The sequence below is a fragment of the Heteronotia binoei genome, chromosome 2 (genome assembly GCF_032191835.1).
Source record: "Heteronotia binoei isolate CCM8104 ecotype False Entrance Well chromosome 2, APGP_CSIRO_Hbin_v1, whole genome shotgun sequence".
Lineage (NCBI taxonomy): Eukaryota > Metazoa > Chordata > Lepidosauria > Squamata > Gekkonidae > Heteronotia > Heteronotia binoei.
Window position 1 is genome coordinate 179,274,690 of NC_083224.1, and position 1,153,433 is coordinate 180,428,122.

The window sequence follows — 1,153,433 nt, forward strand, 5'->3', positions numbered from 1 at the left end:
TGGCCTGTGTTAATTAGACCAGCAATTTGGCTACAGTGAGTGTTAAATGGGCATAGCATAGATCTGGCTGTCACTCAAAAAGCCTTACCATTGTACTGTGTGATGTTCTTATCTTTGTCCATTCAGTCGCAGCAATTTTTCCTCTGTTTCCCTTTGGAAACTACCTCAACTTCATGAATGAAATTAGTAGGCGGTGGTTCCTTGGCTGGTTTCGAAGACAGGAGATTTAATGCAGGCAAAAATAGCCTCCCCTACTCCCCCACACACAATGGCAAATTGCTTTAGAAAGATGCACATTTGGAAGTTTCATAGAATTCTTTCAGTGCAAGACTTTAGGACTTCCAGCCTCCAGGTGGTCTCTGAAATTCTCTTGGAATTACACTTTCTGTCTTGGCCACAGTGATCATTTTCCCTGGAAGAAATGGCAGCTTTGGAGGGCAGACTCTTACGGCATCACATCCCTAGTGAACTTCCTCCCCTCTCCTAACACCCCCCCGCCCCGATCCCTCCATTCTATCCTATGGGCCCAAGGGTAGAAGTAAGTAAGTAACTTTATTTTTCTATCCCGCCCTCCCCCGCCAAAGGCGGGCTCAGGGCGGCTCACAGACACGGAATACCATGATTTGGATAAAATACAATGTAAACAGGAGTTTTAAAAATACAATTCAACTACATAAGTTAATTAAAATAGATAAAACAGGTGCTATAGATCACAATCATGCATAAGATGACTAGATGGTTACAGGTCGGTTTAGCCAGGTTCCAACTTAAAAGCAAGCTGAAAGAGAAAGGTTTTGCAAGCCCTGCGGAATTGATTCAGGTCCCGCAGGGCTCGCACCATCTCTGGAAGTTGGTTCCACCATTGAGGGGCCATTGCTGAAAAGGCTTGCTCCCTGGTCGTCTTCAATCTAGCCTCTCTTGGCCCAGGGATTTTTAAAAGATTTTGAGAGCTAGATCTCAGTGCTCTCAGGGGAACATATGGGGAGAGGCGGTCCCTAAGGTAGGCAGGTCCTCGGCCATATAGGGCTTTAAAGGTAATAACCAGCACCTTGTAGCGAACACGGTACACAACTGGCAGCCAGTGCAGGTCCCGCAGCCCAGGCTGTATATGTTCCCACCGAGGTAGTCCCACCAACAGCCTGGCCGCCACGTTCTGCACTATGGACTGCAGGGGTGCAAAAGCAGGGAGAATGTCCCACCACCTGTGCCTCTCTGAGAGGCCCACCGAGTCAAGTGGGGGGGGCACTCAATTCAGCACCCCCAGAAGGCTGGTGCCCTAGGCAATTGCCTAGTTTGCTTAGTGTCAGGGCTGGCCCTGAGGCCAAGCCACAGACAGGGTGTGTTCTCTCAGGAGAGGCTGCAGTCTGGAGAGAAGGCAGCAGGGGAGGATCCCTCATCCAAAGACGGCGAGTGAGTCTATTGGGATTAGAGGGAGAGAAAGTATAGACTGTTCCCTGGAAGGTCAGATGCTGAAGCTGAAGCTCAAATACTTTGACCACCAAATGAGAAGGGAGCACTCCCTGGAGAAGATCCTGATGCTGGGAAAGACAGAAGGCAAAAGAAGAAGGGGACGGCAAAAGAGGAGATGGCTGGACAGCGTTACTGATGTAACAAACATGAATTTGAGCAGACTTTGGAGGATGGTGAAAGACAGGAGGGCCTGGCGTGACTTTGTCCATGGGGTCGCAAAGAGTCAGACTCGACTGTGTTAACAACAACAAAAAGTATAGTTAGTCATGTCAGGGCTTTTCTCTCTTTGTACCAACCTTTACTGTTTTCACATTCACTGTTACTACATTCACTACAAGTTTGTACAAATCACGTATTGTTTTTGAGCACTTATAATAAACCAGTGCTATTGTTAGACTGCCTGAGTCCTCATCTCTCTTTGGTCACAGATAAAAGGTATTTGCTAAGAAGGAAGATACAGGGGTAGATGGGTGCTCTGGGTCTTCCCATATAGATTCTTACCAGATCTTCTACTGGTGGTAGCCAGTAGAAGGCCCGTCCTGGTCCCCTGCTGTGTGACAGGTAAGATACTTACTTTCTGTAAACCCAGAGGTGTAAAATTATTGTATTTAGCCCAGCTAAATTTCTGTGACTTTTAATGGTGTGTTTTAATGTTAACCAAAGTGCCCCGTGGTGCAGTACTGCATTCCTAAACTCTGCTCACAACCTGAGTTCGATCCCCGGCGGAAGCTGGGTTTTCAGGTAGCCGACTCGAGGTTGACTCAGCCTTCCATCCTTCCGAGGTCTGTAAAATGAGTACCCAGCTTGCTGGGGGGAAAGTGTAGATGACTGGGGAAGGCAATGGCAAACCACCCCGTAAAAAGTCTGCCGTGAAAACATTGTGAAAGCAACATCACCCCGGAGTCGGAAATGACTGGTGCTTGCACAGGGGACCTTTCCTTTCCTTAAGGTTAACCATCATGCAAATTGGTACACCAGCAAATGAACTTCAACTCTTTGACCCCAGAAATCTGGAAAAGTGATCTCTCCAACTCTACCAGTTCATTAGAACAGCCTGAACTTAGTAACTAAGCCTGAGTTGTTGGTGCCAACTTGGAGTTTACACACTTGTGGATATGTTGAGGATCACCTCCTGCCAGATTTCAACTTCGCTTTGCTTTGCTGCTCTTCTTCATTTGGTCTGCTCTGCAAAAAAAATGAAATAAATAAAAGCAGCCTTCTCAGGTGAAAGAGACTCTTCAGAGAGGGGAGTTTCGCTTATTGTCATTAGCCATTTGATCAGCAACATTGACTCACTGCAGGCATTTTGCATCCCGCTAAATTGTTCCTCGGAGGACTGATGGGAAACCAGACCAACGTGTAGTCACACTGCAAGGAAATGTCCAAGCCATCCAGCCCATATAATTTTCATCAAGAGAACCAATTGGATACTATCAGATTAGCATGAAGTGCAGACAAAGTGCAGTGTTGGTAAATGTAAAGTGATGCACATTGAAACAAACAAGCAAACAAAACTTCAGGTATAGGATAATACAGTCTCAACTTGCGAGAATGAGAGAGGAAGAGATCTTTCAGTCACAGTGGATAGCTCGATGAAAGTATCAACACAGTGTGCTGCAGCAGTGAAAAAGGGAAACTAGGATTTGTTAGAAAAGGAATTGAAAATAAAACAGCCAATATTATAATGCCTCCGTGTAGATCTATGGTGCAGCTTCATTCAGAATATAATCTGCAGTTCTGGTCATTATATCTCAAAAAGGACATTGCGGAGTTGGGAAAAAAAGTTGAGAAGAGGGCAACTCAGATGATTAAGGGATTCCAGGGCCAATTCCAGATTTTAGGGGACAGACTGGGCAGAATGTGCCCTTTCCTGTTCTTTGACTACCAACAGGCTGCCCTCTCATGCTTCCCTTCCCATCAGCTGACCCACATGGTGGGACAAACTAAGAAGTAGTCTTGGGCACTGGGAGGGGGGGGGGAGCTCAATTCATCACCCCCTCCCTCCCGGCGCCCTAGACAACTGCCTAGTTTGCCTACTGGGCAAGCCGGCCCTGGCCCTGGGCCACAGCAGCTGCATCTTGCCCTATGAGGAAAGGCTCAAGAGCCTGTGGTTTTTCAGTTTGGAAAAGAGATGACTAAGGGCGGACATGAACAAGGTCTATAAAATCGTGCATGGAGTAGAGTGAGTGGATAGAAAGAAGTTTTTTTTCCTCTCCCAAAATACTACAACTTGGAGGGCATCCAATGATGTCGGTGGGCGGTAGATTCAAGGCAAACAAAAGAAGAGATATACAAGTGATTAAAATGTGGAATTGGCTGCCAGAGGATATAGCAATTGACAGGCCTGATGCTAGGGGTGCCTGTGCCCTTAGGCCGGACTGTGATCATTTGCCCCCCCCCCCCCCCAAGTCATTTTAGCGCACACAAAGTGCTCTTCGCTCCCGGGCTGCCTTTCTTGCAGGAGAGCCAGTCCGAGAGCAAAGCCGAGTTGCCTCTTTCCTCCGCCCAAATCTCGGGTGGGGGAAAGAGCTGGGGGGGCATCTTCTTCTCTCTCGGGCTGCCTTTCCTGCAGGAGAGCCAGCCCGAGAGCGAAGCCGGCAAGGGGAGGTGGTGGCTGGCGGTGGGGAGCACGGGGAGGAGCTGAGTGGTTGCAGCGCGGGGAGGCAGGTGTGGAGAGGCGGGCAGGGAGGCAGGCGGCAGCAGGCGACAGTGAGGCAGCGGCAGGTGGAAGCAGGCACAGGGAGGCGGGCAGGGAGGCGGCAGGTGCTGGGAGAGGGGGTGCCTCATGGTGCCCTAGGCCTAGTGGCGCCCCAGGCGGCCTCCTGCTTGGCCAACTCCCATGCGCTGGGCCTGACAATTTAAATAAAGGGAGTTCAGCCAGCTCTGAATCAATCAAGAATGCTTTATTGCTAGAAGAAACAGGCACAAACAGCACAGGCAGTTCACTCATTTTTTTTTTTTAAAGTAAAGGTAGTCCCCTGTGCAAGCACCAATTGTTTCCAACTCTGGGGTGACGTCGCATCATGATGTTTTCACGGCAGAATTTTTACGGGGTGGTTTGCCATTGCCTTCCCCAGTCATCTACACTTCCCCCGCCCCCCCAGCAAGCTGGGGACTCATTTTACTGACCTCGGAAGGATGGAAGGCTGAGTCAACCTTGAGCCGGCTACCTGAACCAAGCTTCCACTGGGATCGAATTCAGGTCGTGAGCAGAGAGTTCAGACTGCAGTACTGCAGCTTTACCAATCTGCGCCACGCTCATTGCATACTGTTAAACATCCCCCCTTTCGTCAGTGGCATTTCTTCCTATTGGTCTCTCCAGAATCCTTCATTTGCATTTCCTGGAAGAAATGCCGCATGTCCTGATTGGCCAGTTCTAAGAGAACGGCCAATCAGAATGCAGGCATCAGCATCCTGGAGAGTAATGGAAGTATGCTTCAAGCTCAGGCCTACTAACACAGCAAATACATGACAGTGAACACAGCAAATATATAACACAGCAAATACTTAACAGCGATGGCTACAAGCACAGACAGCTTTAAAAGGAGATTAGACTGATCTATGGAGTTCAGGACTATCAGGGGCTGCTAGCCGTTGTGACTGAGGGGGAAGCTCCACATTCAGAGGCACTAACACCTCTGAATCCTATTGCCAGGAGGCAACATCAGGGGAAGGCCTTGGCCTCCACGTCCTGTTGTTGACCCTTCAGAGGAACTGTTTGACCACTTTGTGAGACAGGATGCTGGACTCGATGGACCACTGGTTTGATCAAAGAGGACTCTTCTTATGTTCTTGAACTGCTTGCTGGCCAAGGGCTCTCAGCTTGTAAAAAGACCTGATGATGGATACTCCGGATCCATCAATGCATGCAAATATGCCTGTGTCCATTCAGCACTCATTCATTTTCACATTGAATGGCTTCATCATTTGCTGTAGCCCTCAGCGCTCTGTGTAGTTCTAGTCCCCTTTGTCCATTGAAAGACCCATGGTAGTTACCAGGTAACAACAAATCAGCTAATATAAAAAAACTAATTCTACTTATATCAATTTAAACACAAAAAAGCAATAGCCGATATCAATATCCAAGGACTCTAGTAGCCCAAACACATCAAAAACAGTTCTGCTTTGTACAGTTTTCTCAATAGTGAAAGAGTGGACACTCTCCTGACACATTCAGGATCACCATTCTACAATGAGGTCACCACTGTTAAGAAAGCTCAAGAATGCTGTCTAGAGCAGGGGTGTCGAACTCTTTTGTTATGAAGGCCAGCTCTGACATAAATGAGACCTTGTCAGGCCAGGCTGGGCTGCGTTGGGCAGGGCCATGTGTTTACCTATTTAAGTTTAGGTAGCAGAGATATAAACTTTTTAAAGGACACAAACATGACTAAAGATTTTTTTAAAAAAACTTAAAATAAAACATGCTGAAAACATCAGCACTTGTTGGTCTTAAAGGTGCTTTCTTTGTATTTCTCCCATGGGATCCAGGAAACTGGGCAAAGGAAGCTCTGGCTCTTCCCCCCCTTTCCAGGGGACCTGGAGGGTCAGGAGTCTCAGCCAATGGAGAAAATTGAGGATTTGCTCTGTAGCTCAAGCCTGGCAAAGCAAGTTGAGATGCAGAAGGCAGCAAGAGAGAGGGAGAAGGAAGCAGACAAGAGCCAGTTGCTTGGGGGCCTGATAGGAGCCCTCCGGGGGCCTGATTCAGCCCTTGGGCCACATGTTTGACACCCCTGGTCTAGAGAACTAAACTCGGTCTCATTTTGGGGTTTACTCTGGAGCTTCTAATGATGTGTTCTTGTAGATGGGTTCTGTTTGTTGTTGTCAAGGCCAGCCCTGCCGCTATGCAAACTAGGCAATTGCCTATGGCGCTGACCTTCTGGGGTCACCAAATTGGGCACTCCCATGTGACTTGGTGATGTTATCAGTGCGGGGGGGGGGCGGGACCAGAAGTTAGCCTTGCCTAGGATGCCAGACAGTCTAGGACTGGCCTTGGTTGTTGTTGTAATCAATGCTTCCTTTAAGCTGTGGAGTCTTGTGAGCAAATAGTCTACTTTGTGAGCTACTGCCATTAAAGTGGTGACTGAGTGCTTTGGCTGCTGCATAATTTAGTTTGCTCTGGGGCCATCCTTCCTGAGCTAGAACAAAAACGTGTGAGCTGGAGGCTACAAAACTGTCAGTTTAGAGGGAATACTTGTAATAGTTATTGTTTGTAAGCCACTTTGGTTCCCTTTTGGGGAGAAAAGCAGGGGGGTTTTGTAGAAAAAGCCCAGCAGGAACTCATTTGTATATTAGGCCACACCCTGATGTCACCATTGTTTTACACAGGACTTTTTTGTAGAAAAAGTCCAGCAAGAACTCATTTGATTATTAGGCCACACTGCTGATGCCAAGCCAGCCGGAACTGCCAGTTTGGTGTAGTGGTTAAGTGCGCGGACTCTTATCTGGGAGAACCGGGTTTGATTCCCCACTCCTCCACTTGCAGCTGCTGGAATGGCCTCGGGTCAGCCATAGCTCTGGCAGAGGTTGTCCTTGAAAGGGCAGCTGCTGTGAGAACCCTCTCAGGCCCACCCACCTCACAAGGTGTCTGTTGTGGGGGGGAGAACATACAGGAGATTGTAAGCCGCTCTGAGTCTCTGATTCAAAGAGAAGAGCGGGGTGTAAATCTGCAATTCTTCTTCTTCCTGTGAGTTCCTGCTCAAAAAAAGTCCTGGGTACAAACATATGAACACACGAATGAATGAGCAAACAAACAAATGAATAAGCGAATGAATGCATGGACAATACAGCAAGACAGAAAGCAAAAAAAAAAAAAAATCATTCAGTGAACTGGAATATAATAAGGTCAAGCAAGGGAGAGCAGCATGGGCAAGAATAAACTCTTCCCTTCTGCATCCATTTTTGTTTTGTTTCGACTACATTCTCCTCCCAGCTGCTTGATGATCCTGGAAATAGAAAGTAAAGCTCCCTCACACATCAGTTCCCATCTTCCTGAACCTACTATGCACATGAGGATTTTAATTGCCTATAGAATGGGAATGCTTTCTCCTCTCTGCCTGCAATTTGGGAAAGAAGATCCTTCGGTGAAGGGCTCAGTCCTTGAGAGTTTCTTCCCAAAGTATATGTGTGAGGAAGGAACAGAGATCATACCTGCTGGCAAATGTGTTTCCTATTACATGCAACTGAACAAGCTGGGATTGATTTGCTAATATGACAAGCTTAACTTCAAACACATTTCTGTGATCCCATTATGATTCCAACCTTCCTAAAATTCATCTCTAGCTAATGGCTACTGATAGACCTTCCATACAGCAGTGCATCTAAAAGGTAAAATGTGCGCAGTCAAGTTGCAACCAACTCACGGTGAACTCATGAAGTTCCACCTGAAGAAGTTTTCAAGGCAAGAAGTGAGCAGAAGTACACCAATTTCGCACTCACCCTTACGCCGCTCTCACGTCCATCTTCTCAGTGCAGTGTCCTCCCAATTTCCCACTATTTGTGCCGGGGCTGCAGCAATATTGCAGTTTTCGTGCAGCAAACAGAAACCGCTAAAAATCAGTTTCGGTTTGCTGCATGAAAACTGCAATATTTGCTGCAGCCCCGACGTAAATAGTGGGAAATCGGGAGAACGCCACACTGAGAAGACGGATGTTAGAGTGGTGTAAGGTGAGTGCAAAATCAGTTGTGGTTTGCCATTGTCTTCCTATGCAGAGCTGCCCCAGTCTTCTGTGGTGGCCTATGGATCTAAGTACTTACACTGCTTAGCTTCCAAGATGTGATGTGATCAAACTAGTCTTAGGGCTACGCAGGGCTTTTTATGTAGAAAAGGCCCAGCAGGAACTCATTTGCATATTAGGCCACTCCCCATGACATCACCATTGTTTAGCATGGGGGTGTAGAATGTAGAAAAAGCCCAGCAGGAACTTATTTGCATATTAGGCCACACCCCTGACACCAAGCCAGCCGGAACTACGTTCCTGTGTGTTCCTACTCAAAAAAAGCCCTGGGGTTACGAATGCCTCTGTTCCCTGGTTCACATGACTTTTAAAGAGGAACACATCTAATCCCCTTTAAAAGTCATCTAAGCCAGTAGGCACTGTCACAAAGGAATCATGCAAAGAAGACCTAGATGTTTGGAAGTTGGCAGTAAATCACAGCCCCACAAAAGGTTTGTTACAGAACTTGAAAAACATGTTGCTGAGCACAGAGTTAGGGTCTCGCTCATTGCCTTATACAGTCTATATCTCCATTGAAAGACCGTCTCTAGCTATGCTGGAAGATCAACATGAAGAAGAAGGAGATGTTGGCTTTATGTCCCGCCCTATACTCTGAATCTCAGAGTCTCACAGAGGTCACAATCTCCTTTACCTTCCCCCCCACACACAACAGACACCCTGTGAGGTAGGTAGGGCTGAGAGAGCTCTTACAGCAGCTGCCCTTTCAAGGACAACTCATGCAAGTGCTATGGCTGACCCAAGGCCATTCCAGCAGGTGCATGCGAAGAAGTGGGGAATCAAACCCAGTTCTCCTAGATAAGAGTCTGCGCACTTAACCACTATACCAAACTATCTACGGGGTCATGCTTACGTCCCCCATCCAATGCAAACCTGGTCTTGATTAAAGTGGGTCTGTCTGCAGCTCTAAATGAAGAGTGAGAAAAATCAAAACCAGAAACACAAAAACCCAGACAACAGAAGGATGAAAAAAGAAACATTGTGCCAATGCATTGCAAAGAGGCAGTGTGATTCAGAGCACAATCTGTAGGAGGTCTTGTGTTCACTCCTTTCGTTGCCACGGGGCATCTGTGCAGAAAGTGGGTTCTTGCGCCTCAAGGGCACTTTTTTGGACCCGGGATGCTACGTCGGCCCATGTCTCCAAGCAGATTTAGCTGGACAACCCTTCCCAGAGTTTGCAATATTCAAGTCTTTCGAATCAATTGTGTCTTTGGTGCTCACTCTCCCCCCCACCCCACTCTGCCCTTTCCTCCTTCTCCTTTTGCCAGTTTCCCGTAACCAAAGCCAGATAACTCGGTCTGTAATAAAATGTGACTGCTCGGGCTATTTTTATAGAGCTGGCATTCATTTGCATGCTTGTGAAAGCGGCGCATGGGGGCCCAAGGCGATCCCTTGCCTCTGCCCTCCCCACCCACCTCCTCCCCCGCTGGCATCGCTCTGATCAGAAGTGACAACGGAAACACGGGCCTGTTTCCTAGTGCTTTTACCCTGTTAGAGGATGAAAGCTCTGGGGAGCGGGAACAATAGGAACGGGGGCTTTTAAAAAATAATAATAATGAAGGTTCCTAACTGATCGTTTTCAAATGTCAGTTGGTGGTGGTGAGGTGTTTTTTTTTTTTTTTTTTGCAGAATTTCAGAGTGGGCTTATTCTAGGTTGATAACTGTGTGAATCAGAAAGGCCCGGGAGGGGAAAGATCCCCTAGAATTTGGCCAGATCTAAGGGCTTAAGCAGACCTGATCTCTTTGGGATTTTGTCCAGCCTCATTAAGTTCAGCCAGAAGACACGGATGCTACTGTTTGCCTCAGGTGATAAATCTCCAGTTGACATTTTGTCATGCTTGGAAGTTTTCCTTTGATAATCATTTTCTTTGCTTTAATGCTTCTCCACTGGTAGGCCCGTCCTTAATCCTTTCAACAACCCTCAGACCAAAATTTAGGAGACCTGTTTTATCCATGCTTTATGCAAGGAAGCATGTAAAAAGTTCAATTCACCATGTGCCCCCCGCCCCCCCCAGTAAAAAAAATTGCACAAGATTTTGCATCGACATATATATCTTTCTTCATCCACCAGGGGTCCTTTCAATATACTATCCTGTCCTTCACACCAAGTTTGCCAGTGTCTCATCAGGGGCGTGGAACTATATGACACTAGCTGCAGTTTCCTCCTGCTGCTCCCGTGGTTGGTTGAAGAAAAATAATATTTAAGAAATCACCATCAGGTGACAACATAACATCAGCTTTGGCGAAAACCTGGGCATGAAGTTAATCCATTCTATGAACTGTCAGGAAATCTAACGATTCCTAGAGAGATCTGGGGGAAACCCAAAAGTGACATCACGCCATTAAGGGAGGGACAGTGGCTCAGTGGTAGAGCATCTTCTTGGTAAGCAGAAGGTCCCAGGTTCAATCCCCAGCATCTCCAACTAAAAAGGGTCCAGGCAAGTAGGCATGAAAAACCTCAGCTTGAAACTCTGGAGAGCCGCTGCCAGTCTGAGTAGACAAGACTGACTTTGATGGACCCAGGGTCTGGTTCAGTATAAGGCAGCTTCATATGTTCATATATGTCCATCACCTTCAGGCACCCCCATGTCCCCAGACTACCTCCTCAACCGCTGGCAACCTTACTTCTGCACCCATGAATCCAGAGAACATGTGAACTTACACACTCTTTTATGCAACCTAGAGTGGGGTTTTTTTACCGGTCAGTTCAGTATGTGCTGGGAATTTTTGTGTATGAAAGAGCAATTAATCATATCACACACACTCTGCTGCAGCCCAGATACTGCTTTCAGTTGGAAATAAACCTTACAGCAAGTTCAGACAAGTAAGAAAAGTTCTGTCATAAACTTGTGTTACTTCAGAATGCTCTTACAGGACTGTTGGCTTGCTTGAAAATCTTTTCTTCAAACCTGTGTACAGCTAGTGTGAGAGGGTTTTCATCGACTAGAAATGGTCTCCCTGGCACATTTACTTTCCTTGAGTGCCACATCCTTGCCTTAATATGGAGAAATGGGGAAGGCGGATACTTGCTGCAGAGGGGCTGCAATCTTCACCAGAGTATGTTAACAGAACTTCCAGGGTGACCCAGAAGCACCAAGATCACACCAAGGCAATGCTCTAGCACTTCCCCGGAAACTCTATGGTTTCCATAGAATTTTGGATGAATGCTAGAACATCAATCCGGTGAGATGTCAGCACTTCCGGGTCATGCTGGAAGTGACATCATTGCATGCCAACAAAGATCGAAGCCCCTTGGTTTTGCTGGCCTGCTTTTTCCACTGACCAGATGAGCATTGGCAGGCATCAGAAAGAAATATTAAGCACATAAGAACATAAGAGAAGCCATGTTGGATCAGGCCAATGGAACATCCAGTCCAACACTCTGTGTCACACAGTGGCCAAAAAAACCAAGTGCCATCAGGAGGTCCACCAGTGGAGCTAGAAGCCCTCCCACTGTTGCCCCTCCAAGCACCAAGAATACAGAGCATCACTTGCCCCAGACAGAGAGTTCCAACAATATGCTGTGGCTAATAGCCACTGATGGACCTCTACTCTATATGCTTATCCAATCCCCTCTTGGAGCTGTCTATGCTTGTAGCCACCGCCACGTCCTGTGGCAGTGAATTCCACGTGTTAATCACCCTTTGGGTGAAATATTGGGAGTCTGCCTGCCATTAGTGGGCACCTGGTTAGCCTGTGCATTAAACAAAAACAGATGATAGATTTGGCTTAAAAGCATGATCTAACTGCCTTGTTTCCTGCTCATAGTTTATTCTAATCACCCAAGAACTAGGAGGGGGCCTTTCCATAGGGCTCCATGCCATCTGATTGCTCCCATGTTGCTTCAGTTCTCCCCTGCTCAAGGCCAAGGCAAGGGAAATCAAAGGCCTCTATAATTCATGGTCTTTAGTCATATCTCCCCTCACCCTCCTGTCCTCTCTCTCTCTCTTGCTTGTTCTTTCTTTCTTGCTCAGCCCTGGTCTCAAGCTGCTTGATCACCTGCCAGCCGGTATTGATTTTTTTGCTTCCCAATCCCCAAGCTGGATGGAAGGAAAAGATTAAAAACAGTTTGTCAGTTCGAAGTTGAATAAGAATTCAGCACAAGGGACGTCTAAGGAGTGGGAGATTGGAAGGGAAGGAGGGGGAAGCAAAGGGGCCAAGGCCAGAGTTGGTATTCTGTGACATTAACCATTTCCCTCCTCAGGTACTTGGCTTGGAGTCCCTTTATACTCCCCCTCCACTGAAATCTATTGCTATTCTTGATCATAGCTGACCTGGCCTTATTCTAGGATTGGAATGAGTCCTGGTCACTCATGCTTAGGTGAATGAGGCAATGGGTTGGATCCTTCCAACTCTTCTGCTGGTAGAAAGAGGAGGAGGGGCCCTTTTTCACTATCAAAAATGTCAATAGGGTTGCTGGCTCTGAGTTGGCAAATATGTGGAGATTTTGATGAGGGAGTCTGGAAAGGGGATGGACCTTTGCAGGATATAATGCTGTACAATCCACCTTCCAAAGCAGCCATTTTCTCCAGAGGAATTGGTCTTTGTTACTTGGAGAGCCATTGTAATTCCAGTGTTAGGCGAACTCAGGGCTCTGAGCCACCCCATTTCTGTGCTCAGATACGAGTCCTCACACTTAACTACTACACCAATCTGGCTCTCTGTGGTGGCTAAGGGGCTGAGCTGCACATCTGGAAGTCTCCCATGCAAATTTCACTTCTACCAAGAGCTCACCCCAGAGACCTATGCCTTCTTAGCTCCTCGGTTGCAATATGGAGAGAATCATGCCAGCTTATTTCAGAAGGCCAGCGAAATGAGTGAATAGTAGCAGTGTATTTGCTTTGCTTGACTTGAAAACACTATATATTTTATTTTAAAAGGACAAACAAAGATGCAGCAGGTGAAAGTGGACAGGTGCAGTTTTTGTGAACACTGGAAGTTGTGTGTGATTCAATGTACGCCTGTCTGAAAATGTAGGGAAATAAACATCTCGAACAGCTTCCTATCCATCTTCAAATGCTCTTCCTCATTTTACGAAATGCCAAACTGAGGATCTGCAACTTGCCTAAGGCAAGTAATGGTTTGCAGCATTTTTGTACTGCTGTTAAGCATGTCCTACTTCCGTGAATCCTGAAAAGGGGCAGTGCTACAAGGTTAATTTTTCCTGTGGTTGAGAACACCCCGGAGACGTAGACTGTCTTTGTGATATCTGTTTTATTTTCACATGTACAAGAACACAGAGGATGCCATTAGACTTCTACAATAGGCAGCACAGAGATAATCCTGCATCATGGCAAACTGCTCTGCCATTCTCACATGAACACATGAAGCTGCCTTGTACTAAGACAGACTCTTGGTCTATCAAGGTTCTAACTGTCCACTCTTGATAGCAGTGCCTCTTTAGGGTCTCAGGTAAAGGCCTTTCACATCACCTAGTGCTTGAGCCCTGCAATTGGAGCCACCAGGGACTGAAACTGGGACCATGTGCATATAAAGATGGCTGAAGTTGAATCCCTCAAAGCTGAGTCCCTTGAGCCAGTTTGGTGTAGTGGTTGAGTGTGTGGGTTCTTATCTGGGAGAACCGGGTTTGATTCCCCACTCCTTCACTTGCAGCTGCTGGAGTGGCCTTGGTCAGCCATAGCTCTCACAGAAGTTGTCCTTGAAAGGGCAGCTTCTGGGAGAGCTCTCTCAGCCCCACCTACCCCCCAGGGTGTCTGTTGTGGAGGAAGAAGATAAAGGAGATTGTAAGCCACTCTGAGACTCCGATTCAAAGAGAAGGGCGGGATATAAATCTACAGTCGTCATATTGAAAACAGATGTGATGTGGCTGGTTGGGTGAGTGTACCAGCACTTGGTGGGTTCCACTTTATGGCACCGGGCTCAAATAGGGATGAGCATGAACCAGAAAAATGTGTTTTGCATTGGTTTGTGCTTCATGGCCCCACAGACATCAGTCCTGTTAAATGGGGTTTGTAGAAAGTTCTAAAAACAGCTGAACAGCTGGGAGCAGCTTTCTCCTGCTCAGCTGTTTTGGGCTGTCTTGTGCAGTCCCTTTAATATTTAAAGGAAGTACACAAGAAAGCCCTAAAAACAGCTGAGCAGTGGAGAGAGCCTGTGAGCCATGACTGAACTGCAAAAATGTAGCTCATGCCCATTCTTAATAAGGCCCTAAACACTCTAGGACCCTCATACCTTCAGGACCACCTCTCCTGATATGCTCCCAGAATTTATAGGGTCATCAAACCTCTCCCAAATCATTGTCCATTCCCAGTAAGTCCATCAAGGTATGGTTTTGAGATCATGTCACCCCAGAGTCCATTTTCCCCTGTAGTTGTGGCCTGTAGCTTCACAGCAGTGTGTATGTTCTTGGCCACACCTTCACTCTGTGATTTCCCTTCTCTTTGTGAAACACTGGCTGTTTTGCTGCTGTTTCCCAGACCTCTGCAAAATTGGCAAATATTAACCTTTCCCCAAAAAACTTTTGATCTTTCCTCCCTTGTTTCCTCTTAGTTAGCTCTTGTGTGCTTGTTTATTGCATGCATTTTTTTTGTTTTATTCTTTCCTTTTAATTAAATGGGAGGGGTGGAATCCTGGTATACATAGGTGGAGAATCCCAGTTACCCCCTCTTGTTCTATTTCCTTTAAGCTGATTCCCCCAACATTAGGAGATTACCTATTCGGGCAACATAGAGTCCATTTACTAGACTGCTGAAAGATCTTCTTCCTCTGCTTTTGGTCTTCTGGGAATATTTAGGTGTTGGGAATAGGATCTGGGATTAGATTAAGCTTCAATTGGATGGAACAAAGTTCCTTATTGTATTCTTATGTTGTTAAAAGCCTACGTTGTCCAATGGAGTGGGAAAGTATAATGAGCAAGGTGCAACAGTGATGAGATTTGCATAGGTGGAATGAATCTTCAGTCCTGGAGATGAGGAAGAAGGGACTACATTTATTTCAGCTGCCCACCACTAGGTGTCAGCAGATGTGTCTGGTGTTAGAGAAAGGTAAGGTTGTTCGTTGCAATCTGGATTAATTTGGACCATTGAGAATGTCTTTTTGTAGGAATGACTGGCTGTTTGGCGTGTCCGAGGCTCTTTGGTAGCCAAGGTTGATTGAGATATAAATTTTTTTAAATCTATTTAGATTTTAAGCACACATGAGCATGCATTAGGAGATGACTGCTGGAATACACCAAGTCCTTGTGCTGCCATATTGTTTGACCTTGTGTTCAAGAATGGCATTTGTTCCATATTACTTACAATTATTATATGAAAATTCATGAAGAAGTCAACTGCCAAAACAGGAATAAGGCTGGCATCCATCAAACCTGCCATTTTATGAATAATACATCTAAGAGAACTGGCTCCCATGCTGCTGGGATTTGCATAGAGCAGGGCAGCTCAAGGAAGTTTGCTGTCCCAAGAAAGTATGTCCTGACCTGGATAGCCTGATCTCATCAGATCTTGGAAATTAAGCAGGGTCAGCCCTAGTTAGGGCTGCCAAGTTCCTGGGCTGGGCGGGGGTTCTCCCACCCTGGAGGTTCCCAACTTGCCAGCCCATATTGGGCCAGTGGGGGAATCCTCCCCCGATGGTGCTGGTGCGATGACATCACTTGCAACATCGCACACCAGCTGCTCTAGGAGCATCTGGGAAACTCTATGGTTTTCCCGGACGCTCTAGCAATTTGGGAGGGAATTGACCGAGTGATGTCATCGCATCGCACATGCTTTGCCAGAGAGGCAGGAGGTTGCGGGGGACTTGGCAACCCTAGCCCTGATTAGCACTTGGATGGGAGACCACAAAGGATGTCCATAGCTGTTATTCAGAGGCAGACACTGGAAAAACCATATCTGTTCGTCTCTTGCCTTGAAGTCCTACAGAGTTGTCATAAATTGGTGGTAACTTGATAACACTTTTCACCGAGAAACTGCCGTAGGATGCTGCATCATCAGTCCATCCTGAGTCCCAATGATGCAGGGGTTTGTCATAAGCTTTTCTCTCTTTTTTTGTAGGAGGAACTCCTTTGCATATTTGGCCACACACCCCTGATGTAGCCAATTCTCCGAGAGCTTACAGGGCTCTTAGTAAAGGGCCTTTTGTAAGCTCTTGGAGGATTGGCTATATCAGGGGTGGGTGGCCTAATATGCAAATAAGTTCCTGCTACAAAAAAAGCTCTGGTCATAGGTCTGGTTGAGTAGCATAGATCCAGGAGACAACAGTGGATGTGGAGTATACGTGTTTCTTCCTCCCACACCTCCAGTGAGTGAGAAGAATGACAAGCCCAGGGATACTGCCAGCACATCTGGAGCTCACTTTAGACATGGGCAGTGGAGAGGCAACAACAAGTGAAATCTATGGCCATCACCACCTCAAAGACTTTCATTGGGGGGATCTACCAGCAGCATGGTGGCAAACACACCAGATTGTGGTGCCAACCACTTTGGTTATTTGGGCAGTGAACAGGTCATAGTGACTGATACTGAATACATTTTTCCTTCCTTCCTTCCTTCCTTCCTTCCTTCCTTCCTTCCTTCCTTCCTTCCTTCCTTCCTTCCTTCCTTCCTTCCTTCCTTCCTTCCTTCCTTCCTTCCTTCCTTCCATCCATCTACAGATCTTGTGTAGTATCGATCAATCCCAACTAGAAATAAGAGGGGGAAAGGAAGAGCTAGAGCCAGAGAGGGCAGGCTATACCAAATTAGAAAAGATGTCTTTGTCATAGGCTGCCCATACTCTCTTGGCCTGAACAAGGAATTTAGCTAACAAAAGAATATTTGCTGGCCTAGAATCCATTAAAAATTTAGTAACTAAAATATCTAGGGGAAGCTCATCACCCAGAGCACTGTGTACACTGTGTACAGTGAAGCTGTGAATGGTTGGCTACTGTGGTACTGAAACATCTGCTTGCTCTCATATGAACCTGCAAATTGCTAAGGCCTATTGCAAAAACCCTTTTTATATACCTTTACTTTCTGAGAGTGGTTGCAATGAACAGGGGCTTTTCTGTGGTGGCACTTAGATTATCCAATTCATTCCCCATTGCCATGTGACTGGTTCTAGTTTGTCAAACCTCTTGAGCTTCTTGCTTATTTATATATTTTGCATTATAGATTTGTGTACTAAGAGGGTGGGTTTTTTAAAAAATCCTTTTCTCTTTCTCTGTTCCAGAAACAATATTTTATCCTGCTGGATCTTACCTAATGTTCTTGGGCTGCTGTTAGATATTTGATTGTTACTACTGCTGCTTTCGCAGGAGTAGGGGAAAGTTAATCGTTTTAACAAAGGGTTTAGAAATAATATAACTATTAATCCTTATAAAATAGAAAATATTGCTAGTTGTGTCAATTATTTGTTTTTTTGGAACTGTCTTAAATCTATATTGCTTGTGTTGTTAGCTACCTTGGAAGCTATAGGATATGCATTGTTTCCCAAAATAGATAGATAAATAGATTATCTATCTGCTCTGTCACTGAGATGGTCAATAGAGATGTTAGATTTTCTGCTGTGATGTTAGACTTGTTTTCTCTCTTTCCCTGTTCTTTTTCAGTCAGCAACCACTTCAGACTGGGGGGCTGACAGGCATCTACATGCACTCTTCTTTTTTAATGTAACTTTTTATTTCAAATCTTTCAAAATAAAACGATTATAATCCAGAATTACATAACAGTAATTATAACACTAACAGAGAAAGAAGGTAGAGCAGGGCTTTTTTAAAAAAAATAGAAAAAGGCCGGCAGAAACTCATTTGCATATTAGGCCACATCCCCCTGACATCACCGTTGTTTCGCACAGGGCTTTTTTGTAGAAAAAGCCCAGTGGGAACTCAGTTACATATTTGGCCACACCCCCTGACACCAAGTCAGCCGGAACTGCGTTCCTGTGCATTCCTGCTCAAAAAAAGTCCTGAGGTAGAGTATGGAAAACTTTTTTCAGGGGATAGTGAGTTATTAACACCTGCATGCTTTTCCACATAGTAACAAAAAAAGGGCACAATTTTCCTAAAAACTACAATATATATGAAGGGCTTTCTGCTGTTGAGATTTGATTGGAAATCTTATGACTACACTTCCCCACATTATCAAAACCACACAAATTGTTCATTGCTGACATGGAAACCATAGCCCAGTTTTTGCTTCTGCCTTCAGAGACTTCTCTCTCCATTCAGGAGTGGCTCTCCAAACGTTATTTTTAACGCCATCAAACAAAGACGGCTCTGTATAAATATATTTTAATTAATTAATTAATGGGACATAATGAATTCTGGCAGGGTGACATTTGAGTACCGAGAGAGGCTTAAACCAATTTTGACAAGTGTTAGCTGGGAAAACAGAACATAGATACACACACACCTCTCTCATTTCCTCAGCGATGTTACATAACACAAAACAGGGCATGCCATGCAGCTGTAAGCAGTAGGGGGCTTTTGGTGCGCCTTTTGCAGAGCCACCAATCTCCAGTTTTTGAAATCCACTTGATGATATGATGGTATGGACCACGGATACTCATTTGCGGATGGAGCCAGTTGACACCTTTCCTGGTACCCACCAAGGGATTTTAGAAAGTGGGCAGGGCCAGGTGGGGCTTTTGCCCAGCAGGGCTTCTGATTGGCTGTTGAAAATCTGAGTGGCTGTGCATATTTTTGAAAAATGTTTTTTACAGCAACAGCCACTCCAGCCCAAGGATTTTTTATGGTGTGACTGAAGGCATGCTGTGAGTATGCACAACAGTATTTAAAAATAGTACGGTCATTTTAAAAGGCACCCTGTCAAACAGAAGTGTTACTATTGAACATATGAAGCTGCCTTATACCAAATCAGACCCTCGGTCCATCAAAGTCAGTATTGTCTACTCAGACTGGCAGCAGCTCTCCAGGGTCTCAAGCTGAGGTTTTTCATGCCTACTTGCTTGGACGCTTTTTAATTGGAGATGCCAAGGATTGAACCTGGGACCTTCCGCTTACTAAGCAGATGCTCTACCACTGAGCCACCGTCCCTTCCCTTAGTTACGTGTAACTTCACTCCCTGATGTTTTGTGGTTGGCTACACCTCTGCAGCCAGAACCTCTCCTTCTCCATGAATTTGTCTAATCCCCCTATTGTTCATTAGAACAACTGATCTATTCATTAGATTGATTGGCCTCCCCTACTGCACTATTGTACTACCTTACTGTGCTGAATTGCTGTCCTGTCCTGCAACACTACCTGATTATATTGTCCTACTAGACAATTTTGTGTTCTGAATATTGTACTTGGGTTTTTATTATTATGTTGTTGTGATTTTATTGTGATTGTTATTTATGTTGTACTCCACTCTGAGCCCCTACGGGGGCAATGGGCGGAATATAACTAAACAAATGATAATAATAATAAAGCCATGTCTGCTGGTGGTCATCACGCCATCTACTTCCAGTGAATCCCACAATTTAATTACTCCCTGAGAAAAGATAATACTTTTTGTTCATTCTGAATCTACTGTTGACCTGGGTGTCCCTGTGTCCTAGTATTGTGGGAGAAGACGTTCTACTTGTCCACTGTTATCTCTGATCATCTAAAGCAGGGGTGTCGAACTCATTTGTTATGAGGGCCAAATCTGATATAAATGAGGCCTTGTTGGGCCGGGCCATGTCAGATTGGGCTGAGCCATGTTGGGCCACGCCATGTGCATACCTATTTAAGATAAGGGAGCAGAGATATAAACTTTATAAATGACGCAGACAAACACAATTAAAATTTAAAAAAAAATCTTAAAACATGCCTAAAACATTATCATTTATTGGTCTTAAAAGTGCTCTCTTTGTATTTCTCCCATAGGATCCAGGGAACTGGGCAAAGGAAGCGCTGGCTCTTTCCTTCCTTCCATAGGAGGGCAAGGAGTCTCAGGCAATAGAAGGAAGAGAGACTTGGCTCAGTAGCTCTGCTGTGCAAATGAGAGAGCCTGGAAAAACAAGCTCTGCCCTCCCCCCTTCCTCCCCAAGGGAGGAGGCTCAGCCAATGGAGTAAATAGAGGTTTTGCTCTGTAGCTCCTGTGCAATTGAGCACACCTTGCAAAGCAAGCTGTTATGCAGAAGGAAATAAGAGAGAGAGAGAGAAGGAAGCAGGTGACGCAAGTTGCTCGAGGGCCTGATAGAAGCCCTCCGAGGGCCTGGTTTGGCCCCTGGGCTGCATGTTTGACACCCCTAATCTAAAGTTTGGCATGTCTTTAGCTAAGGCTGTGATACAGTTCCAAGGCTACAAACTCTATTCAGATCTTTGGCTTCAGAAAATTATGCATTCTTGTAATCCAAATAGGAAACTATAAAATAGTTTCCCTCTGCATTGTCAGATTTTACATTCCTTTGAATTTAGGGTAGATAGCCTCCAGGTGGAGCATGGAGATCTCCCAGAATTCAAACTGATCTCCAAGTGACAGATCAGTTCCCCTGGAGAAAATGGCTGGTTTGGAAGTTGGTCTCTATGACATTATACCCTGCTGAAGTCTTCCCTCCCCAAACCCCACCCTTCCACAGACTATAGGATCTCCTTCCTTTATCTACCTACCTACCTACCTACCTACCTACCTATCTATCTATCTATCTATCTATCTATCTATCTATCTATCTATCTATCTATCTATCTATCTATCTATCTATCTATCTATCTATCTATCATCTACCTCCCTCAACTCTGCCAGATCTTTAGCATTTTAAGATGTGTTTAAAAGTTGGAGGAAAATTGCTTTGATTTCCTCCTTTCCTTTCATTTTAATTTCCCTTCCTCTTTTTATTTTGCTTCCGTTTGCAAATTCCGACACTGAGGAAGGGCAAAGTTAGGGGACTCAGCTTCAACATCTGTCACAATCCCAGGTGGTTTGAGCATGCTCAGGAAGCACTGGTTGCAAAATTCATACAGAATGTATTTTCTGGTTCTGAACTGCTGTGCTGAATGTAGGTTTCTTCATTAGGAAATGTGCCATTGCAATTTAACTAATCAAGAGCCGAGTGAAATGACATCCGTTCATAAATGTAGGAAAGGTTCTGAATAGAAACCAAATCAGTTCTGGCATTTGGGGGCAATCAGAAGAAGCCTTCACGTCTCACAGCTACTCTAGACAAGCGAGTTTCATTTTCCCTGGCAGTGGCAAAGGAGCTGTGGAGGGGAGGAGGGGCCATGGCTCAGTGGTGAAGCATCTGCTTTGCCTGTGAAAGGTCCCAAGTTCAATTCCCAACATCTCCAGTTGAAAGGATCAGATTAGTAGGTGATCTGAAAGACCTCTACCCAGGGGTCATTTCTTAGAAAAAGAGGTGCTGGAACTCATTAGCACAACTCACTTGCATATGCCACACTCACCTGAGATCACCAGAAGGTGTACTCAATTATATCAGCTCAGCATTTACCTTAAAATGCTTCTTGAATGTCATAACAAAACCTTGCTCCCATCATACTTTTTAAATTGCTTTCTCCTATGTGGCCTCAGTTGCATGATGAAGATTTCCATCTGACTGCTTTATATGTTTGGGTTATTTTCCCATCTTTTGTGAGGGAAAATATTAGAAAAAATATAACTCAAACCTTAGAGTCCAGCAAAATTCTCACTGGGGGTTTGAACAATGGAGCCCAGAAGCAAGAGGGTTTTTTTTGGGGGGGGGGCGGTTAGGAAAGAAAGAGCAAAATAAACTTTAGTGGTTCTGGAGCTCTGCTCCTGTGAGCTCCTGCCCAAAATGAGGCCTGCCTCTACCTAACTATCTGGAAAACTGCTGCCAGTCTGAGTAGACAATACTGATGGACCAATGGTCCGAGTCAATAGAAGGCAGATTCATGTGTGTTCTCAAGAGAGAGATTCTGCAGATTTTGCACCTAAAGGGTTATTGCCCTAGAAGAACAGGCAGCCAATCTTTCCATCAGAAAGTATAAACTATGCAGCATTCCTGTGCACAGCAATCCAGGCAAACTCCATTCAAGCCAAACTGAGCAAAGAAAGAAATGGAAACCTGGAGAGCTTTGTGTCAAAACTATGGTGGTTTGCTGACTTTCATTCTGGGACAAAGAAGACAAGATGAAGAAGAAGAAACTGGGTTTATATCTCACCCTCCACTCCAAATCTCAGAGCGGCTCACAATCTCCTTTATCTTCCTCCCTTACAACAGACATCTTGTGAGGTGGGTGGGGCTGAGAGGACTCTCACAGCAGCTGCCCTTTCAAGGACAACCTCTGCCAGAGCTATGACTGACCCAAAACACAAGTCCCCACTAGGTTTGTGCCAACAGCATGCTGGGCTGTCTCACAGTGTACGGAGACAACTCTTGCCACAGCAAAGCCTGAGGTCTTCTTCCAGTCTAAGTGGTCCAACCCCATCATAAGGGACTCTTCTGGTTGTGGGAGGTTCCTTGGATGGGAGAATCAGCTTAAGAAGCTGGAGGGAAGTTCCTCAGCAGGCAGACTGGATAAATGCCAGAGTCAGCAGTCTTATAATTTAGGATTTATATGCTGCTTTTCTTAAAATCAAGGGCTTTTATCCAAGATCCATTCACAGAACAGGAGGAGGAGGAGGAGGAGAGGAGGAGGAGATTGGATTTATACACCACCCTTCTGGAGGTTAGCAACCCTGGGCAGAGGTTCCTCGCCCCCACCAGAGTAATGATTGGGGGGATATTTCTTTGCCCACAGTAGGCTTGCCAGCCTCCAGGTCCCAGCAGGATATCCCCCAGTTTTTCAGGCTCCTCCCTGCCGCCAGACAGCTGGCTGGTGTGTGGGGGGGGGAGCTCCACCCCAACAGCCACCATGTGCCTTTAAATCTGTGCAGGCTTTTAAAAAGCCTGCACTGTCTGAGTTTTGGACTCTGTGTGTTTGCCTTTAAAACTGAGCAAGAGGAAAGCTGAATGGGCAGGGTGAGTAGGCAGAATCACATGGGTCTTCCTGGTGAGTGTGTGAAGCATGTGAAAAAGGAAGCGAAGTGAGCAGAGTCTGTCTGCTTGTTTGGAGGAAAATTCCAACCCCTAGGATGGTCTGCTTTCATTTTCCTGTTAGTCTTAAGAAGTTGGTTGAAATACAGCAGATGGTTACATTCAGCAACTCCCATGAGTAAATTGCCCCATTGAGATCACAAAAGTGTGTGCATGCTAACTGTGTTTATTTTGGCTGCTTTGTGAGATTGTGTGTGTGCGTGTTCACTATCATTTAGTGGAAATGCAGCTGCTGAGGGATGAGGAAATGACTGTATTCAGGGGAACTGCACTGCTGTATTTTTATTTATTTATTTTAGGAGATGGGAAAGTGTCCTGGCTCCACCCTCAGTCTCCCCAGCTCCACCCCCAAAATCCCCAGATATTTTCTGAGTTGGACCTGGAAACCCTAGTCCACAGAGAAACTCACCATGTGGAATGGTTTAAAACGGCTTGAATATGAACATTAACTAAAACCCTCTCAGCCTTGTCCTAGAAGAAACTAAAGTCATGATTTTGGGGCCAGTCCACAAATAACCAATCCGTTTAAAATATAAGAGAGAACATCTCCAAATTGTAAGTTCTCTCACAACACAAGGGACCGGCCTACTTTGTTCTTGTGCCTTTCTCAGCAGCTTGGTATTCAGGAACTGGCTTCCTCCTGTGTCTTCATGCCAGCCAAGGTCTGCACATCAAACTTCTGTCAAAGGAGCAGGGGTAGGGTCAAACGTTTGCAGTCCTAACTGTGCTCCTTATGGTTGTGGTCCAGGAAAGGCAAACTGTCAGTTTTCTTCCCTCCCCTTGCCTAGTTGACGCAGGCAGGCGGCACGCCGTGGATTTCCGAGTCTCCAAGGACCCCCTGAAATCTCCATCTCAGTCAGAAAGCTGCCGGCAGCTGATCTTTTTCACTGGAGAGAGCCCGATAATGTGTCCTCCCCCCTCGCCCGCCCCCCTATGTTGCTGACAAGGGCATTTTGCTCTCCTTTTATGGAGTTTAAGTATAATACACTTAATAGCAGTTAGTGATGTCAGTGCTCTTTGGTATAACAAATCTCTGGTGTGAGATAATCTCGGTTAATGATCAGCATAAAACAGTGAGGTCGGGGTTTTAAGGTTGCTATAAATCCTGCCTTTGCCGTGATCGAATGGGAAGGAGGTGATGCCATTAACTTCCCCATTGTAGGCATGGCCTGCATCATATCCCCTGGTCAGCAGGGCAAAGATACCAACCAGTTATCAGAGACTATTTCATGCCACTCTCCGATGTGCTGCCCATCATAGACAGAGAGGCAGTGGGGCCTTCCCTTCCTATGGAGACAGAGGCTTAGTTCTCAGTCAGGTGGTCATCTAGGGATGCCAGGTTCCCCCAGCAATTAGACGGGGACTAGGACTGGCAGCTGCAGACTGGGAAATTGCTGGAGTTTGGGGGGTGGAGCCTGGGGAAGACAGATACTTCAGTGGGGTACAATACCATAGAGTCCACCCTCCAAAGCATCCATGTTCCCCAGTGGGACTGATCTCTGTAGTCTGTAGACAAAGTCTGATTCCAGGAGATCCCCAAGTCCCAGGGGTGGAATTCTAGCAGGAGCTCCTTTGCATATTAGGCCACACCCTCCTGATGTATCCAATCCTCCAAGAGCTTACAAAAAAGAGCCTTGTAAGCTCTTGGAGGATTGGTTACATCAGGGGTGCGTGGCCTAATATGCAAAGGAGCTCCTGCTAGAATTCCACCCCTGCCAAGTCCTATCTTGAGGCTGGCATCCCTATTTCTGATGTCTCATTTACTCCATCAGGTTAGAAGGAAGGGGCAGCCCACATGATTATCTGCTTTGCACATTCAAAAATCCTTCTACATAGAAAACTGGATATCAGGAGTCCTCCAGACATTTTGGTGGTGTTCCATTCATGCCTTCGTGGGAGCCCACCCACCCAATTGATATTTCTGGATCTTGTACATATGATCTTGTAATGTGTGAGATGGTCGATCAAGACAACGGGGGTTTGAGTTCACATGAATAGAAGCTGTACCCATGTGGAAGATCCATGTACATGCCCAGTCCACATGTTATAGTATCATGCCTACTGGGTGCGTTAGAGGGGCACCCACACACTCCTGGTACATGCTGCTAATAGGCTTTCACGGTGTATGACTGGAAGGCATTATAATGTCTGTGGAGATCTATGGAGAAGGGATCTTCTCCAGTTCTGGTTTGACCACTGATGAAGACTTTGTCACCTCCAGTGCATCTGCTGTTTGTGTATTTAGGGATTGTTTACAGGGCTTTTTTTGTAGCAGGAACTCCTTTGCATATTAGGCCACACCCCCTGATATAGCCAATCCTCCAAGAGCTCACAGAGTTCTTATTACAGGGCCCACTGTAAACTCCAGGAGGATTGGCAACATCAGGGGGTGTGGCCTAATATGGAAAGGAGCTCCTGCTACAAAGAAAGCTCTCATTTTAGACATGTTCACAGTATTTTAGATAATTTAAAATTAGTTTTTGGACTTAACATTATATTAATTTTGTTTCTGCTTCAAACCTGTTGGCCTTTTTGGCCTCTTCAGTTCCTATGTATAAGGTCATTTTTATGATTCCTCCCAACCTTTATTTTTGCCTTTTCTGCACCCAACATAACGAACCTTCCCTCTTGTTCTGTTTGTGTTGACTCTATTGGGTCTGTATCCTCTACTTTTCAAGGGTGTGGATCACATGCACAGAGCCATCACGGATTAAGGTATGCACATAGTCTCCTATGCAGGAATGTGTGGGTGTTGGTTGAGGGGAAGAAGTCCACTAAGCATGAGCCTTTGCTCTCATACACAGAGAGAAGTGCGCAGTTTTATATACTTTGTGACTATCTGCTCCAGGGCTCATTCCTCCAAGCACTTCAGGTCTCATTTAATAAAGTTAGATTCCAGCCAGGTCCAGGAACAGGGGGGCTCCCTAAGAGAAGCAGGGAGGCCCAGGTGATGGCACCAGTAATGTGGCTATCATAGTGTAGTGTCTTGTGCTTAAACAAAGCATCACGCGGTCCCGCAAGTAAGGGCGACCAGGGGAAGTCCCTTGGTCACCCAGCGCAGCGCGGGAAAGACTCCGCCTATCAAGATCAGTGGCGGGAACTTTGACTGGCCAGGATTGGGCTGGCCAGCTGGGGGGCTGTTCCAGGATGAATGTATATAAAGCGGGGCCCGGCCCGCATGTTCGAGTTCCGTAATGTACCTTCCAATAAAGCTTGTTGCCTTCAACACATCTCGTCTCTGAGTACATTACACATAAGGATGCCAGTCTCCAGGTGGGACCTGGGGATTCCCCGGAACTATAGGTCATCTCCAGACTACAAAGATCAGTTTCCTTGGAGAAAATGGCTGCTTTGAAGAGTGGATTTTGTGGCTAGGCTTGCCAATCGCTCCTTCCCGCCCCCAGTCAGCTGGTCGGGGGAGCCCCGCCCCCACAGCCATCATGTGCCTTTCCCCCTCCGGAGGCTTCAGTCTCTACTTGAGAAAGCCGTCCTCTTTGGATGGTGTGCCTGCATCTTTAAGGCTGAAAGGGAGGGGGGGAGGAGGCAGAACAACATGGCTGTGAAAGGAGCCCAGACCCTTTGTTTGTTGCACAATCCTTGCAGAGGTCCTTTGCATAGTGTGAAGGTAAAATTGAACCTTTGGTTGCCCTGTGTTACTGTGAAAAACTTGAAAGTTCAGCAGCTCGTGAGGTGCCAATCCCCAGGTAGGGGCAGGGGATCTCCAGTTTGGAGGCCCTCCGAAGCTTCAGGGTCATCAGAAACGGGGAGGGAGGGAAATGTCTGCTGGACCATAGGGTATAATGGAGAATTAATCCCAGGGTATCTGGGGCTCTGGAGGGGCAGTATTTTGAGGTAGAGGTACCAAATTTTCAGCATAGCATCTGATGAGTCTCCTCAAAATGCTCGCCAGGTTTCAAAATGATTGGACCAGGGGGTTCAATTCTATGAGCCCCAAAAGAAGGTGCCCCTATCCTTCATTATTTCTAATGTAGGGAAGGCATTAAAAAGGTATGTGGTCCCCTTAAATGTGATGGCCAGAACTTCCGTTGGAGTTCAATTGTGCTTGTCACAACTTTGCTTATGGCTCCACCCCCAAAGTCTCCTGGCTCCACCCCCAAAGTCCCCAGATATTTCTTGAATTGGACTTGGCAACCCTATTTGTGGCACCGTACTCCACTGAAGTTTCTGTCCTCCCCAGACTCCATCCCTAGGTCTCCAGGAGTTTCCAGGCATGCCAATCCTCCACCAGTGGCCAAAGGGGACCTGGCAACCCGTATGGCTATGTCATTTCTGGTGTGCACTCAAAGTGGTGTCATCACACTGCTAAGTTGCATCAGTTCTCTGGTATCTGGGCAAAAATTCTATGGTAAAAATGGCTTCTACCCTAGAACTTTTGCCCAAATACCATGCCTGGATGTTGCCAGCATGATGACATCACTTCCTGTGTGTGCTGGAAGTGATGTTGTGACATTGTGTGGGCCTTCCTCTTTCTTCTGGTAAATCCCCCTGCCAGCCAGTTGATCAGCAGCAGGGGGTGGGGTGGGCCTGGTGGCAGGGGACCCCCACTTCTGCTAGGGGTCTGGCAAATCTATTAGATACTCCATGAATTACCACAGGAGGACTATCAAAGTTGGTGTCACCTACTCTGATTGGTAGCATTTCCTCTGAATTTCAGACAAAGGTCATTCATGTAAGTTGCTATCTTATTCTTTCAACTAGAGATGCTGCGGATTGAACCTTCTGTATGCTCTACCACTAGGATTTCAAGATGGGGTGGGGTAGGGTGGCCAGATCCAGGTTGCGAAAGTCATGGAGATTTGAGGATTGAACCTTGGGAGGACAGGGACCCTACCCAGTGGGAAAATATGCCATAGAGTCCACTCTCCAAAGCATACATTTTCTCCAAGGGAACCTCTGTAGTCTAGAGATGAGTTGTAATTCCAGGGGATCCTCAGGTCCCACCTGGAGGCTGGCATCCTTATGTACCACAAAAGCACAACACTGTTCATTTAGAACCTGTGTTTCTCACTAAGTTTAATCAAGGCACAGAATAATTTTTAAAAAATGTAATAGAACACTATAATACATACAATAAACAATACAATTCTCCATCTTTTTCCTCCAGGCAAGTTCATTCCACTCTTGTCTAGTTTCCCTTCCTGCTATCCAAAAACATCTACAGAGAAGTCAGCAGGCAACTCCATTTTAAAAAATATTTTCATCATTTGAGCAGCCTAGAATTTATATCACTCAGGTCTCTTTAAATTAGTCCAAGAAGATTTCATTTTACGGGCCTGCTTGACTGGGATCCTTTTGGCACGACGGGCTCAGCTTTGTATACAACTGAGATTCATATTTTATGTGGATATAAAAACCAGAGCCATGAATCTAGTGGCTTAGGGCTTCACCTTCCTTCTTTACAACTCAATTCCGACTGAGCGCTGCATTTTGAAAGGCAAATGGCAGGAAATGGGGGAGGGGGAGGGTATGGGATGAGGGGAGGACCAGCAAGCCTTCCTTGGTTCCTCGACAGGCTTGGTGAAGGAGTTAGAGGCTCCAGATGGGCAGAGAAGTTGTGGCTTCAGTCTGGAGGGCTTTGACTTCTAGGGGGCCTCAAAGAAAGGGCGATCAGTCCCAGATCAAGCAATTCAGTGTTGCTGCTATCCAGGCTGGGTTTTTTATGGCCATTCGGCAATTACCAGAATGATAAATTTTAAGCTCTGCTGTAGCGGTGCTAGTCGTTTGGCATTTTTTACGTCTGCATTCATTTCAGTAAATTAATATATGGAAATGAACAAGGCCAGGGGAGACATAACAGCCCTAAAGGAGAGGGCGGGAGAAGGTTAGATCCAGATGCAGTGAGTCACGTCCCTTTGAAATCTGTTAGTGAAGAGGGGGTACAACAGTTCCCACAGGTGTCAATGAGGCTAAAAGGACCAACTTAGAGGCATATCAGCAAAACAGCACTTCTTCCTCCCAAAAGCACTCTGAGGAGGGGGTGATTTGTGCTGAAAAGGAGACAGGAAGGGAAGGAATGCTTAACCCTGCCACTCCCCTATAGCTTTTCCCAGAAATGGCAATAGCCTTTTTCGGACTTATGGATCCATGTTTACCTCAGAAACCTGGCTCTGGAACCATGAGGAAGTAGAAGCAGTTGCTGGGGAAAGGGAGAGAAACAATCATTTCCTTTGTGTCTCCTCTCTTCTGGAAATTGCTTGCTCCCTCTCACAGGTGTTTCACAATGGAGACTGGGGCTGACAGGATTTCATTAACTGTGATCACAGTGTAACCTGTAGTCTGCCCCCAGCTCTCTCTAAGTTGAGGCAACTTAATGTGCTGAGCTCTTGATTAGTCAGACTCTCCCTTTTCCCTCTCATATTTATTTAGTACATGATTATCCCTTCATTTCTTCAAGGTATAGTAAGCATAATTCTCCCCTTCTCCATCTTATCCTCATGCTTCTCCTATGAGGTAGGTTATGCTGAGGAAATATGACTGGAGCAAGGTCACTTGAAAACTTTCATGAAAGAGTAGGGATTTGAACCTGCATCTTCCAGATCTTAGTCTAACATCCTAACTACTACACCTTCCCCCCCCCCAAAAAAAATTGAAGAACAAGAGTTGGTTTTATAGACCGATTTTGCCGCTCTCACATCCGTCTTCTCAGCACGATGTCGTCCCGATTTCCCACTATTTGCACCAGGGCTGCAGCAAACATCGCTGTTTCTGTGCAGCAAATGGAAACCGCTAAAAGCCAGTTTCCATTTGCTGCGCAAAACCCATGATGTTTGCTGCAGCCCCGACGCAAATAGTGGGAAATTGGGAGGACACCGCGTTGCGAAGATGGATTTGAGAGCGATGTAAAGTGAGTGCGAAATCAGCCTCTTCCCTTCACTATCTGAAGGAGTCTCAGAGTGGTTTACAGTCCCCTTCCTTCCTCTCCCCACAACAGACATCCTGTGAGGTAGATGGGGCTGAGATAGTTCTTTCCAGAAGAAGAAGAAGAAGAAGAAAAAGAATTGCAGATTTATATCCCGCCCTTCTCCCTGAATCAGAGACTCAGAGCGGCTTACAATCTCCTATGTCTTCTCCCCTCACAACAGACACCCTGTGAGGTGGGTGGGGCTGGAGAGGGCTCTCACAGCAGCTGCCCTTTCAAGGACAACCTCTGCCAGAGCTATGGCTGACCCAAGGCCATTCCAGCAGGTGCAAGTGGAGAAGTGGGGAATCAAACCTGGTTCTCCCAGATAAGAGTCCGCACACTTAACCACTACACCAAACTGGCTCTACAGAACTGCTCGAGAGAAAAGCTCTGGGAGAAGTATAACTGGCCCAAGGGCACCCAGCTAGCTGCATGTGGAGGAGTGGGGAATCAAACCCAGTTCTCCCAGATTAGAGTCCACTGGTCCTAACCACTACACCAATTTGGGCACTTAGTATGTACAGAAATGTCACTCATATATCATAACACAGCCTTTGTTCAAGTAGCTCTTTGGAAGTTTCAAAACAAATTTCAGGGTGCTAACTTATAGACAACTACATAGAAGCACTATCCTTCTATCCTTTGGAATCTGCTTGGGTAGTGTTCCTTGCGATGTGACAAAAATTCTGCTCTTGGCTGCTCAAAATAAAAACCTAACCAAATTTAATTTTGCACTGAAACTACCGGCGTTTATGTCATGTCACTGACTTAATTCATTTTAAATTATCATCTCAGCTGTTACAAGATTCTTTTTTAACCTGTAGCAACTCAGGAGCAAAGCAAGACAGAGAGATTATTCTGTGAGAAAAGACAGTAGTAGGGTCTGAAGCTGTGTTTAGATTCTTTCACAAAATATGCTTAAATGACGCTTATCCGACACATGCTATAATTTTAAAGTAATAACCCCAAATATTCAAAGAAATGTGTTGGTTTGGGTTCAGAGGATGTTTTGTTTGGGTTGTGGCCTTTAGAGAGCCAGTTTGGTGTAGTGGTGAAGCGTGCGGACTCTTATCTGGGAGAACCGGGTTTGATTCCCCACTCCTCCACTTGCACCTGCTGGAATGGCCTTGGGTCAGCCATAGCTCTGGCGGAGGTTGTCCTTGAAAGGGCAGCTGCTGTGAGAGCCCTCTCAGCCCCACCCACCTCACAGGGTGTCTGTTGTGGGGGAGGAAGGTAAAGGAGATTGTGAGCTGCTCTGAGACTCTTCGGAGTTGAGGGCGGGATATAAATCCAATATCTTCTTCTTATCTTCTAAAAAATTAAATATTCTTATCCAGTCATGGATAACTTTTATGTTTTGTGTAAAAATTTAGAATGGGGTGTTGAGATATCATTATAGGATTACTAAATTGCCAGGGTTTCCAATGTTAACAAAGTCTTACTCTCCCCTTTCCCCTTCTGTCTTCCCACTCCCAAGAATTTAGAAGAAGTGATTGGATTTATACCCTGCCCTTCACTACCTGAAGGAGTCTCAGAGCACCTTACAATCTCCTTTCCCTTCCTCTCCTCACAACAGACACCCTGTGAGGCTGGTGGAGCTGAGAGAGCTCTGACAGAAACTGCTCTTGAGAGAAACAACTCTGCAAGAACTTGCAACTGACTCAAGGTCACATCAGTAGGTGCATATGGAGGAGTGGGGAATCAAACCCAATTCTCCCAGATAAGAGTCCACACACTTAACCACTACACCAAGCTGGCTGTCTTTAGGATCTAAGGAGATAATACATCCGGAGATCTGTGACATTTGAGGCTTTCAGCCAAATAATGCATGTTCGCTTCACTCTAGTGATCATTTGCAAGTGTGTTTTGCCATTTCACACAGTAAAAACCAACTGCAAAGTGCATTGAACGTGGAGTGAGATTAGGATTGCCAGCTCTGGGTCTGGATATTTGCGGGTCAGGCCTATGGAGGGTGGGGTTTGGACAGGAGAGGGGCCTCAGCAGGATATAATGCCATAGAATCCACCCTCCAAAGCAGCCATTTTCTCCAGATGAACTGACCTCTGTGGTGTGGAGATGAGCTGTGATTAATGGAAATCTCAAGGCTCCACCTGGAAGCTGGCAACCCTAAGTGAGAAACACGCAGGCATTATTCTCAAGGGGTTAACCCTTCTTGAAAGCTGCTATCCTGAGTCAGTCTGGTGCCTTGCACAGCTGCCATTTACACACTCATAATGGTAGAGAGTTTTGACCACAGAACTCCCAGTGTCATATCTAGCAGAGCTGTGGCTCAGTGGCAGAGCATCTGCTTGGCATGCAGAAGGTCCCACGTTCAATCCCTGGCACATCCAGTTAGAAGGCTTGGGTATTTGCCCTGACCTGGATAGCCCAGGCAAGCCCGATCTCATCAGATCTCAGAAACTATGCAAGGTTGATTCTAGCAAGTACTTGGATGTGAGACTTCCTTGGAATACCAGCAGGCAGGGGCAGGCTTTATTCAGCCACCTCTCTGAATATCCTCCTTTCCCTCAGTAGGGGTCAGTCACCAAAAGTCACCATGACATCCAGGGAAACACACACAAACACAATTACAGGCAAACACACACGGATCAGGTACAAGGTGCTATGAAAGACTTCTGCCTGTGACCCTGGAGAGATGCTGCCAATCAGAGTAGACCATTCTGAACTTGATGGATCAGTGATCTGATTCAGTATAAGGCAGCTTCATGCATTCATGTAAAGCTGTTAATGCAATTCAGGGGTCATTTTGTAGAAAAATAGGCTGCGGAGCTCATTAGCAGAACTCATTAGCATATGCTGCCCCCCCCCCACCAGCCAAAAGCAACCTGATGTAAGAAAGGAGAGCCCTGGGCAAGTGAGGCCTGCTTGGGCCAGCTAGAGATTCCAGCCCCCAGTCAAAAGGCCAGCAAGCCACCCGCCACCCAAAATCACATAAGAAGTAGAGAAAGGGTGGCATGGGTTTCTCCAGGGGTTAATGAGGGCTGCTGGGGGCATGGCAAAGCCCCTGATGGCTGGCTGCCCGTTCTCCTAATCCAGAGGTTGTTATGCAGCTGCACCTACTATTCAATGGACAGGGTATGTAGGTACGGAGGAGGGGGGGGGTGCGTCAGAAAGGTTCTGGAGCTGCGCTCCTTGTAGGCTCCTGCTGAATTCAAGGCCTGATGTAATTCGACAGCAAGCTCTTGCTCCACTCGTAGAAGAGCCCATGCTACAGGGGTGTCTAGTGATTTCAGTGAATTCCTTCTGAAGTAGCTTTCAATCCTGCATTTCAGTGTGTTTCCAAGGGTCCTCCAGATCTCATGTTCAGAGGGAGACTCTAGTGGGCTGTTTACATGCCTAGAATGTTATTTATGACATCATTCCAGGCAAGATTGGAACTGCTTCTTGGAGCAAATTGGTTTTCTGAACTCCAGGTAAACCACTTCACAACACGTAAAAACACAAAAAGCACTGCGCTGGTTCATTTGTTTATTTTTATTTTATCAAATAACCACCATCTCTGCAAGTGAGGCTCAGGGTGGCTGGACCGAGGGTCCAGAATCCTTGTCTGTGTGGGGTCAACTGCTTGCAGTCCAACCTTGACCAGTAACTGGTAACCAGAGCCTAGGATAAGCCCCTCTCTTTCAAGAACCTGCCTGCCCTGTTCTCTTTAGCAACCATTTCTGCCAGCAGCTGCCATCTTATAGCAACAAATCCCACTATGTAAGGAAGAGATTTAATTTGTCTATCCTAATCTGCTGTCCATTGCTTTTCTTGAGTGACCCAAAGTTCTTGTGACAACAGTCTTGGTTTATTACTCTGAACAATTAAGAAGAATGCCTTCAAGCTCCAAGAGGAGACTGGATAAACATATGGAGCAGAGGTCCATCAGTGGATATTAGCCACAGCATATTGTTGGAAGTCTCTGTCTGGTTCTCTGTATTATTGGTGTTTGGGGGGCACAGTGGGAGGGTTTCTAGTGCCCTGGCCCCACTGATGGACCTCCTGATGGCACCTGGTTTTTTGGGGGGCACTGTGTGACACAGAGTGTTGGACTGGATGGGCCATTGGCCTGATCCAACATGGCTTTTCTTACGTTCTTTACACATCTGTCTCCTATTTTGACATATTTATTGCTACACTTTCCCCCCCTTATTAAATTCAAACAAATGGTGACCGTGTAAACTTAACTTGTTATTGCTGTTTGGTCTTTGCATATGTCAAAACATCTTCATTAAGTTGTGTGCTAATTTTGCTGTTCACCTATGTAGAGGCATCTGTCTGCATATATATGAAGTGTTAACTTCCATTTCAATGTATTTGAGGAAATATGCATGCACAGGGGTCATTTTGTAAAAAAAGAGATGCCAGAGCTCTTTGGCACAACTCATTAGCATAACTCATTTGCATATGCCACACACCCCTGACATCACCAGAAGGTGTACTAAATTATATCAGTTCAGCATCTACTTTAAAATGCTTCTTGAATTATAATGGTCATAATAAAGCCTTACTCCCATCATACTTTTTAAATTACTTTCTCCTATGCGGCCACAGTTGCATGATGAAGATTTCCATCTGTCTGCTTTATATGTTAGTTTCCCATTTTTTTGGTGGGGGAAAATATTAGAAAGTTTGTCAAATCTTAGAGTTCAGCAAAATTCTCACAGGGGGTTTGAACAAAGGGGCCCGGAAGCAAGTACTGGAGGGAAGGCTAGGAAAGAAAGAGCACAATAAAATTTAGAGGTTCTGGAGCTCCAATCCTATGAGCTTCTGCCCAAAATGAGGCCTGTGCATGCAAATGAAAGCTCAGACCCTTACTAAAACTTTGTTGGTCTTAAAGGTGCACCTGGACTCTAACTTTGTTCCAAAGTCCAAACATTATCCGAGTTCTCTCTGTCCATCATCACCACACCATGTATAATTTTATAAACCTCTCTCAGGCCAACCCTAATCAGCCTTGAGGGGTTGTGACCAGTGTTCCCTCTAAGCTGAGTTAGCATGAGCTAGATCACAGATGTTTAGCCTCCAGCTCATACGTTTTTGTCTTAGCTCGGGAAGGATGACCCCAGAGCACAATAATTTATGCAGTAGCTCATAACTTTAATACCAGTAGCTCACAAAGCAGAGATTGTGCTCACAAGACTCTGCAGCTTAGAGGGAACATTCGTCATGATGTAGTAGTTCAGCCCTTGCTTTGTATGCAGATGTCCCAGGGTTCAATCCCTGGTATGTCCAATTAAAAGGAGTAGGTGCTGTGACCTCTGTCTGAGACCCTGGAGAGCCACTACCCACCAGGACAGACAATCATTGAGCTTGTTTGAAGGTTCTAACAGGGGAGCGCAGCTATTGTATATCCTTGACCGAAGAACAGTACACTCCTTCTATCTGGGATGGTCGTTCTCTTCCAAGTGCACAGCTTTGGGAGGGATGCACATGGAGCAGCGAGGGAGGTAGGGGGCACCCACCAACCCAGCCAGATCAGCCAAATCAACCCTGGCAATCAATGGGCTGACAGATGTTGCAGCCAGATCCCCCCCACATCCCAGAACGAACAATCCCTGGATGAGCTCCACCAGCTATTTTTCTACAAAACGACCCCTGGACAGGTTTATTTGCCTGTAAGAACCTCAACCTGGATAGCCCAAACCAGCCTGATCTTATCACATCTTGGAAACTAAGCAGGGGGTCTTGTCTCAGCGCAAGGCATCTTCATGTGTATCTGCAGGGAAAGTGCTTCGACTTTTTGATCATTTTGCTGCCTTTTCCCGCATTTCCCCACTATAAGGCACCCTAGGTCTGGCTTAGAGGTTTTGCCATTCAGGAATGTGGCGAGGTTTATCCCTCTCGTTTTGTCCTCGAACCCAAGCTCCCTGTCTCCCAGTGGGTGAGTTTTAAAGGATTAAAGCTTTGTTGGATTTATCCACTGGGTTGTTAAAGCTTCGAGAGGCTTAAATTTACTCCCTGGCTTTCTCATTTCCTCGTCTGTCTCTTCCACATTCTTTACAGCAAAATCCACATGCCCCTCTATATCATTAACACTGCAGCTGAGCTCATCACATTTAGTGCATGGAATAAAATGGAGCTTGCTGGGTGTTCTTCTTTGCTTCAGAGCGGGGGTAAAGAACAAGGACAGATTTTCCCCTGGGCCCTCCTTCCTTGGAATAAATGGGGGATAGAATATTTGTTGGGGAAACCTAAATCAGAACACTGCTTTTGCTTCCTAAACCATAACCATACCGCCCTGTCTTGTTTTTGTTTATGGGTGGCAAGGTTTCATGACGTGACCTGGATGGCCCAAGCCAGGGCTTTTTTGGTAGAAAAAACCCAGCAGGAACTCATGTGCGTATTAGGCCACACCCCCTGACTTCACCTCATCTGCCTATTAGGCCACACCCCAAATACCAAACCAGCCGGAACTACATTCCTGTGTGTTCCTGCTAAAAAAAAAACAAAAAACCCTGGCCCAAGCTATCCTAAGATTGTCAGATCTCAGAAGCTAAACAAGGTTGGCCTTAGTACTTGAATGTAAGATCACCAAAGAAGTCCAGGGCTGCTATGCAAAGGCAGGCAATGGCAAACCAACCTCTGTTTATCTCTTGCCTTGGAAACCCTACAGGATCATAGGGTTGCCAGGTCTTACCTGGCTCCCAGCGGGGGATCTTCTGTGATTATCATAGAGTTTCCCCCCAAAATTCTAGAGCATCCCTCCATGACATACCTATCATGATAACATCACTTCTGGGTGACATTATCACACTGGGCACATTGCAGCATGTTGGTGCTCTTCAGGGGTTGGCTTCTCTCCACCTGCCAGTTCCATGGCAGAGGGTTGGAGGCCCCAAAATCAGGGGGGAACCCACCCCTGGTGGGAGGCTGGGAACCCTACAGGGTTACCATTAAGTTGGCTGCAACTTGACTGCACTTTCCATCACTAAAGTTTCATGAAAAATAGATGCTGCCCAGTCATGTGAAAGCTTTGTTTGTTCACGGTACTTGCCAGGCCCACAAAGGGACAGTTGTTTTGGTGCTGCACCTTTACAGATGAAATAAGGGACAGGTTCAGGCCTCAGATTCAGTGGAAGCTCACAGGAGCACAGCTCCTGAACCTTTCTGAGAGTTCCACCTCCTCCTTCCCACCTTGTCCATTGAATAGTAGGTGCAGCTGCATAAGAATCCCCGGATGAGCTCCACTACCTATTTTTCTACAAAACGACCCCTGGACAGGTTTATTTGCTTGTAAGAACCTCAACCTGGATAGCCAAAACCAGCCTGATCTTATCACATCTTGGAAACTAAGCAGGGTCAGCCCTGATTAGTAGATGGATGGGAGACTATCATGGAATTCCAGGGTCACTATTCAGAAGAAGATAATGGCAAACCACCTCTGTTTAAAATCCTATAGCAGGGATTTCAGCGTGGTTCCCATAGGTGCCATGGTACCTGCCAACTTCTTTCTGTTTAATTTTTAGTGTTTTTAGAAAGCAAATTGGGCTAGGTGGTACTCCCCCCCCCCCCCCCCCGCAAGGCCATTGGATATTTGATTGGCTGTTGTTTTGGCAAGAACTGCCACCACAGCACAAGAATCTTCACTGTGTGACTGATGATGACATGGAAACCATTTTGTGGCAGCCATTTTGTAGCTCGGCCTACCACCCTGTGTCAGAATTCCAAAGGCATCTGCTGGCTACAAAGGGCTGAGGACCCCTTAACTTTTTACACACACCTTGATCATTATCCTCAGCATGGACAGGCAAGCCAAACATTTACATAGAAATTTCCCAGTGGGCCTCGCGGTGCTGGAGGGCCACTGACAGCCAGGAGTAAGTAGAACTAGGCCATGGTAGGCCTGCTAGTGCTGCAGGAGCCACTCAGCTTGTACCTCGCCATTGGTGCCAGTGATGGGTTTCAGCTCACCCAATGCCTCCCATTGTTGCTAGGGATGCTTGAACACCTACTGGTTTGTCTCATGTCCCGTTCTCCAGTGGCCAACACGGAGCCCATGTTAGGATGGACTGAATGTCAGTTTATCAGCCATCCATAGCTGTTCGGCAGGCTGCTTCACAATAATCCTACCTGACAATGAAACTGACTTTTCATGCAGCTGTGGCTGCCATTTTCTCCACTGCACCACTGGAGGGCTTTTTGAGTTTTCTGTTTTTTAAAACCTGTCGTTGCTATTGTGCTGCTTTATACTAACATTCTAGCGAACTGTTGACACATTCTTTAATGGCCCTAAGTTTTCTTTTGTCTAGACTTTTTTGTATTGCAGAGTCGCCTGCACCAGACAGACAGAGAGAGAGAAAGAAAGAAAGAGAGAGAGAGAGAGAGAGAGAGAGAGAGAGAAAGAAAGAAAGAAAGAAAGAAAGAAAGAAAGAAAGAAAGAAAGAAAGAAAGAAAAGAAAGAAAGAAAGAAAGAAAGAAAGAAAGAAAGAAAGAAAGAAAGAAAGAAAGAAAGAAAGAAAGAAAGAAAGAAAGAATTGGTGTATGGCAGGGGAAAAGTGCAGGGGAAATGTTGGCTCGCTGCATAGATATAGCCATAGATAGCTGAATCAGTCCCAAATGATTTCTTAAAATCACTCACAAATAAATGCTGTGTATTTTTTTTTTAAATTTTCTTAGTCTACGTAACAGTTATGGCTGGAGATCTCTTTGGATCAATAGTACTTTACATGTGCATACTTTTTTGGGGGGGAAACAATGCAAAGCCTGTTTGGCAGGCATCCAACCGAACAGACTGGAAAACCAGCTCATATCTGATCGCCACATTCAAAGCTTCAGCCCAGCTCAAATGTTCGAAGTATGACTGTTGAACATGTTTTATGGAAATGTCATGGCATCCCTAACCGTTGCCACTATTTGCAAAGCCCAAGTTGAAGGTCTCCTGCAGTACTTGTTTGTAACAATGCAAAGAAGCACATGAACACCCAAAGATGCCTTATACTGAGACAGATACAGGGGAGAGCAAGTCTAATGTATTCTTGTGTGCCAGTCTTGTCCACTCTGACTGCCAACAGCTCTCCAGGATCTTCGGCAAAGATCCTGGAGATCCTATCAACTGGAGATGCTGAGGATTGAATTTGGGACCTTCTGCATGCAAAGCAGATGCTGTACCACTGAGCCACCGTTCCTGAGGTCAGTCATTGGAGCTGGAGCCTAAAGACCAGGATGCAAAAGGTCATATTCTTGTGATCAGCTAAGGCATAAAGCCAGGTTCTTTGTACTGATAGCAAGGCTTGCCAATCATCAAGAGTGGGGTTGTGCATCCCTCTTTCCTTCTGTGCTAGATTGAGATTTGTCCCAGGCATTTGCAGCCGACGAGCAGATTTGCCTGCATTTTTGAAGATAAATAACTTTATGCATAAAATAGAGGGCAAATGTGTGTGTGGGGGGGGGGAGGGGGAGATTTGTGTCATGCATACGATATTTGCATGGGACAGCCAGAAAGGGAGATTCCTGGGTGTATTTGCAAAGGTGCATGTTTGAGAAATAAATATTGTCCTGGATTTTGATTCAAAGCAACTGACAAGAGGGGGGGGGGGGACCACGGAGCAGCCGGTGAAGATGGGCAAGGGTGGGGGCTGATGGAGGAGGTGAGTGACAGAGAAAGAGAGCAGGATGGGGAGCGATTGTGGGAGGGGGGGTTGGAGGGAAAGAGACAAACAGGGGATGCAATTGCAGGTAAAAATAAAGCAATCGAAACCCAGGTGGAATTGATACAAACTCTTCTCATCAACACCGCTACTCCCTCCTGTCATGGGAACTGTCAGCCAGGCCCGGCTCGTAATGAAAGGAAAAATATTTTATTCAGATTTATTAATTTGAAAATGAAGCCCGCCTGTCGAGAGGGGGACAGTTCTTCTCAATCTGTCATCGTTGAACCACACGCTCCTGACACTGGGATTCATTTGTCTTGTCGATGCTGACAGTCGGATTCTCCCAAAGCACTTCCTGGTGGAGCGCCCTGGGATTTTAAACCGGATGAAACGCATTCCGACAAGGAACAGCCTCTTTATTAATGCAAATTACACAAGGAAGGAAGAGAGAGCAGGAGCATGTGACGCCAGCGAGCCGCTTGGGTTGCTCTCCCCCGTATCAGTCATTTGTTATTTACATTTATACACATTTTTCAGTTTTAATAAAAGGAGACCTGGATTTTCGGTGACATTTATGGACAGTTTGTTTTAAAAAATGATGCCATCGCTGCAAATGTGATCTATGTGTAGGTGCGTGTGTTACATGCACGTATACGCACATCAGAGCTGACTTCCAACAATAAAAAAGCACTTATATTTTCCCTGTTAGCCTTATTGACCAGCCATGGAGCTGTCCATAGTTCCAGCTTTATCACAGAGCTGTGACCTTTTAGACCCTAGAAGAAAGAGCCCATGGCGCAGCGTGGTAAGCTGCAGTACTGCAGTCCAAGCTCTGCTCATGACCTGAGTTCGATCCCGGTGGAAGCTGGGAAGTTGACTCAGCCTTCCATCCTTCTGAGGTTGGTAAAATGAGTACCCAGTTTGCTGGGGGTAAAGTGTTGATGACTGGGGAAGGCAATGGCAAACCATACTGTAACAAAAAGTCTGCCAAGAAAATGTCATGATGTGACATCTCCCCATGGGTCTGGAATTACTCGGTGCTTGCACAGGGGACTACCTTTACCTTAACCATAGAATATCCCAGGACATACCCGGGAGCCCCCTGCTATCAATGGGTAAACAATAGTCCAGTCCTTCAAGTTATTGTAAGACCAAGCATCCCAAAGAATATGGTTGCTTTACTGGGTGGACTGTATAGCATTATACTCTTGTGAATTCCCTCCACAAACTTCATCATGAAATCTCCAGGGATCTCCCAACTGCTAGCAACCCTATAACATCTTGATGGCGAAAGTATAGGTCCACTAGTCAAGGTAGCCTAACGGGCTTGATGACCAGCACTCTCTCTAGATGTCTGCCTGAGACTGCAAAAATGGTGGTCATCCAGTGTGTGGCACACTCCCAGAATATAATTAGAGTGTCACACTAGGATTTGGGAGACCCAGGTTTGAATCACTGCTTTGCTGTAATGTCTTCTAGGCCACTCTCTTTCTCTCACTAAGGCCAACCTACCTCACAGGTAGGCTTACCAGGTGCCCAGTAATGGTAATATTTGCCAGTGCCCATCAATGCTCATTTGGTCAGTGGGAGGAAGCAAGCTGACAAAACAGGGGCCCGTGATCTTCGTCACTGTGTGATGACATCACTTCCAGTGTGACTCAAAGCACCAGGGTGATGCTCTAGCACATGGGTAGCCAAACTTGCTTAATGTAAGAGTCACATAGAATAAACATCAGATGTCTGAGAGTCACAAGACATGAACATCAGTTATTTGAGAATGGCAAGACAGGAAGGAAGGAAGGAAGGAAGGAAGGAAGGAAGGAAGGAAGGAAGGAAGGAAGGAAGGAAGGAAGGAAGGAAGGAAGGAAGGAAGGAAGGAAGGAAGGAAGGAAGGAAGGAAGGAAGGAAGGAAGGAAAACTAATAGATGAGGAGGGAGAGGGAGATTGAGATGGAAAGAAAGTGATGTTAATTTTAAATGCCTTCTCCAAGCCAGCTGATGGAGTGGGGGGTGGAGCTTTGAGAGCCACATAATATTGTGAAAGAGCCACATGTGGCTCCCGAGCCACAGTTTGGCCACCCCTGCTCTAGCACTTGCCCAGAAAATCCATACAATAACTTGAAGGACTGGACTATTGTTTACCCATTGATAGACACAAGCCCAGGCAATATGCAGGAGGCGATATGTAGGGAATATTCGCCGGTTCAGCTCACAGCCTGTTCGCTGGTACTGAACAGGGAGCCAGTTTTTCATTAAACTGTTCACGAGCAGTTTGAACCTGTTCAAGGGATTGTTTTCCACACAAGCATTACAGTACAGTACAGTGCAATACACAGCCCTACTCTCCACCATTCCACAAGACCCTTTGTCCCTCACACCACTTGACAGCCGATTGTATAAACAAGCATCAAACAAATAAATCCGTCAGCTAGCTGCTGTAAATAATAAAATTTTAAAGTCCGTGTTGTCAACATTATTTTGCACATGTGCACTTTAGCACAACGTTATGGGAGGCCTTGCTCCGCCTCACGCCATTTAATTACCTGACCTTACTCTCCATGACCCTGGATAGGATCGTCTCGTCTACTGTGCAGATATAAAAGCCCCTGCAAGGCAAATAAATGAAACTCCAGCACCACAAGGGAAAAAACCCTCCCTCATTGCAGCTGCAAAGCTGTTTGACAGCCATTTGAGGTTGACAGGTGAATATCACAAACGTTCAGCATACAGGTGATCACAGCCATTGAACACGGCTGGCCGGCCTTTGGGTCATGTTCAACGCAAAGTTTTCAGCGTTGCTGGTGACCTGTCAACTTCATACCTGTCCATAGGGAGTGCTCAAGGCTCTATGGCATCTTCCTCAATATGCGACAGAGCCCTGATAGTACAGGATGGCTGTGAATATACCCACAAGGCATAAAGCTCTCTGTTTTCTTAGAAACAAACAAACAGCCCTGGCTGAGAGACTCCTTTCAAAGCCCGGGGGGGAAAGGATCCTGCTAACAAGAGGATGGTGGAAGGTCCCCGAAGACCCCTTTGCCTTGTCCCCGCTGTGTAAAACAAATGCTAAATCCTGTTGCGTAGGAAAAGAGAGGGGCTGAATGTGTGCATCTAATGATGTCTCCACAGTCTATAGAATGAATATTTAATAGTGCTTGTCAGCAAGATCTTATAAAGGCCTTTCTTTTGTAAAATGCGTGTTCCTTCTCGCCGCTTCCACCGCTACCCTAGTTTAATGTTTGAATCACCTGCTGAGCTGCTCCCTAATAAAGCATATTTGCATTATTTTAGCCTTAAGGGTGCCAGAGGGCATAGCAGGGATGTGAGTGTGTGTTTGTGTTGGCATGTCACACAAATCAAAGGTATCCTTAGAGGGCCAGCTTGCTTTCTTCTCTCCTCCGATGCCACAGAAAAAGGCCTGAAATAAAGCTCTCTGCACAAGTATTATGCCAGCCAGAAAGCAAGAAAATGAGATCTGGAGACAAGGGCCTCCCCAAAACCCAAGGATGTGAAAATGCCAGCACTGCCACCCATAAGTGATGTTGTTAAAATCAGGGCTATGATAGAACTTAAGTCCAGTGGGGTCTGACCCAGATCTTCTGCTTCCCAGAGAGAGCAGCAGTTTTCAAGTGAGCCTATGACTGACTGCTTTAGAATTTCCTAGAAACACAGGAAGGCCTTGAGTACAAGGAGAGGAAGCATTTTTCTCCCTCTCCTCCAAACTTTGGACCCCTTGGCTATGCTAGATAGAAATTTAGCAAACTTAGGGTTGCTGGGTCTTACCTGGCTCCTTGCAGGGGGAGACGTCTCATGAGTGCTTTGTGCACGGTATGATGACATCACCTGGAAGTGACATCATCATGCCAGGCATGTCATGTGAGGGTGTTCTAACAATTTAGGTAAAAACTCTATGGTGCCATAGAGTTTTACCCAAATTGCTAGAACATCCCCCACACAATGTGCCCAGCATGATGACATCACTTCCAAGTGATGTCATCATGCTGGGCACATCAGGTGTGATAGAGTTCTTTGGGGTGGGGATTTCCCTACCAGCCAGTTCCTTGTCAGCAGGTTGGGGACCCCCAAACCAGGGGAAGCCCCACCCCCAGTGGGAGGCTGGGAAGCCTAAGCACACTCTCTTGTTCTATACTACTTCCTTTCCCCCCACACTCTAAAACAGTGGTATCAAACTCATTTGTTATGAGGGCCAGATCTGACATAAATGAGATCTTATTGGGCCGGGCCATGTGTGTCATAAAATGTAATGCCAGGTAGTGGAGATACAAACTTTACAGGGCACAGACAAACATAGCTAAAGATTTTTTTTTTACTTAAAATAAAAGATGTTTAAACTGTTACCATGTTTGCAATATTTTGTTTAACAGTTTCTGATAACTGACACCTCTTGCTCTGAATTATTACATCAAAATTTGGAGACAATGTCTGCTGTAGCAATCTTGAGTGTGCTATGGTGTTTATCTGTAAATTGCAAGCCTACTTTTGATTTATTGATGTTCACAATAGAAATCCCATGGTCAATGCTCTATGCTCTAGGACCCAGGGGAAAACATGAAATGGCTGGGCATTGTGAGCTTTTGTACATAAGTGCTTTGTGTACTGAAGAACATGTGAAGGCACCATGGACTGAGGGCTAGGGGTTTATCTATAAAACTATAATCTTCCCCAGAAAAATAACTGCAGCTCCTATGAAGCAATGCAAGAAGACAGAGACAGCCTACTATCTTGGGGAAGCCTGGGTTCAGAATCTATAGTTTACACAGGAAATGTGCTGGACACCACATTTTCAGCCTAATCTACCTCACTGTGGATTTTGGTTATTCCTCATCTAAATTGTTTCCATTGCCTTCCTATTGAGAAAGACTGGATCAGGGCATATGTACAGTGAAAAGCAGGAGGGAACCCAGTTGCACCCAGGAGAGACCTGACAAAACAAGCTTAACAACACAGAGGGAGGAAGTGAGAGAGAGAATAGCAAGGCAAAAAGCTCATACCTTTAATAAAATTGTGTTGAAGTTCTTAGAGATGTTTTGTGCATTTCTCCAGTTGGATCAAGGCAGCCAAGCAAAGTAGCCTCTCCTCTTTCCCTCTTCCCCCTCCCTCTTCCCCAAGGGAGGAGGAGGGAGGAGAAGCTTCAGCCAATGGAGAGGCTCAGCTCTGTAGCTCTGCTGTTTGATTAAGAGATCCTGGCTGTATCCATCACAAAGCAGTGCTACAGAGCCAAACCCAGATCTCCAAGCTCTTCCCAACCCAACCCAATCCAACTCAATAATCTTCACGGGATGACAAATGCACTAGGTTAAAAATTCCTCACCATAAGGTAGATGAAGAAGAGATAGCCTCAGCCTAAGATCAGAGAGTTGTTGTTGTTGTTCAGTTTCACAGTTGAGTCTGACGCCTTGCCACCCCATGGACCAAGTCACACCAGGACCTCCTGTCTTCCACCATCCTCCGAAGTCTGCTCAAATTCATGTTAGTTATCTGTCCAGCCATCTCATCTTTTGCCCTCCACTTCTTCTTTTGCCTTCTGTCTTTCCCAGCATCAGGATCTTCTCCAGTGAGTGTTCCCTTCTCATTTGGTGGCCAAAGTATTTGAGATTCAGCATCTGACCTTCCAGGGAACAGTCAGGGTTGATTTCCCTTAGGACTGACTGATTTGATCTTTTTCCAGTCCAAGGGACTCTCAAGAGTCTTCTCCAGCACCACAGCTTGAAAGCATCTATTCTTCTGTGCTCAGCCTTCCTTATGGCCCAACTCTCACAGCCATACATTACTATTGGGAATACCATTGCTTTGACTATACGGACTTTTGTTGGCAGGGTGATGTCTCTACTTTTTATTATACTGCCTAGGTTCGACATAGCTGTCCTCCCAAGGAGCAAACATCTTTTAATTTCATGGCTACAGTCACCAGATCAGTCAAAGATCAGAGAGAGCTCAGTCCAATTCCAAAGAGAGGAGGCCCATGCGCACCACCTTGAACTCCTTTGTGGAAGAGTAAGATGAAAAAAAATGTAATAGGTAATAGGTGCCCAGTTTGTCATTCTAGACTCAAAGCTTTTTTGTCTATCTGACTAACATTGTGCTCTGTCTGCATGAGAAACTACTGATCCAGTTCCACATGATGAAATATATCAATATGCCAGTGGCATTTCCAATTCCATGTGAAGATGTGTTAACAGTTGTTCTAAAGCCACAAGCTTATTTGCCTCCAGGAAAGCGTATACACATTACTTAGTCCTTTGCTGGCGTTTTTCTTTCTGAAGCAATTGGTCAAAAGTCATCAGACTGCGTCAATATTCAATAAATGAATGAACCTATAGTAATGTTCTCTAGATTGGGTGCCCACCCCCAGACTGCTTTCATTTTCCAGTGACTCATACATTCCTACTCCATTTATAGTGTTTTCACAATATGTAACTGGTTCTTTGAAGAATTCACATTTCTTGTGGTTTACTTGTATAATATAATCCAGCATCTTGAGGATTTGAGTCAGTTTCTTCCAGTTCCTGAGTTGGCAGTTGCCCATATTTAGAGGTGGACTTCATTCTTAGAAGTTAGGGGAGAGTCTATGAGGGTTTTCAAAAAGAGGAAAGAAGAAATAGTGGGAAAAGAAGAAGTAAGATCTATCTGTCTTGACCTTTCTGATCATTACTTCCTTCCTACTACTATCATTTCTATGCAGAAGAAGACTGCAGATTTATACCTCGCCCTTCTCTCTGAATCATAGTCTCAGAGCGGCATACAATCTCTTTTATCTTCTCCCCCCACAACAGACACCTTGTGAGGTGGTGGGGCTGAAAGGACCCTCACAGCAGCTGCCCTTTCAAGGACGACTTCTGTGATAGCTATGGCTAACCCAAGGCCATTTCAGCAGGTGCAAGTGGAGGAGTGGGGAATCAAACCCGGTTCTCCTAGATAAGAGTCCACACACTTAACCACTATACCAAATTGGCTCTCACCAAACCACTACACCAGTCCTGCCACTAGGCAAACTAGGTGCCAGCCTTCTGGGGGCACAAAATTGGGTGCCCCCCATGTGACTCAGTGATGTTATCACTGGGGGTGGACACCAGAAGATAACCTTGCCTAGGGTGCAGGACAGCCTAGGGCTGGCCCTGTTTCTATGCCTCCATGTTTAGTTCACCTTGGAAACTAAAACCTCCTTTCTTAGTTTTCAAAGTTACCCATTAGGGATGGGCATGAACTTGTTCTCAACTGGCACAGTTTGGAGCCTCCAAACTGATGTTCAGGGAAGGCGCCTTCCCCAAACATTTACTGAACTTTTGTCTGGTTCAGTTTGCCTATTCGGGCCATTTAAACCTAGTGGCTGAGCAGCAGCATGGGTCCACAGTTCACCTGTTAGGTTTAAATGCAAGTCATTTCAGCAGTGGGTTTTGCTTCTCCCCATCCATCCATCAACTGTTAGGTTTAAATGTCTGCCAGCCATTAAACCCATCAATTTCGCTCCTCAACCACTGTTTTGAAGCCTGTTTTGGCTGTGCTGAGTTGCTTAGATATGCTGTAGCAGACAGTGGTCCTCCATTAGTATCAAAAGAGTTCTTCAAGGAACAAAATGCCACCAAAGATACAACATCTGCATGCATTGCAGCACCCTGCTGTATATAGTTTTACTGACAATCTTATTCAAAGTAAGAAATATGTTTTGAGAGCCACAAAAGAACATCCTGGGTCCTTATCTCTTAAACTGAATAAAAAGCAAGGAACACATCTGCCTAATATGGAAATAGTTAACTCCTGCACAATGTCTCCTTCAGTATTGATTAGCTGGACACTCAGACTTAACATTGTCCAATATGCTTCACGACTCAATGGAGATTTGCAACTAGGTCTCCTATATCATAGTCTAATGGTCTAATCATTACTCCATACTGACTCCTCAACATGTGCCAACGTTTTGTGGAGATTTGTGCTAATCTCACAGAAATTGTTTTTCCTTTCCTACAGATTCTTTGGGAGGGAAGGCAGCATCATACAGCTCAGGGGTGACCAAACTTGCTTAATGTAAGAGGCACATAGAATAAGCATCAGATGTATGACAGCTGCAAGAGATGTACATCAGATGTTGGAAGGAAGGAAGGAAGGAAGGAAGGAAGGAAGGAAGGAAGGAAGGAAGGAAGGAAGGAAGGAAGGAAGGAAGGAAGGAAGGAAGGAAGGAAGGAAGGAAGGAAGGAAGGAAGGAAGGAAGGAAGGGGAGGTGAAAAGAAAGCCACTTTAGCTTTAATTGTATTCTCCAACTGCTGGCTGGCTTGGCTTGGAGAAATAATTTAAAGAGATGAATGCCTTCTCCAAACTAGTTGCTGGGGTGCTGGGGGCTTCGAGAGTTGCATGCTGGGGGCTTTGAGAGCTGCACAATATGTGTGAAAGAGCCATGTGGCACAGTTTGGTCACCCCTTGTATAGCTCAATCTTGTCAGATCTCAGAAATGAAGTAGGGTCGATATCTGGATGGGAGATCCCAGAAGGCTCTGCAGAGGAAGGCAATGGCCAACCAGCTCTGCTTCTCACTTGCCTTGAAAACCCTTTGCTGGGGTCCCCATACATTGGCTGCAACTTGTCAGCTGTTTACACTCTCACACAGAAATTCTTCAACAGTGAGGTCACTGGTAGGTCTATTAAATTCACTTTGAATTTAATTTTATACAAAATTCATTGGCATTTTAGGTACAGGTGTTTCTATCTACAAGGAAAGATCAGAACAGAATACTACTTACATCCATTGACTCCCTTGATTTTGGAAGTTCTTCTCTATGAGACAACAGCAGTGGTCAGAACACGCTTGGGATTGATCTAAAGGCAAATACATTTTTATTTCAAAGATCCCAAGGGAATGGGCTTTGCCTGATATTCATGGTCTACCAAGTACAAGTTGTATTTCCACTTAAATGGAAACTTCCCTTTTCCGCACACACACACACATATACATACATACAAATACACACAGATACACACACACACACACACACACACATATATATATATATATACATACTGTGGCTAATAGCCACTGATGGACCTCTGCATATTTTTATCCAATCTGAAATTCCCACAATGTCTATGTTTTCCCCCAATACTAAATATTCCAACTCACCAATTTAACTTCGAAGACTTCTAGCATTTGCATACAAACATCTATAATTTCCCAGGCAAGTTAGGCCCACAACCTTCCTCCTGCTGCCTCAAGACTTTGGCAGACACTCCATACTATTTGTTACCATCTCAGATTGTTTGGTACTCTTGGAATAAGATAGATAGATAGATGATAGATGATAGATAGATAGATAGATAGATAGATAGATAGATAGATAGATAGATAGATAGATAGATAGATAGATAGATAGATAGATAGAGGTGGAATTCTAGCAGGAGCGCCTTTGCATATTAGGCCACACACCTATAACGTAGCCAATCCTCCAAGAGCTTACACGGCTCTTTTTTGTAAGCTCTTGAAGGATTGGCTACATCAGGGGTGTGTGGCCTAATATGCAAAGGAGCTCCTGCTAGATATAGATATATATATAGATATATACATATGTATATGCACACACATATAGTTTAACTATGTTATATTTTATAAAATATAATTTAAAATGCATATATATAATATATATATACACATGTACATATTTAATTTAGACACACAGATATGCACACAAATACACACATTCACATTCACCTGTGCTATACAGCTTTGCATTATCCTGCAAGGTTAGGAAATTATAATCATAAATATTATTTAGTATTATGGATGAGAATGACACATGGAGGATCCTGCCAGCAGTGGGCTGAACTAGGTAATTTGGGGGTTCATAATCTTTAAGAGGTGCAATAACATTACTCACTTGGGCTTATAGAAATGTCTTCTCTTAGAATTCTCCCTCTATCCTCCAGAGAGAAGACAAATTAAATATTAAAAGTACATATCCCTGTCGTATCCAACTTGTTGTCATTCTTCTGTCATGTCTCTGACAAATACAACAGGCTTCCCAACAAGAAACTGATTGAAAGGCTGGAGAAAGGAACAGTGGATGAGACACAGTCCTTCCACCCCTGCCCACCAACTTGTCTTCTTTCATCTTTGTGAAGGGCTTCAGTCCTTGGGAGCCATTCTATTAGTGCAGCATCAGTTCCTCCAGCAGAATAGTTTTCTTGTTTGTAGAGGAGAGGAGGACAATTCTCACTTATTCCCCCCTGCTACTGTAGTCTCCCAATTTGCCTGCCACACACTGCCCCTTTGGGTCCTCTGACCCAAAGGAGGATTATTTTGTAGGGTAAAGAAAGCTGCAGGGAGCTGGGGAGGCGGGAAAATTACTCTTGTGCAGCTGATGAGCTAGGTCAGGATATCTAAAATAGCTGAAGGCTTGATTTGTGACTTCAACCCTCTAATTCGTATTTGGTTTCTGGCTTGGCATAGTGGTTAAGTGCATGGACTCTTTTGTGGGAGAACTGGGTTTGATTCCCCATTCCTCCACTTGCAGCTGCTGGAATGGCCTAGGGTCAGCCATAGTTCCTGCAGAGTTGTTCTTGAAAGGGTAGCTTCTGGGAGAGCTCTCTCAGCCCCACCTACCTCATAGGTGTCTGTTGTGGGGGGGGAAGGTAAAGGAGATTATAAGCCACTCCAAGACTCTAAGATTCAGAGTGTAGGGTGGAGTATAAATCCAATACCTTCTTCTTTTTATTTTATCATCTTACCCAGATACTGGAGGATTCAGACTTCAGGCTAGCTTGGAATATATCATGTTGAAGGACTGAGAGATTTGGGTTACTAAAATAAAATTAAATCAAGATTTTAAAAAGTGTATTCTATGTTACAGCCTCTGTCAAGATAATAGTCGCACAAATGGTTTCTAGAATCATCGCCAAGTAAAAGATTTGAACAATTAATCACATTCATTTAAATGATTAATCAATTAATGAATTAAATGTCAATGTATTTGCATATGAATAAAACCATTGCTCTGAAAGGGGGAAAACATGCATTTGTTGATTGTCAGGGATTAGAATGAGATATTCCCAAGCCATTTTTTTTTTTCATTCAAGGAATGAAACTGAAACATTTAGCTGTCAATTGGCCAGGATTTCTCAAACAAAACAGGTTGTTTGTGGGTGCAAAATGTTTGGTCTGAGATAAGTACACATTTTTGAAAAAAAAGATTAAAACAGCTTCAAATAACTGTTGAATCAATTAAAAAGTTTTTTTTAAAAAAAAATAATTATGTTTGTGTATGTGTATGTTCTTGCACACCTGGAAGTCATAGTGAGAGCCAGTTTGGTGTAGTGCTTAAGGATGTGGACCCTTATTTGGGAGAACCGGATTTGATTCCCTCCTCCTCCATTTGTAGCTGCTGGAATGGCCTTGGGTTAGCTATAGCTCTCACACAGTTGTCTTTGAAAGGGCAGCTTCTGGGAGAGCTCTCTCAGCCCCACCTGCCTCACCGGGTGTTTGTTGTGGGGGAGGAAGGTAAAGGAGATTGTGAGCTGCTCTGAGATTCGTAGTGAAGGGTGGGATACAAATCCAACGTCTTCTTCTTCTGGTAACCCCTCATGGACGTTTTTCAGAGGGATGGCTTGTATTGCCATCTTTTGAATTTTGGCCCTGGTATTCCTTGGAGATCTCCCTTCCAAGTACTTTTAGGGTTGGCCCCACTCAGCTTCCAAGATCTGACAAGATTGGGTTTGCCTGGGCTATCCGGGTAAGGTTATCAAAAAGGTTCTTTCCCTCCTCCATTGATTTAACAAGTGGATTAATCAGGAACAGTTCCAGATTTTGGAGGGCCCTGGACAGACAGTGCCTTATCTGCCCACTACCAAGTACCCTCAAGGGTTTCTTTCCACTCCCACACCTGCATGAGAGTGGCAACACGGCTATAAGCAGGTGGCAGGGGTGGTGCATAAGTGTGGGGGGAGGTCAGTGGCCTGACCAGAAGTTCTGGGTCTTGGCAGCTGCCCCCCCTCAGGGTATGCTGGGATTAATTGATTAAACATTGCAGTCTCCCCTTCTTGAAAAATCTACAGGAATGACTGTCAAGGTGAACTCAATTCAGCCATTAGTACTGCCAGTAGAGCTTGTACTTTGGCTCCAGCGGGACTGCAGAGCTTCCTAAGAGAGAACTAACAGAGCAAGCCAAAATTTTTGCTTTTTTCCCCCATCTCCAAACTCCTCCCTTTCTCTGACCCCTCCCACCTACTTACAAAATAACGTCCGTTGCTTGGATTTTATCAGCAACATTGTACGGAAATCCATTAAAAGAAATAAAGGCAGGTGCAGCAAACTCTCGTTTTCACTCTCTGTCTCCCGCTCCTTCACTCCTGGTGCTTGCTAGTTTGTATGATTAATTTTATCAATTTTCCTGACCTGCTTTGCCACCGAAATAAATATGACAGCTGCGGAGCTGCCTCAATTCTTTCTCTTTGCCAGGCAAGCTTGCTGAGATGTGTTTTCCTGTTGATTGCAGACTTGGGTAAATATCAAGTAAATAGACTGAAGAGGATTCATTTCAGCTGCTCGGCTAGTCAGGACCATGAGGGCAGGAGCAAGTCCTTCGGAATAAAAGCAAAACCTCGTTGAGCCGCCTTTTCCTCGAAGCCACATGTGGCGCATCTCCAAACAGGTTCCTGCACCGCACGGCTGAAGGAGAAGAGGTCACCGAAGATGGGATGACACGAGAAGATGGTCTGTTCATCACCAGATGAGACCCACAATCAAAGGATGATTTGCATGCACGAGCCGGCCGTTCGCTAATCAGCAGGACAGACTGAACTTTTGCAGACAAGGGTATTCAGTGGAGCAAATTGCTGCATTCTGCTGTCAGTTGTCATGACCCATTGATATAGATACAAGGCCTTTTCAGAATGTATTAATTTCTTTACTTCCTTGTTTCCTTCCTTACAGCTATGCAAATTGGGAGCCTGCTGACCAACCATATCAGGAGCGTGTGGTTCGTGCAACACATCCAATAGGCACGGTCACCAGTCACATGAATTGAGCAACGTGTGAATTTTCTGTGCATGTACAGTATTCATACTCACAAATTGCATGCATGGAAACTATACACAGGGGGGTTTTGTAGGAAAAAGCTCAGCAGGAACTCATTTGCATATTAGGCCACGCCTCCTGATGCCAAGCCAGCCAGAACTGTGTTCCTGCTCAAAAAAAGCCCTGGCTTCTTGCATGTGAAAGCAAGTAGCCCGTTAAATGATACCCAGCAAAGCCATGGTGTATACCAGGGGTGGCCAACGGTAGCTCTCCAGATATTTTTTGCCTACAACTCCCATCAGCCACAGCCAGCATGGCCAATGGCTGGGGCTGATGGGAGTTGTAGGCAAAAACATCTGGAGAGCTACCGTTGGCCACCCCTGGTGTATACCTCCATCTTGAGTAAGTTGCCGGCTACCCAATTGTTTATTTGTGCTCTAGGCCCCCTGTACCACACTCTCAGACCCAGTTTCTGTCAAAACTGATACCTTCCTATATCCCTATGTGGCCTTTTTGGTGTTTTTTGGTGCCACATAATCTCTGAGCATATCTCCTTTCCTTGTATTTTCTGCAGTATACAGTTTTGTATTTTCTTGTATTTTCTACAGTATACTGCAGTATACAGTCCACACTTAGATGAGCAGAGAAACAAAATTATGTTTTCACTTTTTTTTAAAAAAGCCTTGGCTATATGTATGTAGAAAATACCTTTTCTTCCCATGTTCCCTCACTGCTGTGTCTCTTTCTTGTGTTATGCTCCCTCCTGAATTTGGCAACCCTATTGCATTGGTTTCTAATTCTGTATCTGCCTTGAGTTGCATTGAGAAAGATGGACTACAGAATGAAGGAAGGAAGGAAGGAAGGAAGGAAGGAAGGAAGGAAGGAAGGAAGGAAGGAAGGAAGGAAGGAAGGAAGGAAGGAAGGAAGGAAGGAAGGAAGGAAGGAATGAGCTATGTTATAAACTGGCCCTAACTGTCTTATCCTTGGATGTATTGGATGTTTTTGGTGTCACATAAAGACTTTATTAATTTAATCTGGTTTTAAATTGAGTTTTGTTTTGCTTTTTGCTCCTCCCCCCACCAGTTGCTTTATAGGTTACATATTCTTTAGTGAGTTGCTGCAATTTTTTTTTAAAAAAAATCTTATTGCTGTTCCTGTGAATTCTGTTTGAAAATGTGTTTTTTTCCCCACTCAAACCTTAATAATTATTTTGGCGGATTATATTTTTTTTATTGATTATACTTTTGCTGATCCTTTTTTATCATCTTGAGTGCTTCAGTGTAGAAGCTGAATTCAAATATTTCAAATACAGAAATAATAGCTATCTGCTATGGCCGCTGAATTGAATCTCCGTGATCAGCTGGGCCCTCAGGAATTAGAAACATCTGGTAAAGCTAACTATAAAAACTGAGTTGAAACTACACAATTCTTTTTGCAAACTTCCCCCCTCCCCAACAGTGTCCCCAAAGTGTCTTCTTAGGTGACAATTTGTTTTAAATTTTGCAATAATGCTGGCCAATTTGGTGTGTCATGACTCACTTTTATGCTCAACACAATCAACTTTGTTTGCCCTCCATAACATAACGTCATCCCAAAGGCAAATCTGATTGGCTATGACAGCATATGTTACATGATCTCTGATTGGGTGGAGTCATCCATACAACTAATCCAAGAAGAAGGAATAAGCTGCCATCTGCCTTCTAGTAGCTAGAAGGAAGAATGGTGCTGAACAGGAAAAAAATGCTAATATATATGTACACATTTATTAAAATATTTATACTCCGCTTTTCAACAACTGCTGCAGGTCAGCTTGTGCCTGTCAATAGGCCACAAGCCATATTCTGAATTAATTGAAGTTTCTGGACAGCCTTCAAGGGCAACTGCACGAAGAATACATTACAGTATCTTTCTAGAAGAAGAGGAGGAGGAGGAGGAGGAGGAGGAAGAAGAAGATGACGATGATGATGATGACATTGGATTTGTATCCCGCCCTATACTCTGAATCTCAGTGTGGTCACAATCTCCTTTACCTTTCCCCCCACTACACATCAGACACTCTGTCAGGTAGGTGGGGCTAAGAGAGCTCTTACAGCAGCTGCCCTTTCAAGGACAACTCCTACGAAAGCTATGGCTGAACCAAGGCCATTCTAGCAGGTGCAAGTGGAGGAGTGGGGAATTAAACCTGGTTCTCTCAGATAAGAGTCTGCTCACATAACCACTACATCAAACTGGCTCTCTATAAGTCTACTCTACAATAGTCTATTCTACAAGTCACCATTATTCTGTCTCTGTCCTTTTGCTGAGTGGGGCCTTGGCTCCCTACTGGCTACTGCACCCCCATAGTTTCCCCTCCCCCGCAACAGTGATAATTATGAAGTCTCTGTGAAGCATTAGCTTCCCAGTACCACCTCTCAGAATCTTCTTTCCAGAAAGGACTGGAAACACAGCAATGTCGTACCCCCAACCCTAACTCAGAGACAGGCAGGCAGAGAAACCAGAAGGATACATGGCTGATGGTATGAAAAGCTGCTGGGAGTGCCCATGGGAATCTACGGGGTCAAAATTGAACTGCCCACCTCCCAACGTAGGTTATTAATCACCTATATTCCCAGTATCCAGTTATTGCCAGGATGACAAAGAATCCATCATAAGGCTTCACCGTGCAACCAAACAGTTTTGGTCTCCCAAACCTAAAGCGTTTCCAGAGGACTAGAATCCCTGCCTTTCACAAGTGGGCTTTGGGACTGTGTGCGTTTCATTGACACAAATCACCTCGGTGTACATGGAGCAAATGCAACCGCCATCTCTCATCAATTCAAATATCTCCCCCCCCACCCTCCCCGGCCATTTTTCTCAAGGACTACAGGGAGCAAAAGTCTTGCAGTTGGCAAGATTTATACATTCCCCCCTCTGCAAGGGTTAACCTCATCTCATGGCCACTATTGTCTCAGGACAACTTGTCAGTCTGTGCGAACGGACGGTAATGGATTTGAAGTGGATTGCTCAGCCCATGGAGAGGAAGATGCTGTATTTATTGAATAGACATTAAAAAGAACATTTCTCAATTTCTCAGCACTGAACTCAGGGTCAATGGATCTTCTTGGCAGTGACATGCTGAGTCAACTCTTAGTGCAAAGCTTTTAGAAGGACCAGGGTTAGATTAAAGGATTAGACTCCATCTTTAACGTTTCCCTGGCAAAACGGTTTGGGGTCTTAAATCATTTATGTTGCTCTGCGGTGTTTTGCTTGGCTATTCCCTCCTACCTTTGGAAGGCAAAAAAAGAAAACAAAATGAAACCTCCCCCCACCCCCACCCCCACCCCATTTCAGATCTAGCTTTCAGAAGCTGAATATTTCCATCATTCTGTGCCAAAATACCATGGATGAAAAAGCCTCCAAATGTGCAAAATGATGAAGAAAATGGATCCCACAGAAATTGCTGGTCAGTCTTCTCATTCCATTGCACTCTACAACTAGTAAGAGTTAGGAAGCAGTTTTAAGAATAGCACTTAGCATTGGTACATTGCTTTACAGTATTCTTCACACAGTCTGTGACATTCAAAAATGCTCTAACTGGAGTATTTTTTGAACATTATCTATGCCAGGGGTGGCCAAATTTGCTTAATGTAGGAGCCACATAGAATAGACGTTTGAGAGCCACAAAAAGAAGAAGACATTGGATTTATATTCTGCCCTCCACCCTGAATCTCAGAGTCTCAGAGCGGCTCATAATCTCCTGTATCTTCCTCCCCCACAACAGACACCCTGTGAGGTGAGTGGGGCTGAGAGGGCTCTCACAGCAGCTGTCCTTTCAAGGACAACCTCTGCCAGAGTTATGGCTGACCCAAGGCTATTCCAGTAGGTGCAAGTGGAGGAGTGGGGAATCAAACCCAGTTCTCCCAGATAAGAGTCCGCACACTTAACCACTACACCAAGCTAGCACGAACGTCAGATGTTTGAGAGCCGCAGGACAGGAAGGAAGGAAGGCAAATAGATGGGGGAGGGAGAGGTGGAAAGAAAGCAACTTTAACTTTAAATGCATTTTTCAAGATGCCAGCTGGCTTGCAGAAGTGATTTAAAGAGAGAAATGCCTCCTCAAAGCCAACCCATGGGGCGGTGGGGACTTAAAAAGACACACAATATATGTGAAAGAGCCAAATGTGCTCCTGAGATGCAGTTTGGCCACCCCTGATCTTTGCCCAGATCTTCCCCCACTGCTTTCCTCTGATCTTTCTGAAAATTGGTTTGATATGACCTTAAGGGAAACATCATAGTCAAAACATATTTGCATGCATATGGCTGGGAATGGGCTTTTTTGTAGCAGGAACTCCTTTGCATATTAGGTCACTCCCCCCTGATATCACCAATTCTCCAAGAGCTTACAGGGCTCTTAGTACAAGGTCTACTGTAAGCTCCAGGAGGACTGGCTACATCAGGGTTGTGTGGCCTAATATGCAAAGGAGTTCCTGCTACAAAAGAAGCCTTGGATGGGATGGTGTACATTCTTCCAGGTCCTGCCCGCACCATTTTCCTTGCCACAATCTGCCACAGCTGCCCTTCCCACCATGGTTTCACAGAAGCCTTTTTCAGACAAAGTGGTCATTGACATATTGTAACATTAGACTACATTGATGTGTGGATTACTGATCTTAAGCTGGAGCAATATGTCAATTACCAAATATAGCACATACCATAACTAGGGTTTCATTGAACAGGAGCTGATTCAATGAAGTGCTGCAAGAAACTGTCCCCTCACCACCAATTTCCTTTTGCAATATGTTTATCACCAGTCCTGTTCACAAATCACAGTGAACATACATACAATCCATATACAGTGGATGCTAGATTGTACTTTGTATGTGTATTGAGTAATTATTATGTTGCATAAGTTTGGTGTAGCGGTTAAGTGTGCACACTCTTTGGAGAATCTAATCAGGTTTGATTCCCCAATCCTCCACATGCACCTGCTGAGTGACCTTGGGCCAGTCACAGTTCTCACAGGGCTGTTCTCTGAAATATCTCTCAGCCCCAGCTACTCACAGGGGCCGTTTTCGCACTAGCGTTTGCTCCGTCGTAGCGCCCCATTTACCTCCGGATCTTCTCTTGGATTTCGCACATCTTGCTCCGGCGCTGCGGTTTGCTCCGGCGCTACAGGGATTTTACGCCGGAGTATGTTTTTCAGCATGTTGCCGGAGTTTCCGAAAACCTCCGGATCCACTCCGGATCCACTCAGCGGAGTTTGCTGTGGGAAATCCATCCACGCCGGATCGACTGCTTTGTGGGCGGCACCCTCTCCCTTTCCGTCCTCCCACCCCATCCACCCCCTTGGCCAATCATCAGCCTTTCGCGGCGCTTCCCCGAAGTGCCGGCGCGGCCATTTTTTTTTTTTAAACTTCACAGTTTTGCGTAATAGCGATATTTCGAAATTAACAAAGGGGAAAAAAAAAACCCTCCTGGATTAGTTGCGTTATTTCGCTGTTGCGTTATCCCCCGCCTCTTCTCCCTTTAGGGGCCCCGGTGGGGGGACCGCGGCAGCCCCCCCAGCAGGCCTTTTCCAGCCAGTTCGTTTCGGGTCTAGTTTGGGGAGGGCGAGCGGGAAGGAGGCGGTTTCAGCGGGCCGGCGGAGGGGCCCCGGCAGCTTCGACTCTCCCCAGCTCAAACCCCCCCACTTCACTTCCATTTGCGCCCCGCTTGACCCCGCCGGCTTCCCGCTGCCGCCGCCGCCTTGGCAAAGGGAGCCCAGCCGCCCAGAGACATTTGGCGGCGGCGGCGCTTCTCCATTGTTGGGGGGGGGGAATCTAGTGCCGGTGCGGGCCAAAGCGTTCATGTGTGTGTCTTAAAAACGGAATGCCTCCCTCAGCTGTGCCACCAGGATTTCTGGACCTGCACAAAATCGCCATGTATAAAATGGGAAGTTGGAGTCCTGCATTCTTCTCCCTGGCTACATTCCGCTCGGTTAGAAAATAGACGGAGCTCGCTCTTCACACCCGCCACAGAAGGGGAAGGAGAGAATGGGGCGGGGGGGGGGAGCTCTGGCAGCAGGAATCAGTCAGGTCCCCCGTTGCAAGCGCCAGCCGGGGAGGGGAAAGAAAGAGAGCGGAGGAAATCCCAGCTTCGCCACCCGGGAGGGAGCGAAGGGAAGAAGCTGCCACACACACACACACACAAACCCCTCGATTTCTCTCTCTTCGTTATTGCGATATTTCGCAAATTCAGAATTTGGGGGGGGGATATAGTGCTAGGAATGCTTCTGTTAATACATAAAGGACTGTGGAGGACTCTACAGCTGCAGCCAATCCATGAGCAACAGCAGCACACGTGATGCGGTTTGTCCACGAAATGAAGGGGAGGGAACAGCTCGATGTTACGTTAGTACGTTAGTACGTCATTACGCAACCAGACTTGCGCTTAAAAAAAAAAATGATTGACAGGGCATCGAACTCAAGCCGATGCCAGTGGGAAAACGATTTGAGCCGGGGCTTCAGGGAAGGCGACTCCGCAAAGAGTCACTAGTGGGAAAACGAAAAAAATGATCCGGAGATAATTGCGCCGGGGAATAAGGGGAGCAAACGCTAAGTGGGAAAACGGCCAGGGTGTCTCTTGTGGAGAGATGAAGGGAAGGAGATTTTAAGCCACTCTGCAACTCTGAGTGAAGGGCGGGGTATAAATCCAATCTCCTCCTTCTCCATCTTTCCACTGGCAAATAGCTGAACGTGTAATTGAAATCCCACATAGGAAATGTTCAGTGGTAGAGCATCTGTTTTGTATGTAGAAGGTCCCAGGTTCACTCTCTGGCATCTCCAGTTGAAAAGACCAGGCAGGAGGTGATGTGAAAGTCTTCTGCCTAAAACCCTAGAGAGTTGCTGCCAATCTGAGTAGACAACATTGATTTTGATGGACTGATTCAGTGTAAGGCAGCTTCTTGTGTTCATATAGTCAGTACTGGTCCCTCGTGTCATTTATACAGCAAGCATGCTTTGGTTCTTTCCAGGGCTTTTTTTGTAGCAGGAACTCCTTTGCATATTAGGCCATACACCCCTGATGTAGTCAATCCTCCATAAGTTTTCAGGGCTCTTTGTACAGGGCCTACTGTAAGCTCCAGGAGGATTGGCTACATCAGAGGTGTGTGGCTTAATATGCAAAGGTGTTCTTGCTACAAAAAAGCCCTGGTTCTTTCTTACAAACAGGTGTAAGCATGTACAGACAGGCTGTATATGTGTTCACTGTAACATGTATATAGGGCTACCATATTTGTCTTAGAAGAGCAGACCACACTTTAGACAACATTCTGCAGAAATCTCTCTATTCTGCCCAGCTAATCTGTATTGCACACTGACTGTGCAATCCTATGCAGACTCAGCCCAGTCTATGCCCATTGATTTTCATGGGCTTAAACTTGGAGTAAGTCTGCACAGGCTTGCACTGTGAGTGACTAATTATAAGTGGGCATTTGTGCTGAGTATGCACGTCACTTTGCTTTAAAGGGGATGACTATTGATAATCAGAATCACATCATTAAAAATGCTCTAATATATCAATTGACTCTGAAATGTATCCAACAATGGGCCTTTAAACATCAATGAGAATCTTCTGCCGCCCACACCTTGTTCCTGAAATCTCTTTGCCTGCTGAACTCTGAAATGGTATACCAGTTTGGTGTAGTGGTTAAGTGTGCAGACTCTTCTCTGGGAGAACCGGGTTTGATTTCCCATTCCTCCACTTGCAGCTTCTGGAATGGTCTTGGGTCAGCCATTGCTCTTGTAGGAGCTGTCCTTGAAAGGGCAGCTGCTGTAAGAGCTCTCTCAGTTCCACCTACCTCACAGGGTGTCTGTTGTGATTGGGGGGGGGGGAGGTAAAGGAGATTGTGACTGCTCTAAGACTCTGAGATTCAGAGTATAGGGCGGGATATAAATCCAATATCTTCTTCTTCTACACCAGGGGTGGCCATACTGCAGCTTGGGAGCTACACATGGCTCTTTCACACATATTGAGTGGCTCTTGATAGATAGATAGATAGATAGATAGATGAATTTATTGTCATTGTTCTCAACAAAAAGAGAGCAACGAAATGAGGTGCTCTTCCACAAACATACCAACACATCAAACACACATATTCATAAACCATTTAAATACATCTGAAACCATTAAACCATTTAAACCATTAAAACCATTTAAATACATCTAAAACGGATAAACATTCATAAAACCATTAAAACCATTTAAACCATTAAATAAACATTCATAAAACCATTAAACATTCATAAAACCATTAAAACCATTTAAACCATTAAATACATCTAAAACAGATAATCCTTCATAACCCTGCATTTAACCTAACCACAGCACTTGGATAGAAACTGTCCTTAAATCTGTTTGTCCTAGCCTTCAACACTCTATATCGTCTACCTGACGGTAAGATCTCAAAAAGCAAATGGCCCAGATGTGTATGGTCCCTTAGGATCATTTGTATCTTCCTTTTACATGCCATATTATACAGATCCACCAATGAGGGGAGAGAACATCCACAAATCTTTTGTGCTCTTCTCGTCACTCTTTGGAGCACCCTTCTCTCTGCTTCCGTGCAGCTCCCAAACCACGCGCAGAGGCAATAAGATAAAATGCTCTCAATGGAACTACGATAAAAGGCAACCAGCAGACTCCCTGACAGTTGTAGTGATCTTAAGAGTCTTAAGTAGTATAGTCGTTGCTGGGCCTTTTTCTCTAGAGCTAAAGTATTTGCCCCCCATGTTAGATCCTGTTTCATGGTAATTCCCAGAAACTTCCATTCTGTCACCTGTTCTACCATAACACCATCAATAAACAACGGCTGGGTGTCCAAACTACTCTTCCTGTAATCCACTATAATTTCCTTCGTCTTATTTATATTTAAAATAAGATTATTTACTTTACACCAAAGGGACAGCTGTTGAACTTCCCTCCTGTACGCAGACTCATCATCCTCAGAGATGAGCCCTACCAACGTTGTATCATCTGCATACTTAATGATTTTGTTACTCAGACTGCTGGAAACACAATCAGATGTGTAAATAGTGAAAAGAAGTGGACTCAAGACACATCCCTGAGGGGTGCCAGTATTTAAGATCTTCACGGAGGAAATATATCCATCCATTTTAACCCTTTGTGAACGACCTGACAAAAAATTCAAAATCCACTCACATATAGAGTCCGACAGCTTCAAATCTTTAAGCTTAGACAACAATCTATGGGGTGATATTGTATTAAAAGCAGAACTAAAATCTGCAAACAACATTCTAACATACGTCCCCTTTTTATCCAAATGCGATAAAGCAGTATAAAGAACAGTATTAACAGCATCCTCAGTAGATCTATTTTTCCTGTAAGCAAACTGATATTCATCAAAAATAACAGGAAGGCAGGAAATAATATATTTTCGAACTAATTGTTCAAAACACTTCATTATCACAGAAGTCAAGGCCACTGGCCTATAGTCATTTAAAACCTTTGCTGGCGTCCTCTTTGGTATTGGGACAATAAGGGAAGCCTTCAAACAAGTGGGAACAATGGATTGTGACAAAGAACGATTGAAAATCTCAGTCCACACCCCGGCTAACTGCCCTGCACATTCCTTTACCACACAACCAGGGATATTATCGGGACCTGCAGCCTTTCTAGAATTTACTGCCTTCATTATACACCTAACATCGTGCTCCCTCACAACGAAAGGAGCACCTTGCTCGGTCCCCAATGATGATGTTACTAGTAATTCCGCTTCCTTTTGATCCACTTCAAACCGGGCATAAAAAGTATTTAACTCCTCTGCCAGCTCCTGCTTTCCATTCGTACTAGCCTTTAGCGCCTTGAAATTAGTTAACTGCTGAATCCCCTGCCAGGCTTGTCTCAAATTATTCTGAGAAAGCCATTCTTCTATCCTGCCCTTATATGCAGCTTTGGCCTGTTTAATACCCCGCTTCAAATTTGCTCTGGCCACACTGTAAAGTGAGGCATCCCCAGACTTAAAAGCCTTATATCTCCTATGCAAGAGAAACCTAACAGTGCCAGTCATCCATGGCTTTTGATTTGGATAGGTTCGAATACACTTGTTTGTTGTAACAGTATCAATACAGTGGGCCATATACCCCAAAACTGTATCTGTATAACACTCTAGGTCTGGATGTTCAAAGATGTCCCAATTTGTTCGTTCAAAGCAGTCTTGAAGCTGCATAGTCGCCCCCACAGGCCAGCATCTCACTGTCCCCACTACCTTGTCAGCCAGCTTGGAGAGGGCATTTCTCTCTTTAAATCACTTCTGCAAGCCAAGCCAGCCAGCTGCTTGGAGAATGTATTTAAAGTTGCCTTCTTTCCACCTCTCCCTCCCCCATCTGTTTGCCTTCCTTCATCTCTTGCATCTCTCAAACATCTGATGTTCATGTCTTGGAGCTCTCAAACATCTGATATGTATTCTGTCTGGCTCTTACATTAAACGAGTTTGGCCACCCCTGCTCTATACTTTGGTTTTGAAGTTAGAATCTATAGTAGAGCTTACCACAGTCAGAGCAAATTGGAATATAATTTGGATTATATTGTGAACATGCCCAGAGAATACCAAATCTGGACCCAGCTGTAACAGGGTTTGGCTCTGATCTGCTACCTCTGCTTGCACCAGTCTTCTTAAGGGCAGTAAGTGGCAAGGAACACCCATTGATGAAAGGAGAGGTTTCCTGGCAGGCATCCCTTAACTGGAAATTATACTTCAGAACAAGTTTAGGAACATCATTTCCTGCTGGAGGATATGGGATCTGTAGTTCTGTTTCCCTCCCAAGTCAGTTAATTAAAGCGAGAGGCTGGGGATCACAAATCCCATCCTCTTCAGCAGGAAATGACTTTCCTCAGCATTCTCAGGATTGCATTTTCTAGTTATGGTTACAAATGAGGCCTGCAAGCGGGGATTCTCCTGTCTCCAGTGGGTACGGGTGTTTGCATCTCTTTGTTGGTATCTTTCATGCTACAAATCTGATAGGAAAAAAATAACAGTAATTTCTGGAAATCTTTGAGAATGAAGAGATTGGCAAAATAATATCCAGGTTCCCAGTTTTCCATTTCCATCTTCTGCCCTGGATTTCTTTAGGTCACCTCCTGTAGCCATCCTTTTCTTCAGTCAGTCCACAAGGTTGTTTTTTCCCCCTTTCTCTTTCAGCCAGAGAAGACCCATGAAGCTTTTTTATACTGAACCAGACCATTGGTCCATCAAGGCCAGTATTGTCCACTTAGATTGGCAACAGCTCTGCAGGGTCTCAGGCAGAGGTCTTTTACATCAGCTACTGGAGATCCTTACTGGAAATGCTGGGAACTGAACCTGGGAATTTCTGCATGCCATGCAGATGATCTACCACAGCCATAACCCCCTGCCCCCAAAATTATCTGTTGTCTGCATAACAGATCCCAGCCTTTTTAACTCGTGAAACATTTAAGGCAGAACTGGTGTCTTCAGTGTACCTCTCAAAAAGAGCACAGATGGACTCTTGCAGTTCTTCCAGACAAACTGGCTAAAAGGCTATCCAAAGAAACTTGTTCTATATCAGGGGTGGGTAAACTTGCTTAACATAAGAGCCACACAGAATAAATGTCAGATGTTTGAGAGTTGCAAGACATGAACATCAGATGCTTGAGGAAGGAAGGAAGGAAGGAAGGAAGGAAGGAAGGAAGGAAGGAAGGAAGGAAGGAAGGAAGGAAGGAAGGAAGGAAGGAAGGAAGGAAGGAAGGAAGGAAGGAAAATAGATGGGAGTGAGATGGAAAGAAAGCCACTTTAAATTCATTCTCCAAGCTGCCAGCTGGCTTGGCTTGGAGAAGTGACTTAACGAGACAAATGCCTTCTCCAAGTTGTCTCACAGGGCGGTTAGGGGCTTCAAGAGCTACATAATATGTGTGAAAGAGCCACATATGGCTCCCAAGCTGCAGTTTGGCAACCCCTGTACTATACCTTCAGGTAAGGTTGTTTTAAGGTAGCCTCTGAATTTGGGCAGGACTCAAATGAAACATATCTCTCAGGTTGCCACCTGCTGGCTGTTTCCCCCTCTTAAGGTAGCCAGCCTGTTATCAGTCCGTGCTTTTTCTATTGTAGTTTGTACCTTATGAAACAGACTGTCTGAAATGAGGAGGGTCCCATTCATAGGAGGGACTGTAAGGCCATTTGATTTTCTAGGGCAGGGGTCCCCAACCCCCGGGCTGTGGACCAGTACTGGTCCATGGCCTGTTAGCATAGGGTGGCCATAATGTCTGAAGGCCAGCCAGGGACACCTTGGGGGGGGGGAAGGCAGGAGTGCGCGCGCGCGAAGTGCGTGCGCCGCCGGAAACAGGAAGTGACGTCACTTCCGGCGACGTCACTTCCGGCGACGTCATACCACCGCCGGAAACAGGAAGTGACATCACTTCCTGTGACATCATTTCCCCCGCGCCACCTGCCGGAAACGGGAAGTGACATCACTTCCTGTGACATCATTTCCCCCGCGCCACCTGCCGGAAGCAGGAAGTGACATCACTTCCTGTGACATCATTTCCCCCAAATGGCATCATTTCCCCCAAATGCCACTGCCGGAAACAGGAAGTGACTTCACAGCACTTCCTGTGACGTCCCCAAAAATCCCCCAAATATCACCGCCGGAAACAATTTTGTTCTCAAATCCTGTATATACTTCATCAGTATATGGGATAAGGCACTTTCTCAACTGTGCTGCATAATGCAGCCTATTTATTTTGTCCTGTTGGCTCTGTTGGCTCTATCTGCGCCACCTTCATCACTTTCGGGGTGTGGATCCCCCAGTGGGGTGGGCTCCCGACTCCCTCCGCCGGCTGTTTCTGATAGCCCTGCGCCCCCTCTTTCATTTGATATGTGTCCCGTGCGGGTGCCACCCTCCTGCCGGGAGATGCCGCAAAATGAGCCCCCTTGAGGCTTATGGCGGCAGGGCTCGGGGGAAGCAAGCTAGACTGCTGTTCTTTTGAGGGGTTATAGAGTGTTTCGAGCCCCTCCCTGTGGCATTGGTCCCATCGTCGTGGGACCCAGGGGGCCGGCGCAGCAGCCTGCCGAAGCAGCCTGCCGAAGCAGCCTGTCACTAATAACACAGGTCAAGATGCGGAAGTGACTGACAGGCTGCTTCAGCGGGCCGCTGCGCCGGCCCCCTGGGTCCCACAACGATGGGACCGATGCCACAGGGAGGGGCTCGAAACACTCTATAACCCCTCAAAAGAACAGCAGTCTAGCTTGCTTCCCCCGAGCCCTGCCGCCATAAGCCTCAAGGGGGCTCATTTTGCGGCATCTCCCGGCAGGAGGGTGGCACCCGCACGGGACACATATCAAATGAAAGAGGGGGCGCAGGGCTATCAGAAACAGCCGGCAGAGGGAGTCGGGAGCCCACCCCACTGGGGGATCCACACCCCGAAAGTGATGAAGGTGGCGCAGATAGAGCCAACAGAGCCAACAGGACAAAATAAATAGGCTGCATTATGCAGCACAGTTGAGAAAGTGCCTTATCCCATATACTGATGAAGTAAATACAGGATCTGAGAACAAAATTGCACCAGAAGACACAAACACAAAGCTCCCTTACACTGAATCAGTGCTTGGGTCCACCAAAGTCAGTATTGTCCACTCCAGTCACAAACACAAAGCTCCCTTACACTGAATCAGTGCTTGGGTCCACCAAAGTCAGTATTGTCACATAAGAACATAAGAGAAGCCCTGTTGGATCAGGCCAGTGGCCCATCCAGTCCAACACTCTGCGTCACATAAGAACATAAGAGAAGCCCTGTTGGATCAGGCCAGTGGCCCATCCAGTCCAACACTCTGCGTCACATAAGAACATAAGAGAAGCCCTGTTGGATCAGGCCAGTGGCCCATCCAGTCCAACACTCTGCGTCACATAAGAACATAACAGAAGCCCTGTTGGATCAGGCCAGTGGCCCATCCAGTCCAACACTCTGCGTCACATAAGAACATAACAGAAGCCCTGTTGGATCAGGCCAGTGGCCCATCCAGTCCAACACTCTGTGTCACATAAGAGAAGCCCTGTTGCATCAGGCCAGTGGCCCCTCCAGTCCAACACTCTGCGCCACATAAGAACATAAGGAGGGAAGGAAGGGAGGAGGGAAGGGAGGAGGGAATGGAAGGGAAGGGAAGGGAAGGGAAGGGAAGGGAAGGGAAGGGAAGGGAGGAAGGAAGGAAGGAAGGAAGGAAGGAAGGAAGGAAGGAAGGAAGGAAGGAAGGAAGGAAGGAAGGAAGGAAGGAAGGAAGGAAGGAAGGAAGGAAGGAAGGAAGGAAGGAAGGAAGAAAGAAAGGAAGGGAGGGAGGAGGGAGGGGAGGAGGGAGGGAAGGAAGGGAGGAGGGAAGGGAGGAGGGAAGGGAAGGGAAGGGAGGAGGGAAGGGAGGAGGGAAGGGAAGGGAAGGGAGGAAGGAAGGAAGGAAGGAAGGAAGGAAGGAAGGAAGGAAGGAAGGAAGGAAGGAAGGAAGGAAGGGAGGGAGGGAAGGAAGAAAGAAAGGAAGGAAGGGGGGAGGGAGGGAGGGAAGGAAGGAAGGGGGGAGGGAGGGAGGGAAGGAAGGAAGGGAAGGGAGGGAGGGAAGGAAGGGAGGGAAGGAAGGGAGGAAGAAAGGAAAGAAGGGAAGAGGGAGGGAAGAAAGGAAGGCCGCCCCCCCCCGCTTTCGGCCCCCTTACCTGCGGTGGCGGTCGGCGGCGAGTCGGGCGGCGGCGGCGGGTCGGGCGGCGGCGGCGAGTCCAGCGGCGGGGGCGGCGGCGAGGCCAGGGAGGCGTCGGAGAGGCCTTCCTTGGCCGGCGCTGGCCCGGGAAGGCCTTCCAGAGGCTCTGGAAGGCCTTCCCGGACCAGCGCCGGGTGCTCCGCGGCCTCCCCGCGGCCTCCGCTGGTCGCTGGGGGCCTTCCAGACACTCTGGAAGGCCCCCAGCGACCAGCGGAGGCCGCGGGGAGGCCTTCGCTGGCCGGCGCTGGTCCGGGAAGGCCTTCCAGAGGCTCTGGAAGGCCTTCCCGGACCAGCGCCGGGTGCTCCGCGGCCTCCCCGCGGCCTCCGCTGGTCGCTGGGGGCCTTCCAGACACTCTGGAAGGCCCCCAGCGACCAGCGGAGGCCGCGGGGAGGCCTTCGCTGGCCGGCGCTGGCCCGGGAAGGCCTTCCAGAGGCTCTGGAAGGCCTTCCCGGACCAGCGCCGGGTGCTCCGCGGCCTCCCCGCGGCCTCCGCTGGTCGCTGGGGGCCTTCCAGACACTCTGGAAGGCCCCCAGCGACCAGCGGAGGCCGCGGGGAGGCCTTCGCTGGCCGGCGCTGGCCCGGGAAGGCCTTCCAGAGGCTCTGGAAGGCCTTCCCGGACCAGCGCCGGGTGCTCCGCGGCCTCCCCGCGGCCTCCGCTGGTCGCTGGGGGCCTTCCAGACACTCTGGAAGGCCCCCAGCGACCAGCGGAGGCCGCGGGGAGGCCTTCGCTGGCCGGCGCTGGCCCGGGAAGGCCTTCCAGAGGCTCTGGAAGGCCTTCCCGGACCAGCGCCGGGTGCTCCGCGGCCTCCCCGCGGCCTCCGCTGGTCGCTGGGGGCCTTCCAGACACTCTGGAAGGCCCCCAGCGACCAGCGGAGGCCGCGGAGAGGCCTCCCCCACCGCTGCCGGCCCCGCGCGCGGGCGGGGAAGGCGGGGAGTGAGGGAGGGAGCGTCCCTGCGCGTGCGCAGGGGCCCTGCGCAGGCGCAGGGACGCTCCCTCCCTCACTCCCCGCCTTCCCCGCCCGCGCCCGCGGCCCACCGGCTCCTGGGCTGCCTAAACCGGGACCTTTAATGGTCCCGGTATAGGCAGCCCGGGATCCGGGATTGGGTGGCCAGATCCGGGAATGTCCCGGGAGACCGGGACGGTCTGGCCACCCTATGTTAGCAACCGGGCCATGAGTTGTATAATTATTTAATTTTATATTAAAATATAGTAGTAATAATAATAATAAGACATTGGATTTATATCCTGCCCTCCACTCCAAATTTTAGAGTCTCAGAGTGGCTCACAATTTCCTTTACCTTCCTCTCCCACAATAGACACCCTGTGAGGTAGGTGCGGCTGAAAGAGCTCTCCCCAGAAGCTGCCCTTTCAAAGACAACTCTGCAAGAGCTATGGCTGACCCAAGGCCATTCCAGCAGCTGCAAGTGGAGGAGTGTGAAATCAAACCCAGTTCTCCCAGATAAGAGTCTGCACACTTCACCACCATGCCAAACTAATAGAAATAAAGTGCACAATTGTATCATCCCAAAAACATCCCCCCACCCCACCCCGGTCCCTGGAAAAATTGTCCTCCACAAAACTGGTCCCTGGTGTCAAAAAGATTGGGGACCACTGTTCTAGGGCATTTCATTAGGTATGGATTGCAGCCATTTTTGGTCAACTGAAAGCTTATTTGGGGTTCTATTGTATTTTGCTATGTTGTTAAACTAGGAGGAAGAAGGAGCAGGGAGAGGGGGAGTTGGTTTTTATACCCTGCATTTCTCTACCTTAAGGAGTCTCAAAGTGCCTTACAATCTCTTTCCCCTCCTCTCCCCACAACAGACACCTTGTGAGGTAGGTGGGGCGCAGAGAGTTCTGAGGGAACTGCCCTTGAGAGAACAGCTCTGAGAGAACTATGATTGGCCCAAGTCACCCATCATGATTCATGTGGAGAAATAGAAAATCAAACCTGGTTCTCCAGTTTAGAGTTTAACACTGTTAACCACTACATTACACTGGCCACAAAGAAAGGGCAGGGTATAAATATTTACATAAATCTATCAATTAATAGTACACAAGTTTTCTGTGAGGTGAGGTGTCTTTTTCACCCTGAACACTTCCAATTTCATGTAAAAGTAGCTTGCCAGCTCCCCCACGGAATTTGCCCCTCCTCCATTGGCTGTTACCTACTTGAGGGAAAAGATATGCAACCCTCTGTTCAGTTTATATGTAAAGAAAGCAATGAAATAGAAGAGGTCTACTTTAAAAAAAACTGAGTGAGGAGAGCTAAAACTTGCCCCGCCCCAGGTATTGCTGTGGTGATCGTTGATATTTTATGTTGTTTTAAATCATTGTAAGCCATCTTGAAGAGACAAATGGTAGAAAGGGAAGTTATAAATCTTCTAAATACATGCAGACAGTCTAGCCTTATGGGTCTATTTGTTCAGTTGCTGGAGTAAATATGTGGATTGCCTTTATTTTCAATAGCAGTGTAGACCTGACTTCCAGGCCAAAATACTATACGTAATTAAAAGGATGGGCATTTCTAAACTTCTCCTTATACAAATTTTTCCTCCCAGTATGGAGTTGCAGATTACTTGTTCTCCTTTCCATAGTGGAATTGATATGTTAGGAATTGACCATTATTCTTTTGGACAGAACCTTAATGCAAAGTTTGCCTCAGTTATCAGTAAGGTTGCCAGCTCCAGGTTGAGAAATACCTGGAGATTTTGTGGATGGAGTCTGAGGAGGGTGGGGTTTTGGAAAGGGAGAGACTAGCAGTAGGCTATAATCTCATAGAGTCCACCTTCCAAAAAGGCCATTATTTCCAGGTGAACTGATGTATGCCACCTGGAGATAAGTTGACATTTCTGGAGCTCTCCAGCCACTGTCTGGAGGTTGTGCAACACACCAAGAGAATCACGGCAAAATTAGGCAACAAATTCAAAGCACAAAGCTTACTGAGAAAACCAGCTTCTGTATCAAAACCAAACTAAATAAACAGTATAAGAAAGCATGAGCATATATTAATTCATGAAAGACCATACAAGCAGTCCTCAGTACAAAAGGGAACGTATTCACCAAGAGTCCATCCAATTTTTGTGGCAAATTGCTCAATTCATTCCTGGAAATCCTGGTGGAATAGTAGTATAGATGATCAATGTCTCTTGATAGATGCAGCCAATAATCCAAAATTTAAGAAGACAAGGTCGTACTGGAACCCTTGTTTCGCGTAAGCTTCTTCAAGCTGCAAGTAATTCCTTTAGCAATTTCTTCATACCATGGGCTAAAAAACTAGAAAAGTGCCTCTCAATACAGTAATGAAATGGCTTTTTAATACCATGGTATGAAGAAATTGCTAAAGAAACTACTTGCAGCTTGAAGAAGCTTATGCGAAACAAGGGTTCCAGTACGACCTTGTCTTCTTAAATTTTGGATTATTGGCTGCATCTATCAAGAGACATTGATCATCTATATGCATTTGTATACATAATAACAACAACAACAACAACAACTTTTTATTTATATCCCGCCCTCCCCGCCAAGGCAGGCTCAGGGCGGCTCACAACATATAAATACAATATACAGTAAAACCATAATACGCAATAATTACAACTAGATAAAACCATGATTAAATCATTAAATCAACTTATATTAAAATTAACATTATGGTGCTATAACTCAGATCTTCTATAAAATTCAGTGGCTAAAACATTTCCAGCGAATCTATCTTGACTCAGCATTAAGTGAAGGCCATTTTAAAGAGGAAGGTCTTGCAGGCCCTGCGGAATTGGTCCAAACACTGCAGGGCCCGCACTTCCTCCGGGAGTTGGTTCCACAGTAGTGGAGCTGCAATAGAGAAGGCCCGGTCCCAAGTAGTCTTCAATCTGGCCTCCCTTGGCCCAGGGATATTCAGCTGGTTCTTTCCAGCTGACCTCAGTGCTCTCTGGGGTTCATATGGGGAGAGGCGGTCCCTCAAGTAGGCAGGTCCTCGGCCATTGATAAAGCACAGCAAACAAAACATTGTTGATGTGACCAAAAATAGGATGGCATCCAGCTTCTTTTTGTGTAATGTTTTACATGCACGTGCATTTGTGTGCATCAGTAAAACCTTGCAAAGAAATACTCTGGATGTCATCATTTGTGCAATTATAGAAAAAGAAGAAGAAGAAGTTGATGATGATATTGGATTTATATCCTGTCCTATACTCTGAATTTCAGAAGTTTTAAGTGGTTACAATCTCCTTTACCTTCCCACCGCCCCACCCCCAACAGATACCCTGTGAGGTAGGTGGGGCTAAGAGAGCTCTTACAGCAGCTGCCCTTTCAAGGACAACTCCTACAAAAGCTATGGCTGACCCAAGGCCATTCCAGCAGGTGCAAGTGGAGGAGTGGGGAATCAAACCTGGTTCTCCCAGATAAGAGTCCGCACACTTAACCACTACATCAAATTGGCAGTGTGAGCCTGCCCTGCTCTGCCCTGAATAGCCCAGGCAAGCCCGATCTTATTAGAACTCAGAAGCCAAGCAGAGTCGACTCTGGTACTTGGATGGGAGACCTCCTTGGAATAACAGAGCCTGGAGCCAGGGGTAGGCTTTATTCAGCCACCTCTTTGAATATCCTCCATGACCCCAGCAGGGGTTAGTCACCAGAAGTTGCCATGACTTCCAGGTGTGCACGCACACACACACACACACACACAACACAAAAAAACCCCCAACAACGTGATCCTAAGTAGGTGTGCTCAGAATCCTACTTAAGCCTGTTCATTGAGGTTTAATCCCAGGAAAGTGTTCAGAAGACTGTACAGCTGAACTCCTTTCTATCAGAGCGCCTTGGTAATTCAGTAGTGGAAGAACTGGAGTAGAGAGGAGGGAATGCTGAAGCAAACAGCATATGTGCCAATCCCAAAGTTAATTTTAGAAATCCTCCAGAATTAAGGAGGACCAGAAACCGTGGCACAATTAAAACAAACTGGGGAAAGTAATTATGCCACTCTTCCACACTCCAATTGAGTACATGCTGTCCTGTGAAAACAGTTGTGTGGAAATCGATGGGTTGGCTCCACAAATGAAAACGCAGTTGCTAAGGTACAGCATAGCCTGGCTGCCTCGTGGTAAAAAAACCAAAACCCAAAAAACAACCGGCTTCTGCCCACGCTAGCCCTCGAGTCCATCTTTCTCTTAGTAGCCAAGGGAGCCCAACTGCAGGCTAAGGCTTTTGAAAGCAATTCAACAAATCAAGTGCAATCCGTTTTTATCATAAAACCCCATAAAAATAAAAGGGAACATCCACTTTTAAGGCAGCATGGTAGATTTACGAGATCATATCTACCAGAGGACAGCCTAGTTAAGGGTAAAGGGGGGGGGGGGGTGCGCGGGAAACTGCAGTAAGGAACAGAGTGATGGAGGGTATGAAGGGTAGTAAATACGCAGCTATAATGAAGAGGGTCCATTACACAACAGGTGATAAAAAGGACGCCAAGGAAAAGATGCTGTAAAGTTTAATCCCGTATAGGCAAATGTAACTACATTTTTGTCATCTTGTGACACCGGAGCAAATTTCTGGGTCTGTGTGAGCCTAATGCCAAGCAGCTTCTGTGTCTAGGGATCCTTTGGAACAAAGGAAGGGCAACTTGGAAGAAGAATCGCATTCAATGGGCATGAATGCGTGCAATGCATGCATAATGCCCAGCCTGGCAGCCATGGTAGAGGGGTGCAGTGGCTGGCGTATACAACTAGGGAGATCTAGGTTCAAACTCCTGCTCAGCTATGAACTTTATTGGGTAACATTGGGCCTGTTCCTCCCCTGCTCTCTGCCTGAGCTGTAGTGGTTAGAGCTGGGGTGTCAAACGAGGGCCAGATCTGGCATAAATCAAACCTTTCCAGGCCAAGCCATGTGCGTCATAAAATGTAATGCCAGGTAGAGGAGATATAAACTTTATAAAGGACACAGATGAACACAATTACAATTTTTAAAAAAACTTTAAAATAAAATATGCTTTAAAATAGCACTCTTGCAATATTTTGCTTAACAGTTTCTGGTAGCTGACACCTCTTGCTCTGAATTATTGCATCAAAATCTGGAGACAATGTCTGTGATGTAGCAATCTTGAGTATGCTGTTCAAGTGTTATTCAGGTATTTAAGTTGCAAGCCTACTTTTGATTTACTGGCATTCATTACAGAAATCTCATGGTCAATGTTTTGAGCCTAAGACCCAGGGGGAAACATGAAATGGCTGGGCATTGTGAGCTTTTGTTCATAAGTTGCTTCATGTGCTGGTCAGCCAATGAAGAAAATAGAGGCTTTGCTCTGTAGCGCCTGTGCGATTGAGCACGCCTGGCAAAGAAAGCTGTGATGCAGAAGGAAGCAAGAGAGGGAGAAAAAAACAGATGACAGTGAGTTGTTTGTGGGCCTGATAAGAGCCCTCTAGAGGCCTGATTTGGCCCCCAGGCTGCATGTTTGACACCACTGGTATACTGGTTAAAATGTCAGACTAGAATCTGGGAAATTCAGGTTTCGAATCTCCACTCGTGCCATGGAAGCTTGCTGGGTAACCTTGGGCCAGTCATGTTGCTCTCAGTCTAGCCCTGACCTGGATAGTTCCAGTATAGCCTGATCTCTTCAGATCTCAGAAGCTAAGCAGGGCCAAGGTGGAGGCAGGCAATTGGCAAGCCATCTCCAAACATTTCTTACCTTGAAGGCCCTATAGACCCTTCCTCAAGCTGCACCCGGAGTGGACTGCACTCCCTGCCTTGCTCTTGGTATGCTACTGTGCCTACCTGAGAGCTACTACCGGTCACACTCATATATATACACACACACACTACTTTACACAGAGAGTGATTTAAGATTAAATAGATTCATTTTTTTTTTTTGCTACTTCCGGGGTTGGAAAATGCCGAGCTGAACTGCTTCTCAGAAGGGGAGCAGGCTGGAACTTCTGTTCGGGGTAGTGGAAGGCAATTTAATGCCTACTGCCTACTTTTCTCAGACAGAGATCAGTCCAAGATATGCACAGGAAACTTTGAGGAGATTTACCTTGGCTAAAAGGGAGTCCAGGGGGGGGGGGGCTCCTTTGAGGGGTCTCTGGAGACGAGTTGCATTTTCATCATTTGCAGAAGTTTCCAGAGTCATTTATTTGATATAAGCTCGACAGGATCCTAATCTCCTTTGATACTACTAAGCATCTAAAGCTACACAAGACCAGTGTTGATCTGGATAACTACAGAAAAGGTACAGATCGCTATCGTTCATTCCAGGACTAATTAAAGTTAAACAAAATAAAATCAGAAGGTGGGAAATTGAAATCTAGAAAGCTTGGAAGAAGAAGGAGAGAAGGGGCGAAATTTGGACTTTGTAAATTTAAAGGACAGTGCTAAAAAGCGGAAAGGAATTTATTGTTTGGTCTACTTGCGGTTTTTGAGAAAAAGCCCCATCGTCATAGAATTGCAGCTCCCACAGTCAACACAGGAAATACGTCAAGTATCACGAGATCTCTCTACCAGCGAAAATGGGATTTGGTGGCAAGTAAAGCAGGAAGCATTGGAATGGAAAAGGGAAGGCATCGAAGCAGCCAGCCTACTCTAGGACTGTAATATCAAAGAAAAACATTGGTGGCCATTGCAAGAAGGCTAAAGTTTAAATAAAATTTTTAAAGTGTTCGGGACATTAAAAATTGGGGAGCCGACAGAGGTGACGTTTATAAGGTAAATGCTATTGGACATTATTGTTAATAACTATTTTAGAAGCCTCTAGAGAAAAAAAAAATTAAGTGAGGCAGAAAGTCGTGACCGCCATTTTGGAGAAAATAAAAAAATTAAAAATTAATATCTGAGCCTAGGAGGCTCTGAGGATGGCAAAATTAGGCTTATTGAAGAAAGCAAGCTTCACTCTTTTAAACCTGATAGCTGAAATTTAATTTGGTGAGGTCAAAATTTTCGGTGCTTTTACATGTCAGACCCCAAGCAAACCTGAGCAAGGACTGCTTCACTGGAGAAAATGAATTGAAAACTGCTGAAGAGCTGAATAATAAATATGATTGGTTTCAAATGCAACAAATAAAGAGCTTGGTGGAAAATGATATTAAAACTGAAGGAATAAGAAAAGAGCAAACAGAAATGGGAAAAGTTCTGCTCGGAGACAATGAAAAATTAATTTCAAAATTATATAAATTACTCTTAAAATGGTCTACGGAAGATGAAGTAGTGAAATCTCAAATTATTAAGTGGGGAATTAATGTAAATAAAGAAATACAAATGGAAACTTGGCAATATTTGTGGAAGAATTCTATAAAGCTTTCAATGTGTCATAGTATTAAAGAGAACTGTTTTAAAATGATGTATAGATGGTATATGACTCCTAAAAAGTTGGCAAAGATGAACAATCAGATGCCAGATAGATGTTGGAAATGTAAAAAACATGAAGGTTCTTTCTACCATATGTGGTGGACTTGTGAAAGAGCAAAAAAGTATTGGCAGATGATTCAACAAGAAATTTCTAGGATCTTGGGATATAAATTTAAGAAAGTTGCAGACTTTTCTGTTGGGATTACAAATGGAAAAATTTCCAAAAGAAGATAGAACTATAATTTGGTACTTGCTTTCAGCTGCTAGGACATTGTATGCGCAGTTGTGGAAGCAAGAAAAAATACCAGAAAAATGGGATTGGATTTTAAAAGTTATGACATGGAGTGAAATGGACAAATTAACAAGAATTTTAAGAGACTATGATTTAGAAGTTTTTAAGATGGAGTGGAAAAAGTTTAGAAGATATGTAGAAAAAGAGTGAAGGAAGAAGAATATTAATCTTTGTTTTTATTAGTTAAGGGTACCTTTAAATATTAGTATTTTAAGTAAATAACACCGGCAGGGGTCAAGTAACAGGGGGAGGGGTGGTTAGAAAAGTAATATATGGGATAGATAAAAAGAAGTTATTAATGATGCAAGAAATAGATATTGTTACCATATGGTACTAAATAAAATTGTTTTAAACTAAAGATTAGATAGATTCATGGAGGACAAATCTGTCGATGGCTACTAGCCATGGTGACTGAGAAAAAGGAAAGGTCTTCTGCGCAAGCACCAGTCGTCTCCGACTCTGGGGTGACGTTGCTTTCACAACGGTTTCACAGCAGACTTTTTACGGGGTGGTTTGCCATTGCCTTCCCCGGTCATCTACACTTCCCCCCCAGCAAGCTGGGTACTCATTTTACCGACCTCGGAAAGATGGAAGGCCAAGTCAACCTCGAGCCGGCTACCTGAAAACCCAGCTTCCACCAGGGATCGAACTCAGGTCGTGAACAAAGCTTAGGACTGCAGTACTGCAGCTTTAACACTCTGCGCCATGGTGACTGAGAGGAGGGACGGCGGCTCAGTGGTAGAGCATCTGCTTGGGAAGCAGAAGGTCCCAGGTTCAATCCCTGGCATCTCCAAAAAAGGGTCCAGGCAAATAGGTGTGAAAAACCTCAGCTTGAGACCCTGGAGAGCCGCTGCCAGTCTGAGAAGACAATACTGACTTTGATAGACCAAGGGTCTGATTCAGTATAAGGCAGCTTCATATGTTCATGTTCATGAACCTCCAAATTCAGAGGCACTATTCTCACAGCTGATTTATGAGGATCCCTGGCGGGGTTTCCAAGGCAAGAGGTGTTTAGAGGTGAATTGCCATTGCCTGCCTCTGTGTCATGACCCTGGTATTCCATGGAGCTCTCCCTGCTTAGCTTCTGAGACCTGACAACACTGGGCTAGCCTGGGCTATCCAGATCAGAACCAGAGGAGATAACACTGACTTTGATGGACCCGTGGTCTGACTTGGTTTAAGGCCGCTTCATATGGCTTCATGACAGCCTTAGATACATGAAAAATATCTCACTAACTTTTGACAAGGGAAAGAATTAGGGAATTTCATTCAATGTAAAAAAAGAAAAATCTGGCTGGAAAAAAAAAAAGATCAGTTTTGCAACATCCTCAACCTTCCTCTCCTTTGGTTGCCTGCCAAACCTCTTGCTGAGACAAGCATCTTTAACTGCTTTACTTTTGAAATCTTTCCTTGTCATCTCTCCAGTTTTTCTATCACTTTCTTTGGCCAAGAGCGCTCCAGTGAAAGCCAGGCAAGCTCCAGGTCACGCTTCTTCTTCTGCTTTCCTAGGATGCTGGGCTGTTGCGTTTCAAAGCCACATGTTCTATTGGTTCAGTTTTCTGTGTCCCACTTGGATCCCAAAAACCATGTGGAAAAGAAGCAAGCTTCCCTTATCCACTCAACCAGCCAGCTCGTCTCACCAAACAGCAGGTCTGCCTACTGACTAAAAGGCTGAGTTGATTAACTGTGTTTCTTTAAAATGATTAATTGGTCAATTTATCAATTAGGTGCTAAAAGGCTGAAAAGACTTAATACAACTTTATACTGCACAAGTCATTGATATTTTCATGGCTGTAATTCCACTTTCTCTGGCTGCACGTATTTCAGTGTTTCATTTATCTTTATTATTTTGGTGGGGTAATATTAATATTGATATTCTTTTTATACCATTTGCAATTCATGCAAATCATTGTTTAGTCAACGGGCCTATGAAACTGCCCCTATGAGATTCAAGGAATGTTACAGACACACCTGATTTGAGCAATTGGGGTGCTGTGCGACCTCCACTGATTCCACTAGTTTTCAATGCAAGATGTCTGCGCACAGTGCCGATTGGCTGGTGCATGTGCATCATAAAACCAGCTTCCCAGCTTACAAAGAGGAATCCAGCATTCTAACCCTCATACACCACACTGGCTTTAGTTGGGTGCTGGAAAGTGCCATCAAGTCACAGATGACTTGTGGTGACTCCATAGGGTTTTCAAGGCAAGAAGAGACATAGCTGGTTTGCCCATTGCCTGCTTCTGCATAGCAAATCTGGACTTCTTCGATGGTCTCCATCCAAGTACTAATGATGGCTAACGCTGCTTAGCTTCTGAGAGCTGATGAGATTGGTCTAGCCTGGACCATCTAAATCAGGGCTGGATTTAATGTGTGTGTGTGTATGTGTGAAGTGCTGTGACCCTATGAATTAATGTCCTCCACAATGTCCTTTCGTTAACAGCCTTGTTCAGCTCTAGCAATATGAGAGCCATGATTTCCTTGATTGAGTCAATCCACCTCATATTGGGTCTTCTTCTTTTCCTGTTGCCTTCAACTTTTCCTAGTGCTATTGTCTTTTCCAGTGACTCTTCTCTTCTCACAATGTGACTGAAGTATGATACTCCACCCATTTTAGCTTCCAGGGACTGTTCAGGCTTGATTTGACCTATAATGCACTGAATTGTCCTTTTGGGGGTCTATGATATCCCTAAAAGTGTCCTCCAACACCTCATTTCAAATGAATCAGCTTTATTCCTCTCAGCTTTCTTCATTGTCCATGTTTTACATTGATTCACAGTAATGGCGAATACAGCAGTATCTTGATTTTGGTTGCCAGCAATGCATCCTTTCTTCTTCTTCTTCATCATCATCATCATCATTATTAGTGAATTGCCTTATCCCAGACAATGCCGGGCTCCAGGTGATGTACATCAACATAAAATACATATAAAATCAGTAAATCCAAATAGGAAAAACAGTTTACTTAAGGATCTTTTCTAGTTTCTTGTGTCATTGCGCACCAATGGAAAAATCAACACATCCCCCAAATGCACCAGTGGTATAAAAAATGTGGTCAATGTGTATTATGGCTAAAATAACTAGCAATCTATCAAGTAATGGTATTTAAGCATCAACAAGCAGGGTCTTTTTTTGAGCAGGAACGCACAGGAATGCTGTTCCGGCTGGCTTGGTGTCAGGCGGTGTGGCCTAATATGCAAATGAGGTCCTGCTGGACTTTTTCTACATAAAGCCTCGTATGAAAAATGGTGATGTCAGGGGGTGTGGCCCAATATGTAAATGAGTTCTGACTGGGCTTTTTCTAGAAAAAAAGTCCTGTCAACAAGAATCTTTACAGCTACTTGGTATTTGATTTTGGAGTTCTTAGCAGCACAAGAAGAAATACCAAAAGAAATAGGATACTTTGTTTATGGTAACTGAACATAAGAACATAAGAGAAGCCATGTTAGATCAGGCCAATGGCCCATCCAGTCCAACACTCTGTGTCACACAGTGGCAAAAAAAAAATTATATATATATATATATATATATATATATATATATATATATATATATACATACATACACACACACACACGCACACGCACTGTGGCTAATAGCCACTGATGGACCTCTGCTCCATATTTTTATCTAAACCCCTCTTGAAGGTGGCTATGCTTGTGGCCGCCACCACCTCCTGTGGCAGTGAATTCCACATGTTAATCACCTTTTGGGTGAAGAAGTACTTCCTTTTATCCGTTTTAACCTGTCTGCTCAGCAATTTCATCGAATGCCCATGAGTTCTTGTATTGTGAGAAAGGGAGAAAAGTACTTCTTTCTCTACCTTCTCTATCCCATGCATTATCTGGTAAACCTCTATCCTGTCACCCTGCAGTCGACGTTTCTCCAAGCTAAAGAGTCCTAAGCGTTTCAACCTTTCTTCATAGGGAAAGTGCTCCAGCCCTTTAATCATTCTAGCTGCCCTTTTCTGGCCTTTCTCCAATGCTATAATATCCTTTTTGAGGTGCGGCAACCAGAACTGTACACAGTACTCCAAATGAGACCGCACCATCGATTTATACAGGGGCATTATGATACTGGCTGATTTGTTTTCAATTCCCTTCCTAATAATTCCCAGCATGGCGTTGGCCTTTTTTTATTGCAAACGCACACTGTCTTGACATTTTCAGTGAGTTATCTACCATGACCCCAAGATCTCTCTCTTGGTCAGTCTCTGCCAGTTCACATCCCATCAACTTGTATTTGTAGCTGGGATTCTTGGCCCCAATGTGCATTACTTTGCACTTGGCCACATTGAACCGCATCTGCCACGTTGACGCCCACTCACCCAGCCTCAATAGATCCCTTTGGAGTTCCTCACAATCCTCTCTGGTTCTCATCACCCTGAACAATTTAGTGTCATCCACAAACTTGGCCACTTCACTGCTCACTCCCAACTCTAAATCATTTATGAACAAGTTAAAGAGTATGGGACCCAGTACCGAGCCCTGCGGTACCCCACTGTTTACCGTCCTCCACTGCGAAGACTGCCCATTTATACTCACTCTCTGCTTCCTATTACTCAGCCAGTTTTTGATCCACAAGAGGACTTGTCCTTTTACTCCATGACTCTCAAGCTTTCTAAGGAGCCTTTGATGAGGAACTTTATCAAAAGCTTTCTGGAAGTCAAGGTAAACAACATCTATCAGGTCTCCTTTGTCCACATGTTTGTTTACCCCCTCAAAAAAATGTAACAGGTTAGTGAGGCAAGATCTTCCCTTACAGAACCCATGCTGAGTCTTCCTCAATAACCCGTGTTCATCAATGTGCCTACTCATTCTGTCCTTGATAATGCTTTCTACCAACTTTCCTGGTATTGAAGTCAGACTGACTGGCCTGTAATTTCCCAGATCTCCTCTGGAACCCTTTTTAAAGATGGGGGTGACATTTGCTACCTTCCAGTCCTCAGGAACGGAGGCAGATTTCAATGAAAGATTACAGATTTTTGTTAGAAGATCCACAAGTTCAACTTTGAGTTCTTTCAGAACTCTTCGATGTATGCCATCCGGACCTGGTGACTTATTAGTTTTTAATTTGTCTATCAGTTGTAGGACCTCCTCTTTTGTCACCTCAATCTGACTCAGGTCTTTCAACACCCCTTCCAAAATTAGTGTTTCTGGGGCGGGCAAAAAGTTCTCATCTTCCACAGTGAAAATTCTATATATTTATATATGTTCATCTTTCTATGTGATTATCTTTCTATTGAAATCTTTATATGCTTACTGCACATTGTATATCTTCTTTTATGCTAATCAATGTGTTTTTGTTATTTTTAATTATATATGTTAAGAATTTACTGTGTTGTACACCACCCTGCCTTGGCAGTGGGAGGGCAGTCTAAAATTTAATGGAATAAATAGGCACATTAAAAATTATTACTTTACGTTTTTCTATCCCGCCCTCTCCGCAAGCGGACTCAGGGTGGCTAACAACATACATTTTTACAATTTAACCAATAAAAACTACAATTTAAAATTATTTAAAACACTTAAACATTTAAAACATTTAAAACATTCCATTGCATTTTTGAAGTCTGTTTAAAATTAGTGTCAATGTTGGCATTGCCATCTATTTCTTCCTTTATTTTATGAGAAGGATAAGCAGATGAGGAGACCCTAACCAAATGTACACCCTTCTAAGACTACTGAAGTGCTTAAGATGGCACTTGTCATTGTGTGGAAGACAGAGAATCTTAGCAGCTGTAACTTTTCCTGTTCCCCCATGACAAGCTGCATCTGCCAGATACCTCTCTTCTGCAGACCTTTTGAAAGTCCAGCACCTATGGCAACACTCAAAAGAGAAGATAAATACTATAAACTAGTGATTCCACAATGTGGTGCCCATAGGCACCTGGCACCCACCAATGGGTTGCCTGGTGCTCATGTGCTTCTTTGACAAACTATCTCTTCCCCAAAGCAAAGAGTCCCTCCTGGCTTTCCCTTACCTCCTTGGAGTGAGAGATGCTTCAGGAGAGTCCAGGAAACCTTCCCGTCTTCAGAGGAGATCTTTTGTGTCTTCAAGGAAACTGCTGCCTCTGTCATGAGAGGATGCTGGCTTTCAACCTCCTGACATTATGTGATCAGCCTCAGCCCCTCCACGGCAGCCATTTTGTGATTGCCCTCTGGGAAAGCCAGTGTGGTGTAGTGTTTAAGAGCAGCAGACTCTTATCTGAAGAATGGGATTTGATTCCCCATTCCTCCACAGGAAGCCTGCTAAGTGACCTTGGGCCAGACACAGTTCTCTCTCCCTCAGAACTCTCTCAGCCCCACCTACCTCACAAGGTGTCTGTTGTGAGGAGAGAAAGGGCAGGTGACTGTAAGCTGCTTCAAGACTCCTTAGAGTAGAGACAAGTGGAGTAGGAAAAAACAACTCTTCTTGGGGTAGCCATTTTGTGGTGGCGCCTACTCATCTTCCACAAAATTCCGGAAGACGACCAGGGACCTCTGCTGTAAGGAAATTAAAGTAGGTTGTGAGTTTCAGGTTGGGGTTAACCATGGATCTTAGGTCCAAAAACATGGATGAATGCTGATTTTAATTAAGCAATTCTGCATGATTTTACCTTTCCTGCATTGCAAAGGTGATAGACATACTGAAGTGGAGTGAGTGTGTGCATCCAGAAAGGTAGAGAGCCATCAGCTGGTATTTTGGGACCTCAGAAAGTGAGGAACGAGAGAGGCTGATCGTGAGGGAATGCCAGCTTGGCTGACTCCCCACCTCCAACATACATACCACCTGCAATCTCCCCCCTCTCAGATTCCCCTGTGAAACCTTCTCAACCTTCTGTGGCACCCTTCTGTCAAACACTTCACACCTTTGTCTCCAAAATGTTTTGGCAGTGCCATCATCTCTAAGTTTTGACAACCTTGTGAAGACAGACTCAATTATTACTAATGGAACATTATGTTTCTCTTTGGGAACTTCTGCATGAATAAAAAGGGTCATTAATGGCGTCTACTCCTAGCCCGGATATTATTAGTTCGACGCTGAGACATTGTTTTAACTGCCGGCAATTTAATTTCTTCCTCCCTCCCCCCCTCTCCCCACCAATGTCTCAAGCAAGTTCTTCACTTGCACGTAATCTTGAAAAGCTCCCTGAAAGTCTCTGAGGTACGCACCTCTCCTCAAAAGCTCCCTCTCTGTTATAATTTTTCCCCTGTGACACTAGGAAAACAAGAATCAACATTGTCATTTGCAGGGGTTTTTTGTAGCAGGAACTCCTTTACATATTAGGGCACACACCCCTGATGTAGCCAATCCTCCGAGAGCTTACAGAGCTCTTAGTACAGGGCCTACTGTAAGCTCTAGGAGAATTGGCTACATCAAGAGTGTGTGGCCTAATATGCAAAGGAGTTCCTGCTACAAAAAAGCAAGCCCTGGTCATTTGTTTACCACACAGTCAAAGCAGTCTGTTTTGAACCTTGTGGTTAAGATCACTTCCCTTGGCTAGATAGGGAAGATAGGTTAAGATAAGATAGGTTCCCTTGGCCTTAATGAGAACATGAGATGGACAGAAGTTTTGTTGAGCCAGTGTATCCCACTGTGGAAGAGAACCATATTCCATAGGGAGAGACCATGGTCCAATGGCAGATAATCTGCTTTGCTCACAGAAGGTTTCAGGTTCAAACTCTGGCATCTCCAAGGGAAAATATCAGGCAGAAGATGATGCAAGAGACCTCTTGCTGAGTCACCGGAGACCCACTGCCTGTCAGATAGGGTTGCAGGTTGGGAAATACCTGGAGATATTGGAGGCCGAACCTGAGGAGGGAAGGGCTTGGGGAGGGGAGGGACCTATACAGTATATACTGCCAAAGAGTCCGCCTTCCACATGGGCCATTTTCTCCAGGTGAACTGATCTCTTTCACCTAGAGATCAATCCCAGGAGAACTCCAGTCACTACCTGGAGGCTGGCAACCCTACTGACAATAGGTATAGAGCTTTGGAAATATAGCCTGTTGGGTGGAACAAGGCAACTCCTTAATTTACATGATAAGAGAAGTATACATGGCTAGTTTGCTCACTGTAACCACAGTAGGTTGTGAAGCATGAGCATGAAGACTGGTTGTTTTTGAACTTGGAGAAGAAGAAAGGAGGAAGTTTTTTCCAGAAGGCCTTGTCCTTGCTCCAAGGAACCATTTTGTTGCTGAAAGATCTGAGTGGAAGAAGCAGTAGGCAGGCACTACAAAGAAATCAAATCCCACTAGATTCCAATTCATGACCCTTCTGAGCTTTATTCAGAATGTAAGTGCATGCACTTACATTCTGAAGAAGTGCATGCACACTTCTTCAGATGAATCAGGTACAATGAGCAGAGCTCTGCTCACTGTACCTGATTCCTCGTCTGAAGAAGTGTGCATGCACACACGAAAGCTTACGTTCTGAATAAAACTTTGTTGGTCTTAAAGGCCAAACCAAATAGACCGCCGAATACCCCGATTCGGAAGTATATGGCATCGTATACTTCCGAATTCAATTAGAAGGCATTACACGGGAGCCGTATATGGCTCCCTGTATACTTCCGAATCAATATTCGGAAGTATATGGAACTCAGTATAAAAGGTGAGAAAGGAGCTTCTGCAGCCTCAGGGAAGCTGCCTGCCTCCTTTCCTGCCTTTGGAAGCCTTTTCCCGCCTCTCCCATAGCCTCCCTGGGATCAGGGAGGGAGGGAGAGGGGGAGAGGAGCCTCAGCAGCCAATCCAAAGCATGCATTTGCAAAATTCATTGCAAATGCATGCTTTGCAGAGCTGTTGTGTAGCTGATGGCTGGGCTAATCCCCCAGCCATCAGCAACATTGTTGTTCTTTTGTTTACAGTTCTCTGGCCAATCACAGAGCCGTGGTATTTTTTTAAACTGCTCTGTGTAGGGCCAGAGAACCTTTTTAAGGAGTCTGCCTGACTGGACTCCATTCCATTGCTGCTGTGTTGGTGTGTGAGAGAGATTGTGCTGTGCTGGCCCTTGGCCTCAGCCGCTGCTGCTCTCTCTCAGCCTTGCCTGACCTGCCTGGGGAAGACATCTAAGGTAAGATAGTCTTGGGGTTCTTTTTTTAATTTTAGTTAGGATAAAAGTAAAAGGACTTTTTAAGACTCAGAGTCCCTTTACTTATCCAGATTTGGGTGGGTGGGTAGCCTCTGATTATGCCCTATGTTGCCTTTGAGTTCAATGGCCCATAGGGTATAATGGTGGGATAGAGGCACCCTCTTTGGGTTCCCCTGGAATGGGAACCCCTGGCCTAATCTTTTTGGGACTTGGGGGTTTCGTAGGGAAGAGTCCCCTGCAGGTCTCCTGCAAATTTGGGGGATCTCCCTCAAGCCCCCTCCCCTCCAGACGACTTCCAATATACCCTATTTTGCCATTGATTTCAATGGCCAAAAGGGTATAATTGGGCCATATATTCGGAAATAGTTGTATATCACCAGTATATATGGCTATACAGTATTCCGAATATTTTGGCCCTGTATATTTCCAAATCCGATTAATTACAATTTTTTTTTTTGCACACCCCTACTCACGACCTGAGTTCGATCCCCGGCGGAAGCTGGGTTTTCAGGTAGCCAGCTTGAGGTTGACTCAGCCTTCCATCCTTCCAAGGTCAGTAAAATGCATACCCAGCTTGCTGGGGGGGAAGTGTAGATGACTGGGGAAGGCAATGGCAAACCACCCCATAAAAAGTCTGCCATGAAAATGTTGTGAAAGCAACATCACCCCAGAGTTGGAAACGACTGGTGCTTGCAGAGGGCACCTTTCCTTTTTCCTCGGAGAAACTAGCTGGGGCAGATTCTGCCAAAAACACACAGAGAGAGAGAGAGAGAGCTCTTTCCCAGCTCCCTTTGAAGTGGGAGAGGGCCAGGCAAGGGCAGGATGGGCTGAGCCACACGTTCCCAAAAAAAGAACGCACGGCTCAGCCCGCCCCGGCCTTGCCCAGCCCTCTCCCACTTCAAAGGGAGCTGGGAAGGCACCATGGGGGTTGGTGCGAGCGGGGATGGGGCACCCGCCCCTGCAGCGAGGTTGTGCCCCAGGCTGCTGCCTACCTCGCCGACTCCCACGCACTGGCCCTGCATAAGGGGGTGTGACCTAATATCCAAATGAGTTCCTGCTGGACTTTTCTACCAAAAAAAGCCCTGATTACCTCTCTTCTCCCGTCACTTAAGCTTCCTCTATCTGCTCGCTTCACCTCTTGTGGCAGTCATTCTGTGGCTGCCCCCCCACCTGTGTCCCAATGTGCCCAAAGACTCCGAAAGATTGGGGACCCCCAGTGCTAGAGAGAAAAATAATAAGTGCTGTGCTGGGTTTTATAGGGGAAGCCTTTATAAGGACACAGGTTCCATAGCATTGCCAGCCTCCAAGTGGGTCCTGAAAATCTCCTGCTTTTACAACTGATCTCCAGCTGGCAGAGATCAGCTCCTCTGGAGAAAATGGCTGCCTTGAAGGGTGGACTGTATGGCGTTGTCCCATGCTGAGGCCCAGGGCTTTTTTTTGAGCAGGAATGCACAGGAACACAGTTCTGGCTGGCTTGGTGTCAGGGGGTGTGGCCTAATATCCAATTGAGCTCCTGTTGGGCTTTGCTTTCTTTTTTTTACAAAAAAGCCCTGCGCAAAACAAAGGTAATGCCAGGAGGTGTGGCCTAGTATGCAAATGAGTTCCTGCTGAGCTTTTTCTACAAATAAAGTACTGCTGATTGCCCCCTCCCCAAACCCTCCCCTCTTCCCGATCCACCTCCAAAGTCTCCAGGTATTTTCCAACACAGACCTGGCAACCCTATCCATCAACTTGCTTTGTGGGCTACCAGGAATCTGTATAGCTCGAGTGTGAGCTGCAGGGACAGGTCTCAGGAAGCCAGAGGCCCATAGAGACATGCAGCATGAGTCTTAGAGGGGCGGGGGAGAAAGAAAGTAGGGATGGAGGTCAAGGGCTCCCGTAGTTGCAACTCCAGCTGATATTTTCTCCTCCTCAGGCTACAGTTGCACCTGTTCCCATTAACCTACATTTCCTCTCTTGCTTCTTTGCTGAGCTACAGATTTTTATTCTGGGTCGAGAGAGAATTTGGAGATCAGGGATATTCATTTGCAGCAGGTGAGCAGCAATATATACTCTACACGCCCTCCAAAGGGGGAGAATCGAGGAAGATTTGGGAACCGTTAGATTATTTTAGCAAGGCTGTACCAGAGATAGAAGCAGAATGACACCTTTCTAATTCCAAGGAAGTTAATGGGTTGAGAGGGGTGAACTCTGTTTAGGATTGTGCTTTTGCTGCCTAATCCACCCTAGAGCACAGGGTCGGCTCTGCCACTAGGCAAACTAGGTGATTGCCTAGGGCGCAGGCCTTTGGGGGGAGTCGAATTGGGCAGCCCCATGTGACTCGGTGATATTATCAGTGAAGGTGGAGGGAGGGGGCACCAGATGTTAGCCTTGCCTAGGGCAGGGCTCATTTTGTAGCAGGAGCTCCTTTGCATATTAGGCCACGCATCCCTGATGTAACCAATCCTCCAAGAGCTTACAGGGTTCTTGGTACAGGGCTTTCTGTAAGATCCAGGAGGATTGACTACATCAGGGGGTGTGGCCTAATATGCAAATGAGTTCCTGCTGCAAAATGAGCCTTGCCTCCAGGGCTGGCCTTGCTAAAACATGAAGGTTCTTCGTGCTGGATGCAAGACGGCAGATGAAACCTTATAATGAACAGGAAAAGCCATTGAAAGCCAGCATAGCACAGTTGTTAGAGCATTGGAGTGGGAGATGCAGGTTTGAACCCCCATTCTTCTATGAAAGTTTAGTGCGTAATAATAATTATTATTGTATGCCATTGTGTGTAGTATAGCCAGGAGACCCTAAGATCGTCTGGCAGCCTGAAGTTCTAGTTCTTTTAGAATTATGCACCACTGGGTGGCAAGCTAGACTTATTTTTTTGGGCTGAGAGAGCTCTGAAAGAACTGCGACTGACCCAAGGTCATGCATACTGGCTAAGAACATAAGAGAAGCCATGTTGAATCAGGCCAATGGCCTATCCAGTCCAACACTCTGTGGCTTCTTTCAGTAGGTACAATAGGTACCATAGAGTTTTCCCTTCCCAAATGGCTAGAGCGTGGATACCTAGAGTGGACACTGCACGATGTCACCGGCGCAATGACATCACTTCCAGATGCACGCATGAAGATAGCCCCTCGCCAGAGGTACATGGCAACCCTACTTCCCTCCCTTTCTGGCTACCACCGAAAATCAGGGGCACTCAAGGGCTCCCTTCCCCTGGCCACTGCTGCCATGACTCAGGGTGCCTGATCTTCCCTCCTGTCACCACCACTCGAAGGACTGCAGGGATGAGAGCTGGGGGCCGCCCCCTCCCCCCCCTTTAATTAAATTGCATGGGGAGAGTACCCAGGAGCAGCAGCTGCCCTTCTCACACCATTTAAAAGGCCGAGAGGAGCAGTGGCTGCTCCCAGGTACCCCTCCTGTGCAATTTAAATCATGGGGGAGGGGTCAGCCCCCAGCTTCTCAGCTTTCACCCCTGCAGCCCCTCGAGTGGTGGTGGCAGGAGGGAAGATCAGGCACCCTGAGTCATGGCAGCGGTGGCCAGGGGAGGGGGGCCCTTGAGTGCCCCCTGATTTTTTACATCCTCCGCAATCCTGCTGCGGAGATCAGTTTCCTTGGAGAAAGTGGATGCTTTGGAGGGTGGACTCTATGGCACTGTACCCCACTGAGGTCCATCTCCTCCCCAGGCTCCACCCCCAAATCTCCAGAAGTTTCCCAGCCTGGAGCTGGCAACTCTACTGCCCCCCCAACACCATTGGCCAAGGAGGACCTGGAAACCCTACTGGGGGGTCTCCTCTGGCAATGTGTAATCAACAAAGAGTGGCAATGGTCAAGAATATGGGCATCCGAGCACACCTCTCCCAGCCCCCTCTCACTGTTCAGGCTGCAGTAACCAGAATCCACCCCAAACACATTGACTGGAGTCATACAGTCTTTGAAAAGTGCTGCTGCAAGAGTTGTTTTGCCTTTTTATTATGGTATATATACAGAAGGCCATTCCACACCGGGGCGGGAGGGGGGAGTTAACAGGCAGCCACATGTGCCTCCTCCGACTTCTATGAGTGGGCACTTGGGCTTAGCTTGAACACTGACCACAGAGAGCTTGTGTCTGCAATCAGAACTCTGGAAGGTGAAAGGGCAAGGTAGTAACTTTAAATGGAAACTGCTAAACGAGAAATAGTCTTTAAAAAAAAAAAAAAAGTTCCTCGGAGGAAAGAGATTTCAACCCTGTTTTGATTTATGACCTACCGTAGGATATTGAGACATTATTTACAATCGATATGTGCTTCTGCAGGACTCCCGCTGGAGCCATAGACCTTGCCCGTTAGAGTAGAGGCTGGTCCACATGATGCAGGGGAAGTTATAGCAACATCCTTCCAGAGCGAGCAATAAAACGCTGACCAGGCTGTATATCTTGAAGAAAACAGACTGGGCTATATATGTCTTTGGACAGCTAACGTAAGGCAAATACAGCAAGCAGTTCAGTGGCGCAGACGAGCCGTACCAATAAGAGGCTCCCTGATAAACAGGCTTCACGAACGGGAGCTTAGTGGGTGTCAACAGGAGCCATTCTGTCACAAGCCAGGATTCCATTTTAAAATTAGCCCACTTAGAAGGGATATGAGCTTCACCGCTGAGTTCAGACTCTTTTAAACCGTTGCTTCTTCTAAATTCTAGCCGTTCATAAGAGGAGAAAATATAGGCCCTTTTCACACTTACCAGTGGAAGCCGGAAGGGAGTCGGTATTGTGCCGCCTTGCAGTAATCCAAGACAGGGATGGGAGTTTTCAGACACATGTTTTTTTTCCCGATAGGGTTCCGTGATTGAAGCGAGCCATTTCACACTGTTCCGCTCTTATCTCGCTTCCACCAGCGCCAGCTGTTTTCGCCTGCCGGCTCGCGATCTGCAGCTTTTTATTTTTTTTTTGGAACATCGGGCAAAGATCGCTATAGCGACGTATCACAACAGCAACACCATAGAGATGGCTAGGCTCTATTGAGATAAGTTACCAGGTTTCAGCGGCGGCAATATCTGGCATCTTAATGGAGCCCATTGTTCTCCTCCATTTTATTCTCACAACAATCCTGTGAGGTAGATTAGACTCACTCTGCAGTGTTAGAGAAATTACAGACAATGTAACCTGTAGGCCAATGTCTTCTTTTCCATACTCTCCAAGTGCCCTGGTCATCTGGGATCGTGAACAAATCGTCTCAATAGAAACCCTCATCTCTACTCCCTAGTTTAGAAATTCAAGAATGGTTCTTTAATTGTTTTGGTAGACGCCAACTTTCTTTTCAGGGGCATATATAAGAAGTTAGTGAGGAAAATTAGTTTCTCAAGTCACCCCAGGAATGAAATCTCCAATCCTGTAACTGAAGAATGTCCTACAGCCTAGTAGAGGAGATCAAGGGCAGGGTCGACCCTGTCACTAGGCAAACTTGGCAATTGCCTGGGACTCCAGATTGGGTGCCCCCATTTGACTGAGTGATGTTATCAGTGCAGGGGGAGTGCCAGAAGTTAGCCTTGCCTAGGGTGCCAGACAGTCTAGGGCCGGCCCTGATCAAGGGCTCTGTGGTTTCCACCCTTTAGAGGACAAAGACCTTTTTCGGTCTTTGTTGGCTTGTCAATCTATTTAGGAAAGAGGTTGTGAGGTTCAGTAGTTGAGCACCTGCTTGACTTGTAGAAGGGCACAGTTTCAGGCCCTGGCATCTCCAATGTACAGGGTTGCCAGCCCCAGGGGGAGCCTGGAGATTTCTCAGAGCTGCAACCAATCTCCAAACAACAGACACCTTATCCTGGGTTAAATGGCTGCTTTTGAGGGTAGACGCTACGGCATTATATACAAATGCGGTCCCTCCCTAGACTCCGCCCCTCCAAATCTCCAAGTATTTCCCAACTCAGAGTTGACAACCCTAACTTACAAACATCTGGTGGTAGGTGATATGAAAGCGATCTTGGAGCAGGCACTGTGGGGGCATTGCCCCTTGACTTCCAGACAGAGCCCCCCTCACTTCCAGGGGCCCGCTATGGCTGAGCCACCACAGTGTCATCAGTGGCAGCCGGAGCCAGGAGAGCTGAGCAGGGCACAGTGCACTGCAGCAGCAAAAGCAGCAGGCAGTGAGGAGGGAGGCTGAGGAGTGGGAAGCAGAGGAAGCCCCAAATGGGCCGGGGAGAGGGAGATGGATGGACCTGATGGCTACAAAGTGCTGGGATGGGGGAGAGGGTGGTGGAAGGAAACCCCCCTGCTTGCACACAAGGTGCGGTTCCTTCTTGACTGCAAAGTTTTAGGGTTGGCTGCTTTGATTTGGCCACTTTCAGAGACTGCAGCTTTTGCCTCTACCCCAGAAAGCTTCTGAGAAGTGGCAAGCAGAACTGATAAAAGGAAGTATTTCTTCACCCAAAGGGTGATTAACATGTGGAATTCACTGCCACAGGAGGTGGTGGCGGCTACAAGCATAGACAGCTTCAAGAGGGGAATGGATAAGCATATGGAGCAGAGGTCCATCAGTGGCTATTAGCCACAGCTTATTGTTGGAACTCTCTGTCTGAGTTCTTGGTGCTTGTGGGAGGGCACAGTGGGAGGGCTTCTAGCTCTACTGGTGGACCTCCTGATGGCACTTGGGTTTTTTTGGCCACTGTGTGACACAGAGTGTTGGACTGGATGGGCCACTGGCCTGATCCAACATGGCTTCTCTTATGTTCTTAAGCCCCACTGTGGATGGGAAGGGGTGCCCCCTGACCTTTTAAAAAGCCCCCCAACTTTTAAAATTCTGGCTACAGCCCTGTCTTGGAGAACCCCTGCCAGTCAGCGTAGACAATACTGGCCTTAATAAACAAACTCGATAGAATGCATGAACCTGCATGTATTCACTCATAAGTAAGCCCACTAAGTGTGGCATGGAATTGCAATGCATTCAACCCACATTCCTGACACAGTATCATCTGGCAATTTGGAAAGCTACGGTTTGCTTTCATTTTGAAACACACTCTCCCCCCCCCCCCGCCCATTGGCAGACTTTACTCCCCCCCCCATACATAATTTTCATTCCCTTCTCTAGGTGCCAGTGAAGTGTTTGCACATTTATCCAGGCATTTTTGTTTAATACTTCAACTGTATCAGTGGCTGCAAACCCCCCTTAACTAATCCCCAGTAATCGAACAGGAATTAAACAAATAAGGCAGGTAATGTGCCTTTCATCTCCCCTCTCCCCCAATAGCTGCCTGCCATCCTTTTAAAAACATTTTTTTGAAATTGTTATCCTTGATCTATGTTCAGCTGGTTGTGGTTACCCAGTGTGTGGGGGCAGTCAAAATCACTCTCCTTTTTATTACTTAATAAGTCTTGGTTCAAAGTCAACCCCACCGTGCCCATATTCTGTACTGACTGTGAAATTGTCTAGTGGGTTAGACAAAAATGGACATATGGAAGGGTATTTTATTTGAACTGGCCTACTCAGTTGTCCTTGGGACATGAAGCAGTAAAAGGTGATGTTGCATTTTGCTGGCGCCTGTAATAATATGAAGTGGTTCAGCCTGTTTTTGGGGGCAGTCACAGTCCTGGTGGAGACTCGGAACATGACAGTTGGACGTGGGAAGCATATTTACAACTTGTCAGGTGCTTTTTATTGTAGCAGGAACTCCTTAGCATATTAGGCTACACCAGGGGTGGAATTCTAGCAGGAGCTCCTTTGCATATTAGGCCACACACCCCTGATGTAGCCAACCCTCCAAGAGCTTACAAAAAAGAGCCTTGTAAGCTCTTGGAGGATTGGCTATACACATGAACACACATGAACACATGAAGCTGCCTTATACTGAATCAGACCCTCGGTCCATCAAAGTCAGTATTGTCTACTCAGACTGGCAGCAGCTCTCCAGGGTCTCAAGCTGAGGTTTTTCATGCCTATTTGCCTGGACCCTTTTTAGTTGGAGATGCCAGGGATTGAAACTAGGACTTTCTGCTTACCAAGCAGATGCTCTACCACTTAGCCACCATCCCTCCCCTGAGGGAGGTTACATCAGGAATGTGTGGCCTAATATGCAAAGGAGCTCTTGCTAGAATTCCACACCTGGGTTATACCACCCTGATGTAGCCAATCCTCCGAGGGCATGCAGGGCTCTTCTTACAGGGCCTACTGTAAGCTCCAGGAGGATTGACTACATCAGCGGACATAGCCTAATATGCAAATAAGTTCCTGCTACAAAAAAAAATCCCTGCAACTAGTTATGTTTTATAGTGCATCAATTAGGGATGCCAGCCTCCAGGTAGGAACCTGGGGATGCCCCAGAATTACAGCTCATCTCCAGACTACAGAGATCAGGTCCCCGGAAGACAATGGATGCTTTGGAGGGTGGACTCTACAGCATTGTACCCTACTGAGATCCCTTTCCTCCCCGGGCTCCACCCCCAAATCTCTGGAAGTCTCCCAACCTGAAACTGGCACCCCTATGCCCCCATCCTCTGCTAATGGCCAGGGGGGCCTGGCAACAATTTGGTAGGGCCCACGGCTCAGTAGCAGAGTACTGAATTGGGTGGCTTGGATTTCTTGGGGTCAGGGTGAAGGTTTTTTGGGGGGGAGGGGTTGGTTAAGTTCTTATATTGTTAAAAGTCAAGTTTTTTACTGTTTTAAAAGGATTCTGTGTTTGATTTGTTGCTGCTGTGTTGTGCTACTGTTGTTCCTTTTCTCTTCTGGTTCTGTGGGGTGGGCTGTTTGGCCTAATTTTTATTGTTAAAAAGTTCAGTTTTTTAACAGTTGAGTTTGTTGGCCTTTTCTCAGTTGGATTTGTTTTTGCATCCTGTTGCTGTTGTTTTTGCATCCTGTCCTGTTGTCCCTTTTCCTGGTTCTGGGGTTGGGGTTTTTTTTTTGAGGGGGCGTGTTGACTGATTTGGCCTGAGGTTTTTTATTGTTGAAAAGTTCAGTTTTTTAACCGTTGAGTATGTTGGCCTTTTCTCGGATTTGTTTGGATCTGTTGCTGTTGGTTTTGCATCCTGTCCTGTTGTCCCTTTTTCTGGGTATGAAAAGCCACTGAACATACCGTTGAGTATGTTAGCCTTTTCTCGGATTTGTTTGGATCTGTTGCTGTTGGTTTTGCATCCTGTCCTGTTGTCCCTTTTCCTGGTTCTGGTTTTTTTTGGGGGGGAGGGGGCATTAAAAGTTAAGTTTCTTTCTGTCACGTTTTGGGGTTTTTTTATTACCTCTGGTTGGTACGAGGGGTTTGGTGTGTGAGCTGTGTGGGGTGGGTCACTTCCATGGTTTTATAGAGCTATTTTTGGAGTCTGAGGGTTCCATGCAGTTTTGGGGGCTCTCCCTCAAACCCCCTGCCCTCCAGTAGTCTCTTATTATGTCCTATGTTGCCATTGAGTTCAGTGGCTCTTAGGGTATAATGGTGGAACAGGGGCACACTCTTTGGGCTCCCCTGGAATGGGAACCCCTGGCCCAATCTTTTTGGGACTTGGGGAGTTCGTAGGGAAGAGTCCCATGCAGGTCTCCTGCAAATTTGGGGGCTCTCCCTCAAACCCCCTCCGCTCCAGGCGGCTTCCAATATACCCTATTTTGCCATTGATTTCAATGGCGCATAGGGTATAATGGTGGGATAGGGGTGCCCTATCTTGAGTAGGTGCTATGGTTGGAGATCACTTAGGCAATGGCTGGGTAATGCTTCAAGGAATGAAGATTTTTGCCCATTCTGGGACAAATCCATTAGGACTTTCTCCTTCACAGGTAGGCTTGCCAACTCTGGGTTGGGAAATACCTGCAGATTTGAGCGGGTAGAGCCTGGGGAAGGCCGGGTTTGGAGAGGGGAGGGACCTCAGCAGAAAATAATGCCAAAGTCCACCCTCCAGAGCAGCCATTTTATCTGGGAGAACTGATCTTGGTCATCTGGAGATCAACTGTAATAACTAGAAATCTCCAGGTGTGTAAAGTACTGGGTTCAAAGATGTTCAACGACTAACATCCTTTATTAACAATCACACAACAACAAAGCAACATGGGGGGCCGGGTCTCCGCTTATGTGCATGCACTTGGAACAATCCCCTCTCAAGACCACTCCAATCCTGGACAGTTAAAGTACACACCACAGATTAATAGGTGGTCAGTTCCATAGGCGTAAAGTACAGGGGGGCTCCGGGGCTCCCACTCCCATCGAATTTTTTCCCCGGGGGCTAAGCCCCCACTGTGAATACTGCTTTGAAATTATCTCCTTCAAAGGCAATGAAGTGGCAAAGCAGCTATTCCCTCTGTGTGTTTTGCCAAGAAGGAAGTCAGTCATCAGAGACTCTTTCACATCTTCCTCACAAATGTTAATTGAGCTACAGTAAACATCTCCCTTCCCAGGAAACACATATCTGTGAATCTTTGTCTCTGGGAAAAGCTGTTTTGACCTGAGCAGTCAAGTGGGTGGGGAAAGAGAACTTTGATAAGGCAACAGGAGTGGAGTCCATTTATCAGTAGGGACAGATCTACGAAGAAAAGGTGCTTTTTTATCCTTTCATCTGGCCTGTCTAGAGCGCTGAAGGAGGACAATTGACATTGAAACGGTAAGTTTTCTGAAAAAAAAAATTGCTGTATCTTTTGACTTTCTAGATTAATTACTAAGATTTTGATATGCAGAACACATCAGTACTTAAATATGTTTGGTGTCTGTTGGAAAAGAAAGTATGGAGGTATGAAAGTATGAATTTATACCCCATCCAACCCCCCAGCAAAAATAAATCCATGCCTCATGTCAGAGAAATATTTGTGTCTGTGTGTAACCCCAGAAACTCAAGTGTCTGAAACAATATCAAAAGGTAAGAAGGCATTGTGAAGGGGCTATATACACCACTTTGTTGGTGTTAAAGGTGCTACTGGGCTCCAACTCAGTTCTCACATTTGTTGACTGTCTGCTTTGTTATCTGCACTAGGAGTAAGAACCTGGGTCTGGCAGAACCCACTCTGAAGCCCTAACTTGTATGTTTCCCACCCCACCCAGCCTCAAGGGGAGCTGATCTGTGCCATCTCTTTGGATAGCAGTTGTAATTCTAAGAGATTTCCAGGCCTCACCTGGAGATTGGCAACAGGCGGGGCACTCATTTAGAGGTCTTTAGTGGTACCTTTCCAGGTTGCTGGGAAATTCCCAAGGGATAAGTCTCTGAGGGAAAGGCCTTTCCTCCTGGGGAAACACTGTTGCCAATCTCAAGGTGAGAGCTGGAGATCACTCAGAATTACAACTGCTATCCAAATAGATGGCAGAGATCAGCTCCCCTTGAGGTGGGAGGGAGGGAATGCCTTCACTAGGGTGGGTGGGAAGATAGCAAGTTTGGGAGGGGCACTCGCCCAGAGGTCTTTTGTGGTACTTTTCCAAGTTGGTGGGAAATTCCTGGAGATTCTGTGGTGGAATTTGAGAAGGGCATAGGAATTAAGGCTTCAGAGTGGGGTCTACTGGAACCAGGTCCTTGCTGTGGAAGCTGATTTAGGGATTTCAGATCAGTCACAGACTTCCAGCCTATCCTGCCTAACAGGGTTGTTGTTAAGATCACATGGGGGGGGGAGAGGAGAATGATGTAAACTACTCTGGTCCCCCCCCCCCCACTGCGAAGAAAGACTGTAATTTTCCTGTGTAGACGGAAGGGGAAAGGCAACTGACTGGGTGATTTTGGACCAGGCATAGACTTCCAGCCTAACCTGCCTTTCACAGTTGTTGTTCAGATCACATAGGGGGAGAAGAGAATGATGCAAACTGCTTTCCCTCACCCCCATTCATAAAAGCTGCAAAGTAACATGGTATTGTAATGTGTGAGCAACTGCCTTTAGCACGGGTTCCAAAGCTAAAAGAAAGTGGCCAGTGGAAGGTGAACAAAACACAGAACTGAACCTAGGACCTGTGTAGCCTCTGCACTTGTCAGACTTCGGTCTGGTACCCATAGGAGCAATCATATACAAGCATGGGACTGTCTACGTCTTTCAAGCAAAGGAGAACTGAGACAGTGGACTGTAAAGTACTACCTTACAAGAGTGGTATGAAATAACTTTTTGATTTTTCCATGGACATTTAATGAATTTTGGTTTGTGATGATAATATAATTGCATCATTATGAAAGAAATTGCTTAAGCATTTATTTGCAACATAAAAACGCAGTGGTTTATTTCTAGTGTTTGCTAATCAGTACACTGCAGTTTCCAGTTTGCCCAATTCCCAGTTGGGGGCAGGGGATCCCTCAGTTTGGAGGCCCTCCCCCTGCTTCAGGGTCATCAGAAAACAGCGGGAGGGTGGGAAATGTCTGCTGGACACTGCATTATTCCCTATGGAGATCAATTCCAATAGGGTATAATGGTGAATTGATCTGTGGGTATCTGGAGCTCTGGAGGGGCTGCTTTTTGAGGTAGAGGCACCAAATTTTCAGGACAGCATCCAGTGCCTCTCTTCAAAGCACCAACTGAGTTTCAAAAACATTGTACCAGGGGATCCAATTCTATGAGCCTCAAAAGAAGGTGCCCCTATCCTTCATCATTTCCAATGGAGGGAAGGCATTGAAAAGGTGTGCAGCCCCTTTAAATGTGATGGCCAGAACTCCCTTTGGAGTTCAATTGTGCTTGTCACAACCTTGCTTCTGGCTCCATCCAAATGTCTTCTGGCTCCACTCCAAAGTCTCCTGGTTCTACCCCAAAGTCCCCAGATATTTCTTGAACTGGACTTGGCAACCCTACCTAGGTAGATACAACTAAAATGAGATGGTTCCTTCGTATATAACAATATTATTGTGGCTTACTTTACATGGTGGTTTTTTGAATAAAAAGTTATAAAACACTTACAAATTTGAAATGCTATTATAGCAATTTAGAAGCTGCATGGGCATTGTTGGGGGGGGGGTGCTCCCTAAATTTATTGGGAGGGAGCTTCTCAATAAATTCATAGGTAGTGATAATGGAGACCCCTCCCTATGATGTCACTGGCTCCTCCCTTTGATGTCACTGGATCAAATGCCTCTGGCTGGGCCCCAGCCTCCCCCCAGGAAATTGAAAAGTCTATGCCCCTGGTCAGTTCAATCTGTCCCTAGGCAGCTGACCTGCGGTTTCCCATGGTTCCCCTGTGTGTGCTAGGCAGCGCTGTGTTGGAAATTCAGGGACCAAAATGCAGGCCACAACAAGGCGCCACTTCAAGGGTGGCAACGTTAAGGAAAACTTCCCTATGGATTCAGGTTTTTTTCTTTCTGATGATCCCCCCTCACCTTTTGCGTTAGCCGACATCCTTCACTCTGATTGTTGGCAGCAGGTCGCACGAGGACGTCTGAAACCTCTTGAAAATTTGGCAGTTACTCAGGCAAAGGATAGTTTTCAAGGGCAGGAAGGCGGCGAGGGGGGAGAAACTGAATTAAAAAGTAGATGAAATGGAAGAATGTGTAATAAAGGGGCATCGACTTCCCTGCCAACTCAGGTTTCATGCCAAAATGTGTGACTCTCTTGCCAATCGTCTCCTGAACACTACAAGGAGGCTAGAGGCAGAGATCAATTTTACTGTCTGGGGCACTGTCGAGATCTAGGGAACAAACAAACGAGCCTTCCCCACCAAAAAGCTTTTGTATGTTTGTGAAGCATAACATGGACCGAGTAGGATCATTGAACCACTGATGTGGTCACATGACTAGTCACGACACAGTTAATAGGGTTACCAAGTTCAATTCAAGAAATATCTGGGGACTTTGGGGGTGGAGCCAGGAGCAAGGGTGTGACAAGCATAACTGAACTCCCAAGAGAGTCCTGGCCATCACATTTAAAGGGACGGCACACCTTTTAAATGCCTTCCTTCCATAGGAAATAATGAAGGATAAAGGCACCTCCTTTGGGGCTCATAGAATTTGACCCCCGGTCCAATCTTTTTGAAACCTGGGAGGGTATTTTGGGGAGAGGCACTGGATGCTATACTGAAAATTTGATGCCTCTACCTCAAAAAACAGCCCCCTGAGAGCTCCAGATACCAGTGTATCAATTCTCCGTTATTTTCTATGGGAATAAGTCTCCATAGGGAATAATAGAATTCCCAGCAGACATTTCCTTCCCCTCCCCTCTCTTTCTGATAACCCTGAAGCGGGGGGGTGGGGATTGGCAACCCTAACACAGTAAGAGTGCAAAGATGGCCCAAGCCTTTGACATTGATTCATCACCCAGTCATGGGTTAAGTTGATAGCAGCCTCCCACATTCAATTGAAGGGTTTAGAGCAGGAAACTTAACACCAATAGGTAGAATCACAGAGTTGGAAGGGGCCATACAGGCCATCTAGTCCAACCCCCTGCTCAATGCAGGATCAGCCTAAAGCATCCCTGAAAAGTGTTCATCCAGCCGTTGCTTGAAGACTGCCGGTGAGGGAGATCTCACCACCTCCCTAGGTAGCTGATTCCACTGCTGACCTGCTCTTACTGTAAACATCCCCCCCCCCCAATATCCAGCTGGTATTTTTTTGCTTGGAAATGAAACCCCTTTGGAGCTGGTGCGTCCATTAGGCAGCATGAGGCGCTGCCTGGAGCACAGCTCTGGGGGGAGGGCAGTGTTGGCACTGAATCCCTTATTGCAAGCAGGGGTCATTTTGTTGGAAAATAGGTGGAGGAGCTCATTAGCATAACTCATTAGCATATGCTGTCGCCCCCCAGCCCAAAGCAACCCGATGCGAGAAAGGAGAGCCCAGGGTGAGTAAGGCCTGCTTGGGCTGGCTAGAGATCCAGCCAGCCCAAGCAGACCTTGCTCACCTGGGGCTCTTTTGGGCCACCTCCTCCCGTCAAAAGGCCAGCAAGTCACCCAAAATCACATAAGAAGTGGAGAAACGGTGGCGTGGGCTTCTCCAGGGGTTAATAAGGGCTGCTGGAGGTGTGGGAAAGCCCCTGGTGACTGGCTGGTTGCCTGGTCTCCTAATCCAGGGATTGTTATGCAGCTGGAACCTCCTATTCAATGGACAAGGTAGGTGGGGAGGAAGAGGGGGAAGCCACAGAAAGGTTCAGGAGCTGTGCTCTTGTGAACTCCTGCTGAATCTGAGGCCTGATTGCAAGTCTTGTCCTCTGCTGCCAACAGGAACAGCTCCCCTGCCTTCTACAAAGTGACAACCTTTCAGATCCTTAAAGAGAACAATCATATCCCACCCTACCCCCCAGTCTCCTTGTTGCCAGATAGAACATCTCCAAGTCCCACAGGCTTTCCTCCTAGGGCTTGTTTTCCAAGTACTTATCCCATGGGGAAAAATAATCCAACGCTATAACCTGGCTCTAAGATCTGAAAATATTATGAAAGGTCCTTTCTTTTAGCATCCTTTCTTTTAGCTTTTCCTTTCAGAGGGGCGGCTTGGTGCAGTCATTAGCAGTGTTCCCTCTAAGCTGAGTTAGCATGAGCTAGCTCACACATTTTTGGCTTAGCTCAGAAAGAGTGACCCCAGAGCACAATAATTTATGCAGTATTTCACAACTTTAATACCAGTAACTCACAAAGTAGATTTTTTGCTCACAAGACTCTGCAGCGTAGAGGGAACGTTGATCATGAGTGGTGTGGTTCATCTCAGAATAAGGCCCCTTGCAAAAGGTAAAGAACTACACAGAGATCCAAGGAGGTCTCCATCTTAGATAACTTGCTTTATTCACTCTTCCAGCAAGATTTGCACAAGAATTTCTTTGCTCCTAGTACCTATTCCAAACTACATCCTTTTTTAGCACCTGAGTAAACTTCTTTTTGAAGATACTGTTAGCCTATCAAGTTCTGTATTGTCTGCCCTTACTGGCTGAGGCTGTAACCGATTGGAAGAATACAGCATAATTTGAGTGTTATATTATGGAGTAATTCTGGATCTTGTAAAGGTATTTTGGGTCTCAGTTTGGATAAAGCTTCAGGGAAACGAGGTGCTTCAGTACTGGTTTGCTCGTTAGCTAGAACTAAGACTGTTTGTTCCGATTGATGAATATCTCTGTTATCTCTCATGAACAGAGGATATCCATCTATGAGAAGTTCAACTTCTGTGACAGTTTGGTGTAGTGCTTAAGTGCGTGGTTAAGTCACCCAAAATCACATAAGAAGTGGAGAAAGGGTGGTGCGGGCTTCTCCAGGGGTTAATAAGGGCTGCTGGAGGTGTGGGAAAGCCCCTGGTGGCTGGCTGGTTGCCCAGTCTCCTAATCCAGGGATTGTTATGCAGCTGCACCTACTATTCTGGGAGAACCGGGTTTGATTCCCTACTCTTCCACTTGCAGCTGCTGGAATGGCCTTGGGTCAGCCATAGTTCTCACAAGAGTTGTCCTTGAAAGGGCAGCTTCTGGGAGAGCTCTCTCAGCCCCACCCACTTCACAGGGTGTTTGTTTTGGGGGCGGAAGATAAAGGAGATTGTAAACTGCTCTGAGAATCGGAGTGGAGGGCAGGATATAAATCCAATGTCTTCTTATTCTTATTCTTCTTGGGCTCCCTGTTTGATGACTCATGAGCTGTGATTTAATTCCTTATTTAGACAATTGTTCTATATGAATTTTTGGATTGTAATTTGCTATGCGTTTTTTTAATGATTTATGTAATCATAAGGTTTTTTTAAATTGTATTTTGAGGTTCATTTGCATGGAGGTTTTCTTTTTTTGTCAACTCTACCTGTGTATCTCACTTGGGTTGCGGCGGCTAGATATCTCTTGTGATTACAGCTGATCTCCAGGCAACAGAGATCAGTTCACCTGGAGAAGTAGGCTGCTTTGGAAGGTGAACTGTTTGGCATTATATGCCACTGAAGTCCCTCCCCTCCCCAAATCCAGCCTTCCTCAGGTTCCACCCTCAAAATCTCGAGGTATTTCCCAACCCAGATCTAGCAATCTTATCTTCTACCTGATCCTTTCAACTGGAGATGCCCAGGATTGAACCTGGGGCCTTCTGCCTGCTAAGCGTATGCGTTGCCACTGAGCTGTGGCCCTTCTTCAAAGCTGCAGGCCTTTTATATGCTATTACAGAGCAGCACACTGTATTTTATGGCCATTTCACACTTTAAATGCAGATGCAAAGCTGGCAATGGAAGCTCCTGGCCTCTCCTCTCTTATTCCACTCAGTTCATTCACCTCTTTTACATCAGCAGGAGAGTCATGACCAGGAGTCATTTCATAGAAAAGAGATGCCAGGGTTCATTAGCACAACTTATTTTCACAGGCCGCACACCCCTGACATAGGGCTGCCAAGCCCCCGGGCCGGGTGGGGATTCTCCTGCCCTGGAGGTTCCCAACCCACCGGCCCACCGAACCTCCCCCGACATCATTGGCATGGTGACGTCACCCAGAAGTGATGTCATTATGCTGGTGACATCACTCGCGCCCACTCTAGGCACTTCTGGAAAAATTCTATGGTTTTCCTGGATCCTCTAGCGATTTGGGAGGGGAAACTCTATGTCATGAGCCCTGATGAGGAGGAGCTGGAAGGGTTAACAGACCTGGAAGGGTTGCCAGCCAGTTCTTCAGCTGAACAAACAGCAGCAGGCCCATCAATCACTCTCCAGGCACCAGTGTCATTTGATGGCGATCAATCTCCTCCAAGCTCTCCTCCTCCCATCTCAAGAGTTCGAAGCAGGCTCCGGAAAGAACTTTCAGAGCTAAGACATGAGGTACGCCGATGCTTCAGATCTCTCAGCCCTGAGTTCTAGCAGAGTCACTGCCACGCAGACTGATTGAGACTCCCATATAGCTCCCACCCAGGACCTGGTAACCTTGTGGAAGCAATAAGTCTATTCTCTGGCTTGCATCCACGCTCCTTTCTGATTCCTGATCCTGACCTGCTTTATTTCCTTGGCACCGTGACCTTTTGGCTTTTGGACATTGACTTCTGATTCCAGTTTGTGATTTTGCATTGGTGACTTGACTTCCTGGACTTTGACCTTGGACTGGCTTTGGACTCCTGCCTGCCTGCACCCTGAAAACGTGACACTATGGTACAATAGGTACCATAGAGTTTTCCCCTCCAAATCGCTAGAGCATCCAGGAAAACCATAGAGTTTTCCTGGAACCGCCTAGAGTAGCCGGCGAGCGACATTGCTGGTGCAATGACGTCCCTTCTGAAAAAAGTCTCCCGACAGAAGCCATGGGGGATGTGGGAACCCTACCCTGACATCACCAGAAGGCATACTAAATTATATCAGCTCAGCATCTACCTTCAAATGCTTCTCGAATTATAATTGTCATAATAAAACCTTCCTCCCGTCATAGCTTTTCAATCACTTTCTCCTATGTGGCCACAGTGGCATGAGGAAGATTGCCATCTGTCTGCTTTATATGTTTTAGCTATTTTCCCATTTTTTGTGGGGGAAAATATTAGAAAGTTTGGCAAATCTTAGAGTTCAGCAAAATCCTCACATGGAGTTTGAACAATGGATCCCAGAAGTAAGTATTTGGGGAGGGGGTTAAGAAAGAAAGAGCACAATCAAATTTAGAGGTTCTGGAGCTCTGCTCCTGTGAACTCCTGCCCAAAATGAGGACTGGTTGTGACCAATGTTCCCTCTAAGCTGCAAAGTCTTGTGAGCAAAAATTCTACTTTGTGAGCTGTTGGCATTAAAGTTGTGAGTCACTGCATAAATTATTGTGCTCTGGGGTCCTCCTTCCTGAGCTAAGACAAAAATGTGTGATCTGGAGGCTAAAAATCTGTGAACTAGCTCATGCTAACTCAGCTTAGAGGGAACACTGGTCGTGACCGACTTTTAGGTCCCAGTCTATGGTCTGAGAACTACTTTCCTAGGCCAGGTTACAGAGAGAGAAATACAGTCCCCTTGTTTCAAGAACCATCTAGGGGGGAAGGCCCTTTTCCAACCCTGGCCGTAGGAAGCAGCTTCCTGTGCAAGATTTTTCCAACGTGAAGATTGATCTCTATGCCTAAAAAGTAGCATATGGGAGAGACTCCTCATTTCCTTGTAGGATTACCAGCTAACCAGGAAAAGAAATCATCTCAGGCACTGGGGGCAGGGGGAGGGATTGTACGCTTCTGGGCTAGTTGCCAGATTGTTTTGTGCACAGGCCAGACATTTGGGATGTTGCCAGAATTGTTTTCTGTAATACCAGAATATTTGTAAATGCAAGCCAGTGGCATGATTTCGCGTAGCGCACATGCCTGAGTTGCATAGCCGCTCATGCGTACAAGGGCCTCGAGTCAGGGAGCTGAATCCCTGGAGATCTTTCTACACTCCCGGCCAGTAATGACCACAGGAACAGAGTTGGCGTCTCACTGGTTTTCCACTGGCATGACCAGTTCCCCCTCCTGCTGGCTGCTTGACGGTTGGATTAAATACACAATGGCAGGGATAGGCTGGTTTCTACTTTTTGGTACCTTTAAAGTCAAAATACTTTGGCTGCAGTTACACAGGAGGTGCCCCTATTCTTCATTACTTCCAATGGAGGGCAGGCATTTAAAAGGTGTGCTGTCCCTTTAAATGTGACAGCCAGAACTCCCTTTGGAGTTCAGTTATGCTTGTCACAACCTTGCTTCTGGCTCCACCCCCAAAGTCCCCAGATATTTCTTGAATTGGATTTGGCAACCCTAATTTCAATCCACTTTCAATGCACTTTGCAACTGAATTTTACTGTGGGAGGAGGAGGAGAGGAAGGAGGAGGAGAAGATTGGATTTATACCCTGCCCTTCACTACCCAAAGGGATCTCAGAGTGGCTTACAAACTCTTTTCCTTTCCCCTCCCCATGAGAGACACCCTGTGAGGTAGGGCTGAGAGAGCTCTGACAGAAACTGCTTTTAAGAAGAACAGCTCTGTGAGAACTTGCAACTGACTCAAGGTCACATCAGCAGGTGCATGTGGAGGAGTGGAAAATCAAACCTGGCTCTCCCAGATAAGAGTCCGTGTTCTTAACCACCACACCAAACAGGTTCAAATTGGCAAAATCCAGTGGGAAAGTGCATAAAAAATGCATTATTTAGCATTTGTGATTGCGGCCATTGTTTCATGTGCTCTAGTGCCTGTTTGACTATTTGCTTGCAATGCTGAGGCTTTAAAAAAGAAACTTCCTTTGCATTCCTCTAGAGCACGGATAGGAGCCCGATGCAGCCCATCTGTGCAATGACTATGTGGGGAGGGAGAGCAGACACATACGCTGGCCCTGCCTTCACAGAATCGCTGAGTGGTCTATATAGTGCAAATACATGCATGTACACTACTTCCCCAAAACCTCTGGGCTAAAACTGTACTCAATACCTCTTCCACTTCCTTCTGCACTACATCAGAAGCCTGGGAAGGCAACAGAGCTGTCCTGTAAGCATTGTATGGGAAAGAGCTTGCAAAAAACGTAACGTGTGAATGTGACAAACAGGTGTTTGGAAACTGGTACCCTTTTTTTGTATTCTTTTGGTGCGTGTGTGCATGCCTGGAAGTCATGACTGACATCTGGTGACCCCTAGTGGGGCTGGGAGGCAAGGATGTTCACAGAGGTGGCTTGCTATTGCCTGCCTCTGCTTCCTGACTCCTGGTATCTCAAGGAGGTCTCCCATCCAAGTACTTGCCAGGGTCAGTACTTGACTTCTGAGATCTGATAACATTGGGCTTGCCTGGGCAACCCAGGTCAGGGCACAAGTGGGAATCCTTGATGTACAATCATAGAACCAGGATTAGATAGGTGGTGGAGCTCATCCAGGGATTGTTATGCACCTGCAATACTATTCAATGGACAAGGAGATGGAACTCTCAGAAGGAGGTGGTGGAATTCTCAGAAAGGTTCAGGAGCTGTGCTCCTGTGAGCTCCCACTGAATCTGAGGCCTGCTGATGCCCATTAAATTCGTAGTCTACTGAAAATTGTGCATTTTGTAAAAGGACCTTTCTCCTAGGCACAAGCATCATGTGTTCAGGTTCGGCAGACTTATTATTTTTTGTGGTGTCCTGCTGTGGTCTCTTGTCTAACGGTTATTTCAAGGAATTTTTTTTTAAATGATTCAGACTTTTCTTGAGAGGACCTGATGGTTCTCCTCACAACAAAGACAAAGTTTTATTCATTCATTCATTCATTCATTCATTCATTCATTCATTCATTCAATCACTCATTCATTCACTTACTCATTTTCCCTGTTGGCTCAAGGTATCTAAAACATGTAAATCCACCTTTCCCTTATTGTTCCAGGTAACAGTTTTATAGTTCCTTGTGTGGCTGTACACTCTAGTCACTATCTTGACCTTCACTGAAGCACAAACACTTCACCTCTGTCAGCAGTTTGTCGCTGATGTCCATGACCATGCCGCCACCCACCCACTCCCTCAGACTTCTCTGTATCACATGAGAGAGATGTTTTGTGATCTGCATCCATCCCCTGCATGTGGTACAGAATTACTTTGTAGCCTGGTGGCAGGACTGTCCCTTCCTGGGGCTTGGGCAGTGCCCCAACAGTCCTACTGGCTGCTCTAGAGGTCAGCTGTGAAATTCTGCCTTGTGGTCTGGAGACCTGAACCTTGAACCTCACCATTGCAGCTGGCAAAAGCATCCTCCACGAGGGAGAAGTGTTGTTCATAGACAGCAGTCACCAACAATAAGGTGAGCGACTGCTTCCTGGGCCCTCCACATCTTTTGGCATCTTGAAGGTTGCCAGTTTGGAGAAGTGGTTAAATGTGTGGACTTTATTTGGGAGAACAGGGTTTGATTCCCCCACGCCTCCACATGCAGCTGCTGGAGTGACCTTGGATCAGTCATAAGGCCAAAATGAGAATGATGTTATAAGCTACTTTGAGTTCCCATTGGGTGATCGAAAGGGCATACCGAGAGCCAGTTTGGTGTAGTGGTTAAGTATGCGGACTCTTATCTGAGAGAACTGGGTTTGATTCCCCACTCCTCCACTTGCAGCTGCTGGAATGGCCTTTGGTCAGTCAGCTCTCGTAGGAGTTGTCCTCGAAAGGGCAGCTGCTGAAAGAGCTCTCTCAGCCCCACCTACTTCACATGGTGTCTGTTGTGGGGGGGGGGGAGGTAAAAGAGATTGTGACCGCTCTGAGACTCTGAGATTCACAGTATAGGGCGGGATATAAATCCAATATCTTCTTATAAATATTCAAATAAACAAATACATCCAATCGTTAACTCCAACCACATTGGGTTTTTCAGGTTTATTTTCACTCTGCGCTGCTCCTTTCCTATAAATGAAGGGCCCTTACAGAGGTACCATTCATTGCTTTCCCCCCAAAATTGTTCCTTTGGCCTCCCCCCTCAGGGAAACCAGTGTCACGAGGTAAGATGACACTTGAAAATTCCAATTATAAAGATAGACTGCTTCTTCATTAAAGAAAAAAAAAAAGAACCAGCTGGCAAGAATGAAGCCTTTTGAATCCTGCAATCATTAAACCAATTCCTCTTTTCCTGCCTGGGCCCTCCTCCCAGAATTGTATGTGAAACGATCTTTGCAGCCAGCGATGCGGCCATCAGAAGGTATCGATCCCTGTGTGGAAATTGCTATTGACTGCAAGGATGGCTGCTGCTGCACTGTGCACTTCTCTGGCTTTTAGAGACACACCGTCCAGGTGATTTCACTTTGCACATGACACAGATCAGGAAATACCGGCTGAAAAGAAATTATTAGGAACGTGGAGCTGCTTTCCTGTGGCTTCTTACTGGCAAAAATGGGTCAGAAAGGCAGAATCGCTGATGCCACAACAGGCAAAAATGGTTCGGCTTTGGTGTTTATTTCAGCACAGATTATCAACTGCGAGCTTCATTACCCCCTTCAAATCTATTTATTTTAGTGTATCCTGTGGCCTTAAATCCCCACATTAAGAGGACTTTTACAGGCCCTTGAGGCAGTCATAGGGTTGCCAGTCCCCAGGTGGGTAGCAGGGGAGCCCCTAAGGGTTCTGTGATTAAACCAGCCTCCAATATAATTAACAAATTTTCATTGAAATTTATAAAGGAAACATAAACAGCCACTTAAAGCAGTGAATTGTACTTAAGGTGAAGTCATACAGTATGCTCAGTCCTTATATAAGGACAAAATTAGAAGAAGAAGAAGATATTGGATTTATATCCCGCCCTCCACTCCGAAGAGTCTCAGAGCGGCTCACAATCTCCTTTACCTTCCTCCCCCACAACAGACACCCTGTGAGGTGGGTGTGGCTGGAGAGGGCTCTCACAGCGGCTGCCCTTTCAAGGACAACCTCTGCCAGAGCTCTGGCTGACCCAAGGCCATGCTAGTAGGTGCAAGTGGAGGAGTGGGGAATCAAACCCGGTTCTCCCAGATAAGAGTCCAGACACTTAACCACTACACCAAACTGGCTACACCAAATTAGGTGAAGTATTATAATATGCACAGTCTTTCTTGGGACCAATAGGCCTCCAAATGGTTTCAGCCAAGAACTGGCAAAGTAGAGTCTTCTTCACAAGTCAAACTGCTGTAGAAAAAAGCCAACAGTAGCAGACAGCTACGAAGGCGGCGCCTCTCTGCCTCCGTTTCTCTGAAGCTTCCACAGGCTGAGTGAAGAAGAATACAAACTAAGTATACAGATAATCCATACAAAAATAGTTTCAAATAACCAATTTGAACCATTTTATCTTAATGCAAAAGATTACAAAGTTGACAACGGAAATCAATCCTTCGAGTACAGTGAAAGTTATGTTTATAATGAGGTGCTCCAGCGACCATTAAAACCCACTATACATTCATGCAATATAAACCCATTTACAGGTGTTAAAAGTTAACATATTCATTTAAAGGAGCCACATCAAGTCTACAGATGCTGCAAACACTCATATAAAGCAGGACAAATCACATTCATTGTTTAAACCATTTGGTTGAAGAGAATTACATTTAAAAATCCAGAATGCCTCACGTTGTAATAACCATTTAGTAACATCCTTTCTGTTATATACATTGGAGTTGAATTTTTCAATAACAAAAAATCTTAAAGACTCAGGAGCATGTTTTTTTGCTGTGAAATGTTCCACCAAAGGAGCTGAATCAGTTTGATGTTTTAATCTGCTCTTGTGTTCCAAGAAGCGTGTACGTACTACCCGTGTAGTACTTCCCACATACACCAATGAACAAGGGCATAAAATTAAATATATACAAGCCCTAGTGGAACATGTAGTAATAGACCTCAACTTGATCCTAAAACCTGTTTGTGGATGCCCAAATTCAGTGATGTTTAAAGACAAATTGCGTACCAAACAGGTCCCACAAGGTGCATGATGACCATGTGCTACTTCATTATGGTCAGTACAATCTGAATGAATCAGCAAATTATAAATGTTCTTACTCCTTTTGTAACCAATCCTAGGTGGCAATTCACAGCCAAGGTAAGTTCTTAACTAAAAACCAATGTTTTTTAATAATGTTCTGTTTTTGATAAGATAAAGAGTTAAACTGAAAAGCACAACTTAAAACAGTCTTATCCTTATTAATTTGATTGCTAGAAAATAATTTAGATCTCTCAATCCTATTAGATTTATTCAAGGCTTGTTTAACTACCTGTACAGGATAACCTTGTGCCAAAAATTTATTGCTCATTGACTCAACTTCCTTATTATAAAAAGCATTTTCTGTAGAATTTCTTTTAGCCCTAATAAACTGGCTAAATGGCAGACTTTTCTTTAGTGCATTAGGATGGCATGACTCAAAATTTAAAGGCATTTTTTTATCCAAAGGTTTGCTATAAGGTTTTACAGCTAATCTATTTTTGCAGGATCTATACACCACAGTATTTAAAAAAAACAACAGAATCTGAATCAAAAACTGCAGAAAATTTAATAGATGGATGAATCTTATTTAGCCACTCAACAAAAGGTTGTACAGCATCCAGGTCTGTCATAACTGCTACAATGTCGTCTATGTACCTTTTGAACCATAGCACATTGGTAAAAAAAAGGATTCACTTTACAGTTCAGAATGTATTCCTTTTCCAAATCAGCCATGAAGAGGCAAGCCACACTAGGAGAGAATGGGCTGTCCATTGCCACCCCTTTAGTCTGTAAATAGAATTGATCTTTAAACCTAAAAAATGTGTTTTCCAAAATAATGTCTACTAATTCCATAAGGAAATGGGTGGGTGGGTCAGACTCGGGTCTTAATTCAAGCACATTTTGAATCACCCTTCCGGGCTTCTTCGTGTGGGATGTTAGTATATAAAGCCTGCACATCCATAGTCAGAAGAATGGCATTGTTGTTGATTTGAAGTCCCTCTGCTTTCTTAATGAAATCTGCTGTGTCCTTTAAATAAGATGGAATCTGTTCTACAAAAGGTTTCAAATAAAAATCCACATATTGGCTAAGTGGTTCCAGTATAGAGCCTACAGCTGAAACTATTGGCCGCCCTGGTGGTGGGAATAGCTTCTTGTGCACTTCAGGTAGCACATAAAAAATTGGAACCCTAGGATATTTGTTTTTTAAAAATTCTGATGTCTTATCAGAAATGTCACCCATCAATTCTGCTTCAGTGGTGACCATAAGAGGACTTTTACAGGCCCTTGAGGCAGTCATAGGGTTGCCAATCCCCAAGTGGGGGCAGGGGATTCCCCGGTTTGGAGGCCCTCCCCCTGCTTCAGGGCCATCAGAAACTGGGGGGGGGGGGGGGGGATGTCTGCTGGGCACTCTATTACTCCTTATGGAAACCGATTCCCATATGGTATTATGGAGAATTGATCTGCTGGTATCTGGGGTTCTGGGGGGGGCTGTTTTTTAAGGTAGATGCACCACATTTGCAGCATAACATTCAGTGCCTCTCCACCTCTCCCCAAAATACCCTCCAAGTTTCAAAAGGATTGGACTAGGAGGTCCAATTCTATGAGCCCCCAAAGAAGGTAGCCCTATCCTTCATTATTTCCAAACAGAGGGAAGGCATTTAAAAGGTATGTGGCGCAGAGTGGTAAAGCTGCAGTACTGCAGTCCTAAGCTCTGCTCACGACCTGAGTTCGATCCCCAGCAGAAGCTGGGTTTTCAGGTAGCCGGCTCGAGGTTGACTCAGTCTTCCATCCTTCTGAGGTCGGTAAAATGAGTACCCAGATTGCTGGGGGGGGGGGGAGAGGGGAAGTGTGGATGACTGGGGAAGGCAATGGCAAACTACCCCGTAAAAAGACTGCCATGAAAACGTTATGAAAACAACATCACCCCAGAGTTGGAAACGACTGGTGCTTGCACACGGGACCTTTCCTTTCCAGAACTCCCTTTGGAGTTCAATTATGCTTGTCAGAACCTTGCTCCTGATCACCCCCAGAGTCCCCAGATATTTCTTGAATTGGACTTGGCAACCCTAGGTAGCCACTCAAGTGAAACTGTCTCTTGTGAATGAGAACCACAGCACAGCCTGTCATCTAAGTGCTTGAAGTGCATCCAGATATTCAAATTCAGTGCTAAAGTAGCAACATCTTAGCTGTAGGATGGCCCAGGCTAGCCTGATCTTGTCAGATCTCAGAACCTAAAGAGGTCAGCCTTGGATGTTACTTGGATAGGAAACCACCATGGAAGACCAGGGTTGCTCTTCAGAGGTAGGCTATAGCAAACCACCTGTGAATGTGTCGTCTTCTGTTGCAACTTGATGGAACTGAATTATTTATCCCTATTATCAAGATAGCCTGATCTCATCAGATTTCAGAAGCTCAGCAGGGTTGGCCCTGGTTAGTACTTGGATGTAGGTCACTAAGGAAGTCTAGAGTCACTAAGTAGAGGCAGGCAATGGCAAACAACCTCTGACTGTCTCTTCCTTTGAAAACCCTACAGGGTTGCCATAAGCCAGCTCTGACTCTCCACCACCACCTCTCAGAGGCGAATAGGGGATTTAGAATCCTGAGCATTTCCTGTAGGTAGAGCTGGAAATTGCCAGTTCAGTGGGCTTGAAATTAGAAGAACTAAGAAGAAGAGGAGGAAGAAGATTATATTGGATTCACTACCTGTAATGTACTGAGTGACGAAACGTGTTGAAGGCAACATGCTTTATTAGTGAGTACATCACAAGGCGAGGCAACACGGGCCGGGTCCCGATTATATACATACCCCGGAACAACCCTTAGTCTGGCCAGGTCCAATCCTGGCCAGTTAAACTTCCCGCTACAGATCTTGATTGGCGGAGCGTATTTGCGGAGCTACATCCGGGGACCAGTGGTCACCTCCATAGTGTCCGCTGTGCTGTAATTTCGGGACTGAAATGCAAGACACAACACTACCCGAAGGAGTCTCAAAGTGGCTTACAATCTCTTTTTCTTCCCCCTCCCCACAACAGACACCCTATGAGGTAGGGTGGAGCTGAGAGAGCTCTGACAGAAACTGCTCTTGAGAGGAACAGCTCTGTGAGAACTTGTGACTGACCATCAAGGTCACATCAGCAGGTTCATGTGAAGTAATGGGGAGTCAAACCCGGTTCTCCCAGATAAGAGTCCACATGCTTGACCACTCCACCAAATTGGCTCTCTAGTTTCCTTGAACATTGGAGGATGTTCAAATACAGCATGGGACATTGTCACCTCTCATGGAATGGATTAACCAGCAGAAAGTGACACTGGTGCTTTAACAGAAGGCTCTCGCTGAGAACATTTCCATGATGATAATGAGGTTGAAGAGCAGGATACAGGAGAAGAACCAAAAAAATGATGTTCAAACTACAGGATTATTGTGTGAAGAGGTAAGTTCCTACCAAATTACTTTCCACATGCTTATTGATACTCTCAAAGAAAAGTTAAGCGAAGCAAGTCCCCCTTTTACAAAAGCCATGCATTTTATTATTTCTCATTTGCATCTCTCTTTTATATACTTATAAATTCTGGTCTTATTTCACCCTTTATATGCCAATTTGGCTGGGAGGTCAGGTTTGCTGATTTGTAATTTCCTGGATCTTTACTAGACCTTTTAAATAAAAAGGTTTTAAATTTACTTCCTTTTCAGCCCATTAGAAAAAAGGCTGACCTTAGTGATTCAGATTTTAGCAATTTCATATGTGAGTTAAGAACTTGGGTAAATGCCACTGGGTGCCAGGGTCTTGCTATATTTAATAAGGTTGTGCCAAATGTTTGCCTGTTCTTATTTCAGACCAGTGGTAGAGCTTTTGAAAGGGCCAAAATATTTCCCCCTAAATCCTTTAATATTTAGCCTTCTGAAGCCTCTTTGGCCTGCTTTTTCTGCCACGACATTAGTGCTATTTTCCACTACTTTAGCATTTCTTTCTCCTTCCTACAGTGATTCCTATCCAATCAGCAACCACATAGTGGACACGATGAAATCACAGCCAACCTGATCTAGCTACAGGATGACATCACTGAAGGCAAGCAAAGCTAAGTATGAGTGAGAACATTTGCCAACTGACTGATTGCTCTCACTTTGCATGGGCACTCCACTTCTCAAACCCTGCTGTTGAGCTACAAGTGCTCCTCGTTTGTATTGCATTTTAATTGCCATTAAATTAATTAATTAACTTCAGCCAAGCATATATGAGTGGTCTGAGCACAGTCAACCCCTGGAAGTGACTTATTAGGCTGACAGTCTAAGAAAATGTTCTCGGGAGCTAGCCCTTGTTTATTAAACTGGGAGTTACTTCTGAGTAGACCTGCTTAGGATGTCTGCCCCAAAGTGCTCATCTGCTGTATTAATGATGAAATCAGCCAAGCCTTTCTTCACTACTAAATGTGAGGTGTAAAGTTCAGTGAGGGCACATGATTAATTGTTGAAGGTTTATGGTTTGGAGAATCTAAATAATTTCATACTGAAATAATTTAAGATAGGTTATGAAGTATGAGCTGGGCCTGGGTTTGCCTCATGCCCTCCCCCCCACAGAAAATTAAGCAGTCTACACCCCTGACTGAACGACTTGATCAGTTTCCACCTTGGTACACTCAACCACTATAAGTTTGTAGGCCCAGGACTTTTTTGTAACAGCAACTCCTTTGGATATTTAGGCCACACACCCCTGATGTAGCCAATCCTCTAAGAGCTTATTATAGGGCTCTTAGTACAAGGTCTTCTGTGAGCTCCAGGAGGATTGGCTACATCATTGGTAGTACCATTCTCATTGGTAGTACCACTGGTGAAGGGGCTACAAGCAGCGTGGGAGGCTGTGAGTATTAGCCATGGGAGGACTCACAAGTGGGCAGGAGATGGACACACAGGCAAGTGGGAGGCATAAGAACATAAGAGAAAAGCCATGTTGGATCAGGCCAGTGGCCCATCCAGTCCAACACTCTATAACACAGCAGCCAAAAAAACCAGGTGCCATCAGGAGGTCTACCAGTGGGGCCAGGACATTAGAAGCCCTTCCACTGTTGCCCTCCCCCCCAGCACCAAGAGGGTGGAGAGGAAGGAAGGTGTGAGAGGAGGCCCTGGGGTGAGCAGAGGATGACAGAGGAGCCCCTGGGAAAACCTACACCCAGCCCCCCAAGAAACCTGGAACCGGTCCTAAATTGAACCCTCCTATTGACCACAGCTGGCTCTGAGAAGCAGACAGAAGTCCCCTGGTGCCAAAATGTTGAGCTTGTACTACACAAGAGAAACCAGATGAGAAAATGTGGAGAAAAAAATTAACAATGGAAATGCCATCATTTTTACGTTATAGCACCCTGGGGGAATGAAATGAGGGAGGGAATACTATATTATGTGGAGTAATGAATGTAGCGTAAAGAAGTGTGATGACATGTTATAGTAAAATGTTTAAAGTGTTATAAACTAAGGATGCGCTCACATTACTTCACTTGTCCTGGGTCAAAATGACAGGTCAGGTCTTCTTGTGCAGCTGGGAGTCCATCTCTGGAGCAGTATTTTCCAGGAAAGCTGCCAATGTAGATCTGTGTGTGTTTGGTTTTTTTCACTGCAGGAATGCGCAATTTGGCTAAGCCAAATGTTGATGAAATGAATGGTGATCTTCACTGGATACTATATATTTACTGCATAATATCTGCCAATGTTAGATTAAGGACAGCGATGCATAAATGAACAGAATAGCATCCAACAGCCTCCATGGCTCTAGATCTGGCCCTCTGTCTCAAGAGCTGGTTTGGTGTAGTGGTTTGGTGTGCGGACTTTAATCTGGGAGAACCGGGTTTGATTCCCCACTCTTCCACGTGCAGGGCCAGCCCTGCCCCTAGGTAAACTAGGTGATTGCCTAGGATGCCAGAGTTCTGGGGGTGCAGAATAGGGAGTCCCCCATGTGACTCAATGACGTTATCAGTTGGGGGGGTGTGTGTGTACCAGATGTTAGCCTTGCCTAGGGTGCCAGATAGTCTACGGCTGGCCCTGTCCACCTGCAGCTGTTGGTGTGACCTTGGGTCAGTCGCAAATTCTCTTAGAGCTTTTCTCTCAGAACTCTCTCAGCCCCACCTACCTCACAGGGTATCTGATGTGGGGAGGGGAAGGAAAAGGAGATTGCAAGCTGCTCTGAGATTCTGAGTGAAGAGGGGGGGTATAAATCCAATCTTCTCCTCTTCCTCTCCTCCTCCTTCTTTTTCATGGAACAGGGCTGGGTAAAATATGTTAAGATGCTGATTGCAGGAAATTTTCATCTTGACAAATGCAGAGGCATCTCCTATCCTTATGGGGACACAAACCAAAGCATAAAGCAAGCCCTTGCTGGCATTGTATTGCCTGCAATATGGGTTTGGAGGAGGAGATAAACTCTGTATGTGTATGTACATGCCATCAAATTACAACAGGCTTATGGCAACCTGAGCAGGGGGGTTTTCAAGGCAAGTGAAAGGCAAAGTTGGTTTGCTAGTCATTGCCTTCTTCTGCATCGTCCTTGCTGACCCTGCTTAGCTTCTGAGTTCTGATGAAATTGGGCAATACCATGGTGCTTTCCCTCCCCTACACACATTATACATGTTGAAATCAGAGTGAGCATGAATGCACTGGCCCCATCTTGCATATGGAGCCTACATATGTAGGAAATGACCACAGTAGGCTCCTTCCCTGTGATCAAGAATGCTACTTTTTAAGATGTCCTTGGGAGGGGCAACAGTGTGAGGGCTTCTAGTGTTCTGGCCGCACTGGTGGGCCTCCTGATGGCACCTGGGTTTTTTGGCCACTGTGTGACAGTGTTGGATTGGATGGGTCGTTGGCCTGATCCAACATGGCTTCTCTTATGTTCCTATGTCCCCCATCACACAGAGAAAGAGAGAGAGAGAGCTTCTTATGTGCCTAGGCTCCACGCTCACGAGCTGGTGATCGTCAATTGATTTCAGCTAGTGTTCTGTCAGGTGTAGTGCAGCTAGAATGGCTGTGAAGAAGAGATTCACCTCTGTCATAGGTATTCCAAGCAGAAGGCAAGATGACTTGGGCAAGAGGGAAAGGAGCTAATAATGCAGGGGTGCCTTCTTGTTAAGTTCTCAGAAGCTGTAAGCTCAAGCAAAATGCGCCCGGAGCTGGTGCATCAGCAAGTGAGGCTGCGACGTGTTTGCTGCACTGATTGAGACTGAACCACATCAAGGCACTGGCTGGGAGAGGCCTGGAAGCAGAGGACAAGAAGCAGCTGGGAGTTGTTTAGTCTGTCTGGGATGAAGTGTAAATTCCAAGTTCAATGGCCAGAGGCTGGAGGGGTGAGTCATCAAGTGGTTGTTGTGTTTTTTTGCTCTGAGGCGTGCTGGAGCTCTACCAGGGCAGCAAGAGAACCAAGATACTGACACCAGGACCAGCGTGGTAAGAAGAAAAGGCTGTGCCTCTGTGGCTGAGCATCTGCGTGGTGTGCAGGAGATCCCCGGTTCAATCCACAGTATCATCAGTTAAAGTGATCAGGTAGGAAGTTATATGAAAGATTTGGCCCTAAGAACTTGGCTTAGCTACCAGTCTTGAGTTCAGCGGTGTTGAACTTATTTGTTATGAGGGCTGGATCTGGCATAAATGAGGCCATGTCAGGCCAAACCATGTGTGTCATAAGATGTAATGCCAGGTAGCAGAGATATAAACGTTTTAAAGGACACTGACAAACACAATTAAAGATTAAGAAAACTTAAACAGAACATACTTAAAGTATTAGCCCTCTTGCAATATTGTGATCAGTATCAAAGCAAGCTCTTCCCCTCTTCCACCCCAAGAGAGGAGCCTCAGCCAATGGAGAAAACAGAGGCTTGGCTTTGCAGCTCCTGTGTGATTGAGACATTCTGACAAAGCAAGCTGTGGCACAGAAGGAAGCAAGAGAGATAGAGAAAGAAGCCTGTGGGCCCGATAGGAGCTATCTGGGGGCATGATCTGGCCCACAGGCCACATGTTTGACACATCTGGAGTAGATAATGTATGAGGGGTTTTTTGCCAAGTAACACTCAGATAGACTTCAACTACAAAGACATAGGTGAAACTTGATTGATATGTTACAAATGCAGACCTTCCCCTTATGGAGGCCTTGCCAGAAGTGAAAGTAAGAACCACAGACAACATTAAGTAATTCAGGAAACCATGGCCTCCCCCCCCCCTCCCCGACCTTCTAATACCTAACTCTTCATGAAACAGTTCACAGAGAACCTATCTAATCTCCTGAAAAGTGAAGGCTATTCCCAGCTTCTGTTTCCAGATGGTGAGAGAGAAGGGGGGGGGGCGCATTTCCAAGCAGCCACCAGCGTCTCCTGTGTGAGAGACAAAATAACCTTTAACATCCCAAGAACATTACATATTCAGCACACCAGGACCCCATAACATACTACGTAGCAAGATGGTGACAGTTACATGCACAATCACTCAGGAAGGAAGGCATGACAGGAGGCATTGTATGGATCTGATGGACCAAGGGTGTGACTCGGTAGAAGGCAACTTCATGTGTTCATGTGAAATTGTCAGTGAAAATGGTAAATAGGATAATCTCTTGCCTGCAGCCTGAACCGGTGTGGCCCATTCTATAACCACCGCATTCAGCTACAAGTTTAGACCAGGTCTGGAAGAGACTTGCCAAGGATCTCTGAGTTAGTTGGTGGCTGAGATGAAATTTAAACCAAAAGGTTGCCAAACCACAACTCTCTTTTGTTGGCCACAGCCAGGCATACATAACTTGCCATCAAGTCACAAACAATTTTTGGCAACCGCAGCAAGGGCTTTCAAGGCAAGTGAGAAGCAAAGGTGCTGGGCCACTGCCTTCTGTTGCAGAGTCTTCCTTGCTGGTCTACCATCCAAGTACCAACCCCACTTAGCTTCCAAGATCTGATCCGATGAGGCTGTACTGTGGTGACAGAACAGCCAAGCATAGTAAGATTTTTTTCCCCTTTCTTCCCAGACATTCTGAGCAAGGGTTTCTTACATAGTGGAGGGTACCTAACCTAAATTTATCATCTCAAAGATACAATAGAGCAGGGGTGGCCAACGGTAGCTCTCCAGATGTTTTTTGCCTACAACTCCCATCAGCCCCAGCCAGCATGGCCAATGGCTGGGGCTGATGGGAGTTGTAGGCAAAAAAGCATCTGGAGAGCTACCATTGGCCACCCCTGCGATAGAGTTCTGCTTGGCAGGAGAACTCTGGTGAAAGGTTTGGTCTGCTGATTTGCATACACATCAAGAAAGGAATAGGTGAGATTTTGAGGAGATTGTGCGGATGCACATTTTGGATGGATGTAGAACGGAAACAGGCATGAACATACAAACCCTGTCCCCACTTATGCGTGGCTGCCTGCTTGTGAGCACCTATCCTACAAGAGTAGGAACTGCATGTGCACAGAATCCCCTCTCCCATGATCAGGAACACTATTTTTTTGTGAAAATGTACACTTTGTGTGTGCCTAGATACCATGCTGATGAGCCAGACGGATCTGGCTCTGAGACAGGGCTAGCAGCACATTCATGCCGCCTCATTTTTATGTTTATTGATTTTGGTGTGTGTGAAGTACTAGGCCAGGGGTGGGCAGCAGTAGCTCTCCAGATGTTTTTGCCTACAACTCCCATCAGCCCCAGCCAGCATGGCCAATGGCTGGGGCTGATGGGAGTTGTAGGCAAAAAACATCTGGAGAGCTACCGCTGGCCACCCCTGGACTAGGCAAGTTGCTTTCTAAAAGTGGCAATGCACTTTCAATCCACTTTCAATGCACTTTGCAACCGGATTTTAATGTGCATTCAGGCCCGGCGCTAGGGTTTCTGGCACCCCATGCCGCACCCTGCGCTGGCACCCCCTTCTATGCGTGGCTTGATGACGTGACGTCATCAGGCACATGTGCTTCCCATGAACACTCAGCCCAGCTCTCTCCCTCTTCAAAGGGAGCTGGGAAGATGGTGGCCTCTGAGCTGCGTTCGGGAGGGGTGGAGGCTGCCCCATCCTCCTCAAGAGTGGTCCAAAGTTGCTCCTGCCTCTGCCCAGCAAGGGACAGGGCAGAGCCGCGTTTGGGAGGGGTGGATGCCAGGGCCCCAGAGGCTGCCTTCCTCCCCCACAAGAGTGGTTGAAAGTTGTTCCTGCTGCCGCCCAGCAAGGGATGGCTGAGCCAGGTTCGGGTCGGTGTGAGCGGGGCTGGGGCGAGTACGGCTGCCTATTTCACCGACTCCCATGCGCTGGTCCTATGTGCATGGCAAAATCCACTTACAAACCTTTCCTTTCTTTTAATGGGCAATGCATACGATATAGGTTCTCAAGACAGACCACACTATCTTCTTCTTCTTCCCTTGCAAACTGTTCTTAAAGTGCATTGAAACAGAAAATGGATTGAGGTGCACTATTCAGTGTGTGTGAATGTGCCTCACTACTGATGAAACTCTTGTTTGTCGCTATGCTCTATGTGATCAGATCACTCACCTAAGCAACTTTTTGTTTGGTAAGTCGAAGAACAATTATGCTTAGGTTTTTAAGCATACAATTTGCATGGGATTGGATTTGATCCCTGTTTGGACCTAAAACCTTCTTTTATTCCTGGGTATGGAAGTTTGGGGTGTGGATGATTTTGCAGTGGATCTGTGCCATGGCTGGCACTGCGGGGTGGGTACAGGGCAGATGAAACTAATCCACAATTCCCAGGGGCATGACTACGGTGTTCATTCACATGGCACAACCTGCCCAGATGTGGCAACCTTATGAGCTGGCAGCGAATTCTTGGAAGCTGGATGAGCTTTACTGAAAATTCACTTGCAAAAGCTCATATAGCTCATAAATACTGGCTGCTTCAGACTGCACAGGGAGAATTCTATCCCCCCCCCCCTACGTTCAAGTTTGTCTTTCTTTCAAATAAATGTGGTATAGCCATGAAAGCATCACAGTAACCCACAGGATAAGCTCTGAGAGACGATAACTGGTTGTTATGTATTTGCTGTATTCACTGTTTGTAGGCCTGTTAGCATGCTTCCATTACTCTCCAGGATCCTGATGCCTGCATTCCAATTGGCCATTCTCTTAGAACTGGCCAATTGGGACGTGAAGCATTTTTTCCAGGAAATGCAAATGAAGGATCCTGGAGAGACAGATAGGAGGAATTGCCGCTGACTGAAGGGGATGTGTTTCTCAGCCACTGTGTATATATTGAGTGAAGTGGCCTGTGTTGTATGTGACCGTTTCTTCTTGAATAAACTGCTGTTGCTTACTTAAGAGTTGACTGAACTCACTTTACAATACTGGTCCGAAGGAGCTCAGAGAGAAATTGACCCAACCACATACCGAGAGCTCTTAACTGATGTTCCCTCTAAACTGAGTTACTGGTTTTTTTGGCTCACACATTTTTGTCTTAGCTCAGGAAAAAAAAATGGCCCAAGAGCAAACTATTGTATGCAGTAGTGTAGTCAAATCACTTGCTCGCAACTTCAATGCTAGAAGTTCATGAAGTAGAATTTTTGCTCACAAGACTCCACAGCTTAGAGGGAACATTGCTTGTCACCAGTGTCTTGTTGTCCTGCCACACTCCATTCTAACACCAACAATTAAAGACACTCCCCCTGCAGTAAGAACAACCTTAAAAACAGGGATCATTTTGTAGAAAAATAGGTGGTGGAGCTCATCCAGGGATTGTCATGCAGCTGTACCTACTATTCAACGGACAAGGTGGGGAGGAGGGGGGAGAACCCTCAGAAAGGTTCAGGAGCTGTGCTCCTGTGTGCACCTGCTGAATTCAAGGCCTGCTTAAAAACATTCTGTAACTAAGACTGTATCTAACATGTAGGGTTGCCAACAGGCCTAAAGAAAAGCCCTTTGAATCGAGGTTTCATGGGACTTGAAGCGGAAGCAGAAGAAGACGACTGCAGATTTATATCTCGCCCTTCTCTGTAAATCAGAAACTCAGAGCGGCTTACAATCTCCTATATCTTCTCCCCCCACAACAGACATCCTGTGAGGTGGGTCGGGCTGAGAGGGCTCTCACAGCAACTGCCCTTTCAAGGACAACTCCTACGAGAGCTCTGGCTAACCCAAGGCCATTCCAGCAACTGTAAGTGGAGGAGTAGGGAATCAAACCCGGTTCTCCCAGATAAGAGTCCACACACTTAACCACTACACCAAAATGGCTCTTGGCTACACCAAATGGACTCCCTCCCTGGGAAGCTTCATTTGCCATCAGCATGCGCTGAGGTGGGGGAGCTGCCCTCTACTCTGACTCACACCCTTCCGGTGGCTGCTTGCGAGTTTTATCACTCCTGCTATCAGCTGCATTTGCTGCTGCCTAGCACTGCTAGACAAGAGCACGCAAGTGGTGAACAATGCATCAGTATTACTGGTGGCCACAGCAATGGCAATCCTAGCACCATCGGGGAAAAGGCATGCAGGCAGTGTGGGGGGCAGTGACTATAGATGGTGGGAGAGCTTGCAAGGGGAAGGGAGAAGGATGCACAGGCAGGAGGGGGCATAGGGGTTGTTAAATTCTGAGTTCAGCACGGAGGAGTTCAACCAGGAACATGCTTTATTAGCAACTACACTCGGCCTTCCATCCTTCTGAGGTTGTTAAAATGAGTCCCCAGCTTGCTGGGGGTAAAGTTTAGATGACTGGGGAAGGCAATGGCAAACCACCCCATAAAAAGGTCTGCCATGAAAACGTCCTGATGCGACATCACCCCAGATTTGGAAACGACTGGTGCTTGCACAGGGAACTACCTTCACCATTTTTGCGCACTAAGGCAACATGGCGGGGCCGAGACCCCGCTTATATTCAAGCAATAGAAACACCCCACCCCAATTCCCATACCAAATCACGGCAGTCAAGTTTCACGCCAAGAACGTTCGTTGGTTGTTGTCCCAAGTTCAAATCCATCAGCGTCTAAAACATTTCCCGCGGTTGCCCGGATGCCTGCGAAGCTACTGCAAAGCAGTAAATTCAGTACATAACATGGGGGGTGGACAAGAAGGGTGACCTAGTAGGAGTCACAGGAACTGGAGCTGCCGGGTGATGCAATTTACCTCCATGCCCAAAAGGGGTAGGGCATTTTCTCCAGGCCTGCTTGGCAGTCCTATTAACATGCCTCCCTCCCTCCTATCCCAGCCCTTCCTTCATAAGAACATAGTCTTCATGCACAGCCCTCATTATAATACACATTGCCAAAGTCTACTCTAGATAGGCAGAGTTCCTTTGTCCCTGTGCCACAGCTGGAAGATCAGACTGAGCTGGTAGAAAGTATTCCTGGTCACTGTTTGCTCTCCGAACAAGCAGAGCCGAGGAGAACGCCCAGGCTGTTGTTCTGACCTTTAGAGAACATTACCCTTATCTAAGAAAAGCATCACCACAAAACAGTCCTCTGAACATCCTACTTAGCTGAACTGAAGTGTATTCATCTTTATCAGTCCATTGGTCCCTAGGCACCTCCTCAGAATAGTGGCTGCTTCACCCAGATATAAGAAAAAAATAGTGTTCTGTATTCCAAACCTCCAAAATGGCCTCTGCTAGTGGCTTCATGTAGGTATTAGATGCACAGAAGATAGGGTTGCCAAGTCCCCTGTATCCCGAAAGTGACGTCCATGGAGTTTTCCCTCCCAAATGGCTAGAGCGTCTGGGAAAACCATAGAGTTTTCCCGGAAACGCCCGGAGTGGTCGCGCGCAGTGTTGCCATCATGATAACGTCACTTTGGATGATGTTATTGCGCCAGCGATGTAGGGGGGAAGTTTCCCCTGCTGGCCCAATGTGGTTCATCCAGAATCTGGAAATCTTACAGACATGTTCTGAACCTTGTTGGTCTCCTGTGAATGTATTGTAAAGATTGGGTTCCAGTGATAAATAAGCCTCCAAACTGAAGAAAGACAGATGAAACGTCTTGATATCCAGAACAGAAATCTTTGGAAGGGCTTCTTTTAATAATAATAATAATAATAAAAAATACTGAACTGGAATACTGTCACTCCTTTGTGATTGGAAAGACTGCTTTTGAACTGTCTTCTGTTAATTTTTTTTTTTGCTACATGCTCTTTGCTATTTGAAGTTCTATGTGCAAGTTTTGTCAGAACACCACTGACTTTTACATTACATTGTCTTGTTGTTTAAAATTTATGATGTCTCTTAGCGGTTTTTTAATTTACACACTTATCTCAGGAAAGGCCCCCGACCAAAGCAGACTCAGTTCCAAATCCAGTCCCAAAGCCCAACTGAAGTGGATCAAAATAATCAGGTTCACGTATATTTAAAGCCCTATACAGATTGGGACCAACATTCATGAAGGATTGCCTAAAGGTAAAGGTAGTCCCCTGTGCAAGCACCAGTCGTTTCTGACTCTGGGGTGACGTTGCTTTCACGTTTTCACAGCAGACTTTTTACTGTGTGGTTTGCCATTGCCTTCCCCAGTCATCTACACTTTCCCCCCAGCAACTGGGTACTCGTTTTACCGACCTCGGAAGGATGGAAGGCTGAGTCAACCTGGAGCTAGCTACTGAACCCAGCTTCCACCAGGATCAAACTCAGGTTGTGAGCAGAGAGCTTGGACTACAGTACTGCAGCTTTACTACTGTGTGCCATGGGGCTGCTGAAGGACTGCCTACTACCATATAAAACCACCTGACCACGACAGTCATCTTCAGGGTTTTTTTCTTTGGTTTCTCTTGGCACCTGGGGCTCAATGAGTGGCAACCCACTAAAGGGCCTTTTTTGCCGTGGCACCAAAATGATGAAATCCCTCTATGGGAAGATTTGTCTTTCTCCTATTACTGCCTTCCACCAGTGGGTGTTTCGTTTTGGCATTCCATACACTTCCTGTATATGTGGCTTAATTATGTATGTGTTTTAATTGTTTTTAATTGTTTTATATTATATATTTCAAAAGCTTGTTTTAAGGTTTTTGATTGCCGCCTTGGGGAAGCTAAACTGGGCGGAAAGGCATTAAAATGTTTTAATTTTAAATACATATAAAATAAATTAAAGCAGACACTGTCCATCCTCCAAAAAGTCTTGCCAAGAAAGGCAGCATTGAACCTGGCCTATTTTATTGTCCAGGTCAGACAACTTGAATTTCTAAAGGCCTTAAAATGATACAACATGGTCAGATTATTAACAGGAAAAGATAAAAGTTTTATTTGAACCGTGGAGGGTTTGAAATGCCAGAAGCAAAGTGTTGAGTCTGGCAAGAATCTTCACAAAAGGCTTTTTGGTCATGACACCAAACCTCTGAAACTCTCTCCCCAGGATACATCTGCCCCCTTCTGTTGCCATCTTCCATCAGCGAGTGGAGACTTTTTGTTTGTCTGTTTCATTTGTTATTCTCTCAGTGAACCCTCCTTCCTGACCAATGTTTTAATTGCTGTTTTAATGTTTTTTAAACCATATTTTAAATTTGTTTTAAATTGTTTTAATGGTGTGTGCTTTGAGGGTTGATTTTAATGGTTTTAAATGAGGAGGAGAAGGAGAACAAGAGTTACATTCTTGTTCACTTGGAGTCTCAGAACAGTTTACAATCTCCTTTCCCTTCCTCCCGCCCCCCGACACGCTTCGAGGTAGGTGGGGCTGAGAGAGCTCGTGAAAAACTTGCAACTGACCCAAGGTCACTCAGCTGGATGCACGTGGAGAAGGACCAAACGCACTCTCTGGTTAAGTTATGGAGTGGTTAAGAGTGTTGGACTAGTATCTGGTTATGTTATGGAGTGGTTAAGAGCATAGTATCTGGTTAAGTTTGGAGTGGTTGAGAGTGTTGGACTCAGGACTTTTTTTGAGCAGGAACGCAGTTCCAGCTGGCTTGGAGTCAGGAGGCGTGGCCTAACATGCAAATGATTTCCTGCTGGGCTTTTTCTACCCAAAAACCCTGTGTGAAACAATAGTGACATCAGTGGGTTTGGCCTAAAATGCAAAAAAGTTCCTGCTGGGCTTTTTCTAAAAAGAAAAGAAAAAAAGGTTCTGCTTGGACTAGTAGCTGGGAAAACTGGTTTTGGATTTCCACTTGTGCTATGGAAGTTAGCTGGGCCAGTCCCACTCTTTCAGCCTAGCTTGGCTCACAGGTTTGTTGTGAGGATAAAATGGCAGAGAAGAGGATGACGTAAGCCACTTTGGGTTCCCCCAAGAGAGAAAGGAAAATGAAAGGTCCCCTGTGCAAGCACCTGTCGTTTCGGACTCTAGGGAGACATTGCGTTCACAATGTTTTCACGGCAGACTTTTTACAGGGTGGTTTGCCATTGCCTTCCCCAGTCTTTTACACTCCCCCCCCCCAGCAAGCTGGGTACTCATTTGACCAACCTCAGAAGGATGGAAGGATGAGTCAACCTCGAGCTGGCTACCTGAAAACCCAACTTCCGCTGGGGATTGAACTCAGGTCTTGAACAGAGCTTAGGACTGCAGCTTTAACACTCTGCGCCATGCGGTTCTTCCAGGAGACAAAGGCAGGGTACAAATGAATAAATGTACCTTTTAAATTGTCAGCTGTCTTAGGAGCCCTTGTGAGAGAAGAAATGTGAGATGGACATTTTATAAATGAATAAATAAGGGGTATATGTGATGGTGGCGCTGAGAATACTGGTGGTGTTGGAGGAAGCATGCTGTGGTGCTAGTCTGACCCAGAAACCCTCACTGATTTGGCAACACATACAATACACAGGTATTATATTAAGTATTTATCAGTGTCATTCAGTAATAACCTATCTGTTTTCCTTTTTGCCCAAGGAAGAAACCATGTGGGGGACTACAGAGTTTGCCTGGTCTAAAGCCACATGAGCTGGGGGCCACATTATTGAGTTCCCAACTTTGCATGGAGAAATACCTTGAAATTAGAGAATCCAGGGATCTCAGCAGGGTCTAATGCCATATATCCTGTTTCCCCGAAAATAAGACCTACCCAAAAAATAAGCCCTAGCAGGATTTCTATGCATTTGTTAAATATAAGCCCTACCCCGATAATAAGACCTAGTGATGGGCATAGCTATGCAGCGTATCTGCATAGCCACGCCATGCATTTCGGCGCAGAGCGGTAAGGAAAACTGAAATACCTTTTATCTGCTACAACTCCTTTCTCCGAGCCGTTCGCACTTGTGTGGGTGCGCGAGTGGCAACCACATCACTCCTTTCTCCTAGCTGTTTGCGCATGCACGGGTGTGCATGTGGTAACCGCGGTCGCAGGCATCCTATTGAACATATGAAGCTGCCTTACACTGAATCAGACCCTTGGTCCATCAAAGTCAGTATTCTCTTCTCAGACTGGCAGCGGCTCTCCAGGGTCTCAAGCTGAGGTTTTTCACACCTATTTGCCTGGACCCTTTTTTGGAGATACCAGGGATTGAACCTGGGACCTTCTGCTTCCCAAGCAGATGCTCTACCACTGAGCCACCGTCCCTCCCCTATTGCGCACGCGCGAACGGCTAGGGGAAAGGAGTTCACGCATCACTAGGACCAGCCTCACTGTATTTGAATAAATGTAGATTGTTGTATTATACTTAATAAAAATAAGACATCCCCTGAAAATAAGCCCTAGTGTGTCTTCTTGAGAAAAAAATAAATATAAGACTGTCTTATTTTCGAGGAAACAAGGTAGTTCATCCTGCAAAGCAGCCATTTTTTCAGGGCACTGACTTCCATCGTCTGGCAATGAATTATAATACCAGGAGTTTTCCACGCCCCACCCAGAGGTTGGCAACCACATGCATTAAGAAAGGGCAGGTGAACTGGATCAGACCAACTGACAGGATTCTGGCCAACATGTTTAAACAATACCGTATCTGGGCTGCAGTTCTAAGAACACCTTTCTAGTAATAACTCCTATTGTATAAAATTGGACCTAATTCTGATTAGATGTGTTTAGGATTGCACCTGGTGTGTATAACACCACATTCATTATTAAAAAGGTAAAGGTAGTCCCCTGTGCAAGCACCAGTCGTTTCCAACTCTGGGGTGATGTCGTGTAACGACGTTTTCACGGCAGACTTTTTACGGGGTGGTTTGCCATTGCCTTCCCCAGTCATCTACACTTTCCCCCCAGCAAGCTGGGTACTCATTTTACCGACCTCGGAAAGATGGAAGGTTGAGTCAACCTCGACCCGGCTACCTGAAACCCAGCTTCCGCCAGGATCGAACTCAGGTCGCTAGCAGAGCTTAGCACTGCAGTACTGCAGCTTTACCACTCTGCGCCACAGGGCTCTGGATTCATTATTAGTCATTATTTAATTATTATTCACCACGGCTGTGCCTCTATTAACAAAACACCTACTTTTCTTTGGGCGCGTTCAGCTCCCAGTCAATCCGAGGGCACTCCAGAAACCAAAACAAGAGAAACGCGCGCGGCCTCCTCTTTCTCCTCGTCCCGAAGCGCCCCAAACCGGCGCCCGAGATCACACACACTCAATAATGCACTTTCAATGTACTTTCTAACCGGATTCTGCCAGTTGACACAGTGAAATCCCATTGGAAAGTGCATTGAAAATGGACTGAAAATGCATTATTGAGCGTGTGTGATCGCAGCCGCCAGCGGGCGGTCCTTGGCGGCAGGACTTCCTCTCCCAGCCGCCAGAGGCGGGATCGGGCTGCGGCGCTCGCCTTCTGCTGCCCTCGGGGGCTGCTGCGCCCCCGGCCGGCGTCCCGCAGCAGCAACCCCCGGCGAGAGGCGATCGAGCCCACCCCCTTGCCTCTCTCTCAGGCCGGCCTCTTTAAGAGCCGGAGCCTGCCGCGCTGCCCACCTCTGAACCCGAAGAGTGACAGGCCGCTGGCGGGGCGGGGCGGACAGGGGCGGCGCGGGAGGCTGCCAATCCGGGCGGGGCGGCGCCCGCTCGGCTCTCCTCTCTGCGCCACCCCTTCGCCGCGGCTCTCTCCCGCCCGCCCGGCCGGCTGTGCCTTTCCTCGCCTGTGTCAGTTCCAGGAGTCCGGAGCCGGAGCCTGAAACAAAAGCCGGAGTTGGCTGCGGCGCAGAGCCGACGGGGGAGCCTGCCCGGCTTAGCCAAGGCGTGCCCGGCGCGGAGCGGCGCAGCGCGGCGTCTCTTCTCGGAGAACCTCCGGTCGGCCGGAGCGAAAGTTTGCTCGGGGTCCGCTCGAGCCTTGCCCGGCTTCGGCGTCTTGGCTTTCTCGCCTCTCTCTCTTTTTTTTGCCCCGCGAAGAAGCCAGCGGCTGCGGCAAAAGCGCAACGCAGGGGAAGCGGGCTGGGAACGCCGGCGCGCCCGGGCGCAGGAGAGCGCACGGGAAGCCGCCTCGCCAGACTTCGGAGCGGGAAGGCTTCCCAGGCGGAGGGCTGGGGAGGCGTCGCCCGAGGAGCCGCTTGATTGCCGACACGACCCGGGAGGAGGCAGCGAGCCAGCCGAGGCGAGAAGCCGAACAAAGCCCGTCGGCGCCGCTCCCCGACGAAGCGCCAGCAGGCGAAGCCGCCCGCCCCTAGCCGTGGCGATGGATGATCAGCCCCGGTTGATGCATTCTCACGCCGGGGTGGGCATGGCCGGCCACCCCGGGCTGTCCCAGCACATGCAGGACGGAGCCGGCGGCACGGAGGGCGAGGGGGGCCGCAAGCAGGACATTGGGGACATTCTGCAGCAGATCATGACCATCACGGACCAGAGTTTGGATGAAGCGCAGGCCAGGTGAGAGTGCCCGTCCGCCCCCCTCCTCGCACCCAGAGAAGGAGAGGATTGATATTGTTTGGTTAGATTGGACTTCTCTTAACTGCCAGAGCTGGACTTGTAAAAATCCCACCTAACTCGGGAAAGGAGCAGTCAGGCAGCTCTGGAGAAAAGACCATCCTTCTAGGATGCTCCCCCCCCCCCATGGGTAGAGGAACAGCTGTATTTGCAAGCAGCATCCCGACTTGGGGAGGAAGGGTAGATGCTCCCCAAGTTAAGCAAGGGAGGAAGGGCTAAGTTGGTTCCTTGGAGCTGCATCTTCCCTGTTCAGTGTTTTTGTGGTGGACCTCAGAGCTGGAGAGCCACCCAGAGACGCTCCTGCTGCTGCTTTAACCCCAGAGGTCACACCTGACTCTATTATTTTGAGGTGAGGTTTGGGGATAGCTGGAAAAGTGTGGGCTGTAGTTGCAAGCTTGCTTTCTGCTAGCTTGCCGATGGATGGGGGATACATGAATCGAGGCCCTCTGTGTCTCCTGTTATCCCCCAGAAATATTTCTAAAGGATTGGGGCAAACTTTTCAGAAAATTAGACTGGGGGTTTCGAAGAAATTCGACTGCAGCCGCTGTAAACGGGGCCGTTGGCCTGATCTCGCTTTCTGTAATAGGGAGCCAAACACTTAATAATAAAATATTTTGTTTTCTTTGAAGCCGATCGATCCTGGCCTCCTTGCCACTTCAGCCCTTGGGGTCTCAGTCAGACGCCAAGTTAAGTGTGTTCAATCCCCTTGAAAAGTGTGGCCTTGATCATACAAATCACTTGTTGGATTGTGGCCCCTGCCAGTACAAAGGATGCTGCTTGCTCTCCTCTTGTGTTAGCCGGGAGAGCCAGCTGTAATTGGAAACATGTGTCTCCTTGTATGTTTGTGCATAAAAAAAGACACAAAACGCAGGGAGGGGGGGGTCTTGTTTGCTAAAATAATGAGTTGAACAAATTAATTGTGCACAGAGACTAGTCGGGCTGTCGCTTGCCAAGTGAACCTTGCTAGCTAAGGATCCAGCCGCCGAGTGCGGCTTTGTACTTATCCACAGACGACTTATACAGAAAATATTTTCGTGGAAGAAGTAGCATGAGAAACCCATTGCCTACGCAAGGTTTCTACTTAATCTTAGCCATTATTGTAGTTATTTTTGCTTGTTTCATTGGGCTGATGTCAATTGCCAGGCTGCATTACTATAAAAAAGGTCATGATTTTTTTTAGGTATTGGTACACGTTTTAAAGTGATTTGATATACTTAAATTTATGCGTTCCTTTTGGAGGAGGTTGTTTGTTCATCTCTTCCTGGTAAAACATTTGAAAGATTTTTTTAAAGCAAATAAATAGAACCAGATAGCTGTAGCAGCGCCCTGTAGAATGCATAAACCCACAGTATCAGAATCGCAAGCTAAAAATGCAGAGTTCTGACTCGACTAGGAGGAGAATGAGCAACAGAGAGAAATAATAATTCTAATGACTATGAAGTTTCTATAATGTGTTTTTAGATTTTTTTTTACTTGACACTTGTAACATTTTGCTTTGATGAGCACTTTTACCATCAACTAGAGCAGATTTTTCAATTCCACTTGTTTCCCAGAAACTACATCTTGCACTAACTAGCTTAGCAGCTAGTGAAACTAACTTTAGTCTCATTGGCTAGGCTGAGAAACACCAGTGGTCAGGTGAAAAATGTGAGGTAAAATTTATGTGGGAAGATGTGGTTTATCACAGCCGTAAGAAGGCCAAGTAGAAGAAGGGTATCTCTGAAAGTTTCATTCCTTATGTTTTGAATAGTTTGAAATATGTATATATAGTGACTGCAGTATTTAAATGAGGAAAAAACAGTAAGAATAGAGGGGTGCTTAATAAGTTACTGGCTGTATACAACAGTTAACAGTTGCAGTGATAACATCTTAGCTCTGTGTGTGGTTTCAGCTTTTCCTATCCTACTGAGTACCACACGTTGTAAGGGATTTCAGAGTTGTTGGAGGCCATGATAGGGATGATAACAGACACAGTCTTTCAACTTTTCTTTTTGTATCTTTGTGTGTCTGTGTGTGTGTGTGTTTGGCCTAAGAGAGACTTCGGAGCACAAATGGAATCCTGGGGTCAGAGAGGCCACCTGGTTAGGATGCAAACAGCCAATTTGGGGGGTGCTTTTAAGGACAGCCAAGTGGGATCTGCTTCAGCAGAAGAGAGTAGACCTCTAGTACATAAACAACAAATCTTCAGGAGATGGCTTATCTGGAAAAAAAAATAATAGCGAATGTTAGATTGTTTCTTTCCTGGAAGTGGGCACCTGCTGTGACACCCATCAATTTAATAAGACACTGCTGATCCTTGCTGCCTTTCTTGCATTTATAAGAATGCATGGAAAGATCCTTACAAAATCTAGGCTCTTACCTACATTCTAAACTAGCAGATAATTTTTTTTTCAGATTGTGCATCCTGTTCTGGTTATGTGTCAATTTAGAAACACGCTCTGATTTTAATACCTGCAAATAAATAACCCGAATAATAGCCGCATAAGAATTATTATTCCCCCCTCTCCTTTATACATACGCTTGCTCCTGGCAGCAGATCACTACATTTCTCACTCAGGGACTGAAATTCCATACATGGAAGGGTTTTACAAATGCAGTGAGTCCAGCGGTTTCTACTTAGTGAAATACAACACTGGATGAATGAAAGGGAAAGGTGGAAGAGAGAGAGAGAGAGTGAGTGTTCCTGGCCTGCTAGAAGATGATGATCGGTAGACTTTTTTTTTTTTTTGAATGACTTATATGTACTCCAAGAAGTGACCCTGTTAACAGCTCAGCTAACAAGGATGGCTTGTGAATGCTGCTAAAACCCAGTTGCCAGACAGGTCCTATACTGGTAGCATTTGCACTGCCATATGTGAAACCAAACTAGTTACTGTATTCTGCACAAAGTTGCAAACTGGTTTTTGCTTGCACATAATTAAATGAAGGCTTAAGAAGTATTTTCCTGCGTGTTCCCGTTCCATCTGGTTATGTTAAAGTTCCCTTGGGCTGCTGTGGCCCCCTTGATTTGAATCCTTTTGGTTTCTCTTGCAGGAAACATGCTTTAAACTGCCATAGAATGAAGCCGGCACTTTTTAACGTCTTGTGTGAAATCAAAGAGAAAACAGGTAGGAAAGACCAACTGCCTTTTTTTTTTTTTTAGCCCTCCTTGGCCTCAGCTCAATATGGTTCTTGAAGATCCATGTCGTTCCACTGTAACGTTTTAAAGAAGCAGCGACTGAGCTATTTGTAAGACATTCTGTTTTCCTCACATATCATGATCTGAACAGCATAATGAGATGTTACTGGTATGTCTTTGTGCGTGTGTGCTGTGTGTGTGTGGGGGGGTGGGATTTAAAAAATTCATTGTATGCCTTATCGCTGTTTTAAATATTATGTTTAAAATACAGAAATACGGCACTTTAAAGAAGCAAACCTTTTTAAAAGGACCCTGCCTAAGGAAACCATGGTAAAAACATTGTTTTTACACGGGAAATAATGTGAATCCTTCATTTTGCAGTTCCTGCACCTAGGTAATGTTATGCAAACATACAGCAGTGTGTGTGTGTACATGTATAGAGAAGGTCTGCCTGCTAAATTTTCGGCTATTTTAGTGTCCTGTCAAGGTGCGTGTGTGTGTGTGTTTTGGTTCTGAAGGTGCTAATAACAAATGGATGCTAATTCTGTGTGTTCCCACTCTGCCGGCCTCCTGCCATGCACTAATACACTTATAAAATGTCTCAGGGGGGTGTTTAAATTTTAAAAGCAACAATTAAAAAATAGCTGTCATCAATCAAGGCTGATCTTAAATAGCAGATGCTCAGAGGAGGAAAGCTGGTGACATCCACAACTTATTTCAATTTTCAGATGTTCTTTTTTTATTGGAAGAGGGAAATCTGGACTTTAGCCCATGGGGAAAGACACTGGCCTTTGCGGGAGGGGGCTTGCCGAATTTCAGCTCCTTGAATGGGTTCTCGGCAGTAGCGTATGGTGTATTACTTACCTCTTCCTTCCCTCCCGTTTGCTCCTTCTTAAAAAAAAAAAACTGCACACACAAGAGCTGTAACAGTCGGTAATTCATATCTCAATCATATCAGCGAAGGGCATGACATGAATGGAAGTGACAATAAATATGGTTGCAGAGTCTGATTGAAAAGTTATGAGAACGGGAGAGAGGCGGCTTTTGGGGGAGGGAAAAAAAGAGAAAATCTGAATCAGGTGTCACTGTGCCTTTTAAGAATTCTGGGCAAATATGCTTCGTTGTGTGAACAGCTGAGTGAAATGAGATTATTTGATTCCAGCGATCTATATCCGATGACTAAGGAGGCCTTTGTTAAATCTTGTTTGTGTAGCTTGTAACGTAGACAAAGCACCTAGCTTTGGCATTCAAGCCTCCAAAGCCCTTAAGGCTGCCGAGCTTGAATGCTGACCTTCTTGAGAAGCCATTCATTTTGTGACTCCTATAATATAATGTAAAGGGGGTCTCCCACTCTCTCTCTGTCTCCAGCCATTCTGGATTGTGATGTAACACAGCTTGAATGTAGAAGGGTAGCAATGTCTGAATCTCTCTTCAAGCTTTGTTTTCTTACTCTATTGCTTACCGTATATACAAACACACAATCTTTGATTTTTTTTTTTTTTTGGCCCTTTGTGTTCAAACTGCCGTCCTTACTGTGATTGGTTGGGAATTTTTGTCTCATGTTTGACGGGGCCTTTAATATTCCACCCCGATTTGAAATGAAAGCACTTAGAAAGTTGTAGCTGATGGCTGTCTTGGGGAGAAATCGCCTCCACCCAAAACCTAACATTCGGATGTGGAGTGAGGTGAAGGAATCCGACTTCTTCGGTGAATGTCAGGTGTGGTGTCAGTGAGAGGGCAGCAGTAAGCCACTAGTCCAGCACTAAGGGCCACACTAGGAATCCTTCAGAGCGATGCGGCTTTGCATGTTATTTGCATGCTGATATCCACACCGTCTGAACACGTGTGAAACACCCCAGACTGGCCGAATCATGTTTCACTCTTGTGTTGTTGTTGATGATATGCTCTCCAATGGAGAGGGCTCGAATTGGTCCTTGCAAAATGATGAAGTGCGTTTGTAGTGAGAAATGAGGAAGATTCTTTATTCTCTCTCTGTCTCTCCCTCTGCTTGTTCATTCCTGGTTATTTTTCACTTTCCCCATCATGTTTTCAAATGTTGCTTGAGCAACAGGAAACTTGCAGGGAGAGGGGGCAAAATAAATTTCAGCTCTCAGGGTTTTTACAATACTGGCTGTACAGGAATGCGCGAGGATGGGAGGGGGATCCATGTGGACTGTGGATTACTGCCCACTCATGTGCTGCTTTGATGGCTAAGTGGGAGGGGTCTGGGCAAAAGGCAGACTCCCCCCCCCCCCACCATTCTGAGTTGTTGACAGGTAATTTTTAAAAAAAGGTTTATCCCCTGTATCCATATGGATGCATAAACCTGAAAGCGTATTCCTGTTTCCAAAGAGTTCAGGAGCTGGGGTTTATTGACTTCTTTTTAGCACTTGGGTATAAAACCAGATCAGGAATATTCCAAGACTTTGCATTATTGTAACCATGGAAGGAAATAAGGTGCAGAATGTATTTTGCCCAGTCTCTCAATTAAAAATTATACATCTGCTTCTGGCTTCCAGTGAATGTAAAGGCATTGGAATGATTGACAAGGACTCGGGCTTTCGTACTTTTAAATGTTCACTGAATTTTATTAGCATTATTTATTTTAGTATTGTACTTGCTTGGATTTCGTGTTGTTCTTCATTGATTTATAGTCCCCACCCATCTTCTCCTTGCTACACATTTTAAAATTTCTGGCTGTAGGCTACCATACTCTCCCCCCCCCCCTTTTTTTTTCTTTTTTGTGCTTTCAATCCAAACTGTCAGATTAAACAGATGAATGAGATGATTTTATAGGGAGAAGGTCTGTAAATTCAGAAAGGGACATACAGTCCAAGTGAGGAGAATATTATAATGGATTCTATCAGAATCTTCTGACGAAGATTAAAAGTTGAAGCAGGAGGGATATATTGCCAGATCAAAACCCCACTCTACTGAAATGCTCTGTGGTGTGTGGTTCATGTGCACGTCTGTATGTTTTGTTCATTTCTTCACGACTCTGGCATTCCGGTGTTTGTAAATGGGCATTTGCTTTTCCATTGTTTGATTTAAGTGACTCCAGAGTCTGCTTGCAACATTTCGGCTAATATTTCACTGCGTTAACACTGACGGAACAAACCCAAAATGTCTATAAAGTTGTGTGTGTGCCTGTGTGCACGTTTGGCGGGAAGAAATTGTCTTTACTGGCCAAAGAGTTGCCCCTTGTCTCCTGACATTTCAATTTATTTTAAAGGATTTATGGGTACTTTTTATGTAAGCTTGGGTTTGGGTATCCATTGATCTTTCTTTTATGCCTACTTGCTGTGCTTTGAGCGCTGTGGAAATCTGAACATGTTTATTATTTAGAAAACAATAAAAAGGAAGGCTTAATTTTGAGGGGGCTGAAGAGGAGCAGAATGCTACGTGATTTATTTGGAAGTGGGGGGAGAAAGAAAATGTAACTGAATGAGGAATCGGATGTGAGGCTGCCTTACAGTGATTGATTAGCTATGTTACTATTTGAACGACTAATAAAAATAAATGTGATTTCACAGTCGCTAGAATTTTTTAATGGCAGTTGCGTTGGACAGTGTGGTAACATTGGACGTGGTTGGTTCAGACGTAGCCTCAAAACAGTAGAACACCTTTCTACTGTTTTTATATATAGACACTGTTACCCACTTATGGTAGGAATGTTCTGTGGCAAAAATATTTTTTTGAGCCTGATTCTTGAAAAGTAATAAATAAAATTCTGAAGTTGTTTGTTGTTCAGGGTTGATTCTTTTTTAATTTTTTTGTCAGGTATGGGAGGTTGTGAAAAAGACTGATAAATACCTTTTGAAAAAGCTTGAGGTAGCGGCGGGGCTATTATTGGCAAAACACTGGCCACAGAAAATATTGCCTGCAGTAGGTACCTGGCTGAGAAAATGTTGGTCTAATGTGATTAAGGGCAAGATCACAATGTATAAAGATCAGTGGGAAAGAAAAAATTCTCTCCAAGTGTATTTAGTCAGAGCAGGCAACTGTTTATCTTACAGCAGAACAAATCAAAGCTGGTAGAAAGTATATTAAGTTTTTTTTGTCCTGCATGTAAATAAGACATTTCACCTCTAAAGCTGTGTGTTTACTTTTGTCTTGATGTTGTGAGTGTATAAACTATGTTACACTTTTTCTAGCAGAAAAACCAAACAATCCCCCCCATATGCAGCTCTGCATATACACAAGACTTGTTGATGTGTTCTTTGCTCTCCCTCTGCACGTTCCCCCCTCAGGTTTTACAACCTTGGTTTAAATGTAATGGCAAACTGTGCTTTGCACAGCCGTGTTAAGTAACTAATTGAATTGACTTTAAGGGGAGGATGAACCAGGCAAGTATGAGGCAGGCTCAGGTATTGCCAATCCTGATTTTGGTACAATGTATGAACTCAGCCTGTGTGTATCGTATGATTTCAAGGGAACTGTTCTTCATTGCGTGGTCTTCCTTAGGGAATGAAGTTAGATATGGATCTTCCTTACGGAATGCAGTGAGATATGGAATTTCTTGCTTGGTGTTGGGCCTCGGTTTCTTCTTGTAAGTTCTTCCTCTACTATTCAGTTTTTAAAAATTACTTTTGGAAAAGGAGGCACAAGTGTTCCATTTTTCAAAGCCCATCTAAAGCTTCCACAAAGAGAAGAACTGGAACATGTTACCTTCATGAAGAGGGAAAGGAAATTTAAATGTTGTAGATTAAACCTCTGATCTTTGGGTGCAGATATTCAGGAGCTGCAGCAATAAACCTGAGTTCTGAAATAATGACTTTTTTCGGTCCACAAATCTATCCCTTTTTGTCACTGAAGCTGGAGGGTTTAAAATAAATAAATAAATGCCACTCATTTTTGTCCTCCTTTGACTATTTTAAATTTCATGCAATTTTTGTTCTTGGACCGTAGATATTTCATTTTCTTCTAGACAATCAAGTTGTTCATTGGCAGCATTGGTTGTTAAAGGATAATTTATTCTTTGTATGTATTAATCATATGTTGGGTCTCTGTTATCCCCTGTGTTTTATGGGTTGGATCCAATCAACTTTTCTACTTAATCTCAACTGTTCATGCAGATCCAATGATCCACAGCATAGCCTTTTTTGGTGCTCACAAGGGATCCAAACCTGTATCTACAGACAAGTTAACATAGATGTTTGGAAGAAGGAGACATTTTGATTTTTAAAAAATTCCATCTACCATCCATTTTTTCTACTATATTTAAAAAACTGTTCCCCCACCACCCAGCAATAATGGCAGCCTTTATTTTTATTTCAATATCTCATACTGGATTTCACTTCTGCTGGTTTAAAAATAACAGTTATGTTTGAGGTGAAACATATTTCACGACAGGCCTGACTGAGATGCCCAGCCTTTATCTTGGCAGTTTTTTTAAGCTTTCAGTGTGCTTTTATGTTCTGCTTAAAGTGATGTGGTGACCTCTGAATCCACTTCAGCAAGCTGTTGAAAAACAAAGAAGAGGGGGTATAATTTTGACTTGGATCTCAAAAATGTCTGTCACCGAAATTAGTTAATACAGAATCAAAGCAAGTAAAGACAAGAGAGGATAAGTGCACTGTTCATATGGCAGTGGGACTTATCTGGACAGGTTTAAGTCGGCTGGAAATTCCAATGTATTGCAAACTGGATATCTGCCTTGAAAATGCAGGAGCAAGGGGCAAACCTAGAATTAGAGGCCATGAGTGTTAGCAATACCTCTAGAGGATTCAGTCTGAAAGATACCTACAAGTGATTGGTCTGTATTCACTGGGTCAGACCTTAAGGGAAGGGGATTCCAACCTGCAGGCCCTTCTAGGACTTTGAGAGGATGGTGAGCACCACCACCAAATAGCTGCCATAGAGGGAGTGCTTTGGTACCTTCATTTCTCAGGGGAAACTGCAGGTCTACTATTTAGATATATCACTGCCCTTGCTGCTATGGATCAGCTTCCCAGAAAATGTGAGGCATTGTCTTCCCCTTGAGGCCCTATAGTGAGGTAACAAGACAGCATGGTTTAAAAGAACCTGGGGGAGAGCTCTAGTGTAAACTACCTGTTTTAAATTACTTGTTCTACTTTTTTAAGGTTAGTTTTGTATTTTACTTACTGTTCCCCATGTCAGGCTTTTTTGGTAGAAGAAGCCCAGCAGGAACTCATTTGCATCCTAGGCCACACCTGCTGATGGCACCATTGTTTCACACAGGTTTTTTTAGAAATAGCCCAGCAGGAACTCATTTGCATATTAAGCCACACCCTTGATGCCAAGCCGCTGGAACTGCATTCCTGCTTAAAAAAATAGCCCTGGGTCCACTTCAAAAGACCTCTCCCTACACAGAACTTCTTTTTTTTTAGCAGGAATGCAGTTTTGGCTTGCTTGGCGCCAGGAGGTGTGGCCTAATATGGAAATGAGTCCCTGCTGGACTTTTTCTACAAAAAGTTGTACTCTAAACAGTGGTGATGTCAGGGGGTGTGGCCTAATATACAAATTAATTCCTGCTGGGCTTTTTCTACAAAAAAAACCTCTGCTTCTACATAATAGGTCGGCATCTTAAGGGTCCAAGTGTTGCATCTAAAGTAGTGGGTTCTAGTCCATGAAAGATTACATTAGAATGGTTTTTTTTGTCTTTAAGTTGCCACAAGATGCCTTTTTGTTGTCCCAGTAAGCGTCCTTCACCACTGTTCCTCTCCATCCTCCCACCTCTTTTGACCGAGCCACCTAGAGAAGCGATTTGTGGTAGGGAAAGGGATCGCATGATGTGTGAATGGTGACAGAGAAAAGGGTGGAAAAAGAGGGAATGTCGGATAGAAAAGGGTGGGGAATGAAGGAATGTTGGGGTCACACTGGAAAAAGCAAACAGCACCATAAAACATTTCAGACACCCACAGGGGCCCCACAGTGTGGATCTCTACCATAAGGTGTGTTCCTGAGGGCAGAAGTGCTGAACCAAAGAATGTGGCTTCAAAATATTCATCTGAGTAGTGAAGAGGCTTTGAGATTCCTACTCTGACAGTGCCATCCTAAGGAGGATGGCCTTAGAAGGGCATAATTCTGCTAAAGAAGGTGCTGTGAGAGTACACACCTTTCCACTCCAAGTTTCAGTGCCAGAAACCAAAGGGGCAGTCATTATTGCTTGGGTTGAATTGTGTGTGTGGGGAAGCAGTTGCAACGTTGCCTCACAAACACAACCTCTGCTGGATAAAGCTTATCCTGATTTCGGACCTCCCTCCCTCTCTTCGCGTTGGTTGTTTCAGTCTGCAGCAGTCAAGCAAGTCTTGACATGGGACTCCTATCCTCGTGGAGTGTGTTTAGGATAAGTAAGCTTATCAGCTTTAATCGGAGCTGATATCTGGAGAGGGGTAAACCAGAAGAGGCTTCCTGCCTCTAGGGTACCACAGTAAAGATATGGAAAGCACATCACATTCCGCTTCTTTGTTTGAATACGGTTGTGATGTTTGTGCCAATGATTCTGAACTGCCATTAAGAAGAGATTGGAGGAGGACATACACAGTTATAAAGGGGGGGGGGGGAATCCAAGGGCTTTATCCAGGCCTGATGCTGAGTAAAGCCGAAAGCAACAACAATGGTGGAGGAATTCTTACCTTGGCTAACCCTGTCTACCTCCCACTCCCTCGTTTTTCAAAGGAATTGAAGCAATGAGATCCGACTTCTTGTCTAAATAGCAGACTACCTCGATGTGATAAGAGCCTTCCTTTTGAACAGTAGCTGTCTCTTTTTCTCGTTTTCTTTTTTTCTGAGGCCTCTGGAGTAGCCCTGGCTGGCTTAGTGCTTTATTGGGCATTGGGTGTAGGGGAAGGGAAGGGGGGAATGGCATGCGTCTGTGGCAGAAAAAGGCCAAGGGGTATTGGCTAGGCCCTGTGGGGTTTTTCAGTTCCTGGTGGTGGTAACAGGGATTGCTGTATGCTGAAAGAACTCTCCCCAGGCATTCTCAAATTTTGACTTGCCCCCTAGCCAGGTTTCTGCCTTGACAGGCTGCTTCCCCTCCCCACCCCTGCACCAGCGAGCCCCTTGTGTGTGCCCGAGGGCAGGGTGGAATCCCCATTTTTAGTAGTGTTTTTGCTAAATGTAGAACAGAGGTGGTGAACGTCAGGCCTGAGGGCCATTTACGGCCCTCGAGATCACTTGGTCTGGCCCTCGGGGAGTGCTGGTCCAAGCCCCCCCCCTCTTGTGGGCATTGTGAAGGACTGCTGCTGGGGTATGTGGGTGCCTTTAAAGGTCTGCTGGGAGCAGCTGAAGGGAGGGGTGGCAGGTGTGGGGGTGGAAGCCAGCTTCCACCAGTTCAATTTGCATGTGATTATCCCAGATGGTGTGACCTAATATGCTAATATTAGGGGATGTAGTCTAATATGCCTGGACCTAGGCATTTGCCTAGGGCGGTGGATCGGGGTGTGTGTGTGCTGAATTAGGCTCTCTCCAGGTGACTTCAAATAGAAAAACAATTATTTGCATTAATTTTGCCGGCCTGAATTGTTCTCCCTCGGTGGAGCACTGTTTTTTAAGTTGATAATTTTGTGTGGCCCGCGAATGATGTTATAAATATCCAAATGACCCTTGGCAGAAAAAGAGTTCCCCACCCCTGATGTAGAAGGACCTACTTCCTCTGCTTCTGCCATGTCTGTGGGAAAAGAGATTGATTCCTGTGCTCCTGATGTTCTCAGAGAACTCAGGAGAGGTCTGTGTGTCATTGTCAAAGGAGTTTGTGGGAGCCCTGATTAAGTTCATGTAGGGTTAGGCTGAAAGTCAACCACAAACAATGGGCAGGTTTTTCTGCAAGCAAGAGGATTATTTAGAAGGAGCCATGTCATTGATGCCACTGTTGTGTCTATCTCAGATATTTATGACCCGCACTTCCCATTAAGTTAATAACTTCGCAGGTGCACTTTATAGACATGTTCCCTCAGTGGTGTGAGATTGTACCATGGGAGACGGTTTCTTTTGCTATGGCTCAGCACTGTGTGACCACTAAAACAGTAGATGAAGGGGAAGGAGGTTTCTAAATTTTCCATTTGTCATCTGTATTGGGAGTGTCTGGGAAGAGTGCTCTGCCTCTCAGCGGTTCTCTGTGTGCTCTGTTAAGGTGTCAATTTATAACCCTGGGATGAACCGGCTAGATTATAGCTTTTTTATTTCACATTAATTAATTTAAAGCAACGTCCGCTCCCTGGCTCATTGCGATCACTTATGCAGATTGGAATTTCCATTCCACCATGTGCATGTATAGGAGGAAGGCAGAGTGGAATCTATCCCCTTTTACCATTTTTAAAACTCAGATTGCCGATAAAAGAAAGTGTCTCTCATTGGTTTCCTTATTTGCTTTTTCAGTCCACTTTGTCTTTATCCCTTTGGCAAAGTTACAGTTTAATAGAGGAAGAAGAAGTTATTGGATTTATACCCCACCCTTTGCTCTGAATCTCAGGGTCTCAGAGTGGCTTACAATCTCCTTTACCTTCCTCCCCCACAGCAGATACCCTATGAGGTAGGTGGGGCTGAGAGCGCTCTCACAGAAGCTGCCATTTCAAGAGAAGCTCTGCGAGAGCTATGGCTGGCCCAGGGCCGTTCCAGAAGCTGCAAGTGGAGGAGTGGGGAATCAAACCTGGTTCTCCCGGAGTCTGTGCACTTAACCACTACACCAGACTGGCTCTCTGCATTACAACATACCTCTACATTACAAAAAAATTCAACCGTGTTCCTTGGAGATCTTGTAAGTCTACCATTTTACACACCAAAGCACGGGTCTTTGTAGATTAATAGGGCTAGATCAAGATACGTTAGTACCTAAAATGGGAAAAACCATTTGATATTCCCTACCTTCTGGCACAAGAGCAGTTGCACTGAATATGTGCAGTACCAGAAGGGTGTATCAGAATGTCCTGATGGATTGTATACTTGGAAGCGAGTTTGTTGGACATCCCTGATTCAACGGGCATGTCGGAAATCATGAATCTTTCAACCATGGGTGTGGAAGTTTTATGGGGAGAGAGAGAGAGATCCCCCTGTATGGAAAGATGCCTTGTGTATAAACTTTTCAGTGACAGAGATCACAGATCTTGGTCTGGCAGGTTACTTTGGGTTACATGAGGAAGAAAGACTGGAGGGGGGGGCTTAGATTTTTTAACCCCTGCTTGGTTTTGCTGATTAAAATCAGGTGACTGTAGCTCTTCTCTAATCTTCATAGTCCTATTTGACACTGCTGCCTTTGCCTGATAATTTTACCTGTTTCTACCCTTTTTTAGCAGCAGAGGCATCCTCCACTAGTTATTTCCAGGGCACGGAAGTGGTGGAAGCCCATTAGGATAGGGGCCGAGTTATGCCCAGCAGCTTTTGAGTTATATTATTTTTTTATAAAAAGCTGAATTTGCGAATTAATAAATAATCAGCAAATCGGCTCCAAAGACTCTCAAATGCCTCCATTGTCTCCTTCCCTCCCTAGTTCCTAATTCCTTTTTTTTCCCCCCACCCATTACTGGCCTCACAACGGAAAGCTTTAATTTATTCAGCATACAATCTCTTTACTCCACTGCTTTCTGTAATTTATACCTCATACTGCCTGCTGTCTCGAATTATTTAACTCCGTAAGGCATTTAGTGAGAAGACTGAGTACAAAATCGCTATGCAGAGTAAGGCGTAGTTAGACAGTCTGCCTTTCACATTACTAACCAGATTTTAAAATATGGCCCTAATCGCGTACTCCCAAAGGAAGGGCGACAAGAAGAATGGCACGTCAAGGCCGGTTCACAGTTATTTGCTTCTCCATGTGAACGGCCTGTCCTCAGCCACACACGTGCCAGCAGTCTCATGGCGAATCAGAAACACAAGCCCAGTCATGCACAATAGCAGACAGATCAGTTGCTGTGACTGTAGCAGCCTCAAGAATGTGGGTTATGTTCATGGAAATTGCTGCAGGATAGGCCAAGGGCTTTTTTTTCTTTTGTAGAAGGAACTTCTTTGCATATTAGGTCACACCCCCTTGATGTAGCCAATCCTCCTGGAGTTTACAGTAGGCCCTGTATTAAGAACCCTGTAAGCTCTTGGAGGATTGGCTACATCAGGGGTGTGTGGCTTAATATGCAAAGGAGTTCCTGCTACAAAACCCCCCCAAACCCTGGCCTCTTTGGTGCTTGCTTCAGCAGTGCATAGAAAATTGGAACGATAGGCCTCTTTCCATCTTGGTTCCTCCATGCTGTCATGGGTGTATCTGTGGATGTGTCTACAGATATACCAAGCTGGGTTGTGCTGGCTCACATGGGTTGAAATGCCCTGATAATCAACAGTCCCTGGCATGCAGGGGTTTTTTTGTAGCAGGAACTCCTTTGCATATTAGGGCACGCACCCCTGATGTAGCCAATCCTCCAAGAGTTTACAGGGCTCTTAGTGCAGGGCCTACTGTAAGCTGCAGGAGGATTGGCTGCATCAAGGGTGTGTGGCCTAATATGCAAAGGAGTTCCTGCTCCAAAAAAGGGCCTTCCATGTCTTCCCAGCAAGTTATCCATCGACAGTCCATATAAAGGTCTCATAGTTAGGAAACAGCCTTTTTAATAGGTTATTATTTTGGTGTTCATATAATGGTTGCAAGATGGCATGGTTGTCTTTAGGGGATGATGGGGCAGGGTTGGGTGCAGTTAACAGCGGTAGGGCTACGGGCAGGAAGCTGTGACCCACAATCTATGGGGAAGTTCTCCCACATAAGCCCAGACTGAATGAAAAAGCGTTGGTTTTATAACCTGCCCTTCACTTTCTGAAGAAGTCTCGGAAGTGGCTTACAATCGCCTTCCCTTCCTCTCCCCACCACAGACGCCCTGTGAGGTAGGTGGGACTGAGAGAGCTCTGAGAGAACTGTGACAGACCCAAGATCACCCATCTGGCTGCATGTGATGGAGGAGTGGGGAATCAAACCCAGTTCTCCAGATTAGAGTCCACCACTCTTAACCACTACACCAAAATGGCTGAACAGGAGCTGCAAGAGAAGTCAGTGCAGGAAGCCTTTGAGAATATGTAGAGTTTGGCATACAAAAAATATGTGCATGCATAGGACAAACTGAAACTCTAGCCAGTGCAGTGTGTGGCAGCCCCATTCATTATTGAGCTCTGCCCATTGGGACAACATTGCTCTTTGCTGGCTGATATCCCTTTGCTGACTGCCTATTTGTTTTTAGGTGTTGCCGTTTACCTTTAAGACTAGATCTAGGTGTGCAGCCGTGTTGGCCTGAAGCAACAGAACAAAGCGACAGTCCAGTGGTACCTTTAGGGGAGGGACGGTGGCTCAGTGGCAGAGCATCTGCTTGGGAAGCAGAAGGTCCCAGGTTCAATCCCCGGCATCTCCAAAAAAGGGTCCAGGCAAATAGGTGCGAAAAACCTCAGCTTGAGACTCTGGAGAGCTGCTGCCAGTCTGAGAAGACAATACTGACTTTGATGGACCAAAGGTCTGATTCAGTATAAGGCAGCTTCCTATGTTATGTCCTATATTAAGGCCAACAGCTTTGAATAAAACTTTGTTGGTCTTAAAGGTGCCACTGGACTCCCAGCGTTCTGTACCTTTAAAACTGTTCATGACCCAGGGGTAATATATTTGAAGGATGGTTTCTCCTGACAGGAACCAAAGAGGCAATTCCACTAGTCACAACATGGTATCTTAGCTATCCTCTGTCTCTCAAAAATATGCTCTGTTACAGCCCAGGCCTTCTCCGTTACTGCCCCCAGCTGTGGAGCAGCCTCTCGGAATGGTTTATGCAAGTATCTATCTTTGGGGCCTTCCAGCAAAACTGCAGGACAGAATTAAGAGCTTATGGGTTAGGGTGAATGGGCTGTAGTGTAACGTGTAATGGTCTAAGTGTCTTGGCACCTTGAATAAAACTTTATCAGAGCTGCCACCGGACTCAAAACTTTGTTCTGCTGCTTCAGACCAACATGGCTACCGACCTGGTTTAATGGTCTATTTTCTTTTTTTTTCGCTCGCAATACTCTGCAGTTCTATTGACGTCATAGGCAATGTTTCCTCTAAGCTGCAGAGTATTGCGAGCAAAAAAACAAGAACCGAAGTAGCAGGTGGAGTATCTGAGAGGCGCCATTTAGGCCCATCTAGGTACGGAGAGAGGTGGCTTCAAAATTTCCAGCTTCTTGTTCGCATGGAAAGATGGTGCGGGATCCAGCCCTGAAGCTGGCATCTTGCAACTCCTAATTTTCTTGCTTAGCCTCCCTACCCTTTTTCTCCTCCTCTGGTGAGTTCCTGAGCAAATACTCTTTTTTGCAGGGCTTGGAAGGAAGATTAAGAATGGGTGTATCTGCCAAAGCTCTTCTGTCCTCTCCCCCACTTCCAAAGTGCTGATTGCTGTTTGCAGAGCCTGTGTTCTGAAGTTGTTCCATATTTCCCAAGGTGGCTGGAATTTGCTTTCTGCCTTTTAGGACCACGGTTTTGACATTTGCACACCTGGGGTGCCTTAAGCTTCGCATACAGGGCCTCCTAGCACTCCTCCACCTCCCTGGTCTGGATGTTGTAGTAAGAATTCAAGTGGAGCTCTTTGTGAAAGGGTGGAGTTGGTACAGGCTGTGGAATGTCCTTTCTGGCCTACAGGCTTTTGAAGAAAGGGTTGAACCGGCATCTGTCAGAGTTGAGATGAGTAAACAATATCCTGTCTGTGGCCAGAAGGCTGGTTTCATAGTTGACCTCTTTAGTGTCTTCTACTTTGGAACCTGTGGACTTCACCCTATCAGGAAGGAGGTTGTGACCCAGTGGGAGAACAACTTGCTTGCATGCAGAAGGTCTTAGTTTCAGTCCCCAGCATCTCCAGTTAAAAGGAGTAGCTCACGTGAAAGACCTTTTGCTTGAGAGACTTCGAAGAACCACTGCCAGGGACGGTGGCTCAGTGGTAGAGCATCTGCTTGATAAGCAGAAGGTCCCAGGTTCAATCCCTGGCATCTCCAACTAAAAGGGGTCCAGGCAAATAGGTGTGAAAAACCTCAGTTTGAGACCCTGGAGAGCCATTGCCAGTCTGAGTAGACAATACTGACTTTGATGTACCAAGGGTCTGATTCAATATAAGGCAGCTTCATATGTTCAATAGACAGTATGGGCCATAGTTGACCAGTGGTCTGGCTCTTCATATAAAGTAGCTTTGCATGAAGGAATTAATAGCATTTGGGAGACCAAGGGGATTTCCTTTCTGTGAATGTTGTGTACGACCGCAGTTTTGATCTAAACATGTTCGCCGATGTAGGGGTGTTGTATTTGCTGGAACTGTGCAGAATAGTGACACAGAAAAAAATGCTTAGTGTTGTGTGTGCATACCTCCAGCCAAGTTTGTGTCATAGTCAATGCATGATGACCATTGGGCAGGGGGTCAGTCTGTTCTGATTCTAACCCAGGGGTGGGAATGTCTGGCCCGAGGGCCGTTTATGGCCCTCGAGATCACTTGGTTTGGCCCTCAGGGATTGCTGGGCCGAGCCAAACTATGTGGTCGCCTCTAGGAAAAAAGCCCTAAACCTAGGCATTTGCCTAGGGTGGTGGGCCGTGTGTGTGTGCGCCAAATCAGGCTCTTCCCACATGATTCTAAATAGAAAAACAATTATTTGTATTGTGTGTGTATATTTGTGTGTATTTGTGTGTGTATTTGTGTGTGCGCCAAATCAGGCTCTCCCCACATGATTCTAAATAGAAAAACAATTATTTGTATTAATTTTTCTCCCTCTGTGGACCACTGTTTTTTAAGTTGATAATTTTGTATGGTCCGCGAATGATGTTATAAATATCCAAATGGCCTTTGGCAAAAAAAAGGTTCCCCACCCCTGTTCTAACCCATGTGCAGCCTCATTCTGAATGGATTGGCTGTGGATGCCTAATTGCAAACACATCATTTTATGTTTTAGCATCATTGTCCCTGTCGCTGGGCCTTTAATTGCACTTATTTCTAATGTTCATGTGGCAGCCTCCTATGCATCCTTAAAGATGGCATGTGACCAGGGCTTTTTTAATAAGAAAAAGCCCAGCAGGAATTCATTTGCATATTAGACCACATTTCCTGGTTTCAAGCCAGCCGAAACTGCGTTCTTGTGCCTTCCTGCTCAAAAAAAGCCCTGCATATAACCATATTTTGTATGGCCTGCGAATGATGTTATAAATATCCAAATGGCCCTTGGCAGAAAAAAGGGTCCCCACCCCTGTTCTAACCCATGTGCAGCCTCATTCTGAATGGATTGGCTGTGGATGCCTAATTGCAAACACATCATTTTATGTTTTAGCATCATTGTCCCTGTCGCTGGGCCTTTAATTGCACTTATTTCTAATGTTCATGTGGCAGCCTCCTATGCATCCTTAAAGATGGCATGTGACCAGGGCTTTTTTAATAAGAAAAAGCCCAGCAGGAATTCATTTGCATATTAGACCACATTTCCTGGTTTCAAGCCAGCCGAAACTGCGTTCTTGTGCCTTCCTGCTCAAAAAAAGCCCTGCATATAACCATATTTTGTATGGCCTGCGAATGATGTTATAAATATCCAAATGGCCCTTGGCAGAAAAAAGGGTCCCCACCCCTGTTCTAACCCATGTGCAGGGGAAGATCAGTATTGTATTGTCAGCCAGGAAGACAGTCCAGGCCTGCAAGGGACCAGGGCAATTCAACCTGATCTTCTGTAGATACCACATGCACGGTAAAGCCATCTATGCAAGTGATCCCTAGAATTAGCCTGGCTATGGGTTTCATAAGCACGTTGTAAAATGTGCAATTGTGCACTGTGTGCAAACTTTTTTTAAAAAGGGGAAAGAAAAAGATTAGCCGAGTGCAAACTAACATCATACACATTCAGCGTATTTCTCCATCAAGAATGCACAAGAGGAGGGGGAACCCTAACGAAGCCAGGCAGTTTTTGAACCTGCCAAGACCTATTTGCAACTTTATATGTCTCTGATGGTAGCCAAAGGCATTGTTTTGCCTTCAGACGGGGTGTGCATGTTTGGAGGGGGGTGGGGGGAAGAGTTCGTTCCTGGCTGTGCTGTGCTGTAGGCTTTAGTAAGGAGACCTGAGATTTCCCCCTGTGGGGGTAGGGAACGTTCTCCAATTTAGGCCTTGCTGCAAAAAAAAAACCCAAAAAAACCCGAAGGTAAATCATAAGATGCAATGGGAGCTGGGGCCGCCTCCCCGCTCAGATCGTATTTCAAATCTGAATTTGCACCATTCACTGACGGCTTTTACATATTTTCCAGCATCTGAGTTTCAGGTTACCTGTCGGAGCAGGAATATTCAGAGGTTCTGGCTCCGCAGCTCCTTGATGCAAAGTCTAGAATGGAGTGGCAGCGGGGTGGTGGTGGGGGGTGTCATCTGTGGAATGCAGTCGCCACCGCTGCCAACTCTCGCTGCAGCCCTTGAGCGCCTGTCATGTACTTAGCAAAGGGGGTGGGGGGAGGAAGTGCCTGAATAGCCAGACTTGGTGGTGTTATGTGGGAGAGAGACGGTTCTTTGCCTTTGCTGTATCTTGAATCCAGCGGGGGCTGGTTTGGCAGGAGACTCTGAACCTTTAAGAATGAATGCTTTTCTTGCATCTCCCAGTTGAAAATTCTAGGCAAGGGGATTCCTCTGCTCAAGCTGGGGAAGGCGGGAGGGGGAATGGTGGGGAAGGCAAATGAGAACCATATAAAGACAAAGGGAATCTAGCTGTAGGAACACAGCAAAGCAGTTTTTCTCCCTTGGAAAGGAGGAGGGGTGTTAGTGGTGGGGATCTGGTTAACGGCTTTAATTGGGCTCTTCTTGGATTTCGTGCAGGGTTTTCTTTGTCACCGGTTTCTGCTTTCTCACCTCTGTTCACCTTTGCATTCTGTGCTTCCTCAAAAACAAAACTAAAAAGCCTTCAGTTTTCCAAACCTCTCTCCATTTAAAAGTTTGCTGCCTGAAGCTTCGGGTTATGGCCTGTCCAGTCCATGATGATGTTGTGCCTTCCCGTCTGATTGTCCTTTCCCCTTTTTGCTGTTGCCTCTCTGACACCTTTAAAAAAAAAAAAATTAAAAAAAGCTAGATTCAAATCTAGCAGAGACCCACAACATTTGGGTGTGTTCGTGTCAGCTTTTGAGAATCAACGCTTCTGAATCTAGCTGTCCTACTGTACCCAGCTTGTTGGGGGGAAAGTGTAGATGACTGGGGAAGGCAATGGCAACCCACCCCATTAAAAAGTCTGCCGTGAAAACATCGTGATGTGAAGTCACCCCAGAATCGGAAATGACTGGTGCTTGCACAGGAGACTAACTTTACTTTTTTACTGCACAGATACCCTCTGAAACCTTTTTTTCCTGCTTCTCTGTATTATCAGGAAAGTTTTTAGCTCCCTCCCCTTCTATTATTGGGAAGTACACAGAAGAAGCGTTTGTATCACCCTTTGAAACAGCCATGTTCTAATGTCAAGTGTCTGAAGCCCTGTTCACGTTACAATGAGTGCATGTGCATTGTCTGTACATGCGTACGTTTGTACATAAGAGGGATGGTGTGTTCACTGTGAAGATGAAACACGGGACCATTACCGGATGTATCTGATTTCAATCACATGTTCAGCTGTACTTGCATTGACCGCAACATGGAATTTACTCAGTGCATGTTTAAAGGAAATCAAGTGTACACTGTGCATGGATTGTATGTGTATTCATTGTAACTTGTGAATAGGGTTTGACTATATAGATATGACACAAAGGGTTAGCTCTCTTTGGCGATTAAGTTCGGTTGGTATACCAGCTTTTGAGTTATGCAGGTCTCTCCTCCTTTGACAGCAAAGAAAAACACTTGTTGCCTACGAGGAGAATTACCAGTCTAAATCAACACCTTCCATGTGCACATCTCTGAAAGAAAACAACACCAGAACTCTCTGACGTTTAATTACTGGCAAACGCTTATCGGGATTGTGCATGCGATTTATTCGCTACTCATGGAAGTGAACATTGAAGGGAAAGTTGTTTTTTTCTATGGGGAAGTCCTTGCTTTTGACTGGAACTTTGAGGTGGTGGTGGCAGTTTTCTTCCCCTACTTCAGAACAGAGTTTGTTTCTGTTAAATGACAAGCTGTATTTCTCACAAGGAGCAGAAGTTCCCCTGCTCACATAATAAGGGTTTAGAGAAGATTGTCTGTTACATCACCTCCCCCATTGGAAGAAGTTGTAAAAACTGGACAGAATTTCCCATGTGTATATTTAGGTTAGTTAAAACAATGGAGTTTGTGGTAATTATTTTTTAGTGTGAATTGGAAAAAGAAGGTTGAACTTCAGAATATATATAGCCAGAGAAACCAAGATGGAAAAGGGGGTAGCTGTAGAAAGAAGCAGACCTGTGTTGAGTCAATGGAGTGTTATTCTTCACGTGCTTCAGGCACATTTATTTTTTGTGGTTCATAGATGAAATATTGTCAAGAGTTCGAGGTTGGTAGCTGTGTTGGTCTGAAACAATAGAATAAAGCTAGAGTCCAGTGGCACCTTTAAGACAAAATTTTATTCAAGGTGTATGAGCTTTCTATGTGCATGAAAGCTCACACCTTGAATAAAACTTTGTCGGGTCTTAAAGGTACCACTGGACTCTAATTTTATTCTGTTGACAGTTCCATATTTGGAGCCATCAGGCATTTTTTTTTCTTCGTAAACAGCAACTTTATGGTTCTTCAGTTGGGACCAACATGCCCTCCCCTCTCTTATCCGCAGTGGCCTCACAGAAACTTGTTTCCCACTAGTGTAAAGATTGTTGTTGTTCAGTTGCACAGTTGAGTCTGGCTCTTCATAACCCCATGGATCACATCACTTCAGACCCTTCTATCTTCCACCATCCTCCTAAGTTCCCTCAGATTCATGTTCATTGCATCGATAATGCTAACCATTTATTTATTTATTTATTTATTTATTTATTTGGTGACTTCTATCCCGCCCTTCCCACAAGTGGCTCAGGGCGGCTTACAACAACAATAAAACAATAAAACAGTAAAATCAGAGCAAGTTATTACCTCTAAAATCAGACAATTAAAACCTAAAAACCTTAAAATTAAACATTAAACTATACAGTATAAACACAAAAATCTGGTAGCTACATTATCTCATCAGGCATAGGCTAACCGGAAGAGGGCTGTCTTACAGGCCCTGCGGAACTGAGCAAGGTCCCGCAGGGCCCTCACCTCTTCCGGTAGCTGGTTCCACCACATAGGGGCCATTGTGGAAAAGGCCCTGTCTCTAGTTGCCTTGAGACGCACTTCCTTGGGCCCGGGGATGATGAGCAGATTTTGAGTGCCAGACCTCAGTGCTCTCTGGGGAACGTGTGGGGAGAGACGGTCCCTCAGGTAGGCAGGTCCCAGGCCATATAGGGCTTTAAAGGTGATGACCAGCACCTTGTACCGGACTCGGTATATTATTGGAAGCCAGTGCAGAGCCCGAAGGCCCGGCCGGATGTGCCCCCACCTTGGGAGGCCCAGTAACAGCCGGGCCGCGGCATTCTGCACTAGCTGCAATTTCCGGGTCCGGCACAGGGGCAGCCCCATGTAGAGGGCATTGCAGTAATCCAACCTCGAGGTGACCGTGGCATGGATCACTGTTGCTAGGTCGTCAGGGGCCAGGAAGGGGGCCAACTGCCTTGCCCGTCTAAGATGAAAAAACGCAGACTTGGCAGTGGCCGCTATCTGAGCCTCCATCTTTAGGGACGGCTCCAATAGCACCCCCAGGCTCCTGACCCTGTCCGCTGGCCTCAGCGGTACACCGTCAAAAGCTGGCAGAGGGATTTCCCCTCCCGGTCCCCGACGGCCCAAACAAAGGACCTCTGTCTTCGCAGGATTCAATGTCAGTCCACTCAGTCTGAGCCACTCAGCCATGGCCTGTAGTGCCCGGTCCAGGTTTTCTGGGGCGCAGACCGGTCGGCCGTCCATAAGTAGATAGAGCTGGGTGTCATCAGCATACTGGCATAACCATCTCATCCTTGGCCATCCCGTTCTTATCTTACCTTCAGTCTTTCCTAGCATCAGGGTCTTCTCCAGTGAGTAATCCCTTCTCATTTGGTGGCTGAGGTATTTGAGCTTCAGTTTCAGTATCTGACCTTCCAGGGAACAGTCAGGGTTGATTTCCTTTAGGATTGACTGATTTGATCTTGCCGTTCAAGGGACTCTCAAGAGTCTTCTTCAGCACCAGTGCAAAGATACAGGCATTTTATGTAGTGTCTGTATCTTTTCCCCAAATAAGGAAAATGGCAGTTCTGCCTGGTCACTTCAGGCCAGGGAAATAGGATGGGGGAAGGGTGTTATATTCATGGTGTATTCCTAATCTGAATTAGGATCCTGTACTGTCATTTTCTACAAAACCAATAAACTTCTGGGAGCTCTGAATGTGGAAATCCCAGCATAATTTGAAGATGCTGGATGGATCCTGTTCAAGACATGAAAAGATTATAGGCAGCAGGTATGTTCTACGCAGCTTTGGTGGCTGTGAATTAGAGCCATAGACAGCCTGACTATTGGGCCAAGTGTGCGTGTGTGTCTGCTAAGTGAGGCAGGGGTTAGGAAGTTCCTTCATGAGACCATATGGGGCTGTGTGAATGCAGTTCACTTCTCCCATGTCGGATTTTTACATGGAGTGTGAATGGATAGAGTCATAAAACTGCTCGTTATGTTACCTATGTATGTTGGAATACAAGTGACACTATCTGTATATATAACAGAGGTGGCCAAACTTGCTTTAACATAAGAGCCACATAGAGTAAACATCAGATATTTGAGAGCCACAAGACTTGAATATCAGATGTTCAGGGGAAGGAAGGAAAGACCGACGGACGGAAGGAAGGAAACCAAATAGATGGGAAGAGAGAGGTAGAAAGAAAGCAACTTTAACTTAAAATGCATTCTCCAAGCTGCTGGCTGGTTTGACTTGGAGAAGTGATTTAAAGAGAGAAATGCCTTCTCCAAGTTGGAGAAACCAACCACCCTGGGAACTTATGGGCTGATTTTGGAATTTGAGCTCTTTTCTTGCTAAAGTCCAAGTGTAGCACTCCATCCTGAAGTTCAGTTTTGTTTTGTTTTTAAAGATTCATGAAATCCTGGGTTTGATGAGTACTCTGGCAAGGTCCATCTCAAATCAACCCATTGGAACTGGCAAGCCCAAGGAAGTCAGCTTTACTGAATTATCCACTCTTCGCAGGATATGATTTAATTCGAATATCCGGAGACTTCATAAAGTCACCTTGTGGCAGGGGAAAAAATAGATGTGTGAATCCATCCTGGTAGAAGTGAAATATACAGGGTTTTGATATCTGCCACTGAGTCAACATTGATGATGCCATCTGTTACCAGTAGGTCTCTCTTATGACTGGCCTTTTCTAGTATGCACTCTGAACTAGAAATCATTTCAACCATGGGTGGAATTCTACCAAGAGCTCTTTTGCATATTAGACCACACCCCCTGAGGTAGCCAATCCTCCAAGAGCTTACAAAAAAAGAGCCTTGTAAGTTCCTGGAGGATTGGCTATATCAGGGGTATGTGGCCTAATATGCAAAGGAGCTCCTGCTAGAATTTAACTCTAACCCTTCATTAATTTAGTTGAGTTTTTTTTTTTTTTGCCGTCAAGTTGCAGCCAATTTATGGCAACCTCATATGGTTTTCAAGGCAAGTGATGTTCAGAGGTAATGTGCCCTTGCCTGCCCCTGCATTGTGACCTTGGACTTCCTTAGTGGTCTCCCATCCAAATACTGACCAGGGCCAACCCTGCTTAGCTTCCAAGATCTGACAAAATTAGACTAGCCTGGGCTATCCAGGTCAGGGCTAATTGGAATTAAGTCCCCCCAATTCCAAGAGAGAGATTCTCTTCTGTAGAAAAGAAACATCATTAGAATAAAAGCCTTTAGCTGCAAAATGCTGCGACTAAATTAACATCACCAGGGACAAGTTACAGAGATGTTTGTGTTACATGGATTTGTATTAATGAGGACCACGTATAATTTTATAGTATCATGGGTTCCATTTAAATGTATTCATAATCTGTATGTCTATATAGCTTTTAATACTGAGATATATATGTTGAATGTGACGACATTTAATTGGGTTGTCTTCGGTATGCAAAAACAAAGAAACAAAAGACCCACCAAGAATAAATGCCTTACGAAAAAGTGGTATCAGTGGTTTGGATGCATCGGAAATTTCTGCTTATAGGGTGGAGTGGAGGAAGACCTCCTTACCTCTCCCTTCTGCTGTAGGTTAAAATACTGCTCCTGGGAATCTGGGGTCTCCCAAGGAAGAGCAAGCAGGAAAGAAACAATCAGCAGCAGTCACCCCGCCCCCTTCTGTACACACATCATCCTGTAGATCCAGCCCAATGTCCATCTGTGATCTCATCTTACCCATTAATAAATAAATCCATATATTGGATTTATTCACATGATCTCTTCTGCATGGATGGGGATGTTTTAATTTTTCCGCTGCAATCTCACATCCTTGCAGTCACTAATAGAGAAGTTAGTTTAATTCTGGTTGAGGAAAACTAAATTTTATCCATGTCATTTGAATGCATAAATTTTGGTGTCTAATGGGATTTTATATGTGGATTAGAAGACTAATACTTGATCTCTTTTTACTTATGGCATGTCCACCATATATGACACTATATACCTTTTTGCCTGAATCTCTTCATTTGGTTGTTTCCCAGTTCTTGACTGTTTTGTTCGTATTTTATTTGTTTGTGTTATTTACAGTCTGCCTTTCTCATAGGGTCTCAAGTTGGATTGAACATAGTGAGTCAGTACAATCAATAAAATGGGACATTCAGTAACCAATGCAGTGGGATTTTTGAAGTCTGGAGCCTCCAGAAGGAACTGAAATGTAACATAAGTATTTACATGACATACTAAGCTGTACAGAAAATACATACTAGATTCCTACATACAATAAGTTACATACAACTATATAGGACACAAGTCCTAACCATTTATCCAAGTAAATCTGTGTAGCAGATTTACACAGAGAAAGTCTATGTACAGGCAGTAGTTGATTTTGCCCATTTGCAGGTTGGCATTAGGGATGTGCACTCAGTATATACCAGGCCAAAGAAATCCTGAAAAATAGTTGTGGTGGCCTGAGTCAGCTCAGCAAGGATTTTAAGTTTAAATCGTTTCTCCATTATACTCTCTGGGAATGGTCCCCTTAGGGTATAATGGAGCCGAATAAATTCTAGTTTCCCGAATATTTACCCAAATACCAAAACTGATATTGGTATTCAAAAATATTCAGGAATACTAATATTTTCCAGGCCAAATGGACCTGAATTGGTTAAAAAGCCCCATTTTTATCCCTAAGCCTCTAGTCAGTCCCTGTTGACATGAGTGGAGTTGTCCTGGCAGAGCATAGAGAATGATTTATGTTTGGGATCCATGTCTGAAGTTGAGGTGAATGGGAAAAAAGAGATCTAGGTGAAATATTGGGAACCTGGTATTTTCTCAGTCTATCCCATATATTCTGTGTAACTGAGATATACGAATTATAGGCCCTACAATTTTGCTTCCCGTATTAACCCTGCCTGAGACAGTTTCATCACAGTTTCTTGTTCTGAACGGAACCATTTCCTGCTGCGTTGCCTACCTTTTCTCTCCAAGGCTATGTAAGGAGAACGATTGTTGTGGTGGCCTTTTCTTCTTACAAATGCCATCCTGGGCCAGTTGATGGGAACAGAGAGAAAATTACTCATGGCCTAGTATAAACTTCAGGGGAAAACACAGAAGAGTTTCATACAAGTTCTTGTAGATTTAACAATGAAAAATCTGTGTTGCCGTGCCTTCCCTTACCCTTAAGTAGTTGTTTTCTCCGTGGGGCTGCTCCTCTTGAAGCTTTCATTCCCTCTCGATGCATATCTAAGGGAAGCGTACGCCATCATGCCTTCCCAGTGGCTCCCTTCTCCCCCTCCTTTTCAAACTCCGCTGTGACTTTAAAAATAAAAAGGAATTCTCGCTTGGGGTTTTTTGCTAAATACAAACCCTCCTGGCTGGCCCCTAGTTCTGCTGCTGATGGATTTGTTTGAGAAAGGAGCTGTGCTGGCATCTTCCTTTTCTGAATGTACCCCCTGGGAAGGCAGCTTTGAATATCCCTCTGTCTTCTCGGAGCTCGGTGCTTCCAGGGCCTGTTGTTGTGCGGAGGGGGATTCAGAAGGACCCCTCCCCTCCTGTGAGGAGCTTAAAAAAAAATTGGAGAGCTGTGCCTGGTGTGTTTCACCCGTGCTCTTTCCTTCCCGACGGAGTTCATCGAAAGTTCGTATCCAGGCCTCTTTCTGACTTCTCACCCTTTGTCCTCTTTGCTCCCTGTTCTGAGAGGAATCCAGCTTCGCCAGGGGTTGGCAGGCAGGGCCCAACTGTTGAGGGGAAATAGGTTTTACCAAAAAAAAAGAGAGGTGGCCAAATATATATATTTTAAAGCATTGATAAGTCTACACTAACATCCGCTTTGTGAAAGCAGACTGTGATTAAAAAGAAGGACTTTGGCTTCTGAAAACAAGGGGGGGGGGGAGCCCAAAACCTCTTCTAGGAATAACAACAAGGTTTGTTTTCTTTAGGGTCTTATCCCGAAACAAACTCTGTCCCTTAACTAGCTGGTGTATTGTATGGTTGGGGTTAAACAGAGGGCGCAGTCTGAGAAGGGAGGAAAGCAATTAGAAACCCTTGATTTGCCTCTCGTCTGGAGGTAAGTAGTTTTGTGTAAAGTAGAACACAGTTATTATGAATAACGTGGTGTTGGTAATTCAAAGCAAGCACGTGCTTGATGCTTCCTCTTTCTTGATGGTGATCTCCAACCTTGTGGAGCCCGTGAGTACTAAGAACATAAGAGAAGCCATATTGGATCAGGCCAGTGGCCCATCCAGTCCCAACATTCTGTGTCACACAGTGGCCAAAACCCGAGGTTCTATCAGTGGAGCCAGGACACTGGAAGCCCGCCCTCTGTTGCCCCCCCCCAAGCACCTAGAATACAGAGCATCACTGCCCCAGACAGAGAGTTCCATCAATACCCTGTGGCTAATAGCCACTGATGGACCTCTGCTCCACATGTTTATCCAATCCCTTATGGACCTCTGCTCCGTATGTTTATCCAATCCCAAAATACTCTTGGGTTTTGAAGACATTTAGGGGGTAGCACCATAAAATGGCAGCTTTAGGGGAGCATGGCCAGCTCTAAAATGACAACAACAGGGGCTGGGGCAGGTCACAAAATATTTGGGGATTCCAGGCTAAATATAATCTGGGGGGGAAGGGGGGGTGGCGGCAGTTGTTTCCAAATAGGTCCTCACTAAAGTGAATTCTCTCTGGGTTTTATGAAACACCTCCTGCTCCAGTAAGGTGGAGGAAAGTTGGGATTGACTCTTTGCTTTATGCAGAAGGAAGTGGGTACCAAGAAACATATCAGTGTGTCCCAGGTTAGGAATCAGTGGATTTAGATGATATTTAGATTATGCTGCTGCTAGTCCTAAACTTTTAGAAAAGCCTGCATTAAGTGTAGGGAAAAATGAACACTGTCTGGGATTATTTATATTATGCCAGAGTTTGGGCTAGGTTTAAAATATCTAGTATGACAACTCACGTTTAGGTGTTTGAAGTGTTACCTCCAATTCAACCAGATTATAGAACTCTTCATATGTGTTTGTTTAGTCGGATGGAATTCTGTTTGTATTATGCTTTCTAGTACGAAATGCGCTGTTCAATCTCTCTTCCCACTTTAGAGAAAAAACAAGTTTCTGTATTGATAAAAGATTCATTTCCAGATCTGTAGACAACGTTTGCACAATACAAAAACTGAGGACACAGTTCATGTATACCTTTTTTTAGGACCAGCTCAGTGACACACAACAGTTTGTGAGCTTTTGAGTTCACTAGGACTTCAAGTTCCTAGTTGGGAAGTACCTGGAGATTTTTGGGGGCAGAACATGGGGCAGGTAGGGTTTAGAAAGGGGAGGGGAAGGACGTCAGTACAGTATAATGCCATAGAGCCTACCCTCTAAGGTAGCCATTTTCTCTAAGGGATCTGATCTCTGTTTGGAGATCAGTTGTAATTCCTGATAACTAGGCCCCACTTGGAGGCTGGCAACTCTAGGGACTCTTCTTCAGATTGGACATTACAAGAATTGTTTAACAAGAGCTTTGGGAAGGGATACTACCGTGTGACGTGATTTTAAGCTCTGCTAAGGTCCACATTAAGAGCCCCATGGCACAGAGTAGTAAGCTGCAGTCCAAGCTCTGGTCACGCCCTGAGTTCGATCCCGATGGAAGCTGGGTTTAGATGGCAGGCTCAAGGTTGACTCAGCCTTCCATACTTTCAAGGTCAGTAAAATGAGTTCCCAGCTTTCTGGGGGTAAAGTGTAGATGACTGGGAAAGGCAATGGCAAACCACCCTGTAAAAAAGTCTGCCAAGAAACTGTCCAGATGTGACGTCACCCCATAGGTCGGTAATGACTTGGTGCTTATACGGTGCTTACCTTTACTTTTTTAAGGTCCACGTTGTGTGTTAGACGTACAGCAGATTCAAACAGGATTGGTTTCAGGTGATTTCTACTCTGTCTTTTGGGAAAAAAAAGTTTACACTCTGTCCTGATGCATGCTCATCCCCAAAGGGGAGGGACGGTGGCTCAGTGATAGAGCATCTGCTTGGTAAGCAGAAGGTCCCAGGTTCAATCCCTGGCATCTCCAAAAAGGGTCCAGGCAAGTAGGCGTGAAAATCCTCAGCTTGAGACCCTGGAGAGCCGCTGCCAGTCTGAGAAGACAATACTGACTTTGATAGACCGAGGGTCTGATTCAGTATAAGGCAGCTTCATATGTTCATATGTTTGTATGACAACTTTTGAACTCTGCATCGGCACGACGCAGGAGAACCCCACCCTCCTCCCTATGATGTTTTCTCTTTGCATTGCCCTGCAATCCGGCATTAATTTATTTATGCTTCTGCCAGCCGTCATGCTACTCCTTGCCAAGAAACTTCCATAAATTAAGTTTAATTATGTTTCAGACTTTTAAAAATAGATAGAATATGAAGAACCTTGATAATACACACAAAATGAGGACAGTATATACACAAAGGCTAAGAGTTGGTTCTAGTTGCAGAAGCTGCCTCTTCTTTGGTTCTGTTTCTGCTGTTTCTGTGGCCCAATTTAAACACGGTGTCCGCTCAGAAGCTCTTGTAGACCTTCACGTGGCTGCTGTAATGTCAAAAATCCTTTGGGGCTTAGTTCAGACCAATGCTTCCTCTACACTGTGGAGTCTTGTGAGCAAAAATTTTGCTTTGTGAGCTACTGGCATTAAAGTTAAGCGCTACTGCATGAAGTAGTTTGCCCATTTTTCTGAGCAAAGAGGAAAATGTGTGAGCCGGTGGCTGAAAAACTGTGAGCTACCTCACACTAACTCAGCTTACAGGGATAATGGTAACCCATGGTTTGCCACTGTATGTATGCACCTTGGAGACCCTTGGGTGCCTGTGTTCTCTTCTCCTTCCTCCCCTTGTATGCAGCCAGTGCACTAATGACTTCTGCTTCCTCAGCAAACCATAATTTGCTATTGCAACCAAACCACTGAACTGCAGCTTTGTGTTGGTGTCAGCGGCCTTTGGGTTTAAATGGGCTGTAAAAGTGCAAAGAACTATGGGAACAGGTGGGAATACTGTTGGTTCAAGGAGGTCTGGGTTCTAACAAAGATAGAATAAAATGATAAGATTTGTATGTACTACTCTAAAGCTTGAGCAATATGTAAAGTTTATTTTGGTTTTGTTTTGTAATCTTGAAAAATCAATAAAAAATAGAATGGAAAGAAAAGGGGAAAAAAGGAGGTCTGGGTTCCAGTTCCCCCTGGACTATGAAGCAGACTGGCTGACCTTAAAGCAGTGGTGTATCCAGGGCTTTTTTTGGTAGCAGGAACTCCTTTGCATATTAGGCCACACACCCATGATGTAGCCAATCCTACAAGAGCTTACAATCCTCCAAGGGCCTACTGTAAGCTCCAGGAGGATTGGCTACATTAAGAGGGTGTGGCCTAATATACAAAGCAGTTCCTGCTACAGAAAAAGCCCTGGGTATATCTGCATAAACTCCCTCATGATGTCAGGATAAAATGGTGGTAGTGGAAATCCATGCATATCGTCCTGCACTTTCTGGAGAAAGGGTGGGCTAAAATGCAATAGAATAATTAGATTCCAATTTTATGCTTCAGCGGCCTTTCTGAAGCTATACCATATTTCAGTATCTTTTAAGGTTTATACAGTCGGCGGTTTAAAGCACTGTGCATACCAGCGTATGGCAATTGCATTGTTTTCAGTCATGAATACAGTACAACTGCTCTGTCATTTCAGAGCTTTTCTGAAGATTAAAACTTGTTTGTTTTCATTGCCCATTTACCAAAACATCTGCATGAATTGTTGAGAATTCCCACAGTAAACCAGATCCTATGCATCCTATTTTCCTTGTCCTTTTCCTCCTCTCTCTCCTCTTCCTACCTGTTCCAGTGCTATGATATGCTGTTTCACAGGGGAATCGTCTGGATGCACCAAAATGTATTTGATTTGCTTCTTCCTGGGGTGTGTTCATTTACATAGCCCTTGCCATCTCTTTCATTTTTAATGGTGATCAACTAAGCAAAAAGTGGCTTGTTTTCAACCCATAAATCTTGCTCGACTGTTTTATTCTCCATAGATCCCCCACCCAGGGCATTGCAAGATGTACTTTCTGCTGAACAGCCAGGTGACTTGGCACTTTGTTGCTAAATGTGGCAATTGTGGGGCACAGAGAAGCCAGAATTCTAGGGAAACCAAGGGTATGAAGGTTGTACAATCATATTAAATATGGGCATCACTCCATATTGCCCATGGAACATGGTAACTACATTTGACACAACAATTTGCACATGAATGCAAGGTTTTCTGTATTCATGGACATAACATATGAAAAGGGCTACACTACAGTGCATAAGAAACAGAGTTGTGAATCGGAAAGACACATCTCCACTCTTCCCATAAATTCGCAATGTGGCTTTAAGCAAAACAGAGACAAAGGTCATGACTCTGTCCTGCAACCTTCTTGCTTTTCCATTAAGTCTGTATTAAGAGATGATGGGTTGGGTTGTGTGGAGAAAGGCATATTTTGAATTCCTTGCTCAGCCAAGTGATTTTTTTTTTGGGGGGGGGGTGCTTCTGTAAACTTCTATCACCCTTCCTCAGGAATAAAATGAAAAGATTAATGGTTTTTCTTACAAACCAGCATAAATTTATCCAGATAGACAGTGCTTTTGTCAGGTTTTGGAGAGCTTCCAAGGGAAGGGAACTCGGAATGCCTCTTTCTGTGTCCTTGTAACATAGATTCTGTGGTTAGAAGGACTTAGGTCAAGTAGCTGTTCCTGGGGTATATGCCTCTGCCTACCTGTTATCCCTTTAAACTGGATTTGGTGGCATATTAACTGATTTATAAACTGAAATAGCTTTTTTTATACAGACATACACAGATATTTTGGTACTAGTTGGGCCAGGCCTTCTGAAAACCAATGAAATGAATGTCTCTTCCAAGATTTCCTTCTGCCCACATGGGTCAGTGTGATGTAGTAGCTTCAGAAGAGTTGGAGAGAGCTAATTAAATACCACGATTGTCTCCTCCTCCAGGATGCTAACCTGTTTTGGAAATGAACTCTTCTAATTTAACTGTTAATCCTTATGTCAGTAAAAAAAGGCATGTTGGAAATAGATTAACTACAAGTAACTCTGGTTCATCTTGATGAACTTTCATGCGTTCTGTCTTCCTAGAGCACTTTCCATATTGACATGTCTGCCGGTGGGATTCCCTTGAGTTATGAGGAATTTTTGGGGCCTGTTTAGGATGCACATGGGGATTTATGGAGTGTGTTGGCATAGCCCTGTTTCTTTGCACTCCATGAACTGAGAGTGCATTGATGAACTTCTGAGGAATCTCTGGGTATCCTGGAACACAATTTACACACTAGTGATGATGCTAAAATGTGTAACTGATTGGTTCACTGTTTACAAATTTGTCCAGTTTTTAATGCTTGGTTGTAGCTGCCTTGAGAGTACCGTGCTTGGATGTAGGGTATAAATATTGTTAAAATAAATATTATGAATGGAGTAGCATTTCTCCTGTGAAGTTCTTCTCCAGCTCAGAATGTTACAGGAATCTGTGCATGCGCAATCCTCAGTTGGGAACCCAAAGCCAATTGTAAGCCCTGCACGGGTATTTTTCAATGTTAACCCTTTATCCTCGATGAAACTTTCACTGAGTGAGCTGATGACTTGACAAAGCCATGTTTTGTGCAGTGTGTACAGCTCAGTTCTCATAATCTGTGTCCTGCAGCTGTAGTCCTACATGCTGATCTGAAACCCTTGTTCTCGATATGTGTGTGTGTGTGTGTGAATTCAGTTTCTGCTGGTAGGTGAGTGCATGGCTGGTGAAACTAAACTGCAATTCCTAATGACAGTACAAAAATGCAGATATGGACCAATGCTACAAGGCAAGACCTAACTCCTGAAAACAGGCAAACTTTTTGCACGAAAGCTGTTAAGAACTGAGATAACTGTGGCCTTTCAGTCCTATTATATACCTACAAGCAGTCAAAGACTTGGGAGCTTCAGCTAACTTGGCGTCTGTGGTATTGACATATAGCATTTTTGTCTCAATCATTCTTTGCATCTGCTTAAATTTGTATCTGTTTTTGTCCAGTCCAAACTTCTGATTTAATGTTTGTGTGCGGTGGCATTGCTCCCCATTGTAAGGCTGTTTATTTTCTCAATCTTGAACTGTAAGGCAACCCTTAGCCTGTTCTTATGCTGTTCCCATCGGCAGGCTTGTTACACGCACCCTTTTAATTCTGGCCATTTCTTGGGGTAGGGTTAATAGTTCAAACTCATCATTTTTCCTTGGCGGTTGAAGTTGTATAAAAATGGCCTGCTGAGAGATTGTTCTGGTTTCTGGGGCCCTTTGGGGGAGTGCAGGAAAAACGGGGGTGGGTGGGAAGCTAAGACTTTCTAGGGACAGCTGGGAAAGGTTATAGGGCTGGAGGGTTGAGTAAGCTGCACAGTGTGTGGGTCTGTTTCCTCCTAGCATCATACTTGGTATTCCTGTATTCCATGTACAGGTTACCTTTGGGAGGGATCTGATGCAAGGGCTTCATCAGGATCCTTTTGAAAGGGCAGATAAGGAGCCCTTGTGAAGCTGAAAAGATCTACTTTCTACGTTCTCATGCTTTTAAGGGAAGATAAATGAGAAGAAATTGGTACTGGTGGATGGAATGCTAAGCAGTGGAATACTTTTTATTGTGGGGGAAATGACAAGATAGTTTGAAATCTTTTTTTGTTTTGTCTTGTTTTGTATTTTTATATATGCGTGTGTGTGCACCTGGGAGTCATGATGACCTATACTGGGGGTATGGAGGATATTCAGAGAGGTGGCTGAATAACATCTGCCCTTGCCTCCTGACTCCTGTTATTCCAAGGAGGTCTCCCATCCAGGTACTTGCCAGAGGTGGCCCAGTTTAGCTTCCAAGATCTGACTGGCCTTGCCTGGGCTATCCAGGTCAGGGTGATCGTTTGAAATCTTTGAAGCTCCCACTGTTTGTGTTTTGAGTTTGTGTATTTTGAACTGAAAACTAGGGTCCCTGGAGGCACAGAGAGCTCCCAGCCAGTCAGCCAGCACGAATTGCACCAAAATTGATGGTAGAGCATCCTGGTTCGTCGGTTTATGAATTCTGATTCATGAACCCCAAACAGACCAAAATTCGTGACGGAGTTTGGTTCGTCAGCCAGTTCTTGCCCATTCCTATTTTCAACCAATTCTTTAAAAAAGGAATAGATCCATCCTTACCACAAATTTGTATCAGAACAGGCAGGTTCATGCATTATTGGCTCATCCTAGAGCTTCTTTTAGATGAGAAGAGAGTTTCTCAGAGAGAGAAAGAGAGAGATCTGATCCTTCTTTTTCTTGTTTGTCCTTCCTTTCACGCAAGCATGGCCACTTAACAGCAGAACCATCTTATAGCTGGAAAGGCTTGGACAAGGAATACCTCTGCTTGTATAGAGTGTAAGTCTTTGATCATTGATACTGGGCAAAACTCTGAGGGTGACTGTTTGGTCTGAACATGGGCTTAACTCTGGTTGGAAGGTGAGTCGCTCAAGTACGTATCTGTCAAGTTACTCTCTTCCTTTGCTACTCTATTTCTTACCCCAAGGGAAATGGAAACCAAATATAGAGGAGAGCTCCATACGTTGCATCAGCATTTGGAAAAACAGTCAGAACCTGGCCTAGTTGCTTCCAGTCTGAAAGTCAAAGGAAAGCTAATTTTGGGCTAGATAACCTTCCAGGGAGTAACTGAGGCTGGGTACAAATGGGCAGCTTTGGGCTCACCAAAACTGGAGTGGACAAAGTGTGATCAGGTGCTCCTGCAGAAGGTGCCTGTATCTTGCACGAGGGGTGGGCTGCTTCAGTGCAGTCAGGCCCAGTACTGGAGTTTCCAGCGCCCCAGGCTGGATGTCACTCCTCCACACCCCCCCCCACAGCTAAATTCGTGCATGTGCTGATAGCATTATAATGATATCGCTGCCTTCCTGCCCGATTTTGCAGAGGCCGCCTGAGCCTCAGGAAGCCTCCTCAAAGTGCTGCCACACCTGCCTGACTTTGCGGAGGCCACCCAAGCCTCAGGAAGCCTGCACAAAGTCAGGACAGCAGTGGGGCGTAGGGAGAGGGTGCCTACTTGGCCAACTCCTGTGCGCCTGCCCTGAGTGCAGCCAGACGATTGTTGCACACCATCCCCTTAGTGTGGTTTGAGTTTCTTTGTTCCTTATTTTTTTTAGTGGTCATGCGCTTATGCACCCATGAGCCCAGGGCAGGGGGGGCGTTGTTTGTTTTTAAAGAGTACTGGTGAACACCTAGAGCAGATCGGTCAGTTCACCTCCAATCTGCCTTGCTTGCGCTCTCTGGTGTTCAGATGCTCGGAAAGGCGGATGGTATGCAGCAGAAGAATTTGCTACCACTTCCTAAGTGGCGGCTTTTTGAGCCACCTCAGAGCCACCAGAGGACAGGGTGAGTATGGGAGCGGGACAGGAGGCAGATGTGCGCGTTTGGACTCGATTTTTTAATCCGTCTGTGAGCTGTCCCTGTGTCGGCATAAACTGCCGGGCTGGACCCAGCCTAAAAGGGTGTGTTTGACAAACACTTATTAGTTACTTTTTAGATGCACATTTCTAGTTAAAATTCATGAGGGCTTCTTTTGTTGGGTGTGCACAGACTCACTACGACTCCATCACTCTTAACTGTGAGCAGCTTCACTCGCTGTGGTGGATCAAGCTCTAGAGAAACCAACTCTGGCTAGCTTCCAGAAGAGGCTGGCTATGTACACCACTGGTTCATGTGTCACCACGTGGACCTCTTCCTCCTGTCCTTGGAGCAACTTTTAAAGTTTAACCTCCCTGATTTTTCTTGAACTATTAATAAGGTACCAAACAAATGTTTAATTGGTAAAGTTGCAAAATGCATGAAAGCTTTTTTCTTTTTTTTGCAGGCAAACATCTGGCCTGGTGCTTAGTTGTAGGGAAGGGTCACAAGAGGAAATGGATTTGGAGCTAGTACATGTAGTGTTGGAGGCAAGCCAAGGTTCCCTCCCCAGCAAAGAACCCCAAGTGACTCCCGTTCATGTATCTGAATCCACTGTTGAAGAAACAGAACTGGGAAGGCTATTCTGGGTGTTTTCTTCCCTCTCCCTTCTCAGTAGCTTTGGCTCCATAACCAGTAGCTGCACTGATTTTGTTCCGTAAGATCTGTAATCGTACCTGTAATAATTCTTTGCTTTTGTTGGCATTTTTTGCTATCTTTTGATGGTCTGAAAACCGGGGTATAAAATACTGCGTGATTATGAGAATACAATTTTTTATATATTGCTGGGAGCGGTGCTTTTTTTGTAGCAGGAACTCATTTGCCAATAAGGAGCCAATCCTCCAAGAGCTTACAGTAGGCTCTGTAAGAAGAGCCCTGTAAGCTCTTGGAGGATTGGCTACATCAGGGGGGTGTAGCCTAATATGCAAAGAAGTTCCTGCTACAAAAAAAGCCCTGGCTGTAAGCGTTGAAAAATTAAAAATACTGAGGGGGAGTGGGTGTGGAGTGAGCTCTTTGCATTGATGGGAGTGTGTAGACGGAGCTGGCTGAGTAAAGGATCTCAGCCGTGTCTGTGCTGTTTGCTGTACCAGTGGGCGATCCCACAATGGGTACATTGGTTGGTCTAGAAAGACAAGTGATCTCAAATACCTTTGAGGCTTCCAGTAGACAGAAATGTTGAACCCACAGTTCCTGGGCCTTCTGCTTGATGCACCCAGGTGATCTCAAAACAGAAGCATGCAAAAAGGAGTAATACCAAGAATGTTCCATAAAAGACAGCGTGTCACATCGCTAATGTTTAAAGAATAACATTTTTATAACAGTTGCTTTAAAAAAACTGCAGCCACACATGCTAACCAATGCAGTTTCAATCCACTTTCAATGCACCTTCCACAAGTGGGTTTTACTGTGTGAACTGACAAAATCCAGTTTGAAAGTGCAATGAAAGTGGATGGAAATGCATTAGTTAGCATGTGCGACCACAGCCTACTTCTTTCTAGAAAGTATTTTGTCTGCAAATCAGGTTTCTCCCCTTTCTCTGTTACCATTAACTCCTCAGCCGCCAACATGCATGCTTTACCTTCAGGAATCTTTTCTCAGGTAGATGGGCCCTCTCTTTGGGTCTTCAGTAGGCTAGCCAACCTCAAAGGAAGGTTTGGAGATCTCCAGGAATTATAATTTACCTCCATACTACAGAGATCAGTCCCCTTGGAGAAAATTTGGAGGGAGAACTTTATGGAATTAGATCCTGCTGCAATCCCCACGCTGTACCCCCAAATCTCCAGGAATTCCCCAACCTGGAATTGGCAACCCCAGCCATCAGACTAGAGCTGGGGAGCTTGGCCTGTCTTCTCAACACTCTTTTGCCTTGCGGAGTGCTTTGTTAATTACTGCTTCTAGTCTGCTAATGATTATAAATTAGCAGATGAGTATATAAAAAGTTAATGAAGTTCTGTGTGCGCGGGCCCATTCCAAGTTCCCCAGGTTGCACATACAGGTTCGTTGCTCCAATAGATACCAGAAGACGGGCAGGTTGGAGATCAGCCTGTCAGTGTTGACGTTCTGGAAAGAGTCGATGCCCATTTTGGGGAGGATTTGGAGGGAGCAAATGTGACACTGGCTTGTGCTGGTGTAAGACTGGCTTTGCTCCTCTTCCAAGTAAATGCTGAAATTAATTAATTAATAATAAAATTGTCCATGATGATCTAAGCTGCCCTGAGCCCGCTTGCTGGATACGGCAGGATATAAATCTAAAAATTAAATTAAATATACAGCTTTTTACTTTATGTATCCTAAATTATTGTTAGTGATTAATAGTTCAGTTTGGTGCTTGCACAGGGGACGACCTTTACCTTTTTTCCCCTGGAGAAGGCAAGGCAATTGTCTGTTGCTCCCCTTCATTGAATTGTTGTTAATATTTTTCTTTCTTGCTCTCCTAAAGTTATCACGTTTCAGAGCGGAGAGCAGTCCTCGAGCAGTTTTATTCTAGGGGCTTTGACTGTATTGTAGTAAATAATTTATAGGCCTCCCGTGTCCTGCAACTGTGTTGCCCCCCATCTCCTGTTCTTGGTGGAGGATGGGAGACCCTCGCAATCAGGATTTCAGGGGGGTCTTTTCGGACTGGTTGGGCGGTGGGGATAATCCTGCTTCAAAGGCAAAAATTCTTGCATCTGTAGAAATACTAGATTTTGAGTTCAGTGGGACCTTTAAGACCAACAAAAGTTTATTCAGGGCAACCCGTGTGCACAAACATTTTGTGTGCACGAACATCATGCTTTCGTGTGCACAAACATTTCTTCAGACACACAGAAATGGAAGCTAGTGTTTCATATATATTTATAGGTGCACTTGCATATGTAGAAATACTAGGTTGGATCCATGCCATAGATTTGACAAAGGGAATGTTGCTTGGGAGTTCACAGCTGAATTCATGGGAAAAAATATATCGGGCATTGGATTCAATAGCAGTGAAAACCTGCTGTTTAGATGCAATTTCTTTGTATCCTGGATGTGTAGCCAGTGACCCTCCTCCTATTCTTTGAAGAACTGAACATATAATTTCTATAGCCACCTACCCCCACCCATTTTTGAGCAGACTTAGAAGGGGGGAACCCTTCTTGGGATTGCATGGTCAGTTGCTTACCTGCTTTATCTGAAGTGTTCAGACTGGCTGGTACAACTTAAAAAAAAACACACCAAATGAGATGTTCACTGAGAACAAGGTGTGAACCCAGCTTGTCTGTTCTTCTTATAGAGCAGATTTTTAAGGGTTAAAAAAAAATCAATATTGCAGCTGTTTCTGCATCTAGCTAAATTTAGAAAACAAAAACAGCACTACTGAAAAACATTATGCAAAATATAGACTAATTGCAGATTTATTTATTTTTTTAAAAAAGAAAAGTTAATCTTTTGATAACCTGTGCATTCTTGGTGACTTGGAAATTTATATGTGGAGCACCCTCTGTTTTCTCCCTCTAAAATTCCTTTTGGAAAAATCCCAATTCAGCTGGTTCTTCTGTATGACATTTTTTTTTTTATCCTAGCTTTATCTGATTTTTAACCTTGGGTGTATTGAAATGCATCATTTGATGTGAAGCATTAAATATCTTGTTCACTTTCTATTATTGTTAATGGGTTAGCAGTTAGTATGCTCTGTTGTTTTGGTTTTGCTTCTTATGCCAAACTGGAAAGAACACCAATTTAAAAAAAATAATAATGAAGAAATGGAGCTTAAAATAATTGCTGTTCTGTGCGCTAGGTACCAGTAGGCATTCTTGTAAATTTAATCTCCCCACCCAGCAGGGCTTTATTTTTTTAGCAGGAATGCATAGGAACGCAGTTCAGGCTGGCTTGGCATCAAGGAATATGGCCTAATATGCAAATGAGTTCCTGCTGGGCTTTTTCTACAAAAAAAGCTCTGCCACCGAGAGACAATGTTCTCATGCCATTCTTCTTTTCTTTTTAAAGATATTAGCCCACTCAAGTGTTGAAATGATCAGTGTGACTCAACACTTTTTTACTCTTTCTTCACGCAACAACACATATGTCTTCCTCACTTCAGTTGGGAGAGGCCTCTCCTCAAAGCTCCCAGTATTTAACAGAACCTTTAGAGGGCTGTTTCTGAAATTTTAGAATCTGTTGGTAGGAGTGCTTATAGAATGATAGAATCACTTGAGGGAATGCACCTTAAAGGGGACCATAATGACAACCTATGTCCAACAAGAAAGAAATAAAGACAGTGAATGAGTGAGAAAGAACAAAATGACAAGAAAACAGATGATGACAAGCCAGGTAGAATAGAATTATAACAGAAACAAAGAATATAAATAGGCTGCTGTTCAGACTTCAACGAACAATTGAATTAGTTTTGTTTTCTCTGTATTTCAATGCCCCCCCTTCCTCCATTTAGAAAGTGCCATAATTTGAGGCAAACCTTGGATTCTTAAAAGGGTTGCCTTCCTCTTCATTCATGCTGGAATTTTCCAGCCTCCTCAAAGTCTCACACTCGCAACCTAACCTACCTCACAGAGCTGTTGGGAGCATAAAATAAAAGGGAGAAGAACAATCTTCTTTGGGTCCCTGTTGGGGTGAAAGATGGGATACAAAGGAAGTAAATCAGTTAGTCAGTAAAAGTTAATGACTATATCTTAATGAAGAGAAGGATGAGCCCGGGGGAAACGATGCCTACGTTCTAGCTGTGTCTGCATTCTGAACAGGATATTCATAGCTGTATGAAAGTGAGAAATTCTAGACTTTCAGAAGTAAGGAACTTAAGTGAGAATTCTGAAATGGACCAGCTAGGGTATCCTGGTCAGTTCACACTGGACAAGCCTGCTGTAGTCCTATTCTTACCATCCTGCGATATCATTGCATCCTACATGTCATAGGTAACAAGATTTGTAACAAATATGGGCATGGCCTGTAAAATCCTATCAGTGAAAATTACCAAAACTTGAATAATGATGTAAGAGTGTCATCTTGCCTGAAGTATATTATTGACTGCAGTAGGATATCTGGAAAGAAACGTCTGAGACCTTGGTTGGATTCCAGCTTTAGTCTCCCCATTTTGCTCTGAATTCCCACTGCAGTTTTCACTTGGGTCTCCTGCAGTTGAACTAGCAATGTAGCACATAGTTAAGCAGCTGTCTTGCTTCTTCCCAGAGGTGGTTGCATTTGGACCCCATCTTACATAGTTACATGGCTGAGCAGATGGTTATGTTTCTCTAGCATGTGGACAATAATAAAGAGAGTCAAGTCCCTCCGTTACCAAGAAGATTCACAATGTGTTTGCTTTTCTCCATTTCTGTAAATAAAACGCAAGAATCACAAGCTTGTCTCACTTCCTGTTTCTCCTACTGGTAAATAGGGACCATGTTTTTCATAGCGTGAGGGGTGTACCCTAAGGAGGGATGACTTGTAGCTCGGGGAAACGCAAGTGCAAGCTAAATGTGTCATGGGCTGGGTTGTCCCAAATTCTTACACAAGCAAGGGAAGCTATTTAAAATCCAGCGTCAAGCAAGTGGGAGATGGCAGCTGAAACTTTCATCTGCCCACCCTTTTCCCCTTGACACCTCCATACTTTTTAAAATAGTCTTCCCACAGCAGGAGTTGCTTCTAGTCCTGGATGCCCACTGCAAGCAAAACAGCTGAAAAAAGGGAAAGAATCCCTCTTCTCCCCAGACATCCGGTGCTCTAGATATGTTTCCCTATCTCCGCTTTGTAAGGTTTAGTTGGTTACCTGCAGGGCTTTTTTTTGTAACAGGAACTCCTTTGCATATTAGACCACACACCCTTGATGTAGCTTTATCCTCCCAAGAGCTTACAGGGCTTTTGGTACAGGGCCTACTGAAGCTCTTGGAGGACTGGCTATATGAGGGGTGTGTGGCCCAATATGCAAAGGAGTTCCTGCTACAAAAAAAGCCCTCGTTACCCATAACTGGTTGCCTAATTGGTTCAGGTCTAGTTTAGAGATGTTGATTTGCATTTGTCTCGATTGGGCAATGAAATAGAACTCTGACCCTATCACATACCCTTCCTTACGTGTAAGGCAACAGATAAGGTTATTACAACATATTGCCTTGAAGGGGCAGGGTCATGGCTCAGTGGTAGAGCATCTGGTCTACATGCAGAAGGTCCCAGTTCTAGCCCCCGATATTTCCAGTTAAAAGGATATCTGGTTATCAGTCCTGTGAAAGACCTCTGAGACAGAGTCAATGCCAGTTAGAGTAGTCATCTCTGATCCTGAAAGACCAGGGATTTGACTTGATTTAAAGCAGCTTCCTTCATTCAGAGGATGTCTCCAGTTAACCAGAGAAGTGATAGTTTAGTTAGATTAGATCCAGGTGGGCAGCCGTGTTGGTCTGAAGCAATAAGAACAAAGTCGGAGTCCAGTAGCACCTTTAAGACCAGCAAAATTTTATTCAGAATGTAAGCTTTCGTGTGCATGCCCATTTCATGAGACGATGAAATGGCGTACAATGAGCAGTGGACTCTAACTTTGTACTACTTTGCATGCTTCATCACTGACCACCAGATATATGTAGCACTGCTCATTGTACCCCATTTCATCGTCCAATGAAGTGTTCATGCACATGAAAGCTTACATTCTGAATTAAATTTTGTTGGTCTTAAAAGGTGCTACTGGACTTCAACTTTGTTCTTCAGTTAGATTAGTTTAGTTAGATCATGCCTGCTTCGCTTTTACCTGCCACCGTATGGGTGATGCTTACCTAATAAAGTTGTAATTTCAGGCACTGTGGTTGTCATGAGAAGCATAGTTTATTGTATGGATCTTTCCCATTCCATTGTCCACCCTTATGTCAGTGTGGCACTCAGGTGATAAATGTAAGGTTGCTCAATCAACTGCCGGCTCAGCTTCTGTCGTACTTAATCATTGGAGCTGAATGGACACAGTGTTCAGCTGCATGCAAACAGCTTGAATTATCTGATTGCAGGGGAGGAAAAGAAACACTGGTGTGTGTCTGTTTCCTGCAGCATCTCTCCCAGTTATCTGCTGCCACCACCTCCAATGTGAAAGGGTGCATTAATTTTTTTAAACCTTCTTATTTTGAAGTCAGACTTACTACTTGAATGTCCTAAGGCATTGTCACTCCAGTGTCTATCAGTAGGTATTGAGCTGTCTGGATTTATATCAGTCAGTGCATGCACATTTTTGACTTGCTTTCATAGGAGTTGCTTCCCCCTACTTGCTTCAACACAAAACTTGCTTTGGAACTCTTGTACTACTAAAAGATGTGATTTGGAGCTTGTTGTTGCACAGGACTCCTGGTATACGTCACCCACTCACACAAAAGGAAAAGCATTAAATTGCCCTGGTTATGACTGAATTCATGCAAGAGCATTCTCATCGTGCCTTATGGGAACTGTAGTTGTTTCCCTGGGGAAAACTTACCTGGCCGCGGTCTCTTGTAGTGTGGCACAGGCACAAAGCTGTTGATAAGGTGTGTGACTCAAACATTAATCTACAGCATTAAGTGGGTCTATTAAGGATGGTGGTTCAGCGCCTGTGTAAATGAGCAGTTTGATCAAGGTAAGTTCAGCCAGTTTTCAACATCCCTGAAGTCTAGCATGAAAGGTTTCGCCAGTGCCTGGTTGCCATACTTGCATATGGGATGCGGTCAGATAGGATTGTGCCATGAAGAAGTTCCCTTATGCATGTGAACAAGTCAAAGGTGACTTAGGCTGCTTTCCTAGGAGTAAGCCCAGCTGAATAAAACAATAATTTCTGAGTACATCTGCTTAAATTGTTCTCATAGCCTTGGAGAGTGTAATGGTTCTGATTTAAAGTGGTCCTGCCCTGTCTTGTTTTTTAAAAAAAAGCCTTCTGAAGAGCTGGTGGTTTAAGAGGCTCAAGTATAAATCAGGAAATCCTTAATCTTTCTCTGACATGGACTTTACTTGGGGAAGCTACTCTGCGCTCTCTCTTCTTCTTTCTGGGGGTAATAAAGACAGCGCGCGCGCACGTAGGTAATCGTGGTTGTTGTAGAAGATTGCAAGATATATGCAATGTTTCCAACTCTTGAAAGCACACACCGTACAAGTGGTGAGTATTATTCTTATTCTTGTTTGAGTGCTGTAGAACAAACAAAAAGGGAGTTCCTGAAGGGTTACAGGCGAGTCCCTATAATCCACAATCTATCCATCTCCAAGTCATTACTCTTCCCTTGTGCCTAATTTTCTGTTAAGTGTAAGCATTCCAGGAATTTGTTAGGACTTACAGGGGGGAAGGGGGTAGGAATGGTGGAGAATGGGAGGCAGAGATGACTCCTTGAATATAAACCATCTGCTCTCCTGTTTCCAGAGCTGTATGGTTGGGGATGAAGGAACTGATCTAAACCAGACGCTGTTTCAGACAATAAAACCTGATTACATGTTAATGAGAATATACATTGCAGTAGAAAAGGTGTGAGGCTCTTTGGGTGTTCTAGCCCCTTTCTTGTCGACCAGGTGTAGCTCCAGGGATGATGCTTGGCCATTCTGAGGCTATTTGTTGTTGCTGGTGAATTTTGTTATTGGTGGTGAAACTAGGAAAAGCTGGTTGGGTTCTTTTTAAAAACCTTTTTTTGTCTTTCAAAAATGACACCTTCAAAATTGACTACAGCTCCATGGTTTCTGTGAAGATACCTCTTAGGGTTTTATAGGGGAAATCTTTCAGTACACCATGTTTGATATATTTGAAGACAGGGCGAGACCTTCTTGATTGCTGGCATGAGAATTGTTTTAACTCAGACTATCTCCCAGTGTGCCTTGAATTCGGCCCCAGAATTGCAAACAAAGGAAGTGTTTCAGATGTAAAGACAACTTGGTTAAAATCTCATTGGTTTGGAGTCATGTGAACATCCATGAACAATCTAGGATTGAAAATTACACCGATTCCCCACTAGGCTTGTTCCAGTGTTGGAGCTCCGATGCTGGAACAAACCTAGTGGGGAATTGAACATATGAACATATGAAGCTGCCTTATACTGAATCAGACCCTTGGTCCATCAAGTCAGTATTGTCTTCTCAGACTGGCAGCGGCTCTCCAGGGTCTCAAGCTGAGGTTTTCCACACCTATTTGCCTGGACCCTTTTTTGGAGATGCCAGGGATTGAACCTGGGACCTTCTGCTTCCCAAGCAGATGCTCTGCAACTGAGCCACTGTCCCTCCCCTAATTGGTCTTAGTGTTTTTATTGCATTCAGCTTTAGACAATTTCCCCTGAAGGACCTGCTGGTAACATGAAGCTTCTAGTCCTCTTGTGATTACAGCAAAGGAACAGATTAATTGCTTAATACAGCACGCGGATTTACAAAATTATAGGGGTGGAAGGGCATGGTTTATGCAGGCTGAACATTATTATTTAGTGCAGTGTCAGGGCTTGAATTAGAACTCCTAGTTTCTGATTCTTACACCTTTACTAGGTGGCTTTAACCAAGCCTTTGCTTGCTTAGTTTCACTTTAGCTGGAAATTTGGGGGGTAGAGCCTGAAGAGGGCAGAGTTTGGGGAGGGGAGTGACTGCAGTGGTGCAGTGCCATGGAATCCTCCTTCCACTTTCTCCAGGTGAACTGTTCTCTGTCGCCTGGAGATCGGTTGTAATAGTGAGAGAATGCCAGCCGATACCTGGAGGTTGGCAACCCCACACAATCTGCAGTACGGGGATAGTAAAACTGCCCTACCTTACAAAGTTGTTGTAAAGGTTATTTTGGTATAATGCATGAAGCCCTTTGTACATTGTGAACCAATGGAAGGAAGTACATGAATCGACGAGAAATTAAATCGTGGAATTTGCTTCCAGTGAATAACCATTAGCATAGATGGCTTGAAAAGGGCTTTAGGCAAGGTCCATCAATAACTACTGGCCATCAATAACTACTGGAGGAAGCAAGGTCCGTCAATAACTACTGGCCTTGATGAGTAAAGAGAGCCTCCACATCCAGAGGCAGTAAACTTTTGAATGCCAGTGTTAGGAGTTACGGTCATAGTCTTCCAGCCCTGTCTGTCGGTCTTCCAGAACAGTTGATTGGTTGCTGTGTGCAACAGGATACTGGGCTGGATACACCACACTGATCTGATCCAGCCGGAGTCATCTTATCATACTAAGCAGCATTAAAGAGATTAGTTTGGATTTCACAAGTGGCAGCCTTCATCTGGGTAGAAAGTAACAGGTAAACATTTACATTCATGTTAGATTTCTCTCTCTCTCTGCTCTCCTGGCAGCTCAGAATGCCCCCTGAGATCTGGGGTTGCGTGGATCCCTTTTCTTTCCCAGGAATAGGGTGATCAGGGTGTGGATTTCAGACAGCCACAGCAAAATTGCGCTCCATGGGCAGAAATTGTTGCAGCCAGAGAAATGTCAATGTGGATCCAACCCTTATTATCATACTTTTTTGCATACTAATTCTTCTGACTCTTTACTTTTCCATGTAACATGCTTTGGATACAGTTCTGCCCTCTTTAGTAAATATAAATAACTTCTGCTGCCCTGTTTTGTGGTAGCACTTGCATTTCCCCTGTGAATGGCTGTTGAGCTGCTTTCTCCCCCCCTCCCTGCAGCTTCCCTAATGCACTTGCTTATGGCTGCTAATCTAAGCGCAGCCAACTCAAAAACTTTTGCATGGTTCCTTCCGAACTTAACGTCTCTTTCCTGGTAGGCAGAAGTTCCTCATAGAGTCATAAATAACACGGCACGGTCTAGAATCAGTCTCTCTGAGCTGCGTCCTTGTAGAATATTGAGTAAGGGCACACAAAGAGATCCCCAGAGTACCATTTTTGGTTCGAAGGACCTGAGTTGCTGCCACACTTGCTTTAATCCTGTCTGAACACATGAAGCTGCCTTAGGCTCTTGGCCTGTCAGTCCAGCAGCTCTCTAGCATCTTCTTCGTGGTCTCTGTGCATTCACACATATGGGGGTATTCCTCCAGAATGGCCCTGACCTCGGAGAGTTCAAAGCAATCTTGATCGTAGATCTGGCGCGCCTCCCCCTCGTCCTGGGGCGGAGCCACCATTTGCGCATGCGCGGACGAGGGGGGAGGCGTCTAGCCACTCAGTTTCTTCCTTACCGCTGACCCGATCGCACCTACCTCGTTGATCTCCAACTTCCTCATTGCAATCTTCAGCAAACTACTTCTTTCTTCAACCTACTTCAGTCTTTCATCTTCACCTGGTATCGTATAAAAAAAAAAAAAAAAAAAAACCCCTCCTCACTATCTTTCGGACTTTTTCCCTCACCCCCCCCCCCCGGGAGCGGATGGAAGGAAGGGACAAGGTCACTTTCAAACGCTGCACGCGCTGCTCTGCCAAGATCCCATCGTCTGACGGGCACTCCCTCTGCCTTTTCTGCCTCGGGGAGACCCACCGCACGGATTCCTGCGTCCACTGTAGCCAGTTTGGCAAACAGGCCCGCAAGAATCGCGCCGCGAGACTCCGGAGCCATCTAATGGAAGCCCCCCTCCGACCGCATGGCGCGCAACACCAGCCTCCGCCATCTTCCCCACTCCACGTGGGAACGGCGCAGCCGGCAGCTTCCGTGGCTCAAGGTCCCTGCAAGCCTAAGTCCGGCAAACATACCACAAAGTCGGACGGCACCAAGAAGCGTCACCGCTCCGAGTCCGCCCACGCGGATCCGACGAGCACCGCCAGCACAAAGAAAACCAAGTCTGCGCATCGACCCTCCGAGGCCACGAGCTCGACCGCAGTAAGATCGACATCGAACCCGACCACGAGTTCCGCCTCGGCTCCAAAGACACCAACAGTGAAATCGACGCCGACGCCGAACATCACACCATTGGAGATTGTGCGCATCTCCTCCAAGTCGCCGTCAATCACGACCTCTCCACCCGACCAAATACTCGAGGTCCACTCCCCGGCAAAGAGCCACCAACCACTCGACCCCCGCGCCAAGAGCTCACAGCCGCCAACGCTCACGCAGCCGCCGACGCTCCCGCAGCCACCGTAGGCAACGTTCCCGTAGCCGCCGTAGGGACAGCCGCCAACGTTCCCGCAGCCGCCGCAGTCACCGTTCCCACAGCCGCCGTAGAGAGAGATACTCCTACTACTCCCCGTCGAGATCTAGATCTCGCTCTCCCCGGACCCGACGAGGGCACCGACGATCCCCCTCTCACGACCGCTACCGCTCGGATTCGAGAGGGCGCCACTACCACAGCTACCATGACTCCCCTCGGTACCGAGACCGCGCGGACAGACACGATCGAACCCGACACTACGAAGCGTCCCCGCGCACACACCACCTCGACTACGACACACTCGCTCAGCTCCATGACGAACGCAGCCGCCTCGACCTCGAGCCGAAACTGCCCTCACCACCGGGCTCCATACACACTGCGACAAACAAACAGCTGCCACCCGTAGAAACCCAACCAGACCTACAGCACGAATCCGACGACGACTCCGAAGCCGAACTCTCCGAATCCGACCGCTCCTCGGGGTCGGACCTACAATCCCCGGCTTCCGATATAGCTAAACCGGCGGACCTGTCTCCATCAGAGGGTCCGAAATCCTACCTGGACTTAGTCTCCAATATGGCGAACTCGCTGAACCTGAAGCTTAACACAGACGCACCTAGGGTCTCGGACGTCGTCTTTGACCTCGTACATTCAGACCTCCCAGCAAGCTCCTCTCTCCCTATGCTCCCCGTCCTCCTCGAGACACTCAAGGAAGCCTGGGACAAGCCGGCATCGGTACCTCCAACCTCCAAAAGAGTCGAAGCCCTTTACAAGATCCACGCGCCGGATGCAAAGTTCTTGTTCACCCACCCGGCTCCCAACTCCATAATAGTTCACTCCTCCTCGAAATCGAAACAGACGAGACACCCGGTACCCCCGGAAAGAGAGGGCAAGAAGCTCGATACTATAGGGCGAAAGATATACTCGCTCACTACAGCTGCAACAAAGATACAAAACTACACGGCATGCTTCTCAGCATATGCATACAACCTAACCACCTATCTCAACACCCTGATACCCTCCTTACCCGAGGAATCACGAAAACCAGCCTCTAACGCCCTACAGGAATTAGCAAAACTGAGCAAACAGCAGATTAACACAGCTCGCCATGCTGCACAGTGCTCCTCCAAAGCCTTGGCCTCAGCTATAGCCTTACGCAGACATGCGTGGCTTAGGTCCTCGTCACTCCAACCGGACATTAAATATAAGATTGAGGACTTACCCTTCGACGGCCTTGGACTGTTTAACGCAGCCACAGACGACATCCTCACATCAGTCGATGACGGCAGGAAACGGGCGAAACGCTTGGGGGTCTCCCAACAACAACCCCAGTTCAACAGGCAGAGGAACTGGAAGTCCACCTACCATAAGGGTACCAAGTCCCCCAGACAGCAAACCTCATGGAGACGGAAAACCCCCCAGTCCAAGCTGTCTTCTCAATACAGACCACGCACGCAAACTTCCAAAAAGACCGCAGCTACCTCAAAACCGTCTCTTTGACCACCCTGCCACGAGACGTCCAGTTTCCCTCCTTCAGCCAAACCCCCACACCCGTCTACAACAGTTTTACTCCGCCTGGAGAGACATAACATCGGACGCTTGGGTCCTCACCATCATACAGAGAGGATACCTAATAGAATTCACATCCACCCCGAAACATCACAGATTTCTTACCACCCCATCGTCCGCACCGCTACAGACAGAAATCGCGTCCCTGCTAGACAAGAACGCGATAGAACCAGTCCCACCCCAATACCATCGCACCGGGTTCTATTCCCGCTACTTCCTGGTGCCGAAAAGGGACGGAGGTCTCCGCCCGATCCTCGACCTTCGCAAACTAAACCTCCACATCACCTACAAGAAATTCCGCATGATCACACTCCAGGCAATCCTTCCGCTTATCCCAGAACGCTCATGGATGGCATCCATAGATCTACAGGACGCCTACTTCCACATCACAATCAACCACCATCACAGAAGATTTCTCAGATTCGCCGTCGGGGAGCAACACTTCCAGTTCCGCTCTCTCCCATTCGGCCTATCGACGGCCCCGAGAGTCTTCACCAAATGCATGGCAGTGGTTGCCGCATCATTACGACAACAGAGCATATCGATATACCCATATATAGACGACTGGCTGATCGTCGCCCATTCAAGGGAACAACTCCAACTGGACGTCTCCACTACCCTCTCCCTCCTGGCCACACTCGGCCTCCAGGTCAACTTATCAAAATCCAAACTAACCCCCACTCAGAGAATTCAGTTCATAGGAGCAGACATCTCCACAATCTCCCAAACAGCCTCTCTACCGCACGACAGAGTACTCAGCATACAATCTCTGGCCAACACCATCATTGCCCAGCGCTCCCAGACAGCCCTAACGTTTCAAAGGATGCTAGGCCTAATGGCAGCAACCACCGCAGTCCTATGCTTCGCAAAACTTCACATGCGACCCCTGCAGATGTGGTTTGTCAGGACCTTTCATCCTCACACACAGCACCAATCTACACTCTTGACCCTTCCATCGCACATCGTAACATCCCTCGAATGGTGGACGATGGAACATCACCTCCGCACGGGCATGCCCTTCAAACAAGCTCCCCCCTCAGTGATCGTCACCACGGACGCCTCCAGGTGGGGATGGGGAGCCCACTTAGGAACCCTCACAGTCCAAGGCCAATGGTCGGACTACGAGCGGTCCCTCCACATCAACTGCCTAGAGCTCCTTGCAGTACACAAAGCGCTGAGATCCTTTCTCCCATCGCTACGGAATCAGCACGTCCAGGTCACTTCCGACAACATCGCCACGGTCTTCTACATCAACAGACAGGGAGGCACCGCCTCCATCAGACTCTGCAAGAGGGCCCTGGCATTGTGGCATTGGAGCATCACCCAGGGCATCTTCCTCACGGCCGTTCACCTACCAGGGACCGAGAATACCCAGGCGGATGCCCTGAGCCGCCACTCGACCAACAACCACGAGTGGTCTATCAGCGCTCAATACATCCAACAAATCTTCAAAACCTTCGGAACCCCGAGCATAGATGTATTTGCCTCACCATCAAATGCCCAGTGCACCCACTTCTACATGAGAGGTCCACCATCCCAGCTCTCCAGAGGGGATGCATTCCTCCAAACCTGGAAGGGAAAACTACACTACCTGTTTCCCCCCATCCCACTCATCACAAGGGTCCTGCAGAAAATCCAAACAGACCGCACGAACTGCATCCTCATAACCCCATGGTGGCCACGCCAACCCTGGTTCACCACCCTCCTGTCTCTGTCCAACAGGACATTCCTAATCCTCCCACAAGCACAGGACCTCCTCTCCCAACAAGACGGGAAGGTCCTACACCACAACCCGGCATCCCTCAAATTGACGGCCTGGAGAATCAGTTTTTAGACTTTCCCTCGGACGTTCGCCAAGTCCTACTGAACTCTAGAAAACCATCCACTAGGAAAGCCTATCTACTAAAATGGAAGCGCTTCACCCACTACGCCTCTCAACACAACTTTGACCCTAACTGCGCTACCATCTCTCAGGTATTAACTTATACCTTAGCACTCTCAAGAACAGGCCTCTCATACTCCTCCCTGAAGGTACACCTCGCAGCTATCTCTGCCTTCCACCCCCACATCGGGGGAACAACAGTCTTCTCTCATCATGCCACGAAGGCCTTCCTCAAGGGCATCATTCGCCTACACCCTCCTGTCAGACAAATCCTTCCAACCTGGAGCCTCTCTCTAGTGCTCAGCCAGCTCATGAAACCACCCTTTGAGCCCATGGCATCTATTCCACTACACCTGCTATCGTGGAAAACAGCACTACTCACGGCTCTCACCACAGGCAAGAGGGCTAGCGACATCTGTGCCCTGAGGGCGGACCCACCCTACACAATCTTTCACAGTAACAGGGTGGTCCTTCGCCCCGACCCGACCTTCCTACCAAAGGTCGTCTCTCCATTCCACCTAGGGAAACAGTCAACCATACCAGCCTTTTTCCAGCACCCCTCGGACGCAGGCCAGAGGGCTCTCCACAACTTGGACGCGCGCAGAGCGCTAGCTTTCTACATAGACAGAACTCGAGAATTCCGTAAGGATCCGAGACTCTTTGTCACCTACGCCACCCATAATAAGGGCAGCAAAATATCTACTCAGAGGCTCTCTAAGTGGCTCGTTGCCACCATAGAACTCTGCTACCAACTGGCGAAACAACCAGTCCCGCAACACATACGAGCTCATTCTACTAGAGCCGTCGCCACCTCGTCAGCTTTCACGAAGGGCATCCCTATAGAGGACATCTGCGATGCAGCGGTCTGGTCCTCCACGTCTACCTTCGCCTCGCACTACGCTCTTGACGTTCGTGCCCGGCGTGATGCCTCCTTCGGACAGGCTGTACTTCGCTCCATCTTCGACTGACCACCGTAAGTACCACTCTCATTACATTCTGGTCTAACCTTGCATACTTTTTACAGATCCAGCACCCGCCTCCGAAGGGATAGCTCGCTAATCACCCATATGTGTGAATGCACAGAGACCACGAAGAAGATGGACAGGTTTCTTACCTGTAACTGGTGATCTTCGAGTGGTCATCTGTGCAATCACACAGACCCACCCAGCCTTCCCCGCTGCTGGACACTCACCTAGCACGTCTTCCACCTGTCCGGTGGCGGGAAGAAACTGAGTGGCTAGACGCCTCCCCCCTCGTCCGCGCATGCGCAAATGGTGGCTCCGCCCCAGGACGAGGGGGAGGCGCGCCAGATCTACGATCAAGATTGCTTTGAACTCTCCGAGGTCAGGGCCATTCTGGAGGAATACCCCCATATGTGTGATTGCACAGATGACCACTCGAAGATCACCAGTTACAGGTAAGAAACCTGTCCATCTCAGGTGGAGGTCTTTCATATTCCCTTGTTTCCTGATCGTTTGCTACCTGGAGGTGCTGAGGATTGAATTTAGATCTTGCATGCTCTTAAGTAAGTAAGCAGCAGTAAAGTAGCCAGTTTGGTGTGGTGGTTGGGGGCGTGTATTCTGATCTGGGAGAACTGGGTTTGATTCCCCACTCCTGTACATGCACTTGTTGGTGTATCCTTGAGTCTCAGTTCTCTCAGAGCTGTTCTCTCAAGAACTCTCTCAGCTCTACCTACCTCACAGGGTTTCTGTTGTGGGAAGAGGAAGGGAGAGCAGATGCTCTAAGACTCCGAGTGAAGGGTGAGGTATAAATCCAATCTCTTCCTCCTCCTTTGTTCTACCAGTGAGCCACTGCAGCTCTTAAGGTTGTGGGCTTGAGGCTTTGGCCAGCTTGATACAATAACTTCTGTGTGTATGATTTGGTAATGCAGCTCGGTGGTGCATGTTTTGCACAGAGGAACTCTCTCATTTTCAAGCCTGTCCATCTCTGCTAAGAAAAGAATGGGAAAGACCAATTTCACACTAGGCTTTTAATCCTGGTTTAACTCTGTCCCCAAACTGACATTCTACACTAAAATCAGAATCATACAGTCATAAAGTTGGTTTCTATGAGTCTAGTGTAGAATGTCAGTTTGGGGACAAAGTCCAAGATTAAAGCTCTAGTGCGAAATTGGTCCAAGTCTCTTTCCAGAGCGGATGAGAAGCAGATGCCAATTGGAGAACACAGCGCTAGGCTAAATAAACCACTGATCTGACTCTGTATAGAAGAGCTTTGTAGGTGTGGATGTCTGCTCCCCCCACCCCCTTTTCTTGCCAATATTCTCCCTTGTCAAGGAAGTCATGCACACTGGTCGGAGACTTGAAGATGAGGATTGGAGTACAGTACAGAATTGTGATGTGCTTATGATTGAGTTGGGTAGACAGCTTGCACAGGTTGGGTGCAATCCGTGTTTGGACTCAGCTGAGCATTTCCCAGTGGATTGTGCCCAGGGAGGGGGCCCCAGAAGTCAGATAAATCTCCAGTTTGCTGTTTGAAATGCTACTCCAAAAGTGGCCTCCCCCGCAGTAGGTTTGTCTCTGTCTTGTGCGTAGGCTGTATGGTGGTTGGAGGACTCTTAGGTGCCAACCTGGGACTTGGCACATGTGTGAATTGTTGTGGTGCCAGCTGCTTTGGACAGGAGGGCGGGATGCATTTGAATTAAATAATGGAACACACAAAATTTGGTTTCGGAGTGGCAGCCTGCCTGTCGCCACTCAGCTGGGCTCTCGCCTTGTGTTTCTTTTCTTTCCCAAATCTTCTTGAGCAATAAATTTGGAATCCCTTCCTTCTCTTTCTTCTTGTCCTGCCAGCGTTCTTTTTCTTTGCTGGTCATTTTTTCTTGTGTGTGTGTGTGTGTGTTTATTTCTGAGCCGTCTCAAAAAAAGAAAAGAAAAGAAAAGAAAAAGATCTCTTTCCACTCCTGGGCTCCAGCCCATTTCAAAGCTCAAAAGTCCTTCTTGTTGTTGTTGGCCTTTCTGTGGCTTGTTGTCTATTGTTTGGGCTTCTCAGCAGCTGCTGCCTCAAATTCTCCCCCCCCCCTCCCCCTTTCTCAACTTGGTTTGCCAAAGTGTGTGTGAGAGAGACATGGGAGATCCACAATCAGACATGAAAGATAATCTCAAAAGCAGCCACAGGGGCCTGAATTTGGATGGGAGTCTTGGCACCGGATTGGGGAGTGGGGTTAACCTTTCCGTTTTATTTCTTCAGAATCGCTGCCCAGAGCCATTAGAAGTGGCAGGAGGGGAAAAAGGTTCCCATCTGTACCTGTTTCCTTGCGCCCTTCTTAAGTAGTAGCAACTCCAAGGGTTTCCTGTCAGGAAATTTGACATGGGTATTTAAAACCCTCCCCATACACTACAGGCCCAAATTCACTGCAGTTGTGGAAGAGCCTTGTTTGGGAACTCAGCCTGGGGGATCTTTTGCGTAGCTTGGCCTTCAGTCTCCACAGATCTTGGCAGGGTTTATATATATATAGCAGGAACTCCTTTGCATATTAGGCCAATCCTCCAAGGGCTTACAGTAGGCCCTGTAATAAGAGCCCTGCAAGCTCTTGGGGGATTGGTTACACCAGGGGTGTGTGGCCTAATATGCAAAGGAGTTCCTGCTTTTTTAAAAAAAGCCCTGCTTCTTGGTATGTGTCATCTGCCATGATCCTCAGAACTGATGGGGTGGGGGGGACAGCGGTACACAGTTCAGATAATTTGGTATATAATAGCAGTGTGTGACATCAAAAGGCATATCTCTGGCTTGCACCAGGCAGGCCTGGCCCTGGCTTCAGTTACCTGAGATTCCTTTCCTCCAGCATCACACATCTCCACTGCTTGCCAGGTTGGTGTAGTGGTTAAGAGCAGCAGACTCTAATCCGGAGAACCGGGTTTGATTCCCCACACCTCGTCCACATGAAGCCTGCTTGGGTGACCTTGGGCCAGTCACAGTTCATGTTCTCTCTCTCTCTCTCTCAAAACGTCCACCACCATCACAAGGTTCCTGTTGTGGGGAGATGAAGGGAAAGGCAAGTGTAAGCCGCTTTGAGACTCCTTAAAGGAGAGAAAATTGGGGGTATAAAAATCCGCTTTGACTGTGCCATTCTGTTCTCAGTTTTAGGTCTGCTGGAATTTTGTAGCTGAATTTCCAGCAGAGGAGTACATACTTTTTTTTTTGTTCTGTTTATTATGAATAGAAGACCCTGAATTTGGGAGACGAGGATTTATTTTAAGCAAGGGAAGAGGTGAGAGTGAGTTTGAGAACCCATCCCCTGGGGGTCAGGCGGCATGGATCCATAGTACTTAAAAAAAAAGAAAAGAAAGCCCTTTCAATCTTATTTAACCCCCTCTCTTCCACCTCAGGCCATGAAGCTGTGGGCACACAACAATGTCCCCTTTCTTCTCTGCTGCTGGTGTTTTGATAGTTTTATGTTACATCCATCCACCCTCCCATTGTGGATTGGAGCTGAGGAGGGGGGCATTTAGAGAACCTGACACGGGCGACATGATGTAATGTTTTTTTTCCAAGCAAAGAAACGAGGCAATTTTTCACCCAAGGTCAGCAAAATTTATGTCGAGCCCCAGACTCCACTGGCTGCAGGGAGGGGGAGGCAGAGAAGCGTTTGGCAGGGCAAGGCAACTTGCCTGCCCCCGTCGGCTGCTCCTCCACAAGTTGGAATCCTGTGCGGAGGGGCCCCGGTCTGCTCCGTAGTAGTTCGGGAACTGAAAAGTATTACATCTGCGGCATGCAATTGGAAGCCCAATTTATACCCTGTGTTTTGTTAATCAGCCATCACATCTGTTTCCCATTGAAAGCCCATTTCGAGGGGAGGGGGGGCAGAGAGACTTTTTATAGTTTAATGATCTTGGAGGCAGTTCACGGGGCCCTTGCTGATTGTCTGCTAATCCCTCCTCTCTCCCTCCCCCCACTTCTTTCTGGTCTTTTGTGATTTTCATTTTAGCTTCCACTAAAAATAAACCTGCATAAGTTTTAAGAGTCCCCCTGAAATGATCTGTCTGGCTTCCCCTTGATTCTCTTTCTTGGAGCTCTCTAATATCCTGCGAAGTGCTAGTCTGTCCCTTCCCTTTACTACTCCTGTTCTGAAGTTTGCTTGTGTTGGCATTTGGTAAAGAACACCTTTGTAGTAACCCATTGGCTCTTTTTGTATGGCAGAGATGTCTCTTGAAAGTAAAGTTAGCGATAGAAAGTCCCCTTTCCTGACCTCTGGTGTTGGCTTTTCAAGCCTCCCCAAACTAATGTTCATTGTCTCCATAGTCAGAAGCACCAGTGCTTTTTTTGAGCAGGAACACACAGGAAGGCAGTTCCGACTGGCTTGGCATCAGAGGTGTGGTCTAATATGCAAATAAGTTCCTGCTGGGCTTTTCCTACCTCCCAAAAGGTCTGAGAAGCACTAAAGCTCTGAATCCCAGTGCCAGGGGGCAACATTAGAAGACCTCAGCCTTTATGCCCTATTGTTGGCCCTCCAGAGTAACTGATTGGCCAGCTTGTGAGGTAGGATTCTGGACTAGATGAACCACTGATCTGATAAGACTGGGCACTTCTTACGTTCTTACTTCCTTTCTTAAAATGGATCTACACAGTTCAGGTTCTTCAGCTCACAAGTGTCTGGGACAAAGGAAGGCTTATAATAAACATTACAAATGTATAAGCAGAAGTAACAGTAAAGCTGGCCCTTTTATGCTGTTGATAGTCATAGAGTTGGAAAGGGGCACTTCAGATCATCTAGTCCATCCAGCCCATTGCTCAGTGAGGGAAATCCAAAGTGAGAACATTCCCAACAAGTCTTATGCTGTAATTTTATTATGTGGTTAGTTTATAATTTATTTATTATTATTTTATTACGTGGTTAGTTTATAATATATTGTATTTTATCATGTATCATTTTATTTTTTTGTATTAATGGATTGAATGTTTTTTTAGTATGATATTACTCTCTCTGAGCCTGGATAGAGGGAGAGTGGGATTCAAATCCAGTAAAATAAACAAGACTTGTGTCAGTGTTGTGAGTATGTTAATTTAATCGCAGTGTGCTGGCAGCATAGTTTTCTGTTTCTGTCACCAAGCCCTTACCAGTACAACAGCACTCACTATCCTCCCGTCTCCGTTTTTGTGTAAGTTAAAGTCAGGGCTGTTTTTTGTAGCAGGAAGTTCTTTGCATATTAGGCCACACACCGCTGATGTAGCCAATCCTTTAAAAGCTTACAGGGCTCTTACTGAAGGGCCGACTGTAAGCTCCAGGAGGATTGGCTACATCATGGGGGTGTGGCCTAATATGCAAAGGAGTTCATGCTACCAAACAAAAAACCCTGGTTAAATTTATAATGATGCTGATGAACTCCTTTAAAAACATCCCGTCAGCCTATTGGCCAACATTTTTTGCTTAGGTCTGAGGGACGGATGAAGGCATTAACTCCCTACTGGCCAGTGGGCTTGCCAAGTCTCTCTAGTTCATGTGGCTCAGTGCTTCCTTTCCTTTCTTGACTGAGAGTGCAGTGTGTGACTCTGGGAGCTCTCTTTCAAAGCTAATTTTATTTTACTCTTCTGAAACCTGTCAGCATTTCCTGTCGCTCAGGATGCTGGCGTCTTCATTTCAAATGCTGAATGGGGAAAAAAATCACCTGAAATCCCTAAGTATGCAAATCTTACACAACCATTTTATGAAGAACACGCTGTCTAGTTGCAGCCAAGTTGTGTGGTGACCGGTGTTCCCTCTAAGCTGAGTTAGTGTGAGCTACCTCACAGTTTTTAAGCCTCCGGCTCCAGGAGTGGAATTCTAGCAGGAGCTCCTTTGCATATTAGGCCACCCATCCCTGATGTAGCCAATCCTTCAAGAGCTTACAAAAATGGCTTGTAAGCTCTTGGAGGATTGGCTACATTGGAGGCTGCAGCCTAATATGCAAAGGAGCTCCTGCTAGAATTCCACCCCTGTCCGGCTGATACATTTTTGTTATAGCTCAGGAAAAATGGCTGCAGAGCAATCTAATTGATGCAGTAGCTTACAACTTTAATGCCAGTAGCTCACAAAGCAGAGTTTTTGCTCGCAAGACTCCACAGCTTAGAGGGAATATTGTGACCCCCCTGCTCACAAGGTGTTCCAGGCAAGAGTGGAGGAGCAGTGGTTTGCCATCGCCTTCTTCTGCAAAGCAATCCTGGACTTCCTTGGCAGTCTCCTATCCATCTCAGCTACTGGCTGTGGCCGACCCTGCTTAGCTCACAAGCCTTGTGATGCCCTTTCCATAGCCTTGTGCAAATTTAGTTTTTCATGCACTCAGATGTTTTCCCCCCCACCCCAGATTGTCCGCCTGCCTTGTAATGGTCTTGAGCACTTTGGGAATATTATTGTTACATCCTTTTCAAGGGACACTAGCTGTCAGATTCACAGAGATGCATTCCTGTGTACACTTGCCTGAAGTGAAGTGAAACTGGAGAAGGGAGTATGCGGCACAGCTTGAATAGGCTTTATGTAGGAGCAATTATTGGTGGATCATGCTATAGAATCATAAAAAGGTAAAGGTAGTCCCCTGTGCAAGCGCCAGTCGTTTTGGACTCTGGGGTGACATCACATCATGACATTTTCATGGCAGACTTTTTACGGCAGGGGTGGGGAACCCTTTTTCTGCCAAGGGCCATATGGATATTTATAACATCATTCGCGGGCCATAAAAAATTATCTACTTAAAAAACAGTGCTCCACCGAGGGAGAATGATTCAGGCCAGCAAAATTAATGCAAATAATTATTGTTCTATTTGAAGGCATGTGGCTGCTGTAGAGTGCCGTGGGGAGAGCCTAATCTGGCATACACACACACACACCTGAACCACCACCCTGGGCAAATGCCTAAGTCCAGGGTTTCTTTGTAGAAAAAGCCCAGCAGGAACTCAGTAGCATATTAGACCACATCCCCTAATATTAGCATATGAGGTCACACACTCATTAGCATATTAGGCCACACCATTTGGGATAATCAAGTGCAAACTGTACTGTGATAGAAACTTTTCCAGGCCCTGCAGCAATTCTGGCCGGCTAGCCAGGCCCCAGGGAGGCTGCCACACAGTACATCTGGGCCCTGTGATCCCTGCCTGGCCCTGGGGAGGCTGCTGCACACCGCGGCTGGGCCCCACGATCCTCACTGCTCAGCTAGGTCCCAGGGAGGCTGCCACATGGCTCAGTTCGGCCCAGCAATTCCCGAAGGCCGCACCAAGTGACCTCGAGGGCCGCATACGGTGCTTGGAACAGAGGTTCCCCACCCCTGTTTTATGGGGTGGTTTGCCATTGCCTTCCCCAGTCATCTACACTTTCCCCCCAGCAAGCTGGGTACTCATTTTACCAACCTCAGAAGGATGGAAGGCTGAGTCAACCTTGAGCTGGCTATCTGAACCCAGCTTCCACCGGGATCAAACTCAGGTCATGAGCAGAGAGCTTGGACTGCAATACTGCAGCTTTAACACTGCACCACGGGGCAGTTGATAAAGATTCTCTTAGAGTAAGTGGCCAGTGGGGAAGAGACCTCCTGGTGCGCATCTGTGTTCCCCCACCCCATCTTGGCTCTGCAGAACTAGGACTGTCTCTCAATCCCAAGGTTTCTGGTTCCCACTGGACTTCTTTTTCTGGGATTCTTCTTTTTATTCTCTCCCCCACCCCTCCCCAGTTTTTTGTTTAGCTTCATTGCTTTTGATGTTCTCAGCTTCCTATCAGCGCAGCTCCCATAATGCCAGCCCCGTGCCTTTCATTATCACGTTAACAAACTTGAGTCGTGCCTAACGAGGACGCCTCATACGTTATGCTAATGATCAAGAGACATGTTAATGATATTTTAGAAGCCTAATTAGTGGAATATATAACTATATGCAATTTGGTAATGGACTGTGACAACAAGTTGTTAAGAGGGGGCTTGACAAATCCGGTTGGATGTGGCCTCAGATAAACAGTCAGGGAGAATGGATGAGCAGGAACGTTGGGCGGGGGAGTGCGAGAGGGATTGGTTGTGTGTGCAGTTGTGCGTGTGCACTGGGTATCTATGAGTGCCCTTTGACCAGGCCAGCAGGTCCTATATTTGGTTTTGGTACCCAGATTCTGATGATACCATGGAGAAGGAGGTGACAATGATTTCCAGGGAATTTGCCATTGCAAAACCGTTCCCTTACGATGTAACCTTGGTGGTTTTGCTCATGCTCACGCATACTCTAGTAATTTTCAGACTTTGTCTGTCACGCTTGCAGGCACCTACATAAAATTGAGTGTGTTTGTTTACAGCGCGCAGTCTCTGCTAATACCAGGCCTCCAGAGGATTTTTGTTAGGTTTATGGAAAAAAGAGGGCTTGATTTTGTACCTGGAGGCACTAATTCGAGTTCCAACGGAGGCTTTGCCGGAAGGAATTGGTCTAGTTGCTGATGGTCTTGGTTTCCCCCATATGTAAAATGTACACTAGAATCTACTAATCTCACAGGATGGATTGTGTGAACGATGGAGAATTGTAGAAAGGTAGCATGAGTGTTGGGTTGGAGAAGTGAATGAATATTCGTTTTTTTGGCTCCGAAACGGAACAGTCTAAAACCCCACTTGTCTTGGGGTGTATATTCTTTGTGTATGTTTGTTCAGCAGGCCCCTAAAATGTGAAATCAGGGGGGGTTTTGTTGAGGAGGGCAGGGAGCTGTTCCTGTTGGTAGCAGAGGATAAGACTCACAATAATGGGTTTAAATTAAGATTGGGAAGGTACCGGCTGGGTATTAGGAAAAACCTTTTATACAGTAAGAGTTGTTCGATAGTGGCATCATCTACCAAGGGAGGTGGTGGTGAGCTCCCCTTCACTGGCAGTCTTTAAGCAGTAGCTGAACCAACACTTGTCAGGGATGCTCTAGGCTGATCCTACATTGAGCAGGGGGTTGGACTAGATGGCCTTTATGGCTCCTTCCAACTTTGTGATTCTAAGGAAGCCAGTGATTGGGATTGGCAGGGGTTGTTCAGTTGTAAACTGTGGCATAGGACTAAACCTTCTCAGGTTCACTTAGAACAGGTGAAACACTATCAGCTCATTATTTGAATACAGCCATTTTTAGACTCTACATGTGGGGGATTATCCAACTGTGTGTACTGGGAAAGCATTCTACCTGCATATTCTTTTGATATGCAAGGTGGCCGTTTTGTCCGAATAGAACACTGTGTGTGCTAAAATGAAAAAAAAAATACATACAGTGTCCCATTCAGATAAAATGGCAACAGTATGTATCAGGAACATCCGGAGTACTTCATATTCCCAGTATAGTTAGTTGTAATACCTCTTGTGTGATACCTGAAAAAAGCATGTGATTTAAAGTGATGCTATGTATTTGTGAGTGGATCATCAGAGATTTAGACCTATTCCCCACTAGGCTTGTTCCGGCGTTGGAGCTCTTTCCCCGCCGACGCTTCCATCCGATTTCACACAAGCTGATGCGGGGCTGTGACTTGCCTCACCTCTTTCCCACGGCAAGCAAGATCCTCTGAAAACTGGTTTCTGCTTGCCACATGTAAGAGGTTGGGCGAGTCGCAGCCCCGTGGCAGCTTGTGTGAAATCAGACGGAAACTCCGGGGGGAAAGGAGCTCCTATACCAGAACAAGCCTAGTGAGGAATCAGTCTTAATAACACAAGACTTTTGTGAGTGAGTTCAACAGTTGAGCTGCCATCCATGAAACATAGAGGAAGCCGCTGATAGATATGCCTGTGTGAACCAGCCCCATGGACTTTTTAAAGCCTGCATTGAGTGAGTAGTCTTGGATGAGGAATGAGGCCTGTGGCGCTTGAACATGTACACCAGTTTGGCTCACTTTGTCCTTAACCCTAAGGAGAAAATAATGTGCAAGATGTTGGAAAGCTATGTTAATCTCTCCCTGGGATTTTCCTGAATTTGTGTTCTGAGGACAGGTAGCAGGTTCAGGGAGACCCTAGGGTGTAAATCAACTCCAGTTTGCATGGTTTTAATACAATACTGACTCCCCCAGCCAGGGGAAGGAGGGATAAGGTTATGTGCCAGCCTGTGCCCTCCCTGCCTCTTATACCGGGTATGGGAATGCTCCTCTGAACAGAGGCCAAAACCTCAGTCTTTATGGCATTGAGGGAGATGGCTCCTCTCTGTTCTTGGCAGGCAACCTTGGGGCTAAGTGATCAAAAGCGTCAGCAAACTTTGGAGTGATTCCCTATTCTCATTACAAATTTCTTAATAAGGGAATTAAATACTTTCCCCCAACTCAGCTACTTCCCATTAACCCTTTTATACAATCAGATTGCTTGACTTGTCAGCTTGGATAGTTCTTTACCCCTTAATGTATTGGTTTAATTGTTTTAACTATTTTGATGTTTTATTGTTGGTTTTAATGTTTTAGCTTGTTGGAATCTGCCCTGAGCCCTTCACGGGAAAGGGCAGGCTGTAAATGTACAAATAAATAAAATAAAATTTTAAAAGTTCAGTTTAAACAGAATCGTTCCTCTGTTCCCTGGTTCTTTTGGTTTAGGGTAGTTTTCTAGCTGTTGACATCTTACTGGTAATGCATTTTTGGATCAGCTGCATATTCCAAGGATGCGCATTACAGAATGTTATCTGAGCTTTCTCTTTTTTCATTTGCATGACTGTTATTATTTTTCAGCGGAATGCAAATAGTAAAATCAGGGCTTTTTTGTAGGAAAAAGCCCATCAGGAATTCATTTACACATTACACCACACCCTCTGATGCCAAACCAGCTGGAGCTGTGTTCCTGTGCGTTCCTGCTTTTTTTTTTTTTAAAGCCCTGGGTAAAATCATATTTTGGGGAGCCATTACTTCTGTTTTGCTTTTCTGCTGTTTCAAGAAGTGGATTTTCAGAGTTATTCCCTCTCCCAGTAGAAATATTCTTGATTTGTTCTGTCTCTTCTTACTTGAGGGTTCTGGAACTCTGAGCCGTCTGATGTAAAAGAAAGAATTCATCTTTTTGTTTGTTTGTTTGTTTGTTTGTTTGGATTGGTCTTGCCTAGCTGGTGATAGCCAGTAGGAAGTGCTACAGAGAGGCCCTTCCAACTCCTGTTCATAGCTTTTCTACACACCTGCTGTGAGACACTGCAGAACCATTGCTGCAGTATCTGAGCAATTGTTCTTGGCATTCCCTGTCAAGCTTACTCTTTTCCCTAACCAAGTCTAGGTGGGTAATTCTTGGCACCCAAGAGAGGTTTTCTCTCCCTACTCCCAGATGGCTTTAATACATAGGTTGAGCCAATAGTTTACTCTTTTTTTATGAAGCTGATGACTTGCTTTGATTCCCCCGACCTCCGAATATCTTATTGTTGGTCCTATTTTGCAGTCCAGTGAACTGAGACACCTGAGGACACATGGTGGGTTCATGGCTGAGGAAGAGTTTGGGATGCTATTAAAAATAATGAAGCTGTGATGGATAGGATCATGGCGCCAAGTATGGGATTGTGTGGTTGCTAAGGATATGAGCAAATGAGAAATGAATGCCACCGGGAGATGTCTGTTGTGTTTAACCTTGGCAACTGTTGTTCTGTTCCTCCCTCACACCTGTTCTGTGATCAAAGGTGGCATTGTGATCTCCTTTCTGCCATCTTGTGACTTGAGTAGTGTGTCTATTTATGTTCAAAGATGGATTCTTTGGCTACTTCCGAGCACTTCAGAATTTGGGAGGGTTTTGTAAATTGCAAATGGGAAATGAATTTCAGGGGGAAGTTTCTACTGTGGTCTCTTCCTGCCCACCCTTGAGAAATGATACTTTACCATCCTGTGGGGCAGAGTTCAAGAAAGTTCAGCCAGATATTGGAAAAGTTCAGCCAGATATTTTGCTCCCATTTCAGGTAGCTGCTTAAAATGTGCTGCAGCAGGCCCTGGGAGATTTGTGGCCTACCTCAACATCTCTCCCCCCCCCCCCCCCCAGCCACTGAGTCTCCTTTTCAAAATTAAACAAGTACAGTAAAGCAGAAGAATCTTTACACTCTCAGATTCAGACCACGGATCAAAGATCAAAGCAGAGCACAGTGACCATAAAAATAACTGCTTTTTCAATTTTACAATGCTTTCAGTGGTAAAGAATCAAATAAATTTAATATTAATTAAACACTTAGCTTTTAACCTCCTCCTGCACCTACATTTGGCTGCTTATTGGGGGAAAAAAATTAATTGGGCATCTTAAATCTTGCGTTACTAAATGCTTTGACAGAGGTTTCAGAAGCACTTATAACTTAAAGCTAAAGGCAAGGGGACCATTTGTCCTTGCACTCACTTAATTGAAGTCTGGGATTGAATGGGGAGGGGGAAGAAAAATGGGGCAAGTGCCATTTTATGGTTGAGTTTCTTCAAAAAAAGCATAACTTATAGCTCTAATATTATGGTTTCTTCTCTAATTCCCTCTCTGCCGGTGACATCTCCTAGAATGGAAACAATTGATCTTCTATTACACATGTCCCATTGATCCTCAGCCACACTGGAAGGAATGTTACCTGTAGCTTTACATATAACATTTAATAATTGTTCCCTTCGTATACCCTCAAACCCAAGATGTGGACACACAAATTCACTTGGCATGAACCAACTCGGCGCTGTTTTATTTACGACTGTGTTGTTGGTACTTTTCAATGATGAAAGAGACTTTATAGTTCTTAATGTGAACTATTGGAGTATCGATTTGAAAATGCGGGTGTTTCTGGGTCAGAGGACGGTGGACCTATAACAGCGAGCAGCATCAGCGTACAACCAATTCAAGGCAGAAAGAGAACAGCCATTGAATGTTGTGTAGCTGAAAAAAACTGTTAATAAATTTGGAAAATGCAAAGTGCTGCTGAATGCAGGTATGGGGGGAAACACAACAGTTGCAAAACTTTATTCGGTGAAGTGGAAGGCAGAGGAAATCCATTGGGTTGCCAGCTTTTGTTTTTAGAACATTTGTGACACAGAGGGCTCAAAATGCTTCCAAACATGTGAGGAGTTTCTGTCTCCCAAAGGGGGAGGGACGGTGGCTCAGTGGTAGAGCATCTGCTTGGGAAGCAGAAGGTCCCAGGTTCAATCCCCGGCATCTCCAAAAAAGGGTCCAGGCAAATAAGTGTGAAAAACCTCAGCTTGAGACCCTGGAGAGCCGCTGCCAGTCTGAGAAGACAATACTGACTTTGATGGACCAAGTGTCTGATTCAGTATAAGGCAGCTTCATATGTTCTTATGTTCATATCTGGAATGCCTTGTGCAGGAAATGTTCCACGGCTTGTTCGGAGAGTGTCCAGGCATGAGAAGGAAGCACGAGTCTTACCCCCTTCCCTGTCTGTGACAAGTTGGCAGGCTGCCAGTTGGCTGAACAGAGGAGGTTGGAGCCCTAGTTTAGGCCTCCAGGCACATGTGCTGCCTTAGTAAGGGGCAGATCTCCAAAAGACAGCACAGCGTGCATGCATTTGGTGCCCTTCTGAGGATCTGGAAGGACCTTATACGTTCCAGGGCAGCCACCGACTTAACAGTATTAAAACCATTAGGGGAGGGATGGTGGCTCAGTGGTAGAGCATCTGCTTGGTAAGCAGAAGGTCTCAGGTTCAATCCCTTGCATCTCCAACTAAAAGGGGTCCAGGCAAATAGGTGTGAAAAACCTCAGCTTGAGACCCTGGAGAGCCGCTGCCAGTCTGAATAGACAATACTGTTTTTGATGTACCAAGGGTCTGATTCAGTATAAGGCAGCTTCATATGTCCGTATGTTCATCATTTAAAACCATTGAGTTATATTTATTGAATGTGGTGTCATCGGACCATACAATTCCAGATCTTCACAAACTTCAAATGCTGGCTGGTAAGGCTTTTGGGGTATGCTGCCCGTCATGAATGGGGTTAGCTTATCTCTTATTTCATAGGAAGAATTTGGGGGTACTCTGAAACTTAATCTGGTTAGAGAAGCTGGTTGATGGTGTTGCTGAAAGCTTTGTTACAGAAGATGATAATATTGGATTTGTACCCTGCCCTACACTCTGAATCTCAGAGTCTCAGAGCAGCTTACAATCTCCTTTACCTTCCCCCCTCACTTGTGAGTTAAGTGGAGCTGAAAGAGCTCTCACAGAAGCTAGCCTTTCAAGGACAGCTCTGTGAGAGGTAGGGCTGACCCAAGGCCATTCCAGCAGCTGCAAGTGGAGGAGTGGGGAATCAGTGGGGAATCTGGGAGATTCGGTTCTCCCAGATAAGAGTTCGTACACTTAACCACTACACCAAACTGGCTCTCATAAGTATCATGTTTCCCTCTGGACTCTGCCTTGACCCATCCATGCTCATTCAGAGGAGTTGTTTTTTTGGGTGGAGGGAGGGGGCTTTTTTGCTGTCAAATTTCAGCCAACGTATGGAGACTCCTGTTGGGTTTTCAAGGCAAGAGATGTTTAGAGGTGGTTTGCCATTGAGTGAACCTGCATAGCAACCGTAGACTTCCTCGATGGTCTCCCAAGTACTAACTGGGGCTGACCCTGCTTTGCTTCCCAAATTGAATGAGATTGGGCTAGCCTAGGCTATCCAGGCCAGGGTACATTAGGCTGCTGCAACTTGGTCTGCATGGTGCTGACACCCCAAAATTCTTTACGTGGAACTATCCACCTCTTCTCTTTGCTTTTTTAAAACTAGAATAAATAGATACAGCTCTGAACTGGATGGCCTAGGCTAGCCCAGTCTCATCAAATGGATTGAGCGGGAGACCACCTTGGAATTCCAGGGTTGCTATGCAGAGGTAGGCCTTGAAAACCCTCTGTGGTCACAATAAGTCGGCTGTAACTTGACAGCACTAGAGAGAGAGAGAGAGAGAGGGCGTTTTCGCACTCACCTTCAGCCGGCGCGACCCCCCTCTTCACCGCGCAGGATCTGCGCGGATTTCGCACTAAATGCTGCGGAGCAGCCGGAAGAGCCGGAAGCTCCCAGCGCAAAAGCCGCTCAAACGTAAACCGCCAAAAAGCAGTTTCCGTTTGCGCGGCTTTTGCGACGGGAGTTTCCGGCTCTTCTGGCTGCTCCGCGGCATTTAGTGCGAAATCCGCGCAGATCCTGCGCGGTGAAGAGGGGGGTCGCGCCGGCTGAAGGTGAGTGCGAAAACGCCCAGAGAGAGAGAGACTGACTGACTTCTAAAAAAGCTTCATTGATTGCCTGATTTGTTTCTGGCCCAATTTAGGTTCCAGGGAGCTACCTTTGCTGGTATGAACCCTTATTTGCTGTGTCTTCTTATAAGCTTGCTCATCTTTAGTCTGGCTGTAGATTTCTTCAAGCACAGCCCCAGCCTTCTAGTATGGTTTGACTGAGGAGCTGAAAAGGACACCCATGCTGTTGGCTTTCAGGAGGGGCTGTAAATCATTTTTGTCTTCTGTTGGCTTGGGGGCTTGAACTGCTGACGGATTTCTGTTGAATCAGATGGGGTTCCAGTGATGGGGCTTGTCTGTAACACATCATGAGAGTAAATGGATACCAGTTTTGAGTTCCTTTGAGAGGAAGGGCAGGGTTAAAAATCTATTGACATGGTTGTAAATAAAAAGGAAGGTTATATTTTGGCTTTGTAGCCTGTAGAACGTACTGTCACTATGAAAAAAAAACCCTAAATGGTTTCTAAACCGGCTTTCTGTTTAAAGCCAACTCAAATGGTATACAATCAGTCATGTTGCCGCCCTGAGCCTGCCTTGGCGGGGAGGGCGGGGTATAAATAAAAACGTATTATATTATTATTATTATCAAAAAAATGAGAAAAGGAACATTCCTATAATCTTACAATGTGAAGTTTCGGGCTATTAATGCATTTGGCTATTTAATCAAACCTTATAATGTAACACTTAACTCTTTTAATAATGCATTACTAACACTCACTGTAAACAAAATTACTGAGCCAGTGCAGTGCCATTTAGATAACATACATATTAATACATAATTAATATATAATCTCTAACACTGTAACAGCCTGAGTTTCTTTCCTTAATCAGAATCCGCACCTGAATACTTTGCCTGCAAAAGTTTAATTTTTTAGATATGGACTGGGGACTCCCTACCCCTGAGGGAGCTGGCCTCCCTCCAAGGACAGACATCCTTTTTCCTGACCAAGGAGGGGCTGTCTTTTGCAGGCCTAATTGTCGTCACACTTGGGGGGCTACCTTGTCCTCCTTCTAGGGGTGGCCACACTGTGGCTCTTTCACACATATTGTGTGGCTCTCAAAGGCCCCACTACCCCATTGGCTGGCTCAGAAAAGGCATTTGTCTCTTTAAATCACTTCTCCAAGCTAAGCCAGCCAGCGGCATGGAGAACACATTCAAAGTTAAAGTTGCTTTCTTTCTACCTCTCCCTCCCTCCTCCCCATCTGTTTTCCTTCCTACCTACCTACATCTGATGTTCATGTCTTCCAGCTTTCAAATATCTGATGTTTGTTCTATGTGACTGTTACGTTAAGCAAGTTTGGCCACTCCTGTTCTACCCAGAGCAGCTATGGAGGCCATTGAGGGCATAGCCCTCCCAGTGTATTTCATGCCCCCTCTTTGAATTACCGTCTGCCGTTTTTAAAAAGGAAATTCCTAGTTCTCTTCTTTATGATTATATAAGGGGTAATGTTTGAGCAGTTTTTTTCAGGAAGGAACAGGGGAAGTGAAGCTGCAGTTTGGCTCTGGGTCAGCTTGGTATTGGGCTGTTTTGCATCATTCATTTCAAACCATCTTGCTGCAGATTGCCTGTGGGATGCAACATGTGTGTCTGAGCATTTACAGAATGTTTTTCTATACTAGAAAATGTTAGGCTTAAACTTGCCTTCCCCCAGTTCTGAAGTTAAGGAGATTGGAGAAGACATAATGCTTCAGGGAAACAAGTACTTGAGCCTATCACTCTAAATAGGGGGGTGGGGTCTGCATTGTGTAGGAAAAAGAACAGACCCAGCCAGGCTTAAGTCCCATCACCTCTCTGCAAAATGCAGGAATCTAAACGAGATTTCAGAATAAACCTGGCTCTCACTAACCAAAGAATTAAAGGCAGTATTTCTGGACATGTGTAGAATATTTCTGTCTCACTACATGGTAACTGAACACCCCAGCCTTGTACTAGAAAATCAGCTTCTACTGAAGGAACTAGAGAGGTAACATTTCCCAAGTTTGGAAATTACAGAATTTTTTTAAAAAAAGATTAAAAATGAATTGGGGTGAGGGATAAAATATTGCATATATTCAAACCAAATTTAAAATTTACTGCTTAACCTAAGAAGCATCATTTATAACCTAGCCTAGGAAATTGCCCTATTTAGCATATATATGAAAATTAAAAATATGTGCCTTTGTCTTCTACAATTAAGTGTGTGAGCATGCCCAGCACTAGAGAGAGCAAGAGAGCTGTAAACTGTTCCAGTATGCTGCCTTAGCACATGTATCTTGGTTTTTCTACTCTAAGAAATGGGGAGGGGGAGGGGGAATTAAATAGAAAACACAAGCTAAAAAAGCTAAAAAGAAACGTTATACTGACAGAAAGTCTCATATGGTCACAATAGTGCCAGCAGCATCCTTTATAGAATAATTCTGTGCTTTTATATTAGATTACATTATGCACATAGTGTATTCTGGCCAAATTAACCACATTTAAACAAATACATGCTTAAAATATGTTGTTTATGTCTACAGTAAACACAGGGGTTTTATTATCCAACGCAGTGGATTGTTTTCCATTAAAAAGCAAAACAACTGTTGGTTCTGTGTAAAACTGTGTCTTAAAACACATGCCATTCATTCAAAAAGAGATCTTCCATAACAGTTTCCCCAGTGTCCTCAAAAGTTTTCAGCCAGAAAAGGCAAGAGAAAGAACTCCTCAGGGTGAGTGGAGAAATGGGGGTGGGGATTTCTCACAAGTCCTCCTGTTCCTTTCACATGTCTAAGTGAAACTCTGACATCTCCGTCAAAATCATTAAAACTCTGGTAAATAATTCCGTGATTGCAATCTCTCTTTTCCCATCGTAGCCTTGAATGTTACCCCACATATCACCTCAGCTTTAGGCCTGGCAACATCTCTTGAGAGGAGAATACATTCTAAATATGTGACTGAAAGCCTCAGAGAATGTCTTTCAGCAGGTGACTTTTTGTGATTGGGTGATGTTGGGCCACTGTACAGGTTTTTAACCTTTATAAAACTAAAAGCACATTTTAAAAAAAACATTGTAGACACATCAGGTTTGTACTCCTTAGTCCCAGCTGGGTGTGTAAATGCTTGTTAATACCTAACCTTTGTTCTGGCGCCTCCAAAGTAATCTCCCCTGTGTTTTCTCCCTGGCCCTTGGGTGTTGTTTTTATAGTTAATAAGCCTTGAGCTGAAAGACTTTTTCTCTTTTGCACAGCGTCCACAAACACTATGTTTGTACTGGAATTTAGCTGCCACTTGGGGGGACCACTTTTATTTGAAGGGGGATACAATTTAAGTGTCAATCTCTCTTCCTAATAAGGTTGTCAGGCCGTGGCAACCAGCAAGAAGTTAGGGGAAACATGGGGGATGGGGGAGCACAAGCTCACAGGTACTCCTGCGTCACTTCCAGGGAAAACCCAGAAGTTAAAGGGTAGCTCTTTTGGGTTTTCCCTGGAAGTGATATAGCAGCATATGTAGTGGTGGATTTTAAGAAGAGAAGAAGAGATTGGATTTATATCCCACCCTTTATTACCTGAAGAAGTCTCAGAGTGGCTTACAATCTCCTCTCCCCTCCCCACCCCACAACAGACACCCTGTGAGGTAGGTGGGGCTGAGAGAGCTCTCCCAGAACTGTTCTTGAGCAGAACAGCTTTGAGAGGACTTGTGGTTGACCCAAGGACAGGTGTATGTGGAGGAGTGGGGAATCAAGCCCGGTTTGGTGTAGTGGTTAAGCGTGTGGACTCTTATCTGGGAGAACCCGGTTTGATTCCCCACTCCTCCACTTGCAGCTGCTGGAAAGGCCTTGGGTTAGCCATAGCTATTGCAGGAGTTGTCCTTGAAAGGGTAGCTGCTGTGAGAGCCCTCTTAGCTCACAGGGTGTCTGTTGTGGGGGGAGAAGATATAGGAGATTGTAAGCAACTTTGGGTCTCTGATTCAGAGAGAAGGGCGGGGTATAAATCTGCAATTCTTCTCCTCTTTCTCCTTCTCTTTCTCCTTCTCCCACATAAGAGTTTGTGCACTTAACCACTACACCAAACCACTACACCAAAATTTTCTCCCTCCACTGCTGGAGTGGGCAGCAGGAACTAGGGGTGAAGAATACCCTGCCCTGACTGGGGACTGGCACATGTGTTTCCTAGCCACCCAGAAGTCGCTGAAGTATTGCTTCTCCACTGATCAAGATGAGTGTGTCCCCAGAGTGCATGGCGAAAACGTGTCACTACAAATGCCACTGATTTACTAGGACACAAGCTGCTTGTGACCATGTAATATGCATTGCAATTTATTCATCAAAGATATTTTTACACCTCCTTCCCACCCATTTCTGGGTTCTTAAGGCAATGAACAGCCAAAATGTTGCCATGTGCACATACACAAGTGGAGAGGAAGGTGAGAGAATGCCAAACAAAAAATCTTCATGGACTGGTGGAAGACAAGTGATAGAACAGGACACCCCAGTCTGCCTGGGGAGAGAATTCAGAGCAGGGCAACCCAATCTCCCTGCAGAGGGAATTCCATAATTTTGGTGCCATTACTAAAAGAGGCAATCTAAGCAGGAAAACATGTAAAAGGTGGTTACATAATACATGGATACCTGAAGCTGCATTATATCGAGTCAGACAATTGGTCCATCAAAGTCAGTATTGTCTACTCAGCCTGGCAGTGGCTCTCCAGTGTCTTAGACAGAGGTCTTTCAAATCACTTTCTACCTCATCCTTTTTGACCTCCTTGGTGCAGAGTGGTAAGCTGCAGTACTGCAGTCCAAGCTCTGCTTATGATTTGAGTTCAGTCCCGATGGGAGCGGGGTTCAGGTAGCTGGCTCAAGGTTAACTCAGCCTTCCATCTTTCTGAGGTCGGTAAAATGAGTACTCTGCTTGCTGGGGGTAAAGTGTAAATGACTGGGGAAACCAATGGCAAACCACCCCATAAAAGAAAGTGTTGTGATGTGACGTTACCCCATGGGTTGGTAATAACTCGGTGCTTGCACAGGGGACTGCCTTTACCTTTTTTCCTCATCCTTTTAGCTGAACATGCTAGGGACTGAAACTGGGACCTTCTGCATGCAAAGCAGAGGCTCTACCACTGAACCTAGCCCTCACCCTTCCCAAGATCAAGGTTACTATGAAGGGGTAAAAACACATGACATCCAGTTAGAACTTTATGTGCAACGACAAGAAGATCCAGTGAAAGATTTGTGGTTAGTGAGTCGTCGTTGATGGTAGGTCCAAATGCTGTTTGCATTTTTTTGCAAAGTTCGTTGCATTCATGGTTAGCAGACTCTGCGTGTTCCCATAGTAGAGCATGAACTTTGGAAGAGGGTAGTTCAGTAGCCGCACCAAGTGCAATCCAAACTCAGTTCATCATGCAACTCTAAGCGTGATTTTAAAACAGCCCTGATTCCTCCTTGACCCCCCTTTTTTACCCCAGCAGCCAGGACTAAGAGCAACCGTAAAAATAATTCCCCCCTCCCTTCTCCTCCCCTGCTCCTAACATGCTTTCTCTTTCAGTGATTGGGAAGGGGGAGGGGGGAAAGAGAGGAACAACTGTATAAAAATGTTAATTTATTAATCATTGCCTATATAGCAGTTCATCTGAAATGCTGTTGCTATGCCAACACCCTGGGAGTTTATTTTCTTAATCCAAGTGAGGAGCTCCCGGTCTCTCGATCCCCTGCTGTGTCATTTGAATATGGTGTGCTGCTGCTTCTGCCACAGCGGTATCTGTTTTTAAAAGGAGCTGGGGGGGGGGGGGGGAGAGAGAGAGAGAGAGAAATGAGGGGTTGGGGGGTGGTGGGAGAGAGAAAGGAGGCTAAACCACCAAAGCAGTCAAATGCAAAGCAGTAAGAGGCCTTTCTCAGTACGACTTAGTAAAAATGACACAAATTAATATACTCTACTTAAACCAGACCAAGATTAATGGTTCTCTATCAGGGCTGCTTAGTCCAACTGTCACTCGCCAGGCACGCGTCCGACAAAATCAACACTAATCAACATTTATTCCTCTCTTGCCCTTGGGTCCGAGGAGCGAGAGCGGGCGGGAGCGTTTCTCCCGCTTGTCTCGCCACGCTTTTCACCCTCTATCCAGCTTTGCCATATATCACCCTTTCTCGCCGTGCCTCTCCTTGTAGGGATCCACACACTCAGCTATCAGACGACATTAGAGCCATGATAGATTTTCTGTTTTAATTTACATCTATTATATTACAACATAACAGATCTTGATTCAGGGGAAGGCTAGTGTCTCCGATAGCCGGCCTCAACGGGGAGGATTTCTGCATTAACTTATTAGGGCTGGTTAGAGATGTGCTTGCAAATAGACTCTCTCTGTCTCTCTCTCTCTCTCCGTGGCCTGATAGTTTGGGGCCTGTCATCTCGAGAGTGGTTCAGAGGATATTCTGCTTCTCTTGGCAAAGCTGCGTTTTGTGCTTAAAGGAGCAGTGAGTACAGCACAGGGCCTACTCAGATACTGGGGAGATGCAGGGAAGCATTGATTAATAAAGGAAATGAGGGGTGTGTACATTGGACACCCGCGATACACTATGCCCCAGCAGTCCCTCATTTGCTGCACTTGGTTTTCTGTATTTATCCAGATGCACAGTCCACCCAATGTAGTGCTGTCAAGTTGCAACCATTGTATGGCAACCTTATAGGATTTTCAAGGCCAGAGACGTTCAGAGGTGGTTTCCTGTTGTCTGCCTCCATGGAGCAACCTTGAATTTCCTTGGTCATCTCCATCCAAATATTAACCAGGGTTGACCCTGCTTTAGTGTCTGAGGTCTGATGAGATGGGACAAGCCTGGGCCATCCAGGTGAGGACACCAATACAAATCAACATTAAAAGAAAAAAAAAAGATGAATGAATCCTTCTGCCACTAGGGCTCAGCATGGAGTTAGACTGAAAATGTTAGGACTTTTTTTGTAGCAGGAACTCATTTGCATACTAGGCCACACATCCCTGATGTAGCCAATCCTCCAAGAGCTTACAGGGCTCTTAATACAGGGCCTACTGTAAGCTCCAGGAGGATTGGCTACATCAGCAGTGTGTGGCCTAATATGCAAAAGAGTTCTTGCTACAAAAAAAAGCCCTCCTCCACCTAATTTGACTTTCTTTTTCTTACCCAAGACGAAGTCCCTTCATTGCTTCCTGGCTGTGTCTGTATATGCCCATAATTTGGGTAGCTGAGATAAGGTGATACTGTGCCATACACACATATTTCAATGAACAGGGGAAACCAACCATGTCTTTTCTTAGGCAGTTCATGGCTAAACTCCAGATTTTATAAGGTTTTGTGCATCACAGAAGTTGTTTGAGCTTCCACAAGTTATCTGACAACAAGTTCTCAGTTGTTAGTACACAGGTGCTGTTGAAGTGTAGCCCCTTCTTTTTCTTCCTCTCACCCGTTGAAGAGTTCTCTAACAATAAGTGGTTTTGATATGCTAGACTTGAATCCAGACTAGATGTATTCATAGATGATGATTTCCACCCATGGAGCGCAGTTTGTCCATGGTAGCCCAATGCCCCCCCCCACTTTGTTTCTGGATAGGGGTTCTTCCACCCTCATGAACAGGGTTTGGGGGAACTGTGGTAAGAAAACCGTGCCTCATGAGCAGAAATCCCCATGCCTGCAAAAATGCTAGACTGAATCCAATCCCAACATTTACATTTTGTTTTTAGTTTTTAAACCTATTGCTTAAAGGATATGCTTTGTTCTTGTTGAAACTCTGGTGTGCCTTTGTAGGAGTGAAATATGGATTTTGTGGGACAGTGCAGGAGAAGGCAACTATTGCCATATAAGAATATTGGTCATCCTGTTCTCTGGTTCCGAATGATTCCTTATCAGATACCAACGCCTTGCTAAAGATAGGATTATTTTCTATATGCTTACTGTATAGTTCTATATAGTTACTGAATAAGCAGCTCCATGGCGCAGAGTGGTAAAGCTGCAGTACTGCAGTCCAAGCTCTGCTTATGACTTGAGTTCAATTCCGGCGAAAGCTGGATTCAAATAGCCGGCTCAAGGTTGACTCAGCCTTCCATCCTTCTGTGGTCGGTAAAATGAGTACTCAGCTTGCTAGGGGTAAAGTGTAGATGGCTGAGGAAGGCAATGGCAAACCACCCCATAAAAAGTCTGCTGTGACGTAACCCAAGAGTTGGAAACAACTGGTGTTTGCACAGGGGGCTACCTTTACCTTTTACTGTATAGTTCGGTTTTCATTCCATTAGTTTACTCACATAGGTGCATGGGTTAAAAAATGCTTGAACCCTATAGGACCATGTCACATTTTCTTTTCCTTTTTTGTTAAAAAGACACTTCCGGTAATGGGGAGATGCTGTGTTTCAAGCATGTCTCTGGTTGCTGGCCTCATTAATTTTAATGATGGGAGAGGTTCTCTTGATGGGGAGAGGGGGGAAACACTGACATCTCTGCCCCTTGTAGATATATAGAGACCACATTTATGCCTTTGCTAGAGCTGTAGCATCCCAGTGGGTGAATGAGAGATGCTGATGAACATTAAAGCCTTTATTACTTAATTTTGTAATCTGGGTAAAGTTGGAAACCCTGGCTTGCAACATAAAATTGAAAATTCTGGCTTGGAACGTGATCTCTTACTAGAACATGGGATCCTAGACTCTGGTAACCAGACCCAGCCTACTCGGTATCTTGAGCACCTCTGTTTAATAAATGTGCCACCAGAATTACCACTTCCGCCATCTTGCACACATACAAACTCCTGTAATTCTCATTTTTGCAAATAAAAGTTCAAAAATACAGGTAATGCCATCTTAAAGTGTCCGAGAGTGATTTGAATGGTACATTCCTGAGAGAGAAGAGCATTTCAGTGTTTATCTCCTGTAGCTTTTTCAATTAGCCCTTACTCTAGAACAGAGGTGGGCAGCTTCTGGAGACATGGGGGCTGTACACTCTTTTCTGGACAGTGGTTTTGGGGTGTGGGGTGGCCTGCTTTAGGCTAACATCTAGAACAGAGGCCCACAATCTTGTTGAGACTGTGTGCCATTTGGAGATTTTGAGAATGGAATGGGCACCATCAGAAAAAAAATGGCTGCCATGGAGGGCAATCACAAAATGGCTGCCATGGAGTGCTGCAGTCGAACACAGAATGTTGGAAGATTGCAAGATAAGCATCTTCCGTCAATGGAGGCAGCTGTTGAATTGCGCCCCCTGCAGTCACAAAGGTAGTACCTTCTTACTTTGAGGATCCATCTACTTCAGTGAGTAGGAGGAAAGCCAGGACTGGTTTAGAAATAGTAATGGTTTGTAAAAAGGCTAATGGACTTCAGAAAACCCATTAGTGGGCAGAGTGGAGCCCTGTGACATGATTTTGAGGGTCACTGATCCAAAAAAAGAACTTCACTGAGAATTTCACATGTTCGTATTTTAACTCTTGTCCAGTGTTCCCTCTAAGCTGCAGAGTCTTGTGAGCAAAAATTCTACTTTGTATGCTACTGGCATTAAAGTTGTGAGCTACTGCATAAATTATTGTGCTCAGGGGCCATCCTTCCTGAGCTAATTCAAAAATGCATGAGCTAGAGGCTAAAAATTTGTGAGCTATTTCACGCTAACTCAGCTTAGGGGGAACACTGCTCTTGTCTACTTAACAACAAGAAGAATTGCAGATTTATACCCCGCCCTTCTCTTTGAATCAGAGACTCAGAGCGGCTTACAATCTCCTTTATCTTCTCCCCCCACAACAGACACCCTGTGAGGTGGGTGGGGCTGAGAGGGCTCTCACAGCAGTTGCCCTTTCAAGGACAACCTCTGCCAGAGCTATGGCTTATCCAAGGCCATTCCAGCAGCTGCAAGTGGAGGAGTGGGGAATCAAACTCGGTTGTCCCAGATAAGAGTCCACGCACTTAACCACTACACCAAACTGGCTCTCACTGGATACAAAATCAAAACTCAACCTCCAGCCAGACGCAGCCTTTCCTTGATAGATGATATTCAGCCATAGTTATCCATGCTTTCATTGCATCAGGGTTGGATCATTGGAATCCACTTTTTCATGAGGCTGCCCAGAAAGACTGTTTGGAAGCTGCTATTGCTGTTAAGAGCCCCGTGGTGCAGAGTGGTAAGCTTCAGTATTGCAGTCCAAGCTCTGCTCACAACCTGAGTTCGATCCTGGTGGAACATAAGAACATAAGAGAAGCCATGTTGGATCAGGCCAATGGCCCATCCAGTCCAACACTCTGTGTCACACAGTGGCAAAAATTTTTTTATACATACACACACACTGTGGCTAATAGTCACTGATGGACCTCTGCTCCATATTTTTATCTATAAGCTGGGTTCAGATGGTTAGTTCAAGGTTGACTCAGCCTTCCATCCTTCCGAGGTTGGTAAAATGAGTATCCAGCTTGCTGGAGGTAAATTGTAGATGACTGGGGAAAGCAATGGCAAACCACCCTGTAAAAACTGCTGTGAAAACGTTGTGATGCGATGTCACCCCAGAGTCGGAAACGACTGGTGCTTGCACAGGGGACTACCTTTACCTTTATTGTTGTTACTATTAATAAACTATACCATCAATCAAAAGGTTCCTGCGGCAGCTAACAAAGCTCACAGTTCAATATAATAAAATAAAAACAATGGTACACTAACAAGGCTAACAAAACTAAAAAGCAGCATCGAAATGCAGCTTTACAACATCAGAATCTGAAAAAAAACAAGCATCATGTCGTGAAATAGCTGAAGGGAATAAAGCAACAATGACCACAGCAATAAATACACATTAAATTACTGCGAAAGTCATTTATTACAACTGCAGCAGATAGGTTAGTGGTTGATTTAAATTAAAGGGATTATATTTCACCAGTTGTAGCTTCACCTGTTCCCTATTTGCTTCCGGGCATAAACATGAGTTTATGGGTTGACACCTTGCAAACTGGTGAGGGACCAAGAGACATCAGTAGACATCCCACTGGGCATCGCTGCTTGAGGCAACTGTTTCATTGTAGGGGTTGTCATATTTTTGTGGGTTTTTTAAAAAAAAGAAATTATCAGTCTTCTGTGTTAATGATTATGTGTTTTAATGAAAGCTGCCTTGAGCAAAGTTTGCAGCAGAGAAAATTCTTAATAGTGGTGACACCGTAGCTCTCCTTATGTCCCATTTTTTTATAAGTTTGACTCTGTCACCCCCAATCTTCTGAAAGACAGAAGGGAAGTCATTTACAGATTGTCCAGAATTAAAATAATTTAAAGCAACAGCCCCAAGCATGTTGCTTTAAGCCAGGGGTGTCAAACATGCAGTCTGGAGGCCAAATCAGGCCCCCAGAGGGCTCCTATCAAGCCCCAGAGCAACTGGCTGCCATCTGCTTTCTTCTCTCTATATCTTGCTTCCTTCTGCATAACAACTTGTTTTGCAAGGCTTGCTCAATTGCACAGGAGCTACAGAGCAAAGCCTCTATTTTTTTCATTGGCTGAAGTTCCTACCTTGGGAAGGAAGGGGGGGGAGGCAGAGTTGGCTTTGCCAGGCTTTCTCAATTGCACAGCAGAGCTCTCTTCCTTCTGTTGGCTGAGGCTCCTTCCCCTCCTAGTCCCCTAGGGAAGGAAGGAAAGAGCCAGAGCTTCCTTTGCCCCGTTCCCTGGATCCCACGGGAGAAATACAAAGAAATCGCTTTTAAGACCAATGAGTGCTAATGTTTTAAGCATGTTTTATGTTGCTTTTTTAAAAAAAAAAATCTTTAATTGTCCTTTATAAAGTTTATAACTCTGCTACCTAATCTTAAATAGGGTACACACATGGCCTGACCCGACATGACCTGGCCCAGCAAGATCTCATTTATGTCAGATCCAGCCCTCATGAGTTTGACACCCCTGCTTTAAGCGTTTACTTACACATTCTGCAACAGGAGAACTTTTACGAACATATGAACTTATGCTGCTTTGGTGCCCTGGGTCTGATGAAATAATATTTTATTGTATACAGCACAGAACCTTATCAATGCATGCGCGCCACGCACCAGATTCTGGAGGCAATGGCGACATGTGCATCCAGCAATTGTTCGCGGGTTCCCAGGAACGAGCAGCTGCCTGTAGGCAGAAGAACTGCACCCCAGGTTGGCTGCTCCTGCCCTTTCTCAGAACTCTGCCCATTGTTCCTCTCCAGCCCTTCTTCCCTGCAGAGGAGCACCTCCTTATTGTATGCAGGGCGGACATGTTGTCTGTCAGAAGCTTCAAGGCTTGGAGTGAGGAGGCTGGTAAAAATTTCCTTCCCTGCTGTGGCAGAATGGCGTTGGCTGACTTCAGTATCTGGAGGGATATTTTTGCATTTGACTAAGCAGCTCCTAGCCTGTGGCTGCCGAGGTGGCTAAGGAAGGAGATACGCCGGTTTACCTCCTAGCTGTGGACCAAGCGACGCATTATGTGGGAGATCTCTGGTGCGATCATTGTGTGTGCGTAGCTGCCAGTTGATTCACAAGTGTTTAACCCGTTCCCTCATGCTGCTTTCGTATTGGCCTGCTCTGTCAGTTGCTTTTACTCCAAAGGAGAATCAGGGTTTCCAGCGTGTGGTGTGACTGGATGTGGGACAATACAGCTTTTACCTCTAGCAAAAATGGGCAAATGTGTTTACCGGGCTGTCTTCAGACTGTTCAGTGCGTAGTATTGAAGGGAGACGGCTGGCAGGCAGGCGGCTAACAGGTTTTGCGTGTTTATGGTGGAAGCGGACTATGCATAGGGCTGATGGATTAGAACCAGTGGCATCACGAGCCCAGCCCCCGCCCCTCACACACACTGCAGGAGTTTTTCACCTTTCGTTTGAGGGGGAGGGGGGGAGATAAGGAGCCTGCTTTAAAAATATAAAAAGTGCCGACCCATCTGAAATGGAGAGACGAGCAATATGGATTTGTGAATGTGCAGAACATATTCTCTTTGCTGCCTTCATTCTGCCTCACTATCTGTCCCCTGAAAATTGCACATTGCATATGTGTTTGTGTTGTGGTAGGCAGGAATATCTTGCATCTAGTCTGAGAATTTTGGTATTTATTGAGTGTTACGTATGTACTTGATATTCAGACTGCACAAGTCCATTACATGACTCCATGAACTAGCTGCCATATTCCACTTTCCACTTTCATTCCTCCCCTCCCCTTGGAGTTTGTTCCCCCCCAATAGAAATGTGTGTTCTGTTCTTCTTCCTTTTATGCCAGGTGTTAGAACCTAAATCCTCAGCTGCTTTAGAAATATTATCAGCAAGTGGCAGAAAACAGGTTTCACATTTATGCTTGCTTTCCCTAGAGTGAATTTGGACTCTGTTTGTGGGCCTTATTCACACAAGTGTGTCTGTTGTGCATGTATGTACACCCCCCCCCCCCCATATTTATATATAAAAGCAGGGGTGGAATTCTAGCAGGAGCTCCTTTGCATGTTAGGCCACACACCCCTGATGTAGCCAATCCTCCAAGAGCTTACAAAAAAAGACCCTTGTAAGCTCTTGGAGGATTGGCTACATCAGGGGTGTGTGGCCTAATATGCAAAGGAGCTCCTGCTAGAATTCCACCCCTATATAAAAGCATACATCCAAGCACAAGTAGGAACCCACTGGGATGGAGCCTGCATACACATAGACAGGTTGTATGTGCATTAAGGGTTGCCAGATCCCCCTGGCTAGTGACAAGATTGGGGGGGGGGGGGTGGTTAGGGTTGCCTGCTCCAGATGGGGAAAATCCTGGAGATTGGAAGATGGAGCCTGAAGAGGACAGGGGCCTCAGTGAGGTAGAATACCATTGAGACCCTCCAAAGCATTCATTTACTCCAGGGGAATTGATCTCTGTAGTCTGAAGATGACTTGTAATTCTGGGGGATCTCCAGGTCCCGCCTGGAGGTTGGCAACCCTTTATGTGTGTATGATACAGCGAGGCTCCTGAATGCATTGACCTGTACACCAGTGTGTTGTGTGTACAGAACTCCTTCAGGTTCTTTGGGATACCAGGGGGCTCTTGCAACAGTGGCTTACAATAGATGAGCTTCTGTTCAGGTCAACATAGCCCTGTTTTGCTGGGCCAGCTGTATAGGCAGTTATTAGAACTGACTGCTTTACAGCTGAGGGCACAGGATTCCAGCAAAAGCTACCTCTGCTTTGTAAGACTGAGAATCCCCACTGCTCAGATCAGTAACAAACCTTTGTAAGGATCGTGAGGTCTGACTCAAACTGCTTGGTGTAAAAAGGCAATCCAGTCTGTGCAGTACTTTCCTTTGGCCAGAGGTGGGTGTCAGTTCACAAGCTGAATCCTTTCTTGGTACTCCTGATGTTCCATTTTCACTATGAGTTCAAGTCCATCTGTTGGTAGCTTTCAAATTCTTGAAGTATTCGGACAAGAAGATACCTCTATACCCCGTTCCTGACTTTGAATGGGGACTTTGTGAAGATCTGAAGGGAAAGGTGTTGGCTAGGTTGACCCTAAAGAAGGGGAGATTAGGGATAGGGGGAACTAGGCCTTTTCAGATATTTGAAAATATCTCAAGAAGAAAAGGGGTGGGGGGAGGAGTGTTTGCCGCATTATCAAAGGCTGGGAGGAGAAGCTGTGCAGTTCTAAAAACTACAAAGCGCATCGATCCAGGCCAAACACTGGAAGTTTCATATCTACAAATTTGGCGCTGAAACAAATTGTCTCAGGAGGCTGTGAAACCTCTCCCCTTGGAGGGTCTCCAGAGAGGTCTGGCCAGCATGAGGAAGGGGGGAGGAGGGAGTCAGAATAAAGAGTTGGAGGCTGGGACTTGTCTATACTTTTAACAGCACAGTGGCCCTAAGATTTGTGCTGTAAATCAGGGGTGTCAAACATTTGGCCCAGGGGCCAAACCAGGCCTCAGAGGGCTCCTATCAGGCCCCCGAGCAACTGGCTCTTGTCTGCTTCCTTCTCTCTCTCACTTCCTTCCGCATCTCAGCTTGCTTTACAAGACTTGCTCAATCGCACAGGAACTACCGAGCAAAATCTTGATTTTCTCCATTGGTTGAGGCTCCTCCCGCTCCTGGTCCCCTGAGGAGGGAGGGAAAGAGCCAGAGCTTCCTTTGCCCAGTTCCCTGGATCCCACAGGTGAAATATAAAGAAAGCACCTTTAAGACCAAGTGCTCATGTTTTAAGCATGTTTTAAGTTTTTTTAAAACTTCGCTCATGTTTGTCTGTGTCCTTTAAAAGTTTATCTCTGCTACCTAATCTTAAATAGGTACACACGTGGCGTGGCCCGACTCAGCCAGCCCAACAAAGCCTCATTTATGTCATATCCATCCCTCATAACAAATGAGTTTGACACCCTTTCTCTAAGTTCTTTTCTTCTAGGGCATGCAGACGAAGATGCTGGCACTGGCAGTTCTTCTGCAGTGGGAACATGTTAAAACAAAGCCAGGCTTACTGTGAGACTTCAGGCCTACGTCTATGAGAACATGTGTGTGTGTGGGGTGTGTGTGGACTGGGATGTCAAAACCCGTTCTGGAGAGAAGTTCTGGATTCTTGTGTGTTTGATCTTTCCTTTGAACGGACTTGATGGCCCTGATCAGAGCTGCAGTACCAAATGGGATGTGTGCCTTTCTCCCTCCCCAGCTGATGCGGTCTGACAGCTTCGAAACGTTGGAATTGGAAACACAAACCAGGAGGGGGGGGAAAATACACATCAGAAAAGAAAGGCTAAATCCATCCCTTTTTAATGCTTTCGCCTCGCAGTTGCTATGTTTGGAAGAAAAGTCTTTCTCTCTCTCCTCTCTTTTGACTTGGCTCCCCTCCCGGCTGAGGCCTGAATGACATCATAGGTAGCACATATCACAGCAGGATTCAATAAGCGACCTTCTCCCTGGGTCAATAGTTGCCAGGGTCACTTGGCTGCTAAGCTGCATATCAGTGATGTTTTTCCCTGCTGGTGTTTAAAAAAAGAGAGTGAGAGAAAAGGAAGAGAGCCTCCAAGAGGGAGAAGGGAGAGGAAGGAGGGCTTTTGTGTTCCTGTTTTCAGTGCCCAAACTCAAGCCAAGAAAATAGAAAGGAATCTTAGAATGCCCTTGACCACATGCAGAATTTCTTTCCTTCGGTGTTAGTATGTGTATGCTTCTTAGAAGCTGTTTGCAAGCCACTATTTGTTTTGTTTTTTACATTGGCCGAAAGTGTCAGATTGGGCTTGACCCAGCCAAAGTTAGTTAACTTGTATTTCCCCTAAGTAATCATGGCAGAGTTAACATCATACCTGAATCTGCTTCATTTAAATTTTCATTCTAATAGTTGTGGCCAAGGTTTTATTCAGACAATGTAAATTCTGGTCAAGAACAGTGCGTATTGTGCTTCTTAGAGAGGCAAAAAAGTTCTGATGTTAAAGGCATCAAGTATAAACATCTAATGTTACTTGCTGTATAATTATGAAATTTAAAATTGTTTTTTCTAGGAACAAAACTGTGAGCATACCTAATACCAGGGCTTTTCTTTTTTTTTTTTTTAGCAGGAATGCATAGGAATGCAGTTTCGACTGGCTTGGCATTAGGGTGTGTGTCCTAATATGCAACTGAGTTCCTGCTGAGCTTTTTTGAAAATAAAAAGCCTTGTATAAAACAATGGTGATGACAGGGGGTGTGTGGCCTAATATGCAAATGATTCCTGCTGGACTTTTGCTTTGAAAAGTCCTGCCTAATGCTAAAGAGACTGCTCAGAAAAACAACACCAACTCTCCATGTGTACACACAGAGAGTTGGTGTTGTTTTTCTGAGCGGTTTTACCTCCGTGGTGCCAATAATTTTGTAATGCTAAAGAGGCAGCTACAAACTCCTGCACCCTGTGCAACCAGACACAGTTAACGTCCCACCTTTTCTTCTAGAGCCCAAGGCAGCTGTAATGTATGCTTTTGAATTAGCAACTTTGGATGGCCCAAATTGGAGGTAGGTGGGTTAACTCCAACCCCACAGTTTTCTTTGTTTTTGTCACCTAGGAGATAAGGAAGAAAGTGAAAGCTGAGAATAAAAAACACATTTTTGTTACATATAAGAGTATATTATCCTCACACACAAAAAATCCTTGGATACAGTCATAATAGGGTTAATATTATATTTGATTACTGAGTTAAACTTTAACACTGAGAATACTGAACGTGTCACTAGTGTTTTATGTACGTTACAGTATATTAATTGTTGTCAGAATTAGTCTAGTTGAAACAGATTATTGAAAAATATAATAAGCTCCATAATTATTATTGGTTATTATGGATTGGGAATAATACTACCCATATTATTGTGCATTCCCGCATGGGTTGGGAATAATAATACTAGTGACTACTTATTTTATATCCTGTCTCATAGGTTGTAGACTCACATACTAAATAATGCACTTTCAATCCACTTTCAATGAATTTTCCAACTGGATTTTACTGTGTGAACTGGCAAAATTCAGTTGGAAAGTGCACTGAAAGTGGATTGAAAGTGCATTATTTAGCATGTGTGATTATGGGATTAGTTTGCCTGTGGCTGACCAGTTCTCTCTTGCTGTCCTGGTCCAGATGCCACACCAGCTGTGCTTGGTGTTATATCAGAATCAATCTCTTTAACTTGCCCTGCAAAAAAGAAGAAGAAGAAGTTGCTGGTTAGCACGCTGGAAGTAATTCGTAGTTTTGACTCTTGCTGGACTGTGTAGTATTAACAATTCCAGGGCTGTGAACTGAGAACCTCGCAGTCCAAGATTGGGAGAATGGTGAGAACTATCTTATAGTGTTGGCTCACAGCATTTTGTTATCTGAAGTAAGACTGAGCTGTGTGGATAAGTATGGTGGCAGGGTAGTGGTTTTGGAACTGAAGCTACAGCAGAGAGATAGCAATAGCACCCTGTTGATTCTACTGGGCTTCTCTGTTGGCTTTTTCCATGTGCAATTATTTATTACTTCTATATCTCATCTATCTTCCGATTTGGATCTCAAGATGGAACACATTCCTTTCTCAAGAGGTGTTGGGCCAGACCCAGGTTTGCTTAACTTCAGCAAGGTTTCTGACTCCTGTGTCTTCTCAGCTATGCTTTGCAAGCGTTGTAAAGCTGGAAGTTGTAAATTTCTGTTCCTCATGCACAGGGAGGAAGGAGCTTGAGAGTCCAACGATTCATGGCTCACTCATATCACAAGCAAATCCTGGTTTGTTTGTGATGTCTGAATGAAAACCAGTGTTCTGTGAAACACATATTTCCAGTTGAGAAGAACTTTCTCCGATTGCTAAGCTGCTTCCTGGCACAATTAAAACTGCTGATTCTTGCGTTTAAAAACCTGAATGGATTTAGATCAGGGCATTTGAGTGACTGCTTGCTCATATAGATCTGCTGCTTGGTTTTGTAGAAAATTCCTGCTATGCGTTTTTCCAGCTTCCAAGGCAAGATGGATAGCAGCCCATGACAGGAGTTTTTCCATGGTGATCCCTTCACTTTGGAATTCCCTCCCCACTGAAAGCTTCCTGATCCCAGACTGGCTAAGCTTTAGGTAAAACTTTTAAAAGGTTTTTTTAATGGAAAAATTGAGCATTCTGAGACCACTGAAGAAAAAGAAAAAATATATTGAAACAGGTGGAATTCTAGCAGGAGCTTCTTTGATTATAAGGCTCTTTTTTGTAAGCTCTTGGAGGATTGGCTACATCAGGGGTGTGTGGTCTAATATGCAAAGGAGCTCCTGCTAGAATTTCACCCCTATAAATTGAAATGTGTTCTTATTTTGGAATTGGTGAAGTAAGTTTTTGGGCAAGCTTTTATTCTCTCAGAATGTGAAGGATGAAAGTTTAAGCATAAAGCAGTTTATAGCATTAAATAATGAAAATTCCCATGTGTACTTCTGACTCGTAGAACATATCTTCAAGGATATGTTTGTTGTTTACATGTGACTAATTTGGTTCACAATTCATTTACTGTAGCATCGGTGCCAATGGTGCTTAAAGCTTAACTTTCCATCCAGGTGTGCTGGTTGTCTTGTAGCGATTCTGTTTTGTCAAAAATCAATAGAAAAGTATTATTTTGATGGAACGGAATCACAATAGGAATATAAGCATATTTGGATAGCTACAAAATTTGTGTGTTCTATTTCTCACACACCTTGTGCCATGGCGAGAATGTTTATGTGCTAAGGTACCATAGGGTACAACAGTTTGTTGCTTTCTCTCTAGCAGGGCTTTTTTTGTAGCAGGAACTCCTTTGCATATTAGGCCATGCACCCCTGATGTAGCAAATCCTCCAAGAGTTCACAGGGCTGTTATTACAGGACTTACTATAAGCTCTTGGGGAATTGGCTACATCAGGGGTGTGTTGCCTAATATGCAAAGGAGTTCCTGCTATAACCCCCCGCCCCCCGCTCTCTAGTATTTGTTATGAACCTACGTATCCACTCCAGTCATCTTTGGAAACCCTGCTTCAGATGCCCCGCCATCTGAAGCTCGATGGGTGGCAGCCCAAGTGTAGATGACTTGGAAAGGCAGTGGCAAACGACCTCGTAAAAAGTCTGCCCAAAAAATGCCACAATGTGATGTCATCCCATGGGTCGGTAATGACTCACTGCTTGCACAGGGGACTACCTTTACGCTTATGTATTATTAACTGAATTATTTTATATGTACTTTATTTTGCAAGTTGTTCTAATGTTGAGATCTTGTAATGTTTTGGTGTTTGCTTCCTTGCAGGACCCTGTTTGGGTGGCATAGAAATGTTTCAGACAAATAAATTTGTAAGAAAATAAAAGTATTTACAATTTTCATATATATGCCAAATAGTACAATTTTATATGCTAACTGCGCCGGTTTGGTGTAGTGGTTAAATGCTTGAACTCTAATCTGGAGAGCTGGGTTTGATCCTGCATTCCTGCACATGCAGCTGCTGGTTTGACCTTGGGTCAGTCACAGGTTCTCTCAGAGCTGTTGAGAGAGCAGCTCTTGAGAGCAGTTCTTGAAAGAGCTCTCTCAGCCCCACCTACCTCACAGGGTGCCTGTTGAGGGGAGGGGAAAGGAGATTGTAACCCACTTTGAGACTCCAAGGGAAGGGCAGGGTATAAATCCAATCTCTTCCTCCTCCTCCCTGTTTCGATTTTTATGGTAAAGCAGTAAGATGGATTTAAGTTTGATAAGAAAGTAAGTATTGTGCATATTAAACATTTTCTCAACATTTTTGTGTGGAGTGGGTTTTTTAAAATGGGGAAACAGGGACACACCTCCCTTAACTTCCACATTACTGGAAATTATATCTCAATGAAAAATCTTGTTTTCACAGGTGTTTGGCTGAATTGCTCACATGCATATGTGTACATTAATCTCATTTGATTGAGGTTTTTTTAAAAAAAAAACCCCTCCAGTGGTATCTTTATTAGGATATAAGATTGTGTTTTAGTTGCTGCTGCCAGTACTATTTTAGGTGTTTCATGCTGGACCTCTTCTGCTTTATTGATGTGATTTGATATCAGTTGCCCTCTGTGGGAGTGAGTGGAATACAATTATAAATAAATACAATTATAAATAATAACAGCGTGGTAGGGTGGGTAGGTGAAATGGGTGGCTGGGGGAGTGGTGCATGAGATGGCTCCAGTGCGAATCCCTTGTCCTCCCCTGCACCTGCAGGAAATCTTTTCACAAAACTTGCAATGACACAACCAGTCCAGCTTCAAGTCTGCTGCCCACACACCAACTGCGGCCTTTCATTGGGCGTTCTCATTGGGTGGTGTGTACATGTTCCACATACATTTGTTTGCATGTTCAGTTTGTTGGGGCACAGTTTTTCCATGAAAAAGACCTCTAGCAGTTTGCAGCTGTAGAAGCTTGCAGCTCTGCCTTGGGTTATCAGACAGGGCTAGACCTCACCTCAACTTCCCTGGTGTCATTCTGTGTCTTTTGTCTCCTGGCTGTCCACTGCCACTGGAATAGGTAGGTGTTTGGAGGAAGGGACAAAGACAGAGTTAGTCACCAATCTGGCCACCTCCATCCTTGTCCCTTCCACCTGCGGGCACGACCCTGAAGGGAGGCTCCAATTACACCAATGTGGGCAGGAGGTCTTGCACCCATTATCCTACCCTGGAGGGGCACCAAAGTCCTCCTTAGAGGAAAGGGGAAGGCCAAGTGGAGGGGTCCAAAGGGGAAAGGGGGGAAGGCAAAAGGACCAACCTCAACCCAGTCAGCGACAATGGTGATATCGAGGCAGTGAGGCAGGCCAAGGCAGCAGGTTGCTGCCAGTTGCTGAGGTAATAGGTGGGAGGAGGCACCGAGATCCTGCACCTGTCCATTGTCCTCCTTGTTTCAATGATGACAGAAGTTTGGAACGGACGGAGGAAGGTGGGCACAGGGTGAGGGATTTAAAGCAGAGTAGACTGTCCAGCCAGGAAGAAGAGCCCAGGATTCTAACATCAGCTGTCGCTTAGAGAGAACTCAAGTCTTCAGGATAGAGTCTGGATGTGAGAGAGAAGGAAGCAAGTGAATCTAAACCCCCCCCCCCTCTTCTCACATGGTCTCAGGCAGAGTCATCCATTCTGAAAGAAATCTCACCCTGGAGCTACCGGGTCCCTCTGTTGCCCGACTAGGGAGCCCCAGCGCGTGATAGTAGGTAAAAAGTGCCTCCCCCCTTCATTAGATACATTGTTGTGCTGTTGGATTTTTAAAGATAACAATAGGAAAAATGATATTATTCATCCTGAGAGGCATGATTAAGGCATGTGGGGGGGGATTGTCTCTCAGCACTTCAGTTCCACCCCCCCCCTCCATTTTGAACATGCAGAGAAAGCTGCATATGTGTAGACATTCGCATGGAACATGGAACGGGCTGGGAAGATGGATCAGCCCATAGGTGCAGCCTCCAGTTTTTCTTTCTCCCCCCCCCCACCAGTGCAGCCACCGAAATCTGAAAATGGCTGTTGTTGTTTGCCAAAAGAACTCCTGTTCCCTCCCTCCCCCTCCTCCACACATACACCCACTTAATGTTCCCCTGAAGGAGGGAGAATGGATCTGGTTCCCGCTGACATTTAAACTGATAAATGTAATTTGTATGGTAAAATGCTGCTAATTTAATTGCATTTCCTTTCCTTCATCTCCTCTTGCCCCCTTCGTCCCAGCCACTTTCTTTTTTTTCTCTTTTGCCCAAGAAAAAAAAGAGGATTGCTGCGCCGGGCCTTCTTTGCAAGGTGTCGCTTTGCATTGCGCCGAATGGGAAAGGTCTCTACCTGACTTATTTTGTCCCCTTTGCTTCAGCTGTCACCGCTGACAGCCCTCATGTTTATTTCATCTTGCGCAGTGGCTGTCTCGTTTCCCTATCCTCCGATGTCATTAACGCGCAGAGAGTGGGGCCTGCAGTGCTGAGCCTAATGAAATCCTCTGTGGCTGTTTCTGCTCCCCACCTCGTTACCGAGGCTCAAGGTGTCAAATTAAACCCAGCCTGGAAAAGGAGCGAGGAAGTGCGGCAGGGTGGGTGGGTGGTGGGGAGAGAGGGAGGGAGAGAGAAGCCGAGGCCTAGAAGCCAGGGAGGAGAGGAACACGTCAAATGTCAGGAGCCAATTTCTACCCCCCCCCCCTTGGTGAGTGGGCTGTAGACCTTGGCTTGTGGCCTCCACCACAGTAGCCCTCTACCGATTTTTTGCTCTCCTTTCTGCTTTTCCAGCTCTTTAGTTTAACGCTTGTGTTGAGGGAAGGTAAGGAATAACAAAAAGAGAGTTGCTACTTTACTGAAATTGAGGTGTGTGTGCGCCCCTAATGATAGCATTAGAACATACACTGCCATGCTGCTAAGATTGTATTAAACTGGTATTTTCATGGCAGAAAGCATCTGAACTTGTAACGTGCTGGATGTCCCATTGATGGTGTAGTAAAGGCACATTTTGCATTTGGTATAGGAAGAAGGATGGTCTTTGAGGCACATTTCTGGGATCATGTCCAGAAGAAAGGGGTGGCATCTCAGAACTGGAGAGAAAGAAGTAGCACAGTGTGGCTGCATGTTCCTGATAGCATCCACCCTGAGAAAGTAGGCCACAGAATACACAGTGCACCTTCCTGAGGTAATTTGGCTGACAAGCAGTCAGGGACTGAGCTGGTGGCGGTCTTTGAAATCGGCTGAGAAGAGTTTGGGAAATATTAGTTTAAATGTAATTTATTATTCATTAGGAAGCTAAAATCAATAGGCAGCATACGGAATATATGAAAATGTGGATGGGGGAGTGCCCCCGGGCTTAAAAAAAATCTAAAAAAGATAAATGTGAAAAGAAGAAGAAATAACAAATCGGAAGATGAGGATTTGTATCTCCACGGAGGCTATGTTCTGTCACACAGCTTTCTTGATCCTCTGACAGGATGGCAAACACTGAAATTTCTAAAGGAATTTGGGATCTTTGAAATTCTGCAGCTGCCTACTAGTTCTCGAAAAAGAAGAAAGTGGGAGACACACGTCACGGCTGTCATGAGGGATGAGGCCTGTATTGGCATTGCCGCCTCAGACCTTTGCTTGGGCTAGCAGCTTTACGTGGGAATAAGGCAAGGGGCAGGATGAGGGCATGGTGGTTGTGTCTTATGAGGCCTTCCGGCAGTTTATACGGCCACCACTAGGCGAGCACTCACATTGTACGCCGAAACTCCATGTGCCAAAGACCATCTTCTTGTGTTCAGCAGTTTCTTTATTTTCTTTATTTTTTTTTAAATGTGGTGCTGACAATCAGACAGTCTCTGGTGCCGGATTGATGTTGGGGCTGACGCTGATCAAGGAGCTTTCAAAAAGCTGAATCAGTCTGGCTGATGAAATCTCAATCAATGTCAGGCCTCCTTTTCCAGTCAGGAGCATGGCTGAGCAGCGGGACCCGTCTTCGCTCCACCCTTTCCCTGATGGTGGTTATATATTATCCTTCTGGTTAAAAACAAAGCAAAAAAAAAACCCCAAGCTGAGCTTGAAAGAAGTATTCTGCACTGCTGTCAGGAGAAGTGGCAGGACCAACATCAAGTGAAGCACTTGAATGATGGGGCGTGCACTTCTCGGGTTGTATGCCACTCCCATTTGTAGGGAGCCTTCCCCCCCAAATTAGGGATAGCGGCTTCTCTTCCACTCCCTATCCCTGACACTGCGGCTTCATAGCTAATAGGCTGTCTGTTGGCAGATGGCTTACTCCAGCAAAGAGAAGCAGAGAACTGAACACAAGTTGGCAGTTGATACCATTAAATAAGTTTAGACCAGGGGTGTCGACCAGGGGTGTTGTGAGGGATAGATCTGACATAAATGAGACCTTGTCGAGCCAGGCCATATCATGACAGGCCATGTGTGTACCTATTTAAGAGTAGGAAGCAGAGATATAAATTTTATAAAGAACACAGACAAACATAATTAAAGATTATTTTTTAAACCTTAAAGCATGCTTAAAATGTTATCGCTTGTTAGCACTGATGCTTAAAATGTTAGCACTGAGGAGGAGTCTCAGCCAATAGAAGGAAGAGAGGTTTGGCTCAGTAGCTCTGCTGTGAGAGAACCTGGCAAAGCAAGCTCTGCCTCTCCCCCTTCCTCCCCAAGGGAGGAGCTTTACCCAATGAAGAAAATAGAGGCTTTGCTCTGTAGCTCCTGTGCAATTGAACAAGCCTTGCAAAGCAAGCTGTAATGCAGAAGGAAACGAGAGAGAGGGAGAAGGAAGCAGTTAGTAGCCAGTCGCATCGGGGGGCCTGATTGGAGCCCTCTGATGGCCTGATTCGACCCCCAGGCCACATGTTTGACACCCCTGGTTTAGACTTTAAGAGCAAATCTGATGTCTGTGGCAACGGTCTGTAACATTCAAGGCCTTCTGTGTACTAGTCACTTTAACTTGGAGCAGCTCACCTCCCCTATGATTTATATAATGCTTTTAATGTGTATGGGTCTTCCTGGTGCAACAGCTGCAAAAGGTCTCTGCCCAGAGGAACTTACAATCTAAAAGAGTGAAATGTCCGTTCTTAGTAATGACTTTGAATTGATTGCTGTGTCTGTTGCACACAGCCAACTGTGGCTCTGCTCAGAAGTTTGTCTTCACCTTTGCCAGTGTGTTTTGAGATTTGTCAGTGAGCCAGTTTTGATCTTTGTGATTAAAAAAGAGTTAATTATATGTCAATTTCATATAATGCAGGCTGTAAATCAGAAATGTCAGGTTGAAAATTCCAAAGAAGTTATATCAACATGTTATCACCTGCCATTTTTTTTGCTAAAATGATAGATTTTATTTGACAAGACCTGTATTTTTTTAAAACATTGTCTGCTATAAATTATATTTTTGGCTCCTACCTCTCTGTTGCTAACATCTTAATTTAAACATTCTTTTATGTTTTTGACAGATCTCTTTTCGTCATTTACCTGACCTTTTGTTAAATGCTACCACTCTGCTTGTCTTGCTTCAATGATAGAGATTTTTTGGGTTTCCCAAGGTTTACGTTTTAGAAGTTGAGCTGATCAGAGAGCTCCTCAACAGGTACTTTTTTTCTGACTTAGAGTCAGTTTAGTGTAGTGGTTAGGAGTGCAGATTCTAATCTAACTGGGTTTGAGCTTGCATTCCTGTACATGCAGCTGCTGGTGTGACCTTGGGTCAGTCATAGGTTCTCTCAAAAGTAGTTCTTGAAAGAGCTCTCTCAGCCCCACCTACCTCACTGGATGTCTGTTGTGGGGCGGGGAAGGGAAAGGAGATTGTGAGCCTCTCTGAGACTCTGGGTGCATTCACACTACACTAACTTATGCATATTACATCCGGATTTTTGCTGTTCTTATACAGTAAAAATCCGAATGTAAAACACGTTAGTTAGTGTAGTATGAATGCACCCTCTGAGTGAAGGGCAGGGTATAAATCCAATCTCTTCTTAGGAGGCATGGTGTTCAGTGAGCTCAGTTTGCTGGCGTTATGTGTGTTCTACTGATCTGGGTGAGTTGAGATGGATGTATATCCCTGTGAGTTCAGTTTGGTGGTGGGTGAGTTGAGATGGATCTGCATTTTTGCTTTTCTTTTAAGGCTGCCTCTCTTCTATACTTAGCCATTCACATTACAAAAAGGTATAGAGAAAAATGCTCTAAAATGATCAGAATTGGAACAAATCTGCAAGTATTCACAATAGGATGAATTTCCCTGTCGAACCTCCAGTGAAAATTTCCACAGTCAAAGCTTTTGAATTCATGGACTGAATCTAGTCAGTTTTTTTCTTCATGCAATCTCATCCAATTCCATTCCTTACTCCAGTCCGGGTCCTGCACAGCTTTTTTTGCATCCAGATCCTGTTGTCCCTGGTAGGTTTTTTTTTTTTTAACGGGCGGGAGGTCAAAGGGAACTGCTCTTTCATTTTGCACCAGCAAAAAAAGCTGGTTGGATCCACTCCCACGTTTGGACTGTGAAACTTTCACCTTGCAATTAGAAATTCAAATTTCCTAATCTTATTGGCAACTCCTGGCAGTTTTGAATTTGGCAGGCTTCAAATGCAAAGTCTCATAAATTTTGATAGACACTGAATGCCAATTGCTCGTACATGTTATCTATCAAATGCTTGTATGTTACCTGTCAAATGATACATACAGTTAAATATTAAATGCTGTTGTATGCCAACCCTCTAATACTTACAGATTTGATGCAGCATCATTTTTCCAGCTGTCTTCCAAGTAAACCTGACTTGCTTGGTAGAGTTGTTCCAAGGAGATCAGTAATGATAGACCAGCTTATGCAAAAGGTTTTCTCTACAACAGGGATGGCCAAACTGTGGCTCAGGAGCCACATGTGGCTCTTTCACACATATTGTGTGGCTCTTGAAGCCCCTACTGCCCCATTGGCCAGCTTGGAGAAGGCATTTCTCTCATGAAATCACTTCTCCAAGCCAAGCCAGCCAGCAGCTTGGAGAATACATTTTAAGTTAAATTTGCTTTCTTTCCATTTCTCCTTCCTTCCCCCATCTATTTGCCTTCCTCCCTGCCTTGTGACTCTCAAACATCTGACATTCATGTCTTGTGGCTCTCAAACATCTGATGTTTATTCTATGTGGCATGTATGTTATGGAAGCTTGGCCACCCGTGCTCTCCAATGTGCATCCATAGGCAAATTTCAGGCATGTTCTTAATTCACAGTGGGCTGTGGTGAACTCCAGAAATGCCCCAAGTTTGCACCCTTGAACGTGCCCCCAATTTTTTTTGCAATATACAGGGGGATGCTTGATAGATAAATTGACGTGGAGAATGATCTCTGAAAGGAGAAACTTCAGAAAACACCGTAATAGACCAATGCATATCTGTTCTCAGTACTATCAAATAAACAGTACTATTGTTATTATTTATTTTATTACTTTAGTGAATTTCTATTCCCCCCATTCCCTGTAGGGCTCAGGGCGGAGTACAACATATAATAAAACAATAAAATACAATAAAAACATTTTAAAACAGACAACTCAACAGCACTCAGATTACCCTGACATCACTTATTGCCCAGCCTAGAATCTCACATCATGATATCTCATAGGGATGGCAGCTTTTATTCCAATTCTTGTCAGAGATGACAGTGCTGGCTGGGGAGGCCAACCAGATCAAGAATAGACACCCGCAGCCTCAGCTAAAAGCCTGGCTCCGTTTTACAGGCCCTACGGAAGGCTAATAAACCAGGTAGGGCCCGGATCTCAATAGGGAGCTGATTCCACCAGGCTGAGGCCTGTACTGAAAAAGCCCTGGCCTTGGTTGAGGCGAGGCGGGTGTCTCTTGGGCTGGGGATGGCCAACAGATGTTGGGAGGCTGAACGTAACGACCTCCTAGACATATATGGAACGAGACGGTCCCGCAGGTATGTTGGTCCAAGCCGCGTAAGGCTTTAAATGTTAGCACTAGAACCTTGACGTGGATCCGGTACTCAGTTCACATTAAGTTTCCTAATATTTAGTCTGTCTGTGTCAGTATTGTCTGCTTTTATTACCAGCTGCTTTTACTACCAGAATCTCAGTCTGAAGATACGTGCATCACCTTATACCTCATCCTGTTGATTGGAGTTGCCGGGGATTGAACCTGGGACCTTCTGCATGGAAAGTAGATGCTGCAGCTCTGAGCTGCAGACCCCAATGTTACACTTAACTATCAGATCCTCTAAATGACCAACTGACCAATATTACTGGATATCAAACATAGGCATAAAATACTCAGAAAATAATTAGAGGATATAGAAAGGATATTTGTCATTATAATGCAAAGGAAGATTTTCAGGGGGTTTTTCCCCCCAGGGAGGGGGCAATTGTTGTTTTTCTAAAGATGCACATTTTTGTAATGCTGAAAAAGTCAACTGTTGATATGGACCATGCAGCCTAGAAAAGGTCCCAAGGCCCTACTGCATTGCTTTCATTCCGTTTCAGTGTTGTTAACGGCTATCTTCAGTCAGCTTCCTTTATAAAGCCAGAAAGGAAAGGAATGTCTGTCAGAAGCTGCCCCTTCTTGCATTCCCGTTTCCTTCTTCCAGCACCTAATCAGCTTAACTAGAGTGTTTTGCCTGGGTTTTGCAAAGTGAGGGGGAGTGCAAGAAATACCATCGCTGCACCTGTGTTCTCTGTTGTGCCCCCTCCCCCACCCCATGGAGTGGCCTGCCTGAGCAGGCCAGGAAAGCCCCCACCCCTTTCTTATTCTGCATACTCTGTAAAACAGAATTGTTTAGGAGGGCATTTTTACAGAGGGAATAAGGCTATAGTATACAATGGAATAGCTCAGGAAGGTGCTTTTGTGAAGGTAAGAGGAATGGAGTCTATGCCACTGTTTATATGGGTATGCGTAACCTGTTTGTCAAAAGTTTTATCCTGCTCTTACTGTACTGTGGTGGTCTTCTTTAATTTCAATCTCTGCATTGTTCAACTTAATAATGTCTGATATTTTGTGCGTTATTTCTAATTTTTTTGTGATCCACTTCCTATTGTACTGTTTATTAGATATCTCAGGCTATCTGAATTGTTTTGTATCATGTAATCTGCCTTGAGTCTCAGTGGGAAAGGTCGACTGTTAAAACATAGCATGGGTCGCTACAGGGGTGCTGGGTTCAGTTTCAAACACCATGTTTTCTGAAGAATTAAGATTAGGGCAGCAAGCTTGGATCTCTTAATCCATGTCATTAATTTCCCAGGAGGAGGTTTTACTTGTAAGCAGGGCTTTTTTATATAGAAAAAGCCCAGCAGGAACTCATTTGCATATTAGGCCACATCCCCTGACATCACCATTTTTTCACACAGGGCTTTTTTTGCAGAAGAACCCCAGCAGGCAGTCATTTACATATTAGGCCACACCCCCTGATGCCAAGCCAGCTGGAACTGTATTCCTGCTAAAAAAAACCCCCTGTTTGTAAGTTATAATTTGAATTCCCTGGTTAAACAGGTAACCAGGCTGCCCAACTTCAGATAGGCCGACACCTCTTTGCATCAAATGCGATGCCTGCAATTCCAGCCCTCAAATGGAAAGGGATTGTTTCTTTCCCGTTTGTATCAAAAGTAGATATCAGTTCGCCTTTCAGTGTAGAGCTGCTGTGCCTTTTCCTTAAGCTGCAAGACCCGTAGGCGGCTGGAGCTGACGGGGCTCAAATGAAATCAGTGTCAATCCATCTTTCAGTCCAGGATCACCCTCAACATTGATGGGCCTTTTACAGAGTGGTTTCTTAAAAGCCATTTTGATGCTGGGTTTTTGTTCACTGCTAATAGGAAATACTTCACATTTCCAAATTTGCTGAAATGAAGAATTTTGAAAGGTGTTTTTTCCCCTCCAGTTGGTATTCAAAGCCAGCTTTGTAGCTACCTTACAAGTTAATCCTTCAGAGAGAGAGAGACTGTCTGCTTGCCCCGGGATCTTTCAAAACTTATCTCCGCTGAGGTTTTGCAATATGTATATTTAGGCTTAATCAAATTAATTTATCAGCTAATTCGTTAAAAGCCAGGCAACTAATTGATTTTTTTTAAACTTAATTGGCTTGACAGTTCTATTGGATAAAAAAGTAGAAGATAATTTAGAATCAGCCAAAAAAAAATTGATAGGGATTGCGACGATGTTTCTCTTAGGAAATAGAAGAACAATGATGGCTGCTTTTGGATTTTAAAAGGGTGTGAGATGCAGAAGTCCACAGGGAAAGAGAAACAGTGGTTTGGATCATGCCAGATTTCTTGCTGGTTTAAAAAGAAAGAAAGGGTGGTTCTTTTTGTCCCCCCCTCACCCCCCAGAACCAAAAACAAATTGAATGCTGGGGTCCATGGTCTATCCGTGTGCAAAAGCTATGTGGGATAGGAGCTGTAGTGAGATGGATTGGGTGAAAGTGAGTGGAAAAGCTGGCTGGATCCAACCCATTGGGCTTCTGTTGTGCTGAAGCAGAGCAAGAAGCAGCCTATCAAGTTATGCTTCCTAGCAAGACGGTGGAACAAGTTGCCCAGGGAAAATTCATTATTTTTGTTGAGTTTGTGACTCTGTGCTTCACTGTGGGGTTTTAGTCCCTGCCTGGTTCGTTGGAGCCTTTAGGACTGAGCTTGGGGACATGGGAACAATGGGAAGCAGGATCCAAATGGCTGCTTCCTTGGACCAGTTGCTAGCCCCCTGCTGGTTCAAATCACGCAATGATGCTCAAGCGTGGAAACTTCGGAGTGCATATGGTTGGCCCCGTTGGCCCAGTGTGCCAGTTTTAGTTTAACCGTAATCATGGCTGTAACCTCCATAAAGAGCTTTTGATCATTGCAAGCTAGCCTCCTCACGTATCGACTCCACTATTTAACAATTTTCCTCCATTGGAGTTTTAAAGAACTCTGCTGAGTATCGATTGGGAAATGGTGTAGGTCTATATAAGCCTGTTTTGGGGTTGTTTCAGGGCCTTTGTGGCTCTCAACTTGAGTCACTCACCCCCTGCCAATGGCCAAGGGGGACCTGCTCTCAAGGACTACTCCAACTTCATGAATCCTTTCCAAGTTGCCAACACATCACTTGACGTTTATGGATACCTTTGCTTTTTCTTACAGGTTTTATTTGAAATGCCAAGGGATGTTGAGTGTGGCGTGGTGGGCATTTGGACATAGGAGAGCTCCAGGCTTGTTTTCTTTGTCAGCTATGCAGCTTGTTGGGTGGTAATGGCGTTAGTGTTTCTCAGCCTAACTTGCCTTAAAAATGGAGGTGGCAGAAAGTGCTTGTCAAGTCACAGCTGACTTAGGGCAACCCCTCATGGGGTTTTCTAGGCAAGAGATGTTCAGAAGTGGTTTGCCATTGCCTGCCTCTGCATCATGACCCCAGCAATGCATTCCTTGGAGATTTCCCATCCAAATACTAGCCAGGGCCGACTCTGCTTAGATCTGTCGAGATCAGGCTATCCAGGTCAGGTGCCTCAGAAGTACTTATTTGTGTTATTGATAGCCTGTCTTTCTCACTTGAGACTCAAGGTGGATTATGCAGTATAAATCAATACAATCAACAGGATGGGGTATCCAATTAGCAACATAGTAAGATTAAAATAAAAAAGACAGTCCCCTGTGCAAGCACCAGTCGTTTCCGACTCTGGGGTGACATTACTTTCATAACGTTTACACGGCAGACTTTTTACGGGGTGGTTTGCCATTGCCTTCCCCAGTCATCTACACTTTCCCCCCAGCAAGCTGGGGACTCATTTTACCAACCTCGGAAGGATGGAAGGCTGAGTCAACCTGGCTACCCGAACCAGCTTTCGCTGGGATCAAACTCAGGTTGTGAGCAGAGGGCTCTGACTGCAGTACTGCAGCTTTACCACTTTGCGCCAAGGGGCTGCAGAAATCTGAAACCAAGCATAAATATTAACATGGCATATTAAAGGACGCAGACATTCCATGGTAGGGTAAATTTATTTATTTATTATTCAAATTTATATTCCTCCCTCCCCGCAAGCGGGCTCAGGGTGGATCACAACATAAAATAAACATATAAAAGCAATCAATATAAATAACAATTTGATTCAGTAAAACAGTGAACGTCATTAAAACACAGGGTTTCCAGCTGGACTCGATTTGTCCTCAATTTTATGAACTGGGCTACATACAGTATGTATGATAACAGCAATAGATAATACTACAGGGCTTTTTTATAGCAAGAACTCCTTTGCATATTAGGCCACACATCCCTGATATAGCCAATCCTCCTGGAGCTTACAATAGACCCTGTACTAAGAGCCCTGAAAACTCTTGGAGGATTGGCTACATCAGGGGTGTGTGGCTTAATATGCAAAGGAGTTCTTGCTACAAAAAAGCCCTGATAGTACATAGTGTACATAGTGGTATAGTCCACAGTCCGTCACCCTTTATTAAAGCATCTTTGTTGGATTGAATCAAGGCAGTTTTTTTCATATAGACCGTTTTCGCACACAGCTTACCACGCGGTCACATTCCTGTTCTCTCCACAGCGTCTGTTGGATTTCCCATTATCTGCGCCGGAGTTACAGGAAGTGCCGCGGCTGTTGTGTAGCAAATGTAAACTGGGTTTTAGCGGTTTACGTTTGCTACGCAAAAGCAGCGGCACTTCCTGTAACTTTGGCGCACATAATGGGAAATCCAACGGACTCTGCGGAGAGAACAGGAACGTGACCCTTTGGTAAGCTGTGTGCGAAAACGGTCTCAGTCTCACTTAATTCCTGCGCTTACTGTTGCCCCTGCCCCACACAGTTTTTGTGCATGCAGATCTCATGGTCTGCAGCATAGTCTATTTTCAGTTCGTCAAAAGGACCACTCCTTCATTTGTCACCATCAGCCACAGTGGTTAGATTCACCTCATTGCCAGACACAAGGCTTTGACTTCTTTGATTTTTGTCTGGGTCCACATCATTCCTTCTACCCATGCGGGTACCTCCAACATTTTGCTGAGCAGTAACCATACTCCCAATCATCTTTGCATTATGTGTATAGTCAGGGCTTTTTTGTAGAAAAAGCCCAGCATGAACTTATTTACATATTAGGCCACACCCTTTACTCCAAGCTAGCCGGAACTGTGTTCCTGTGCATTCCTGCTCAAAAAAAGCCCTGGGTATAGTTACTATCATCTGACAGGCAGCCATTTAGATGCTAGTTGCGATTGATATAGGAGCAACCATGGAAGCTGATGAAGGTACATACGAACACACACAATTTATAGTCCACCTTTCTAACTTGGACTCAAGGTGAATTACACAGAGTGAATCAATACAGTGAACAAGAGGGGACATTCAATAAACCAGGGGTGGCCAAACATGCTTAATGTAAGAGCCACATAGAATAAATGTCAGATGTTTGAGAGTCATAAGACGGGAAGGGAAGGAAGGAAAATAGTCGGGGGAGGGAGAGGTGGAAATAAAGCAACTTTAAATGCATTCTTTAAGCTGTTGACTGGGTTGATTTGGAGAAGTGATTTAAAGAGACAAGTGCCTTCTCCAAGCTGGCTGATGGGGCAGAGGGCTTTGAGAGCCTCACAATATGTGTGAAAGAGCCACATGTGGCTCCTGAGCCCCAGTTTAGCCACCCCTGCAATAAACCATGCAATGGGATTAGAGTTGTAGAACCAACCAGAGGCATAAGTCTTAACAGAGTACATTAACTAATACAAAGGTTGCATAGTAAGATCTTGGTTTCAGCAAGTTATGCATAGTAATATAGATCATAGTCCCGAATAATATTTCCAAGTAACTTTGAGAATCATTTAGTACAGTTCAACTCTATTGCCTGTGTAGAAAAGCCATCTTGAATAGTTCAGTTTTGCATAATTTGCAGAAAGACGTGAGAGTGGGGAGCTTTTCTGACTTCCTCAGGCAGACCATTCTACAGGGTGGGGGCCACAGCAGAGAAGGCACGTTTTCAGGCAGGCACTGAATTTGCCCATTTGCAGGCTGGCCCCTGCAGAAGAGCCTGCTCCATCCAGCTCTGATTTTTTTGCACAGCACTCTGGTTATCAGTCCTCAGGTGTGGGTATGCCACAGCTCTCCTCTGGATAGTGGCATATATCAGTAGTATCCTGGGAAAAATCAGCAAAGCTGCGGTTGTGAAATAGAACCTTTGTGTGTGTGTGTGTCATCCCTGAATGTAGCTTTCCAGATCTGTGTGGAGTGTAGCTTTCCAGAGGCAATGATCGCGCTTGCAAAAAAGAAAAGCCCCCAACAAAACCTGATGCTTTCTACCTCCATGTTCAGAGGAGTCTTTGTTCTCCCCCAGGTTCCTCTGGCTGCAATTTCCTTTGTGTCCCTGGCAGGGGCGTTTTTGCTGGGCTTCTCTGGAAGCATGGGGGGGGGGGGGAGGAGGCAGTGATGGTCGGCCTCGCGCTGTAGGTTATGTGCAGCCTTGGGGCACCTGCCATTCTGTGGCTCCACCACCCTGTGATGAGTCCCCGTCTCTGTCCAGTGGCAGAAGGACACAGCTGTGAGGCTCAGTGTGAGACACTTCCCTGTGCTTTTCCTGCAGCATCGGTCTCTGGGCTGCCAGCGTGTGAGCTGTCAAAGTGCCCTCTGCGAGGAGAGAGGAGGAGGGAGCAGAGCAGGGGGCCTCCTGCTGAAGTCAGAGGCAGAGCTGCCTTCCTGTAGCCTCCAGCTGTGTTTGGGGGGCTTCGCTGGGGGCTTGACAGTAAACAAACAAAAAAAGGGGGAAGAGAGGTAAGCTGCGCCATCCCTTGGCACACTTTCCCTCCTTTCTGAGAACCTGACCCTGTGCACTCTAAGGCAATGGACCTGCCTGTGGTCATGCAGTGCGTCCTTGGCTGAGCTGAGTTTTTGGTTAAGGTTCTCTCTCAATATCTGCATCGTTGGCTTTTATTTATTAAGTTTGCTGTCGAGCTGCAGCTGGCTTATAGTGACCCCGTAGGAGTTTCAAGGCAAGAGACGTTCAGAGGTGGCTTGCCTTTGCTTGCCACTTTGTAGCACCCCCAAACTCTTGGGTGGTCTCCCCTCCAAAGACTGATCTTGACCAGCCCTGTATAGCTTCTGAGGTCTGTCAGGACTGGGCAAGCCTGGGCTATCAAGTCAGGGCTGGATCTTTAGTGACTGGACCATAATATTTCAGCTTTGCCTTTCCTTCCCCCTAAAAACTAAAATCTGAGTTGGCATCACCATTTTTTTTGGGGGGGGGTATATCATTATCATTCTTGCTCCAAGATTGTTTAAATCAGGGCACTTTTTTGCAGAAAAAAACAGCAGGAACTCATTTGCATATTAGGCCACACACCCCTGACATCACCATTGTTTCACACAGAGCTTTTTTTTGTAGAAAAAGCCCAGCACGAACTGAGTTGCATATTAGGCCACACCCTTGATGAACTTAGTTGCATATTAGGCCACACCCCCTTGATATCACCATTGTTTCACACAGGGCTTTTTTTGTAGAAAAAGCCCAGCAGGAACTCATTTGCATATTAGGCCACATCCCCTGATGCCAAGCCAACCGGAACTGCATTCCTGCTCAAAGAAAGCCCTGGTTTTAATCCCTTGATGCAAATTGATGCAAGCTCTGAAATAAATATTAACTCAAAATTCACAGCTAAGGTAGGCTGCAATCCTAAATGTGTTTTTTGGGATATGTCGCATTTTAACTCACTGAGGCTTATTTTCCCAGTTCATTCCATGTGATTGTAAGAAAAATTTAGAGTAAAAAAGCTGGATTTTGGAATGAAAATGTAGCAAAACGTCATATGCACAGTATGAATAACCTGGTTTTAGCTCTGCTACCAAAATTTAATTCCTATGCAATTTCCAGCTGAGTTGATTTCAGTGTTCGCCAACTGAAGTGAGCTGTTCCAGTGCTATATGTCTAGGTCCCATTGCACATATTTTCTGCCCACATTAGCAATCCATAGGTGTATTATGTGATTAAAAAGGAAACATGTTAACCAGGCAGCCATGGGTGGGGGTGGGGTGGGGACTGTGGCTCAATGGTAGAACATTTGTGTCCGAGACTTGGAGAATCAGTGCCAAAGTGGGCATTGCTACTGACCTTAATAGGCCAATGTTTAAACTTGGTTTATAGCAGCTTTTTCTGTTTGTTGCTTTTGGGAATTCTTTTCATAATCACAGCAAATGCGGGAAGGGGGCGGGGGGGAGCGGATTGCACAATAATCCTGGGAATTGTTACTGGCCATAACTGGACTATCAGCATTGCTTCCTTGGATGCAAAATATTTTATGCATGGGGCTGATATACTGGTGAAGCAGTCTTTTGGGTGTGTGTGGGGGTGCACCTTCCTTTCCATTATCCAGCTCCGCTGACTTGCTTGAGCCATAATAAGTCTTGGTTTCCGATCCTCGAGTCGTGAAGGTGTCCCCAGTGAAGGGTTGGGTCCTTTTCTTCTCTCCCTTCTGCTTTAGTCACACAGTAATTAGAACTAGGATTAAGGCTGGATTTGCATGTTCTTTCTGTTGTTGGTTAGCCTAGGTTGCAAGTATTGCATAGGAGCCAGCACTCTGAAATGCAAACTACTGTTGCCCAGAATCCCAAATTCAATCCTGCTGCATTGTCTGAACCTTGCTAAGAGGACCTGAACAGATCTCTGGATGAATTCTAGCTGAGGAGGATGGATCTTTCCAGGAGGATGCCCTGCGGGACATAATAGCGGTTTCTGTGGTGAGCATCTTGTAAACAGGGAGTTAAGTTCTATGGATCATCCCTAGCAATATGCTGGAGGCTGGCAGCTAATTAATGCCTGGGGGCAGGAGTTGGGCGCTGCGGCTTCCTCTCTCGCTGTCCTCGCTGCCAAGTGCATGGGTCGCCTCACCACGGAGCCCCATTTTCTGAGCTAGTGCAGTAGTAAAAGAGCAGCAGTAGAGACGGAGAAGGACCAGGTAAGAAGGAGACGCTTCTAACAAGGAGCCAGCCTTTGGCATTTGGGACCCCTCTGCCATGAATCCCTTGGTTAATACTGGGAGAAGAGAGAAGAGTTGGTTGTGCAGACAAATAGGTCAAACAAAAAAAAGAATAGTATCTTAAAAAAAAAAAATTATTAGAAAAACTAGACTAATTACAACAACTGCAAGAAGTTAATACATGAACAATCAGTGGGGTAATATTGTATAGGCATCAAAGAGGCAACCTATTAAATTATATGGCATTAAGAAAAAAAACAGTCTTAACGTACGTTTCAAAAGACTACCTGTTTCAATTATGAAACCGTACGGTCTACAGACATGAATATTCAAATAAGAAGTATAGCTTTGACAGTATTGGACAACAATGGAATAGGTTCTTGATTAGAAAGGTAATTTAGAAAAGTGGCGCAGAGTTTTAAAGCTGCAGTACTTCAGTCCTAAGCTCTGCTCACGACCTGAGTTCGATCCCCAGTGGAAGCTGGGTTTTCAGGTAGCTGGCTCAAGGTTGACTCAGCCTTCCATCCTTCCAAGGTTGGCAAAATGAGTACCCAGCTTGCTGGGGGAAAGTGTAGATGACTGGGGAAGGCAATGGCAAACCACCCCGCAAAAAGTCTGCTGTGAAAACGTTGTGAAAGCAATGTCACCCCAGAGTCAGAAACGACTGGTGCTTGCGCAGGGGACCTTTCCTTTCCTTAGAAAAGGGAACCATAACTCCTCAGCATTAGTGGTAAACATCCCAATTTCTGACTCATGAATGTTTGAAACTAAAAAATGAATAGTATCATAGAGCTGGAAGGGACCTCCAGGGTTATCTAGTCCAAGCCCCTGCACAATGCAGGAAATTCACAAGTACCTCACAAGTATCCTTGCAATCTGTTTATTTAGTGTTTTTCTTTGTGAGATGAGAAACATTTCACGTGGGAAAGAGCAAGAAACACAATTCCTTTTAAAAAGCAAACACTTTAGCAGATCTAGTCACTTAAAAAGAGCAAGAAAAACCATCCCTTTAAAAAAAAAATCTTTAGTAGATCTTCTCCTTTTAAAAAAGTCACAGGGGTTCCAGTAGTGAGGAATAGATTTTTCCTCACTCCACCTCTCTCTGCTTTCCTGTTTTCTTTGCAAACTTTTCTAAAGGTAATTTTGGAATCGGAACCTTGATGCTGTTATGTGATTTAATTAGTGCTCAGAGGCACTCATGCAAATTGGTAACCTGGAAAAGAGGAGGAGGGAATCAATAAAAATTATAACACTGTAACTTGTGTGCTGGTCTGAATAAAATCTGGAAATCCAGAATGGCAGACTTCCTGCGCCACTCTAGAACCAAAGTAAGGTCATTCAGCGCCCTAAACTTTAGGGAGAAACTTGATGAGGAGAATTCCCCAAGCTGGATGGTGTCAGGCTGTACCTTGACCTTCAGTTGAGTCCTGTCATTCACGCAATTCTCCTCTAGCGGAGATCCAAGACATGGACGGTTCTCAGCTTGGTACTGGATTTGCACAAACACTCCCCCATGTGTCTGTTCACCTGCCTGCTTTTAAATGGGGCCATCAGAGAGTTGCCAACCCCCAGTTGGGGGCAGGAGATCCTCCCGCTTCAGGGTTATCAGAAAGCAGGGGGGGCGGGGAGAGGGAAATTGCTGCTGGCTACTTCAGTATACCCCATGGAGATTGATTCCCATAGGGTATAATGATCTGTAGGTATCTGGAGCTCCAGAGGGGCTGTTTTTGAGGTAGAGGCACCAAAATTTCAGCATAGCATCTGGTGCCTCTCTTCAAACGACCCTCCAAGTTTCAAAAAGATTGGACCAGGGGGTCCAATTCTATGAGCCCCCAAAAGAAGTGCCCCTATCCTCCTTATTTCCTAGGGAAGGAAGGCATTTAAAAGGAGCACAGTCCCTTTAAATGTGATTGCCAGAACTCTTTTTGGAGTTCAATCATGTTTGTCACACCCTTGCTCCTGGCTCCACTCCCAAAGTCACCTGACTGCACCCCCAAAGTCTCCAAATATTTCTTGAGTCGGACTTGGCAACCCTAGGCCATCACGTGCCCTGTTAACATGCAGGTTTGGCCTCCACTTCAGCTCTTGATTGGTTCGCTAGCACTGCACAGCCAGGCAAGGCGACCTGGTTTAAAACAAGGTGCATGGACGGCTGCCCAGGTTTATTCTCTCTTCGCATCCTGTTTAAATCAAGCCCGAGAACGGACAAAAATCAGAATGCTCTAAAGGTCTCAGTGGTATTACCTGTTGATAGCGATAAGCTAATTACCAGATTAATTGACTAGTGAGAAACTCGGAAACCCCCATGGAAATCAGGGTCCCCCCCCCTCGTGTCCTTTTAACCTCTTCACTGAATGTAGGTCAGAGTTGGAACTTGGAAATCTGTGCAAGAAGCCTGAAGAGTAAAGGTGGAACGGCTTATTTTTAGGTGTATTGGCCAACCTGTGACCAAATGCCTCCATCTGTCCCCTAGTCAGCAATGGTACAGTCTGAAGCAGATAGTCTTAGAAGGATGTGGGCTTGCTTTACGTACCATAGTAAGTCACATACAATTTCTTGTTTTACAGATTGGGGAATTGCGGCTTACCAGCAGTGTTGGGTAAAGGGAATATCTATATATTCAGAGGCAGTAAACCTCTGAAACTCAGCACCAGGGGTCGTTTTGTAGAAAAATAGGTGGTGGAGATGCACCTACTATTCAATGGACAAAGTGGGGAGGAGGAGGGGGAACCATCAGAAAGGTTCAGAAGCTATGCTCCTGTGAGCTCCTGCTGAATTCAAGGCCTGCTCAGCGCAAGGAGAGAACATCAGAGGAGGGTGTTGGCCAACGCTCCCTCTAAGCTGTGGAGTCTTGTGAGCAAAAATTCTACTTCATGAGCTACTGGCATCAAATTTGTGAGCTACTGCATAAATTAGTTTGCTCTGGAGCCATTTTTCCTGAGCTAAGACAGAAATGTGTGAGCCGGAGGCTAAAGACCTGTGAGCTAGCTCACTAACTCAGTTTAGAGGAAGCACTGGTGTTGGCCTCTATCCCCTGTTTGTCAGCTACTGAGTGAAATGGAACTTAGGACTAGATGGATCACTGGACCGATCTAGCAGGGAACTCTCCTTATGTTCTTGAGTTTGCACTTATCTGTTTTAATTTTTGTCTGGCACAATTCTGATACATGCTAAGGGAGCAGCAACGTCCCTAGTTTTGGCATTCAGCCTCCTACAACAACTAGTACTTTCTCGGGACTCCTACTTTAGAGTGATCTGGTGGGTTGCTGCTCAGGTTTTATACATGGAGGAACACTGTGTGCTGAACGCCAGGCTGTGCAATGAATCCACAGCAGAGATTACTGCAGATTGACACCAGTCACTTATTAAGTATAAGGCGTGCCCCTGTTATTACTTTCCAACCTTGTGAGAACTAAGGCTGACAGTTGAAACTACAGAATGCCTTGTTTCTGTGTTCGTTTCCAGTCTGTAAGTGAATATGCATTTCTAATGGCCCATCTTGGTATGCACAGCAAAATATTGGGAAACTGAGGAGAATCTGATGCAATATGTTGTCAGTGTGATGTTGTTGTGAGAGTGTTGGACTAGGGGTCTAGCAGACCCTAGTTCGAATCCCTACTTTCCCATGGAAGCTTATTGGGTAATCTTGAATCAGTTGCACAGTCTTGGCCCAACTTACCTCACAGGGTTGTTGAGAGGATAAAATGCAGGAGAAGAGAACGGCGTACGTTTTTCTTTAATAATAATGTTTCATTTACGTTGTAAGATGCCCTGAGTTCCACAAGGGAGAAAGGTGACTAATAAAGTAATCCAGATGATGCTGTTGTATTCTATTGTCATTGTATTCTGTTGTTTACTCTGTGGTCCTCCGATGTTTTTTGAAATCTGATTTGTGGCAATTAAAAAAGATGAAATTGCAGCAGCTGACTGTCACCCCTAAGAGTGCTTACACAGTTTCAAGGAATGTCACTCAGGAATAATAATCCTGGGAACCTGAAATTGCCGCCCTGAGCCCGCCCATGGGGAGGGCGGGATATAAATGGAATGAACAAATAAATAAATAAAATTGATCAAGACATTCTTAGCTATGAGGTGTCATCTTTGGGGAAATATAACCCACCTCAAAAAAAGAAAAAGAGGTTCTTTGCTGTACAAAGCTCATTCCTAAAAATATTTCAGGAATGCACATGCCCTAATTGTTCCTGATACGGACAGTTCACCTGCCTGTTCTGTCTACAAACACTGACTGAAGGACAGAGTTTGGTTGAGAATGTGAACTAAGTACAAAGAAACAGTTTGTCAGCTATTTGAGTGTGCAGATCACAACTTGTGGGCAGTTTGTGAACCAAACCTTCTGGGCAATAGAGGATTACTGGGAAGAAGTAGTCCCAAGTAAGCACATCTAATTCGTATTTAACTTTGAAGGGTTTTTCTGGTGAAAAGTTCAAAGAAATAACCAGCAATTTTAAAAAGAATGTATTCATGCGAGTTTCTTAGCATGCCTCAGTAACTTGCATAGTTATGTGCGCAACAGTTTAATGTTCTGGGTGTTGGGTAACTTTTGGCATCAAATTACAAGAGTCATAGGTACCACTCAAGGTGGGGGGGAGGGGGGACATACATTTATTCTGGACTTCAGCTTAAGGTCTGATAGGCAACCGTGTAGTCGAAATAGAACTGTTGCTTTAATAAGGTTCTAAAAAACAAGTATGGCATATGGCAGTACCATTAATTTGATACTACTGAGATTCTTGTGTATTTGTCTAATTTAATATCCATACTGGATATGCAAGGTTTAGGTTTTCTGAGCATGTTGGCTCAGACAGAAAGAAATGGATGTGGGATCAGAGGAAGACACAATTCAAGCGGGGTGAAATTTTTACAGGCAAATCTGGTCTTAGCAGCAGTGCTTTTAGTCCAACTGAGACTCAGTCCCAGAAGTCCTGGAACACATAGAGTGTCTCTGAGCATACAAAGAGTTTATTTCCTCACCACTAGCTAGTGACAGCTGTTGACAGCTCATCTGCAATGAACAGTAGGCCAAAGATTGTGCCCCCTCCAGCTTCCTAGCCAGCTTTGTCACCACATACCTCTTTTTAGTGACTCACCACTGTATGGTTTGGGGAGGGCCCGTGGCTCTGTGGTAGAGCATCTGCTTGGCATGCAGAAGGTCCCAGGTTCAATCCCCGGCATCTCCTACCTAAAAAGGATCAGGTAGGAGGTGAGGCGAATGACCTCTGCCTGAGAGTCTGGAAAGCTTCTGCCAGTCAGAGTACACAATACTGATTTGATGGACCTGTGGTCTAAGTCAGTATAAGGCCAGCTCTGTGAGTCAATATGTGTGTTTGTGGATGCTAATGGCAGAGCCAGACATTGGCTTTCACTGTGGCCTCCTGGCTCCCCCTACCACTCCGTGGTTTAGGGCCTCTCCCCCTACCCGTGGAAAGTGGCCGAGTGTAATTATGCAGAAAGCTCCACTGGAGCTATATCAATAAGACAGACGTCTGTTGTATCATTCTCTCTCAGTAAGGCATTTCTTCTCCCCAATTGCTCATATAGAATCATAGCCTAATAGCATCCCATTAACATAATTGCCAACACAACTAGTCTTCCGTGTCTCAGAGCCATTTACTTACTTTACGATTTTAAAAAATCCCCCACCAAAACCAGCCCGAAAATCTCACTGAGGAGATGTGCATGGAAGGATGTCTCGGATCTCTCCCTCCCCCCGCCCCTGGTTGCGGTGCCATTCTGTTGTTTGAGAGCTGGGCAGTGGAGAATAACCCTGAGAAGGGGGCTCAGCTGCAGGACGTGGGAAAGTGGAGCAGTCGGACCAGACTCCTGAGCAGACGTGTGCTAAGATCTAAACGGATTCTGCCAGGCGAAATGAAATTCCCATTATTTTTAATTAATCCTTAATTAAAATATATTACTCCGCAGATTCCGCAAATCTCTCTTAATATGCAAATGCGGCCCATTCAAGGATATTTACATATCATTAATTAAAACGGCACATTCTTTCAGTCTAACAAGCTGAGGGCCGTGGCTGCTGCCACACTGTTGTGCGGCAACTGGCCCTGACGCGGCCGGAGCCGATAGGCACAAAGATGTTCGGAGTCAACCACTCAGCAAAAGGTTACGGCGATATCCTTCCCTCCCTTAAACCCTGCTTGTGGTTCAGAGGCTGTGCTCCGCCCTTCATGTACCAGGGTAGCTAATTGTGAAGGAGATGCCATTTGGTTCAAAACCAAGGGTCCAGCACAACGAGGAATTCCTTGGGCATGGTGTTGATTACCTGTGGCAGTATCACTGTCTCCCCTCCCTCCACCGTATGCATTTTGTTTGTCAGTGGTTTCTGCTGATATCATTCCACAGGCAGGACATGCAGCCTCTTCTAAAGGTAAAGGTAGTCCCCTGTGCAAGCACTGGGGCGTTACCGACCCATGGGGTGACGTCACATCAGGACGTTTTCTTGGCAGACTTTTAATGGGGTGGTTTGCCCTTGCCTTCCCCAGCAAACTGGGTACTCATTTTACTTTCCTCGGGAGGATGGAAGTCTGAGTCAACCTTGAGCCAGCTACCTGAACCCAGCTTCTGCTGGGACCGAACTCAGGTATTGAGCAGAGTTTGGACTGCAGTACTGCAGTTTACCACTCTGCGCCATGGGACTCCTCACAGCCTCTTCTACAGAGGTATACATGTTCTTTAATGGTAACAGAGAAGTAAATTGAGCACCATTCAGCATGAACTCACAGGTCATAGACTGAGTGCATATAATCTAATATGAAACGGTTCTCAACATCGAAAAATATGAATATGCTCAGCAAAAGAACTGATTTAGCTTAGGGAAGGTTCCCAGTCTATTCCTCATTCCTCCTGCTCAGTTAGTTCATCTGGCCATCATTTCTACGTGTGTAGAAATGTTAGCCAACTGACATGGGATGTGTGTCTGGAGCTTGTTCATATGCTTGTGTATTGCATAGTCTACTGATGTGGCTGCAACTGGGTTTAGGAAGGAGGAGAAGCTGAGGAAGAGGGACATGATTGGGCACAGGCAGGGGGAATCTACCAGATGTACACCTTTGCTTTCATGAAAGGGAAGGAGCATGGCTCAATGGCAGAGCATTCACTTGGCACGCAGAAAGTCCCAGGTTCAATTCCCATCATGTCCAGTTGAAATGACCAAGTCATAGGTAATGTGAAAGGCCTTTGCTGGAGACCCTGGAGAGCCGCTGCGAGTCAGAGTAGGCAATACTGACTTGATGGACCAATGGTCTGATTCAGTATAAAGGAGTTTCGTGCATCTAAAGGGGTAGCGGGTGGCTCATGATTCCCCCCATGAGTGCTCCATGCATGAAGACCAGTGTTCCCTCTAAGCTGAGTTAGCGTGAGCTAGCTCATAGATTTTTAGCCTCCAGCTCACACAGTTTTGTCTTAGCTCAGGAAGGATGACCCCAGAGCGCACTAATTTATGCAATAGCTCACAACTTTAATGTCAGAAGCTCACAGCTTTAATGCCAGTAGCTCGCAAAGCAGAATTTTTGCTCACAAGACTCTGAAGCTTAGAGGGAACATTGATGGAGACCCTGCTAAATTTTTACTGGTTATGACCAGCACATTTCAGCCACATTGGAAAGCTTTTGTACAGAGGGAAAAGAGAGCAACTTGTTATCAGTGCGTCTGATATTTGTGTTTTTGTAAATAAGAAATGGAGAACTTGAGCATCCCTGGGTTCCACATGTACTTGAATTGTGTATATTTCATGGGTATATTTCATGTATTTAATGCATACAGGGGGACAGTATCGCTGTCTCCCTGTATGCATTAGTTCCCCCTTTGAGTGGTACTCTGTGTTGATGGCACGTGTTGTGAAGCTTCCTATTCAGGGAGGGTTTACCGATTGTCCTTCTTAATGGTTTTTAGCAAGCAAATTAAGGCAGCTTTATTTCAGATACCTTTTCCCTGAAGTTAATGGAAATTTTACTATGGAGAACTCTAGGCTGCCATTCTGGCCTTGAGTGATGTGCTTTGTAAGGATTATATTGTGACGGAAGGCAGTTTCTGCATTTGATTATTTTTTTGTTGTTCAAGTGGCTTTTGCATGGCTCAGGCTATAGAATAGCAATTATATGCCGTGTAACTATTAATGAACAATATCTAGCAATATAGAGGCTTGCAGTGGTTAACCACCTCAAAGCACATCTTCCCTTGAAAACGCTGTGGGGTTCCCCTAAGTCGGCTGCAACTTGATGGCAAACCCCACCCCACCCCCCCATACCAGCAATATATAATCAGATAATGACTAATCAGAATGTACCCAAAATACCTCATTGCTTTAATGCAGTTATACTGAATCTGGATTAAAAATATGGGATTTCAGTAATTGGGTAAACTTCATTCATCCTTAGTCTTCTGGTTCCTCACAGGAACTGTTTGTTTAAGAACAGCAGGAAGGGGGGTATTAATCAGTACATAATTTAAGCGTCAGGTACGTTCACCAACCAAAAGAGTATACTGATCTTGTCACCATAAAGGATTGTGTGTATAACTTTCTGGTGCTGCTTTTCTTCCAGTCTGCATGGTGAGGGGGAGGGATTTTTCGATCCCATATAAGCAAAGGCAGTGCCTCTGTTTCCCTGCCAGCGTTGAATACTTTCTCCATCAGACTGTCTATATGAGTTTCTTGTCATTGGGTATGTGAGAGAGAATGCGAGTTAGTCCTTGCCTTCTTGAGGATCTGAAAGAGCCCTAATGGACAGTATTTGCCTTGTAGAAAGGTTATGTGTAGCTCAGCAGTACAAGTACAGCCCACCACGGGGCAAGTAGTGCCTCTCTAGGCCATTACAGGTTGGGAAAATTGTATAGAAGGAGATCTAGGTAGTTTTCCCACTGACCTTTCTCTGGAGCGACGTCCCTCTTCACCGCGCAGCATCTGCGCAGATTTCGCACCAACTGCTCCGCAGAACCCGGAAGAGCCGCAAAGTCCCGCAGCTTTTGCGTCGCAAATGTAAACTGGTTTTTGGCGGTTTCCATTTGTGACGCAAAAGGTCGGGAACTTCCTGGTTCCTCGGAGCAGCCTTGGAGCAGTTGGTGGGAAATCCGCGCAGACGCTGCGCGGTGAAGAGGGACGTCGCTCTGAGGTAAGCTCAGTGGAAAAACGGCCCTAGTCTCTGTCTCAGTGCATTCCATTCCCCATCACACCTGGGAACATGCATGCTTGGGAAGCACAGATCTGCAAACTACACTCTTACTCAGAGAAAAGTCTAGGTGTCTACATGAGATTACTGAGTGAAGTAACAGTTAACAGTTCTACAACAGTGGATACATTTTGGAAAAGCTCCTCTCTGGATTACCTGTCTATTTCTCTCCGGGACTTAAAAAAAGAAGCTGCTGTGCTTGTAAAACACATGAAGCTGCCTTACACAGACTCAGACGAAGGATGGGCATGGAATGCGAAAATGGTGTTTCATTTCGTGGTTCATTGGTTTGTCTGAATCTGTGGTTCATTTCATTTTGTGTGTTTTTTTCTAATTTTCTGAACAAATTGTGGTTCGGGAGGGCTAGAAAGTGCCGGCACACCGTAAATGTGCCCGGCGTGAAGATATCACCTGGAAGTGACAATATTGTGCCAGGCATGTTTTCCAGGGCAATGTGCCTGGCACGACATCATCACTTCTGGGTGATGTCATAATGCCAGGCATGTTGCAGCACGCGGGGAGGATCCCCCACTGATAACAGCACGTAGGAACCACCCAAAAAGCAAGCTGCTTCGTTTTGCGAGTCATGCATAGCACGAGTATCCAAACTGATTTGGAACAAACCACAGATTGGCTATTTTAGGCACAAGTCATGATTTGTTCTTTGATTCGTGCCCATCCCTAACTCAGACCATTGGCCTATCAGGATCAGTATTATCTATTCAGACTGGCAGTGGCTCTCTACGGAGTCTCTGGCAGACATCTTCCACATCATCTCTCTTACTGTTTTAACTGAAGATTCTGGAGATCGAACCCTGGGATCCATGACATGCCAAGCAGATGCTCTACCACTGAGCTACTCCTTTTCTCTGAAGTCCATCCATGCATGCTGCTAATCAACATTTTGTCTTCACATGATCAAGAACTACAATGCCTGGAACACTTTGTGTTTCGAGAAATTTTACGGGAAAGGGAACTCTTGAGAAAGGTGCTTTACATCCCACCATAATGAAATCCCAGTCTCCCCTCTATAATACATCATGCATTAATGGTAATGCCGGCCTAGCAACTTGACCAGGTGTACATAGTCAGCCTCCACTATCCCTTTCTGAAATTTAATGTCTTGGTGCTCTGAGTAGGGAATGGAGCACTGGGAAGGTCTAAGGAAGGCATGTACACATTATTTCTTGGCCATTTCAGTTTGAGGCTGGGAGGATGCTGATTCTATGGCACATTTCATAATACATCTGTGCTTGGAACTCTGATAGAGTGTGTCTCCCCCCCCCCAATCTTCATTTGAAAAATAACATATAGAAAGGTAAAACAAGACCTCAAAAACACAAAGAAGATGATGAAGAAGAAGATGATATTGGATTTATATCCCGCCCTCCACTCCGAAGAGTCTCAGAGCGGCTCACAATCTCCTTTACCTTCTTCCCCCACAATAGACACCCTGTGAGGTGGGTGGGGCTGGAGAGGGCTCTCTCAGCAGCTGCCCTTTCAAGGACAACCTCTGCCAGAGCTATGGCTAACCCAAGGCCATTCCAGCAGGTGCAAGTGGAGGAGTGGGGAATCAAACCCGGTTCTCTTAGATAAGAGTCGGCACACTTAACCACTACCCCAAACTGGCTCTCCAAAGGTATATCATCTTGAAATTTAATGTGTACACAAATTAATATATTTGTACACAGATTAGGGTCATGCACTAAAAAAAAAATGCCATCTCCCCTTTTATTTCAGAAAAGATATTTCCAAAATTTGGGGAGTATTCCTAAAATCTGGTTTGGGAGATATTTGGGGTATGGGGTATTAGTAGACCTGGTCTCCAGATTCACACTATGGAAACTAAAATATCCCCAGAAAAACCTCTGAAAACGTGGATATAAATTATAGTCCATCCTGTAATTTTTTAAAAGAATTAGTGGGTATTTTAAGTTCAAAATGAAATGGAACTTGCACCACTGTTTCATATTGGAAATATCCCTAAATCCGTTAGGGCTGGGGTGCCTCAATCACCATCTCCTCCTCTACCACCAAAGAAGGGTTTTTTTTTAAGGCTACAGGAGGGGGATCACGTCAGCAGAGACGGGGTACAGCTGAGATTCTGGCACCCTTCTTCCTGTATAGCTTCCTTGTTAGTCAGCTCCCTAGCAGCATCAGTTTTAGAGCACACGGCGAAAGTGCCATTTGTGGGAAGTGTCCCCTAATAAATAACCTCCCAGTCTTCTCCCCTATCAGTTGGTGACATTCCGCATTTCTCTTCCCGGCTGCACCAGCCCAAGACATTTAATGATGTGGCACTTGTTAGAGATGTGACGTCCATGCTAAGCATTCCCAGCTTTACAAAATGGAGAAGAAAGGGGGCAGGCCCTGCTTTAACCTCAAACCCCCCCCCCTCGCTTTGTTTTAAAAAAGGTGCATTTCACTACCTTTCTCTCATTACTGTTGTCCACTACTATTACTACTACACACACACTACCACACACACACCATTCTTTCTCTTCCCTCCACATTCAAATGCACCCATCGCTCCTTCTTGGCTGCTAGAGGATTTCATTAACTGAGCGAAGTAAAAAATAATCAATTTCAGATGTTCTTGGTGTTTGTGGTAATGGTCTCCCTAACTGTTCTGATTAGCTGTGTGAGATGGAATTTTTCTTTTCAACTACGGCGTGTTGACATTAAATATTAGGGAACTTTGAGGGGAGGGAGGAGCGGGTGGAGGGGGAAAAAAATCTTTGCATTCCACCCTGTCGTCTTCCTCTTCTTCTTTTTTTTCTCTTCATTTTTTTCCTGCCCTGCCTCCCCCTCCCTGTACTCCTTCCGTGAGATTTTTTTGAGTGTACATTAAGCTTTCTGTGTTGCTGAACAGTCATTGGATTTGAAGAGGGGGGGGGGGGGCTGCCCATTTCCCAGAGGGCACAATTCTGTAAATTTTGCCTCAGATCAATAGGGATCCTGCTTTGGTGAGTGGTGTGTGTGTGTGAGAGAGAGATAATCTGTCCTTCTACTCTGGGGTTGGTAAATTCTCTATTCTTTTTCAAAGATATATCCACAGACTGTGCAGTATCTGTCCTCTACCCCCCCCCCCCCCCCAAAAAAACCCCCTGGATTCTACAGAATGAATAAATTATTCTCAATGGAGTCTCCGATGGATTTGCCATTATTAATTTTGTTGCTTATTTTTGTCCTCCCCCCCCCCGCCCTTCTCTTTTTCTTTCTCCTGTGTGACTAAATTTAGGTGTGAATTCGAGCAGTAGCCTGCTGTCTAGATGTGCGTCCATGTCTACAACAGAGGGGGAGAAATGCTGTTTTGTACTTTTCGTTTTGATAAGCTGACATCTCCAGCTCCCCCCGCCCCCCCAGCGCTGTGCGGGGATTTGATCTGAGTGATCCCTCGACCCCACTGGCAGACATTAAAATACCCGCTCAGACCCCTTACTCTGTCTCCATCTCTGAACCTTTCACTCTCCTTTAATGAGAATTTCTCCTAATTATTTCGGTGGCTGCAGCACAGGGACCGCAGTGTACTTAGATCTCGATTCCGGGGACGTGACTGTTATGCTGATCAAGGCAAGGGATCAATAATTTAGGCTCCAGCTTTAATGACAGAGCAGAGAGCTTAAGTGTCTGTAGTCAGGCTCCCTTCTGGTGATTCTTGGGAGTATTAATGCCTTCCAACTAGATTTTTGCCCAGTCCACGGCCTTTTGAAATAGCCTTTCTTTTCAGCCATAAATGTGATATGCGCACAGATTTATATATAGGTTTAATTTCCTCCCTTTTTCTGTCAGCCGTGGCACCTCCTGTTCTAAAGTTTTCCTGATACGTACATTTTTATTTTTTTTTTGCCCTTAAAACGTGACCTGGGAATTTTCCGGAATGCCTAAAATGACCAGAGCCCAGACCTTGGCTTGATAAATTAAAGGGCAGTGCTTACACATGTGTAAATGCCTCTCTCTTTCCTCTGTATGCTTACACTTCATTTAGGGTGTGGCGTATAAACAGGTGTTGTGCATTAAGGAAACCCAGATTTGGCACTCAGGGTAAATCATGCAAATGCAAATGCGTATCGATTTACTTTGCATAATTTTGTCTTGTTGTCAAGACTCAGTTGTTGTTTTTTAAGATTGTAGGGTGTTTTTTGTTTTTGTTCTTTTGCATGGCATGGGGGTGGGAGAAGGGAACGGTGTTCTGGAGCTAGAAGACCAAACGGTTGTGAAGGAACGACAGGAGTGATGGGCAGACCCCATCCCTCCCCGTCTGATCTGTATGTAAGCTAGAGTAACTAAATGCATCCCTTCGTGAACATCCTCTTTATGTTCCAGGAACATAATGCAGATTTTGGATGGGGTCCAAATCAACCCCTTAGCTTCAGGCCACACAACGATGCTGGAATGACATGAAGCAGGAGACCGGAGCCACCTTCAGAGTCAGGTGCATCCTTTGCACTCCTGCCTCAGTAGCCTCAATTGTACTGGTATCAGAGGGAGCTTGTTTGTGACCTCAGGCAATGTGTCTTAGAGAATCTAGGACACTGGTGATACCTTCAGCCTCTGGACAGTTGTGTGTTTCTATACATAAGCGGACAAAAAAACTTCCAGATGTCCATATACTTTGCCTAGCCTTAATAAGCCAAGCAACATTTTTTTTGGGGGGGGGGGGCAGGGGTCACAAGAAGCTTCCAAAGTGTAGTGCACCCATCTAAAGCTAGGGGGAGAGGAAGGGCTTGAGCTCATTCATGTTGCCGTGCACTTCAGAATCTCTTACAGTGCAATCCTAAGAAGAACTGCATCTTCTGTGATATCTCCCTCCCCTTGAAAGGGTTGCCATCTCTGTCAGCAAATGCTGGTAGACGTTTGGGGTAGTACCTGGAGAGGATGGAGTTTGGGGGAATATGATGACATTTTGGGGTGACATTCTAGGAGTTCCCTCAATCTCTATGGTAGAAATAATAGAGAGTCAAAAAGTTTCTAGAGTGTCATGGAGGATGTGATATCACTTTCGTGGTATGGTGATTTAGAGGATATTGTGTCACTTCTTGGTGACCTTCCATTCTCTGCGGCGCTTACCATAAAGACTGGGAAAATTCCTAGAGTTTCATTGCTTCCCTCATTTTTGTTGCCTGCATCTCAAATTATTGATGGTGGAAGTGGGGAGGTAGCTGCTCTCAGTGAAGAAATGGAAGATTGGTACAGTATTTAGGCTTATCATGCTTGCCCCAGGGAGAGATACACCTGCTAGGATGAGTGAATGAATTTCTCCTCTCTGCAGCACCTTCCATCTGTATTGATCCTTCACTCTTTTACCTGTAGTGTGACAACGTTCACTTTCACACCGGATCTGCTTGAGTGTGCAGGATTTCCTCCCCCCAGCTTCCATACAGCGTTGTACTACATTTACACACCTTTTAGCTTTCCCATTGCTTTTCTGTGATCTTTCTTAAATCTGGTTTACTATAATGTTTCTGGAAAGTTTGCAGTCAAAATGGGGTGGATGCTGTATGGATAGGAAGTGCAGATCCTTCCTGGTCTTGCCTGTTTCAGAACCATTTGCCCTGTCCAGGCCCCCATGACCTTCAGAGGGCTTTTCATCCTTTTTTTTCCCTTCTCAATTTGTATTTGACACATTACAACCACACAATAGTCAATTACAAATTAAGAAAAGGGGGAGGGGAAGCTCTCAGGTGGCTTATAGGTAGATTATAGGCATATTATCTGGGGCAGAGAAAATGTAGGTGAAAACCCACCATGTGGAGTCTCCATAGCTGCTGTGGATACTTCTGCATTCTCAGCCCAGTGTCCTGTTGCCATATGGAAGGAGCCTAAGGGCCAAAATGCAAGCAGTAGAGCCCACAGATCAGTCCCCTGGCCATTAACACTGTTTTAGAAGCTTTTGTAGTTCTTTAAAAATTGCTGCAAGACCCCAATCTGTATTGGGTGCATAATGGGGTGACCCCAAGAGCTCTTCTCTTCCTCCATGTCTTTTCAAGCATAGGAAGAGTTTCTGCACCTGAAAAAAATTCAGGGGGGAATCAAGAACACCTAGGGCTGCTTCATTTACCCTAACTGGATTGGGGACTCAAGACAATTTTCTGAAGAACTGGATAACTTCCAAAATGGCCTCGGTAGCCACAGGATGGTCTTGTAACCATTGTCACTTGCATTTTGGCCCTAAACCACATGAAACTACTTTCACTTACAGAGACTGTTCAGATGAACAGAGAACCCTGGCTTCCCTCCCATTTTCAGGAGACCTTTTGTACCAGAGGGCATGATCCAGCCTCATTCAAGTTTGATCCAAGAGAACAAGGGAATAAATATGCTCCATGGCAGTGGTGGCCAAACTTGCTTAACGGAAGAGCCACATAGAATAAAGGTCAGATGTTTGAGAGCCACGAGACATGAATGTCAGATGTTTGAGAGAGGAAGGAAGGAAGGAAGGAAGGAAGGAAGGAAGGAAGGAAGGAAGGAAGGAAGGAAGGAAGGAAGGAAGGAAGGAAGGAAGGAAGGAAGGAAGAGTGGAAAGAAAGCAAATAGATTAGGGGAGGGAGGAAGAGGTGGGAAAAAAGAAACTTTAACTATAAATGCATTCACCAAGCCATCAACTGGCTTGGCTTGGAGAAGTGATTTAAAGAGACAAATGCCTTCTTCAGGCCAGCCAACAGGGTAGTGGGGGCTTCAGGAGCCACAGTTTGGCCATGTATGCAAGAGCTGCATGTGGCTTCCGAGCCACAGTTTGGCCATCCCTGCTCTATGGTCTTGCGGTGTCCTGACAAGGTTCACCTTTCTGATGGGGAAGATGCGCCAGTTTGGGCAGAAGTGTTGGGTCACCCTGCCTCATTCGTGGTTCGTTGTAAGAACTTTTGGTTGGCGAGAAATTTCAAGGAAAATCCAGAGTGCTTGGGTGAAGAATCTTTGGGATTCTAAAGGATTTTTTTAAAGAAGAGTTTTTTTTATTAGGCTAGCTTCCTTATAACTTCATGGACTGAAAAGTGGACTATAACAGTTGCATTCTCTCTTTTAAATAGTTGCACCCAATTTGTGGCATTTCTTAGAGCATGAGGTCATTTTCAGTGGAACCACTCCTAAGTCTTGGTTTTGGTCTTCGTCTTGGGGAGGCTCTTTTTCTCAACTGCCTGCCTGTCCCTCCTAACCATTGGCATGGAAATATTGCGGGATCATCACTGTCCATTTCAATATTCTGATGCAATCGGAATATGCCAAAAGGAAATGAAACACCTGGCTCAGTTTATCCTCCTCTGAACCTCTCGTCTCTCGTCTCTGCTCCATAGTTGCCCATCTCAGCCATTCGGCTTGACATCAGATCCTTTCTTCCCAATTCTGGCAGGAGTGGGGGGGGACAGCCCTCGGTTTCCTCGGGGGGCTTTGCAGGGTGAAGCCAGGAATGAGCGATTGGCCTCCTCAAAGTGTTTAAACACCAGAATTGAAATTAATGTCCTCCCTCGTTGCTGGCTGGGCTGGCGCTATGTTACGGTGAACCACGTTCCCAAAGTGGAATGCATGTTTGTTTATCCTCATGAAATATACATCAAAACACGCTGGTGGAGGGAAGCCTTTAATGAGCGGAAGGGGCCGAGTGGTGTTTGGTCCAGGCTCGGGGGGTTGCTCCCCCATGGCTTCATTTTCAGAACTTTATTTTTGCCCACTAACCTGTCCACAGCTGTGTCTCGTGCACATTAATAGGACTTTAATGGAAATGCCAGTTGATCTGTCCAAAGATATTGATGAGCATTCCACAATCATATTAATCATCTCATTGCAGGAAGAAATGAAGGGGAGGGGCACCTGGCTTTCTGTCATCTGCCGTCCCAAGGCCTGTACTGCCAAGCAGAGCTGGCTGAATCGTTCAAAGGCCACAGGAATTGGGGTGGGTGGGGAAATGGTCCTCTTTTTTAGGAGGGGGATCTGCAAACTGGCCAGTCCAGGAACGTTCTGGGCTTCTGTTTAGCTTGAAAATCATTTTCAAGTCTTGCCAATAAATCCATTACAGTTAATTATATCGAGAGGGCTAATGATTCCTCCACAATATTCTCCCATTGATTTTCATTCGTGCCAGATCAAGGCCCCCGCTTGAATCTCTGCTGGGTGTGTTTAGCTCTCACAGTGATATGATTCTCTCTTCGTTTTCTTTTCCCTTTCTGGCGATACAGTTTTTTTCCCTCCCTCCTAAGTGCTGAATGTTTCTTGATAGGGAACAAGCTACATTTCTTTATGGCTTATGGCAAACTGCCTTGATTACTTCTACTGTTGTACCCATTATGTGAATTAAATATGTATTCAGTTGCACGCTGCTCGCGATGTTATTGCTGGGTGACATATGGTACCGACTCAATTAGAATGAAGCTAGCATTAGATAACCCTTCTGATTGCATGCCTCCCCGACCCGTTCTTTGGGCTGACTGCTGCAGTGTCTGCTGATTTTGCAATAATGGGAGGACATGGCAACTCTAGCTACTGTTGTCCTGGCCACAGTGGCAAGAGGCTGTGGGCGGGAGTGTGATACAGAGTGGACAGGTGTTGGTGCGGTCTCATGTCTACACTTACTTCTCCATTCATCGGCTTGCTGCCAAGTGTGTAGTTGATAGGAATCTTAGTCAAACTTGCTTCTTTAAGCTGTATAGACAGACTTGATTCCTTGAGGCTGCCTCCACAAGTCGAGGGCATTCACTGTATATTCAAGTGTTCAGATGTACACTTAGATTATCATAGGCTAGGGTTCCCATGTCTTCTTGAGCCTGTGGACACTTTGGGAATGTTGGGCAGGGCTTTTTTTTTTTAGCAGGAACTCTTTTGCATATTAGGCCACACACACCTGATGTAGCCAATCCTCCTGGAGTTTACAGTAGGCCCTGTAAGAAGAACCCTGTAAGCTCTTGGAGGATTGGCTACATCAAGGGTGTGTGGCCTTATATGCAAAGGAGTTCCTGCTACAAGAAAGCCCTGAGAATGGGGAGGAGATGCTGCTGTACAGTGGCTACCATGGGATATTGGAGAAGAGTTGGTTTTTATATCCTGCTTTTCTCTATCTTAAGGAATCTCAGAGTCTCCTTTATTTCCTTTCCTCACAACAGGCATCTTGTGAGGTAGGTGGGGCTGAGAGAGTTCTGTGACTGTCCCAAGTTCACCCACTGGCCTTTTCGGCTGCGGCCCCATATCTTTGGAACCAACTCCCAGAGGAGGTGCGGGCCCTGCGGAACCTTGATCAGTTCCGCAGGGCCTGCAAGACCACCCTCTTTAAATTAGCTTTTATGAACAGCTGAATTATAATTCTACAATGAAGAAATATCCGCCATCAGCATTAACTGGAATATAGCGTCAATGATAATGTTATGGTTTGCTTTAATTAATGCACTAACTGGTTTTTAAGGTTAAATTAATGCTCATTTTAATGTTCTTAATGTAATTGTTTTATTAATGTACCATTGGTCATTGTGTTGTTTATTAATGTTCTATTTATTAATGTACCATTGGTCATTGTGTTGTTAGCCGCCCTGAGCCTGCTTCGGCGGGGGAGGGCGGGATACAAATAAAATTTTACTTACTTACTTACTTACACTGGGCTTTATGTGGAGGAGTGGTAGAATCAGACCTGATTTTCCATATTAGAGCCAGTTTGGTGTAGTGGTTAAGTGCACGGACTCTTACTGGGAGAACAGAGTTTGATTCCCCACTCCTCCACTTGCAGCTGCTGGAATGGCCTTGGGACAGCCATAGCTCGCGTAGGAGCTCTCTCAGCCCCACCTCCCTCACAGGGTGTTCGTTGTGGTGGGGAAGGTAAAGGAGATTGTGACCGCTCTGAGACTCTGAGATTCAGAGTATAGGGTGGGATATAAATCCAATATCATCATATTTTATATTAGAGTCTGCCGCTCTTAACTACTACACCACCCTGGCTCTCACTACACCATATTGGCTCATACTGGGACAAGTCACAGACTGTTGAGAGTCTGCCTGCAAGCCAAGCATCTTTCTGTGATGGAGGCAACTATTTCTGAATGGGACCTTCTTGCAAATCCAAAGGTAGTGCCTCCTGGGCTTTTCTGACATACCTTTTGCTCTAGAGAGGTGAAGGAAAACCACAAGTAGCTATCTGGTTTGGATAAGGAGAAAGTGAGGGCTAGGGAATCCACTGGTAATCATTGCCTTAGGGGACACCCAGAAAGATAAGATGTGAAATAACTCAGAGAACTGACTTCTTTATTTCATCCCACTGTGCTCTTTTTGTGCTAATATTTATAAAAACACTCTGGTGTTCCTTTGCTATATATGTGGCAATGGAAACCAAAAGCTGACATTCTTATGGGCTGCAAAAACAAACAGGGGTCTAGTGGCACCTTAAAGACTAACGCAACCTTTAAGGTGCCACTAGACTTCTGTTTGTTTTTGCTGAAGCGCAGCTTCCCCTCTGGAATTCCTGGAGGCTGGCAATTCTCTTTGAACCTGTTTCAAGTTCTGATTCACCCTTTTAATGTGCAGGAAAATCAGAGGCCAAAATAAACTTAAGGAGTAATGGCCCTTTTAAAGATGTGTCGCAGACTGTAGTAATGCATGGGATTTAAAAATCTCCACTTTGAGAAAAATGTTGTCATGGATCCCAGTGAAACAGAAGCAGTGCAGACAAGTTGGAAGGGAGGAAACCATCCCGCATAACTCTGCAGTACCTCCGTTGGGGCTGACTTGGCAATAGAGCCATAATTGTACCCCCTCCACTCTGCTTCAAGATTCCCACCCCACTCCTCCTTTCATAACAGTTTTCTGAATAGTTGTTTTCAGGGCTTTTTTTGTAGAAAATCCCAGCAGAAACTCATTTGCATACTAGACCACACCGTCTGACATCAAGCCAGCCGGAACTGCGTTCCTGTGCGCTCCTGTTCAGGAAAAGCCCTGGTTGTTTTTAATAGTCTAGACTCACAGCCATTTTCAGTTCTCAGGTAAATGCTGGATTCGTCGCCCCATATTGACTTTTAGCTGTTTTAGCCGCAGATGAGGTAAATGGGGACATCTTATCTTCATGCCTTTGCTTTGGTCTGAGTATGTTTTTGTGCCCTTCCCCATTGTCTGTAAGAAGAACTGCGCTTTCTTCGGACCAGTGCCAAGAGTAGGTTAGCCATTTCCTGTTTCCCTTTAACGTTTTATTAGTTGCTTTAGCAATAGAATGATGATGATTAACAATAATCTTTAGTTTTATTTATGCATCCCTCAAAAAAATCTATATTTGGTAAGTGAAAGGCTGTTTCATCCTAAATTCACACATTACAAAGACCGCCTTTCTTCCACATTGCAGGTTGACAGGTGTGGTCTGGGAGCTTCATGGTCAGAATTTAACGTCCATGCATGTGCAAGTCAGATTTGTACTGGCACCACAGAGGAGGGGCTTAAGCATTCCCATCCTGATCGTTTTCTGACCTGAAAAATGGCGAGCTGTTGGTCTGGCCAATTAGGTAAACATAGGTGTAGCCATTCATGGAAGTTTTCCCAGTCAGGGGAATAATAACTCTCTAGTTGTTTTGAGTCAGCGCATTGGTGCAGACTTAACCCTCCTTTCCTCAAAGTTCTGACCTAATTTGCTTCATGTGCATCTGGGAATTTAGGTTCTCTCAGTACATACCTGACGGAAACTCCTCATGGCGGCAAAACAAGGAATGTGGGAATCGGCCTATTTTTTGCCATCAAGTCACAGCTGATTTTGGCAACCCTGTAAGGCAGAAGTGTCAAACTCATTTGTTATGAGGGCTGGATCTGACATAAATGTGACTTTGTCAGGTCAGACCATGTGTGTCATAAAATGTAATGCCAAGTAGGGGAGATATAAACTTTATAAAGGACACAGACAAACACACACACTCAGACTAATCCACCTCACTGGCTTGTTGAGCCTCAACCAACAGAAAGAAGAGACACTTGGCTCAGTAGCTCTGCTGTGCAATTGAGAGAGCCTGGCAAAGCTAGCCCTTCTTCCTCACTTTCTTCCCAAGGGAGGAGCTTTGCTCTGTAGCTCCTGTACAATTGAGCAAGCCTGGCAAAGCAATCTGTGACGCAGAAGGAAGCAAGAGAGCGAGAAGGAAGCAGACAACAGTGAGTTGCTTGCGGGCCTGATAGGAGCCCTCCGGGGGCCTGATTCGGCCCCCAGGTTGACACCCTGTAAGGTTTTCAGGGCAAGAGACAGTCAAAGGTAGTTTACCATTACCTGCCTCCACATCACAACCTTGGTATTCCTTGAAAGTCTCCCATCCAAATACTAGCCTGTGCTGACTGAGCTTAGCTTTTGAGATCTGACGAGATAGGGTAATCTGGGCTATCGAGGTGGAGACTGGGAATGGATCTTAAGAAGACATGTTTAGGGGAGTGACCCTGTAGGACAGCATTCTCAAAAACGGCAGTTCTTCCTTGTTTCTCAGGGACAAACCCAAGAGGAATCCGGGAATTCTGAATCCCCCCCCCCCCTTGGCCCTGTGAAGAAATGAAAGAGCAGACTCTGAGAGGAATGAGTGTGGTCTAGGAGAGGCCTTCCTCCTTTACCTGCCATGGAAGTGCTACCCGGATTCCTTTGCCCTCGTTGAAGCGGTTATGATCCTGCTCCTTTTCCCCATGCACGCACATTTCCTCCCTCCTCAACTCCCCCCTCCCCCTGCCGCATTGTAAAATAAAATAAAAGTATAAACCCCCAGCAGAAAGCAAGCTGTGATGCTGTCGTCCACAGCGTTGATGTTATTTATTTTCCTCAGTTGCTGCTCTGGAAGCCCGGAGTTGACAGAGCGGTTTTGTAGAATAGAAACATTATAGACTGTTACTGTCAGAGTGTTAAATGTGATGGATAGAGAAATAGAGGAGAGGGAGGGGACTTTATACTAGCCATGTCTGAGAGCCAGGGTGCTCATGGGAAAATAAACCATCCGCATATAAGAAATGAATGAGGTAATGTGGCGGGAGGTAATGGGCTCTTGCAACGCGCCAGAACAGAAATGCTTATTACAAGATGGACTTAACCCTTGCGGTGCTCCTCCATTCCCTTGGCACGTTTTGGGGGCGGGGGATGGCGTTTTGTGTGCATTTGTTGGATGTTTTCATTTTTACTGCTATCAGTGGCACATGCATCATTGTGATAGGTAGCGTGTGTGTGTGTAAAGATGACTTGTAAATTGCAGGCAGCCCTAGGTGTGCATTGGCACATCTGTTGAACCCCTAGCAGAGCCTGAGCTACCTTGAGTGAAATCCCACCTCATGGAGGCTGGGCCAAAGATTGTGGATCAGTTTTCACCAGGGCTACAGTTGGTTCCATGGGCAGAAGAACTATATCATCAGGGGTGGAATTCTAGCAGGAGCTCCTTTACATATAGGCCACCCCCCCCATAATGTAGCCAATTCTCCAAGAGCTTACAAAAAAGAGCCTTGTAAGTTCTTGGAGGACTGGCTACATCAGGGGAGTGTGACCTAATATGCTAAGGAGCTCCTGCTAGAATTCCACCCCTGCATATCAGACTTTCACTCGCATGAGGGAAAGTAAAGGGATTACATAGGTGCACCAGAAGTGCTTAACCTTCCTCCCCTCCAGTGATCCCAGTGTTTGGAATGAGAAACATGGTTTGCCCCTTTTCTTCTGGGCCTTAGGCTCAATCTACGCATGATACCAGCAAAGCATTAACCCGTGGGGCTTTTGTACTCCCTCACTGCCTTGCTTAAATGGGTTTGCTTCCTGTTCAAAGCAGTCGTGTAGCGTGAAGGTTAGGCATGCTGCGTAGCTGCTTTGCACGGGTGGCAGTCCAGTTTAAACAAGTCCGTAGCTCAGCGCAAAGCACCATGGAAAAGGTCCAAAATATACAAAATAAGTATACCTCAAAGAGTTTACGCATTGCATGCTGTCTAGTTGAGCATAAAAAACTAGACTATCGAGCAATTCTAGTTCTATAACTATTTTATTACCCTAGATCCAAGTGGGCAGCCGTGTTGGTCTGAAGCAGTAGAACAAAGTAGGAGTCAACCTTTAAGACCAACAAAATTTTATTCAGAACGTAAGCTTTTGTGTGCTCCAAGCACACTTCATCAGATGATCTTTGTTGGTCTTAAAGGTGTACTTGACTCCTACCTTATTCTATTACCGGTTCCATCCTCTAGATCAGTGGCCCCCAACCTTTTTGGCACTAGGGACCGGTTATAAAAACATAAGAACATAAGAGAAGCCATGTTGGATCAGGCCAATGACCCATCCAGTCCAACACTCTGTGTCACACAGTGGCCAAAAATTTATTTATTTATACACACACACACACACACACTGTGGCTAATAGCCGCTGATGGACCTCTGCTCCATATTTTTATCTAACCCCCTCTTGAAGCTGGCTATGCTTGTAGCTGCCACCACCTCCTGTGGCAGTGAATTCCACATGTTAATCACCCGTTGAATGGAGAAGTACTTCCTTTTATCCGTTCTAACCCGACTGCTCAGCAATTTCATTGAATGGCCACGAGTTCTTGTATTGTGAGAAAGGGAGAAAAGTACTTCTTTCTCTACCTTCTCCATCCCATGCATAATCTTGTAAACCTCTATCATGTCACCCCGCAGTCGACGTTTCTCCAAGCTGAAGAGCCCCAAGCGTTTTAACCTTTCTTCATAGGGAAAGTGTTCCAAACCTTGAATCATTCTTGTTGCCCTTTTCTGCACTTTTCCAATGCTATAATATCCTTTTTGAGGTGCAGTGACCAGAATTGTACACAGTATTCCAAATGAGACCGCACCATCGATTTATACAGGGGCATTATGATACTGGTTGATTTGTTTTCAGTTCCCTTCCTAATAATTCCCAGCATGGTGTTGACCTTTTTTATTGCAATCACACACTGTCTTGACATTTTCAGTGAGTTATCTACCACGACCCAAGATCTCTCTCTTGGTCAGTCTCTGCCAGTTCACACCCCATCAACTTGTATTTGTAGCTGGGATTCTTGGCCCCAATGTGCATTACTTGGCCACATTGAACCTCATCTGCCACGTTGACGCCCACTCACCCAGCCTCAACAGATCCCTTTGGAGTTCCTCACAATCCTCTCTGGTTCTCACCACCCTGAACAATTTAGTGTCATCTGCAAACCTGGCCACTTCACTGCTTACTCTCAACTCCAAATCATTTATGAACAAGTTAAAGAGCATGGGACCCAGTACTGAGCTCTGCGGCACTCCACTGCTTACCGTCCTCCACTGCGAAGACTGCCCATTTATACTCACTCTGTGCTTCCTATTAGCAGTTTTTGATCCACAAGAGGACCTGTCCTTTTACTCCATGACTCTTGAGCTTACTAAGGAGCCTTTGATGAGGAACTTTATCAAAAGTTTTCTGGAAGTCAAGGTAAACAATATTTATCGGGTTTCCTTTGTCGACATGTTTGTTTACCCCCTCAAAGAAAGGTAACAGGTTAGTGAGGCAAGATCTTTCCTTACAGAACCCATGCTGAGTCTTCCTCAATAACTTGTGTTCATCAATGTGCCTACTCATTCTGTCCTTGATTATGGTTTCTATCAACTTTCCTGGTATTGAAGTCAGACTGACTGGCCTGTAGTTTCCCAGATCTCCTCTGGAACCCTTTTTAAAGGTGGGGGTGACATTTGCTACCTTCCAGTCCTCAGGAACGGACGCAGATTTCAATGAAAGATTACATATTTTTGTCAGAAGATCCACAAGTTCAACTTTGAGTTCTTTCAGAACTCTTGGATGTATGCCATCTGGACTTGGTGACTTATTAGTTTTTAATTCGTCTATCAGTTGTAGGACCTCCTCTCTTGTCACCTCAATCTGACTCAGGTCTTTCAACACCCCTTCCAATATAAGTGGTTCTGGGGCGGGCAAACACTTCTCATCTTCCACAGTGAAGATGGAGGCAAAAATCGCATTCAGCTTCTCAGCCATTTCCCTATCCTCCTTCAGTAATCCTTTGACCCCTTGGTCATCTAAGGGCCCCACTGCCTCCCTGGCTGGTTTCCTGCTTCTAATGTATTTGAAGAAATTTTTATTGTTGGTCTTTGTTTTTTGCAATATGCTCCTCATAGTCTCTTTTTGCCTGCCTGATCACAGTTTTGCATTTGATTTGCCACTGCCTGTGATCTTCTTCGTGGTCTTTGCTTCACACCCATGGGATAGAGTGCCTGTGCCAATCCCCGAATCGGTATCTGAAAAGCCCGTGATTTTTCCGCACTCGGCACCAACAGGCATGCACAGGCGTCCCAGTACGCATGCTCACCGGTGCCAACATGGAGATCCCGCCAGTTCCTTTCTGACCGCTGCGTGGAGAGGTTCACCTTTCATGTCCCCAGTCGGTGAGATATCGGTTTTTGCCTTTACTCGTTGTATATAGCCCGTTTGTTGTTTTCTTAGAGTAGATAGATAGTTAAAAAAAAAAAGTTTGTGTGTGTGTCCGTCGGACTGCCCTCCGGGGCTTTCCCCCTCGTTTGTTTTCGCCCAAAGTTTTTTCCCCTCAGAGGACTTTGAGTGGGTTTTTAGAAACTGGAGTCTATGGAAAGTCGCTAGGTTCAAACGTTGCCGTTCCTGCGGGAAGAAGATTGCCCCCCCCCCAGACAGCCATTCTCTGTGTCTTCTCTGCTTGGGTGAAGCGCACCGTGTGGCGTCCTGCCCACATTGCCTCCGCTTCTCCAAGCAAACGAGGAAGAACCGGGCAGCGCGGCTTTCGGCGGCTCTAACCTAATCGGCACTCCGCCCGCAAAGATCGGCATCGGGCCTGTCGGCATCAACTATGGCAGACAGCTCGGCCCCGACGGTCACATCGGCTGATGTGACCCTGGTCGTGACCGAAATGCCAACTGAGCGAGGCTCCTCCACAAAACGATCCCATGACGGATCAGTGGAAATGCACGCTAAGAAGCGTCGGGATGACTCGGGGACCCGAGCATCTGCCCTGAAGAAGGCCAAGGAGAAGCAGAAGAGGCCCCGCACTCCACTGCCATCGCACGACGTTTCAGCACCGACTGCTGCGCCGAGGAAGATTTTGGCGTCCCCGTGCCACAACCCTTCGGCATCGAGAGGCAGTACCCAACAACACTGCCTCTCGATGTCCGAGCAGGAGATCGACCTCACCCAGCAATCCTCATCTTCCGGGTCGCGATGTCACAGAAGGAGCGGGTCGATCTCAGAAGTGGAGGCTTCAGCGCCGATGGATCCGTCTCCCCGATGGAACCCAGAGGTAGACGGGAGCTAGAGCCCTCCATGGCACCACGCCGTTTCCCACCGCTACCATCGTGGGAGCAGCGTCAATGGCTGCCCTCCTATCCATATCCGTACCCTCCTTATCAGTGGTATCCACCGAGGGAGTTTGCAGAATGGGATCAACAGTCCGAGGCATCCTGTATGTCGAGGCTGTTGCACTATTCCCGAAGACCATCGGCATCGATCCCTCCGGAGAGGCGCACTACATCAGTGGCTGAGACTCGTCGGCAACCATCAATGTCGATCCACTTGCCGATCCGGGAATCGACGCTGATCCTTTCTGAGCACCGGGAGTCTTCTTCATCGGACTCTGAGAGCGGTGCCGACACCCAGGAGGGTGCTTTGGAGCCTTCACCTAGGTCCCAGATGACCAAAGATCTGCCGATTTTGCCATCAAAGGATCTGAAGTCCTATGGCGACCTAGTGAAGAGAATGGCAACCTCTTTCTCCCTGCCTGTGACGCAACCACAATCCGTCGTGGATGATAATGTCTTCGACATTATGCAGAGGGACACACCCACAGCAATCGCTTTGCCGGTCACCAAAGTGATTCTACAGGCAGTGAAGGAGCCCTGGAAGAAACCATCTTCAACGCCAGTGTCATCCAGAAGGCTGGACCACATGTACAGGGTCCAGGAGATGGGGGCTGAGTTCCTTTTCACTCATCCGAAACCGAACTCAGTAGTCGTCTCTTCTTCATCCAAGGCACGAAAGGTCCACTCATCCCCACCCAACAAGGAGGGAAAGAAGCTGGACAATATGGGAAGAAAGGTTTATTCTGCAGGGGCCCTGGGAGTAAAGGTATCTAATTATGCGGCTTGCATGGCTAGATACCAGTACTCCGTATGGGAACAACTCACCCCTATTCTCTCTTCCCTGAGCGAGGTCAAAAAGGCGGCTGCCAGGAAGCTGCAGAAAGAAGGCTTTGTTGTGGCCAAGCAGCAATTGGCTGTAGCAAAGCACATGGTGCACGTGTCGGCAAAGGCAATCACGTCCGCTGTGTGCATTCGTCGGCACTCCTGCTTGAGAGCAACAGCCCTGCAGCAGGACACTAGGGTTTTTGTCGAGGACTTGCCCTTCGAGGTGCCCTTCGAGACAGTGCCCTGCAGGAAATCAACAAGAGCCTGAAAACCTCTAGGAACCTTGGCATGCAGGCCACCTCAGGGGCTCCTAAGGCGAACCAGTGGCACAAACCGTGGGCAAAGAAGCCTTTCCAAAAATTTTCGCCAGAACAGCAATGGCGACCTCGCTCCACCCAGCCTGAAAGACCATCGTACTCAGGCAACAATCAGGAACTGCTGTGGTTCTCAGGCTACTGGCAAGTCTAAGGGTGCTCGCCCTCAGAAGCAGGGCCTTTGACTTTCTTGTGGCATGCGTCATCGCCCCCACTTCAACATCTATGTGCCTCCGCCCTTTCCTATCTGCCTGGGAGTTGATCTGTACAGACAGGTGGGCTCTGTCCATCATAGAAGAGGGCTACAAGATAGAGTTTGTGCAGATTCCGAACCAATCCGTGGTGATCACCACTCCCCCTTCCCCACCTCTGCTGGTGGAGGTGAACAACCTCCCACAGAAATAAGCCATAGAGAGAGTTCCGATGGAGGCCAGGACGGGAGGTTTTTACTCTCGCTACTTCCTGGTCCCCAAGAGGGACGGGGGCTTAAGACCAATTATGGATCTTCGGAATCTGAACAAATTTATTCTTTACCAGAAGTTCAGAATGGCCACGCTGCAAACAATCCTGCCCCTCATCAATCAAGGGGACTGGATGGCGACCCTGGACCTCAAGGATGCCCACTTCCATGTCAGCATCCATCCGGAGTTCAGGCGTTTCCTCAGGTTTGCAGTGGGTTCCCAGCACTTCCAGTTCAAAGCCCTTCCGTTCGGCCTGTCCACTGCACCTCGGGTGTTTACGAAGATGATGAGCATTGTGGCTGCCCATCTCCGTCTCCAGGGAGTTGTCGTTTTTCCATACATCGACGACTGGCTCCTTGTGGCGAAGTTGAGAGAAAGTTTGTCAATGCACATTGCCATCACTCTACGTCTTCTCGACACCTTGGAGTTGCAGGTCAATTTGGAAAAATTTCACCTTACTCCATCAAGGACAGTGCAGTTCATAGGGGCTTTGCTGGATACCAACCAGCATCATGCTTACCTGCCTTCGCAGAGGGCAAAGGACATTGTCGGTCTGGTACAACTGCTTCAGAGGCGAAAATGGGGCACAGTACAGCAGCTTCAGCGGATGCTGGGGCTGATGGCGGCGACGACAAGCGTGTTACGTTTCATGAGACTGAGAATGAGAGGCCTACAGTTGTGGTTTCTTTGCCAATTTCGCCCACTCAGAGACTCACCTCGAAAGAGGTTCACCATCCCAGCCGGGACTCTGCAGTCGCTACAGTGGTGGGAGTCAGAGAACAACATCTGCCAGGGAGCTCCCTTCCATCTTCCGACTCCTACTATGATTATCACCACAGATGCTTCCTTGTGGGGTTGGGGGCCCACATGGAAGGCCTGTGTGTGGGGGGCCGGTGGCCGCCAAAACTGACTCAGTTCCACATAAACTATCTAGAGCTGCTGGCAGTTCACTTTGCCCTACGTTCTTTCCGCCCCTTAGTGGCGGGGAGGACTGTAGCACTGCTTACGAACAATACCACTGCCCTGAGCTACATCAACAGGCAGGGAGGGACAGTGTCTCATCGGCTCTGTGCATTGGCGATGGATCTCTGGTTCGAGTGTCTCCAGTATGATATCTTCGTGAAGGCGGCACATCTTCCAGGGGTCCTCAACATTCAGGCAGACTCCCTCAGCAGGGGTGGGGCTTCCCCACACAAGTGTGAACTGCAGTGGCGTTTTCTGAAGCCTGTATTCCAGCTTTGGGGGTACCCGCAGCTGGATGTCTTCGCCACAGCCGAGAACAAGAAATGCCCCAGGTTCTGCCCCAGAGGGGGAGCGGATCCAGCATCTCTGGGAGACGGGCTCCTGCTTCCTTGGGAGGGCCGGTTCCTCTAAGGGAGAGACCACACTGCATCCTGGTGACTCCCTGGTGGCCTCGCCAAAACTGGTTCCCGATCCTGCTCCAACTCTCGAGGGGGGTCTTCTACCAGTTTTTGGCAGAAGTGGACCTTCTGTCAGCTCAGGGCGGGCATGTATTCCATCACAACGTGCCCCATCTGAAGCTGATGGCGTGGTTCATCAACCAGTAGGGTTCTCTGACAGGGTCCAGCAAGTTCTTATGAACAGCAGAAAACCATCCACCCGCGCTTCCTATGACAGGAAGTGGCAGAGATTTACCAAGTTTTTAGTTGACCCTTCGGTCTCACCTAGCAGGGTAGGATTGGCAATTTTTGATTTTTTGCTGTCCCTAGTGGATGCGGGCCTGGTTTTTTCCTCTGTCAAAGTTTATTTGGCGGCAATATCTGCCTTCCATGATCCGGTGGAGGGGTACTCCGTTTTTGCGCACCCTCAGTCCAAGAAATTTTTGAAGGGGTTGTTTAGGCTGCATCCACCATCAAGATTGCCCCCACAGTTGTGGGACTTGACTTTAGTGCTGGACAAACTAACCGTCGCCCCTTTGAGCCGATGGCCACGTGCTCTTTGCAGCTGTTTTCATGGAAGACTGCATTTTTGGTTGCCATCACATCAGCACGTCGTGTTGGGGAGCTCACGGCAATGCAGTGTGATTATCCTTATCTTGTTTTTGGAGAGGCTGGGGTTTCCCTGGCTCTGGACATTAGTTTTCTTCTGAAGGTGGTCTCTCAGTTCCACCTCAATTTAGAAGTTTGGTTGCCCACTTTTTATCCTAGCCCTTCCTCGGACGAGGAACGTAGGTTGCATTCTCTGGACGTTAAGCGTGCTTTACTGTTTTATTTGAAACATTCCAAGGTTTTTCGTAAGGACAAGCAGCTTTTTGTTTTGTATGCTGCTCCCAAGATAGGTTCCAGGATTTTGTCTCAGAGGCTCTCAAAATGGCTCACTGAGACGATTAAACTCTGTTATTTGTTGGTGAAGAAGCCGCTACCTGGGCCTGTTCGTGGACACTCCACAAGAGCGATGGCTACGTCGGTGGCGTTCCTGAGAGGCGTGTCCCTTTCTGATGTCTGCAAGGTTGCCACCTGGTCTTTTCCGCATGCCTTCATGAAGCACTACGCGCTGGACGTGCATGCTCAGCAGAGGACTCGGTTGGGAACTGCAGTGCTGCAAGTTGTCTCTTCCGGTTGACCGTCTTCCTGCTTCCAGCTTTGCTTTGCTTGCTAGTCTCCTATGGGTGTGAAGCACAGAGACCACGAAGAAGATAGACAGGTTGCTTACCTGTAACTGTAGATCTTCGAGTGGTCATCTGTGCATTCACACTATCCGCCCTTCTTCCCCACTGCTGACGGTCTCCCTCCAGTAGGGGCTTCCAGTGGTCAGGAAGGAACTGGCGGGATCCCTGCATTGGCGCCAGTAAGCATGTGTACTGGGACACCTGTGCATGCCCATTGGCGCCGAGCGCGGAAAAATCCCAGGCTTTTCAGATACCGATTCAGGGATCGGCGCAGGCGCTCTATCCCATGGGTGTGAATGCACAGATGACCACTCGAAGATCTACAGTTACAGGTAAGCAACCTGTCTTTCCCTTTTATTAATCTCACTTGGACTAGCTTTCCACCACTTAAAGGAGTCCTTCTTAGCTTTTACAGCTTCCATTACTTTGTTTGTTAACCATGCAGGCCTTCTGTTATACCTGTTTGTACCTTTCCTAACTTGTGGTATATATTTTATCTGAGCTTCTAGGATTGTAGTTTTAAATAGCCTCCAAGCTTCCCCAAGGGTTTTGACTGTATTTACCTTTCCTTTCAGTTTATGTGGAAGACAATTTTTCCACAGACCGGTGGGGGTGCTGGGGATTTTGCTGCCCCAGTGCCCACACTCCATCCCTGCTCCCTATGGGGTTCTTTAAATGAGAAGTAGGTGAAGGTCTCTGCCTCACTCCACGGCCTGGTTGCTAACAGGCCGCGGACCGGTACTGGGCCACAAACTGGTGGTTGGGGACCCCTTCTCTTGATCATTTAGAAGGAGGTATTTGTGAGTTTCCTGCATTGTGCAGGGGTTGGACTACATGGCCCTGGAGGTCTTTTCCAACTCTATGGTTCTATACAACCCCTGACCATCAATCCAATCTGAATCTTTTGGGGGAGGGTGTTTGTGTAAGCCATTAATTTCACCAAAATGTTGGATCTCTTTTACTTTCAACAGCCTGTCTAGAATCTTGGTCTTACTTTTTGCTTACATTAACTGGCAAAGACCAGTCTGGCGGCAGTGATAATATATAAGGCAACCATTTGAAGATCTCTTGGGATGCTGGGTACATAATTTAGCAGTAATGTCTCTGGTTTGTAGGGAATTTGTTTCCCCAGCCAGGCAGATTTTTTTCCCCCAAGCTGAACTGAACTGACGGGTAATCAAAAATAGAATCTGGGCAGCAGTGCCTATGCTGGTTTCTGTGTGGAAGCTGCTCCCCCCCCCCCACAAAGTTCCGCTTTTTTCTGAGTGGAAAACGTTGGTACCGTACACAAGTGGTAGCCTTTTGAAGGGGAATACAGAAGAACCCAATCATATATACATCCATATGAAGGTATCTTATACTGAATCAGATTGTTGTTTCATCAAGAAGAAGAGGAGCTGTTTTTTATACCCCACTTTTCTCTCCCATGTGTCTGAAGCAGGTTACAGTTGCCTTCCCTTCCTGTCCCCACAACAAGCATCATGTGAGGTAGGTGGGGTTTGAGAGAGTTCTGCAAGAATTGTGACTGGCCCAAGGTCACCCAGCAGGGTTCGTGGGGGAGTCAAACCTGGTTCTTCAGATTAGAGTCCACTGCTCTTAAGCACTGCACTACACTGGCTTTTGCCATCAAGGTGGCAAAAGGTACATGTTTTGTAGCTGTTTTGTCTCTTGCATATTTGCTTGTGTGTGTGTGTGTGTTGTCTTTCTCACACATATACACATGCACCAGTTTCATTGTGAGCAGGCCTGGCACTAGGGGCTCTGGTGACCCAGGCCAAACCCTGCGCCCCCTCCTAGGACTAACCAGAAGTGAAGTCATCAGGCCGTGTGCGCTTTGCGTGAATGCTCAGCCCGCCTCTCTCATGCGTCAGAGGGGCTGGAAAGAGGCCACCTCCTTGTTTCTTTCTTGTCTTCCATTCCCCCCCCTTCCAGCCTTCGATGGAGGCAGGCAGCAAACACCTGCATCACTGCTGCCATTGGAAGTGATGTTGGGGGGAAGGCACACCTGAAGCACTGAGGACCTAGGGGAGGGAGAGATCCCTCTGCGGCTCCCCCTGAAGCATTTGGAAAGAATGTGGCTCGGCCTGCCCCTCGCCCAGCAAAGAAAGGAAAGGGTCGGCATGAGTTGGAACGGGGAGGGGGCGCCCCAGGCAGCCACCTACTTTGCCAGCTCCCACACACCAGCCCTGATTGTGAATCTCTGGAAGAATGCTTGAGTATCCTCTGGTTTGGCTCAAATCCTTCTTGCTGGTCTTGAGGAGGGTAGCCGACCTTTTGACAAGCTACGTAGATGTGTCTGAACAAATTTAGATATGATTGTTTTACAATCCTTTCTCAAGTACGTTGGAAAGCATAGTGCCAGCTGTCAACATCTGTCTGAAGTGCTTGCAATAGTCACCTTATTTTTTTTAAAAAAAAATATTGGAATTGGCTGTATTGTATTGTTTCTCTCATTAAGTGATGCTCCTGGTGTCATGAAATAAGAGCTAATTGGCTCAAATGTAAAAGAAAAATAGCAGAAGTATACTTCCCCGATGTAAGTCAACACAGAGAAAAGTGCAATTAGGTCACCAATTACAGTGCTGTTTTGCAGCCCTGATTCTGTTTTCAAAAGGCATATAGTTGAAACAAGTGCATTGTTTGAATTGAGACTTACTATTTAGATGCCTCTGCCTTCGGTGACTAATGAACCTTAATTCAGTTCCGCTTCTGTTTAGTGATGCCCACAGATATCCAGCAAATATGCCAATGACGGCAAGCACTTCAGGCAGAGGCTGACATTTGACACTGTGCTTTCTGACATGTCTGAGAAAGGACACTTCCATAATTAATGCCCCCCCCCCCAACGTGGTGAATGAATTAGCGCTATTACACCCATTGTATTGCTGAATGGTAGAAATAGCACTTTTATTTGTTTTGAAATTTGCAGCATTCCTAGTCTCTGCCTGTTTTAAAATGTGCCCATTTTGGACCCCTTCTTCTGTCCCACTGCTTAGCTATTCTGACAGTCCGGTGGAAAACGCTTCTGCACAAATGCCGTGACAGGAGTGCCCATGAGAACTCCATTTCTTTCAGTGAGGCTTGTTCAGGAAAACTGCCTGCTGGGCTGTGCTCTCCTTTGGCAAGGCTTGCCTTCCTTCATTCCAAGGTCCATTTCATCTGGCCACTTCCAAACTGTTCTTTCCTCCGTTCTTTTCTGCTCCACTGTACCATTACAGACATGCACCAAGGACTTCATTTGGGAAACTTTTCTCTGTACTCACGAAGACAGAAGAAAACTGCCTTTCCTCCCACAGTGGGGGAAAAAACAAAACTGAGATTTCCAGGGGTATTATGGGTGTTTCACCCTGATGCGGAAGGCCCAGGCCCAGATCTTGTCAGATCTCATAAGCGAAGGACCTGGTTAGTACTTGGACGGGAGACAATCACAGTTCTCTCAGAACTCTCTCGGCCCCACCTGCCTCACAGGGTGTCTGTTGTGGGGAGAGGAAGGGGAGGTGATTATAAGCTGTCCTGAAACTCCTTCAGGTAGTGAAAAGTGGGGCATAAAAAACAACACCACCAAGGAAGTCCAGGGTTGCTACATAGAGGCAGACAATGGCAAAATACCTCAGAACATCTCTTGCCTCAAAAACCCAACAGGGGTCACTGTAAGTCAGCTGTGACTTGGTAGCACTTCCCACCACCAATGGGTGCTAAAATACTGGAAACCCAATATTGTGACTTGTGACCAATGCAGTACGCTAGTTTGGCTAATGCAAGAGGGGGGTCTTTATACTGCGAAGGGGAGGAAAGGTGGCATGGTACAACTGGATCATGTCAGATCTTGGAAGCTAAGCAGGGTCAGTACTTGGATGGGAGACCATCCAGGAAGGCTCTGCAGAGGAAGGCAATGGCAAACCACCTCTGCTTCTCACTTGTCTTGAAAGCGCCTTGCCCCTGGAAAACTCACTCGCCATAAATTGGCTGTGGTTTGACAGCACTTTACACACGCACATGCCGTGAAGAATCTCTGCTGTCCCTCCTGTTGAAGTTGGTTGTCCCCAACTGGAACATAAGCCCTGCTGGATCAGACCGGTGGTCCATCTGGTCCAACATCCTGTCTCACACAGTGGCCAACCAGGGCAGAGAGGCGGAAGGAAGTCTCCCCCTGATGTTGCCTCCTGTTTCTGGGATTCAGAAGCTTAGTGCCTCTGAATGTGGAGGTTCCACTCAGGCACCATGGTTAGTAGCTGTTGATAGACTTATCCTCCCTTAATCTATCTAATCTCCTTTTAAAGCTGTTTATTCAAGTGGCCATCGCTACATCCTCTGACAATGAATTCTGCATTTTAATCTCTCTCTTTTTTAAAGTAATATTCCCTTTAGTCCATCCTGAACCTATTGCCCATCTTTCACTGGATGCCCTTGAGTTCTAGAATTTTGGGAGTAAAGGTTCTCCATGTCAACTCTTTCCACCCCATGCATAATTTTATAAACCTCTGTCACAGGGGTTTTGAACTATTCTGTTATGAGGGCCGGATCGGACATATATCAGACCTTGTCAGGCGGGGCCACGTGTCATAAAATGTAATGCCAGGTAACAGAGATATAAACTTAACAAAGGGCTCAGACAAACACAATTAAAGATTTTTTTTTAAACTTAAAACTTGCTTAAAAGATTACCACTCTTGCAATATTTTGTTTATTTAACAGTCTCTAACTGACACCTTTTGCTCTGAATTATTGCATCAGAATCTGGAGGCAGTGTCTGTGCTGTAGCAATCTTGAGTACGCTGTTCAGGTGTCTTAAGTCATGATCAATGCTTTGAGCCTAAAACCCAGAGGAAAACATGAAACTGCTGGACATTGTGAGCTTTTATACATAAGTATTCATGTGCTGGTCCGCCAACGGAAACAAAAGAGGCTTTGCTCTGATGCTCCTGTGTGACTGAGCAAGCCCAGCAAAGCAAGAAGAAAGCAAGAGAGGGAGAAGGAAGCAGACAACAGTGAGTTGCTCACAAACCTGATAAGGAGCCCTCTGGGGGCCAGATCCGGCCCCTGGGCTGCATGTTTGACACCCCTGCGCTATGCCCCCCCTTAGTTGTCTCTTTTCTGAATTGAAAAGTCTCAGACTCTTCAGTCTTTCCTCATAGGGAAAGTGCTCCAACCCCCTAGTCATGTTGGTTGCCCTCCCCTGTGCTTTTTCCAGCTCCGCAATGTCCTTTTTGAAATACAGTGACCAGAACTATATTCCAAATGAGGCTGCACCATAGATCTATACAAGGGCATTACAATATTGACTTTGTTATTCTCAATCCCTTTCTTAATAATCCCTAACACAGAGTTTGCCTTTTTAATCCTACAGCACACTGGGTTGACACTTTCATTGAGGTATCCACTAGAACTTTGCCCCTCTCAGTCTCAGCAAGTTCAGACCCCATTAGTCATACTTGAAGTTGGGATTTTTTTTATCCCAATGTGCATTATGTTACACTTACCAATATTGAACTTCATTTGCCACATTGTCACCCACTCATCCAAGCTTGTGGTAGTTCTCTTGGAGCTCTTCACAGTCAGACTTGGTTTTCACCATCTCGAATAATTTTGTGTCATCTGCAAACCTGGCCACTACACTTCGTTGTTGTTGTTCAGTCGCATAGTTGAGTCTGACTCCTTGCGACCCCAAGTTATGCCAGGCCCTCCTGTCTTCCACTATCCTCCGAAGTCTGCACAAATTCATGTTAGTTACATCAGTAACACTGTCCAGCCATTACACTACTCACCCCTAGTTCCACATCACTGATGAATAAATTAAATAATACAGGCCCTAATACCAATCCTTGTGGGACCCTACTGTTTACTTTCCTTCATTGTGAGAACTGTTTGCTTATTACTGCTCTTTGCTTCTTTTCATTAACCAGTTTTTAATCCATAAGAGAACCCATCCTCTTAGCTCATGACTGCTGAGTTTATTCAGGAGTCTTTGGTGAGGTACCTTGTCAAAAGCCTTTTGAAAGTCCATCAATATAATGTCTACTGGGTCACCATTGTCTATCAGGGGTGTCAAACATGCAGTTTGGGGGCCGAATCAGGCTCCTGGAGGGCTCCTGTGAGGCCCCTGAGCAACTGGCTGTCATCTGCTTCCTTCTCCCTCTCTTTTGCTTTCTTCTGCATCACAGCTTGCTTTGTAAGGCTTGCTCAATCGCACAGGAGCTACAGAACAAAACCTCTATTTTCCCCATTGGCTGAGGCTCCTCCCTTGGGGTGGAAGGGGGGGAGGAATAGCTTGCTTTGCCAGGCTCTCTCAATTGCACAGCAGAGCTACTGAGCCAAGCCTCTCTTCCTTCTACTGGCTGAGCCTCCCCCCCAGTCCCCTGGGGAAGGAAGGAAAGAGCCAGAGCTTCCTTTGCCCAGTTCCCTGGCTCTCATGGGAGAAATACAAGGAAAGCATCTTTAAGACCAATAAGTGCTAACGTTTTAAGCATGTTTTAAGGGTTTTTTTGGCCTGGCCCAACAAGGTCTCATTTATGTCAGATCCGGCCTTCATAACAAATGAGTTCGACACCCCTGCTCTACATGCCTTTTCACTTTCTGAAAGAACTCCAAAAGGTTGGTGAGATATGACTTCCCTTTGCAGAAGCCATGCTGATTTTCCTTCAGAAGAACGGTAAGTGTTCCTCTGGCATTTCACAGAATGTTTCTGTCTACTCAGGAGGAAGTTGCAATTCAGGAAGTCCTGCTTCAAGAGATTGCATTCTGCAACCGAAACAGATCTGTGCGTCTGCTCCGTTACCCCGCTTGCCACCTTTAGAAGTGCTCTTGCAAATCCTCTTTTATTAGTGTCTCCTGCCTCGAAACCTCTCTGAATCACATTTGAATCAAGTGACGAGTAAACATGCTCGTTTATTAATTTTTTTTTTCATCCCCAAGAAAAAGCGGCTCTGACTTAGCTTTATTTGGTAAAATGTGCAATTGAAGCTTGTCACAAGTAATTTATTCCTGCTAGCTGTAATCTGAAGGAATACAGACACAAGACCTATAGGATGAAAAAAACATACCCGCACACACAACACCAAGTATTCTAGCTTTCGCTGACAGTACAAAGGTGTCATATACAAGAAGGATTGACACAGACCAAGGGGTCTTGTGGGAAATATGATAATAACTATAAAGAAGACAGATTATTCCCCAGTTGCCAACATTCAAACCTTTTTACAGTCAGTTCAAACATATAAAACTTTATTGCTCTAGCAGAAAGGGGAACAATTTCCAGTTGCACAGCTTTCCCTGGGCTGGCTTTATACCGTCGGTGTTATTGCTCTATAGTGGCATTTTAAAGTTTATTGAACAAGACTTTTACAATTGAAGGAAGTATATAAAACTGTAAATTTATTAGATTTTTCAGGATAAGTGCCCTTTCTAGTTGTGCTCAAGAATTCGGAGCTACGAGAAACCGCTAAGTTACAAGACTTATTAATATTGAAGACTCGGAGTGCGCACATTTTATACCTTAACTGATCTCAAAAATAATATTATCACATTACTGAAAGTCAGAGCTGTCATGGCACAGAGGTGCGGGGGGGGGGGGGGATAGTGAGTTTATAAACGTGCTTGTGGATTTCTGTGTGACACTCTAGCCTGAGCTGCAAACTGGTTAGGCCAGGCCTACAAACCTGTAATCCTACACAAATACATACAAAGATGCCTTGTGTAAAATCGGACTGTTGGTCCATCAAGGTCCATATTGTCTGCTCAAGCTGCCAGTGGGTCTCCAAGGTCTCAGGTTTCACATCAACTACTCCCTTGTCCTTTTAACCAGAGATGCCAGGGATTGAACCGGGGACCTTCTGCATACAAACTAGAGGCTCTTCTACTGAGCCAGACAGTCCCTTTCAACCACGATTACTAGGACTAAAGTTGATTGCAGCCTGCGAGATGAATTTTGGTAACTAATGTGGCCTGGGATGAAATTCCCTGTGAAAATCTTTGAGATGTTAAGGGGAGCATCGTCAACCACAATCTTGTTGTACCAAGGTGGTAAAATAGGCTTAAATCTAAGCATTTTTAGTTATATTGGGTGGTGGATCTTTGTATGTAGGTAATATTCCAGTGCCACCCAACCAAAATTAATTAACTGTCAAGTGCTGTTCATTTCAAAGCAAATGTTAAATAGGTGCTTAGTACTCTTCTACAGAAATCAATGCACTTGATTGGGGTTGGTTCAGACTTTTGTGAAAGCAGGGTTCAGTTAAACTATGGTTCATTAGTCATCTAAATGTAGGACGCCTCACAAATTATGGTCAATTAAGGTTCCTCAAACCAAGATCTGAAGCCATGGTTTGAAGTTGGTTTATTAACCACAGGTAGTCTGATTTCATGTGACAGACAACAGCAGACATCCTGGCTGATTCCCAGATGTTTCCAGCTACCAAGATGGCTGGAAATCCGATCCTCTCACCTTTTTACCATCTCTTTACAGTCTTCCTGACTGTCCCCTTGGCTTTCAGTAACAGCTGGATATTGACTCCTAATTGATTGTCAACAGTCTCTTTTCACCTCCACCCTGTTAGAGTTCCTGTAATACATGTGCACTCCTTCCATATGTGCATAAAAGAAAAGAAGCAATGCCATTGAATCCTCAACTTGTTTAATTCCCCGTCCTCCAACAGTGAAGTTATTAGCACTCCGTTTGTACTTTTTCACAGAGATGGTGGCTCAGGAATTTGGGGTAAGTGAGAGCAAGTTTAGGGGAAACAAGCTGAAGATCTCCCACACTTAATGTTCTGTCATAGAACAGAATAAGGTTGGCTGCAGAAGAGTAATGCTCAGCGGTGGAGTGTGTGTGTGGGGTGTGTGGCTAGAACCTTGAGTGTTTTGTGGGTAGGGGGAGGTTGTACTTACATTATCAGCGGGATGTTTGTTTCTTTTGGTTTGGTGTGAGAAAAGGATTAATGCGGAAGATTTTTACAACAACCTGAGGAGAGGGACACAGAGCTGTGGCAACTTGCTTTAGCAAGAGTGGTTGAAGATTCCCAAGGCAGCAAGTGTATGTATGGCTCTCCTGCCCTGGCAGAGATCTTGGCCAGCGATTACCACAACGGTAAGGGAGTTGGTGACACAGCAAGGGTTTCCTCTGATCTGGGCTCTTTGCAGGGGAATAGGGGAAGGTTTGAAGGCATGGAAACCAGGATTGAATGATTATCAAGGCCCACCAGGATGAACATCTGTGAGCTGAATCCAGGTTTCCCTTAAGCCATAGTGATGTTTGTTGTGTCTGAACTGAGGGTCTATAGTTTTCCTATGCATACTTCTCAGAGATACACTTGAAGGGAGAGTCCGCTGATTTCAACCTACAATATGTTAGGATATGGTTAGCAGCTGGCTTGGCTTGACTAAGGGTAGATCTCCGAGCTGTGAAAACCTCCTTGGTTTCTCTTATGCTTGAAAGCCAGAGACTGGCTTTGTGATGAGGAATGTGATAGGCCATGTGGAGCAAGCAAAATGAAGTTTTTGTCTTACTGTGGGCACCAGTGAAAAATGGGCCTGATGGGATCCAGTTGTCTACCAGTGGGAGCTGTGACCATATGTTCAGTTTGTGTATTTTTAATCTCCCAATATATACAGTGGTATATTAAATGTATTATGTTTGAGTTTTATAAAATGGCGGCTCTTAAATGGAGCATTTTTGAAGGGAAGCTGCTATGTTTCATATTTAAAGCCTTGTCATATGGGCTTATATTTTCTTATTAAAATACTGAACATGTACTCCAATAGATATTTGCTTCCACAATAACACTTTCCTGTTGGTTGGTGGAAATTTTAGAACAGATACTTTAAAATTAATAGATAATGAATTTAGAAATGTGGACTAAATATGGCCACATAATTCTAAGGATCTAGAGCTTTACCAAATGCCCTATTCTAGAGTAGTGATATGAAGATGCAGAAAAAAAGTTATAACTTTCCTCCTGTATTTTTTTAACTGCTGTCTTGATTTTTCTGGTAGAAATCTTTGGATATTTGGGAGAGCACTGAGAAAAGCCGATGGAACATTTGTTTCCTTTGGAGTGAATGAAGTGCTTTTGCTAACTCAAGTGTAGGGTGAAATGTAATACAATCTACAGCATTTTTAGACATTGGCAATTCCTATGTATAGCATAGGAATATCCAGCATATTTTCAGGGTTACATTCATTGTTTGTTTAAATGTGAGTAATTCTGTCCGTTACTTTGCTTTACTGTGTATAATAGAATACATAATTTAATACAGTGGTATTAAAGTGCTCAATGATTTTAGTTTTACCAAGTTTAACTCTATACCCACATATGATGTTAGCTCTTTTATGACTGTATAAGATGGTTTATATCCAAATAACACATTCTTTTGTTTACTATAAAAGTTGTATTTTCTGTTTTCAATTTTTATTTTTTCCCCTACCTCTCACATGGCCAAAATTAAGATATATGTGCTAAGGTAGCGGAGGATGCAGTAAGTTGCATCTCTCAACTTTTCTTATTAAGTATGTTTGCAGTTTTACTTCAAGCATGCTTATTGTATTAAATTCCATAATTAGTGCAATTTTATATGTTGATTTAAGTTATACATGATGCTTAAGTAGAAAGTATTGAGCATGTTCTTCCGTATTGTGATTATTACTCTGACATTCATATTAAGTATTTAGATCAGTTGTTAATGGATTTAATAGGCCAATCTGATAATTTTAAGTCACTTTTTCTTCCTTCCTTCCTTGAAAAATTCTCTAACTACTGAAATGGCAGATTTTTGTGTCTGGCTTCAAAAAGGTGAGATTTGCGTTAATTGTATTAAGTACTCCTTATCTCCTGTATACATCTTAGTGTATAATACCTATAAAGGTTGTTGTTGTTGTTGATGCCTTTTAAGTTAAAGCAGTAAAATGTTGATGTTTGATAGGAAAGTGTAGCACACATTTCAGTTTCCCCTGAAACTACTGTATTTCCTAGAGGGAGAAAGAACCCCCCACCCCCCAATGCCTTCAAAATTCCCTGATTTTTTTCATCTTTTTAAACATTTGCCTATAATTTTTCTTCACGGTTACATATATAATGGTAAAGATAGAACAAATAATTGCTTCCTAAACATATACCTATATTTGTGTAATAACTTTCTGAAAGTTAAAGTCACGGTCCACCAGGTATAGTAGTAGCCGTACTACCGTTTTGCGTATTTGTTTATCCTCAGTGGGGTTTATGAAGCAGAACTTCCTGGGGAATTGTGCTTTGCTTCATTTCCCATGTTCCAGACTCTGGTTTACCCAGAGAAACTGCATAGCCTTAGTAGTCTGCCCAAATGACATCAATCCAGCTGTAACTACCACTTTTTACCTTTTTGCCACAGCAAGGACAACTTACATACACATTTTGTTACAGAGACTATGGCCATCCTAATGTGTCGCAGGTACCTAGCGGATGGCACCCATTACGCAGCTGTGAGACATGTCTTTGGTTCTTCCCTGAGGAGAGTGACGAGAGGAGGAGCATTTATTGTGCTTATGTTTCATATAGCGCCTTGAATCTCCTTTGTTGGCTCCGGTGCTGGTTATAAACTGGTCAAACCATCACGCGTTCCTACTTAAATAAAACACCCAGTTGCATAAAACGGGTCTGTTTGACAATGAAAGGAATGTTCCTTCAATTCCCTTCATGACTGTCGCAGAATGCAAAGGTAGGAGTCCTTTCCGGGCAACGAAATTTCCTCAGTGTTTGTGCCTGTGAAAGGAAACGGAGTTCCTTTTTTTTCATGAGGCTTTTGAACAGCACACAACGGCACTTGAATGCGGGGAAGTCAATAAGGCCTGAATTTTTGATGAGACCTTGGTTATTCTGATCACAGCTCTGCTGGCGCTGAGATCAGAATACAGATTATGGAAAGAGAGCATCTGTGACTCAAAGCCTGTGCCTAAATCTTCCCAAGGTTTTTTTTTTTCTCCCCCACTCTTCTTGTCATATGAATATTAGGTTGGGTTTTTAAAAAATATGGATCCAATGCTCACCCGGCAGGGAGATGAGCCACTAGACCTAAGAGCATCTGCAGGAGCTGGGTGCAACTGGAGACAGAAGTAGGCAGACCATTCCTGCAGCAGACGGAGCTCAACAACAACAAAATATATATTCCTGTATTTTTAAATAGCCAAGCAAGGCAATGTTGCTGGGTGCAGGGAGTAGAAGGAAAGGAGAGCCATCCTATTCCCGGTAAGCCCGTGTGTCACAGAACTTGCAGCGTTGAGAGACGGAAGGAGTCTCTTGCTGAATTCATTTTAGATTTCTTGAAGTGAAAACAGGGGAAAGGAAACCCTTGTGCAGAGATGAATTAATGCCAAAGTGCTTGCCTCCGGAATGCAAATGCGGTTAAAGAATCTTTCAGCTAAGCCACCCCGTTTGGGAAGGGAGGGAGGGGGGAGACTTGACATAAAAGACACTGAGGGAATGCAAAATGAAGGCTTACACCACAGTGAACTGTCCTTCCTTGTAAAAGAATTGGTTCTCCTGCAGAGATGGTCAACAGGCCTGCTGTCTGGAAGGGCAGCCCTGAGTCCTGGACTCTTGTGTGTATGACAGTTAGTAGCAGCCAGTGTTGACATTCTGGCTTTGAATAGCAATCCTGAAATCTCACCAGCCCCTTATCCTTTACCCAACCAGTGGACAGAGATTGCAGTTAGATGCATTGGTCCAAGGAAATGGCCATGCAGTGTCTTTGATTAGGACCAATTAAAACGGTGTGCAAGTTTTTGAGTTGCTCAGAACTCTTCATCAAGCTGGGTGTTAAAAAGTGGGACGGATGATGCTAAAAACATTATGTCTTTATGATGTGCAAGTAGGGTGCCAGCCTCCAGGTGGTGGTTGGAGATCGCCTGGTATTACGACTGATCTCCAGGCAACAGAGAGCTATGTTCACATGGAGAAGATGGCCGGTTTGGAAGGTGGACTCTTTGACCCTTCCCAAATCCTGCCTTCCTTAGGCTCCACTCCCCCCCCCCCCCAAAAAAAAATTCCAGGTATTTCCAAACCTAAAGATGGCAATCCTATGTGCAGGCTCAGTTGGATTAGTTGGTGCCAAGAAGAACTGAGATCAAATTGAACCAAAGGCCTTCTGAGATTAAGGAAACAGAATGGCAGCCTCCATTTGAAATATAACAGCCAAGAGTTGGTGTTGCTGTAGCAACCAGTGGAACACACAGGTCCCTTGGAAGGCTGAGAAGACAGGGCAAACTTGTTCACATTCTGGGTGAGTGTAACAAAATCTGGAAACAGCCTCTAACTAGTGATGAGGGGTTCTTACCTTTGTTTCATTGTTAAGATCAGTGTCAACAAGAGCATCATGATATAATTATACCCTTTCCCTTTTGTAAGTAATGAAAAATAAAATGCCTGGGGCATAACAAAAATTCGAGATGCATGTTGGCAAGGAGAAATGAGCAGATTGGGTTAGGGGGCATAATTTGGAGCTAAAAAAATTCCTTGCCAGGTCTTCGCACAATTACTAATTACCTAGAAATGTCTTGATAGGTGTTTTCAATCAGTCAACCAATTAGGGTATCTGTTGACATGTATTTTAGGCCCTGAGAGATGGAGCAAGACTTTTAGAGCTGCAGTCTTTCCTTGGCCACACAAACAGCCTCTGAAACCATTCCTGGGTATGTCTGAGTAAACCAAAGCAAAGAGCCAATGTTGGCCTTCCTCCATTTTCTTGGAGAACAACATGCTTTAAAAGTATATCACCTTTGTGCCAATTTGGGATTAGTTGCCTCCATCGTAGAAGGAGACTTACTTGGAACCTCTTAACATTTTGTGGAATTTTCTAGCATTTTATGGTTAGGCTCAATCGTCATGGCAGCCATTTTGTCAGTGTCCCCCTGAAGGTACTTTATTGTGGTGCCCACCATTCATTTTCAAAATTCTAAAAATGCCCACATGTTCTACAATATTGGGGACCCCTGGTATAAAAAGAGCTGTGCTGAGGAAGGGAAGAGGTTGTATTCTAATTCTTGAGCATGTTCATCAGTATAATATATATGACCAGGGCTTTTTTTGAGTGGGAATGCAGTTCCAGCTGGCTTGGTATTAGGGTGTGTGGCCTAATATGCAAATGAGTTTCTGCTGGGTTTTTTCTACAAAAAAAGCCCTATATATGACAAATAGTAAGCTGGGCACTGATAGAATACATTTGATGTGTTCAAAATACCTCACATATATCCTCAGTACTGCTTATAACATCACTGTAAGAAAAGCCAGAATGATTTCCATCCCTTGCTACAGATGGAAGGCTAAGGATGAGTCGTTTGCTTAAGGCCACAGTGAAAGATTTTTAACTGGGTACTTCCAGCTCTCCTGCTTGGGCTGCTCTCATATACCAGGGGTGGCCAATGGTAGCATCTGGAGAGCTACCGTTGGCCACCCCTGTCATATACCATGATTCTCTACAATTATCTTTTAAAAAGGTTTCAACTAGAGCAAGGGTGGCCAACGGTAGCTCTCCAAATGTTTTTTGCCTACAACTCCCATCAGCCCCAGCCAGCACGGCCAGTGGCTGGGGCTGATGGGAGTTGTAGGCAAAAAACATCTGGAGAGCTACCGTTGGCCACCCCTGGACTAGAGGTTTGTTTGTGGCATTTCTCAATCCAGCAGCAAATTGAATAGCTTAAATGACACCTTCAGGCAATGTATATAGAGCTCATTGGCTCCTGCCTATCACAGTTCAACAGCAGGTGTGATCCTAACCCACTGAGTCTTCTCATAACTGGGACTTCTACATAATGAGATGCAACCCTCTCTAAAAGAGGAGAGGTGGTAGATTTAGTTCCACATCAGTGGTGTTGCCTTCTCTTTATATTTTTGAATGATTGCCTTTCAGTTCTATGAAGAGAAGTACAGCAAAGTTCTTGAGGACTTCAAGATATGGACCATCATCTTTCCTGTTGCCATCCCTCATCTTATACTGGGTGTCGGCCTCCACTGACAGGAATTCTTTGCCAGAGGGACATGATATGTGTCTGTGTGCTTCCCCTTCTTATGACAGACCAATGAACAATTTTGTAGCAGAAGTTAATTGATTTTAATTTTTTAAAACCTACACAGGGGTCTGAATGGCCTTTGTTTTTAAAGGCCCTGGTCAAAGTACTCTTAAACTATGGGGTTTTTTTTTCATCTGCTCTGAATTCAAGTTTCTATAAATAACACTCAGTGGTGGCTTCTGTCTGTACTGTGGAAGATATGAACCCCACTGAGGAGAATATTTCCTTCATATGTTCTCTTGGTTTGGTGCTGAATCTGATCTGTGAAGGACGCCATCATCTCTAGAGGACTTGTTTTTTGGAAGAAGGAGCAGAAATTTATAATGGACTCATTTAGGAAGGGTTTACCTAGCAACTTCAGGACCGCAATATGTTTGTTCAGACCTAAACTTTTCTTCTGACTCTGAAGAGTAACTGCTTCTGCAGTTTGGGGTTATTTAAGGAGAACTGTTTACACCTATAAAACATGGTGAGCTAATCTTACTCCTGTCCTGGGTGAATGGCCAGGTAGGCATTATAAGTTCATGTAACTCATCATACTGCTTTGTTAGGGTGTCAATCAAATATATATTGTTGTTATTGTTACTACCACTAGTACCAACCTCCTGCAGGAAGATGACCTGTTCCCAAATGATGAAAGCCTTGTGAAAGCCTCAGAAGTCAATGAGAGTTGCCAGAAACACTTTCTTGAGGATTTTCCCTGGTGGGGACTGATCTGTCTCTCGTTCTGCCTGCTGCCTTTAGTACTGGTTCAGATCTGCTACCTCTGACAGTCATTTCAGCCTGGCTCATGGTAGGGTTGCCTGAGAGATGCTGATGTGTCTGGAGGCGGGATGTTGGAGAGACTTCTTGGATTGATTTTTGCTTCATTGATCACCTTGTTTGGGACAGTGACATTTTCCACTGAGCCCCATTTATAAACCGGTTTCTAAATCTGTATGTCTGTTCTCACATAATCCTTTTTGCTCACTTGGGGGCTGTTGGTTCTGTGGTGTTACAATTTGTTCATTCCTGCTTTTTCCAATATGTTCTGAGCAGGTGATCTGGGTTATTTGATTTAATGGGTGGCACGCATGAAGAAATTTCGGGGGAGATCTGACCTTCTGATTCCTTAGAGATTTAGGGTTAGACATACCATGTTCACTCTGTGGCCTACTAAATGGGGCTGAGAGGAAGAGCTAATGGCATGTTTTGTGAGATCTGGGCTATTGTGAAATATTTCTGTTCTGACAACTGGATAATGGACTGTTTATGCTGAGAGACGGGTCTTTTGTCATAGTCACAGTCATACACATTAAAGTAACAACAAGCCATGGTTTGTCTTGATAGGAACAAGCCCAGGGGAAGTCTTGAGCTTATGTGTTCCCTCCATTCATCCATATCATTCAGCTAAGACACTAACTGCTCCTGTGCCAAAGCATACTTCTTCAGTTTGCATGAGTATCAAGCTGTGGTTTGTTCTACGTTCACAAAACCAAGATTCTGAACTGTGTTTTTGGTTTAGGATCCTGGTTTCGTGGACCCATAGTTTGAGATTCAGACTAAAGGGGCAAACTGTGGTTGGCCTGAACGCAGAAGTGCTCAGTTTCCTAGCTGTGCATGAGGGAAGAATGGAGAGATGGAAAGAAGAGGGCAGGGCATGAACCCCAGGGTTCCTCAGGCCGTTTCCTGTAACGACCAACTATGATGTGCCATCATCTGTGAATCTTACAAATATCTGCTTTTGTTGCATCCAAAGGCAAAGAATGGTACAGAGAAAGTGAGAGATGAGGGAGAAGGAAGTGAGAAAGAGAGCGCGAGCGAGGGGGAGCAGCTGCCAACTGGGCAGTTGTGTCTGTTGTCTGTTGGCTGCTGCTACCCACTCGTTACAATTAAAATGAAGTGTCCGTCAGCGGCTATCTTCGCTGTGTGGCCCATATGTTTCTGAGCTGATACTGTCCGGATTATTCTGTTCGGAAAAACGATAACGGCTGTTTATAACCTTGGCAAAGACTGAGGCCTAATCAGGCTGGAGCACATTTTCACAGACTGCCTGATAACAGGCTGTTAGCAGCCTTATCACCAGGGAGAGATAGGCCAAAATAAGCAAGATCTGTGCGCTCAGGAGCCCAGCCTCGAAGCGCACGCTCTGGCCCCGGCCTTTCTTTCAAGATGCCTTTTCCCTGGCTGATTTGGGAGAGAATTGACGGCACACAGGGGAGGATTAATCAACAAAGGGGGGATGATGTATGTCTGGGTGTTTCATTCAGATGTGGCTTAAATAGAAAGAGAAAGCGAGAGAATGGCAGGACCAGAATCAAAGGGGAGAAACCCCCATGAGATTTCCTTGGTCTGCCTTCTTTCCAAAGCTGGAGGCAATGCTGTACTGTTCAATCTGAGGTTCTGGAAGGCAAGTTCCCACCCTTCTGGGCCTAACACACTCGGTCATTGGTTTCCTCAGTTTTGCTTCCCTAAACTGAACACCAAAAGCACCTTGTGCTAATCTGCCAAACATGCAGAATGCTTTCTGCAAAATAGGTTTCTGAAATATATTCCGTTTGGATAATTAATTCCACTTGCATGTTGTAATAAAACACTTTTTTTTCTATCTTAAAGTTGTGAGATCTCTCCCTGAGTAGTTTCAGGACAATGTGGGAATATCCTTTCTTTTCCTCTTTCCTCTCCTTTCCTTTTGAGGGAAGTCATAAGGAAGGGGGTGTGGGGAAGGAAGGACCCTGACCAAGTGAAGTTCTTTGAGCCATTTTATAATATGATGAACCGCTTTGTTCATGAGCTAGAGAATGTGTCCTTTCTTCGGTTACAAATGTAGTTATTTAGAAGAGAGGTGTCTATGTTGGCCAAAAAGAAGTACCCCTTCATCCACCCATGGTTCCATGGGACCAAAAGACCTGAACAAATACTCTGCATAACTTTAATTACTCACCATACACTGCTGATCCAACAAATGCATTTCTGAGAACCATGTTGTATTCACTCTGTTTCAGAATATAATAGATCCCATTTTTGGGGGGGTGGGATGTACTATCTTCTCTATTCCCCCCCCCATACTGTAGCAAATGACATGGTGGGGGGCTTGATAGGTAGCAGCAGGTGGTACTAATGGTGTTTTGGGATTCCTCAGGAAGCAGTTCAGACACTGAAAACCTTTCTCTGGTGATACTGCCACCAGAGAACACAATGCACAACCTCGGCTATTCAGAGGTACACCTGCAGCTTCCTGGAACTGACAACTCCCATGAACAATGAAAGGGGGGGGGGGGAGTGTGAAAATTGCCACTGGAAACCTGCAGCTGTGTCCATAGACCTCCCAGCTGCCACGTTCCATTCAGCGGAGCGCATCATACAGAGATCAGTGCATGGTCTTCCAGAAATATTCCCTTTAGAAGCAGCATGCCTGGAACTCGAGCGCGTTTGTGGATTTCAGCTGTATCCAGAGGAGAGCTGTAACAGCGTCAGTTAAGCAACTTCTCAGGAGTGGAGGATGTCAGTCTGGACGCTCACCACTCTGGCCTTCTGTTTGGTTTTCTTTCCCATGTGACCACAAGAGGTCTGGTGCCATGGAAAAGCTCCAGGTTTCCCTATGCAGGCCTTCCCTGTTCCACGTCTGAGTAGCAGGCAGGTGTTCAAATAAATAATGCAGCTAAAAATACCTTCTGGCTGCAACTGGGAGTTCTTCTCAGCAGTGCTGGAGTGGCGAGGATGCCTCATCCTGCTTCATGGGCAGGTGTGTATGTGTGTGTGCACGCGCACGCATTAGAAAGGTAGAGCAAACACACTCCAGGCGCAATGCCTCCTGGGCCTGTCTCTGAAAGAGGAAACCAGACCAGTGTTTATTCCAACCGCCCTTACTTGAAAAAGAGCCATCACTTCTGTGCATGCTGTGTACAGTTAGACCTGCAGTTTGCATGGCTGTTTTTAAAGGCAGTGATGTGCCAGAGTCTTTGCACTCAGTCCATCCCTGGGTACCTGGAGATTCAGCCTCTCTGCTTGCATCCTACAGTCCTCCAGTGCCTAGGCTGCACCCTTGTGACTTTACCTTATAGGAAATTCTCTTGCACATGCCCAGTGGGAAATGAACAGGATCCCGTTCATTTCAGGGAGGCAGGATGTTGTCTTTGTTTTGCAGAATGCTGTCATTTTCTTGGGAGGAAAGGCAGCATGGATTAGCCTGATCTGGTCTGATCTTGGAAGGTATGCAGGGTCGGTACTTGGAAGGAAGACTCTGGAGAGGAAGACAATGGCCAACTACCAAGTTTGCCTTGAAAGCCCCTTGTTGGGGTCACCATTAAGTCAGCTGGGGCTTTATTCACAGTCATTTTCTCTCCAGTTCAAGTGTGCTTGCCTCTTCCCACTGCTGTAGAATGTCAACCTGCCAAGATTAATTCTTCCCCATTCCCCACTTCTGCCCAGTGATTGGGTGGGCTATGAACCCCCTTTTTTGCTGCATTTTAGAAGTAGTTGTTATTGCACAAACTTGGGTAGAATTGATTAGCTGCCTAATTATTCTCTCACTGTGCATAATCAAATCTGGACTCTTAGCCATCTCCTTCCTTCCTTCCTTCCTTCCTTCCTTCCTTCCTTCCTTCCTTCCTTCCTTCCTTCCTTCCTTCCTTCCTTCCTTCCTTCCTTCCTTCCTTCCCTCCTTCCCTCCTTCCTTTCGAATTGTGTGCCATTGATGCTGGTTTAGAAGCAATGATATCGATTGGAAAATCTGGGTAAGACATTTTGAGAGAACGCAGCAACCTGTGGTTCCCTAGGTACTTCTCTGCGGACAGCAGGGTTCTATTGGATTCATTTCCATGAAAAGTAAATTAATCCAATAAAAACCCGTCTGTATGATGGATTTGTGTCAAAATGTGGATACCGAAAAAGTGCAGTATAGTCAGTACACCATATCCACTTACAGTCATTGGGAAGCCACTGAGTTCATGAATGTGGCCTGGAGAATATTAAAATGCAAGCATCACCGGCTCATGGAATTGTTGTCTGGAGATGTGTTCAGAGATGAAGCGTTCATAGACGATTCCAGTTCTCTGTGCATGGCTTATAACGATCTTTGTGGCCCACCGCCGGCCTCAGCAACCTGAGAGTAATGCGGGTGCTGCAAGAAGGGGGGTGGGGGAGCTGACTCTTTCCATTTCATCCAACCAGGAGAATGAACATCCCCAAGGTAGGCTTCTGCTGTCTCTCAGTGACCTTTTCGTAAAGCATTATGATCAAACTGAACATTTCCAGTTGTACCATTAATGTGTTCCCTTTGGGGAAGTGCGTCCTGTTATTTATTATCATTACTGCTATTATTATTGCATATTTCTGAGACACCCTTTGAGCCGAATGCAAAGTGACCACTCCAAGATTCTGCTCCGGGGTATCTCTTGGCAAAGGGAATGGAGGCTGGATGCAGTTCAGCTCTGCGTGAGTCACGCTGACCTCGTCCGGGACTTGCTAAAGGGAGCATGAGGGTTTACCTTTTCTCCTCAGATCCTGCTCTTGTCAAAGCTTCTTAGGGTACCCCAACTCTAGCTTCATCTATATCCAGCTGCCTTTTGTTCCTTCCCCTTGTCATATCACTTTTGATCTTCCAGTCTGGGGTGGTAACCAATGTTCCCTCTAAGCTGTGGAATCTTGTGAGCAAAAATTCTACTTCTACAATTTTAATGCCAGTAGCTCACATACTGGCATTAAAATTGCGAGCTGCTGCATAAATTAGTTTTCTCAGTGGCTGTGCTTCCTGTGCAGGCTGAGCTAAGACAAAAATGTGTGAGCCAGAGGTTAAAAAACTGTGAACTAGCTCATGTGAACTCAGCTTAGAAGAAGAAGACCGTAGATTTATACCCCACCCTTCTCTCTGAATCAGAGTGGCCTACAGTCTCCGTTATCTTCTTCCCCCACAGCAGACACTGTGTGAGGTAGGTGGGGCTGAGAGAGCTTTCTCAGAAGCTGCCCTTTTAAGGACAACTCTGGAGACAGTTATGGCTGACCCAAGTCCATTCCAGCAGCTGCAAGTGGAGGAGTGGGGAATCAAACCTGGTTCTCCCAGAGAAGAGTCCACACACTTAACCACTACACCAAACAGGCTCTTTGAGAGAACACTGGTAGTAACTAAAGCCCAGTGGCCTCTGAGAAGGTAAGCTTCTGTCTGAGTTACGATACTTCTGATAGCCGAGCTTCTTCATGTGTCTCCATACAAAAGCATTACCTGACATGGCAAGAAAAACCATTACCTTCCCCTTTGATGTGTTCATGCCACTGTGATTTTTACCATTGTGGTACATGCTCTGGTAAACATCTAGCTTAGATTACTGCAATGCACTCTACATGGGGCTGCCCTTGAAGTGCAGTCCAGAAACTACAGTTGGTACAGAATGCTGGAGTATAGCTTATCATTCCACTCTTGTTCCACTTTCATGGCTCCCAGTTTGTTTCCAGGCTTGAAGTTGGAATCAAGCTGGAAACTTTTAAAGCTGTATACGTCTAAGGGCCAGCAGACCTTAAGAAACACCTAGTGTCGGGGTGACAAACTCATTTGGACCGGGCATTACAAGCCGTGGCTGACTGGCTCAGGCTGAGCGGGCTGAAGTTGAATCCGGCGAAGACTGAGGTCCTTTGCGTGGGCCGCGGCGGACCGGGAGGGGAGATTACCCTACCGGCTTTTGACGGTGCGCCACTGGTACCAGTGCGCAAAGTCAAGAGCCTGGGAGTGCTACTGGAATCCTCTCTATCAATGGAGGCCCAGATAGCCGCCACTGCTAGATCCGCCTTCTTCCATCTCAAGAGGGCGAGGCAGCTGGCTCCCTTCTTGGAGCGCAGCGACCTAGCAACTGTGATCCACGCAACGGTCACTTCGAGACTAGACTACTGCAATGCCCTCTACATGGGGCTGCCCTTATACCGAACACGGAGGCTTCAGGTAGTCCAGAACGCGGCGGCCAGGCTGCTGGAGGGACTACCACGGTGGGAACCTGCGCGGCCTGGGCTGCGGGATCTGCATTGGCTGCCGGTTGTGTACCGTGTTCGCTATAAAGTGCTGGTTATTACCTTTAAAGCCCTATATGGCCGAGGACCTGCCTACCTAAGGGACCGCCTCTCCCCATATGTGCCCCAGAGAGCACTGAGATCTAGCTCTCAGAACTTACTAACAATCCCTGGGCCAAGAGATGCTAGGTTGAAGGCTACTAGGGAGCAGGCCTTCTCGGTGATGGCCCCTCGTTGGTGGAACCACCTTCCAGAGATGGTGCGAGCCCTGCGGGACCTGAACCAATTCCGCAGGGCTTGCAAAACATTTCTTTTCCAGCTTGCCTTCAAGATGGAACCCGATTAATCTGACGTATGCACATCTAGCCATCTTATGGATATTATGATCACAGTATTTTAGCACCCATTTTATATATTTTATCTATTTAAATTAATTTATTATACAACTGATATATTAAAATTGTTTACATTGTTTTATATGAATCATGGGATTTCCATGTCTGTTAGCCGCCCTGAGCCCGCTTCGGCGGGGGAGGGCGGGATATAAAAATAAAGTTATTATTATTATTATTATTATTATTATTTGTTATGAGGGCCAAATCTGACATAAATGAGATCTTGTCAGGCCGGGCCATGTTGGACTGGGGCATGTGTGAATCTATTTAAGATTAGGTAGCAGACACGTAAACTTTTTAAAGACACAAACAACCACAATTAAAGGTTTTTTTTAAAAAAACCAAAACAAAACCCTTAAAACAGGGGTGGCCAACGGTAGCTCTCCAGATGTTTTTGCCTACAACTCCCATCAGCCCCAGCCAGCATGGCCAATGGCTGGGGCAGATGGGAGTTGTAGGCAAAAAAAAATCTGAAGAGCTACCGTTGGTCACCCCTGCCTTAAAACATACTTTAAACATTAGCAATCATTGGTCTTAAAAGATACTTTCTTATTTCTTCCATGGCATCCAGGGAACTGAGCAAAGGAAGCTCTGACTCTTTCTTTCCTTTCCAGGGGTTGAGGAGGGAGAGGAGCCTCAGCCATTAGAAGGAAGTGAGGATTGGCTTAGTAGCTCTGCTGTGCAATTGAGAGAGCCTGGCAAAGCAAGCTCAGCTTCTCCCCCCCTCTCCAAGGGAGGAGACTCAGCCAATGGTTTTGCTGTATAGTTCCTGTGCAAGTCTTGCAAAGAAAGCTGTGATGCAGAAGGAAGCAAGAGACAGGGAGAAGGAAGCAGATGACATCCAGTCACTTGGGGCCTGATAAGAACCCTCCGAGGGCCTGATTTGGCCCTCCGGCTGCATGTTTGACACCCCTGCCCTAGTCTGATATGAACCCACCTGACCACTCCTGTCATCTTCAGAGGACCTAGATGTAGTTTCCGCACCATCTGAGGCTAGATGGGTGGAAACCCAGGAAAGGTCTTCTCAGTTATGGCACCCCAATTCTTGATCTCCTTCCCCAGGGAGGTTCAGCTGTCTTCATCTCCACGTTTTATTTTGTTTTGTTTGGCGTTCATTCACTAATTTTAATGGGCCTTCCCTCTCCGTAAGTTTTTGCATTTTACTTCATTGTTTTAAATATTGTATGTATATTTGTTTGTATGTTACATCGGGATTGTTTGCTGTCTTGTGGACCTTAAGTTGTGTAGAAAGGTGGCCTACAAATATTTTAGATAAAGAAAATGTCCCTGGCGTGTTCTTGTTCAATGAGAAGGGACTTTTGTCAGCCACTAAGCAACTGCACAAATAATCAAAAGTGGGGTTTTCATCTGGAGGTATTTTTTTTTGTATGGCTGGACAGTGGGGACACTCCCTCCGGGCCCATAGCCATGGTGAGACATCTCATTGCCATGCCTCCACCTTTCCAGATATGCCCCATACGTTTCATTCAGGAAAACCCAGTGAGCCCTTGACTCTTGGTTGGAGAGGCGTGGGGGAAGTCTTCTTCCTGCTTCTGCAGTTTACTTTTGCTTCAGAAGCAGGAAGAAAATCCAGCCAGCCTGCTCCTCTCTGACAGTCAGAGAGATGGGAAAGCTGGGGGGTCTCCCTCCCTCCCTCCCTCCCTCCCTCCCTCCCTCCCTCCCTCCCTCCCTCCCTCCCTTCCTTCCTCCCTTCCTTCCTTCCTTCCTTCCTTCCTTCCTTCCTTCCTTCCTTCCTTCCTTCCTTCCTTCCTTCCTTCCTTCCTTCCTTCCTTCCTTCCTTCCTCCCTCCCTCCCTCCCTCCCTCCCTCCCTCCCTCCTTCCTTCCTTCCTTCCTTCCTTCCTTCCTTCCTTCCTTCCTTCCTTCCTTCCTTCCTTCCTTCCTTCCTTCCTTCCTTCCTTCCTTCCTTCCTTCCTTCCTTCCTTCCTTCCTTCCTTCCTTCCTTCCTTCTCTCTCATTTCTGCCCCCTCTGTCTGCTCCACTGTCCCCTGGATTTCCCAGTGCCCCCATCACTTAAAATTTTCTTGCTATGTCCCTGCTCCCTCCACTCCACTTGCAGACTGAAATAATGGTTGCCTAGACAGGTTTAGTTCCTTAGTGAGAACTCAGCCTGAAATCCTGGCATTGGATAAGGAATCCAGGAAAGAACAAGGAAGTCTTGGAGGCAATTTGTTGGCTGCCTCTGCGTCTTATTGGTTGGGGTGTCCATCTGGATATCACAGATGGGCTGTTCTTCATTGGCTGTGTCCATCATAGGAAAGGGGTTGCTGCTGCCAGTCTACCAATCCAATCTAGAAAGTAGGTTCAGAAGTTCTTCTAGCACATTAACTTTTCCTACACAGAGATAACACAGAGAAAGAAAATATCCATCACACTTCAGATGCTTTGGATAGAACAGAGACCAAAGTTGCAGAGTTTAAATTCCAAAATGTGCATGTTAAAAGAGGATCTTTTACCATCTGTCTAAGCGCTGGCACACACAAAAAAAAATCAGAAGTGCTTTGTCTGTTTTTTGGACAGGTCCGAAAAAGTAAATGAAACACATTTTAAGCCAATTTTTTGAGGCTCTGGGGAAACTGCGGTCTTAGTCTACAAGAGAAACTCCTTAGTCTACCAGGTCTTAGTCTTAGTCTACCAGGAAACTCCTGAACCATGGGTTCCCTAGTTTGGTGTAGTGGTTAAGAGTGGTAGACTCTGATCTAGGAGAACCGAGTTTGATTCCCCACTCTTCCACATGCAGCTGCTGGGTGACCTTGGGCCAGCCACAATTCTCTCAGAGCTGTTCTCTCAAGCACAGTTCTCTCTCAGCCCCACCTACCTCACAGGGTGTCTGTTGTGGGGGGAAGAAGGGGAGGAGATTGTAAACCTCTCTGAGTTAAGGGTGGGGTATAAATCCAGTGTTTTCTCTAAGTATCTTGGGACAACTCCCCAGCCTAATTTCGGTAGGGACTCCTATGAGACTGTGCTGCCAGTCCCATAAACTGGAAAGAGAACTGAGTCCAGAAATATTAAATCAGTCCTGGAAGCCCTGCCATGGGTCCTTGCAGGGGTGCAATTCTAGCAGGAGCTCCTTTGCATATTAGGCCACACACCCCTGATGTATCCAATCCTCCAAGAGCCTTGTAAGCTCTTGGAGGATTGGCTACATCAGGGGTGTGTGGCCTAATATGCAAAGGAGCTCCTGCTAGAATTGCACCCGTGAACCGTCCTTGATTTATTCGTTGTGCTAATATTGAAGGAGATGAAGGGGGGTGAGGGATGGGGAAGCAACCTGTAGACTTTTCCGTCAACCTCAGCTGAAGTGCCAGCCTTTTGTCTTATGAAGTGACTGTCCACTCAGATCTGCTCTGAGCATTATATCTGGAGTGCGTGTCTGCTTAAAAGCCCTTCTGGCACAGCTGACATTTTGCTCGCAAGGACTTGAAACGATGTATATTTATGAGGAGCCGGGCGGCTCGCTGGGGATTTGCTGGACTCGGACCTGTGACCTCCTGAGACACTGAGCCAGGGCCACGGCGGGCTTATGGGTAGCCACGGCTCCTCATTGAAGTGTTCCAGCCATTGTTGTTTTGCTCCTGTCAGCGAGGAGAGGGGAAGCGGCCTGTTTCCCAGGGCTTTCCAAGAAAGATGCCATTGAGAACAACTAATTCTGCTACTGGTGCGGCTCTTATAACCCACTCCCTTGGAGTTTCTGCTTTCCTCTCAGTCTTTTTTGCCACTATCTATGGAGAAGACTACATTTGGCTCCTTGTCCTGTGATTCCATGGGCCGAAAGGGCAGGGCCTTTTTGTATCAGGAACTCCTTTGCATATTAGGCTACACACACACCCCAGTGTAGCCATCCTGCAAGAGCTTACAATGGGGGTGTCAAACATGCGGCCTGGCGGCCAAATCAGGCCCTCGGAGGGCTCCTATCAGCTCCCCAAGCAACTGACTGTCATCTGCTTCCTCCTCCTTTTCTCTTGCTTCCGTCTGCATAACAGCTTGCCTTGCAAGGCTTACTCAATTGCCAGGAGCTACAGAGCAAAGTCTCTATTTTCTCCATTGGCTGAGGCTCCTCCCTTGGGGAGGAAGGGGGGGAGGGAGAGCTTGCTTTACTAAGCACTCTCAGTCGCGCAGCAGAGCTACTGAGCCAAGTCTCTCATCCTTCTATTGGCTGACGCTCCTCCCCCTCCTGGCCCCCTGGGGAAGGAAGGAAAGAGCCCAAGCTGCCTTTGCCCAGTTCACTGGGTCCCATGGAAGAGATACAAAGAAAGCACCTTTAAGACCAATGAATGCTAATGTTTTAAGCATGTTTTATTTTAAGGGGTTTTTAAAAAAAAAAAAACTTGAATTGTGTTTGTCTGTATTCTTTATAAAGTTTATATCTCTGCTAGCTAAACTTAAACTGGTACACGCACAGCCTGGCCCAACATGGCCCAGCCCAACAAGGTCTCATTTATGTCAGTCCAGCTTTCATAACAAATAAGTTCGACACCCCTGGCTTACAGGGCTCTTCTTACAGAGTCTACTGTAAATTCTTGGAGGACTGGCTACATCAGGGGTGTGTGGCCCGACATACAAAGGAATTCCTGCTACAAAAAAAAAAAAAAAGCCCTTCCAAAAGGAGCTCATTTGCCAATAACACCATGGATATTTTAATTTAATCTAGACCCCTCTTTTCTCTCCATAGCAGCTTATCACATCATTCTCTCATCTTCCGCCTTATCAGTGGCAACCCTGTGAGGTAGATGAAGCTAAGGGAGTGTGACAGGCGCACAGTTACCCAGAGAGCTCCCTTGGCAACCTGAGGATTCAAACCTGAGTCTCCTAGATCAGGGATGGCCAAACTTGCTTAACATAAGAACCGCATAGAATAAACATCAGATATTTTAGAGCCACAAGGCATGAATAAATATTACAGACACACACGTCTTTATCAAAACTATCAATACGTTATTTGCCCAGAAAGACAAAATATACACACATGTGCCGTATAAATCACTGACCACCATTTGCATCATCATGCGTCGCTTTTTGCCTTGACACTAAGGTTAGTAAATGCAGCTCCAACAAGAGCTATGAAACTAACTGGGAACCCTGCCCTGCTCTCTTTAATTCCACTCTCCTTCCAGTGGCTCCCTTGGCTCTTATGCTCTTTTCCCCCACTCTAGGTCTCTGGGCGACCTCTGTGGTGGAGGAGAAGAGCTTGCAAGTCTGCCTATTTCCCCTACTTTCCCACTTCGTACCCAGCAGGAAAGGTTACCTATCTGTGGGTCATCGCTCAGAGGCTGTCTGAGGTCCTGATGCTAAGCACAGTTACTTAAGAATAAGCCTGCAGTAGGTTTCTGCTTGAGCTCTGGGAACTGCACAGTGCCGGATTAAACCCTGTGGAGGACCATAGGCAGTTGAAATCTCAGGAAGGGGAGGGGCCTCGCAAATTATCTCCTAATATCTCCTGCAGGCACCTTCTCAAAAGTCCCTTTGACAAAGCTTCGGGGGAGAGGCAAACCAGTCAGGGGCCCCTAAAGGCATGGGGGCTCATAGGCCAGTGCCTACTCAGCCTATTTGTTAATCCGGCCCTAGAGCTGCACAACGTGTTAAAGAGCTGCATGTGTCTCCTGAGCCACAGTTTGGCCATCCCTCTCCTTGATCCTAGTCTTGATATGCTGGCCGCTAGGCCGCACTGATTGTCCAGAGAATGAATAGGAGGGTGAACTTCTAGCTGATCCAGGTCTGGTCAAGGGTGATTGTCACAGAGAAGCCTTTGCGTGTGGAACAAAAGCGCTACCCTCCAAAATACTGGAGCCACCTTCAGGCAACATGTGTACATTTTCCATGACCCAACACGCATGCATGAAGCTGCCTCATTCTGAGTCAGACTATTGTCCCATCAAGGCCAGTATTGTCTACTTGGACCATCAGCAGCTCTCCAGAATCTCAGGTGGAGATCTCCTACGCCCAGGGCTTTTTTTGTAGCAGGAACTCCTTTGCCTATTAGGCCACACCTTCTGATGTAGCCAGTCCTCCAAGAGCTTACAGTGCTCTTAGTACAGGGCCTACTGTAAGCTCCAGGAGGACTGGCTACATCAGGAGTGGGCGGGTGGCCTAATAGGCAAAGGAGTTCCTGCTAAAAAAAGCCCTACCTGCGGCCTAACCCTTTTAACTGGAGATGCTGGCAATTGAACCTGGGACCTTTTGCATGTTTAAACCCATCTGTGCTAGTGGCCATCACTGCATCCACCAATTGAGAATTCCACAGTTGAGTTACTCATTGAGTGAAGAAGCGTTTGCACATAGTAGTGTGACAATTCAAAGAAACTGCCATTACAACCACTTTCGGGTTGTAAGGCTGGCCACTGTCAGGAGTGATCATGGCTCAGGAGTGGCTTATTTGCTTCACATGCAAGAAGGGTCCCAGGGTCAGTCCCTAGTGTCACCAGTTTAAAAGTATCAGGTAGAAGATGAAATGGCAGGCAGGGCATTTGGGGCAGTGGCAGATAGGAGGTGGTGAAAATGTTGCCCTCTGTGGACAGAAGTCTTTCCTGCAGAAATGCTTCGAAGGATCCAGCAGAACCCGGGACCTTTTGCACATAGACCATGGAGCTGCAGCCCTTAACAGAAGACGTACTTGAAAAAAAATCTGGCAACCCACTTTTGACTGGATTTGAACTAATGCAGCCAATTTCGAAATGTGAAAGAGGAAAAGGAAGGCCAGCTGATTGAGAAAAGAAAAATAACCTGATGGCTTGCTCCCCCTGCACAGCTGTGAAGAAACTGGATGCTTCTTTTCTCTTTAGCTGGGAGAGAGAGCCATGGCTAAGTTAGTAACTATTGACGGTCTGCTTTTGCAGTAATGCACTTTCAGTCACTCCTTCGATTCTTTCTTTTGTTTCCTGGAAGCCTTTTTTTTTATCTCCCTGTACTGATTACCTTCCTTCAGATTTGCTGACAATCCTAAAGCAACTATTACTCCATAACCACGGCCTTCAGTTCCACGTGGGTCGCATGAGACAGCTGTGCATCGGTTTGGCAATAATCCCAATCACCTTGAGTGGACTGGGGCAGGACCCGAGCGGAGAGGAGCCTCCAGTTATGCGGGCTGCAGAGATCAGATGGCAGGGCAGAAACTGCTCTGATGGCTGAAATTATACCGGCTGGATGTGCACCAAGAGTCCCATTCTAGGAGCTGAGAGCAATCGAAATGTTATTTAAATCTCATCCCTCCATCAAATGCATTTGGGGCACTTTATGTAAAGTTAAATAATTTAAAATGCTGAAGTGTAAAAGGAGAGGGGGAGTGTCAGGCAGTAAAGGGAAAATATGTAAATAAACAAGGAGTAAATGGTTATTGGATCCTTTTTCTGAAAAACAGATGTGTCAGGTGATTTTTGAAAGGTGAACTGGATGTTGAGTTCCGTATGGTCAGATGTTAAATGTCTTTGGTAGATTCAGGTGGGTTGCAGTGTTGTTCTAAAGCTGTAGAACAAAGTTAAAGTCCATTGGCACCTTTAAGACCACCAAAGTTGAATAAAACTTTGTTGATCTTAAAGATGCCGCTGGACTCCATATCTGGTGTTGGCGGCATTGCATCAGATAAGTGGCACTGTTTCAAACCTCTTACAATGGTATATTAGAATCAGAGCCCTTCTTGATCAGACCAGTGGTCTTATCTAGCAACCTGTTTCCTACAGTGGCCAACCAGTTTCCCTGGAGAGCCAAGAAACAGAGCACTGATGCCAAGACCGTTCCCTGCCGTTGCCTCCTGGCATTGGTTTGCTGCCTCTGGATGTGGATGTCCTTTTTTGCTGTGTTGGCCAGCAGCCACTGAAGGCCCTCTGCTCTGTAAATCTGTCTAATCCTCGTTTAAGACCATCTACGCTGGTGACCATCACTGCACCTGCTGACTGAGAATTCCACAGCTGAGTTAGTCATTGAGTGAAGAAGTGTTTCCACATAGTAGTGCGACAATCCAGTTCAAAGAAACTGCTGTGACAACCACTTTCGAGTTGTAAGGCTGGCCACTGTCGGGAGAGATCGTGGCTCAGGCGTGGCTTATTTGCTTCACGTGCAAGAAGGGTCCCAGGGTCAGTCCCTAGTGTCACCAATTTAAAAGTATCAGGTAGAAGATGAAATGGCAGGCAGGGCATTGGGGGCTGTGGCAGGTAGGAGGATGTGAGAGAGTTGCCCTCTGCGGACAGAAGTCTTTCCTGCAGAAATGCTTCAAAGAATCCGGCAGAAGTCATGGAAGGGAGGCAGAAATTTGTGTACAGGAGAGGAGGGACTATTTTCTGAATATTATTTAGAACAGGGCTTTTTTTGTAGCAGGAATTCCTGTGCATATTAAGTCACACCCCTGTCATGTAGCCAATCATTCAAGAGCTTACGGGGCTCTTATTACAGGGCCTTCTGTAAGCTCTTGGAGGATTGGCTGCGTCAGGGGTGTGTGGCCTAATTTGCAAAGGAGTTCCTGCTACAAAAAAAAGCCCTGGTTTAGAAACTGGACATGTTATGGCTGAATTGGCCTGATGTATTAATAAAGTCAAGAGCGCTTGGCCAGGTTTTTGGCCTACATGAGGAGGCTTTTTTATGCTTCCTGAGAATATAGGCATGTTTCAAAATGTGTTTCCTGCCCAGCTCCGAGACTTTTCTGCAAAGCAAGCAAGCATGGCGCATTCCAATAAAATATTTCCATGTTTTCATGTAACCGATGGGTATCGTTCCGGCAGCCATCCCGTGGTGGCACCAACTTGTGTGCAATTGTCTCTGCGTTACAGCAGAGAGTAGGAGAGGAAGGAAAGAATCCAGACAGACCAAAATGGCTTACGCACGCATGCAAACTTTTTTTGCTCCAAGGTTCACTAGAGAGCTGTCCTCTGTCTCAGCCCTGCTTGCCTGTCAGAGGTTATATATCTCTGCTGTGCTCACGCTCATCCTCTGTAACCATTTTCTGCTACGGAATCTTCTGGCTGCTCGCTGAAGCCTTAATCCCTAATGCAACGATCAATGGGTGTGCGCCTTTCCCACTCGGATGTTCATTTTTTAATCCCCACTGCCTCCCTCAATGTCATCTCTTTCCATTTTTCTTTTTATAGAATTTCAGGTCTGCTGTACCCGCTGATTACTTAGAGGACATCTCCCTTAGTTAATTCCATCGATTTTCAAATCCCGCCAGGTTTGGGGGTTCTTAGATTTCTCGAAGCTGCTTAAAGAGAATGTCTAAATTCTGACATCCCCCCCCCCCCCCCATCTATAAATTATATGTCCAGGGAATCTCTGGGAGGCAGCGCTTTCGAGAGTCCATTATTGGCAAAGAGGGCTTGATTTTGTGTCCTTGCTAGTTGCAAGGATGCTTGGTGGCTGGGACAGACTAGGTGATGTGGAGAGAGCTCCCCTCCCTCCCAATCCGTATTGGTTAAGGAGCAACAGAGATGTAAGAGGAGTACGCTGTCCCTTCCCTCCCTCCTTGTTAACTCTATCATTTCATCAGCCATTACTTCACTTTTAGCTCCTCCACATTTAGCTCCTCCACGCCTGCACTCATTAATCCTCATTTGATGCGAACTTGATCTGCACCTCTCCTGTGCCTGCCATCTATACAGGGTATGCCCCCTGGGTTGTCACGCCAAAAGACACCCTCTGCTGAAGGAGGGGTGTTGCCTCTCATTCTAACACAGGGCAGTGAGTGCCTCCTGGGAAGATCATTTCTGGAGTTGAACATCCTATTTGATAGAATACCCATATGCAGGGCTATTTTATTTTTTTTTAGCAGGAAAGCGTAGGAGTGCAGTTCCGGCCAGCTTGGTGTCATGGGTGTGTGGCCTAATATGCAAATGAGTTCCCACTGGGCTTTTTAATACAAAAAAACCTGTTGTGTGAAACAATGGTGATGTCAGGGTGTGTGGCCTAAAATGCAAATAAGATTCTGCTGGGCTTTTTCTACAAAAAACAAAACAAAACCCTGTGTGAAACAATGGATGCTAAGACCATTGAACGCCATCTTAAATCTGCATCGAAATTAGCACCAAATTATTTTAAACTGTTCAATGCTTTTAATGTAAATGTTTTTATTGCAAGTTATGTGTTGTGAGCCTCCCTGAGCCTGCTTCGGCAGGAAGGGTGGGATATAAATCCAATTAAAAAAAATGGTGCCATCAGGGGTGTGTGACCTAATTTGCAAATGAGTTCCTGCTGGGCATTTTCTGCAGAGAAGTCTAGTGTGAAACAATAGTGACATCAGGGGGCGTGGCCTAATATGCAGATGAGTTCCTGCTGGACTTTTTCTACAAAAAAGCCCTGCCAATATGGGATACAGAGAGCCTGGACTGAGGAGGAAAAAAGGGGGTGAAATCTCCTCCCTTCAGTGGATCTGTGCTTGCAGAAGAGTGAGGAGAAACAACTCCCATCTCCTCTCCACCCCCAGACCTGTGCGGGTATTAAGATATTCTTTTATGCAGGTGCCATAACTTTAGGAATGATCTCTCTAGGAATTGGAGGGGGCTGGGGAAGCCGTGGGGGGGGGGACTACGTTTTGTGCGTGAATAGCTGGAGACAGTCAGTTGTCTACTGGGAATGCTTTATCTGGTTAACGTTAAGCCAGGGCAGCAGATGAGCTCAAGGCCTCACTTTTCCAAACCAAGCAACCACGCCTGGAGAAGACCGAGAAGCCCAAAGTGGGCTAATCTCCGCCAAACGCCTTCTATTCACTGAACGGGCCTGGCAAGGGACCTAGAGGCACAACTGGGGGATGAACGCTGTTGCTATGCGCAGCGAACTTAATTTTATTATTACTCTCCCCTATTTAATGTCTGTCTCCTAGGCAGCTGGTGATGTTTTAATGAAGCTGGAATTGTATAGTCTGTAGCCCTGGATAAATGCGAAGCTGCCGAGTCAGAATCAAATTAATAATTCATGAAATTAAAGTGTATAATTAATTCGAGCGGTGCAGATGAGGAGAGAGGGTTTCGAGCCTTCAGCCTGAAAGGAGTTTATGTTAGGTGCTGAGGGAGGGAAAGGCGAGCGTGTATTAATATCAGGTGCTGCCGCAGCAGTGGCAGCAAGTTTGAGCTGCCATGTAAGCACTTACCCTCTTGCTCCCCCCACTTCTTCGGCTGCATGTCTTTGAGCCTTGGAGGTTCTGTGTTTATGTGGGATCGGGGGTGGAATTCTAGCAGAAGCTCCTTTGCATATTAGGCCACACGCCCCTGATGTAGCCAATTCTTCAAGAGCTTACAAGGCTCTTTTTTATAAGCTCTTGGAGGATTGGCTACATCAGGGGGATGGGGCCTAATATGCAAAGCAGCTCCTGCTAGAATTCCACCACTGTGCGGGATGATTCTAGGCTAGAAACTTGGACCAACTGAACCTTCTTCTCAGGCCTCATTTTGGGCAGGAGCTCACAGGAACGGAGCTTCGGAACTTCTAAATTTTATTGTGCTCTTTCTTATCCCCCCTCCCCCCAAAAAATACTTGCTTCTGGGCTCCATTGTTTAAGCTTCCTGTGAGAATTTTGCTGAACACTAAGATTTGAGAAACTTTCTAATACTTTCCTCCACAAAAAATGGGGAAATAACCAAAACATATAAAGCAGACTAATGGAAATCTTCCTCATGCCACTGTGGCCACATAGGAGAAAGTAAGTGAAAAAGTATGATGGGAGTTAGGTTTTATTATGACAATTATAATTCAAGCAGCATTTTAAGGTAGATGCTGAGCTGATATAATTTAGTACACCTTCTGGTGATGCCAGGGGTGTGTGGCATATGCAAATGAGTTTTGCTAATGAGCTCCTCTTTTTCTATGAAATGACCCCTGCTTCTTCCCAAAACAGAGCACAAAACCACACATCTTGGGCTCTCTTTCTCTTTTCAGCAAGAAAGATCTGAAGTAGATATGCTTTGAAAGGACTGGTAAAGTCGACTCTTAATTTATAGAGATAATTTGCATTATAAATTAACAATGCAAATTATAGAGATAATTTATATTAATTGTATAGAGATAACTGTTGGAATGCAACAATGGTAGGCGTCTGCCTTCTTGTAAAGAATTGGTCTGACACAGGATCATTATGGAAGGTAAGAGCCATTGAGGTGACCAACCCCAAACCTCATTAATTTCAATGGGAAATCTACAATGCATACATGGACATTTAACAGGGCTGCCTTATATACCCAGTCATACCACTAGTCTACCAAGATCTGTATTGTCTACTCTGACTGGCAGCAGCTTTCCAGAACAGTTCGTTCACATAACCTGGTCCTTTTAGCAGGAGATGCCGCAGAGTGAACCTGGGACCTTCTGCATGCAAAGCAGATGCTCTTCTGCATCTTCTTCTTGAAGCCATGCTAACATAGGATGTTTTGGTAGCTGTGTCATCAAGGACATATCCTGGGACCTTCTACATGCAAAGTCTGGAACAGGGGTGGCCAAACTTGCTTAATGTAAGAATGACAAGGAAGGAAGGAAGCGGAGGAAGGGAGAGGTAGAAATAAAGCAACTTTAAATGCATTCTCCAACTGCCAATTGGCTTAGCTTGGAGAAGTGATTTGAAGAGACAAATGCCTTCTCCAAGTGGCCGATGGGATGGTGGGGGCTTCAAGAGCTACACCATATATGTGAAAGAGCCACAGTTTGGGCAGCCCTGGTCTGGAAGTTCCCAAAGAGCCTAGCTAGCTTCTTTCTTGGGGTGTGATACTTGGCATCTCCTTTTCAGAAAAGGCAGTTGGAAATTTTAACTTCAACATGCAACGTGTAAATTTGCCTGCTGTCTTTTATCAGCCTGGTTTTGCAGCTCCTTTTGTAGCTCCTTTAGATAGCACAGATCGTTTTCTCCCCCTAGTCAGACCCGGAATAAGGGAACTGTTATTTTAAAAGGCAAACAGGTACTTCTCGAGGCTGTGCTCTATTATTAGATGCATGCTCAGTTCCAGCCGCAAAGTGGGGCACAAGGAGTGAAATTAGGTCATGTGACTATTAAATAGGGTACAGGCAGAGGAAGGCTTGCAATTGCTTGAGCTGCACAGGTGTGTGCCGGCTTCTTTTTTGCCAGCCCTGATGATGGATGCAGCATCTTGTGTCCAGGGCTGGCAGTTACCTTGCTTTTGAGAAGGAAACTGCTGGGTCTTCTTTGAACCACCCTTAGCTGATAGGGATCAGTTGGAAATGAGGCTTAAGAGCATTCTTTTCTCAGTACTTTCAGTCGTACACTGTAACTGTTACTGCCCTGTATTTTCAGAACTGATGGAAATGGAAAAATGGGACAGAAATGGACTTTTAACAGTTTTATTAATTTAATTGTGTTTTATCCTCACCTTTAGCAAATCTATCCCCTGAACTCAGGGAACAGAGATAAAAGCTTCTTTCCTGATGTGTTCTAATATATGGAGTTTATTTATTTATTGTTTACTGGCATGCATTTGCTTTTAATTTTGGAAGGCAGAAAGCCAGGTTGTTGTTTTTTTTAAAGTTATAATCTATTGAAAGCCTGCATTGGATCATCTTCACATGAAAAAAAAAAGGTTTCAAGCAGCTATGCTCATCCATGCAAAGCTAAACACAAGTTTAAAAGAATCTATGTCCAACCTTTTATTAGGCCCAACCAAAATGACTCAAAATCTTGTGCAATTTTCAAACTCTCAAGAACTTTTCTTCTGGCTGGACATTACAAAATATAAAAAGTAATAGAGGGAGTGAGTAGTTCCCTCCCAGATGATGATCTTTCAGCCTGTTCTTACTCATATTCTGTGTAAATTTCTAAGCAAGTTTACAGATTAAAATTGATGCTGGTGTCAGGGTGCAGCACTAACGTTTTTGGGAAGAAGTAAACAGTGGAGTTACCTCACTGTAAACACAAAAGTTGGCAATAGTTCCAACGTCTCTCAGACTCTAAGACATGGCTTCCTAATCTTTTTGAGTTTGTGGACGCCTTGGAATTCTGACACAAGGCGGTGGCCACAGTCATAAAATGGCTGTTGCGTGAGGCAGAGCCAGCCACAAAATGGCTGCTGCAGGAGACGGAGCTTAACTGCACAGAGAAAGCCCAGTTCAAGGGAGAAAAGGGGTAATTAAAAAAAAATACCCTAAAAAAGACAAGTGGGAGAGAATAAAAGCCAACACTGGTAGCAGCAGCTGCTGAAATAATATTCTGATCTGCTCAGCCAGAAGCCCTGGTGGGTAAGCATTCCACTTGGCCTTACCCACTTTCTATAAACACTTATGGGCACAGGAAAGGTGTCAGCAGGTGCCCACAAGTTGGGGACCACAGTTCTGCTGTTGTCTGCATGAATTGTTTAAGCTTGTTACAAGATGCTTGATAATGAACACCAGGCATGCACGGTGGTCTAAAAATGGGCCTCTGTGTATATCAACAGGGGTGCAATTTTAGCAGGCGCTCCTATGCATGTTAGGCCACATACCCCTGATGTAGCCAATCCTACAAGAGCTTCAATCCTCCAAGAGCTTACAAAAAAGAGCCTTGTAAGGAAGGATTGGCTACATCAGGGGTGTGCGGCCTAACATGCAAAGGAGCTCCTGTTAGAATTCCATCCCTGTATATCAGCATATTGTCCCTTTTACTACAATGTCTCTTTCACCCTTCCTACAACGGTGCCATTCTGGAGAGATTTTGTTATTTCTATGGTTTTTTAAAAAGCGACTGGAGAGTAGCAGAAATCCAAGTTGCAAATTAGTCATTGTTTGTTCTTGATGTTCTTCATTCCCAGTTCCCTAGCCCAAGTTCTCATTCTTTTCCTTTTGCTGGTCAGTTCTGCAGTAACAGAATTAGTGGAGAACTTGTTTAAGATTACAAATATTTGATTCTTTTAAGTGAAGAACCATCAAACGTTGCCTTTGGGGTGATAAGACCAGACTGGTGTCCCAGTTGCCTGTGTGGAGAGACAGATTATGCTGATTATATGGGGGCGGGGGGGGGGAGAGAATTATGGGAAGGAGATGAAAACCTGAGGCAAATACACCACTGTTCTCTAACTGGAACTGTGCACACATATTTCTTCTGGAAGGCAGATGGATTTTTTCTTGCCAGAAGAGCTTAAGTGTTTGTGGTGTTCTTCCACCTGCACTTGTGTGAGAAGCCAGAGATTTTTTCAAGGTAGGAAAGAATCAGGCTACTAGAATTTGTCTTCAATAACCTCATGTTTAGTAATCTCTCATGCATCATATGTCTGCAATGCAAACAATGTGCACATCTCTAGCTGCGGGCTATAATATTCTAGAGAAAGGAATTGAGACATCAGTCTCTCTGGGCCAAACTTTGTTAGTTTGTCTACGATTGGATCTCCCAGTAAGTAGTTTAAAAAAGCAGCTGCCTGATAAAGGGTGGGGTCACCGTGCTGAGAAAGGCAGAGGAGCCTTGTGAGGTTGGGTTTTTTTTTTTAGCAAAATGGAGGGGGTGGGCAAGGGGAGCTAAACTTTGTTTCTGTCACCTCTTGGCCGCCTTGCGTTATTGTATGTGTGTGTGTGTGTTGCCATTAAGTCATGGCTGATATGGTGATCTCATAGAGCTTTCAAGGCAAGAAATGTTCAGAGGTTGTTTGCTATTGCCTGCCTCCACATCATGACCCTAGTATTCCTTGGAGGTCTCCTATCCAAATACTAGCCAGAGTCAACCATGCATAGCTTCCAAAATCTGACAAGATCAGGTTAGTTTGGACTATCCAGGTCAAGGTTCCGTGCCTTATTGCTCTTAGTTAATTTCAGCATTTTGCTCCCATGTCATCTACCAAGGAGGAAAAAAAATGCTTCAAACATCTGAGTAAGGTATAATGTTTAGATGTTTTAATGCCTGATGTTCACCACCTTCGGGATGTTATTCGGATTGAAATATGGCATATTAACGTTCTAAATAAAAAGTAAGAGGTGGCAGGATTTTGTTTCCCTTGCTTTGGTTTTGTTGGAATATTGAAGGAAAACCTATCCGTATTACAATCACAAAATCCAAGTTATATAAAAAATCACTATAATGTTTTTACCAATTAGAATTTGCAAATCAGCTTTTTAAAAGTCTAATTAGTCTTTTTAGCATAGTAATTGCTTCCAGAAGGTATTTTTAGTTGCTATCCAAAGCACACTTTTCTGGAAGAGCGTCCTCTTGAAATCCCATCACCTTGCCTTGGATTGGGATGTGAACCTTGGAGTTCTAATGAAAATTGAACTTCTCTACACCTTTGTATATGTCTTTAAGATGCTCCTTAGCTAGTGGCTTTGATTCAGTCTAGTAAGCCAAGAATTTCTGAAGTTTGCTAAGAAATAAAGGATCTTCCAGAATTTTTGGAGAAGGCTGAGCATCTTCCATATGTATTTTGGGAGGACCACATTGATGTGCCCCCCAAAATTCCTGAAAAAAAATCACAATTAACTATTCAAACATTCTATGCCAACACAATCATTTCTGTCCACCCTGATGACAGTTTCCCTTTTCTCGGTGAGTGATGTTTGTGGATCTTTTGGGGAGGGAGGGTCTGCACAAACTATTGTGATTTCAGGGCAATTTTCTTTGCTCTTTAAAGGCTTGGGCCAGAGGTCTGTGGTATGAATGTTATTTAAAAGGGTTACTGAGAAAAGCAAACACAAACATCATGCAAATGAGACCGCCGCAACAGGTAGACTTAATCAGAAGCTGTCAGATGAATTCAGCATCTCTCCCGATTGTCGCCTGTGCTAGCCTCCCTTTCGGAAGCCCTCATCTGCTCCAGATGTGGTTTAATTTACTGCGACTTGGCTAATTACTGTAATTAAGGATTAATTACTGTTAATTACTTTCACATAAACTCAACGCCAGTCAAAGAGCGGAGCCTTATGAAGCCTGCCACACAAGCGAACACTAGTGCGCCAGGCTGGGTGGGCCTGGCAGGTCTCTCTTTATCCGCCTGGTCGGCTACAGCACACCACCGCCAGCCTGCCGTTACCTCAGTTTTTTGCGTAGGGCTGGGGGGGGGGGGGCGGAAGGCAGATAGAGAGCGCTTCAACTCTCCTACCTCAGCTTTTGAATACAGGATCCCCTACCACACATGCGGGCATGAGCAGTGTGGTGGCAGGAATGAACAGCCATGGCAGGAATCCAGAAGGCATGAGCAGTGGCAGGTTTTTAGAGCCCTGTCCCCAATTTATTCTCCCCCACCCCAGCTTTAAAGCACAAATAGAAACACATATTGACTGGGAGCTGCAGGGTCTTAATCATAGTGCCAGGGAAATGAGGGGAAAAACACATGTATTTGTGCCTTGGACTAGCAATTTCACAAGTTACATAGCAACAAGCTCACGCCGTGGCTGAGTAAGGCCACAGCGAACTCTGAGGTAACAGGACTACTGTGGCACCTTAAAGGCTTACAAAATGTTACTCCCGCATCAACTTTGGCTGACTAGAATTGCAGCAAAGCCTGACAAAGGGAGTTTTGACTCTTGAAAGCTTACATCCTGAACATCTTGTTGGTCTCTCAGGCACGGCTGGAATTAGCTTCAGCAAAGCCTGGTACTCTGATGAACATACCTCTGTGATATGCATATTCAAAAACTTGCATGACACGTTTGTATGTTACATTTTTAGGTGTATGTTTGAAGGGTTTTTTAAACATACAACTAAAATTGTACTCTGCTAAGAGGCCTAAACTTGGTGGTAAAGCATCCTGCAACGCTTCTGAACGCTGTTAACAAATAAACAGTTTCTTTGGTTCTGGCCTTATTTATTTATTCCCTGTCCTCTCTCTTGTTTCCACATTTTCTTTTTCATGATGGGAGATTTTTTTCTTTCAGTCTGTGCCTCATAGTGGAACGATAGCGCACTGTAAACAGTGACATGGGTGCGGCTGCCTACAAATGTTGACTTTCGGATTGCCTTATTCGTCACTTCAGTCTTCAGTGTTTTCCTAATGTAACCAAGGAAAGCATATAAGGAGTGGGCAGTAGTTGTGAGAAGAACCATGAAACAGATCTTCAGATTAATATCCCACCTTGCCATCGATGCCCCCGATATTGATGTTGCTGGATGAGTGTGTCACTAGAGAGCATGCCTGGGCCTAGACCTGATTTCTGCTTTCCTTACCAAGACCTTAATCCCTCACTTGGTGGTGTTTGAATTCCATTTTGAGCAAAAAAAATGCTCTTCAGTACAGGAGGGGTTGGTCTTTGACTTGAACCAAGAATAATATACCTCAGGGTAAATGTGTGAGATACCACGCAAATCCTTTCCTGTTACTTAGGGGCAATTGCCTCATCAGAACAGACTGGAAAGCATCTGTAATAAATATGTATGAGGGAGAACATAAGCCGCGCTGTGCGAACAGCCGCGATGATGCTGGGAGCCGGCTCGAATAAGATCCAATTGTTTCTCACCATGAGAGAGTGAGATGTGAGTGCAGGGCGGGCACATCCGCCCGGTTCCTCTCTTTTTTACCTCCTCGTGGAGTGATGGGGAAGGGGGCGGGGGAAGGAGGGGAGAGGGAAAAGATGACAGCCAAGCAAGCCCAGACGCCTTTTTAATAAGTGGAAAGGGAGAGGAAAGCATCTCTGTAGTTCTCTGATGAGGCTTTTTGCTCTGGCGACGGCTTTCTGTTCTGCTGACACAACAGTGCGAGGTAGCCTGTTGTCTAGGCGTAACGCGTCAGGACAGTATTGCTGCTTCTACAAACGGGGTTGGGAGCCGTTTGTATATGCAACGTTTTTGTGTATAAATGTATGAGGTATGTGCGAGGTACACAAATTCTGTGCCTGTCGTGCTGCCGCTTCCTGATGGATGAAGGAATATCTGAGGTAGAATATCTGTCTACCTTTTGATGGGGAGAATCAGGGTGCACAAAGAGGAACAAACAGAGAGAGGGAGGGAGAAGTGATTAGATTACGATTGTTTTATCAGGTCTCTGTTTTCTTTGCAAGTGTTCCTCAGCACTTGAAGATGAAACATATTCATTTAGCTTTCAGAATGAATGGCTTTAATAAGGGCAGCGAGGTGGGGAACGGGGCGGGGGAGAGGGGAAGAGAGATGCTGACGGCTTGGGAGACCCATCAAGTCTTCCCCTAAGGCCATTTCAGCAGTGACATGGACCACACAGCCATTAACACACGGAGAGCAGAGCATGTTTGTGGCACTGGGATAGGGTTGTGGCCGCTATCCTTCAGCTCTGTTTGCAGCTGGAGAGATGTCTATCAGCAGTAATGAGATTGTGCCCAGGGCTCCCACGGTGGAACCAAGAAGGCAATCTGAGATTACCTGATTGATTGTGCCAAGAATTTTCGTGGGGAAGAATTCACTCTGTGTATGCGTTTGTGTATGCTATATCTGTCAGAATCGGGGTGTCAGAATAGTTCATGTATCTCCACAACAGACGAACAGCTAGAATTTGGTGTGCACATGATCCAAGACATCCTTCCTGCTAGAAATGTTTGGTCCATAACATAGGGTGGCATTCTTCACACAGCAAAGACCTGGAAGCAGTGAAGATAAAATCTAGGTCTGTAGGAGGTCCAACCAAACCTAAAGGGGTGGGGAAGGAGAATTTTTCAGCAGCCGCCTGAAACATCTGAAGATGGAATAATCAGTATGGGCAGAGGCTCAGCGTTTTACAGGTGAAAGTTCTGAAATTCAATCTGTAGGGATGGGGTTTTTTTTCATTTAAAAGTGTTATAAGGGTGAGAACAACCCTGTCTTAGAGAACTGCTCCCTCTCCAAGAAGCCATATTTGTTTAGTTACTTCAGAAAACATTATAGCCCGCCTTCCTTTAAGCTCAAGACACTGTGGCAGTCTCTTTTTTAAAAAATTAAAACAATAAAGCAATCAGAACAGCCAAATATAATAACATGCAACAAATGTCTTTATCCTGAAAACCCCCACCAATTTATAATACAACAATGATACAATAAAACAAACAATAAAGCCATCTCAGCATAAAATCCGCATAATAAAAACAGTGGAGCTTGAAAAAACAAAAGGATTGGGAATAAACACATCCAAAGGTCTTCTGGGTTTAAAAGAAGGGATTTTTAGCAATTTTAGGAAGCCAGAAGTGAGAGAGGGGCAGCAGAGTTAGGGGCAGGGAATTTCATAAATCACACAGGAAACAAATTCCTTGCTTTTTGTTTCAGTGCTGAGGTAGATAGGCAGAGGCCTAGTCCATGATTCCACGCCCCCCCCCCCCCCCCTGTAGATCACTCCGTTAAGTTTCTGCAGTAGGGACTGTATTCCTGTTTTCTTTGTGTCCTTCTCTGGGAACTTGTGTGGTGGCTGCTTTCTGTTTTATGCCCTGTGTGTTTTGTTTCTGTTATTGTTGCTGCCTGTTTGGAGCAAGCGGTTTTGGGGAGATAGTAACACTCATTTCTTTCTAAATTACAACACAGCCAGGTTACCACATTCACAAAAGACATCTTATGTGCAGCTTGCTCGGTTCGGTTTGCTGTGCTGGAATATTGGGCCACTGGTGATCCGCTTCTTTCCAAATGAAAACAGAGCCCTCTTCCTGGGCATTGTAGGCTCTTTCTGCCTCTCCGCCCCCTTGCCCAGAGACACAGCAAGGGCCCTGGCAGACCCAAGCATCCGTCCCCCTCCCCTTCCTCTCGATTGCTTCATTACAATCTGCCTCCAAGCTCAATTTGGCCTGCTTAAGCCTCAAATCATTATAATTACCATTATTAGACGTAGCTGCTGGGGAACCACTGGAACACCAAATGCAACGTGCAAGGGGTCCTCTCCAGCTTGCCGTCGCAGGTTTCCAGCTCACGGGACCATGAGATTTGAAGGAGCCACCAAAGCTGGATGATGCAGAGGCTGTCAGCTCAGCTCACCCCAACTGTCAGGCGCCGAATGCGGCGGGCTTCATTTTTTTAATTGACACCTTCCTCTTGTGCTCTGTGCTCACACACAGACACACACGTCTCAGCCTTGTTTGCTCTCCGCCGCTTTCGTCCCTCCAATAAAAGTAATATTCGTGGGGGTGGGGAGCTGGGGCAAGAATCAGTGTCCTAGCGGAGCAGCGTGGTACAGGCAGGGTTTTCTAGGAAATACAAACACAGCAGCAAACTCGAGAGCCAAAGCACGCAGCACTCGATAAGGGACAGAGCAAGATCCAAGAAAGGCGCGCTCTCTCTCTCTCTTGCTTTCCCTCTCTCCACAAGGCCCTGATCATTGATTTGCCCAAGGGCTAACTGCAGAGCATTGCTTAAGAAGTTGGACTGTGATCTGGAAGGGACTGCCTTTGAACTTCCACGTTGCCCTGAAAGCACGCTGGGTGTCAGTGGGTTAAGTATACAGTCACACTGTCTCACTCACTCTAACCTACTTTTTGTAAGGTGGTTCGGAAGATTAATGCCCTGTTCTCCTTGGAGGAAAGGTGGGATAAAAATTGTCCAGGTAGATAGGTAATCCTAGGGCTTTTTTTTTTGTAGCAGGAACTGCTTTGCATATTAGGTCACACACCCCTGTTGTAGACAATCCTCCAAGAGCTTGCAGGGCTCTTCTTGCAGGACCTACTGTAAGCTCTTGGAGGATTGTCTAGATCCAGGGGTGTGGCCTAATATGCAAAGGAGTTCCTGCTACAAAACAAGCCCTGGATAGTGCAGGAACTAGTTTTCATTGGCTTCTTAAGCACTGGAGAATGCGTAGAAACAATAAACCGTCCCTCTGTGTGGAAAGTACACTTTTCTCATCACTCAGAGTCTATTGAGATGTCGTAGCAGTGTGTGCATTAGAATAGGGATGACACATTCTGAACTGCTGGTGTTTTGTGTTGGGGTTGGTGGGTTTGCATACAAAAGGCTATGGGAGTGGATTGCTGAATCCTTTCCCACCTGCACTTTCTCCCTGAAATTGCCTCCCCTGGTTGTTTTTGTTCTGGCAGTCTTCCTTCCAGGTCGAGAAAGGAAACTTCAGGAGGGAGAAAAGAACTGGAATGGAAGAAAGGTACAGCACCCTTCTCTTCTCCTAAAATAGTTTTTTTTACCCATTCATTGGAAATTCATGTTCTAAAATGGGGGTTTGCCACCATCACGCTTTGTTTGACACCTGGTAATCTCCATAGATGACATGTTTTTTTTTTATATTAGGGAGAAGAGTGTTCCTTCAAAACAAACTGGAATCCCAGTACCTGTTGCTGGGGAAATATCTCATTTCTGTGGACATTCTTTCTCTTTTGCCTATGAGCTGGTTTAAACAAAGACTAAAGCAGTGTGCTGTGAACACAGGGTCATGAGCGTTTCACATTTTGCTTTGCAGACTTAACCTTCGTTCAATCTCAATAGTTAAATACTGTGGGCTGGCTCCTACAAACAAGTATAAGGTATGTGCTACCCCTCCTGCTGGTGGAAGAGAGAAGTGGGTGTGGTTTTGTTTGATGAATTCCCCCTCAGAGAGAATGCTGTGGGGCAGTGGAGCTTCTTTGGCCTCCCAGTATTAGCTTTGTGTGGGTCACAGTGCTGGTGAACAGGTGAGGACAATCCATGTCCACGAATGCTTTCCACAGGCAGGTCATAGGACCCCTCCCCCTCCATATCTCATAGGGTATACACAGTTGTTGCCATGTTGGTTCTTGAGAACAATAGCAGATATGAATCAGGTGAGGCAGGTTTATTGAAAGTGACTTCTGTTGTTCTAGAAATGTGCAAGAGCTAGTTTGGTGTAGCGGTTAAGTGTGCAGACTTTTATCTGCGAGAACTGAGTTTGATTCCCCGCTCCTCCACACGCACCTGCTGATGTGACCTTGAGTCAGTCACATGTTCTCACAGAGCTGTTCCTCTCAGGAGCAGTTTCTGTCAGAACTCTCTCAGCTCCACCTACCTTACACAGTGTCTGTTGTGGGGAGGGGAAGGAAAAGGAGATTGTAAGTTGCTCTGAGACTCCTTTGGGTAGTGAAGGGCAGGGTATAAATGCAATCTCTCCTCTTCCAGGTTTCTTCTGCTTGTGTCATTAAAGCGATCTGTGACTCAAAAAGGACAATGCATATGAACAATTACATGCTAAACGTTTTGTGAATTATTTGAAACTACTAAAATCATTTTGGGGGTGTAGTGGTGTGGTCGAAAGCCCCGTTAAGTCACAGCTGACTCAAGGTGACACTGTGACGTTTTCAAGGCAAGAGATGTTTGGAGTTGGTTTGCCATTGCCTGGCTTCGCGTCATGACCCTGGTATTCTTTGGAGGTCTCCCATCCAAATACTTGCCAGGGCTGACCTTGCTTACTTTCAAGATTTGGGGCTGTTCAGATCAGGTAGTGGTTGTGGTGGGTTTTTTGCCTACACTTAGGTGAGAAATTTGCTTTAAACAAAACACACCAAATGCTCTGGTTCGACATTTGCTTTAAACAAAACACACCAGATATTGACATTCTGAGCAGGATTTTACTCAGGCTATCAGAAGTCGATTAAAACTCTGTAATTCCTAATTCAAATTACAATCATGTTGATTTCTTCAAACCTGTCTCTTTTGCCAGTAATACAGAGCAACAGTTCTTGATGGTTTTGAGCTCCAGGTCTCCAAAACCAGAAAATAAAACAAAGGCAGCCAAGCGAACAGATTTTTAAATGAAACCAGCCATATTGTAGCCTGCGAATCTAAGGTATTTGTAACTCCTGGATGGTGGCTTTTTAAAATAAAATAAAATCTTTCTCTTTTTCTCTGTCTCTTTTTTTGGTGGCAAAACAGGTAACATAGTGGGGACCCCCCGCCTTTCAGTAAATAAGCATGTGTGGAATTCTGACTGTTCTGTCTGTTTTCTTTTCCACAGAGGCTGTGGCGTATTACCTAGCAGGCCATATTGCTTGGTTCTCTCGGCACAGCTTGGGGTAGCTGCAATTACTCTGAGATTCAATGAATCCCCGCTATTCCCTAACCACTCAAACTGGTCTTTTGTTAGTGGTTATTGAGAGAATAGGCCCAGCCATTGACCTGCTCAATTCTGCCTCAAAAGAAGGGAGTGTTCTCCTTTTCCCCTCTGGTTGGCATAAGCAGATACAGCAATTTGTTTCAATTGCCTCAGTTAAAAGTTTCAATGAGCATTAAAGGGGGGAAAATGGAATATTTTCTGCTCTCACCAAGCTCATTTGCAGTGTGCTTGGCTGTAGGAAAGGGTGAGGTTTTCTGTTTGTTGTTTTTTTTTAAAGATTTAGATTGCAAAGCAGGCAGAGAGAACTAGATTGTGTGTACCTCTTTCAAATATACTGAAGAGCCAGTGGTTCCAAACTTTTTTTTTTACTTTTTATTATTTTTTGGTATATTTGGGGGGTGGGGCTGCACCTGGAAGTCATGTCGACCTCTAGTGACTGACCCTTACTGGGGGCCTGGAGGATATTTAGAGAGGTGGCAGAATAGAGCCTGCCACTGTCCTCTTGACTGGGTATTTCAAGGAAGTCTCCCATCCAAGTAGTTATCACAGTTGCCCTGCTTAGGTTCCAAGATCTGACGAGATCCGGCTTGCCTGGCTTATCTAGGTTTGGGGGGGGGGGGTTGGCCAGTGCCTCACCTTTCTTTCCATTGGGGGCCCAGTGTGCCTTACTTACAGCATTTTCCTCTTCTTCATTTATCCTCATAGCAACCCTCTAAGGCGGGGGTGTCATACTCATTTGTTAAGAGGGCTGGATCTGACATAAATGAGACCTTGTTGGGCCGGGCCATGTTGGGTTGGGCTGGGCCATTTTGGGTTGGGTTGTGTACCTATGTAAGATTAGGTAGAAGAGATATAAACTTTATAAAGGACACAGACAAACACAATTTTTTTTTTTTTAAAAAAAAAACAACCTTAAAACATGCTTAAAATGTTAGCACTCATTGGTCTTAAAGGTGCTTTCTTTGTATTTCTCCCATGGGATCCAGGGAACTGGGCAAAGGAAGCTCCGGCTCTTTCCTTCCTTCCCCAGGGGGAGGAGCCTCAGTCAATAGAAGGAAGAGAGGCTTGGCTCAGTAACTGCTGTGTGATTGAGTGAGCCTGGAAAAACAAGCTCTACCTCAGCCAATGGAAAAAATAGAGACTCTGCCAAGGGAGGAGCCTCAGCCAATGGAGAAAATTGAGGCTTTGCTCTCTAGTTCCTGTGTGATTGAGCAAGCTTGGCAAAGCAAGTTGTGATGCAGAAGGAAGCAAGAGAGAGGGAGAAGGAAGCAGATGACAGCCAGTTGCTCGGGGGCCTGATAGGAGCCCTCTGGGGGCCTGATTTGGCCCCGGGCCATATGTTTGACACCCCTGCTCTACGGCATGACTGGCCCAAGATAACCCACTGTACTTCCATGGCAGAGTAGGGATTTGAACCTGGGTCTCCCCAGTTCTAGTCCAGCACTCTAACTTCAGCACACTGGCAGAGATCTTCTGGATTCCAATATGATGCCCACTGAAGAAACAGTAGATCATATTCTAGTGCAATGTTAAGAACCTGGAAAAGTGAAGAGATTGTACTGAATACTTCAGGTAGAAAGGTAAGCAGCTGTTTATCAACCATGTGTGGCCGTGGTAGACCGTCTCATCAAGTTGTAGCTGACTTACGACAACCCAATAGGGTTTCCAAGACAAGAGACAAACCTTTGCCATTGCCTGTCTCTGCATTACAACCCTGGTCTTGGAGGCAGTGACTGATTCTGTCCATCCAAGTGCTGACCATGGCCCATCTTGTCTGACATCACTACTCTACTCTACAATGGGAGGGACTGGTTCAAGTAGGGGCTTGTCATTAGTGAACAGTGCAGCGGGTTCTGTTGTATAGATTGGCTCTGTCCCATTGCTCTGCTGATCTTACGGGCGATGACAGATTGGGCTCTTTGAACAGAACAAACCTGCTGTTTCCTGTAACAGCAGACATTCTTCTTCATTCATGACTACCTGCAGCTGTTCTAGAGCCAGCAGCTTTGGCAAAGATCAGGAGTGCTTGGATTATGCCTGTGGGATGGTTGACATGCATGCATATCTGCTCTCCTTGCTGATTATGGTGCACTTGATAGGTAACAGGAGACTGAATCTCTGTCAAAGAAAGCATTATGTTGCAGGTGACATGAATGTCCTGTCCATGGACAGAATCAGTCATCGCATAATGTTGTGGCCTCAATTTGCAAACTGTCCACAAGGAATATCTGGAATCTCCCATGTTCCTGTTTGACAGGGGTGGCCAAACTTGCTTAATGTAAGAGCCACGTAGAATAAACGTCAGATGTTTGAAAGCAGCAAGACATGAACGTCAGGTGTTTGAGAGGCGGAAGGCAGGCAGGTAGGCAGGCAAACAGATGGGGGAAGGAGGAGGGAAGAAGAGGTGGAAAGAAAGCAACTTTAACTTGAAGTGCATTCTCCAAGCTGCCAGCTGGCTTGGCTTGGAGAACTGATTCAAAGAGAGAAATGCCTTCTCCAAGCTAGCCAATGAGGCAGTTGGGGCTTCAAGAGCCACAGTTTGGCCGCCCCTTCTGTTTGAGATGGTACCCACAGAACTCAGCTTGCAAGACACGGGGCAGGTGACTCAACCTGGCTTTTCAGAGCAGTGGAACTATTTTCCTTCCTTCCTTCCTTCCTTCCTTCCTTCCTTCCTTCCTTCCTTCCTTCCTGCTAGTGTAACAGAGGGTGCCTGGGATACATCCCTCCGCTTGTGGAGAAACTCAGTACCAAAAGAAGATGGCAGCCTTGACATTTCTCCCGGGCTTCCATGCTGCTCTGTGTGCCCCAAGTTCTTTCAGACTATTCTGCGGAAAAGGTGACTCAGAAATCTTTGTAGAAAGAAAGAGGAGGAATTAGGAATACATTTACCAGGCTGCTGCTGCATGCATCCTTTACTCTTCCCCTGTTCCTCAAAAGAGGGAAGCGGAGCCTGCATAAGACATTCTGATGCCCGAGGCAGAAAATCCAAATGACCCCCACTCTCACTAATTAATATGATAACTAATCTCCATGTTTGGGAACATGCAAAATCTGGCCTTTTTCCCGTGGAGCTTTCTTCCTTTCTGCCCCAAGGTATCAGATATCCATGGAAATTCTATAGAATATTTCAGATATCCTTGCTTTTAAGAACTGTGAGTATAAAATATATGTATCAGATGCATGGGAATGGAATCCTTTGCTTTGACTTAGATGCACATCAGAATACATCTGATTTTTTAACTCCTTGATAGCTTAAATGAGTGATCTCCCCCCTCCCAATGTATGCCATATAGCAAGGGTGGCCAAACTGTGGTTCTTTCACACATACTGTGTGACTCTCAAAGCTCCCAGTACCCTGTTGGCCAGTTTGAGAAGGCATCTGTCTCTTTAAATCACTTCTCCAAGCCAAGCCAGTTGGTGGCTTGGAGAATGCATTTAAATTTAAAGTTGCTTTCTTTCCACCTCTCCCTCCCTCCCCATCTATTTGCCTTTCTGCCTGCCTTCCTGTCTTGCAACTCTCAAACATCTGACATTCATGTCTTGCGGCTCTCAAACATCTGACATTTATTCTGTGTGGCTCTTACATTAAGTAAGTTTGGCCACCCCTGCCATATAGCATTGAAAAAAAGTGGTTTCAGGCTAAGTGTCCAGATTGGTGGAAGTACTGGCCAGAAATCCAGAACACCAGATTTTAGTGGATTCCCTGTAATTGCATGCTTGATGAGTTTCAAGATGTGGCAGCTACATCTTGTACCCTAGACTGGGTTCCCCTTGTTATTTCATTTGGTTCCTTTCCCCCAAGTCCTAAATTTGCATCCTGAAAATTATTAGAAGGCATGACGATAATTGTAGGGTTGTCATCACAAGTGAGTCTGCAAGGTGGTGTTGCTAATCAATATTCTAATAAAGAACCTACGGACTCCCCAATCATGAGAAAGTTTAGTGGTTGGGCTATAGCAGTTTGCTGAACAGTATGACCGATTTCCCACTCACCTTATGCCACTCTCATGTTCCTCTTCTCAGCGAGGCTTCCTTCCAATTTCACACTATCTGCCCTGGGGCTGCAGCTAACGTCGGTGTCAAGCATGCTATTTCTGATCATTGAATCTCCTATGGCTACCCTTCCCCACTTTCTCCCCTTTCTTCTGAGCATAGATACTTCTCTTCAAACCCTCCCCTTTTCCTAGTAGCTCTAAGTGAATCAGGATATGCAATTAACTTTGTCATTGTAAAGCAAAAGGCCTCTCCCCCAGGTTCCCATCCACATGCCTTATCAGTAAACTAGGAATGTGTGAGAACCAGGAGACGTTGTAGTGACCAAATGAATAGTTGATAGTACCCTGTGAACCCCCTATGCAATTCACATCTGTATGTTATGCTTTTGAAGTTATCTACAACTTTGCCTTTGAAGTAACATTTAAGATTCTATGCTGTGTGTGAAAATCTGTATCACTTCCAAGGTTTCAGTCCATGGAGCAAGTATTGGATTATCGATAAACCAAGTCTTTGATTTAAACAAAAGCTTGATTATTTCGAAATACCGATGCTTGACAGTCAGCTTTTTTGCGCCGCAAACAGAAACTGGTTTTTAGAGGTTTCTGTTTACAGCACGAAAAAGCCACGCTAGCTGCAGCTCCGGGGCAGATAGTGGGAAATCGGAAGGAAGCCCTGCGGAGAAGAGGAGCATGAGAGCAGCATAAGGTGAGTGGGAAATCGGCCTATATCTCCGAACATCCCACATGGGCAGCCTGCTAGTCTGGAAGATGTTTTCCCATGGAATGAGGGGGGCGAATTGCCAGAAGTCTATAAACATGGGCATTCAGTGCAAGCCTTATTAGCCATTTTTCAACTAAAATTGCTCAAAGCTGCAAAAAATGCAGGGATGCCGTGCACTGGCCATTTTCTTGGGCTAGACAGTTGGGGATCTTGCATTCCAGATATAACCAGATAGGGATCACCAAGACTCTGTGGTTCCTTCTGATGGCATTCTGCCCCAGGCCTTGTAAAATCTTGGTTCCTTGTAAACAGATATTCATGGTCTCCTTTTAGCAGAGGGAGTGTTTGACGCTGTTTGATGGATGGGATGGAGACAACATGTGAGCAAGGAAAGCAGCTTGAAGGAGCTAGTTTCCATGGGAAGCTGGAAGGCGTAGAGAAGAAAAAACAGTGATTATTTCTGAATATGGATCTTTCCAATCTGGTGTAAGTGTGGTGTGAATAATATGGAGCCAAATGTTCTCTAGGTTTTACTTTTTTTGCTCTTTTGCTTCAAAAGTACACGGGGAAGGGGCTTTTCGCAATCAATCTGCAGCTGATTTATGGTGATTCCATAGGGTGTTCAAGGTAATAGGCTTTTCAGAGGTGGTTTGCCCTTGCCTGCCTGTGTGTAGCAACCCTGGACTTCCTTAGTTGCCTCTGTCTAGGGCTGGCCTAGACTGTCTGGCACTCTAGGCAAGGCTAACTTCTGATCCCCCCTCCCCGCACTGATAACATCACAGAGCCACGCGGAGGGCGCCCATTTTGGCACCCCCAGAAGGCCGCATCCTAGGCAGTTGCCTAGTTTGCCTAGTGGCAGAGCCGGCCCTGCCTCCATCCAAGTGCTAACCAGGGCTGACCCAGCTTAGCTTCCAAGATCTGACAAGATCATGCTAGCCTGGGCTATCCAGGTCAGGGTCGAGGCTTCGTCCTACTTTTCCCCTGTAGATATTTGCATCGGTCCCCAGCCACTGTTTGAACGCCCGATCTTTTTAACTGGCATTCTTAATGGCTTATAAAGAAGTGTTTTCCAGGCAAGTCCTGGTTGAGTGTCCTTAGAAGCGTTCTCTACTGGGATGTTCCCCCTTCCCCCATGATTCCTTCACACCTCGTGGTACCTGGTAATTCTGCATGTATTTTGATTGGCTTCTACTATGCCACAAAAATTACATGTGTGTGCAATAAACATGTTGAGCAGCACCGGCGTTGCATGCTAGTTTTACCCCCAAAAGCATTCTCCAAGTAAGAATATCATCGCATTTGAAGCAGCTCAGTTGTGGGGGGTGGTTATGAAAGACATTTCGCTTTTGCTTTTGCTTTTAAGAAACCTTCTGTTACTGTCCAGGTTCTGTCTGCTATGGAACAGAATCTGGAGAATGTACATTTCAATAACAGGGAAATTTAGTGGAAGCAGGAGGAGAGGATTGACTATGGATGTTACTCCCCTAATTAAAAATCTTTGGCTGCCTACTGTATCAAAGTCAAGTGAGAAAAGTCTGTATATCTTGAATCTCATAGTGCTTCACTTTGTGTTCCTTTCAGAAACCTCTGCATCTGTACTGGTTTCAGTGGATTCTCTAACTATTGTGTACCTGTGTGCATTTAAGGAGTGCATGTTGTGTAGCGGCTGTGTGTATATATTTGTATATATGTCACATGCATGAATATGATATTTAAACCACATTAGCAAATGGTAAAAAGGAAGGGTGAGATTCAGCAATACTGTATCATTTTATGATTATGCTACGGCTATTGTCAAAATAGCATGTTACATTGACAGACTCTTTGTCTTCCCCCTCGAAGCATACAAGGAGAAACTAGTTTCTTAGCAACTAAAATGTATCCTCAAACAAGGCCATTGAAGAACAACCTTTTTTTTAAAAAAAATAGCATCAACAGCATGAAAAGCAGCTTGTGGTAACCGGCCAACATATTCTCGTTGGAATGGATTGCGGGAGACTGACTGGTAGGCACGTTAACCTTCTAGGCAAAAGATTATTTAACTCTTAGTAAGCATTCACCAGCACTGTATGCACATGGATCTCTACGCCCCAAGCACTTGGATGTGTGATGGATTGTTTATTTAGATGAACAGCTGGCCAGAGGTTATGGCTGTTCCTGGTTAGGGGAGGACAGACTGAGGCTGAGAGACGGGGACATTTCCAAGGCCATTGTTGTTTGTTTATTTAATCATTCTAGCCCACCTTCCTCTGGAATGAGAACCCAAAACAGCTTGCATTATTTTCATCTCTTCCATTTTGTTCTCACAGAGACCCTGTGTGATAGGGTTAGGCTGAGAGCATGTGACTGGCCCAAAGTCACCTAGCAAATTCCCATGGCAGAGTGTGGATTTGAACCCGGGTATCCCAGATCCTAGTCTGACACTCTAACAGCTAACAGCACACTGGCACAGGTGGCATTTGACCTGATCCTCTAGGTCCCAACATGGGATCCAGTGAACAAACAGGGAATTGTAATCAAGTGTGATTTTGAGAGACTGGGAAAGAGAAGTGATCACACCAAATACTTCAGGTAGAAGAGTAAGAAACTAATTATCAGCCATGTGTAGTGGTGGACAGTATCGGCAAGTCACAGCTGACTATGGCAACCTGGGCTTTTTTTGTAACAGGAACTCCTTTGCGTATTAGGCCACACCTCCCTGATGTAGCCAATCCTCCAAGAGCTTACAGGACTCTTAGTACAGGGCCTACTGTAAGCTCCAGGAGGATTGGCTACATCAGGGGTGTGTGGCCTAATATGCAAAGGAGTTCCTGCTAAAAAAAAAAGCCTCCTGGCAACCTGTAGGGTTTTCACAGCAAGAGACATTCAGAGGTGGTTTGCCATTGCCTGCCTGTGCATTGCAACCCTGGATTTCCTTGGAGGTCTTCCATCCAAATACTAGCCAGGACCAAGCCCTGGTTAGCTTCCAAGATCTAGCAAGATCAGCCATCTGGAACACAGTTACTTAAAAATTATTTTAACAATATTGTACAAATAGCTGTCCTTCCCTTTTGCCTCACTAAGAATCCTGTGTAATGCTGAGAAGCCATTCTTACGCTAGCTGTAATGGTTCCAATAAAACATTTCATACTTCCTGTTCTTGGAGACAAGTGCTACAGCATGTGCCTATAAAACAAACTGTTCTCACTGCTTTGAACACCAAGCAGGTTTATGTCTTAAACCAAGACAGACTTAACCCACTGCAAGCAGTGGGCCTGTGTGCTTAACCTGGTATTGAGTTGAGTCCTTTAAAAGAAAACAAGAAAAGCCGTGGTTTTTCTGTGCGCAGATGTAAAAAGACTGCCTTCTTCTGCGTCATTCTTCCAGCCACAGTTTTCTCAACATTTCTTAATATTGAGGTCTTAGACTTGGCTGTGGATTTATGTCACTCCAGGGCAAAGATGGATTGCTCATTTTAATTACATTTGTTTTGTTAGAATCCTAAAATGGTGGGTGCTCTAATCTGGGTGGCCCATGCCCGATCTTGTCAGATCTCAGAAGCTAAGCAGGGTTGGCCCTGGTTAGCACTCAAGTGGGAGACCACCAAGGCAGTGCAGAGACAGATAATGGAAAACCACCCCTGTTAGTCTCTTGCTTTTAAAACATTAGTTTGTTCGCCATCAAGTCACAACCAATTTATGGTGAAAACCTGTAAGCAGGGCTCTTTTTCTAGAAGGAGCTCCTTCTAGAATCAGTTTGGTGTAGTGGTTAAGCGTGCAGACTCTTATCTGGGAGAACCGGGTTTGATTCCGCACTCCTCCACTTGCAGCTGCTGGAATGGCCGTGGGTCAGCCATAGCTCTGGCAGAGGTTGTCCTTGAAAGGACAGCTTCTGGGAGAGCTCTCTCAGCCCCACCCACCTCGCAGGGTGTCTGCTGTGGGGGAGGAAGGTAAAGGAGATTGTGAGCCGCTCTGAGACTCTTCGGAGTGGAGGGCGGGATATAAATCCAATATCTTCTTCTTCTTCTTTCCATATTAGGCCACACCCCCTGATGTAGCCAATCGTCCAAGAGTTTAGAGGGCTCTTAGTACAGGGTCTACTGTAAGCTCATGGAGGATTGGCTACATCGGGGGGCATGACCTAATATGCAGAGGCACTCCTGCTAGAAAAAGAGCCCTGCCTGTAAGGCTTTCAAAGCAAGAGGTGTTTAGAGGTGGTTTGCCATTGCTTGCCTCTGCATAGCAAGCTTGATATTCCTGAATGGTCTCCCATGCAAATAGTGATCAGGGCCAGCCCTACATAGCTTCCAAGATCTGATGAGATCGGACCTGCCTGGACTACCCAAATTAGGGCATGAAAACCTTATGGGTTTGCTATAATTCAGCTGTACCTTATTGACTCCATCACCAAGATGGTGGCTCCTTGGTATATTCTCATTATCAAATGCTAACCTAGTTTGGAGTTTGTGGCCCTTTCCGTTGCCCCAGTGCCTTTTGTAATTTACCGAAATGGAGCGAGTTAAAAAACAAAGGTAGCAAAAGAGCCTTGTGGCACTTTAGAGTCCTGTAACCGTTTTATTCGTGGCATAAACTATTTTAAGCCTGAACCCACTTTGTCGGATGCAGGTTTATTGGTGCATGAATTGATATCTTTCTGCTAACGCTTCATGCATCTGAGGTCTCTGACTTCTATAAGTTTATGCCATTATGAAATGAATGACTTTGGGTGCCATGAGACTGTATGGCTTGGGTCCCATGGAGTGTGTCTATAAGGATGACAAATTTGACATGGTTCTTATCCACCCCCATTGCTCCAGTCCTCCTGGAGCTTACAGTTCCCTAAGATCTCCAAAAGAGTGGTGCTGGAGGTAGTGGAACTGATGTAGGGAAAAAGCCACATGGTCCCAGAAGGAGGAGGAAGAGGAAGCTAAAATGAGAGAGAGGCTAGGAGTTCCAATCAGCCTCAATTCCATTGCCTCCTAATCCCAGATCCTCTAATTGGCCTCGATTCCTTTATGTTCAAATTTCAGATCTGTGGGACTCTTTTTGTGGGAAGGAAGGCAATCAGTACATGCTCAGAGACTCTGCCTTCTTCCTTATTACAGTTTTCAGAGATACACCCTCGCTCTGAAGAAGGATTCCAGGGGTCCAGTAAGCTTTCCTCTGTCAGTCAACACTGAAATGAAGAGGGAGAGCACATCTGTCCTCTCGCACAGCTCCCAATTGTTTTAGCAGCAGTTGTGCAGGAGAATATCCCAGCAGATTCGAACCCAGCAGGAGTACAGAAGGCAGAAAACGGATTAGTTATTAGCATAATGAATAACTTGCTCTGCAATGCAGGAGAGTGTGTTTGTGCGCTTCCGCACATTTTGCATTGTGATGTAGGACTGCTTTCTCTCTGTGTGCGTGTGTGTGTGTATAAAAAAGAGAGAGAGAGCTTGTGTGGATTCAGATGGCTCCCAGAAGGGAGCTGGGAGGAGCTGCCGTGAAATTCCTTGGCAAAGGTTCCCCCGTTCTCTTGGAGCCCGCCTCCTTTGAAGCCGGGCCTGGATCTTGTGTCGGCGCTGATGTTTGAGAACATGAAGAGGGAGCCGCAGCAGGAGCCAAGTATCTGCCAGGCAGTGTCGGGAGAACTTTTATCATTTCTGTCAGAGACATCACAACTCGCTTGTCTTACCATACATCTTCCTAAATGTGACAGAATATTCAGCTGTTATTAATTGAATACTCTCTAATTTAATGGCTTAGCGGGGGAAAGAGTGACTGGTTTGTTTCCACACGTATCGCCGCTACAGTGGTGTGTTTTGTGCTGGCGGAGGCCATTAGGAACTTGAGTAACTCAATTAGGGTTAGTTTATTGAGGGAGGGAAATGCACACTCAAGCCCCCACCTCACCGCCACTAGAAGGTCTTCCTGAGTGCAGGTGATCATGTGGCTGTGGAAAGCCAGGAAAGCTCCGCTTCAGCTCTCAAGACAGCTAACTTCTCTCTTAATGGTGCAGAATGGGAGCTCCGTGATTGGTCCCCAGAGCTGCCAATCAAGCTGTGGAAAACTGCCACGGGTGTTTCTAGAAGTCCACCCCCAGTGTTGCCTAGGAAATTGATCGAATCAGTACCATGCTGTGAGAAAATTACCTGTGAAAACCACCAAACCAAAGCAGGAAGTTCCGAACCGGTTCAGAATGAACCACGGATTGGCCCTGTTCGTGCACAAATAGTGATTTGTGGTTTGGTTCGTGCCCATGTTTAGTTCTAACCATAGACATGCTGAGGTGACAGGACCATGGATAAGATCCTAGCAGGAGAGGAGCACTAGGAAGGATTCATCCCATCTCTACCTAAAAGGTCTCCCTTGCAAATATTTCTCAGCCCCCTCTCCTCCAAATCTGGTTTGCTTCTGGTTTCTGAACGTGACTGTAAGAATTCAAATCTGCCTGAAGGGACCTTTACAAGAAATAATTGGCTGGGGAGAATAAGGGGAGACCTCTCGTAACATTTAGTTGCATCCTCAGGCAGTCTAAATGCCTGCTTTAGGGGGGGATGCAGAATTTTTGTGACATCAGCAATCATTATAACAATCCCCACTCTCAGCACAGACCTTTTTGTATATCTTGACAACCAACACCAGGGCAAAAAGACCTGAAGCAGTGATAAGGATTGGCATTAATGGCTCTTGGTGCCGTAATATCCTGCTTTGATGGCCACAGGGAAGGGCCACAGACGAGTAAGACTAAGGAGGAGAAGCAAAAGAGATGATGGAGTTCAGGTGAGCATCATTTAGGCTGGACGCCGGTTGGTTCCAGACTAGATTAATGGTTTCTGCCAATTCCCCTTTTCTGCTTAGTCCTTCCCTCATATCATTTCTCAGGGTCCCCTAGGAACAGCACTTTGGGGAGAGCAAGGGGCTATGGTGGGAAGGACAAGGCAGGAAAGTTCCATTTTGCTGATTTATTTATTGAGCCCAGACCTTACTAAAATCCCTAGACCTACCTGAGATTTTCAAGTCTTTTTAATACCATCATCTCTAGTTCAAAACATTGGCTAGTTCATAAAGCAAAGCTTAAGGACCTCAGACTCAGCTTCCATCTCCGGATGTAGGGCCCTTAAACCAGGATTTTATCTGTTGGGCAGGTTATATTTGTAATTGTATGCGGTAAATATTTGTAATTAGTAGTTCTTTTGTTTTCAGTTCTCACACATACCCACTTAATCACAATTCCTTCTGGGTGATAACACTTGCCTGACACAGACAGCTGACACAGACACGTGTGTATATATCCCTGACAAAAACCGGTCTGTCAGTTGTGAGATTATCTTTTGTTTAGGCTTGAAAGCATTAATTGGATTACTTTGTAGATTGATTAATTAATCATGGATTATAAATGTGGGTTTAGAATGGGAAGAATTATCCCCCTGTAAACTGGATTCTGTTAGGATTGGCTCGAATGGCAACCTTCTTGATTCAGAAGATTCTGAAGGCACAATAAATATACGGCTTGTTTGCTTTAGGTGAACTTTATTATCATCCAGAAGGAATTGTTCTTCAGTATCCTCAAAATATTACTTTATTGGAGATCGTTATTTCAGCCCAGTTACTTAATAAAGGTAAAGGTAATCTCCTATGCAAGCACCAGTCGTTTCCGACTCTGGGGTAAAGTTGCTTTCACAACGTTTTCATGGCAGACTTTTTACGGGGTGGTTTGCCATTGCCTTCCCCAGTCATTTCCACTTTACCCCCAGCAAGCTGGGTACTCACTTTACTGACCGCGGAAGGATGGAAGGCTGAGTCAACCATGAGCCGGCACCTGAACCCAGCTTCTGCTGGGATTAAACTCAGGCCATGAGCAGAGCTTTCACAGCAGTACTGCCTAATACCCACACAGTGTAAAGTCATTACCTAGACTCTTAAATTCTTTGAATGTCTACTCAATGTATCCCTAAAGACTATTTGTGGATTCAAAATAATAGGCTATGGGACAGACCTTATTTAGGACACAGGTGTGCGTATGTGTGTGTTTTGGGGTGGGGGGGTCACATATTTGAATGTCACTGTTGTGTATGCGGACCAAAGTGAAGACTTATTTGGTGTTCCTGCAAGGCTCATTGGAGCCATAAGGACTGAGCTGGGGGGCCCGGGAACAATGGGCAGCAGGATCCAAATCCCTGCTGCCCTGCTCCGATCACAGCCTCCATGCTGTTTTGAATGATCCAATAATGTGCTTGCACAAGAACCCTGAGTTGTATATAGTTGGCTCTGTGGGCCCAGTTGGCCAGTCTTTGAGTGCAGCCCTATATTATGCTGAAACTAATAAAGAGCTGATGAACACTACCACCTTGCCTCTTCATTGCATTAAACCCACTATATTATAGTCACCAATGCCAGAAACTCCCTGCTCGTAGGAAGCTAGCATGCCAAGGTGAAAGGTTCTAGCCTAAATTTCTCCTGGATGGCCTAGTTGTCTGGCTCCTCTGGAAGGAAACTGTTCCACAATCAAAAGATATTAAATGCCCTCTAAGGTACAGTAATAAGTTGCCACTGGTGGTCCACTGTGAAGTCTACCAAGCTCCAGTACCTGTATCTCATGTGTTAGAAAAGCAGATGGAGTGGTGTCAGGGGAGGACCTCTTAACATCTCTCTGTAGACAGACAGCAGTATGAACTTCTGTGGGGAAAGTGGATCCTACGAAGATCTGCTTTACATGGGAGAAAAGTTAGAGGAGACTGTGGGGACTCACAGAGATGGCTCTATTTGGCGAGCAGGAGGTGTGAACACCTGAAACGATCATATACAAAACCAGACCCTTGGTCCATCAAGGATAGTATTGCCTACTCAGACTTGCAGCCACTCTAGAATTTCACATCAAGGTCTTTCACAGCATGGTCATTTTAAAACTGAGGATGCCAAGAGATTGAACCTGGGACTTTCTGCATGCCAAGCAGATGTTCTGCCACTGAGCCACAGCCCCTCTTGCAAGCCACGATAGTTTGCCTCTCGATCCAAACCGTTGTTGTGCTGGTTACTGCTGATTGTGCAATTGACACAGTCACAACACTGGGGAAATGACACATCCTCACAACAACATGCACAGTTTCTTTGCATTTAAAAAGAAACCCAGGAGGTACTTACTTAATGAATGTATTTGTATACTGTGTCATAACCCTAAAGTTTTCATGTTGGAGATTTAAAAAAAAAAAGAGAGAGAGAGAGCATCTAAACTGATAAATAAGAAAACCGTAAAGCTGGAAGAACCAACATTTAAAAAATAGGGCAGGAATCGTTCCAAATTTAAAACGTTCAATTTAGGAGCAAATAAAACTCCAATGTGCAGCTTTCAAAACCAATTAAGAGAGCCATTAAAATGAGGAAGAGACCATCTCATAAATCAAACTATGTATACCAGACACCATTGGGAATAGAAATGTTTTACCTGGCAGTTATATACTATAAACAAGTTTACAGCAGTGGTGGCAGGGGGGGAGGACTTTCCAGTGGTGTGCCACCACAGAGAAGGTTCTGTTCCTGAGGGCTACCCACTTTGCCTCAGTGAATGAGAGCACACTGAACAGAGTCATATGGGAGAAGATGATCATTAAGGTACCGAGACCATTCCAGGTTTTAAAGATAAGCAGCGCACCACCTCTTTGATTTGTGTTCAGGACCAAATGGATGCCTGGTGCAACTGCCATTCGGTCTGGCAAGACATGTTTTCATGCGGAGCTACTTAGTGGTAGGCTTGCTGCTGTATTTTGTATTTTGAAATTTCAAAACAGTTCCGTATTAATTTAAGCTTTCCGTACCCCACCCTAGGTACCATGCTGTGCCACTGTGTGAAGCAGGTTGCAGGAATAGGTGGACTGTCGGTCTGATCCTTCAAAGTTCTTCTTAAATCCAGTTGAGGCAACTTGCACAATATTAATGAAAGTGACCGCACCAGAACTCACAGGCTGCAATCACACATACTAAATGATGCACTTTCAGTCCACTTTCAATTCACACAGTAAAATCCAGTTGGAAAGTGCACTGAAAGTGGATTGGAAGTGCATTATTTAGAGTGTGGGTGTTTTCGCACTCACGTTTTACTGGCGCCACGACCCTCCTGACGCCGGCGAATCTGCATGGATTTCGCACCAGAAGCGCCGGCGCTCCCAGAAGCGCCGGCTACTTCCGTCGCTAAGCCAGCGCAAACGTTTTCCTGCATCTTTGCGATTTCCGTTTGCGCTGGCTTAGCGACGGAAGTAGCCGGCGCTTCTGGGAGCGCCGGCGCTTCTGGTGCGAAATCCATGCAGATTCGCCGGCGTCAGGAGGGTCGTGGCGCCAGTAAAACGTGAGTGCGAAAACGGCCTGTGTGATCACAGCCACATAGTGTAATGCCTTAAAAAGAACAACCAGAAGAAAGTCATAGGAAGCCATGGAACAAATTAGATCCAGCCTGGGGAAAAAAAGGTTTATGGGAAGTAATAAGAGGCAGTCATTCCAACATTGTGGGAACTAAAAAATATGTTGTTGGTACCCAGAGCCACTGAGAAGTATCCGTAACCTTTGAAAGTCCTTCACAGCTTGAGATCTTCATACCATATGAACCCAGACAAAGCTCCATTTATCATTTTAGGATTTATTACTGGCATTACCCTGTAGGCAGATAAGGCCTGCTTGGTCTTGATGCTAGGCCTTCTGGATTTTTACTCTGATACTTTGGCATAGTTTGTCCCAAGAGTGTGAAGAAGGTACCTAATTTATAGTCGTTCAGGAAGCTGTGCGAAGCCAAAAATTTATAGACGAGCTTTTGAAACCATTTGACCATGACGTGATGCCTTGGGTCATTCCGTGGCTTCCTGGCTTTCTCTTTTAGGCTCCTGTAGCTGGTTCATTCTTTTCTGCTCATATCTCTGTTTTAATTTTTTGATGGAATGTTTTCATATTTAGTACATAAGCTGCTCTGAGTCCCGTTTCCGGTGAAAAATGGGATATAAGTATTTCAAATAAATAAAACCTGGTCTGAAGACCTATTTAAATAAGTCCAAATGGTATTTCTCCCAAGAAGGCCTGGAGTTACATGCACATCCAATGCCTGGTCAAGTGGCTTACCCCAAAACGGGGTATTCGTGACCAGATGATAATGACTAAAAATGTTCGGCTCCAAACAAACTCTCTTCAGGAGGGGGTTTGCAAGTACCATTGTTCAAGCAGCAGGAGCCAACACCCTTTTTACAGTGAAATCCAAAGTGGATTTGCGTCCTTCTTCATCTGGTGAAGTCAGTGAGTGTGTGTGTGTGTTCTCTGAGTCAGTTCTCCACCCACCTCCAGGGATGGAATTCTAGCAGGAGCTCCTTTGCATATTAGGCTACACACCCCTGATGTAGCCAATCCTCCAAGAGCTTACAAAAAAGAGCCCTGTAAGCTCTTGGAGGATAGGCTACATCAGGGGTGTGTGACCTAATATGCAAAGGAGCTCCTGCTAGAATTCCACCCCTGCTCACCTCCCCAAAAGATCCTCCTGCTGAAGTGCAAACCCACCTTCTTCACGTACAGATTCTTTGAAAAAAAAATGAAGTCAGGCTCTGAGGGTTCATGAACTGTGATGCCGTTCTCCGCTTCTTTGTCAGTCCTCAAGGAAGGGACCTCTTTTTGGTTGTCAAAAGAAACACCTTAGGGCAGGGGTCCCCAACCCCTGGGCCATGGCCATGGACCAGTACTGGTCCATGGCCTGTTAGCAACCGGGCCATGAATTGTGTAATTATTTCATTGTACATTACAATGTACTAATAGAAATAAAGTGCCCAGTTGTATTATCCTGAAAAATCACTGCCACTGCACAAACACACACACTCCGCCGGTCGGTGGAAAAATTGTCTTCCACAAAACCGGTCCTAAAAAGGTTGGAGACCGCTGCTTTAGGAGATTGTTAGAGTGTTTGATGTTGTGCAAGAGAACTTGGGATTGTGTGTGTGCAAAGTCAAGTCGCAGCCAACTTATGGCAAGTCGCAGCCAACTTATGGCAACCCCATAGAGATTTCAAGGCAAGAGGCCTTCAGAGGTGGTTTGCCATTGCCGGCCTCCAAGTCATGACCCTGGTATTCCTCAGAGGTCTCTCATCCAGCTACTAGCCAGGGCCAGACATGCTTAGCTTCTGAGATCTGATGAGATTGGGCTAGCCTGGGCCATCGCACCTTAAGGCGTAATTATGATTGCTTTAAATAAATACTTAAATGAGGGGGCAGGAAAACTCCAGAGTGAGTGCCGCTTCGTATGTTCAAACGCAGCAGTGGCCTCTCCCCGGCATCATTCCACTTGGCACTTCCTTATGGGGACTGAACAAAAAGGGAATAAGTTATATTCTCTTTCCAATCAGCTTTCGTGGGCCTGGGGTTAGCTAGTGCCAGTAGCATGAGAGAAATGCATATGTTCAGCCCTGACTTGGAATTTTTCTTTCCCCTTCTGCGAGAGTAGCAAATCTTTATCAGCGGCTTTGTTACTCTTGTCCCTGACTGTCCCCTCCCATTTTCCTGCCTATTTTGAAATGGCCTTAATGCAAAAAAACCCAGTCATTTGCACAGGGCTTTTTTTTTAATGGCAAGAACTCCGTTGCATATGAGGCCACACACCCCTGATGTAGCCAATCCTCCAGGAACTTACAGTAGGCCCTGTACGAAGAGCCCTGTAAGTTCTTGGAGGATTGGCTATATCAGGGAGGTGTGGCCTAATATGCAAAGGAGCTCCTGATACAAAAAACCCCCTACATTTTTGCATAAATCTGTTTCATTTCATTTCAATAAAAAGAATCCCGACTTACCTGGCTGAAGAGTATCGCTGTAAACACCGGGCTAGTGTGCGTGACCCTTGCCAAAGTGGCGACCACAGAATAAAGGCCTGCAGAAAAGAATTCGCAATCATCGGTAGTGTGTTTGAATCACTCATTGTCCAAGATACTAGCTAGCCAACCTCATGCTTCTGTTGCGTTAGCTGCCCGGAGGCAATCCGCTCTTAGTTTCACCCATTTAATTCGAAGCCTGCGGCACGGCTGGGTGAGAGCAGGGCCGTTGCACCCCTGCCACTATGTTCCTGAAGAAGACCTCCTCTCGGTTGCCTTTGCACACACACACACCCCACCGCCTTTGCGGCATTCCTTTAAACAACAAAGCTTTGCTGTTCATTATTGCTTAAATATATCATTGCACTGTGTCATGGCTCGGGGTTAATGAAACTCCCGCGCTGAGTGACTGCAACCCGACTTGGTGAAAAGCGACACTGAAGGCCGCAGGCACTCCCCAAAGAGCTGGGTTTTTAGTTCTGCCGGATGCTGTGGATTGACCTGTACTCCACTGGGTAGAGAGGAGAGTGTTAGGGAGCATATGAAGTAAGGGTCATTGCCTAATGGTGCCTGCCAGAGACCGAGGGAAGGTGACTTCCCGGTTGCTTGTGGCTGGGAGCTGCATTCTCCCTGGGTAACAGACACCATTTACACAGCTTCCAACAGCCAAGCAGCAGACAATGAGTAATGAAAAGCAGACATTTGAAGCACACTGGGCATACAGCTCGTCTCTCTCTCTCTCTCTCTCTCGCTCTCTCTCTCCCGTCTCTGTTTCTAAGAATATTCCCATTCCTTCTTTAGCTGGTCCCATCTGTAAATTCAGGTTCTTTCATGTTCTTAAACCCTTGCACTTAAAAAAAAAAATTCCTGCCCTTTATCTTGGCAGACTCTAACTGTTGTCATCTACCCGAGTCCCTACCAGTGTCAAATGTTAAGAGTTTACATATCTGGTGCTTTGCATACAATTTGCACTCAGGGCTGGTCCTACCACTAGGCAAACTAGGGTGCCGGCCTCCTATTATGCCGGCCTTTTATTATGAGGACCTTGTTCACATTTTCTGGATGAAATCTTTGGAAAGTTCTCCTGTGCTAACCCCCTTAAAAAGCACTTGCACAGGAATTCTTGGTGGCCTGTGCTCTGGGAGCAGAACATTAGATAGGTTAATTGGGTGCCCCCATGTGACTCGGTGATGTTATCAGTGGGGGGGCACCAAAAGTTAGCCTTGCCTAGGGTGCCTGACGGTCTAGAGCCAGCCCTGTTTGCACTGGAACATACAAAGCAACCTTATACTGAGTCCAACCGTTGGTCTCACGAACTCAGTGTTGTATGCTCTGACTGGCAGCTGCTCTTCTGAGTCTAAGGCAAAGCAAGATCTTTCTGCATGGAGAGTGTATGCTCTGCCACTGAGCCACACATCCTCCCTTGTTCTTAATGTTTGCGGACAGCTGGCTTCACAGGACCAAAACTTGGCTTCCAATTTGATAATACTAAGCTTTGTGTGAAAGGCACAGAGAGCATTGAGTAGGCCTAGGGGTGTCATCTCAAATGAGGGTAGCCTGTGATGGAGGCCAGAGGCAAAGCACTTTAAATACTTCCCTATGTGAATATTCCACATGATTCCCATTTCTTTGAAATGTGGTTATCATGTGCACCAGCCCATTTGCAATGTAGTGTTTGCACATGATGCATTTGCCTGATCTGCAGATTATTGCTGTACTTGTAATGTGTGTATATGAAGCATCCTCAATGTGGTGCCTATGGGTGCCATGGTGCCTGTCTGTTGACACCTTTCCTGCCAAGTAGGTGTGCCCAGGTTGATGCTTCTGCCCAGACACTTCTGCCCAGGGCTTCTGAGTGGCCACTGGAGATCTGATTGGCTGTGCAGATTAAAAGACCATTTCAACAGCAGCTGCCACCATAGTATTGGTTTTAGTCTTCTTTTGCAGTGTGTTTTTACAAATGATTCCACTTCTTCTTTGTATTTGGGCTTCATCATTGATCTTCTGTGCAGTCCCTAGTTTTGGAGACCTGCCAAAGATTGGGACTCCTTGTGAATTGGGAGAGGTTCCATTTAGTCCCATCCCAGAAAGTACAATTTATATGGACCACATTGGATTCTGGAGTGGGAAAGGGTTTATTTACCCCCAACAGAATGCCATCTTTGTTTTAGTCAGACAGTTTAGATTGAACTGGTTCCAGTCGGTTCAGAAAATCCTTTACCATTTGAGAGATATGGCTTCTACGATGACAGTGTTCCCCCTTGGCAGGTTACACATGCAGCCCCTACAGCTCTAGTTTCTGTCCTGTTATGGAGCGGGTTTACATGCCCAATGGCATAGATTTCAGTCCCCAGACCCATTGTCCATTCTTTGTCATGGTGGCACTCTCATGACAATTTATCCCAGGACATTTCTTTTGACGTTCCTGAGCATGAAGTCATCCTTACTACAGCATGAAGTCATCCTTACTCACTCTTGGGTTGGGGCACCCACTGTCAGATTCTCTGCACAGGTTGAGAACAGTTGAGAAGCAGTTTCATATTAATCTGCTAAAATTGTATGCAGTTTGTAATGCTCTTAGCTGTTCTTCAGATATCCTGTAGAACTGGTCTGTACTTCCAAACAGACCATAATGTTTCATTTGTTTTTGTTTTTAAATAAGCAAGGGGACACAGAATCCAGGGGTTACTCTGACTTGGTTCATGACACTGAAGCTCAGCGCTTCCATTCAGGCCATCGATATTCTTAGGAACTTAAACATGGAGGCCAACAGGTTGAGCACTCTCACTAATGGTCCATAAAGACCATGTACCTTAGGGTGACCATAATGTCTGAAGGCCAGCCAGGGACACTGGGGGGTGGGTGGGCGGGTAGGGGTGCGCGCGCGCGAAGTGCGCGAGCCGCCGGAAACAGGAAGTGACGTCACTTCCGGTGACGTCACTTCCGGTGGCGGCATGCCACCACCGGAAACAGGAAGTGGCATCACTTCCTGTGACATCATTTCCCCCGCGTCACCTGCCGGAAACGGGAAGTGACATCACTTCCTGTGACATCATTTCCCCCAAATGACATCATTTCCCCCAAATGCCACTGCCGGAAACAGGAAGTGACTTCACAGCACTTCCTGTGACGTCCCCAAAAATCCCCCAAATATCACCGCCGGAAACAATTTTGTTCTCAAATCCTGTATATACTTCATCAGTATATGGGATAAGGCACTTTCTCAACTGTGCTGCATAATGCAGCCTATTTATTTTGTCCTGTTGGCTCTGTTGGCTCTATCTGCGCCACCTTCATCACTTTCGGGGTGTGGATCCCCCAGTGGGGTGGTCTCCCGACTCCCTCCGCCGACTGTTTCTGATAGCCCTGCGCCCCCTCTTTCATTTGATATGTGTCCCGTGCGGGTGCCACCCTCCCGCCGGGAGATGCCGCAAAATGAGCCCCCTTGAGGCTTATGGCGGCAGGGCTTGGGGGAAGCGAGCTAGACTGCTGTTCTTTTGAGGGGTTATAGAGTGTTTCGAGCCCGTCCCTGTGGCATCGGTCCCATCGTTGTGGGACCCAGGGGGCCGGCGCAGCGGCACGCCGAAGCAGCCTGTCACTAATAACACCGGTCGAGATGCAGGACAGGAACCTGGAAGTGACCGACAGGCTGCTTCAGCGTGCCGCTGCGCCGGCCCCCTGGGCCCCACAATGATGGGACCGATGCCACAGGGACGGGCTCGAAACACTCTATAACCCCTCAAAAGAACAGCAGTCTAGCTCGCTTCCCCCGAGCCCTGCCGCCATAAGCCTCAAGGGGGCTCATTTTGCGGCATCTCCCGGCGGGAGGGTGGCACCCGCACGGGACACATATCAAATGAAAGAGGGGGCGCAGGGCTATCAGAAACAGCCGGCGGAGGGAGTCGGGAGACCACCCCACTGGGGGATCCACACCCCGAAAGTGATGAAGGTGGCGCAGATAGAGCCAACAGGACAAAATAAATAGGCTGCATTATGCAGCACAGTTGAGAAAGTGCCTTATCCCATATACTGATGAAGTAAATACAGGATCTGAGAACAAAATTGCACTAGAAGACACAAACACAAAGCTCCCTTACACTGAATCAGTGCTTGGGTCCACCAAAGTCAGTATTGTCTACTCCAGTCACAAACACAAAGCTCCCTTACACTGAATCAGTGCTTGGGTCCACCAAAGTCAGTATTGTCACATAAGAGAAGCCCTGTTGGATCAGGCCAGTGGCCCATCCAGTCCAACACTCTGCGTCACATAACAACATAAGAGAAGCCCTGTTGGATCAGGCAAGTGGCCCATCCAGTCCAACACTCTGCGTCACATAAGAACATAAGAGAAGCCCTGTTGGATCAGGCCAGTGGCCCATCCAGTCCAACACTCTGCGTCACATAAGAACATAAGAGAAGCCCTGTTGGATCAGGCCAGTGGCCCATCCAGTCCAACACTCTGCGTCACATAAGAACATAAGAGAAGCCCTGTTGGATCAGGCCAGTGGCCCATCCAGTCCAACACTCTGCGTCACATAAGAACATAAGAGAAGCCCTGTTGGATCAGGCCAGTGGCCCATCCAGTCCAACACTCTGGGTCACATAAGAACATAAGAGAAGCCCTGTTGGATCAGGCCAGTGGCCCATCCAGTCCAACACTCTGCGTCACATAAGAACATAAGAGAAGCCCTGTTGGATCAGGCCAGTGGCCCATCCAGTCCAACACTCTGCGTCACATAAGAACATAAGAGAAGCCCTGTTGGATCAGGCCAGTGGCCCATCCAGTCCAACACTCTGGGTCACATAAGAACATAAGAGAAGCCCTGTTGGATCAGGCCAGTGGCCCATCCAGTCCAACACTCTGCGTCACATAAGAACATAAGAGAAGCCCTGTTGGATCAGGCCAGTGGCCCATCCAGTCCAACACTCTGGGTCACATAAGAACATAAGAGAAGCCCTGTTGGATCAGGCCAGTGGCCCATCCAGTCCAATACTCTGGGTCACATAAGAACATAAGAGAAGCCCTGTTGGATCAGGCCAGTGGCCCATCCAGTCCAACACTCTGGGTCACATAAGAACATAAGAGAAGCCCTGTTGGATCAGGCCAGTGGCCCCTCCAGTCCAACACTCTGCGTCACATAAGAACATAAGGAGGGAGGGAGGGAGGGAAGGAAGGAAGGGAGAAAGGAAGGAAGGAAGGAAGGGAGGGAGGGAGGGAGGGAGGAAGGAAGGAGGGAAGGAAGGAAGAAAGGAGGGAAGGAAGAAAGGAAGGAGGGAAGGAAGAAAGGAAGAAAGGAGGGAAGGAAGGAAGGAAGGAAGGAAGGAGGGAGGGAAGGAAGGAAGGCCACCCCCTCCCGCCAGCCCCCCCCCCGGCCCCCTTACCTGCAGCTAGTCCGGCGGCGGCGAGTCCGGCAGCGGTGGCGGCGGAGAGGCCTTTCCGACGCCCCCCCCCCGGGCGGAGGAGAACGGGGGGGGGAATGCTAGAGGCCCGGGAGGGCGTCGGAAAGGCCCGCGGTGGTCGCTGGAGGGCCTCCAGCGACCACCGCGGGCCTTTCCGACGCCCCCTCGGGCGGAGGAGAAGGGGGGGGAATGCTAGAGGCCCGGGAGGGCGTCGGAAAGGCCCGCGGTGGTCGCTGGAGGGCCTCCAGCGACCCCCGCGGGCCTTTCCGATGCCCTCCCGGGCGGGGAAGGACGGGGGGTGGGCGTTCCAAGGCCCGGGAAGCCTCGGGAAGGCCCACGGGGGTCGCTGGAGGGCCTCCAGCGACCCCCGCGGGCCTTTCCGACGCCCTCCCGGGCGGGGAAGGACGGGGGGTGGGGGTTGCGAGGCCGGGGAAGCCTCGGGAAGGCCCGCGGGGGTCGCTGGAGGGCCTCCAGCGACCCCCGCAGGCCTTTCCGATGCCCTCCCGGGCGGGGAAGGACGGGGGGTGGGCGTTCCAAGGCCTGGGAAGCCTCGGGAAGGCCCACGGGGGTCGCTGGAGGGCCTCCAGCGACCCCCGCGGGCCTTTCCGACGCCCTCCCGGGCGGGGAAGGACGGGGGGTGGGGGTTGCGAGGCCGGGGAAGCCTCGGGAAGGCCCGCGGGGGTCGCTGGAGGGCCTCCAGCGACCCCCGCGGGCCTTTCCGATGCCCTCCCGGGCGGGGAAGGACGGGGGGTGGGCGTTCCAAGGCCCGGGAAGCCTCGGGAAGGCCCACGGGGGTCGCTGGAGGGCCTCCAGCGACCCCCGCCGGCCTTTCCGACGCCCTCCCGGGCGGGGAAGGACGGGGGGTGGGGGTTGCGAGGCCGGGGAAGCCTCGGGAAGGCCCGCGGGGGTCGCTGGAGGGCCTCCAGCGACCCCCGCGGGCCTTTCCGACGCCCTCCCGGGCGGGGAAGGACGGGGGGTGGGGGTTGCGAGGCCGGGGAAGCCTCGGGAAGGCCCGCGGGGGTCGCTGGAGGGCCTCCAGCGACCCCCGCGGGCCTTTCCGATGCCCTCCCGGGCGGGGAAGGACGGGGGGTGGGGGTTGCGAGGCCCGGGAAGCCTCGGAAAGGCCCGCGGGGGTTGCTGGAGGCCCTCCAGCGACCCCCGCGGGCCTTTCCGACGCCCTCCCGCGCCTCCGCCGCCACCGCCGGGCCCCGTGCGCGGGCGGGGAAAGCGGCGAGGGAGGGAGGGAGCGTCCCTGCGCGTGCGCAGAGCGATCTGCGCACGCGCAGGGTCGCTCCCTCCCTCACTCGCCGCCTTCCCCGCCCGGGCGCGCGGCCCCCGGCTCTCTGGCTGGCTAAACCGGGACCTCTTAATGGTCCCGGTATACCCAGCCCGGGAGCCGGGAATTGGGGGCCAGAACCGGGAAAGTCCCGGGAGACCGGGACGGTCTGGCCACCCTACCTGGAACCCATTTTCATCTTCTGGGAGGTCCCAGAAATCAATCTTTTTGTGACAAGAGAAAAAAGGAAGGCTGCAAGATTTTGCTGTCACACAGAGAAAGGCATAGGTTCCCTAGGGGATGTGTTCCAGATTTGTTGGGAGGGGGCTCTTTTCTGTGCATTACTTCCATTTCTGCTCCTTATCAAGATTATAGAAAAAGCCAGGAGAGAATGACTGAATGTGGTCTTGGTGGCTCCTTTTTGGCCTCATCAAATCTGGTTTCCGACTCTTATGGCTATCTCTTAGGGGCAGTACCTCCACTGGCCCAATGATACCTGATTTAATCGGTATCAATCAAGTGTTTCATTGTGATCAAAATTGTCTCAACCTGATGGTTTGGAGGCTTGGGGCAGGCACTTAATATTTTCACAGGATGTTAATTACATACTCCTGCAATCACACAAACCTAATATAATGCTAGAAAGTCCTATACATATAAGTGGAGCAGTTTCCTCTCTGGTACAGTGTGGGTACTGCTTCACCGCAAGTTATATTTGAATATCTATTGCACTGCCTGGTGAATAGCTTGCTAGAATCCCATGTGGGACTGCACAGAAGATTGATGATGAAAATAAAGTTGCACTTACCTGTAAATATTGTTCATTGAGTATCTTCTGTGCAGGCACACATATCCTCCCTCCTGCCCCATTGCATGCTTCTTTCTTCAATGGCACTAGAAATTCTGAGGGTGGGGTGCTGCTGCATGTGACCAAAAGCAGGAATAAGCTTTTGGCTCCAGCCTGCAGTGCTCCCTGGAGACTTTTAGCTATAAAAACCTGTCTGATGGCAGGCCTGCTCGTGCGCAGTCCCAATGTGTGACACTGGAAAAGATAGTCGAACAATAGTTACAGGTAGGTGCATGTATATGGTTCTGCCTTCTATGGTGGCCATTTTATGGTTGGCTTCACCTCTGTCTGTGGCCATTTTATGATTGTGCCTACTGCCCTGTGTTAGAATTCCAAAGGTGCCCACAGGTTGGAGACCCCATTGTATATGATCCAGTGCATGTAGAAGATATCTTTAAACATGGCAGGAAATTATGCAAACTGGATACTCGTGTAAGCCTTAAATCAAGCCTGTGATGTCAAATACAGGCAATACTTCATGGGTGGGGGGTGGGGGGGGTTAGAAAGTTCTGTCAAATCACACCCAATTTATGCCAATCCCTGTAGGGTTTTCAATGCAAGAGTTAAATGAGGTGGTTTGCCATTGCCTGTCCCTGCAAAGCAACTGCAGGATTCCTTGATGTTCTCCCATCCAAGTGCTAACCAGAAATAACCAGTGTCTCAGAAACACTGCTTCATCATCCCGATTGTTATCCTTGGCTACCACAGACTCAAGTGTATCAAAGTCTCTGCTGGCTTGGTTCAGACATAACACACCTGCTGAATATTGTTGAATATTACGGTTGATTACAGTAATTTTGTTGAATATTACACTTTGTTGAATATTACAGTTGCTAATGATTGCTGGTAGTGCCACAGTGACATAATATCTAAAACTGTGTGACTGCATAGTTTAGAAAACCCTGAACATGCTCGAAGGTCACACGTTCCCTTAACCTTTTGGAGTGATTACCTCACTTTGGACTGTGGTTTTCTTTGGAGGTCAAGATCAAACATCAATTTGGATTTTATGGCAGAACCAGGAAGTTGGTGGGAGCAGGGAAATGGAAGAGGGCAAGAGTCCTGGACTCGGACCAGGTAGTCAAGCTGTAGTTTGGTTATGTCATGTCTGAACTGGGTCGTTGGTATGAAGAGATCGGGTGCGATTTGCAGAAAGCCACACCTTCCTTTAAATGCTGCACTTAGATAAGAACAGGATCGCCTCTGTGTACAAATTAGTGCATGGATTTTCTCCTTTGTGGTTAAAACTTCTCCCAGGACTTGTTTATCCATTAAGAGGGCTAAGTGGTGTGATTCTTTTGTCTTGTAAAAAAACCATCCTGGATGTGTTACAGAACCACGTATCTGTGTGTTTTTCCCTTGAAGTGCTTCCCCCCCCCTTCTGTTAATTCATGCACCAGAAAACCCAACTTTTCTTTTCTTCTTGTGCAATCCTCACTTACAAGTCAGTTTTTTGTAACCCTGTCATTAAAATGCGAGGTAGCCTACAGTAATTTGAATATTTCATTCCGCCGGCTGCTAGCACGCTCTGCCTTACAGATGGTGCTTGCTCCATCCTTCTGGACTGGGTTCAATTATAAATGAAAGTGGGGAGCTCAGATTTGTCTTTTTGTCTCTGCTTAGTTGGAATAACACAATAAAGCTTGATGGGTAAGAGCTCTCTCACACACCCCCTCCCCTCTTGCCAAGATCTTTTCCCTCTTAACTCTCTCCTTGCCAGGGCAGAATCCATTTGTCTGTGCAGCAAAATTATATTTGTAGGTTTGCCCTCCAGGTACCAAAAACAAATCCTTTGGCGCTGTGTGCCTTTTTCTTCCCTTTTTTGTTGTAGCTTATTGCACAACGTAGACGGACAGGCAAAGACCCGTGCTACATTCAGATGCCAGAACAAACCAAGATTTGGGTGTGACAGTGACAGACATAGCTGCTTGCTGTGCTTATCTGCTCCTCCCCTTTCCATCTGCCCACTGTTATGCAGAGAACATTTGAAATCTTCTTGGTTTTGGGAAAGCCTTGAATCAAACTCCTGTTTTGCTGTGATATCCTAGTACAGGCGCCTGGGCAAACTGGAAGTTGGTTCCTACCCAGACACTGGAATTTTCCATTGTACTCCATAGAATGGAGAAAGGGTTATAACATGAGCAGGACCACAACCACAAATTTATGATCCTCGCAAATAAACCTCGGTTGTTAGATCAAGATGCGGAGCCATGTCTGTAGTAGGAAAGAGCAAGAGTCCAGTAGCACCTTAAGGACTAGCAAAATATATGGCAGGGTGTGAGCTTTTGTGAGTCATTGCTCAGTTCTTCAGACAGCTAGAATGGGAGTCTTTGGGTCCTATATATTGGAAAGCGGAGTGATTTCAGATGACAATAGCAGGTGAATGACAATAGCAGGCTTGATTGGATTAGGTGAGAGATGCAGAAGGGTAGTAGGCATGGAGAAATCAGCATTGATAATGAGACAGGAAACCTAGGTCTCAATTCCGTCCAGGTGGATGCATTGTCTTGAGTTTCATTATCAGTTGCATTCAGCAGTCTCTCTAATATCCCTTTGAAATTCCTATGTTAAAAAAACCTTTACTTTTGGATCAGTAACTGAATATCCATCTGAAATCACACTACTTTGCAACATAAAGGACAGATGGACTTCCATTCGAGCTGTATCTAGCTTATCTCTGAAGAAGTGAGCAGTGACTCACAAAATCTCTGCCACATGTTTTGTTAGTCTTTAAGGTGCTACAGGACTCTTGTTCTTTCAGACCTCTGTTGTTGTGGCATCTGAACATGGCCATATACTTATTTCCTCAGGTCTCCTTTATGAAGGAGAAAATTTCCCCTTTTCCATTCCTTTCACATTCTGTAATTTTGTACATCTCTGAGTTCCATTGCTCCTGATCCTCAGTTTTAGAGTAGGAGAGTTCATAAAATTAATCTTGGAAATGGAGTGTGTTCTACTTGTTGCCATTTTTGGTCCCTTTGCTTTATTTTTATCTCCCCCCCCCCCCATGTTACCCATGTGCACGTGCACAACATGTTGAGGATTCTTTTAGCATTATGTCATACTTGGTATGACTGTATATATGACAGCATCCAAATACTTATGTTCTGAGGAAATGCATCTCAGCAAGGTTGAGGCTCACACTCGTTCCAGCTACCACAAATTCCGCCTCCTTAGCATAAATAGAGCTTATCCCTGTGCATTGGACAGGGTTTAACACAGATGGGAGTTTGAATGCTCTAGGCATCTGTTCAACACGTTTGAGCTGGATGAGGGTGGCCTCTAACAGGTGAATGGTTTTTGGCACTTTTAAACAAGATTTGGGTTAAGTGCTCTGCTTTTTTCTGTTTTCTTTTCAGAGGCCAGGAATTCTTGCTGTTGTTTATTCTGTGGCAGATAGTTTATTAGCCCTTAAATAGTTAAGGCTTGATTATGTTACATGCGTATTCATCTCCAAGGACCCAAAGACTTTTGTCGTTCTGTATTCAAGGCTAAGAGAGCAATGTTGGTATGATCACAGAACTACAATTCCCAGGGTTCTTGGTGGAAAGCCATGATGGCAAATGTGTTTTCAATATGGCTTAGGTTTATAGGAGCCATCATTCACCCAAACCAGTCAACAATGCAGTCACTATCCTGAACACAGGAAGTTGTTTTATACTGAATTAGTCCCTTAGTCTGTCAAGGTCTTGATCGTTCACTCTGACTGGCAGTAGTGGTCCATGGTCTTTAGTCAAAGTCTTTTGCATCATCTGCTGCCAAGTCCTTTTAACTGCGGATATCAGGGGTTGAACATGGGATATTCTACATGCAGGCTAGATGTTCTCCCACTGAGTTATGGTCCCTTTTTTTTTCCCTTGGCCATTCTGTTTTGAATAGACAGTGTAGACAGTGAGTTCAATCACCTACTTTAATGAGTTTAGTTACCTCCTGATGAGTACTTGTTTTGAGCAAATTCTTCATACTCTCAGTTCCCCTGTTCGTAAAAAGAATGGGAATGATAATGGCCAACTTTCCCGAGGTGATGTGAAAACTTGCAATTCTTAGTAGGTGAAATTTATAATTCCAGATCATAACATGCAGTAATTCTGAAATTAAAGAGAACTGGAGCAGGTTAGCAACTGGACAGATCACCTAGTCATCCCCTTGAATGCAGCCTTAAGCTCTATGGAGAAAAGATGTGTTATAAATGTAAATAATAAGTACATATCATAATTCATTGTAATTGTATTGGGAGTTGGAGCAACATCAACAACCTCAGATATGCAGATGACACCACTCTAAGGGCAGAAGTGAGGAGGACCTAAGAACCTCTTGTTGAGGGCGAAAGAGGAGAACACAAAAGTAGTCTTGAAACTCAGCATCAAAAAACCTAAGATCATGGCATCCGGCCCCATCACACCTTGGCAAATAGAAGGGGAAGACATGGAAGTAGTGACAGACTTTGCATTTTTGGGATCCAAGATCACTGCAGATGGTGACTGTAGCCATGAAATTAAAAGACGTTTGCTCCTTGGGAGGACAGCTATGGCGAACCTGGGCAGTATAATAAAAAGTAGAGACATCAGCCTGCCAACAAAAGTTCGTATAGTCAAAGCTATGGTATTCCCAGTAGTAATGAATGTCTATGAAAGCTGGACTGTAAGGAAGGCTGAGCACAGAAAAATAGATGCTTTTGAGCTGTGGTGCTGAAGAAGAATCTTGAGAGTCCCTTGGACTGCAAGAAGATCCAATCAGTCAGTCCTAAGGGAAGTCAACCCAGACTGCTCCCTGGAAGGTCAGATGCTGAAGCTGAAGTTCAAACACTTTGGCCACCAAATGAGAAGGGAGCACTCACTGGAGAAGATCCTGATGCTGGGAAAGACAGAAGGCAAAAGAAGAAGGGGGCGGCAAAAGAGGAGATGGCTGGACAGCATTACTGATGTAACAAACACGAATTTGAACGGACTTCAGAGGATGGTGGAAGGCAGGAGGGCCTGGCATGACTTTGTCCATGGGGTTGCAAAGAGTCGGACTCGACTGTGCGACTGAGCAACAAGAAGTTTTTTTTCATTCAATCTCACCCAGTTGTCCTCTTTACTACAGCCTCCATCCCACACGGCTTTTGTAAATGCAGGTTCAGTAATCCCTTGCATAGCCCTTTATGGTGGTCAAAGAGGAGCCCCCTCTTTCCTCCCCCACCCCCACTGGCAGAAAAATCTTGTTGAATCCAACTGTGCATCTGAATGGATAGATGGATGGATAGATATACACATACTTTACTATCATAATAGTGTGATGCAGATTGAAACTGTTAATCAGTGTTGGAGTTCTCAGAAGTGCTCTTCTTAAAAACTGTAGAAGGAACAGACTTGGAAGGGGATGTCATGGTCTATAAAATACCACATTGTACACAAACCAAACTCCATGCCATACATCTCCTTCCCACCTCTTATAGGAGCAAGCATACTTCCACCCAGAGGAGGAACAAGGCTCCGGTGTACTTTTAATCTTCTTTTTACTTTTACAAGGACCAGATGGTTTGCTGGGGATGATTTTGATCTGTTGCGCAGCAGGAGTTTTTGACTCCCTTTTTAGGTTCCTGCCTGCCGATGTTGTGGGCCTTGCTTAACATAAGGCTGTCATCGTAAAAATAAGAGGTAAAGTATATCAGAACTGCCATCCAGCCATGTCTTGTCACAAAGTCTGGCCAGCGCCAGATGCTGCAGGCTGTGTCTACACAGTCAGTTATCCTGAGATAACAACTTTTCCTTATTTCAAGTATCACACTCTCTCCTTTTTTAAAAAAAAGAAAAAAAGAAAAACCTCAGGATGCTAATCATCATGTTATATGAGTTTAAAGAAAGTGAAGGAAAGAGCCCCCAGATGATTCGGTGGTCTTGGGACTTTTCTTTGTTTCCTCACACAACCCAGTAGCAGAATTCTTTGCTCAAGTATGCAGAGGTGTAGGCATCAGGGCGTACTTGTGTTCAGGTATTCCTGGCTTTGTAGGCTTTCAGAGGTGAATTGTTAGGCCAGAGATATTTGTGTTCATATAAATTGTTATGCAGGTGCTGGTCCACTGTGTCACCTTCATGTTCAGCGCTAAGGATGGGCACGAATTGGGAAAAGGAGGTTCTTGGTGGTTCGTGAGAAACCATGAACCCCACAAACTTTTCCGTTTCCCGTATAGTTTATAGTTCATGAGTTGGGGGAGCTTCCTAAAGGGGCAGCATTTTTAAATGCTTTCCCTTCACTCGTGTGTGCTGCTGCCTTGGCGCAACTCAGCAAGTGAAGGGAAGGCATTTAAAGACATCTGCGAACTGCCACAAAAACCATGGTGGTTCGTGAACAATACAGTTGCCCAAATCGCAGTTCATGAAGTAATGAACCAGCTTGGTTCATCACAGACTTTGGTCCGTAAGTCAGTTTGTGCCCATCCCTATTCAGTGCATCCAGGGGCTATGGATTCATGGTATGCTAGTGCTGTGTACATAGACTATGGTGGACAGGAAACCAAACAGTAATGAAGGATTATGTTCCCCTACCACACATCTTGCCATGATCTGGATGGCCCAGGCTAGCCTTGGAAGCGAAGCTGTGTTGGCCCTGGTTAGCACTTAGGTGGGAGGCCACCAAGGAAATTCACAATTGCTATACAGAGGCAGGCAACATCAAACCATTTCTGAAGATCTCTTGCTTTGAAAACTTCATGGGGTTGCCATAAATTGGCTTTGACAAAAGCACATGAACACACCTTCAGCATCTCAAGTCTAGATGTTATGGGGCATAGCAGAAGTTTGAGCTGCACCTCTTTGTTAGCTGCAAATCAATAATAGACTTTCTGTAAGTGTATCTAACCATTTTTAACTCTGCTGCTCTCCTGTTCTCCAGTGTATCATGGAGTGTCCCTCACCTCCACCAGAGTCCTTTCTTCTGGCTTGAACCTGCAACTGCTGAAAGTGTAGGGGGATCTTTTGTAGCTTCTGCTCCTCAAAAGCATCAGCCTAATGCCATCCTTTTCTCCTCAGTATCCCCAGATGACTGAGCGTCCCTAGTGTTTTAAGGGTACACTCCAGCAAGGAGTTCTGTATATGCCCTGCAGCGATGTCTGAGAACTGTGCAAGAGCGTTATTGGCTGGTAGTCATGGAATCGCTGGTGAATGACACGACTTCCACCACTTAGTGTCTAAGCCATTTTGTCCCTCTTTAATATTTATATATATTATATAACTTTTATACAGCCTTGTACTGCCTTATCTTACTATAGCATTGCAGTTCAAGAGTATTAATGAAGCAGCTTAAAAAGCCAGGCAGCTTATATCTCGCCTTTCAATTCGACTAGAGATGTAAAATTTTGAAAATTTTCTAGCCGTGGAAGAAACACTTTTTGGGGGGGGTGGGGGGGTGGAATTTAGCTGAAAAGTAAAATGCATGCCACCCTAGTTTTCTAAGCAAATCTAACCTTATTTTACTACTATAGCAACATAAAATGTATTATTTAGAACTTAGCATTGGAGGCAAGTTTTATGGATACTATGGGTTCTAGATCAAATCAAGCCTGAATTCTTCTTAAAAGCTAAAATGACTAAATTGAGTTTATCATAATTCGGTCACATTACAAGAGTCACTGGAAAAGACAGTCATGCTAGGATAATTTGAAGGCTGCAGGAAAAGAGGAATCTGCTCTTGAAGTTGGCTATGCTTGTAGCCACCACCACCTCCTGTGGCAGTGAATTCCATGTGTTAATCACCCTTTGAGTGAAGAAGTACTTCCTTTTATCCATTCTAATCCAACTGCTCAGCAATTTCATTTGAGTGCCCACGAGTTCTTGTATTGTGAGAAATGGAGAAAAGTACTTCTTTCTCTACCTTCTCTGTCCCATGCATAATCTTGTAAGCCTCTATCCTGTCTCCCCGCAGTCGACGTTTTCTCCAAGCTAAAGAGCTCCAAGCATTTAAACCTTTCTTCATAGGGAAAGTGAGTGCAAAGAGAGGGCAGGAAGCTGGCCTCTGATTCTCTACGCATGTACGCTAGCAGCAAGTCCTTCCAAAAGGCAGGCCACGGGGTAGGGGTTTGCAGTCCAGCAGGTAAGGCTCCATGACTAGAGGTGGAGTGCCCCCTCTCTCCCTGATCGCCTCTGGAACGCCACAGCACCCCCTGATCTTGCATAGGCTTCCCATGACTCGGGAAGCCTAAGTGGGGTTGGTAGGGCGCTGCAGCAGCAGGTGCACTCAGAACAGGGGGCGGGGCCTTGCCTTGGGCAGCAAAATTCCCAGGGCCAGCCCTGTCCATGACTCATGTGAAGCACTCATCCCATATGTTGAACACCCATTGGGCATTAAATTGTTCAAATAGATTTACTTTTTCCAAAAAGCTTGAGATCCCCATGTCTGTTAGCCGCCCTGAGCCCGCCTTGGCGGGGGAGGGCGGGATATAAAAATAAAGTTTATTATTATTATTATTATTATTATTATTATTATTATTATTATTATTATTATTATTATTATTATTAGAGTAGTATATATTCTAGGTGGGAATCAGATTATATCATACTTAGCATTTAGAAGAAGAAGAAGATATTGGATTTATATCCCGCCCTCCACTCCGAAGGGTCTCAGAGTGGCTCACAATCTCCTTTACTTTCCTCCCCCACAACAGACACCCTGTGAGGTGGGTGGGGCTGGAGAGGGCTCTCACAGCGGCTGCCCTTTCAAGGACAACCTCTGCCAGAGCTATGGCTGACCCAAGGCCATTCCAGCAGGTGCAAGTGGAGGAGTGGGGAATCAAACCCGGTTCTCCCAGATAAGAGTCCGCACACTTAACCACTACACCAAACCGGCTCTAGAGTGTTCAGATCATTTCATGTTACAACAACATGGTGTAGTAGGTTAGCATCATTAGCTCCCTATTGCAGATGTGGGACTGGGTGATCAAGGCCTGTCTGAATCGTGGCTCTGGAGAGAGTCTTAGTCAGGGTCATCTTTTTTCATAGCTCAGTCTCTTTGCCACTGCTACACTAGCTGCCATGCAGTCCCTCTGAGCATGGAAGAGCCATGTGTCAATCCTACAATCGCAGTGAAAAGGGAAGAGAAAAGGAACTGCAAAGCACGGCTTCCGGAACAGAGAGCCTGCAAAGTGCAGGGGAAGTGTGGCCGCTTTCAAATCCTGGCTTTTCCAGTCACATTTGCTTTGTCCGGAGGGCAAGAGCTTTCAAGCCATGCACATCTCATGGAGTGGGGAGGGCTGACCTTTAAACAGGAGAGCTGGTTTGAGCAGGCCAGTTCTTTTTTCTTTTTAAGGAAAGCACTGTGTGTGTTTTTTTTTTTCTCTCTTGCTAATGTCACGGCTCAGCTTGTGGGGATAGGGCTGGATCTGCTCCCTCTCGGAAGGTCCCAACTGTCGTTAACAGATGCAGGTCCTTCTTTTTCAGCAGAGGGCAATTAATATGCAAAGCATCGAACTGCAGAATAAGAAGGGGGGAAGGGAGAGATGGCCGGAACCAGACACAGCTCCAAGGCTGCTTTGTAAGGAGCTGCTCCAGCCAAGCTTTCCTTGGGTGTTAGGTATTGAGGAGACAGCTGCAGAAGTTTTGGGTGTTGGTATTGGTTTCTTCAGTGAATTTTCACCATGTGGCGAGAATCTCCTTTTCTAGTGTTGACCTCTCAAAAGTATAGTTGATAAGCCATTCACCAGTATTGCATTTGCCTGCTATATGTCTTCAATTGGGGCAAAATATTTTTATTTTAATTCTGTCCTTCTGGGACAATCTGACATGGGATTTGTCACATCCAGGTTTTTTTTAAAAAGAAAAAGTCCAGCAGGATCTCATTTGCATAGTAGGCCACACTTCCTGATGTCAAACCAGCCGGAACTGCGTTCCTGCTCAAAAAAAGCCCTCGTCACATCCTTTATGCTACCAGGTCTGTTCCGATTGCAGCCACACTAGTCCTCAAAACAATATGCAAGAGTTCATATAGCCAGCTGAGAGCCAGGTAAGCAAATAAGGGTGCATTGGTGTTGCAGGAAGTTAACCGATGTGTATGATTGGAAACAAATTAATTCAGTGCAGGGGCTGGGGGAGCTGAGAATCTGGGGTGGCAGAGTTTAGCTTTTTTTTTTGTTAACAAACCTCTTTGAGCAGGGGAGTGTGTAGCAGAAAGTGAAACTTCAACAAAATATGAACAACCCAGCCCACAACTTACAACCCAGGGTGCCAAGTATGGCCTAATCCCACCAGCCAGGTATCGTGCCGACACCATGATCTCTAGCATTTACTGTTCACCTGGCATCAGATTCCCACTAAGTTGGCAAGCTGTGACATGACCGGAGTGGACTGAGCTGTTGACAAAAGGGTACCGTAATCTTCACAGTGAACATGTTGGGTAGGTGGGCCTATCATTTTCAGCAGCTGCAGCCTTGTGAGACGAACCTTAGGTCTCCTTATGTCTGACTTTATCAGCTGCCCTGCCGGAGCGATACCATTTGAGCCAAGCCGCAGGTCTCCTCGCATCTTTGCCGTCTGGCTTGAGCAGCTGCTGAGCAGCTTTGCAGCCGCACAGTAGCTGTAGTGTTTCAACTCTTGTGCCTGCCTTTGCTTCTGGGCAGTAGGTGGAATCACCCCAGAGTGAGGGAAGTTAATTTAAATGGCATATGGGGACTGTGACTCCCATCATGCTGTGTGAAAACGGTGCGTGTCCAAAATAATGTAGGTAACAAGGGCTTAGATGAACATCACATTTTGTTTTAAAAGTGCGTTTACTGGTTTGCTCGCTGGTTCGCTCCTCCTTTAAGCAGCTGGCTGCAGAGTGGTGACAAGGGGATTGTATGGGCGGGGCTAGGACTCCCACTAGACTGCATGGGAACACACATGCTTGAAATATCACTGACTCCATCTTACTCTTCCATTTGACTATACAGAAAATGACCTGCTCACCACCAACAAGATTGGCTCCTTTTTCTTGAGCAGAGACCATAATGTGACGCAGTAAGCTGGTGAGCATCTCAAACTGTAGCACTTCAGACTCGCAGGCTCCAGTGGTTGAATGTCCCTCCACACTGGGAGGGGGAGGGAAATCGTGCATACAGTAAACTACTGACCTCCTAGCAGGCTGATATGGTGTGCAGAAATGCAAAACTATACAAAGAATATTGTGTGTGCGTGCATGTGTGTGTTTGTGTGCATTACCATCCCAGTGAGCTAGTCTTTAGCAGGCCCCTTATGTTTTCATTACATGTTGGGGATTGTAAAAAGCACCTGTCAGAATGTTGTATGCCCAGCGGGAGCTCTCTGTGTTCTCTCCAGTCCTTTCTAGGAGAACACCTGTGAAATTTTTACAGGTTTTTTTTTTTTTTTTTACTTCCCCTTGGTGGATTTAGAGATGGCGGAAAGCCTCTACATTGCAAACCTTCTCCATATTCTGTATAGTGAAATGTTTTAATGGACACATTCTTCTAAGGGGAGGTGACATGCTTTCAGACACCTCTCTTAAAAGGAGGGAGTCAGAATAAAATATTTTGGTATCGGACAAAGGAAGCTTTGACATTTAGAATACCCAAGATAGGGTTGCCAGCTGTGGGTTGGGAAATACCTGGGGATGGAGCCTGGGAAGGGCAGGATTTGGGGAGAGGAGGGGCCTCAGTAGGGTATAATGCCATTGAGCAGGGGTGGCCAAACTGTGGTTGTGGCTCTTTCACGCATATTGTGTGGCTTTTGAAGCCCCACCACTCCATTTGCCAGCTTCGAGAAGGCGTTTGTCTCTTTAAATCACTTCTCCAAGCCAAGCCAGCCAGCAGCTTGGAGAATGCATTTAAAGTTAAAGTTGTTTTCTTTCCACCTTTCCTCCCCACATCTTCCTTCCTTCCTTCCTTCCTTCCTTCCTTCCTTCCTTCCTTCCTTCCTTCCTTCCTTCCTTCCTTCCTTCCTTCCTTCCTTCCTTCCTTCCTGTCTTACGGCTCTCAAACATCTGACATTTATTCTATGTGGCTCTTACATTAAGCAAATTTGGCCACCCCTGCCATAGAGTCTGCCCTCCAAAGCAACCATTTTCTCCAGAGGGAACTGATCTTAGTCATCTGGAGATCAATGGTAATAGTGGGAAATTTCCAGATGCCACCTGGAAGTTCGCAACCCTAACCCTGAAAGTCTTGTTGGTCTTTAAGGAGCTAGTAGACTTAAATCTTTCTCTGCATAAAGTATCAATAACAGACAGTAAAGCACAATGAAACATCTTGTCTATCTAAATGTACACAAATGTGCATCTTGGCCTAACATTAGTAAATTTGGCATTCTGGTTGTACAGTTGGGGACTCAGCATGTATGTGCAGTGAGACACACACACACCCTCAATATGCCTCTTGTTGAATAAAAAACATCATGACTTTGGTTTTCTCCTGTTCCCACTTTCACCTCCTTGAGGTGCAGTTACACTCACAAGCATTTAATGCTTATTCAGGTGTGGTGAACCGAGCTGCAAAGTAACGGTTCAGCTAAAATACACTCTGCAGTCAGACTCTGGTGCATCTGGGGGTGGGGGGAGGGAGAGGGAGGGAGAGTGAAGGCTGCAAGGGAAGCTACCAGGTCCTACATGGATAACTTTCCTTTCCCCCCCACGTTCTCCTCCAAGAATGTGTCTGCAGATCTGCAGAAGACCAGTACAGGACGGAATGCAGCTTGGGGAGGTATTAGTGGCAAGGCCCCTAAAGCCAACACACACTCTTGTATGGGGTGGGCTTGCATGGGAGAAAAAAAACTTCATTGCCATCGCTCTGGCCTGCTAATCCTCCTCTGTTTAGGAAACGGGGAACTGCTTCATTAGATAAACTGATTATCGCCTGGCGTGTGGGCTCCGTGCTGAGTAAGAATTCTGTTTGCATTTGGAATTAGTCTGGTTGGATTCCACACTCCCCTGCCTTGAGTCAACTTGCCAAGAGGTCAGCTGTGTCAGAACAGCCCCTAAGGCTTCCAGGCAGGGTATCTGGGGGTCAGGTCGGGGACACCTAGAGACGCACCTCCATTCTCAGGCACGGCTAGGAAAGGCCCTTGAAATATTTCCTTTTAGCTTCTCCAAGTGGGCAAAAAATAAGACAAATAGGTTCTTGACAGTTTTTATCTCTTGAGTCTCGGGAGTTTGCCAGCTGGGGTCAAAGATCAGTCACAATATTGTGGGGCAATTAAGTCTCCAAGGTTTATCCGCTTGTTTAATTACACTGAGAGTTGAAAGGGAGGTCTGCATTGCCCAGTGGTGGGAAGAACCACCCTCTTTGTTTTTGTTTTTTTTACCTGGCTATTGTTTTCCTAAAAGGTCTGACGGTGGACATCTTGAAGTGAATTAGAATGAATTACCTGCTAACAAAGTACCAGCTTGTGTTCTCCCACCTGACCTCCCAAGAGACAGCAGTGCTTTCCTAGGCTGTCACAGAGCAGTAACATTGATGACCTCTTAGGAAGAGAATCTGGAAGCTGTTGTTGTTCTTCAGAGCCAGCATCAGCATACCCTGAGATCGAGCAGCTGCTGAGGCCCAGGGCTTCCGGTAGGGCTCACTACCCACCCACCCCCGCTCCACATGCTGCCCCTGCACCCTCCCTCCTCCACTTACTTGCAAGGACTCCACCACCTTCACAGAAGGATGTGCAGGTGATGCACAGTGGCAGTGCTCCCAGCTGCATACACCACCCATCACTGTTAGAGAAGGGTATTTGAGGGTTCTCTTGTGTTGCCAGTCCCAGTTAGGGTTGCCAGGTCTTATCTGGCTTCCAGCAGGGGGCTCCCAGGTCCATTCCAGGATGTTCTTTTGCACTCATGCCATAATGACATCACTCGGATGTGACATCATCACACGGGGCACAGCATGTGCAGATGCTCTAACATCCATGCACAACATGCTCAGTGTGATGACATCACTTCCGGATGATGTTATCACACTAATGATGTCAGCATGGGAGGGGGTTGTTCATGGGTGGGGCTTCCCCTTCTGGCCATCTGGCTGGCAGCAGATTGGAGCCCCTGAAATCAGGGGAAACCCCACCCCAATTGGGCGACTGGCAACCCTAGTCCCAGCCCAGTGCCATTGGGGAAGGGGCAGGCAGGAGATGCAGGTGGCTGTGAATGCATGTAGTGGGAGGGCTTGCAGGTGTGGGAAGGACACACAGACAGGTGAGGGCACATGGGTTGACAGAAAGGGAGGTGTGAGTGGGAGGGCTGATAGTGGGCAGAGGTGGGCCCTGACCTCTGCCTGAGCCTCCCAAAACTTAGAACCAGTCCTGCTCTCATTACACAGAGTGGTGCCTCATATGTTGAACTTCTGTGATCTCTCATCTGATTAGATTCATACCTCTTTCTCTTGGACACCATTGCAGCAGCAAGGTTCCCAGTCCATTGATTTAGACCATATGAGATGATAAGTTTATGGAGAAGTTATCATGAGCCTCAGGGAAGCTTCTTCTGGCTTCTAATGAAAAGTGTAGCAAATGCCTCCATTATGTACTTTTTATAGAAAATAATCTTTTCAGCAGATAGGAGGCAAACAAAACATTAACTTGAAGAAGACGACTGTGGATTTATACCCCGCCCTTCTCTCTGAATCAGATTTAGAGCGTCTTACAATCTCCTATATCTTCTCCCCCCACAACAGACACCCTGTGAGGTAGGTGCGGCTAAGAGGGCTCTCACAGCAGCTGCCCTTTCAAGGACAACTCCTGCGATAGCTATGGCTAACCCAAGGCCATTCCAGCAGCTGCAAGTGGAGGAGTGGGGAATCAAACCCGGTTCTCCCAGATACGAGTCCGCGCACTTAACCACTACACCAAACTGGCTCTCCAGTTAATGCTCTTCCACTACAGTGTTACCAGTCTGTCTGGATTCCACTAGAGACTTCATAGTGCAGAAATGGAAGAACTAGCCCTGTACAAGACTGTGGACTGGAGTGGGTCATAGTTTGGGATTTCCTTGGATGGACTGCATGTTTATTTGCTGAGAGCTGAGGGTCATAGCATTGTCATGACCTTTCCCCAGGACTGCTGCTTATATGTATAAGTTCAGGTTCACCAGCAATGAACAAGGCTGTGACTTCTGGTGTTCCATTCCTCTACTGATCCCTCCCTCCCTGTGGAACACAATTTAGACTACTGCAGGCAAGGAGACCAGGGCTGGCAGGGCAAGGCAGTACAGCAACTGCAGACTTGTTTGGGTGCATTTAACTAGTGTCTCTGGGTTGCCCTTGAGGTAAGGTCCGCCTTTCTACCATGTTTTGGTTGCTCCTATCATCATGATATGGTTGTTCCTCTCTACCATGTTTTGGTTGCTCCTCTCATGTCTGCCAAACTTTCCTATCATCTGAAGCCAGATGGGTGGCAACCCAAGAAAGGGCCTTCTCCATCATAGCACCAAAACTTGGGAATGCCATCCCCTGGGAGATGTCTGCATCCCTTTATTGGTGCCTTTTGCCAATAAAGAAGATATTGGATTTATATCCCACCCTGTACTCTGAATCAGAGTCTCAGAGCAGACACAATTTCCTCCCCCCACAACAGACACCCTGTGAGGTGGGTGGGGCGGAGAGAGCTCTTGCAGCAGCTGCCTTTTCAAGGAGCTATGGCTGACCCAAGGCCATTCCAGCAGGTGCAAGTGGAGAAGTGGGGAATCAAACCCAGTTCTCCCAGATAAGAGTCCACACTTAACCACTACACCAAACTGGCTAAAGGAAGACTTTGTTTCATCCGCAATATCCCCAATAATTGTTATTGGTCCTCCTAAGTGTTGTTGTTTATGTATTTTAATTGAATTATTTTATGATTTTTATCTTGTTATTTTAAATGATTATTTTAAAAAAAAATGTACACAGCCTTGTGCAGTCTGCTTAGGGAGATAGGTGGCCTAAAATAGTATCTGAAAATATTTTTAAAATTTAATTGTAGGAGAGTCAGCCAACTTAAACTCCATTTGCAACAAGCCCAGATGGAAGATGTTCATATAACTTTAAGGTGAGGACAGAAGAAGGTTCTAAAATGTGGCATTTGTGTTATGCCAGCACCCTTTCTTTCCATGGCAGAACTTTTGTACAGAGATCAGTTCCGCCACACTCCAAATGACTCTTCGCTCTGAGCACAATTGCCCAGAGGCCTTGACGATGTTCTCCAACTGTATCCTATCAGCTGCCTTCCTGAAATGAGACATCCCCCTTTTTCACACGGAAGACCATTGCAGATGGCAGGCCGTGCCACTGTAGTGGCGGTGGCAGCGTCTCTTCCTCCTCAGGGGTGCCTGGGTTTTTCCAGCATGTTTTTTAAGCACAGCGGAGGCAGGGGGGAAAAGCACTTTTGAAAATCACAGACTAATCACTCCCATCTGCTCCCGTGCTGCTTCTTAGAGCAGCCTGCCAGGATCCTCGCCTCAGAAACTAAGTAGCACATTATTTTCTATAAGTTGCAATCATTTACTTAAAAAAAAAACAACTCCTACCATTTAAACGTCCCCCTGGAAAAATAAGGCAGGGGAGGGAATAAGACTGTTTAGCAGAGGACCCTACCAGCCTCAGTCGCAACTGGAGTTCAGTGGCTGTGCTTTATGCACATTAATTTTGTTTTCGGGGGAGAGGATGGGTGAGTGGCTATGATACGAAGTTCCAGTCCAACATTTCTGCCTTGGCGAAGAGTTCCAGGAGCTGGAAAGGGGAAAGACTGCCAAATGAGAGATTCCTCATTTAGGGGTGTGAGTGAAATCTGTCACCCTGAATTCTAAAATCAAAATGTGTGCCTTATGAAGAATGAGGAGTTCTACAAAGGCTATGTTGTGGATTCTTCTGCTTCAGAAGGTGTAGTGCTCAACAGCCTTGAGGCCAAACTGAAATTCTGGAGATATTTGTGTCCAGGAACTGATATGTTCAGGTTCTGTCTTTGGGCAAAACTTGAGTAATTTATTTATTTTTCCCACAAGCATGAACAGTGGAAATGAAATGAGCCTTTTCAATGTGGCAGGGTGGGCAGAGGGATACTTGGTGCTTGGGGGGGGGGGCACAGTGGGAGGGCTTCTAGCCCCATTGGTGGATCTCCTGATGGCACTTGGTTTTTTGGCCACTGTGTGACACAGAGTGTTGGACTGGATGGGCCATTGGCCTGATCCAACATGGCTTCTCTTATGTTCTGCTGTAAAACATAATCTCGGTCACAGACTTGCCCTGACCTAGATAGCCCAAGCTAGCCTGATCTTGTCAGAACTCAAGTAGGTTTCGCCCTGGTTAGCATTTGAATGGGAGAAACTTCCTTGGAGTACCAGGGGAAGTTACACAGAGGAAGGGAGAGGCATATACCACCTCTGAACAGCTCTTGCCCTGAAAACCCTGAAGGGTGACATGTTGGTTGCAACTTGATGACCAAAAAAAAAAAAAAAAAGGCTACAGACTTAAAATGTTTCAATGGTCATTGCCTTTCCCAGTGGAACCATAATAGATTTCGATGGGACTCCCAATCCAACCCCCTGCACAACACAGGGAATTCACACATACCACCCCCCCCTTACACACACACAGTGACCCCTGTGCCATTCTCAGAAGATGGCAAAAAAAAAAAAAAAAATTCCAGGATCCAAGGCAAACTGGCCAGGAGAAAAATGGCTGCCTGACCCCAAAGCGGCGATTAGCATTTCCCTGGGCATGTAAGAAAGTGCCACGAGAACTAAGCATTGGTGCAACCCTTCCTGCCCTCCTTCTCATGGTCTGCTTAAGCAATGGAGGGCCCTACTGTGCAGATCTAAATAGCCACTAAAGCACATGGCTAGGGTGTATGTTCTAGTAAAAAGGGATAAGCCACTGATTGAGTATCACTGGGCTATAGCATACTCACGAGGCACAGCATCAGCTGGTGCCTGCAGGCCTAGTGCTCTGGGTAGAACTGAAGTCTGTCTCACTAATATATAAAGGGATCGAGACCGTTTCAAGGCACAGACCCTGAAATAGGAGGGCCTACAGACCTGTGCTTTCAAATGAGATATTCTAATAGCAAAGCTGGCCCGCTTAAACTATAGAAATGTCAGTGGTCTCCCCACTCCCCCTTCCAGTTATAATGTCAGGAGAGGATTTGAGCAGGAACGCAGTTCTGGCTGGCTTGGTGTCGAGGGTGTGACCTAATATGCAAATGAGTTCCTGCTGGGCTTTTTCTACCAAAAAAAGCCCTGGATATGAGCAATCTTTCAAACAAACAAACAAAAAATCAACCAGTGGGGATAACCAAAAACTATCTAGAAAGGGTGGCCCTGATGTCCCCCCATCCCCAAAGCACACCTTATCTTCAGCCCAGCCTGTTTGTGGCTAGACTCTGATAAAGCGAGCGTTATATCCAGCTAGCTTGCTGGAATTGTTCACCCGAGCATTTTTGGAAATACCATCCCCGAAGTCCGTTGTCGGCATATCCTCCCACGCAAGCCTCACAGGACCAAAGGGAGGTTGTGCACCAACGCTGCAAGTATGGTGACTTGAACCTCCATCTGCTTGAATGTGGTCCGAGGCATGCAGGAAAGGAAAAGCGGAAGGGTTGTGAGTAAATGCTGGATTTATACCCCACCAAGGGAACTAAGCTATAATCCTTTCGTGGTTTCACAACGGCTGGGAGGGGTCAGAAGAACGGAGGTGTGGTTGCATATTTGCTGAGGGGAACAAGGTGTGTGTGTCCCTTTTTATTATTACAATTATTTGTGGGTTTTTTAAAAGAGCTATGTTGGTCCTTTGTGAAGAAAGAGTACCCTCTAGTGGATGTCTCAGTGGCCAGCAGGGTTTTCCTAACCAAAAAACAAGAGGTGGATTCTTTTCAACTTGATTCATTTCATATCCTCCCCCCACCAACTATAGAATCTCCTGAAGCAAGAAGAGATAGGGCAAAATGTTTCAGCTCTTCTCACAGTGGTACCTAAATGTGAGGAGATGGTGACCTTTAAAAAAAAAACTCCACTTTTTATCATTTCCTTTCTTTATTCCTGATCTGTTTGATCCTGGTGGAAGCTGACTTCAAGTAGCCAGCTCAGGGTTGACTCAGCCTTCCATCCTTCCGAGATCAGCAAAATGAGTACCCAGTCTGCTGGGGGTAAAGTGTAGATGACTGGGGAAGGCAATGGCAAACCATGCCGTAAAAACTCTGCCAAGAAAACATCAGGATGTGATGTCACCCTAAGGGTCGGTAACAACTTGGTGCTTGCACCTTTATCTTTAATCCATTTGCCAAATTGAGTCTTTGAGAATTTGTAAACCAGAAGTAACATGCTTAGGGACATGGAGCATTGTTCTTTGCACCATTCTCTCTTACAGAGCACCAGGAGAGGACAAATGTGAATCACCCAGGGAGATCTTGGGGCAAGTCTGTGTCACTCAGCCTAACGTCTCAGGCTAGTTTCGAGGGTAAAATATAAATCCACATCCATTCTTGGAGGAAAGGTGAGGTTGTCCTCTACAGCCAAGAAGGCTGGTTTTTTGCATGAAACCTCTTTTTGGCCACATTGCCACAACAGCATAATGGTTTAGTGCATTGGCAACATGCAAAACAGAAGAAGGAGGGGGAAGAGGAGGCAGTTGGATTTATACCCCACCCTTCGCTCGGGATCTCAGAGCAACTTACAATCTCCTTCCCTTCCTCTCACCACAGCAATCACTCTGTGGGGTAGGTGGGGCAGAGAGAACAGCTCTGAGAGAACTGCTCTTGAGAGAACAGCTCTGCAAGAACTGTGAGTGACCCAAGGTCACCCAGCCAGCTGCATGTGGAGGACGAGAGGGGATTCAAACCCGGTTCTCCAAATTAGAGTCCACTGCTCTTAACCACTACACCAAGCTGGAGAATCCAGCCACACCAAGCTGGAGAAATAAAGACATTTTCCCCACATTAGAAAACTGGTGATGGAAATGAAGGTCAGAAGGCAAGCGGGCAATATCAGCAGGCTTTCTGGGCCTGAATCCAATCCATTGGTTACATGGGGTGTGTGAGGAGGGTGAAGGCTTTACTAGCACACTCCAGTTATTATTAGCACAAGACCCTCTTAGGCAGAGTTACCCCTTACTAAGTCCAGCTTAGAAGAGTATAACTCTGTTTATGTTGTCTCATCAGATGGATTTCCAAATCACACTGTAGATTTGCCTCCCAGGGCATGCTGAGCATTTGTCAGATGCAGGCTGGGTCTTTGAACTCAGAGGTGAGTTTTTGACGTGACTTTTCATACCCTGGACCACAAGGAGAGTTACATCTGTGTTTGCAGTCTTTCTGAACATCCCAGATTGGTCCTTTGAGCTTGTGTGAATGTCTGTTGGCATAACCCAAGGGGGGAAAAAGCCCCAGAATTTAGTTGATCGGAAAACAAATTTAAGTAAATGTGGATAATGGAGCTATTTTGCACACAGTAAGGTGCACCAGCTCAAGTATTTGGAAGCCGTATATTCAGCAACAACTGGCTGGCTTTTGTTGCATTTACACCCATTTATGCGAGCGGCGGATCCAGCTCCACAAAGTGAAACATCCTCCAAACTATCAGTTTACCAGCTTTGTGCTTTGCTAAATTGCCTCATGTTTCTGCAGAAATTTGTGTTATTATGCCCTACTATTATATATGTATAAAACTATATATTAACAAACTCAAACTAGATTATCATAATGCTGTTCCATCTGAATGCGTGCCTAATAGCATGGCATAATAGCGTTTTCTTTATGTGAGAGTGGGTAAGATTCCTGTTATTTTTTTCCCAACTGTCACTCCCTGGTATGGCATTCTGTTCCTCCCTGAAGTCCCGGCTGGAATTTCTATTCCTCTGGAGGCTGACAGCAGTGTTCCCTTATCTTCTTCTTCTTCTTCTTTTTGAAGGAGGGGGGAAACATCCATTTCACTCAGAGTGAGGGAAAGAAGTGGGCAGCAGCAGGAGGTGTGGGTTCTATCAGTACAGCAAGGAACCTGATTGTGTGCAATTGCTGGTTGCTTTAGAAAAGAGATCATGGAGGGGAAAGCATTCTCTTCTCTGGTGCTGTGGCAAGACTGAGTATCTTAAAAGACAGAAAGAGAAGAGCTTTTAAAATGTAATGTTTGTCTCCATCTTGCAAGAATGTCTCTCTCCCTCTCTCTCGGCTTGACTTCGCAAACGAAGATTTAAGAAGGGTGCAGTAGTCCACGTCTGCTGCAGGCTCGCTGGTGGCTGACAAAACCAATGCGGGACAGGCAGATCCGGCCACAGTGGCTGCAGGGAAAAGTCTGATTTGGGGTTGGTGCTGTAGCAGTGCGATTCTTCCTCAATCTCCTTTTGTCCACAAGACCAGTTATGCGTGCGTTCTCAAAGGAAGAGACAGCCTGGTGGATGGTGTGCCTCCATGCTTTGCGATCTGAGGCTAGGTCAGACCACTGGTGATGGTTGATGCGACAGGTGCCAAGGGATTTCTTCAAGGAATCCTTGTACCTCTTCTTTGGTGCCCCTCTATTTCAACGGCCGGTGGAAAGTTCGCCATACAGAGCAATCTTTGGAAGGCGGTGGTTTTCCATCCTAGAAATATGCCCTGCCCAGCGCAGCTGCGTCTTCAACAGCAGTGCCTCGATGCTTGTAACCTCCGCCCTCTTGAGGACTTCAGTGTTGGTCACAAAGTCACTCCAGTGGATGTTGAGGGTGGTGCGAAGGCAGCGCTGATGAAAGCGCTCAAGGAGTCGCAGGTGATGACGGTATAAAACCCACGATTCGGAGCCGTAGATGAGGGTTGTCATCACAACCGCTTTGTAAACATTGATCTTTGTGCCTTTTTTCAGATGCTTGTTGCTCCACACTCTTTTGTGCAGTCGGCCAAATGCACGGTTTGCCTTTGCCAGCCTGTTGCCAGCCTGTCTTCAGAACTGATTCACCCACAGTGATGCAGGGTGAATCATTCAAGAATGTAGACTTCAGGCAATTAATGCTCAGACATGTTGACCTTTTTCCAGTACTAATTCTGGCTGACCAGTGAGGTTCCCTTCAAACAGCAGCATCTACATTTTTATGCAGTGAATGCCCATAATCATGATATAATAATGTAGGCTGTACAAGACTCAATGTAAAGAACAGGCCTCATTTTGGGCAGGAGCTCACAGGAGCAGAGCTCCAGAACCTCTAAATTTTATTGTGTTTTTTTAAACCCCCCCCCCCCCCAAAAAAAAAATGCTTCTGGGCTCTATTGTTCAGATCCCCTGTGAGAATTTTGCTGAACTCTAAGATTTGAGAAACTTTCTAATATTACCCCCCACAAAAAAGAGAAATAAACAAAACATATAAAGCTGACAGATGGAAATCTTCATCATGCCACTTGTGGCCACATAAAATAATTTTTAAAAGTATGATGGGAGTAAAGTTTTATTATGACAATTATATTATAATTCAAGAAGCATTTTAAGGTAGATGCTGAGCCAATATAATTTAGCCCACCTTCCGGTGATGTCAGGGGTGTGTGGGATATGCAAATGAATTGTGCTAATGAGCTTCGGGACTTCTTTTTCTACAAAACGACTCCTTGTCGGAGAGCATCCAAATGAGACTTCCGAAGAGTTTTGCATGGGTACAAGAGACACTATTCCCTGAGTTCACAGGGCTCAGGGCGATTAACAACACAGGAAGTACAATATAAACAAATTTAAAAAAATGAGTTAAATTTTTTTTAAAAAATTAGAAAACATTAGATGGCACCAACTAAATACAGTGTGCATTACTGTCTGAAATTACTGTCTGGCAAGTGGGAGAGGGCAAGGGGGAGGGGGAAGCAGTGTTCCCTCTAAGCGAATTAGTGTGAGCTGGCTCATAGTTTTTTAGCCTCCTGCTCACACATTTTTGCCTTAGCTCAGGAACGATGGCTCCAGAGCAAACTAACTTGTGCAGTAGCGAAATCGCTCACTCACAGCTTTAATGCCAGTAGCTTACGAAGTAGAGTTTTTGCTCACAAGACGCCACAGCTTAGAAGATGATGATGATATTGGATTTATATCCTGCCTTATACTCTGAATCTCAGAGTCTCAGAGCGGTCACAATCTCCTTTACCTTCTCTCTCCTCCCCCTCCCACAACAGACACCCTGTGAGGTGGGTGGGGCTGAGAGAGCTCTTACAGCAGCTGCCCTTTCAAGGACAACTCCTACAAAAACTATGGCTGACCCAAGGCCATTCCAGCAGGTGCAAGTGGAGGAGTGGGGAATCAAACCCGGTTAGAGGGAGCATTGGGAGGGCATGCCAGGTAAGGTAGTACCTGTTGCTGTCCTCAACCAAAAGCCTGGAGAAACATCTCTGCCTTACATGCTCTGCTTACCTGCATAAGGTCCCACAGGGCATGAATGTTATTTGACCAAGAGTTCCACCCAGTAGGAGCTGGGGCTGAAAAAGCTCTGGCTCTGGTCAAGGATAGCCGGATGTTTTTAGAACTAGGGATCACCAGCAGGTGTTTCCAGCAGACCATAAAGTTCTTCGGGGGGACATATCAGAGGAAGCAGTCCCAGAGATACATCGGTCCCAGACCACTCAAGGCCTTTTAAAGGTCAGTAACAGAACCTTGAACCTGACCCTGTACTCCACTGGGATTATGCAGCTAGCATAGCACAGGCTGAATATGTGCAGTCTGTGGTGTCCCAGTCAGGACCTGTGCCGCTGTGTTCTGGACCAATTGGAGTTTCCAGATCCATCTCAAGGGCAGGCCAGCATTAGAATGAGTTACAGTAATCCAATCTGGAGATGCCTACCTTAGGGACCATCTCTCCCCGTATGAACCCCAGAGAGCACTGAGGTCAGCAGGGAAGAACCTGCTGACTATTCCCGGGCCAAAAGAGGTAAAGCTGCAGAGTACCCGTACTCGGGCCTTCTCTGCTATGGCTCCATGCCTATGGAACCAGCTTCCGGAGGAAATGCGGGCCCTGCGGGACTTTGAACAGTTCCGCAGGGCCGCAAGACCATCCTTTTCCAAATGGCCTTCACCGACTAAGAGAGAGACTGCTGAGCAAGCTCACCATCTGTATAATAGCACCAACATATTAATTTAATCGTTTTAGAATTTTAATAGAATTTTAATTAAACTGTTAAATTAGTATTGTTAAACATTGTACAATGTAAATATTGACTTGTGTTGTTAGCCGCCCTGAGCCTGCCTCGGCGGGGAGGGCGGGATATAAATAAAAGTGATGATGATGATGATGATGATGACTGTTGCATGGATTACTGTGACTAGATGCTCTCCAGAGATGCATTAATTTCACATATGTGCATGTGTGTTATTAGGAGATGTACAGTGCAGACAGTGGTTTTATGGGACAAAGTTAAGAGTCCAGTGGCACCTTTAAGACCAGCAAAGTTTTATTCAAGGTGGGAGCTTTCGGGTGCAGGCACACTTCCACTCTTGCACATGAAAGCTCACACCTTGAATAAAACTTTGTTGGTTTTAAAGGTGCCACTGAATTCTAACTTTGTTCTCTTACTTCAGACCAACATGGCTACCCCACCTTGAACTATCTTAACAGTTTTATGGTTTTTAGATAGGAATTGAATGAAGGAGATGGAGCAGTACTATGTGAGATGCCACATCCTGCCCATTTAAGTGCAAGCATAGCCTGTCTAGATATTGTCAAGGGGCCTTGCCACAAATATTATTGGTTCCTGCACTTGCTGTAACTGTAATGGAAATGTTGGGGGAGTTATGCTCTGTGGTGCCTTGCCTGCTTGCTTTGCTTTTGTCTGTAATGTATAAAGTATGATGCAGCTGAGGAAGCTGATGTTTTGGAGAGAGATGGTGGCTCAGTGGTAGAGTATCTGCTTGGTAAGCAGAAGGTCCCAGGTTCTATCCCTGGCATCTCCCAAAAAGGGTCCAGGCAAATGGGTGTGAAAAACCTCAGCTTGAGACCCTGGAGAGCCGCTGCCAGTCTGAGTGGACAATACTGGCTTTGATGGACCAAGGGTCTGATTCAGCATAAAGCAGTTTCATATGTTCAAGTAATCATTCTACTCTGGTGGGGATGTTCATGTCTGGAACTCAAGGACATGGTATTTCTTCTTCAGAGACTGTCTTGACACCTGTTAGCATGCAATGGGGGACTGGGTAAGAAACTGTTACCTTTGCTTTGTGCGGGTTTTTTTGCTCTGAATTCTGGTCCAAGAGAGGGTATATAGATCTGGCTCCAAAGGTCAAAGCCAGATCTGACACAGAGGCTGCGATCACACACACTAAATAACCTACTTTCAATGCACTTTAAGTTCACTTCCCAACCGGATATTACTGTGTGAACTGGCAAAATCCAGTTGGAAAGTGCACTGAAAGTGAGTGGAAAGTGCATTTTTTTAGTGTTTGTCATTGCAGTCAGAGAGTCATACTGCTGTATACAGTCTATCGATAAAAATGAATCTTTTCTAAACATCAGCAAGAAGCCTTCCTATTGAGGACTACCCAGGAGCTGACAGACATCAGACCAATCATCATGATGTAGTGATTAGATTGTCAGACCAGCATCTGGGAGATCCAAGACAAGTGCAGTCCTGGTACAGTGCAGCCCTGTGCAGAATTATTCCAGTCTAAGCCCATTGATTTACCGTATTTTTCAGACGATTAGACGCACCGGACCATAAGACGCACCTTCGTCTACATGCGCAAATGGCCATCTTTGGTGATGCGGGTGCCATTGCAGCCTTCGGGCCGCCTCGGCCGGGGGCCGCACGCAGGCGCGGGAGAAGCATGCCGGCACCTGCGAAGTGCAGGATTTGCGGTGAGGGCGATCTCGCCGCTTGTCTCCCAGCCAGGCACGCAAGCGCGGGGCAAGCACGCCTGGCTGGGAGACAAGCGGCGGGATCGCTCCCTGCAAAGTGCTGGGTTGGCGATGGGGGCGGAGGGAGCGATCTCGCCGCTTGTCTCCTGGGGGCTGCAGGCCCCTCCCCCCCTCATCTTTTAGTATTCGGACTAGACTGGTGAGATTTAACCCCTTGCTATGTCACAAATGGCTTCTGAATAGAGCTGCCGTTGATCCCTCGTCCCAGCTCCCTCTCCCATTGCACTCCCGCAACTGAGACTTGAACCAAGAGGAAAGGCAGGATATAAATATTTTCATAAATATAAATAAATAAATGAAATAAAATAACCCCCAAAAAGATCACTGGTGGGTGATACTTTCAGGGAAATGCCAGAAGTGATGTTCACACTAGGAAACTGCGGTTTTACCATAATTTTTTCAGCAATTCTTAGAGATGTATGGTGTCACTTCCGTGTTTTCCCCAGAAGTGACATCACACTGTCATTTGATGGTGTCCCCCTCGTGTCCCTGCCTCCCTCAGGCTCCTAACAGTTGTCAGGCAACTCTGCTTCTGAACCTCTCCTCAGTTGGGTAAGTAGCTTGCCACTGTGGCAGAAGGGTGGATGGGCTTGAGCAAAACAAATGAGATGTCTCCTCAAACTTATAGCAGTAATTCCTAGCTATATTATGGATCCTAGTTATTGTGGACTGTGATCTCATAACTACTAATTTTCTCATGTATGGTGTGACGGAACCGGCCCGATTCTGCCTTCAGACCAGGTCCCGTCAGCTCCCTATTGAGTCGCCAACTCCTGGAGGGAGCTATTTCTCTTCCTGCCCCTTGGGCTCGCTGCCACCACCTGCTCAGTCTAGGGGTTCAGATTGAGAGGAACAAGTCTCCCAATCCCCCTCTCCAGCTATGAGGCCAGGCCTCAAGGTCCTCTGCCACCCTGTACTTGGGTTTCACAGAGACCTCAGCACTTCTTTGGGGCACCCCTGGAGGATTGGCACCTTATCCAACTGCATGCCTTCCCCCTTCCCCAGGGCCCCCTTTATAACGCAGCGTGGTCTAAAGCGGTTTGGGGATCTATGTGGTACAGAGATGGACTGCCAGCATTTAAAACAGTAAAAATATTTAATTAAAAGAGAAAAAGAAAAGAAAAGAAGAACAAAACAAAAACAGCTGCTTGTAAATGGTTAGCACAGCACAGCACACGCACAGCAAACAGCATGACAAAGGAAAGTTGATTATAAACGCATCCTATTGTCCCTGGTCTAAACTTGCCCCACCTTGGGGATGACTTACGTGGTCTGACTGCCTGGGGGCCTCACAGGCAGGAGCCCCCATGCCCACCACATGCTCCCTCAAGCGCCAGTTGCAAACTGACCTCTTCCTGCTAACTCCAATCCCCAGAACAAAAGAACTTCCTGCCTCTCTAGGAGGCTTTCCCCCAGTGTTGTTGGTTTGGCTCTGGAAGGGAGGGGGGGTTTGGAGGGAGGCTAGGCCCAAGCCTGCTTAGGAGTTTAATGATCCCTCACAATGAAGCACCAACATTGACTAAAATGGCGTTTCTCCACATATGGTGAAGTTGCTATTCCATTTTTGCCTTATCCCATGTGTAGGCTTTGTTTTGTTTGTAGTTAGCTTTAAAATGCCCTTTCTGTTCCTATAAAGTGCCATGTGCAATTGCTTAGCAAAGTATGGTATAAATGCCCAATATTCTATGTGAGTCAGACTCCTAGACTGTAGCAACTCTGGTTAGTCAGCTCTCCTGATATTTATTTCTTGGTCTCCGTGTGGGTAGCTGAGCTGATTTCTATTATGAACACGTCAGCATTCTCACTATATCTTTTATTGCTACTACTGATTATAATTTTAATTTCATATCACATTCATAGTGTCACAGTTTTGACTTCTTCAAGGCTTTTATAAGTGACATTTCAAATGTATAGAGGGAAAAAAACTTCAAGTACTGGAAAGGATTTGTAGCCAGACCATTATCATTTTGAAGCAATTTAAGGTATTTAATCCTTTGAGTCTGGAATGCATCTTTTATTTAAATGTACTTTCTGTCAAAAGTAATTGAATAATTCAGACATTCACTCGGGACTAGGGAAAACAGATCTTTGAAGTGATCTCATGACTGTGGAAATGTTCCGTGGAACTAAGTTAGATGATTATTTAGTCTTTCTTTCTTTCTTTCTTTCTTTCTTTCTTTCTTTCTTTCTTTCTTTCTTTCTTTCTTTCTTTCTTTCTTTCTTTCTCTCTCTTTCTCTCTTTCTTTCTTTCTCTCTTTCTTTCTTTCTCTCTCTCTCTCTCCCCCTCCCTCTCCCTCCCTCCCTCCCTCCCTCCCTCCTTCCCTCCTTCCCTCCTTCCTTCCTTCCTTCCTTCCTTCCTTCCTTCCTTCCTTCCTTCCTTCCTTCCTTCCTTCCTTCCTTCCTTCCTTCCTTCCTTCCTTCCTTCCTTCCTTCCTTCCTCTACTTGTCCTTGTCTGCTGGCTTGATTCTTACAGGGATAGCTTTGTACATAACCTATGGCTTGTATCCACTAGTGATTCCTATGGGTGGAAGGGATTTCCATCCATAGACCATGACTTCGTATCTGTTGCTGCACCTCTGGAAGCCCCCTGAAATGCTATTTTTGGAGGAAAGAGGACTTTCAAGAAAAGCATGAGGGAGGAGCTGGAGGTCTGTATATCCTGCTATAGGTGTCTTTTTGCATCCATCTTAATGCATTTCTGTATCCCACTTCCTGTTTTGCCAGTCTCTTGTCCTTAGATGGATTTGCGCAGTCAGTCACCCTGGCTTAGCATTACGTTGCTTGTTGGCTGCTCTAGATGGAGCCCAGCAATTCAAACCATTCTTCCTTTCTTTGTGCCCAGAATTCACTTTTTATCTACTTAGTTTTTCCCATGGAAGCTAGCTGAACACATGAAATGGCCTTATATCAGATCTACATCTACATGGAGTTCCTTGGGTCTTGATTGGATAATCCCAGCAAAAGCTATAGCAGTCATTCTTGAATTGCATGGCATGGAAGAATTGATTGTGTACCTTGAGAAATAAATTAAATAATGAAGGCGTTCCATGACATTCCTCCAGAGGCAGCTGCTGCTGCATCTCTGCATGATTTACTGTTCTCCCCTTGTCTCCTTCCTTTCAGCCTTTGATGGGCATTGGTAGTTCTTCCTTATCACTCCATCAGTTGTGATTGAAGTATTCAGTCATTTTCATGATGCAGAGAATTATCTTATATCAGAGGAGGTTATCTGTTATATCTCTGCGTGTCACTACCCTGGGCTTATTTCTTCTACTCAAGTGGCATATTCTGAGTCCCAGCCATTCATGCATAAACACAAGGAATAGTTCATTTGAGAGGGTGCAAAACAAGATGCAGAAATTATAAGTGGGGCACCAGTTCTAGTTTTTAAAAATCTGTGTTTAATTGCTAGAAGTCTGAGAAACACAGCTGAGCTGCAGGAAGAAGCTGGCTGGAATTTGGCATGCAATAACAGCACGTTTACATTCCCTCGGAGTATTGATGTCTGATTTAACTCAGGAAAAGTTGCTTCACTTTTAAAAAAATGCACAAAGCTAAGTGTTTCAAATGTTGCACTGGAATTAGCTTGCTTTGGGTTAGTTTGCAGAACTTCTCTTTCAAAATTCAGTTGTTGTTGAACCCTACCCAGATAGCAAATTGCTGGTAATTGTATGCTATTTTAGTTGACCATTTTCAGGAGCCTAAAATCCTGACTTGGAGAGATGAAAATAAATCATAGTATGTGATTCAGACAAAATGACAGATTTTGAGATGTATGCTGCCTTAGGCTGGAGGCACATGGTAGCTGACTTACATGGAAAACACTTCTTCATAGGCAATTAGTGTGCAATTCCTACCTTGCTAATGTGTTTAACTGTTGCACATGCATGTATTTTGAAACACAACAGAAACCAATCAAAATAAATGCAAAACTAAAGCGTACTGCAAGGTGTGAAGGGATCATGAATAAATATTCTGGGAGAGAATGCTACCGAGAACATTCAACCAGGACATTCCCCTGCCCAATTCCTGCTGAAATCAGCATTAAGAGGACCACTCTGCTTATCTTTCATAGGAATAACGCATTAAAAAGTTTTCAGTTGGAGCTCTGAGCCATCATCATTGATAAATTGGTTCAAATTCTGATGGTACAATAAGAAGTATTGTACCTTAGGCTGTAAGTTTCTCCAGGCCAATTAAGTGGCTTTTTTTGTTGGTGGAAGAGGCAACTTAATTTGTAGAGAGGATTCTTAGACTTGACAAATGCTTCAAACTTTAGGGTTTGTAGAATCTTTCGGGATCAAGTGCCGTGTTCTACTGGAGAAAGCTTTCCTTCCGGACGTTTCGTTCTCAGCTGCGGAGAACATCCTCAGTGGCATTGCAGCCGGAGCAGGCGCTCTGACCTTCTTGGCTGCTGTGCATTGAGTGGGGCCAGGGCTGCTGGAGAGCTGCTATTTGTAGGCTGGAGGGGGTGTGATGAAAGGCCAATTGGTTTGTGGATGTGCCCATTGTTTGGTGGGGCTTCCTGGAAGGGTAGTGATAAGGAAACTGGCTGTTGAATGTGACCATTCAAACTTTGTTCAATGGAGTGGTAAAATACTGGTTGACCACAAATGCAGATTGATTAATTTCAGAGGAAGGCATATACTCCAGAATAAGATCTCATAGACTAGTGCCCTCTTTGTCTGGTGTGCTGCTATATGTTGCCTCAAACATTCATGACCCTGTTGGTTTCATCCTTCATCTAAACATTGCAGTACTTCTGCACAAAGATAGCCAAGAGAGAGCAGAGACATAATTTGGAATCAAATTCATTTATTGATTGTTCTCACCACAGATTGTCTCAGATTTGTGAAACTCTTGGAAATCTAACCAAGTGGCACTATTCTTCGTCAGTAATTATTTTTAAAGTGAGGTGCTTATTTTTTAAAAATTGCTGATGCGCCTTCTCCATGGTAAGTTCAATCTACGTGTGAACAGTCTTCTGTCTGGTCTTATCATGAGGAGAACGTGATGCCCTCGATAAATAAGTGTCCTCTTGAATTGGCCTCACATCCACCTTTACTGTCACAACCTCATGTGGCTGACCTGCAAATGCTACAGAAGCAACCAGAACTGGCAACAGCCTACAGGGCTTGGCCAGACACGCACAGAGGGCATGACATTTTCCGTATTTACTGACTGATTTGAACATTCTGGCCGCATCTTAACTCTTGTTGTGCCAGCTGCAATTGTTTTTTTCTTCCTCCTGAATGGTAGCCTTCGGGCAGAATCTTACATTTTAGCTATAGTTCATTGTTGCGACTTGCAAACTGCAATATATTCCCTTTTCCATTCCTAATTTAGTTTGAAGAAGCAATTTTTATTGTCTGATTTTCTGAAGTGTACATATGTGTAATCAAAGCTTTTCTGTGTAGCGGTATTCACTGGCACTGAGTGCTGGCAGCTTATTGGGGGGGGGGGGCACTCTCCCAAGTCCTGAGGGGGTGAATTGATGAAAATCAATCCAATATGATAGGTGTGTATGTATACACAGAAGCACCTTTTTTTTCTTGCCAAAAAAGCACTGTGTAATTAACAACCATATATATTTTTTTTAATTTAACCCCCTCCTTTTAAACAAAAAATTATTTATAGTGGTTAATTATACATATATAAGTTCAGAAAATCTGGCAACATAAAACCTCCCTGTCAAAAAAAGATTTGAGACTGCATTTTTAAAATATTTTAAATACCTTTCAGATTCAAATACAAGCTGTTTTCTCACAAAGGGATTTTAGCTAGGTTGTGTACCCACAGGTACTTTAGAATGAGTCTCATGTGAAAGAAATCTTTGGTGTATGTGTCATAACGATGGAACCGGGGCAATTTGTGATTTTTTTCATAATATGTTTTAGAAGTTAGGGGAAACTGTTATGGTCACCTTGAGGAGAGTAGTAATTATTGGCTGATAAGCTGAGAGGAATGATTCCTCACAGTAGAAACTGAGGCAGACTGCCACAGAGACCTGCTCAGCAGCTGGTTTTCTGTCAGAGCCTCATCAATGAGGGCTGGGGAGGTAAACTTAACCCCTGAACCTGTCCTGTGGCAGACATGCTGTTGTTTTCATCCCCCCCCCCCCAATTTTTGTCCTTAGACTGCCCATAGGAATGCCAGTTAATATCCCATGAGGACACATTTGGCTCAAGGTCTTCCAGTTGGCAAATTATGTGGTAGGATCCAGGACTTTTTTGGTAGAAAATGCCCAGCAGGAACTCATTTGCATATTAGGCCACATACCCCTGATGTCACTATTGTTCCGCGCAGTGCTTTTATGTAGAAAAAGCTAAGCAGGAATTACTTTGCATATTAGGCCAAACCCCCTGACACCAAGCCAGCCAGAACTGCATTCCTGTGCGTTCCTGTTAAAAAAAAAAAAAAAAAAAGCCCTGGATCTTACTAAATGTGTAATCTTTTTACCTTAAGGAACAAGTAAATGTGTAAATAATACTTATGTAGCCATTTAGGTATTTGGGTTGCCAGATTTGTGTTAGAAAATATGTGGAGACTTTGAGGGTGGAGCTGGGAGAAGGCAGGGTTTGGGAAGGGGAGGGGCCTCAGCATGGTACAATGCTATAGAGTCCACCTTTCAAAGCAGCCATTTTCTCCAGGGGAACTGGTCTCTTTCAGTTGGAAATCGATTGTAAAAGCAGGAGATCTCCAGGCCCCACCTGGAGGTTGGCAACACTTAAACATTTGACTCTTCAGTCAAATCTGGACTCTTTTTTTTGTCTTTTAATATTATTGTATTGCAATTTTTTCAACAGACAAAATCAAACCAAACAACAAAGAGACAGCAATATTTCCATATGGGGGACAGCACAATCTCTCCAGAAGCATAAAAGCAAATACAAGATAAATTGAAAATATGGTGTGGTTAGCAGTCATTTTGTAGAAAAATAGGTGGTGGAGCTCATCCAGGGATTGTTATGCAGCTGCACATACTATTCAATGGACAAGGAGGTGGAACTCTCAGGAGGAGGAGGAGGAACTCTCAGGAAGAGGAGGTGGAACTCTCCGCAAAGTGCAGGAGCTGTGCTCCTGTGAGCTCCCACTGAATCTGAGGTCTGGGTGATAGTTGTAAAATCCAGACTTTTAAGCATGGTTTCCAGCTACTTTTTCTTCTGAGACAATTTGTTATTATTGTTTTAAGCAAGTATTTCTCAGTTTAATTTTAAAAAATTATGTGTTCATGCCGAGGTTACTGAGGTATTGAAAGCTAGTTTAACCTCTGTAGGTTCATGACTCCTTTTGAGGGGAAACATAAATATTGCTCTCATGTATGATTACTGATTCTGAGGATTCTCCTCCCCAACTTTCTTGCTTTAAGTTGTAATAGTATTAGCTCGTGACTGTGGGAAAAGGCGTTCAGTGTCTATTTTAATAAATACTTTTAATAAATAAAAGATTTCCATGAGTTAATGCCATGTCTATGTACTGATAATTATCAAGTGAAATTTTTTAATTAAGAAAACCCTAACAATCAGGACATTTTTTTTTTCATTCACAGGGCACGTTTTTGGAGTCTTGAGTGGGGATTGAGGGGGTCAGCATGCCAGTCATTTATTCATTTAACTGTTTATACCCCACCTTTCCTCTTGGGTCAAGGAGGGGCTTGAGTACCTGTCGTTTGTCTGCAGTTAAATCAAATAGTTAATCAAAATTAGGTAATCAAATATTCCTGTTAAAAATGGTTAGATATTCCTTGCAGGCACTGTAAATGTGACTTCTTCCTTTTTAGTTATTAATTAATGATGTGGTGTCATTTGCTAGCATCAGCAGAAGCGGGTGAGCTTACTCCATCCTGCAGTGTGGGAAAACCGAGCAGCATTACAAAAAAATTCTCATCTTAGCTATTTGCATATAACTGCTAGTATCTCCACGGAGGAAGAACTGGCCCTGCTGTATACTTAGCACAGTTGCCTAGACAAACTGGCCTTTATAATTAGTAGATGCTGTTACTCCACTTTTTAATTTTTTTTCTTTCGGACCTGAAGGCTGATTCCTCGTGCTCCAGCTTAGAAGCCGGGGGGGAGAACTATTCACTGAATCATTTACAGTGATAGAAAATGTACTAAATGTGGTTTTAAAATAATGAGAACTCATTACCATTTTCAGACGGTAATTTCATTGTTTCACAACCTACAGTTAACTGTTTTGTCTTGTTTGTTTGTTTCTTTTGCAATTAACATAAGTGGCAAACCTGTTGATGACTTTAGGAGGGGGAGGGGGGGGAGAGATGCAAGATACATGCCATGTGTCAGAAGCCAAATGTTAGAAAGGCTTTTGCAGATGAAGTAAATGAATTATATAGCAGGCCGAGAAGAACCTGCACTCATGGGAAGGGGAGCTGCCGCACTATGTTTTAATATAATATAAAGTGTGTTTCAAGTACAAGCATCATGGCTTTCTTCTATAAAGAGTAGCAGGATCTCCAGCTCCAGTACAGACACATGGGGGTGTGTTTACACTACACTAAATAATACCTTTTGCAGTTGGATGTTTGCTATTCTTACATAGTAAAAATCCAGTTGCACAATGCATTATTTGGTGTAGTGTGAACTACAATTGAGTTGTATCCAGCCAACCTTTTCTGCTAGTAAAAAGGGAGAAAGGGACCCCTTTGATCGCCAGAAAAGGCTATGCTGTGGATCATTGACCTGCATGTACAAAAGCCATGCGAGGTAGGAGTTGTGATAAATGGGGGGAGGGGGGATGAATTGGCTGAGATTTAGTCAAAAAGCTGGCTTGATCCATTTCATTGTTAGGACATAACCCTAGAGGAGCCGTTGCTTTGTTCCATGTATTAATCTGCCCATTTCTCTCTTCTGTCTCACACAGTGTTGAGTATTCGAGGGGCTCAAGAGGAAGAACCAACAGACCCACAGCTGATGCGCCTGGACAACATGCTCTTAGCAGAAGGGGTAGCGGGACCTGAGAAAGGAGGGGGTTCGGCAGCAGCGGCGGCGGCAGCGGCAGCATCTGGGGGTGCTGGATCAGACAATTCTGTGGAGCATTCTGACTACAGAGCAAAGCTTTCTCAGATTCGACAGATTTACCACACCGAGTTGGAGAAATATGAACAGGTACCAGTCTTGTGCGTGGTCCCATGGATGAGGTGGTAGACCTGATTTCCACTTTATCCATTGTGTTGTTGGGCAGAGAAAGAGAGGGGGGGGTATTTTTGCTGCATTGTATACTTCAGTGTACTGCAATACTGCAATGTTGTGTTTACAGTTTTTATAGCTTCCCAATAAACAAAGTCTCCCTGCATATAGAAGGAGCATATTGAAAGAAGGCCAAATGGAACCCCTTCTCTTTGACATTCGGATTTTCTATGGACAAGTAGTTTAGGTCATGGAGAGAGCATCCCAGCAGCTAACCAAGCTGCCCTACTTGATGCATAATACTTAATTTGCCTGTGATGGTATCAGAGATGGTACCAATTTGATATTTAATATGCCCAGTCTCTTGTTTAAGCTATTTGTTGCTATTTGTGCTGAGCCACAGTGTGTGCAACATTAGCACACCAGTACAACATTTACCAAGGCAGTGGGATCTCAGGAGTCTGGAGTGCTAACAGTGAGAGCCAACTTTGGTGTAGTGGTTAAGAGTGGCAGACTCCAATCTGGAGAACAGGGTTAGAGTCCCTCCTCCTCCACATATAGCCAGTGGGGTGGCCTTGGGTCAGTCACAGTTCTCTCAGACCTGTTCTCTCATCCCCACCTACCTCACAGGGTGCCTGTTGAGGGGAGAGGAAGGGAAGGAGATTGTAAACTGCTCTGAGACTCCTGAATGAAGGGTGGAGTATAAATCCAACTCTTCTTCTAAAAGTGCATGCAAAGCAGCTGAGAGCCTGGGTTAACTGAGGCACTGGGTGCATAAAGTGACATGACCCAATAGCATAACATTTAAATCAGGCCTAACATATTTGGTGCCAAGAAAAGCTTTACCACTTCAGTTAAACAGGGCCTTCCGTGATCCTGGGCCAGATGTCAGCTCCCTGCTATAAAGCAAATGTCCTAGCTGGAGACTTGGGTTCACATCCCTGTTGAACCATGGCATGTCTTGTGTGGTCTTGGATCAGTAACTTTTTTCTTATCCCGCTTTATTTTAGGAAGAGATTATTGCAGGAGTGGCCAAATGAAAATAAGAATGTGATCAATCGCTAGCTCAAAAGGTTGTTCTGTGGATTTATTAGACATGGAACATTCTTTTAGGGCAAGCTTTATTTCTAAATATTTTTAAACAGCTTCTCATTGAACCCAAATAATGCTGTGTGCCTAATATCTCCAATCTGAAACACTAGTCAGTTGAGTTCTGTCTTACAGGGGTCTCTGTGTAACATCCTATTTAAATCCACCTCTTACTGAAGGAGAGAAAATGAGAAAGATTAGTATTAATTATCCTGTTTGTTTGTTTGGTTGCTTGTTTGTTTTTGTAGGCTGATATTCTGCTCTTTCCCCGTAAACAGACTCAGGGCAGATCACAACATAGTTGGTCCTGGACGGGGCTTTCCTTGAGTGCCTAATCTGGCCAGATGTTCTCATTACCCTCTGACCACAGTTACATGATTGCATCACTACTACCAGGGGTCATTTCTTAGAAAAAGAGGTGCTAGAGCTCAGCACAGCTCATTTGAATAACTCATTTGCATGTGCCACACATCTGTAACATCACTAGAAGGCATACTAAAGTATATCAGCTCAGCATCTACCTTTATTTTATTTTATTTAGTGGACTTATATCCCGCCCTTCTCACCGAAGTGTCTCTACCTTAAAATGCTTCTTGAATTATAATCATCATAACAAAACCTTATTCCCGTCATAGTTTTTAAATCACATTCTCCTATGTGGCCACAGTGGAATGATGAAGATTTCCATCTGTCTGCTTTATATGTTTTGGTTATTTTCCCATTTTTTTGTTGGGGGAGGGCGGGCTTTTAGAAAGTGTGTCAAATCTTAGAGTTCGACAAAATTCTCACAGGGGGTTTGAACTATGGAGCCCAGAATCAAGTGGGGAAGGGGGTAAGAAAGAAAGAACACAATACAATTTAGAGGCTCTGGAGCTCTGCTCCTGTGATCTCCTGCCCAAAATGAAGCCTGACTACCACTAAAATGTGTTTTATATGATGTAGTTACGTGGCCATGAGGTATCTAACCTGCCACAGCCTGAGCAAGTTCAGAACACAGTTTTCCTGCGTGTACACTGAGCTCGCTCTCTTAATCTCAGAACCATGTTAAAAAAGCATGGGGAGATCAAAGACCAGTTGGTTTGGCTTTGTATAGCAAGTAGATCTGCCTACAGCTGTTTTATGGTTTTGGACGTAAGGAGGTCTCAACTTGCCGTTAGCTTGTTTGCTGCCTTTAGGCAGTCTAGTTCAATAACCAGCCTTTTAAACTCAGCATCTCACCTTGGCTGACCAAAAAGCTGCGGGAAGTAGCGAAATCTCTGTCGGATTTGGCCTGTGGTTAATTGGCAAGAGCTGGGCCCCTAGAAACTTGGAATGTGAACTTGTGGCAGCATTATGCCTTCAGCATCTTTAACCTCAGTTGTTGCTTGTTTGCCCTTTTCATGATGGGAGCCATGATGGCATTTTCCATCTCTGTGGCTATAATGATTATTACCGAGCATGCATCTGAAGCTATCATATACCAAGGCAGACCCCTTCATCTATCACAGTCAGTATTCACTACTCTGCCTGTCAGAGGCTCTCCAAGATCTCGGTCAGAGGTCTTTCACATCATCTGCTACCTGATTCTTTTGCCTGGAAATGGCAGGGATTGAAACTGGGACCTTCTACACGCAAAACAGATACTCTGTCACTGAGCCAGGACCTTGTCCTATCATTATCAGACACAAATCCAAACTTGCTAGTGGCAAGTGTCCTGTTTTAGGCTTGGAATTGGTCGATCTGTGTCATCCCTGAAACTGTGAGAACTACTCTGCTGAAGGGCCAAACTACAGAAGTTTTACATAAGGTTCCCTAGACCTGACTTTCTTTCCCTGCAACTACAAAGTGGCTGTAGAGAATGTTATTTTTACAGCCTACAGGAGCCTGGTTCAGTTTGAGACTGTAATGCCGGAGAGGGGAGGGGGCACGGGGCCTCTGCCTTCCTCCCCGCACCATTTTTACTGAACTCAGTTGACCTCAGTGGAGAGTTACTTAGAGCTCCATGTGATGTGTTCCAAACATGGGCAGCTCCACAGTCACACACACACAAAATCATGTTGCTTGTCCATAAGTGATTGGCTGATAGAGATTAGACTAGGGCAGGGGTGGCCAAACTTGCTTAATGAAAGAGCCACATAGAATAAACCCGCTTGCGGGGGGGGGGGGGCGGTAATATAAATCAACAAAACCAATAAATAAATAAACATCAGATGTTTGAGAGCTGCAAGACATCAACAAATATTATACACGTTTTTATTAAAACTCTTAGTACTTTTGCACAGAAAGATAAAATACATATGTATGCACTTTAGAACACGACCATTCTAGAAGGAGGCTTTTTTAAAAAAAAAGAAAAGCAGGGAATAACAGTCCTCGTATGACCAGCAAAGGGAAAGGTTAGGGAATTATTGTTTTGGCACCAGTGGGAGAAGGAAACACGCATGTACCATATAATCAGTGACCACTGTTTGCATCATTATGCATCTCTCTCTGCCTTGACACCAAGGTTAGTAAATGCAGTTCCTACAAGAGCTATGAAATTAAAGGGGAACCCTGCAGCACCCTCTTTAATTCCATACCTCCTTCCCAGTGGGTTCCTCAGCTCTTGCGCTCTCTTTCCCTGCTTTAGGTCTCCAGGCAACCTCTGGTAGAGGAGAGCTTGCAAGCCTGCCTATTTTTCCTCTCCTTCCCTGCTTCACACATGGCAGAAATTGTCACCTACCTATGGGGTCAGCATTCAGAGGTCCCAATGCTAGGCACTTACTGAGGTCCCAATGCTAGCCACACTTGCTTGAGAGTAAGCCTGCATTAAGTTCCTCCTTGACCTCCAGGAGCTGCATAATATGTGTGAAAGAGCTGCATGTGACTCCTGAGCCACAATTTGGCCACTCCTGGACTAGGGGTAGCAATGGAATTAGGTCTTTGCTAGAGCACTGACTAGTGAAATAATGCGGGATAATAAGCACCATGGAGCAGCAACCAAGATGGGCAAAACTCAGCTTTACTGGTGGGCCTATGTTGGAGGTAACATAGGAAATAATGGTGAGGGACTCTTCTTCCTCTTGACCTCTGCTAAGCAGCAAGGACAATTTACCGCTTTCCAGTCTATCTTCCTAACCACTGCTATTTATAGAATCATAGAATCATGGAGTTGGAAGGAACCCCTAGGGTCCTCTAGTCCAACCCCCTTCACAAAGCAGGAAATTCACAAATAGAGGCTCACCTGGCATCACCAGCCCTTATCTTGGCAGTGAAACCTGCTTAGCCCATTGCCCTCCATCATCCACAGTGCTTCCTGTTGATAGATCCAGGTGGGCAACCGTGTTGATCTGAAGCGATAGAACAAAGTTGGAGTCCAGTAGCACCTTTAAGACCAACAAAGTTTTATTCAGAATGTAAGCTTTCATGTGCATGCACACTTCCTCAGAAAATGAAATGGGGTGTAGTGAGCAGAGTTATATATAGCTGGTGGCAGTGATTAAGCATGCAAAATAGTGTGTTGGACAACAGCAAAGTCAATAAACGTGTCAGAATTGAAGAGTGATGGTGCTTCCTGTTGTTAGTCAGGTAATACCTCCACTTCTGTAAGAGGATCAAAGATCCAAAATAGATTTGTGCATTTGAGGGTGGAGGGCATTGTTGTTATTAAAACATCATTTTTTTGTTATATTTGTTACGCGTATTCATATGCTGAACATCTCTTGGCTTGAAAACCCTACAGGGTCACCATAAGTCAGATGGGACTTGATGGCCAAAAAACAAAAAGTGGGCCGTGGCTAGCCCTTGAAACCGGTGCTTGCAAGCCTTCAAGAAGACAGGCAGTCATGCATTACAGGCATCAGCATGCATTTGGCAGCTGAAGAAGGCAAGCGGGGTTGCCCAGTGGTCAGCAGCTCACATTTATTTACTTCAACGAAAGCAAAACAGGAAGCTGTACAACAGCATGGGCAGAAGGAGGAGTTTGGCACCCCTCTAAGATGAGGAAGTTAAAGAGAGGGCGCAGAGGCAGGTGTTGCCGCTGCTGCTTTCAGGAAGACAGGCAAGGCTATTTACATTTCAAAAGCTGCAAGAGATGAGCTCACAGATCTCCCACTGTCTCGTCTTCTTTGGCCCGGAGGCCTCAATCTTCAGGAGCATTTACTGTTGCTTTTTTAGAGGCCCTTTGTTTCTGTCAGGAAAGCATCATCGACTCATCAGCAAAATAAACTGTCTGCCTTGAGCACTCACTGAGCCCATCCAAGTGTGATCCATTTATGGTTGTACCTCATAGGGCGCTTTCACAAACACTAAATAACCTACTTTCAGTCCACTTTCCATTCGCTTTGCAACTGGATTTTACTGTGTGAAATGGCAAAATCCACTTGCAAGTGGTCACTAAGGTGGATTGAAGCTGCATTATTTAGCATGTGTGAAAACAATAGAGACTCAATGCTCCTATACCAGGGGCGGCCAGACTGCAGCTTGGGAGCCACATGTGGCTCTTTCACACATATTGTGTGGCTCTTGAAGCCCCCATCACTCCCCCCCACAAATGCACAAATCTATTTTGGATCTGATGTGCAAATCCTGTATTTTCTTCTCTTTGTTTCTCTCTTTCAGCTCAGTCCAAACCAAGGGCAATACTTTTTCACAGGCACCTCCTCCAAACAAACTTTTTTTTAAGCCAGCTGTTGATTTCCATTCCCTACCGATCAAGTAACACAAGCAGTGTCTGTTGCATGTCTGCAAATGGTTTCCCTTTCAAGGGAATTGTTTCCAGGGCTTTTTTTGAGCAGGAACGCAGTCATCGGGTGTGTGGCCTAATACGCAAATGAATCGTTGCTGGACTTTTTCTACAAAAAGTCCTGTGTAAATCAATGGTGACGTCAGGGTGTGTGGCCTAGTATGCAAATGAGTTCCGACTGGGCTTTTTCTACAAAAAAAGGCCCTGATTGTTTCTATCTAGGAGGGGCTGTGGCTCAGTGGTAGAACATCTGCATGGCATGCAGAATATCCCAGGTTCAATTTCCAGCATCACCAGCTAAAAATATGAGGTAGTGGGTGTTATGAAAGACCTCTGCCTGAAACTCTGGAGAGCTGTTGCCAGTCTAAGTAGACAATGCTGACCTTGATGAACCAAAGGACATTAAGAATAAGGCAACTTCATATATGTTTGGTCAGTATCAGAAAAACTGACTGTGATCGCTGGAAGTATATTACTATTACCCAGTAGCAGCTTTTTTTTGCATATTAGGCTACACCTCCCTGATGTAGCCAATCCGCCAAAGCTTACAGGGTCTACTGTAAGCTCTTGGAGGATTGGCTACATCAGGGGGGTGTAGCCTAATATGCAAAGGAGTTCCTGCTACCAAAAAAAAAAAGCTCTGCTGTTTCCTGATTGGAAAGGTGACTGGTCCATCATCTGGTGACAGGAGGCAAGACTGTTTGGCCCACTTTAGGATAGTAATGTCAAGTCACAACTTTCCCTTGTGCACATATGCATGCTCACATGCTTGAATATGTATGTGCATTCTATCCATAAATAAGTGCTGGACCATCTTCTCCTTAACAGTGGCTCTATTGTGGCATCACTGTAATCCAGCAGTTTCAATTTCCTGCTCAAATACTGTAATTATACTTGTCAGGGCAATTATCCTGAAATTTCCATGGGCGCAAGTCTTTGCAATTTATTTTTTGTTGTTGATGGAATAAAATTATGAGCAACTGCAGCTGTAGATTCTTGTTCAAGCTGGTCGACTAGGGTGGAAGGGGGGACAAATGCACATTAAAAGCAGGGCTTTTTTTGTAGCAGGAACTCCTTTGCATATTAGGCCACACACCCCTGAATGTAGCCAGTCCTCCAAGAGCTTACAGTAGGTCCTGTAAGAAGAGCCTCATAAGCTTTTGGAGGATTGGCTACATCTGGGGGCGTGGCCTAATATGCAAAAGGAGTTCCTGCTACAAAAAAAGCTCTGATTAAAAGTAAAAGATTGTACCTGGTTTTAGATGTGGACTTCCAGTTTAGAAAGACAGTTCCCAAAAACATAGATTTCCATGGTCGTCCAGTGAGTTTGTGTGGACATCTTAAGATCGTGGCATGGGAAGAACTCTCCAGCAATAACAGGATGGGTTTTGCATTGTATTTGGTACCAGGTTGTGCAGCATCCCCAGACTTCTCTGGTCCTGAGGGTTTCTCCTTGCTCTTTCTCCTGTTGTCCCAGGCATGCAACGAGTTTACCACCCACGTCATGAATCTGCTGCGGGAGCAAAGCAGGACCCGACCCATCTCACCCAAGGAGATAGAGCGAATGGTCAGCATCATCCACCGCAAGTTCAGCTCCATCCAGATGCAACTCAAACAGAGCACGTGTGAAGCAGTCATGATCCTGCGCTCCCGATTTCTCGATGCGCGGTGAGCTTTGACCTCCAACATGTAAAAATAGCACTCAGTTCGTTTGCCTGAGGCAAGTAAAAAGAGTCACTTGCAGGTGACCAAGGAGGACATCTCTTGTATGTCGAGAGAGAGTTGGTTCCCTTTTTTCACAGTCTGTCTGCTAGGGTTGCCATCCCCAGGTGTGGGCAGGGGATCCCCCAATTTGGAGGCCCTCCCCCTGCTTAAGGGTCATCAGAAAGCAGGGGAAGAGGAAATGTCTGCTGGACACACCAGTATACATTATGGAGAATTGATCTGTGGGTATCTGGAGCTCGGGGGGCTGTTTTTTGAGATAGAGGCACCAAATTTTCAGCATAGCATCTGAAGCCTCTTTTCAAAACGCCCCCCAAGTTTCAAAGAGATTGGATTAGGGGGCCCAATTCTATGAGGCCCAAAAGAAGGTCCTCCTATTCTTTATTATTTCCAAATGGAAGGAAGGCATTTAAAAGGAGTGCGGTCCCTTTAAATGTGACTGCCAGAACTCCCTTCAGAGTTCAGTCATGCTTGTCACACCTTAGCTCCTGGCTGCACCCCCAAAGTCTCCTGGCTCCACCCACAAAGTCCCCAGATATTTCTTGAGTGGGACCTGGCAACTCTACTGTCTCCTAAGATGGTTATATATTAGCAGGTAGGTCAGCAACATACTTTGGTGGGCTGCAAGTCTTACAGACTTAGCCTTAAGGCTGCTCTGCTTTTTTTCTTTTTTCTTTAAAGAGGTATTGCACTATTTACATTTTTAACCTGGAGTGAACTGTTGCTAAAGGGAAGTAGCCAGCCTTGACAGGGATGAAGTCTGGTGAGCGAAATGATTGTTTTCCAGCATGAAATCAGCCATCAAGCTTGATCAGGAACTTAATCATCACAACTAGGATTGAGATAGAAAGTAAGGTGGAAGGAGCCTGGCTGTCCCTCCTTAATTGATTGGATTAGGAAAGTTTAGAAGATGCTTTATATGATTAAATCACCTTCACTTTATATATGGTTAAATTAAATGTGAGGAACGGCTTATTACTTTAAATTCATTGCATAAGAAATTAACAGCACATATGCATTACTTCGAATCTGTGTTTTGCTCAAAATGCTAATAACGCCGGCATTTTTATTTTGTGAGTTATTGCATTGCAATGTCAGTATTCCACTCGTACGGCAATAGTACAAAGAACTCAGCTGAGCAATCCCGCTCAGGCAAGATACACATTGCAAAGCCGTTTCAGCTAGATGCAGAGGAAGCAGGAACAATGTTTGGATAAATAGTTATCCAATAAACCTCTAGAGAAGATCTGCATAAACCCCTAGAGAAGACCTTGCATGCTGCTTAGTTAGCAGATCAGCAGGTGATCATGCAGCATGACTAGTCCCTGTAGTCATCACCAATGTTCCCTCTAAGCTGCAGAGTCTTGTGAGCAAAAATTCTTCTTTGTGAACTACTGGCATTACGGTTTGTGGGCTACTGCATCAGTTAGTGTGCTCTGGGATCATCCTTCCTGAACTAAGACAAAAAAGTGTGATAGCTGGAGGCTAAAAATCTGTGAGCTAACTCAGCTTAGAGGGAACACTGGCCATCACACGATGGGGCTTCAGCTCCTACTTAAATAGCTGCCAGGCAATGCCTATGATGCCAGTGAGAGCCCTGCATTGTGCAGTTCTGGCTCCTTGTTCTGGATGGGGGAAAAGAGGCAGCTGACTTTTGCAGAAGCCATTATCGTATATCTGGGAGTCTGCTGTGTCACCCAGTTGAGTCCCAATCACTTGAACATGGAGGGCACCGTCAACATGTGTTGTCACTGGAACCATAACCTTTTGCCTTTCTCCAGAGCCAGTAGCTAAAGACATGGATTAGGGTCTTAAATCACCATGATTTTCAGATATGTTCCAGCTGGGAGGGAACAGCTGAAATGAAAGAAAGCTTCAGAATATTGCAGACCTGGTCTTGACATGAATTAGATAGTAGAGTCCGAAGATGGTTGAATGTACCTTTCTTACAAAACCAGCCTGAAAATTCTAGAGCGGGGGTGGCGAAACTGTGGCTCGGGAGCCACATGTGGCTCTTTTACACTTATTGTGGGACTCTTGGGGGAAAAAAAACGACCCTGTTGGCTGCCTTAGAGAAGGTATTTTTCTCTTTAAATTACTTTAAATTCTCCAAGCTGGTGGCTTGGAGAATGCATTTAAATTTAAAGTTGCTTTCTTTCTACCTCCCCTTCCTCCCCATCCATTTTCCTTCCTTCCTTCCTTCCTTCCTTCCTTCCTTCCTTCCTTCCTTCCTTCCTTCCTTCCTTCCTTCCTTCCTTCCTTCCTTCCTTCCTTCCTTCCTTCCTTCCTTCCTTCCTTCCTTCCTTCCTATGTTTATTGTATGTGGCTCGTATCTTAAGCAAGTATGGCCAGCCCTGTTCTAGAGCTTTCCAGCTTGGATTAAAAGCTAAGAGGAGGAACTTGATAAATATTTATAAAATTATGCATGGGGTGGAGAGAGTAGGGAGAACTTTTTCTATCTCTCCCCTACTACTAGACTTTGGGGTCACTCAAAATAGTTGATTGGCAACAGATTCACTGTGGGGAAGAGGAAAGACAATTTACTCAATGAATAGTTCATTTGGGGATTTGGCTGCCAGTGGATGGAGTGATGGCCAGAAGCACAGATGACTTTAAAAGATGATTAGACAGTTCCATAGAGGAAGGGAGGTCCATCAGTGGCTGCCAGCTATGATGACTGCATCAGTCAGCCTCTGAATTCCATGCTAGACAACAACAACAGGGGAAGTCTGTGACCCCTCTGCCTGTTTATTTGGCCTCCCAGGACAACTGGTTGGTCATGGTGTGAAACAGAATACTAGATAGACCACTGCCCTGATCCTGCAGACCCTATTACATTTTTATGGTATTATAGCTGACGAGATCAGTTAGTGCTTAGTTTGTGAATCTTATTTATTTAAAACATTTTCATGGTGCCTTTCCACCGAATTAGGGTCCCTAAGCAGCAACTGTGAAACATAAAAAACTTTGCAATATTAAAACATTAAAACATTTTCAGTTTAAAATATTAAAACGGCATTTAAAATTGATAAAATAATTTGATCAAAACACATGAAGACACAACACAAAAAAAATATGGGAGAACAATAACAGTTACTGGGGGGAATGCAAACAAAAAGAGTCTTTACCCACTGACAGAAGACATTGATAGAGGGAGACAGATGAATTTCCCTGGGGAAGGGAGTACCAAAGTTTTGGTACTATGACCAAGATGGCCCTTTCTCTGGTTGCCACCCATCTAGCATCAAATGCCAAAAAACACCCAAAGCGGGGTTCCCAGAGTGAATGGGCAGGTTCATAGGTTGTCCTTAAGGTATGGCCTATTAGGCTTGACCTAGGAGCTACAGAGAAAGATCACAATGGGAATTGGTACAGCAGTATCCCAGCTTTGAAAAAGCCAGTGCTCTTTGATGCATGCCACAGCCCCTGCTGCCCCCATCCTACTGCCAGGAGAGGCACGGACCACACACGCCCAAGAGAAGAATTCAGACTGCTCCTGCTTGTGTGGAGCAGGCGCATCACATGCCCCTGCCATTTGGACAACCAGGCTGTACACCCTGCATGCGTTTCAGAGATTTGCTACTGGGAAGTTCCTGGTAGCTATTTAATCTGGTCCCAGCCCATCCTAAAATGAGGTCAGTATGGGCAGGACTCAGTGAGCAGATGTGCACATGTGATAGGAGGAGGTGTGGCTAGGTCAGACCAAATCTCTAATGTGATCGCACCCAGAGAGAATGCACACAAGATTAAGGGCTGCACCATGTATATGAAAGGGTCTCCCACTTTGTAATGAAAAGCAGCATTTAGAGACTTCCATCAAGAGTGGGGAAATGGCACTTGAGGAGGAGTACTAAACACTTCTCTGGCTTCTGTCCACTCCTCAAGTTTAGGAACAACAACATAGGAAAGTTGGCATCAATCAGAAAATATTCCCATGAAGAAAGGGTCAAGCATCCCTTCCCTCACTTCTCCAATCAAATCTCTAGCCCCCTAAGACTTCTTTTCATTTAAGATTAGCAACGTTGGCAGGGGTGGAATTCTAGCAGGAGCTCCTTTGCATATTACACCACACACCCCTGATGTAGCCAATCCTCCGAGAGCTTACAAGGCTCTTTTTTGTAAGCTCTCAGAGCATTGGCTACATAAGGGGTGTGTGGCCTAATATGCAAAGGAGCTCCTGTTAGAATTCCACCCCTGAACATTGGAAGAGAATGTGATATGCATCTGCAAGTCACGCAAAGTCCCTTTGGGACTCCCTGGAGGACAGTGAAAAGTTTCTTAGGCAGTTCATTTTAATTCTGTGAGGGCATCATGGGGTAGGGGAGCTGATACACATCTGGTGACTTCGGGTGGTAGTCCCTCTAAAGCAATTGTTCCTGGATCACGGATGCCAACTGTCTTTCATTTCTCCAGACGGAAGAGACGAAACTTCAACAAGCAAGCTACAGAAATCCTCAATGAGTATTTCTATTCCCACCTCAGCAACCCTTACCCCAGTGAGGAAGCCAAAGAGGAACTAGCCAAGAAATGTGGCATCACAGTCTCACAGGTAAGATCTACCACTCGCTGTGATATAGAGGTCGATCAGGTTTCTCTGTGTCTGGACCCTTTGCTGGTGTTGATTATGGAGACAGAGGGAATCAGCAGAAGCCTGCAGAAGGTTGTTTGCATAGGAAAGGAGGATCATAGTGGCTGGAAAATGGGCAAGGAGAAGACACAGTATGTTTTTTAGAAAGCACACACAGACACAGCAATATCCTTTATTGGCATTATAAAAGATAAAAGAAAAAGAAATCCGGAAATGAAGCATACACATGTAAAAACATTTTTCGTATTTCGATTCCACTCTGAAATAAGTTACGTTAAATTATCGTAAAACAGCTTCGTATAAGTAGAGCTGTTTGGAGCGACTTTGCCGCAGTTTCAGTAATGTTGTTGGCAGTGTTATTTAACAGAAAAGCAATTTGTGCATATCAGGTAAATCTGAAATACTTCCAAGAATTGGTGATAAAATGCTGTGCCGTACATTGATGTAGTAACAGCATTCTAATAGCGTGTGGGACACTGTTTCGATGGCACCACTTTTTTAAAAGCAATATTGTGAGGTCAGCAACAAAGAGAAGCATGAACAAAAATCAAGTTGTTAAGAGTATTTGGAAAGTTCATTGCTGTAACCAAATACTAGTGAATTGTGTTCCACTGCGTTTTAACCATACGCTAGTGAACTGTGTTCCGTTTTCATGCCATGGATTATATGACACATACGAAATCAGGGCAAATGGTCCTTTCCTCAGGACCATGGTTTTCAACCATTTTCTTGGCAGGTCTCAGGTTTCCAGGAAGCTTCGAAGGGATTCCTGAAGGAGAAATTCAGAAACTTCCCCTGAAAGGCAGCTTGCCAGAGACTCATAGTCTTCCTCCGCAAAGCCCCATTGCAGTGAGATCAATGAGCTTGGCCAATGCAAATTGAGCACTGGTCCTGAAACATACCCCAGAATCTTTCATAAGACACAATGACTGTGGCAGACACAAAGGGATCCCTTGGTAGACAATGACACGGAACTTAGAAAGTTTGGAAACAACTCGTTGATTGTTCTGTAAATACCATGTGGTAGTGAGATGGGGAACGTCCATCTTACTGAGCTATGTCAACAGCAATCATTCTTATATGGACAGAACACCCTCTTCTGTTTCCTATCCACACCATTTGCTGTGTCTCCATATTATTTCCACATTCGTACAGTGGCAGGGGCACTGTTGAGCTGACTGGTTGGATATCAAGCCATTATCAATGTTAACTTTTAGTCAAAGTGCACTCATTTAGCCTGCCATGCTTTTTAAAAATAACTTTTTTTATTTTCTAAGGTTTTACATTACATAGAATATCCATACAAGTTTAAACATGGACAACACATAACTCATCCAATAGCAACAATAAAAGGAACATAATATATAGTCACTGTTAATAAAATGTTAATATAATAATAAGCCAATTTGGTGTAGTGGTTAAGTGCGCGGATTCTTATCTGGGAGAACCGGGTTTGATTCCCCGCTCCTCCACATGCATCTGCTGATGCCACCTTGGGTCAGCCACAAGTTCTCTCAAGCCTGTTCTGCTCAACAGCAGAACAGGGTGTCTGTTGTGGGGAGGGGAAGAGAAAGGAGATTGTAAGCCGCTCTGAGACTCCTTTGCTGGCGAAGGGCGGGGTATAAATCCAATCTCTTCTCTCTTCTTAAATATTATATATTTTCCAGGGATTGTTTTATTTTTTTTATAAACTCAATTTTTTTCAAAAAAGTTAGTTTCATATCTTGGGTTTTCAGCAGCTAAAATCTGATCAAAGCTTTCTCCTCCCTATGGCTAAATGTTTCCAGATTATATCTAACCATTGGGATTTCAAGGGATATTTATATTCAGCCTGCCATACTTGATTGCTCCTAGGAAAGGACCACAACTTTGCGGTGGGATTCATACTGATTTCATCCTGCCCAAAATCTCAGTCTCCTTGATAACGAAGTTGCTGAGACAGCTCCATGCTCAGCAAAACTGCATCGCAAACAGCTTAATTTATATTGTCTTGTATAGTGAAACACGTGTCCCCTTGAGTAAAGGGGCGAAAGAAAGCACTTTGACCTGAATTCCATAAAAACTTGCCTGTTGCTGGCTCTGGTCTGCTAATGCCTCTCAAATGACCATTTTTGTATCACTGTAGACCACTTTTTTGCTATTCACTTAATTGATACCACGTGAGACCCAGGTGACAACTTCTTAGATGAAGAAGGAATCAGCACCTGAGAGCTGTTGTCCAGTGTAATTTGGCTGGAGATTTCAGCCCACATGTATATCAAGTAAAACAACGTTTCTGAGCTAGTAGTGTTCATTCATTTTTTATTCTGCGCTTATCTTCTAACATGATATGATATCTGTATCATCATAAATGTGCTCCTATTCTAGTACAAAATTACTGATGAGACTGTTGAGTTACAGCAGATCTTGACAATCACACTTCTTGTTTCCTACCAAGTAAATCTCTTCAGTGAGAATTGTCAGCTAGACATGTATCTACTTAAATAGTCACTTCATCAGTCTTAGTTAACAGTAGCTCCATCTGTCCTATGTGCCTTGCTTTGTTTAAGAATAGGCCACACGGGACTGTCTAATTACTTTGGTAAAGTCAAGAGCTATTCTGCTTCAAGAAGTTCTCCTGACCTCTTTGGAAGGAATGAGACTTTTGCAAAGAATTTTCTAATGGGTTGTCCCTTCAAATGCATTACATCGACCACATCTTGTCTGCCTGTTTAAAAGGGATTGAAAGTTGCTTACATGCAAGTTACTCTTGAAGAATTCATACAGACCAGCGATCTTCAGCAACAGCCACTGAGATACAAACATGTGACAGGATATCATACTAGGTCAGAGTCCTGTGACAAGAGAATCAGGCAAAGTTATGACCTCAGTGGTGTCAATGCCAAGACCATGAGCAGCAGACCAAAAGAGCAAAGGGCTGGAAACTCAAGGAGGTGTTCCCAGTGGGAGGCACAAGCCAGGGCTGTGGAGAAATCTCTTCTTCCTTGAGTGACCCCATTTTGACGTCCTGGTGATCTGCTTAGATATGTGCAAAGAGAGGCATGAAGCATGACAAATTTGCTGTCTATATAGCAGATCTTTCCAAAAGACTGTTCAGTAAAGCCTCACAACCCAACAGGTTGTGCAGCTTCTTGAGTGTCCCGAACCATATGAAGACTGATGGTATGAACTCTTGCATCACATCCTGCCTCTGACTTAGATGTTACATCTTACCCAGGGGTCGTCTTGTAGGAAAAAGGGTACAGGAGCTCAGTAGCATATCTCATTTGTTTATGTCCCAGGATCTGTGTGCAGCGGGGAGAGAACTTCCCATTGCATGCAGACCCCGGCTGAAGGTTCAGGAGCTGTGCTCCTGTGAGCTCCTGCTGAATTGAAGCCCCGATCTTACCAGATATGCCCAATACTCACCTCCATATTCTTAGACAACTCTGATTCTCCAGTTTAACTGTGCAATCCTAATCAGATATGCCTTTCTAGATCCAATTAAAGTGAATGAATTTAGAAAGGCCTAACTCTGTTCAGTATTAGAACAAAGTTGCAGTCCAGTAGCACCTTTAAGATTTAAGTTTTATTCACAATGTAAGCTTCCATGTGCTAAAACTTACATTGTGAATAAACTTTGTTGGTCTTAAAGATGCTACTGGACTCCAACTTTGTTCTATGGCTTCAAACCAACACAGCTGCCCTCTTGGATCTGTTCAGGATTGTGTTGTTAATATCAGGGGAGGAGATTGAATGTGTCTATTGAGTGGTGAAGGGAAAGTATTCACCATATGCTCAGAGGTACTTTTTTAATACTTCAGGCACTTTTAATAATACTTTAGCAATTTTCTCTAAAATCGAAGTTATTGTGGTAGATCTCCTTGAGTCCCCATTTCAGACATTACAATGCTCAAAGAGTATGCCATTTGCATACAGTATTGGATACTTAAGGCCGAGATCAAAGGAACTCAGTATTCAGCATTCCTTTGCTCCTGTGGGTCTGGCTATAGCTATTTCTTCCAGTCAGTGTCCTTTCAATGTAGCACTGAATTCTTGTCAGCCTTTTCTGTAGCAATGAACCTGGATCAGTGTTGGCTGCAACCTTCAGAGCAAGATGTTTGGGAGCAAAAAATCAAGGCAGAAATTGAGCACGTGGGCCATAGCTGTTACAGGGGTACAGCTATATATACTGTCTATACTGCTAACATGGTGTGTAAGTTACAATGTGTCTTAACTTACAGTATCCACGATCCTTAAAGAACAGGTGAATAAGTTCGTAAATCTTTCATTAAAAGAAAGGGGCGTTTTTATCCCTGAATTTCTTTGGTGTTTTTTTAAAATGCCCTAGGGCAGGGGTGTCAAACTCATTTGTTATGAGGGCTGGATCTGACATAAATGAGACCTTGGAGGGCCGGGCCATGTGTGTTCCCATTAGGCAGCAGAGATAGGAACTTTATAAAGGACACAGACAATCACAATTAAAAAGGAGGAGCCAATGGAAAAAATAGGGGTTTTGCTCTGTAGCTCCTATCTGATTGAGCAAGCCTGGCAAAGCAAGCCATTATACAGAAGGAAGCAAGAGAGAGGGAGAAGGAAGCAGATGACAACCAGTTGTTCGGGGGCCTGATAGGAGCCCTCTGAGGGTCTAATTTGGCCACCAGGCCAGATGTTTGACACCCCTGCCCTAGGGCATACTGACTTGTCCTGTTGTTGCAGTTCACTTGAGTAATTTTGCTTGCATCCAATGCTTTCTCATTTCCATGTTTAATTTTCTTTTGACAACCAGCTATAGATTTTGAAAACTTGGTTATAAAAGCCACTCTAGTACATAATACTTACAGGATTGTATCCCAGTTGTTTTCCTCTTCATTTTACAGGATACTGACTGAGAATCTTCCCCTGTAACAGGATATTTTACCATCTTGTTTTAAGCATTATATTGACTAGGGATGTGCATTCGAACATTAATGAAATTTTGGGGGCATTATTATTGGTATTATACCAGCATCTGTTTGCTAAAAGTAATAACAATTGGTAATTCCCAGGCATTTTTGCAAGCATCCATAGTTCTGGTGCCTGCTGATTGCTTTTCAGAGTTACAGGAGGGAAGAATAGTGGGAGGGAAAGAATCCATCCGCAAACAGTGCAAATGACAGGGGCATTTTCCAGTCATGTGAGTTAACAGATCTTCCTGCCAAAGAGGATTGTGCATTTCCACTTATCCTTGCATCATCTCGCTGACTTCAAGAAGAGCTAGTTGCTTTTAAAAAAAAATCACTGTTCTTTTAGCTGGGCAGCGCAGTTTTCCTTCCTGTGTCCATAGGTTTCTTACCGAGTCTTCCATTACATGATAGAGAGCAGCAAGTTTCTCTCCGGTTTTTTGGTGGAGAAACACAAGGGGAAATGAAAGGGAGATGGAAGGACAGGTAGATGCTTTGCATTCGAACTCCGATGCTGTGCACGCCAGTTGGGAGCAGGGCCTACTTATGTCAGTGGGGTCAGGGTCACTGACACGGGGGAAATAGTGGGATGCAATTCCAGGGGGCTAAAAACTGAATGTGACATGTAGGGTGGGGTTCACACTACGCTAAATAATGTGTTTTGCAACTGGCAAATCACTCTCTCATTCTAGGGACAAGGCTTGTTACTGACCACCAGGCCTCAGATTCAGTGGGAGCTCACAGGAGCACAGCTCCTGAACCTTTCTGAGAGTTCCACCTCCTCCTTCTGAGAGTTCCACCTCCTTGTCCATTGAATAGTATTGCAGCCGCATAACAATCCCTGGATGAGCTCCACCACCAATTTTTTTTTACAAAATGACCCCTGTTGACCCCCCCCCACACACACACACACAGAGAGCGCTAGCCAACTCTTTAACACAAAATTACAGTGTCAGTGTTGAAACTTCATAACTTTATGCTAATAAAGGTACTGAGTGACTGAACTTTATTGACACACTTGGGATTTTCACCAGTTTACAATAGCCACAGTTGCTGGAATGTTTTTGAATTTATACTAGAAACAGGAAAATAGTAAAACAAAATATCTTTTCGCTGAGATGTATACTCAGATGCGCAGACAGATTAATTCTACAGTTTTATGCTTAAGGCAAAGTATTGAAACTTCTGAAACTCAGCTGTTTTACAATACCTTTTAAAATGCAGTGTGGCCAAATTATGCTCCTCCTCAGGCTGGTTCTCTGTGCCAGATCTCAGAACGGTCTAACAAATCGTCTGGATTTTATGAGTAAAAATTTTCAGAAATTATGATGGTAGGCCATTTGTTGCCCTTGGATCTTGACTTTTGGAACCCCTCTCATGGGCTTGTGGTTTCCTTTTCAAACACATTTCTCTATGAGGATTACCCACGCCATAATTTGTACATATTATATAAAGGTTATTTGTCTGGTCATTTACTGAACAAGGAGGGAATAATTCTGCCCTCACTACACCTCTCAATGTGAATGTTGTTCTTCACTGCTGCTTTGTACTATCAGAAAACGTGTGGCTTATTTAGGTATATGAAAGTAGAAGCTACCACAACGTGTCCCAGAAGCTCTGGCCTTATGGAAATTTAGAGAGGAAGGCAGGGTCTTTTTTTAAGCAGGAACTCACAGGAACACAGTTCTGGATGGCTTGGTGTCAGTGGGTGTGGCCTAATATGCAAATAAGTTCCTCTGGGCTTTTTCTACAAAAAAGTCCTGTGTAAAACAATGGTGATGTCAGGGGTGTGGCCTAATATGCAAATGAGTTCCTGCTGGGCTTTTTCTACCAAAAAAACCCTGGGGGAAGGTATCTTTTCCGTATTTCCAGTTTGAGCATCCCCTTTCACTAGTCCTTTATCCATAGATGGTGGTAACCTTGGGTTTCTTAATTTCATGCCTTGAGTCTCCCCTGCATTTTTCATGTTTGTATACTGGGCGGGTTAAGCCCACCTACCTTTCTAACATGTTTTTGGGTTCAACATGCCACTTATTGCTGAACCCACCTATTGTTGTTCGATGCGAGGGGAGCCTGCAAAATGCAAAATTAAAAAGATGCCATTTGTTTGTGAAATCAACATGGATCTTGAAAAATCCAGAGCTTCGTGCATCAGTATACATTCATCACATAAAAATAAAAGCATTTCTTTGCTAGGTCAGGCCAAGGTCTATGTGGATCAAGGGGAGAGGCTATTCAAATTCTCCAGTGAAAAGGATCAAATACAGGTGATGCGAAAGATCTCTACTTGAAACCTTGGGGAGCCGCTGCCACTCAGAATACTGACCATGATAAACCCAGGGTCTGATTCAATATAAGACAAGCTTTATATATTCAATTTGTTCATTGAAGGCAGATTGAAAAAGCAAATAGAAAGAACATTTTCTCTACCTGCCCACCCCCAATTACAGGAGAACTCAGGGGTGCCCAGTGAATTTGTTGGCCATTCGATACAGGGCTGACTTGACTTATCTGGTAATTAAATGGGGGAATTTGCTTCTAGTGGGTGCAGTGATGGCCACCAGTATGGATGGCTTTAAAGGGGGATTAGACAGATTCAGTGGAAGAGAACAGATCCAACAACAACTAGTAGCTGTGTTTAGTCCTCCACGTTCAGACACAGTAAACCTCTGAATACCTGTGCTAAGAGCAGTGGCAGGCTGGCCAGGGTGTCAACTTGCTCAATGGCAGGTGGGCCCGGATTCAGTGGGCTCCTTTAAACATTAGACAACATGTTTAAAATGTTAATGACCTTTTAGTAGCTTGAAAATATAGCAGACGTTCCAATATAATAGAAGTTCTTTATCTCCTGGCAACCAATATTTTTAGACCCAGTCCACCACTGGCTACGAGGGCAATTTCAGTGGCATATAAAACCAGAGTCCACCCATCAAAGCAGCCATTCCCCCAGGCAGGGCCATAGCCAGGGATTTTTTTAGGAAAGGATGCTGGGGCACCAGGAGGGCCCTAATTAAATCAATCATCTCTCTGTAAGCCCCACAGTCCTCACTGCTCCCTGGCTGCCCAACGATGCAAGAAGCCAGGGCTTGGCCGTATCCCTAGAGGCATTTCCTTCCCTTCCCTTCCCAGGCCTGCTCTTGCCCTTCACTTCCTGGGCTGCATCTGCAGCCCCTCATGCCAGGTAGGGGAGCCTTGCTCCACCCTTTGAGGCTGTACCATGGCTGCTTGCCTGGGCCAGGCCATGTGCTGAGGAGGGGCAGCCCTGACTCTTTCCAGGCTGGCCGGCAGCCTCAGCAGCTTCTTGAAGGACAAGCTGTAAGGGCTGGAGGGTGCTTCTGGCATCCAGGGGGGACTGGGGGGGGTGCTCAAATGCCTGGAGGACAGCACCATTCTGATGCTTTTCCACCAGAAGAAATCACAGAAGCCCAAGCAGAGGACCCTCCAGGTGTGCCTCAAGAGCAGGCAGATTTCTGGTAGAGTGGGAACACTACAAAACCAAAAGGGGCAAGGCCCTTGCATTCTCCCCCTCCTTTTACTACAGGCCTGTCTCCAGGGAAATTTTCTCAGATCAGTTGTAGCTCCAGGAGGTCTCCAGATCCCATCTGGAGGTTGGCAACTCTACTCTCACTTTTGAGAATGTTTGTGCTAACACAGTCTCTCAAAGCTAGATACATTTTCAGTAATTAATCCTAAACAAATATGTTCTAAAGTTCAGTCTGTCTTTCATTGGAAACTTTACAGTATCGCATCTTGCAAACATTGTGTGAACTGTTGAGTTCTAAATATCCACAAATTAGTTTTTGCAAAACACCATGTGATGGATGGGGACACAAAGGTTTAACAGCAACTTTAATGTCATAGCATTTTGTTTTGTTTTGTTTTTCCTCTTTGCTTGTGGCAAGTAGATTAACGGTTGGAGAGTTTCTTAATGGGAAAACTGATACCTTGGGGTGATTAGATTTGAGGGCCCTCTTGTCCATTCCAGCCCAAGCGCTCTGTGCTTCTGTAAAACATCAAAATAGTATTTGTTTCCATTCAAAAAGTAAGTCTCCAGTCCTCATGATTAGAAGGAAACATGGAAAACATGATTTTAGAATATGGCCTAAAGGATCAAACACTTGAAATATAAACCAGGTTACTATGGTTTTATATTTAGGCATCAAATCCGATATCTTTGGCAGAATTTGCTGTGATTTCAGACAAAAATTGCTTTATTTCAAATGATTTATTTCACTCACATTCTTTCCCCCTTGGTTTTCCATCCTTGTTATTTCTTTGGCTTCTTATTAACAACTTTTTTTCTTATCTTTTTCATCAACTTGCTCTAGGTATCAAACTGGTTTGGAAATAAGCGAATCCGGTACAAGAAGAACATAGGTAAATTTCAAGAGGAAGCCAATATTTATGCTGCCAAAACGGCTGTCACTGCTACAAATGTGTCAGCTCATGGAAGCCAAGCTAACTCACCCTCAACTCCCAATTCAGCTGGTTAGTTTTTTTTTCTTTTGGGTTGTTATTGTTCTTTTATTTTCCCCCTTTCTCCCCCCCTTGGGGTTTTATTTTCCTTTAGTATCAATGTGTTTATTTGTTTTTTAAAAAATTGTTTTCCTCTGTTCACTTTGGGGGAAATGTATTCATTTAGGATATTTTGTTTCTGTCTGTTTTTTCTGTTTCTGAAGGCAATGTTGTCTTGTTCTGTAATTAAATGTGTTGGGTTGTTTTTAATTTTTGGCATGGATAACGTTTTACCCCAGTTGTTAATTCTGTCTGGAGAAAGGTTGTCCATGCATAATTTTATATGTCTCATCAAGACAGAGGGTTTTTAAAATATATATTGGGGTGACCAATACATAGAATCCAACATACAAAAGGGGGCACAATTAACCACAAAGTTCTCTTCATATGATGCTGAAATTAATGGGATCTGTACACGTGCACATTATATTCAGTGGTCTATGCATGAACATATTCTCTTGCACTTGCCAATGGTTTGTGCTCGAGATGCGCCCCCCTCCCTGTCATACTGCTTTGGGTTTCTTGGGGGTGGACTATATTTCTAGATTACTACTTGCTTTTGCCAAGGTTTAAAGAGATTCAAGTGTGGTTTGTTTCTCTGCCTTATCTCTGTGTGGTCCTGTGGTGGTTTTCATGTGTGCTTGTCAAGGCGCAAATTGGTTTTTATCCAACTCTGTGTTGCACATTTGCACCATACAATACATGTGTTTATGTCTAATTGTGTGCAGTAAGATGGACAGTGAGTTTCCAGGCTATGGAAAACGTCGGACATTATTTTGGGGAAAGGATGAAATTGACAACCAGAGTGATCATATGTATGTGCTATATGACACGTTTGGGGGAACAACAAGTGTGCTGGGTTGTGGAATTTGCTGTCTTCCTTCCGGGTTGCAAATCATATTGGGTTGAGCTGAATATGAGGCATGACTTTAAAAATGCCAGCAACCCCTTTCCAAAGAAGGCTCAAAACTGACATCATTTCACCTGCGCACTATTGGAAAAGAAAATAAAGATGATAAGCCCCTGCTCGGAATTACACCCTCTATTAATAAAGCATTGAAATTCTAAGCTCTTCCTGTTGGAAGGTCAGTCATGGCAGGCCCTTGTTCTGAATCATTCTGGCAGTTATTCCAACCCACAACTCATGACTGCTTGGCCCCGAGGCCCACCAAACAGAAAATGGACTGATGAACCTTCTCTTCAAATCGTCATGCTGATGGTGGGAGGGCAGCTCTCACTATGAATTCAAAGTTGAGGAGAATTGTGTTCTTGTCACCACAAGGTGACTCCTTCCAATGGGCAGCATATTTAGACAGAGGGGAGCCAGCCACTAGAAGCCAGAAGAATCCCCACCCATCCATTAGGAGTTCAACACTGCCCTCTGCTGAGGAGATAAAATTAGGAATCCCGGGCAACATCACTCCTTGTTCTGTGAGAGAGTCAGTTCCTCCCAGCCTTGTCTTCTCTGTCTAATGCTTCTTTGGTAGCACAGTTGCTACAGGCTAAGGTTATGTTCCATAGGTGAGTCCTCCTGACCTCTCCGAGAGAAGGAGCCGGTGGGTTTCCAAGGCAGTTAGAGCTTACTGGGTTTGCAGCCAAGGGATCTCCACATTGCTGGCACTTGCTCCCAGCCTGCCACATTGAGGCAGATGTGAGAAGTTACCCATTAATTCAGCAAGGTGCTTACAATACAAGGGAACTGATCCCTTTTATTAGCACTGCTCTTTGGCCTATGCACAGCAAACATTAGGAGGGAATGGGTCTGCTCTTCTGTTGTGGCAAAGAGTCTAACTTTCACAAGATCTAAATTTGCACAAGACCACATTTCATGTAGGTTTCCTCATTGAATGTTCACAACAATCTCCATTTATTAAGTAGGTTTGCCAGGTCTGACTCAAGAAATATCTGGGGACTTTGGGGTGGAGCTAAGAGATTTTTGGGGTGGAGCCAGGAACAAGGGTGTGACAAGCATGATTGAACTCTGAAGTAAGTTCTAGCAATCACATTTAAAGGGACTGCATGCCATTTAAATGCCTTCCCTCCATTTGGAAATAACAAAGGATAGAGGCACCTTCTTTTGGGGCTCATAGACTTGGCCCCCTGGTCCAGTATTTTTGAAACTTGGGGGGTGTTTTGAGGAGAGGCACAGGATGCTATGCTGAAAATTTAATGACTCTACCTCCAAACGCAGCCTCCCCAAAGCCCCAGTTGCCCACAGGGTATATTGAAGTGCCCAGCAGACATTTCCCTCCCCCCCCTTTCAGATGACACTGAAGCAGGGGGAAGGCATCCAAACTGGGGAATCCCCTGCCCCCAAGTGGGAATTGGCAGCCCTATTTGTAAGAGAAATGGGGTCCTTTAGAATGTTGGTTTGCTGGAAAAGATAAGGAATTTTGCTTTGCCTGCTTTCCTGGCAACTCAGAATGCCTTTAAGTCTTGGGGCTGCATCATTTTTAGGTGTACATCTAAGGGTTGCATCATTTTTAGGTGAACATCTAAGGGTTGTAAATGTGACAAATACATTCTTTCAATCATGTATGTGATGCATATTATGGAACCAGTTTTGGTGCAGTGGTTTGAAGGATAGAACTGTGACATGTTCTGTCATCAGAGAACTGAAAGCAGCTGCACTACCCCGAGGAAGGGTACCCTCAAAGACAAATTTGGGGGCAGAGGGATTTGCTGTGAAATCTATGTGACACCACCCTCTTATTTGTAAAACGAAGGCAGTGGGCATTGAAGGGAGAACAAGCATGTGCTAGACTCTAGGAAATGTAGTTGATGAGATTTGCTTTCTCTTAGCAAACACAGTGAGAATGGCCACTTTATTTGTGGAAGAATACCTATGTAACACCTTTTATTAGGACCAACTAAATTGGCACGTGATACTTCTAGCTTTCCAATGCAGTTTATTATGGCAGAAGCCAGCAATAACGTCAGTTCACAATAATAGCTAATAAATTAGCAATAACGTAAAAGTCAAGTCATTAGTATAAAAAGGATAAAACCAGTGCAGATAAAAACAAGTTATAATATATCTTCAGTTACAAGGGATTTACATTTCCTAATCACTAAACAGCAACAAATAGCTACAGCATAAGATACAAAGCTCTGAGAATCTTCTAGGATGAAACTACACAAGATTTCTGGCCTAAATTTCAGATAAGATTGCAGAGGGTTAAATTTCAACAAACGTCGTAATATAAGATGAGACCGTTCTTCCTAAGTGAAATTTACAATGTGAAAGCATGCGAGTGGTGGATTCAACCATATTAGACATACATGGGCACGGGGCCGGGGCGGGGGTTATAGCATGAACTCCTTTGCATATTAGGCCTCACACTCCTGATGTAGCCAGTCCTCCTGGAGCTTACAATAGGCCCTGTACTAAGAGCCCTATAAGCTCTTGGAGGATTGGCTACATCAGGGATGTGTGGCCTAATACGTAAAGGGGTTCCTGTTGCTACAAAAAAAGCCCTGCATGGGCATAAGTGTTCATGCATGAGCACTCGCAAAAATTTGCCTTGCAATACGGCAGAGGGAAATGCCTCAGAACAAGCTCTGGAAAATGCCCATCTATAGTGTTCATAGGTAATATCAGATAAGTACGGGGCAGCTGAGAGATTGGGCCAAGATTTTAAGCATCTAAAACTCTTAGGAAGGAAGGCTTCCTCATTTTGTAATTCAATATCAAGAAGCCTTTGAGTAATAATTGTTCTTGCCTTGTTCAGGCATCTGTAAAAAAGGTCTTCAAGATTTAGACCAGGAGTGGCCAGACTATATGGCTCAGGAGCCACATGTGGCTCTTTCACACACATTGTGTGGCTCTTGCAGCCTCCACCACCCCATTGGCCGGCTTAGAGAAGGCATTTGTCTCTTTAAGTGCATTCTCCAAGCCAGCTGGTGGCTCAGAGAATGCATTTAAAGTTGCTTTCTTTCCACCTCTCCCTCCCTCCCCCCGCTGCTGCCATCTATTTGCTTGCCTGCCTTCCATCTTGTCGCTCTCAAACATCTGACATGTGTGTCTTGTGGCTCTCAGACATCTGAGATTTATTCTATGTGGCTCTTATGTTAAGCAAGTTTGGCCATCCCTGATTTAGACCAATGCATTTGATTTTGTTCAAGCTTTCAGCTCTCCAAGAACTCTTCTTCAGAATGGATGTTAATGAAATGAATTCCATTCTGTCCATGGGTCTAGCTTCATAGCACTGGCCTTAACAGAACGCCTTATGATAATGCCTCACTACCTCTCAGGTCTGAGGATGTTGGGAAACATTGAATGAGGCACTTGGGGGAACAGTGGGTGCCTCGTTCTTGGCTCATTATGAGAAGCTTCCACTAATTACCAGGGATGTGCGGCACTTTCAGCCTTGCTGAGTCATAGCAGTTGATGGAAGCTTTCTAGCTGACTGTTTCTGTGCCCCTCTCTGCTTTCTTGACAGGTGGGGCTCATGTAAATGAGACCCTCTCAGGCCCATGGCTATGGGGGGGGCTGCCCCCTGACTTCCTGATGAGGCCCCCTGACTCATGGCCCCTGACCACAGCCTTCCTTTTCTGCTGCCTCTGCTGCTGCCTGGGAGGTGGGCAAGCAGATTGTGAGAGGGCGGCCCTTCCTATTCAGAGACCTGGGTGGGTGGGAGAGATGGTCCTTTGGAACGTAAGGAAGCCCTGCCTGTACCTTGGTGCTGCCAAGGACAGCCTGGCAAAGGTCAGACAGACAGAGCATCAGTGCACAGCAAGAATTATATTAATTAAAGCGCCCCCTGAGAAATTTAAATGCCCTCCCACATTTGAAATCCTGGCTACGGGCCTGAAGCCTCTTCATCTGTCTGCCATTTTTTCCTCCCTGTCACTTTCCCTCTTCTTCTGACTGCACATTTCTGGTCCTCCCTGACCACTTCCGAATACCCTCTTCCATGTCTCTCTGGCTCTGACACCATCTCAGACTGTCTCTGTCTCTCTTTCTCTCTCTTCCTGCTGCTACGTATCTTTTCTGATCTTCTCCTTCTCCCTTGCAGTGTAAATCAATCATCCTTGGCAAACCACTGCTCCCGCCTAATCCAGCTGCACTTAAGACAGCATCTAACTCACAGGCCTGAAAACAGCTAAATTGTTAATTTCTTAGTAATTTAAGCAAGGGCTTCGATGAATTAGGTCTCTCTATTTAATCGGGCTGCATATTTGATTGGATGGATATTAATGGCATTCAATGAGAATCCCCTCCCCTTACACAAGACTTTTTTTTTAATGCACACTTTTGAAATGTACGAGATGGCGGCGTTGTTAAAAAAGAAAGCATTAAAATTGATGAGGCTATAAATGTATCTATTCCATTAAAATAAAAGGCATCAAAATATTTCCTTTCCATTTGATCTATTTCTCTTACACCTCTACATTCAAAAGCCAGGGGAGAACGCAGTAATGAACTGACTTGGTAATCCTACAGTTAAGAGGATTCCTTTCAAAAGGAATTTAAAGAAATTGGGGCCTATGCTTTCTCCATTTTTCTTTTAGAGTATCCTTGTGGAAATAAGATTCCTTTAAATGTTTGTTCCCCTGATCCAAGCTGTGAAGAGGCCAGAGCAAAATAATTTGCTTTCCCTTGTTCTTTTTGAAATAAATAAATAAAAAGACACTCACTCCCCCCCCCCCCAAAAAAAAAAATCAGATTCAGACCTGTGGTCTACCACCTCATTCAAGCCATGACCAGGTCGGGATAAATCTTGAAGCCATATCCTCTGACTTGCAAGTTCTGAGATCCCCCGCCCCTGATCTTAAATGCATAAGGATGGACTGTGTTACTAAGTGGCAGTGGAAAATGGACTCTGCACTTGCTCAGAATGTTAATTTATTTGCTTCATTAATGCTCCACCTTTCTAGTTGAGATTTAAAACAGACTACAGGGTTATAAAAACAATACGGGGCTGCGCAATGAAACTGGATTACATTATTGTCACACAGCCAGGCATAGTAGGGCCTTCTACTGGCTGCCACCACTCTGGTAAGGGTCTGTACAGAGGGCCCAGAGCACCCAACCCCCTTGTATCTTCCTTATTAATAGATACTTCCTAATTGTGACCAAGGAGACGTGAGGACCCAAGGAGTATAACAACCGTTTATTTACAGTGCTCAAATAATAAGGGGGTAAAACAGTGGAATATATATACAGTAAAGGTTGGTGCAAATAAACAAAAAGCCCTGACTTGTTTATCTATAGAGTCCCTATTCTAATAACCAACACTTACCCCCTTGGGTAAGGGAACTTCCTCTGCTGCGAGCTCTCTAGGCTACAGCCTGCCTCCAGCTCAGCCTTCCAGGAAAAGAATACACCCTGCCTGGGCTTGGCCCTTTTATGTTCTCCTCCCAGGCCCCACCCCTCTCTGGGCCAGTTTCCCTCCAAAACCTTGCCACCCAATCAGAGGGACAGGAGGGATCCTGGAAAATGTAGGCTTTTCCCAGTAACTCCTAGACAGGCTTCTCTGGGCCTGCAGGCTTCGTTAGGCCGAGGAACATGACAACTACCATAGAGCAATGAAATAAAGACAGTTATAGTATGTCTTACGTGCAATGTAGTATAAAGGGGGGGGGGGGGGAGCAAACTGCCTAAAATGTTCATAGGGATTAAAACCAAACCCTATTACTGGTATACATAATGCCCTTAATTGTTAATGTAATTATTTTGTTGTTGTTGTTGATAGATCCGCCTATAGCCAACTTTGATTCCAAGATAGGTATCGCCAAAGAGTGCACAAGCCCTTTGCCTATCATGGATAGTAGTCATAGATGGATCTGTTTTCCAGATGTTTACCTAATGATTTTATTAAGCCAATCACAGCAGAATAATTCAAGGTCAATTGCTTTTCCTTATGGGTAGTTCCAAATGGGAAACAGGGAAAGACAACTTTAATGCAAGTCACCAGACCAGGAGACTTTTATTCTGGTTGTTTCTACCAGATGCAAAAGCCTGCCGGGCAGGCTAAGTCCACCTGACCTGTATCCAACTATTCCAGTACAACAAAGATTCATGAACTCTCTGATGGACAAGTAAAGTTTCCACTCTCTTGGATCTTCAACTCTACCACTCACACATAGCCAGTCAGCTGTTTGCTGTTATAACAACTTCAGTGTCTCAGGGACTTCAAGACATTACAGTAGCAGAGCAACAACCCCCTTCTTCACTACAGTGATATTACAGGGGCAGGGTTTGATGATGTCATAGAGCAGAGCCTAGCAGTGTCGCAGATTGACTCACTCGGCTCCATTCAAGATCCATTCATGGCAATGGTTTTGAGTTGTGTACCACTGAAGTAAATTTATTTGTATCCTGCCTTTTTTCATGGCTCAGGCAAATTACAAGTCACAATTCAAGCATTAAAATATAAAACTAACAATTTTTTTAAAAAAAAAATCTTGATAACCCCCCTTCCTTCATATGATACCTGTAGTTTTATATCCCTATCTTCTCATGAAGCCCATTCCTCAAACCGGGAGCTACTGTCACGTTCTCAGGGTGCAGGCAGGCAGGAGTCCAAAGCCAGTCCAAGGTCAAAGCCCAGGAAGTCAAGCAGGAGCCAAGTCACCAATGCAGAATTACAAACCAGAATCAGAAGTCAGTGTCCAAAAGCCAAAAGGTCAGGGTGCCAAGGAAATCAAGCAGGTCAGGATCAGGAAGGAGTGTGGATGCAAGCCAGAGAATAGACTTGTTGCTTTCACAAGGTTACCAGGCCCTTGGTGGGAGCTATATGGGAGTCTCAGTCAATCTGCTCTCTGTGTGGCAGTGACTCTGCTAGAACTCAGGGCTGAAAGATCTGAAGCGTCGGCGTGCCTCATGTCTTCACTCTGAAAGTTCTTTCCGGAGCCTGCTTTGAACTCTTGAGATGGGAGGAGGAGAGCTTGGAGGAGATTGATCGTCAACAGCTGACACTGGTGCTTGGGAGTGATTGATGGGCCAGCTGCTTTTTGTTCAGCTGAGGAACTGGCTGGCAACTCTTCCAGGTCTGTTAACCCTTCCAGCTCCTCTTCATCAGGGCTCATGACACTAGCCCTCACCGCAGGAACCCCCCCACCACAGACGGGCCAGGCCGGTCAGGGTAGGCCGTGTGGAACTGCTGCATGAGGTCAGGGGTGTGTAGGTTGTCCACGGGTTCCCATGGACGGTCCTCGGGGCCATAGCCTTCCCAGTCCACGAGGTACTGGAGGTCCCCACGGTGGATTTGAGAGTCCAGGAGCTGGTGGCCTCGTATTCCTCCTCGTCATTGACCAGGACAGGAGGTGGCCGCGCTGGAGGTGGTGGTCAGATGGGATCCGGTGGTGTAGCAGGAACAAGGGGGGACTGGTGGAAGACCAGGTGGATGGAGAGGGTGGCCAGCAGCTGTAGCTGGAAAGCAACGGGGTTGATTTGGTCCGTGATCAGGTAAGGCCCCGCAAAACGAGGGTCCAGCTTGTGAGACCAGCCAGGCCGATGCAGGTAATGGGTGGAGAGCCAGACATGATCCCCAGGCTTCAGTGGGGGCCCCACCTATCGCTTTTGGTCGGCGGCTGCCTTGTAGGCCTCTTTAGCCTGTTGGAGTTGCTCTCGGAACACGTCCTGGAGAGCCCAGAGTTCCTGCAGGTGCGCATCAGCAGCAGGGACTGCTGTGGGGGGCAGGACTGCAGGGAAGAAGCGAGAGTGGTACCCATAGGTGGCAGCAAATGGGGTTTGTTGCATGGATACATGTACGGCGTTGTTGTAGGCAAACTCGGCAAGGGGTAGCAAGGCGGCCCAGTCATCCTGCTGGTAGCTGGTGTAACAACGCAAGTATTGTTCCACCATGGCATTGGTGTGTTCGATCTGCCCATCCGTTTGGGGATGGTACACTGAGGACAAATGCTCCTGAGTACCTAAGCTGGAGTGCAGGGCTTGCCAGAATCGGGAGGTGAACTGGGGCTTTGGTCTGAGATCAAGTGTGCTGGGAGCCCGTGCAGGCAAAAGGCGTGCTGGAGGTAGAGCTGGGCTGTTTCAGGAGCCATGGGCGGCTTGGGACATGGAACAAACTGAGCCATCTTGGTGAAGAGGTGCACCGTCACCAGGATGCAAGTGTGCCACTTGGACCTGGGGAGCTCGGTGATAAAGTCCAGAGAGATGGTGTCCCAAGGTCCTGCAGATGTGGGTAGGGGATGCAAAAGCCCTGGGGGCTTGGCCGGTACATCCTTGGCCCACCGGCAGACCTCACAGGAACCGACATAGCGGGCCACGTCGGCACAGATGCAAGGCCACCAGAACTCCCACGTGAGCAGGTGCAGGGTCTTGTGTTGGCCGAAGTGCCCTGCAGGAGGGGAGTCATGGGTCAGACAGAGCACGTCGGCCCAGAGGGGTCCTGGAGGCACGTATAGGCACCCACGGTGCAGGAGGAGACCTTGGTGTGTAGAGAGGTCCCCAGCTGGGCCATCTTGCACTTCCAGGAGGCATTGCTGAGCCCAGGGGTCTTGGGCCTGGCTGGCCTGGATGTCTGCAGCCAAGGTCGGGCGAGTTGTGGGGACAGTAAAGACCGAGGGTGCAAGGATGAACTCAGTTGGGGTCTCCTCCATTAGAGGCACAGCGCACTCCGGTTTTCGGGAGATGGCATCCGCTTTCCAGTTCTGGTTCTGCGGGATGTAGGTAATCCGGAAGTCAAATCGGGAAAAGAAGAGGAACCACCGGATCTGACTCTGGGTGAGGCGTCGAGCAGTCTGTAGATGCTCCAGGTTCCAGTGGTCAGTCAGGACTTGGATGTGGTGGTGGGCCCCTTCAAGGTGATGCCTCCAAATCTTGAAGGCGGTCTTGATGGCTAGGAGTTCCTGCTCCCAGATGGTGTCGTTGTGCTCTGCAGGCGTCAGCTGCCACGAGTATTATGCTCAGGCTTGTAGAGGCTGGGAGGGGTCCTCCCGCTGGGATCCCACTGCACTGTGGGCCACGTTGGAGGCGTTGGTCTCTACTGTGAATGGCAGCTGCGGGTCTGGGTAATGCAGGAGTGGCTCGGTGGTGAAGCAGGTTTTCAGGGTGGTGAAGGCATGGTCTGCCTCTGGAGTCCAGTGAAATGGCTCTTTGGGCCGGAGGAGCTGAGTCAGCGTGGTTACATCGGCATAGGCAGGGATGAACTGGCAGTAATAATTGGAAAAGCCAAGGAACTGCTGTATGTCCTTGCGGTTCTGCAGCATCTGCCAGGTCAGGACCGCCTTGACTTTGTTCGGGTCCATCCAAGTCCCATGGGATGAGACAATGTGGCCAAAGAACTCGACTGCTGTTAAGTTGAAGGCACGCTTCTCTAGCTTGGCGTAGAGACCATGCTCACACAGGCATTGCAGGACCTGGCGGATGTGCCCTGTGTGCTGGGCGGGGCTTTGGGAATAAATTAAAATGTCATCTAAATAAATGATCACAAAGCGGTCGAGCAGGTCACAGAAGATGTCGTTCATCAGCCTTTGGAAGACAGCGGAGGCGTTGGTCAGGCCAAAGGGCATCACGGCCATAGCAGGTCCCAAAAGCCGTCTTCCATTCTTCTCCTGCGCATATCCACACCAAGTTGTACGTGCCCCGGAGGTCCAGCTTGGTATAGATCTGGGCCCCCTTAAGGCGATCCAGTAGTTCTGGGATCAGTGGCAAAGGGTAGCAGTCTCAGATGGTGATTTTGTTCAGGGCTCAGTAGTCATTGCAGGGCCAGAGCTCGCCACCTTTCTTCTTGACAAAGAGAACAGGGGCAGACAGCAGGGACGTAGATGGCCGAATGAAACCCCATTCCAGGTTTTTGGCGAGGAAGTCCCGCAGGGCTGCTAGCTCCGGTTCGGACATAGGATAGAACCGTCCCATAGGCAGGGGTGCCCCTGGTACCAAATTGATGGCTCAGTCATAAGGCCGGTGCGGGGGGAGCTGGTTGGCCCCCTTTTCCTTAAAGACATCAGCAAAATCTGTGTAGGCCAGGGGAAGTAGAGGACCAGCAGCCGGGACGGCGGCAGCCAGGATGGCCGACCGGGCCTGGTGAGGACAAGGGTCCTTGAAGCTCAGCTTTCCCTGTGCCCAGTCCACGAGAGGGTTGTGCTTTACGAGCCAGGAGAGTCCCAGAATGAGGGGAAAGCAGGGCATGCGGGCAACATCAAATTGTACTTGCTTGTGATGGTGTTGGATCTGGAGCGTGACCGCGTGGCGCTCCTTGGTCACCGGAGCGGAGGAGGCACCTGTCAGTGGCTTCGACCAGGGTCGGGGTGTCTTTGTCCTGCACCGGGATCTGGTGTTGCTTCACAAAGACCACGTCGATGACGCGGCGGCCTTCCAGGTGGCCTTCAATGCGGAGACACAGCATGATTAGGCCTTGCAGTGTGGCCAGTCGGTCTACTCATGTCAACTCATCAAGGACTTCGTCAGACAGCCTTTCCATATACTGATTCATGAGGGCAGCCTCATTCCAGGCCAGGTCTTGGGCCAGAAGCTTGAACTCAGTGAAGTACTGGGAAACCGAGTCTCTACCCTGCTTCAGGGTCCGGATCTTCCGATTGGCAATGGCTGCTTGCTGGGGGTTAGCAAAAGCTACCGCCATATGATCCAGAAAGCCCTGGTAGTCAGTCAGCAGGGGCAATGGGGCTAGAAGCAAGGGGGTAGCCCATTTAGCTGCCTGCCCCTTTAAGAGACTGACAATGAAGCATACCTTGGTCTTGTCGTTGGGGAAGTCTCTGGCACGTAGTTCAATATACAGTTTGCACTCCTCCACCTTCCCAGCAAACTTCTCTGGGGGAAGCACCGGGCACTTGGGTGGGGCAGCGACAGTAGCTTGCTGATGTTGCTGGTGTACCTGAGTGAGCAAGGATGCTAGCTGCCCAGAGCCTCCGTTTGCTTCCTCATCCATCTTGTGGAGTGAGTGTGTAGGTGGAAGCAATCTGTCACGTTCTTGGGGTGCAGGCAGGCAGGAGTCCAAAGCCAGTCCAAGGTCAAAGTCCAGGAAGTCAAGCTGGAGCCAAGTCACCAATGCAGAATCAAAAACCAGAATCAGAAGTCAATGTCCAAAAGCAAAAAGGTCAGGGTGCCAAGGAAATCAAGCAGGTCAGGATCAGGAAGGAGCATGGATGCAAACCAGAGAATAGACTTGTTGGTTCCACAAGGTTACCAGGTCCTGGGTGGGAGCTATATGGGAGTCTCAATCAGCCTGCTCCTTGGATGGCAGTAGCTTTGCTAGAACTCAGGGCTGAGAGATCTGAAGCATTGGCGTGCCTCATGTCTTCACTCTGAAAGTTCTTTCCGGAGCCTGCTTCGAACTCTTGAGATGGGAGGAGGAGAGCTTGGAGGAGATTGATCATCAACAGCTGACACTGGTGCCTGGGAGTGATTGATGGGCCAGCTGCTGTTTGTTCAGCTGAGGAACTGGCTGGCAACTCTTCCAGGTCTGTTAACCCTTCCAGCTCCACCTCATCAGGGCTCATGACAGCTACAATGGAGAAGGTACTGTCTGTAGTTGATGCCAGACAGGGTCCCTTAGGTGGAGGAACTGCTAATATATAGGTGTTTTGTAGCTTATATATTGACCCTCTGTGGCCTGAATTCTTCCTTTCTTCCTCTTATTCCCAGCCATGTTTGACGAATACTACTTAAGACCTATAAGTTAGAGGAGTAAAGTAAAAAAGAAAGAATTGCTAGTATACTGAGACTGTGTTGGGGCACAGGCACATATAGGAAAAGGTGATCTTTTAGATATCTAGGTCCTAGGCCATAAAGGGCTAAAAAGATGGTAACCAGCCCCTTGAATTGGACTTGAAAGCAAATGAGCAGACAGTAAAGTTGTTTTATGATAGCGGAGAGGTACTCCCACCAGCTAGCCCCTGAGCATAATGGTGCTGCAGTATTCTGAGCCAGCTGCAGTTTCCGAATTGTCTTCAAGGGCAATCCCTATATCCCTGAAATTTTGGAATCAGATTGATATATGCAAAGTAGATTCATTTCCACAGATGTATTAATTTGCGTAATTTTTGGTTTATTCGAATATGTGAGGACTTTTTTAAGAATTTGAAAGTTTTGAGGTAAACATGGGAGCAAGGGGACTGGGAGAAATTAACTAGACAGGAGTGATGAAGGGGAAGAAGGATGCTGGATTCAAAAGAAGCCCTTAGTCTTTTGTTTTACTGCCCCTTTCTGCTTTCTTATCAAATACTTTTTGATAGGTCCTGCCTCCTATAGTGTCCAGTTGGTAATGGTGCCTGCTACCTTTATTTAAAGTTTCAGAAGTCCACAAGTTTCAGGGCCCTGTTTTTAAACCTCCTCCCACCCCCCCACCCCCCAAATAAAAAGATCTGGAAACAAAAACTTTATATTTACAGTGCTCCCAAGTTTTCACCTGGTTGTGATGCTTTCAATCAAAGATGAGCGTGTTTCCAGATATATTGCTGACTTTTTTTTTCATTTTATTATTCTCAGCCTTGTTGATCTCTGTGTTTCCCACTGACTCACCCCTTATTTTGTGACGTCACGCATTCAATTTGTAAATTAACTGAGAGATCTTATGAAGCAGAGAGCCTCACTTGTTTGGAGGTTTTTTTTTAAGTGTTTATTTAAATTATTCAATGAGCATAACATTACCAAAACCAATCAGTACAGAGTAAAAGAATTACAACTGTTAAAGAAGGCATAATTAACAACTGCTGTCTAGGGGTCAGATACTTATTTATAAATACATATAGATAGTGATTAATATAAGTATTAAATCTCTCCTTTCTAATCAATAAAACATTTTTTTTGTATTTTTCAGGTACTTTACAATATTCTTTATTAGAGTTTTCAATATATTTGCAAAAAGAAAACCAACACTCTATAAAAGTGTCTTTGCATGGTGGAACTTCTTGTTTGGAGTTTAAAGTACTGTTTCTCTTAGGAGATTTGCAGATAAGTCAGAATGTTATTAACTCAAGTGTCCAAGGTGTTGTAAAGTACACTGAAATGAGGACAACAATCATCTGCTCTGCCATGACCCTAGATGGCCCAAGCTAGCCCGATCTCATCAAATCTCAGAAGCTAGGCAGAGCTGGCCTTGGTTTGTACTTGGATGAGAGACCACCAAAGAAATCTAGGGTTCCTACACAGAGGCAGGCCATGGCAAACCACCTCTGTCAGTCTGTTGCCTTGAAAACGCTGTGGGGTCACCTTAAGGCAGCTGTGACTTGATGGCACTTCGCACACACATGCCATCAACTTCTCTTGGGCCAGCTCTTTGCATGGGAATAACGTAGTGACGGAATAACTTGCAGAAATTATGGCAGGTGCTGGAATGTACAAGAAAGCGGTACAGCAAAATGTAAAAGGATTTCATAAAGTAGAAAGTACACAAAGGGAGTACAAAATGCTAAGAAATTCCATGGTAAATTTGGGGAGGTTCCTACTTAAAACATCTGAGAAGCTTAAAGGAAAGGAAAATAAGTTTCAACAGGAACAATAATGTTTCTCCATGTGTTTATATATATGGTTACCTGGGCCCAGTAGAAAACTAGTGCAGGTCTCCAGACCAAGGGGCTTTTGTTCTGATTTTTTTTAAAACTAGGTAGCAGAGGAAGTAGGTGGATTTTCTGCTTTTTTTGTCTTGGTCAATCTTTGGCTGTGGTTGTGGCAGTCCTCTACCTCTCACCATGGAGTAAGGGTTACTGGGGGGATGTATGTGGGGTGGGGAGGTACATATGAACATATGAAGCTGCCTTATACTGAATCAGACCCTGGGTCCATCAAAGTCAGTATTGTCTTCTCAGACTGGCAGCGGCTCTCCAGGGTCTCAAGCTGAGTTTTTTCACACCTATTTGCCTGGACCCTTTTTTGGAGATGCCAGGGGCAGGTGGAGGCCTGCCATAGCATCACATAGAGTACGAAGAAAAGCTCATCCAGGAGCAACACAAAAAAGCTCACATAGACTACAAAGAAAAGCTCATCCAGGAGCAACCACTTTGCAAGCAAAGTTAAGATGCCCAGCCAGCTGCTAGAGCTCAAGCAATGTGACCTTTTTCTTAAGAAAGAAGGAATTAATCCTACTCCTCAAATCTTCCACTTTTTGAATAGGAATTCTGGACAATTGCACCAGGGTATCCAGCTCAATCCCTAAAAAAATAAGTTTTTGGGCCGGACCTTCCATTTTTTCCTGCGCCAACGGAACCCCCAGTTCTGCAGCCAGCTCAATGAAGCCAGACAGCAGCCATGCGCAACACCCAGTCCCTGCAGGATCCACACAGAGGTAGTCATCCAAATAATGAACAACATCCTGAGATCCAACTTTCTCACAAACAGCCCATTCCAAGAACGTGCTGAAACACTCAAAAGCCACACATGAGACAGAACAGCCCATTGGCAAAGCTCTGTCCATGTAAAATTGCCCCTCAAAGGAATATCCTAAAAGCTCAAAATCAGCCAGATGGACAGGTAGAAGGCGAAATGCAGACTTAATATCACATTTAGCCATCTCTGCCCCCTTTCCACAGCGTTGTACAACACCCACAGTCTGATCAAAACTGGTATACCTAACTGAGCATAAATGCTCAGGAATTCCATCATTAACTGACGTACCCTTGGGGTAGGAAAGGTGGTGAATCAACCGAAATTCACCAGGCACCAGGTATTTGTGAAGTTCCTGTATTGTGCAGGGGGTTGGACTGGATGACCCTGGCAGTCCCTTCCAGCTCCATGATTCCATGATTCACCAGCACCACAGGTGTATGGGGAATCCAGAGCTGGTGAAGAAGGTCTGAAGACAGATGCTAAGACCCTGAATTCTAGTTTGCCAATGAATTTTAAAGTCACATTTTGAGAGATACTGGGTGGTTCCTGCTCTGGGGGATATTGAAGGGAAGCAACAAGAGTTTTCAGTATTTCTACGATTGGAAGGAGGGGTGATCCTTACATCTCTAAAAATAGTCCCCTGATTATCTTGCTCATGTCTTAAAGGTGTAACATGAAAGAAGTGCAGGATTCGTTTTTTAAAATTGTGTTTTAGATAATGAAATTGGGTACAGTCATCTTCTAGGCCGGTACCTCAGAAAGCACAGGAGACAGGATCTCTAAGCTTTCTTGCCTACTTATTTGTCTTTTAAAGAATATTTGTAGCATGCCTTATCTCTTTCAACTCAAGATGGCTAACACGGCACTAATAGCTGCAAGGAAACAAAGATAACAGAAGCCGTCCTGTCACCAGACTGGAAACAATACAAACACACAGTTTAAAAATGCCATCTTACATGCCTTCCTGAAGGCAGCAAGGAAGGTGGAAAAAACCCATGGCCTGGTTGTCACCAAGCTGGCAATCCTAAGAGAGGGCACCACCAGCTCTCAGAAATATTGTTAACGTTGCACACTACAAAGGTGCCTCGGACTGTGTTGGGGTTCGTGCATTTGAATCCGGTGTTGCTCTTTCTTCCCCTATGCTTTGCAGTGGCGTTGCTTCACCAAGACCTGAGGCTTCTTGTATTCTCTTCGTTCCCCAAGAGCGTGCACTGATGCCAAAATGCTGAAGCAGCACCACAGATGATGCAAAGGGCCATCGCAGTAATTACTGCTCTGACATAAAATGCATCTGTACAATGTGCGTTAGCATTGGTATGCGCATATTTATCTTTTACATCTATAGCAGCCGAGCACAGCTACCACTCAGATATTTGCATACCTTTTTAGAAAACCCTGGGTGCTGTTGACAGGGAGGTTCCTTATGCATGCCATATAGAATTGAAAAGGAGCTGGTAATCTCCCATTCATCACTTCTGAACGGGAGACTGTTCCAATGGGTTGTACCTGTTATCTCCATTACAACCTTTATCTCGTAAATGGCATATCTCACACCCTTAATAGTTTCCAAGATACCGGTATAATATAGAACAGTGATTCGTGATTGCTAAATCAGTTTGGATAGTTAATTTTCACTGCAACAGCTGTAAAGTGGGTGATCTGTCTCTTTTTTTTTTTTTAGTCCATGTGGTATTGTAGCAAGCATGTCAGATTAGGTCAGAAGAGGCCAGGTTTCAAATCCACACTCAGTTCATGGCTCAGTCGTAGTTCACCTGCTTCTTGTGCAGAATGTTCCCGGTTCAGTCCCCAGCATCTCCTGTTGAAAAAAGATGAGGTAGTATGTATTGAGATTCCTGGAGAGCTGCCAATCAGAGCAGACAGTATACCATACCAAACCTTTAATGGCCTAACAATCGCAAAGGAGAATGTACAGAATGTAAAAAGTTTAAACGTTGGAGATAAAATCAAAAAAGAAACAGAGATTACATATGCATTCATACATGGTCAGATTTAAATTTAAGAATGTCAGCCAAAAGTTTTGCCTCAGTCTTAGTAACCTCCCACTTAGTATCATTCAGTACATGATGACAGGGCGGCAGAGAAGACAAATCTGGGGACAAAGAAAGCTTGCAAAATAGTTCTTTACAGAGATTATGTATCTGTAAATGTTTTAAATGGAATTGTATGAATCATTATGTTGTGAGCCGCCCTGAGACACTTCGGTGAGAAGGGCGGGATATAAGTTCATTAAATAAATAAATAAATAAAATATGGAACAATCAAGCAAGATATGCTGAATTGAGTTGGGAATATTCACTCTGCAGGAACAGAGTCTTTCACATAAAGGTATTCGATATCTCCCCTGTACAACTTTGGAGGGGAATACATTTAATCTAGCCAACATGAACGCCCTGTGATGACTTGGAATGGTTAAGTCTGATAAATAATGGGGCATTTTACCACAAAAAACATTGAGACCTAAGGATGCTGGGGAGCAGATATAAGGGTCTGTTGGGCATAGTTTAATTTCCTCCAACTCCAACAGTCTCAGTTTAATACATCTGAAGATAGATGACTCATCAACTGCTATCCCCAACTGGTTAAGTCTGGACATAAGAATTGCCGACCAAATGAGATATATGGATCTCTTTTCAGACAATCAAGAAGGTTGTTAGGATCCGTTCTAAAATGACAATATGGACCTTGATAGATAGGGTGACCATAATGTCTGAAGGCCAGCCAGGGACACTGGGGGGTGGGTAGGGGTGTGTGCGCGCTCCGCGCGCGCGCCGCCGGAAACAGGAAGTGACGTCACTTCCGGTGACGTCATGCCACCACCGGAAACAGGAAGTGGCATCACTTCCTGTGACATCATTTCCCCCCGCGTCACCTGCCGGAAACGGGAAGTGACATCACTTCCTGTGACATCATTTCCCCCAAATGCCACTGCCGGAAACAGGAAGTAAAATGAGTACCCAGCTTGCTGGGGGGAAAGTGTAGATGACCGGGGAAGGCAATGACAAACCACCACCTAAAAAGGTCTGCCGTGAAAACGTGAAAGCAGCGTCACCCCAGGGTCAAAAACGACTGGTGCTTGCACAGGGGACCTTTCCTTTCCATTGGTAATAACGGCTAGGAGCACCTTCATTGGAGGCTCATAGAATAAGACCCCCTGGTCCAATCTTTTTGAAACTTGAAGGGTGTTTTGAGGAGAGACACCAGATGGTATGCTGAAAATGTGGTGCCTCTATCTCAAAAAACAGCCCCCCAGAGCCCCAGACACCCGACAATTCTCCATTATACCCTATATCAATTCTCCATTACACCCTATGGGAATCAGTCTCCATAGGAAATCATGGAGAGCCCAGCAGACATTTCCCTCTTCCCCTCTGCTTTCTGATGACCCTGAAGTGGGGAGAGGGCCTCCAAACTGGGGGATCCCTTGCCCCCAACCTGGGGATTGGCAACCCTATCCCCTCAGGCTGCTTTCACGGCCAGCGGCTGGCCAATCTCGACTCTTGTCCGGCTTTCCTCCCTGCCGCGCTCCCCCCACAGGCGCTCCTCCGATCCTGAGGAAAGAGCAAAAGCAGCCCTCCCTCCCAGCAGAGAGACATGCTTTGCAATCCATTAAGAGAATACTGGCACATTCAGAGTTTCTGTAGTAATTCATTCTGCCCGCATTCTATTACATCCTATGAATGCAACAACTCCTAGTCATTGATCCCAGTACTAATATTATTGGTCATTTCAGGAACGTTATTTGTGGGCAGTGTAAAACTTTTACTCACTTTATCTTCCACCCTCAAATAACTATTACAAAAACAACCTAGATTCTCCTTTCCTAAAACTAACAAGTATTTCCTGATGCCACCCTGCCACCCCAGATCTGAGGACTCTCACATGCCTCTATTAAAAGATGCTCAGAAGTACTTTCCACAACTTCCAATGGCAAACAGAAAAGGATTTCACACACACACACACACACACACAAAAAAAGATTGCCTTTAAAACACTATAACTCTTTTTTGGGTTTTGCTGTAAGTTCTATGGAACTAGACCCTCTTTTTTGTAAGCTCTTGGAGGATTGGCTACATCAGGGGGTGAGGCCTAATATGCAAAGGAGCTCCGACTAGAATTCCACCTCTGAATAATACCCATCTTGATAGACCAAAGGTCAGTATAAGACAGCTAGAAAGCAGTATAAGCAGCTAGAAAGCGGCTTTGGCTTGGCATGCAGGTCCCAGGTTCAACCCTGGCATCTCTAGTTAAAAGGATCATGTCATGTGAAGACCTCCACTTGAAACCCTGGAGAGCCAATGCTAGCTTGAGCAGACAATACCCATCTCGCTAGACAAAAGGTCAGTCTACAGCAGACTGGAAGGGTCTGTGGCTCAGTGGCAGAGCACCTGCTTAGCATCAAAGAATCACAGAGTTGGAAGGGACCTCCAGGGATCCCTACAAAAGAAAGAAAGAGAGAAAGAAGAGAGAGAAGGAGGGGGGAAAAAGACAACAGGGGGTTGGTCTTTTCCACAACAAGCCTCTTGTCGGAGACAGATATTATTTCTCTTTAAAAAAGAAAATACACCACCACAACAACATCCAGAGAGCAAACAAGCAATCTTTACACCAAGCAGCCTAAGCACCCTGTGATAGACAATTTTACACGGCAAAGTGGGAGAGGAAACCCCAATTTTAAAAAGCAAGCTGGCCTAAGGATAGGGTTGCCAAGTCCAATTCAAGAAATATCTGGGGACTTTGGGGGTGGAGCCAGGAGACTTTGGGGGTGAAGTCAGGAGACATTGGGGCGGAGCCAGGAACAAGGGTGTGACAAGCATAATTGAACTCCAAGAGAGTTCTGGCCATCACATTTAAAGGGACAGCACAGCTTTTTAAAATGTCTTCCTTTCATAGGAAATGAAGATGTTTCCCTCTCTCCGCCCCCACCCTTTCTGGCTAGTCGGCTCTGAAGAGGGGATTGGCCTCCCTACTCACGAGTTGCTGCTACAGGAGGTGCAAAAGCACATGGTCCTGGGGCTTCCCTCCTCTCCGTTCCTGGCTAGTTGCCTCTGAAGGGGGGATTAGCCTCTCTACTCACGAGTTGCTGCTACAGGAGGTGCAAAAGCACATGGTCCTGGGGCTTCCCTCCTCTCAGTTCCTGGCTAGTTGCCTCTGAAGGGGGGATTGGCCTGTCTACTCACGAGTTGCTGCTACAGGAGGTGCAAAAGCACATGGTCCTGGAGCTTCCCTCCTCTCCGTTCCTGGCTAGTTGCCTCTGAAGGGGGGATTAGCCTCTCTACTCACGAGTTGCTGCTACAGGAGGTGCAAAAGCACATGGTCCTGGAGCTTCCCTCCTCTCCGTTCCTGGCTAGTTGCCTCTGAAGGGGGGATTAGCCTCTCTACTCACGAGTTGCTGCTACAGGAGGTGCAAAAGCACATGGTCCTGGAGCTTCCCTCCTCTCCGTTCCTGGCTAGTTGCCTCTGAAGGGGGGATTAGCCTCTCTACTCACGAGTTGCTGCTACAGGAGGTGCAAAAGCACATGGTCCTGGAGCTTCCCTCCTCTCCGTTCCTGGCTAGTTGCCTCTGAAGGGGGGATTGGCCTGTCTACTCACGAGTTGCTGCTACAGGAGGTGCAAAAGCACATGGTCCTGGAGCTTCCCTCCTCTCCGTTCCTGGCTAGTTGCCTCTGAAGGGGGGATTAGCCTCTCTACTCACGAGTTGCTGCTACAGGAGGTGCAAAAGCACATGGTCCTGGAGCTTCCCTCCTCTCCGTTCCTGGCTAGTTGCCTCTGAAGGGGGGATTGGCCTGTCTACTCACGAGTTGCTGCTACAGGAGGTGCAAAAGCACATGGTCCTGGAGCTTCCCTCCTCTCCGTTCCTGGCTAGTTGCCTCTGAAGGGGGGATTGGCCTCTCTACTCACGAGTTGCTGCTACAGGAGGTGCAAAAGCACATGGTCCTGGAGCTTCCCTCCTCTCCGTTCCTGGCTAGTTGCCTCTGAAGGGGGGATTAGCCTCTCTACTCACGAGTTGCTGCTACAGGAGGTGCAAAAGCACATGGTCCTGGAGCTTCCCTCCTCTCCGTTCCTGGCTAGTTGCCTCTGAAGGGGGGATTAGCCTCTCTACTCACGAGTTGCTGCTACAGGAGGTGCAAAAGCACATGGTCCTGGAGCTTCCCTCCTCTCCGTTCCTGGCTAGTTGCCTCTGAAGGGGGGATTGGCCTGTCTACTCACGAGTTGCTGCTACAGGAGGTGCAAAAGCACATGGTCCTGGGGCTTCTCTCCTCCCCCAAACACCCCAGTTTTCCCTCCCCTCCCCATCGTACCTTCTTCTCTCTCCGCTCTTCCTTCTCTGGTTAACTGCAGTCGGGCGGGAAGCCTGGAGGCGGAGCCTCCAGGGCAGGCAGCAGGGCCCAATCTGGTGAGAGCCCTGGTGCCTGGCATGCCCCCCTCGCCTTTCAGGTGCCCCTGTGATTGGCTGGGGGAGGCAGGCTGCCTTGTAATTGGCTTCATCATTAAAAAAATAATGGAGAAAAAATGACGGACAGGGGCACTGGCCAATCCGGGACTCTGAATGGTCCCGAGCTTGGCCAATCGGGACGCGGGATTCAGGAGGTGTAGGCGGGACTTTCCCGGGAGGGCGGGACGTTCTGGCCACCCTATTGATAGAACAGCGATCCAACTCGGTATAAGGCAATTTCATGGGTACCAAATAACTCTTATATTAAAGCAAATGGGGAGAAAGTTCAAAAGTTGCCTATGTGGAACGAGAGCCAGCATGATATAGGTGTTCGAGTGTCAAACTAGGATTTGGAAGACCCAAGTTTGAATATCAACCATCCCTTAGAAGCTTGCTAGATGACTTTGGGCCAGTCACACATTCTCAGCCTAACCTACCTCTCAGCATTCTTGTGAGGATAAAATTGGGAGTGGGGAGAATTACATAGGGTACGTTGGGTCCTGACTGGGGAGAAAGGCAGTGTATACGTGAAGTAAGTCAAAAGCAGGGAGGCACACAAAATCCCAGTAGTCTTCTTTTGGCTTATTGCACGACCTTGGAAATCCAACTCATTTATTGAGGCCATCTGCTAAAGAGAGAAAACCATGCTTCCTTAACTCCTAGGGCATTCTTGTGAGTAATTAAGTAAATCTCAGGTGCCACATAAGGCAAAATATTGATATAATCATATTTTTTTGTTTGGCATTCAAAAAATGTTAAGTGTACAAAGCATACTATAGAAATGGGAGGGTTTTTTGTTATTTGTTTTGGGAAAGTGATTGACACAATTCTCAGTAGACTCCTTGGATTGTTCATTGTAAAACGATGACGATTTCTCCATCATCTGTGACGGTAGTCAGATGTGCATTTTGTCGTTGAATTGATTCTTAGCAATTTATTCTAAAGACTGCTGAAGTCAGCAGGGATCCTTCAGTCAGACAGCTGCAGGAGACTTTGAAAAACGCTTCAGCCCCCGTATATTATTATATCTTCAGGAGGCCTTCTGCAGTGAGGGGCAAGAAAGGCTGTGTGGAAACTGGGCAGGACAGATGTTGACAAAGAATCTCCCAAACCTCTGCTTTTTGTTTGTTTGCAAAATCAAAAGTGCAACTGAAAATTCCCAGAGCTTCTTGTGAACATCATTTTAGGGCAGTTCTACAAAGACCACCATAGCTGCATATCTTCCAGGGGGACACAGTTTGGTGTTTCAAGACTGCAGTGGAGCTGACCTGGGTCCCTGAAGTCTCTCCCTTTGAGCCTAACATCATGCTTGGAACTAAACCTTGCACGTTAAGCTTTCTCACACTTAACATGATGAATTGCATGAGAGTTTCGGAATAATCCCTTCAAATCTTATCTCATGCATTCCAGTTAGGTTGTTCCCCCTCCCCCCAATAATACAAGGTATGCGCAGGGAGGGATGGTATGCAGGGGGAAGCTGGAAAAGGGCTTAGGTCTGGAATAACATTTTTCAGTCCCACATGACGATTATAATGAATTCCTGGCCTCGCTACATACTTTCAGAGATAATCATTGATGCCAAGTTGTCATCAATCAGGTCAGGACAGCCCTAACATACTGCCCTGGTCCATTTTATGCTCTGGCCAACAGATGACACATTGTGTGCGCATCTAGATGCCTGGGGGTGCCAGTTGCCATCGTTTGTCACCATGCCACTTTTTGATACCATATCAGACCGGTTATGATGGATTCATTGTGGGGCTGTCATCTGTACCTCTCTCATGCTTCTGAGCATGGCACACACCACAGACTTTTTCATGTTATCCGGACTTAGAGAAGTCATATATTCTAAGAAGGCTTCCTAAAATAACCTGCCTTCTAGACACTGCAGCTGAACGATTTCAAAGTTTGCGAAGGAATTCAAATACTCTCTACTATATAATTGAATTACCTTCTAACCCCAAACATGAATGATGGGCCCCAATGAATTGAAGAGGGTTCCTATATAACAGCACCACTTAACAAGAACCTACCAGTGGGTTCTGAAGGTCTCCATTGTAATGGGAGGACAAGTTTTGGGCTTTCTTAGAGATGTAATAGTTACAGCTCTTACAGTGCATCCTCTTTCTATTTATTTATCTTTATTTTTATTTTTTGCTTGCTCTATCCTTCGTGCTACTAACCTGACTGTTTTTGTTTCCTGTTTGGGGGTTTGCTTTGCATGTCATTCCTTCTTCTTGGCTGACCGGCGTGCGGTGTCGATCCCTCTTCCTCTCTATGATTCAGGTGCCTCACTCTTTCCTTTCCAGGTTCTTCCAGTTCTTTTAATATGTCAAACTCTGGAGATTTGTTCATGAGCGTGCAGTCACTCAATGGGGATTCTTACCAAGGGGCCCAGGTTGGAGCCAACGTGCAGTCACAGGTAGGGATCCACCGGATATACTGCCCGTGAGTGCATCAGTGTTAGAACAAAGAGCCTTGAATGATCCTATTGGCTTTCCCCGTTCCTGTCCCAAAAGAGGAATCAAAACTTGGTACCATGCTTTTAATAATAACAGCCAACCAAAACAAAAATACCAAAATCTTGCAATCAAAAAAAAAAATTGTCCACACTTTGTGAATGCATTTGGCTCTGGCTTGATAAGTTAACACTAGGAAGAATCGGGATTTAAAAGTTTGGAAGGAAAGAACACCTATTATCCAAGGCTTGATTCGCTTAATGGGTATTCTGGAAGAAGGGACGAAGTATTTGTACGAAAGCTTATTTTTCAACTTCCATGTCATCATCTTCTGCTGAAGTCTCATGAGAGAGTGATGCTGACCTACAGAAGTTCTCTTGTCCTCCTCCACCCTATTTCAAACCAGAACTATGCAACCACCCTGCACGAAAATCTAGTTTGGGAGGGAAGAGTGTGGGAAATTATCTCAGCAGCACAAACTTGTTCTCCTCCATTAAAAGGGTTCCACTGCAGGTTCTGCTATTCCAGCCTCATATTCTGGAGTCTTCCCTTATTTCTGCCTCCCATTCCATTGGAAATCTGAGCCATATTGACAACCGTGCGAGCATTCCTGTTGCTCAACAAAGTGTTTTGAAAGCCAAGCCAAGTTCCAGAGAAGAGTTTGCACAAGATAGCAGGTAGCTTACGATAGTCAAGAAGAATGAGGAACCTGGAGACTCAGGGTGTCCTCTTATATTCTCCTATGTTGTCAAGGTTCTTTGGTTTCAGGTGGCACTGAGAAACCTTATGTTGAACGAATAATGGACGGAGATTTTCTTGTCCCCAAATAGCATTGGAGAACGCAGCCAAAATATCTCCAGTGAACTTACCTGCCCCCTCCCTTGTGTATTTTTCTTCCAACCTTCCATTTCAAGACTAAGAATCCAGTATGAAAAGCTAAAATCAGTGTCTGGGGTAGTGGGGTAGAGTAACAAAAGTTGGACAAGGAAACCTCTCTCTCTTTTTGGGTCCTTTTATGGGTAAATGTTGGGAAATCTTGACTGTGATCATATCAGCAGAACTGAATGAGCAAAAACAAAGACAAACCTTGCGTTTTTTAATCTTTGTGTTTCTACTAATTCTCTCTTTGTTGTCGTTTTGGTCTGTTTAGGTGGATACCCTTCGCCATGTTATCAGCCAGACAGGAGGATACAGTGATGGGCTCGCAGCGAGTCAGATGTATAGTCCGCAGGGCATCAGTGTAAGAAAAATAGGCTTCCTTTTTTTCCCCTTTTCTCTCTCTCTCTCTCTCCCCCAATTATTTCAAAGCCATAGGGCTCAGAATGCCACTTAGTACGACTTGTCTTAGCTTTACGGTCACCTAGTTTATTGCTTCTGTATCGGTCATGCCAACGGCAGAGCTCTATCTGCAAAAGGAAGGGGGTTGAAAGTGGCGACTGGGCAGGCCTTGTGCAGGCAGCTGGCGTCTAGGGCTGTCAGACCCGATCAGCATTCGCGCGGCACCTGCGGCCACTCGCATTCTGCTGAGAGGAGCTGCTAAACAGGTGACACCTAGTACAGGAGCAGTCGGGGATGTCACCACAAGGACCCTTGATAGCTCCTACAAGAAGGCCAGTCACTGGAGTCCCTATCCCCGATGTGTGTGCCAGCTAAAAACATTGTGTGGCCCCTTGCCTGTCAGAATCGGAAGCCCCAAATGACATTGTTGTTGTTTTATTGCATATTATTGTTGTTGTTTATTGTTGTTGTTCTCATTTAATTATTATATAAACATAACCAAAAGGAGGGGTGGGGGGTGGAGGGAGGGAACATCTTCTCCTTGTTCTAAGTTGCGCTGGCGGCTCCTGACTAGCATGAAAATTTGTAGCGACAAGCTGTGTTGTACAGAGCGAAATCGATCAGACAGACACAAGGAGAACCGAGTGTAGATTCGGGACAGCAATCCAACTTCATTTCTCAGATCAATCATCCACCATCTCAGCGGCGGTGACAGCAAGCTGGGACAAGAGGGCAGCCTGGAAAAGGAGGCTGCCATTCACAGTGTTGGGGGCTTCTCTTGGCCTTTTTGGAGGTCAGAGAGAGATCCGTGCCGGTTTGGGATCAACCTGAAAACACAGTGGCTCAAATGCCTTGGCTTCCCTTGCATGCCTACCTTGGGTGTTCGGGTAATTATGGAGGATCCGTGCAGAAACGGGAGGCTTCTCTCCCACCTACTCCAGCTATAACCTTCAAGATGTCTATGGCCCACGTTGATCACTAAAGTGCTGAGCAAAGCAAGACTTTTCTCAGTGGGGAATGCACAGCGTTCTGCCACTGACCCTGCCAGGCATTCTCCGTGAGTCCATGTCAACTTGGAATAAAAGTACCAAGGATAAGATGATGTGATGTGAGGGAAAGCATTAAAACTGCTTGCTAAGATCACGTCTCGCTTGCTTGCTCGCTTCCTTTTTTTTTTTTTTGTTAAAATGCAAAAATTGTAGCCAGTGAAAGCCAAGCATTTAGATGACCCAAGTGCATCCCAACCGTACATGTCAGTGGGTTGGATAAGAACGGTTTGTGTGAAATCCTTGGGAATTTTGTGTTGGACCATGATGGGCAGAGCAGGTTGACTTAAGAGCCATTGGGCATGTTATGCAAAAGGCAGTAGACAGGGAGAGCCAGTTTGATGTAGTGATTAAGTGTACGGACTCTGATCTGGGAGAACTGGGTGTGATTCCCCACTCCTCCACATGCAGCTGCTGGGTGACCTTGGATCAGTCAGCTGTTCTCTCAAGGGCAGTTCTCTCAGAGCTCTCTAAGCCCCACCTACCTCACAGGCAGTGTTCCCTCTAAGATGAGTTAGCGAGAGCTAGCTCACAGATTTTTAGCCTCCAGCTGACACGTTTTTGTCAGCAGGAAGGATGACCCCAGAGCACACTCATTTATGCAGTAGCTCATCACTTTAATTCCAGTGGCTCACAAAGTAGAATTTTTGCTCACAAGACTCTGCAACATAGAGGGAACATTGCTCACAGGGTGTTTGTTGTGGGGAGAAGAAGGGAAGGAGATTGTAAGCCCCTTTGAGACTCCCAAGTGAAGGGCAGAGTATGAATCCAGTCTCCTCCTCCTCCTTCTTCGGCAGCCATGTTGATTGTTCTAAAGTAGGAGGTGGTGAGGTTTCATTTCAGCATCCGGTAGCACAAACTAGGGAAAAGAACTGTACACTTTTTACTTCCCCATGTTCCTCCACTTCGGGGTGCTTTTCTCCCATTCCTGCTTTGATACAAGAAGTAAGCTGGGCTGGATGAAGTGTCAGGGCAGGGATGGTTCTGCTCCCCTCCTTCAGCATGCTTCATTTGATTGAAAATTACACACAAACAGAGCTGATGCACGCACATGGTACTTGGAATAGCCAGTTCGGCTGCTCCTCACAGTTGTAGGCTGAAGGCTTACATTGATAGTGCACTGGAAAATCTTCTGCAGCATTATGGTTCAAAAAAACATGGGACTTGGAGTTCATTAGGTGGAGGATTCAGTGTTCACAGCAGTGTCTTAGCTACCATCAGTGAGAAAAGGCTTTCAGGTTCAGGGCCGGGACACTGGAGTATCACACACATGCACCTCTTTTGGTTTCCAGTTTGATTTGGAAAATCCATTTTGTCCCTATTGTGCCTGCTAGAAAGGACCAGTTCTACTTTCAGCAAGAAAGAGGAGCTACGCAACACCTTCTGACCACCCCTGGCCCAAAGAATGTAGGACTTGCCTCGACTAGGGCCAGGGCCCTGATTTAACTCTGAACTGTGGGTTTTTATTGTTATTGTATGTTGTGATCCGCCTTGAGCCCGTTTACGGGAAAGGGCAGAATATAAGCCTGCTAAATAAATAAATAAGTAATAAATAAAAAAGGGGGCTCAGTTTGGTGGACAGAACCAGCCGTGATTGGTAGGACAAAAGGGACAATTGTGCAGCATAATTTGTTGACACTATGCCTATGGGCTGTCCTTTCTAATTTGGCCCTGGAGTGGTAGAATTCTGACCATTGCTTCTGGCCATGCCATTTTGGAATGCTCCCCTACAGAAATCAAAAATATGTGTATGTAGTAACCTAGAACACCAGAGGGAATGGTTTAGTATTGCCTTCCGCAGATAGTTTTTTGTTCCGATACTTATACCCCCTTTTCTCCCCAGTGGGGGCCCAAAGTAGCTTACAATGTCATAGAATCATAGAGTTGGAAGGGATCTCTAGGGTCATCTAGTCCAACCCCCTGCACAATGCATGCTGTGCTCCTCCATGTTATCCTCACACCAATAACCTTGTGAGAGAAAGCTTAGAAACAGTGACTGGCCCAGGGTCACCCAGCAAGCTTCCCTCAAAGAGTCTCCTGGACCCTTGTTCAAAATTCTCAGTCACTATTCCATACAGATTTGCGACATGCAGGGAACATTTCCCTCCTCTGTATTTTTTGGTTTTTGTATTTGGGTTTTTTAAAATATGTGTGAATGTGTGTATGCACCTGGAAGTCATGGCAACTTCTGGCAACTGAGCCCTATTGGGGGCCTGGAGGGTGTTCAGGGAGGTGGTTGAATAAAGCCTGCCTTTGCCTCCTACTTCTGGTACTCTCCATCCAAGTACTTGCCAAAGTCAGCCCTGCTTGGCTTCCGAAATCTGACAAGATCAGGCTTGCCTGGGCTATCCAGGCCAGGGCCACCTCTTCTGGGTTTTTGAAATGGTATGGCATTCTGCTACTCCTGTTTTAATGCATAGATAGGCTCTCACCAGGGTTCCGCTAACGTGCTCAGACGGGCAACCAAGCACAGGGGCTTTTATCTCCAGCCCCAGTACCGTAGGAAAAATGCTGCAATGGCTGTATTGGTGCAACAACTCATGAGACACTAGGATTCTTTTTCCAAAACGAGAGGAAGCTTCCTTATTTGAGGGCTTTCCGTCGCAAGAAGTGACTGCTTGTGAAACTTTGTCGAGTAAAAAGGAAGGGTGGGCAGGTCGCAGAACTTGGCTATAGGTCTTTGTTGTCGACTCTCCGCGCAGGCTTCATCTGAATTCAGTACAGGCATCTGAGCTCCCACATTTAGCACCCAGCCCTGACGTCAGCAGGCAGAGACAGCAAAGCCCTCTGAAGTAAATGCAACTGAACATGTGCCGGCAATTATGTCTGATTATATAAACCCCTTGCAAAAACTGGGCTCGAAAAATGCCACATGAAAGAGCCCATCGCTCCACATTAATCTCCAGTAGCCGAATTCATTTCCATTCCTGGCTCTTTAATACTGAGGAGTAAATGAATCGGAGGCTGATTGTGATAAGAGATGATACTTCTGTACACACTAACCCTTCCTCCCCACCTCCCCTTCCCCAAGATGAAGCACGGCTCCCTGCATCTGAATAAATACATATATACACACACACAAAGAGTAGCATTCAGGGTTAAGCTACAGTGCACAGAGGTTTGCTACTAAAAAAGGAGGCACAGAAGGGAAGGGCAAGCAGAAGCCAGAATGGGTCCTGAAGTGACCACACAGCACACCAGGTGCGAGGCTGAAGCTGGCTAATTAAGAAAAGAGAATCTGCAAAATGGGACTCAGCAGCAATATTGAAAAGGACACGATGTAATTTGCTTTTGCCTTCATGCCGTTAAAGCCAAGTTATTCTGGAGAGAGAAGGAAAAGGTCTGATTTGAAAAGAATGAGCAGGAGAAAGGCGGTGGGGCATTAGGGAAGAGGGCAAGCTGTCCTTCATTCTGCAAGAAACAATTAACTTTAAGTGCGGCAAGGTACGTTGACATTAGATGTCAGGAACCTCTTCCTAACACAGAGCAGAGTCAACAGCGGGACGAGTCTCCCAGAGCGACTTCCCTGTAGGTTTTGCCAGAGGAGGCCAGAAAAGACCTGATAGAAAATATACTCAGTGGCAGATTACTTTCCCTACCCCCCATATAGTAAGACTGTAGGATAAGCCTGCAAAAAAGGTAATATAAATTATCAGTGGACCTCCACATTGAGTCTTGCCAGCATTAGAGTCTTCACAGTCAAAGAACAGTGATCATACCCATCCCTAGACACAAGACAGTAGTGTCTCTATCCCTTGACAGAAGACTCCACCCTTTCTGGCTGTTGTTGTCACAGGCCGGGGAAAAATCAGTGATATTATTATCATCATCATCATTATTGCTTTTTTTGAGCAGGAACGCAGTTCCGGCTGGCTTAGTGTCAGGGGGTGTGGCCTGATATGCAAATGAGTTCCTCCTGGGCTTTTCCTACAGAAAAGCCCTGGGTGATACAATGGCCTAATATGCAAATGAGTTCCTGCTGGTTATTTATTTATTTATTTCCCGCCGAAGCAGGCTCAGGGCAGGTTACAACAAGAGTTAAAAGCAATTAGACAACTTGAAATACAATAGAATACAATAAAATAGATTAACATATCAGATAGTTCACTAAAAACCAACTAGCAGTGCCTCAACAGACCAGATCACAGATGAGGAAGAAGCTGAGGTCCTGGGACCAGCTCCAGGAGGCAGGATTTGGGGACCATCCAGGAGCCTTCTCCAGCATCTAGGAGGAGCTCCAAGAGACTGGATCAGCTCTCTAACCCTGGGAAGTAGCCCTGCCGTCCTCCTCAGACCCTGTACCCCCTCTCCAGAATGGCCTGCAGCCCCTTAATAACTCTCAGGTCTCATGAGGCCAAGAAGTGATCCAGCCCTCTTAGAACATTCACAGCCATGCCTAGATGTGGCACCTTGAGTTTCTGTGGCCTGTTCCAGAGAGGTGGGGCTTGCAGTGCCAGGCACTTTCAGGAGCACTTAGGACCTTTGTCCACTTTGCTGGGGGGGGGGGGGAATCTAAACTTCTTACCTTGGTGAATCCTGTCTCAGCGATTCCTCTCTTCCCCTGCCCCAGCCCTGTAGTTTAGCAACACCAAGAAAAACCAAGTAGCACAACACTATTATCCTTAAAGATACATTACCAATTTACAGTCAAGTGTCACAAAAATCAATGTCATAGAAAATTCTTGTGTGGGAATCAAGTCCTCAGTATCCTTTGATCCTTGGCGTGAATCCAGGGAAAACAGCCATCCACGTGGCAACATACGTTACCAGTAATGAGAGTGTGATAAGGCGGGCCTGCAAAAAAACAGTTTGTACTGGTGTCCCCAATTGTGAAAAATTGTTTATATTGGGAAACTATGATGCATTGATTGCTGCTAGAGTCTGCAATTGAGAAAGGCAAGTCCAAAACCGGCATTGTGGACTATAGTTGTGCTACATTGCCACGTGGATGGCTGTTTTCCTTGGATTCACACCAAGGATCAATGAATACTGAGGAATTGATTCCCGTACAAGAATTTTCTATGACATTGATTTTTGTTACATTACCAATTTACAGTCAAGTGTATCTTTAAGAATATAGTGTTGTGCTACTCGGTGTTGCTAATCTATACTGAGTATCCGTTGTTTGTCCCAGCCCTGTAGTTGGTAGGGACCCTGCTGTCTTTATTACTGTTGTTTATATTTGCTTCATTTCTCCCCAGTCAAAGTGGCTTACACTGTTCCCTTACCCTCCATTTTATCCTCAGAACCAGGGCTTTTTTTGTAGCAGGGACTCCTTTGCATATTAGACCACACATCCTCTGATGTAGCCTATCCTCCAAGAGCTTACAGAGCTCTTCTTACAGGGCCTACTGTAAGCTCTTGGAGGACTGGCTACATCAGGGGGGTATAGCCTAATATGCAAAGGAGTTCCTGCTCAGAACAAACCTGTGAGGTAGGTTAGGCTGAGAGTGGTCCACGGGCACCCAGCACACTTCCCTCATAGAGTGGGGATTTGAACCTGATCTATCCCAGATACTAGTCCAGCACTCTTACTGCTATAGCAGGAATGTTGCTAATGGAGGTCACTAGCAAGCACCAAGAGATGGGTCCTCCCATTGAAATGAATGGGGGAGAAGCTTATACAAACAGGAGCCTCCAACATACTGATGATGATGCTATTATGAAGTGCATTAAGATCATTGCCCCAGGGAGTTTAAAATCTAGACTTTGTTGCATTGACAGAGTGAGGAAAGAGGAGGCAAAGCTAAATGTGGTGAACATGTATTCAGTTCAGTTGCCTGTGTGTGTTTCAGAAGTATAAGAATACGAGGATTAGCCAGGAAACATTCTAAAGGGTGGTTCTTGGGAAACAATGTAAAGGAAGAGGTGGGGAGGCTGAACATACACTAGGAGCTGTGATTGGAGTGAACATCTTCTTGCCAGCAGCTGCATCCAGGCAGGTTCCTGTTTTCTACATAGATGCCACATGACCAGGTTCAGATCTATGTGCTGGGTTTTTAATTTGATTTTGTGTTTGGAGGAAAGATGGAATCACACCAATTTCCAAATCACGTTATTTACTCCCTTGGACTCCAGCATCCTTAACTAAATAAGATCGGGATAAAAGGAAAGTCCTTTGGCCTTGACTTTAGTGGAAGTGAAGTGAATTCAAAGCTTACTTGCCTGCCTTCCTCTATCTATCTATCTATCTATCTATCTATCTATCTATCTATCTATCTATCTATCTATCTATCTATCTATCTATCATCTATCTATCAATCATCTATCTATCTATCTATCCATCATCTATCCATCACCTATCTATCTAACATCTATCTATCATCTACCCATCTCTCTATCTATCTATCTCTCTATCTATCATCTATCCATCATCTATCCATCATCTATCTATCTATCTATCTATCTATCTATCTATCTATCTATCTATCTATCATCTATCCATCATCTATCTATCTAACATCTATCTATCATCTACCCATCTCTCTATCTATCTCTCTATCTATCATCTATCCATCATCTATCCATCATCTATCTATCTATCTATCTATCTATCTATCTATCTATCTATCTATCTATCTATCTATCATCTATCTATCTATCTATTCATCTATCTATCATCTATCTATCATCTATCCATCATCTATCTATCTATCTATCTATCTATCTATCTATCTATCATCTATCTATCTATCCATCATCTATCCATCATCTATCCATCTCTCTATCTCTCTCTATCTATCTATCTATCTATCTATCTATCTATCTATCTATCTATCTATCTATCTATCTATCTATCTATTCATCTATCTATCATCTATCTATCATCTATCCATCATCTATCTATCTGTCTGTCTGTCTGTCATATATCTATTTATCTAACATCTATCTATCATCTATCCATCATCTATCTATCTATCTATCTATCTATCTATCTATCTATCTATCTATCATATATCTATCATCTATCTATCATCACTGCTCATACAGCTATCATCTTAAGCAGTAGTTAGAACCAAAAAATATTTTAAAAGACCTTATTCAGTATTATTTCTCTTATATTTGATTGTTGTGCCTATGAATTTTGCCACTGAGAGGGTCGCATGGTCTTTTGTATCTGATAGTAGCCATGACACCTGGGCTCACACAGTAAGCAATTCCATATTTTTAATTAAGGGGTGGCTAAATTACCTCTCAACTCATTAAAATATAGGGCACTCCATAATCATATGTTCTGTAGTTTCGATTTTATCATATGGACCTCTGCATGTTCTGTTTGAGCGTGATAACACTGTTATATCTGCCCTCCTCCTTTCCTAGTTTATTGCTCCAATTATCAAGGTGAGGGACATGTTCCTGCTTTGAGACAGGAAGTGTTACATCTGTTGCCGTCTTAGGCAGATGCGAGTCCAAAACTGTATTTCACCAGTCTTACTTAAATCCTTGCTGTGTTACTTAAAGCTGTTATGCAATGTGATTGATTTTTATAGATCTATGAACATTCATTTAGCAGGTGGCTGCCTGCAGAAAACACTGTCCTTTTGATGTGTGTGGGTTTCATTATGCAGTACTAAGGCTGTTTAGGGGTTTTTTTGCTGTTAAATAGATTTTGTGTCTGTCTGTTACTTTCATTTCCTCTGGCCTCTTTTATCCCCACTCGAAACCATTTAGCTGTTATATGGAGGAAAGGGATGTTTGCTTTATTTAAGCTTTTCTGGGTCCTGTGTTGTCCTCTGGGAAAGCACCTTGCCCAAATATTGGAGAACTGCTGGAGTTAAGAATGACCTGCAACATGACATCCATTGATTTGTTTCCTGGTACCTACTTCCTTCTTCCCCAGGTTATCAGGCCTATCTTAGGTTTCCTCCACCTTGTTGAAGGAAGAGGGTCTTTGGAAGAGTCCACCTTTTGTTTGGAGGGAACACCCTTCCAGAAACAGCTTCCTGTATCATAGGAGAATGCTTGGCTTGGGATCTCCCAACATCTTACGATGCCTAGGTTGTGATACTGTTTGTTTTAAAAGGTCCAAAAGTACAGGAATAGGAAGTACTAGGCTGTGCGGCTCCATGGTCTGACTCAGTAAAAGGCAGCTTCATTTTTATTTTTGTTATATTTATATTCCTTTGGCTGAGACCTTTTTCGCACCTCAATGTTGCCGCTGTTGCCTGGCGAGTTGAATCCCCTGCTGATGTTCTGTCTTTGTGGCAGCCTTTCCACAAAAGGGCATTTATTTGGGGGCGGGGGAGGTATTTTCTTAAATTTGGAACTGATCCTCCTCATATACTCTGCACTTCCTTTGAAAGGGGGTTATGCAGCCATGTCCTCATGTACTTCATCAGTGATGGAACTGCCTCCTTTTCTTGCACGTAGTAGTGTTATAACACTGTAAAAAAAAAGGCTGGATATATCGTGGGTTACAGCATGATTGCTGCCTTTTCAATGGTCCCCCAACTCCTCCTCAATCACCAACTAAGAAAATGACTGGCGACAAAACAATACAATCGCAAGGTTACAAAACCTACCCCTAAAAAAGGAAAAGGAAAGGAACTTCATGGATGGGTAATTGCATAGCGAAAGCTACATGAATCCTTGCTGCCTGTTTTGTCCTAATATTATAATGTCGCTATATTATAATTTGAGGGGGGAATTGCATTATAATGTAGTCAACGTTATAATTAAAAAATTATTGGACCGCTCAGGGGACAACATGGGAAGGCAGGGGAACCACACAACGCGGTGGTGGGAAACAATATTCAGCATTGGGAATTCATCACTGGAAAACTGCGACTTTAGATCCAAAGTGGGGTGGAAATCACAGAACAAGTGGATTCAGAAGACACAGGATAACAGGGCAGGTTACCTGGAGAGGTAAAAAGTTATGCAGAAAGTTTTACAAACTTCCATTATTTAAGAACAATGTGGAGGTTTGCACTTGCACGGAAATGGTCTGACAGACAGTTACATTCCTGACTCTCTTATCTGTTTCCATGACAAACCTTGTAAGAATTCCCCCTTCCAGCTTCAGTTGTTTTTGGCTTCAGTAACTAATGCAGTTATAAATAACTAATGCAGCTATAAAATCTAGTGTCTGCACCTACACTCCATTAAAAGCTTCATCTTCTGTTTTGAAGACCTTGGCTTCCAGAACTCCCAGTTCAGGATGTATAGGCTCAGTGGTTTCAGAGTCCATTCCAGGATTATCTGCCAATATTCAAGATCTAATAAATTATTGCCCTGACTTGGATGGCCCAGGCTAACCCAATCTCATCCATTCTTGAAAGCTAAGCAGGGTCAGTCCTGGTTACTACTTGGATGAGAGACCACCAAAGAAGTCCAGGGTTGCTACACAGAGGCAGGCAAACCACCCGCGTTCATCTTTTGCCTTGAAAACTCTACCATAAGTTGGCTGCAACTTGATGGCACTTTCTGTCACCTCCAGCTACCAGATCTACTCAGACTTCCAATGTCTTTGGGGTCCTTTCCTCTCAGAGTCAGAGAAGGGTGATGATTCTCACAGCCCTCTTTCTTTCAGTGTCCTCCCTGGCCCTCTTCAACCCACTGTCCATTTCACAGTACCAGGCAGTCCTCCAGACAAGAAACATGACTTCCCAACAAAACTGTGCTGATGAATTTTCCAGTCAAGACTCCAATGCTGAATTTGAAATAAAAGAAGCTCCTTGACACAACCTTCACTAATGAGAAAAGCTTGTTTCTCCCTATCCAGTCTCCCCCATTCAAGAATTGTATGGTCTTTGAATCTCTTGCTTTTCAAGAGATCACCTTTCCAGCTCGTTTGACTAGTAGCAGACTCTGGAATGAGTTTTCTCATTTTTTTTGTTGTTCAGTTGCACAATCAAGTCTGTCTCTTTGCGACCTCATGGACAAAGTCACGCCAGGCCCTCCTGTCTTCCACCATCCTCCAAAGACCACTCAAATTCATGTTAGTTACATCAGTAACGCTGTCCAGCCATCTCATCTTTTGCCGTCCCCTTCTTATTTTGCCTTCTGTCTTTCCCAGCATCAGGATCTTCTCCAGTGAGTGCTCCCTTCTCATTTGGTGGCCAAAGTATTTGAGCTTCAGCTTCAGCATCTGACCTTCTAGGCAACAGTCAGGGTTGATTTCCCTTAGGACTGACTGACTGGATCTTCTTGCAGTCCAAGGGACTCTCAAGAGTCTTCTCCAGCACCACAGCTCGAAAGCATCTATTCGTCTGTGCTCAGCCTTCCTTATGATGCAACTCTCACAGCCATACATTACTACTGGGAATACCATAGCTTTGACTATACGGACTCTTGTTGGAAGGGTGATGTCTTTAATTATACTCCTAGGTTTGCCATAGCTGTCCTCCCAAGGAGCAAACGTCTTTTAATTTTATGGCAACAATAAGAGAACATAAGAGAACATAAGAGAAGCCATGTTGGATCAGGCCAACGGCCCATCAAGTCCAACACTCTGTGTCACACAGTGGCAAAAAATGTTATATACACACATACACTGTGGCTAATAGCCACTGATGGACCTGTGCTCCATACACTGTGGCTAATAGCCACTGATGGACCTGTGCTCCATATTTTTATCTAAACCCCTCTTGAAGGTGGCTATACTTGTGGCCGCCACCACCTCCTGTGGCAGTGAATTCCACATGTTAATCACCCTTTGGGTGAAGAAGTACTTCCTTTTATCCGTCTTAACCTGTCTGCTCAGCAATTTCATCGAATGCCCACGAGTTCTTGTATTGTGAGAAAGGGAGAAAAGTACTTCTTTCTCTACTTTCTCCATTCCATGCATTATCTTGTAAACCTCTATCATGTCACCCCGCAGTCGACGTTTCTCCAAGCTAAAGAGTCCCAAGCGTTTCAACCTTTCTTCATAGGGAAAGTGCTCCAGCCCTTTAATCATTCTAGTTGCCCTTCTCTGCACCTTCTCTAAAGCTATAATATCCTTTTTGAGGTGCGGCGACCAGAACTGCACACAGTACTCCAAATGAGACCGCACCATCGATTTATACAGGGGCATTATGATACTGGCTGATTTGTTTTCAATTCCCTTCCTAATAATTCCCAGCATGGCATTGGCCTTTTTTATTGCAAACGCACACTGTCTTGACACTTTCAGTGAGTTATCTATCATGACCCCAAGATCTCTCTCTTGATCAGTCTCTGCCAGTTCACACCCCATCAACTTGTATTTGTAGCTGGGATTCTTAGCCCCAATGTGCATTACTTTGCACTTGGCCACATTGAACCGCATCTGCCACGTTGACGCCCACTCACCCAGCCTCAACAGATCCCTTTGGAGTTCCTCACAATCCTCTCTGGTTCTCACCACCCTGAACAATTTAGTGTCATCCGCAAACTTGGCCACTTCACTGCTCACTCCGAACTCTAAATCATTTATGAACAAGTTAAAAAGCATGGGACCCAGTACCGAGCCCTGCGGCACCCCACTGCTTACCGTCCTCCACTGCGAAGACTGCCCATTTATACTCACTCTCTGCTTCCTATTACTCAGCCAGTTTTTGATCCACAAGAGGACCTGTCCTTTTACTCCATGATTCTCAAGCTTTCTAAGTAGCCTTTGATGAGGAACTTTATCAAAAGCTTTCTGGAAGTCAAGGTAAACAACATCTATCGGATCTCCTTTGTCCACATGTTTGTTCACCCCCTCAAAGAAATGCAACAGGTTAGTGAGGCAAGATCTTCCCTTGCAGAACCCATGCTGAGTCTTCCTCAATAACCCGTGTTCATCAATGTGCCTACTCATTCTGTCCTTGATAATGGTTTCTACCAACTTTCCCGGTATTGAAGTCAGACTGACTGGCCTGTAGTTTCCCGGATCTCCTCTGGAACCTTTTTTAAAGATGGGGGTGACATTTGCTACCTTCCAGTCCTCAGGAATGGAGGCAGATTTCAATGAAAGATTACAGATTTTTGTTAGAAGATCCACAAGTTCAACTTTGAGTTCCTTCAGAACTCTCGGATGTATGCCATCCGGACCCGGTGACTTATTAGTTTTTAATTTGTCTATCAGTTGTAGGACCTCCTCATTTGTCACTTCAATCTGACTCAGGTCTTTCAACACCCCTTCCAAAATTAGTGGTTCTGGGGCGGGCAAAAAGTTCTCGTCTTCTACAGTGAAGACGGAGGCAAAAAATTCATTTAGCTTTTCAGCCATTTCCCTATCCTCCTTCAGTAATCCTTTTACCCCATGGTCATCCAAGGGCCCCACTGCCTCCCTGGCTGGTTTCCTACTTCTAATATATTTGAAGAAAGTTTTATTGTTGGTCTTTATGTTTTTTGCAATATGCTCCTCATAGTCCCTTTTTGCCTGCCTGATCACAGTCTTGCATTTGATTTGCCACAGCCTGTGTTCCCTTTTACTAATCTCACTTGGACTGGTTTTCCACCGCTTAAAGGAGTCCTTCTTACCTTTTACAGCTTCCATTACTTTATTTGTTAACCACGCAGGCCTTTTCTTATGCCTGTTTGTGCCTTTCCTAACTTGTGGTATGTATTTTATCTGAGCTTCTAGGATTATAGTTTTAAATAGCGTCCAAGCTTTCTCAAGGGTTTTGACCGTATGTACCTTTCCTTTCAGTTTCTTCCTCACATGCCTCCTCATCTCAGTGTATTTACCCCTTTTAAAGTTAAACGTGGTTGTGGTGGTCTTTTTGGACAACTCCCTATTTATACAAACGGTGAAATCAATAACATTATGGTCACTGCTCCCAAGCGGCGCAATCACTTTTACATCTCTCACCAAGTCTTGGGCATTACTTAGGACCAAATCCAGGATCGCCCCACCCCTGGTAGGTTCTGAGACCATCTGCTCCATAGCACAGTCATTGAGAGCATCAAGAAACTCAATCTCTTTCTCTCGACCAGAACACATATTGACCCAATCAATCTGCGGGTAGTTAAAATCACCTATTACAACACAGTTTTTACGTTTAGCCGCTATCTTTAAGCCTTCCATCATATTATAATCGTCCTCTCTCTTTTGATTTGGTGGGCGATAACAAACTCCCATAGTTAAATTTCCTTTTGGGCCCTCTATTTCAACCCAAAGCATTTCTAAAAGTGAATCTAATTCTCTGATCTCAGCCTTACTGGACCGTATATCCTCTCTGACATACAGAGCCACCCCACCTCCAACCCTTCCCTCCCTATCCTTCCGATATAGCTTATATCCAGGAATCACCGTGTCCCACTGATTCTCCTCATTCCACCAAGTTTCTGAAATTCCCACAATGTCTATGTTTTCTCCCAGCACTAAACATTCCAATTCACCAATTTTACTTTGAACACTTCTAGCATTTGCATACAAACATCTATAATTTCCCAGGCGAGCTAGGCCCGCCACCTTCCTCCTGCCGCCTCGAGACACTGGCAGACAGTCCATATTGTTTGTCACCTTCACAGTGGACAACTCCGGTCCGTTACCCGGTAGAAAAATAGCAGCTAACCCTTCATCTCTTTGAGACGAGTCCTCCCGAACCAGAGACATTTCATCTCCTGTCGGCTTTCCCCCAAGATTTAGTTTAAAAACTGCTCTGCCACCTTTTTGATTTTAAGCGCCAGCAGCCTGGTTCCATCCGGGGACAAGTGGAGACCGTCTCTTTTGTACAGCTCCCGCTTGTTCCAGAAAGCATCCCAGTGCCTAACAAACTTAAACCCTTCCTCCTTACACCATCGTCTCATCCACACATTGAGACTTCTAATTTGTGCCTGTCTCTCCTGCCCTGCACGTGGAACAGGTAGCACTTCCGAGAAGGCTACCTTGGAGGTCCTGGCCTTAAGTCTCCCGCCTAGCAGCCTAAATTTTTCCTCCAGGACCTCACGACTGCATTTCCCCACATCGTTGGTGCCAACATGCACCACGACCACAGGCTCCTCCCCAGCACTGTCTATCAGTCTATCTACTACACGCGTAATGTCCGCTACCTTCGCACCAGGCAGGCAAGTCACCATACGGTCAGTACGCGGTTTCGCCACCCGGCTGTCTACTTGCCTAATGATCGAATCACCAACTACCAATACCCCCCCTCTCCCCCTGCTCAGGGATGGTTCCTTGGCGCGAAAGGATTCCCGCTCACCGACCGAAGAAGAGGTCCCTTCTGAGGGCGCATTCCCCTTATCCTCAGCACGGTGCCCTGTTCCCTCTCAACCCTCACGCTCTCTGGCAGCAACGGGGCTGCTACGTTCAGAGCGGGGCTCATCTAATACGCCCCCGAGAGTCTTCCCCAAGTGCCTAACTGACCGTCTCTGCTTCTCCAGGGCAGTCACCTCGGCCTCAAGGGTACGAACTCGTTCCCTGAGGACCAGGAGCTCCTTGCATCGAGCACACACCCAAGACTTCTGTCCTTTGGGCAGATAGTCATACATGTGACACTCAGTGCAAAACACTGGAAAGCCCCCAACCCCCTGCTGGCATTCTATCTTCATTGTATATATATATATATATTAAAATATACAGTCCTCTTTAAATGCTGTTTAAGTGGCTCCCCTTCTGGCGGGTCAACTTACCTAAACTTACCTTATTGGGAACTTACCTTATTTGGAGAACAAGGAAGCCAGGGATCTGGGTTCCTGCTCTTTAGAGAGCCCCTAGGCGAAGAGCCACAGGCCAAGAGCCCTTTAGCTCTCGCCCTTCGGCTCGCGCCAAAGGCTCGCGCCTTTGGCAAGGCGCAGCTTAAAATGCAAAGAGGTGGAGCAGGGCACTCCTCAGCAATCACTCTCAATCAGCAGCAATCACTCTCAATCTCTTTCACCCTTAAGGCAGTCAACCAAACAAAGAGCAGTTCCCCAGCTATCACACCTTAGAATTTTAGGCAGCCCCACAAACCTTAGAATGTAGTCCTTCAAAACTCAGAAATTCTCAGCAATTTCTCCAGCTGTCTCAGCTATCAGAGCTGCTCTGCTCTGCTCCTCCTAGACCTCTGTGAGATGTGCTCAGCCTTTGGCAAGGCGCAGCTTAAAATGCAAAGAGGTGGAGCAGGGCACTCCTCAGCAATCACTCTCAATCAGCAGCAATCACTCTCAATCTCTTTCACCCTTAAGGCAGTCAACCAAACAAAGAGCAGTTCCCCAGCTATCACACCTTAGAATTTTAGGCAGCCCCACAAACCTTAGAATGTAGTCCTTCAAAACTCAGAAATTCTCAGCAATTTCTCCAGCTGTCTCAGCTATCAGAGCTGCTCTGCTCTGCTCCTCCCAGACCTCTGTGAGATGTGCTCAGCCTTTGGCAAGGCGCAGCTTAAAATGCAAAGAGGTGGAGCAGGGCACTCCTCAGCAATCACTCTCAATCAGCAGCAATCACTCTCAATCTCTTTCACCCTTAAGGCAGTCAACCAAACAAAGAGCAGTTCCCCAGCTATCACACCTTAGAATTTTAGGCAGCCCCACAAACCTTAGAATGTAGTCCTTCAAAACTCAGAAATTCTCAGCAATTTCTCCAGCTGTCTCAGCTATCAGAGCTGCTCTGCTCTGCTCCTCCCAGACCTCTGTGAGATGTGCTCAGCCTTTGGCAAGGCGCAGCTTAAAATGCAAAGAGGTGGAGCAGGGCACTCCTCAGCAATCACTCTCAATCAGCAGCAATCACTCTCAATCTCTTTCACCCTTAAGGCAGTCAACCAAACAAAGAGCAGTTCCCCAGCTATCACACCTTAGAATTTTAGGCAGCCCCACAAACCTTAGAATGTAGTCCTTCAAAACTCAGAAATTCTCAGCAATTTCTCCAGCTGTCTCAGCTATCAGAGCTGCTCTGCTCTGCTCCTCCCAGACCTCCCAGACAATCACCATCTGCAGTAATCTTGGATCCCAGGAATGTGAAGTCTATCACGACTTCCATGTCTTCCCCTTCTATTTCCCAAGGAGTTTACTCTTGCTGATTTTCTCATGTGCTTCTATCACCCATCAGACCTGATCTCTAACTACTGGACCTCCTCAGCCTTTAGTTACCAAAAAGCCGTATTGAATCATAGATTGCCAGTATTTGTCAGAGCACCTCTGCTCTGGTATCCATGTTTCACAATAGGCACTTGAAGCAACATGGAATCCCTACAGTTGCTCTGTGTACTGGAGATAGATCTTATTTTAAGGGTTCGGGAAGCTTTTTCCTGCCACAGTAAGGGAAGCTTCAAAGCAGCATCCAGCCCCTTGAAACTAGCATCTGCTCCTGAGCACTGATCTGTGGCTCAGTGGAAGAGCCATTCTTTGGCATGCAGAAGTTCCCAGGTTCACTCCCTGGTTAAGAGGAGCAGGCAGGTAGGTGATGGCAAAGACCTGTGCCCAGGGCTTTTTTTTTAGCAGGAACTCATTTGCATAATAGGCCACACCCCCATGATGTAGCCAATCCTCCAAGAACTGACAGTAGACCCAGTACTAAGAGCCCTGTAAGCTCTTGGAGGATTGGCTACATCAGGGGTGTGTGGCCTAATATGCAAAGGAGTTCCTGCTACAAAAAAAAGCCCTGGATGTGCCTGAGCTGAGACCATACTGAACTTAGTGGACCGATGGCCTGATTCAATGAAAGGCAGCCCCATATAGAGTTACAATACTTGGCTCTCAAAATAAAATGGAGATTACCAAGCATGAATAAAGTGGAGGCTTCCGCAATCCCCTAAGTATCTCAGGAAGAAGAGGCAGGGGGTAAAGATGTCTGTGTTGTATAAAATATTCTCTTATCCCCCCTCCCTCTTCTTTCTCACTTAATTGGGTGTCTGCAATAAAGCCCCTTCTAAAAATAAGTTGAGTGCACAATAGAAGCTGTTCTGAAGAAGCCCCTTCCAATCCCTCCCCCCCATTACCCGCCCTCCCCATTTTCTGTTCCGTGTAATGACCCTGCAAACACTAAATGTCATTTGAGTGCATTAAGCAGCAAACTCTCTGGTGACATAGCAATTACAGTTCTGAAATAGATTTGGTGTGTCACGGAAGATAAGGGTTTTGAAAGTTTCTGTTGTGATTATAGCTTGTAAGTCCCACAAATAACAGGCTTCAAAATAAGAGGCTGCCAACAGGGCCATTGTGGCTTTCCCTCAGTGATGGCACGTAAATTGCTATTAATGTCCTGAGTGTACTTGAATATGCCAGTCTCCGGGCGGCAGAGTTGGCTCAGTGTCTCTCTTTACGTGGCTTGTCATTGTTGGAACTGATAATCTGCGGTAATTGCTGCCTCTTGCAGTGGTCAGGAACGTGGAAGAGCAGGAGAGCTCGGAAAGAGCATCTTCTGGAGAGGCAGCAAAACAAGGCGGGTGTGCGGAGCAATGTGTGTGCACAGGAGGGAGGGGGCTTGTGCAGAGATATCTCGCAAACAATACTGTCGAGCCCTGGTGACTATAAAACCTGGTGAGGGAATACTTGATCTCTGAGGAAGTGCGCTCAGACCTGTGTCTTGGAGCCGGGCAAGGAGGGCAATCAGAAATCTCGGATCAGAATTGCCGAAGGGCTGGGCTCAACCCTCTAGCTAGAGGCGACAGGGAGAGGGGGCCTTGGGGGGCCGCAAGGGGAGGGGGCCTTTTAAATTATGCAGAAGGCTGGTGACTGCTCCTACTGTCCCTCCCACATGATTTAGAGCCCATCTATCAGCTGATTTGTGGGCTTTTAAAATGACATGGGAGGAACAGTGGCTGGGATGGGGGGGGTGAGCCCCCCCCAAAAAAATCCCTGTCAAGCAGCCAGGCCCCATGGGCCCCTGGTTAGCTACGGGCAGGGCTTTTTCTTAGCAGGAACGCATAGGAACGCAGTTCCGGCTGGCTTGGCATCAGGGGATGTGGCTTAATATGCAAATGAGCTTCTGTTGGACTTTTTCTACGAAAAGCCCTATGCTAAACAATGGTGATGTAAGGGGGTGTGGACTAATATGCAAATGAGTTCCTGCTGGGCTTTTTTTCTACGAAAAAGGCCCCGGCTACGGGACTGGTTGGGCTGAACAGATAACCCACCTCTTCCTAGTGCTGAGGCCCCAATTCATGTTGGCCCTGCACAGCTGTTTTTGTTTTGCAGCTCAGTTATACATATAAGGATCCAAACAGGGGCTCCCAGGATCATGTGTAGTTTGGCCCTTGGAAAGCAGAAATAGGGTCACCTGTGCATGCACTCAATGACTTTGGTTGTGGATTGGCACTCCAACCAACTAATTTTTTTTGTATTTATGTGTGCGTGCATGCTTGGGTCTGTGCACCTGGAACTCATGGTGACCTCTGGTGACTGACCCCTACTGGGGGCCTGGAGGATATTCAGGGAGGTGACTGCATAAGGCCTGCCCCTCGCTTCCTGACTGCAATGCTGGTATTCCACCAAGGAGGTCTCCCATCCAAGTACTTGCCAGAGTCGACCCTGCTTAGCTTCTGAGATCTGACGAGACCAGACTTGCCTGGGCTATCCAGGTCAGGGCAGTCTACTAATGTTTTTAATTAGCTAACTACATTATTAATTGGAGGTACAAATTTATACTGACATCAGAATTCAACCTCCCACTCAGATCACTTTTTCCTGTGTCCTTAACATGTGATGAAAAAGCAAGCTAAGACTGGCTTCTCTTTCCAAGTTTCTGAAGCTGATCATTCTTAACCGACATAAATATCCGTTCTTCTTTTAGCCTCAGAGTTCATTTTTATAATACTGATAGGTCTTGACCTTGTTTGCTTTCTGAAGCCGTTTTTTTTTTTACTCTGGTTATGATACTTTAAGCCACAGTTCCGGGGTGTGATTATTCAAAGGCACATGATGCAGCACCTTGGCTGAAGATAAGGCATTTCTGATTCTGATCAGTGCCCAAGTCCGAGATTTCCTGGGAACTTTGCCTGGTTGAGTTTCATAATGGAAGAAAGGCAGGCTGTAAACAACAACAGCTAAATTAAATTTCACTAAAGACACTTAGGGCTGATGTGGATATTTTTTCTCAACCCACACAGATTTGTAATTTCGCAAACATATAGTGAGCTGATGGTGAGACTAGAGATGTAAAATTTCCAGAAATTTTGAAATCATGCATCGGGGAAAGAAGGGGGGGGAAATCCGGAAATTTGGGGGGAAACTGTGGTTCAGGTGCCACATATTGTGTGGCTCTCGAAGCCCCCACCGTCCTGTCGGCCACTTGGAGAAGGCATTTGTCTCTTTAAGTTACTTCTGCAAGCTATGCCATCCAACAGTTGGAGAATGCATTTAAAGTTGCTTTCTTTCCACCTCTCAATCCCCCATCTATTTTCCTTCCGGCTGTCAAACATCTAACATTTATTCTGTGTGTCTCTTTCATTAAGCAAGTTTGGCCACTCTTGGATCTATCTCACACAATTGTGAGAATAAAAATGCAGGAGATGAAGAGAAAGATGTAAGCCACTTTTGGGTCCTCCTTGTGTGCGTATGTGTATGTGTGTATGCAGGGATTGTTTTGTAGGAAAATAGGTGGTGGAGCTCATAGGTGGATTGTTATGCAGTTGCACCTACTATTCAATGGACAAGGTGGGAAGGAAGAGGTGAAACTGTCAGAAAGGTTCAGGAACTGTGCTCCTGTGAGCTCCCGCTGAATCCAAGGCCTGTGTGTGTGATATATAGGCACTTATATATATACTTACACACACACTACAATGGATACATTACAATGGGAAGTTTAGTGTGTGTGTATACACACACATCATGTCATTTTTCCTGCAGCCTTAGCTGTTAGGTCTCCAGAAAGAAATTTGAATGTTCCTTGCAGACAGCTTGGACAGCGTTTGTCCTACAGGGGGTTTGTCACCATGATCATTACCCAAGGGCTCTGTGATCTTCCCTCTTCCTTGCAAATCAGTTGAGAAGTTGAGAGCATTTGCTGTGTGATGGTGGGGAAAAGATGGGATGCAGAGGGTAAAGGAGCAAAGTCCTCAGGTTTCCTTCTTGGAGCTGTGCTTTCAGAGGAGGGATGACTTGGAGAGATGTCTTTAGGTTTCAACAGGGCCTTTTTTGTAGAAAAAGCCCAGCAGGAACTTATTTTCATATTAAGACACACACACACACCCTGACATCACCATTGTTTAGCACAGAGCATTTTTGTAGGGAAAGCCCAGCAAAAGCTCATTTGCATATTAGGCCACACCCCCTGATGCCAAGCCAGCATTCCTCTACATTCCTGCTCAAAAGAAAAGCTCTGGGTACTAAGTAAGGAGGCTCCTGCTTCAGTAGATTGTCTGACAAAGGGAACTTTGACTCTCAAAAGCTTATACCCCAAAATTTTATTGGTCTCAAAGGTGCTACTGGACTTGAATCTAAAATCTCCTGCTCTCTGCCAGTTCTGGCTGCTGTTTGTTGGGTGGTCGAGGGAAAATGCTTTTGGGCGGGGGGGTGGGAATCGGGGAATAATAGGTGTCACGTTGACGCATGACCTGGATGTGATGTCATTGCATTGTGCAACAGTCTAGTGTTTGCTCAAAACTCTGTGGTTAAAAGTTCTGATTTGCACTGGAAGTGATGTTAACGCTTCACCAGCAACATCACCGCTGGCCCAAGGGCATGTGGTGCCCTAGGCAGGCACCCGCCCGCTGCACACCCTGAGCCCAATTCAGTACCGCCACCTTCCCGGCACCCTAGGCAACCGCCTAGTTTGCCTAGTGGGCGAGCCAGCCTTGAGCAACATCATAACACTGCTAGAGACAGCCACTCCCCCTCCAAAAATAAAAAAAAAAATCTGTAAATCTCCCACCAGCAACCCTAACGCTGAGGAATGTGTGAGTTTTCATTTCTGATGAGCTCTATATGGATAATCTTTTGTAAATGTATTTTCAGCTATGTTTGCATTCTAGGGACTGCGGCTTGAATCCAGAGCAATGATTTTCTACTTGCACCTGTCTAAAATCCCCCCCCATCCTGTTTATGGGGCTGGGGGGGGGCATCTTGGATTGCTATAGGAGAGGGGAGGCAAGAAAGTCTCATTGGGGGAAGGCAGACACTCTAGATCCAAGCCAGTATCTTTATCTTTTCCTTCTCTGTATATTCCTGAGCTCAGGTCCCAGTTAAAAATTGTACCCAACTTTCCGAAGTTTATGGTTTCAGCATTAAGTCTCTTTCCTGGAAAGTTGTCCCCAAAGGTGCTCCTTGCATTCCCACTTTTAAATGAGCATCACCTAGCATAACTCTGCTAGCTCAGGCATCACAGGCAAGTGAGTGAGGAAGATCCCCTGCTGGGAAGCCTTTGGGGCTCAAGTCCCTCACTGTGAACGTGATTGACGCATTTTCTCTTTTGTTCCTTCCTAGGCTAATGGAGGTTGGCAAGATGCTACGACTCCTTCGTCAGTGACTTCCCCCACAGAAGGCCCTGGCAGCGTTCACTCTGATACCTCCAACTGATCTCCCCAGCAATGCAGCATTCCTTTCTTCCCCCCCACATCCTGCAGCCAGGCAGAGGTGGGGGCCGAGAGGGGAAGGATTTTCTCTCCTACTATTTGAAGCCATCGGGCTGGATCCAGAACCGGTTGGCGAACACAAGAGTCTCCTTCTCTTCTCTCTGTTGGGATGCTTTTTTCTTTCAGCCAATCTGGACTCTTCTTTATACTCTTTTCCCTTTCTTTTCTGGGTAGAAGCCACCTTTCACCACCACCACCACCTAAACGAAAGGAGAGGAAAAAAAACCACTTCTCAAAGTACTGGTTCATTTTCATGAATTTTGTGTTTCTTTTGAGGATCCGGTCTTGACATCGCTTCAGTCTCCACCGGGCACCTGCCTCATTCTGTTTCTCTGGTGTTCTCACTACCTCTTTGCAAGAGCCACCTAAGCCCCTCCCCCTGGCCGATGAACACCGTCCCTTCACCGCTCTGTAAGGACAAATCTTGAACCCTTGTGAGTTGCCTCCGGGATGTTCGCTGTTACAGGCTGGATAAATGCAATCCTGGTTCTGCAAGGTATGTCCATGACATGCCCACCCCTTTCCCCCCCATTGCCAAGAGGACCAGGAGAATACTAGCAGATCTACTCCTTGCCACCTTTCTCTGCCTTGCATCAAGCCCCCCCAGTTGCATCTTCTGCCACTTCTCACGGTTGCTGCTGCTCCACAGTTTCTCCCTCCATATCCTAATTTGGCCTGCAAATACTTCCGAACCAAGGAAGTGCTCGTCTGGTTCTTAGAATGAAATAATGTGAATGCAGTGCATTTGGATAGTATGCTTCCTTTGCATAATTATTTATTGTTCTGCTATCAGTGTCTTAAAAAGAGTTTGGGGAAATGTTTGGAATCATCTGGAAATGGTGTTTGAGGCTGGACCATAAAAAGGACAGGGAAGCTGGCGAGATTGGGGGGAAAGGTAAACCTCAGAAGAGGCTGAGAGATGGCAAGCATGCAAGGCACTATGTCATGGTCAGATTTTTCACACCTCTTCTCGGCATTGTGGATATGTTTCCAGGTGATTGTGCCCAATCATGAGGCCTAGCAACTTGCATTTTTTTTTAAAATATGGACTAGGAGACCTCAGGCTGCATATTCTAGTCAAAATATCTAGTTGTAGTCTTGCACAGTGAATCTGCAGACAGGACAAAAAGACAGCATTGATTATGGTTCTGTCTACCAAGGGTTGTTGCATCAGTAAGAAGGGAAAAGCAGAGTCCAGCTGCGGGAAAACGAAGGACACTAAACCAGGTCTGACACTGCATTTTTACCACATAGGTGCAGCTAACAGGGAATTGGGCTTGTGTAGATGTTGCTGACCACTTTCTGTGTGGATCCTCATTTTTGCTTTAAGAAATCTAATTGTTTTCTTGATCTTGAAGACAGTAGAGTTTTCACTCAGCATTTCTGGGAAGAGGTACCCTTGCAAGGTTTCTTCCAAGTTATTTTCCTCCCCTAAAGATTTAATAAGGACCAGATGAGGAGAACGGTTTTTGGCCCATATAAACCATAAAGCTCTTAAGGAAAGTTTTTTGACCATTGCAAATGAATACTGAAATGCATTCTTTGCATAGTGGACTAAATTATTGCTTTTTTCCCAGAGACAGCCCCCCCCCCTTCTGCTATCTTAACACAAGATGGGATTGCTGCCTCTGTAAGTGGACTCAGCACATTATTAAGAGTGGTAACATGGGAGAGCAACAGAGAGCTTATTTCAGCGAGGGCTGGACAGGACAAGTGTACAGTGGACTTTACCTCATGCTGATTGACAAGTGAAGGGATGCCATTTAGATTTTCTACCTCAGCCATCTTAGGCCAGCCCTACTCATGCTGGTAAGGAGATTGTAAATCAAAGGTGTCCTCTGACACTTCTGGAGGGACGCAAACCAAGCCTAGCTATGGGTTATGCCATGGCCTTTTTATTCAAGGCACAAGCAGCTGCTCACAGAAGTTAAGGGAATATTCCATCCAGGCTCTAAGAGTCACACTCAAGATCCATGTGGACGTGTAGTCAAGATTGCCCAGTATTGATTGTTTATCACTTAACAGTCTTTAGCCTCCATGTCGTAGTCTCATTCAGGGAAGTTTAAAAGGATTTCTTCCCACCACACGCTCCTTCAGTGCAAATTTGCGTGTGAGGTGAGGGATATCAAACGCATGTTAGGGGTTATTATGAGTTCAGAACTTGGAGGTGGTCAGTAGCCTAGAGTGACCGACACGGAGCGTAGCCTAGGAATGCACCATCTGTTTTCAGGGTGTTCAGCCCTCCTGGTTAGCTTCTTTACCTGTAGCAAACGGAATTGTGCCTTGGTTTGTAAGCCCTATTCAGTTCTTGCTAAGTGAGACACAGGGCGTTTTCCCACAGAGCTTACCTCGGAGCGACGTCCCTCTTCACCGTGCAGCGTCTGCACGGATTTCCCACTAACTGCTCCGCATAACCAGAAAGTGCCGGACCTTTTGCGTCGCAGATGTAAACCGCTAAAAACCAGTTTACGTTAGCGACGCAAAAGCCGCGGCTCTTCCTGGTTATGCGGAGCAGTTGGTGGGGAATCCGCGTAGACGCTGCGTGGTGAAGAGGGACGTCGCTCCGAGGTAAGCTCTGTAGGAAAACGCCCACAGGGGGACTGTTCCGTGAAAGCCAGGGATCGCCCCATAGATACCAACACAAGGGGCCAAAGAGGACTTGCATCAGTGCTGTGTAGCTGTTAAGGATATGTGAAACTGTTTTCACGGCTGCTTCTGTACCAGCATTTGGGCCTCTAATGTTTCATTCATTATAAACGTATGATGCTGCCTCATGTCGAATAGCTAGTTTTGAGTCCAGATGCACCTTAGAGACTAAAACGTTTTTTGGGAGTATGAGCTTTTGAAAGTCAAAGCTCCCTTTGTCAAAAGCTCCCTTTTGGTCTCTAAGGTGCTACCTTGCAGTTTCTACTGCAGAACGATATGGCTACCCACCGAAACTGCCTTGTATAGAGTAAGGCTACTGGTCAGTCCCATCTAATAGTATCCCACCTTTCCAGACCTGGGAGCCACTGAGCTGCAGCAAGTGACAGGAAGTCATGTGACATCAGGGTCATGTGAGAGGAAGAGGGGGGGAACTAGAGCTATGACCTCACCAGTGTCAAGTCTACGACCTATGGGCAGCAGATCAAAAGACCTGGGAATAAGAAAGAGAAAAGACTTTTACCATAGTGAGGAACAGGGCATGAGTCGGAGCCACATGGAGAAGTCTTCACAATTTGCTACCCTGCTGTGTTTCTCAGCGTGTATACAAAAAAACCAGAGAGACACAGTGATGACCTTACTTTATATGCAGCAGGCCTTCCCAAGAAGCCAAAGAAAGGGCAGCTTACAAATCGCCTACAACCCAGCTTGTGGGAGTGGCCCCTCCACAACCCACCTGTGGGTCCCAGCCCATGTGCTGAAGACCACTGATCTAGCCAGTATCTTCTGAGACACCTGGATACATTTGTGTCTTCATGTGTGGTAGTTGATACCTCTAGGGATGTGTGAATGCCTGAGTGTGCTCATTTATTGTCTTAATGTAATTAAATACGAGTGCAATTGCAGTTGATTGCATTAGTTGTGTGATCTTTTTTCTATCGCGCTAGCCTTCGTGTCCTAAACTATAATGTATGAATAAGAGGTACAATTCACTGGAAACATATCTTACTCAATCCCAATTGAAATGGTCTAGTCACACAAGTACTGTTCATCAGATTAACTTTATTTCAAGTAAAGATCTGTACTGTACAATGTCAATTGCTTTGTAGAGGAGACCACATTAAAAAAAATAGAACTGCATTTATCTGCCTGTAACAATACACCTTCCTCTTTCTGGTTTGTTCTGATATGGTACTAACTCCTTCATGGTACATACAGTGGGGAATGGTTCTTCTCATATCCAGATTTCTTATTTTGTATCGTAACAATGATGAATATTGGATCTTCTTCGTGGTCTCTGTGCATTCACACATATGGGTAATCCGCAGGATTGGCCCCGACCTCGGAGAGTTCAAAGCAATCTTGATCGTAGATCTGGCGCGCCTCCCGCTTGTCCTGGGAGGAGTCAGCTACTGCGCATGCCTGGAGAAGGGGGAGGTGCTTAGCCACTCAGTTTCTTCCTTACCGCCGACCGGATCGCACCTTCCTCGTTGATCTCCAACTTCTTCATTGCAATCTCTACAACTACCTTCTCTTCAACCTCAACTCTTCATCTTCTACTTCTACCTGGTATCGTATAAAAAAAAAAAAAAAAAAAAAAGGCCTTTTCTTACTATCTCTTCGGGACTTTTCCCCTCCCCCCCCCCCCTCCCCGGGCGGATGGAAGGAAGGGACAAGATAATCTTTAAACGCTGCACCAGCTGCTCATCCAAAATCCCCTCATCCGACGGTCACTCTCTGTGCTTGTTCTGCCTTGGAGAGGCCCACCGTCCAGACTCCTGCGTGCACTGCAGCCAATTTGGCAAACAGGCCCGCAAGAACCGCGCCGCGAGACTCAGGAGCCACCTCATGGAAACCACACTCCGACCGGCCATGCCGCATGGCGGACAAAAACAACCCGCGCCATCTTCCCCACACCTCGTGGGAGAGACGCAGTCGGCAGCTTCCGTGGCACAGAGTCCCAGTAAGCCTAAGACCGGCAAGCACTCCAAGAAGTCGGACGACCCCAAGAAGCGCCGCCGTTCCGATTCCGCCCACTCGGACCCGACGGGTAGCGTGAGCTCCAAGAAGCACAAGACCCGACCTCTCGACTCGGTCTCGAACCCGACCACCAAGCCGAAGACCCCGAACCCGAGCGCCACTGCCTCCGGATCGCTGCCGAAGACTCCGACATCGAAGTCGACAGCAACACCATCAATCACTCCATTGGAAATCATCCGCATTTCATCCAAGTCACCGTCCATTCCGAATTCCCCACCAGACCAACTGCTGGATACGCACTCTACCGCATCCGTTGGGATCCTCGACCCATCTAAATTCATAGATCTCTCGCACCCTGTAGACGCCCACGCGCTCACCAGAGAACCCTCGACCCCGAGAGTCCTCCCGACCAGACCGCGGTCTCGCAGTCGCAGACGCACCAGATCCCGCAGTCGCCGACACACCAGGTCGCGCAGTCGCCGTCACACCAGGTCTCGCAGCCGCCGCCGCACCAGGTCCCGCAGTCGCCGCCGCACCAGGTCCCGCAGCCGCCGTCGCTCCCGCAGCCACCGCAGGGGGAGACACTACTACTACTCTCCATCGAGATCCAGGTCTCCATCCCCACGGAACCGAAGACGGCACCGACGATCACCATCCTACGATCGACATTACCACAGCTACCAAGAGTCTCCTCGCGACCGAGATCGCTCACACAGACTCCATTCCGCATCGGTCGAACCGCTTCACCATGACGACCTTACGAATCTCGGCGCCGAACCGAAACTCCCGCCGCCACTCGAGTCCTTACACACGGCTCCCAAGACAACGCCCCAGCCCGACCTGCACCAGGGAACCGACGACGGATCCGAGGAGGAACTCTCCGACTCCGACCACTCTTCGGGTTCGGACCTACAATCCCCAGAATCCGACATAGCCAAGCCAGCAGACCTATCGCCGTCCGAGGGCCCGAAATCCTACCTCGACCTCGTGGCAAACATGGCAAGTTCGCTGAACCTGAAGCTCAATACGGACGCCCCCAGAGTCTCGGACGTCGTATTCGATCTGGTGCATGCGGATCTTCCATCCAGCTCATCTCTTCCCATGCTCCCCGTCCTCCTAGAAACACTCAGAGAAGCATGGGACAAACCGGCATCAGTACCGCCGACATCCAAGAAGGTCGAAGCCCTCTACAAGATACATGCACCTGAATCCAAGTTCCTATTCACTCACCCGGCTCCGAACTCGATCATCGTGCATTCGTCTTCGAAATCGAAGCAGACTAGGCACCCGGTACCACCAGAACGAGAGGGCAAGAAACTCGACACGATCGGGAGAAAGATCTACGCCCTCACTACAGCCACAACCAAAATCCTCAACTACATGGCATGCTTTTCCGCATACACCCACAACCTGACCACTTCCCTCGGCGCACTGGTACCATCCCTACCCGAGGCGTCCCAGAAGTCAGCCGCCACTACCCTGCAAGAGATCGCCAGAGTGAGCAAACAGCAAATCAACACTGCACGGCACGCTGCACAGTGTTCTTCCAAAACCTTGGCCTCAGCCATAGCACTCCGTAGACACGCGTGGCTCAGATCCTCCTCCCTCCAACCAGACATCAAATACAAGGTGGAAGACCTGCCCTTTGATGGCCTCGGCCTGTTCAGCTCATCTACAGATGACATCCTCACGTCAGTAGACGATGGCAGGAAGAGGGCGAAACGTCTGGGAGTTTCCCAACCTCTGACACAATCCAACCGACAAAGGAACTGGAGGTCCAGCCAATACAAAGGGGCCAGATCCCCACGACAACAGGATTCATGGAAGCGCAAACCACCACAGTCCAAGCCTTCCTTTCAGCACAGACGCCAAACAACCAAGAAACCTCCAACCACATCCAAACCATCTCTCTGACCTCCCTGCCCCGAGCCGTCCAGTCCCCCTTCATCAGCCAAACCCATCAACACGACTACAACCGTTCTACACTGCCTGGAGGACCATAACATCAGACGCCTGGGTCCTCACCATCATTCAAAGAGGCTACCTGATAGAGTTTACATCCACTCCAAGGCACCACCGATTCCTCACCACACCCCCGTCCGCACCCCTGCAGACAGAAATTGCGTCTCTGCTGGACAAGGGCGCGATAGAACCAGTCCCACCCCAATACCATCGCACCGGCTTCTACTCCCGGTACTTCCTGGTACCAAAAAGGGACGGAGGACTCCGACCCATCCTCGACCTCCGCAAACTCAACCTACACATAATCTACAAGAAATTCCGTATGGTCACGCTTCAGGCAATCCTTCCGCTCATCCCAGAACGAGCATGGATGGCGTCCATAGACCTCCAGGATGCCTACTTCCACATAACAATCAATCATCATCACAGAAGATTCCTAAGGTTCGCCGTAGGGAGGCAGCACTTCCAGTTCTGCTCCCTCCCCTTCGGCCTCTCCACAGCACCAAGGGTCTTCACCAAGTGCATGGCAGTAGTAGCAGCCACATTACGCCAGCAACAGATATCAATCTTCCCGTACATAGACGACTGGCTGATCGTCGCCCATTCCAGGGAGCAACTACAACTGGACGTCTCGACCACCCTCTCCACCCTGGCCACCCTAGGCCTCCGAGTCAACCTCTCAAAATCCAAACTAATCCCTACCCAGAGGATTCAGTTCATAGGGGCGGACATCTCCACGCTCTCGCAAACGGCTTCCCTACCTCAGGACAGAGCACTCGCCATACTGTCAATGGCCAACACTATCATCGCCCAGCGCTCCCAAACAGCGCTCACCTTCCAAAGAATGCTAGGCCTCATGGCAGCAACCACAGCAGTTCTGCGGTTTGCGAAGCTGCACATGCGCCCCCTTCAAATGTGGTTCGTAAGGACTTTTCGCCCCCACACACAACATCAATCCACACTACTCACCCTCCCACCGCACATTGTGCCATCCCTCAAATGGTGGACCAAGCAACATCACCTCTTCAAGGGCATGCCATTCAAACAGACACCGCCCTCGGTGATCGTAACCACAGATGCATCCAAGTGGGGATGGGGAGCCCACTTAGAGGACCTCACGGTGCAGGGCCAATGGACAGACTACGAACGCTCTCTCCACATAAATTGCCTGGAGCTCATCGCAGTGCACAAGGCCCTGCGGTCTTTCCTCCCGTCGCTAAAGAACCAGCACGTCCAGGTCACCTCCGACAACATCGCCACAGTCTTTTACATCAACAGGCAGGGCGGCACCGCCTCCGTCAGACTCTGCAGGAGAGCCCTCGCACTGTGGCATTGGAGCATAAGCCAGGGCATCTTCCTCACGGCCGTGCACCTACCAGGGACCGACAACACCCAGGCAGACGCCCTGAGTCGCCACTCGACCAACAACCACGAGTGGTCCATCAACAGTCGATACATCCGACAGATCTTCAACGTCTTCGGACAACCGAAGATAGATGTATTTGCTTCACCATCAAATGCCCAATGCACCCGCTTCTACATGAGAGGTCCCCCATCCCACCTCTCCAGGGGGGATGCCTTCCTACAAACTTGGAACGGAACACTGCACTACCTCTTTCCCCCCATCCCACTTATCACCAGAGTTCTACAGAAGATTCAGGTAGACCACACAAACTGCATCCTCATAACTCCATGGTGGCCGCGCCAACCCTGGTTTACGACCGTGCTGCTCCTGTCCAACAATACCTTCGTCCAGCTCCCTCAAACACGGGATCTCCTCTCCCAACAGGACGGCAGGGTCCTTCACCACAACCCGGCGTCACTCAAGCTAACAGCCTGGAGAATCAATTTCTAGATTTCCCCCCAGAGGTCCGTCACGTCCTAGTGAATTCCAGAAAACCATCTACTAGGAAATCCTATCTACTTAAGTGGAAACGCTTCTCACACTATGCCTCACAACACAACTTCGACCCCAACTATGCCACCATACCTCAGGTACTAACTTACACCTTAACGCTCTCTAGAGCGGGTCTGTCGTATTCCTCCCTGAAGGTACATCTGGCAGCCATCTCTGCTTTCCACCCCCGCATCGATGGCACAACGGTTTTTTCTCACCATGCGACTAGAGCCTTCCTCAAGGGCATCATTCGCCTTCACCCACCAATCAAACAAGTTCTACCCACCTGGAGCCTATCTCTAGTCCTGAGCCAACTCATGAAACCGCCCTTCGAACCCATGGCTTCCATTCCACTGCACCTGCTGTCATGGAAGACGGCATTACTTACGGCCCTCACCACAGGTAAGAGGGCCAGTGACATCTGCGCATTCAGAGCAGACCCACCGTATACGACATTTCATAACAGTACGGTGGTCCTCCGACCTGACCCGACCTTTCTTCCCAAGGTCGTCTCTCCCTTCCATCTGGGAAGACAGTCCATTATACCAGCCTTCTTCCAGCACCCCGCGGACGCGGGACAAAGGGCACTCCACAACTTGGATGCACGGAGAGCCCTAGCCTTCTACATAGATAGAACCCGCCAAATCCGTAAAGACCCCAGACTCTTTATCACTTACGCTACCCATAATCAGGGCAGCAGAATATCTACCCAGAGACTCTCCAAATGGATTGTTGCTGCCATCGAACTCTGCTACCAGCTGGCAAAACAACCAATCCCTCAACATATACGAGCCCACTCAACCAGAGCCGTGGCCACCTCGTCCGCCTTCATGAAAGGCATACCTATAGAGGACATCTGCGCCGCAGCCGTCTGGTCCTCTACATCTACCTTCGCCTCGCACTACGCCCTCGACGTTCGTGCCCGGCGAGACGCCTCCTTCGGACAAGCGGTGCTACGATCGATCTTCGACTAACCACCGTGAGTAACACTATCATTATGTTACACTCTAATCCTACATTTTCTTACAGATCCAGCACCCACCTCCGAAGAAATGGCTCGCTAATCACCCATATGTGTGAATGCACAGAGACCACGAAGAAGATGGACAGGTTTCTTACCTGTAACTGGTGATCTTCGAGTGGTCATCTGTGCAATCACACAGACCCACCCAGCCTTCCCCGCTGCTGGAAGTTAGTTAGCACAGTTATTTCCACCTACCCGGCGGCGGGAAGAAACTGAGTGGCTAAGCACCTCCCCCTTCTCCAGGCATGCGCAGTAGCTGACTCCTCCCAGGACAAGCGGGAGGCGCGCCAGATCTACGATCAAGATTGCTTTGAACTCTCCGAGGTCGGGGCCAATCCTGCGGATTACCCATATGTGTGATTGCACAGATGACCACTCGAAGATCACCAGTTACAGGTAAGAAACCTGTCCTTATTTTTATTGATGACTTATGAGTTGCCTTTTTCTCATATGCTTTTTTTCCTGCCCAGAAAAAAAAAAAACCTGACTTCGATACCAAAAACGAAAAAAAATTAAAAACTGCAGAAACAAAAAAACATAAAAAAGAACTAAAAAATTTAAAAATTCAATTCTTTCAGCTTTATTAACATTTTCCATTGTTTCTTGCAATTTGTGTCTTGTTCTTTGTAGTATTGATGATAATGAACATTTGATAATGAATGTTCTTGTATATTCAGATAAAGGGAAAAAAAAACCAAAAAAGCAGTCTGAATTTAATAGTGTTTATAATAAAAAAAAATTAAAAAGTTACCCTCATAGCACGCATCAAAGGACGGGCGATCCCCACCTCGTCCTTTCTGTGGCAAAAAGGCGCTTCATACCTGTATAGTTTTTAACACCAAACTACCTACATTCACCCTTCTTTTGTTCCCATTTTTTTGTTATTTTCATGCATTTGTGAATTAGTTCAAGAATGCTAGAAAAGTGTAGAGTTGTGCACACTCATTTCCTGTTACACAATGTTTAAAAAAAAAAAAGAAGTGACAGTAATTCATTTTGTAAAACTTTTAAAAAAATGGTTGGGATAGTGAGCATAATAGGGACACCTAATAATTTATGTTTACTAATTTTGAGAACAAAAAATTGTTGGGTTTGGTTTTTTTTTAATGTTTTGCATTCTTTGAAGGGGGGGGGCTTTTATTTTAGGGCCCAGTTTGCCAAGAGGTTTGTCGACAGAAGCCTCACTAAACTGAATGGGACCATCCTGTTCGTTTTAATGCGGCTTGATAGCAGAAATTCTTGGTGGATTGGGCCCTTGATATATTTTTATTGTCAGACTACGGCCTTGAAAAAAGTCCCCTCCCTGCTTTCCCACTCCCTCATCCTTTTCAGTTTGTTCAAAGTGATGTGAAAAAAGGAAAAAGAGATTTCAAGGTTTTTTAAAAAAAAAAAAATCTCTGTATTTGCATGACTTGGTTGTTTAAAAATAAATTGGAATCCCTCATCAGATTCTTCAGCAGAAGGCTAAAAACCAGCACTGCAAACAAAACCTCTGAAGGCCTCACTTCAGGGCCACGTAGGGAGAGGGGATTTAACCCTTCAAGGGCTGCTCAGTTTGGCTTATTGAAACAGGGCTCCTTATGAACATTTTAAAGTAGGAAAGAGAGGGTTTTACTTCCCTTTGAAAACACAAAGAGCAGCATGGGAAGCCCAAGTTTGATCAGCAGAACTAAGGCTGCAAGCATACACACTAAAATAATATACTTTCCATCCACTTTCATTGCACTTCCCAACTGGTTTTTGCCCGTTCATACAGTAAAATCCAGTTGGAAATTGTGCATTGAAAGTGAACTGAAAGTGCATTATTTAGTGTGGGTGACCGTAGCCTGAGTGGCAGTGAAAAGGTTAAGCCCTTGCTCCCTTCCTTGGCTCTGGAGACCACACTTAGAAATACATATCCATGGAAGGAGACTGTCTTCTTGCAGAAGCCAATAAGGGATAGCCAATGTCTCAACCCCCTACCCCATAATGCAACCAGCTAGCAAGCGCTAACTAGTACAAATTAATACTATTGCCTAGGGAACAGTTTTAGCTCAGGTGGCATGTAGCAGTTAGAGTGTTGGGCTGGCATTATCTGGGAGATGCCACGTGCCACCACCCCTCAAAGGGACCCACAGCAGCCATGGAGATGATCCCTGGTTGAAGCTCACGAGGTGCCATCCTGTGACAGACACCTTCTCTCAGCCAAACCTTCTCCCGAGGTTGTTGTGAGAATAAAACAGGGAAGGAAGGGCCCAGGTACGCTGCTCTGAGCCCCTCGGAGTGCAGGCAGGAGAAAAATGTACTAGGTAGTTAATTGCTCCCTCACAATGATCAGATTTATTTTTTTTCACTGAAGAGGACAATTCTGGGCTGCTTTGTCCAAGGTTACCATTTTGACTGAATACAGCAACCCGAGTGGCTTTTGTGAAGAAAACTGCAGCCTGAAGAGGGACGTAATAATCTCTAGACTTGGGGAGCAGGGAGGCCAAACTGCCTGTCGCTACTCCCCTGCATTCCTGCCAAACGCCACGTAACGTTTTTGCTACTCTGGATCCCAACAGAGGTGGAGAATAGTGCTTGTTCTTTTCTCTTCATCCTTGACCCCATTAAACTGCTCTGAGCCTGCTTCAGTGGAGACGGTGGGATATAAATCTAATCAGTTACCTTATGTCCTTAAAACAGTAGTCAGCACAGTCACACACACACACACACACACTCAGAGATGGAATTCTTGCAGGAGCTCCTTTGCATATTAGGCCACACACCCCTGATGTAGCCAATCCTCCAAGATCTTACAAAAAAGCATTCTAAGCTCTTGGCGGATTGGCTACATCAGAAGAGTGTGGCCTAATATGCAAAGGAGCTCCTGCTAGAATTCCACCCCTGAATCTAATAAAACAAATATTCCATAGATTCTGGCTTATCCACCAACCTAAGCACCTTCAGTTGATGGGAGCCTGAGGCTCAGTAGAATTGATCCCCCAGTACCTGTTGAATGCAAGGGCACAGCACTGGGAATAAGTGTAATCGGGGAGGGGGGGTTGTAGCAGGAACTCTTTGCATATTAGGCCACACCCCTCCAAGAGCTAACAGTAGGTCCTGTACTAAGAGCCCTGTAATCTTTTGGAGGATTGGCTACATCAGGAGGGGTGTGGCCTAATATGCAAAAGAGTTCCTGCTACCAAAAAAAGCCCTGCGTGTAATCGCAGAGATTAAAATGTTCTGCATGCCTTTCTTAACACCTCTGAGTTAACCTCAGCGGCTTCTGAAGAGCCAAGAGATCTACTAGCTGCCCTTTAGCTAATAACACGGCAACTAGCCCGCCAGCACCACTCAACCCACCCTTTTCTTTGGTATGAGGCAGCAGTTCAGTGTGTTGCAAACTTGTTTTGCTTCCCATAATTTCCCACACCATTGTTTCGGAATCACTGAGGAAGAAATTGATATTTTGCAGGAATTGAGGATGGTAGTTACTACATTTAGGAAGCACTAAAAGTGGAGCCTGGGTGGGATGGGGGGGTGCACTGTAAAAAGAGCTCTCCCCCCCCTTTCTGAAAATTTTTCAGGGTCAAACAAATGCAAAACTATTCACAAAGGAGCTGTCCTGTTGTTGAGGCGATTCTTATTTTCCTGGCTTCTGTGTTCCCATTGCTTTGGGATTGGTTTTTCCCCCTCTTCCAAGTGTGTTTTGCTCCCTCTAGTGGCCAGTTCAGTATTACATCGCTTTATATCTGGCATAAAGTCCTACAGTTTAAATCTGCAGGGAGACAGGTTGCACAAAAACCGATGTAATATCAACTCAGCCACTAGAGGGAGCAAAACACATGCAGAACAGGGAAGAAACCCAAAGAGGCAAGAACATACAAGCCAGGGAAATGAGAATGTGAAAAAGCCAAGAACCAACTCTCGCTGTTAAAAGCCTCACAGCACAACAAAGCACAGGATGTTGCGTCAGCTATGGAGTTAGGTTTCATCTCTTCTCTTACTCACACCAATGGCAAAGCCGTTAACTTATCCTCAGTGGTGTACTGTTAGAAACGAACCTTTAACACTGTGATGTGTGATCCCCTGTTGGCTGCAACCACACCGAGAAGGCCCCGCAGATACACCAAAGCAGCAGCAGGCAGAATTAGATGAATAACTGCTGCAAACAGGTATGAAAAATGGAAGCTGGAGTCTTTCCATTCCTCTTAAAAACACAGGGTGTTTTTTTTCCTCTTGAAAAGGTTTGCAAGGAGAGAAATGAAGAATTGGCATCGTTCTAAAACTTTTAAAAGCTACAAGGCATTAGATCAGCCCCAATCCCCCATAGGCTTCTATCATATAATGAGGTTAACTTGGCAGGGCTGTCTATTCCACACCATTAGGAAGTGGTTTGGGGCTTTGTAATTAAAAGCAAGCTTAGCTAGGCCTGCAGGGGCACTCTGCTTTGTAGGGGCTAGAAGTCACGTTGGCAACAAAACGGGACAAAGCCGCAGAGCAAAATAGTCCAAATGGTGCTGATCCATGAAATTTATACAAGCGGGCTTACTTGGGAGGGCAAAACGTACATCCCTATGGTAACCTAAACTTCTCTGAGCTGTAAATTAAAGGCAACTTTTGACCAATGTGTACCTAAACAGTAAAAAGGAGGCCTCTTCAGATACCACTTACCAGGGAGAACCTGGTACAAGTTTTGGCTATAGTCCCCATATCACCAGGAGAAAGGAATGCCCTATTTCGGTTTGAACACTTAATTAGTCTCTCTCGTTCCTTTATTTCTTTTTGTGACTGGCTCTTGGGGTCTGTGGTTGGGCATTCAAAATAACCCAACAACAAGGATGATGAGGCCTTTATTTTCTTCCAGCAAGGAAGAAAGGGGTGTCACTTGGAATGGCTTTCTTTAAGCCAGGCATCTGCAAGGATTTGCAAAACTGAGCTCGCTTCGGGAAGGCCGTTTGAGGCACGTGTCAACAACCTCGGCGGGTGAAACAGTCCCATTAAGTTTTCACATCACTCTGCATCGGCCGCTTCATTTCCCCTGAAGCTTCTTAAAATATTATTACTGTTATTATCAAAAGATGTATAACAACATGCATTTGTTTGTTCTTATTGCGAGCCCTTTTGTTTCTTGTAAAGACATCCCCCCTTTGTTCTGCATTGCTTTGTCTGTCTTTTCTTTTCTTTTTTTTACCTCCAGTAGCTTCCCAATATAAATCCTAGGAAGGCTTCACTCTGACTTTACATTAAGCTTTTCTGCTCCTTTGAAGACAATGGCCTGTGTCTTTTTGATTCCCACTGAAACTTTTTTTTCTGTTCTATAATACTACTAACAAGGTGTAGGTTTTACAGTCTCCTGATTTGTATTGGTAATGCATATTCCAAATAAATAGTTTCTTTTGTTGCAAAAATTGGTGCATCACTTGTAATTTCTCCTCCCCCCCCCCAAAAAAAAATTACAGTTTGATAAGGGGGGGATCCATAGGCTCTTCTGTTCTACCTAGGATTGGGTTCTCTGCTAGGTTATCTATGCTGTAGAAAATAAAGGTCCAAACTAAACTGGGGAGGACTGTTTGAGGCTAATTGCTAGAATGGAGCTGGTTGTTTAAAGCTTCTTGTGGCTTGCAGGGTGGAGTCGTAGGGACTATCCCATTCCCCACTACTGAGCAATGTTGAAAGACATAAGAATATAAGAGAAGAAGCCATGTTGGATCAGGCCAATGGCCCATCCAGTCCAACACTGTCACACAGTGGCCAAAACACACAGTGACCCAGGTGCCATCAGGATGTCCATCAGTGGGGCCAGGACACTAGAAGTCCTCCCACTGCCCCAGGCAGAGAGTTCCATCAATACACTGTGACTAATAGCCACTGGTGGACCTCTGCTCCATCTGTTTATCCAATCCCCTCTTGAAGCTGGCTATGCTTGTAGCTGCCACCACCTCCTGTGGCAGTTAATTTCACGTGTTAATCACCCTTTGGGTGAAGGAAGTAGCATCCTTGGGAGAAGTAGCATCCATATGGGGGCGGGGAGTGTTGAGAGGTAGCAGTGAAGCTGCTAAGAGTCATTGCTGCAGCACCATCTATACGCACAGTTACTGTTGTGTCCCACTGGCTGAGGATTGGCACTGCTTCACAGAGAGAGAAAGTAAGTCTTCCATTGATTGGAAGACAGAGGGGGGAGGGAAACTGCCACAGAAAGCCATCTCTTGATTGGCTGAGAGCCCCTGAGTCTTCCTGGTGATTGTATAAAAGGAAGTGAATCAGCAAAATCCCTTTCTTTGGGGGAAAACCCAATGTCAGCAACTAATGTAATTGCCTGCACCAGATTCTGCCAGCTGCTCAGTTGTGCACCTGCAACCATGTCTCCAGCAGTTCCATGCCACTCTCCTGCTGCCTGTGGCTAAGGGCAAAGCCTCCCCTTCCTTCTTCATCAGCGGTAGGGGCTGGGATATTCGCCGTGGCCCACCCTGCAAGCGTTTCCTCTGTCCAGCTATGTATAAGCTGCTAGTCTCCTGAGGCATTCATGAGCGAGAGCAATGGTCTCCTGAGGCATTCATGAGTGAGGGCAAATGTCTCAGCCAACATGAAGTGTCAAAAAGTGCAATGTCATAAGTTCTAGATGAACCCTCAGATGTTGTGATAAGTTAGGGTTCAACCCTGTAAGGGTAACACCAAAGTAAAAGGAAATGTAATAGTTTATTGCCAAACACAGTATTCTCTTTGAACGCTAAGACCTTCAATGCTCTCCAAGACCTACTGCCTACAACTTCTCCCTCATAACAATCAGGGATCCTCTTTAAATTCCATCCTGTATGATCCTATTAGGATATATCTCTAAATTACAAAAATCACTATAGATGCCATCTGGAAACTTTTCGTTTCTACAGATCAGTCTCCAACTGCAGTTATTTTAAGACACACCCCGTTCTACAAGGACAGCCCAATGTTTAGAAATGTGTACAATTTGATCATTCACCACTGCCAAGATCTGCTTAAAAGAGCTAAAACTAGAAATACAACATATCTCACAAGCCACTGGCTTGGAACCGGTATGGACTATTCCATTTCCCTGGCCAATGGAGATCTTGTACAAGGGCCTTTGAAATGAATAGGAATCTGCCCAGTGCCTTCAAGTTCCTTTTGTTTTTCAGATCTTTAATACCACCACGATGGAATAGTCATATCCCATTGAAGTTCTCTTCAGTAATGGAACTGGAAGTAAATCGTTCTGCTAGTGCTGCATGCTTGGGCCTTGCTGAGTCTTGTGGTCATAACCAGGCCAGTGAATTAAAGCAAGACGAAAATGTCTCTTACAATGTTGGGTTCTCAGTTTCTGTGACGACAAATGTCAGTTCCATACCTCTCAATTTTCATGCATGCCCCAAAATCAGAGCAGTGGCTTCCAACAGCAGGGAACGCCAGTCATTGCGAGGAGGAGGAGGAGGAGGAGGAGGAGGAGGAGGAGGAGAAGAAGAAGAAGAAGAAGAAGAAGAAGAAGAAGAAGAAGAAATTGGATTTATATCCTGCCCTCCACTCCAAAGAGTCTCAGAGCGGCTCACAATCTCTTCTACCTTCTTCCTCCACAACAGGCACCCTGTGAGGTGGGTGGGGCTGGAGAGGGCTCTCACAGCAGCTGCTCTTTCAAGGACAACCTCTGCCAGAGCTATGGCTGACCCAAGGCCATGCTAGCAGGTGCAAGTGGAGGAGTGGGGAATCAAACCCGGTTCTCCCAGATAAGAGTCCGCACACTTAACCACTACACCAAACTGGCTCTCTCTGAATTAAAACTAAGATATATATACACACACACACACATACAAGAGCCCTGTGGTGCAGAGTGGTAAAGCTGCAGTACTGTAGTCCGAGCTCTCTGCTCACAACCTGAGTTCGATCCTGGTGGAAGCTGGGTTCAGGTAGCCAGCTCCAGGTGGACTCAGCCTTCCATCCTTCCGAGGTTGGTAAAAATGAGGATCCAGCTTGCTGGGGGGAAAGTGAAGATGACTGGGGAAGGCAATGGCAAACCACCCCGTAAAAAGTCTGCCATGAAAACGTGAAAGCAACATCACCCCAGAGTCAGAAACGACTGGTGTTTGCACAGGGGACGACCTTTACCTTTTTTTTAACCTAGATAGATAGACAGACAGACAGACAACCCGTGTCTAGTGTCATTGCAAGGGTTTTTTTGCAAAATTTGACAAAAGTTCCACTAAGTGTCAAAAGAATATTTGAAGATTCTGTTTTAACTCACCCAAGCAGGGTTCAGCAACGTCTCATGACAAAGCTCTTGTTCCTGTGTGGTGCCTGGCATTTAGTGATGCCAACAGGTGGCATGGTTGTTTTTTTTTTCCCAGGCTTGGAAATGTAAAGGAACCTATGTCTGCTGAAACCCCTCTGCATTTGGGGCACCATCCCAAGCAGATTTATTTATTGACTTCGTTTCTAACCTGCATTTCTCCCCAGAGGGGACCCAAAGTAGCTGCCATTGTTCTCCTCCATTTCATTCTCATAACAGCCCTGTGAGGTAAGTTGTGTCGAGGGAGTGTGACCGGCCCAGGGTCACCCGCTGAGTTTCCATGGCAAAATGGGGGTTCAAGTCTTGGTCTCCCAGATCCTACGTAAGAATCTAACCACTACATGACACTGGCTTGAGTTGGGTTTTTGATTTGTCTCTACTTCTTTGACTACTGTTTGGCTCTCAGTAGGCATTTCCAGCCAGTATTCTTGCCTGTAACATTCTCTCTGATATCTTCACTATCCACAGTTCTCCCAGTGAATGCTCTCTGTGTCCTCTCACACACTCGTTATCCAATAAACACTCAGTTAACTCAGCCATACAGATGATTTGCAGTGTAAAGAGCCAGTCTGGTGCAAAGGTTAAATGCACGGACTCTTATCTGGGAGAACAGGATTTGATTCCCCACTCCTCCACCTGCAGCTGCTGGAATGGCCTTGGGTCAGCCATAGCTCTCACGCAGCTGTCCTTGAAAGGGCAGAGCTGGAGCTTACAGTAGGCCCTGTAAGAAGAGCCCTGTAAGCTCTGAAAGGATTGGCTAAATCAGGGGCGTGTGGCCTAATACGCAAAGGAGCTCCTGCTACAAAAAAAAAAAAGCCCTGATTACACTCCTGGAGAGGATTTAATTCTCTGGCACAAGAAGACTCCTACTCGAGAACTCAAAACATTCACAAATGGTGGTGAGCCAAGTTCCCAAATATCAGGTGTTCTGGCTCAGATGTTCTGTGATTCCCCTTCATTCTGTAAAACTCCGGACAATACAGCCTTGTATCTCCTTAAGTGAGTCCTTAGCAGTGGCCGGCTGATGGGCAACAGCCTGACAACAGCATTTTGGTCTGAAGATCCAGAATTCAAACCAGCTATGTGAAGCTCGTGGATGCAAGCTGTGTTTTCAGGGAATTTTCGTACCAGCCCAAAAATGTTTTTGAAATTCCCATTCTGGATTTTCCATTGCTAAGTTAGAAACAACGAGTAGGGATGTGCAAAAAAAAAAAAAAAATCAGTAGTACATGGATTCGGAAATATACAGGGAGAAAAATACGGAATCCTATATATTTCTGAATTCCATAGTCGGAATAGCCGCATATATGGTAGATGCTCAGCTATTTCCGAATATATGGCCCGATTATACCCTATGGGCCATTGAAATCAATCGCAAATAGGGTATATTTGAAGCCGCCTGGAGGGGAGGTGGTTTGAGGGAGAGCCCCCAAATTTGCAGGGGACTCTCCCCTACAAACCCCTCAAGTCCCAAAAAGATTGGGCCAGGGGGTCCAATTCCTGGGGCACCCAAAGCCAAACCTAACTTCACACCAGAGAATCTCTATAGGACCCAAATGCACTATATGCATCTATCTACTCTATGAACCCTGCCACACAAAACACAATCTGCTCAAGGCTGCAGCAAACCCAGATGCCAGCTCTCCAGCCCTGCCCCAAAGAATGCGGGGAGAGCTGGCCAAGCACAACAAGCATTCTGGCTCTGGGTCTCTCACCCAGGTGCCAGCTTTCCTGCCACAGAACACACAATCTACAGATGCCAGCTCTCCAGCCCTGCCCCAAACAACATGGCGAGAGCTGGCCAAGCACAACAAGCCTGCTGGTTCTGGTCTCTGACCCAGGTGCCAGCTTCCCCCAACCCCCCGCAAAAAAAAAAAAAACAGAACCAGGAAAAGGGACAACAGGAGAAGGCCAAGAAACTCAACTGTTAAAAAAGTGGCCTTTTAAACAATGAAAATTAGGCCAAACAGCACCCCCCCAAGAACCAGAAGAGAAAAGGAACAACAGCAGTACAACAAAGCAGCAACAAATCAAACACAGAATCCTTTTAAAACAGAAAAAAACTTTTAACAATACAGGAACTTTACCAACCCCTCCCCCCCCAAAAAACCCTTCACCCTAACCCCAAGAAATCCAAACCACCCAAATCAGGAAAAGAAAAAGGTCACTGCACTTTTAAAAGTCCTCTCACTAAAGTAAGATATGGGCAAATTGGCAAAAAAAAAACCCCACCCCAGGCCCCCTCCCCCAGCAGAACCCCCTAACTCCAAATAAGCTACCCACCACCCAAATCTGGATAAGTAAAGAGACTCTGAGTCTTAAAAAGTCTTTTTAACAACTAAAATAAAAAACAAGAACCCCAAGACTGCCTTACCTTAGACGTCTTCTCTACTCCAGGCAAGTCTGGTAAGGCTGAGAGAGAGCAGCAGCAGCTGAGGCCAAGGGCCAGCACAGCACAATCTCTCTCTCACACCAACATAGCAGCAATGGAGGAGTCCAGCCAGGCATACTCCTTAAAAACGTTTTCTGGCCCTACAGAGAGCAGTTTCAAAAAATAGCACTGCTCTGTGATTGGCCAGACAACAGTGCTTACTTGGATACTTGGATCAAAAGAACAACAATGTTGCTGATGGCTGGGGGATCAGCTACACAACAGCCCTGCAAAGCATGCATTTGCAATGCATTTTGCAAATGCATGCTTTGGATTGACTGCTGGGGCTCCTCTTCCCCCTCCCCCCCTCCCTGATCCCAGGGAGGCTATGGGAGAGACAGGAAAAGGCTACCAAAGGTGGGAAAGGAGGCAAGCAGCTCCCCTGAGGCTGCAGAAGCCCCTTTCCCGCCTTCTCCATGGATTTCTGTATACTTCCAAATATCTATATGGGGAGCCATAATGGGCCCCAATTGGATTCGGCTGTATGCGATTCCGTATACAGCTGAATCAGGGGTGATTCGGCGGTTGATTCGGTTCAGCCGAACCGAATGCAGACCCCTAACGATGAGTGATGGTTTCATTTTTCAGTTTCCAGATGATGTCCAGAGCACCATGCGTGCACAGTCGGTCACATCTTTCCGTTCCCATAGTACAGAGGCACTTTTCCCAGCTGTGTAGTGTCTGTCCTTGCTGTTTATCATGCATGTTTTCCATTGTTAGCCACTTGGTGGCCCTTGAAAGGGCAGAAAGGCGGAACATAAATTTTGCTAATAAAATAATAATTATTGAGGAGACATGTTGTACAGCAGATAGGAAGGGAGTGCCACCTGAAAAGCAAGTAAGAAATAGATGTGACTTGTGGATTTTGAGATACCCAAAGGCCCGTTCGGACTGCCCAGACTGCAACCTGGTAACTCTAGGTCAAAACACTTCATATTATTGTGTTTTTTTTTCTGTTGGAAAACTAACTGGTTACTGTTTTTGGGGAGAGGATTCTGGCTTCAGTCCAGATTCCTGTTACCCAGCCCCTTTCAGCTCTTTCTGGGGTATGTTATCGTTTTGGTATTCGCCACTTCCCTGAGGGTCTGAAAACCACATCACAGAACATAACTCTCGCTATATTAATCTCTTGTAAGCTTTTACAACTATCCCACAGGGACAGCTGTGAGATTGTTTGTTTGTTTTTTCCTGACATTTTCTTGGCAAACCTCTTCCACAGCTCATTCAGTGAAAGCACTAGCAGGTTCCGAGTTCACGTATGTATTTAAATTTATTATATATATAAACAGCTTCCACGTGAGACCTACAGTTTGAACCATTCAAGAAATAATCAGTCTTTAAAAACAACCCAAGGCTTTCAGTGAATAAAAAATGTCTTAACCTGGTAACTGAGGAGGCAAAGATGAAATACCTAGTAGGCAGGTATGATGAGGGCAGGATTTCCCTAGTCAAGGTGCCATCATGAAAAGGGGGGGCCCTGTCTCTGAGAAACTACCCACTTCACCGGGGTGGTTTTCCTAGAAAAGTTCCTAGAGGATGGTCCTAAGCTGTGTGAGAAGCTTACATGGGACCAAATGGTCCTGTAAGTACTGTGGCTCTAAGGCTGTTCAAGGTGGGGTATTGTTGAGTCTGTGCCCATTTTTGTCATTTTCAGCTGGGGAAGAAGATGGTGGACAGGCTGACAGATTGGCCCACCAGCTCCCTTCTATCTGGCCTTGCAGCAGAACTTTCAAAGATATATAGATAATATTGCCAATATCTGTCTGTCTGTCTATCTATCCATTTTTGTTAATTTGTTTTCCACCCTTTCCCACAAGTGGGCTTAGGATGGATAACAACAAAAGTTAAAACAATTAAAAACTACAAGCTAAAACCATAGGATACAATAAAACAAGCAACATATATGTCATAGGGGGCTGAGTAACAGGAATCTGGACTGAAGCCAGCATCCTTTCCCCAAAAACAGTAACCAGTTAGTTTTCCAACAGAAAAAGAAATAATAATATGAAGTTTCCAATTGGGCACATTATATATATATATATATATATATATATATATATATATATATATATATATATATATATATATATATATATATATATATATATATATATATATATATATATATATATATATATATATATATATATATATATATATATACAACAGTAGGCCCAGAGATGGAATAATAGATTAAGATAAGATTAAAATAAGATAGCATAATGACAGGTAAGGGAGGCCAAGCAGATGGAAATAAGGACGTCCATTGCCTCAACCGAAGGCCCAGCAGAATAGCTCCGTCTTGCAGGCCCTACGAAATAAAGACATAGAAAGTGTGAGGCCTTCAAGAAATGTAGGAATTACTATGTTGTTGTGACAAAGATATTCAATAGACTTCCTATTTCCCTCTTGTGATAAAAGCTTCTCTCTAAGGCTTTTTTGGTCCTGTAGCCAGCAGGTAGGGTTCCCAGGTCCTATCTGGCAGCTGATGGGGGAAATCCTTAGGCCTTTCCAGGATGTTCTCCCACACATACAAAGCACACACAACATGATGACATCACCCAGAAGTGACATCATCACATTGTTGATGTCAGGAGGGGGGTGATGCTCTAGTTTTTTGGCAAAACTATATGTTTTGTAGCTGATTTTACCATAGAGTTTTGCCCGAAAACTACAGCACCGTCACACAGCGCTGGCAACGTGATGATGTAACTTCTGGGTGATGTTATGACATCACCTTTAGGGCCAGTTGGGGTGGGATTTCGCCTTGCTGGCTAGCACCCTGTAAAAGCAAGCGGTCTCCCACCCCTGGTGGGAATTTGGCAACTCTACCAGCAGGGTTTTTTTAATCCATCAGTTGCCAGTATTTGGGAAGTTCCCGGAGATCTAGGGGAGGAGCTTGGGGACCGTGGATGGCAGAGGTTGGGGAAGGAAAAGTCCCCAGTGCCCCAGAGCTCAGCTGCTAAAGCAGCCATTTTCTCCAGGAGAATTGATCTCTGTAGATCTGGAAACCACTTGTAATTCTGGGAGGTTTCCAGGCCCCATCGGGAGGTTTGTAGCTCTAGGTCCTTTTAGTAGTGGCCTTTCTTGGATGGTTGAGAAGAGTAGGAGGAAACCAGGAACACATCCCTGCAACTAAAAGTGCAGTTTTTCCCCAAGCAAAGGGAGATTAGCGCGGCTCATGTTTCCGTATGATCCTTACCTCCTAAAAGAGGAGAAACATGTAGAGGAGGGAATTTTTGCTCTCCGCTTCAAGCCCTGCTGCTTTAAGAGTCCCCCAAGTTTTGTGGGCTGCCAAGAGAGTATCAAACCCCACTGCCTTAAGCTGGAAATCGTATTACTTTAAAATTGATTTAATTTTAAAATTTATTCTCTGCTTGTTAATACAAAATTTACTTTCAAGGCAATTTTGGAGGTCTGAATGCTATTTCCAAGGGAAGGCCAAGAGGTTTTGGGACTTTGGAAACTGTCAAAATAATCCTCATTTGTTTAATATATATTTTTTTATTTTGTATTATAACTCAAGTTATTTCTTCATCTTACATTTCTACAATAACTTACATTCATATTACAGATCCATCAATTACCTCCCTCCCTCCTCCCACCCCTCCCAAATTGACCGTAATAGAATTAATTTATATTTTCAACCACATGCACACCCTTTGGAGCCTGAGCCTTATTTCATTATTGGCCCCTCCTGTTTTTACCCATCCTATATATTTATACCACCTTTCCTTAATTTCTTCAATCTTATCCTCTCCTTGCTTTCCTTGTTTCCTTGTTTTAGTATTGATAGTATATCTGACTGAATCCATTCGTATAAATAACCGTTCCATTTATCCAAAGTCCATTTTGTGGCGTCTTTCCAACCAAATGCTATGACAACCTGGGCTGCCAAAAGCATAGCTTTAAATATCTCCTGGAAAGGCTTATCCACTTTAGGGTTCACCGATATTTCCATAAATAACACCTTTCCCGAAAGTTTCACTTTAACTTTACACACTTCTTGCACTTTTCCCAAAATCTTCCACCAGAATTCAGCCACTCTTGAATCCTCTCACCATAGATGAACATAATGTCCCTTCTCCTTTTTGCAATGCCAGCAATTGGGTCTCAGTCCCTTAATCATATACGCTAATTGAGCCGGTGTTCTATACCACTTCCAAATTAATTTCATTTCTAATTCTCTAAATTTTTTCCAATTTTAGATCATTAATATTTCTCATTACTTTATTTATCTCCTGTTCCGATAGTTCCACATCTTTCTCCCACACATTTGAGATTTAAGTTCCCCTTCAATCTCTTTGTCCTGTTAGGGCTCTTCAGGATCTCACCCTTCAAAATTCCCTCGACAGAGGTTACCAGAGAAAGTTATCTTATGTCCTTAAAACAGTAGTCACCACAGTCACACACATGCACACACACATACACTCAGGGGTGAAATTTTAGCAGGAGCTCCTTTGCATATCAGGCCACACACCCCTGATGTAGCCAATCCTCCAAGAGTTTACAAGGCTCTTTTTTGTAAGCTCTTGGGGGATTGGCTACATCAGGGGTGTGTGGCCTGATATGCAAAGGAGCTCCTGCTAGAATTTTACCCCTGAACACACCCAAATTGACATGTTTCCTTGGGCCTTTCTGGCCTCTGAGTAAGACTGCCAATTTCCAGGTGATGGCTCAAGATCTCCTGGGATTACAACTGATCTCCAGGCAACAGAGATTGGTTCACGTGGAGAATATGGCTACTTTGGAAGGTGGAATTCTATGGTGTTATACACCGCTGAAGTCCTTCCCTTTCCCATACCCCTCCCTCCTCAGTCTTCACCCTCAAATTCTCCAGGTATTTCCCAACCCAGAGCTGGCAATCCTACTCGGGGGAAAAAGGTGGAGTAGTACAAGCATTTTTAAAATATAATTAATAATACAGTGAGACGCTTCTTAGAGTTCAGAGGGTTAGGAAACATTATTAGTGGAACTGAAACTGAGAGGGGGCATGCACATTTTCTACATAAATAAAAGATGCATTTGAAAACAGGCCTTTTTTTCTAAATTACAGCACCAAAGTTAAACAGAGTTGCAGGAGAGCAGTTCTCCTGGTCTGCAGTAGAAGCACAAAATTCAGGTCCAGCATCCGACAACGGTAGGTTTGTCTCTTGAAATTTTATACCCGGAAACGGTTTTCACAAGACTGCTAACTATCCAGTTTTCTACTAGCATGACTGGGTGGTTTTTTCCCCTGCCTCTGGCCAGTTACCAGATGAGGGTTTTTCATATCATGAATAAATTAAAGACCACTTTTTAAGGCAAAATAATTTTCTGTGTCGGACATTTAAAATCTCAAGGCTTGTCTGTGCCTCAAAAGCAGCTCCTGTAAATAATGCTGTCAGAAATAGTCGGGACCACAGAGGTACAGTAACTTGAAAGAAACGCACTCTATCCATTTAAAAATTGGTAACAACATGTAATGTAAATTACATACAACAAAACACCTTAATTTAACATACACTAGTGCAATTGAAAAATCATCCACTGTACAACACAGCTACTGTCCAAAATCCATAATTTTATAGTAATATGATACTATAATATAGTATCATATAATACTGTAATATATTAATTTTATAGTAATATGATACTTACTATAATATAGTAAAATGATAAAAATATAATATAGTAAAATATAATACAGTAAAATTATAAAGAAAACCAACCGGGGTTGGAAAATGCCGAGCTGAATTGCTTCTCAGAAGGGGAGCAGGCTGGGGCTTCTGTTCGGGGTAGTGGAGGGCAATTTAATGCCTACTGCCTACTTTTCTCATTCAGAGATATGCACAGGAAACTCTGAGGAGATTTACCTTGGCTTAAAGGGAGTTCCGGGGGGGGGGCTCCTTTGAGGGGTCTTCGGAGACGAGTTGCATATTCATCATCTGCAGAAGTTTCCAGAGTCATTTATTTGACATAAGCTCGACAGGATCCTAACCTTCTTTGAGACTGCTAAACATCTAACGCTATACAAGACCGGTGTTGGATCTGGATAACTGCAGAAAAAGGTACTGATGACTATCTTCATTCTGGGACTATTTAAAGTTAAACAAAATAAAATCAGAAGGTGGGAAATAGAGATTCAGAAAGCTTGGAAGAAGAAGGGGAGAAGGGGCGAAATTTGAACTTTGTAAATGTAAAGGACAGTGCTAAAAAGTGGAAAGGAATTTATTGTTTTGTCTACTTGCGGTTTTGGTGGAAAAGCCCCATCGTCACAGATTTGCAGCTCTCACAGTCAACACAGGAAATATGTCAAACATCGCGAGATGTTTTTACCAGTGAAAACAGGATTTGGTGGCAAAAAAAGCAGGAAGTGTTGGATGGAAAAGGGAAATCACTGAAGCAGCTAGCCTACTCTAGGACTATAATATCATAGAAAAACATCGGCGGCCTTTGCTAGGAGGTCAAAATTTAAACAATTTTTTAAAAGTGTTTGGGACATTAAAAATTGGTGAAGCTGACAGAGGTGACAATTATAAGGTAAATACTATTGGACATTATCGCTAATAATTATTTTAGAAGCCTTTTGAAGGAAATTTTTTTTAAAGGGAAGCAGAAAGTCGAGACCGCCATTTTGGAAGAAATAAAAACTTTAAAATTTAATATCTAAGATTTACTACAGAATAAAGAAATAGTGACATCTCTGGAAAATGAAACTAAAGCTTTCTTCCAAATAAACGATAAAGAGGTTATAGAATTTCAGACGGTCTGGGATGCTTATAAAGCAGTAATGAGAGGAATATTGATAACTTTGAATAACAAAGATAAGAGGGCAAAAGAAAAACAGATGTTGGACATTCAAAATGAAATAAAGAAAAAAGAAGGGGAACTGAGAAAAAGGTCAGGGAAAAAGAAAATTATAAGGGAGATTATAATATTACAAATGCAAATGAGTCATTTGATAAATAAAAAACTGGAATGGAATCTGAGAAGATTGAAGCAGAAATCTTTCGAGGGAGCAACAAACCCAGAAAATATTTGGCCTGGCAACTGAAGAAAAAGAGAGAAAGTAAAATTATTAATAAAATTGCGGTGGTTGGAAGAGAGGTGGTAGATCAAGAAGGAATAAAAAGAGAATTCTTTAAGTATTATGCCAAGTTATTTAAAGGTGTTAAAATAAGGAAAGGAAAGATGGATGAGTACTTACAAAAGATAAAAATAGCACCCTTAGCAGAAAATATGCAAAAAGTTTTGAACAATCCAATTCAAAAAATAGAAATTGAAGCAGAAATTAATGCAATGAAAAATGAAAAAGCACCTGGACCAGATGGATGTGCAGCTAAATTTTTTAAAACCCTCAAAGAGGAGTTAATCCCGAAACTTCAGAAATTGATGAATATGATCAGAACAAAAGGGGAAATACCAAATACGTGGAAGGAAGCTGTTATTTCGTTGATTATAAAGGAAGATAGAGATTTCACGAATGTAAAAAATTATAGACCAATTTCATTATTAAATAATGATTATAAAATATATACAAGAATCTTGGCAAAACGGTTTAAACAATATTTGATAAATTTTATAAAGGGAAATCAAGCAGGGTTTCTTCCCAAAAGGCAAATAAGAGACAATAGTAGAACTGTTGTAAATATTGTAGAATATTATGAAAGACATCCAGAAAAGGAAGTAGCATTATTCTTTGCGGACGCAGAGAAAGCATTTGACAATTTAAATTGGGATTTTATGTTTGCAGTAATGGAAAAAACGGAGCTGGGAGAATGATAAAGATAAAGATATATCATTATAAGAATGATAAAAGCAATATATACTGAACAACGTGCAAGGCTATGTATAAGTGCTGATCTTACAGAAGACATGATAATTAGTAAAGGTACAAGACAAGGTTGTCCACTTTCCCCACTGTTGATTATAATTACTCTTGAAATATTACTGATGCAAATTCAAGAAGATAAAGAAATAGAAGGATTAAAAGTAAAAGGATTTACTTACAAATACAGAGCATTTGCAGATGATATGTTTATAAATGAAAACCCCATGCAAGTCTCACCTTTGTTGTTAGCCAAAATACAATAATATGGGGAGTTGGCGGGACTTTGTATTAATAAAGAAAAATCAAAACTTCTATGTAAAAATATGCAAATAAATAAGCAACAAGAATTGCAGAGACTAACGGGCTGTGAAGTTACCTCCAAGGTAAAATATTTGGGTGTGGAGATAACAATGAAGAATATTGATTTGTTCAAAAATAATTATGAGAAGCTATCGGGTAAAATGGATGAAAATATGTTAAAGTGGAATAAACTTAATTTGTCACTGTTGGGTAGAATAGCCGCAATTAAAATGAATATTCTACCAAGAATAATGTATTTGTTTCAAACTATTCTGATTGCAAAAGACAGTAAACAATTTAATAGATGGCAAAGAAAATTTTCAGAGTTTGTGTGGGTGGGGAAGAAACCAAGAATTAAAATGAAAATTTTAACAGATGCAAAAGAGAGAGGCAGATTTCAATTACCAGACTTAAAATTATATCATGAAGCAGTTTGCTTAGTATGGATAAAAGAATGGATAATGTTGTTAAACAAAAAACTCTTAGCGTTGGAAGGTCATGGAAATAAATTTGGCTGGCACGCTTATATGTATTATTGGGGGGGGGGGAGATAGACGGCTTTTTCTCTCACCATTATATAAGAAACAGCTTGCTAAATACATGGATGAAATATAAGGAATATGGAGATGAGAGAAAACTGTTATGGATAGTGCCAGCCGAAGTGATAAAAATAACAGCTGAGACGGGTGAAGAAAAGTGGTTGTCATATAATCAACTATTAAAAATACAAAAGTGGCAAAATAGAATTGAAAACTGCTGAAGAGCTGAATAATAAATATGATTGGTTTCAACTGCAACAAATAAAGAGCTTGGTGGAAAATGATATTAAAACTGAAGGAATAAGAAAAGAGCAAACAGAAATGGAAAAAGTTCTGTTTGAAGACAATTAAAAATTAATTTCAAAATTATATAAATTACTTTTAAAATGGTCTACAGAAGATGAAGTAGTGAAATCTCAAATGATTAAGTGGGCAATTAATGTAAATAAAGAAATACAGATGGAAACTTGAGAATATTTGTGGAAGAACTCTATGAAGCTTTCGACGTGTCATAGTATTAAAGAGAACTGTTTTAAAATGATGTATAGATGGTATATGACTCCTAAGAAATTGGCAAAGATGAATAATAAGATGCCAGACAGATGTTGGAAATGTAAAAAACATGAAGGTTCTTTCTACCATCTGTAGTGGACTTGTGAAAGAGCAAAAAAGTATTGGCAGATGATTCAACAAGAAATGTTTAGGATCTTGGGATATGAATTTAAGAAAGTTGCAGAGACTTTTCTGTTGGGATTACAAATGGAAAAATTTCCAAAAGAAGATAGAATTATAATTTGGTACTTGCTTTCAGCTGCTAGGACATTATATGCGCAGTTGTGGAAGCAAGAAAAAATACTAGAGAAATGGGATTGGATTGTAAAAGTTATGACATGGAGTTAAATGGACAAATTAACAAGAATTTTTAGAGACTATGATTTAGAAGTTTTTAAGATGGAGTGGGAAAAGTTCAGAAGATATGTAGAAGAAGAGTGGAAAATAAAAGGACATTGGACAATTTTTGATAATGATTAAATCTTAGAAAAAAGAAGAATATTAATTTTTGGTTTTATTAGTTAAGGGTACCTTTAAACATTAGTACTTTAAGTAAATAACACCGGCGGGGGTCAAGTAACGGGGGGAGGGGTAGGTAGAAAGTAATATATGGGATAGATAAAAGAAGTTATTAATGATGCAAGAAATATAATTTGTTACCATATGTTACCAAATAAAATTGTTTTAACCAAAAAAAAAACAACCAGTCCAATTTCATTTTGGATTTACTATCCTTCTTCAAGGGGCCGTCTTGCCATATTCATGGGTTCGGTAGACTTGAAGTGCCAAAGTTTCTGTAATTTTTTAAAAAATACAAAATGTACAAAATAATATCTCACAAAGATTGGATAACCAATAAATTCTGTTACATAAAATATATTTCTATAAATCCTACTCACCCCAGCTTCCTTGTATTTTTATTTGATTTTATATATTTATTTATGGAACGCCTCTATTATTTTCTATCAGCATTCAGTTGCATTCAGTTTGTCTAGTGAAGTCAGGACTAAAAAACTGAAGTGCTGATGGTGCTCACCTGTTAGCCAGAATCACATCAACATTTTAAAGGTACAAGTTAGTTTTAGTGAAGCTTTCATTATGTTAAATTGATTATATAGAGCACATATGCAAAAATAAAATTATATGTAGTATGTAGTGGGTGAACTTCCCCATCTCCCAAAATACTAGACCTCATGGGCAAATTGACAGGGAATAGATTCAGGACAGACCAAAGGAAATACTTTACACAATGAGTGATTAAACTGCAGGATTCACTGACAGAGGTTGTAGTGATGGCCACAGATACAGATGACTTTAAACGGGATTGGATTCATGGAGGATAGGTCTATCAGTGGCTACTAGCCATGGTGACTAAAGGGAACCTCCATGTTCCCTTTAGCAGTAACCCTCTAAATGCCCTGGCTTGGATAGCCCAGGCTAGCCTAATCTCATCAGATCTCAGAAGCTAAGCAGGATCAGCCTTGGCAAGTATTTGGTCGGGTGACCTCTGAGGAATACCAGGGTTGTGACGTAGAGGCAGGCAAGGGCAAACCACCTCTGAAACATCTCTTGCCTTAAAAACAAGTCTAGCTCCATAATGCTAAAGAACTAGAACTTCTGGCTACCAGACAATCTTAGGATCTCCTGGCCATTCTGCACATAATGCCATATGATAACCCTCTGAATACCAGTGCCAAGAGGCAACATCTAGGCAAGTCCTTGGCCCCTATGCCCTGTTGTAACCGGTTGGCCACTGTATGAGCCAGAATACAGAATGGACCAGTGGCCTGATCCAGCAGGGCTCTTCTTATGTTTCTGTGTTCTGGGGGAAATCTGTTCAAAGTGACTTACAGACCACTAAAAATTCTTGCAAACTGTAACACAGCTAAAATAAATAATGTAACCAGCATGATTATAGATTTCTCCTCCTTTCCCATCTTGGATATTCTCACTTAGAGGTCTTTAAAGAGAGTAACAGCAATAGAAATGGCTGTCTTACCCCTTCCCCTGAGATTTAAGAACTGATATACTGGAGCAACCCTTCCATTAATCTCAGTTGTGGTGCGCACAGTTCAAAGTCACAAATCACCACCAAATTGTCTCATCCCCATGAAAAGCACAGAATCGTGCATTTACTAGGAGCTGGCTTTAAGCACAATGGTATTAATTATTTCAATGAGAATACATTGGGGGCTGGGTAACAAGTAACATGAACACACCCAAAATAAAGACAATATATGAACGCATGGGACTGTCTTAGATTGAACCACCTTTCTCAGTGGTGTCAACTCTATCTAGGAGTAGCTCTCTAGAGTCTCAAGCAGAACTCTTCCCTAATTGACTGGGGTGAAGGATGTAAGGGCCAAACTGTGGACATTCTACCTGCAATGTCAAGAGAAAAACACGAGTGTTTCACAGATGAAAATCAGGGTTCTTTTGTATGTAGTGGTTAAGAGTGCCAGACAAACATCTGGGAGATGCAGGTTCAAATCCCCACTTGTGCCATGGAAGTTCTCTGGGTGGCCTTGGGCTAGTGCCAAGCTCTCAGCCTAACCTAAAATTAAACTTCTGAAATAAAACAGAGATAATAAGGCTGAATAAATTAAACAGTTAACATTGGATAACTATCAATTATACAGTAATACAGTCAGGTTATACTCAGATAATAAATTTGTATAGATTAATGAAATTATAGATAATAAATTTGTATAGATTAATAGATAATAGATAATAAATTAGTATAGATTAATGAAAAAGATAAAGATTTATGGTTTTGTTTGTTTTGTGCAGGGGCTGGACTAAATGACCTGAAGGTCCCATCCAACTCTAAGATTCTAAACTGGAATCTCCAGTAATTTCCAGAGGTTCTAAAGCTACCTGCCATCACTTTCAGTTTTGCCCTGGAAGCGACATCCTCATACTACCAATGTTGCCTCCCTTATGTCCCTACCCTTGGCAGAGGTACCTGTGGCCCAAGTACAGGTTGTGGGTAGTGTTCCCTCTAATCTGAGTTAGAGTGAGCTAGTTCACAGTTTTTTTAGCCTCTGGCTCACACATTTTTGTCTTAGCTCAGGAAAAATGGCCCCAGAGCAAATTCATTTATGTAGTAACTCATACTTTTAATGCAAGTAGCTCACAAAGTAGAATTTTTGCTCATAAAGCTCCACAGCTTATAGGGAGTATTGGTTGTGAGCAATGTTCCCTCTAAGCTGCGGAGCCTTGTGAGCAGAAATTCTACTTTGTGAGCTACTGGCATTAAAGTTGTGAGCTGCTGCATAAATTAGTTTGCTCTGGGGCCATTTTTCCTGAGCAAACACAAAAATTTATGAGCCAGAGGCTAAAAAACTGTGAGCTAGCTCACACAAACTCAGCTTAGAGGGAGTATTGGTTGCAGGATGTGACTGCAGATCTCTGCATACCGGACCCAGTTTCCTGTAGGCCTTCCTTTTCGACAGGAAGTGACTAAGACCCATAGGTGAGCACACTTTGGGATTGGCAGCCACACTGTGCCCATGGCACCAAACAAACACCCCCCCTCAAAAAAAAACTGGCGACAGTTGCATGAGAGAGCTGCCAATTAAATGCTCAGCTGCTCTTGCCGAATAGATAAGGCTGGCGGATCTGGCAAACGGACGGAAGGGAGTCGACGCCTCCCCTCCCTCCATCCCCAGCCTTCCGCATCCTAGCTTCCTCGTCTGCCTTTGACGGAGTCGGAGTGGCTGCTTGCCACGCTCTCGGCACCCCCTGATGGATTCCTTGTCAATGCTTATTCAATTTCCAGCTTGACCTTTCGATTCTAAATAGCATGGCAATATCAGTGTGGCCCAGCCTGCAGCTCTGGTGCGAAATTAACTGTATCAGCCGCTCACAGGAGACCGGTGAAATCCCGGCGGTGGAAGGGCTCAGCCTGCTTTTCTAAGCCACCCTAGGAATTATCTCCTTCTCCGGCAGCCCTCCTAATGCTCGTCTAAATATCACTGCACTCCCAGCTGTTTAATTCTAATAAATACTCATCTATTCTCCAAACAGACAAATGTTAGGTCTCAGGTGGGGCTTGAGCGAGTCGGCGGGCGGGAGGGGGAAAGAAAAGAGGGAAGAGCCAGCTGCTGGCAGACAACTCTGGGTTCCCAAGCGAGGGAAGAGAGGCTCGGCTGTGCCTGAGCCAGTGGGGGAGGAGGGGGCTGGAAAGAGGGGGAGATGACAAAGTGGTTCTCCAGCTGCGTATTGGGAGCTTTTGAGGGTCGGTATCCTTGTATGTGCCAATGATCAGGCCGTCTAGAAATCGGTCAACGTAGAACGTGGCCTCCGTTGCAAAATTCAGTTTGTAACCCACGTGGGATGACATGCACGGCTATGATTTCCCACTCACAAAATCTCTGTACAGCAGTGATGTCTGTGAGCTGGGGCATAAACTACTGGGTGGAAGTGAGGCTCTAGCCCTCCCCCCCCCCGCCCGATTTCCCAGTGGAAGTGATGCCCCCCTTGCTGTTAAGCCCTCTGGCATTGCCCAGCAGAGCAATGCCCCTGCCCTCACTGTCAGGTAGTATAATGAGCAGGGCTTTTTTTGTAGCAGGAACTCCTTTGCATATTAGGCCACACACCCCTGATGTAGCCAGTCCTCCTGGAGCTTACAGTAGGCCCTGTACTAAGAGCTCTTGGAGGATTGGCTACATCAGGGGTGTGTGGCCTAATATGCAAAGGAGTTCCTGGTACCCAAAAAGCCCTGGTACTGAGTATCCAATAGGGTTTTCATCCTCCATGCTGTACCATGCTAAGGCCCCTCCCCTCCCCAAACCCTACCCTCTCCCGTATCCACCCCCAAAGTCTCCAGATATTTTCCAACACAGACCTAGCAACCCTAGTATCCAGTGTGTGAGTGGTGTAGTTGTTAGAGTATCGGTCTGAGAGGAGACCAGCATTCAAATCCCCACTCAGACACAAAGCACACAATGTGGCCTTGGGCCAGTCAAGCACTCTCAGCTGAGGTTGTTGTGAGGAAAAGAGAGAGAGGAAGGAATTGTTTCCATTCATACACGAATGACACGTTTATTTAAATCTTCTTTTGAACTAAAATATTGAATGGTGTATTTCCAGCATTCTGTAGAACAGAGAACACCTCCTTGCTATGAAATTTTGGAAATGGTGAAATTTGTTATCACTGCAAGTTGCAATCTGCAACACTGTTTTGAACTACATGGCTGAAACACTTTGGGATGTTCTGTTCTTACTATTTTTGTTCCATTTACGTTTTAAGGTCTGACTTGGATGTTATTAAGTGTGATGGTAGTTGCATGAGATAAACTTACATAGGGTTTTTTGTATAATTTTTTCTCTCTTCTTTTTTCTTCACATGGAGGCTCAGCCTTGATTCTCTCACTTTCTTCTGTGTTTCTCATCTGTGTTGCTATCCCCTGTTGGGGGCAAGGGATCCCCTGGTTTTGAGGCTCTTCTCCTGCTTCAAAGTTATCAGAAAGGGGGAGGGAAATGTCTGTGGAGCCTTCCATTATACCCTATGGAGACTTGTCCCCATAGGGTATAATATAAGATTGATCCATGGGTATCTGGGGCTCTGGGGGATTTTTTGAGGTAGAGGCATCAAATTTTCAGCATAACATCTGGTACCTCTCCTCAAAAAGCCCCCCAAGCTTCAAGCAGATTGGACCAATGGGTCCAATTCTATGAGTCCCAAAAGAAGATACCCCCATCCTCCATTATTTCCAGTAGAAGGAAGGCATTTAAAAGGAGCTCAATCACTTTACATGTGAAGGCCAAAACTCCCTTCGGAGTTCAATCATGCTTGTCACAACCTTGCTCCTGAGTCCACCTCCTGGTGATGATAGATAGATAGATGATAGATAGATAGATAGATAGATGATAGATAGATAGATAGATAGATAGATAGATAGATAGATAGATAGATAGATAGATAGATAGATAGATAGAGCGAGAGAGCGAGCGAGAGAGAGAGCGAGAGAGCGAGAGAGAGAGCGAGAGAGCGAGCGAGAGAGAGAGAGAGTGAGCGAGCGATCGGGGAAACTCAGGATGAAATCCCCGCTCGTGCCATGAAAGTTCACTGCATGAACTTAGCCCAGTCTTACATTCTCAGCCTAACCCACCTCACAGGGTTGTTGTGGAGATCAAATGAAAGACAGGAGTACAATATAAGCTGCTTTGGATCGTTATTGGGGAGAAAAGTGGAATATAAAGTAAATAAATGAATAAGGTTTATAGTTAAATCTTTCTACTGAATGCAGTAGACAGGATTTCTGTGTATCCTGGATGATTTGGCTAACAAAGCCAGTGTTCTCTAAGCCAAGTTAGCCTATTCAGAGGTTCCAGGTATCAAATTCAATTAGTGGCCCAGCAGTGACTGGTTTGTACGTGTGGTAAGAAGGAGAAACCTATACCTAGTCAAGAAGTATGGTAGGAGGGCTTTTCTCAGGCTGTGCCATATCGGCATCACCCCTTCAATCTGCACTCATTAATTGGGTGCAGATGAACCTGATTATCAATTTTGCAACAGCTACTGGAACCAAATTGGATAAAGCCAGCTGCTGTTTGGAGTGCATAATTGAATGAACTCTGACTGTATTTCTAAGACAAATGAGAGGAAAGAAAGGCAACTAGTTCGAGGAGGTTCAGCTTAGACATAGAAATCAGGAGCATGGTCTTGGGGAGCCGGGGTGGTCAGAACTCTTTGCTGTCCATGGTTGGGTTTCTTTCCAGACCAGAATGGGAAGCAATTCAGCCAGTGGAGTTTGGACTCTCGATCCCTTTCTGCATTGTAGACATGAAATTGGTTATTGCCATTTTCTCAATTTTTTAAAAAAGAGGCTTTGGTTTAAGCCTAAAGTTAACATGTTTACAAATTACTGCATGCTCCAAAAAGATTGTGGAAACTATAAATGTAGGCTGCCCCTTCAATTTATGTACAAGGAGAGCAGTCTGGATACTGTACAAGCTGCTATTTTGTGGCTCATGCTTCCTGAGAACTCACACTTCATGAGTGACACATTTAAGATTTCCCTCCAAAAAATCAGTGTTACTATTATAGGAACCATTCATTCAGATGTTCAGTTCATGTGCTGCACACAGCCTGTGAGCCAATTCCCCTGGCCAATTCAGAGCACACTTGGAGTCCTGTGAAAAATATGGAAACTGGTTTATCAATTGAGAGAAATTGTACAGAGGGATAAACAGGGTTACCAAGTTCCCACTGGGGGCGGGGGATCCTCTACTTTGGTGGGCCCCAACCCACTGGCAGGGAGGAGGCCACTGGGGGGGATCCCTGCCCCCAAATGAGTCCTGGCACTGCATGACATGTGCGGTGGCCAAAAGTGATGTATCATGCTGGATATGTCACATGGGGACTCTCTAGGAATTTGTGGGAATCTCTATGGATTCATCTGGGAGCGCACTAACAATTTGGGGGAAAACTCTATGGTACCAAGAGTTTCCCCCCCAAATTGCTAGAGCCTGCAGCTGTGGGAGACTTGGCAACCCTAGGGATAAAGACCCTCAGGAACCAACAGTTCTCTGAGGAATACAGGAAGTGCAGGTCATTTTATACCTGAAATGACCTTACCTTAATTATACAAAAGAGTTATAATTGGTTCATTGGGTGCCTGACATGATGGCCTGTTCCTATCCTATTGGATGAGTCCCGCTCGGGTTCGAGATGTAACTTTGCTTGCAGATTCCAGATGGCACATTCCTTTGTCCTCCTCTCGCCTTTTGCTTCCCTCTTGAAATATCCTGTTGCTATCTAGCAGTTCCTGCAGCAAGAACAATGGTCCCTCAGGAGGGCTGGCTAATGTCTTAACATTTTGTCTCAGGACGCTAGTTTCAACAGCTGGAATTCAACAGCTGGAACTACACATGAAAATGGACTGTAATACAGAAATGCTATATGCCTCCTGTATGATTTTTAGATGCACCTTTGGGTGAATAGGTGCAAGCTAAAATGTACACATCAGTGGCCTTGTCTATCGCATGTCACTAGCCCCGCTAAGATTGCCGGCTTTGGGCTGGGAAATTCCTGGAGATTCGGGGGTGGAGCCTGGGAAGGATGGGGTTTGAGGAGAGGAAGGACTTTAATGCTATAGAGTCCACTTTCCAAAGCAGCTATTTTAGAAGAAGATTTTGGATTCACAACCCATCCATCACTCTGAATTTCAGAGTCTCAGAGTGGCTTACAACCTCCTTTACCTTCCTCCTGCACAACAGGCACCCTGTGAGGTAGGTGGGGCTGAGAGAGCTCTCCCAGAAGCTGCCATTTCAATGACAGTTCTGCGAGAGCCATGGCTGACCCAAGGCCATTCAGCAGCTGCAAGTGGAGGAGTGGGGAATCAAACCCAGTTCTCCCAGATAAGAGTCTGTGCACTTAACGACTACACCAGGGGTGTCGAACGCATTTGTTATGAGGGCCGGATCTGACATTAATGAGACCTTGAGGGGCCAGGCCATGTCGGGTTGGGCCATGTGTGTATCTATTTAAGATTAGGTAGCAGAGATATAAATTTTATAAAGAACACAGAAAAACACAAATGTATTTTTTTAAACTTAAAAACATGCTTAAAATGTTAGCACATTGGTCTTAAGGATGCTTTCTTTGTATTTCTCCCATGTAGGGATGCAAAGTCCTCTTCATCCCCTGGCGGGGGACATTCGCACGCATGACGTGCACGCGAGAGACAAATGACGTCACCCGGAAGTGACGTCATCAAAATGGTGTCGCCCGTGTGGGGCTGCTCTAGGCGTTTCCGGGAAAACTCTATGGTTTTCCCGGATGCTCTAGCCATTTGGGAGGTTAAAACTCTATGGTGCAAAAGTACCATAGAGTTTTGACCTCCCAAATGACTACAGCATCTGGGGAAACCATAGAGTTTCCCTGGAAATGCCTAGAGCGATCCCACACGGGCAGCGCCATTTTGATGATGTCACTTCCGGGTGATGTCATCACAGGGGGAGGTTTCCCCCACCTGCCTGATGTGGGCCAGCGGGTTAAGAACCTCCCGGGCAGGAGATTCCCCGCCCGGACTGGGGGGTTGGCAGCCCATCTTCCATGGGATCCAGGGAACTAGGCAAAGGAAGCTCTGGCTCTTTCCTTCCTTTCCCAGAGGACTGGGGGGGCGGGGGGGAGGAGCCTCAGCCAATGGAGAAAATAGAAGTGTTGCTCTGTAGCTCCTGCGCAATTGAACAAGCCTTGAAAAGCAAGCTGTTATGCAGAAGGAAGCAAGAGAGAGGGAGAAGGAAGCAGATGACAACCAGTTGCTCGGCGGCCTGATAGGAGCCCTCTGGGGGCCTGATTTGGCCCCTGAACTGTTTGACATCCCTGCACTACACCAAACTGGCTCTCCAAGGGAGCTGATCTCTGTAGTCTGGAGATGAGCTGTAATTCCAGGAGGTCTTCAGGTCCCACCTGGACGTTAACAATGACTGAAGTTATAGGTGAACGTGAAAACATCAAATTGAACAATTTCAGTAGTGTGGAAGTTATAGGAGCAGTATTAACTGACACCTTTAACCTTTACAGAGCATGAGTGAATGTGTGTTTTAATTCTCCTCTTAAGCTTTCAAATGAAATGCCCTCTCCCCCTTTTAAAAGGAAAATTACTATATCAAATGAACTCTTTATGTTGAGGTCTGATGACCAAATGCATTCTTTTCTTGCCTTTCCGTAAGAAGTGCAACAGTACAAAAACACCCCAGTGCAACTGAAAAGAACATAAAGTGGAGGCATATTCTGGATGCACCAAAACTGATCACAGAGAGCATTATCAAGATCAAGGAATTTTTAAAAAATACAAATCTGTAAATTTTCCATTTTCCCTTGATTTTTCTGAAGTTCTGGGCTAGCAAGACCTCATGCAAAGCAGCCAATAAGGAGCAGAACAGCTTTTGAAGTTGTTGTTGCTGCTATTGTTCTTCTTGTTATTAGGTCTTTTTTGTAGCAGAAACTCCTTTGCATATTAGGCCACACCCCCTGATGTAGCCAATCCTCCTGGAGTGTACTGGGGTCTTAGTGCAGGGCCTACTGTAAGTTCCAGGAGGATTGGCTACATTAGGGGGGGTGTGGCCTAATATGCAAAGGAGTTCCTGCTACAAAAAAGCCCTGATTATTATTATTATTAGTAGTAGTAGTAGTTAGTAAAACATTTATTATTTGCTTTTCTCCCTTGCAAAATTCCCTTGCAAAACAATATAAACAAAACATTATTTTTAAAAAATAATAATAATAATAATAATAAAAGCAATAATTAAAAACCCTATTAACAGCCAACAATTTGAAAACTACAATATAGGACTGCTAATAAAAACTAAATTGGTAAAAAAAAGCAACCCAAACCTTGTTGTTTTTGCTGCCCTGTAACTAGCTTTTGCAAACTGTTATTGTACCATAATCTATCGACCATTCAAAAAAGGAAACCTTGCCACAGAGTGGAATGGTGGACTATGCACTGTGCTGTCCCTCTGTCTCCATGCTGTCCAGTGCAGAAAAAATGGTTCTTTTCCCCGTTTGAGATTTATCCCTGGGAGAAAGGCTGACCCATTCTAGCAGCTCACACTAACTTCAAAAGGTATCTCCAACATCTTATCAGAGGGAGGTTCCAGAAAATAGGGACAGGGTTGCCAGATCTAGGTTGAGAAATGCCTGGAGATTTTGGGGAGTGGAGTCTGGGGAGGGTGGGGTTTGGAAGGGGAGGGACCTCAGCAGGGTACAATGCCATAGAGCAGGGGTGGCCAAACTGTGGCTCTTTCACACATATTGTGGGGCTCTCAAAGCCCCCACTGCCCTGTTGGCCAGCTTGGAGGAGCCATTTGTCTCTTTAAATCCCTTCTCTAAGCCAAGCCTGCTGGCAGCTTGGAGAATGCATTTCAAGTTACAGTTGCTTTATTTCCACCTCTCCCTCCCTCCCTCCCTTGCAGCTCTCAAACATCTGGCATTTATTCTATGTGGCTCTTACCTTAAGCAAGTGTGGCCACCCCTGCCATAGACTCTACCCACCAAAGGTACTTGCTCCAGGGGAACTGATCTCTGTAGCCTGGGCAACAGTTGTAATACTGAGAGATCTCCAAGTCTGACCTGGAAGTTGGTGACATAGTGGTACCTGCTGATGGGGGGAGGGGGGAATCTGGTGCTAGTGCAGGGCTTTTCTTGTTTGCATATTAGGCCACACCCCTTTGATGTAGCCAATCCTCCAGGAGTTTACAGTAGGCCCTGTACTAAGAGCCCTGTAAGCTCTTGGAGGATTGGGTACATCGGGGGTGGGGGGGTGGCTTAATATGCAAAGGAGTCCCGGCTACAAAACAAGGCCCTGTGCCAGCATATTGATGACATTGATACAGTTCCCCTTAGGACGAAGCTATCACTGTGTCCAAGGTATTTCCAGAGTGGTGGAACTTGGCCTCAGTGCCAAGGGCAAGGTTCGATTTCCCTGGAGATCCTCACCAGCTTTGGCACTCACACCATTGAATCCTCACCTTTTATGGGATTTTAACGTTGGCTTTAATGGACCTAACATCACAACAAACCAAAGTGGACCCAAACCACTGGGAAGTTAAAAAAAAACAACAATAATAATGAGAGGTATGCAAGATCCTAGTAATCAGGGGTGGAATTCTAGCAGGAGCTGCTTTGCATATTAGGCCACACACCCCTGATGTAGCCAATCCTCCAAGAGCTTACAAAAAAGAGCCCTGTAAGTTCTTGGAGGATTGGCTGCATCAGGGGTGTGTGGCCTAATATGCAAAGGAGCTCCTGCTAGAATTTTTGGAGTTCTTGGAGGATTGGCTACATCAAGGGTGTGTGGCCTAATATGCAAAGGAGCTCCTGCTAGAATTGCACCCCTGCTAGTAATGCTCCTATTTGTTTCACCAGGATTTACACAGGAGATGTTTCCAGCAGTTTGGACCTTCGGTGCCTCGAGCATGATCTCCAAAGCTTTCCAAACTCTGCCAGGCTGCACTGGCAGACAGGCAGGCAGGCTTCTTGGCCCGTCACTCTGATGAGCATCTCTGCTTTCATGCTGTGCGCGCATAGATTCCCTTCATGCGTCGCGACCTTTCAAACCTGTTCCCTTTTAGAATCGCTGAGCAGCTATTTGCATTCCAAATGAGCGGCGTGCAGGTTTGCGACGTTCTCCTTCCCCTGTCCATGGGCAAATTGCTATAGAAGTTGTCAAAGAAAGGGATGCTGGACTGGGGAGGGGATGCAATCCAGCTGGTCTGCTCTCTTGGAGCCCAGGAATGACTAGTGATCAGACCCTGTGAAAGCTGGGTCAGCAGGATCCTGCCTTTCGGATCCAGGTATGTGTCAGGCCTGCAATCCTGCCTAATGGCCTAGTGTCAGACTTAGACCTGGAGCTGATCTGTATCACGGCGATGCAGCTGAAGTCCAATGACATGGTTTGCCTAGCATGGGACTGATCTGACAGGACGTGGCTTCTGCTGTCTCGCTCAACAGGCTGGGAAGACATTGCCTGCTGCTGACAAGGTAGACGGGTGGGTGCTTGTGGACAGGGCTTTTTTTGCAGCAGGAACTCCTTTGTATATTAGGCCAAACACCCCTAATGTAGTCAATCCTCCAAGAGCTTAGAGGGCTCTTAGTACAGGGCCTACTGTAAGCTCTTGGAGGACTGGCTACATCAGGGGTGTGTGGCCTCATATGCAGAGGAGTTCCTGCTACAAAAAAAGCCCTGCTTGTGGATACCATTTCTCTTCACTGCATTTATTTTAGTTATTTGGAGACTGAATTTGTTGCTGCCTTTAGAACAGTGGCCCTCAACCTTTTTGGCACCAGGGACCGATTTTGTGGAAGACAATTTTTCCATGGACCAGTGGGGGTGGGGGTGCTGGGGTTTTTGCTGCCCCAGGCTGCCCCCATGCCCACACCCATGGGGGTCTTTAAATGAGTAGGCAAAGGTGTCTGCCTCACTCCGCGACCTGGTTGCTAACAGGCCATGGACCGGGACCAGTCCACAGCCCGGGGGTTGGAGACCCCTGCTTTAGAAGAAGGGGGAGGAGGAGAGTTGGATTTACACCCCACCGTTTACTCGGAGTCTCAGAGCAGCTTACAATCTCCTTCCCTTCCTCTCCCTACAATAGACACCCTGTGAGGTAAGTGAGGCTGAGGGAAAGGAAAGGTCTCCTATGCAAGCACCAGTCGTTTTCGACTCTGGGGTGATGTCGCATCATGATGTTTTCACAGTAGACTTTTTTTTTACTGGGTGGTTTGCCATTGCCTTCCCCAGTCATCTACACTTTCCCCCCAGCAAGCTGGGTATTCATTTTACCAACCTCGGAAGGATGGAAGGCTGAGTCAACCTTGGGCCGGCTACCTGAATCCAGCTTCCGCTGGAATCAAACTCAGGTCGTGAGCAGAGAGTTCAGATTGCAGTACTGCAGCTTTACCACTCTGTGCCATGGGACTCCTTAGGCTGAGAGAAGAACTAACTAACCCAAAGTCACCCAGCAGCTGCATGTGGAGGAGTGGGGAATCAAACCCAATTATCCTAGATTACAGTCCCATTGCTCTTAACCACTACACCAAACTGACTCTTTAGGACAAGCTGAAGCCAGAGAGTCTTCTGTGGGCTCCCAGATACCAGGTCTGCCATGGTGCCTGTCTTTCTGAAACTGCCAAATGACACACAGAGAGAGACAAATTCACTTTGGCTTCCTTCATGTCATGCAAAGCCATCCTTTAATTAGACAGTCATTGGTAGGGCTGCCAAATCCAGGTTGAGAAATTCCTGAAGATTTGGGGCTGAAGCCTACAGAGGGCAAAGTTTGGGGAGGTGACAAAGCTCAGCAGGGAGATGAGACCATAGAGTTCATTCTCCAGAGCTGCCGTTTCCTCCCAGAGAACAGAGCCCTGCAGTCTGGAGATCAGTTATTTCTGGGAGATCTCATAAGAATATAAGAGAAGACATGTTGGATCAGGCCAATGGCCCATCCAGTCCAGCGCTCTGTCACACAGTGGCCAAAAAACCCAGGTGCCATCAGGAGGTCCATCAGTGGGGCCAGGACACTAGAAGTCCTTATACTGTTGTCCCTCCCAAGCACCAAGAATACAGAGCATCACTTGCCCCAGATAGAGAGTTCCAACAATACACTGTGGCTGATAGCCACTGGTGGACCTCTGCTCCATATGTTTATCCAATTCCCTCTTGAAGCTGGCTATGCTTGCAGCTGCCACCACCTCCCGTGGCAGTGAATTCGATGTGTTAATCACCTTTTGGGTGAAGAAGTACTTCCTTTTATCCATTCTAACCCGACTGCTCAACAATTTCATTGAGTGCCCAGGAGTTCTTGCATTGTGAGAAAGGGAGAAAAGTACTTCTTTCTCTACCTTCTCTATCCCCTGCATAATCTTGTAAATGTTGATCATGTCACCCCTCAGTCGACATTTCTCCAAGCTAAAAAGCTCCAAGCATTTTAACCTTTCTTCATAGAGAAAGTGTTTCAGCCCTAGGGAAAGTGTTTCAATCTCCAGGCATTACCTGGAGGTTGGGAAATTCTTGAGATAACCTGAAGAGTGGCCGCTGTCTGACTCTCATTAGATCATTACATAGGAGTAGAATTGTCATCTCTGGGTTGGAAAATATCTGGATGTTGGGGGTGGGGGGAGGTGGATCCTGAGGAGGGCAGGGTTTGGGGAGGAGAGGGGAGGGACTTCAATGGGATACAACGTCAGAGAGTCCCTTCCAAAGCGGCCATTTTCTCCAGGTGAACTGATCTCTGTTGCCTAGAGATCAGTTGTAATAACGAGAGAACTCCAGCCACCACCTGGAGGTTGGAAACCACTACAATTACTTAGAACATGAACATTCATATTGTTCAAAGGATCGTAGAAATAACAAAAATATACAAAACAGAACAATCACGCCAAAGAGCAGGACGTAAATCCAAAAGCGCAGCAGGTCTAGTTCAAATTGTAAACATCGACATTCTTCTTTTTTCTCAGGCAAACATCCACAGCTCTTGCAGTAGAAGAAGACTTCTCAGACGCAATTCTCAAACATGCCATAAATAAATTTTCAAACAATACAGCTAAACGAGCACCTCTGAAACATTTGGACCCCGTTTTTCACTGAAAGCTTCTTCTAAGCTTCACATTCAAGACAACGCTTTTCAACAGATCCAGACTTCAAATTCTTGCACTTCGCAATAGGCTCCAAGCTTTTTCAGATCACTTATAATAATGGGAGATCTCCAGCCACCACCTGGAGGTTGGCAACTGGGGATGTCTGCTTCTTGTGGAATAGGGCTTTTTAAAATTACCCGCTGAATTATTTCCAAAATACAGAAATTTAATATTACCGGCAGAAATATTTCCAAACACTTCAAACGTGTGTAGAAACTTCTTAGAATGGAAATCCTAGATGTCGTTCGTTTGCTTTCCTCTCTTGGAAGGCCCTTTCCTCCGTCACTTGCAGCTCAAAGCAGCTCTGAGCCCCATATTGGCAACTCTGGAGCAATAACATCACGCCCATCTCTGTCCTGACACAACGGAAGCCAGCGACACCTGAACATGAGCCAATGAAGCTGACAGCGGCGGAGGCCTTCAGGAGGGGAGGCTGCGGAAAGCGGATGGAGAGGATGCAGCACTCAGCTCAAATCAAGGAAGCCCTTTTCTTCCGAGATGGCCTGGGCAGGAGACACCGTCCCAGTGTCAAGTTCATCTTGGCTGCCTCAACAGTGACTTGGATTTCTCTTCAGCCCTGTCTTTTCCATACTTCTTCCTGCCATTCCTTTACATTTATTCCCTGCCACATTATGTACGGAGGTACAGTGTGAGTGACTTCTAGCAACCCCACCAAGGGGCTTTCGGGGCAAATGAGAAGCAGAGGCTGGCTGGCCACTGCCTTCCTCTGTAGGGGGGTGGCCAAACTTAATGTAAGAGCCACAAGACATGAATGCCGGATGTTTGAGAGCTGCAAGATGGGTGGGAGAGAGGGAGGGGGAAAGAAAGCTACTTTAAATGCCTTCTCCAAGCCACTGGATGGCTTGCCTCAGAGAAGTAATTTAAAGAGAGAAATGCCTTTTCTCCAAGCCACCCAAAAGGGAGTGGGGGAGGGGGCTTTGAGAGCCACACAATATGTGTGAAAGAGCCACATGTGGCTCCTGAGCCATAGCCACCCCTGCTCTGTAGAGTCTTCCTCTGTAGATTCTTCTCATCCAAGTGCTGACTTTGCTTTGCTTCTGAGCTCTAACGAAAATGAGAAGCACTCATATTGGATGTAGGATACACTTCTGGGTTGCAGTGCATGTGAACAAGATCTTGCGGGTATGAGTGGTCTGTGAGCAGTTAGTGTGATGCAGCAGCAAAAAAGGCTAATGTGGTCTTCGGGTGTATCAACAGAGGCAGAAGATCCAAATCACAAGATGTCATCATCCCACTGTACACCACATTGGTCAGGCTGCACCTGCAGTACTGTGTGAAGTGAGACCTCACTCCAAAAAGGATGTTTGGGGGGTGGGGGGAATGAACGTTTGATACTATCATGTGATACTTAGACCAAGTGCAGTGTCAGCATGCCCTTAGATGGTACAACTGCTGGGGCCCAGGGTTTCCAGAGGAGCCCACTTCTGCCATCCCTGTGCCACCTATAACCATGCCCTTCTTTAAGACCTTTAAGACCAACAAATAAGCAAAGGTGCATTGTGACCCCAAAAAACCTCCAGCCCCGAGTCTCTTATACAGAAGCTGTAGGTAATGGGCACAGGGGCCCTACTCTGGTTCCTCATAATCCATCTGCAAATAATGCAGTGGTTTGGAAGCATTAGAGTTATCGTTTGCTGTAAACCCTTGTCTGTTCCCTGGTGAGTTTAATATATTGCATGAAGTTTTACCCATAAAAGGCAATTGTTATGTTTCCTCTAGTTCACCAGGAGTATATAACTTACGACCTCCATAAATGTGAGTGGGTCTCATGAGTGAATCCATCAGTCGTCAGAGTAATTCTGCTTTGTAGTAAAATATTTTATGCAGTCCGCTCCGTGAAGCAGGATTTTTTTATTCCCCCAAAGATGTTTTTCGGTGTCTGAATCGGTGGCCAAGATGGAACAAAAGAAGAGAGTTCACCAATGCAGTTCTTAAAACAGGTACACAGTGCGTATTGTGTTCAGCACGTTACACCTCTTAAAACAATAAAGTTGTGGAAGGTGCATAGTGGATCTCTCTCAAAACCATCTCCCCATTTTCAATGCTTCACTTTCCACCCAATCCCTTGTACCACGCCTACCAATCAAAGCTTCAAAGAGGCAATATCTCCCCCTGGTGGCGCAAAGTGCCATCAAGTCACAGCAGACTTATGGCGACCCCGTAGGATTTTCAAGGCAAGATACAATCAGCAGTGTGGTTTGCAATTACCTGCCTGTACAGAGAACAAAGTAGGAGTCAAGCGCACCTTTAAGACCAACAACGTTTTACTCAGAATGTAAGCTTATGTTCTGATTAAAACTTTGTTGGTTTTAACGGTGCACTGCTTCAGACCAACATGGCTGCCCACTTGGATCTATCTGCCTCTACATAGCAACTTTCGACTTCTCTGGTGGTCTCCCATCCAAATACTAGCCAGAACTGACCCTGCTTAGCTTCTGAGATCTTATGAGATCAAGCTAGCCTGGCTATCTCTCTGTTAAAAAAACCATAAAGGTGCAAGCACCAGTAATTTCCGACTCGGGGTGACGTCACATCATGATGTTTTCATGGCAGACTGTTTTTTACGGGGTGGTTTGCCATTGCTTTCCCCAGACATCTACACTTTACCCCCAGCAAGCTGGGTACTCATTTTACCAACCTTGGAAGGATGAAAGGCTGAGTCAACCATGAGCCAGCTACTTGAACCCAGCTTCCACCAGGATCGAAGTCAGGTTGTGAGCAGAGCTTGGACTGCAGCACTGCAGCTTACCATTCTGCATCACGGGGCTCTTACAGCTCTATAAAGTCCTTTAGATTAGAGTTACCAACCTCCAGGTGCAGAGTCTGGAATTCTCCCAGAATTCCAAGGCTACAGAGATCACTTCCCCAGCAGGAAATTGCCCCAAATCTCCAGGAACTTCCCAGGACAGAATTGCTGAATGCAATAAGCATTGTGTACCTGTTTTAAGAACTGCATTGGTGAACTCTTTTCTTTTGTTCCATCTTGGCCACCAATTCAGACACCAAAAAACATCTTTGGGGGAATAAAAAAATCCTGTCCTGCAGATTGACTCCTAAGAAAATCAGGAGTTAAGTAGAGTGTCTGGTGGGGAAGTGGTTTGAATTTACTGGCAAATATGTTTTTCAACAGTGGGCTTTCTCATATCCTCATTTTCCCCAGTTGTGTATTCCTGTTGTTTTTTGGGGGTGTGGGGGGGGGGGTCAGATTTGCATGTGTTTTGCTCCTCTAGTGGTCGATTTGATATTACACTGGTTTGACATATCCCTCTGCAGGTTTAAACTATGATTTTTAAAATGCCTGATAGAAACCCATGTAATATTGAATTGGCCACTAGAGAGAGCAACACATGTGCAGAACAGGAGGGGAAAACCCCGATGTAATAGGAACACACAAGTGAAGAAACTGGGAACGTGGAAAAGCCCAGTGAGAATCCAGTGATGGAAAAAAAAAAATCTGCATATTTTGCCTTCTGAAAATTACATCCCAGAACTTGAACATATATTTTTCACCCCTTTCAGGGCAAAGGAAAGCATTGTAGCTGGGGACAATATTGCATGGAATTGAAGGCAGAGGAGTGATCCTGTCTTACCAAATGTCCTTGCAGAATGCTTTATGGCAGCTGTTCAGCAGTTTTGCAGCATTGTGATTCTGCAAGAAGACTACTTTCTGGTCTTTAGCCAGTGACCAAAGGGCACACAAGAAGCCACACCCCCAAACATGTTTGCAACTCTTTGCAGGGTCTAAGAATTTCTCTAGATCTTCCAGATGCTTCTTTGGGTACATAATTCCTAGTTAAGCAGAGAAATGCAGGGTTTGTGTGTGCCCGTTCATGATGTCTTTGCACCATTAGGGATGGGGGGGTGGGGGTGGGAAGCTCATCATTGAATTTTAGTTAAAGCATCTAAAATTACTAGGTGCTCTATAATAAATATTTAAAAAGATGTTTTCATGCTTGCAGGTGCACACTCTAAAACTGATTGAACAATAGCCATGGTACAGGAGTGGGTGGAGAGAGAGTGTGAGTCAAATGGGAGGGTATAATAATGGATCCTGAACCCCAAACAATAACAGCTTATGAATTTGTAGAAGAAAATGAAGGGGGGGGGGGCGAAAGCGAAGAGAAAAAATGTCAGAGGTCTGTGTAAGGAGAGAACTTCGTAGGGTTGCCAATCCCCAGTTGGGGGCAGGGAATCCCCCAGTTTGGAGGCCCTCCCCCCAATTCAGGGTCATCAGAAAGTGAGGGGAGGCAGATTCCATAGGGTATAACGGGAAATTGATCCATGGGTATTGGGGGCTCTGGGGACTATTTTTTGAGACAGATGCACCACATTTTCAGCATAGCATCTGGTGCCTCTCCTCAAAAAACTCCTTAATTTTCAAAAAGATTGGACCATGGGGGTCCAATTCTATGAGCCCCAAAAGAAGGTGTCCCTAGCCTTCATTATTTCCAAATGGAGGGAAGGCATTTAAAAGGTGTGTGGTCCCCTTGAATGTAATGGCCATAACTTCCTTTGGAGTTCAATCATGCTTGTCACTACCTTGCTTCTAGCTCCACCCCCAAAGTCCCCAGATATTTCTTGAGTCAGACCTGGCAACTCTAGAGAGAAGCCAGTGCTCAGCTAGAGAAACAAAAAGACTTACCAGTCTAGGGTTGCCAATCCCCAGGTGGGGGCAGAGGATCCCCCAGTTTGGAGGTCCTCCGCCTGCTTCAGGGTCGTCAGAAAGCGGGGTGAGGGGGGTGAGGGAAATGTCTGCTGGGAACTCTATTATTCCCTATGGAGATTTATTCCCATAGAAAATCATGGAGAATTGATCCACGGGTATCCGGGGCTCTGGGGGGGGGCTGTTTTTTGGGGTAGAGGCACCAAATTTTCAGTATAGCATCTAGTGCCTCTCCCCAAAATACCCCCCAAGTTTCAAAAAGATTGGACCGGGGGGGGGTCCAATTCTATGAGCCCCAAAAGAAGGTGCCCCTATCCTTCATTATTTCCTATGGAAGGAAGGAATTGAAAAGGTGTGCTGTCCCTTTAAATGTGATGGCCAGAACTCCCTTTGGAATTCAGCTATGCTTGTCACAGCCTTGATATTGGCTCCACCCCTAATGTCTCCTGGCTCCACCCCCAAAATCTCCTGGCTCCACCCCCAAAGTCCCCAGATATTTCTTGAATTGGACTTGGCAACCCTATACCAGTCAGCAGCTAGAAAGCTTGGCTAAGACTGCCTGGAAGCTTAAAACTTCCTGGCAGCATCAGAAGCTTAAGATATGCCAGTTTATCTGTGGTAGCAAGACCAGAAACTAGAGGAGGCAGAAGGGAAAGAAAGGGAGCTAAAACAGAGGTTCATCAGTAGCTATTAGCCACAACGTATTGTTGGAACTCTCTGTCTGGGGCAGTGATGCTCTGTATTCTTGGTGCTTGGGTGGGGCAACTAGGGCTTCTAGTGTCCTGACCCCACCAATGGACCTCTTCATGGCACCTGGGTTTTTTTTTTTGCCACTGTGTGACACAGACCATTGGACTGGATGGGCCATTGGCCTGATCCAGCATGACTTCTCTTATGTTCTTAACCTGCCTCTGACTCATTGTGGGGAAGCGGTTCAGGACAGAAAGGTAGATGGAGCCATCTCCCTGTGGTGGATGAAGGCGAAGCATTCCCAGGAAGAAGGCTGGTCCTCTGGTATCAGTTGAAGGCACCTCAGTGTAGGATGCAGCAAGGAAGGTCCTACCCTTTTGTTCTGCATATTAAAAGTTGCAGTTGAGCATCCACCAGGAAGGGGAGTCCTCCAGTCATCTGGTCGCTGTTGGGGCAAGCACCAGGGCTGGCTTGGTATCAGGGGGTGTGGCTTAATATGCAAACAAGTTCCTGCTGGAACAATGGTGATGTCAGAGGATGTGGCTTAATATGCAAATGAGCTACTGCTGGGCTTTTTCTACCCTCCCCCCCAAAAAGCCCTGGCAAGCACCATCAGCAGATGGGGCCCAGGCTCTGCCACCATCTACCAGATAACCAGAGGAAAGGCCATCTCCTATGCAAGTAGCCCTCACAGCCCTGGGACAGATTTGTGCTTCCATAAACCATCAGATTACCTAGGAGGAAGTAAAGAGCCATTGGGCACTCATATAGGAAACTGTTACCACATGAAAACCTGAACATCTCATGGAGAAGCAAAGTGCGTTAAACAGGTGGGTTGGCTCTTGAGTTGTTCTTGGCCAAGTACCATGATCGTGCAAGCTGGTGTGAATTTCCTTTCTGTGGCTGCATCCACATATCACTGAATATTGCACTACAGTCAATATAGCGGCTTGACTGACTTGATAACATAGGAATAGCATAATAACCAACAAAATACATGGATCCAGCCATAATCACAAAGGTTAACTTTTCTGGTACTTTTGTACATGGAGGTTTGACACATTTGAAGGTTTTGTCTGTGGCTTAGTGTAATTCTGCATCTCTACTGGGGAAAAGCCAGGATCAGTGCCAGTGTTTCTGGTGCCCTAGGCCCCACCCCCATGTCGGGCAGACCCGGGAAGGTGAGAGCAGCGGGGCAGTGTACGTGGTCCTTGGAGCCTGCCTTCCATTGCAAGGGGAGATGCGCTCCAAGGAGTGTACACACTGCAGCGCGACCCTGCCACTCTCGCCTTCCCGGGTCTGCAAAAAGACCTGGGAAAGTGGCAGGAAAGCTCATGCACTCGAAGCCTGCCCTCCCTTGCTGTGGAAGATTTCCACAACAAGGAAAGGCAGGCCCTGAAATGTACACTAGAGGGGAGAGGGTGCCTGTGCCAGCCCTGAGAAGAGCCAGTGTTTCCTGTGTTGTCTGCACCATGGGGGCTGAACCTTTACAGGCACCCTGGACATCAGATGATATCTGCGGATCTGAAAATGATTCTTCTGAATGGAGAAAAAGTTCTACTCCCAGAACCCCTGAAAAAATTCCTGACACTTCATCCTTCTGGCTGCCCTGCTCTGTGAATAATCCAAGGCATCGAGTCCAGAATATATCTTTTTTTCAGCGACCCTACTTTGAAGTGTGATCTATTGGGAGTACCGGCTGCACCTTTTAATTATGGCTAATGAGAAAGAACTTTAATGGCTTTCTATGAAAATTGATGGGCCCTTCTGTGCATTTGCTGCCTCAGAGAGAACAAGACATCTTGTTAAAATAATAATCTGAATAATGAGGCAATGGATTCTCAGGTCCCAGGTACGATGTGGAGTAAAGAGAAAGGAGGGGGGAAAGGGTTGCCCAAAGGAAGAGAATAAAGGTGTTTTTTTTTAAGAGTCCCTGGATGGCAGGGAGGGGAAGAGTAAAGATTCTTGGCTATTTGTTCCCTGTTTTCTATGTGCTGTACATTCTAAAATAGAATGCAAATAAGCAAAGGAACAATTTAGAAATGGATTCCCTATCAAATTTGTAAGCATGGTTTTGAGAGGGGTGACCTGAATGTTGGGGAGGGACTGTGGCTCAGGGTAGAGCATCTTCATGGCATGAAGAAGATCCCAGGTTCAATCTTCAGTAAAGACTCAGGTAGTAGATGATGTGACAGACCTCCACCTGCAACCCTGAAGAGATGCCACCAGTCTGAATAGAAAGTACTGACCTTGGTAGACCAGGAACTCATTTGCATATTAGGCCACACCCCTTGGTGTCACTATTGCTTCACACAGGGATCTTTTGTGGGAAAAGCCCAGCAGGAACTCATTTGCATATTAGGCCACACACCCCTGATGCCAAGTCACCCAGAACTACTTTGCTGTGTGTTCCTGCTAAAAATAAAAGGCCTCAATAAGAGGTCTAGACAAAGAACAGACTCTTGGGAGAAGAGGTAGCTCTTAAAATAGTGATCAAAAATACATGCCAATTCCCCACTAGCCTTATGCCATTCTCACGTTCCTCTTCTCAGCGGGGCGTCCGTCAGATTTCACACTATCTGCCCCAGGGCTGCAACTAACTTTGCCTTTTTCACACAGCAAACAGAAACTGGTTTTTAGAGGATCTTGTTTGCTGCGTGAAAGAGGCGGAGTGAGCTGCAGCCCCGGTGCAGATAGTGAGAAATCCAACGGAAGCCTCACTGAGAAGAGCAGAGCGAGAGCGGCATAAGGCTAGTGGGAAATCAGAAAGATCAAGAATTTGGGGTGCAACTGCAGGCAGGCAGGGGAGTGGGCAGGACCTCAAAGTATGCGAGTTCCAGCCCAGGAGAATTTAGCATGCCCAGGTAAGAATGGGGCCAGGACCACAGTTCAGATATGAGGATCCAGTTCAAAAGAACCATATGGACAGATTAAGAATCCAAGAAGTTGTCAGTTTAGGAACAGCATAAAGAAGGCAGGATTAAGAAGATCTGAGATGGGAAGGGGATGTGGCTCAGTGGCTGAGCATCAGCTTTGCAGGCAGAAGGTCCCAGGTTCAATTCCTGGCATCTCCATTTATTTATTTTATTTTTTATTTGGTCAATTTATATTCCGCCCTTTCCCATACAGGCTCAGGTAATCAGTTAAGGATCAGGTAATAGTGAAAGACCTCCACCTGAAGAGCTGTCGTCAGTCTGCACAGACAATACAGGCTTTGATGGACCTATGTTCTGATTTGGTATAAGGCAACTTCATATATTCATGTATGTATGTGTTTGGGATGGGTTACTGAGAGCAAGGAAAATGGAGGGCAAGCTCTTGTTATTGCTCCAAAGGCCTCTTTTATATACCAAGTGACTCATTAAGTTGAGTCACTCAGATTGGAACCAAACCACTGAAGTGATCCCCTTGAGTACTGAAGTAAAACAGGACTTGGATTACCCAAATGAAGCAGTGAAAATCCAAGCTGGAACCTGGATTCTTGCACGGCTTAACTTCATCTGATCAGTTCCGCTCCAACTGGTTTGATTTTTCAACTCGGATCTGGCAAGCTTAACTTTTTTTCATGTTAATGAGCAATACTTCGAGTTGGGAATCCCTTATTCCAAAAGCAGAGGGTAAGCAAAGATCTTGCCTTTATATTTTCACTTGTCATCTGGGCAGCAGTTTAATGCCTGTGAAGTTTTGTTGGAATGAAATTAATCTGAGCTACTGAAAGCAATAGATGTAACAAGGTTTCGTGATTCCCCCTAATGCAAATAGTCTGCCATGTCTGATAGGAGAACAAGAGTCTTGTTTTGTTCATGTGCATCGCTTCCTTTGTCCAGCACCGCAGCTAGCACAAATTTGGAATCTAAAGATTATTCCCAAGCAAATCTCCTCTGTCCATCATCACACAATGTTCAGTGTATGGTGAAAAATGGAATAACAAGGAATGACTGCTGGGATGCATTGGTGGTAGTGGTGTAAAGTACCATCCGTCACATCTGACTTATGGTGACCCTGGGGGGTTTCAAAGCAAGGAATATTCAAAGGTGGTTTGTCATTGCCTGCCTCCATGCCAGGACCCTGCTATTCCTTGGATATCTGAGATCTGATGAGATTGGACTAGCCTGAACTATCTAGGTCAGGTGTTGGGATGCATTAGTACCTTCCAAACGGCTAAGAGCCAGTTTGGTGCAGTGGTTAAGTGCGCAGACTCTTATCTGGGAGAACCGGGTTTGATTCCCCACTCCTCCACTTGCAGCTGCTGGAATGGCCTTGGGTCAGCCATAGCTCTCGCAGAGCTGTCCTTGAAAGGGCAGCTTCTGGGAGAGCTCTCTCAGCCCCACCTACCTCACAGGGTGTTTGTTGTGGAGAAGGAAGGTAAAGGAGATTGTGACCGCTCTGAGATTCAGAATGAAGGGTAAGATAGCAATCCAAGATATTATTATTATCATCATCATCATCATCATCATCATCATCATCATCATCATCATCATCATCATCATCATCATCATCATCATTATTTCTATAGGAATGAATAGATCTGGTTCATGGACCATCAGAAAGCATGAAAGCAATGGGGTTTGGTTACTTACAAGGTGAACTTTTTAGCATCGCTCCTTTACTCAAAAAGGAGAGGATAAAAAGCTTCAAGTGGGGATGTTAAAGCATACACCAATTGGGCTCACATCCTGTTTGCCGGTTGCAAACAGAGCCCTGGGGTTTTTGGCAAGCAGTTCGCTAGTCTGTCAGTCTGTTTGGCAGGTTCCTTCACTGTATTCCTTCCTAACCATGCAGTACAGCACAACTGGCTTTTTTGGGGGGAGGGACGGTGGCTCAGTGGTAGAGCATCTGCTTGGTAAGCAGAAGGTTCCAGGTTCAATCCCTGGCATCTCCAATTAAAAAGGGTCCAGGCAAGCAGGCATGAAACACCTCAGCTTGAGACCCTGGAGAGCCGCTGCCAGTCTGAGTAGACAATACTGACTTTGATGGACCGAGGGTTTGATTCAGTATAAGGCAGCTTCATATGTTCATATACGTTCATATGCACAGGTGTATTCTCACACAGCCCAACTGAATTCTTTGCAATGTTCGCTGCAAAATTCTCAGGATTTCTGCTAAGTGCAGACAGAATGTTCGTGCCCTACTAATTACCACATAGCTATGCAGTGATTGGCGGGGCACGAATATTTGGTCTGTGCTTAGCAGGGAACCTGAGAACTTTGCAAACATGCTTGGCTAAGCAAACATAGTTTGTGACAGCTGCAGTTGCTCAGGAGCCAAACTTCCAAACTGGCTTTACCACTGTTGAACTTGGACAGTGTGCTGAGCAAGCTTTGTGGCTGTGCAGTACCCAAGACGTTAGAGTTTTATTTCCTCCTACCTTGCAGACTCTTTTGGTGCTGTGAAATAGGCGAGATTGATTCTCCTTCAGTTGGTTCAGGTAATTAAATGACCTGTGGGGTGGAATACGAATGCCAGCCTGCACTTGGGACCTGGGGATCCCTTGGAATTACAGCTCATCTCCAGACTACAGAGAGCAGTTCCCCTGGAGAAAATGGATGCTTTGGAGGGGGGACACCATGGCATTGTACCCCACTGAGTCCCTGTCCTCCCCAGGCTCCGTCCCCAAATCTCCAGAAGTTTCCTAGCCTGGATCTGGCAACCCTTCCCTCCCATTATCCATTGGTCTCCGGGGTGACCTGGCAATCTTAGATAAGGATGATAATTTTCATAAAACATAATGTTGATGATGCAGGCAAATACCAAGCAATAAGGCTTTTTTTAAAAGTGTTTATAAATCACTGGCCGATTCATTCTAAAGAAAGTGTGACACTATTCCAAAGTTTAGTTCCAAAGAATAGTTTAAAGAATAGTTCAGGGGGGGGGGTTGTAGCAGAAACTCCTTTGCATATTAGGCCACACACCCCTGATGTAGCCAATCCTCCAAGAGCTTACAGTAGGCCCGGTAAGAAAAGGCCTGTAAGCTCTTGGAGGATTGGCTACATCAGGGGTGTGTGGCCTTATGTGCAAAGGAGTTCCTGCCACAAAAAAAAAAGCCCTGGAATAGTTTAAGTAAAGTTTTGGCTGTGGAGCAGTATACCACAATGCCAGGATCCTGTTGGATTGTGTGAGATTTCATTTTGAATCATTCTTTGCTCTGAAATTTGCCTTGCATCACAGTGTAAATAAGCTAATTAAACATGACTGAAATGCTGTCAATTGCAGTGATTTTATGAATAGAAAGTAACCTACAAACAGACTCCATCTGCATATGAACAGTAAAACTGCCTGCCCCTGCCCCCCCCCCCCCCCAATATTAGTTTCCTGCTCACAATCAGTGAGCAGAGCCAATGGGCATTTGAGCATACCTGATGCTCAAATGCGTCTCGCTTGAGATGGGAGAACAAATCTTGTCAGGAGGTTGTAAAGCAGGGGTCCCCAACCCCCGGGCCGTGGACCTGTACCTGTCTGTGGCCTGTTAGCAACTGGTTCACAGAGCAAAGCAGAGGCACTGCACCACTGCATGGCCAATGGCTGGGGCTGATGGGAGTTGTAGGCAAAAAACATCTGGAGAGCTACCGTTGGCCACCCCTGCCTTAGGGTACAAAAAAAGAGGGATATAAAAACAACTCTTCTTCTTCTTCTAATCCTTCTCCTTCTCCTTCTGGCTAGCCTGATCTCATCAGATCTCTGAAGATAAGCAAGGTCAGACCTGGCTAGTGCTTTGATGAAAGACCATCAAGGAAATCCAGGAATGCTACACAGAGGCAGGCAAAGACAAACCACCTCTGTTCCATCTCTTGCCTTGAAAACTCTTGATATCACTTTCCACCAGCACCATTCACCCTTACTCCATAGCTGTCTGTACCTACCAGATTTTACCATTGGTGTTTGCATTGAAAGATGAGGGTCAATCTCACTTTCCCTCTGATCCTCCCTATGCTCCCCACATTCAAGCCTGGGACAGCCAGGCATCTGCCCCAGGAGTCCATCTGGAAGAGAAGAGGGGAAAGAAGATGCTACTCCAAGACTCCAGCATGTTACAGATTTCCCCAATCATCAGTTTATCCAACCTTAACCATTTGGGCTTACTCAGAGCTTTTTTTGTAGAAAAAGCCCAGCAGCAACTCATTTGCATACTAGGCCACACCCCCTGACATCACTGGAAGTGACATCATTCGTCCAGTAGGTTATTTTCCGCATATTGACACTGAACAGTACAGTGTCATCAGCTGCATTTCATGGATGTGTGTTCTCACACAGCCCAATGAGAGACGTTGTTTCACTCCCCCCCCCCGCCAACATGGCCGGAGAGAGAGAGCCACATGTGGCAGAGCAGGTAACAGCAGGCCCCACTTCTCCCAGGAGGGGGCGCTCGTGGGCAGTTCCACATCTCTCGCTCTCTTTGCAAGCCCACTGGAGTCTGGAGGTGGCAGAGAGGTCTGGGAGTGTGTGTCTAGTGCCTTCCCTCTACCGGAGACATTCTTTTTGAGCCAGAGTCCTGGCCGAGCCAGCTGGAACTGTGTTCCTGTGCATCCCTGCTCAAAAAAAAAAGCCCTGGGCTTACCCCCTTATGCTAGCCATGTCCTCTACTAAATAGAGGTATGTAAAAAAAAAAATTCCATTCAAATCTATGGGCCATAATAAAGCGAGTAGCTAGCAATCAACATGGGTAGGTTTTGCTGAATGGAGGCTAGAATGATTAACATTTCCCAGCCCACAATAAGGCAGGAATCGTGTAAGGGCGGTAATGAATGAGTACAGGGTGCTCAATTAATAAAGGCCTTTGATGCTGCCAAAGGCCAATTAGCCAGTTAGTTTGCTGACTTGGCTAAATCAAACTATCCCTGCCTCCCCTTCTTTTCTAATTAAGCTCCAGCCTCTCACCTTGTTAATGAGTTTCCTGAACATTTGCATGGAGGAAAAGAGAGGGGGGGGGCTTCATCCGCTTCACTGTGGTGCTAATTTTTATTTTAAAAATATTTAACCTTTGGTCGTGGCAGAGAAACAGCTGTTCATCCTCTGCACGGAGCAGACAGATGTGATGGATTTGTACCGGTGGCTGCAATCCACTGGGCACGTCACTCGCCTCGGCCCCATTGAAATGAATGGGAGCCGCGCACCTCGTGAGCCAGTGCAGCAGATGTTCCTGAGGGATTGCGCCGCGCGGATCTTGCGGGACAGGTGATGGACAAGATGAACAGCCGCATTTAGCGGAGCAACGCAGAGAGGTTCTGTTCAATATCAGACAGATGCTAAATCTTGTGACCTGACAGCTTCATCGACATCAATGGTGACCTCAACAGGAGTCCATAATTATGGTCTTATTTTATTCATATGAATGCCCAGTGCGGCTCTTAAATGGGAACTGCCACAGCTGAGCATTAGCGTGCAAAGGAAATACAAGGCTTCTTGCTTCTATCTGGAGTACTTTTGGCTCCTAGAGATGACAATGGCTTTTGATTGGGTATGTGTTCTTTTCCCAATCAGTGGCATTCATACCCCACTAATGTTAATGCCAATGTGGCAGAACTACCATGGACCCTGATCACTTCTTCACAGAGCATTTCCTTGGCTAGCAAAGAGCAATCATGATGGACTCTTGCTTGTGTGTGATTCAGTCCACAGTGGCACTATGTCACAAATGAGCATCTCACAAACAACATACAAGTTGCAAAAAATAAAGTTAAAGGTAGTCCCCTGTGCGAGCAGCCGTTGTTTATGACTCTGGGGTGACGTCGTATCACAATGTTTTCATGGCAGACTTTTTACGGGATGGTTTGCCCTTGCTTTCTCCACTTATCTACATTTTTCCCCAGCAAGCTGGGTACTCATTTTACCAACCTCGGAAGGATGGAAGGCTAAGTCAACCTTGAGTCAGCTACCTTCCGCCGGGATCGAACTCAGGTCATGAGCAAAGCTTGGACTGTAGTACTGCAGCTTACCACTAGTCTGCACTACAGGGCTCCTACGAAAAATACAACAACAAGCCTTTATTGGCATAAAACAGATTTAGCAGTACAAATAACAATGTAAGTAATATAAAAATCTTGGAAAATAGAGTACACAGGGGAGCTAATGTACATAAAATGAGTAAAATATATGTAATTTCAAGTTTAACAAAATTAAATGAATAAAACAAATAAGATACGGTCATTCCAGAGCCAGTCTCTGTCGGATTTCCATGGCCTGTTGAAGAAATTCGGCAACCGTTAAAGGTAACTCAGAGCAGGTGTCATTTAAAAGTCTGTAGGCAAAGTCTACAAAAAATACACAATACAATGTAAAGTTCAATGTGTATTGAACTGTAACATGTCCTCCTAAACCCGTGGACCTGTTAGCTACCAGGTACAAATAATTCTGGGACTGAGAGATTAGCAGGTGAGGACTGGTGACCCCCCCGCCCCCGAATTACAACTGATCTCCAGACTACATGAATCACTTATTTATTTAAAACATTTCTTTCACTTCTCCTGCAGAAAATGGCTGCTTTGGAAAGTGGACTGCATGGCATGATACTCTGCCAAGGTCCCTGCCTTCCTTCACCCCCACTCTCCCAGGTTCCACCCTCCAATCTCCAGGTATTTCTGAACCCAAAATTGGCAACCCTGAGTTGAACTGGGAGAGGTTTTTCTACCACTGGATCTTAGCCTTACTGCCAGAGCCTGATGGGCAGAATCAGCTTCATTTCAGGATGTCCTATTTGCCACCAGGGTTTGGGGCGTTTTTTATTTTATTTATTTTAGTAAATTTCTATTCTGCCTATTCCCCATAGGGCTTTTGTAGCAGGAACTCCTTTACATATTAGGCTACAGAACCCTGATGTAGCCAGTCCTCCAAGAGCTCTCAGGACTCTTCTTACAAGGTCTAGTGTAAGCTCTTGAAGGATTGGCTACATCAGGGAGAGGGTGGCCATTATAATATGCAAAGGAGTTCCAGCTACAAAAAAAGCCTTGCTTGCCACCAAAGGAAAGGAACACTAAGTTGAGTTTCCATTCCTTCATCTGAACCACAGCCATAAAAACTACATCTGGAGTTCCCTGTTCTCCCTAGCCAAACTCCCTCTCCTCCCCAGCTTGTTTGGTGAGTAGTGTGAAGCTACCTCATAATAATTTATTCATGCCCATATAAAGTTGCCAGCCTCCAGCTGGGACCTGGGGATTCCCTGCAATTACAACTCATCTCTGGATTATGGAGATCAGTTTCCCTGGAGAAAATGGATGCTTTGGAGGGTGGACTCTATGGCATCGTACCACAACTGAGTTCTCTGTCCTCCCTAGGCTTCATCTCCAGAACTTCAAAGGTTTTCCAACCTGGATCTGGCAACCCTACAACCTAGTTTCAAGAAGATTGGATCAGGGGATCCAATTCTATGAGCCCCAAAAGAAAGTGCCCCTATCCTTCACGATTTCCAATGGAGGGAAGGCATTAAAAAGGTGTGCGGTCCTTTTAAATGTGATGGCCAGAACTCCCTGTGGAGTTCAATGATGCTGGTTCCACCCCAATGTCTCCTGGCTCCACCCCCAAAGTCCCCAGATATTTCTTGAATTGGACTTGGCAACCCTACTACAACCCCATCCCCCACCAGTGGCCAGCGGGAACCTGGCAACCATACCTTATCACTCCTGACAGGGGATTTAGGATTTCTAAGATATAAGCTAGTTTTTTATTTCGGGGTCTCTCCAGTGCAGAGGCATTTAGCTGATGCTAAAAGAGCTTCAGCTAGGAAGATGCAACATAAGATCCTCACCGTCTCATCAACTGTCTTGCAAACGGGAGGGAAAAAAAGTTAATTGGATTCTTTTTGGCATATTAGTGTAGACAGGCTTATTAGAGGCATTTACAAGCTAATGATATGCATATACTTAGCTATCAAAGGCAGAGGCATTTAAATAAGTTGATTTACAGTTCAGCTGTTAACATGCCCTTAACCAGCACTTTCCCTCTCACATTATACAAACTTAATTGGCTTTGAATTTTAACTTTTTTTTTTTTAATTTTGCATTTCACTGTTAGATGACATCTTGTCATTAATTTAGTCCTGCCCATCAACTCCAGGACCAGCCCAAGATGTTTTCATGTCCAGTGCGGGAAATCAAAATCCCTCTGCTCCCCCAAGTAATTGACACAAGACAAAGTCTTTATTTGATTGGAATGAAGATGAGGACATTGTTAAGCCCGGCTCCCCTCCTCCACTCCCTTGGAATAACAATAGGAACAGGAAGCACTTCGGATATTTAGAATCCTAGAGTTGGAAGGGGCCACAGAGGCCATCTAGTCAAACCCCCTGCTCAATGCAGGATCAGCCTAAAGCATCCCTGACAAGAGTTTGTCCACCTGCTGCTTGAAGACTGCCAGTGAGGGGGAGCTCATTGCCTTCGTATAGAACAAGAAGACTGTAGATTTATACTCCGCCCTTCTCTCTGAATCAGAGACTCAGAGCAGCTTACAATCTCCTAGATCTTCCTCCCGTACAACAAACACCCTGTGAGGTAGGTGGGGCTGAGAGGGCTCTCACAGCAGCTGCCCTTTCAAGGACAACTCCTACAAGAGCTATGGCTGACCCAAGGCCATTCCAGCAGCTGCAGGTGGAGGAGTGGGGAATCAAACCTGGTTCTCCCAGATAAGAGTCCGCACGCTTAACCACTACACTAAACTGGCTCTATTTTACACAATTCTTATGACGTTTGTTCATTTATTTTGCTATTTATACCCTGCTTTTCTCCCAAATGAGGAATATTATATATATATATATATATATATATATATATATATATATATATATATATATATATATATATATAATATTCTTTGCTCCTCCATATCTTTTCCAACAACCCTGTGAGGTAGGTTAGGCTGAGAGTGTGTAAGTGGCCCACAGTCATGCAGCAAGCTTCCATGGCTGAGTGAGGATTCGAACCTGGGTCTCTCAGAATCTAGTCCAACACTTTATCTACTGTGCAACACCAGCTCTTAGGTATGTCTTTTACCCCTGTGTTATATTAGGAACTGAGCCTTGGAGGTTAGGAATGTCCGTAAGCATGCCTTTTATGGCAGAGGCAAGATTTGAACTAGAATCCTCCTAGTTAATAAAATAATCTTTTAGCTGAGGCTGAAGTTGGCTCCCAGTTTACTGTCTCCACTTCCCTGGTTTCCTGTTCTCCTATTCAACCATGATATCAATGATATAAAAAGAGCTCTGCACCTCCAATTAAGCATTGAACTGGTCCATAAATATACCACAGACCAGGGCTTTTTTGTAGCAGGAACTCCTTTGCATATTAGACCACACACCCCTGATGTAGCCAATCCTCCAAGAGCTTACAAGGGCTTTTAGTACAGGGCCCTACTGTAAACTCCAGGATCCCAAGTGGCTTTTGATCCCAAGCGGTGCTGTTTGGGAGGAATGTGGATGGTGAAAGAATTCCGCATCCCCCCTCCCCATCTTGGTTGACCTTTAATCCCCCTCCCCCAAGCTCATTATTCAGGGCATCAGAAGTGACCCAATTTAGGGCTCTTCTGCCTCTTTTAGTTTGCCACTGAGATAGGGCATCCTCCACATCTTCCTAAATCTGTCACTGGATAGGAGAACTTCGGTCCCACTCAGGAAGAAAAAAAGATGGTGGCTGGAAGGCAGTTGCTGTTATTACTAATAACTTGAAGTTAGCCTTTAGTCAACGCAACGCAAGCACGGGATTCGTGACCTTCAGAGGCAGGAGTCAACAGGGGCCAAAGGCCTCACGGCCGCTTTCAGAATGATCTGCACGTACCTGCTTTGACACGGAGGTGAACTTCTCTAGGCCCGCTCCTTCGAGAGCTTCAGACAGAATAAATTTCAAACCCGCCTCACTTATGAGAGCCATTCTTTTCGTACTTCACAGATTCTTCTACATTTCTGAGAGGAGGAAAACAAAGTCGATGGCGTTGCCTTAAAGGTAGTTTCCTGACGGGCACAAAATATGCAACATTACTGCACGCATTGAGGATTTCACGTCAAGGGTAGGTAAAACTTCACTACAGAAATCTGGATAATCCTCAGGATGCCCAGATAATACTCTGGCCTATTTAGCACTGCAATCCCAAGGTGTCATGTCTAGTTAGAGAACCAAATTACTGGCACAGATTTGGATTATTTGGAACTGATATGGATAAATGTTTATGTGTTTTTATGTATTTTATATGTATTTTATTGTATAATTATAATTATTAATGTATTATTAATGTATTTAGATTGATTTTGTTGGTTTTTATGTTGTAAGCCGCCCTGAGCCCACCTCGGTGGGGTAGGGCGGGATATAAATCGAATTAAATAAATAAATGAATGAATGAATGAATGTTTGTTTGTTTTTTTATACGGGCTGAATAGGGTTACCTGGTTCCCCCCGGAAGGAGAGAAGAGATTTGGGAGTGGAGCCTGGGAAGCACAGGGCTCTCAGTGGGGCACAATGCCCATGTAGTCCCTCCTCCACGGCATCCGTTTTCTCCAGGGGACCTGATCTCCATAATCTGCAGATGAGCTGTAATTCCGGAAGATCCCCAGGGCCCACCTGGAGGCTGGCATCCCTAGGACTGAGAAAAATATGTTACAGGGTTTAACAAGATTTTAATAATTGTCAGCATATTGTAATAAGAGTCAGTGTGGTGTAGTAATTAGAGTGTCGGATTAGGATCTGAGAGACCCAGATTTGAATCCCCACTTTATCCTGGAAGCTGGCTGGGTGTATCCCGTTGGGAGTTTTGAAGGGCTATTCTGCAGTCTGGTCTGTGAGAGGTCAGCCATTTTGTGTTTTCATTTACACAAATTACAAGAGACCTGCCCTTGGCTCCATAGCACAGCTGTGTTTTATAAGGGGCTGAATTATGAGGTATCAGTGGTCCATGAGGGTTCTTAAGCTAGAAAGCACAATGAGGTAGTTGTATGTAAGCATGATGGAGATAATGGCGAAGAAGTATGGATGCAGCTGTCTGTGCAGCATCTACTCTCGTTGCCGGATCTGGACAGGCACACAGGGAAGGGAGGCCAGTTGTGGGATCCCAGTTATTCCCGTTGGGTTTAACGCCTTGAGATAGGTGTGTTGGTCTAAACCAGGGGACCCCAAACTCTTTGAGCTTGCAGCCACCTTTGAAATTATGACACAGGGCAGTGGGCGCAACCACTAAACGGCTGCTCTAGTCGGTGGAGGCAATTACGAAATGGCTGCTGCAGAAGATGCAGCCAACTGCAAAATGTCAGGGGCCGAGGTTATCTGGAACTCTAATAGTAACTCTTAAACATTTCAGGCAGAAGCTCTGTTTAGCAGCATGTCTTCTAATCTGCACAGGCAACCAGAAGCCCTGCGGATAGGGCTGCCAGGTCTTACCTGGCTGCTGGAGGGGGAAGCCATAGAGTTTTTACCTGAATGCTAGAGCATCCCACACACAATGTGCCTGCTGTGATGACATCACTTCTGGGTGATGTCATCGCGCTGGGCACGTTGGGCATCAACGGAGCTTTTGGGGGGTGGGGACTCTCCCCCACCCACCCACTGGCCAGCTCTGTGTTGGCAGGTTGGAGGCTCCCAAACTATCAGCTCCTGAGTCGCCCTCAATAATCAGACCTCTTGCTGATGTTCAGAAAAGGATTTGTATTGAAAGGTGTAATATTGCAGGTACGACGCTGTGTCAGATCTGGCTACTAGGGTTGCCAAATCCCTTCTGCTCTCTGGAGGAAACTTTCGCGTGCATGCACAAAGCGCGCACGCCACACAATGATGTCACCTGGAAGTGACATCATTGCGCTGGTGATGGCACTCACGGCCACTCTAGGTGTTTCCGGGAAAACTCTATGGTACCTTTTGTACCATAGAGTTTTCCCTCCCAAATGGCTATAGTGTCTGGGAAAACCATAGAGTTTTCCCGGAAATGCCTACAGCAGCTGCTGCACCCCCGATGCCAGTGCAATGATATCACTTCCAGGTGACGTCATCGCGCTGACGATGTCAGGGGAGGTTTCCCCTACTGGGCCAATTTGGGCCAGCAGGTTGGGAACCTCCCAGGTGGAGGAACCCCTGCTCAGACTGTGGGCTTTGCAGCCCTACTACGACCCCTTGAGCCAGATCTATATACCCTCTCCAGAGCTGATGCCAGCCCGCCAAAATTCATAGCAAAAAGCTCACACAAAGCAAAGGTAACAGGTTCTCACTTGACCAGCAGGTGCTGAGACAGTCTCTGTGAGAAGATATCATGTCCTTGAAAACCAGGCACAGGCCTCCCTGCCAGGGCAAAATGGATACTTTATGTATTACAGGCAAAAGAGAAAGCAAGCAGGTGAAAGCAACCCCACGCATCCTCTAGGGCTGCCAGGTCTGACTCAAGGAATATCTGGGGACTTCGGGGGTGGAGCCTGGAGACTTTGGGGGTGGAGCCAGCAGCAAGGGTGTGACAAGCATAATTGAGCTCTAAAGGGAGTTCTGGCCATCACATTTAAAGGGACTGCACTCCTTTTAAATGCCTTCCTTCCATTTGGAATAATGTAGGATAGGAGCACCTTCTTTTGGGGCTCATAGAATTGAACCCCTTGGTCCAATCTTTTTGAAACTTGGAGGGATTTTTGAGGTGAGGCACCAGATGCTATGCTACAGGTTTGGTGCCTCTACCTTAAAAAGAGGACCCCCCAGAGCCCCAGATACTTGCAGATCAATTTTTCATTATACCCTATGGAAATCAGTCTCCATAAGGAATAATGGAGTGCCCAGAAAACATTCCACCCCCCCTTGATTTCTGATGACCCTGAAGCAGGGGGAGGGCCTCCAAACCAGGAGATCCTCTGCCCCCATCTGGGGATTGGTAACCCTAACATCCTCCCACAACATTTCCATCAGAGTTACATCAAACAATGAGGTCTACAGTCTCAGTAAAGACATGGCAAGGCCCCTTGACAAAAACCGGGGGAAACCCTACCCCCAGCAGGAAACTGGGAATTCTGCCTGCTGGGCAAAATACCCACCTAGTCCTCCTAGGGATGCCAGCCTCCAGATAGAACCTGGGGATCCCCTGAAATTACAGCTCATCTCCTAGGGTTGCCAAGTCCAATTCAAGGAATATCTAGGGATTTTGGGGGTGGAGCCAGGAGAAACATTATGACAAGAATAATTGAACTCCAAAGGGAGTTTCGCCCATCACATTTAAAGGGACCACACTCCTTTTAAATGCCTTCCTTCCATTGGAAATAATGAAGGATAGGGGCACCTTCTTTGGTCCAATCATTTTGAAACTTGGAGTGTCTTTTGAGGAGAGGAGCCGGATGCTATGCTGAAACTTTGGTGCATCTACCTAAAACAACAGCCCACTCACAGCCACAGATACCTGTGGATCAATTCTCCATTATTTCCTATGGGAATCAATCTCCATAGGGAATAATGAGTGCCCAGCAGACATTTCCCACCCCCACGACTTTCTGATGACCCTGAAGCGGGGAGAGGGCTTCCAAACCGGAGGATCCCCTGCCCCCCACCTGGGGATTGGCAACCCTATCATCTCCAGACTTGGTGGGCACTAGAAAAGGAATCAATATGTGCCATGGTGCCCACAGATGCATTACATGTGGCAAAACTCGCAGCACATAAAATAAAACAAAAATCTTGAACCCTTGAAAAGTTTTTAAATATATACATTAGGAATACAACAGATAATTTTTAGGGAGTGGTGTGAGGAGGAATGAAAACACACACTTTCACCTCCCTCCTTTACCTCAGAGACTTTCTCACGTGAGGAGATCTGTCTTTGGTTCCTGTTGCCAATCACAGAGAGGGCATCAGCGGCCCCAACTGTAACAGAACCGCTCATTTTCCTTTGTGCTTCGCTTCTAGTCCCGTAATTAGGTGTTGCCTTTAGATGTAAGCAGTTCACATTAAGGGCTTCAGTGTTTATCTCAGCCAGCAGAACCCACACACCCACAAATCTGACCCTCCGTGAACACTGGCAAACTACTATTCTGTGATCTTTGGTTGCCTTAGATCAGAGGTGTCAAAGACGTGGAGAGCTCCTATCAGGCCCCCAAGCAACTGGCTCTTGTCTGCTTCCTTCTCCTTCTCTCTTGCTTCCGTCTGCATCTCAACTTACTTTGCAAGGCTCGCTCAATCTCACAGGAGCTACAGAGCAAAACCTCAGTTTTCTCCATTCGTTGAGTCTCCTACCCCTCCTGGTCCCATGGAGAAGGAAGGAAAGAGCCAGAGCTTCCTTTGCCCAGGTCTCTGGATCCCACGGGAGAAATACAAAGAAAGCACCTTTAAGACCAACAAGTGCTAATGTTTTAAGCATGTTTTAAGTTTTTTTTAAAAAAAAAAATATTCAGTTGTGTTTGTCTGTGTCCTTTTAAAAGTTTATATTTCTGCTACCTAATCCTAAATAAATACACACATGGCCCGGCCCGGCCTGACAAGGTCTCATTTATGTCAGATCTGGCCCTCATAACAAATGAGTTCGACACCCCTGCCTTAGATATACAGACACCTACCCTTCCCTCCTCATGATCTCCAAGAAAAAAATCAGGCCCTGAATACATGAGGCACAATTCATCCATGAAGGAGGGATAAGGAGCATACAGCATCTCTAAGAATGAGAGGTCAACCCCACATTACCTATTCAGTATGAGACAAAAGAAAGCAGTTAGGAGAACTGCAAGCGCTAGAGACACTAAATATTATAATTTAGAAAGCAGACAACACACTTTATATCCAAGGTCTCAATAAGGGATGCCAGCCTTCAGGTGGGACCTGGGGATCCCCCAGATTACAGCTCATCTCCAGACTACAAAAATCAGTTCCCATGGTGAAAATTGATGCTTTGGAGGATGGATTCTGTGGCACTCTACCCCCACCTGTCCAACCAAGGCTCCATCCTCAAATATCCAGGAGTTTTCCAAGCTGTATCTGGCAGACTTAAGCCCCCATCCTCCTCCAGTATCCATGTATTTATGCCCTGCTTTTCTCTCCAATGTGGACCCCAAGCAGCTTAACCACACCATTCTCCTTTCCTCCATTTTATTCTCACAACAACCCTGTGAAGTAGGTTAGGCTGAGCAGGGCCAGCTCATCCACTATGCAAACTAGGGGGTTGCCTAGGGCGCCAGGAGGGTAGGGGCGCCAAATTGGGCTCCCCACCCCTTCCCGGTACCCCAGGCAAGCACCTAGTTTGCCTGCCTCCTCCCCTGCCAGCCGCTACCACCACCCGCCACTACTGCTGCCAACACCCGCCCCTCTGTTTCTCTTCCCTTTTCCTTCCCCCACAGCTCTGTACCTCCCACGCCTCCCCCCATACATCCCCCCCACTGCACCACCTCCTCCTCGCCCCTCCTGACCCTTCCCCATGCCACCTGGTTTTCAATGTCAGAACCGGCTCTAGTGCCATGTTCTGACTCTCTAAAGCCCCCCTCCTCCCACCCGATCACTAGGTCAGAGGGCAAAACCGGGCTGGGCAGCGCTCAGTCTGTCAGGAACAGTGTCCTGAAAGGGTGCCTCTGCTGCCGCTGACTCCTTTCCCAGCCAGAAAGCGGGGAGGGGAGGAGTCAGCGGCAGCGGAGGTGCCCTTTCAGGACACTGCTCCTGACAGACTGAGTGCGGCGCGGCCCCGCGGCGTGGTTTTGCCCGCCGACCCAGTGAGCGGGTGGGAGGAGGGGGGCTTTAGAGAGCTGGAATGCGGCTGTAGAGCCAGTTCTGGCATTGAAAACCAGATGGCGTGGGGAAAAGTCAGGAGGGAGGAGGAGGGGGGAGGCATGGTGAGGAGCACAAAGCTGTGGGGGGGAGGCACAGGGGGCGCTTTTGGGGGGGCACCAGGCAGTGAGTCTGCCTAGGGCACCATGGAGCATCGGGCCGCCCCTGAGACTGAGAGTGTACCACTGAACCGAGGTCACCAGCAAGCTTCCATGGCAGAGTCAAGATTTCAATGTGGCTTTTCCCAATCTTAGTCATACTGTTTCTCAGTATTTCCATTCCCAACAGAACACAGACCGTTCTTTCCTTCAGTGGATTTCAAAACCCAGGAGGGCAGAGTGAAGGGGAAGAGGTTGTAGGGAAAGGAGTAGTGAGTGGGGAGGAGGGTTCAGCTCCCTTTCCACCTCTTCTGTGCAATGCCTCCCCCCTCTCACTTCACTTCTGCTTGGCAACAACCAGGGGTGGAATTGTAGCAGGAGCTCTTTTGCCTATTAGGCCAAGCACCCCTGATGTAACCAATCCTCCAAGAGCTTACAAAAAAGAGCCCTTTAAGCTCTTTGAGGATTGGCTAAACCAGGGGGTGTGGCCTAATATGCAAATGAGCTCCTGCTACAATTCCACCCCTGCGAACAACCCATGCACAAAGGCATGAGTCAGCCACCCACCATCACACATATTCAGTCCCCTTAATTGCAAAACATTAATTCTTTTTATTCTTGGGAAGTTTAGTTCTGTCTAAGGTAGACAGAAAATGAACTTGCATCACTGTGAGAGAGATACCTGGGAAATGTAGGCTGGGGGATACAATTGTACACGGTGAGAAAGGCTGTAGCAGAGCTTTTGCAAATGGAAACAAAACCCATGCCAGTTTCTGCTGTTGGATTTTGCTTGCGTGATGCTCACAGGCCTTTGTTCACAGGGCATTCTCTGTGATGTTTTGGTGCCCTTGTCCACTCTGTGATGGAAAGCTCCAGGGCCTCAGCCTTTGCTCTCTCCTCTTCTCCATTTGCAATCTGCCCTAGGATATTTTGTTCTTCAACCTTGGCCAATCTCCTCTTTGCTGATGGCTTCAAAGCCTCCTCTCCCTTCCATTTTGACTCTTCCGTGGGTGTCTGGCCGAACTGCTGATGCTCCTGCTCCCAAAAGCACAAAACGTCCCCTTTGTTCTGCTGCTGTGTGCTCACCAGTGTAGAATTCCAAAGACGCAGTGCATTTAGGAAGCCCACATTTCAGGCCCAGGGGAAAATGATGAAGTAAATAAACATATCATTCTTTTGCAAAGGTTCCAACAACAACAAAAAGTCCCTCAAAGAATGTTGAGTTTTTCAGTCTTTTTAAACAGGGTTACCAACCTCCAGATGGTGTCCTCAGTCTCTCAGGCACATCAAACAGACCATTGGTATAATAGCAGTTTGTTGAACCTTGATAACTGTATTAGACACTGAAGGTCTTGCAAAGACTGGCGGGGCTAGTCTTTGATTCTCTTGTATACATTCAGTATAACCATTATAGATTCAAAGGGAAAGTGAGAAGCTCAAGTGGGACAAATACACGGGACGCCCCTTGGCCCATCCCTCCCAGGTGCACCCAGGTGCAATAGGTACCATAGAGTTTTTACCTCTCAAATTGCTAGAGCATCCGGGAAAACCATAGAGTTCCCCCAGAAACACCTAGAGCGGCCTGCACGGGCACCACCATTTTGATGACATCACTTCCGGGTGACGTCATCGCGCCGCACACACACCTTGTGCGTGCCAAAGTCCCCCGATCCGGGAAGCTGGAGACTTGGCAACCCTAACCTTGGTCTCTTTGGCAACTGCTTTGATTACTTGTTACAAAGAGATAGTGATGAGCAAAGTGAAAGAACAAGGAAACATCAGAATGCAGTGCATAGGAATTCATGGCAAGGAGGCCCTTGACAGATGGAGGCTGGAGATCTCCTGGTATTAAAACTGATATCCAGGCAACAGAGATCAGTTCACCTGGAAAAAATGGCCACTTTGTAGGGTTCCCTGTTTCCCATCAGGGGTGGGTTTCCCCCCCAATTTTGGGGCCCCAAACCTGCTGCCCCACAGCTGGCCACCAGGGGAGCCCCACCCCCAAAGAGCACTGGCATGTTGCAATATGCCTGGCGCAATGATGTCACCCAGAAGTGACGTTATTGCACTGGGCATGTTGCCGGAGGGGATGCTCAATCATTTGGAAAAAACCTCTATGATAACTAGGGCTTTTTTCGAGAGGGAACGCACAGGAACGCAGTTCCAGCTGGCTTAGCATCAGGGGGTGTGGCCTTATATGCAAATGAGCTTCTGCTGGGCTTTTTCTACAAAAAAGCTCTATGCTAAACAATGGTGATGTTAGAGGGTGTGGCCTAATATGAAAATGAGTTTCTGCTGGGCTTTTTCTACAAAAAAGGCCCCGATGATAACCATAGAGTTTTTTCCAAAGTGATAGAGCATGCTCCTGCCGATGTGCTTGGCGTAATAACATCACTTCTGAGTGACATCATTGCTTTGTGTGCATGAGAAAGATCTCCGGCTGGGAGCTGGAAAGGATCTGGCAACCCTACCACTTTGGAAGGTGGTCTCTATGGCATCATATGACATTATATGTCCTTCCTTCTGCAATGATTCATGGGGCCCAGCTTGCTGCTTCTGAATCAGACCAAGTATCTATCCCGCCATGGTCAACAATGCTTCGGCTGCTGTTGACTGGAGAATGGATTGAAAAATCCAATACACGGATCAAGCAATCAATTAAGTGAGACTAAGAGAATCATTAGAGATGAAATAGTTGAAGAAGAATATTGATATTATATGTATAAAGTGCAATTTTTTACTGTTTGATGATCGAGTTTCTCCCCCCTCCCTGAAGATTGCATTTGTTACTAAGAACAGGGACACTTTTGCGGAAGGAGGTGCTAAAGAATTACAGTTCCTGTAAAGAGGTTATTTCACATCTTCCTTGATTCATGCTCATCAATTCACTCCCTTCAGGGTGCAGGCCTCTGATGAAAGCCAAAGGGAAGATTTGCTAAATGGTGTACAGATGCTAAATTCCTAATATAAAAGGTGTTGGAAAGGTGCACCTTCTGACCTAAAGTCCAGTGGCACCTTAGAGATTAACAAAATTTATTCCAGTTGACATACAAAAGCCTATGTTGGAATAAATCTTGTTAGTCCACTGGATTCAGGGTTGCCACCCTCCAGGTGGGGCCTAGAGATCTTCCAGAATGACAACTGAGCTCCAGACAACAGAGATCAATTTCCCAGGAGAAAATGGCTGCTTTGGAGGATACACTTTTTCAGATTATACTCTACTGAGGTCCCTCCCTCTCCAAATGCTCCCACAGCCTCACATCTCTAGGATTTTCCCAACCTTGGCATCCCTAACTGGACTCCTCCTTCATTTTGTTACTAAAGACAATATGGCTGCCAAGCTCCCGCTGGAGGTGGGGATCCCCTGGTTTGGGGGGGGGCAACCTGCCAGAAGGGAGAAGGTCGCTGAGGGGATCCCTGCCCCCCAAAAGCACTGCCATTGTGCAGTGCACACTGTGCAATGACATCACGCGGAAGTGATCTCATCTTGCTGGACATGTCACATGGGGAACTCTCTAGGAATTGTGGTAAAACCATAGAGTTTTATTGTGATTCCTAGAGCATCCCCCATGTGACATGCCCGGCACGATGATGTCACTTCCGGGTGATGTCATTGAGCCACACGTGTGCTTTGGGGGCATGAGAGAAGTCCCCTGCCACAGCAGCGCAGGGGCTTGGCAACCCTAAAAGACAAATATGGCCACCCAGCTTCTGAACTGGGAAGCCTTCCTTTGTAATCCTAATAAATGCAATATCCTGTGGTGAGTCAGAAGGAAGGGAAAGGGACTTTGTGAGTGCTGTTGAGGATGCTCTTGATTATTGCTTCACGTTTTTCCAGGGATGTTTCTTAGCTCAGAAAACAGGCCTGAGGCTAATCTTTGGAGAGACCAGACTCAAATCATAGCCTAGAGCTGGGGAAGAAGATGAAAAAAATACCCCCTCTTCAAGTTGGGGGGTGACTATCCCAAGAGAGATGGTTTTCCAAGTCCCTGCCATCTTCTTTGTCAGGACAGGCTGAGGCCTAGCCTCTGTGTCTCGCTACGGCTCCCTCGCCTGCTGTCAGCCTTTATCAGGATCTCCCCTTCCCAACTCCCTGTTCATGTTCACGGTCGGTCATTATTTCTAGAGCCAGGATGAAAATGCAGTGGATTTTATGCGATTAGTTGCTGAGATAAACCTTAATTAGTTTTCAATTTCCATAAAGTACTCACTGACAAAAAGATTTGTGAAATCTGCTAGTGGCTGCCCGAGATTGTTCTGAGACTGCGGAAGGGGGAAAAGATGTGGAAAGGCAGAGAGAAAGAGAATTCTGTCAGAAGGAAGCTGAAACTACAGGAGGCAGGATTCTTTCGTGTGTGTGTGTGTGTGTGTGTGTGTGTGTATTCAACCAAAGGAGCTTCTCAGAGAAGTTATTTCCCTTCTTGTCATTTTGCACCTTGGAATTGCCCCTCCCTATCTCCTTTTCACCTTTTTCATCCAGAAAGTAGAAGCAAACTGGGGGGAAATCTAGGGATCCTATTAGGTTTGCTAACTGACCAGTTTTCCAATAGCATGATCAGTTCTTCACCCTTCTAGGATTTTTCCATTCAATGAGGATTTTTCCATTTAATGGAGGCAACAGGAAAGAAGATGTTTGTTTGTTTGTTTGTTTGTTTTTTTAAACCTTTTTGGTGCCTTTTAAACCAGGGGTGTTGAACTCATTTGTTATGAGGGCCGGATCTGACATAAATGAGACCTTGTAGGGCCAGGCCATATGTGAACCTATTTAAGATTAGATAGCAGAGATATAAACTTTATAAAGGATACAAACACAATTAAAGACTTTTTTAAAAAAAAAAAACCAACCTTAAAATATGCTTTAAAAAACATTAGCACTCATTGGTCTTAAAGATGCTTTCATAGTATTTCTCTCATGGGATCCAGGGAACTGGGCGAAGGAAGCTCTGGCTCTTTCCTGCCTTCCCCAGGGGGCCAGGAGGGGGAGGATAGAAGGAAGAGAGGCTTGGCTCAGTAGCTGTGCTGTGTGATTGTGATAGCCTGGCAAAGCGAGTTCTTTCTCCCCCCCACTTCCTCCCCAAGTCAGGAGCCTCAGCCAATGGAGAAAATAGAGGTTTTGCTATGTTGCTCTATTTGCTCTATGTGATTGCGCAAGCCTGTCAAAACAAGCTGGTACACAGAAGTAAGCAAGAGAGAGGGAGAAGGGAGCTTTGGTGCCTGATGGGAGCCCTCTGGGGGCCTGATTCGGCCCCCAGGCCAGATGTTTGACACCCCTGTTTTAAAGTAAGGACATTTGCTGTGCTGCACCTTTAAGACCTATGAAGCACTGAGATTGCAGCTAATTTTGCTTTCATTTTTGAGGCTATGCCTCAAAAACAGCTTCTCTAAACACTGCAGCTGCCTTTTCTGCTGGTCTTTTTTTTCAAAGAGAGAGAGCTGTACCACTTATATCAGCGGTGGCCAAGATTACTTAATGTAAGAGCTACACAGAATAAACACCAGATGTTTGAAAGCTACAAGACATGAACATCAGATTTTGAGAGCCACAAGACGTGAACATCAGATGTTTGAAAGCTGCAAGACACGGAGGGAGAAAAGGTAAAAAAGCAAATAGATGGAGGAGAGGTGGAAAGAAAGCAACTTTAACTTTAAACGCATTCTCCAAGTCACCGGCTAGCTTCGCTTGGAGAAGTGATTTAAAGAGACAAATGCCTTCTCCAAGCTGGCTGAGGGTGGGGGGGGGGGTGGCTTCAAGAGCCACAAAATATGTGTGAAAGAGCCATATGTAGCTCCCGAGAAACAGTCTGGCTGCCCCAGCTCTTCTCATTTTGTATTTTCTATTGAATGGCTGTGAATGTGACGACTGCTGGGCTTGATATAAACTTCTATTCATAGTTTAGGATTAAAAAAACTTTAAAAGACACTGCAATGTACCTGCAAATTCCCCTGAATTAAAAATCATGGGGAAGTCTCTCACACCGCGTTTGCTTATAGCTTAGTGCTCAAAGGAGATGTGAGGGAGATCATGGATCTCTGCCCATTGCACATGTACAGCCATGGTTTGGAAGGTTCGGCAGGGCTTTTTTTGTAACAGGAACTCCTTTGCATATTAAGCCACACACCCCTGATGCAGCCAATCCTCCAAAGTTTACAGTAGGCCCTGTACGAAGAGCCCTCTAAGCTCTTGGAGGATTGGCTACATCAGGGGTGTGTGGCCTAAGATGCAAAGGAGCTCCTGCTACCAAAAAAGTCCTGAAGAGGGGAATTAACCCTTCAAGACTCACTCACATGTGCTAATCCAAACTGGGCTTCTGGCATACTTAGCAAGATTATAAAGAGAAAAAGACACACCCTTTAAAATGTTCATTTCCCCCTTTAAAATAATATAAAAAGCACTGGAAGCCTAGTTTTGATTAGTGAAGCGAAGCAGGGTATAAAGAGTTATATTCTTGCTCCCCCTTCCAGTGCAGCCCCATCCAAATTGCCGATGCAATCAATTTAGCTTTAACAGACTGATGTCTAAGCCTAATGTGCATGTCTGTTAGTGAGCTGGTTAGAGTAAATGTTTAGTTGGTTAATACTCTGTTTTGGTATCTCAAAGTATACTAAATAACCAGCTCAAGATTCTGCAAAAGGGAGTAGTGAAGATATGCAGTTGAACTGACACCCTTGCCCATATTCTCCACCACTTCCCAGACCAGAACATGGCTGTGTACTTGTAGCATCAAGGATCATTGCCTGAACTCCCTCTCCTACAGTGTTAGACATTGCTGAAGATTGCTTTCTCCCTACCGAATATTGTGTCCATTTACTTAAAGCACGGTGGTACAGTCCTGCTATTCTTTAAATATTAAACTATGTGGTAAAAAAAAAGGTAGTACCCTGTGAAAGCACCAGTCGTTTCTGACTCTGGGGTGACGTTGCTTTCGCAACATTTTCACAGCAGACTTTTTATGGGGTGGTTTGCCATTGACTTCCCCAGTCATCGACACTTTTCCCCCAGCAAGCTGGGTACTCATTTTATCGGCCACAGAAGGATGGAAGGCTGAGTTAAGCTTGAGCCGGCTACCTGAACCCAGCTTCTGCCGGGATCAAACTCAGGTCGTGAGCAGAGTTTGGACTGCAGTACTGCAGCTTACCACTCTGTGCCACGGGGCTCTTAAAACTATGTGCTACGGTCTGCTAAACTATGTGGTACAGTCCTGCTATTCTTTAAATGCAGAATTCTTTCCTACAAATCTTCATCCTGTATTTGATATGGTTGTGCTCAGGTCTGGTGCATCCATTAGGCAAACCTAGGTGGTTGCCTTCAGGCATGGCCCTGAGGGAGTGCTGAAGTGGGCACACCCCCCCCATCCTGGGTGGCAGGTGGGGAGACCAAGCAAGGAAGGGAGAGCTGCTGCTCTTCCCACTCACAGATAAAGGCCCTGCTAATCAGCTGATCAGAAGGCCCTTTCACCTGCACCCTCTTGTGCATTTTAAAACACCAGGGAAGGGGAGAGGTGAAGGCAGAGGTGAAGGCAGCATGCATGTATGGTCCAGATCGCAGTGTACACAGCCAGACTGTGCCATGTTTCCACCCCGCCTGTCAGGTAAGGCAATTGTGGCAAGGGGAAGATGGCCAGGTGCCTGTGGAGGGGAGACCAGGAGTTGGGGACATGCTTTGCCCATGCATGGGGGGAGACAAGGGGGCCTTGCCTGGGGTACCCAATAGCCCGGTGCTGGCGCTGGTTGTACTTATAAAGGAAACCAATATATTCAAAGTTTGGTTTTTAATGGAGTGACTATGAAAGAGGAAATTTGAAAGTAAATGGATGCACATGAATGCATGCTGGGCTTTTTTGGTAGAAAAGGCCCAGCAAGGGCTCATTTGCATATTAGGCCACACACCCCTGATGTCACCATTGTTTCACATAGGGCTTTTGTGTAGAAAAAGTCCTGCGGGGATTCATTTACATATTAGGCCACACCCCCTGACACCAAACCAGCCAGAACTGCATTCCTGTGCGGTCCTGCTAAAAAAAAAAAAAAAAAAGCCCTGAATGTATGTATGTGCACATTAATGCTGTTTTAAAAAGGCATATACCCCTGCCCTGAATCTTTCTAAAGGGGATAATATTTTACTAGAGTCAAACCCCCAGAAAAGTTGTCGCTGGTAAATAAGAACAACTGGAGCATATGCCCCTGCACACCTTATTTCATAAAAGGGGGGGGGGGGGGTCACAAAACTCACCCAATGCTGCAGCTGCTGCATTTTGAACAAAGTCACTCCAGGACCCAAATGCCAGACAGACAATTCTCCTTGCCTATATGTGATAACAATTGCAAATGACATTTCATTAACAGCTTGAATAAAGCTGTTTCCCCTCATGTCTGCAATGCCTGAAAGCTATTGAAAGTACAGCAGTTTTCCACTCAGAATCTCTCTTGAGAATAAAGAGGTTGAGGAAAGCTCAAGGGGGGGGGGGGTTGTTCTGGGTGTGGCACTGACAGAGAAGAGGGTACAGGGTGCTGTGCTGCCTCGTTTAAGAGCCATTTGGGAAGAAATAATTAATAACAGAATCTCTTCTTCAACTCTAGAAGTACAATAGGTACCATAGAGTTTTCACTCCCAAACTGCTAGAGTGTCCGGGAAAACCATATGTCGGGCCAGACATTCCCCAACCCTGATTTATACCCTGCCATGCACTTGAAGTCTCAGAGTGGCTTACAATCTCCTTCCCTTCCTCTCCTCAAAACAGGCACTCTGTGAGGTAAGTGGGGCTGAGAGAGCTCTGAGAGAACTGCTCTGAGAGGACTGTGACTGACCCAAGATCGCCCTGCTGGCTGCATGAGGAGGAGTGGGTAATTAAACTCAGCTCTCCAGATTAGAGACTGCCACTCTTAACCACTACACCACACTGGAAGGTATTATTCTGAGCTGAGGAATCTTCACTGACTGCCCATGTGTTCCCAGGCACAATTTTGAGTGCTGACTCTTTTCTTAAAGGCTCTAAACAGCTTGGGACTGGGGTATTTGAATGTCCACCTCTTCCAGTTGTCCAGTTGAAAGCCTCTTCTCAAGCCATACTTTCTCTGCCAAAACCCACAGAAATAAGGTGGATGTTGACCAGAGGCTGGGCCTTTTTAGCAGTGGCCCCTTATCTTTGGAATGCCTGCCCTGGCACCTACCTTATGTTCCTTCAGTAGGCAGACCTACAGGGTTGCCATAAGTTTGCTGTGACTTGACAGCAAAAGATATATGTGTGTGTTATTATCTATTACTTGGTTCTGTTCAATTGTTGTGAGCTGCCTCCAGAAAGTCTGGAGAGGTGGCATACAGCTGTTTTAAGCAAATAAATTACATTTTCACAATGGGACCATTTCAGGTCAAGAAAACAGCACAGAGCAGAAGGTATAAGTCTTCTCTGTCCACATAGCATGGTTCTGATCTGAATTAGAGATATACAGAGTGCTGTTCATTGTTTTCTCATACTTTCTCTTATCTCCACAATAACCTTTTGAGGTAGGCTAGGTTTACATGACAGTCAAATGTAGGCTTGCTCATAACTTAATGCTAGTAGCTCACACAATAGAATTTTTGCCCACAAGAACCCCCAGCTTAGAGGGAACATTGCTCCAGACCCCACCCGGAGACTGGCAATCTTAAGGGGGGAGGGGGTTGTTAGGAGAGCTTCTGAGGGGATTGTAGGCCCGTTTCATTTTGAATTATCCATTCCTGGTGCCAGAATCTGGGGCTGCCCCAGCCAGCAGTTCGAAGAGCCAAAGACTCTCCCCGTTTCCGTGGTGAAGGGGAGTTGTCTGAAGTTGACAGTCTTCATTACACATCTCCGCAGAAGAGGACAGGCCAGAATCCTGCTGAGAGAAAGAAACACTAAACGGTTGTGAAAGGCCCGGTGGAGCTGCGGCACCTCAGTGCTCACTTGGCTTTTATGGGCTCCTTCTTCGTTGGCGCACCTCCAACAGCCAGAGGAACTGACTACAAACAACATTAACTCTTTGGAGATGGGCTGCTGGTTCCTCGTAATTAAACAAATACTGCTACAAACAGCACCGCTGAAAAACCACAACAATAATAATAATACATATGCTTAAATCCTTATATAATTTAAACCAGTGTATACAATTCATTACAAATCAATTGCTTCCACAGTTTCCAATAGAGGGATTAATAGTCTTCAAGAATTCCTTCCGTCAATAAATAAAGTTCCTAATACAGTCCATGTATTCATGGTGCTGGGGGGGTGGGGCACAGTGCGAGGGCGTCTAGTGTCCTGGCCATTGGCCTGATCCAACATGGCTTCTCTTACGTTCTTAAAAGTTCTGAAATGCTTTCCAGAAGGAAGGACCAGGAAATCCTTCCAGCTTTCATAAGATGGCCCCCCTCTAGATTTCAAGAGGTTTCAATACGGGTCTTCTTCAATTATGAGGCTGTCAAACCGGAACCCGATTTCAATTACTTCAAGGTTCATAGCTTACAGTGGAATCAATAGGCTCAGGTTCACAATCAACTGTGTGGATTAGTGATGAAGTGCAGAAGGGAAATCTTTGGGATGGAGGTAGCTTTAGTGAAAGTGAACCCTGAAGCCGGAAAAGTGAGAGGATGTGTATCGCAGTCAGTGTGGAGTGGAAATGTTGGATTCTAATCTTGGAAATGGGTTTTAAAACCTGGTTAGGACTAGTGCTCCCTAGGAATCGCCAGGACAACCACTGGGAGACGTCTGACACATTCCACTCTGACAGCTCTGCTTACCTGAGCAAAGCTTTCTGAAGATGCTTCCCTGAAACTGGGTAAGATCATCAGCTGCCCATTCTTGAGTAAGGTTGCCAGGTCTCTCCAGCCACTGGCAGAGGATGGTGAGGTAGGGTTGCTGGATCCAGATTGGGAAACTCCTGAAGATTTGGGGATAGAGCCTGGGGAGGACCAGGACTTCAGTGTGGTACAATACCATAGAGTCTGCCTTCAAAAGCATCCCTTTTCACCAGGGGAACTGATCTCTATAGGTTGGGGATGAGCTGTAATTCCAGGGGATCTCACCTGGAGGCTGCCATCCATTCTGTACTATGGCTCCCATCCGGTGGAATGCCCTGTCTGATATGGTCAGGTGCCCTCTTATGATGGGCCATCTCCTGGCAATTGTTCTTAAAGGGGGGGGGGGAAGACCCGGCATGCTGCTGGTGCACCAGCATGCCAGTTCCACTTCCGGTTTAAACTGGAAGAGACAAGGGACACTCTGGCATTTCATTAAGTTTTACCATAGAATTTTCAGAAAACCATAGAATTTTGAGTGCATCACTTACAATGCACTGATGTTACTTCTGGGCACACAGGGCACATCACTGGCACCATTATGATGGTGAGGGGCCCCCCTTCGGCAGGGTAAGTCTCATGCCAGTTGCTGGGGGGACATGGTATCCCTTAAGGATCCCACACTTCCAGGGCTTTTTTGTAGCAGGAACTCCTTCGCATATTAGGCCACACACCCCTGATGTAGCCAATCCTCCAAGAGCTTACAGTACAGGGCCCACTGTAAGCTCCAGGAGAATTGGCTATATCAGGGAGGGTGTGGCCTAATATGCAAAGGAGTTCCTGCTATGAAAAAAGCCCTGCACATTTCTATCATTCTGCAGAATGTGTAAAGTGTTATTGTTCAGAAAGTAATTTTTATAAAAGGAATATTGTCTCACTTTAAAATTTGTGAACATTTCTCAGGTTGTTTTGATTGTATCAATAGTATTTAGTGTATTTGGGGGCAGCTATTAGGGTTGCCAAGTCCCTCCAGAAGTGACATCATTGTGCTGGGCACACTTTAGGACTCATGCTAAAGCTCTATGGTACCATAGAGTTTTACCATGATTCCTAGAGCAACACACTGGAAACTCTCTATGATTCACAGTAAACTCTATTCACTCTGGGGACATCATGTGGGGATCCTCTAGGACTCATGCATAAAACTCTATGGTACTGCTCTCTATGGCCTGCTCCCTGCCTGCTTTCTGCTTGCTCCCTGCTATGGTCTGCTCTATGGCCTGCTCCCTGCTATGGCCTACTCCCTGCCAGCAGGTTGGGGCCCTGAGCCTGCCTAGGCGGGGAGGGCGGGATATAAATAAAATTTTACCTTACCTTACCTTACCTCCTGAGCGGGCGATCCCCCACCCCTGGCCAGAACTTGGCAGCCCTAGCTATGATGAGAAGGATCCCACAAAGAGGGAAAGTAGAAGTTCCAGAGAGCTGACAAGGGGGAAATCCATGGCAGCACATCTGTAATGCACAGACTACTGCATAGATCCATAATTGCAGAAAGATGGAGGGGTTTCCAGTGGCAAAAAGACTTGGTTGCTGTGATAGCACATCCAGGAAATAAGGTTTATGACCTTATGAGGGACATAGGTGTCTCTGAATGCCAAAGATTATCAGCAACAGGTGTCTGCTGTGCCACATCTCCAAGTACAACTCTCACAGTGTGTCTGCAACCGTGTCAGAAACTTTTAGTTCTCTGTGTGTGTCACTGAGGGAGCTGGATGTGAATTTTGAGAAAATTATAGCAGCTCAAACAACTCCAGGTACTGATAGCATATCCAGGGCTTTTTTTGAGTAGGAACGCACAGGAATGCAGTTCCGGCTGGCTTGGTGAAGCGGGTGTGGCATAATGTGCAAATAAGTTCCTGCTGGGAGTTTTCTTTTAAAAAGCCCTGTGCAAACAATGGTGATGTCAGAGGGTGTGGCCTAATATGCAAATAGTCTCTGGCTGGGCTGACATCCCTAGGAAGCACATACAGGGAGACCTCTGCTAAAACCATTGTTGTTCAATCTGGTGAAGATAAAGAAGGGGGTGCGGCTAGGGTTCCCAAGTCCAATTCAAGAAATATCTGGGGACTTGGGGGTGAAGCCAGGAAACTTTGGGGGTGGGGCCAGGAGCAAGGTTGTGACAAGCATAATTGAACTTCAAAGGGAGTTCTAGTCATCATATTTTAAGGGACCGCACACCTTTTAAATGCCTTCCCTCCATTGGAAATAATGAAGGATAGGGGCCCCTTCTTTGGGCGCTCGTGTCCAATATTTTTGAAACTTGGAAGGTATTTTGGAGAGAGCAACCACATACTATGCAGCAAATTTGGTGCCTATACCTCAAAAAACAGCCCCTCCAGAGCCCCAGATACCTGTGGATCAATTCTCCATTATACCTATGGGAATCTGTCTCCATAGGGAATAATGGAAACATTTCCCTCCCCCCCTCACTTTCTGAAGTGAGGGGAGGGCCTCCAAACTGGGGGGTCCCCTGCCCCCACCTGGGGATTGGCAACCTAGGTGCTGCTCTGGGGTTTTGGTTCATCTGGGAGTGGGCCAGCTTGCTGCAGCACAGTTGTTAATGGGACTCCCAAGATGGGAACACATTCAACCAGTGCTGAAAGAGCTGCACTGGCTGCCTATTATGTTCTGAGTCTGTTTCAAAGTGCTGGTACTGACCTTTAAAGTCCTATATGGCCGAGGACCTGTCTATCTAAGGGACCGCCTTTCTCCATATATTCCCCAGAGAGCACTGCGTTCGGGAACTAAAAATCTATTGTCCATCCCTGGACCAAGGGAGGCCAGACTGGGCTTTACACGGGCTGGGGCCTTCTCAGTGGCAGCACCAATGCTGTGGAATGTGTTCCCTGAGGCCATAAGAGCTCTGCGGGATCTCTCCCAATTCAGGTTTTGGGATTCAAGCTGGACAAGTTCTGGCTAGTACTTGGATGGGAGACCTCCAAGAGAGTCCAGGGTTGCTGCACAGAAGCAGGCAGTAGCAAACCACCTTTGTTCGTCTCTTGCCTTGAAAATCCCATGTTGGGTAATCATTCGTTTGACTGCAACATGATAGCCCTTTATACACATGGGATTTTCCCCACTCCTTGTTAAAAAACATTCCCAGTTGGGTGATGAGAGGACTTGGAAAGACAGGAGAGTGTTTATGAATGCAGAGGAAGAACCGTAGGGTGAGCCGGAAGCGCTGTCCTAATTCTGAAATGGCTTCATTTGCATTTGGGGACATCACCCAGCAGCCAAATCTGTCCATGTGGTGTTGTGATGCCAACACGCTCCCAGCATGCTCCTCGAATGACTCAGTGAGAGGGCGATGAGATTCGGGAAACCTTGCTTTCACTCCCCAAGCTGTTTTGTTTCCTCTTGGTGATGTCATCCCATAGCCAAATCTGATTGGCTGTGTGATGTTCTCGCTTTTCCTGGAGACGGGAAAAATAGATTCTTTTTTTAAAAAAAATGTTCTTGGTTGCTGAATAGGTGTGTGTGTGGGGGACATATAAAGGGTGATTGGGGTGGGGATGGAGATAACTGAGGCTGTCCAAAAACCCCATGTTCACCCTGAAAATATTTATAAGCAGCCATTTGACACAGCCCTCAGAAAATGCTCCTGTTCCTTGAGCGTTTGGTTTTTCCTTCACAAAAGCATGCATTAGTATAGCAGCTGAGAAAGCTCACCCTGTTCTGTTTGGTCTGTGCTGAGGCTATTTGTAGGGACAGGCAGAGAAAGGGGGGGGGGGGCTGACGAGGTTTGCATTTCCCGGCCTGCTGTCAGCCTGAACTTTCCCGTTCCCCTTAATGACTTTGATGCTATGAAGCTGGACATCCTCATGTCTGTGTGAATCATTTTCAGTGCTATTCCATATTCATAATGGCCTAAATATAGTCGGCAGAATGGGACTGGCGGGCAGAATTCTCTGGATGGTCATAGTGGCTGACTTCTCCACTGAGAGGAAATGGCACGACTACCCACCCCCCACCCTTTACTTCCTGCAGGGAAGGAAGAAAGCCATACCCCTCTCTTCCAGAAAAAAAGCAAGAAAGTCTGCCATAGCAGTTAGGTTTTTCAGCCCTCTCTCCCGGTGGCCAAATTCAAATAACGTTCCATGCAGGCCGGGCATTTCCTTTCCCCCCTCCTTCTCTGACTTGTAGAATTTTCCAGTATTTGTAGCTTAAGGACCCTGGCAGCCTTTGTCAACCAGCCTCTTTCTCTCTGATGCCCTTGTGGCTGCTTTCAGTGCTAAAGCCCTGAAGTCATGTTTTTCATTAAATGAGAAGGTTAATGATTTCAATTATGTAAAGGGAAGCAACTAAATGATTATAAATAAATCCCTTTTTTTCCCCCTCAGCTCACAAAGGGGTGGGGGAGAGGGAAAGAAAGGAAGAGCATGAAGAGAATTTCCTCAATATTTATGACATTGGGAATTGTTAGGAGGAAATCAAAATGGCGGCACAGCCTCAAGGGCCTGCTTTAGAGTTCACTGGTTTTGCCTGTTGTTCCAGAGATGAAAAAGGCATCCGTTTGTCCCTTCTAGCACATACAGAAAAGTATTGCCAATAAATATATTAAATACATCATCTGCAAGAAAGATGCTCAGCCAGGGCATAGCTGGAGGAGCCTGTCAAGTTGGAGAGCGATGGCCAGTGTTTTGGTATGTGAAAAGTACTTAAGTTCCATCTGCAGTAGCGTTTTTCCATTCAAATTCTGGCCAGCCACTGTGACCACACCAGTAGCAGCTGACTCCTGCTAAATGCCAAGATTCCAAGAGGGTTTTTCAAAGGACCTGGGCCTATCATGCTGTTCCCCTCAGGTACTCTAGTTCTGATGTGGGGCTGGAGGGATTGGCAAAAGAAAAAAATAAAGAAGACTTGCAAGGCGACATGGGAACCAGGAAGGGATGCTGTGGGGAATGTGTAGCAAGCCATACAACTAGCTGGATCCCCCAAAGGCAAGGGGATCCTGTTGGTGGGAGAGGGGTAGGGTTGCCTGGCCATGCCTGAGGGTGGGTACACAGGGGTAGAGCACAATGTCCTGTGTGCTATTACATCACTTCTGGAGAAAACTCAGCCTACATATTAATCTTAACTGAAATGGAAGCAAGGGTCGTGCATTAGACTGTAATGTACTGAGACCAATGAAGTAGCTCTAGGAATCACTGGAAATTCTATGGTTTTACCACGGGGTGTCCAGTAATTCCTAGAGCTACTGTATGTCACTTCCAGGTTTTTTTGGAAGTGACATAGTGTCATAGATGATACCAGCATTTTTTTTTTTAAAAAAAGAGATTCTTCTGCTGTCTGTTGAAGCAATGATGGGCAAAGAAGGCTGCAAGCAGGAGGCCTCCCACCATTCCTGGACCCCTGACAGCCCTAGAGAGGTGTAAGTTTTAGACCCAGGAAGAGAGAGTATTGCATTTATTATTCACTGCATTCCCTGTTTTGCACGGTAATTGTTAAATGACATTTTGCCCGGTTATATGCTTTTTACTTGACTGGATTGACTGCAAATACAATAAAGTTAATTTTTTCCTCCTTTTTCTAACATTGTCCTGTCTGCCCCTATATAGTCTAATTTGTTACAAAGTAAAGGTGGAGAGATACCTGCCTGACTCTGAATTACTCTAACAAATGAGATTCCGAAGGCTTCCTCTACATCCAGGTTAATTTAGAATAGGTGGCCGAGAAAAGCCTCAGACTGTTAATTTGAAGACAAATCTTTCGAGAGTCCAGAAAACCAAACAGGCATGTCTCCAATTCATGTTTTGGTGATGGCAACAGAGAAGAAATCTTATTTTTATTGGGGAATGACTGGAATATAGTCAGAAATGTGAGCTTATTAAAGCCCAGTGACTTGAGACCAAGTTGTGCGCTACTTGCATAACTTAGTATCCTCTGGGGTCATTCTTCCTGAGCTAAGACAAAAATGTGTGAGCTGGAGGCTAAAAATCTGTGAGCTAGCTCATGCTAACTCAGCTTAGAGGGAACACTGCTTGAGACCTAGGCCAGCTGGTTAAATACCACATTACTAGATCAGGGTGCCCGTGGGATTTATATTTCTTCATGGACCATTCCTGTACTTTAAAGTCATATCAAATAAAGCAGATCCAACTCCCACAACTTCAGTGGTGCTCCTCCAGTCCATGTGACTTATAGGAGTGCAAAGATATATCCTGGCCCAGGGGTGGAATTCTAGCAGAAGCTCCTTTGCATATTAGGCCACACACCCCTGATGTAGCCAATCCTCCAAGAGTTTACAAGGCTCTTTTTTGTAAGTTCTTGGAGGATTGGCTACATCAGATGGGTATGGCCTAATATGCAAAGGAGCTCCTGCTAGAATTCCACCCCTGCCACACAAGTGCCCTCAACCAGCCAATATCAACTCTGTAGTATGAAGCAGAATCTGACGGAGAGGTTCAAAGGTTGGTAGTTGCAAGTCAGAGAGAAGGGTTAGTTTACCAGGAATGTGATGTGTAAAAATCTGGGGAGATATCAGATCTAGGGCCATGTGCTCGGATATATTGGAGTCAAAAATATATCCAAAAAATTGCCTTATTGGTATTTTTGAATATATTTTGGTCTTCCAAATATATCCAGAATTTTTTGGGACACCGAAAAAATTAGACCTGAAAACATTCAGGATTAAGCAGGAAACATCAGGAGCCAGTAAATGCTGTTTTTCCCTCTTTTCCTGCTATATTTTCCCTATTTGTTACTGTATCACCTGTTTTTTTGTTTCAGTTGTTTTTGTTGGGTTTTTTTAAGTTCTTTGCTAGAGTTAGTTTGTGTTGAGTTTGTTGAGGTTTTTTTCTATTCTCACGGTTTACAATGGGATATTTATATTTTGTGTAGTTTCAGATTCTTGGGTTCTACATGTTTTTAGAGTCTTGTGCTTTACACTGATTGAGCTTAGCTGCAGCTTGCAATAGCTGGGGCAGTGGCGTGTCTCTCAAGTTTTACATTTTTTCATGTCTCTCCCCCTTCCATAGAAAATGGTAGAGGATGATGGTAGACCATGATGGGAATCAGAGACGATTGCACTCCTCATCTCCGCACCCCATACTGCAGCTAGAAGCTACCACCTACCCTTCTAGTCCCCTGAGTGGCACCTACCCTCTTCACCCCCACTAGGTTGCTCTGCTCTCCCCTCCCCAAATCACAGCAAGAAGCCACAGCCACAGCAAGGACAGACCTCAGTGGAACAGCCAGGCAGGGGGTAACCAGGTGGAAAGTAGGGAATTGGCAGGGCTGGTGGGGGTGATTGCCTAGGGCCACCTAAACCTGCTTGAGAGCAGGATTTTCTTTTAGGCTTATACTATGAAACCTGCCATCCGACAACTCTTGGTTAAGAGTTAATATTTACCTCAGTTGTATGTTTCTTTCTGAATTAACTTTCCCCTTGTTCACTTTTAAAGGCAAATCCTCTTGTTCCTGTCAAGTTACCTTGTTATCCCTCAATTATCAATCCAGGCTTGAGTGGGTTTATTTATGTTCAGGCTCAAATTTTCTCTGCCTTGAACTGTTTTGTTTCCCCACTGGGAATACTGGTACAGTGGGGTTGGCAGAAAATTATGTGACAGGAAAAATTCTGGAGGGTGGTGTTTTTTTGTTGTTCAGTCGCACAGTCAAGTCCGACTCTTTGCGATCCCATGGACAAAGTCATGCCAGGCCCTCCTGACTTCCACCATCCTCCGAAGTCTGCTCAAATTCATGTTTGTTACATCAGTAACGCTGTCCAGCCATCTCCTCTTTTGCCGTCCCCTTCTTCTTTTGCCTTCTGTCTTTCCTAGCATCAGGATCTTCTCCAGTGAGTGCTCCCTTCTCATTTGGTGGCCAAAGTATTTGAGCTGCAGCTTCACCATCTGACCTTCCAGTGAACAGTCTGGGTTGATTTCCCTTAGGACTGACTGATTTGATCTTCTTGCAGTCCAAGGGACTCTCAAGAGTCTTCTCCAGCACCACAGCTCAAAAGCGTCTATTCTTCTGCGCTTGTCCTTCCTTATGGTCCAGCTCTCACAGTCATACATTACTGCTGGGAATACCATCGCTTTGACTATACGGACTTTTGTTGGCAGGGTGATGTCTCTACTTTTTATTATACTGCCCAGGTTCGCCAGAGCAAACATCTTTTAATTTCATGGCTACAGTCGCCATCTGCAGTGATCTTGGATCTCAGAAATGTGAAGTCTGTCACTACTTCCATGTCTTCCCCTTCTATTTGCCAAGGTGTGATGGGGCCGGATGCCATGATCTTAGTTTTTTTGATGTTGAGTTTCAAGACTACTTTTGTGCTCTCCTCTTTCACCCTCAACAAGAGGTTCTTTAGGTCCTCCTCACTTTCTGCCATTAGAGTAGTATCATCTGCATATCTGAGGTTGTTGATGTTTTTCCCGGCAATCTTAATTCTGGCTTGTGCTTCATCCAGGCCAGCATTCCACATGATGTACTCTGCATATAAATTAAATAAGCAGGGTGACAATATACGTCCTTGTCGAACTCCTTTTCATATTCTAAACCAATCAGTTGTTCCATATCCCGTTCTGACAGTTGCTTCTTGACCCTTATGCAGGTTTCTCACTAGACATGTGAGGTGGTCTGGTACTCCCATCTCTTTAAGGACTTGCCACAGTTTGTTGTGATCCACACAATCTATACTCCTGTGCTTTCTCCATAATCCATTGAATGTTGGCAATTTGATCTCTAGTTCCTCTACCTCTCCGAAACCCAGCTTGAACTTCTGGTAGTTCTCGATCTACATACTGCTGAAGCCTAGCTTGTAGGATCTTAACATGACCTTGCTGGCAAGTGAAATTAGTGCAATGGTGCAATAGTTTGAACATTCCTTGGCATTACCCTTCTTTCGGATCGGAATATAAACCAATCTTTTCCAATCCTGTGGCCACTGTTGTATTTTCCAAATTTGTACATCACTTTAACAGCATCATCTTTTAAGACTTTGAATAGCTCAACTGGGATACCATCATCTCCGCTCGCTTTGTTGTTAGTAATGCTTTCTAAAGCCCATTTGACTTTACTCTCCAGGATGTCTGGCTCAAGGTCATCGATTTCACTGTCATGGTTGTCCGGGACATTGAGATCCTTCTTGTATAATTCTTCTGTGTATTCTTGCCACCTCTTCCTGATCTCTTCTGCTTCTGTTAGGTCCCTACCATTTTTGTTCTTTATCATGGCCATCTTTGCACGAAACGTTCCCTTGATTTCTCCAATTTTCTTGAAGAGATCTCTTGTCCTTCCCATTCTATTATTTTCCTCTATTGCTTTGCATTGTTCATTCAGGAAGGCCTCCTTATGTCTCCTTGATGTTCTCTGGAAATCTGCATTCAATTGAGTGAATCTTTCCTTTTCACCTTTACCTTTCACTTTCCTTCTTTCCTCAGCTATTTGTAAAGCCTCAGCCACTTTGCTTTCTTGCATTTCTTTTTCTTTGGGATGGTGCTAATTGCTGCTTTTTGTACAATGTCATGAACCTCCATCCATAGTTCTTCAGGCACTCTGTCTATCAACTCTAGTTCCTTAAACCTATTCTTCACTTCCACTGTATATTCATAAGGGATGTGATCAAGGTCAAACCTGAATGGCCTAATGGCTTCCCCAGTTTTCTTCAGTTTAAGCCTGAATTTTGCGATGAGTAGCTCATGATCTGAGCTGCAGTCAGCTCCAGGTCTTGTTTTTGCTGACTGTCTAGCTCCCCAGAAAACCCATTACAGTCCATTAAGAAGATTTTTGTTGAATTTCTGTACCTCACCAGTTGCTATTCCTTACTAACTAAAGTCAGATACAGCATCATCACAGTGCCCCCAAAATAGCACCCATAAAATTCAGCTGATGATTGAAATAATTAATTATACTTATTAATTGTCATGATGTGGATACAACAGGAGAAGAATGATGACAGTGGGGATATGTACTATGTGCCCTTTTCCCTCACATTTCCTGTACTCTCACATAGAGAGACTCCATTATGCTGGGCTGGTCCTACAAGCAGAATAAAAGGCAGTTAATTTCTGTCGGCTTAAAAGAGTAGAAGTATGTCTGTTCATTATACACCAAATGCTTCATTATTAATCGAAGGGAACTTGCAGGGTGGCTTCAGGTCAGTATACTCTCTGAGCCTAGCCCACCTCACAGGGTTGTTGTAGATGAAAGGAGACAAGAACAAAAGGGGGGGGGGGGCTTCACCCCAAAAGATGAATTAAGAACCTAAAAAGGTTAAATTAATCCATATTAATGGACCCATTGTTAAAGGAAATGAATAAAGGTGTTGGTCCTTACCTTTAAGGCCCTTTACGGCCTGAGGCCTGCATATCTCTGGGACCGCCTCTCCCCATATGAGCCCACTCCCAGGCTCTGAGGTCAGCTGCACAACATCTTCTCGTGATCCCTGGTCCTAAGAATGCCCAACTGGCTTCAACAAGTTCCAGGGCCTTTTTGGTCCGGGCCCCCACCTGGTGGAATGAGCTCCCGCTGGAGATCCGGGACCTGCAGACTTATCTAAGTTTTGCAAGGGCTGTAAAACAGAGCACTTCCACCAGGCTTTCAATTGATCCAGCAGGTGTCCCCTGAAGTCATCGCTTCTCCCAGCACCTTATTAGCACCATACCACCTAGGTGCTTAAGTTATGTTGAATACCACTTTGATAATTTTGTAATTTTACAGATTCTGTCATCATGATATCGTCTAGTCTGGATGTGGTTTGTTTAATGTTTCTGTAAGGTTTGTATGTTGTAAGCTGCTCAGAGCCTGCTTGCGGGATAGGGCAGGGTATAAAGGGAAAAAAATTAATTTAATTTAATATAAGATATAACTGTAGAACAGATATACAAAATATCAGTATTTATTTACAAAATATTGTTTTAAAAAACCACTAAAGACCGTAATATCGCCTCAGCTTGGATAAAAAGCATACAGTACACTCAAAGATGAAAGGAGAACCATGTACACTGCTCTGAGTTCATTCAAAGGGTGGGATAAAAATGTATTGGACAGATAAAGAATTCTGTTCTACCCCACTGAGGTCTCTACCATCCCCAAACCCTGCCATCTCTAGACTCCACGCCCCAAATCTCCAGGAATTTCTTAAACCAGAACTGATAATGACAACCTCCTGCCAGACCCACTTCCTCTTTACTTTTCCCTCAGTTCCCCACTATTCTAGACTACGTGGTGACTCTGACTATGGAAACAGGTGGGCAGATCGAGGCCTGGCTCAGGAGAGGCACTGCCAATCAGAATAGACAATACTGACCTTGATGGACCGATGTTCTGACTCAGTCTGAGACAGCTTCGTGCGCTTGTGAGTGTGCTCATCGCAAGACTTCCTTTCGAATGTTGACACCAACTGAGAAAACTGTCATTTACTTGTCCTGTTTAGTTAAGACCAGGAAGTCCTTTCCATTTTCCTCAAGGAGCCTGCTTTGAAGAGATTACTGATGTCTGAATAGGACATCTTCAGCACAGGCCTGAACATGGTTTGAGGCTTGTCAAAGATACGCTTCAGTTTCCAGGGTCTGACAAGATACAAACAAATGGGTTGGAAACCAGTTGTCTCGGACACCCTTGGCACACTTACAGATAAATACACAGCCTTTCACTGCCAGCCAGCCTTTGCTGCATTGCAGCTCGTTTTCTATATAAGTTCCTACCATTGTTGGATTAATTGTTTTTTTTGTTTGTTTATGGGATTTCCACCATGCTCTTCCATTTTTAAAAAGTCCTTGGGGCAACTTATAAAATAAAATTTATAAAAGCATTCTAAGATGCCATTAAATCACAATAAATACTAAGGAGAGCACAAAACATACTAGTAGCAGAAGTAAGATAAAGAAGAACCTTCGATATTTTTGTAAAAAGAGCAACAGAAAAGCCCTCAAGAAGGGCTTTTGTACCGAAAGTTGTTGATCAGGAACACTAGGGCTGGAGTCACATTACAGGCTTGGCACGATCTGACCATCCCTCTAATTGCAGCATTTTATTTTGAAACAGAAATTATTGTTCGGAAATCCCATCCTGCACTGGCTTCACTGTGTGCTCGCCCCATAGATTGTTGTGGCATCAACTCTAATTCCAGAATTTGAATTCCCAGTTTAGATAACTTAGTTTTTATCAGCTGTTTCCAGCTAAAATGGTGCCTTTGGAAGGATGACTTGATGATCTTATACCTCACTGAAGTGTTCCGCCCCTCCCCAAAACCCTGCCTTCAGGCTCTACCTCCAAAATCTGCAGGTATTTCCCAGCCGGAAACTGATAACCCTACCAGGAGATCTCTTGGACTTGCAACTAATATCAAGGCAACAGAAAGCAGTTCTCCTGGAGAAAATGGCTGCCCTGGCGGGTGAACTCTATGGCATTGCACCATGCTGTGGTCTCTCTCCTCCCCAAACCTGCTTTCCCTTGGCTCCATCTCCAGATCTCCAGAAATTGCCCAACTCAGAACTGGCAACTCATGCTCTATCTGCAGAAACTCCAGTCTAGTTCTTATTCCTAAAAACTCCTCACAACGAACGAGCATACAGAGGCAAAGTACTAAGATGGTCACAAATCTTTTTAATGGTTTGTTTTAATATGGATAATTAATATTGTTGTTTCTACAGTTTTACAGCATTTCTTTTTTTTTTATCTGTGAACCATGTCGAGTAGGTGTCTGGATAAACAGCATATAAATTCCCTACATTTTTCAGCCTTTCAGTCTCTGAGGTCATAGGTCCTATTGCTTCTAGAGCAGGGGTATCGGACTCATTTGTTGTGAAGGCCAGATCTGACACAAATGAGACCTTGTTGGGCCAGGCCGAGCCATATCGGGCTGGGCCATGTGTATACCTATGTAAGATTAAGTAGCAGAGATATAAACTTTTTAAAGGACACAGACAAACAAGACTAAAGATTTTTTTTTAAAAAAAAATTAAAATAAAACATGCTTAAAACATTAGCAGTTGTTGGTCTTAGAGGTGCTTTCTTTGTATCTCTCCCATGGTATCCAGGGAACTGAGCAAAGGAAGCTCTGGTTCTTTCCCTCCCTCCCCAGGGGATCAGAAGGGGGAGGAGAAAATAGAGGCTTTGCTCTGTGGCTCCTGTGAGATTGAGCAAGCTTGCCAAAGCAATCTGAGATGCAGAAGGAAGCAAGAAAGAGGGAGAAGGAAGTAGATGACAACCAGTTTGCTCCAGGGGCTGATAGGAGTCCTCCAGGGGCCTGATTTGACCCCCGGGCTGCATGTTTGACACCCCTGTTCTAGAGGCTCAAGAAACCCTATTTATGATGATAGAAGCATCTTCCCTATTTTTAAAGATACGGAAAATTGCAAGATCATGAAAGCCTTTTTATACGTATATAAATGTTAGGTTCATAAGCCAGATCTTCAAAATTTAGGTTACAGAATACATACCAGTCACACGTCTAAGATGCCTACAAGAATGAGCCTGCAGGTGAAATAGGTGAACCAAGCCACAGAGGAAATGACTGAATGAATTGGCACCTTTAAGAGAAGGATAATCATTTACACCCAGCAGCTGAGTTAGATTTGGGGACATAGAATTCCAGGGAAGAGTAAAATCAAAGAGTGTTTGGATGTACTTCTAGCCTCCTCTAGTGGCCAGTGGCAAACCTGACGCTATTATAATATTTCTAAATCTTTAACAAGTCAAGCGTGTTCTGAATTAGGCCGTGGATTCTAATAGTGTCTACAAGCATAAACAGATAATTCTCACGTTGATTGCTGATCATTCTAGTAGAATGGAATAATTAAAGGGACTATGGTAGAAACTAAACATACAACCTCACAGTGACAAACAGAAACATAAATACTTCAACAAAGTTATATAAACATGCAATATATTTGTGTGTGTGTATAATCAAAAATCCACATTTTCCCAAAAATCCACTATGTATCACTGGCATATAGGTGATACTTCACACAGCATATATACAGACTGGAAGCTGTGCAATGTCCAGGGCTTTTTTTGTAACAGGAACTCCTTTGCATATTAGGCCACACGCCCCTAATGTAGCCAATCCTCTAAGAATTTACAGGGCTCTTAGTACAGGGCCTACTGTAAGCTCCAGGAGAATTGACTACAGCAGGAGTGTGTGGTCTAATATGCAGGGAGTTCCTGCTACAAAAAAAAAAAAAAGCCCTGACAATTTCCCAAATATCTATTTTTCAACAAATGGCCCATTGCACAGCTTCCAACCTGTATATATGCTGTTTAAAGTATCACCCATGTGTCAGTGATACATGGCGGATTTTTGGAAAAATATGGATTTTTAATAACTTTGAAGAAGTATTTATTATGTTTTTGTAAACTGTATTGTAAAATGTATTGCTGTTTGTCACAGCGAGGTTGCATGTTTAGTGTTGATTGTCCTAGCAGAGCAGCCAGGTCAGCATAAGTTAAGCACAACCACTATGGCAGGACATAAAGCGACAGCAGTGTGCATTCTTCGAGTCCATGACAAACAATCTGCAGCACTTCCTTCCTGTTTTGGTTCTGCAGTTGCAGGGACCAGTCTTCCTCCAGAAGTGCCACTGGAAGGCTTGGAGTTTGCCTGATTGACGTCCAAGCTAGGAGATCATTCGGTTCCCCTGTCTTCTTCTTGATGCTCGTGAGGCTTCTTAGCAGTCACAAATAACCACATGAGAGTTAAGTGTCTGCTGAACAGCTTTTGCTATTTCCAAAGGGACAGCCTGCAGTTACTTCTCCATCCCAAGAGGCCTTTTAAATAACATTTTGTAGAAGGTGCAGATCCTAACGTAATTGGCCTGCAAGAGCTTCCTCCATCAGCTTCTTAAGACTGCAGCAAAATCAGACAGTGCTTCTTGGAGTTGGCATTCGCCTTTTCTGTCTAAGATGGCTTACAACGCAGGTTGCCAACCTCCAGGTGGGTTGGCAAGCAAGCTGTAACGGTGAATAAACAATGAACAACAATATAAGAAATTAGTTCAATATTTATTTGAAACAATAATAAATTCCGGTTTCAGAGTCTTGTGAGCATTTTCTGTGAAGACTTCTGTGAGCACTGATTAGATTTCATAGGACAAGCACATGCACTTTAGAACTTCATTCAATTTGTGAAGCATATGAGAAGATATCAGCACTTTCTTGAAGTTACAGGAAACTATATGGATTGTGGACTGAACTGTGAATGATTTTGATTGATTTATTGATGAATGGACTTTAGATTAAGACTTTTGATAGTGGACTTTGAAACTGGAATTTATTATTGTCTCAAATAGATATTGAACTAATTTCTTATATCGTTGTTCGTTATTTATGCATGATTATAGCTTGCTTGTTTGCCATTTGCCATGCGGATCTGTCTTGGTTGCCAACCTCCATGTGGGGCCTAGAGTTCTCCTTGAATTACAGTTGATCTACATACCATGTAAATCAGTTCCCCTGGAGGAAACAGCGGCTCCAGAGGGCAGAATCTATGGCTTCACATCCCAGCTGAACTCCCTTCCCCTCCCCAACTCTGCCCTCCCCCAGGCATCATGCCCAAATCTCCAGGAATTTCCCAAACCAGAGCTGGCAGCCCTCCTTTCAATGCACATCCAAATGTACACCTAGCAAAGCAGAGAACACCATTTGCTGTCCAAAACCACCAGCAATCTTAAAAGGCAGTCCAGTGGCATTTTAGAGATTAATAACATGTATTCCACAGTCAGCTATTGCAAGTCAGCACTCACTTCATTGGATGCCTTGAGATAACATTGCTACTAGGTTGGTTCGCTGAATATCTATCTATCTATCTATCTATCTATCTATCTATCTATCTATCTATCTATCTATCTATCTATCTATCTATCTATCTATCCATCTATCTATCCGTCTATCCATCCATCCATCCATCCATCCATCCATCCATCCACCTCTCTCTGTCTCTCTCTCTCTGATTTGTAACCTGCCTTCCCCTGTGCATCAGGGCTCAGAGTGGGGGACAACATTTTCAAATAAACAATGTTCACAGCCAGGTTAAAAACAATTAAAATACCTTAAGCAATTCAATAACAGTTTACAGATGGTGCATAAAAGGTGCACCAATTTGTGCCCTTGCCCCATGGCGGGGAGAAGGAAGGATGGAGCTAGGCTGGATGGAGACCGTTCTGCCTCAAGCATAGGCCTGGTGGAACATCTCTGTTTTGCAGGTCCTTAAGAGCCTCCTAAATGCCATCATGGAAGGGGTTTTATGGGCATCCTTTGGGAGACTGTAGCGAAGAAGTGGTAGAGCAAAAAGAAGAAAAGGTCAGTTGCCTGCAGATGCCAAATGAGACATCCTGGATAGACAAAAAAAAACCTTCTGAGAAGTCTTGGACTGATGCATTTATTGCAATTGCATGCTACAGTCACTCCTGGAAGTTTTCAGAAATACAAATTCTTATACTCTCCACAAAGAGGTGCCCATCACTCCAGTACTTCTGTCAACATGCACTATAAATGGGCCTGTATTTTTCCCATGCTCAGAGGTTTCCCCAGATAACAGGGCTCAATGGCAAAAGCTACATGGTAGATGAGTCATCTCCTACCAGAAGAGCTGGGATTGATTCTAGACTGCAGAGATTAGTCCCACCTGGGGAAAATGGAAGCTTCAGAAGGTAGACTCTATGGAATTATACCTCTCTGAGGTCCTTCCCATGGGTATTTGGGAAGGCTGGTTAGCTTTTCTCTCCTGTGCATGCAGAAACAAAGCCTGCAAGAGCTGTTATGCTACAACCTCCGATATCATGGCTGGCCCAAGGTCACCCAGCAACCTTCTTCTCTTCACCAGGGGTCATTTTGTAGAAAAACAGGTGGTGAAGCTCATCCAGGGATTGTTATGCAGCTGCATCGACTACTATTCAATGGAAAAGGTGGGGAGGAGGAGGGGGAACCGTCAGAAAAGTTCAGGAGCTGTGCTCCTGTGAGCTCCTGCTTAATTCAAGGCCTGCTCTTCACCCATTCCTTTCCACTTATTAATCTCTCCCTCCCCAGATTCCTTCTGTACATCTGTCCCTCTTTTAGCTTTCTTCCTGTTCTTTTTTGCCTCACCCCATCCCTGGATGGAACAGTTGGAACATGGAGTAGATGTTCACCTTGGAGGAACAGAGCATTTTGGGTTGGTTCTATCTATCCTTTGAACTCTTTGGTCTTCACACATACCTTTACCTCACCAGTTGGGCTGCCACCATCCAAGTGGGATCTGGAGATCTCCTAGAATTGCTCCTGGTCTCCAGACTACAGAGATCAGTTCATTTAGATAAAATAGCTGCTTTGGAAGGTGAACTCTATGGCATTACTCCCTGCTGGGCATCCTCCCTATGCTCTATGCCAATCTCTAGGAATTTCCCAGGCCAGAAGTGACAACCTTATGTCAAGTCCCTTATTTACAGTCTATGCCTGGTGTATGTATCTGATGGGATGTGTGGGTAGAATGTAACTAGAGAAATGAGAGCTAAGCTGCTGCACCTTCTGTGAGTAGGAGATCATTCATAACCCCAAGGTCACGTCTCCTACCTTGGAATGTTCTTATCTCTTGCCTGCCCTTTGTAATAATTGTGAGTGTGAGACATGATTTGTAACCCATGAAGTTTGGACTGCCTGCATGCCTAAAATGAAGCACGCTTTTAACTGCTTGTGCTGCACTATATAACCTATGGCAGGGGTGGCCAACAGTAGCTCTCCAGATGTTTTTTGCCTACAACTCTCATCAGCCCCAGCCAGCATGGCCAATGGCTGGGGCTGATGGGAGTTGTAGGCAAAAAACATCTGGAGAGCTACCGTTGGCCACCCCTGCCCTATGCCCTTTTGAACCAACTCAGTTTCAACACTGACCCAGCGTTGTGAGCACCTAGTATAACCTTCTATTAAATGCTTATTTGAAACTATGGAGAGCCTCTTTATTTGAAGGAACCTAGGGATTTGACACCCTACTCATCTGTCAGTCATGTTTATCCCACCCTTTGAGACGCTGAAAAAGATATCTTAAAATCAAAGTAATGAATTTCAGGATTGAAGTAGATTAAAGGATAGGATTTTTTCATATATGTTGTGTCAGCACCCACCCCCACAGACAGAGATCAAGGTGGGCTTGTTAGGGAGATGCAGCCAGTCCTGGCTCTCCAATATGTGTTTCAGCACATAACCACAGAATTGTTGCATTCATACTTATTATAGTTAGGGCCAAACTTGGTGATGCGAGAGACTCATAAGCAAAGTCCAGAGCTTGCTTTCTTTCTTTCTTTCTTTCTTTCTTTCTTTCTTTCTTTCTTTCTTTCTTTCTTTCTTTCTTTCTTTCTTTCTTTCTTTCTTTCTTTCTTTCTTTCTTTCTTTCTTTCTTTCTTTCTTTCTTTCCTTCCTTCCTTCCTTCCTTCCTTCCTTCCTTCCTTCCTTCCTTCCTTCCTTCCTTCCTTCCTTCCTTCCTTCCATGCAACCAAGCTTGGAATCAGATTGCAAGTTCATCAGAGGGATATAACTGCTTAAACATCAAAAAAAAAGGAAAACATTTCCTGTATTTCTCAAATTGCAAAGAATTTAAGCCTTAGGCATACACTCCAAAACCTTAGTTTTTTTATTGAAAAGGATACTGCATGAAATGGCTCTTGGGTGTCCTGAAGACTCACTTTGCTCTTCCAGTTGAAACAGCCCTAGTCTCTACCTCAAACAAGGCAGGTGGTACCAAGGACAGGGCTTCTACAGTGAAGGCACCTCACCACTGAAATGCTTTCCCCCTTGAGATTTGCCTGGTGCTTACCTTATTTACCTTTAGGCACCAGTTCAAAATGTCTCTTTTTTACCCAGATTTTTCAGAGGCATCTATCCAGAAGACTCCCTATCTAGGTGCAGAATATATCCTACAGAATTTAGACTGCACTGGATTTAGCTGAAGTTAGAGTGAAAAATCAGTGGAAGGAACATTAACTGAGATATGCAGATGATACTACATTACAGGCAAAAAATAGTAAAGACTTGAAATGACTACTGATGAAAGTGAAAGAAGAAAATCCCAAAGCAGTATTACAGATGAACATTAAGAAGACTAAAGTAATGACTACTGGAGAGTTACACAACTACAGGCTGATGGTGAAGAAACTGAAATTGTTGAAGATTTTCTATTCCTTGGCTCCATCATCAACCAAAAGGGACACTGCAATTTTAAATGTTAGGAGAATGACTTTTGGAAAGGCAGCCATGAAGGAGCTAGAAAAGATCCTTACTGGTAACCCAGGTCAATATGATTCATACCAACGGTGGAATTCTAGCAGGAGTTCCTTTGCGTATCAGGCCACACACTCCTGATGTAGCCAATCCTCTAAGAGTTTACAAGACTCTTTTTTGTAAGCTCTTGGAGGACTGGCTACATCAGGGGGTGTGGCCTAATATGCAAAGGAGCTCCTGCTAGAATTCCACCCCTGATTCATACTATGGTATTCCCCAATACTATGTATGGATGTGAAAATTGGGCAGCAAAGGAAGCTGGGAAGAAGAAAATTGATTCATCTGAAATGTGATGTTGGATGAGAGTTTCATAGATGCCAGAAGGAACCCTGTGGCCCGGGGTGGTAAGCTACAGTACTGCTGTCCAAGCTCTTCTCCCAACCTGAGTTCAATCCCTGCAGAAGCAGGGTTCAGGTTGCCAGCTCAAGGTTGATTCAGCCTTACATCCTTTTGAGGTCAGTAAAATTGCTGGGGGTAAAGTGCAGATGATGGGGAAGGCAATGGCAAACCACTCCATAACAAAAAGTCTGCCCAGAAAACATCATGATGTGACATCACTCTGTGGATTGGTAACAACCAAATTCTTGCATAGGGGACTTCCTTTACCTTTTAGAGATACCAAGGACTGTCAAAAAGATTAATAAGTGGGATGTAGATCAAATCAAGCCTGAATTCTCCCTAGAAACTAAAATGACTAAATTGAGGCTATCACACTTTGGTCACTCTGTGAGAGGGTAGGAGTTGCTGAGAAAGACAATCATGTTAGGGAGAGTTGAAAGCAGCAGGAAAAGAGGGAGACCCAGCATGACGTGGATTGATGCAGTCAAAGAAGCCAGGGCCTTCGGTTTGCAAGACCTGAACAAGGCTATTAACAGGGGTGGAATTCTAGCATGAGCTCCTTTGCATATTAGGCCACACACCCCTGATGCAGCCAATCCTCTAAGAGCTTACAAGGCTCTTTTTTGTAAGCTCTTGGAGGATTGGCTACATCAGGGGTGTGGCCTAATATGCAAAGGAGCTCCTGCTAGAATTCCACCCCTGGCTATTAATAAGAGGATGTTTTGGAGATTCTTAATTCGATTTTTAAAAAGTTTTATCGATTTAAACTACAAAAAAGAAGCATTGCAGAGGATACATAAAAAGAGGGGGAAAGGGTTTTTACAGAGTGGGAAAAACGGAAACAGAAACCAGTAAAAATGTATCAATTATAATTCCACCTTTCAATAAAATGCTCAAATCTTTCTACCTACAAGTATAAAAATCTCCCTAAATATTACCTTCCTTTCTTCTTTTACCAGAATAAAAAAAAGAATAATTCTTTTAATAAACTAGTGAAGCCATGTAAATCTAAACATTTCTTCTTTAACACAAAATAAATATAACCAGTTAATAAAAAAGATTTTTTCTTTCAAGACTGTCTCAACGTCAAATTTATCTAATTTAACTTACGCCTATAATAAGCACAAATTAAGTTGTTGATTTAGCAAAATCCTTATTAAAAGAAGCACATGAAAGTCATTTCTTTGTTCATAGCAAATTACATGCGATACATCAAATACAACTGAATGCTTTGTCTATCTCCGTCTAAAGCATTTCTCCTGCTTACATATTAAAAGCAAGTCTGCCAAATTACCAAGTCTACCAAATTCCACAGCAGTTATGCTATCTGCCTTTTCACCCTTGATTCTACTCTTACATCATTAGAAGCAGTCTAACTAAATAGGCAAACTGTCAAGACATCTACTATATAGAGAATTATGTTAACTACACTCATTAATATCACTTCTTCAAGGTCTCTCTTTCTTTTAAAGTTTATCTGTTCATTATTAATGGTTACATGTTTGCTTATTCACCAGGGGGGGGGGGGAACCCAGATTCCAGAGTCCTTCTTCCCAAAGATTAAAAACCTTTTAAATTCCTTTGATTTCTGCACCCAAATTGTATCCGAGGCAGCCTATTAATCCACAGTTTATCTTTTAGTATCACCTTTCACTTCTTAGTCAGAGTTCCTTGTTCAGCCATTCACCAAAGCAGAAACAAAAAATCCAAAAACTTTTTTCCAAATGGCCTTCCAAATCCAAATTTGTTGATTGAAGTACAGCTTTTCTCTTCTCAACATGGCCTGCCCCCTCAACCACAGGGGGAAGAATTCATTGCCATTTTTCCTTTTCCACTTGATTTTACTGCAGCTTAACTTCCGGGGTAGTTTTGAAAATGTGTCAGAAGAGAGACAGAGCTCTTTTCTGTATATCTCCTTTGTGTTCAGATCATATTGCAGATTCTTGATAATCTCTTTGATATATATCCAGTTAAAGTCCGGGTCAATTTGGTTGTAGTAGTGACACAACAGTGAAAGCCCGGAGATGTTTCTCCATTTTTTTTTTGTTTCTCCATGGTCTTTTTTGGGGGGTTTGTTACCCTCTGCCAGGCAAGGAGTTGCTTACATGCAAAATTTTACTAATCCCCAACACCGTCAGGGATTAGTAAACTTATGCTTGCCAGAATGAATATTTTTCCATCATTTGTTCTTTCTGGCAGATACCATAACATTCCTTTTGAGAACAGATTATGTAAATATTGTCTACTGGAACCAGATTCATATAAATCAAATATACCTAAATATATATATTTCTATATATATATATAAATCAAATATAGAACCATATAAATCAAATAAATAAATTCAATTACCTATATTCTTCTCCGTTGCCCCATGTTCTATAAGATTCGCCAGCAACTTCTTGATCCTATTATTTCTAACCTCTCTGGCCCTCCAGAAAGAATTACCCAGTATTTACTTGCTGATAAATCTGCCATAGTGGCTGAGTATTTGACTATTGTACTTTATAAGGGTTACACTATATCTAGGAAAAGGCAATGAGTATTTGATTAATTCTTTTTTAGTATTTTTTTCCTCAGTGACATTGTCTTAGTTGCTTCTTTCATTTTAGTTCCAGTTTGTATTTTTATTTATTATTTTGTTATGCCATTAAAGGTCCTGAACTTGAACATGGAATAAATAAACCTCATTCTTACTGCCAGGAGGAGTTTGGATTTCTTGAGAATTTTGGCAAGCAAGTGGCACCTTAGAGACCCACAATTTTTTTTTTTTGGGGGGGGGTGGGATTTGATCCTTTGAGAATCAAAACTCCCTTTGTCAGATAATAAGCAAGGTCTGTCTTTTCTTCCCTTTGCTGGCAAATAAAATCTTATTTTTGCTGCTGGAAGATGCTCAATTTCTCTGCATGGTTTTGTGTATTATTACCTACCCATCGCAGGGAGACTATTGTAGTTCAGCTGACAGTGTCTCGGTCAACCACAGCTGCAAGGAGACTTGACTTTCTCTGTCTCCCGTACCTCTCTGCAAGCCATGTGACATTTGCTGGCATTCTTTCTGGGAGGCACTTGTCATGGCCAAAGCTTTTGCAAGCCATCTTTTCCTTTATGACACACCACCCAGCGTCAGCAGAGTCATTAAACATAAGCTTCCTGGATGCGCTTCCTAACGAGGCTGATACAAAGTGATCACTGGTGTCTCGTATGCAGACAAACAGAAAATTGGATAACATGGCAAAGCAGTAATTGGGGAAAGGGTAATGGCTCTGGCGAGGATGCCCAGAAATACACAACAATTTCATACACTGATCAGTGCTTATCCTGGGCTGCTCACAGCGGCCGCTCGAACAACAGTCATCAACAGCTTCTGAGCCAATTTGGTTGTAGTAGTGACACAACAGTGAAAGCCCGGAGATGTGCTGGCACTGACTGCCATAAAGGCAGTCTTCTTGCTATTGTGTTGCCAGGCAGAGAATCTCAGGACTGGTATACTTGCTCCAACCCTAACCCTCACCCTAAGCTGAGCCAATCCCTAACCTTAACCTTAAGTGTACCAGTCCTGAGAGCCAGTTTGCTGTAGTTGTTAAGTGTGCAGACTCTTATCTCGGAGAACCGGGTTTGATTCCCCATGCCTCTACTTGCAGCTGCTGGAATGGCCTTGGGTCAGCCATAGCTCTCGCAGAGCTGTCCTTGAAAGGACAGCTTCTGGGAGAGCTCTCTCAGCCTCCACCTACCTCACAGGGTGTCTGTTGTGGGGGAAGAAGATAAAGGAGATGGTAAACCGCTCTGAGTCTCTGATTCAGAGAGAAGGGCAAGGTATAAATCTGCAGTCTTCTTCTCCTCCTCCTCCTCCTCCTTCTCCCTAACCCTGGCCCTGAAAAGTAAGGGGGAACCTGCTGGTTCCTTGTGGTTGGGAACCCTTCCTTGTGGTCCCACCTCCCTTACTATGAGAAACTTCCCTTTTCCTTTTGTCATGTCTTTTTGCTGTTTGGTTTAGAGCTGTTATCAGTATTCTACTGTTTTTGATTTTGGGGTTGAAACAACCTGTGGCAGGGTAGATATTTTTGATGAGGCCCAAATTCAGAGCATTTGCATCTTCTGCTGCCTGATTCACACTAAGTGTGGAGTACTGGTTGCATCAGGTCTGCAAGATTTTTTCCAGCAAAAAAAAAAGCATGTAAAATTGTCACAGCAAATGGCCAAATTTTTGCCATTTGGGGGACTCCATCCTGTGAGTCATCACATTCTGAATTATCTTAAATAATTGTGCTTGACTGTGTAGTTGACGTGAGTTAACTGATGCAATAGTAACTGGTACCAAAACTTTCTTCATCATTAGATAGATCCAAGTGGGCAGCTGTGTTGGTCTGAAGCAGTAGAACAAAGTAGGAGTCAAGTTCACCTTTAAGACCAACAAAGTTTTATTCAGATGATCAGATAATCTCTGGGGCATCCTCAGATTCCACCTGGGCCTTCTTACCCATTCCACTCTAGCCCTTGGTGCACAGTCCCTGATTAACCAAGTGCTGAGGGCTCATAGAGAGTAGAAGAGAGTGCTGGGAACAACTGTACCACTTCTGCTGAGAGCATAGAGTAACCAAGCTCCAGGTGAAACCTGGAGGTCTCCCAGAATTCCAATTGATCTCCAGATGGTAAAGATCCGTTTTCCTGGAGAAAATGGCTGCTATGAAGGGTGAACTCTATGACATTATGTCCTTCTGTACCCCAAACTGGTCTTCCCCAGTCTCCACCCCGCCCCCCACCCCCTATCTCCAGGCATTTTCCAATCCAAAGCTGTCAACCTTAAACCCTACATTCTTGGCTCTCACAAGGGCCTTGGCAGAGTAGTTGTCAGGAAAAAAGTCCCTGACAGTGTTTCATTTCATGGCTGATGTTCTCTGACTGACATTTGCATTGCTGATGCTATTATCCTGGTACCCTGATGCTATTACCCACCCAGAGCCTGTCCTATGGGAAGGGCGGGCTAAAAATCTAAATAAATAAATAACCCCTGCTTATTAACAAGTTCATGTTAAATGTAGTCCATTCTGAATTCCATATAATACTAACCTCATTGTGTAGACTTGTTCTCAGTTACTAACAACCTCAGCCTGTTCTACGGGAAGGGCTGGCTAAAAATCTAATAAATAAATAAATAACCAACCACAAGGTTTCTTTTTGAAATATTCAGTATTATGTGGGATGCAGACTTGTGGGTGGAAAGAGGCCATGGGGAGATAGGTCTAATCTGGCCTCCCTGGGCAATGCTGATAGACACCAACTGAAGAGAGGACTGAGGAGGAGGAGAAAGAAGAAGAAAGATGATGATATTGGATTTATATCCCGCCCTTCACTCTGAATCTCAGAGTCTCAGAGTGGCTCACAATCTTCTTTATCTTCTTCCCTCACAACAGACACCCTGTAAAGTAGGTGGGGCTGAGAGAACTCTCACAGCAACTGCCCTTTCAAGGACAACTTCTGCGAGAGCTATGGCTGACCCAAGGCCATTCCAGCAGCTGCAAGTGGAGGAGCGGAGAATCAAACCTGGTTCTCCCAGATAAGAGTCTGCACACTTAACCGCTACACCAAACTGTATATTATTCCAAGAGATTTTCAAAAGACTTTTGGGCAGGTGCAAAAATGTGAATAGCTATTCCCCCCCCCCCCCCGCCATAATAGTTGATAACTTTTGATTGTATTCCAGTCTGGCAAGATCTGGACTAGTGATCACTTGCTATGTAATGATTTAAGTATCATCATTAAAACTTATAGCAACCGTGATAGGGTTTTCAAGGCAAGATATGTTCAGAGGTGGTTTGCCATTGCCTGCCTCTGCATCATGACCCTGGGCTTCCATGGTGGTCTCCCATCCAAGTACTAACCAGAGTCGACCCTGCTTAGCTTCCAAGATCTTATGGGACTGGGGTAACCTCAGTCATCCAGGTCACAGCGGTAGTCACCGAGGTTCTCAAAATTCCCAAGAGCATTGTGTTTTCACACAGTGAGCCCTGAAAAATGTATTTTGAGTTATGAATAATGAAGAGTATCTTTGGTTTAGAACGAGCTCTGCCATTTTATGAAGTGTGACAATGTCTCTTATTACGGTATCTATCTGAGTGTCAGGGAAAAGACTGGTACTTTATCTTGACCCTTCATTTCACATCTGTTTTCAGTGTCTGTCTATCATCAGTAAGCCTCTTTTCTACTTGGAATAGATACTAGTTTCTGGAGTTGCTGTGTACCTCTTGGCCACAAGATGGAGACTTCTCCATTTAAACAGAGGAAGACAGTGTTTCTAGTATTTTCAAAGGGGACTCTTCTTTTCAAGGAAGTTAATTGTGTTCCCAGGTAAGAAATGTGTACATAGCAATCATTTCTGGCAATGCAATCTAAGTCAGCACATTTGACTGGAATTTATCTTTATCATCCCACACACACACACACCGACTGCCATTTCTAGCTGCCTCTGAGATTCTAACCATACCCAAAACTAATGGGAAAGAACATTTCCTAGACACCAACCAATCTGGAAAGCAAAGTCAGGGTGATATGTGTTGTGTGTGTGACGTGCTTTCAAGTCACAGCCAATTTATGGTGATTCCAGCAAGGAGCTTCCAAGGAAAGAGAATCAGAGGTGGTATGCCGTAGCCTTTCTCTACAAAGTCTTCCTTGGTGGTCTCCCATCCAAGTACCAACCCTGCTTTGCTTCAGAGACCCGATGGAATTGAGCTATACCATGCTGCCTTCCCTCCCCAGGCCAATCCACCATAATAAATTCCCTGTGTTTCCTTGGGACTTTGTGTCAGGGACTTTGTGTCAGATGCGCAATGGGAATTTTATACCTCGCAAGCCCACCCTGCTCCCTTTTTGCTTGTGAGCAAGGTGCTTGGGAAGAAGTAGCGTCTGCCACCTCCACATGCAGTCTGCGATTTCACAAATCACCAAATGGAGCCACCATTGCAAAAATTGTGTATCATACATGGTAATACATAGGTCTTACAGTGGAGTCAATAGCAACTCCATGGGGCAATTTGAGGTAGGGTTGCCAGCCAGCTCTGGGATGGGAAATTCCAGGACCTTTGGAGGGTGGAGCCTGGGGACCATGTGGCTGGAGAGAGGAGGAGCCTCAGTGTGGCATAATGCCATAGAGGCCACCTTCCAGAGCAGCTATTTTCTCAAGTGGAACTGATCTCTGTAACCTGAAAATGAGTTGTCATTCCTGGAGATCTCCAGCCATTGCTAGTGCCTGGAGACTGCCAGTCTTCACTTGAGGGTATGGAAATGGCACAGAAGAAAGGCTGAAGCCTCTTTCTTCCTGTGTGACACAGTTGCAAGCAAAAAAAAAGGAGGCACAAAACTCTTATTGCATGTCTTATACCGGGGTGGCCAAACTTGCTTAATGTAAGAGCCACATAGAATAAACATCAGATGTTTGAGAGCTGCAAGAAATGAATGTAAGATGTTTGAAAGCCACAAGAAATGAATGTAAGATGTTTGAAAGCCAGAAGACAGGAAGACAGGAAGGAAGGAAGGAAGGAAGGAAGGAAGGAAGGAAGGAAGGAAGGAAGGGAGGGAGGGAGGGAGGGAGGGAGGGAGGAAGGAAGGAAGGAAGGAAGGAAGGAAGGAAGGAAGGAAGGAAGGAAGGAAGGAAGGAAGGAAGGAAGGAAGGAAGGAAGGAAGGAAGGAAGGAAGGAAGGAAATAGAGGGGGGACAAGTAGAAAGAAAGCAACTTTAACTTTAAATGCATTCTCCAAGCTGCCAGCTGGCTTGGCTTGGAGAAGTGATTTAAAGAGAAATGCCTTCCCCGAGCTGGCTGATGGGATAGCGGGAGCTTCGAGAGCCACAGTATGTGTGTGAAAGCGCCCCATGTGGCTCCCAAGCTGCAGTTTGGCCTTTTCTGTCTTATACAAAGAACTGTGTTATCCACCAACATACACACGGACTTCATAAAGCGTAGACTGAAACACCTCTCAGCGCTCCCCATGCAATTGGTTGGTTTGCTATTGGGACAAGGTATATAAAGATTTGTTGCCTTTTATTCCACATTGATATCAAAACAGGATTACCAGGGCAAACCCACACAGCAGTCAATTCTCCACTATATCTCATGTTGGCATTCCACAGCTGCAGTTCACAGCTGCACAAATGTGGGATTTCACGCACCTCACTTCTGAAGCCACTAAACTCATGTGCTACCAGTCAGCCTGCCAGCCTATGTCCATCTTCACATGTTACACAGCAGACACCGGAAGATGCTTTTCCTGTTACTGCCAGGCATCTCTGCTGTGTTTCTAGGACAGAAACTGGGGAAGGGCAAGAGGTCAGAGCAGAGGCTGGCTGAGGTCATTTATATCCCAAACAAATTGTTGGGGTAAGGTGACTTAACATGCCTGGACATTGGAGGCGGGGGGGAGGGGAGCTGCTACATTGCTGAGCATAGCAAAAAGCACGCTAGCATCTGCTAGACTTCCCCTTCCGTAAGATGGAAGCAAACTTGCTTAACAGATCATACAACCAAGTCAGCACACTGATAGCTACTACAGTAATGGCCAGTAATTACCAGCCTGGAGGTCATTTTCTCCAATAGTCTAGCCCTGTGATGTTATACTCATTTGTTATGAGGGCCAGATCTGACATAAATGAGACCTTGTCGGGCCGGGCCATATCAGGCTGGGCCATGTGTGTTCCTATTTAAGATTAGATAGCAGAGATTATAAAGGACACAAACAAACACAAAGGTTTTTTTAAAAAAGAAATATGTTAAAACAAATTTAAAACATTAGCAATCATTGGTCTTAAAGGTGCTTTCTTTGTATTTCTCCCATGGGATCCAGGGAACTGGGCAAAGGAAGCTCTGGCTCTTTCCTTCCTTCCACAGGGGAACCAGGAGTGAGGGAGCCTCAGCCAACAGAAGGAAGAGAGGCTTGGCTCAGTAGCTCTACTGTGTGATTGAGAGGACTGGCAAAGCAAGCCCTGCCTCCTCCCTGAGGAGCCTCAGCTAATCGAGTAAATAGAGGTTTTGCTCTGTAGCTCCTGTGCGATTGAGCAAGCCTTGCAAAGTAAGCTGTTATGCAGAAGGAAGCAAGAGAGAGGGAGAAGAAAGCAGATGACAGTGAGTTGCTCAGGGGCCTGATAGGAGCCCTCTGGGGGCCTGATTTGGCCCCTGGGCCGCATGTTTGATACCCCTGGTCTAGCCTTTCTCTCTTCTTTTCCTTGCTCAGCTCAGATCTTGCAAAGCAGTAGTTAGTGTTGCAGTAAGATTTTTTTAAAAAAACAAAAACCCTTTCCCTCTCTTTATTTCTCTCCCTCTTTACCACGCATTTCTCACCTCACCTAATTTTTGTGTCCCTCCCCAACTTTCTTTTCACTTCTTGGTCTCAAAACCTTCTCATCTCTATCCTGCTTAGAGACAGAAAGTATTTAAGAGCACTATAGCAGCAAACCTGTGTTAATGTTATGAATAGAAGACACTGGGGTTTGCTGGGCACTGTACATTGCACTGGTTCCAACCCCCGCCCTCAACCTGCTTGAACTGTGATTCTGTGTGTGACGTCACTGCTGTGACTGCTGAGTAAGACATAGGATGGACATTTAAAAAGAACTTGAGGCCTGGGTGCTCTATTCTTTGAGAATTTCTTTCTCCTCTGTGTTTAAAATGTTGCATTAAGAGGACATTGCGCTGTGAGAGAAGCTCAGCTGTGGATCAAGATTCCGAAACCCGACTTTTTGCATCGATTACTGGTCAGCTGAATGGATATTTTTATCTCCATGAGTAGCACCACCAGAGACTTTTCCATGTAGCTACCTGGAGAAATTGTAACAGGATTTTGGAGAGCAGTTTTGACTTATGGAAGTATGGACTTGGGAGTATGTTTGTCTATTTTTGTTTTTTGTAATTTCTAATTGTACTATTGATGGTTCATTGCTTACTGTGTATCTTGATACTTTTGATATTGTATGAGAGGTGTCTGTTTGATACTATTATATACTATTACATGGTAAAGTATTAGTGAAGACTGGAAAGTACTATTTGTTGGGGGTTTCCTTTGCTTGGCATTGCCACAATGGCATTGGATTTGCTAAGCACTGGTTCTGCTGGGCTTGCAAAAATGCCCTTCAGCTTCAGTTTCCACTGTAGAGATTCTCTGGTTTGACTTTAGTCCTTTGGAAAGAATGGAGAATTGGGGCACCTTCTTGGGGGGGCAGGGTTAGTGTGTTTCTTAACATCCAGTCTGATGAAACCTACAATCACTATTTTGTGATGCTTTGGCTAGTGTTAGCAAAAGTTATTACAAAGGCAGACTCTAGCCCTCGAAAATGTTTTGTAGATGTTTAGGATTTTCAGCTCTTGGGCTTCAAAATGGAGAACAGCAGCCCTTTCAAGTCCCTGCTCAGAACACAAGTGGCGTGATGGAATATATATATTGTTGTCAGGTCACAGCTGACTTACAGGGATCCTGTAGGGCTTTCAAGGTAAGAAACATTCAGAGGTGGCTTGCCATTGTCTGCCTCCACGTCAGCCCTACTTAGCTTCTGAGATCTGACAAGATCAGGCTATGCTGGAGGTATCCACATCAGGGCTAGGCTGAGAGCAATGTGACTGGCCCAAGGTCACCCAGCAAGCTTCCATGCTTAGCATGCATGGGGATTCAAACATGGATTTCCCAGATCCTAGTCTGACACTTTAACCCATGGATGACAAACATGCAGCCCAGGGGCCAAATCAGGCTCCTGAAGAGCTCCTATCAGGCCTCCGATCAACTAGCTGTCATCTGCTTCCTTCTCCCTCTCTCTTGCTTCCTTCTGCATAACAGCTTGCTTTGCGAGGTTTGTTCAATCGCACAGGAGCTACAGAGCAAAGTCTCTATTTTCTCCATTGGCTGAGGCTCCTCCCTTGGGGAGGAAGGGGGGAGGAAGAGCTTGCTTTACCAAGCTCTCTCAATCGCACAGCAGAGCTACTGAGCCAAACGTCTTTTCCTTCTATTGACTGAGGCTCCTCCCCCTCCTGGTCCCCTGGGGAAGGAAGGAAAGAGCCACAGCTTCCTTTGCCCAGTTCCCTGCATCCCATGGGAGAGATATAAAGAAAGCACCTTTAAGACCAATGAGTGCTAATGTTTTAAGCATGTTTTTTTAAAAAAAAACTTTAATTGTGTTGTCTGTGTCCTTTATAAAGTTTATATCTCTGCTACCTAATCTTAAATTGGTACACACATGGCCCAGTCTGACATAGCCCGGCCCAACAAGGTCTCATATTTGGCCCTCATAACAAATGAGTTCAACACGCCTCCTTTAACCACTATACCATGCTGATGCCTATGATAGAATAGTGTGTTAGAATTTGGATCTTTTTGAATCTGGCATGATTATATCTAAAAAGTTAAAGTAAATTTTTCACTGTCTGCATTTCTTTTCTGGGCATAGAAACACCTTTAAGACCAGACTTTATTCTGCTGCTTCAGACCAACACGGCTGCCCACCTGAATCTGCTTTCTGGCCATTGTTGTTATTATTCACTTTATAGCCAGTTTGGTGTAGTGGTTAAGTGTGCGGACTCTTATCTGGGAGAACCGGGTTCGATTCCCCACTCCTCCACTTGCACCTGCTAGCCATACCATACCATACCAAACCAAACCTTTAATGGCATAATAGATTCAGATAAAAATACACAGAATATAAAAATTTAAACATTGGAGATAAAATCAAGACAAAACCGAGCTTACAGATGCATTCAAACATGGTCAGAATTAAATTTAAGGATGTCAGCCAGAAATTTTGCCACAGCCTCACTAACCACCCCCTCAGTATCACTCAATAAATAATAACAGGGTGGCAGAATAGACAAATCTGGAGAAAAAGAAAGCTTGCCAAATAAATCTTTATGGAGGTTATGGTATAAAGAACAATCAAGCAATATATGCTGGATTGAGTCAGGGGTATTTGCTCCACAGAAGCAAAGTCTGTCGGCTAAAGGGACTCGCTGATATCTCCCTTGTAAAACTTTGGAGGGAAACGCGTTTAGTCTAGCCAACATAAATGCCCTGCGATAACTTGGAGTGGTTAGGTCTGATAGATAATTGGGCATTTTGCCACAAAAAGCATAAAGACCTAAGGAAGCTGGAGAGCAAATATAAGAGTCAGTTGGCCGTAATTTCGTATCCTCCGATTCCCATAGTCTCAGTTTAATACATCTGAAGATATATGACACATCAGCGGTAGAAAAATCATCTACCTCTAACCCCAATTGATTGAGTTTAGACAGAAGCACTGCTGTCCAGGATGAAATATATGGGTCTCTTTTCATACAATCAAGAAGGCTGTTGGGATCTGTTCTAAAATGAATTTTGAGCCAGAATTTAAACACTGCAATCCAGGCTTTTGTCTCCACCAAAGACTGACCCACTTCAGAGCAGAGAGCAAAGTAGGACACACATTTTGGCAAACCAAGAATTTGTCTAAAGAATGAGGCTTGAATGCCCTCCACTTTCCTGGTAAAAGCTGAGATCCAAATAGGGATACCATAGAGGATTTGGGCAAGCGTTTTGGCTTTGAACACTTTAATAGCTGCTGGAACTAATTGGTTGCCCCTTGCAAAGAAAAACTGTTTAATTTGAGCAGCTGAACATTTAGCCAAGTTGACGGTGTTGTTACGATGTGAAACCCAGCTTAACTTGTGGTTAAAAGTGATCCCCAAGTATTTAAAATTTTTTGTTTGCTCGATTGTTGAATTGCCAATAAACCATCTCTGTGGGCGCCAGCAGTTTGAAAAGACAACTACTTTAGATTTGGTGTAATTGATAGTAAGTGAATTACAATTACAGTAGTCATAAAAGGCATTCAAATACCTTTGCAGGCCCACTCTTGTACAAGAGAGGATGGTAGTGTCATCGGCATAAAGTAATAAGGGGACCGCTCGGCCTGCAAGTTTTGGCGGATGACCGTTGACAGGGTTCAAAAATTGTGCCAGGTCAGTTAAAAATAGATTAAAAAGATGCGGGGCCAGCACGCAACCTTGTTTAACCCCCTTTAACACTGGGATTTTACTAGTCAAGTCACCGCTAGAAGAAAATTTCACTTGGCAAAAGGTATTAGAATGAAGTTTCCTCAAGAGAAACAGCAGACGAGGGTCCATTCCCAGGTGACCTAGCTTGATCCATAGTTGGGCTCTATCTATTGAATCAAAAGCACCCTTCAAATCGATGAAGGCAGCGTATAATTTTTTTGACCCGGTATGCATATATTTTTCAGCAAGGAAGGCCAGAGTGCAGCAGTGATCCATAGCAGATTTGCCTTTGGAGAAACCAATCTGTTCAGGACCTTAGTTGCCTAGGCGCATCCAGTCAGTTAATCGGAGTTCTAAATGTTTTGCATACAGTTTGCCCACTATAGATAATAAACTAATGGGGCGTAAATTTTCTGGTAACTCCAACCCCCCCTTTTTGTATATTGGAATAATTATAGAGTCAAGCCAAGAGTCAGGGATGGAGCCATGCAGATCGATAAAAGAGAACAATTTTGCAAGGGGCAAGAGCCACCAATCGGCAAACTTTGTGAATACCTCAGCGGGAAGGCCATCAGGGCCAGGTGCTTTACCCGCTTTTAAATCCTTCAGTAACTCACTGATTTCCTCTAGAGTTACTGGAGGCCAGACCGGCATATCAGTAACTGAGAGGTTTGCTAAGATAGGAGGGGATACACATGGGGCAGCAAAAATGTTAGAGAAGTAATCAACCCATGTTTGCTCAGAGATATTTGGGTCAGTAACAGAATTGTTTTTTAGATTACCTGAAATGATTCTCCAGAAAGCCTTATTATCGTTAGATTTTATCGAGTGGTAAAGTTGGTCCCATTTATTCTGAAAGAAAACTTTCTTTTTGGATGTAGTAAGCTCCAGGTAGGCTGTCTTGTAAGCAATGTAGGCCTTAATTTTTGATTGGTCTTTGGATTGACAAGCCTCTTTAAAATGAGCTCTCAGTTCTTGTTTCCAAGCTAAACAATCTGTATCAAACCAGCTGGAGAAACTAGACCTAGACAAGATCACAGGTTTAGCTTTGGCACTACAATAATCAATTAATAATGAGAATCCAGAAAGGATTGAATCGTCTGAATTGGAATTTATGATTGAATCCCTTAATCTGCGTAGCGCTTCAGAGCCAAAGAGGGAAGAAAACTCCCTTTCTAGGGCCGGGGACCACTTGATTTTTTTTAGAACATTCTCAGGGGCCTTCACGGATTGGGAAGGTGATACCATATTAACCTCCAGATCCAATCTTAGGGATAGAGTTATGGGCAGGTGGTCACTTTCTGTGCGCGGATCGATGTAAAAGTTATCGATAGATGACAGAAGGTTGGGTGAACCCACACAAAAATCTATCACACTGCAACCCCTTGTGGAAAAAAAAGTAAAGTCAGTTGCAGCCGGAAATTTGGAGAGACCATTAAATATTATAACATTGTGCGCTATGCAGAATTCAATTAATCTAAGACCCGCCTTGTTGGTTAAAGTATCTTTAGAACAACGGGGTAAACATAATTGTAGTGGAAGGGATTCAACCGCTTCAAAGCCAAAATGAGAGATCCATTTCTGATTGTTACTGCCTATCCGAGCATTAAAATCACCAAAAATCATGAGCTGAGCAGTATGGAATTTCCTAGACAAAGACATCACATAGTCAGAAAATTTCTCCCAGACAGCATCAAACTCCAGCTCACCATTAGAAGGGGCTAAATAAACATTAATCATGATTAGGGTCAGTGCTGGGGAGGACAGCAATAAAGCCTGGGCAATTGGCGGGCAAGGATCCAAGAGGATCACCTTAAATGGTAAGCTGGATTTCACCAAAGCAGCCAGGCCTGCTTTACTGCGACCTTTAGAGTGAAATCTATAAGCGGGGAGATTAAAAACTTTAAAATCCGTCAGTCTAAAACTGTCTTCTGCCCATGTTTCCTGAAGGAAGACACAATCAAAGGATTTCAAAAAGTCCAAAAAATCTGAGTCATTCACTTTACTCTTCCACCCAGCAATGTTCCAGGAGATGATGTGGATCTTCCTTGTGGCTTCCCTAGCTGGTAGTCAATCAATAATGGATATTCTTTATAACACCCTGGAGTCATCAGTGAAAATACAACCGTTATGTTGGGGTGCCCTTGAGCCAGTTAGAGAGAGTTCCATAGACAGATCAATTAAATCAGCTGATGGAGGAGAAGGGGACAGGGGGTTGCCAGCAGGATCCAGGTTGATTGAAGGAACTGATTTCCCCGGCTCTAAAGACCTTTGCAGCTGCAGCTTAGTACCTTCAAGTCTTATGAGTATCGCCTGTTGATCTTTTGCTGGAAGACTCCCAAATGACTGCAAAAGGTCATCTTCTAATGAAACATTAAGGGGACTATGCGTCACATCCATAGAGGGCTGCACTGATGACTCATTATGCAACTCGGGGTTTGCTTGGGACTGACCAGATCTGGATGCCTTAAGACACATTGCAGCCTTATATTTTGCCGCTGAAGATGATGCGTTCTTCAAGAGATGGGGATTACTTCGCGTACTGACCCCTGCGGACAGGTTAGGCAGCAGAGCATTAGTTTGAGAGTTAATAAAAGACCGTACAGGGAAAACCCCCTTTGACCATAAGTAATTCTTTCGCCTCAAAATTAGTGAGGGAATGTTGGGGGATTGAAAGGTAAGCAGAATCCTCTGCATTTGAGACTGATCATTAAGAGATTCAATGGTAATCAAGTCAATTTTGTGATAGTTCAGATGAAGAAGTTCACAGAGATGGGATTTAGCTAAAAGTTTACTTCTCCAGCATGGGGTCTTCCTGCCATAAGGACAAACAGTGATGCATACCTTATTGGGCTGTAGAACCAATTGTTGCACGTTCCTTTTAAGGCCCACGCTGACCTTAGACTCCGTAAAGGAGCTCCGGGGATCAACCTCCTGAGTTGCAGACAGACGTCGCTTTAAAGGGGCTAGAGCTCCAATAGAGGTATCATCCAGCTGGGCTAAGTAGACTTTATCCATGGACACTGATAGTCTCTTTAGTTCCAAAGAAAGGTCAAGAATTTGGTCTTCTAAACCCTTTAACTTTTTAAAGATACAATCCACTGTGCTTGCAATCAGGGTAATTGGGGCAAGCTCGTCAGAAGACATGGATCTTTCTTCATTATCATGCTGACTCTGCTGCACCTTTAAAGCCCCCACCCCAGACAGGAGTTGAGAGTCAACGCCATCTTCGTGGTCAGACTCATTAGTCAATTCATTAGTCGGTTCCTCCTTTTCAGCAGGCTCTACCTCGTCTTCTAGAGGGGAGAAACGATTTGATGTTTCAATAGCAAATGACGGCAGAGCAGATTTGGACTTATTGTTTAGGGTAAAAAAGTCCTCTATCCTGAACTGTTTGCAAAGTGGCAAAGAAGCAGATTCCTCCTCCACTTCTCTTGGCCGCTTGCCCGATGCCATTAAAAAGGTTCTATTGGGTGGCAATTAGCCCTGTCCTGATAAAAATGAATAAAAAAATAAAAAATAAAACAAATACCAAACAACTAATGTCTTAAAACTTACAGATAAAAGCCTCAACATCTGCTAAGAATATCGTAAAATATCTTTAAAAGCCAAATTTGTCAGAGCCAACTCTGTAGCCGACTGCACTCTGCCTTGTTGCTTTGCAGGAGTTGACTTAATTTCAACCTTCAGTTCAAATTAAAAGATTCTAAAAAAACAAAACAAAAAATAAAACCCTGTCTTTGAGAGACAGGCTAAGACTATGTAAAACTTTATAAAACTTTATAAAACTTCAGCTGTAGGTCGTTAGCTGCAGCAGCTTCTGATTCAGAAAACGAAAGCAGAGGCTTATTGACTAATTAAACAGCCAGAGCTTGGGAAAGACAAAACAGAGGCACCAAATATTAAAAGTGAGGTGGTAGGATAAGATTATTTAAAAACAATTCCTTCTATCAAGGCAAGATAAAAGTTAAAAGATTAAAACAACTTAGCGTTAGTAGGAGCGAAGAGACAAGCGGCTGCCTTCCTCCGAGTCTGCGCAGCACTCCCTGCACCTGCTAGCATGGCCTTGGGTCAGCCATAGCCCTGGCAGAGGTTGTCCTTGAAAGGGCAGCTGCCGTGAGAGCCCTCTCCAGCCCCACCCACCTCACAGGGTGTCTGTTGTGGGGGAGGAAGGTAAAGGAGATTGTGGGCCGCTCTGAGACTCTTCGGAGTGGAGGGCGGGATATAAATCCAATATCTTCATCTTCATCTTCTTTATTACTGAAAATAATTTTGTCACATACAGGAGGAGCCCTGAGGTGGAGAGCTTCAGCCTAGCCTGGTCTCGTCAGATCTCAGAAGGGAAGAAGGGCTGATGCAGAGGCAGGCAACAGCAAACCACCTCCAAACATCTCTTGTCTTGAAAACCCAGGGGTGTCAAACTCTTTTCTTATGAGGGCCGAATCTGACATAAATGAGACTTTGCTGGGCCAGGCCATGTCGGGTTGGGCCAGACCATGTGTGAACCTATTTAAGATTAGGTAGCAGAGATATAAACTTTATGAAGGACACAGACAAACACAGTTAAAAAATTTTTTTTAAAAAAATAAAGTATTAGCACTCGTTGGCCTCAAAGGAGCTTTCTCTGTATTTCTCCCATGGGATCTAGGGAACTGGGCAAAGGAAGCTCTGGCTCTTTCCTTCCTTCCCCAGGGGACCAAGAGGGGGAGGAGCCACAGCCAATAGAAGGAAGAGAGGCTTGACTCAGTATCTGCTGCACGATTGAGAGAGCAAGGCAAAGCAAGCTCTGCCTCCTCCCCTTCCTTCAAGGGAGGAGCCTCAGCCAATGGAGAAAATAGAGGTTTTGCTCTGTAGTTCCTGTGTGATTGAGAAAGCCTGGCAAAGCAAGCTGTAATGCAGAAGGAAACAAGAGAGAGGGAGAAGGAAGCATAGGACAGCCAGTTGCTTGGGGGCCTGATTTGACCCCCAAGCCACATGTTTGACACCCCTGCCCTACAGAGATGCCATGAGTCAGCTGTGACTTGGGAGGGTGTTAAAAAATTATCCACCCTGGATGAGGCATGCCACTGGGATTTGATGCTATCCGGATGCTCCCATATATTTTCCTGCATGTGTCACCCATGTCAGAAAAAAAAAATCCCCATATGGATATTTGCTTCCCCCCCCCCTTTTTTTGCAGTGTTTTATCAGTGCACACAGGTGCTTCCATTATTATTTATGTGATTGCATTAGAATTCTTTTTCTTTATTAAATAATTCACAGGAGCACATGTTCAAAAGATACTGTAGAAAAAGAATTTTGGCAGCATCATATGTACAGTCATCATGGGGTTTTGTTGTTGTTGTTGTTGTTCAGCGTTTTCTCAATGTGCATCAGCAACACAAAGAGGGGACATGCATGCAGGCCTCAATTCAGTGGGAGCTCACAGGAGCACAGCTCCTGAACCTTTCTAAGAGTTCCTCCTCCTCCTTCTGAGAGTACCACCTCCTTTTCCATTTAATACTATGTGCAGCTACATAACAATCCCTGGATGAGCTCCACCACCTGTTTTTCAAAAAAATGACCCCTGCATGCATGTAATCTGAGGGAAGTGAAAGCAACAGCCAGCTGTCCATGGTTTGATATTGGAATTGATTTTAGAAACTATTCTGGATAATCTGGAATTAAAGTGGAGTGGGATGTAATAGGCCAAAACCAGAATCACAAATGAACAAATAGGGAGCTATCCACTCATCCCCATGGGATTTGTTTGTTTAATCTCAGAGTTGGAAGGTACCACCAGGGTCATCTAGTCCAACCCCCCGCTAACACAGGAGCTACAGCTATACCCCCAACAAATAGTTATCCAGTCAGTGCTTAAAAACCTCCAATGATGGAGAATCCATCACTTCATGAGGGAGATTGTTCCAGTGTCGAACACACTTTACTATCAGAAAGTTCCTCCTCAAATTTAGATGAAACCGCCTTTGCTGTAATTCATGTCCATGAGTTCAAGTTTTGTCAACTAACACAGCTTCTGCTGTAGTTTAAATTAAGCCTCTTTCATAGGGATTTGACTACAAAATTACAGATGTGCTCTGATTGGCTAACAACCTTGATGACCGATGGGACATTTTGTTGTTTAGGAGACGCTGATCAGAAGGTAAGAGGGACCTAGATAATGGCTTGCTGCTATGATACAGTTCAGCATGGGATTGTGCTATGCTTGCTCACTTTTTTAATTGTATGTGGTACCAAACCAATGTCATAGAATACTCCAGTTCTCTGATTTTAGTTGGCCCTGTCTCAGAGTCACCTTAAGTCCAGACAATAGCACAATTTCAGAGTCAGCCTTGTTTTTTTGCCTCGGATAAACCATCCGGAAAGGCAAGTGACCTGACTGATGAGGGTAAGCCAAGATGGAGGGACAATACTCCATGTTGAGAGAGAGACGAAAGCAAGCCCATATCTGGTTTTCTGTCCAAGTCTTTGAGTTGCCTTCTGCTCTCCTGGCTTGTGGCACTTCTCACTTGAGGTGAGAGGTTGTCATGACTTTGTGGCTGAGGTGATTAATTAGAGGCATGGTAGGACTGGGGAACATGTGTCGGATTCCACATCTGCCCCATGACAGCAGGACTCAAGAAGTGAAATGTCGTCCTTTCCCACTCTCCTCCTTTCCTGTCTAATCAGCTGTGACACATAGACCAGCTGCTCGGAGAGGCAAGCAAATCCCCCCTCTCCAGAAGCCATTCCAAAGAGAGAGAGGACAGGGCTGTGCCAAACAATGGACATCAGCCGGCAGTACCTGGAAGAGTCAAAGGAATAAACTGGCACACAGTCTGTTAACCAGAGAAGGTGCAGTCAAGACTGCAGTCTCAAAATTCTCTGCATTTTCTTGCTATGAATCAAAGAAATAAAACCCAAAGTTTCAAACTTGTGTAAAAATGCACATTGTAATAATTTACTTTGGGATGCAGGATTTGTCCTTTTCAGGAGCACAATTGGAGAATACTTGGGGCCAGGTTTTGGAATGTATTTCTCCTTTGTTGTTGAAGGCAGTGAATTGTTGTGGTTTGATAATCAAGGTCACATAGATGACAGTGGCTTCACCATAAAGCTATGTAGACAGTGCAATTTAATTGGCTTCTGTCTAGTGATGGTAATGATGCTTTACTTCATTTTCTCTTCTAATGAAAAAGAAAAGCGAAAAACTTAAAACCTTTAAACATATGAGCAGGAAGACTGGCCCTTTCTACACCTGCCGTTTGATCCTTTCTTTGTGCACATGCCAAAGCTACCTTCTACATTACCTACTGCCTTCAGTTCTGTCTTGCCTCACAGTTTCTTCTAGCTTATACATTTGTTTTGTGCGAATATGTACCAACACCACTTTCACTCTGCTGTTGTCCCATGGTTCTCAAAACTTGTTTTGACCTGGAGCTTTCTCCAGATCCAGATCCAAGTCTTAATTGTAGAACTTTTTCCTTAGGATTTCCAAACTCCTGCCCAACCTCCGTGGTTTGCATTTAAATGTAAAATTGCTGCGTTGATTTACATCTCAGTGTTTGTTCCAAGGCCATCTAGCTTCTAATTTAAATTTATGTGGGGATCACGGTTCAGTCATGACATGGCCCCATCTTCAACATGATGAAAGAATCTGTAGAGGTTTGAGATGAGTGAAAACAATTGTCACTTTTCAACTAAGGCAAAGTTAATTTTGTTAAACATATCAAACTTAGGGGGAATATTGCAGAGGCACCACCATCTCGCACACAACCTATAGAACCTCAAAATGCTAGCTAAATATAGCCCAGAAGCATGTTAAACAATGCAAATACACAAGTAAAAATCTGCAAATAACAGTTTCATTTTGAAAGGTACAAAGCAAATTTTTTAAAGAATCAATTTAGGTGACATGGATCTGTAGCAGCGGACTGAGTGCTCGCGGAATCTGGATCTGTATGTAGGGGTGCTTGAACACCCACCAGTTTGACATACATCCTATTGGCCAAGTCTGATCAGAGCCAATTTTTTGATGGGCTGTTTGTTTGTCAACCCATTCATTTGGTTGCTTGCTCCAGCTATTCCTTCCTAACCTTACAGTATAATGCAAGTGGCCTTTTGTGCATGTGTATTTTTACCCAGCTCAGATGAATTTTATTTGTTACTCTCCTTGCTGTTCTGATTGACAGGCAATTGCTTAAATAGACAGTGAAATTATTCACAAATCATATATAAATGAGTCATAAATAAATGCTTTTAAAAACTAACATTTATCTAAATATCCCTTAGCAGAATTAATGGCTGCTAGTCTGTGTAGATTGGCAGCATTTTTGCACATGCACAGTTTTGCAATTTTTTTTTTAAAAGAACAGTATTAACAACAAAAAAGATGCAGACCTGACTGGCAGACCTGTTTGATGGGCATTTAAAACAGACCCAGAAAGCGGCTCACATCTAATCTCAGTGGTCAAAAAATATGTTTAGCTTGAACATGTTCACACCTCAGATTCATGCAGGAGCTCACAGGAGTTCAGCTCCTGAACCTTTCTGACGGTTCCCCCTCTTCCTCTCCACCACTGTTCCCTCTAAGCTGAGTTAGCATGAGCTAGCTCACAGTTTTTTAGCCTCCAGCTCACACATTTTTGTCTTAGCTCAGGAAAAATGGCCCCAGAGCAAACTAATTTATGCAGGAGCTCACAACTTTAATGCCAGGAGCTCACAAAGTAGAATTTTTGCCCATAAGGAAGCTTAGAGGAAACATTGCTCTCCACCTACCTTGTCCATTGAATAGTAGGTGCGGCTGCATAACAATCCCTGGATTAGGAGAGCAGGCAGCCAGCCAGCCACCAGCAGCTTTGCCACACCCCCAGTAGCCCTCATTTACCCCTGGAGAAGCCCACACCACCCCTTCTTATGTGATTTTGGGTGGTGGGTGGCTTGCTGACCTTTTGATTGGGGGGGGGGGCAGCCCAGGAGAGCCCCAGGCAAGATCTCTTGCCAGCCCAAGCAGGCCTCGCTTGCCCAGGGCTCTCCTTTCTTGCATCAGGTTGCTTTTGGCTGGTGGTGGGGCAGCATATGCTAATGAGTTATACTAATAAGCTCCACCACCTATTTTTCTACAAAACGACTCCTGGCATTCACCATGAATATCCTGAATGCCGTGTAGCTGAGGAGCAGAATCCAAGTTCATGAAGAGCTATCGTATTGTAACAACTTTGTTGCTTGTAGAAATCCATACGAAGACTAATTTGAACGTTCACATGGTGAACATTTCTAAACAAACAAGAGAGAAGGTGGAAAGTTGATGGGGGAGGAGAGTGGTTTTCCCATACTCACATTTGTGAGAAGTATCAGCACATTACCAGTTCATGCGGCAGGTACATTTTCTGGGAACCACAGTAAAACTACATGATGGACATATAAGCACCACCTTATACTGGAAATGTACCAACCATCAGGGCTTTTTTGTAAAAGGAGCTCCCTTGTATATTAGGCCACACACTGCTGATGTAGTCAGTTCTCTTGGAGCTTACAGTAGGCCTTGTACTAAGAGCCCTGTAAGCTCCAGGAGGATTGGCTACATCTGGGGGGTGGGGGGGGTGGCCTAATATGTGAAGGAGTTTCTGCTACAAAAAAAAGCCCTGCCAACCACCATACATGGCTGTTACCCACCCCCACCCCCAGAACATACCAAGCAATCGGTTGTCTAAAGCGAAGCACTGCCTTGCACTACAATTCTTCCAGTCCTTCCAACAGCGGAGTTGAGTCCAGTCAGCTTTCCTGCTTGTGAAAATGGAAAGAGGGGTACCCTTTGACCCTCCCCTAAAAAAAAAAGCTATGCAGGGGAACATAGGACCTGTATGTGCCAAAGCCATATGGGACAGGGTGCTGTAGTAAAGAAGGGAATTGGATGAGATTGAATTTAAAAATCTGGCTGGATCCAACCCAGTGAGTCTCATCTGAAGGATTTACAACAGGCCTTCTTGTGGTCACAATACCCACCCAATGAAGTAAAGACACACGTCAACAAAACCACACTGGCACCCAGAACCAGCCAACCAAGAAAGAGCTAAAGGAGAAAACAACCTCTTCTGAACAATATTTCTATCATGCAGGAACTCCCGGACCTTGACTCCTGGACCTTGACTAGGCTCCATGGTCCTTTTGGCCGAGTCTGGCTCCCTGAGTTCTGACGGGCTGATACCACCACCCCGATCGTCCAACGACACTGGCAGGATACTGAACCAGATCCATGGGAAAACCCTCTGGAGGGTGAGTATATGTAACTGGGTTTCTGGCCACTCCTGTTTGGAGTGAAGAGAAAAAGAAGAAGAAGACTGCAGATTTATACCCCGCCCTTCTCTCTGAATCAGAGACTCAGAGCGGCTTACAATCTCCTATATCTTCTCCCCCCACAACAGACACCCTGTGAGGTAGGTGGGGCTGAGAGGGCTCTCACAGCAGCTGCCCTTTCAAGGACAACCTCTGCCAGAGCTATGGATGACCCAAGGCCATGCTAGCAGGTGCAAGTGGAGGAGTGGGGAATCAAACCCGGTTCTCCCAGATAAGAGTCCGCACACTTAACCACTACACCAAACTGGCTGGAGAGGGGGGATCAAGAGGGGCTTGATCACCCCCTGTATCCCAACCTTGAGAGCAGATCAGTTGGATCTTGCTTGACTGTTGGTGATAAGGACTGGGGTTGGGATTTGTGGCTTGTGTGTGTGTGAATGAGAGGCAATCTGATTGCCAAGCGAGAGTGGACTGCTGTTTTACGTGCATTTCCCAATCGGGCGACCGCATTGGGTCACGGAAGGGAGGAAGCAGTTGGATAAGGGTACCCTCTTTGTGTTCCGGGGTACCAGAGCCCTTACTGGTATCCCACCACCCTTTTACCCCTTGTGTTCGGTTGTCTTGTCTGTCTGGTACCATGGGAGGGAGTCAGTCAGGACTCATAACTCTGTTGGAGTAAATGATTGCTTATTTTAAGGAAATTTTTTAAAAAATAAGTTGGGGTTTTGAGGTCACCCCCTAAAGAAATTAAGAGCACCATTTTCCCGGAACAATTTTTAGTATTCAGTAACATGTAGGCCCTTATGTGTTGCCTCGGGAAAAGATTAGGAAAACTAGTAAATGAAAGAAGAAAGAGACACCATGCATTTTTCAAATCCCTGAGACCTCTGAAGCTGATGACCCAAGGGCGCCATTCCTTTTGTCCCCATGTAACCTTTGTTTTCTCAAAACTACTAGGCCAGTTGCTGACATCCAACCAAGTGTAATAGTCATCAGTTTTTCTTAGATGGGCTGAGAATGACTCATGGGTGACTTCTGTAAACATGATTGGGGGTTTTGGACACAGAAGGAGAGATTCGAGGCATTAGTCTGCACTTGGGTAGCAACAAAAGGAAAGCTATCTCTTTGCTGGGAAGGGGACTTGTGTCCTAAATATAGGTTCCAACTCTGGAAAGGAACCAATCAAGATACAACAGCTTGGGTGATTAGAAAACAAGGGAAGACACGGAACGAAGATTGGAGGGCCTGGTGGAATAATTGGTATTTTCTTAGGCAAATCGGTAATGACCACATTCAGGTGTGGGAAATAACTAACACAAGGGCTGGAGAGGAGACCACCAATTATAAAGGGTGGGAAAATCAGATTATATATAATATTCCATATCTAGACAATGTCCATTCAAATAATTGCTTCCAGTGTGGAGAGGTGGAATTACATACAGGAAGTTCAGCTGAATCAGACACGTCAAGCTCAGAAGGGTCAACAGAGTCTGAGGAGTATTGGTGGGAAGAGACCTTAAACCAGGGGCTACATCCTTTGGAACCAGAAGACATAGAGGCAGTGCAGGAGGCCTCTTTGTTTATAGAAGAAGAACTAGTAGTAGTTGGAGAGGTTTCAGGGGATAATGAAAATGGAGAAATAAAAGCGGAATATTGAGCCATATGTTTGCCTTTAGCCCCCAAGACTTTGGAAGATGACCTGGGGTGGTCCCCAACTTGGCGTTCAACCATGTTTGGTTGTCAATTTGAAGACCCCCTCCAACATCCGTATGGTCCAATAATTACTGAATCAGGATATCCCTGTCCTTGGTTTAAATATAGAATTTGGCATTAAGACGAAGGGAGAACAGGAGGCTGGGGTAAGGTAGAATACAAAACCCGACTCCACTTCCGCACACGAATTTGGAAGACTCATTTTTATTTTCAACACAGACCAGGAAAGCCTGAAAGGTTCTGGCTATTCAGGCAGATATCAGATCTTCACCCACAAGAATTGCTTTTGGCTCAGGAAACATCCAGCCCAGTAATCTCTCCCGAAGGAAAATTAATATATAAGGTAGGATTACATTCCCTAAATTGTCCCAAGTGCACGCCACCACCCACACAGCCCCTATCCTCACAGGGATAGGTGGCCTGGAGCAAAAAGTTGTGTAGAACTCTCCCCCATTGATCTCTTCCATCTCTTAAGGACAGGAACCTGGGGTACCCCCTGCATTCTCGGACACCTGAGGTAATTACTCTGTTTGCCTAAAGAGGTGAGGAATTAATACACCAAAGTTGTGGGCACTCTGGGAACGTGCACAGGGATCCTTGGTAGCACAGAGTTGAAAGCAGAGGAGAGTATTTGCTCCCAGATGAAAGATCCTCGGGCTGACCTATAGTGATATTGTGGTGAAAAGTGTTGGGGTATACCCTTCTGTCCAATTGGTCTGGAATCTGTGCAACCAATTGGCCATACCTTCCACTCTGGCATTTAAACAAGAGTCTACACCTAAAAAAAAAAAGTGAATGATTTATATTACTTATTGAATGGCAGGTACACATTTATAGGAACATAACAAGAGGTAAAAAGCCATATGAAGTGCTTATAACTGGGAATAGGAAAAATAAGTTTGTTTGTTTGTTGATGTTGCTGAGGCAGTTTGGCTAAACATACATTTTGCTAAAGTTTTACTGAGATTGTTAGGATCAGGGAACACAGCATGTGATACTCTGTCATATGATGAATCTAGTAAATGAGAGTCAGGGGCCAAACAAAGTAAGTAATGAGAGATTGTAAATAGAGAAGAGACTTTTTGTAATGTACTTAGGCATCCCGGAATAGCCTGTGAACATTGTATGGAGGAGGGAACTTTTCCGGCCGGGTAGGAGATTAAAGGTTTAAATCATGACCCATTGAGTTTGCCTACATTTTAAGAATACCTTTAAAAGCCTGAAGTGCTACAACTGAGAAAACAGTGGAAAATTTGCTCAAGTTTGTGAACCATTTGTCAGTAACCCAGCTAGTTTTTATTTTTATGACACCCACATGAGCAAAGGGGGGAGTCGCTCCTTAGGAAACATGATATCCCTCTAGCCCAGAAAAACTAATTTTTTGTGTGTTTTTGGATTTTAATCTGATGATGTTCCATTTTTTAATTTATCAGTTTGTATGAGTTAAATTGTATCTAGATGTTTCACTCAATTACCTTGCACTGAACAGATTTTCTGGCATAGGGAAATTTGTTCAACCATATTTCTGGCATGTGGCATATTACAACCTGCGAGGTGTATACATATAACATATATGCATCATAATGGTCTGATCCCCATAGTAAGGATACCCATGGAAATATGATAAAATTAGCTTTCCAGAGGATGTTGTGATAGTAAACTGCTAAGCTGTAACCCAGTTTCGAGCGATAGGTATGCAGACTTGGTACCATTTTGTATGTTTAATCATTGTCCATCAGCCATGTGTAGCTTTACTAACTGAGCCCCATCTCAGTTGTCTAATTTACAGGCATACTTACCAGCATGGGATGGATTAGGAGCACAGGATGGCTGTGCCAAGTTTCTTTCCTAATTCTCCTTCCTGCTATTGCTGCAGAAAGTGGTGCTGGGACATTGCTTGCTTGGAAAATTTGTGCGGATGGAGAACTGGACCTCACCTTTGAATGTTTCAGTTGATTTGCAGACCAGCTAGATGGAGATATTGCCCTAATTTGCCACTTTTCAGGAATGGAGGAATATTTAAATATAACCCTCATCCATTTCTCTTTACATTATGATGGCAATGAGCATGTGTGCTCAGTGGAAAGCCATCCAGAATGCAAATATTCTCTTAGAGGCAATCTCATTTATCATTCTGTCAGAGCCTGCCTGACAATACAAACAGAGCAGCAATGTAGAAACTGTCAGGAACTGCAAATCACTGACATCATTAAGCCTGGTGTGGTGTTTGACTTAAAAATCACACACCAAGAAAAAGAAGATAGTTATCTGGTTCAGTTCTCCACTCCTCATTCATTACAAGGCTATTTAAAGAATTCTTTAATATAAGAGATAGCCTACTGGCCTGAAAATGCCAACTGGACCACAAGTGGCAGGATCAAGGTATTTCAACATGTTCCATTAACCCTTCTGAAATGGGAACTGCAGCCGAGCATAACGTATAAACTAAAAGTTCGGTCCAAGCCCAATGACCACTTTTTCAAAGGCTCGTGGAGCGAATGGAGCTCTCCTGCCTACATCCAGACTACACAGCAAATGCCAAAGGAAATAAATAATAAAATAGTCTGAATGGTAATGTCCTCTATGGTCTTCCTTATACTGCTTATTCTAATTTCTTTGTCCCTAATATTTTGGAAGAGCAAAATTAAACCCATTGTGTGGCCAGCCATTCCTAGCCATGAGGAAACTCTGGTTGAACTTTCTAAATTGGGAAAGAACTCTGAGGTAATCGTTTTTAACCCAGAGAGTGTAGGGGATGGTCACATCCACCAGGTGGACAGCATTCAAGCCAAAGCAGAACAGCGACAGTCTCAACAGTTGCTGCTTCCTATAGATATCCCTGAGATAGCTGGGAACAGCAGCAGCGATCATTTCATCAATGCCAATCCACATAACTCTTGCCACCCAGTGTATGCCCGCAGTCAAGTTGAGGATGCTTATGTCAGTCTGAATGTGACGTTTGCCTGCCAAATAGAAGGTCAAAGATCTCCCCTTTCAAGGCAATGTTTGGTCGTCCCCCTTACCCCTGATTATTAAACCAAGGTGGGGGGAGCTAGAACAGTTGGGCAATTTAATCACACAGCAAAAATTATAAGCATTGGGTAGGGCTATAAATAAGTTCTCGGACTATGTGCAAGAGAGCCTCCCATACCAAGTGGTCACCCCTATGCATTCTTATCAACCAGGAGATTTTGTTTGGGTCAAAAATTGGAGAACACAATCCTGGCAATCTAAATGAAAGGGTCCTTACATGGTGTTGTTAAGTCCCCCCCCCCCCCACAGCTGTTAAGGCTTCTGGAATTGCCACATAGGTCCACTGGTCACCCCTAAAAACAGCTGCTAAATCCTGGGCAGTGCAGCCGGTCCCTGGGGAACATTTAAGGCTGTGGTTCCAGAAGACAACCCCTGGCCTCAGCCCACCAGAGGCGGCTGAAGGTCATGGGCAACGCTATAGGAAACAACCCCTGGCCCCAGCCCACTGGAAGTGGCTGGAGGCCACAGACAATACTGTGGTCCTTTGCTCCTGTTACACCAGAAGCTAACAGGTTTACGCACAGGCGAAGATGAATTGGAACCAGTCGATACTGTTACTATGTTAGTAGTCATGTTCTTAAGGGAAAGGGAAAGTATATATGCAAATACAATAGATGCGGAATATCTGATGCCCCTTGGGGATGATGCACGAAGTAATGGAAATCCATGAGCCCTTAAAGCAGGGTAACCAGACTCCTCTCTTTAGATCCAGAGAAAACTCTGGAGTTCCAGAGAGAACTCTGGAAGGGAGGAATGAGGCAGAAGTGAAAAAGAGTATATGTCTTTAAAAGGTCAAATGCTATTAGAATTGCACCCGTATTAGAGTTGCACCCACGCGAAAAGACAGGTGATGGGTAGAATGCAGCAGAACCGCCATGACGTGATAGATGCTACACTTCAGTTAAAACAGGAAATAAGAGCCAAAACGCAAGGAGTTAGAAAACAGGAAATATGCAAGATATGCTATGCTTGAGCGCAAAAAGGTATTATGTAGCAGGGAGTGGCAAATGCTGGCCGCCCGCGCTGGAAATTGTAGATGTTAGAGAGTGAGATGAAAAGTTATTTTAATCTGCCTACGCTGATATTTGAAGGTATAAAAGTCTGTGTAACCCTTATAACGGGGCTTGGCTTCTTTGGGTCACTAGACCCAGCTGAGTCTATCGGCGCCATAATAAACCAGTCTGCTTCACCTGTCCTCGGAGCTGGTCTGTGTGTGTTTTCCCTGCAACAATTGCTCCGGAGATGTTGGGGGAGGTTCCCCCCACCAGTCCAATGTGGGACGGAGGGTTGGCAACCTCCAGGGTGGGAGAACCTTCACCCAGTCCAGGGGCTTGGCAGCCCTATTTATAGCCTTCCTTTCTTGAAAGTCAACTATGCCCATAATCCAGCTGACTGTCCATTTGTCACTTTTCCCAAAAAATCTGCGCTTTCTTCAGGAAGCTCTTTCTTCTGATCACTCTGTTTTTTGGTCAAAACTCTATGGTTTGAGGGTGATTTTACCATAGAGTTTTGCCCAAAAACCAGAGCGTCACCCGTGATATTGGCACATTACAGGCAATGCTTCTGGTTCCTGGAACATCCCAACCCTCCCCCAACGCCCCCCACCGGTGTATCAAACAGACCTGGCAACCCTAAATTGGGGTTATATTTCTAGGTCCACTAATAAAAACTAACATAATAAGGAATTGCTTTATACAACAAAAACACTTTGTACATTAATATAAGCTTTGTTCTAGAACAAACTAAGACAATATGATCTTAGGGCAAGTCAACAAGTTACAGAATTCTCAGGGTTGTGAAAGATAAGGGAATCTCTCTAACGTCTATCACTACAGTTGGGCATCGCTCTGTGGTTTTTTGAGGAGGTAAAACCCTCCAGCTGGGGAAAAGACAGAAGAACAGGAAAATGTGTGTTAGAAATCTGAATCAGAACAGACTGAGAGAGACCAGAGCATATCTACCTAGATCTAGGGCAGAAGCTTGTGGGGAGCATTAAATGCTCTCTTGGGATCTCCTGCCTGCTGTTGGAGTGCCCACTTATGTGCTGCTTGTAGAATTTTGCTTTGTTTTTTAAGATGGTGTTATGCATCTCCAGTGGTTTTTCCATGCCCTGGAGTGCTGCTTCTTATGTATTATAGCTCCTACTGCTGTACTGGGCCCAAGCTTGACGCATACTTCCATTACTCTCCAGGATCCTGAGGCCTACATTCTGATTGGCCATTCTCTTAGAATGTGAGGCATTTCTTTCAGGATATGCAAATGAAGGATCCTGGAGAGACCAATAGGAGGGATTGCCGCCAACCCAAGGGGAGTGTTTTACTCAGCCACCGGGTATATATTGAGTGAAGTGGCCTGTGTTGTTAGTGACTGATTCTTCCTTGAATAAACTGTTGCTGCTTACTTAAGAACTGACTGAACTCACTTTACAATACTGTCCATAGCTGAGAAGTGGGGAAGAGCAGATAACATCACCTACAGATGGTGTTTCTTGTCAAAGTCAAAAAGAGTTGGGAAGTTCCTTACTTTCTGGGATGGGTTTCTGTCACCCCTCCCCCATTTCTACAAGTGGGAACGAAGAAGACTGAGCAAGCAGAGGCTGATGTGGGCCCATCAAACAGCAGGGTAGTAATAACCTCATTATTAGCTCAGAGATGCCGAGGCTGCCAACGCAGCAGCCCTTCTGCTGACCGCACTCTGCCGTTCGGCAGTTTGCAAAGTCCGTAATTGCAAGGAAGTTTTTCCTGCTTCACACCTTGCGTCTCGTTAGCTCCCTGCTGCTCTGCCACATGGGCAGGTGAGAAGGAGGGCTTGCAGAGCTTGGGCCGATCTCAGGCTCCACCCACTTCATCACCTCACCAAGAGCGGAGTTTTGGGCAGACAAACAAACTGGTGAGCCTCAAAGTCCCGCATTTCTCCTGAGAAACCCACCCAAGCAACAGCTTGGTTGCCACTTTAGGTGAAAACAGCCACCAAGTCATGAAATGGACTTGGCGTGGTAACAACCCATAGAGGGGATGTCTCCTGTGGATCATTAATGGTGGTGGAAACCCGGTGGGGTTTTCAAGGCAAGAGACATTCAGAGGCAGTTTGACATTGTCTGCCTCCGTGTCATGACCAGTGTCCCCTATAAGCTGAGTTAGTGTGAGCTGGCTTACAGTTTATTTAGCCTGCGGCTCACACATTTTTGTCTTAGCTCAGGAAGAGCAAACTAACTTATGCTGTAGCTCACAACTTGAATTGCAACAGCTCACTAAGTAGAATTTTTGCTCACAAGATTCCAGAGCTTAGAGGAAGTAAGGGTCATGACCCTGGTATTCCTTGGTGCTCTTCCACCCAAATACTAGGTAGGGCTGACCCTGCTTAGCTTCCGAGATCTGATGATATTGGGCTAGTCTGGTCTATCTAGGTCAGGATTTGATCACTGGTCGTCTGTAAATTGTGGTGAGCTTAGCAGCACGAGGCTCAAACAATTGTGAGGAAGTATTCAATCTTTTCACCGAACAACCTTTTTTCCCCCCCACTCTTCCCCAAAAGAAAGCAAGATCTGAGTACAGAAGCACTGTAAAGACGAACAAGATCACAGGGGATAAGCTTTTGAAAGTCAACGTTTCTTTGTAAAATTCAATCTGACAATACAACCTGATGAAAGGAATTTTGACTGCTGAAAGTTTATATCTTGGAAATATTAGGGATGTCAGCTTTCAGGCAGGACCTGGGGATCTCCTGGAATTGGAGCTCCTCTCCAGACTACAGAGATCAGTTCCTCTGGACAAAATGGGTGCTTTGTAGGGTTGCCAGCCTTCAAATAGGACCTGGAGATCTCCCGCTTTTACAACTGGTCTCCAGCTGACTGAGATCAGCTCTGGAGAAAATGGCTGCTTTGAAGGGTGGACTCTATGGCACTGTGCCATGCTGAGGCCCCTCCCCTCTCCAAATCCCACCCTCTCCTGGTTCCACCCCCAAAGTCTCCAGGTATTTTCCAACACAGACACGGCAACCCTAATGCTCTGAAAGATGGACTCTGTGGCAGGGTACCCTACTGAGATCCCTGCCCTCCTCAGGATCCACCCCCAAATCTTCAGGAGTTTCCTAACCTGGAGCTGGCAACCCTACCCGCCCCCCCACACATCTGGCCAGACACCAGGGGGGACCTGGCAACCCTAGTTAAGTGCTACTGGACTTGAATCTTGCTCTTCTTATGCAGATAAATATGGCTACCCACCTGAAAGGACGTGCCTTTTATGGCAACAGCCGTATTTTCTGATGCAATGAAGCAGTATTCCTACAATTGTAGCTGGCTAGATATGTCCTCAGCCAGATAAACTGGGCAGGTTTGGGGGGCGTTTTTCGCAAGGTTTTCCAATAATTAAAAAAAACGGTAAAGCTTGGTTGATTAAAGATGTCAGTCAGTCCACTTCTTTTGTGTAGCAGCTGACCAGTTCGTCCAGTGTAGAAAACCAATAGTAATGTCCACGGCTTCCCCCCCCCAGAAAATGCCCAGCAGGAACTCATTTGCATATTTGCAGGAGGGACAGTGGCTCAGTGGTAGAGCATCTGCTTGGGAAGCAGAAGGTCCCAGGTTCAATCCCTGGCATCTCCAAAAAAGGGTCCAGGCAAATAGATGTGAAAAGCCTCAGCTTGAGACCCTGGAGAGCGGCTGCCAGTCTGAGAAGACAATACTGACTTTGATGGACCAAAGGTCTGATTCAGTATAAGGCAGCTTCATATGTTCATTAGGTGTCACCATTGTTTGCAAGAACTAGGGTTGCCAAGTCTCTCACAGCCTCCAGTACCATAGAGTTTTCCTCCAAAATTGCTAGAGCATCCAGAAAAACTGTAGAGTTTTCCCAGAAGCTCCTAGAGTGGCTGGTGCGTAACGTCGCAGGTGTGATGACATCACCTCTGAGTAACGCCATCACACCTGCAATGTCGGTGGAGGATCCCCATTGGGCTGGCGAGTTGGGAAACTCCAGGGCGGGAAAAACGCCGCCTGGCCCGGGAACTTGGCAACCCTAGCAGGAACTCATGTGCATATTAGGCCACACCCCTGAAGCCAAGCAAGCTGGAACTTTGCATTCCTGCTCCAAATAAAAAGCCCTGGTAATGCTGACACATAAGAAGAGCCCTGCTGGATCAGACCAGAGGTCCCTCTAGTTCAGCATTCTGTCACACATTGTGGCCGGGTCACAACAGGACATAGAGGTTGAGACCTTCCCCTGATATTGCCTCCTGGCTCTGGGATTCAGAGTTTGACTGTCTCTGAAGGTGGAAGGTTCCCTTTAGTTAGTAGCTAACGATAGGTGTTTCCTCCATGAACCTATCTAATCCTCTTTTAAAACTGTTCATTCCTGTAGCCATCACTACATCTTCTGGCAACAAATTCCACATTGTATTCCCTCCCTGCATAAAGAAGTATTTCCTTTTGTCCATCCTGAATCTACTGCCCATCAACTTCATTGGATGCTCTAGGATTCTAGGGGTTTTTTTTGAGAAAGGGAGAAAAAGTTCTGTTTGTCAATTCTCTCCACACAATTTTATAAACATAATATATAAGGGTTACAGGTCCCCTCTTTGTTGCTGTGGGGGGGGGGGTGTTCCAGGAGTGGGTGGGATGTCGTGTGTGATGTCACCTGCAAGTGACGTCATCACATTGGCAATGTCAAAGGCAATGCCCTGGTTTGGGGCAACACTCTGTGGGTTTTTGGCTTCAAAACCATAGAGTTTGCCCCAAAACCAGACTGTTGCTGTACAATGTCTCTGGCATGATGACATCACCCAGAAGTGACATCATTGCATCAGGGAGTCGCACGGGGACATCACCATTTTGGGATGTGGTTTCCTGTGGCTGAAGCCTCCAAAAGCAAGGGAACCTCTACCAGGACCTATAATATATATTATACTGAAGGATGAGCAAGTCTGTGGTGGTATAGCTGATAATCTTAGGCTCTATAATAGTATTGCCTGAGTGGGAATACCCTATTGGAATCTGCAACCTTGGAAGAAAATGTCATATGAAGTGACAGAACTGCCTGACCTGAATTTGAACGGAGAGGATTAAAAGAGAGGAAATGTTTTGTTTGCTTGCTGTTATAACCACCCTGAGAGTCAGTGTACCTCTGCTTTTCAGGAAGAGATCCCAATGACTCCCAAATTAGCTTTTTTGATTAATAACCGCTAATTTAGAACTCAACATAATGCAAGCATCTTTGGGGCTTTCCCCTTGCAATGTGCAATTTTGCACAGATCTGACATTTTTGGCAACCTCCTTCACGCAGCTTTATAGACCCATTTTAAACAACTCCATCCCATTTCAAAAGTCCTCCCCAAGCTTGTTAATAGGTAGGTTTAAACTGCTCAGGTTGCCTCTTACAGATGAGTGGCTGAGACCACAGGAACCACGGTTTGCTTAAGGGCTTGTGCCCCCATAGAAGAGGCAAGATTTAGATAAAGGAACTATGTGGGAGATGGGTGCAAGCCTTAGCAGAGTTGTACCTGTCTAAGCCCACTGGCATCAATGGATTTAGAAAGTTGTAACTCTTGAATGTCCAACTTCATCAAGTGAAGATATGATTCAAGGATGGGAGCGCTGGTTGAGGCAGGGCTGGCCTTGCCACTAACCAAACTAGGTGATTGCCTAGGGCGCCAGCCTTCTAGGGGGTACCAAATTGGCTGTTCCACATGTGACTCAGTGACATTATCAGTGCGGTAGGGGGGAGGCACAAGAAGTTAGCCTTGCTTAGGGTGCCAGGCAGTCTGGGACCGTTATCAAATGGGACAGTTAGCTATTAGGAGATTATGCTAAAATCCAGTAAACATGGGAAGTTGTACCGATTGAGAGCTTCTTCTCAGAATGGCCTCCTTGACTGTGACCTGCCTAGTTTTTGGGTAAGAAACTCTTAGGGAGTCATGTAATTGCTTTCCCTTAATTATCTTTGTAACAATGATGGATGGATGGTATAATGCTCTGTGGATCTAGTTTATATTAAGAATGCAATAGTTATGCTTTAATAAATAAGGTTAGAATCTAAGTAGAGACTCTCTAATAGCATTTACTTGTGTACTATACCCAGAATGAACCTATAGCGTTACTGAGTTGCACACTTGTTTGGGTGTTTTTCTTGTATTCTGCACTGTGTAGCCACTTGCTTTTCCTACACCTGAATCAGGCCTGACCAGATTCATCCAGACCATACTGCCTAGAACTTCATTGTCATTTTACTAGGTTTAACTGGCTGGTATTTGTATTTAGAAAGATTAGCTTGTCTTTAGGTTTGCATTTTGATCCTTTAAGACCATGCAGTGGGTTCCTGCTATTTGTCACAGGAGGTAGAAAGGTGAGTTAGGGAACAATCCTAAGAAGGTCTACTCAGAAAAAAATCCCACGGTATTCAATGGGGCTTATTCCCAGGAAACTATCATTAGGACTGCGCCTTTAGAACTTTCCATAATAAGGAAACAAAATCATAACATGGATAAAATTGGTTGCAATTCAGAGAACCACAAGATGATCCTTGCCTGTCCATCTTTCCATCATCTTTGTTGTCTTTACAGCAGCCTCCTAATACAGGAGAATTTCACTGGATTGTGGCGACTGCTGTGTAAGTAGGATCCTAATTATATCTACTTCCCAAGTTAGGTAGTTTGGAAAGTTCAGGTTAGCAGTCTTTGTCTTTGGCGCTCTTTGTGATCCTCTTTGCACCCACTGAATGAACTGGGTTGGTGCAACACTCCATCTGAAGACTACAGCACTTCCTCCCTTTTCTTCTGCTTCACCTTCTTCACTGTCATTTTTGTGAGTTCTGGCGAACTGGAAAGCTTGCTCACTGATCTGAGACATTTCCAGGTGACCCTACTAAACATTCCCACACAACTGGTGGGATTTTAGCTTTTTGGGGGGAGGGGGGTGTTGGAATTTCTCAGTCATTACTATGATCAAGAAGTCTCACCTGCTACTGAACCAAATGCCAATGCAGGGCTGCCAACCTCCAGGTAGGGCCTAGAGGTCTCCTGTAATTACAGCAGATTTCCAGTCTACAAGGATTGGTTCCCCTGGAGAAAATGGCATATTTGGAGTGTGAACGCTATAGCATTAACCCCCTGCTGAGACCCCTTCCCCAAACTCTCTTCTCTCAAGGCTCCATCTTCAAATCTCCAGTAACTTCCAAACCTGGAGATGGCAGCTCTATAGGGCAGCTCAGTATTTTCATCCATTTTCTGACAAGGTTTGTCCATCCCTAAAAAGTAAGTGAAAGAAATCACATGCTGACACCTGCAGAACCTAGGAGTTGACAGACCTACTAACAGAGCTATCCTCCATGAATCTAGCTAATCCTCTTAAAATTTTCTATTCCTGGGCCATCGCTATATCCTCTAGCAGTGAATTCCACATTTTAATCACTATCTGTCTAAAGAAGTATTTTCTTCTGTCCATCTAGAATCTAAGTTATTTTAACTAAAGATAACCTGGGATGGTCTTTGAAATTATAAGACAATGAGTTATCCAAGCATGTGCACCGTTACCAAGTGGGACAGTTAGCTATTATGAGAGGATTTTAAGATCCAGTAAATATGGGAAGTTGTACTGATTAAGAGCTTATTTTCAGACCACTTCTACCATCAACCATCCTGGACTTTTTTTTCGTAGTAAAAGCACAGCAGGAACTAATATTAGACCACACCCCATGACATCACCATAGTTCCATGCAAGGCTTTTTGTGTAGAAGCCCAGCAGGAACTCATTTGCATATGATGCCAAGTCAGCTGGAACTGCATTCCTGCTCAAACCCCACCCCCCCCCCTGCAACCAGCTATTCTGAATTATCATTTTTCTCTCAAACAGGCGTTGGGAAGTGGGCCTTCACTTGTTCATGCTATACTCCAAAACAGGGATCCATGGAGTTCCCGGCTCCAGGTTGGGAAACACCTGGTGATTTGAGGGGTGGAGCCTGAGGAGCGTGGGGGTTGGGGATGGGAGGGGCTTCAAAGGGGTATGAGGCCAAAGAGTCCACCTTCCAAAGTGATCATGTTCTCCAAGTGAACTCATCTCTGTCACTTGGAGATCGGTTGTAATAGTGGGAGCTCTCCAGCCACCACCTGGAGACTGGCAACCAATCTAGCACTGATCACTGGTCTGTTTGCCAGAGATCAAACACACATTTGGGAACATTTCCATGGAGCACTTCCTTGTTTATGTTGCAAGCTCAAGTGAAGGAGATGGCAACAAAAACAGTTCCATAGATGAGGGTGGACAGGCCTGGTGTAAGATAGACCGTGTGACCTTTAACAATAAAGAATAACCGGAGGCTTTGTCTGTGACCCAGGGTACTGTATTTCTTGAAAGTAAAGGTTGAAATAATATCAGCACGTGCACCATGTTTATAAGAATGCACACATTTGTGTTGGGGCAAGGGAGAGGTATTTAGCGCTCTATTGTGTGTGTGTGCCTGTGAGTCTAACTAGTAATTAAAAATTTTCAAGTCAGATGCTGTACAGATATTAGTTGTCACATTGTGTTAAAAGAATCCTCAGCTTATTCCCTAGAAAGGAATGGACTGCCTGCCGTCCTGTCATCTGTTCGTGTGCCTCGAATATACCCAGCCAGAATGTCTCATTGGCAGGTTCTACGGAACAGCAACGTCTTCGTTATTTGGGGAGGGGGGGGGACTTAACTTTTCATGGGTATGAAAGAGAAGACTTGTGATATCCTCTTGATTCTAACAAATGCCCAACTAGTAGGCTTGGAAAGTCCAGCAAATGTTCTGGGATGGTAGGAGAAAGGTAATGAAAACTGGTTGGATAAATGAAGAAGATGTAAACAGAATACACAAGGTTATGGGTTGAAGTTTCACAAAACAGTATTTCTGCAAAAGATTATGGATGCATCAGGCCAGTGACTCCTTGTCTCAAGCTTTGCAGTATTGAGGAACTCCCTCACCAATCTAAAAGTTACCAAGTGCTATGGTCCCCTTAGCGAGAACAGGATCTCATGCTGTTTCACATCTTAGTTCACTTTGCTGGAATGAAAGAAGAGTATTTGTTGAATATCATAGTAGGGTGGTTCCAAAGTCCAGTTTTTGTTAAAGGAAGGCACTTTTGCTAGCAGAACGGAACGTTTCTGCCTCCCCACCTCCCATGGTAGACCACTGATTCCTGCACTGACCCACAATAATAGCATTTTGAAAAGATCAGTGAGCTGATATGGTGCATCAGAAAAGTTTTGTTTTGCTAATGAAGCTGAGTTTTGATGATGATGGAAACTCATAATGGAACCTGAGTTTTGGCTTCAGCCCAATATTTTAAATATCACATGAGTAAATTGCTATGGTCAGAGTACAGAATCTTAATGAATTCTTGCTTGTACTTTTATCGTATTTTTATTCTCTGAAAATGCACACCCAGGAACAATGCTCCATCTAAGCTGTGGAGTTTTGTGAGCAAAAATTCTACTTTGGGAGCTACTGGCATTAAAGTTGTGAATGATTTGGCTACTGCATAGATTAGTTAGTTCTGGAGTCATCCTTCCTGAGCTAAGACAAAAATGTGTGAGCCAGAGGCTAAAAAACTGTGAGAGCTCACACCAACTCAGCTTAGAGGAAACACTGCCCAGGAATATGTTTAAAACATTTTCTCCAATACCCATGTTGGACAGATGCTGCTGGGGAATCATACCAATGTCCCAGGAATGCCGAGACGCTGAAGCGAAACTATGAGAAAATGTTGTCAGGGAAGAAAGGGCCCATTCTGTTTCTATCCCAGCAATTTTGCACTTTGCTTAAAATTCAGTGGAATGTCATAACGATGAGTTATGAGTAGAAATACACTAGTCTGGATCTTAAGCTTTGCTTCTTTTTGGTGCTCCTCTTCATCCATCACAGAGGTAATCCTCCATTGCTCAGGGCATTCTTTGGGTGCTAAGTAACGTTGAGCTTAATGAAAGAGGTTGGTCTTGCATTAGCAGAAGGTCCTAGAGCAGGGGTGCGGAACCTCTGTCCTGATGGCCATATACGGCCCTCGAGGTCACTTGATGTGGCCCTCAGGAATTGCTGGACCAAACCGAGCCATGTGGCAGCCTCCCTGGGGCCTGGCTGGGCAGCGAGGATCATGGGGCCCAGCCGTGCAGCAGCCTCCCCAGGACCAGGCAAGGATTACAGAGCCCAGATGTACTGTGCAGCAGCCTCCCTGGGGCCCGGCTGGCCAGCCAGAATTGCTGCAGGGCCTGGGAAAGTTACTGTCACAGTTCAGTTTGCACTTGATTATCCCAGATAGTGTGGCCTAATATGCTAATGAGTGTGTGACCTAATATGCTAATATTAGGGGATGTGGTCTAATATGCTACTAAGTTCCTGCTGGGCTTTTTCTACAAAAAAGTCCTGGACCTATGCATTTGCCTAGGGCGGCAGGCTGTGTGTGTGTGTGTGTGTGTGTGTGGGCCAGATTAGACTCTCCCCACATGACTTCAAATAGAAAAACAATTATTTGCATTAATTTTTCTGGCCTGAATCATTCTTCCTCAGCGAAGCACTGTTTTTTAAGTTGATAATTTTTTATGGCCCGCGAATGATGTTATAAATGTCCATATGGCCCTTGGCAGAAGAAAGGTTCCCTACCCCTGTCCTAGAGCTAGAGGCAGGCCTCATTTTGGGCAGGATCTCACAGGAGTGGAGCTCCAGAACCTCTAAATTTTATTCTGCCAATTTGGTGTAGTGGTTAAGTGTGCAGACTCTTATCTGGGAGAACTGGGTTTTTCCCCACTCCTTCACTTGCAGCTGCTGGAATGGCCTTGGGTCAGCCATAGCTCTCGCAGAGTTGTTCTTGAAAGGGCAGCTTCTGGGAGAGCCCTCTCAGTCTCACCCACCTCACAGGGTGTCTGTTGTGGGGGGAGAAGATATAGGAGATTGTAAGCCACTCTGAGTGTCTGATTCAGAGAGAAGGGCAGGGTATAAATCTGAAGTCTTCTTTCTTTCTTTCTTTCTTTCTTTCTTTCTTTCTTTCTTTCTTTCTTTCTTTCTTTCTTTCTTTCTTTCTTTCTTTCTTTCCCTTGGCAAATAGAAGGGGAAGACATGGAAGCAGTGACAGATTTCACATTCCTCGGATTCAAGATCACTGCAGATGGTGACTGTAGCCATGAAATTAAAAGAAGTTTGCTCCTTGGGAGGATAGCTATGGCAAACCTGGGCAGTATAATAAAAAGTAGAGACATCATCCTGCCAACAAAAGTCCATATAGTCAAAGCAATGGTATTCCCAGCAGTAATGTATGGCTGTGAGAGCTGGACCATAAGGAAGGCCGAGTGCAAAAGAATAGATGCTTTTGAGCTGTGGTGCCGGAGAAGACTCCTGAGAGTCCCTTGGACTGCAAGAAGATCAAATCAGTCAGCCCTAAGGGAAATCAACTCTGACTGTTCCCTGGAAGATCAGATGCTGAAGCTGAAGCTCAAATACTTTGGCCACCAAATGAAAAGACTTATAGCTTTGATCAGGATGGCCCAGGCTACCTGGATCTAATCAGATATCTGAAGCTAAGCAGGGTGGACTTTAGTTAGTATCTGAATGGGAGACCACCAAGGAATTCCAGGGTTGCTATGCAGAGGAAGGCAATGGTAAACTTTCTTTGTTAATCTATTGCACTGGAAACTTACTAAATTGGCTATGACTTCACAGCATTTTACATGCACACTTGCATGCAGGAGACCTGAAGCTCTTTGGGACTTCTGAATGCCATGATTTAAAAAAAAAAAAAAGTTTACTAAAGATTGTCTCCCCAGAGTTCCCCAAGGAATGCACTTCTTTGAGCATTCTTTCTTTTCAGCACCTTCCCCAAACCACATTTCCCAAGATTCTTTGGGAGAAGTTATAACAGTTAAACCAGTATAAAACCGTTGAAGATTTGTAGTGTGAATCTGCCCTTCACTGCAGGTTTCGTACTATCTTTTTCTTCTTCTCTCCTTAGGGAATCATTCACAATTCTTTCTGAAGGGAATGGCAATCTGTAAGCAGTTCTTGTTGGGCTTTGATTTTTTGTTGATTGACACATGAGAACAGGGGAGGTTAAATGTGGATCCCACCATAAGCAAGGTTTAAATTAAAATTCATCAAGGTATTCTGTGGCTTCATCTGGTATCCTGGGAAGCTATTCTTAATGAAAAGCGTCCTACAATTTTCACAGCTTTACAATCACCTATGAAATTAGGATGCCTGAATTGTCTTTTTGGTGTAGCAGGGGCACTGAGGGAACGGAGTGATTCTTTCCTCAGGAACACAAGCAGAGCGTGGAGTCAAGCTGGAGTCCCTGGCTGAGCTGTGAGCTGGCTTCTCCATATGTTCCTGCTGACAGATATATGAACCTCTCTAAGGAGCTTGATGGAAGTTTGAGATAAGTGTAAAATTATTTAGACCTAAGTATCTAGTAAAGACATTGGAATTGATCTCAAATGCCGGCCATTTCCTAAGGCCAAGTTCACACATACCAGTCAAAGTGTTCTTCAGCCCTTATCCTTATTGGTATGCATATGTGAAAACCAGAACAGTTGATTTAAGTACACCAGTATGAGGTTTTCAAAAGCAAAAAAGCAATTTTTAACATGACTGCACAGAATATTCTTGACTGATGGATGGTGATGTAACTGAATTACAAGCATATCTTAATTTTCCTCTACTTCAGTTATTAATTATATTTATATGCCACCTTTGCTCAAAGGCACAGATCAGCTTACAAGAAATATGGATCAAAGGAGGCATTAAAAAGTCATTTGCCTTTTAAAAAATTAGGAGAGCAGTGAATTTCATGTCAAATATGAGTTTGACAGTCAAATTTACTTTGTTTGACTGCAGCTGTCAGATATGAATGGGTCACTGGGTCTGTTTAGTTCAGTAGAACAACTCAAAATGACTGCCAAACAGGTATGTGTTGAGTTTTTCAAAACCGCACATGTGTGAAAGCACTTCTATCGAAACACATTGACAGCTATTACATCACTAAAGATGAAAGAGAGTGCGCATTTATTTATAACCAATGTATATGATTTTTGATATGGAACAACTGATTGGTTTAGAATAAGAAAAGGAGTTCGACAAGGATGTATATTGTCACCCTGCTTATTTAATTTATATGCAGAGTACATCATGTGGAATGCTGGCCTGGATGAAACAGATGCCAGAATTAAGATTGCCGCGAAAAACATCAACAACCACAGATATGCAGATGATACCTCTCTAATGGCAGAAAGTGAGGAGGACTAAAAGAACCTCTTGTTGAGGGTGAAAGAGGAGAGCACAAAAATAGGCTTGAAACTCAACATCAAAAAAATTACGATCATGACATTCGGCCCCATCACACCTTGGCAAATAGAAGGGGAAGACATGGAAGTAGTGACAGACTTCACATTTCTGGGATCCAAGATCACTGCAGATGGTGACTGTAACCATGAAATTAAAAGACGTTTCCTCCTTGGGAGGACACCTATGGCGAACCTGGGCAGTATAATAAAAAGTAGAGACATCACCCTGCAACAAAAGTCCATATAGTCAAAGCGATGGTATTCCCAGTAGTAATGTATGTCTGTGAAAGCTGGACCATAAGGAAGGCTGAGCACAGAAGAATAGATGCTTTTGAGCTGTGGTGCTGAAGAAGAATCTTCAGGGTCCCTTGGACTGCAAGAAGATCCAATCAGTCAGTCCTAAGGAAAATCAACCCAGACTGTTCCCTGGAAGGTCAGATGCTGAAACTGAAGCTCAAATACTTTGGACACCAAATGAGAAGGGAGCACTCACTGGAGAAGATCCTGGTGTTGGGAAAGACAGAAGGCAAAAGAAGAAGGGGACGGCAAAAGATGAGATGGCTGGACAGGGTTACTGATGTAACTAACACGAATTTGAGCAGACTTCAGAGGATGGTGGAAGACAGGAGGGCCTGGCGTGACTTTGTCCATGGGGTCACAAAGAGTCGGACTTGACTGTGCGACTGAACAACAACATATGATTTTTGACTGATTTCTTTAAACAATTGGTTGGCGAAAGAAGCATCGGTACTGAAATGGGGGAGAGGAATAGACCTCTCTGTTTGGCTGTATTAGAATGAAAAGCTGATTGAGTTGTGTTGCATTGGGAGGCAAGCATGACGGCATCCAGTTGTGTTGCATTGGGAGACAAGCATGACGTCATCCAGTCAACAGGTGTTCAAAAACTATTCATAGTAACATGAACTACCATCAAGGATATAAACTTACTACAGACAAACCCTCATTATTGAAAAAGTCCTCAGACCAGTAAAATATGCATTGAGGTAAAACTGCTTCACCTCAGGGATGTAATTTCCATCAAGAATATAAACTTGTTTTTCACAAACTCTCATGATTAAAGAAGAAGTCCTCAGTCACCAGTTAAATGTGTATCTAAGTAAAGTTGCCTCACACAGTTTTACTTCAATATACATTTTATTGGTGAGGATTTTTTTTTTTTTTATCATGCGGGTTTGTCAGTAATGAGTCTGTGTTCTGGATGTCAGTTGTTGCTCCAGTGATCTCCTCAGGCAGACCATTTCACAAGGTCCAAGCTGCAACCAAAAAGTCCTCATCCCATACTGAAGAAGAAAGACTCCTACAGTATGGCATAACGAACAAGAATGGCTGAAGAGAGGATGATTGCTATGTGGTGTTCATATGGAGAGACTGACCTTTAGACCTATGCATCCTAGATGGCGTAGGACTTTAAAGGGAAGACCCAGCACCTCAGATGGAACCTGGAAACAGGTAGGCAAGAAATGAAGCTGTTCCAGAACATGTATAGTGTGTTTATTCTGTTAACTGATTAAGCTAGGGTCTGGGAGACCCAAGTTCAAATTCCCACTCTTCCATTGAAGCTTGTTGGGTGACTTTAGCCAGTCACACTATAGTATAGTGAGTTCAAAGCATTTTGGAGACAGGGTTGTAGTAATAACAGCTCTTTACTAGAAACCACATAGCTGGTGGCTGCTCCGCTTAAAGCTGGAGACTGACCACCAGCCCCAAACTATATACAGTTCTGGGTTCCCGCGCTAGCCTATCATTGGTCCATTCAAACAGGCTGAGGTTGTAGGATTGGTGCTAGCAGCAGGAGTTTGGGATCCTGCTGCCTATTGTTCCTAGTTCTCCAAGCTCCACTCTTACAGCTCCAATGAGCTAAATAGAAATACCCAGATACCTCAGGATTATTGTGAGGAAACTTGATGTCCAACTCAGTACAACAATGAGCAGAGGTATTAAACCCACACCAACCTATTGGCTACCCATGTTGTGCCACATTGCTCCCTGCATCTCCAAAGACAAGATGCTCTTTTTCGTGAATTTAGAAAGATCACTGAAAACAGAGAGTTGTCCACCCACAAAGACATGGCTGATGTGGGCCTATCCAGACTAAGATCCTGACACCCAGCTGCACAAATCCTGCAATCACAAAATTTCAATCTAGGGAATGAATGGTTGCAAACATGGATGCAATCAGTTCCACCTGATATCCATAACCTGATAAACACCCACAAGAGGCCTGCAGGATTTGACTTGCCATGTAAAGTAGAGTTCCCAGCCTCCCGTTGAGTGTGTGCTATTCTCACTGCTCCAAATACATACAGTTGCAGGGTTCCCTGTTCAGACAATAGGGAAATGTACATATTTTGCATGTGTGAGCCAGAACCCTGGAAAACTTAGCAGTCAGTTTGCGATTACCGAAGCCGTGTGCAAAATACACATGTTGGCCTATTCAGACAATGTGGCAACCATACATTTCAGGAGCATCACGGATAATGTGGGATCCTGAGATGCATAGCTGCTGGAATTCCAGTGCAGATGGACATAACATCTTGTGGGGGAAAGCCTACACACAAACACCAGAAATTGGCTCTGATATACAGCAAATCCCTCAGCAGACAAGGCCTTTCTCTGTTTTGTGATTATTGCTAGTCTCTCTCGTGGTGCCTTGCCTCCCCAAGTTATCTGCTTCTTCTGGTTCGTGCCCAGTTCTTTTCCCCTGATGCACTACAGAAAAATGCAAAGCATGAATCGGCCTCAGCTGCCAGGGAGCAGGAGTCCGTAGCAAAGCGCTACGACTATGCGTGGTATTCCCAAGCCTGTGCCAAGGCAGGAGATTCACCTGCGTGGTGCAGACAGTAGAGAATTGTTCCAAGCAAGACACTGTGCAATCAAGTGGAGATAGTGAAGGCAATGGGGTCAGGCAGGCTGCCCAGGGTGTCTTTCATCTCCAACTTATATCGATGGGGTGCAAAGGGCACGTGGGATGGCCCGATGGGCAGCTGAAAGGCCCCCTTGTTTCTGCCCTCTATCTACCATCTCTCTAAGGTCACAGGTTTCGTTCAGGTAGCTCACTTCAAAGGCTCTTTGGTGGGGCACGGCTTCTTTCTAAAGTTGGGGGATAATAGCGACGCTTTTCAAAAAGCATTTTGCTATGCAATAAAATCTAATATTTTAAAACACAGTCGAGTGGGCTAGCCCAGCCTGAGCGAAGCGGCTTGAGAAGAGTCACCAAGAAAGAGATTCTGAGGCAGGTTCACAAAGGTATTGTGGAGCTGAGACAACTTTACTTCTCCTGTATCACCGAAGGGCTCCTTTCACTTCTACAGGGAACTTCAAGGGATATTCAGGGGGACCCTATTTTCTGTGGGGCGCACTGGGAGAAGCAACTACAAGAAGGACCCTGTCAGATGTGTGCAATATTCTGATTCCAAGACACTAAAATGTAATTTTTGGGAATTAATTTGAAGGATTAGGTGACATTGTGGTAAAACGAGTTTTGCATCAACCGGCTTTTTTTAAAAAAAAAAGTCTTGGGGATTTTCTGCTTGCTCTCTGCTTACTTTTCTGTGTGCCAGCGGTCACATTTGTTCTGGCTATGTCATCGTCACAAAAATTCACAGCCACAGGAAGGAATCAGTTTCAAATGGGTAGCCATGTTGGTCTTCAGTAGAATAGTTAGGTTCAAGTCCAGCAGCCCCTTAGAAACTAGCAAGAGTTTCCAGATATCATCCTGCCCTGGATAGCCCAGGCGAGCCTGATTTCATCAGATATCAGAAGCTAAGCAGGTTACCTGTGGTTAGTACTTGAATGGGAGACTTTCCTGAAATACCAGCAGTCGGAAGAACAGGGACAGGCTCTATTCAGCCCCCTTCCTGAATAACCTCCAGGCCTCCAGTAGGGGTCAGTCACCAGAACATGCCATGACTTCCAGGTGCACACACACACACACACACACACACAAACACACTTAAATATACAGAAATTAAAAAAAAATAAAGAGTTTCAGGATTTCATCTTTCAAAAGTCAAAGCTCATATTCAAGAAGATTCTTAGATAAGTATTAGGGATACTTTTTAAAGAATCTGAATTTCTCCCTGGATCTTGACATCTCAGATGACTTGGTCTTGCTTCTGATACAGAACTGATGTAGGTGGGATGCTCCATTGTTTCAGTTTTCAGTTTCCCAGTTTTGTGGAAAGTACAGGCCAGGGGCAGTTCCTTCATTCATCTGTATCCTGTTTACCAGCTACTGCTAAACACTACAAAAAGCAAACCTGATGTGACTGTAGGTGCTATCTAGGGAGACCTCCCACGTTTACAACTGATCTCCAGCTGTCAGAGATGAGTTCCTCTGGAGAAAATGGCTGCTTTGAAGGGTGGAGTCTATGGCCTGGTACCATGCTGAGGCCCCTCCCCAAATCCTGACCTCTTCTGGATCCACCCCCAAAGTCTCCAGATATTTTCCAACAAAGACCTGGCAACCCTAACCTCTGGATTCTTTCAGTGAATCACCAAACAGAAAGAATGTTTCAAAAATTGCAACTGGTCTGAAACATGGTTACTTGATAAAAGCACATGTTTTGCTATCCTCTGCTTTGATTACTGGGCCTAGTTCAAAGCAGGGATGCAGAGTACTTCAGTGCAGAAATTACTTCCAATGGAACTTCCCATGATGAAACTCCCCGTTGACATGTAAGTTGAGCCCTTTTGACCGATCACCTCAATACTGTTGCTCAATGCTCGAGTTAAATGCTGTGCTGGACACACATGAATCAGCCTATTGGTCCCTCAAGGTAGTTATTGTCTACTCAGACTGCCTGTGGCTCTCCAGGATCCCAAGTGGAGGACTTTCGCAATGCCCACCACCTGTCCCTTTAAACTGGAGATACTAGGGATTGAACCTGGGACCTTCTGCCTGCCAAGCAGATGTTCTACCACTGAGCCACAGCCCCTCTTTGACTTCATACCTATGCACTAGATCTTGGAGTCCATGATCATGGCTAGGGTTTGTAGAATCTTTCGGGATCAAGTGCCGTGTTCTACTGGAGAAAGTTTTCCTTCCAGACATTTCATTCTCAGCTGCGGAGAACATCCTCAGTGGCGTTGCAGCCGGAGCAGGCGCTCTGACCTTCTTGGCTGCTGTCCATTGAGTGGGGCCAGGGCTGCTGGAGAGCCGCTATTTATAGGCTGGAGGGGGTGTGATGAAAGGGCAATTGGTTTGTGGATGTGCCCATTGTTTGGTGGGGCTTCCTGGAAGGGTAGTGATAAGGAAACTGGCTGTTGAATGTGACCATTGTTCTGTGTTAATTGAACACATTCAACAGACAGTTTCCTTATCACTACCCTTCCAGGAAGCCCCACCAAACAATGGGCACATCCACAAACCAATTGCCCTTTCATCACACCCCCTCCAGCCTACAAATAGCAGCTCTCCAGCAGCCCTGGCCCCACTCAATGGACAGCAGCCAAGAAGGTCAGAGCGCCTGCTCCGGCTGCAACGCCACTGAGGATGTTCTCCGCAGCTGAGAATGAAACGTCTGGAAGGAAAACTTTCTCCAGTAGAACACGGCACTTGATCCCGAAAGATTCTACAAACCCTAATGATGTTACCAGCCATGAAAACCTGAAATCCATGATCATGGCTGTTTCATAATTCAGTAAATGAAGTTACATTTGTAACTGTTGCATTACAACTTGTGTCTGCTGTTTGTGGCTGTGTGGTTGGTTTAGTAAGTGTTCTAGCTCATCAGAAAAGATGGTACATATCCACTAGGGTCATGGTCAGGTCACTTGCAGGTCTCCCCTCTTTGCGTCTTCATTGTCAAATCTGCGGAGGTCATACAAGAATGAGCATGCACAAGTTTAACTCAATCAGGACAGTCTGACTGTCTTTGTTTTCAGTCTGTGTACAGGGGCAACCCTACTACTTGGAAAACTAGGCGATTGCCTTCAGGGAGCACTGAATTGGGCACCCCCCCCCCCCCATGTGACTCGGTGATGTTATCAGTGCAAGGGAGGTGCCAGAAGTTAGCTTTGCCTAGGATGCCAGACAGTCTAGGGCTGGCCTTGTGCAGAATGTGGTGAAATATAAGGCATATTTTTAATTACAATGAAAATCTGGGGGGGGGGGGGGAATGATTTTCTGAGTGCTCAAAGAAGGAGAAACTACAATCCCCGCAAGGAAATGTGAGAAAGGGTCCGCATTAATTTATCCAGACAGCTCAGAAGCCATTAACAAACACTGAGAGATGCTGCCACAGAAGGCACAAGGAAAGCTAAATAGTAAGTATCATTTCAAAATGCAAAATATTACTTTTTACTTTTACCAATGTGCCTTTTAATAATTGAAAACGGGAGCAGCAGAGACAGTACTGGGTGGTGATACCTGTGGCAGATAGCCAGCTCTACCCACTAGGGGCAGCAATAACTGTTGTTCAGCATTGTGAAAACATAGAATTCCCAGATTACCTTTCTCCTTCCTCTAGTTCCTCATTGCTGTCTTCATCCTCACTTCCCTTTCTGCCTGCTTGCAGTCATCTGCCGTCATTATCTCTGCACCCATTTTCTTGTCCTGACCACTTTGCCTCCCTCCTTGCCACCACCACAGATGTCAGGGGACATTTTTGTTTGCTAAGACTCATGAGGCGATTGTGCAAAACTTCAGGTGCCCTTTTGAATTGCCAAAACCATAATTGACACTGAGGCATCCACCTCAAGACTTGGCGTGGGGCTTTGAGATGGAGAACTTGGGTTTTCCCTGACATTGCAGAATTCTCACTGATAGTCATTGCTGGTCCTATTACACAGGTATTTATATTCACATGAGGGCAGCTCTTGCAATTAAATGTACTAATATAATTAATACTGCTTTGCTACTTGGTAGGGCTGCCAAACAGCCAGGCCAGGCAGGGGTTCTCCCGCCCTGGAGGTTCCCAAGCCATCGACCCACATTGGGCCAGTGGGGGGAACCTCCCCTGACGTCACCGGTGCAATGACTTCTCCTGAAAGTGATATTATCATGCCAGTGATGTTGCTCGGTGGCCACTCTAGACATTTCTGGGAAAACTGTATGGTTTTCCTGAATGATCTAGCGATTTGGAAGGGAAAAACTCTATGGTACCTATGGTACCGGAAGCCGTGGGGGACTTGGGAAGCCTACAACTTGGTTTGGCCATGGAGATGTTTTCCTCAGTGAAAGCAGAATCTAGAGTTCTGAATACATTCTCTACACAATGATAGACACCTGCCATAGCTTAATATGCATCTGCAGCTCTCCTTATGCAACATAATAGCTAACCTGTTTGCCAGCCTGTCATTCTTTTCCAGCAGGTGGAAGATAATTTGTGGGGAAACCAGCTCAGCACACCTGTGTTCACTTGAGCAGACTCAAGAATGTTCCACATTTCCCAATAGCAGAACACCCACCAGTGATGAAAGAGAGGGTCCTGACAGGGATACTGTTTTCTTATTCTCCTGTGTACTGATTTGAGTTTTGCTAGCTCATTCCTGTAGGCTCCTGGACTCTCTGTTGCTGAAAATGTCCTTTGATTTTCTATGTAAGAACACATGCCATTCATAACTCTTAATTGTGTAAATAAGAGAGTCAGTGTGGTGTGGTGGACAGAGTCAGGATCGGGGGGGAAGAAGGAGGAGGAGAGACTGTATTTATACCCCAACCTTCGCTAGCCAAAAAAGTCTCAGAGTGGCTTACAAATCTCCTTTCCCTGCTCCTCCCCACAACAGGCACCCAGTGAGCAAGGTGTGGCTGAGAGAGCTCTCCCAGAACTGCTCTTCAGCAGAACAGCCTTGAGAGAACTTGTGGTTGACCCAAGGTCATATCAGCAAGTGTATGTGGAGGAGTGGGAAATCAAACCTGGTTCTCCCAGAGAGAAGTCCGTGCACTTAACCACTACACCAAACTGGCTTGGTTCTGATTCCTGGTCTGCTGTGAGGCTCGGAGGTGCTCTAGGGCTGGTCACACTCTTTCAGCCCAACCTAACACGCTAGGATATGATGAAGGTACAGTGGGGAATGGGGAATTGCGTACACAAGGCTAAGGGAGATGGGGATAAACGAATATAATAGGCAGGTATGTAGTGACATATTTGGGACAGGTTTGATATGATTAAAGCCCAAATTGGGGGAAATGCCTTTATAAAGGAATTACATCCTGTGGGAAGATAAGATGACTGTGTGGGGACTTGATAGCTTTTCATAAAACCTTGCATGCTAAAGTGCAGGGTCCATAACACGATGCCCATGGGCAAACATGGGGCCCGCCAACATCTTTCTTGGTGCCCAGCAAATGTTTTTAGAAAGTGGACAAGGCCAGGTGGGGCTTTGCCCAGTAAGGCTTTCGATTGACCCCTGGAGATTTGATTGGCTGGACAGATTTTTTTAAAAAAATGCTTTGGCAGTACATGGCCAGTAGCTGTCACCACAGCACAAGGATCTTCACAGTGTGACTGGCAGCCATTTTGTGGCTGGCTGTGCCTCCTGCAACCGGCATTTGGTGGCTGCCGTACTGTGGCTTTGCCCACCACAAGTGACTACAGGTTCAAAAAATGTTGGGGATGCCTACTGTAGTGAAATGTTTCTCCCACTCACAGCATTAGACCTTGGGATAACCTAATGCAACTGAGAAACAGTAGAACAAGTGGAATCTGGTTCCATATGACTCTGACCAGGCCTGATTCAGATAAAGGCATGCACTCAAGAAGCTCTAGGTGTCTAGGTACCTTCCCTATATCAGATAATCTAATTCCTGCAAGAGGATCATCTTACCAACATCTCAGATTCATTGCAGGTACAGTACACAAGTACTATCACATACAAAATTACAAGAAGGCAACTTTATTGTGATCATGCATGTGACTACATACAAGAGTCATCTTGGCATTTGGAACAAGTTGCCATCAGTAAATATGCAGATAATAACCAGCACTATTTCTCCTTGCTAATGGTAAAGTTCCCCAGTTCAATTCAAGGTACTGATTGTCATCTACAGAATGCTTGCTGGCTTTGGACCGTCTCCTGCTATGTTCCATCATGATGGTTTCACTTCTCTGAGTCAAATCTGAAAGTACCACCCTTCAAAATGGTAAGATCAACAACTGCTCATTCATCTCTATTGTGGCTTCCATCTTGTGGAACAGCCTGTCTGAGCATGTCAGGAAGGTTCCCACACGTCTATCATTTTGCAGAATGTGCAAAATAGAAATGTACAGGACAGCATTTTTATAAAGAGGGAAAGGCTGTGTCGTAGACTTTTAGACAAGTCTTAAGATTTTAAGACTTTTTTGTGGCATTTTCTGATCTTGTGATCTCGGCCCTATTGCTCTGCTTACTGGATGTCTTGTGCTATCGGATTGCATAGTTTTTATATTTTGTAATCCACCTTGAGACTCAGAAAGAACAGTGGGCTACAAATGAACAAACATGCAAATTTTACAACTCTAACATCCACGCCAGTACTATTTTGGTATAGTGGTTAAGCATGCAGACTCTTATCTGGGAGAACCCGGTTTGATTCCTCACTCCTCCACAGGCACCTGCTGATGTGAACTTGGGTCAGCCACAAGTTCTCTCAAGGCTGTTCCTCTCAAGAGTAATTCCTGTCAGAGCTCTCTCAGCCCCACCTACCACACAGAGTGTCTGTTGTGGGGGGGGGGGAATGGAAAGGAGATTTGTACGCTGCTCTGAGACTCCTTTGGTTAGCGAAGGGTGGGGTATAAAGCCAATCTCTTCTTCTTGTTCTCTAAGTCCATTGATGTAGCTTACTCAGGACCACAGGCTAGATGTCATGGTTTACAATAAAAACCTATGGCCTGATCTAAATATGTGTAACAAAGGAGAGAACAGAAGCTCAGTTCAGCTCTTATTCAGCAGACAGAGATTTTATGAAGACTTTCCTCCCTCACTAGAAGAGCATCTATGCTGAGACTTACCCGTAACCAGGGGTAGAATTCTAGCATGAGCTCCTTTGCATATTAGGCCACACACCCCTGATGTAGCCAATCCTCCAAGAGCTTACAAAAAAGAGCCTTGTACGCTCTTGAAGAATTGTCTACATCAGGGGTGTGTGGCCTAATATGCAAAGGAGCTCATGCTAGAATTCTACCCCTGCCTGTAACACAAGAAGGAACAAAAACTCAGCCTAGATCTCACTGAGCTTGCAGAGGTGTTCTCAAGACTTCCTCTTCTTAGCTAACAGTCTTTGCACTGTCCCTTACCAAAATACATTCTAAGAAACTTTTGGATTCTAGCCCAAACCAGCAATTAACTTTTAACAATGGTTATATTTTGAGATGAGCAATTTGGACAATCAGGACTATAAATCAAAGGAATTCAGGGAAATGTTTCTGGTTGCCAGATGGGAAGCCAGATTGAAGCCCTATATCCCTAATTCATAGTTTGCCCTAACCTTGAGTCTCGGTGTTGGGGAGCGGACAGCCTCACTACAACCCTGCAACAAACTCATTCCATAGACTGATAACTGAAACTGATTATTTTTCCCAAGGCCACTGAATTATACCTGTGTAAATTGAGTTTGGCAAAAGAACCCAATCAAGCCATTGCTGTTCTTCTGCAAGTGATGGGCGGGGAGACCATAATCATGTCTCATGTGCCACCATTCATCATGTGTTGTAACAGCTATGGAGCTGAGCTGGACCTCAGGGCAATGGCTCAGAATCTGAGGCTGGTTACAGACAGGCGGTTTAAGCCACCCTGGGACAACAAGTAAGTGGATCTAAAAAGCGCATCCAAACATGCACATTTGCCTGACGTCCCCATCCCGTACTCACCCCATCTTGGTCCTGATGGGAGCCGCCTCAGAAAGGTACCACTGCCAAAGTGGTATCTAATATCTGAGGCAGCTCCAAGGTGCCACACTGGCCGTCTGGACGGCCAGGAAGCACCCCGGGAGTGTCTGGGGAGTGGCAAACAGGTGCATGAGTGCTCTAGATGTTTCTTCAGGGTGCCTGCAGCCTGTCCCTGTTCTGGGGGCAGTTCACACGCTGTCTGCATGCTCCTGGGTGCTCCTTTTCTGGCCAGCTCACTTCCTGGTTGGCTTAATGCTGCCCTGAGTCAGCAGTGTAGACACAGCCTAGCACAAGTTCTTATAAGAGGTCTAGCAGATCTGTGCAGATTTTTCATAAGTTCTAAGCATTGGGGGGGGGGGGGTGAAAATATGCTGATAAGTGGTGAGATGTACATTGACTGCAGAAGAAAATGGACCAGAACACATGACGTGCCAATTTGTTTATACGTCACATGAAGTTGCCTTATATGAATGAGACCATTGGTCTATCAAGACCAGTATTGTCTACTCAGACTGGCAGCAGCTCTCCAAGGTTGCAGAGTCTCCAGGATCCAGGGTCACATCACCTACTACCTGATCTTTTTAACTGGAGATGGCAGGGATTGGATCTAGGACCTTCTGCATGCCAAGCAGATGCTCTACTACTGTCATTGATTAACTGACCAAATTAATAGTACACAGGGGTGGAATTTTAGCAGGAGCTCCTTTGCATATTAGACTACACACCCCAATGTAGCCAGTCCTCCAAGAGCTTACAAGATTCTTTTTATAAGCTCTTCAAGAATTGGCTATATCAGGGGGTGGGGCCTAATATGCAAAGGAGTTCCTGCTAGAATTCCACCCCTGATAGTACAGATGATTAAAGATTAAACCCCCTAATAAATATTATCTTACTTAAAGAGTTGATTGATATGAAATCCTCACCCTTCCAAAATTAGGATGGAATGTTCCCTTGGACTGATCTACCGGTAAATTAATGTGAGAATCCCTGGGTTGCAGATAACATCATTCAAGCAAGGCTCACCGCCTCTTTTCTTCCCCATTAAGTATTTAGCTTAAAATCGAATCTGCCCTATGCTACACCCAGAGAAGGAGAGGGCACTTTTATGAGAAATGAGCAAAGTTCCATGCTTGTGGCATTATCTTTTCCGCAGACTGAACTCCCAAACCACCCAGAAAGGGATTCTCCGAAATCACTTTGGCCCTGGAAGTGAAATGACAAGTGATCGGCCACAGTGGTGAGGAAGCAGCCTAAGGACAAATGACGAAAGTAACATCTACCATTTCAAGTCCGTTTGCTTGAGCGTTCTCCGAGCTTCCCCCATGGCTTTGTTCTTCCATCTTGCACTCTGCCTCCACTGACCTTTTCCCAAGAAACAGGATCCTCAGAGGCAAACAATGCGCCTGCTGTCTTCAGGGTGATGTTATCAGAGCAAGCTTGGCCTGGTGCGCACAGTCAGACAGCCGTTAATCTGGGGTGGCCAAGTCTGACAGAGTGAAACAGGACCCCCCCCCCTCCCCGATCCCTGGTCTAAGGACACACCAGGCTTTGTGAGACCTTTTGGGAGCCAAGCACACTTTGGTTTGTGAGCCGTTGGCATGTCAGGTTCCCAGCTCCCCTGACAGAGACGGAGAGGCATGCACCTGCAGGTGCACAACTGTCATTATTGCTCCACGGTGTCGTTCAGTTCCTTGAAACATTGACTAGTGCCCGTTGCCAGAATGAAGCTGTTTCCCATGCCCACATCGGTGACTGACAGATAAGATGTCCGAAGTTTGAGTGGCACTTTCAACATCATTTTACTCAAGGTATGAGCTTTCGTGTGCATGCACACTTCTGAAGATGCAAAGATATGATGACTATTCAACTAGCTAGGAAACATCTCCATTAGCATTCAGTTTGATGGGACACCTGCCTTTAGAATTTTCTTCTTCCCAGACTTTTTATCTCAAGCCACATGCCCTCAGTTTATGAAACATTTATTCATTTAACTTCATTCATTACCCCATTTTTCTCTTCAAAAGGGATCCAAGTGGTATACAACACTTTGCTTTGAAGGGAAAGGAGATTGTAAGCTGCTCCTTTGGGTAGAAGAAGAAGAATTTCAGATTTATACCTCGCCCTTCTCTCTGAATCGGAGACTCAGAGCGACTTACAATCTCCTAGATCTTCTCCCCACACAAGAGAAACCCTGTGGGGTGGGTGGGGCTGAGAAGGCTCTCACAGCAGCTGCCCTTTCAAGGACAACCCTGCCAGAGCTACTGACCCAAGGCCATTCTAGCAGCTGCAAGTGGAGGAATGGGGAATCAAACCCAGTTCTCCCAGATAAGAGTCCACACACTCAACCACTACACCAGACTGGCTCTTTGGTCCTGGAAAACTGCAGGGTAGTGAAGGGTGGGGTATAAATCCAATTTCTTCTTCTTCTCCTTTGCCAAAACTCCAGTGAGGTAGCTTCCCTGACAGAGTAGGAATGTGAACCTGGGTCTCCTACATCTCAGTCCAACACTCTAACCACTACACCAAATTGTTTCCTATATTACCTGGATCCCTTTTATATATCAGCATCAAACTCATAATTTGCTCCCCTCATCTCTCTAATATTTTGCTCATGAGTTCTCCTCCTGCACTCAGGGACATCCTGCCAGCCATCTCCTTTTGCCTCAAATGTCTCCCAGCTTTTCTTCCGTGCTGTCGTTATGCCTGGAGCTGCCTGTTATACTAACTGTCCCATTACTATCCCTCTCCTTTTCTTCAAGTCCCTCCTTAACCTTTTCACTTTCTGAAAAGCCTCAACTCCTTAAACCCAGTCCCTTACTGAAATTACTCTGAAGGCAGGGACAATTGATCCTTTGGCACAGTCAGCATAGCAGCCAGGGCTTTTTTTATAGCAGGAACTCCTTTGCATATTAGGCCACACCCCTCTTATGTAGCCGATCCTCCAAGGGCTTACAGGGCTCTTATTACAGGGCCTACTGTAAGCTTTTGAAGGATTGGCTACATCAGAGGTGTGTGGCCTAATATGCAAAGGAGTTCCTGCTACAAAAAAAGCCCAGGGCCTGTGATACTTTTAGGGGCCCAAGAAAATGTTTTCATTTCTTTTAAAATCAGAAGGAAAACGCTAGGATCAAAGAAAATGTTTTAATTTTTTTTTCTCACATCAGAAAGAAATGAAATTTTGCCTAAAACAGAAAAAAATGTTGAAGTATTTAAAGTTATATTAAAAAATAACACTGATATCAGGGTTGCTAGGTTCTACCTTCTCATCAGCGGGGAGGGGGAACTTTTGGGGAATGGGGGGCATGGTATCATCATCACACACAACATCCCTAGCATGATGAAGTCACATGGAAGTGACATCAACTCCAGTTTTGCCCAAAATACCAGAGTATTGCCACATGACATCCTGGCATGATGTCATCATTCTGGGGATGTTGCACTGATTTAGGTTGCCAAGTCCTCCATGGCCTCCGGCTCTATGGTACCATAGAGTTTTCCTCCCAAATTGCTGGAATGTCAGGGGAAATCATAGAGTTTTCCCAGACATTCCTAGAGCATCCAGCATGCAATGTCACCAGCTGGATGATGTCACTTACAAGTGACATAATCGCACCGATGATGCCAGGGGGAGGATCCCCCCGCTGGTTCAATATGGGCCGGCAGGTTGGGAACCTCCAGGGAGGGAGAACCCCTGCCCGGCCTGGGAACTTGGCAGCCGTACACCGAGTGCTGGCTGTTGGGGGCAGGGCTTCCCTGCTAACCAACCAGATAGTGGTGAGCAGGAGCCTGCTAAATCAGAGGATCCCCCACTCCCTCCTGGGAGCTGGCAAACCTAATTGATATTATTATGGGGGGGCATGAAGGCAAAAGTGCCTCAGGCTCTTGACAGTCATAATGCAGCACTGTCTGAAGGACATGTAACGTCAGTGAATCTTCATTTCTCTGCCGTGTTGTCTTTCTTACATCAGAACTTCAGATGGCAAGATTCTTAGGGCAGGGAGCTAAGAAAGGTGGAACTGTGGCTTAATTGGTAGAGCATTTGCCTTCCATACAGAAGGTCAGAGGTTCAGTCCCTGGCATCTCCAGCTGAATGGATCAGGAAGTAGATGATTGAAAGACCTCTGTCCAAAACCCTAGACAGTCATTGCCAATCAAAGTAGACAATACAGACTAGGATTGCCAATCCCCAGGTGGGGCCTCCATTTAGAGGCCCTCCCGCCATTTCAGGGTCATCAGAAAGTGGAGGGGGGGAAAATGTCTGCTGGGCACTCCATTATTCCTGATTCCCATAGGGTATAATGAATAATTGATCTGTGGGTACCTGGGGCTTGTGGGGCCCTGTTTTTTGAGGTAGAGGCACCAGAATTGCAGCATAGCATCCAGTGCCTCCTCTCAAAATACCACCCAAGTTTCAAAAAGATTGGACCGGGGGGTCCTATTCTATGAACCCCCAAAGGAGGTGCCCCATCATTATTTCCAATAGAGGAAGGCTTTTAAAAGGTGTGCGGTCCCTTTAAATGTGATGGCCAGAACTCCCTTTGGAGTTCAGTCATGCTTGTCAGAACCTTGCTCCTAGCTCTACCCCCAAAGTCCTCAGATATTTCTTGAATTGGACCTGGCAACGCTAATACAGACTAGGGTTACCAACTCCATGCTGGAAAATTCCTAGAAGTTAGGAGGTGAAGCATGGGGAGGAGTGGAGTCTGGGGGGGAACAGTCCTTGGCATGGTATAATCCCATCCTCTAAAGAAGCCGTTGTCTCCAGGGGAACTGATCTCTCTAGTCTGGAAAGTAGTTGTAATTCTGGGAGTTGAAATGCCAGTCATCTGATTCAGCATAAGGCAGCTTCATGTCTACAGTCCTTGTTTGGTGCCAGTTTGGTGTAGTGGTTAAATGCACAGTTAAGTGGTTAAGTGTGCGGACTCTTATCTGGAAGAACTGGGTTGATTCCCCACTCCTCCACTTGTAGCTGCTGGAATGGCCTTGGGTCAGCCATTGCTCTCATAGGAGTTGTCCTTGAAAGCGCAGCTGCTGTAAGAGCTCTCTCAGCCCCACCTACCTCACAGGGTGTCTGTTGTGGGGGCGGGGGGTGGTAAAGGAGATTGTGACCGCTCTGAGATTCAGAGTAGAGGGTGGGATATAAATCCAATATCTTTTTCTTGTATGCTGTAAGAACATAACATAAGAGAAGCCATGTTGGATCAGGCCAATGGCCCATCCCGTCTAACACTCTGTATCACACAGTGGCCAAAAATTTATATATATATATACACACACACTGTGGCTAATAGCCACTGTAAAATACCCTGTGCCCAGACTGGACATCTCTTCATGTTCCCTGTTTGATGGAACCACCTATTGTAATTTACATCTTCCCTTTCTGCTGTCTTCTTCTCTCTCTCTCCATCTTCCTCTCAATCCCGCCATCCCCCATGGCTCAGGCATCAAAACAAACATTTGTTCACTCCTGGTGTGTACTGGCCTGAGGTGAGTGTGGCTGTGGTAATCGGATGTTCTGGAAGGGAAAAAGCCAAAGAAACAGATGCGAAACTGCAGGAGCAATTAATTAAGTGATAGCTCCATCTTCTTTAATAGGCCTGTTTGCATTTAGAAGCATTCTGGAACCAGCAATTATTACTTGATTGATGGTAATTTCTCATGTGGTGGAAGGATAGGATATGGTACCCTGAAGGATATGAGTTAAGAAAATGGTTATGAGCTTTGAGTTGTCAGTTGTCAGTTACATTGATTAGGCAAAATGGAATTCGAGTAGATTATTTAGATTTATTAGTTGCGTTAGATTATTTAGATTTATTAGTTGCGTTTGACAATAGACATTGTCAAAGATGACATTAAAAATCTAATACAAAAGGAGTGTCAGGCAATACTGGTATATCCAGGGCTTTTTTTGTAGCAGGAACATCTTTGCATATTAGGCCACATCCCTCTTGTGCAGCCAATCCTCCAAGAGTTTACAGGGCTCTTATTACAGGACCTTCGGTAAGATCTTGGAGGACTGGCTATATCAGGGGTGTGTGGCCTAATATGCAAATGAGTTCCTGCTACAAAAAAAACCTGGGTATATCATTAGGAAAGTACACAAGGGCAATAGGAAATCTCATATGCCCTTCAAGAGAACGAGGGAAGGACACAAAAGTTGTTCTCTTGAACATGTCTAATTTATAATGTCACTTCTTTTCATTCAAGAGGGCTTGTGCAAGATAATTTCACAGTGGATTTTGTGCCCATAGAATGGTTGGGGGTTTTCAAGCAGAGGCTAGATGGCCATCTTGCAGCAATGTTGATTCTGTGAATTTAGGCAGATTGTGAGAGGGAGAGCAGGAAGGGATGAGTCAATGCTTGGCTCTTGTGGCCCTATCTTATATGCCCAGGGTAATGCCAATTACCACTTTGGGGTCAGGAAGGAATTTTCCTCCAGGCCAAATTGGCCTGGAAATCTTGGAGGTTTTTTTTGTTTCTTCTGGGTATAGAACAGAGATCACTAGAGGAATGGGTGGGGTTAGTTGCGAATTTCCTGCATTGTGCAGGGGGTTGGACTAGATGATCTTTGAGATCCCCTTCCAGCTTTATGCTTCTATTAAAGCTACCTTCATAAGCAGTGGTGACACAGAGTACATGTATAGGGTTAGGAGGTCATGGAGCTGAGATTCAGGGATCATTTTTAAACCATGACCCTCCATACCATTTTCAAATGCACAAAAAGCCCTTTAGACTAGAGCGGCATTTGCTCCATTGGGAAAAACCTAAAAACACTGTGTTAGAGTGGAAATGCATGAGCCCAACTCCAAAATGCCCTTTTTAACAGAAAGTATGGGGATTAGTGCTTTTTTTAAAAGCAGGAACGCAGTTCTGGCTGGCTTGGCATCAGGGGGTGTGGCCTAATATGCAAATGAATTTCTGTTGGGCTTTCCCTACCAAAAAAGCCCTGATGGGGATCCCATTTTAGAGCTCAGCTAAAGTGCTAGGGGTGGAAGTTATCCTTTTCTCCCTTTTTCTCAGTCAAAATTGTCTCATCCTCCCCCCCCCCCCCGCCCCGCTTCCATTAGGAAGCATCTACATAATTCCAGGGGAAAAAATCCTACAGAAGATGTTGTTTGGCCTGTAGAGTATCATGTTACATTATGACAGATCCAACAACTTGTCAGCTGGATTGTACCCAAATTCCAGTAGTTTTGAAGGAAGAAATATATGCAGGTGCTAACTCTGCATTCAGATCAATGGGACATAATCATGTTTGAACTTGGCAAGGCTGCATGCTTTGGAATCCTCTTCCATTACTGGGTGCATGAAGATATGAATACATTACTGGATACAAGAAAGGCTTGATGGATTTCATTCACTGATACATAAAGAGGAAATGAAGTAGCTGTCTGTATTAGAATGACTGCCGATTCATTTAACACTTGTTTGGAAGTCACGAGTTTTTAAATTACAACATGTATCTACTAGCCAGCTTATTATATTTCATTCTTATGGAAGACATTCGCGTGTCAATATAAAGAGATCTTGAAAGTGTGGGGGTTTTTTTAAAGGAAGGAAGGAAGGAAGGAAGGAAGGAAGGAAGGAAGGAAGGAAGGAAGGAAGGAAGGAAGGAAGGAATGCTTTTATAGACCAAGTGAAAAGTAAACTGCCAAATCATTCTTTCTGTAGCTACTGACACATATTCAACCATCCTTGGACTTCATGGAGGAAATTTTCCCCATTTCCTCCTCATGTTGCAACTTGCAACCTACTATTGTCCCAGGGGGTGGTGGTGTTCAGGGACTCCTTAGGTGCAGCATAGAGGGAAGCGGGGTTTTGCAGTGGCCCAAGAAAATCTGCAGAAATCACCGTTTCTACTTCTACAATGGAAATGCCATTCCATTGGTGGAAGTGCATGGTTGGGTACCGCATCATCGCATCCCATTAAGCAGTTGATGCAGGGAGCATTGCAATCAGACCATATATACTAATAACTGATACCAAACCATTTAAAATAACATTTTAAATAAAGTTATTAAATAAGTCATCTGTCATTTTGTGGTTTCAATTTATATTAATCTATATTTTTGAAATGTTGAGATTTCAATGTAGTTATCGTTAGATTTTATGTTGCAATGTAGATAGGAATTAAATTCATAAGTAAACAATGTGGAAATTACTTTCTATGTTCACCTGTGTTGTCATGATGTTGTGTCTTCAGATTTAATATTCATTAATATCCCAGAACCCAACATTCATAGGGTTTACAACATTCACTGGAAAAGACAATCATGCTAGGAAAAGTTGAAGCAGTAAGAAAAGAAGACCCAAGAGGAGATGGATTGACTCAGTTGAGGAAGCCACAGCTTTCAGTTTGCCAGACCTGAGCAAGGCTGTTAATGATAGGATGTTTCAAAGGCCATTCATTCGTAGGGTCACTGTAAGGTGGAAGTGACTTAATGGCACATAACACACACACACACACACATGCACACGCCCCATGAAGAATATTTTGTTGTGACTTTGCTTTAATACATGTAACGGAGCCCCATGGCACAGTATGGTAAGCTGCAGTATTGCAGTCCAAGCTCTGCTCATGACCTGAGTTCGATCCTGGCGGAAGCTGGGTTCAGGTAGCTGGCTCAAGGTTGACTCAGCCTTCCATCCTTCCAAGATCGCTAAAATGACTAGGGAAGGCAATGGCAAACCACCCCGTTAAAAAAAGTCTGCTGTGAAAACATCGTGATGCAACAGCACCCCAGAATCGGAAATGACTGGTGCTTGCGCAGGGGACTATCTTTACCTTTTTTTACCTTTACTGTTGTGGCAGGCAGGTCAACTGTGTTTTGAAAAAAAATATAACTATTGGTTAATTAACAATATTAACAATTGGTATTTCGTAATATTAACAATGTCTGGGAACAGAACTGTAATTGTAGTCTGTGTGCTGTATCATACACTTGTGATCCAACAGGGCTTTTTTTTTTTAGCAGGAACACACAGGAATGCAGTTCCAGCTGGCTCAGCACCAGGGGGTGTGGCCCAATATGCAAAGGAGCTCCTGCTGGGCTTTTTCTACAAAAATGATGATGTCGAGGGGTGTGGCCTAATATGCAAATTAGTTCCTGCTGGGATTTTTTTTAAAAAAAAAATCCCTGCGACCCAGTACAAGTTTCTGATCCATTCTGGCTGTCTTTGCACAATATTGGTTGCCAAGCAGAACTGAAAAATAATTCATTGATGCTATTTTTAACAAACTTCCCCATTTATCAAGGGAACTGTTGGGTTGGATTAGGAGACAAAAACAGCCTTGAAAGGGGCTCTGCTACCCACCCACCCCCCTCAAGCCCTGTTTCCATGGCAGGGGAAACAGGGAGGAAGAGCAAACTGCCTGCCACATGTGGGGAGTGGGGCCGCCAGCTCAAGAGAGGTAAAGGCTGGCAGAAGTGGTTTCCCATTCCCCAGTTGGGGTGGGGGATCCCCACTGGATTTGCAGGAAATTCAACAGTAACATCACATGATGTGCCTATATCACCTGGAAGTGACATGGTATGCCAGGGGTGATACTGCATTTTTGGGGAAAACTCTATGGTTTGAGGGCGATTTTACAATAGAGTTATGTCCAAAAACCAGAGCATTGTCTCCAATGTGCTGATGTCACTTCTTGGAGACTAGGCATGGTGCACAACATTACTTCTGGTGACATCAGCACATCAGCAGCAACACTTCCAGCTCCCAGAACATTTCTGCCATCCCCTGCCAATGGACCTGGAAATATTCCCTCTAAGCAAAAATTCTGCTTTGTGAGCTACTGGCACTAAAGTTGTGAGCTACTGCATAAATTAGTGTGCTCTGGGGCCATTTTTCCTGAGCTAAGACAAAAACTAAGGGTAAAAAAACTGAGCTGGCTCAGGCTAACTCAGCTTAGAGGGAACACTGTAGCGACCCTACAGTGGCTCCTGTTGTGATAGAACTTATAATTTCAAGATGTCCCCTTATATTAGTCTACTGTGTTAATTTGAAGACCTTCCCTAAGATCACACGTTCATGTCGGCAGTTCAGCTAGAGAGTGCTTGTAATAATTTGGAGTTGCTCTATAGATTAAAACTGTTTGAACTACTCCTTGTTCTTCTGGCCTCTATTTTGGAACCCAGAAATATTACTGCCTCTGCCCACTTTGCAAGTGATGAGGGCTCACAGCAAATCCTGCCCACCTCAAATGGGGCTGCCATCTCCCACTTACCTTCTGTGTGAGAGGGGCAGCTTGTTCACAGTGGCTCCCACCTGCCTTGCGTTGGGCTGGGGCCACCAGCTCCCGTTCTCCTCACAAAAGACAAGACACTGCCCTTCCCCCAACCTTTCTCAGCATTTTTCTCTTTGGCACTACGAACTTTGCTCCCTGCTGGCCTCGACCCACAGAAGCCACAGCTGCGGGTGCTCAAAGCCATTCTGTTTGGAATCAGTATTGCGCCAAATACCAGATGGGCATCGCTGCCAGCTCCAGAACTGAAGCTCTGTTTGTGTTCAAGAGCAGGTCACCCAGGGAGAGCTCTGACCCTTTCTTCACACACAGCACCTGCTGCCCGGTGGAGCTCAAAATGTTCTCAGGTACGCCATTGACAGTTGATGGAAGCCTTGTTGGTATTCCATTTCCCTAAACACTGCAGCTCAGAAATCATGTTACACGCTGGCTGGAATGTTTTCTCACAGCCTGCAAACTGCGGCATGTTTGAGCTGTAGAAATCAAAAGGAAGCAGTAGTTCAAGATATATCGATTTGTGTAACCTGACAAAGTGGTGTTGATCCCAAGAGAGGCTAAATTTTACCCAGCTTGGTGAGACAGCATAGCATTACCTCAGCTGAGTGAAGTCAGGGTCATAGTTGTCAGGTCTCAAGGTGCGATCAGAAACTTCCTCTTCTCAGAACCTCCAGGGGAAGGAATACAATCTCTGGGCAAAGGGCATGAATCAGGAGACAGGCTGCTTTCTGCTTGGCTTCAGCGCTTTTGTTTTCGGTAGCACCAAAGGTTACCAACCTCAGAGTGGTGCTGGACATTCTCCTGGAATTACAGCTGATCTGTGGACTAGAGCAACCAGATCACCTGAAGGCAGGTTTGGAGGGCAGCCATTATGGAACAGAATCTAGGAGGAACAGAAGGCTGCAGAGGGCAGATCCTATACCACAGAGATTAGAAGAAACTAAGACCAATTCCTCACTAGCAGTTGCTCCATCCCCGGGCTTCCGCTTTCCCCAGCTCAAGCATTCTATTCTCCACCAGTTGCTGTGAGGGGGTATTTTGATCCATGGCTACCTCCAATTTCCCTCACAGCTTCCTGCTCTTGTTTTTTAGAGTTTTGGAAGCTCTGAGGGAAATTGGAGGGAGCCACAGATCAAAATGTGCCCATGCTGCAACTGATGGGGAATTGATTCCTTGAGCTGGGGAAAGCAGAAGCCCAAGGGCGGAGCAACTGCTAGTAAAGAAGTGGTCAGTCTTTCCCGTAGAGACACTCTTTCCTGTAGAGCACTTTCAGGAAGTGAGAGAGGGATGACATTGCTGTTGGCTACTGTCATCCCATGGGTATTCTGAGAGCTTTTTCTGTAAGATTAGCAGTCAGTTAACATTAGCAAAAATATCTGGGATCAAATGTCTAATATGACATACAGAAAACGTGCAGACAGAAACCGAAAGATGATACAAGGAAGAGAAAAAAGTGATGTGAGGAGAGAAAGTAAAATCTGAACTTTGGTGGCAGGACTCGTCTTTACAGGAAGGAGAGGGGTCGAAGAAGCTCATGTTTGACCTGGATGTGCCATCACAGGAAGTGACATCACAACCACACTGAGATTTTTCTCTTCCACAAACTTCAGCCTCCTCAGGCACCGTCCCCAAAACTTCAGGAATTTCCCAAGCTGGAGTTGACAAGCCTAGCTGTGCCTAAGGTTGCCAACTCTGGTGTGGGAAATTCCTGGAGATCTGAGGGTGGTGCCTGTGGAAGGGGGAATCTGGGAAGGGATTTCACCTAGAATCTATGGCATACCATAGAAACCTCCCTCTGAAACTGCCATTTTCTCCAGAGAACTGATCTCTTTATTCTGGAGATCAGTCATAATTCCAGGAGAACTCTAGGTCATACCTGGAGACCGGCAAACTGAGTTGTGCCCGCACACAATGAAGCACTAGGTACTATCAGTTCTCCCCTTGAAAGACCAGGTATGGCCCACAGGCTACTAGATATGTCCTACCCCACCAGAAATTATCCCTAATCTACTAGACCAGAAACTTAGGTTGATATAGGTACACAAACGTTTTCACACAACTCCATGGATATTTATTTGCAAGTCCAAAGGAGGATTACTTACAAGTGTGCACAAGAATGCAGTCTTAGAATATTCAAGACCCAGCATTAACTCACAATACTCTCTACCTTCTGCAACTTTTTCCTACAAATGTTAATCCTGTATATAGTAGGGTTGCCAATCCCCAGGTGGAAGCAGGGGATCCCCCAGTTTGGAGGCCCTCCCTCTGCTTAAGGGTCATCAGAAAGCAAGCGGGGAGGGAAATGTCTGCTGGGCATTATTCCCTATGGAGACCGATTCCCATAGGGTATAATGGAGAATTGATCCATGAGTATCTGGGGGTCTGGAGGGGCTGTTTTTTGAGGTAGAGGCACCAAATTTGCAGCACAGCATCCACTGCCTCCCATCAAAAGACCCTCCAAGTTTCAAAAGGATTGGACCAGGGGGTCCAATTCTATGAGCCCCAAAAGAAGGTGCCCCTATCCTTCATTATTTCTAGTGGAGGGAAGGCATTTAAAAGGAGCATAGTCCCTTTAAATGTGATGGCCAGAACTCCCTTTGGAGTTTGTGCTCGTAACAACCTTGCTCCTGGCTCCACCCCAATGTATCCTTTCTCCACCCCCAAACTCTCCTGGCTCCACCTCCAAAGTCCCCAGATATTTCTTGAATTAGACTTGGCAACCCTAGATATAGACATGCTGTGCTTTCGGGTGTATTGTGCTGTGACCAGGGATGTAGCCTGGATTTTAAAAGTGTGGGGAGTACTTTTTTAAAAGGCAAGGGACACTCTTTCCAATCTACTGTGGGACTCACCACTGTTGGTGTGTAGTTAAGTGCACAGACTCTTATCTGGGAGAACCAGGTTCGATTCCCCACTCCTCCACTTGCAGCTGCTGGAATGGCCTTAGGTTAGCCATAGCTTTTGCAAGAGTTGTCCTTGAAAGGACAGCTTCTGGGAGAGCTCTCTCAGCCTCCACCTACCTCACAGGGTGTCTGTTGTGGGGGAAGAAGATAAAGGAGATGGTAAACCGCTCTGAGTCTCTGATTCAGAGAGAAGGGTGGAGTATAAATCTACAGTCTTCTTCTTCTAAACTTTCTTCTGGTAAAAAAGAAAAAAAGCAGGCTGTGCCCCGGAAGTCAGGGAGCAGTGCCCTCACAGGCCCCGCTGTGGCTAGGGGCCTGGCTGTGACTGCTAAGTGCAGGCAGGCTAGGAGACTCGGGTTCTTCAAGCCAAAAGGAGGGTACTGACCCAGTAGGGAGGGTGGAGTGCAGAGTTTTTCCTCGGCTGCTTTAGCAATAGACCAAAGTCTCTGAAAGAAGTAAGCAGAGTTGACATGAGGGTGGCAAAGCAGGTTGAGGTTCCGTCAGCTCAAATTCAACAAGATTGTGAGGTTCTTCCTCATATCATCATCATCTTTCTTTCTTTCTTTTTCTTTTTTTTTTGCAATCAGCTAGTTTAAGGTCAAACCAAACCATCTCAGATGTTGACTTCAGCCCAATGATTTTGTCCCAGCTTCATTCTTCTCTCTCTCTAGCTTTCTAGGTTGATTTATAATCCCTTTTGCTGGAAGCCCCTTAATTAGCACAATATTGTTCAGGGAAAGCTTGTCCCTTCCTATCAGTAGCATCTAATCAGCATCCTTGCCTGAAAGGTAATCTCTGCCGATCTCCTGTTGGCTATCCTGTAGCTCCTCAGAATAATGGGCCTCTGTTGAATGTTACAGCTGAGAAAGGAAGGTCAAACACCCTCTTCAATGCCCTCCCCTTCTTTGTCCTTGGCTAGAAGAGCAAAGCAAGTAATGCCTAGGTGTCTGCAGAAACCCCTTCCCCGGAACATGACCTCAACCTTTACAGGATGACCGACAGAGAATAAAGTGATGACAGAAGAAAGCCCCAGATTTTCAAGAGCTTTTAGTCCTGTCCAGGTGTTATAAATGATGTGTGCTAGGAGCTTACCAACCATGTGTAATGGGAGCACATACTACCATGTGGTCTTCCCAATATGTGTCCTGAGGAAATGTTATTGACAGAAAAATGGTGCATACAAATGCATACATCAAAAACAGCTTCATATAGTTATGATCTGTAACAGCACACCTTTGTATGCAGACATACTTCAGTGTTTTGTAATGGTGTGTAAACCTTTGGTCAGGGGTATAAAATGGTCTGAAACAGAAATGATACTTATGATCCCTCCCTCCACCTCACAGAACATTACCTGTGACTGAACAGGTACACAAGATTGGGCGAATACTGACATGTGAGTTCCCCTTGTTCATAATAAATCAGCTAAAGACAGCTAAGAGAACCAGTTTGGTGTAGTGGTTAAGTGTGCACGGACTCTTATCTGGGAGAACTAGGTTTGATTCCCCACTCCTACTTGCATTTGCTGGAATGGCCTTGGGTAAGCCATAGCTCTGGCAGAAGTTGTCCTTGAAAGGGCAGCTGCAGTGAGTCCTCTCAGCCCCACCCACCTCACAGGGTGTCTGTTGTGGGGAAGGAAGATAAAGGAGATTGTGAGCCACTGTGAGACTCTTAGATTCGGAGTGGAGGGCAGGATATGAATCCAATATCTTCTCCTCCTCCTCCTCTAGTGTGAATTCCTTCTCCTTATTTCAGATTCCACATCTGGAGCTCACCTATTTCCAGCCCATTTCCCTACAAACTGCTCTTTGACCCAAGCTTTTTTTTATAGAAAAAGCCCAGCAGGAACTCATTTTCATATTAGGCCACACCTCTGATGCCAAGCCAGCCGGAACTGCATTCCTGTATGTTCCTGCTAAAAAAAAAAGCCCTGCTGAGGAGTACCACAGATGGATCTCCTAAGTGCCTGGGTTTAAAAAAAAAAAAAAAGTTGAATATTAGTCACAAACTATACAAAGGAAGGCACGTTAACCCTAGCATTGCCAGCTTCCAGGTGGTGGCTGGAGATCTCTCACTATTACAACTAATCTCCAGGCAGGGGTTGAATTCTAGCAAAAAAGAGCCTTGTAAGCTCTTGGAGGATTGGCTACATCAAGGGAGTGTGGCCTACTATTCAAAGGAGCTCCTGCTAGAATTCCACCACTGTCTCCAGCGAAAGAGATCAGTGCCCCTGGAGAAAATGGCAAAGGTGGACTCTATGGCAAACATGCAGCCCAGGGGTCAAATCAGGCCCCCAGAGGGCTCCTATCAGGCCCCCCGAGCAACTGGCTGTCATCTGCTTCCTTCTCCCTTTCTCTTGCTTCCTTCTGCATCACAGCTTGCTTTGCAAGGCTTGCTCTACTGCACAGGAATTACAGAGCAAAGCTTCTATTTTCTCCATTGGTTGAGGCTTCTCCCTTGGGAAGGAAAGGGAGGGAAGGCAGAGCTTGTTTTTCCAGGCTGTCTCAATCACACAGCAGAGCTATTGAGCCAAGCCTCTCTTACTTCAGTTGGCTGAGGCTCCTCACCCACCAGTCTCCTGGAGAAGGAAGGAAAGGGCCAGAACTTCCTTTGCCCAGTCCTCTGCGTCCCATGGAAGAAATACAAAGAAAGCACCTTTAAAACTAACATGTGCTAATGCTTTAAGCATGTTTTAAGTTTTCTAAAAATATATATTTAATTGTGTTAGTCTGTGTCCTTTATAAAGTTTATATCTCTGCTACTTAGTCTATAATAGGTACACACATGGCCCAGCTCAACATGTTCCACATGTCCCGGCCCAACCCAACAAGACCCGACCCAACAAGGTCTCATTTATGTCAGATCTGGCCCTCATAACAAATGAGTTTGACACCCCTGCTCTATGGCATTATACCCCATTGAGTCCCTCCCTTCCCCAAACCTCACCCTTCTTAGGATCCACCACCCAAAACTCCAGGTATTTCCCAAACTGGACCTGGCAGCTCTACCTTTCCCTCAAGTTATATTCCCAAGTATTAAATGGCCCTTCAGTGCTGCCATATGAGCCCTCAAGAAAAACCTGTAGATGAGTGGAAACAAAGAAGATGTAGGGTATTTTTACATTGGCAGTTTGCGATTCTCTATCTCCGCATTGTAAACTCACCTTTTACATTACATAACGTTCTCATAACTGTTTCTCATCGTTGCTTCCCGAGGTATTTACATTTGTTTCAGTGAGATGGGTTTTGACGACGCCACAAAAGCGTTTTTCTCAAGACTAGTTTTGGTCTGGTCTTTTTTCTACGGGCGTTTCAAACTTGTATTGTAAAAGTTTTCCTGTGTTTTAAAAGGAAATGCCACCACAAGGTGCAGTAATTTGCATGAGAACTGACAGCACTTGAAATTTTTACATATCATTGCCTGCTTCATCTAGTGATTTAAATTTGTATTGTTTTTGCAGTGTTGACACAATTTCCAAGCAATCATATACATTTAACTAAGCACTGATATTCCGGCTGCCCTCTGATCAGAGACACCCCCCCCACACACACACACACATATTGAAACACTTAAATGTAAAAGGAAAATAATTAAAGCGAAACAGTGGCAGGTGATTTGAAGACTCTAAAACTCTGGATCAAACTGAATGTAAAAACACCCATAATACTCATAGTGGTATTCTTGGGCTCTTCACAGATCATGTAATGTGTTTTCTTCTGTGGCCTGCTAAACAACCTGAGTGGAGGCATATCCATGGCTTTGAAATGTGCATTCATTTTTCAGGCGACTTCATTTTGCGTTTATAAGACCAGTCTTTTTTCCAGTAATGGTATAAGGAGCCAGATAAAACCTGTCACATTTTTTTTCCTTTGCAGATAATTTTATCTTGTAGGGGTAAAAGCGGCTGCAGCTCAACGTCTCACTGAACTGAATGGCACAGCTCTCCGTGAATGTTGGATTGCTTGCACAAGGGGAAGCTTGTTGACCCTGATATTTCTGCAGAGAGATTTCCATTGGGGGAAAAAAACCCAAAGCACTGAATTGCTTTCCACAGAGAAGGAGGCTCCTTCTGGCTATTCGATCTTTGCAAACAAAACACATTTATTTAATTAATTATTTTTTAAAAATCACTTCTTTTTCATTCCATAACTTAAGTGCATCGCTTAAATATAATTCACACACAAAATAAAGTTGGGTTGATTTTTTTGTTCTTTTTTGGCTATACGGCTATTTTCTGATGCCTTAGCAACAAACCTGATACAATATTAGGTGTGCCTGTGTCCGGTATATACAAGCACACATTCCCTAAATGCATGCACACTCGCTCACTCACACAAGCACACTTCCTTCTTGCCAGATAGGAATGCCAGCCTCTATGTGGGACCTGGGGAATCCCCCCAAATGACAGCTGATCTCCAGTTTACAGACAACAGTTCCCCTGGAGAAAATGGATACTTTGGAGGATGGACTTTATGGCATTGCACCCCACTGAGGTCCCATTCTTCCCTAGGTTCCACTCAGCCTGGAGCTGGCAACCCCATCCCACCCCCACTAGCAGTGGCAATCTTATGTTTCCAGGGGTGGAATTCTGGCAGGAGCTCCTTTGCATATTAGGCCACACACTCCTGATGTAGCCAATCCTCCAAGAGCTTACAAAAAAGAGCCTTGTAAGCTCTTGGAGGATTGGCTACATCAGGGGTGTGTGGCCTAATATGCAAAGGCGCTCCTGCTAGAATTCTACCCCCAGATGTTTCACATGTGGGGGGGGGAGCAATATTTTTAAAAACCCATTCAGTTTGCTCTAGTGCATGAGGAATTTAAGCAAGGGCTGAGCAAAAACTGCAAATTATTGTTATTACTATTGCATATTCAGCCAATCCAAAAGTGCCTTCCCTTTTCAGTTTCCATCACTCGTGGCAAGGTATCCTTGGCTTATTAATTTTTCAGCTCTCACTTATTCTCACTATCCTTCAATTACCTTATTGTGCAGCCAGATCTATTTGACTATGTGATAGATGCATATAAAGTATTGTGGTGTCATTCTATTGACTACAAGATCCCTAACGGGATGAGAGCAGGCCAGGTGGCTGATCCAAGATGGAGGAAGCAGCAACCACTGGGTGAAAGACACAACCCAAGGTGCAGCATCTGGGAGAAGCAAACAGGGCTGCTCAACAATGAATGCTTGAAAAGTCTAAGTAATGTGGGAGAGATATCCCATCCAAAAGCACTAGTTTCTATCCAAAAATGGAAAGCGGAAAATGTTTGCTGCAGCCTCAGTCAAAGTCCAAAGCACTAATTTCCACAACTGTCTTAAATAAAACAAAAGTTTTAATACAAGTCCTAGATTTTACTCTCAGATTTTTTTTTCCAGTTCATTCCTTTTATAAACTGGTGAGGAAATGGAGATTAAAGTTCTGAAATATTCTTCACAAATGGTCCGGGTTTTCAAGTGGGAAACAAATTTACCTACTTCCAAACATGTAAAACAATTGTCAGCTCTTGGCTTTATAGGAGTCCTCTTGAAACAAACGGTAGTCTTCCCATGATCTTTCTCTCCTTTCTCACTTTAAATGGGACTTGTAAACGATCCCGGAACCGGTTCTGTCCAGGGTTTCAAAAACCTCAAGATGTAAAATAGGAGCTCTGCATGGAATACAGATGGTCAATGGGGTTTCCCACTCTTGATTGCAGGGGCCCAGATTCTGAGGACGTTAAGAAACAGTCTCCCAAGTTGCTGAGGGACGTGTCATCATTATCAAGGTCATGGGAAAATGGCTCAATGCCTTCAGGAGAGATAAACAAAAAGCAGTTGTTTCATTGGAGGCCCAGGTTGTCAGAAAGTTCCCCTTGGAATTTAATAGGGGCTGCTCATAAGTAGTATTCTTGAACAGTTCCTTACTTGTTTCATAATGCCTTGTGAGGGCACCTGTCTTCTGGATTACACCTTTAGAATTTTAACCCACACCCTCTGAGGAGGCTCCACATATGTGAATCTTAAATATACGTATCAGTGAAATAAACTAAACGCATAGTAAAATCCTGGTTTAAATAATGTTGAAAACTATTTGTCAAGGAAGAAGAAAATTCCACAGTTTTAGAACACTCTTCCAAGATTGTTACTGATTTCTCACTAGTGTTGCTCCGCCCCCCAGGCTTCTGTTTTCACCAGTGCACGCAATCAATTTCCCACCAGTTGCTCCACAGGTGCATTTTGATGCATGGCTCCCTCCAGTTCCCCTCACGGCTTTGTGATGCTGTCTTTTAAGGATTAAGAAACCATGTGGAAAACTGCAAATAGTTGCGTGTCAAAATGCGCCTGTGGGGCAACTGGTGGGAAATTGATTGCTTGTGCCAGGGTGGTGGTGGTGGGGAGAACAGAAGCCTGGGTCAGAGCAATGCTAGTGAGAAATCGGACTGTCTTTCTATAGGTGCTTCTTGACAGTCCAAATCTCATTGCTCGGTCTTATCCAGTCATCTCGCTTCCTCTGAGATACTGCAGTGGGACACACAAGAAGCACCATTTTATGAAAGAAAGCAACTTTTCTTCTGGTTGTAGTGGAGTACCTTCTGCAACATGGAGTACCTTCAGTCCTTACCATAGGGGTGCATGTGGTCCCCGGGCATTTGTGGTGGAGTGAGTCCTTGCCGGAAGGGATCTGAGCTGTAGACGCTTTGATCAATAGCCAGCATTTGTTGTGGGGGCTGCAGCAAGGTGGTATATGAATTCATGATCCCCTCAAGACCAGGGTTATTGCAACTGTTTGTCTGAGCTGGAAGACAAGGAGAGAAACAATAATTCACCAACGGTTCTTTCATAATACCCTTCCATACCACCTACTTGGAAGAGCTAAGATCTTGTCTTTCTTATCAACTGCTGTGACGATGACATCCCTGAACTCCAAGCTCAGGAGCTGTGACCTATTTCTCGCTTTCACATTTCCACTCCATTTAAATTCATAACCTACCCCAAATATAACCTCTTCATTTCTCAGCTACAACATAAATGGGCTGGCCCTAATCAGGGACCACCCAAAGGCCTACGGTACTTACAAGCAAAAAAATATCTATCTGCTTCCTCATCTATGAAATACAGGAGGTCTCTCAATATACCTATCTGTCATTTGAAAAATAAATGCACCCAGTTCCTCTATTAGACAGATGTTTATGCAGGAAGAGAGTGATTAAAATGTGGAATTCACCACCAAAGGATGCAGGGGTGGCCACAGGCATCTTTAAAAACAGACAGCTTTAAAAGAGAATTAGATAGATTCATGGATAAATCTATCAGCGGCTCCTAGCCATGATGACTAAAGGGAACCTCCACATTCAGAGGCAGTCAGCCTCTGAATCCCACTGCTTCAGCCTCTATGCCCTGTAGTTGGCCCTCTAGGAACTGGCTGGCCACTGCATGAAACAAGATGCTGGACTAGATGGACCACCAGTCTTATCCAGCAGGTGCCTTATTGTGTTCTTAAGTAGGTAAATTCATTCAAACCACTGGGATTGAAGAAGACAGATCCAAGTCAGTGTGGGAAGATAGGCTGATTACATCATGTGTTTGTGGACATGTACAGCAATGTGTTCAAAGGAAGGATGCCCAGTAGAAGACAGGGATGAAGATTTAGACCACAGAGATGACACTGGGAGAGCCAAGCCAGAGAGCTCTTAGGTAGAGCATTGTGAATGGGAAGACTAGGAATAAAGAAGTGAAAAGGTGGCAGTTCTCCAATCTTGGGACTGTTTTGTGAGTCAACAAATGGCACTGTTAAAGCGTAATGAAGATGTGCAACTCACAAAAGCTTAGCCTTGAGATGAGGAGAGGCAAGTTAGATTAATAACAAGGGTTGGAAGGAAGGCCATGCTGACACACGATGCATTTTAAAGATCTCTGAGAAAGTTTACAAATTGCAGAAGGAATTTTCCATTGGTCACCAGTTCCCTCCGTGTTGACTGGATAGGTCGTCCCCCCACCTCTCACATTCTGGCTGAAAAGGACATGCAGAACTGAAAAGAGAGGAACTAAATACAGTTCATTCTTCCTGCCCAGCAGCTGTTGGTGCCTCTCTAGAAATGGAGTCCACTTCCTCATTTTGAGATTTCTGGCTGGGTCGTACAAAGGTCCTAAGGAGACCCAGGGTTCCCCTGATAGAAGAGGATTAGGAGGCAAGCTGTACCAGAACTGAGCCGCTGTGTGTTTTGTTGATCTTGCTGTTGCTGCTGTTGTCGTCTTGCCAGTTTCTTCATCTGTTACCAGAAAAGGGGAAATTAGAACAGATCCAATTTAAGTCTTTTTTAAACAGCAGGCATGTCTACATAGAATACTATCCTACTTAGGGCTTTTTTTTGTAGCAGGAGCTCCTTTTCATATTAGGCCATACACCCCTGATGCAGCCAATCCTGTAAGAGCTTACAGGGCTTTTAGTACAGGGCCTACTGTAAGCTCCAGGAGGATTGGCTACATCAGGGAGGTGTGGCCTAATATGCAAAAGAGTTCCTGCTGCAAAAAAAGCCCTCATCCTACTAATGCTGCAATCTGTAATTCTTTAGATCCCTAAGTCATCCATAACATCCTTGAGAATGTCCAGCTATGCCTCACCAACATGTTCGGCTCATAGCTTCTGCTAAACCATCTCTATCCATTATGGTGTCCTCCCTTTGTTCTATCAGCATTATATGAACATCAACATTATATGAAAATCTCAGTTTCCCACTTGGACAGCAGGGTGACTGTGGCTTACAGGGCTCTTTTTACAGGGCCTACCGTAAGATCCAGGAGGATTGGCTACATCAGGGGTGTGTGGCCTAATATGCAAAGGGATTCCTGCTACAAAAAAAGCTACTGGTAAAATTACACTAGGAGTAGAACAGTAGCCAACTCCCAGCTGATCCCTCATCAGCTGAGAGAGTGAGCTACTGTTGGCTGCAAGTAGCGAGCAGACATGAATGGGTTGTGTTGTGTATGTTGTGTACTTCTTGCGCTGCTGCTATCTAGGAGTTCCTGCCAGGCTCATTGGAGCCTTTAGGACTGAGCTTTGGGGATGAAGGAACAATGGGCAGCAGGATCCAAATCCCTGCCCCCCTGGTCCAATCACCGGCCCCCTGCTGGTTTGAATGACCCAATGGCATCCTAGCGTGGGAAGGGACTGCATAGAGCTACCACTATATTACAGCTTATCAATTAATTGGCTGCCTGAACACCACTGGTGGACAGAAGTGAGCTGAACTGGCAGGTGTTTGAGCATCCTTAATGTTATCAGAAGCTGGAGCTAGGCCTGGAACTTATGGTCTTTGGCATATGTTAGGCACTCTCTTTTTGGATTGTGGATGAATGGGTATCCTGGGCATGAGTTTCAGATCCAGATTCCAGTCCACCCTTTGCACCTATCCCCCACCCCCAGCCTAAAAGCTTTTGTAAAAAGATGTTAAGTTATTTAAAGAGAAAGGTTACCTTAGCTCTCTGATTCTGGAACCAGACCTGTACGACTCGGACGCTCAGCCCCGTCTCCGCTGCTAATGTTTCTCTCACCTTCACCAAATGTCAGAACAACAAACACTGTTATTCCTTCAAACAGAAACCAAACCTTCAGCAGAATAGTTGCCCTTGAAGAGTTAAAACAGTGAAAATCAAGCTGCTGCATCCAAACAGTAATTAACGTGTAGAATTCACTGCCACAGAAAGTGGTGGGGCGTACAAGCACAGACAGCTTCAAGAAGGGACTGGATAAATATATGGAGTAGAAGTCCATGAGTGGTTATTAGCCACAAGGAACTCTATGTCTGGGGCAGTGATGCCCTGTATTCTTGGTACTTGAGGGGGAAAACAGTGGGTGAGCTTCTAGCCCTGCTGGTAGACCTCCTGGTAGTACCTGGGGTTTGGCCACTGAGAGACACAGAGTGTTGGACTGGATTGGCCATTGGCCTGCTCCAGCATGGCTTCTCTTATGTTCTTATGTACCTCAAGTCTGAACAGCTGTCCACATACCACCAGTGCTTTGTTTCCCTGGTTACTTTACCACCACACTGATAACTTGTAGTTAGAACTACTTCCTAACTGTACAGTAGAACAACGTTTGAGTCCAGTGGCACCTTTAAGACCAACGAAGTTTTATTCAAGGCATACACTCATTTGAAATAGCAGATCAGAATAGTGATTGTAATGTAATGCAATTAATATTAGAATGTAATGTCACTTAGAATGGTATGTTGGGATGTATTTCTCTGGTCTGGTAACAGGGAAGACATAACACTGCACTATGAACACTGCACTCAAAGAAAAGGATTTTTTTGCTTGAGAGGAGACACATGGAGTGTAACAACAGGGTCTCAATTATCTCAGTTAATTACTCTTTTAAAAGGTAGCCCCTGTGCAAGCACCAAGTAGTTACTGACCCATGGGGTGACATCACATCATGCCGTTTTCTTGGCAGACTTTTTACAGGGTGGTTTGCCATTGCCTTCCCCAGTCATCTACACTTTGAGCTGAGTACTCATTTTACTGACCTCAGAAGGATGGAAGGCTGAGTCAACCTTGAGCCGGCTACCTGAACCCAGCTTCCGCCAGGATCAAACTCGGGTTGTGAGCAGAGCTTGGACAGCAGTACTGCAGCTTATCACTCTGCGATATGGGGCTCTTAGCATGCCACAATTAAGTGGGATACATTTACATATCTATTTCCAATTTTGACATACTTATTATTTGCTTCACTGCCGTTCCACCCTGGTGGTGGAATGAGGAGAATCAGTGGGACACGGTGATTCCTGGATATAAGTTATATCGGAAGGATAGGGAGGGAAGGGTTGGAGGTGGGGTGGCTCTGTATGTCAGAGAGGGTATACGGTCCAATAAGACTGAGGTCAGAGAATTAGATTCACTTTTAGAAATGCTTTGGGTTGAGATAGAGGGCCCAAAAGGAAATTTAACTATGGGAGTTTGTTATTGCCCACCAAATCAAAAGAGAGACGACGATTATAATATGATGGAAGGCTTAAAGATAGCGGCTAAACGTAAAAACTGTGTCGTAATAGGTGATTTTAACTACCTGCAGATTGATTGGGTCAATATGTGTTCTGGTAGAGAGAAAGAGATTGAGTTTCTTGATGATCTCAATGACTGTGCTATGGAGCAGATGGTCTCAGAACCTACCAGGGGTGGGGCAATCCTGAATTTGGTCCTAAGTAATGCCCAAGACTTGGTGAGAGATATAAAAGTGATTGCACCTCTTGGGAGCAGTGACCATAACGTTATTGATTTCACCATTTGTATAAAAAGGGAGTTGCCCCAAAAGACCAGCACAACCACGTTTAATTTAAAAGGGGTAAATTCTCTGAGATGAGGAGGCATGTGAAGAGAAAACTGAAAGGAAAGGTAAATACAGTCAAAACCCTTGGGGAAACTTGGAGGCTATTTAAAACTACAATCCTAGAAGCTCAGATAAAATATATACCACAAGTTAGGAAAGGCACAAAGAGGTATAAGAAAAGGCCTGCATGGTTAACAAACAAAGTAATGGAAGCTGTAAAAGGTAAGAAGGACTCCTTTAAACGGTGGAAAGCTAGTCCAAGTGAGATTAATAAAAGGGAACACAGGCTGTGGCAAATCAAATGCAAGACTGTGATCAGTCAGGGAAAAAGGGACTATGAGGAGCATATTGCAAAAAACATAAAGACCAACAATAAAAAATTCTTCAAATATATTAGAAGCAGGAAACCAGCCAGGGAGGCAGTGGGGCCCTTGGACGACCAAGGGGTCAAAGGATTACTGAAGGAGGATAGGGAAATGGCTGAGAAGCTGAATGTGTGTTTTGCCTCCGTCTTCACTGTGGAAGACGAGAAGTGTTTGCCCGCTCCAGAACCACTAATTTTGGAAGGGGTGTTGAAAGACCTGAGTCAGGTTGAGGTGACAAGAGAAGAGGTCCTACAACTGATAGACGAATTAAAAACTAATAAGTCACCAGTTCCGGATGGCATATATCCAAGAGTTCTGAAAGAACTCAAAGTTGAACTTGTGGATCTCCTGACAAAAATATGTAATCTTTCATTGAAATCTGCCTCTGTTCCTGAGGACTGGAAGGTAGCAAATGTCACCCCCATCTTTAAAAAGGGTTCCAGAGGAGATCCAGGAAATTACAGGCCAGTCAGTCTGACTTCAATACCGGGAAAGTTGGTAGAAACCATTATCAAGGACAGAATGAGTAGGCATATTGATGAACACAGGTTATTGAGGAAGACTCAGCATGGGTTCTGTAAGGGAAGATCTTGCCTCACTAACCTGTTATAGTTCTTTGAGAGGGTGAACAAACATGTGGACAAAGGAGACCCAATAGATGTTTACCTTGACTTCCAGAAAGCTTTTGATAAAGTTCCTCATCAAAGGCTCCTTAGAAAGCTTGAGAGTCATGGAATAAAAGGACAGGTCCTCTTGTCGATTAAAAACATGCTAATTAATAGGAAGCAGAGAGTGAGTATAAATGGGCAGTCTTCGCAGTGGAGGACAGTAAGCAGTGGGGTGCCGCAGGGCTCAGTACTGGGTCCCATGCTCTTTAACTTGTTCATAAATGATTTGGAGCTGGGAGTGAGCAGTGAAGTGGCCAAGTTTGCAGATGACACTAAATTGTTCAGGGTGGTGAGAACCAGAGAGGATTGTGAGGCATTCCAAAGGGAGCTGTTGAGGCTGGGTGAGTGGGCATCAACGTGGCAGATGAGGTTCAATGTGGCCAAGTGCAAAGTAATGCTCATTGGGGCCAAGAATCCCAGCTACAAATACGAGTTGATGGGGCGTGAATTGGCAGAGAGTGATCAAGAGAGAGATCTTGGGGTCGTGGTAGATAACTCACTGAAAATGTCAAGACAGTGTGCGATTGCAATAAAAAAGGCCAACGCCATGCTGGGAATTATTAGAAAGGGAATTGAAAACAAATCAGCCAGTATCATAATGCCCCTGCATAAATCGATGGTGCGGTCTCATTTGGAATACTGTGTGCAATTCTGGTCACCGCACCTCAAAAAGGATATTATAGCATTGGGAAAAGTGCAGAAAAGGGCAACTAGAATGATTAAAGGTTTGGAACACTTTCCCTATGAAGAAAGGTTAAAAGGCTTGGGGCTCTTTAGCTTGGAAACGTCGACTGCGGGGTGACATGATAGAGGTTTGCAAGATAATGCATGGGATGGAGAAAGTAAAGAAAGAAGTACTTTTCTCCCTTTCTCACAATACAAGAACTCATGGGCATGCAATGAAATTGCTGAGCAGTCAGGTTAAAACAGATAAAAGGAAGTACTTCTTCACCCAAAGGGTGATTAACATGTGAAATTCACTGCCACAGGAGGTGGCGACGGCTACAAGCATAGACAGCTTCAAGAGGGGGTTAGATAAAAATATGGAGCAGAGATCCATCAGTGGCTATTAGCCACAGTGTGTATATGTGTGTGTGTGTTTGTGTATATATAATTTTTTGGGGCCACTGTGTGACACAGAGTGTTGGACTGGATGGGCCATTGGCCTGATCCAACATGGCTTCTCTTATGTTCTCATGTTCTAATCCAAAATACAAATTTAGCTTATTATTCTTGTTTATATCTGTTAAAGCATCTTCATTATGTTGCATACTAATTTGCTATTCAATTTCTAACTATATGTGTGGACTGGTAACTTCCATTTCAACGTATCTGAGGAAGCTGCACAGTGCAATTCTAAATAGAGTTACAATTTAAATCCAGTTTCAGGTGGGTAGCCATGTCACTCTGTGGTAGAAGAGCTAAATTCAAACCCAGTAGCATCTCAGTGATCAACCAGATTTCCAGAGTATAAGTTTTTAGGAGTCAAAGCTCCTTTTGCCAGTTCTGATGAAGGGAGCGTCTGGCTTCCAAAAACTTATAACCAAAAAATAACCAAAAAATCTTGTTTTTTAAGGTCCTACTGGACTTGAATCTTGCTTAAATAAATCTGCTTTTTGTTACGATGCATAATTTTATTATTGTCTTTTTCCCCCGGGCTAAAAAGCCCTTTTGCCTAACCATACAGGGAAAAAAACAAGGAAGGAAACAGGAGCCTACCATGGGCTCGTCTCCTTGCTTAAAAAGATAGTCTTGTCAAGCCACAATTCATGGCTGATGGGTTTCCATTTTATCACAAATAGTGGAAATCTGGGCTATAGAGAGTTGAGACTAAAGCAGCATCTTCAAACTACAATATCCATAATTACAAAAAGCTGAATTAATGGGTAGGATCACACTGGGAATTCGGTGCTGCAGCAGGGGTGGAATTCTAGCAGGGGTGGAATTCTAGCAGGGGTGGAATTCTTGCATATTAGGCCACTCACCCCTGATGTAGCCGATCCTCCAAGATTTTACATGGCTCTTTTTTGTAAGCTCTTGGAGGATTGGCTACATCAGGGGTGAGTGGCCTAATATGCAAAGGAGCTCCTGCTAGAATTTCACCCCTGTGTGGCAGTATCCTGGCTTTGAAAATAGCCGGTGCTCTTTGATGCGAGCGGAAGCAAACACACAGCCCTCACCCTGTTGCTGGGTGAGGCACAGGCTGCACACACACAAGAGGCACATTCAGACTGCTCCGGTGCACACAGGGTGGGTGCATCAAGCAGGACTTGGGGGGGCAGATGTGTGCATGTGATCATACACATTAAATCCAGAGGAGAGGCATGGCCAGGTCAGGCCAAATCTCTCACATGATCCCGCTATATGGTCAGATGACGTAATGAATCCTTCTGGCCATCTCTAGCAGTTCAAATGTTCACAATGCCTGTAAGTTTTGTACCTTCCTACAAGGCTTAGAGGACACCTCAAACGATGCTTTGAAGGCCCTGCGCTGTTGCGTAGTTAGGATCGTCCGGGGTCTCTTGGGTCTCTTCTGATCCTTGTTCTCCTCAGACGCTTTCCTGGTTCCTGCTCCCATTTTGCCCAGGTTCTCTTCATCATCACTTTTACCTGAAAATATTTATAAAAATACCACAGAATGGGATCCAGAGTAGTGATTACCACATTCCTCTTATGCTAACATCCCTCTATGGTTCTCTACCTTTTGGCACCAAGGACTGGTCTTCTGGAAGACAATTTTTCCAGGGACCTGGAGGGCAGCACTGGGGGGTTTTGCCACCCCAGGCTGCCCCGTGCCCCCATCCCTGCCCTCCATGGGGTCTGTAAATGAGAGGGAAAGACTGGGGGTGCTTCTGCCACTTCCCCATTAGACAGCAAGGGACAGAAGCAGCCCATCTGCCTCCCCCTCTCATTTAAAGAGCCCCACTGACCTGCTGATTGGCAGGGGTCTTTAAATGAGGAGTAGGGGAAGGGGTGGGCGAATGGGGTGGTGGGACAGGTCTGCCTTGCTCCGAAGCTGTGTGGCCTAGTTGCTAACAGACCACAGACCGGTACTGGTCCATGGCCTGGAGGTTTGAGACCCCTGCTCTAAGGGATCTGTCTGTCTTTCTGGTGTTAGAGAGGCATTTGATCACCTGCTGGTTCCCCTGTTTCCAATAGAATTCTTTCATTTTATAACTACTTCCCAGAAGGCAAAGGGTACAACCTGATATCTGCATACCTGCTCAGCCTATCATACTCATTGTTTCACCCAATGTTAAATTCATAGCCTGGGATTTTTTTTCCTTTTTCGCTCCCCCATCCATATTTTTAAATGTTCAACTTGACGAAGAGCTCTGGAGAACTTGAAACCTTTTGTGTCATTTCAGTTGGTCCTACTCTTAAGCAAAGATGGTTAAGATCTCTTCGTTTTTAAAAAAGATTTTCAGTATTTTATACCCACAATGAGTTGCTTATGAAGAAGGGTTCCAGCAACGCCATGAATTGCAATGAGTTTTACAGTCTTTTAAAAATATCTTTTAAAACTGTTATTCCTAAATGAGGCTTGAATTTTGATCTTAAAGTTTAAAATGCTGACAGTTTTCGAAGCTATTCTCTTGACTCAGTCATTATTAAGACCATTTACCATTGTGGTACCACAAACACATGAGCCTGCCTTTTCCACACACTGCAGTGAATGCATGTATAACGTTTGTACACTACATACTTAAATTTCATTGTGAATTGCAATGAGTTGTATAGTTTTTAAAAATACCTTTAAAACTGTTATTCCTAAGTTGAGGCTTGAATTTTGATCTTAAAGTGTGAAATGCTGACAACGTTAGAAGCTATTCTCTTGACTAAATTGTTATTATGACTATTTACTATTGCGGTACTGCGGTAAATGCAAGTATAATAATAAGAAGAAGATATTGGATTCATTTCATACAATCTCCTTTACCTTCCCTCACACATAAGACAGACTCCCTGTGAGGTAGGTGGGGCTGAGAGAGCTCTCCCAGAAGCTGCCTTTTCAAGGACAACTCTGTGAGAGTTATGGCTGACCCAAGGCCATTCTAACCCCTGCAAGTGAATGAGTGGTGAATCAAACCTGGTTCTCCCAGATAAGAGTCTGAGCACTTTACCACTACACCAAACTGGCTCTCATTACCATTATCACGACCATTTACCCTTGTGATACCACAAACGCATGAACCTGCCTTTTCCATACGCTACAGTGAATGCATATATAACCTTTGTACAGTGCATACTTTTTTCATTATGCATCCACTGAGTAGTTCTTGTGTTACCTTGAGTGTTTGTGTAACTGAACGTGCCCTGACCTAGATATCCCAGACTAGCCTGATCTCATCAGATCTTGGAAGCTAAGCAGAGCCAGCCTAGGTTAGTACTTGGATGGGAGACCACAAAGGAATCCCACAGTCCCCACACAGAGGTGAGTGATGGCAAACTGCCTCTGAACATCTCTTGCCTTGAAAACCCAGTGGGATCCCCATAAGTTGGCTGTGACTTGACAGCAAAAACTAACAAAAGGGGAAAAAAGCTGAATTTGTGATTGAAAGCCCACAAACAGATGTACACAAATAACAGCAGAATAGAAATACTTTCACAGTACCATGTGGACAAGGCTACTGAGGAGGAGGAAGAGGTGGAAATTGGATTTATACCCCACCCTTCACTAGCCAAAGGAGTCTCAGGAGAAGAAGAATTGCAGATTTATACCCTGCCCTTCTCTCTGAGACTCAGAGCAGCTTACAATCTCCTTTATCTCCTTCCCTCACAACAGACACCCTGGATTACAATCTTCTTTCCCTTTCCCTCCCCACAACAGACACTCTGTGAGGTCAGTGGGGCTGAGAGAGCTCTCCCAGAACTGCGCATGAGGAGAACAGCCTTGAGAGAATCCAAGGTCACATCAGCAGCTGCAAGTGGAGGAGTGGGGAATCAAACTCGGTTCTCCCAGATAAGAGTCTGCGCACTTAACCACTACACCAAACTGGCTTAAACTTTGTCCAACTGTCATTCTATCAATGTCAGTATCATCTGCTATTATGATAAGAAGCAACTCTCCAGGGTTTCATGTGGAGCTCTTTTGCATCCCTTCTGCCTAATCCTTTTAATGGTGGTGCCATGGACTGAACCTGGGACCTTCTGCATGCAAAGTAGTCGCTGTACCGCTGCCCTCTATTTGCAACAGGGGGTTGAAACACAACAATGGCTGCACAGTTGCTACACTGCTGTAAGATTTGGTAACCAGGGCAAACAAGACTGTCCCCCCTCTTGCATTTGCTCTGACATAGCCTTTCACTGCTTCTGGGAGTTCTTCCTGCTTCCGGATCTCTTTTTTCCAAGCAATAAAATATTTCCCAATCTGGATACATGGGAGAATGAAACAGGAAAATCTTTGAAACCATTGAGAGGAGTGAGGGGGGAGTCAACACACAATGGAATGAGGGAATCCCATCCTATAGATGAGATGTGGTATATAGCTCCCCCCACCCTTGCGAACACCTGCTCGCCAAATCCCTTGAAATGATGGGAAGTTGATTCTGCTTTAACGTAGCCGCGCTTTTAATTAACTCAGCTTTTCAAGCTAACCAGGAACAGCGTAGGAATTAATTAATCTTTAAGACTCCTCCTGATGTCACATGGGAAAGGCCTACGGGCGGTTTACGTTGTCTGGAATGACCTCGGTGCAACCCCAAGGCTCAACAGGGGGAGGGGGAGAAAGATGGAGAACCAGTTTCAAGGATGGAGATGAAGAAATTCTTTGGTTGGAGGGAATTAGGGGATGGAGAGATGTTAGTACACTTTTAATTGGAAAGTTTCCCTTTCACAGGCTGCCTGTTTACATAGGCTCGGGCTCTTGGGAGGGAAGTCATTGATCGGAGGGCTTTGAGGCTTATGACCAACATATGGCTCACAGCGCTTGGCTCTTTATCTTAATTTTCTCATAAAGTGGCCCTAAGTTTCTATTACACTCCATGGTCTCTTCTGTTTTCGAAGAGGGCTTTTGAGACAGATGCTGGCAGGGTAGGAATAAGCTGTAATCTCCCAGCCTGATAAAATATCATCGGGGAAAGTCTGATCTTGCTTGGAGTCAATAACTGTTCCTTATTTATGTTTTAAACTTGATGTTCAGCCAGATGGACGGCGTCTAGCAAATTAGGGTTGGTCAGAGTCCCACCGTACATCACATTGTTCAGGCCACACCTGGAATATTGTGTGCAGTTCTGGAGGCCTCACTTCACAAACGGAGTAACAAAGATGGTCAGGGGCCTAGAGACCAAGCCCTATGAGGAAAAACTGAGGGACCTGGGAATATTCAATCAGAAGAAGATGAGATTGAGGGGAGACATGATTGCTCTCTTGAAGTATTTGAAAGACTGTCACTTAGAGGAGGACAGGGAGCTGTTCTTGTTAGGAGCAGACAGGGGCCGTTTTGTAGAAAAATAGGTAGTGGAGCTCATTAGCATAACTCATTAGCATATGCCCCACCCCAGCCAAAAGCAACCCAATGCAAGAAACGAGAGTCCCAGGTTAGTGAGGCCTGTTTGGGCTGGCTAGAGATCCAGCCAGCCCAAGCAGACCACACTCGCCTGGGGCACTCCTGGGCTGCCCGCCCCCAGTCAAAAGGCCAGCAAGCCACCTGCTGCCCAAAATCATATAAGAAGTGGAGAAAGGGTGGTGTGGGCTTCTCCAGGGGTTAATGAGGGCTGCTGGGGGCGTGGCAAAGCCCCTGGTGGCTGGCTGGCTGCCCGCTCTCCTAATCCAGGGATTGTTATGCAGCTGCACCTACTATTCAATGGACCAGATAGGTGGGGAGGAAGAGGGGGAACCATCAGAAAGGTTCAGGAGCTGAGTTCTTGTGAGCTTCTGCTGAATCTGAGGCCTGGGAGAAGAGAATAGGACTTGCAATAAGGGGTTTAAATTATGGGTGGAAAGATACCAGCTGGACATTTGGGGGGGGGGGGAATTACAGTAAGAGTAGTTCAGCGGTGAAATCAGCTGCCTAAGGAGGTGGTGTCCTCCCTGTCACTGGCAGACTTCAAGCAGCAACTGGACAAACACTTGTTAGGGATGCTTTAGTCTGATCCTGAGCAGGGGGTTGGACTTGACAGCCTGTGTGGCCCCTTCCAACTCTAGGATTCTATGATGTGTGAGATCTGGTTGCAACGCAGGCTGAACCCACACAATGAGGATTCTTCATTTTGCATTCATTGCCATAGCAAACAATGAGGCATTTGTTTGGCAATGGAGAAGTCCACACAACAGTTTTCTGTGCATGTTCCTCCATCAGTAGTCATTTCTCCATGCTCAGATAAAGGATTTCATTTTCCCACATAGCTGGGATCCCATGCCCTTCCACCATTAAAAGTGCTGCACCATTACCGCACCATTAAAAGTGCTGTGTGTTTAATGAAAACGACCAACAGATATCAAAAAAGGGTCCAGTAGATACAAGCAACTCTAAGTTAAGAGTGAGAAGGACCCGTTAAGATTCAGCTCAGGCACTGGGGATGGACCAGGGCAAGCATCCTTACAATGCTATCCAAAGCAGAAGTAAGCCCATTGACTCCAATGGACTCAGGGCTCCACTTAGATGGAATATAGCAGGGGTGGCCAAATTGTGGCTCAGGAGCTACATATGGCTCTTTCATAGATTATTTTGTGGCTCTCAAACCCCCCACTGTCCAGTCAGCCAGCTTGGAGAAGGAATTTCTCTCTAAATCACTTCTCCAATCTAAGTCAGCCAGAGAATGCATTTAAAGTTAAAGTTGCTTTCTTTCCACCTCCCTCTCCTCCCCCCCCAACCATTTTTTCCTTCCTTCCTTCCTTCCTTCCTTCCTTCCTTCCTTCCTTCCTTCCTTCCTTCCTTCCTTCCTTCCTTCCTTCCTTCCTTCCTTCCTTCCTTCCTTCCTTCCTTTCTCCTCTCAAACATCTGATGTTCATGTCTTGCAGCTCTCAAACATCTAATGTTTATTTCTATGTTAAGCAAGTTTAGCCACTCCTTGAGTATAGCCTAGTCTCCTTCCCTTTCTGGAAATCTCTCTTTGGCAGAGCAACATTTTTTCCTTCCATCAAAGAAGCTTTTCTCTCCCTGGCTCAGCCAGTCGTTTCTCCAGCTGCCACAAAACAAGTGGCTTCCCAGTAGATGGCAGCATTTTGCTGATTTTGATCTAGCTGGCAATGGTGTCATCTGATGATGTCACATTCCTGTCAAAAACCTGACATTGCCAAAGAAGCTTGCCCTGGACTGCCATAACCCGCTTGTAGAAATTCTTCTAACATCCTCCCTTTTCTCAGAAAGAAATGTTGCCAAACACCCTTTTGGTTCGTTGGTGGGAAGTCATGCTCCAAATTGGACAGCTGTCAACCCTCTCCCCCCCCCCCCCCCCCACACACACACACCAAGAAAACACTTTTGTGTACATCATCTTTGGTTCCAGTTTTCCATCTCCCCCCCTCCCCTTCAATACCTGCAGGGTACAGACAGAGCACTTTGGTATTTTTCACTCTGGAAATGAATGGCCCACTTTGCTTTGCAGTTTTCATTTAATACAAGGAGTCTCTCCGAAGGTGCGTTCACACTACACTAAATAATGCACTTTGCAACTGGATCTTTGCTATTCTTACACGCAGGGGTGGAATTCTAGCAGGAGCCCCTTTGCATTTTAGGCCACATACCCATGATGTAGCCAATCCTCCAAGAGTTTACAAAAAAAGAGCTCTGTAAGCTCTTGGAGGATTGGCTACATCAGGGGTGTGTGGCCTAATATGCAAAGCAGTTTCTGCTAAAATTCCACCCCTGCTTACACGGTAAAAATCCAGGTGTAAAACGCATTATTTAGTGTAGCGTGAATGCACCCCCCAAGAACTCATGCTCCTAGGGCTTTTTTTGTAGCAAGAACTCCTTTGCCTATTAGACCGCATACACCCTGATGTAGCCAATCTTCCTGGAGTTTACAGTAAGCCCAGTACTAAGAACCCTGTAAGTTCTTAGAGGATTGGCTACATCAGGGGTGTGTGGCCTAATATGCAAAGGAGTTCCTGCTACAAAAAAAAGCCCTGCATGTTCCTCAGAAGAGATAACCTGCTTTTTGCAACACACATAAAGCTGTCTTATACTGACTCCAGACCACTGGTCCATCAAGGTCAGTATTGTTGCTTATTTTATTTCCATTATTTATAGTCCATCTTTCTTACAGGGACTTGGGGTGGATTACACATAATGAGCCAGTACGATTGACAAAATGCACTGAGACTTTAAAAGTCTGGAACCACCAGACAGAACTGAAGTATAGCATAAGTATTCACATGACACATTAAGCAGTACAGGAATTACAGAATACATAGCTTTTTTGGTAGAAGAAAGGCCCAGCAGGAACTTATTTGCATATTAAATCACATCACCAACATCACCATTATTTCACACAGGGCTTCTTCTTTTTTTAGTAGAAGCCCAACAAGAACTCATTTGCATATTAGGCGACACCCCCTGATGTCAAGTTCTTGTGCTTTCCTGCTCAAAAAAAGCCCTGCTCAGCAGCAATGCTCCCTCTGTGGAGTCCTGTGAGCAAAAATTCTACTTCGTGAGCTACTGGCGTTAAAGTTGTGAGCGAGTGATTGCTCTGGCACCATCCTTCCTGAGCGAAGACAAAAATGTGTGAGCTGGAGGCTAAAAACCTGTGAGATAGCTCACACTAACTCAATGGTGGTGGTCCAATGGTGGCTGCCCATTGCCTTCTTCTGCAGAGCCTTCCTTGGCAGTCCCCTTCCAAGTACAGACCCTGCTTGGCTTCCGAGATCTGACGAGATCCTGCTATTCCATGCTGCCTTCCCTCCTTCCTCCTATTCTACAGAGAATTAAAATCCTCACTGTCAAAGGTGGAAAGAGGCAGGCAGCAAGCGCAGGCATATGAATGAGATCTCCCCCTCTTTTTGTGGGGTGCTCAAGTGGCAGGCAAGGGTTAGGAAGGAGCAGCTTCCCCCATTCCACCTTGATTGTGCCCCACTCCAGCTGTTCCTTGGTGTCTGCTCTGTTCATTCCACAGAATATTGTAGTTCTTCTTGGAGAAGAATGCCAGCAGGGACCAGAGAACTGCATTCATCTACACTAGTTTGGTGTAGTGCTTAAGTGTGCAGACTTTTATCTGGGAGAACTGGGTTTGATTCCCCACTCCTCCACTTGCAGCTGCTGGAATGGCCTTGGGTCAGCCATAGCTCTCGCAGAATCTCCTTTAAAGGGCAGTTGCTGTGAGAACTCTCTCAGCCCCACACAGGGTGTTTGTTGTGGGGGAGGAAGATAAAGGAGATTGTGAGCTGCTCTGAGACTCTGTGATCGATTTCCCATTCACCTTACGCCACTCTCATGTTCCTCTTCTCAGCGGGGCTTCCTTCCGATTTCACACTATGTGCCCTGGGGCTGCAAGTAGCATAGGAGAGCCAGTTTGGTGTAGTGGTTAAGTGTGCGGACTCTTATCTGGGAGAACCGGGTTTGATTCCCCACTCCTCCACTTGCACCTGCTAGAATGGCCTTGGGTCAGGTTGTCCTTGAAAGGGCAGCTGCTGTGAGAGCCCTCTCCAGCCCCACCCACCTCACAGGGTGTCTGTTGTGGGGGAGGAAGGTAAAGGAGATTGTGAGCCGCTCTGAGACTCTTCGGAGTGGAGGGCGGGATATAAATCCAATATCTTCTTCATCTTCATAGGTGTATTCATGCAGCAAACAGAAACTGGTTTTTAGAGGTTTCTGTTCACGGCATGAAAACGCTGATGCTAGCTGAAGCCCCGGAGCAGATAGTGTGAAATTGGAAGGCAGCCCCACTGAGAAGAGGAACATGAGAGTGGCGTAAGGTGAGTGGGAAATCGGATTGAGATTCAGAGTGAAGAATGTGATATAAATCCAATATCATCATCTTCTTCTTCTTCTATTCATGACTGCCTCTCCAATGTGCTATTTAAAAATATATCCCCTTAGAGAAGCTTACTGAAGACCTAGCGGCACTTTCCCGATGACTGCTCATGAAAATGTGCTCCTGCAAATCTTTTTTAAAAGTCCCTAATGGCTCTGCATGGCTTCCACCAGGGGACCTTAACAAAACACCTCCGGTGGGCTTTTTCCCAGGGTGCCTGAGCAGCAAATCTCTGCATCTGCAGAACTGAAAGGGGAGGGGGGGGGAATCTAGTGCCTGCAGATTTCTATTAGGGAAACGCTGTGGCTGCTTAGCACTTTACATGAAGTTGTAAGCACTGAAAAATTGCCGGCAAGTTCTCTCTGAGGCAGACAGAGAATCATAACTTTCTTCACCACTAATCTCTTGCATATTATTTAAACTGAAGTGCATGTGTGTATTTATTGTAAGGGGAAGAGCTGTAACCTTTGCCTCTATTTTATTATTTATTTCATATGCATACACACGCATGCATTAAATAAATACTTCCCATCAGTCTGTCTGCAAAGCACATGCTCCAGCTTTGCCCCTCCTGATTTATTGCTGCAGGTGCTAAACCCCCATCTTCCTCTTTCCCTGCAGCCCAGCTCATACAAGCAAAACATTTTCCTGGGCAATTTACAAGCATTGCACCAGAGTCTGCCTATTACAAAGGGGGAAAGTTGGACTGCTGCATCAGTTCTCCCCATTCTGCCCTACCTGTCTGCCAGCATAGGCTAACAAGGCATTTCCTTCTATTCCCTGCAAGGTAAGTGGGGCTACCTATAGCTGGGGGTGGGGAGCCTGAGCCTCTGACTCTATGCCCTGCCCCACAGCTCTGCCCACCTGCCAGCTCTTACAAGATTTTCAGAGAATATACTGGACTTGAATTTAGCAGTTCTACGGCTGTGTGAAACAAAAGGTATGGGGGGGTGTATATTAGTATTCCCAATTTCCCATGGTATGGTATTTGGATCTCGGCTTTTTCCAGGTTTTCAATTTTTTTCCCCTGCATTATTCCCTATGGGGAATCTTTCTGGGGTGCTGGGGGGTATTTTTAAAGGTACTGGCACCAAAATTTCAGGGCAGTGGAGAGTACCTGTCCTTTAAATAACCCTCAAATTTCAAGTCAGTTGTACCAAGGGTCCAAATCTATGGGGCCCTGAACAAGGTGCCACCAGCCATCCTCCATTGAGGAATCAAAATGTGAAAATATATATAAATCTGACAATCTCCCCTTTAGGAAATTTTCTACAAGCTACTATGAAGCCCAACCAATGTAAAACTTGAGAATCTGAACCTATATCAAACCCTAGAATTTCAAATTACATAAAACTCAAGAATCCACCAAAAACAAAGATTCCCTATAAACCCAACACAAACCAACTCCAACAAAGAATGAACTTTGCAAAAACAACCCAAACACTCGCACTGGCAGAGTCTTACTTAAAGCAGCTTGCCAAGCCAATGGGAGACTGGGGGAGGGTGGGGAACACAGAAACATTGAGGGTGGGAGTAGAGTGGAAGGATGGGCGGGGGGGAAGCAGTCCTCGGAGCCAGCTCCCAATATTCCTAGTTAATTCCAAGTATTTCTAACATTCTTCACAACCCATTTTTAAGTATCCTGAAAAATTCTGGATATATTTGGGGAACCATTGAGTTTCTGGTCATTCCTAGAGCTACCCTACATCCCATCTGGATTTTCCTGAGAAGTAATATAGCCATGCACAGTATGCTGACTTTTACATTTCTCCCCTCCCAGATGGCTGCTTGTGGGAAGCCTCCCACCATAGTAGGAGGCCTGGCAGCCCTATTCCTATTGCCTTCTCCTATCCAGGCCTCAAATTCAGCAGGAGCTCACATGAGCACAGCTCCTGAACCTTTCTGAGGGTTTCCCCTCTTCCTCCCCACCCACCTTGTCCATTGAATAGTAGGTGCAGCTTCATAACAATCCCTGCGTTAGGAGGGCAGCCAGCCAGCCACCAGGAGCTTTGCCACACCCCCAGCAGCCCTCATTAACCCCTGGAGAAGCCCATGCCACCCTTTCTCCACTTATGTGATTTTGGGCAGTGGGTGGCTTGCTGGCCTTTTGACTGGTAAGGGAACAGTCCAGGAGAGCCCCAGGTGAGCAAGGCCTGCTTGGGCTGGCTGGATCTCTAGCCAGCCCAAACAGGCCTCACTCGCCCAGGGCTCTCCTTTCTCGCATCGGGTTGCTTTTGGCTGGGGGGGGGGGGTGGCATATGCTAATGATTATGGTAATGAGCTCCACTACCTATTTTTCTACAAAATGACCCGTGGTCACCATCACTCATCGTTGGCACCATTAGCCAAGTCTGAATCATAGCCCTTGCCGAACTTTGGTGGGTGGTCAGGGAGCTTGGTGCCCTGCGATCCAAGAAACACCGCCCAATTGCCTTACCCGAATCAGATGCCGCTGGGCTGACAAGGCTGAGGAGTTCACGCTCCTTCTCGAAGTCGCTTTTGCACAGGAGCTGCCCCTCCTTCAGGACAAATTCGTCCCCCTTCTGGAGCCTCCTCTCACAGACACAGCAGCAGAAGCAGCTCACGTGGTACACACTCTTCTGGGCTCGCATGACAAACTCACTGGGGGCGATGGCTTCCAAGCATCCGCTGCACTTCACTGCAAAAAGTCTGCCGTGCAAAAGGACCCAGGTTAAGGTTGTATCAGGAGTGTGGCATTCAGTGAAGCAACAGTTGACAGGGTGGGCTGAAGTTCCTTGACCTGTTTACCTGTTTAGTTTCTTTTCACTGAGGTTAACAACCCCAAGGTGGGGCCTGGTGCTCTTGCATCCTGAACACTGGTTAGCCAATTAACAGGTTAGAGATCACGTCACTGGTATAAACAACAGCCATAGATTTCACTGCACAAAATCCATCTCTATTCTAAGTGGCTACAGGTTAGACTGCTTCAGGAGTGGCCAAACTACAGCTAAGGAGCCACATGTGGCTCTTTCACACCTATGGTGTGGCTCTTGAAGCCTCCACCACCCCATTGGCCAGCTTGGAGAAGGTATTTCCCTCTTTAAATCACTTCTCCAAGCTAAGCCAGTTGGCAGCTTGGAGAATGCATTTAAAGTTACAGTTGCTTTCTTTCCACCTCTCTCTCCTTCCTCCCCATCTATTTTCCTTCCTTCCTTCCTTCCTTCCTTCCTTCCTTCCTTCCTGCCTGCCTGCTCTCAAACATCTGATGTTCATGTCTTGCAGCTCTCAAACATCTGACAATTTATCCCATGTGGCTCTTAACGTTAAGTGAGTTTGGCCATCCCTGGACAATGTAATGTCCTGTTTACTAACAGCATCAGTTAACTCCATAATGGCTGAAATGTGAGCAACTTGCAAACTCCAACATCTGGAGATCTCTCAGGATTAAAATTAATCTCCAAACTATGGCAATCAGTTCCCCTGGAGAAAACAGCAACACTGGAGGGCGGTCTCTATGAACTCACGTCTTCACTGAGCTGTTCCAGATTCCCCAGGCACTGCCTCAAATCTCCAGGAATTGCTCAAGACAGAGTTGGCAAGCCTAGCTAACAGCCTGTCTCAGAGATTGGGGAATAGGCAGCAGAAGCATAGCCAGTATTTTAAAAGTTGGATTTAACAAAAACATTGAGGGCACCTAGCAACCCTATGCTGGAGTTGGGGGCGGGGGCTACATGATTTAAGCATACACAATTTACTAATTTTCATGTTGGAACACAACATCCTCCCCTCTCATTGTTCCTATCACTCTTGGTTACTTCTTAAATCTTTATAAAACCCAAAAAACCAATCTCTGAGAATTACACATAGTAGACTTATATATAGATATGCCTCTTTCCCCCCCCCAAAGTATTATTTGCAGTGTATTTACTGAGCAATTTAAACTCTGTAATGATATGCTATAATTTTGCAAATTGCATTTTGCTCTTTCTTGTTGTATATATCAATTTTCCATAATAAAGAAAACTTAGTTTGGGGGGGGGAGTGGAAATGAAGCTGCCCATTTGCACTCCCCCCCCAAAAAAAAATCCGTTTTATTCCAAAGAATTTTGGCAAGGGGACCTAATTTGTAAGTGTAACAGGACACACAATACATCTGGCAAGAGACTGAATGGTCAACCAACCTGATGTTCCAGGTTTAATACCCCTACTTGCTTTAGAAGGGATATTTTTCACCCTGGTGAAGCATGTAGCCATACAATCCCCCACTTGTGGTCTGAAAGAATAGCTTCACCACCTCATCTATTTTGAGGAACAAGGCCTAGCCCTTTGGCTTGGATCCCACCTAAAATGTCCACAGCCAGAAGGATTTCTGTCCATGCAGTATGAATTTCCTGCTTTACCCATGCCCTACAATCCAAAATGCCACCCGAATGATGCTTCCAGAGGATAGGAACTCTCCCCCAAAAAACAGCATGACAGGGATGCCAGCCTCAAGGTGGCCCTGCCACTAGGCAAACTAGGCAATTGCCTAGGGCGCTGGCCTTCTGGGGGCACAGAATTGAGTGCCCGCCTCCATGTGACTCAGTGATCTGGGTTATCCAGGTCTGGGATCAAGTTCGAGTTTTGTGCTTTTCATTTTTCCCACAATTCATCTGCTTTTGAAAACCGGTTATCAGTGTGGAGGGGGGAGCCAGAAGTCAGCCTTGCTTAGGGTGCCAGATGGTCTAGGGCCAGCCCTGGTTCCCCCACGATTACAGCTCATTCCCAGACTGCAGAGAACAGCTCCCCTGGAGAAAATGGGTGCTTTGGAGGGGGGAGTCAGCACTGAACCCCACAGAGGTCCCTGTCCTTCCTAGGTGCCATCCCTAGGAATCTCCAGGAATTTCTCAACCTAGATCTGGCAACCCTACCCTCCCATCCTCCTGGTGACCAGATAGGACCAGGCAACCTTGCATGTCAAGGAGTCAGCAGCCTGCCATGGTGGTGGTGGGCAATCAACAAAAATGGCATCCCCTACTTTCCATATAACTTCTAGGCAGCATGCAAGGCTAAGGGTTGGGAAATTCCCAGAGATTTCGGAGTTGGAACCTGAAAAGGGAGCTCTCAGTGGGCTATAATGCCACACCCTACAAAGCAGCCACTATCTCCAGGGGGACTGATCTCTCATCTGGAGATCAATTGTAATTCCAGGAGCTCTCCAGACCCCACCTGGAGGTTGGCAAGCTCCAGTTTGGAAGAGGTCTCTCCATGTCAGAAAAGATGAGCAAACAGCCCCTCCAGTCTCACTTCTCTGCTACAGTCTGCAATAAGATCTTATGCCCCCTTCAGAACCCAGGAGGAAGAACAGATAATCTTGAAGTTCTGGACAGGGGTGGCAGAAGGAAGAGATCAGATCCTGAAACAGGCATTCCGCTGAGCGGCCCAGTAACAGGAGACTTGAGAATGTTCTTGACTCCCCTGATGGATGGAACAATCCTTTGCTGAGTCGGTGACTCACCGCTTCTCCTCTGACAAGCTTGTGGTTTGCGTAAGATGAGCTAACGCCACACTGGAGATTGTGCTATGCCAGATATTTGGCTCTTAACTCGGCCTAAAAGATGCAGAAAACAAAACCCACCATATGGTGAAGCTAATTGCAAACACTTGCCGTTGTGACCGAAAGCTTCATTTCTCAAAGGCCTGCGGAGATCCAGCTACAAGGGTGGGAACATTCAGCCAAAGCTGTATGCTCTTTCCATGCTCTTTTGACTCAGGATGCCAAGATCAGCATTCCAAAAGGTTCATCTACATAGACATTACATCCCTGCCCGTCACCCCTAGCACATGGGTGCCAAATGTCTATCTACTCTATGTCCGTACATTTCATAAGGTTGAGAGAAGGTATCAGCCAACCCCTTTGACACAACCAAAACCACAGGCTGGGGGTCTCCAACATTTTTGAGTCTGCAGGCACATTTGGAATGGTGGGCGCAGCAACAAAATGGCTGCCACGGGAGGCGGAACCAGCCACCAAACGATGGCCAGAGCTTAACTCGGTAACACAGTGAAGATCCGTGTGCTGTGATGGCAGCTGCTGACAAAGCAACATTTAAAAATCTGCACAGTCAATCAAATCTCCAATAGCCAAACAGAACACTTGCTGGGCAAAAGCCCTACCTAGCCCCACCCACTTCCTAAAAACACTGGCAGGCAACAGAAAAGTGTTGGTGGGTGCCATGGAGCCCAAGGGCACCACATTGGGACCACCCAAAAAAATTGTGGGGAGGGCAGTATATACATTTAATAAATAAATTAAAAGGCTATGGTTAAACCTAGCATAACATTTCTAAAAATATATATTTATTTTTGGTATTTGGACACAACATTTCTCCCCAGTGAGTACCCAGGGCTTTTTCTGCAGCAGGAACTCCTTTGCATATTAGGCCACCCACCCCTGATGTAGCCAATCTTCCTGGATCTTACAGTAGGCCTGTACTAAGAGCCTATAAGCTCTTGGAGGATTGGCTACATCAGGGGTGTGTGGCCTAATATGCAAAGGAGTTCCTGCTACCAAATAAGCCCTATGAGTACCCAACGTGTGAAACAACCTTTCTCTTCCCATCTCCATCTGATCCTCACAACAACTAGCCTGCGAGGTAGATGAGGCCAAGAGACAAAGTGACTGGCCCCAGAGTAACCCAACAAGCTTCCATGCCACAGTCAAGATTTGAACCTCGGTCTTCCAGACCATACGCTGACACTAACCTCGACAACACACTGCCTTTCTTCTTGACAAACTAAATGAAACGGACTCAGGGACAATCCTGTGAGGAGTTACTCCAGTCTGGAAGGCCACCAAAGTTAAAAGACTTAGACTGGACTCACTCTGCCTTGGACTGAAGGTTCATTGGACTCCCTTGGTTCGCTTGGCTCCCTTTTCTCTTCAAAGAGCTTTAACTGGAAAGCTGATGCAAAAGATGGTGCTGAAAGAATAGATGGGATTTGGAAAACTGGCAGGGAGTTCTCATAATGGACGGCATTTTCCGGATATGACAGAACAGAGGAGAGTGTGACTGACGCTGGCTTCCGGACCGTTGTCTGTTTCCGTGCTAGCTGTGCACATTCCGTATGAGTAATGACCTTCTGGATCCCTCTGGCACAAGCCACAGAGGATTAGGGATTCCATGATGGACGGGAATCAAAAAGAGCTGAGGGTTTTGTTATACCTTGGGGAGGTTAAAATGTGACGGCATTTTTTGGCGGTATACGCTTTCAGGCAAGCTGTATGCACGTTTGTTGCATGAGAAAGGAAAGAAAGGGAATTTCTTTCTTTCTCTTGCAAAGAATGGAAACAAGTATTGATTCACAACAAGCTTTGGTAAACCAGAGGACCAAACTAAGACCTAGAGGAGTTGGATTCAAATTCCAAGTCTGCCCTAAAGCCTGCTGGGTAATCTTGGGCCAAGCAGGCTTTCTTAGCCTCACTTATCTCATGGGGTAGTTGTCTCTATGAAATGTGGCTACTACTATACTGTAGGAAGACTGGATCCTGCACAGAACCTTTTTAAAAAAGACAAAGAACCACCTAACACCACACAGGGAATGCTTTTTTCCTCCACCTTTGAAAGAATATATCAGCTTCCCAGCTCTAGACATTTCTAGACAGCTTCCCAGCTCTAGAGGCAGTTCTCTGAATGCCAGTGTTGAATGGCAAAGTCACAGAGAGGCCTTGGCCTCTTTGCCTTGTTTGTTGGCCCTCCAGGGCATCTGGCTGGCCCACTGTATCCCGAGGATGCTGGGCTAGATGGACTACTGGCCTGGTCAACCAGGACATAGCTTATGTTCTTATGCCACCTCGAGCTCCAGGATGGAAAGAGAAATGTAATTGTAATAGATAAGCCCCAAATGAGAGAACATGGAATGTCTGGATAAGGGGTATTTATTTAACAAAATGAAAATCACACCAAATAGTTCCTTACTGACCACACAAAACCACGTCATGGGACAAAACTGTATATATTTTAATTTGGTTTTAACTGTTGTTTCTCTTCTTTTATGATGTAACCTACCCTGAGCCTGTTCTATGGGAAGAGTGGGCTATAAATCAAATTAAATAAATAAAAGTTAGAGCCCAGTGGCAACTTTAAGACCAGCAAAGTTTTCTTCAAGGTATGTGCTTTCGTGTACATGTAGACTTTCTCAGATACACAGAAATGGAAGATAACCGTTCAGACTTATAGACAGAAACTGAACAGCAAATTAGCATGTAACATGACAGAGATATTTTAAGTTATGTGGAAACAAAACAGGAATAACTACCACTGGATTCTAACTTTGACTCTTTCCTTCATACCAAACACGGCTGCCCACCTGGGTCTAAGTTCATGAATTCATCTTGATCCCTGGAGCAAAATTTTGAGATTTATGTTCCAGGGGTCCTACCCTGGGCAGTCCTTTTTTCCCCTCTTAATGGTGTTTTCTTTCTGTAAATAAAGTCGCCAAACAAGCAGTCTTGGGGAGGGGGCTTTTTCAGAGTTGTTCGAACAATCCCTTTCTCCCTTAGCCTCCCCCCTGCCCCCACCCCCTGGAAGACAAGAGTTCTCTTCACTGCCTGGCAACCAGGCTGAGGCTAAGCCTGCTAAAATATGAGTGTTTTTTGGCTGGTGTACCAGAGGGCCTGCAGCCCTACCGAGAGAGAAAAATTAAACACCCCATGCCACGGCTCCAGAAAGGGGAAGAATTAGGTTTCATACCGTGCAGGCTGGACCATGGCATTCTTGAGCTAATGCTTAACAAACCCCTCAACAAAAGAAGCCAACCTAGCTGCGTGTTTGTAAAGTGGATTCTCAGCAGAATCAGGTTGAGAATTTTGTGGCTTATCTTCCCTCTCTTGCCCCTTCCTGCATAGCCGTCCTTTGGCTATGTCCATACCTGTCGTTGCCAACAGAGTGCAAACTTTCACAACTGGAGAAGTTTTAGCTACTAGACCAATGTGCGATACTTATCATATCTTAAAATCTCTGTTCAACACTGCTTAAAGGCTCCTCTTTTTAGACTATGAAAAAGGTAATATTGTGGTATATAAAATAAGGCCTCTTCTATGTCCCTACTCATGGTTTTTATTACTTTATTGTACTGCTTTGGAATATTTATGCTCTGCCTTTCTGCCGTGGCTCCAGGAGGCTTACAATCCCAAGATTTAAAACTTATCACAAAACCTGCAGAAAATGCTTGCAGCTTAAACCTGCTACAAAAAAAGCTTCCTGCTACAAAAAAGCCCTGGAATAAACATCAGATGTGGAAGGAAGGAAGGAAGGAAGGAAGGAAGGAAGGAAGGAAGGAAGGAAGGAAGGAAGGAAGGAAGGAAGGAAGGAAGGAAGGAAGGAAGGAAGGAAGGAAGGAAGGAAGGAAGGAAGGAAGGGAGGGAGGGAGGGAGGGAGGGAGGGGAGGAAGTGGTGGAAAGAAAGCAACTTTAACTTTAAATGCATTCTCCAAGCCACTGGCTGGTTTGGCTTGGAGAAGTGATTTAAAGAGAGAAATGTCTCCTCCAAGCCAGCCAATAGGGTGGTGGAGGCTTCAAGAGCCACACAATATGTGTGAAAGAGCCACAATTTGGCCACCCCAGCTCTAGTTTTTTTGGCAAAACTTTTGCCCAGAAAGTTTTGCTCAGAAACTACAGCGTTGCCTTGTGACATCAGTGACATCATCACATTGCCTTTTGGGCCAGTTGGGTGTGGGATTTTCCCCACCAGCCAGTGGCAGGAAAGCACCCCACAAAAGCAGTGGGGGTCTGGCAAATTTAGTGCGGACCCAAAGTGGTTTACATCATTGTCTCCCCCTACATTTTATCCTCCCAACAGCCCTGAGAGATAGGTTAGGCTGAGAATGTGTGACTGGACAAAGGTCACCCAGCAAGGTTCCACGGCAGATTGGGGATTTGAACCTGGGTCTTCTATCTAGATCCTAGTCTAATTTGGTACCCTTGAGGAGTGAGGGGAAGGGGCGTGTCACGAAACTGAGACTTGAGGCAGCTGTGAAGTTCTTCCAGTGTCCTGAGAGTCCAATCTAAGAAACATCTGCTATATATATTATTATCCAGAGTATACTGAGAGATCTTGGGAAAGAAAGAAACAAGAACTGGGAATCAATTCCGGATCTTCAGTCTCAGCAAAGAAGCAGAGGGGTGATGATCAGTGGTGCAGTTGTTAAGTGCACGGACTCTTATCTGAGAGAACTGGATTTGATTCCCCATTCCTCCACATACACCTGCTGGAATGGCCTTGGGTTAGCCATAGCTCTCGCAGGAGTTGTCCTTGAAAGGGCAGCTTCTGGGAGAGCCCTCTCAGCCCCACCCACCTCACAGGTATCTGTTGTGGGGGGAGGAGATATAGGAGATCGTAAATCGCTTTTGAGTCTCTGATTCAGAGAGAAGGGCGGGGTATAAATCTGCAGTCTTCTTCTTCTAAGCTGAGTTAGCGTGAGCTAGCTCACATATTTTAAGCCTCCAGCTCACACATTTTTCTCTTTGCTCAGGAAAATTGACCCCAAAGCACAATATGTGAGGTTAAAAGATGGAGCTGGGAGTGGTCATTTCAGGATGACAGATTATGTAAATTTGAGATTTCAAAATGGAGTTGGGAGTGGTCAGTCCAGGATGACTGATTATGTACACTGGCCAGAAGTATGTCTTTGAATGCATCATCTGCGTGTGGAATGTAGACAATAAAGTCACTCAGAGAAGTGTGTTTGAAGTTCACTCTGTTATACAGAGAGCTAAGGTTGCCACTCCTCAAGTGGAGACAGGGGATCCCCTGGTTTGGAGGCCCTCCCCCCACTTCAGGGTCATCTGAAAGCAGGGGCAGGGGAGGGAAATGTCTGCTGGGCACTCCATTATTCCCTATGGAGACCAATTCCTATAGGGTACAATGGAGAATTGATGCACGGGTATCTGGGGCTCTGGGGGAGCTGTGTTTTGAGGCAGCATAGCATCCAATGCCTGTCTCCAAAACATCCTCCAAGTTTCAACAGGTTTGGACCAGGGGGTCCAATTCTATGAGCCCCCAAAGTAGGTGCCCCTATCCTTAATTATTTCCAATCAAGGGAAGGCATTTAAAAGGTGTGCAGTCCCTTTAATATGGTGAGAACTCCGTTTGGAGTTCAGTTATGCTTATCACATCCTTGCTCCTGGCTCCACCCCAATGACTCCTGGCTCCACTCCCAAAGTCTCCTGACTCCACCCACAAAGTCCCCAGATATTTCCTGAATTGGACCTGGCAACCCTACAGAGAGCGCTTCATCCTGTGTATGTCACACACACTGAACAACGCACTTTTCAACTGGATTTTTACTGTGTAAGAATGTCAAAATCCACTTGCAAACAAGACCCTGTGTGAAATCACCCACAGCCTTTGCGTATGAGGGTTACCTTCTAGCATTTGACAACCCCCTCCTTCTCATTTACTCCCTCTAAGATTATGAGAAACTCACTTTAGTAACCATCTCCACATGTTTTACTTGATCGACATGTATATGTAGGGAAGGAAAAAAAATACCAACTAACATATGACACAGAAGATGCTTTTTCCAAGTTCAGGGCTTGGTTTCCAAAATACAAAGAAAGGGTGAAAGGGTGGGGGAGAGCCGTTAGGAAGGGCTGGCCCCTGACCCACTTTCAGGGGCAACCCACTTTGGGGTCCTGACCCACAGGTGTGAGCCGCCCTGAGCCTGCCTTTGGCGGGGGAGGGCGGGATATAAAAATAATCTTACTTACTTACTTACTTACAATAATTTATGCAGTAGCTTACAACTTTAATGCCAGTAAGTAACTCACAACTTGGATACCAGTAACTCCAAAAGTAGAATTGTTGCTCACAAGAGTCTACAGCTTAGAGGGAACATCGGTGATGACTGTTGTCCAGACTATTCTGAATGTCTCAAGATTACAATTAAGGACTGGGAACCCCAGTTTCCAAGGTATGGGGAGGCAGCAGTCCATACACCTGCACTGATGTTTGCCTGTTGATTCTCAGGCTTTTTCTCTTCTCATGAATTCGTGAAAAGACATGAATTCGTGAAAAGAAGGTCAGAGCGCCTGCTCCGGCTGCAATGCCACTGAGGATGTTCTCCGCAGCTGAGAACGAAACGTCTGGAAGGAAAACTTTCTCCAGTAGAACACGGCACTTGATCCCGAAAGATTCTACAAACCCTAAAGACAGTATGCTTTTAGGAGAAGACAACACTAAATTCTGTTTCCATAGGAATCAGCTGCCGTCACATCCCTAATAAATACAAAATGGAATTGAAGTATACGGTGAGGCCGTTGTGCAAAACCAGCTGCTTAAGCCAACTGTAATAAATGGTACTTGAGAGTTGCCGGAATAGCCCGGGGATTGTCAAATGGAGTTATCCATTTCCAGTTAGACTCTGGCTTCATGATCTAATCTTTCATCTTTGCATTTATCAGCACATCCCCCTGTGGCAGGTGGAAAGTTATTTTTGTTGATCCTTCCATTTTAACAAAAAATTTAAAAAACTAACAATCGCTGAAACGTGCAGTCCGTTGGCTTTCAAAATCTCAGCTCTAGAATGAGAAACAGCTGTTGGGATATCGGTTACAAACCAGATGAGGCTCTTTCAAACCCCAAACGGACAGTGGATCTTGAGTCCCAGATGAGACGTTTTTCATTTGCACAGCAGTTTGCATGGATCCCACCGTATGCCTTCTCTACAGTCAATCTCTGTAGCACCACAACTGACAGAGAAACATGTTCTAGAGTACTGTTCTCTAACCTGTGGGTCAGGACCCCAAAGTGGGTTGCCCCTGAAAGTGGGTCAGGGGCCAGCCCTTTCTAACGGCTCTCCCCCACCCTTTCACCCTTTCTTTGTATTTTGGAAACCAAGCTCTGAACTTGGAAAAAGCATCTTCTGTGTCATACGTTAGTTGGTATTTTTTTTCCTTCCCTACATATACATGTCGATCAAGTAAAACATGTGGTGATGGTTACTAAAGTGAGTTTCTCATAATCTTAGAGGGAGTAAATGAAAAGGAGGGGGTTGTCAAATGCTAGAAGGTAACCTTCATATGCAAAGGCTGTGGGTGATTTCACACAGGGACTTGTTTGCAAGTGGATTTTGACATTCTTACACAGTAAAAATCCAGTTGAAAAGTGCGTTGTTCAGTGTGTGTGACATGCACAGGGTGAAGCGCTCTCTGTAGGGTTGCCAGGTCCAATTCAGGAAATATCTGGGGACTTTGTGGGTGGAGTCAGGAGACTTTGGGAGTGGAGCCAGGAGTCATTGGGGTGGAGCCAGGAGCAAGGATGTGATAAGCATAACTGAACTCCAAACGGAGTTCTCACCATCACTTTTAAAGGGACTGCACACCTTTTAAATGCCTTTCCTTGATTGGAAATAATTAAGGACAGGGGCACCTACTTTTGGGGCTCATAGAATTGGACCCCCTGGTCCAAAATGTTGAAACTTGGAGGATGTTTTGGAGACAGGCATTGGATGCTATGCTACCTCAAAACACAGCTCCCCCAGAGCCCCAGATACCCGTGCATCAATTCTCCATTGTACCCTATAGGAATCGGTCTCCATAGGGAATAATGGAGTGGCCAGCAGACATTTCCCTCCCCTGCCCCTGCTTTCAGATGACCCTGAAGTGGGGGGAGGGCCTCCAAACCAGGGGATCCCCTGTCTCCACTTGAGGAGTGGCAACCTTAGCTCTCTGTATAACAGAGTGAACTTCAAACACACTTCTCTGAGCGACTTTATTGTCTACATTCCACACGCAGATGATGCATTCAAAGACATACTTCTGGCCAGTGTACATAATCAGTCATCCTGGACTGACCACTCCCAACTCCATTTTGAAATCTCAAATTTACATAATCTGTCATCCTGAAATGACCACTCCCAACTCCATCTTTTAACCTCACATTTATTTCATATGCTCAATCATGCTGAAACAGTCAGCAACCCATGATGAAGTCAGAAGCTGTAATTCATCCTGAAGTAAACTATCACACAGACAATACATAAAATTATGGCTGATGGTGCGTGGAGTTGTCAATTCCATAGAGAACACGGTGACCGGCAAATTATCAAAGGCAATCAGCACAAGCGAGCCATGGATTTAGTTAACCTCAAAATAATATGTATGGCAGGGCATTTTTGTAGCAGGAACTCCTTTGCATATTAGACCACAAACCTTGGATGTAGCCAATCCTCCTGGAACCTACCGTAGACCCTGTAGTAAGAGTAGGGTTGCCAAGTCCCCTGCATTTTCCCTCCCAAATGGCTAGAGCGTCCAGGAAAACCATAGAGTTTTCCCAGAAACACCTAGAGCGGCCACCACGCAACATCGCCTGTGCAATGATGTCACTTCTGGGGACATCATCGCGCCGGCAACATAGGGGGAGGGGGAACCCTTGGCAGCCCTGTACCAAGAGCCCTGTAAGCTCTTGGAGGACTGGCTACATCAGGGGTGTGTGGTCCTTCACATGCAAAGGAGTTCCTGCTACAAAAAAAGCCCTGGTGTGTGTAAGGTCTAAAAAAGGACTAACATCATGGTGTTCTCTTCTTCATGTTCTTTGGTGGGCAAATCAACCCTTGTGGACCAGTCTGTTCTATTAAGAGTCTTGCATCTATCTGAAGACTAACAGATTGGTTACGGCGTAGACTCTTCTAGATTAGAGACCACTAGAGGTGGGCTTTAGTAGAGTTGCCAACCTCCAAGTGGTGGTTGGAGATCTCCTGGTGTTACAATTGATCTCCAAGAGACAGAGATCAGTCCACCTTGAGAAAATGGCCACTTGGGAAGGTGAATTCTATGGCATTATACTCCACTGAAGTCCCTCTCCTCCCCAAACCCTGCCCTTCCCTGGCTCCACCTCCAAAATCTCCAGGTATTTCTCAACCCTGGAGAAAGTCCAGAGAAGGGCAACTAGAATGATTGAAGGGCTGGAGCACTTTCCCTATGAAGAAAGGTTGAAACGCTTGGGGCTCTTTAGCTTGGAGAAACGTCGACTGCGGGGTGACATGATAGAGGTTTACAAGATAATGCATGGGATGGAGAAAGTAGAGAAAGAAGTACTTTTCTCCCTTTCTCACAATACAAGAACTCGTGGGCATTCGATGAAATTGCTGAGCAGACAGGTTAAAACGGATAAAAGGAAGTACTTCTTCACCCAAAGGGTGATTAACATGTGGAATTCACTGCCACAGGAGGTGGTGGCGGCCACAAGCATAGCCAGCTTCAAGAGGGGTTTTGTAGCAGGAACTCCTTTGGGGTTTAGCAGAGGTCCATCGGTGGCTATTAGCCACAGTGTGTGTGTATATATAAAAATTTTTGCCACTGTGTGACACAGAGTGTTGGACTGGGTGGGCCGTTGGCCTGATCCAACATGGCTTCTCTTATGTTCTTATGTACCTATCACAGATGCCACAACCAAAGTTCCCTCTAAGCTGTGGAGTCTTGTGAGCAAAAATTCTACTTTGTTAGCTACTGACATGAAAGTTGTGAGCTCCTGCATAAATTAGTTTGCTCTGGGGCCATTTTTCCTGAGCTGAGACAAAAATTTGTGAGCCAGAGGCTTAAAAATTGTGAGCTAGCTCACACTAATTCAACTTAGAGGGAACACTGGACAACTCTTGTTTAGTGTTTTCCCTTAGTGGTTCCACCTACTTCTTGGTGCTTAGGTTCACCACCTGACCCCACAAGGCTCCACTTCAAAACTCCACCCATGGACCAGAAGTTTACTGTTCAGGAGTTGGCAACCATAATGATTGGCTCCAGGCCTAGGAAAGCCATAAAATATGCCATGCCTGAAGTTGCTTGCACTGGGTCAGAGAAATGTTGTCAGTATTTGCGGGACTGCACATTTCTGAAGCTACCAAACACGAGTGTCATTTTTTTAAAAAAAATAATAAAATGAAAGGATAAGAGGATCTTGCGAAATGTGTACAACTGGTGTCAAAACTCACAGCACAACTCCAAAGGTGTATTTGAAAAGTAAAGAATGTCTGTGATTCACTTCATCTGCAGAAGTATACAAAGTCAAATAAAAAAATCTAGCACACTGTTGTCACTGCTCTTAGTTAACTACAAAGTACTTGGAGAGCCAGTGTGATGTAGTGGTTAGTGTGTCTGACTAGGATCTGGGAGAACCAGATCCTTATTCTGCCGTGGAAGCTTTCTGAGTGACCTTGACTCAGTTGCACCCTCTCAGCCTAACCTTCCTCTCAGGGTTGTTATGAGGCTAAACTTGAGGAACGGAGAATGTTGTAGGTGGCATTGTGTTGATATGAATGTGAAGATTTTTCTCTGTGGCTCCGCAGAATGTTAGAGAGTCCAGGCAGAATGTTCTAGAGAATCTAGGCTGACAAAGAGCCTGCTCCATTTATCTCTTTTTTCTCATGGTGAACTTAACGTGGATTTCCTGGCGCATCTTCTCTCATGTTATCTTCTAGACCAGGGGTGTCAAACTCATTTGTTATAAGGGCTGGATCTGACATAAATGAGACCTTGTTGGGCCGGGCCATGTCAGGTTGGGCTGGGCCATATCAGGCTAGGCCATGTGTATGTGGAGTCCTTATGTGGAGTGGGCGGCATACAGATTTAAAGTAAACAAACAAACAAATAAATAAATAAAATACCTATTTAAGATTAAGTAGCAAAGATATAAATTTTATAACGGACACACACAAACACAATTAAATATTTTCTTTTAAAAAGACTTAAAACATGCTTTTAAAACATTAGCACTCATTGGTCTTAAAGGTGCTTTCTTTGTATTTCTCCCATGGGATCCAGGGAACTGGGCAAAGGAAGCTCTGGCTCTTTCCTTCCTTCCCCAGGGGGCAAGGAGGGGGAGGAGACTCAGCCAATAGAAGGGAGAGAGGCTTGGCTCCGTAGTTCTGCTGTATGATTGAGAGCGCGTGGCAAAGCAAGCTCTTCCTCCCGAAGGGAGGAGCCTCAGCCAATGGAGAAAACAGACGTTTTGCTTTGTAGCCCCTGTGCAATTGAGCAAGCCTTGCAAAGCGAAATGTTATGCAGAAGGAAGCAAGATAGAGGGAGAAGTAAGCAGATGACAGCCAGTTGCTCGAGGGCCTGATAGGAGCCTTCCGGGGGCCTGATTTGGCTCCCGGGCTGCATGTTTGACACCCCTGTTCTAGACTTTTAATAATTTTGCTGGGGAGATGTATAAGGAAGAGAAAGCTACGTGGATCTAACTGAAGATGTTTAAAGAGACAGTCAAGGGTTGGGGGTGGGGGGAGAGACAGTCACAGAAATCCAGGAAGGCAGCTATTATATTTTTGTGTGCACACACTGTGTATTTGATATTATGTTGTATGTATACTGTATCCATATATTAATATATCTATTCTTTGATGCAAGTTTGTTTGACATTTTCCAAGTTATATACCAGAGCCTGTTTTATTTGTATTAAAATGATAATGACTGGAAGTGGATTTGCAATATGAGGCTAAGTAGGTGCCGTTCTAAGTAGATTTAGACCCTTCCAAGAATATTGGGTTTAGAGTTTCATCCCCCAGTTTCTGCAGGCTTGGATCCCACTGAAATTTACTGCAGGCGGTAGGAGTTTCACCTGTGGAATGATTCTTCCCTGCCTCCCCCCTCCCTAGGCTCGAGAATACTTGGTGATTTGGGGGGTGGAAAGTGAGGAGGGTGGGGTCTGAGGAAGGGAGGGACTTTCATGGGGTATAATATCAAAGAACCCACCTTCTTCCAACTGATCTCTGTCATCTGGAGATCAGTTGTAATCCCAGGAGATCTCCTGCAACCACTTGGAGGTTGGCAGCCCTACCCCTCCCTTTGCAGTCCAAAATTGCCCCTAAAATGTTACTCTTGCAGCCACGGGACCTCCAGGAAAAGCATGAGGGGGGAGTTGAAGGGTTGCTGCATGGGGAGGCGGGGTGGAAATCTCTTCCTGTGAGCACTATGGTTGCCAGCCTCCAAGTGGTAGCTGGAGATCTCCCACTACTTCAATTGATTTCCAGGCATCAGAGACCAGTTACCTGGAGCAAATGGCTGCTTTAGAAGGTGGACTCTATGGCAGGGGTGTCAAACTCATTTGTTATGCTGGGTGGCTGGCTGGGCCGCCCAGCGGTCCCCGGCCTACGTTTCCCTTCCCTCCCCGCCCGCCTGCTGGGTGGCTGGCTGGGCCGCGCGGCAGCCCAGCGGTCCCCGGCCTGCATTTCCCTTCCCCCCCCGCCCCACCCGCCTGCTGGGTGGCTGGCTGGGCCGCGCAGCGGCCCAGCGGTCCCCGGCCTGCGTTTTTCTTCCCTCCCCGCCCCGCCCGCCTGCTGGGTGGCTGGCTGGACCGCACGGCGGCCCAGCGGTCCCCGGCCTGCGTTTCCCTTCCCTCCCCGCCCGCCCGCCTACATGCTGCTACATCAGGAGTGTGTGTCTTAATATGCAAAGGAGTTCCTGCTACAAAAAAGCCCTGATTATCATAATAAAACCTTACTCCCATCATACTTATTAAATTACTTTCTCCTATGCAGCCCCAGTGGCATGAGGAAGATCTCCATCTTTCTCCTTTATATGTTTGGGTTATTTTCCCCCTTTTTGTGGGGGAGAATATCAGAAAGTTTGTCAAATCTCAGGGAGTTTCAACAATGGAGCCCAGAAGCAAGGGTTGTTTTTTTTTTTTTAGGGGGGGTAAGAAAGAAAGAGCACAATAAAATTTAGAGGTTCCAGAGCTCCGTTCCTGTGATCTCCTGCCCAAAATGAGGCCTGCTGGAAGCTCAGTCAGATACAGTGTTTGTCACAGGTTAGGAAAGGTACAGATAGGTATAAAAAAGGCCAGCATGGTTAGCAAACAAACTAATGGAAGCAGTAAAAGGTAAGAAGGATTCCTTTAAGCAGTGGAAGGCTAGTTCAAGAGAGGTCAATAAAAGGGAGCACAGGCAATGGCAAATAAAATGCACATCGGTGATCAGACAGGCAAAAGTGGACTATGACAAACATATTGCAAAAAACATAAAGGCCAACAATAAAAATTTCTTCAAACATATTAGTTGCAGAAAACAAGCCAGGGAGATAGTGGAGCCATTTGATGACCAAGAGGTAAATAGATTACTAAAGGTTGACAGTTCTGGCAGAGAAGATGAATGCAGTTTTTGCCTCTGTCTTCAGTGTCAAAGATGGAAGGTGCTTACCCACTCCAGAAGTGCCAATTTCAGGAAGGGTGTTGAAAGACCTGACTGGGATTGAGGTGATGAAAAAGGAGATCCTACAACTGATGAACAAATTAAAAACTGACAAATTGCCAGGCCCAGATGGTATACATCCAAGAGTTCTAAAAGAACTCAAATGTGAACTCGTGGCTCTCCTGACAAAAATATGCATGCGATCTATCACTAAAATCTGCCTTCATTCCCAAAGACTGGAAGTTAGCCAATGTAACTCCCATCTTCCAAAACAGTTCCAGAGATCTGCGGAAACTACAGCTGGGTCAGTCGAGCATCAATACCAGCAAAACTGGTGGAATCCCTTAAAGTTAGAATTAGCAGATACATTGATGGAAAAAAGCAATTGAGGAAGTATCAGCATGGATTCTGTAAGGGAAGATCTTGTCTAACTAACCTTTTAGAGTTTTTTTAGGGGGTGAACAAGCATGTGGACACAGGTGACCCAGTAAATGTTGCTTACCTAAACCAGATAAAGTCCTCATCGAAGGTTCCTAAGGGTGCGGTCACACTCACCATTAAATCCATCTGCAACGTGCCTCTATTATAATCCGCACAACCAATTTTCCGATCAGACAACAGCCAGGCTCCCGTTGTATCCCATGTGGGTCCCGTCGCTGGTCGATCAGAGTGCTCTACCAGACCTCGTTTCATGAGACATCAATCTGCATTAGCGCAGGCGCGGTGATGCCCACTATCTGCAGCGTGTCGCTTTGAAATGGGTCGGATCACCAACAGTTTTGCTAGTCCGTTGGCACTACTTTTCAGCACGAGCACTACGCATGCAGAAAAAACCCCAGGAATTCAAATCAGTTCACATCTAGTTCACATCTACTTTCAAAAGTGAGTTTTGTTTCCTGACATAGGGGCAGGTAAACGGTTTATCGAGCCAACATTCGCTCGCTCATTCACTGGCGCAGTGATATCACTTGCAGGGGGCTTTGGGAGGAAAGTGGTGGTGCACTTCCGACGAGTCGCCAATGATGGAGCGTTCAAACAGAGAAATTCCGCTCAGGAACCGTCAGAAGAATTTTGTTCCGGATTTAAAGCAGAAGCAAATTAGTCCGCGCCCCAGTCGTCTCAACGCGGGACTCGAACGAGCTAACCACCATTTGCAGATGCTGACGTTTGGACAACTGCTTAAAATCCGACATGCTTCCGGACTCCACTCATGCCCGTAGCGGGATTTTATGAACGTCTCACCTCACCCTAAGTGAACTCAGCAATCATAGGATAAGAGTACCAGTCCTCTTGTTGATTAAAAACTGATTAGCAGGAAACAAAGAGTGAGTATAAATGGGCAGCTTTCACAGTGCAATGTGGCAAGCAGCGGCATACCACAGGGCTTGGTACTGGGCCCAATGCTTTTTAACCTGATCATTAATGATTTGGAGTTGGGAGTAAGCAGTGAAGTGGCTAAGTTTGCAGATGACACTAAGTTGTTCAGGGTGGTGAGAACCAGGCAAGATGGTGAGGAGGGATCTGTCAAGGCTGGGCAAGTGGGAGTCAATGTGGCAAATGAGGTTCAACGTGGGCAAGTGCAGAGTAATGCACATTGGAGCCAAAAATCCTAACCATACATACACATGGATGACGTTCAAACTGGCAGCAACTGACCAAGAGAAAGATCTTGGAAACATGGTAGATACCTCACTGAAAATGTTGACTTGGTGTATGACTGCAAATAAAAAAGGCAAATGCTACGCTAAGTATTATTAGGAAGGGGACTGAAAACAAATCAGCCAGTATAATAATGCCATGCATAAATCTATGGTGCTGTCTCATTTGAAATACTGTGTACTGTTCTGGTCACTGCACCTCAAAAAAGACAGTATTGCATTAGAAAAGGTGCAGAAAAGGGCAACTAAAATGATTAAGGGGATGGAATATCTTCCCTGTGAAGAAAGGTTAAAGAGCTGAACAAAGCAGGAGTCAAGTGGCACCTTTAAGACCAACTAAGTTTTATTCAGAATGTAAGCTTTCATGTGCTGAAAATACACTTCTTCAGATGAGGGGATCAGGTTAAAGAGGTGAGGACTATTTAGCTTGCAGAAATGACAACTGAGGGGTGATATGACAGGTTTATAAAATTATGCATGGGATAGAGAAGATGAAGGGAAAAGTACTTTTCTCCCTTTCTCACAATATAAGAACTTGCGGGCAATGAAAATAATAGTCAGTAAGCTTAGAACAGATAAAAATAAGCAATTCATTGCAGCAAGAAATGGTGGCAGCTACAACCACAGATAATTTCAAGAGGGAATTGGATAAATATATGGAGCAGAGGTCCATGAGTGGCTATTAGTCAAAGGTTCCTAAGTGAACTCAGCAGCAGTCATGGGATAAGAGTACCAGACCTCTTGTGGATTAAAAACTGATTAGCAGGAAACAAAGAGTGAGTATAAATGGGCAGCTTTCACAGTGCAATGGGGCAGTGATGCTCTGTATTCTTAGTGCTTGGAGGGCAACAGTGGGAGGGCTTCTAGAGTCCTGGCCCCACTGATGGACCTCCTGATGGCATCTGGGTTTTTTGGCCACTGTGACACAGATTGTTGGACTGGCTAGGCCACTGGGCTGATCCAACACGGCTTCTCTTATGTTCTTAACACCTCTCACTGTCTCTTGCCTTGAAACCCCCATGGGGCATAAGTCATCTGAGACGTGACAATACTTTACATGCACACATCAGGTGATCATTATGTACTATAATGTTCTAGCAATTATTGATTTTTCAAAAATCTTTCCAATATTGGAGGATGTGGAAGTTGGGGAGGCACTAAGGCAAGGAAAATGGGAATGATGAGTGAGGGACCTTCAAAAACATGAACCTCGCTGTCCATTCAATGGGCAAAGGAGCTATAACTGCAGTCTTTCAAAACAGGTTTGGGAGAAATCATAGAGAAGCAGGTGGAAATCCAGAGAGTGGAATGTTAGGGGATAACATCATATGGTTGTTTGTTTGCTTAAAAACAAACTCTAGTTATGGTTGCCAGCCTCTAGTTGGAGTCTGGACGTCTCCTGAAGTTACAACTGATCTCCAGACTTAAAAAAAGAAGTCCTTCTGAAGAAAATGGCTGCTTTGCAAGGTGGACTCTAGAGCATCAGATACATCCTTAGGTCCTTCCTTCCCCAAATCCCATCCTCTCTAGGCACCTCTCCCAAATCTCCAGGATTTTCCGAACCGTAATTCTGCACCATCTTTAAATGTCAAACTGGAGCAAAATTTCCATCAAGGAGCTGCCCTAAATGATGCTCCATTCAAAACTCTGTAGTCAAAACACAGTCAGGGCAATTCTCCCCTCCCCTCCTTCCTGAGAGGGAGGGAGAGAGAAAGAAAGAGGGAAAGAGAAAGAGAGAAAGAGAGAGAGAGAGAAAGTCTTTGTCAGGAATCACAAGATGAGAACAAGCTTAGGTATTAACCATGAACTGGTTGCTAGGCAACACGGTGTCTTTCCCAGGCTGCCTCAACTGAATGGCACAAGATGCCCTTTCCACGTGCTGGGGTGTGAGCAGTTAGGTTAGTTTACAGTGGCTTGCATCAAGTCCATGCTGTTGTTCATACAGAACGGAAGACATTAAACAAGTTTAAATTATTTAGCTACCATTTAATTGGTAAGATCAATATTTGTCTTCTAAGTGCAATCAGGGGTGTAGGGGGAGAGGATTTAAGAGAACCAGAAAATGAAGGGGCCCATCGTGACAGATCTCATGGAAAAATGAACCTTTTCTCTGGTTGAGCAAATATTTAAAAAGTAGAAGCAATAAAATGGAGGGAGGTTAATATCCTCTGGCTGGTGCTGATGGGAATAGTATTTATGCAACAACAACAAAAAACCTGGCCAGATCGAATTTGCAGGTTGGGTATATCCAGACTTCCCCCCACTAGAACAAATGGTACATAAGAACGTAAGACAAGCCATGTTGGATACCCTGTGGCTAATAGCCACTGATGGACCTCTGCTCCATACGCTTATCCAATCCCCTCTTGAAGCTGTCTATGCTTGTAGCTGCCACTACCTCCTGTGGCAGTGCATTCAATATGTTAATCACCCTTTGGGTGAAGAAGTACTTCCTTATTTTGGCTTTTGAATCCACCTCTGTACAAGACCCAGGCAGCTCCTGCTTCTTCCCCAAGTGTCTTGTAACACAGCTAGGGCTGCCAACCTCCAAGTGGGGATTGATATTAAAATAAAATGCAAACACATTGGAATAAATTATGTATTGGAGCCCTCAATAATACTTAACAAATTGTTGACAGCAGCGGCACCAGGCCATATAGTGCCCAAGGCAAGGCCCCCTGCCCCCAGTCTCCCCCCCCCCACAGGAGCCTAGCCAGCCTCACCTCAGCCACCTTACCTGGTGCATCTGAGAGGTGGGGTGGAGCTCCCTTTCTTGCCACACCAGCAGCCAAGTCGAGTGCTGTGGCGCAACCAGCCTGGCTGTGGGCACTGTGATCCAGAGGAGAAGGAGGAAGAGGAGGAAGATGACCGTAGATTTAAACCCCGTCCTTCTCTCTGAATCAGAGTCTCAGAGGGGCCTACAATCTCCTTCTTCCCCCACAACAGACACCCTGTGAAGTAGGTGGGGCTGAAGGAGCTCTCACAGAAGCTGCCCTTTCGAGGGCAACTCTGTGAGAGCTATGGCTGACTCAAGGCCATTCCAGCAACTATGAGTGGAGGAGTGGGGAATCAAACCCGGTCCTCCCAGATAAGAGTTCACACACTTAACCACGACAACAAACTGGCTCTCACGTCTGGATGCCCACACACCATCGCCTTGCCTCTGCCACCCCTTCCCTTCTGCACAAGAGGGCAAAGGTGAAAGGATCCACCAATCAGCTGATTGGTGGGGCCTTTATCTGTGAACAGGAAGGGCAGAAGCTCTCCCTTCCTTGCTTGCTCACTCCCCTCCCCACTGCCCAGGAGTGGGCCCCCCCAATTCAGTATCCCTTAGAGCCGAACCTGTAGGCAACCGCCTAGGGTCACCTAATGGATGCGCCAGCCTTGATTGTTGAACAAATAATACAAAAAGATCCAAGAACTGTTCCTCTTGGATTTGTTAGGGTGGTGATTCTCTGTTTCTAAGATTTGGATCTTTTCAACCTAGCTAAAAAAAATTTTACATCCTTTGCATCACTTTGGCTGACTGCAGTCGTCATAGACACGCAGATACTGACAATATTCCAACCTGCTTTAAGATCTGAAGATTGATTTGAAACAGGACGGAGGACACTGGGCACCTGTCTTCATACGATCAAGTTGTGTTATTGGACTTTTGCTACTTAGGTTGGACTGGAGATTAAGGACTGAGTTTCATTTTATGGCCCTTTGTAAATCTCTAGTCTTTCCTCAGACGAGTTTTAGACGTCTCTGAGTGAACATGTAGGTCAGATAGTAGCTAGATACGATGTTTTCCTATATTGTTGTTTGTTATTTTCAACTCCCAGTATACCCTCCCTTTATTAGAAAGTAAAGTTTCTATTTAGAAGCTAATACATTTGACTTACTGTGTTTTTATCTCTGCTGCATTTACATTTAACCTAAGTCCATTAAACACTCAAATGGTTTCAGGTCAGGAAACTTCTTCAATAAGAACCCTAATTTTCAAGTCAGCTGCAGAGACCCTAATCTGAGCCACACTGTCACCACCACCACTGTAAGTTTGGTGGGTCCACATGGATTGCATTTGGTTTTCTCCCTTTTTTGCAAATGTTTTGCTCCCTCTAGTGGTTGCATCAATATTACATTGCTGTATTTCTGGCTTATTTGCAGAACACATGTGGAAAGGGGGTGGGGACCCAACACAGTACAGACATACAAGCAACTAAAATAAGACATGCACAAAAAAAGATACCTTACTTCCTTTGAGCTGCTGAAGCAACAGATGCTGCTGTAGAAACAGTTAACTAATTTCCATTGCACAAAAGAAGCAGCGTTTTCTTGGGGCAATGCTTTATTTTATTCTTTTGTATGTACAAGATATGAGCCCCATGGCGCAGAGTAGCAAAACTGCAGTACTGCAGTCCAAGCTCTGCTCACAACCTGAGTTCGACCCCGGTGGAAACTGGGTTCAGGTCGCTGGCTCAAGGTTGACTCTGCCTTCCATCCTTCCGAGGTCAGTAAAATGAGGACCAGCTTGCTGGGAGTAAAGTGTAGATGACTGGGGAAAGCAATGGCAAACCACTCCATAACAAAAAAGAAAATGTTGTGATGTGATGTCACCCTATGGATTGGTAACAACTCAGTGCTTTCCTTTATGTACAAAATGTGAATGATTTTGACATTGTTCATTTTCTTCTCTTTAAGTACATGCACACACAAGCTGAAATGCAGATATTCTGCTTTTAAGAGCAGCAGCCTCAGAGCGGCAGCTACAGAATAGCGGGGAGGGAGTTAATCCTCTCAACTCCTTTTCCCTGTGTCCACCTTCATTCCCCACAGCAGCTCCTCATAAATAACTTCAAACATGTTGTACTTGATCTCTGCTCGATTTAGAACTCGTAACTACCTGCCAAGTACCTTCTCAGAAACCGAAAACCCTTGTTACTCCATGCACCTCTGTGCAAATGTTCTCACCTTCTTGTGAAATGACACGCGATTTCACTGCCTCTCCTCTGCTATGCGCTTCGCCTTCAAATGGCCCACCATGGAGGGTAGAGCAGTCCCTTATTTTAAGCAAGGAGTCTGATAAATCCAGCTTTGCCCAAGTTAATCAGGGCTCGGGAGACAAGCATGGTCAGCCACGGCCAGTACTTGGATGAGAGACTGCTAAGGTAGACTGGGTTGCTATGTAGAGGAAGCCAGTGACAAACCACCTCTACTCATCTCTTTCCTTGAAAACGCGATAGCCCTGGGTTTGCAAAAAGTTGGTAGCAACTTGACAGAACACTATTATTATTATCAGGGCTTTTTTTCTTTTTTGTAGCAAGAATGTCTTTGCATATTAGGCCACACACCCCTGATGTAGCCAATCCTCCTGAAGTTTACAGTAGGCCCTGTACTAAAAGCCCTATAAGCTCTTGGAGGATTGGCTACATCAGGGTGGTGTGGCCTAATATGCAAAGAAGCTCCTGCTACAAAAAAGCCCTGATTATTATTATTTGTTTTGGTTCCTCCCCTCATACACATGCACACCATTTAGTTACCCGACCCAACCAACCATCCATGACCTGAGTAAAGAACTGCTTTCATATTTTATGCAGAATGGGTACAAGTCAAAACCAAACGAAATTGCACCATCATCAAAACCAGTATGTTGTTCCTTTGCAGGGGTGGAATTCTAGCAGGAGCTCCTTTGCATATTAGGCCACACACCCCTGATGTAGCCAATCCTCCAAGAGCTTACAAAAAAGAGCCTTGTAAGCTCTTGGAGGATTGGCTACATCAGGGGGGTGTGGTCTAATATGCAAAGGAGATCCTGCTAGAATTCCACCCCTGTTCCTTTGCCACACAGGTTCACTGCCAATATTGGGACATTCCTACCCACACTTATCTTTCTCATGCACTCAGTTTGGCATAAAATAGTTGTGATCGGAGGTATCATTAGGAGCAGGAGGACAACAGAGTCTCAGTAGCAGCTGTTTGAACCACAAAGGAAAAAAAAAGAAAACATTAGAAGCAATCCACCAGACCGACTGAGCAAACATCAGGTGCTTTCTGGGCGGTGGGTAGCAAACATCTCCACACGCCAGCACCCACTTGTGAAATAACATCTGTTTGTCAGTGTCAAAGATAGCAATGAGGTGCTAGCATTTTACCTCAGGTTTGCTAAATGGATACAAGGGAAAATGGGTTCTGCCTCAAATTCACAGAATTACAATCTACAACGCTAATTTCAGTCCAGTTTTAGGCTAGGACTGAAGGAAAACTAGCAGCTCTGTCAGATTACACAGAAGACACCTTAGAAGCTCCGACAGGTACAAAATGTGGCAGTGAGGCTCCTTTCTGGAGTCAGCCACTCAGAAAGTGTTGCCAGGTCCTAGGCTCTTGCCAGCATGGGGAAAGAGGGAACTTTCTAGGACTGGGGGGGGGGGGGGGGGCAGCCTCCAGGTGGGACTGGGAATCCCCTGGAACTACAGGGCACCTCCAGAATACAGAGATCAGTTCCCCTGGAGAAAACAGATGCTCTGGAGGTAGGGTTGCCAAGCCCAATTCAAGAAATATCTGAGGACTTTGGGGGTGGAGCCAGGAGACATTGAAGTGGATCCAGGTTCTGACAAGCATAACTGAACTCCAGAGGGAATTCTGACCATCACGTTTAAAGGGACTGCGCACCTTTTAAATGTCTTCTCTCCATTGGAAATAATGAAGGATAGGGGCACCTTCTTTTGGGGCTCATAGAATCAGATCCCCTGGTCCAATCCTTTCAAAACTTGGAAGGTGTTTGGAGGAGAGGCACCAGATGCTGTGCTGCAAATATGGTGCCTCTATCTCAAAAAACAGGGCTCCAGGGGCCCAAGATAGCCACAGATCATTTTCCCATTATACCCTATGGGAATCAGTCCCCACAGGGGATAATGCAGTGTCCATCAGACATTCCCCCACCCCTTGCTTTCTGATGACCCTGAAGCGGGAGGAGGGCCTCCAAACCGGGGGATCCCCTGCCCCCACCTGGGGATTGGCAACCCTATATGGAGGCTGGATTCTGTCGTGCTGCACCCCACTGAGGTCCCCGTCCTCCCCTTGCTCCACCCCCAAATCTCCAGGAGTTTCCCAGCCTGGAGAGGGCAATTCTAGCCCCCATCCCCCCCTACCGCAAAGACATCTGGATGGGATGAAAACTGATAATCATTTTTAAAAACCCATCTAATGCAGCCTAATCGTTCAGTGCATAAAAGTAGCTGTGAGTTTTTGGCGAATGCAGAGGGCAACGTGCAATCCCACATTCATAATGGGCAAAAGGTTCTCAGAAGGGATTCAAGCCCCGAAGGTTTACTGCAAACTATTACCTAATCAGCCTTCCCTATATTGCATTACTTAAGAATTTACAATGGGCACCTCTCGTTGAAATGGCTTCTGGTAAACGTTTTGAGAACGAGAGCGCGCGCACTCCTCTGCATCCACAAGGTTCAGGGTCAACAATGCATTAACAGCAACAAAGCATTTAGCCCCCTAACTCATTCCCCAGCAAACTATTTTATTCATGTGTTTTAAATTCAGGAAGCAGTTCATAGTTGCCACAAAGCCACCACACACTGAACATGGGATGAAGAGCAACGATCCATCACCTCAGTTTGGAAGATGCATCAAAATATCAGCTCAGGAAACCAGAAGAACTAGAAAGTGTTGCACTAGTAAGTTATAGATGGCCCCCAATCCTATGCATGTTTGCTAGGTAGGGTTGCCAAGTCCAATTTAAGAAATATCTGGGGACTGCAGCCAAGAGACATTAGGGGTGGAGCCAAGATCAAGGCTGTGACAAGCATAATTGAACTCCAAAGGGAGTTCTGGCTATCACATTTATAGGGACGGCACACTTTTTCAATGCCTTCCTTCCATAGGAAATAATGAAGGATAAGGGCACCTTCTTTTGAGGCTCATAGAATTGGACCCCCTGGTCCAATCGTTTTGAAACTTGGGGGATATTTTGGGAAGAGGCACTAGATGCTGTACTGAAAATTTGGTGCCTCTACCTCAAAAAACAGCCCCCCCAGAGCCTCAGATACCTGCGGATCAATTCTCCATTATTTTCTATGGGAATAAATCTCCCAAGGGAATAATAGAGTTTCCAGCAGACATTTCCCTCCCCTCCCCCCGCTTTCTAACGACCCTGAAACGGGGGGAGGGCCTCCAAACCGGGGGATCCCCTGCCCCCACCTGGGGATTGGCAACCCTATTGCTAGGGATGCCAACCTCCACGTGGGGCCTGGATATCTTCTGGTATTCCAGACTACAGAGATCAGTTCCCCTGCAAGAATTGGCTGTTGTGGAAGGTGGACTCTAGGGCATTGCACCCTATCCTTCCCCTCCCCAAACCATCCCCTCTCGAGGCTTCACCCCTCCCCCCCCCGGAAATCTCCAGATATTTTCCCAACCCAGAGGTGGAAATCCTAATGTTTACTTCAAAGCAAGTCCCACTGAGTTCAACAGCCTCCAAGCAAACATGCATATCTAGACATACAAATAAGCTAGTCTCTCAAATTCCAGGTAGATCATAAAACATTCTTCGTTCCAGCAGGGGTGGAATTCTAGCAGGATCTCCTTTGCATATTAGGCCACACACCCCTGATGTAGCCAATCCTCCTTGAGCTTACAAAAAAAGAGCTCACTGACCCTCTGGACTGCTGCAAGATTGGTCCAACAACACCCTGCATGGGCAGCTTTCTAAATACTGTGAATCAGACTGGACAGGAATGACACAGCTAATATACCCATTGTCAGTATAACATGAATGTAATTTTCATAGAGTTCCCATTCCCCTGCCGGGGTTTCCCCCAATTTATGGGCCTCCAACCCGCCAGCATGGAGATGGTCAGTGGGGGAGCCCCACCCCCAAACAGCTCCATCATTGCCCAACATGCCTGGCATGATGATGTCACCCGGAAGTAACATCACCATGCCAGGAATATTAGGTAAAAATTCTATGGCACCATAGAGTTTTTACCCAAATGCTAGAGTGTCCCCAGTGCAATGACATCACTTCCAGGTGATGTCATTGTGCCGGGAGCACTGTGCACACATGAAAAAAGTCTCCCACCAGCAGCCAGGTAAGACCTGGCAACCCTGCATTTTCATAAGAATAAGAGCTTCAGGCAATCCATGAACCATGCTCAATTATGAATGAAATCATCCCCAATATACAAAACTTTTGTAGAGCACCCTGAAATAATTCTTGATGCATTTGAATTGGGAAAAGAGACCTAGTTCTTCTTATCCCTTTATTATTATTATTTTTACCACCGCATATTTAAATATCTCTTTGCTGCTACTGGGGCATCTAAGGAGGAAGAGCAACTGAAAGGAAGAAAAATGCCCCCCTCCATCCTGTGAGCAAACTGATGCACACAGGTTCCCTGCAGCCCTGCCTTCCTTTCTCCATACTCTTTGCAACCTCTGGGAACAAGGAACCACGGACAAGCCTGGGGCGGTTATGTGATGAGCAGAGCCTTCTCTCAGTGAACAAATGTATCCCCATCATTAGTGTCAGTCTTATTAGCACACAAAGGGTTCCAACCTTCCTAGGGCTCCTGCCCCCTTCCCTGCTTCTCCAGTGGCACAGTAATATTGTGTGACTAATCTCCTCAGAGACCCCCAGGGTGTTGCCCTTTCAGAGGAAGCGATATTGCAGTCTGCGTAGGCCATTCCAGTTCCCCTCAGGCACAAGCAGTGCCCTTTCCCTTTACGCACTCTTCACACAAACTGAGGCCTCTCCAGCAAGAACATTGGGGGTCGAGTTAAGGGGGGAAGAAAGTTATTGGTTTGGCTGCTGCTAATTCTTCCCTTTCACATCCCCTCACATCCCAGCAGGATAACCTGTACAAATCCATCTTTCTCCGTTACCTTCTCACATCCACAGCTGTGTTCTTCGAGCTCCTTGTCTTGGTAATTCAGATATTTTCTCATTCTGCAAGCATTGGGAATGTTAGCAAAGTTCCAGATGCACAACTCTAGTAATCTCACCTGTGAAGTTACAGCCAACCCTATCTACATGCACGTGACCTTATGTAGTGTAGTGGTTAAGAGTGGAGGATTCTAATTTGGAGAACTGGGTTCGATTCCCTACTCCTCCTCCACATGAAGCCTGCTAGGTGACCTTGGGCCAGTCACAGTTCTCTCAGAACTCTCTCAGCCCCACCTATCTCACAAGGTGACTGTTGCGGGGAGCAGGGTTGCCAAGTCCCTCTGCTGCTCTGGCGGGGGATTCCTCTTGTGTGCACAAAGCACACGCAGCATGACGATGTCACCCAGAAGTGACATCACCTGGCATAATGATGTCAGCTGGCCCCACCTCAACAGCCGTTCTGTGCCTTCAAACCTCAGCAGGTTTAGAAGGGGCTTGTAGTAGCATTTCTGAATGTGTGTGCGCCTTTTAATCTCTTGCAAGAGGAAAGCTGCAGGGCGATGGGACAAGCAGACTCTCAGTCCCTGGCTCTCAGTCCCTCTGTTTGTTTGGAGGAAAACTCCACTCACTAGGCTGTTCTTTCATTTTCCCATTAGTCTAAAGCAGTTGGTTGAAATACAGCAGATGGTTATATTCAGCAACATGAGTAAATTGCCCCAGTGAGATCACAAAACTGTGCTTGCTGTGTTTATCTTGGGCACTTTGTGAGAGTGTGTGTTCACTTTCATTTAGTGGAAGTGTAGCTGCTGAGGGATGAGGAAATGAAGACTGTGTTTAGGAGAACTGCACTGCTGCATTTTTATTTTTATTTATTTAAGGGAATGGGAAAGTCTTCTGGTTCCACCCATAAAGTTTCCCACTTCCACCATCAAAGTCCCCAGATATTTTCTGAGTTGGACAGACCTGGCAACCCTATGGGGGGGAGGACCTTGGTGGGATATAATGCCATACAGTTCATTTGCCATACCAGCCATTTTTTTCCAGAAGTGGAATGAATGCTTTAAATTAAAAAAAAAATAAGCAACACATGCAGTCTGGTGATCAGATATAATTCTGGGAAATCTCCAGACCCCACCTGGAGATTGGCAGCCCTCCTCACCAGCCCTGCTATGACCTCTGCCCTCCCTACTTGACTAATTTTCCCCCTGGGATCACAGTGTAGCAGCCATCCCGAGCTTTTTTGCTCAGCATTGCCAGGAAAACACGAGGAGAGCAGTTCAAGGATGTGGTGACCCCAGGATGAGTCTTTGTGAAAAGGAAGAGGGCAGCGCTCAGGAACTGGCATGCAGACAAGGAAAAAGCCAAACTTGCCAGGTTCCCAAACCTCTCTACATTTGGGAAACCTTTGTGGTTTCGGATAACACAAAGATTTTCTAGTCAAATGTGGAAAGGGAGTTTGTGCCTCCCATTAGAGCCAGTTCCATGCTTGGGGGGAGGGCAGAGAATTTCTAGGGGGCCATGTTCCACTGCCCACCACCAAGCACTCATGTTTTCTGTCTAAGGCTGCCAGCTTTCCATAGCAGCTGGAGATCTCATGGTATTTCAACTGATCTCCAGACAACAGAGATCGGTCGAAATGCCAGATTTCCAGCCACCACCTTAAAGTTGTCCACTCTAGACAGAGAGCATGAGTGCTTGGGGAGGGGAGGAGAAGGTGATTCCATGGCATTATACTGCACTGAAGTCCCTCCCATTCCCAAGCCCCACTTTCCCCAAGCTCCGCCCCCAAATCTCCAGGAATTTCCCACCCCAGAGCTGCCAACCCTGTCCTTCCCATCTACCCACTTGTGCATCCTTCCCTTGTCTGCTCACAAGCCCTCCCGCTGCCCATGCTCACAGCTGCTTGCAGGCTTTGCCCCAGAAGCACCAGGCAGTGCATGCAACAAGGAGCATGGGTAGTAGGGCACTAAGAAGTGAGTGGGCAGCTGCCCCCCCCTCCAGGTATGATGACACCAGCTGTGCCACCAACACGTAAGCCTTTTTCTCTCTTTAAATCACTTCTCCAAGCCAAGTCGGTTGTTGTTATCTTTCCACCTCTCCTTCCCTCCCCCATCTCTTTGTCTTCCTGGCTTCCTTCCTGGCTTCCTTCCTGTCTTCCTTCCCGATCTCCAACACCTGACATTCATATCTTGTGGCTCTCAAACATCTGATGTTTCTTCTGTGCTGCTCTTAGGTTAATCAAGTTTGGCCACCCCTGCACTACTGTGAAATCGTGTTACTTACAAGGCTCCATGTAATTTTGACAACAGAACCAAAAGCTATGTGGCAGTTTAAGAAGGTGAAATCAGCAGAGAAGAAGAAGAAGAAGATATTGGATGTATATCCCGCCCTCCACTCCGAAGAGTCTCAGAGCGGCTCACAATCTCCTCTACCTTCCTCCCCCACAACAAGCACCCTGTGAGGTGAGTGGGGCTGAGAGGGCTCTCACAGCAGCTGCCCTTTCAAGGACAACCTCTGCCAGAGCTATGGCTGACCCAAGGCCATGTTAGCAGGTGCAAGTGGAGGAGTGGGGAATCAAACTCGGTTCTCCCAGAAAAGAGTCTGCACACTTAACCACTACACCAAGCTGGCAGGAGGGAAGGCAGAAGCTGCATCACCCCACACCCCATGGTCACAAGCAGAAAGGGGCCAGCATGCCTGTGGGAGGAGGCACAAACCTCCCAGCACCCATCTGCTACAAAGCTCTCAGGTCCACCAACACATACAAGGTCTTCATAACATGTGGGCCAAAGGGGTGGCACTGCCTATAAAGCTCCACATTGTCAAAAACCAAGGTCCCCGAAGGCCCACCATCTCCCATGTGAACTTGCTCGCCAGTTAAGATTTTCTACTGAGCACCTGCTCTGTGTCATCATGAGGATCTAAGTACACATTAAAAAGTCCTTGAATCATGTTCCACAATGCCACAAGGACTTCGCATCACACATGCCTTGTAAGTTCCCCAACTCAATTCCTTGGTGCATAGGGGACCAATTCAGATCAGGCCCACAGTGCTTTAGGAGAGGGGGCTTATGCCTCCCTTCCACCATTTCCCCTACTTGAATAGGGGAGCTTCTTTTTGATGCCTTGGGGAAGCCTCATTACCCCAACAGCCAATGACTGGCAACCCTACGAAAAACAGAGATGACTGTTAATTCTTTACTTTGTTCTTACAAGGAATGGTTCAGTGGGATTACCAATAGGATCGGTGGTGCCTTCTTCCTCAGTCTTGTCATCATCCTGGACTTTATAGATGGGCTAGGGAGCACGAAACCAGCTGAGAGGCAGGTGGACCACAAACAGTGGACGTCTCAAGCCAAATCAGACTAAGTACACCATAAGGGCAGCAGAGAATCCATTCATCTTTGCCACCATAGCATAGGCAATGAATTTCATCCAACAGAACTATTCCAAGCGACACATTATGCACAAAATACTGTACCCAAAAAAAGATGCACCAGAAGGTGAAGCACCTGCAGCTCGCTGTGGTCATTTTGCCTGAGACTCAGATCCAACCTGACTTAGAAACAACAATGAAGATTCCTCAGTATGCCAGAAAACTGTTTCACACGACATATGTCCGCATCAGCTAAACAGTGAACAGAGCTGAAAACCGGCCTTTCTTTTTAGCAGGAACACAGTTCCGGCTGGCTTGGAATCAGGGGTGTGTGGCCTGGTATGCAAATGAGTTCATGCTGAGCTTTACTACAAAAACTTATGTGAAACAATGGTGATGGCAAGGGGTGTGGCCTAATATGCAAATAAGCTCCTGCTGGGCTTTTTTTTCCCTATGAAAAAAGTCCTGGCTGAAACACTAACGAGTGTGCCTCAGGGCCTGGCTATGTAGTGCCACACATGAGATTTTATTTTCTGGTTCCAATTCCCAACAAATTATTGCCCCTATTCAACCATGGGGAAATTCCTTGTTAAAATTCAACTGGTACAAATTAATTATTGTACAACAGGGCGTGTTCTATAGCCAAGAGATCCGAAGATTGCTGGCAACCTGAAACTCTAGCTCTTTGTGTTGTGAGCTAAATTTATTTGGGGGACTTGGGGGACTGTGACTGGCCCATGATCACCCAGCTGGTTTCATGTGGAGAAGTGGGGAATCAAACCCAGCTCCCCAGATTAGAGTCCGCTGCTCTTAACCACTATGCCAAACTGGCACTTGCAGCTGGTACAAATGTGGCTAGAGATGGTTTCCTGAGCTTCTCGAAGTAAAATCTCTGAAGTGGGAGTGTACCCAGCTTGTTTCTAGCACATAGATGCATGCATCTGGTACGCTAAAGCATCAGGTAATACGTTGCCTGTTGTTTCATATGCTGCAGCAGGAGAGGTTCAGTTTGAAGTGTTGATAGCCTAATGAAGGAGAATTCTTTTCTCTTTTTTTGTCCCTGAATTAAGTTAGTTGTGAATATGGTCACCAACTAATAACCTGCAGGAGTTGGGGAGGACTCCCAGAAGTGACATCATGCCTCTTTACGAATCACTGAAAACTCTATGGCAAAACCATAGAGTTTCCAGCAATTTCCAGAGCAGACTGACATTACCAGTGGCTTTTTAAATATATATATATATATATATATATATATTCTCCAAGCAGCCTCAAGAGTGGCAGCAGGAAACAGGAGCCAGGGATTCCCTTACCCTAGTGACAACTTGGTAAGCCTGTTTGCAAGTGTTCCACCAGAAGCAATGGGACAAACATCAGCCACAACCAGGGGTTTTTTTTGGTAGAAAAAGCCCAGCAGGAACTCATTTGCATATGAGGCCACATACCCTGACATCACCATTGTTTCACACATGACATTTTTGTGGGGAACTCATTTGCATATTAGGCCACACCCTAATATGCGGAGAGGCGGTAAAAAGCAGTTGCTATTTCTCCTGCCTGGGGGCGCCCAATTCAGCGCCCCCTGTGACACCCGGGGCTAGTGCCCCCTCTGCCCTCCCCCCTAGATCCGGCCCTGATTCTCACAGCATCCCTTTTTCCCAGATTCTGCATTGACATCTCTGGAGCAGGGCTGCAGCTTGAGAGCTGAGACTGAGACCAAGATAAAGGCTAATGTGGAATCGGTCTAGGTTTTAAATTGTCTAAAGTTAAGGGGAGCATAAAATTATGTTAAATTCCATATTCTCTCCAACTAATTCCGCAAGATGAACTGATTAGTGACTCAATGTGCAAATGCGTCCAGTAGCTTGATGAAGAGGAGGGAACAATACTGGAACCCTCTGGGCAGTGAGGGCTGATTTCTGTCCAGCGATCCATCTTTATAATGCAACCCCTCGTCAGATGAGCATCTTAACATACCCTGAAGGTAATGCGTGCGATTAGAAACCCTTTCCCTTCTCTTCTGGTTAACCAACATTCTCAGGGCCAGATCTGAAACACAGCAAGGTCTAAAAGCCATAAACATTTTAAGTGTCATTAAACTTTTAAGCTGGTAGGCTGAGGTTCTCCCGTAAGCCTCTAATTATTACGGATGGAGCAGGGAAGGGAGAGAAGCGTTTCCCTGCTCTTGTCTTAAGTAGCTTTGCCCCGTAATGGTTTTATACCAACGCTCGGTGTCCGTGCTACCATTTAAGAGGATGTATACATTTCATATGTCCTCCACCAGCTCTTTAACTGTCAGCAGCCAACTCAGAAGATATAAATAATTAAATCTCTTCCTCCAGCTACCTGGTGTTCTTGGATCCCTATGGCCTCAGCAAGTGTCTATAGGGCAGGGTGGAGAGAGTGCGAAGGGAAGGCAGCAAGACCGATTTCGCACGCACCCTACGCTGCTCTGACATTCCTCTTTTCAGTGTGGCATCCTTCCGATTTCCCACTTTCTGCCCCGGGGCTTCACCTTGCATCGCCATTTTTGCAAGGCAAAGAGAAACCGCTAAAAATCCGTTTCTCTTTGCCGCACAAAAACAGCAACGCGAGCTGAAGCCTCAGAGCAGATAGTGGGAAACTGGAAGGACGCTGCACTGAAAAGAGGAATGTCAGAGCGGTGTAGGGTGAGCGTCAAAAGGCTTCACAGCCCAGAAAATTGGTACCCAGGGTGCTTGATTTGTCATGCCATGAGGAAAATGGAGACAATAGGGATGCCCTCAGTTAGGGGTCTGGGGATATCTCAGAATTACAGCTCATCTCCAGACTACAGAGATCTGTTTCTCCAGAGAAAATGGATGCTCTGGAGAATGGACTCTATGGTATTATATCCCACTGAGGTCCCTGTCCTCCCCACGTTCCACCCTCAAATCTCCAGTAGTCTCCCAATCTGGATCTGGCAAACCCCAGTGCGGGGGCGGGGGAGACTGGCAACTCTAGGAGAAGGGGGAATCTTGTAAGCCCATTGAGGAGAAAAGTGGGACACATGTAGGTGTTATGTGCCATCTAGTCACTTCCGATTTATGGTAACTCTATGAATTAATGACTTATGAAATATCCTTACTCAGATCTTGCAAACTGAATGCCATAGTTGTCCTACAGAGTCAAGTTTCATGTTGGGTCTTCTTCTTTTCCTCCCACCTTCAAGTTTCCCTAACATTATTGACTTTTCTAGTGAATCCTTTGGGATATAAATGAAGTGGAGTATCTTAAAGCAAAGGAGACATACACTCTGGTGAAGTTGACTGCTTATTCAAGAACATAAAAATATAGACAGTTTAGCCCACTCATGGAATAGAACAATTCAAATGATGGAATTGTTAATTGAGAAGTAGACTTATCTGTAATGTTTTGGTCCTTTCTTAGGAGAAACTCTTCTCTGGTAGCCAGCTCAAGATTGACTCAGCCTTCCATCCTTCCGAGGTGGGTAAAATGAGTATCCAGCTTGCTGGGGGCGGGAAGTGTAGATGATTGGGGAAGGCAATGGCAAACCACCCCATAAAAAGTCTGCTGTGAAAATGTTGTGATGCAATGTCACTCCAGAGTAAGAAACGACTGGTGCTTGCACAGGGGACTACCTTTTTACTGTACTGTATTGTAATATATTGTAATATACTGCACGCTAGACTACACTGTTGTATACATATATATATATATATATATATATATATATATATATATATATGTATATATATATGTATGTATGTATGTTGTAATTTTTAATATTGCTAATTGAATTTTTAAAAAAGAAAAATGACGCGGGGTATAAATGAAGTAAATTAATAAAACAAAAATCTTGTATCTTGTTGATAAGCAAAGAAGATACGGGGTTAAAGGAAGCTTGGTGCAAGCCAGTCCTTGGCAATATGCTGAAATATACCGTGTGAAGTCCTTCATGCTACAAAAGAATACCTTAAAAAAAAAAAGGAATTGAGTTGGATCCAAGGATTCCACAAGGATCGCTTATAGGGTTACCAAAGTCCAGGTAGCACCTGGAGATCTCCTGCTATTACAACTGATCTCCAGCGAACCAAGACCAGTTCCCCTGGAGAAAACGACTGCTTTGGAAGGTGGACTCTATGGTATTACACCCTGCCCGCCTTAGGCTCCACCCCCCAAATCTCCAGCCATTTCCCAACACAGAGCTGGCAACCCTATCATGGTTCTTTCCCATTTTCCTCTCCCCCTGCAGCCATTTCTGCTTCCTCCCATATGAACCTATCCATCCACCCAGGTCATCTTTGGAGACTCTGCTTCCGAGGTCACCTGGGTGGCAACTCAAGAAAGGGCCTTGTCAGTCATGGCACCAACCTTTGGAACTTCCTCCTCAAAGAGATTTGTCTGTCTCCCTCTACTGCTGTCTTCCACCCGAGGGTGAAAAGTTTTTTGTTTTGTTAGACATCCCCCCAACAACTGTTACTGGCTCTCATCCCTGGTTTTGGTGTTACATGTGTTTATATGTTTTAATTGAATTATTTTATGTATACATCAGTGCATGGGGACGCTGCCCATCATTTGCTCATTCTTCTCATTTTTCTCCCACCACCCAGCAGAGCAGCAGCGGGAATCACCCTCTGGCAACTTCCCCGGGACTAGAGATGGGAAGGGTGTGTGCATGATCCATGAGACTGTCAGCACCTTCCAGCAACAGATTGCAGGACCCAGCCCATTATCACTTCCATCCCTGAGGTCATCCAGGGTGCCAAACTGACCTACCCCAGTCTCCTGTTTCCTTAGCCCTACTTACTGGATCCCACTTTTCAACATACAGCAGGATGAATTAGTAGACTCTTGAAGTGGAAATAGGAAAATAGGGTTGGTAGTTCTCAAAAGTCTGAATTTGAACTGTCTGAATTGTTACCTTCCATTTCTATGTATCTGAGGAAGTCTGCGTGCACATGAAAGCTCATAGTTTGAATACAACTTTGTCGGTCTTAAAAGTGCCACTGGACTATATACACAAAGACAGTCTCTCCCCCCCATCCCCTTGACCCTGAGACCACTGGCCTGTTTCTAGTGGGTGGCTGACTGCTTCCTCCTTTGGCACCTGTTGTTGTTGGGGCAAGCTGATCACCCAAACTTCTTGGAGACACTACATTCCTCCAAGGCCCAGTTATGCACTGTCGCATAAGTATACCACAGGAAACTATGTCAGCAGGAAACTGGCTAGGTGACAAGGTGACAGACTGTTAATTAATTAAATATCATATAGCAGTGGGTGTGGTATGCCCAAGAGATCCTAAGATTGTCTGGCAGTCCAAAGTTCTAGCTCTTTTAGTGTTATGCACCACTAGGTGGCGAGCTAGACATGTTTTTAAAACAAAAGCCAAAAACACATGGGATTGATCATTGACAATGTAAATGCTCTTTCTAATATTTATAAATAAATTATTGCATAAATACAGGTGTACGACAGAATAACTGGATTGGTGGTCACCATACCAGATACTAATATATCACAATAAGGTCTCCATTAATGCAATAAGGGAGAAAGTCCACAAATAAGAATAAAGCTACAACAAGATAAGTGGAGAATTCCTTCAACAATTAGCAGTGTCCGAAAGACCTCAATAGTTTGTAGTATATGTCTGAGGACATTCCCAAGGTAACAGCAGCCGAAAACACCCTTCCTGGGTATCTTTCTTAGCATTTCAAAACATCTCTTCTTCAGTAAGGGCTGTTTCATGAAACCTGATTTCACAAATATGTAAGGCATGCTCAAAATTACAATGGAATCAATGTTCCCTCTAATATGTAAGGCATGCTCAAAATTACAATGGAATCAATGTTCCCTCTAAGCTGAGTTAGTGTGAGCTAGCTCACAGATTTTTAGCCTCCAGCTCACACATATTTTGTTTTAGCACAGGAAGGATGATTCCAGAACACACTAACTTATGCAGTAGCTCACAACTTTAACGCCAGTAGCTCAAGACTTTGATACCAGTAGCTCACAGAGTAGAATTTTTGCTCACAAGACTCTGCAACTTAGAAGGAACATTGAATGGAATCAGTGAGTTTTTAAGGCAAGAGATGCCACAGAGGTGGTTTGCCGTTGCCTACCTCTGCAGCCTGACCCTGGTATTCCTTGGAAGTCTCCCTTCCCAATGCTAGCCAAAGCTGACCTTGCTTAGCTTCTGAGATCTAATGAAATCAGGCTAGCCTGGCTGTCCAGGTCAGGGCACTGGGGAATAACTGGGCTTGCCAACCTGCAAGTGGGGGCTGGAGTTCTGGAATTACAGCTCATCTCCAGACTATATAAACTGCTTATTTATTTTGTGAAATCTTTATTCCACTTCTCCTGGAGCAAATGGCTGCTTTGGAAAGCAGACTGCATGGCACTGCATGGCACTGTACCTTACCAAGGTTTGTCACCACTCCCCCAGGCTTCACCCTCAAATCTCCAGAGATTTCTAAACCCAGAATTCACAAGCCTAGGACTAATGCTCTAAGCGCTATAACCACACTGGGTTTATGAATCAATCATGAGCCATGAATTCCATATTTCATAAGAGACAACGCTCTGGAAAATGTGGATCCCCCCCCCTCCATGATCAGGGCTTTTTTTGTAGCAGGAACTCCTTTGCATATTAGGCCGCACACCCCTGATGTAGCCAATCCTTCAAGAGCTTGCAGGCCTCTTAGTACAGGGCTTTCTGTAAGTTCCCAGAGGATTGGCTACATCAGAGGTGAGTGGCCTAATATGCAAAGGAGTTCCTGCTACAAAAGAAAGCCCTGCCCATGATTAACCAAAACAAGGGAGAAAAAAATTAAAGTACTATCTGGAGAGCGCTTTCTGTCCTCTAGTCCAGTGGTCCCCAACCTTTTTGGCACCAGGAACCGCTTTTGAGGAAGAAAATTTTTCCAGGGTGGGGGGAGGGATGGGGTGGGGAGTATTGGGATGATACAATTGTGCACTTTATTTCTATTAGTTTGGTGTGGTGATTAAGTGCGTGGGCTCTTATCTGATAGATAGATAGATAGTGATAGATGATAGATAGATGAATTTATTGTCATTGTTCTCAACAAAAAGAGAGCAACGAAATGAGGTGCTCTTCCACAAACATACCAAAACATCAAACACACATATTCATAAACCAATCTGGGAGAACTGAGTTTGATTTCCCACTCCCCCGTTTGCAGCTGCTGGAATGGCCTTGGGCCAGCCATAGTTCTCGCAGAGTTGTCCTTGAAAGGGCAGCTTCTGGGGAGAGCTCTCTCATACCCACCCACAGGGTGTCTGTTGTAGGGGAGGAAGGTAAAGGAGATTGTGAGCCACTCTGAGACTCTGAAATTCAGAGTGGAGGACAGGATATAAATCCAATGTATTACTACTACTACTACTACTACTACTACTACTACTACTACACAGGGTCAGATCGGGGGGGGGGGGCAAAGGGGTTGTTTGCCCCGGGCACCGACAGAGGGGGGGGTGCCAAATTGAGTATGGAGCCCATTGTATTCTATGGGACCATAAAACAAAATGGCCCATAAGGGGGCGCCATTTTCTTATTTTGCCCCCCCCCTTAAAACATGTCGATCCGGTAAGGGGTGTGTGGCCTAATATATAAGGAAATAATTATACAACTCACAGCCCGGTTGCTAACAGGCCACGGACTGGTACCAGTCCACGGGCTGGGGTTTGGGGACCCCTGCTCTAGTCAACAGCAGCACGAGGATCTCACAGTTTTCAGAAGTTTTGCTCTGTTCAGTTGCTTTATGATCCCGCTTCTCCCATCAGTCAGGACACAGCACACAATGCGATTAGCTCTTCCCATTCCAGGGGACAGATGCCCAGAGGAAGATTCTCATGGTGTCACAGGAGGAGGGGGGTGAGGGAGGAGGGGGAGGAACAGTGGGAAGAGGAGCAAGGCTTCTGTTCAAAGGGATTTGTTCCGCTGTCAACAAGAGAAAGCTCTCCCTAAGAGCAGCATTTAGGAAATGGAGCCCACGGGGAAAGAAGAGGACAGACACTGTAGAGCCAACTCACCACAGGGGGAAAGCAGCTAGACTGAATCAATACAAGGCCCTGAGGGGCCTGAGAGTACAATTAGTGCCTCGAGGACATGCCACTAACATGCCATGCTCCTCTAAGAATGTCTGCTGTAAGCGTCTATGGAAACCTGAGCCAGTAGATCCCCTGAAATGCTCCTCAAGCAAGTCACTGTAATTCACCCTGAGGATGCTCCTTCGTTGTCATATTAGCAATCTTCTTTCTTCAACTCCAGAAACAATGAGAAGAAAACTCAGTGCATGTTATCACGGAGGAGATGAGTGCAATGCCTTCCCATACAAAATATCCAATCAACAACCATCAGGGTTTTTTTAATAGCAGGAACTCCTTTGCATATTAGGCCACACCCACCTGATGTAGCCAATCCTCGAAGAAAGGCTCTTCTTACAGGGCCTACTGTAAGCTCCAGGAGGATTGGCTACATCAGGGATGTGTGGCCTAATATGCAAAGGAGTGCCTGCTACAAAAAAAAGCCCTGACTATCATAATACTGTAATTCATTCAGTAGTAGCCACCTTTCTACCATTTGGAGCCCACAAGGCGGCTTACATGTGCCATTAAGATATATCCAGTTGTCCTTGCCCAGGGCTTTTAGTACCCTGCCCCAACCTAGTGAAACTCTCTGCCGAGTAACATCCCTGACCTGTGGGACTTGATGTAGTTCCACAGTTTGACAATGTGTGCATTCACACGAAAGCTCACAGCCCGAATAAAACTTTGTTGGTCTTAAAGGTGCTATTGGACTTTAACTTTTGTCACTTCTAACTCTATTCATAGGTCTTGGTATTTCACGAACTTCTCCTATTCTTTCTTTTCTATTCCACTGTCCTCTCGGATTGCAATGTCACTGATCCAAACCCTATTTCTCATAACTTGTGATATCAGGGTGTTATGCTCCAGGTATTTAGCTGTTTGTAATCAGAAGTCCTAAAGAATCTTTGTTACATCATGCTCCATCATCTTGTCTGGTTTGTGTGCTCATGAATTTTGCAAAGATTCTAGTGCAACACAGCTGCAATTCTATTGGGCCATTCTTTATACTTCATTTGAACAAGTTTACTGCAGGCACTGACCATGTGGTTGACTGTTTCATCCTCTGTCTTGCAAAGACGACATTCGCTGTTATCACTGGTCTCCTGAATCTTGATTTTCATACTAATTGTTTTGAGTGCCTGCTCTTGTGCAGCTACAACAAGTCCTCCTGTTTCTTCCTCAAAGTGCTTGCTTAGGAGCTACTTTCAGGTATTTTTACCATCAAATTTGCTCTCTGTGTCTTTCAAATATAGCTTGTAGAACAAAGTTTGAGTCCAGTGACCTACGAAGTTTTATTCAAAATATGAGCTTTCACGTGCATGCACACTCCTGCAGATACAACAAAACAGAAATCACTAGTCCATAAATATAGGTAGAGAATGAGCAGCAAATTAGCATACAGCATGATGAAGATGCTTAACAGATTCAAGGATGAAACAGGAATTATATGCTTAGTTTATATGGTCCTTTGTTTGGGTTTAAGCTGAGTTCAATCCCCGGCAGAAGCTGGGTTTTCAGGTAGCCAGCTTGAGGTTGACTCAGCCTTCTATCCTTCCGAGATCAGTAAAATGAGTACCCAGCTTGCTGGGGGGAAAGTGTAGATGACTGGGGAAGGCAATGGCAAACCACCCCGTAAAAAGTCTGCCGTGAAAACATTGCAAAAGCATCACCCCAGAGTCGGAAATGAGTGGTGCTTGCACAGGGAACCTTTCCTTTTCCTTGTTTGAATTTAATTCTGGAGGGAAACATAGTGAAGGAAATAAATAAGTCTAAATTGGAGATTAATGAGCAAACATATGCTTAATTGTGGAATGCTGAGAGTGACTAACAGAGCAGGCATATGCTTAATGGTGGAATGCTGAGAGTAATTCATAGAAAACATGCACCTAAATATTGTCCATGCAAATGCTTTTCCTTCCAGTTTTGAAAGTGAATTTTTATTTCAATCTTTTTGTAATCTTCTTGAGTTTATTAATATTATGAATTGTCACAGTCAGATATTTGACTAGTCAATGGCGTTCTGCAATTCTACCCAAGTTTTTGAACTGAAGATTGTTGTTGTTACTGCTGCTGTTGTTGATACTGTCACCTAGAGTGATTACTCAAGAGCAAATACTTGAACCAGGGACTGTTTGGTTCACAGCTCAGCTACTTTAACCACCATGCTACATTAAGCACGTCTGTTAATAATATATGATGATGAATTGCAGGAAGCACATTGGTCTGAATTCAGACAAGTGAATCTGACGGTGCACAAACTACAATTGTTCAGAGCAGGGCTTTTTTTGTAGCAGGAGCTCCTTTGCATATTAGGCCACACACCCCTGATGTAGCCAATCCTCCAAAAGCTTACAAAAAAGAGCCTTGTAAGCTCCAGTGATGCAGAGTGGTAAAGCTGCAATATTGCAGTCTGAACTCTCTGCTCATGACCTGAGTTTGATCCTGGCAGAAGTTGCGTTCAGGTAGCCAGCTCAAGGTTGACTCAGCCTTCCATCTTTCCGAGGTCGGTAAAATGAGGACCCAGCTTGCTGGGGGGGAAGTGTAGATGACTGGGGAAGGCAATGGCAAACCACCCTGTAAAAAGTCGGCTGTGAAAACGTCATGATGCAACGTCACCCCAGAATCAGAAATGACTGGTGTTTGCATAGGAAAGGAAAGGTCCCCTTTCAGATGCAAGCACCAGTCGTTTCCGACTCTGGGGTGAAGTTGCTTTCACAACATTTTCATGGCAGACTTTTTATGGGGTGGTTTGCCATTGCCTTCCCCAGTCATCTACACTTTCCCCCCAGCAAGCTGGGTACTCATTTTACCGACCTCGGAAGGATAGAAGGCTCAGTCAACCTTGAGCTGGCTATCTGAAAACCCAGCTTCCTCCAGGGATCGAACTCAGGTCGTGAGCAGAGCTTAGGACTGCAGTACTGCAGCTTTAACACTCTGTGCCACAGGGCTTGCACACGGGACTACCTTTTTAAGCTCCAGGAGAATTGGCTACATCAGGGGGATGTGGCCTAATATGCAAAGGAGCTCCTGCTAGAATTCCACCCCTGAAGTCACATACCCCTGATGTAGCCAATTCTCATGGAGCTTACAGTAGGCCCTTTACTAAGAGTCCTGTAAGCTTTTGAAGGACTAGCTACATTGGGGGGGGGGGGCTAATATGCAAAGGAGTTCCTGCTACCTAAAAAAACCCCAACAACCCTGGTTCAGAGTCACACAAAGTCACAGTTGGCATAACACAACTATCAACGGATGATCCTGTCTGAAAAATCATTGGAATGTTACCCCCACCAAAAAAAAAAAAAACCCTGCAAAAGCTCTTTGGCCACAGATGCTAGTGGATTACCATGCCTCACCTTTTGTCTGCCTCTAGGGAAACTCAAGCTCCCAGCCAGTCTCTGCTGAACAGAGTCAAGAGGTGGTCCATGAAGAATCCTGTGCCTAGCAACAAGGGACAAGTGATGTGTATATTTGGCTTGTCTGCCTCTGGAAGGCTTACTCAGACTGTCCACGGTGGGAGGGAGAAAGTCCAACTCTGTGGCTGCCAAATATCTATCCGCTCTGCTCTTCCCTATGAAATGATAATTGCAAGACACAAATCTAATTAGGAGCAAGGTGAGAGGCGTGAAGCCAAGTCTATTCTCCACTCTCTTTTTTAAAATAGAGTCCTTCAAAGTGGACAAGAGAGGTCACGTCACGTGCCCTTCAACTGTAGATTTCAGAAGTATTTTTAGTCGGTTCTCTCACTGGGGTCTGACTGCAATGCGATGACATCATTCATGGCATGCCACATCAGCACTGTCTGAATTGTCTCTAGGAACTTTTAATTTAAACTTATGTATGTGGTCTGTTCACATGCTCTTCTCCTCCAGTTTTTCCACCAGAACCAACTTCTCCTGCAGCCTCCTAGGGTTGCCAAGTCCAATTCAAGAAATATCTGGGGATTTGGGGGGTGGAGCCAGGGGACTTTGGGGGTGGAGCCAAGAGACATTGGAGGCAGAGCCGGGAACAAGGGAGTGAGAAGCATAATTGAACTCCAAGGGAGTTCTGGCCATCACATTTAAAGGGACAGCACACGTTTTTAAATGCCTTCCTTCCATAGGAAATAATGAAAAATAGGGGCACCTTCTTTTGGGGCGCACAGAATTGGATCCCCTAGTCCAATCATTTTGAAACTTGGGGGGTAGTTTGGGGAGAGGCATTAGATGCTATACTGAAACTTTGGTGCCTCTACCTCAAAAAAACAGCCCCCCCCCCGAGCCCCTGACACCTGTAGATCAATTCCCCATTATTCTCTATGGGAATCGTTCTCCATAGGGAATTATTGTCCAGTAGACATTTTCCTCCCCCTCCCCCCACCACTTTCTGATGACCCTAAAGCCGTGGGGGGAGGGCCTTCAAATCTGGGAGTTGGCAACCCTCTCTCACACACACACTCACACACTTACTGGGTCTGGTTCCTCAACAACGACATCTGAAAAGAACAGGGGCTACGCTGCTCCCTCTCTCTCTCACACACACACACACACACACAAGGACACAGTTGCTCTGAAAGGAAAGCAAAACAAGCCGAGGGACTGTGTTCCCATGAAGTACTTCCTGCTCAACTTTAAAGGCACAGACATGCACACACATTTTGAAACGGACCTGTTTGCAGGTTTCTAAACCTGCCCAAAATCTAGAGCTGCATGGTGGTTGTGGAGGCGGGGGGGGGGGGGGTGTGGAAGCCTGTAAAACCTAGGGATCCCCCGCTGGGACCTGAGGATTGGGAAGCCTACAGCCTCCTGAGGCAGCTACGTTGCTTCTGCTTTGTACATGTGCTATCCGTGCACTGTTCTATTAGCAGGGGGGGAATGGCTGTTTTAGGAACATGCAGGGCTTTTTTTGGTAGCAGGAACTCCTTTGCATATTAGGCCACACACCCATGATGTGGCCAATTCTCCAAGAGTTTACAGGGCTCTTAGTACAGGGCCTATTGTAAACTCCAGGAGGACTGGCTACATCAGTGGTGTGTGGCCTAATATGCAAAGGAGTTCCTGCTACCAAAAAAGCCCAGGGAACATGTCTGAAGCTGCACATGCTCTAAGAGCTGACCTTCTGTTTCACTTCTCACTGCAGGTGCTTAAGCCAGAGCATGGCCAGAGGCTGTTTCTAGCAGGGAAGGGAATATGGGGAACCATCCCATGTTATTGCAGATCTTTTTTGTTTTCAAGACTGCACATTATACCTACAATGGTTTTGTAAGGAAGCTTTCTGAATAGGCCCTACACTGATAGAATCTGCCCTTGTGGCCTTAACAAGATTGAGACCAGTGTTCCCTCTAATCTGAGTTAGTGTGAGCTAGCTCACAGATTTGTAGCCTCTGGCTCACACATTTTTGTCTTAGCTCACGAAAAACGGCCCCAGAGCAAACTAATTTATGCAGTAGCTCACGACTTTGAAGCTAGTAGCTCACAACTCCAATGTACGTAGCTCACAATTTCTGCTCACAAGACTCCACAGTAGAATTTCTGCTCACAAGATTCCACAGTTTAGAGGGAACATTGATTGAGACATCCTTTCATGCTCTGCTAGAATGCAGATTTTTTTTTTTTTTTAGATCATGAGTGATTACTATATTAAGCCTTTATTCAACCAACCATCCCCCACATACTCCGGAAACCCTGGCTCTTTTGCGCAGTGATAAGGAACCTAAGATCGCTCTAGCAATTGCAACATTTGTCTCAGTCCTTTTAGCCCTTGCATCAAGAACATAAGGAATATTATTGTCAAAGTTTACTCCACATGCTAGAATATTTTTTTAAAAATCTCTTTTTTTCCCTTTTTTGGTGTGGAGTAATACATATATGAATTTGCTCTGGCCCTGTCCATTGCCCCCTTAGTTTGTACGTGTTTTTTCTTGTAAGAAGATCCTAGTACCTCAGGTATTTCCCCTAGGCACAGAGTAGATACCAAAATACTGGGGGATTCTTTGATCAAATCTAAGTTCAAATGTTGACTTTCCCTGCCTTGATTCTTTGTCAATATTGTCCCCGATTGTATAAGTTTGTTTGTTTAATTTTACTATTATAATATAAGGAATAAATGTCTTCTGCTGCTCAAGATCTTTTTATTATTATTATTTATTTGATTTATATCCCGCCCCTCCCCCCACCAAGGCATGCTCAGGGCGGCTCTGAGGTCACACAGTTACATTTGTGTGACCAAATAAAATAAAACAACAATAAAAACATAAAAATAATTTCTAAAAGCATCTACTTGTACTGGTATCATGTGAATTTGTGAATCAATGAGCTTCTAAGGGTACAAAAAGGAAAAGGAAAGGAATACGGGGAACATCTCCACAAGTTACGTAAATTCTAAACTGAGCTCCTGTTTTCCTTGCTGTTATAGGTATTTAATCCTAGGCAGGACCACAGGTGCCCTTGCCTGGAAGGCCCAGCCTGGCCATAGAAGAAGAAGAAGACTGCAGATTTATACCCCTCCCTTCTCTCTGAATCAGAGACTCAGAGCAGCTTACAATCTCCTATATCTTCTCCCCCCACAACAGACACCCTGTGAGGTGGGTGGGGCTGAGAGGGCTCTCGCAGCAGCTGCCCTTTCAAGGACAACTCCTGAGATAGCTATGGCTGACCCAAGGCCATTCCAGCAGGTGCAAGTGGAGGAGTGAGGAATCAAACACAGTTCTCCCAGATAAGAGTCCGCACACTTCACCACTACACCAGACTGGCTCTCATGCTTTGGATGGCTCTCATGCTTTGGAGTATTTGGATGGGAGACCACCAAGGCTTTTTTTGGAGCAGGAATGCAGTTCCGACTGGCTTGGCACCATGGGGTATGGTCTAATATGCAAATGAGTTCCTGTTGTGCTTTTTTTACCAAAAAAAAAGGCCTGGAGACCATCAAGGAAGTGCAGGGTTGCTACAGAGAAGCAGACAATGGCAAAAAAACACCCCACTTCTATTTATATTGAAAATCCTGCGGGATCTCCAAAGCTGTGATTTGATGGCACTTTACATACCCACTGGACCAGAGGTACCAGCCTTGTCAAGAGGCCAAAGGTTCTTAGCCCATGGTTTGTACCAAGGCCTTTTTTGTAGAAAAGCCCAGCAGAAACTCATTTGCATATTAGGCCACACCCCCTGACATCGCCATTGTTTCCGACAGGGCTTTTTAAAGAGAAAGCCCAGCAGGAGCTCATTTACATATTAGGCCACACCCCCTGACACCAAGCCAGCCAGAACTGCATTCCTGTGCATTCCTGCTCCAAAAGAAAAGGCCCTGGTTTGCACGCTGTGGCCCTGAGTGAGCCAGGGTAGCGGATCCTGGACTAGCCCACACTGTGGTCTAATATTATTTGGTTGTCTGTTTGTCTCTATGAATTTTATTTTTGCATTTTGTAGATTGCATTTGCTCTCCACGGGGAAGGAAAGCAGCATGAAAATACTCAACTGTGTTCAATTGGCAAACATTTTCACACATCGCTCCAGGTGGCGTTTGCATCAGGTCCTTCCTTCCACATTCTTCCCAGTTCTTCATGCCTGTTCTTCATTTCCTATCATAGTATGGAGTTCCGTAACAGTAAAGGACATCCATTTCTTTTCCTCTTTGTTGCTCTTAATGCTGGTTCACCCAGGAAAGACTGAGCTAGCCTATGACTAGAGCAGTACAAACTGTGCAAAGTAAATTAGGGGTCAGACCAAATGCCAAACTGGATTCCAAAGATGCATCCCTTTAGATACACTGTAGAATTTAAGAATATAAAAGTGGTCTGCTGGATTAAAGGTCCATCAGGTTCAATGTTCTGTTACCAAATGCAGATAACCAAAGATCAGACAGTGTGACAATAGTATCAATTTACCATCTGATATCCAGAGGTTCCATTTAGTTCTGGCTAATAGCAAAGGATGTGATGGTTAGACCGTGTTATCGATGAAACAAACATGAATTTGAGTGAATTTAAGAAGATGGTGGAAGACAGAAGGGCCTGGTGTGATGTGGTCTATGGGGTCATGAAGAGTTGGAATTGACTGTGCGACTGAACAACAACAGGCAATCTTGAAGTATTTTTCCTCCAAAAAATTATTACCTCCATCTCCCAGATTCCACTTTATGTCATCAAAAGCAATGTTTCCAGCAGCTAGGACTGAAAGGAGAGGACAGCTCGCAAAACTATAAATGAAAAATCATCTTTGCACAGTTGCCCAGAGTGACCTGAAATAGCCAACTTCTATTGATTCATAGTCAGTGTTCCCTCTAAGCTGAGTTAGTGTGAGCTAGCTCACACATTTTTGCCTTAGCTCAGGAAGGATGGCCCCAGAGCACAATCATATATGCAGTAGCTCACTACTTTAATACCAGTAGCTCACAAAGTAGAACTTTTGCTCACAAGACTCTGAATCTTAGAGGGAACCTTGATTACAGTGTATACAAATTGCACATAGGGTCCCCACCCTCCTGCATAACAGTGGGTTGGGGGTTCCCCTGCATGAACAGTGCCCAATTCAGATCAGGACCATGGTGTGAATGGGTTAGAAGCTTCTGTCCACGCCCCCTCATTTTCATCACTCAGATTGGGGGAGCAAGCATATGAACATAATAGCCCTAATGGATCAGACCAGACTCGACATCTTTTTGTTGGAAGTACCTTGTGCAATGTCCCTGTGCCTCAGACCTCCAGAACCAAGTGACCACAGAGTAGGCAGGGAAGTCAGGCACACACTAAGCTTCTTCCTGCCTACTCTCTATTGTCACAGTCTCTCTTTGAGATGCAGACATACACTCCCAGGGAAAAGCAACTTCCTTTCTCTCTGTCTCTCTTCCTCCTTCCACCAAGATGCTCCTTTCTGCATCCTTCTCCACCTGCCAGGTAGATAGCATAGGATCTTTCTCTATCTCTTACTCTGCACAGTCAGACATGTATTTCTAAGATAAACTGGATATTATTGTGTTTCAACATGGAATGGTGGCTCTGTATAGCTTTGCAACCACATGGTCTGTTCAGATTCAATACAAGCACCTCTGCATTAAAGCCTTGCTCAGTCCACTAACTAAAAAAGAAGGAACCAGAGGACCAGAGCCAGTACCCTTCCCAGCACTTTTTTTCACACTGTTGTCAGTTGTTGTCCTGCTGTGGCAACACACAGGCCCAGACCTTTGCCGGCTGCATGTGAGTTGCCTGGCATCAAGTCATGCGGTAGCCACAAATTGCACCTAAGGGAGTCATGCAGATGGCAGGGTAGCAAGTTGTCTGGTGGCTGCTGTTGAGCCTGGCGCTAATGAGTCCTCCCTCCAGGACAACAGCAGGGGTAAACTGGGATGTTAAAATAGCCCCAGAAAGGGCCCTCCCCCCTGCCTTTTACTGAGAGAAACCAAGAGAAGAAGGCTGGCAATATTGTTGTGGCTGCCTAGCAACTCACACAGTGGCCACTGAGATAGCCTTTCCTAAAGGTACAGTAGCTGTTTTTATTATTTTGCAGGGGTTTAATCCCCCAATGTTTTTTTTTAAATAACAGGTTAACAAACTTGGGACTTTCCTCACATTTGTAGAACAATCTGTCTTGTCTGTTCATGAACCCAATCTCAAGATTTAAGTACCCACAGATAGAGCCATGTTGTGAATTATACTGATACTAGCAGCCAGGTCTTTTTTTGGTAGAAAAAGCCCAGCAGGAACTCATTTGCATATTAGGCCACACACCCTGGCATCATCATTGTTTCACACGGCACTTTTTTGTAGAAAAGGCCCAGCAGGAACTTATTTGCATATTAGGACACACCCTTTGACATCACCATTGTTTCACGCGGAGCTTTTTTGTAGGAAAAGCCCAGCAGAAACTCATTTACATATCAGGCCACACCCCTGACATCACCATTGTTTCACACGGAGGTTTTTTGGTAGAAGAAACGGGAACTCATTTGCATATTAGGCCACACCCCCTGACATCACCATTGTTTCACACTGAGCTTTTTTGTAGAGAAAGCCCAGCAGAAATTCATTTGCATATTATGCCACACCCCCTGGCATCAAGCCAGCCGGAACTGCATTCCTGTGCGTTCCTGCTCAAAAAAAAAAAGCCTTGCTAGCAGCTCCAGTCAGGGCTGGACACTGGTGTTTAACCTTGCTTCTATTTCTCTTTCTAAAGTTTGTTAGACCAAACAGCAGAATTTAGAAGATCACCCACAGCAAACCGATAAGAGAGCAGACTCAAGAGCCTGTGTCCACCCATGTTGTTTCGAAGGTCCAATGGCTGGGAAATGTCATGCAGTTTATGTTCTTAATTGCAAGTGACTACGAGCGCAGTCCTCTGCAGTTCCTCCTGCCTAAGCCCAGAAAATCCAGTGAGCTTGGATCGGAGCAACTCTGCAAGGATTACACTGGAAAGTCTGCAAATGTGTTTTTTATTTCAAATTTCCCCCCAATATAAAATGAAAGTCTGGGTAATCGACTGTGATTGCGGTCGGGTCCATGTAACTCCAGGAAAAGCAGCTGCAGCTGTCATTGCGATCTTTGCGTTAGCCCAGACTTCATCCCCACTCAAGCCCAGACCCATAGTGATGAAACACAGACCTGTTCATCTTCATTTCTTCGGCTACAAAACGAGAGAGTTGCAAACAAGAGAGGGCCAGAACAATGCTGGCAGACACAGAAGTCATTTGTCTGTTGTGGAACAACAGCTCCCAATTCTCCAAGCGCTTCCTTGGCGGTTGTCCCATCAAAGTCAGCAGGACTGCAGTTCCAAGGTATTTTTGGACAAGAAGCTCCTGCAGTACCCAACCTGCCATTTGGCAGAGCAAAACAACCGTTTCAAGGGGCGACTTGTGGGTGCCATTGAAAGGTTGCGGATCTCCAGCATCTCCACCATTGAAAGAATGGAAAGGATCTAGAGCACAGGCCACTGCCAATTTGATACAAACACCATTCTACCATCTTATTTCACTCTCATTCTGTTTGTTCTAACAAATTTCTGCTATACAGAGCCTGGTCTGCAGAGATTATTGTTGTTTTGGTCCCCTGAAATCCTTGTGTGAACGCTGGCAGAAATACGAGTCAAGTCCTGGCTAATTAAGGCCTGCCGGGAGGAGCTAAGATGTCCTATACGGGACATCATAAATAGACCTCTTTTGGAGGGCTTTTTTCCAACGCCCCTGAAGGAGGCAGTGGTCCGCCCTCTCTTGAAAAAGGTTACATCTGATCCGGCCAAATTGGCTCACTATTGGCTGGTCTCAAATTTGCCCTTTTGGGGCAAAATCATTGAGAGGGCTGTGGCGCTGCAGTTACAGGGCTTTCTGGATGACGCTTCCACCTTAGACCCATAACAGTCTGGCTTCCGCCCGGGCCACGGGACAGAGACAGTGTTGGTCGCCCTCATGGATGACCTCCGGCGACATCTGGACCGAGGCAGCTCAGCAGTATTGCTGTTGTTAGACTTATCGGCTGCGTTCGATATGGTCGATCATTGGCTGCTGACCCGCCACCTTGCCGACACAGGAATTCGGGGGCTAGCCTTACAGTGGCTCTCCTCCTTCCTTGAGGGTTGGGGACAAAGGGTGGCGATTGGAGGAGAGCTGTCCAAGAGGCACTTACTTAATTGTGGGGTGCCTCAGGGGGCAGTTCTCTCCCCGATGTTGTTTAACATCTACATGTGCCCCCTTGCCCAGATTGCCCGAAGGTATGGGCTGGGTTGCCACCAGTACGCTGATGACACCCAGCTCTATCTGTTGATGGGCAGCCAGACTGGCGACGTCCCTGTAAATCTGGACCGGGCGCTGCAAGCCATGGCAGGTTGGATCAAGCAGAGTAGGTTGAAGCTGAATCCAGCGAAGACAGAGGTCCTTTGCGTGGGTTGCGGCGGGCCAGGGAAGGAGATCTCCCTACCAGCCTTTGACGGTGTGTCACTGATACCAGTGCGCAGGGTCAGAAGCCTGAGAGTGCTACTGGAGCCTTCCTTGACAATGGAGGCACAGATAGCAGCCACTGCTAAATCCGCCTTCTTCCATCTTAGGAGGGCGAGGCAGTTGGCCCCCTTCCTGGAACGTAGCAACCTGGTAACAGTGATCCATGCAATGGTCACCTCGAGGTTGGACGACTGTAATGCCCTCTACATGGGGCTGCCCCTGTACTGAACTCGGAAATTGCAGCTAGTCCAGAACGCGGCAGCCAGGCTGTTAGTGGGACTACCTCGGTGGGAACATGTACAGCCTAGGCTGCGGGAGCTGCACTGGCTGCCAATTGTGTTCCAAGTTTGTTACAAGGTGCTGGTTATTACCTTTAAAGCCCTATATGGCTGAGGACCTGCCTACCTTAGGGACCACCTCTCTCCATATATCCCCCAGAGAGCACTGAGATCCAGCTCCCAAAATCTAAAAATCCCTGGACCAAGGGAGGCCAAACTGAAAACAACGAGGGAACAGGCCTTCTCAATAATGGCTCCCCATTGGTGGAATCAACTGGCAGAAGAGGTGTGAGCCCTGCGGGGCTTTAATCAGTTCCGCAGGGCTTGTAAAACTGTCCTTTTTCAACTGGCCTATAAGATGGAATCCTGAAAGTGACATCTAACCATCTGGAGATATATATATATATATATATATATATATATATATATATACTGTACTGTAGCACCTTTTAATTGTAGTAGTTTTAATCAATTTATTCATCTAATGTTTTAATGTATCTTATTGTATAATTGTATTTTATAATCATGGTACACTCCATGTCTTGTGAGCCGCCCTGAGCCTGCCTCGGCGGGGAGGGCAGGATATAAATAAAAGTTTATTATTATTATTATTATTATTAAGAAAGAAAGCAGAGAACGGCTCCCCTCTTCGGAGCCCTCCAAAGTATAGTCTGAAAAGGATGATGAGGCTAAACAGATGTGATCCACAGGAACTTCCACTCATCAGGAAATATAGTCTTTTTTGCTGTCATGTTGCCACCTAATTATGGCAACCCCTTAGGTTTTCAAAGCAAGAAACATTCAGTGGTCATTTGCCATTGCTTTCCTCTTCATAGCAACCCTCATATTCTTTGGTGGTCTCCCGACCAGGGGTGGAATTCTAACAGCAGGAGCGCCTTTGCATATTAGGCCACACCCCCTTACGTAGCCAATCCTCCCAGAGCTTGCAAGACTCTTTTTGTAAGCTCTTGGAGGATTGGCTGCATCAGGGGTGTGTGGCCTAATATGCAAAGGAGCTCCTGCTGCTAGAATTCCACCCCTGCTCCCAGCCAAATACTTGCCCTGTTTAGCTTCCCAGATCTGATGAGAGAGGGCTAGCCTGGACTATCCATGTCATTATTACTAGGAGACAAAAGCCAAAAGATGCCTGAAGAGAGTACACTGTCCTTTTTAAAAAAAAAAAAATTCTTGCTTGCGTTTTTGTAGAAGGGTTGTGCCCACAAAGGTCTGTCATGGGTATCAAAATAGTTTGAGTTAGCCCTTACCACTTCACCACTTTTCAGCATTATTCTAGAGCTTTTTAAAGGGAGGGTGAAATGTCAAGAAAATTCTCCTAATCTGAATCTGTTCCCGAATATTTCAATTTATTTTCAGAAAATCTCCAACCATCATCACCAGGGTTGCTGGTCCTGGGGTGGAAATACCTGGATATTGGGGGGAGGGGGGTGGAGCCTGAGGAGGGCGGGGTTTGGGGAGGGGAGGGAGTTCAGCAAGGTAAAATGCCATAGACTCCACCTTGCAAAACGGCCATGTTGTTCAGGTAAACTGATCTTTATTGCTTGGAGGAGGAGGAGGAGGAGAAGAAGAAGAAGAAGACGAAGAAGAAGAAGAAGAAGAAGAAGAAGAAGAAGAAGAAGAAGAAGAAGAAGAAGAAGAAGAAGAAGAAGAAGAAGAAGAAGAAGAAGAATTGCAGATTTATACCCCGCCCTTTTCTCTGAATCACAGACTCAGAGCGGCTTACAATCTCCTATATCTTCTCCCCACACAACAGACACCCTGTGAGGTTGGTGGGGCTGAGAAGGCTCTCACAGCAGCTGCCCTTTCAAGGACATCCTCTGCCAGAGCTACGGCTAACCCAAGGCCATTCCAGCAGCTGCAAGTGGAGGAGTGGGGAATCAAACCCGGTTCTCCCAGATAAGAGTCCACACACTTAACTACTACACCAAACTGGCTCTCCAAACTGGAGATAAGTAGTAATCATAAGAGGCCTCCAGCCACCACCCGGAGATTGGCAACCTTGCCACAATGGCAAATCACTTCTGTTTGTCTCTTGCCTTGAAAACTCTATGAGATTGACATAAATCAGCTATGACTTGATGCCACTTTCCATCATCACCCAGCAACATTACAAATTGTGTAGCATTGGGATTAGGGAGTTGAGGAAGGACTTGGCAGTGGTACAAGAGAATGAATTTGGTGAGGTTTACCTTTAAAAGTTGCTTAAAATTATCCCGCAATGTTGAATTTCAAAGAAATTTTTATAACAAAAGCTCAAAAATCCAAGCTCATGTTCTGATATTTTGCCAAGCATCTACAATATTTTATTTCTAAATGCTTCTTTCCTTGGAGCATTTAAAGTCAATCCTTTCTCCCACTAACATATTAAATGTGGACAAAACTAGTTGAAACAAGAAACTGATGGCAACTCTTCAGATTTCTGCTTGTAATTATAGTGCTATAAAATATAAATTATTCCTAATCTTTGCACAAATGTAACCACTTGAGAGCTTTGAAATTTGCTCCCATAATCAGAGTTCCATTCACCAATAAACAATCTTGCCTTCTAGAGGTTTGATCCAAGTTTGCAGATCTGAGAATCCAAGAAGATGAATTTTGTGAACCCAAATGCAAATAACAAAAAGCCAATAGACTCTTTCTAAGGAAATCAGAGACCAAATATTCTCTTCAGAATCCACAGGAATGTATTTCCCTTGTAGAGGTAACAGGATGGGATGTCCCAGTTTGATTCCAATTTTCTTTGTATGAAATAAAAATTGCAGACAAATGCCTCAGTCCAGCTAGGAGCCACCGACAGATGATCACAAATTCCGCACACATATCCCCAGGGGTCATTTTGTAGAAAAATAGGTGGTAGAGCTCATCTAAGGATTGTTATACAGCTGCACCTACTACTCAATGGACAAGGTGGGGAGGAAGAGGGGGAACCCTCAGAAAGGTTCAGAAACTATGCTCCTGTGAGCTCCTGCTGAATCCGACGCCTGCATAGGCTTCCCAATCCCCAGGTCCCAGTGGGGGCCCCACCCCAGCCAGCTGGCCGGCAGGGGAAGCCCCACCCACACAGTCACCATGTACTTTTAGAGCTCCGGCAGGTTTAGAAACCTGCAAACAGGTCTGTTTTTAAAATGTGTGCCTTTAAAGCTGAGCAGGAAACAGGAAGTGCTTCATGGGAAAGGGTCAGTAACAGTGTCGTCAGAGAACAGCTCCTCCCTTTGTTTTGCTTTCGTTTCCAGAGCAAGTAAAGTTGTGCAAGAACCTGACCCAGTAAGTGTTTGTGTGTGAGAGAGAGGGAGGGGAGAGGGGATTCCCTGGTTTGGAGGGCCTCCCCCTGCTTTAGAAAGCGGGGGGGAGGGAAATGTCTACTGGGCACTCTATTATTCCCTATGGAGAACGATTCCCATAGGGAATAATGGGGAATTGATCCACAGATACCAGGGGCTCTGGGGGGGGGCTGTTTTTTGAGGTAGAGGCACCAAAATTTCAGAATAGCATCTAGTGCCTCTCTCCAAAATACCCCCCAAGTTTTGAAACGATTGGACCAGGGGGTCCAATTTTAGGAGCCCCAAAAGAAGGTGCCCCTATCCTTCATTATTTCCTATGGAAGGAAGGCATCTAAAAAGGTGTGCTGACCCTTTAAATGTGATGGCCAGAACTCCCTTGGAGTTCAATTATGCTTGTCACACCCTTGTTCCTGGCTCCACCCCCAAAGTCTCCAGATATTTCTTGAATTGAACTTGGCAACCCTAGGCCTGCATATCCCTCTCTGTTCACCAACTGGGATCACACATTCTTCCTTTGATCAAGGAGTAGGGTTGAATACACAGAGCCCAGATGATCTCGCCTCTCATCAGCTCTTGGGGTGGGGGTGGGGAACAGGTCCTAGATTTAGTTCCTATGGTCTCCCCATTATTCTCAATCCAATTGGCACAAGCAGGGTTTTTCTTGTCAAAAAAGCCCAGCAGGAACTCATTTTGTATATTAGACCACACCCCCAGATGTCATCATTGTTCTGCACAGGGCTTTTTTGTAGGAAAAGTCCAGCAAGAACTCATTTGCATATTAGGTCACACCCTCTGACACCGAGCCAGATGGAACTGTGTTCCTGTGCATTCCTGCTTTAAAAAAAAAAAAAAAGGCCCTGGGCCCAAGTACTACTTTCCTAACTGGGCACCACAGCTGCGGTTATGCAATTAATCAAACATTAATATCTAGTGAAGGTGAAACAAGATTCCACAGAAGAGAATCATGGGGAACTTGTCAGTTTGTAAGGTAAGGCAACCATGGCAACACGTTGCCAATGGGGGAGCCTCCACCAATCATCATAGTCCCTGAGGACCAGGTCCAAGCCAATCAGAACCTACGGTCTGCCAGAGGCGCAGTGGTTGCTTGGCTCAGCCTACTCTTCCGGGGCGTTGTGTATCCAAAAACAACTGCCCAAAATACCTAACGCTTGATGCAAAATTTAGAAAATTACAATATATTCTGAAAGTGCACAAGCATCGAGCCATCACTTGAGAGTCTGAAAATGGGCATGTATGAGTACCAGTCAAGACAACTTTGTAAGCTGGCCTATGAAGAAGCTGTAATCAGCGGAATATGGTATCAAGCCGGTATTCACGTGAAAGCGAATTTTCCTTCAAAGCCGACATCTGCGGAAGGACTCCGTTCTATGTATTACTTTGGAGTAGAATTACTCGAAAAAGACTTGTGAATTTCTTCGGAGTCATCCAGTGCAATTAACACATGTTGTACGGTTTTCATAATAGTTTGATTATTATTGCTATTTATGTGTGAATTTTTGGATGCTTGTGCACTTTCAGAATATATTGTAATTTTCTAAATTTTGTATCAAGTGTTTGGTATTTTGGGCACAGTTGTTTTGGGGTACACTGTCGATACTGTGCTGCCACTGTTCTCTTCCTACTCTTCTGGAGCAGCAGTTCATTGGAAACTCCCCTGGTACATTACAGGGCAAGTCTATTCCTGCACCTACAGAAAGGGGCTATCTCCACGCCAATATCCACCAGCCTAAGAGGGCTTTGACTTACTGGCTTGTAAAAAACAAACAAAAAGAAAAGTGGATCAATTACAGCAGTATTCAGACCCACTGAGGAGTAACCACTTGCCTCGAATCCTGAACAAAGCTAACTGAATAAGGGCACCACAATATTTTCACTAAGTCTTTACAGTTAGTTGAGCTGTGTCTAGATCTGCATGGAAATGTATTCAGATTTGTTTCGTTTAATTGACTTAAGAGTTTTATTGGTTTTCCTTATTTCTGATCTTTGTCTGGGTTCTTTTTTTTTCAACTTTTTCTTTATTTCTGGTAGCTTCAAATGGAAACACTGGTCTGGATATAATCCCCCTGCCCCAAACTCAGTTGGGAGGAAATTCTCAGGGACCATAACCCTTGCCCAGTTCAGATAGACAAAGCATTGGCTATGGTCAGGATTTTTTTTTTTTAGCAGGAACTCCTTTGCATATTAGGCCACACACCCCTGATGTAGCCAATCTTCCTGGAGCTTATAATAGGCCTGTACTAAGAGCTCTGTAAGCTCTTGGAGGATTGGCTACATCAGGTGTATGTGGCCTAATATGCAAAGGAGCTCCTGCTACAAAAAAAGCCCTGGTTATGGATTAGGGTGGACACCAGTGGGGGAATTGTGGGGTTGCCATATTCAGATTGGGAAACTCCTGGAGATTTGGGGATGGAGGCTGGAGTGGTAAAGGATCTCGGTGAGGTACAGTGCCACAGAGTCCACCTTCCAAAGCATCCCTTTTCTCCAGGGAAGCAGATTTCTTTAGTCCGGTGATGAGCTGTAATTCTGGGGGATCCCCAGTTCTGACTTGGAGGTTGGCATCCCCATGTTGGACTGAGGTCTAGGAGACCAAGGCTTGAATCCCCACTCTGCCATGGGACCCTGCTGGGTGACCTTGGGCCAATCACACATACTGAGCCTACCTCACAGGGTTGTTGTGAGGACAGAATGGAGGAGAGGAGACCGACATAAGCTGCTTTGGGTCCCCACTGAGAGGAAAGGCAGGGTATGTATATAATAAACAAGCCAACAAATAAATACATACATATGAACATACTGAATCAGACCTTTGGTCCATCAAAGTCAGTATTGTCTACTCAGACTGTCAGTGGCTCTCCAGGGTCTCAAGCTGGGGGGTTTCAGCCTTCTTGCCTGGACATTTTTAGTTGGAGATGCCGGGGATTGAACCTGGGACATTCTGCTTACCAAGCAGATGCTCTAGCACTGAGCCACCATCCCACCATCCCATGCACTTGCAGGGTAGGCACAGGGGAGCATTTGGCAGCAGCACATGAAGTCACACAAAGTCTGGTAGTCACGGCTGTCTCTCACACACAGCTTAGCAACTGCAAACAATAACAGCACATACTACAACTGCGGCTCTGTGGACATTTACTTATGAATGAACCCCACCGAACACATTCAGCATATCTCCTCACCAAGCATGCAAAAAAACCCCAAAACTGGCTGCTATTTTGGAAAAAAATAAAGGGTTTCATCATAGGGGGGGAAGTATCCACTTGCTGAAACACTTCATTCCTTGAATACCTTTTTTTCAAAAATTTGGGATTACTTTATTCAAAGTAAATTAGCTTTTTTCTCTAGCTTATTCTTCGCCTTACCTGTATGAAAAGAAAATGTTCAGCCTTTGTTTCCTGGTTATTTCATTTTTGATGGGAGATGAGTTTTTGCCTTCTAATCCTTTGCATGATTCTATGATTTACTTCTGATTGCATACATAAATGTTTAAATACATTTAAATGTATAACTACTTAAATGTTTAACTTTTACTTATAATACTGTATGTCTGAGAACTGCTGCTAATTTGTGTCAGATTTGGGTTTTTTATGTTTTAGAAAGCCTTCATCACAACAACCCTGCAATGTAGGTTAGGCTGAAAGTATATCACTGGCCCAAGATCACCTTGAAAGCTTCAGTGGAAGAGTGGGAATTTGAAGCTGGACCTTTTTTGAGCAGGAATGCATAAGAACACAGTTCCGGCTAGCTTGGCACCAGGGCATGTGCAAAACAATGGTGACATTGGGGTGGTGGGTGTGGCCTAATATGCAAATGAGTTCCTCCTAGGCCTTTTCTACCAAAAAAGCTCTGGTTCTCCCAGATTCTGGCCCAATACTCTGACCACAGCTCCCTAGTTCCCCCAGCCACGGTTTTTAACTTAGATCCACATGCTTATGCAATGAAGGGGGCTCTAGCCCCACAAACATTTATACTGCAATAAATCTGCTAATCTTTAAAAACACCCAGGATTATTAGTTATTCTCTGCAACACACTAACACAACTTTCCCTCTAGAACTACGTGTAACTAAGTGCTGAGCATCCGTTCCATTTGCTCTGGCTTAAAATCAATATTGCTTTTAAATCTCTCCGTTTTAAAACAATTAATGAGTTGCCACTTCATGCAGCAAAACCAGACTTTTATTTTATATTCTGGACGGGTGACTATTTTTCTCTGTGTTAATAAAATACAACCATCCCTCTTATATGCTGGATCTTGAAGTGAAAACGGGCAGGTCCCACCAGAATTCCATAGGCTGAATGCAGATAATAAGTCAATGATGTTAATGTATTTTAATTGGGACTACTTATAAAATTTTTAGTTGACCTACCAAACTGTTAACTAAAAGACTGATGAATCAATTAAATTCAAATAAATGTGCATATTACTGTAACTTTAAGGTACCTTTTCTAGATCCAGGTGGGCAGCTATGTTGGTCTGAAGCAATAGAACAAAGTTGGAGTCCAGTAGCACCTTTAAGACCAACAAAGTTTTATTCAGAATGTAAGCTTTCATGTGCATGAACACTTCGTCATACAATGAAACGGGGTACTGTGAGCAGAGCTACATATAGCTGGTGGGCAGTGGTTAAGCATGCAAAATAGTACCAAGTCAGAATCTCTGTCAAAATAGTACAATTAACAAATTACTGAAACCAAAATAGAATACCTTGCAAACAAATAAACACATTCATAACTCTATGGGAAAGTCCTCTTTTAAAAAAAAAAAAATCATTTGTGCAACTTAAACAGACTCAAACGAATAAATGCACTCTTCCGTCACAGCCCCAGCTACTGAAATAGGTCCTCATTGATCAAAATCAGCTATTGTCGATTCATCTGCCAGTGTAAACCATTTAAATCTTGTGCTGACTGTTAATTCACTGTGTGCCATGGGGGACTTGCAAATCAACCAGATTACGATGCGATGGTCTACTTTATCAGGGAGTGAGCTGCCTGGATTCCTATCATCCTCCCCTTAATAGGTGATAAACTGACAAGAAAGAACAATCCAAGATAAAGAGCCTCATGGCATTTACACAGCCACAATGTGCAGCAGAGAACACTGTAAACTCCCACCATAGACTGGTTTTGGAAACCTTCGGCAGCCATCATGTGAATAAGGGGAGGTAACCATCTCAGATGGCAAACGGAGGGAACAAAAGAACAGGGGGGAGAAAGACTGATTTGTTATGAACAGTCATAAAGCCTTTTTTGCAAAAAAAAATCAATGAGAACTGTGTGAAATGGATACTTGTGTAGGAAAACTACTTGGTGGATTGCGGGAGAGTGGGTGCCATGTTTCCATCTACTGGGCTGGCACTCTTGGAAACAGCAACATACAGTAGTGGAAGGGAGTCTCAGAGTGGTCACAATCTCCTTTACATTTCCCCCCCCCCCCAAAAAAAGCAGACACCCTGTGAGGTGGGTGGGGCAGAGAGCTTTCACAGAAGCTGCCCTTTCAAGGACAACTCCTACGACAGCTATGGCTGACCCAAGGCCATTCCAGCAGCTGCAAATGGAGGAATGGGGAATCAAAACCGGTTCTCCCAGATAAGAGTCCACACACTTAACCACTACACCAAACTGGCTCTCAACATTGTTATACTGCAGATAATTAAAAACTGACAGCATTTAAAATAAATGTATATGTGTCATTTTGAGGCCTGTTTAGCCAAAGGCAAGCCATTGGGGGGAAGGGGGGAGAGAATCCAGCTCATACATAGTGTTACCAACCTCCAGGTGGGGCCTGGAGTTCTGGAATTACAAATGGTCTCTGAACTAGAGAGACCAGTTCCCCTGAAGGGAATGGGAATTTCAAAGGGCAGACTCCAGGGCATCATATCTCTGCTGCCTCCCTCCCCTCCTCTCCCCAAAACCTGCCTTCCCCAGGTACTGCCCCCAAATCTCCAGGAATTTGGCAACCCTAGTCATACATCACAGGAAATGGCAACCCTAGTCATACATCACAGGAAATGTGCAGCAACACACACACATACACACACACAAAAAGATCATAATCCACAGTTTATTAAATGATTTGGCGTGCCCAATTCACGCCAGCTTTCTGTGCACATTCTGCTCTCTACACCTCATTCAGCATTTGAAGGGCATATAAGAGACAGAGAGAGTCCCTGGATAACAATTGCGCTGATCTCTTATAAAGGCCATTATTTCGAGTGAACATTCCCTGTATGTTCTTAATCCTCTGCACATTTCCCAGCACCTATTCAAGCTCTCTGCACAATCTGGCTTGGCCAACGGGCAGGGGATAAGAGATTCAAAGTCAGTAACAGGATAGTTCATCCAAAAATATGCTCATTTTTCAGCAACAGAAAACACTGCAGCAAATCAGGTGGAACTTAAATCCTTGGCTGCACGTTAAACATGGTGACTTATGAGCAAAAATATTTTCAGCCAGCTTGGCAGGTCACTAAACCTGACTGATTCACTAAACACGTTTACTTAACACATTTCACAAAACAGAGAACACTTCAGCCTTCCAGGACATTCAGTGGGAGACCTCAAAGTTTTATTGCAAAGGAATGTCAGAAACAGACTGGAACAGGAGACTGCTGAGTTACAAATTACTTCAACACTCAATAGAACCCCCAGGGCTTAACAGAGATACTGATGTCTTATCTCCCTACACATGCTAACATTATTCAGTTTTTGCATCTATTTGTAAACTCCTTTATTATGCTGTATGCTAATTTGCTGTTATTCGCAGGTCTTACCAATTGCTTTCATCCAATCTTAGCTATATTTCCTGCTCAGTTACTTATGCATCTCTTGACTCTAATTGGCCCTTCCTGGCAACACCCTCCCCACCCACTATCTATATGTAATGGTTGGTGACTTCTGTTTCAATGTATCTGATGAAGTGTGCATGCACACAAAAGCTTATACGCAAAATAAAACTTTGTTGGTCTTAAAGGTGCCACTGCACACCTGATTCTATCTTAACACATTTCTGTGCCCCCTCTCCAGAGACCTGTGCCAGGCAGCTCCCTAACTAAAAGATAATGAAGACTAAACCAAGAAAAGCCCAACCGATAAAACAGTAAAACATTCATGAAAACCAAGTCCAAGACAGCAAGTTAAACAAGCCAAACCACAGCAGATTACAATAACAGAGACGGTTTACACGCTAGAAGCATATTTTGAACACGATGGTTAAATGGCTACAGCATTTTGGACCAGCTGATTTCATATGCAGTTTTCAAAGGCTGCCCCACATACGGTGTATTATGCTAATCTACCTGGATGCAATCAGAGCATGGATTACGACAACTGGAACATGCTTTTTGAGGAATGGCAGTAGCTGGCATATCAGCTGCTGTATAAAACTTGAAACACTTCATATACTTATAAATCTACAGACTATTCCAAATACATATGCAATCATATAGCTCAGTAGGGTTTTAGAAATATAACAAGCGATCCAAATACACAGCAGTTTTATGAGCTTTAGGAGTTCCTTCACTCACACTCCATCTGCCCCCCCAAACCAATCTCCAACTTTAACCACAACAACTGTTGCATGGGTGCAGCTGCCGTGCCAGTCTAGAAATGGCAACATGGGTTCAACAGTACTGCCTGAACAAAAAGCTTTCTCATATTTGAAAATGAAGCCTGAACTCAACAGCTGTCAACTGGAATAATCCATCATAGGACTGCATGGTTGGTTTATACCCAGAATGCAGCTGATGTTTGTTGCCAACCTGATGCACGCCAATGTTTTCCCAATTATTCTCCCGTCTTTTTTCTATACTTGATTTGTGGATTTTTTTTTTTTAAACTTCAAATGCCATTGCAGCATTAGGCTGCCTAGGCTGCTTTAGCAAAACACTACTGAAGTTCTCAGTGTGACTTTAAATTTTTCTCCTTTGTTTTACATCTGCCTCCACCTGTTCACACCTGCAGTAACTGCAACATCCCAGAATGGATCCTTTGTTCTTTCTTCTTGTTGGGGGAGGGAGATGCTCACCGCTCTCTTCCTGGCCATTAAAGCAGCTGCTCAATAAATATTTTACTTTAATTTTTTTCCATAATTAAGAAGAAAGAAAAATGAATGAACCATAGTTTTGGCTACAAAGAAGCAAAGCAAAACCCATCCAGTCCAACACTGTAACATAGTGGCCAAACACCCCCCACCCCCCAAAAAAAACAACAGGTGCCATCAGGAGGTCCACCAGTGGGGGCCAGGACACTAAAAACCCTTCCACTGTTGCCCCCCCACCAAGCACCAAGAATACAGAGCATCACTTGCCCCAGACAGAGAGTTCCATGTATATACCTTGTAGCTAATAGCCGCTCATGGACCTCTGCTCCATATGTCTATCCAATCCCCTCTTGAAGCTGTCCATGCTTGTCGCTGCCCCCACCCCCACTCCAGGAACAAGAACTAAGTACCAGTCATTGATTCAGCAGTTGTGACAAACAGGCCAAAAGTAACAAATTCCATTTTTGCAGAAGAAGCAAAACAAAGAAAACACTTTTAACTTTGTTAAAAGGGGTAAATTCTCTGAGATGAGGAGACATGCGAAGAGGAAACTGAAAGGAAAGGTAAATGCAGTCAAAACCCTTGGGGAAACTTGGAGGCTATTTAAAACTACAGTCCTAGAAGCTCAGAAAAAATATATACCACAAGTTAGAAAAGGCACAAACAGGTATAAGAAAAAGCCTGCATGGTTAACAAACAAAGTTACGGAAGCTGTAAAAGGTAAGAAGGATTCCTTTAAGTGGTGGAAAGCTAGTCCAAGTGAGATTAATAAAAGGGAATACAGGCTGTGGCAAATCAAATGCAAGACTGTGATCAGGCAGGCAAAAAGGGACTATGAGGAGCATATTGCAAAAAACCTAAAGACCAACAGTAAGCGGCTAGCTTACACCTAACTGACATAGGAAATTAAATGTAGCTCTATCAGATTCTTCCTATGCATACTGCCGCAATGCTTAATGTTTTAATGTTTTAAATGTTTTGAATGTTTTAATGTTTAAATATCTTAAATACCTAACTTAAAATTTTATGTTTGATTTACCTGTTGTAAGCCGCCCTGAGCCACCTTGGTGGGAAGGGTGGGATATAAATCATAAATAAATAAAAATAAATAAATAAATAATTTCTTCAAATATACTGGAAGCAGGAAACCAGCCAGGGAGGCAGTGGGGCCCTTGGATGACCAAGGGGTAAAAGGATTACTGAAGAAGGATAGGGAAATGGCTGAGAAGCTGAATGCATTTTTTGCCTCCATCTTCACTGTGGAAGAGGAGAACCACTCCAGAACCGCTAATTTTGAAAGGGTGTTGAAAGACCTGAGTCAGATTGAGGTGACAAGAGAGGAGGTCCTACAACTGATAGACGAATTAAAAACTAAAAAGTCACCGGGTCCGGATGGCATACATCCAAGAGTTCTGAAAGAACTCAAAGATGAAATTGTGGATCTCCTGACAAAAATATGTAATCTTTCACTGAAATCTGCCTCTGTTCCTGAGGACTGGAAGGTAGCAAATGTCACCCACATCTTCAGAAAGGGTTCCAGAGGAGATCCGGGAAATGACAGGCCAGTCAGTCTGACTTCAATACTGGGGATGTTGGTAGAAACCATTATCAAGGACAGAATGAGTAGGCACATTGATGAACACAAGTTATTGAGGAAGACTCAGCATGGGTTCTGTAAGGAAAGATCTTGCCTCACTAACCTGTTATAGTTCTTTGAGGGGGTAAACAAACATGTGGACAAAGGGGACCCAATAGAAGTTGTTTACCTTGACTTCCAGAAGGTTTTTGATAAAGTTTCTCATAAAAGGCTCCTTAGTAAGCTCGAGAGTCATGGAGTAAAAGGGCAAGTCCTCTTGTGGATCAAAAACTGGCTAATTAATAGGAAGCAGAGAGTGAGTATAAATGGGCAGTCTTCGCAGTGGAAGTAAGCAGTGGGGTGCCACAGGGCTCAGTACTGGGTCCCATGCTCTTTAACTTGTTCATAAATGATTTGGAGTTTGGAGTAAGCAGTGAAGTGACCAAGTTTGCAGATGACACGAAATTGTTCAGGGTGGTAAGAACCGGAGAGGATTGTAAGGCACTCCAAAGGGATCTGTTGAGGCTGGGTGAGTGGGAGTCAACATGGCAGATGACATTCAATGTGGCCAAGTGCAAAGTAATGCACACTGGGGCCAAAAATCCCAGCTACAAATACAAGTTGATGGGGTGTGAACTGGCAGAGACTGACCAAGAGAGAGATCTTGGGGTCGTTGTAGATAACTCACTGAAAATGTCAAGACAGTGTGCGATTGCAATAAAAAAGGCCAACGCCATGCTGGGAATTATTAGGAAGGGAATAGAAAACAAATCAGCCAGTATCATAATGCCCCTGTATAAATCAATGGTGCGGTCTCATTTCGAATACTGTGTACAATTTGAGTCACCGCACCTCAAAAAGGATATTATAGCATTGGGAAAAGTGCAGAAAAGGGCAACTAGAATGATTAAAGGTTTGGAACACTTTCCTTATGAAGAAAGGTTAAAATGCTTGGGGCTCTTTAGCTTGGAGAAACGTTGCCTGCGGGGTGACATGATAGAGGTTTACAAGATTATGCATGGGATGGAGAAAGTAGAGAAAGAAGTACTTTTCTCCCTTTCTCACAATTCTCGTGGGCATTCAATGAAATTGCTGAGCAGTAGGGTTTAAACAGATAAAAGGAAGTACTTCTTCACCCAAAGGGTGATTAACATGTGGAATTCACAGCCACAGGACGTTGTGGCAGCTACAAGCATAGCCAGCTTCAAGAGGGGTTTGGATAAAAATATTGAGCAGAGGTCCATCAGTGGCTATTAGCCACAGCATATTATTGGAACTGTCTGGGGCAGTGATGCTCTGTATTCTTGGTGCTTGGGGGGGAGCAAAGTGGAAGGTATTCTAGCCCCACTTCTGCACCTCCTTTTTTTTGCCACTGTGTGACACAGAGTGTTGGACTGGATGGGCCATTGGCCTGATCCAACATGGCCTCTCTTACGTTCTTAAAGCAGGAAAATGTGAAGGGACAGTTTGGTGGAGAAGTGGGACCTTTACCGAGTAAGACTTAACTTCCATGAAAACAGTAAGGTCTTGACAGCCATCGTTATGGGGAACAGAGTTCGGTGTTTAAGACGAATATTTCACTATGCCCCGGAACCAGTTTTAATCCTGCTTGCAGCTAATTGTAGAAAGGAAACCGGGGAGGGGAGGGTGTTCCTTTCTGTGTAAGTAACAGCAAAGATAATGTGCCTCTAAATGCCACTTTTTTGGGGGGGAGTGGGACCAGGTGACAGGTGTTGTCTTCATGCCCTGCTTCTTCAGACCATCTGGCCAGCCACTCTGGAAAATAAGCCATTGAACTCAATAGAAAAGTGGTCCAATTCACCAGGAATTGCCTCCTCCCCCCAAAGTCATCTGCATTGGGAGCCCTTCAGAGCTGAAGTGGGGGGTTTCACCAGCGATATCAATATCGTGAAGGGAACAGAACAATTAAAGAGCACCTGATTCCCTTTGCCCAGCTGTTCCTTTTATAGCTGCACCCTCATCTACATCTGAGTCAGCTACTTCACACCAGACAACTTCTGATACGGATTACCCTGAAGTTTAGGACTCAGACGAAAACTCAATGCGAAATGTGACAAAAACACAAGACCCTTTGACTGGGCATTCACATGATATGAAGTTATTGGTCTGCTGGGGCACCCCAAAGGCCCACCTAGACAGTGCCGGATTAAACCATGTGGAGGCCCCGAGGCAGTTGAAACCTTGGGGGGCCCCTTGCAAATTATCTCAGCGTCTGAGTGCCTGCCCCACCACCCAAGGCCCCCGCTGCAGCCTGCAGGCACTTTCTTAAAAGCCCCTTTTACTCAGCTGCAGAGGAGAGGCAGAGAGAAGCAAACTTGGTGACAATGCCAGCAGCAGCCGCACCAGGCAAGTCAGGCAAAGAGCAGCTCAGTTGCTTCCTGCTTGTGCAGGCTGGGAGGGCTGTAAGCAGGGGAGGAACCAGGGGGAGGGGGAAGCCAGCCCAGAACCCCTAAAGGTGTGGAGGCCCATAGGCCAATGCCTACTTGGCCTAATTGTTAATCCGGCTCTGCACCTAGGCATGTGCCCTTAACTGCGTGGTTGTGAAATTGACATATTTATCTTGCAAAAATGACCAAGGGTTCCCTAAGAGACCCCCTGGGGCTGTTCCCCTCCACATCCCTCATTTCAGTGACCAAAACAGATGCATTCACTCCCTTGCCTTGAAAGAAATACATTTTGGATATGTGGAGAGGCAATAGTATAGCCAACTCTGCAAAACATCACAGTGATCCGTCTAACCAAAAGGTTTGCAAGCCCCTTTGAAACCTACAAGTGTTATCCTCCCCCCCCCTACCTGCCCACCCATGTTCTTAAAGTATGGAGGGGCACATTTCAAATATAGGACAGGCATTCTACAAAAAATATGGATGTCTGATATCAAAGGGGACTGCACTGAAGCAAGCCAAACTAAATTCTAGCTGCATGTTCAAGACTGGAAGAACTGGACTAAAGGAATTCTTTAGTCTCCGGACCACTGTCTTTCTCTTCTTCAATAACTTCTGGGTTTTGTACTGATTTGTCTTCTGCAGCACGACCACACAAAACTCTCAAAACCCTATGGTCGTCTTTCTCCCTCATCCAATAAGTGATTATTTCCCGGAATCCCTTACAATTTTCTGTATACGTAATTGGTTACGTTCTCCAAAAGCTATGGCCCTGCTCCAGCCAAAGCTCCACATTTTTTAAGTCCAGTTAATTTTGAGAGCAGCCAGGATGGAAGAACCTTGAGGTTAAGTGAGTCCTATTAAAAGAAATGAGACTTTGAAAGTACTCCACTTCAAAGAGACCCAGGCTATTGTTTCAGCCAAGAAGCAAAGGCTAGTGAACACCTACTTCAAAACACCCAACTGGATTTTCTGAAAGCATATTTTCAGCTGCATCTGAAGAAGTGACCAGTAGAAAGCTCATTTCCTGCCACAAATTTTATTAGTCTTTAAAGTGCTACTGACCCGTTGCCCATATTTTCAAGTTAAGCCCTCACCGAACTGCAGCCTGAATGATATATTTGGGTCTAATGCTGTACTTTTTGGCCTCTTTACAAGCCACTTGGTCAAAAGTAACTCCACTCTACCCAAACAGGCCTTGGCGCACTGTAATCAGCCTTATTTCAGATTAGGCCACATTGCAGGCAACAATGTTAACTGAATCCAAAGTCTTTTGAATTGGGCTGGATATTAAGTCCGCTTCACTGGAGCCCCGTCGGAGGCTGCACTCACACCTGCTAAATAACGCACTTTCAATCCACTTTCAGTGCACTTTCCAACTGGGTCTTACTGTGTGAAGGGGCAAAATCCAAGTAGGAATCAAGTCACACCTTTAAGACCAACAAAGCTTTATTCAGAATGTAAGCTGTGTGTGCTCTAAGCACACTTCTTCAGACAAGAAATCAGGTACAGTGAGCAGAGTTACATATAGCTGGTAGGCAGTGGTTTAGAATGCAAAAGGGTACAAATTTAAGATCCAGTGGGGGAAAGGAAAGGAAGCACCTGTCGTTTCCGGCTCTGGGGTGTTCACAATGTTTTCATGGCAGACTTTTTACGGGGTGGTTTGCCATTGCCTTCCCCAGTCTTTTACATTTCCCCCCCCCCTCCCAGCAAGCTGGGGACTCATTTTACCGACCTCGGAAAGATGGAAGGCTGAGTCAACCTTGGGCCGGCTATCTGAATCCAGCTTCCGCCGGAATCGAACTCAGGTGGTGAGCAGAGAGTTCAGACCACAGTACTGCTGCTTTACCGCTCTGCGCCGCTGGGCGCTAAGATCCAGTGACGGGACAGTAAAATTAACAAACTGAGCAAACCCTTGATCTGGGCAGCAGGAGCCTGAGAAACCAATAAAACAGTAACATGTCAAAATGCCAGAATGTCTGCTAATCACTCTCCCCAGAATCCAGCTAGAAAGGGGGCTGGAAGTGCATTATTTAGTGTGCGAGAGCGCAGCCTCAGACCGGGAGTAAATCCCAGGGAACCCAGCAGGGGCTTCCTTCCCAGTAGGCGCGCTCCCGAGTCCCTCCCTGCCGGTTCCCTTTCTCCCCGGGGGCGCTGGTTGGGTACTCACTTTTCGTAGTCCAGGCGGCAGTAGAGCTTCTTCTCGCGGTAGAAGCAGGTGCTCTCCAGGCGCTCCTGGCAGGAGGCGCAGCGGACGCACCTCTCATGCCACAGGCCCTCGTTGAGGCGCAGCAGGAAGCGCTCCGCGATGACCCCCCGGCAGCCTTGGCACACCGAGCGCGCCCGCCCGCCTCCACCTGCAACGAGGAGCCAGCCGCCAGAGAATGAGGCGGGGAGGAGAGGTGGCCCCGGGTCCCAAGCCGCCCCGTCCCCTTCTCCAGCCGGCTCTATAGAGGGCGGAGTTTCTCCTGCTACGCCTCATGGATTGAGCGCAGCTGAGCGTCTGGGGAGCTGGAGGATCTGCGGGGCAGGGACTCTTCCCTCCTTGGGTGTGAAAGAGGAACGCTGGTTGCAGCCTACTACGAGGATTGCGGAATTGCGCTGTAGCGATTGCTGCTCTTGGGTGGCCACGCGTACTATCCCTAGAGCGCACTATCCAATCTAGTATGGATCTCGTTTTATATTTCTGGGTGTTGTTCTTTCCTCCTTCCCCCCCCCCGCCCCTGCCTCCCCCGAGCCGGCTTTCCTCACTCGGATTGTCTCTGCAGGAACCAGAGGCGCTCAGGGAGTCCCCCGTCAGCTGCTCCTTGAGATGATATATTTATTTACTTTGTTTGCAGCCCTGCTTGGGTGCGGTGGCGCACACTAAACAGCGCCCTTTCGATTCACTTTCAGTCCACTTTCCAACTGGTTTTTGCCAGTTCACACAGTGAAATCGACTTGGAAAGTGCATTGGAAGTGGATTGGAAGAGCATTATTGAGGGTGTGTGATCGCAGCCCTTGTGATCCAAGATCAAACCAATCGGCTGAATTGGAGGACGCCTGGATGGGGAAGGGGGCTTTTGGGGGGCCAGCATTCAGGTGCCCCTAGAGTCAATCCGGATTCTCTCCAATCGGTGGCTGCATGAGTCAGTCCAAGCAACTGACTTCTGAGTAAGCAGGAAAGAATGGCCTCCACGCAACTGAGCTAAGTCCCACCGTGATCAAAAGACAAATTATTATCATCATCATTATATTTATTGTCGTTGTTTGGATGTCTGGAGGGCCTGCTCTCCATCAGCGTTCCCTCTAAGCTGAGTGAGCGTGAGCCATCTCACAGCTTTTTAGCCTCCGGCTCACACATTTTTGTCTTAGCTCAGGAAAAAGGGCCCCAGAGCGAACCGATTTGTACAGCAGCTCAGAACTTAAATGCCAGGAGCTCACAAGACTCCGCCGTTTAGAGGAAACATTGCTCTGGATCCGTGTCCCCTCGAAGCCGAGTTAGTGTGAGCTAGCTCGCAGAATTTTTTTCGCCTCCAGCTCACACATTTTTGACTTAGCTCAGAAAAAAAAAAGTGGCCCCAGAGCACACTCATTTGTGAAGCCGCTCACAGTTTTAATGCCAGTAGCTCACGAAGCAAAATTGTTGCTCACAAGACTCTGCAGCTTGGAGGGGACATTTGAGTTACTGGGGGGCGGGGGTTTGGGGGGGGCGGGAGTGGAATGAGGTACCCCTCTGCCCACTTAGCAGTTCTAAGATCTCTCTGAAAGAGCGCTTCTCTCCAGTGAAGCGGGCCCGCAGCGACCTCTCCTAAAGATCCCAGCGAAGGAACAATTGGATATTCCTTTGATTTATTTATTTTAAGTTGAAGGATGACCCGGTCAAATACCCATCCTCACGTCACAGTGAACACACGTCCTGAATAGTCACGCGTCCATCTGTTTTTAAGAAAGAGCAAACCACGTTTCTTGTGGCAACAAAACAATCAAAAGGGAATCGGGATCTGGGGAAATGTGGGGTTCAAAAGCCAGATCAGCAGGGCGAGGGCGAGGGGGGACACCAGAACGGTTCAACTCGAATATAAAGAGCCTACTTAACTCTGTTGGGGTGCCTCCACACTACACGAAATAATTTTGCAACTGGGTTTTTACCAAGTAAGAATGGCAAAAATCCAGATGCAAAACATATCATTTAATGTCGTATGAAAACACCCTTCGTGTCTTTGGGGTGGGTACGGTTTTTCTTTTTTCGTAATGTGTGAACAGGGTTTCTAGCCGACTATTTATCCCAATCGGTATCATGGAAAGGTTTGGTTTGGTTTGGTTTTTTAAACTTTTTCGCTCTTCTGACCACGTCAGAAAAGGAGGGAGGGGGGTAGAGGTTTTGATGAATTTTTAAAACTATAACAAGTCAGGCAAGATTCGTCCGGGATGCGCCAGTCAATTATCTCGGGGGGGGGGGGGGTTAGGGGTGAGGAGTAAATCGGATTCAAACAAGACAGCAAGGGGCAGGAAAGATTTCGGTGGGGGCGGGAGGGGAAAAAAAAGAAGCCGGTTGCAAAACTCGAGTTTATAAAAAAAGAACACCAAAGGAGAAAAACAAAGAACCACAGCTCCAAAAAAAAAAAAAACAACCCGCTTCCTTGAAAGTATGTCTAATCGAATAAAACCCTAAAAACACTTTCCTGGGAATAGACCCCGTGGAATAATATCCGAGTAAATAAAATGGGATTTACTTCCGAGTAGACTGGTTTAGAATGGCTCTCGGAAGCATTTCCTCGCCTCTCCTTTCGACGCTTTTTGCCCCCTTTCTCTTCGATATGTGAACCAAAAGCACAAAATTATGGACTTTACCAACAATATGAAATACAATCGACAACGATTAAAGTCATCGCGTTGGGTGAGGTTGGATGTAAACGAAGGGACATTTCTCCCCAGCGTTCTATCCCTTTGGTTCCAGCTTCGGCAGCGGGCAGGGGATACGGAATCTTGGGGGATACCATTTCTTTGGAAACAGTCGGGAGGAAGAATCCGTCCATTGAAAGGGAAAAGGGGTTCCAGAATCTAGAAACAGATTTTACCCGTATGGATTATCTCCTTGGAAAATAGATGTTAGGGCCCTTTTTTATTAATTTAATCGAATTGAATTTTTCGATTTATACCCCGCCCTATCCCGCAAGCGGGCTCTGGGCGGCTTACAACATTAAAACCTTACCGAAAAAAACCACATTCAACCGACCGCATCGAGACTAGACAGTATCATCATTACATAATCCGTAGAATTAGAGAATGATCAAAGCAGTATTCGACAATGACTTTAAGCACCTCGATGGTAACGTCTGTTACCATTAGACAGATTGAGACTTTCGCTTTAGGACCAACCAAATGGTCCGAAGGCAAATATTTCTGGTTGAGCTTAGGGGTTTAGGGGTGCGCAGTTCGATCCGGATAAGCAATGCCTTGAGGTCCCCGGACCTCCACATCAGTTTCGCCAGTCCTGGCTCTAGAGACGAGCGCAATGCAAAAATGTTGGTAACGTTTTACCGATGGGAATGCGCGCGTTTGCTCTACGACCAGAGACAGCTGAAAATAGGGCTTTATAATGATAAAAATCCTATCTGTTCTTTTTTTAAGTTACTGCTGCTTCTACTGATAATAATTAGCGGGAATGATCCTGTCGGTCACCGCTGCGTCCCTCTTTCACACCCGAGGCTTCTCTCTGTTTCCCTGGCCAAGGGGCTCGCATTTCGGGCAGAACTTTACTGCGATCCGCCTTTCTCGGAAGCCGTCGGGCTGCTCCTTCCACCCAGATGGTCTTTTCCCAGCGGCGGTCGTTTGAAACGTCTCGGGTTTCAGAAGGAAGGAGGGACAGGCAGGGGGAAAGACCAGACCGCAGAGCCCTCTTTTGGGACGGGGTTCAAAGGAGCAGCCTCTTTGGACCGGCAGGACAGGTCCAGCCGGCAAAGGGAAAGAGGTACTCGGGACTCCCGGACTGGTGCGCAAAGGAGAGACCCCGGGGGAAGGGGCTTCCATGGTTTGTGGGAAACGGGGGAAAGCAGCCCAGCACTTACCCAGCAGGGAAGGGAAGGAGGCTGGCGGCGGCTCCAGCGCGCTCTGGAGCGTCTCCTCCATTTTCAGGCCGTCCAACATGGCTGGGAGGAGGGCGGCCGAACCGGCGAGGGGCGTCCCGGCTGCAAAAGAGCGAGGCGGGTCTGCAAGGCTAGGGCAGCGGGCGGTGGTCATGTGGCCCCCTCCCTCGAGGCGGCACCGTCTTCCCGAGGGAGCGACGGACATCCCAGAGGTCCCTTCTGAGATTTGGAGGGATCGGTAAGGGGAGCGAGCTGGAGCCAAGCGAGCGGCGTCCCTCGGCCTCTGCCGTGCGCCCAGGGCGCACGCCGCGGAGATAGGTGGCTAGGGCCGGCGGTGCGCCCCAGACAGAAGGGTCGAGGCCGGCCGAGGAGCTTACCTGGCAGCTGCAGGAGCAGGCGGCGGCTGAACCGCCTTCGGATCCCGCGGAAAGGCAAGCCTTGGAGCCCGGAAGGCGGCGGTCAGCAGGGGCCAAAGCGCTGCCGGCAGCTTGGCCGACCGCCGCCAGGTGCCCGGTGCGCCATCCGCGGCGTCCAGCAGCAGCCGGGCCGGCGGTTCGGCTGTCCTGCCCCTCCTCGGCTGAGCTGGGCTCCGCTCCCTCCCCGCTGGGCGAGCCCCTCGGCTGGAGGACGGCGTCTCATCCCTGCCTCTTTCTCCCCCTCCCAGCCCCACCCTCCTCCGCCCTGCGCTGGTCAAGGCGAGAAGGAAGCTTGGGCGGCGGCGGGCATCGCGGCACGGCTGGCAGAAAGGCGTTCGCACGTCGGCAGGGCAGGACCGGGCAGGGGGCTGTCCTTGGCCGGCTCGGCTGGGCAGGAGGATGGGCAGCGGCTCCCCGGGGAAGCAGAGCGGAGCCCCCTCCGCGCAGGAAGGGCCAAGCGCGTCGCAGAGGTTGCCAACGCGTCTGGCAAACTTGGCCAAGAGCCCGATGCGCCACTGTCTGGGGCGGAGGGAAAGGCGCAAAATCCCCGCACGTCGGAAGGGTGTCCAGGACTTGACGGTCCTTGCGCTGGTCTGGGCTTACTGCGCGGCGCTTCCAGAGCAGGCTTAGGCCGGGAGCTTCTGTGCTTTCACCGGCAGCAAACCCCGCGGGGTTCAGGAGAAACCCGGACACCCACCACCGCGGCCTTGGGCGAAGCGTCTGGGCTCCCCCAACCGCCCAGTCAATCCGGTTCCACCGAGCGGACTTCTCTGCGCAGCCATGCGCCCTTGTTTGGACCGGTGAACCCCACAGCCAAACTGGCACACTTCGAGACTCCCCCCCCCCCCGCTCCCGTCGCTCAGGCTTAACTGGCTGCCAGATCGTGGGGGGGGGGGGCTTTGACTCCAAGGGTGAAGAGCGTTCGGGAGCCCCGTGCTTCGTGCTTAACCGGCTGCGGCGCTCCTTGCAGGGCAGCGGAGCTATTGGCATCGGCCACTCTAGGTTTGAGGGCGAAGTGCATCTTTTTCTATCTTTATTCGTACAGGTTCAAGTCCTTAAAGGGCTGTCATATATAGAGGATGGGGTGGAATTGTTTTCTGTGGCTCCAGAAGGTAGGACCAGAACCAAGGGGTTGAAATTAAATTTAAGAAGTTTCCAGCTCAACATTAGGAAGACAGAGCGGTTCCTCAGTGGAACAGGCTTCCTCGGGAGGTGGTGGGCTCTCCTTCCTTGGAGGTTTTTCAACAGAGGTTAGATGGCCATGAGGATCCTGTGAATTTAGGGGGAGGCATTTGTGAGTTTCCTACATTGTGCAGGGGGTTGGACTAGATGACCCTGGAGGTCCCTTCCTTCCAGCTCTAGAGCCAGCTCTAGAGCCAGTTTGGTGTAGTGGTTAAGTGTGCGGACTCTCATCTGGGAGAACCGGGTTTGATTCCCCACTCCTCCACTTGCACCTGCTAGCATGGCCTTGGGTCAGCCATAGCTCTTGCAGAGCTGTCCTTGAAAGGGAAGCTGCTGTGAGAGCCCTCTCCAGCCCCACCCACCTCACAGGGTGTCTGTTGTGGGGGAGGAAGGTAAAGGAGATTGTGAGCCGCTCTGAGACTCTTCGGAGTGGAGGGCGGGATATAAATCCAATATCATCTTCTTCTTCTTCTTCTTCTTCTTCTTCTTCTTCTTCTTCTTCTTCTTCTTCTTCTTCTTCTTCATGATTCTAGGTGCCTCGGGGGGTGGGCGGGGAACACTACAGAGAAGAAGGTTTCCTCCAGGTCAGATGTGTCTCTCAAGGGTTGAGAGGTTAATGGCCAGAGTTGCGCTCACAGGTTCCTGGTCGTAGCTCCCTGCCAGTTCGGTGTCAGTCAGGATGGGGTAGTGGTTAATGCGTCGGATTAGGATCTGGGACATCCAGGTTCGAATCTTTGCTCTGCCTTCGAAGCTTGACTGGATGGCTTTGGGCCCGTCACGCCCTCTCAGCCTGACCTACCTCACAAGGTTGTGGTGAGGGTAAAAGGGAGGAATCATAGAATCATAGAGTTGGAAGGGACCTCTAGGGTCATCTAATCCAACCGCCTGCACAATGCAGGAGAGAACAACGTTAGCAGCTTTGGGGGGGAGAAGGCGGGATATAAGAAAGAGAAGTTGAAAAACTTCGCTTCCAAGGGATGGAACGGGCGACTCTCACTGGAAGAACCGGGTTGGATTCCCCGCGCCTTCAGAAGCAGCTGCTGGTGTGACCTTGGGTCAGTCACAAGTTCTCGCAGAGCTATTCTCTCAGAGCTCTCTCAGCCCCACCGACCTTACAGGCGGTGTTCCCTCTCAGCTGAGTTCGTGTGAGCCTAGCTCACAATTTTTTAGCTTCCAGCTCACACATTTTTGTCTCAGCTCAGGAAAAATGGCTGTAGAGCCGCGCAATAATTTATGCGGTAGCTCACAACTTTAAGGCCAGTAGCTCACAGCTTTAATGCTAGTAGCTCACAAAGTAGAATTTATGCTCACAAGACTCCGCAGCTTAGAGGGAACAGTGCTTGCAGGATGTCTGTTGTGGAGAGGGGAAGGGAAAGGAGATTGTAAACTACTCTGAGACTCCTTTGGGTAGTGAAGGGTGGGATAGAAATCCAATCTCTCCTCCTTCCCCTCCTCTTATGTCTTCATGCCCGTCTAGGGGCATCGACTGTAGAAAGACTTCCGGCTGAACTGCAGAGCGATCCCTGCCCCGAGGAGCTTACAAGCTCGGTACAAAGCAGGGGCTGTTCACAGATCAGGCCCCTTCTCTCCGATCAATCCCAAGACTGAAATCCAAGATTACACACACACTAACCCCGCGTTGGGGAATCCATCCCATGGACTACGGTGGAAGCGGCTTCCGAATGAATAGGGGGGTTGGGTCTGGTCCTTGATTTCGGCGCTCCAAGCAGGGTAGTAGTTGTGGGAACGGGGTGGAAGCTGGCGGTGCGCTGAGGTGTGAGAGCAGCGGGAAGCGGGGCGGCCTCCAAGGCTCAGCCACATGTGCAAGAAGCAGCGATCTGGGCTGGGGAGGGGGAGTGTCTTCCTGCTCCTCCGCCCTTCCCCTTTTTCACTCACAAGCCTCCTTGACACTGGAGGAGTCCGTCTTGGGAGTTCTTTCAGCTGTCCAGGGCTGCTGATCCAGCAAAAGGTGAGCCGGCCTCATTCCCCTGCCCGACCTGCAGCCTCTCACGCGGCACAAGTCGCTTTCAGACGTCGCCTCGGATTAGCCCGGGGGCAGGGCTGTTTTAACGCTTAGGCCTGATGGGTACTTGCCCGTGGGCCCCATACTAACGTGTGTATGATGCAGTACTAATAACCATTTACGTTTTATTCCTGTGAGTAGTTGCCGTAGGAGCCCAGGCCAGTACACTGCTTTGCCCCGGGCCCATAATGCTGTTAAGATGGCCCTGCCGGTGGGGGAGGGGGGACTCTATCCTCTGGGACGTTCACCTGGGCAAATTCAGCTGGGGCGACATTGCAGTGGAGCTTCCACAAGAGAACTTCCTAGAGTTGCCAGCTCCGGGTTGGGAAAGTCCTTGTAATATAGTGGGTTCAGCGCAAGGAAGAGGCGAGGTGGTAGTGATCGTGGCTCTTTATTCCACACAACAAGTATAGGACCGCACTAAAAGGACGGCAGAACTGGGCCAAAGGGGGCAACTTGTATAGACTTCAAGCTTCCCGCGCAAGCACGCCATTGGATCATTCAAACCAGCAAGGGGCCCGTGATTGGAGCAGGGCAACAGGTATTTGGATCCTGCTGCCCATTGTTCCGGAGTCCCCAAGCTCAGTCCTTCTAGGAACACATATCATCGTCTTCACTTTGGTCTGCCTACACCAGGGGTGGGGAACCTTTTTTCTGCCAAGGGCCATATGGATATTTATAACATCATTTGCAGGACATACAAAATTATCAACTTAAAAAAACAGCGCTCCGCTGAGGGAGAACGATTCAGGCCAGCAAAATTAGTACAAATAATTGTTTTCTATTTGAAGTCATGTGGGGAGAGCCTAATGTGGCACACACACACCCGGCCTGCCATCCTAGGCAAATGCCTAGGGCCAGGGTTTTTTATTTTGTAGAGGTCGCCATATGTCTCAGCTCGGCCCAGCAATCCCTGAGGGCCAGACCAAGTGATCTCGAGGCCTCGGCCAGACGTTCCCCACCCGTGGCATACACAACAGTCCTGGAGATTTGGAGATGGGGCTTGGGGAGGATCGGGTTTGAGGAGGTGCCCCAGAGAAGTATAATGTTAGCAGCCCATCTTCCTGAGTAGCCATTTTCTCCAGGGGAATTGGCCTCGATTATCTGGGGATCAGTTATAATTCCAGGTTGTCTCCGGGTCCTGCTTGGAGGTTGGCAACCTTAGACTGAATCCAGCACTTGGGCTCAGAGAGGCCCTTTCCCATTTCTATCCATCTGCTACCCTGTACTGTTATAACACTCATTGATCTGGGACAAAGGTGGCCAAACTGCGGCTCAGGAGCCTCATGTGGCCCTTTCACACATATTGCGCGGCTCTCGAAGGCCCCACTGCTCTGTCAGCTGGCTCAGAGGAGGCATTTGTCTCTTTAAATCACTTATCCAAGCCAAGTCAGCCAGAGGCTTGGAGGATACATTTGAAGTTACTTTCTTTTCACCTCTCCCTCCCCCATCTATTTGCCTGCCTTCCTTTCTTCCATCCTTGCAGCTTTCAGATATCTAACACTCATGTCTTGCAACTCTCAAACATCTGAGGTGTCTTCTATGTGGCTGTTATGTTAGACAAGTTTGGCCACCTCCTGATCGAGGAGCTCAAGGAAATGCTCGCTCCCCTTCTCTAGTTTCTCCTCACAACAACTCTGCGAGGTAGACCAGACTGAGAAAGAAGGCCTGGCCAAAGGTCCTCCAGCAGCCCTGGTGGCAGAATGGGGAGTCTCCACTCCATTTGATACTCACAACGACCCTGACAGGCAAGTGCAGCTGCGAAAGAACCACTGGCACGAGGTCATCTGTGAGCGTTCTGGCAGAGGGAGGCTATTTTGAACCTGGCTGTCCTGGATTCTATTCTAGCCACTGCTCTGTCCCCACCGCACTTTGCAAGTCTGGTGGGAGCTGGCTTCTTGGAGGATAGGCCTGGCTATGAGGCTTGAAGCTTCAGCTGGAAACTGCACAGACTCTGAGACAATGGAAAAGAAGGAAACTCTGCCTGGTGAAACTGGCTACCAATGTCCATTGCTGATGTCTCTGAATCTGCAGGGAACCATTGGCTCCACAAACCCCTTTTGGTCACTCTGCAGCCAGTTTGGTGTAGTGGTTAAGTGTGCGGACTTTTATCTGGGAGAACCAGGTTCGATCCCCCACTCCTCCACTTGCAGCTGCTGGAGTGACTTTGGGTCAGCCAAAAGTTCTCTCAGAGCTGTTCTGCTCAAGAGCAGTTTCTGTCAGAACTCTTTCAGCCCACCTACCTCACAGGGGAGGGGAAGGGAAAAGAGATTGTAAGCTGCCCTGAGACTCTTTCAGGTAGTGAAAGGCGGGGTATAAATACAATCTCTTCTCCTCCTCCTTCTTCCTTCTTCTTCTTCTTGCGGTGTCCTGACAATAATATTAAAAGATTGGACATTCCCTTTGGTACGATTGCTGTCCCACCCTAGAAGCTCTCCATACGAACTGTCCAGATATTTATTTTTTACTTTCTCTTCCCCATCACCCTATTTTTCACTGAAGCAGTATCCTGATTTATGGTACAATCCTATGCAGAATTACTCCAGTCCAAAGATGCAGAAAGCAGTGGGTTTTGACTGCAGTGTTTCTGCAAAGGATTGTGCCACTAATTCAAAATTCCAGTTTGGTTTTGCTGGACCTGAAACCTGATGCAATTGATAAATTAAAACTGGCTAAGATGCTTTAACCAGGATAGGACAGAGACGTGATGAACAGTGGTAAGAGCTGGGAGAATCATCTGTCCCTTAAAGTAATGAAATACTAATAACCTCTTGAACATGATTTAGCACATGCCTAGCAGGGCAATTCCAAACAGATTTATACCTTTCTGCACCCAAAAGGAACACCGTGGCGCAGAGTGGTAAAGCTGCAGTACTGCAGTCTGAACTCGCTGCTCACGACCTGAGTTCAATCCCGGTGGAAGCTGGGTTCAAGTAGCTGGTTCAAGGTTGACTCAGACTTCCATCCTTCCAAGGTAGGTAAAATGAGAACCCATCTTGCTGGGGGGGAAGTGTAGATGACTGGGGAAGGCAACGGCAAACCACCCCGTAAAAAGTCTGCCGTGAAAATGTTGTGATGCGACGTCACCCCAGAGTCGGAAATGACTGGTGCTTGCACAGGGGACTACCTTTACCTTTACACCTACTTACTGCCATGGACTTCCCACTGTTTAGACCTGTTCTCTGAGTAAAATGAATAAAGTTCACAAAGTTCTGGACTTGGGCTGAGCCATTCTCCCCCATCCCAAGCACACACATCTTTGCTTGCAAAGTTTCGATCATCTGTTTCAGGCCTCTTGAGTTGATCCTCTAACGTTTAGTATTTATTTGTTTTTGCCATCAAGTCACAGCTGACTTAGGGTGACCCCATGCCGTTTTCAAGGCAAGAGATGTCCAGGTATTCATTGGTGGTCTCCCCTCCTGGTATTGCTTGGAGACCTCCCATCCAAATATTGACCAGGGTTGACCCTGCTTAGCTTCTGTGACCACACATGCAAGTGATCTTGGCTGGGCTATTCAGGTCAGGGCAATGTTTTCATATACCAGAGAACCAGTTTGGTGTAGCGGTTAAGAGCGGTGGACTCTAATCTGGAGAACCATGTGTTGCTGGACCCAGCTGTGACTTTACAGAGGTATGCAGGACCGAATTCCCTCTCCTCCGCATGCACCTGCTGGGTGACCACAGGCCAGCCACAGTTCTCTCAGAGCTGTTCTCTCACAAGCAGTTCTGACAGAGCTCTCTCTGCCCACTTACCTCACAGGTGTCTGTTGTGGGGAGAGGAAGGGAAGGAGATTGTGTGAACCGCCCAGAGACTCTTTCTGGTAGTGAAGGGTGGAGTATAATAAAACCAACTCTTCTTCTTCTTTTTCTTATTTATTTTGGATTTTCACACTGGACAAATGGTATTTATTTTGTTTACTTCATTATACCTCCTTCCCTCGCACCCGTGGGGACTCAAAGCAGCTTATATCATTCTCTTCTCTAGGTTGTCATCGTAAACTACTCCGTGAGGGACTTTAGACTGAGACCGATTCCCCACTAGCCTTATGCCACTCTCATGCTCCTCTTCTCCACAGGGCTTCCATCAGATTTCACGCTATCTGCTCCGGGGCTGCAACTTGCTTCGCCTTTCCGCACGGCAAACAGAAACCGGTTTTTAGAGGATCTTGTTTGCTGCCCAAAAGAGGCACAGTGAGTTGCAGCCCCAGGGCAGATAGTGTGAAATCTGACGGAAGCCCCGCTGAGAAGAGAAGTGTGAGAGCGGCATAAGGCTAGTGGGAAATCGGTCTGAGACTGTGCGACTGGTCCATGGTCGCCCAGTAAGCTTCCATGGCAGCTTGTGAGGATTCGAACCTGGCTCTCCCAGATTATAGTCTGACACTCTAACCACTATATTACATTGACTTTCATCTGTCAATCATTAAACATTTTAACAATTCATCTGCTATAATGTGCTGATAACTGTAGCCTAAGCCAGTGTACGGTGTGCATTATAATTTATGTTAAAGACATCCTGCATTAACAGGAGATAATAAAAGTATGCTAATATTCTGGCCTGGCAAGATCTGGGATAGAATCCAGAGAGTGTTAATATCAAGCTTCACTCTATCCAGATTACTTTGGGTAAGAGTTGGTTACAGCCACCAGCTGGGCGGGGGAGCTGGGACCTGCTCAATACTTAGACCAAGACAGTGAAATAAAGGTGTTGGTGTTTTAAGTTCAAACAAAGGCACTTTGAGTTGTGTTGCTCTAGTGTAAACTAGATGCTCTATTGTAGGGAAGACTGACCTAGGCTTGCCTGATTTTGTCAGATCTCAGAAGCTAAGCAAAGTCAACCCTGGTGAGTAGAGTACCTGAATAGGAGACCAACGCTGCAGTCACACACACTAAGTAATGCACTTTCAATTCACTTTCCAACTGGATTTTGCCAGTTCACACAGTAAAAGCCAGTTGAAAAGTGCAATAAAGTGGATTGAAAGTGCATTAGTGTGTGTGATCACAGCCCAACACAGAAGTCCAAGGTCGCTGTGCAGAAGCAGCCAACAGAAAACCACCTATGAATGCCTCTTGCCCTGAAAACCCTACTACAGAGTCACCATAGTTTGGCAGCAACTCAACAGCAGTTTACACATACAGAGAGGAGACTGTATTGTCAGCAAGTCTTGTTGAAATGAACCCATGTTCATAGATTTCAGTGTAGGTTTTGCAGGAGACCTTCTTAGTGGAATTAGGACCTCACTGATCAGTGCTATCTGGCTTCTACTGCCCTGGCCTTAGTGACACTCCAAGTCTTGGCTTATGGCAGGGTCACGGGGGAGGGGGCAGAGGAAGACAGCTCCGAAATAAAATCATGGGATTGGATCCGACAGATCTGTTCTACTAGCAGTGGCACCTTCCTTGGGTTCCAGGAAATCAATCAATTAATTTAATTCATTCTCATATGGCAAAGTGTGTAATATACCCAGGAGATCCTAAGATCGTCTGGCAGCCAGAAGTTCTTCTAGTGTTGTGCACCTCTAGGTGGTGAGCTAGACTTGTTTTTTAAGAAGAAGAAGAAGATATTGGATTTATATCCCGCCCTCCACTCCGAAGAGTCTCAGAGCGGCTCACAATCTCCTTTACCTTCCTCCCCCACAACAGACACCCTGTGAGGTGGGTGGGGCTGGAGAGGGCTCTCACAGCAGCTGCCCTTTCAAGGACAACTTCTGCCAGAGCTATGGCTGACCCAAGGCCATGCTAGCAGGTGCAAGTGGAGGAGTGGGGAATCAAACCCGGTTCTCCCGGATAAGAGTCCGCACACTTAACCACTACACCAAACTGGCTCTCCTTTAAGGCAAGAGATGTTTCAGAGGTGAATTGCTATTGCCTGCTTCTGCATCATGACCCTGGTAATCCTTGGAGGACACCCTTCGAAGTACTAACCATAACCAACCCTGCTTAGTTTCCAAGATCTGACAAGACCGGGCTAGCCTGAACTACCCAGGTCAGGGCTCGGTTCCAGGAACTTTGTCCTGATGCAAGAAGGCTTGGTGCTAAAGGAAAGCACCACTGCCGGTAGAATGGACCCACAGCATCTAGCCCATGCTATGGCAGATGGAGCTTGAACTTAAGAAACTATGTTCCTCCCCAACCCGCTTTGTGTGTTTTCTGGAGGGGAACTATAAGTTCTGAGAAACACAAGGCTGCTTCTGAAAATGGCATTTATGAGAAAATAACTCAAGGGGATGGCCTTCCTCTTCTCCAAGAGTTCTCTCAACAGTACATTAGGGCTAATACAGGTAAATCACCTGTGGAAAGAATATAGCTCAGCGATAGAGCATCAAGTTAGAAGACAGAAGAAGAGCCAAAGGTTGGAGTCTTGTCCTCCTCAATGGAAGCATCTCATATCTCACTGCTTGAGATCTTGGAGACAAGATCAAAATTCATGTGATCACTTTTATTGGACTAACCAAGCTAGTACAAAAGACTGCAAGCTTTTAGGCTTGATGTGACACAATCAGCACTTCAACTCGTGCAAGGCATGTTTGTTCCGGTTTCGCACTAGGGATTGTGTCCCCTCAAAAAAATTCCTTCCTATATGACCTTTCTTACAGTCCCTAGACTTTAGGTATGTTTTTACACTAGCCGGCTTGAATGTTTTTCTAACTGCAGAGTGAAGGGGACATTTTGCTAAAATTCCATACTCTGATTGATTATGTGATTGTGCATCAGGTATAATAGAGACACTAGTTCACCTTATATTATTCTGTCATCAGTGGACCGTTCCCAGATCCATCTGGATTGCTTCTATCTTACATAGACGTTGACTTCCTGTGGAATCTTGGGTGACAACCCCACTGCTGCCAGACGTGGACCCTGAAATAGCTCGTTCAGTGGCAAAATATCTGTTGATAATGTTCTCTCTAAAGCACCTTTGAAATCTGTTGTGCTGTTATCATGTCCCAAGGTTTTAAAATCTATTTTTATAACGTTAAGTGGTTTTATGGGATTTTATATTAACATTAGTGGGGGTGGGGGTTTAGTTACTTAATTATGTCTTGTGATCATGATTACTGGCTTTTCTTCCTCTTTAGTTACTCTACTTTGGCTCCAAATTATAAAGTATTCTGCTTTATAATTTTGTTTTGCAGTTCTGTTATTCAATGTCTTGTTTTATGTTGCGCTTAACAGGGCTTTTTGGGTAGAAAAAATCCCAGCAGGAACTCATTTGTATATTAGGCCACACCCCTTGACATCAGCATAGTTTCACATAAGGGTTTCTGTAGAAAAAGCCCAGTGTGAACTCATTTGCATATTAGGCCACACACCCTGACACCAAGCCAGCCAGAACTGCGTTCCTGCTCTAAAAAAGTCCTGGAGCTTAAGAGCATTGGTCAAGGAAGCTAATAAATAAAAGGAAAGGATGTTACAAATTTTTTAAAAGACAGAAGATTTCTTAGGCCAGAGTGAAGAGCTCTGATCTTGCTAGATTCCTCAGTGAAGAACTGTCCTACAAAGCCACTCCTGGGCTAGATGGATCAACCAGTGACTTGCAATGAATTAGCCTTTAATATTAAACCTTCAGTTTCCATGGCTAAGTTTAGAGGCAGTTGCCTGAGTTAGGGAAACCGGGCTGCAACTTCCGCCAGAAGTAACAATGGCAGCATTTGTTTCAGTCCTGTCTCTAACCGACAGTGCTGCAAAACCTGGCGGCATCCTTGCTAATGTTATGTGGTTGGGTGCCCCTCTGTGGACATCAGTGGAACTTGCAGAAGATCTGGAAAGTAGGGATGTTCTTTACCAGGTGATGTGTCAAAGAGGGCAACTGAAGCTTTTCATGGCACAGAGGTAAATACTTCACCTGGTATGTAACACCCCATTAAGGGGCTGCTGGAGCTGCCAGGCTCCAGTTGGGACCTGGAGGTCTCCTGGAAATCTGGCTCATCTCCACACTACAGAGATCTGTTCCCCAGGAGAAAACGAATGCTTTGAAGGGTGGGCTCTATGGCTGCATACCCCACTGAGACGCCTGTCCTCCCCAGACTCCACCCACAAATCTCCAGATCTGTTGCACCTGGATCTGGCAAGTTGGGTTGCCAAGTCCTTCGCAGCCTCCGGCGAGGGGAACACCCCCCCCCCCGATGTCTCCGGCATGATGATGTCATTCGGAAGTGACATCATCGAGCCAGCGACATTGCGCAGTGGCCACTCTAGGCATTTCTGGGAAAACTCTATGATTCTCCCAGACACTTTAGCCATTCGGGAGGGGAAAACTCTATGGTACCTTTTGTAGACTTTTCCCTCCCAAATGGCTAAAGCATCCAGGAAAACCATAGAGTTTTCCCAGAAATTACTAGAGTAGCCAGCGCGCAACATTGGGGGAGGTTCTGAGTGACTTCATCATACCGGTGACGTTGGGGGAGGTTCCCCCCACCGACCTAATGTGGGCGGGGGAAGCCCGACCCTGACCAAGGGCTTGGCAGCCCTACTGGCAACCCTAAAATGGGCAGAACCAGATTCAGCAGGAGCTCACAGGAACACGGCTCCTGAACCTTTCTGACGGCTCCCCCTCTTCCTCCCCACCTACCTAATCCATTGAATAGCAGGTGCAGCTGCACAACAATCACTGCATTAGGAGAGCAGCCAGCCAGCCACCAAGAGCTTTGCCACACCCACAGCAGCCCTCATTAACCCCTGGAGAAGCCCATGCCAGCCTTTCTCCACTTCCTATGTGATTTGGGTGGCTGGTGACTTGCTGACCTTTTGACTGGTGGGGGCAGCCCAGGAGAGCCCCAAGGAGTGAGGCCTGCTTGGGCTGGCTAGATCTCTACCAGCCCAAGCAGGTCTCACTTGCCTGGGGCTCTCCTTTCTTGCATTGGGTTGCTTTTGGCTGGGGGGTGAGGGGTGGCATATGCTAATGAGTTATGCTAATGAGCTCCACCACCTGTTTTTCTACAAAACAACTCCTGGGCAGAACATTTTCCTCCAGGTGCCTTGAAAGTTCTACCTTGGCCACGTGCTCTTTCTTTCATACTTAGGCTTCCCAACCCTCCCGCCCTGGCAGGGGACCCCAGGATTTCCAGCCTCTTCCCTCGCTCCCCAAAAAAACAGAAGCGGGGGGAGGGGGGAAACGGTGCCAAGGAGCATGGCGAGCCACCCCATCCGGGAGCGGGCGAGGCTGCCGCGCCGCTGCTGCCCCCTCCATGCCCACCGCAGCTGCTCCTCCGAGATGGGCCCAGGCTGAGCCCATATCGGAGGAGCAGCCAAGAGGCAGCAGCAGCGCAGGCAAACCAGAGAAGGGGAGGGCGGAGGCAGGCCAGGAACATGGCGAGCCGTGAATCCGGGCCCTTCTAGGACCCGGACTTGCGGCTCGCCACGCCCCCGGCCCGCCTCCACCACCTCCTCCGATTCCACCCCAGAGGTGGAGCAGGCAAGGCCGCCGTGCCGCTGCCGCCCCCCCCCCCCCTGAGCCCATCTCGGAGGAGCAGCCACGGCGAGCAGAGAAGAGGCGGCAGCCACACAGCGGCGTCGCCCTCTCTGAGACGGGGCGGCTCACCACGCTCCCCGGTGCCGTTTCCCCCCTCCCCCTAGCTCCACCCCAGTGTCTCCTGGCTCCACCCCCAAAGTCTCCTGGCTCCACCCCCAAAGTCCCCAGATATTTCTGGGATTGGACTTGGCAACCCTATTCATACTGACCTACCTTGCAAGGCTGTTATGAAGACAAAACAGGGTAGCAGACAAAAAAAAACCCCAGCATATATCATCCTGAGGGAGGGGGGGATAACATGTGTTAAACCATTCTGTTTTATTTAGTGCCTTTGAATGCTGCCTTTTATCCAAGCAGCTGAGGGCTGCACTCATTTTCCCCCTCCTTTGCAAGCTGTGATCTTTCTCAAGCCTCCTTTTGGTTACACAAATGCTGGGCTGGGAAATGGTTAGAGAATTTGGGGTTGGAGTATTGTGTTCTTATCAGGGTGGGCTTCTGTTAGTGGATACCTAGAACGAGTGTCTGTCATGTCTGAAAAGGGCTTTGGTACTAACCCAACAAGAAGTCCATTAAGAAGACTGTAAGCTGCTCTGATTCAGAGAGAAAGGTGGGGTATAAGTCTATGATCTTCTTCTTGACTTGCCAGCAATTATGACTTCCAGAACATTCCATAGCAACGGGTCTCTCATCCTCATAAAAACAACTGCAGCACATTGAGCTCTAACGCTGGGTAGGGGTTGAGTGTCAGACTAGGATCTGGGTGACCCAGGGTCGAATCCCCTCTCTGCTATGGAAGCTAGCGGGGGACTTCAAGCCAGTCCCACCTTTTCGGACTGTCCTACCCTGCAGGGTTGTTGTGAGGATTAAATGGAGGAAAGGAGAACAGTGTCGTCAGCTGCTTTGAATAACCACTGTGGTGAAAGGCTGAGTATATATGAGGCAAAATAAATTAACTACAGGTTTTCTGAACGATCCGTTACTGTCCTTTACCCTGTACTTGAAGTGCGTTGGGATATTGGGGAGTTCACCCTTCTGTCATGAGAGGGCTAACCTGTTTGTGTTTATGCATGCTAACACTTAGTTGTGCTTAGAACCACCCTCACTCACCTGGCTCTAAAAGGGGTTGGTCTATGCGTAATGTAATCACCTCTTACCTGGACATTGGTCAATCATAGGCAGGGGTGGAATTCTAGCAAGAGCTCCTTTGCATATTAGGCCACACACCCCTGATGTAGCCAATCCTCCAAGAGCTTACAAAAAAGAGCCTTGTAAGCTCTTGGAGGATTGGCTACATCAGGGGTGTGTGGCCTAATATGCAAAGGAGCTCCTACTAGAATTCCACCCCTGATTATAAGTAATGTAACTTGAAATTTGCAGTTATGCATTTTGGGAGCTTTTTCTCCCTTCTGAGATCAGGCCATGGATCTCCATCTTGGGAAAAACATCAGCTAGCAAAATGTAGCTTTAGTCAGCTAGGATGTTTTATCATCTCTTGTTCTTTTTGCACTTATGTACCCTTCCTAAGTTTCCTTAGAAAACTTTCTTTTGGTTAATTCACACACTGTGTTATTGTTTCACACTGCTTTATATCTCCAACAAAATAGCTAAGGAGGAATTCTACAGCTACAACAGGGACTTCATGTATTACTTTTTTATTGTAAGTGAAAAAATAATTTAAACCGGACAATTTGCACTCTTGGTATGATTGACAAGCAAAAGGATTCCATGTTTTGCTTAGCTGCCCAGTAGGGGTAAATCATGATGTGCACAATGGTTTAAAAAGCCACATCTACAAGTCTGTAGAAGCTCCCCCATCCCTTTACGACACCCCATACTGAAGGACAAGGGAACAGGATTGGGATCAGGACCTCAGCCTCTTCAATAGAAACCACTGTTGTCTCTTTTCCCTTCCCCCACCCTACAACTCAATCCGTGAACCCTCTTAGCCGAAATTCAAGTGATCTGGAGGGGTGTCTCCAACATCTCCATGAGAAAGGTGTCGATCGGGGTGTCGCCAATCAGTTTGAAGAAAAAGAGGTGCTCCAGACACTTCAGCCCAATGGACCGCAGGGCGGGCAGCCTCAGGAGGAGTTTGGCGAACCTGAAGGAATGAGAGAGATGCGGAGAACCCTGCCATTAATGGCGATGAGAAAAGGCCAGGCATTCTCTCACTAAGACCACAGATCTGGATCTGGGCCAGGATCTCCCTAAGACCACAGAGAAAACTCTCTATGGGTGCTATCACACTGGGAAATTGGTGCAATATTCGGTGATTCTGCATTAGCCTTTGCTCCGGCCTCAGTGCTTTGTTTCCCCTGAGTAGATGTTGGTTTCCACATCTCTTGACCCGGAGTGGCAGTGTCACTCCGCAACTAGGAGATCGTCATTTTGCGAGAAGTTTATTTTTGATGTGGTTTCGGGGCTCAAAATTTATGTGCGGAACTTACGCCAATGCGCTGTCAAACTTCTCGCATCAGTAGAGCACACCCACATAACTCCATGCCCATGATTCCACCCAGTTATTTCGTCATACTTCCTTATTTTTTCTCCCTTTGAAAATTATCTAATATTTTCCTGAAATACAGTAATTTTTTTAAGCAAATCACGTTTCGCGTTACAACGCGAAAAATATATAATGATGTAACACGATTTTCTTTTACTGAATACATCCCTTGTTTCCACTTGCCCCCATTCTTTATGGTATTCCACGTGATTTTGATAATGTGTCATTGCACTGTGATTACTTTCTTCCCCCCTCCGATTAAAATCACTCCTATTATAATTTTTTTTTCAAATAAGATCGTTACAACGCAACTAAATAAATAGCGATGTTACATGAGCTACTTTAAAGATGCGTGTTTGCCACCTTTATCGATCCCCACCCCCGGTATGGCCTCAAACGGGAATGGGAATTTGATTATGTTTATAGGTTTATATTTTTGATAGGTTGGGGAAACTTTCTCCCTTAAACCCTCTGCATAAATCTTCCCCCCCACACACACACCTTCATGCACCTGTTTGTAATTTGTTATAGCTTTTAATGGAAAACTGTGTGCTTAACATTCAGTGTGTGTGGATAAAAATGGTGGATCGCCGACTCAGATTTCCCGGGGCTTAGATAACCTGCCAATGACAGGGTGAAAGGAAAACACGTGACTTCGCCAGTATTTTGCCTCTGGCATTACGTTGTAACACAAACAAAGACGATCGCGTTGTAACGCGAACACACGTGTGTTAAAAAGAAAGGGAAACGTATGAGGGAGGGGGAAATTGCTACAATTGTGGGGGAAACTCCAGGAGCAGCTGTAATGCGGAATCAGAACACACGGAACAGATTGGGAATTGAATCCGGGAGAAATCCTCTAGTGCGGAATCGGGAAATCACACCCGCATGGAACAACCCCGGAGCGAAAGGGAGGCAAATGCCAAATGCGGAATCAGCCATTATCTCGGCTCCAAAAAAGTCACTTGAGTTTGGTCTATTTCCAGGCTATCGGACAGCTGCCGTTGATCACAACAGTGGCCCATGGTTGGCCATTCACACTGCTAGCGTACCTCAGCTGTGGAACCGGCACAGAAAGGGTTGGCTTTTTTTTTTTTTAAAGTCTCTCGAAGTGCCAAAACATTCCTCAGAGCGGAGTTGTGGGAGGGGCGGAACCCAAACAAACCAAAAATGGCTTGGTGTGATCACACGGCTCTTCTGCTTATGAATTGCGCCCAGGCATTCAGATAGTCAGCGAATATGAGACCTAAATGTGATTTGGAGAAAACTAGCCTGCTCCAGGTGACTTTTTAATCCAGATAGGAGGCGTCTGGAGATGGGGTGAGAATGGGTGTGGCTCAGAGGGCAAATGTGCTCGTGCACATTTTATCCGAATGGGAGGCATGGCTAGGTCGGGCCAAATCTCTTGTGTGATAGCAGCCTATGTCTTCCCTGGATGTGGAGCAGGCTGACGGTGGCCAAGAGGCCTGGAGGAAAAGTGCCTGCCCCTTTCGTAGAGGTTTAATGTATGGAAACAGGAAACCCAGATATCCAGGAGGAGCTCATTCCACCAGGCAGGGGCCAAGGCCCAAAAGGCCCTAACCTTCACGAGGCCAGACAGACATCTCTGGGGTCGGGTATCACCAAAAGGTGTTGGGTTGCTGGTCTTCCTACGGGGCTCATAAAGGGAGAGGCAGTCCCGAAGGTTGACGAAACTCCAACTTGAAAGGCAGGAGGGGGGATCTGAGGAGCATGCCATGGAACTTCTTGGTAATTTTCCTCCATGCCATTTTATTTTTTTTCCCACATGTTTCTGCACCGCTTGATGACTTTAAAAGTGACAATCTCACTTCCGGATCACATTGGAAGTGGTGTAGGCGCGTCACTGCAACATCGGCTGGGTCTCCCTTCAGCTCTCATTAAATCCTCCCCCCCCCCCACATCCCTGCCTCCAGTTGCCAGGAGGGAGCAAGCAGCCCCGAAGATAGGGTATAAATGAAGTTGCTGTTACAGGGTGCTTTTTAAGAAAAAGCCCAGCAGGAACTCATTTGTATATTAGGCCACACACCCTGACACCAAGCCAGCCAGTTGGAACAGCATTCTTGTGCTTTCCTGCTCAAAAAAACAAACCAAAACCCTGGATGTGGCTGTCCTATCCCCATCTCCCCACCCACCCCACCCCAGAGCCTGTTCATATTTACCTTCCAGGTTGCTCAGGGTATTTCTGCTTGGTATACGCCTCCAGAGCAGCGTACACTTTCTCTCGTAACAATTCTACTTCTGCCGGACTAGACAGACCTTTGGCGTCTGGGGAGAGAGGAAGAAATTACAATTGTATGTTGCCCGTGCCTCGTCTGCAGAGTCAAGAGGGAGAAAGGATTCAGGTGGATAGCCTGAAGCAGCAAGACAAAGTTTGAGTCCAGGGGCGCCTTTAAGACCAACAAAGTTCTTATTCAAGGAATAAGGCTTCATGTGCATGCACACTTCTTCAGATGCAGTCATCGGATACAGTATCTGAGGAAGTGTACATGCGCACCAAAGCTTATACTCAAGAGTTAAGCTTTGTTGATCCTAAAGGTGCCCCTGGATGTCTCAAACTTTAACGGTGCAATCATGTTTATAAGCAGTAGAGGGCGATATCACCATAGACCAGGGGTGGCCAAACTGGCTCAGGAGCCACATGTGGCTCTTCCCACATATTGTGTGACTCCCGAGGCCCCCACCACCTCACTGGCTGGCTTGGAGAAAGCATTTGTCTCTTTAAATCACTTCTCCAAGTCAAACCACCTGGCAGCTTGGAGGATGCATTTAAAGTTGCTTTCTTTCCACATCTCTCCCCCCATCTATTTTCCTTCCTTCCTTTTGGCTCTCAAACTCCAACATCCACATTTTGTGGCTTTCAGACATCTGATGTTTATTCTATGTGGCTCTTACATTAAGCAGGTTTGGCCACCCTTGCTGTAGACATTCACAGCTAAGAACCAGCAAGACTGCCAAGAGGCCAGGTTGGGTCATGATATGACAGGGGTAGCCCTCAAGCCTTCCTTCTGACTACTCTCAGGAGAATCCTCGCCCCACGGCATTCAGCCCCTCTGTCCTCCTGACTGGGGTGGAATTCTAGCAGAAGCTCATTTGCTTATTAGGCCACACACCCCTGATGTAGCCAATCCTCCAAGAGATATGTTGGGCTGTGCTGATTCAGGCAAAGTCCACAAACTTTTAAATGACACTTGCGCTGAGGTAACTTTAATGGTGGCTAGATTTCTCCAACAGTCCATGGAGATACGACAGAGAATGGTTCTGGAATGACCACATTTTATTTGTTTTAATTATTTAATTTGGCTAAACTCGACTCATATATATTTTACTTATTTTATGTATTTTAGCTCCCTATCTAGGATTTTATATTATTTATATTGCTATTTTACTGCCAAATCTGTTTTATGCCAATAAAGGCGTGCTATTTGCTATTTGCAATCCTCCAAGAGCTTACAAAAAACGGGCTTTGTGAGCTCTGAGAGGATTGGCTACATCAGGGGTGTGTGGCCTAATATGCAAAGGACCCCCTGCTAGAATTCCACCCCTGCTCCTTACACTCATGCTGCTGTCCAGTTCTCTCCTCCAGCAGGGAGCAAATCTCCCTCCCGCTGCACCCCCAGCCTCCATCCTTTCCTTCCCTGTCCCTGCCTCCTGTGACCAGATTATTTCACAGCAACAAGCAGCAGCAGCAGTGGCCTAACTCTAGGGTTGCCGATCCCTAAGTGGGGGCAGGAGTCCCTAAGTTTGGAGGCCCTCCCCCCGCTTCAGAGACATCGGAAAGGGAGGGGGGAGGGAAATATCTGCTGGGCACGCCATTATTCCCTATGGAGACTGATTCTCATAGGGTAAAATGAAGAATTGATCCATTTCATTTCATTTTATTTAGTTTATATCCCGCCCTTTCCACCAAAGCAGCTCATGGCGGCTCACAACACAAAAGTTCTAACATAGGATTAAGATTTAAAACACATCAATTTACAACATTTAAAAAACCAGTAAAAACAGTAAAACAAAGCCATGGAGGGGGGCTGGTTTTTTAGGCAGAGGCACCAAATTTTCAGCATAGCATCTGATGCCTCTCCTCAAAACACCCTCCAAGTTTCAAAAGGATTGGACCTGGGGGCTCAATTCTATGAGCCCCCTAAATATGTACTCCTATCCTTCATTTCCAATGGAGGGAAGGCATTTAAAAGGTGTGTGGTCCTTTTAAACATGATGGCCAGAACTCCCTTTGGAGTTCAGTTGTGCTGCTCACAACTTTGCTCCTGGCTCCACCTCCAATGCCTCCTGGCTCCACCCCCAAAGTCCCCAGATATTTCTTGAATTGCACCTGGCAGCCCTACCTAACTTCGTGAACAAAGAGAGTACTGTCCCAGAAGCTAGTGAGAAGGAGCCTCAATAGCGAAACCAGCAGCAAGGAGCCCCAGTCAAGTCTCCGGGCAGGCTGGCAGCCCAGGGCTCAGAGCTGCGAACTGAAGAGGGCGCTATTGTTCCCAGCAGGGCATCAGCTACCTGGATTGAAGAGGACGATGGCTCGGAGGCAGCCCAGCTCAGATTTGTCCATCTGCATGTCTTTCATTTTGGATACCAGTTCAGTGAGAACTCTGCACAGGCAGGAGAAACAAAAGGAAACCTGAGATGCAATTGAGTTGTTTATTACAACATTTATACCCTGCTTTCCCTCATAGTTGATGGGCAGCTTACAATAATATTTTTAAAAAACATCCAGAATAAAATAGCAAACCCTAAACCTCTCCCTCCTAATGATGCCAACCTCCAGGTAAAACCTGGAGATCCCCCCTGAATTTACAAATTATCACTGGACAATTCCCCCTGCGGAAGATGGCTGCTTTGGGAGGCGAAATCTGTGGCATTATCCAAGGGAATCCATTCCCCAGATGGGCTTTTGTGGGCTCTTGCCCACCACCACCAGAGGAAATTCCTTCTACCCACCTCCACACAGTGACACCGCATGCAACACACCTGAAGTGACAAAACCATAGTTTGAGGCCAATTTTACCATAGAGTTTTGTCCAAAAAGCAGAGTGTTGCCTCCGATGGCACTGACATTCTTACATCACTTCTGGGTGATGTAAGCACCACATCCTGGCTCCCTCCTACAATGTCCCTGAACCCCTCCCCCCGCCACGCATTGAAGAGACCTGGAACCCCTACGTCAGGGCTCTTTTTGTAGCAGGAGCTCCTTTGCATATTAGGCCACCCCTCCTTGATGTAGCCAATCCTCCAAGAGCTTACAGAGCACTTCTTGCAGGGCCTACTGTAAGCTCTTGGAGGATTGGCTACATCAAGGAGGTGTGGCCTAATATGCAAAGGAGCTCCTGCTACAAAAAGAGCCCTGCCCTACATTATCTCCTGCTGAGGATCCTCCCCTCCGCAATCCACAATTCCCTCCCCCTAGCTTCACCCCCAAATCTCCAGGAATTTCCCAACCTGGAGTTGGCAGCCCTCCCCCCCAAAAAAAGCCCTGGCAAAGAAGCAGGCCTTGTGGCTCCTCCTGGAGAGCTCAAGGGATCTTCGCAGAATTGTTTTATACCATGTGATCCTCTCTGAGTCTCAGGGAAGATGGCGGACGATAACCAGCATCCATAAAATAACCACAAATGGAGATCTTGAGAGTGAAAGGCTGACGGGTTGATAACACTCTACGTGCAAATGCGTGTGAGCAGGGCTTTTTCTTTTTAGCAGGAACTCCTTTGCATATTAAGCCACACCCCCTGATGTAGCCATTCCTCCTGGAGCTTACAGTAGTCCCTGTACCAAGAGTCTTGTAAGCTCTTGGAGAATTGGCTGCATCGGGGGGGGGGGGGGCCTTGTGTATGAGGTTTAAAGCCATTTTTTAAAAAAAGCACAGAGCCTTTACAAATAGCATTCAGAGCAGAAGAAAACACATGGATTTGGTTGCCAGGTCGTGCCAGCTATCAGTGTGGGGATGGGAGGGGATAGAGTTGCCAGATCTAGGAGGAGAAATTCCTGGAGGTTTGGGGGTGGAACCTGGGAAGGACAGGAACCTCACTGAGGTAAAATGCCATACAGTCCACTTTCCCTCCATTTTCTTCAGGGGAACGGATCTCTGTGGTCTGGAGATGAGCTGTAATTCCAGGGGATCCCCAGGTCCCTATGAGGGGAGACCTTGAACTTTCCCACCCCTCAATTCTCCTTTCCAAATTGCATTCCCTTCAGCCCCCACCCAAGAAAGAACATTTACTCCTACAGGGTTTTAAAAACTTGTTCGCCTACATTCAGTTTTTTATTCTAGCAAACTACGAATCAGAATGCGCCCAGGAGGGGGATTCATGAAGTGAGAGACAAGGATTTTTTTAAAAAAAACACACATGCCTGTCAAAAATGGAGCCCACCCCAGCACTGTGGGCGCTGCTTCGGTGCACGTGTAAGCCAGTGGCTAAGAGGATGCCGTCCTGCACAGAGACAGAGCGGTGGGAGAAAGAGGCAATCAGCAGTTCATTCCAACCTGGAAAAGAGAAGATGGGAGTGACTGAGATCGCTGAGAGCTCTAGAGCAGGGGTGTCAAACTCATTTGTTACGAGGGACGGACCTGACATAAATGAGACCTTGTCAGGCCAGACCATGTGTGCGATAAAATGCAATGCCAGGTAACAGAGATATAAACTTTATAAAGGACACAGACAAACACAAAGATTTTTTAAAAAAACTTTTTAAAAAATAAAACATGCTTAAAACATTAGCACTGGTTGGTCTTAATGATGCTTTCTTTGTATCTCTCCTGTGCAATCCAGGGAACTTGGCAAAAGAAACTCTGGCTCTTTCTTTCCTTCCCTGGGGGACCAGGAAGGCGAGGAACCTCAGCGAGTAGAAGGAAGAAAGGCCTGGCTCAGTAAATCTGCTGTGCAACTGAGCAAATCTGCCAGAGCAAGCTGTGATGCAGAAGGAAGCAAGAGAGAGGAAGAAGGAAGCAGATGACAGCCGGTTGCTGGGGGGGGGGGGGGCTGATAGGAGCCCTCTGGGGGCCTGATTCAGCCCCCAGGCCACATGTTTGGCAACCTTGCTCTAGACAAACATTCCCTCTGGTGAATTCACAGTTCAAGAAATACCAATATTTCCTCTCATATGCATTTTAAATACGTGTATTTACTTTTCAGGAATTAACTGGGCTCTGCTTCTTGCATTTACTGCAAAAACTACCCTTCAATACTATATGAATAAATTTTAAAATATTCTAAAATCATACCTGAATTGAAGGAGGAAGAGGAGGTGGTGGTCACACCAGCAGTTGCATGTGGAGGAGTGAGGAATCAAACCTTTCCCTTCCTCTCCCCACAACAGACACCCTGTGAGGTAGGTGGAGCTGAGAGAGCTCCAACAGAAACTGCTTTTTTCTTCAGTTTCAAATAATGTTATTAGTAACATATGGTAATATATTCAATTTCTTACATCATTAATAACTACTTTTTCCTCTATCCCATATAATACTTTCTACCTACCCCTCCCCCCGTTACTAGACCCCCGCTGGTGTACTATACTTAAAATATTAGTATTAAAGGTATCCTTAATTAATAAGAACCAAAATTCATATCCTCCTCCCTCTTATGCTTAGTCATTATCAAAAATTGTCCAATGTCCTTTTATTTTCCAGTCTTTTTCTACATATCTTCTAAACTTTTTCCACTCCATCTTAAATACTTCTAAATCATAGTCTCTTAAAGTTCTTGTTAACTTGTCCATTTCACCCCATGTCATAACTTTTACAATCCAATCCCATTTCTCTGGTATTTTTTCTTGCTTCCACAACTGTGCATACAGTGTCCTAGCAGCTGAGAGCAAGTACCAGATTAAAGTCCTATCTTCTTTTGGAAATGTTTCCATTTGTAATCCCAACAGAAAAGTCTCTGGAACTTTGTTAAATTCGTACCCCAAGATCTTAGAAATCTCTTGTTAAATCATCTGCCAATACATTTTCGCACTTTCACAAGTCCACCACATATGGTAGAAAGAACCTTCATGTTTTTTACATTTCCAACATCTGTCTGGCATCTTATTATTCATCTTTGCCAACTTTTTAGGAGTCATATACCATCTATACATCATCTTAAAACAGTTTTCTTTGATACTCTGACATGTTGAGAGTTTCATAGAGTTCTTCCACAAATATTCCCATGTATCCATCTGTATTTCTTTATTTACATTAATTGCCCACTTAATCATTTGAGATTTCACTACTTCATCTTTCATAGACCATTTTAAAAGTAACTTATAAATTTTCAAAATTAATTTTTCATTATCTCCAAGCAGAACTTTTTCCATTTCCGTTTGTTCTTGTCTTATTCCTTCAGTTTTAAGATCACTTTCCACCAAACTCTTTATTTGTTGCATTTGAAACCAGTCATATTTATAATTCAGCTCCTCAGCAGTTTTCAATTCTATTTTACCGCTTCATATTTTTAATAATTGATTGCATGACATCCATTTTCCCTCTCCTAGCTCAGCTGTTATTTTTATTACTTCTGCAGGCACTATCCATAATGGTTTTCTCTCATCACCATATTTCTTATACTTCATCCAGATATTTAGCAAATTACTTCTTATGTAATGGTGAGAGAAAAAACCATCCATCTTTTTCTTCCCGTAGTACATATAAGCGTGCCAGCCGAATTTATTTCCATGACCTTCCAATGTTAAAAGTTTTTTATTCAATAACATCACCCAATCCACACCAAACAAACTGCTTCATGATATAGTCTTAAATCTGGTAGTTGAAATCCTCCTCTTTCTTTAGCGTCTGTTAAAACTTTCATTTTAATCCTTGGTTTCTTTCCAGCCCATATAAATTCTGAAATCTTTCTTTGCCATTTACTAAATTGTTTGCTGTCTTTCACAATCGGGATAGTTTGGAATAAATACAGTATTCTCGGCAAAATATTCATCTTAATTGCAGCGATTCTCCCAAGCAATGACAAATTAAGCCTGTTCCTCTCATATGCATTTTAAATACGTGTATTTACTTTTCAGGAATCAACTGGGCTCTACTTCTTGCATTTACTGCAAAAACTACCCTTCAATACTACCCTTCAACCCTAAATTTTAAAATATTCTAAAATCATACCTGAATTGAAGGAGGAAGAGGAGGTGGTAGTCACACCAGCAGTTGCATGTGGAGGAGTGAGGAATCAAACCTTTCCCTTCCTCTCCCCACAACAGACACCCTGTGAGGTAGGTGGAGCTGAGAGAGCTCCAACAGAAACTGCTTTTTGAGCAGAACAGCTCTGTGAGAGCTTGTGACTGACTCAAGGTCACATCATCAGGTGCAAGTGGAGGAGTGGAGAATCAAACCTGGTTTTTCCAGATAAAAGTCTGCACTTAACCACTACACCAAACTGGGCAACACTGAAGTGAGTCAATAGACTTAAAGGAATGTGACAACACTTAGGATTGCATTGTCAGGATGGGGATAGGCCAGGGGATAAGTACTGAAGTCTGAACCTATCAGGACCACATTACAAGGAGTGCAGACCTCGAAGCAGTATTTATTTTCCTCTTCACTTAAGGCAAGACATCCTTCTCTTTGGGGTACAGAGATGCAGAAAAGAACTCAATTCTGTTAAAACTGTGCCAGATCCTTGATGCTATATTGCCTCCGGAGCAACCATTTTACAAAGCCACATGCCCCCTCCCCGCCCTTAGCTAAATACAGCTTCATTTGAATCGTATGAATTAAGCAGTAATCGTTTTTTCTCCCTAGCTATTTCTGGAGCTGCCAGAAGATGACGCCAGTTCTTTATTTTAGATCCAGAGCTGTACATAGATGCCATCTAGTGGCTGCTGTGTGTCAGCGACCCCATCTCATGCCCAGCCGTAATGTTAAAAGGTGGCAGTGGGGCAGGGAGGGAGGGGGGAGGGAATAATATTCCTTCTCGTTTAAAAAAAGAAAGCTGGGATTTCAGAGAACCTGCGTGGACCATCATTGCAACAATACAGCATTACAGGTCATTTTTTTTTTTTTTTAAAGAGGTGCTCTGACACCACCAGTAACAACACCGATGACAACAGCAGTCTCCTTTGAAAATCCTCGTTATTTAAGCCACATGCAGAAGAAAATAAACTGTCTCCAAAATTGTAAAAATGCACAGGTGGGTAGATTTGTGAGGCAACCAGGAACAGCCCAAAGGCGTGTGGTGCCCCAGGCAGACTCACTGTCTGCCGCCAGCTGCTCCTGGGGGCCCTAGGTGCATGCGCATGGATGTGCATGCACACCCCAGGCTGGGCCACCACCACCCCCTCCCTTCCCTTCTGCGCCACCGTGCTCCGACACCCCCTCCCCCCCCTACGCGCTCAGAGGAGCGCTGCTAGAATTGCACCTACCCTTTTAGACGTGACCTGGGCATCTCCCCACTCTGTTTTGAGTGAGCGCTCGATGAAGCTTCGCATCCCCTCACTTCCGGTGGAGAAGTCCGGGCCACACCTAAAAGGGTAGGGGCAAATCTAGCAGTGCTCCTCTGAGCGTGCCGGGGGTGTGTATGTGGCAGCAGAGCGTGATGCTGCAGAAGGGAAGGGGGAGGCGTCGGGACAGCGGTGTGGGGGGAAGGCAAACTAGGCATTTGTCTTGGGCGTGGGGAGAGGGGGGGAGAGACCAATTCAGTGCCCCTCTCCTGGCACCCTAGGCAAAAGCCTGGTTTGCCTAGTGGGCAAGTTGGCCCTGGAGGCAACCCTGCCCATACCTATTCCAATGCTTGCAGATCGATTCCCAAGAAAATCAGGAGTAACTCCAGTGTGCAGAAAAGTGAGGACAGTGTTGAAGTTCTTTTTAGCAAGCTGCACCAAGCGTTAACTCAGTTTTTGTTTCTATCATTTTTTTTTTTTTTTTACTTGAGTGCTTGAATGAATCAGGATAATGTCAAGGCACAAGAGACTGAAGTCTGTACCTGCACGGAGGAGGATAACTTGGTCTTCCAGTGTCAGGTCAGAGAAGTGAGGGATCCGTTTGGCCCATTCCACCAAGGTGAAGAGTTGCTTGTCGGCTGCGTGGCAGATATTAGTGACAGGATCATTGGTCTAAGGAAGGAATGGGAAGTTCATCTCAGTCCAGCTAGTAACCAACACCTTCATTTCCAGACAGACTTGGTTTCCAAATATTAATATGAACGTTATGAACCATGAACGCACAAAGCTGCCTTATACTGAATGAAACCCTTAGTCCATCAAAGTCATCGTTGTCTACTCAGACTGGCAGCTCTCCAGGGTCTCAGGTCTCATCACCAACCGTCTGGCCATTTTTAAAACTGGAGACATGGGGGATTGAACCTGGGACCTTCTGCGTGCCAAGCAGATGCTCTACCACCGAGCCACAGCCCCTCCTGCAACATCCCCATGAAACGGTTGTTTGTGCCCTAAAGAACACCGCAAAGGATTTCAGCGGAGAGACACAGACAGAGAGGTAAAAAGCTCCCAACTGCCACCTACCGAATTGTCGGCACTCACATCACCGTAAGGTTCTGTTTTGGGTTCCACAGCCATTTCAGCTTCCAAAATCCTCTCCACGGGCATGTCTTCATTGCTGCTGCTAGTGCTGCCAGTGGATTCTACTTCATTTTCGCTCCTCTCTCTGCTCCTCTGCCTCTCCTCTTGGACAGCTGGAGCAGAGAAAAAAATGCACCATGTTTTGTCAAAGCTGACATTTGCAGTATACCACCTTGGTGCCTCCGAAGAAAACCTTTCCTTTCCTTATCCTTCCCTCCTCATCCGGCTAAGACACATCCCTTATTGTAGATTTTCTTGACATAGCCACTTGTAGATTCTCCAGCACCTCTTCCTTAAAGAAAAAGGCCTGTTTTGTCTATCCTCCATTTCACTGGAGTAGACAATGCTCCAGAAGACACAAGGGGCATTATCGTTGTGTCTGCAGGGAACAACATTTAGCAACTACCGTTTTCATCATCGGCAGATCCTTGGCTTGGAACTTCCTATATTTTTCTGGCACCTCCTGATGTTTTGTGAGTTGACCAAGTCCCCGTGGCAGCCATTTTGGTGTGGCTCTCGCTACCTCCTCAAACCCGGTTCTCCAGATTAGAGTTTGCCAGTTTTAACCATTACAGCAAACTGGCTCTTGGTGGCTTAAGCCAACCCCAATCTTTCCACTTTTACATTTCTGTTTTTCACCCATTCTCATCTGTCCTTATGTTGAAAGGAGCGGTCATCATCAACCCTTTTTAAAGCCTATTCTTTTAGTTTATCCCAGATGTTCAAAGAAATCTTGAGACGGTGACTTTTTAAAGGAAAGAAAGTAGCATGCATTTTAAGCGAGGCAAAGCAGTTCAGAAATGCCCTTCGCATTCCGCAGAGGCCAAGAGCCCCGTTTGGAAGGAGAGTTTTCGTTTCCCAGCTTGCATTTTGATCCCTCCTGCCAACAGTGGAACTCAACAATCATGTTGCCAGCATGGAAGGAAATAGGATGACCGTTTTCGGCAGCATTCTCCAATCCCAAGAACTACAGGTGAATTTGCTTTCAAGCAGCATGAGATCTGTTCCTTCAGTGCAGTGCTAGATCAAAAAGGGCAGCAATTCTAAGTCGTTGTTTGTCTGGGGAATAGTACAGTGCCCTGACCCAGACAGCCCAGGCTAGCCTGCTCTTGTCAGATCTTGGAAGCTAAGCAGGGCCAACCCTGGCAAGTACTTGGATAGGAGGCTTCCAAAGGAATACCAGCAGTCGGGAGGCAGAGCCAGGCTGTATCAAGCCATTTCTCTGAATGTCCTCTATGCCCCTGTAAGGGTCACCAGAAGTCACCATGACTTCCAGGCATGCATGCACGCACACACACAATACACCCCCCCAAGAAGTGACTGGTACAACCAACGATGGATGCATGTACCAGGGGTGGAATTCCAGCAGCAGCTCCTTTGTATATTAAGCCACACACCTCTAATGTAGTCAGTCCTCCAAGATCTTACAAAAAAGAGTCTTGTAAGTAGGACTGCCAACGCCCCACCCCCACCCCGGTTCAGGCAGGGAATCTCCTGCTCGGGAGGTTCTCAACCCGCCGGCCCACATCAGGCCGGCAGGGGGAACCTCCCCCTGCAATGATGTCACCCAGAAGTGATGTCATCAAAATGGCGGTGCCCATGCGGAACTGCTCTAGGCATTTCCAGGAAAACTCTATGGTTTTCCCAGACAATCTAGCCATTTGGGAGGTTAAAACTCTATGGTACTTTTGCACCTAGAGTTTTAACCTCCCAAATGGCTAGAGCATCCAGGAAAACCATAGAGTTTTCCCGGAAACGCCTAGAGTGATCCCGCACGGGCACCGCCATTTTGATGACGTCAGTTCCGGGTGACGTTAGTCGTCTCACTCGTGCACGTCGTGTGCGAACCGGGGGGTGAAAAGGACTTGGCAACCCCACTTGTAAGCTCTTGGAGGATTGGCTACACCAGGGGGTATGGCCTAATATGCAAAGGAGCTCCTGCTATAATTCCGCCTCTGCATATACCTCCCCACAGACACATACCTTCTCTCTTCATGCCCATCGCTAAGCATTTCTGATAGCGGCAATATTGGCAACGGTTCCGCTGACGCTTGTCAATCAGGCAGTCTTTGTTATCACGGCAAGTGTAGATAAGGTCCTTCCTGATTGTCCGCTTGAAAAAGCCTTTGCATCCTTCACAGCTGTACACCCCATAATGCTTTCCTAGTAGCAAGACAGCAGCACGTATCAATGGATGTCTGATTTGGAGACAGAAGCAAACAGGAATTGGGATGGAGGTAGGGCCTTTTCGATCGCAGCTCCACACTGGTGGAACCAACTACCAGATGAGGTGCAGGCCCTGCGGAGTCTTGTTCAATTCTGTAGGGCCTGCAAGACTACTCTCTTTCAGCTGGCCTTCTCTTAATGTGGATCCTAGTCTATTATATATGGTCATCATAAATTATAAGAGGAGAACATCTAGAATATGGCACCTGAAAATGTTAGAATTTAATTAATTGATGGTTTTAATTATAATGTTTTTTAATATAATAGCAAATATTGTGAATTGTATATTGTATGATATAATGTTTTATTATTGTAACCTTGTATTTATGCCATATTTTGTGAGCAGCCCTGAGCCTGCTGCGGCGGGAAGGGCAGGATATAAATAAAATATTATTATTATTATTATTATTATTAGGGTTACCAGGTGCTCCCTGACCACTGGCAGGGGATGGGGGGCTAATGTTGCTAGAACCAGGTTGGAAAACTCCTGGGGATTTGGGGATGGAGCCTGTAGAGGACAGAAATCTCAGTGCCACGGAGTCCACCCTCCAAAACACCCATTTTCTCCAGGGAAACTAGGATTGCCAAGTCCCCCACGGCCTCTGGCAGGAGACTTTTTCGTGCTTCCAGGAAAACTCTTTGGTTTTTCTGAATGCTCTATCAATCTGAGATGGATAAATAGAAGATAGGTGATATTTAGATAGATTACATCATGGCTTTTTTGAGCAGGAATGCACAGGAACACAGTTCTGGCTGGTTTGGCATCCAGGGGTGTGCTCTGATATGCAAATGATTTCCTGCTGTGCTTTTTCTACAAAAAAGCCCTGTGTGAAACAATGCTGATGTCAGAGGGTGTGGCCTGGATTAGATAGAAGAAGAAGAAGATATTGGATTTATATCCCGCCGTCCACTCCGAAGAGTCTCAGAGCGGCTCACAATCTCCTTTCCCTTCCTCCCCCACAACAGACACCTTGTGAGGTGGGTGGGGCTGGAGAGGGCTCTCACAGCAGCTGCCCTTTCAAGGACAACCTCTGCCAGAGCTATGGCTGACCCAAGGCCATGCCAGCAAGTGCAAGTGGAGGAGTGGGGAATCAAACCCAGTTCTCCCAGATAAGAGTCCGCACACTTAACCACTACACCAAACTGGCACCAAACTAGATAGAAGATAGGTCATACTTAGATTATATAAGAAAGATAAATTAGACAGACAGACAGATATTGAAATATTTTACTACATTAATGGTTTCTGCTTTGGGGACCTTGAACTGGATGGAAAAGTGTCATAGAAATGCGATATATTAAAACAACCTTAATATGAACTCCAAGTGAACATCCCGTATAGAGGCCTCTAGGCTAGAACCATGGCCATTAGCCTAACCTACCTATTTGTGAGGTTAAAACAGACAAGGGAGAACTACGCAAGCCACTGTGGGTTTTCACTGGAGGGAAACGTGGTATAAATGAAGAACATAAATATGAATAAATAAATAAAATTTATAAACCACCAGTTCCTTAAAACCGTTAAATGTAAGGAAATGCCTCTAGGTGTAATGTCTCTAGATGTTTAAAATAGAGAGCTTGAGAGAAAATGGTCTTCTGCTATTAAGATTTTCAGGTGATCCAGTTTCAGGACTAGGTAACATTAAAGTGGCCAACACCATATTATGTTGTTGTGAAGGATTTCCGGAACTGTAAGGAATCCAGTGAGCGTTGAGGAGAGGACAATACTTCAATGAAGCCATGCATATAATAGCAGCAGTGGCTGGAAAGTGCTCCACAGAGCGAGTGTGGGAAAAGAGTAAGGAATGTATATGGAATAAGGTATACTGCAAGCATGGTAAAGATGGAAAAATCTTCATGTTTCCTAGGGCAGCATTTGCCGTTTAAAAGTTTCTCTTTGCAGACAATAGTGAAAGTTGCGTTGGTACCTGACGACCTGTCCCCGCAAATTGCACAGATGTGCTTGGTCAAGGATCCAGGGCTTGTGGATGTGTAACTCATGGTTCCCATTCCTGGCATGTTCGGCAGAGGTTTCACATCCTCAGAGCTGCTGACATTATTCATGACGTTGAGCTAAAGACAGGAAAGGGAGAAGGGCAGGGTGAGGACAACACAGCTTAGTGCAGATGTTACAACTCTACCCCCAAACATTTTGTATTGAGTACAAGGCTCTCATCCTGTTTTCTTCTGCAAATGCAGATATTCACTATTTTTATATATGCATGTATTTATACTTCACTTTCTTCCTCAATGAGGACCCAGAGCAGCTTAGAGTATAAAAACTACAGTAGAGACAAAGACGAAAAGGGAAGGAGGACTCTTGAATACAGGGCAGGGCACCTTCATGGCTAGCTGATCAGCTCCTTCAGGCTAAGAGTCAAAGTTCAGCCCAGCAGCACTCAAACCTGTCACAGAAAGTATAAGCTGGGGGCATAAAGCAGTGGTCATTGTGGAGTGAGACGGGAGACAGTAGCTGTGAATTTCCTGCTTTGTGCAGAGGGCTGGAGTAGATGACCCTTGAGGTACCTACCTTCCATCTGCCAAGTTTTACTGAACTTTGATTGGTTGCTCATTTGTCACTTGCTGCGATTTGATCACTCTTTCCTTATCACTACCCTTCCAGGAAGCCCCACCAAACAATGGGCACATCCACAAACCTATTGCCCTTTCACCACACCCCCTCCAGCCTACAAATAGTAGCTCTCCAGCAGCCCTGGCCTCACTCAATGCACAGCAGCCAAGAAGGTCAGAGCGCCTGCTCCGGCTGCAACGCCACTGAGGATGTTCTCCGCAGCTGAGAACGAAACGTCTGGAAGGAAAACTTTCTCCAGTAGAACACGGCACTTGATCCCGAAAGATTCTACAAACCCTGATCACTCTTTGTTGACTTTGAGCTTCATTTACTGCTCTAGATCTTTCCACTCTCCTAAGCACACTTACTTTAGATCAGGCTGCCCCCGGCTCCCATTGCCCACCGCTGCTACAGGTGGCAATGGGAGAAAACCAGTAGTGTTGTATGCAACACTGTGTCACGTCCAGTAAAAACCAGGAAGTGACATAAGGTCGTTTTAGGAATAATCAAAAACTCTATGGTAAAACCATAGAGTTTCTGATGATTCCTAGAGCTACCTTATGCCACTTGCAGGTTTTACTCAAAATTGATGTAACATTGCTGCCAACATCATGCCCACCCCCATTTCTCTGCGCACAACCCTCTTGCCAGTTGCCAGGTATAGCCTGGCAACCTTACTTGGAAGTAAGTGAACTCAATTGCATGCATAGAATCAGGTTGGAGAAACAACTTCCCCTTCCAGTTTGGTGTAGTAGTTAAATGCCAGTTTGGTGTAGTGGTTAAGTGCGTGGTCTCTTATCTGGGAGAACCTGGTTTGATTCCCTACTCCTCCACCTGCAGCTGCTGGAATGGCCTTGGGTCAGCCATAGCTCTCACAGAGCTGTCATTGAAAGAGCAGCTTCTGGCAGAGCTCTCCCAGCCCCACCTACCTCACAAGGTGTCTGCTGTGGGGGATGAAGGTAAAGGAGATTGTAGACCACTTTGTGACTCTGAGATTCAGAGTGAAGGGTGGGCTATAAAACCAATATCATTATTATTTTCTTGTTGTTGTTGTTGTTGTTCTTCTTCTTCTTCTTCTTCCCTCTTTTCTGAGTGTTCAAAGTTGAGGATGGAGAACTGTTGTCTCCTTAAATATCTTTGGAGTCTGGCTCCTGCACTTAAAGCTCTGATGTATTCTATTTGGGACAGCTGCTCAAACCCAAATCCATTAGTGGACTGCCTGCAAACCCCCAAGGACCATCTGCCTCATCCCATTAAGCAGGAAAGCAAGTGAAGCGCACATCTTCAAGCTACCCAACATGACAGCCTGGCACTGAAAAGGCCATTTTGCAATATATTATGAGGCTGGACAACGACAAGGCAAGAAGTGTGGAGAATTCTATTTCTGGTGTGCACCAGAAGATCGGCTGCAGCCATGCAATCCCACAGCTCTCCAAAAACATTATTTAGATTCTTGTTTTGTGGGGATGAAATGTGGAGAAACCCACCTTAGCTGCCCTGAGCACTTTGGAAGGGGAGGAGGACAAAAATGGACAGACTGAATGAAATACACCTGTGACCTGACAGTTTTGATACTTTGGTGGGACTCCAGTGGGGTGAACACACCAGATATGTAGCTGGTGGAGACAGGGAGGGGGGGGGAAAGTGTTGTGAAATGTGAGGGGGAGAAACTTGAGGGGTGGAATTATGTAGTAGTTGCTCTCCTGGTTTAGAATATTGCTATGCTGCCTCTCAGAGGTGGCTTACAATTAAAAACCACAATATAAAAACACAACACACTGGACATGAGCAGCAGAAAAACTATCCATAGAACAAGTGCAGACCATTTAATAGGTGATAACATAAAACCCCTAGTGAAAAGTCTGGGGGAAAGGTTGTATTTTATCGTAGTGGCCAACGTTATCTGTGGGGCTTTCTCCTCTGAGTGAACATTACACTACTTAGACACACATCTACTGGTGATCCCCAGCCCCAAACATGCCTGACTGTCCTCAAGTAGGCCCAGGACTTTCTCAGTCATGGCCCCAACCTGATGGAACTCTCTGCCAAATCCCACCAGGGCCCTGCAGAGATGTTCCGCCAGCCTTTTGGTTGATAGCAATGGTTTTTATTCTGGCTGGCACCCTCCCTTTGCTCTTCATTCTATTCCAGGGGTGGCCAACGGTAGCTCTCCAGATGTTTTTGCCTACAACTCCCATCAGGCCCAGCCATTGGCCATGCTTGCTGGGGCTGATGGGAGTTGTTATGTCTTGAAACCTAAGCTGATGTGCCGCATGGCGATCGATACAGAAGCGACCCCACGGGTCCCCGGATGTAGCTCGCCAGACGCCCCGCCCATCAAGATCTGTGGCGGGAAGTTTGACTGACCAGGATTGGACTGGTCAGACTGGGGGGCAGTTCCGGGAAATGTATATAAGCGGGACCTGGCCTGCGTGTTCCCTCTCTTGTAATGTACCACTGAATAAAGCATGTTGCCTTCAAACCGTCTCGCAACTCAGTACATTACAGGAGTTGTAGGCAAAAAACATCTGGAGAGCTACCGTTGGCCACCCCATATTGTCTCTCTTCCCCCACACCCTCAAAGTGGTCACAGTCTAGAACTGGAAGGAAGCTGTAAGCTTTGCCACTTGATTTCTTCTTAGATTGCTGTTTTAATACTATCATGTATATTTTGTAATTTTAATGTATATCACCCAGAGCCAGAGCTTTGTCTTAACAGGAATGCACAGGAATGCAGTTCCGGCTGGCTTGGCATCAGAGGGTGTGGCCTGATATGCAAATGAGTTTCTGCTGGGCTTTTTTCTACAATAAAAGCCCTGTGTGAAACAATGGTGACAATGGTGACATCGGGGGGTGGCCTAATATGCAAATAAGTTCTTGCTGGGCTTTTTTGAAGAAAAAAGTAGATGCTAGATGATATCAAGTAAATATAAAGTAGATGCTAGATGAGCCTCAAGGTGGGAGGGTGTTCCAAAGGTGAGGTGCCGCCACAGAAAAGGCCCTGTCTCTTGTTGCCAACTTCCTTACCTCTGAAAGTGGGAGTACAAAGAACAGGACTCGAAAGCCAGATTTTAATTGATAGACTGGATAGTATGGAATGAGATGGTCTTATTTGGGTAGATTAGGGTCGTCAACTGTGGATTTATACTCTGGAGGACCCTTGGGTGTTCAGATGAGTTGGAGCATTTTGGTGCAGTTAAACAAGTGGTAGGATGTTGATTTCATTTGGTTTGGTAAGAGAAGAGGGTTAACATGGGAAAAAAACAAACCAACAGCTTCCTTTGTAGGCAACTGAGGAAGCAGTTTCCTCCGCCAAGAATGGTCAAAGATGCCCAAGGAGGGTAGTGGTTGGCATCCTGTTCTTGCAGTGCCACCAACCCATGGCAAAGGAGTAGATGACACAGAGCAGGTTGGGATAGCAGCCAGGTTTTGGCTGGAGAGAGGGCAAAGGTAGAGACCCCAGCCTTTGTGGAGGCAAACTGAGAGGTGAATGATCATCTGAGAAAGCCATACATTGAGTAATTAAATAAATAAATTCTGCAAATTTTTTAGGTTTAAAAGAAGCAGAGAGAGAGAGAGAGAAAGTGTGGAAAGGACAGGCAGGAATGGCATTATGAGCTGGTAGTTACACAGGTAGTTATCATATGGAAACAAAAAGAAAAGCACACAAATCAGCTAGCTGAAACGGGGGAAAGTCTTCCAGGTAGAATCATCTCTGGTTTCACAAATTAAGCATCCTAGAATCATAGAGCTCCAGGATAATTAAAACAGACCATCATTCCACATCTTTTCCATCTTTACTGCTCTGATTAACTCATTGCAACTTAAGTCTAAACTCTTGCCTCCAATAGTAAGTAGCAAAGCTTTTCCATATCTGGGATGGAACCAGAAAGTCAACAACTATACAAAATAAAATGTGCAAGAACATAACCCATTTAAAAAAGAAAACTCAGACATGTTCAAAAAGATACCTAACTGTGAATGCAAAGCAGCTGGTCACGAAATACTAATACCAAATCACCTTACAGAACTGTGTCAAGTGCTGCATAATTCCCATCAATGATCACCTCTATAATGTCATCAAACAAAATTTATTAATTAAGTGAAGATGTTACAGTTTCAAGATGGTGTCTTGGTGAGACTGAGGCCCCCAGGCTCAGGCATACAATTATAACCTTCGATATTATAATTTTTATTAATTTTAACTACAAAAAGAAAAAGCATAAGCACAAGTACAGAAACATCAAGAGGGAGGGGAAAATACAGAGTGGGAGATCAGAAACAGAGAAAGCTGCAAATATATCAGTTACATTTTTTTTTTCCCCCAAGTTAAACATTTTTATTGAGGTATAAAAGTAGCTTACAATCCATAACACAAGAAGTTTACCGTGAAAATTAACAGAGATAACGTCGTAAGCTTAATAGACAAAATACAGAGCAAAAACAACAACATTTAAAAAACAAAATAAACAAAATACAAACAGAAGGTAATAATAATTATAGTTGTTATAACACAGTATTTAAACATAAAATAAGATCAGGGAAAGGAAAAAGGAAGATATAATACCCTTTAAGTAACTTGAAATTAACTTGTTAAAAAACAAATTTTATAACAACAGGAAATCCTTATACATTTTATTTTTAGAATAAGAGTTAGCATAAAATGGATCGGTGTCAAGCTTTTCCAGAATGGGAAGCCAAATTGCCAGATATTTAGCGTAGGCTTGGTATGGATCTTTGTGGTCTATGGCTGCCTGAATTTTATCCATTACAATGTGTTCCCAGACCTTAAGTAGCCAGTTGTCAAGTGTCAAATTCGATGTGTTTTTCCAGGACTGCGCGATCGTGGTTTTAGCCGCTGTCAGGAGTTTAACTATCAAGGATTTTTTAGAAGGTGAGAGACGGGTATCAGACCAATGATTAAGAAGTATCCTTGATGGGTCATCTGGGATCAGGACTCCAACTAGGGAGGAGAGATGGGCACAAATTGAGGTCCAGAATGATCTGATTTTAGGGCAGTCCCACCAACAGTGAAAATAAGAGGCTTTGAGCCCACAGTTTCTCCAGCAGTCTGAAGAGCCTAACTGGGTCATATGGGAGAACTGGTTAGGAGTAAGGTACCAACGTGCAATCAATTTAAAGTTTTGTTGAGATATATTTATAATAGTAGATTGTAGGGCATCACTAGCCCATATAGAATCCCATTGGTCGGGGGAAAGGGTGATGCCACAGTCTTTATGCCATTGAGTGGTGTAAGAGGGTAAGGTTGCTTCAAGTTTGGACAATAGGATTCGATACAGCCGTGAAATGAGACTTTTAGGCGTTCTCTCTTCGTGAAAATGAAGAACCAGATATTCGTAGTCAGATGAAGGGCGAGAAAATGAAGAAATCACATTGGGGTCCTGAAGAAAGTGCCTGATTTGAAAGTATTCAAACCAAGGTGCTGGCTTGGTCAAAACTTGGTCTAGGTCATTTTTAGGTAGAAGTTGTTTAGAAGATGAAAGAAGATTAAAGAAAAAAACTTTTGAGGAGTCTCTCCAGACCTTGAAAGAGAAGGGTAGTTGAGCAGGGAGGAAATATTTTTGTCCTACAAAGGATGAGATGGTAGAGAGACCTGGAGCTAGAAAATAACGCTCCGAATCCCATACTGACAAGAGCGCCCTGAGGAATGGGTTCATAAATTGCCACGGTGGGCGTTCATTTTTCTTAAGCCATAGTAGTTCGTAGTATTTCAGTGGGGTAAAGTGAGCTTCCTCTATGGGCGTCCATGGCGGTGGGGGATGTTGGTACAGTATTTTGGTCATCTGGGATAAAATAGTAGCTTTATAATACTTTGCAATGTCGGGAACTGCTAGGCCACCTTTTTGTCTTGATCGACATAAAGTTGAAACTTTGATTCTAGGCTTTTTATATTTCCAGATAAAGGAGGTCAGTATTTGTTGCCAGGATTTTAAGATAGGCTGAGAGATCTCAATAGGAAGAGCCCGAAAGAGATATAAAAACTTGGGGAAAATGAAAGATTTAATTATATGGATTCTTTCCATCCAGGATAATTGCAACTTATCCCATTGCTTTAGCGTGGTAGTAATCTCAGAAGCCGTGGCCGTGTAGTTAGTTTTTAATAGGCCAGCTATGTTTAAGGGAATTTTCAGCCCCAAATAGGACCAATAATCAGAGACCCAATGGAAGGGGTAGTTTGCAATTATGTCTTTTTTAGAAGTATCGGAGATTTTAATTGGGTAGAGAATTGATTTTGAGTGGTTAACTGTAAGACCTGAAAGTTTACTGTAATCAGACAGGAGAGAGGAAACAGCTTTAATAGACTGTAGTGGATTTGTAATATATAAGACTATATCATCGGCAAATAAACTTATTTTGAAAGTAGAATTTTGGACAGTGATACCAGAAAACTCTGAAGAAAGCCGTATCAAATTTGCAAAGGGCTCTATGACCATGGCGAATAACAGTGGTGATAGGGGGCACCCTTGACGAGTTCCTCTTTCTAGGATAAGTGAAGGGGACTGTTGGCCATTAATTTGTATAAACGCCGATGGACAGGAATACAAAGAATCTATAACCGTTCTGAACCTAGGTCCGAAACCCATATGATATAAGACTTTTTTAAGAAAGAGAGGTTCTACACTATCAAAGGCCTTCTCTATATCTAAAGCAAGAATGCAAGAGTCGTATGGCTGAAAAGTGCAATATTGAATTAGGTTAATTGTTTGTCTAGTATTGTCTGTGATATCGCGATTCGGAATAAAGCCTGATTGGTTGGTGTGAATATAGAGCCCTATGATTGTGTTCAATCTAGCAGTCAAAATGGAAGTAAATATTTTATAATCGTTATTTAGTAAAGAAATGGGGCGGTAAGATTTAACATTTAATGGGTCTTTGTCTTTTTTGGGAATCATAACTATTTTCGCCTGGGACCAGGAGGGAGGCATACAGCCGGAGTCCAGAATGAAATTGCAAACAGTGGTAAGGTGAGGTACCAGGGAAAGATTGAATTTTTTGTAAAATTCTGAAGGTAGTCCATCTCTACCTGGGGTTTTATTGATTTTAGAGGCCTTAATGGCGTCAACAACTTCAAGAGAAGAAATCGGAGAATCTAGAAAGGCTTGGTGTTCGTGGGAGAGTTGGGTAAGGATCTTCTGGTTTTGAAAAAAGTGGTCTATTAGGTGAGAAGGAGGATTGGACGAGGTGTATAGCTGTTGAAAAAACTGATGGAAAGTGTCCAAGATTTTTTTGTTTGATGAGTGTATTTTGCCAGAGTTGTCTCTAAGACATTTAATCTGTCTCTCACCTAACTCTTTCCTGAGTTTCCATGAGAGTAGTTTCAACGAACGGGGGTGGTTATACCAGTATTTTTGTTTCACGAATAGTAGATTTTTTCGAATATTGGATGTTTCCAATAAGTCTAGTTTCTGTCTTTCGAGAACAAGTTTTTGGTAAACTTTATTAGAGCAGGTTTGCTTGTGTTTTTGTTCCAAGTGTTTAATATTGTCTAAAATGAGTTGTTTCAGTTCTAATTTTCTTTTTTTGTAGGCCGAATGCAGGGAAATACACTTGCCTCGCAGAACAGCTTTCATTGCGTCCCACACAATTTCTTTAGAAACCCCACAATCCAGATTGTTTTTAAAATAGAGATTGATCTCTTGCTCTAATTGTGTACAAAATTCTTGGTTCAGAAGGAGTGATTTATTTAATGTCCAATTGAATAAAGGCCTGTCCTGAGAACCAACATGCAGTGTGCACTCCAACCAAGCGTGGTCGGAAAGTGTCCTAAGGCCAATATTGGAGTGAGAAACTTGGTTCAATAAGGAGGGAGAAATAAGAAAATAATCAATCCTTGTAAAGGTATTGTGTAGTGCCGAAAAGTAGGTGTAGTCCTTAACCCCCGGGTTATGCAATCTCCAAACGTCACATAGGTTAAAATTATGAAGGACAGATTGCATAGGTGCTGGGAGAGAAGTCGGGGGAGAGTGTGGCTTAAATGATCTGTCCCACTTGGGGTCTATGATTTGGTTAAAGTCCCCCCCTATAATGACTGCCCCTTCTTGGAAAAGGGCAAGTTTAGAAAGCGTATCTTTTATAAAGGTAATTTGTGAGGAATTGGGAGCATATAGAGAAACCAAAGTGAAAGGAGAGTCATTGAGTGTACCTTTTATAAAGATATAACGTCCTTGGGGATCGACTTCTTGAGCTGACAAAACGAATCGGGTATTTTTTGAAAGTAGGATGGCGACTCCGCGTGATTTAGAAGAACCGGGAGCTACATACTGTGTATGGAACCATTTAGATCGAAGTATGGTGGAGCTTGCCGACCTAATGTGAGTTTCTTGTAGAAAAAGAAGATCAGGTTGTAATTTGGTCAAAGCAGAAGAAAGCCGCTTGGCTTTAATAATGTTGTTGAGACCTCTACAGTTAAGAGAAATTAGCTTTAAGTCAGACATAATTTAGGTACATTAAAGTAAAAAAAAACATTGTTAAAATCCATATAACGCCTGCAGAACCCGGACTGGGGCTCAGTATAACAATGATGAAAAAAAAAAATAGAATAAACAGGTGACAATGACCAGATTTCCCTTGTTCTCAAAACACAGAATAAACAAAGAGAGAACATTGGGGTGGGAGTACCAGGATTGGTGACCTGGCTGCCAAAGTCTAGGTTCACAACAACAACCATATTTGTCTGAACCAAATTGAACAAACACAAAACACTTTTCAGTATAAATGTAAAAATTTCCAAAAACCTAAACACCGCTAAAGGGATCCACTGAGTTCGAGGGTCGTGGCCAGAATATACCAGGACATACCAGTGCTGGTCAAAAGGCACCGTCTGAAGAGGGCCATAAATAAACACCAGTAAAAGGTACCTTTTCCCTTTGAAAAAACAAATCAACAATATTAACAACATACATCTTACCAAACTGTTCATTGTTTCCTACCAGGAAACAATGCAACTTTACTCAGTATATAAGAAATATACAATCTAATATGAAGGGAGCAAAAGGAAGGAACATCCCGGCTGTTTCCTTAACAATGTGACATAATAAGAGGAAAGAAAAACCCCGCTCCCTTAAACCAGAACAAGATGGCATGGGCAGTGCAAATACGACTGTTCAGTAGCAGGAGATGGAAGTAACAGGAGGTGAACTGAACGTCCATGAAGAAGTCAGCGTCGTCTTCTTGGCTTGAAAGAAAATGGTGGGTTAGTTGAACGAGATGAAGTAGCCCCACCTGAGTCAGGAGATGAAGGAGAGTCAATGTTTAGTTGTTTAAGGAGATCACAGCCGGAGGTGAAGTCAGAAGCTGTTAGCCGAAGGCCCTGGTGAACAACCAGTATCTGGATAGGAGAAGCCCAGCGAAAGCGTATTTTGTGTTCAAATAGTGAATTTAGAATCGGCTTCATTTCTTTCCTATGCTGCAGGGTTTCTGGTGAAAGATCAGCTAGAACCAAGATCTTTTTGCCCTTGTAGAGTAGACCCTCTTCAGATCGGGCTCTCTGTAAAATCAGGGTTCTGGTCCTAGAGTCTGGAACCGTGGCAAGTATGTCTCTTGAAAAGTCTTTTGACTTGGGCTGTAATGCCCCCAGACGGTAGGCAGAATCAATAAGAGGGGCGACTCCATCTTGGAGGTGGAGGGCTGAAGCAAGCCACGAGGCTAAGAAGGTTTTTACCTCCTGATTCTCTTCCGCCTGTTCTGGCAGGCATCTAAATTTCAGGTTGGCAGCCCTTAATCTGTTATCCAGGTAAAGCACCTTCTCATGGAGCCATAAGTCTGAGCTTTGCAGGGCTTGTACAGCCTCGTGGGCCACCGTAGCCATTTCCAGCGCTGAGTCTGCAGTTTGAGTGACTGCTGAAAGTGTTTCATTAATTTTTTTTAGTTCTAATTGCAAGGGGGTAATAGCTTTGCTGATCTTCTCCCCCATTGTGACCCCTATTGAGACCTCCAAGCGTGAAATCGCCTCTTGAAATGTTTGGGTCGTTAATAGAGAGCCCTCTTCCTGAGCAGGGCCGGGGGAAGGGCTGGACGTCATTTCAGAGAGAGGTAAGGGCCCGGGGCTCGTTAGAAGAAAGTTTAATACCTGCTGCGTCGGTGTGGCTTTCGCAGGAGTTTTCTTGGCTGCCTTGGTGTTCCCTGCAGTTCGTTTGCCCATGCCAGGTGAAAGAAATGGTTGGGAACGGGAGCGGGAGAAGCAGGAAGGGACTGTGAGCCGGGAGCCACTGCTTCAAGCGTCCGCCATCTTCCGCGTCGCCGCCTCCCTTCTACATTTTTACTCAAAACAAAATACCTACTCCTTTCTACCGGCAAGTATTGAGTTTTCCCCTTATATTCTACTGTCTTCATTTTCCATTGTACACTTTTTATTAAACTATTACCGTACTTAAAATACAAGTCTGAGCTATTCTTCTTCAGCAAACATAGATATAAAAAAAAATCACCGAGGTCTCAACACAGAACTAACTGGATAAGCTTAACCATATTAAAGATACAAACTGACTTTTATTTTAACAATGTCATCATTTAGATAGGCATAAAAAACAAATATTTCCTTATCCTTCTAACTTACATATGTCAAATGGATAGAGAAAAAGATCAAATTTAAAATAACGTAAAAAGTGGAGAGATAAGAAAGAAAAATGGTAAACAAGGAGCATATTGAGTTATTCTGTGGAGTAAAATGGCATCACAAAGCAAAATGTTTCATAAAAAAGATACAATGGATATCATATTTTCTCTAAAGCAGAACCTTAATTTATTAACAGGGTTGATAAAAAAAGCAAATGGGAGCTTTTATGTTGAAAGCTAGTGAAAACTTAAATCTACATGGGCAAAGTGACAAGAGATCTTCGTGATGTCTGTGGAGTTGGAAATTGAAAAAGATCTGTTGGGAAACGAAAAGAAGAAAACTAAAATGGAACCTTATGGAGCAGTTACTAAGAAGAACCGGAAGTTAAGGCTGTTTTAAGTTTTTTTGAGAGGATCTAATGGCGTGGGATTTTTACTACCGTTACTGAGAGGGGTGCTTGCATTAAGGAGAGAGGATGCACATTTCATCAAAAAAATCAAAACATGGAAAACTTTCAGGAAGAAGGGATTTTAAATTGCTTTCCCTCTCTAGATAACTGGATAATATGGAACTCTCAGCAAGATATGTGGTTTTAAAAGGCAACATGAGATCTTTGGGACATAATAACTTTGTTCCTCTCTGATTAATATGGACATAAGAGCTAAAGGATTGAAAAGTTCTGAAAAGAAATTTAGATAAACAGTTAACTTGGATTAATTTTTAAGAAGACAGACAACACAATTATTTTGTAATCTGGTAGATCTGCTCTTAATATGTTTGTTTGGAGAAATTACAATAATAACCTTCATTATTTCCAGTGGAGGGAAGGCATTTAAAAGGTGTGCGGTCCCTTTAAATGTGATGCCCAGAACTCCCTTAGGAGTTCAATTATGCTTGTCACAACCTTGATCCTGGCTCCACTCCCACATCTCCTGGCTCCACCCCCAAACTTGTAGGGTGTTTTGAGGAGAGGTACCAGATGCTATGCTGAAAATTTGGTGCACCTACCTGGAGAAGATCCTGATGCTAGGAAAGACAGAAGGCAAAAGAAGAAGGGGATGGCAAAAGATGAGATGGCTGGACAGTGTTACTGAAGTAACAAACACAAATTTGAGCAGACTTCGGAGGATGGTGGAAGACAGGAGGGCCTGGCGTGACTTTGTCCATGGGGTCGCAAAGAGTCGGACTCGACTGTGCGACTGAACAACAACAAACCTCATAAAGCAGCCTCTCCAGAGCCCCAGATACCCACAGATCATTTCTTCATTACATTCTATGGGAATCGGTCTCCATAGGGAATAATGGAGTGCCCAGCAAACATTCCCCCCCCCCCGCTTTCTGTTGACCCTGAAATGGAAAGAGGGACTCCAAACTGGGGGATCCCCTGCCCCCACCTGGGGATTGGCAACCCTATAATCTTGGGTCCAGACCATTACAAGTTTGAAGCACTAGGTACCTTTTTTCTCTACCAATGAAGCATCCCCCCCTCCTCCCTTTTTTGTTATCAGCTCTGGCTGAAGCAAAGTCTCTGAGCTCTGAGCTTCAACTCCTAACAAGTACCACGCTTTCAGGGTGAGAAAGTTACTTGTACAAGGTTACAACCGTAATACAGTTGATAACCAAGCAAGCAGGTTAAATATAGCAAATCCTTTCTACAGCACTGGTCTGAACCCAAAATGGATGTGCTCACGGCAAGAAGCGTTCCTGACGTACTGACCCATCAAGAAGGATATGAGCTGGTACCTACCTGAGGGCTAGAATGGGCAGTGAAATGAATGCCTGGTGGCGAAGACAAAGGAACGGGCTGTGATCCAATAGACGATGTGATGACTCTGTAGGGAGAGACCAAGGGATGGCCAGAGTTCATTGGGGACGAGATTGTCCTCGAAGCACAGAGAGGAGACTCAAGGGAGTTGGGCTGACCATCTATGGAGTGCCCTGTGGGAGGGGCTTGTGCCAGATTTGCAGGAGCTGAACCGGTGTGAACTGGGGGATCTGTAAAGGAAAGAAGGAAAGCGACTGAGCAGAGCAGGAACAAGCAGGAACATCTTTGTCTTCATGCCCTCACCAGTTCTTTCAATACTGCAAAAGCAAGAGGTGGCTCTGAAGGATTTTGCTTCCTTGGGATGAGAAAGCATATTAAATTCTAGGGTGCCTTCAATTTATGTGCAAATATACAAGCAGAGCATCCTGGAGGTAAGCAGGCAGTACAACTAATAATCCCACATTAAATTCCCAGTGAGCGACAGTCGCACCCAGTTCCTACCAACTCTGGCTAAACCTCACAGCTTTTATCATCTGTGCACATCTGAACTCAATACCTTAAAGTGCTTTTAGTTGTCTCTCTAGGGTGTTTCCTGGTGCTATACAATGCAGCCACTGAGGCAGCAGTTTGAAGACAGATGGATGGGGGGAGATGTTTCTTAACTACCCCACCTCCCCCGTGCAATTTTTTCTTCTGAAAATTGGCCACCAATGCAATGTTTACAGTTCTGAGGCTAGGAAACAGATATAGAAACTTGGGTAGCACATTATGGTAAAGAAGTCTTTCAAAAAGAGACATGAAATTGCACGTAACATGGAAAGTTGTGGTTTCTAAAATCTCAGTTGGACAGAATTATAGATAGGGCTTTCTTTGTAGAAAAAGCCCAGCAGGAACCTATTTGCATGTTAGGCCACGCCCCCTGATAGCCCCATTGTTTCACACAGGGCTTTTTTGTTGAGGAGGCCCAGCAGGAACTCATTTGCATATTAGGCCACACACCCTGATGCCAAGCCAGCTGGAACTGAATTCCTGTGCATTCTTGTTCAAAAAAAGCCCTGGTTATAATGATGTTCGTTATAACTGACAACCAAATTCATAAAAACATGGTATACAAGCGGAAGACCTGTGCATTAGTGTTGTTTGTGCAATGATTTGTCTATGCCATTTCCAACTTCATTCTGCTGCACGCAGTGTTTGTATATAGTTTCAATATCTTGCATATAGACAAGAGATTATAAAGTATGTACAAGATTCCACACATTCAACTGACCTTGACAATCCTGCCTCCCTTTGCTCCTGTAGCCTTCCCACTAACAGTGGGTGGGAAGTATCTGTTCCTGAGTGTCTGTTCCTGAGCCTATTTTCCCAGTACTTTTCCACACTCCTGAGCAATGTTCCATAAAAACCTCAGCAGCTGAGCCAATAACTTGGGATGTCCCATTTAAAATATACAGTTGCTGTCAGTAACCCATGGAGGTTTCCGCAACCGCAGGCTAAATTTACCTCAGGTTTTGTTTGTTCGTTCAACCACACTGATGCGAACAAAAACAATCATGACAAAACCTTCTGCCTCTCCTTGAGCCTCCTCTGATCAGGCACTCGGTTGAGCCCCACTCACCCCCCCAAAAAACCCCTCAGTAATTCCTCCCAGTTTTAAATAAATACAAGCAGCAATAAGCAGAGATATCACAGCCTAGGGTCTCTGGGAGATGCCAACATGCCCTCTGAATTAGTTCAGAAGAACCTGCCCATAAGGAAATGGTTCTGCAAGTATTTTCATGAGGCCTCTGACTCCCCCTCAAAGTTTCAACCTGTGCTGCTCTGAGTCAGGGCTTTCACATCTTCTGCAGATCACCACTGAAAATGGAAATAAAACTTCATTGTGTACTCATCAACTGAAGGACCAGTTGCCACACAAAAGTCATATCTTTAAAACCCACTCCTTGTGGCCCAGTGGTTCACTCAGATGGCTGGACAAAGTCTGGGACACTGCTTTTCTCATAGAACTCAAAAGAAAAGGAGGAGGTGGAGGGTTGGATTTATAACCTGTCCATCACTCAGAGCCTCAAAATGGTTTACAATCTCCTTCCCTTCCTCTCCCCACAACAGACACCCTCTAAACTGCAGAGTCTTGTGAGCAAAAATTCTACTTTGTGAACTACTGGGATTAAAGTTGTGAGGTACTATATAAATTATTGTGCTCTGAGGTCATCTTTCCTGAGCTAAGACAAAAATGTGTAAGTTGGAAGCTAAAAATCATGCTAATTCAGCTTAGAGGGAACACTGCTTGAGAGGTAGGTGGGGCTGAGAGAGCTCTTGAGAGAATTGCTCTTGAGAGAACTATGATGGAGCCAAGGTCATCCAGCTGACTGCATGTTGAAGAGTGGGAAATCAAACCTGGTTCTCCATATTACAGTCCACTGCTCTTAATCACTACACTAAAAATGACTCCCACGCCAAACTGGCATAAAAGACCCCCAATCTTTCAAATACATATAGCCATCCTATCATCGTTGAACTGATTTTATTGTATGACTCATATATGAACTGTGATTTTATTGTATGACTCCCCTCTGGTCAAAGGAGCTCATTGTTAATAGAGAGAAATATTTATAACCCAGGCTCTTACCTACACTGTAGTTGTCAAGATGGCTTTTGGAAATACTACCACAGAGATTACAACTGACAAAAAACAAAGCAATCATAAAATTAATGAATACATTGGCATTTAAGCAGTAAAAAAAGTAAACATAAGTGACAGGAACTAAATATTAAAAATAATATTTTAAGAATGTCTAATGTACCAATAATCAGGGCAGAATTAAAACCAGGTAATTTAAGGGAGAAGTGACACACACACACACACTGTTACTTTCATGTGTGTTAAGTGCTGTCAAAACTCTTCTGATTTATGGTGACTCTATGGGCGTTTTCGCACTGACCTTCAAGTGGCGCGACCACCCTCTTCACACCGGAGGATCTGCGCGGATTTCGCACAAGAAGCGCCAGAGCACCCAAAAGAGCCGGCGACTTCCGTCGCGAAACCCGCTCAAACGGAAGAAGCAGGAAAACGTTTGAGCGGCTTTTGCGACAGAAGTCGCCGGCTCTTTTGGGTGCTCCGGCGCTTCTTGTGCGAAATCCGCGCAGATCCTCCGGTGTGAAGAGGGTGGTCGCGCCACTTGAAGGTCAGTGCGAAAACGCCCTATGAATTAAAGTCCTCTAAAAACGTCCTATCATTAAGAGCTTTTCTCAAGGCTTGCAAACTGAGGACTGCGGCTTCCTTGATAAGAGTCCATGTTGGGATTAACTGGTATCATTAAGCCAGTTCCCCCTAGTTAGCAGAGTGCTTAAAGCAAGCTACAAACGCAGGAGCATCACTTAACTAGGTTACTCAGCTTACAGGGCTACACAGAGCCATGTTGCAAGTTTAAAAGGAGAAAATACTCCTCTCTTTATTAGAGAAGCACACTCTGAATAGGAAAGGGTAGAGACAGGAGAGATTACTAACTTACTAGCTAAGGATGGAAGCAGATGGCAAGAGGGCCATCTGCCTCATGGTGCCACGAGCAGATGGCATGCTGTCTCTCCTGGTGTGTGGGGTAGAAGGTCAGAAGCATTGTGTGAGAGAGGGTTCCCTGAGAAAACAATCTACACTTCAAAGGGATAGAGGCAGAAGAGTATACACACAGGAAGGAAGTGTCAGCGTGACTGTCTAGCCATCTACTCTGTTGCCACAGTGTCTCGAGGTTGATACAGGGGACAGCGCCATCCCTTCCAACAGTCTATCCATCTCATGCTGGGTCTTTCTCCTTTCTTGCTGCTTTCAACTTAAGAAAATAAGAGAAGCCATGTTGGATCAGGCCAATGGCCCATCCAGTCCAGCACTCTGTGTCACACAGTGGCCAAAAAAAACCCAGGCACTATCAGGAGGTCCATCAGTGGGACCAGGACCCTAGAAGACCCCCCACAAGCACCAAGAATACAGAACACCACTGTCCCAGACAGAGAGTTCCAACAATACGCTGTGACTAATAACCACTGATGGATTTCTGCTTCATATGCTTATCCAGCCACTGATGGACCTCTGCTCCTGTTGTCTTTTCCACATGCAGCCAGTTGGGCGACTCAGGGCCTTAAGAAAAGTTTTATCATGGTGGCTCAAATATCCCTATCTTAGCTGAAAAATTGGACAGAGCCCCTCCATCCAATGCGGTGTAGTGGTTAAGAGCAGTGTAGTTAATCTGGAGAACCGGGTTTGATTCCCCACTCCTCCACATGTAGCCATCTGGGTGCCCTTGGGCCAGTCACAGTTCTCTCAGAACTCTCTCAGTCCCACCTGCCTCTCAAGGTGCCTGTTGTGGAGAGAGGAAAGGAAGGAGATTGTAAGCCACTTTGAGACTCCTTAGGGCAGAGAAAAGCAGGGTATGAAAACCAACTCCTCTTCTTGGACTAGATGACTCTTGAAGTGCCTTCCAACTCAACAGTTCTATGATTCTTCCCTCGCATATCCACACGCACTTTTTAAACAATTGGCTTGCCAGAAGACTGTACCATTCCCATTTCATCAAACAGTATCTCTTTGGTTGGTTTGCTGGTGAAGAGCACTCCAGCCCTGAATTGCAGAGGTGGGGTTGCTTAATAGAAAGGTCAAGCGTTTGCTATCCACAATTGCATTGCGTGCGCAAGGGGAGGCCGCTTTCCCTATTCCCCCCTCGCTATTTCTCGAGCACATTGTTTCCAGTGACAGCATTGGTTATTGTACCTGAAGTCTCGGTCAAATCTGATCCAAGGGGGAAGATGCACAATAAAAGATAAGGAAAGGTCAGCCTCCTGAATAACATTAAAGACATTTGTCAGAGTCAAAGGAGGCCAGATTCTCTTGCGATCAACCCACTTCAGATTTAATTCTGCACATGGAGGGGGGAAAGGTCCTTGTCTGTCTTTCGCTGGATCTAGGCGGGTAGTCGTGTTGGTTTGAAGCAGCAGGACAAAGTTGAAGTCCAGTGGCACCTTTAAGACCAAAAAAGTTTCATTCAAGGTATAAACATCTGCCCACCAGTCTCCAATTTTGATGTGTTTGTTTCCTTCACTGTATTCCACCACCCCCTCCTTGGAACTGAACCCAAATACATGGTAACTGGGCTAATTATTCCTGTTTTGTCCTCGAGTCTGTTGCGCATCTTCATTAAGCTGCTCACTCTCTACCTATGCCCAGGGCTTTTATTGTAGCAGGAACTCCTTTGCATATTAGGTCACACCTCCCTGATGTAGCCAATCCTCCTGGAGCTTACAGTAGGCCCTGTACAAAGAGCCCTGTAAGCTCTTGGAGGATTGGCTACATCAGGGAGGTGTGACCTAATATGCAAAGGAGTTCCTGCTACAAAAAGAGCCCTGCCTATGCATGTGGACTGGTGGTTTCCGTTTCATTGTCTCTGGGGAAGTGTGTGCCTTGAAAAGAACTTCGTTGGTCTTAAAGGTGCCACAGAACTCAAACTTCATTCTGTTGCTTCAGAACAACATGGCTCCCCCAGCTGAATCTACTGTAATGAACAGTAGAATGTAATGTAATTTGGAGCAGTAAATTGGAATGTATTTCTCTGGTCTTGGGACAGGGGAGATAACGCTACACAGCCAATCAGCCCACGTCAAAGAAAAAGATGCTGCAAGGTCACCTCCATACTTGAGAGGAGATGGATGAACATAATGGCAGGGTATGAATTAATTACTCTCAGCATCCCACAATTAAGGATACATCTGCCTCCAATTTTGACATATTTATTTCCTTCAGTATGTTTCCCCTGGAAATGAAATCCAAACAAATGGTAACCATATAAACTAAGCTCATGATTTCTGTTTGGTCACTGAATCTATTAAAAATCTTGATTATGCTGTATGCTTATTGCTGCTCACCCTCTACTTATATGTATGGACTGGTAATTTCTACTTCATTGTTTCTGAAGGAGTGCGCGTGCACACGAAAGCTCATACTTTGAATAAAACTTTTTTGGTCTTAAAGGTGCTAACTGGACTTAAACTTTGTTTCTCTGGATCTGTTCTCCCAGTAGACTCATAAAGCAAGAAGAGTCGGGGAGGAACGGTGGCTCAGTGGTAGAGCATCTGCTTGGTAAGCAGAAGGTCCCAGGTTCAATCCCCGGCATCTCCAAAAAAAGGGTGCAGGCAAAGAGGTGTGAAAAACCTCAGCTTGGGACCCTGGAGAGCCGCTGCCAGTCTGAGAAGACAATACTGACTTTGATGGACCAGGGGTCTGATTCAGTATAAAGCAGCTTCATATGTTCAGTTGAGCCACTCTAGCTTCTAGCCTGGTTTTTAACAGTTGGGTCTGATGTACAAAACATGATTGCCACCTGAAAGCTGTTCTCATCAGTCCTCTGTGACAGCTGCCACCCAGTGATGAGCCATCGGTGTGCAATGGGGATTCAGTTAGTTCCTCCAAACTTTATTAGTATGGTTGCCAACCTCCAGGAACTATTACAATGGATTTCCAGATGACCAAGCTCAGTTCACCTGGGGGGAGGGGGAAATGGCTGCTTTGGAGGTTATCATGCCATAGAGTCCACCCTCCAAAGCATCCATGTTCTCCAGGGGAACTGATCACTGTAATCTGGAGATCAGTTTAACAGCAGGAGATTCCAGGCCCTACCTGGAGGCTGACAACAGCTCCAGTGCCTATTTTTGAGAGGTGGCATCTACTGATGGAACTACACACAGGGCTTTGTTGTATATTAACCCCACAGCTTTTTTTGTAGCAGTCCTTTGCATATTAGGCTATACCGCCCTGATGTAGCCAATCCTTCTGGAGCTCACAGTAGGCCCTGTACTAAGAGCCCTGTAAGCTCTTGGAGGATTGGCTACATCGGGAGGGCGTGGCCTAATATGCAATGGAGTTCCTGCTACAAAAAAAAAATAGCCCTGAATGCCACCATTTTTTTTAACTGCTTCTCTAGAGGTCTTGCTGAACTTTAAAAAACACCTGGTTAATGACTCTTCTTCATGGTTCTTATTTAAAGGTAAAAGGTAAAGTTCTTATTTATCCATTAAAATATTTTCAGAATACAATCCCATATCTTCCATGGGTTTATCTTGTTTTGCCCTAATTGGCCAGAATCATGGGAGGAGACTATGCGATGTAGAGTGACATTCCTCTGCATTACTTGTGGAACAATAATGACAGAGCATCTGCTTGGTGTGCAAAACATACCAGTTTCAACCCCTGGCATCTCCACTTTGAAGGATATTAGGTAGCAGGTGAAGTAAAAGACCTCTGTGTGATAATCTGGAGAACCACGACCAGGCAGAGTGGACAAGACTAACATGTATAAGTCCCATAGTCTGATTCAGTATAAAGTAAATGCATGTGTCCATGGAATTTTTTTCCCTCATAATCTGCTCCTGTTTCAAAAATCAGAGTGCACAGTGGGCCACAAAGCACTTTGGCAAAATGAATAAAACCACAGCACCGCTAATACTTAACCCCAGAGGCATTTTTAACATATGTGTGTGAGAGAGTGATTGGATTTATACTCCACTCTTTACTACCCAAAGGAGTCTCAGAGCAGCTTACAAATCTCCTTCCCCTTCCCCTCCCCACAACAGACACCCTGTGAGGGAGATGGGGCTGAGAGAGCTCTGAGAGAACTGCTCTTGAGCAGAACAGCCTTGAGAGAACTTGTGGCTGACCCAAAGTCACACCAGCAGGTGCATGTGGAGGAGTAGGGAATCAAACCTGGTTCTCCCAGATAAGAATCCACAAACTTAACCACTACACCAAACTGCCTCTCATATCCCTGTCTAATTCTAAGGGCACAAAACATAAACTTTAGCATAGACAAAGTAACATGCCTGTCATTTAGGGTTGCCAGGTCTGTGTTGGAAAATACCTGCAGACTTTGGGGGTGGATCCAGGAGAGGGTGGGGTTTGGGGAAGGGAGGGGCCTCAGCATGGTACACTGCCATAGAGTCCAGCCTTTTTCTCCAGGGAAGCTGATCTCTGCCAGCTGGAGATGGGTTGTAAAAGTGGGAGATCTCCAGGCCCCACCTGGAGGCTGGCAACCCTACTATCATTACTAGCCAAAAGATACAACAGATGAAAATCATATGAACAGGAAGGACACCTACTCAAAAAAGGCAATACATATTTCTTATGGACAAAGACAGGTCCACTTAATTATCATGTAGCCAATGCTATCCCTCAATTTTCCCTTTGAACTTGATTAAAGTAGGTTCCTTTGGCGGCATTTTAAAGGGGCAATTTCTTGGAAAGTGACAAGATTTGCTCGGAACTAGCAAGACATTGTGTGGCTGTTCCCCTTAAATACAGGGGTTTCCTGCTTTCTTCCTGCGGGGAAAAATTCTAGCATAGAAAAAGCCTGGGTTGTCTTACAGCGCATGACTGCCTCAAGCAGTTTCACGTAAAGTGTTGGGGTTTTTTTTTATTTTGGTAGATTTCTCCCTATAGGCTTGATCTTTCCAACTTGTAAAAGGTTCCCCTCCACTTCCTTCTCTTTAGGCACCTATCTGCACAGTGCCTTGAACCTTTTAACCCTGGGCTCCCTCTCTAAGGTGTTTTCTGCTAGCAAACAGAGCAGAACATACAACTGTGTTAATTGGCGCCTTCTCCTGGACGATCATAAGGCTAGTGTGTACTAGTTCTTTACTTGTTCTACATTGTATGAACCGATGGCAGGCATTTGAGACTCAAAGGATGTAGGAGGGAGTCTTTGACATTATCAAGAGACCATGCTATAATTTTCATTTTGCACTAGGGATGCCAGCTTCCAGGTGGGAACTGGGGATCCCCCAGAATTATAGCTCATCTCTATACTACAGAGAACAGTTCTTCTGGAGAAAGTGGATGCTTTGGAGAGTGGGCTCTGTGACAGAAGAAGAAGAGACTCAGGCCGTTTTCGCACTTAGCGTTTGCTCCCCTTTTTCCGCGGCGCAATTATGTCCAGAGCATTTTTCTCGTTTTCCCACTAGTGACTCTTTGCGGCGTCGCCTTCCCTGAAGCCCCGGCTCAAATCGTTTTCCCACTGGCATCGGCTTGAGTCCGATGCCCTGTCAATCATTTTTTTTTTTAAGCGCAAGTCTGGTCGCGTAATGACGTACTAACGTACTAACGTAACATCGAGCTGCTGCCTCCCCTTCATTTCTTGGACAAACCGCATCACGTGTGCTGCTGCTGCTTATGGATTGGCTGCAGCTGTAGAATCCTCCACAGCCCTTTATGTATTAACGGAAGCATTCACAGTGGAGAATCCTAGCACTAGATTCCCCCCCCCAAATTCTGAAGCACTAGATCCCCCCCCCCCCCAAATTTCCTCCGCTCTCTTTCCCCTCCCCGGCTGGCGCTTGCAACGGGGACCTGACTGATTCCTGCTGCCAGAGCTCCCCCCCCCGCTCCATTCTCTCCTTCCCCTTCTGTGGCGCGTGTGAGGAGCTCGGTCGCGTCTACTTTCTAACCGAGCGGAATGTAGCCAGGGAGAAGAATGCAGGACTCCAACTTCCCATTTTATACATGGCGATTTTGTGCAGGTCCAGAAATCCTGGTGGCACAGCTGAGGGAGGCATTCCCTTCTTAAAACACACACACATGGACGCTGTGGCCCGCACCGGCACTACATTCCCCCCCCCCCCCCAGCAATGGTCGTTTTCGCATTATCGAGATAACGCAACAGCGGAATAACGCAACTAAAGTCAATAATAAAAAAAAATTCTAACGAAACCAATTGAAGTGCCAATTGAGGCTATTCCAGGAGGGTTTTTTTTTTTTCTATTTGTTAATTTCGAAATATCGCTATTACGCAAAACTGTGAAGTTTAAAAAAAAAAAAATGGCCGTGCCGGCACTTTGGGGAAGCGCCGCGAAATGCTGATGATTGGCCAAGCGGGTGGATGGGGTGGGAGGACGGAAAGGGAGAGGGTGACGCCCCCAAAGCAGTCGATCCGGCGTGGATGGATTTCGCACAGGAAACTCCGCTGAGTGGATCCGGAGTGGATCCGGAGGTTTTCGGAAACTCCGGCAACTTGCTGAAAAACATACTCCGGCGTAAAATCCCTGAAGCGCCGGAGCAAAGCGCAGCGCCGGAGCAACATGTGCGAAATCCAAGAGAAGATCCGGAGGTAAATGGGGCGCTACGCCGGAGCAAACGCTAGTGGGAAAACGGCCTCAGAGTGGCTTACAATCTCCTATATCTTCTTCCCCCCCCCCCCCACAACAGACACCTGTGAGGTGAGTGGGGCTGAGAGGACTCTCACAGCAGCTGCCCTTTCATGGACAACTCTTGCGATAGCTATGGCTAACCCAAGGCCATTCCAGCAGGTGCAAGTGGAGGAGTGGGGAATTAAACTGAGGTCTCTGTCCTCCACAAGTTCCACACCCAGATTGCTAGGATTTCCCAACCTGTATCTGGTAACCCTACTACCCCTCCATCCCAGGTTAGTGGTCAGGGGGAACCTGGCAATTCTGTTTTGCACCCTGACTTAGACCTCTCTCTCTCTTTCGCTATCTCCTGTTTCTGTCTCTGTCTCTGTCTTCTGTTTCTGTCTCTCTCTTATCAGCATATTCTAACCAGGGTGCACCGATAAACCTGTGGACAGAGTAGGCAGGAATAGAATAGCAATAATCACATCCAAAATTCCATTTGTTTTGGTTGTTTTGAGGAGGGACGGTGGCTCAGTGCTAGAGCATCTGCTTGGTAAGCAGAAAGCCCCAGGTTCAGTCCCCGGCATCTCCAACTAAAAAAGGGTTCAGGTAAATATGCATGAAAAACCTCTGCTTAAGAACATAAGAGAAGCCATGTTGGATCAGGCCAATGGCCAATCCAGTCCAACACTCTGTACACACAGTGGCCATGTTGGATCAGGCCAATGGCCCATCCAGTCCAACGCTCTGTACATATAGTGGCCAAAAAACCCCAGTGGCCAAAAAAAAACAGCTTGAGAAACCCTGGAGAGCTGCTGCCAGTCTGAGTAGATAATACTGACTTTGATGGACCAAGGGTCTGATTCAGTATAAGGCAGCTTCATATGTTCATTTTCATATTAATTTACCTTCATTTTATATCAGAAACACATTTCTGGCCATAGCTTATTTTGTTCTCCACCCAACTTCCGTGGAGTTTTGGATGAAGCTGAATGAAGCTTTCAGGGGCTGTGCATTTTACCAAAGGACCCCTACCTGACAGATGTCTGACAGAGAAAAGAAAGCCTCTCCGATCTAAGGTCAAGCTATGACTAGGGGGGAAAACCCAATCTCAAACAACAGAAAATATTTATGCTACAACCTTGGGCTGATTTTCGTTTCCAAGTGCCACCGAATGGGGTGAGGACAAGGAAACAGAGGGGTCGCTTTGCATCTCTTCTGACCGTACCTCAGCTACGATAGCCAAAGAACATATTTTTCCAATTCCTGAAAATCTGTCTGAGAGCTAATTTTGGCAGAAAAAAATGGAATCAGAACATAGCAGACAAATAAAGCACTAATTACAGAGCTAGAAAGGACTCATTTTAAGTATTACATTATGCATATCTCCACTTGTAGAAACAGGTGCGGGATCCGGTCAAGCTACTGTAAAGCTTTGTGAAATGTAAATACAGCAGGCAATCTCACAGTAGGAAGCGGTCACGGTCTCCAAAACTACATGCAAGGGTGCTGAATTTGCACTGACATTTAGTTGTCTGTTTTAATGCAATAGAGCGGCCCCGTGGCACAGAGTGGTAAAGCAGCTGTACTGCAGTATTGTGGTCTGAACTCTCTGCTCATCACAACCTGAGTTCAATTCCGGCGAAAGCTGGTTCAGGTAGCCGGCCCAAGGTTGACTCAGCCTTCCATCCTTCCGAGATCGGTAAAATGAGTACCCAGCTTGCTGGGGGGAAAGTGTAGATGACTGGGGAAGGCAATGGCAAACCACCCCGTAAAAAAGTCTGCCGTGAAAATGTTGTGAAAGCAACGTCACCCCAGAGTCGGAAACGACTGGTGCTTCCACAGGGGACCTTTTCTTTCCTTTCCTTTCATGCAATATATGTATTGCTGATAAAAACAAAAAATGTTTTATAGTAAGTATACCTGGGCAATATTGCAGAAGAGGCTATATTTCTGTGCTGGCTCTGCTGGCCCTCACCATGGGTGGCCAGAGAAGAAAGAGTGCCCATCTCCCCGTTGGTAAGAGGAAACAGGGGAGAAAAGCAAGTCTGTTGACTAAAAATTGCCGAATGTTGGTTCCATCCAGGGCTTTTTTGAGCAGGAATGCAATTCCAGCTGACTTGGTGTCAGGGGTGTGGCCTAATATGTAAATGAGTTCCTGCTGGGCTTTTTCTACCAAAAAAAGCCCTGGTTCCAATACAGGGAGGTACCTCATCAAGGGGGAAACTGTTATATAGACAGTGAATGACACTGCAATTAAATGTCCCAGAGAGAGTGCATGTAATGCTTTTGCTAAGATCAAACAGGTGAAAGATTGTTGTAACAGATAGGGTTGGGATGCCAATCAATTTCTCAGTCCCATTTTGTCAATTACCTGATCAACTATTTATTACTTGATCATGACCAAATGCAACACTCTGATCCAGGACTGTCCTGTCTGGATGGGAAAATCCTGAAGATGAAGTATTACAATGCCACAACATCCAATAATATGTGGATCCAGCCAGAGTGAGGGTTACCATCCTCAAGGTACTGAGTAGAGTTCTCCAGGAACTGATCTCCTGACTAAAGAGATTAGCTTCCCTGGATGTAGTGTGGCAGCTTCAGAGGGTGGAAGTCCTAGGAGAAACAGAAGTCCTAGAGCAACATCACATTCCCAATGAGCTGACTTCCCTCTCAGAACTCTGCACTCCTCAAGTACCTCAAGTACAAGAATTTCCCAAGCCAACACTGGTCAATCTTGGTCTTGTATAAGTGACAATCCATCTTCTCACTGCATCAGTGGGTAGCTAGATGTATACAGTGATGGTGGATGCATTTATAGTGTAGTTCACTGCAAAGGTTTAGGTTTTGTAAACACAGATAGGCTGCTTAATGCAGCTCCATTTTTTTAATATAAAACCAGAGATACGGCTGCAGCCTGTATAATGGCATCATTCAAATACATTGCATATGTAGGATCTTGTAGATAAGCCAGAAAAGGGGTAAATTCTCTGAGATAAGGGGTAAATTCTCTGAGATGAGGAGGCATGTGAAGAGGAAACTGAAAGGAAAGGTAAATGCAGTCAAAACCCTTGAGGAAGCTTGGAGGCTATTTAAAACTACAATCCTAGAAGCTCAGAAAAAATATATACCACAAGCTAGGAAAGGCACAAACAGGTATAAGAGAAGGCCTGCATGGTTAACAAACAAAGTAATGGAGGGTGTAAAAGGTAAGAAGGACTCCTTTAAGCAGTGGAAAGCTAGTCCAAGTGAAATTAATAAAAGGGAACACAGGTTGTGGCAAATCAAATGCAAGACTGTGATCAGGCAGGCAAAAAGGGACTATGAGGAGCATATTGCAAAAAACATAAAGACCAACAATAAAAATTTCTTCATGTATATTAGAAGCAGGAAACCAGCCAGGGAGGCAGTGGGGCCCTTGGATGACCAAGGGGTAAAAGGATTACTGAAGGACGATAGGGAAATGGCTGAGAAGCTGAATGCATTTTTTGCCTCCATCTTCACTGTGGAAGATGAGAAGTGTTTGCCCGCTCCAGAACCACTTATTTTGGAAGGTGTGTTGAAAGACCTGAGTCAGATTGAGGTCTTACAACTGATAGACGAATTAAAATCTAATAAGTCACCAGGTCTGGATGGCATAATTCCAAGAGTTCTGAAAGAACTCTAAGTTGAAATTGTGGATCTCCTGACAAAAATATGTAATCTTTCATTGAAATCTGCCTCCGTTCCTGAGGACTGGAAGGTAGCAAATGTCACCCCCATCTTTAAAAAGGGTTCCAGAGGAGATCCGAGAAATTACAGGCCAGTCAGTCTGACTTCAATACCGGGAAAGTTGGTAGAAACCATTATCAAGGACAGAATGAGTAGGCACATTGATGAACACGAGTTATTGAGGAAGACTCAGCATGGGTTCTGTAAGGGAAGATCTTGCCTCATTAACCTGTTACATTTTTTTGAGGGGGTGAACAAACATGTGGACAAAGGGGACCCAATAGATGTTGTTTACCTTGACTTCCAGAAAGCTTTTGATAAAGTTCCTCATCAAAGGCTCCTTAGTAAGCTCAAGAGTCATGGAGTAAAAGGACAGATCCTCTTGTGGATCAAAAACTGACTAATTAATAGGAAGCAGAGAGTGAGTGTAAATGGGCAGTCTTCGCAGTGGAGGACGGTAAGCAGTGGGGTGCCGCAGGGTTCAGTACTGGATCCCATGCTCTTTAACTTGTTCATAAATGATTTGGAGTAAGCAGTGAAGTGACCAAGTTTGCAGATGACACTAAATTGTTCAAGGTGATGAGAACCAGAGAGGATTGTGAGGCACTCCAAAGGGATCTGTTGAGGCTGGGTGAGTGGGCGTCAACGTGGCAGATGAGGTTCAATGTGGCCAAGTGCAAAGCAATGCACATTGAGGCCAAGAATCCCAGCTACAAATACAAGCTGATGGGGTGTGAACTGGCAGAGACTGACCAAGAGAGAGATCTTGGGGTCGTAGTAGATAACTCACTGAAAATGTCAAGACAGTGTGCGATTGCAATAAAAAAAGGCCAACGCCATGCTGGGAATTATTAGGAAGGAAATTGAAAACAAATCAGCCAGTATCATAATGCCCCTGTATAAATCGATGGTGCGGTCTCATTTGGAATACTGTTACAATTTGGGTCACCGCACCTCAAAAAGGATATTATAGCATTGGAAAAAGTGCAGAAAAGGGCAACTAGAATGTTTAAAGGTTTGGAACACTTTCCCTATAAAGAAAGGTTAAAACGCTTGGGGTTTTTTAGGTTGGAGAAACGTCGACTGCGGGATGACAGGATAGAGGTTTGCAAGATAATGCATGGGATGGAGGGATGTATTTCTCACAATACAAGAACTCGTGGGCATTTAATTAAATTGCTGAGCACTCAGGCTAAAACAGATAGAAGGAAGTACTTCTTCACCCAAAGGGTGATTAACACTGCCACAGGAGGTGGTGGCGGCTACAAGCATAGCCAGCTTCAAGAGGGGGTTAGACAAAAATATGGAGCAGAGGTCCATCAGTGGCTACTAGCCACAGTGTATATATACACACTGGCCTGATCCAGCATGGCTTCTCTTATGTTCTTATGTTCAGAAAGTGGTACCCAAGGTTATTGCTCTCATTCAAATGATTGCCTAATGGATGCCTGAAGTCACTCATCTGACGGTACAATGCAAAGGAGAAAGGAAACTTTCTCCTGAGATAGGTAGTTCACCAGATTCTACTATTTTTCCAGTAGGTGAGAAAGTATTTCCTTCCTAAAGAGTGTTAATCAAATGACTTCTGCACATGCTTAGAAAGGCCTCCAACACCACTGGGAAACTAATTGACACAACCCAACACCCAAGAGCTGAGACTACTAGCATTACCAAGTGGCTCACTGCAATGGGCAGCCTCACTTCCTCACTTGATAGAGCAGCAGGATGAAAAGGGTGGGAGAACATTGCCATGAACATCGTGACATCACTTCCCATTGTGCTCCCAGAAGTTATGTCACAGCATTCACGATGCTGTAGGAATTTCCCCAGTCTTTATGGTAAACAGAGTCCCCTTGAAGAACAGGTTGCACTTCCCTTGAAGGAAGAGGTCCATGGTCAGGAAGTGCTCTGGGACCCAGGCCTAATGCTACATCCTTTCTCTCTCACCATTTTATATGTCCTAAAACTAGGCTTCCCAATCCCCAGGTCCCAGCAGGGGATCCCCCGGTTTTACAGGCTTCCCCCCTCCCCCAGCCAGCTGGCCAGCGGGGGAAGCCCAACCCCACAGCCATTATGCACCTCCATGAACGGTTCCCATAGGGAATGATGGGGAATTGATCTGCGGGTATTGGGGGCTCTGGGGGGGACTGTTTTTGAGGTAGAGGTGCCAAATTTTCAGTATAGCATCTAGTGCCTCTCCCCAAAATACCTCCCAAGTTTCAAAAGGATTGGACCAGGGGGTCCAATTCTATGAGCCCCAAAAGAAGGTGCCCCTATCCTTCATTATTTTCTATGGAAGGAAGGCATTTTAAAAGGTGTGCTGTCCCTTTAAATATGATGTCCAGAACTCCCTTGGAGTTCAATTATGCTTGTCACACCCTTGCTCCTGGCTCCGCCCCATGTCTCCTGGCCCCACCCCCCAAAATCTACTGGCTCCACCCCCAAAGTCCCCAGATATTTCTTGAATTGGACGCGGCAACCCTACCTAAAACAGTGAAATGCAAAAAAAAATGAGTCAGCATGCTGGCCACCAAGGGGAATAAATTATCCAAGCTGTATTGTTCTTTTTACCACATTAATTGGTTATTCTTCTTACCACATTAAATGATTATTAATCTTACATCCCTTTACCAATTGATACACTAGTCCAGGAGTGGCCAGACTGTGACTTGGGAGCTATATGTGGCTCTTTCACACATATTGTATGGCTCTCAAAGCCCCCACCATCCTGTCAACCAACTTGGAGAAGGCATTTTGGCAAGAGAGCCAGTTTGGTGTAGCGGTTAAGTGCAAAGACACTTATCTGGGAGAACCAGGTCTGATTCCCCATTCCTCCACTTACAGCTGCTGGAATGGCCTTGGATCAGCCATAGCACTTGCAGGAGTTGTCCTTGAAAGGGCAGCTGCTGTAAGAGCTCTCTCAGCCCCACTTACCTCACAGGATGTCTGTTGTGGGGGCGGGGGAGGTAAAAGAGATTGTGACTGCTCTGAGATTCAGAGTATAGGGCGGGATATAAATCCAATATCTTTTTCTTCTTCTTCATTTGTTTCTTTCAGGCACTTCTCCAAGTAAAGCCAGCCAGCAGCTTGGAGAATGCATTTAAAGTTAAAGTTGCTTTTTTTTTCTACCCCTCTCTCTCCACCCTCCCCATCTATTTTCCTTCCTTCCTTCCTTCCTTGTCTTGTTTGCGGTTCTCAGAAATCTGATATTCATGTCTCAAGGCTCTCAAACATCTGACGTTTATTCTATGTGGCTCTTACGTTAAACAAGTTTGCCAACCCCCGCACTAGTCTTTTTCCAGTGTTAAGGGCTTGGTAACTTGTAGAATTGCCCTACAATCACTGTTAGTTCTAGAGACCTCTGCATAAGAGATTTTGGTTGTGGTTCATGTCAAAGTTGTTTCAAGCCATTCCTCATTCTTGGTAATCTTTGTTGGGGATCTCAGTAATATTACAAATCCAAAGAGGGTCAGAGAATTATGTTATCTTGGAAATGAACAGTGGTCCCACTTTGCAGCCAGCAACCCAGAGGGACCAAAATCTCAATCATTCCAGAAGATTCTAGTCCATGTGACATTTAAAACTGAACCACTGTGGTCCTTGTACCTGTCAGGCAGGTAATGCAACCTGACAGATGAATCTGTCACATGTTTACCATGCTGCATTGACACAGAAGGCAGAAGAAGAGGACATTTTCCCCTACTAAATCAAGCCTTGATTTAATTTCCCCATCTTACATTTCAAGAGTCCCCTCACCTGGAACCAAGAGTGCATTTTTATATATCACGCACTAGGTCAGAGGTGGCCAAATTGTGGCTCAAGAGCCACATGAGGCTCTTTCACACACATCATGCGGCTCTTGAAGTCCCCACTGCCCCATCAGCTGACTTGGAGAAGGCATTTCTCTCTTTAAATCACTTCTCCAAGCCAAGCCAGCCAGCAGCTTGGAGAATGCATTTAAAGTTAGAGTTGCTTTTTTCCACCTCTCTCTTCCTACCCCAGCTATTTTCCTTCCTTCCTTCCTCTCAAACATCTGACATTCATGTCTTGTGGTTCTCAAACACCTGATATTTATTCTATGTGGCTCTTATGTTAAGCAGGCTATTTATCCAAATGATCAGGAAAAGCTCACTCCAGTTAAACTGTTGCCTGGAACAGAAACCGATGCTAAAAGCCGAGCAATTGTAAAGCCAAGCGGGGTTATTCGTGCTGCTTTGGGAAAACCTGGCATTCACTTCATATTGTATTACAGTAAATGTCAGCAACTTGTGATGAATGTTGAACTGGGAAGTTTTAGAGGGTATGAAATTCAGTGGGAAATGCCAGATATGTTTCTATCATGAATCTGTTTTGTTTCTTAGCATAGGAAATCCTTCACCTGAAGGACTCAGTTGCCTGTGACGTTTATTGGTCAGTGTCAGAATCTTCTGACATTTTCCTTTGGGTCTGCTTATCAAGACTTACCAATACATTTACCATACATCTGCATGTCTGTATGAGCATCATTTTAATAATGTGAAATATATGCATTAGACAGGGGTGGCCAACGGTAGCTCTCCAGATGTTTTTTTGCCTACAACTCCCATCAGCCCCAGCCATTGGCCATGCTGGCTGGGACTGATGGGAGTTGTAGGCTGCTCAAAAAAGCCGTGTTTATTACTGGTTATTATTTTACTAATATGGATTAATAAACTGTAGTTGTTAGTTTTGTACTGGTTCCTTACAAACACGTACTTAGTACTTTGTGTACAAGAGTAGTGGTTGGAGTAGAATCCAGGAGACCCAGTTTCAGATCCCTAATATGCCAAATAAGCTTGCTTTGGCCAGTCACACACTCTTAGCCCAACCTCCCTTGAAGGTTTGTTGTGAGGATAAAGTAAAGGAGACAAGGACCATGTAAGTAAGGTTGCCAAGTCCCCTGTGTTCTCCAGCGAGGGATTTTCGTGTATGCGCGAAGCACGTGCATGACGCAATGACGTTACTTGGAAGCGACATCATCACGCCAGCAATGGCACACACCGGCTGCTCTAAGCGTTTCCGGAAAAACTCTATAGTTTTCCTGGAAGCTCTAGCCGCTTTGGAGGGAAAAACTCTATGGTACCTATTGTACCATAGAGATTTTCTCTCCCAAATGGCTAGAGCATCCAGGAAAACCATAGAGTTTTCCCAGAAACGGCTAGAGTGGCCGCTGTACGCCATCATCGTGATGTCACTTCTGGGTGATGACATCGTGGCAGTGACATTGGGGTGGGTTGGGAACCTCCTGGGCGGAGGAACCCCCGCCCGGACTGGGGGCTTGGTAGTCCTACAAGTTAGCCACCAAGGGTTCCCTTTGTGGGGAAAGGTGAGGTATAAAAGTAGTAAATAAATAAATACATTTCCAAGATATCACCTTAGGTAAAATGCTTAGCAAGAAGGTGTCGTCATATCCTAACATGATCTGGGGTAGTTTTTCTATGGGTAAAGTAATTGTAAGCCTAATTTCTACCATTATAACCCAGTCTGCTTGCTTTGAGCCAAACAGCAGTAGTGTACAGGCAGGGCTGGCCCTGCCACTGGGCAAATTAGGCCATTGCCTAGGGTGCTGGCCTTCTGGGGGTGCCGAATTGGATGCTCCCCCATGGGACTCAGCGATGTTATCAGTGCAACGGGGGGAGGTGCCAGAAGTTAGCCTTGCCTAGGGTGCCAGACAGTCTAGGGCCGGCCCTGGGTACAAGCCATTTTGTTTCAGCTTCCTGACCCATATGTCCATTGCAGAAGGCATCCCAAACTAGTATCCTGGAAATTTACTGGAAAGTCTATCAAAACCTCGGGGGGGGGGGGGGGGTTGTAGCAGGAACTTTTCTGGCCCAATGTCACCCAGTGAGATTTCATGGCAGAGTTGAGATATTGTATCTGGATCTCCCAGATTCTACATCAGCAATCTAATCACCCCATCATGCTGGCTGTTATATATAATACACGGGGCTTTTGTTGTAGCAGGAATTCCTTTGCATATTAGGCCACACACCCCTGATGCAGCCAATCCCCCCCCCCCCCAAGAGCTTACAAGACACTTAGCACAGGGCCTACTGTAAACTCCATAAGGATTGGCTACATCGCGGGGTTGGGGGGGGTGGCCTTATATGCAAACGAGTTGCTGCTACAAAAAAAAAACAGCCCTGATAATACCAGATAAGACTGCAGGATATAAAATTTATCGAAATTCTGTAGCACAGTTTTTCCCTCCATTTTTTTTTCCTAAAAGAGAAAAGCAGAAATTTTTACAGGGGTAGGGGGTGGGAATGTAATATATCCAGTACCTAAACCTATTTTGCTGTTTTATCAACATCAGATGTATCGTATATTAGTTAACGTGTATAATCATGCAAATTGGCATACTTGTGGGATTCAAAAGTATAAATGTCTTGGGTTTCTACCAGCAAATCAGCAAACACCTCCAATGCTACAATGAGAGAGTTGCAAACTGCTACACCTTATGCTATCTAAGTATATTTCATGCATCTCAAAAGGGGGGGGGGGATTCCAGGATTTCCCCCCCAGTCAGCACTCCCTGAAATTTTCCAATTTTGCAACAAAAATCCTCAGAATTTTTCATACTACACGTTTTAGAGAGTAACACTTTATCCCATAAAACATTCCACGAATTAATTTCAAAGAGGGAGGGGGAATCATCGACAAATTCATAGAAGTCCTTTTTTAGTGCTCCCATCCCATTTTTTTCTATTTTTCCATCAGAAAAATTGGGGGGGGGGAGAGTCTTCAGGGGAGTTTTCTAAAAATGGAGTTTTTTAGCCAGTACTTCTGCAAAGCATCTGTTGTTGAAAAGATGGCAGAAACAGTCATCAGTGAAGTGCCAATTAATGCCAAATTAGCGTTTTCTGCTAAACTTCTGGGACTGTGAAGAATCCCTTACTTATACAGAGGACTCCTAGACTTTCTAACAAAGAGACGGTACAAGGAAAACTGCCCAGACATCCATCAGTGACACAATGATATAGCAAAGCCTAGGATACAAGTCTATTCATTATGCAAAAGGTGTTGCATCAAGTTCAGCTGCTAACAGGGCAGCAACCTCTTTCATGACATAGCCAAAGAAAACTGTAGGCAAAGAAGCAAAAGTGTCCGGAGAAGTGACACACCCTGGTTGATGTAGTGGCAAAGATGTGTTTGTGTCAAAACACGCAAGGCAAGGAGCCATCACCTATTCCCATTCTGGGGTGCATGAACCAGCATAACACAGGCAGGGCCGATGCTAGGCTTTCTGGTGCCCTAGGCGAATCACCCACTAGCGCCCCCCATTATTAAAAAATACAGGGAAAATGAAGAGCGCCAAACTTGAAACTTTTCACATTTTTAATTTGCTGATTTTTTAATTTATTTTTTTTAACGTGATATGTTATAAAAAATTGTGAGAATAAGTGCTTGCTGGCCACACCAGGAAAAAGGGTGGTGGTGAGGTGGGAGTGGGAGGATGAGGTGGGAGACCAAGTCGCACATTGGGGAGAGGGGGGGGTGGCTTGGTTTTGTTGAGGGCAGCTTGGTGATGGGAGAAGACAAGATGACAGTGGTCAGGAGCCAGAGTCATGCATCTGGGAGGGGGCACCCAGTGGTGCCCCCTAGGCCAGGTAGCACCCTAGGCAACTGCCTACTTTGCCTACTCCCACGCACCAGCCCTGAACACAGGCTGTATCAAAATGTGCACTTGCTGCAGTTGTACTGATTGTCAGATGAGTCCTCAAGTGAGTTACACACTTTTAAGCCCAATTATTTCAGTAAGACTTAGGATATAATTGTGTTTGGGGAGTTTGCACTGTTGAAGTACCTCTTTAAAAAAAATGCGAAACAATTAACACTCACTCGGCACCTAAAAGTGAAGAGTACTACTGGAGTGGATCTTGATCCCTTAGGTTCAATCCAGCATGGAATGTGCACTTTGTTAGGTCTGGATTACATCACGGATTTGAGCAGCAGAGGTGAAAAAGAAGAACCACCCTGTCACGCCTGCAGATTAACACTTTCCTGTGCTCTTCCGCATCCACTTATCAGCTTGTTCAAGCACGTGGGGGAAAAGGTATTAATGTCAAACACCAAACCCATTTTTTAAAATAATCAGTAATATTGCTTCCATATTGGCTCTTTTGTCAGTAATTGCCATACGACGAAGCGACAGAAGCAGCACTATCAGCCAATGACCTTGCAAGAAAATCAAGTTCACTTATTGCTCAGATACAAAAGTGGCTACGACACAGAAGAAAATGAAACTCCTCCATCAGAGATGGCGCGCAACCGCAAAGCAGTTTAGCAGCTGATTGAATCAATGGTGGCCAAGCAAGCAAATCCAAGAATCGACTCATGAGTGATCTTGGTGTAAAATTGCCAGCCATTGGTGTGGTTGCCAGAACCAGGATGGGAAACTCCTGCAGATTCGGGGGTGAAGCCTGAGGAAGACAGGGACCTCAGTGGGGTACAATGCCACAGAGTCCACCCTCTCAAGCATCTTTGGGAACTGATCTCTGTAGTCTGTATGCCTAGGTCTCATCTGGAGTCTGGCATCCCTATAAAGTTTTAAAAATGGTATGTTTGCCTCCTGCATATATTCACTATGATGCTTGTGGAACCTCTAACAATGGCTGTTTTCCCACAGAGCTTACCGCGGAGCGACGTCCCTCTTCACCGCGCAGCATCTGCGCGGATTTCCCACCAACTGCTCCACATAACCAGGAAGAGCCACGGCTTTTGCGTCGCTAACGTAAACTGGTTTTTAGCGGTTTACATCTGTGACGCAAAAGGTCAGGCACTTCCTGGTTCCACGGAGCAGTTGGTGGGAAATCCGCGCAGACGCTGCGCGGTGAAGAGGGACGTCGCTCTGCGGTAAGCTCTATGGGAAAACGGCCAATGTGTTGTGTTCATCTGGATGGCATGAGGATACTTATGGTTGCCAATCGCACTAGAGATTTGGGTGCAGTGCCTGGGAAGGGAGCTGGGCTGGGATATGATGATGATGAAGAAGACTGCAGATTTATACCCTGCGCTTCTCTCTGAATCAGAGACTCAGAGCTGTTTACAATCTCCTATATCTTCTCCCCCCACAACAGACACACTGTGAGGTGAGTGGGGCTGAGAGGGCACTCACAGCAGCTGCCCTTTCAAGGACAACTCCTACGAGAGCTATGGCTAACCCAAGGCCATTCCTGCAGCTGTAAGTGGAGGAGTGGGGAATCAAGCCCGGTTCTCCCAGATCGCACACTTAATCACTACACCAGACTGGCTCTCTAATGATGCCACAGTGTCTGCACTCTGAAGCTGTCTTTTCCTCCAGGGGAACTAGTTCCTGTAGTCTACAGATCAGTTGTAATTCTGGAAGAGCTCCAGGCCCCATCTAGAGGTTAAGACTGCAAGCGAGAGAACTCACTTAGGAATATAGAAAAACATAACCAGAAGGTCATAGTGATGGAAATTACTAATAAGTACAATTGCTATATTCATTTACGTAATCTACCAAACTGATGGTACAGTAAACCATTTGCTTAAATCAATGCTCAATACAACATCCAGACACTGCCATACCAATATTGTCCCTTATATCAAAAGGGACAGTCTTTTCTGGAGGGAAACAATGTCCTCTTCACACATAAATACATACATTCATAATTTATGGACTCTCAAGGACAGGCCATCGACTTCAATCAACCCTTTTCAAGGCTTTCTTCAATGAAGGATATTCCAAATTCACAAATATTTCCAAAAAACAATCAATCCTTCTGAAAAATTCATATGGGACATGAAGCCTCCAAAACACTCTCTCAAAGCCAGCACATGCTCAGATTAGGCTCTCCCGCAGCTGGCCAGTGGGGGTGACTTTTGGGTAAAAGTCTATAGTAGAACTAGCTTCAAACCAAAGAGTTTGTCCAAAAACCAGAGCGTCACCCCCAACACCAACATGCCTACGTCACCCGGGGTGTCTACCAGAACATCCCAGTAGGTAGTTTGGTGTTCGGACCTAGGCTTGCTAATCCCCAGGTCCCAACGGGAGTTCTTCCGCTTTCCCAGGCTCCTTCCTGCCCCCAGTCAGCTGGCCGGCGGGGGGAAGCCCCACCCCCAGAGGACCATGTGCCTTTGCTTTCCAGAGGCTTCCATCTCCGATTGAAAAGCTTCCTCTTGGGATGGTGTGTCTGTGTTGCTGTGAAGAAGTTGGCAGCAACTCGTGAGTAGAGAGGCCAATTCCTTGCTTCAGACTCGGCAGAAACGGGGGGGGGGGACGTCTGCTGAGCACTTCATTATTCCCTATGTGGGGCTCTATTCTCTTGTAGGAGTTGTCCTTGAAAGGGCAGCTGCTGTGAGAGCCCTCTCCAGCCCCACCCACCTCACAGGGTGTCTGTTGTGGGGAAGGAAGGTAAAGGAGATTGTGAGCTCTGAGACTCTTCGGAGTGGAGGGCGGGATATAAATCCAATATCATCATCATAGGGTATAATGGGGAATTGATCTGGAGGTTTCGAGGCTCTGGGGAAGCTGTTTTTTTAGGTAGAGGCACCAAATTTTCAGTATAGTATCTAATGCCTCTCCCCAAAGTACCCCCCAAGTTTCAAAACAATTGGACCAGGGGGTCCAATTCTGTGAGCCCCAAAAGAAGGTGCCCCTATCCTTCATTATTTCCTATAGAAGGAAGACATTTAAAAAGGTGTGCTATCCCTTTAAATGTGATGGCCAGAACTCTCTTGGAGTTCAATTATGCTTGTCACACCCTTGTTCCTGGCTCCTCCCCCAATGTCTCCTGGCTCCACCCCCAAAGTCCCCAGATATTTCTTTAATTGGACTTGGCAACCCTATACGGACCTGGCAATTCTAATTAAAGGGTGTGGGGGTTTTTTCTTAGCATTACACTGTTACTCACTCATTCACATCTAGTGGTAAGCTTTCCACTAGGGTTGCCAATCCCCAGGTGGGGGCAGGGGATCCCCCGGTTTGGAGGCCTTCCCCCCGCTTCAGGGTCGTCAGAAAGTGGGGGGAGGGGAGGGAAATGTCTGCTGGGAACTGCTGGAGATTTATTCCCATAGAAAATCATGGAGAATTAATCCGCAGGTATCTGGGGCTCTGGGGGGCTATTTTTTGGGGTAGAGGCACCAAATTTTCAGTATAGCATCTAGTGCCTCTCCCCAAAATACCCCCCAAGTTTCAAAAGGATTGGACCAGGGGGTCCAATTCTGTGAGCCCCAAAAGAAGGTGCCCCTATCCTTAATTATTTCCTATGGAAGGAAGGAATTGAAAAGGTGTGCCGTCCCTTTAAATGTGATGGCCAGAACTCCCTTGGAGTTCAATTATGCTTGTCACATCCTTGCTCCTGGCTCCGCCCCCAATGTCTCCTGGCTCCACCCCCAGAGTACCCAGATATTTCTTGAATTGGACTTGGCAACCCTACTTTGTACTTCCCAGTGTGAGCCAGTCACATGCAAATGTAGCACATTTACTTACTTATTGTCTCTAAACCAGGGCCCCCAACCTTTTTGAGCCTCTGGGCACACCAGGAATTCTGACATGGAATGGTGTGTATGGCAACAAAATGGCTGCCACAAAATGGCTGCCAGAGGAGGTGGAGCGAGCCACAGAACGATCGCCACAGCTTAACTTCAGTGACACAGTGTAGATGGTTGTGCTGTGGTGGCAGCTGCCGCCAAAGCAACATTTTAAAAAAAAAATCTGCGCAGCCAATCACATCTCCAATAGTCAATCAGGTGAGGTACCTCACCCCACCTGCTTCTTAAGAGCACTTGGCGGGTGCCAGAAAAGTCGTCGACAAGTGCTATGGCGCCCACGGGCACCATGTTAGAAACCCCTGGTCTAAGTCAAAGTGGCTTAAGACATTCTCAGTTGTTTTAAGAATACTTTCAGGCCTAATTCTCACCGAAACCACCACTCAGTGCCTTGACCATTTCAGGCTGCAGGTAGAGAACTCGCCAGCGCATGCACAACACCCCTACCCACAGAACAGTCTTTTCCCTGCACAAGTTTTCTATATGCAGACCATTTGCATATGGAAGAGTATTCAAACCGATGAATTCCCAGTCTAGAGTGTCAACAACGCACAGGTTGACCACTTGAGTATGCCAAGTACAATCCTAAGAACACCTTCCTGGAGTAAGCCCTGTTGAATGCAATAGGACTTACTTCTGAGTAGATCTGTCTAGGATTGTGTCCCTATGGGTAACTGGAAAGAAAGTAGGGCAGCAGGGACAGAGTTCCTAGAATACAATTTAGCTGAGATAATCCAATTTATCTCTTTCATTCTGATGAAAATCTATTCAGTCGAGGCACCACGTGTTAAAATGAGGGTGCAGGAGAATTCTAATTCACAGGCTACACTAAGTCACAGCTAAGTCACAACATGCACAATCTGCCAGTTTATGCAATGCCTCGCTTCAAAGTTTAAAGAAACCTCAAAACCACAATTAGTCACAGTAAAGTCCATGGAATTCCTTCCTAATTAGAACCCTGTTACTGTTTTAAGAGGGGCAGAGAAACATCCTTCTCCTTTCCCTAAACACGACCAGAATGAGTTTTTTTTCTCCTGCATTTGCATCTTTCTTTCTTCTGTGCTCAGGCTGCCCAATCGCCCTCTGCATCTAAAACTAGAAAACTGAAACCGCCCGTGGAAATACTTACTGCCAAAGCCTGTGGGAAACTTAATGAAGTGTGGATAATTCCCATACATGTTTAATCTTCAGCGCATGTCTTCCTTTGGAATCGCAATGATGCCTCTCACTCCAGGAACAGTAGGGGAAAAAATATTCAGAGCTGGCTAGCAACCTCAGGGCAAGGAAAGCTCTCTCCAGAAATCCGGTGGCAGCTGCCCGTCAAAGTGAAGCCAGAATCTTGCCAGAGGAAGTCCTGCTTACCCTAAGGCAGTGGCCGCGGCTGGATGGATTCAGCGCCTGCTCTCCTATTCAGTTCTGGGCAGGGCTTTTTCCTCTCTCTCCCTCCTCCCCGAATATATGTTTTGTGCCCGAGCGCTAGCTTAATCCATCAGCCACAAGACCAATCGATGCTGTGCAGTGCGCGGCGCTGGTATAGGTCACAAATCAAAAGCAGGGGAGAAATAAATTGGGAGGAGAGGGAAAGGGTATTATCTGAAGTACGTACTAATCAAAAATCAATGCTTGTTGGAACTAATTAATGGAGAGGGTGGCATATGGTCAAACACACACAGCTGTCGTGGTGCTGATCTCAGAGAAGAATCAAATGTTGCCAGCCTCAAAGTTTTGCTGGATGTGAATTCTTAAGTTTCCAGCTACTCTTAAGCTTGCCACTTCTACTTCTGGCAGAGATCCTGAGCCTTTAACAAGGGTGGCAGGCAGAAATGGAGTAGCCTTTTCTTTCTCGGCATTTCCACGTTGGGAAAGGGGCATCTGTTGAATGTTGACCTGCCTGTGCAGGTGTCAAAGGAAAACAAGTGCCAACAAAATAAAAGGTGGCAACTTTGAGAGAGACCACGTTTCATCACTATTTCCTCCTTGTGTTTAATCAACAAAAGAGTACACAGAACAGGAAAAGGGGGCAGAATATAAAACAGGCAACATGTTCTGTGGGTGCAAACATTCGCAACTGCAGAGTGCTATTTTCCTGCCTCCTCTAACCCTTGACATCAGGGCCAGCCCTAGACTAAATGGCACCCTAGGCAACTTCTGATGACTCCCCGCCCCCCCCCCCCCGCACTGATAACAAATTTTCAAAAACAGGCCCAATTCAGCGCCCCAGAAGGCCAACGCCCTAGACAGTCACCTAGTTTGCCTAGTGGCTGGGCTGGCCTTGCTTGGCATCCCCAAACAACTCCTGAAATCCTGTTTCTGGGAATCCCCTCTCCCCTAGGAGGAGGAGAAGGAAGAGTAGTAGTGTAGTAGTAGTAGTAGTTAGATTTATACCTTGCCCTTCACTTGGAGTCTCAGAGCAGCTTGCAATCTCCTTCCCTTCCTCTCCCCACAATAAAAACTCAGCAAGGTAGGTGAGGCTGAGAGAGTTCTGAGAGAACTGTGACTGGCCCAAAGTCACCAAGCTGGTTGCATGTGGAGGAGTGGGAAATCAAACCCGTTTCTCCAAATTAGAGTTTGCCACTCTTAACCTCTACTCACCAAACTGGCTCTAAATTGAGGGAGTGGGATTTAGGGCTGTTGAGAGAACATTGGTTCAGCAATACCACACTCCCTAGGCAGAAAGTCTCACATTGTTAGTTTGGACCCAATACCGGGATTGATTATGTCAGCCTTACTTGCTTATACTGTTTTTCTCCCCAGTGGGAACCCAAAACAACTTCCAGCATCATTCCCCTTTCCTCCATTTTATTCTCACAACAATCTTGTAAGAATAGACTGAGAGAGCCAGTTTGGTGTAGTGGTTAAGTGCAGGGACTCTAATCTGGGAGAGCGGGGTTGATTCCCCACTCCTCCACTTGCAGCTGCTGGAATGATCTTGGGTCAGCTATAGCTCTTGCAGAGCTGTCCTTGAAAGGGCAGCTTCAGTGAGAGCTCTCTCAGCTCCACCTACCGCACAGGGTGTCTGTTGTGGGGGAGGAAGATAAAGGAGATTTGAGCCACTCTGAGATTTGGAGTGAAGGGTGGGGTATAAATCCAATATCATCATCATGAGTGACTGGCCCAAGGTCACCTAATGAATTCCCATGGCCAGACATAGATTTGAACTTGATTCTTCCAGATCCTAGTCAGAGACTCTAACTGCAGCACGCTACTGCTCAAAAGCTTGCAAGCTTATTAAGCTAATCCAGTTACGAGTAATGATCTTCATGTCATTCTGTGTTGTGTGAACATTGCTGAGTCCTTTCTATACAAGGAAAGACAGTCTCTGCTCTGTAGGGCATGTTTGAAAATACACTTTATCCTCCTTTATATAATAGTTCTAAAATCCAATCAGAAGAATGCAGAGTTCCACTCACTGAATGAGACTATTCACAGTAGGGGGCATGAGCTCTGGGACTGTATATTCTGCCATAATAAAGGCTTACAGACAAACAGAGACAATTGGGGAAAGTTGTTTGAATCCTCATGAATGTTTCCACTTTGAAAAGAAGAGTGAGGTGATAGGTGTTAACAGTCAAGGGTGAAAAGCTGAGGCTGTTCAGAACACACAATGAACATCCTTGGCTTGATCCAGTCGTTTCACCATCACAATAATCCATAGCAGAGTCAGAGATTTAAGGGGCTAACATTTGAGAACTGCTGGTGTTAGCTTGACTACATAATATTCCCTGGGATGATCTTACATGGCAGTGTGGGATAGTGGCTAGCAGGGCTTTGAGAATTTTGTTTCCACAAAGAGGTTCTGGAACTCCATTTCTCCAGGGGAAAAAGTCCTGGTGATTAGCATATCAAGCAAGAATCTGAGAGACCGGTCTGTCACAAAACTTGCCAAGTGACTTTGTGCCACGCATACTCTTTAGGCTTGACTTTCCTCACAGGGTTGTGGTGAGGAGAAAATGGGAAGCTATGAGGAGAAAAGGGAGTCCATTTATGTTGCCACAAGTTCCTTGGAGGAAAAGTGGGATACAAATGTGCTCAGTAGATAAATAAAATACTAACAGCCAGTTCAACCAAAGAATAATCAGACTTTGCAACCGAGATCAGAAGATAGTCTCCTGTGTGTTCCACTGATCTCTATCAGTCAGCGTGAAGGACGCTAAGCAGATGCTAACCTAGATCTAATACAAATCGGCACAATGTAATCCACTTACTTTCTTGGTGCCTCAGCGTCTTTAAGGAGCTCAGACTTGCCCCACCCCCACTCTTTCCTGACAGGATGGCTTGTGATCGATAATCATTCCATACATGCTTCTTCTAATAAAAATTATTCAAACACCATCATATTGATTTAAAAGAAGGTAGCTAACATTGAAATACATAAATAAGGGCGTTCTTTATTGGGCTTTACACTATTTTTGCATATGCTTTAACCTGCCTCAGAAGTGTATGAAATGCTCTTAAGAAACAATTTATGTCACACAAACAATTTACACCACAAGAGAAAATTAATGTCAGGCAGTACAGAAGCCAAAATAAAACTTCATCCAAAAACAGCTGGAAGAAGGTATAAACAAAGAACAAATTGGAAAAAGGTCCTCTTGTTTTTATAGGTCAGTCCTCAAAATGTCTGGGTTCTTCTTCTTTTGAGGAGGAGGAGGAGAATGGATTTATACCCTGCTCTTCACTCAGAATATCAGAGCAGTTTACAATCTTCTTCCCTTCCTTTCCCCAAAACAGACACCCTGTGAGACAAATGGTGCTGAGAGAGAACTGCTCTTGGGTTCTCTCAGAGAGAACTCAGAGAGAACTGTGGCTTGCCCAAGGTCACCCAGCTGGCTGCAAGTGGAGAATCAAACCCAGTTCTCGCAGATTAAAATTTGCTGCTCTTAACCACTACACCAAACTGGCTACAGAGGATGGATTCCTGAGAAGCCACAGAGGACCCAGAACTTGGTGCAAGCTGGAAGGAAGCAAGGGTGGATCGTGAGGCAAAAACAACCCTGGAAAACAGCCCTGCCACTGCTCCTCTCAATGGAGTGGGAAGGAGAGAAGCAGGCTTTCCACAGTTTCGTCCCAGCCCACACTCATGTGTGTTGTGAGTGGTAGGAACCCACTGGCTCAAGGTGGTGTTTCCAACACAGGCGGGGCCACTGGCTTATGACTACCTCACAGCGGTGGTGGTGTCTGTGTGCATGTTGGTGGTCACTGTATCCTGCTTCCCAGGCTATTGATCCACCAGGACTTCCGTAGTGGTTTTAATGGCCAATCCACACCTGGAACGAAGGCTGTTAAAGGCAACTGGGCTGTTTGAAGTGAATTCAAAAAAGGAAAGCGAGAAAGGCATTTAAGATTTCTCCAGCCATCATCAATAGCTGGGCAGGAGACAGAGCTGGAACTAAGATGAGTTAAATTTCTATTTAAATATAGGAATTATGTTTCAGTTTGCATATACGGATGCACATTGTTGTTGTTTTGCCATCAGGTGACTTATGGCAAGGGAGTCAAGGGAGGGAGAAAGAAGCAGACTTGCTCGCGGGCCTGATAGGAGCCCTCTGGGGGGCTGATTTGGCCCCTGAGCCACACATTTGACACCCCTAGTCTAGCCTTTCTCTCTCCTTGCACCCAAATCAGCCAAACCTTGTAAGTAATTAGAGTGTTGCAGCAAGATACAACAACCTTTCCTGCTCTTTTCCTTAATTTCTCTCTTCTTTTCTACACTTTTTTTATTCATTTCTCTCTCCTTCTACCTAATTTTTCTGGCGGCCCCCCCTTTATTTTCAAGTCTAGATCGCAAGTCTTTCTCATCCCTATCTTGCTTGACAATTTAGAATATACTTAATAGTAGTATAGTAGCAAGCCTTTGCTAATATTTATTTCCCCATGATTACATGAAATAGTAAAAGGATATTCCCTGCTCCCTCCACTCTTTACATGCATGGTAATGGAACATTCATTTGTTTTAATTAACAAGTATAATAAAAATACATTACAAACCTGATTGAAAACCAGAGCTCAAAATACATATATATATAAAACTCAACACAACAGAATAAAACATAAGGCAGCAAGGAGGAATTACTGAGAGAATGGCAAACAGACGTTTTCACTTGCTGGAGCAAGCCAGTGATAGACAGGGACAGATGAATATCTCTGGGTAAGGAATTACATAATTTTGATGTCATGACCAAGAAGGCTCTCTCAGAATCTTTTGTCATTGTGAGCTTTACAATGATAAGAGAACTCATTAGGGTTGCCAAGTCTGTAATGGAAAATACCTAGAGATTTTGGGTGTGGGTCCAGGAGACGGTGGGGTTTGGGGAGGGGAGGGCCCTCTGCATGGTACAGTGCCAAAGTTTCCACCCTTCAAAGCAGCTATTTTCTCCAGGGGAGCTGATCTCTGCCATCTGCAGATCAGTTGTAAAAGCGGGAGATCTCCAGGCCCCACCTGGAGGCTGGCAGCTCTAAAACTCACTTTACACTCTTGTAATAGGGTGAACATATATATTAAGTAAACATCCTATTGATCTTCCAAACCAGCATACCTCGGATTCAGCAGAAGCTCACAGGAGCACAGCTCCTGAACCTTTCTGAGGGTTCCCCCTCCTCCTCCACACCTACCTACCTTGTCCAATGAATAGTAGGTATAGCTGCATAACAATCTTTGGATGAACTCCGCCACCTATTTCTCTACAAAACGATCCCTGCAAACCAATATAGCTAAATGTCATGTTGTAGAATGCACATCCCTCCCTCTTCCCCGCTCTCTTTATGCAGGGTCAGCTAAACTGGCCAAACTTTGCATTTCCCTTAACTTTAATCCATTGCAGGGAAAGAACAAAGCACACAGAAATCCGTCCACTGCAAGTCCAGCTGAGAAGCCACAGAGACCTAACATAAGTCAGGTTGGATCTTGTGTTTATATCTGTATTTTGTTATGAAGTTTCATTTGAAGGAAACCTACTTCCTTCCACCTAATATGTTCAGGGGTTGGGTGTTAAAGAGATACCTGCTGAAAACACATTAATGAAATTAACACCGGAGGGCCCAGGAGGTAATTCCATTACCGAGTACAGCACATTGAACCAATGAGATCCTGAGAACACCTGTAAATGGAGACATCGCTGTCTCCCAGAGCACCCATCTGTTCAAGCACATCTTGCCGGCGGGGGAGGGGGGAGGGAAACTATTCTAGTTTTGCTCTTCTCTGTGCCGAGCAAAAGACCCAGCTATAAGCACATCAATAAAACAAGAACCTAGAGAGGCATTGGGAAATTCCTACCTTACACAATGTACCGAGACATCCCCAGACGCAGATATAATTCAGAAGCTGTTTACACCTTGGGAGACCTTTGGTTGCCATGCTAATTCCCTGATCATTCCTTGGGAGCTAATGAGTCATGTCGTTGAGTCGCCTTATACTCACCTAAGAACCTTTAGCAGATTTGCCCCAGTTGTGGGTGCTGCTATCGCTTCTTTGCAACAAGTTATCTCCTCGATCGGACATGTGGGGTGAGAGAAAGGTCTTCCTGGCAAGTTCAGTAGGGGAAGCGGGATAGAGAAAGGTTGCTTTGCTTTTTGGTACCGCTGCTACACAATATCCACAAAGCATTTATATACAAGTATTATTGATGCTGGCACGCTTTCTTCTGTCTATCACAAATGTGTGGGTGTGTGAAATGCTTGTCAAGTCACTTCCGATTTATGGCAGCCCTATGAATTAACAGCCTTCAAAATGTCCTTTCGTGAACAGCCTTGCCCAAGTCTTGCAAACTGAGGACTGTGGCTTCTTTTATTGAGTCCGTCCATTTTATGTTAGGTCTTCCTCTTTTCCATCTGCCTTCAACTTTTCCTAACATTATGGTCGTTTCAGTGACCTTCTCATGTTGTGAACAAAGTACAATAGCCACAATGTTGTCATTTTAGCTTTGAGGGACAGTTCAGCTTGATTTGATTTACAGCCCACTTGTTTGTCCTTTTGACAGTATCTGTAAAAATCTCCTTTAACACCACATTTCAAATGAAAACTTTCTTCCTGCCAGCTTTCTTCATTGTCCAGCTTTCACACCCAGACATGGTAACCGGGAATATTGTAGTATGAATTAACTTGATCTTGGTTGCCAGTGATACATCCTTATACACAGGGGTCGTTTGTAGAAAAATAGGTGGTGGAGCTCATTAGCATATGCCGCCCCCCACCAGCCAAAAGCCACCCAATGCAAGAAAGGAGAGCCCTGGGCAAGTGAGGTCTGCTTGGGTTGGCTAGAGATCCAGCAAGTCCAAGCAGGCCTCACTTGCCTGGGGCTCTCCTGGGCCACCCCTGTCCCCAGTCAAAAGGTCAGCAAGCCACCCACTGTCCAAAATCATGTAAGAAGTGGAGAAAGGGTGGTGCGGGCTTCTCCAGGGGTTAGTGAGGGTTGCTGCGGGCGTGGCAAAGCTCCTGGTGGCTGGCTGGCTACCCGCTCTCCTAATCCAGGGATTGTTATGCAGCTGCACCTGCTATTCAATGGACAAGGTAGGTAGGTGGGGGGGGAGGGGGAACCCTCAGAAAGGTTCAGAAACTGTGTTCCTGTGAGCTCCTGCTGAATCTGAGGCCTGCTTATACATAGGGCTTTTGGGGGGGGGGGGGGTTAGCAGGAATGCACAGGAACACAGTCCCAGCTGAGCTTTGTGCAAACTCAGGCTTGTTTAACCAAAAGAGATAAAAACCAGGGGATATTTCAAGCCTGCTTTTGTATGGTCTCTTGTACAGATCTCTCTGTCTTTCTACCAATTTTGTATGCATCGTTTTCACTCTTTCTCCTTCTCCTCTCATTCCCTTCCTCTTCTTGTCCCAGTACCACTGCTGTCCATGGGCACATGGCTGTTTCCAGCTCAAAAAATCCCCAAGAATTAAATTTGCGACACTTGCTTATCATTTTGGAAGCCTGATCAGGGCTTTTTGATATTACAATTCAAGCTTATTAGGAAATCAATTTGATGGTTGTTTCCACTGGTTTCAGTTGCAAGTACATTCTGAATGACTACCTCTACTCAGTCAGGGTGGATACCTCTTAGGCTGCTTTCAGATGGTCAATTAAAGATACCCTGGGGATGGCAGGCAGGTGGATCTAAAAAGTGTGTCCACATGTGTACATCTGCCTGCCATTCCCATCCCAACCCCAAGCCATCCCTGGCTTACCAGGAGCTGGCTTAAAAAGGCACCACTTTGAAAGTGGAGCCTTTTCGCTGGGGCGCCTCCAAGGCACCTCCCTGGCCATCTGGATGGCCAGGAAGTGCCTAAAGAATGTCCGAGGAGTCACAGACATGTGAGCACTCCAGATGCTCCCTGGGACACCCGCAGCCCATCCCTCTTTCATGGGCCATCGGGGCACTCCTTTTCCAGTCAGCTCAACTTTTGGGGCAGCTCAATGCTTTCCTGAGCTGGCCGTCTGTTAACAGCCTTAATCCTGGCCTAGCAGGCATAGAGAATGAAATAATTCCTGCAAATGCAGAAGCCAAATGTATATAAAAGCAGGACCCTCTCGCAAATGATTGGCCAAAAGTTGACATTCTATGGACTAGGGTTGCCAAGTCCCTAGCCTTCCCTGGAAGGGAACCTATTATACCATAGAGTTTTCCCTCCCAAATGGCTAGAGCATCTTGGAAAACCATAGATTTTCCCCAGAAATGGCTAGAGTGGCTGCCGCACAATGTCGCCGGCACTGTTGGGTAACATCACGTCACTTCTGGGTGACATCATTGCACCGACATCAGGGGAGGTTCCCCCCACTGGCCCAATGTGGGCTGGCGGGTTCACCCTTCTGTTGGTGAACTGAAACCAGACTAGAACTGTCTGATCAGAAGGTTTCTAACTGCTCCCAAATATCAGAAATGATTTGGATTTGGAGCATCATGTATCTGATGCTCATGGTGATTCCGTCATGCAGATCACAAAACCTGCACAATGGGGCTACTGAGGGATAGAAAAAACACCATGAAGCTGGGCAGGGGGAAAAATTCAAAAACATTTACAGCATCATAAAAATAAGATAGTTAAGCCTCTGTTTTTTTCTGGTGACTAAGATTCGCCTAGCATGCTCCACTACATAACTGTAATTCATACGACTATCCAAAACTACCTTTCCCTACTCCAAGTAGCTGTTTCAGACAATCAGTATTGCCACTTTTAATCAGGGTTTTTACCTGAAAACTTTTAGATCCCAGGTGCATGTTCTGTCATTGAACTACAGCCCCTCCCCAATTCAATTCCAGAGCAAGAGAGAAGGCTAAATACAGTGCTGTGGCTGAAATAAAGTGAGTTCAACCAGCTCTGAATCAACCAAGAACACTTTATTGCAAGAAGAAACAGTCACAAACAGCACAGACACTTCACTCATTATATACACTGTGGCTGAGTTAAGCATGCCCCCCTAGCAGGCAACAGTTACTCCTATTGGCTCACTCCAGAATCCTTCATTTGCATTTCTTTGTTACAAGTTGTTTCATGCCTAGCATCCTGATTGGCCAATTCTTCCAGGCTTTCAGGATCCTGGTTTGTAAGGAATGCCTGTCTCAAGCTCAGGCAATAATAACAAAGTGCGATGCAGTACATAACACAGCAAATACATAACAGTGGCTGTTGACTTTATTTTTTAAAATCATCAAATTGTCCTCAAGTGGAGCAGCAGGAAAGATGCACAGAAAATGGAGGGTCTGAGGAGTGGGTGAAGGAAAGAGTATAGAAAACTCTGTGTGTGGAAGCTCCATTACCAATGTGCCTGCTTCTGCATTTGCAGCAGCGATAACGACAATGTGCAGAATCCTGGCTATATGGAAGCAGCCGGTGGAAATAGTTCCATAGTTCACGCCACTGAGCTGCAAAAAGGTGTTGCTCCTGGTTTGGTCTGCCTCATTAAAAATTCTTTGGGCAACACTTGCTGGACCTCTTGTCATAAGAACCCCTGCTGGATCAGACAAGTCATCTATCTAGTCCAGCATTCAGTTTCACACAAGGGTCATTTTGTAGAAAAATAGGTGGTGGAGCTCATTAGCATAACTTATTAGTATATGCCACTCCCCCCCCCCGTGGCCAAAAGGAACCTGATGCAAAAAAAGAGAGCCGCAGGCAAGCAAGGCCTGCTTGGGCTGGCTAGAGATCCAGCCAGCCCAAGCAGGCCTCGCTCACCTGGGGCTCTCTTGGGCCACACCCCCGCAGTCAAAAGGCCAGCAAGCCACCCACTACCCAAAATCACATAAGAAGTGGAGAAAGGGTGGTGTGGGCTTCTCCAGGGGTTAATGAGGGCTGCTGGGGGCATGGCAAAGCCCCTGGTGGCTGACTGGCTTCTGCTCTCCTAATCCAGGGATTGTTATGCAGCTGCACCTACTATTCCATGGACAAGATAGGTGGGGCAGAGGTGGGGAGCCCTCAGAAAGGTTCAGGAGCTGTGCTCCTGTGAGCTCCTGCTGAATCCGAGGCCTGGTTTCACATAGTGGGCAACCAGTTGCCTTAGGGTTGCCAAGTCCAATTCAAGAAATCTCTGGGGACTTTGGGGATGGAGCCAGGAGACACTGGGGTGGAGCTAGGAGCAAGGGTGTGACAAGCATCACTGAACCCCAACGGGAGTTTTGGCCATCGCATTTCAAGGGACGGCACACCTTTTTAAATGTCTTCCTTCCCTCCACCCTCCCCTTCTCTGATTTCACCTCAAAGGCGGAGCGGAGCGGGTGATGCCGCTGCGCTGCTGCTGCCTCTTCTCCGCTTCACTGTAACTGCTCCTCCGAGATGGGCTCAGGCTGAGCCCATCTCGGAGGAGCAGCTACGGTGAAGCGGAGAAGAGGAGGCAGCGCAGCGGCGTTGCCCGCTCCGCCTCTGAGGTGAAATCAGAGAAGGCGAGGGTGGAGGCAGGCCAGGAGTGTGGCGAGCCGTGAGTCCAGGTCCTAGAAGGACCCAGATTCACAACTCACCACGCTCCTGGCCTGCCTCCACCCTCCCCTTCTCTGATTTTACCTCAGAGGCGGAGCGGGCAATGCCGCTGCGCTGCTGCCGCCTCTTCTCCGGTTCACCTTAGCTGCTCCTCCAAGATGGGGCGGCTCGCCACGCTCCTTGGTGCCGTTTCCCCCCCCCCCCGCTTCCGTTTTTTTGGAGAGCGGGGGAAGAGACTGTAAATTCTGGGGTCCCCCGCCAGGGCGGGAAGGTTGGGAAGCCTAAGTTGCCCTGAAGGGCCAAACAAACAAGGCCTAGTGGGTGAGACTTTCCCCTGATGTTGCCTCTTAGCACTCGTGCAGTTTTCTGCCTCAGGATATATTTCAGCATTAGTGGCTCCCCTCCCTTCCCCTTTCTTGTCTTTTGCTGTGTAAGGAAAAAAAGCACATTGTTGGGCCAGAGACTGAGACAGTTGGGCAGAGTGTTAAAGCTGCAGTACTGCAGTCCTAAACTCTGCTCACGACCTGAGTTCGATCCCCGGTGGAAGCTGGGTTTTCAGGTAGGTTGACTCAGCCTTCCATTCTTGTGAGGTCGGTAAAATGAGTACCCAGCTTGCTAGGGGGAAAGTGTAGATGATTGGGAAAGGCAATGGCAAATCACCCCATAAAAAGTCTGCCATGAAAATGATGTGAAAGCAACGTCAGCCCAGTGTTGAAAACAACTGGTGCTTGCACAGAGGACCTTTCCTTTCCTTTCCTTTGCTATCTCTGTGCTCTGTTGTCTCTGTACTCACCATTGCTAGTAGCCAGTGATGAACCAGACCTTATCCTCCACTTGCTGGCTTTGCTTCCCAAGAAGGAGACTCTCTGCAACATTCAGGCTCAGTCTCTGGCCCAACAATGTGCTTTATTTTCTTACACAGCAAAAGACAAGAAGGGGGAAGGGAGGGGAGCCACTACAGAATGCTGAAATATATCCTGAGGCAAAAAAAACTGCATTCAGAGCCCAGGCGGGCAAAATTGAGTCAATTATATGCTTTCTGTGCCACTGAGCTGCCGACAATCCCATCTTTTGTGAGAGTCAAAGAATCACCCCCTATGTGTTGCACTGACTCTTCTTTGCCAGTGAGGAAAGGTCACAAAGAAGCATGTAATGGAAAGACATGCGGCAAACTTTTCCCTCTGGGAGGAGGAGAAGGAACAGGGGGAGAATCTCCAGACATGGTCTCTGCAAAGGAACCTTTGCTTCTTGGCTTTCGAAAGGGACTCTACAGTGGATGAGACTCCTTTGTAGGGTTGCCAGCCTTCAGGTGGGGCCTGGAATCTCTAGGAATTTCAACTGAACTCCAGATGACAGAGATCAGGGAAACGGCAGCTTTGGATGACAGAGCAGCCTTTCACGCATACCGAAGGCTACCTTAAGCAGTAGCCAGAACTGGCTTTAATATTCTGTGTACAGATTCCATCAAAGGTCACTGCACATTTCTACAAGGTCAACACCCATCATGGTAGATGGCTCCAGGCCCTTCTCTACTGCTGTTCTTATATGTTAGTGTCTAGAATTATCTGGTGCCAGAAAACTTGGCACTTCACTGAGATCTTGTTGCCGTTCGATATCGAGCACCCTCTGTCTGGTGATGGCTTTAGCCTGGTCTAAACCTATATTGAAGAACCCCATGGCGCAGGGTGGTAAAGCTGCAGTACTGCAGTCGGAGCCCTCTGCTCACGACCTGAGTTCGATCCCAGGGAAAGCTGGTTCAGGTAGCCGGCTCCAGGTCGACTCAGCCTTCCATCCTTCCGAGGTCGGTAAAATGAGTACCCAGTGTAGATAACTGAGGAAGGCAATGGCAAACCACCCCGTAAAAAGTCTGCCGTGAAAACATTGTGAAAGCAACGTCGCCCCAGAGTCGAAAACGACTGGTGCTTGCACAGGGGCCTACCTTTGCATTTACCTTTTTAAACCTATATTTAGGAAAGAGTGTGGGGAAAAACCTAGGCTCATCAATTTATTGTAGACCGCTGTTAGCCAAGAAGATTGAGAGCCATCCTGAAGGACTAATGATGGCAATCCTTGGGGTCAATAATTTAGCATAAGCCAAAAATTAATAGAGGCTAGGGTTACCCTGGCTTCTATTTTAATCAAGCCAGATTCCAAGCGTAAGCTTGCATTGGAAACACATCTGGGGCGTCGTAAAAGCACCCTTTGATTGCACTAATTCCAGGGGAGCGAAGGAAGGGGATGATGGGCCTAATATTGTTCTGTATAAGAGCTGCGCTAGGGTTTTAGCCTGGTATAGTGATGGGCATGTTTTAAAGACATCCATTGATACTAAGGCTAGGACAAGGAAGCAGCAAATTGTTTGGCTGCAGTCTCTGTGTAAAAAAGGTGTCTACAGGTTGCCTTTCCACTGGAGCCTGTTTCCAGTGCCAGAGCTCAGCTCTAGAATATGTCAGTAATAAGGGCGTGAGTGTTCCTGAGCGTGGTCTGAGTGTTTCTTCCTGTGCTATAGTTCTCTTAGTGAGAGAAATCTGAGCTTAACACATGGACGTAAAAAGAGCTCTGCTTGTTCAGACCAGTTGTCTATTGAGTTCAGCATCCCATTTCACACAGTGGTCAACCAGTTGCCCTGTAGGGACAATTAACAGGGCATAGAGGTCATGGCCTTTCCCCAGTTTTGGTTCCTAGCACTCGTTTTCAGAGGGTTACTGCCTCTGAATATGGAGGTTTGCTTCAGTCACCATGGGTAGAAGCCACTGATGGACCTCTCCTCCATACCTGTTTATACAACATCCTAGAGTGCACACAATAGCCTAGCGTTGCCAAGTCCAAGAAATATCTGGGGACTTTGGTGGTGGAGCCAGGAGACATTGGGGGTGGAGCCAGAAGCAAGGTTGCAACAAGCATAATTGAACTCCAAAGGGAGTTCTGGCCATCACATTTAAAGGGAGTGCATTTCTTTTAAATGGCTTCCCTCCATTGGAAATAATGAAGGATAGGGGCACCTTCTTTTGGGGCTCATAGAATTGGACCCCCCTGGTCTAATCTTTTCGAAACTGGGGGAGGGGGTGTTTTCAGGAGAGGCACCAGATGCTATGCTGCAAATTTGGTGCCTCTACCTCAAAAAGCAACCCCCCCCGAGCCCCAGAAACCCACGGATTAATTCTCCATTATACCCTATGGGAATTGGTCTCCATAGGGAATAATGGAGTGCCCAGCAGACATTTTCCTGCCCTCACCCCCCCGCTTTCTGATGACTCTGTTGAAGATATTGTAGGTAAATAATATGATATCCTGTCTTAAGACAGGAGATATATCACACTTTATCCTTCCACACTTCAGGATTTCAGATACTTATTTTATACTCCAAAGGCGGTGTTTTCCTCTGAGCACCCATTCTCCTGGTCTCTACAAGGAGCCGCAAATAAGGAAAGGTCAATCAATATGTAAGTGGCTGTGAGTTGGATCATGACTGAACGAGGACATGCAGGTCAGGAAGTGCCCAGCGCAAAAGAGGCCTGTGAATGAAATGGTTATTGGCAGAAATGACACGGCCATTATGTCATCCTCTGCTGTGCAGCCAAAGAAAGAGCTGGACTTTTTCTGCTCCCAATTAAGGCTGCCAGGTCTAACTCAGGAAATATCTGGGGACTTTGGGGGTGGAGCCAGAGACTTTGGGGTGGAGCCAGGAGCAAGGGTGTGACAAGCATAATTGAACTTCAAAAGGAGTTCCAGCCATCACATTTAAAGGGACTGCACTCCTTTTAAATGCCTTCGTTGGAAATAATTGAGGATGGGGGCACCTTCTTTGGGGGCTCATAGAATTGGACCCCCTGGTGCTGAAAATTTGGTGCCTCTGCCTCAAAAAACAGTCACCCCCAAGCCCCAGAAACCCATGGATCAATTCTCCATTATACCCTCCATTTACCCTACGGGGACAAGTCTCCATAGGGTATAACAGAGTACCCAGCGGACATTCAACTCCCCTTCTTTCTGATAATCCTGAAGTGGGGGGAGGGCCTCCAAACCAGGAGCTCCCCTGCCCCCAACTGGGGACTGGCAACCCTAGCTCCAATGATAACTCACATGGCACTTGGAAAGGTCACCAAGGAAAACTGTATGAACACTGGTGTGTGGGGCCTGATGACCATATAAACTTAACTTGTTATTGCTGTTTGGTCTTTGCGTATGTCAAAACGTCTTCATTAAAGGTCTGTGCTAGTTTGCTGTTCACCTATAGCAGGGGTCCCCAACCCCTGGGCCGTGGACCTCTACCGGTTTGTGGCCTGTTAGCAACCGGACCGTGAATTGTATAATTATTTCATTATATATTACAATGTAGGAAGAAGAAGACGACGACGATGATGACGTTGGATTTATATCCTGCCCTCCACTCAAAATATCAGAGTGGCTCACAATCTCCTTTACCTTCCTCTCCCACAACAGACACCCTGTAAGGTGGATGGGGCTGAGAGACCTCTCCCTAGAAGCTGCCCTTTCAAGGACAACTCTGCTAGAGCTATGGTTGACCCAAGGCCATTCCAGCAGCTGCAAGTGGAGAAGTAGGAAATCAAACCCAGTTCTCCCAGATAAGAGTCTGCACACTTAACCACCATGCCAAAGTATTAGAAAAAAGTGCACAATTATATCATCCCAAAACCATATCCCACCCCCAGTCCCTGGAAAAATTGTCTTCCACAAAATCAATCCCTGGTGCCAAAAAAGTTGGGGACAGCTGACCTATATGGAGGAATCTGTCTATTTATATGAGCTGTTAACTTCCACATCAATGTATCTGAGGAAGTGTGCATGCACATGAAAGCTCATACCCAGAATAAAACTTCATTGGCCTTAAAGGTTCCACTGGACTCTATCTTTGTTCTGTTGCTTCAGCACAGAAAGCCGACAAACCAACAGCATGGGTTCACAGTTCATGGTTGGAAAGGTTTCCAACTCTGGGGTGAAGTTGCTTTCACAACGTTTTCATAGCAGACTTTTTACAGGTTGGTTTGCCATCGCCTTCCCCAGTCATCGACACTTTCCCCCCAGCAAGCTGGGTACTCATTTCACCGACCTCGGAAGGATGGAAGGCTGAGTCAGCCTCGAGCCAGCTACCTGAAAACCCAACTTCCACCAGGGATCGAACTCAGTTCGTGAGCACAGCTTGGGACTGCAGTACTGCAGCTTTAACACTCTGCGCCACGGGGCTCTTTTTAGTTCATGGTTAGGCAATACAAAAAACAAAAATGTGATGTACAGGCTAACAGTGTTTAATAAAACTTTTAAGAGACATGTAAATCTACAATATGGTCCATCCACAATGAGCACCCAGGTATAAGCTCATTTCATCATGTCCAAAGACGTCCTCAGGAGTATCCGGAGTATTCCTATTTCCTACCAGCCTCTTTTTTCAATTCCATTATTAATGCTTCCTGCAGTGTCTATACTCTCTTCAAAACTTCTTAACCTCTCAGCACCACATAAGTGCTAATATTTATAATGAGGGTAAGCCAATCACTAAACTTTTTAACCAGATGCAAAAGCCTTCTGGAATTTTGCTGGCAAAATGCTCTCTGCACTGTTTATAATAAGAGCAAGCCATTCTTTTCGATGGCAAAAAGCTCTCTCTTTGTAGCAAGCCAGACAATCTCTTTCCGTATTAGATGCACAAGCCTTCTGGATTTTCTGGACCAGCATACCTTCGGGACCACCTCTCCCTGTATGAGCCCCATAGGTCCTTACAATAAGCCACCCAACAACTTTTGGTAATACCCGGCCCTAGAGCCATCCATCTGGCCTTGATGAGGGCCAGGGCCTTTTCAGCCCTGGCCCCTGCCTGGCGGAATGAGCTCCCCCTGGAGATCTGGGCCCTGTGGGATCTGATTCAATTCCGCAGGGCCTATAAAACAGAGCTCTTTCACAAGGCTTCCAACTGAGGCAGTGGGTGTTACTTGTTACCGTCCTCCCCCCCTCCTTCCATCCCAGTGCTACAAGACCTGCTGGATCTGGACAATAGCCCCAGGCTTCCCAATCCCCAGGTCCCAGTGGGGGATCCCCCAGTTTTACTGGCTCTCCCCCCCCCCCCGCCCCCAGCCAGCTGGCCGGCGGGGGAAGCCCCTCCCGCACAGCTACCATGTACCTCAAGATCTCAGGCAGGACCTGCAAACAGGTCCGGTTTTAAAATGTGTGTGTGCCTTTAAATTGGAGCAGGAAGTACTTCATGGGGAAGGGTTAGCAACAGCAGACCTCAGAGTGCAGCCCCTCCCTTTGTTTTGCTTTCATTTCGGACCAGTGAGTGTGTGTGTAAAAGAGAGCAGCTTAGACCTCCTTGTGGAGGCACCAGAGACAGTTAAGCGTGTGTGTGAGTGAGAGAGAGAAAGCGGGGGCGGGGAGGGGAGGGAACTCTATTATTCCCTATGGAGACTTATTCTCATAGGAAATAATGGAGAATTGATCTGGGGCTCTGGGGGGGGGGGCTGTTTTTTTAGGTAGAGGCACCAAATTTGCAGCATAGCATCCAGTACCTCTTCCCAAAATACCATCTTAGTCTTTGTAATTTTAGATTTTATATATTTTAAATTGGTCTTTTACTGTTGACTGTTTTATAATGTAACCCGCCCTGAGCCAGTTCTACGGGAAGGGCAGGCTTAAAATTGAATAAAATAAAACTAAAATAAAAATGCTCTCTACAATTTTATAAAGCAAGCCATTCCTGATTGACAGTCTTCATACTCTCAATATCACTTAAGTATGTGATTCTGGAGCTAGCTGGTCCAAAACCCTTTTCTGGCCGAATGTAAAAGCCTTCTGACAGGCTCCCTTAATGTGGCCTCGCTTTCTAGTGAGATGACAGATTTTCTCATAAATAACAAAGGCAAGAATATAAATATCCAAAGCCATTTGACTAGTCTCTGCTCTCCTTAATTCCCTGTGCATCATATCCCTCCTCAAGTTGATTGATAATAGTTTGGGGGCAACGAATCATTCTTCGACTCCGTTTGAGACGCTGTATTTTCATGTGGGTAGGTAGGTAGAATTTTTACTGCGCAAGGCCAAAGGCCATAGGAATATAATGATAGTTGCCTGAGCAGTAATAAATATTACAGTAAAAGCACAACAAAGTTAAAAACAATGTTTAAATTGTCAGGACCAGAACATAGCAGAGAATACAGAGCCAGCACAATGAACATCAAGGTGAAAGTGTTGTGCAGTTAGTTCTTCTTGGCAGCCAGTGCATGCAAGTGACCTCATATGATTCTAGCAAGCTGATTAAAATTAACGCAAGAATATCCTGGTGGGCAGCCATGTTGGTCTGAAACGATAGAACAAAGTTGGAGTCCATGCTTGAGGAGAATAGAGCAATTAACAGATTCCACATTTATTGGCATTCTCACCATCAGTCTCAAATTCCAATATGTTTATTGCCTCTTGCTGTTTTCCCATGCAACTTATACTCTTCAGACCAACCTGTTATTCTTTCAGTTTGTTAATTTCACTATGTTGCCATTGGATTCTAACTTTGCACCATTTTGCATGCTTAACCACAACCCACAAGCTATATGTAGCACTGCTCGCTGTACCCCATTTCGTCATCTGATGATGTGTGCTTTTAGCACACGGAAGCTTACACTGTCAATAAAACTTTGTAGGTCTTAAAGGTGCTACTGGACTCCAATTTTGTTCTGTTTTCTTTCACAAGGATATCCTCATCCAGAATATTTTTTTTTCTCCTGCACTTCTCAGTTGCTCAGCTAATTCCAACATCTTGTCAACATCTTCTAGAAGATTCCCACCAACCTACATTCTCATGCTAAACGATCATTTCTGAAAGTAGAGTCAGCTCTTTAAGGATAATTTTACGTGTGATCTTTCCAGCCTCAGCCCAAACAACCTTAGCAGTTGACATCTTAATGACTCCTAATTGCTGCCTGTCTGTTAAACCAGCGATAAGAGCACCTCTTGCCTGGTCGTTCTTGGCATTTGCTGCAGTCTGTCGCTCTGCATCATCAGGACAGTCGGTCTGAGTAATAGACTGCAAGCTTTTTTTGATGAGATGGGTCTTCATTTGTTCTCTCCAAATTAAATAGTTCCTCTCTGTGAGCCTATCTATCCAAGGACCATGCTGTGCACCACGGGAAGTCACCATCTTTATTCCTTTGTTCTCACCTGCTTGTGCCAAGAGCCTCTGGCAACCTTTCTACCTTTAATCAGAGGTGTGCTTAACCTGAGCCATCATAATCCCTGTTGGCAGAGTAATTTACACCACAGTTATGTCAGAAATATTTGTTTGGAAAATCAATTTCTATATCCCAAACAGTTCAACGGATGGCTGGATCAAAATGAGACTGAGAGTTCTTTAGTATAAAACAAAACCTACGTTTATTTCTATAGGGATGGAGAACTGGGAAGAAAATAAGAAACACTATCAGCTACATCTTATCACTAAGAAAGACACATTGCTAATGGAGATTCTTCTTCTCAGGGCTGGCTCTCCCACTAGACAAACTAGGTGGTTGCCTAGTGTCAAGCATGCTATTTCTAACTGTTGAATTCGTCCATGCCTTTCTTCTCCTTCCCCCCCTTTCTTTCCCTTCCCCCCTGTGAATGCATAATAAATCCTTCTCTCAGGATGTGTAGCGTAACCATGTATTAAACGGTGTAAAGTGCCTCCCCCCCAGATTCACACAGCCATGTCTTATCAGCTAGCAGGGAATGTGTGAGAAATGGAGATGTGAACATTTCTTAGTCATAAAAGAGAGAGTAGTGAGTAGCTTTTGAACCTTCAACCGCATTTGCATCCTTATGTTGTTCTGTTGAAGTTATCTGTAACCCTGCCTTTTGAAGTAGTCTATAAGATACTATGCAACTTTGTATTCAGCATTACTTCTAAGGTTTCTGTCCTTGGAACAAGTCATGGAATTTCAATAAAACAAGTCTTTGATTAAAAACAAAAGCTTGATTATTTCGAAATATTGATGCTTAACACCTAGGGCGCTGGGAGGGTGGGTGTGCTGAATTGGGCTTCCCCCCTCCCGGTGCCCCAGACAAGTGCCTAGTTTGCCTGCCTCCAACGCCTGCATGCTCACCTGCGCACCCGCCACCACCACTGCCACCACCACCCTCTTTCCCTTTGCCTCCCCACCCTCGCATGCCTGCCTCCTCCGCTTGTGCCCCTGCCTGCCGCCGCCATCCTCCCCTCCCTTCCCTTTGCCTCCTGCCTCCCACCCCCTGCACCTGGGCCATGCAGAGGCTTCCTCCGCCCGTGCACCTGCCTGCCACTGCCCGCCCTCTCCATCCCTTCCTGTCCCATCCCTTCTTTCTCCTGCGCGATGACAGCAGGGGGGGAGGTGACAGGATGGAACAGGAAAGGAAGGAGGGGGCAGGGTGGGATTTGAAGCGATGCGGGGGGCGGTAGGGGCAGTGGTGGGGGGTGCTGCCTGGGGCACCACGCACCCTCAGGCCACCGCTGCTTCTTCTTCTTGACCTCTCTCTACCTAGACAAAGGAAGTCATCTGACTAACTGGCCAATAGCGTAAACAAACAAACAGTCCTTTTGCGGGCTTTTTCTTCATTGGCAGACAACCAAGTTCCTCTTCCTAGGTCAGGCAGACAATAGAGAACAGGTAAACATATTTAACCCTATAATGACTGGAACTTAGATCATTGCAAAGACATGCAGGACAAGCACAGAATTCCAACAGGTTAAAGAGGAGATAAAGGTTTATTTAGGACTGACAGTTGCCCGAGATAGGTTCGTAACTACATCTTTAGTGGAGAGGGAGAGCGTGGCATTTCCTGAGAAGAAAGAGGAAATTGCCCTAAGAGTAGCGAGGAGGAGGAGAAGGAGGAGAAGATTGGATTAATATCCCACCCTTCACTTGGAGTCTCAGAGTGGTTTACAATCTCCTTTCCCTTCCCCTCCCCACAACAGACACCTTGTGAGATAGGTGGGACTGAGAGAGTTCTTTTGAGAACAGCTCGAGAGAGAGAGAGAGAGAGAGAGAGAGCAGCTTTTTCAAGAACAGTGACTGACCCAGGGTCATTCCAGCAGCTGCAGGTGGTGGAGTGGGGAATTAAACCCAGTTCTCCCAGATTTGAGTCCACACACTTAACTACTACACCGAACTGGCTCTCCTGGTCTCCTATGACCTAGCACACTCATCCTTCTACAGGATTTTAAAAAAATTGCTAGCTATTTTTGAACAACCCGTTCATCAAAAACAAAGCAGGAGTCAAGTATCACCTTTAAGGCCAACCAATTTTTATTTAGAACATAAGCTTTCGTGTGCTCTTAAGCACACTTCATCAGACAAGGAATTCAGCACAGTGAGCAAAGCCATACATAGCTGAGCAGAGCCATACATAGCTGGTAAGCAGTGGTATTCAGTGATGAAGTGTGCTTAAGAGCACATGAAAGCTTACGTTCTAAATAAAAATTGGTTGGTCTTAAAGGTGAAACTTGACTCCTGCTTTGTTCAACTGCTTCAGACCAAGATTTAATATAGCAAGGGTCCTCATTGTTTCACTGAAGGAGATGAGGACCTTCCACCATAAAATTTCTCTGCTGACACATGAAGCTGCTTTATACCAGCCCTGGTAACATGTTCCATATGCTTCCACATGCACATATCTGTTTGTAAGAAAGAGTCAATGCATGTTCACTTGGGAAGTCCAAGTTGCTTACATTTCGGTCACTTTGGGGTTAACTGTTATTTTCAGTTGCTAGTAAACAGGGTATAATGTTATGCAGGGGTGGAATTCTAGCAGGAGCTCCTATGCATATTAGGCTACATACTCCTGATATAGTCAATCCCCCAAGAGCTTACAAGGCTCTTTTTTATAAGCTCTTGGAGGATTGGCTACATCAGGGGTGTGCGGCCTAATATGCAAAGGAGCTCTTGCTAGAATTCTGCCCCTGATTATGTAGTTTGTATCCAATTAGAAATTATCTGTAGTATGCCCAGGAAAATACAGAAGAAAACGTATTTACCTGTAACTTTTCTATTGGTCAGTTAGCACCTTGTTTGTAAGAATGCTTTGATCTTCTGTGCAAATCTAGTTGTTGATATTCTGATCTTTGTCTTGCTGGCAAGGAGAAGCAATACAGATCTCCATTGCTATATCCAGCCATGTAACTATTAGGATCTAGTTAGCAAACTAGAATGCATATTTTATTTTCTTTCCTCCCAAAAACCCTTTCCTAATGTTTTTCAGTAAACTGTTTTCTTTCTAAATATAAGCATGTGTCTTACCTCCTTTTGTCTCTGAACATCACCTCTGAATTTTAAACAAAAATCCCAGCAACTTTACAAATGAAACCAGGGACCAGTACCCAGATAAATGTGGGGTTTAATGACTCGTTGAGCTGTACATATGTTGACTATAACCTGAGAATTACTCAGATGGCATAAAAAGCATGCATAAAAAATATGCATATAGAACATGCCTATAAATAAATAATTTATTATGATTTTAACAATGTCTGTGTTGTATGTTATCTTACTGTTGGTCATCACCCAGAGTCCTGTGAACTCAGGGACTGGGTGATCCATAAATGATAAATAAATTATATATAAATAAAGCGGGGGTTGCCAACAGTGTGAGATGATCATTCGGGGGGGGGGGACTTTTTGAAAAAGATTCTAATTTGTTGTTGTTCAGTTGCACAGTCGAGTCCGACTCCTTGCGATTCTTTGAAACTAATAAAACTTTTAAGCGATCCCATGTCTCCTCCTCCTGTCTTCTACCAACCTCCGAAGTCTGCTCAAATTCATGTTAGTTACATCAGTAACTCTCATTTTAATAGTTGCAAACAAAATTTCTCCAGTAGAACACAGCACTTGAGCCCAAAGGATTCTACAAACCCTAATGATGTTACCAGCCGTGAAAACCTGAAATCTTTGAAAATTTAGAGAGGCGTATACCCACCTGATTATTAGGAGAATCTTTGGATGACCTAGCCAGACTAAAAAAAATCGGTAGGGAGTCGTTTGGATCAAAATTCAAAACAGCCAGAAGATCACGGTTGTTTTTACCAATTCTGGCGTTAGAATCACCAAGAAGAATTATGTCTACAATGGGAAAACAATATTCCAGGGGTGGCCAATGGTAGCTCTCCAGATGTTTTTTGCCTACAACTCCCATCAGCCCCAGCCAGCATGGCCAATGGCTGGGGCTGATGGGAGTTGTAGGCAAAAAACATCTGGAGAGTTACCATTGACCACCCCTGCGATATTCTAATTGTTCAAGGTATGAAGTCAAAGGGTCCCAAAGAAAGCATAGGGAGAGTTTATCGGGTGTAGGAGGTAAATAAACATTGACAACAATAAAAGCAAAGTTCTGAAAGCTGAAATGAAAAGCGTGGGCAATAGGGTTACAAACAGGTAATTCCCACAGTTTAAAATTATTTTGAATGGTTCCCGTGAGATATCTCAGGGGAATTTACCTTTGTATCCACCAGAGGTTGTAGCATATTGGGTTATATTTTAACCCCTTTATCTTTTAAAACTAACATTCTAATAGCTGAACATATTAAATTCTCTGTGTGCCATGATATAAAGTTTAACAACAAAAAAAAAGCCCCCACAATCCAAACAAAGGTTGACCACTATGGTTGCCAGCCTCCAGGTGGGGCCTGGAGATCTCCCGCTTTTACAACTGATCTCCAGCTGGCAGAGATCAGCTCCCCTGGAGAAAATGGTGGCTTTGAAGGGTGGACTCTGTGGCATTGGACCACAGTGAGGTGGCCCCTCCCTTCTCCAAACCCCACTTTCTCCCAGATCCACCCCCAAAGTCTCCAAGTATCTGGCAACCCGAGCAACCGCCAAGTGTTTTGTGTTTTTTTTTAGCGTGGGAGGGGTCAAGTGGTGCTATTGGCTATTGGAGATTTGGTTGGCTGCACAAATTTTTAAAAATTTGGCCTTGGCAGCAGCTGCCACCACAAACATAAGGATTTTAATGTTAGTTAGTTTGTTTGTTAGTTTATTCGATTTATATCCCCCCCTACCCACCAAAGCAGGCTCAGGGCGGCTCCCAATACACAATAGAATAACAATAACACCAGTTAAATTAAACGTTAATTAAAACAATTTAAAACAGTTTAACACTTTGGTGCTAATTTCCATTTAGTGTAAAGATGGCATTCAGTGTTCTTGGACATCCATTTGGATCTAATATCTCTGTGTATAACTGAAGACGGAAAAAGAAAAAGAAAGGAAGGAAGGAAGATCTGTGTTTTCAGTTTTGTAGAAATTCAGCATCCTGGAGCCCAAATTTTCCCCAAGCACAATATTTTTCTGCATTCATTCCAATGAAATGGAAGCATGCCCCTGTAAGGTTTCCAAGGCATGAGAGAAGCATGACGTCTCCGCATACATAAGACTTTACTGTCTGATTTAAAGCTTTCACGCTCCCACTACTGCTCTGGGGAGAGCAATAGCTCCTGCTGATTGCCCAACTGGCCCTTAAACCATTTGCTGCCTTTTTCTCTGCCCTTAAAAACCCCTTATGGTTAAGGAGACAGCAACATCCATGGAGTCTGTTTATAGTATATAAGTGATCTATAGACAGAATCTCTGTTTATTTGGAGAGCAGAAGCTGGCAGTCAGAACACCATTACCAGAAACAATGCAAAAAACACAAGCTTGCTCTGTTCTTAGTAAAAAGCCATTTCCTGGCCTTGCTTGGAGTATTTTTGCTTGCTTCCTGCAGCATCTCCCTATAGTTCCTCTATATGGAATGGTAATTGAAGCCATGCTGTTAAAAGCATTCATATGTCAAGAAGCTCTGGTTTCAAAATGATGCTTTCATTGGAGATGGGGGAGTTTTGAAAGCAGCACATTCCAAAAGGTCATTCCGCTGAGTTGGGGGGGGGGAGGGGAACAGGGAGGAAATTGGTTGCTATGGAAACCCAAGAACTTGAACATCTAGTTGCTTCTCACCAAAGTGAAAAGCCTGCTTTAAGGAAGAGGCAAAGACTACACAGTTCAAAGGACTGGAGCTGATGCCTTGATCCATGATGATGAAATGGTAGACTGGTTTTATACAGTGCTGACCTTGACCTGGTTTAGTATAAGGTAGCTTCATGTGTACATAGGAGATCACAGCTCTTCCGTCCACTGCTTGTAATGAGGGTTGGGCAATGACTCAAGGCTAGAGCATCCGCTTTGCACGCAGAAGGTTCCAGATTCAGTCCCTGGCATCTTCAGGTAGGAGGTGATGTGAAGGACATCTACGTGGGACTCTGGAAAAGCTGCTGCTAGGCAGGACAGACAATACTGACCTCAGTAACAATACTGACCTCAGCAGACGAATGAACTGGCTCAACATCAAGCAACTCCATGTGTATTCATGTATATACTTTTGCAAGGCCCTTGTTCAGAGATGGTACCTGCGCTTCCACAGGCATCAAATGAGGCTTCAGCTAGCTATCATTCCTCCCATTCCATTCCTCCAGTGTTCAATGGACTTACCATCAGGCCTTGAATTCAGCAGGAGCTCATAGGAGCACAGCTCCTGAACCTTTCTGAGTATTCCCCCACTTCCTCCCTACCTACCTTGTCCACTGAATAGTAGGTGCAGCTGTATAACAATCCCTAGATTAGGAGAGTGGGCAGCCAGCCACCAAGGGCTTTGCCATACCCCCAGCAGCCCTCATTAACCCCTGAAAAAGCCCACACGATCCTTTCTCCACTTCTTAGGTGATTTTGGGAGGTGGGTGGCTTGCTGGTCTTTCAACTGGAGGGCGGGGCAGCCAAGGAGAGCCCCAGGTAAGTGAGGACTGCTTGGGCTGACTGGATCTCTAGCCAGCCCAAGCAGGCCTTGCTCGCCCAGGGCTCTCCTTTCTTGGGTTGCTTTTGGCTTGTGGGCAAGGGGGAGGTGGCATATGCTAATGAGTTATGCTAATGAGCTCCACCACCTATTTTTCTACAAAATGACCCCTGCTTACCATCCTTCCTCAGCTATAGTGACCAAAAGAATTCTTATGTTTCCTTAGCTTCCAAATAAGCAAGATTCAAGAAGACACTTTTTCAGGAGGTAACAGGAAAAGATATAAACCACTGAGCTGTGTTTTTTGGTGACATGATTAAAGGACTCCCCTGTGAAAGAAGAACACAACTCTTAAGGGAAATAAAACCAAAACTCTTTTCTGTTTGGGGTTTTTTTTTTTTGAACCCCCCCCCCCCCCCTTTAAGGTTTAGGATTTATCTTCAAATCTTGGAGTCCCTCCAGTTTTGTAGAAAGATCACTGTTCTGTGTACTTGGCCCCAATCTGTGGAAATCAAAACCCACATCTGGGGCCATGTTGAAAGTTAGAGGTAATATTATTCCTTGCACTGATTTCCCTTATTCGTGGGCCATTCTACTCCAATGTTTGAGGAGTCCGCAAAAGTCCAACACTTTTAAAATAAAATAATTTCACTTTATCTTGTATGCTCAGACAGACTGATTTTGTACACAAATAAGAATGCAGGTTTGCTTCAGGTTCCTATGTGTTCCTATGTATTAGCAGAACAAGATCTCAGTCTGGTAGCACCTTAAAGGCAAAAAAAAAAAATCTAGATTTTAGGAGTCAAAGCCTACATCATCAAGTACATGTCTGTAACTAAATTATACAAGTACCCCCCAGCTCCTTTCTGAGCTTTTCGTTTCCCCCCAATTGTAATGAATACATATTTTTCTTTAAGGGACCAGAGCCACACAATGCAAATTCCACAAGGGCTTTCAGATGTGTTCTGGAAGTTTGGTGTTTCTTAGGTATGTTCAGACCCATAGGATCAGGACAACAGCATGTTGAGAGATGGGGTTTAATCCTTTCCTGGCACCTTCCCCCCCACACCCAATGTGAAACTGCTCTGGGGAGATGTTTTTTGTTCACTGGAGAAGCTTACATGTAGCCCTTGTAAGTTTACTCACTGTGGCAAAGAGCAACTTCCTTGGGGCCATTTTGGGTTATAGAATCATAGAGTTGGAGGGGATCTCTAGGGTCATCTAGTCCAACCCCCTGCACAATGCAGGAAACTCACAAACACCTCCCCCTAAATTCACAGGATCTTCATTGCTGTCAGATGGCCATCAAGCCTCCGTTTAAAAACCTCCAAGGAAGGAGAGCCCACCATCTCCCGAGGAAGCCTGTTCCACTGAGGAACCGCTCTAACGGTCAGGAAGTGCTTCCTAATGTTGAGCCAGAAACTCTTTTGATTTAATTTCAACCCACTGGTTCTGGTTCTACCTTCTGGGGCCACAGAAAACAATTCCACACCATCCTCTATATGAAAGCCCTTCAAGTACTTGAAGATGGTGATCATATCACCTCTCAGCCACCTCCTCTCCAGGCTAAACATGCCTAGCTCCTTCAACCTTTCTTCATAGGACTTGGTCTCCAGACCCCTCACCATCTTCATCGCCCTCCTCTGGACCCGTTCCAGCTTGTCTATATGCTTCTTAAAATGCGGTGCCCAAAACTGAACACAATTCTCCAGGTGAGGTCTTACCAAAGCAGAGTAAAGTGATACCATCACTTCACGTGATCTGGACACTATACTTCTGTTGATACAGCCCAAAATTGCATTTGTCTTTTTAGCCACCACATTACACTGTTGACTCATGTTCAGCATATGATCCACTAAGACCCCTAGATCCTTTTCACACATACTACTGCTAAGACAAGTCTCCCCCATCCTATAACCATGCATTGGATTTTGCCTACCTAAATGCAGAACTTTACATTTATCCCTATTAAAAATTCATTTTATTGGTTTTAGCCCAGTTTTCCAGCCTGTCAAGGTCATCCTGTATCCTGTTTCTCTTCAACTGTAGTCTTACTCTCAAGTAAGCATAGTTAGCATTGCCTCATTCCTTCAGAGGGGCTCTGAAATATAATAATTCCTTGTTTCTGCCTCTGTTACCAAAAAAGAAACATGGTGGGCTGGATGAGAAGGCCTAGCAGACACGTACACACACTTACTTTTCAGTTTGCTGATGACTGTATGAAAGGACAAACTTGCCTCCCAGTTAATGTCACTTTCACAGCTTTGCTGAGGTCACCGCATCGAAAAGCTGAAATGTGTGTGGAAGGAAACTGTTTGTTCTCCAGACAATGGTGTGAAAACAGGAGGCATGTAGAAGATTGGCCTCAGTTCACACATCTCACCAGTGGTGATCCTGGAATACCGTGAGCACATGAAGCTGCCTGATAACTCGTTCTGTTAAATTTGGTATTGTCCACTACGGATGCCAGCCTCCAGGTGCGACCTGGGGATCCCCCCGGAATTACAGCTCATCTCAAACAACCAAACATAAGCCTTTACTGGCATATGTCAGATTATAAATAAGGCCAAAACGTGATGCAGAAATAACAAAATAAACCAGTCATATATAGCTATACATTGGACAATCGATCCTTGATTACCAGACTCAAGAAGAAAGCAGCCTTTTCAATTATTTCAGATGACAAATCATTCAGAAGACAGCAGACCTTTGCAGCATCTGAGCAACTTGTCATATGGAGCAGAATTGGTTCTAGAAACCTAAGGTGTATAGTAGAAGAAGACCATAGATTTATAACCTGTCCTTCTCTCTGAATCAGATTCTTAGAGTGGTTTACAGTCTCCTTTCTCCCCCCCCCCCCCCCAAAACAGACACCCTGTGAGGCAGGTGGGGCTGAGAGAGCTCTCCCAGAAGCTGCCCTTTCAAGGACAACTCTGCGAGAGCTATGGCTGACCCAAGGCCATTCCAGCAGCTGCAAGTGGAGGAGTGGGGAATCAAACCCGGTTCTCCCAGATAAGAGTGTGCGCACTTAAGCACTACACCAAACTGGATCTCATAGTTTCCTACTGGGAGCAATCAAGTAGAATATGGGACAACGAATCAACTTGTTTTAAATTGCATGTACAAAGTCTTAATGAGAGTGGGAGTTTTTTTATATCTACCATAGGAAACTGCTGATGGGATAGTATTGCATCCGGCAAGAGTAAATGTTCTAAACAATTGTGGAATGTGGAGAGTTGATAGATAAGAAGGCAGATGATCAATAATTGGGGAAATTCCAAAATTCAAAGGGAAGCAAGACATATTCGCAGCACTGATTGGTTTTTGCAATTCTATATCTAAAATTCTACCTTTAATTAGAGAATAGGCGTTTGTAAGAGGGAGCATGTAGAGAGAATCCATAGACAAACCTAGGGTGGATATTTCCTTCTCTATTAAGGCAATCCATTTGGACGAGGAGGATTCAGACAACATTTGGTATAAATAGCTCCCACAGTCAACAGAATAGTGCACACTTAGCCCATGTTTGATAGATGTAAGCCATGCTCATGTTTAACAGCTCATCTCTAGACTGCAGAGATCTGTTCATCTGGAGAAAATAGCTGTTTTGGAGGGTGGACTCTATGGCACTGTGCCCCACTGGTAGTCAGGTGGGACATAGCAACATTATTCTCCACTCTGTTTGGCAGCAGACCTCCAGGTAGAAGTCTTTCAGATGACATCATTCTACCTGAACCTTTTAAGCAGAGATGTTGGTGCCTGCAAAGCTTTACCAGTGAGCCATGACCCCCTAATTAAGCTGGCTTACCCAGAATCAGACCATTGGTCCACCAAGTTGATCATAATTATCGTGGCAGTGAGTGTAGTATAGTCAGGAGATCCAAAGATTGTCAGGCAGCCTGAAACTCGAGTTCTTTGTGTGATGAGCTAGGTTTATTTGGGGGGCTGAGAGAATTGTGACTGACCCAAGGTCACCCAGCTGACTTCAAGGGGAGGAGTGGGGACTTGAACCTAGTTCTCCAGATTAGAGCCCACCACTCTTAGCCACTACATCATCAACAACAAGAACAACTAACCACTACATCACACTTTCTCCGACTGGTCCACCAAAGTCAGTGTCTACTCTGACTCTTCTATGTAAGGACTCAGGCAGAGGTCTTTCACTTCACCTACTACCTGATATCTTTTTAACTGGAGATGCTGAGGTCTCATTTCCTCCTCTCCAAAAGCAGCAGGGGTGTCAAAAGCAGGGCACTGTAACAACAGCAGGATAAGAAATCCTGTGCAGTTACCCTCTTTTAATCCAGCCGTCCATTGAAGGTCTATCCAGCTGTCACCTCAATGGATTATTGAGGCTGCAGTAAGATTCTGGGGTGGAGTGGGGGAGGTCTAGTCCATTGTTTTAGTTATTTCAATGTGAATACACACAATTAGCAAACAGCCTCCTACCTCTACTATCATTATAGCCACCTTCCCCCCCCCCCCAAAAAAACAGTCATTTTCCTGTTCAGATGAGTGTATGTCAAAGTATATGCCAGTTACCATTGCTGGCGAAACATCAGATCTCGCACTGCCAAGACCACAGCCATACAGCCCAGAAAATCTACAGTGAATGAACTCCAGCCGTGAACGCCTTCGACAACATAAAGAATATAACTCTTTGCATTCCGTGTTTCTAAAACGAGATATCAGTATTAGTTCTGTTTCGTTTTGGAAATGGGTAGTGCCAGGGCTTTTTTTGTAGCAGGAATTCCTTTGCATATTAACCCACACACCCTGATGTAGCCAATCCTCCAAGAGCTTACAGGGCTCTTCTTACAGGGCCTACTGTAAGCTCTTGGAGGATTGGCTATATCAGAGGGGTGTAGCCTAATATGCAAAGGAGTTCCTGCTACAAAAAAAGTCCTGGATGGTATTGCTGATTTCCCTCCTCACTCTTTCACACACACGTACATGTACAGGAAATGCACACGAAAGCCTGTAGCTTGAATAAAACTTTGTTGGTCTTAAAGGTGCCACTGGACTCAAACTTTGATGTACGGTATTTGTTCCAGTTGGGTTGGAAACAGGGCTTTTTTTTGTAGCAAGAACTCCTTGGCAAATTAGGCCACACAACCCTGATGTAGCCAATCCTCCAAGAGCTTAGAGTAGGCCTTGTAATAAGACCCCTGTAAACTCTTGAAGGATTGGCTACATAAGAGGGGTGTGGCCTAATATGCAAAGGAGTTCCTGCTACATAAAAAAGCCCTGGTTGGAAATACAGTTCACCTTTCTCACAAAAAGAGTTGGGCCGACTCTTCTGCATAATATGATTTCCCATGTATGATAAGCAAGCAGAGCTTTGGAAATAAGGACAATCCCACCCCAGCCCAAAAAGGAGGTAGCCTGCTAAGCTCATGAGGGGCTTTAGTCCTGAGAACAGCTTTGGTTAGGATTCTGTCCAGGGCTTGTGGGGCTAATCTACGCAGCACCTCAAGGAACCGTTGGGATTAACCCGCTACATCTGCTTGTCCTATCTAGGCCCCATCCTGCTGGAGGGGAGGGGACGGCACATCGTTGGCCACTCTTTAGTCCAGGATCACTTTGCAATAAGCAATTTCTCCCTCGAACTTTCCAAAGTGCAGCATTAATTCAATGTCATCAGCTGCGGCTGGCTTTTGTAATTCAAACAGTCTTTGGTTAAGTGCGCACTCTTATCTGGGAGAACCAGGTTTGATTCCCCACTTCTCCACATACACCTGATGATGTGACCTTGAGTCAGTCATATGTTCTCACAGAGCTGTTCCTCTCAAGAGCAGTTCTGGGAGAACTCTCTCAGCCCCACTTACCTCACAGCAGGGGTTTTTTTGTAGCAGGAACTCCTTTGCATATTAGGTCACACACCCCTGATATAGCCAATCCTTCAAGAGCTTACAGTAGGCCCTGTACTGAGCCCTGTAAACTTTTGGAGGAGTCGCTACATCAGTGGAGTGTGGCCTAGTATGCAAAGGAGTTCCTGCTACAAAAAAGCCCTGCCTCATGGGGTGTCTGTTGTGGGGAGGGGAAGGGAAAGGAGATTGTAAACCACTCTGAGACACCTTTGGCTAGCAAATGGTGGGGGTATAAATCCAATCTCTTCTTCTACTGCCCCCAACATAAAGAAATAAAAACCCACCATTGTTTTCCACAATCAGGAATGATTTTCCCATCATAGCCCAGTTTTCTCTAATGTTTACAGACTATAAAAGGAGGAAGATCGGTATGTGGGTGGGACAGTGGGTCTTTGGACAGCAGGGTTAATAGGGATGCCAACCTCCAGGTGGGACCTGGGGATCCCCTAGAATTACAGCTAATCTCCAGACTACAGAGATCAGTTCCCCTGGAGATAATGGATGCTTTGGAGGGTGGACTCTATGGCATTGTACCCCACTGAGGTCCCTGTCCTCTCCAGGCTCCACCCACAAATCTCTAGGAGTCCTCCAACCTGGATCTAGCAACTCTATCACCTCATCCTTCACCAGTGGCCAGGGGACCAGGCAATTCTCAGAGATGATCTTATACAGAATGCATTACTTCCCACCCAACACTGACATGTTGTATGCTATTTACTAAGATGGAAAACAAAAAGGCACAGTGGTTTCCAAGCAGTTTTGGAAGCCAGTCAATGGATGTTCAGCTTTGCTTGTGCAGGAGTCCTAACTGTGTGTGTGTTTTAGGTTTTAGCAGGGGTTTTTTTGTAACAGGAACTCCTTTGCATATTAGGCCACACCCCCTGATGTAGCCAATCCTCCTGGAGCTTACAGCATGCCCTGTAAGAACAGCCCTATAAGTTCTTGAAGGATTGGCTGCATCAGAGGTGTGTGGCCTAATATGCAAAGGAGTTCATGCTTCAAAAAAAAGTGCCGGTTTTTAATGCCTAAATTCTGGTACCTAGCTAATAATCCACTTCACTGTAGCCCTGTTCACGTAACTGCAAATGCACAATATCCTGCTTCTGTGTGAGAACATCTGCTTGTAAGTAACTTTACAAATGAAACAAGGGAAGAGTATCTGGGTAAGTATGGGACTGGCATCTCACGTTCAGCTGTACTTGTGCTGCTGTGATGTGAAAGACCTCCACCTGAGACCCTGGAGAGCCACTGCCAGTCTGATCTTGATGGAATGATAGTCTGATTCAGGATAAAGCAACTTCATGTGTTCAGAGAACCGTAATATGGGAATTACTCAACACACATACAATAGGAGTGCCAACCTCTAGGTGGCGCCTGGAGTTCTTCCTGAATTACAGTGGCTCTACAAAGTGCAGAAATCAGTTCCTGGAGAGAAAATAGCTGCTTCCTGGGCTTTTTTTGTAGCGGGAACTCTTTTGCATATTAGACCATGCACCCCTGATGTAGCCAGTCCTTCTGGAGCTTACAGTAGGCCCTGTGCCAAGAACTCTGTAAGCTCCTGGAGGATTGGCTACATTGGGGTGTGTGACCTAATATGCAAAGCAGTTCCTGCTACAAAAAATGCCTGGGGCCACTTCAGAGGACAGACTAAGGCATATCATAGATTCTAGATGAAACCCCTCCCCAAATTCCCTCTTCCACAGGCACTACTTCCTCAATAAGCCTACATACAAAGAACAATAAAGTATATACTGTATGTGGATTGTATGTATATGTGTTCCTTTTAAGTTGGGAGCTCTTTTTGTCATGTTCACATGCTCTTCTCTCAGAATTTGGGTTGTTCAGTGGTGTCAATTCCTTGAAAGATGTTCAAAATGAACCTCCATCACTGGTTAGGTATCATGAGGGAGCCTTGTACAAATAGAGCCACCTTCTGGCTACTGTTCAGAAGTCAAGGGCACTGTCTTTGCCAACAGCTGTGTGCAAATCCTGTTCATCTCAAAGGAACTTGCACAGGGCAATACTGCTTCTGAACTGTTCCCTCTTGGATGATGAGCCCAACAAGAATATAAGCCAGGTAGCCTGAATTTCCACCTAAGCCCGTGTGCCCACAATGAGGACAATTCAGACGTTCCAAGATGAATTTAAATAATTTTTATTAATAATCATTGCACAGCTTAAAAACACAATACCTCTCACACTGACTACAGTTCATAATTTTAAATAAATTAAATAGATACTATATTCAAAACACAGTTATATTACATAAATTAATGAAACTTTTATAATACTGGTTCCTCCTTGGGCAGCTAGTGTGCTTTTTAAATATAAGAAAATCCTAGGCGGTGGTTAAATACACCTCCTTGGAAGTAAAGTTTACTGGTTCTAAATCCCATAGGGATGAAATATTTCTAAAGCCCTGAATCACTCCAAGGAACATATCACAAACAGGAGATGCAATCAACTGTGGTAGCATTGGATAATATTAAGTTGGAGTCCCGTAGCACCTTTAAGACCAACAAAGCACTGGATTCCAACTTTGTTGTATTGCTTCAGACCAACACGGCTGGGTCTGCCTACATTGGATAGTACTGTGCTAAAATACAGAAGGGATGACAGAGTAAACTACAACATTATCATTAAAACTGAAATGAGATTTTTGTATACATTCAGTTTTGGGGGGAAATAGTTTAAAAGTGCAAATGAAAGCATCTGATGCAATGTTTCCATCCTAAAATTATATTCTTGACTACACAGAGGGAACTGGGTTGCCTAGAAAATGTCACCAAAGTAATTACCATCTGTGCTTTCCGAATCAGGGGAAAATTGAGCATTTACACAAAAGTATCCACAGGGTGATATTAGTGGTTTAGGGCCACAAGATATGAATTTCAAAAATTATCATTGTGGACTGAAACAAACCACCTTCTCTCCAAAGAATAAGCATTGATTGGCACATAGCAGTCAGTAATTTCCTGCTGGATTTGTGACCAAGGCTTCATTCAATAAATATCTTGCAAGCTATCTATTCCATGATCTTTTGCAATTGATGCTTGTTTCTCTAGACCCTGCTGTGATGGTTCAGGAGTATTTTTCTCAGCTTGCTGAAGTACCTTCTCCTTTGCTTCAATCCTACGGTGATTATGTCCCTTCCGGAGGCAGCATGTTTTGTGCGGAGAAGCCATGCACCGAGAAGGTGACCAGACATCGATGAAGAGATCTACATCTTCTTTTACTGAATGTAAGGTCTATCCTTGTTGATTACCACAAGTGACTTTTCCTTGCAGTTCATTCTTCTTTCTCCAATGCACCAGGCATTAATGAAGACAGCTTCAAATTCTACAGAAAGAACAAGATTTGTAATTTAAAAGAGAGATTTGGGAGGCAGCTTTTACAAACACTCCTTGCCAGACCATTGTCTTTTATTTGCATTATACTTTGACCTTCATACAGATGGAAATTTGTCCTACAGAATGTCCACAACCCCCAGGTCTATCTTCTCTATGGGTACCCCCACCTTGAATAATATCATTAAGTGGCCTGGACTTGGAAATATCCCATACAGTAATTCTGATATTTGTCCTCTGCAGAAAGTACCCTAATGGTTTTCCAGAAAACTGCAAGGAAAAGAAATAACAAAGAGGATGAAAGAAGGGGGGAGAGAGGGAAAGAAGGAAGGATTCTACAATAGCTGTTTTTTCAGTTGCAATTTTCAGCTATGTCAGTTTCTGATCTTCCTGCATACAGTATAGCCAAATAAAAAGTAAAGGTAGTCCCCTGTGCAAGCACTAGTCATTTCCGACTCTGGGGTGATGTTGCTTTCACAACGTTTTCATGGCAGACTTTTTTTACAGGGTGGTTTGCCATTGCCTTCCCCAGTCATCTACACTTTCTCCCCCCAGCAAGCTGGGTACTCGTTTTACTGACCTCGGAAAGATGGACCTCAGAAGAATTTTACCAACCTCAGAAGGATAGCCAAATACTATCTGTTTTTACTGGCAGTAGCTGTACCAAGGACTTAAGTAGATGCCTTTTCCAATCTTGCTACTCAAGTTCCTTCATTAATCTACTGACTCTTCCTATCTGCCCCCTCTTCCTAGCTGGTATTCAACTTCCCCCCTCTTACCTCTTTTTCAAGGGATTAGATCAGGTGATCAGAAATTTGGAAAGTGCCTTCTGAAGCAAGACTCTGGCAACTACTGTAAAACACAGAAGTAACAAAATGTTGGTAAGTTGACATTCATTCCCCAGGACAATACTGTTTGCCAAAAGTGAAAATTTCCAATAGGAGTTTTAAAATATAACATACCTGGCTGGAACAAATTTCTTTGCTGCAAAAGAAAAAGAAGAGACCTTAACATTTGGGTATTTAAGGCTACAGTTCTATGCACATTTTCCTGGGAGTAGGTTCTTCTGAATCTTCTGAAGGGGATCTGCCTATATAGGCTAGTATGTAACTTCATTTACAGATTATTTTCTTCACCATTACTCATGGAACCTATCTGACCTCTATACATTTGTGGTTACATTTCCAGTGATAAATACCATCATGGATGGTTAGCTTCTGGAGCTCACTGCAAGAGGATGTAGTGTCAGCCACCAGTTTAGGATGGCTTTAAAATAGGGTTGCCAGGTCCAACACAAGGAATATCTGGGGAGTTTGGGGTGGAGCCAGGAGCAAGGGTGTGGCAAGCACAGTTGAACCCTGAAGGGAGTTCTGGCCATCACATTTAAAGGGACCGCACGCCTTTTAAATGCCTTCCCTTCATTTGGAAATAATGAAGGACTGGGGCACCTTCTGTAAAGATTTTCTCACCACCTTCTTAAGGTTATATTTGCAATTTTGAATCTGTTCTAAGTTGAATCTAAGTTATTGTTGAATTAGCAACCAGCCTTTTCCATACAGCTGTGAATCAATCGCATATTGAAATCTAAGCCTTGGTGCTACTCAGTGAAACGGCCATGCGGATGTCAGCAACATGTGTTGAACTGAGGAATGTGTATGTAGGAGAACTTCAGTGCCTATTTCTGTTCTGTTATACCTGATTTCAAGAGCTGGGGGGGGGGAGGAAGGCATGACTCACCTTTTCTACAAGTGCGCTTTACGAGCCAGGCAAGAAGTGATCCTACTGACAACATGGAGGCTCCCGTGGCTGTTGTTGCAATGGTTATGTATGTCGCAACATTCTGCTGGGACTGGGGAGCTAAGGAAGGAAGAGTTTGCATGAAGTTAGTAGGGAAACATTTTGTAATCGCTTCTGCAACCATTACATCCGTTTTCCTAACTGGAAGCCCACAGTCTGTGTTTATTTCCTATGATTATGTTGATGTCAGTAAGCCTATTGCTGGCTATTAGCTATGGTAGCTGAGTGAGACTTTGAGGCTCAGGGGTCAAGTACCTCTGATTGTCAGATGCTAGGAAGAGAGGGCTGTTCTTTCTGGGCTGATTCCTTATGGCACTTATGTGACTGATCATTGTAGGAAACAGGACACTGGGCTAGATGGACTAGTTGTTTGATAGAGAATGGTTGCTCTTTTCTTCATATCTGTCTCTGCTTTTTGATAAAGCCCAGCGGCATCTTTTACCCTGAAACTACCCCATTCGAGGAGGCTCATGAGATGCACCCCAGGCAAGGATATTAGTGAGTTGGGGCATTTACCTTCACACATGGGAAGCTCTGCTGTCCAGTTTCCTGAAGCTAGACACTCAAGTGTGTAGGAGCTGTTCAACAGCAATCCATCCGCACAGCTGACCTCACAAAGTGTTCCATAGGCAAAATCTGTGTGGGAACAATTCAAGAAGCCCTTTTCTGGAGCTGTCAGACTTTTGCACTTGGTAACTGAAATACAAAAATTAAAAAAATGCACACAGGAAATGAACATAGCGGATGGTGACCAATGCAAAAGGTTTCATTCGAGAACAGGAGTGGCCAAAGTTGTTTAATATAAGAGCCACAATGAATAAATGTCAGATGTTTGAGAGCCCCAAGATATGAGCATCAGAAGAGCCAGAAGAAAGGAAGGAAAATAGATGGGGGAGGGAGAAGTGGAAAGAAAGCAACTTTAAATGCATTTTCCGAACTGCCTGCTGGCTTGACTTGGCAAAGTGATTTAAAGAGGCAAATACCTTCTCCAAGCTGGCCAGTGGGGTAGTAGGGGCTTTGACAGCCACCCAATATGTGTGCAAGAGCCACGTGTGGCTCCCGAGCCACAGTTTAGCCACCCCTGAACAACAGGCCTTTTAGAGGTTAGAATAGTGCAGCTTCTGCAGAAAAGGGGTTCTTAGGTTAACACTAGCCATTAATGTCCATATTTATTGCATATAGGTTGTCAACTCTGGGTTGGAAAATTCCTAGAGATTGGGGATGGACAATCGTGGAAAGGACAGGGATTGAGGAGGACAAAGGGCTCAGCCGGGTTCAGTGCCGTAGAGTCCATCTTCCAAAGCAACCGTTCTCTCCAGGAGAACTGGTCTCTATTGTCTCTATCGTCTGGAGATCAGTGGTAATAGTGAGAGATCTCCAGGCCCCATATGGAGGTTGTCAACCCTAAGAGTGGACCAAATACTATCAGGATAAAAGCCGCTATTCAGCTTTGAATGCCATAAACTCCTCACTGATGCTCCAGAGCCCCGCCTCCAATTTTCACACATAGAGAAATGGTTTTAATTATTATACTTTTTAACTGATTGAATTCATCTTCAAGATTTCTTTCATTAGAGATATGAGCAGTTCCCTTTCACATGGTCCTTCAAATATCATCATCATCGGTTGAATTCTAGCAGGAGCTCCTTTGCATATTAGGCCACACTCCCTGATTAGCCAATCCTCCAAGAGCTTACAAGGCTCTTTTTTGTAAGCTCTTGAAGGATTGGCTACATCAGGGGTGTGTGGCCTAATATGCAAAGGAGCTCCTGCTAGATTTTCACCCCTGGTGTTTATCATCATTGTGGCTTTTTTTTTTTTAGCAGGAATGTACAGGAATGCCGTTCCGGCTGGCTTGGTGTCAGGGGGTGTGGCCTAACATGCCAATAAGTCCCTGCTGGGCTTTTTCTACCAAAAAGCCCTGTGTGGAACAATGGTAATATCAGGGGCGTGGCCTAATATGCAAATGAGTGCCTGCTGGGCTTTTTCTACAAAAAGCCATCAGCAGCAGCAGCATCATGATTTTACCCCACCTTTTGGCCTTCATAGGGCCACTAAGGTAGCTAACAAATTAAAAAAATTAAATGTTTAGCTTAAAAAGCCATTAAAACCAGTACACAAATCCATGTGTATGTGGGGTTTAGGAATCCTTAGTGGAATATAATGGAATGTAATAGCTGTAGAATTCTGTCCCCACCCCCCACCCCTGAATGTTTTCACACACTTAAATGGAAGGTTGGGCTCTTACCTTCACAATGAGGAATCGGTGCTGACCAGTTTCCCCGGGAGGAACACTGGATTTGGGATGATCCTATCAAAGTGTAGCCCTCCTCACAACCAAAGTGACAGGCTGAGTTGAAGACCAGTTCTGTATCAGCGTGGGAACAGTTCACAAACCCGCTTGCAGGCTGAGGTACCGCATCACATTTCACCACTGAAAGAGACACGGATAGTGACTCTAGTAAATTCAGATGTGACACAAGGAGGCCACGGAGGGTGGGGAAAAAGAAGAAGAAGACTGCAGATTTATATCCCGCCCTTCTCTCTGAATCAGAGACTCAGAGCGGCTTACAATCTCCTATATCTTCTCCCCCCACAACAGACACCCTGTGAGGTGGGTAGGGCTGAGAGGGCTCTCCCAGCTGTTACCCTTTCAAGGACAACTCCTGCCAGAGCTATGGCTAACCCAAGGCCATTCCAGCAGCTGTTAGTGGAGGAGTGGGGAATCAAACCTGGTTTTCCCAGATAAGAGTCTGCACACTTAAACACTATACTAAAATGGGATCAAGCTTATGCCTTTGAGGTTAGGTTTCAGTATATAAACATATGGAACTGGAATCTTAATTCTAGCTACTGCTTTTTAGAATGCCATCAAACATTTCCATAGAAGACTGAAATCTTACCCTCACAACGAGGAATCGGTGCTGACCAATATCCCTGGGAGGAGCAATGGATTTGGGATGATCCTCTCAAAGTATAGCCCTCCTCACAACCAAACTGACAGGTTGCGTTGAAGATCACTTCTGTGTCAGCATGTGAACAATTCACAATCCCGTTTTCAGGCTGAGGTATCACATCACATTTCACAGCTGAAAGAGATACAGGTTGTAGCTCTGGTAAATTCAAATATGACCAAAAGAAAGGCATATAATAAATGGAAACAGGCTTATGATTTCAAGGTTGAGTTTTGATATATAAATGTGTGGAGCAGAAACCTTTCTTCTTTTTGCAGAAGGTATTGAAACATTTTTATAAAAAGTTGAAACCTTAGCTTTGCATTCATCATCCAGTGTGAAGGCTTCTCTTGCCTTTGTTCATCCTTGAATTGTCAATAATTGTGTCAGTACCTCAGTACATTGCTATCAGTACATGTGCAGCCCCTGCAAGGGGGCAAATAGTGACTCTAGGGCCATTTGGGGTCAAGAAAACAGCACAGAGGGGAAGGTGAAACACTCTTCTCATCAAGCACCATCACCCCAATCCAAACTGAGGTTCTGTACACTTGGGAATTGACCTCCCTCACACCTGACATCTTAATGTCTCAGTCAGAGTCAGATTGCGGTAGTGATGCTCTGTATTCTTGGTGCTTGGGGGGGGGGCAGCAAGAACAAGGTGGGCCTCCTGATGGCACTTGGGGGGTTTTGGCCACTGTGTGACACAATGTTTTGGACTGGATGGGCCATTGGCCTGATCCAACATGGCTTCTCTTATGTTCTTATGAAGACAAGAAGAAGACATTGGATTTGTATCTCGCCCTCCACTCTGAATCTCAGAGTCCAGAGCTGCTCACAATCGCCTTTACCTCCCTTCCCCACAACAGACATCCTGTGAGGTAGGTGGGGCTGAGACAGCTCTCCCAGAAGCTGCCTTTTCAAGGACAGCTCTGTGAGAGCAAGGGCTAACCCAAGGCCATTCCAGCAGCTGCAAGTGGAGGAGTGGGGAATCAAACCCGGTTCTCCCAGATAAGAGTCCACACACTTAACCACTACACCAAACTGAACCCAGACTAGATTGTGTGTAGTGTGGCTCTTAAAACTTTGGACTCAGTTATATCTGTGCTGTTTGGAGTGATTGAGAACCTGTCCAGTCCACATACCTTTACACATAGGGGTGGGGGCAGACCATGTTCCAGAAGAAGTGCACCATATTGTTTCTTCCTTCGTTGGTTCGTAACCTTCCCCACACTGGACTTGGCAAGATGTGTTGTAGATGAAGTCCTTCTCCAGCTTGTTGCACTCTAAGGTCCCATGATCTGGTTCTTTCAGTGGCTCACAAATCCTCACTGCAGACAAACATAAGGAAAGTTTTCAGGAAGGGCAGTTGTCTGAAGCTAGTTATAATAAACTACGAAACAGACTCTTGCAAATGAAAGCAAGCTCATGTACTCAGTCCCGTTGGAAGGGGATTAAAGGGTTAATCTTACCGTATTCACAGTCCCGCCCATAGAATCCAGCATCACAGATGCACTGATAATCATTAATGGTCTCTACACATTCACCATGCTCGCTGCAAGAATCTGGTTTACAGGAGGCTGTAAGGCAATTCAGCAGTTTAAATATATATCTCCAAGTGGAAATACATGCTGCATAGTGTATACAGCAAACAGGAGGAAAACCTGCTGTTTGGAATTAAAAGAGATCTTCTGTTCTCCTGCACAGAGCTTTTCATTTCACCCCCATCTAATACAGAAACCTCTATTTAGTTGCTTGCCGTTATTATCTCTTTCTTGGTTACACACAACAAATTGGATTCAGCCTAGCTTTTCTGCTAGCAAAAAGGGTGGGGGGGCTCCCTTAAAATCCTGTGCTGAGTAGGGATGCCAGACTCCAGGTGGAGTCTGGGGATCCCCCGGAATTACAGCTCAACTCCAGACTACAGAGATCAGATCCCTTGAAGAAAATGGATGCTTTGGAGGCTGGGCTCTTTATGTCATTGAATCCTGCTGAAGTCCCTGCTCTCCCCAGATTCCATCTCCATATCTCCAAGTGTTTTTGAACCTGGATCTGGCAACGCTACCCTCCATCCCTGCTAGGGGAGACCTGGCAACCCTAGTGCTGAGAACCATGGGGCTTGTATGTACAAAAGCCATGTGGGATGGGGGCTGAAGTAAGGATGGAAATGGATGGAATCAAATTGAATGAAAAGACTGTGTAGCTCCAACCCTTTTTGTCTTATATTCTACAACATCCTTTGAGCAAATCTTTTGAGAACAGTTATCATTCAGGATGGGAAAATGAGCGATTCTAGTAATTTGCATGCCACTGAGCACAGAAAACGGGCTTCCTACACCAAATCTAGCAAAATTTGCCAAATTCTTAGAGCTGGCTTACTTTTGCTATTTTCTACCTGTTATAGGTTGCAAAATAAATCGAGAGGATCCTTTACTATACCTGTGTAACACAAGGCTGCTTTTTTTTTATCACAACGTTCATCATTCCACTTTCCTGAATCCTTCACTCGTTTTATGTAGATTTCGACACAGTCCTCGTTGTGTTTTTTGCCATTTGGTTCTCCTGCAGCCCAGTTTTCAGCATTTTTGTCCAGTGGCTTGTTTGTGCCTACCCATCTCCACTGATCATTAATTTTTCTCAGCCCGATCCAGTAATAGTTTGCATTTTTAACAAGGCTAGCATTCAAGTATTCAATTTCTTCCTTTGTTTGAATAGCAACCAGGTTCGTAAAGTTGGTTTTGCACCATTTTTCTGCCTCTGTGTAGTTCATATTTTCGCTTGAAGCGTGGTATGTCCAGCAGGTGCATTCCTGAAGCAGCAGAAGTCCTAGAAAGAGAAGGCACGAGTATTTATTTATTTAAATCATACCCTGCCTTTCTCTCCATAGGGGATGCATAGTGTCTTACAACATTGTTCCCTTCCTCATTTTATCCTCACAACAATCCTGAGAGGTAGGTTAGACTGAGAGTTTGTGACTGGCCCAAGATCACCCAGCAAATCCCTCTAGTTGCTGGCTTTCTGTTCTTATCAAAAGATGGTTTCTCTCCCTCTCTCTCTGTGTATATATATATATATATATATATATATATATATATATATATATACACAGGCTTTTTTTGTTCAGGAACTCCTTTGCATATTAGGCCTCACACCCCTGATGTAGCCAGTTACAGGGCTCTTCTTACTGCTACAAAAAAGCCATATCTATCTATCTATCTATCTATCTATCTATCTATCTATCTATCTATCTATCTATCTATCTATCTATCTATCTATCTATCTATCTATCTATCTATCCCAGGTGGCGCAAACACAAGACAATCATGGAAATGGATTATACAGAGAGCGAACCATGAAAAATAACCACAATTATCAAAACCATTCAATTCTATTACAAATTCAAAAAGAGTCATACAAACATCAATATCACAGAAGTAAGTTTTACAAGATAGGTCCATAAAGCATGCAATATCAGTCAATTTCAATAGTCATCAAAAGATGATTCCGTCTCTCTGCCATTCCTTGTCTCTTTTGAGAATGAAGTGCCTATGCAGTCCTTTCCCCTATAGAGGAAAAAACTGCTTGTCCAATCCTGATATTCAATTAAAGAATTTTATAAATCCAAAGTCAGTTTTATCTCCTGTATTACACTGTTTACACACATATATAAGTATGGACATCCCTCAAAGCCTCTAATGGTTCTATCAACTAAGCCATGGTTTCCAAGGAGATCTTTATCAAAGAGGCATATTTCATAGCCATAGTCCATATCATTCAAAATTGGGCAGTTGAACCTCAAGCACCTTCACAGAGAAATTTTTCTGTTAAACAGTGTAATACAGGAGACAATCCTCTCCCAATATGTGTGTGTGTGGGGGGGGATCAGCAAGTAGTTAATTCTAGCAAATAGTTACCGTAATTAGCAGTTAATTCAGCAAGTAGTTAATTTTAGCAAGTTTCCAACTTGCATACGCATTCACTTACCACAGACTAGAGTGGGCAGGAACCCAGAAATGTTCATGATGTCAGAAAACATTTGTAAAGCTTTTTTCTTCACTTGGGCTGGTTTTATAAAGTCAGCTGCACAAAAACAAAAGGAAGCAGGCAGTTTGAAAGTTGCAGTCTTTCTTTTTGTGAAATATTTAAATCTAATTTTTTAAAAAATTGAAACTTGTTAGGGGCTGGTTTCCTTGTGTTATTCTATAAAGAGCTGTAACCATAGATGAAGAAAAGGAAAACTTAAATTCATATCTAACACAGTGGTTTACAATGAAAATAAAACAGTATGCTGATGGAAGGGGGAGTTTCTAAATAGGATATCAGAAAGAAAGATGGGGAGAACAGTAAATATTATTGCTTAGAAGGATTTAATTCTGATTGGACTAGCAAAGTTTTGGTTCCAGCCAGCTTTCTTACTCAATCTCAGCCAGTTCGCCTCCTTACTCTAAATGCCCCAATCCCAAATGGCTTTTGTATATGTAAGTCCCATGAGCCCCAGCATGTCTTTTTGGGGGTGATCACAGGAGACCCCCCACTTCCTTTTTCATCAGTAGAACTGATTACATCCAATCCTATATCTTCCCAGTAATTTAAGTTCACTCTAAGCAGAATTACATCCTTCTAAATGTGTTGAATTTTGGGCTGCTCTGTTAGTATTTGGAGTTGTTTTTTCCTTTCAATGAAAATTCAAAGTGGCAAAAATTAAAATCATGAAATAATTCACAATGCGTCATATGAATGTCAAGCTACAGATCTCAACCAGGCTGGAAATTAAAATTCACATCGGTCCTAAATATATATATATTAGCAGCTTTCTTTAAAAGGATGTTCTTGACTTTCCCGCCAAAACTCATTGAAGATGCCTGTGGAGATTATAGAATGTGTTTCTCCAGCTATTTTCAAGACCGCGATTCAGTACACTTTAACTAAGAAATGCAGTATCCTTTGTGAAGGCAGGATATTGGACAGAGCAAAAAATCCCAAACAATTCCAACCATATGCTGCCTCACAAATTACTGTTTAGTTGCTTGCTTCTGCCAGTGTATATGAACTGCCTCATGTCATATCAGGAGGCTCTTGGTTTGTCAACGGTACTCTGTACTAAGTATCTCAGGCAGAGGTCTTTCCTACCTAGTAACATCTATATATCTGCACACATATATGTCATGCACCAGAGTTGTGATTCTCTGCTGAGCACAAACCAGATGGAAAGCCCTGGTTTGCTACCATATAATGTGGGAAACAGCAGCTGTTTCTAGGATTTTTCAAAAAAAAATTAAAAAATCAACCTAGAGCTTTCTAGTACAGTTTTCAGCAAATCTGTGTTCTGAGGCGAAATAAATCTTGAAATGAAACACATCCATTTCAATGGTGGAGGAGGAGCTTCTCCTCAGTTTCCCTCCTGCTATCATTAAAAATGGATATGCAAAAAAGAAAAAGACATTGCCTTCTTAAACTTACCAATAATAGCTGTAAAACTTCAGTCGCAGGGCCACTGTGGTCTTTAAAAGTCTCTTGGCTCTGGAGGTTAATAAATCTAGTTTTTGGCCCAAGTCTCAGTTCAGAGCTTGCACTTGCTGACAACTGGTTTGGCTCTGAACTCACAGCCTTTATATCATGAGTGGTCGTCTCCTGCCTCCTTGAAATTCCCATTACATGACTAATGTCTCCAAAAAAAGAGAGAGAACTTCCCTTAGCCAGGGGAAAAAAAGGAGACCTTGGAATCTCCATGATGGTAAAACAGGCAGACAGGCCGCCCTGCCCTTCCTTTTCAAAACACTGGGTCTTGATGAGTGTCCAGAGGTAAAAGTAAATTGAATTTCTTACGGGTACCGTCTCTCTTGGGGAACTCAGTTTAGCCACTTTCTTATCAATTTACTTCCATTGTTATTGGGGTTGTCGTGGATAGTTCAATTAAAGTTCAATTGGGCCATCCCAGTGTGCTGCAGTGGTGAAAAAGGCAAAGTCTATATTATGGATTATTAGGAAAGGGATTGAGAATCAGGGAGGGTTTTTTAGCAGGAATACACAGGAACACAGTTCCAGCTGGCTTGGCCAGGGCTCCAGCTCAAAAAAAGGTCTTTGGCAGAGGGAAGGCAATAAGCAGCCACGCACTTCCAGACTTTGCTATCCATCCTCTCTGCTGCCTCCAGCCTCCAACAGGCTTGCAAAGAGAGTGAGAGATGTGGAGCCACCCATGAGCTCCCCCTCCCAGGAGAAACTGGGCCTGCCACAAGTGGCTCTCTATCTCCAGCTGTGGGGGGCGGGGTGTGGAGACAAGATCTCTCATTGGGCTGTCACAGAGAACACACATCCACAAAATGCAGCTAATGGCACTGTATTTATGTCAATATGCATAAAGTAATTTACTGAATGGGTGACAGCACTTCCAGTTACACCAGGGGGTGTAGCCTAATATGCAAATGAGTTCCTGCTGGGCCTTTTCTTTTAAAAAAGGCTCTGTTGAGAATAAAACAACCAATGCTGTAATGCCCCTGTATAGATCTATGGAGCCTCTTCATTTGGAAATACTGTGTACAGTTCTGGTCACCGTATGTCCAGAAGGACATTACAGAGCTGGGAAAAGTACAGAGGAGGGCAACCAAGTTGATTGGGGGTTGGAGCATCTTCCAAATGAGGAAAGGCTGTAGTGTATAGAAATCTTCAGTTTAGAAAAGAGACAACTAAAGGGAGAAATGATAGAGGTTTATAAAATTGTGCATTTTGCAACAGTTTTTCTCCCCGTCTCAAAATATTAGAACTCCAGAGAAACTGATGGGTAGTGGGCTCAGGACAGACAAAAGGAAATACTACTTTACACAGAGAGTGATCAAAATGTGGAATTCTCTGCCTGAGAATGTAGTGATCACCACAGGAATAAACAGTTTTAAAAAGGGATGAGATAGATATATGGAGGTTAAGTCTATCAATGGCTACTAACCATGATGCCTGAGTGGAACCTCCACATTCAGAGGCAATAAGCTTCTGAATCCCAGAGTCAGGACCTCTATGCCCTGTTGTTAGCCTTCCAGAGGAACTGGTTGGCCACTGTGTGAGACAAAATGCTCGACTAGATGGACCATTGGTCAGATCCAGTAGGGCTCTTCTTATGTTGTGTCAATGCTAAATTCTTGTTACTGGCTACAAACATTCACCAGCAATTAGTTACCTAATGGTGCAGATGGGTAAATCCAGGGCTCTTTTTTGAGCAGGAACACAGTTCTGGGTGGCTTGGCATCAGGGGGTGTGGTATAATATGCAAATGAGTTGCTGCTAGCCTTTTTCCACTAAAAAAGCCCTTTATGAAACAATGGTGATGTCAGGGGGTGTGGCCTAATATGCAAATGAGTTCCTGCTGGGCTTTTTCTACCAAAAAACCCCCTGGGTAAATCCAAGCATCTTTGTTAGTATAGCAAGAATGGAACCTCATTTATCTCTGAAGTACAATACAATAACCTATTAGCATGATATCGAACATTAAGCGCCTCCTAGATGCTAAATATAAACATTTTGCAACAGTTTCAATTACCAATTGGTTCCGAGTTGACAACAGGAAGACAATTTTATATTTGTCGGGCTTCACTGTTTGCTCACTCAGACAGGGGTCAATAAGTATGGAGCGCAGGTCAAAGTAAAAAGTACAATTTAGGAACACATGTTCTAAAATTTCTATCTCAGAACATACACAAGTGCACAGTCTGTTAGCATAGGGAGTTTTATGGAATCTTCCAAGAAGTATCACATATGGTAGCACATTGAGCCTAGCTAGTGAACAGGCTCTGTGTTGTCAAGGGGCAGTTAGGCAGGTGAGATATTCAGCCCTATAACCAGGAGCAGGCTTTCCATCTCCCCTCCTGGTCACGTGCAACGGACTGGCCAATCCTGTGGTCCTGCACTGCCCCTTCCCCCCACCCCTGCCTCGACAGCGAGCCAATGGTGCATGCACAGGCAGGATCACCATGGCTTCTCTCTCATGCCCACTTGTCTGGCTGCACTCCCTTCCCCTCCCCACTTGGCATAACTTCTCCCCTTTGGAAGTTGACTAACACCGCCTACGTTAGTTCTACACTTGGGCGGGACTCCACGGCAGGACTCAGGATTGGTCTGTTATAGTACTCCACTGGAAAGCCATCATTGCCAGGTGCGATGTTAGGTTTAAGTTGTTGTATGGCTTCTAAAACTTCTTTAGTAGAAATATTCACTGCCACGGGAGGTGGCGACGGCTACAAGCATAGACAGCTTCAAGAGGGGATTGGATAAGCATATGGAGCAGAGGTCCATCAGTGGCTATTAGCCACAGCTTATCGTTGGAACTCTCTGTCTGGGGCAGTGATGCTCTGTATTCTGGGTGCTTGGTGGACACAGTGGGAGGGCTTCCAGTGTCCTGGCCACATTGGTGGACCTTCTAATGGCACTTGGGGGTTTTTGGCCACTGTGTGACACAGTGTTGGATTGGATGGGCTGTTGGTCTGATCCAACATGGGTTCTCTTATGTTCTTATCCTTTTCTTATACTTGCCTGTGTTCTAAAATTAGTTTTTTCAATTAAGTCCTTTGTAAAAAATCATTGATGCTACTAGGGTCAGGATTTTGAGTTTTATATGCATATAGAATTCAGCAACTATTTATGCTATTTTCTGGGAGTCAACTTGACTCTGGCCATTTGCATCTTTTAAAGAATAAATAATTGAAAAGCTTTTCTTTGCTTAACACTCCAAGCGAGAAATTTTAGTGATTTGGGAGTTTTCCCCCAATATTTTTGTTTGATATACAATAATTTTTTTTTGTATTTTCAGTTAACTCTAGAATTTTGTGTTTGGCTTGCAATTGTTTAAAGATTTTCTTACTTCCAGTATTTTTGTGTGCCTGCTCTAATTGTTTTATTTTTGGTTATAAATTATTAACAGTGACTGCTTTTTCTTTCTTTAGGTGTGCTGAATTGATATCACCAGGCCTCTTATCACAGTCTTGGCAGCTTCCCATATAGTCTTTGTGAAAACTCCAAAGTCCATATTTTCTTTAAAATAATTTTTTATATTAATCAAAAGCTGTTCACTATAAGTTGTATTCAATAAAATGTTTTTGTCAAACTTCCAAGTTTTGTCATGTCTAGTCTGTCTCAATCCATTCAGTTTACAAAGTGCTGGAGAATGGTCAGACCACATTCTCAAACCTATCTGTGCATCTTTCAGATTTGGTATTAATTGTTTTGTTAATAAAATAAAGTCAACTCTCATGCACATTTGAAATCGTGCCAAATAGAAGGTATAGTCTTTGGCAGTTTGGTGACAAAGTGCCACGAGTCATAAAAACCATTTTTTTTTTCAACAGAATGCTTAATTCAGTATCAGTGTTAGTTCTTTGAACCCGTTTGCTCGTATCTGACTTATCTAATTCAATATTAACCACATAGTTAAGATCTCCTCCAATTATAGTCTTGTTAGTTTGAAAGTCTCGCAGTGTAGCAAAAAGTTGTTTGAGAAAAGGTATCTGCTCTGTATTGGGATCATATACTGATCCAATTGTAACTTCTTGACCATCTAAAAGGAAAGGAAAAGGAAAGATCCCTTGTGCAAGCACCAGTCGTTTCCGACTCTGGGGTGACGTTGCTTTCACGTTTTCATGGCAGACTTTTTATGGGGTGGTTTGCCATTGCCTTCCTCAGTCTTCCCATTGCACTTTCCCCCCAGCAAGCTGGATACTCATTTTACCGACCTTGGAAGGATGGAAGGCTGAGTCAACTTCGAGCTGGCTACCTGAAAACCCAGCTTCTACTGGGGATCGAACTCAGGTCGTGAGCAGAGCTTAGGACTGCAGTACTGCAGCTTTAACACTCTGCACCACGGGGCTCTTTGACAATCTAATAGGCCTTTAATAAAAATGAAATGACCTTTCGGGTCAATGAGCGTGTCAATGTGTTCGTATCTAAGATGTTTGGCTAGCAATATTGCTACACCACAAGACTTTGAATTGCCAGGAGCATGGAACTGCATTGAAAACCAAGAGGTTTTTAATACCGGATGAGTTGCTGAACTCAAATGTGTTTCTTGCAGCAACAAAATGTCCGGCTTCCCTTTTAAAACTTGAGCTGTTATACGTCTTTGTTTTACATGATTGTTAAGACCATGAACACTGAAAGCCATAACATTAAGTTCCCCCATAATGTTATTAACAATGTATCAATCTGTTTTTAACGTTATTAATTCAAATTTTAATGAACTACAACTCCTAAAAAACAACTAAGCTTATTTTAAGTACATATACTGTATCCTACCTACACTTAGAGAGAAAAGAAAAAATAACACTCTATAAATCCTACAACCTTAACACTTAAACCTAATCTTAGCTATGCTATTATGCACCTATACTTAACTTAAATACTATATTCTACTTTTACTAAAAAAACCCAACTATTCTGTTCTTAATCCTAAACCTAAAAAATAAGAAACACTTATTTAATCTCTATTACTATCTATAAGGACGTAAAACAGTTCAATAAACCCCCTCCCCCCCTGTAATCTGCTAAATACAATCTAAATAAAGCTTAATAAAACTCTTATAACATTACTATGCTAATATTAAACAAGTCACGAAGGCACATCAGGAAGATGCAAATTAAAGTTCCAAACTGACTTTTATACTTGTAGAGTCTAATGTGTGTCAAGTCTAATTGGAATCTTGCTGGACTTCTGAGGTGCAAAAGAGAGCTTGCGCTTTGAAGGTTTTCTATTCCATCCTGCAGGGAGATCCAGGTTCAATGTCTTAAGGAGAAGAAATCCACTGTCCATATCATGGGCTATAAGCAGCTTGCCCATATGGCGCGCTTGAATTTTACAGTACATCAGCCATCTGCATTTGATATTGGCCTCTTGCAATTTTTGTGTAACTGGTCTGAGAGTCTTTCGGATAGCTAAAACATCAGAAGGAATGTCAGGAAACACTGTGATTCTGTCTTCCTTATACAAGAGATAGCCAGTCTCTCTAGCTTTTCTCATGATTGCATTTCGCACTCTAAGATCTTGAAACATAATCAGAATATCTCGTGGAAATTTCCAATTGGGATTATTGGAAGCACCAAGTCTGTACGCTTTGTAGATAACTGGAATATTCCCAGATTCCAGTGCGAGGCATTTTGCAAGCCAATCAGCAATAAATTAAGTTTGCCCGATCCCTCCACATCCTCCATAAATCCACGCAGTTTCAGGTTAGACTGCTTTAAAGAAGCTTCCAAAGAAAGGATTTTTTCATGCAGACACATATTTTCCTCTTGCAATGTAAGCCCTAAGCTTAGGGCATTATCAGCAGTTTGGGCAGTTTGAGATAAATTAGTTGCAAGATCCTTAAGCTGCTCGTTAACAGGCTTTAGGAGGCCAGCTATTTTTGTGGTAAGCTTATCAAGCATTGAATCCTCCATAGCCTGGAGGGAGGATTGCATAGTATTTTGAATAATGGCTTCCAGGGAAGCTTTCTCTTGATGCTCATCCATTTATTGATCTGTGGTGGCCGCCATTTTGTCTGGGAACAATTGCGCTGCGTCTGCAGAGGCCCGTCGCAATTCTCCTCCAAAATATGCCCAAACTGAGCCAGAATGCTTTGGGAATTTCTGAGAATGTGGCCCGCCTGTTTTCCCCATCGTTTGTTGTGCCCAATGATCCGGTAAGTGGCAGAAACGGGGAAGGGAGATCCGGAGTGAATAGTTTATGCGACTGCCATCTTCTCTGGCACTGCTCCGCCCCCCACTCCCAGTCCCCTTTCTAACATCCTGCCTGATAGGGTGGTTGTTGTCAGGGCCAGTTCTTTCTCAGGGTGCTCACTCTCTGGGTTTCTTGGCTGGTGCCACCCACATAGACTTGCCCAAGTCCCCCTCTATCTCACTGAGGATGGTTGCTGCCTCCTCCACTGTTTTTAACTTTTTGTCCCTGAGGACCCATTTAAACTGTGGAGGGATCAGGCTGTAAAACTGCTCCAGCCCTATAAGGTGCCTTAGCTTCTCAAAGGTGGTGACTTTGCTGCCTTCGATCCATCTATTGAGGACTCTGTCCAGCTGACTCCCCAGACTTCCTTTTTATGTCACGAAAGATTTTCCTGCTCTGCTCTGCAGTAAAACCAAATCTGACCCTGACTCTTTAAAGAGATCGTAATTAGATGTTTCATCATCCCTCATTTCAGAGTATATCTCACTCAGAGCACCACAGATTTGTGGGTGCAAATATAGCATTCTGTCCCCCTCAGCGATGCGTAAGTCATGGCATGTCCTCTCAAAACTGAAGAGGAATGCCTCTACATCGTCTCCCTTGTTGTATTTATGAAACTTTTTTTTGTGGGTAATATCAGTAAAACAATAAAAACTTTATTCTAAAAACAACAGAATGGAAACAGACATGGCAATAAGCTCTAAAAAATAACTTCAATGGAGACTGCTATCTTTCAATTGGTATATTTTCTGTTAATAATCCCCCTCACCTGATGCGGCTTTTTCTTAAAATAATTCACTTTTTGATTTTGAATGCATGCAGTTCCAAGTAACATGTAGACTGACCCTGAAAAAGGGGATCTTACAAAACTGAATTTCATTATCATTTTCATAACCAACATTTATAGTGACATATTTTAAACCAATAAAGAGTTGGTCATTTTAGTTCCAGAGCACTGTGATATATAGTTTTACTCAGGACTTTTCTTTTTTTTTGGTGGGGGGGTGGAATTGGCAGAGTTCTGGAACCTCTTTGTGGAAAAAAAATTCTAAACAAAAATGCGTAAACATTCTTGAGCCAATTTGATGTAGTGGTTAAGTGTGTGGGCTCTTATCTGGGGGAACTCCTCCCCTCCCCACTCCTCTACATATACCTGCTGATGTGACCTTGGGTCAGCCACAAGTTCTCTCAATGCCATTCTGCTCAAGAGCAGTTCTGGAAGAGCTCTCTCAGCCTTGCCTACCTCACAGAGTGTCTGTTGTGGGGACAGGAAGAGAAAGGAAAGAAGATTGTAAGCTGCTCTGAGACTCCATTGGCTCCTTCTTCTTGAGGGGCACTTGTATGTTTCTCCTTCATTTCCCTCTTGAGAATTAAGGCACCTCTTTTTCCAGGGGGGAAAAACACACCTGGTTTTACTTATTTATTTATTTAAATACTTGGATATTAATATCCTACTTTTCTCCCTATTGGAGACCCCCAAAAAACCTCACAACATCATTCTCCCCTCCATAGTATGTGATAGTATGTGACTGGCTCAAACTCATCCAGCAAGCTTCCGTGGCAGAGTCAGGATTCAAACTGATCCTGGTGCAACACTTGGGTTGCCAAGTCCAATTCAAGAAAGATCTGGGGACTTTGGGGGTGGAGCCAGAAGCAAGGCTGTGATAAGCGGAGTTGAACTCCAAAGGGAGTTCTGGCCATCACATTTAAAGGGACTGCACACCTTTTAAACGCGTTCCCTCCATTAGAAATAATGAAGGATAGGGGCACCACCTTTGGGGGCTCATAGAATTGGACCCCCTGGTCCAATAATTTTGAAATTTGGAGGGTATTTTGAGGGAAGGCACTGGATGTTATGCTGCGAATTTGATGCCTCTACCTCAAACAACAGCTCCCCAGAGCCCCAGATACCCGCAGATCAATTCTCCATTATTCCCCATGGGAATCAGGCTCCCTAGGGAATAATGGAGTTTCCAGCAGACATTTCCCTCCCCCATCCCCCACTTTCTGATGACCCCGAAGCAGGGGGAGGGCCTCCAAACCCGGGGATCCCATGCCCCACCTGGGGATTGGCAACCCTATGCAGCACTCAAAACCAGTGCCCCATTCTAGTGTAATTTGCGTTTTAAGATTTTTTTCCCCCTAATAAATATATAATAGTAAACCTCAAAAAAAAAATTTGTGATGATTTTTTCCCCTAGTTCTTCACTACATTTGGGTATTTTTCCCTTAGTGGTTTTTATGAGCCTCCTTTTTCTCCCCGCTAGCTAAACTGCTGTTCAGAGGTTTCCAAACGTCTGGTGGGAATTTCATTGAAATCATGCATCATCATCCGAGAAGGAAGGAAACTTCAGCACGTTACACAGTTTAGTTTACAAATATGTTTCCTGCTCGACGGTAAAAACACTTTCTCAGGAGGCAAGTCAGGAAAAAACGTTATGGGGCCTTTCCAAAAAGTTACCTCCTAGGGTTTTTTATGATGTTGCCTCTCCAGTGCTTTTAGCTCATTATTTGTGTTGGCTGCATATCCAGTGATTTTGACTAGCCCAAGCTGGTCTTGTTTCTAATAATAATAATAATACAGATAAGATTTACCCATCATGATACGTTTTAAATAATTTCATGTGCAGGAGATCAAACGGCAGATCATCTAAACACAAAGTTTGGGTGGTAGGGAAAATGAAACCTGTCCTTTCTTGAAACACAACATTCATCACCACCCAAAAGAATTGAATGTTTGCCCCTCTGTATTGCAAATCTTCGTTCATTTTTTACATCTCTGGCTGCCCATGAGTTTTTCTCGTCAGTTCACTGCACATTCAGAATATATTTGATGTACACAACCCAAGCCATTCTCCCAAGTGGCAGATAAAATATGAACATTATTACAGGTAAAGCCTGAATTTCTTTAGTCTCAGGAATTTTGACCACTTTAGCACAGTCTGGTGGGAAAGTTTCCTCATTCTATGAGGTTTTGGGAATTCAAGAGCACATCTAGCTTGGGCCCTGACTCACACGGGAAATTGGCTTGGCTTGATCACTGTGGCTCAGTCTATTCTACATGTGAAACAGAAGAATAATGTATCTTAATTATTGTAAATATCCCCCACAAAGGCCCTTAAAAGGTCAAACACCAGAGATGGGATAGTGAACAGTTCTTCGTGTGGGTGAAAAGAGTTTTGATGCTGGAAAAGACACAGAGAAAGGCAGACGTACTGATCTCAGAGCGGCTGCAGTTCCTTGGGAATGCAGGACCTCACATTCTGGAGATCTAACGTGAGTTACAGATCTGTACGAGTGCTTCTTCACTTCTTGTGGTGATAGTGGAAAGTGCTGTCAGTTTGCAGCTGATTTATGGCAACCCCATAGGGTTTCCAAGACAAGAGATGAACAGAGGTGGTTTGCCATTGCCTGCCTCAGTGTAGCAATCCTGGACTTCTTTGGTGGTCTTCAGTCCCATCCAAGTGCTAACTAGCTTCCGAGATGAGACTGGGCTAGCCTAGGCCATCCAGGTCAAGGTGAATCTTCTTGTATATTTTAATAAAGCAAATACTATAGAAACACCAGAAGTCTGCAGTTCTCTCTCCTCCAAAAGGAACCAGCCCAGATAAGCACTAGTCCCTGGAACTTCATGCTACCTGAGGAAGTGAGGCATACATAAAAATAGAAATCAGATATCATCCAAGTCTCTGGAGTTTCAAGAACTGTTCCAAAGCACTGACTAATGGCATATTTTCCACACCATTCCCTCTTGAGAGGGTTACTGGACAAGGTGTCCTTTTCCTCTTATTTTGATCTATGTGTAGAACCTCTGGCATGTGCCATCAGACAAAATAACAATATTCATGCTTTTGTATATAACTCTTTGTAATTTAAAATAATTTTATGCAGATGTTCTTTTACTGCTTATTTCAGAATCTGTCTTCTATTCCTGCATTAATGAATATAATACATTTGGAGACTTGTCTGGGTATTTGATTAAATTGGACAAAATGTGAGTTGATGCCAGTGGGAGACAATATATGAGGGAATGTATTTGCTTAGGGATGCTTTAAACCACTCTGCTCCATAGAGAGGGTGGTATAAAGAAGAAGAAGAATTGCAGATTTATACCCCACTCTTCTCCCTGAATCAGAGACAAAGAGCGGCTTACAATCTCCTATGTCTTCTCTCCCCACAACAAACACCCTGTGAGGTGGGTGGGGCTGAGAGGGCTCTCAAAGCAGCTGCACTTTCAAGGACAACCTCTGCCAGAACTATGGGTGACCCAAGGCCATTCCAGCAGCTGCAAGCGGAAGAGTGGGGAATCAAGCCCGGTTCTCCCAGATAAGAGTCCGCGCACTTAACCACTACACCAAACTGGCTTTCAAAGTTCAATAAATAATAATAATATTGTCAGTGGTGCCCAGACATAATTACTTATATTGGAATATTAATCCCTAGAGATATCACCCATACGATTATGCTAAATTTTAATTTGTCTTTATGGAGCAAAGTAAATACATTCAAAATCAATATCACACCTAGGATTATTTATATTTTAATATGCAATACTTGTTCATATACCTTGTAGACAGTACACCTTTTAAGCTGTGAAGTCTTGGGAGCAAAAAATTTTACTTTGTGAGCTATTGGCATTAAAGTTGTGAGCTAGTGCATAAATTAGGTTGTTCTGAAGTCATTTTTCCTGATCTAAGATAAAAATGTGTGAGCTGGAGGCTAAAAATGAGCTAGCTCACACTAACTCAGAGGGTTTGTAGACATATTCATACATTTAATACTTTATTACAGAAATTTATATGGAATTCCTTACCACTTTGGACTTTGAAGAGAATGAAACTCCCATTCAATGAAGGAAAATTTGGTTTTCCTAATGTTAGTTTATATCACCAGGCATTTGTTAATTTAAACTAATCGCAATTGGACCATACAAGGGTTCTTGTCTGGTGACCCTCTCTAAATGGAATGCATTAGGATCTACTTATGCTAGAGTGGATCCTGTTCCTCCTTCAATTTCTGTAGCTAGAAAACAATGATGCATAATGTCCTGTTAATATCATTTTGATTCATTTTGATCCATTAACATTACGGACCAATCCAGACCTAAAACTTGGGAAGAAACACTTCTTTATGGAAGGCTTGGGAAGAAATAGTTTTTATGGAACCAATTTTCACATTGGGCCAATTCATAAACCTTAATAATGAGATTTTGTCATTTTTTGAGCTGAAGTCTAGATGTGACTTGTCATTTTTACAGTTGCAACATCTGTTGTTATTTAAATATGGCCACGCAGCGTTAAATGTCCCCTTTGCTCTTGGAAACTCTAATTGAATCGATGCTAAAAGTAAAACCTACAACGTTTGTTTATAAATATTTGATGGTGATTAATAAATATGATATGCATAGTCTCAGCAATGAATGGAATAAGGTGCTAGATCATCTTATTTTGCCAAAGCAATGGAATATGGTTTTAAAGTTTATACCTGCTCTTTCTACGGCTCTTAAGTTGTGACTTATTCAGCAAAAAATTATGTTTATGATATATTGGACACCATAACTCTCTAGTAAAGGACTGAGTAAAGTCTAATTGTTGGTGTTGTGACTCACAGGACATCCTGCTTAAGCATATGCTTTGGGTGAGTCCAGTCATTTTTTTCCTGGGAGGAAGGCTTTTTTTGTAGCAGGAACTCCTTTGCATATTAGGCCACACACCCCTGATGTAGCCATTCCAGGCCCTTACAGAGCTCTTAGTACAGGGCCTACTGTAAGCTCCAGGAGGATTGGCTACTTCAGGGATGTGTGGCCTAATATGCAAAGGAGTTCCTGCTACAAAAAAAGCCCTGAAGGAAGTTATCACTCATTAATTTTGTATTGGAATGTTCATTGATTTTTGAGGATGTTTATGTATTTTGAAACAATCTGCTCATCTCTTGGAGGCTAACCAATGGTCAACAAAAAAAAGAACCTCTGTACCCTTGCTACAGCTGAAAATAGGGTTGCCAGGTCTCTCCTGGTAACAAACAGGGGGAGGGGACTTGCCAGGAGTGGGAGAAAGACCCAGGCTACATCACTGGTATGATGGTGCCATCACTTCAGGCATGTAACCAGGAGTGACATCATCATGTTGTGACGTTGTGGCAATGCTCTGATATTTGGGCAGAAACTCTATTGTAAAATTAGCTTCTATCATAGAGTTTTTGCCCAAATACCAGAGCATTGCCGTATCACCGATGTGATTATGTTGCTTCTGATACATGTTGGAAGTGATGTTGCCATGTGACCTGGGCTCTTTCCTATTCCTGGTAAGTCCCCCCACCAGCCAGTTGATTGATGGGGCGGGCAAGGGATCCCCCACCTGTGGTAATGGGCTGGCAACCCTAGCTGAAAGACTTGTATTACAACACTGGAAAGATAAACGCCCACCTCCTGTAAATCAATGGACCAAGGACTTTAAAAATTTATCAGTAGATGAATGCATGACATGTAGATGACAATTGTGCATGGACTTGGTGGAACACTCTGCTGGAAGATAGTAGGGCCTTGCAGGATCTTCTACAATTCTGCAGGGCCTGAAAAGCAGAGATGTTCCTCCAGGCTTTTGCTTGAGGATAGTGATAGTTGTTTGGCTGGTATCCCACTTCCTCCCCCCACCAAGGGGGATTATATGCTCCCAATACCCTGAAAACTGGATTGTTGCACACCAGAAAGGATGTTATCAAATAGTGAACTGTTTTTTTTAATTAATTGGATTCACTGATCTTATATGCATTTTATGTTGATGTACATCACCTAGAGCCCGGCATCGGCTGGGATAAGGCAATTCACAAATCACCATCATCATCATCCTTCTTTAAACTTATGTATATATCTGCCATTACTGTTGTTACATTTTTGTTTTTACTTTATGTATCAGTTTCCCCCTCTCCTTTTTAAATTAATTGCTGGATTTTGAGGGTTTTTTCTTTCTATTTCTTCCTGAGTTTTTTTTCTTGAAAGCTTTTTTTTTTTTAAAGATAGCCACCTGTTCTGAAATTGACACAAAAAGACCTACCCAAAAAGCAACTGTTCATCCTCCAGAAATCTTTGACACATAGAAAAATAAGATCCCCTCTAATATTTCAAGACAGGGGTGGGAAACCTCTTTTCTGCCAAGGGCCATATGGATATTTATAACATCATTCATGGGCCATAAAATTTATCAACTCATTAAACAGTGCTCCGCTGAGGGAGAATGATTCAGGCCAGCAAAATTAATGCAAATAATTGTTTTTCTCTTTGAAGTCATGTGGGGAGAGCCTAATCTGGCACACACACACACACCAGCCCACCGCCTTAGGCAAATGCCTAGTTCCAGGGCTTTTTGTAGAAAAAGCCCAGCAGGATCTCAGTAGCATATTAGACCACATCCCCTAATATTAGCATATTAGGCCACACACTCATTAGCATATAAGGCTAAACCACCTGGGACAATCAAGTGCAAACTGAACTGTGACAGTAACTTTTCCAGGCCCTGCAGCAATTCTGGCCAGCCAACCAAGCCCCAGGGAGGCTGCCGCACAGTACATCTGGGCCCTGTGATCCCTGCCTGGCCCTGGGGAGGCTGCTGCACAGTATGGCTGGGCCCCACGATCCTTGCTGGCCACCCAGGCCCCAGGGAGGCTGCCACATGGCTCGGTTCAGTCCAGCAATCCCTGAGGGCCACATCAAGTGACCTCGAGGGCTGTATACGACCCTCGGGACAGAGGTTCCCCATCCCTGTTTTAAGAGTACAAGAATTCTCAGAACGGGGGAGGGGGGAGCAGGAAGACACAGCAGCAGCGGATATAAAAAATATTTCCTGTTTTGTGGGAGATACATGAGATGTTATTGCATTATCCTGTTCAGCATGGTGTTTGCTTCTTTTGGGGGTGGCAGAGAACTGAAATGAATGCCTGGCAATAGCTTCCCTTAGGAAAACTTTTGTTGACAGAATGATGTTGCCCACAATATCTTCGAGTGTGTGTGTGTGTGTGTGTGTGTGTGCGCGCACTCTTTCAATCCTCTTCCATGCCTCTTATATTTAATGTGTGGGGGGAAGTGAATCCCATCATCACTAAAACATCTGGAATGGCTGGCTGTGTGAAACAGTCTCCAATCTGTCTGGTACCAGGAATTTCTGAATTGTTTTATCTTTGTTGCCAGAGTTTGGAATTTTCAGCTTGAGTCACACAGTCAGGAAAGTCATTCTCTAACAAGGTGGAGGGAAAGAAATAAAGGCTTTGTGCCATTAGATATAATGGCCAACTTGAGATGGCAACCTTTCCCCTATGGGCAACATGGTAACTTGGCGGGGTCAACCTTCCCACCCTGCCTGGGGCCCAAGTGCCACCCTCCCTCACCATATGGTTCTTTCTGCTACGGGGCAACTCAACAATAGCCAGATACGGCTGAAAGCTTGTGTCCTACCCTTCCTCTCATCGAAATTTGAAGTGTTTCTTCAACCTCCTTCCAACTTAAGTGGGGTCTTCTGACGGTGGAAGATCCAATTTTGTCAGAGAAATGCTGGCTTCAAAACAATCCTCCCTCTAAACCACGGTTGTTGAACTCATTCGTTATGAGAGCCGCATCTGACATAAATGAGACCTTGTCGGGCCAGGCCATGTTGGGTTGGGTCGAGTGTGCACCCATTTAAGATTCGGTAGTAGAGATATAAACTTTATAAAGGACACAGAAAAACACAGGTAAAAGGTTTAAAAAAACATTAGGGTTTGTAGAATCTTTTGGGCTCAAGTGCCGTGTTCTACGTTTCGTTCTCAGCTGCGGAGAACATCCTCAGTGGCGTTGCAGGCGGAGCAGGCGCTCAGACCTTCTTGGCTGCTGTGCATTGAGTGAGTTTTTGTTAAAAAACAAAACAAAACTTAAAATAAGACCTGCTTAAAACATTACCACTCATTGGTCTTAAAGGTGTTTGCTTTGTGTTATGTATATGGACCCAAGTGAAGGCTTTGGGTGTTCCTGCCTGGCTCATTGGAGCTATACGGACTGAGCTTCGAAACTTGGGAACAATGGGATGCAGGATCCAAATCTCTGCCACCCAGGACCAATCACAAGCCCTCGCCTGTTTGAATGACCCAATAACGTGCTTGTGCAGGAATCCAGAGATGTATATAAGTTGGGTCCCGTTGGCCTAGTTCTCAATCTTGATTGTGCAGCCCTGTACCACACTGTACCAAATAAAGAGCTTGTTATAACTCATACCACGACTCATTGACTCATCGATGCATAGAACCCACTATACAATACTTTGTAACTCTCCCATGGGATCCAAGGAACTGGGCAAAGGAAGCTCTGGCTCTTTCATTCCTCCCCTAGGGGACCAGGAGGGGGAGGAGCCTCAGCCAATAGAAGGAAGAGAGGCTTGGCTCAGTAGCTGTGCTGTGCAATTGAGAGAGCTTGGCAAAGCAAGCTCTCCCTTTCTACTTCCTCCCCAAGTGAGGAGCCTCAGCCAATGGAGAAAATAGTCTGTAGCTCCTGTGTGATTGAGCAAGCCTTGCAAAGCAAGCTGTTACGCAGAAGGAAGCAAGACAGAAGGAGAAGGAAACAGATGACAGCCAGTTGCTTGGAGGCCTGAAAGGAGCCTTCTGAGGGCCTGATTCTGCCCCCGGACCACTTGTTTGACACCCTTGATATAGATCTTACTGTGAGGTGGCTTACTTGCATTGGAGAATCACAAATGAATTTTTAATACCAGGATTTTAACACTACTTCAAACTGTGCTTTGCAATGGAGCCAATTTACATATTAAGCTGCCAGCTGTCAAATGCAGAGTAATTCAAAGGACAGAAACTAAGCAACATCTGTAAACAGGCAAACCACTCAACAGACACTTTAAGCTCACAGATAATTGTATTCAGCAGAGTGTGCTGTCTATATCTGTGAATAGAAAAGTATCATCTTACATGATGCACATAAAAACACATTGCAAAATTTACCAAATGCCTTGAAGATTAATGTGTCTAAATTGGGGGGTCCCGTTAAGCTTGAGACCCAGTGGGCCTCCAGACACCCCTGCCCCATCCCATGATTGATCCCACAAGAAGAGTGCTTTGGGAAAATCAGTGGACTGCAATGGAAGGAGGAGATAAGGAAGTTCCTTCCGTTAGCAGGGAAAGCCACTCCAGTATCACTAAACATTTTTATTTAAATTGGCCCTTTATTCTTTATTGCATGATTCAGATCAGTCTGGGGTAATCTTTGCAAACTGAATCTGGCACAGATGAAACATTGTGGAAGGAAAAAGGTATATAAAGGAATACATCGGAAGAGAACAGCTAGAACAAGGTTGCAGTACAAACAGAAGAGATTTCAAGTTCCAGGGCTTAGTTTCCATAGACCTGCAGCCACTGTTTTGATCCTTCATTGCAAGCTGAACATTATGCACAACTTTCCAGAGACCATACACCATATAGATCACACTATGAAGCAGTGATTCATGCATTGGCTGTCATTTGCCATATGATGGTGGTGGAAAGTACCGTCAAGATAGCAATCGCACATAGAGTTTTCATGATGAACAGAGGTGGTTTGCAATTGCCTGCCTCTGCATAGCAACCCTGGACTTCCTTAGTAGTCTCTATCCAAGTGCTAACCAGAGCCAACCCTGATTAGCTTCTGAGGTCTGCTGAGACTGGACTAGCCCAGGCCATCCAGTTCAGAGTTTACTGTATGATACACAGCTGTGTAATAAGAAGCAGGCCATCTAATCTTCAGGTCAGTCTGCAGAGATAACACCTTTCTGGGTTTAGGACTGTAAATCATGCTACAAACAACAGCACACTTTTGGAATCATTGTTATTTCCTTCCAATGTTTACATTCACCTGTCTATTCACATGTTTAATGATTCCCCGAGACAGACTGAAAACTCTCAGTTCATTGTCTGTCTCTCTGTTCTTCAGTTTTATTATTGAATGCTACAAGGACAACACTTGACAGAAGAGCTTTTCTTTTGCTTTGTTTACAAGAGCAAATGCTGACCCTACAGTCTTACCATGAAACTCCTGCTGCAAATTTCAACAAAGGCACCATTTTATTGCATTTATAATTAATAAGCTGAACAATAATTTAGGAATCTCAGGAAATTATATTGGCAATCTCAGAAACTCAGTCTCTTCACAGTGGAATGAAGCTCTGTTATTGCAGACTGAGGATGGTATTTTGCTTGGAGAAATCTACCCTACCACCTCCATACTGAAACCTGGTCCACTTGAATGATTACTTTGGGCTTTAGGGGAAATGACTGGCTGGATCTAGAAATGATTTAACTCAGGAGTGTCAAAATACTTTGTTATAAAGGCCAGATCTGATATAAATGAGACCTTGTTGGGCCAGGCCACGTGTGTCAGAAAATGTAATGCCAGTAGCGACGATATAAACTTTATAAAAGACACAGACAAGAACAATTAAAAGATTATCTTACTCAAAATAAAATATGCTTAAAACATTAGCACTTGCAATATTTATTTAAGTCCCTGATAACTGATACCTCTTGCTCTGAATTACTGCATCAAAATCTGGAGACAATGTCTGTGCTGTAGCAATCTTGAGTATACTGTTCAGGTGTGTATCTGTAAGTTGCAAACCTACTTTTGATTTGTTGACATTCATTACATAAATCTCTTGTTCAGTGCTTTGAGCCTAAGACCCAGAGGAAAACATGAAATGGCTGGGCATTGTGAGCATTTGTACATAATTTGCTTCATGTGTCAGGGGGTGTGGCCTAGTATGCAAATCTAGCCCTGGCCTACCCTTTCCTAAGAGTCAGATGCATAGGCTTAAGTGAGTGGCTGTTTTTGTCATGGGTGCTGGGGACCCTGCAGAGGAAGACGAGTCTGCCAAGGAAACTGTACCCCTGCCACCTGCACCAGTACCCCTGCCTCCTGCTGAAGAAGATTCCAGCCCCCCTGGCTCGCCCTCTCGGGTGGCTCATGTGCGTGACCGCCTCCGTCAGGACCTCACGGATCGGAGGAGGGCGGCACGCTCACAAGCAAGACGCTCCCTGAGTCTTGAGTTGTACCAGGATCCTGGCTGCCTCCCAGAGCCAGCAATTAGCCCAAATGGGCAACAGCCAGCAGAGGGCTATATAGCTGTGGGCTTTGGGAGGAGGCTTTGTGGAAGCAACTAGTCATCTCCCTGACGTTTTAGCATCCACTCCGGCTTGACTTTGGTTCCTGACTCCCTGACTTTGGCTTTTGACTTCTGGACTCCCTGACCTCGGCTTCTGGACCTCGGACCTGCGATACTTGCACAGTGATTTGGATTTGGCACCTCGGACACTCCTGCTTGCTGGCTACAGACCTCGGACTGCCTCTGGACTTTGCCTGACCCGGCCCCAGCCGTGACAGTTTTCCCCTTCAGGGGCAGAACAGTCTTCTGTCTGTCACAGGGGAATCACCAAAGAAGACTCTGCAGAGGAAGCCAATGCCCAACCACCTCTTGCTGGGGTTCCCATAAATTGGCTATGACTTGACAAGCACATGCACGCAAACATAGCTGCAATAAGATCAAATCAATCAGTCCCAAGGGAAATCAACCCTGACTGTTCCCTGGAAGGTCAGATGCTGAAACTGAAGCTCAAATACTTTGGCCACCAAATGAGAGGGGAGCACTCACTGAAGATCCTGATGCTGGGAAAGACAGAAGTAAAAAGAAAGGAACAGCAAAAGATGAGATGGCTGGACAGCGTTACTTATGTAACTGACATGAATTTGAGTGGACTTCGGAGGATGGTGGAAGACAGGAGGGCCTGGTGTGACTTGGTCCATGGGGTCACAAAGAGTCGAATTCAACTGTGCGACTGAGCAACAACAGGAGAGTTCACAACAGACCAGCACTCAGTTACAAAACTGCAAGCTGGCAAGATACTAGGAACATATCTCCTGTCTTCTGAAAGAACTGCACTGACTGCTCTTCCATACCATTATTATCTTTGAGCACTTTCACACACACTAAATAACACACTTTCAATCTGCTTTCAATGCACTTTGCCACTGGATTTTTTTGAAATGGCAAAATCCATTTGCAAACAGCCACTGAAGTGGATTGAAACTGCATTATTTAGTATGTGTGAAAGCTAAAGGGCTTCTCTGAAGCTGATATTTTCCTCCTGGGGGAGGAAACAATAGCTTTATGGTGAATGTACCCCTCCCCAAGTGTCATTCCTCAGATCTGATTCTTCCATAAGAAATCTGAAGTACAATTATTTCCTGGGAGTAAGCCCCACGGAACAGACTTCAGTAGGATTTTGAGCAGATCTGCTTAGGATGTCTCTCGTAATCATGGATCCCAATGTATCTCATTTGATTTAACTATCAGACATCGCCTATTATAGAAGTCAATGTGGTTATGCAGACAGAGTGCTCTGAAGATCCATCACTGCTGTGCTAGGCAGACCAAATAATGCTATATAAATACAGGTCCCAGTTCTAATTCAGCAGCTGTTTTCTACTAAGGGTTTGTGGGCCAACACTGGGCATATCTGACTTGCAGTAAGTTAATTGGCAGTCTTTAGTCACTGGAGTCATTTGCTGAACCGCTGGCCGTGATACGAGCCATTAGCATTTCCTTTTCTTTGAACAAAGGTTCTTTTAGAGGATCCGGTGAGCAGCAAACAAGTCACTTGGGCTTTAATGAACAAAGAGAGGTACCTGGAAGCAGCACAAGGCTGTGATTTAACCGGAACTATCCACAGACAGTTTGCATGCGTAGAACACCACTTTCCAAAAGCCAGCTTGGAGCCAGACTATTTCTGCTCTTTTCCTGTATCTCTGGGGCTAACTGGACAACTTGGCAGAAATGTCAAATTGGCCACAAGTGGGCAATTCAGAATTGTCTGAACCAAGGGGAATGCTCATATTGAAACAAAGCCAGTTCCTGTTTTAAATGCCTCATTTTTTTCCTTAATCCACGGCCAGGCTTTTTCTAGCACAAGGGCAGCAGCAGCCTGAACAAGAAACTTCAGTTTGCTTATATCTGCTCCAAGTGTGTGCTAAGTTTTAAACCAAGGGTGTTGAACTCATTTGAGGGCTGAATCTGACATAAATGAGACCTTGTCGGGCCGGGCCATGTTTGTCATAAAATGTAATGCCAGGTAATGTACATATAAATTCTATAAAGGACACAAACACAATCTATTTTTTTTAAAGAACTAAAATTAAACATGCTTAAAGTATTAGCAGAGCCCCATGGCGCAGCGTGGTAAAGCTGCACTACTGCAGTCGAAGCTCTCTGCTCATGACCTGAGTTCATGACGATCCTGGCAGAAGCTGGGTTCAGGTAGCCGGCTCAAGGTTGACTCAGCCTTCCATCCTTCCGAAGTTGGTAAAATGACTGGGGAAGGCAATGGCAAACTACCCCGCAAAATGTCTACCGTGAAACCACTGATGCAACATCACCCCAGAGTCGGAAATGACTGGTGCTTGCACAGGGGACTACCTTTACCTTTAAAGTATTAGCACTCTTGCAATATTGTGGTCAGTATCAAAGCAAGCTCTCCCTCCTCCCCACTTCCTTTTCAAGAGAGGAACCTCACCCAATAGGGAAAATAGAGGCTTTGCTCTGTAGCTTCTGTGCAGTTGAGAAATTCTGGCAAAGCAAGCTGTGACACAGAAAGAAGAGAAAGGGAGAAGGAAGCAGACCTGCTTGTGGACCTGATAGGAGCCCTCTGGGGGTCTGATCCGGCCCATGGGCTGCATGTTTGACACCCCTGTCCTAAATCCTAAAAAATGTATATTCCTGGAAATCAAGCCACATATATGAGCATGGCAACTCCACCCCCCCCCCAAAAAAAACCCCCAAAAAATGCTGGAAAAGGGCATCTTCAAAATATTACCACTTGAAATATTTGGGCTCTAAAATGCTTAATAATGGCTGGGCTATACTATTTTTTAGGGCTGCATTTTGCGACTGCAGAAAGTTCAAGGGGGACTGCTGTGGGAAGCGTCAGGGTGACCAGTCCCTCTAACACTGTTGTCTCAATAAAAAAAGAACAAGAATCCAGCATCACCTAAAAAACTAACATTTGTGATAGGGTGTATGAGCTTTCCTGAGTCACTGCTCACTTATTTAAATACAGCTAAAATGTGAGTCCATCTGTCCCACACATATTGTATGTATTATGTCTGTATGTATTTATTAGGCTTATATCCCGCCCTCTCCTGTAAACGGGCTCAGGGCGGATCACAACACAAACTGAGCAACAATATAAACTACAAACTAAAAACAATGCAATAAAATTAACAAATTTAAAAAAATAGAACAATAAATAATGTGCATTGGAAAGCTTGACCAGTTCACGTTTGCTTCTCATGAAGAAAATAAGCAGACAGAACAAGGCGGCTTTCTACCTTGAATTTGTCCTCCCGCCCCCTTCCCTCCCCAGAACCCAATCAACGACTCCCTTCTGACGCAGAAGAGCCAATGAGCACCCCGCGGCTGTGTGTGTTCGGGCTCTCGCTGGGCTCCCGCTCTGTAGGACTTTTGTGGCCCCGCGGCCATTTTAGGGGCTCGACGAGGCCTTTCCCCCTGCGCGGCGACCCCCCGAGCAGACGTTCAGCTATGGCGGCGACCGCACAGCTAAGCTCGGTGTCCGAGGTGGAGATAGACCCGGATGGCACCTTCAAGTACATTCTTGTGCGAGTGCAGCACGGGGCCGACAAGTACCGCGATATCGTCCGGGGCACCGCCGCCGCCGAGTTCCACAGTGAGGGGAGGGCGCTGCTGGGGGCGGGGCGGGCTGTGTTGTGTAAGGGTGTGTGTACTCGCATAATGCATGTGTCGTGTGTGTGTGTGTTTTGTATACGCACGCACACACATACAGCATTGAGACATAGACACCCGCAGATGCGGCAGACGGATACATGCGTGCACTTCCCCCACACAAAGTACCTATTGGCTACGATCATACACACTATTGCACTTTCAATTCTCTTTCAGTGCGCTTTCCAGCTGGATTTTACTCTGGGAACTTGCAAAATCCAGTTGAAAAGTGCATTATTTAGCGTGTGTGATTGCAGTCAGTAGCAGGAATTCCTTTGCATCTTAGGCCACACGCCCCTGATGTAGGCAATCCTCCAAGAGCTTACAGGGCTCCTCTGACAGGGCCTACTATAAGCTCCAAGAGAATTGGCTACATCAGGTATGTGTGGCCTAAAATCCAAATGAGTTCCTGCTACAGCCCCCCCCCCCCCCGAATACGCACATTATCTTTTTATGGGAAAAATTATGCCTGTTCTCCGGAGAACTTGCCTGAGGGACCTTACAAAATACAGGTGTGCATACACACATTTTTCTATATAGTCCACCCTGAATCTCAGAGAGAATGGCGGAGTATAAATAACATAAATTAAAGAAATGCTTGTAGGCTACAGCCACTTATGAGCAGAGGCGGAGCTAGGGACTCCTAGCTCTTGGGCACCTGCATGTGTCTACTCCTGAATATTCTTTTAAACTTCCTACAGTACTGTTATAGATAACTCCAGAAATGATCCCGCTTAAACCTATACGTACATGTTTTAAGAAGCCAACCTTTTCTGAAATGGGTAGAAAGTGAGGCAAAAAAGACGGCTTGAAAAGTTTGTATGGCCATTAAGAGGCTGTTCAACATTTTTTGCAGGTGCTTTAGGATGACTTTAAAACTTATTGAAATCATTTTTACTCTGCCCTTCCTTCAAGGAGCTCAAGGCCATCATTCTCCCATTTCAGCTTCACATCAACCTTGGGAGGTAGATTAGGCTGAGAAATAAAAACTGACTGTTAGTCATCCAGTGAATGTCTTAAGAAATTGAATCTGGGCTTGCCATCATAACCACTACCACATCAAAGACTTCTGCATTGCATTGCAGATATGTGTTTTCCTAATCCTGTTAATGAGCTCAGCAGCCTGTTCTATTTTGGAATTCCTTGGTAGTTTGTTACCCTGTATTTCACTTTTTGCTATAATAAAAAGGTAAAGGTAGTCCCCTGTGCAAGCACCAGTCATTTTCGACTTAGGGGTGACGTTGCTTTCACAACGTTTTCACGGCAGACTTTTTACAAGGTGGTTTGCCATTGTCTTCCCCAGTCTATAATATCCAGGGGTAAAAAGAACTGATATTAATATTGTGTTGTGCACTTTGATAGACTTTACCTCCTTAGTTGCTGAAATATCTGTTTTTCTTGTTCTTTCACACCAGTAAAAAAAGTCCTTTGCAACCTTATTTATTGATCTTCCCCACTATTATTCTCAATTTACAATTGAAGAGCTGAAAATAACATGTCCATCTCATGACATTAGGCTGTCATACTTAAATTCAGCTGTATCCATGGATTGCTCTGTGTTTCTTTACATTCAACCGACTGCAAGGTGGAAAACATTAGAGTTGCTTTTTAATTAGCTCTGGCCTCAGTTCATACTTCGTTCTGGCACCAAAAGTGTACAAAGGCTGTTTGTTTAATTAATATGGTTGGTAAATTTCAAAGAAGCCAGAACTAAGGTAGGTTTTCCTACTTAAACTTTTAAACTGTGACCACTCACACTAAATCATGCACTTTCAACCCACTTTTGGTGCACTTTCCAGCTGGATTTTACTGTGTGAACTGGCAGAATTCAGTTGGAAAGTGCATTGAAAGTGGATTGAAAGTGCATTATATTGTGTGTGTCATCACTGCCTTACCTGATTTTTTAAAATGTAATAATGCTTTATCTTTGTAAGGTGCTCTTAATACTGCACATGAATTATTTTTGTTTTGCAGATCACATATTTGAAAAAGTAAATCCTGAAATGGAGAAACTAGGTTTTGTATGCAAGTGCCTTGGAGGAGGAAAAATTGAGCATAATAGTAAAGAAAAGAAAATCCGTGTATTTGGTCTTTCTACAGTAAGTATTGACTATAATGACTGACTTTGCTCACTGAGAGAGATAATGTGGGTGTCTGATAATTTAGAAAAGTGTCCTTGGTAGTATTTAATGGGAGAAGGAACAAGATGACTAAGACTTTTGTATATATATGTTTCTGCCATTTATATATAGCTTTTACAAACTCCAAATATTTTTGTAGCTTAATTTATTGCATATTCTACTATGAAAAGAGCTACAATTGGTAGCAAAAAGACAAGGCATTATGTATAGACAGTAACACTATATTAAAAAATTCTTAGTTAAATACTGTTAGTCCTGTGCAGAAATCGAAGAGCTTAGACTCAGCATACAATAACATTTTAATATTTTAATGTTATATGTTAAATGATTATAGTAAAACTGTTGTAACAACTCATGGCAAAAAACTGCAAGAGCCTAGGTGTCCTACAATAGGGAATCTACTTCAGACATCACAGATAATTACAAATGCTACTGTCCCAGATTTCTACTTAGGTTCCTTTTGTTTCCTCTCCTCAGCCTTGTGTCCATACTTTCATTGAGGGTCAAAGTTGCCTTCTTCAGGGTCTTGGAAATCTGTCTGGTTGCTACAGGGATAATGCCATCTCCTTTCCAAAAGTTCATAGGTTGCCACTTCCAGGGATTGTCAGTAGTCTAATTTTTAGATGAATCATCCATGTGCAGTGAACTAATGTTTTAGGAGCACCAACAGTGCTACCGTGGGCCTGAGATCAGTGCATAATATTTGGAATTAAAGGTGTCTGTGTTGAATTGACTCCCTATGATAGTTGAACAATGTAATGTTCCCTGCTTTTGTTTTCCCTTTGAGACTGGCTGCAGAAAGACTTCCTACCCATCCCCAGATTTCATCTTTGTTTCACAAACGTGTTTATCAGTATTTGTAAGAAGAGACCTGGTCAAATTTTGAATAGTGAGAGATGTATTTTTTTTTAAAGCAGCAACAGGAGTTCCCAGCTGATCCAGAATATATGATGTTCTTAATTGAAAACTGATGTTGCTAGGAACATATGCACCAACTTTCTGATTTGAACAGGCAGGACTAGGAGCTGCATGCAGTCTCTTTCCTTAGAAATTAAAGGTAGGTAATGAGCAATTCTTGTTTTTGTCTTTCAGGGTTATGGAAAAGCTGATCATGCTGTGTCAGTGGAACTACTGAAGAGAACCTATAAGGACTATGAAATTAGTTGGTCAGATGACAAGAAGTGAATTGCTGCCGCTGTGTATTTTGAACTATGAAGTCAGTCCTTTTTCTTTTCAGGATAGTGTGGACTTGCATCACAAAATACAGCCAAGTGAATTTCATTTTTGCTGAATAAAAAACTTCAACGCTGTTTTTAGTTTGAATATATGTTTGCCATTTAAGACTTCATTCTCACTCTTTAACCTTTTGCTTTTCAAACTTAAACCTTTTAGACTCTCCTGATGAAAAGATTGCCAAGTGGCCTTGGGCAGAAAAAAGTTTGTGGAAGAAGCTAGTAGAACAGATTTTCCTTTCCTTGCCCATCTCTCAGCAGCCCTCTGCAGAAATTCTTATTGTAAACAAAATGCACTGTGAAATATGTGAAGAAAAATCTGGCTAAACTGCATCTCCTCTGTCTTTCACAGACAGATAATTTGTTCCACCATTGGCTAAAGAGGGAGGAGAAAGCTACTTTGGCCAGTTAGCCCCTTGCAATCTCCCAAGAGGCTTCTTTAGGAAAGATCTGCTCTTACAAAGGTCTAAGTTGGGCCATCATTTTTTATTTATTTAGATCATTTTTATGCTGCTTCTCCAGGGAACTTGCTAGAGGTGGCTTACAAAATAAAACATAATACAAATGCTAAAAATTCTTAGGTAAAACCCAGCAAAAAATAACCAAACAGAGTATAATAGCACAAATTAGGCAGCTTAAAATGAATACTAGAATAGAATAGAACTGAAACCAGAAACATCAGAATATCTATGTGCATCTTGGGCTTAATGACTAAAAAATGTATCAAAATGATTTTATTGCATATTCTGTTTTTAATATTTTGTGTTTGCTTTTAACTGTTGTAAGCCTCCCTGAACCCACCAGGGGAGGGCAGGATATAAATTTGATAAAATAAATGCTAGTTTTCAGACCAAAACATGCTATTAAAATGGTGGTAAGATGTCAGCCCCTTAACCAAAAGTTTAGTTTATTTGATTTGTATCCTGCCCCTCCCGCCGAAGCAGGCTCAGGGTGGCTCGCAATACATAATAGAAAACAGTTAAGTTAAACATTAGATTAAAACATTTTTAAACAATTTCCATAGAGTTTAAGGATGACATTCAGTGTTCTTAAACATCCATTTAGATCTAAAAGCCTGAGTGAACAGAAACATCTGGCCTGGTATATAATAGAAAGTAATGAAGGTGCCCCGCAAGCCTCAAGGGGAAGGGCATTCCACAGGTGAGGTGCCACTGGTCTCTGGTTGCCACCCATCCCACCTGTGAAGGCTGGGGCACGAATAGCAAGGTTTGTGAGGCAGGTCATCTTTAAATGCCATTCCTGTTGTCCACAGGACTTGAAGCACTTCTCTTACTTGTATCACACTTTTCCCTGTTGAACAGAAAAAGACAACTTTCCTTCCTGACAGTAGCTGCCAAAAGAACTGATGCCCCATTGTTCTGCTTAATTCCTGGAAACAGTAAGCATATGCTGATTTTCTTTTAAGGCAGTTACATCCTTGGGTAAGATGTTTTGTGAAGATAATGGGAAAGCTAGCATAATAGGATGGACTAGATGTAAAATGACTTCAGGATGGGCCAACATTCTATTTTTAGGAGCCTGGGCAATCAGGCACCTGTGACGAGACTTCAGGATTTATAGTTGCATGAAAGGCATCTAAGTAGAACTTTTTTAGATTCATCTCAATCCTGCTTTCCAGGCTTGTTTTGGAACTGAAATGCTTTGGTTCCCCTGTTGGACATCCAACTTCGGGAAACAGATCAGGGGAATGTCCCCCATTATATTTATCTACTGGAAACCATTGGGAGATCTCCCAAAAAATAACTTCTGCTCTTTTACTTGTTAATCTAATGCCATTAAAGGTTGTTGTTGTATATCCAATGGAGATTCTGGCTCGAGAGTATCTAGACTTGTAAGTCAAAATGAACACTAGAAGTGGGCCCAAAAGGCAACCAGTGGCAGTGTAACAAGAACTCAGTTTTGTTTGGTTCATGGAACCTCGGTCTGCATCAGCTACCTTCCAAATTATTTTCAAAGGCAATGGAAAATATTGCTGTAGCAATTGATCAAGAAGTTCCATAAATGCAAATGATAGTTACTATAAATCTAGTCTTGCTGAACCCTGAGAAATATTGCTGTGGTCTCCTAAAAGAGGCTTGGAAGTTGGGCTTATTACAGGTTGAGAATTCTGGAAGCAATTTGACAGTGTGGCTTTGACAACACAGAGGTGATCTGAATGCCACCAACAGATGCAGTGAGAAGTTCAGCTAGCCAGAAGACAAAAAGAAGATGCTGTAACTCCCAGATACGCTAGTGGTCTGGTCATAATAAAGTAAACTTGGGCTAAGTTTGTGTGCTGAGACAAAGGAAAATGCTGGAGAAGTATTATCAGCAGTGAGCTGCCGTCATGCACCTAGCTTTTATTAATAGGGGAAATGTGAATACTTAAATGTGTTCCTAAGAAAAAAATCTTTGTTATAATAGGGGAAATGTGAATAATTAAATGTGTTCCTAAGAAAAAAAGCTTTGTTATAATAAGGTGGAGATCAGCAAAAGGATTGTAAACCTATTTTTGGTGTTTTGAGAGAACAGGACCTATCCTCTTCATACTTTTCTTGGTTGGCACGATCTCCACCGTATAGATGACCACTGTATTATAGTTTATACCCTGAAACTCTTGGGGGTCTCTAAGGTGCTAATAGATTCAAACCTAACTTTTTCAGTTGAGTGTGTCATCTTACTGTTTAAGTGTTAAGTACTGGGGTACTAAAAGACCCAGATTAACACTTGCCAAATTCTTCTCCCAAAATAGCTGCAGTCTGTGAAATAGATAGGGATTGAAAACAGCTCTTGGCTACCAACACTGCTAGCAGCGCTTCAGCCATGACCAACAGCATCCCAGGCCAAGCCCCTAATTTACCAAATTAGGAGCAGACCGATCTCTCCATCCTTTCGAGCAACTAATGTAGTTCTAGTTCACTAGGCCAGAGCACTGTCAAGAGGATATGTAGACATTCTGGAAGTATGTAGTCAGCTATTTACCTACCTCCTCCACAGATTGGGTGTGGGTAACAGTGGGCTTGGTTAAAGGCAGCATGACATTCTTGATGGGGTCTAGCCATTTCTTCATAGCATGACAAACAGATTCTCGTCCCTTTACTTGTAATTAACAATCTTGTTCATAAAACCTGAACATTCCTCTCCCTTTACTAACCAAATGGGACAAACAGTGGTTGTCAATGAATACCACTCATCAAATGACTGACATGAAGATCAAGGTTTTTCCACTTTACATCTAGATGTGCTGACTGCATCTATCCGGACTTCTATTGTAGACCTTAAGTCTAGCATTGTAAATGTATAGAAGTCCCTGATAGCCTTTTCGCTGGCTGCACTTGTTGAGGGACTGAGGCTGAGGATGCGTGTTGAGGGGGGAGGGAACCAGGCCGCCCTCCATGCGTGCATCATCCAGTCAGAAGGAGGCTGTCTGAAAAGAGGGAGTGGAAAAATAGCACCGCTACCATATTTGGCACTTCCAAAGAAACTGGTGTCTGCAATGGGGGCTGGAACTCGTATGTAGGGTGCCCTGCTAACAATATAACACCTGAACCTGGGGTCCTGGCCTACTGGAAAAGGGTTGAAAGGGCTGGGGGCTGTTGGAACTGGCGTTGACTCACCACCCATGGCGCCCTGAAAAATGATGATGAAATGCTTGGTAGCTTGGCCCCTTCCCCAGACACATTGCTGTTTGTCCTTGAAATCCTAGGGCTTGAAGCTCACGAACAAAATGCACCACCCTAAGGAGGAGGAGGAATCAGGTAAGACTGCTGTCTCCTGACTCTTCAACTGACTTCCTCTATGAGCTTTTCTAGTACATTCAAACCATGTTGGACCAATTTCAGTAAGTGACAGGCAAATTTTTGAAGTTCACAAGAATAGCAAAATACCCAGAAACAGTGTATATCTTGCAACAAATAATAACAAAGAGACTCATATATTCAGAACAAACTATATTTTGGGCAGTGGAGGGCAAAAAGCTCCAGGATTACAGAAGGGAAAGCAATGAGATCAGAGCCAGAAGAAGAGCCAAGAATGAGCCACTAGAGAGGTGAACAAAAATCAAGAATATTTTTATTAATGCTCAGTGTGATGTGATCGCATTAGCAGGGATTCTTAAACACCAGTTCAATAATAAACCGTTTCAACCCCTTGTCAATAATTTTAATGCTTCTAGAATCAAACACATTTTTCTTCTTGATGAATTCTGTAAAGAGCATGACCCCACCTCCACACCCAAAATAATGTGTTTTGCTAGCCAAATAGACATGGCCATTTGCTTTCAGTAATTTTGAAAGTGTGTCATGTAGAGCTTCGTAATAATCAGGATTATATATAGTTTCTGATGTGAGTATGAGATCATATTTTGCTAAGGGTGTATTACTATTTAGTAAGAACTTACTAAATCTTGACCATTCCCCCGAAAAGAACTTGCACTTAGAAATTAAGTCTTGGTTGAAGTCTCTTTCCTGGCACTGCTCTAGAGAAATATCCCCATTCTGATGAATGCAGTTTACCAGTACGTTAGGTACAGTTGTCTCTTCAATGACCATGCTGTTATAGTCCTGAAAGTGGACTCTTTCAGCGTTTCCTTTCAAGGCAGTGATTCCCAGTAGTCCAGCCCCACAGCCCAGGTCCAAAACTACCTTATGTGCAAACTGTACTTCAGCTTCTGAAAAATAGTCCATGAGATCAAATGTGCATTCCCATATTTTAAGACCACCTTCGTAGACACCAGTAATTAGGTCTGAGTGAGAAGAAATGCTTTTAGTCAATATGTTGCCTCTGTGGGAGAAATTTGGGAGTTTTGCCTTTACCACAGAAATATTTACATGGCACAGGCCAGGTAGTGTCTCCACATCTTTATTTTCCAAGATTTTGCTGATATCCTTAGGGACATGTTCCTTGGCAGCTGCAGGACTAGAATACTTTTCTGACAAAGTTACATCATGTCCTTTATTCAAAGAGCTGTGCTCTGCCACCTGAGCGGGCATTTCTGATAAAAGTTCCTGGTTAAAAATATTTTCTTCTGAGGAAATACTATTTCTCTTTTCCACCAGGCTTTCTTGCTTGTCCAGGAGGGTTAAAGATTCTTGCACCGATTCTTGTTGTGGTTTTCCATCTTCAAGAGCCTCTGGTCTGCTTTCTGTTGTGTCCTCTATAGAGAAGTTGAACTGAAATGCCATTTTTATGTGAAAACAGTGCAAAAATTAGAGAGTATCTCCAATGTACAAACACACAGAACACTGCTGGAAGAATTAGCTGTAGTCTGCTTAAAGCCAGTTTGTAGATACAGTTTTTACTTCAAAAGTCTCTTCTCTGTAGTTACATGTTCTGTTCACTGCTGATTGCCTCTTAAATGCACTGCTCAAACAAACAAACAAAAATATCAACGAACACTAGTGGCTTTTTAAAGTGCATCCATATGTTTTGCGAAAGAAGAACTGAAGGGCTATACCAACTTAAATTAATCCTTCCTTCCCTTTAAAAATGCTTGTTTAGCTTCTGGGGTAGCAAAAGCAATAACAAGGAAGGGGAAATTGTAGGGAGAAATATAGTTATTGTAGGGAGAAATATATTTTGTCTTCCAGAAAACTAGAAAATATACCATTAATTAAACCATAATGTTTTGGTGTCATTCTTGCTTTGTTTCAATGATGGAATGTCTAGCTAAGCACAGACTCCGTGGAACAAAAGCGTTCCAGAGAATGCACATTAACCTAATAGCAAAAAAGTTAAGCTTTTTGTCTACATGCATCTCACACAGAGGATGCTTGCAAAACAGAGTTGTAACCTAAAAAAATCTCCCTCTCTTTGTCTTTTTAAAAAAGTTGCAAGATCCAGCCTGATGAAGAGGTCTGGTGATCTTGAAAACTTGTACAATGTTTTGTGCCAATTTGGTTGGTCCTGATAAAATGCATTACATAGATTTTTTTTTCTTGGAATAAATAGCAATTTTAGAAGAATCCTAAGTAGGCCGCAAACAGAGCACTGAGACGAGTTCATTCCCCCTCCACATACACACCATTTGTCCCTCAGCATTCTGAGATACGGTGCCTCAGAGGAATTAGCTACCACGGCTAATCTCATAGTTCTCACCTCCTCAAGGGCTCTGGGGAGAACACAAGACATGAGGATGAAGGGGGAATGCAACCTGCTGCTTAGCTGCATTGACTGCCTGAACCAGGAGCCAGCAGATTCTCCCCTTTCTTGTAAGACACTCCTTTTTAGTGCCCAAGCTCTGTTCCCCACATCTCCCACATAAAGTTGACACCCTTCCCATCCCATCTCCTGCATTCAACTTGCAAGTATGAAAAAGCAACAAAGGCTGTTTTGAGTGTCCTTGCAATTAATTTTCTTGAACCAATTGACAGCCACACAGATTTACAGTTGCATCTCAAACTCCACTTTACAAATGCATGTATACGCTTTCTGGAAAACTGAGGCTACTAATTAGGAGTCTTCACACAGCTAAGACTGGTGTCTGGGGTCTGTTTCATGCCTTCCTCCCCCAGCACCTTGGTCAAATGTAACATGCCAGGCCACTAAAATGGCAATCCTAAACTCACTGAAATTAACACAGATATTCAGGACTGTACAGAGGGGTCAAAGATTTTGGCTACAAGTGTTAGTTTTTTAACTTCCATTTTTTCCTCAGAGTCTTCAGATAAAGGAAACTCAACAGAGGGACCAGAAAAGGGGGGGGGGGGGCGCGCTACAGTTGAGAACAGTAATGGCTTCCATATAGGATGGCCTCCCTCCATTCCTTCCTTTCTCCCGTCCCTTTCCACTGTTTGGTTATTCTTATTCACCAGTCTGTAAGATATCTATTCTCCCCTCGATAAAGGACACTATGTCATGCTTTTTATGTATTAATTTATTGGTTGCCAGTACTATTGTAAAAGCTGTTTTAATAGTTTTAGAGTTGTGAACACTGTTTATATGAATTTTGTTTTCTCTGCTCTTGAGCCCTGTTGCACAGGGGAAGGGAGGCTATAAATCCAATAAATACATTTTCTACCTGATGAGTTTTTTTCTGTGACTAGCTCTGACATCTTCTCCCTATTTGCTCTTTAAAGACAACCAAACCTTTAGAACAAATTCTGAATCCAGTCAAGGTATGAGCTTTCGCCTGCACGCACACTACCTCGGATGCAATGAAATCTAATTTACCAGTCTATGCATATAAGGAGAGGGTGAACAGTAAGTTAGCAAGCAACCTAATGCTGATGTTTATCAGTATCTGATAAGGGAATCTGATAAACACCATCATATCGGATCATGATTTTCTACTCACCCTCTACCACATGTATGGACCGGCAAATTCCATGTCATTGTATCTGAGGAAGTGTGCATGCACACAAAAGCTCATAGCTTGAACAAACTTTGGTCGTAAAGGTACCACTGCAGCTCAAAATTTGTTCTAGCGCAGGGGTGGCCAAACTTGCTTAACGTAAGAGCCAAATATAGTAGACATCAGATGTCTGAGAGCCGCATGGCAGGAAGGAAGGAAGGCAGATAGATGGGGAAGGAAGAAAGAGGCAGAAAGAAAACAACTTTAAATGCCACCAGCTGGCTTGGCGAAGAGATTTAAAGAGACAAATGCCTTCTTCGAGACAGCCGACGGGGTGGGAGGCTTTGAGAGCCACACAATATGTGTGAAAGAGCCACATGTGGCTCCCGTGCTTCAGACCAACAAAGCTGCCCACCTGACCCAACCAAACCTTTGAAAGCGAGGAGTTCGCCCACTGGAAGTTCTGTCCCCTGAACCTCCCAGATTTATGACTCCAGAAAAGACACCGGCAGCTCCGGAGCTAAACGAAACCACACGACCACCGCTCTAACGCTTCAGCCACCACCAGCCCATTCTCACAGCCAGCTTCAGAGTGTACTCGGCGCATGTGCAGCTTAGCGTCATCGCCGCCGCGGTGCCGCATGGGAGCGCCGCGCGGCCTTGGCGGGTCTTTCGCCTTCGAGAGCAGCAGCAGGTTCGGCCGTCGCCGCCTCTGCCATGGCTCAGGCCGAGCCTGAGGCGGTGTCGCTACTGAGGGAAGTGGAAGGCTGGGACTCCGAGCTGTGCCGCCGCCAGCTTTCCGCAGCCCTGCCCCGTCTCCTGATATCCTTCCCTCTCGCTCCTGTGGAAGCTGCCTTCGCTGGCGCGGTGGGGAGGGAGGTTTGGGTGGGATGGACGTGGGAAGTAGGGTTCCCTGGAGATTTTCCTGGCATTACAGCTGATTTCCAGACTACGAGATCCACTGGAGAAAATGGCTACTTCGGAGCATTATACTCTGCAGAGGTTCCTCACATTCTAACCCCCGCTCCCCAAGGCCCATTCTCAGATCTCCATAGGGTTGCCAATCCCCAGGTGGGGGCAGGGGATCCCCCAGTTTAGAGGCTCTCCCCCCGCTTCAGGGTCAGCAGAAAGGGGGGGAGGGAAATGTCTGCTGGGAACTCCATTATTCCCTATGGAGACTGATTCCCATAGGATATAATGGAGAACTGATTTGCGGGTATATGAGGCTCTGAGGGGGGCAGTTTTTGGAGGTAGAGGCACCAAATTGATAACATAGCATCTGATGCCTCTCCTCAAAACACCCCCCAAGTTTAAAAAGGATTGGACCTGGGGGTTCAATTCTATGAGCCCCCAATGAAGGTGTCCCTATCCTTCATTATTTCCAATGGGGGGAAGGCATTTAAGAGGTCTGTGGTCCCTTTAAATGTGATGGCCAGAACTCCCTTTGGAGTTCAATGATGCTTGTCACACCCTTGCTCCTGGCTCCACCCCCAAAGTCCCCAGCTATTTCTTGAATTGGACTTGGCAGCCCTAGATCTACAGGAATTTCTCAGTCCTGAGTTGGCAACCCTAATGGGACGAGGGACGGGGAAAGTGATCCGTGAAAGGGAAAGTGGCAAAGGACTGGAAGGTTACAGCCAGGGGGCTTTGTGTTGTGCCCCCCCCCGCTTCCTGTTTAAGCTGGCTCCCCATTAATGCTGCTTCTCAGGACTGGTATTCAGAAGATAGATTCATGTGGGGGGGGGGGGAGGCACCCGTGTTGGTCTGAAGCAGCAGAACAGTGTTCAAGTCCAGTGGCACCGTTAAGACCCATGAAGTTTTATTCAAGGTGTAAGCTTTCGTGTGCAGGCATGCTGCTTCAGATACATGGAATTTATCTGAGGAGGTGTGCATGCACATGAAAGCTTGTATCTTGAATAAAACTTTGCTGGTCTTAAATGTGCCACTGGCTCAAACTTTGTTCTGGTGTTCAGTTTTACTGCTTCTGAACATGGAGGTTCCCTTTAGTCATCATGTCTAGTCAACACTGATGGGCCACTCTTCTCTTTGCATCTGCTCAGTTCCAAAGCCATCTACTTCAGTGAACAACCACTGGACTCAAAATTGGGGAAACCACTGGCAAATTAACTACTGATTGAATGAGAAGGAGCTTCTTTTTGTCTACCCTGGATTATTTAATGTTCCATGATATTGTGAGAAAAGTTACTTTCCACCAGTTGTGTAAATTGATGCACTGGTATCCTGTCCCTCTCCCCAGACATCTTTTCTCTAGATTGAAATGGTCCACACTGTTTTTCTCTTTTGCCTATCAATAAACAAATAGGAAAGGTTCTCCAGCTCGTTAATCATCTTGGTTGCCCTGTTCTGTAAGATTACATTAAATTTCTGTGTTAAAATTGCACTCTGTACAAGGTGCATTTAAGTGTGGGTGAGAATATAGGGACTATCCCATTCTGTTATTGTCTGATCTTCATCTCTCCTTTTCCCCAATTTTAAGCTCATTGAGGTGGCTTAGTGATAACAACCATAGTGTAAAACTCCACAGAGGTAGTCATCTTGGTTGCAAAGAAAACTTAACCACCTTTAAAGATGTAGAGATTTATTGCAGCAGAAGTTCTGTGAGGCACATTATTGTGAAATGGACTGAATAGTCCACAAAAAGTCACACTGTGTGAAATCTGTTAGTCTTTAAAATATTGGGATTAAAAGACAGTCTTAAGAGTGTGTTAATTTAAAATTCCATGTTGTCTTCCTGTCCTACTCAAAGCAAAACTAAAAAACATACAGGGGAAAATCACCCAAATATTAATACACTCAGTTAATGTTCACCCTTCACCTCAGACATCTCATTACTCCATAAAGAAGTAGAGGAACAATACATTTGAAACTGATAATTCTAAAACACTATCACACATCTCCCTGGATAAGCTGCAGTGGAGAAAACAAGATAACTAGAACTGCAGTCCTTTGCACACCTAAGTAAAACTTACTTACGGTAATTCATTGGGACTTAGTTCTGAATAAATGGAAAGTGAAGGTCTGTGGGATGTATGTGCAAGAACCCACAATCCCATAGGCCATGCTTATTGTGAATATTCAAAGCTAAATTATTAGATGGAGCTTGGCAAAGGGTATGATTCTCCTGCACCTATACCAAGTGATGTAAGAGTAATTACTCTGTGGTTTGGTCCAGCAATTTTGTGGAGTATATAGGGTGCAGTTTTTATTTGTGGGCATTTGTATGTATGTTTTTCCTTAGTATTGGTACTCTATGTATCAGATTTCTGACAACTGGACTGAGCATATTGGTAAGTAAAAGTTATATACTCTTTATCTAGATTGACAATGCATACTAAAAAGTATTTATCTGTTTTCAATTATTATATAGGCTTTATTTTGCTACATATTATTGCCTCATAATTGTACACTGCAGGAATACCTATGTGCAAAGCTTTAATGTACTGTGCAGTATCAAAATATTCAATCTTTCTTTTGAACCACCTAGTAGAAGTGGAAATAAGAGCTAGAGACTAATGGAGAATTCTTACATTTTTATTGCAATTTATATTTCTTTTTAAAAATTGTGTCTCTTTTCTGCCTAGAAAAAAGCATTTTTCTTCATTACTTTAACATTTCTGGAAATTGTACATCTCTATTACTCTGATCCTTTCCACTTTAGTTGGCAAACCCTGCTGATCAGTAACGGACATAGAGTGCATTCTGAAGCTTAGGAGGGTCCAATTCTGTTTTAACATTGTACTAATAATTGCAGCTGAGTATCATTACACTGTCATTCCTAAGGGAAGCTTTGGAATATTTTTTTTCCATTTGAAAAGCTACATAATTTTAATAAACATAATAAAAAGCTAGGATGGATTCCAGGGCTAGATAAACTATTGGAGAAACGAGTCCAAGATGGTTAGGGCTATTAAAGCACAATCACTAACAATAATGAAGAAAAATGGGGGACATAAATTCGTGGCCACATGAAAACTAAGTGATGAGCCGAAAATCAAAAAGGAATGTATAGAATAAATAACATGGATTTGATGGAAAAGCCAAAGCTCAAAAAACAATGGAGATATTTTCCAGATATGCTCAAAGTAAGGATTAAAAGGAGGATTCAGTAAACCCACTGCTTAATGAGACTGCTGAAATGTTTACAGATGACAGAGAAGGCAGGACTAGTCAATTCCTATTTTTCTCTGAATTGTCCCAAAAAGAGAATTCAGTGCAATCTTGTAAAAATGGTGTGAATGGTGGGCAGACAGCTCAAGATTAGCTAAAGAGTTTGTCAGGGCTGCCTTAAATGATTCCAGATCTGCAGGGCCTAGATGATTGTATCCTAGAATACTAAAGGAACTTACCGATGTATCTTCAGAATTTACGGAATCTGCCAGAATGGAGTTGGCCATTAAAAGGAATAAGTGGTGAGCACTGTTCCCTCTAAGCTGAGTTAGTGTGAGCTAGCTCACAATTCTTTAACCTCCAGCTCACACGTTTTTCTCAGCTCAGGAAAAATGGTCCCAAAGCAAACTAATTTATGCAGTAGCTCACAACTTTAATGCCAGTAGCTCACAAAGTAGAATTTTTGCTCACAAGACTCCGCAGCTTAGAGGAAACATTGGTGGTAAGCACTTTCTTGAAAGGGGGGTAGTTCCTAAAGTTTTGAAAGAATAAATGCTAAGGCCACTCCTGAAGAAGCTCTCCTTGGATCTATAAGGTCCAAGAGCAAGATCCTAGAGCTCATAGTGTTCCAAGCTTCAGTTGCTGACTTGCTCCAGAAACTGGATTGGAATAAGGTATCCCTTTGGATTTGCTTCCACTGGACCTTTCAGCAGTTTTCATTCTGTCAGCCATGCTGTTCTTGTGGATTGTGGAGGCATCGTGGTAGACCTCCAGGTCTCGGAGGGTAGATTCCAGAAGGTGATGCAGAGAGACTGTTGCTCCGTCACAGGGCCTTTGACATATAGCCAGTTTTGTATCTTATCAGCAATGATGCTTAAATGGTGGAACTTCTTCCTCAGGGAAGTTTTATCTCCTTTTTTTCTTGTTGGTCTTTGGATATCGTACAACAGCAATTTTTAAGGAGTGATTCATTGTCTGATCTGTACACTAGAAATGGTTACATGTTTCAGTTGCTTGTTTAGTTAACTTATTTGTAGTATTGGATTTTTTTCATGTTGTGTATGTTGCTACTTTATACCGATTTTAATTCTAGGTTTTGTTCATGAGCCATCTTAGAATATTTTAATCAAAAGGTAGGCTATTAGCATTTTAATAAATTAATAAAATAAATGCAAACAATGAATACTTGGGTAATGACTGCTCTGATTGTGCATTTCTTGTCTATACACTGCCATACTAAGAATTTTGGCTTGCTTCAGGTAATTATTCTTCGTGATGCTCAAGTCTCTGCATATTGCACATTAGTGGTCTATATCTTATTTTTCTGTTTAGGTACATAATTTATGTGTGATCACAGTGGTCAAAACCTTTTGTAAGTTGCAGTGGGAGCTACTCGTTAGCAAAGAAGTCCCTTGAATTTATGAAAGCCATGGCTTTCCTTATCTTTTTCTTTCACAGGTGTGTTGAGAATCCTGGCAGAACGGTTTCTGCCCCACATTAATCTTTCTGAGTTAGAGCAAGCATTTTTCTCCAAAGTATTACCAAAGGTATGACACAATATTGTAGACTAACAAATGTTTTAGGAATTGCTGAGTCTTTGAAACAAAAAGGTCTAGAGACTTACTTTTTGAAAAAAGGGAATTTACAGAAAATTATGCACAAATGATATGCATTTGCTCTTTTAAAAAACCCTGAAAAATCCCTACTGGTGTGAGTTGGGAAAATTAGCTGCTGCCCAGGGGAATGGGGTGAGGAAGTTAGCCAGGCAGAAGTCCCATGGCTGCTGCGCTTTATCAGCAGCTACAGCAGCGATGAAGAAACTACATAAGCTTGTCGCTGTGGGGAAAGCACCATTATCACTGAATTTGTCTAACACCTTTAAAAAGTAATCAGAAATAATGGTCACCATCCCATCCCTCAGCAGCGGCCTGCCTTTTAGTTCTCTGTAGTCTGTAGAAGGCCTGTATTGGATTTCTTAAACTAATATTTTCTTTGTAATCGGCTTTGTTCTAACAGGCAGTGCAGCTGTTTGATCATTTGATATATGAATTATTCAGTCAAGCAAAAGAATTAACAAACGAGAATGCAGAATTACACATGACATCGAGGAGTCATCTGAAGGTAAAGCTTGGAAAGTTAAATCTTCTGCACAATCAGTTTTTTTTAAAGCTGCATTTGATTGCTAATATTCTAAACAACTTCTTTGTTTCTGAGAAGGTATCTGTTTTGTTTCAGTTTTTTTGTCTGGCTGTCATCAGTAGCAACTTTAAATACATGCATGGTCAGAAACAGTCTGCTGTCCAATTTTTGTGTTAAAATTTGGGCAATGCACAAAAAACAGTCTGCTTTAGAATAGTTGTTGTTTGGAACTGAACATTAAGAATCTTTATCAAAGATTTCAGGTTTTCACGGCTGGTAACATCATTAGGGTTTGTAGAATCTTTTGGGCTCAAGTGCCGTGTTCTACTGGAGAAAGTTTTCCTTCCAGACGTTTCGTTCTCAGCTGCGGAGAACATCCTCAGTGGCGTTGCAGCCGGAGCAGGCGCTCTGACCTTCTTGGCTGCTGTGCATTGAGTATGCATTGAGTATGCACAGCTGCCAAGAAGGTCAGAGCGCCTGCTCCGGCTGTATCGCCACTGAGGATGTTCTCCGCAGCTGAGAACGAAACGTCTGGAAGGAAAACTTTCTCCAGTAGAACATGGCACTTGAGCCCGAAAGATTCTACAAACCCTAATTAAGAATCTTTCATTGCCAGGTGATAAAATCTGTTAGCTGGAAGCTTTAAACTCTGGTATGAACCCTTTGTGGTATGAACTGGGCCAAGATATTTTTCCTGTCAAGCAAGGGGTTCATGGTTCCATTATAATTTCCTCCATGTTCACCTTCTACAGCAGTTTACATTTTATTAAGTAGGGATTTATTAAAACTTCCTTGTTGGTTTATGACACTTAAATGTTCATTTGAACATCCTCCTCTCTCTATTCCAAGATGCAGAACTGAATTTTTACACTAATATATAAGGATACCCCATTTGTATTGTTTGGGTTACATGGGAGGAAATTTGCTCAGTTTGAACAAGATAAATAAAAAAGGTAGTTGGCCTTGCCACCTGTCTCTTGGAGGAAAATTAAATCACTTTACCTTTTTCTAGGAACCAGTATATCTTTTTCCTCTTCCATTTCAGTATTAAGTCCTTTTAATATTTAAACCTAATATTTTCAAGTTACTGAATTTTATATGTAATTAAAACTGTACTTTCCTGTGTTGGAAAAGTAATATGTGTATCTTTGGGAGATTTTAATTCTAGAACGTCAATATTGATTCTCTCTTGTTAAGTGATATTGTTTTGTTTAATAGTTTGTTGTCATAATGCAGTTTAGATATACCTGTCTTGACCTTTCAGATCATTACTTCCAACTACTATCATTTCTATGCCATCTGTGTTTATTTCACCTTGGAAAAGAAAACCTCCTTCCTTAGTTTTTAAAGTTACCCATTTCTTTTTGTATTGGGGAAATAGAATCTTTAAATAGTGTCTCATTTATACTGTCCCCCTGGAGAAAATGGCTTATACCATGCTGAGGCCTCTAACCTCCCCAAACCCAGCACTCCGCAGACTTCATCACAAAATCTCCAGGAATTTCCCAACCTGGAGCTGGCAGCTGTAGCCAGGCCTGGCCCCAATGAGTTCTTCCTCAAAGGTCAAAATACGACTGCTTTTTACTGACAGAGCTAAGCTTGGGATGCTGTGGTTGCCTAGCAACAGCCATTGCGGGAATCTGTTGCTTAAAGTTACAGGTGTTGCTTTTATCATTTTTGGATTTTTTAAGCTGCCCAGTGTAATTTTTAAAAAAGATTTCTGCAAACCTAGGGCCCTTTTCAGGTTTGTAAGAAGATCTGTCTTGCCTGTTCACTGCTCCAGTCACAAGATTTAAGTATCCAAAGATATCTGGGCTTAGCTAATAGAATATATTTTCCTTGAGTAATTTATCTATAAGGAATCCCGGCCCCCCGCTTTTAAATGTGACCACTGACCAGTGACTTTTCCATTGATTTTGACTTGCGGTATTCAAACACAGCTTTCATAAAGTGTTATCTTTACTTAGATGTTTCAAAAGAACTAAGATGACTTTGTCTTAATTTTCTCTTACAAGCATTTTGTGAATTTCTAATAGACACAGTTTATATATGCATTTTTTTTTTTTTACTGAGCCAATATATCAATTTTGCCTGTAGCATTCTGCACCGCAGAAGGTTAGAGAACCTTAGAAATAGTTTGAGATATGCAGCAAGAAGGGAGAATTGATAGAAATTGCCCTCCCTTGCACAAGTAGCTAGTTTCTTTACTGGAACAGCTCATTCTGGAAGTGGTTTCTTCTAGTTTTTCCATAAGCTACACCTCCCATCACCTTCATGCATGTCTTACCCTTGAATTGGGTGAGAGATCTTAAAGATTTTAGTTTTTTTATTGAAGTGTGTATCTTTCCAAAGATCCCTGAATTACAGAAGTACATGCCCATGGCACTTTTTTGTGGGGGGAATTCCTCCAATGTCTTTAGTCTCTGTGAATACTTAGTGGAGAAAGTATGCGTCTGTATTTTAAAGAAAGTTGCAAACCACTTTCAAACTGCTTGTTAGAAATCCCATAGATCAGGAATATGATCAGATGAGTTGTTTGGTGTGTGTAAGAGTGGAGCCCAGTTATATCATGAAATCCTAGGGTCAGCCCTAATTTTTCCTCCACAGTTTACTGTTAAACTTATGTTGCATTAGAATATTCAGGGATATAAAATTCCCACTGGCTTTACTCTGTTACAAGGTTTGGATCTATGGCAGCCATGATTTTTAGGAAGCGTGCATTGCCAGAAGTGGAGCCATATGTCTGAAAGCCATCTCCACTGATACTTTTACTAATTTATTTTCCCTTTCAGACTGTAGTGCAGCTGATGGAAGTATTAAGAGGATGTGTGCAACATGTCTGTACCATGCAGGAGACTGTGCCTCTAGAACATATCCACAGTCTTCCTTCTTCTGTTCTTCATGTGATAAAGAACACATTTATATACTGCAAGGTTGGTGAAGTTAATACTTCCATAGATTCTTAATGTTTTAGATTTAACAGGCCAAAAGAAATTACTACAAAACCCAAAAAATATTGAAATACTAGTACTAGTACTGTGTTCAGTTTCTTAAAGAATCTGTGTTTTGGATTCTCCGGAAATGTTCCTAGAGGGTATGTGAGTAGTAAAAACCGAAACTAAAAACTGGAGGGAGGGAACACATTGTTCCAGGGCATAATGGGAACGCTTTATTGGTCAACAATTTGTTACAGTCTAAAATTAGAGTACAGCAGAAACTGTGTTGCTGTTTCCAGCAGTCCTTGGGGCAACCAGAATTCTATATTGTATTTAGCGTAGTCGAACCTAATTAAGTCTGAATATTGATTCTGATAAAATCAGATTACGTTGCTATTGCTTTTAGGTATTCTGTCATTTCTGAGCCTATGTTCACTGTAGCTGTGCATAATGTGTAATGTATGTGCTCCCTGTGTTTTGCTGCAGGACAGCGAATCGCTGTATAGTGACCATCTCCATTTGTTTGCTGACTTACTTCAGTCTTTGTTTAAGGAAACTTATGCTTTACAAAAGCAGCTTATGGAGCTGCTGGATATGATATCTGTGGATTCCTGCACTGCTGAAGACAGTACAGCAATTATAGTTTCAGGTGAGTGTACAAAATGTGTATCTTAAGACGAACCACTCTTCACTAATGGGCATCAGGGTGCCACAACTAAGCAAGCACTTTTCCTTTCCGTGTATGCTGATGTCGCACATCAGTTGAGAGGTTCTTGCAATTTTTATTCCATGATTTCTGGATGAATGCTCCCCCCTACCTTTTCAAATTTAAAACCCCACACTAGGGATTAGGTGAAAGTGATTGAAAGTACGAACATTAATTAACTCCTATTCTGAATTTATGAAAAATAGTTCTTAGCTGACTGAATGCTGTGTGTGCCCTTGATTATGCTCGTTGATAAAAATTTATTTTGCAGTTAGTATTGTATATTAATATCATACTAATATAGCACCGGTCTTGTTTTAATGTTTATACTTGTTTTAATGGTTTTATGTAACTGTTGCCTATTGGCCTGTAAGCTGTCCTGAGCCTGCTCCGGCGAGGAAGGCGGGATATAAATCTAATAATGGAATGAATAAATAAATAAATATGTATTGCTCTGCAGTGATTCATTCTGTGTTGGAGATCTGCTCTGCCATTTCCATCATAGATCATGCTCTTCATGCAAACTCATGGAAGTTCTTAATCCGGTATGTTTTCATTGTCTTAATGATAAGTTATTAGAGTTAAGCAAATGCTATATCTAGCTTGTTATGAACAGACAGTCTGATCTATTGTTAAATGAAGTTGAAGTTCTTAAACTCAAGGCAGTGTAATTCCATTGCTAAACTGTTCAGATATTTTCAGCTGTGATTTTTGTTGGTAACTGCAGTGTTTGGGACTTGCCGATATTTATTCCATTGATGTAGTCATAGACAGCTTTTTAGGCAGATCTGTGCTTCCAGAGTACTATACAATTAAAATCATTCACATTTTAAAGGCAATGTCTGTGATGCACAGTTCTGCTGACTTTTATTTTCTCTATGCAGTATGTGAACCTTCACCAACACCTGTTGGGACTTGTTAGAAATCTTGGTAGTGGTGGTTAGGGTCAGGGGTTTCAATAACAGGAATTTATGGTGTTTCTGCCCACCGGTGAACAAGAGCTTCCATCCTGTTGAAGTGCACTGTAACAAACTTTTCCTGAACAGTACATATGACCTTCCACAGGAGGAGAGATCTAATAGCTGTTAAGGCTTGCATCGAGCTATTAGTTCAACATATAATTAAGGCAGTTAATATAATCGGCTGGATATGGGACATCCATGGATCAAACTGGTAGAAGAAGAAGAGATAGGATTTATACTCACCCTTCACTAAGCAAAGGAGTCTCAGAGCGGCTTACAATCTCTTTTCCCTTCCCCTCCCCACAACAGGCACCCTGTGAGATGTGGGGCTGAGAGAGCTCTGACAAAACTGCTTTTGAGAGGACAGCTCTAACAGAGTTATGACTGACTCAAGGTCATTCCAGCAGTTCCATGTGGATGAGTGGAGAATCAAACTCAGTTCTCCCAGATAAGAGTCTGTTCCACTACACCTAACTAGCTCTCAGGAACTTTGCTCACTGGGTTTTTTTCAAGGTCACCCATATGTAATTATACACCCATATGTCAAGGCCACCCATATGTAAGGTCACCCATATGCACCAAAGGGCATTAATTCTCCAGCACCATGATACTCACCCTCTCCTTATCATTCCCCTCTTAACCTGAAGTGCGAGCCCACCTGTTTCACATCCATTTTCAGCCTGCTCTGAGGGAGGAGGAATGTTATGTGACCTATTGGAAAGGTTCCCTGGCCAGACATAATTCATGGATTGCCAGTAAACACATTGAACAAGACTTGCACTAAACAAATACATTCCATAGTTTACCTTTTGTTGCATATTTGCATTTTCCATTAGATGCAATTCATGGCTATAATGTTAATTCCTGAGAACTGGCAGCCGAATCCAGACTTACGTGGCGGCCGGCCATGGTGTAACTGCCGCACCACTAGTAGACTTCCTGAGGACTTCGCCATGCTGGAGCGTGGGGAAGAAAGAGGTGTAGCTTGCCGTTAGGGAGACGGTTGCCATGGTAACGCCGCTGGCATAGGCACACAAGGCAGGCGGACGCAGCCGGAGGGGAGGGCCAGCCCACCCCCCCATTGACCAGTCCTGGCGCATGCGCCGCAGCTCATGACAGTCACGGATGGGGAAAGGCGGCCCCGGAGAGGCTGATAGCCATCCCCAACTCACCCCCAAACAGAGAACGGAGCCAATGATGGGCAGACCATCAAAGGCAAAGGAAAGACGTCCCACCAACACGGGGAGGGGACAGGAGTGAGGCTGGGCATGTGCGCACAAGAAGCCTGGCCTGGTGGCGAGGTGGGGGTGGGACAGGCCCACACGGGACCACAGAGAAGCCGTCAGTCCCCTCACACCCTCCCGCTGTCAGAGACTCTGCCAATGGCAGGCAGATAAGCAGGAAGTATCAAGTGCAGGAGTTCGCTGTCATAGACAGCGGCTGGAATGTGTGTCTGGGAGTGAGCAGCCCAGCAGCAGACACCCCCCACCCAGAGACCCCTTGTGTTGCGCTGACACCCCCTGCCTTGTGCACAGAACACCTCCCCCGGGGGCCGCAGAACTCAGAGTCCACTTCATCAGCCCCCCCCCCTTAGTGCCCTGCGCACAACAGCCCTGTGGGGTTGGGTAGGCTGTCAGCCTGGGTAGGCTGAGGGGTGGCACCCTCCTCCCCTGTTCAGCCACGCGGGGGGCAGTGTGGTGGCTCATAGACCGTTTCCCGCCCCCCCCCTGAACCAAGTCTGCCCACCCTCCCAGGCATTCCCTCAGAGAGGCCACTGACTGGGGGTGGGGTTGCCGAGAGAATGTGCAGCAGATGCCAAGCAGGAGAGACAACAGAGGGCACAGCTCAGACTTTATTTTTCCAGAACAGAGTGCAACAGTCTCCCTGGTGCACGCTGGGTAGTCTTGCCGTGGGCGGGGCTCCATTCAGAGTGGCGGGCAGAAACAGCTGAGGGATTGGGGGGGGAGCGACATACGCGGAAGCCTCTGTGTTGCAGTCCCACATGCAAAACAGAGACAGAGATCAAGAGCACCTGCAGGGGTGGCGGCTGGAAGAGCAGGCTGTGTTTCAGCCGGGTGCTTTCTTAAAGGACAGTCTCTGACCCACCTCCTGCAACAGGGCAGCTGCCACACACACACACCCTGTGCCCTGCCAGGGGTTGGGAAAGCGGCAGAGGGCAGATGAAGGGAAGGGAGCAGGCAGCAGCACAGGGTAGTAGGGTCAGCAAATGCCCCCTGCTGGAGCCCACTGCCGGGTTCAAATGCTAGAGACGCTCGCACACCGAGCCGTCGAGAGTGAGAGGAGGGGGAGGACAGAGGGGGCACAGTGGAACTTACCCAGCCATGGGCAACAGTCCTCATATGCAGAGCCTCTGGGAGCCTGTGGAGACCTGGAAATGAGCAGTTAGCCACAGGGGAGAGACCTCTCTCTCCCCCTCACAAGGCAAAGATACAGTCAAAGCAACCATGCAGTTCAAAACCCGTCATCAATGTGCATGCCTGTCCCTCGCTCTAAGTCACTCTAAGCTTACCGGCAGAGCCTACCACCACGTGAAGCTGTCCCTAACAACTGAGTTGTACGAGGCCAGAGTGGAAGTATTTCTAGGAGGGGGGGGGGAGACTGTGATTGGGTGCTGGGGGGCGGGCTTGTTAGCCCGAGGCACGAGGGGATTGGCAAGGTAATCACACCACTCCCTAAGGGGTTTGCAAACTTCTGCAGTGGCGGAGGCGACCTTTGTTTTTGGTTTCAACGAGTGCCTATGGGGCACACCAGCATTTTCCGTGGCCCAGATTTGCACCTGGTGGGGGGTGGGGTGTTCCTGCACCAAAAGGTCTCTGGGACCCGACCAGCAGCGGCCATGTCCCTGGGTCGGCCCCCTCCTGTGCCGACGTGTTGCCCTGCGCCTCTGCTATGCCCCGAACTTGGCGGGGCGGCACTCCGCCTTCAGCCAACGGCTGCGGCACACTGCGGTGGCCGGAGAGTGGCGCATTTGGAATTATTCTGTTGTATAGTTCTCAAGTATCCAGCTCCTGTTTTATATTTCGTTATATGATCACCATGTATATTACAAAATTGTCTTGGGTGTTTTTTTTTTAGACTTCTTACAACTGCTTCTGTTGTGACTTTTTCACATAGTAGAAGAACAATTGTGAAATAGTATGAAAGGGCACCATTTTGATGTTTCTTTCTGAAAGATCTTGGTGAACATTTGGGTAGACTAAAGTAGGAATGTAGTTATTCTTGTGATGTGTTGAGATAATGTCTTTCCTCTCTAGGCAAAGCACTAAACACAAGTCATTGATACAGAACAGCCTGAAACATGCCGCTATCCTCAATGGCCTTTGCGAGAGCATCTTGTATGCCTTCCAGTCTTGTTTACTGCTGGCAGAGCAGATGAAACAGTCTGGGACACAGGTGAATTGATCAGTATTTAAAGGCGTTTGGGGTCTGGGAAGAGGCTGGCTTCTTAAAATGCTTAAATTTACAAAGGGTTTCGCTGCTTCAAAACATTAAGTTGCTGGGCAGGGCCACAAAGAAGGTTAGCTAGCATCGTCTCGTAACTTTTATGTGTAGAGTTGTATTCTGTTACTCTTTTAGCTAAGGGTAGTGGGTTTTGTTTGTGCAAGGAGGGTCTTGCTGTCAGTGGAGCCTCTTGTGTTGGAGGGATGCATCTTGTACCAATGAGACATGCCACTGTTGTCTAAGAAGAGTGACAGGGTGTGATCAGTGATGTATCCATCTTTTTGTAGTGTTGCACTTTTTTAATGGCACCAGAACATGACAATGTGAAGGCAGATGGGAGGAGGTGACATCCCGATATAGGTGATCCCTTCCATTGACCTCTCACCACTTCAAGGAAGCTGCTAGTAGAAAATTTTTGATATTAACGTTTTTAGCTAAATCTTGCTTTATGTTCCCTTTTGGATAGGCGAACACTGATTATAAGGTATTCCAGAGGACAATCAAACTGTGCAGGTTCTTTGCTGTTTCCCTGGTGCACTACATCAAGGTAAGAGTTGGCCCAGCTGGGTTTTTGTCAAAAGGATTACTTTTATTTGCATACATTGTAATTATGCTGCTGTAAGATGTTTCACCTAACATGTAAAGTGCCCGTTATAAGAACATTATAGCATTTGAGATAGAACAATAATAGTATTGTTGTCACTAACTTATTAATTTTATACAATAAACGGCTCTGTGATAGTTAATTGGGGAACCATCAGGATTTTTTTGGCTCTAGCAGTTAGAATTTTCTTTTCTTCATTGTCTTTTCTAGCCCCCTCTCCCCTCCCGATTTTTTATATTTGCAAGTTTAAAAGCAAAATCGCATCTGATATTGTTGACTTTACAGGAATTCACTCCTTTCTTGGTGGATTCTTGCTCTCAGTTACACCAGACGTATCTTCAAATATACAGGTAAGCAAAATATAGCTGTTAACTAACATGATTAATTGCAGAATTATCATATTATCAAATGCTATTTATTTGTATATTTGACCGCCCTTCCCAATAGCCAGGCTCATGGTGGTTCACAACAAAGTTATAGTTACAGACAAGGTAAAAACCAAATTAAATAAACAGTAAAACATTACAGTTCCCTAAAAGCAAGATGGCATTGAGTCCTGGTGGTGCTGCTGCTGTCTCACAGGGGAGAGTGTCAGGTGAAACCATAGCTGTATCACTCTTGAAATGTGTGTGCCCACACTTGAAATGAATGCTGAAATCATCTTCCTGGCCTCATGGGGATGTAATAGGGTGATTTGCAAACCATGGGGTGCAAAGGCGCAGGCTTGCACATGCTCGGTCTTGGTAACTATGGTTTTAAGGCTGACCAATGACTATTAGGGCATTCTTTATTAGTTTTAAACATGTTGATGTGATGCTTGAACGTTACTGTTAAGCATCTCAGTGTTAATTATTGGAACTATTTTTTTTAACTGAATTGTTAGATGGGTGAGACTATGAACAATGTTGGTTCCCCTCCCCCCCCCCTTTTTAACCTTGTTTCTATATTTTACATGTCAGATTATAGGGAAATAACTCTTTTCTACAGAGTGTTGTATGTCATTATTTTAATACTCTTGTATATTCTTCCATTCAGTTATTTAAAAAGCAGCTTATGAGAGACTTTATGAGAGATTTTGGAACATGATTAGCAGTGTATCATTTTCTGAAATAATACATTTGTTAAATAATTGAGAAATATATAGTGTATTCTGTGAGACTATTTAAAGGCTGCTTGGAGAGCCAGGTTGGTGTCGTGGTTAAGTGTGCGGACTTTTATCTGGGAGACCCAGGTTTGATTTCTCACTCCTCCACTTGCACCTGCTAGCATGGCCTAGGGTCAGCCATAGCTCTGGCAGAGCTTGTCCTTGAAAGGGCAGCTGCTGTGAGAGCCCTCTCCAGCCCCACCCACCTCACAGGGTGTCTGTTGTGGGGGAGGAAGGTAAAGGAGATTGTGAGCCGCTCTGAGACTCTTCGGAGTGGAGGGCGGGATATAAATCCAATATCTTCTTCTTCATCTGCTTTTGGGTTGCTTATGCCAGTCAATTAGTATACCCTGCATGACCTGGATGGCCCAGGCTAGCGCAGTCTTGGAAGCTAAGCAGGGCTGGCCCTGTTAAGTACTTTGGTGGGAGACGGCTAAGGGAGGATGTCCAGAGTTGCTGCACACAGGTAGGCAATGGCAAACCACCTTTGAACTGCTCTTGTCTTGAAAGCCACACAGGGTTGCCATAAGTTGGCTGTGACTTGACAGCACTTTCCGCCGTGACCTTTAGGGGCTATCTAAATAATAAATAGACTTTTAAAAATTTCATCATGGAGTCAAGCTGTCCTTTTTTACTTAATTATCAAAATCACTTTAATACCCATCCATCTTGGCTTGAAGTGCTGTGGCATCTGAGAGATTTTAAACCCCAAATGCAAGCCTTAGGTTGGGTACTCTTAAAGGCTTGGAAAGGAGCATGGCATGGTCAGAGACCTGCTGATTTAGAGGCATAGTCCTCTGTAATTACATAATATAAATAGATGTTATACCTCTAATATTGAATGTTTCAGTTATTTCTGTTTCATTTCATTTGTGATTTATGAGTTATTTTATTTATTTATTTATTTGGGATTTATATCCCGCCCTTCCCACGAATGGCTCAGTTATGGCTTACAATTTTGGAGTTATCGCTGTTATCCTGTTGCACTTTGTTAATTGGCACTATTAGTGTGAAAAGAATAAATTTCTCCATGTGACCCAGAACTTAATATTCCCCTAAATATCAGATTGGCAACTTTGAGGTTCTACCTGAAAGAAGAGGGCCTTTGAAGGATCATTAAAAAGTACAAAATAAAAGCATGTTTTCTTTTCCTTAGATATTAACTGTTGCTCAGGGCTACAACAAAACATGTTAGAGTATCCAAAGGCTGCATGTAAAACTCACTTATAGTCACCAAGAAACGTTAGCAGGTTTAAAACAAAGCAAAGCAGTGCTCTGGTTTATACGTGCCTTGATTTGTGCCTAACAGCAGTCAGAACACAGCTGTGATGATATCCATTCTGTGTTTGTTTTCCTGCCAGCAAGTTTCCTCCAAGTCTTCATGCGGCAGTGATTTCTGAGGCATGTCGGGATGAAATAGCAAAAGGATTCCTTGTGGCCCTGGATCCGCTCCTCCCCAGCCTGCTCGCCTTCAGACCTTTTGTGGAAGCTGTATTAAGTAAAACCTTAGGTAGGTTTAAAGGTCCCATTATCCACACTATATTGCCTTAAAGCAGAGGAGTGGTGCCTGATGTTATGCCCCCTCCATTAATTTTCACTGAGAATTTTTAGCAGCAGCATTTGGGTTCGTGTCTCAGATTTTTTGTTGCCTGAATCCTCAGGCCTTCCGGGGCTTTTTTCTCTCAATTTTTCAATCAGTTGCAGTGTGTTACTGGGAATTAATATTCCAAATTAATTAACAAGTAAGTGACACTCCTTAATATTACCGCTTGGTTCTTAAGGTACATAAAACATGGATTCGTAATATGTTTCTATATTCAGTAAAAGTATTCTGGGTTTACTGCAAGCAAAGGCAGCAGACCATAAGCAGAGACCAGCAGCAGGCACATACATTGCACTAAAATGCTTGGGCAAAGTAGAAAATTGGAAGGATCTTGTTCTTTTCTTCTGTGTGGCAAAAATAATTTGAATGCTACAAGTGGAGTTTAAGGGCAAGAATAACTGTGATATTGGTCTCTGTTAAGCAACCCAGTGCTGGTTTGAATGGGTTGGTTCCACATTTCCTTTAACAAAATCTACGAATCTCTATTGGCAGCTGCAACAGGCAGATCTCTGCATACTTATTCTTCAGACAGCTTGTGAACATTGGTTTAGGGGAGGGAACAACATAAGAAGGAGTAAATATAGAGCTTGCTGTTTTACTCAAGACTGTGTGGATTCTAGATATAAGTACAGATTCTACAAATGAAATATTCAGATAAATAAATTGAGGCAAATATCCTCATTTATTAGATTAGACCCTGGAATTTTTGCTCACAAATGTATTTATAATCCCCCCCCATCTACTTAAATGTGCTGTGGTGCTGTAGGGCCTAAATGACCTCTGTAATTATAAATAGAAGAAGAAGAAGAAGAATTGCAGATTTATATCCCGCCCTTCTCCCTGAATCAGAGACTCAGAGCGGCTTACAATCTCCTATGTCTTCTCCCCTCACAACAGACACCCTGTGAGGTGGGTGGGGCTGGAGAGGGCTCTCACAGCAGCTGCCCTTTCAAGGACAACCTCTGCTAGAGCTATGGCTGACCCAAGGCCATTCCAGCAGGTGCAAGTGGAGGGGTGGGAACTCAAACTCGGTTCACCCAGATAAGAGTCCGCGCACTTAACCACTACACCAATAGGGGTTTGGGGTTTCACGGAGGGCCAAGTGCACTGCAGAATTCTTAAAGCTTAAAAGGCCATGGCAGAATTGGTGCCGCAGCCCACCTCTAGCACATTCTCCCACTTCTCTCACTGACCACCATTCCTGCTGTCCCTCCCAAACCTGAAATTCCGAGAGCCAAGTGTTACTTGTGCAATTTTGGGAGCGTTTTGGGCCACTTTGGGTATTGCTGAGCCAAATGAAAATGGAATTTCTGGGATAATTTTGGCTCAGGCATATCCGAATGCAAGACCCCCAGTTGTAAGTGTTTATACACTCGGGGGCTTTTTGCATCTGTTCCCTCGGGCTAAGAGGGGCTCTGTACAAATGAAAGCTTGTACCAGTTATAACGCTTCTTTAAAAATCTCATCTTCAGTTCTCTCTCCTGAGCTGCACTTTGCCCAGTGCCGTCTCCTGCTTTCTGTAATGGACATGTTGCCATCTCAGCCACAAGAGGTGCAGGCGCTTTGGGACACAGGAAGTCATTTCCCAGAAAACTCTCCCAGGTAACGGCTTGCTGCTACTGAGGATTTGTGTCAGCAGGCAGAGGCTCTCATGGGTTTTTTGACATGTTCTGGAAGCACTCTGTAACACAGAGGTGAAGTGGCCTGCAGAAAGAAGGGGGCGATGTTTGGGTTTAGGGAAGCAAATGAAGGGCAGTCTGATTCAGTCTAAATTCAATCTAAATTTAGCTAAAGCTTCTCTCGTGTCTATTTATTTTTATCGATGTTTTACTATTAATTTAAAATAAGCATATACCACACATTATTAACATCTCTACATGATTCATATAGTTATTTTCATGAGGCATGGACTGACAAGTTCTACATAGTGCTGCACTGACTTAGTTTTATTCTAGCAATGTATTATGAGGCTTGGTCAAGAATTTGGTAATGTGGAAGTAACACTACTGTTCTCCATGTCTTTGCAGGGTTCCCTTGTTTACTGCCCTCTTTCTCAGCCTACAGCAGTGCTCTGGAGAGCTTTCCCTCCCTGTCTTTTTGCCTGGAGTGATGACAACTGGACAAGCAGAGAGTTCTGTCACTTTGTACCACTACGTGTGTATCCACTTGTGTGCCTTTGTCACATCCCTCTCTGTGTCACATTTCCCTCTACTGGTAAGGAGAAGTATTGCAAACCAATACTGATACCTTGATTTTACTTTTACTTTTGCCTATAGCTCACCTTTCGCAATGAGACTCAAGGCAGATTATGAAATACTGAAAATGAATTCAGTTTACAGTGCATGTTTATCTAAATAACAGTGTTACCTGCAAAAAGCCAATGACTCTAGGATAAACTGATGACTTGGAGAGTCTTAAACTGAGGAATGAGCATCTTCAAGATATGATTTTTAACATGGCCTCTAAATGGAATGAGCCAAACCACATAGTTTTGATTAGTGTTATTTTCTGGAGTACACACAGTTAGTAAAGGCTCTTCAACTTTACAAAAACATCCAAATTGGTATTGTTATATGCTGTGGCGGAACCGGCCCGATTCTGCTTTCAGACCCGGTCCCGTCAGCTCCCTATCGAGTCGCCAACTCCTGGAGGGAGCTATTTCCCCTCCTGCCCCTTGGGCGCGCTGCCACCACCTGCTCAGTCTTGGGGTTCAGATTGAGAGGAACAGGACTCCCAATCCCCCTCTCCAGCTATGAGGCTAGGCCTCAAGGTCCTCTGCCACCCTGCACTTGGGTTTCACCGAGACCTCAGCGCTTCTTTGGGGCACCCCTGGAGGATTGGCACCTTATCCAACTGCATGCCTTCCCCCTTCCCCGGGGCCCCCTTTATAAAACAGCGTGGTCTAAGCGGTCGGGGATCTATGTGGTACAGAGACGAACTGCCAGCATTTAAAACAGAAAAAACATTTATTTAAAAGAGAAAAATATAGGAAAAGAAAAACACAAAACAAAAACAGTTGCATTTAAAAAGTTAGCACAGCACAGCACCGCACAGCAAAGCACAGCAAACAGCATAACAAAATAAAGGTGGTTTTTAAACGCATCGTATTGTCCCTGGTCTATACTTGATCTGCCTAAGAGAATGACTTACTTTGTCTTACTGCCTGGAGGCCTCATTTTCCTGAGCAGGCCTCCCCCACAGGCCGGAGCTCACAGGCAAGCAGCCTCCCTTCCCGAGCGCCTGCTGCAAACTGAGACTCTCTTCCTGCCTAGGAGGAAAGAAAATTTCAATAGAATGGCAGAACCAAGATTGGCCCTTTCTGTACTCTACTCTTGTGCCTTTCCCAAATGGGAATCCAATTTATACTCAGACCAAACTTTACTTGAAGCTGCAGGCTTCACAGCGAATAATTCCTTTGGCATTAAAATGTTATCTGTGGCTGGAATTCTTGTGCTAGTATCCAGAAGGAATCGTTCGGTGGGTTCTGGTCTGAAGTTAGCTGGTAGAAGGACATTGAAGAACAGCTATAAGTTCCTCCTAAATGACTTTCTGCTCATGTGTGGCCATTTTCTTTTTTTGCCCAGGAACAGTCACTGCTGGAAACCATACTTGGTTCTAACATGATCATTGTTCTCCTAGCTATGGATGTTTGGTGCTTCCTTGCCCGGTAAGATAAGTGTCTGTTGAGACATGTAACAGAGCTTAACTTCTTCTCATTTACCTTCTCATTATTATTATTCCATTCTTATCCCAACCTAAAGAAAACAGGGTGGCTTATGCAGTTCTTCCATCCTTCACTTTATCCTCATGGCAGCCCTGTGAGGTAGGTCAGGCTCACAGAGTGTGACTGGCTCAAAATCATCTAATGAGTTTCATGGCAGAGCGAGGATTTTAATTGGGGTCCCCTGGTCTTATTCCAGAACTGTAACCACTAGGTTATATTGCCTCTCTACTTGTATCCCACCATTCCTCAAGAAGGTAATATGGGATATGTAATACTCTCATTTTTTTGTAATGCTAAGGTGACCCCCCCCCCCAACTTAAGATCAACACAAAATAGTAGAATTTAGGAAGATCAGCTGGCTGGTTTGCTCATTTTTCTATCCATCTCATTTCCCAGGTATGGAACAGCAGATCTATGTGCTCATCATGCATTTACAATAGCCAGTTTGGTAAGCAAAGTGTAATGTGTGTATCATAATTAGATCCAAATTCTGACCCAGGTTTTGTTTGACACCTCCTGAAAGAACTTAGCCAAGTTGGTAGTATAAAATGAGAAGAATGTTCCTCTTCCCCTTCAGTTTCTTTAAGTGCTTGTAACAGAGTGGTAAATTCACAAGCAGCATAAATCTGATAGTGATGTAATAATTAAAAATGTATTCCAAATAACATGGTTGATTAAAGGCTCTGCTGGTGGATTTATTTTCATGTTTGAAACAAACTCATTGATTCGTTTGTTTACTTCATTTAAACCCTGCCTCTCTCCTCATTGGGGACCCAAAGTGGCATACTTCATTCTCCTCCTTCTCCATTTTATCCAGGTGTGATCAGCTACTAATGCCACAGATTTTTCTTTTTGCCTTCCCTTAGTCTGGGGCTTGGCTTATTTCTTTGAGCCACCTGGGTGAGATCACCGAAGTAACGTTTGCCTTGTGCAGGCAGCTCTAAAAAGGGAACGCTCAATTTATTTCTGCTTGCAGCACAATTTGTAATTTATGCAATGTGTGGTCTTATCTAGAACATGGTTCAGTTGGGATAGATATACATGTGGGATATGAGATCTGGCCTGGTAGTAAACTAAGAGGGGAATTATTGTCAGGGATATTGCCTAAAATAAAACCTGTTTGAAGCCTTTGGTTTTTAAAAAGGTTTATCAAAATTTTTCCTTTAAAAAAACATGACTAGAGTATTTGATCATCGGGAGCTTATCATTGTTTCCTACCCTGAACCAGATAAGAGCTTGTCCTACTGAACATTACCGGGTCTCTCTGCTGGGCATCCTGCTGAGACGTCTGCTCTTCCTGATGGCTCCCGATCACCAGGTGAGTATTTAGGGAGGGACTATGGCTCAGTGGTAGAGCATCTGCTTGGTAAGCAGAAGGTCTCAGGTTCAATCCCTGGCATCTCCAACTTAAAAGGGTCCAGGCAAGTAGGCATGAAAAACCTCAGCTTGAGACCCTGGAGAGCTGCTGCCAGTCTGAGTAGACAATACTGACTTTGATGGACCGAGGGCCTGATTCAGTATAAGGCAGCTTCATATGTTCATATGTTGTGCCTGTCCTCTTCTGGCCTGCTTCAACCCGTGATTTTATTTGGTGAGGCTGACAGTTACTATTTCAAAGCAGATAGAATACCACTGAAAAACAATGATTATACTTCATACTTTCTTATATATGATTTATCCTATATACAACTTTAAGCCAGTGTATACAAATATCAACATCAATTTCCAATTTCTTCCCTCCAGAAAATTTACAAATTATTAACAAACAATAATTAGTTCCAATATTTCCAATAGAGGGGTTTTAAGAAATCCTTCCTCCAATAAATAAAGTTCATAATGCAGTCCATAACTTGAAATTCTTTCAAATGGAGGGGCCGGGAAATCTTTGCAGCCTTCATAAGATGTCTCCTCTAGATTTCAAGATGTTTCAATACTGGTCTTCTTCAGGTAATCAGGCTGTTAACATGGAATCCGATTTCAATCATTTCTTACACAGACTCAAAGTTCAAAGCTAAAACCAAATCATTGGGTTCAGCGGTTTTCTATCTGCTTTGACTTTACACTGAAACCCCTTCTTCTGTGGGAGTTAATTATTTCAGGCTGGTTTTGGCTTTCTTTTTTTTTTTAAATCAGACTATAACTTTATTGAAAATTGCAATATAGGGAAAGAACAGTCGATGGTTTTGGCTTGTTAATGTAATGAAAAGAAAATGTGTGGCTTTAAAAAAAATTATATGTTGTCGTTCTGTCTGACTATGGATCTCCAAGGCAGCTAGCAACAAAAATTCAATATAACATAATTTAAATTGTGGAATAAGCGCTAATTATTACCAACCCTGTATAAAGTGGTATAGAAATAACAGCAGATTGGCAATAATGCTTAGCCAGCAGTACTGTACAAACAGCAATCCTCCCCAAAGGTGTTCCTAGAGGTGTGTGGAAATGGGCACTGGATGTTTAAATTTTATTTAAGCCTAGTTGATATGGAGGGGAGACAGACTGACACTTTGCTGTGCCAGGTGCCCACATTCAGTTATGACAGCTAATAAGAGCTTGATTTGAGGCTTCCCTGTCTGGAAGCCTTCAGCTGTGCTCTGCATGCTGGGAGCGGGTGAGGGGGAGCACATGGACATGAGAACAAACTGCATTCAAGCCTGTTCTCGGCAGACATCTGAATGCAGTTGCAGTTCGAGTTTCAGATGTGTTCTCTCTAATGATGTTACCCTTCCAGGTAGAGTTTATCCAAAGATTTCCTCACAAAGAAATGGAGAATCTCGTCTTATGGCAGCATCTTTCTCTGAAGGCCCTGGTGGCTCCACTTAGGAAGCAGGTTGCTCATGAACTTTTTGCAGCAGGACTTGCACAATGCGAAGAGTGGCTGAGCAGCAAAAGGCCTCTGGAGGAGCTTCTAGGGAGGGTAAGGCAAAACTTGACTGAACAGACTCTTGCTTGTGAATGCTGAGGATTCCCCCTCTTGGATCTGGTTGAGTCTCTGCCTGTTAAATGTTACAGGGAAATCCCCAAAAGCATTGTGCAATTACTTTGCCTTAACACAGTCTTCAAAGACTTGCCTAATTTGTTAAGAGATTAGGCTTTGCTTGTAATGTTTTGCGTCAAGTTTAGGAATCATCCATTGGGTTTCAGAGCGAAGCACACAGAATACAAAACTGGGAATAGAAAGTTTTCATTTAAAAAAGAAGATAAAGGCTTTTTTTGTTCTGGTTGCTGAGAAAAACTCAAATATGTGTGACCAGTTTGTTCTAGGTGCCTACCAATCTGGATGAAGCTTCTGGTGCACCCACAGTCTCTGGAACAAAGTCCAGTTGATTTGTATAAATTATTTCCTTTAATAGTATAATGTATAATCACTGTATATGGGTTTGGTTTTTTAAAGTGTTGCTGTCACAGAGCTAAGTTTCTACAGCTGCTCCTTTAGGCTCCATTCACATGTTGAGAGCCTTTTTTGCTGCAGTGTTCAGCTCACATGTTCTTTCCTTCTTATTCTCTCTTCTCTGTAAGAATGCAGCTCTCCCTGCCTTGTTATCAGTGTGCCAAACTGCTGGAGAGACTCTGGAGGTGGGACAGCAGATGGCTCTTGTCAGAATTGCTGGTCAGCTTTTGGCTATCGCAAATGTTACACAGGTTAGACAATGTTCTGTTTTCCCCCCACACTGTTGCATTATCTTGTTTCCCTTTACCCATGAGGAGTATGGGTCTTCTCTGCTGTCTTCTCTGCTGTAGTGAGAGGACTCCAGAAGTGTGTGTGAGAGAGAGCAGACTTTGTTCATAATAATAGCAGAAACGTGCTGTTGTATCCCATTATAGTTATCTTCCTTGCCATATCAATTCATGGCCAGATTTCAGGTGCTGATGGCTCTTGTGAGGGGTGAGTGTTTTGTTGTGTGCCTACAGGCAGGCTCTGCTTCCTAACCCATTTAGGAAACAAACAAGCAACAAAGTGCCCCTCTGCCAAATAGCCCCTAACTGGATCTGGGCTAATAGGGGGCACACTGCCACGACCCAAACCAGTGCTAGCATACAGACTTCAGTCTGTGGAAGGAGTATAAATTCTGTGGGTTTAAAAAAGAGCCTGGTGGTGTTTAATTAATTTGTAATAAATGAAGTACATTGAGTTTCTCTAACCTATGTTTCACAGTGTGAATCTGCCTGCCATCATTGTTACGGAATATTTGATCTGCAGTCCAAGAAATCTTTCGCTAGTTCAGCTGGCCAGAAATGGAAGTGTTTGGGAGGCTATAACTCAGTGGTGGCCAGACTTCCTTATTGTAAAAGCCACATAGAATAAACATCAGATGTCTGAGAGCTACAAGACACGATCATCAGATATTTGAGAGCCACAAGGAATGGAGGGAGGAAGGGAGGGGGAGAGAAAGCAAATAGATAGGAGGAGGAAGAAGGGAGAGGCATAAGGAAAGTTACTTTAACTTCAAATGCATTCTCTAAGCCATTGGCTGGCTTGGCAAAGTGATTTGAAGAGACAAATGCCTTTTCCAAGCCAGCCAATGAGGCGGTGGGGGCTTCAAGAGCCATACAATATGTGTGAAAGAGCCACATGTGGCTGCCGAGCCACAGTTTGGCCACCCCTGGTATAACGTATCCTTCTTTCTCTAAGCAGTCAAAGGCTGAAAGCACAATATCATTCCAGCTGTTGAATTCCAGGGCCTCTCTTCCTTGCTGGCCTCTGTCCTGCAGTCCTGTTCCTGCACCCAGCTTGCTGTTCCAGGGAGGAGAGGCAACTCCAAGACTGCCACGGTGGAGGGGGTTCCTCCTTTGCTGCTCCTCCTTCTCTATCTTCCAGGCCTAGTTTCTGCTCCTTTCATGTTTGTCCTGAGTTGGAGGGAGGCTCCAAATGAGACTGCAAGCTGCTGTCTACTGTGTTTCATCTCATGCATCTAAATAGCATAGACAACTGGCATAGGAAGATGTTTGCCTGGAGTTTTGGTTCTTATAATTACAGCATATTTTTCTTGTCCCGTGAAGATCTTCAGTCAGCTCTGCCTGCAGCAGGCCTTTTGCTTGATGTTTCGTCTTCTGGAACATTGTATCCAAATGGTGGAGCCTCAAATGCTAATTCAGGTAAGAACCAGTGCAGTGAACAAGGTTAGAGTCAACACACGACTAGCAAGCCACTCGTCAACACGGATCGTTGCTTACAATGAAAAATGCATTCTCCCGTCCTGCTGCAACCTTGCTTTCCGTTTCCTGGGATTCATGAGAACTCTGGTCCTCAAAATGCAGAGTTTATTTATTTATTTTTCGTATTTATATCCCGCCCTCCAGGCTCAGGGCGGCTAACGACATTGTGATATCAACAATAAAACAAACAATTACAATAATAAATCAGTTAAGAAGTTAAAACAGTTTACAGTTTGAAATTATTAATACAATTTTAAAACAACAGTTTTGGTGCTAAAATTCATGACGTACATTCAGTGGTGTTGGGCATCTATATACTTTGGTTGAAGGCCATTCGAAATAATGTTTTGCAGGCCTTGCGGAACTGGGCAAGGTCCCACAAGGCTCTAACATCGTCTGGGAGTTGGTTCCACCAGTGGGGGGCTGCAATAGAGAAGACTCCTTCTCTAGTAGCCTTCAATCTCGCCTCCCTCAGCCCGGGGATTGCTAATAGATTTTGTGATCCAGATCTAAGTACCCTCTGGGGACTATGTGGGGAGAGACGGTTCCTAAGGTAGGCAGGTCCTCAGCCATATTGAAGAGATTGTGCCTTCTGCACTCATAGGGCCACGTGACAGGTAACAGATTTGCTGCACACTCACCAATAAACAGGTGGTGGCTGGAAGATACGAGGAATTTCATCTTAGAAAGTATTTCAGAGATTTGCTTTCCTCCAGGAATGCAAGGGTCATCAAGGTTGGGCATATTTTATTTTGAGGAGTACTGCCTGCATGAGAATTAGGCAGGGTGCAGGTATTGTCTCCTGACGATTCTGTCTCTTCATGGCTTTTACAGTGGTTTGGTGTTGCATCTGTAGCAATGGCAACCATGATCTCCATCAATCAGGGCCTGAAGCAGGCTAGCAAACTAGATTTAGAGGACTAACCTGGCTCCTAGTTTGCTTCTAGATATAACTCAGATTGCTGGTGTTGTCCTAGAAAGCCCTTGGCACTCTGGAACATAGGTAGCTGAAGGTCTGCCTGCTGCTCTTTCAGATAATAGGTATTTGCTGGATAGGGAACCTTCTGTGTGGTTATGCCTCATTTGTGGAACACCCTCCCAAGGCACATACCTGAGCCTTGGCAGCAATGTTGTTGCATGTGGGTCCATGTGCCTGCTTTCTTCCCCGGGCCATTACTTTGACCCTGCTTGTGGGGTAGCTCCTGTATTGCTTGGTGGTTGTCCCCGTTATAGTGCCATCTTGTTTGTGTTTATGAATTCAGACGCTACCTATAATGTCAAACTCGTGCAGAAATGCAGCACAAAATTCTTTTTAAAGCTAAGGAAGATTCTTCCTGGGGATGGGAAGGCAGGTTAGTGCTATGTAGGCCTTTGGGGCATTTCTGCTGTCCTAATGTTGTGTAAGGGATTGGCAGCATTATGTCTGCTCTGGGCCTCTGGAGTTCCTGTAAGCAAAGAAATGGCAGTGTGTGCCCAGCCTTTTGCATGGTATAAAGTTCGCAGTTGTTTTGATTATATCTAAATATTAGGAGAAACTGGTTAGGTCAGCCTGTCCGTGAAGCATTTGCTTCAGCAGCTGATTCCAGAGTGTATGCTGCCTTCTTTCTTTGTGTTTTTTTTAAAATAAAAACAGGCTGCATTAGGGCATAAAGGGGCACCATGACACTGTGCTTCAAAAACCCCAAAACAATTCTAGGACTTTGCTTGTTGATGGTTGGGTTGGTGCACTCCTTGCTTTTGCATCTTGCTGGTTGGACTTGAATGTGCCACTTTAGACATTCTGTTCTCATTAGAACAAATTCCTGTTCTGTAACACTCCTTTAATTTTGATTCTCTCTTCATGTAGGTATTGACACTGCAGAATTCTCTCGTCCAGCTGAATCCCCCGGACCACGTTCTGCTTGCAGTCTTAGATTTTGTCTCTGCGGTGGGGAAATTATTTATTCCCCCAGATTGTCAGGTAAATGTGGTGGACTGGTATTCTGTCTGTCCCTTGGGTATCTTTCTGCATGTGTCCTTTATGGTTGAAGACAATGAAACCATGTACCAGAACCTTGAAAATTAATTTATCAGCAGCAGCCAAATAGTTAAGGAGGGTCTAAGTAAGCAGTCTGATCATTCAGAAAGCCGTGAAGGTTTACAAGATTATGCATGGGATAGAGAAGGTAGAGAAAGAAGTACTTTTCTCCCTTTCTCACAATACAAGAACTAGTGGACATTCAATGAAATTGCTGAGCAGTCAGGTTAGAACACATAAAAGGAAGTACTTCACCCAAAGGGTGATTAACTCATGGAATTCATTGCCACAGGAGGTGGTGGTGGCGGCTACAAGCATATTCAAGAGGGGATTGGATAAATATATGGAGCAGAGGTCCATCAGTAGCTATTAGCCATAACGTATTGTTGGAACTCTGTCTGGGGCAGTGATGCTCTGTATTCTTGGTGCTTGGGGGGGGGGGGGTACAGTGGGAGGGCTTCTCATGTCCTGGATCCACTGGTGGACCTTCTGATGGCACTTGGTTTTTTTGGCCACTATGTGACACAAAGTGTTGGACTGGGTGGGCCATTGGCCTGATCCAACATGGCCCCTTAGACTCCTTAGTCCTCCAGACAGTTTGTCACTCTTAATTTGACTCTAGGCATAGTGGACTTCTTGCTGTTGAGTTTATTTCAGCGTAGACCACTGATCTCTGGCAGCTTCAGTTTCAAACTGACACTTTCTACAGTGTTTCATATTGTATGAAGGTAGTGTACATTTAGGCAAACCGAGGGCTGAGCCAGTATTTTGTTTGATGCTTTATTTGAAGGATGAGGAATATGGTTTCTTTGCCAGCAAAATTGGCCATGGATTTCCTGTCGTCAGGTCGTCATTTTAATAATATTCCAAGAAGGGTGATTAAGGGACTATATTGGAATAGAAGCACAAATAATAACTGTTTTTGCTTGTTAGGTACAGGTTCTGTCCCAGGTGTCCTGTCTGTTTGCTACTTTGCTTGCCAGCAATACTTGGCTGATTCATCAGCATGCCCTAGAGGCGTTCATTCAGTTCGCAGAGGTAAGAGCACTTATGCTGGGGCAGAGGTGAGTGCGCACAGTCATCCCCGAATTGAGCTCCTTTAAGACCAAACTTTACACTCACCCAGAGCTTTTTTTGTAGCAGGTTAACCATAACTAAATCGCATCAGCAACAATGGTACTAATGTGCTGCAATTATTTTTAGCTGAACAGGGCCTACTGATGTCAAGGGGTCAGTGCGGAGCTTTTTTTGTAGCAGGAACTCCTTTGCATATTAGGTCAAACACCCCTGAGGTAGCCAATCCTCCAAGAGCTTACAGGGCTCTTAGTACAGGGTCTACTGTAAGCTCTTTGAGGATTGGCTACATCAGATGGGTATGGCTTAATATGCAAAGAAGTTCCTGCTACAAAAAAGCCTTGCACTGACCCATTGACATCAGTAGGCCCTATTCAGCTAAAAATCATTGCAGCACATTAGTACCATTGTAGCTGATGCTATTTAGTTGTGGTTAACTTGCTGAATCAGGAGTCCATTCTTCAACAGTCACCCCAACACTACTATAAGCATACGTATGTGAGTATGTATATTTGCCATTAAAGGATAGGCTACCAAGGAGAAATGAACACAGATGGAAACACTTGCCATTTCTGTGCAATGGCTCTGTACTACTTCGGACTAGGATTTCAGCAGCAACTTTTACTTTGCTTTTCATCAGTTATATTATCCTTATGGAGATCAAGGTGGCTTATAGAATACATAAAACAGATTACCTAAATACACAGAAAACCAAAATTTTAAAACCAGAATCACAAAATCATAATTTAGGACTGCTTAAATCAAATACTTGAGGTATGGTTAAAAAAATATATATAGAATTTTAAATTAAAATTAAAATATATGTATTGGTTGGCAAACAGTGAGAAAAAATTTAGGAGCCTAACCTTTGAATGATAAACTACACACATTTTTGTTCACAATTCTGGAAAAGTGCTTCCAGTTGTTTCGGGGAAATGCCGTGGGAGTCTTTGATTCTTTCTGTGAAAGTAACCTAGTAAACAGTTTGGGGGTGTTTTGAGTGTATGTGAAATTCCCTTTTCTTTCTTAAGGAAACAAGCCATGAAGACATAATTCCCCAGTGCCTCAGCTCTGAAGAAACTAAAAGCAAAGTTGTCTGCTTCCTGTCAAAGGTATTTTATATAGAAATTACAAAGCTGCCATTGGACTGGATCAGGGTTTTTAGAATCAAAATGGTTATTATTATGATAGCCACTGGGTATACATTCATATTCAGGAAACATGTGAATTTCAACTCTTTTGAATCAAGATGTGAATCTTTTTCTTTCTTTCTGGGGAGGTGGTCCCTAAATGACTCAAGTCACTGCCTAAGGTGACATCTTTTTTGTCATGCTAGATATGTGCCACTCCTTCTCTGATAGTTTTATTCCAAGTTCCTGCTATCCTGTTCTGTGGAAAAGCCACTAGCAACTGGCTAAACAATTCACCATTGGGGGAGGTGGGGTTGGAGCATAGCTGCTGGCTTGTTTCTCATGCAGAACTTCGCTATAATGGATTATAGCTGAGGGAAGGACACAGAGAGAAGCCCTGATTACGAAGAATGGACTTTATAGTCTGTTTTAGTGGGAAAATAGGAATTTGGTATCTTTATTCTTGGCTTTGAATAGTTTGTTCAGTTCTCTGTCGGTGAAGGAAAGAGTACACATCAGGTTACTCCTACTGGTGGCGGTGGAAAGTGCTTCATCACAGCCAATTTATTTATTTTCTGCCTTTTAACCCTAGTGGGGACGCAAAGCAGCTCTTCTCCTCCATTTTGCCCTCACAACAACCCTGTGAGGTAGGTTAGGCTGAGACCGTGTGACTGGCCCTGGGTCGGCCAGCAAGCTTCCACTACACAACATACTACTTCCCTGAAGGGTTTTCAAGGCAAGAGGCATTCAGAGGTGGTTTGCCATCGCCTGCCTCTGCAGCAGCCTTGGATGTCCTTGGAGGTCTCTCATCCAAATGCCAATGTGCCAACCATGCTTAGCTTCAAAGGTCAGGCTAGCCTGGGCCATGTAGGGAAAGTGATGCAAAAAAGCTAGCTGGGTGTTTAGCCCTGCCAGTGGGAGGTAGAACTTCCCACATCTGGTTCAGTTTGCCTTTATTTTAATTTTTTCTCCCCCCCCCCCCGCCTCCCCTTCTTTCTCAGGCCAACGGTAAGCAAATTGGAGGTGCTTTTGGTATCATCTGAGGCTGAGGGTGCAATTTGCCCCCTTTTCCTACTTGACTCTCACCTCCAGGCCAGGCCAAGGGGAAGCATCCAGAGCAGTGACTATGGGGACATCTGGCAACTTGTAACCTTTGGGATTTGGCTTGCCTGAGGAGCAATGCAAGGCACTTTTGTTCCCAGACTTGCCTGAGCATACATGCTTACATAGAGCCTTTTGCTGACTGCTTGAAATTGAGTTTCTATGTATCTAAACTGGTTCTCTCTGGCTAGTCCTGCTAGATTGCGACTTGGCATGGTTTCTCAATTTGGTTCTGTAATGGTGTTATGATCATCTTACCTTGTTGTTACCTAGTCATGTTTCTTAAATTGTAAACCTCTTCAAGCTGTACGAAAAGATGTGGCTGAAAAGATATGTTTAAAGCGGCCTGCAATTGGGTGACCTATTCTCTGATGGATAATGTAGCTGCTTCTCCTTAGTTACTCCTCCTGTGGCTTTTTCTCCCAGGACTGCCGTGCAGAGGAGATGGCAGAAGCCAGAGCAGAACGAATGAAAGAGGAAAATGGTCTTTTCCATCGGCTCTTTGTAGAGGCTAGAGCAAAGAGACAAAGGACTGCGGTATTACAGGTACGTTGTGCTCTTTTGTGGGTGAGGAGCCTCATCAGATGTGAGTGTGCCAATTGTCAGTAGTGCCCCCATACCCACTGTCATGGTCCAGCACACCTCTGTAAACAAAGAAGGCATTTTTGGCTGGCTGTTTACCAACTGCCCTGTGAAAGCAAGCCACAAAGTGGTTCTGCTCCACAGCTTGTTCTGGCCTCACAGTCACTCTGGCTACTCTAAAAGTTTGGGACCATGGTAATGGGGCAGAAGGGTGGACAGAAGAACTGCCAACATTTTCTCCTGACTAGCCACTTTGTTTTTAGGAACTGCTGTGGAAGGAGATTTGAGGCAGAGAGGCTGTTAAGATGCATTCTAAGACGATTGGGCTTTGTTGTAGCAGCCCCCTTTCCCACCACTGAATTTCTGTGGATGGAATCCACAGAAATTTCTGTGGATGGAATCCACCTACAACACCCATCATTATCCGGCTTGTGGCGGAACGTTCTAAGCAACTGCACCAGTGACGTGCAGATCACTGGGGGGGGGGGGTGGGGAGCAGCTTTTAAAGATATGACCGGAGCTGGCTGTTTCCCAGTGTGTTGCACCCTCTTCTTTCTTTGCCAGTGCAGGCTGGGCTCCCAGCTCATGGCAGGAAACAGTGTTTTCTAGGACCTACCCAGTTTTTAGGTCCAATTCTACATAAGAAACTAGAGCCAGAAAATCAAATGCCACCCCACAAAGCTCTCTAGGGCCTACGTGTGTGTGTGTGTAACAGGGTGTGGGGTTAGTCTTGCATTTGTTAATGCTTTGCTATTATAGATGCCTTGCCATAGAAGTATTCTTGTGTTTCAACCTGCAGTCCTCCCCCAAAAGAACATGCTACTCACCCAGTGAGAGGCAATATGAGTCTGCGATTGACAGTGCTGCAGGGGCCCTGGAGGCTGTGAAGCTACTGTTGCAGAAGGGCCCACCGCCAATATGGCTTGCCAAGAAACTGGAAGCATTGCAGACGACACTGAACAGCCTGAAGGACAGCACACACTGACCCACGCTTATGCTCTCACCTCTGGATCCCTTCAGTACTTATTGCGAGCAGCAGCTGCCATTCTTGACTCAGCCTCTTTTGGCTTGTGCATGTCACACGGCGGCCTTTTGGCTAGAAGGGTAAGGTACTACTCACCTGGACTAAAATACCTGTAAATTTCCCAGACTGCCACCTTAATGACTTTTTAAATGACTTAATGTAGTTCAAAACATAAAACACTCATTGGTTTCAGAGTGGTTTTCATTCAAAGGATACCTTCTGGAAAACAGAAATCTCAACAGCGGCAGATAAGTGGGAACAAAATAGATTTGCTGCTGTTCTGTCTTACAGACCCCGTTCTCAGGTCCGTTTGCACAAGAGCTTTTGGAGAACGTCTGTCTTAGCATCTTGCACCTCTAAATAGGTGCACTCTGAGGCTTAATCTAAACAGATGGTACAAACACGATGAGTAAGTTATCCATTTATTTTTTCCTAGTGTTCTCCACAAATAACTGTTCCAGAAAGATAAAACCATCTATCTTCAATGCATTCCCTCAGTCCGACAGCTGTTTTTCTAGCACCGAGGGCAGCAGGCCCGCCTTGCAGGTCTGAAAAGTAAATACTTGCTCCTCCTGGGAAGGTATTCTGAAGGGGTTTTTTGCTGCTTGTGGGGGGAAAAATTGTCCAGGGCACAGTAGAAGCGGCAAACTCCGACACAAGCAAAAGTCTGGTATTACCAGTTGGTTTCATCTTCCCACTTTAGCTCCTCCTCTTCTTCCCAGCCAACATCGTCTACCTGGAATACACAAACATTAGAATGCCTTGTGGTCTTGCTGACAAAAACTGATTAACTTGTGCCTTGGGAAGCTAAACAAGGAACAGGTCAAAACAAGTTTACCCTGGAAAGGTTTTTTGGTTTGCAGACAATAAAGCAGGAGACCACTATCACTTTAAAAAGTTACAACAAACTTATTCTAGAATTAGGGTTGCCAGGTCTCAATGACATGCCAGCGGGGAGTGAGAGGAAGCCTTCCAGGAGTGGGGCAGGGCTCCGCCCCCAAACTGATGTCATGCAGAAGTGACATGCTGGGGATGCCATGCAGCAACGCTGGTTTGAGGGAAAATCTCTATGGTAGAATTGCCCTCAAACCATAGTTTTTGCCCCCAAACCAGAGTGTTGCTGCTTGAGGTTGGGGGATCCCCCCCCCACCACCCTGGAAATGGGAACCCTAGCTGGAATACACTTTTAAAGCAAAGCTCACTTAATCAGGTGCATGCAGTGTATATGGTCAATTAGCAGCATAGGTTTCAAAGAGGAAGGCTGGGAGGAGGAAGACATTGTTAGCCGCCCTGAGTCCACTTGCGGAGAGGGCGGGATAGAAATTGAATGTAATAAATTAATAATAAATTACAGAGAGAAGCTAATTTAATAGCATGTTCAACAACAAAAAACCCCCACTCAATCAATTTCCACCCAGTTGCGTGTAGCTTTTGATATAGGTTCACTGGTTTTATGGATGTACGCTTCTTCACACATTAGATTTAAGTTAGCTGTGATGCACAAAAACGTATGATGAAATGAGTTCCTAGTTGTGTCACTAGACTTCTGCCTATTTTGCTGCTACAGCTGGGCATTGCTACCTATCTGGAATTAGTCTGTCCAGACGTAAGAAAACTTTAAGCTGGGAAATCCCAGGAAGCCTCCGTGTTACAAAAAAGGATGGACCACCAGATAATAGCAGCCTTCAGTCTCAGAAGGAACAGTCAACTGTAGTCGGAGAAGTGAGCAGTAAGTTACAGAAGCTCATCTCCTGCCAAAACCCATTAGACTTTAAGGTGCTATTGGACTCTTGCTCTTTTCTACTGCTAGTGGACTACAAAGTGTGGATGCTGGCATTAAGCTGAGAACTACTTAAAGCAGCATCCCTCTAGCATAATTAAATAGCTATGAAAAGCATGTAACATTATCTGTGCACTGCCTCCCCCAGAACTCTTTTAATACACTGGAACTCCCAAGCTCATGTCTCTTTTCACAAACTCTTTGGGCACCAAGGGCTAAATGTTGACAGTTCAAGTTTAAAAGCGATTTGTGTTGCGCAGCCTTTCTTTTTTCCTTAATGTTGCTTTTTATTCAAGCTGGAAGACACCAGTTCCCAAAGGCTTCTGCTGAATAGTGGCTCACCCGAGAGTGAAGTCCTGTGGTACTCTGCTTTAGCTTGGAAACTAAGAGAGACAAGCAGAGAGCCCCAGCCATTCAGCCTAATGGTGAATGAAATACACACTGAGTTCACTCTAGGTTACAGGAGCATCGAGCCTCCTGGCCGCTTGGCTTTCTTTTGCAACCTCACAGATAGTCATCCTGCAGCAAAATCTTAACAGGCTTTCTGGAGGCTGAAAAGGTCTGTTTCCATGAAAGTTTTTTTGGGGGGAGCTATTCTAAAATTACTGGAAAGTTATCTATGGCTCTCCAGATTGTACATACCGGCTCACCAATCTATACATGAAAGGCTGCCAGAAAATCTTGTATTGCTGTTCCCTTGCTTAGTCAGGTCAGAGCAATCTGAGTGTAGCAGCAGAGTTCTGTGCCTCAAGAACACAGCCCTAAATCCTCACCTCTGTAACAGCAGCAGCTGCAAATTTGGAAGAAAACCGCACCTTCTGAGAATCACCCACACTGCTGGAAACGGCATCTAAGTTGCTCTGAGCAACAGGATGGGGCCCGAGCTCTGGCAGAATCAGGAGTGCTGATGCAGGTTTGATGTCTGGCACCATATCAGCAAACCAGTCCAGTTCAGGGTCATGCAACTCTTTCTTCTTCACCTGGATCGTGAATTCCTCTCCTAAACCGCATTCCTGCTTTGGAGACCGTTCCAGATGTGACGCCTTGGGCTGCCTGCAGCTTTGGTCCTGCGGGTCCTTGGGGGCATCCCGACTGTGGCTGCCAGGCCCAGAGGAAAAACTCGAAGGCAGAGTTCTAAATTCTGTTTTGAACTCCAGCGTACTGGGAGGGAGCCGAGGCTCTGCAACGTCATTGGGTCTGTTTCCTGAGGAGCTTAAGGGAGAGTTGTGAGCCGCATCAGCCCAAGTTTTCTTATCTGTGAGATCATGGTTGGAAAGACAGGGACCACCGCCAACATGAAGCTCTTGCCTTTCCAGATTGACAGCTGTGCTTTGCTCAGTCTCTGGCTCCTCACACTCACTCCAGTCCGGCCATTCCTCTGTTGTGTTCTCTGTTCCCAGCAGGCAGCTACCACTGCTCCTCAATGCGTTTAATCCAGCAGGAACTCCATTTAAAGACCAGGAAGCGTCTTCTTGTCCCCCTGTGGGAGGCACACAACATCATATCTGCTCAAGAAACAAGCCTGACAATCCTATCATGGATCAGGACTATATGCGAGAGTAAAAATGCTGGTGACTCCCTGCCTTCTCTCCTCCAGCTGCCCTTTTTCACCTGCTTCCAAGGGATGGTTGCACCCAGTTTTCTCTTTTCACTGCCCCTCCCCAATACTCCAAGGCATTTTGTCCACAAAGGCTCATCCAACCCTCAGAATCAAGTTTTCTAGCCCTACATCAACAGTCAACCTTGCCAAGCGATTAAAAGGAAATGCTCATGCAATGAAGTAGAAGAATTGCAGATTTATATCCCACCCTTCTTTCTGAATCAGAGACTCAGAGTGGCTTACAATCTCCTTTATCTTCCTCCCCCCACAACAGACACCCTGTGAGGTGAGTGCAGCTGAGAGAGCTTTCACAGAAGCTGCCCTTTCAAGGACAACTCCTACGAGAGCTATTGCTGACCCCAGGCCATTCCAGCAGTTGCAAGTGGAGGAGTGGGGAATCAAACCCTGTTCTCCCAGATAAGAGTCCACACACTTAACCACTACCCCAAACTGGCTCTCCAGACTGAATGGGCATCTCCCAGTCTAAAGTGGTGAAAATTAAGTGCTTGGTGCAGCAAAACCTTGGGAAGACTTTAGCAGCAAGGACTGAAACATAATAAGGGTAAAGCGATTACCTTTCTTTAAGGCCACATGAGAATCTTGCCTTGGCACATGGTTCTTGTTGCTGAAGGACATATTTCCAGAGTTGGGGCACTTGAAGAGGATGCCTGAAGGATTACTCTGCAGGGGCTTATAGGTTTGCTTACTCTGGCAGCTCATTATGTGAGTGGGAGATTCTGTAAGGATACACAAGCAAAATACACTTGAATTTATATGCCACCATCAAGCTCTCGGCATGGCGGGACATATAGGATAGGACTGTGCTGTTTAGACAGAAACTGCCTATCTCTTACTCTGAAATTGACATAACTTTTAGCATAATTAACATGACTTTGAAATTAACATAACAGGTGATGTACTCAGATGATCTTGCGGCACACAAATGGGCTTATTCACTTAGAAAATTTGAAAACAGCAAGAACATAAAAACAAGGCAAGCCAATTAAAACAGGTCAGTAAAAACATGCAGGGGCATAAACACAATATAAAACAAAGCATTCTTAAAATGTTGACAGAAGAGTCTTCAGGCTAGGAGAGGACCATAAAACAAACAAAAAGGACAGATCTCTTTAAACAATGACGATGAGAAATGTTTTGGGCTAGTTAAGGAAGGTGCCAGGCAAACCTCAAGGGGGAAGGCATTCCCCACAGGAGAGACACCACCACTGAAATGGAGGAAACCCTGCCTCTAGTTGCCACTTGCCTCACCTTTGCAGGGGGTGGTGCATGGAAGAGGAGGATTTGGTGGGCTGGGCAATACTGGAAGAGGCAGGCCTTCAAACACCCTGGCCCCAAGTTGTTTAGGGCCTTAAAATAGCCCACATTTGAAATTGCACCTGGAAACAGATGCGCAGCCAGTGCAGATCTTCCAACACAGGTGATATGATCCTTGCATTCACCCCCTGGCAGTAACCTGGCTGTCATATTCTGGATCTGTTGAAATTTCTGAACTCTGCAGACTGTAGCCAACTTTGAGGAATGGACAAAGGGTATCCCCCAAAACTGGTGAAAAGCACGACGTGGCCAGGATCTAGCAGTATCCCAGGGCTATAAACCTCTAGGACAGGCTGACTTCTCAAGTATCTTTTTCATTAACTAACAGTACCGACAATCCTGTTCATCCTGAACAGAATATTGGCACTCATTCCTCCCATTACCTTCTCCAAGTGCATGTTCAGAGCTGAGAATCACCTGTATATTGGTGGAACCTCACTGAACGCTCTAGGCTTGGGTTCTCATCCAAAATACTCAGCTTCAGGCTCCACACTCAAGTTCAGCAAATCAGACAAAATTCTTTTATTGTCAGACAAAAGTGAAGCGACGTCAAGTAACAATAACTTAAACAATTTTGAAAAGGATTAAAAATCTTCTGGAGCTTAGCAAAATAAACAAAGTCAATAAAATCAGCCAGACTTACTTGTAGAACATCACAGTGTACACAAAACTCACAAGGTAGGGGAATGTCTTGCCCCAAAAGACATGCAATTAACGCCCCCGCCCCGGCTTTTATTCTAGCAGGAACATGTTAGCACACTACTCCTCCCTCTACCCAGTTAGTTAGCAACCAGGCCATTCCTGTAATGACTTCCAAGGTCGGTCCTCCCCCTCCACCCCTCATTTAGTTCTTCAGAGTTGCTGTTCTGTGCCCAAGATGCTCCCTTCCTTACAACCACCAAGGACACACTCCCCCTGTCACTCTTCTGATGGAGACAGGCAGTCGGGGTGAACCAGACAGTTTTCATCCCAAACCCAGATGTGAATCTGGATTGAAATAGTTCAGATAATCCAATGATGCCCAAAGCTGCATCTCCCACCCAAGCACCTTGTCTCAGAATGTAATGTGGGTTACCAGTGGTAGCTAGAGCTGCACATTTCAAAGCAGCCTGTCCACTATAGTTATTTATTTATTTTATAACCTGCCCTTCCCTCAGGGTGGGGGACAACAATAAATATACAGTTAAAATTAATTCATACAATAAAACGATACGACAAATAAAACTCTGCAGATGGCAATATCGAATTGCACCCCCTTCTCCCATACATCCCCCAGCTGCTATAAGGCAGAAGACACAGCCTTAATGTAGTAGGTCAATTCAACAGAGGGAATTCAGCAGGGAGACCCCCGATTGACAAATGTCCATAAACTGAGTCATCCATAAACTGGAACAGATTGTGCCCCAACAACATCCTGGTTACTGACTACATGGGGATTTTTTAAGGTTAACGCAAGTACTTTCAGAAACCAAAATTGTTGGACATTGATTTGAGGTGTTCTTCCTCCCATAGAGAAGGGAATGTGTCTTCAAAGATGCTGCCTGCCGCAGTGTGTGTGTGAGACAGACTTAAAAAATGAAGAATGCTTCCTCCCCCCAATTATTTTATTTACATGCACGCATATTCATTTTTAACAAAGTAACTCCTATGACAAATAGACTAAGATTTCTTTTGAGTGAAACCCTACTCATTAGTACTTATATAGAGTTGTGACCAGAACCAAGTTTTGAAAGCTCCACTATATACAGACCTGTGAAAGAGAGAGATTTCTTATTTCTCAGACAATAGGGAATGACCTGTCTAAACAGACCCTGGGTTGAATCAGTCATTTTTATTATATTTTTAAGTGGCTCAAGCAAACTTTACTACTCTCAGTTGCATAGCTAGCAAAACATGCCTGGCAAAGGTGTTGATTCTTTCTTTCCTCTAATGTCAGGCACATTGATGTTTGTTGCTGCATGAAGTACAGAAAGAAAAGAATGAACTCTGTCATGGTGGACTCTAGTCCGTGACTCAGCCAGGAGAGCAGTCAGACTTGAGAATGCCACACCCCAACAGTCTTTAGTCTTCACCAAATCCATACCTAAGCTGCTGTCACCCAGTTACAAACCACATTTTCTAATCAATAACCCAAAGCAGATCTTCCAAAACAATATTAGCAAACGCCTCATACAGATCACAGAAGGCTATCCCTACGGCTCTTCAGTTTTTGAGGTCATATTTACTTCCTGGCCTAATTTAGGAAGACAAGAGTGGCCAATCAGGACGATGGAGAAAACATATCCATTTGAGACTGAAGGCTGTTGTGCTCCTGAAGGTGGTTGAGATAGCGGATGTCCTGGCAAAAGACAGTCTTCCTCCTGATAATATCCTACACAAGGACCAGATAGATTACAAAGCTGAGATCTTCTGAGGGATCCAACACTACAGTCAACAGCACCGTTAGCTATCTTTGCTTGGCTGAAGTCTCTTCACAAACATCTCTCAGATTAAGTGTCCAAGACATTCACTGATGTTTTCAAAACGGTAATCTTCCTAGCAGACATCAGGTGGTATGCTGGCAAGACCACAGCTGCAACTAGTGGTAAAAATGAAGATGCACCTGCCAAAGCCACTTTCACCTCAGCTGTGCTTGAAGAGAGATCTCTTTGCCAAGTGTGTTGAGAAAGTTGCAACCAAGGTTGGAGGGAGAGTCCAAACCTCAAGGTTCCACCATCCTTGCAGATGTGGCCTTTTAAGGCAAGATCGCTTCTGTTTGCACCAGTCTCAGTAATCCCAGTGCTGGAGGAAGGCAATCCAAGCCACGCAGACCTTTCAAGACCTTTAAAAGTTCCAGATCTGGGGAGGGCGCAGGCTTCCAGCAAACGTGCCTCCACCTCTTTAGCTTCCTGCTGCCCATATACTTTCACACTGTTAAGTAGGAGGTTCCTTTTTAAAATCAAAACAAAAACCAGGAAGATTTTGGGGGATCAAAAGCACAACTGGTTGCAATACTGATTCTGTGCTGACTTGTGCACAGAACCTAAGACGAACTGGCACCTGCTCATTTTATTAGAAGTTGCCGCACAGACAAGACCCGAGATAAGAATGTAAACGACTTGCTGGATGAGACTCAGTCCAGCATCCCAGTTCAGTTTTGTACAGAGGCCAACACACAGGGCATGGAAGCCAAGGCCCTTCTTTGATGTTGCCTGCCTCTGAATATGGAGGCTCCCTCTACTCACCACAGCTAATAGCCATTGTTGCATGGATCTATCCCCCATGAATCTAACTCCCTTTTAGAGCCATCTATGCTGATGGAGATCACTACATCCACTGGCACTGAATTCCAACATTTAAGTATTTGCTGAGTATAATTTTTTTCCCCTTTGGACTGTCTTGAACCTATTGCCCATCAACTTCATTAGGTGCCCCTCGAATCTTGGATTTCTTCTCCTTCTATCCAGTTTTTCCACCTTATGCATAATTTGATTACTACTATCACATCCCCCTTAGCAGTCTTTTTTTTTCCTAAACAAAAAGGTTAGTCTTAAGCCCTCCCTCATAGGAAAGGTGCTCTAATGGACCCTTGATCATCTTGGTTGCTCTCCACTGTACTTTGAGACGCACTGGCTTCTTTGTATCGACTTGCACGACACTGACCAGTTTTCCTACACTTTGCACTGATTATCTAAACAACCCCCCAAGCCCCAGGGGAAAGCCTGAGTCTAAACGCTGCAGTGCCTATTTCCGTCAGACTCCTAACAGCCTATCCATCCCCAAAATTGCAGCTGCACGTGGAAAGCAGTTCTCAAGGGTGCAGCTTGAGTTGCACTCTCTTCACCCTGCTCTGAGCACCCTGTCTGATTTAAAGGTGAGCTCAACCCTTGATTCACTTACCTTCAGGGGAAAGGTCGGAGGTTTTGGTGAAGCTCGGTGCAGAGCATTTGAAGATCTTTGTTCTGTCACCCCCTACGACAACGTCAGGTCCGAGCAGAGAGACCAGCACTCCTAAGCTCTGCAGCGTTACAGCTACCAGAGCGTCGCTAGTGTCACGCAGCCCCAGTAAAACCTAGAAGGAGGATATGCTGTCAAGCACGGTCCAGCTCCTGCATCCACACAACTGAGGAACTGCACTTGCTATCAGTTTGCGTCATTCCCTTCCAAAAAAACCAAAACAAAACAAAAAACCAACCCATTTGGGGGAAGTCCTAGTAATACCACTCTGCAATTTAATCTGGAGTATGTTCTTATAGCCAGCTTCAAAGAGGGGGTAAGATAAAAATATGGAGCAGAGGTCCATCAGTGGCTATTAGCCACAGTGTGTGTGTATATGTCCTGGTATCCCAAGGAGGTCTTCCATCCAAGTACTTGGCCAAGGTCAGCTCTACTTAGCTTCCAAGGTCTGATGAGACTAGACTTGCCTGGGCTATCCAGGGCAGGGCCAGAATGAAGAGATCTTGAATGGAGAGGAACAGAAAGTTTCCTGTGAGGGAATCTCCCAACTCCAACAAGCATTACTTATTAGGCAAATGAAATGGATAAGAGAGTGAATAGCAAGAGCTAAAGAAGCTGTGAAACCAGCTGGTTAAAATGGAGGAAGACATAATGAACTCAAAAGGCATAGAGAGATGAACAATTAGATGGATCTGGACTAAAAATTCCCAATGGCAGAATGGAACTTCCCTGCCTCCTTATTCCCACTGTAACTTACAGCTCTCCAGGAAATGTGGGTTCCTGGGGGATAGGAGACCATGAGGAATGACATGAAGGGGAGTCTGCAGTAGGAAAGGGAGAGGCTGCCCGTGTAGTCTGGGTCCAGTCCAATACCCACTTAACACAGCAGGCCTGTCCAGTTATTTGCTCTTTTTGGGAGGACATAATTACATCAATTTTGTATCATAATGAGGATGCTTAAGTACTTTTAAATTCTCCTGCAGACTAACTGAATGGTCAATGAAAATGGACCTGCTGTGCTCTTAACTACTGCTAAAAGACAACACTAGAGAGATAAATATGCCCACCGCCAGTAACCTAATGAGTTGAGGACATCATAACCTTATCTACATTTCCATTTATGGCATACGGATAAACAGCTGAGCATGGACATATTTGTAGATTCTGGGAAATCTTTCACAGACCTGCCACCATTGTTGCAATTTTTTAAAAAATTCCTTTCTGTTTGGGTTAAAATACATAAAATTTAATTTCTTTTAATAGGCAGCTTTTACCATCGACTCAATTTCTCTCCGCTCCCAGAAGCTGGCATTTGAGAAGCTACACTCCACTTGCCATACTGACCTGTGGCAAGATGATGTTTTTCAGCTCTTTCTGAGTGAATAGCTCGGCGTAGGCATTCAGGTGAGACAGCAGCACTATCCGCACGTGCTCCTCATGCACCTCAAAGAGCTTCAGCAGCACCGGGCTGACGTGTGCCTGGAAGACCGCTGGAGAAAGCAGGCCGCTGATTTGATTCTCACCTACTTTATCTAGGGAAAAGAACTGAAGAGTCAACACGATGCCAAGGTGAAACGAGGCAGTCAACAGGTGCTGCGACGTATTTAAGCTTTGGCAAGCCTCATTTTGGGCAGCAGCTCACAGAAGCGGAGCTCTGGAACCTCTAAATTTTATTGTATTCTTTGTTTCTTAATCCCACCCCCCCCCAAAAAAAATTTGCTTCTGGATTCCAGTGTTCAAACCCCCTGTGAGAATTTTGCTGAACACTAAGATTTGACAAACTTTCTAATATTTTCCCCACAAAAAAAGGGAAAATATCCAAAACATGTAAAGCAGACAGATGGAAACCTTGCTCACGCCACTGTGGCCACACAGGAGAAACTAATTTTAAAAGTATGATGGGACTCAGGAGTAAGGTTTTATTATGGCAATTGTAATTCAAGAAGCATTTTAAGGTAGATGCTGAGCTGATGTAATTTAGTACACCTTCTGGTGATGTCAGGGGGTGTGGCCTATGCAAAAGAGCTATGCAAAGGAGTTGTATTGAGCCCCAGCACCTCTTTTTCTACAAATGACCCCCGTTTTGGAAAACCACACAGATCTTATTTTTAGCTGGCACTGGGAGCAGTTTTTCAAGGTTCTTCAGGAGTTGGAAGCACAAGCTAAAAGCAACTGTGTGCTTTGGGCAATAGGGTAGAGCAGGAATATAGACATCAATAGGTGAGAAGCACAGGGATTCTTTTCTGTTAAGACAGATCTTTTGGAGTTCTGCAGGGCCATCAAGTTGAAAAGGGGAGAAGATGTGGCCTCAGGTTACAATAGCCACCACATTTTACTGACATTTGAATAGTCCTCACACTTTACTGGCTTTTGAATAGCACAGCTTATGTTTTCACCAAAGAAGCTAGTTCCTGTGTTATCATTATTTAGTACTCTTGATCAACCTTAACCAGCCCTCTCCCTATAATGTAAAAAAAACCTGGGGCCATTCTTCCAATGAATGGTTTGTTTATTCATTTCCCACCTTTCCCTTCAGTGGGGACCCCAAACGGCTTACATTGTTCTCCTCTCAATTTTAGCCTCACAACAACCCTGTGAGACAGGTTAGGCTGTGTGTGTGTGACTGGCCCAAAATCACCCAACAGATTTCCATAACAGAATAGGGCATCCGGAGCAAGATCTCCCAGCTCCTTGTCCGACACTCTTAACCATTATGCCAAGCTGGCTCTCATGCTGGTTTAATGCTTTGCTCTTTCGTCCCTTTGCAGAATCTCCTTGCTTGTCCCACCTATTTTGTTACCCTTCAGCTACCTTTTCTGCCGCCTTTTCCCCTTCCACAAGAATGATGGATAGTGATTATTTCAACCTTCACATGTTACATCCAACACCCCAGCCAAGATTTCCTGGCAGGGATATTCACATAAAAAAGGGAACAGCTGGACAAAGCAATCAACAGCTTTGAATCCTGCCCCAGTAAAATTGCCTTCACAAATACGAGAAAAGGGATGCCATCTTGTTCATGTTCTGAAATAATCCAGATGCTGTTAAGCAGAGGTGACAGTGGGTACCCGCATCCAGCCTCTCTGAATTCGCACTGTTATGCATTTGTGTCATATTCTAGAAAATATTCACCTATCCTTGGCCCCAGGAGGTGGGGGAGGAAGCTCTTGACAGCGACGGGTTCCGCAAACACAAGCTGATTGAGCAAGAGAGGCACCAGCCGCAAAGCAATCAGCTTCTCTGACAAGCCAGCTACTCTGTCCAGCAGAAATCTGCATTACAAGAGAAGATGGTCAGCCTCCTCCGGGGCTCCTTAATGCGGGAGTCAAGCACTATTCAGCCCTCCCCCTTCCCTTCTTGGCCATTTAACAGCCCAAACTCTCATGGATGCAGGAACCAGCCGTGAGAGTGTGCATGTGATACACACACAGCTATAAACACATAACAGCCTAGTGCTAAAGCAAAATAGATGTGAAAGTTTTCTGCTGATAAAGGCTACTCAAGAGAGAACCCAGACAGGCTAAAGGCATGCATGGCCAAGTTTGGCTTTCTACAGTGTACACAATTTGCTTATAGATCCAAATAGGCAGCCGTGTTGGTCTGAAGTAGTAGAACAAAATAGGAGTTGACTGCACCTTTAAGACCAACTTAGTTTTATTCAGAACGTAAGCTTACGTTGTGAATAAAACTAAGTTGGTCTTAAAGGTGCAATCGACTACTATTTTGTTCTACAACTTGCTTATATACGTATAAGACTAGCAGAGTACCTAACCAATCAAGTACTGGCTTTGATCCACCAGAGCATTTCCATGAGGGGGGGGGGTGTCACCAATTCTCCCCTCCTGCTGCAACCTCTGACTGCCCCCTCAATACTGTTCTTGGGGTTCCCCCCTCCCTGCATTTTGGACTGTGAAGGAAGGGAGGAAGCAGTGGAGTCACATTCTGTAGATGAAAATCCCTTCCATCTGTGTTAACATTCATGGTGGATCCAAGCCACTGTTCATTCAGCAGTAGCTATCCAGTGCCTCAAGACTCCCGAGTTCTGAAGCTAAGCTTTCTACACACACCATGTGTGGTCACATTGTGGAAGTTATCCAATTCTGGCATATGTTTTAACAGCAGGTACCTTGCATCCCTCCTTCATGCTGATCTTCACTCCAAACCATCATGTAGAACAAAGAGAGATACGTAATGCAACAGACATACCTGGAGCACTTCTAGAATCCCCATTTAAAGATTTGCTATCTCACTGTAGCAAAGAATCTCATCCTGCAGTCAAACTCCATTCTCCTGGTAGATTCAGGTGGGTGGCTGTGTTGGTCTGAAGCAGCAGAACCAACTTTGAGTCCAGTAGCATCTTTAAGACCAACAAAGTTTTATTCAAGGTATAAGCTTTTGTGTGCGTGAACACTATTTCAGATATCTGAGGAAATTTTCATGCACACAAAAGCTTACGCCTTGAATACAATTTTTTTGGTCTTAGAGGTGCCACTGGACTCAAACTTAGTTCCATTCTCTTGGGACATATTTCAAAGAACAAACTCCTTCATAATCAAGTGATATTTCCAAGACGCCTTTAGCTTCCCTTCCTGAATACCTACTTTTTGTTTTAAGCGTTAGATGCTGTGGTGATGCAAAAGCAATGCCTTTCCACACAAAGCTACGGCTGCATTTGCTTGACATTCATAAGCTATTATTCTCAATCTAAGCACCAAAACCAATTTTTGAGGCTACGCCCTCTTAAACCATTTAAGAACCAAGTGAAACAAGCTTTCACCCCTTGGTTTAGTGATAAGATTAACAGGCACACAAATGAAAGTCTGCAGTCGGCATTTTCCACTTACTTGAAAAATTCAGTTTTTTCCTCTTCAGTTTTCAGTGTTAAAGTGTTCAGAAAGCTCACAACTTCCAGGAAATCATTCCTGATAAATTAAAAAAAACTCAGATTATATTAAACTTTGTCCTGGTTACAACAGGAAGTCAGTGTCTAAAAAAAAGGAAAAACTCCTAAATGGAATAAAGTGTACTGAAACCAGGACCTAAGAATGTTGCATTCTTGTGCCTCACGAGCCAGACAGTGATGCTGTACCAACACACACTCGAGAATCCAGGCCATTCCAAGTCTCCCTTAAGTAGAACTTGAGCTTGAAGTCTGTTTGGAAGCTGCAGTTTGTGCAGAAGATGGCTTTCTTCTGAACTGGGGGGTGGGGGGTGGTGGAGGGCACTACCAGAAAAAAACAACTCAACTATGATTAACTGTACCTTGATGTTCTTTGATTAGTCATCTGTGCAATCAATCCACACAGAGAATACAAAACTAGGATTTGCTCTGGATTCGACCGAGGAATAGGTTGGGTTGCTGGTTTGAACCAATAAGGTGTGTGAGCTCCCACACTGATCTTGGCTGACTAGAGAGACATGAGATACTTAACAGCAGCCTCTGCATACAGCAGAAGAACACAGAGACTGATTCCACATTTAGCACTTTCCTCCCTTCTGTGAGGGGCTCCTCACAGCTGCTTTTTTCTGGATCCTGCATTGTCATCTCTGGAGCAGGGTTGCATGTTCCCTGTTTGCTCCCTGCCCTGCACAAGCTCAAGAACCAATAATGAGACCAGGACAAGGCTAGTGTGGAATCAGTTGCAAACAATGCACAGCAGTTGACAATCGTTGGAATGTCATGCATTTGGAAGTTCACCGCAGCCCAACATTGTGGAAATGTAAGACTCCTGTTGTTTACACCGACCAGGTATAAAACAGTGACAGCTTATGCACTGAGCCTTTTATCTTTAAAACAGAACTGTGTGACCTGCGGTGGAGGCTATTTAAAATATAGACACCGAGCTAGAACACCATGTTTCTGTTTACTGTGGGCATCTTGCAAATCAGGGTTGCAAAGTATGTTTCGTTCATTATTGTTTGATGCAGAAATTCTGACTATTCTGGGTGTGAGGAAAGTTCATCAATTTGAACCTCAGGTCTTCTCAAAGCCTCATTTCCTATCACCATAAAAAAACAGCACTCACATCCGCAGCATAAACTCTGTCTGAAGTGCATAAACTCAAGTGCTCCAGTTTTCATGGTCAGCCATTTCACTGCCCTGTTGCCTAATGAAAAAGGCTGTCAATTCACAGGAGTGACCTGTTACAGATGCCCCAAATATCAGCCTCCTTCCATCCACACACACAGCCAGAGCTGTTCATGCACAGCCAGCAGCCACATCCTCCAGCAATCTGCTCACCTGAAGAATTCATGGGTCAACAAACTGGATAGTGGTGGCCGGCACGACGGATCTGAATTTAGCAGAAGAGAGCGCACAGTTTGCTGAAAGCTGAAGAGAACATCCTCTGAAACTGAAAAATATAGAGTGGCAATCAGAGTTACATTTGTGAGTGAACAAAAGCATTTCTATGTTCTGTTTCTTTTTCCTGCAGTGGATCAGGCCAGATGATAATCCAAGTTCAAAGGAAGAGTCTTCCAAATGAAAAGGAAAGGCACAATCCCTCCAAGATTTACTCCTGGCTTCCAGGAAGGAGATTTTAGATCAGTGCTGCTGATCTAGCCATTTCTTTTGATAGGGCTACCAGAGAAGTTCAGCTGCTGTGATCGGTGGGCCACTGGTGCTTTAAGATTAAATGCACAGAAATGCTTGGGACAGGTTTGTTTCCCACCAAGGGGTCCAAGAGTACATTAAAACTTTTATTTCATTATAATCCTTTTAAAAGGACATCCGTGCAGGTCTGCACAATGTTCATATAAAGCTCTTACCTAATTGATTCATTTGGAAAATGTCTATGCTACCTTCCCGAGGAACTCACCTGAGGCAGGAAAAAGATCAGTGGGGGAGGGGGGGCAAGGGCACTCCCCTTTCTCAATGCACTACATATGATTCTTAGATGCATGTGAAATTATCAGCTCCAACAGCACATAACTGTTTTACTTATTGTCTCAAGAGAGCCCTCAGTCCGGCTCCCAAAGAACTTCTTATAGAGGAACTTAGTCTGAATCAATGCCAGTCTGAATCAATGCCCATATTGTGTTCAGAGGCAGGATTTTGTCTCTGTGCCAGACATATCAGCTTTAAATTACATTAAAAAAATTGTGCGAGATACCCAGTTTCGTTTCTGAGAGAACATTCTTTCAATATCACCCACAATCCTGGACGTATCAGGAGTAAAATAATGGACAAGTCTTTGCTCTGGAATATATCTGCTATTTCAAGTATAATATTTTCCCCTAACAAAAAATAAATCCTAAAGGAATCCATTAATGAAAGAAACTTGGGGCTAGCTATCTGGAAAAGATGCCATTTCTTCTCTTTAAGGAATCTTACCCTCTTCATTTAAAAAAGTCAACAGGTTTTCGACCATTGCCCCAAATGAATAGGCGTCCCGGGCATGGCCCTGGCCCTCTGGAAGACGCTGGAACTCTGCACACTAAAGTAATAGAAAGTATTAGTTCTGTTTTCAGGAACTTCTCTACCCCCTTCTCTGCACATGCTTCTTGTGTTGCACACCAAAAGTGAACAAGGTGACTGCGAAGTCACAAACAAACCAAATGCAGTTGCTGACTAATGACCCATGTTGTCTAGCACTCTGATCTTAAAAATGCATTTACTGATACTCAGTTCCACTCAGGGCTTTTTTTGTACAGGAACTCCTTTGCATATTAGGCCACACACCCCTAATGTAGTCAATCCTCCAAGAGCTACATTAGGCCCTGTAATTAGAGCCCTGCAAGCTCTTGGAGGATTGGCTACATAAGAGGGGTGTGGCCTAATATGCAAAGGAGTTCCTGCTACAAAAAAAAGCCTTGGTCCCATTTATTTCTATGATACAACTGCTCCTACAGCCCATATAGTTAAGATACATTCATGTTTTAAAGTTCTCCCATTATAACGTCTGCAAGTTGAATTCATTATAAAATAAGTTCGTCCCTCAGGTCTGAACTCTGGCACAGAGAATCTCCCTAGAAAGCATTGTGTGCTCTTTGCCATCTCTCCTACCCCCAAAACCCCCCTCCGCATTACAGGGAACTCAGTGGGAGGCAAGAAAGTTCTGCGGATGGAAATGGCTTCCATTAGCAAAAACCAAACTTTGGATGCCATCAAATCCTTCAGTATGGTAAAATGCAAAGCAGACTAAAAAGCTCCCATGAAAATCACTCAGAAAGTCTGTCTACAGTTCTGGCCACTTCCCCCACCCCCAATATCAAAAAGAATTTCATAGCTCTGGAAGAATTATGGAAAAGAGAAACCACATGACCATGGGTTTGGAACACCTACACTATCAGAAAAGCTGGAGTGGTTGGAGCTTTTCAGAAATAAAGGCTACTAAAAGGAGACATTTAGAGACTTGTATTCCTTTATTCCTCATAATGCTAGAACGAAGAATCTCAGTGAAATTGATCGACAGTAGGTCCAGAACAGATCAATATTCTATGAAATGTAAATAACTCATGGGAATGGCTACTCGTTTAGATGGCTTGAAAAGGGAGTTACTGGATTCACAAAGGAAAAGTCTATTAATGACTGTCAACTAAGTGGACGCTCCAGGCTCTGAGGCAGTATATCTCTGAATACCAGATGTTCAGGAAAAACCCAGAGAAGAGCTCCTGCAAAAGTAAAGGTAGTCCCCTGTGAAAGCACCAGTTGTTTCTGACTGTGGAGTGACGTCGCATCACAACGTTTTCACGGCAGACTTTTTACAGGGTGGTTTGCCATTGGCTTCCCCAGCCATCTACACTTTCCCCCCAGCAAGCTGGGTACTCATTCGACTGACCTCGGAAGGATGGAAGGCTGAGTCAACCTTTAGCCGGCCATCTGAACCCAGCTTTCGCCAGGATCGAACTCAGGTCGTGAGCAGAGAGCTTTGACTGCAGTACTGCAGCTTTACCACTGCACCTTGGGGCTCCTGCACATATGCCCTATTTGTGGGTCTCTCAGAGGGCAACTGCTATGAACAGGATGCTGTAATCAGACAGACTTTGCTCTGGCCAGTAGAGCTCTTAGGTTCTCATCACCAGTGCTTCAGGGATAAATGCAGATTTTTTTCCCTTGCCACAAGATCTCTGTCAGTGCTTGGGGAAAGTTAACCTACCATAAAAAGAACACCATATACGTTCACTTTTTAAAACAGCAAAAATACACCTGAAAAAAGACAGACTGATGATTGGTAGGTAAAACTGAGGTGCTGCTAAAATGTCATTGGTTGCATAACGTGTGCACAACCAGCACTGCTTGGGGCAACAGCCATGGCCCTTCCTGGAAAAACCAGCTCTGTAGCCTTAATTATCCATGCCTGGTGACATCCGGATCAGATTACTGCAATAAACTTGATGTGGTGCTTCTGAAGGCTACCTACATACCTCAAGCTGTTTAGAATGCAATGGGGTAGCTGCTAACCGGCATAAGCAGGAGCACGAATATCTCTCCAGTTTCAAAAACTTTGTTCATTCCCTCTTTATTTCCACTGTTCATCCCCAGAACCAGTTTAGTGTAGTGGTGAAGTGTGCGGACTCTTATCTGGGAGAACCGGGTTTGATTCTCCACTTCTCCACTTGCACCTGCTGGAATGGCCTTGGGCCAGCCATAGCTATTTCAGGAGTTGTCCTTGAATAGGCCAGCTTCTGGGAGAGCCCTCTCAGCCCCACTCACCTCACAGGGTGTCTGTTGTTGGGGGAGAAGATATAGGAAATTGGGAGCCGCTCTGTGATTCTAAGTGGAGGGCGGGGTATAAATCCAATATCTTCTTCCCTCTTTATTTCCATGCTCAATTCAAAGTGCTGCTTGTGACCTATAAAGTTCTAAACTGCCCAGGAACCAGAGATTTGAGGGGCCACCAGCTCCCACAGAAACCTGTCTTCATTTGTGGTCCCAACAGACCCACACATGGACCATTCCAAGATTAGGTTTGTGGCTACCAGAGATAGAAATGTTCCTACAGCAGCATCCTCCACTCATTTGTCTGATGCCTGCACTCATGACCTTTAAGATGCCAGGTACAAACAGATCAACCTGCACAGGCTTTTAACAGTGAGTGCTAACGGTCTGCTTTGGCTATCGTTGCAGCCACTGGAATTTTGACACTTAAAAAAAATACAATTCAGATTATCTTGTTTTAACAGTAGTAACTATAAAGCACCTTGAGGACTTGGATCAACCGCAGGGAACTCAAAGTATAGATGTTAGTTCACAGTAAATCCAGATATAGCAATGTTGAGGGTATAACTCTCAGTAAATTATCTCTGGGTTTCTTACTGGCAGCTTAAACCCATCAACGGCATGGCAGCTTCACCAGTGCATCTTCTCAACTGCACAGCCATATTAAGACAATGTTTCTGGTACGCTCATCCACTTCAAGTTAAGCACATGTAAATGGAAAATATTTTTGAATGTAAGGAAACGGGAAACGTTTTTTGAATGTGTCGGGCCTATCTCAAGTCAACTTCTCCCACATCAGCATCCAATAAAACCTACCATTTCTTCAGGTGGGACGCCCGTCTTCTCTCGTACTGACTCGATGCTATGCAGAAACTACAGATAAAGAAGGAAGGAGACAGATTTTGGCCAAAGAAAAGGTCGGTGTGTTAAGCAACCAACAACACTATGTGAGATGCAGTGAAAGCTTTCTAATGTTCATCTTTGCTCTTCCCGTCACCCTACACCTGAAAACTCATCCAAAGAACCAAAAACGGGACCTTCCCTCACTTTCTCTCTCTTCTGAAGTAAAGCACTAGCTATTCCTTAGCAATCTACAGTCCAAAGGCCAGAAGAGAATTCTTCAGGCAATCATTTGCAGAACTCTGCAACAGAAAGGTCAGTAGTGGTAGGAAACAAGTTACCCTTGTGGTTCTCTCTCTCTTTCAGTCGTAAGACCTTTCAGCCTTCAACACAGAGCTTTGCTTCACACATAATACCAAGCTATGGGCTAGATCCAGTGAAACATTTCCACCGATTGGGCTATTTTTGCCTTTCCCTTAAGCTGTTCCAGGGGGGGCTGGCGGGCTTGCTCTCCAAAAGAATTATGGAGGGAATTTTGGGCTGTAATAGTAAAGGTGAGAAAGGAAATCCTGACCGATATCCCACTTTCCTTAAGCCACTCTCACGCTCCTCTAGCTTCACCTTTTTTGCACAGCAAACAGAAACCTCTAAAATCCAGTTTCTGTTTGCCCTGCAAAAAAGGCAAAGCTAGTTGCAGCCCCGGGGCAGATAGTGTGAAATCCGGCGGAACCCCTGCAGAGAAGAGGAGCATGAGAGTGGCGTAAGGCTAGTGGGAAATCGGTCCCTGTTCCACGTATAAAAATCCTAGCCAGGAATCTTCCCTATGCTCACATGCTCCCTCCTTCCTTGGGGCTGATGAGCGGTTAATGATTTAGCACAAGCCATAGTTTCCCACTTCGTTCAAACGCACAAATAACAACTGCTTTCAGATGTCCCCATAAACAAGGCTTAAGGAAGCTCTAGCACAGAGCAATGTCCAAAGCCATACACAACTGTGCTTTGCCAGTGGGCGCTAAACTGGGATTCTCCATTCATGACACCTGAATGAAGAAATCACACCCTGCTCAGCAGCACCGCCCATCTCAGCCTCCTGTCAGGCGATGGAATCTCAAGGCAGTATTCATTGAAACGATGTATACTTTATTGGAAACTCATACCTGGATACAGAAGTTGAGACTAATGCCTGGAATCAGGCGGTTACTATTCTTAAGGAATCTACATCAAAGGATTCTCTAAACAAAGTCCCCATTCCCATAACATGAAGGGAGTGAAGGTGCAAACTTTCACACGAGGGCTCCAGCTTATCATCTTGCCCTGGGAAGAAGACTGGCGGCCGTGTTATCTACCAACGGCCGCATTCTTTTGTTCTTTGGCAACATAAACAAGTTTATACATCAATCGCTGCCCCCTTTTGGTATGCACATTGGTTAGTGCTGGGGTTAGTACAAAGAGTCCATATGGTTAGTATTCTACATTTATAATACGATAGAGTTACAGAGCCTGACACTTCCTGCAATACAAGGGCGGAAAGCACAATACATAAAGCCGGATGCAGCTGGAGCAAAAAGGTTATCAGTGTTTTCTTAAGACACTCCCTTCCTCTTCTTACCAGGATACACTCTCTGCTAGTGATGCTTCAGCAATCAGGACTATGAGCTCCAGGAAACAGTTTAAAAGGTAGCATGGCAAAAACTCTCTCTTAATCTCATGCTTCTACGTGGTTTGCCAACATATCTTAGAAACTGTTCCCCTTAAACTACTGTCATAGCCCAAAGCAGTTCACAGCCTACCTATTCCCATGCCTTCCTCCCCACAAACATTAAACTTGGCAGTATATCCCTGGGCCCTGACCTGAATGGCCCAGACTTGTTAGATCTCAGAAATTAAGCAGGGTCAACCCCAATTAGTACTTGGATGGGAGACCACCAAGGAAGTCCAGGGTCGCTACACAGAGGCAGGCTACGGCAAACCACCCTGAACGTCTTTTTGCCTTGAAAACCTCATCAGGGATCACTCTAAGTTGGCTTTCACTTGATGGAACTTTCCACCGTGTATCTCAGGAATGAATGAGTGACTGTTCCAGCCAGCCGGTTTGGTGTAGTGGACTCTTATCTGGGAGAACCGGGTTTGATTCCCCACTCCTCCACTTGCAGCTGCTGAAATGGCCTTGGGTCAGCCATAGCTTTTGTAGGAGTTGTCCTTGAAAGGGCAGCTGCTGTAAAAGCTCTCTCAGCCCCACCTACCTCACAGTGTGTCTGTTGTGTGTGTGTGTGGGGGGGAGGTAGAGGAGATTGTGACTGCTCTGAGACTCTGAGATTCAGAGTATAAAAAAGGTAAAGGCAACCTTTGTGCAAGTACCAGAGTTTCCGACTCTGGGGTGATGTTGCTTTCACAACATTTTCACGGCAGACTTTTTACAGGGAATGGCTACTCATTTAGATGGCTTGAAAAGGAAGTTACTGGATTCACAAAGGAAAAGTCTATTAATGGCTGTCCAGGCTCTGAGGCAGTATATCTCTGAATACCAGATGTTCCGGAACAACCCACAGAGAAGAGCTCCTGAAAAAGTAAAGGTAGTCCCCTGTGAAAGCACCAGTTGTTTCTGACTCTGGAGTGATGCTGCATCACAACGTTTTCACGGCAGACTTTTTACAGGGTGGTTTGCCATTGGCTTCCCCAGCCATCTACACTTTCCCCCCAGCAAGCTGGGTACTTATTTTACTGACCTCGGAAGGATAGAAGGCTGAGTCAACCTGAGCTGGCTACTTGAAACCAGCTTCCACCAGGATCGAACTCAGGTTGTGAGCAGAGAGTTCAGACTGCAGTACTGCAGCTTTACCACTCTGTGCCACGGGGCTCTTTAAGTATAGGGCAGGATATAAATCCAATTTCTTCTTCTTCCTCCTCCTTGTAAGTGGTACACTGGTAATTTCAAGCCTAATATCTTTGGGAACTGCACCTTCTAGCCAGCCTTCACTTGGCATGCCTGGCTTTCCACTGGGTGGCAGGATTCAAACGCCAAGCCTGTTCATATCCCCCAAGAGCAATTCCCAATGTGACTTGTTTTGCATTCCAGGTCCACTGATAGTCATGCTCTTTCAACTCTCCTCAGAGTAACAACTTCAGCAAAAGGCATATACCATATATACCATCACAAAATGTGATGCCAGAGTTCTTAACTCTCCATTGCATTTTCTAGTGGTTGCCCTCTGTTGCCTATAAAAAACAGCTGTCTTCTTGACTATGGACAATCCGGCTTCCGATCTAGTCAAATTTAATTATTTGCAGAATCTGTAAGGTGACACTGCAGCTGGATATTCAGCCCACACACTCTTCAACATAATGAATGCCAAACTCCTCAGCTGAGGTTGGACGGGACACAGAAGACCACCCAGCAAACACCGCCAGGCGATGGAGCTTTTTTACCTCTGCCATAGCTTCATTCTGGTTGCAGACCGTTTCCATGCCGCCTAGTTTCCAGTGCCCATCTTCGCTCACGAACACAGATGACAGGCAGACATTGTTGTGTGTTAGGTTTCCCTAAAACATAGTTTAAAAACGGAAAAAGAGAGAACACACACATGCACAATGAGGCTGGGAATAGATGCGGGAACAAGACTTGTTAGTACTAATTAGGCATCGTGAGACTCTAGAAGAGGGCTGCCAAAGCCACAGAGGAATTTTATATCCCTCCAGAGAACTTTTGCGATGAGAGGAACTTTATGTCACACCATGTTTAATTAGCACTGTTTATTCCTAAGGTATAACTTGGCAAAGAAAGCAGAATTGTACTTTGCTCCCTTCATTTCTGCTTGAGACCCCCCACCCCCAATCTACCAAACCACAGAGCTGGAGCTATTTTAAAGATCTTAGGAAAAATACTGTGAAACCCAAATCTCCAATTGGTCAAAAAGTATCAAGTTCATATATTCTGATGGCCATCCCTACTGTGCTTCTTCCTTCAACCATCTCATTTTGTGGTGGCATTTAAGATCACTGTGACAATTCCTCAGCAGCATCCTTAAAACAGGATCGACTTTTATTAAAGAAATCCCACATTCAGGATTTCACAAATTCACTAATTCCGCCATACAAGGCTACGTTCTCCAGTTCCGCTGCTCCTTAAGGTCCCCTATGAATATAACCCAGCCTCACTTATTCAAACCTTCCCCTGCTGAAATATTTAAACACCCCACCCCAGCCTAAAGTTCAAAGTTCTTTAAATCCTAAAAATGTTAACTGCAGAATAAGGATTGCAAATGTAATTGCAGAAGTGTACACAAAATTTGTACACAATTTATTTGCCAAAAAAACCTTCCTCCGCACGCCCGAAAAACAGATCTTTTGGCAGCCAGTGGGTCTTACTTTTAGAACCGGTTGCAACAAGCCTGCCCAAGTGGTTCTCCTCCACAAAGCTGCCACAAGCCAAACAACACCACTTCACGAGCAGCAAGAACAGGGGTGAAATTCTATCAGGCGCTCCTTTGCATATTAGGCCACACACCCCTGCTGTAGCCAATCCTCCAAAAGCTTACAAGGCTCTTTTTTGTAAGCTCTTGGAGGATTGGCTACATCAGGGGTGTGTGGCCTAATAGGCAAAGGAGCTCCTGATAGAATTCTACCCCTGAGCAAGAGCAAGATTGTGGAAGACTGAATGAGGCCTCTGAAGGCTGAATCTGCTCCCAGCCCTCCTTCGCCGTCTGAGAGCAGGCCGGTAGCTTACTTTGTCAACAGCTCAAGTTACATTATTTTCACTTCTTATGGGACTGGTTCACATAAAGAGGCAGGCAGAGAAGAGAAGAGAAAAAAGGCAACATCTGAGATTCAGTTTTACTATGCAGCATCTTAGAACCAAAGAAATGCAATGACAAAATGCAGCCTCCTTCCCTGAATCCTCCATTCCCATCGGCACAAATCTTACTAAAGCTTTACTTCTGTTCCTGGGTATGGCAGACAGGTACTCACTCTATCATGGAGGAAGACAAGAGCTTGCAAAATGTCATAGATTCCAGCACATATCTCCGAAGAAGAGAGGTTCTCCAGGACCTTCTCCACGGGCTGCACACGCTCTGTGACCAAGTGGATCCCATCGATTTCCACAGTGCAAGAGAGGAAGCGCAGGAGGCAAGGGTGGCGCAAAGTTTTCAGGTGCTTAAAAGAGGTGAGATGGGGAAAACAACAACGCTCGTTATGTGGTATCTTTTGACTTATCAGACACATCCAGCAGTGGAAAAAGCTAGGGTTTTGGTGAACCTTGTCGACATGAGCTGGTTGCTACACAACTTGAGTGTTCCTTCATCTGAGCACCTTGCATGAAATTAATTCTAGCCCTCCTGTGGCAGCACCACTTGGCTGAACGAGATCCACTAAAGATCCTGTCTTGCACAGAGGTGAAAAGAAATATTGTTCATTCCAGATCATTTTCAGTGGTGGCCTCCATTGCGGAGGAATAACTCGCCAGTTGAGGTTAGGAGAGCACCCAATCTACTGATTTTTTTATAGAAATACACAGAAATTTTTGCAAATGTCTGAGCTTCCACCACTGCAACTCTGGCAGCAGGAATCTATGTTAAGTTGCTGTTTTTCACTGTATCTTTTGATTATGTTTTTATTATGGGTTTTGACTGGTTGTGCAACCTATCCGTAGCCACTTTGGGAGAAGGCAGGAAAGAAAAATGGTAAAAAATAAAAATAAAACAAAAGATCAAATCTCCCCCCACCCCAGCCAGGCTACCCAGCAACATACCCAAACCATGTTTTAGTCTCATGCCTCAAACAACCCATAAACAGAACAAGAAAATTCTAATAATCGGTCGTCTCAATTTCTATCACAGATGGACAGACAGAAAGTAAGGCCAAAGGCAGACCATGCTTTAAAATTCCCCAAATCTCTAGTGCAAGGGAAACCAGCTCTCAACCATCTCCATGAAACATTTCATCTCTTCAATTGCAAATATCCTGTTTCCCAGGTCTGGCACCCACCACTTATAGCCATAATATGACCGAAGACTCAGAGAAGAGAATTTGCAAGTTACTGAAAATATGGTAACTTTGCCACATTAAGTTCCTGCAGATTTTCATAAGCTTCTGCCTGGTTTGTCCAACAGTCCACAATTTCATTTCCGTTGTTTTCCCGGACTCCTTTGCATTCACACAAGAACATGCAGAAATTTCCTTCACTCAATTATGTGTTTCATGTTAATATACCAAAGCTGGTAGTGTATGAGTAAATCTGCTCTAATCAAACATTTTTCCCCCATAAAAGAGTATTCAGTTGTTTAAAAGCCATGGATAAAAAACTAAATGAGATGGGATAAGTTTATCTTTGAGCTCCTTTCTCAAGAATATTTACAGTGAAAGATTCTGGAAGCAATTACTGCTAACAACCAGATTTGGGCAATGTGAACTGGCTTCATGACCTGGCATTCTTCCATTTACTTGTTCCATGCTGTCCGCTCAACAAGACATTTCCGGGAGATAGCACTTTCCGAGCAGAGCTCATGTTTGGAACTGATGTGCAAGAAGAATGGGCTGGTACTGGTGCTGATAGTATCGTGGCATTGCCTGGATTTCCCTGGGTTTTCTTTTGGATCTCATTACCAAAGGGAGGGGGGGGACTCTGCTAGGGAGGAAAGCGGTGGCTTGAGTCACTGCCAGCCATTTTGTAGGTATTACCAAGGATCTATGATTCTGCCCTGACTTGGATAGCCCAGGCTAGCCTGGTTTCATCGTAACTTAGAAGCTAAGTAGGAGCAGCTCTGGTAAATACTTGATGGGAGACCACCAAGGAAGTCCAGGATTGCAACGTGGAGGCAGGCAACGGCAAACCACCTCTGAAGATCTCTTGCCTTGAAAACCCTATGGGGTCACCATAAACCAGTTGCAACTTGACAAATTAAAATGAAATAAAACGACACAATTTCAAAGGGCAATATTACAACAGTAAGGAGACACAATACCTTGGCAGCTTTGTTAACGTTGTCTTCGTTCTCGCTCTTGTACACAAAGACAGAGGCGAGTTTGCCACGCTGAAGCACTGCTGGGTAAATGTTGACTCCGGAGGGCAGCGTGAACGGCGGCTCTTCCAGTGCATCACGCTTTAAAGCGCTGTTCTCCGAGCCCATTACCTTGTACGCTCAAGCCGTTTTGCAGGGGCTTCTTTTTTCTTCTTCTAGTGTCAAAAGGAGCTTTCAAGAGGAATTGTTTAAAATATTTTTTAATGTGTGTGTAAGGCTACCTTTCTCCCAGATGACTGGGAACACAAGACTGTAATCGGGAATAAAAAGCAGCACAACGTAATATGTTATGCTGGTTTCTATTGTTGTTAGCAATCTTTTTAAAACAATCAATACAAAATAACAATGCCTAACAGAGATCATTGTCCTTCCAAGACCCAACCTACAAAAACACTCATCTTGAGGAACCAAAGCCTCTTCTAAAACACTGTTTTACAACCACTCCAGAACAGCAAGATAGACACGGACCTTCTAATTTCCCCTAGGAAGCCATTCCACAACATCTAGGTGGCCACAGAAAAAGCCTGCAAACATAAAGAAACAGCATGTTCTCTTGCTAAGGGCCAGAACATGCCAAGTTAGGCTGCTGTGAATTAATTCAACAGGTATTAATTCCTGGTCCCACTGATCAATCTCCTGATGGCACCTGGTTGTTGTTTTTTGGCCACTTAGTGTTGGACTGGATGGGCCATTGGCTTGATCCGACATGGCTTCTCTTATGGTCTTATGTTCTTATTCACCTAGAATTCCTTACAGAATCCTCACTACGGGCACGGAAGAGAACACAATAATATATACATCAATTGGAGTCTTATATTGACAAATGTGAGATTAAGATACTTGGGGCAGAAAAGTTCAAATTCCAGTTAGCTTCCTGCGCATACACCTTCCAAAGTTCAAAACAGATTGCATAGTTTAAGAGTTGTGGGTATCGAAGGTAGTTCCGCACTGTTGCTATCAGTTAATAGTTAAAATGCTATCCTGAACGCGCTACAAGTACACAGGGCAGGTTCTGCTTTTTCAGAGCTTCAGGAAGCAAGAAGCTAGTTGTACTTGTAGCATGGGCTGAGATGTGGCAGCCCACTGTTCAGATGAAACACTGGCTGTGAACAGGTAAGGGGACACGTGTAGCTTGGGTTCCGCAGTGTAAGTCTGAAACAAACTGTTAACACTTACAAAAACTACTGTGAAAAGGTGAAAAAGCCCCCCAAAACTGGGTCAGCATGAAAATCTTTCACCAAACTATTCTGCAGGCTATACAATGGTTAAGGAGCTCACTGATGTTTATTTGCCTTTCAACAAACCTGCATAATCCCCCTTGGGGATTTGTCTCTTGAGCCTGATGCTGAAATTTCCACCTATCCCTATAGGCTGCTCAAGTCCATCCTTTCTTCTTGGCTCAGAAGATAACAGAAGCAGCTCTTGTTCTGTGTTCAAGACCCCTGTTTGACAGTCTCTTGCCGTCAACACAACTCTGGTGTGCTTCAGGCATTTAACACACTGCTGTTCCTTTTCTCTGAATCCATCTGAAAGTCCTGACAAAAATAGGAAACTGTTCTGGATAAGGCCCTGATATCTATCTACCGGCAGTACTTTATATTTAGAAAGTGGCTGAATTTTTAGCTCTCACCACTGTAGTCATTAAAGCTACTAACCTCTACAATACACGAAGAACTGAGAATTCAAGATGCCAACAAATCCCTTTTGTCCAAAGAAAACCTCATACAGATACAAAGGCAATGAGGTTTTGGTATGACTGAACTGCACGATACTCAAGCATAAATCTTTTCCCCTCTCTACTTAGCAGAATTTAGGATGCAGAAATCCACACACTTTTAATCTGCTCTTTCTGAAAGATACCACTTGGACACACTGCAAGGATGTCTTTCAAAGAGATGCCCCCACAACTAGCAAGACTCCCCCACATGACAGTTCTGCCTGCCTGGTCCAGCTTCTTAAAGGGAAGTCACAAGTTACCACTTACACACACAAACCAACCAAGAGCCCTGCAGCACCTTAAAGCAAGGGTGTCGAACTCATTTGTTGTGAGGGCCAGAACTGACATAAATGAGACCTTGTTGGGCTGGGCCATGTCGGGTTGGGCTGGGCCATGTTGTGCCAAGTCATGTGTGTACCTATTTAAGATTAGGCAGCAGAGATATAAATTGTATAAAGAACACACACACACACACACACACACACACTTAAAGCATGCTTAAAATGTTAGCACTCATTGGTCTTAAGGATGTTTTCTGTGTATTTCTCCCATGGAATCCAGGGAACTAGGCAAAGGAAGCTCTGGCTCTTTCCTTCTTTCCCCAGGAGACTGGGGGTGGGGGGGAGTCTCAGCCAACAAAGGAAGAGATGCTTGGCTCAGTAACTCTGCTATGCTATTGAAAGAGCAAGCTATTCTCCCCCCCTTCCTCCCCAAGGGAGGAGCCTCAGCCAATGGAGAAAATAGAGGTTTTGCTCTGCAGCTCCTGTGCAATTGAGCAAGTCTGGCAAAGCAAGCTGTGAAGCAGAAGGAAGCAAGAGAGAGGGAGAAGGAAGCAGATGACAGCTAATAGCTTGGGGGCCTGATAGTACTCTGGGGGCCTAGTTCAGCCCCTGAACTGGATGTTCGACACCCCTGCCTTAAAGGCTAAACACTTCCTGTGACACCCTAGTTTTTAAAAATAAAATAAAGCTGTAGGAAGGGCCACCCTATCATTACAGATCAGAACACAAACACTGGCCAGGAATCTAAGCAGCTGCAGAAATGCCACCAATCTTCTGCCACCTCTTACATTTCATGGCATTCTGGCTTATTCAATACCCCATCAGTGGGTGCATTGTTATTAAAAACATAACAGAAGCCATGTTGAATCAGATCACTGGTACCTTCAGTCCAGCATCCTTTTTCACACTGGCCAACTATGTGTTCCCAGAAAGCCTACAAGCACACAGCAACAAGTCAAAACCCTCCCCATTGTTCCCTCCACCCACAGAGTGAACACGGAGGCTGCATTTAGTCTTCATGGCTAACAGCCACTGATGGATCAGTCCTTCCATACATTTCTGTAATTCCATTTTAAAAGCCGGGTAAGCTAGTAGCCACTGCTACAACCGATGACTCTGAATTCTACAAATTCAATCATGCTTTGAACAAGGAAGTACTTTTGTTTACCTATCCAGAATCTAATGTCCTATCAGCTTCGCTTCTGCAAAAGAAGGCAAACCATGTCTTAAGTGGACTCCTAGAAAGTCTACAAAGTATTGCCAAAGCCAGCAATAAATATGAAAACAGAACAAAAGGCAACAATGTCAGGGAGTCTCAAGGGTCTTAATCTCCTTCAGAAGTCATCCTGAACTAGGCAGATTCTGCAAGCATGGCTCAGTGGCAGAGAACCTGCTCTGCAGGGCAGAAGATCCCAGCTTCAACCTCCAGTTGAAAAGATCTGGAAGTGGATGATGCAAAAAGCCTCTTCCCAGTTATGCAAGAGTAAACAGTGATATGCCAGGATTCTGACTTGATATGAAGCCAATGCATATACTAACTTTCCAAGTAAACTGCCCAAGGCAGCACCACGTTAAAGCAATTCTTAACTAACAGCTTCATAGAACTTATAAACTCCAAATATAAAACAGTACAGTAGCTGCCAAACAACCACAATGCTTATAAAAGCAATAAACTGCAAAAATAAACAAAAATCAATGAAGGTGGAGGGTCACAGCAACCAAAAGTGTTAACACTTTCTGAATTCTTGGACAACATCTCCCCCCCCCCTCAAAGAAAAAGGCAGGTTTAATACAGCCTTGTAGGGGAGAGAAACAGAATGTGTAAGGTAAATATATAACACAGAAGGTAGAAGGCCATAAAAACCAAATGAGTAACATTTCTAGAATTCTTTGTTTTTTCAAAGCAACAGGCAGGTTTAAACAGCCTTGTAGGGGCAAGGAACAGTAGAATGTGTAAGGTACATACCTAACACACATTTGAGTGAGTCTTTGTGCGCAAACATATTTACTTACTTCATTCATGCCCTGCTTTTTATCCAAAGAGGGATATCCGAAGCAGCTCACACAATTCTCTGCCCATTCACCCTCACAATAACCCTGACAGGGTATAGATTTGGAATGATAAGAATTTCGAATATTCAAAAAAGGGAGATGTATCTTATATAGATAGACAGACAGATAGCTATATGGAAAATTTCCTATAAAAATGCCATTATTCTTTTTGTAATAGTACTCATTTTAGATGTATAAGTAGTACCAGAATTCCATCCTGCATATTCAGTTTGGATACATAGTTTCTTGACTGATTTCAAAGTATTGCCTTAACATCTACAAAGGGGGGGGGGGGGGGACAACAACCTTGACAGGTAGGTCAGGCTGAGAAAGCAACTACCCCAAGGTCACCCTGCGAGCCTCCACGGCAGGATTGGGAATTCGAACCTGGGACTCCAAGCTACGAGTCTCACTCCCATTAACCCCTCCACTCCACTGCAGGCATTTAAAAAGACTGCTCCCTCCCTTCCCCCGTCCTGCGGGTGTCCCAAGACTGTGCAGCTCTGGCTTCGGAAGACCCCGCTGAAATTTGCATAGCCACGCCCTCCACGAGACTATGATTTGCATGCTCATTTACATGTCCCCAACAAGGGCCGAGTGACTTCTGCTTTAACCCCTCGTGTCCCCTGGGCCTGCCTTCTGGGGCCTTCAGGACTGAGGGAGCCGCGGGGCGGGGGGAGGGCAGCGGTCATTCATCCCTCACGGTCGGTCTGAGGGGAAGAGCCGCGCACTGCAGGACGAGGGGAAAGGACCCGCGTCGTCCCGGCGAGCGACCCCGCCGCTTTGCTCACCTGCTGCCCCGCTTAGGGGGATGCGAAGAGGGCGCCCGGCTGCCCTCCGTTCGCCGCTTCCACAACAAGCGGCGGGGGGGCGACGAGGCCAGCTTCCGGCTTCTACTCGCCATAGAGTCTTTCCTGAACCCGAACACGCGCTTCCGCTTCTCCCTACGATGGGCGCTGCTGGCGCCATTTTGGGTGAGGGCATCGGAACCTGGCAAATAGGGTTGGCGGTCTCCAGGCGGGACCCCCCCCCCCCATTACAGCTCATCTCCAGGCGACAGAGATCAGTTCCCCTGGAGGAAATGGTCGCTTTGGGCGGTTCGCTCTATGGCAGGACCCCCGCCACGGCTACTGGAGGGGAATGGGGGCAGTAGGGTTGCCAGATCCAGGTTGGGAAACTCCTGGAGATCTGGGAATGGAGCCTGGGGAAGCCAGGCACCTCAGTGGGGTATAGCGTCATACAGTCCACTCTCCAAAGCATCCATTTTCTCCAGGGGAACCCATCTCTGTAGCCTGGAGAGGAGCTGTTATTCCTGGGAATCCCCAGGTGCCACCTGGAGACTGGCATCCCTACTTTCCTGTCTTCTCCAGGCTCCACCTCCAAATCTCATGGAGTTTTCCAACCTGGATCTGGCAACTTTAGCTGGCAGTGACTTCCTTGTAGGTTTTTTTTTACATGTTTTGATGCTGGAGGGTGGCTGCTGCATTGGTCTTCGACCTTTTTAGAGATTGCATGTAAAACCTCAAACTAATCATTCTTTAGCAAAAGAACCTCAGAAGGAGTCTCCAGAGTAAAATTCCTGGAGTGGGATTTATTAAGAGGCTTCACACTACCTCCCCCCTCTAGGTTGAGCCAGAATTCAAGTGTTTTCAGTCTCACTATAATATTAAAACCTGTAACTCCCCACCTCACCCCTTAGGGATGTTTACTAGTGAATGATATTAGATGTGAATTTAGCATAACCATTTCACCTTGAGGCTCTTGCATTTGATTTCTCATTACTCTTGTGATTTTCTTGGCTCCTGAGAGGTCTGCCTAGTGAGGACCCACACCCGACATTCAAGAAAGGGGGAGGGGGGGGTCTAGTCCATTAAAGTTTATGCGGGACTAAAATCTTTTTAATCTTGAAGGTGCTGTAACAGTAATAAGATTTTGTGTGCATGCGTGATAAGTGCTGTCATGTTTCTGACTTATGGCAACCCTATGTATTAACGTTTCAAAACTTCCAGTCATTAACGGACTTCCTTTATTGAATCAATCCATCCCATATTGGGTTGTGCTCTCCTGCTGCCTTTTCCTACCATTTCCTGCCAACTTTTCCTACCATTATGGTCTTTTGCAGTGACTCTTGTCTTCTCACAATGTGACCCAAGTATGATAGCATCAGTTTAGTCATTTGAGCTTCTAGGGAGAGCTCGTGCGTCTGGAGTCCACTTACTTGTCCTTTTGGCAGTTCAATGTATCTGTAAAACTCTCCAACACATTTCAAAGGAATCAACTTTCTTCCTCTCAGCTTTCTCCATTGTCCAGCTTTCACACGCACACATAGTAATAGAGAATACCATGGCATGAATTAATTGGATCTTAGTTGCCAGCAACACATCTAGAGTTGCCAGGTCTTACCTGGGTCCCAGTGGGGGATGTCTCTCTCACGCGCAAAGAGTATATGGTGTGAACCAGGCATGTTGCATGGGAGACGCTCTAGCATTTGGTTTAAAAACTCTATGGCACCATAGAGGTTTTTTACTCAAATGCTAGAGCACCCCCTGCACGATGACATCACTTCCAGATGACATAATTGTGCTGGGCACATTGGGCTCTTTTAAAAATTGTTCCCCTTTGTGCCGTTTTCCTGGTCCTACTTGGGCTTCAATTGGTCCAGGTAAGACAAGAGGCCTTCAGGCCATGCAGTGCCCCTCCACTGATTCCTACTTTAGTTTTCTGTGCTTTGTGTTGTGGCTTATGGTACATCTTGACATCAAGAGCATTGTTAGAAATGTAAAATTTCCTGAAATTTAGAAACCACAGGAGGCAAAGCAAGTGTGGGGGGGTTTTTGCCTTTTCCCCTCAGAAAAAAACGGAATTTTGGGGGGGAAATATATATGCAATACTTATTTTTCTATCAAACCTAAACTTATTTTGGTGATTTAATGATATAACACACATAATGTATAACTTAGTCTGCGTATAAAATTGTACTATTTGGTGTATTTATGGAATTTTAAAAGTACAAATATCTTCATTATCAAAAGCCAGTTTGATGTAGTGGTTAAGTTTGCAGACTCTTATCCAGGAGACCTGGGTTTGATTCCCCACTCCTTCACATGCAGCCAGCTGGGTGACCTTGGGTCACTCAGAACTCTGTGAAAGCTGTTCTCTCAGCCCCACCTACCTCACAGGATGTGTACTGTGAGGAGGAGAAGGGAAAGGAAATTGTAAGCCACTCTGAGACTCCAAGTGAAGGGTGGGATATAAATCCAATCTCTTTCTTCATTTTCTGTGAGAAAAATTGCAAGAAAAGATACCCTGTGTATCTTTACTTTTTGCCTTCAGAGGTAGGAAAAAATAGGAAGTTGAAGGTAGAAAACAAATTCTTTAGTACACAAAGTGTATTATTTGGACAGAAACTCTCTCATAGAATTGAAACACTGTCAGCATGTTTAGATATTAAGCTAAGCTTGTTAACACTTCAGAGCTCTTTAATAATGTGTTGTCACTGAATACATTACAGAATATTAGTTGCTGCTGAAATTATTTACATTTAAGCAAAAATGTTTTATGTATCTACAGTATTAAGAGTTTTGAGTACTCCTCCAAATGACCCAACTTTTCCATTGTTAAAATTGAGAAAGTTCTCAGACTTTTTCATGCTGTACATTTGGTATGAGTGAAATGCTTTTTAAGACCAGGGTTTTCTCACTTAAAAAGAGAACATTCCATAAGAGGTTGTTTTTTTTTCCAGTGCTTCCCCAAATTTCTTATTTTTTCCATTGGAAAGACTGAAACATTCCTCAGACTTTTTCATGATATACATTTTGAGTGTGAAAAGCCTTGCCTAAATAAGCATTTTACTCATTCTAAAATAAAAAAATCCAGAGGGTTTTTTTGTGTGCCCCTCTCAATTTTCCAGTTTTACTATAAAAAAATGGAAGGGGGGGGGGGACTCCATTCTCTTCCCAGTTTTTTCCCAGGCCTTCACACCTCTAGGCATACTAAAAGCCTTTTCCCATCAGCCCTTCCAGTAGACAGTGGGCAAAGGGACAGGCATACAGGCCTCCCGAGGTAATGAGTTCAAAGACTGCTGCTCAATGCTGCATCTGAACACATGTGGATGAGTAGTTCTGTATACATGCAGCCATACATGGTGGGCTCAGATGAAGGGAAAACATTCTTTAGAACTCTCCAAAAACGACGAAGAAGAAGAAAATGGCTGCTTTGGAGTCTGGACTTTGTGGTATTATATCCTGCTGAGGTTGCTTTCCTCCCCAACCCCTCCCTCCTCATATCTTACCCCTAAAATCTCCAGAAAATTCCCAACTGGGAGCGGGCAACCCTAGCTGTGACTCCTCCCCCTTAAGTATGTGTGATGGCTCAAAAGAGGAGAACAACTTTGTGCCCCTCTTAAGTCAAGCTCTATGTTCCAAATCGAGGCTCTGCACAAGCCTGGAGTCCATTGGCGTGAATGCTGAGAGGCCACGAGAAAGCACAAACCGTTTCACTGAATATACATCACTAGCTCAGAGAGAAGAGCAGTTGTCTCAGAGCTCTCTCAGCCCCATCTACCCTCACAGGGTGTCTGTTGTGAGGAGTGGAAGGGAAGGAGACTGGAAGCTGCTCTGAGACTCCAAGTGAATGGTGGGGTATTAATCCAATCTCTTCTTCTTAAAGCAATCTTCGAGTTTTGAGAGAACTATTGGGGGGAGGCTAGTTTGCGTCTGTGGCATTTGTGTTCCATCATAAACTCACCCTTTGAGAAGTCTGTAAGGAACAGTTCAACAGTGTACCGCTACAGGGGTGCAAACCGAATGGGCAATGCAGGTGGTCTCTGCATACATAAACTCCCCCAGATCAAATAAATTTGGCACTTTGGCCAGTGTTTTAATAGAAAACACCATAAACAGACAGGCTTAAGGCCATTAAAACAAATCGCTCTCCACGCAGTGCAATAAAAAGTCTCAAGGGAGACATTTCCTGTGAGTATTTTGGATGGCAAAATGAACATGGAAAGGAATTATTGGACCACTGTGGGAGGTCTGGGGTTTTCAAGCTAAGTTTTCATATCGCCAAATGTTATTCCTGTTCCGTGTAACACTTAAGGCATTGGGATGTGGTCTGCCAAGTCATTTTTGAAACTCAAGGACAGACCGAGTCAAAATGTACCCTGTGGTATGTAGAATGTGAACCGGGATCAATATAACTTTGCTCTGCTAATTAGATACCAAGGGTGGCAAAGCTGAAAAAAGACCAGGTGGGATTGAAAACTAGGCCCTGTGAGAAGAAAAAGCTGGTGACACAGAAATGAAACTTTCAGTTAACCTTCTGGTTGGGTAGCGGCAGGGCTGGAATTCTAGCAGGAGCTCCTTTGCATATCAGGCCACACACCCCTGCTGCAGTCAATCCTCTGTAAGCTCTGTAAGGCCTACTGTAAGCTCCAAGAGAATTGGCTACATCAGGGGTGTGTGGCCTAATATGCAAAGAAGCTCCTGCTAGAATTCCACCCCTGGTAGCGGTGTTAAGTTTGCTGCAGCGAGAAAATGTTTTAAAAGGTCAGTGGCACCTTAAAGACTTAATTAACTTACTAAGAGGTTATTAAGAGGGATGGAGTCACACCAATCCAAGGTACAAAAGGTGAAATAATGAGATTTAATTGAGTTAAAGATGGGTGGCAACTGAAACTAAAGGAACCACTTGGGAGAGCCAAAGATAACTTTGCTGCTGAAACGAGTCACGGGGAGATAACCGTAGAGAGAATTTCACATCTGTGGGTTGGAAAAGTGAAAACCACTCCTGCCTGTTTTGGTCTCCAACAATTCCTTTCAGAAAGTTAGTTTACAGCACAACCCCATGCATGTCTCACAGAAATTAATACTACCAGGTAAGTATGCAGGGAGGACTGCAGCCTGGTTTGATGTTGAGAAACAAGGATCAGCTCAGAACGCAGTCAGTTTTGTGCATGCCTCTCTCTGCGTGAATCTTATGAGATTATGAATCTTGTGAGATCTCTCTCTGGGTGAATCTTATGAGATTACCGGATAACAAAGGACAAGGTGTTATGAGTCTGAATCGCTGCAGCACAATTATTTCTATATAGTAACTGTTAAAAGGATACCAACTGGAAGAATCTGTGCATCTTCAGAGTAAATCCACATTTTGCTTCCCACTTTCTGTTTCTGAGCAGGACAGCACTAAGGGCCCTTGCTATCCCTACGGCTGCCATTGTTATTTGCGCCAATATGTCATTACACATCTGAAAGAAATGATTTCACCCACGGTTACAGTCACAAATGTATTTGCGTCTCTGTGCTACAACAATGCAATGCCATAAATACGGCATATTGTCATTTCCAATGGATATGTTACAAGGGGGCCCCCATTCAGCACAGTAAGATGAAGCCCAGCACTAGATTTAAAAGTAGAGTTACCTGGTCCCTCGTGGCAACCAGCTGGGAATGGGGAGTGGGGGCTACCAGGAGAAAAAGGCCCAGGCCACACTGCCAGTGTCACACAGGAAGTGAAGTCATCACACCAGCAGATTCTGGGCAACACCCTGGTATTAGAGCAAAAACTCTATGGTATAACCGGCTTCTACCAGAGTTTTTGCCCAAATACCAGAGTGTCATTTGGAAGTCACTGGAGTGATGACATAACTTCCTGCGTGAGGCCGGTAACGTGGGCTGTTGGGGGGGGGCGCCTCCACCAGAGGCTGGCAACCCTATGTAAAAGTTTCATTCAAGCGCATAGGGGGAAAGACAACTCTGTTATATTTGCTACCCAATTCGATTATTGCTCATAAACAAAGGAGTTCAGTTCAAAAGTCATGGGCATCCAGCATGGTGGGACCATATCATCTTTTTTTAAATAGAAATTAAGATAGCTGCTTAATATACATAACAATGTTAACTTTCTAATTAATATTTGGCAAACACTGTACAAAAGAAAAGATAAAAGTGTTACTGAACAGCTAAGGCTTCTCCAGCGCAACACCGACCAACAGAAACAGACTGCACAGACTTGTCAAGGCTGCTCTCATGCATTACTAAGGGTGGGGGGGGGGGGAGAGAAAGACTTTGTTCAGCAACTTTTCTTGTTTGAGATTATAGAGGAAGAGAATAATCTAATACAGCAGCCTGCTCTATCGGGCTCCAAAGCTGTAGTAGTAAGGGTCGTCCGGTCGATATCCGTAAGCGGTGGTGGGGCGGCTTGGGATACCCACGGGCTGGCCGAATCCATCCATTGCAACGCTGCATAGAAAAGAAAAGACCGTTGAGTTGACATCTGCAGTATAGAGTGACAAGCTCTGGTTTTTTCGGAATGGGAAACAAAAGCAAAAAGAAAAAAATATTTTTTTTCTTACCAGACTGCCTCATCATCAAATTTTACTAAATTAACTTACACCTATAACAAGCACAAATTAGGTTATTGATTTAGCAAAAACCCTATTAAGAAAAGAACATGAAAATATTTTTTGTTCATAGCAAATTACATGAAGTACATCAAATACAGCCAATTACTTTATCTATCTCTATCTAAACCATTTCTCCTGCAAACATTAAAAGCAAGTCTACCAAATTACCAAATTGTTTGAATTCTGCAGCCGTTATGCTATCTAGCTTTTCACCATTGATCCTATTTTCACATCATTAGAAACAGTCTCTCTAAATAGGCAAACTGTCAGTGTTTACTTATTCACCGGGGGAAAAAAGAGAAAAACAAAAACAAAAAAAAGACCCGGATTCCAAAGTCCTTCTTCCCAAGGGTTAAAAACTTTAAAGTTCCTTTAGTTTCTGCATCCAAATTGTATCTGAGGCAGCCCATTTGTCCATAGTTTATCTTCTGGTGTCACCTTACAATTCTTAGTCAGAATTCCTTGTTCAGCCATTCACCAAAGCAGAGAGAAAAAAATCCAAAATCCTTTTTACGAATAGCCTTCCAAAATCAGATTCGCTGATTGAAGTGCAGTTTTTCTCTTCTCATCATGGCCCGCCACCTCAACCACCGAAGAGAGAGTTCATCGCCATTTCCCCTTCTCCATTTGATCTTATTAGCGCTCAACATTCAGTGAAGTTTTGAAAATGCGTCAGAGGAGACCGTTTTCGTTTTCCTTTGTTTGTTTCGCATAATAAGTTTCCCCCTCTGCTATCACTGCCACCAATTCACTCTTTTTAGTGCAGGGCCCCTGTAGATTTGCCCTTTCATTAGCTGCTGGATCCTCTTCACTCAAATCATTAGCTGTAAGCATAAAATAATCTTTAAGAAGCTGCGTAAATGAAATGAAATCTTCCTTTAAAGATTTGCACTGATATCTTTTCCATGTGCCATTTCATTAAATGATGCCATATTAAAACTCAGATTGTGCATTCAAAGCTCAGTCTCTTAAATTAGATTGTATATTCGCTTCGCTCTTGTTAGTCCTCATTCTACAGCAGCTTCAACGGAAGTTGTTAAGAGGCATTCTTTCAGCTAGTCAGATAATGAAGACAGAACTTTCTGTATATCCCTTTTGTATTCAGATCGTATTGCAAATTCTTGATGGTCTTTGTAATATATATCCAAGTAAAGTCCGGGTCAATTTTAATATTTGTATTCAAACCAGTTTGAATAGTTAAGACTGCTCATAACGTTCTGAGGCCTTTTGAAGTAAGCCTTGAGCTAGTCTATTGATATGTTAAGTGACCCATCAGGGGGGGGGTAGAGTTAGAAAAAAAAAACATCTACTTGTTAGGTAGAGTTCGCTTTAGAAGTGGAGAAATGTTGCTTTAAAGATGTACTGGAGAAAGTGAAAGCATAAAGCAGTCGGGAGTTCTTCTTTTTCTGCTGATATAACAGCTTTCATAGCTGCGGAGCTTCAGGAAGCACGACGAGTCTCGGGGGGGGGGCAGTTGCTGCTGGCCCCTTCCTCCCCGTGCGATTCCCATGCCGAAGAGAAAACTCTACAAGCCTTCCCTTTGGGAGTATCACTTCGGTGATACCCCTCCAACGACCAGATTCAGAGTTGCTGCGGAGAGCATCTGCAGACAACTCTGAAGCCAAGATGATGGATCCCGGAAGTCCCATGTCATTTTCAACGCCGGAACTGGCTCTAGCACCGCGTTTCGGCTCTTTAAATCCCCCCTCCCCAGCCGAACACTCGAAACACGGCTAAAACCGCACCACGGGGGTGGGGCGCGCTCACCGGCTCTCAGGAAGAGCGTGTTGAAAGGATGACCCCTGCTGCTACTGACTCCTCCCCTCCCCACTTCCTGGATGGGAGAGAGGAGTGCGGTTTTAGCCGCGTTTTGAGTGTTTGGCCAGGGAGGGAGGGGCTTTAAAGAGCCAGAACGCGGCGCTAGAGCCAGTTCCAGTGTTGAAAATGCACGGGGGGGGGGGGGTGTTGAAGGGTCCAAACTCCGGAGGGAGGGAGGAGGAGGCACGGCTGGGGGGAAGGCGGCGGGGGCACAGAGCCACGGCGGAGGGAGGCAAAGGGAATGGAGGGGCGGGCAGCAGTAGCGGCGGGGGAGGCAGGCAGGCAAACTAGGTGCTTGCCTGGGGCACAGGAGCCCAATTAGCTGCCCCCCCTCCCAGCGCTTTAGGCAACCGCCTAGTTTGCCTAGCGGGATAGCCAGTCCTGCTCTTCACCCATTTGATCCTCAGAAGATTCTGGGGTGAACAGAACAGGAGGCATTCTTTAAGAGTGTGGTTCATGAATCCAGTGACTGATAAGTTCAACAAATTCTGATAACCTGAAAGTCGGGCATCTATGTCTCCTACAGATAGACAACTGGATTCACCCATATGCAGTTGATCCATACAGTGTTACTTCCACAGACACTGTATGTTCTATATTCCTTTTACCTGCTAGCATCTTAAATTTTATTAAGAATTCCATGTAATCAGTTATTAACAAAATTAAAAACTGCAAACATAACAAAGGTACAGAAAACATGTAATGGGATGAGAATGGCACTGGTTGCCCTAACTCAGGGATGGGCCAAACTGTGCCTCTTTCACACATATTGTGTGGCTCTCAAGCCCCCACTATTTCATCAGCTGGCTTGGAGAAGGCAGTTCTCTCTTTAAATCACTTCTCCAAGCCAAGCCAGCCAACAGCTTGGAGAATATATGTAAAGTTGCTTTCTTTCCACCTCTCCCTCTCTCCACATCTATTTGACTGCCTGCCTGCCTTCCCACTCTCAAACATCTGACTTTCATGTCTTGCAGCTCTCAAACATCTGGCGCTTATTCTATGTGGCTCTTACATTAAGCAACTTTGGCCATCCCTGTCCTGATAATGTTCCCTAAGAGAATGCCAGGGGGAGTGCATCCCTGTTTTTTCTCTTGGATCACTTGGTGGCTCTGAAACCAATGACCAAGGTATCCTTCTGCAGATGCTGGCTGGGTTTGGAAGTAGGGGATGCAGTGATTATGCTCTTGCTTGGCTGACCAACTCCAGAAGGTGGTGCTAGAGGACTGCTCTGCTTGCCCTCATGGCTTTTAAGCTATGGGATCCTACAGAGATCTATACACTCCTCCATGCTGTTTATCAAGGTCCTCCAGGGACCTGAAGTGAGGTGTTGCCAATATACAGATGACATCCATCTCTATTCCATCTTAACAGCTGAGCAAATTGGGTCTTTGGAAGTCCTGAACATGTGCCTGGAAAAGCAAATGGGATGGATGAAGGCCAATAAACTGAAGCTCAATCCAGACAAGATTGCAATGTTGTGCTTGAGGAATGCAGAGTTATAAATCCCCTATCTTGTATCTTGGGGATGCTGCTGGTTTGTGAACGATGACTGGAAGCTCAGTTCTCCTTCATGGCGCATAGTGCCTTTCATCACCTTTGGATGAAATGCCACTTGTCCCTGTTCCCATGAAAACTATGATTTGGCCATTGTGATCCAACACTTTTATCAAATCCAGTAATACTATCTGCATAGAACTTTAAAAACTGCCTGGAAACATCATTTGGTGCAAACTACAGTGACCAGGCTATTGCCAAGGGCCAGGATACAGGGACTGTAGAACGTTATTTTATGGTCTGCTTCTAGCCTGAGGACTATTTCAGGCTGTTCTATTTTATACAGTTTTTACAGGCCGGCCATGGCTTATTTTTATTATTTTATATTGTTTTTATGGTATTCTTTTTACTTGTGAATCAACTCTAGAGAAATGACATATAAATTCCATCAATAAATAATGTGAAAATAGTACGATCATTGATGGAATTAGTTAGTCCCTGTAGCAAAGATGGTTCAGGAAGTTACATTAGATGCACACCCCTAGATTTGTAAACTTCTGTATGCAGAAAAATATTTATATACCCACCTTTGAACCACGCACATCAAAAAACAATATAAAAACAATTAGATTTTTAAAAACCCATTAAAACAGACATCTGATACATGCTGGTATCAAGTTGGTTAGCCTAAAGGCAACATTGAACATATGAAACTGCCTTATACTGAATCAGACCCTCGGTCCATCAAAGTCAGTATTGTCTACTCAAACTGGCAGCAGCTTTCCAGGTTTTTCACGCCTACTTGCCTGGACCCTTCGAATTTCCATCTTCTTCTACAACTGTTTATATAATTTACACTGAGTTTCAGTCTCCCAAATATTTGCATGTTCTCCCGTCAGCAGTGGCTACTGTATCAGTTCTTGGCTGAGAATTCCTTTACTAGCATTGGATTGCTGTCCTGTCACATCATCAAAGTTTTCAGGGAGGTGGATCTTTTGTGTCCAATCTTTCACGCTTCTATGCCTTGCAAAGATGGCTAAGGAACATGCAAAGAAGAAGAGTTCCCCCCCCTGAGCCCCTAGATGGCACACTCCCCTCACTTATGGATCATCGCAGCAGCAGCTTCCAGCCATTTCCAATCGACTTCAACTTTCTCCAAATGACTCCTGAACACATTTTTTAATTAGGGAAGGGAGGGGAAAATCATGGTTTCAATTATGTTCTGATCAAATCAGTCCTTTTAGTTTGATAAACATGCAAGTAATTAGGTGCAGAGCCTTAGAAGTTAAAGCTTGAGACGTCCTGGCTGTCTCCAAACGGCCTCGGTATGCCACTGGTGCCAAACGGAGCTGTAAGGACAGTGGCTCAGCCAATGACAATTTGGGATATTAAGCAATACAAAAGACCAAACCTATTTAAGCTTTTCAGTCACTCAGCAGGTTGTAAATCTGGCCTAATTTGAATGTTAACTTTTGCAGCACAGTTGCTATTTCTCTATTGGTCCTCTCCCAGACTTGTTAACAGCCATATCTGAAGTTTCACAATACATGGGTATCTAAATAGATGGAGGTACAGTATTGAAGGGGAGCCCCAGATGTTTCCTGGGCCCTTGTGTCTCTCTTTCCTACCCAGGGATCCATACAAGGAAGACGGAAACTTGTAAGAACCCACATCCCAAGCTATTGATCAGAAGGCCAAACCAGAAAATATGCAAAAGATCTGTGTGTAGGAGGGAGGGACAGTGGCTCAGTGGTAGAGCATCTGCTTGGTAAGCAGAAGGTCCCAGGTTCAGTCCCTGGCATCTCCAACTAAAAGGGTCCAGGCAAATAGGTGTGAAAAACCTTAGCTTGAGACCCTGGAGAGCCACTGCCAGTCTGAGTAGACAATACTGATTTTGATGGACCGAAGGTCTGATTCAGTATAAGGCAGCTTCATATGTTCAAGGACCTTCTGCGGTTTGGTTGGCTTTTTTAAAAAGCATCTGTGGTTCCCAGCAGCTGCTCTGAAGATTAGGAAAGTTTCTCTGGGTGATACAGTTGTAACCCTTTCTTCTCATGCCTCTTCCGCCATTTAAATTATAAACTCCTCCAACTTGCAATTTGCTCTGTGCATGGAGTTGGGGACGGGGGGGGGGGGGGAGATGCCTGACCATGTGTGTCTTCCACCCACCCTTGCAGAGTGAACTACAGCTTTTAAATCATGGCAGCAGTACAAGACGAAAGGGTTAAACACCTTCTCACATAGAAATTGGGGGCTGCTAACAAGCGTTCATAAAACAGCAAGAACAATTTGATACATGGATCTTTTACATCTTGTCTAGCGCTGCAGTCCAAGCTCTGCTCACGACCTGAGTTCAATGCTGGCAGAAGCTGGGGTCATAGGTTGACTCAGCCTCCATCCTTCTGAAGTTGGTAAAATGAGTACCCAGCTTGCTGGGGGTAAAGTGCAGATGACTGGGGAAAGCAATGGCAAACCACCCTGTAACAAAAAGCCTGCCAAAAAAACATTGTGATGTGACATCACCCTATGGGTCAGTAATGACTCGGTGCAGGACAGGGGACTACCTTAACCTATCCCAAATACACAAGTGGTTCAAGGCTGCCTAGAGTTTTATTATTGTTGAAGCTCAGAGATGCACTCCTAAGACAAGGCTGCCTAGAACGCCTAACAGGCAGCCTGAAATCCGTGAAACGGGCAGATGCCAGGAATGAATGTTCTCCATCTAAGAACAAATGACACTCTTGAAATATCAAGAGGCTTTTAAATGGCTATGCAGATTCCCCAAAGTCTTTACATGCCTATTAGCACAGTTTTTTTTGTCCTCAAGAGTGGAAAGGAGGACACTCCAGACTGGGATTTGAAGTGCAAGCAACACACACTGCTCTCCCCCAGATCCACGTGGAGTGTGAGTCCTGCCAAACAGCTAGAGCCCAGTAGCACCTTAGAGAGCAACAAGATTTTCAGGGTATGAGCCTTCAACGAGTCAAAGTTCCCTTCATCAGATGCAAACAGGAACAGTGAGTGTTATATAGAGTCACACAAGCGTCTTGTTGGCTGGTGGAAACTAGCAGCTGACTGGAGGCATTTTCTTGGCATGTTATTTCTCTTGTTCCCATCAAACTTCCTTTTTTCAGTTTTGGAAGAACACAGAAAATAATTATTCAGAGGCTGTAGCTTGTACCAATCCATTGCGGGAACACTTATCTAGCTTTTCAGCAACTATTTTATTTTTATAAGCAGTGCATGAGAATCATCACCATCCCCTTGCTTGTGCGGTGTTTTGTGGGCCTGTCCCTTTATTCCCTTTTTTTTTTAAAAAAGACTGTGCATTCAGATCCCATAAAAGCAGCAAACAGAAGCCTTCAACAGGCCTGCCCAGTAAGGGACATGATGCTGCAGTAACACACACGAGATGGATAAGGATTTTGCTCACAGAACTGCCAGTCTTACTAATGGGACTGTATCCCCCCAGTTCAGAGCCACAGGCTACTGAAGCCCCTTCCTCTATGTTGTGTTAACAAGCTAGCAATCTAATTCAAATTTAATATCCACCAATCACCACCTTTTAAACACATTCAATTTTATATACAGCCACCTCGGTGTGCTCTGGTAGTTTGCAGATCCCGGCTATAAGAGAAATCCCTGCTGTTTTGTGCAGCCACTGCTCCTCTGGGGATTTTTTTTAAAAGGTAGAAGATAGAACTAATCAGTTACCAGCATCTGTTAGGGCTTGAGTATGGGAGATCTGTGATTAGCTTCTACCAGAGTTCCCCAATACCAGTACAGAGCCCTCTAGAAGTGAGGGGAAATGGCACTCAGGATGGGAGTGGTACACCAGTTTGGTGCAGGGGTTAAGCGCATGGACTCTTATCTGGGAGAACTGGGTTTGATTCCCCACTTCTCCACATGCACCTGCTGGAGTGACCTTGGGTCAGTCACAAGGTCTCTCAGAGCTGTTCTGCTCAAGAGCAGTTCTCAGAGAGCTCTCTCAGCCCGACCTACCTCACAGGGCGTCTGGCGTGGGGAGGGGAAGGGAAAGGAGATTGTAAACTGCTCTAAGGCTCTCCTCTTCTTCACCCTTTCCTCGCATGTAATTGCTCTGAAGTAAATCACCACCCGCTGCCAAGCTGCAATGAGCTGGGGAAGGGAGGGCAAGAGGACTGGAATGCCCATCCCTCCTCACCCGAAGACGCGTATTACAGCTGAAACAAGAAGATGACTGCAGATTTCTACCCTGCCCTTCTCTCTGAAACAGAGTGCCTTACAATCTCCTATATCTCCTTCCCCACAACAGACACCCTGTGAGGTGGGTGGGGCTAAGAGGGCAACTCCTGTGATAGCTATGGCTAACCCAAGGCCATTCCAGCAGCTGTAAATGGAGGCGTGGGGAATCAAACCTGGTTCTCCCAGATAAGAGTCCGCACACTTAACCACTACATCAAACTGGCAAGGACAGAGAGAGTTTTAATTTTTTTTTAATTTATTCAAGGTATTTAGATGCCACCTTTCCATTTCAAGAATGAACACTCTCTCCCCAGTGTCATTTCCCCTGTCTTCAAAGCTGCCACATGGGGCTATTAAATTAGGAAGGAAGGAAACCACAGGAGAACCTCATTGTGGATCTTCCGTGACATGCCTGGTTCGGCCCTCAAACTACATAGTCAAAAAAGCTTGCTTTAGAAGACTGTGGAATGTACTGGTGGGTCTAAAGGTACTTGCTGCCTTCCCCTGGATGGTGCACCGCAATGACTGGGAGACACAGAGTTAAACAGAGGAACAGCTTAGCTTAGCTAATTACTGTGAAATGCTAACCTCAGTTGCTGGATCATTTTGAGACCCTTTAAAATAGGAACTGTGTATTTTACCCCCCCTGCACTCTTAATGATTTGTTTTTTTAGTCTGAAATCATTTCCAGCCATCGGTTATGCTTGTGGTCTCTACATATGCACTCCTCTCGAGCACAAATATTTCTTTTTCCTATTGGGCTGCCAGCCTTGTCAGAGCAAATTTCACTGTAAACTGAAGGCTGATACTTAAAACCTCTTGGATTACCCAGGCCACTAGCAGGATCTAGGACCTTTCCAGACTGACAGCTGAGCTTTCTAATTTGCTTGTGCAGACATGTCAAAAAAAGGGGGGGAAAATGTTCCGGAAATGCACCAAGGACGGGAAATATGTATGTATTTCTTTCGAAGTTATGATTCAAAGCAAATAAAATGCCAAATGTATTCAGGATCCTAGAAGGGTCCGAGGCACATCAAAATGTAATGAGCCCGTAATGAGAACAGAGCCATACTGACTGAGAGATGACAAACTTCGTCTCGCTCAAAGGAGGTTAACGTCTTTCGCAGTCCGGGTCCTAGAGAGCTTAGGAGAGCTGGCATCCCTCACTGTATTCATGAAAGGTCAACATTTTCATGAGTAGCAAGACCCTGATCAATCAACAGTAACAAGGAGATTAAGGCATGAGAAGAAAAAACCCCACTGTACAAGTTTAGCATACTAAACTCAAGTCAACAACCAGCTGGGCATCTATCCCCTGGCCCTCTCAGAGCTGCCTGGCCCACCTTAGTTTCAACATTCCACAAATGAATATATGAAGCTGCTTTATATTGAATCAGACCATTGTTTCACCCAGGCCAGTACCAGTGTTCCCTCTAAGCTGAGTTAAGAGTGAGCTAGCTCACAGATTTTTAGCCTCCAGCTCAGACATTTTTGTCTTCACTCAGGAAGGATGACCCCAGAGCACACTAATTTATGCAGCAGCTTACAATGCTAGTTGTTCACAAAGTAGAATTTCTGCTCACAAGACTCTGCAACTTAGAGGGGACATTGGTCAGTACTATCTGTTTTCTGTCTGGCAGTGACTTTGGGTAAAGCTCTTTCACATCAGCTACTACCTGGTACTTTCGACCGGAAATGTCGGGGACTGAACCTGTGAATGTCTGCATGCAACACAGATGGGTCTGCAACTGAACCATGACCAAAGGCATGTAGCATGGAAGGCTTGTACAAGCCAACACTCAATTCTGAGGGCAAGAATAGCTCTTGCAAAGTCATAGCAACCTGCACAAATATGTACCATTGAAGACATTATGGAGGCAGGGGGAATCCACTACCCCACCATATGCCAAACAAACCTAAACTTCTCTGACCTATTTTTGCAGATAATATAAAACCCTGAAGTTTGCTGTATGATGTTTATAAGTTCATTTTCTACCTGATTGGCCAGTCATTATGTTCTTAGGAAAATAAGATATGGCAAAATATGATAACCTAGACCTCTTGAGGTTTAAAGCGTAAGGGGGTAGGGGCACTAGGGAAATTCCTGTCTTGGTTGTCCAAATGCTGCATAGGTTAATTGGCTTTGTAGACCCCCTCACTGTGCCCTTTTGTCACTGGTATAATAGCCCAATCCCGTCAGATCTCAGTAATTAAGCAGGATCAGCCCTGGCTGGTATTTGGATGGGAGACCTTGAAGGAATACCAGGATTGTGATGCAGAGGCAGGCAATGGCAAACCACCTCTGAACGTCTCTTGCCTTGAAAACCTCACAGAGTCACCATAAGTCAGTTGTGACTTGACAGTACTTTCCACCACCACTGAAGCTGGTCCAATCGCAGCCGAAGGCCTTTGAGTAACCAGTGAATGCTTCCTTGCACCTATTGTTAGGTTTAACTTCCTCCTCCCTTTGACATTTCCCTACAAGACAATTTGCTGTCAATATGAATACGAGGGTTAGTAATCTCTAAACCCCAACTGAGGATAGACTTCCAGTGAGGGATGCAATTTAAATTTCATTTTCAACTCCATTTTCTCTTGCAAAACTCACACCTCAGGCTTCTTCGAAGAGCTCCGTCTTCAGAAATATCTCCCCGGTTTCAGTCCAGCATGGTTGCAAGGCTGGAGCAGTTCTAATCAGTCATGTTTTGTTTTGTTTTTTTAATTACCCATTTAAAACAAGTGCAAACCTTTCCATTACTTTTTCATACTATACATACACAGAAGACACATTTAGGCTTCCCAATCCCCAGGTCCCAGCGGGGTATCCCCTATTTTAACAGGCTTCTCCCCACCCCTAGCCAGCTGGCTGGCAGGGGAAGCTCCGCCCCCACAGTAATCCTGTAGTTTTAGAGCTCCTGCAGGTTTAGAAACCTGCAGTTTTTAAAATGTGTGCCTTTAAGGCTGAGCAGGAAGTAGGAAACAGGAAGGGCTTCATGGGAAAGGATCAGTAACAGTTTCCTCAGAGAACGGCCCCTCCCTTTCTTTTGCTTTCATTTTCAGAGCAAGTAAAGTTCTGCAGGAACAAGACCCAGTAAGTATTTGTGTGTGTGTGTGTGTGAGAGAGAGAGGGAGGGGGCAGGGGATTCCCTGGTTTGGAGGCCCCCCCCCGCCGCTTTAGAAAGTGTGAGGGGGGAGGGAAATGTTTACTGGGCAGTCTATTATTCCCTATGGAGGACAATTCCCATAGGGAATAATGGGGAATTGATCCGTGGGTATAGGGGGCTATGGGGGAGCTATTTTTTGAGGTAGAGGCACCAAATTTTTAGTATAGCATCTAGTGGCTCTCCCCAAAATACCCCCCAAGTTTCAAAACAATTGGACCAGGGGGCCCAAAAGATGGTGCCCCTATCCTTCATTATTTCCTATGGAAGAAAGGCATTTGAAAAGGTGTTCTGCCCCTCTAAATGTCCCTTGGAGTTCAATTATGCTTGCCCCACCCTTGTTCCTGGCTCCACCCCCAATGTCTCCTGGCTCCACCCCCAAAGTCTCCTGGCTCCACCCCCAAAGTCCCCAGATATTTCTTCAATTGGACTTGGCAACCCTAGACACTCTTGAAATGTGCTCAAGCAGTCAGTCCTCTCTAGAAAAAAAATATAGAATTAACATTTATTCGAAATTTTTAATTCCTACTTAACACTGCTCAATGCCTCATAACTTTTATGAATTGTTATTAATTTTCTGTTTTCTCTTTTAAAACATTTCTCTTACAAATGTACTTCCCATGTTTGTTACTTTTTTAAAAAAATCACTCACTTTCCCTTCAAAATCTTGTGTATCCATGGAGGGAAACGACTACAAAAATATTTGATGGGTTTCTAATAATCCTTTGATTTCATCGCAACAGTAATAAAATTAATATCATATTAATTACTTATTCCTATAATTCCTCCATTCATTAAGTCTACCAATCACAGTTTAATGGCTCAAGCATCTCCAACCTGTAGGCGCTTCTGGAATTCTGAGAACCAAGATAAAATTATTACCACAGGGGAGAGGAGTAGGATCTATCACAAAATGGCTTCCAGGAGGGCTGGACCACTCACAAGCCAAATGTCCTCCTATGACGGAGGAAACAATTTCCAAACTGGTGCTCCCTGCATATACAAAAATGGTACCTCCCAAATTCTCCTGAAGCACTTCCTACTTCAATTAAATAGAGGGAAGCTAAGATTGGGCTGCTGCTTTCAGGAAAAAGCCAGTAGGCACAGGAAACACACCGGCAGATTTCATAGTGCCCATGGGCATCATGTTAGGGATGAAGACGAAGAAGAAGATATTGGATTTATATCCCGCTCTCCACTCCGAAGAGTCTCAGAGCGGCTCACAATCTCCTTTACCTTCCTCCCCCACAACAAACACCCTGTGAGGTGGGTGGGGCTGGAGAGGGCTCTCCCAGCAACTGCCCTTTCAAGGACAACTCCTGTAAGAGCTATGGCTGACCCAAGGCCATTCCAGCAAGTGCAAGTGGAGGAGTGGGGAATCAAACCCGGTTCTCCCAGATAAGAGTCCACACACTTAACCACTACACCAAACTGGCTCTCCATTGCTATAGTCCATAAATAGCTGCTGGTTCCACTATTTCAAATAATACATTTCTTGGCAAACAACCTATTTCACAGATTATGATAATCAGTTGGTTCATAAGCACATCGTGATTATCGCACATTGTTGCAGCTCTATCCAGTACTATCATCTGGCAGCCAGTTGCAGAAAACTGGATTTTTGGAAGAACACCAAATCTCCTCCTATCCTTTTGCATTTCCTTGGCTTCAGTTCAAGATAAAAACTAGCCCATGGGTTTGGAGAGTGCAATGCTTATACCAGATCACTGCTCTTTGGCAGTTCTCTAACTGTTGTCCACATACAAGTTTCTGCTTTGAAATTCCTTTTGTCTTCCTTCTGGAGGATTAGCAACCTGATCCTCAACCTGATCCTCAAAGTTCTCTACTGAGGATAAATAGATTCTTATAATCCCATCATTTAAACTTCTGAAAGAATCTATTATACTCTGACAGTTTTGTTAACAACATATGGTATAGTTACAGTTCTAGCAATTACAATTTGAGAATCATATGCCATAAAACTTAGTAATTTATAATGCTGAACCAGGTTGCTGCATATAATAGACAGAATGAATGAATTATATGGAAAGGGGAAAGCAGGGGGGGAGAAGCAAGCTATATTTTCCTCAAGAGGCATTCGAGTAATGAAATCAAAGCTTCAATCACAAAAATGTTTAGACCCGAGCATGGCATTGGAATGACTATACGGACGATTTAGGTGCAGTGCATTGCTTCTAATCACAGAGCACTGGAGGGACTGGAATGCATTAACCTTTTAGGTCTGTTTTGCTACACACAGACCTACTCCATGTCTTAAGTGCTGATGAAAGATTCTAGAATCCAGACTAGGAACCAAAAACTGAACAAGAGCAAGAACTTCCCAGCAGGCATTCTCTTTAGATTGGACATCATCAGCTCTAAGCCTGAAACCAAACTCAAAGTTCCTGCTATTATTCTATCAAATTTAAATGGCCTCGTGAACTCTCACATTTCTAGCTATTCATTGTGATCCAGAGTGCTTTCCTACACCTAATTTTTAGCCTGTTTCAATTATCAATTGCTTTAAAGCCACTTTTGTCTCCCCCTTAGAGGATCAGAAAATGAAATCCTTAGTGTAGACCGGGGGTGGGGAACGTCAGACCCGAGGGCTGTTTACGGCCCTCGAGATCACTTGGTCTGGCCCTCGGGGCTTGCTGGGCTGAGCCCCACCCCCCCTTCATGGGCATTGTGAAGGACTGCAGCTGGGATATGTGGGTGCTTTTAAAGGCCTACTGGAAGCAGCTGAAGGGAAGAAGGGAGGGCTGCCAGAGGTGAAGCCAGCTACCACCAGTTCAATTTGCACATGATTAACCCAGATGGTGTGGCCCAATATGCTAATGAGTGTGTGACATATACTAATATTAGGAGATGTGGTCTAATATGCCTGGACCTAGGCATTTGCATTAATTTTGCATTAATTGTGCTGGCCTGAATTGTTCTCCCTCAGCAGGGCACTGTTTTTTAAGGTGATAATTTTGTACGGCCCGCGAATGATGCTATAAATATCCAAATGGCCCTTGGCAGAAAAAAGGTTCCCCACCTCTGGTGTAGAGCAAAACAAAAATTAATACTTTTTTCTATTTGAAGTAGGGATCATAATATTTTAGAACACTAGAGGAGCGAGTCCATTTCAATGCTGATTTTTAGGTAGCTTAGACTTAAAGCTACTGATTATGAAAATCCCTTCTTACAAATGGCCAAATTATTTTCATACTACAGTGTTTAGTTGTAAACTATGCTCGGTGCCTGCCAGCCTAGGACAAGGCAGTGACCAGACCGTTCCCAGGCTTGCATACTAGTTTTTGGTCACTGTTTGTCTTCATTTGTATTCTAGAGATTAGGAAGATTGAAGGCATGTCACTGCCTTCATAGCTGAACAACTTTATTATGATCACACATTTTTTTTTTTAAAAAACAGTAATTTTGTATAATTTTTTCTCTTGCCATTGATGAGGGGTAAATGGAACTCTGATTCTGGGAAGGGCAACATCCGGCCTGTGTTCAATGAACACTGCTAATCCGACAAGTGGGAATCCAAAGGAGATCTCCTACAGTCACACATTTTCAGCTATCTCCATCTATTCAGATTATTCTCAGCAACCATAATAATAACCCTGTGGCAACCTAGATATCTAATTCTTAAACTAAATTTCTTGATGTGAAGCTGCCAGATGGAGTCAAGACCTTGGGCTCCTCTAACCCAGTACTGCCATCCAACGGGAAAGAGATTGAGTTTCTTGATGCTCTCAATGACTGTGCTATGGAGCAGATGGTCTCAGAACCTACCAGGGGTGGGGCGATCCTGGATTCGGTCCTAAGTAATGCCCAAGACTTGGTGAGAGATGTAAAAGTGATTGCGCCGCATGGGAGCAGTGACCATAATGTTATTGATTTCACCGTTTGTATAAATAGGGAATTGCCCAAAAAGACCGCCACAACCACGTTTAACTTTAAAAGGGGTAAATACACTGAGATGAGGAGGCATGTGAGGAGGAAACTGAAAGGAAAGGTAAATATGGTCAAAACCCTTGGGGAAGCTTGGAGACTATTTAAAACTATAATCTTAGAAGCTCAGATAAAATACATACCACAAGTTAGGAAAGGCACAAACAGGCATAAGAAAAGGCCTGCATGGTTAACCAACAAAGTAATGGAAGCTGTAAAAGGTAAGAAGGACTCCTTTAAGAGGTGGAAAACCAGTCCAAGTGAGATTAGTAAAAGGGAACACAGGCTGTGGCAAATCAAATGCAAGACTGTGATCAGGCAGGCAAAAAGGGACTATGAGGAGCATATTGCAAAAAACATAAAGACCAACAATAAAAATTTCTTCAAATATATTAGAAGTAGGAAACCAGCCAGGGAGGCAGTGGGGCCCTTGGATGACCATGGGGTAAAAGGATTACTGAAGGAGGATAGGGAAATGGCTGAGAAGCTGAATGAATTTTTTGCCTCTGTCTTCACTGTGGAAGATGAGAACTTTTTGCCCACCCCAGAACCACTAATTTTGGAAGGGGTGTTGAAAGACCTGAGTCAAATTGAGGTGACAAAAGAGGAGGTCCTACAACTGATGGACGAATTAAAAACTAATAAGTCACCGAGTCCGGATGGCATACATCCGAGAGTTCTGAAAGAACTCAAAGTTGAACTTGTGGATCTTCTAACAAAAATCTGTAATCTTTCATTGAAATCTGCCTCCGTTCCTGAGGACTGGAAGGTAGCAAATGTCACCCCCATCTTTAAAAAGGGTTCCAGAGGAGATCCGGGAAATTACAGGCCAGTCAGTCTAACTTCAATACTGGGAAAGTTGGTAGAAAGCATTATCAAGGACAGAATGTGTAGGCACATTGATGGACACGGGTTATTGAGGAAGACTCAGCATGGGTTCTGTAAGGGAAGATCTTGCCTCACTAACCTGTTACATTTCTTTGAGGGGGTGAACAAACATGTGGACAAAGGAGACCCGATAGATGTTGTTTACCTTGACTTTCAGAAAGCTTTTGATAGAGTTCCTCATCAAAGGCTCCTTAGAAAGCTTGAGAGTCATGGAGTAAAAGGACAGGTCCTCTTGTGGATCAAAAACTGGCTGAGTAATAGGAAGCAGAGAGTGAGTATAAATGGGCAGTCTTCGCAGTGGAGGACGGTAAGCAGTGGGGTACTGCAGGGCTCGGTACTGGGTCCCATGCTCTTTAACTTGTTCATAAATGATTTAGAGTTGGGAGTGAGCAGTGAAGTGGCCAAGTTTGCGGATGACACTAAATTGTTCAGGATGGTGAGAACCAGAGAGGATTGTGAGGAACTCCAAAGGGATCTGTTGAGGCTGGATGAGTGGTCGTCAACGTGGCAGATGCGGTTCAATGTGGCCAAGTGCAAAGTAATGCACATTGGGGCCAAGAATCCCAGCTACAAATACAAGTTGAGGGGGGGGGGAACTGGCAGAGACTGACCAAGAGAGAGACCTTGGGGTCGTGGTAGATAACTCACTGAAAATGTCAAGACAGTGTGCGTTTGCAATATAAAAGGCCAACGCCATGCTGGGAATTATTAGGAAGGGAATTGAAAACAAATCAGCCAGTATCATAATGCCCCTGTATAAATCGATGGTGCGGTCTCATTTGGAGTACTGTGTGTCGTTCTGGTCGCCGCACCTCAAAAAGGATATTATAGCATTGGAGAAAGTCCAGAAAAGGGCAACTAGAATGATTAAAGGGCTGGAACACTTTCCCTATGAAGAAAGGTTGAAACGCTTGGGACTCTTTAGCTGGGAGAAACGTCGACTGCGGGGTGACATGATAGAAGTTTACAAGATGGAGAAAGTAGAGAAAGAAGTACTTTTCTCCCTTTCTCACAATACAAGAACTCATGGGCATCTGATGAAATTGCTGAGCAGACAGGTTAAAACGGATAAAAGGAAGTACTTCTTCACCCAAAGGATGATTAACATGTGGAATTCACTGCCACATGAGGTGGAGGCGGCCACAAGCATAGCCACTTTCAAGAGGGGTTTAGATCAAAATATGGAGCACAGGTCCATCAGTGGCTATTAGCCACAGTGTGTGTGTGTGTGTATGTGTGTGTGTGTATATATATATATATATATATATATATATATATATATAAATTTTTTTTGCCACTGTGTGACACAGAGTGTTGGACTGGATGAACCATTGACCTGATCTAACATGGCTTCTCTTATGTTCTTATGATCTTTGACAGCTCAGGCCAAAGTGCCTTTCCCAGCTAAGCGATCTAAAGCAGGGGTGTCAAACATGCAGCCTAGGGGCCGAATTAGGCCCCCGAAGGGCTCCTATCAGTCCCCTCAGCAACTGACTGTCATCTGCTTCCTTTTCCCTCTCTCTTGCTTCCTTCTGCATCGCGTAACAACAGGAGAGAAGTCACTACAGGAACAACAATATACACAACTCAATCGTTATAGTGACAAATTACTATGTAATAAAGTGCATATACAAAATCAAGGCCGCCTTAGAGCATTATGCCAATTTGGAATCCTCCTGGAGAAGTTACTTTCCCACACTATCTTAAAAAACATTTAGCAGTAAGCAGCGCACTGGAAAGATCAACAGTGAGCGGCGTTGAATGGGGACGTCTTTTTTGAAAATTTATGGAGCACTCTTTGCTGGAAGAGTGATAATCGAAGCAGGACTTTTTAAAGTCGATAGCCTGAACATCGGGACTCCTTGTGAAAGAAATTTCATGAATTATGTTTTGTATTTTTTATATGCACTTTATTACATAGTAATTTGAAACTATAACGATTGAGTTGTGTATATTGTTGTTCCTTCTGCATCGCAGCTTGCTTTGCCAAGGCTGGCTCAATTGCACAGGAGATACAGAGCAAAACCTCTATTTTCTCCATTGGCTGAGGCTCCTCCCTTGGGGAAGAAGTGCTTGCTTTGCCAGACTCTCTCAATTGTACAGCAGAGCTACTGAGCCAAGCCTCTCTTCCTTTTATTGACTGAGGCTCCTCCCCATCCTGGTCCCCTGGAGAAGGAAGGAAAGAGCCAGAGCTTCCTTTGCCCAGTTCCCTGGATCCCATGTGAGAAATACAAAAATAGCACCTTTAAGACCGAGTGCTAATGTTTTAAACATGTTTTAAGGGGTTTTTTTTAAATTAATTGTGTTTGTCTGTGTCCCTTATAAAGTTTGTATCTTTGCTACCTAATCTTAAACAGGTACACACATCGCTGGCCCGATAAGGTCTTATTTATATCTGATCCGGCCCTGATAACGAATGAGTTCCACACCCCTGATCTAAAGCTGTATCAAAATGGTAGGAGAACCTGGGAACTACTGAAAGCACAGCAGGTACTTTGGGTTCACTGCATTTTGTTGCCACTTCCTTAAATGTTCAGCTGGGTCCCAGCACCTGCACCTTCACTATAAAGTGAAGGCAGAAGGTGGAGGAGTAATATGCCCCTCAATTTTCAGTTGTGAATCAGACTTCATCCCATGGGCAACGGTAGCACAGACACTTTGAATGCAACAAGTCTCTTCCAAGGCTATCTAAAAAATATAGTGGCACACTGCTGTATAATTATCCCCTAGGGCAACTGGGAGGGGAAAAAAATCAGTGTGCAGTTTTGCAAGCGCCATGACAATAAGTTTAAAATATAAGCGGAGCGGTTTGAAGCCCAGCTATAAAGATGTGTTAAGTTACAACTTTTGAAAGCAAAGTGCTTTGTAAGCCAATAAAATTCTGCCTGGCATAAACGAAAATCTAATTATCCGACTTGTTAAACCGGCCAGAAATATAACCTTCAAGAAACAGCCCATTAACTTCTGTGTCTGCTAGGACCACTCTTGGTCTCCTTAATTTGGAATTATGCGAGCATGCCTATTCATAGTCACATACAGGCCCCTCTTCAATTTATTACTATTTTAAATCTTTATTATTATTATTTTTTCTTTCTGAGTCTGGCCTTGCAAATGTAAGTCTAGAAAATAAATAGGGTCACTTAAAAAAGGGGGGGAGGACGCACAATAAAACAAATTGCAAAAGACAAGAAGATTAAACCGGCAGTGCCGCTTTTTTGTGCCGTGCAATGGAGCTCTGCAAACGTTCTCGCTGGCTGCGGCTTGGCATTTAACAGCCTGCGATCAGGGCGGAGGAGGAAATTTTATTCCCTTTAACTGTTGCAGATTTACTGCACTGAAAAAAAAGGGCTATGTAACCCGAGCAGTGACAGAACCGAAGAGATCAAAGCCGCAGTCTGGAAACTAAAATAAACCTTCAGGCTACTTCCTGCAAGAAAATTCACTCTGGCAAACTAAAACAGAGTCCGCCTAAAAACTGGGCTCCGGTTTACGAGCTGTCAGAGCAGCTCAAGTGGTTTGGACCAGTCAAGTTCAGAACATTATATTTCCTTGTTTCTGTCTCACATACTTCTGTAAGCAGTTTTATTTTTGGGGGGGAGGAGAGTTTTATGATATTAAAAAAAATAGAATTCTTTCCTTTGGGTTGAAACTGAGAAGGTTGCAGCTAAACTCATTAAAACAAGCAGGTCTTCGTTTGCACATTCCATTCCCATTTACTACATTTTAATATTTTATTTTTTGAATTTACAGGCAATGTACATTTTCTTTAATAACTCTTCCGCATTCTGTTCAATTATTGTTTAATATAGGCACAAATCAGTTTACACGGCCCAGATGGCTTGTAACCCAGGAGCTGGTCTATTCCTAGCAAGACATCTGGAGGAAGTACAGGCAGCAGTGAGAAAGTGGGAATTAATTAATAGTAATTTTTTTTAAAAAAAAATGGACCGTTTTTTTGAGGCTCCTATGACATTTTGAGGAACCTGAAATTACTGCACTCATATTAAAATACATGGTTTTAAAATAGGTATTAAAAACTGACTGATTAATGCTGGCTAGGCTGCAGGTGGCATGAGAAGAGCTGGTTGTGAAAAAAATCAAGCAGCCCAATTCCAGAAACAAATCAGCAGCAAAATACACAATGGCATCAGATTATAATAGATCCTGTTCAAAAGTACGGTGATGCGACTGCAGTCCACAGAGCTTACTGACCAAAATAACCCAAAACTGATTACAGAAGCGATTACGCAGCGCTCAGACAGATGACAGTGAGTGAAACTCAGCAGCTCTCCATTCATTTGGATAGAAACTGTGCAGAGACTTGAGCGAGCCCAGTTTACTTGCAGAGATTCAGCCGTGGAAGATTCCTCTCAGTGCCATCCTGTTCTCACTCTTTTATGGCTGGGTCAGGAGCCACAGGGGGATGGATCCTGCAGTGTTCTTGGCAACTCTGTTGCTTTAATCCCAGCCAATGTTTTAGACTGCCCCTCATCCAGGACTTAGTGTGGGCGGGAACAGGGAGAAAATAAGCAGCTGTCATTGCAGCTCTAAAACACACAGAGAACCTGACTTATCAGACTCTGCTCCTATTTGAAACTATGCTACTTCCTTTGATTCCTAGTGTTAAGGATGCAATAGTGTCAATGAAGCTGGGGTGTTTCAGGCCCATTTTCTGAATTTTCAGCATTCATTTTAAAAAAGGTAAAGGGGGGGGGGGTAGCCAAATAGTACTCAGCCTCATTTCTCAAAAACCGTTCTGCATTCTGCCCAAGTGAATGCGTTGACCAACAAGCACAAAGTACCAGCCCTTGCCTTTTATAAACACTAAAAGAATAAAATTTAGTTTTAATATCATATATCCTGGATGAGGGTTTTTGCAGAAAAAGCCAGCAGGAACTCATTTGCATATTAAGCCACATCCCGATGTCATCATTGTTTAACACAGGGCTTTTTTGGAGAAAAAGCCCAGCAGGAACTCATCTGAATATTAGGCCACACCCCCTGACACCAAGCCAACTGGAACTGCGTTCCTGAGTGTTCCTGCTAAAAAAAAAAGTCCTGCCCTTGACCGAAGAACGGTACATTCCTTCTATCTGGGATGGTCATCCTCTTCCACCTAGCGTGCAGCATCAGGAGGGACACGCATGGAGCGGTGAGGGAGGTAAGGGACAACCGCCTAGCCAGCCAGATGAGCCAAATCAACCCTGGCAATCAATGAGGTGACAGATGTCACAGCCAGATCGCCCCTCACATCCAAGTTTTAATATTATTAAAACTGCTTTAAACGGTTGGTCTATCTATATGAAAGTTCAGGTTCTTCTGCACTTCTTCAACCTGACACTGTCCCTTCTATCTGAAGTAGAACTTGGGAATTAAAAAAAAATCAGGACTAGTTAGGAGTGTCTTTTTAAATCCTACCTTACCATTATATGCAACTCCCGGGACAGCAAGAACAGTTCACAAAACAAGGTAAATTAAATCAGTAATACCTATTTAGAAAAATCTAAGCAAACTGAAACTGCAGCATGAAGCAATATAAACCAAACAGATTCAAACAGCAGCTAGAGCGGCTATCAATCTGATGCTACATGCATGGCAGCACGCATGATCATGGCACTGGAACTCTGGGACTTTCGCCAATCCATTTCCCTCTATACTGTTGTCTTCCATCAGGTGGAAAAATATTAAAGTCTTCCAAAGGATAAATGTTTTAACAGCCTTTCAAATGACAAACAGTGAGGTGGCCAGATGTACCTCTCCAAGCAGGGAATTCCAGAATCTGGATGTGACTGAGAGGCCCCATTCTGCACACCCCATTTCATCTATAGCTGGCATGAGGAGAAGAAGCAGCTAATCTCAAAGGGCAGACAGGCATATGTGGGTAGAGAGGTTTTGCAAGTAGATTGGTACTAAATTGTTCAGGGCTTTAACCAGCGCTTTGAACTGGATCCAGAAACAAATGGACAACTGATGTAATTGGGTCAAACAGGAGCTTTATGGTCCTGCACTGCCAAGGGGGGCGGAGCACAAAATGGGTGCTGCCGTTTTCCTTGCGTATGGTGGCAGCCACTGCCAAAGCAATGCTTTCAAAAAATTTGCACAGCCAATCAAACCTCCAAGGGCCAATTCGAAGTCTTGCTAGGTAAAAGCCCCACTTTGCCCCACCCACTTGCTAAACACACTTGGCAGGCACCAGGGCACCAACGTTGGGGACCCCCGCATTAACATGTTAAACTAATCTGATTCAGCAGACCACTTTCCCTATAAAACACTTTCATACCAAGTACAACAAATGCTTTTGAGAAAATGATAATCAGAGGTGCCATCAACTGAAGGCCAAGGTACAATAGATATGGGAAGTTCAGTGTCCACAAATCTTAAAAGTTTCTATTTTCTATACAAGCCTGATTCAGCCACCAGTATGGGGGCAGGAGATGTAACCCTTTCCTCATATGTCATTTTGCCAGCCTGAAACTGTCCTGTGGAGCTGCTTGTTACCCACTGGGTAAACTGAAGCTCACCATGCCCTCATTACTTTGAAAAGTCCTAGACTGCTCCAGACACAGAGCTCCCAGAATCAACTGTAGCTCAGCCTTGAGTTGTGTAAAAACCAGTGGAGAAGCAAAACATTTTAAAAGTATATTTAACTTCAACCCAAACTTTTTAGATCAGAACAGTCACTTTTTTATGTGAGGCTGAAGGAAGAGCACTCAAGATACTTTGATATTGCTGCTGCTGCTGCTGCTACTACTACAAAGGGGTCTTCTGTGAACTGGACCTCCTTAGAAGGGCAACGTAACACAAAACAAGACTTGATCGAAAACTCTGCAGTAGTTTTCTGAGTTTGTTGCTGCAAGTTGAAGAACTGGGTATTTGTTGCCATCACTGAAGTTGAACGATACAAGTAATGGGCAAACACACTCAAATCCAGATGATGAACAATGCCAAGAATTCCCAGACAAAAAAAGAATAATTTCCTGGTGGAACAGCTGTAACGTTCTAGGTCAGTCAAAGCTTTAAAATGAACCAAGAATCAGGCTGTTCCAAATATCATGCCAGGGACCAACACACATCTGCACCTTGGCCTTATGAAGAAATCTGAACTTCCAATACATTACACAATGGAGAGGAAGCAGGATCCGTCCACATGGTTGACCAAACTGGAACTTCAGAAAGACAACTGCAAGATGGTTTTGTGGCTGTTTTCTCAAGGTACCTACTCATTCTGTGCCTCCCAGCTTTCAGCCAGTTTGGACATGGAGTTCCAAATGGGTTAAGTCCTCTTATTCAGATCACATGATTACACTATGCGGTACTGGTATTAACAAAGACTGTCATGGCTGATGTAGTAGCCAGGGTGATGGACTCTGTGTTCAGATCTCTATTCCACCATGAAATTCACTGGGTGATCTTAGCCCAGACACTCTTTCAGCCTACCCCATAGGATAGCTGTATGAGCTCCTCAGCTCCTTGAAGGAAGGGGAAAATGGGATTTTAAAAGTGAAAGAGAATTGTTGGGGATTATATATGTTTACTGGTCTGAACAGAAATACACTATACATGTCTTGCAATGTTAGGTTCCATGAAATGGTGGAGAAATTCAAATATATGTGCAACAAAATTAATTCCCTAAGTGATCCAAATTTCTAGTCTTTATGTACCTACAAGAAAATTTCCTATCCGATATGATATAGTTATGTCCAAGAAGATCATTAATGAAGGATTTCCCACATTATTCTGTATTTCATTTTATTTGTTACAAAGACAAAGATTTTTAATCACTTGGCACATTCAGAGTCCTACATGACAACTAATAAAATTACAGTGTTTCAACCGAAACATCTAACCAAGCTTTCAAGTTCAACACAGAACATATATTCACAAACTGTTACTTACAGAGAGCAAGAAGATGGTGTTAAATCTATTTCCACCTGCAAACGAGAAGGGTTCCATACTCTCCTCCCGACATTTACAAAACCTCTCCTCTTTAGAAAACTCAGTTTTTCAAAAAGAAAACCAGAATAGTAGCTTCTTTACCCCTTCCCAACTCAAATTCTAAGTTCAGAAGCCTATCCAAATTCCCTGCAAGCTCCTCCAACTCATTCACCAGCCTCCCCAAATTCTCTACAAGGAACCCAGCTCTGCCTTCCCTTTATCTCCACCTATGCCCTACCAAACTGTGGCATGAACAACAGTAGTTGTGACCAGGAGGTCTCTTTCTTTCTGGTGTCTGAAAGGCTCTATAGAGGCATCTTAAGCACCATACACAGCAACAGCCGGACCAGAGATGGAAGATGCAATTCCCAAGGTGCCGGACATACTTTTCAAGTACTCAGGCACCTGCAAAAACCAGCAGAATCTCAGTTTATATTCCAAGGTAGAAATGAACTTCTTGCAAACATCAGTACGCACTCTGCTATGCTGTTGAACATTGTAAAATGGAGAAATTAGAATTCTGAGCCACATAAACATGAATTTCAGTGTCATCACTTCCTGAGCATAGCAGGGGAGCATTTAGCTTTTTAAACCTTTCTTTTTCTTCCTCCCCCTTTTCTTTATTTGTCTGTCTGCAGTTGTAGATGTAACTGCAACTGTTAGCTTCTTTCTGGGTTTATACATAGGTGAATGAAACAATTGTTGTTGCATATTTGATTTATATGTGTTTCTACAATGGTAAGGCATCTCCACACACACACACCCCATTTTCTTCCACAAAACTTTTAAAACAAGAAACAAAGAGAAAAACTTTGAAGATCACACAAAATGGTTTACCCATGGATGAGGTGAGAAGAACCATTTCACAGGTCACTTGTGATGTCATGGGCATTAGCCAATAGCTGCCCATTACTCTTGTACAGTCAGTCTACAAAGCACGCATGATTACAAGCTATATTATGGGGAAAGTAAATAATGTTTTCCCAGCAATAAGAAAATATGGAAGCATTACTTTGGAGAAAAAATGTATGAGGAATTATGCCTGTGGGTATGATTTTAAGGAAGGCGGGGGGTACTGGAGGCTGGAATGTTGGGGAGAAGCAGTTGGGGATGGGGGGGGGGGACCATTTTCACCCTGTTTCACAGCCCAGACAATCAACTGCCCAAACAAGAGGTGTATTTCATAAGTTTGATATTAACTCTTTCCATTTATATAATCCTGCCATTAACTCAACAGAAATCAGTGACAGAAATTAAAACATTATTATCCACAGCACAACAAAGAAACAGAGGTGGGGAGAAAGGTCTACTGATTAAGTCATTGAAACAACTGCTCTGTAGAAAAAAAATAGTAGTTTCTGAAACAGAAATCCTGAAGCCCAAGTGGAGTAACATACGGTTCTTATTAGATTTTAAAGCTAAACATAAAAATGCCCTAGAATTATGTTATGGAATGGATTACATGTACACTGTATAATACATAAAATAACCCTGACTATCTGTGATTATTTTTAATTAGCTTTCCTATCAAGTATGATTTTACCTTCCGACAGATTTGGGGAGGTAGGAGAGTTGAACCTGAGAGCTCAGGGGACTAGCAATTCCGTTTCCCATACCTCAGAGCGCTAATGCATTTTACATTAACTCCAAGCATCAGGAAACCCCGGCTCCTGGCGCCAAGGAGTTCAAAACTGTAATGCCACATGTCTGAAAACTGGGATTCACTGCTCTGTCAAGCAATCTGTTCTCTTCCCCCTTGTTCAGTACCTGGAGCAGAATATCAGCAGCAGTGTATGTTTCCAATTAGGCAGGCTTGTTGCCTTATGGACAGCCTCATGGATGATCATGTCAAAAAAGTATTCCCAAAAAGATGGATGCAAATAAATCATACTTAGGACTTGTGGAAGACCCTTGGTCCAATACAACTTATGAATGTATCTGCCTCCAATGGAACTACTGCATTACACATTACAACAGTCCAGTACTGTCATTGTAAGATCACATCCGGGGCAATTCAACTGTTGGCAAGTCCTACTCTGAACATGTGTGTCCTGGCCAAACTAGTTTTAAGCACAGGCTCTGTCACGGGGTACTTCTGTTTAGAGCTAGACTGCTTGAACATCTGGGGAGCATTTCCATAGAGTAAAAGGCTTTTAAAGAAGCAAAATTTTGGCATTTTAGGGCAAGGAACAGCCACCCCAAAAGACAAAATATATGGCTAAAGAGGACTCCCACATATTTGTGGTAGATGGATGGCTCCCAATGTGCTGGTGCTAAAAATAAGCTTTAACCTTAGAAAAGATAACTGGAAAATCACTGTAAGTTGTATACTAGGGGGACCATGGGACAAGGAAAGCTGGAATTATATTAGGCTTTCAGACTTCTAAAAAAATGGATAATGCAGAAGTGCTTAAGATACTTCCAAAAAGCATCATAATTCTTAACGTATATATTTGAAACAAATTTTTCCTCATAATTTCCCAAAGATAAAACAGCTATGGGAAAGTGCTAACTAAGTGAATGATTGCTGAGTCACATTATTAGTAGAGTCCAATTTGGGATGTGAAAACTATTATTTGGGAAGGGATGAGTGATGCCACTGATGAAAGAAGAGTCTCCCTTGTGGTGGGGGAAATCATTTGTTGTGCCAAACATTACGTGGCTTGATCTCTACTCCCTCTTGACAAACACATTCAGAGGAAATGGGAAGGAATTCATTGTGCTATAGGTCACCTCTTAAAATGGTTGTTACAAATGGAGGGGGGGAATTATTCCTCCCCATTTTCATGTGTCTTTAAACATGAGGCGAATGTGGGAAGAGACATTTTTCACAGACATTGAAAGACTTTTCGAAACAGTCCCCCTGTCCTGCTGGCTGAAGATTAACAGAAACACTTTTGATCAAAATAAAAATGCAATTTTGTTTTAGAGTCTTTGACTCCAACTTCTACCTTACCATCAGCTGTAGCTGAAAAATTACTTTTCAAGATGCCTTTATCTTTTTAACAGAAGTTTTGCAATTCAAAGCCTTGCAAAGCAAAGGTAACTTTAGTCTGAAGACATACTGTCCTTCTACAGCTAAGAAAATAAGTGCCCAAACAGATTAAGAAGAGAATCTCAAACCAGAGAGATGGCCAAACTTGAAAGCAATACATTTCTCAAGGATAAATAAAACTAATGCTGAGGAAGGATTCAGAGAACCTGCTTACAATACTACATCGATACCTTGATATTTTAGGGCCATTTAAAAAAAACTTAAGGGGAAAGGGTGCTATGATGACACCACTCTGCCTAGAAATCGTCATTATTTAAGGCATGCATGTAAGAAAACAGAGTTCACAGCTGTGAAAATGCATAGGGAGGACAGACGGGCAGAAGAACCATGCTTAAACTGATTCCAATGCTTGCAGATCGACTACCAAGAAGACAAAGAGTAAGCTGAATGTATGGAAAAGGTCCACATCCCTCCTATCACTTTGTGAACAATTCTGTGCCTTTACAAAACGGGATTTGGGAAAAACTGGCAAATAAACAGGAAGCTTACTAGTTTTGATTGGAAGTAATTACTGAGAGATGCAAACAGAAAATGTTCCCCGTTGTACATTGGTTTGTCCTTATGACTCTCTTCTACTCTTTCTAAACATTTTTATTGCCTAATGCATAAATATAGAAGAATCTTCATGTTGGCATACTGTAATGCTCTGACAGCAGAAATGGCAGGATGGTACTTAAAAATACCAGTTATTAATCACTTATGTAAATGTGATACAAATCAGATAGATACAGTATTTCGAGTAACATTATATTGCCCTCTGTACAATTTAACTGAGAAATATATCATTCCTTGGCCCAGTAAGCCGGGACGCCGGCAGTGAGTCCTCCAGGTGGTAGGTGTTACATTAACGAGCTCTATCTGCCCGGGTTTGATGTTAGAGTTTTCCTTCTCTTAGGCTGACGAGGTTGGTGGGCCCAGCCTGCCCATCCGGTTATACCGCCGGACACTTCGGTCGCACCATGACGTAGCAAACTCTGTGAAAACGGGGGGGACCAGCGAGAAGGTGTTGCTACGGATGCAGTAATGCAGGAGAGGCCATTGCAGTGACCATCTGCCAGGCATAGCCAGACAGTGACCACGCGGCGTTCACTACACCGGGAGAGGAGAGGCTATGTATTGCGCATGCACTTTCCCTGGGGGGGTAGGATTCCCAGAGGGAGCCCACCCCCCACCACCCCCCACCACCCCCAGGTGAAAGGGTGGAGCCAGTACCGCGCACACTGCGCTTCACCTAAAAAATTCCTCTGCGCAGGCCTGAAGGGCATATCCACACACACAACTCACAACGCATCAAGTCCTGCAGCGATAGGCAAGGGGCGAAACGGCAGGTGGAAGGTGCCACTGGAAGCCGCAGTCCCGATCCTGCATGTAGGCGGTTCAGGATATTGGTCGCCTGATGCTAACCCGGAGACAAAAGCATCTTTCGGCAGCACCCTGAACGACCAAGCAGCCTTATCTAGGGACAGCACTGCTTGCTCCACACGGAGAGGGGCCTAGAAAAGGTGGCCTAAACAAAGCTCGTCTCCCCCACCCCAGTTGGCTAGCCGCGGTCAACGGGCATCCTTACTTGCGGTCGAAAAATAACAACAAAGAAAAGGCATGCACCTGCCTCACAAAGTGTGCAAAGACTAAAGCTTGCGTGTTGGAACATCAGAACCATGCTTGACACAGTAGGCAGTGGTCGCCCTGAACGACGCTCTGCTCTAGTTGCCCACGAACTTCTCAGGTTGAATATCGACATAGCAGCTCTCAGTGAGGTTCGTTTCCCTGAGGAAGGTAGTCTTCAAGAACACGGTGCTGGCTATACCCTCTACTGGTCGGGTAAGTCAAAGGCTGAGAGCCGCCTTTCTGGCGTTGGCTTCATGGTCAGGAACTCCATTGCCTCCAAACTCGAAAACCTTCCAACAGGTCACTCAGATCGCATCATGTCCATGCGCCTCCCACTTCAAAACAAGCAGCATGCAACACTCTTCAGTGTGTATGCCCCAACCCTTCAAGCAGATCCTGCAGAAAAGAACAAGTTCTATGCTGATCTACGCAACCTCGTACGGAAAACCCCTACAGAGGACAAGGTGATCATCCTTGGCGACTTCAATGCCAGAGTAGGTAAAGACTCGGAAGCCTGGAAAGGAGTACTTGGCAAACACGGCATTGGCAACTGCAATGACAACGGGCGCCTCCTGCTAGAATTCTGCATGGAGCACCAGCTCACCATCACCAACACTATCTTCCAGCAGAAGAACAGTCTGAAGACAACCTGGATGCACCCACGGTCCAAGCATTGGCACCTTATCGACTACATTCTGGTGCGCCAGAGAGACCTTCGAGATGTCTTACACACCCGAGTAATGCCCAGCGCAGAATGTCATACGGATCATCGTCTTGTACGCTGCAATCTCCGTCTTCACTTTAAACCCACACCCAGGAGAGGAGGTATCCCTCGGAGGAAGTTTCAGGTTGGCAGCCTCCAGTCAGCCGAAGTTAAAGCTGCCTTCCAGGCAAAACTCCAGTCAAGAATTGAGGACCTCAGTTGCCCCACAGACCCTTCTCCAGAAGCACTCTGGGAACACCTAAAAACTACCGTCCTGCAGATCTCTGAAGAAGTCCTCGGGTTCTCCACAAGGAAGAACAAGGACTGGTTTGATGAGAACAATCAAGAGATCCAAGAATTACTGGCAAAAAAGAGATCTGCCTACCAAGCACATCTTGCTCAGCCCTCCTGTCCTGGGAAAAAAGCAACCTTTCGCGCTGCATGTAGCAACCTCCAGCGCAAGCTTCGAGACATTCAGAACGAGTGGTGGACCAAGCTTGCAGAGAGAACCCAGCTGTGTGCAGACACTGGTGATTTAAGAGGGTTCTACGAAGCCCTGAAGGCAGTATATGGTCCATCATATCAGGCTCAGAGTCCCTTGCATAGTGCAGACGGCCAAGTGCTCCTCACAGACAAGGCATCCATACTGAACCGGTGGTCAGAGTATTTTCAGGTTCTCTTCAGTGCCAACCGCGTAGTTCAAGATTCAGCAATCCACCTCACCCCACTTCAACCGGTGAAAACAGAGTTGGATGAGATCCCCACCCTAGAAGAGACTGTTAAAGCCATCAAGCAACTGAAAAGTGGCAAGGCAGCAGGAGTTGATGGAATTCCACCAGAGATCTGGAAGCATGGGGGCACAGTACTACATAGCTCACTTCACAAAGTACTTGTCACCTGCTGGGAACAAGGCAAATTACCACAGGACTTTCGCGATGCAATCATCATCACCCTATACAAGAACAAAGGGGAAAAGTCAGACTGCTCCAACTACCGGGGGATAACCCTGCTCTCCATCGCAGGCAAAATCCTTGCCAGAATACTCCTGAACAGACTGGTGCCCACCATTGCAGAAGAACTCCTCCCAGAGAGCCAGTGCGGCTTCAGAGCTAACAGGAGCACCACCGACATGGTATTTGTTCTCAGGCAGCTCCAAGAGAAATGCAGGGAACAGAACAAGGCTCTGTATGTGACTTTTGTCGACCTTACCAAAGCTTTCGATACCGTTAGCAGGAAAGGCCTGTGGCAAATCTTGGAACGTTTAGGATGTCCCCCAAGGTTCCTCAGCATGATCATCCAGCTACACGAAGACCAGCGAGGCCAAGTCAGACACTGCAACGACCTCTCGGAGCCCTTCCCAATAGGCACAGGTGTAAAGCAAGGCTGCGTTCTCGTGCCAACTCTCTTTACGATCTTCTTTAGCATGATGCTTCAAAGAGCCGCAGTAGATCTAGATGAGGACGATGGTGTCTACATCCACTATCGCACCGATGGCAGCCTGTTCAACCTGAGGCGACTAAAGGCACACTCCAAGACAATGGAAAAACTCATCCGAGAGCTACTGTTTGCTGATGATGCTGCACTCGTCTCCCACTCGGTATCAGCTCTGCAGCATATGACGTCCTGCTTTGCAGAGGCTGCCAAGCTATTCGGCCTAGAAGTTAGTCTGAAGAAGACAGAAGTTCTCCACCAGCCTGCACCCCAGGAAGATTATCACCCTCCCTGCATCACTGTGGGTGAATCAGTTCTGAAGACAGTCCAGCAGTTCAGCTACCTGGGGTGCATCATCTCCTCAGATGCCAAGATCGACAAGGAGATTGACAACAGGCTGGCAAAGGCAAACCGTGCATTTGGCCGACTGCACAAAAGAGTGTGGAGCAACAAGCATCTGAAAAAAGGCACAAAGATCAATGTTTACAAAGTGGTTGTGATGACAACCCTCATCTATGGCTCCGAATCGTGGGTTTTATACCGTCATCACCTGCGACTCCTTGAGCGCTTTCATCAGCGCTGCCTTCGCACCATCCTCAACATCCACTGGAGTGACTTTGTGACCAACACTGAAGTCCTCAAGCGGGCAGAGGTTACCAGCATCGAGGCACTGCTGTTGAAGACGCAGCTGCGCTGGGCAGGGCATATTTCTAGGATGGAAAACCACCGCCTTCCCAAGATTGCCCTGTATGGCGAACTCTCCACCGGCCATCGTAATAGAGGGGCACCAAAGAAGAGGTACAAGGACTCCTTGAAGAAATCCCTTAGCACCTGTCACATCAACCATCACCAGTGGTCTGACCTAGCCTCAGATCGCAAAGCATGGAGGCACACCATCCACCAGGCTGTCTCTTCCTTTGAGAACGCACGCATAGCTGGTCTTGAGGACAAAAGGAGATTGAGGAAGAATCGCACTGCTACAGGACCAACCCTAAATCAGACTTTTCCCTGCAGCCGCTGTGGCCGGACCTGCCTGTCCCACATTGGTCTTGTCAGCCACCAGCGAGCCTGCAGCAAACGTGGACTATTGCACCCTTCTTAAATCTTCGTTCGCGAAGCCAAGCCGAGAGCGAGAGAGATATCATTCCTTGGATAAGGAATTTAAATGAAACATCTGAGACCCAAAAGATACATTTTCTTTCAAATGGCTCAGATTGCCAAAGGGGGGGGGGGGAGTGTATTCTTCAGTGTATTCTTTCCATACTTACCATTTTGAACATATGAAGCTGCCTTATACTGAATCAGACCATCAGTCCATCAAAGTTAGTATTGTCTACTCAAACTGGCAGCAGCTTACCAGGTTTTTCACACCTACTTGCTGGGACGCTTTTTAGTTGGAGATGCCAGGGATTGAACCTGGGACCTTCTGCTTACCAAGCAGATGCTCTACCACTGAGCCAACGTCCCTACCCTCAGCACTCACAACTACTGAAATTAAGAAAGGGAAAACATCTTTCATCTTCCCACTGGGCTTTTACGAGCCCATAACATCAGCAACAGTGCTGTCTGTTAGCTGGGAAGACCAAAACAACTGACAGCACAATCCTATGTAGGGTTAACTCCAGCCTAAAGTCTAGCGATTTCACTGCAGTAACATCACAAAGGATTAGATTGTGTAAGATACTTATTTTTAAACAGCTCCTTTAAAGATACTGGTACCAATGCTGCTAATGAATCAACACTTCAAGTGCCATGGCCAAAATTTTCAAACAGTGAAGCCTGCCCTCAAAATACATTGACAGAACTATGTGGTTTAGCTATTTCTTCCTGTTCTATCTCTACTGCTTCTGAGAGAAATGCTAATATATGGCAGTTTGTTTGTTTTTTAAGGCAACAACCTGGATGTGTCAAAAATGGTAAGTTTTCATTTTGTTCCCAGACTATACTTCACAGAGGAGTTTGGCTTAATCTTATGTCAGGAAATGTATACAAAAAAATGGCTATAAAGGGATCATTTGTAAATCTTCTTAAGTCGGGAGAGCTTTTCTCCTAAAAATTACGTACCTGCCAGGGAAAGGATGCTGGCTGACAAGGTCTCCGTTCTGAAGGTGGTAATCACCGAAGAAATCAGGACTGGCTGCTCCATCGTGTGCCATTAGCCCATCTGCAGGGAAAAGGATGAATATGACATTCTCAAACAAGATACAAGCACAGTGGGATGAAGACACAAGCGCACGGGCTCTGCTGAGGGAAAGTGCCCAAGTGATTTTGTCCCCCATTTTAACACAAACTAATGCCGTTCTTAGGGGCATATGACTCACTGACTTGGATAGCCCAGGCTAGCCTGATCTCATCCAGTTGCAGGAGCTAAACACGGTCAGCCCTGCTCAATATTAGATGGGAGACCACCAAGGAAGTCCAGAGTTGCTACGCTGAGGCAGACAACAGCAAACCACTTCTGAATGTCTCTTGTCTTGAAAACCCCATGGGGTTTGCCATAAGTTAGCTGAAACATGACAGCCCCCCCCCCCAAAAAAGACCTGCTAGGTCTGCACTTTCATACAAATCTATTTACTCTTTGTTATCTATTTTTTATACATGTAAAAGCAATCCATGTGATCCAACACAATCATGAATATTCTATACATAAACCTCAATTTTAACAAATTTGCCTAGTGTTAACTGCACTTGTTTACTGGAATTGGGTGAAGCCATATTGGAGCAGATACCACCCCAATTCTACCACTCTAATGAGTAAAAATTGTTTATTAAAATATGTATACCCCATTTTTCCTTCTGGCTCAGGTTTCAATCCATTCTTCAACTCAGTGGCTTTTCTGTTGAAGGAAGAGCCACCTAAGTTGGAGGAAATCTCCTTAGGCTGGAAGAAGGCTCCTTGGAGGATGGCTGGATGCACCCACTATCAAAACTGTAAACCTCTCACTTTCCTTAATGATCCCACCTTATCAGGACTTAAATTATTTTCCATTATGGCTGCAGCCACTAGGAAGTCAGAAGCTGTGGTTATCTGCTTTTGTAACACACACTTAGAAAAAAGATCATTAAGCCAACACTATTTGCATAAGCTACAGTACTGCAGTCTAAACTCTGCTCAAGACCTGAGTTTGATCCTGGCAGAAGCTGGGTTCAGGTAGCCAGCTCAAGATCAACTCAGCCTTCCCTCCTTCTGAAGTCAGTAAAATGAGTACTCAACTTGCTGGGTGTAAAGTGTAGAAGACTGGGGAAGGCAATGGAAAACCACCCCGGAAAAAGTCTGCCAAGAAAATGTCGTGATGTGACATCACCCCATGGGTCGGTAACAACTCAATGCTTGCACAAGGGACTACCTTTACCTTTAACCTATCTACAACTGCTGTAAGAATGAAGTATTTAGGAAAGATATTGATTTATTTAGAAAAAAATTATGCTGGCTTTCTAGGAATTTGCCCAAAGTGATTTGATTTATTGGATTTATATCCCACCGTCCCCACCAAAGCAGGCTCAGGGCAGCTCACAACAATAAAAGCAATACATTACAATAAAACAGTTCAATTCAAACATTAATTAAACGTTTAAACAATTCATCAATTCAACAATTTAAACAATTAAAAATAACTGGATGCTAATATCATTTAATTTCCAATGGTATTCAATACTCTTAGGTATCCTTTTATGCTATTATATCGGCAATTCAGTTAAAACCTAGCTGAAATAATGTTGTCTTGCAGGCCTTGTGGAACTGGGTGAGGTCCCACAAGGCTCTAATTTCCTCCGATAGTTGGTTCCACCAACAAGGGGCGGCGACTGAGAAGGCTCTTTCCCTGGTGGTTTACTAAAGTGGCTTACTAAATAATACGAATAAAACATCCAGGATTAAAAACCCAGCCCAGCACAAAGGGGTTTGACTTCAACTCCCAGCCATGTCTGGGAGTTAGGGAGCCTTTCCTCACTAGAGGAGTCTTTAAGCACACTGGCAGACTCATCTCCTTTCTCATCGGAAGTTGCAGTCCTCCCTGATTTGGAATGTCTTCTGGCTTCCAGTAGAGAACAGGGAGACAGCAACAATGGGCAATAGTCAAAAGCACTGCACTCCTTGCACATTGCAGTGCTGTAGTGAAATTGCATGACCATCTAGAGCAGGGGTGGCCAACGGTAGCTCTCCAGATTTTTTTTTTTTGCCTACAACTCCCATCAGCCCTAGCTATTGGCCATGCTGGCTGGGGCTGATGGGAGTTGTAGGCAAAAAATATCTGGAGAGCTACCGCTGGCCACCCCTGATCTAGAGGAGTCAGGTGTTTGCACAATGTGTGCCTGACTTGCCTGAAGCCTTGCACATCCAAACACTTGTCCCTGCTTCACACACGGGTCTAGCTGATGCACTGGAGTATGTTGTGTTTATCTCTATGCACTTGCTATGGTAGTGGAAGGATAAGACAGTTATCAGTGTTGGATACTTGCCATACACCCCTGCTAATTAGTTGGCCTTGGGAAGGTCTGAGATGTATCACTCCTGTCTAGTTATGTGTTATCACAACCGCAAGTGAAATCAATGATTCAATATATAAAGCCTCAGGAACAGTGCTGAGATTGGAGACTTAAACTGTGGAACAGTGCTGTGCACTTAACCAGTTTCAGGGGTCCACCCATTGTCATTTTCCGGGGGGTCCCAACAGCTGAAGGGACATATGGATATCATTTTCTTGCATTGATTCTTATGTAGATGTTTCTTTCTACAGACTACTGAAGCTATTTAATAAAGTCTCTTTTCCTTCAGCATGTGTTTATTGTCTCTGTTTCCCTCAGAGAAGAAGAACCATTGTCACTTGGCAATGCAACTGCTAACAGACTTCTGCTTTAACAGTGTAGTCACACACCCTTTGTGCCCATCTCTGTGTAAGGACTGAACAGTGGAGGCTATAGCAGGAGCTCTCTCTTCTTTCTTGCAAGTGAGATCAACCAGGCAATTTCCCTGTAGTGGATGTAGTAGGCAAGGCATAGGGTCGATGTAGGGAGTAGGGTATGGAGGAGTAGGAAGGACTGCAGTGGCATGGGGTTGAAGGAACCCTTTTCCTTGTCAACATCCACTGCTAGAATTCACTACTAGAAGCTTAGCCAATAATGTGATTGGACTGAATGAATACAGGGCTTACGCATCCTCACCTCTTTCACTTCCCTATAATATAAAGGGTGGGGGTGTTATGTGTTGGCTTTGTCACATTAGCACTATATTAAGAAATCCTGTCTATATATCCTTGCCACATAAATATACACTAGAAGGGATTATGAAGAGAAAAATCAATTACTTGAACTTACAGCAAAACATGGAGCAGGATATTAAATCTGTAGTTCAAGATATTAAGAAGAAGGGAACTTAAAGTACTGTGAGGTATTTTGGTGTTATTTTCAATACAGCCCATTTTTATCTTACAAAAAGTAGTGAAACCTGAGAGTCCTCTGGCTTCTTGACATTCCTCAACTTTCCTAGGTGACCACATGTGCCATCAGAGGCATGAAGTGGTCTAGAAACTAGGCAGACTCCTTCCTATCTTGATAAACTATGAAAGCTAGTACCACAGGTATATATCAATCTTCTTATCTTAGTATCATTTTGAGAACAAATGCTGACCGCTTCATTTCAGTGGTTTCTGAAAATGCCCCAAAAAACTGTTGGCACCAAAGTCTGTTCCCGAACTGAAAAGTTCTTGCAAAAAACTGGGTATGCTGTAGATCTCCTCCATGAGATGAATACAAGAAATCTAGATAGTGGAGGAAAAGTATGTCATTACCTTTATCAACCTTACCTGCATTGTAGTAAAGATCAGGTCGCTCCAAAATGTCCCCTTCATGGATATATGGCTCAATACGGTCATCCCCATACAAATACTGCTCATTCTCATCCATCTGCCGACTTTCCACCATTTCCAGCCACTGTGAGTTGTGCCATCGAAACTTCTCACTCTGGATCTTCTTAGCCCATTCCTCATCATACTCCTATTAGGAAATGCAGAGACTTTAATGCGAGGTTTTTCAAAGCAACCATTTAGTTTTGAAGGCATTTAGTTGAGTGAAGAAAGACATTGTTCTGTTTCCATGAAACTGAAAGGAAGTAGCGATTAGTTTAATGGCAAAGTGAAAAATAGGACACTGTAATTAGCAATGCAGTGTGTAAGTCACTGAAATGCAATTTGTAGGGACCATTTTTAACAGAATAAGGTAAAAGTGAAAACACTGAATTAGGAGACAACAACAAAAATGACATTATTGAGAAGTAGGGCTTTGATACAGTCAATTGAGATAATCAATTAATTGGTTGGGTTAACTGATGTATAATCCTTGCACAGATTAAAATGATGGACATGTTTAGTCAGACAGGCCAATCTAAATTTGTGTATTATTTTTAATAGGGGTAAATCACAGATGCCAGGCACTCTTTCAAAAGAGGCATTCCTCTTATCTCAAGCCAGATAGAATACCTCTTCTGAGATGCTGTCTGCTGAAACACCACATGAACATCAACAAGGTAACCTATGGCTCTTCTGAAATAATGTTTTTACTGAAACACAGGTTTAATCAACCAACCAAAACTAACACTACCAATCAACAAGGATTTCTTAAATCAGGAGAAAGCTATACCTCTTTGCTTGCCTTTGGATGGTTATAAAACCCACAAACTCTGGTGCTGCCAGCCCTCAATAGCAGTAGCATTGAAGGCTACACACTGATATAAAGCAACCAATATGGTTACCGCTTTCAGCCCTAGAGAACTATCAAAACCCTAAGCTGTTCTGTGCCATGCCAATGATCAAACTGACCAGAATTCAGAAAGCTCTTGAAACCCAGATGCACTTGAAGCCACAGCTCAAGCTCTCATTCAACTACCTTCTTCCCTTGCCTCAAAATTATGCCTCTGAGGGGGTGGGGATTAAAAGAATGGGAGAAAGCAATAAGGTGCTAGCCACATCACAGCACCTTTCTACAATGAAGGCAGCTATTTTGGAATAGTATTTTGGAACAAAGGTATTTTGGAACAAAGATGATGCCACCTGGATTTTTCTCCAGCATCTCCTGGCCCAATGACAGATACTTTGGAGAACAGATGCTTTCAAAAGGAAAGAAGCCAGCATCAGGAAATGTGGTGATGGACACCATGGTGCCTTCAAGCTCCACACCAGGAATTGCTTTGCTATAGAAAGACTGTTGCTTTGAGGGGAAAAATGTTGCAAAGAGCTTGGAAAAAGCAACAGGACCCTACTCAAAGACAGAACCAAAAAACAAGGCAGTAAATCTCTCCTCTAGACAGGACATCAAGGTTTGCTGGACCAGCCTTCTGCTGGACGAGGTGTTGTCTCTTGCTGCCTCTGCACCTTTCCAACTGGACAAGAAGAAACATCTCTGTGCCAGAATCATCATAGGCTGTCCTCTGCTCCTTTAAAGTCTCAACTTACATGGAATAGCTTTCCATCAAACACTCAAACTAGGAGAACAGAAGAAGCAAAATCACTGCGGCTGCCTCAGCAGCAGAATACTATTCTTTCACATGCTGTCAGATGTTAATACCTAATACTCCACATTTGTTCTCCCATTTAACAGCATCTTGAACTATAAGAATTGTGAAAGATACATAATTTGTTTCTGTATGGAATGTGCTCTCCTTTTTGAAGTTCTAAATCAAGCTTCTTTGAATTGCAGTCCTATGCAGAGTTATTCTGGCCTACGACCTTTGAAATTAATGCACTTAGACTGGAGTAAGCCTGCACGGGATAGCAACATTGTGAAATATTAAATAAGTAGCCCATCAGTGGAACAGAGCTGTTAACCATCAGCAGCCCCTCTGTCACTGGTTTCTATCATACCACGAACCTGATTCATATATGTTAAATAAAGACAGAACTATTTAATTTGCCTTGTGTTTTACCACAACTGATAGAAAACAGATTTTCCATCTATCTTTAATGTGGCAGGCCCTTAATTTGGTCCGCAACATGGTTCATTAGAAATGATTGTTCAGCTAAATTAAAGCTGTTCTCCAGTAATTTGGAAGCTCACTAAATATCCACATGTAGAGGCATAAGTCCTATTTAGTTCTGCTTTCAGTGCTCATGTCACAGGTACTTGGGAAAGGGGCAGAAAAGGGGCTGGAGCACCTTCGCTATATGGGGAAAAGCTAAGAGCCTGGGGCTGTTTGGTGCAGAGAAAAAGGCTGATGGAAGGGGAGATATGAGAGATTTATGAGATTATGAAGGGTTTAGAGAAAGTAGACAAACAGAACTTTTCCTCCTTCTCCCAAAATAATAAAACTAACAGTCATTCAAGGAAGCTGATGGATGGTAGATCTTATCCTAGGTGACTTTAAAAGAAGATTGGATGAATTCAGGATTGGCTGGATAAAGCTACCAACGGAGCCTTCACATTCAGTGCTCTTATGCCAACAAATACCAGGTTCTGGGAGCAGGGAGCCCTGCGGCCTCTTTGCCCTGCATATAGACTTCTCAGAGGCACATGGTTGGCCACTGTAGAAACAAACTGCTAGAGTAGACAGGCATGTCTTGCATTTTTATTACATCTGACTTCCCCTCCATTGTGTGTTATTTGAATTAAGCAAGTTTGGTGTCAGTGAGAAGTATTTGTTCCAGCAAAAAGAAGTTACTTTAAGAATAAAATTCAGGCACCTGACAAGTAGGCTGTATACACTTTGAAAATGTATTCTAGGAAACAACTGATTTCAAAGGCTCCTGTTTGTTTTGAATTTACTTCCTGACTGATCAACAGTATAATCACTCTCTTCGTCCTGTATGTGACATCATGAGTGTTCAGAACAATTCTGAAATGTGCCCAGAATTTCTAACCAGTCTAGAATACTATAGTAAAGTTGTTCCGTCCCACTTCAAAGAGCATACTTGTTACTAGTTTCTAAAAATTCTGTACTAGTTACTGATATCTTTTCCTACCAGGCATAATTCAAAGTGGGCTTCAATGGACAAAGCATTAAACAACTTGGAAGCAGAATATATGAATGTCTGTTTCTGCCATAACAAGCCTGTGCCTATCAGCAGAGACCCTACTTTGGGTCACCCCCAAGCTTTGCAGTGGAGGCAACTGGTGGCCAGGAAAATTGGGGACTTTTTCAGTGTTTTCTCCCTGGTTATGGAACTGCCTCCATTTGGCATCACTGTAACTTTGCTCTTTTCTCCCATGCATTTCCCTGAGGGGCACTGGCTTCCTCTCTTATTTTACTTTTTTTCTCTCCTGGTGCTGTTTGATTTTGTTTGGCACTAGATTTTATACTAAATTAAGTGACTGCGGTTTGCTGCTTTTTATGATTTTTTTTTAAAAAATGCATTTTGTAAGCTGCTTTGAACTTTTGGCAGGAAAAGACAAAACAGAATTTACTTAAAATACACAGACTTAATCAGCTATACTTTCAGCTAATGAATTCCTTCTGATACAATCTGCAACTAGAATCTACCAGCAGAAACAATCCTACAATCAGTCAGGCCTCTGATCCAAAACCCAGTCCCAGCAGATAAGATTTAATTAAGCCAGTCTTGCCCACAAACAGTCCAGATTATACCGCCCCCTTTCCTTTTAGCCTCTTTTTTTTTTTTAGGTGGGGGGATTCCATGACTAGGAATAAGCAACTAGAAAACTGTTGTCCCCAAATACCTTTTACCTTGCAATTATTCATCACACAGTTATCGACTTATTTATTTGATTTGTATCCCGCCCTCCCCACCGAAGCAGGCTCAGGACGGCTCACAAAGAATGCAAAGAAACTGGAATAAAATAAATCCTTCATAGTCAAGTTGCTGATCTCCACCTTCCTGTGAAGTTTCCTCCCAAATGTTTTCATGTTAAATGCATTTACTGTTGGGTACTTCCAGTTCCAGCCCAGAACAGTTTGCATTTTTTTCACATTTCGACACACTTTTAAAAATTGATAAAGCATAAAAATCAGTGAGAAAAACAAACAACTCTCCTTGTTTTGATAATGCTATTAAAAATATCACTTTAAGTGGTTGAGCAGGAGAAATCTACACCTAACAGTGCCTTCCTTTGACTGGTGTAACCTGGGTCTTAAGTGCAGAATAAAAAGAATCATTATGTGGGGAAGATAAATAAATAATATAATGCACATCATTAAATATGGTCTCACTAACTAACTATATAAACAGAAGACCACTGAAAGAATTTCAGCAGAAATGGCAAGCTTATTACTCAAATTATGGGAATACTGAAGTATCTTGATTCCTGAAACTATTTTTATATTATATGAGGAATGAAGATACTGATCATAGTTATAACTCTTTCTTGTACTCAGTATTCTACCAGCATTTAAATACTCTGGAAGAATAAGATGTAGAATTGTTAACACCTAGGCTGTTATGATGGTTTAAACTTCACATTAAAATTTATCTAACTGTAAGAGATATAATCTTTTTGTTAATAGGATACTGCAACTAAGAAAATTCTTGATTATTCGTTTAAAGAGAGAATTCACCTCAAATACTGTAACAATGATGTATTACTATCTGCTCTTACATTTGAAATTATCAAATGATTAAGACAATATCTAGGTCAGAGCTCATTTGTTACAAGGGCTAGATCTGACAAAAGTGTCACTTTGATGGGCTGGGCCATGCATGCCATAAAGTGTAACATGAGGTACCGGAGATATAAACTTTATAAAGATGATTTCAGATGTCAAATGGCAATAGCAGATGAATGACAACAGCAGGCTTGATTGGATTAGGTGTGATATGCAGAGGCGTAGTAGGTGCGAAGATACCAGCGTTTATAATGAGACAGGAAACCTAGAGCTCAATTCCATCCAGGAGGATTCAGTCCAGGAGGATGCAAAGAATAAATGGAGATCAGAATGACTTTAAAAACCAGAACATTCAGTTGCTGAGCTAAGAGTAGCAGCCCTCTTACTAAGGAATTTCAAAGGGAAGTTAGAAAGAGAGACTGCTGAGTTGCAACGGATAATGAAGCTCAAGACAATGCATCCTCCCGAATTGAACTGAAAGCTGGTTTTCCTGCCTCATTACCAATGTGTGTTATCATCAACTGGCAAATCACTCCACACTCCAAGATATAAGGACCAATCCAAGTGTTTTAATTCCTAATCAGGATCTTTTTGAAAGAGAATAAATTCAGAGAAAGCGAATAAAAACAGTGAAATCCAATCTCTTTTTTTTAAAAGTTAAAGAATAGGCCAAAATAATTTCCTCATTGTACAACTGTGCTTGTCAGAAAAATCCACCCATCCACCCTCCCTCCCTCTCTAGAAGAAGTGTGTTTGCATACAAAAGCTTATACCTGTAATAAAACAGTATTGGTGTTAAACTTACATGGAACATTTTTTCTCTTTCCACCCTCTCCCTTCCTCCCCAACAGGAGGAGCCCCAGAGAAGAAAGCAGTAGCTGTGTGTGTATATGTACACACATGCAACAGAGAGAAAGAAGCTTGTCTTATCTCTTCCGCACAAACCAAAATGCAGCCATGGAGCTCTTGGGGGGTGGGGGTGGGGAGCAAGAGGCAGGAAACAGGATGCAAGAAGAAAAAAAAACTACTGAGCAGGCTGTGAAAAAAGCAAGCTACTATGAAGCTGCAGCAGCACCCCTGGAAAGAAAGGAGAAGGAAGTTGCTTGAGTGACCCTACGTGGGCTCGATTCATCCCGCGGGTCACATGTTTGACGCCCCCGATTTAGGTTTTTCAGGTTGTTTTAAGTTTGGTGCAAGAATTCATCTAATGGTAAAAGATGTAACCTTTTTATTGTTAATAGAACAAACATCGCAGCCCAAAAATTCTTATCTGTTCTTTTAAAGATAAAACTCACTTCAAAATACTGTAATAAGAATATTTTAGTATCTGCTCTCACGTGTGAATTATGTATTTGTACTAAAAGAGTTGATTTTACTTGTATGTAACTATTTATAAAATTTGAAAATTATTCACTTATACTTTCTCTTCCCCCTTATGTCCTTCTGTACCCCCTTTTCATTTTGAAAAAATAATTTTTTTAAAAAAGTTAAATATAGACATATGCCAGGTTACACATGCTACTGCTATTCAGAATAAGAATGGCTTTTTCATTCATGGTTGTATTTAAAAAGTCACCTACTGCTATTATATCCAGTGTATTGTCGCAGACTTTACGGATCTCAGCATTTTTATCATGCATTAGGTCTATAAGATAGGCAGGAGCCTCTGGAAAGACACAGTTAAGGATATAATAAGGAACGCCAGTTTCCTAAATGATGTTCTACCCAGTTCTGTAGTAAAACACACAGTGGAAAAGCAGTAGAAAGAGGAGGAAAAATTATATATCTCCCATAGAACAAAGAAAAGCACTACAAGAAAGAGAATGGTTGCCAAAGAAGGATACGGGTGTCCTTGATGATGACATCTCTAGTGGCTTGGTGGAAGACCATCTGGTAAAACACATAGATGATCTGGCACACAAATTCATCATCTTCCTGCTGAGCTATATAAAAGGCAAAAAAATATCTCCCATTAAACTTTAGAGTCTCAGTTACAAGACATGAACATACTATTAATGAATGGGCACATGCATACTGCAAACATGACCATTCTAAGCCAGATCCCCACTGAAACTTGTAAAGGGCTTTGTCAAGATGTCCCTACCCTTTCCCTTCACCAAGACAAATCTTGAAGTTTATGGCATTCCTATGATCACTACCACTTCCTGTACCATTAATTTCTGCAGCTTTGGTTCATAATGAGCTTTAAACTAGTTTGCTGGTGATGTGTGTTGTGGCAACAGCTACAAATTTTTTGTCCACCGTTAGTTTCTGTTGATTTTTTTAAAAAAAGACCTTTGTAGTTAATTTATGCTAGTGGGGGGGGGGGTTGGTCTGTAAACTGCCTTAGTCATCTTTGTTGGAAAGAAATAAAACTTATAAATAAGCATTTGCAAGGAGGGTTTCAGTCTACTGAATGCTTGAAGACTTGGGGAAGCGGGAACTTTGTAAACTCCAGAAGACTACTGAGAGGATGATCAATACCATTGAGCAGTTCAATGAGGGCTGGAATGATCCCAGATTTAGCAAGCAGGGCTGCACAGGAGTCATCCATGGAGACAGTTCCAATCATTATCACCACTTCCAAAACAAGGTCATCTTCTGCAGAACCTGATAAATTGAACAGAGAAACGGTACTGAGGCATCCTCTTGGATACAGGTCTCCGCTTTATTGTAATATACCACACAGGAAGAACTTCATACCCAATGAACTTTTTTTAGGATGCCCAATGATACCGCCAACATTTTTGTTTGAAACAGCTAGCCCATGTTAATAACAAATTGTGTCAAAAACAGCTTCTATGTTGATGAGGCATCTTGCCTCAGCTTACAACTAGGAGTAAGCAGATTTCCCCTATTTCATTCTAGTTGTGATTCATTTGATCTTTACTCCCAGGATTTTGTTTCAATGGTAATGTTGAATTCTGGCAGAACTTCAAGGACCAGAACCAAAGAAGTAAGGAGAGACCACTACTACCTGTTTCTCCCCAAAAGACTGAGAAAGCAAAAGAAACTCCTGAAATCTGTGCTGGTCTGCAACACAAAATACAAAAGGAGTTCCTTTAAACTTAGCACTTTTAAAAATATATATGTTTTAGTAAACAAAAAGCTGGTTTTGAAGAGAGTACTATCTCTTTTTGTTTGTACAGAAGCATATGAATGGGTCCTTTCTGGGACCCAGAAACTCAGAGGTATAGAAATATGAACTAGAGAACTTAAAACAACAACGACACCAAGACTGTGTTTTCAGTCTCTGTGGACATAGGGGCAAAATATGGTGGACAGGTTAAGACATTAAAATTGCTGACCTCTCTCAGACTGCTCATTAGATCTCTCTTAGATCAGGTAACAATCCAAAGGGCAGTGTGCATGCGGTGGGAGGTGGGGGAAGAGGAACTAAAATTTAATGAAAACATCCATCCTAATCAGGCTTCATAGTTAACCTTCCTTACAACTCAGCAAAACACTGTATAGTTAGCAAAGAACAAATCATGAGACCAATGAAGTCAACTGGATCTGACCCAAAGTCTGCCTATGTCACAGTGTTGTTGGGTTTGTTTGTTCTTTCATCAACGACTACTTCGGGGAACACTAAGCTAGGATCTACATTGTAAGTAGGGCCGGATTAACAGTGAGGCAAAGTAGGCACTGGCCTATGGGCCCCCATGCTTTTAGGGGCCCCAAGGCAGCTTTTCCCCCTGGTTTCCCCCGCTTGCAGCCCTCTCAGCCTGAACATGCAGCCAGCAACTGAGCCACTCTTTGCCTGATTTGCCTGCTGCTGGTGGCGTTGCCAAGTCTGCCTCTCTCTGCCTCTCCCCTGCAGCTTAGTAAAAGGGGCTTTTGAGAAGGTGCCTGCACGCTGCAGCGGGGGCCATGGGCGGCAAGGCGGGCACTCCAACTCTGAGATAATTTGCAAGGGGGCCCCCGAGATTTTGAATACCTAGAGGCCTCCACAGGGGTTAATTCAGCACTGACTGCAAGAGCCATGTGCCATATGCAGTCTATTAAGGTTTTTCCCAGCAGCTCGTGAACCACTGCATAGCCATCTTATGGTGACTCATTCTAAGGCTGCTTAGAACAGGGTAAGAGGTATCAAGTTTTGTTGTCCACCCCTGCAGTTTTCAGACAGTAAAAGGGGTTGTCTTGGTTCATTTAACTAATAATAATAAAAAAAACCGGAATCCATGGAGCTGCATACACACCCATCAGCAGTCCTTTGAAAAGCCATTTCTCAAAGAGAGAAGCCCCCCCCCCCCCGGAGTAACAAAGGGCTGTCATTAGAATGGAAAAACCAGCATGCACACCAGTATCTGGATTCTGGCCAGAAGTCTGAGTATTTTTCTCACAAATATCCATTTTAAAGCTTTTCTGATGAATGATTACTTCCTTTGATGAAGTTTATCTCGAGGTTTTGGTAAAGTACCCATTTATTTAAGTTTAATCAAGTGGCATAAGCAGATAACTAATGACCATTCTTTAATTAGTTTACCACCACAGAAATGTTGCATCTCCAGTGAAGTTGCTCAAAGTTCTGCTCCTCTAATCAACTGATCAATTTATTCCTATGGATCTCTGCAAACCTGAGCAGTATGTGATGTGTTTACTTGACTGAGAAATAAGAATTGAATTGCCATTCGAGATAACATGAGTTTGCTAAACCTATTTGAGATGCCTGTCAATATCCCAGCAAAATTTTTTAAAACATTAACAAGACCACACTAATGAATAAATCTACTACTAGGCTGCACAAAAAAGTTTTAAAACAATCTTGAGAAGCTATCCATTCTTGATACAAACCTGGCTTTAATTTATCCTTCAGGTATTGTACCAGTTTGTACTCTTTCAGCACAAGTTCCCAATCAAGATCTGGTAAGGTTAAATTGGCTAATGTTCCTAGGCATTCTATCACAAATTCCTCTTCTTCATCATTTGAAATCTGGGCAGCGAGATCACCAACGTAATCCTAAACAAAAAGACAAGCATTTAGCAAATCTATCATGTGCACACAAAACAAGACACTGGCACAGTGGAATAACTTTAATAATATGGCCAGCCCCAAATCCCAGTTCACCAGCCTCAATGAAATCAATGAGCTCAGAAAGGAGTAACTCTATGCAGGATGGAATGGTATAAGTTCTGCAGCGTATGCTAACATCAAGTAAGCTCACGTGTGCCTAAAAGGTTTAACAGCCATTAGAAGAATTGTGGCAACAAATCAGTGGCTTTCATTACATAATGCTTTTAACTGTAAGCGTCTTTTTTCCCCTTCTTTAAAGAAAGAGGAAAAAGCAGAAGTGGAAAACATTTAAGAAGAGTGGGGTAAAAGCAGCAAAAAACATGTACTCAACCTTCCAGTTCCACAACTGTGCACTGGTGGAACCCATCTATAGTGTCTGCATACCTTAATGCTCTGTTGTGGTACAGTGGCTGAGACAATGCACTGTTGACATCTTGAGTACAGCTGTCACACAACCAAGTTCCATTCAAATAGGATAGGTGAAAAACACACAAAACCTGAGATGAGTTCACACAGCATTAGATACTGTGCTATTGCTGGGCTACATTTACCACTAGATGTCTTGTCTACACAAGAAAATCCAATTGCAAATGACTGTTATAGCACAACATCCAACAAGGAGCTCATGGCATTTGCATAAAGCCTCTTACAGAGAGTATGAAGGCACCTCACAGAGTTAACTTATAAATGCGCTTCATTTATACGTACGTGATTGTTACAAGAATTTAGCACAGCTCACACTGACCAAAAATGGAAATCCAGTTGCCATATCTTACAATGACAAATGCCACAGCTAATATTATGAACAACTGTCACTTGGCCCTTCCTGGCAACTAACCCACCCCCCATCTATATATAATGTATCCAAAGCAGTGTGCTTGCACATGAAAAGTTTATACCTTGAATAAAACTTAGCTGGTCTTAAACGTGCCAAGTGACTCAAATTTTGTTCTGCTGCTTCAGACTGCATGGCCGCCCATCTGAAATTATCACTAGCGTGAGCCACATATTAAGAATATACTTTGGCAACTGAGGAGCTCAGCTGTTCATCTTAATCCAAATGTTTTCGGTGCTGAACACTTTATATAGCTCACTAATAACTTCTTTTTAAAATTATTATTTTAATCTTATTTATTATTTAATTAATTCATTTTGACCGCCCTTCCCAAAACTGGGTTTAGGGTGGTTCACGGCTGGTTATAGGTTACAATTATAGAATACTTAGCATTTGTATAGCACTTGTAGAATGTTCGTATCTACCGAATTACTGCTTTCACTCTTACAATGACTCTGCAATATAGGACAGTTCTTATCCCCAGATAATGCTCAGGCTTGTCTTTAACTATCAGGTGAGAGAGATGTGAAACCTGAAACAGGGATTTCCTGGCTCACAGCTCAGTTGTTCTGAAGCACATACAAGGCTGCTCAGAGACCCATCTCAACTGGGCAAACCTAAACAACAAAACCGAAGGCAGCCTGTCATCCCAGAAACTATTTTTCGGACGTGAACTGTTTTGTATCCCTGGTCTCTGCTGACTTTAAGGGCATCAAAAGCATTTTTTAAAAATAAAGCTGGATCCTATTGAACTTTTCTAACGATAGTGTTCTTCACTGGCAGAAGGTCCTCTCATGCTCCCAGAAGCCTTCTTGTACTGGAAGAAAACACCAAAGTTGCCAGAAGCGCTTCATTCAATTCAACCCACTGCCTGTTCACTTGCATTCCGGCATGAAGAGGCCTTCAGTCACGACCTTCTGCAAAAAAAGTGGCCTGTAGCGGCACTGAACTGAAAAACTGTTAGCAGAAACTCTTTAACAAGACTCTGAGGTCCAGAATCCTTTGACATTCCTACAGAATTAAGCCACATAACATGGAGGTGTCTGTAGAGCTGCACACATGAACGCCCAACAGCTGAGAACAAGCCTCCTTAAGAAATAGCAGCAGAAGCCACCAGAAATGCTTACAATGAACAGAGTTTTGGTTGGCCCGTCGTGCTGAGAAATGTTTCTGATCATTTTCATCAATAACGGGTCCTTGAATTTCAGAGCTCTTTTCATCAGCATCTTCAGACCATTCCCTGAGAAGAAACCCCCACAAGTCAAATGTAAAGAGAAGATATACAAACAGAGATATTTACAATGTGCTTTTAATGTCACATTAAGAGAGAGAGCGCATGCACAATCTTCTGACTTATACTGGACTAAAAAAGCTGTAGGTGCAATAACAAAGGGTTATGTCTAGCATTTTTATTACATATTCTATTCATTGTTTTTTACATACAGCCACCATGCAACCAGAAGGAAGTGCAATCAACACTATTTTCAGATCCAGTTCAGGCTGCATTTCTAAAAAGCTTGCACCCTAACTGAAAAGGTACAAAGAAACACAGGTGCCTCTGCCGTTTGGCTAGATAGAAATCTATCAAGTTTAAGTACCACCTTTTCTCCTTCTATATTTGTTGCAGTTTGCCTTTTCCACTTCCCGGAAAAGGCAAACTGTAAGACAGGCGCAACTTGTAAGACAGCAAGGGACAAAACCCCATCTAGAGAGCTCACAAAACTCGAAAAAAGCTATCCTAAAACAAACACTAATTTAATTTTTAAACATTTTTAAAGCCTAGCACATTACAAAATACAGTTGCATTCTAACTGCTGCTAAGCCACAACCATCGAAAACAAGGGAAAAACAAATTTATGATATTGCTTGACATGAAAATGTAATTCAGGGGGAGATGTTTAATTCTGAAGTAGAAGACCCCAGACCTGCAGGACCAATCAAGCATTTCTTCATTTCTCACAAACACTTGGCAGGGCTCTGGTTATCCTTCAAGATTTGGCCCAATCCTTCTTTTTGGTACAGAGTATGGAGACGATGGGGAAGGGGATGAGTATGGAAAACTATACAGAGCTACTTTGCCTCCACAGGTTAAGTCAAACAAGGTTGTTAAGACATGTGGCCCAAGGAAATCTAATTCATTCACTTTAATAACAGTATCTGGAAAAATGTTCCCATTTTCTAGCTGCCAACGTTAGTTTTGAAGTGCAAGAGACTGACATTCAAAAATGTGCCAACCCACTATTCCACTAATGCCTCTTGAGGAATTAAATCCCAAAATGTTTCAACATGGATAGGGTTGGCTCTCATGCTTATCAGAAATGTAGGCAGGTTAACTGAATAGTACATTCTAAGCTTCTCCAGCTTCTTTCTCCGGAGCAAGTAATCTGTTACCCTGTGACAACCCCAGCAGTAAATCCCCTGTGTCCCCTCACAATAGGGGTCTCCCAACATTTTTGATTCTGTGGGCACCTCTGGAATTCTGATACAGCATGGTGGATGCAGCCACAAAACGGCTGCTAAATGAGGCATAGCCAAACACAAAATGGCTGCCCCAGTTTACCTTCAGTCACATATCGTGCTCTCCTTCAGTCGCGTATTTTCGAAAATCTGCGCAATCAGCTCTCGAACTACCAGCTGGAAGACTTTCTTGGAAAGAGGCCCACCCAGCTCCACCCACTTCCTAAAAAAAACCTTGGTGGGCTGCCCTGAAAGATGTCAGCGAGTGCCATGGAGCCTCTGGGCACCATGCTGGGGACCCCTGCCCTATGACACTCACCTTCACAAATGAGCTGCACGTTCCTCTTGTTAGCAGCCAGGTTAATGCAGAAGGAGATGAGTTCCAGATCAATGCGCCCCTCGGGACACTCGAATAACATCTTCATTAACTATCAATACATCAATTACAAGCCATTAGATTTGCCAAAATGAAAAGCAGTGGTCTTAGCAGCAGCATTCAAATAAAACCAGCTCTTCAATAGAATCCATCTCCAGCCAAATATGAAATGCAGAGCAGGAGGAATGTTTTCTGGATGGTGTCCAGAACTTATATGCAGAACAGAAAGGAGTAGCCATGAAAGCAAAAATGTATAGAAACAGAGAACGTAGGGATCTCAGGCCATATAGATGACTAAATAATACCAATCCAAATCTGATGGATCATGCATGACTATCTGCATCATGTGCTTACATAAGCAAAACACAGCTAGGCCTGAAGTGGTAACTGGCACACAAGAGACAGTAATTAGAGGTCTAAACCATGAAATATAATCGGGGAGGTGCAGAACTAGAACGTTCCTTATTTTCCGCTGTTCCAAGGAAGACAAGTAATCTTCATCTCTGCACTACAGTCAAGGCAAAGAGCACATGGAACAGCACAGCAGTTCTGAGATTCAGGGAGGAGAGTGTGTGGCAAGCTAAACCTCCAAAAAGGTATGTGTGTGCCTCCAAGAAACAGTGAGAAAGAATCAGTCCCAAAGGCATTTCAACAGTGCTACAATTTCAGTTTGTACAAAAAAAAAAAAGGATTCTCCCCAAATCAACCCTATTTTGCTATCTAGCATTTAGGGCACAGAACATGTTTGTTCGTTCTCTCTCTCTCTTGCCTTCAACAATGAAATGCTAGGAATTTATACCGTCAAATAAATGTGGGAATGCCACAATTCTGCCAACTATCACGTTCTGCATGCCAATGCCCTTTTAGTTACCTAGGGTTTTTTAGCCCTGCAATCATATTGTGCCCCCCTAATGAGAAGGTTAAACAGAAGGTTTAACCAAATACATTAATTACCAGAGAAACAGCCATCCAAAATAGGCCACAAATGAAATTGCTGAGACTGCAATTTAGGGATTAATGTAGATCATTAAGGGCTTCTGTACAAATATGAAAAGGCAGAGTTTTTTAATCTTATAAGAAGATACCAAATTTTCTATGTATAAGAATGATTTAATAACAATTCTCTCCATTTGGATCTTTGAAAATTGCAATTAACACTGTCAAATTTCTGTATTCACCTCTGGAACATTTGAAAATGCCAGATCTGGATCATAATGCATTATTTATGTATGATCTCTCAAAGCTATTCAATATTTGTCCTCTCCCCATGCTCTCCATACTCATCTGCCCAAAACCTAAAAGTATTTTTCTAGAAAAAAAAATTCTGGCCAGGTAGGAATTTATGAATTTGATGCCACTTCTCTCTTCCTTCAGTTTTCTCTTCCATGAAATCACCAGCATATTTAAGCTCCATCTTCTTACTGAAACTAAGCCAAAGTATGGATTGCAAAATTTCTGAATATTCTTAATCTTCCTGCCATTCCTCTGTTGCCTCCCTCTGGCTTAGACTATAAACTACTTAGGATGGTGAGTCTGTTTTTCTCTTTACATCCTTTTGTAAATAGAACAAAGCCGAAGTCCAGTAGCACCTTTAAGACCAACAAAGTTTTATTCAGAATGTAAACTTCCATGTGCCTGCACACTTCTTCAAATGTCTGAAGAAGTGTACATGCACACAAAAGCTTACATTCTGAATAAAACTTTGTTGGTCTTAAAGGTGCTACTGGACTCCTAATTTGTTCTATTGCTTCAGATCAACACGGCTGCCCACCTGGATCTATCCCTTTGTAAAGCATCTCATATATATGGATAATGGATTTAAACACAAATCAACCAAATCCACTTGCTATCACATGTCAAAATTAACAAGCACTTGTGAAAATTAATGAAACAAAGTAAATTATGTAAGACTGGCATGCCTTAGTAGCATCTAGCTTGCCTACCGCTAACACGTTCTGTCTTAGAAGATGCTTCAGTATGGCATCCAGAATGCTAACGGGCACCTGCTGCAATAACTACATTACACCAGTTTTGGATTGAATATATTTTCCTCCTGCTTTGTTTCCTGACTCAGTAGAAAGTTTGACTTTTAAAGCCCTGAATAGTTTGGTCTCATATTCAAAGGACCACCTCCACCTGCTTATCCTTTGTCAATGCTGAAAGATCATCCCCAAAGAAGTGCTGCTACACCAAACCCACTGTCATGCGTGGCTGCTGAGGACCCGCATGGACACATGGAACAGCCTAATGCTGAATCACATCACAAAACCTTTACTGGCATGACCATATGGATAACAACAGAGTCCATGGTCAAAAAGAACATCTCCTCCTGGAAGCATAGTGAAAGAATTTTGCTACAGATTCAATGGCTTCACTCTTGTTTGAGGCTAATAGTGAAAAGATCTTATGGTCATCAGATTGACCCTCCAAGGGTTGCAAAAAGGGCTTTAAAAATACAGAACTAAGATCATCATAGAATTTACAAGACAGAAAAACATGGTGATTATCCTCAATCTTATTCATCCCACGTGGGCACAGACTATCAAAATATGGAATTAATGCTGAATCAGATGCTTGGGTCTATCAAGCTCACTACTATCTTCTCTGACCAGCAGCAACTCTCCAGGCTTTTGGGTAGCTGTCGCTGACATCACCTACTACCCAATCCTTAAAAAAAAAACAGATAATGCTGGAAACTGAACTTGGGATTTTCTGAATATAAAGCAAACACTCAACCACTGAGCCACATTCCCTGTCCTGAAGGGCCAAGGCCTCCCTGACAGCCACACCAAGGTCACAGAACTCCCTTCCACCAGGCATTACATTTACCCCTCTCATTGCAGTCCATCTGCTGTCAATTAGATACTTTAATTCAAGAAGACATTTTATTTAGAGTATTCAACTATGGTTTAGTCTTGGTCTCAGCATTTTATGGTTATTGCTTCTGACTGTATTTGTGTTTCATTTAATGTTTCAAATCTACCTTGGGCACCATTTTAGGGACAAACACACATACAGTAATGTCAAATAAATAAATATACTTGCTGTTTGAAGCAAGTAGGGAGAATGGCACCCATTAGGTATTATCTGCCTTAAGGCTGGCCTAGAAAGCAAAGTCATCTTCAGACGTAAAAGCACCTAGACACTGAAATAATTCTTCATTAAAAGTAACATTAAATTCTAGCTCAGGTTTTAAAGTCGTATTGCCAGTACTGAACTGCATGCCTGTACAAATGGGGAGACCGAAAAGGGTCCCGCAAGTTTCATCTAAAAGCAGTTCAAATTTTTAAAAATAATCCTCTGGTATGAGCTCCATGTTTCCCATTATGTCTTCATTTAATTTGATTGCTACTCGTGCCACTTCAAAGGGAAGCGTAATTGCTGCCAAATAGGAAATATTAAAATTAAATTTGTTCTGCTTTTACTACGTCCATTGTCATCTTTTCCTGATTTAGCAGGAAAGCAGTAAAAAGGGGCTACAGCGAGTGCAGCGAAGAGGCAGTAGTTTTCAATCAGACAAGTCCCACATCGAGTATCGGATACCACAGCCGAGGACTGAAATCACTGTGTCTAGACTCTCTGGCACCTGACTTCACTTATTTACCAGTGACCAGAGGCCAACCCCCACAGTCTTCTGTTCCTACACCTCAGCCCAGCCCCTTCCCTGCCCCCCAAGCTCAAACATCTTTGAATGATTATGCCAGAACTGCATGTCTCAGGAATCTCTCCTGACCGGCTACTCCCTAACTCTGATGTCTGAAGTAATGCTCTGGTTTCTGAACTTCAGCAGATAATGGTGGACAAGAGCAAAGGGGGCTGTCAAGAGAGGACATTTACCAGCATTAAGCTAAAATAGAAGCCTGCAGATCAAAGAGGGGCTAAACAGACAACCCAGGGCCAGAAAACATGTGGGTGAGTAAAGCTGTGGGGAACTTTGCATACTGCTCTGTGGAACAATATTGAATATCCTCATGACATCACCGCACAACCATGCCCTTTGATTGGTCAGGCTATTACCTATAAATGCTTTTTATAAACATCTGGATGGCATTTGCACCTGTTTAAATAAAGTACACGCTGCTGGGGTCTAAACAAGAATGGACTGTTAATGCTCACTTTTAACTCTTCCAACAACAACACCTATTAATTCAGGCAAAGCATAAGAGAGTTTTCCAGTGATAAGGCATCCCCGTTTAGCCACTAAAAAGGTACCACCACCACCACCACCACCCCAAAAATATCACACATGCCAATCAATCCAGTGAGCTCAGAAGCTTCAAGCTGGCAAGCCACAGGAACTCCTGGCTCCTACGTAAGCAATATGTAGCCCATGTGGCACTTTTTCTGTATCTGGCAGATTCTGCTTAAAACCTTGAAAATTTAATTTCTGAAATGCAGTTCTTATGGTGACAGATGATTACTGGATGACATCAATGCAACTATAGTAAAGGACTGGAAACCAGAAAAGCAGTAAAGATTCAAGAGAGGAATCAGGAAAGTAGGAAATTCATTATGCTTTCATTGCATCAGCGTTTCTCAAAGACAGCATTTAAATACCTGAATCCGACCAGTCCCAAATTGAGGTATATTAAGCGCATTATATCCAACAACTAGAGTCTGCCATTAGCTTGTCAAATGTATATTAACAGCATATTACTTGCATTGGATAAATTACTTATAGTGACCTTTCAGCTCATGATAATTCCAGGTACGAACATACAAAGTCACAGCCTACGGCTACATCTAGCTCTGTGCTGCTTCCTCCCGCTGGCAGAAACTCATCACAGGCACAGTCTTCCAACACCTTCTACCCATGATTCTTTGAATTCGATTTGGTGAGAACTGAACCTGGGACCTTCTGTATCCAACGCATGCACTCTACCACTGAGCCACAGCCCTTTCCCAAAGGCAAGCAATCTCCCTGGTGGTACCTAAGAAGGACTGATGACACGGATCCTCAGAACAGCAGGTGTTTGGCCCTCAATGCTGAACAGAGATCAACAATATATCCTGTCTATCAGACTCTACAGCAAAATTTAGACACACACAGGTAGTGAGAAGAGGTGCCTAACACTGTTTAATTATGCATTACAAGTTAAGAACCTGTAAGGAACTGTGGGAGGAGGACAATTTAAGAAATTCCTTCCCCTATCAACATCTTACCCTCCAGGATTCTGTAAGCTCTCAGACAACTGAGCATATTAATTCCCCCTGCAACCTTCAGCCAATGTGCAACTGCCCGCAACATTCCAAGGATCCTGAAGTATATTCTGCCCTCATCAGGCTTTGTTTTGCTCTGCTTGGTCTTTCGCTTAATTTACAAAACCATTCTGTTGCATACCTGAGAAGTTCTCCGAATATGTATACCTTATCTATAAATAATCTGAGTTTGCTGATTTCATAACTAGAACAGTAACACATGTCATGCGATTTTTAATAAAATACAGTAAAGAAGCTGGGGGCCCATGAGGAATTGTAGGGGATGAACAATTTGTAAATTCCCTCACTCCAAATTCTCCTCTAGGATTCTCTCATATGCCTGAACAAGCCAAATTCCCCTCCTTCCCTTTATTCTTTCAACATTCCACACATCCTAAAACATATTCAGGGTTTTTTTTTTCCTTCAAAAATGTTATGAATGTATTACAACCATCAAAAATTCACAAAAACACATATCTTATATCCAACAGAACAAGAGAACAAGAGTCGGATAAACCGTTCATAAATTAAATGTCCTTAAAGGTCAGCCATGCGGCTGTCTGATTCCTTCCTTTTTTCTCAATTTTAATTTTTTTAATTAAGTTTCAGTATAAAGAAATGATGCGGGGGTAGACGCAAAAAAATGAAAAGAGTTAGGGGAGGAACAAAACAGAAAGAAAAAAGAAAAGCAGTAAATATAGCAGTTACATTTCTACTTTCCAAACCTGATACTAAATTCTTTCTACCTGCAAGTCTTAAATTTTAACCCAATACAACTATTACATTCTACAGTCTTATTATTTTATTACTGTATATATATTTTTACTATTCTATTGCTTATGATATAAATCTAAGCTATTCATCTTTAATACAAACAAATGAGAAAAGCAAAGATAAAACATATTCAGTTCTCATCAAGCTATTAGGGGTATAAAAGGTAAAAGTAGTCCCCTGTGCAAGCACCAGTCGTTTCCGACTCTGGGGTGACATTGCTTTCACAATGTTTTCACGGCAGACTTTTTATGGGATGATTTGCCATTGCCTTCCCCAGTCATCTACACTTTTCCTCCAGCAAGCTGGGTACTCATTTTACCAACCTCGGAAGGATGGAAGGCTGAATCAACCTTGAGCCAGCTACCTGAACCCAGCTTCCGCCAGAATCGAACTCAGGTTGTGAGCAGAGCTTAGACTGCAGTACTGCAGCTTTACCACTCTGCGCCATGGGGCTCTTCCTGTTAGGGGTATAGCAGAGTTCTTTTATCCTAGTTAAGTTACAAAGTTATGTTTACCTACGCTATATATCTAGAGAATCCCTAGAATTAAAAACCCTTTCCTTGTCTGCGGGTAGTATGGTTTCATTGCTTTGATGACTGGCTTGGGGGTGAGCCCCTTTATCCATTAGGTATAGTGATAAAGCAGGTATCTACTGAGAAGTCCAGTTCAATTCAATGGGAATGCTCCCAGGAAAAGACGGCAGTCCCATATTTGGACACACACATCCATGTTATCTTAAGTTGCAAAATTAAATCTAACAGCTGGCATTTACCTACCAGCTGGAATTTACACAAGTGAACATCATCATTTTAACCTAGCTTAAGTCTGGAGACATATTCTTCAACAGGGAATCTTTTCTGGGTCGTTAACGGTTCTGAAACCCATATTCCTTTTTCCTGCTTGAAACCCATATTTCAGTTTAACTTTTGCTTTGAAACAGAGGTCAGGAAATTTCCATTGATCCTGCTCTCCTGATTCAGACTGCTACTGTGATCCACACAGGTTTCTGGGTTCCGCTAAACCACAGAGGCACAATTTCAGAGGGCATAGAAAATTACAGGACTATGGGAGAGGAGGAGAAGGAAATTTTCCCTTTATCTAGTGCAGCTCCATTGATCCTGTATGGCAGGGTTTCCCGAACTTTTCTTCCTCGTGGCCTGGTCTCCTTCGTGACCCACTAAAATTCGGAGGTGGAGCCTGGAGACTTTGGGGGTGGAGCTGGGAGACAGGAATTATGTCATTTCCTGTGGTGTCATTTCCAGGTCACAGGCCAAGTAATGTCACTTCTGGGGCACACTGAACCAAAACTCCACCTCTTCCTGTGAGGTCACTTCCAGGGCACTCCCCCCCAAACCTGCCTCTTCTTCTGAAGTAACTTTGTTTTCAGAAAAATCTCTCTGAAACTCATGCTGAGCCAAAATGGGGGTGGAAAGTGGGTGGTCTGCAACTTTTTTCATACATTCCCAGGGTCCTCTCTTTCCACCCCCACACCTGCATGCACTTATCTGTTTGTGTGTTCTTCTCCAGCTTGCAAACACTTCTAATGACCATGCTCAATTGCCTACACCACCTACACACCCCTTCCTCAACAGCACTGGCCACTGTGTGCAGTTGGGAGTGCTGTTGCCATTGCCATCAGGAATGCCAGCACTGTGTACCACCCACACTGGGCCCTGGCAGCTCCTCTACCTCAAAATATGCTGACACATTTAGTAGGCCCTTCCTTCAGCTGCTACTACGGGAACTCTGCCTCAAGTTACAACCAAGCTTGTCTGTGTAACTCTTCAAGCCTAGCTTTTCTCTGCACAACAGAGAAACGGGGGAAGAAAGGAAGCCAAACGGAGCTCAGGCTTTGCAGCCTGTGTCAGTCTTCAAGCCTAGGTTTTCTCTTCACAACAGAGACGGGGAAAGGAAGCCAAACGGAGCTCAGGCTTTGCTGGGGGCGGGGCTAGCTTTGGCTTTTCTTGTCACCCAGTATAGAGGCTTCCATGGCCCGGTACCAGGTCACCACCCTGCTAATGGGAAACACTGCAGTATGGGATCCAAGCAAAAAATTCAATATCTCATCATAAATAACAAATGCTGACTGAAAAGGAAACACAAAATGCTCAAACTATTTAACTTCAATTCATTTTCCAATAACATAATGAAGCAGCAAAAACTGCAATAAAAGATGTAAATCTTGGGTAACTCAGTCTCAAAAATATGAACAGAGATCTGTACATGAAAAATAATTGAATAGTCACTTTACTAGTCAAAGCACCACCAACAAAAGAACAGATTTTAACAGAATAAGAAGTACAAAATATGCAGAAATACAAAAACAGAAATAGTCTTTAACGCACAACACGAAAATGGACAGACCAAAGTATTTTTTACTGTAGTGTGAAAATGTAATACTCCAAAACCAGCTCTCTTCCTGGAATAATTCTTAAGCCATGGCTTTTAACAGATTTGCAGTGCATAAGTATTAAGCATTAAGCAGCATTAAGTAAATGGTATTGTAACAAATAATGGTGATATATTTGCTAGCCAAATTAATAGGCAGAATCTATTGTCAAGCCCAAGGAAAGCAGGTAATTGCAAAACGATACTGCTACAAGAGAGTAAGTAAGGAATTACTGTCTCAGTTACCAACATCTGAAATGTCCTTATGAACTCTGCTACAAGGAAAATGGAGACAAAACTAGTACAGTCACAATTGTTTGAAAAAGGAAAAACACATACCTGTGGTATACAGTCAGTGTATGCAAACATTGATTTAAAGCGATCATCCATGCTTATGTGATAGAGAATACACATGGCCACCTGTTTGTAATTTTCATTTCCTAAGGAAAAAGAAAACCACATTAAAATGAGAAAACCACATTAAAATGATGGTCTGGATGGGTTAGTCAGGCTGTTTGCATTGATTCACGTTTAAGGTGTGTAGAGACTCTTGTCCTCTATTCTTCCATTGTTCTGATTTTTAAAAGGGAAATATTTTCAAGAAAATGCATTGCCAAGCAAACAGATTTCAAAACAGTACCCAGTTCAGAAAAACTTGTGAATGTACACTAATGCCAGTAATTTCATCTCCTGATTTATTCTTCATGCTTGTTATTTCATTCCCTTTTAAACAAGTAAGATCTTAAAGCCACTGGAGGGCTGGGGGGAGGGGGGCTGGGACTGTGGATTTCAAGATGCTTACACCACTCCATTCCCCCACACCATCAAGCTAAGTATCCAACAGCTGCCATTCATCATGAAATTCAAAGAAAGCTGGATTCTGAAGCTTTGGGAGAAAGGGGAAGGGGAGCATTCCCAAGACGCACCCCTGCCCCCAGAATTCCAGGCATAATCCAGCCACAATTAAGACCACTGGTGGCAATGGGAGAGTGCTGTGGATGTGCCTTTCTTTCTCCATACTAATCATTGGAACAAAAAATTTGGTTGTGTAGTTTCCTTTGGGTTCTGAAGACCAAAACAGCTCCACATAAAGGTATAAAAACAGGAACTTTCATCATTATAGAAGCCATATTTTTGAGCAGCAGAACACATTGCACTAGGTTTGACAATGTTCTTTTTCTAAAAAAACTACCTTCAGACTTGGGACACATAAAACATCTCCTGAAAACTCATGCAAGAAAAATATTTGGGCTCCCCACCCAAACTCACCCCTAACACCATGACGACTAGAACCATTTTTAATAAGTGATGGGCTTTACAATAGTCTAAAAAGATCACTTCTGGAAATGTCTGCAGCTGTCGGCCCCCATGCTGACTGAAGTGGTTTGCATGCATTATCTTCCTGTACAGCAGCCATGTAAGTAAGAGAGTATCAATACTACACCACCAACAACACTCATACTGCAGATGTGCAGGTGGCTAAGGTCACCTATGAGTTCATGGCAGAAGCAAAATGCAAACTGGGAGATTTCCCCAGTTCACAGCTGAGTCTCTTAATCAATCCACCAAACCTGCTCTCAGAAATTTTCAGGTCAGCCCCATCTTACGCCTCCTCTGGAAAGTCACTTATTTGTATTAAATATTCTCGTACATTAAGAACACAAGAACATAACAGAAGCCATGTTGCATCAAGCCAATGGCCCATCCAGTCTAACACTCTGTGTCACGCAGTGGCCAAATAAACTAGGCGCCATCAGGAGGTCCATCAGTAGGGCCAGGACACTAGAAGCCCTCCCACTGTTGCCCTCCAGCACCAAGAATACAGAGCATCACTGCCCCAGACAGAGAGTTCCATCAAGATGCTGTGGCTTATAGCCACTGATAGACCTCTGTTCCATATGTTGATCCAATCCCCTCTTGAAGCTGGCTATGCTTGTAGCCACCACCACCTCCTGTGGCAGTGAATTCCATGTGTTAATCACCCTTTGGGTGAAGAAGCACTTCCTTTCATCCATTCTAACCTGACTGCTCAACAATTTCATTGAATGCCCACGAATTCATGTATTGGGAGAAAAATATTTTTCTCTGCCTTCTTTATCCCATGCATAATCTTGTAAACCTCTATCATGTCACCCCTCAGTCGATGTTTCTCCAAGCTAAAGAGTCCCAAGCACTTTAACCTTTCTTCATAGGGAAAGTGTTCCAACTCTTTAATTATTCTAAGTTGCCCTTTTCTGGACTTTTTCCCAATGCTATAATATCTTTTTTGAGGTGTGGTGACCAGAACTGTACACAGTACTCCACATGAGGCTGCACCACTGATTTATACGAGGGCATTATTATATCGGTTGATTTGTTTTCAATTCAATTGCTTATGATTAAACAAAGAAGAAAATGTTTGCAACAAATGAGACAACAACAGAATACACTGCACTAGGGGCCAAATGCAATATTAAAGGTGTCCACACTGCTTAAACCTTGGTACCACTGCTGAAGCCTTGGTACCCACTTAAGCACAAGAGATTCTGCAGAGTGGCCTTAAGGCCATTTGTGCCTTAATTTCTTTTTTAAGTTTTAGAGGACAAAGCAAGCAATATTTAAATATTTCTGCTTCTCAAATGAAATATGGCAGCTGCTTAAGACACCTCAGCATTCAAACTGTAATGCTTTCAAGTCCCCCTTAGGCTGCCTTGTCTCTTTAAAGAAATTCACAGCTAACCACAACTATCTTACTTGGGGTTTGCTCCACTGTCTGCCAAGGCCCACTCTGGCATCAAAGCAGATAAATCAGTGCCATTTATAGAAAGCAGAGTGATTACAAAAGCTAGAGGCTGGGGAAGACTGCAAAAAGATGAAACAGTCAGAGGACAAGGAGGAGACTACTGTGGAAAGGAAAAGCAACTGATTTATAACCTCCTATAATTTCTAGCACCTTGAAGACCAACAAGGGTTTGGATGTATAAGTTTCAAGAGTCAATGTTTCCTTCATCAGATGCTCACATGGCATCTTATCTGACTCACAAGGTTGCCAACCTTCAGGTAGTGACTGGTCATTTCCTGGGATTACAACTGATTTCCAGGAGAAAGATCATTTCACCTGAAAAAATGGCTGCTTTGGAAAGTGGACTCTATTGCATTATGCCCTGCTGAAGTCCCTCCCATCCCCAAACCCCACCCTCCTGAGGCTCCATCCCTAAAAACCTCTGGTTATTTCCAAACTCAGAGCTGGCAATCAAAGGGAGCTTTGACTTTTGAAAGCTTATACTCCAAAACTCCTGTTGTTCTATAAAGAACTACTGGAATCAAATCTTGCTCTCCTACTGCAGACCAACAGGAATATCTTCGGAAACGTGCTATAATTTGTCCCAGAGATAATACTGGGATGGACTCTACCCCTATTCAACCACTATACTGAGCAAAGTTTGATGCTTTCTTCCAGCGTAAGGAAACTTCCTCTAACTGAAGTGGCTCTTCCTCCAACAGAGGAACCCTCCAAGGAGTCTGCTGCCACGTTAAGCCACTCTTCTTCCAATACAAAAGATAGCTGGATCTACCCCCAAAATGCATGTCTGGTCACCTAAAGGTTTGTTTGTACAAAGCAGTCGAGGCCAAATAGCCGTCCCAGCTTCTATTATAGGTTAGGTACTGTAGGAAGGGGTTTCTTGCCCATTTAGATTGCAAGACACAAATACAAGGCCTACATAAGGCTGGTTAAAGACACAGGGGGAACCCTGCTAACATGTTCAGAATATGTTGTGCTTAATGATAGGTCAGCCAGATCACCTCTGACCAACAACTCAAAAAACTAACTGCCTGGCTGGTTACACAGTGCAGTAGTAAACCTGAGTAATGATGAGATCATTGACTAATAAATAGGGTGGTTAGAAATAGTTTGCCTGTCTTCTCTCAGGAATTTACTATTAATTAATCAAATCGCTATTCTGAAGTGCTATTCAATTGTCCTTTGCGTTTATACCACCTTTCCAGAATATGTGGTCATTTCCAGCTGAGGGTAGTTAATCCTTAACAAACCAGTCATTAGCAGCAGTAACTGTTTTTTTTTCTGTGGAAATTACTGCCATTATAAAATATACTCAGTGGTTTATAGAAATAATACTGCTTAAATTTGCAGCTGCAGTTCATCTGGAGCAGCTGGGGTGGAAAAAAATATGAGGTCCCTGAGGCTGTTTTCACAACAAGTTTTCAATAAATTAAAAGCCCCCAACTACACACATGATGGGTCCAGAATTTGAAATTTTATTTTTCATGTTTTAACACTGAGCAAGTCATGTAATGGCAGTTATGGACCAAGGCTGCTCCATTCTGTTCAGCACACAATCCCTACCCATTTTAAGACTGGAATGGGGTAAATTATTTAGGATTTGTTTGCCTCTAATGTGCTGGTGCAAAATACAAATTGTAGTGTCATTCGGGTTTTTTTTTTAAAGGTATGCTGCCCAGCAACACGAGGCTATGCAAAATTCATATTAACACAGAATCATGTTCAATGCAATCCTATGCAGAGTTACTACTGTCTAAGCCCACTGAAATCAATGGGCTTGGACTTGAGCAATTCTGTACAGGACTGCACTGTTGGCATCGTATTGGTATTTTCTTACTCTATTGGATCATGCTTGAAGAAAACCTTCATTTGCATCCCTGCAGGGTGGTGAGGCTTCACTCCAAGGATGCAGCCTATGATGCAACCACAAATGAGCACCCTCATACCTGCGAGCGAACACAAGTTCTTCCGATGCAACTCCATTAACATATGCTACAGTGGAAGCACAGACTGATTCCCACCCTCCATTTAGACAACGCTTTGGACGTAATCCACTTGTGGACCTATCATGGATTTGGAGGAGGTCATTCATTGTTCTCCAAGGCCTGCATACTCCAAAGACAGTTAAATCCACCTTCAGAAATAATTACTGTTTTCCAGCAGACCAATCCCTTTATTCTTAATATGATTCAGCCAGTAACTGCTATAAAGAAAGGGACACCCCAGGCAATATTCACACACAAAATATTGAAACCAGCTGTGGCAGACCTGCTGTAGGAATAAAGGTTTCCCCATTTAATTGGGAAAACAGGAGGAAGCATAACATTTTACTGCCATTAATAACTTCAAGCAACCCTGATAAGACTTTGCTGCTTTCTCAAGGCAGGACATGTGCTTTCTGTTACAAACTGCCATGTCTGACCCCCTATTGTTTGCTCACTTAATCGGGTAGGAAAACGTATGTTCCTTTATAGGATAAATTAGGCTTATTAAAATTAGAAAAACACTGCAGTAGCCAATAAGAGGCTCCTGTCTCCAAAAAAATGTGTGAAGCTCTATATTAAGTTCATTATGAGAAGGCCAAGCCAGGCCATAAAGAACGATCTGGTTTAAAAGGTCCTTAGAAAGAAGCATTTGTAAAAACAACAGAACTTTTATTAAAAAGCGAGAGCCCATAGCTCTGGTAGACACAGAACAGGCTGCTTGGTTTTTAAAAGGCAACAGATATATGGCTCAGTATAGCAACATATTATACCATGAGCTGCTTGCCCAAGGCATACAAACAAGTTCATTAGTTGCTGGCTTTGCCATCAATTAAACCTCATAATAGAAGGGTAAACTGGCAAATCATCTGATAGGCCATATACTTCAAGCCCTTCACTGGATGTTTAACTAAGGAAGTGGAAAGCTTCTGAGCAGTCAAAATCAGCAAAATCAGTTCTGAAGACTGACATCAGTAGTTGCCACCGTGGTTAATTCACAAATAATTAGTGAGCTTTTGACAACATCCTAAAACCCTCTTTCTTAAAGTACAGGGATACAAGTTCCTGTGGCATTCAGGAGGGGTAGGATATGTGAGACTGACGCTTAAGGAAGGACAGGTCCCCAGCAATGCTCCCTCTAAGCTGCAGAGTCTTGTGAGCAAAAATTCTACTTTGTGAGCTACTGGTATTAAAGTTGTAAGCTACTGCATAAATTATTGTGCTCTGGGCCATTTTTCCTGCGCTAAGCCAAAAACGTGTGAGCTGGAGGCTAAAAATCTGTGAGCTAGCTCATGCTAACTCAGCTTAGAGGGAACACTGGTTCCTAGTATGCAATGCAAGCCAGTAACCAGCCTTTAAAAAAAAGGATGACAAATGAAAATGCAACACCAGAACTTATTCATATGCTGAGGAACCTTATACATACTGTATAAAACAGACACATGCTGTGAAAAATCAGAGGACACCAAGGTTATCAATTTCATTTGTATACATTTTTGAACAAGCGGACAAAGTACAAAGCAATCAAATAGTATTTCCTACTGCTTCTTGCAAAAGATGCTGGGTGGCTATGCTTTATTTCCTCTCCTAAATCATATGTTTCCTAAAAAATGGTTGGAAGCGATAATGAAGAGTACCTAGAAGTATGATCAGTTGCTCAGAACTTTCAAACAAACACATTTTTTCAAAGGAGATCACAGTTTTGGGAGTGTGAACCTTACAGGAATAGAACTCCCTTAGAGAACTCTCAAAATAAACCAGGACAACCAACTCAGCTACCACTTTCAATTATTCTTGGATGATTCTCATGAACTAAGATTCTCTGCTGGGAGTAAACCAAACTTTAAAATCTCAAGTTAAATTCCAGTTCACCCAGGATCCTGCATAAAGACAACATGGCAAACTAGACTTTGCTTCAGGCCCTCTCAAGCCCACAAAAGTATAACTCGTAGTCTGCACACAAGGGGAAGAGAGAGGGATGAGGGAAGCTCAGAGGCATGGCAAATGAACTGTGTTCACATCCATCACAACAAATCGTGGTTTAATTACACCTTGTTGCGATGTCTGAATGCAGCCTAAGCACGGATCCACAGATGGCTTTACATCACCTTTTTTCATATTCATCATTTATCTATTATATCTTTATCCTACCCTTACTCTAAGAAGCTTTGGGCAGTGTCCATGGCCCCCCTCCTCTCCTTACACTAAAAAAACCCCACCATGTTAGGTTAGATTGAATAGTGCTCATCAACCAAATTTACTTCAATGAACTTTGTGGCTCAGCAATAATCTGAATGCTCATCTCCCTGGTTCAGGTTCAATACTCTGTCCACACTGGCTCTTGAGATGATATCGCCTACCATGCATACAGATGGCCATGAAAAACATTTGTTCTCTCTAATTCCCAACAACATATATCAATAAAGTACTACCAAAACTCAAGCAGAAAAATGTGCAAACTACCCTAAGTACTATCTATGTGTATTACCCTCAGGGATAAATCCAAATACAGCTCAGGCTAGTTTTGCTACAAAATTTCAAGTTATCTTTACTTAAAACAAATATCAGACCATTAGAAGTAATTAACTGACAGTAGCAACCGACTCTAGCTAATAAAAATATTTGTGTCAGTGCCTCCGAAGTTTTTGATGAGAGACTTACGAAACCTACCCAACAATGCAGTGAGTTTTGGAAGAAGTCCAACTTGTACCATTTTATTTCTCAAGCCGGTGTCAAAAGAAAGGTTCAGCAGAAGTCGAAGTGTGATATTCAGCAGGTCTTCATGGTCACATGGTACCACTTTCACCAGTTTCTCAATAATATCCAGTTCAACCTACATGAGCAACATGGGAAAGTTAGAATTACTAAACCTATATTTTGCCAAACTAAATCCTGTACCAAAGATTTGATAAAAATCAAATTTACTTTATGATAAAGTTTAAAGATACCAAAGCTTTTGCCTCATTGTTAAAATGAGTTCTGCTGAAGTTTCTCCATGAAAACAACTGAATATAGGTTAAAAAAATGCGCATTTTCTCAACAACAAAACTGATAGCCTTCGGACATAGCAAGACAACTTGTATTTTTTACATCAGAGCTTAATTCAGTGGACAGTAACCCTGAAGACAGTAATGTCATGGGGGGAAAGGGAAGCACCACAACAGAAAACAATATGTCATTCTAGAAAATTATGTTGACTCTAGCCAGCAAAATGCTGCCCTCTACTTTAAAAGACATATAAAGGCTGGTATTAAACTGCATATTCTGTTCACTGTGACAATGCTTCATTTTAATTAACGGCACTTAAAAGCTAAATTCCGAAGACATATGAGCAGTTCTATGTCAATGCCATGTAGCCAGTGTTCCCTCTAAGCTGAGTTAGTGTGAGCTAGCTCACAGATTTTTAGCCTCCAGCTCACACATTTTTGTCTTAGCTCAGGACAAATGACCCAGAGCAAGCTAATTTATACAGCAGCTCACAACTTTAATGCCAGTAGCTCACAACTTCAATACCAATAGCTCACAAAGTAGAATTTTTGCTCACAAGACTCTGCATCTTAGAAGAAACATTGAATGTAGCATGTTTCTAGCACAGGCTAAAAGGGCCATCTGATAATAATGGGCAGTACACAGCTTCTCAACACTCATCTTCTTTGATGTCTCATGTCAGAATCTTGATTTGATTAGAATTTTGATTTTGCTCATCCCTACGCTCAGTATAACACAGGCAGCATATCAACAAGGTGACCAACATCACATTCCAGAGCACTGTATTAATGCCTGATTCTGGGTAGCTTGCCAACTGTGCAGACTTGATGACCCTTTTTATATAATCCATCTTGTGTTTGTTCGCTTCAGGAACACTGGGACCTGGCAACGGTGATCCATGCTATGGTCACCTTGAGACTGGATTACTGCAACGCCCTCTACATGGGGCTGCCCTTGTGCCGAACTCGGCGGTTGCAGCTGGTGCAGAACGCGGCGGCTAGGCTGCTATTGGGGCTCCCAAGATGGGAGCACATGCAGCCGGGGCTGCGCGGACTGCACTGGCTGCCAGTGGTGTACTGAGTCCGTTACAAGGTGCTGGTCATTACCTTTAAAGCCCTATATGGCCGAGGGCCCGCCTACCTGAGGGACTGTCTCTCCCCATATGAGCCCCAGAGAGCGCTGACGTCAGCTGGAAAGAACCAGCTGAATATCCCTGGGCCAAGGGAGGCCAGATTGAAGACCACCCGGGATCGGGCCTTCTCCATTGCGGCTCCACTGCTGTGGAATCAACTCCCAGAGGAGGTACGGGCCCTGCGATGTTTAGACCAATTTCACAGGGCCTGTAAGACCTACCTCTTTAAAATAGCATTAACCTATACCGAGTTAAGATAGTGCCACTGGATATGTTTTTTTGCCACTGAACTTATGAAAGACCTATTATAGCACCATAATGTTAATTTTAATATAATCTGTAAATTGATTTATGATGATTTTATTGCTATGTATGATTTTATTGTATTGCATTTATATGTTGTGAGCCGCCCTAAGCCTGCTTGTGTGGGGAGGGCGGGATATAAATAAAAAGTATTATTATTATTATTATTATTATTATTATTATTATTATCTTGACAAAACCTCAAATCAAATCTCACAGGCCTCAACCTGTAAGGATGTGCTAATCAATTTTTGACAACATCTAGCTGGAAGAAAAAGTTCTGCAGACCTCAAAAGTTTATACACTGTTAGGTGTCATTTGACCAGTCCTAATAAAAGGTCCAGCCCTGACCTGGATGTCCCAGGTAAGTTAGACCTCTTCAGATCTCAGAATCTAAGCAGGGCTGGTCCTGGTTAGCACATGGATGGGAGAGCACCAAGGATGTCCTGGAGGCAGGCAGTGGCAAACCAACTCTGAACATCTCATGCTTTGAAAACCTTACAGGATCACCGTAAGTTCACATACAAACAATGAAAGGTATAGTGTGGATTGTGTTCAGGAGGGCTGGATTTTTCTTTTGGACAATCAGCAATGACAACTTCTGAGCATGTGTACTCAGATCCAGAGGACAAGAAAGGATGCAGAGAACTGGGAACCTAACTATAGTGCTAATATTTCTTACAGGAAAACAGGCTGGAGAGCAAAAGTCTCTCTCACCTCTGATCAGTTGACTGTCAGATCAGGAGTTGGGAAAACCTGAGAATGCAGTTTTTCACTAAAATGGACCTCTCTAAATCTAGCGTTATTTTAATCTGAATTTTCTAAGTATTTTCTTAGGTTTTATATACAGTTTAAAATATCTATGTCCATGCCGAGAATTCAGCTGTATACCTAAGTAACAACAACAATAATAAAGATCACAGGGAGAGGCCCTCCTGATTGTCCCATCTATCAAAGCTCACTTGGGTGGGTCCACAAGAGAGAGTCTTTTCAGGGGCAGCGCCACAATTATGGAACAACCTCTCCAGGCAGGTGAGCCTGGCACTTTCAATCTTTAGGAAGCAGTTGATGGCAGTTTTATTGAGGACTGCATTTGATTAATTTACTAGCAACCCTAAACTACTTTTAAATTCAGGGTTTTAAAAAAATATATATGTATCGTATCTATGTCATAAGCTTCCTTGAACACCATAAGGAAAAAAGGTGGCTAATAAAGTGTTTTAAATAAGCAAAATAATTTTAAGCGTACCAGTCTTTCAATAAATGCTTAAGAAGAGAAGGAACAAAAACAAAACCATCACCATCTATATATTGCTTCTCTATGTGTAGATCTGAGCATATCTGGTGCATGAGAGTACTTGAAGGCACAAAACCCGCAGATCCAAATGTACTGTAAACTGGAACCACACCAGTTAGAAACCATGTAGCCAGGTGAACGTGCAGATTTAAGCTGCAAACAAAAGTAGGAAAGAAATCCTATTGCCATTTTGTTGGTGTTTCTTGCCAAACACAATTAACAGAGCCCTTCAAGCAGAGTACTGGAACATTTACCATGTCATTTTTATTCTCCATGAAGATGCTGAGTTTCTTCAGAAATGACACAACTAGAATCAGAAGTTCAAAGTTCTCTCGATCCAGAGCTTTCACCAGCATGTGAACAATATTCTTGTTCCGCATCTTCAGCTCAGTGCGTGTGTCTTCGGCGAGATTCAACAGCAAATAAAGGGCAACTGGCACATTTTGGAGGGAAAATAACAGCACCGTAAGACTAAAATTGTAAACCGTTTGCAAGCCACTAGTAACGTATCCAAAAATCTTGAGCACTGCAAACACCTCCTATACAAGGCCCATTTGGAATAAGATTTCTATCAACAACAGCTAAGAACCTCTTCCTACCACTATAATCTCTACACTGTATTTGGGACAGCTTCAGAAGCCATCCATATCTGTTTAGAAGTCCTCTCTTCCTGAAGGTTTTATAAGAAGTCATATTTTCCTTAGACTAGAAACTGATGACTGGTTAACTAACAGTCCCATCCTAAGAACTGTTGCATTCCTTTAAGTCCACCGCAGTCAATGGAACAGATGGCTGCTACAGCTTACAACTGCTTCCCTGGTTTACTTGTGAAACATCATCTCTGAGGACAGGGGGCTATACTTAACAAGCAACCTTTAATTTCTTTTTTAAAACATAGCTTGAAGGTTCTTTCTTCTTGAGGATGAGAAGGATACTCCGGACTGAAAGGGTGGGTCCTCCTGGAGATGGAGAGAGCAACCTATTTCCTGCCTTCAAGGAAAGGAGAACCCAAGCATTGCAGGTTGTCCTCCTCCTTGAAAAGTCATTCTTATGTCAACTTCTGTAGCAATGGTTGGCTATGGTTTCCCCTACTCAAGACTGAGAGAGGGAGGTGACAAAGCATACTTAAGACTTCAAGGTTCAAGAAGGGTGATAAAACAACATCTCGCTGACCTTGCTTTGCCGCCTCCCACCTAGTGTAGTAATTTGGAGAAACACAGATCCAGGCCTAGAAAATCAAAATTAACTTGACCATAGCTTTCTTTGCCAGCCAGCTGCACAATCATCAGAATATTTAAATTGTCAAGAAAGAAAAGGAAAGAAAGAGTCCTCTTGGTTGTAGAGAGCAAAGGAAGAGGAGAAGAGGGAAGAATGCTACCAGTGGCCTACATGCAAAAACAGAGTACACAACCTAATTTAGCTGGCTTTAATAGAAGGCATTCTAAAACAACCTAGGACATACTAACAGAGCATAAGTGACTAACAGCTAACCAGTGGCTAGGCTGGATGCTGTCACTGCACAAAATGCACTGCACAGGACTGACTGTGAGAAAAATGCTGAGGTGATCAAAAAGAAGCTCAACTCCACAATAAACTGGCATTTTGAACAATGTGAAATCTGAATGCCAATCTATTTTATTTTATTTTTTTTGCAAAGTTGCTACTATCCGTGGTCAAAAAAGGAAGTACATACATAACAAGCCAGGTGCAAACTGTTGTTCAGAATTTTAACGTAGCAGTCAAACAAATCGTTCAGGAAGTCCACATTCAGACATTACACTGAACCAGAGCTTACGCAAATCATGGTTTATAAACTATGGTTTATACACCACAGAGTGAAAATGTAGACAGTCTTTGAGCATTTCTATTTTCCAACATTTTTAATTAAAACTGAGAAGGTAGCTACTTCCATAAATCCATGCCTTAGTGCTATTAGGATTCTATACCTCGAAGCAGCTGCTCTTGCTTGACAACCAGTCCTTGATACTTTTTGAAGGTTTTTTCATATTCTTTTTTCTGGGTTTGATTATCCGGATCATCATCAAGTAAAGGGCAACAGTTAAGGATAAGCACAACATCAGGAAATAAACAAACACACAGAGAGACCATAAACTGATAAAATATTCTTTGATCAGGGCTGAAGTTATGATAGGAAGCAGGCTGATGTGATCAGAAAGTATCATCTGAGAGCTCCCGGAAGTACTCCCACAAACATGCTGCTGGCAGGATTATTCATGTGTTTTCCCCAAAGACAAAGCAAAATAGGCTTCCCCATATATCATGATTAGCAAAGCCTACAAACTGCAAAATGAAAGGATATCAGCTTTCCTCTTCTTGGTGAGTTCTTCCTGCCAAAGCTCATGTCTCTTCAGCTCATGGTCAATGATGTTCATGCAGAGAGCTCCGATTTTATAGTGTGTGATGAGTCCATGAAATTGAGAAAAGCTAGACGGAGGGGAGGGAGAATAAATCTATGTGAAAACTCAAAGCCAGAGTGACATGTTTCAAACTAACAACTCTAATACCATAGAGTTAAGGTCAATTGCTTCTCTATATTAAAATAAATATAAAATATTATTTTTCAAAGCGTTTTCATGCGCGCTGTGAATTATAAGACTTACCTAGAGAAGCAGAAAAATATATAAATTATATTAGTAGCAAGCTCCACACTTTGTTTCCAATCCTCTCTCAGTACTCTGGCCAAAGCACCCAGCGCAGTTTCTAAATAAAACAAAATGGAGATCAGCCTAGGTTGTGGATTATAGTGTTATCAGGCTGATTTCCTTACACCTAATAGGAAAGAAACATGCTGCAGGCGCTATGCTTTATGAACCCACATTCACAAAGGTGAGAACCATGGCACATTAATTAGGACTTCCATCACCTTCTGTTCTAAGAGATAGAATTTACTGCCCAAAGAGACCTGTTTTACACCCTTGTTTCTAGCCTTCCAGAGATACATAGTTAACAGTTTTCCTCAGGAAGGCATTTGGTGTTAATTGACTGGATATCCTCCTAGGGTAACAACTAATTTTTCTACTGCTGATTTTACTGTTGACTAGTTTTAATAGTCCATCATTGCTGGTTTGTTGATGTTTTTATGATTGATTACACCTGGTTTTGGTAGCTGCATTTTCAATACTAAGCATTTTATTTCTAAGCAACCCTGAGTGCTGCTTCAGCAGAAAGGCAGGAGAGAAATCTAAATAAAATAGATAAACAATGGGTGTCAGAATGCAGCATACATGAACAGAGATTATGACACTCGTTCCAGCCAGCCAGAGAGGCAATAGCCAGCCCAACGTGATAAAAGACAGACAAAATTTAAACTCACCATTAAGCAGGAGTTCTTCTAGATTATCAGGATTCCTGGCCAGCTGCAGAATGAGTGCAGAGCCACGCACCTTATCAGGAATATCTTCATAGAGCAGCTCAATGTATTCATCCATGTCATTGATATTGGCTACTTCATCAATCTGAAAATATCCAGCACCAAAAAAGGAAGATATTGACGTCAATTCTCTTATTAGAAGTGTTGGGTTTTTTATATCCTGCTTTTCTCTACCCTAAGGAGTTATCAAAACAGCTGATGATCGCCTTCCCTTCCTCTCCCCACAACAATCACCTCGTGAGGTTGGTGGGACTGAGACAGTTCTGAGAGAAAGCTACTGGCCCAAGGTCAGCCAGCAGGCTTCATGAGGAGGAGCAGAGGATCAAACTCGGTTCTCCAGATTACCGCCTGCCTCAGTTAACCACTACACCACTCTAGCTTATTAGACCATATCTATATCAGTGATTTTAAAAAGAGGCAAACTCTTTCTACCCCGTCATCATTGCTTTGGAGAGGTAAAGAATGTGGGGGAGGTGTCTCCATCCTTACCAATTCAGGTGACAGGCACAGTCTAGCAAACAAGATGGAATACAGTCCAATGAAATTTCTGTTGAAAGTACTTCTGCCACAGATCACTCCATCAAAACAAGCAAGAGACTGTATACTGTTCAAGTAAAGCTATGATCGTTTGAGTTCTATTTTTGAATAGATTTCTGATTGTGCACTTCCCTTGAAAACACCTCTTTAATTCAATACAGGATGCACAGTATGAATGACTTCAAGGGAAACTGCATTACACTTTGGTTCCTTGCTACAAGCGCTATATAATCAAGATTAACTAGCTGGAAGATGCTTGTAATGGAACCAAGCAGGTTTCTAGAAAAAGCCAAGCTGGAACTCATTTACATATCAGGCCACACCCCCTGGCATTACCATTGTTTCACATAGGGCTTTTTTGTAGAAAAAGCCCAGCATGACCTCATTTGCATATTAGGCCACACCCCCTGACACCAAGCCAGCCAGAACTGCATTACTGTGTGTTTCTGCTCAAAAAAAGCCCTGGAACCAAGTAATCCCTCAGCTCTATCCCACCCTTCCTCCAGAGAGCTCATGGAGGTGTACATTATTCTCCATTTTATCATCATAAAGCTATTAGATGGGTCAGGCTGAGAGAAAGTGACTAACACAAGGTATTCCAGTGAGCTTCATGGCCCAGTGAGGATTTGAACACAGATCTCCCACAAGTTAGTCCAACACTAACTCAGCAATCCCTAATATGGTATGCCTGGTGACCATACAGTCCACCACTTTGTTTCCTGGTGTCCATTTCCTTCTTACCCCAAAGCAAGAGCCAGTGTTGGTTTTCCTCCACCATCCTAGAGTAGGAGCTGTTTCAGAACAGTCCAGGAGATACCAAATGTGAGTCTACGGAGAGCAGCCATTCAGAAACTGCTACCTCCATCATAGCTGGATTCTTAGCCCAGACTCTCCCAATGTTTTATGACTGGCTCCAGAGCTAAAGGCAGCCATTTTGTGGCTTGCTTCCCCCTCAGCCAAGAAGCTATTTTCTGGTAGTGGCCACCATCTGTTCTCAAAATCCAAAAGTGCCCACAAGCTCAACAATGTGCCTGCTACAATGCTCTTGTGACTAAATACTATGATATGCTTCAACTATCTAGATTACATTATAAAGTTGCAGCAATATTTGAACATATCAAAAGATAGAAACCTAAGAATTCGTAACATGAAAGCTAATTGTGGAGATATGAAAGTAAAGTCAGTATTCAGAATCCTCCATAATTGGACAATACCTACCTCTGTCCCTTCAAAAGGAGGTGGATCTTTTGGTTTACTGGATTTCTCTTTTTTCTCTATATGAGAAAAAAAGACAGTAACGTCATCTGTACATGTAGTCTCTCACTTTATTTTCATTTTGCCCTTATACTTTGGGGGTAAAGGAGGAAGAAAAGAGAAAGCAAATTTGACTAAAGTGGAGTCAGCAGTGCTTCCCATAAAGACAAGCTGTAGACTCCAGTCTCAAACACACATGACATACAAGGAGGTTCACCTTAACCTAACGGGATTTATTTCCAAGTAAATACACTAAGGATTTGATGGGCAAGATGAGGAAATCAACACAGATTGATACTTAGGATGATATATCAAAAGGCACATCTGCAAAGTGCTTTTATGACTGCAGGGGTGCCCCGGGGATTTTCTCACATGGCAATAGCCCCTGGCAACTCAAGGAATGCTGTTCTAAGGGGGAACAGCTGTAACAATAGGGTGGCTAAAACACGCTGCATCATATATGATTTCCTAGATCCCAGCCTTCAAACTCCCCACCCCCTTCAAATTTAAGCAGAACAGTAAACATGCTGCGGGGCATTTCTCCTGTCACTATGCCAAATATGCCATATTTAGAACAGAATCTTCTGAAAGAAAGCTATACCATAAATGTTGCTTGACTGACAAAACAGAAATGCAATTATGGTTCAGCACCACTGTCTCAAAGCTGGATATTTCAGATGAAATACGGCATACCTTGGTAACTGCCCACCTCCCCTCATAATACTAGAAGTGGGAAGAATGACATCATGGGCTAAGTTGCAAGTGTCAAACCTTGCTCTGCCTACCTTTTCCTGTAGAAGTGTCTCTGCGGTTCTGCAAGTAGTAGAGCAACTGTTCCACCTCAGCTAGTTTAGAAGGGTGAATAAGTTTGCATTCTTCCACCACCTTCCGAGCCAGAGAAGAAATGTCTGTATTGGCATTGAGGCTCTTCAACCGGATGCTGAAAGATACATTTCACAAATTTCACTCACAACTGACGCAGAAATCATATATTCAGTACTTGACTTTAAACAAGTATTTCTTATTTTACTCCATTTGTACCCTATTTCTCTCTCCAATGAAAACCCAAAGTGGTTAACACAAATAACAACTCATAAAGGATTAAAGGATTAAAAATATAATATGGTATCATATCAAAGCTACTAAAATGGCTTCTACACTCAGTGATTCTTGGCATAATTGCACAATTGCAACCAAGGCCAAGCTATCAGGAACAGACTGAATTAGAAGTATAAATACAAAAAAAAAAAATTGTGTTGTTTAACACATTTGCTAGCCACCTTTCTCCCTTGAAGAACTCAAGGCAGCTTACAATATAGAGAAAACATTATAAAAACACAATAAAAACAATTATAAAACCCATAAAAGTCACCATTTAAAAACTCCAATTAGGACTGCCAATAATAAAAGCTAAATCAATCAAAACACCATCCTAAATAAATGGTCTTCAACTGCCTCTTGAAGATTAACAATGAGAGACCAGGTACACCTCACTGTGGAGGTTGTTCCATAATTGTGGAGCTCCATGGAAAACGCCCTCTGTTGTGTATCCACCAAAAATGGATCTTTAACTGGTGGGATCGTCAGGAGGTCTCTCCCTACGATCTTACTTCCTCGGCAGGAACATATGGGAGAAGATGGTCCATCAGATACCTAAGTCCCAAGCCAGGTAGGACATTAAAGGACAAAACCAATACCTTGAAATGGGCTCTGGAGAGGACCAGTAGCCAATTTAATTGTTGTAGTACTGGGGAAATATGCTACTAATAGCTGGCCCTGACCAGAAGCCTAACCACTGCATTCTCACTAACTGCAGTTTCTGAACAATCTTCAAGGATAGCCCTAAGCAGAGCACACTGCAATTGTCCATTCTAGCTGTAACTAAGGCAAGGAGGACTGTGGCTAGATCTGACTGACCCATATAATTGAAAAAAAAAATAAATGTATATATTTATTTAATATTTACACAGAAAAATTTATGCTGCCTCTCCAGCCCAAGGTAGCTAACAAAGCAACAAATATATAAGTTGTTGATTAATAACCGCATTCATGCTCCAAAACATCTCATAGCCCAAGAACCTGTGAAGAATATTTCTTCATATACATAGTATAACTTCCAATGGTTGCCGTAATGGCTTTTACATATACAAGAAATGTGAGCTTTATTAAGTGACCTGTTGCCGCTCAAGTTAACGGAGTAGAAATCTCTGTGACAGATGAAAAATTCCAGAGGTTTATGCGGTATTTGTCCAAATATTATTGGGTGATACGTGTCAGGTTGCAAATTTTGTGCATTAGTGCATGTTTCCACACAAAATGCAATAGGTGGCAGCTGGCACTCATTAGGAAGCAAATTTTTCAAGTGGCTAACAATACACTGGAAATACTAAATATGATAGGTCAGATATTTAAAAATGGAAAGGTTTAACACCCAGGTCACTATTCAGAGCTTTCGGGAAGGGGGGGGGGTTATGAATACACTTACATTTTTTGACACTCCTTGCGCTCTCCTAGCATAGGATCTCCCATCTCCCCAAGTATTGTAGCTTCAACCTCATAGTGAACAATAAGTGCCTTTTCTGATGGATGAACATCAATGTTGCCTCCTTTCACCTTTCTGTAAAGTTAAAAAAAATATACAATTAAATACAAGAAGACTATCCACAGCAAAGGCTCAGATAGAATAAGCAACCTTTGAATGGTTATCCCTCCCCCTTCAAATGCCTGAAATGAATATTAGACTTCAGAAACAGGTCAGACTTTTTTTAACGGGGTGGGGTAGAGTACTTGGTGCCTCATGCATGGAAAGAACAATACCAAATCTGACAAACAGCACTGTTTTGATGTCTGAAACAATTAGATCCCTTTTCCTTCCAAAGAAGTGGACAGTGAAAATGTAACCCCAGAACAAAAAATAATGTCAATAGCTTTGGATTCCTGCCCCCTTGTTTAATTAGGCATTGCATTTCCTTCAATGAAGGAATCCTTCTTATTGTTCTATTTGGTACTGCAATTTTGTCAAGCATCTATTAAGTCCTTTTCTTTTCCTACCCCCCCCCCCACTCTCCGACATACCATATGTAAACCAATGGCTTGTCTGAATGTTTGTACGGAGGGAAGTGCTAAAGTTTTCAGCCCAGTCAGGAGCACCAAGGGATATTTGCTGGCCCAGGTGAAGCTCCTGAGAGGCTGCATCGTTTGCCAATTTATCTTCAAGTGTCTCAGTTTCCTGAAATCCAAAACTCAACAAACAATGAAAGGTTCCCATTTGCAGAAAAAGTGCTGTACTTCGTAAGTGAAAAAGGTTTTGGACCTTCTGTTCTTGAAAAGTAAAATTAAGGTTGATGCTGAACTGATATAATTTAGTATATAATTTAGTACACCTTCCAGTGATGTTGTGTGTGTGGCATATGCAAATGAGTTATCCAAATGAGCTGTGCTAAAGAGCTACAGCACCTCTTTTTCTACTAAATGACCCCTTTGCTAGAGGCTCCAGTTCTTCTCCTTGCCGTATAAAGAATTTTGACTCCTTTTTTCCTCAATCCCAGTTCAAGTCCATTCATATTTCCAGGCCTCGGATTCAGCAGGAGCTCACAGAAGCACAGCTCCTGAACCTTTCTGACAGTTCCCCCTCCTCATCCCCACCTTGTCCATTGAATAGTAGGTGCAGCTGCGTAACAATCCCTGGATGAGCTCCACCACCTATTTTTCTACAAAACGATTCCTGCATATTTCACCAATCAATCACCAATCTCTGCTAATAAAGAGTGGCCCAATAAGGAAGATAAAACTGTCAGCATTAAAAAATATTTGTCATCAAAATGCAATTAGGAGAAACTATGCTGAATCCTGCTACCAAGAAAATGGTGATACAGCTTTCAATGTGCCACATGATTTATTATTCACACACTTATTATTTAATAAGAAACACAATTTGTGCTAGTTGGATTACCCTCAGTGCTTTCTGAGGAGGGTACCTCCCGTTCCCATGTTAAGACGTGGACAGAAGGTAGACATTTTATTGCACAGTAGCGGGGCCACAGTGTACATTAAGTATATTTCACTCAGCCACCTCTGATCATTTCACATTAATATTCTTTATCTGTATGGCAGAGCAGCCCTGCTCCAGCCTGCAGGCCTTGTTCCACCCTGCCATCCAAGGTTTTCTCAACAACTGGAGAGGTTTCTCTCTCTCCCTGACAACCTGCCGCCACCACTTGACCTCTGTATGAATTGTCTGCTGGGACGATCAGGACTCCCAACTTCCAAGTTCTGAGGCCTTGCCTCCATGTTTCCCCAGTGCCCAGCACCTGGTTACCACAGGGACAGTTTACTGCCTTGAGTGCCCCTGGAGGAATAGCTGCTTGCCAACTGACTGCCTCCCCCCAGCGCTCCTTGTAAAATTGCATATCCAAGATGGTGGAGGAATATGACTCATTTTTAGCTCTATTTTACCTTCATAACAACTCTACAAGGTAGGTCAGTGTGGGGAAAAGTAACTATTGATTCACAGTCCCTTTGGCAGATCCAAGCAGGCAGCCGTGTTGGTCTGAAGCAGTTGAATAAAGCAGGAGTCAAGTTTCACCTTTAAGACCAACCAATTTTTATTTAGAACGTAAGCAGCTTTCGTGTGCTCTTCAGCACACTTCATCAGACGAGGAATCCAGCACAGTGAGCAAAACCATGCATAGCTGAGCAGAGCCATACATAGCTGGTAGGCAGTGGCCCAGAATGCAACATGGTACAGATTTAAGAACCAATGACAGTGAAGTAAAATTATCTGGTAGGCAGTGGTATAGAATGTCAAATGGTACAATGACAGAATAGTAAAATTAACAAATTGAGCAAACCTTTGATCTGAGTAGCATGAGCATGAGAAAGCAACAAGAGTAGTCAAAATGTGAGATTGTCTGTCAATGACAATGGGAGATGGGTTCAATTTATGTAATGGGATAAGCAACCAAAGTCCCTGTTTGAGTGTGTCAATACAGCTAAAAGAGAAATACATTGGATAGTGATGTTCTTGTCCACCTAATTTACTTTTTAACAGGTAAACATAATTCTAGTTTGCCATAGGAAAAGGAATACAATAAAATAGTGAAAATGGGTAAAGCATATGTAATGAGATATATAGCCAATATTACTATTTTGAGTATGTCAATACAAATACTATTTTGAGTATGTCAATACAAATAATTATACTGATACACAATTCTAAAAGAGAAACACATTGGAATGTATAGCTATACTAAGAGTGGGTTTAGCATCTGTAATTAGATAAAAACAACAACAATATCCCTGTTCAGTCCTGGGGAGGTGTTTGTTCCAAGTTTCATAATAATTTGTAATTCAGCAATTTCTCTCTCCATTCTTGAAGTTCCTTTGCAGTAAAACAGCTACCTTGAGGTCACCCACTGAATGCTCTGTGATTCCTAATGTCAGACAAACCCTACGCCAAAGGATAAATGGACACAAATCTGACATTAGGAATCACAGAACTGAGAAATCTGTGGGAGAACATTGGTCTTAAAGGTGCAACTTGACTCCTGTTTTGTTCAGTCCCTTTGGCAGTATCTGGAAGGCAACGGCACAGTGTATACCCCCTGCCTCCTGTTTCTATAGCTTAATAAGATCCAACATACTTTTAGCTGTCAGTCTCTGAGGTTTTTTATTGATCTATTTGATATTACAGCATCCAACATCATGATATTTTTGTGATTTCCAGGTTCAAGGGAGTAGGAACTGGAATCTGGGGACTAAAGGATGCCTGCTGGCACATCAGGGGCTGAAGCTGAAACTACAGGATAATTGCTGTCAGATCAGCGTATAGTCTGGTAAGAATGGGGTGGAACTGGAATTAATGGGTAGTACAGATTGAAGGACCATAGTGAGATGGATGGGAATGGAACTAAAAGATGATATCTACTGATAATTTTTCTTTTTTTATCTGCATATGTCTGAATTTTCTTAATAAAATTATTTGAAATGTTTTTTTTTAAAAGATTGTATCTAGCTGATCAAGGGGTGCAGCCTGGAGAAGAAAGTGCAGAATCCTGGAACAAAGCACAGCCAGAACAGTGTGTTGTAACAGTAGGAGTATTGCGCTGGGACCTGAATTCAAATTGCCCACTGTCATAGAAACTTGTGGGGCAACATGAGCCAGTCACTCTCTCACAGCCTGGCCTGCTACTAGACTTCACCTCTATGATGGACAGGAGACAATTCTTTCCTCTTTCCTACCCGTTCCACTAGGAACAATCAGATTTGAAAGGTTGACTGGAATGTTGCGGTGGGGAGAGAACCTGAGACAATTAAACAGCCAATAACCAAGTAACAAACAGCAGAGATGGGCTCTGGAGGGACAAGAGGTATCCAGAATACGCAGGGAGTCCAATACGGACTTTATGCTATACTATTTACACAGGCAGGATTTGGATGCTGTTCCTACATAAAAAGTGTTAAAACTTGCCTTGTTATTGTTTCCAAGCCTGAGATGCTGAAAGCATCTCCTATGTTCTGACCAACCCATCTATAACCCATGACGTACTACTCAATAAGATCCAAGGGAAAGAGAACATGATATGTGTCTGATATGTTATGTGGCTCAAGGTTAAGGAAGCCTGAGTATCACAGAATAATCATTATTACCATCATATGGCATTGTGGGTAGAATACCCCAGAGATCCAAAGACTGCCTGGCAGCCACAAGTTTTAGCTCTTAACATTATGCTAGTGGTGAGCTAGACTTGTTTTTAAGGGTCTGAGAAAGTCCAATAGTTCTCTGCCTAATGACATCTGTGCCCTGTGGGACCTAAAGCAGTTCCACAGGGCCTGTAAGGCAGAGATGTTCCGCCAGGTCTATTGCTGAGGTCCGCAATGATTCACCATCAAGCCTAGCCTCCCCATCTTCTCCCCCAAGGGAGGATATGTAATGTCTAACATCATCTCATCAGTATTGATTACTGCTGGCTTATTGTTTTAAATTTTAATATGTGTATATATATTTATTCTATTTATTAGAATTGTATTTATAAATTGTTAACTGCCCTGAGCCCCATTGAGGAGAGGGTGGTATTCAGTCAAATAAATAAATAAAAGGGTTGCCAGCCTCCAGGTGGTGGCTGCAGATCCCCCACTATTATAACTCATCCCCAAGTGACAGAGATCAGGTCACCTGCAGAAAATGCCCCCTTTGGAAACTGGACATGATGGTATAATATCTCAAACCTTGCCCTCCTCAGGCCACCCCCAAAATCTCTAGGTATTTTCCAGCTTGGGTCTGGCAGCCCTAAAATCAGGCCTTGAATTCAGCAGGAGCTCACAGGAGCACAGCTCCTGAACCTTTCTGAGGGTTCCCCCTCCTCCTCCCCACCTTCCTTGCCCACTGCATAGTAGGTGTAGCTGCATAACAATCCCTGGATTAGGACAGTGGGCAGCCACCAGGAGCTTTGCCACACCCCCAGCAGCCCCCATTAACCCCTGTAGAAGCCCCACCATCCTTTCTTCACTCCTTATGTGATTTTGTGTGATGGGTAGCTTGCTGGCCTTTTGACTGGGAGGGTGGGAGTGGCCAAGGAGAGCCCCAGGTGAGTGACACCTGCTTGGACTGGCTGGAGCAGGCCTTGCTGGCCCGGGGCTCTCCTTTCTTGCATCTGGTTGCTTTTGGTGAGTGGGGGGCAGTATATGCAAATGAGCTATGCTAATGAGTTCCACCAGCTACTTTTCTACAAACTGACCGCTGCCTAAAATGATACCCACTTTGCCTCACACACCTAAAGCTGACGGTGGACTTTTTAGTAAATAAATAAAAGAAGAGTGTGGGCGATGAAGGGTTCACAACTCTGCATATTGATATATTATTGTAAATAATAACAATAAAACAATAGTAAGACAAAAGCCTGGATGATGGGTTGTGCGACCAGCTCCCTTCCCAACAGGCCCCGCCCCTAACCCCAGACCCCGCCCCTTTCTCCTCAGCTTGAGCCCCCGGAGGTTCAACTGCCCTCACCATCGGACCCCCACAAAGCACACTGGCCCTGCCCTCTCTTCCTCTGAGGAGCAGACACTCAGCCCGCCCCGTATCTGCTTTTATCGAGAGCAGCGTTACCTTTTGAGGTAACGGGCGTCGTCCCCCTGCATAGCGGCAACGGAGGCGCGGGAAAGGGAGGCTGACAGGCGCCGCCGCCGGCCGAAGAAAAAGCCGTTGAAGGATGAAAGAAAGGCAGGTTTGCGGGAGGTAGGAGCACTGTTGTTACTAGGGGAGGGAAGGAGTAGCAATGCGCAGGCGCACTCTAGGTCAGTCTCCCTCTGCGCAGGCGTAGTGGAAGACAGTCAGAGGGCGAAAAAAACCGAAGTTCGCGCGAGCTCACCAGAGCGGTGAATGAATGAAAGGAAGCGATTTGGGGCGTGGCCGGACGGCTTCAGATAGCCTTGATAACCTTTGCAACCGGAGGACGACATTGTATATGATGATCTGCTGCGGAGTTCCTTGTGTTTCGCAGAATTTGTCAGTGTGAACGAGATAATGGGGCTGTCATGTTGTGTAGAAGGAAAGAGAAAACATGAATTTTCTGAGAAAAGAAGAGGGACTTGTCGGGGAACAGCAAGCAGAGGAACATCTGAGCTTGGCTAATTTCAAAATTTAAACAGGTGTGATTAGCTAAGGATGGAGTGAAGTTTTAAATCACGGTTGTTTAGATCTCTTAAGATTTTTTAAAGGTGTGCTTAAATAATTGATTCTGCTTTCCTTTTCCTGAGTGACTAAACTGAAGCAATGCTAAAGAGGTGCTGCAGTTGTTGCTAATGATGGATTAATTGTACGATTAATGGATTTCGGTTCTTTTGATTAGCTTTCAAGGATACTAAAACCAGATCACTTGAAAACTAGAACCAGACCTCTAAAACAATTCACAAACACTCCCCCCCCCCTCCCCGAACTTGGTGGTATTTTTGTCCCGGTCAGCATTTAGGGAGTCAAGCTATAAGTACCATGAACTGGTGAGAAGCAAACACCAAGTATCTTGCTCGCTAGAAAATAATATAATAATCATGGTTTGGCAAACCAGTGCATCTTGCAGAGCTCATATAGTCAGTGTATGTAAAGGAAAATAAGATTATTCCAAGTAGGGCCAGCCCTGCCACTAGGCAATTGCCAAGGGTGCCTGCCTTTGGGGGCACCGAATTGGTCACCTCCATGTGACTCGGTGATGTTATCAGTGCAAGGGGTGGGGGGGAGGCGCCAGAAGTTAGCCTCGCCTAGGGACAAGCCTGATTCCAAGATGGGTTTAGTGACTGAACCTGGAGAGATATGAAATGGCAAAAGTTGCTGGTTCTTAGTTCTTATAAGAATTACACAATTGTAAATATATATCTATATCCGGGGCTTTTTTGTAAAAAAAGACTAGCAGGAACTCATTTGCATACTAGGCCACACACCCTGATGGCATCATTGTTTTACAAAGGGCTTTTTGGTAGAAAAAGCTCAGCAGAAACTCATTTGCATATTAGGCTATACCTCCTGACACCAAGCCAGCTGGAATTGTGTTCCTGTTCAAAAAAAGCCCTGTCTATATCTATTGATAGACATAATTATTTATGCCCCACTTTTCTCCAGAATGAGAACCCAGAGTCTCTCTCGGCTTGGCTTCGCGAACTTACAACATACTCCCTTTCTCCATTTTATCCTCACAAAGACTCTGTGAGGCAGGTTAGGCTGGGAAGGAGTGATTGGGCCAAGGAGCTTCCTTGGTAGAGCAGAGATTTGAACCTGAGTTTCCTAGTCTGAAATTTCAACCCTTATGCCAAGCTGGATCTCAGTATAAACAACTTATTAGCAGTGTTCAAAAACATGATGGTGCAACACATGATGAAGCAAGGAATAGGATCAGGCTTGCCGTGCTTGTCTTCCCCCTGTTCAGCCTGAAGATCTGCACAAAGTCTAGGTGCATATAATGGTACAAGCCTGGGCTCCCTTGTGACCTGGAACCCTACAAAAAGCAGGGCCCCCTACTAGGGTTGCCAAGTCCAATTCAAGAAATATCTGAGGACTTTGGAGGTGGAGCCAGGAGCAAGGGTGTGAACTCCGAAGGGAGTTCTGGCCATCACTTTTAAAGGGATCACACACCTTTTAAATGCCCTCCCTCCGTTGGTAATAGTGAAGGATGGGGCACCTTTTGGGCCTCATAGAATTGGATCCCCTGGTCCAATCTTTTTGAAACTTGGAGGGCATTTTGAAGAGAGGCACTGGATGCTGTGCTAAAAATTTGGTGCATCTGCCTCAAAAAACAACCCCTTCCAGAGCCCCAGATACCTGCAGATCAATTCTCCATTATACCCTATGGGAATCGGTCTCCATGAGGAATAATGGAGTGCCCAGCAGACATTTCCCTCCCCCCATGCTTTGATTACCCTGAAGCGGGGGGAGGGCCTCCAAACTGGGGGATCCCCTGTCCCCACCTGGGGATTGGCGATCCCATGCTGCTTCTTTGTGAGTTCCAAGTCAGGAAAGTATGAAGACCTCTGGTATATGAAGAGCCAGATCCCATTAGGGTTGCCAGGTCCAATTCAAGAAATATCTGGGGCCTTGGGGGCTGGAGCCAGGAGCAAGGTTGTGACAAGCATAATTGAACTCCAAAGGGAGTTCTGGCCATCGCATTTAAAGGGACCGCACACCTTTTAAAAGTCTTCCCTTCATTGGAAATAATGAAGGATAGGGGCACCTTCTTTGGGGGCTCATACAGTTGGACCCCCTGGCCCACTCTTTTTGAAACTTGGAGGGTGTTTTGAGGAGAGGCACCAGATGCTATGCTGAAAATTTGGTGCCTCTACCTCAAAAAACAGCCTCCCGAGAGCCCCAGCTACACACTGGTCAATTCTTCATTATACCCTATGGGAATCGGTCTCCATAGGGAATAATGGAGTGCCCAGCAGACATTTCCTCCCCCCCCCCCCCACTTTCTGATGACCCTGAAGCAGGGGGAGGGCCTCCAAACCTGCTCCCACCTGGGGAATACAACACACAGAGAATAACACGGCAAAAGGACAAAAAAATCAAAGGTACATAATGCACTGTGAAAACCAGCTTCTATTATTAAATTATACAAGGTCAACAAAAATAAACACAAATTCCACCATCATGAATTACAAAACAACCATAACTTTTAGTCCTTAATAGAAAAGGAAGCAATAGCACCAAGAGTCTTTCTTCTCATCCTATGGTAAAACTTCCCATCTCATTCCATGAAATCCTGTGTAGTACTCCAGATGTTTAATGTCTGTCCAAAGATGCAGCCAATAATCCAAGTTTCCAAGGACAAGGTCGTACTGAACCCTTGTTTTGCATGAGCTTCTTCAAGCTGCATCAGTCCTCTTAGCAATTTCTCTTAAGTGTTAGGCCAAACAGCCAGCATATTTGAAGGAACACCTACAAGGTGGACAGCTTAGACCAAGACTTAGAACTAGAACGGACTTAGAACTAGTCTAATGGGAAAGCTCTTAGTTCAGTTAAGCTCTTATGCAAAAACAGTGTTTGACATCAAATGGCAAAACTTGTATTCAAGTGCATCTCCTTCCCATCATGCACTCAGATGCCTCCCATACTTCCCTTTTTCCTGGTGGCAAACCACAATTTGTCATTACTTCCTGACCAGACAAACCACAGGTTGCTTGTAAACCAGAACTGGGAGCCACAGCGTCTGATTCTGCTTTGTTGTGGGGAAATGTTTGCCCAAATCACGGTTTGCCCAGTCCATAGGTTTTTAAGATTGCTTATTTAGCACAGAAGTCAGGCTAAAAAAAAATCCAATGCTGGAAATAAAACAGTGACTCTCTAATGGTAACTTTACAGTCAGCCAAGGGGCATCCGTGTTCCATCACATGGGATTTTAATTTTATTTATTTTTATTTAATTACTTTATATACATCCACCTTCTTCTTCAAAAGGATTCCAAAACATCTTACTTTGTTCTCCTCTCCTCCATTTTATGATGATGGTGATATTGGATTTTTATCCTGTGCTATATTCTGAGTCTCAGAGTGGTCACAATTTCCTTTACCTTCCCCCACACATACTCAGCAGACACCCTGTAAGGTAGGTGGGGCTAAGAGAGCTCTTACAGCAGCTGCCCTTTCAAGGACAACCCCTGCAAGAGCTATGCTTGACCCAAGGCCATTCCAGCAGGTGCAAGTGTAGGAGTGGGAAATCAAACCCAGTTCTCCCAGTTAAGAGTCTGCGCACTTAACCACTACACCAAACTGGCTCTCTCACAAGAACCCTGAGAGGTAGGTTAGGCTGAGAGCGTGTGACTGGCCCAGGGTCACCCAACAAGCTTCCATGGCACCAGATCCTAGTCCAACACTCTAACCACTACACTTTGTTGGCTTTCCATCTTGTGGTGTTACCTAGTTACAATGCTGAAGAATGGATCCACGGCCTCTTGGAGTCCAGGTACCTCTCCCATCATGATGCTCTGTAGTGTTCTTTCCTTGTCTCCCCTGCCGGTTCTCTTAGTTCATATCCTAAAGGCAGCTTTGATCAAAGAGGCATTGCATGCTGGTTGCTGAGATGCTGGGCCTGAACTGTGACATCAGCATGCTATCCTTAGACTCATTGGCTGGTAGGGAAATGAAACAGGAAGCACCTGAGAGACAGCCATAATTTATTCCATCATGATCTTTCATGAGTCAGATGCCAGAAGTGTGTATCCATTAGACTGATGCCTAATAGAAATGTATCAGCCTAATGGATACTCTCCATGCATCTGACAAAGTGAACTCTGACTCACAAAGGCTTAGAATGGAATCAGTTCAGCTGCCGCTAGATCCTTGTTTCATTTTTTTCTGTTATAGACTAAAACAGATACCCATCTGGATTATCGATGAGAAATGGTTATGTGAGGAATTACCTTGGGTCTTTCCCCATTTCTGCTTCCCCTGAGGAATAGCTCTTTGGAATTCCAAAGTCTGCATAACTCAGTGCCAGTAAAAGCCCTCAACCCCACCTTACCCCAAAGATACTGTTCTACCTATGTTAAGGCTGCATTAGAACAATAGAGAGCTCTCCTCTAAATTATATTTCTCATCACCCTTTCTCCAAGAAGCTCATGGTGGGTACTTGGTTCCCCCATAGTTGAACCTCATCTTTTTTGTTTGCTTGTTTTGTAGATGCTGGCTGACTAGCACAGCCATGAGGACTTTTAAGGGCTCAAGAAGTCTATCTCTTCAGCAGATAACAGGTTCTATGCACACTAAGGGGAGATGCTGGTGGTCTTCTCTTTGACTCCCCCCAAAAAAACCAAAACAAAAAAACAAAGGATTGGAAAGCAACAAGACAAGTTAGTTTTGCTTAACTGCACTTTCTTAATTTCACATCAGGGGTGATGTTCAAAGTCTGCTCTGTCTTTAAAATCGTATTCTGTAGTTCACCACTTTGTCTGCTCAGGTGTAAAACTGCTAATCTGAAAATCATTTCAGGAAAAACAGATAAAACCATTTAAAAAATGAAAGCACCACAATTTCCAGTGACAACTGCTTCTATGGAAGTGCTGGTGTTTAAAGCGGTTCTCGCACAAATGTCACCAGCAAGCTCTTTTACTAATCTAGAGGAAATATTGCACTCGTCCCCAAGGCTCAGTGTTTAGGTGTTGGCTACATGATAAACTTGACATGGCACTTTCTTAGTGAGCTACGATCCTTCTGGGACCTAACTCATTACAAATGCAATTAAATTCAGTTTTATTTTTTTAACTGTATCTTTGTTGTTTGATCTGAATACTTATTTGCAACCTGCAGAGAAAATCTTTCATGCCTCATTTATTTCACAGTACCTGAGGACAACCTATGCAGATTTTATTTTTACCTTCATGGTTAGTCCTGGGTGGAGCAGAGCTGAACGGCGTTTCTCATGTGTACCGGGTAAAGACAAATGACCATTTTAACAACTGACAGCTTAGCACACTGACTCCAGGTATAACCACATGGGAAGGCAGTCATCTGCAGCATGTTGTAGTATTCTATCAGGTGATGGAGAGAATGTCCCTCTCTCTTTTTACTTCCAGTGTTTCTGACTGGGTACAGATGTGGCATAAAATTTTTACTGGAGAGCCAGTTTGGTGTAGTGGTTAAGTGTGCGGACTCTTATCTGGGAGAATCAGGTTTGATTCCCCACTCCTCCACTTGCACCTGCTGGCATGGCCTTGGGTCAGCCATAGCTCTGGCAAAGGTTGTCCTTGAAAGGGCAGCTGCTATAAGAACCCTCTCCAGCCCCACCTACCTCACAGGGTGTCTGTTGTGGGGTAGGAAAGTAAAGGAGATTGTGAGCCACTCTGAGACTCTTCGGAGTGGAGGGCGGGATATAAATCCAATATCTTCTTCTTCTTACTCACCACTTGGCAGAACATTATCGGGCCACTGGCTTCCTGCATGGCTATCAGTGTATCTATAAGACGTACTTTAGTTGCACTCAAAAAAAAATCAAAAAAGCTTAAAGCAGATGTGCAAATAATAGATCTTTAAATGCACATATACATGGGCAACATCCAAACTAAACAACTTTAACATTGGTTTATCAATGCCCACCCCCAATACCTTTGAAAATCTCCTAGCTTCCTCCAAGCACCATAATTTATATTTGTGGTTTAGGTCCAGTTTTCCAGTGGTAAGAATGGCCATTTCCTGCCTTCTCTTTCCCATTGTGGCCCACTGACGTCTAGAAAATGCTTCTTTGGGGGAATAGGGGATGTCATGAGGAATGTCACAAGGGGCACCTGTAGCAGGAAAGAGGAACCAGTAGAAATTGGATTCAACGTCATGAGTTGGCATCTCACCTTGTGTCCCATCAAACTGGACAGAGTCCAGCAGTTTCACAGGACAGCCTATCAAGAGTCCAATAAGCATCCAAGTTTTGCTACCTAGTAGGGTTGGTAGGGGTTGACATGGATGAGGAGGACACAAGCACCTCACATGCCGCAAATCAGGCCTATGGACTGCATTGGTCCACATGAACACATGAAGCTGCCTAGTAAGGGATCTAAGGGTTGAGATAAGATTTTAAGGGAGAGCATCCTAGCTCTGACACAAAGCCACTGCACTGCACCAGTTCACAGCTTATAGTTAAGTTGGTCCATCCAAGTCAGTCTTGTCTACTCAGACTGGAAGCAGCTCTACAAGCGAAAATCTTTCATATCACCTCCTACCTGATTCATGCCAGGAATAGAGCCTGGGGCTTTCTGCATGTCATTTGGATTCTGTAGTGTGGCCTGATTCCTAGAATGGTTCTCTCAAAAACATATGCACATCCTGTAAAAGTTTTGCATGCATGATCCATCTCCCAACACTTATAGGCATGGATTGCTCCCATTCTCGGGGGCCTATTTGTGAAACTCTGTCTTGGAACGGAAGAAGCAGAAGGCAAAAGGTACGCAGTCTTGCTTCACAGAATACATTTGCTGGGAAGAAGAGTGGCAGATAGCTTTTTCACTTGGACTTGAAACTTACTTCCTTCCTTCCTTCCTTCCTTCCTTCCTTCCTTCCTTCCTTCCTTCCTTCCTTCCTTCCTTTCTTCCTTCCTTCCTTCCTTCCTTCCTTCATTTCCACACTATGGGTTGGATCTACCAGAGCAGGGGTTCCCAACCTTTTTGAGCCTGCAATCACCTTTGGAATTTTGAAAGGAGGTGGATGAGTAAAGTTGCCAGCCAATGGCTGGAAACTAGTAGAAGATGGGTGGTGAAGACAGCGGGGTGCCAGTGGCATGCACAATGTGACACCATTTCCAGAGAGAACTAGAAATGATGTTATGGCATGTGTGACACCAGTGATTCTGCCCCCCCCCCGGCCTAGCGCTGCCCAAAGGGACATTGGCAGGAAAAGGGTGTTGCTGGCAGGAGGACTACCACCAGAGCTGGAGAACTGGCAATTCTGGTGGCAAGTGCTATTCCCACCCACCCCCCGCAAAAGAATTGCAGACACAAATACAGTGAAATGAAGAAAAGTCCGAGGGGGGGAAGAAGAAAGGGGAATACTATAGTCTTTCTGATCCTCCAGTGACACTGCCGCATCCATGGAAACTCCTTTCATTTGAATGAGCACAGCCAATAACAAGTCCAACCTTACAAAGACGCCACCCATTTTCTGAAAAGATCAGTAGGCAACAGGGGAAGTACTGATGGATGGCATGTTGTGGAACCCTACACTGGAGTATATCCAGGGCTTTTTTTGAACAGGAACGCAGTGCCAGCTGTCTTGGCATCAGGAGGTGTGGCCTAATATACAAATCAGTCCCTGCTGGACTTTTTCTACAAAAAAAGCCCTGAGTGTATCCACAGATGGAAGAATATCCACCCACAGAGCATGACTTTCTAACCTCCCTTCTCCTGTAGGCCAATGCTATTCCGCAGGGTCTGTCACAACAGAGAAAACAAATGTTGGGAATTTTGTTGATCTGCTATTTTAAAATTTCTGTTTCACTGTTCTGATGTTTCACATTGTGTCTGGCTTTTGTTTTCATGTTTTGATTCTATAAGCCAACTTGAGAATGTCTGTGGAAACTCAATAAGGTGAAAAGTGGATAACAGTTTTTCGTTGTTGGACCTATGGAGCTCTTATCAGCTGTGGTGTGCATGTTCTTCTGCCCTCTGGCAAACAAGAGTTTTTTGATGCTCAAAAACCTGAAAAACATGTTTAACCAGAGGAAGCAGTAGGATAAAAGAAACGAGTGTGCAACGCAAGTAATAATTTGCCTATCATCAGGAAAAGCTCAGCAGTAACTCATTTGCATATTAGGCCACACACCCTGATGTAACTATTGTTTCACATAGGGCTTTTCTGTAGAAAAAACCCAGCAGGAATTCATTTGCATATTAGGCCACATCCCCTGACACCAAGCCAGCTGGATCTGTGTTCCTGCTCAAAAAAATGTTCCTATCATAACACTTTTTATCAAGTGCCATTGTCTCTAGCCTTACAGAACTAAGTTGGTCTTCATTTGAAGAGCAACCAACCAACAGAGGGCAACATGCCCACACAAAATAATTTTTGCTGTTTCTCCTTTGCAAATTATAGCTAAACAAAATATTCTCTCAGGATTCAGTTACTTTTAAGTGTAAGCCTCAACCGCTTTGCCACAAGAAATTAATAAACCTGAACAAAAAGTACTGCTCAAGACATTGTGAAGACATTCTTACACATTTGGATACCAAGGATATCTGTATTTTTAATATATTTTACATACTCAGAGTATACTCTTGCATTGGCTGCAAAATTGTTTGAACAGTTAAGAGAACTAGTTTTCTGTCACTTGAACATGTGCCATGAAAATGTCACAACATTTTTTGCTACAAATTGTTATTAATTAGCAGATAGGATGAGAAGACAGAAAATGTACGTATTAAATAGGTACAAATGAAAAATACATATCCCATCATATGCAAGCAATTTATTTCAGCATGCAATTTATTTCAGAGGCACTCCAATGCTTGAACACTTTCCTGATTAATAACTTCATGTTTTTACCATTCAGTGAGTATTTATTGTATTTAACATTTTTATAGCCTACCGGAGTGTCCAAAGTGTTTCCCATACATTATCTACTAAATTTCTATAACACTCCCGTAGGGTTGGTCAGTATGGTTATCTCTAAATTGTAGATAGGGACTGAAGGTGAGAGAGAGCAGTGGTTTCTTAAGGTTATTTACAGTGCAGTCCAGACAAAATTGCACCTTTCAAAGTTCATTTATGTCAGTTCTTTAAGAAGGGTGTAACTCTGCTTAGGATGACAGTGATAAGTGGTGGCTTCTAGCCCCACTGGTGGACCTCCTGATGGCACTTGGGTTTTTTGGCCACTGTGTGACACAGAGTGTTGGACTGGATGGGCCATTGGCCTGATCCAACATGATTTCTCTTATGTTCTTAAGTGATCTAAGGATTAGATCTGAATGGACAGCATCCTAGTCATTGCACCATACCAGCTCACAGTTTATAGCTAAGTTGTCATTTCTTGGAGGTCCATAGTATAGTTACTCCCACTTTGCATTTTAAAGGAAATAAAATTTAACATACAGATGCTGACCCAAATTAATGAACCTGAGGTCTGAGTTCTGTTTCATGGAATCAGTCTTGTTGTATGGAAGTAGCCCAGTCATAAGGAGATCCTTTACAGGATCAGACCAAAGGTCCCCCTTGTTCAATAACCTTTTCTTCCCATCATAGCCCACCAGATATCGCTGGAAAGCCTACAATCAGGAAATTACTGAGATTTTCAATGTCTGTCTCATATCTACATTGGACAGAAGAATTCAAGATACACTACTCCTGATTGATCAATTAGTAGATGATATAATCACTTCTGTTGGCCTTTGGCTTAGAACCAGTGAGATGAGGGCTTGTAACATGGTGGACTTTAATTGGTTGAAGGGCCTGGCAGGAGAGAATAAAAGACCAACCTCAGACTAGAAGTAGTCTTAGAAGACAGGAGCAGTCACTCAGAGCACGAAGAGGAAAATTCTGCAGTTGCTGCTGGAGGCAACATGAAGAAGAGGACAGCAGAGGAAGAGCTGTCTGAAGAAAGAAGTTTGTGATCTGGAACAGGAAGCCAGAAGCTGGAAGGAAGAGGAGAGTGAGAACGTCAACTGAGCAAGAGATAGTAGAATCCTGATGTAGAATCTTGGTGTCCTTATCCTACTGTCCTCGGTGAACCGTCTTGATCCGAGGGAAATCAGTGATGCCATACTGGTCCCAATTTCTTCAAGACACAGAGCATGTCAAAGAAGACCCTTAACAGAAAGTAGCTTCAGAGCAACACAGACCAGTGCTATCAATAAAGTTAGGGATTTCTCTCTTCCCCCACCCCTATATGCATCACCTGGCACATTGCTGCAACCCACCCAATTCAGAGAGACCCTCTTGAAGCTCTTCACTTTGATTTTCACCATCCTAAATAATCTGTTATCTGAGAGCCCATTTCATGGCTCACCCTTCCAATTCCAGATCATTTGTGAACAAATTCAATTGCATTGGTCTTGCAACAGGTTCCTGTAGCTCGTTTCCCTCCATTGTGAGGCTTCCCACCTGCTCTGAGAGCAGATGAGCTTCTGCATTCTGCCCCCATTACTATTTCCAGATTTATAACAGAACTCTGTCATCTCTGTTAACTAGGAGTCTGTATTATTGGTTTCTTACGCTCATTTTACCCAGATCAATGGTTTGCTCAATTTGTTAATTTTACTATGCTGTTAATTTTACACCTATTTGCCTGGACCTTTTTTGGAGATGCCGGGGATTGAACCTGGGGCCTTCTGCTTACCAAGCAGATGCTCTACCACTGAGCCACTGTCCCTCCTCTATTCTGTCATTGGATCTTAAATTTGTACCATTTTGCATTCTAAACCACTGCCTACCTGCTATATGTAGCTCTGCTCACTGTACCTGATTCCTCGTCTAATGAAGTGTGCTTAGAGCACACGAAAGCTTACATTCTGAATAAAACTCCGTTGGTCTTAAAGGTACAACTTGACTCCTGCTTTGTTCTGCTGCTTCAGACCAACACGGCTGCCCCCTTGGATCTATCTCTGTTAACTGCTTAAGGAAGAGCAGGATCCACATGACTAGATAAATACCCATGAGAATACATCTTAAAAAGGCCTGTTCAAATATATAGAGGATGCCATCTGGAATGGGCCCTTGGTTAACAACAAAGAGTCCCTGTGGGGGATGAAGCCATTAGTGGCAGGTGGGTAAGAGTTAGCCCTAAAGAGGTGGCGTGCGTATTGGAAACCTGCTTTATTTTCTGCAGCGCCAAAAATTGAGGGAGGAGAGGAATCCCCGGAGAAGTATCCCTGGCCTTTTCAAGAAGAAGTGAATGGGATTTTCAATGCTGATTCCGGTGGCCGCTTTGAGAGCAGATATTACTTTCCCCCTGACTAAGCAATCTAGCTTTTTATCGCTTCCCAGCACCTGCTAGGTTAAGAGCCTGACACTTCGGAGATTATTCTGAGCAAGTGTTAGGAGCCACTGACTGGTGGGCACCCGCATATAGAATGACAGAGATGGCTGTGATTTAAACAGCACCGCTGTGGTTCTCGGAGAGGAAAGACAGGTCCCGGCTGGGTTGTCTCCCAGGCAGCTGCCCCCAGAAAACCATGGACTCCACAGGATATATGGGAGCCCATTTAGCTTTTAAGTCCCGCTGGCATAAGACGGATGAGGAACTCTGTCGGCATAGCATGTCCTTCGTCCTCCACAAGGCTATTCGGAATGATTTTTTCCAGAGTTATCTCTACCTGCTAGAGAAGCTGCCTCTGGGTGAGTAAGTGCGGTGTCTGTGTGTCTGTCTTGTACAGGGGTGTCAAACTCATTTGTTATGAGGTCCAGATCAGACATAAATGAGACCTTGTTGGGCCAAGCCAGACCATGTTGGGCTATGTGTGTACCTATTTAAGATTAGGGAGCTGAGATATAAACTTTATAAAGGAACTAGACAAACACAAAGATTTTTTTTAAAAAAAACACCTTAAAATAAAGCATGCTTAAAACGTTAGCACTCATTGGTCTTAAAGGTGCTTTCTTTGTATTTCTCCCATGAGATCCAGGGAACTGGGCAAAGGAAGCTCTGGCTCTTTCCTTCCTTCCCCAGGGGACCAGGAGGGGGAGGAGCCTCAGCCAATGGAGAAAATAGAGGCTTTGCTCTGTAGTTCCTGTGTAATTGAGCGATCCTGACAAAGCAAGCCGTGATGCAGAAAGAAGCAAGAGAGGGAGAAGAAAGCAGATGGCAGCCAGTTGCTTGGGGGCCTGATAGGAGCCCTCTGGGGGCCTGATTCGACCCCTGAGCCTCATGTTTGACACTCCTGGTCTAGTACTTATTTGTCTTGCCTTTCCTTCAAGGGGAGGATAAATTTTTCTCCCTTTTCCCATTTTATCTTCATGACAACCTGAGTACCTCTTTGTCTTGCCTTTCCTCCAAGAGGAGTGTACATTTTTTTTTCTCCCTTTTCCCATTTTATCTTCATGACAAATCTCACTGGGATGATCTTGGACCAGTCATACACTCTCAGCCTATCATACCATGCAGAACCTGCATGGTATGATAGGCTGAGAGTGTATGACTGGTCCAAGATCATCCCAGTGAGATTTGGGGCTGCAGGAATTTAAATACCTGCACAGGTTCTGTAGTTTGTGTATGGAATATTTGACTTCAAAAAGCAGTCACAGGGGTTCTGAACACGTCCGACAGTCCGCCCTAGAAGACCATGGGACAGCTTGGTACTGAAAGAGGAAAAGATGCACTCTCTATACGTGCTCAAAGAAATGTATTTAAAATTTGTTGAAAGTAGCAGAACCAAGTTTGAGACCAGTGGCACCTTTAAGACCAACAAAGTGCTATTCAAGATATGAGCTTTTGTGCGCAAGCACAATGTCTGATGAAGTGTGCTTGCACACAAAAGCTCATACCTTGAATAAAACCTGGTTGGCTTTAAAAGTGCCACTGGACTCAAACTTTGTATCTCAAATTGGTTCCAAAGGAACTTACAAAATGCTTATGGAACTAGAGATGCAATCCTATGAATGCTTTCTGCAGTGCAAGTCCCACTGGATAAAACGGACCTTGCTTCTGAGTAGATCTGCATAGGATTGCTCCCTAAATACAATCCTATGCCAATTTACTTCAGTCTAAGTCTTTTGATTTCTATGGACTTAAACTGTCTGGAGTGACAGCTGTATGCCCTGTCTCAAATTAGTCGGGGAGAGGGAGGAAGAAAGAGTTCGAGTTGCACTGAGATATACCAGCAAGTCTCACTCAAGTTTGGTTACTGTGTACCAGGGTGGAAATGGCACTTCTGGGTACTTTCTTTTTCAGTTTGCAAGGCTCCAGGAATACTTTTTTCCCAGTTGTATCAAATGAATCAATCTATTTGTTCTTGAAGTCCTGATGGATGGTCATCCTTATATGAGAGGTGATGTGGGCATATCCCATTAAAAAGACAGGTCGAACTCAAATCAGCAACATACATTCTAATGTCTCTGTATGTTTAATTACTAATAAAAACAATGGATAATGCTGGATAGTTTTGTTGAAGAGAACATGTGGCTAGGAGGAGGTTCAGAGATCAGTTTAACTTTAAATGTAAAGGTAGTCCCCTGTGCAAGCACCAGTCATTCCGACTCGGGGGTGACATGCCATCATGACATTTTCATGGCAGACTTTTTACGGGGTGGTTTGCCATTGCTTTCCCCAGTCATCTACACTTTACCCCCAGCAAGCTGGGTACTCATTTCACCGACCTCAGAAGGATGGAAAGCTGAGTCAACTTTGAGCTGGCTACCTGAACCCAGCTTCCACCGGGATCGAACTCAGGTTGTGAGCAGAGCTTGGACTGCAGTATTGCAGCTTATCACTCTGAGCCACAGGGCTCGTTTAACCTTAAGTTTAGCAGTGTCAAAATCTTGGCTTCTTTTTGTTTGCAAAAAAAACATTCCCCGTTAAGTAGTCCTCAACTGCCTACCCTCTCCTCTGCCTCTGCTGCTATTACCCTAGAACCTGGGTGTGATTGGAACAAGCATTGTACAGAAAACTTGCTGAAGTTACACAGGTGCTTGTCTGGTGAGTTCCTGAATGGGAAATCTCTTGCAAGACCTGTGTTCACTGTCTTGAGATCCATGGTGAAGTAAGGGACTTACAACAAAGTTGGAGTCGAGGAGCACCTTTAAGACCAACAAAGTATTATTGAGAATGTAAGCTTTTGTGCGCTAGAAGCACGCTTCATCAGACAATGAAACGGGGTACAGTTAATGGTGCTATATATCACTTGTGGGTAGGGTTAAGCATGCAAAATGGTACAAAGTTAGAATCCAGTGGCAAAAAAAAAATGAAATTAACAAATTGAAAGAATAACAGTTTGGCCTGAATAGTTTAAGTTGTATGAGAAAACAGCAAAAGGTAATAAGCATGTCAGAATTGGAGAATGATGGTGCGAATGGCAGTAAATGAGGATTTACAGTGCTGTCAGAAGAACATCCACAGTTGCCTTATGCTGAGTCAACCTATTGGTCCGCCCACTGAAGTGTCATCTACTAGTCCTGGCAGGTCCTTTCCCCCACCCCTGTATCCTGAGCTCCTTTTCAAATAAGGATCCCAGAGATCTAACCTAAGACAACCATCTGCATTCAAGTCATATGCTGCACCACTAAGCACAATCCTTTTTTGGATGCCATATTTATCAGCATCCAGAAATCTCACTGGGTCATCATTCCAACCCCTGCGTAATCTGTGATTGGCTGGATTTATTTACACAATTCATTCAGCCACCAATAGGAAGGGAGAACCCCATCAGGCAGATGCCTATTTCTCGGAGCCAGCATGATGTAGTGGTTAAGAGCAGAGGGCTATAATCTGGAGAACCAAGTTTGATTCCCCACTCCTCCTCAACATGAAGCCAGCTGGGTGACCTTGGGCCAGTCACAGTTCTATCAAAGCTATCTCAGCACCACTCAGGGGCTTTTTTAAAGCAGAAACGTACAGGAATACAGTTCCAACTTGCTTGGTGTCAACGGCGTGTGTCCTAATAGGCAAATGAGTTCCTGCTGGGCCTAGGAGAGCCAGTTTGGTGTAGTGGTTAAGTGTCAGGACTCTTATCTGGGAGAACCGGGTTTGATTCCCCACTCCTCCACTTGCACCTGCTACCATGGTCTTGGGTCAGCCATAGCTCTGGCAGAGGTTGTCCTTGAAAGGGCAGCTGCTGTGGGAGCCCTCTCCAGCCCTACCCACCTCACAGGGTGTCTGTTGTGGGGGAGGAAGGTAAAGGAGATTGTGAGCCACTCTGAGACTCTTTGGAGTGGAGGGCGGGATATAAATCCAATATCTTCTTCATCTTCTTCTTCTTTTCTTTTAAAAAGTCCTGTGTGGAACAATGTTGGCATCAGGGGGTGTGGCCTAATATTTAAATGAGTTCCTCCTGGGCTTTTTCTACAAAGGCTGCTTAAAAAGACTCCTTAGGGTAGAAAAAAGTGGGGTATTAAAACCAAATCTTATTCTTCCTCTGTGGAAGTCTGAGATATGTTGGGACCAGATCAAGTTTGAAGGGCACATGTGCAGTACAGGGCTTTCTTTGTAGCAGGAACTCCTTTGCATATCAGGTCACACATCCCTGATGTAGCCAATCCTCCAAGAGCTTACAGGGCTCTTAGTACAGGGCTTACTGTAAGCTCTTGAAGGATTGGCTACATCAGAGGGGTGTGGCCTAATATGCAAAGGAGTCCCTGCTACAAAAAAAGCCCTGGGAACAGCAATGGCAAGTGAGAGGAAAATAAAGCACATGGAATAGCCAGTTCTGGAAAACAGTGACTGGTACCACTGTACATAGTAACTGTTTGTTTGGAACATTTCTATTGCGCATTCTCTATATTGCATGCTCACCGAGGTGACTTCCAATTTGTAATAAAACTAACCATCTCATTAAAACCAATCATCATAATATTAGTAATGCTATAATAAAAAATATGGCAGATACAAAAAAATATCGACCATGGCATTAAAACCAATAAAAGGAGACTGTCTTAACATCATTGAAAGAGGTCATCTGTGGGAAAAAAGTGGCTAAAAAGAAACATTAGAAGTTGGTAAGAGCCACTGCAGGAGTAGAGTCGCATGGGACAAGTCAATCAATGGAGAGCCAGTTTGGTGTAGTGGTTAAGTGTGCGGACTCTTATCTGGGAGAACCGGGTTTGATTCCCCACTCCTCCACTTACACCTGCTAGCATGGCCTTGGGTCAGCCATAGCTCTGGCAGAGGTTGTCCTTGAAAGGGCAGCTGCTGGGAGAGCCCTCTCCAGCCCCACCCACCTCACAGGGTGTCTGTTGTGGGGGAGGAAGGTAAAGGAGATTGTGAGCCGCTCTGAGACTCTTCGGAGTGGAGGGCGGGATATAAATCCAATCAGGAAGCTAAAAGAGGAAAATTTTCCACTGGCACTGAACACTCAAGAGGGTCAACAGAGAGTGAGCAGCTTGTGCTGGATCAGTGACCCCGCAGCAAAACAGAACAACTGCGCCAAAAACAACAATTTACACTTCCATTAAAGTAGAAATATTTAGAAACTTCTTATAAGTGCACAAGCATCAATAAGTCAATATCACAAAACTTTAAAAACACAAAGTCCCATGAAGAACAAATTCTGAACGGCACGACTTCAGAAGAATTCTCGAACATCTTGGGGTTGTAGTAACTCCCAAATACATTTCCAGCATGAAGTCTATCCGCAGAACTCTGCTCCAAAGGATAATTCACCTTCACGTGATTGCCAGCTTGAAATTCACGTTTCACTGCATACAGCTTTTTCATAAACCAAGAAATTAAACTTGTAATCTCATATAAACCATCTCTTGCATATGCCCATTTCTTTACAACATACTTCTCAAACGACGGTTTATGAAAAAGCTGTATGCGGTGAAACATGAATTCCAAGCTGGCAATCGCATGAAGGCGATCCCTTTGTGTTTTTAAAGTTTTGTAACTGTGATACCGACTTATTGATGCTTGTGCACTTATAAAAAGTTTCTAAATATTTCTACTTTAATGGAAATGTAAATTGTTTGGGGCGCAGTTGTTTTGTTTTGCTGCTTCCTACTGTGTCGCCTCTGTTTTCCAGATCAATGATCCCAGCAGGTTCTCCATGCCGGTCCTACGTTGCACATCATGTCCTGTACCCTGCCCTGCCGAAAGCGTTTTTATTTTAATACCTGTCGGAATGAGGGGACTTTTACACCTTTTAAATAGGCATCAGACATTGACAGCGTAACCACCCCCATAATACTAGATTCTATGCATTCAAGGGGGTTGGCTGCAATAGCTTCCATATGCCTCGGAAATAACAGCTGCCCACTATGCAGGAGCAAGTTGTTGCTTTCACAAAGTAAGAGAGGAGTAAGCCTTATGTACCCAACCGTTTTAAAGAGTAACTGAGTCAGTCACCATCTCCTGCCTTCCAAATTTCAATAAGATCAGCTATAGGACCACTGGGGTTAATACTAATGTAACCACAAGGAATCCCCAGCCATGACGTATCAAAATTCTTATCAAACTTTCATAAATGTGCAATGTAATTATCTCTCTCTCTCGGCTTGGCTTCGCGAACGAAGATTGAAGAAGGGTGCAATAGTCCACGTTTTTATAAACCTATATAAATTATAAATTATATAAATTATATTATAAATTATATAATTATAAACCTACATAAATATACATATAATGTATACCAGGGGTGGCCAACGGTAGCTCTCTAGATGTTTTTTTGCCTACAACTCCCATCAACCCCAGCCATGGGCCACGCTGGCTAGGGCTGATGGGAGTTGTAGGCAAAAAACATCTGGAGATGTTTTTTGGAAATAACTTCCTTACATCCAATACCCACGAACCAAGTCACTACTCAAAAGTATACAGGCAGAACCCTGCTCTTCTAAACAAGTCTCTAAGGTCCAGACCGTAGCTTAATGAAACAGTCTCTCGATGCCACTCCAGGACCTTGATTGATATGTAATCCGGTTTCGAGTATCCTTGACCTTCAACCGCTATTCATGTGAGGAACCAGCCTCAAAACAAGTACAAACTTATATATGTTTTATAAGTAAAGGACAACGTATCAATATAAAGTGAAACTAATCACAAAAAAGGACAAGAGCCACACTCACACCAAAGTCTCACAAAAGACTAATCAACATCAGTAAATCCAATGGTAAGTCCAGGTTATGGCAGAGGTAAGTTCTTCAAAGGAGTCCAGCGCACCAAAATGTCTTCACAAATGCTTGATGGAACAATCCTGTGCAGCAGGGCACATACAAAATGCGACAGGGTTGTACTAGATCCCCCGTTTCACATTAGAGCTTCTACAGGCTTCATAATACCATTATGCATTTTTCAAAGAGAGCAAAGCTTCAGAATTCTTAGCAGTAACCTGGACTTTACCATTGGATTTACTGGCACTGATTCATCTTTTGTGAGACTTTGGTGTGGATGTGGCTCTTGTACTTTTTTGTGATTAGTTTCACTTTATAGTGATATGTTGTCCTTTACTTATAAAACATATATAAGTTTTGTACTTGTTTTGAGGCTGGTTTTTCGCAGAGGTTTTGACCTTCTTCCTGCTCCACTTTTTCGCTTTTCTCTGTTTGGTTATGCTATTCATGTAGGTGCATTCCTCTGTGCCTGTAAAATTTTATCCTGCAGGGGAGAAAAATATTGGGGTGGAACACCATAAACCTTCAGTTTCTTTACTGGCAATCCTTTCTCAATTTAACTCCTAGGCGTGGCATTCCAAATCTTAATGGCTGTCTCATTTTCTCAGCTGTATATTGATTTTGACTGGAGATGGAGAGTAGTAATGTGCAGAGAAGCTTGATGCCTCAGGAACAATAGAGGTGGCTTGGTAGTGCTGCCAATTCCCATACACACATCTATTGTTTGGAATCAGCAAATGTCAGCTATAGTGAGCACCTACTGGGTAATGCCTATGCCGTCACCAACTTGCACATGTACCACCTCTCATCCTTGGAACTATTCTGCAGTTGTTTTTAAACATTGTTGGTGTGAAGCTTGTGAAAAACAAATGTATATACAGAGAAAAATATGCTGTTCTGTCAATCACCTGATGCCTGAGGAGCAGGGTAAAACTGAACTGACACAGATTCTTTACATTAGAAGCAGCTTGCTATATATATATATTAAAAAGCAGCAGTTGCCAAGTCATTTGATTTTCCTCTCTATGGATGTTTAACATGATTTCTGAATCTAGGATCACACCATGGATGGAAAACATGCAGCAGTTATTCATACGATGCTCTGATAGCCCTTACCTCAGAAGGGGGCAAGACAGAAGATAGTGTGTGTGTGTGGGTATATATATATGCTATACTTTTTCTCTCTTTTTTTACCATCAAGTCACAGCTGACTTAAGGTGGCCCTGTAGGGTTTTCAAGGCAGGAGACCTTTAGAGGTGGTTTGCCATTGCCTTCCACTGCCTGGTATTTTTTGGCAGTTTCCCATCCAAATACTAGCCAGCAGGGCTTTTTTTTGTAGAAAAAAACCAGCAGGAACTCCTTTGCATATTAGACTACACCCCCGATGTCACCAATCACCATTGTTTCACACAGGGCTTTTTTGTAGAAAAAGCTCAGCAGGATCTCATTTGCATATTAGGCCACACCCCCTGATGCCAAGCCACCTGGGACTGCATTCCTGTGCTTTCCTGCTAAAAAAAAGCCCTGCAAACCAGGGCTGACCCAGCTTCTGAGAGCTAACAAGATAGGGTTATCCTGGGCTATGTAGGTCAGGGCATGCAATACTTACTTTCCTGACAGACCTAAATTTTTACTGATTTACCAACATAAAATGCATCATGTTTCAAATTGTACTAACTGGTATATTTATTGAGTTTAAAAAAGTACAAATGTCTTAGTTTTCTTTAAGGAAAATTGCAAATATACTCAATACTTGAAAGTGAGTTGCAAACTGCTGCAGCTTTTGCTATAATAACATACATATTTTCTGTCAGCTGGGAGGCAGGAAAAAATTAAAAATTAAAAAAAATTAAAAATGGAGGTAGAAAACAAATTGCATAGTAAACAAAAGGGTGTAATTTGAACAAAAACACTCCCATACAGTCACAATATGTAGCAGTACCAGCACATTTGGACATCAAATTAAGCTTCATAACATCAAAAATACTGAACTTTTGAATAATGTAATCTCATTATACTCATTATAATTGTTAACTGTTGCCAAAACTATTAAATTTTAAACAATGACTGTATTATTTAAAATATGCTGTATATGTCTACAATATACATAGATATCATCATTATCCAATGATGTAAACTGTTGTCTTTAAATTTCACAATATGCATTTTTGAGTAAAGCAAGGGTCCCCGACATTTTCGAGCCTGTGGCACCTTTGGAATTCTGCTACAGCATCGTGGGTGTGGTCACAGAATGGCTGCCACAGGAGGCGGACCAGCCACAAAATGGCTGCTGCAGCTTATTTAATTACAACATGAAGAACCTTGTGCTGTGGTGGCTACTGCTGCCACAGCAAATGTTTTTAAAAATCTGCACAGCCATTTCAAAGCTTTACTGGGTAACAGGTTTGCCAATCCCAGTTGGGGGCAGGGGATCTCCTGGTCTGGAGGCCTGGTTCAGGGTTATCAGAAAGGGTGTGGGGGGAAAATGTCCACTGGGAACTCCATTATACCTTATGGAGACCGGTTCCCATAGGATATAATGGAGAATCAATCCATGGGCTCTTGGGGCTCGGGGGGGGGGGAGGTTTAAGGTAGAGGCACCAAATTTTCAGCATAGCATCTGGTACCTCTCCTCAACCCCTCAAAAAAGTTTCAAAAAGATTGGACCAGGGGCCAATTCTTTCAGCCACCCAAAAAGGTGCTTCCATCCTCTGTTATTTCCAATGGAGAGAAAACATTTAAAAGGAATGCAGTCCCTTTAAATGTGATGGCCAAAACTCCTTTTGGAGTTCAGTCATGCTTGTCACAACCTTGCTCCTGGCTCCACCCCCAAAGTCCCTGAATATTTTTTTTAGTCAGACCTGGCAACCCTACTGGGTAAAAAAAACCCAACTGCCCTCACTCAGTTTCTAAAAACACTTAGTGGGTACAAGGAAAGGTGTAGGCAAGTGTCATGGCATTCATGGGCACCATATTGCCCCCCCACACACAGTAAAGCATTGTCCTAGGAAGCATTTCACTCATTCCAAAACAGGGTTGCCGGGTCCTCCTTGTCACTCTGGTGAGGGAATCGGGGGGTATTTGGGACACCCTCAGTCTGATGATGACATGATCATGTCAAGGATATTGCATGACAAAACTCTGGTTTTTCCTCAAAACTCTATGGTAAAACTAGCTTGAAAGCATAGAATTTTGCCCTCAGACCAGAGTGTCACTGTACGATGTCTCGGCAGTATGATGTCATTTCCTGGTATTGTCATCACTTTTTGGACGGGGAGTAGTCCCAAAAACAGAGTAACCTCTGCCTGGACCTGGGGACTGCCCACCCTATTCCAAAAGGAAAGCGGGGAGGGTAGTGCTTCCCAATTTCCCCACTTGACAAATGTAAAAGTCCTCAGGTTTTTAAATACTATATATTTTGACTAAGAAATGTATTATTTACAACATTGTATCCTGCCTTTCTGCCCTTATAAGGGACACAAAGGTGTAATAATTTTAAACATACATAATAAAAAACACATTTTAAAAGCATTCAAATCAACCTTCTCCAAAAAACACATCATTAAACCAGTTAAAAAGCAGAATTAAAACACACACAAAACATAAAAATCTCAAGGGAAATTTCCCTCATTCCAAAAAAGAGCCCTATTTACCTCATTATTCTCCCAAAATTTCAGGGAAAATCCCTGAAAAACTCCCCCCCCCCCCCAAATTCTGAGGGCCTTTTCCGCTTCTTGGCCTTCCCACCTATACTCATGACACATTCAGCTCAGTGACATTTTTGGTCAACAGGTTCTGCTGGATTTGGCTTGTGCTTAAAAGCCTGTTAAATGTGTTTCATCCAAGCTGACTGTGGGGAAAAAATAAATGTACCCAGACCCTCTTTATAGAGCCCGTTGTATTTTTCTTCACAACGGGCCTTATTACTAGTTTAATATAGTTTGCTGGAAATATACCCAGGACAAAAAAAAAGATCTGACGTACTCTTCCTTTCCTAGTCATTGTGTTTAGCTATATATGAACAGAAACCATGACTGCCACATCATCACAATCTGGGGGTTATCTGTTGTTTGCTGCCATTCTGCAAAATCTTTTTATGCAGAGTACGTGAAGGTAAATCAGTAGAGGGTGTAAAACCCCTCAGGTTTGATCCTTACTGGGCTTAATGTTCGCTTGCAGTATGCATTTCTCCAGCATAACCTAAATGTGTAATGGATTAAAGGTTTAATAGTATCCGCTCAGCAGTTGTCTTAAGTATGTGATGACAAGGAGGGCTGGGAACGAAGCTTTTGTTGGATGGGAGAAAGAGCTCTGCCGTACTGTTTAGATCAAACCAAAATGGTCATGTTCCCTCAGTCTGCTTCGCTGCGGCTTATTTCCATTGCCTTTTTCAGCCGTTTGGAAGGGATGCCATCCATATTCATCAAGATGAGCAAGTCTCAGGAAAGGATTCCTTGGTAGAGCATCTGCTTTGTGTGCAGAAGGTCCTAGGTTCAATCCCTGGCATCTCAATTAAAAAAGGACCAGGCACTAGGTAATATGAAAGATCTCAGATAGAGACCCTTGGGAGCTACTGCCAGCCTGAATAGACTGAGACTTTGCTAGACCAAGGTTCTATCTTGGTATCAGACAGCGTTTGGTGGAGTGGTTAAGAGCAGAGGACTCTAATCTGGACAATTGGGTTTGCTTCCCCGCTCTTCCACATGGAGCCTGCTGGGTGATCTTCAGTCAGTCATGGTTCTCTCAAAGCTGTTCTCTCAAGAGCAGTTCTCTCAGAACTCTCTCACCTACCTCACAGGATGTCTATTGTAGGCAGAGGAAGGGAAGGAGATTGTAAGCCACTCTGAGACTCCGAGTGAAGGGCAGGGTATAAATCCAGTCTCCTCCTATTCCTCTTCTTTGTCTTCCTCATCTTCTTTGTTTTCAACTTTGTCTTCTGTGTTTGTGCCTGGATTTCCTTCAGTTAGCACATAGTTCCTTATGCCTGGTTCATTCAGTTTGGGACCCCTGATATGGTGATGGAAGAAAGTGCTATCAAGTCATAGAGCCAGTTTGGTGTAGTGGTTAAGTGTGCGGACTCTTATCTGGGAGAACCGGGTTTGATTCCCCACTCCTCCACTTGCACCTGCTAGCATGGCCTTGGGTCAGCCATAGCTCTGGCAGAGGTTGTCCTTGAAAGGGCAGCTGCTGTGAGAGCCCTCTCCAGCCCCACCCACCTCACAGGGTGTCTGTTGTGGGGGAGGAAGGTAAAGGAGATTGTGAGCCGCTCTGAGACTCTTCGGAGTGGAGGGCGGGATATAAATCCAATATCTTCTTCTTCATCTTCATAGCTGACTTACAGTTACCCAGCAGGGTTTTCAAGGCAAGAGATGTCCAGAGGTGGTTTGCCATTGAATCTCTTTATGCAGCAACCCTAGACTTCATTGGTGGTCTCCCAATCAGACACTACCAGGGTCAACCCTGCTTAGCTTCCAAGATCAGATGTCTCCTGATGGATCTTCTTTGAATCACCCGAGTTCGTTCATTTGCTGGCAGTGGACATTCTCACATGCTGTATTCATATCACATAGTATTCATGTCATGGGAGACAGTTGCTAAGACAGGAGAGTTGCCTGTCTCCCTTCCCTGCCACTCCTATCTGGGAGAGCATGCAGGAGAAAAAGGTTAACCCTCACAGCGGCTTTTGGATAAATTCAGGACATTGGGCAATCATTCAATGAATCTCCCATGCCTCCTCTAGTTACATCTCATTTGAAAACACCATCAAAGGCAGGGGAAAGAGACAGGCTACAGCAGAAAGTTTCCAGGCTCCTGAAATGACAGCAGATAGACCTCCGTGCCGGAACAGTTGCACGCAACAAACATGGATTGCCAGACTGTAATGTATTATGGAAGCATGTGCACACATCATGTAATTAGAAAGGTCTCTGGTAGGCACATTGCTCCTTTGCTCGAGCTTCTAGATCTTCAGTGACATTTATGTTCTGCATTAGAGACAGCCGCGAAGCAAAGCGAGCCCAGGAACATTCCATCAGTCTCTGAACAGCCGGCTGCGAGATCAGCCCCGACAGCGTCCCACAGGCTCCATCTGTCTATCCAAGATGCTCAGAGGTAGAAATAAATGGAGCCCGCTTGCAGGAGGATAGAGGCATCCACTACTGCTTTCTCTCGGCAAATGCAGAGCAATCATTCAAGGGTTGTACAAGGGATGCCATTTACTGACCGCTGCGAAGCCCTGAAGCAGCTGTGGGTTGGAGCCAAGCTCCTCCAAGTACGGATCATTTGGTTTTGATTAGGGATCTTGTTCTCCATTGTTCACACCTGGAAGCCCCATGTCACTGGTTCAGTGGCGAGACCATTGGGCTCCCTCTTCAAAGGGAGGGAAGTTAGTGCAAGGGAGGGGGCCCTGGGTCCTACCTGGGCCTGGTGCCTGCAGCTGAGGTCCCCCGAAGTGTGACACAGTAACTGCGAAACGAGGTCCCAGCAAGACTCTTGCTTCTTCCTCAGCCTGCTTGGGTCTCAGCATAACAGAAATATAAAATAGTGGGGGAAGACAAATGAAAAAAAAAGAGCTAGAGTGCAAACATATAAAACATATTTTAAATCATAAGACTTGGTAGGGAATAAAATAAGACACACCCCACAAACCCGTTCGCAAGCCTGATTCCTGTTGTGGATGTTTTATGCACAGAAGCCAGTTTGGCGTAGTGGTTAAGAGCACGGACTCTAATCTGGGAGCACCAGGTTTGATTCCCCACTCCTCCTCCACATGCAGCTGCTGGTGTGATCTCGGGCCAGTCACAGTTTCAGAGCTGCTCTCTCAAGAGCAGTTCTCTCAGAGCTCTCTCAGCCCCACCTACCTCACAGGGTGCCTGTTGTGGGCAGAGGAAGGGAAAGGAGATTGTAAACTGCTCTGAGAGTCTGAATGAAGGGTGGGGTACAAATCCAACTCTTTATTTGAGCATGCTCTTTCCAGCCAGTGAACTTTGGCTACAGCAAAATATCTCTCCCTCCACCCCTTGAGCTGATTCTTACAGACATTCACGGGCCAACCAATCCTGCCACACAAGGTTCTCTCGCATCCTGGAGGCTCATATTTAGATGGCTCCCAGACATTGTGTCTGTACAGGAATCCAGTCTCCTCCATAATATGTAGAAGATTTACAAATATTGGATCATATATATTGGTGGTGGAAAGTGCTGCTAAGTCAAAGCTGATTTATGGAAAACCCCATAAGAGACATTCAGAGGTGGTTTGCCATTGCCTGCCTCCACCCTCTGTATCACAATCCTGATATGCCTTGGGGGTCTCCCGTCCAAATACTAGCCAGAGCTGACCCCTGCTTTGTTTCCAAGATCCAGGGCTTTTTTTCTAGCCGGAACTCCTTTGCATATTAGGCCACTCGCCCCAGATGTAGCCAATCCTCCAAGAGCTTACAGTAGGCCCTGTAATAACAGCCCTGTAAATTCTTGGTATAAGAGCCCCGTGGCGCAGAGTGGTAAGCTGCAGTACTGCAATCCAGGCTGTGCTCACGACCTGAGTTGGATCCCGGCGGAAGCTGGGTTCAGGTAGCTAGCTCAAGGCTGACTCAGCCTTCCATCCTTCCGAGGTCCGTAAAATGAGTACCCAGCTTGCGGGGGGTAAAGTGTAGATGACACCCTGTGGAGAAACGCCATCTTAGAGTGTTGGTGCTTCATCCAAAAAGGCAGGGATCAGTAAATTCCTCAGCAAGCTTTGTAGCCTTCCCCTCACTCCCCCCCTCCCTTCCAGAGCCAAACCAACAACGCTAGGGGGAAAGTCTCCTAGAGAGGCAGGAAGTGCTGTTGTTCCTTGCATGTGTTAGGCAGGAAGAGAAAGCAGATTTGAACTGGGGCTCGAGCGAGCATGTGGTGAGCAATGGAGGCTCCTGCCTGGGAGGCCCCCAGGTAGGCAGACTAAGTAAGTAATTCACAAGACAGGGCAAGTTTAGATCAGGGCCAGCAGGACGCGTTTATAACACATTTTGTTTGTCAGGCTGTTTGCTGTGCTGTGCTGTGCTGTGCTAATTTTGTAGATGCAACTGTTTTTGTTTTGTTTTTCTTTTCCTATATTTTTCTCTTTTTAAATAAATATATTTTTACTATTTAAATGCTGGCAGTCAATCTCTGTACCACCTAGATCCCCAGACCGCTTTAGACCACGCTGTTTTTAGGAAGGGGGCCCCAGGGAAGGGGGAAGGCATGCAGTTGGATAAGGTGCCAATCCTCCAGGGGTGCCCCAAAGAAGTGCTGAGGTCTCTGTGAAACCCAAGTGCAGGGTGGCAGAGGACCTGGAGGCCGGGCCTCATAGCTGAGGAGGGGGATTGGGAGTCCTGTTCCTCTCAATCTGAACCCCGGGACTGAGCAGGTGGTGGCAGCGCGCCCAAGGGGCAGGAGGAGGAATAGCTCCCTCCAGGAGTTGGCGACTCCATAGGGAGCAGACGGGACCGGGTCTGAAGGCAGAATCGGGCCGGTTCCGCCACACTTGGCGGCAGCGGTGGGATAAGAACAAACAGAGAACTTGATTGGCCAGGCATTTTTGTTTTTTGATACATGCAAGCACCCAGAGAAAGCAACAGAGGTTTTGTTTTATTTTCGGGTCAACTGGAGTAGGGAAAGTTTAGTTAGTTAGGATGGAGCGTGCTAAGAGGCTGGAAATCCTGGAGATGACAAAGCCACAGCTCCAGGAAGAGTGTGCAAAGCACAAGCTGGAGTGTGACAACATGACTGTAGTAGATATGACAGACCTCCTGTTGGAGTATCATAAGCATGCAGGGGCACCTGCAGAAGTGCCCCCCACCCAGTCAGAAGCAACCTTGCGGCTACAGATGGAACTGGAGAGAATGCGTATCGAGGCGGACCGAGACCGCAGACGGGAGGAACGAGAGAGAGAGGAACGACAAGCAGAGAGGGACAAGATCCGCAGACGGGAGGAAAGAGAGAAAGCTGAGATCCTCAGACAGGAGGAACGAGAGAGAGAGGAAAGACAAAGAGAGAGGGAGCTGAGACGAGCTGAGATCCGCAGACAGGAGGAAAGAGAGAAAGCTGAAATCCACAGACGGGAGCAGGAAGAGCAACGTCGCCATGAGCTTGAGGTGCTACGTCTGGAAGCTGAACTAAGCAGAACGATCAAAGTCATCCCCAAAGACTTTGCAGTGTACAAGGAGGGAGAAGACCCCTCCACATACCTCTCCAACTTTGAGAGGGCAGCCAAACAGTGGGGGATTGCAGAGGAAGACTATATGTCTCACCTCTGTAGCCTCCTGACTGGAGAACTCTCAGCCATCTATCACAGCATGCCTATGGAAGATGGGGGGATAACTTTTGCGGCCTATAAAGCCACTGTATTTAAAAGGTTTAAACTGGGGCCAGACCACTCCCGAAAGCAGTTCAGGGGTTTGGCTCCACAAGAAGGTAAATCCTATTCTGAATGTGGGGTAATGAAGGAACAAACAGTTCCAGTGTTATTGGGCCGGGATTTGGTGGTTGGCCAGTACTCTATCAAGGCTGTACCCCGCAGCCAAACCCCCAGGGGAAAGTGGGAGGAGGAAGGCAACTTTAAGGAAGCCACCTCACCACCAACCAGGGAGGGGGAAATAGCCCAGGTTACTGAGGACGAAGAGAGGGCAGTCACCCAGGAGGGGGAGGACCAGCCTGTCTCAAGCCCTGGAGGAGGGTGTTCTCAAGGGGAAGAGAGGTGTAGCTTTCCCCAAGTGCAGCAAGAGGCTGTAGATGTTCCTAGCAAGGAAAGGGACCTGTCGAGCATAAAGGATGTGCATGCTGAAGAGACAGAGGTGGAGAGTGGAGATTTCACAGGAGTTTCTGAGAGCAGCAAGGCTAATGGGGGCTCAGAGGAGCACATAGCTGAAGGCTTGGAGGAACAGGAGTGGTTCCAGAAGGGGGTCCGGAGCGGCCTTAGGTTGGAACCGGTTCACCAAGTAGCTGTGGATCAGGAAGTGGGATCGTCCGAGATGCTCTCAAAACAGGTCGTCTTGAAGCAGGGCAGACAGGAATCCTGGGAAGCTGTGGGACCTTTCAGGCAGGAAGGGGGTCAGTTGGGTAGTGCTGAAAAACCAACCGAGGGGACTGAGAACCCAAGCCAAACCCTCAGGGGAAGGTGGGGGGAGGAAGGCAACTTTAGGGAAGCCACCTCACCACCAACCAGGGAGGGGGAGGACCAACCTGTCTCAAGCCCTGCAGGAGGATGTGCCCAATGGAAAGAGGGGTGCCAATTTCCGCACGGGCAGCAGGATGCTGTGGGACCTTCCAGGCAGGAAGGAGCTCAGTTGGCTGACACTGAAAAACCAACTGAGGGGGCGGAGAACCCAGATCAAACGTTGGCTGGGTGTTCTGGAAACAGTGGGTCTAGGGGTGGCTTGAAGGAACAGATGATAGGAAGTCTGGGGGAGCCAGAAATGTTCCTGTCTGAGGTTCAAAGTGACCCGAGGCTGGAACCACTGTGTGAGTTGGCAAGGGACCAGAAAGTGGAGTTCTCAGAAGTTGAGACAGGGGATAGGGTGATGGTTTCCCTGCCACTTCATACTGGTGAACGGAAAGTGGAATGGGGGGGACCCCATATGATTGTGGATGACCTGGACGATGCTACTTATGTGGTGGCTAGGGAGAAGACAGGAAAGGCAGTTAAAGTGGTGCAGGTGAATATACCACAGCCATTCTCTGCGAGGTCCATGGTGTTGCATGTAAGTAGGAAGGAAAGAGACAAAAAGAAGCTGGGACAGCAATTGTTTGCAGCACCAGAGGTAGTTTTCTGGGAGGACAGAGTGGACAGAGGGAACATTCCACCAATGAGGGATAAAGAAGAGGCAACTGTGTGGGAACTGGGCAGTTTCCAACCTCATATGTGGGGCCAGGAATTTCCTCCTTTGATGGACCACTCATTCCAGCAACAGCAGCAACGGAGGGAGAGCACCAAACTCCAGAGGTGGTCCTGGGAGATGGAGGAGTACATCTTAAAGACTGGACATTCCTTCTGCATGCAGCAATGCAACGTTTTGTCCAGAAAGGACATGGGCACCTAGGGTGCTGGACTTTGTGTATTATTGGAGAAATACCTGAATGTTTGTGTAATATTTTGGTTAATGGGTTTCTCCTTGTTTGATTGGATTCTGCTACGGGGTCACCTCTGTAGGAGGCAACCCCTCCGGCTCAGAATTTAAGGAGGGGGACGTGTGGAGAAACGCCATCTTAGAGTGTTGGTGCTTCATCCAAAAAGGCAGGGATCAGTAAATTCCTCAGCAAGCTTTGTAGCCTTCCCCTCACTCCCCCCCCTCCCTTCCAGAGCCAAACCAACAACGCTAGGGGGAAAGTCTCCTAGAGAGGCAGGAAGTGCTGTTGTTCCTTGCATGTGTTAGGCAGGAAGAGAAGGCAGATTTGAACTGGGGCTCGAGCGAGCATGTGGTGAGCAATGGAGGCTCCTGCCTGGGAGGCCCCCAGGTAGGCAGACTAAGTAAGTAATTCACAAGACAGGGCAAGTTTAGATCAGGGCCAGCAGGACGCGTTTATAACACATTTTGTTTGTCAGGCTGTTTGCTGTGCTGTGCTGTGCTGTGCTAATTTTGTAGATGCAACTGTTTTTGTTTTGTTTTTCTTTTCCTATATTTTTCTCTTTTTAAATAAATATATTTTTACTATTTAAATGCTGGCAGTCAATCTCTGTACCACCTAGATCCCCAGACCGCTTTAGACCACGCTGTTTTTAGGAAGGGGGCCCCAGGGAAGGGGGAAGGCATGCAGTTGGATAAGGTGCCAATCCTCCAGGGGTGCCCCAAAGAAGTGCTGAGGTCTCTGTGAAACCCAAGTACAGGGTGGCAGAGGACCTGGAGGCCTAGCCTCACAGCTGGAGAGGGGGATTGGGAGTCCTGTTCCTCTCAATCTGAACCCCGGGACTGAGCAGGTGGTGGCAGCGAGCCCAAGGGGCAGGAGGAGAAATAGCTCCCTCCAGGAGTTGGCGACTCCATAGGGAGCTGACGGGACCGGGTCTGAAGGCAGAATCGGGCCGGTTCCGCCACACACCCTATTAAAAAAAAGTCTGCCATGAAAATGTTGTGATGCAACGTCACCCCAGAGTTGGAAACGACTGGTTCTTGCACAGGGGACTACCTTTACCTTTTATTTTTTAAGCTCTTGGAGGATTGGCTACATCGGGGTGTGTGGCTCAATATGCAAATGAGTTCCTGCTAAAAAGAAACAGCACTGCTGAGCCCTGTTCAGCCTGGAGAGGAGGCAGCTGAGAGGTGATATGATCACCATCTTCAAGTACTTGAAGGGTTGTCATAAAGAGAATGGTGTGGAATTGTTTTCTGTGGCCCCAGGAGGCAGGACCAGAACCAATGGGTTGAAATTAAATCAAAAGAGTTTCTAGCTCAACATTAGGAAGAACTTCCTGACTGTTAGAGCGGTTCCACAGTGGAACAGGCTTCCTCGAGAGGTGGTGGGCTCTTCTTCCTTGGAGGTTTTTAAACAAAGGCTAGATGGCCATCTGACAGCAATGAAGATCCTGTGAATTTAGGGGAAGGCATTTGTGAGTTTCCCGCATTGTGCAGGGGGTTGGACTAGTTGACCCTGGACCAACTCTATGGACCAACTTCCAACTCTATGATTCTATGATCTGACAAGTTTCTGAGATCTGCATTAACTTCCTGCACCTTGTTCAATGCCTTCCTGAAGCACAACCTCTCCTGAATGTGTTCAAGCATAATCACAAAATATTATGGCACCCCAATCCTTTGATTAGCAGATGGGCAAATTCTCCTCCTTTCCGACCGTAACTGAGCCACATTTCAGTCACACCCTCAAAGCCACACACGCCTCTCACTTTTAAAGTGAGGGTTCTAAACTGGATCGCAGATATTTTACCTGTGCACATTCTTGCGCTGCCACAAGAATTGTTCATATGTGGAGGAAGGCATCGTGATGCCTAGGCGTTCATGTGCTGCTCTATCTATGTCAGACATCACAATATCTTCTTCCACGACTGGCATGGGCTAATATCATTTATCACCACTTGTGAAGTAAGAGGAGGATGGAGCAGCCGGTACCAGTGATAGCAGGAATGTAGCCCGCAAAGAGGCACCTGTCACCGCAGCTCAGTTGCTATGCTGGGTGTGGACCGTCTTCCTTCCAGTCTTCTCCTTCAGATGGAAGAATGGCAGCTGATCCTAACGAGTGGGTTCCTTGCAGAGCTGACCCCTACTTAGTTGCCAGGGCAGAGCAGAGGGAAAGTAATTCAACACAACGGTTGTGTAGTAAGAGCTAAGCAATCAAGTATGCAGCGGGTGGGCAAGGAGGATTTGTTCTGCCAGTTGACACCACTACTAACAACGGGTATGTCACAGAATCCTTGTTCCAGTTGGGAAGGGGGAGAGCTGAAATTCAGGCATAATGGAGATGGGTGTCCCTTCCTACGCTTGCCCCATGAGCGATGGGAAACAGCTAGAGCAGCAGAAATTTCCAAACTTCCATGTGTCATGCCAGTGTGACTCTCTTATAGGGTCATCAGCTCTGAATTGGGAAATTCCTGGAATTTGGGGGGCAGATCTTGGGGGAGCATGGAGTTTGGCCACATGAGAGAACTCAGCCAGGATGTGATACTATAAAGTCCACCCTCACAAAATGCCATTTTCTCCAGGGTAACCGACCTGGAGGTCAGTTGAAATTCTGGGAGATCTTCAAGCTTCATCTGGAGATTGGCAACCCTACTTTCTTATCTGGTCCTCAGTTAGAGAGCCAGTTCAAAAACTCAAATGCTTTATAGAGCTATCCAAGGCAGTGATCTTAACTCTTCTCTCTTTGCAGTCAGTCAATCAAAGGCAACCTTTATTGGCATAATCAGGAGGGGAGAGAGAGGGAGGGGCCAAGCAGAAGTAAACAGTCCTCAGGAATTTTCTAGTACAAACAACTTAAAGAGCATAATTACAGTCAAGGCTTAATCAAAAGGATAAAGCAAAGTTGTCCCCTATCTGCTACCCCTATTGCTTTTGTCTTTGCAGTCAAACTTTATGCTCTGACCAGTGAAGTCATCAATGGCAAAATGCAATTCTATGCCAGAGCCAAGCATTTCTACAGCGAGGTGCCAGCATCAGAAGAAGGCATGATGGGAGACTTCATTGAGTTATCCGGCACAGACGTTGCGTCCTCCAGAGAATTCCTTAGGAATCTTGTAGGGGTGAGTTGTTGAGGTGTACGCCTTGTTAAACCCTGTTGCCCAAGTTAGTTGGGCTTCCATTTTGGATGTGACAGACACAGAAAATGTAGCCCTGTGTTGGACTGGAAGCTCCCCCCCCCCCCCACACACACACAATAAAACTTGTTTCCTTATGATTATAGGACTTGGATGAAGTGATAGAAAAACTTACTTTGAACATGACCTGGACAGGTGTGCAAAAACTTACTTGAACATGACCTGGACAGGAATACATATCAGAATTCACATTAAAAAGATTAACAAGTTATTAAAAAGTGGATATGGAGAACTTTTTCTCCTTCTCCCATAATGCTAGAACTTGGGGGACACACAAGAAGTTGATGGGCCTTAGATTCAGGACAAAAGAAAGTATTTCTTCACTCAGTGTGTGATGAAAATGCGGAATTCTCTGGCAGTGGATGTAGCAATGGCTAGGAGTACAGATGACAACAAAAGGGAGTTAGACCGTTTCAAGGGTAGGGTTTCCAGGCTTCCTGCTATGGTGGGAGTCTTCCTGCCAATTGCTTCCACTGCTTGCTGCCACTCTGAAAAAAGTAATTTAAAAACTCGCCAGTATCCTCTGCACTGGTATATCATTTCCAGGGGCAACCCAGAAGTGACAGTGGGTAGTTCTAAGAAGCACCAGAAACTCTATGGTTTCCTAAAGCTACCCATTGTCATTGTACTCAGAAGTGACATAATGACATTGGCAAGGCCACACCCTCCACGCATGTCCCTGCTCCAACCTGTCTGCTAGATGGGAGAGCAAGCAAAGACAGGAAGTGGTATTCTTTTCTTCTGAGTTCAGTCACCATCCCTCACACATTCAGTCGCTTGCCTCCTGCCTCTTTCCTTCAAGCATTGCCAACTGCTTCCAATAGCCACTGGCATTCTCTCCCCGTACCTGGTCAGGGGTGTGGGCAAGCAGCAGTGGTTAAGAGGCAGGCACTGATTGGATTGTCATTATTGCTAGGTCTGGAAGGGACCCAGTGTTGCTATAAAGTGGGAGATCTCCCCCACGGCCTCCCAGTCCCTGCCATTGCTTGAAGGGTTTTCCAGAGTTTCATGATGTCACTTCCAGGTGACATCACATCATTGATTAACATTTCCTCCCTGTGTGTGTCCCACCCCACAAAGTTCCTGAGGGTTGAGGGCAGAGACCTGCCAACCCTAAAGGGATCCAGAGCCACAAAAGGCCCAAACTCCAGACAGTTAAGAGCAGGGGTTGTTTTGTAGAAAAATAGGTGGTAAAGCTCATCCAGGGGTTGTTATGCAGCTGCACATACTATTCAATGGACAAGGAGGTGGAACTTTCAGAAGGAGGAGGTGGAACTCTCAGAAAGGTTCAGGAGCTGCACTCCTGTGAGCTCCCACTGAATCTGAGGCCTGGTTAAGAGGTATTGCAACCTGTCCCCTTCCTCTTGGGGTACAGCTGCTGTTTGCTACTATTGCTGCATCCTCTCCCATCTGCCACTTTAGTGGATGAATGGGGGGAATCTGATACAAAATCTACGACTCGGGAGCCACATGTGGCTCTTTCATACATATTGTGTGGCTCTCAGAGCCCCCACCAAGCTGTTGGCCAGCTTGGAGAAGGTATTTGTTTCTTTAAATCGCTTCTCCAAACCAAGCCAGCCAGCAGGTAGGAGAATGCATTTAAAGTTAAAGTTGCTTTCTTTCCACCTCTTCCTCCCTCCCTCCTTTCTTTCTTTCTTTCTTTCTTTCTTTCTTTCTTTCTTTCTTTCTTTCTTTCTTTCTTTCTTTCTTTCTTTCTTTCTTTCTTTCTTTCTTTCTCTTCCTTCCTTCCTTCTCTCAGACAGCTGATGTTTATTCTATGTGGCTATTACGTAAAGCAAGTTTGACCATCCACTCTTGAGGCCCTTGTTATAGGTCAATAGACTTCCCATTTAGCTTCCTGAGTTGGGGGATTACCATCACCCCCTGAGTTGGGGGATTACCATCACCTGCTCCTGAGGAATTGAGCAAAGGAAAAAAAGCCATCCACATAGTGACGCTCTAGGGATTTCACTTAGTCTCTTTGGTAATGATCATAGAGTGAGATAAGGCAGCCTAGAGCAACCTTGAAGTGACATCATATCCTCTCAAAGTTCTGCCCTCCTCAGGCACTGCTCACAAAATCTTCTGGCATTTGATGAAGTAGTGTTGGGAACCCTGGGGCTCATAGAACTGGACAAGTATGATGTTCGGGTAGGATTTGGGTAGTGTGAGGACAGACCCTGAAGCTATTTCTGTCTGGGATAGGGTTGCCAAGCATGGCCTGACAACTAGTGGGAGACACTTGAGGGAGGGGGAATGGGGTCATGGAGAGTGGCCATCAGCAATAGCGTGATGTTACTGCCAGGAAAACCTGGAATTGACATCACACCTCTCTAGGAATTGCCTAGAGAGGACTGATGTTACTTCTGGGTTTTTCCTAGGAGTGATGTTGCCATTCGCCTCATAGCCAGTGGTGGGAAGCAGACACCAGTGGTGGGCAGGGGATCTGCTGAACATCTCCTTTGCCCCCCTTGTGAAGGACTTTTTATTGGTCAGCTTCCCAGTAAGTTGTGCTGTGTGGCAAGAATGCATTCAAAGATCAAGTTGCTTAAAATGGATAATCGTTTTCAGGAAGGACAACCATTTTCCTCCATGCTAGCCAAATGAATTTGGGGGAAACAGTTTCATTTTCAGGGTTTGGAACTCATCACTTGGCTCTGAGCCAGAACTAAGATTATGAATAATACATTCCACTTCAGTGCCTGTTTGTTATCTTAAATGGCTCTCAAGTGGTACTTAAACCTTTACGCTCACTTGCTTGTGTTCTGGATGTGAATTTTAGCTTCCAGAGTGAACTGTTCATTGGTTTGAAAGGACTCACTTATGGTTGGTCATGGTCATGGACAAGAATGGCAGAAACTTAACACTGTGAATAAATGCATTTTTTCTTTTGAGGTTTGAACGGAACAAAACCTTCACTCTGAATTTTAAAAGTTTTTCTCTCTGGGTAGAGAACAGGCAGGAAGGGGGTTATTTAAATTGCTTTCCAGCCTGACCTCAGCTACCTTTTTAGAAATGCTAATAGGTCTAGCAACAGACAATGGGATGATTAAGCTCATCCCTCCAAGCAGGGAACAGAGATTTGAAGGTATTAAACACTAGAAGGGCTTCAGGACGAAACTCCTGGAGACTTCAGAAAAAGGTTCTTTGACATAGCCTGACCTGATTGGAAGGTGGGGAGAGAAAGAGAGAAGATAAAACTCCTGGGAGCAAAGAGAAAAGTCTCTCTTTTGTGCTGATTCCATTGAGGCAGACAGAACTCTTAACTGAGACCTGAAGGAGGCAGGCATTGACACAGAGTTGCCAGGTCCAATGATTGTGGGGGCGGAGGAGGGACTTTCCAGGAGTAGGGGTGGAGTGCCATGATGTGCTAACATCACACGGAAGTGATGTCATCACATCAGTGACGTTGCACAGTGAAGCTTTGCATTTTAGGCCTAACTCTATGGTAAAATTGCCCTCAGACCAAGGTAAAATTGCATTTTAGGCCTAACTATGGTAAAATTGCCCAATAACAAGAGCATTGCTGATGTGATGTCACTTCCATGTGATGTCAGCATGTCACATTTGGGGTGGGATTCCTGCACCCCACTTGCCAGCTGATCCTCAGAGGATCCCCCACCCCCAACTGTGGAATGGCATCCCTACATTGCCATGTGCTGCACATCTGAAAGAGGTTTGAAGATAATGGAAACCCTGTAGAACAGGGGTGGCCAACAGTAGCTCTCCAGATGTTTTTGCCTACGACTCCCATCAGCCCCAGCCAGCATGGCTGATGGCTGGGGCTGATGGGAGTTGTATGCAAAAAAAATCTGGAGAGCTACCATTGGCCACCCCTGCTGTAGAACATCTGGTAACTTTCTAAGCTAAGGTACCTGCCTTATATTTAACATCTAAAAGGGCATGTGTAGAGGAAATGCATTTTACCCTTTTCTTTTGAATCCCTTGCTCAGTCTGGTGCTTTGCTAAGAGTATGCTTGTGAAAATTTCCTTTTAAATACTTTGTAACTTTTGAGCCTTTTAAATAGATACTTTGTAACTTTTGATCCTGGTTCTCTGTTCTTCATCAACCCATCAATATAGTGGACTGGGCGGGTAGACCTTTTCTCTGGATGTCAGATCTATCAATATAGTGGAAAGGGATGGATAGACCTGCTCCCTGGAGGACAGATCTACCAATATGGTGGAAAGGGGTAGGTAGACCTTTGGAGGCCAGGTCCATCAATATAGTGGAAAGGGGCAGGTGAAATTTGACTTGATTCTGTTTTCTCTTATAAAGTTTAACTGATTCTTAAACTATAGTTTAAATATAATTTAAAAGAATTTATTCTGAGATTTTACAAGCTTATGGAATTAATCTTAAAAAAAAATAATTTACGTGATAGTCAAATCTAGTCTCGTTCACAAGTTTAATGCTACTAGCTTTTTTTCACTCATGAGGCAGAATTTCTGCTCACGACACATTGATCTTAGAAGGAACATTGCCGGCAATGCCCCATTCCACCTTCAGTTAACTCTTCAGATTTTAAAAATAGGATTCTGGCCTACAGGTAACACTATTCAAAATGGCATTTGTTTTGGTCCTGCAGTGAGAGCCTATTAGTATTCAAAATGGCCACTGTTTTCATCATGCAGGGAGAAACTATTATTTTTATGCATTGCCCTCCCCAGCGCTGGATGTGACATCCATCTTAGCAGTTTTGTGTCTGAGAGAGCTGAGGGATTCTTTTAATAAAAATGAAATAAACTGCATGGAATGTTTAAGCGGAGACCGGGATGATAAAGTGAAGTGCCGAAGGCAGGCATGTCTATGGACCGCATTCTGTAGCTACTATCAGCCATTAGATGCACCCCTGGAATATTTTTAGCATGCACACTGCCTCCTTGCCCCTTGTTTGACCTTGACAATCTGCTGAATCAAGCATGACCCAAGGAGCAGATGATGCACAGGCGTCTGATGTGATTTACTGTTGGTCATGTTAGAAGGCGGCTATTTAGAGCCAAACTCCAATCTAGAGTAGTTTCTATGACAGCCACGGTTGTGCCATGTGGGGGCTGGATTTAGACTGTAGCTTCAGTTTCATCACACCCTTGATAGGAGGGAGCGGCAGAGAATGAGCTTCCATCGGAATCAAAGATGATTTCACCGCTTGCCACTGCGCCAAACAGGAGGACATTCCAGTGGGCAAGCTTTTACAGGACGAGTTCCCCCATAAGGACAGCAAAACTGGCCTGGTGTTTCTTGCAGCTTTAGGTGAATTTTGTTCCCGTCCCATGACTTCTCATATGCTGAACAACACAAAAAAGGAGCACACGGCAATTTAAATGAAAACCAAAGTGGTTAAAATGTCAACGAGAAGTGTCAATCAGGCAGCAATAAAAATGCAAACATGTAAAGGAAGATCATCATTGTCAAAAGCTTGGGAAATGTTATATCTATACCTATATATATCTATAGATAGATGATAGCAGGGCTTTTTTATAGCGGGAACTCCTTTGGATATTAGATGTAGACAATCCTCCTGGAGCTTACAGTAGGCCACATAAGAAGAGCCCTGTAAGCTTTTGGAGGATTGGCTACATCGGGGTGTGTGGCCTAATATGCAAAGGAGTTTCTGCTACAAAAAAGCCCTGGATGATTGATAGAGAGCCAGTTTGGTGTAGTGGCTAAGTGTGTGGATTTCTTATCTGGGAGAACCGGGTTTGATTCCCCACTCCTCCACTTGCAACTGCTGGAATGGCCTTGGGTCGGCCATAGCCCTTGCAGAGCTGTTCTTGAAAGGGCATCTTCTGGGAGAGCTCTCTCAGCCCCACCTACCTCACTGGGTGTTTGTTGTGGTGGAGGAAGATAAAGGAGATTGTGAGCCGCTCTGAGACTCTGAGTGGAGGGCGGAATATAAATCCAGTGCCTTCTTTTTCTGAGAGAGAGAGAGAGAGAGAGAGATGGGCTTATTATATATATGGGCTTTTTTGTAGAAAAAACCCTGCAGGAATTTATTTGCATCTTAGGCCACACTCCCTGATGCCAAGCCAGCCGGAATTACATTCCTGCACATTCCTGCTCCTTTTCTCTGTTGGCAAACTGGCCAGATACTGCCACCACTGCCTGCCTCTATTAAAGCCATTCAGTTGGAGAAAGAAGGGAGTAGGAAAACTTCTTCAATTTGGGCAGACAATAACCTGAGCTAAAAAAATTCAAAATTTTGAACAACTGAAACTGATCTTCCGGAGCAGGGAATATTTGTTATGGTGGCATCCTTGTTATTATAAAAGGTAAAGGTAGTCCCCTGTGTAAGCACTGAGTCATTACTAACCCATGGGGTGATGTCATATCATGACGTTTTCTTGGTAGACTTTTTATGGGGTGGTTTGCCGTTGCTTTCTCCAGTCTTCTACACTTTACCCCCAGCAAGCAAGGTACTCATTTTACCGACCTTGGAAGGATGGAAGGCTGAGTCAGCCTTGAGCTGTGTACCCAAACCCAGCTTCCACCGGGATCGAACTCAGGTCGCGAGCAGAGCTTGGACTGCAGTACTGCAGCTTACCATGGGGCTGCTATCCTTATTATTACTTAGTCACAATGCAGTCTTTGTGAAGTGATCCTTGTGATCCTTCAAAAGCTGGGCTAAAAACTAGGTCTTACAAAACAATGTTCAAAGAAAAGATGCATGTATTCCTCGTCTAGAGGCATGACTTAGTGTTATGGGTGAACTACAAAGCCCATGGTTGAAATGGCACTTGTGCCATAAATCCAACATCTTACATCCTCAGACCTCTCCAGTTTGCAAGATCAGGAGCCCAGTATAGCCTACTTTAGTGTTTTTGTGGAGCATACTGAGACTATGTAAAGCAAGGGTGTCGAACTCATTTGCAATGAGAGCCGGATCTGATATAAAAGAGACCTGGTTGGGCCAGGCCATGTTGGGTTGGGCTGAGCCATGTCAGGCTGGGCCATGTTTGTGCCTATTTAAGATTAGGTAGCAGATATATAAATGTTATAAAGAACACAGGCAAACATAAATATATATATTTTTTAAACTTAAAACCTGCTTAAAACATTAGCACTCGTTGGTTTTAAAGATGCTTTCTTTGTGCTGCCGCCCTGAGTCCGCTTGCGGAGAGGGTGGGATATAAATTGAAAGTAATAAATAAATAATAATAAATAATTGTATTTCTTCCATGGGATCCAGGGTACTGGGCAAAGGAAGCTCTGGCTCTTTCCTTCCTTCCCCAGAGGACTTGTGGGGGGGGAGCCTCAGCCAATAGAAGAAAGAGGGGCTTGGCTCAGTAGCTCTGCTGTGCAATTGAGAGAGCCTGGCAAAGCAAGCTCTGCCTCCTCCCTCCACCCTCCCCAAGAGAGGAGCCTTAGCCAATGGAGAAAATAGAGGTTATGCAGTTAAGCTGTTATGCAAAAGGAGGCACGATATAGGGAGAAGGAAGCAGATGACAACCAGTTGCTCGGGGGCCTGATAGGAGCCCTCTGGGGGCCTAATTCAGCTCCCAAACGGCATGTTTGACACCCCTGAAAAGAGTTCTGAACTCTCAACATTTGTCACTGTTGTTTTTATGTGCTTCACAGGGTCCCGGCAAAGCTGGCACTGACTCTGCCCTTGACTGTGGTTCAGGTATTGGTCGGGTCAGCAAACATGTCCTCCTTCCTTTCTTCAAGAGTGTAGAGCTGGTGGACATGATGGAGAATTTTCTGGCAGAAGCCCAGAACTATCTGGGTGGATACAAGAGAAAAGTTGACATGTATTATTGCTGTGGTCTCCAGGATTTCACACCAGCGCCTGGAAAGTACGATGTCATCTGGATTCAGTGGGTTTCAGGTCAGTCCTATATTTCTGATGACAAAATGACAGAGGAACAGAAATGATAGGTAGGCCGTTTAATAGCTAATACTGGTAAGTGTCATAAGAACAAAAGAGAAGCCATGTTGGATCAGGCCAATGGCCCATCCAGTCCAACACTCTGTGTCACACAGTGGCCAAAAAACCCAGGTGGCATCAAGAGGTCCATCAGTGGGGCCAGGACACTAGAAGTCCTTATACTGTTGTCCCTCCCAAGCACCAAGAATACAGAGCATCACTTGTCCCAGACAGAGAGTTCCAACAATATGCTGTGGCTGATAGCCACTGATGGACCTCTGCTCCATATGTTTATCCAATCCCCTCTTGAAGCTGGCTATGCTTGTAGCCACCCCACCTCTCCAGTTTGCAGGATCAGGAGCCCAGCATAGCCCACCTTAGTGTTTTTGTGGAACATACTGAGACTATGTAAAGAGTTCTGAACTCTCAACATCTGTCAAAATCTAAATTAAGGTAGTCAGATAAAGCATGCACCCTGACCTGAACAGCACAGGCTAACATGATCTTGTCATATCTCAGAAGCTAAGGAGGGTTGGCCCTAGTTAGTATTTGGATGGGAGACCACCAAGGAAGTTGCCATGCAGAAGGCAGGCCATGGCAAACCACCTCTGAACATCTCTTGCCTCATGGGGTCACCATAAGTCAGCTATGACTTGATGGCACTTTTCACCAGCAAGGTACATACTGACTGAAAGTTCAGCTGCTACCTCTCCCAATTTTCCCCTTCTGCCCTGGACAGACTATTACAGTTAAACTAAAATATTCAGATCAGAAGCAAGTGGAAGGGGAGGCTGGGATCATGTCAGAAGCAGGCCTCAAATTCAGTGGGAGCTCACAGGAGCACAGCTCCTGAACCTTTCTGAAAGTTCCACCTCCTCCTTCTGAGAGTTCCACCTCCTTGTCCATCGAATAGTATGTGCAGCTGCATAACAATCCCTGGATGAGCTCCACCACCTATTTTTCTACAAAATGACCGCTGGTCAGAAGCATGAGGATTTGGAGGATGAACTACACATCACATGGCAGTGAACCAATATTCCCTCTAAGCTGTGGAGTCCTGTAAGCAAAAGTTCTACTTTGTGAGCTACTGGCATTAAAATTGTGAGCTACTGCAAAAATTAGTTTGCTCTGGGGCCATTTTCCCTAAGCTTAGACAAAAATGTGTGAGCCAGATGCTAAAAGAAACCCCATGAGCTAGCTCACCCTAACTCAGCTTAAAGGGAACACTGCAGTGAACATGGTTTTGCCACTGATTGTATGCTCTACAATGATCCCCAGCTGACACAATGACATCATCTGGAATGGATGTAATTGCAACATCCCCGCCCACCCAAGGAATGCCCCCAACCCCACACCCCACCAAACCAGCGAGGGGGCCCTGGAACCCTAGTTTGCACCATTCACACTTTCATTTCAAGGGTTCTACCTATATCATTTTGGAAAGGAAAGGTCCCCTGTGCAAGCACCAGTCATTTCCAACTCTGGGGTGACGTTGCTTTCGCAATGTTTTCACGGCAGACTTTTTTACAGGGTGGTTTGCCATTGCCTTCCCCAGTCATCTACACTTTCCCCCCAGCAAGTTGGGTACTCATTTTACCGACCTCGGAAGGATGGAAGGCTGAGTCAACCTCGAGCCAGCTACTTGAAAACCCGGCTTCCACTGGGGATCAAACTCAGGTCGTGAGCAGAGCTTAGGTCTGCAGTACTGCAGCTTTAACACTCTTCCTGAAGTGGAACAGAATGCCTGAAGTGGTTTAGAATGACATGGGCCGAGGTCAGACGCACATAAACTGACGAGATGGGCATGGATGAAAGCCAGATGCATGTCGGATTTTATGCGGTTGTCCAAACATCAGCATCTAGCAATGATCGTTGACTCGTTCGTGTCCCAAACTGCCACGACTGAGACACGGACTTCTTTGATAGTACATTAAATCCGGAATAAGAATGCTTCCGATGACTCCCGCGCGTACTTTCTATGATTGAACACTCCATTGTAGCCGATAGTCACAAGCACACATCCGCTTCCCTACGAGAGCCCACTCCAAATGATATCATTGCGCCAGCAATTGTTGACTCAGCCTTCCAACCTTCCGAGGTCGGTAAAATATGCACCCAGCTTGCTGGGGGGGGGGGAAGTGTAATGACCGGGGAAGGCAATGGCAAACCACCCCGTAAAAGGTCTGCCGTGAAAACTTTGTGAAAGCAACGTCACCCCAGTCGAAAACGACTGGTGCTTGCACAGGGGACCTTTCCTAAATGGGGCGGGAGGCAGATTGCCCACCTTTGCTGTCTCCCTGCCAGGGGAGGAAGATGACCCACCTTTGCCGTCTCCCCACCCGGCGGAGAGACAGCAAAGAAAGTTGCCATGCTCCCCCCCCATTTAAACACCACGGCGGGGTGTTTAAATGGGGGGGGGGGGAGATCACCCACCTTTGCTGTCTCCCCGCCAGTTGGAGAGACAGCAAAGAGAGTTGCCGTGCTCCCCCCCCCATTTAAACACCACGGCGGGGTGTTAAAGGTGAGGGGGGGAGGAAGATGATCCACCTTTGCTGTCTCCCCGCCAGGTGGAGAGACAGCAAAGAGAACTCCTGGGCTTCCCCTTCCTTTCCGGGTGTTTAAATGCGGGGGGGGGGGCAGATCGCCCACCTTTTCTGGCACCTTTAAAAAAAAAAAGCCAAGCACGATATCCCACGGTACTGCGCTTGCGCGAGTGTGGAATGCCATCTCAAAAAATGAGGTCTGGTTAAGACCTCTGATCAACCAATGACGGGACCAACGCTACTTACAACTGAAGGATGGAGGGATGTCTGATCAGGAAATTCGTTGTAAAAAAGCTGCGGGGTATAATAGTGACGGGTTAGGGATGGATTTTATGGTGAGTGTGACCGCTGCCATGGACAGACTGACCATTGAGTGATACTCTGAACAGAACACACCAATCCAAACAGAGGACAGGGCTAATAAAGGGAGACTGAGAAGCCATAAAGGCCTATGGATCAAGTATATGTGCAGGATTCTGCTCTACTTTCAGACTAGCAATGAAGAAGTCCCCCCACCCCCGCTCTCACAGGATCAGCCCTAGACTGCCTGGCACCCTAGGCAAGGCTAACTTCTGGTGCCCCCCACTGCAGTGATTACATCACCAAGTCACATGAAGGCTGGCATCCTAGGCCATTGCCTAGTTTTCCTAGTGGCAGGGCCAGCCCTGCCCTCTCCAAATTGACACACGTATGCTCAGGATTACAGGACAGAAGTTCTATATAGGTTGAGCCTTGACCTTACTAGTATATAACCACACTTTGAGTCATCAACATCAGGGTTTGGTGAAGTGCGGGAATACTAAGAAGTTTTAAAAACTGACATGGAGAGGAAGGAAGAAGGCAGGGATTAGGCTCGATCCATCAGAAACTGCTAGACAGTGCAAGGAAACTCTCTAAAGGTCATCCTTGTCCTAGTATTCTCTGTTCTAGAAGAATTGTGGAACACACTGGAACACAGATTCTTCCAACCCCATCAGTTTCTGCTTATGAATGTGTTTCCTGCAAAATCTGCCCGGGTTTCACATTCCATCCAAGTACATTTGCCAAACATTTTTCTCCATGGTATATTCCTCTGTAAATGGTTTTCAACAGTGATTCAATAGAAAAAACATGCCTTCATACTTGAAAAGAATCAAGTGTTTGGATGCCCAAAGAAACTCACAGTGGGGCTTACATTAGGCTTTTATCTTCAGGGTGGTGTCCTTTTCATGGGATCGATACTTTCTCTCTGGGCCAGGTCAAAGGAACGGTTATCTTACAAAGATCTGGTTTGGTGTCAGGGTAAAGGTAATAATCAATCAGGCTGGGACATAATAAACATTTCTTGGTTTTCCTCTGAAGACCTGAAGGAACCATGTGTCTCATGAGTGGGTGTATGGAGGGAAGTAATTCTAGAACTGAAAACTAGGCAGTAGCCATTCTGAGATCGCTTGAAGAGTTGCACAGTGTTTAGGGAAAATGGTTTGCTCCACACTTTAGTGTCCTGTCACTATTATTATTATTACTATTATTATTATAGTTTGCTGGAGCGAATCTGAGTCTCACGTAAATTTACATTGTGACAATGTTCATATTGTGAAGCCGTTGAATCAGTGATAGATATAATCCTAACCATGAACATCTACTCTGGTTCCCAAGTTGTTTCCGAGCTAGGCTTGCCAATCCCCAGGTCCCAGCGGGAGTTCTTCTGCTTTCCCAGGCTCCTTCCCGCCCCCAGTTAGCTGGCCGGCGGAGGGGGGGGGAAGCCCTGCTCCCAGAGGACCATATGCCTTTGCACCTCCGGAGGCTTCAGTCTCCGATTGAAAGGCTTCCTCTTGGGATGGTGTGTCTGTGTTGCTGTGAAGAAGTTGGCAGCAACTCGTGAGTAGAGAGGCCAATCCCCTGCTTCAGACTCGCCAGAAACAGCTGTGGGGGGGGGAGAACGTTTGCTGAGCACGTCATTATTCCCTATGCGGAGATCGATTCTCATAGGGTATAATGGGGAATTGATCTGGAGGTTTCGGGGGCTCTGGAGAAGCTGTTTTTTTAGCTAGAGACATCACATTTTCAGTATAGCATCTAGTGCCTCTCCCCAAACTTCTCCGCCAAGTTTCAAAACGGTTGGACTAGGGGGTCCAATTCTATGAGCCCCAAAAGAAGGTGCCCCTATCCTTCATTATTTCCTATAGAAGACATTTTAAAAAGTGTGCTATCCCTTTAAATGTGATGGCCAGAACTCTCTTGGAGTTCAATTATGCTGGTCATACCCTTGTTTCTGACTCCACCCCCAATTCCTCCTGGCTCCATCCCCAAAGTATCCTGGCTCCACCACCAAAGTCCCCAGATATTTCTTGAATTGGACTTGGCAACCCTATTCCAAGCACAAGTCAAGGAACTGGTCCTGGCCTTCAAGGCCCTACAAGGTTTGGGACCAACATACTTGAAGGACTGCCTTTCCTCTTATGAATCCACTGAACCACTACAGTCATCCTTGGATTGGGTGCCCCCACCTTCTGAGGTTTGGCAGGTGACAACCCAGGACAAGGCCTTCTTGGTCATGGCACCAAAACTTTGGGACTTTCTCACCAGAGTGATCTGCCTGTCCCCTTCTATTGCTGTCTTCTGCCAACGGGTGAAGGCTTTGTTTGTTTCATTTGGTATTCCCTCAGGGTTGCCAGGTCCTATCTGGCTGTTGGCAGGGGGATCCTCATTCTTTTCTGGGGTGACCTGGAAGTGACATCATCATGTCACCCCCATTGGGGGGTGTCGCTCTAGTTTTTGGCCAAAACTCTATGGCTTGTAGCTGATTTTTGCCATTGAGTTCTGCCCCAAAAGTAGAGTATCGCTGCACAACTTTGGGTGTACTTCTGGGTGATGCTATCATGTTGCCTTTTGGGCCAGTTGGGGGTGTGATTTCCCCCTGCTGGCCAGCTGGCCGGCAGTGGAGAGGTGCCCCACAAAAGCAGGGGTTCTCTTGCCCCCGTTGGGCATCTGCCAAACCTACCTCAGCAATCTCTGCTTCCTAACCAATGTCTGAATTGCTGTTTGTATGTATTTTAATAATGCGGGGAGGAGGGTTGGGGGGTGATTTTTAATTGTTTTAAAATGCAGTCTTAAATTTAAATTATTAGCAGGGCTTTTTTTTTTAGCAGGAACACACAGGAACACAGTTCCAGCTGGCTTGGGATCAGGGGGTGTGGCCTACTGTGCAAATGAGTTCCTACTAGAATTTTTCCACAAAAAGCCCAGTTCAAAACAATGGTGACATCAGGGGGTGTGGCCTAATATGCAAATGAGTCCCTGCTGGGCTTTTTCTACCAAAAAAAGCCCTAGTTGTTAGCCACCTCAGTGGCTGTTGTGAGGGCAGAAAGGTGGGATGTGAATTTTGCAAATAAATAAAACAAATAATCCTGACCTGCTTTGTGTCCCACAGGGAACCTGACAGATAAGGACTTGCTAGGGTTTCTTATCCGCTGCCAGAATGGCCTGAAGGAGAATGGGATCATCGTCCTCAAGGACAACGTGGCTCGCCAGGGCTGCGTCCTGGATCAAATGGACAGCAGCGTGATCCGGGATCTGAACATCCTCAGCAACCTGATTGAAAAGAGTGGACTCACCATCCTGAGGCAGCAGAGACAAGAGGGTTTTCCTGAGACGTGTGTGCCTGTCTGGATGATAGCCATGCAGAAGAATCCCACACCTGCCAGAAATGGGGAGGCTGAAACGGGTCTGGAACTCAACGATTTCGAGTCACGAGAGAGAGAGAACGAAGCGGCACCTGGTAAACCCCGTTAACCCCCACCCACCCATTCACAAAACAATGAGAAACTACTTCAAAACAGTCACCAGAGCAAGGGGTCAGCATGCTTTCCGAGTCAGTCAGCCTTGCCTTTACTTCCAAACAGTTCCATCTAGGATGATCTTACTACATGATGCCTTTTTTTCATGGTCAGCCTAAATGAACGCAACGCAGTTCCAAAAACACATTCTTGGAAATAAGTCCAATTCATTTCATCGCAACTCGCTAATATAAATAAATTCACACAACTGACATACGGGTCCAGTTTTACTAGCCGTGCAAAGCAGCAGTCATCAGATTGCTGCTACAACATTCCAGGTCAGCACACAGTGGAGATCCTGTGACTTTGGCCATACATATGCTTAATGTTGCATACTTAAGATTTTTTTGACACTTGAGGGACTTCAGAGGCTCTGAGACATGTTGAACTACAGAGCAAGTTCCCCTTCTGGATGCAATGCTGCCCTGGATATTATGTATGTGAGAAGTGCAAACAGAGAGGGGTCGCACGTTTCTCCACCCCACCTCCAAATGCATTACATAAAGTCAATGTGTGGGTCTCCATGGAGCATAATTTCAAATATTCCTGCCCTTTGCCATCTGTCTTTAAAATGTCTGAACTTCCAGGGTGTGGGATATTTCTGGTTTGTGAAGATCATGCTTCTTTAAGCTATTACTAAGCTGAGGCACCTAAAAGCATGGGTCAAACCAGGGCTTTTTTTGTAGCAGGAACTCTTTTGCATATTAGGCCACACCCCCTGGTGTAGCCAATCCTCCAAGAGCTTACAGGGCTCTTCTTACACCACCAACTGTAAGCTCTTGGAGGATTGGCTATATCAGGGGGGGTGTAGCCTAATATGCAAAGATGTTCCTGCTACAAAGAAAGCCCTGGGTCAAGCAGAAGAACATTAATGTGGCTGCTACAGGAGAAATACACAGACTGGGACTGGTGAACGTTTTTTTTAATTAAATTTGATAATCTTCAAAGAGACGCTTGCTAGTGTGTTTGCTCAGTAGCCAGTGAAAGTAAGATTTTCAGTGGCTGTTGGTGTCCAAGTTTCAAAAAGATTGGACCAGGGGATCCAATTCTATGAGCCCCAAAAGAAGATGTCCCTGTCCTTCATTATTACCAGTTGAGGGAAGGCATTTAAAAGGTGTGTGGTTCCTTTAAATGTGATGGCCAGAACTCCCTTTGGAGTTCAATTATGCTTGTCACAACCTTGCTCCTAGCTCCAGCCCCCAAGGCCCCAGATATTTCTTGAATTGGACCTGGCAACCCTAATGGGATCTGCCTCTTCATATACCAGAGGTCTGCATACTTTCCTGACTTGGAACTCACAAAGAAGCAGCATGGCATAGCCAATCCCCAGGTGGGGGCAGGGGATCCCCCAGTTTGGAGGCCCTCCCCCCGCTTCAGGGTTGTTAGCCTCCCTGAGCCTGCCTCGGCGGGGGAGGGCGGGATATAAATAAAATGTGATGATGATGATGATGTAATCAGAAAGCATGGGGGGAGGGAAATGTCTGCTGGGCACTCCATTATTCCTCATGGAGACCAATTCCCATAGAGTATAATGGAGAATTGATCTGCAGGTATCTGGGGCTCTGGAAGGGGCTGTTTTTGAGGTAGAGGCACCAAAGTTTTAGCACAGCATCCAGTGCCTCTCTTCAAAATGTCCTCCAAGTTTCAAAAAGATTGGACCAGGGGATCCAATTCTATGAGCCCCAAAAGAAGGTGCCCCATCCTTCACTATTACCAATGGAGGGAGGGCATTTAAAAGGTGTGCGATCCCATTAAATGTGATGGCCAGAACTCCCTTCGGAGTTCAATTATGCTTGTCACACCCTTGCTGCTGGCTCCACCCCCAGTGTCTCCTGGCTCCACCCCCAAAGTCCCCAGATATTTCTTGAACTGGACCTGGCAACCCTAATGGAATCCACTGTCGCAAGAAGTAATGTGATGTCACAGTCACATAGCAGGAAAAGGAGAATCTACAGTTATAGACCGACAGGGCTGGGACCAGGGGCAGCAGACAGAGAGAGTCATTGACAGGAAAGAAGCCAAGCACCCAGTGGTATTCCTTAGTGAGAAACAAATGAATGCAGGCAGACTCAAGAGACCCTCTCCTCTTCACAAAACCCAGGGTTGCCAGGTCCTACCTGGCAGCTGGTGGGGGAATTCTGGGTCTCCTCTGGGAGTTTTCTCCTCATGCACAAAGTGCTTACAGCACAATGACATCACCTGGAAGTGACATCATCACATCACTGTTGTCGGGCTTTGGGGGGAAACTTTATGGTTCGTAGACAATTTCACCATACAGTTTTGCCCAAAAACAAGAGCATCACAGTGTGATGTCGGTGGCATGACAACATCACTTCTAGATGACATCACCTTTCAGGCCAGTTGGTGGCAGGATGTCCCCCTGCTGGTCAGCTGGCTGCTGGTGGGGAAGTGCCTCACAAAAGTGGGGGTTTCCCCCATCCCAGGCAAGGATCTGGCAACCCTAACGAAACCTCTTCTTCTCTCTCTGCTTGGCATAGCCTGGCCTGGCCACTCCATATGCCCTATCTGTTGCCAGTGCTTCCTGCCTCTACTTGAAGTGCTGAGTGTCACCTACCTAGGGTTGCCAATCCCCAGGTGGGGGCAGAGGATTCCCCAGTTTGGAGGCCCTCCCCCCGCTTCAGGGTCGTCAGAAAGCGGGGGGAGGGGAGGGAAATGTCTGCTGGGAACTCTGTTATTCCCTATGGAGATTTATTCCCATAGAAAATCATGGAGAATTGATCCGTGGGTATCTGGGGCTCTGGGGGGGCTGTTTTTGGGGGTAGAAGCACCAAATTTTCAGTATAGTATCTAGTGCCTCTCCCCAAAATACCCCCCCAAGTTTCAAAAGGATTGGACCAGGGGGTCCAATTCTATGAGCCCCAAAAGAAGGTGCCCCTATCCATTATTTCCTATGGAAGGAAGGAATTGAAAAGGTGTGCCGTCCCTTTAAATGTGATGGCCAGAACTCCCTTTGGAGTTCAATTATGCTTGTCACAGCCTTGATCTTGGCTCCACCCCCAAAGTCCCCAGATATTTCTTGAATTGGACTTGGCAACCCTGCACCTACCTGGAAAATACTGACTTCCTTATGGAGTGGAGGGCCCACATCACAAATACAGACTCACTGCCAGGGTGGGAATGACTGGGGCACCAGGCTGGCCAAGGGGAAAGAGAAAGAATGGAAACAGAGCTTTCATGGATGGGGCGGGGCTCTCAATACAGTCCTAGGCAGCAGTGTTACCCCCTTCTAAGGCCATTGACTGGGTTTAGACTGGAATAACTTGCAGGAATGCACTGCCTGTAGCAGAACCAGGATTACAGAGCACCAGGGGACTGACTGGTAGATGTAGCTGAGCTGGGTTGATGAGGAGAAGGGAGAAGAGATCTTTAAGTGGAATAAGTCAGTGGTCAGGAAAGCCTGTGTTTTGTCCAGATTTAGACTTGGATGGTGTAGTAAAACTATGCTGATGGAAGAGATTTCCATCAGAACAGGAACTCCTCACTTCTATCTCCTCAGCCCATAATGTCCCCCCAAATCATCTTCATGGGGGACAAACCAGGGAAGAACACAGGGTGGCCAGGGCATGGAGATCTCCCAGAACTACAAGAGAGAAAATGGCCACTTTGGAAGGTAGTCTCTGTGGCATTATACCCCATTGGGTCCCTCCCCTTCCTAATCCCCGCCTTCCTCTGGCTCCACCCCCAAAATCTCCAGGTATTTCCCAACCCAGGTGTTGGTGACCTTACACCAAATTCAAAACAAAACAAAACAAGATTGCAGTATATAACAGAAAATAATGAAAAAAATCACTGTGAATAATGGCTGCTCATCTTATACTAAGTCCGGTTGAATGCCTATGTTGAATAGATTTAGTACAAATCACATGTCGTGGACCTTTGTTAAAATAAGTGAATCATTTTTATAAGCAACAATCACAATGTTTAAATGAGTCAATTACAACAACACTTCCAAAGTTCCAACTAAATGGTAATAACAAGCATAGGAAAAATTCCCGACTTGTGACAAACTTTTACAACAAACATAAATAGCATGTCAGCTTGTTCTGACTTGTGATAAACTCTTGCAACAAACATAAACATCAACTTGATGAGCACCTAGGTGTTTGACTTATTTCACTCTTCCTCAGAAGAGGATCAACTCCAAAGATATTTTCATTACATGGAGTTGTCTGGAACCAATCTTCAAAGAAGCCAATCACCAAATTCTCTTTTTGAGGACCAAGAGTCTTCCAGCTTTAACATCTTTTCTTTGCCGTTATTCTCAGTAATTTCCCCCCATTATTTACAGCTCTGCACCAGAGGCCCAATCCACTGGGAAGGTGCCTCCCCAAGTCTCACAAATATCTTGAGCAGTTCTGTTCATTTGAGTGTACCTTGTACAGATGAATTCCCAAAGGAATTTTCTGAACCTATCCAAAAGGACTCTAAAACTATTGTGCCACGTGTAAGTGTACTCCAAGCCAATTGACTTATTTTGGAAACCACAGGTTGGGTCCTCGCCTTGCATAACAGGGGTGAGTTGTGGAGAATCAGGCACCATACTTATGGGCAGGGCTTTTTTGATAGGAAAAGCCCAGCATGAACTCATTTGCATATTAGGCCACACCCCTGATATCACCGTTATTGCACTACACGGCTTTTTCGGTAGGAAAGCCCAGCAGGAACTCATTAGCGTATTTGGCCATATACCTGATATCATCATCGTTGCACTACAGGGCTTTTTGTGGGAAAAGCCCAGCACGAACTCATTTGCATATTAGGCCACACCCCTGATTTCACCATTGTTGCACTACAGGGCTTTTTGTAGGAAAAGCCCAGCAGGACTCATTTGCATATTAGGCCACACTCCTGATGCCAAGCCAGCTGGAACTGCGTTCCTGTTTAAAAAAAAAAAAGCCCTGTTTATGGGAATAAGGAGACTCATGTCTCACTGTTACTTAGGCTGGGGGCGCCTAAGGAAGCCTGTGTATTCTGTATTGTGTGAATTGTACAACACACCACTCTGGCAGGTGCAGTCCTGCACTTTGCAACGTAACAGGGCTCCCTTCAACAGATTGCACAACGAAACTTGTGTTTCAGCACACCAAAGTGGCCTTTCATGTTGACAGTAATTAAGGCCTCCCTATGCATAACTCTCTCTCCATGTTGGACACGCATCATTATAAAACCATCTATCACATACTGAATCTTGGCTATTACCAGTGTTGCAGCTTTTCTGCTTCCTTTGTAAACATCTTGGATTATAGCATGCTCAGACAGTAGATAATGGCCAAATGAGTTTGACTGTGAGATGTGATTAAAACCAGTTGTGTTGATTCCCCACCACCACCACTCAGACAAACATGTTTTTTTCCCTTCTCTTCTGATGATGCATGTACAATCAAGCCAGGAAAAAGCTGCTGTATTGCAATTTACGTCTTTTTTAAAAAGATCATTGTAACCTTGGTGAATGACTAAATAAATGTTCCCACTGAAACGATTCTGTTTATCTAACAAGATTATAAAAACTGCCTTTCACAACCGGACTGAAGATCTCATTAGACCCTATCCACACAACATTCATTTATTTATATATTTATCCCCTAGTTTTCACCTCATTAACAACAGCATTCTCCTCCCTCTGTGACAAAGAACAAGAACCCTGCAAGGTAGGCTAGGCCGTGAGAGTGACTGGCCTAAGGTCACCCAGCAAGCATCCATGACAGAGTGGGGATTCGAACCTGGGTCTCCCAGATCCTAGTCTGACAACACAACGTTGGCTTTCCAGGTGTCATAGGGTAGGGTTGCCAGCTCTAGGTTGGGAGCTTTGAGGGTGGAGCCTGGGGGGGTGGGGTTTGGGGAAGGGAGGGCCCTCAGCAGGGCATAGGGCCGTAAAGTCCACCCTCCAAAAGCATCCATTTTCTCCAGGAAACTGATCCTGTTCATGTGGAGATCAATAGTGGGAGATCTCCAGGCGCCACCTGGGGATTGGCAACCCTAGCAATGGCAGGGGACTGGCATAAGATCATATGCCTATTGAACAAGTCCAATCATACAAAGGTGTGTCCTTTTTATTTTATTTTTTTTGCAAAATTCTGATATGATTCTCTATTCATATTACCAGGACTTTTTTTGTAGCAGGAACTCCTTTACATATTAGGCCAGTAGGCCACACACCCCTGATGTAGCCAATTCTCCAAGAGCTTACAGGGCTCTTAGCCTACTGTAAACTCCAGGAGGACTGGCTACATCAGGTTATGTGGCTTAATATGCAAAGGAGTTCCTGCTACAAAAAAAGCCCTGCATATTATTTTGCTCCATAAAAACCACAGGAGAGGCACATAGGTGAGCTGCAGACTTCAAGTACGAGGGGCGAAATTCATCATAAATGTCCGAGGAGTTTCCAGCAGCAACTTTTGGAATTTACTGGTAGATCTGTGTTAAATGCAACTATGTTAAAACTGGCACACAAAAAAAATGCTGCTGCTTAAGAAATTCAATAAAATCCTCTCCTTTTTTACCTTAGAGCAAACAAGTTGTTAGGGTAAAGGAAATTCCTCCTGCTGTATTCTGGGATTTATTTACTTAGTTCATTTATGCCCTGCCTTTGAGCCCCGTGGCGCAGAGTGGTAAAGCTGCAGTACTGCAGAGTCCTCTGTTCACGACCTGAGTTCAATTCCAGCGGAAGCTGGTTCAGGTAGCCGGCTCAAGGTTGACTCAGCCTTTCATCCTTCCGAGGTCAGTAAAATGAGTACCCAGCTTGCTGGGGGGGGGAGTGTAAATGACTGGGGAAGGCAATGGCAAACGACTCTGTAAAAAAGGTCTGCCGCGAAAACGTGAAAGCAGCGTCACCCCAGAGTTGAAAATGACTGGTGCTTGCACAGGGGACCTTTCCTTTCCTTACTCCCCAAAGTGGCTTACATCATTTCCCTTTCCTCCATGCTCCTCTCAGCAGCCCTGTGAGATATGTGATGCAGAGAGTATGTGACTAGCCCTCAGTCACCCAGCAAGCGTCCATGGCACGGTGGGGATTCGAACCCGGGTTTCCTAGATCCTAGGTGGAAACTCTAAAAACATAGTTCTCCCTTCCAGAAAACTGCAGCAGCAAACTCAAAGAGCAGCAGATTGGAAGTATAAAGGCTTGATGAGTTCCTTGTTTGAGTGAAGTAGGGTAGTGAAGAGCACACAGACATGGAATGCCCCAAACCATGATTTTGCAAATGTCCTTTGAAACATGCTTGCAAAGCAGGGTAGTAGCCAAGAATTTTTTCTTGGGAGGGGGCAGGCATGGGGGCAGTTTACAATGGTGGAGCTTACTTTGGAGGAAACCTGCTAAGCAGATCAGGCTATGCAAAAGAATGGAGAAGATGCTCTTGTTTTGTCCTGACTGAGCAGCCCACCAGGTCAGAACTAACCTTTTAGAAATGCTAATGACCTCCCTGTCCACAGACAATGTCATGGTCAATTCACACCTTCAGCTAGTCAATTACTGCCCAGCCCAGCAACACTCAGAATGCTACTGACCTCCCTGACAGCTGTCAGTTTTCACACCTCCAGCTATAAGTTATCAGCTAGCAGGGAAATGAAAACAGCTTTTACCTACAAAAGGTTTCCCACCCCCCTCTCAGGGCGTTTTCGCACTCACCTTCAGCCGGCGCGACCCCCCTCTTCACCGCGCAGGATCTGCGCGGATTTCGCACTAAATGCCGCGGAGCAGCCGGAAGAGCCGGAAGCTCCCGGCGCAAAAGCCGCTCAAACGTAAACCGCCAAAAAGCAGTTTCCGTTTGCGCGGCTTTTGCGACGGGAGTTTCCGGCTCTTCTGGCTGCTCCGCGGCATTTAGTGCGAAATCCGCGCAGATCCTGCGCGGTGAAGAGGGGGGTCGCGGCAGCTGAAGGTGAGTGCGAAAACGCCCTCAGTCTCTCATACCAGAGTAAACACTGGCACAATCAGTCTTCTGGCTGGGCTGGAAAAACTGGAGAGGGGGTGTTGTCTACAGGCCTGTTTGAAAGCATGTTTTTTTCAAGGTAATCCCAGTAAGTTTTAAGAATAGTTCAACCATGATTAAAGCAAATTGTATGACAAAGTGGATGATTGTATGACAAATTGTATGACCCCCTGCAGGTGGGGTCTGGAGTTCTTGCAGAATTACAACTGATCTCCAGACTACAGAGATCAGTTACTCTGGAGGAAACAGTTGCTTTAGAGGATGGACTCTATGGCATTATACCTTGCTGAGCTCCTTTCCCTCCTTAAACCCTGCCCAGCCCAGGCTCCACGCCTAAATCTCCAGAATTTTCCAATCTAAAGTTGGCAACCAACCCTACGGGGGAATTTGCCATGTGAGAAGGCAGTGTATGAGCCTGTGGCCCATTCCATCAATATGTACATTATGATATGGTAAAATCCTGTTGATACCAGTGAGTTTTGGATCCCTCACCCTGTAGCTAGCCCAGGATTGCCAATTCCATGTTGGGAAATACCAGATTTTTTGGGGGGGTGGGGAGCTCAGGGAGGGCAGAGTTTGGGGTAGGGTTGCCAGTCCCCTGGTCAGGGGGCAGGAGTTCCCCTGATTGGGGGGGTTCCAATCCACCACCAAACAGCCCCCTCCCACGCCAACATCATCAGTGCAATGGCATCATCCAGAAGTGACGTCCTCACACTGGGCACACCACACAGTGGCAGTCTAGCTTTTTGGCCAAAACTCTATGGTTACCGTAGAGTTTTTAATCAAAATTCTGGAGTGCCAATGTGTGATGTGCCTGACGTGATGATGTCACTTCTGGGTGACATCATCATGCCATGCGCATGCTTTGCACACATGAGAGAATATTCTAGAACGCACACGGGAGCCCCCCACTGGAAGCCAGGTAAGACTTAGTTAAACCTAATTGAGGGGAGGAAGGGACTTCAGCAGGCTACATTGCCATAGTACCCACCCCTCAAAACAGCCATTTTCTCCAGGGAAACTGATTTCTGTCACCTGAAGATCAGTTGTGTTTCCAGTCCATGCCCCATCTGAAAGCTGGCAACCCTAGCCCACATCTCTGTCCAAATATTATGACACTTTTCAGCACAGTGCCCCGGGTGGTTCCTGCAGCACACTGGCACAGCTTGAACTTTTTTTTCAAAAACAGCACAGGCTTCGGTCTCCAAGAAGGCAGGGGAAAAAAATTCCTTCTTCTCAGTCTGATGACTGATACGAAGTGCCTCCGCTGAGATTTCTCCACAGAGACATTGGGTTTTCCTGGCAAGGAGGCCCACGAGATACTCAGCAAAATGTCTACGGCTTTGCATGTCAAGGAGAGCCAGGAGGCCCAGCATACCAGCCAAAGGAAACACGGCGCTGGTCCCAAAAACGCTTTTACAGAGACAGAGGCACACAGAGGATTTGGAGGAGACGACTGAGGCGGGCTCTTTTTTATTTTATTTTGCTTCATAAATTCCCAGCAAAGAAGTGGAAGGATCCGAGTGGAGATAGCTTATTGTGGGTGACGATGGTGGTTGTCTGAGTTTCTAATGTTCTCGGTCAATTAGAGAACCCTTAATCCCCTCTCCTGCCTCCTTTTGAAACCCCAGCCGTTCACACAGAGTGGTCTGTCAAACCAAGGTTTTCGTGGCCAACGCCTGAGAGAGGGGAGTTCCCTCCTCAAATCAGGGACGAAAAACCCAAGAAGGGAAAGGCAAGAATCACACAGGTCTCTGTGAAATGGAGTCTGGCAATCACTAGAAAAATAATCTCTGGAAGCCATGAAGCTTCGCTGACTGAGGAGGCAGACAGGCCTGAAGAGAGAACGAAACCACAACTGAAGCGTAAAAATGGGCCTTGCCCTGCCCATTGTGGTCAGAACGTTGTGACACCTCATAAATTACGTGCAAAGGCCCAAACAAAGCTTCAAAAGGCAGTGCTGAAGTCTGCGTTTCTTTTACACTGCCTCTCTTAACGCACAAGCTTTAAAAAAATAATTCTTTCGAGCATCACTACAGTGGGTGAACCTTGCTCATGAAAGGGCTACTTATAATAATATGTCCTCATGTTCAAAAGTTGTTCCAGGCCCTCTGGTTCAGCCCTGTGCCAAGCCAGCATCTATGGTTGCCAGGTTGGGAAATTATTGGAGATTTAGGGGGGAGGTAGAGGCTGGGGAGAGAAGAGACCTCAGCAGGGTATTATGCCACTGAGTCCACCTTCCAAAACAGTCATTTCTCCAGGGGAACTGAACTTTACAGCCTGGATATCAGGCAGAATTCTGGGAGATCTCACACCTGGAGGCTAGCAACCCTAGCTGTGTGGCATAGTAGTTAGTGTCAGATTAGTATCCAGGATACCCAGGTTTCAATCTTTACTCTGCCACTGGTTGACCTTGGCCTAGTCTTTCTCTCTCTCAGGGTAACCCACCTCATAGGTAACACTGCCATCCTCCAGGACAGGCCTGGAGATCTCCCAGAATTCCAAATGTTCTCAAGACTACAACGATCAGTTCTCCTGGGAAAAAATAGGGTTCTTTGGAGTGTGGACTCTATGGCATAATACCTGCGGAGATATTCCCTGGGCTCCACTCCCAGATCTCCAGGAATTTCCTAACCTAGTGCTGGCAACCCTATTAATACTGTTACTGGTGAAGACAAAATGGAGGAGGAGAGAAAGTAGTAAGCCACTTTGGGACAACATCAGTGGGGTAGGATAGCCAGTTCTGGATGGGGAAATACCTGGAGATTCAGGGTGGAGCCTGAGGAGGGCAGGGTTTGGGGAGGGAAGGGATTTCAGCGGGGTATAATGCCACAGAGTCCACCTTCCAAAGCAGCCATTTTTTCCAGGTAAGGAAAATGGCTGCTTTGGAAGGTAGATTCTATCATCTGGAGATCAGTTGTAATAGCCAGAAATCTCCAGCACCACCTGAAGGCTGGCTACCCTATGAAGGAGAGCAGGGGACAAATATCTAAGGTGATAAACCTCATGGTATCCTGTCACTAAAACTCCAAGAATAGCTACTTGTGTAGCCATGGTTCCAACTGGTTCCCTAAAGATGGCAATTCTATAATTACTCCAAGTGTGCTCTGGTCTGATCATGCCAAGAAAGAGTGGGCCAGACTGCAGGGGCCCAAATCATCTAAGCTTTAAAGCAGGGGTCGGGAACCTCTGTCCCGACTCGAGGGCCGTATGTGCAAACGTAACCAGGGGAGCTGATCTCTGCCAGCTGGAGATCAGTCGTAAAAGCGGAGATCTCCAGGCCCCACCTGGAGGCTGTCAACCCTACCTGATTGGAGTAAAAACCCCCACTTCCTGTCTTACATTGGTGAGGGTTTTTTAGTAAATAATTATATTAGGAATGCCAAGGCCTGCTTTACTGAATCAAAAATAAACCCTGAACAGCTCTTGGAATAACGACCCGTCCCATTCACTACCTCAAGATACTGACCATGGAGAAGCCTGATTTCATGGGCCTAATCTGTGCCTACAAGTAAACCTCTTCATTTGGATACAATTGTGCATGTGTAGGCAGAGGATCCCGTGCAAAGCTGAGAAAGCAAAAGGACGGGGGAGAAATCTCCCTTTTGAGAAAAAGAGCTCTATGACTACGTTGGGGGAAAAAAAGAAATCAGATAATTGGGATCTTTATGATTGCTGTTAAAAATGTTCTGGAACCAATTCAAATACCAATCAGAAACCACATTGTTCAGTTAAATCACTTTCAGATGCCATTTCAGATACAGAGTACAATTACTCCCAGTTTTCAAATGTAATGCTTTAAAAAAAAAACACACCCTTATTTTCCCTTATTTTATTTTTTTATCCCCTTTGGCTGAAGTTCAGGCCTGCCACAGATGATCTATGGATGAGCTTTCAGCTTCTCCTTCACGATTTAAGCCCTGCTAAACCCACCAGGCTGTTTTTAAGAGTCCCATTAAATGGGTAGGAAAGCTGTTGGCTTTCTGTGTTGCCAAGGTCTGGGAGAGCTGAAAGGACCCAAGATGGTGGCCCAGCTACTCTCTGGAAATGTGGACATTTGTACAAAAGTACTGTGATTAGGGCTGGCATGTCTCTGGAGCCCCCAGGTCTGAGCCTGTAGGGCCAATTCACTTTGGGGCAATGTATCGTGTGTATGAAAAGTGTCATCAAGTCACAGCTGATTTATGGTGATTCCTGGTGCGGTTTTCAAGGCAAGAGATGTTCAGAGGTGGTTTGTTGTAGCCTGCCTCTGCCTAGCAACCCTGGATTTCCTTGGTGGACTCCCATCCAAATACTAACCAAGACTGACCCTGCTTAGCTTCTAAGATCTGACAGGATCAGAATTGCCTGGCTATTTAGGTCAGGGTCTTATGCTGCAGAGTGGTAAAGCTGCAGTACTGCAGTCCGAACTCTCTGCTCATGACCTGAGTTCAAACCTGGCGGAAGCTGCATTCAGGTAGCCAGCTCAAGGTTGACTCAGCCTTCCATCCTTCCGAGGTTGGTAAAATGAGTACCCAGCTTGCTGGGGGGAAAGTGTAGATGACTGGGGAAGGCAATGGCAAATGACCCCGTAAAAACTCTGCCGTGAAAACGTCCTGATGTGACGTCACCCCAGAGTCGGAAATGACTGGTGCTTCCACAGGGGACTAACTTTTTTTTTCTTTTTTAGAAAAGCTAGAGCTGCCGTTCCCCAGGTGGGGGCAGGGGATCTCTTGGTTTGGCGATCCTCCCCCTGGTCATCAGAAAGCGGGGTGGGGGGGAGGGAAATGTTTGCTGGGCACTCAATTATTCCCTATGAAGATTGATTCCTATAATAGAAAATTGATCTGTGGGTAGCTGGGGCTCTGGGGGGCTGTTTTCTGAGGTAGAAGCATCAACATTTCAGCATAGCATCTGGTGGCTCTCCTCAAAACACCCTCCAAGTTTCAAAAGGATTGGACCAGGGGGTGCAATTCTATGAGCCTCAAAAGGAGGTGCCCCTATCCTTCATTATTCCAAATGGAGAGGAAGGCATTTAAAAGGAGTGTGGTCCCTTTAAATGTAATGGCCAGAATTCCCTTTGGAGTTCAGTTGTGTCTGTCACACCCTTGCTCCTGGCTCCACCCCCAAGGTCCTCAGATATTTGTTGAGTCGGACTTGGCAACCCTATTGCTAGCCACCTTTGCTTGTGCTTGATTACCCCCAGGACCCCTTGGGTTTGCTTTTTAGTACCCCTGGATAAAATGGCTGCTTTGAAAGGTGGACTCTATGGCATTGCACCATGCTGAGGCCCCTTCCCTCCCCAAACCCTGACTTCTCCTAGATCCATCCCCAAAGTCTCCAGGTATTTTCCAACACTGACCTGGCAACCCTAGGTCAGGGCAATGCACCAGATACCACTCCTTATCTCCCTGATCCTTGCCCTAAGGACAAATGCACACATTACAAAGCCCTCACGCTACTCTGAATTTTGTCTAGTGTCTATCAGACATTTTGTCTATCAGACATTTGCATGCTCAGAACATGATTGCCAGGTGTGCGCAGGCCTGATTTGGATTCAGAGGGGGCTTGCACATTTCTTTTCACTGCCACAGAAGGTGGTGGCAGCTACAAGCACAGACAGCTTCAAGAGGGGATTGGATAAACATATTGGAGCAGACATTCATCAGTGGCTATTAGCCACAAGGTATAGATGGAACTCTATATAGATAGAATGTGATGCTTTGTATTCTTGGTGCTTGTGGGGCAGCAGTGGGGGGGCTTCTAGTGTCCTGGCCCCACTGGTGGACCTCCTGATGGCACCTGCAATTTTTGGCCACTGTGTGACAGAGTGCTGCACTGGATGGGCCACTGGCCTGATCCAACATGGTTTTTCTTATGTTCTTTTCCTCCAGCAGTCCTTTCCAATACCAGTAAACTTTGTTCCCACTGCCACAGGGTCTGCTTGGTCTATAAGCCATACAGATCAGGAGGCAGCCATGGGACAGGGTGAAATTGCCCAGTTTGGGGAGTGTTGGGAGGGAGATCAGCTGATCTGCCTGTGATGTCACTCTAAAACTTAGATTTTGCCTAGATTCCATGGTATACCATAAAGGACAATCCAAAGCTGCCTATTTCCTCCAGGCCTAGGGTTGCCAGGTCTGAATTGGATAATATCTGGGGACTTTGGAGGTGGATCCAGGAGAGGGTGGAGTTTAGGGAGGGGATGGGCCTCAGAATGGTACAATGCCATAGAGTCCACCCTTCAAAGCAGCCATTTTCTCCAGAGGGAAGACAAGAGTACAGCCAATTGAAATAATTTAGTGAGTATACATGGGGGTATCTTGAAGAAGACTTTAGTAAATATGAATTTAAATATTGTTTAAAATGCTGTTTGATTTTTAATTTTTATGACATGCCAGCCCTTTTGGTGAGCTGCCTGAAGAAGGAAACTCTGAAAAGAGGACAGAAGTGCAGTCCATTTGCAGCCACAGCGCTTTGGGAAGCAGTCATTTCTATTTTGGAATTTCTTGGACTTTGTGCAGCTCTGTAAACAAAAAGAGAACACTGTACAATTTTTTGTAAAAAAAGAATTTTTTGAATACTATTGAATATTGCTTAGTAAAAAATAGTTGTGGTGTTACATGTTTTAATAAAAACCCTCGCAGAGTGTTCTATATTTTTTTGCCATTTTATCCAGGGGAGCTGATCTCTGCCAGCTGGAGAACAGTTGTAAAAGTGGGAGATCTCCAGGCCCCACCTGGAGGCTGGCAACGCAACCAGACCAACCAGAGAAGGAGTGATCTTGGACTTGATTCTGAGCAGGTCTCAAGACCTGGAGAGAGATGTAGAGACTGTTGCACCAATTGGGAACAGTGACCACAATGCTATTTAGTTCAGTATTCAGACCAATTATCCCTAAAGTCCAAAATTGTAACTTTTAATTTCAAAAGAAGGAAGTTTTTTAAAAATGAGGGGAATGGTAAAAAGGAAACTGAAGGGGAAACACAAGAAAGTTCAAATCCCTGGAGAATGCTTGGAAGCTATTTAAAACCACACTAATTGAAGCTCCAATAGAATGCATTCTGCACGATAGGAAAGTCACTGCCAAGTCTATAAGAAGGCCTGTGTGGTTAACTACACAAGTCAAGGAAGCTATAAAAAGTAAAGGCTTCTTTTAAAAAGTGGAAGGTCTGCCCCAATGAATTGAACAGGAGGGACCACAGGCTCTGTCAAAAGATAATTAGGCATGCAAAAAGAGATTTTGAAGAGTGGGTTGCTAAAAGCATCAGCACAACAATAAACATTTTTAGAAAATATATCTGGAGCAGGAACCAGCCAGAGAAGCACTGGGGCCTTCATATGACAAAGAAATAAATTGATTCCTAAAGGAAGATCGAAATAAGGCAGAGAAGCTCAGTGACCTTCTTGCTTCTGTGTTCACTGTGGAAAGTGTGAGGAAAATTCCCAAGACTGTCACTATGTTCCGGAAGGGAGTCTGAAAAATTGAGCCAAATTGAGGTGACCAGAGATGAAATTCTAGAGCTGTTGGGGAAATTAAAAACTGAAAAGTCTCCAGGTCCTGATGGTGTATGCCCAAGAGTTCTTAAGTATCATGTCTCAGGGCGCAGGCAGGAGGGAGTCTAAAGCCGGTCCAAAGTCAAAGTTCAAGGAGTCAGTCAGGAACTGAGTCACCACAGCAAAATCACAAACCGGAAGGAGAAGTCAGTGTCCAAAGCCAAAGGGTCAGGGTGCCAAGGAATTCAAACTGGTCAGGAACTGGAATCAGGAAGGAGCGTGGATGCAAGCCAGGGAATCGACTTGTTGCTTCCATGAGGTTGCCAAGTCCCGAGCGTGAGTTATATGGGCATATCAATCAGCCTGCTTCCTGGGTGGCCGTAGTTCCCCTAGTAATCAGGGCTAAGAGATCTGAAGCATTGGCATGCGGCGCATCTGTTTTCTGTCAGTGTCTGTTGAAGAGGTGCGGGCATTCTTGAAATGGGAGGGGGACAGCTTGAAGGAGACTGATGGTCAACAGCCGGTGTGGGTGCCTGGAATGTAGAGGGTGTGATTGACAGCCCAGCTCTTGGTTCTTCCTGGTCTGTTAACCCTTCCAGCTTCCCCTCCTCGGGGCTCATGACATTAAGGAACTCAGATGTGAGGTACTACTAACCCATATATGTAACCTATCACTAAATTCAGCTGCTGTACCAGAAGACTGGAGAGTAGCAAATGGGACACCAGTTTTTAAAATGGGACCCAAGGAGGAACCAGGAAATTACAGGCCAGTCAATCTAATGTCTGTTCTAGGTAAATTAGTAGAAACTGTAATCCAAGATAGAACTGTTACGCAAATAGAGGGACAAAGCCGGCTGAGGGAAAATCAGCATGGCTTCTGCAAAAGGAAGTCCTGCCTCACCACCAGCCTTTTGGAGTTCTTTGAGAAAGTGAACAAGCATGTAGACAACAGTGACCCTGCAGACATTATATACCAGGGCTTTCAAGACTTTTGACAAGCCATCTCACCAAAGACACCTGAGTAAACTAGCAGTCGTGAGATAAGAGGACAGATTCTCTGATTAATCAAAAACTGGTTAAATGACAGGAAGCAAAGAGCAGGAGTCAATGGACAGTTCTCACAATGGAGGGAAGTAAGTGGTGGTGGGGTCCCACAAGGATTCGTATTGGGGCTGGTACTATGTAATTTACTAAGCTATCTGGAACAGGGATGAGTATTGTAGTGGCCAAGTTCGCAGAGGCACTAAATTATTCAGGATGGTGAAAACCAAGGTTGACTTGTGAAGAGCTCCAAGAGGACCTCCACAAACGGTGAGTAGACAACAATGAAAAAATGAAGTACAATATTAATAAGTGTATGGTGATGTACATTGGGACAAAAAATCCCAGCTTCAAGTATAGGCTAATGGGGTCTGAACTTACCGATATTGACAAAAGTTTAATCATCAGCTCCTTCTAATTATGGATCCCACCTAGAGTTGCCAGTTCCAGGTTGGGAAATACCTGGAGATTTGAGGGGGGGTGGAGCCTGAGGAGGGCAGGGTTTGGGGGAAGGGAGGGATTTCAATGCCGCAGAGTCCACATGCTAAAGTGGTCATTTTTCTACAGGTGAACTGCTCTCTGTCACCCGGACATCAGTTGTAACAGGGCCGGCGCTAGGGGATCTGCTGCTTGAGGCAGAACCCCGTGCCGTGCCCCCCCCCCAGAAGCTCCCTTAATGGAGCTAATCATATGCTTGCACAAAGCGCACACGCAGCACAATGACATCACCGGAAGTGACATCATCACACAGGCAGCGAGTGGGGAACAAAAAAGTGAAGGGCGGGGCACAAGAGTGCTGCTGTGCCGCCACTTTCCCACTAGACTAAGCTCTTCAGAAGCTTCCTTGGAAGGGTAACCAGAAAAAAACCCACAGGAAAAAAAGTTCACAGAAAAAAACCCACGGTCATAAATGCTTACAGGAAAAAAGCCCATGTGGAAAAATGCCCACACGGAAACAAGCCCACATGGAAAAATACCATGCAAAGCACCATAGACATTTATAATTGTGGATAACCATGCACCTCCATTTATGAGAATGAACAGGTATTATCTATATTTTGTTGTTATTTTAGGATTGGAGCTTGGAGAAGAAGAACAGGCCCCACTCATCAAGACAAGAGCAACCTGGAAGGGCGCACTGTCCTCTGAGCCCAGCTTCCCTTGCAAGGGAAGCCAGGCTCAAAGAAAAGCCTCACCAACATGCCATCCAGTTATGAGGGCCCGATCTGACATAAATGAGACCTTATCGGGAAGGGTCATGTGTGTCATAAAATGTAATGCCAGGTAGCGGACATATAAACTTTATAAAGAACACAAACAAATTAAATATTTTTTAAAAAACTTAAAACATTAGCACTTGTTGGTCTTAAAGGTGCTTTCTTTGTATCTCTCCCATGAGATCCAGGGAACTGGGCAAAGGAAGCTCTGGCTCTTTCCTTCCTTCCCCAGGGTACCAGGAGGATCGTCAGCCAATATAAGGAAGAGAGGCTTTGTTCTGTAGTCCCTGTGTGTTTGAGCAAGCCTGGCCAAGCAAAACTGTGATGCAGAAGGAAGCAAGAGAGAGGAAGAAGGAAGCAGACAGAATTCAGTTTCTCAGGGGCCTGATAGGGGGCCTTTTGATGGCCCCCGGGCTACATGTTTGACACCCTTGTTCTGGAGGGAGGGTGTTTTCTACAGTGAGTGGTTGCCTGGCTACAAGGCAGAAGGGGGGAATGAACTCCAAAAGAGGGAGAGGCAGCCAAATAAGAAACTGAGGTAATTTTTATTCCTGATGACATGGAGATTTTCTAAAGAAGTTCCTGGGGAAAACAGACCAGTGGAAACAGAAAGCCAGCTAGTAGAGGAGTGGCCATCTTCTGGAGTGAGCCCTCAATTCTGAGGGAATGTGGCTTTTCAGTGACTTTCTTCTACTCAGTTTATTAGCCTCATTTATGGCTTGGTTTATTTGGAAATGGACTTTAGTGGATAGATTATTACAAATGTTGTATCTTCACGGAGGTCTGTTTTGGCTTTATTGACTTCGCATGCATTCTTTCTGAACAGTATTGTAACAACAGTTGTGCTTAATTGTATTAATGTAAGTTTCTTGTTTAGAATATTTATATTTAGTAAATTTACTCACCCATAATAGCTTAAATACACAATTTAATATAACTCAGCTGTTTATTTAGTTTCATTGTTATTCATTTATATAATGATTGGTTACAGTGCAGTGTTACCTTTGTTTCTGTTATTCCATACACTGCTTTCCCCCCTTTTTTGTTCTAAGTTTGGGACTGCCATTATGCGGGGCTTTTTTTTTAGCAGGAACACACAGGAACGCAGTTCCAGCTGGCTTGCTTCAGAAGGTGTGGCCTAATATGCAAATGAGTTCCTGCTGGGCTTTTTTGTAGAAACAAAACAATGGTGAAACAATGGTGATGTCAGAGAGTGTGGCCTAATATGCAAATGAGTTCCTGCTGGGCCTTTTCTACCCAAAAGCCCCGCTTTTACGCACACTGTTTGTTAAGCCTCCCAGTTTGGCCTTATTGTTTCCCTCACCTTTCAATAAATGTTGTTTTTTTAAGTGTGTTTAGGTTTTAACTAAGGCATCCACAATCGTGTGATCACTAACCTGGCCCTTTTTAAGGCAAAAAGGGTGACAGTACCAAGAGACCATAATTGCTTTCCTGAAGGTGCCAGCTACCTTACAGTAGGTGACTTTGAAACCCATCCTGAAAAACAGCTGGATTTTGAATCATAGAGTTGGAAGGGACCTCCAGGGTCATCTAGTCCAACCCCCTGCACAATGCAGGAGATTCATAAATACCTGCCCCCCACACACACCCAGTGACCCCCGTGCCATACCCAGAAGATGGCAAAAAACCTGCAGGCTCCCTGGCCAAACTGACCTGGAGAAAAATTGCTTCCTGACCCCAAAGTGGCTATTGGCATATCCTTGGGTATATAAGTTGAAAGCACTGAAGCACCCTTCCTGCCCTCTCTCTCATAATCTGCTTAAGTTCACAGAATCAAAAATTCTGTCCCTTTAGCCTTTGTTTAAAAACCTCCAAAGGAGGAGAGCCCACCACCCCCTGAGTCCAGCAGTAGCTTAGGGGCCAACAAGATTTTTTGGGGGGTGTGGGGAGGTATAAGCTTTTGAAAATCAAAACTCCCTTTGCCAGATACAAGCTGGAATGGAGACTATGGAGATCAGTTTCTCCGGAAGAAACAGGCAACATGATAAAGAACCGCTGAAATGTTGGAGGGCAAATAAGCCTCCATGTCAATTTTAAGGACACAAAAGGTATTTTAAACCTCAAGTATATATAAACTGTTTACTGTGACACCAAAATATTTAACAAACATAACATATCACATTTCAAACATATATGCCCCTCCTGAATAATACATAAGAAGTGACACAATTATAGTTCCTTCCACCGAAGTAGAGCTTCAAGGACACAGCCTCCCACGGTGACTTGTTTATTGTGTTCATCTGGTTCCGTAAGTACCAAAAATGAAAAGGTCACTTCTTTAGAGCCAAACAAAGACAGGAGACTGCAATAACAGCAACAAATGGACATGCCTTCTGGTACAGGTGGTTTCATTATTACTTTTTCAGTGTTTGCTTAGAATTCTTATAAGGAGCTATAGGAATAGAATTCAGCTTAGATCAAGGGTGGACAAACTGTGGCTCGGGAGTCACATGTGGCTCTTTCACACATATTGTGTGGCCAGCTTGGAGAATGCATTTCTCTCTTGAAATCATTTCACCAAGCCAAGCCAGCTAGCAGCTTGCAGAATGCATTTAAAGTTGCTTTATTTCCACCTCTCCCTCCCTCCCCCCCTCCCCTCCCCCCCCACCTACCTTCCTTCCTTCCCTTAAACATCTGCTGTTCATGTCTTGCAGCTCTCAAACATCTGACATTTATTCTATGCGGCTCTTAAATTCAGCAAGTTTGGCCACCCCCGGCCTAGATCGGCATTTCCTTTTCGACTTGTAAGCTGCCATTCTCAAGTCCCAAAGGCTGTAGCTCTCCTCTGACATAATTGAATTACCTGACCAAAGTATCTGTGAACTCAGGAAAGAATCGATTTCATCTGAGCAGGTGGGAAAGTGGCTGTAAAGGCTGAAGGAAATGGAACTCCACAACTGCAGCAGCCACTGCGCAGCTGCAAAACTGTTCAATGCACTGGTCTAATCCAGGACCGGATCTACATGTTTTTTGAGGCAAAAGCAAAAAATGGTGCCCCCTTATGGGCCATTCTATTTTATGGTCCCATAGAATACAATGGGCTCCATACCCAATTTGCCACCCCCCCCCCTCAGTCGGTGCCCGGGGCAAGCACCCCCCTCTGCCCGCCCCTAGATTCAGCCCTGGTCTAATGCTACAGTGAAGAAGCGAAGAAATCTGAGACTTGGCTCATGAGTGGCCACTCCTGCTGAAGACGGTATGCTCTCCTGCCAAGCATGTTTGCTGCAAAGTTCTTAGCATTCCTAATTATTTAGTACCCAAGGGTCGTCCCCATTTTGTCTTCACAACAACCCTGTGATGTAGGTTTAGCTCACAGGGACTGGCCTAAGGTCATCTAAATCACCCTAGTCCGCATCCAGCGCTCTATCCACTCACATTACATTGGCTCTCCCATCTTTTACACTGTCCAGATGGCCGCTGCTTCCCTCTGTCGCTGCTTTTAATGAGCTCGAAATGTTTCTTAAAACAGGGTTATTTGAATGGTAGAGAAACGCATTTTATGAAGCTAATATTTCAGTATGCGCTCAATGCGCCACTGCCAGACCACATGGAGGTGACTTATTTATTTGGCTGGGTCACAATCTAAATGCCTTAACGCTTTGCCATAAACTTTTTAAAAATACCCAAAGTGTGGTCCCATTTTCTTCTGCTAAAAACGGGAAGGTGTCATGCACTAAAAATGTACCTTTTTTTATCCCGTGCCAGGATTTTGAACTGTTCGGTGCTAAAAATTAGAAGGCCTTAGTCACAGATGAGAAACAGAGCCCCAATTAGAGTAAAATAATTATTTCTGAAGGGGGAAAAAAAACTATACTGTGGCTACATTTAAAGAAAAAAAGAATCCCCATGGGCTTCGTTGGTAATGGTTGTTTTTATCCCCTGCTGGCATCCATGTGGAAGCAATCTATTCCGATACAGACAGGGAAAGAGCCAGCTTGCTGGAGCCAGAGTTGCGCCTCGGACAAAGCAAACAGGGGAGATTCTGAGTTTGCATCCTCTCATGTTTGCATACCTTGTAGTCCTTTTAGGGTGGCCAGCCCCCAGTTGGGGCCTGGAGATCTCCTGCTTTTACAACTGATCTCCAGCTGGCAAAGATCAGCTCCCCTGGAGAAAATTCTCAATAAAGGAGAAGAAGAAGGAGAAGAATTCGACGACATTGGATTTGTATTCCGCCCTCCACTCTGAATCTCAGAGTGGCTTACAATCTCCTTTACCTTCCTCCCCCACAACAGACTCCCTGTGAGGTAGGTGGGGCTGAGAGGACTCTCACAGCAGCTGCCCTTTCAAGGACAACCTCTGACAGAGCTATAGCTGACCGAAGGCCATTCCAGCAGCTGCAAATGGAGAAGCAGGGAATCAAACCTGGTTCTCCCAGATAAGAGTCTCTAATACTTTTGAAAAAAAGTAGTCCCCTGTACAAGCACCAGTCGCTTCTGACTCTGGAGTGACATCGCATCATGACGTTTTCATGGTTGGTTTGCCATTGCCTTCTGCAGTCATCTACACTTTCCCCCCAGCAAGCTGGGTACTCATTTTACCGACCTCGGAAGGACGAAAGGCTGAGTCAACCTTGAGCCGGCTACCTGACCCCAGCTTCTGCCGGGATCGAACTCAGGTCGTGAGCAGAGGGCTTTGACTGCAGTGCTGCAGCTTTACCACAACTTGCTCTCTAATCTATAACTCACAGGATAATAATAATACTTTCACACATGCAGTGTGTATGCAAACTCTATTCATCAAAAATCATGCATCAATATAAAATATCACGTTACTGATAGCCACTCAAAATTCAAAACTGGAAACAGAGTACTTCCCACTCCCCCCAAAAAGTCTGCTGTTTGTAGTCCCTCTTAGAGGCAAGAGCCAGTTTGGTGTAGTGGTTAAGTGCGTGGAATCTTATCTGGGAGAACCAGGTTTGATTCCCCTCTTCTCCACTTGCAGCTGCTGGAATGGCCTTGGGTCAGCCATAGCTCTGGCAGAGGTTGTCCTTGAAAGGATAGCTTCTGGGAGAGCTCTCTCAGCCCCACCTACCTCATAGGGTGTCTGTTGTGGGGGGAGAAGATATAGGAGATTGTAAGCCGCTGTGAGTCTCTGATTCACAGAGAAGGGCGGGGTATAAATCTGCAATTCTTCTTCTTCCCATTATGAAAATTTGTGTCCAGTGACTTGGTTGGAGTCCTCCAACTTCCAGTGAAAAATTTGTCAACGAGAGAGTAAGAGACCGTATGCCCGGGGTTCCTCACAGTTTTGCAGATCAGGTCCTTCATCAGCCTTTTCTCTCACAAACCTAACTCCTGGAGCCACAGTACATATGTTTCAACCACGGATTAACGCATGTCAATTACATTCTTTGTTCCTGGCGGGGAACATTGCTTCCAACATGTATCTGGCAACCCTATCTTACTTTCTTGGGGATCTGATAGTTTGGATAATGCAACTTTCATTCAACTGATAGTTTCAGAGGGTAGCCATGTTGGTCTGCGGCAACAGAGCTAGATTCAAGTCCAGTAGCATCTTAGAGACCAACAAGATTTTTTGGGGTATGGAAGGGAGCATTTATTCTCAAATATACCCCCAAACGTTTTGCTGGGCTCTAAGGTGCTACTGGACCTGAATTTAGCTTTTCTTTCTCTTGGGAAAATACAGTGCATAGAATCACAGAGTCATAGAGTTGGAAAGGACCTCCAGGGCCATCTAGTCCAACACCCTGCACAATGCAGGACATTCACAAATACCCCCCCAAAAACCAGTTACCCCTGCTCCATGCCCAGAAGATGGCAAAAAACAAAACCCCAAAAACCTCTCCAGGATCTCTGGTCTCACAGGTGGCCTGGAGAAAAATTGCTTCTTGAACCCAAAGTGCGGATCAGCATTTCCCAAATCATGTAAGAAAGGACCACAAGAACGAAGCACTGATCCCACCCTTCCTGCCCTCCTTCTCATGATCTGCCTAATTCACGGAGTCAACATTGCTGTCAGATGGCCATTTAGCCTCTGTTTAAAAACCTCGAAAGAAGGAGAGCTCACCACCTCCTGAGGAAGGCTGTACCACTGAGAAAACCACTCAACCATTCCCCCTCCTGAATTACTATCAATGTTTGCAATGCCTCCCATCAAGATCGATAATGTATTCTTTGCGCCCTGACCTGGATAGCCCAGGCAAACCCAGTCTCATCAGATCTCAGAAGCTAAGCAGGGCCAACTCTGGCAAGTACTTGGAGGGGAGACCTCGTTGGAATACCAGGAGCGGGAGGCAGAGGCAGGCTGTATCAAGCCACTTCTCTGAACGTCCTCCATACCCCCACAGGGGTCACCAGAAGTCGCCATGACTTCCAGGCATACATGCATGTGCACACACACATACAAATACAAAAAAATACACACACACACACCCAAAAAATCTTTGCCTACTTTCACCCAAAGACAACTAAAACAAACCAGCCTGCGTGAAAGTATCCCACATGTACCTATTATCTTTCACTTAGGGATAGGCAAAGTGCCAAAAGAGTTCAATGTCTACCTTTTTGTGTGCTGGAAAACAAAATGCAGTGGAGAGACAAGGGTTGTACTTGGATATGTGACTGGAGCAAGCCAAGTCCTGGTAGCATGGTCAGCATCTCAGGGATTTGCCTTCTGCAAGTCTGGGAGATGGTGATGGGTATAAGCCAGGGATGGCCAAACTTGCCACATAGAATAAACATCAGATGTTTGAAAGCCGGAAGGAAGAAAGGAAGGAAAATAGATAGGGAGAGGGAGGGAAGAGGTGGAAAAAAAGCAACTTTAACTTCAAATGCATTCTCCAAACTGCCAGCTGGCTTGGCATGGAGAAGTGATTTAAAGAGACAAATGACTTCTCCAAACCGGCCAACAGGGCGGTGAGAACTTCGAGAGCCACACAATATCGATGAGGGAGCCACAGTTTGGCCACCCCTGGTATAAGCCAATAAAGCCATATCTGTTGCCTTCTCCTATACCACTGGCTCCAGCAGTATTACCAGCGCTTCGATTTCTTGGGCGGATGTCTGGACTGGGTTCGAAGCAAAATGGTCTGGTGGGCGTTGTTGGTACATGGGCACAGGTTCCCTACCTCAAGGTGTGGTGGAGGTGAACTTAGATCTCCAACTTCCAATTCATCTTCAGTCCTGCTCTGTAGCCCATGTGTAAGGAACTGCAGACACTTCTACAACAGGTCTCTTTATTGTTGCCAGCTGGGAGAGAACACTTCCTAACGGAGAACACAAATAACACACTGAAAGATTGCAACCTCAGTACCAAAACACAGCCCAAATGAGGCTCCTCCTGTAAGCCTTGAGAGGGGCAACAGAACTTGTTCTTGAGGAACAACTAGATGTGCAACTAGTAGCAACTTAAAAACTAGCTCCCTTTGTCAAAGCTGTTTTTTCAAACTCAATGCACAGCAGCCAAGAAGGTCTGAGCGCCTGCTCTGGCTGCAACGCCACTGAGGATGTTCTCCGCAGCTGAGAACGAAACATCTGGTAGGAAAACTTTCTCCAGTAGAACACGGCACTTGAGCCCGAAAGATTCTACAAACCCTAATGTTTTTTCTTTTGTTGACAATGACCTAAATGGCCCAGGCTAGCTCAAACAGTTCAGATATCAGAAACTAGGGTAGTCCCCAGGTTAGTCCTTGGATGGGAGATCACCAAGGAAGTCCAGGGTTGCTCTACAGAGGCAGATGACGGCAAACCACCTCTGCTTATCTCTTGCTTTGAAAACCCTATGGTGGGTGTATATATATATATATATATATACACACACATTTCTAATAATTAGGGTGAGTTTACCAAGGTCAGGCTTAATAGCTTGTACCACAGAACTGCATGCCTGTAAAATAAGTAACTCTGATTTTAAAGGGACAAGAACAGATAGAGCAGCTTGAAAATGATCTCTAACATTGGTTTTAAAAGCAGGATGCCTCTTGCGGGGAGAGGAAGGGAAGGAGACCGCAAGCCACTTTGAGGCTCCTTGATGTAGAGCCCTGACTTGGATAGCCCAGGCAACCCCAATTTCATCAGATCTTGGCAGCTAAGTGGGGTTGACTTTGGCAAGTACTGGGATGGGAGACCTCCAAAGAATACCAGTAGTAGGAGCAGGTTTTATTCAGCCACTTCTTTGAATATCCTGCAGGCCCCCAGCAGGGGTCAGTCACCAAGATGTTGCCATGACTTCCCGGTGCAGACACACACACATGCACTCTCACACACGCAAACATAAAATACAAAAAAATACTGACCCGAAAAGATAGATCCCAATGGGCAGCCATGTTGGTCTGAAGCAGCAGAACAAAGTAGTAGTCAAGTATCACCTTTAAGACCAACAAAGTTTTATTCAGAATGTCAGCTTTCGTATGCAGGCATACTTCTTCAGACGACGGGATAAGGTACAGTGGGCTGAAATACATGTAGTTGGTGGGTTAAGAGTACAAACTGATACAAAGTTAGGATCACATGGCAAAACAGTGTAACAAATTAAAAGGCCGTTTGGTCTGGAGAGCCCTAAAAGGTAATAAAAATTGCCTGCCAATTGGTGTTGCTGCAAATCTAGGTAAAACGAAAAAGAGACTTCTTAAGGTAGAGAAGATCAGGGTATAAAATCCTGTCCTTCTTTTTCAATCCATCACAAATTGTGACGCATTCTGACTTTATCTATGCCCCTTTAGGTAATACCAAAATGATCAGAATAGTGTCCATTTTTAATCATCTATTGGACTACATGTACAAGATATACACTAGTGGCAGGGCAGAATTTTTTAAAAAATATGTATCCAGCTGCTCTGCCATGTTTTTTAAAAAAATTACAGCAGCGTTTCTCAGAGTGAATTGCGAGTTTCTCACAAGGCCAAGATGGAGGAGGTGGTACAAGATAATAGTACAGGAACGGAAGTGCTGGGTGGCTCAATAGTGAATTTACCTTCAGGTTTGCCTCTGCATAACATATAAAAATGGCCATGGAATCCAGCCTCTTGCTCTGAACTGTTATAGTTATGAACATGACATGTGAGGTTCCCACACTTTATGTTGCAGAGAAGTAGCAGGGATTTACTGTGCAAGAAGTAAGTTTAGAAATGGTTCCTCCATCAAAAAATTAGAAAGCCACTAACTGATATATAGCATTAATCATAGGCGTAAACTACATGGGGGCTCAGGGGCTGGAGCCCCCCCCCCAATGGACTCCCCCCGCCCCGCCGGGCAACCAACATAAGACTTGGGGGCTTCAAAGGCATGAATGGATAAATCCAAGCGGGCAGCCGTGTTGGTTTGAAGCAGTTGAACAAAGTAGGAGTGAAGTTGCACCTTTAAGACCAACCAATTTTTATTTATTCAGCAATTTCTCTCTCCATTCTGTTCTTGAAGTTCCTTTGCAGTAAAACAGCTACCTTGAGGTCACCCACTGAATGCTTTGGAAGGTTAAAGTGTTCTTCCACAGATTTCTCAGTTTTGTGATTCCTAATGTCAGATTTGTGTCCATTTATCCTTTGGCGTAGGGTTTGTCCTGTTTTCCCTATGTAGAGAACTGAAGGGCATTGTTGGCATTTAATGGCATATAGGTGCCATAGAGTTTTAATCTCCCAAATGGCTAGACAATCCGGGAAAACCATAGATTTTTCCCGGAAACTCCTAGAGCAGCCCCGCACGGGTGGCGCCATTTTGATGACATCACTTCCAGGCAACGTCATTGCGTCACACAGCATACACACAACTGTCCCCTGCTGGGGGATGAAGAGGACTTGGCAACCCTAGTGCTGGAGCGTTGCCCCAGTGTGATGCTGGTGCTTCTGGATCATGCAGGAAGTGACATTAACACATGGAGACAAAGATCACCGCTTCCCATTTTGCTGGCCTGCTTCTGCCCATTGACCAGATGAATGTCACAGGACATCAGAATGAATTACCAGGAGTTAGCCCACCATTGACAAGCCCCTTACGCAGAGTGGTAAAGCTGCAGTACTGCAGTCGGAGCCCTCTGCTCACGACCTGAGTTCGATCCCAGCAGAATCTGGTTCAGGTAGCCGGCTCCAGGTTGACTCTGCCTTTCATCCTTCCGAGGTCAGTAAAGTGAGTACCCAGCTTGCTGGGGGGAAAGTGTAGATAACTGGGGAAGGCAAGGGCAAACCACCCCGTAAATAATCTGCCGTGAAAATGTTGTGAAAGCAACATCACCCCAGAGTCGAAAACGACTGGTGCTTGCACAGGGGACTATCTTTACCTTTCACTTTTTTTAGCTCACCAGTAGCAGCCACCCGGCAAGCCTGAGTTTCACTCAGCTACTTCAGTGTTTTTTAGGGGATAGCCAAATTGTATCGGATAGTCGGATGATGACTTAAAATTCTATGTTGCCCAGTCATTGCTCTTTTGAATTAGGCAGTCGTATTTTTTTATTCCTGTATCTTTTATATTAAGACTATAATGATGTGGCTTTCATTGTAACCCACTTTTTTGGAGAAAGACATGTTAAAATGATACTAAATAAAGAAATCAGATACTATGCTGCAGTTATGCATTTGCATTGCTATGGCTGAAGGGCCTCAGGCAAAAGCACTTCTTCCAACTTTCCATGTTCTGAAGATATTTGAGCAATGTTTCTGGTGTGTGGTAGGCAAGAATGCTGGAATGCTTAATAAACTAACCCCCCCCCCCCTCACACACACATACTTTATGATTGACAGGTCTTCATTCTTTTCTTTGTGTTTTCAAAGTCTTTGAGGAAAGTGAAGATACAAAGCTGCCATGTACTGAATTCCCTGCCTTTTGAGAGGACAGACATTCTCCACATGCATAGACCTTATGTTTATTAGCATGGCCGGTGCTGGGGTTTCCTGATCGGGGTTGGAGGAGCTGACGGTCATGCCCCGTGTGCCTTGCAAGGCACGTGGGACACAAGCCCTGTCCCAGGCTTCCTACAACGCAGGAAGCCTGATCGGGGGTGGGGGGAGCCAATGGTCGCGTCCAGCACTCCTTGCAAGGTGCGTGGGACGCAAGCCCTGGAACCGGCTCATGGGGGGACGCCAGATCCAGGTTAATAACCTAAGAACATAAGAGAAGCCATGTTGGATCAGGCCAATGGGCCATCCAGTCCAACACTCTGTGTCACACTGTGGCCAAAAAACCAGGTGTCATCAGGAGGTCCATCAGTGGGGCCAGGACACTAGAAGCCCTCCCACTGCCCCCCCCCAAGCTCCAAAAAGTTTGGGAGATTCCTGGAGATTTGGGGATTGGGCCTGGGGAGGTCATTGTCCTCAGTGGGGTACATGCACCCTCCAAAGCATCTGTTTTCTCCATAGGATGGCTAGCTCCAAGTTGGGAAATTTCTGGAGATGTGGGGGATGTTGCCTGAGAAGGGTGGAGTTTGGGAAGGGGAGGGACTTCAATGGAATATAAAGCCATTGAGTCTTCCCTTCCAAAGCAGTCATTTTCTTCACAGAAACTGATCTCTGTCATCAGTTGTAAAAGCAGATCTCCAGCCACCACCTGGAGCTTGGCAACCCTATTTCCCCAAAGGAACTGATCCCTGTAGTCTGAAGATGAGCTGTAATTCCAGGGGATCCCCAGATCCCATCCAGAGGCTGGCATCCCTATCTGAAATATTTACTTTCTCTAGAGCCTAAAAAAGGAAGGAGGAAAGATGGTCAGCTGCAGCACCAACTAAAGAGAGCCTTCTCCTGGCCCCAGCTGATGATGTCATCACTGATCAGCCAGTGCCAAGGCACAGGATACTTACTCCAGGCTACTTAGAGAATCACTTGGAGCTGGTAAGCTGCTAAGAAGGCCACCTGGCTCAAGAAGGAAGAAATAAAAGGAGTCGTCCACGGGCAGGCTGGGAAGTAAGGAGCAGTGTAACTTTGAGTAGTTAGGATAAGCAGTGTTCCACGGCATGAAAGGAAAGAGCTGTGGCTAGGGTTGCCAAATCCAATACAAGGAATATTTGGGAACTTTTGGGGTGTAGTAGCCAGGAGACTTTGGGGGTCAAGCCAGGAGATATTTGGGGTGGAGCCTGGAGCAAGGTTTTGACAAGCATAATTGCACTCCAAAGGGATGAAGGATAGGAACACCTTCTTTGGGGGCTTCTGGGATTGGAACCCCTGGTCCAATCCTTTTGAAACTTGGAGGGTATTTAGGGGAGAGGCACTGGATGCCATGTTGAAAATTTGGTTCTTCTACCTCAAAAAACAGCCTTTCTTAAAGTTGAGATTAGATTTACACAGACAACAGTCAATACACAGTAAATTGGCTCATGTAGCGTTACAAAGGTATGAAGTATCACACCAAAAAAATGTATTTGTAACAAAGAGTGGTAACATCTCCTGTTCTAGAAAAGCCATTTTTATAGCCATCTCTGTGATTGTGCCCAACCAAGTGGCATAAAGTTTTTGTTTACCAAGTAGTCTAGTAAGGGGTGCCATTTTTCAGTAAAGTTAGTTTGTTTAGGTAATTGCATTGCTCTGTGGATTCCATCTGAAATATTCTCCATTATATATTGATCCCACTGTTTGCAATACCATAGAAATAAGCTGGGTGCTGCTTGGTTTTTCTATTTGGTGGCAGTTGATTTACCGGCAGCTAAAATCATTGCATCTATTAGGTCCTCCTTTCTTGGGGGATATGTTCCTGGAGGCCAATAGTTCAGCAATATCTCCGACTTCCTCCTAGGCTGCCTCTATGCTGTGATGATTCTCTGTGGTAAATGCATTGGTGTGTGCGCAAAGTGCCCTCAAGTTGAACTTACTTATGGTGACCACCAGCATTACATCTAAGTTGAATTGGTGTGAGCTAGCTCCAGCTCACACATTTTCCTCTTAGCTCAGGAAAAATGGACCCAGAGCAAACAGACCATCCCCACTACACACTTTCCTTAGTCACCTCCCAGCTGGGGCACCCCCGCCCCCCTGCTCCCGGATGGCTTTTAGCTAGTTTTTTTAAAAAAACAGTAGTTGCTATATAATTATAGTGATATACCAAACTCCACCCCCCCCCCTTTTTAAAGCATCAGAAAACCCTCTGGTGGTGAAGTGGGCAAAATGGAGCCCACGAGGGAATGATGACAGTTAAACAGGGTTGTCAACCCCCAGGTGATGGCTGGAGATCTTCCAAAATTACAACTGTTCTCCAGTCATCAGCAAACATTTCCCCTGGAGAAGAGGGCTGCTTTTGAAGTTGATCTCTATGGTGTTATCAGGGCCAGCTTCAGGGCATCTGGTGCCTGAGGTGAGGCCCTTCCCCCCACCCTGCCCCCCGCAACCTTCCCCCCTGGGCCCTGGCAAGGGCAAGCACAACAGTGGCAGCGCAGTGGGGATCCTACACCTCAGAGCACGTGTGCCACCCGGCTGCCATCACTCAGTCTCCTGGGTCTGTGCTTCCACCGCACTTGTCTATTTCCCTCATTGAGGAGAAGGTGAGAGGGAGAGCCCAAATTGGCACCCCACCCCCAGGCCATGGCCTAGGCAGCTGCCTAATGGATGGGCTGGCCCTGGACATTATACCCTGATGAAGTCCCTTCTCCCCCCAAACTCTACCCTCCCCAGGTTCCGCCCCCAAAAAACAATCTCCAGGAATTTCCAAACCCAGAACTAAGGCAGTAAAGTGCCACCAATAAGGGTTGGCAGCTTAAAAATGCACACTTTCCTCTTCAGACCATATGGTTGGTAACCTGTTTGGACTGCTGTCTTTCTGAAACAAGTATAGTAAGCAGGTTTGGAGGAGACTGGAGCTAATACTCTCTCTAAGCTGTGGAGTCTTGTGAGGAGAAATTATACTTCATGAGCTACTGACATTAAAGTTGTGAGCTACTGCATACATTAGTTTGCTCTGGGGCCTTTTTTCCTGAGCTAAGACAAAAATGTGTGAGGCAGAGGCTAAAAAACTGTGAGCTAGTTCACGCTAACTGTGAGGGAACACTGACTGGAGCAAAGCGGGGGGAAATCTAGAAAGGCGATGGTCGGAGTACATCCTACAGATGCTCTGAGAAACATTGCTCTGGTTTGGAAGCTGAAGAGGAGCAAAACAGCTGTGGTTATGGGTATGTAGTCTCAGCCTTTCAGGTCGAGAGCTGCCTGTTAGTGTTGGCAGTGGCTTCCTTCATTTTCGCTTCAGTTTCGTAGACTCTCACCTCAGGGCCTTTGATCCTCCCAGGCACTCAGCCCTGCCAGGAGACTTGCTTTTGTCTCAGATAAATGCCAAGGAAAGCTGTCCAGAGTGTAAAAACTGAGGAAAGGAGGAAGCTGTGGGGGTGTTGTTCGCGGGCCATATTGCTCACAGATTGTGCTTTCCAAAAGGTATGCTAGAGGAAACATTCCTTATTTTGATTGTCCCAAAGCCACAGAACAGAGGGGAGAGGATATGTCTAAGAGGAGAGCCAGATGTGATTTCCTTGAGATTCCTCTCCTCCTTCTCTCCCCTTTTCCCAGATCTGACTCAGTTGGAGAAAGAAAGCTTTAGGGAAGCCCCTGGATCCCTCTGCTAACAGCCTCACTACCACTGGGACTAAGATATGCACAAATATGATATGACAGTATCCAAGAAACAGCAATACCATGGCACAGGAGATCAAATAAGGAACTGTCACTTCCTGGCAAGCGGCTTCCTAATATTCCTAACACCGCATTTCTGCCACAAAAAGCCAACATCCAGAAAGTTGGGGCTAGGGTATCCAGCATCCAGTGGGGCTTGGAGATCTCCCGGAAGTCCAACTGATCTCCAGTCCAAAAGAGATAAGTTCCCCTGGAAAAAAATGGCTACTTTGAAGGGCATCTGCTTTGCATGCAGAAATTCCTAGGTTCCTTCCCTGGCATCTATAATTAAAATGACCAGGTGGCAGGTGATGTGAAAGACCTCTCAGAAAGAACTATTGCGTGCAGGAGGTCTTGGTTTCAATCCCTGGCATCTCTAATTAAAAGGATCAGGCAGCCGGTGATGTGAAAGAACTTCAACCTGAGATTTTGGAGGGCCACTACTAGTTAAAGTAGACAACACTGACCTTGATAGACAAATGGTCTGACTAGGGCTTTTTTTTGTAGCAGGAACTCCTTTGCATATTAGCCAGAAGTTCTAACTCTTTATAGTACTGTGTACCACTAGATGATGAGCTAAACTTGTTTTTAAGGCAAGAGATGTCTTAGAGGAAGTTTGCCATTGCCTGCCTCTGGGTCACAACTTTGGTTTTCCAAATACTAGCCAGGGCTGACCCTGCTTAGCTTCCGAGATCTGATGAGAGTGGACTAGCCAGGACTGGGACCAACATACCTTAAGGACCGCTGTCTCCAACCTACCTGTACGCTCCAATCATCTTGGGAGGCCCTGCTTTGATTGCCCTGTCTGTCTGATGCTAGATGAGTGGCAACCTGAGAATGGACTTTCTTGGTTGTGGCACCAAAATTTTGGAACTCCCTCTCTAGGCAGATTCGGCTGTCTCCCTCTATCAGTGTCTTCCACCAGCAAGTGAACACTTTTTTGTTTCAGTTTGGTGCAGTGGTTAAGTGTGCGGACTCTTATCTGGGAGAGCCGGGTTTGATTCCCCACTCCTCCACTTGCACCTGCTGGAATGGCCTTGGGTCTCGCTGAGGTTGTCCTTGAAAGCAGCTTCTGTGAGAGCTCTCTCAGCCCCACCTACCTCACAAGATATCTGTTGTGGAGGAGGAAGGTAAAGGAGATTGTAAAGGAGGTAAAGGAGATTATAGACTGCTCTGAGACTCTGTGTCAAGCATGCGGTTTCAATGACGAGTCAGGTTTTATACAAAACTATGTTTATTGATAGACTGATACTTCCAGTGTAACAGATTCTTGAGAGTGATGCTAAAGATACATTGATACAATACTTTTAAGGCATACTTCAAAAGGATTCCAAAAGGTGGGGGCGAGGGATGCGCTCTCACACATAAACTATCATAAATGTCTACATTCTCATGGCGTTATCAGGACTCTGTCCTTGCTTTCCCCAGATGTGCCACACTCCCTAACAGGAATGTATGGGAAGGTGCTGATTACTCTTTCTCAAGTTAGTTTCGTTTCTCTCTACTTCTACTTTGCAAGCAATAAAGTAAGAAGGGGGAGGGGGAAAGAATAACAGAGTTAATAGACCTTGGTCCTCCATGATATTTCACAGGCCAGCTTTATGGAGGACCCTAAAACAATCAATTACCAATGGAATTCTACCATGCTTGACACTCTGTCCTTGAAAGGGCAGCTTCTGGGAGAGCTCTCTCAGCCCCACTTACCTCACATGGTGTCTATTGTGGGGGAAGAAGATAAAGGAGATTGTAAGCCACTCTGAGACTCTGATTCAGAGAGAAGGGCGGGGTATAAATCTATAGCCTCCTCCTCCTCCTTCTCCTTCTTCTGGCATACGCCCAATAAGTTACTGGCCCTCTTTCTGGTTCTGGGGTAGCTTGTTTGTGTGCTTTTATTTAATTATTTCACAAGTCCTTACTGCATGAAAATAATATTGTTTCGAAGAATTCCATGTGTTTCTCCTTCATTTCCCTCTTGAGAGTTCCAGCACCTCTCTAAAAAAAAGAAAAGAAAGCCCTGAAGGAGATGCACAAATGACGCTGGATGTGATTCTCTAGGGACACATTGTGGCGTCGTAATATCCCCTCAGCATTTCTGCGGTGGAAAACTGCACATAATTTCCACTGGAATTAAGAGGGGGAAACCAGTTTGACCAGAAGTGCCCATAAAGGCTGCGATTGTGGTTTGGAATGCAAATTTGTCCCGCTCATAATGCTCAGCTGTATTATGAATCAAATGATCTCTAGCTTGGAATACAAAGAAAGAGGATGTACAGATGTGGTCAGAGTTCAGGCTACCTGCTTTGTAAGTACAAAAATGCACATTTGGTGGTGGTGGAGGGTAACTTTGCCCCTTGCTCTGACCTGAATGGCTCAGGCTGGCCTGATCTCATCAGATCTCAGAACTTAAGAGGGGCTGGCCCTGGTTAGGAATTGGATGGGAGGCCACCAAGGATGACCATGGTTGTTACCCAGAGGCAGCAGAAGAGGAAAAGGAAGAAGAGCCAGTTTGGTATAGTGGTTAAGTGTGTGAACACTTATCTGGGAGAACTGGGTTTGATTCCCAACTCCTCCACATGCAACTTCTCGAATGGTCTGGGGTCAGCCATAGCTCTCATAGGAGTTGTCCTTGAAAGGGCAGCTTCTGAGAGAGCTCTCTCAGCCCCACCTTCCTCACAGGGTGTTGGTCATGGGTGGGGGAGGTAAAGGAGATTGTGACCGCGCTGAGACTGAGATTCAGAGTATAGGGTGGGATATGAATCCAATATCTGAGAGCCAGTTTGGTGTAGTGGTTAAGTGTGCGGACTCTTATCTGGGAGAACCGGGTTTGATTCTCCACTCCTCCACTTGCACCTGCTGGAATGGCCTTGGGTTAGCCATAGCTATCGCAGGAGTTGTTCTTGAAAGGGCAGCTGCTGTGAGAGCCCTCTCAGCCCCACCCACCTCACAGGGTGTCTGTTGTGGGGGAGAAGATATTGGAGATTGTAAGCTGCTCTGAGTCTCTGATTTGGAGAGAAGGAAAGGAAAGGTTCCCTGTGCGAACACCAGTCGTTTCCGACTCTGGGGTGACATTGCTTTCACAACGTTTTCATGGCAGACTTTTTACAGGGTGGTTTGCCATTGCCTTCCCCAGTCTTTTACACTTTCCCCCAAGCAAGCTGGGTACTCATTTTACTGACCTCAGAAGGATGGAAGGCTGAGTCAACCTTGGGCCGGCTACCTGAATCCAGCTTCTGCCAGAATCAAACTCAGGTCGTGAGCAGAGAGTTCAGACCACAGTACTGCAGAACTGCTGCTTTACCACTCTGCACGGCGCTTTGAGACTAAGAGAAGGGCGGGGTATAAATCTGCAGTCGTCGTCTTATTATTTGGGAGAACCAGGTCTGATTCCCCACCCCTCCACTTGCGGCTGCTGGAATGGCCTTGGGTCAGCCATAGCTCTGGCAGAGGTTGTCCTTGAAAGGGCAGCTGCTGTGAGAGCCCTCTCAACCCCACCCACCTCACAGGGTGTCTGTTGCGGGGGAGGAAGATAAAGGAGATTGTGAATCACTCTGAGGCTCTGAGATTTGGAATGGATGATAAATCCAATATCATCATCAGGAGGAGGACATTGGATTTGTACTCCACCCTTCACTCAGTCTCAGAGCGGTTTATAATCTCCTTCCCTTCCTCTCCCCACAACATGCACCTTGTGAGGTGAGTGAGGCTGAGAGAGCTCTTTTGAGAACTGCTCTTGAGAGAACAGCTCTGAGAGAACTTGCGACTGACCCAAGGTCACGCCAGCAGTTGCAGGGAGAAGAGCAAGGAATCAAACCCGGTTTTCCCAGATTAGAGTCCACGTACTTAAGCCCTACAATGAACTGGCTCTAACTGGCACCAGTCTGGCAAACTAACTCTGTCTCTTGCCTTGAAACCCCTTTGGGATCACTATAGGTCAGCTATGAGCAAATGGCACTTTCCACCATTAATGTTAGCTCCTTGCTGCAATGCAAAGCTCATTGAAGCTCCCACTGGTCACTTTGTAAAGCCAGATGCTTTGCAGGTGTAGGATTTATTTATGTAAAGTTTTTCTATACTGCCTTTCTACCCATTTCAGGGTCCTCAAGGTGGGCAAACAGCCCAAACATTAAAACATTTTTTTTAAATCCAGCAAAACATGGACATGTAGACATATATACATAAAGAGAAAGAAGGAACACTGAGGGAATGCCGAAGAAAAACCAGAAAATACTTCACCCGCTGATAGAGGACAGTGATAGAGAAGAAGGAATGTTTCAGTGGGTAGCCCTGTTCGTCTGCAATAGAACAGTAGATTCAAATCCAATAGCAGAAGAAGACTGCAGATTTATATCGCGCCCTTCTTTCTGAATCAGAGACTCAGAGCGGCTTACAGTCTCCTATATCTTCTCCCCCCACAACAGGCACTCTGTGAGGTGGATGAGGCTGAGAGGACTTTCACAGCACCTGCCCTTTCAAGGACAATTCCTCCGATAGCTATGACTAACCCAAGGCCATTCCAGCAGTTGTAAGTGGATGAGTGGGGAATCAAACCCAGTTATCCCAGATAAGAATCCGCACACTTAACCACTACACCAGACTGGCACCTTAGAGGCCAGCAAGATCTTGGGGGCATAAGTGTTTGAGGGTCAAAGCTCCCTTCGTTAGATACGGTTCGGCAGGGCTTTTTTTGTAGCAGGAACTTTTTTTGTAGCAGGAGAGCCAGTTTGGTGGAGTGGTTAAGTGTGCGGACTCTTATCTGGGAGAACCGGGTTTGATTCCCCACTCCTCCACTTGCACCTGCTGGAATGGCCTTGGGTCAGCCATAGCTCTGGCAGAAGTTGTCCTTGAAAGGGCAGCTGCTGTGAGAGCCCTCTCCAGCCCCACCCACCTCACAGGGTGTCTGTTGTGGGGGAGGAAGGTAAAGGAGATTGTGAGCCGCTCTGAGACTCTTTGGAGTGGAGGGCGGGATATAAATCCAATATCTTCTTCTTCTTCTTTGCATATTAACCCACACACCCCTGATGTAGCCAGTCCTCCTGGAGCTTACAGTAGGCCCTGTACTAAGAGCCCTGTAAGCTCTTAGAGGATTGGCTACATCAGGGGTGTGTGGCATAATATGCAAAGGAATTCCTGCTACAATTAAAGTCCTGTGGTTCAGAAGAGAGATCTCTGACTGGGATATAAGGATTCAGATATTTCCATAACAACTTGTATCTAACAAAAGGAGTTTTGACTCTCGAAAGCTCATACCCCCAAAAAAATCTTGTAGGTCCTTACGGTGCTTCAGGACGACTCCAGGAAAAATGAATCTCCTCAAGAAAGGAATTCCATCACTTTGGGGCCACCACTGAGAAGACCCGTTCTCAGTTTGCCATCCATCTGACTTCAGATGATAGCCTGTACAGAAGTTCTGACTTGTCTGACCCCAAAAGTTTTAATGAATGCTTATTATGTAATAATTCCAGAGGATTGCCTTGTTAGTCTGTTGCCGGCAAATCAGGGCTTTTTTTGTAGCAGGAATTCCTTTGCATATTAGGCCACACACCCCTGATGTAGCCAATCCTCCAAGAACTTGCAGGGCTCTTATTACAGGGCCTACTGTAAGCTCCAGGAGGATTGGCTACATCAGGGGTGTGTGGCCTAATATGCAAAGGAGTTCCTGCTACAAAAAAAAGCCCTGCGGCAAATTAATAAGGTCTAGTGGTGCTTTAAAATAGGGTTGCCAGGTCCTGTCTTTGCTACAGCAGCAGGATTTGGGGAGCATTTCTGAGAGTCGGTGGAAGTGAAATTATTATGTTGGCGATGTTGCCAGGCAATGCTCTGTCTTTGGGCAAACTTTTATGGGTTTTTTTGCTTCAAAACAGATACCTCTCCAAAATAGATTATGTCCATGTGAATTAGGAGTCCTTGATTCTATATCCCATATTGTTTTAGAATGTCCTTTCCTGGCCTCACAATGTAGACAATTTTTAGATGAATATCTCCAATACAATGTATTTACTAAAAGGAAAACTCTAGCCTACTTTTTGGAAGACGGTAATCCCCACATTACTACATGTGTTGCGAATTTCTTAGTAGAAGCCTATAAAATTAAATCTACGCATATGACTGTAATTTAATTGCTGGGTGTCTACTCTTGATTAGTATTACTGGCTGCCATTTTAATTGATTGCTTTATGTATTGTTCTTACTATACTTCAGGGCTTTGTACTTACTTTTGATTGTTAATCATTATTGCTTTTATGCCAATAAAGGTCTGAACTGAACTGCTTCAAAACCATAGAGTTTGCCCAAAAACCAGAGTGTCACCTGGTGAAGACCTCTGCCAGAACCTGAGGGCTAACACAGGGAGGAAGCCATGTGAGAACAGAAGCAGAAGCAAAAGCTCACAAAATGCTGTAAAGTGTATATTCTATTTGCTGTCAAATGCTGTAAAACGTATCTCCATTCCGACTTGTTTGCAAAAAGAATAGATGCTTTCAAGCTGTGGTGCTGGAGAAGAATCTTGAGAGTCCCTTGGACTGCAAGAAGATCAAATCAGTCAGTTCTCAGGGAAATCAACCCAGACTGTTTCCTGGAAGGTCAGATACTGAAGCTGAAGCTTAAATACTTTGGCCACCAAATGAGAAAGGAGCACTCACTGGAGAAGACCCTGGTGCTGGGAAAGACAGAAGGCAAAAGAAGAAGGGGATGGCAAAAGATGAGATGGCTGGACAGTGTTACTGATGTAACTAACACAAATTTGAGCAGACTTCGGAGGATGGTGGAAGACAGGAGGGCCTGGCGTGACTTTGTCCATGGGGTCGCAAAGAATCGGACTCGACTGTGCGACTGAACAACAACAACAATTCAATAAAGTGCTATAAATATAAATTATGTGAAATTCTTCCAAAATTATCTAAACATAAACTGTGCACAGACAGCCTAGAAACACTCTACACAGTCTTGAAAAGCCCAAAAATTGAAAGTCCACGTGAGAGCTAATCATAACACATTAGAGCATTCCTCTTTCTCCTTGCTCATGTGGAGGTCTCAGGAAATCACTCCAGTCATCCCAGTACAAGGAAGCGCAATGGATAGCCAACAATACCAAGCTGTTTCCCAGTAAGGCTTCGGCAGGTGCACAATTCTGGGAAAATTCATACAGTCAAGAACTCACTTTGAGTCATGCAACAAGGGTGGCATCTTCAGATCGCTCAGCACCTGGGGGTTGGCAACCCTACTTTAAAGACTAACTAGCTTTTATTTCTGCTTTCATGAATGGGAACCCACTTTGGCAGATCTTTCTTTGCCAGAAAGTTTATACTGGAATAAATGTGTTTGTTTTAATTTCTGTAGTAATGCATAAAAGCCATCTTTAGAATACTTATTTCAAGGGCTTGTTTTGAGCATAGGAATGCAGTTCCAGCTGGTTTGGCATTAGCGTTGCCAAATCCCCTGCGTCCCAAAGCAGGGGACTTTCGCGCATGCACAAAGCATGTGTGCAATGCAATGGCGTCACTCAGAAGTGACATCATCACGCTGGTGATATCGCACGCAGCTGCTCTAGGCATTTCCAGGAAAACTCTGGTTTCCCAGACACTCTAGCCATTGAGAGGGGAAAACTCTATGCTACCTATTGTACCATAGAGTTTCCCCTCCCAAATGGCTAGAGTATCCGGGAAAACCATAGAGTTTTCCCAGAAATGCCTAGAGCAGCTTCGCACAGTGTCACCATCATGATGACATCACTTCCGGGTGACGTCATCGTGCCCGCGCCATAGGGGGAGGTTCCCCCCGCCAGCCCAATGTGGGTTGGTGGGTTGGGAAGCTCCCGAGTGGGGGGACCCTTGCCTGGACCAGGGGCTTGGCAGCCCTACTTGGCATCAGGGGGTGTGGCCTAATATGCAAACGAGTTCCTGCTGGACTTTTTCTACAAGAAAAGCCCTGGGGAAAACAATGGTGACATCAGGGATGTGGCTTAATATGCAAATGAGTTCCTGCTGGATTCCACCACCACCACCCTTACACAAAAAGCCCTGCTTATTTGTGCAAGTCAGGAGATTGCACCACTCCACTGAAAGGGAGATGTATAGGCTGAACTGCATACAAATACTGTCTTTCTAAAGCACTCACGTTCATTGTAAAAGTCCTTTGGCTAGGAAAACATGCAGGTTTGACCAAACAAAGTTATATTTTATTGTTTCTGTATTAAAAACAAGCCAAATCTTTTTGGGATCCAGCTCACAGATAAATGGAGCTAGCTCTGGACTCATTTTAAAAAAAGAAAAAGGCTGAAGCCGCAGTTCAGGAAAAGAAGGCCAAACCACAGGTGGAGAGCAGCATATGAAAAAAAGACAGTCAAAGGAAGTTTCCATGATACTTTCCACCCATCTAAATTCTCCTTTGCAGTTAATATTTTCCTGAGTAAAAATCTGGCACAGCTTCTTTCTTCTCATGCATTTCCCCTGCTTTTCTGCTCTTTTCTTTCTTTGACTTCTCTGAAATCCTCGTTTGTGTGTCCCAAAGCAGCCATTTTCTCCAGAGGAACTGATTTTGATTGCCTAGAGATCAATTGTCCTAATGGAAGATCTCCAGGCACTACCCAGAGACTGGCAATCCTAACAGGGACATGAAGAGAAGCAACAAATGGTGGAACTAGAAGAGAAAGGAACTTGATGAGGATATCCTGCCTACTATAGGAGCGCATCGTTCTACTTGTACGAATGCAAACAACACAGCAATCACAAGGATATTGTAAATATCCAGAATTCTTTCATCCCAAAGAGACAGAAATCTGGAGGTGTTGCCCCTGGAGCTTCTCACCGTTTGGGGAGACGGGGAGCACAGAAGAATATATATGGGATTCAAGGGAATGACTCAGGAGCCCACCCAAGTTAAATGGAAACATTATTTTGCTTGAATCTAAAGCACACCCACCAACTGCAAAGCGCTGTGTGCTTTTGCAGCACCAGCTGCCATTGCTCTTGCCTTTCATGCAAGCCAAGTCCCAAGGAAGGTGCAGAAGAAGCCCCAAGGAAAGTCGAGAGGGGAAGGGAATGGCAGAGAGAAGAGACAGGCGATTCTCATCAACAAAGCTGCCAACTGGCTTGACCGTATTTTATGGCTGAGCGGATAAATGTAAACTTGCGCGAGTATAAATAAATGAATCGATGCACATAAGATACGAAGCAGGCGGTGGAGCAGCTGATGTTTCTCCTCCGTGGAAAACCCATCTTTTGCTCCACCATCATGGGAATGGGATTATTATTCAAACTGGTACCTGCTGCTTACTGAGACCGAACTGAACCACAAAGAGCCAAAGGGACAAAATGAAAACACACAAAAACGGTGGTCCTGTCCTCCAGAGAAAAAGAACTGGCTGCTGATTTAAATATATGCATTTTCAGGGCTTGTTTTGTAGAAAAAGCTCAACAGAAACTCCTTTGCATATTAGGCCACACCCCCTGGCATCACCATTGTTTTGCTTGGGGGCACGGTGGGAAGGGTTCTAGTGTCCTGGCCCCACTGATGGACCTCCTGATGGCACCTGGGGCTTTTTGGCCACTGTGTGACACAGAGTGTTGGACTGGATGGGCCATTGGCCTGATCCAACATGACTTCTCTTATGTTCTTATGTCTGGGGCAGCGATGCTCTGTATTCTTGGTGCTTCAGGAGAGGCACAGTGGGATGGCTTCTAGTGTCCTGGCCCCACTGATGGACCTCCTGATGGCACCTGGGACTTTTTGGCCACTGTGTGACACAGAGTGTTGGACTGGATGGGCCATTGGCCTGATCCAACATGCTTCTCTTATGTTCTTATGTCTGGGGCAGCGATGCTCTGTATTCTTGGTGCTTCAGGAGAGGCACAGTGGGACGGCTTCTAGTGTCCTGGCCCCACTGATGGACCTCCTGATGGCACCTGGGGCTTTTTGGCCACTGTGTGACAGAGTGTTGGACTGGATGGGCCATTGGCCTGATCCAACATGGCTTCTCTTATGTTCTTATGCGCAGGACTTTTTTGTAGAAAAAGCCCAGCAGGAACTCATTTGCATAATAGGCCACACCCCCTGACACCAAGCCAGTAGGAACTGTGCATTCCTGCTCAAGAAAAGTCTTGTGCATATTGATGATTGCCTAAAACTGAAGCTTAGAATGGAAAGCAAAAATGCACCGTTTGAGACTCAATAAACCAGGAGTCCTCAACCTGGTGCCCGTCAAATGTTTTGAGAAAGTGGAAGGGGGTAGGTGCAGCTTTTTGCCCAGCAAGGCTTCTGATTGGCTATTGGGGATTTTGTTTAAAAAGTTGTTTCAGCAGCTGCTGCCACCACAGCACAGAGATCTTCTCTTTGGTCATGTAGCGGAACTGTGAGTATGCAAGAAAATATTTTTAAATAGTTCATTTGAAAAGGTGTCTGTTAAACAGACCTTCTGACTGAAATATTGAAAAATTCCTATTGTGGTTATACATGACTTCACTTCATACTGTGGTTGGGGTCACATGCTTTAAAAATAGCTTTCAGGATCCAGGGTGGAGTATAACTGCTGGGGAAAACACAAAGGGACTGCGAAGTCTGGAGCCCCAAGGCCCCTTTCCCAAATTCAAATTTGATGGGTAGGGCTGGCTGGGCAGCACTTCCTTGCCAGAGAGAGAGAGAGAGACAGAAACAGAGACAGAGAAACTGATTCCCCCCTAACTCCTGGGCTTCTGTTTTCCTCAGCTCAAGCGATCAATTCCCCACCAGTTCCTCTGTGGGTGCCTTTTGACCTGTGGCTCCCTCCAATTTCCTTCGCAGCTTCTGGATCTCTAAAAAAAAGAGCAGAAAGCCACAAGGGAAATAGGAGGAAGCTGCGGATCAAAATGCACCAACATATCAACTGGTGGGGAATTGATTGCTGGAGCCATTATTGTGTATATTGTCATTTATTGACTAACTTGAATATGCCAGGCTAGCCTGATCTTGTCAGATCTCAGAAGCTAAGCAGGGTTGGCCTTGGTCAGTATTTGGATGAGAGACTTCCCAGGAACACCAGGGTCATGACACGGAGGCAAACAATGGTGAACCGCTTCTGAACGTCTCTTGACTCGAAAACCCTCCGGGGTCACATAAATCAGTCATGAGTTGATGGCAAAAAAAACCCAATAAAAAAGCACAGAAAGGCTTTTAGGCTATTGTTTAGCCCAGTAGCCTATTGTCTTGTTACATTTTTTCTTACAAAAGAGACCCCTGATGACATCACCCTTTAATTGCCTATATTTTATTTCTTCCATGTGCTCTCAGTCAATTCCTAGTTCCACAGCAAAGGCCACCTCTAACAGCTCCTTCCTGCCTCGATCATCTGTTTTTTTTCCTAAGGCCAAGGAGCGTCTTTGCTACAACCCCACCCAACTAGGGCCTCTCTCCAGGCTAGGGTTACCAACTCTGAGTTGGGAAACACCTGGAGATTTGGGGGTGGAGCCTAGGGACAGCAGGGTTGGTGGAGGGGAGTGAGCTCAGTGGGGTATTAATGCCAAGAGTCCATCCTCCAAAGCAGCCATTTTCTCCAAAGGAACTGATCTTTGTCATCCGGAGATCAATTGTAATTCCTGGAGACCTCTAGGCCTCACTTGGAGATCGGCAGTCCTACCAAGCACAGAGAACTCAAGAGCGTTGTTTCCTATTATCCCCCTTCCCCTAGGTCAGAAACTGCAATAATCTGCCAGTGCGTGTGACTGAGTGAGGAATTCCACTCTGCCAGTGAGGAATTCAACTCTGCCAGTGAGGAATTCCACTCTGCTGTGTGCTGACTCCGGATCCTGAATGCATTGTGTGATCCTTATGCTTTCCCTCTCTTTAACTCCCAGCTTTCTCTCTCTTGCAGTTTCCTCATGAAGATCTGAGAGTGCGGCACTACCACAGTCTGCGTGCGTTCAAACCTCAAAGAAAGCACAGAAGGAAACAGGCCAGTACACGTGACTGGCAGCCTATATGGAGCCTCTGCTTTGGACAGGCCAGGTAAGAACTCGACCTAGCTTTGTCTGCTCAGCAGTATGGTTCCATCTTCCCAGACAAGACCAGCAGGTCCATATTTGAGCACAAACACCTAAGGGCAAGGGTGGAATTCTAGCAGGAGCTCCTTTGCATGTTAGGCCACACCCCCTGATGTAGCCAATCCAAGAGCTTACAAGGCTACATCAGGGGTGTGTGGCCTAATATGCAAAGGAGTTCCTGCTAGAATTCCACCCCTGCCTAAGGATTTAGCTTTGCCATGGGGCAAGTTGTGTATCTAGAGTTGCCAAGCCCCTCCTAGCAACCAGCAGCAATGTGGTGGTTTCACTCCTGGCGTACAATGGAAGTGACCTCATTGTTTTGGCAACGTCTCTGGTGATGTACCTGGACCTCCCTGCTGCTCCTAGTCACTGGTGACCCAGCAGCATCACTTCTGGCATGCACTGGAAGTGGCATAAGACTACCAAGATCCCGCTGGGGTGGGGGATCCCCCAGTTTGGGGGGGCCCAACCCGCTGGCACAGAGCAGGCCGCCGGGGGAATCCCTGCCTCTAAACAGCCCCATTGCCGTCCAATGTGCCTCACATGATGACGTCACCCAGAAGTGAAGTCATCGCACCGGGCACGTCGCACTTCAGATGCTCTAGGATTAGCAGTGAAACTCTGACACCACTTCCGGGTGACATCATTGCACCACAGGCAATATGTGTGCATGAGAAAACAGTCCCCTGCCAGAGTGGTGGAGGGATTTGGCAACCCTAAAGTGACATCATTGCATTGCAATGCTCTGCTGTTTCGGCAGTCTATGGTAAAATTGGCTTCTACCGTGGCATTTTTGCCCAAATACCAGAGTGTTGCTGTGACGTCGGCAACACAATGATGTCATTTCCGTTGCATGCCAAAAGTGAAGTCACCACATCATGGCAACGTACTTTGGCCCTCCCTCCCCATCCTATAAAGTTTCCCTGCCAGCCAGCTGAGGAGCAGTGGGGAGCAGAGCCTGACGGCAGGGGATCCCCGCCTCCATGGGGAGGGGGGGTTGGCAACCCTATGTGTATCTCAGCTCCATTCTCATAGCTAAAGGGAATGATAGGAACATACATCACAAAGGTGTTCTCAGATTGAATATGGAAGGGAAGGGAAGCATGCTGTTTAGTCCAAGTCTTTGGGCCTTTCTAGATTTGGCATGGAGAGGCACGCCAAACCTTTTCTTCTCTCTTTTTTCTCTCGATGAAAACATTATACTGATGTCAGCCCTGTAGCATGAGGCTCCTTTTCCATGTAATAGTTGGAGGGCTTAACTGCCACAGGAACCAGCTAAATATAAGCCCTTCCAAGCTCTTGCGGATTCCAATCAGAGACGCTTAAACCCCGACCACTGAAATCAGTAGGATTTTTTTTTTTTAATTCACTTTGGCTGGATTGTGTCCTAAAATTTTAATATAAAAAAGGGAAGAAAAAACATAAGCTGCAAAGAGGGAAACTGTTACTGTAAGGAGAAGGTAGACCCTGCAGAAGGGGACTTCAGTTTTGTGGCACAGTAGGGAGAACTCCTGTCTAAGGTTGCCAGTTCTGGATTAGGAAATACCTGGAGATTGGGGGGTGGGGGTGGAGCCTGATTTAGGGAGGTGTCTGTTGTGGGGAGGGGAAGGGAAAGGAGATTGAGCCTTTTTGAGACTCCTTTGGGTTGTGAGGAAAAGGAAAGGTCCCCTGTGCAAGCACCAGTCGTTTCCGACTCTGGGGTGATGTTGCATCACGGTGTTTTCGCGGCAGACTTTTTTACGGGGTGGTTTGCCATCGCCTTCCCCAGTCATCTACACTTTCCCCCCAGGAAGCTGGGTACTCATTTTACCGACCTCAGAAGGATGGAAGGCTGAGTCAATCTTGAGCCAGCTACCTGAATCCAGCTTCCGCCGGAATCGAACTCAGGTCGTGAGCAGAGTTCAGACCGCAGTACTGCAGCTTTACCATTCTGCGCCATGGGACTCCTTGGGTTGTGAAGGGCAGGATATAAATCCAATCTCCTCCTCCTCCTCCTCTTCTTCTTCTTCGGGTGGGCAGGAAAAGGAAGGGACTTCAATGGGGTATACTTTTCAAAGTAGTCATTTTCTTATGGTGAACTGATTGCTGTCACCTGGAGATCAATTGTAATCCCAGGAGATCCCCAGTAACCACCTGGAGGCTGAAATCCAACCTCAATAAAAAATATTGGGAAAGCAGCAGGGTTCTCCTGAGATATGTCCTGCCAGGATCAAGAGCCTATTTGGATTTATTTGCAACACCCTTCTTTCATTGCTTCATGGACTTCTTAACAGATGCATGAGCGTTCATCCAGCCAAGTGGGTGCTTGCGTCTAAATTCCCAGCAGTGGCAAGGAAATCACCCTGCATTATTATCTATTATGTGGGGAACAGTGCAAACATGGCCAGCGTGTTGTAGCGGTTAAGAGCAGCAAACTCTAATCTGGAGGACAGAGTGTGATTCCCCACCCTTCCTCCACATGAAGCCTGCTGAGTGACCTTGGGCCAGTCACAATTCTCTCTGTCAGAATTGTCTCTCAAGCTCCACCTACCTCACAAGGTGCCTGTTGCGGGAAGAGGAAGGGAAGGTGATTGTAAGCCACTTAGAGAGAAAAAACCAGGGTATATTGTGTGGCTCTTAAAGCGCCCACCACTCCATCAGCCAGTTTGCAGAAAGCATTTGTCTCTTTAAATCCCTTCTCCAAGCCAAGCCAGACGGCAGCTTCGAGAAAGTTTAAAGTTAAAGTTGCTTTCTTTCCACTCTCCTTCCGTCCTCCATCTATTTTCCTTCCTTCCTTCCTTCCTTCCTTCCTTCCTTCCTTCCTTCCTTCCTTCCTTCCTTCCTTCCTTCCTTCCTTCCTTCCTTCCTTCCTTCCTTCCTTCCTTCCTTGTCTAGCGGCTCTCAGAATCTGACGTTCATGTCCTGTGGCTCTCAAACATGCGACGTTTATTCTATGTGGTTCTTATGTTAAGTTTGGCCACCCGTAGTCTGATAAATCCCATACCGGCAGATTGAGTTATACATCTATGTGTATCTTTAATCAAGCCCTAACAAATATGGAGAAGAAACAACAAAGCCCTATTCCCAAAATCCAGCAGCAAGCGCAGGACTCTTGGATGATGAGGTTAGCATTTTTAGTTTTTTTAAGGGAACCTCAATCTTCTTAACAGCTTTGACCTTTACAAGTCAAACTGTTTTCATTTTCTAAGTGGGCCTGATGAATCACCACAAGCGGTAAGCTCAGTCCCTTCCGGCTGCCAACTGCCTTCTTTCCTCTGGGAGGGCGTTCTCAGTATTGAAGCCAACCCGAAGGAGCTTTTCGGTCAGTGATAGTAAGACATACAGATCCTTCTGCAAAGGAATGAATTGTTAAAGGGGTAGTTCAAATCCTGTGTGAGTCATGTTTTCTGCTGGCTGCTGAAGAAATGAGAAAAGGAAAGCAGGAATTTCCCCACCCAATGAGCGTGACTGTGTGGTACGATTCAAAGAGAGGACAGCCATTCTAGAAACCTGCCCGTTACCAATACAAAAATACCTGGTTGATCACAACTGTTTTAGCAATTGGCATGATCAGGAGTCGTTTTGTAGAAAAAGAGGTGCCAGAGCTCATCAGCGTAACTCCTTTGCATATGCCACACACCCCCTGGCATCTACCTTCAAATGCTTCTTGAATTAGAATTGTTGTAATAAAGCCTTACTCCCATCATACTTTTTAAATTACTTATGGGGCCATAGTTGCATGAGGAAGATTTCCATCTGTCTGCTTGATATGTTTTGGTTCTTTTCCTATTTTTTGTGTGTGGGGGGAAATATTAGAAAGTTTGTCAAATCTTAAAGAGTTAAGGAAAATTCTTACGGGGGGGGTTTTGAACAATGAAGAAGAAGATATTGAATATATATCCCGCCCTCCACTCCAAATCAGAGTCTCAGAGCGGCTCACAATCTCCTTTGTCTTCCTCCCCCACAACAGACACCCTGTGAGGTGGGTGGGGCTGAGAGGACTCTCACAGCAGCTGCCCTTTCAAGAAAACCTTTGCCAGAGCTATGGCTGACCCAAGGCCATTCCAGCAGGTGCAAGTGGAGGAGTGGGGAATCAAACCTGGTTCTCCCAGATAAGAGTCCACACACTTAACCACTACACCAAACCGGCTCTCACACTCTCACAAACTGGCTCTCACACACACTTAACCACTACACCAAACTGGCAGTGGAGCCTAGAAGCAAGTATGGGGTGGGGGGGCTAAGAAAGAAAGAGCACAATAAAATGCAGAGGTTCTGGAGCTCCACTCCTGTGAGCCTCTGCTTAAAATGACGCCTGGACTTGATACAAAGTCCCCCACTGATGCTATGAGGACTTGATATCAGAGGTATGACAAGGGTTCTGTGCTTCTCAGTAGTGTCCCCAACCACTACCTCTAGGGTTGCCAGGTCTAATCCATGAATCTAATCAGTGCCTGGATGGAAGAACTCCCCTTCCCCTGCCCTGGCGATCTCGAGTTCTACAATGGGAGAAAAGTGGAATACATGTGTAATGATATACAATAATTAAATGGTTTAACATAAAGGGAATATAAATGGAATTATAAATAAAGGAGAAATAGCAGGTCTGCATACCATATGTGTTTGCAGCCATGGAAGACAGTTCCCAGGATCATTGGATGATGTCAAAAGTATAGGCGTCCAACATGGATGGGACCACTCTGTAGCCACTACCTGACCACCTCCAGTATCTAGTGCAATGCAGGGAAGTAGGCATGAGGGATCCATTCATATAGGTGCCACGTAGAATGGAGGTAACTCTGTGCCTTGTGATGATGTTTCTGGACGTGGGGCAGAGCTGAAAAGTCTCGGTTTGTTCCATATCAAGCTGGAGAAAACATCCTCTTAATTAATCCAAACTGTTCAGGTTATTTAGAATTGGTATGGGGGGGGGGAGGAAGAAGAAGAGAAGAGTCTCAGTCTACAACTTCTCTTCTTGACTCTTCTTTGTACCTTTGGTTTCACTAGCCACCATTAGACAGATTCATGGAGAGTAGGCTCAACAACGGTAGTAAAATAGTAGAAGCGGCAAACCTGTGAACACCAGAGCTAGGAGGCAACACTCTTCAAGGGAGACTCTTGCGGAACTTGTCGCTCATTGTGTGATACAGTTTGCTGGACTATAGATTGCTGGTCTGATCCAATGCACACCTTGAGTTCTTAGTAAATTTCTCTTCTTCCTTCAGTCTCTCAGCATTCAGTTTTCCTTCCTATATACTAGGGATTGCATGATTGATACTATACAAGACAATCGTATAACCTCCAGGTTCAAGAATTACAGTCCAGTAGTCCAATAGTGGTGAATAAATCTAGTTCTGGGTTTAGGGCAGATAGACATGCTTAATTTACAAGTAGTTGCTTGTTGTATGGGGCTAGGTTCTTGTAGCTCACAGCTGTTTTTGCTCTGTCCAATGAATAAATTTCCTTGGTTGACAACTGAGGCACACAACCTCTGAGTCACGACATGGTCATTAAAGTGACTTACTTGCATTGTTAAGTAGGAGATCACTTGCAGTTCATCCTCTCTTTGTGCTGGCACAGTCAGATGTATTGTTTCATGATTTGTATCATCTAGATTGCATTGCCTGCTTTTCGCACTTGTGCAGACAGGGGTATCTCTCAGAAGTGATTGTTAGACTAGCTGCATTCATAGGTAGAAACAGAAGGCACAGTCACCCTAGTAGTAAGTCTCAACTAAAAAACCTTTAACTGGTTTTGTTTCAGAGCCAGTTTGGTGTAGTGGTTAAGTGTGCGGACTCTTATCTGGGAGAACCGGGTTTGATTCCCCACTCCTCCACTCGCACCTGCTGAGATGGCCTTGGGTCAGCCATAGCTCTGGCAGAGGTTGTCCTTGAAAGGGCAGCTGCTGTGAGAGCCCTTTCCAGCCCCACCCACCTCACAGGGTGTTTGTTGTGGGGGAGGAAGGTAAAGGAGATTGTGAGCCGCTCTGAGACTCTTTGGAGTGGAGGGCGGGATATAAATCCAATATCTTCTTCTTCTTCTTCTTTTAACTATGTGCCTTTTGGAATTGGAGGTAATGACAGACGATTGGCAATGGTGGGCAGTGTGAAAAAGTGCCATAACTGAGCTAGACAACAGCATAATCATGCAAACAGACAAACTTGACTTCATTAAGACCAGGGGTGGAATTCTAGCAGGAGCTCCTTTGCACATTAAGCCACATACACCTGATGTAGCTAATCCTCCAAGAGCTTACAGCTGGCTACATCAGGGGTGTGTGGCCTAATATGCAAAGGAGCTCCTGCTAGAATTCCACCCCTGATTAAGACATATCCAAACAGCTCCCTGTTTGCAACTGGTAAACAGGCTGTGAACTAAGCTGGTGTGTGCTCAAAACGTGCCAGAGGAAAAGAATGCCACGACTTGTGATAGATATCAACTGTATGCTTTATTTATTCCAAAGATGGCTGAAATTCTCAGAAGGTCAAGTTACTCAGAACAAATGTACTGAATTCTCTATTCCAGCGGTTCCCAGGGTGTTTTCAGCCCTGGCCCCAAACTCTCTGACAGTGTCCATGTCCTGCGGGACTTAATGCAGTTCCACAGAGCCTGTAGGCAGAGGACAGTGGACAGACTGAGAACAGTGACGGTTTTCCTCTGTCTGGCACTCACACTCCTGTTTTCCTGCCTCCCCCACCCTACGAGGTGGTAGCACATTTGGTAGTCTTAATGCCATCTTATCAAATTAATAGGTTGATTTCTGTATTTTGTTTTTAGTTGTGTATTTAGTATGTGAATGTTTATTGATTTTTTTTAAACTGATGTATCCCACCTGGAGCCTGGTCCCACAGGGAAGGGTGGTCTAAAAAATCTAAATCAATAAACTGGACTATTCTGCTCAGATTTCAAAATGTTATGGTCCCTTTGCAAGTTGCAGAATGGGAGAGGGAGCCAAAGTAGGTCCAGCTTCTGTGGGAATGTAAAGCTGAAAACATACCCATTTTGTAATTATGAAATTTACAATTTAAAGACACCCTCTTATATTTTGTAGGGTTAAGGAATCAGTAATTTGTGGAGTTGCCCTAACATCACATGACCTTTATTCTAGAGTAAGACATAGCGATTAGAGGCCAAGATGTTAGTTGCTGTTCGTATAAGCCATTCGCTATTTTTGTTTTATTTAGTGAACTTATATTCTGCTCTTTCCCATAACGGACTCAGGGCAGATCACAGCATAGATTAGACAATAAAAAACCAACAAGTCAAATTTAAAACAATACAATAAAACCAAAACAGCAGAACGATAAAACTAAATAAGGTGCATCATCGGCAGAAAGGGCACATTTCACAGAGTACAGTTTTTGGCCCAAGAAGAAGTAGTGGTGTTAAAATCAGATTCAGCGCCTCAACAAGGCTATAAAGCATGATGTCACAACAAGGGAGGCCAACTGATGGAATAGTTGGTAGAATAGGATGCTCTCTGCCTCAACCAAAAGCCCGGCAGAACAGCTCCGTCTTACAGGTCCTACGAAATGGCAGTAGCTCAGGTAGGGCCTGGATCTCCATAGGGAGCTGATTCCACCAGGCAGGAGCCAGAGCTGAAAAAGCCCTGGTCCTGGTTGAGGTGAGACGGACGTCCTTTGGGCCAGGGGTGGTCAGGAGGTGCTGTGTAGCAGACGGCAGTGCCCTCCGGGGCATTTATGGGGAGAGGTGGTCCCTCAAGTATGTCAGTCCAAGGCCAGTGGTTCTGGCAAGTGGTTCTCTATGAATGCAGAAGTATTACACATTTCTGATCAGACAGTCCTGGGATGGGGATAGGAGAGACATCTTGAAATCCAGCATCCAGTACTGCTTGCCCAGATTTGAAGTTCACCACATCTGGAGAGTACATCTGCAGAACAAGAAGATCACAAAAGCACACAGACCGTATCAGCAGCCTCTCTTTTGCGGGGGCTGGATATGTGATCCTGGCATCGTTTTGGGAGTTAATGCAGCTGGGAAAATATGAGGGAGAGAAAGTGAGGGGGGCGGAGAGGGTGTGTGTGTGAGAGAAAGAGATTTCACTGAAATAAATGTTGGCTTAAATTAATTAGCTTGGCTATAGATTTCTGAAATGTTATTTAGGCTCCACAGCAAATAGCAATTAAATGCGTTTCTTTTTCTCCGTATCAAAGCTTGTAGCCAATGTAATTGCTTTCATTTAAGACCCGGATAAAGGGGGCAGTTTAATCCTTCCTCGGAGCCCTGAGCGTGAGGGATCTTCTGCTCTCCTCAAATCCAATATAATGAAGAGATTTGAAGTTATTGCCTTGTAAACTCTGCAGGACCCCAGCCGTGCTCTGAAAACCGCAGGTCACAAGGGAAGTAAATTCCATTGCCTTCCCTTTCCTCAGATATTCAGAATGAGGGATTGTGGGTGTTTGCTCAGCAGATGACCTCTCTCACTGTTGACGAGGGCAAGAGGTGATTTCTTGGCCAGCGTCCTTAACACAGCTGCTGGGGTGCCTGTTAAACTGAGGGCTGGGAGACAAACAATAGTTGTTTCAAAATATGGGTAAAAGTGTACTGTGGATGTTACCAGCATCATTCTTCACTGGACTTTGTACTGCTTCATAAACTGGCACAACCTCGTTTACAAAAGAACAGGGTGTGTCCACTCCAGCTAATGATGACTTCATCATACCATCTTCTAGGGTTGCCAATCCCCAGGTAGGGTCAAACAATGCCAGGACCATGGAGGTTCAACGATCAGGAAATGTCAGAAAAAATACTCTCTGTGCTACAAAACAATATCAAAATATAATTACAATATTTTCCATTTACAACATGGTGTTACAATATAAATTCCAGTGACAAATACCATCCGAAGCAACTTCACTACTGTCCCTAAGATGATATCAGGTTCTTTCCAAACAATATAGTCCGACGATGCAAAACTGGTTCGTTCTCGTTCCGGATCCTTATGATCCTTCCTCTGGGACCGTCTTATTGATTTTGAATGCAGTAGTCTGATGGTGCCTTATTTCTTTACTATACACTGTTTTCAGAGGCCAGGAGGTACTCCTCATGAGGAAAGCCCCAAGGCATGGCTGGAAGCAAAGCAGTATACCAGCAGCTTTGAAAGCTGGCTTAGAAAAGGCAAGACAACCAATGCCAGGTGGAGCTGGTGAGGACTAACTCCATGGAGATGGGCTGGGCCAATCGCTACAGCACTAAATAAGGCACCATCAGACTACTGCATTCAAAATCAATAAGACCATCCCAGAGGAAGGATCATAAGGATCTGAAATGAGAATGGACCGGTTTTGCATCGTCGGACTGTATTGTTTGGAAAGAACCTGATATCGTCTTATGGACAGCAGTGAAGTTGTGTGCTTCGGATGGTATTTGTCACTGGAATTTATATTGTAACACAATGTTGTAAATGGAAAGTATTGTAATTATATTTTGATTTTGTTTTGTAACAAGGAGAGTATTCTTTCTGTCAATCCCCAGGTGGGGGCAGGGGATCCCTCGGTTTGGGGCAGAAGGTGCCCCTATCCTTCATTATTTCCACTGCTATATGGTCATCAGAAGGTGGGGGCAGAAAGGAAATGTCTGCTGGGCACTCCATTATACTCTATGGAGACCAATTCCCATAGGGTATAATAAGGGCTTTTCTGTAGAAAAAGCCCAGCAGGAACTCATTTGAATATTAGGCCACTCCCCTGATGTCACCATTCTTTCACATAGGGCTTTTTTAGTAGAAAAAGCCCTGCAGAAACTCATTTGCATATTAGGTCACACTCCCTGAAGCCAAGCCAGCCAGAACTGCATTCCTGTGCATTCCTGCTCAAAAAAAGCCCTGGGTATACAGGAGAATTGATCTTTGAGTATCTAGGGCTCTGGGGGGGGGGGTTGCTTTTTGAGGTAGAGGCACCAAATTTTCAGCATAGCATCCAGTGCCTCTCCTCAAAACACCCCCCAAGTTTCAAAAAGTTTGGACCAGAAGGTCCGATTCTATATGCCCCAAAAGAAGGTGCCCCTATCCTTCATTATTTCCAAACTGAGGGAAGGCATTTAAAAGACATGTGGTCCCTTTAAATGTGATGGCCAGAACTCCCCTAGGAGTTCAATCGTGCTTGTCACACCTTTGCTCCTGACTCCGACCCCAAATCTCCTGGCACTCCCAAAGTCCCCAGATATTTCTTGAGTCAGACTTGGCAATCCTACCATCTTCTGATTTTAAAACCTTTAAAATGATTCTTGTCTTAAAACAGTCATTTCAACATACTGATAATAGCACTCCTTTACAGTGAAGCATTCATACATAGCTGTGGAGTTTCTCTCTCATGTAAGTTTGGTGTTATTATTACATCTTTTAGATCTTTTCCCTAACTCGGATGGCCCAGGTTATCCATATTGGATAGTCCTGAACATATCTAAGATGGCAATGTCTCTGTCCACAGAAAGCACTGTCACTAGCAATCTTACTGGATCTCGGAAGCTGAGCGGGGTCAGCCCTGCTTAGTGCTTGGATGGAAAGCTCCAAAGAAGTTCAGGATGCCTATGCAGAGGCAGGCAATGGGCAAACCACCTGTTTGTCTCTTCCCTTGACAACCCTATGAGAGCCAGTTTGGTGTAGTGGTTAAGTGCGTGGCCTCTTATCTGGGAGAACCGGGTTTGATTCCGCACTCCTCCACTTGCACCTGCTGGAATGGCCTTGGGTCAGCCATAGCTCTGGCAGAGGTTGTCCTTGAAAGGGCAGCTTCTGGGAGAGCTCTCTCAGCCCCACCCACCTCACAGGGTGTCTGTTGTGGGGGAAGAAGGTAAAGGAGATTGTGAGCCGCTCTGAGACTCTGAGATTCAGAGTGGAGAGCGGGATATAAATCCAATATCATCATCTACTTCTTGTCGTAGGTTGGCTGAGACTTGGTGGCACTTTGCACATTCATGAATGACTGCACAATAGAATAAGTGTAACCCTAACCACCACCAATTGAGGGTTGTCATAGTGGACTTACACACACTAATAGGAAAACTAGATTTTGGTGAATTCTTCCACTCATATTTTTGTGTCCTTCCGTTCTGGCAATTTATTTATTTAGAAGAGGGGACCTGAGAAGCCCTGACTGGGATAGCCGAGGCAAGCCTGACCTTGTCAGATCTCAGAAGGTAAGCAGAGCTAACACTGGCTAGTATTTGGATGGAGACCTCCAAGGAATACCAGGACCGGGACACAGAGGCAGGTGATAGTAAGTCACCTCTGAACATCCCTTGACTTTTAGCCCCACTAGGGGCTGCCAGACAAATCAGCTTGACTCAAGGGCAAAAAAAAAAAAAATTAAAAGAGGGGACCTGCAAGACTTGTGGGGACGTTACCCTGCTGTGCCCCTCCCTATCACTCAGCCTGCCTGGCAGCCCCCCTTGGCACTGCTCCACCCAGCTGCATCACCTCCATCGCTTAACCCAGCCAGCTGACTGGTCTGACTTATGATGTGTTGCTGGTAGCAGTTGCCACTCTGACAAGTTCAGTGGGCCAGCAACGTTTGGAAAGGTTGCGGGGCAGTGGTGGAGGTTCCCACTCCTCCTTCTCAGCCCCCTGCCTCCAGCACCACTGCCTTAGCAGGGGATAGCAGCTGATGGGGGAACATCACGAGGGTTAGGGGTTCCACTTCACTTTCCCTGCCTGCCCACGCAGACAGCAAGTGTAGAAAACTCTCTGTTTTTGGATTTTTTCTATGCGCCCTCCTGGGTTGTTGTTGTTTTTAATGAGCTTGGAGGAAAACCTCCCTTCTCTCAATGTGGCACCAATACACAGGTTTAAGCAGGGCTTTTTTGAGCAAGAACACAGTTCTGGCTGGCTTTGCAATCAGGGGGTATGGCTAATATGCAAATGAATTCCTGCTGGGCTTTTTCTACAAATAAAGCCCTGTGTGAAACAATGGTGATGTCACGGGGTGTGGTCTAATATGCAAATGAGTTCCTGCTGAGCTGTTTCTACCAAAAAAGCCCTGGGTTTAAGTATCCACAAATGGGGCCATGTTGACTATCAGAGATTTAGACGTATATCCAACCTTTCTCCCTAACGGGGGTCCAAAGCACCTTAAGAGAGCCCCGTGGTGCAGAGTGGTAAAGCTGCAGTACTGCAATCGGAGCCCTCTGCTCACGACCTGAGTTCAATCCCAGCGGAAGCTGGTTCAGGTAGCCAGCTATGGTTGACTCAGCCTTTCATCCTTCTGAGGTCGGTAAAATGAGTACCCAGCTTGCTGGGGGGAAAGTGTAGATGACTGGGGGAAAAGTCTGCTGTGAAAACATTGTTAAAGCGTCACCCCAGAGTCACTTGCACAGGGGACTACCTTTACCTTTTAAAGCACCTTATATCATTCTCTGTTCCTGCATTTTATTCTCACAACAACTCCATGCTCAGGGGTGGAATTCTAGCAGGAGCTCCTTTGCATATTAGGCCACATCCCTGATGTAGCCAATCCTCCAAGAGTTTACAAAAAACAAAGCCTTGTAAGCTTTTTTGGATTGGCTACATCAGGGGTGTGTGGCCTAATATGCAAAGGCGTTCCTGCTAGAATTCCACCCCATCCATGATAGATACAGGTGGGCAGCTTGAGACTGAGCAGGGATATTGGTTTCTTATCACATTACATATGCTAACCCATTCTCACCAAGTAGGGCTATACATCCACGGTATTCCAAATGTATTCCTCTTTTAGCATAGTGTCTCAGAATAATGTCTGTGATATGATGCACTGTAACAGAGTAGAAATCTCTCTTGACAGAACTACTCTTAGAAGAGGATGTTGTTAGTTTAAGCCATACTTGAGAGGTATAAATCCATTGTATTCTAATGTATTTTTGTACAAGTATTTGAACAGAGTAGAAGCCAACTTCATTCTACAGAAAAATGTTGCTATTTCAACCCATGCTTGAGAGGTGACCAATGGAACGTTACAACATTACAATGGAACATCACAACAGATTCTGTTATTACTCTTAACGGTTAAGAAACCTAATGACATAGATATCAATCTCCAGTTCTGATGTTCATTGCTCTTGCTGTTTTTTTCTGCCCAGTCAAACCAAACCAACAGTTACCAGACACCAATTTATTATTCCTTTCATCTGTTAAAAAAAACATTTCAAAAAAACATTTGTATACGAATTCACTCTATATATGTAGGACTGCTAATTCCATCCCGTACGATTGTCTGAAGAAGTGTGCTTTTAGCGCACAAAAGCTTACATCCTGAATAAAACTTTGTTGGTCTTCAGCAACCCTGTGAGGTAGGTTAGGCTGGGAGTTTGTGGCTGAACCAAGGTCACCCAGCAAGCTACCATGGTAGAATGAAGATTGAAACCTGGGCCTCCTGGATTCTAGTCCAACACTCTTGACCACTACACCAAGCTTACGGTTGCTAGGTCCCTCTTGGCCACTGGCAGGGGCTGGGGAGAGTAGGGTTGCCAGCTCCAGGTTTGGAAACTCCTGGAGATTTGGGGAAGGAGCCTGAGGAGGACGGGGACCTCAGTGGAGTACAATGCCATATAGTCCACCCTCCAAAGCATCCATTTTCTCCCAGGGAAGTGATCCCTCTAGTCTGGAGTTGAGCTGGAATTCTGGGGGGGTCCCCAGGTCCCACCTGGAGGTTGGCATCTCTAATTGGCTGTGCTGAAAAGGGAAAGACTAAAACCCAGTCGCCATCAGGCCAGTGAATTTCTAGTCTGGTTGCAGATGATCTTGGGGATACGTTTTGAGCCAGAGGAAAAGGATCTGGTGATCTGGTGCCTAGCGGCCTCCCCCCGCTTTGCACCAGTAGTCGTCTCTCAGCTGGAAACGGTCTCCGGTGGCAGGAAAGAGTTAAGTTGTGTTGTTCCTTGTCACATGACTCTGGGAATGCAAGCTGAGTAAGAGCCGCTGCAGGGAAAGGCACATCTTGCCTGCACATGTGGCCCAGACCACAAACACTTCAAAGTGCTTCCCTCAGACTGACAGAACATTCTGACGCCGACTGTAAATGCCCTTGACTCGCAGAGTGGAAAATATCAAACGCTTCAACGGCCCCCAAATGCAGACTGTTTTCTGGCGGGGTGGAGGGACGCGAAAGAGCCTTAATGAACCTGCAGCGGGGGAGAAGAAGGGGTGGGGGGTGGAGGTGGGATTCAGGTTCTGAACTCTCCTTTGTGCTCGTCTAGACGGGCAAGATGAGTTTTCTGCAAACCTCAAGAGGAGCTGGGATGCGGGTCCCAGGCCGTTGACTGCTGTAGGTCCCCTTTTGCTAAATGAACAGTATCACGCTACATTGCATTTCCTTTCAGTCCCTCCTTGTCTTGTGTCTGTGTATTTCCCATACATGTTTGCATTATTCTTATGCTATTGAAGGTGGGTGCTTTCTAGTAAGGTTTCTAAGATAGTGATGATGACGATGGTGATGGTGACGACGACAACAAAACAACATTTCCAAAGATGTCTAAAACTTCAGCATTGTACAAGTGAATGGATACACAGGAGAGGGGGTTCCGGGAACCAAGAAGAAAGAGCTAGGTAGTATTAGTAAGCGACAGGGCTTTTTTTTTAGCAGGAACTCATGTATGTGGACTTGTGTTGAAGCAGTTCCTTCCAGGCTCCTTGGAGCCATAGGACTGAGCTTGGGGACTGGGGAGCAATGGGAAGCAGGATTTAAATCCCTGCTTCCCCAGACCAATCACAGCCCCCTGCTGGTTCAAATGATAAAGTTCCTCATCAAAGGCTCCTTAGTAAGCTCGAGAGTCATGGAGTAAAAGGACAGGTCCTCTTGTGGATCAAAAACTGGCTAATTAATAGGAAGCAGAGAGTGAGTATAAATGGGCAGTCTTCGCAGTGGAGGACGGTAAGCAGTGGAGTGCCGCAGGGCTCAGTACTGGGTCCCATGCTCTTTAACTTGTTCATAAATAATTTGGAGTTGAGAGCAGGCAGTGAAGTGGCCAAGTTTGCAGATGACACTAAATTGTTCAGGGTGGTAATAACCAGAGAGGATTGTGACGAACTCCAAAGGGATCTGTTGAGGCTGGGTGAGTGGGCGTCAACGTGGCAGTTGATGTTCAATGTGGCCAAGTGTAAAGCAATGCACATTGGGGCCAAGAATCCCAGCTATAAATACAAGTTGATGGGGTGTGAACTGGCAGAGACTGACCAAGAGAGAGATCTTGGGGTCATGGTAGATAACTCACTGAAAATGTCAAGACAGTGTGCGATTGCAATAAAAAAGGCCAACGCCATGCTGGGAATTATTAGGAAGGGAACTGAAAACAAATCAGCCAGTATCATAATGCCCCTGTATAAATCGATGGTGCGGTCTCATTTGGAATACTGTGTACAATTCTGGTCACCGCACCTCAAAAAGGATATTATAGCATTGGAAAAAGTGCAGAAAAGGGCAACTAGAATGATTAAAGGTTTGGAACACTTCCCCTATGAAGAAAGGTTAAAACGCTTGGGGCTCTTTAGCTGGGAGAAACGTCAACTGCGGGGTGACATGATAGAGGTTTACAAGATTATGCATGGGATGGAGAAGGTAGAGAAAGAAGTACTTTTCTCCCTTTCTCACAATACAAGAACTCGTGGGCATTCAATGAAATTGCTGAGCAGTCGGGTTATAATGGCTAAAAGGAGGTACTTCTTCACCAAAGGGTGATTAACATGTGGAAGGTGGCTACAAGCATAGACAGCTTCAAGAGGGGGTTAGATAAAAATATGGAGCAGAGGTCCATCAGTGGCTATTAGCCACAGTGTGTGTGTGTGTGTGTGTGTATATATATATATATATATATATATATACATACAAAAAAAATTTGGCCACTGTGTGATACAGGGTGTTGGACTGGATGGGCCATTGGCCTGATCCAACATGGCTTCTCTTTTGTTCTTATGACCCAATGGCGTTCCAGTGCTGGAACTGGATTGTGTATATATTTGGCCCCGTTGGCCCTGCACAGTACTCTTTAGTTTAACCATTGCCATGCTGTTATCACAATAAAGAGCTTTGATCACTGCAACTTCGCCTCTTTCATGCATTGAACCCACTATTTAACAAACCCCTTTGCATATTAGGCCACACACCCCTGATGCAGCCAATCCTCCAAGAGCTTACAGGGCTCTTGGTACAGGGCCTACTGTAAGCTCCAGGAGGATTGGCTTACAGTGGGGTGTGTGGCCTAATATGCCAAGGAGTTCCTGCTAGAAAAAAGCCTTGGTAAGAGAGATGGTTGCTATTGCGAGACTTTTTAGCGGCGTGGGGATGGGAATTAACTGCAAGATGGTTAGTGCCTCTTGAATGAAGCACAAACTGTCAAGGACAAATACCTGGCAGTGAAGCAGTAGTTACGGAAAGGCAATCCATGACAGGACACGTGAAGAGATGAAGATAGCACAGGATCCTCATCCCGGGCTGGATCCAGAGAAAGGGATTTCCATCAACAGAACAGTTGTCACCTCCTCCTCCGGGCCAGCGCTACCACTAGGCAAACTAGGCAATTGCCTAGAGTGCCGGCCTTCTGAGGGCGCCAGATTGGGCACCCTCTCCCCCCCATGTCTCAGTGAGGTTATCAGTGCAGGGGGATGCCAGAAGTTAGCCTCGCCTAGGGTGCCAGACAGTCTAGGGTCGACCCTGTTCTTCATTAGTTCAACTCAAAGGTTTTCCCCAAAATGCTGCTCCTGGGAGACAGGCAGGGCTTTTGTTGAGCAGGAACACACAGGAATGCATTTCCAGCCGGCTTGGTGTCAGGGGGTGTGGCCTAACATGTAGATGAGTTCCTGCTGGGGTTTTTGTACAAAAAAATTCTTGTGGAAAATGATGGTGACATCAAGGGGTGTGACCTAATATGCAAACAAGTTCCTGCTGGGCTTTTTCTACAAAAAAAGCCCTGGAGACAGGAGACCTGTGGGAAAAGCATGAAGGGTGAATTGGCACTGACTAACTCCAGAAGCCCTTTCAAATGAGAGATGCTCCTACTGTTCTTACCACACCTTCTTTCTATTTACAGGTTGCCACATACTTTCTCTAGGAATGTTATCATTGGAAAGTGTCCACCGATATGCCGGAATGGTTTGATGAAGCAGCTGCATTGATTTCTCTGTGCTCTGACTTTTAATATGCCCAACATAACTCATTCTTTCAAGACATGTGGTCTAGCAGATGGACCAGCAGGTTAGCAGGAGCAAAGTGAGTTTTCAGAAGACCCTCTTCTTAGTTGGAATCTCTGGTTTTTGACCCAGCTGTTTTCTCCATTACCTATTTTGATTTATTCAGGGCTTTTTTTTTCAAATAGAAAAAGCCCAGCAGGAGCTCATTTACAGATTAGGCCACACCCCCTGACACCAAGCCAGCCAGAAATTCATTCCTGTGTGTTCCTGCTCAAAAAAGCCCCTGGATCTATTATAACTGAATCTTTCCTGTGAGATATGGCAGGGGGTGGATGGATATTCCATTGCGACCATCTCAGAGATAAAAAAAAAAATCCTGACCTTTAGTGGCCATATTGGATAGTCATGAACACATCAAAAATGGCAGTGTCTCTATCCACAGAAAGCACTGTCACTAGCAAATCCAAGGTTCCTCCGTTTGAAGAAGGCAACATCTTGCCTTCTTGGCTTAGGGTGGCATTCACTTGCTCAAGTGTACATGTTATGGCCACTAGATATTCCCAAAAACATTTGAGAAGGTTATGGCAAAGGAACTGTCAACTCCTTCATCCTTACCAGGAGCTTGAAAGGTAAGCCAAGACTCTGGATTATGTACACCTAGCAAAACAAAACATAGCCAATGGCAGCAAAATTCATCCTGCAAATTCAAACTTGACTGCTTTCAGATCCCTAAAAGCAGCAGATTCAATTGCCTTTTACTTTGAATGTTGCGCCACTAGTTGCTGCTGCTACTTGAACTGTTGTGGCTGTAAACCCATGAAAATCAGGTCTACATTGCAGTGTTTCCTGTTATTCCGATATGTCAAAAATGTAAGCTCAAAGCAAAAGCATTAAAATGTTTCCTTCTGCTACGCTTGTAGCCAAACAGGTAGGATGAAGCATGTGTTCATAACATTTCAGTCCTGGAATCTCTTTCTGGAAAAGGGCTAGTTAGGAGGTTTATCCTTTAGCAGACATTTTCTGCAGAAACTGATAGAGGGATGACTTGGCTTAAAAGTGACCAGCTTCTAGGAGGGGTGTGAGGATCTCCTAGAATTCAACTGTCCTCCAGCTTTTTTTTGGGGGGGGGGGGGGGTGGAGATCAATGGTTCAATATTCTGCTGAGGTCCCTTCCCTCCCCAAACTCCACCCTCCCCAGAACCTACCCCCAAATATCCAGAATTTTTCCAACCTGGAGTTGGCAACCATATTTTGCTTTGATAGAGCAAGCTCAGTCACAGCTTCAGGGCAATCACTGTAAGACAGACCATTGTTTCAAGAATCACAATCAAAATGAAACTCAGTCAGTGCAGGATGCTTGTACTATACACTGGCCCGTATCCTATCACTTCATTCAGCAAAGTTCAGAGTCTTTCTCCAACTTAAGAGGCCTTTTCACTGGTGGAAGAACAGGGTTGCCAACCTCAAGGTAGCACTTGGAGTCCCCCTGAAATTACAACTGATCTCCCGACTGCAGAGATCAGTTCCCTAGAAGGAAATAGCAGCTTTGAGTGGACTCCACAGTTATAAGAACATAAGAGAAACCATGTTGGATCAGGCCAACGGCCCATCCAGTCCAACACTCTGTGTCACACAGTGGCCAAAAAAACCAAGTGCCATCAAGAGGTCCACCAGTGGGGCTAGAAGCCCTTCCACTGTGCCCCCCCAAGCACAAGAATACGGAGCATCACTGCCCCAGCTATGATATACCATAGAGTCTAGAAGGAATGAGAACCCTAAAGTAACATCAAATATCCATGGAGCTCCCTTCTCAAACTCTGCTCTCTCCAGGCCCCTTCCCCAAATCTCCAGGCATTGCCCACGTCAAAGTTGGCAACCCTTAGAACAGCCACTTCCTCTAGAGAAGGAGATGAGAGGAAGGCTTCCAACCTTGTTAAGCAGCAAGGTAAGATTCATACCGCCCAGGCTAGCCCAATCTCATCAGATCTTGGAAGCTAAGCAGGGCTGGCCGAGGTTAATATTTGGATGGGAGACCAGCAAGTAAGCCCAGGGTTGTAGAACAGAGGCAGGCAATGGCAAACCACCTCTGAATGTCTCTTGCCTTGTGTTGTAAATGTCAGGGGTGGCCAACGGCAGCTCTCCATATGTTTTTTGCCTACAACTCCCATCAGCCCCAGCCATTGGCCATGCTTGCCATATGGAGAGCTACCGTTGGCCACCCCTGGTATATGTGAGCAGAAGTGTGTATATTTAATGGTGTTCTTGCCTGGCTCAGTTGGAGCCTGCAGGACTGAGCTTGGGGACTCAGGAACAATGGAAAGTAGGATCCAAATCCCTGCTGTCCTGCTCCACATGTGACTTCCCTGGATCATCCACATGGGAAAGTGCCCAGGTCGGTGATTCAGATGGCCTCAGGAATGCAGATGCGTCTGAGCTGTTTCCCTTTGACCATCTGTGGAGCAGCCTCCTAATATCACCATAGCGATGATGGGCAACGTACAGCGTTCACTGCATGATCGGGAAGAGCAGGAAGAGAACTGTGGCTCTTGTGTTTGGGATGGAAAAGAACCCTCAGATTACTCTTTTCTTGAAAAGCACTGATGATCCCAACAGTGCTCTGGCTGCTTTAGACATCAGCTGTGTAAGGGTCAGTTTGATGCAGTGGTTTAGTGGGTGGACTCTTATCTGGGAGAACTGGGTTTGATTCCCCACTCCTCCACTTGCACCTGCTGGAATGGCCTTGGGTCAGCCATAGCTTTCACAGAGCTGTCTTTGAAAGGGCAACTTCTGGGAGAGCTCTCTCAGCCCCACCTACGTCACAGGGTGTCTGTTGTGGGGGAAGAAGATAAAGGAGCTTGTAGGCCACTCTGAGACTCTGTCCTTGAAAGGGCAGCTGCTGTAAGAGCTCTCTCAGCCCCACCTACCTCACAGGGTGTCTGTTGTGGGGGAGGAAGGTAAAGGAGTTTGTGAGCCGCTCTGAGACTCTTTGGAGTGGAGGGCGGGATATAAATCCAATATCATCTTCTTCTTCTTCTGTTGTGGGGAAAGAAGATTGTAGGCCATTCTGAGACTCTGTCCTTGAAAGGGCAGCTGCTGTAAGAGCTCTCTCAGCCCCACCTACCTCACAGGGTGTCTGTTGTGGGGGAGGAAGGTAAAGGAGTTTGTGAGCCGCTCTGAGACTCTTTGGAGTGGAGGGCGGGATATAAATCCAATAATATCTTCTTCTTCTTCTGTTGTGGGGGAAGAAGATTGTAGGCCATTCTGAGACTCTGTCCTTGAAAGGGCAGCTGCTATAAGAGCTCTCTCAGCCCCACCTACCTCACAGGGTGTCTGTTGAGGGGGAGGAAGGTAAAGGAGTTTGTGAGCCGCTCTGAGACTCTTTGGAGTGGAGGGCGGGATATAAATCCAATATCATCTTCTTCTTCTTCTGTTGTGGGGGAAGAAGATTGTAGGCCATTCTGAGACTCTGTCCTTGAAAGGGCAGCTGCTGTAAGAGCTCTCTCAGCCCCACCTACCTCACAGGGTGTCTGTTGTGGGGGAGGAAGGTAAAGGAGATTGTGAGCTGCTCTGAGATTTAGAATGGAGGGCAGGATATAAATCCAATATTATCATTATCACCAATGGCAGGGAAGATGCTGTGCCCAGGTCCAGCACGAAATGGAAGACTCCACTCCTGGCGCGAAAATTCCGCTTGCAACAGCTGTCTGCTTTTCAGCTCATGCTGCCTTGCTCGATTCTAGTGCTGCTGCAGCATCGGCATGGGGTTCAAGGCTGTTCATGGTAAGAGAAGAGAGCCAGGTGACCAAGGAATGCAGCGGGCAACCACTCCGCACTCCCTTCTGGGCCAGCAGACCATAATAACAGGCCTGAGCTTTCTCAGTTAGCCGTTTATAATTAAATTTTCCCCACTCTGCCCAGGCAGATAATCAAAAGAGTAGAGGCAATGCCTTTAATCTTCTTCCCTTACTTCACATCTTTGCTTTGGAGGTCAACACTCGCTTTTTTAACATGTTCGTTTACATTTTTCTCATAGCATTCTTTAGTATGGCTTAGATCTAGCACAGCTTTTTCATGGGTAGAAGGATTCCTACACACACACACACACACAGAGTGTGGTTTTCTTACCTTCCCTGTCCTGCTGCAGCCACAACTGCTGTTCTTGGGTTGTTTTGTAGAAAAATAAGTGGTGGAGCTCATCCAGGGATTGTTATGCAGTTGCACTACTATTCAATGGACAAGGAAGCGGAACTCTCAGAAGGAGGAGGTGGAACGCTCAGAAAGGTTCAGGAGCTGTGCTCCTGTGAGCTCCCACTGAATCTGAAGCCTGCCTGTCCCCTAGAACAAGGGTTCCTGTCCTCTTAATTATGGTGACTCACAAGTCTGTCTTTTCTTTGTCTGTTGACAGGGGAGGAGACATAACCACTGCAAAACCAGTCACCCCACTTCGAAGAAAAGGATGCTGTTAGTTACATCCATGCTTGAGAAGAGATGAATGGAGCATAACAACAGGGCCACACAGTTAATTACTCTTTGTTGTTGTTGTTCAGTCACACAGTTGAATCTGACTCTTCACGACCACATGGACTACATCATGCCAGGCCTTTCCATCTTCCACCATCCTCCTAAATTCACTCAAATTGATGTTCGTTGCATGGATAACACGGTCTAACCACCTCATCCTTTGCCGTCCTCTTCTATTGCCTTCAATTACTCTTAAAAAGGTAGTCCCCCGTGCAAGCACCAGTCGTTTCTGACTCTGGGGTGACATTGCTTTCACGGCAGACTTTTTACAGGGTGGTTTGCCATTGCCTTCCCCAGTCATCTACACTTTCCCTCCAGCAAGCTGGGTACTCATTTTACCGACCTTGGAAGGATGGAAGGCTGAGTCAACCTCAAGCCGGCTATATAAACCCAGATTCCACAGGGATCAAACTCAGGTCGTGAGCAGAGCTTAGGACTGCAGTACTGCAGCTTTACCACTCTCCGCCACAGGGCTCTTTCAGTTAGTCTTAGCTCTTCACAATTAAGGATATATTGGCCTCCAATTTAGACATATTTATTTGCTTCTGTGTCCCCTCTCCCCGGAACTGAATCCAAATGGTGACCAAGGAGACTTAGCTTGTGATTTTGTTTGGTCTTTTCATCCATTAAAACATCTTGTGTTAAATGGTGACCATATAAACTGAGCTTGCTATTTAAATATCTTCATTATGTTGCATGTTAATTTACTGCCCACAACTGTCTGCCTACTATGTATGGACTGGTAAATTCCATTTAATTGTATCTGAGAAAGTGTGCGTGCACACAAAAGCTCATACCTTGAATAAAACTTTGATTCCTTAAAGGTGCCACTGGACTCAAACTTTTATTCTTTGTACAGGGATCCATCCAGGTTTTTTGTATCCTAGGTAAAAATGACCTTGATATCTATCTATTCCAGTATTCCATTTTCTTTCTGCAGGACTGCCTGTCCTGGTATCCCCCCAGAAAAGCACTGCACTCTATGGATCAGAAACTACTAGTGGTCCCCAAGCCCAAGAGATGTCTAGCTGTTCTTGACCAGACTCAAGGCATTGTCTACCTGGCTCCAACCTTAACATCCATGCTCTGGAAGATGTTAGAATTCCGCAGGGCTTGCAAGACAGAGATGTTCTGTCAGGTATTCGGTTGAGAACAGTGGTGGTTCCATGTTAGCACTCCCACCCTCTCCCCTACTGTGAGATAGTGGCGTAGTTGGGATGTTTAGTGCCATCTTCAGTTAAATTACTGTGTTTTATTGGTTTTAACCTGTTTTATTGATGTTTTGATGATTATGTTGTACACCACCTGAGCCCAGTTCTCCAGGCAAGGGTGGTTGGAAACATCCAAATAAATAAATAAATATAATGCCCAACCATATGTTTTTGAGAAGTCAACAAACATCACACAAAGGCTGCTGCTGCCTAGGGTTGCCAGGTCCAACTCAGAAAATACCTGGGGTCTTTGGGGGTACAGCCAGGAGACTTCCCCATTCTTTAAAATAAATAAATAAAAATACAGCACTGCAGTTCCCCTGAATACAATCTTCATTTCCTCACCTCCAGCAGCTGGCTACACTTCCACTAAATGAAAGTGAACACACACACATACACACTCAAAAAGCAGCCAAAATAAGCACACTTTGCAAGCACACACTTTTGTGATCTCACTAGTGCAATTTACTCACAGAAGTTGCTGAATGTAACTATCTGCTGTATTTCCACCAGCTTCTAAGGACTAAGCCTCACTGTTTGTTCCTGACCCATAGGCTGGGAAACACTGCCTTAGAAGCATTATTTCAGGGATCATATGGGGCTTCTGCGCACTAAAATGCTGCACTGGCTTCAGGCGCATAAGTTGACAAAAGGTAATCACATTATTGACAAAGAACAGTTACAATACAGAATGTCTTTAAAAAAAAATACTTTATCATAGCCTATCAAGATTTTTTGGCAGAGAAAAGCCTGCTTTCCCAAAGTTTAGCAATTTGCATTTCTATAGCCAAAAGCAGGAAGCTTATTAATTCCATGTAACTCTTTGAGATATAGGGGTCATCTATGGGTCATAAAATAATGAGTGTTTGGGAAGGAAGAATGTTATGTTAGTTTTTTTCCTATGTGATAATGAAGCACCTTTGGCCAACACCACCAGTGATGTGTAGAAGTTTCTTCTCCATTTTCTCCAGGCTATTTTGGGATGTGTGCGCATATGATGAGTTTTATTTTATGGCATGTTAAGTGTGATCATGATGAACCTGAATTATCCTGAGCTTGTCAGAGATTCAAAGCTAAGCAGGGTCAGCTATGATCAGTATTCAGATGGGAGACCACCAAGGAAGACTGGGATTGCTACAATGGAGGAAGGCAACCTCTGGTCATCTCTTGTCTTGAATACCCCATGGTTAGGTTTGTCATGAGTTGGCTGCAATGCAACAGCACGTTCTTCTGAGTGCTGTCTCTGGTTCACAGAGGTAGGTTTGAAAGGTACTGTAGACAGGGCTTTTTTTGTAGCACTCATTTGCATATTAGGCCACACCCCCTGATGTCACCGTTGCTTCACACAGCTTTTGTGTAGGAAAAGCCCAGCAGGAACTCATTTGCATATTAGGCCACACACCCTGACACCAAGCCAATCGGGACTGCGTTCCTGCGCATTCCTGCTAAAAAACACACACACAAAACCCCCAAGCCCCTGACTGTAGACCATCATGTAGTCCTTATATTGTAATTTCTTCTTCCAGATCCTTGCACCATAATTTCACAAAAGATGGATTTGGGGACCAGGATTTTTGTCCCAGCATTTTGTCCCAGATAAAAGTCTAGAGATCATTCCTTGTTCATTCATGCCAGCCATCAGCCAGAACAAAGTTTGAATCCAGTGAAACCTTTAAGACCAACAAAGTTTATTCACGGTATAAACTTTCATGTGCATGCACACTTCCTCAGATACAATGAAATGGAAGGGAACAATTCAAATATATAAGCAAAGCCAGACCAAAGGGAAAAAAATGCTGTAAGTTACTTCCATACTTGAGAGGAGATTAATGGAGCATAACTACGAAGTCGCAGTTAAACTCTTAACTTCCCACAATTAGGAAGGATACTTTTACACATTTGTCTCCTATTTTGACATATTGATTGCTTTACTGGTTTTTTTCTGCCTTAATTAACTCCAAACAGATGCTGACCATATAAACGTAGCTTGTTATCCCTGTTTTGTCTTTGCATATCTTAAAATATCTTCATCACTTTACATGCTAATTTGTTGGTCAGACTCTGCTTATATGTTTAAACTGCTACCTTCCATTTCATTGTATCTGAGGAAGCGTGTGTGCACACGAAAGCTCATATCCTGAATAAAACTTTGTTGGTTTTAAAGCTGCCACTGGACTCAAACAACGTTCTACTTCAGGGGTGGCCAAACTTGCTTAACGTAAGAGCCACAGAGAATAAACATCAGATGTTTGAGAGCCACAAGACATGAACATTAGATGTTTGAGAGCTACAAGACAGGGAGGGAAGGAAGGAAGGAACATAGATGGGAGAGAGAGGTGGAAAGAAAGCGACTTTAACTTTAAATGCATTCTCCAAGATGCCAGCAGGCTTGGCTTGGATAAGTGAATTAAAGAGACAAATGCCTTCTCCAAGCTGGCTAATGGGGCAGTGGCGGATTCAAGAGCCACACAATACGTGTGAAAAAGCCACATGTGGCTCCTGAACCACAGTTTGGCCGCCCCTGTTCTACTGCTTCAGACCAACATGGCTGCCAACCTGGATCACCCATCAGCCAGTTTAGCTCTGCTATAATAACAACAGGACTGGTGTTACTGGTATAGTTCATCTCTGTTAAGTCTCTTGCAATGAGAAGAAATTGCAATTCTTCCAGACATCCCAAGGTTACTGTTGCTATTGTTAAAGGTGGTTCAGACCAGTCTGGAATTTGCAATAACTACTTCAGTTCCCCTTAAGGGGAAAAAATGAGCTGCCAATTTCTATGTAGGCCAAATTGAGGGAACTTTGATATCTGGGTTGAAGAAAGCTGAGGATACCTCTGTTCACATGCTGATAAACGAGGTGCATCTATGTCAATTCTGTAGATCAGCAAATACTGATGTACCTAAACAGGTGAATTGCTGGTATCAGATTTTTTTTAATAGTCAAGATGATTGCTCTCTCCATGGAGGTTAGGGTGACATCCACAGTTCCTATTCCCATATTTTATCCTTACAACAATCCTTTGAGGTATGTAAGCAGAGAGAGAAGAAAAAGAAGAGAAGAGATTGGATTTTCACCCTGCCCTTCACTACCCAAAGGAGTCTCAGAGCGGTTTACAATCCCCTTTTCCTTCCCCTCCCCACAACAGACACCCTGTGAGCTTGGTGGGGCTGAGAGAGCTCTGACAGAAACTGCTCTTAAAAGGAACATCTCTGCAAGAACTTGTGACTGACTCAAGGTCACATCAGTAGGTGCATGTGGAGGAGTAGGGAATGAAACCTGTTCTCTCAGATAAGAGTCTGTGCACTTAACCACTACACCAAAATGGAAAGAGAGACCATCCCAAGAATGGCAGAGTGGGGATTGGACTAGTCCTAGTTTGACCCCCAAACTACTAAGGTCTGCTGGCTGTCTTGCTCTCCAGGACCAACCTTAGGTGTATTTCCTTAGCCACCGTACTAGCAATGCAGGTTTCATGGTGGTTTACAATATTTATTGTTACAAGATTTATAACAGTAATTAATAGTATCTTACCATGCTGGCAAATGCTTAATTTCATTGCGCTTTTGACTGGATTTAGGACTTCAAAAAAGCACTGCCAAAGTGACTTGGAGCCCCTTAATCAACATCCTATTGATGTGTGGATTCTAATTGAACTCAATCTCAGACTGGTGTTGTGCTAAAAACTGTTTATTGACACATGGCCGCAGCCCTCTTGTATAGCAACATAACAGAAGGTAGACAAAATAGAAGCACTTAATTACTGACTTAGCTAATTTGCTCCAGACCTCCCGTCTGAATCCTACTCTGTGGTTTTGCATTGATGCAGCCTATGTTAAAACAATTTAAAATTAATTTCGCCTTTTCAGTCTTCGGGGGGGGGGGGGAAATCGACCTCAAAAACCATCCCTTCCGATAGGCACTGTGGTCTGCCCCCTCCCTCGCCCCAGTAGTTGGGGAAATGTACACATTGGGCTCGATTATATTTGTTCCCCTCTTTTAAAATAATAAAACAGTTTCAATACAAGGAACGGGAGCTGTTATTGATTTAAAGTTCATTTGGCGCATCTTTGCCGCTGATTGATACTGCGAAGAAAGTCAAAAGGAGGAGAGAAGGGGGTTACGTTTTGCCAAAGAGAAAAGAACATGTCACAACTTCTTAGAACAATGTTAGTGTTGGAAATGAGAGAGGCTCAAAAAGTAATAATTGTAAGGTTAAGTAGGGGCTAGGCTTGGGTTTGGGGTTATTATTCTTGGGGTCCATCTTTATGCTCCAGACGCGTCCATTCAAAATAATCAACGAATGTAGGCAGAAACCCATTTTTATGGAGCGTTTTATGGCTTCTTGAAGGAAAACAGTTCCCCAATGAGAATTATTGGTTAGTCTCCAGTTGCAAATTTTAACATGCTTCCCAGGGGTAAAAGGAAACCAGCATGGGCCATACAGAGTACCTGTAATAAAGTGGTACATCTGCTGGGGTTGCCAACGTCCAGGTGGTGGCTGGAGATCTTCTGGAATTACAACCGATCTATAGGCAACAGATCTATTCAGCAGAAGAAAAGGGCTGCTTTGGAAGGTGAATTTGAATCCACTTTTTAGAATTGGAATCCACTCCACACTTCAATAGAATGTTAAGGGTTTCCAAGTCACTTTGGCAGTGCTTTTTTTGAAGTTTTCTTCTTCTTCTTGCCCCCAGTGGGCTTTGCAAGCTGGCACTCCAAGAGAAATAATTTTTAAATGAGTGATGGCATAATGACATAGAGTTTCCAATAATACCCAGATAAGTGTGATGTCACTTCCAGGTTTCTCTGGAAGTGATGTCACACAGTTGCTGATGGCTGGTGACATCTCCTGGGGTCTTCAGGGGGAGAAAAGTAAAGTTAAATTACTTGAAAAGCCTTGAGAAATGGGCTGGTGGTTTTGCTGATCGTTTGAACTGAAGAAGAAGAGGAGGAGGAGGAAGAGGAGGAGGATTTATACCTTGCCCTTCATTCGGAGTCTCAGAGTGGCTTACAATTGCCTTCCCTTTCTCTCTCTACAACAAACAAGCAGGGAAATAGGTGGGGCTGAGAGCTCTTGAGAGAACTGCTCTTGAGAAGAGCTCTGCTGAAAACTTGGGGCTGACCCGAGGTTACCCAGCCGGCTGCACGTGGAGGAGGGAATCAAATCCGCTTCTCCAGATTAGAGTCCGCCGTTCTTAACCATTACACCAAACTGGCTCTCTCAGACTAGCTGTATATTTGGGAAACGCTTTGAGTGTGTTGCAGAAAAGGAGCGTATAAATATTTTTAAATAAGTAAGTTGCTCATACAATTGCATATGTCTCATCGAAGGATGTGAAAAAGCCCTAGATGGTAATTGTGTCACTTGGGCGAATGAATATGAGGAGAGAGCGGGCACCAGGGTTCACCTCAGGGGCTAGACCTCGGCTTTATGTTTCCGCTGGATGATCAATTGTTGCCTCAGGTTGGGAAAAGGGCTGTCTGTAAGCGAGAACCGGCCTCTTCTCCCCCTTCCCTCCCTCCTCACAAGGCCTGTGAGAGGGAAGGATCATCTTCCAGGAGAGGTTGTAGACCCCAACTGTCTATCTGGAGTCTGTTACGGAGAATGAAACGAGCAAGTTAATTCCTCAGGGAAAGGGGAGGAAGAACATTCAGCAACTCCCAAGGTCTTGACAGCTCCACACATGGAATCCAGATGTTCACCCTTCTACTCTACCTTCCCTTCCAAATAAAAGCTGGTGGCACCGAAGAAGGATGAGCTTGAAAATGGAAGATGCCAAGATGGAAGCTGAGGACGGAAGTTCACAGTAGGTTTAGTATTTGCGGGCTCCGGAACATTATAGTTTACCTAGCAATGGTCATAGCCACACACTTCCGGAAAACTAGCGCTGTAAATAGAATACGCTTTTACACGACGTTAGAGTGCTCCGAAATTTTCGAGATGTTATTTCACTAGTGCTTCTAACACCCTTTTAAACTTGGAGTTATTATTGTCCTCGTATTGCAAAACAAGAAGGAGAGCGTCAAAAGGCTGAAAGAAAATGGCTTCCCGACGGCCCACCTAGCGAGTTCATGCTGAGATCTGAGCTTCAGGTTTCCCATTTTAAAATATTTTCACTATACAGACAATTTTTTTGGTTTGTTTACAACGCATCCAAAACAAAATCAAAACAATGTAACTGGAGGAAAGGTAGAGCCAGGGGGGAATGGGACACAGAAAGAACTGTGGAATGGGAAAGGGAAATTAACAACAGACCTGAGGCAAATATTCTTCCATTCTGTTTTCAAGCGTGGAAGGAGCATGGTGTGTGTGTGTGTGAGTGGGGGTGGTGGCTGCGATTGTGGGAGTTTACAGCTAGGGGGAGCAGTGGAGCTGTCAAAACTGAACCTTGAGGAGGAAGCCCAGTCAGTGTCCCACTTCATGGCCTTAAGTTTGTTGGCCTCCAAGTGGGGTGTGGATTTCTCTCAGAACGAAAAAGGATCTCCAGCCTCCAGAAATCAGTTCACATAGAGAAAATGGTAACTTCGGGAGGTAGACTGTTTGGCCTCACAAACCCCTAAACAAGACTCAGCTCCCAAAGCTCCAGAAATTTCCCAACCCAGAGTTGGTGGCAACCTTATGTGGGTATAACAGGGAGTGGTGGGTAGCAAAAGGAGACTGGAGCTTTACGTTGGAAGTAAACATGGCCATCTAGATGGGGGCGAAGTCTGAAATACAGTTTGGATAACTGAATACTGTGATAGATGTTCTATATTCACAAGATGCCAGGAAGTTCTTAAGACCTGAACGTGCCCCCCCCCCCCAATGTGTGTGTGTGTTGGTGGAACGGGGAATGTATCTTAATCTGTCGTCTCTCCTTGACCCATAGAGGTGAGATCCAAACCCAGTTCTTGGGCTTTGGATAAAACACTGACAGGGGAAAGTTTTGTTTTGGAAATGGTAAAAGCATTCCCTCTCTACGCATTTTCACATCCGTCTATCTTGCAGTGTTTCATTTAGTGTGGAATTCCAGCCACTCAGCATTTCCATCTAGTCTGGGATGAAAACAAATGCCCGAAATACTGGAATTTCCCCCACAAGATGGAAATGTTTTCTCACCAGCCGCGATCTTGGCCTCGAGCACGGCTCTCCATCTTTCCTTCTGTGACTCATTTTTTTGTGACAAGATGAGTCACGGCTGGTAAGGCAAGAGGTCTGAGATTCCAGCTCTGCAGACAACACTACCAGAAGCTGGACTGAAACTTTCCGTTGAAAGGCCCACAAAATGGTGGGTCTGTGTATGGCCGTATCTGGTCACATACATTCCCAGGCAGCCTTTTGCTTACTTGCACTAATCCTCAGAATCCCACAGGCAGGAGGCAACATCAGGGGAAGGCCTCGACCTCTATGCCCTGTTGTTGGCCCTGCAGAGAAACTGGTCGGACACTGTCAGACAGGATACTGGACTAGATGGACCATTGGTCTGATCCAGCAGAGGTCGTCTTATGTTCTTACAGAAGTATTGCTCCTCTCATTCCCAAAGTACCATGATCTGTACTTCATCTTTTACATTCCCCTCCTAACCCATGAATATAACCTCATTTAGTCATTATGGCAGTTCTGCTTTCACTGCAGAATTTTTTTTTTTTTTTTGGTTTGGAAATTTTGTTTTGTTTAGCACAGGGGTGGCCAAACTCACTTAACGTAAGAGCCACATAGAATAAGCGTCAGATGGTTGACAGCCACAAGAGATGAACATCGGAGTTTGAGAGAAGGAAGAAAGGAAGCAAGGAAGGAAGGAAGGCAAATGGGGGAGAGATAGGTGGAAAGAAAGCAACTTTAACCTTAAAAGCATTCTTCAAGCTGTTGGCTGGCTTGGTTTGGAGAAGTGATTTAAAGAGACAAAATGCCTTCTCTGAGTCAGTTGATGGGGTGGTGGGAGCTTCAAAAGCCACGCAATATGTGTGAAAGAGCCACATGTGACTCCTGAGCCACAGTTTGGCCACACCTAATTTAGCATAACAGTTGCAAGGAATGGTGTTATGATGGGATGACATTGCACACAAACACACACACACCACTTTATTGAGAGAAACCAGTCCCATTTCTTGGAGAGAAGGAACTTGTGAGTGTTGTCCCAGGAGACAATTTGTACAGTCTCCCACACTATTACAATTCTCCCTATTTGTTTTTTAACATTAAGAACATAAGAACCCTACTGGATCAAGCCAGTGGTTCATCTGGCCCAGCATCTGGTTTCACATAGGCCAACCAGTTGCCCAGTGCAGGGAAGCCAAATCCTTCCCCTGATATTGCCTCCTAGCTGTGGTACACCGAAGATTATTGCCTCTGGATATAGCTGCTCCTTTGAATCCCATGGCTAGTAACCACTGAGAAACCTACTGCCCATGAATCTGTCTACTCATCCCTTTACACCATCTGTGTTCATGGCCATCACTATGTCAAATGGCAGTGAATTTCACAATTACTCCATGAGTAAAGAACCACCCCCCTTTCCCTGTTCCAAATCTGTGGCCCATCAACTTCATTGGGTGACCCAAAAGTTCTAGTATTGTGGGAGAACATAAGAGAAGTGTTGGATCAGGCCAATGGCCCATCCAGTCCAACACTCTGTGTCATACAGTGGCCAAAAAACCTAAGTGCCATTAGGAGGTCCACCAGTGGGGCTAGAAGCCCTCCCACTGTGCCCCACCCCAAGCACCAAGAATACAGAGCATCACTGCCCCAGACAGAGAGTTCCAACAATACGCTGTGGCTAATACCTACTGATGGACCTCTGCTCCATATGCTTATCCAATCCCCTCTTGAAGCTGTCTATGCTTGTAGCCACCGCCACCTCCTGTGGAAGTGAATTCCATGTGTTAATCACCCTTTGGGTGAAGAAGTACTTCCTTTTATCTGTTCTTACCTGACTGCTCAGCAATTTCATTGAGTGCCCATGAGTTCTTGTATTGTGAGAAAGGGAGAAAAGGACTTCCTCGGGAGGTGATTTAAACAGAGGCTCGATGGCCATATGACAGCAATGAAGATCCTGTAAATTTAAGGGGAGGTGTTTGTGAGCTTCCTGCATTGTGCAGGGGGTTAGACTAGATCAGGTCACCACCACATTTCTGGTGATATACTGGAATAGGCTACACTTTAGCGTACAGATTAGAATACTGAGTGGGGAGCCCTTGCTGCCTTTGAACAACCATGCAGGACATATAACCCACATGCTGAGATCAGACAGGCTCGTGCTCTGGAAAGTTGAAGCTCACGGCAATACCTTTGCCTGTATACTTTTTAAAATGTTTCATTAACTTGCAGTAGATTATAATACCAGCCCCCCCCCCTGCAAAAAAAAGAAATCTGTGTGTAAATGGAACACTGTGCTCTGTTTGTTTGTGAGTACTTGTATAATGAGACAGCTGCTGCGGATTTTTCAGTAAATTGCATGGCTATAGTGGGGTATTAAGCTATACATCCTTGCAAGTTTATGACCTGCAACTAAATGCAGTCCTCATTCATTTTATGATGAAACTAGCCAAGACTTTTTTTTTTTTAATGTATAAGATCTGAGAGCATCACCCTTTTCTTTCTTTTCCCTTCCTTCCCTGTTCTTTCTTTCTAACATGTTTCGTTCTCCTTCCTTCCCTCCCTCCCTCCCTCTCCATTTTCTGGCCAGATCCTAGTAAGACTACAAATTTAGTCATAAAGCTGTGGTTGAACTCCAGTTATCAATGTAAACCAATAACAACTGTGCAGATACTTATTACAGTGCTTTAAGTTACAGTCACAATAAATCTGTCATAATTGCCATGGCAACCCACTTAGTTGCACCGTAGGTGTTCCATGATGTTATCGATAAAAATCTGCTGAACTCTGCTCTGAGCCAGTATACAGAGGAGCATTTTATTATAACTGTAGTTAAATAGTAATTTTATGAGGCAAGTCATATTTGTTTTCCACTGCAGTTTTATTTCGTTAAGCCCCAAATTTTGCATTGACAGACTTGAGGTCTTGTGCAAGTTAAATAAAAGGCTGGAAATTGCAATCTGATCCATGCTTTCTTGGAAGTAAGCCCCACTGAATGTAGTGAGTCTAAGGCTGTCTCTGCATATCGTTGGCTAATACCCTTTCATTGCTTGTAGCTGTTCATCGCCTCCTGGATTGTCTTGTGCACACAGAAAAATCTGGTTACAGATTATTTCCAAAAGGCCACACTGGTACAGCATCCAGTGATAAGTGGATACAGCCTTCTTTCTGAGTAAATATGCACAGAGTGATAGGATTGCATTGCACTTTAAGACATGTAATACATGAGCAGTCCCATCCTAAGTCCCATCCTAAGACAAAAGGTCTTAGGATGGCAACTCAGCCCTACACTCGTGTACCCTGGAGACACAAATGTCAAGTTCCTCTAACACTGCACCAGTGGAGTGTCAGTATAGAACTGAGCAGGACTTTTTTGGGTAGGAAAAGCCCAGCAGGAACTCATTTGCATATTAGGCCACCACCCCCTGACATCACCTTTGTTTCACACAGAACTTTTGTAGGAGAAGCCCAGCAGGAACGTATTTACATATTAGGCCACACCCCTTGACACCAAGCCAGCCGGAACTTAAAAAAAAAAGCCCTGGAACTGAGCAACATCAGGAGTGTGCCAAGGGCAGGGCATATTTTAGTTGTGCCTATATTTACTTTTGCCAGACTTACCACCAGCAGCCCTCATTGCCCATCACCTCTTTCATCAGTGACAGGGCAGGAGGGGGGGAAAAAAAGACATTGTGTGCCGTAATAAAACCATCGAGTTTCTGGTGATTCCTAGAGTTATACAACATCATTTCGAGGAAAGCCGGTGCAAAAGATGCTGTGCCCCCTTATGTTTCCACCCCCAAAGCTCATACTGGTTGTCAGGTTTTACTATAGAGTTTCTGATGATTCCTAGAGAGGTATGATGTCACTTCTGGTTTTCCTCTGGAAGTGATGTTACACTACTGTCAACGGTGCCCTCCACCCCCAAACTTCTGTCCATTGCCAGCCCTTGCCTGACAGTTCTAGTTGTAGCCTACTGTGCTCCTTGCTGCTCTCGTTTTCTACCAAAAATACTTTTTAATATAAGTGAGCATTCCATCGGAAGTGGTACAGTCCATTCAGAAGTGGTAACTTCAGCACTCTCCCACTTGATTCTGTCATACAGGCAGACCCAGGTCTCAGCTGTAAGGTATCCAAGGTTGCAGGAGAAATGAGCTGATGGGCATAGATATGAGAACCAGGGCTTTTTTTTTGTAGCAGGAACGCCTTTGCATCTTAGGCCACACCCCCATGATGTAGCCAATCCTCCTGGAGCTTACAGTAGGCCCTGTACTAAGAGCCCTATAAGTTCTTGGAGGATTGGCTACATCAGAGGGATATGGCCTAATATGCAAAGGAGTTCCTGCTGGGCTTTTCCTACCCAAAAAAGTCCTGCTCAGTTCTATACTGACACTCCACTGGTGCAGTGTTAGAGGGATATGGCCTAATATGCAAAGGAGTTCCTGCTACAAAGAAAGCCCTGAGAATCGTATTTAGATGGTGTCCTTTTGGCTTCAATCTTTTATCCTGGTCTGGATCTTTAGTTCCTTTCTCTGATCTAGCAGTCCATTCTGTCAATTTCAGGACATCCTTTACACCACTGCCAAATGTACTGCAGCAACAGGATAACCTTCCTTGCCTCCATCATAAAAGTAAATTCCTTTCATGATATAAGACACCTGCAAATACTAAATAACGTTATCACACTGAGCTGCATGTGAATGTATAGGCTGGATATATTTAAAAACCACATTTACTTTGATTAACAAACTAGTGCTTAGCCATTTTGGACAGCCTTCACTATCTTTAAAACTGTCTTGAGCCATTTGGTAAGCAACTTCTATATTTATGACTTCCAAGTGTCTGACGGGAGGAGGAAAAGTCCATTTGGAAGCTTTCCTTTGAAAGTGGCCAGAACAAAAAGTGAAACATATTGGAATGACGGATTCTCCTCTGGATTTTTTAAGAAGAAGACTGCAGATTTATACCCCACCCTTCTCTCTGAATCAGAGGCTCAGAGCGACTTACAATCGCCTATATCTTCTCCCCCCACAACAGATACCCTGTGAGATGGGTGGGGATGAGAGAGCTCTCACAGCAGCTGCCTTTTCAAGGACAACTCCTACGAGAGCTATGGCTGACCCAAGGCCATTCCAGCATCTGCAAGTGGAGGAGTGGGGAATCAAACCCAGTTCTCCTGATAAGAGTCCGCACACTTAACCACTACACCAAACTGGCTCTCGAGATAATCTATGGAGAGGGAGGGAAGGCGGCATGGTATAACTTGATCTCAGATCTCAGAAGCTAAGCAGGGTCGGTGCTAGGAAGGGAGACCCACCAACATGCCACTCTCTGCAGAGGGGCGATGGCAAACCATCCCTGCTTCTCAGTTGCCTTGAAAGCCTCTTGCTGGGATAGGGTTGCCAGTCCCCAGTTGGGAGCAGGAGATCCCACAGTCTGGAGGGGCCCCCCGCTCCTGCTTCAGGGATATCAGAAAGTGTGTGTGGGGGGGAATGTCTTCTGGGCACTACATTATACTCTATGAAGACCGATTCCCAGAGGATATAATGGATAATTGATCCATGGGTATCTGGGGCTCTGTGGGGGCTGTTGTTTGAGGTAGAGGCAGGACATTTTCCGCATAGCATCCAGTGCCTCCCCTCAAAACACTCCCCCCACCAATGTTTCAAAAAGATTGGACCAGGGAGTCCAATTCCATTAGCCCCAAAAGAAGGTGTCCCTATCCTCCAGCATTTCCAAATGGAGAAAAAATATTTAAGTCCCTTTAAATGTGATTGCCAGAACTCCCTTCAGAGTTCAGTCATGCTTGTCACCCCCTTGCTCCTGGCTCCACCCCCAAAGCCCCCAGATATTTCTTGAGTCAGACCTGGCAAACCTAGTTCTGCATGAGTCAGCTGCGGCTTGATGGCACTTCACACACTCTCTCTCTATCCATCCATCCATCCATCTTGTACATGTATGTGCATGTGCATGCATATGTGCACTTGGAAGTCATGGCGACCTCTGGTGAATGACCCCTACTGGGGGCCTGAAGGATATTCAGAGAGGTGGCTGAATAAAGCCTGCCCCTGCCTCCCATCTCTGGTATTCCAAGGAGGTCTCCCATCCAAGTACTTGCCAGAGTTGACTCTGCTTAGCTGCTGAGATCTGACAAGATCAGGCTTGCCTGGACTATCCAGGTCAGGGTACACACAGAATCTACAGAGAATATTTCAGATAGAATCCACAGAGCAATGTAATTTCCTAAACTAACTAACTTTACTGAAAAATGGTGTCCCTTACTTGACTGCTGGGTAAACAAAAACGTTATACCAGTTGGCTATAAAAATTACTTTTCTAGGACACGGAATGTTATCACTTTTTGTAACACATACATTTCGTTGGTGTGATACTTTATACCTCTGTAACTTTACATAAGCCAATTTAATGTATATTGACCGTTGTCTGTGTAATTCTAATCTCAAATTTAACAAAGTTATTTTATTTTTTTAAAAGAAAGAAAAGAAAACATGAAGCCTTTCCAAGGACCTGCCCAGGGTGGTACAGAAAATAAAAACAATACAATAAATTAAAAAAAAAACAGTACAAAAGTGATCAGGAATAGAACAAGCTGTGAAAACAAAACCAGGGATATAAAAATACCATAAAGCAACATTCAACTGCCCCAAACGATATCCATAAAACAGTCTTTAGGCTAGAAGCAGACCACAAAAGCAGCTTTTAAAAAAGATGGAACTGCTCAATTAAAAAAAAAAATTGGTTATAAAGGAATATTTTGACCTGGCACCTAAAGAAGCCAGGGAGCTTTAAGGGAAAGGGCATTCTAAAAATGAGGGGCCACCACTGAAAAAGCCTTGCCTATGGTTACCACTTGCTGGGGGACTCAGGTCTTCCAGCTGGAGTAGCCAGGTCAGATCTAGAGGCTTTGGGAGTGGAGCCAGGAGCAAGGCTGTGACAAGCATGATTGAATTCTGAAGGGAATTCTGGCCATCACATTTAAAGGGACTGTGCACCCCTGATCCAATCTTTTTGAAAACTGGGGGGGGGGGCGTGTTTTGAGGAGAGGCACCAGATAACTATGCTGAAAATCTGGTTATCAGGTTATGGATATCGGTGGAATTGATTGCATCCATGTTCACAATGTGATTGCAGGATTTGTGCGGATCTTACTGCTGGGTGTCGTAGGGTTGCCAGGCCTCTGGTGGAGGGAAGTCTCCTGCATGTGCAAAACACATGACATGATGAAGTCACTCAGAAGTGATGGCATTGTGTTCGACATGTCACATGGGGACGCACTAGCAATTTGTGTAAAAACTCTATGGTGACAAATTGCTAGAAAGTCCCCCCTGCAACTTCCAGGTGATATCATCATGCTGGGCACGCCACATGTGATGGAGCTGTTTGGGAGCGAGCATCCCCCCACTGGCCAACTCCATGCATGCCCCAAAACTGAGTATCTAAGTGTTGTAGCAAACACACTCCAAGTTGTACCACATAATTTATGGAGAATGTTGTTTCACATGCATGTCTTCACGGGTGCATTGTTAAGATGGTGTGTTTATAGCTCAAGGTCCTGTCCAGGGTGATGCCAAGGTCCTTAGACACATGGTTGTTTTTCAATCAGGTTCCATTAAGATAGACATTCAGTTCTTGGTTGGCAAGATTGTTATTGAGACAGAAACAGAAGCATTCTGTTTTTCCTGGACTTGGAATGCATCGCCATTTATAGTAGTCGTTAGCCAAAATTTCAAGGTCCCTAGTCAGCATTTCCTCTGTCTTCTCAATTGATTTGTGCCCTACTGCAATCACCATGTCATTGGCATAAGCAAACTGCCTGGATATTGTCTAGGGAACATCAAAGATGTATAGACTGAAAAGAATTGGAGAGAGAACCAATTCCATAGACCGTTATTCAGTTTCTTCTGCTTGCTGATTGAATGACCCATAATTACTCAGAAAGTTCTATTGCTTGGTGTGTTATTTAGGAGTCGAAACAATGTTCTGCAGGGGAAAACTTGTAAAAACTTGGACAGCAGGCTATCCCTCCAGACTGTGTCACAAGCAGCAATCAGATCGATGAAAAGTGCTGTCTTAAGACACTTCTGATACTCTGCCTCAATGAAAGTTGTTAAACCAAGGTATCAGGTACCAAAATGCCTTGGAGCAGCCCTGAAAATATTGCAAACAGATGGTGACTTCATCCCTTGCATTTATATGTAAGTAAAAAACTGCTGAGCATTGCAGAATAAGAAAATTTGGTTTTTATGCCCCACTTTTCTCTACCCGAAGGAGTCTCAAAGTGACTTACTATTGCCTTCCTCTCCCCACAGCAGGCACCTTGTGAGGTAGGCGGTGCTGAGAGAGCTTCGAGAGAGCTGTCACTGGCCCAAGGTCATCTAGGCTTCACATGGAGGAAGAGTGGGGAATCAACACCAGGTCTCCAGATTTGAGTCCTCCACTATGGTTGCCAACCTCCAGGTGATAGCTGGACTTCTGGGATTACAAACTAGTCTCTAGGCAACAGAGATCCATTCACTTGGAGAAAATGGCCGCTTTAGATAACCGATTTTATAACCGAGGAAAAGAGAAGGGAAGAGAAATGTTTTAGCCATCTCAGGCAAAAATAATGTCTAAATAAATTAAATAAGACTAGAGCATCCCATTCAAGGAAGGCATTGGCAGTTTCAGAGGGCAGCCATCTTGAGCTGCAGTGGAACAGTGAGATTCAAGTCCAGTAGTACCTTAGGGTCCAACAAATTTTGGGGACATGAGAGCTTTTGAGAGCTAAAGGTCCCTTCTGTTATCCGATGAAAGGAGTTTTGATTCTCAAAAGCTCACACTCCGAAAAATCTTGTTGGTCTCTAGGGTGTTACTGCAGAATTTCGCTGCAGAAGATGCATATTCCGTTGCCCACACCATGAGAATGACTGGGAAACAGTCAGCGATCAGAACCAATAGAAAACACTAGCCTCATTATACCAGAACAAGACAAAGCTCAAACTCGGACCCATGGGATGAGGAGGTTTCATAAGATCTCAAAGATGCTCGGAATATGTGCACTTTATAAAAGCTGGCCAAGGATGATTTTTCCCATGGTCCCCTTGGAAACCGAGAGCCAATGAAGGAAGGGAGAATATGGCAGGCTAGGGGAAGCCTGGTCCATTTCCAATTGGAGTCAACCCCTCATCCCTTCTAATCTTCGCTGAAGTATTTAAAAGGATATGTTTTCTGTTTCCACACACCCGCAATGCCCTCGATAGTCTCCGCTGGCACAATCTGCGTGTGATGGAATGGAAGGACCTCCAAGTGTTTCAGTGGGTTCCCGCTGTAGACAAAATTGCAAGGAACGCTCACAGTCCAGCCATCTGATAGGCAGACTCTCCCTGGGGACTTCACAACCAAATATTTGTTCATCCAAATGGAATCAAAGTGAAGCAAAGAGTAAGCCCCACAGCACACAATATTGGAATAACAGATGGAAATATCACAGGACTGAAACATTCTTTCTGCGTTGAGGCCTCTTTGAAGTGCGTGTCGAGTGGAGCCAAGAACGAAGGGAAATGGACGATGTCAACACAGCAGAGTGTTGGCGCTTCCCAGAAGATGCATATCCCAGCATGCACTGCGAGCAACGATGGCCTCGTGGAACTCCCCCTAGGGAGCCACGTCACAGCACACATTGCTACGGAGCATGCCCAGGAGAGCGTTCTCAGAGGAAATGTTGTGGCGGCCACACTCATAACTTGGACTGGTTGCAGTTCTGTTATTTGAACTTGACATTTTGGGGTTTTAACAAAAAAAAGAAGGAAAAGATTTGGCATTCCTTTGTCCCAAGAGACACGAAGCTGAAGAAATTGATTCTAGCAGTTCGCCATTTATCCTCAGAGAGAGAGAAAGAAAGAAATGCTCATGATTTCTCCACAACGGTTCAAAGAAATAAAGAAAACCATTACAAATGAATCCAGCACAAGATCTGGTTACTGCAAATGGGACTGCCATATGGGTTTCTTGGGTTCAGGGCAGGGCAGAGAGAACCCAGAGCCCGACCTCAAAATTGGAATCTTTCTTAACAAATTGTAGCTCTCTCCTCAATGTGAAGAAATGGAACTGTCCAAACACCTCTCAAAGCTTGGAGGGGCTCTGAAGGGAAGGGGCAAACGTGTGCCTATGCACTGAAAAGAAAGCAACACAACAACAGGAATGTAGATTCCAGAGAAGACAGTGAAGCAGTCAGAGCCTGCTGTGAATTGACTTAAGCATCTTTTAGTGAAGGATCTTTCCCGCTGGGAATCTCGTGTTGGAGAGTAGATTTGCTGTCCCATCAGAGCTTCTACCTGCGTGCTGCCTAAACATTTGCCAATAAAGCAAATACTATACAAATGTCGTCTGCACTCGTCTCCCACTCGGTATCAGCTCTGCAGCATATGACGTCCTGCTTTGCAGAGGCTGCCAAGCTATTCGGCCTAGAAGTTAGTCTGAAGAAGACAGAAGTTCTCCACCAGCCTGCACCCCAGGAAGATTATCACCCTCCCTGCATCACTGTGGGTGAATCAGTTCTGAAGACAGTCCAGCAGTTCAGCTACCTGGGGTGCATCATCTCCTCAGATGCTAAGATCGACAAGGAGATTGACAACAGGCTGGCAAAGGCAAACCGTGCATTTGGCCGACTGCACAAAAGAGTGTGGAGCAACAAGCATCTGAAAAAAGGCACAAAGATCAATGTTTACAAAGCGGTTGTGATGACAACCCTCATCTACGGCTCCGAATCGTGGGTTTTATACCTTCATCACCTGCGACTCTTTGAGCGCTTTCATCGGCGCTGCCTTCGTACCATCCTCAACATCCACTGGAGTGACTTTGTGACCAACACTGAAGTCCTCAAGAGGGCGGAGGTTACAAGCATCGAGGCACTGCTGTTGAAGACGCAGCTGCGCTGGGCAGGGCATATTTCTAGGATGGAAAACCACCGCCTTCCCAAGATTGCTCTGTATGGCGAACTTTCCACCGGCCATCGAAATAGAGGGGCACCAAAGAAGAGGTACAAGGACTCCTTGAAGAAATCCCTTGGCACCTGTCGCATCAACCATCACCAGTGGTCTGACCTAGCCTCAGATCGCAAAGCATGGAGGCACACCATCCACCAGGCTGTCTCTTCCTTTGAGAACGCACGCATAGCTGGTCTTGAGGACAAAAGGAGATTGAGGAAGAATCGCACTGCTACAGCACCAACCCCAAATCAGGCTTTTCCCTGCAGCCACTGTGGCCGGATCTGCCTGTCCCGCATTGGTCTTGTCAGCCACCAGCGAGCCTGCAGCAGACGTGGACTACTGCACCCTTCTTAAATCTTCGTTCGCGAAGTCAAGCCGAGATACAAATGTATATTTTATATGTTATTTTTATCCCTTGGCCTGGATAGCTTAGGCTAGCCCTGTCTCTTCAGATCTTAGAAGCTAAATGGGGACAGCCCTGACTAGTATCTGGACAGGGCCATAGACAGGATTTTAAAAGTCGTGGGGCTTTTTTAAAAGTTGAGGGGCATCCTTTCCCTTCCACTGTGGGGTTTGCTGCTTCTCAGAAGCTTTCTGGAGTAGAAGCAAAAGCTGGAGGCCTTGAAAATGGCCAAATCGAGGCAGCCAACCCTAAAACTTTGGCGTCAAGAAGGGACTGCACCTTGAGTGCAAGCAGTGGGGTTTCCTTCCACCTCTCTCGCCCCCATCCTGGCACTTTGCAGCCAGCAGCTCTATCTGTCTGTCCCCCCACCCTCCCGGCCCATAACACACACTTCTTCCGCCTCCCTCCTCTCTGCCTGCTGCTATTGCTTCTGGTCCTTTGCAGGCTCAGCTATGGCAAACAAACAAAGCAGGCTGCACCCTGGAAGGCCTGAAAGTCAGGGAGCAGTGCCACCGTAGGCCCCCCTGTGGCTACGGGCCTGTATTTGGATGAGAGACTTCCAAGGAAAACAAGGGTCATGACGCAGAGGCAGGCACCGGCAAAACCACCTTTGATTGTCTGTTGCCTCAGAAACTCCACAGGGTCACCATAAATAAGTAAACTGTGACTTGATGACACTTTCCACCACCCCTCTCCTCCAAAGAGAACCAGCCTGGGTAAGCATTGGTCCCTGAAACTTCTCACTGCTCGGTTGGGTAGCCAACCTCTAAATGGGACCCAGAGTTCTCCCGGAATTACAACTGATCTCCAGATCTCCCGCTGAGACATTCTGCAGCTTTTAGCCCAGAAGTCATTCAACTCCGGATATTAACAAGACATCGGTTTCCCTGGAGGAAAGGCTGCTCTGGAGAGAGGAGTCCATTGCATTACCTCCCTGCAGTGTGCCTTCCCCTCCCCAAACAGCACCCTCCACAGGTTCCTCCCCCCCCAGATCTCAGGAGTTTCCCAATACAGAGCTGACAACCCTACAAGTGAAGTGCATAAAGCACCAGCGGCAGGGCCAGCTAGGCAAACTAGGTGATTGCCTAGGGTGCTGGCCTTCTGTGGGGGGGGGGGAGAATTGTGTTTTTTATTTTCCCCACAATTAAACTGTTTTTAAAAATTGGTTATCAGTGCAGGGTGGGGGGCTGCCAGAAGTTAGCCTCACCTAGGGTGCCAGACAGTTTAGGGCATTACATTTTATGACACATATGGCCCGGCCCAACAAGGTCTCATTTATGTCAGGTCCAGCCCTCATAAGAAATGAGTTCAATACCCCTGCTTTAAATGAAGGTACATCGCATGGTTGGGTGGGGTGACAGAATAACCACAATATGAAGGGAATGGTAGGCAAAGATTTTCATGGCCCTTAAGAGCTTCTTAAGAGATGCTGTACACTACAAGATGAGAGACTCCTTTGTTCAGTCACTACAGAAGGTGAAGCTTGACTCATAAGTCCGGTAGCAGAGCACTGAGTCAGTGTTAGGGTTGCCAAGTCCAATTCAAGAAATATCTGGGGGCTTTGGGGGTGGAGCCAGGAGACTTTGGGGGTGGAGCCAGGAGACATTAGGGATGGAGCCAAGATCAAGGCTGTGACAAGCATCATTGAACTCCAAAGGGAGTTCTGGCCATCACATTTAAAGGGACGGCACACCTTTTCAATGCCTTCCTTCCATAGGAAATAATGAAGGATAGGGGCACCTTCTTTTTGGGCTCATAGAATTGGACCCCCTGGTCCAATCTTTTTGAAACTTGGGGGGTATTTTGGGGAGAGGCACTAGACGCTATACTGAAAATTTGGTGCCTCTACCCCAAAAAACAGCCCCCCCCAGAGCCCCAGATACCCGTGGATCAATTCTCCATGATTTTCTATGGGAATAAATCTCCATAGGGAATAGTAGAGTTCCCAGCAGACATTTCCTCCCCACCCACCCCGCTTTCTGACGACCCTGAAGCGGGGGGAGGGTCTCCAAACCGGGGGATCCCCTGCCCCCACCTGGGGATTGGCAACCCTAGTCAGTGTGGTGATTGGAGTGGGGGGACTGCAGCTAGGGAGTGGGCAGGGATGCCACTGGTGGGGGTAGGGTTGCCAGGTCCTCCCTGGCCACCGGCAGGGGGTGAGGGTATGGTTGCCAGATCCAGTTTGAGAAACTCCTAGAGATTTGGGGGTGGCGCCTGAGGAGGACAGGGACCTCACTGGGGTACAGTGCCATAGAGTCCATTTTTCTTCTGGGGAACCGATCTCTGTAGCCTGGAGATGAATCAGGTCCCCAGGTCCTACCTGGAGGCTAGCATTCTCAGGTGGAGGGGAAACAGAGAATTCTACCAGCCCCTCCTCCCAGAAGTCCTTTTGGGTACTTGTCCTGTATTCTTTTTAATCCAAACATGGGCTAGGGTTCCAGCCCCCAGGTCCCAGAGGGGAATCCCCCAGTTTCAGGGGCTCCTCTCTGCTGCAGACCAGCAGGTGGGAATCCCTTCTCTAAACAGTGACATCATCATGTTGGGGGATGTCACATGGGGATGTTCTGGTATTTGGGCAAACTCTATGGTTTTGAAGGTGAAAAAACCCCATAGAGTTTCACCCAAATACCAAAGCGTCCCCATGCAACATCCCTGCTCACCCCTGAAATGCCTCTCAGATCCCCTCATCAGATGGGTGAGGGGACCTGGCAACCCTAAACATGGCCATTAGCTGTAGCTGCCATTGCAATCCTGCCCTCCCCACTTCTTAGATTTAGGTTCAAATCTAAATCCCGAGAAACTTCAGTAATGAGGAAACCTCTGACTGGGTCCCAATTACCTCGTCTTGACCCAGCTTTCCACCAACAGCCTTGCTGTCCCCAATCACAGCGCATTAATCCAGTCATTTTTTGCCACCAGCAAAAACAAGAAAATCACATTTTTAATAGCAGAAAGGGGGTCCCTGCATCTTGTTAACATCTGGAGTTGAATGAATTCTGGGCTAAAAGCTGTGGAATGCCTCAGCAGGACATAAATCTCGCCACTTGCCGTACATGGGATCCAGATGCGAAGGAGAGAATTAATGTTCACTTGTTACACATCTGGGTGTCGGCAGCTTTGAGCAAACTGTAGTCAAAAGGCTGCTGAACTGAGGCGGCCTAACCTCCCCTCAAAGGCCTGGCCTGACAGAGATAGGAGTCCCACTCCAGCCGCTAGCAATAAAAGCACCTAATCGACTTTGGCATCACCACAAGCGTAAGGTGTTTCGAATTTTCCTCAGAAGTCTCGTTACACAATCCTTCTCCCATGCTGTCAGTCTCCTCAGGACCCCTGAAGTTATACGCTGGCAAAATTCTTGATACAGAGCCTCTTGGGTGTTGAAGATACGAGGCAGATTAACAAGAAGTGTTAGTCTCTTTGCCGTGTATGTCTGCGGACAAATTCTGTCCTCATGCTCTAGTAATTGTTCACTCTGAGAACAGTATTTCATGCGCAACAAGAAATAAATCCATGGGTTTTTTGGTACCAGGAACTCCTTTGCATATTAGGCCACACAAACCAAGGTAGCCAATTCTCCTGGAGCTTACAGAAGACCCTGTAAGCTCTTGGAGGATTGGCTACATTAGGGGTGTGTGTCCTAATATGCAGAGGAGTTCCTGCTACAAAAAAAGCCCTGAATAAACAAAATTTACTTAACAAGGTAGGACCAAGCAGTGGTCCTGGAGCAGAAGAAACTGCTGTGTGGCCACGGTGTCACAGGATTAAAGTCACACATCGAACAACAGGCTGGTGATAGATCTAGGCAGGCAGCTGTGTTGGTCTGAAGCAGTAAAATAAATTTTGAGTCCAGGGGCACCTTTATGAACAACAAAGTTTTATTCAAGGTGTGAGCCTTTATGTACATACGTGCAGGGGTCGTTTTGTAGAAAAATAGGTGATGGAGCTCATCCAGGGATTGTTATGCAGCTGCACCTACTATTCAATGGACAAGATAGGTAGGTGGGGAGGAGGAGGGGGAACCCTCAGAAACCTTCAGGAGCTGAGCTCCTGTGAGCTCCTGCTGAATTCAAGGCCTGCATACGCCTACATGAAAGCTCGCACCTTGAATAAGACTTTATTGGTCTTAAAGGTGCCACTGAACTCAAAAATTTGTTCAGCAGTCTGGTGAGGCAGCTTGATTTACACAGACGTAATGAGCTGGAAGTTCATCTAATGACTGCATTCACTTCAAAGTTCTCAGCATCCCTAATTGTAATTGCCATATATTTGCATACTTCATCAGACAATGGAATGGGTACAGTGAGCAGAACTTACATATAGCTGGTGGGTAGTGATACAAAGTGGGTAGTGATACAAATCTAAAGTGATCCAAAGTTTTTGCCGTTTGATCCTAACTTTGTATCACTTTAGATTCTTAACTATTCCCCACCAGCTATATATAAGTTTTGCTCCCTGTACCCCATTCCCTCTTCTGAAGAAGTATGTATGTATTATGCATATAAAAGCTGACATTCTGAATAAAACTTCGTTGGCCTTAAAGGTGCTACTTAACTCCTACCTTGTTCTTCCAAAGAGTCTGTTCTTTTATAAGAGCAGAGAGCAGGGCTGGCCTAACCTGACCTGGAAGTTTTTGCAGGCCTCACCACTCAATCTTGTGTTGAAATTGGCAGCCTCAGGAGCCATATTCCTTTCAGCTGAGAAAACTTAAGAAGTTGCTGGGAACACAATGGTGAGTATATGCAAGGAAATCACTCTACTCTTGCCCCAATTAAATTAGACCAGGTGGCGGCTGGAAATCTCCCAAATTACAACTGGTCTCCAGTCAACAGAGATCCGTTCTGCTGGAGAAAATGGCTACTTTGGAGATCTGTCTCTATGGTATTATACCCTGCTGAAATCCCCTTTGGTCTCTCCAGACTCCACCCTGCAAGTCTCCAGAAATTTCCCAAGCCAGTGCTAACAACCCTACAGGTCTACACATTAAAATGTAACACATTCTGCCCTGACCTGGATAGGCCAGGCAAGCCTGATGATTTAAAGGGACTGACAGCTTTTAAATGCCTTCTCTCCATTGGAAATAATGAAGGATGGGGCACCTTCTTTTGGGGCTCATAGAATTGGACCCCCTGGTCCAATCCTTTTGAAACTTGGAAGGTGTTTTGGAGAGAGGCATCAGATGATACGCTGAAAATTAGGTGCTTTTACCTCAAAAAACAGCCCCCACAGAGCCCTGGATACTTACAGATCAATTCACCATTATACCCATGGGAATTGGTCTCAATAGGAAATAATGGAGTGCCCAGGAGACATTTTCTCCCCTCCCCCTGCTTTCTGATGACCCTAAAGTGGGGGGAAGGCCTCCACACTGGGGGATCTCCTGCCCCCACCTGGGGATTGGCAACCCTAGCCTGATCTCATCAGCTCTCAGAGGCTAAGCAGGGTTTGCTCTGGCAAGTACTTGGATGGGAAACCTCCTTGGAATACCAGCAGTCGGGACGGCAGGGGCAGGCTTTAGTCAGCCACCTCTCTGAATATCCTCCAGGCCCCAATAGGGGTCAGTCACCAGAGATCGCCATGACTTCCAGGTGTGTGCCCACGCACACAAAATACAAAAAATACAAAAACAGCCCTTACCACATTCTAAGTGGAGGTTTTAATGTCTGGCAAGAATACTTTGCCATGAGCGTTGATTGTTGCAATAGGACTGTCAACTCCAGGTTTGGAAATTCCTGGAGGTTAGCCCTGGATGACCTGTCCATACTCAGCTGAGACATGGTGTCCTGTTACAGAGTGCAGGATGAATCTTTGTTGGATAAGATTCTACAGCCCCACCTCCAATGGCAATTAATCCTTTTGGGGAATTAGGAAGTGCCACAATTCATACCAATTGCTATTCAGAATGCTGCTTTGCTGTCATTTGCTGCGTTGGCCACAGTTTGATGCAAACTCGGGCTGGGTACATAGGCTCAAAACAGGTCCCTGAAACCAACAGCATGGAATAAGTTGCTATCAGGTTGTATCCTTAGAGGCTGCTTCCACAGTAGCCATTTTATCTAGAATGGCCATAATTCATTCACCTCATTATTGAGAGGAATTCAGATTACAATGCTGTGAGAGCATTGTAATCCAATGTCTTCCATGTTGTCCTCCCTTCTTTTTTCAGACTGGGATTGGGGTAATAGTTTTGGCTTACAGTAGAGTTGCAGCATTACAACTAGAGGCTGAATGCTTTGAATGGTCAAACTTCTCATGTTCAAATGTGATGGTTAGATGTGAGCTGATAACTTGATCTGTTCAACTGGTATTCAGTTACTTGAATGCCTGTCAAATAGGTTTGTACAAATGCATAGTGCTGCCAATCCAAGCAGAGTGGCAGCCAGTGTACCCTCTAAGCTGAGTTAGTGTGAGCTAGCTCACAGGTTTTTAGCCTCCAGCTCACACATTTTTGTCTTAGCTCAGGAAAAATGGCCCCAGAGCACAATAATTTATGCAGTAGCTCACAACTTTAATACCAATAGATCACAAAGCAGAATTTTTTGCTCACAAGACTCTGCATTTTAGAGGAAACATTGGTGGCAGCCGTGCACTAAAGACTAGTTAGATAAATACAGAAGGATAGGATTTGTTTTTTAAAAACCCACAGAATTTGTCTGATTAATATAATTTATGACTCATTCAACTGTCTAAGAGAGTCAGCGTGGTGTAATGGTTAAGAGTGGAGGACTCTAATCTGGAGAGCCAGGTTTGATTCCCCACTCCTTCACATGAAGCCTGCTGAGTGATCTTGGGCTAGAGCTGCTCTTCCTCCTCTCCTCCTCTTCTTCTTCTTCCTGGTGCATCCACCATTTCCCCTGCATTTTTCCCCTGCCATGACATCAGATGGCTTTTTGAGGGTTTTTTTTTTAAAGGTAATTGCTGTTGGGCTATTGCAAAGTAACATTCTAATGATCCATTGCCCTGAAAGTATTATGTAGTCCTTTTCATTGCCAGATTTTAAAGGGAGAACTGCAGGGAGCAGATTTCTGTTCTGGAAAGCCATCAAATGCTGTGCTTTGGTCATGGCTACAAGCAGGGTAAACAGGTACCCTCCTTCTGCCATTTCCTGTCCAATACTGGGCTATAGAAAAAGTAGTTCTCTGTATTTGCCCCGAGATGACTATCATTATGGACTAGGCACTGAGGGCTTTTTTTGAGCAGGAAAGCACAGGAATGCAGTTCCGGCTGGCTTGACATTGGGGGTGTGGCTTAATATGGAAACGAGTTCCTGCTTGGGCTTTTTCTACCAAAAAAAAGCCCTGTGTGAAACAATGGGGGCATGGCCTAATATGCAAATGAGCTTCTGCTGGACTTTTTCTACACGATAAACCTGGTGGGCACTCCTTTGCATTTCAGCAGAGCAGTGCTTCCCCAACAGGAACTGCAAAGTTTCCTTGCTCCCCTTCTGTTCACCACCCACTTCCTTCTCTCCCTGGAGCAGGGTGGGGTGAAGCTGAGAGGGCTGAACCTTGCATCTGCCTCATGGGTTGAACGTTCTGGCACTTTGTGGCCTCAGGTTCTTACCTTCCAGCCAAGGTTTGATCCAAGAGGCAAAACAGGCTGAGGAGATAAATTGTTGAAGAACCAGAGGTAAAGTGAGGTAGAGGGGAGAATTTCCCCCACCCACATATCATCTGTGGTTGTTGAAACATCCCCTCCCCCCCCCCACTTTATACATGAAAGTGAAATATAAAGAAATGTGGTATCATCCAGCTGGGCTAAGTAGACTTTATCCATTGACACTGATAGTCTCTTTAGTTCTAAAGAAAGGTCAAGAATTTGGTCTTCTAAACTCTTTACCATAACCTCCGTAAAGATTTATTTGGCAAGCTTTCTTTTTCTCCAGATTTGTCTATTCTGCCACCCTGTTATTATTTATTGAGTGATACTGAGGGGGTGGTTAGTGAGGCTGTGGCAAAATTTCTGGCTGACATCCTTAAATTTAATTCTGAGCATGTTTGAATGTATCTGTAAGCTCGGTTTTATTTTGATTTTATCTCCAATGTTTAAATTTTTATATTCTGTGTATTTTTATCTGAATCTATTATGCCATTAAAGGTTTGGTATGGTATGGTATAAAGAAATGTGTTGGCTTACCTTCTATTTAGGTTGACCCTAAGATGTAGCCATTCTCACTATCATTAGGGACTCCTAACAAATCTTAATCATGCCCTGCCAATGTGCCATGTTCATGATTTCCAAGGAGCCGTGCCTTTGGAAAGCAAAGCTATCCACATGTTTTGATGCACCTCTCTATTTCATGGGCCTCCAAATCTGATAAATTCAGGACTTTTTTTTTTTTTAGCAGGAACTCACAGGAACACAGTTCTGGCTGGCTTGGTGTCCGGGGTGTGGCCTAATATGCAAATGAGTTCCTGATGGAGGTTTTTCCACAAAAGCCCTGTGTGAATAAAAGGTGATATAAGGGGGCGTGGCCTAATATGCAAATGAGTTTCTGCTGGGCTTTTTCTATACAAAAAATCCCTGGCTAAACCTATGGACAATGTTGAACATTTGACACACGGTTCAACCTCACCCCCATTCTGCAGTTTATTAATAAGTGGGATAGATGTAAATAAAAGACAGACCTGCACCCACCATGTATACTTTGACTCTTGAGATCCCTGGAAGCTGCCCCTTTTTCCCTACCCCATCCTTTGTCCATTTTGGCATTAGTTATTTCCCTAGCCAAGGACGCCAGTGGCAAGGGAATTCACAGAAAACCCTTCTTAATTGGAAACAGCAAGTTTGTGTATTTTCTTTTTGAGTTGTCTATTTTTGATTCTTGTAAAATTAAAGCTAAATGGCTGCAATGCAGTGGTTTCCAAATTCCCACAGTCCCGTCCATTAGAGAGGAAATGTGTCTCAGGTTGCTGAGGGGGGGCATTTAATTATTAATACATTACGACTTAGGGTTAGAACAAAGCATTAGCGGCTTTATAGGACACATCTGGCAAGGGCTGTTGTCTGTCTGTAGTCAGATAAGTTCTCACAATTGTCTTCCCCTGTTCCCCACCCCCCCAGACTTCTAGGCTGATTTGGGGGAAGGGCTAGTTCATGCTGGGAAAAGGAGATCTTTACTGTAGTGTTCACAAGAACCACGGTGTTCCAGGAATGGGAGAACGGAGGGAAGACATACTAAGGAACATTGGCAGAGAGTTAAAAACTAGGGAGGTAGCCATTTTGAGCTGAGCTGTAATAAGAATGGCACAGTGTAAAATGTTTATCCCCTCATGCCTCAATCTCCTGTGGCGTCAGTTCAGAAAAATGACAAACGTTAGGACTACAATGCTATGTTTTTCAAACAAAACATTCAGTCAGGAAATTGAACTAGTTTTGCCAGTGAGACTCAGTCATCCTGCATAGTTCTGGGAAGGGAAGCCTGTACATTTTTCTTGCAAAGGGTCCCAGTTATGAAGCGAGCATTCAGCTTTGGCCCCAACTCATCGGCTGGCAACTGCCAGATGGGATCAGGACAGGTAATCTCTTGAGCTGAGATCCCCGAGCTTGTTGAGCCTGTGGACACACTTGGGATTTTGAGCAGGTAGTGGATAGGTGTGATGATAGAATGGCTGCCACAGCAGGTAGGATCAGTCATAAAAAATTGAGAGGTTCTTTGTAAGTGTCCACCTGCAAAGGAGGCAGTTGGTTCTGAAGGGATGCTTTCTGTATACACAAAGAAGATGCCTTTTGAGTTCTTCTGAAGCACCTCTTATGCTACTGAATTAGAAGAAAGCCAAGGGTTCTTTCTAAATGATGTCTCTTTCTAAATGATACTCTCTTTTTTTTTGACCACTGTGTGGCAGAGTGTTGGACTGGTTAGGCCACCGGCCTGATCCAACATGGTTTCTCTTATGTTCTCTGTGTAATAGTTTTAAACATGTTCTATTCTTTTTATTACACATCCTATTCATCCTCTTTTTAATGATCTCCTTCAATCTAGTTTGCATTATGCCCTCTACTTTGCTTCAATTATTCTTGTTCTATCACACCATTCCTTCAAGTTGCTCAGGGCAGAGTATGTGTTTCCCTTATTTTTTTCTTCACAACAACTCTTTGTTAGGCCAAGAGAGAGTGACCAGCCCAAGGCCTCCCAGCAAGATTCCTGGCAGAGTAGAGATTTGAATTCAGGCCTGCCTGGTCTTAGTCCAATACGGTAACCACAATAAGTAAAGTTTAATTTTTCTGGCTGAACCTTAAGCCTCAAAATGAAATATTTATGTTAGGAGAGTTTGAATAGCTCAAATGCAGATTTACAGGTGGAGCATCTAACAATTCAACATGACTGTGTTCACTATAAAAAGTGAGGAGAGGAGGGGTTCAGCATTCTCCCCACCTATTTGCCTGACCTGAAATAGCTACGGGAAGTGCTGTTTGTGCCAATGGGGAATCTATAGGGTTGTCAGGTCCAGCTCAGGAAATATCTGGGGACTTTGGAGGTGGAACTGTGAGACCTTCCCATTCCCTAAAAATAAATAAATAAAAATACGGCAGCGCAGTTCCCCTGAATACAGTCTTCATTTCCTCCTCCTCTTTTTTGCATTGAAATGGTTCCACAGCAGCTGCACTTCCACTAAAATGAAAGCCGCCCTGAGCCCGCTTCGGTAGGGTAGGGTGGGATATAAATTGAATGAAATAAATAAAATAAAGTGAATACACAAACACACAGTAGCCAAAATAAGCAGTTTGCATGTCCACACTTTTGTGAGCTTCCTGGGGCAATGGTATAGATAGCTTTATTAACTGGAGTTGCTGAATGTTAACAATCTGCTGTATTTCAACCAATTTACTGAGAAAGAGGTCTAGGGGGCTGGAGTTTTCCTCTATCCCATAGTTAGGTTATAGTTAACTCTTTACTGTCCCTTTTACTACACAAACAACTTTTGAAAGGAATGCAAAACAAACAGGGATTGGGCTCTTTCCCTTCCTCTCTCTCACACACAATTGGCGCTTCCTGCTGCCCCCCTGCAGCTTAAGTCTCGCTGAGATTTAAAGGCACACACACAGTTTTCAAAACAGAAACAGCTGCAAGCTGCCTGAGATCTAAAGGCACATAGTGGCTGTTGGGGTGGGGCTTCCTCCCCACTGGCCAGCTGGCTGGCCATGACAAGGAACCTGCAAAATTGGAGGCTCCCTCACTTGGACCTGGGGACTGGCAAGCCTTTTGTACTAATGAGATATACACAGGGTAAATAATGTCCCCTGGAGTCATTTCCCGTTCCTCATGCACTCTGGTCCCAATCTAGATCAGCCTCCTGTGACCCAGGAACTTAATTCTAATACACAATATGGATTGCATCACCACAACTTGGGGAGGGCCCGAGAAAAACATAGGATGACTTTAGGTCCTTAGCAACAAAACAAGTTACATAAGGCTGCCTCCTCTGAGATGGGAAATTCCTGGAGATTTGAAGGTGGGCAAAGGGTTGCCAATTCTGACTTGGGCGATTTGGGGGTGAAGCCTGTGGAGGGTGGGATTTGGGGATCTTGATGCGGTATAATGTCACAGAGTCCGTCCTCCAAAGCAGCCATTTTGTTCAGGGGAACTGATCTTGGTCATCTGGGGATCAACTGTAATAGCAGGCGATCCCCAGGTGCCACCTGGAAATTGGCAACCTTATAAACAGTGCTGATGACTCCTTGGGAACTAGATGAGATCCTGAATAAAGTTTCCAGTCATTACCTGTGTATAGGGTTGCCAAGTCCAAGTCAAGGAATATCTGAGAACTTTGGGGGTGGAGCCAGGAGACTTTGGGGATGGAGCCAGGAGCAAGGTTGTGACAAGCATAATTGAACTCCAAAGGGAGTTCTGGCCATCAAATTTAAAGGGACCACACACCTTTATATGCCTTCCCTCCATTGGAAAGAATGAAGGATAGGGGCACCTACTTTGGGGGCTCCCAGAATTGGACCCCCTGGTCCAATCTTTTTGAAACTTGGAGGGTGTTTTGAGAAGAGGCACTGGATGCTAAGCTAAAAGTTTTGTGCCTCTACCTCAAAAAACAGCCCCCTCAGGTCCTAGATACCCATGGATCAACTCTGCATTAATGGGTCTCCATAGGGAATAATGAGGTGCCCAGCAGACATTTTCCTCCCCTTCCCCGTTTTTGATGACCCTGAAGTGGGGGGGGGGCTCCAAACCGGGGGATCCCCTGCCCTCACCTGGGGATTAATTATACAGACTCCAAAAAACTGTGGAAAATTAACAAAAACATCTAAATATATGTTTATACATTTTATGAATGTAGATAATATTATTCTATGGGGTGACATGATAGAGGTTTACAAGATTATGCAAGGGATGAAGAAAGCAGAGAAAGAAGTTCTTTTCTCCTTTTCTCACAACAAAAGAACTCGTGAGCATTCAGTGAAATTGCTGAGCAGTCAGGTTAAAACGGATAAAAGGAAGTACTTCTTCACCCAAAGGGTGATTAACATGTGGAATTCACTGCCACAGGAGATGGTGGTGGCTAGAAGAATAGCCAGCTTTAAGAGGGGATTGGATAAAAATATGGAGCAGAGGTCCATCAGTGGCTATTAGCCACAGCATATTATTGGAACTGTCTGGGGCAGTGATGCTCTGCATTCTTGGTGCTTGCGGGGGGGGGGGCAAAGTGGAAGGGCTTCTAGCCCCACTTGTGAACCGCCTTTTTTTTGGCCACTGTGTGACACAGAGTGTTGGACTGGATGGGCCATTGGCCTGATCCAGCATGGTTCTTATGAATCACCTGATACAAAAATATATATCACTTAGCAACATACAAAAATTTCATAGATTCGTAAGTCCATTGTGAGAAGAATAAAAACTGCAAGAGAAACCCTACAACCGTGCTATGGAGGCAGGTTGCTGCTGAATTCAGCCTTTCCTCTTGCAGACAGTTGATCTTTTAATATTAGGTTTATAATTTTGTGCAGAATGCAAATGGCCCCCTGAGTATTGCTAGCCTGCCTTGATGCTGCATATTATGCTTCAGCCATGCTAGCGAACTTCCCTCTGCTTCTCTGTGCACATTTTTGTATATTTTCTCTCTCGGTGTCAATAGCTTAACAGCCGCCTGGTCTCTCTTTTTTCTGCCTTTGGAGATTAGTTTGTTTTCCTAACACAATTACTGCCACGTGGCTTGCCTCTCGGATCAAATCTGGAGAGGAAGATAAAACACTGATAAGATCTAGCTGGGCTGCAGGAAACGCAGAGAGGCCTGTCTTGACCACAGTGTGATTCTGTCTGGGTGGCTGACAAAGAAAGAGTTGTATCAAATAATTCACATTTTGCAAAAACACATTTGTGGCTTGGATCTGTGAACTTGAGTTGCTGGAGATCTCCTGCAATGACAATTGATTTCCAAGCAACAGAGATCAGTTCATCTGGAGAAAATGGCTGCTTTGGAAGGCGAACTCTATGGCATTATACCCCATTGAAGTCCCTCCCCTCCCCAAACCCTGCCCTCCTCAGACTCCACCCTCAAAACCTCCAAGTATTTCCCAACCTGGAGTGTTGCCTAGAAGCCGCTAACATGATGATGTTACTTCCTGTGTGATGTTGGCAATTGAGTGTTGCCCAGAAGTTACTATCATGATGATGTCACTTCCCATGTGATGTCAGCAATGTAGCCTGGGCTTTCTGCTTTCTACTGGTAAGTCCCCCTCTAGGCCAGCTAATTAGCAGTTGGGGGCAGGACCTGGAGGTAGGGGGGCCCCTGTTTATGGTTGCCAGACTCCCTGTCGGAGGTGAGGGCTCTCCGCTGCCAGGCCCCACCTCCCCGCCACTGATCAGCTGGCCACCAGGGGGGAACTTACCCTCCCTAAGAGGGAGAACCATTCAATATGCAGCAACGTGTCTACATCACTGCCCACATGACCCAGAAGTGACATCATCTGGTCCAGGCCATCGGTGAGACACTCTGGTATTTGGGCAAAAACTCTAGGAAGCCAAATTTTCTACAGAGTTTTTGCCCAAACACCAGAGTGTCTCCCTGACATCCTGAATGTGATGACTTCACTTCTGGGTCATGTGAGCAGTGATGTATACATGTTACTGTACATCGACTGGGTCTCCCTACTGCTCAGGGTAAGTCCCCCAATCCCCTTCCAGTTGCCAGGAGGAACCTGGGTACTCCCTACTCCACTGAGAGGTCTGGCAACCCTACTCTCACTTCAGTCAAGCTAAACAGATATTTCCTATCTATGTTCAGCCTGGAGGTGGGGGCGGGCTACAAGTTTCAAACTGTGGAAGGGTCTGATTGGTTAGTCTAAAATCATAACCCCTGAAACTCTGGAGCCATTTTACATTTTAAAATAGGCTTTTCCTCAGTGGTGTGAATTGAATCAGTGGTGTGACTCTTTAAATCAATTCTGCCAGCTGGCTGGCAGGGGTATCAGTAGAAAGAAGGCCTAGGCCATGTTGCCAGCATCACGCTGGAAGTGATGTCATCATGCCAACTACTTCCAGAATATGCTCTGGTATTTGGGCAAAAACTCTATGGTAGAAGCTGGTTTTACCATAGAGTTTTTGCCCAAATATCAGAGCATCACCCAGAAGTCACTGGCATGATGGCATCACTTCCTGTGTGACACCAGCAATGCGGCCTAGGTCTTCTTTCTACTGGTAAATCCTCCACACCCTCTCTTGGCAACCCTATTCTACAACCATAATGGCTAGCACCAACACACACATTCCATTCTTTGTTTCTCAGTTTCTTTGCTGCAAAGCTGAGGAAGTCAATTCTGACACAAGAAAGATGCTAGGGATGCCAACTGCCAAGTAGAGGCTGGCGATCTCTCAGGATTACAACCAATGTTCCCTCTAAGCTGCGGAGTCTTGTGAGCAGAAATTGTACTTTGTGAGCTACTAGCAGGGCTTTTTTTTTGAGCGGGAACACACAGGAATGCAGTTCCGGCTGGCTTGGTATCAGGAGGTGTGGTCTAATATGCAAATGAGATTCTGCAGGGCTTTTTCAACAACCTTGTGTGAAACAATGGTGATATCAGAGGGTGTGGCCTAATATGCAAATATGTTCCTGCTGGCTTTTTCTACAAAAAAAGCCCTGGCTACTAGCATTAAAGTTGTGAGCTACTGCATACATTTGTTTGCTCTGGGGGCATTTTTTGTGAACTAAGACAACAATGTGTGAGCCAGAGGCTAAAAAACTGAGCTAGCTCACACTAACTCAGCTAAGAGGGAACAGTGATTACAACTGACTTCCAGAGATCACTTGGAGAAAATGGCTGCTTTCGAGGCTGGACTTTATGGCATTAACTCCCCTGACATCCCTCCCCTCCTCAGGGTCCACCACCAAATTTTCAGAAATTTCCAAACCTGGAGTTGGTAACCTTAGCTAGGTTTGTCAGCTCTGAGTTGAGAAATGCCTGGAGATTTTGGGGAGGAGAAGGTCCTTAGTGGGGTACAATGCCATACAGTCCTCCCTCCAAAGCAGATATTTTCTCTAGGGAAACTACTCTCTGTAATCTGAAGATAAGTTGTAAGAGATCTCCAGGCCCCTCCTGGAGGCTGGAAACCCTAATTTGTTTACTGAGCAGTCAGAGGATGCAAAGTACCCCTTAAAACTGTACTCTCTGTATTTTTATGCATGAATAATATGTGCAGATTGTGCATTCTCCATTTTTCATTTTTTTAGAAAACGAATGAACTCTAAATCCAGATTCGTTGGGCTGGATCCAGATAAAATATCCCTGTTGTTGCAACATTGCCTAGAATTTCCCTTCTCTTTTTCAAGAAACGAGTTGTGCCAGGAAGTGATGCCAGGAAGTATTACTATTCTGCCTGGTGATTATTCTGTACTGGAA

General features: G+C 45.1%; 10 protein-coding genes and 2 non-coding genes across 18 annotated transcripts; 6 read left to right on the forward strand and 6 right to left on the reverse strand.

Annotated features, from left to right (window-relative positions):
• Positions 1-128,469: 128,469 nt before the first annotated feature.
• On the forward strand, positions 128,470-824,805 carry PBX1 (PBX homeobox 1). Of its 6 annotated transcripts, XM_060232592.1 has the most exons (10): positions 128,473-128,808; positions 131,899-131,972; positions 369,854-370,104; positions 377,388-377,578; positions 382,046-382,181; positions 391,471-391,630; positions 415,671-415,783; positions 416,971-417,060; positions 439,376-439,502; positions 824,794-824,805. In XM_060232592.1, the coding sequence occupies exons 1-9, from the start codon at positions 128,618-128,620 to the stop codon at positions 439,466-439,468; spliced, it is 1,299 nt and encodes a 432-aa protein (XP_060088575.1). In that variant the 5' UTR covers positions 128,473-128,617; the 3' UTR covers positions 439,469-439,502; positions 824,794-824,805. The 6 variants fall into 6 exon arrangements, with proteins under 6 accessions (XP_060088577.1, XP_060088575.1, XP_060088579.1 ...); XM_060232594.1 differs by lacking the exon at positions 824,794-824,805 and having other exon boundaries at positions 128,470-128,808; positions 391,471-391,519; positions 439,376-440,429; XM_060232590.1 differs by lacking the exon at positions 824,794-824,805 and having other exon boundaries at positions 128,474-128,808; positions 439,376-440,429.
• Positions 145,852-145,918, forward strand: TRNAI-GAU (transfer RNA isoleucine (anticodon GAU)). The gene has a single exon. It is a non-coding gene; the product is annotated as a tRNA-Ile (tRNA).
• On the forward strand, positions 492,447-492,518 carry TRNAA-UGC (transfer RNA alanine (anticodon UGC)). The gene has a single exon. It is a non-coding gene; the product is annotated as a tRNA-Ala (tRNA).
• Positions 610,381-703,927, reverse strand: LMX1A (LIM homeobox transcription factor 1 alpha). Its single transcript, XM_060233069.1, has 8 exons — positions 703,756-703,927; positions 699,876-700,062; positions 630,511-630,743; positions 619,601-619,770; positions 614,276-614,353; positions 613,002-613,071; positions 611,424-611,597; positions 610,381-610,610 (listed from the first exon to the last, which is right to left on the reverse strand). Exons 1-8 carry the CDS (start codon positions 703,925-703,927, stop codon positions 610,450-610,452), a joined length of 1,245 nt encoding a protein of 414 aa, XP_060089052.1. The 3' UTR covers positions 610,381-610,449.
• Positions 718,776-774,703, reverse strand: RXRG (retinoid X receptor gamma). Its single transcript, XM_060232598.1, has 10 exons — positions 774,568-774,703; positions 748,014-748,261; positions 735,047-735,191; positions 732,876-733,055; positions 730,836-731,005; positions 730,298-730,427; positions 725,739-725,871; positions 723,894-723,985; positions 721,544-721,649; positions 718,776-718,961 (listed from the first exon to the last, which is right to left on the reverse strand). The coding sequence occupies exons 1-10, from the start codon at positions 774,614-774,616 to the stop codon at positions 718,814-718,816; spliced, it is 1,401 nt and encodes a 466-aa protein (XP_060088581.1). The 5' UTR covers positions 774,617-774,703; the 3' UTR covers positions 718,776-718,813.
• Positions 809,149-818,140, reverse strand: SELE (selectin E). The gene is made up of 11 exons (XM_060233070.1): positions 818,050-818,140; positions 816,505-816,891; positions 815,538-815,645; positions 815,211-815,396; positions 814,018-814,203; positions 813,363-813,548; positions 811,568-811,810; positions 811,055-811,174; positions 810,280-810,301; positions 810,097-810,169; positions 809,149-809,309 (listed from the first exon to the last, which is right to left on the reverse strand). The coding sequence occupies exons 1-10, from the start codon at positions 818,099-818,101 to the stop codon at positions 810,112-810,114; spliced, it is 1,548 nt and encodes a 515-aa protein (XP_060089053.1). The 5' UTR covers positions 818,102-818,140; the 3' UTR covers positions 809,149-809,309; positions 810,097-810,111.
• A 16,372-nt stretch (positions 824,806-841,177) lies between the features above and the next one.
• LOC132567007 (14 kDa phosphohistidine phosphatase-like) lies at positions 841,178-845,002 on the forward strand. Its single transcript, XM_060232582.1, has 3 exons — positions 841,178-841,495; positions 843,526-843,650; positions 844,785-845,002. The coding sequence occupies exons 1-3, from the start codon at positions 841,213-841,215 to the stop codon at positions 844,875-844,877; spliced, it is 501 nt and encodes a 166-aa protein (XP_060088565.1). The 5' UTR covers positions 841,178-841,212; the 3' UTR covers positions 844,878-845,002.
• A 3,971-nt stretch (positions 845,003-848,973) lies between these two features.
• METTL18 (methyltransferase 18, RPL3 N3(tau)-histidine) lies at positions 848,974-852,824 on the reverse strand. 2 transcript variants are annotated; one of them, XM_060232583.1, is made up of 2 exons: positions 852,646-852,824; positions 848,974-850,285 (listed from the first exon to the last, which is right to left on the reverse strand). In XM_060232583.1, exon 2 carries the CDS (start codon positions 850,105-850,107, stop codon positions 849,025-849,027), a length of 1,083 nt encoding a protein of 360 aa, XP_060088566.1. In that variant the 5' UTR covers positions 850,108-850,285; positions 852,646-852,824; the 3' UTR covers positions 848,974-849,024. The 2 variants fall into 2 exon arrangements, with proteins under 2 accessions (XP_060088566.1, XP_060088567.1); XM_060232584.1 differs by having other exon boundaries at positions 852,631-852,824.
• A 56-nt stretch (positions 852,825-852,880) lies between these two features.
• On the forward strand, positions 852,881-885,900 carry FIRRM (FIGNL1 interacting regulator of recombination and mitosis). The gene is made up of 24 exons (XM_060232589.1): positions 852,881-853,037; positions 855,484-855,523; positions 857,802-857,890; positions 858,360-858,464; positions 861,275-861,415; positions 861,905-862,067; positions 862,585-862,669; positions 866,362-866,500; positions 867,015-867,095; positions 867,438-867,502; positions 869,658-869,806; positions 871,372-871,501; positions 871,927-872,113; positions 873,484-873,566; positions 874,020-874,071; positions 874,852-874,941; positions 876,355-876,540; positions 877,143-877,265; positions 878,625-878,720; positions 880,627-880,740; positions 881,731-881,835; positions 882,903-882,983; positions 884,529-884,648; positions 885,484-885,900. Exons 1-24 carry the CDS (start codon positions 852,933-852,935, stop codon positions 885,667-885,669), a joined length of 2,715 nt encoding a protein of 904 aa, XP_060088572.1. The 5' UTR covers positions 852,881-852,932; the 3' UTR covers positions 885,670-885,900.
• A 217-nt stretch (positions 885,901-886,117) lies between these two features.
• Positions 886,118-916,833, reverse strand: SCYL3 (SCY1 like pseudokinase 3). The gene is made up of 14 exons (XM_060232597.1): positions 916,718-916,833; positions 911,820-912,047; positions 909,826-910,011; positions 908,287-908,400; positions 904,837-904,893; positions 901,693-901,795; positions 900,601-900,712; positions 899,204-899,281; positions 897,492-897,631; positions 895,704-895,891; positions 894,303-894,474; positions 889,664-889,825; positions 888,262-888,968; positions 886,118-886,444 (listed from the first exon to the last, which is right to left on the reverse strand). Exons 2-14 carry the CDS (start codon positions 911,982-911,984, stop codon positions 886,382-886,384), a joined length of 2,247 nt encoding a protein of 748 aa, XP_060088580.1. The 5' UTR covers positions 911,985-912,047; positions 916,718-916,833; the 3' UTR covers positions 886,118-886,381.
• A 5,365-nt stretch (positions 916,834-922,198) lies between these two features.
• On the reverse strand, positions 922,199-1,005,243 carry KIFAP3 (kinesin associated protein 3). Its single transcript, XM_060232585.1, has 20 exons — positions 1,004,959-1,005,243; positions 999,337-999,468; positions 997,637-997,791; positions 996,816-996,871; positions 995,004-995,145; positions 994,291-994,390; positions 993,990-994,114; positions 993,616-993,714; positions 991,924-992,102; positions 988,620-988,782; positions 981,525-981,625; positions 972,768-972,876; positions 971,119-971,231; positions 968,937-969,102; positions 966,624-966,749; positions 965,984-966,082; positions 965,720-965,805; positions 959,395-959,584; positions 955,658-955,757; positions 922,199-923,167 (listed from the first exon to the last, which is right to left on the reverse strand). The coding sequence occupies exons 1-20, from the start codon at positions 1,004,988-1,004,990 to the stop codon at positions 923,059-923,061; spliced, it is 2,382 nt and encodes a 793-aa protein (XP_060088568.1). The 5' UTR covers positions 1,004,991-1,005,243; the 3' UTR covers positions 922,199-923,058.
• An 11,689-nt stretch (positions 1,005,244-1,016,932) lies between these two features.
• NTMT2 (N-terminal Xaa-Pro-Lys N-methyltransferase 2) lies at positions 1,016,933-1,052,026 on the forward strand. Its single transcript, XM_060233374.1, has 4 exons — positions 1,016,933-1,017,143; positions 1,037,591-1,037,766; positions 1,045,421-1,045,670; positions 1,051,665-1,052,026. Exons 1-4 carry the CDS (start codon positions 1,016,981-1,016,983, stop codon positions 1,052,024-1,052,026), a joined length of 951 nt encoding a protein of 316 aa, XP_060089357.1. The 5' UTR covers positions 1,016,933-1,016,980.
• The last annotated feature ends 101,407 nt before the right edge of the window (positions 1,052,027-1,153,433 follow it).

Excerpts from the sequence above, each read along its gene's own strand:
- METTL18 (XM_060232583.1), bottom strand. The coding sequence starts at position 850,107 with ATGGCATTTCAGTTCAACTTCTCTATAGAGGACACAACAGAAAGCAGA.
- SCYL3 (XM_060232597.1), bottom strand. The coding sequence starts at position 911,984 with ATGGGCTCGGAGAACAGCGCTTTAAAGCGTGATGCACTGGAAGAGCCG. Across the intron at positions 901,796-904,836 it reads GCGTCCCACCTGAAGAAATG|TGTGCAGAGTTCCAGCGTCT; the intron begins GTAGGTTTTATT and ends CTATTACTTTAG. Across the intron at positions 900,713-901,692 it reads GACTTTTTTAAATGAAGAGG|TTTCAGAGGATGTTCTCTTC; the intron begins GTAAGATTCCTT and ends TATATTTTTCAG.
- RXRG (XM_060232598.1), bottom strand. The coding sequence starts at position 774,616 with ATGTATGGGAATTATCCACACTTCATTAAGTTTCCCACAGGCTTTGGC. Across the intron at positions 735,192-748,013 it reads CTGCCCATTCTAGCCCTCAG|CTCAACGTCATGAATAATGT; the intron begins GTAGGTACCAGC and ends TCCTGTCTTTAG. Across the intron at positions 731,006-732,875 it reads GATGGGCATGAAGAGAGAAG|CTGTCCAAGAGGAGAGGCAG; the intron begins GTATGTGTCTGT and ends TCTCTGCTCCAG.
- KIFAP3 (XM_060232585.1), bottom strand. The coding sequence starts at position 1,004,990 with ATGCAGGGGGACGACGCCCGTTACCTCAAAAG. Across the intron at positions 997,792-999,336 it reads CGCAAGGAGTGTCAAAAAAT|CATCCGGTTGAAGAGCCTCA; the intron begins GTAAGTGTATTC and ends TGTATCTTTCAG. Across the intron at positions 923,168-955,657 it reads CAGCATCCTTTCCCTGGCAG|CGTTGCAATGGATGGATTCG; the intron begins GTACGTAATTTT and ends TTTTCTATGCAG.
- NTMT2 (XM_060233374.1), top strand. The coding sequence starts at position 1,016,981 with ATGGACTCCACAGGATATATGGGAGCCCATTTAGCTTTTAAGTCCCGC. Across the intron at positions 1,017,144-1,037,590 it reads GCTAGAGAAGCTGCCTCTGG|TCAAACTTTATGCTCTGACC; the intron begins GTGAGTAAGTGC and ends TTGTCTTTGCAG. Across the intron at positions 1,045,671-1,051,664 it reads CTGGATTCAGTGGGTTTCAG|GGAACCTGACAGATAAGGAC; the intron begins GTCAGTCCTATA and ends TGTGTCCCACAG.
- LOC132567007 (XM_060232582.1), top strand. The coding sequence starts at position 841,213 with ATGAGCACCCCGCGGCTGTGTGTGTTCGGGCTCTCGCTGGGCTCCCGC. Across the intron at positions 841,496-843,525 it reads CGCCGCCGCCGAGTTCCACA|ATCACATATTTGAAAAAGTA; the intron begins GTGAGGGGAGGG and ends TTTGTTTTGCAG. Across the intron at positions 843,651-844,784 it reads GTGTATTTGGTCTTTCTACA|GGTTATGGAAAAGCTGATCA; the intron begins GTAAGTATTGAC and ends TTTGTCTTTCAG.
- PBX1 (XM_060232592.1), top strand. The coding sequence starts at position 128,618 with ATGGATGATCAGCCCCGGTTGATGCATTCTCACGCCGGGGTGGGCATG. Across the intron at positions 128,809-131,898 it reads TTGGATGAAGCGCAGGCCAG|GAAACATGCTTTAAACTGCC; the intron begins GTGAGAGTGCCC and ends TTTCTCTTGCAG. Across the intron at positions 391,631-415,670 it reads CTCAACTCCCAATTCAGCTG|GTTCTTCCAGTTCTTTTAAT; the intron begins GTTAGTTTTTTT and ends TTTCCTTTCCAG.
- LMX1A (XM_060233069.1), bottom strand. The coding sequence starts at position 703,927 with ATGACCACCGCCCGCTGCCCTAGCCTTGCAGACCCGCCTCGCTCTTTT. Across the intron at positions 630,744-699,875 it reads TGCCGCCTGGACTACGAAAA|ACTTTTTGCAGTGAAGTGCA; the intron begins GTGAGTACCCAA and ends TTTGCACGGCAG. Across the intron at positions 614,354-619,600 it reads CCTCTAAGCCTTGTAGGAAG|GTGAGAGAAACATTAGCAGC; the intron begins GTACAAAACTTA and ends CATTTGGTGAAG.
- SELE (XM_060233070.1), bottom strand. The coding sequence starts at position 818,101 with ATGTTTTCTGACATCATGAACATTTCTGGGTTCCTGCCCACTCTAGTC. Across the intron at positions 813,549-814,017 it reads ACCGATTCCTCGTTGTGAGG|TGGTGAAATGTGATGCGGTA; the intron begins GTAAGATTTCAG and ends TGTCTCTTTCAG. Across the intron at positions 811,811-813,362 it reads ACCGATTCCTCATTGTGAAG|TTACCAAGTGCAAAAGTCTG; the intron begins GTAAGAGCCCAA and ends TTTGTATTTCAG.
- FIRRM (XM_060232589.1), top strand. The coding sequence starts at position 852,933 with ATGGCTCAGGCCGAGCCTGAGGCGGTGTCGCTACTGAGGGAAGTGGAA. Across the intron at positions 861,416-861,904 it reads ACACATTTATATACTGCAAG|GACAGCGAATCGCTGTATAG; the intron begins GTTGGTGAAGTT and ends GTTTTGCTGCAG. Across the intron at positions 869,807-871,371 it reads TGTATTAAGTAAAACCTTAG|TTCTCTCTCCTGAGCTGCAC; the intron begins GTAGGTTTAAAG and ends TCTCATCTTCAG.